This window comes from Ictidomys tridecemlineatus, chromosome 10 (assembly GCF_052094955.1).
Source record: "Ictidomys tridecemlineatus isolate mIctTri1 chromosome 10, mIctTri1.hap1, whole genome shotgun sequence".
In the NCBI taxonomy this organism is placed as follows: Eukaryota; Metazoa; Chordata; class Mammalia; order Rodentia; family Sciuridae; genus Ictidomys; species Ictidomys tridecemlineatus.
In genome coordinates this window covers 43,232,134-44,184,670 of record NC_135486.1, presented here as the reverse complement: position 1 = coordinate 44,184,670, position 952,537 = coordinate 43,232,134, and the positions used below count along the sequence as shown (strand labels likewise).

Here is a 952,537-nt window from a genome sequence, read left to right as displayed (position 1 = left end):
GAAAAAAAAGTTGGAGGGGAAAAAATTGTCTAAAATGCTATATTGATTCTAATCAAATGCCAATGTATACAGTGGAAAGTAAACACTGTTTATAGGCTGCCCTTTCTTGTCTGTGGCAGACAGTATCAATCAATAAAGGCACTCCATGATGAACCCAGCACAGGTTTCTTGGCAGCCTCTCCCAAAATTAACTCTTGAGATAAAATCATTTATAATCCCTTATAGACTCATTAGTGTTGCTGACAAAAGAGAAATAATATTTTTCTAATGACACTTTTTCACACTTTTCATGAATCTCTTTCTGTTTATTCCTTAACTAAATGACTTCTCTGTCTTTCAAATTTGTATGTGTTGGGTTTTCCCATTTCCTTGTGTTTGCCTGTGGTCTCCCTCTTGTCCAGCTATAAGGATTTCCCAATAATCTGTGTTTATTTGGAATTGGGTTAAATTGTACCTCTTTATACTAATCTTACTTACCTTTATGGTAACATTTTTTTATACCCCTTTTCCAATCATTGATTAACAGAGTGAAAATATTCTTTTACATCTTTTATTGGTGCATTACAGTTGTATATATATTGATGAGATTTGCTGTTAATATGGGATTTATTATAATATTGTAATATGAATTGCATATTCGTACATGCACAGAATATAACAATACACTTTGGCCAATATCGGTCCCCAGCATTTCCCCCTCCCTCCCTACCTTCCACCTCTATTCCCTTTCCTCTAATGATCTTCATTTGATTTGTAGGAAATCCATCCTCACCTTTGTCTTCCTTTTTCCCCTCTAGCTTTGGCATATGAGAGAAAACATAGGACCCTTGACCTTCTGAGTTTGACTTATTTTGCTTAACATGACGGTCTCTAGTTCTTTCCATTTTCCGGCAAATGCCATAATTTCATTTGTTTCTTTATGGCTGAATAAAACTCCATTGTGTATATATACTACATTTCCTTTATCCATTCATCCATTGATGGATATCTAGTCAGGTTTCATAGTTTGGTTACTGTGAATTGTCCTGTTATAAAAATGGGCATTATTTTCTTTGACAGGAGGAATCATTTTCTAATTTTCTCCTATAATTTGCATTGCATTTATCTTTTATATTTATACAATAAGCCCCAAAAGTATATACACTTTTAGTTACATGGTATACAATGATAATTTTCCCATAATTGATATTTGACTGAAAAAAGGAATAAATGAAGAAAAAATTCTATAGGTTCAAAGATTATAAAATGAGGGATGTTTAAAATTGCCTCCAATTTTTGACAATGCCAATGAAAACATTTATTTCACATCCAATATGAGAGGAGCTGTTCGCAACATTTTATTGGAAGGGAAATTTTTGTTTTCAAGCAAATGCAGTAGAAATGGGTGTAAATATTTCACATCAGCTGCCTCTGGCCCAATTTCTTAACTAGGAGGAAAGTTCACAAAAATCTGTAAATAAAACATCTGCGAGAGGTGACAAGAAAATGTAACTCACATACCTCGCCTTCTAGAGAGTAAATTTCTTAGGGAGCCAGATGGCATTTTACAAAAGTTTAGCTGGTGTCAAACCTGCTAGTGACTGTATTCTGATTTAGAAATAAAGAATTGACTCAGAGGTGTCTATAAAATCATTCTGCAGGATGATAAATCCCAACTTTAACACCAAAATTAAAAGGGAACCCATTAGCTCTGGCTGCTGTTTGGACCTCGTGCTTAACTCAATCTGCAGAGGTTGTCAGAGTGGCTGGGGGAGGGGGTCCCTGGGCAGGCTGGGGATGGGCTCTGCAGAGGCAGCCTGCCTCTGAGGCTCCTGGCTGCCTGTGGAGGGACTGAGGAGGATTTCCCCATCTTGGGCCCTGTGTGAACGAATGGTCCATAAGTACATAAAGTGGTATCTGAAATCTGAATAAGAGCTCAGCTATCATCTACAAAATTGTGGTTCATGGAGTAGAAATTATGAAGAGATTCTGTTTTTCACTTTGTTTTATTGGCAAGCATCCTTAGTGAGACTGACTCTTTCCATAATAAACTGTCATCGGATACAATTGTTTCAGAATATGGTCTCCGTGTTTGATTGCAGGGTCTGCAGGCTTCAGACAGTAGGAATGCAATGCTTAAGCTTCTTCACTTATTGCCTGCTGGTGTACAAATATAGGATTTGGCAATTTAGCCTAAAGCCTTTGTGTCTCCCGCTACATACACCCACTCTGGGAGGTACAGCGAATTCAACTTTCCACAGGCTCCAAGGCAAGAGGAGGCCCATAAAGCTGAAATCAGAGCCAAGGTGTGGGCCTGTCTCTTGCATAATCCACTAACAAAACACAGTCTGATGGACCCCTTGCTTGAGTTGAACTCTGGACTCCCCACCACTGAAATAAAAAATAAATAACTGCCAAATCCTCATAAATGCTGAAAAGAAGCAGCTGGTAGTCAAAAGACCACTTTAATAGTAGGAATAAAAAAATAAAACCAAATCCAGGTACAAAAAGGCTTATATCTATAAAAAGGGAATTAATGCAAAAAGGGGGTCAAAGCCACATCTGTACCATGTAACTCTGAAGCAGAGGAAGTCAGGGGAATAAAGAAATTTCAAAACCAGAAACCATTCAGATACCCTCCAGATAATAGCACACAGTGTGTTTTTAAATCCCTGTGTTAACATGCTCTTCTAGGGTAAGTATAACTACTTCAATTTCCTCCTAGTAGAAGAATCCCATGTAACAGAAATGCTGATGGCACCGTGTTCTTTGTGTGGGGGCACTCAGTCCTCACTGAACATTGTTGAATTGGCATACTTTGCCCATTTAACTACACCCCCAAGTCTAGACTCATTTAACAACCTGCCCATCGAAAGCTAGTCACTTTTATAGAATAATGATTAAACAAGACAATGTATGGATATACACATGCCATGTAAACAATGATTGATAAAATTGAGGGTTTAAAGCTGTGTGGGAAATGTTTGCGGTCCATACATCAGGGTCCAACCAGGATTTGGAGATTTTGAGAGAAATCAGTTAATTGTGTTTCTTTCTGCCCTCATGTGAAGTTCAACCCAATAAGGGAAAAGCAAGGTCAGGTTTCAAGGCATAGCATGTACACTAGAAAAAGCAGCCCAGCATGTTGGCACACACCTGAAATCCCAGCGGCTCAGGAGGCTGAGGTAGGGGGATCGAGAGTTCAAAGCCAGTCTCAGCAACAGCAAGGCACCAAGCAACTCAGTGAGACCCTGTTTCTAAATAAATTACAAAATAGGGCTGGGAGAGTGTCTCAGTGGTTGAGTGCCCCTGGTTTAAATCCCTGGCACCCCCCTACTCCCCCACAAAAAAATAAGAGCAGCAGATTCTCTCCTTCAGATTGACTTGGTGCTTTGGGTGAATGCCCCCTCCAGAACTCAAGTTGAAATTAAATTTCCAATGTAACTATATCAGGATGTGGTACATTTCAGAGGTGATTATGTCATGGGGAATCCACCTTCATGAATGGATTAGCATGTTATCATAGGAGTAGGTTAGTTATCATTGGGGTATGTTGTTATAAAAGTGAGTTTGGCCTCCTTGATGTTCTCTTGTTCCTCCCCTTCTCTCCTACCATGTGATGCCCTCTACCATGTTATGACACAGCAAGACCCTCACCAGATGTAGCTCTTTGATCAATATATATAATACACACACACACACACACATACACACACACTACCCAGACTGTGGGATTCTGTTACAACATCAGAAAATAAACCAAGAGGGCAACTGAACTTTTTGGAAGTTTCAGTTTCCTCATTTATCTGCTCCTGTTTTCCCAAAGCATTTTAATAAAAATCAAATAAACTGACATTATGTAAAATCACTTTGGAAAATGATTTGCTATTTAACTCAAGTGTTTACCCAAAATATTTATTTAAAGTTTTAGGGGTGGGGATGTAGCTTAGTGTGAGAGTATTTGCCTACTACATATGAAGGCTGGAGTTTGAACACCAGTCCCACAGGGGGAAAAAAAAATTCAAGTTAGAGCTTTAAATGTTCAAAAATTAAAGGTACCTACTTACACAGGTGACAAAATTAGGGGTTTTTCAGCTGAATCTTAAAGTTAAGCCTTCCATGTATGGATGTAGACATGAAAAATGAAAGAAACAGTATAAATAAAGATGGAAAATGTATATATAATGTATTCAAAATCTAAAAAGTAGTTTCATTCACTTATATTATGGGACATATATTACTTAAGAAACTTGTTGATTTTGATGTCTATGTTTTAAATCACAAAATTGCCCATCTTTTCATTTCAAGTGTTAGTTATAGCATTCCCAGCAATTTGTATGCCACATGGCACATCTAAATGGTAAATATTTATGGCTCAATCTGTATTTTAGCTTTTTCACACAATAGACTCTGCTATAGACTGTGTTAACATTAACAATAAAAAAAAATCAAAATAGTTTTCCAATTTCCTCTGCTGTCCTTTGCTATATGGCTGATTTTTTATGTTAATGTTTCTATTGTCTTAATATTCTTGCTTTTCTCATTTATATTCTAAGAGATTATTGTTAGTGCCAACACATTTGATTTATCATTTAGAGAAAGCACTTGCTCAAGAAGTCAGCACTGGATATTAAATGATGATTGCCTGCAATGAATTTCTTCTCAACATCTGCAAAGACAATTTTGCCTTTTCTTCTTCCACTTAACTCTGAATGAGAGATCTTAACTATACTTAAATAGGATTCATATTGGCTTACAAAATATCTCCTTAAAAGCTAGGATGTTAAAAACAGATTTCTAAGGCCTATTTTTCTAGGTGGAGATAAAATACACACATGTATATTAAGGTAACATTGAAGAATGATACATATTAACATTCCCAAAATTCTATATCATACTATATGGTTATAATATCTCTTTTTCCTTATATTTACAGAGCACTTTATAATTTATCCTGTGTTCTTAATTTCAGAGAATATTTATTTCTCTTGGTCTCTGAATCATGAAAATACAAACATTTTATTTTTAAAATAAAAATACTTTTTATTTTAAAAGTAATTCTTTTAAAATAAACTCCTCTAACTAAGAAATACTTTCATAAACACAAGGAAATAACCCCACCTGAATTTTTAGAGTGTATATTGCACGGTTAATTCTTCACAGTTGGCTGGGTGGGGCTTTATAACTTGAGGTTATAGCAAATAAGATAATCCTGAATTAAAATGACATAAAAAATGTGGTATAAACAAAGAATAACTATTTTATTTTGTCTTTAGAAGAGGCATTATTGTGGTCAACAAACAATTCAAAATGTCACATTCGTCAGATTTGATGATAGTATCTGTTATTTTATTTGAGGTTGATAAGACATTTATTCAACCCATTCAATATTTCTTCACCATACCATTTGCCAGCTGCAATCCTAGGAACTGAGTAGAAAAAGCAGAAATGTGAAAATAAACAAGTTCTATGCCTTCCTTTAAAGAATCTTGAATGAACACAATTACTTATTTACAAAATGTTGTATTAATGGGGCTGGGGATATAGCTCTGTTGGTAGAGTGCTTGCCTCATATGCACGAGGCCTTGGATTCAATCCCCAGCACCACAAAAAATAAATAAATTTTTTTTAAATGTTGTATTAATTTTTTTTTTTTACTATGAAACACCCGAGGCAGGCTAGCACACAGTTCTGGAGGTTAAAATCCAAGACCAGGTGGTCCCATTGGTTTGCCCTCTAGTGAGACCCTGCTGGCAGATGGTATCATATTTTGGTGGGTGTGGGTGCAGGAGGAAAAACCATACTGCCAATCAGGAAGCTGGAGAGGTTCACTGGAGCTAGATGAGGGCTTTTGTAATAGCCTTCTTGTGAGAACAAACTAAGATCTCATAAGAAATACCTTAATCTCTTCTTAGGCTGTACCCCAAATTGACATAAGGACCTCCCATTAGGCTCCACCTTTCAAAGGTTCAACACCACCTCCCAAGAGTACACCCTGGGGACCAAATTTCCAACATGTGAAACCTTGGGGGAACAAATCACATTCAAACTGCAGCATATGTAAAAAGCAGTTGTAATAAAATTTGAGCCAAACTATAAGACAGATCCATAGAAAGCATTACAGAAATAAATGGGAATAGGAATGTGGCAAATAGAGAAGAGCACAGAGCATTCAAAGAAAAAGTAGTCATTGAGAAAACAGCTCAGAGCTATTTTTAAGAAGGACGTTTAACAGAAATAATCCAATCAATAAACAGGCTAAGGAACCAAACAGACAGTTCACAGAAGAAGAAATATAATCAACAAACAAATACATGAAAAAATGTTCAATATATCTAGCAATTAGAGAAATTCAAATCAAAACTACACTGAGATTCCATCTCCAGTCAGAATGGCAATTATACATTTCAGGTGGGACTGCAAATTGGTATAACCACTGCGGAAAGCAGTATGGAGATTCCTCAGGAAACTGGGAATGGAATCACCATTTGACCCAGTTATCCCACTTCTCAGTCTGTACCCAAAGGACTTACAATCAGCATATTTCAGTGACGTAGCCACATCAATGTTCATAGCAGCTTGGTGCACAATATCTAAACTATGGAACTGACCTAGGTGCCCTTCAACAGATGGACAAAGAAAACATGGCATATATACACAGTAGAATTTTACTGAGCCTTAAAGAAAAATGGAATTATGGCATTTGCTGGTAAATGGATGGAGCTGGAGAATATCATGATAAGCAAAATAAGCCAGATGAGAATCCCAAAGAATCAAAGGCTGAATGTTCTCTCTGATATGTGGATGCTAACTCACAATAATGGGGTGGGGGTGCTAGAAAACATTAGAGGTATTTTGGATTAGATAGAGGGAAGTGAAGGGAGGGGAAGGTTATGGGGGTAGGAAGGATGGTAGAATACACCAGACATTATCACCTTATGTGCATGTATGATTACATGACCAGTGTAACTCTACGTCACGTACAACTAGAAGAATGAGAAGTTATACTCCATTTATGTATGATGCGTCAAAATGCATTTTACAGCCATGTATAACTAATTAGAACAAATGTGTGTGTGAGTATGTGTGTGTGTGTACACATTGTTTGGGAGGAGTGAAAAACAAGGTATTTGGGAGTAACAATTTGAGATAATGAAAGAGGTAAAGTGGGGTTAGACAGACAAGAGTCATGTGTTCCATCCTAAGAAGAATAGATTTCATATTCTAATCTAGAGAGAAGGCAGTGGGAGTCAATGAAGTTTTACCAGCAGAGAGAGATCGGGCTGCTCACAGGGTGATGCTTATGACCATTAGGATGATTGACACTCACAAAATACTGCATGTTCCATATGTCATAATGTGATTCACTCCCATGAAATCTCCCCATAACAATACTATGAGTTTAGTGCTATCCTTATTCCTATGTTGTAGACAAGAAAATTTAGGCAAAGAAAATTTAAAACTGCTCAAGATCACCTTAAATAGTAGATCTGTGATTCAAATCTATATGATCTAATTCCAGTAACACACTCCCAGCTACTAGACTATACTGTATCAGTATGTTTCTTTTAGAATACAAGGACATGGTCCACAGGATGGACTGAGTGAGAGAGAGGGTAAGTACATTTAGAAGCCCATTCATCCAATAAGTATCCAGAGTACTCATGGTCTATCAGTCTTTAATTTAGATGCTGGAGATAAGAGCAGTAGGTAAAACCATGTCCCTCCATTGTTACAAAATAGTCTAAAAATGGCAGGTGTCTGAACTAAGTTAGAGACTATGTTAGATCAAGCATAGGAAAACAAATCAAGAGGAATATAGGAGCATGAATGAACGGGACTTGGTGACATATGAAATGAAAATAAGGACAAGGTGGTGGAAAGCTAACAAGACAGAGTTTCCTGAACTGGGCAACTGGTTTCACAGTAATGCCAGTTAGGACAAGGTCAGTCTGAGAAGACAAATAATTTCAGACATGTTGAAATAAAGATGACTTTGGGACATCCATGTGAGAAGTTCAGAGAGTCTTTTGAAGTATTTTTGATTTAAGTATTTTTAAAAATTTCATGCCATTTTATGCCCCCCCCACCAACGTAAGAGATGTTATAATGTGCAAATCAACCCTCACGACATGTACTTAACACGTGATTATGAAGGTCAAGGACAGGGCCAGACTCTGGGGATCCAATGGGGAGCAAATCAGACATGCAAGATGGTAGACTAAACACACACATCTGCCACAGGGCCCATTAAAAGGGACCCAGAAAGGTATTTATGAAGAAATAACAAAAGTCATAAGAGTGCAAGAAGCCAGAAAGGAGACCCTTCTTGGATTAGAATTTTGAGGACCCTGCATAATGTTAAAGGTTACTGGGATCAAGTTAACTGAAGAATTATAGAAGAAACTGCAAACCAACCACCAGAGGAGAAAATGGTCTTCCCTGGGAATCACCATAGAACAACCGTGAAGAGCAGGAACAGGCTGTGGAGAAACACGCAGGCCAGTAAAACTGCACTCCAGATGGCCAGGTTAGTTGCTCCTCACCACCTGGACACTCACATAAAAAGAAAAGAATGTGACGAAGTTCCCCAGTGAAGACTCTTGTGGCTGAAGTAGAGCTAGGGGAACAAGGCCCATCAGCCGAAAGTGGACCCCCTTCACCTGGACAGTTCTTGCCTCCCTGCTCCCTCCTCCTCAGACTTGAGAAAGGATTTATCACAGCATCCTACTCACAGACAGAGAATGGTCAAGGGAAAACGATGTACTCAACTGTGAGTAGACCATTGCCAGCTACCTATATTAGCCGACAAAGTTCTTATAAACATAAGTAAACGACCAAGGATCACTAATAAGGGACAAGAAAACACTAGTATGAAAGAAAAGCTAAAACAGAATAAAGTGCATGTTCTAGAAACAGACCATCTGGATATAAGTCCCAGTTTAGTCACTCACTAGCTATGAGACCTGAGGTAAGTCACTTAACCTTTCTTTGTCTCAGTTTGCTCACATGTAAAAATGGCGACAATAATAACAAAGTTAATAATAATCATTAAAATGATGATGATGATCCTAATAATAATAATAATAGAGTCTACCGCAAAGCACTATTAGGAATAAATGAGTTGGTATTTATAATTGCTTGGCACATAGCAAGAACTATGTAAGTGTTAATTCAAATGGACGGTGCTGATGATCTCAACAAGCATAGGCATGATTCGGGAAACAGAAGAGAAAATTTAAAATTGTTTTAATTTTATATCTTCAGAAACATTTGAGAGGACGTTGCTACTAGAACACATATATGAACAACTTGCCATCAAAAAGGCCAATCAAAGGACAAAAAATATTCTTAGAAATTAAAAATAGAGCTGATAAAAGATTCTATAGTGGAAATGCACAATAAATTGATCAGGGCTGAAAGGAAAAAGGTAAAAATACACGAGAAAACTAAAGAATAATGGAGACTAGACTTATATTAATGTTAATTTACTCAGAGTTTTAGGTAGAGTCATTAGAAAGGAGAGGAAAATCCAAGAAGTAAGAAAGGAAAGTTTACGTGAGCTGAAAAAATAAATCAACAATATAAATCTTCATATAGAAATGAATTACTGAGTGTCAAGCAGGACAAATACAGAGAAAACTCTGATATCTTTTTGAAAGGGTGAGGCAAGTGGACATGTGGAACATATTATCTACAAAGGAACATAAATCAAACAGGCATCAGACTTTTCATAACAACTAATGGATGTTAGAAAACATTGGAGTCATGTTTTTAAAGTTATTAGAGAAAAAAAATTCGAATCTAGAATTCTTCTGGCCAGAATACGATCAGTGAAAAGTAAGAGCAAAATAAAGCCATTTTTATGTCTTCCAGATCTCAGAAAGCACACTACGTTTGAACCCAATAGGAATAAAACCCTTCAAGCACTATCAGACAGAAATTGCGTGCATAAGTTCTCCAGCAGAATGGAAAAGAATCGATGAAAGAAGACATCATGAGACACAAAGATGGAAAAGGGATGGAGTCAGAAAGATAAAAACAGAAACTGTACATTGAAAGATTTGCTTCAGCAAAGATTAAATGAGGTAGGATTGCATGAGTCCATCTCCTCTAAATGACTCCATTTATCCTACTTGGTTCTAAAATTTAAAAAAAAAACAACCATTTACATAACCATAGTATTTCCGATTCTGTTTTTGGTTTTCAATTTTTAATCTGTCAGCAGACAAAACTCGGGAGGTCTAGTAATAGTTAATGAAGAAAAATAAACATTGCAAATCTTGACAGTGAGCATAATAATATAAGAAACAAAATGGGGCATTAGAAAATGCTGATTTTCTTCCTGGTTCTTTATCGGGTACTATCTAAGTAGATAAATTTAAAAAAAAACAATAATTAATATCACTGGTAAAAATAACAACAACAAAAAAAACATGGGCCATGGAATTGAGTCAGGATTTCAGTTAGATTGGATTAATTACTGTGGATTACACAATGTAACTTTAGGATAATCAGTTCTTACCTTTCAGAGTGGGGAGGGGGCAGTTAAAGTAGCTAAAGATACTAATGTCAATAAAGGACAGTGGTATTTCCTGTCCTGTCACATGGCCGCCTGTCTTCACTCTTTAGATACCAGTTCAAAGGTCCTTCTTGGTTGCTATTTCCAGGCTGTACCTACTAAAGTGGCCTATTATTCCACCAATGCCTAATATTACATAAATGTTCCATGGCACCTCTTATATAAATCGGTATATAACCATATATAGCAATATGGTTACATAGGTCAAAATAGGTATTGCCTGGTTTGATAATTCTCCAGCAGCAGCAAGCAAAATGAAGCTAAATTATGGATCCACTGTATTCGAGTGTTGTCTGAGATCTGTGGTAAAAACAAAACAAGTCACACAAATCTGGAAACATCTTCTAGAGAGGTAAATCTCTTCTACACTCTTTATTGTCATTACTTAGGGACCACTGTATACCTATGATAGTTCAGGAATCACACATAGAAAGAGACATGTAAAATAATATTAATTCTTTGAAAAATTTACATGTTGGGAATTAATTTTATGAAGAGAGATCACCCATTCTAGAATATGAATACATTGAAGTACACAATCATATATTCGACTGTAAAGTTATAGAACTTGTTATCCTTGGGGAGTCATGTTGGAAAGAGGTATAAACAAATTTAAAAAGAATTTGAACACATTAGAAAACACAAATGCCTGAAACAATCACTAAAGAAAATCAGAATATGGGCTGGGGATGTGGCTCAAGCGGTAGCGTGCTCGCCTAGCATGCGTGCAGCCCGGGTTCGATCCTCAGCACCACATACCAACAAAGATGTTGTGTCCGCCGAGAACTAAAAAAAAATAAATATTAAAAAAATCTCTCTCTCTCTCTCTCTCTCTCCCTTTCTCTCTCTCTCCTCTCTCACTCTCTTTACAAAAAAAAAATCAGAATATAGTTTTGAGGATTCAACTGAGAATGGACATTAGTTGATATGTTTTGAAGAAAAAATATAGTTATGGTTAATGTAGAAGTTCAGTTAGAAGAGCTTTTAATATACATAATTATTATGTATTTTATTTTATTCTGTATATTAAATTGTGATGTATATTTTATTGCGTATATAAAATGTACAAATATGCTAGGATTATAAAGAGGACAAACTTGCTCAGTTCTTAGGAATCATTGCTGGCAAGCAGACAGCACCCTAGGTTGGTTCCATTTTGACCCAGTTTTAATACAGGTCCCTCTGTGCAGTCAGAGGCAAAGGAGAACAAAGGTCTTCTTCCAGAATCAGCTTCATTAATGGATTGTAGCTGATCAAACGTTCTTTCTCATTTAGGTTTAGGACTCAAGGAACTTACCCCATATCCCTGGGTCTCTCCAAACACTTTTTTTTTGAGTACCGGGGATTGATCCCAGGGGCACTTGACCACTGAGTCACATCTCATCTCCAGCCCTATTTTTATAGACAGGGCCTATAAATAAAGTTGAGTTGCTTAGTGATGAGTTGCTTAGTGCCTTGCTTTTGCTGAGGCTAGCTTTGAACTCACAATCCTCCTGCCTCAGCCTCCAGAGCTGCTGGATTATAGGCATGTGCAACTGCGCTTGGCTCTCCAAACACTTTTTTTAAAAAATATTCTTTTAGTTGACAACGGACCTTTATTTTATTTATTTATATGCAGTGCTGAAAAGCCAACTAGCACATGCTAGGCAAGTGCTCTACCACTGAGCCACCACCCAAGCTCCTCTCCAAACACTTTCAAAAACCAGTGAACCATCAGTTGCTCCTTCCTGGCCATCAGTGTCACGGAATGGAGTTGTTTGTCAGAAGGTCATAGAAGGGTAATTCTGCAGAATTAAAACAAAGACATATGAACACGGTGGAATAGAATAAGGGAAATGATGAACAAATTTAGAACACTATCCAAAAAACTAGAGGTATAGATGTTCCTGAAGGAAGGGGAATATTTTTTAAAGGAAAAATTTGAAAAAAAAAAAAAAGGAAATAAAAGAGAATGGAGAAAAATGTCCTTTAAAAAATTTTCTCCTGGTAGTCCTAACATGCAGTGAGCTAAGTGCATTATTTACAATCAGGTGACCTAGTTTTTTTTGTTGTTTTGTTTTGTGTGTGTGTGTGTGTGTGTGTGTGTGTGTGTGTGTGTGTGTTTTAAGCCCCAGTTCTGCCATTTTTCTCCCTTAAGGTCATTAGGGAAATCCATTACCTCTTTTAATCTGAGATAGACCTGCTCTGACATGAGGGTAAACTATATATAGAGTGTATTGATAAAGTAAATAAACAGATGTGTCATTTCTTAGAAGACAGAAGCTTCTTAAAATTAGTTCTAAGGCCAAGAGATAGCCTCACTGGTTTCTGTGGAAGTGCAGATCAAAACATTTATTTGTCCATTTGATTGATGGAAATGGAAAGAATGAATAATTTCCAGTGGTAAAAAGCATATAGGAAACAGTCTTTCAGGTGAATAGTTACACTATGGGAGACCATATGGCAATGTTTTTCAGGTTTTAAAATAGGTACATTTATTGATTCAACAAATTTAAAACCTGAGATATCAACATTATGATACATATTAAAATAAATATAAAGATGTATTGCCTCATTATAAAGCATAAACTGAGAGCATCTTTGGTGTCCATCTTTGAATAAACTATGACTCAGATATCCCATTTAATATTAAATATCCCTTAAGAGTAATAAGTAGATCTATATGCTTGAGTTTGGAAAGCTGCACATGATATGGTGAATAAATTAAGCAATTATGCAGAATAACATTCATATTCTAAACTCATTTTGGTCTAATGAAGAAAAACCTCATTCTGTGTATGTGTATGTATGTGTGTGTGTGTATGTATGTATATATATATATATATATATATATATATATATATATATATATATATATAAATGTGAAGGGAGGCTCCATTACCTCAGCAGGGTACAACCAGAGTGGGGCTGGGATACTATCATTTGTTTGTCTTTATTAAAAAAAAAAACTTAATTTTTGTGCATACTTATAAAATTATGATTAATCTTATGATCTAAAGAAAAATCTCAGAGGACTGACATGGAATTAAAAAATTGATTCTAATATAATTTACCATCATTTAACAAATGGATCTGGATTCCTTATGAACATATTTACATAATATACAACAAATAGCAAAAATAAAAGGCAATTTTAGCCTTTTAATTTGTGTTATTTTCTATTCCCTTATCTCATGAATTACTTTATATCTATCACAATTATGTAGCAGAAAACAAAAAATAGTAACAATTAACTAAGTGGGAAATTTCTATTATTTAAATGTGCATTTCTTCTGTTGATAGCATTCTATTTTAATGGCATATTTCCTCTAGTAAAAAAAAAAGGCACTATATTATCATGGAGAAAAATCTCAGAAATACTGAAAAGCACAAATAGCAAAAAACTTTCTTTTATCCTACTTTGCACATCATTTTTTTGGACTACTAATCTTTTTATATAATAAAAGTCTATTTTTCGTCCATATCTATCAATTCAATCTTGCTATCTATCTGTTATCAGGTGTCTAATTAATTATACATTTTTTTTTTACTAATCATCAAAAACTCACATATAATTTACTTAAGCTCCTTTTTCATTTAAGAGTTACAGGAATATTTTCTCACTTCTGCTGCAATATTATTTGTAGTGGCCCACAGAGCATTCCATTACATAAAAGTATAAAAACATGTTCAATTAACCATATACAAATAGATATTTGGACTGTTAAGTTTCAGCAGAAAAAAAAAATAGAGCGTTTATACCCAAATTTTAATGAATAATTTCTAACATAATTTTGTTATTGCTTTTAAAAGCTTTTAAAAGAAAACACACAAATAAAAATGTCTTAAGTCAATAAAGACTGGCTAGGGTACCAAAGATGCTTCTACCTCCTGAATCCCACAATGACAAAATGATTGTGGATAGAGTTGGTGTATGGAGCCTGGATCTCCAGGGATACTAGAGAACAAAGTCATTGGAACTTTACCAACACCTTCACACTGGAAAAGGATGCTAGACGACCCATAGCTAGTCCTTCATTTTGCAGTGGACTTGAATGAAATGATAATTATTGATCCAACAACCTGAAATGACTTCCCCAGAGTCCTTAGGGACAGTTGTACAAATGTGTACTTAGGGACTCTTAAATACTGCTTATTAGTGGTTTGACAGGCCATAACTGCTTTGAAGGAGCCATTAAACACCCTGATGTAAATCCTTTTGGGTTCTCTCTTCTTTTACCCCACCTGTTGGACACAGTCACACATGGGTACTGAATCAGGCTGCTTAAAGTAGAACGTGATGCTATAAAAATTCATCCACAATATTCACACAAATTGGGTTTTTGTTCCTAAAATTTATTGAGTTCTGCACTTTTCTCTCTTTAACATAATACAATTAACTCATTCTCTTAAACACTTTAGAATAGCATGTACAACTCCTTAGTTACTTCAATTTTCACTAATTTTGAAAACTCCATGTCTATAGATTTTAGAATTACTGTAAACTTTTTTTGATACTTAAGTTCCTGTAAAGATGAAACTAAAGCCGGGATAAATATATTTCTACCTCTTTTGAATTGCAAAATATTTTACTAGTGATTCTCAACAATGTCAACATGGCCCAACTAGTGAAAATGACAACTCTTAATCCTCATGAAGAACTTTGGAAGTTTTGTCAGATATATTTTCCCTGGCACATTTTTAACCATCCCCCACATAACTGTATTAACAAAAACACTGAGCAAACTTTCACTTAGCACACTCTGGGTGCCTGTGTCAAGCATGCTTTTTATTTCATAACCCAACTTCTGCTGAGGCTCCTAAGGGAGATAAATTTTGATGCTTTGCCAGCATAGATCTCATTTTGAGTTATCTTCTTTGTTTTGCAAACCTCATCTCGAGGACTGGACTTCTAATGCCTGTGATATGTTGCCAGAGGAGCATGCAAAGGTTTAAATTGCATCTTTTCAATGCGTTCTGGCACCGCAGCCTGAAGCCAATACTTGTGTTTTAACTGGCAACCTGCCTCCCACGAATGGAGGAAGCAGATTGCCTCTTTGCTGAATACTTAGACAAGGTACTGATATAACAACAGTGGACAAGCAGCTGGGAGCTGGGCTGTCAGCCTGTCACACACTGACAAATCTGTTGTTCATATTCAGGCAGGATATGCGTGTTCGCTCGCCATCAGTATCATCCATCTCACGCGGGAGGGGTGGGGGGATGTGAAGTAGCCTTGTCCCTGCTGCCTATGGACCAAACGCTGTTATTACATCTTTCTGAAGGATCTCAACTAAACAACTCATTTACTTTTTTATGATGGGGCCTGGCAAATGAGACAAGTAAGATAGCCTGCTCAATTTTTGTTTCTCTTTCTTCCTTCAATACACCAAGACAGCCTGTAATACCATTTCATGTCACATACATAAAATCATAACTCTAAATGCCTCCAAAACTGCTTTTCTTCTGGAAATCCACAAGGCAGAAGGAAGAGCAAATATAAGAAATATTAAATTAAAATGCTGTTGTTTGAGAGGGTAAAGAAAAAAACATTTGAACATAATTTGGGGTGGATTTTTGCCCCCCTCTTCTCTCTTTTATTTTCCGGGCAGTGCTGACTTTCAGAATGATCTCTAACAAATTTCCCCTAAAGCCACTGAATTTGTAACTCTCACTCTCTCTGCAGATTCATTTCAGGCTGAATGTGAAGCCCACCTGAGACTAAATTTACAATTCCCCAGCCAAAGCATATCTATATTTATATGGACCTTTTGTAAATCAATGAAATATATTTTCTTTTTAAAATGTAAGCATTTGGGAGGAATTTAAAGGTAATAGAGGCTACATCCCAGAGTTTTTGATATGTTGCCATTTACCATATCCTTACCTGGAATATTGAAACCCAGAAATTCTGCTATGGATTATTGATTTGCGTCTTCTGCTATGGATTATTGATTTGCATCAGGTATACTAATGTGCACATCTCTTTCCTTTGATAATCATATTCAAGTTATGCTCTGGAAAGAGACTAAACCCATCAGAATTAGGATTGCTGTGTAGAGAGTTTAATGGACTATTTTGTGGTTTTGATCCTCACTTATAGATTTTTTTTTCTATTCCCATGGTCAGTCTAAGAGCTCTTCTGAGGAAACATTTTGTGCAACATTTCAGGTAATCTGTTCTATAAAATTCACATGTACCAACTCAAAGAAGCAAAACCAACATTTTCAGCTAAAGGCACAAATGACCCTGAAAAATTATAACATTTTAGCATTTAAATTTTCTCATGTTACTATGAAAATTGTAATCAGAAATACATCATTATGGTTTATAATTTAATTTTCAAAATTATTTTATGTCAAAGATATCCTTTGCCACTAAAAATTAGTTAAAACAACATTAGTAATACTACTATTCCTCAGTGATATTTACTGAGCTCTTACTTTGTGTTAGACCTTTTTCTGAATTGACATTAGGAGAAAGAAATATATTAATCTTAGAGGTGGAAGGATAGGAGACAAAGGAAAACAATAATAAATTTAAACGCCTGAAAGAATAATTTTCATTTTTGGTTTACTATCTACAGGGCATATTACTCTTACATAAATATTCTTATATAAACACAGACATTAAAATAGTGATATTTACCATAGATTTTCCTAAAATTCTTTAAACAATGTGAACTTTCAAGGAATGGAAAAAAGTAATATTATTGTAAGAACACACACACATATATATGCATACACCTACATATACTCACATATTGAGAAAAAATATATATATACACACACAAATAATGGTCCATCACTTAGAAAATGCTTCTTTCAAGAGTGAATCTGTTCCTGAGTAACATAATGTAAATGTATTATTCTTACCTGGTGAAATATCTTTAATTCTTAGGAATATTGTTACACTCTTGATTTACCTTGATCTAAGGCATAACAGAGCTTTAAGCAAGTATTTTACTGTATGTTTTCCACATTTTTATGGGTTTGCATAAAAATAAAAGTGAAAAAAACACTGTATGTTTCAGTCAGTAGTGCAGAAAAAAAATATGAAGGGTTGATTCATATTTTGGACATGAATTGTCCTAATAAAAAATAAACCCATAAATATTCAAGAGGACCAAATAACTCATCAACTTTAATAATATCTGCAATAACTGCTCTCCATACTCTCAAATTTTAAGATTGGGCCTATTTTGAATACAATAATGACGTAAATTCCCACCCTTATAAAATTGCTGGGTGCCCTTTATTCTGCCCTGAAACCCTAGTGATTTTTGATTGACAGAAAGATTACCTAATAAACCTTCACTACAAACTAATTAATCACTTTGAATACAACACTAAATTGGCAGGCATAAAAAAGCAAATGAGATGGGTGTTGAAGCCCATTTTCAAATGACCTTAGTTAAAAGCCAAGTACAGACTTAATTCTTCTATACCAGTGCCATGGGAAACTGATTCAACAGCCCACTTATATCTCCACTCCATGCCTGCCTGCCACTCCCTAATAAGCATTTATTTTCTGTGAATGAAGTCATACAATGAGTCAAGGAGTAAGGTTATAACAATGTTGTCAATTACAACATTAAATGTAAAGTTTTTTGTGCTCATTCTAGATTTTACACCTATCTGGGTTTCTACAGCACTTTCAGTCCACAGTATAATAATACCTTTTTTGCACTGTAGTGTTATGATTTTTTAGATGTTGTAGGCTCCTTGAAGCAGAACCTCTTATTCTTTTCTATATCCTCCATGCCTGGCACAATATGTGGCACTAAGTACTTGGGTAATAAATGCCATGTCATGGAGAACGCAACAGAGTGGCCTTTGGTCATCTTTTGTACCTGATTACTTCTTTGTGTTTTCATGTTGACTTTTAAAAAGCTGAAGGGAGTTCTTCTTCTTTTCGACTAGAAAGACAATGTTCCTTAATAGCATCAAGATTTTTGCTTATTATTTAGAAAGAAAGAAAGAAAGAAAGAAAGAAAGAAAGAAAGAAAGAAAGAAAGAAAGAAAGAAAGAAAAGGAATAAATTTCTTTATCAGTCTTGACCATTACATCAACCTCACAGTGTACACAGGACTATGAGATGACAGAAGTTTGGGCACTTTATTACACATGGGTCTTGTCAATTTCATCTGTCCCTCCTGGTTTGGTGAAGTGGAATATACCTAGGCCTTTTTCCTGTGCTATCCATGCATTACCACTATCATATGGTATCACTCCAGTCCCTCAATCTCTGGGATTAACACTTCTGTTAAAGGGGCAAAGATTTTTCAGTAGAAAGTGTTTCTTAAATCCATTCAAGACACATAGTATTTCACCAGTTCCCTGGTCCACTTTCCTTTGCTGTTTATCTCAAAAGGAACACACACAGTCCTCTAAAATCAGACCTTCTTTGCCACCACCCCATTCCCACGCACTTGACACCCAAAGGATCCTTCTATCTGCTGTGCTCTGTGGGGTCATATAATCAAAGTTCTTTAGGGGGAGATAATAAGGCCCTGCAGGAACAGAAAACACATTTTAGAGATTCTCTCGGTTTCCACTTGCAACAAGTCGCCTCTCAAGGTTTACCTGATATTCATCTTCTAACCTCAGCCTTAAAAATAAATGAGGACAAAATATAAATAAATAAACCCGGGACAGTCTGAAGTCTAAAGCATCTGGGCACCAGTCATTTATTATTTTGGAAGGGCCCTTCCCACCCCCAGCTCTATCCTGAGTTGGCCCCTCTCTGCTTCCCAGTGTTGCCCCTGGTAGCTTTTGTCTGTTGCCCTCCTTCACGGCTGGCTGCCTGCGCTGGATGAGTGGGTAGGATACGTCTGGTCCCAGGATCTGTCTGTTGGACTCCAAACAGACATCCCTCCTACCCAGACAAGGGTGGCTTCCTGGGATATTAATGAGCCCTCAGCTATTTAGTGGATCTCCCTTTGCCCATCCCCCCTTCTCTGTCTAGTTGTTTCCCTTATTCCCCCACCCCCCACCCAGCCCAGTCTTGCTCCTCCAGCTCTCTCCCTCCTTGCTTTCTATCCAGGCTGCTCAGAGACAGAGAGGGAGAGAGGAATTATTTATTGTGCGTCTGTTTAAAATGAAAGGCTTTTACATTTTAATGAGCACTAAATAGGTGCGAGGAAATATTGTTCATTAGCTGTAATCTGTGGAATTGCTTGAGTGAACTTCCTTCGGAGGCTGCTTTAAACGGCTCACTCAAGTAAAGCAGTTTGTATGGTAATTAAGGGAGCATTTTTCTGTCAACATCTGTGCTGCTATTTATAACAGGGGAGGTAGCTTGCAGCTCCACTGTGGAGCTGGAAGGTGTAACCGCTGAGAGATGCAGGTGGGACGGGTGACTCCTTTGGCTGGCAATCTGTAGTGGTACACCATTTCTTCTTGGCACTCTTTCAACCATGACAGGCTCCTTTTTCTTGCTTTCCTTCGGTTCAGACTCTACCACTTAAAAAAAAAAAAAAAACCTCTTCCCCACTCTTCCTGGCTAGAATGATCTCTCTGACATCTCTTCATTAATCACAGTCTTCACTTGGCAGCCCAGGCAGGGAGATTCAAGCTGCTTTGGAGAAGCGAGTGGGCTTCCGCTTTCTCAAATGGTTTTATTCTATCTGTCACCCATTTCTCTCTTCCACACCTACACAGAGGTCTTTTACCAGGACGAGGACTGTGGAATTCTGGGAAGTCCGATTGTTGGGAAATAAAAAAAAACTAACTGGGGTACCTCAAGTTCTGCCAAGATGAAGGATGGATCATCTCTTTATAATGCATGATAGGCAGTCTCAGCAGTACTGTGACAAACCTGATTTCTTGTTCCCCTGGAGTGGCCTGTGGGAGTATCTGAGTTCTTTCCAACGATGGAAATGGCTCTGCATACCCTTCAACCAGAGAGGAAGAGTGCTGCTCTAGAAAGTTCCAGAGGACAGACAGAGCAAGGGAAGCTCATAGGAAGGTGGCCTGGCTATGCTGAAGCAAGGAGCAGAGGGAGGAGAGCAGGCAGGCAGCAGAGGCCCAATACCCAGAAGTACCACAGAGGAGCAAATCAGAGCCAGCTCCTCAGGTGCACTGGGAATTAGCAAACACAGGGGTTAGAGCAGGAATTTGTTTATAAAGAAGAGGAAAAGGACCCAGGTCCTAAAAGCAGTGAGGTATGAGGTCTGAGCAGAACCAGCGGTTGTCTCGACTGAATATGTTATTCTGCAAAAACTAGTGTGTCTTTTTAAATTTTCTCCAGCTGAAGACAGAATTAGTTGAGATTCTTGAGAACAGCAGTGATTTCCCCTAGCTGTGAAGGTTGTAGCCATAGGGGGCAAAGAGTCAGGCAGATCCTAACTCCTGAAGGAAGACTAAAGATCATTTACTGTGGGACTCTTCAATGCAAGGAAAATTTCTCTATCCCTTTTTCTGTGCTTCTCTTTTCTTTCTGCCTTTTTTTTTTTTAATACCTAGGCAGTATTTGGCACACAATAAAAGTACTTAAAATAAATGTCCTTTGGGTGGATAAATAAATTCTCAAGAATCTGTCAATGACGGCATAATAATAATGGAAGAGAAAGTGATAATGGCTAACTTTTGTTCTCCTGGGGACCTTTAAGTCAGTGAATTGGTAAAGAATCAATATCCTTAAAATTAAATATTGTTTATCCCATTCAAATTTTTTTTAAAAGTTCATTCTTTTAAGATACACATGACAGTAGAGTGTATTTTGACATATTATACATATATGGAGTATATCTTATTAGGATCTCATTCTTGTGGTTGTACATGATGTGGAATTTCACTGGTCGTATATTCATATATGAACATAGGAAAGTTATGTCAGATTCATTCTATGTCCTTCCTTCATTCCCCTTTGTCTAATCCAATGAACTTCTATTCTTCCCCCACCCCTTATTGTGTGTTAGCATCCACATATCACCATTCAAGATCTTAATTTGGAAAACTACACGGAGAAACTCAAATTGAGTGTGTCCTGAAAGGATTATATCTTACAGATTTTATTAAAACCCTTAATATCAGAAACTCTGTTTCCTTATTAAATATCATCTTCACTGACAAAATTTGTTATTAAATATAGGATTTCATCTCTATATTATTTTTGTCTTGATTCTACTTGTTTATTAATTCATGCTTTGAACTGTACTTGTCCCAAAGCAATTTCACTAAATGACTAATTTCGCAAAGTCAAATAAAGACATAAATATAGTAAACTTCAAATGACTAAAGATAATTTACACTTGGAGATAACATGAATGACTCAAATGTACAAGTGGCTCCCAAATTACTCTAAGTTTAAAATAGCTGCCATATTATATCCCATCAGTATGATTAGGCTGGAAAAAAAAATCTTTCATCTACTGAATGTTGTCCTTTTTTCTTTCCGTGTGTGTTAGTCAGCTTTCTGTTACTGTAACAAAGCATCTGAAATAATCATCTTTTTAAACATAAATCTTTATTTTGGGGATTCCAGTTCATGGTCACTTGGCTGTGTTACCTTTGGGCCTGTGGTTGGGCAGTACATCATGGTGAGATGGCTCACGTTAGAGGATGCTGCTTATCTCATGTTGGCTAGGAAGTGAGAGGGAGAGGAAGAGGCTAAGGTCTCAACATCCCTTAAAAGGGCATGTTTCCAATGGCCTAACTTCCTCATGCTGTGCCCCACCTTCTCAAGCAAGGTTCCCCCAACTCTCAATTGCACCACAGCCTGGGGACTACACCTTGAACACATGAACCTTAAGGGTAAAACATTTCTTCTCTGAGTGTAGGCATATGGTAAAATTCTGAAAAGAAAGCAACAGAAGAAAACAATTTTGAAGTGATTAACTTTGAAGCATTTTCCAAGAGTTTTTTTTCAAGTGTTATTTATAAACCAATAAATGTAATATAACCTTACAAGATACGATGCAAGAGTTAAACTGCTGAGCTAGACTCTAAGAGTCTTGACATTTAATTTTTCCATAGAATGCACTACCAGCCTGTATATATTATGATAAGCTCAATTCCAGCCATCTAAGAATTTTAAGTGTGGTCATGGAGATAGGTTGTGAAAAAAATAAGTGCAAGAGGTTCTTGTACATAACAAGTGTGCTTACAGGGCAGAGTGGAGCCTAAGAAAATAATTATTGCAGGGAGCAGTGCCGCACACCTGTAATCTCAGCAGCTCAAGAGGCTGAGACAGGAGGATCGAGAGTTCAAAGCCAGTCTCAGCAAAAACAAGGTGCGAAGCAATTCAGTGAGACCCTGTCTCTAAATAAAATACAAAATAGGGTTGGGGATGTGGCTCAGTGATTGAGTGCCTCTGAGTTCAATCTCCAATACCCCACCAAAAAGAAAATAATTATCTATACTATGTGGAAGAATGAGGTACAAGGAAAATATATAGGATGTAAAAATGGGTGGAGATGAAGTACAAGGAGCTGTCTGTGGTAAGGAACAAGGAGAGGCAGGAATCCTGGGGAATTTTAACTCTCACTCAACTTTGCTAACAATGGAGGATAACAGAAAGTTTAAAGAGACAAAAATGATCTAATTTGAACCTTAGACCACTTGAGCAGCAGTGGAGACAGGATTAGAGGAGTGGAAGGCTTGAAGTAAGGGAAACCAAATGGGAATTTACTTTTAATGAAATTGTGTTTAATTTTGTCATATTATGAACTTGGAGAAAAGTACATAAAGAAGACGAGGACAATTATCCAAAGAGCAAGAATAAAATTGAGAAGGAGGCAATAGCATTGATGATGGCTCTGGAGAAAAGTTGGATTTTCTACATATATGGTGCCTGCAGCACTAGGTAACTGGTTAGATGCAGAAAGTAAGGAGAGAAGAAAGTTTAAGATTAATTTTATCTATTCAAAGTAGAACTGATTGTCCATTATTATTATTTGTTCTGCATTACTACTGTATTGATTTTACCATTCACTAGGCACAGAACCAGGCCCTGGGAGTATAACAAAGCATCAGACTGAAACCTGCCCCTAGGTTCCTAGGTAGGTAGTTAATAGGTGGCACCTCCTCATAATAGGGAATATTTTACACAGGAGCAGTATGGGTAATAGTTTTTTTTTTTTAATTGAAATATATTTCACATTCCATGAAATCAACCATTCAAAAAGTTAATATTTCAGGGGCTTTTAATACATTCACAAAGTTTTGCAACCGTGAGCATAAATTCCAGAACAGTTTCATTCCCCAAAAAGAAACTCTGCAACCCTTAGAGGTCACTCCTCATTTCCCTCATCCAGGCAGGGAAAGATGTGGAGTAAACCCAGTATCTTAAGCTGAACTTGCTTCAGGAATATGGAACTAGAGATGTCTGTGGGTATCCAGGTGGCGCTATCTAGGAGACGTCTGGGTCTGGAACTCAGGGCAGAAAAAAATCTTGCTGGAAATGGAGATTTGGAATTGTCAATGAATGAAAGCCAGTAGAAACCATGGGGAAAACATTTCAGAGAAGAAGAAAGGAAAATCTCCAAGGATAAGTTGTGAAGAATGCTAACATTCAAGGTTTGTGATTTGTGTTGTCCTAAGTTTGTCTTTTCACAAGTACGAAATTTATTGGACTGTTGATGGGTGTGGAACTTTCTATAGAAAGCTAGATACCTGCAGTCATCATTCTCCCAGATTGATCAAAGCAAATGCATCCAGAGGGTTGTGATTATTTATGCTCTTTGTGTGTAATTTTCTACAAATTATCTGTTATACTCACATATAGAAATTCTAAAAATATCAAATCTTCCCATTTCTCATAGCAATGACAATCTACGTTCCCTAAAGACAGGGCCAGATCTCATATTTCTTTCTATTCTCAATTGCATATAGTACATGCATGCAAGAAAAGCAAAATAAGTGTCTGCTGACAAGGGAAAAATGTTCTATGGGTATGTATTCACTGATAAGACATGCAATCTCAGGTCAGGCCCAGCAACCTGCGGAGAGACAGAGCTGACACACGCGCCTGCAGGGAACGCGGTCCTGCGACCCACCAGCGGCCTTCTGTGGGGCAGGCCCGTCCCCTCCCCCAGTGCCTGCAAGGTAGGCGGGACTGTGACCACCAGCAGATCAGGCCCAGGGGCTTGTTGCGGGCCAGAGCCGGCCCCACCCCCAGTGCCTACAAGGTAGGCGTACCGGGGACCCATTGGGAGGTTAGGCCCAGCAACCTGCAGAGAGACAGAGGTGCCCCTCACGCCTGCTGGGTAGACGGACCTTCGACCGGCCAGCAGAGCAGACCTAGATCCCGCCAGCGTGGTAGACAGATCGCACCAATTGGTGGAGGATCACAGCCACCACCTGTCCTGCAAGGGAGACTTTTCAACTATAAAAGAGCAATATAAATAAATAGAGGGAAAATTTGAAAAACACAACAGTTTCACCAAGCAGAAAGAAACGCCAGCAGTATGAAAAGACAAGGAAAGAAAGGACCACAGGCAATGCAGGTCAACTCAACTCTAGAAGAGGTAATAGCTGCAACAGATGGAATGTCAGACAGAGGTCAGGATATACATGCTTCAGATGATCTGGAGTCTCAAGGAAGACATGAGACAGCAAAATCAGACAATGAAAGATCACATTGACAAGGAACTACATAAACAAATCCAGGAAGTAAAAGATCAATTTCACAGGGAGATAGAGGAAATAAAAAAAAAACAAATAGAAATCCTAGAAATGCAGGAAGCAATAAACCAACTTAAAAACTCAATTGAGAATACTACCAGCAGAGTGGATCACTTAGAAGATAGAACATCAGACAATGAAGACAGAGTATTTCAACTTGAAAAGAACATAGACAGCTCAGCAAGTCTGCTAAGAAACCATGAGCAGAACATCCAAGAAATATGGGATAATATCAAAAGACCAAACTTAAGAGTCATTGGGATACAGGAAGGCACAGAGCTACAAACCAAAGGAATAGACAATTTATTCAGTGAAATAATACGAGAAAACTTCCCAGACTTGAAGAATGAGACAGAACCCCAAATCCTAGAAGCCTATAGGACGCCGAATGTGCAAAATCATAAGAGATCCACACCTAGACACATTATAATGAAGATGTCCAACATACAGAATAAGGAGAGAATTTTAAAAGCTACAAGAGAAAGGAAGCAGATTACATTTAGGGGTAAACCAATCAGGATAACAGCTGATCTCTCAACACAGACTCTAAAAGCTAGAAGATCCTGGAATAACATATTACAAAAGCTAAAAGAAAATGGGTTCCAACCAAGAATCGTGTATCCGGCGAAATTAAGCTTCAGGATGGAAGATGAAATTAAAACATTCCATGATAAACAAAAGTTAAAAGAATTTGCAGCTAGAAAACCATCTCTTCAAAAAATCCTTGGCAAAACACTACAGGAAGAGGAAATGGAAAACAACAATGAAAACAAACAGTGGGAGGTAGGACAGTAAAGGGGGGGAAATAATCAAAGAGGAAAACAAATCAGGTTTACAGGTTTAGCAGCATTAATAAACAAATATGGCTGGAAGAACAAACCATATCTCAATAATAACCCTAAATGTTAATGGCTTAAACTCACCAATTAAGAGACACAGGCTAGTTGAATGGATCACAAAACAAGACCCAACAATATGCTGCCTACAGGAGACGCATTTGATAGGAAAGGATATACATACACTGAAGGTGAAAGGTTGGGAAAAATCATATCACTCATATGGACTGCGGAAGCAAGCAGGAGTGTCCATACTCATATCAAATAAAATAGATTTCAAACCAAAGTTAATCAAAAGGGATAAAGAAGGACACTACATACTGCTCAAGGGAACCATACACCAACAAGACATAACAATCATAAATATATATGCCCCAAACAACGGTGCTGCTGTGTTCATCAAGCAAACTCTTCTCAAGTTCAAGAGTCTAATAGACCACCATACAATAATCATGGGAGACTTCAACACACCTCTCTCACCACTGGACAGATCTTCCAAACAAAAGTTGAATAAGGAAACTATAGAACTCAATAATACAATTAACAACCTAGACTTAATTGGCATATATAGAATATACCACCCAACATCAAGCAGCTACACTTTTTTCTCAGCAGCACATGGATCCTTCTCAAAAATAGATCATATATTATGTCACAGGGCAACTCTTAGACAATATAAAGGAGCAGAGATAATACCATGCATCTTATCTGATCATAATGGAATGAAACTAAAAATCAACGATAAAAGAAGCAAGGAAAAATCATGCATCACTTGGAGAATGAACAATAGGTTACTGAATGATCAATGGGTTTTAGAAGACATAAAGGAGGAAATTAAAAAATTCTTAGAGTTTAATGAAAACACAGACACAACATATCGGAATCTATGGGACACATTGAAAGCAGTTCTAAGAGGAAAATTCATTGCTTGGAGTTCATTCCTTAAAAAAAGAAAAAACCAACAAATAAATGATCTCATACTTAATCTCAAAATCCTAGAAAAAGAAGAGCAAAACAACAGCAAAAGAAGTAGAAGGCAAGAAATAATTAAAATCAGAGCTGAAATTAATGAAATCGAAACAAAAGAAACAATTGAAAAAATTGACAAAACGAAAAGTTGGTTCTTTGAAAAGATAAATAAAATTGACAGACCCTTAGCCATGCTAGCGAAGAGAAGAAGAGAGAGAACTCAAATTACTAGCATAAGGGATGAAAAAGGCAAGATCACGACAGACACTTCAGAAATACAGAAGATAATCAGAAACTATTTTGAATCCTTATACTCCAATAAAATAGAAGATAGTGAAGGCATCGATAAATTTGTTAAGTCATATAATCTGCCCAGATTGAGTCAGGAGGATATAGACAACCTAAACAGACCAATATCAATTGAGGAAATAGAAGAAACCATCAAAAGATTACCATCTAAGAAAAGCCCAGGACCGGATGGGTATACAGCAGAGTTTTACAAAACCTTTAAAGAGGAACTAATACCAATACTTTTCAAGCTATTTCAGGAAATAGAAAAAGAGGGAGAACTTCCAAATTCATTCTACGAGGCCAACATCACCCTGATTCCGAAACCAGACAAAGACACTTCAAAGAAAGAAAACTACAGACCAATATCTCTAATGAACCTAGATGCAAAAATCCTCAATAAAATTCTGGCAAATCGGATACAAAAACATATCAAAAAAATTGTGCACCATGATCAAGTAGGATTCATCCCTGGTATGCAAGGCTGGTTCAATATACGGAAATCAATAAATGTTATTCACCACATCAATAGACTTAAAAATAAGAACCATATGATCATCTCGATAGATGCAGAAAAAGCATTCAACAAAGTACAGCATCCATTTATGTTCAAAACTCTCGAAAAACTAGGGATAACAGGAACATACCTCAACATTGTAAAAGCAATTTATGCTAAGCCTCAGGCTAGCATCATTCTGAATGGAGAAAAATTGAAGGCATTCCCTCTAAAATCTGGAACAAGACAGGGATGCCCTCTCTCACCACTTCTGTTCAACATAGTTCTCGAAACACTGGCCAGAGCAATTAGACAGACGAAAGAAATTAAAGGCATAAAAATAGGAAAAGAAGAACTTAAATTATCACTATTTGCAGATGACATGATTCTATACCTAGCAGACCCAATAAGGTCTACAAAGAAACTGTTAGAGCTAATAAATGAATTCAGCAAAGTGGCAGGTTATAAAATCAACACGCATAGATCAAAGGCATTCCTGTATATCAGCGACAAATCCTCTGAAATGGACACGAGGACAACCACTCCGTTCACAATATCCTCAAAAAGAATAAAATACTTGGGAATCAACCTAACAAAAGAGGTGAAAGACTTATACAATGAAAACTACAGAACCCTAAAGAGAGAAATTGCAGAAGACCTTAGAAGATGGAAAAATATACCCTGTTCATGGATAGGCAGAACTAACATCATCAAAATGGCGATATTACCAAAAGTTCTTTATAGGTTTAATGCAATGCCAATCAAAATCCCAACAGCATTTTTTGTAGAAATAGAGAAAGCAATCATGAAATTCATATGGAAGAATAAAAGACCCAGAATAGCAAAAACAATACTAAGCAGGAAGTGTGAATCAGGTGGTATAGCGATTCCAGATTTCAAACTGTACTACAGAGCAATAGTAACAAAAACAGCATGGTACTGGTACCAAAACAGGCGGGTGGACCAATGGTACAGAATAGAGGACACAGAAACCAACCCACAAAACTACAACTTTCTTACATTTGATAAAGGGGCTAAAAGCATGCAATGGAGGAAGGATAGCATCTTCAACAAATGGTGCTGGGAAAGCTGGAAATCCATATGCAACAAAATGAAACTGAATCCCTTTCTCTCGCCATGCACAAAAGTTAACTCAAAATGGATCAAGGAGCTTGATATCAAATCAGAGACACGGCATCTGATAGAAGAGAAAGTTGGCTACGACCTACATGCTGTGGGGTCGGGCTCCAAATTCCTCAATAGGACACCCATAGCACAAGAGTTAACATCTAGAATCAACAAATGGGACTTACTCAAACTAAAAAGTTTTTTCTCAGCAAAAGAAACAATAAGAGAGGTAAATAGGGAGCCTACATCATGGGAACAAATCTTTACTCCTCACACTTCAGATAGAGCCCTAATATCCAGAGTATATAAAGAACTCAGAAAATTAGACAATAAGATAACAAATAATCCCATCAACAAATGGGCCAAGGACTTGAACAGACACTTCTCAGAGGAGGACATACAATCAATCAACAAGTACATGAAAAAATGCTCACCATCTCTAGCAGTCAGAGAAATGCAAATCAAAACCACCCTAAGATACCATCTCACTCCAGTAAGATTGGCAGCCATTACGAAGTCAAACAACAATAAGTGCTGGCGAGGATGTGGGGAAAAGGGTACACTTGTACATTGTTGGTGGGACTGCAAATTGGTGCAGCCAATTTGGAAAGCAGTATGGAGATTTCTTGGAAAGCTGGGAATGGAACCATCATTTGACCCAGCTATCCCCCTTCTTGGTCTATTCCCTAAAGACCTAAAAAGAGCATGCTACAGGGACACTGCTACATCGATGTTCATAGCAGCACAATTCACAATAGCAAGACTGTGGAACCAACCTAGATGCCCTTCAATAGACGAATGGATAAAAAAAATGTGGCATTTATACACAATGGAGTATTACTCTGCATTAAGAAATGACAAAATTATAGAATTTGGAGGGAAATGGATGGCATTAGAGCAGATTATGCTAAGCGAAGCTAGCCAAGCCCTAAAAAACAAATGCCAAATGTCTTCTTTGATATAAGGAGAGTAATTAAGAACAGACTAGGGAAGAAGAGCACGAGAAGAAGACCATCATTAAACAGGGTTGAGAGGTGGGAGGGAAAGGGAGAGAGAAGGGAAATTGCATGGAAATGGAACGAGACCCTCAGGGTTATACAAAATTACATACAAGAGGAAGTGAGGGGAAAGGGAAAAATAATACAAGGGGGAGGAATGAATTACAGTAGGGGGGGTAGAGAGAGAAGAGGGGAGGGGAGGGGAGAGGAGGGGGGATAGTAGAGGATAGGAAAGGCAGCAGAATACAACAGACACTAGGATGGCAATATGTAAAGCAATGGAAGTGTAACTGATGTGATTCTGCAAGCTGTATAAGGGGTAAAATGGGAGTGCATAACCCACTTGAATCAAAATGTGAAATATGATATATCAAGAACTATGTAATGGAGGGGTAAGACAAGATAATACAAATGGAAGAAATGATTTACAGTAGAAGGGGTAGAGAGAGAAAAGGGGAGGGGAGAGGAGGGGAGGGGGGATAGTAGAGAATAGGACTGACAGCAGAATACATCAGACACTAGAAAGGCAATATGTCAATCAATGGAAGGGTAACTGATGTGACACAGCAATCTGTATACGGGGTAAAGTTGGGAGTTCATAACCCGCTTGAATCAAACTGTGAAATATGATGTATTAAGAACTGTGTAAGGTTTTGAACGACCAACAATAAAAAAATAAATAAATAAATAAATAAATAAAGACAAAAAAAAAAGACATGCAATCTCTGTATTCATTGATCTAATCATTTATTTGTTCAACAAACATTTACCTAGTACCTACTATCTTATAATTGCAGGCTAAAATGTAAAAAAAAAAAAAGGTATTTTCTTTATGTTGGTATTGTACACTCATATATTATTTTTATTAAAAATAAAGCAAAGTAACTGTTGGATTCGTTATAAAAACCAATTTTAAAATAGTTATGTAGATTTTTAAATCGTTCAATAATTATTTTTAATATTTTTCTCTTCATAGCTGTTTAATGAATTTTTTTAATCTTATACAGATTTAGCCCACTTAAGTAAGACAGAGTCAAACATTTTAAAATAATCTCTCTTCAAAATTGAGAAGAAGTTTGCTTCCCTGGTTTTGTGTTCCATTTTATCATTTAGCATTTATGTATAAGGCATTGCATGATGGGTGCTACAAGATTATTTTAAACTTGAGCTAACTTTTATTACTGCATGTGACAAAATAGGTTTTAACAACAGAATTTGACATATCTGATCAGCAAATTGCAATGTTTTGGAAACTTCAGTGAAAGTCACCTGACACCTTTAACATAATTTGGGTGTCATTGAAGGTAGCATCACACTAACATTTAGAATTAGGACCCAACAGGGCATATTTCGGTGCTCCATTAACATTTGCCTTGGAATTAAAGCTTGATGCATTCAACCACTTGCCACATTTATTAATTGGCTCCTAAAACATACCCCAGAGTGATTTTTTTTAACACATACACAGAATGGCTCTTTAACTTTCCCCTTGAATTTAATGCTTCTTCTCCAAATATTTTTTTAAAGTGCCTTTCTCAACCTAAAACACACTTTCTAAAATATTCACAACTGAAGCATAAAAGACAATTAGAACAAATTTATTAGACTGTTTTCCCTCTACTCTTTGCAAAACTTCCAAATGAATAGTAGCTGGAGAAACAGAAGCCACCCCTGAGTAGCAACTGAGGAGGAAACTTTGGCTTGGAGCTGAGTCAGAATAGATGACTTACAAATCCATCTTCAAAGCTTCAGCCAGTCCACTGCCTGCAATAATGCTGAGTTGAATTGGGAATAGGAGGAAAAAAAAAAGTCCAAATATTTTGCCTAAGAACTGGAAAATGTAGCTGTTAAAAAATAGAGGTAGGGTCTCAGAAGGAATGCAGAGAATGAGGAAATGTGAGCAAAGATCAAGTATTGTAAGCAATATGGTGAAGGGAATGTTCATAAGAGGGACTTATGATATCCTAGTTTGTTTTGTTGATTAGAATCTCTCTTATCTTCAGATGGCTATGAAGCCTGAACTGTACACAGATGTCTTATGTGGCTACTGTGTGAATTGATAATAACTTCCTTAATTGCTTAACTTCCCAAAGCAGTTGATGTGCTTTTGGAGAGGGGCAGCCCATGTGGGACAACTTCATACCCCAAAGCTGGTGCTGGGAGCCAATGGTGGTCAGCCTAGGAGAACTTCCTAGGACAGATCTTGAAACACAGCATGGCCCCTGGAGCCACCAAATGAGAAACCTCCTGGGGATTAATTACAGAATTTATTTATACACTGTCTCAATTTTAAGGGACTTTATCTCTGGTGAATTTCTTAATCTCTTGTAGCCTCAATTTCCTGACTGGTAAGACGGCAATAATAATGTACAGAACAAAGTATTGTTTGAGAAGTGATTTTCAAAATTCACTACATTTTTCATCTTGATCTTCCCAATAGAAAGCTGGACAGACGTTACTAGCTGAATCCATCAATCTTAGGTATATTATTCAGAAAAATTTTGATAATTTACTTGAGTTAAACTTGGGATTATCAGATTTATGGACCCTTGGATATTACTTTGTGGGTATGACTTGGTTGTCCCCAACATCACCATTGCTTGTGGTATGTTCTTACGCACTATTCACTGGAAGTGCTTTCTACTTCATAATCAGCATGATGTATCTGTTGGAATCCAGGTTCCATCATTTACAACCTATTATCTGTATGAGGTCATTCAACTACTCTGTGCTCTAATTTTCTCTTAAGTTTGATAAGAAGATTAAATAAATCACTCTATCTGGAAAGCACTTAATAGAATCTGTAAAACGTAAATGTGCTATTCATGTTAGCTTTTAAAAATTATCCTTTCTTTAAGGAAAAAAAAAAGACTTTATTTTTTAGAGCAAGATTTAAGTTCAGGGCAGGGTTCTCTACACCAGCTACAGGTTTCCATTAATATTCAGCATCTATGTGGTGTATTTGTTACAATCAATGAAGCAACACTGACACATCAAGATCAACCTAAGTCTATAGTTTACATTACAGCTCACTATTGGTGTTGTATGGTCTACATATCTTGATAAATATATGACAAGTTGTACACACTATTTTAAGTATCATATAGAACACTTTTTCTGCCCTAAAATTCCCCTTTGCTCCACCTGTTCATCCCTCTCCACCTTTGCTCCCTGGTGAACACTGTTTTACTATCTCCATACTTTTTCTAATACTTTAGCTGGTTATTATATAAATAAGGAGGAATGATTGTGTCTAGTTGGAAGGGGATATATTTTATAAATTGTTTCATTTCATTCTAATTACAGGTTTACAATGTAGGAATTATTTTATACATGACAAAGTAAGACCTGTAATTTAAATTCTCCCTATGCTTTTAATGTATTAAAATATTAATTAATTAAAATACCTTGGATTTTGAATTAGAAAATTCGGACATAGTGCATTGACCACACCAGATTATTTTGTACATTCTGTTTTCAATTGAAGAAACTTAAGTATCAATTAGTACTATATTGGTCATAGCATCCTTATAAACCAGTAACTATTATTAATAGAATACAAGTATTAGTTCAAAATTCTACTATATGTTTACCTATAATACCCAGGTTAAACTGTGAACTAAAATAATCCTGTGCAGACAATTTACCATGAAAATTCTTTGTTAAGTTAATGTATTGATAGAAATAATTGGAAAAAATATCTTCTGCTGTATTTCTAACTTAGTCTGAAATTTTCTGGTCACAAATTTTCCCGGTATATTCAGATAATAATGTGTGTCATCATAGCTCTATATCAAACTCCTAGATGAGTTCATTTTTCCTTTGTCATATAAATTGTTTTATCAGTATTAATTTTTGGTGTATTATCAAGATTGCATACTTGGTTTCACACTTTGGTCAATAATTCCATCATTGCTATCTCTTTGAAGCCATTGTACACAGTGAATAGATAAACCAAGTAGAAATACTTTGAGATAGTCACAATACAATTCAGTATTTGACTTCCAAACTGTACAATGTGTAAGTAGGCTGATTCTTAGGATCTGCTAACCATATATATGACTTCAAACTTGGCCCAAAATTATACCATACATCTACTTGTTGTCATTGCTACTATTATAAGAATCCAGAATGTGATTCATAAAGTTCTTCAATATTCAAATTTATGATTTTGTTCTGATAAGGTACCATAAATTGAGCATTCTTATGCCTTAAAATGGATGAATAAAGAAGACTCAGAAATGTAGAAATACACCCAGGGAGACAAATAATTAAGTGAATAGAATTGGGACCAGAAGCAAGACCTTGTGATCCTATTTCTTTGCTGATTCCATTTGTTACATATTTACATATTATGATATTCATGTTGCTACAATGCTTTATGTCCCTAAACAAATGCTTAATAGTGAAGCCAAGCCCTTTTACTGAAGCTATGGAACAGTGTCCCAGACAGGCAGGAGCATGGTTGGTGAATGTGGATGGTGATCATGACTGGCCAGGGTCATGCCAATGCAGGCCCAAGGTGTCCCAATTCAGGGTGGAGGCAGGATAGGGCACACGGACTTGTTGCACTCTGGTGGTCTGGCCTGGGCCCAATGGGGATACCCACTCCACATAGCACCTTGGCTGTAGCCTGACCCCTTGAACATCCACAATCAACCTCCAGCTTCCCAGTGAGGAACAGGAAAATGGAAGTGGGGCAGATTTGAATGGTATTGCACGGCTAACCAAGAGCATTAGTGCTTTTCCAAACCCTGATTAGCATAAGTTTGGACCAATAACATTGACCTAAGTGCTATATAAACTCCCAGACTAACGCACTCATGCAGCAACCCCCATTAGGGTCTCTTTTGCCCTGTAAGATTTCTATTTCTATTCTTCACATCTGAATAAATCCTACTCCTTTCACTCTTAGCTTTTCTTGTCCGTTAAATTTCATTCTTCAGATTTGTGAGATAAGAACCTGAAAAAAAGTTGGTAGAGCTGCTGGGGTCCATTGCAACACTGAGGGACTAGACCCAACTCAACAGCAGCAACACTGAGTGCTGCAACACACCACTCGGTGGTCATGGAGAAGAATCAGGCTTTTCTGGCTGTGACCCTTGGAGCTGAGCCTGGTGGGCAACCAAGGCTATAATTAGCTGCTAACACTCAAATGGACTTTGGGCTGCAGAGGTCTGCAGCTTGCACACACCCCACCCGCCAACAGGAGCGGAGAATTGAGTTTCATCTCAAATTCGGGTTTCAATAGTTTCCAAGTACGTGAATTAAAACTTTAATTACATGTCTCAGGGAATTAGCAAGGCACTTTTTTTTTCTTGAGTAAACTTGAGTGGAAAAGATAGAAAATGTGCATACAAATAATATTAAAATACACATTATCAGAAAACAATGGCCTCAAAAAAGAGCCAGGTCTTCTGTTTAAAGTCTAAATAAGTATAATAAAAACAGCAACACAAAAAAAAGTCTTAAAGACCATGTAAAATGAGATTTCAGGTTTCATTTTGTTGCTTGAGATGACTCATTTTTCTAAAAGCTACAATGTTTATCCTATGTTAATATTTGAGGGTTATTGATCTTTAACCAGATTTAGTATAGAAACATGAACATGACTGTATATGAAGGACAAAAATTCATTCTCCCTACCATTCTAATATAGGCAAGTGATATACTTTCCAAAACTTTTTTCTCTAACTCCAAGGAAATTACAATGAAGTTCAATACATAAAGAACGCAGGGTTAGGGATAACATGAAAAAAGTCTACCATTCACAGAATTGCTAGTCATTTATGTTCTTGTCTAGAGTGGAATACCTTTGATAAATCCTTTCAGCCATTGTGTCTATCTTGTATCATGTGCTTCTTGAAGGAAGGACATAATTCTATTGCCATCTTTTTTAGGGCTCATTGGTTGCAAGGAACCGAAATTCAGTTAAAGAAACTCACATTGGAAGGCAGAGGAGGATTTTATTTTAGGGATGAAGGATAACTCCATGAAAGCACATCTAACTGAGAGGGCATAGATAGATTTCATAGGACCAGAAAAGTGCCCCAACAGCTGCTCTAGCTATCTCTTTCTCTAGGGTTGCATTGCCTGATTTTTCTGCTCGATTTGCTGGCCATTATTTTCTCTGCTGATAATTTCTTCTGCAAGGCTTTTGGTTTCTGCTTGTTAAACTTCCCTGGTTTGCTATAGTTCTGATACCTCAACTCTAAAAGGCACTATAGGTCCTGTTTCTGTTTATCTTAATTAGAAAAAAGGAAAGAGAGGAGAGTAAGAAAACAAACAGAAAAACCTTATTTGCTCAATCCAAACTAGGTATCAGTACCCATGAGGGTTGGGTGGGAATGGGACCATGTATCTACTTCAGGTGCAATCAGTTGAAGCCCAGGGGAAGAATCCTATCATTGAGGCTATAGGTGGAAAGGAATTTCAAAGAAGGAAGTAGCAACTGAAAGCAATAAGCCATAATAATTGTTTTTACTGAGTCTTGTGTTTGAGCCCCTTCATGCACTATTAATGACAAGACTTGAGGAGATAGAGGAGAATGGAGGAATTCTCTTCCTTTTCCACCACTGTCTCTCTTTCTCTCCCCTCCTGTTTCTTCTCTTTCTTCCTCATACACATATACATAAATCTCAAAATAATAATTTTAAACAACCTTCTTGTCTCCTTTTTCTATTTTTCATAGATTACACTTAGCCATAGTAAGTGTAATTCCATATTCTAGTTTTTCAATAATAATGAGAAAAAGAAAGGAGAAAAAGGAGATATGAAGCTATATTATTATTACACTCAAATGCTGAAAATCCAGCTGGCAAGTTATAATTTACTTCTGTTCATTAATCAGATGCTGCTTAGATCTCAAATGTAAGATTTCCTATATGCATATTCTCGCACAAGGTTAGGAGATGAGCATAATAAAAGTAGATATTCAATGATAATGGAACATTTTGCATTGTCGGGTAATTAAATTACGTTGTGAATATGCTTTAAAACCTAAGAATTTTTTCTTCTTTCTCTAGAACTTGTATTATGAATTTTTGTGTATGCCATGGAAGACAATTGAATACCATAAAAAATAATATTTTGATCAAGTCAACGCTGGTGTGTCAGTACATGCCAAGAAGTTTGGATCCAGGAATAAGTTTGGATCAGGAAGCCAAGAGTAAGAAATAGAATAGTGGAATGAAAACCTGCATGGAAGCCCTATAGGATTGAGGAGGGAAGCCAATGATTGGAGCAGAACCAGAGATCTGAAAGAGGGACACAACACAGTTGAGCAAGTAGTCACACAGAGGGGCAGTACCTAGAAAGCGGGAGCTTGGCAGGCATTTGCTGCTTGAACGTGGGACACCTTCTCAGATCACACGCGAGCCATAGGTCTGAACTGCAGGCAGACATGCAGCCAGCTCAGAAATCTAGCCAGGAAAACAGAATAAAGAGGTATTACAGGACCCAGGCAAAAAGTCTGGCCAGCAAGTAGAGGGCACTAGTGCAAAGCGAAGAATTTCTGTTCAGAGGGTTTCTGAGTAGTGGATGTAACTTCTCTTGGTATGAAGAATGAGAAACCCAGGGAGGATGAAGGATCCATGGGGTGGGGTAGAGGATTAATACCACACCTTTTTATAAAGAAAGACTCAATCTTGCTTATATCCTCACATTTATCCTGTACAGATTGCTCAGAATATAATCTGCTTCCTGACCTCAACAGATTATTATACACAATATAGATACAGAAATATTCAGGAGGAAATATATATGTAGTTAAAGATAATAATTATAGAAAATGTTACGTTATAATATATAATTATGTATATAATGATCAGAAGATATAAATATATTAAATACATTATTATGCATATGTATTTTTATGTAATTGATAACTTTAACTATAGTATGCTTTGTGGCACTAACTTTGGCAAACATCTTATGCATTTGAAAACTGTTATATAAAAACCTGTTAAAGTTAACAGTATGAATGTCCTTGAATGATCTTCCTTCCACAAATCCAGATGTTTTACAACCTTGTTTTAAAACACTACTCTTCTACACCACTCTCTTGGCAAGATGTAATTCCTGCCCTCAACAAGGTTAGAAAATAATAAACCCATCTGATTTTGCTTAATATTAAATTACTATTACATATCTTTGCTTGATAATGAAATGAAATTAAAATTTAGAATTTTAATTTGGGGAGTAATATTCTCTGGGGAAGAGAAATCTTTAGGATTTACCAAGTAATTTACTTACTAAAATATTTACTAGATCAAATGAATATTCACATCTTAAAATAGTTGAACATCGTGTTCTATAATATAAAAGATAAATAACTATATTAATATAAAATACATCAATGATACATTATTTTAATGTACTGTCAATACAATATTTATATTATTTTGCTTTTGTAACAAAGGTAGTTTTTCAGGCCAAATCTCTTTTCTTAAAAAATATTAACTGCTTCATGATAATAGGAAGAATGCATCCTCATTAACAAAAGCCACCAGTAACCTGTTTTTTTTTTTCTAATGTGTAGGATCATTTGGACTTAAAACATTCCAAGCACTTTAATGAAGTGACAAGATATCTTCATTTTACAGAAACTTAATTAATTTCATACCTCAAGCTGCTAAACTTATAATCCTATCTTGCAATAGACTTTCACTTAATTTTTTAAAAGTTCTAGAAAACAAGATGTTGGACTATGGAATAAAAAAAAACCTGAATGTAATATGGTGTTTACTGGAATACACACACACAGACACATACACACACACACACACACACACACACACACACACATATATATATATATATATATATGCTATTTTAAAATGGCACACTACAAACCAATGAGATTGTGATATAAAACAGATATGAAAGAAATAAAACCTAAAGGAAGCACAATCATTGTGCCAGTTATAAAAGTCTTTTCAAACACGGTTGCGTCTAGAATTATACTGTTAGCATTAACTACTCTGCTAAATGTAATTTCAGAGCAGCTTGGCTATGCTGGGACCAATAATGTTTCAGCAGATGTTAACAGTGAGGGAATTTAAAGATTACAGAGTTTCATGGGTGTAGTAAAGCTGCAGTGGGAACAGAAATATTACCGTAGCTGTTATGTTCTGAGTGCATCACATTTACTGACAAGTAATACATGAGTGATAGTGAGGACCAAGGGAATGGAACTTTATACTTACTGGTCAGCAGCATATAAATTCCATAAATTAAACAAAGTTTTATGTATTCTTCATTTCTTTTCAGACTGATCTTCCTCAGAGGACCTTTGTTTCATGTTAATTCTATCATCAAAGCTTTGTTCAACCATACTGTTCTCTTTAAGAAATGTATATCCTCATTCAGGGTTTCCTTCCACACTTACATCCCCATTATTTTTTAATCTTAGAGTGATCTCCATGTGGAACTTTAGGGGAGCCTCACCATTTTTTTTATTATGAACTCCATCAGACTACCATTCCTTATATAAATCCTATCCTACTCAACTTATTTCTCTCCTTAATGATTCAAAAGGAACAATACTGTAGTCTCTGAAGATGTGAAAGGTAGAGAATTTGGTAAAGGACATTATCCTCCTTCTTTATGTATAATCTGTAGGGAAAGGTGGTGACAGAGAGAGAGAGAGAAGGTTCACTCTACCTGAGGGTAAGTGGAGATGGGCACAATGGTTCTTCTATAGTGTGAGGTTCAGCTTTTTTAATGGGACAGATAATGAGTTAAAAAATAAAAGTCTTTTATAACTGGAAAGCAAAAAAAAATATCTTGATGGACTGAACATTCTCTATATTAGTCATCCTACTGGATCTCAGAACAGAACCCCAAGTCAGATTGTAAGATTTCTCATTTAGGAGATTGTGAGAAGCAAGAGTAGAAATTTCACTTTTATGGTAAAACCAAGCCAGCAATACTTAAAATTTTTATATAATATTAACTTCTTATAGAAGTTATAAGAGTTAAAGTAATAGTGTTTGGTGACTTCCAGATGACCTAGAATTAGCCCTGTTTACATCTATTTTTTCCCTACATATGTAGATACAAAGAAACAACTTCATGTATTTTGAACTTCATCTCACCATACTGTAACATTGAGGAGCCTCTGGTGAAAAATTTTCAAGTGATGTGCAGCATATAGATAATTCCATTTGAAATCCTAAGGCTAGCCAAGGCAGGTTGAGTCCTCATCTGACACCTTAGCCCTCTTGCTTCTTGTTCCTTCATTTGATTTGTCTTTTATGTCTCTCTCTTGTTAGTAGTTAGTTCACCAGATTGAAAGTGTGGATTTCTCTTATATCTTGTAATTTCTTGCCCATTTTTATTTTTCCAGTGCTCTGAAATGGTAAATAAAGAAGTAGTAAAGAGAAAGAAAAAGGAAGAGAACATCATCAAAATTCCTAGCCTAGTAACCTGGATATTATGCAATTTTTAATTGGGTTTAAAAGTATTTTTAAATTATATGTTACTATGTAACAGCAGATTTTAAAACTTTCATGTAGTCTATTGGTGATTCCAATGACCATAAATATTATTTATTTGCATGTAAATATTTTATTTTTATATTTTTATTAGAATGTTATAGTTATATACAATAGTACAGTTCATTTTGACATATTCAAAAATGCATATAACACAATTTGCTCCATTTCAATCCCCAATACTGTCCCTTTCCTCCCTCCTTCATCCCCCTGATCCCCTTTCTCTATGATCTTTATTTTATTAATTTATTATTTCAATTGTTGCATTATAGTTACACCTAAGTAGAATTCATTGTGATATATTCATATGTCCACATAGCATAATTTGGTCAATTTTATTCCACAGTGCCTCCTCTTTCTCACCTCCCTCCCTGTCCCTCTATCCCCTTCATGTACCTCACTGACCTTCCTTCTATTTTCATGAGATCCTCCTTTTTATATTCCTTACATTTCTGTAGCCTCTGCATATGAGAAAAACAACATTCGACCTTGACTTTCTGAGACTGGATTATTTCACCTACCATGATGTTGTCCAGTTTCATCCATTTACCAGCAAATGACATAATTTCATTTTTCTTTATGGCTGAGTAGAACTCCATTGTGTATGTATACTACATTTTCTATATCCATTCATTTATCAACAGACAGCTCGCTTACTTCCATAACTTGGTGACTGTGAACTGTGCTGCTATAAACATTGGAGTGCAGGTGTCAATATAATATGTTGATTTCAACCTATTTGGATAGAGATCAAGGAGTGAAAGAACAGGGTTATATGGTGGTTCCATTCCCAATCTATTTGAGGAATCTCCATACTTTGCTATCCAAAGTGTTAAAGAATTTTTTTCAATAGTGTTAGGTTCAGACAAAGGTTCAAAGTTGAGAGTTCCCATATTTGCCCTGTTTTCGCACATACACAAGCTCTCACACTACTAGCATTCCCCATCATAATGATGCAATTGATTCAACTGATATAAATTCTCTGTGCTCTATGTACTCAACCTCCTTTCTCCCCACAACCTTTGGCAATCTCTGATACTTTTACTGTCTCCATAGTTTTGCCTTTTCCAGAATGTCATATAGTTGGAATCATACAGTGTGTAGCCTTTTCAGATTGGTATCTTTCATTCATTAGTATGCATTTAAGTTTCTTACACATCTTGGCATGGCTTGATCATTTAATTTTATCACTGAATGCCATTCCATTGTATGGATGAACCATGGTTTAGTTATCCATTCAACTACTGAAGGACATTTTTGTTTTTCAAGTTTTGGCAATTATGAATAAAGCTACTACAAATGTCCATGTTCAGGTTTCATGTCACCATCAGTTTTCAACTTCTCTGGGTACAATATATACCAATGAGCACTATTTCTGGATCACTTGGTGAGAGTATGTTTAGTTCTGTAAGAAACTATCAAATTTCCTTCCATAGTGGCTACACCAGTATGTGCTAGACCAGTAATGAATCAGAGCTCCTGTTGGCTCGTATTTGGTGTAGTCAGTGTTTATAGTTTGTTCATTATAATAGGTATATGGTAGTATCTCATCATCTTACTCTGCATTTCCATGGTGACATATGATATGAAATATTTTTATATGCTTATTTGCTATCTTTGCTGGGGCATATGTTAAGGTGTTGGTTCATTTTTAAATCAGGCTGCAGCCATGAGTATTTCTTAATTTGTCAGTAAACATGTGAATTGAAAAGCCAGAAGATACATTAATTTGTCACCTTGTCATTCAGGCTGAAGATTTCCGACCACAGCTCTCCCTCCTAGAGATTGAGGAAAAGGAGAGTTTCCTCAATAACTCTACCACCAATAATTATTATGTTAGATTCCTTCTGGTAAGAGCCAAAGAAAAACAGAACTTATTCATATGTGAAAATTTAGGGGAATAGAGATTTATTATGGCTTCAGCCAGATGCTGGTCTTCTTTTTATTTTAAACATTAAACAAATTATTTTTCTAAGTTCTCTTAGCTGGTAACTTTTATGAACCATTGAGGGTCTGATATTTTACCTATTTGTATGCTATGAAATTTGATTGCTCATGGGTCCTGGCAGAAGACAAGAGATACCAAGATCAGAGACAAAGAGCTCTATTACTTATGGTAAAAGAAGGAGTCAGTGAATTAGAATTTCTAATTTTCATAAGGCAACATGAGGTGGGAAGGGATCATCTGCACATAAAGAGGGTGATAATACAGGACTTTTGAGCTCCAAAAGCTACCCTTTGCTCTGAAGGAAGACTAAATCACTCTTTTCAAAGACTATTCACTGTACAAATATCATGAGAAGAGAAGATAGCATGCAGCAAGGTGGCAAGTGCTTATCTTCAATGATATGTAGGCATGAAACCAGCATGTGGGGAATTGTCTCCCAACAGTGATCATCCAGAAGTGTGAAATTATTAACCTTTTATCTAGAAAACAGTTTTATTAGAATGGTTTTCAGGCTCATATGGACAGGCCCGCCTGTAGTACTGTTAAGATGGTAGCAGAGTTCCCTGGTATTAAATCATTCTTGCGTGGACTCCAAGACAGATCTTCTTTCAAACAAATTCGTGTGCCATTGTAGGATGTATAAAGGGGAGAAGTTATGCACTATTGAAATATAAGTGGGGAAAGCAGTTTTAATTTTCTTGCTGGCGCTATTATCTTTTAAGTCCTAATAATCTCTCTCATGCTCAGGCCATGAGCCTATAAATCTGTACAAGTTCAATTAGCAATGCGGGAGAAGTTTCCCTCAACAGTGCAAGGCACTGATAAAAGCAAACAATACAATTCTAGCATGCTGCTTATTAAGAAGGGAGACACCCACACAGCCGACGACAGACTGAAAGCCTTTTTATTTTGATGGTACTATTTCACTGTCTATCATAAACTTAGCGAAGCAGGCTTTCTCTATTCTGCTTTCCTTTTATTGGATATAAATCACCTCTGACAGGAAGTTTTATGCCTAAATCCGTTTACTGTCCTTGTTGGTAGTCTTTAAATTAATATTTATAAGCCGAAAGAGGGCTAAAAGGATGCAGCAGTAAAATAGCTAAATGCTTCAGTTGGGCCTGAACTGATTTCTACCTCCTTGACCATTGACATTTTTTAATTACTCCTGACCCACACGTCCATTGTCAATGCCATCCCTGTGCCCACAAATCACTGGCTTCTGTGGAATTGTGGCGGACAAAATAGGAGTTCAGAGGGTTTAGCCTCTATACCACCTGTGATTTTTGAAAAGCTTTAGTAGGCAAGGATAGAGACAGGAGAAAAGAAAATGAAAATTACAAAGGCATGAAGCAGTGACTAGAAAACAATGGCTTAGGAATTGTTACAGTTGAAATCATAGAATGTTGGATCTTTTTAAATTTCATAAAAATGCACATTTCCTAAAACTATCGCCCAATCAAAAATTAAACCAGTTCATTACTGAATTTTAATGTACAGCATTAACCTCACACCATGGAGCAGACAATATTGGTTCTGTGATTACATTCTTTATTGTTGCCTTCTGTTAGCCATTCCTATTATTTGAGCCACTTGAAACCTTATAAGAAAGTCTCAAGTTTTTAATATAAGCTTTAGCACATATCTAAAACTTTTGTTAAAAACAAAGCATTACAGCAAGATAATCATCTATACATTTAAGTTCTCTATGATTACTTACTTTTCCTCCCAAAATAAATATACAGTGGTCCCTCCAAATCTGTGGGTTTTGTATTCATGGATCCAACCAACCACAGAACAAAAGTATTCAGAAAAAAATTGCATTCATATTAAACACGTAGTATTTCTTTTTCCTAATTCCTAAATAATAGAGTCTAGCACCCAGCATTTGCTTTATATTAGCTATAATAAATAATCTAGAGATGATTTGAAGTGTGCAGGAGGATGTGTATGTTATATGCTAACACTATACTATTTTATATAAGGGACCTGATTATCTGAGGATTTTAGTATCTAAGGGAGGTCCTAGAACCAATCTTCCATGTGTACCAAGGGATAAACATATGCTTTCTATGTGTTTGTTGAATCTCTTAGAATTCTACTTTTCCTCTTTCTCTATAATCACCTTCACAGGATTACATCTGAAAGCTGTTACATATGACTCGTGCTCCAAGTGTACCTCTCCAGAGTATTCAAGTCTACAATTTGTTTTTCTTCAGTCTTCTTCCTCTAGCTGCACTTAGGCCAGGAACATAACAAGTATGAAAAGTTGAACTCATTGTCTTTCTCTGAATAACTTCTACTTAATATGTTTTCCATCTCTGATAGTGGCAATAATATGCCATTTCCCACTTGCTCTATGAATTGTTCTTGCTGTCTTGCATCCAGTAAGTTACTTACCTACTAGTTCTTATATGGTGTCTCCCAATGTATCAGTCAGGGATTTGGACCATAAGTAAAAGAAAGGAAATCTAGCATTGTCTTAAGATGGGATTCCATTGAAAGTACGTAGGCAGTAGTGAGCTATACAAGAAGGATTATACAGTAAGCTATGAGAGGATATGGATTGTTCCTGTTGTAGACTAATCATACAGCAGGACTGTATGGTCAGATGACATCATAAGTGTTTCTTATTTCATTTCCCCTCCAGTACCTGCTTCTCTGAGGCAACCACTTTTAATTCTTATGGGTGTTTCTTATGTGTGCATGTGATGTGTATTTCAGTATATTTCTAAATAACCTGTTCTCTTGACTATCCTTTTTTTTCAGTTTTTTATTGGTTTAAAAAAATAAATGACAGAGGAATGCATTACAATTCTTATTACATATGTACAGCATACTTTTTCATATCTCTGGTTGTATATAAAGTATGTTGAAACCTATTAGTGTCTTCATAGATGTATTTTGGATAATGATGTCTATCACATTCTACCATTCTTGCTAATCTCCTGTCCCCTCCTTTTTTCTTCTACCCCTCTGCCCTATCTAGAATTCATCTATTCATCCCGTGCTCCCCCTCCCTACCCAACTATGAATCAGCCTCCTTATATCAGAGAAAACATTCAGCATTTGTTTTTTGGGGGGATTGGCTAACTTCATTTAGCATTATCTTCTCCAAATCCATCCATTTACCTGCAAATGCCATTGTTTTATTGCTGAGTAAAATTCCATTGTGTATGTGTGTGCATGTATGTGTGTGTGTGTGTGTGTGTATATATATATATATATATATATATATATATATATCACATTTTTTTTTATCCATTCATCCACTGAAGGGCATCTGATTTGGCTCCACAGTTTAGCTATTGTGAATTGTGCTGCTATAAACATTGATGTGGCTGTGTCCCTGTCGTATGCTGTTTTTAAGTCTTTTGGGTATAGCCCGAGGAGAGGGATAGCTGGGTCAAATGGTCGTTCCATTCCCACCTTTCCAAGGAATCTCCATACTGCTTTCCATATTGGCTTACCCCAATTTGCAGTCCCACCAGGAATGTATGAGTGTACCTTTTTCCCCACATCCTCACCAACACTTATTGTTCTTTGTCTTCATAATAGCTGCTATTCTGACTGGAATGAGATGAAATCTTAGAGAACTTTTGATTTGTATTTCTCTAATTGCTAGAGATGATGAGAATTTTTTCATATATTTGTTGATTGATTGTACATCATCTTCTGAGAAGTGTCAGTTCAGGTCCTTGGCCCATTTGTTGATTGGGTTATTTGTTTTTGAGTGCTTAGCTTTTTGAGTTCTTTATATACACTAGAGATTAGTGCTCTAGCTGATGTATGAGGGGTAACAATTTGCTCCCAGGGTGTGGGCTCTCTGTTCACCTCACAGATTGTTTCTTTTGCTGAGAAGAAACTTTTTAATTTGATTACATCCATTTATTGATTCTTGGTTTTAATTTTTATGCTATAGGAGTCTTATTAAGGAAGTTGGAGCCTAATCCCACATGATGATGGGCCTACTTTTTCTTCTATTTGATACAGAGTCTCAGGTTTAATTCCTAGGTCCTTGATCCACTTTGAGTTGAGTTTTGTGCATGGTGAGAGATAGAGATTTAATTCCATTTTGTTACATATGGATTTCCAGTTTTCCCTGCACCATTTGTTGAAGATGCTATCTTTTCTCCAGTGCATGTTTTTGGTACCTTTGTCTAATATAAGATAATTTTAATTTTGTGGGTTAGTCTTTGTGTTCTCTATTCTGTACCATTGTTCTGCCAGTCTGTTTTGGTGCCAATACCATGCTGTTTTTTTTTAATTATTATTATTGCTCTGTAGTTTAGTTTAAGATTGGGTATAGTTATGCCACCTGCCTCACTCTTCCTGCTAAGGATTGTTTTAGCTATTCTGGGTCTCTTATTTTACCAGGTGAATTTTATGATTGCTTTTTCTATTTCTATGAAGAATGCCATTGGGATTTTGATTGGAATTGCAGAATTTGGTAGTATGGTCATTTTGATAATATTAATTCTGCCTATTCAAGAGCAAGATAGATCTTTCCATTTTCTAAGGTCTTCTTTGAATTCTTTCTTTAAGGTTCTGTAGTTTTCATTGTATAGATCTTTTACCTCTTTTGTTGATTCCCAAGTATCTTTTTTTTTTTGAGGTTATTGTAAATGTGGTAGTTTTCCTCATTTTCTTCTCAGAGGACTTGTCATTGATATACAGAAATGCCTTTGATTTATGGGTGTTGATTTTTACATCGTGCTACTTTGCTGAATTCATTTACTAGTTCTAGAAGTTTTCTGGTGGAGCTTTTTGGGTCTTCTAGGAATCATATTGTCAGCAAATAGTGCTAATTTAAGTTTTTCTTTTTCTATACATATTCCTTTAATTTATTTTTTCTGTCTAATTGCTCTGGCCAATTAGTGTTTCAAGAACTATGTTGAATACTTATGGATTTCTATGGGAAGAGTAGATTTACCTCTATTATAAGGGATAAATCCCCTTAAAACCTTCCTTTTTACCCCATCTTTCCAAAATACTACTGATCAGTTATACTACTTATTTTGATTGAGGCATTACTATTGGAATAGTATGTATGGATGAGTCACAATGGAAAGGAGTTATATTTTCTTTTTTCCATCATCTTCTTTCCTGAATTTGACTACCTATTTGTTTGTTTGTTTTTAAGGAGCTTACACTTTTATGAACCAGATATCAATGAATCCCCAAATTCGCCAAAATATTTCTGTAAGTTCTTTCAATACTGTCAGCCATATAAGACAATCTGTGTTTCCCTCAGTCTTGTCCCTCCTGCAACACCCTGACTTCCTGCTCTACCTGTGTGGTTAGTTCCCTATGCCACTACCCAAATGGTACTTTGAACTGACTTTTACCATAATTCTATAAACTCTTCTCCTCTCTCATGAGTTGAATTGCTTGTCTTCTAGATCCTATGCCTTTCTCTTTCTTGGCTTAGTCTCTTTTTTTCAGAGAGCACATACTTTGTTTCCTGAGGGAACAGAACATGGAAGGTAAATCTTGTTTTCAAGCCCTGCATGTCTACAATATTTTTCTTTATTATCACACTTGATTAATAGTTTAGCTAGGAACACAATTAAAGGTTGGAAGGCATCATCTCTTAGAATTTTGAAGACATTTTTCCTTTGTTTTCTGGTTTCTAGTATAGATGTTGAAGAACTGTGACATCCTGACTCCCAATATTCTATATTTCACCTGTTTTAGCTTTTTATTTATATCTCTTGGAAAGTTTTAATATCTCTTTACCCCTGGAGTATTGAAATGTGTATATGACATGACATGGGATGGATCTTTCTTTATTCATTGTGCTATGTATGAGCAAGACAATCAGAGCTCATATTGTTAAATTAAACATTCAATTCCTAAGCTTCATATTACTTATTGGCTGCACCTGACAGTTGGTTATTAGCTTTTCTTCACTTTGCTTTTCCCCTCCTAACTCACTAGTCACTCCTTTGTAATCTCCTTTACTTGCTCTTCTATATTTTGCAAAACTGACAAATTTGATATATTCCAGAGTAGTCTTTAGACTTCTTTTATGTTTTCTTCCTCTACAGATGACCATCTCATATGCCACCTATAAACCCCACACCAAGATATTCAACAGCATCCTCAACATCTTCTCTTGGGTAGCTGATAGGCACCTTAAATATCAGATATGTTGCTGCCTTAGGGCCTTTGCTACCTAAAGATTTCCTTATCTTTATCTTGTGTTTGTTCTGTCCATTTTGTTTTGTTTGATTCTCTGATATTTATAGGAGATTTTTTTCCTTTCTTTTGAAAAAGCTCCCTGTTCTTTTTTGTGTTTTCAGTTACTCATCTTAGGCTGATAACAATAGCATGTTTTTGTTTTTAATATTTCAATCTGTTTATCAGTTCCTTGGCTTGGTTCTTTCTTTGTACTTTCCTTGCAATTTGTCCCTGCTTTTCCTGGTAGAAAATTTCCTCATGTGCCTGCTGATATTTATCTGTCTATTTATCATTCAGAGTGACCCATTGGAAATATTGTTGGGGGTCTTGTGTTTTAGTGGGGGGCTTGTTGACTGATGGGCCTTATAGTAGGGTGGACAGTGAGAACCAGGCCATTTCACAAAGGATCCTCAATAACAGACCCCAACTTTTTGTTTTTTCTTGTTGGATTTCTCATGGTCCTCAAATTTCCTATCTATTGGACAGAATTCAGCATTTTGATTTTCAAGAAAGAGGGAGTTGGAGCCTCAATATTCAGGAGATTTTCACTTAATGGTCCAATTTTAGTAAGAACACTCATCCTTGCCTTACAGACTAGTGTTTGAGAATAAGAAGTTCTCTGGGTGGGTTTGTCCAGAGAGCAGTATTCACCTTTTCTTCTCAGTTTGGAGAAAGGTTGCTTCCTGGTTGGGAGAAGAGTTTCTCCCAGCTTCTTAAGGAAAATTTCTATATTCCTATTTTATTCACTTCTGCCCACTTCTTTGAATTACTTGTTCCCTTTAATTCCTGAGGCAAGGTTCAAGGTAAAATCAATCTATCTCTTAGCTTTCCTCATGCAGGCTCAGGTTTCACCTTTTTTGGGTCTGCCAAGTCCATGGTCACTTCTCTATTCATTTTCTATTTCTTAAAATATTGATTACTGAATCCTCCCAAACCTCCTCTCTCACTTTCTTTGTTTTTGCAGATTTATGTCTTTCTTTCTTCATTGTCAATTTAGTATAGTTTCAGAAGGAGGCTGAAATAAACAGGTGTGTTTATATAATAGATCTTCTTTTATTACATTTTTTGACTTGGGAAACATAGGAACTAAATCTGCTAAGTAATATGCATCATCCTTCTGCGTAATGTTGTTTTTTGTCAAATGCAAACTGTGATGTGAAATAATGAGATTGGCTTTCTGATGTGCCTCATATCCACCTCGAAAGGCAATTTAAAAAAAAATCAGTGTCAAATGTTTTGAGCAATAGCTGCCTACTTAGGATAAGTATCTAACCTTTGAAGGAACTGTGTTGTAGGGGACAACACTCCTTAACATATTTTAATGCTGGTTTTGTATGAAAATCGAACTTTTACTATGTCAGATGATACTTTAAGACTACCCTCCAGCTGTTTTCCTGAGTGTGCTCTGTCAGTAAAATTATTAACTTGGCTGGGGAACTGTGATTCTCCCAGAGTTGGTCAATTGTCAGACCACCTTTTTCAAAACCACCAGGGAAATTAGTAAAAATGTACTTTCTTGAGTCTCAACCCAGGCCAACTGAATCTGAATATCTAGAAGGTTAGGTCTGGAATTAGATTTTACACAAGCATCCCAGGTGAGTTTTATGCATGGTGAAGTCTGACACCTACTGTTTTAATTTTCACAGGTGATTTGTTGTAGCCCACTCACATACGTGGGGTCCAGAACAAGGGAACAAATGGAAACTCACATGCCCTATGTCTAAATACTTGGAAGTTAAGAATCAACCTAAAAATATGAGGTTGTGGCTCAGTGGCAGAGCGCTTGCCTAGCATGTGTGTGGCACTGGGTTTGATTCTCAGCACCAGATATAAATAAATGAACAAAATAAAGGTCTATCAGCATCTTAAAAAATTTTTTTTAAAAAAGCAATCTGTTTCATTCTCCTACTTTCACAGATATCCTTTCATAACATCATGGAAGGACAATTTCAAATGCAGCATTTTTTAGACTCAGCTTTCTTGAATCTCCAACCACGATATGAAGAGCACTGACTGCTGCCCTGCCCCCAGCCTGTGGCCTGACTCTCTTCTCTTCCCATCACAACTCAGACTCACTGTGAGCAAGGGGTGCTTCAGCCCTTGTGTCCGCGCTCCATACATGGCAGCACAAACAGCACAGCACCTCTTGGACCCAAGGGTGTAAGATACCCTTGCTCTGAGAAGGAGGGATGGACAGGGCCTAAAAATAGACTCAATACGACTGTTCGGGCAGAGAATTCTGCCTTTGGTGCTTGGATCATGGTATAGAGGGAGAGCTTGGAACTCCAGGTGGCTCCACAATAGGGCAAATGGGGGTTCAGGCATTTTTGTATAGTCGGATAAAGGGGAGAGGAAGAGACTTTTGCCAAAATCTTGGATTGCCAACGCTCCTGCATGCCTGGAACAATATTTGATGGTACTCAATATCTAATTCAATATAATAAAATGAGGTACAATTTGATTTGTTTTATCCTGCTAAATGATTTTTAAAGCATTACAGTTTTTAAGCCTCAGTGAGGCCCACTCTTGTTTTAATCTCTACAGGGAAAGAAGCAGAGAAAAACAAACTCCCAGCCCCAACTTGCTCATGTGTGTCGCCAAGAATAGTCACTGGCTCTTTTGATCTTTATTTAGCCTACCAAGATAGATGGCTCAGGGTGTCCAGAAAAACCATCAAGACTCAGATGCCTAGGAAAGGCCCTGCATTCTTTTGAACCTGTGTGAACACCTTCCTGACAGTGAATCCACACATACTGATGAATGGGGATTGGTTTCAGAACACTCCACCTTTGTGAGAACCTGGATGATTTTTCAGATTTGATTCAGCTTATTTGCATTTCTGCAGCATATAAATTCTAGCCAGGGAAAGCATTAAGCAAGTCTTACTGCCTGAGCAGAGAGCAGATTTAGAAGAGTCATCCTCATCCAGGGATTCTAGCCCAACGATTGCTATACTGCTTTCAGAATGAGAACAGACACAATTTTTCCTGGTGGTGGCCTGGAGATGACCTGGATAACAGCCACAGGAATCTCCCTGGGATGCCTGGCTCCTCTAGATTCCCCTGGGTGATGGCATAGTGCAAGCTAAAAGAGAAGCCTTCGGTTATTTTCCACCTCTACCTATGATCAGGGTCCCTATCATCATTGTCAACTCATTTCAGGTTGCTGCAGTCTTTCCCCACACAGTTTTTCAAGCACTAGTTCAGCAAAGTGCCGGGGAGAAAAACAAGTAAATGAAACAAAACAAAAGCAAACAAAAATGATGCATAGCAACACAAGACAGGACAACAAAAACACAAACCATTACCCCAAGAATCTGTGCACTGCGTCCTAATGACTGAGCATTCACTCTGAGGCCAACCAATAAACATTAGGCTTTATGGTGGAAACAACAAGGCAGTATTACTCCTGGCTTTGAGTCTAAGGGATCAGGATTCAAATTCTAGTCTCCTCCTGACGAGTTGGATAACTTTGGGGAAAAAAAAATCTAAACACCCAAAGCTTCTACCTCCTCTTCTGTTAAATGCCAAATATATAACACTATGCAGAAGGGGTTGTTGAATACTAAACAAAGCAGAACAATAAATGAGCTCCCAAAGACCAGGGGATTTTTCCTGTTTGCCAGCTACTTATAATTCCACAACTTTGATGGGTACCTAGCAAGTGATTGATAAATATTTGTTCCATAAATGAGTATATAAAAGTAACTAGTAGTCATAATACTAGTCATAGCTAATAGCATAATCAATATTCAAAAAGTCATAACTAGTAGCATAATCAATATTCAAAAAGCTTTATAATGACAATATTATCTATTTTTTATAACCTTCATAGATCAGTACCTTGAATCTTTTAAGAGTTCAGTCATCCTTGTTGCTTGCAAATAATGACATCAAGATTCAATATAGGTGAAAGTGCAACTGAGTCATAACTTTACATAATTTTCATTTGAACTACAAATCTTGAGTCTGGCTCATATATAGATTTTGAGAAATAGTATCAGAAATTTTCTTTCTTTCTTTCTTTCTTTCTCTCAGTGTAAGTTTAGTAATTATATTTTATTATCATTTATATACTGTACATTTATCATTTATGTACTTGTACCTTACTTGCACATATACAGAGTGAAAGACTGTGAATCAGATTATAATTTGCTTCATGGTATGAGAGCAAGACCACAGGGTTTACTCTCTGGTGATTGAATCTCATAGGATGTATCCCTTGCTGTTCATGTGACGTTAGGAAGTCGCTTGAACTTTCTGTCTCGTTACTTTTCATGTGTAGATTGCAATAATAATAACTGTCTTGTATAAATCCCCAAATCACTAGGAAGAAAGGATGAAATATGTGAAATGTAAGTTAGCAGACTTATTGTTTGTTCTACTTCTGAGCAACTGGTACGGAGAAGGGATGAAGGTCATCATGCTCCGTGGTTGAGATATGCTGGGGGTTGAAGGAGACAACACAGAAGTCCCTTTTGACAATGAAGCTTGGTGACATTGAAAAGTGGCTTTGATGAACAGGCCATTTGGTCAGTTGTTTAAAAGGGAGACAATGTTTGAGGCCGTCCAGAGGCCAAAAAGTAAATTACCAATAATAAGCTTTGGAGATACCTAAGGGAACAGGGTCTTTTTTGTGTGGCTAACTGGGACTCCATGGTGCCTCAAACCCTACACCAGTGGCCTCACTTAATACCTTCTGCACATCTACCTGTCTTCCTATCCAGTCTAGCTCCCAGTGTTGTCACTAATAAAAGACTTAACATTTATTTAGGACCTGCCAGTGTTAGGTGCTGTATTAGATTGGTAGGACATCCACACAGTAGTAGGTACCACTGGATGAGTAGCTTAAACAATAGAAATCCATTTTGTTTCACAGAAGCCACAGATCTGATATGTAGGTGCCAGTGGGTGGGTGTCTTCTGAAATTTTTTGACTTGAAACTTCTATGCTCATTTTCTCCTCCCTCTGCTTCCCCTGTGCTATGTTTATATCCTTCTCTCACTATATAAGAAAACCAGTCACAGTGGCTTAGAGTCCATCTTAAGGACCTCTTTAAAAATATATATATATATGTATATATACACACACAATGGAACTTTATTTTATTTATTTATATACAGTGCTGAGAATCAAATCCAGTACCTCACACCACTGAGCCACAACCCCAGCCCCTCCTAAGAACCTCTTTTGCCTTAATCACCTCTTTAAAGACTCTGTCTTATTTAGAAACTAAGGCATGCAGAGAATGAATTAGTTGTCCACAGTCACACAAAGTTTCTGAATGCTGGATTCAGATCACTTGGACTCCACTGCTTTGTGCTAGTAATTGGCAAAGAAAGTCTCTACTATATTCAAGGCATTGGCTATACAGATTGAAGAGCATTCATATAAATAAAGATCCCTCGGATTTTCTATGAACGTTTTCAAGGAAATGCTCTGATTTCTGTCCCTGAGTTAAATAGGATTAGATTCTGTCACTGATTTGCTTTCTCTGAAAGTCTCCACCTGTGAATGTGATCACTCTGTCTTAACCTTTCTCTGCCACCCAGGTCCGAACCTAAATTTTCTGTTGTGTTAGCAAAAACAACTTGAAATTTCCCTCCCTCCCTCCCTCCCTCTCTTTCTCCCTTCCTTCTTCCCTTCCTTTCTTTTTTATTTCTTTTTTTCTACCAGGTACTGAACCCAGGGATGCTTAACCACTGAGCCACATCCCTAGCCCTCTTGATCTCTTATTTTGAGATAGGACCTTGCTAAGTTGCTTAGGGCCTTGTTAAGTTGCTGAGTCTGACTTTGATCCTCTTGCCTCAGCCTCCTGAATTGCTGGGATTACAGGCATATGCCGCTGCTCCTAGTTTCTGAAATTTCTTTATGGTAAGTGTTTTTGAGGAATTTATTCTATTTCTTCATTTTATGAACCTCTTTCTATTTATGTTCTTCATAGAACCTACATTACTATAAATTTTCCCTCTCTTGGTGTAAGTTTAGTAATTCTACTTTATTATCATTTATATACTGTACATAGCAGGATCGAAAATGCATAAAGACCAAGGCCAGACTTATAACACCCATTAGCATTAAAACTAACATTGGGCAAATAAGAAAGTCAGTCAATGAATGCCAGTAAGCTATAAAATACATGCTAGTGAAACAGTTCTCTCCATCACCTTTTATAGACAGAAGTTGGCCACTGGAAGATGTATAGGTCTAATAAATCAATGGGAAGGAATTCCAAAATGGATAAATCAATACTCCAGCAGTCAGAGAATCCTACAGGTATACGAAAATGACCCATTGAGGCCTTTAAACCTCAGCCAGCAGGCTTAGCCAAGATAGTCTTTAATGACAGATGAACTGAAATGATAAATACATCTGTGGAAGGAGTTTGTATTGTTTGCACTTTCTTCATCGCCCTTCTGATAGTGGGAGTATAAACAGGGTTCTTTAGAGAACAGTTCTGTGAGGGATTCCAGTTGTAAATCCATACACCTGGAAAAGATCTCCAAGGAAATAGGCCATTGGCATAAATAGTTTCAGGTGTGACCGTACTACATGATTGGAGTGATTACTGTTTGCATTTTGCAGATGTGCAATCATTCAGCGTTTGATGGAAGTGTATATTAATCCCTCCCTTCTGGAATATAATGTATTCACATATTTTAAAATACTAACAGCCTGTCACTGGCTATGATACTTTGGAGAAGCTCATCCAGGAAAGTAAAGTGATGTGGATAAAGATGTTCATTTCAGTGTTATTTATAATAAAAAGTAGAAAGAGCCACTAATATTTATTGCCTAGGAGTGTGCTTCAATTATATGTTCATAGAAATATTAATATGCATAAATAGATGTTGCCAAGTAAATTTAATTACATGAGAAAATGCTTAGAATCTAACAGAAGATTTTAAAATAGGCTACAAGACAATATTTATATTCATAATGTAATCATAATTATCTTTTAAAATGATGCAAATACAAAAGATGTACCAATTAAAGGATTATCCCTACACAATCTTCCTGCATATTTCCTCAGGTATTCAATAGATATCTGAACTAGTTTTAATTAGAAAGCCCCTGTTTTAGAAAGGTTCCTTTCCATTTGTATCAAATTCTGTTCAGAGACTCTATCTTAAAGAGATACTCCAAAACCTTTTTTTAAAAAGTCATTGGCAATAATTATCACATTATTTGATAGTATAAAAAATAGAAACTTCTATTTAATCTGAAATTAAATTGAACAAGACAGTTAGTTGATTAAAAGAATTATAATATAGCTATATGATAAAAATTAGGAAGTTGAGAAGAGAATGTAACTCAATGGTAGAGTACTTGCTGCATATGCACAAGCCTCTAGTTTTGATCCCTAGAATCCCTGCAAACCCTTAACCCATGCTCACATTTATTAGGAGAAAGCTATTAAAATTACAGTTTTGTGAACTTTAAACAATATAAAAATATGTATTACTGTTAAGAAAAATATTGTATGTTATTTTATATATGCTATAAATATTCATAAATGTAGTGACAAATGCTATGTGGCTCAGTTTTGGGGTAGAACTATTAATGTACATTTCTTCTTCTTCTTCTTCTTTTCTTTTTGCCCCCAGCACTGAAGATTGAACCCAGGGACTTGCACATGCTAGGTAAAGGTCTCTGCCACTGAGCTGCTTCCCAACCCTCATTTCTTCTTATTATTTTCTTTATTTCTAATTCTATTACAAGCTTTTATGTTTTTATTTCTTTATTTTATATTCTGCTTCAAACTTGTTTAACATTTGTGACTGGATGTTAATAAATGAACTGTATTGCATCATTTTAAAGCTATTCTTTGGGTCTTGGTCCACTACTAGGCCTTGCCTTTCTTGCATAAATCAGACTCATGATATACTTTGCAAAACTTGTGCTTCATTAACATGTTACAAAAACTTAAAGATGCTTCTAATGCAATCTAACGTAGAATACTTCTTGTCTTACAGACTTACCCAGTCCAGTCTGTTTATGTTGCCATTCCTCCTTTTTGTTGTATACTTTTAGAGATTTGTCTTTTTGGTTTTCTTGGAAATAACTTTTGTTTTTTTCTTACTGGCATTTAATCAGCCTTCACAATAATTAAGTTATAGTTACAATAGCAAGTACAACTTGCATAACAGAGATCTGGGAACAGACCCAACTGACTCTTTATAAGCATACAACTCAGATTAGGTGATCAGAAATGCTCATGCATATTAAAAAGTAGACAACTTATTTAGCATGATCATGCATACAGAGCAATAACATGGTTAAAAGCAACCAAGTACTAATTTGGCCTCTAAAGTAGTGAATTCATCGAATAGCCCTTGTGCTAGATGCTAGGGATATAAAGCTGGATATAAAGCTGGATAAAGCTTATGCACTATGCAGATAGCATGAACAGTGGACACCGTGGCCAGGCTGAAGTCCCCTATTTCACTCAGTCCTCTGTTGAGGTATAGATACTTTAGCATCCTCTGAGAATATTTTGAACCTAAGAATACAATTAGAAACACATGACCTTATTAGACATTAGGGAAAGCAAATTAAAACCCAGAGAGATACATGTACCTATTAAGAGAGCTACCATTTAGGAAAAAACTCTAACAGTTTATGAAGTGGTAAGGATGTGTGACTACTAGAATCATATATTGCTGGTAAAATGAAAAAATGGGATAGCTGCTTTGGAAAACTGGCCTTTTTTTATATCAAGTTAAACATATACTTACTATATGTATGACTCAGAAATTCCACTCATAGATATTTGATGGAGAGAAATAAGAATGTAACTCTATGTGGAAACATGTATCTGAATACTTGTAGTGACTTTATTTAAAGAAGCAAAAATCAACATAGTTGTTGATCAACTGGCTAGTGGGAAAACAAAATGTGGTATACCCATATGTAGAATTATACTCTGTTATCAAAAGGAAAGAACTACTAATACATGAATCTTAAATAAATTATACTAAATGAAAGAGGCTAGAGTCAAAGGTACATATAGTAAGAATTAATGTGTATGATAGTCTGGAAAAGGCAAAACAAATAGTAGAAATCAGATCAGTGGTTACCAGGCCTTTCAATAGGAGATGGGGGGAGGGAGCAAGTGGGGAGGGGAGAGAGAGAGAGAGAGAGAGAATATGAATCTGCTTCAGCTTCATCTATGAATAAAGTGTTATTTGAACAGATTCTATATTCCCTTTAAAGTTTTAAATGAACCTCAAAGCAGAAGGAGGGACACTAGTTTTAAATTAGAAGGCTGAGTTACTGTTAAGTCTAGAAACCTAACTTAGTATAATATACTTTTAGTCTCTTCCTTTAAGACGAAGTGTATAGGTCCAGATATTAGAGAATAAATAAGGAGGTTGTGAATTTCTGGGGTTCTTTGGAGAGCTGGGTCTGATAAGTTAAATGTTGACTAAACTAAGGCAAAAAGTTACAGAGTTACTACTAGACTAGTAGAAAATTTCATAATTACTCAAAAAATTTAATTTGCCAGGTAAATTTTAGACATACATTTCTTTATACTAGATAAATAATTAATTTTAACTTTCAAAGTTAAAAATATGATTATTAAAGTAATCCTTAACATATTTCATCATTAAAAATTCCAAAGTCATTAGAATTAGTTCTCTTAACTTCACTCCGTGAACTTAATCCTGTTTCACAGGACACTGCTATTAACTGGTTATTATGTAACATTATAGATTAGCCCTATACATTTGCAAACTCATGTTTGTATGCATGTATTATGTTATATATTACATATGTGCAACTTTTTGGGGGGATGGGGATATACTGGGGGATGAACTCAGGGGCACTCGACCACTTAGCGACATCCTCAGCCCTTTATTTAGAGACAATGAGTTACTTAGCGCCTTGCTTTTGCTGAGGCTGGCTTTGAACTCATGATCCTCCTGCCTCAGCCTCCTGAGCTACTGGAATTACAGGTATGCACCACGGCACCTGGCTAATGAGCACTTTTTATTTCATCTTACATAAAATATACTTATACAAATACACATGTAGGATTTTTTAAAAGTTTTTCAAACAGCAATAGTATTGAGCCAGATACATTGTTACCCCCACACTTAACTGTTAACAATGTATCAAGGATGCATTTCTCTTATTCTTCACAATTAGTTTTTTTTTTTAATATAAAGTGAATGATACTATACTTTTTGTGATTATTTTTATTTGAAAAACTCAGGAATATAAGCAAAATTCAAATAATATACTATATGATGGAAAGTACGACTTCTCATTCTGGACCCCTAAATGCCTTGCTCTCTTTCAGATCAATTCCTTGGGTAGAATTTTAAAGGCTCTCTATGATATATAATCACATACACGCACACATTTATTCATACTTATATACATGTACATGATAGGCTTTATATATAGTGGTATGCATGTACTGTGGTATACTTCCCTTTTGTAGGCTTATTGAAAAGATTATATACATACACACATATATACAATGCAATCTTTTTGATGATTGGAAGTATATGCTATATCCTTCTGAACTTTTCTTCTTTCAGTAAAAATGTACCATGTAACTTCCATATTAGTCAATTTAAATATGGAAATAATAAAATTTATCCTACAATCTCCCAATTAAAAAAACATTTATGATGGTCCATGTTTTTCTATAACAAGTAACATTATAATGAATTTTCTTGAAATTAAAATGCTGTATATGTTAGCAAAAATTTCTAAAGGAGCCATACTTTATGTGCCCATTTTATTTTTTACTGACATTCAGTTATTTCCAGTAATTTGTTATAAATAGTGCTAAAACAGACATCCTTGTGCATTGTTCTTGGTCATGTACAAGTATTGTTCTAGGGCAAATATCAAGAAATTGGAATTATTGAATATTTATTAAAATTTAATTTTAATGGATATGGTTAATTTGCCCTTCAAAAAAGCTCTTCTACTTCCATTAGCTGGAAATTAGTAAACTTTATCTATATACATGCTGTCATACAACTTTTTGACAATTTAATAAGTGGAAAAAATGATGTTTGGTGATTCTTTTAGTTTCCCTGACTGCTAATGAAGTTGGGCATATTTCTGTATGGACATGTTATTTGTAATTTACTTTCCTGTAGGTTGCTTGTTTTGTTTTTCCTTTGACTAAGTTTTAGTGAGCTTGTTTTTTTTATTTTTTCATAGAAGTTCTTTGCATATTTGGAATATTATTACTCTTTATTCCATTCCCATTGCAAATGTTCATCTTTGTGCTTTTGCTATAATTTGTTTTAACAGTTTAGAATGTTTGATTTAGTTAAATGCATCCAATTTTCCTTTACAGTTTTTATATGGCTGTGTATTATTTAGGAATGCCTTTCATAATCCCCCTTCTATATTAACTTCTAAAACTTTTGTTCATATTTTTAAGCTCTATAATTTATCCATAACTTATTTTTGTGAATCATGTGAAATAGTGACCCTTTTTATTTTTAAAATGGGTTGTTAATATCCCAACAATATTTGTTGCTATATTCTTTCTATATTGACTTAAAATTCTGTATTATCATATATAAGAAATTTCCATGCATACGTAATTTCTTTCTTTGGATATTCTCTACTCTTATTGATATAGCTTTTTCTGAAGCAATATCATGGTATTTTCATAACCAAGCTCTTTAAAAATACTCTGAAATTTGGTAGGTGATGCTATTGACCTTATTCTCAAAGTATTCTACTTTTAAAAAATAGTTTGGACTTTTTTTTTCCTTTCAGGTGAATTTTAGAGTTAAATTATCAGATATCATTTTACAAACCCTTTTGTTCTATTTATTGAGGTTGCTTTGAATGCCATTAGCATTGACACAGCAAGTTATTCCAGACAGTTATTATTTTTAAGAGTTCAGGTAAAGAATTTCCATTCTAGTTGAAGAATATACATATGATCAGATTTATTTGGATTCTTCCATTTTGCACTCCATTTTTCAATGAACTGCTCAACATGGTTCTAGATGCTTCTCACTTATAATATCCAATGAAGAGAAATCCATTAGTAATGGGCCTAGGAAAAGAGTCACTGTTTAACAAAGAGTGCCAAATCAGGTCCAAAACCAATCTACTTTTCCTTGTTACTCATCGAATAACACAATAGCTGTACTATCAGTTTGCAGAGAGCTAACTTAACTTTTAAAATATATTACCATCCTCATCCTGGAAAAGCATATTAATCTAGACTTGACTTATTTTAGGATTTTGTGATACTTCAACTTGAGTTGGACTGATGATTCACTTTTGTCCTACTTAAAAAGAAAGGTTTACTTAGCAAATTAATAGTACAAATAGGCAGTGAGCATGTTTAAACCACTTTGAACACTATTTTTAAAGGCTTTAGCAAATTAATTTTATGCAAATGGTATTGCTAATGCTAGTGTGGCTAATCTGTTCATTAAAGCCAGAGGGAGCAAACTTTATTTTGGCAATTAGTTGAAGTTACTATATGTATTAAAAAGCACTAAGCTGCATTTCTTCTAAAGTGTACTATAAATTTAGACTTTTCACTAATTCAGACTTTCCTCCATTACATAGCATGAAATTATGAGTTTAGATTTTTGCTTGGTGGATGTGAGGAGGTAATATTGATGGAAAATTTGCTATAATAAAGTTATCTCAGGTCCTTTGACTTCTGGGAAAACAAACTGGTCAGCTCACACCAGTAACAAAATATAAAAGCAACTTCCCCTGCCTGGGGAAGTTTGGCTGCCCCTCTGACCAACGGAAACAGGGAGACAGCCTGGTCCATCTTTCAAAAGCGGAGAATTGTCTTTACTTAATAGGACAATGATGTGCCCTGATCTATTATTAAATGTCAGACTACTGTTGCATTCAGATTCTTTCCCTGTTCCAGAAACGCCATGTTGTCTGATAGCGTTTGGAAGGAGAGACATAGCAGGTTGCAACTATCGATGTGACCTTTCAGGTTATCTACAGAACACTGAGTGCATTTAAAGGGATAAAGTTGACATTTGTGGTTATGATCATTCATATTCTCGTCATCTGTCCATTGATCTAAGACATTGGTCACATCAGTGTCTAGAAACCCAGTGACAAATGTGACATCTGACTGATAGGCAAAAGCTCAAGTGAATTTTGCCATTTATTATTATAATTATTGTTGAGTCAATTTTCCTTTCCCCAATTATGGGGCTATAGGGTAGTGAGCTGTCAAAAGGAAAGATACGGCTGCCTAACGTCACAGCAAGCTATAGGAAATATTCTGATCTCTACAGACAAAGGTGTCATTCAGTCTCCACCATTTCCTTCATAAAATAATTTTTAAAATAATAAAAATTGTCACATGATTGATGTGGGGTTGTCTACATTGTTCCAGATGTTTTGTGTACTACATTTCTTTTTTAGTCCAAGATATGTTTGTTATTACATAACTAACTACCACCAACTGTGACAGATGTAAACAACAAGTATTCCTTATTGACCAGTATCTACTGTTAGAAATCCTGGTAAAGCTCACTAGTGGATGTGGAGAGGTAGTATGGTTGGAAAATTACTACAATGAAGTGTGCTAAGTCCTTTGACTTCAGGCATAGGGTTTCTCAGAAGGTTGCAACCAAGATGTCAGCCCAAAGCTGCTCACAGGGGTGGACTTAAGGTAACAACAAGGCCTTCCGTCTTCTGAAGGCTCCACTGCAGTGGGATCTACTTCCAACCTCACTCCTGGATGTTGGCAGGCCTCAGATCCTTACTGAGTGCAGGCTAGAGACATCAGTTCCTTGCCACATGGGCTCCACAGGGTAGCTCACAAATGACAGTTGACTTCCATTAGAATAAGTGAACTAGCAAGAGAATGTCAGAGAACATCTGTGGTGGAAACCACAGCTTTTGTAACTTAATCTCAAATATGAAATCTCAGAACTTCTGTTAGAAGTGAGTCAACAGGTCCAGCTCACACTCAAGGGGAGAGAGTATCCAAATGTTGAATGAGGCAAGGGATCATTTGGGGCCATCTTAGGCTGCATGCTACACCAGGGCAAAGGGATAAGGCAGGTATCACATTCCTTAGGAGGTTTAGAGAAAAGGCAAGTAAGAGTTACAGAATCACTTGTGTGTGAACACAGTCAATATTCTAGAGCAGAGATTTGTTTCCTATCATACTATAGTTTCTTCAGATCTGGGCATATAACTGACCCCCAAGGCAGCCAGAATACAAGGCCTGTGGTCGCACCAAAGGTTAATGTAAGCACATGCCAACTGCTAAGCTTTACTCCCAGGACCAAAGTACTCAAGTTTTTAATTTTATGGTGCAGGGTCTGACATAGTTGGTGTTGTTCAGCTTTTGGCATTCCCTCACTAGCTCTGTGATTATGCTCATGTTTCTCAATGTCTCTTATCTTCATCCCTTCTTTTCAGACTGGAATAAAATTACCTACTAGACAGAACTTATTGAAGATCAAACTAGATAACTTGTGCAAAGATACCTAATACACATATAGTAATCCATAAATACAAATGTCAGTGCATCTATTATGGTGTGATTCATATGATATGATGTGACATATATATATGTCACATCATATCATATGAATATATATATATATATATATAGACACACACATTGATATAAACCTAATATATAGTTGGTGTTCAATTAGTGTTTGCTTTTTTCCCACCCAATTGTGGAAATTTGGCAGATAGAAAGGCATTTTCTCTAAGCAAAGAAGCTTTTTTTAAGTTAAAAAAAAATAAATTGGGTAGTTATCATCAACTATGCTTAAGTTCAAACCTTTAAAGTACTCCAATCTCATTGGTAAGAGTTTTTTTTTATTGATTGTTCAAAACATTACAGAGCTCATGATATATCATCTTTTATACATTTGACTCAATTGGGTTATGCACTCCCATTTTTACCCCAAATACAAATTGCAGAATCACATCTGTTACACATTCACATTTTTACGTAATGGCATATTAGTGACTGTTGTATTCTGCTACCATTCCTATCCCCTATTATCCCCCCTCCCCTCCCCTCCCCTCCCATCTTCCCTCTCTACCTCCTCTGCTGTTGTTCAATTCTCTCCCCACTTTTTTCCCCTCCCACTTGCCCCTCATGACCTCTTATAATTTTGTGTATCATTGAAGGTCTCCTACCATTTCCATATGCTTTCCTTTCTCTCTCCCTTTCTCTCCCCCCATTCGTCTTTGTTTACTGTTAGTCTTTTCCTCATGCTCTTCTTTCCTGTTCTGTTCTTAGTTGCTCTCTTTATATCAAAGAAGACATTTGGCATTTGTTTTTTAGGGCTTGGCTAGCTTCACTTAGCATAATCTGCTCTAATGCCATCCATTTCCCTGCAAATTCTATGATTTTTGTCATTTCTTAGTGCTGCATAATACTCCATTGTGTATAGATGCCACATTTTTTTATCCATTCATCTATTGAAGGGTGGTAAGAGTTTTAAATTTCTTTCTCTGAAAACTTCTTTCATAGTCAGACATGTACCATGGCACTAGGCAAGCACTTGTGGAAGACAATGCTCGGATTGGTGGGGTCATCTATAAGGGTGGTTGCCTATGGACAAGAAAGTGCTTTGGATGAGAAATTAATCATAGCTCTCGTTTTTGCATTCTTTTGTCTTCCTCCCCATGTATCTTTGTGAACTGAACAGCATGCATTGAGTACTACTGTAGTTGAAAGACAGGAACACAGTAGTTCTACCCCACCCTGTGCTCTTCCTCATGTCCAGGATTTGAAACTTTTCACCTTACTGAGATCATAAAATCCCTTTCTTCATGGAGCAGTCTTGCTAAAATCTCCAAGTGTCACAAAACCATTCCAAAGTTCAGACTCACAAAACACCGGAAGCTGAAGAAATAAATTTCTGTAGAGGATACCCCTGGACCTCCCCCATATACACCTTCCATAAGAAAGGCATTTCTTGAAGATGTTTTGATGCAGAAAAATCTCAATCAAACTTTTGATTTAAAAAAAAAAGGCTTCTGCAGCTCTAAAAATGAGAATGTTGTTGTTGGATGGTTTTGCACATTGAAGTGTTATGAGATTAGGCTGCAATGTATCCTTGGATAGCTTAGGATCATTGATTTTTTTTTTCTTAAGCTGATTTTTCAAGAAGACTGGTGGTTGACCTCATGGCCCATACAGATTATGGAAAAAAGACAACTTGTGTATTTTTAAATGGGAACATAAGTTCTAAACCATGTGTTCTTTCTTTAAACTGTCTTGGATGTGACATTAATGGATTAGATTAATTGATATTTATAAAGAAACTACTATGTGAAAACACTGGGCTAAATATTTTTATCTCTAGTATTTCATACTTATGTCAACCTTAGAAAATATTGTTGTTGCCATTTTTTTTTTAGATTCAGTGGATAAACTTAAGGAGATCAAATGATTTGCCCAAGGGTATATAGCTAATATTTCTCAGAACCAAGACTGGAACTTATTATTTTCACTCCAAGTAAAAAATCTTTTTCTATTGTATATCAAATACTGACTGGTATGTGTGACCATATTTTTAACAAGTTTGTCATTAATTATATTGAATAAATATATTTCTGGTGACATTGATTCTTCATTCATATTCTACGGAAGTATTTTTAAAGGTCTTAGTGGTTTTCAGAGGAGCAATAGGAACTTCTATTTTAAATTTCAAATACTCTGCCAATTTCCTTATCCAAATTGCCTGCCATTAGAATTACAAGATTAGCATCTAAGGATGAGGTGTTCTCTAGAATTGAAACTGGTCATGGCTGGAGAAAAGAAAACATAGTCAACTCTTCACTAACTAAGATAAACAGGGGATAGGAATTATGTGCATAACTCAGGTCCATAGTGAATCATAATTTTGTATTTTAGCTAGTCATTTCAAGTTTTTTTTTCCTCAAAACAATCTAATTGTTTCTGTTTCACTAAGAAACAAAATTAAACATTGCAGTGTTGGAATAAGTTCAGCTATGGTAAATGATATTCCCCAAATGGTGAGCTGAAGTTAATTTCTCTTTCATAAAAAGAAAGTTTGAAGATAATCAGCCCAGGAGTGTGGTGACATCTCCAACCCACTGGGACACAGCATTCCTTTATATGTGGCATTGCAGTGTCCCCAGGGTGTAGCCTTTGTGCTCCTGATCAAGATGGCTGTATGCAACAACAGGCACACACTCATTTCAAGCCACTGGGTGGAAGAAAAGTTGAATCTGACCTTATCCTCCCTTGAAAGAAGCTTCATGATGCTAGGAAAAGTAAGGTTTTTTTTTTGTTGTTGTTTTTTTTTACCAGGGGTTGAACCCACGGGTGCTTAACCACTAAGCCACATCCCCAGCCCTTTTCATTTTTTTTTTTTTATTTAGAGACAGGGACTGATTAAATTTCTTAAGGCCTTGTTGAGTTGCTGAGGCTGATCTTAAACTTGAGATCTTCCTGCTTCAGCTTCCTGAGCCACTGGAATTATAGGCGCCCAGTGGGAAATGTAGCATTAAGAGAAAATGCATATATATCTGATTGAAAACAACAAGTTTATTAATTTGAGAAAGAAGTTGCAAATTGAGAGTTGAGAAATAAGTTGGCAGTGAGGAATAGCTATCTCAGATATGTGCCACTTTTAATTTTTAGGGGTACAGAAAACAATATTGCCTGCTGTGGTTGATAAGTTGGCAATCAGAGTTTCAAAGTCAATCAATGTATGTATCCAGGAATACATAACTTTACACAGTTAATAACTGTCACTTTTGTCAAGCATGGCATTATATTTTTTTTTCAAAAAATAAAAACAGCAGTATATGGCTTGACCTATGACCCTGTATACTTAACTAAGACAATTACAGGATATTGTCTAATGAGATGGATAATTTCCATGACAAATACCTGAAAAGTCTAGTCTGGTTCCCCAGCCATTTTAGTTTGGGGTACTATACTACATGACCACACACATTCATTTATTGATGTTAGGTTTCAACTGTCAAAACACAAAATAGAGGTCGTAGGCCAAGCACAGTGGAACATGCCTATAATCAGCGTGGTAGGCTGAGGCAGAAGGATGGCAAGTCCAGGCCAGCCTGGGTAACTTCATGAAAACCTGTTTCAAAATAAGTAAGTTTTTAAAAAAGAACTGGGGGTTGGTTAAGAATCTTGAGTTAATCCCCAATACCCAGGGGGTGGAGGCCACAGTTTAGATGTAGTTCAGGGTCAATCACCTATAACCATGTAACCAAAACTCAAACCATCCTGGTTTCTCTGAAACACCATCTCTAATCTTAAACACAAATGGAGGCTTCATGTCCTTGTTAGTAAAATTTAGTGAAATGAAACCAAATTAGCTAGAGACAAATCAGTTTAACGGTTGTTTGTCTTGAAAAGAATGATCATGTATAGTAGTCAATCATGAAAATGTTTAAACTATTTTGTCCTTTACACTTTATAAATTATGTTGGAACTGCTTACAATAGTCAGTTTTCTGTTACTATAACAGACTATCTGAGATAATCAACTTAAAAAAAGGAAAGCTATTTTTTTTGGCTCACAATTTGGGTGGCTTCAGTCCATGGCTGGTGGTTCCATTTGCTTTCAGACTTGTAGTGAGGCTGTGCATCATGGTAGAAGCAAATGGTGGAGGAAACTGCTCACCTGATGGTGAAAGGGAAGCAAAGAGAAAGAAAGAAGAGGGTTTGGGGGTCCTGATAAATCCTTCAACTTCATGCCCCCAATGGCCTAACTTCCTCCCACTAGGCCTCACCTTCTAAAGGTTTTAGAACTTCCTAATAGCATCACAGGCTGGTGACCAAGCCTCTAACATATGACCTTTGCTGAGACGTTTAAGATCTAAACAAATCGCACTGCTGCCAGCAGAGCTTCTTCCCACTTCATTTGAGGTCTCCCAGATCACGATCTATATTTTCTCTTATTGTGTGACAATAAACTTTAAGACTTTTTTTTCTAACTTGGCCTGGCTTTATACTTTGACAGAACCTATCCATTCTTCAATTTATCTCTTGGTATAATGAAAAATGTATTACCCACTATATAAATTAGTACTTCATTTGTCCAAAATTTATCTCCATCAAACACCAAGGGCCTCTTCCTTGACTATCTAGAGTTCCAGGCTGTGATGAATAAGGCTTGACTCATTCTTTTTATTTTGTAAGGTAAAAGCATGTCAGACTCTACTCTGATATTCCATGTATTTCTCATTATTCATGGCGTTCACTTTGCAAAAGGAAAGGAGACCAGTCTCTATGATTTTTTTGAAATGCCCTCATACCACCCACTCTAATTCCTTTTGGTTTCTTCAGCAGTGTTTCTTTCCTGCCCCTGTCTACATTTTTTTCCCCACTGACTTTGCCTGACTACTATAGGAACTAGAGATAATGGCATAACCAGTTGAATAGTTGAATATAAACTTTTAAGATGTAACACTTACTTCATTTTTCTTTTCTTGATTTATCGATAACTATGTGACATCTCTGGGTTTCAATTAACTCAATTGTAAAATGTATGTGCTGGGGCTACACAGTTTCTAAGATCCCTTGCAGTCCAGTAAAGCCAATGATCAGTGTGACTCTATTGTTTGGTTCATCTAACAGGAGTGAATAGATATGCCTCTTCTTAAAAATGACACAAAGGCTCCACTAACTGCTAACTGCTGATGACAACCGAATACTCTACTACTGTGTGGCCTTAAAGATACTACATTCCTTATACTACTCAAGAGTGAAAACTACTTGATGATTGGACTTAGATATTCCCAATTAGTGAAACAAGGGAGGTATAATGGCATGGATAAAAAAAGATTACAATTAATGAAAAATCACTCATATTTGGTCTTAGCACTATTATACATTCTATGTAGCACTGTTTTCTGCATAATGATATATTCCTCTACCTAAAAAAATTGTGCTTCTATATTTTCTAATAATTCACATTGTATCCCATTGTTCCATAACTCAAGCTGGAGGAAACCAGCCACGGAATAGGTGGTGGATACTCCACAAGCAGATAACTGAAAGCATAATTTTATCACTGTCTTTTATCCAAAAGAATTTGTAGCAGTTTACAAAACTAGGTACAAACACCAATTATTTGAGAATTTATCATATTCTGTTAAATCAAAATATCATGCTGGGGAAATTTAAACATTCAATTAAATCCATTTGTCTTTGGGAAGTTTGCAACTCAATGAGATGGACTCTTGGAATGTGCAAAACTTTTACAAATAAGGATAATAATAGCTCCCCTGCTGTATCAATAAATCACCACCGTTCCTATGTGAGAGACTGACAGCAGCTGTCAGAACACAGTTTCTTTGGAATGCTTTATAAATACCATCTAAAGAGCCAGATTGTTCTTTAACAGCCTTGTTATCCTAATGAAATCACTCTGCTTCCTAATCTTTGCTCCAGACACCACCAAGGTTGGGCAAAGGAAGCCCCATCTCCCCAAATGACTCTAAACACCAAGTTTGGATGACAGATTAATGATTGGATCTGCCTCCCCATTAATTTATTTGCAGGAGACACCTGTGCCAATAACCTCGTTAGGGTTTGGAGCTTGTCCCTAGAAAGGCATGCCTTCCCTCTCACTGAATCCGCTCCCCATAATTCTTAATTACTTTCTATTGCCTGGTGGGGAAAAGGCACATGACATGGAAAATTTTATAGGATCTAATCATTAACCAACTCTGTTCTTGAGTGGAGTTAGAGTATCCGAGAAAAAATGGTCTGTCTCAATCCCCCTAACTACTTTCAAAATCATTGGCCAAAGGAATTTTCCACATGCATTTTCTGCTTGAGAGCCAGTCCCTCAAAGATAAGAGCGAACACTTTCTCGCGCAGCACTTGCTTTGCAGCAGGTACTGCTCGAAACCCTTTATACAGAATCATTTAATCTCCCTGCAGCCCCATGAGGGACATAATTGTTGTTATTCTCATTTTACAGATGACATTGAGGCACAGAGAAGAGTCACTTGCCCAGGCAGTAGAGCCAGGAATCAAAGCAGGTTTTCTGACTGCAGAGTTCTTGCTCTAACACCATGATTTTCCTCTGGAAAAGAGAATTTATGAAAGAGAAAAACTACTTTTGTAACCTAGCCTTCTTTGTTTTTGGTAATTTATCAAAACTACAGGTGGAAGTCGGAGGGTTCTGAGATATCCCTTCAGGATCACAAACCAAAATGTTCAGCAGTGGAATAAAAAGATTTTCAATTCCATTCTAGCAGGAGAAGTCTATTCATGTATTTAGCTCTTGTCCTCTAGTCTTGTGTTTCTCAACCTTGACTCGATGTTGGAATCACCAACATCTTTAATGAACCCTGATGCCCAGGAACTCACTTGTCTGCATCCAAGTTTTTCCTCTCTCTCTTCCACATACACATATTCTGACTCCTTTCTCACATCTCTCTCTCTCCCCCACTTTCTCTCATCTCTCTCTCTCTTCTATCTGTGCTTCTATCATAACATGATAACAGGAAATAATAATTCTATAAAGAAAACTAAAGACAGAAACACGAATGGGAGGGTTGGACTAAGGGTGTTAGTTTGAAGAGGATGTCACTTATGAGAAGGTGACATTCAAGCATAAACTTGATGGTGCTGGGCTGTATCTCAGTGATAGACACTTACCTGGGTTTAGGGAGTTCAACTTGCCAATCCCTGAAAGAGTGTTTCAGACATAAAGAACTACAAGTGCAAAGGTCCTGAGACGGGATCATACTTTCTTAGTTTAAAGAATCCAATGAGCTCAGGGAATCAGGAAAGCAATTAAGTGAGGTGGATTCTGGGAGGGGATGAGGTTGAAGAGCTGGCCCAGCACCAGATGGTGTGAGGCCTTGCAGATCCTGGTGAGAAGCCCAGCTTTTACTGTATGTATAGAGAAGCCGTCAGAGTTTATCAAGCGGGACAGTGGCATGATCTTGCATATATTTTAAAAGACTCACTGTGGCCTAGGGTAGAAAATGAAGGGACAAATATGCAATATGGGGAACTAGTTAGGAGGTGCATGTAATTTTCTATGAGAGCAGCTGCTGATGTGAGCTGTGGTGAGCAATGTGGGAAGGAGATGGGATATGAGACTTATGGGTAGACGGAACATGGGGAAGAGGGAAATTGGGGGATCCAAGATGACTCCTAGGTTTTATGTTTGCAAATCTGGCCAATGTTATTTGCAGGGGTTAAAAAAAAAAGAATGGTGAGTAGGAGGATAATGGAGTGGAAACAGGAATCAAGATTTTTGTGTTTGATTTGTCATTTAGACGTCCAAGTGGGACTATCAAGAGAGAGGTTTGATAATCAAGTCTAGAGCTCATGAAAGAAGTGAAGCATGGAGGTATAACTCAGAATTCCTAAGTGTACAAATAGGTGATTTCCAAATGCTTTCTAAGTTATAGTTTAAAAAAAAATTGCCAATTACCTATTTTGTAAGGTGCTTTAATAAAACTTGAAGTGTGACTTTAAAAAAAGTCTGAATCATTTTCAGGCACCTCAATCCTCCTTGTCCTATTCCTACTTTAAAGTAATATTTCTTTCCCATTCAACTTCCAACCCATTTTTTTCCATTTTGACTTCAAATTCTTTTTCTTATCTCCTCTTATCTTTACTAGACCATTCCTACTCCTTACAAGCCAAATAATTTTAGAAGGGGATTTTCTGTTACAAAGACTCGGAAATCCTTCAGTGGTGAGCTGAGCTATGAATGCCCAGGGATCAGGGTAGTGTATTGCACTAATAACTGCCTCTCACCTCTGGGATCCACGTTCCAAGATAGCATTTGATTAAAGTACCTCTAAATCAACCTGATTATCATTGCCCTTATTATAAAGTGTGTGCCACCGCAATTTGTGTCTAGATACTTTAAGAAGTTTTTTATCATTCATGTAACTGGCTGCCCATGAAACTCTCATTAGATTTGTTCTCTTACTTCTACTTTTGAGTGGATATGTGCAAATGGCCTAATGATAAATAGACTTGGAAATCATTTCTTTTATCATAAGATCTGCAGGTAGAACTTTATCTGTTGGCCTAAATGTTTTGAATCCATCTCTGCATCTCTGCATCACTACTCACCACTTCCTCCTCCTCCCTCTCCTTCTCTCTCTCTCTCTCTCTCTCTCTCTCTCTCTCTCTCTCTCTCTCTCTCTCTCTCTGCATTAGGTATATTGCTATTATATATGTTTTCACTGAAAAGGGAGCCAAAACCCAGAAACTGCTAGGAGTGGTGGCATACATACCTTTCATTCCAGTGACGCAGGAAGTGGAGGCAGGAATATTGCCCAATTTGAGACAAGTGTCAGCAACCCAGCCAGGCCCTAAGCAACCTAGCTAGATCCTGTCTCAATATTAAAAAACAAAAAGGGTCAGAGATGTAGCTCAGTGGCAAAGTGCCCCTGTTTTCAATCCTTAGTACAGTGGAAAAAAAAGAGAAAAGAAAAAGAGAGCAAAAACCAGAAACTGACAACTATCCACAATTCAAGTTCATTTCCAGATTACTAGTTTTCATATTGGACACAAATACTGATATAAAGCAAATTGTTATGGTTTAGATATTAGGTATCTCCCAAAAGCTCATGTATGAGAGAATGTAAGAAGGTTTCCAGGTGAAATGATTGGGTTATGAGTGCCTTAACCCATCAGTGAATTAATCCCCTGATAGAGATTAACTGAGTGGTGACTATAGGCAGGTAGGTATGGCAGAAGAGGAGGGTCATTGGGAGCATGCCTTTGGAGCATATATTTTGTGAGCTGAGATTAGTCTCTCTGCTTCTTGGTATATGAGCTGCTTTCCTCCACCATGATTTCTTTTTGTTTAGTTGTAGATGGACACAATACCTTTATTTAGGTATTTATTTAACTAATTTATTTTTACATGGTGGTGAGGACCAAGCCCAGTACCTCACATGTGCTAGGCAAGTATTCATTCGCTGAGCTCCAACCTCGGCCCCTTCCATTAGGATGTTTAGCTTCACCTTATGCCCTGGGGAATGGAGCTGGCCTTCTATGGACTCAGATCTCTGAAACTGTGAGTCACAAAATAAACTTCTCTTCCTCTAAAATTGTTTTTTTTTTTTTTTGAAAGAAAAAACCCTTTATTTCTAGAAAATAGAGTGTGTGTTTGTTGCTGTCATGTTACAATACAAAATCCTATGACTCAAAGATCTTATAGTGTTTGTGAACCATATGGGCATTGGAATGGGTAAGGATTTCATACAGCCGTTTTATACAAAACATGCCATAGCACATTTTGTTTTTTCCACAAAAAGAAGAGAATAAAAAGTCCATTCTCTTTAAACCTACTGCCTTTTTTTGATCCATGAGATTCCAATGTGCACATTTATATTGTGCTGATGTTCTTCTAGAAGTTAATGTTTCTCTTTCTCTTCTAATTACTGTTTTCACATAAAATTTGCTATTTATTTACTTATTTTTAATTGATTTTTAAAAATGACAGCAGAATGCATTGTTACAATTCTTATTACATGTATACAGCACAATTTTTCATATCTCTGGTTGTATAAGAAGTATGTTAACTCCAATTCATGTCTTCATATATGTACTTTGGATAATGATGCCTATCACATTCCACCATCCTTGCTAATCCCCTGCCCCCTCCTTTCTCTCCCACCCTTCTGCCCCTACCCCACTATGAATCAGCTGCCTTACATCAAAGAAAACATTTGGCATTTGTTTTGGGGGGATTGGCTAACTTTACTTAGCATTATCTTCTCCAACGCCATCCATTTACCTGCAAATGCCATGATTTTATTCTCTTTTATTGCTGAGTAAGATTCCATTGTGTATATATGCCACATTTTTTTTTATCCATTCATCCACTGAAGGGCATCTAGGTTGGCTTAGAGTTGTTTTTAAGGACAAATATATTGATGATAGTTGAAAATTCAAGATAATGCTAACAAATTAAATTTTAGATATAAAAATAAGATAAGATTGGCAAGTGGATGAATGCAGGAAATAGGTGGAGAAAGTTAATTGGTTCAAGCTCAAAATGAATTAATAGACTTATAAAACAGCTAACTAGCTCTAAGAAATAATCTTCATTAATGATATCACAGTGTATTGATCAAAGGAAGTTAGTGTCTGCATGGGCCAAACCACATCTAGATTTTCTGTGCATATTGGCACCACAGATTTGAGAAAATAGAAACCATATAACGAAACGTGATTATAGTAATGAAGAGCACAGAAAATCACATCACAGAAGGAACTGATGAACCAAGTGGAGATCTTCAACCCATGAAAGAGAGAACAATAGGAGGAGGACTATGTTACTCAGCTTTCCAATACTGTAACAAATACCTGAGATCATAAACTTATGAGAGAAAAGGTTTATTTTTTTGTTGTTGTTTACAGTTTTGGAGGTCACAGTCCACGATTGGTTGGTTTGTTGCTTTGGGCATATGTCTCACTTCGTGGCAGAGTGTGTGGTGGAGCATAGCTACTCACCTCATGGCTGAAAAGTAGGAGAAGAGGAGGAAGAAATTCAGGTTCCACAATTGCCTTCAAGGCCATGTCCCCTGTGACCTAAGAAACTGACTAGACTCTACCATTTAAAGGCTCCATCACCTCTCAAGAGCACCACCCTTGTGACTATGCTTTTAACACATGGGGCTTTGGGGAACAGTCCAGATCCAAATTATATCACCAGATCCAAACTGTAACAGGGAGATTGGAGAAGTTAAAACAGAAGAGTTGTCTTTAAATATTTACAAGAGGATTGAGTAAAAGAAGTAATCTCTATTTAATCTAATTGTAGAGGACAAAACTAGAAAGAATAACAAGATATCTAACACTAGTCCTTAATCCTAGCTGCCCCTCAGAATCATATATGAAAATTTTAAGATTAATATTCCTGAGCCTCATCCCTATTGACTCTGATTCAGAGGGTCTTAGGTGAAGCCTGGTCCTCTGTGGTTTTGAAATGGGTTTATGAAACATGGTGCAGAGTTTGATTTGAGAACACCTCTAAGGAATACCAATTTCACTTTAATATCAGAACTGAATTTTCTAGCAATTACAACTATTCCAAAACAGAAACTGAAATCAGTCTGCTCTGTGTGGGAAATAAAATTCCCTAATATTTGGAAACATCCAAGCAGTGGCTAAATACTGAAGGAGGATTGGTTCTTCATAACAATTGCATTTGGTGACTCTAGAGACTGTGGGACCTGGGATCTATACAGGGGTAGGAATGGTAACTGGTTGCATTTCTCCCCTGTGTCTGGGCTATTGCAGATACTCAAATATCTGCTAACTATTCAATTAATAAATGCACATACCCTTCAGCCTGCAGGTAACAGGGACACAGGGCATGGCATCTGATATCTAAGATTCATTTCTAACGCACGCTGTCTCCTGCTCAAGCTTCTCTCCCTCCACAGCATGTTTCTCCCCTTCCCCTCATATTGATGCAATGGAAAGTTTCAGTTTATAGACTCAATGTCACAGAATGTCCAAATCAGCTAAATCACAGTATGAATGGTGACCTATAACATAAAAGTAGCTCTTCAAGAGAGGAAATAAAACACAAAGAAGTACTCGGGCAATTGGTGAACTTTTGTAGCAATACCTATGACCAACACAACCAGGCCTCCCAACCATCCTCACCATCCACCTCCTAGTACTCTGTTTTAAGCCAATCCTAGCTTTCATTTGTCTTTTTGTCTGATTTGTGGTGTGTGTGTGTGTGTGTGTGTGTGTGTGTGTGTGAGAGAGAGAGAGAGAGAGAGAGAAAGTCATCAGATTCCCAGAATCTGTCCCCTTTAGAAAAATAGTTAACATGTAGGGATTTGAAATTTTTTAGCTTCAAGTTTCTTTAATTCTATCAGTAAGAATTTGGAAATCATAGTACTTAGTACACTTTTCTGCCTTGTCAGATTCAAAATACGTTCTCACTATCCATGACACCTTACCATTGTTATATTTCCACTTCTGTAATTTTATAAGTGATCTTTCTCTTCTCCGTAAACCCAAATGCCACCCATCTTTCAAGGATCCACTCTGGCTACACTTTCTTTAAGGAATCTACTAATCTCACCATCTTTGAACTAAATTTATATCTTTACCACACCATTTATGGCTTCACCAACTCCTCTCTTGAAACCTTATTTAACAGGGTAAGCCTTGGAGAACAGAGGATATATATACTTTATTGCTATTTTCCAGGTGTTTGACCTGGATCGCAAAATATCACATTTCCTCAGAGAATTTATGCCTGTTGATTTCATGTAAAATTAAGTACAACAATCTGGTCATGTTGAAAAAAGCATCTGACATGAATTTGTTTGATATATTAACATGAAGTTCCAAAAATCCAACTTTCTGAATTATACATAGCCTCAAAGAGCTATGTAGTCACATATGTGCATGCTTTTGGTTACGAGCAGATTCCCCTGCTTCCGGAAAGTTCCACTTCATTCTCACGGCAGGCCTCATGCTCACCCAAGGTTTCAGAGGATGAGGAAGCCCAACTTGTCAGAGTCGGTTACCTGTTAACAAAATATTCACACCTTTGACAGTGCTGTCAGATTTTTGTCCCCAGACCAAATGAACACACAAAGGGAATAACTAGAACTTTGCGGGGAGACAGATGGCAGTTTGGATGACTATGAAAAACAAAAACATAAAAAGATTCAATTATGGCATTGAAATGCTTCCTGGAAAAAGAACTTATCAAATTTAAACATCTGGTAGTTTCAGTAATCCTAATACACAAATCACAGGTGTTGCAGAAGGACAAATCAGGTATGGATGGAGGAAGCAGAAAAACTGAGTTCACAATGGAAGGACAGAAAGACTTCATCAGCCTATGGAAGTGTCTCAAAGGTCTAGGCTGATTTGATGAGTCAGCATAGGTTTAGCGTTTTGTAAAATTTCTGAACTCTAAAAAAAGAGAAATTTCTAAGTCTTTTAAACAGAATAAAACAAGTTATTATTATTTTTCAAAATGCAGTCAGGGATGGTGGTGACTGCCTCTAGTCCCAGGTACTCAGGAGGCTGAGGCAGGAGGATCAATTGAGCCCAAGAGTTCAAGGCCAGCCTGAGAGACTCTGTCTCAATAATAATAATAATTAGAATAATGAACAATATGAGTGTTCGATTTCTCGGCTATACCATTGAAAATTAGAAGATTTTGGAATAACAGCTAGAGATCAGTGCATATTAAAACTAAAAGTTGGTTCTTTGAAAAAATAAACAAGATAGACAAACCTTTAGCCATGCTAACGAAGAGAAGAAGAGAGAGAACTCAAATTACTAACATAAGGGATGAAAAAGGCAATATCACAACAGACGCCACAGAAATACAGAAGACAATTAGAAACTATTTTGAAAACCTATATTCCAATAAAATAGAAGATAGTGAAGACATCAATAAATTTCTTAAGACATATGATTTGCCCAGACTGAGTCAGGAGGACACACACGATTTGAACAGACCAATATCAATGGATGAAATTGAAGAAGTAATCAAAAGACTACCAACCAAGAAAAGCCCAGGACCGGATGGGTATACAGTGGAGTTTTACAAAACCTTTAAAGAAGAATTAATACCAATACTTTTCAAGTTATTCCAGGAAATAGAAAAAGAGGGAGTCCTTCCAAATTCATTCTATGAGGCCAACATCACATTGATTCCGAAACCAGACAAACACATCAAAGAAAGAAAACTACAGACCAATATCTCTGATGAACCTAGATGCAAAAATCCTCAATAAAATTCTGGCGAATCGGATACAAAGACACATCAAAAAAATTGTGCACCATGATCAAGTAGGATTCATCCCTGGGATGCAGGGATGGTTCAATATACGGAAATCAATAAATGTAATTCACCATATCAATAGACTTAAAGATAAGAACCATATGATCATCGCGATAGACGCAGAAAAAGCATTCGACAAAGTACAGCATCCCTTTATGTTCAAAACATTAGAAAAACTAGGGATAACAGGAACTTACCTTGATATTGTAAAAGCTATTTACACTAAGCCCCAGGCTAGCATCATTCTGAATGGAGAAAAATTGGGGCATTCCCCCTTAAAATCAGGAACAAGACAGGGATGCCCTCTATCACCACTTCTATTCAATATAGTTCTCGAAACACTGGCCAGAGCAATTAGACAAACGAAAGAAATTAAAGGCATAAAAATTGGAAAGGAAGAACTTAAATTATCACTATTTGCAGATGACATGATTCTATACCTAGAAGACCCAAAATGGTCTACAAAAAAACTACTAGAACTAATAAATGAATTCAGCAAAGTGGCAGGATATAAAATCAACACGCACAAATCAAAGGCATTTCTGTATATCAGCAACAAAACTTCTGAAAAGGAAATGAGGAAAACCACTCCATTCACAATATCCTCAAAGAAAATAAGATACTTGGGAATCAACCTAACAAAAGAGGTGAAAGATTTATACAATGAAAACTACAGAACCCTAAAGAGAGAGATAGAAGAAGATCTTAGAAGATGGAAAGATATACCCTGTTCATGGATAGGCAGAACTAACATCATCAAAATGGCGATATTACCAAAAGTCCTCTATAGGTTTAATGCAATGCCAATCAAAATTCCAATGGCATTGCTTGTAGAAATAGATAAAGCAATCATGAAATTCATATGGAAAAATAAAAGACCCAGAATAGCAAAAGCAATTCTAAGCAGGAAGTGTGAATCAGGTGGTATAGCAATACCAGATTTCAAACTATACTACAGAGCAATAGTAACAAAAACAGCATGGTACTGGTACCAAAACAGGCGGGTAGACCAATGGTACAGAATAGAGGATACAGAGACTAATCCACAAAGTTACAACTATCTTATATTCGATAAAGGGGCTAAAAGCATGCAATGGAGGAAGGATAGCATTTTCAACAAATGGTGTTGGGAAAACTGGAAATCCATATGCAACAAAATGAAACTGAATCCCCTTCTCTCACCATGCACAAAAATTAGCTCAAAATGGATCAAGGACCTTGATATCAAATCAGAGACTCTGCGTATGATAGAAGAAAAAGTTGGCTACGATCTACATATTGTGGGATCAGGCTCCAAATTCCTTAACAGGACACCCATAGCACAAGAGTTAATAGCAAGAATCAACAAATGGGACTTACTTAAACTAAAAAGTTTTTTCACAGCAAGAGAAACAATAAGAGAAGTAAATCGGGAGCCTACATCATGGGAACAAATTTTTACCCCCCACACTTCAGATAGAGCCTTAATATCCAGAGTTTACAAATAACTCAAAAAATTAGACAATAAGACAACAAATAACCCAATCAACAAATGGGCCAAGGACCTGAACAGACACTTCTCAGAGGAGGACATACAATCAATCAACAGATACATGAAAAAATGCTCACCATCTCTAGCAGTCAGAGAAATGCAAATCAAAACTACCCTAAGATACCATCTCACTCCAGTAAGATTGGCAGCCATTATGAAGTCAAATAATAACAAGTGCTGGCGAGGATGTGGGGAAAAGGGTACTCTTATACATTGCTGGTGGGACTGCAAATTGGTTCGGCCAATTTGGAAAGCAGTATGGAGATTCCTGGGAAAGCTAGGAATGGAACCACCATTTGACCCAGTTATTGCCCTTCTTGGTCTATTCCCTGAAGACCTTAAAAGAGCGTACTACAGGGATACTGCCACATCGATGTTCACAGCAGCACAATTCACAATAGCTAGACTGTGGAACCAACCCAGATGCCCTTCGATGGATGAATGGATTAAAAAATGTGGCATTTATACACTATGGAGTATTACGCAGCACTAAAAAATGACAAAATCATGGAATTTGCAGGGAAATGGATGGCATTAGAGCAGATTATGCTCAGTGAAGCTAGCCAATCCCTAAAAAACAAATACCAAATGTCTTCTTTGATATAATGAGAGCAACTAAGAATAGAGTAGGGAGGAAGAGCAGGAAGAAAAGATTGACATTAAACAGAGGCACGAGATGGGAGGGAAAGAGAGAGAAAAGTGGAACTGCATGGAAATGGAAAGAGACCCTCATTGTTATAAAAAACTACATAAAAGAGGTTGTGAGGGGAATTGGAAGAAAAATAAGGAGAGAAATGAATTACAGTAGATGGGATAGAAAGAGAAGATGGGGGGGAGGGGGATAGTAGAGGATAGGAAAGGTAGCAGAATACATCAGTCACTAGTATGGCATTATGTAAAAATGTGAATGTGTAACCTATGTGATTCTGCAATCTGTATTTGGAGTAAAAATGGGAGTTCATAACTCACTTGAAACTATTGTCGAAGTATGATATGTCAAGAGCTTTGTAATGTTGTGAACAACCAATAAAAAAAAAAAAAGGAAAAAAAAAAAACTGCGCCCATAGATTGGGTAGAGAGAGGTGATGGGAGGGGAGGGGAGGAGCGGGGGGGATAGGGAGGGCAGCAGAATACACAGACACTAGGATTGCTGTATGTATATACGTGGCTGTATAACCAATGTGATCCTGCAATCTGTACATGTGGAAAAATGAGAATTCATAGCCCATTTGAATCAAATGTATGATATGTCAAGATCATTGTATTGTCTCGAGAAACTGATAAAAAATAAAAATTAAAAAAAATAAAAATTTTTTAAAAAAGACTGTGACCAGTATTAGTCCAAAATCAGGTACTGTTTACTTAAAAGAATAAAAAGGGCTGGGATTGTGGCTTAGCAGCAGAGGGCTTGCCTAGCATGTGCGAGGCCCTGGGTTCGATCCTCAGCACCACATAGTAATAAATAAATAAAAATAAAGATATTAAAAAGAAAAAAGGTGCAGGGCTGGGGATGTAGCTCAGTTGTAATGTGACCCTGGGTTCAATCCTCAGTAACAACAACAAAAATCCATAAAAAAAAAAAAAGAAGAAAGAAAAGGAAGAGTAGATATGCAAGGGCACAGTGTATATTTTTTCTCCCGTGTACTCTAAAGGAAGCTCTCATGGGAAGGCTTTTGTCAAGTAGTAAATGAATCAATGAGATTTTTTAAGACAGAAGATGAAGAAAAGAGAAAACAATGGATGAACAAGAAAACTGCAGTCCGGACATGGAAATCTAGATAATAATGTGAACTCACAGCCACATGGGATATAAATGTTAAGATCGTCAAAATAGAAATGGTGTTTTATGAAGGAAACCTCAAGAATTTTATCAAAAATAAAATGAATCAGACTGGGCAAAACAGGAGCTGGTAAAGCAGGAGGACTGGGAAATAAAAACAAACCAAATATTGCATTGATAGGAGGTGGGGGGGGGGCGTGTAGGTTGGGTAAGCAAAAAATCTTTCTGAAATTCTCATTTTATTGGGTTATAGCAGTGGAAGAAAAAGTACAGGAAACAATAATAGGTATTTTATTTTCATAATAAAATATTAAAATATACGTTTAGTTATAACTCTTAGGAATAGAAGGGTAACCATTAGTGAAGTTATATAAAAAAAATAGAAATTCTCAACTAAAAGTGTTGGAAGGAGGAATGAGTAAGGCTTTCATCCAATTAAGGCAAAAAATTTTTAAAAAGTCACAGAGGGAAGCAAGAAAATGTAAAGTAAATAAATACCAAAGAGAAATATGATGGAATAAATCAGAGGCCTAAGTTGTTACACTAAAGATTAATGGACTGAATTCTTCAAATGAAAGTCAACTTCGTGTTTATTTTTAAAAGGAAAATTCACTTCTGCTATTTACAATAAACACATTTTCAGAAGGGGATTTTAAAAGTATTGAATGACAGGCTAGATAATGAAATATCTGGCTTGCGTTAGAAGAAGAGAAGGAGGAGGGAGACCGGAGAGAAGGGGAGAAATAGAAGAAGAAGGAAGGAAAGGAGGAGGAGAAGAAAACAGAAATGATGTAAAAATCCCTTCAGGCAACACAAGAGTCTGTGGAGTTCAACTCTGAGATTCCAGGGGATTAATATCATAGACAATGAATTGTCACACATGTCAGGTCCACAACAGTGATTCCCAATGAGCAGCATCAGGAAACTTTTCCTCTTACCATTTTTATTCTATTGTCTTCAACACAGGACTTCCAAGTCACTGCACTCATTTGCATTAGACCTAAAGGGAGAACTAGCAAGAAAATAAAACACTGAAAGGTTTCTAACTTTTGTTCTGCGTATATGTGCTAGTCTCTGGGAGCTAGGAGATACCTGCCACTTATTGAGTATTTACTGTATGTCAGATCTCTTTTGTACATATCTCCATATTCTTTTCAAATAATACTAAGAAATAAAAATCATTATCTCCACTTTTAATATGAAAAATTAACACAAAACTAAACGGTTAATTAGCAACATAGTATTCCAATCCGGGCTTGACTAATTTCAGAGTTAAGACCATTTACAAAACATTATGCTCTATCACTTAGTTTGCAAAAATAAATAGATCATATATCCTTGTCCTTACATGCCTCAAGTTTGTCTACTTATCTGCAGAGGAAATGCTTAAGTAGACATCAGCTCATTTAATCCTCACAGCATCCCCAGGAGGTAGAAAAGTCTATTTTTAGAGATGAGGCAATTCAAGCCCAGAGAGAAGTTAAGTTCTTCCCAATACTTCACAGGGTGTGGACCAGGGACAGGCAAAAGAAAGTGGTTCCTAAATTCAACTGCACATTTTATTTTGCCTGCAACTTCCAAAGTTTGGTTTTGATGGCACATTAATATTGTACATATTGGTGGAGTACAATATGATATTTCAGTATCTGTATACATTGTAAAATGATCAATTCGGGATGATCAATTGCCTAAAACTTCTGTGCTTCGAAGGTTCCGCATTGCTCTGTGCCTTGGGGAATCCTGTCTGGAATCCACACCTCCCAGAGAAGTCCTAGACTTCTTCCACACTAAAAATAAACAATTAAGCTGTAAGAAGTTATCGGTGCCACACTAGACTTAATGAACCATCTTTTCTTCAAGACTTAGAGGGGAGTTTTTCCTGTCATTAGATTCAATAGAAACATGATTTTTTTTTCCCTCTTGTACAGAAAGAAAGAGAGGTTTAAGAGCACTGAGTCACCAAGGAAGATAATGTCCTTTACTATTCAAGTGTAATTCAAATTTCTCTATCCAGCCTCAAGCATGTGCTCAAAGATAATTGACTCTACCGGAGACTTGCATGCTGCCAATTGACATACCTCAGGTCACAGACATCCTACGCATTTGGGTGGTGTGGCCTAGTTTTAGTTTTCTCCCAAGGAAAATAAATAGGCTGCAGACACAGAGAAAGGGAAATAAGGAATGGAAGCAACTTATATAACATTTCTTTTCTGAAGACTTCTGTCTCTTCCGTGCATTATTAGAGTACAGCTGCTTTGCATCCACAAGGGGTTTCTCCAGCCCACCGGACCCCATATCTGGTCCAGACACCCCTCCCAAGGTCCGAAGACCATGTTCATCACCTGGAGTGAAAGCTGACAGGAATGAGCAGAGGCAGGGAGCAGTGAGACACGCGAGCATTGTCATGCATGACTGGCCAGCAGCCATCAGCGGCAATTAAACACGGAGAGCTGGGGATCTTTTTGGACAGGTTCAAGTTCCCTGGCACTGCTGTGATTAGATGTTTTGCACTGTTTCCCTGTAGTCAGGATGTGACATATTCCCTTTCCCTTGCTCTTTTCTCATCTCCTTTGTGCTGTCCTGGCGCTGCCTGATCACCCAGCACAGACATTTAGATGACTTCATTTCAACAAGAGTTTAGCAGAAGCAGATGCAAGAGGAGCCAGAGCAGAAGTGATCCTGGAAATCCAGGGGACATTGTAAATTTATTTTTAAAAATGTTCCATTCTTTTTCAGATGCATGAATTTTAGCTTCGTTAGTATAACCTGCTGGGGGAGGATTCTGGGCTATTTCATTTTCTTCATCGTAATTTACCTTTCTGAGTTGGATTGCGTGATTTGTATTCTTTAGAAATCTGGTGTTTTCAAGAGAACAAGAGCTTTTGATATGTCATTGGACACTTAATTCACACAAAGTTTGAGCTAGTTCAGGTTGGTTTGATCCTTGATCCTTAAAGTTGCCGTTATGTAAATTGGCAGAATTAAATTTGTGACATTGGCCTTGTAGGGAAAAGAAACTAGCTCATTTCACCAGGTTTAGTTACTTTGGTTGAGGTCTGAGTGAAAAATGAATTGATGAAGCAAGGGAACTAGCTCTGTAAAGATGAATGAAAAAAGAGGGAAAATAGGATCATTGATCTTTTGCCTAAGATATGTCCACTATCAAGATTAATTCCCCTTAGTCTGGTCATTCCAATATTTCCTCCATTAATTATTAATGCACAAATATTTAAAGAATCCCTTCTATGAACAACATAGGGTTATGGGTATAATTCAATGTAACAAGTAGTTGTTAAGTCTCTGAATGTGTCAGGAGCTGTCCAAGACATTGGCACACTTATAAGGATTAAGGTCAGATGCCTGGTGACAAGGATAACATGTAAACATGTCTAAACATAAGTGCAAATGTAAGGATCCAACAGGTACATCCAGGAGGTGAGACTCTGAGGGCATCCGGATATGGAGCAGACAGAAGAAAAATACCTATTGAATGCACAAAGTGAGAGACCCTTATAAACCTGTAACTAGCAGGCCAGAGACAATCATTGAAATTAAATTAAAAGTACAGTACTCATTTTTAATACTTCCACAGGTACAAAACGTTATTAATGGAGATGGGTGTGTTGTGCATTGTTCTATTTTTAAGATGAGAAAAAATAGTTGTAAAAGTTGTTTATTGCTTCAGGACTACCCTCTGTCACGTTTTTTAAATATTGAAGTCTCCTTTATAGGGTTTTTAGACATTTAAATCAGAAATTGGGGAAGGTAGGTACTATTGTACTCTGGTTCTGAGTTAGGAAAGAAATGCATTGAGCTCATGACTTATGCCCATTTTCCTCCTCAAAACTTGGGGTGAAAAATCAATGTTGGGATTGGGAATGAGCCTGAATGATAGTGTTTCCCCAACATGTGTAGGGCTCTAGGTTTCATCCCTGGCACTGGGAAACAAAACAACACAAATAAACAACAACAACAGCAACAAAGGTCAAGGCTATGCATAAACTCAAGGTCTTTCTGAGGATATACCAAGAATACCAGACTCCAGCTATTTGAAAGCAAAATCTCTTACATGTTGATACATGAGTGATCCTGCTTTCTTGCTGAGGAGCAGTCCCTGCAGGTATACTTGAATGTGGGCTCATGACCTGCATCCTTAATATATGAAGGGAAGCAAGACTGTATTGCAGTCAATCCGAAGGAGACAGATGGTAGAGGAGAAAGTACCCAGCCTAGCCCTGTTTTGAATTTCAGCCCTCTGCATAACTGGCTGTGTGGCTTGGGGCTAGTCTTGCCACTTCTCTAGACCTTAGTTTCCTCTTCTATAAAGGGAGATTATGCCTATTAATGGGGTTATCATAATATTAAAGATAATGCATGTGAAAAGTACCTAGCCCTTTGAGATAATCAATGAATATTATAACATATTACTGCAATTATTATTGTATATGTTCTAATGACTGTGGTCGTGGGAAAGCTTAGGTATTTTATAAACAATTGGTAGCTTCTGGTTATAAAATAAGAGATAAATGAACATAATTGAATTCTGGCTTTATTAATTGCATAAACCCTACTTAAGCTCATGCTTATAGGTTGGGAATTCAGCTTCCAGGAACTGTCTGCATGTCCTTAACATCCTAATTCCTTTCTAAACATTTTTAGTAGCTACTCCCTCAAACAGTGTCTAAGGAGGATTTATCTCTAATGCATCAGATCAAAAGAATCAAATATGTCAGGGCATCAATACTAAAACAATCTCTTAACATTGATTTTTCCTCTCTGTGAAATGGGGATAAGTGGATCATCTGTTAAAGAAGGGTATCTGAGTAGCAGCAAACAAAGATGACTGGCAAGCAATGTAGGATCCATAGTGAGTGCATCAGTTAGCCTTTGCTGTGTAACAATCCATCCCAAAACTTAGTGGCTTAAAAAAAAAATCACCATTTGTTCACAGTTCCATGGGTTGGCAATTCAGGCTGGATTCATGAACACAATTATTTTAATGTTTTTGCTTGGGTTTACTCAGATATCTACAGTCAACTGGAAGATAGGTTGGGGGCCAGATGGTCTAGGATGGTCCTACTCACATATTTAGCAGTTGGGTGACAACCAGTCAAAACACCCCGGATTTCCTTTATGTAACCTCCTTAGAAGGCTAGATTTTGCTTTTTCCTTATGGTGGCCTCAAGATTCCAACTGCAGCAAAAATGACACAAGTCCTTTTTGAACCTGTTTTTGTCATGTTGGTTAATATTCCATTGATCAAAGCAAGTCACCTTGCTAAGACTGAATTCCAGAGGTGGAGAAATGGATGCCACCTCATTCTGTAAGAGACTGTGAAATATCGTATCCACTTTTTCTATCTACTACAGTGAAGAAATGTCAATAAAATGAGTCCCATATCTACTATCCGGTAAAAAAGATGGGGACAAAAAGAACTAAGCAACTTATAAAATACCTAACAAAGTTAGAGTTGATTGCGATTACTCAAGCAAAACTTCAAAAGGCAAGATCTTTTGAGCAGGACTTCTGTGATTAGGGGTTCACAGAGGGGCTTTGTTTAGTGCAGTGGTGATAGCCAGGATTTACTATTGCTCTTCTTAAGAAAACAAGCTATGTGTTGTTGATTTTGTTGGCTGGAGGGAAGAGCTTAAAGGGGGAAATGATGGGGAAGTTGGATAACTAAGGTGATTAGTAGCAGTGGGAAGAGGACCTTTAGTTAATACTTATTTATCTGGAGGTCAAAAGGAATGAATCCCACTCTAGACTTCATCACTCATTAAAGGAAAATAAAACAGAAATAAAAAGATAAAAGATCCATGAATAAATTATTTCAGTGGTAGAGTGCTTGCCTCATACATGCAAGATCCTGGGTTTGATCCTCAGCACCATTTAAAAATAAATAAGTGAAATAAAGGTATTGTGTCCAACTACAAGTAAAAAAATATTAAAAATGGAAATTCTTGGAGAAATACTCTCTTAATTCTATTCTTGCTTTAAAAATTATTCTTACTTTGGATGCATTTCACTCAATTAATGTATTTAGACCCTACCTGCTTAGAATTTGTATAATAATGCAAATACACCATTCATCCCTCCAACACATATTTATTGTGTGACAAATCCTATGTCATAACTGGGAAACTTCAGTGAACAGGATTGACAAAGTTCAGCTCATAGCTGAGGGTAATATTGAGGTGGGAAGAGAACACAGAGAAGCAAATCATTCAGCACAGTAGTTACCAATCATGCAAAATACCATGAAAGCAACAAATAGGCTGATGAGATAAAATGTGTGCATGTGTGTATGTGTGTGTCTGTGTTTGTATGTACATGGAGGACTATTGTAATACTTGAGGGTTCTCTGAAGAGAAGACATTTAAACTGAGACTTAAACTGAGAAGGAGACTGTCATGTAAAGGACAGAGAAGAATGTTCCAGGAAATAGGAATAAAAAAAAATTTTAAAGTAGTGAAAACAAGATATAATGGTAGTGAAAATATTGGAAACTACTATGTAATTTTTTAGTATCAAAGAAGAAAGTCTCAAACATACGCAAGGATTCTATAAGCCAAGTCCTTAAACACCAAATAATTCTGTGAATGAAGACTCAAAAAGATATCTTAAAAGAAAAAGGTAGTTGGAAGGCACTAAGAAAAAAATTATGACATAGCAATCAAAAACAGTAATAAGAAAAGCAAAGAAAATGTTGGGAGGCAAATCTATAGAGAACAACTTAACTAAATACAGAAAGAACTCCCTGATGAACTCAGATCTAAAACCACAAGTTCATAAAAATAGGCCTAGGGAGACCAGCAATGGGTAAAGCTCATGAAACTGGAAATAAAAGTAAAAGAAACATATAACTATATTTGGAGATAGGAGGACAAAGATGAAAAAGGTATGTACAAGTTTATGAGACTTTTTTTTTTTTTGGTAATATTTGCCACGTAAATTGCATGAAAGAAACCCAAGTTATTCAACTCCTGTTTCCCATTTCTCTTCTATTTCTTTCATCTAGTAGAATGATATAAAAAAAAATTCTACATGGAGAATAAGAAAGTTGAAAAAGACATTGAATTCCAAGATAGGTTACCATGTCATAGAACCTTGTGCAGATGAAGTGGGTCTAGAAAGTGCTGGAATCTGTGAAGGTCTGCCATTGCAGTGAATGACTATTTATTGGCAAAACATCTTTGTTTGTATATGAACTCATATTATTATGATTCTGGGATTTTTTTCCCTAGAAATCAGGGGCAAATCATATTGTGTTTACTGATACTTAATGGCACTGTTGAATTATTTCTAATATTGTACATGTTTACATTCCCATAGAACTTCTTTCTTAAAAAATAATCTTTTCTACCATTATTATCACAAAGCCTACTCATTTTTCTTTTAAGACAGACTAGGCAATTGCCTTGAGCTAATAACTCACCATTATCATCATTATCAGCTTTACTATCTTCACAGGTCAGACAGAGGAGTGGTATACCTTGTCTCATATGATCTTTAAATCTCATGAGGCAGGCAGCCGAACAAGTATAATTTTACCCACTTTTAGAGATGTGGCTAGAGGAAGCTCAGAAAGTGTGGATGATATCTCACAGCAGAGCTAGCCAGTTGCTGATATGTACTCAAAACCAGACCTTTGGATTCCATGTCTGGTCCTCTTTACCCTTAACCATCTAATGTTGAATAATTTAAATACATTTCCCTCGACCCTTCAAAAATGTGGAATAAATTGCAAGTTGCAACTTATAAAAATACAACTTATGTAGAGAAGGCTTGGCTAGGGAAGATTCAAATTCCACAGAAGCTAATGTCTCTGATTTTTTTTTTTTTTTTGCATTCCCTTGCTGTTCACATATGTACTGTTCCCCTGATGAAGATATTTCTCAGGTCTGGTTTTGCATCAGCGGTGAAAGGTTCAGTGGGGCTCAACACACTGAGTTATTAGGGTTCCATGACCAAGCACTCTGTGACATTGTATGTTGCAAAGAATTGCATGAGCTGGCCCCTGTGAGTACCTCCTCAGAAGGCTGGTGCCATCAGGTCCTTTTGAAGATCAATTAATAGAATAAATATATAAGATTTCCCATCTCCACTCCAGAGAAACAATTCCTAAGTAATCCTTACTATGTGGTTCATCTCACCAAATCCCTCTCTGAAACACAATATTGTTCTAATATCATGAGCTAATCCACAGGGAGGGAAACATACACTTTAAGAAGGGAAATAGAGGGAGAGACTGGCATTTCTTGTTAATTTGATAGTTATCTCTTAAACAAACAACTCACAGGCATTTGAAATGAGTTATTTATTTTTCTTCGGATGCCCCATCTCAGAACAAAAGCAAATGTACTATTAATTCTCATTTGCAACAGTAGTTTGATTTCGATTTCCATCTCAATTTACTTTTATGTTTTGTGGTGGTGTGGGTATGTGTTTGGGACTTACAGATGTTACAATAGACTGGATTGTAGTAAAACAAATGCTGGTAAGATTTTGTTTTGTTTTGTTTTAGATCTTACCTGTCTTTTGTTAAGTTTCTCCCCAATCTTTAATATCACTAATCTGATAATACCTATTCTTTTTAAAAGTGACCCCTCTTTTTTTTTTTTAAGGACCTCTGAGTATTCCATTAACTGCTAGATTGGTTCCACAATGTCTTTGTAATGGCTTTTTGCCTCCTGGGAGATTTCTCTCTATCTTATATCCTTAATTAATAAGTTCTTTACCAATTGCCACACAATAATAGAGTATTCTTTTGAGCTTAGCAAATGTGTTGGTGCTTGTTAACTCATTCTAGGTCTCTATGCTAGAATATCTGAGTTGGTGCCGCAGATGGAATTGTTTTGCACACATAATGGTGGGTGTTCTCATCCTAGGAGAAAAGGATAGCACACTTGATTCCCCAGCCCTCAAATGAGCTTAGGCAGGTAACCACTTGTGAGTGGGGAAGGCTGAGTGGCAAATAACAGCAATAGTGATGGGAGAACAAAGGTTAAGAAAATCATTTAGATTCTCAAGAGTTCTTGAAGGAAGATTAAAAAAAAAAAAAAAGACAAGGCTGTCAGTCTCCAGTCATAAGACATCTAACTATGATTTCCCAGTGGCCAGTAAGGTATAATCCAAGGGATGTCTCCTCATCACCACTACATTTACTTACTCATTCATTCATACATTATCTTTTTCAACAGTTATTATATACCTGTCTTGGATTAATAATGGGGAATAAGATACGATTTACCCAGAAGAAAACAGTCTATGTCAGCTTTCTCCCTAGAGGAATAAATGAATAAGAGAATATAGAGTGAGGAAATTCAGAAATTCCCAGTTCCCTCAGATGCTTTAGGGCAAGACTATTCTTTGCACCCCAAGGACTTATATGATGTACTCTCATGGAATGTCAATCTTTTCAAGGAACGGAGTCCCAAGTATAAAGTTGAGATGTCACCAGACACTAGAGGAAGAATGAGGATGAGACCTTGCTAATACATTAGGAGTTTGATAAGTTTTAGGGAATCCTAAAATATTCAAGATGAAGGAGATGGGAGGAATGATTCAGGTTTCTCATTCTGCAAGAGAGGACATAGACACAAAGAGTAAAATATGCTTTCTCAGATGAAATTGCCAATTAGTGATAATATAACTTTTGCCTTTTTTTATCCAACCCAGTAATGTCCCACAAAATGTATTTCTGAATGCATGTTAAATTCATCTCCTTTTTTTTCCCCTGAATTTCCTCTGCTCTACATTAGTGACTCATTGTCTGCCATCCAGGCTATTGAAATAGCTGTGTTCTTGACTTTCTTCTTGCAGTGTTTTTACACTCTATCACACAGCTCCCAAAATGATCTTCCTCATTATAAATGATACAAAATCTTTGCTGGATCCCATGACCTACTACATAAAGGCCAATTGGGTGCAGCACTCAAAAGCCTCTTAGATCTGACTCTAACCTGTCTTTTTAGACTCCTATATTTTCTTATGAATTTTGTACACTAGCTCCAACGTTGCCTTTTACAAAACAAATCCAAGCTTTTTACCAGGTTTTCCCCTTTGCTCTTGTGTGCATCAGATACTATACTACAGATAGGGAAAATAAAGTTGACCAAGATGTACAGTGTTCTTCCTTTCTTGGGGATTACATCCCATGGGAAGATGCAAGCAGATTATCTGCATACCCCAAATATTGGTTCTTTCAGCCTTCAAAATAGTCAAGTTTGCTCAGTAATGACTGGAACTACTACTGGTCAATTGCTTTTGGCCAGTGTCCTCTATAAATATTATTGTTTACTTTATTTACTCTGACCCAAAAAAGATTAGGAAGCACTGTTTCAGCAAGTTGCTTGAATATCTTTTAGTTTCTCTGCTTTCTAGCAAAATCACATCCATTTTTTCCAGTCCCAGACGAAATGTGGCTTCTCCCTGAAGTGGTCCTTAATACTCCTCGTTCATATTTTCCCTTTCATCTGTTCATGTTTATGTTCACATATTCATTTTGTCAATACATACTTATTGGCCACTCACTATAAGGGTGAAGCACAGATTTTAAGTGACAAGATTGCAGCAATAAAGAAGAATATATGTTTTTTTTTTATTAGACCCAAAGCATATTGAGGGCAGGTCCCAGTGTTCAGTCATCTTGGTATCTTCATTTTCTTTAACAGATTCTTTGGGTATTCTATCATGTTCCAGATTAATTCCACAAGGTTTGATTAATATAATATTTTGCACTATTAATAATAATGACTTTCCATGCACTCTCATTTAATCATCACAATAATCTTATAGTTGTTCTTTTCATCCTCAATTTACAGATGAGAAGACCAAAGCATAAAATGATTAGATAACTTCTCTGAGGTCATGCATGTGGAAGGTGACTTAGGTCCCCAATAAATGTCTCATGAGTTGAAGTGCTTCACATAACTGATCACCTCTTGCGGGGCAGTCTATATTTAAAATGTGATTACTGAGAAACTTCTGGCATATTTTAGTGATTTTGAATTCAAATAACCAAAAAAAAAATCCCTATAATTTCTTTACCTCAAAGTGAAATGTAAGGTTTAACACTGGGAAACTAAACAATATACCACTTGCCAACCAACACAAGAACGTGAGGTGGATGAGTGACACCCAAGCAGGAGGGCTTCCAGTGGAGGACAAGTTGAACACTGCTTGCCAGAAGAGTTATAAAACGGGTAACTCTAGAGGGCTATGGAAGTTTTATACCAAGAAGTGAATAAATAACATCAGTAGTTTAATTATGCACCCATCTGCGGGAGGGCACTGGATCAGGGGACCCTACAAGCTCTAATTCTCTAAGGGTCTGCTCTGGACAATGTTATTGCACCAGCTGTACCTTATCCTATAACTCTTGTGTGAATAATGCAATGACAGGGGACTCACCCATCTCTGCCCCCTTAAGGGAAGTCAAAAATCTTCTCAGGAAAATGCTGTGTCAAGAGTACAAGGCCACAAAACTAAAGACTGCAAGAAGACACACGAAAGAACTAAATCTGCCGGTGGGGGGATTTGGGTAAGGGAGACTGTAATTACCTGAGCTGGAACTTGGCCAGGAAACAAGGATTAATGCAGAAATAGGAAGGCTTCCATCCTGTGAGAAGTTCCAAGCAAGCCTTTGGGACCAGAGGTGGTCAGGGCCTGAGTTTTATGTTTCATTTGATTTCTGCCATCCCTGGGAACACAGTGGCCCCTTGCTGAAACATTAGTTCCAAACTGACTTGAAGAATGGCCTTGCTTACTAAAGCATCAGCATTATCAATTACTCTGGACAGACTAGGAAGCAAAAGGGATTTAAGTGTTGGCAGGATTATGAAATGCAATCTAGTGTGGGAGAGGGAGAGGGGAAGGGAGGAAGCGCTATTTCAGAGGCATGGACAGCTTGTCTGGAGTAACTCCCAGCGGCTCTCAGATTTGTCCCTCTTTTCCCTTTCCATCTCCACCGTACTTCAAGCTATTTGCTTGCTGATTTTGCCCAGATTGTTGTAATGGGAGAACTAAACTATGAGGGGAAGCTTGAGCCTCCCTGGTGTGTTCTATGCTCTCATTTGGGAGAAGAAGCTCTTGAAGCAGCTCTCATATGCACAATTTAAGGAGTAGTGGTGTGGCAGGAACCAAATGGCTAAAAGCTGTCCTTTTGTCAGAAGTGCCCCCTTTCGATTGCTCTACTCTCCTGGAGAGTTCCACATGTCTCGTACAGTAGCAAACCAGATTGGGGCTTCCTATGTAAAAGACAAAACAATTTAATGATTACAAACTAGAGGCAGGTTACAAGGGCCTGGAGTGATGGGGAGAGGAGAGTTATTGTTTGATGGGGTCCGTGTTTCAGTTTGGGATGCTGGAAAGTTCTAGAAATGGAGAGTGGTTGTGACTATCCTTAATGGCATTCAAGTGTACACTTGAAAGGGCAAATATGATAAATTTTAGGTCATGAATATGACCTAAATTTTAGGTTATGAAAAAGACTTTCACCGTGGGTTTGAGTAGATTCAAAGTTCTGAATTTGTTGTTATATTAACAAGCTGGAATCTTTAATTAATTTTTGATATCATGCTTAACCAGAAAACACATCAAACGAGTACCACTGGCAGCATATAGATCTGGTTGAACTTCCCTCGTCAATCACTCTGCAGATTCACCCCCTCCATGAGAAGTACTTGGAGAAAATAAAGACTGAGAGTCTATCTACCCCCTTATCTTGCAGAGGAAGAAACTAAGACCTACGAGGCAACCCACCTGAATTCCAGAGCACTCCTCTTAAGATCCTAAAATCTTCACCTGCTCCTTGTCAGGGGATGATTCTTTTCATGCCTTTGTTTTGGCCCTCATCTCTTGATGCTTCATGGGGCCAATTTAGCCTCTTCAGACTGGTGGCACCCTTTCCTGGTAAGATCAATCAGATGGATACCTCTTCTTGGTGCTTGCCTGGCTTGTTGTCTCTCTCATTATATTGGACATCCCAAAATGCCAGGATTGTCTTTAAATTCTCAACATACAAGGCAGTATCCAGTACAGAGCAGGTGCTCCATAAATATCTGTTGAAATTAATTGAACATACTGCAAATCCTTTAGCTATATCCCCTTCCCTGATCCCCACAAGTACACCAGAATAACTAAGCTTAAAACATGACCCACCCTATGCAAAGAGGAAGTTTTCCTATTTAAGGAAGTCCCTGGAGAAATTTATAGGTGAGAGAACAAGAGCCTTCGGCAGAGCCAGATACCCAAACCCTAAGTGTGACTGTAAACCAGAAGTACATTCCACAGAACAGTAATCCTCCTGCACTGCCCTGATTAACCCGGCTGTTTCATTCCCTCCTGCATCCACTTGATGTCACTCTCACTGCCCCATAGAACCCATGGTGTGTCAAAGGCCTTTGGTCACAGAGCTTTTATGTGAATAAGCTTTACAAAGGCATATCTTACCCAGCCTTGGGGGGTGTTGGAGTTCTTTGAAGATGGAGATCTCCTGAGCTGCATCCTCTTCCCTGGCTCCATCCTCCCTTACCCCAGAAGCAGGATGCACTTCCTGTTTCATTTCCAAGTTCTTTGTCCTGAAGACAATTCAAGATAGCTGGGACTTGTATGTGGGACTGCCTTGGCCTGCCTAGTGTGGGCTGGGAATTACAGTCAGGACCATTCCTTCCTATTTTCATCTGTAGGGACCTTTATTTTCCTGCTCTGAATTTTCCTGTTTATAAATTAACCAATTATATTTTTCCCCAAATAGGAACTTACTGTAGGATAATGGATAGTTCCTGACAATACAGAAATAAAATAAGAAAATTTCGCAGGTCTGTAAGAAAGGCTAAAAGAATTATAAAGTCTGAGATCTTTCCCTGATACTCACTTATTAGTCGACCTTGAATAGGTGATTTAAGCAGAGTGTCTTTTAAATGTGGCTTTTAAACTGGATAGCCTATGTGGATAATTTTTAGGGTCATGATGAGAAAAATCGTAGCAACCTTTCTATAGACCTTTTGAGGAAAATGCACAGTGTAAAGGCTGACTTGTGTTTATTCTCTGTTCTGAACCCCAAACTTGATCAATATCGACAGTTAGGGAATTATCAATCATATAAGTTTCGGGAGAGGCTGAGATCTCAAGTATACTTTCCCTCTCCCTCGCTCTCTGGGCAGTAGTCTCCTCAAAGTGCCATATGACTCGAGGATGAAGCACTTAGCTTCTTTAAGCCTGGATTTAAACAATTGCTCACAGTGCAATCTGGCTCTCCGCAGTGAGCTTTTCATTGCTGAAGCCCATTGGCCAGGATAAAATCTTTGGGGACAGCCGTCTGCTGCTCTGAGGAGCCTCAGTCCTCTCACTGCTGTCTGCTTGCTGCCTGAGTGGCAAACCGTTTCGGTCACTTCAGTTATCTCTTGGTGCCACAGCCCAGATAGATCTGAGGCTGCTGCATAATTGTGGCTCTTTTCCCTCCAGCTCTTTATTTCTCTTTGCACTTTCTTACTACTCAGTTGGTTGTCTTGAGCTTTCAGAAGGCCCTGAAGAGGGTCCACAGAGCAGTTTGACAGTATTCAGTGCCCTAGTGATGCCTCCCATTCTCTTGGGTGCCTGTGGCTGTGCATAACCCCCAGTGACACTCTGACAAATGTCATCCAGAATCTGTTCCATCAAAAAGACAACTGTTTTGTTAACCAAATGACTCTAAGATCAGCTCACATGCACAAAAGCCACAGACAAGTTCAAGCTACACAGGAAAATTAAATGATTTTTAGAAGTCTTTCATTCATGTCACCACTGGTAATATGTAGATATGTATTTTGTTGATATGAAATCATTTCCCCTACTGTTGGTGAATTCCACAAGAGCAAGGACCATGTATGTTTCATCCTCTGTGAGCCCCAGAGCTGAGGATGGTATACAGCTCATGGTTATACTCCATGATATTTTCTGAGAGAAACAAACTCTTCAGAAATCTTTATTTGATAGTCTTAAAGAATTAAAGCTGAGAAAGGAACTTCAGTGATCATCTTCGTCAACTTTCCTCTCTTACAGATCAAGAAATTGAGTCCAGAAGTTGTTATATGATCTATTAACAGTTCAGGAGTGTACTTCTTTAAGTTAATTCCCATCAATTCTGTTTTGTTCCCTTTTGATCCCCCCAAGCTCAGTTAGTTAGTTCCTGGTATGTGATAGGTGTCAAGATACAGCGCCAGGGACCACAGTTTGAGATCCACCAAACAACGGATACTTAGCCAAGACATTATATACTTAATCAAAACATTTGAGGCTTGCTTTGCCCAAATGTTTTGATTAAGTATATAATCACTATTTTAGTCAGCTTTTTTCTCTGCTGCAACCAAAAGTCTTGACAAGAACAATTTCAGAGGAATAAAAGTTTATTTGGGGCTTATGGTTTTAGAGGTCTCAGTCTACAGAAAACCAACTCCTTTGCTCTGGGCCCAAGATGAGGCAGATCATCATGGAGGAAGGGTGGTGGGGCAGGAAAGCAATTCAGGACATGACACCAGGAAGCAGAGAAAAACAACTCTGCTCAAGAAGGGCAAAAGATAAGCACTAAAGCCATGCCCCTAGGTACTCACCCCCTCCAGCAACACCTTACCTGCCTACTGTTACCACTCAGTTAATCTCTGTCATCAGATTAATGCACTGATTAAGTTAAGGCTTTCATATCCCATCATTTCACCTCTAAACTTTCTTGCATTGTCTCACACAAGAGCTTTTAGGGGACACCTCATATCTAAACCATAATACCTACCAATGCCTTTCACAAGTCTTTTCAATGTTAAAACTTAAAAACAGTATGTATGTATCTGCCATAGCATGTACCATATTGGAATGAAACCTATACTGAAAGTCTATCTCCCCACATGACTGCAAGTTCCTTGAGGGGAAGTATGAAATCCTCATAATAGCCCTCTCAGTCTAGCACAATACCTGGTACATAACTAGAGCTCCATAAATGCTTGGCACGGGGAACTAAGAGCAATCGTGAACATTTCCAGTATGAGGTCCTTCAAACCTGTGTGCGAAAGGTGTAGCTTTTTCATAGCCTGATCTTCCAAACTCAGCAGATACCAGAGAAGAGTAATTAAAATCATGCCAATGTTTGCAAAAGCACTTGTTCCATTATAGCCTAACCACATACATCATGTTGGTTCAATAAGGGAAGGAACAGTGCAAGAAAGTGCTGAAGGAACAAGGAGATGCATATACAGAAAAGTAGGAAAATTAAGATAAATGCGGCTATTTCTTGGCATGGAGAACCTACTCACTGAATGTTGTTTATTGTGGTTGTTGGATGCATGAGTTACATTATGAAACTTCCAAAATGAATAATTTACAGTGACGTTTCTGCATGGAATAAGTTGCATCAGTGCAATCCTGGGAAACAAGCTGAAGAACAGCATCCAGGCTGCTGAACCAGGCATGGTGAGTGCATCATCACTGTGAAATGTCTGAGTGAGTCACCTCCTACAAATATTCTGGCTGCAAATATTCTAGATGTCAGGAATCTCAGCAAGGGCATGAACTTTGAAGTTGGAGCCCGGTTAAGAAAATGTCTCTGCTACTTTCATAACCTATTAAAGCTTTATTTCCTTTGCAAAATACAACTAAAATTCCTGGCTAATCTGAGGATTATATAAAGTCATGGATATAAAGCACCCAGCACAGAGCAGAAGGCATAAAGTAGATGATCATTAAAGAGTGGCCATTATCATTCCACGCTAACTCTGTAACATTTCATATGACCACAGAGATTTTTAACATGTGTTAAGTGGATTATCTCAATACTTTTAATAAAAAGTTGGAAGTACCTTGATCAAAAGGTCAAAATACAGGACTGGGGATATAGTTCTGGGGTAGAGCATTTGCCTCACACCTGAGAACCTGGGTTCAATCCCTAGTACCTAGAAAGGAAAAATACAACTCTACCTTAACAAGGCAAGAACAATGAAATCAGTATTCAAAACAAGCCTGGAGCATTTATCTGGATTTTGTCAATATGGGAACAAAAATTGTAACTCAAAATAAATCAAAAGTTGAAGTGGTAACTGAAAATGATGTTGTTGATATTATTATTAATAGCTCCTCTTTAATGAGAGCCAATATAGCTAAGAGCTATATAACCATGATTCCCATTTAATCTTTCCAAGGATTCTGAGGAGTTTGCTCTAAGAAGAAGGGTCTTTGAGACAGACACTGTAGTTATTTTATAAGGTGAGTACTATGAAGATTCCTATTCTCAAGATGAGAAACCTAAGGTTTGGAGACAGGCAGCTTGGGATTAGCCTAAAAATTAGTTCACGTGGCAAAAACCAACTTGCCAAGGTCATGTGGCAAAGAGTAATTGGGCAGGGACCTCAATCCAGGTCAGCCTGACTCAGAAAGTTATACCCTTCTCCTAAAGCCTCAATGGCTTCCAAATACAAAGTACGGAATCATTTCATCCTACCTAATAAAATCGTGAGGCCTGGTTTTTCAAACTCTAAGTATTACTTATTTTACTGACCAATTTTGGAAACATTTAATGAGAATGGTATTACATGAAAAGCTCTCTACTACCTATGGTGAGGAATTTAACTGTGGGCAATTCCTGATTTTTGTCTTCAAAGCAATTTATGAATAATGAAAAGTATAAAAATGAAATCAAAACTGGTCCAAAGTTAGATGTGGGCAAGGGGCCGAAAGGCTGAGTAAGAATCCAGGCAACCTCCAGGTTCCAAATTGGAACTTTTGGCTCTAGCCTGGGCCTCTTTTAACTTCTGTCTGAGTGCACAGTTCAAGACAGACTTTTGCCAAAGTCTGGGGCAGACAGACTCTATGGGATGCTTCTAAATCCACAAACCCCCACGTCTGGCCCATCAGTTCAGGAGGTTTTTTTCTTCCCAAGATATCACAGACACAGCTATCTTGGCCAGTAAGGTGCATATCTAAGTTGGAATCGTAGACTCAGCTCCACTAATATCTTCCTGGTTGGCTGGCTTCTCACCTTTTCCCCTCTCTGTCTTTGAAAAATGTCAGCCTCTCATCTTTGCCGCTAACAGAGTATCTTAGGAAGTTCCCTTCTCCCACTTCTGCATACTTCCTCTGAGTTTTCGGATTTCAGTGCCTCCTGGGCTAAAGCTGACTGGTTAAAAGTGAGGATAGACTAGACTAATTTGCAAAGTTCAGCCAATTGGTGACTGCTGTTCCTCTCAGTGTATTTTGATCAAGCCTGCTGTATATGTACGGCAGTGACCTCACTGCTTTTATATTGTTCTCACTATTTTTTTTAAATAGTATATCATTGACTTTTGTGTTTGGCTTTGTTTTCATTCAGACACTGATTTCAGTGAAATGAATGAAGATTGCGTCTCCAAATGATATTGATAGAAATACTTAAAGAATGTAGTAGCTTGTCTGTTACCTGGTTGCAGTGGTCCATGAACATGGGAGAATATGAAATACAGGAAGCAGGTCTACAGGGATTAGAAATATGCAAGGGATGATTCAATGTTCTCGAGTGAAACAGGACAGTATCAAGAGGAGATGGCAGTAAATAGTTCTGGGACTACATGTAGATGCCTGTCAAAGAAAGATGGAACAGACAGGCCCATGTGGACATGAGGTGAAGTCAGCAATATAGGAGAAATAGAGAGAGCTGGAAACACAAATTCCTTTTTCACCATTTTGTTTTGCTTTAGAAATAGTAAAACCACCACCACCACCACCACCACCACACATAATTTCAATAATAAAGCCGCTGCTCTTTAGGGAATTTTTCCTGTACCAAGAATTACAGTAGATGATATCCAAGCACTTAATTAATTCCTCATAATAATGCTCCAACATAAGTATATGTAAGTATAAATTATATTCCCATGCAGAATCTGGGGCTCAGAGAGGTTATATAACTTACTCAAGATCAGACTAGTGTTGTATAATGTGCCCAAGATCAGAGACAAAATTCAAAGCCACATCTTTGTGACTTCAAAGAGCTCAAGAGTACATCTTCCCCAAACCTCATCCAACACCTTCACTGGTGATGAGACACCTTGGTTGAGGGAAGGACCCAACATCACCTACTGTGCATTGGTAGTGAGGACAGGGACCATGTCCATTCTAAACTGTGGTCATGACACATCACATAGAGCCTGAATGAGAGACTGCTGAGTTGGAAGGAGCTTTAAAAGTCTTCTATTCTTCTGATTTCCTTCTCAGAGAACCAGAAAGATGAAGAACTCAGTTTTCCACATAGTCAGTGCCAGGCTTGTTCCACTTCTCTGGAATTATCTTTATCAATAGCAACAGAGTAGTTCATTACTGTAGCTAGATGCTGTCCTCAGTAAATTAAATACTTTATTTCATTGAATAAATGGATATGCAATTTGATTTTTAGCCACATTTCTTAACCAGAAAACTTAGAAGAAACTTCCTCCTTGTTTGATGCTTAGAATAATGCAAACTGTAAGTCTCTGAAAAAATCTTTATAGATTCTTTTAGGCACTTCCTACCAAACTCAATTTTTATTGCTTATAATCCTCTTTAACTCTTAGGTCTCCGTTGTACTATGGCACTTGATTCCTGCTGTTCTTTGCAAATTTGATGCTTGTATTTAATCAAAACAAATATTAACCCTAATTTATTATCTAAGTGTATTCCTTTAATCAACCTTACAAAAGTCGTTGCATACAGAATGCATTCAGTAAGCATTTTAATTCATTTGTTATGAACCTACTATGTACGAGGCACAGAATTTTATATCTGTTTTTTCTCTTACTTCTCATGATAGTCATATGAGATAAGTAGTCTATGTTCCATTTTATAAATGAGGAAATAAAAGTTCAGATGGTTAGGTAGCTAGCCCAAGCTTATGTGATGACAATCAGACCTCAAAAAAAACAGAGGACTAGTAAATTAAATCCTTAATAAAACCACAAGCACCAAAAAAGAAATCTGACTCACTCAAGTTAGACAAGCACCCTCTGGCCTTCTGTCATTTTAGTGTTCATTGTTAAGTCAATCAGAAATTTTAATTAGCTAAGAAAATGTACATTCCTTTTTCAGTGAAAGACAGTGGGCAAAATATGATAAACCAGTGATCAAAAAGTCAGATCACATCTATCGAAGCGACTTCAATATGTGCTTAGATATATCTCAGGGCAAGTGGTTCTACACAAGCCTACTATTTAAGGGCATTAAGTTTTCATTTTTAATTTTTAGCTGTATGGCTACTGCTTCTTTTCTGAATTAATCAGTCAAAATGAAAGAAAACTTTTATTTATTATATCTAAATTGGGATCAATGGGTGTTCCACACATGTTTAGGGCAAGGGCTTAAGTAAGAGAATGTGGACTTGAAATCTTAGGGTATCAGAGAATCAAGGTTATAGGTCAATCCCCATATGGAGGACTAACTTTCCGAGAAAAGCTCTCGTTTGTGCTTCTACTGAGCAGATCCATCTTCAAGCAATTTTCTCACAAGTGAATGTCTTGGCCCCAGAAAGAGCTTGGGTGTCTAACTAGGGCAGCCTACCGCCATGACTAAGAAAAGACCTTGCCAATAATTCATTAGACAGCCTTGCTTTGTTCATGAAGGATAAAACATTTGCAAAGGATTTATACACAAGCAAGCCTCATTCATTTGGATTTCTTTTGAATATCAGACATTATTCAGAAATCACTATGTTCTGGACGATGGGCCTGCACTGAGCAGACAAAGACGAATAGGCAAGGTCATAGGCTCCAAGCAGTACATGGTCAGATTGGAGATGACTCTTCTGTGTTAGTGAAAACTATGAATTATAGATTAGTTTCTGAGTCATGATTTCCTTAAAATAAATAAATAATTTAAAAGGGGGCAACCAATTTGTATGGGTCCATTAGAAGTACATGTTCTTGGGTTCCTCTGGATCAGAAATTCCACACATGGGGCCCAGAAATCTGTTGTAACAAGCTCTCCAAGTGATTCTGTGGCAGCTAACATTTAAGAACCGTTGTACCAGAGCATGTGACACAGAAATTGCAGAAAATGAGCAAGTTTAGGCAGGTGGTATAGCCTGAAGACACTCGTGTAAAGAGATTTGACAAAGATGTGCCACTGAAAAGTCTTCACACAAGCGGGTAACATGGTCCTATTTGCATTTGGGAAAGAAAAAGAAGAAAAACTCACTGAAATGGTCCTATTCTGATAAGAAGCAGTCTTACAGATACTTCCTATATGACTGACCCTGCAGAAGCTCACTGGGAAGGAAACCAAAACTAAATGGCAAAATTTGGGACTTCTTTTAAGCTGCAGGATAATCCCACAAAGGTGATTTATTTGCAAGTTCAGCCTATTGTTATTTCACGAACACAAGAGGTTCCTTAGAGTAAGTTTTGATCACCTGGAAACCTACCTATTTCTAATTTGTCTGTAAGATAGACTACAAATGTTACCCCTGTAAGAATTTTATATAAAGTTACTCATTTGTTTCTCTTAATGACTTCCTAACCAGAGTGCTATCATATTGCCATTTAAATACTGAGAAACTAAGGAACAGGGAGGTTAACTAAACAGTTGAGAACCATATAGCTGATAAGTGGCAGAGACAGAATTAGAACCCGTACCCAGAGCCCACCTGTGTATCATTGCCACAACCATACTGCTTTTGTCACCACTGCTGTGGTTGTGAAAATCAGTATGCTATTTATGTTGGGGACTGGGGAATGGCAGGAGGCATGTAGGCATTTTTCACATGCTAAGTGTGATTCAGATTCATTATGGATTCCTGAGGATCTCTCAGGGAGCAGGCGAAGTCAAGGTATCTAAGAAACTTAGTTTCATGTCTCATCATTCCAGCTTGTCTACCTGCTTTGGAAGTTCCTACTACACTTGTGACAATGGAGATTGCCACAGGTTAAGTTTCCACAGGCTTTGAAGAGAGCTGTTGGCTCTCATCCTTCCCTCTTCCCAAACACATATGGAAACACACCTTCCATGATCTTTTACATGTTCCAGAGAGGAAATAGGCTTCTACGAGACTCCCGGATACTCCCAACTGTCTGCTGTCCACCCTACTTTGCCTTTCAACTAGGTTTGGCTGTTTTTCTTTCACACTTTTGTTTGCTTTTCTGCTCAGTGTCTCAAGAATACCCAGATTTAAAGGAAAAGAAAAAAAAAAAGCAACAACAACAACAAACCCTCCCCCAGCTCCCCCAGCAATCTAAGCTAGACCTAGGGCTGAACTCTCAGGAGAAGGTAAGCATAGCAATTTCTTGCCTTTTTCTGATATTATTTTACTGCTCCCCATCCCCTTTGTGTGTGTGTGTGTGTGTGAGAAAATGCATTTTCTCCTCAATCAGAGACCACCAGACTGGGTGCTCTCATCCATCAGGCTTGGTGGAGTCAGTGTGGAGAAGAGTCTAAAAGTAGGGCTCTTTTCAGAACTAAGTGCAAGGTGAGCCGGTGTTATGGACAGAGGCTCTCTCCCTCCTGATTGGTCGGCTGATACACTCAGAGACTTGGAAGGCCTCATGCTTTAAAAGGAGCCATATGAAGAAAAGTTGCATCGTGGCCTCACCAGCCGCTGCTCTCTGAGTGATGAGTTGACACTACCATCCTCGGTCAGCACTGTCGTTTCTGCCATTCCCCAGGGACCAAAGCAAGTGTGAAAGTGAAGAAAACCACGAATTCAGAAACAAATGGAGTCATTCTCAAGGTTCCTTAAGGGGACCGTTCCTCAAAATGTGGACTAATTTTCCTTTGCTTTCATGCTACAAGAATAATCCACTGCCTACCTTTCTCTGAAGAAGATTATTTAAGAATCTTAAACACCCCAAACCTGTCTTTTCTCTGTGGGTTTTATGATCACTTCTTTTTATTTACTTTCCCCCCAAAATATAAACTAAACACTGCACTAGAGTAAAGGCCACTACTAGATAGAACCTGTTTTTTATTTGCTCTGTCTCTTCCTCCTTTTCTGGAACTACTTTATGACACTATCCATGAGGATTTCCACAATCTTATTAATATTTAACATTTATTGTTAGTCTCTTGAGCCACCACAGGGACATATATTATCTCTTTGCAAGATTTAATGTCACCCTTAGTGATTCATATTCTCAATGGTATGCTTTCTACTTAGGAAAAAAAAAAAAGACCTTCTTCATCTCCAAATTAAAGCATTCTGTACCCAACTGGAATTCCAATGCTCAGGCAGGAGTGAATAGCAGACAATGAGGTTATTTATACTCTGTCGGTCTGAGATGGGAAGTTTTCCACAGAAACTTTTGGAGTTATTCTGTGCATATCCCATATTTATACTTCTATTAATCTTTCTTAAAAATGAAGATTTTGATTAAATTAAAAACTTAGAACAGACATTTAACTCTGTACAGCCTCATCAGCAAAGTTTGCTCAGCAAGCAAATACTATACGAAATGTTATGGGATTTACTCATCAATGGGAACAAATTATTTTTTAATATCTTAGCAGTGCCCATCCACATACAAGCAATTAATATGCTAATTTAAATGATTCTTATATATTAAAAAACACCATCTTCAGATCTTAGAAATACTTCATTGGCTTACTTTGTATAACATGAATCTCAAAGATAGATGCCTAACTTAAATATTCTCCAGTGCTGATTCTATAATATTTCAAGTTAGTCTTTTGCCTAACTAATGCTTTCTTCTCCAGTCCTATAATAAGAATTTGGATTTTTCTCTATAATACAGCCAGTTCAAAATGGCTATGTATGGATGGCAGACCACCTTATTTTAATACTGGTTTCTCACTTTCTTGCTGTATGAATAAGCATTAAAGTCTTTAAATGTATTAATTAGAATAACATCAGGAATAACAATTGTACTTATTCAGCTATAACTATTATTTTAGTAACTTTCAGCTTGGCAACTGTCAGTCATTTCTTATGGATGGATAACTCTGACCAAACACCTTACCTCTATACAGAATCAAATTATGTCACAGCGAAGTGTTGACAGCAATTTCTCCCACCAGAAGAGAAAGTTTGATGAACTTAATAAAATAACAGGGTGTCCCTGTGGTCCAAAATAAGTATACTGTTGCATTATAGAGGGAAGTCATGATTACTTCTTTTTAAGAAGCATCTTATCTTTCTGCAGATCATTCTGAATTAGAAGGTTATTTCACCTCCAATTATTCATTCTATGATTCAGAATTGTTAAGGTTTAGATATGGGGTGCCCCCCAAAAGCTCATGTATAAGACAATGCAAGAAAGGTTAGAGGTGAAATGATTGGCTCACAAAGCCTTAATGTAATCAGTGTATCAATCCACATTATGGATTAACTGGACAGTAACTGTAGGTAGGTAGGTGATGGCAGGAGTAGGTAAGTCACTGGAGGTGTGATTTTGGAGTTTATATTTTGTCCCTGGTGAGCAGAGTTCTCTCTCTGCCTCTTGGTGCCCATATTCTGAACTATTCTCTTCCTCCATACCCTTCTGCCTTGATGTTCTGCCTCACCTTGGATCCAGAGCAATGGAGTGGACCATGTATGGACTGAGATCTCTGAAACTGTGAGCACCAAATAAACTTTTCCTCCTTAAAATTGTTCTTATTAATAAATGGCATGGCATCAAATTAAAAAGCTTCCCAGCACAGGGAACAATCAAGAGTGTGAAGAGAGAGCCTATAGAATGGGAGAAAATCTTTGCCACTTGTTCCTCCGAGAGGGCATTAATATCCAGAATATACAAAAAGAGCTAAAAAAAATCTTTACATCAAAAAGAAAAAAAATCAATAAATAGATAAAGGAACTAAACAGACACTTCTAAAAAAAAAAAAAAGAAAGAAATACAGTGGAGTGGCACTATGCACACCTGTAATCCTAGCAACTTGGGAGGCTGATATAGGAGGATTATGAGTTCAAAGCCAACCTCAGCAACAGCGAGGTGCTAAGCAACTGAGTGAGATCCTATCTATAAATAAAATACAAAACATAGGGCTGGGGATGTGGTTCAGTGGTTGAGTGTCCCTGAGTTCAATACCTAGTACCACCTGCTCCAAAAAAAAAAAGAAAAGAAAAGAAAAAGAAATACAAATGGTCAACAAATATATGAAAAAAGGCTCAACATTTTTAGAAATTAGAGAAATGACAATTAAAGCTACACTGAGATTTCCTCTCACTCTAGTCAGAATGGCAATCATCAAGAATACAAGTAACAATAAATGTTGTCGAGGATGTGGGGAAAAGAGTACACTCATACATTATTGGTGGGACTGCAAATTGGTGCAACCATTCTAGAAAGCAATATGAAAATTCCTGAAAAAAATTAGAAGTAGTGCCACCATTTGACCCAGCTATCCCACTCCTTAGCATATATCCAATGGATTTAAAATTAACAAACTATAGTGATGCAGCCACATCAATTTTTATATCAGTACACAGCACAGAGTTAAGTTATGGAGGCAACATGGCTGCCCTTTAACAGATGAATGGACAAAGAAAATGTGGTATATATACCAATGGAGTATTACTCAGCCAAAAAGAAAAATGAGTCTATGACATTTGCCAGTAAATTAATGGAATTGGAGGCTATCGTGCTAAATAAAATGAGCCAGTCCCCCAAAAGTCAAAGGTCAAATGTTTTCTCTGATGTGCAGAAGCTAATCCAAAATAAAGTCGGGGGATTAAAAAAAAAAGAATAGAAGAAAGACCAGTGGAGTAAACAAAGGTAAATGAAGAGAAGGAAGGAGGGATGGGATAGGTTAAGACAGTGGAATAAATCTGACCTAACTTTCCTGTGTGCATATATGAATATACCACTGTAAATCTTATCAGCGTGCACATCCACAAGAAACTAATTTTTAAAAATGCAAGTAAATAGCAGAAAGATCAGCAGAGTACAGGGAAGTAAAGAGGGTGGAAAGAAGGGAAGGGAAGGAGAAGCACTAGGGATTGAATTATAGCAAATTATATTCCCTACTTCTATAATTATGTCAAAATAAATTCTCTTTTTTATATAACGAAAAAGAACTAATAAAAAAATTAAAAAGCAAAATTTTTCTTGTCAGGTTTTTTGGTTAGAGCAGTGATAAAGCTGACTAAAACAAAAAGTATCTCCCTGATGTTTTCCTTTTCATTTACTTAGTACTCTGCTTTAATCTGGTTGAATTGGTTGTGCATTTTTTAAGACTTTAAAGATAAATGGCCCTAACCTGCCAAATTAAGTAACGAATCAAGTGTAGAGTTTTAACATTAAGGTAGGAAGTGTAAGAGAATGGCCTACTTCCATATATACTCTCTTGTTTTAATAGCTAATGCTTATTATTTGCTTATTAATATCATTATTCCTGTTTTATAGAGAAAGAAACTTGAGGTCCCAGAGGCTGAATAACTTGGTCAAACTCTTAGAGTATACAAGGGATTAAGCCAAGATTCACATGAGACACACTGCCTCTTCAGCTAGGATTTCGTAAACAGTGTTCTGTCTTGTCCCCTTCTCTAATCAAACAACCTTTTCCAGCCCCCCTTTTAAAAGTCCTCACATGAGATTCTATCTCTACCCTTTCAATGTGCCCACAGCTACAAATCAGTATGTTCCTGCCAATCGGTCTCACTTCTCTCCAACAAGCATTTCAGGTTTGACCAATCATGAATTGCCTGAGAACTCTACCATATAGAGCTTCATAAAGCTATCAATTATACGCATATAGGAGACAGATATAGATGTTATTTTGATGATTTCATTATTGAGTGTTAAGTGTTCTGGTATGTTTTGCATAATAATGATTTATCAAATAGGTGCTTTGCAAATATCTTCTTTCTTTCAATCTTTTGTCTTATCATTTTCTTAACAGAAACTTTCATAGACCAGAAGGTTTAAATTGTAATGGAGAACAGTGTACCAACTTCTTTCTTTTGTGGATTGTGTTTTTGGTATGTTATATTTTAAAAGTCATTGTCATAACCAAGGTGACCTAGATTTCTCCCTATGTTATCTTTTCATTTTATATTTTTGTGGTTTATATTTAGGGCTATGATATACTTTTGAGTGAATTTTTATGTTTCCTTTTTTTGCATGCATATGTCCAGTTGTTCCAGTACCATTTGAAGAGACTCCTTTCTCCATAATATTTCCTTTTCTCTTAGGTCAAAGATGATTGTACTTGTATGACTATATGGGTGACTATATTTGTGTGAGTTTATTTCTGAGGTCTCTATTCAATTTAGTACATCTATTTGTCTGTTCTTAAGTTAATGCCACATTGTTTTGATGAGTATAACAAAATAGGCTTTGAAACCGGGTAGCATCAGGCTCTGATTTTTTTCTTCTCTTTCAATATTACATGGGCTGTTCTGAATCTTTTGCCTTTCCACGTAAACTTTGAAATCAATTTGTGAGTATCCACAAAATAATCTCCTTTGATTTTGATTGGGACTACTCTGACTATTTAGTTCAAATTGGGAAGAACTAACATCTTAACAATGTTGAGTCTTTCTATCCATGAATATGGAATATCTCTCATTATTTAGCTCTTGCTTTCATTTATCAAAGTTCTACACTTTTCCTCATGTAGGTCTAGTCTGTATTTTTAGACTTAGCCTTAAGCTTTATTTGAGTACTGATGTAAATGTTATTTTTTAAAAATTTTCGAATGTCTATTTTTCATTGGTGTCATATAAGAAAGCAATGACTTCTTTTTATCAGGTATAGTTTTTTAAAAATCAAGTTTATTATTGAGTAAAGCTGACTTTGATATGGATAAAATTGTGGCTCTCCAACTTCATATGGTGGGTTAGATTCATGCATCTCCCAGACTGATCACCACAGAAAGGAAAAGAGAATGTGTCCTTAGATGACACCTTAGCAAAAAAAAATAAATAAAAAAGGAGAAGCCCCAGAAGAGCAGAATGAGCATCACCACCAGATAACTTTCTCTCATGGCCGAGAGCTAGGCCAAGGACTGGGAAAGTCTAGGGACACTATTCCAGCAGGAGCTGTCCATCAGGGAAACTTAAGACCAAGAAATAGAAATCCCTTTCAACATTCCATACTAGTCACTCCAAAACAAATTATTTAAAAATCAAAACAGAGAGCATAGGTTAAGGGTAGTCTCAAAAAAAGTAATATGTTTTGTATTTATGTGTATATGTGTGTGTATGTGTGTATGCATTTATGTGTCCCTTATATCATGTATATCAAATCTCTGTAAAAGTCAGTCATATTTTAAATATTGTCTTCTAATGTCTGGATCTCTTATATGATGCACCACCAGAATTTCTCTTTTGTTTTTTAGGTAATTTATCATTTACAAACAAATTAGTAGCCAGGTACAGTGGTGCATACCTGTAATCCCAGTGGCTCAGGAGGCCAAGGCAGGAGGATCACCAGTTTAAAGCCAGCCTCAGCAATTTAGTGAGGCCTGAACAACTTAGTGGGACCCTGGCTCAAGATAAAAAATAAAATGGGCTGGGATATGGGTCAGTCGTTAAGTGCCACAGCAATCCCTGGTACCCCCCAAAAAGGAAAAGGAATTAGAAATCATAAAATGTGAAAATTTTAAAAAAACCCTCTACAATAAGTAATATTAAAACTACTTGTTACCACTCAGAATTTAACATTTTATTCTATGATACATGCATTTATGCATTTATAAAGAGGATTGTAATCTTCATATTTTCTGAAATGATTTTTAACCAACATAGCTTGAAACTTTTTTACATCATTCTACAAAATTACTTTTATATCTAGGTATCCATCATATGTAGATGTTAAGTACTATAATTTATTAAATCTTGCCAAACAGTTTGGTTGTTTATATGGTTTTTCTCTATCATAAACAAATCTGGTAATGAAACATATCTGTTCATAAATATTTGAACATTTATCTAATTTCCTAAAGTTATAATCCTAAAAATAAACTTCATTTTTTTCTTTTTTTGGGGGGGGGGGAGGGGACACTTTTTGAAGCATATCATCAAACTATGCTCTTACCTGCAACTTTTAGTGAATTCATTCTTCTAGTTTCTCAATCTGCCACCTCTGGAAATATAGCCACGTGGGTCATGTTTAGACCACGGCACAAGGATTTATTGATATCATCCAATCATCCTGGAAGAATAGTTGAATGAATGTAGTCCTAAAATTAGGAAGTAGCTGACATCAGAACTGACCTGCTTGAATATCATGGTGCACACACTGGTGTACTATTCTCCAACTTTCTAAAACTTCTCAGAGGAATCAAGACTGCTTCTTTGGGTAAAATGCTCATATGGAGAGAAACTCCTTAAGCTCTGAAATGCCTTTTTACTTAGATCCTGATAGACAGCAAAATCTGCAGTGTGACAAATGGCATCTGACATCTGGGAAGGAACATATCCTGAAAAATAAATCTATATCTCTCATCCATCTCTAATTTCAGGGAACAAACTCTTGTGCAAGATCCATATCTGCCTCTGCCTTCCACAAACATCAGCTGCGAGTTTTTTTGGCCCTATAATCAACTTGGCTGAAACACAGCTACCAGCCAATTTGAGTTTAACTTTGTTCCCATAAAGAACCCTGACATGCTGCTTGTCGAAAATTGATTTCTAAGGAGAAAACTATAGATATGTAAGTTATCACTCAAAAAATAAATCTTTTGCTGGTTTGAAAAATATGTTTAAAGAATCTATATTTTTGCATTTATATCTATTTATCAACATGTTTGGGCTACTGTGTACTTAGGAGCTTTTTATAGGGTTCAAACTATAGTAATGTTAAAAATTAAGTATATATTAATTCTTTTTGTAAATATCATTGAATCTCTACTATCTGAAAGTTTGCATTTGGTTCTTAAGTACATAAAATAATATATGAAACTTACTTTGAAAAACTACCAGTAGACATGAACAAATGCTTATCATTAATTATGTGGAGGAATTTTTCATTTGTCAGAGGACTCAAATCAAAATTACAATGAGACACCACTTTATTCTTACTAGAATGACTATAATTTTAAAAATGGGCAATGACAAATGCTACATGAAGAAATTAGAATCTTCATGCATTGTTGGTGGTATTATAAAATGGTATGGCCACTTAGGAAAACTATTTGGAGGTTAAAACATTAAACATCGAATTATGATAATGCCTAGCAATTCTACTCCTACGTGTGCACAAGAGAGAACTGAAAACATATGTCCACATGAAACTTGCATGTGAGTATAAAAAACACCCAGAAAATGGAAAAAAAACACAAGTGAGCATCAACTGGTGAATGAATGATATATCTATACAGTTAAATATTCTTTATCAATAAAAATAACTGGCATGCTACAGCATAAGTGACTCTTAAAAACATTATGCTAAGTGCAAGAAGTCAAATACAAAAGGCCACATACTACAATTCCATTATAGGAAATATTCAGAACAGGAAGATCAATAAGACAGAAAATAAATTAATGGTTGCCTGGATATGGAGGGAAGAAGAGTTGGGGAGTAAATAACACTGGTATGATTTTTCTATTTGGGGTCATAAAATAGTCTAGAAGAGTCGCAATCAACATACATAATATGGGGCTGAGGCTGTGGCTCAGAGGCAGAGCACTCACCTAGCACGTGCAAGGGCCTGGGTTCAATCCTCCGCACCACATAAAAATAAATAAAATAAAGATATTGTGTCTAGTTACAATTAAAAATAAATATAAAAAAATACATAATATATTGAAAACCCATTAAATTGTACTTTTTGAAAGAGAGAAATTTATAATACATGTATTATATCTCAATAAAGATGCTATAATGAAAAAGAAAAATTCCTGGGATAATGTGATTAATTACACCAGTGAGGTAAGTTTGGGAAAGGGTAGTAGAGATTTCAGGGAGACACTAACGTATGCCCTAAATATTTAAGAACAATAGGAGTGAAATTTATGAGAGGAACAGAAAAGGGCATTAGGTAAAGGGAATGACACAAGCACCTGGTAGATTTAAATACATATATTTTTTTGTCTCCTTTTTTTAAATTTTTTTTTCTCTGTTCTAATTAGTTATACATGACAGCAGAATGCATTTCACTTCATTGGACACAAATGCAGCACAACTTTTATTCATTTTCTGGATGTACATGATGTAGTGTCACATCATTTGTGCAAGCATACATGTACCTAGGGTAATGACCTCCTTTTCATTCCACCATTTTTCTACCCCCATGCTGCTCTCTCCCCTCCTTTTCCTTGCCCAATCCAAAGTTAATCTATTCACACACACAAACACACACACACACACACACACACACACACACACACACACACCATTATGGATTAGCATCTACTTATCAGAGAGAACATTTGGCCTTTAGGTTTTTGGGATTGGATTACCTTGTTTAGCATGATATTCTGCAATTTCATCCCTTTACCTGCAAATGCCATAACTTTAAATAAATATTTTTCAATGAATTAATGATTTTAAGAAATATTTTATTTAGTGATGTCTGGAGAGTTCCTTCTCCAAATGCCAAGAAAATTTAAGATATACCCAGTGATATAAGCACTGGTTTGGGGACCACTGTAAAATTGCACAATGACAGTTATGACCTAGTCTGATATAAAATATCTAGAAATTTCTTTCTCTAAATCTTACTGGACTGATCTCTCATGAACCCTTAAAAGGAAGTAATGTTGTTCTTTTTCTTCCAGAGACAAAGCCTGGTAAGATATTAAGCAAATGCTAATCATCTCACATCATATAAATAGTCAAGATTAAGTATTTTAAAATTTTTCATTCAACTTCCTTGGAATAAAGGACTTTAGGCTCATGTCTATAAATTCAATACATTTTCTAAATGATGATTAATGTTTTTAAAATCCACAATAGAATTGTTTTCTATCTCTAGATTCCAAGAACATTAAATGATCTGTATTGAAAATATATTAAAAATAAATTTCAAAAAAAAACATATTTGGGGGCTGGGACTACAGCTCAGTGGTAGAGCCTAGTTTGTGCCAACCCCTGGGCTCAATTTTTAAAAAGAAAAAGAAAAAAGAAACAGATTTTGAATCCCAGTTAGTTTTCAGCTAAAAATTTGGTTAAACCAGTAAGGGTAGGACATGGTAATTAATTGGAACTGACTGCTACAAAGTTTAACTTTAAGAAAAATTTAATAAACCTCCATAATTTTATATAATTTATTTATTTTTAATTAAGAAGATTTGAGAATGGGGTGATAACAAGAACCGTTCCGAGTAAAAGAAACATCTTGTCCGGGAGAATCTGTCAGTGGTTTGCAAACATGAAGAGAAGAGAATAGATGTCTGAGAGGTGGGTTAGAAGGTAATAGGATTTTTCCCCACTATGGAAACTTAAGCTACAGATTGGAAAGCTTTTATGTGATATCACCCTTTGAGTGACAACTGCCGATAGGAGTTGAACAGTGGCGAGGTCAGTATGGATTTTTTCCTAGGTCTCCCTGCTGCCATTGCCTGTCATGAAAGTTGTCATTTTCAAATTACATACATTCAGCTATTTAACTGCATAAGTCTGTTTCAAAAACATGGTAATAGTAATAATTATTTCTTTTAAATTTTCTTTATTTCCATATGTACCAGATTGGGAAATGCTCAAAACACCAGTTTAAAGCATTCTGCTTTAAAAATAGGTTAAAAAAACTGTTAGTAATGTTTTTCTAAAGACTTGGATAATTCAATCTCATGGTATATTTTATGTTTCCTTTAATGAACAGAAAATTACTTTTGTTTAAGAGACTTTCATTTACTCTATTGTACATTTTTCATCTAATGTAGAGAAAAATCAATTATTTTAAGAGTTAAGTTCTTTCTGTCAGTTCATTTAAGTAAATCCTACTAAGTTAAATGACCCTCAGTATCTTTTTCCTATTTATCAACTCTAAGGAAAGTATTATAATGTACAGGAGTGGAATATAATTTGCTGTTGAGGAAATAGCATTGATTTTCCTGTCTGTTAAAGACCACTAGTTGGAAAACAAGAATAATATGCTAACTTCTACTTGATGAAATTTACTTGGTAAGAATTATTCTAGAATCAGAAGAGTTGGTGGCTAGTTCCTATCCTAAATAAGGGCTTATGCCTAAAGTATTAAATGCTTAGGTGGGGCTAGAGAAAGTGTGTTCAATTTGTAATAATTATAAGCAAAATCATAGCTTAAAGCTTATGTGTGCAAAATGTTTTGCAATATATAAAATACTTTTAACACATAACATTTAATTACTAATATGGTCCAGTTCTTGGATGACTAAAAGGACTGCTTTCTTACTGTAAATTAAATTATCTACCACATCTTCAGTTTTGTCTATGTTTAAACAAAATGCTTAATGTATTATTTATAGCTGTTTCATTCAATGAAGTACAAATGTTTGATGAGGTGTTCGCAAAATTGTCATAACATATAAACTATTAAAATATTAAAATTAGCAAGATATATAAATTTCTCAAAAGTAAAAGCATATCTGGTTTTTGTTGATTTTTGTATAATGGTCAGTGTACTGTCAGTCAGTAACTATTTTGTATGCTATTTCCTCCCAAAAGCATTGAAGAGTAAAGATATATTTGTTGGAAATTTAGTGGTCTCCCAATGAGCTCTCCTAACTTCCAGCAGGATTCAGAACTAATTGAGAGACAAGAGTCAGAAGGAGCTCTGGGGTCCATTATACAGCAACAATAGGATTCCTAATTCTATCAACAGACCCCAAGGAACCCAGGACTGCAGGAAAGAGCCTGCTAAGGTAAAAACAATGGCAGGTAGCCGGGTGCAGTGGTGCAAGCCTGTAATCCCAGGAGGATCACAAGTTCAAATCCAGACTCAGCAAAAGTGATGCACTAAGCAACTCAGTGAGACCCTTTCTCTAAATAAAATACAAAATAGGGTTGGGGATTTAGGCCAGTGGCCAAGTGCCCTGAGTTCAATATCCAGTACCAAAAAAAAAAAAAAAATGGCAGTGGAGAGCAGAGATAAAAGGATGAAAGAATCAGGAATTTAGACTGTAGAATGTGGTTTCTCCTCCCAAATTTATTGATGTGATAATTTGGAGGTACGAGTAAAGTGACTGGGAGATGAGTGGGTACCCCTATGTACTGTTAATCAATAACAGAAAATATATAAATAAGTCTATTTCCTTAATACAATCCTGCCTCAATAGATGTATTGATTAGTTCCAAGTCACTGTCACATTCCAGGATCTACAGATGCTCAAGTCCCTTATATAAAATAGCATAGTATTTGTATGTAACTAATGTATACCTTTTATATGTTTTCACTTATCTCTAGATTACTTATAAGACTTAATACAATGTAAGTGCATTAAATAGTTGTTATACTGTATTGTTTAGGGAACAATGAAAATGAAAAAAGTCTACAAATGTTTAGTACAGAGGCAATTTTTTTTTAATAGTTGACATCCATGGCTGGTTGAATCCATGAATGTGGAACTCACATATTCAGATGCTATATTATACAACATATCTTCAAAACCAATTCTGTTGGAGTAGATTTGGTAAATAGTTGCAAATGATCAATTTACTCCTACCCATGAAAAAGAGATTTATTAAAAATTCATCGATTTAAATACCAAAATTATCTAATAGAAGTAGTGTGCCTATTATTTTTTTACACTGTAAATTACCTCATTTTAAGAGAGGTTTAGAATTGTTTGACATATTCAAATTTGAAATAGTTCAAATATTCATAGTAGAGCTAAAAATCTATAATATTGCCAACACACATATTTTTAAAAGTAGACCCTTTAAAATATATTACATATAGCAGATAAGAACCATAAGAGTCTAAAGAAATATGACCAATATTTATTTGGTATATATGGTATCCTAAGTCTTATATTAGGTATTGTATACTAATGATCTCTAAAACTCTGCAACTGAATCCTTGCGTGGTTAATACTATTTTTTTCATTTAATGAACGTAATATCTACTTGACTTTAAAATTCCATAGAGAAATACTGAAATTGGATTCTGTTCATGCTTTTTTGTTTCCTTGAATTAAAAAGAGAGACAAAAAATAAACCATGACCTCTATACTAGGGAATAAAACCAACATAAGTTTTCCACAGGTTGGCTCTTGTTTTAGTCCCAGATATGAAAGCTACCATGTGCCTATCGAGATGGTTGTTGGCTTCAGTTGTCATTGCCCCATCTTTGTAGTCACATCACGTCACTGAGGTTTCCGTCTGCCATTTCACTATAAAACCTTTGCTTTTTTGTTATAGCAAACATATACAAACAAAAAAGCCAGAAGACACTCAATTTGGGGAGATCAAATTTGAGAAGGACACTTTTTCTTGTAAAAGTCAAAAGCCTTGGGAAGGTCATGTATTGCCAAAATGAGATGAATTCCTTTAGAAATGCTTATTTTTAAACAAATATATACATATTTTTAGAAGGTCATGGCATTCAGATCGTTAATACAAGCCTTTGCATTTTGTCATTAAAATATCTTCCTAAGATGTACCTTTGAACAAGCTTTCTTAGATCTAGTTCCTATCCATTTAAGTAGTCAATGGATTTTGTTTAGAGATGAAATCAGAAACCCACACAGATAATTGGAGAGAACCATCTGAAGAGCAGACATGAACTGGAATTAGCTTCTACTAAGCCACCAAAGCAGATTTTGCCATTGTGTCTATCCTCTATTCTTGTTGCATTATAAAATGTTGGACTTGAAGGAACATTAAAACTTAGATAGCTCAAGAGATCCCTTTCCATTACTTGAATATCAGAACCTCTTGAGAAACTTACAAAAACATACATATACATAAATTTCTTGGATCTAACATAGCTAAATGGGTAGGAGAAACAGATACTGCTTTCTAGACCAAAAGATCTTGAAAAGGCTGGGGTACTGCTGTGGTGTGGATTTGGTTTGGGTGTCTTCCAAACGTCCATGTAATTGGAGGTTTGGTCTTCAGGGTGATGCTATTGGGAAGTGTTGAGACTTTTAAGACGTGGGGCCCAGTAGAGGTCCTTAGGTTACTGGGGCATGAGGTACTTCCCCTGCAACCCTTTGGAATTCTCACAAAAGGATTTTCATAAAAGGGAGCAAGCTTGCCCCGCATGCTTTCTTCCACTTCCTAGCTTGAGATGTGACCGCTAGCTCTGGCACATGCTGGTATCATTGCCATTTTCCATGATGAAATGCAGCTGAGAAGCCTGCACCAGAACGAAGCATAGGCAGGTTCCATGCCCTTAAACTTCCAAAATTATAAGCTAAATAAATCTTTTTCTTCATCAGTTAAGAAATGTGTGTCAGATATTTTTTTATAATAACAAAAAGTTGGCTAATACAGGTATAAAACACAGATATTTTATTACCAACCTCAGCTGGAGGAGGACTGAAAAATTTTATCACCTGGGTTATAGAATGATTCATCTCCTTCTCTACTACCACAATCTCCCCAAACTTGACTTCATCATAACAAGGTAAATCTCAGTGTCCAAATGCATATGAAGATAGGTGACTCTCTTTTCATACAATTGAACGCAATCTCTATTTAACCTTTCCATTCTGACAGAGCAAAGAAACCTCATGCCACACCACTCAGAAATATTTCAGAGGCATCTTGTAACCCCAAGACATCAGTGTAAAGATGAACATTAGATTCTGACTTTGCAGCCTCCCTACTTCCCTGAAATTCCTCTATGGTCTAAGGGCATTTCCTCCTCCACCTTTGCCCACCATAGTCCACAAAGGCACAAATGCTCTCCATATTGCTAAATACAAGATATTTTTGTTATAGTTTGGATCTAGAAGGTCTACTGAGAAGCTCATGTGTTAAACAGAAATGGAAAGATTGATGGATTCATAATTTGAATGGCAGGTGGGGCATGGCTGGAGCAAGAAGGACACTGGGGTGTGTGGCTTTGGACTGTATCTCTCCCTGGCTCCTTGTCCTCATGTTTTCTGTCTCCTAGCTCCAGGAGTCGAGAAGCTTCCCTCTACAACACCTTTCTGCCACAGTGTTCGGTTTCAGAGAAATGGTCTCAGTCAACTGTGGACTGAATCTCTTAAACCATGAGTCCGAAATAAACTTTACCCCTGCTAAGTTGTTATTGTCAAATATTTTGGTCACAGCAATGAGAAGTTAACACACATCTTTACACAGATGTCCCCAAAAGACTTCCAAGAATAAATCCAAAAGGAAATTCAATGTTACTGTCCCTATGGAACATGTTCCTCTTACTACTGTTTTTTTTTTTTTCACCCAGCACAAAATATATTCCTGGCATCTATTTTACTCCTTCCCTTATATATTGAGTCCAATAATGTCTTTACCAAATGTTTCTTAAGTTCACAACATTTCTCAATCTCTACTACTGTCCTGGGTCACTACACTGGCCTCCTATGTGGTGATCTGCACCCACTCTTGCATTCCTCCTATTCTTCCTCTATAGAGTAACCAGAGTGATCTCTTAATTATCCCACACCCTCCCCAAAACCATCCTATACTTTCCCCCATGAAATTCTTCATGAGACTTTTAACTACTCTTGAATAAAGTCTAATATTTCATATAACCTAAAAGGACTAATATGATGTCACGCTGATTACATGTCCTGAATTATGTCACTGATCTCCCCACTATTATGACCCAGACACCCTTTCTGAATTTTTCTCAGTAAGCTCCTCCATCTCCTGAGAGTTTCAGAACTCTCCTTATAGTTTTCATCTTTCCTGTCTTGTATTGGTCTGAATAATCTATAATCCTACTTACTCATCACCACACTCCTACCCATAGTTTGTTTATGGGGGGTAATATCTTCCCTAAATCCTTAAATTATATTCCCATTTTCACTCTCAGAGTAGTAAAGTAGTGGATGTAGTTAATGTCTATCTTATTCATTATTAGGCACCCAATACCTAGCAGAGAACCTGATATTCAGTAAATGTTAAAGAAACATTAGAGTCTGTATTAGCTTCATGTAGCTGCCATAACAAATTACAAAAAAAAATGGTGGCTTAAAACAATATAGGTTTACTCTTTCACATTTCTGGAGGGTAGAAATTGAATACTAATGTATCCACAGGCTCATGCTCCCTCTGAAGTCTTTAGGGAAGAATTTTCTTGGCTCTTCCAGCTTTTGGTGCTCCCATGAATTCCTTGACTTTTGACAGCATACCTCCGATCTCTGCCTCTTTTTTCACCTGACTGTCTTATGTCTGTCTGTGTTTTCTCTTCTTATAGGGCACTGGCCATTGGATTTATGACCATGCACTAAATCGAGGATGATTTCATTTAGGGATCCTTAATTAATTGTATTGTGCAAATGCCTGGTTTCTAAAGACCCAAGTTATATTCGGAGGTTCCAGCTGGACATGAATTTGGGGGTATACTAGCGCATCCTCCAGTAGCTCTTGCTGTTTCTTTCTTTCCTCCTGCCCCCTCATCAGCTGGAGTTCATTATAAAAGCTGGTTTCATCGTTAACATTTATAGCAGGATCTTTCTCAGCTGCTCAATTATAGCTTAATTCCCCAAATCAAAATAACACCTTAGGGGGGAGAAGTCCCCTGTGATTATTCTTATTGGTGAAACAGGGAATAGCTTTAGAAAGTAGTTATGCTTTGGAGAAGGGAGGGAATTATTTAGCTTCCCAAGAGACTGAGAAAAAAAATTTACTATATGACATCCCTATTTTATATGCCTTGCTTCCAAACAAAAATGAACTAAAATGTATTATCCACTTCAATTATATAGTAAAGGTGAAAAAAAGAGGAAGTATACAATTTTTGAAATCCATAATTATGTAATCAGGTGTGAGTAATGAAGGAAGCAAAACCCTCTTAATTGGCTCCAGCCAAACCTGAGCACGGTCAATTGTTCACTTTGCAGATTTGTATTGGGCAGAACACTATGAGTTGGGAGCAATGGTGCATGCCTATAATCCTGGCAACCAAGGAGAACAAGGGAGGAGGATCTTAAGTTGGGAGCTATCCTCAGCAATTTAGTGAGGCTCTAAGCAACTTAGCAAGATCCTATCTCAAAATAAAAAATTTAAAAGGGCTGGAAATGTAAAATGGTAAAGTGTCCCTAGGTTCAATCCCCGGTGTTCACCTGCCACTGCCAAGAAAAAGAACTTTCTATGAAAGAATTTTCTTATTCATAAAGAGATAAGAAACACTTAGGACATCAAACTGATTACCCAACCTGTTACTGAGAAATACAAGGTAATGATTTTCATGTTTCTAGTATATATTTTCCAGCACATTTCATGGCCCATGTGCCATATCTCCACCACGGTAGGTTGTGTAACCATGAGAAGAAGCTAATTGTCAAGGCAGATGAACAGAGGGTAAAACTCTCCATGTTTTATTCTGGTGTTGATATAAATGAATACAAATTGTTTACAAGCTGATTTCAGGATCTATTTTGAAAAGTATAAAATCAATTGTTCTTACTTTCCAAATTACCCCATTCGGTTTCAGGGTTTCAATTCTGTGAATATTTCAGTGAAATTTATACAGGTGCATTCAAATAGGTTGTAAATCAAAATGTAGAGCTTATATATATATATATATATATATTTATAGATATTCACAATGCTCTAACTATTCATTCATTACTTTTCTCAGAGAATAGACCTCTAAAAACATAATAATTATTTCAAAGTGACCATAAGTGGTATATTTGTTAAATTTAAGTTTTTATAGGTGTTCTACATCTGAGATGATGGGGCAAAATGGGAAAGATTTACATTTTTCTGAGCATGTGCCAGGCTTAGTCCAGGCAGAGGTTAGACAGAGGTTATTAAGGAGTAGATCCTGACATGAAGAAGCTCACGTTTCATAGGGGAGACAGACATGTAAATAAATAATTATGATACAGAGGGAAAGATTAAATAATAGAACTTTTCTCTTGGTTCAGAAATAGTACCTAAAAAGCCCCCAAAACAATAACAACAACAACAAAAAAGCATTTATTCAATCTATTTGTGTACCAAGCAGGTAAAGTTTCCCAGAATATCTGAACAGAGATTAAAATAATGAATGGGGTTTTTCCAGACACTCAGTCTTTATTGGGACATGGGGCATGGTGGAAGGAGACAATAAGCAGTAATGTGGACAGAAAGAATTGGACATCTAGGTGACAGGAATAGCAGGAATTGTCCTGGAAACGATGAAGTGTTTGATAATAAAGAGACATAAAGTCAGTTAAGTGGCCAGAGGATTGACTCTAGAGCTAGGTAAGGCCATGGAGGACTTCTGCAGCATGCTACGACCACATATTTAGACCAATACTGTGGTTTAGATAAGTATTCCCCCAAAGGTCTGTGTGTTAAAGACTTGACCCCCAGCCCATGACGCCATTGAAACAAAATAGACACTTTAGGAAGTGAGTCGGGGTAGGAGGTCTTTTGATTATGGAAGCATGCCCTCCAAGGTGATTGTGGGACCCTTGTCTCCTCCTCTTCATCTCTTGAACTTTCCAGCCACAGGTAAGCTGGTTTGTCTGCCATTTGCTGCCACCACAGGCCCAGAGCAAGAGAGCTAACCAACTATGAAAGACACCTCCAAAATTCTGAACCAAAATAACCTTTTTCTCTTTATAAGTTGATTATCCCCAGTATTTGTTATAGTAATGGAAAACTGACTAAAGCAACCAATAAAGATTGATTGAAAATTTTTATTTTGTCATAAGGGGTAGTGGTGGTTGACAGAAGAATATAATTCTATCTCCATATGTATTCATTAATCTCATTCCTGTCCCTTTAGCATAACCCTAAAAAAGGTAAATTCACATATAAATGGTAGTCCAATAGCACAAAAATAGTTTATTATATTCTTGCACTTGAAATTAAAGAAATATTATGTCTCATTTAAAGCAAAACCATATGGAAAATTTATAAATTATTTATTTATTCTAATTTGTTATATAGGGTAGCAGAATGCATTTTAATTCATAGTACATTTATAGAGCACAATTTTTCCTGTCTGGTTGTACAAAAAGTAGACTCACACCATTTGTGTCTTCATACATGTACTTAGGATAATGACATCCAAAAAATTTATACATTCTTAAGCATGACTTAATATGAATTAAAATGGGATGCAGTACTTGTGAACTGCGGAATTATCTTTTGCTCAATTCTTTGATTTTCTAATGGATTTCTGACAGTCTATAAATAAATATCATAATAAACATAAAATGCTTAGAAAAAGTTAAATACTATTTATGGATGACATTTGTTGCTACTATTATTTTTAAAAAGAAAACATAAAAATTTACCTTTTAAGAGAAAATTTTCGATTTTTGCCACATTGTCATGTAGCAAAATATTTCAAATATTGTCTCTTGTTGTTGGTGCCAAACAGTGATCATTGTCCTCTAAGTGATTGATTGAACATGCCAACCCAGGAAAAATAAGTGAATGTAGATCACGATGTTCAATTTGTTCATTTTTATACTGATTTGGAATTTGTGAAGGACTTTATTTAGCATGCAATATTAAAGCATGTGTCTGATGTGCATGTATTACTACATGAATAAACTGCTTATTTAACAAGCTTAGTTCTTGCCTCTTGCCTGGAACATTGAGAGCATTTCACTACTTAGTAGAGAATGGAATTTAGTTTGGGTGCCACCTTCAAACCAGTTGCTGGTGAGGCTGCTGGCTCTTCAACCTTCTTGGTATCTGAATTCTCCATGTAAGAATAACTACACATTCCACACTTATTTATGGCTTAGAGGAGATACTGATGCTCAAGACACCAGGTAAAATCTCATGTCAGAATGGATTTGGTTTTGGAATAATAGTTCAAGTGAATCAACTACAATAAGAAGTCTAAAGGCACTTAAATAGCTATAATTAATTTATTGTTCTTTCAATGAGGTTTTATTGGCTGCCTACTAAAGTCTGGCATTATGTTTAGAACCGGAGTGAGGAGGAGACCAAAAAAGATGTTAAGAAATTCTGTAAATTTACCAAAATTTTTTGAATGGACACTTACAGGGGGTAAATTTCATGGTATGTGAATTATACCTCAGTAAAGCCATTGAAAAAGGAGGAGGGGATAAGAGAAGGGGGAGGGAGAAATGTGAATGAAATTACCTAACTCTTGCAGTGGTAATTCCAAAAAGAGGGAGGCAGGATGAAACAGCCAATTCCCCCAAATTGTAATCATTCATTGCTAACTCTCTAATGTTTGTCTTATCATGAGAGTGTTTGTATTTAAAATTATTGAATCTTTCTCTATTTTTGTTTTTTTAATATAAAAGCATTATGTTAATAGCTCTCTTTAGACTGGTTCCTTTTTTTTGAACCTAAATAAATTAATTAAAACAGGAAAAAGAAAACAAGATGTCCTTGCCCTCCAGGAGTTGACAGTACAGTGAGGGGTGGTGAAATATGCAGATACTCCCCCAGGTAAAGCAGGTGTTGTAACTAATCAGATTCTGTAATTAAGTGCCATCGCTAATGAGCAGAAAACAAGTATAGAAATACAGAGAAAAGTGAGGTTAATGTGAGCTAACTTTGTAAAGAGAGTAAGTCATAGGGAATCTGGGAGTTGAGCTGGACATTGCAGAATGGGTAAGATTTAGAAAGCCAGAACAAACTAATTGTATCCAATACCTACTGTGATATCATGTCTTTCCACAGAAAGAAAGGGGATATCTACTATTAGGAAAGAAAGAAGTTGTTGATCCCAAGGTATCCATTGCCAATTCATTGGAGCATATAAGACTATATGGTTCTCTTTAGCAGCATTGTGTTCTTTAATACAATTGTATTTTTCTTTTGCTCTTCAATGGTACAATAAATATGCTAGTTATTTTATTATTTCATAAACTAATTGTGACTTGAGTGGATGTCACCAGAGAATGGGTGCAAAACTCCCAAGAGCTACACACAACACATACACACACACACACACACACACACACACACCACTATGTGTGCAGGTACATGCACACACAGGCACACATCCAATCCATTTGAGGACACATAAAATAGAATCAAAGCTTCCTCTTTGAATTGAAAATCTGCATATGGCATGGTGTGAGCAAATTTAATTCAATTCTGTTTTAAGGGTCAACACCAATATTGTTAGCCTAGTTCTTATTATTCAGTCTCAAAGGTAATATGTAGAAACGGAAATATATGGGCTTAAATTTTAAATTTTATGTAGGATTTTAAAATACCAACCTTTTGCATTTCGTTTTGAGTTTAAAATGATACATGTCTTACAAATTTGTAGAAAATGTTCCAAGTTTTTAAGAAGAAAATGATAATTATCCTAAATTCTATGCTCACAGATAACCACAGTTAATTCTTGGTTAATACATTCTTTATTGAAGATAACCACAGTCTGTGGACCAAGTCCTCAGTGGCCTGTTTTGCATAGGCCTACAGATAAGAATCTTTTTTACATCTCAAAAGAGTTATTAATAAACCAACAAAGGTGAATATGCGACAGAGACTTTTGCTGTCCTATAATGTCTAGGATATGTTATCTCCAGCCCTATGCAGAAAAAGTTTCCCAACCCCACATTTAAGTTGATGGTAGATAAAGTTTTTAGAGTAAAATTAGGACCATGATGCATATTCCATTTTTAATATACTCTTGAACTAAAAATATATAATTGCTTTTCCCTGTTTTCTAAAATCAATTTTTACTGGCCATATAGAGTTCCTTTGTAAGATTCACTGTTGTTTATTTAGTGAGTCCATAAAGATTTTTTTTCTACTTTTTTGCTGATCTAACTCTGAGCTATCTTTACACTAAAATAATTTTTATTTTCTCAAGACAGATTGTTAAATGTGTCATTACTAGGCAAAAGGGAATAAAATATTTTTAAAGGATCTTCATTCACATTTTAAAATTATATCCCATGGGCTGGGGATGTGGCTCAAGTGGTAACGTGCTCGCCTGGCACGCGCGGGGCGCTGGGTTCGATCCTCAGCACCACATAAAATAAAAATACAGATGTTGTGTCTGCCGAAAACTGAAAAATAAATATTTAAAAAAATAAATAAATAAAATAAAATTATATCTCATAAAGTTTTTATATGATTAAACTCCAATGTACAGTTTTCTGGAAGTGCAACTTCTCCATAGCAATTCCCAACCCTGATCCTCACATACTATTTTACTCCATTCATAGACACTTGTAAATTTCTTATGTAAAAATGACATTTCATTAATTTCATCATAATAAGATTGATGTTACATGTTTATCGGCCATTTATATTTATTCCTTTGTAAATTACTTTTCAAAATAATTCTTGAATATTTTCTACTAGGATATTTACTAATTTTCTCATTAATTTATGAATTTTATTTTTTGTGTTACTAATATAAATTATGTCATATGTGTTGCAATTTTCCTAATTTCCCTAGGTTCTTAAATATCATAGTTCAAGACGGGATATATCAGTCTGTGACCTCATGAATTCTTCCTTTATTTTAGAGATGGAAATGTCCTTCAAAGCAGATGGGCTTTTTCATTTTAAAAATTTCATTATTTAGTCTATTATTATTTTATTTTACTATATTCTGCAAGGAGAAGACACTTTTTAAATATTTTGTCCACAAAATTAACAACCATTTAAAGAATGATCAAGATATTTTCCCCATTGATTTGGAAGTTTCCAACACTTAAGTACGTTTCTTTCTCTTTTATGTCACTTCTGTTTATCTTTATGCCAGGTATAAATTTATGTTAATTAATTGGCACATCAATGAATTTTACTATCATTAAATTTTTTCCTATTATCATTTAGAAAAGCCATTCATCTAAATCAACTTTAAAAGCATTATAGAGGTTTCTTTTTTTCCCTTATTATGGAAGTAGCACAACTGCTATTTTTTATAATATTTAGTCTCCCAGGAATGTCTCTCCATAAAAATACTTTTTCATGTTCCTCAGTAAAATCTTGTATGTTATATGGACAGAACAAAGCATAAAGACTCTATATAGTTCTTATAGAATTATTCTTAGGTATGTATTTTTAATTAATACTTTGAATGGTAACCTTTTTAAAAAATTAAATATATATACTTATTTTGCTAACAGCCATTAATTAATTCATCAAGTCTTATTTCATTTTAATTATCTGTAGTTGTATTTTCTGAATGTTTTAGAAGATATCTGTATTACCTACAAATGAATTTTTTTCAATATTTTTGTGCCTTTTGTTCTTCATTTTTCTTATTTCTGTCTTTACCTTTATTGTCTTCAATGTCAAATAATCGTGATCATGGTTTATATTCTCACTATTGTTCTCTCATAAGAATAATTCAAGTAATAATTGCAGCTATACATCGAGTTCTTACATTTTGTCTGCTATAGATTGTTTAACATAACAATCAAAACAATTTTTGATGTAGATTCAGTTATTGTCCTCATTTTATAGGAGAGTAAATTGGCTTGATAAATTAATTTGCCTCAGATTAAGTAATATGACAAGAGTCGTGTTTAACGTGAAGCAGACTGACTATATAATAGAGTATGTTGTCTTATGCAGTTTAGTGCCCCCCCATCATGAAGTGTCATTTTGACTGATAGTTTGGAATAGATATTCCCATTTTAGGAAATATCATTTTTATTTTTTTCAAGGCTGAGGATTAAACCCAAGATCTAGTGCATGCTGAGTTACTTTTATGATCTTCTTTTGGGACTTTTTACTTGTATTTAGATTTATATTGTCCTCTATCACCCTTAGCTTCTGTTTTGTGTTTCATAGCTTCTTATTTTTCAGCCATATCTTTTGGGGAATTATCTATCTCTGTATTTACTCTGTCGTTTATTCCTTTCTTTAAGGGTTTTGTTCAGCAGTTACATTTTCACACCTGGAACTCTATTGTGCTATTTTTCAAATCTAAGTGGTCAGTCCTGTTGATAAACTTGTTTAATTTTTGTGATTGCATCTTTCAGTTCTTTACATATTTCATATATAACTATTCAGGATTCTGTTTATAACTCTTTGAATATATGAACTCCATAGGGGTCTAAATCCATTGTTTTTTTAAAAAAATTTTTCTTTTATTTCTTTTAACCCTACCTAATGGAGACTTGCTCACTTTGGAGCTTGATGATCTCTGTGAACTCCAAATTGCACAATCTTTATGTGTAAAGATTCTATAGGAATAAATTGAAGATGCTTTCCTCAAAACAATTGATATTTGCCTCCACTAGAAGCAGTTGAGGCTGTCAATCTCCAACTCTTTTAGTTCCTTTCCAAGGTTCTGTCTTAATGAGAAGGTGTCCAGTTCAGCTTCCACTCCTTAGCTTTGGCCCAAAGTGTTGCATTTATTTGCAGGCTGTATGACTGCCATTGGCATTGTTGTCATGATAGTGTGTGTCCTCTGGTCTCTTTGTGACTTACTGCCCCAACAATGAGTCTTCCTGGTTCATTATCATGAAGTATGTTTGAAAGGTTCCACAGATTATCTAGTATGCCAGACTTTTGAAAGCAGAGAATCCCTGTTTGATCTTTAGCAGTGAAATTATATGCATTGAATATAAAACATAAGAATAAAAATTCTAGTAGTTGTATGGGATGTAAATTAGATCCAATTCTGCATATATATATTGAAACATAGTAATACATAATTTAACTCTGCCTGAATTATAAAACTGATTTGATGTGATTAAAAAAAAAAAAGCACCTCTAATTAAAAATAGCTTGGATTTTGAAAAACTTTTCCTGATGCCATTTGTTAGCAAATCTCATGTGACATTATTTTATCTGTTTAGGACATAGCATCCTGATAAATTTGAGTTGTATATCTATTTCCATCATGATTGTTTCCAACTGTTTCAATATAATAACATATACACTGATGTTAAGAGCCACAGCCAAGTAATATGATGCATGGCATTTTTGGTTGAAAGGTGACACCAGCTAGTCATTTAGATGATATGATTATGTTAAGATTTGCATTCATATGGATATTGGACTCCTACTGTTCACCTTGGCCTGTTACGGGACTCCTGGAGAGTTCCCATTGGTTGGGGAAGTATAGTAGGAGGGAATTCTAGGGGAGGAACTTCCTCTGGGGTTCCGGGAGAACACCGCGTGGGTGGATCGGGATTCTTCCCGGGGGCGTACAGGGCATTGGCGGCAGTTTCAAAAAATAAAGTTTGTTCCTACTTGAGTGGCTCATGATTTTGTGCCTAGCCAGACTGCGGCACACTGATGCTAGGATGAAAAACCCCAGATAGGCAGCAGGTCTCCTACAGAGTAAAACTAAAATGACAGCCCATGTTTACCAACCTTGTACTGACATTAAGAGCGTTTTCTTGCTCTGGCACAGCTTTATTTAAGGTATGAACCTCTTGTCATAGCCTCAAAACGAGATTTTAAAATTTTAATGTACAGATATATCATAATTTAGACATTAGATGTCCCCCCAAAACTCATCTATGAGACATTGCAAGAAAGTTCAGAAGTGAAATGATTGGGTTATGAGAGTTTCAGTGTATTAATTTCCTGATAGGCATTAACTGGGTGGTGACTGTAGGCAGGTAGGGTATGGCTGAAGGAGGAGGGTCATTGGGGCTTGCCTTGGGGGTATATATTTTGTCTCTGAGGAGGGGAGTGTCTGACTGTCTGACTGCTCCCCAACCCCTAGATCATGGTATCATGTCCTGAGCCACTTTTCTCCACCACTTTCTTACTCCATGATATTCTCTGACACCTTGGACCAAGAGCAATGGAGCCCCCAAATAAACTTTTCCTCCTCTAAAATTATTCTTGTCATGTCTTTTGGTCACACCAGTGAAAAAGCTGAGTAAAACAAAATGGGTGGAGAAATTATAGCTATGGGGAAAGGAACGTGAGAGCAAAGTAGCTGAGTTTTAGTCAGAGCACATGTTCAGCATCCAATTGCATATGGTAGTATCTGGTACCATCCTGCCTAGTACACAGAGGTGCTCATTTCCTTTTGTTTTGTCATCCAAGTAAGTGGTTACCTTTAAATAAGTTTTATTTGTTTTGAAAATATTCTCACCTTGTTAGGGTTTTATTTTCTACTCCATGCAAACTACAACTAATTGTCATGCTCTTTGTCATTTATTAGAAGAATTTCTAATTTCTTCCCTGGTAGAGATCAGTTTGCAAGTCCACAATGGGGCTGATGACAAGGAACATCCATGTATGGGCAATTTGAAGATTAAAAGTTTAAATAAGTGACTCTTTTAAATTCACATTTTATTTCAAACAGAAATTATCCTGACAAGATATCGATTTTTCTGATTGTTTTATTTTCTACTGGGTTTGCAGTCTGTAAAGTTGAGCTACATGTAAGTATAGCAAGAATTGTGAATACACATTCAGATCAAAGTTAAAGACCTTATCTAATAAAGCTAGATAGTTGACCCTAAGAAACCAGGAAGGAGGCAAACGCAAGCCCTCCTGCTTTTATGTCACATATACTCATGAGTGCGTGGGTGCACACACACACACACTGTAGGATAATTACAAAAAAAGTGTGCTATAATAAAGATAAGATATAAAGAAATATTAGTATGAGGGGAAAAGTCCTTAAATATTGCTTTTATTAATTAATTAATTTACAGTAGAATACATTTTGACATACTGTACACAAATAGAACACAATTTCTCATTCCTCTGGCTGTACATGGTGCAGAGTCACTCCAGTTGTGTAATCACACATGTATGTAGGGTAATAATGTCTGTCTCATTCTACCATCCTTCCTATCCCCACAAACCCACCCCTCCCCTGACTCCCCTCTACACAAACCAAATTTCCTTCATTCTTCCCTACCCCCCCCCACTATGGATCATCATCTGCTTATCAGAGAAAACATAAGTATTGCTTTTAAAAAGACTTTTTAATGACTCTAAGTCCCACAAAAACTTCTCAAATGCCTGCGTTCAAACACAATGCAATTATCTGGTAAGAAACTCAAACCATATTATTCATCATCTAACAAGCAATGTTTTCCTCTTTTCTAAAAATAGAGGAAGTCATTTGTCTACACATTTATTTTTTCAACATTTATCTAATAGCTACTATGTGCAAAATTCCATGAAAAGCACTACAAATACATGGAACAAAGAAAAATCAAGTTTCTAGCCTTGGAAGAGCTACTGGATAAGAGTTACAGATAAATTCACAAAATAGTTTCATATAGTTTTTGCTAAAATATTATCACTAATGGCAAATTAAATTGCGTGTTTTGCTTTAAAAGCACCAAATCATCATCATCTCATCATCATCATCATCATCATCATCATCAAGCTGGGCTTGGTGGTACATATCTGCAATCCCAGCCAATCTCTTGGGGAACTGAGGCAGGAGGATAGGAAATTGGAGGCCAGCCTCAGCAATTTAGCAAGGCCAGCCTAAGCAATTTAGCGACGTCCTGTCTCAAAATACAAAGGGCTGGGCATGGGGCTCAGTGGTGAAAGTGCCTCAGGGTTCAATCCCTGGTACCCATCCCTCCCACAAAAATAACAATCAAGAGAAAATCATCATTAAGAACTTTCTTAATTTTAGTGTACCACAAAAATCTTCTCCTTTGGTGTCTCCCAAAGATTCCCCAAATAGATAAGCATTTGTACTCCCATATCTGTAATCTTTTGGAATTGTGAGTTTCTAGAAATGTTCCCATTTGCTATTATTTTTCTTAATAGAAACCACTTCCATCTATTGAGCAATTATTATTTTTTTTGTAGGTAAGGCTCTATGAAACACATTATCTTAGGTAAACCTCATAGATACATCCTACAAGGTAGGATTTTACAGATATGATGCCTCAGGCAAGAAGGGATTCATTTAGGGTAAAATGGTAAATTAGGGTAAAATGGTGGAGTAGTTGATTCAGTCTCAGCCTATGGACTAAAGACCCTGTTATTCACCACCGAGTGAGTTGCTTCTCATTTTGTGTGGAAACTTCCATTTGCTTTTCTATATTTCTCAGAAATGAAGACAAAAATTTAAATTAAAAAGAATGAGGTACAGGGGGTAGGGATTTAGTTACACTGGATGCTATTTAAATTGTAGGAATCTAAAAATATATAGAAGTAAAGGGACTCCATTGATATGCATCTTTGTGGTAACTGATTATTGTTTTATTGAAATACACATTAATATTCAGCCCAATAAATCAAGAGTTGGGTCAGTGGATCCTCTCTATTTTTTTTATATATCTTTTAATCCACAGATTGAGGGTGAGGATTTGTTTTTTTAAATGTTGAGGGCTGGGGATAAGCTCAATTGGCAGAGTGCTTGGCTAACATGCACAAGGCCCTGAGTTCAATTCCCAGCACCACAAATATTTTTTTTTTAATTTTTTATTTTTTTATTGGTTGTTCACAACATTACAAAGCTCTTGACATATCATATTTCATACATTAGATTGAAGTGGGTTATGAACTCCCAATTTTACCCCAAATGCAGATTGCAAAATCACATAGGTTACACATCCACAATTTCAAATATTTTTTTTTAATTTTAAAAATATATGTCGATTCAGAGAGAGAAATCCAATGGAAAACTTCAATTCTCTGAAACAGGTTGTTTCTTACAATGCCTAAGACAGGATACAGGATGCACTCAGTGTTCTGCTTTAAGGCCTGAAAGAGTCTGGCTGGTGGACTATTTATAAAGTAAAGCTCTTGATAAAAATGTATCTTGCAGCACATCTGGTCTGATTTAGCAAAGTCCACAGAAACCATGTATTTGCCTTAGAAGCTTCAATCTCTAGGGGTTCCAGCATACTGAATTATCCATGACTATTATCAAGACATGAATAATACAATGTTCTTGCCTCTATTAGCTACCTAAATCACTAGTCATGAGCATTTATTTCTGGTGTGTCATGTTATCTTTCTGATGAGTCATGCTACCTTAGTACTCTTTGGCAGGGAAGAGGCATGTCATTTGCTAAAATGAGTTACTGCCGGACATTGAAACACTCATAAAATGAAGTACCTACTTGGGCAAATCACCTGATCAATAGGCCTAAAATATCAAACGGCTACAACAGAAAGTACAGAATGTTCACACTGTAAGCCAGCAAACAACCTGCATCCAGAATACTTTTTACTCTGCAGTATTTCCAAGGGGCTGATAAGAAGAGCCAAGCCTTCAGTTCCCCACCCTCTCTTCCAACATATCACTCCATTTTGGAAAAAATAAATAAACAAATCATTTCCCTTTTCTCAAATGCTAAACAGAATATTATTATTCTGGAAAGAACTCAGCTTGGAGTCAAGAATTTACGTTCAAACTCCTGGCAGGACGTTCTCTAGTTCTGTGGCTTCAGCCAAGTTAGCTGAGGTCTCCCAGCTTGGTATCTCGTGGAGTTACTGTGGGTTTTGAAAGAGGACAGCTGTGAAATGCCTAGCACAAGGTCTGTAGAGTCAGTTAAAAAGTGGGGGCTACTTTTATATTGGTGTGCTGTTACCCTGCCACTTACAGATTTATAAGCCAGTTTCCATACATTGTATTTATTCAATTCAATCAACGTTTTATTTCTCTTTATAGAGTATCAATCATGAAATGGTGTGAAAGAGTGGCACAGGCTATGAAGTATGAGTCAGAACTACTAATCATGTACCTCCGTGAATGAGTCATCTGATCTCTCTGGAATTCCATTTTCTCTACAGTATGTGAGCACTGGAGATGATCTTTACAGTTCCTTCCAGCCCTGACTTGCTACAGCTATGATTTAAACTTTCAAGAGAGACAAAACCAAATCAAAGAAACTTTGGGTTTCTGATTACTCTTTTAAATATTAATATAAGCTAGTTAACATCTAGTTTGTAAAAGAAAGGTCCATTTGATGAAAGAGTTCTATAGTCAGAAGATTTATCAGATCACAAACACAATAAAGGTCTAAATGAGTAGCCAAGGAAAGAAAATGGTTCCAAATCTAAGATTTCTTATCAGTTCAGAAAATGTCATAGACATGTTAAAAACAAGCACTGTTGTTGACAAATTGAAGTTATCCATAATAATGGCTGATGGATATAAATATAACAAAAACTTGATATGAATGACACAAAATGCTTAAAATTAAGATTAACAATAGGATTCTGTGATTTTAGCATGATAGTAAGCAATAATCATAGACATTTGATACGCATCAACAGTAGGCAATATTGAGCATACTCTGTGGCTGGTATACACACAAACTTCCTGGTTTTATTGTTTAAGGTAATGTATTTTATGCAGAAAGTGAACACTGATTCCTACTAGATGAAGATCTTGTCTTCAAGAGAGATCACATTTCCTGAAGCATTAGATCTAAGCAGTATTAGGAACCATGAGGGAAAAGCTGCACTATTTAAAAGCTGTGTGGGTGGTGGAACTCAGCCACGTGTGAAACTCTGGAGGACCTATTTCAGTTTCAGCACTCTGGAGACACGATGACTTGCTAATGGGTACTTAGAGTCTTGGTACTGATGTGCTTAGCAGCACACTGGAAGCAGACTTTTATCTGTAAAATAAGAGATGGTAAGAGTATCTATTTTATACCATTGCTATAAGGATTAAATAAGATACAGTGCTGCACATAATAGATATCCCATAAGTGTAAGCTAGTATTAGTAGTAATGATAACATACTACCAAGGAGTACATAGAAACCTTCTAGAAATCAAAGTTGCCAAAAGATTTCACATCCAGGGATCTAAAAAGAATATTTGTAATAATCAACTATGTTAGAGTTTTCTAGTACTACTAAAGAAATAAAGCTATGAGAAAATTCTGTATGCACCCAAAAACTAAGAATAGTCCTTTTTTTTCTTTTTTTTTTTTAAATGAGTGCATCATAGTAATATGTAATAGTTGGGTTCATTTTGACAAAATCATACAGTCATGGAATTTGATGTACTCCATTTCAGCCCCAGAGTTCCCTACTTTCCTCTCCTCCTCCCAAAGAATTTTTTTAATGGAATATAAGTTCTGGCAATTGCTGTTCGAGAGCACATATATTGGGAAGGGGTGGAATGAGGGCTGATCTTGGTACTCGGAATGATAAGAGAAATGAATAAGATGCACAAATCTGGTGGGATCCAGTAAGTGAAATGTCACAAAGGAAAGAGCAATACTGGCTCCTGATCGGTCTGTTAGAGTCTAGAACTCAGAGCAGAGCCAGACCAGAATGAAGAAATTGTTTCAAGAAGGAAAAAGATTCTTTGCCTGTTCCTGTGAAGCAAGCAAGAAACCAACCTAATAAAAGGATATTTATCACTGATTATGGCAGAAACCTGGGTCATGGAAAAACATTTCTTTTTCTTACATAAGCTGTTGAGGCAGTTACTCCATCACTTAGGATTTGCTTCTGGAAACTCAGGTAATACTAACAATCTGTTAGAAAAATTTCCAGCTTTAGAATTAAAAAATGTGGTTTACATCTGTCTCAAGGTTGAAAAATTATGTTTGTAGGGTGTTTGCCTCTTAGAAAAACTACTTAAGAAGTTTCCTGTCTGTAGCAGAGCTAAAACTAGTATTCGTAATTCCAATCAGGGATCAAACAGCAGAAAAACATTTTTAAAATCTCAGTTGAACATAGTGTATGGTGATGGCTTTAGAAATAACTGAATTCAAATCAACTCAAAGTAAGTTTGAGGATAAGAACTGTTTCTTGAAATGACAATTAAAAAATAAATAAATTACATGTTTCCTTTATGGGCTAATTTAGTTACTCGTAAAATTCTTGTTTTCCGACTTTCCTTCAGTACAGAACTAACATCTACAAGAGACTGGCTTAAAGGCACCAACAAACACAAAGCCTGTCTTATTTGGCTTGGACTACTTCAAGGCAACATCTTGTTTCTCCCTTCTGGCTCTTCCAGGCATAATAAACCACCCCTGGAGCCACTAAGGCAAAGATATTGTCGCCACTGCTCTTGCAGACAAAAGAAAAACTCTCCTCTGTGCTTGGTAGGATTTCCCTCCGAAATCTCCCAAACCTCAGTCTCCACCAAGTGCCCTGTGAACAGATATATACTTTTAATGTTTTAAGTGTCAACAGACAGGTGGATGCATGGTACTAAATTCTATGTTGGACTGGGACATTATCTTTTATTAATTCTAAATAACATAAACATCATACCTTTATGGAGTACAACTTGGGGCCTCTTAGAAGAGTTTCTTCATAGTCACTAGATTTTTTAGGGATTATCTTTTATCATTTTGAAATGATTCAGTGATTTCCTAGGGTAAACCAGAGCCTGCTATTTTCCTGATAAGATCTTCTAGGAGGAGGAATATTTCTTAAAATGCTACCTGGTATCCTTTAAATTTTTCAGTAGCTCCTAGGGTTTCTGAGTTGGCTGTATGTATATAGCTTTCCACTCAAAGAATATTATTCATAGCCACAATCCATTCCTTTGTCTTCCTTCACCTGCTTTCCTCAATGCATCTACTGAATTGGGCTTCGACAGTGAGTACAGAGAAAACGTAAAAGGTGTAAACAATGACACCATTGAAATAACCTATCAATAATATTTGATATTTGTACATTGAAAGATGGGCCCTTTAAAATTTACGAAAGAAGCATTTTTTAAAAAAGTCTTTCTTTGCTATGGCATTACTCCATATGTGGTCTTGAGCATTGAAAGGGTCTGATGAGTGTTTTTGTATCTACAAGATGGTGTTGAAGTTGGGCCTAGATGATGTATGGTGGTACTGATATATTTTTTATGCTTCATGTACTAAATTTTTAAAAAGTTACACCTGCAGATTTTTATCTGTGTTCCATCAGCATAAACGCTCCAGGATCAGCACTTTTCAGTTCTCCCATGAAAAGTGATGAGGTCTTGCAAGGGCTGAGGTCATATGATCTGTCTCAGTGCTGTCTTAAACGGTTGCCAGAAGCTAGGGCATAAAGTGAGTGCTATTTTGGCCACACTTTATTGAATTCCCTCTCCAGATGCTCTACATATTTCACAGCAGAATTAGCAATAGCAATCATTGTGGAAGATCATAAATGTCCCAACTCCTCTCTCAATCCCCAAACCAGTTCACAGCTCCTTCTAGCTGAAGATGATGACAAACTTATTCCATCCACCTGACAGTGCAAAAAGTCCATGTGCTTGAGGGCTGTAGGGTTCCAAGGAGGAAAAGGAGGAAGGTTAAGGGAGAGCATCATGGGAATGCAGAAAGTTTGGCTTTGAAGGCTGAAACTTCTCCTTGCTCGACATTCTGTATATTTTATAGGGCCTAAGAGGGCAGCCAATAACCCTCAACCATGTTTCATACCCTGAGCCCCAAGCTGGACTTGTCATTTTCATTCCAAAATCACATAATCCTCCTGCAAGCCTTTGCATCCAAATCCATTTTAGCAGGTAATTTGCATAGCCAAACATTTCTCGAAAACTCTCTCCGGGGTGAGCTTACCTGGGAATCTCTATGGTGTCATCTGAAATAAAGTGACCAGGATTTTAGTTTTCATTTAAAATTGCAATCTAGCTCAGCAGTTCCGTCAAAGTGATGTTAATGCATAATAATATTCATAAGAGCCGATGCCTTGTGGGAAGGTATATTTAGAAGTTTTTCTTTCCGTGCAGCTATTTAAGGCGTGTGGATCAGTCTCCTTAGCCTGGCATCCCCTCAAATAAGGTAAATGACTGTCAGCAAATAAGTGTCAAAGTCAAACTGAATCTTAAGTTTTTATGCTACAAGAGGAGGAAAAAAGCACACACCTGAACTTCAGGACTCTGTAGTAACCTTCCTTATTGGTTATCTATGGGGCCAATCTAATCTGGTGATGATATTCAGGTGTATTTCTCAGATATTTATTTTCCTGACAAGCTCTAAGAAATTTGTGAGTGGAGTTCCTTTTCATCTCCAAGTCCATTGGTATTTTTATCTCCAATAACATGACTTGTCCTTCTAACATCTTCTCTTTAAAGAATTATAAATACTAAAAGATTCATTTATATAGGAATGATATATGAATTTTATAACCTACATTATTTCTTAATCCTGTGGCTCTTCACTTGAATGATGAGTTTCCTGGTGTTCAGACTTTTGAAATTAGACCATATTCTTAGGTTGCCAAATCAGATTATCTAATTATTATAAGGAGACTCCACCAATGCCCCTGTTTTTCAGGTGATTGACTATCATGACCAGCAGATCTCAGACTTTCTCCTTGATGAAAAATTGTCACTTGAGAGAATAGTTTTTGAGGAGTTTAAACAAGAAATTCAGCTCACTGCATGCTTGATCCAGTCGATTAAACTATTTAAGATGCTGATAGAAATGAATTGATGGAAAAGCAATCAATTCAGTGGCTTGGAGTTGATTTGTTGCATTGCTTTCCATCTTATTTTGGTTTATTTATTTGTTGACAAGTTTGACCTATAGGCTTTGTTTACTTTAGGGGGAAACACATTCTACCAACCCTTCAATCTCTTTTAGAAAAACAAGATCTTCAGCCTGGAAGTGATTTTTGAGAAACTGCCCAGTGGCTAAGGCCTGTCCACAACAATGTGTCTAGATCAGTCTACATGATTTTATATTAAGCCTCAAGAAGAATTTCCCAGCTGTAACAACTGATGTCCTTTCCATGTTCCCTTCATTACTTATAATTGTGCAGGCATTCACAAACACATACGCACACACATACCCCTAGGTGTGTAACCCATTTTCTACAGTTTTATCCTCTACAGAAACCTTTGCATACATCCCTAACTTGACAATGCTTGGAAACACATCCCAGGTTCCTTACCCAACTTTCTCCCTTAGCTGGGATTGTGAGGGTGTTCATGGTGAACGGTGGGGGTGGAGTGAGGCCTCTGTTATCATGCAAGCAATTGCTAACTGAGGACCTCTGACTTTGTAATTTGTTCTTTATGGACTCGCCTGCAGCCAATAAGCAAAATCAATAGTCTTGGCTGAAAAGTAAGCAAGTGCCAGTGTGTTATGTGACAGGTGAAGATACATGTGCTTACCAGGGGTCAGGGGCCACATCAAATTTCTCTCTGACTTCTTTTCAAAAAGCTCAATCCATTTAGGACGCATTCGTCATTGGAAAATGTTGCAGCGGGGAATAAGAAAGGCTGCTGCTCTTCTTTTCTCATTTAACGATGTTTGTTTTCAACAGCCTGTTCAATAATGTCACTGGGAAGAAATTATGTGAGAAGAATAAAGTGCTTAGAGTCTATTTATTTATTCATTCATTCATTTCTGTAGAATAACACTAGCTGTTGCTTTCTCATGTATATTAATACAGCTGTGGTCCTCCAAACATTTGTTCTATTCCTTTCCAAGAAATGGGCAAGTCTCTATCTATTGCAGTGGAATTGATTACCTGTAGTTTAAGGCAGAAGAAGGTTCTATGAGCTTTAAAGGGAGATATACATAACTTTAGACCAACATTACGATAGGATATAAATTCACTCAATAATTTGGCTTCTGATAAGATGCCAAGAACCTTTTCTAGTTTCTCTTCACAACCATCAGACATCAGGCAATTTTGGAGAAGGATATAAAATAAAAAGCTAATGAGCAAAAGTGGATTCAAAAGAACTAAAATAAAATGGGCTTTTAATCTTTGATATTTTATTGTTGCAATTTCTCCATTTGGCTTCTCACACTCTTAACTCGTTCAACTGAGAAAACAGGATTTGAGTCACAAGCAGGCTTTCTTAACTTGGTATAAAGTCCAAACAAGTAAGTGGACAGGGGATTTCAAAGCACCTGAAAAACATCATAAACAAACAAACAAAAAAAAAATTATGAACCCAGGCATCCAGCAGGCGTGTCAAATGAAGGTAAAATTAAACAGTCCCAGGTGGCTGCCAAGTGGCAGTGTCTGAGAACAAGCTTTTATGAGATATGGGATCCACTACTTTGACTCAGAAATTTTTCTAAAGGAAAAACTAAGTTTAGGACATGTTTATGTAGAATGTAACTGGACTTCAGTGGTCTCTCTACTTCCTAGTAGTAAATTTGATTTTGTTGTTGTTCAACAACCAGAACTAGTATGAATGTTTGTAATTCTGTCATCCCAGGGCAAATACATGTGCTTTGTTAAGAACCATTATAAAAACTACCATGATCCCAGCAAATGCTTGTTTTGGTAGTACCATGAGCTTCTTTAAATCCTTTGAGGATTCAAAATTCTGTAGCATCAGAGTTGGTGCTCAGTAAGATTATAGGCCATCTTAGTATATAAACTCATCACAATAAAAATTCCTGCCTGCCAAAAGAATATATAAAACCCTTCTAATATCCTCCTTATTTCATGTTATATTTAACGTTACAGAACTATAAGAAAGTGATTTGTGCAGTATTTTAGAATATGTTGGAGCTCAGACATTTCTCTAACAAGCGTGTAAATCTCTCAGGAATAGAGATCGTGTATTACATGACTCTGTATCCTGTATATTTTGGTTACCAATTCAGAGTTTTATATGAACAAAATCTAAATCTGAATTTAAGGCTGAAATATATACATGAATGTATCTACTATATCTATATGTAAACATGAATTTGGGATACATTAAACTATGCCTATAAAAGAAACATAATTTGTTTTATGTTTATCTTCAGGAAATGCTGGAATTTAAAAAATCCTGGCATACCATGAAAGTCAAGTGGTAAATTCTTTGAGAAAAAGACTATCAAATGTAAGATTCTATCAATTAGCCAGGCAAGGTGTTGCACACCTGTAATCCCTGTGGCTCAGGAGTCTGAGGCAGGAGGATTGAGAGTTCAAAGCCAGCCTCAGCAAAAGCAAGGCACTAAGCAACTTCATGAGACCCTGTCTCTAAATAAAATACAAAATTGGGCCAGGGATGTGGCTCAGTGGTTGAATGCCCCTGAGTTCAATCCCTGGTACCCAAAACAAAACAAAATAAAACAAAAAATTCTATCAATTATAGATTGAAGTGTTATTTACCTAAAAAAGAAAATAATACCATCAATTACACTGCTACATAATGCTCATGATGTCATTGATAGAGGTATATTATATATACAATCTTCATTTTCATTCACATATTATCATAGTTATTATTTATTTATGTTTTTAAGTAACTTTAATAATAAAAAACAGGATGGAAATATTTTCTCTAAGGGAGTTCAACACACATTCCTGTAAGTTCGTCTACTACATTGATACACGATTTCTTTTAAAGGGACAGCACTCTTCTAATTTATGGATAAATAAACTACTAGAAAGAATGTAAAGCTTCTCTCTTCAATATCCCATCCCATGTGACTATAGAACAATGGATATGTGGCTAGTCAAAATTGACAAGTAATAAAAGTATAAAATACATTCCAGAGTTTGAAGACTCAGTATAAAAAAAATATGGGAAACGATCTCATTCATCATGACTTTATTGATTAGGTAATGGAATGATAACATTTTGGATATGCTACATTAAGTAGAATAGATTATTAAAATTAATTTCATGTGTTTCTTTTAACTTTTTGAAATATAGCTACTAGAAAATTTAGTTTCCTTCCTGGCTCATGTTGTTTTTGGTTGGACAGGATTGATAAAAAGTGTCTTATCCAGGTTAACACAGGTCATCAAAACCAAATTGCTACATCAGGTTTACTTGATTGTGTCTATAAATATCATTTCCTGCTCTTTTTTGACTATAAGATCCTTATGTTTTTATGCAAAAAATATGTAACTACCTGTGGTTAAATGTTTCATTTTCTTTAGGCTTCTTACAAAAGTGAATTTATATACCAAACTGAAACACATTGTTTAACATGATGTTCAGAGTTTTGTTGGGGGGGGGGGGAGGAAACAGATCCACATCAGCAATTTGTAACCTTATTTATTGATACAAATCCTCTGCAGGTTTTTCTCAGATTGATAGTGTATTCCTTCCTCCTCCTCTTCCTCCTCCTCCTCCTCCTCCCCCTCTTCTGGCCTTCATGCTACTTCCTGGTCATCCCCAACATCCATATAGGCTCATGCTCACACGATCAGGGTTCTCACATTGTAACCCCTCAAAAATCTAGATGAAACTTACAATCAATGACATTATGAGCCTTATGTAGCAGTGTGATTGATGGCACTATTTTCTTTCTTAGAGATAGGTAAAATAATACTCCTACCTATAATTGATAGAATTTTACATTTGATGAAAGAGTCCTTTTCTCAAAGAGTTTACAACTTACCTTTCAAGGTATGTCAGGATTTTTTCAAATTTCAGCATTTCCTGAAGATCAACTATTGTATTCCTTCTGCCTATCTAGACAATCAGAAGGAAGCATCCTTCAGTGAGCTGACCACTACTGTGAAGAGACAGGATTGCATGGTGACCAGTCTGGAATAAAAGGTGCAGTGCCTTTCAGTTAGGAGCAGTGACGGCAGGCCTAGATCTGTGGCAGTGATACAATTTGAAAGCTAGATCACAACCTGCACAGGAGATAATGAGTTCCCATTTTTGACTTAACAAACACTTTAATGATTATAAGGTCCAAAGTTTGTCCTTAATTCCATACCAACTGAGAATAGCACTTTCAATCGCTTTTATAACTTTGACCCCAAGGTATACAAAGAGGGGAAAAAAAAAGAACAAATGAATCTGACATTACTAAGGTTCTTGCACTATCCAGGTCACTGGAAGCCGTAGGCCAAAAGAACATTACTATCCCATCGCTTAAGTTACCTCAGAGCTCTAACCCAGCAGCTTGATGTAGACCCATCAGCCTTCTGAGGCCCCTGAGGTGCCTTGGCAAGGAAGATGAGAGTTTGTGGTCTCAGAAGTGGAGCTGGGAGGTGAGGCACTCTGAGAATGCAGGCAACTCCCCTAGATGCCTTACCGAGGGAGGCCCCAGAAGTAGCATCCACTGCAGACTGATGGGAGGGGCACCACTCCCTTTCCAGGAGAGATTGTCTCCATCCTATTACAGATGGTGGGATATTTCCATTACAGATGGCTTTGGAGTTGAGCTGATTTTATCTCTAGCTTGAAAATGCACTTGGGAGAGAAGACATATTAAACTATCATTAGTTACCCATACCCCGAAAGTAAATACTCAATAATTAATTTATCAATTTTTTATTGAGTCACAAGATGGGTCAGCCACTGTGCTAGACCCCTGGGAATATAATGTGAAGCAAAAGCAAACAAAGGTCCAAATCTTATGGCATTTACAGTCTAGTTGAAGAAATAGACATGGACAGGGTAAAGTTACCTGACTGCGAACAGAGGTAAATTAAAGAATTTTGGTATACGTGTTAGTCACTAGTAACTTGTAAAAAAAAAAAAAAAAAAAAAGAAAAGAAAAAAAAGAAAAGAAAAGAAAGAATATGAGACTAAACTAAGATGCCAAAGGAAGGAAGGAAAACTTCTTTGAGGAAGTGATGCTTGAGCTATATCTGAAATAAGAATAAACATGAGCAGGCATTGACCAGATAAAGAAGGAAGGCAATGTTTAAGCCGAACTAGAAGAGATTTTGGCTCTCTTAAAGACAGATTGTGTCTGATAAATTTTGCTATTGACAAACTAAGGAGGATGTTAATCTGCTGAAACATGAAAAAATCTTTGATAGATTATTTCTGAAGTATTTGTGAAGTGAAAGTTTACATATTTATAAACTCATTTCATAAGATTTGTTTATTTGTTCTAATTTATTATACATGACAACAGAATGCATTTCAATTCATAGTACACATATCAAATATCCTATTCCTTCTGCCTATCTAGACAATCCTAAGGAAGCATCCTTCAGTGAGTTGACCACTACTGTGAAGAGACAGGATTCTATGGTGACCACTCTGGAATTAAAGAACAAAATTTTTCATGTCTGTACACAAAGTAGAATCCCAGCATTCATGTTTTTATACATCTACTTAGGGTGATTATGTCCATCTCATTCCACCATCTTTCCTACCTCCATGCCCCCTTTGCCCTATCCTCCATTCCTCCCATGCTCCCCCCACATCCCCATTATGGGTCAGCATACACATATCAGAGAAAACATTTGGCCTTTGGTTTGGGGGGATTGGCTTACTTCACTTAGCATGATATTCTCCAACTCCATCCATTTACCTGAAAATGGTGATTTTATTCCCTTTTAATGTTGAGTAATACTCCATTGTGTGTATATACCACGGTTTCTTTATTCATTCATCTGCTGAAGGGCATCTAGGTTGGTTCCACAATTTAGCTGTTGTGAATTGTGCTGCTATAAACATTGATGTGGCTGCATCACTGTAGTATGGTGTTTCTAAGTCCTTTGGGTATAAACCAAGAAGTGGGATAGCTGAGTCAAATGGTTGTTCCATTAAAAGTTCTCCAAGGAATTTCCATACTGCTTTCCAGATTGGTTACCCCACTTTGCAACCCCACCAGCAATGTATGAGTGTGCCTTTACGCCCACATCCTTGCCAACACTTATTGTTTGTCTTCATAATAGCTGCCATTCTGACTGGAGTGAGATGAAATCTTAGAGTAGTTTTGATTTGCATTTCTCTAATTTCTAGAGATGTTGAACATTTTTTCATATATTTGTTGATCAATTGTATATCATCTTCTGAGCAGTGTCTGTTCAGTTCCTTGGTCCATTTACTGATTGGGTTATTTAAGTGGAAAACATATATATATTTAAGGAAAAGAGAGAATAAATAAAGATCAGAGACTTTAGTCTATGGGTAATATATGTATTTATTTTGGAAAACAAATTTCTAGAGGACAAGATGGCGAAATAGAGAAAGGAATCATGGCCCGGCAGCACCAGACTTAAGACTGCTCCTCAGCTGGGTCTAGTAACAAAGGAACCTCACTGAAATGTAATACTGAAATGTAAGAAAACAAAATTTCATAGAGGTTCAGAAAGTTGGTACCTTGAGCACAAGAATAATTTAGAGACGTACCAGCTCCCATCACCAGCAGAATGGAGCAGGGAGTATAGACAAGAGAGATGCGTGGCTGGTAGATAAATAAATTAAAAAATAAGGAATCAATCAATCTAGAGAAGCCTACAGTTTACAGAGGTAGCTGATTTTAATGGACACAGAGTTGGTAGCGCAACCATCTCAGTGGAAAAAAAATTCAAACCCTTCATATTCCCCCCACCACCCCCTGAAGATGTCCAGTGGAAAGCCTTCTGGCTCAGGCACCAAATGTCAGTACACCAAATTTTATATACATATTTTAAAATACTCTATAACATTAAATCTCAGACCCCAACACAATAACACTGATGATTTCAACACACCTTTATACCCTTATCACCAATAGACAGGTCATCAAAACATAAAATCAATAAAGATTTTCAGCCTAGATAAAAATATATATTAAAGGGATCTAACAGACATCTACAGAATATTTCACCCCAAAACAACTGAATTTACCTTCTCAGCAGCTCATGGAACTTTTTCCAAAATAGACCATATTCAAGGTCACAAAGTACATTTTAACATTTTTGTAAATCAAATATATGTATATGCATCCTATCAGATCATAATGGAATGAAACTAGAATTCAACAGCAAGAGAAAAATAGAAACCACATAAACACACGGAGATTGAACAAAACTCTCTTAAATGAAGAAAGTATCAAAGAAGAAATGAGTAGAAATCAAGAAATTCTTAGAAGTGAATAAGAGAGAGAGATAACATATCAAAAACTCTGGGTTAGTGTGAAAACTGTTCTAAGGAAAATTTATAGCACTGAGTGTCTACATTTAAAAATAGAGATCCCAAATAAGTAAACTTATATGCTACCTCAAGGCCTTAGAAAAAGAAGAATAAACTCCAAAATAACTAGAAGACAGAAATAATAATTAATATCAGAGCCAAAATTAATGAAATTGAGAGAGGAAAAAATATACAGAATCAATTCAAGGAAGAGGTTGTTTTTTGAAAAAATAAATAAGATTGATAAACCCTTAACAAAATTAACCAAAAGAAAAAGAAGACCCAAACCAATAAAATTAGAGATGAAAAAGGAATTTTCATCACAGATACTTCTGAAATGCAGAGGATCATTAGAAAGTATTTTGAAAATTTATACTCCAAAAAATCTGATTATTAAATTCATTTGGAAGAATAAGAGACCCAGAGTAGCCAAAGCAATAGTGAACAAGAAAAGCAATGCATGAGGCATTCACAATCTGAAATTATACTACCAAGCTATAGTAACAAAAGTAGCAGGGTACCAGCATCAAAATAAACAGGCAGAACAACGGAGCAGAATAGAAGACACAGAGACAAATCCCATGTACCTACAGATGTCTGATTCTTGAAAAAAGTGACAAAAATATATTTTGAAGAAAAGACAGACTTTTTAACTAATGGTGCAGGGAAAACTGAGATATATAGAGAAAGGAAATACAGAAAGATGAAACTATATCTCCATTTCTCACCCTGCACAAAAGTCAAATTGAAATGGTTCAAAGACTTAGGAATTAGACCAGAAACCTTGCAACTTGTAGAAGAAACCATGGGTCAATGCTCCATGATGTTTGGTGCTGGCAGTAAACTTCCTTAACAAAACACCAAAGTGCAAGAAGTTAAAAAAACAAAACAAAACAAAAAAACCAAGAATCAATAAGTGGAATGCCACCAATAAGTAAGAGAAAAATTTTGTCAGCTACTTCTCCAGTAGGGGATTAATATCCAGAATGTGTAAAGGAAAAAAACTTTGTAAGAAAAAAACAAATAATACAATCAATAAATGAACATAAGAATTAAACAGAAACTTCTCAAAAAAAGAAACACAAACAGCCAACAAATATATAGAAAAAATGTTCCACATCTCTAGCAATCAGACAAATGCAAATCAAAAGTACTCAAAGATTTCATCTTACTCCTGTCAGAATGACAATAATCAAGAATACAAGCAATAATAAATTCTGTCAAGGATGTGGGGAAAAGGTACAATTGTTGGGAGGACTGCAAACTAGTACAACCACTCTGGAAAACTATATGGAGATTCCTCAGAAAACTAGGGATGGAACTGCCATATGACCCAGTTATCCCACTCCTTGGTATTTTCTCCAAAGATCTAAAATCAGCATTCTATAGCAATACAGTCACCTCAATGTTTCTAGCAGCACAATATACATAAATAAATATACCACAGGGAACTTCAGCTTTATGTATAAACAAAAAGAACCAATCAGATATAAATAAATAGACCAGTGAGAGGAAGTCTAACATAGTAGAGGAAGGAGATCCAGGAAGGGAAGGGGAGGACGGGAAGGGAAATGAGATTATGAACTGAAATCGAATTCCATGCATATATGATTATTATGTATAACTACAAAACTGCAATAATAAAAAGAGTAGAAAAGGAAACATCACTGCTTTCTTCTCTGAACTAGAATTCTTCTAGAGGGGGAGAATTGTGTGTGTGTTTGTGCATGTGCACATGCGCGCATGAGTGTGTGCTTGCACACATGTGTACGTTTTCCATTTTTAGGACAGAGCCATCAGGTAAGAGAACCATAGAAAGTACAAAAGGTCAGAAGTGAAAGGCTGTAAGGTTTAGATAATTCATTCTCCATGGGTGTAGAAAAAGAAATCAAGTTTCAGAGGAACAGGAAAAATATGAGATTCCAAGCTACTAATGCTTAGACAGATTGGTGCTTTCCAAAAGGTGGGAACTGAAAACACTCGGTCGTTGCTGCTGCAATACATCTTCTGAAAAGGGTAGCATGCAAAAACTTGTTTTTTCATGAATGAATTGAATTGATCTAAATTAGGCATCGCAAATGTGTTCCATCTTACAAGTACTGTTGATAGAAAGCACATACATACTTAAGAAAGTTGAGTTTAAGATACAGAAACCACCTCTGAACTTAGCAGAAAGAACCCTTAAATTATTAGCAAAGGCTATCCTAGACAAGGGAATAGATTGCCTATCACATTTTTGCCATCCTGCTCTAATTAGTCTCATTCATCTGCTATTTACATATTTTTCATATTTTCTTTGGCCATCTAGTGCTATTCCAAGAGATAAGAAGGAAGAAGCCACTTTTAAAAATATTTACTAATTATAATAATTATCATTGTTATAAAAGCAATATTAGCTAATCGGAATTTTTCTTTGCATAATTTTATCGAAGACGTAACATCAGCAAACAATGAAGGCCATTTTCTTAACACAAAATAGAAAATTCTAAAGAAATTTGCATTTCTGGTGCTGGGAAATGTCAGGTCTTTTTTGGTCTCAAATCCCCTTATCTCTCACCAGGGCAAGAAGGGTAATGTTTATAACATCTGAATCTCTGAGCCAGCGAATAAAAGATATCAGTGTTACTTAGCTGAGACAAGAATAAATATTCATAACAATGGCACATGAATAGCTAATTGAATGACTTTTGTTAATATTAAACTAGATATTCATGGACATGTGCCTTTTTCTATAATGAAAATACTGCCTTGGGCTAGTTTTGTTTTTCTTGTCTAGAACAATTTATGTGCTTTCACTGAAATGAATATAAACTCCTATCCTCATGACAAAAGAATTCACCATTAATTTGAGTAAAGAATTTCTTTATTCCCTTTGTGGTATGCTTTATTGAGAAAGCAAGCCCTAAATGTATCTTGAAATTTTTGTTCATACATAATATTTAATTTCAACAACACATTCAATGTCTAAAAATAGAGGTTTCTAGGATTATTAGGAGCAGACGTATCATTATCAAATCCATAAGAGATTTTCTTCCGATTAATTTAAAAAGTAATAAAAGCAAAGCAATGCGAAATAAAATTCCTGTGTGGCTGTTTGTATGAAGTTCAAACCTATTCTTTACCTTATTTCCTCCATCTTTTTTCTTCCTTCCTTTTCTTGTCCTCATCTATTTTCCACAAGTTCACTCTAATGCATATTTGTTTACAATTGGCTGCTTAGCAGTTCTCCTCCCACCACACATTAGTGTTTGTGTTTGTGTGTGTGTGTGTGTGTGTGTACATGTCCCAGGGATTGAACCCAGGAGTTCTTAAACACTGACCCACATCCCCAACCCCCCAGTCTTTTTTTTGGGGGGGTGATGTTATTTTGAGACAGTTCTTGTTAAGTTGCTGATGGCCTTGTTAAGTTGCTGAGGCTGGCTTTGAACTTGTGATCCTCCTGCCTCAGCCTCCTAAATTGCTGGGATTATAGGCATGGGCCACCACACCTGGCTCTCCTCTCCTCTTAATAGCACCTGATTTCATTTTGGAAAATGAACTCTTCCTTATTGTGACTAGCCCTTCTTCCCACTAAGAAGTCTGGTATGCTGTGTTCTCACCTTTCTGGTGCTGGTATAATCAAGGGAGCTAGCAGTGACCCAAACTTGATCAATTAGCTGTTTTCTCTAAGAACTTTGTATGATAAATAAGGTAGGCAAGACCAGAATGTATTCTTGGAATCTTCTATCTGGCAGTCATGGGGGTATCCCCACCAACCTGTCTGGCTAATAAGATGATTGTTCTGCTTCCTGCTCCCTAGACCTCCAAGCCTCATTGACTGGGTTTTTCTTCTACCTCCAGTTAACTTGGTGAACCCTCAATATCCTTTCATCAGATTCCCTCTGGCATCAAGTAAGCCAGAATCTAAGAAATGCTGGTTCTTTCTGTATTCTTCTCTCTGTCTCTTAAATATTAAGCATTCATAGTTCAATAAACAGGGTTTTACAATAGCCCCTGTTATCACTTGGTTTTCTCATACACTGATTCATCCCCTTAAGTTTGTCAGATATGGTCTGTTGGAAGACTTTTGGGACCAGACTAATACATCCGTTACAGGGATATGTGAAATTCACAGTATGACCAGAGTTTCTCCAGGTCATAATCACTCTGAAGTGATGGTAACTGAATCGAACTTGAAGTTGTTAAGTTACTGGACACCTCATGTCAGATCCTCGGTGTCTCTCATTTGCTGTTAATAAGGCTTAGAAAACAAAGAGATGGTCTACAAAGAGGTGAAAAAAATACACAGGGATTAGTTGCTATCTAACATTCTATTTGGGGCTAACTCACAGGACTTATGCTAGGGTGGTGATTTCCAAACTTGGCTAATAATAAAAATTACCTAGAATCTTCTACAAAAATTTATATTAAATTCATATTTATATTCTTGGTAACTAGATCTAGTGTAGGATCAAAATTAACTAGCATGTGCAATATAGAGATAGGAGGATGATAGACACTAGGGGACCCAAAATAATTTCAGTAACTCAGAGGAGATATTTTGAGTTCCAAATTAAGCAATAATAATGGAATATGAATGGGAAGGAATGAGTGTGAAATATATTTAGAAGACAAAATAAGCCACTGATGCTTATGATCAATTTAATGGGGGTGGAAATGAATAGGGTCAAGCATAAACCATGGGTTTTTGGCTTGAACAACCAAGCAAATAATGATTTTTTTTTTTTGGTAAGGCAGAAAATATTGTAGGAAAAGCAAATTTGAAAATAGGCACACTTGGACTTAATGCATTAAAAGGTTTATTGTGATATGCCCAGGAAAAATGGTCAGTAGGGAGGAATGACCTGAAGATCAGGTTAAAGACGCAATTTTGAGTGCCAACAGCATATAAGTGGTGGTTCTAATCATATGAAGGATCATATCAATCAAGGAAGGTACAAAAAAAAGTAAGTGTTAAGTCAAGATTGGAACTTCAGGATCACTAATATTTAAGGAGCATTAAGAAAAGGAAACTAGAATGAGGTCTGAGAGGAAATGGCCAGAAGAAGTGGGAGAAGAGATAGTTTTAGACAAAGGAGAAAAGATTACTGTACATAGGAAGCAGTCATCATTGTCAGCTACAGTAAAGGTAATGGGTATTAAACTGAAAACTGCTGGTTCAGTTTATAGAATAACTCAACACCTTTTTGACCAAGATGGTCAGATGAAATTTTGAGAACAGACTTTGAGTGGAAGTGAACTGAGGAATGAGTGAGTAGAATTCAACCCTAGGGCAATGTTGGGTTCACAAAGAGAAAGCAGCATTTTTTGCTGGTTTGACCAAAAGAGCTGGATACAACAATGTAGAGGAGGAAAAGTTTATTTGAGGTCTCAGTCCATAGACTCCACTGCTCTATGCCCAAGGTGAGGCAGGACACAATGGCAGAAATAAAATTTTAACTCCAAAGGTTGCCTTCAGTGACTCATCTCCTCCAGCCATACCTACCCACATACAGTTGCAATCCAGTTAATCCATTCAGAATGCACTGATTAGGTTGGGGATCTCATAATCCAATCGCCAAGCACCTGAATTTAGGGTATTATGCAGTCAGATACTACTGCGAGTTATCAACTTGATGGATGACATATAGAGCTATTCACCCCAAATTCATGCTCTTCTTTTTATGGTGTAGGATTGTTTCTTTTTGACAGCTGTGTGGTCACAGACATTTTCAGAAACTCATGTATCTTAGTGTGGGCATGTGAGTAAAGTTCTCACCAACAGAATGAGAGTGGAAGCAATACTTGGTCGGCTCTTCTAGTCTAAGGGTTTTAAGGTGCAAGACACTCCAATCTTTCTTTCCTTGTCTAATATATATATATATATATATATATATATATATATATATATAAATCCAAGGCCCAAGGTCATGGCAGACAGAGCACAATTTATACACTCAGATCATTCAAGAGGAAAACCATCAGCCAATCAGGAACATCTGCTTTGGGTTATACCATGTTATGTTACATTAAGTTATGTTTCATTGGGTAACATTATGTTATGTTATGGGAATGTCAGAGTTTGGTTGTTTTAAACATTAGAATGAACCATATCTGAACAAATTTTGGACCAAGACTGGGCTTACAGTTTTAGATAATTGAATTAAAATTTTATATAAAAATGTGTCAGCATCATAGCAATGTAGGTTATAACATTTACTTGATGCAAATTTGAAACAATGTGGCCCATCTCCCAATTTGTTGTTTACAAACTTTACTAATTTAAAGTTTAGTGATGCTATTCAAAAATAACAAGTGGTGTTAAGCACTAAATTAGCTAATCAATTAATTCAATTCAGAAAGCAAATTAAGATTGTCTGGCAAATAAAATACAACTCTTTCTACTGATGATTAAATCTTAATGATCTGCCAATTATTGTTTTCCTTGTGGGTTACATTAAGATATCTTCAATCCATTATTTCTGCTCAGAGATAGATAATTGCTTCATAGTATTCCTATGTGCCAAAAGAATAGATGTTTTTCTTTCTCAAATTCCATCTTAAAATGCAATGCAAGTATTGCCTCTGGATCCAAGATGGCCACATACAACTCTGCCCTCCATACAGGTGTGACACTGTACAAGTCCATTTGTAAATAATGGGCCCAGGAAAGGATTTGTCTAGTGGAAGAAGCAGGCAAATTCTTCTGATTTTTCCAAAAGTTCCATGTGGGTTAGCAATGGCCTACATAGTGACCCTTCCTCCGTTAATTTTGGAGTTCATTTTATACTAATACGTCAAGGGTTCCGTTTTGTCTTTAATAGTTTCCTACATTTGATTAATGAACATATTAATTTAATTTCAAATATTTGCTCTTATAGACAATACTGCACTGAATATCTTTGATTATGTATACCTTTTGTTCTAGGAATAAATTCCTCAAACTAGGTTGCTGTATCACCGAGCAAATGTAGTTGTAATTTTGATATGTATCACAAATTATACTTCATAAATGTTGGGTTAATATATCATCCTACCAGCAATGCACGAGGATGCCTGTTTGGTATCATCTCCAACAACCAATGTATCATCAGACTTTTTGATCTTTACTAATTTAATAGGTTAACAGCTCCTTCTAAAGTAGTTTTATTTTTAACCACTCTTATGAGGGAAGGCTCTTCTCCTATGTTTAAAAACTAAGTTATATTCTTGTCAGCAAACTATCTTTTATTTATATGGTAAATCTTTTTACATTATTTCATTTCAACATTTATTTGTCAATGTATTTTATGTGTATGTATGTATTATCTATATCATATGGCTGGATTTTAAATTTTGATAATATTCTTATGTGCCAAAAAATAAATATTTGTCCCTTTAAATGTCATCTTATAAGGCAATGCAGGTGGGTTTAGTGGTGCCATCTATAATCCCAGTGGTGGGAAGAATTCATCTTTTAATAGGAAAGTGAGTCACATTTATATTTGTTGATATGAAATATACCTTTCAGTTATAGTTATCTTTTTAGTTTATTCTTATTTTATGGGTTTTTTTAAATCTTTCACTCTATAATTCATATTTTCTTTATACTTTCAAAATACAAGTCTCTTTCTGTGTGTTTTTATGCTGCTTCTAATTTTCCAGTGCTTTGATTTTAGAAATTATAAATTTAGAATTAAATTTTATAAGATATAATAAACCCCGTGTTTCTAAAGGCAATTATTTATTATCTCCCTATTCAAGCAAAGCAGAATTACTATATTTGCATTTCTTCCCATCTCCCTTCCTCCCCAATTTGAGTTTAGCTAATCATATCATTATTATTATTCCCTTGGCTTAGCACTTCCTTGTGTTTCTTTAAATGTGTCTAAACATAAAGTACTTAATTTACCAGATTTCTGTTCTTTGACACTCAGCTTTACCTCTTTCCTACTATAAAGCACATGTGGAAACTTAGCTATATAAACTGCCTTCCCCCTTCTCACTTCTTTCCCCCCTCTACTGGTATTTGTGGTATTATATTGTTTCTATTGCTGTGACTTTATAGAGGAAAATAGAGAAAAAACACCTTCATTTGCTGTCTTATAATTGGAAATCTTAATTCATCTTCGCCTTTTCCATAGTGCCAGGTACATTATTCTGCATGTAATAGTTACTCAATATGTTGAAAAATACCATGACTGACTTTTCCATGGTTGAACTGGCCTGGAAGAGCACTTAATCCATTTGAGCATATCTACTGAGCTATAGGCAGCATTAGACAATTACAAGGATTCCTTTACAGAGGTACAATATTTTCACCTGAGCTTAACATGTGACCAAGAACAGATGAAAGCTTCTGCTTTTGCAAGCAGATAGATCTTAAATGTGACCCTCAACAAGGGTTTAGTCATGAAGTCCCAGTTTCTCCTCCCTAAGCCACATGATGGTGGGAAAGAGAGACAGAGTGGGCAAGAAAGGCCAGGAGGGCTTTAAACTAGAGAATCTTTCTCCATATAGAAGGAAATATCAGGAAAAGGAAGTGTGTGTCCCCAATTTTTGTCCCAGTATCTCACCCATTTCATATAGTTTGTATAACACTTCCTAGATAAACCAAGAAGTAGTTAATAATTAATCACAGATAATTTTAGAAGAAAGGTAATTACATGAGAATGCCCACCTTTTGGTGTTTGGGATTGTGGTAGGCCAAATAAAGGCCCCCCCAAAGATTTCTATTCCCAGAATCTGTGAATATGTCAGGCTGCACGGCAAAAGGGTCTTTGCAGATGTGATTAGGTTACAGAACTTTAAACAGGGAGATTATCCTGGATTATCTGGTGGGCCCAAACTAATCACTTGAGCTTTTAAGAGGAAAGCAGAGCAGTGAGCCTGAGATGCTGCCCAGGAGAGGAGGGAGATGAGGTTGCAGCAGCATCTGGGCACCATTGCTGCTTCTGGATGCAGATAACCACAGGTAAGGGCTGGAGGAAGTCTTTCAAGAAGGAAGGGTGGCCCCCAGCAAGGAAACAGGACCTCAGTCCTACAAACTGCTAGAACTGAATTCTGCCAACAACCAGGAGGAAACTGGATGTGATTTTTAGAGACTCTACAAATGAATGAAGCCCTGATGCTACCTTCATTTCCACTATGTGGTACTCTAAGCAGAATATTAGCCTACTGTTCCTGGAATTAGTAAACCTGAAGATAATATGTTTCATCCTATTTCAAGCTGCTTAGTTTGTGGTGATTTGTTATGGCAACAATAGAAAATGAACACAGGAATAGTTCAGGCGAAACAAAACTCGCTTTGGAATCTGGTGGTCTACACTAGCTGTCCTTGAGATCTGTGCATTCCTGCCTGTGATAAGCAGACAGCTGGCAGACAGGAAGCATCCTGTCAGTGTGAGTAGCCTTGAGATCCTGCACTCTAAGTTATCTTGCTGAGACTAAGAAAACAAATAAATAAAAGCAATTTATTTCCTCTATTCATTTGATAAATTTAAGCATTCAAATCAGTTGTTGGTTTGGTTTTCTTAGTTTGTGTGCAAAATTCAAATTTACAATGTAATTTTCAACATCCTATTCGTCTCTGATGATAAACATCAATTGGATCAAAAAAGAAGGAAAAAGTAGGAGCAGACTATATTTTTTGTCTTCACTTGATATCCTAGTTTTCCTCAACTGTACTATTAGCAGTGAAACTATGTTTTACCTACATTGTATACTGTGAAATTTCAAGACCAAGTGAACATAGTCTAAGACAATAAACTAAACCAGTAGATGCCTTGTTCAATCAGACATCTAAGCAACAGTGACAATGTAAAAATAAATAAAATGGGGAAAAAATCCTACCAGCCCTATCTCTTATGCTATTATTAATATTAACTATATTACTGTATATTGAATTATCTAGATGCTTTTCTTTGGGGATGCTGTTCTCATCTCATCCTCCTAATACTCCCTAGGAATAGATTACAGATGGCCAGAGAAGTTAAGAGAATAAGTTGACACAGCAAGTTCCTGGCAAAATTGGGGCTGGTACACAGGTTTTCTTTTATTTCTAGCCACTCTTCCCTTTGACACATTGAATTTTTTCCAAATAAGTAAAATCTTCATTTGTCCATTAAAAGTCTGATTAGGTGGTCAGACAGATTAGACACAGGCAGAATGAGCACTTTAGCCTCAAGTAACTGTGTTTGCATTTGCAAGAAATGGGAGCAAATCATAATTACAAGGATGATGAAATTGATTGGTTGTTGCCGAGTGTGCTGGGTGCATCAAGAAAGAAAGACACTGGTATAGGTCGTTCATTCACCCACATAAGGAACAGTATAAAAGACAGAGGACTTTTAAGAGTGTTTAAAGACTTATAGTCACACATTTCAGCCAAAGGACAGAACATGCTCAAGACACATTTGGCACATGACTCAGTCATTAAGAGAAACACAATTTCAGAGAAGTCTGAACAACCATGGTAAATGCCCTACCACCAAATCGTGTTCCTAGTAAGGAAGGAAGAGACTCTAAGAATCCACATAAAGTCATCTGTGTAGATGTGCTATCTAGCACATTGGATCATTGGATTGGATTCTATTGAATATTCTGAGTCTGCAAAATTTCCAAACTAAAAAAAAAAAAAAAAAATGGGGCTGGGGCTGTAGCTCAGTGGCAGAGCACTTGCCTAGTATTCATGAGGCACTGGGTTTGATCCTTGGCACCACATAAAAATAAACAAATAAAATAAAGGCATTCTGTCCATCTACAGCTACAAAAAAATTTAAAAATAATTTCCAGACTCTCCTTTTCTAGAGCACAGCATTCCCCTTCATGCTTAGAGACTATTCAGAAGCCTCCATTAAGGTAGATGCAATGAAAGTCGGTATTTTTGCCCTCCTCACGATCTTCCCCCACCTTTTGTCTTTAACACTAGACAGATATCTAGGCTCAGGCCTCATTGTGACTCAAATGGGAAAATTTAGCATTATTAAGGGAGGAAAAAAAATGATTTTCCAAAGAATCTTCAGGACTCTAGTAGTGCATACTTTGAGATACTGGGAGAGTGTCTGGAAGTCACTATTGCAGAATGCTGGGCTGAGATGGTAGATAAAGGAGAGTTTACTGATATAGGGGTACTTGTCTATAACTCAGTTTTTAACACTCACAAGACTGTCCTAACCTGGCACTGGCACAGCTCCTTGGTACTTAGAAAAAAATATGATCTGGCAGAGTTCTGAGACACAGGTCAAGGGATGTAGATCCTGCTACATGATTGTGTCCCTCATGAAAGCCTGGAGGAAAGTTTCTTCATGAGGCAATGAAGAACATACTGATGACAAGGCACAGCCCAATTGTTAAATTCTGAGAGGTATCTACAATGGTTAGAAGAGAAGATGATGAGATATCATCACTTCAGAATCAACTGCATCCGCACAGACTACAGAATATCTGATTAAATCTCTACTTCTCAAATATTCTCCTGAAATTTTGAGCAACCCCAAACTTAAAGTACTGGACTGTCAAAGAATTATTGAAGGAAAGGCACAGACTATAGCAGGAAATAGTTGTGTTTTGCACAGATCCTTTTAGATTTCCTATGTTTTCCATGCACAACCTCAAAGGGGCCCCTACCACTAATGTCTATGTATTCGTTAATGCCTAGAACTTGAAGCTTTTCTCAGGAGGGCTTCCATCAGGCCACCGGAGCTGCATTACTCCTATGTTGGAACATAGATGTTTGGACATACATGTTTAGGATTTGCTTCTCCCCCATAGTGGTCCTGATGAAAAGCCTGTTGGATACCAGAAGTGAAAGTCCCCTGGCCTGTAGGGAGCACTTTTTCTTGACAAAATACCTTTGCAGGACTTCCTTCCTTTCCCTGTCTTGTGTCCCTCACTTCCTTACTGGTGTCCCCAGGAAGCATTTCCTGAATAAATCACATGCATGAGAGTCCTTTATAGGGTTTGTTTCTAAAGAACCCAATCTGTACCCTCAAACTTTAGTTTTACATAGTTTTGTTTGTGGTATTGTTGTTTGTTTTCCTGGTGGTGGGGATTGAACCCAGGACCTTGTGTGTGCAAGGCAAACACCCTAATGACCAAGCTATAATATCCCTAGCCCTAGTCTTATATAGTTTTGATGGAAGTAAATGTTAGTGAATCATTTTGGACAGAATTTTGGCCATATTTCCAAAGACAATCAACAGACTTTAAAATGTGTGTCACTTTTGAATGATTCATAACTATACACCCCACATAAATACTTATGCACAATTAGGTTTAATGCAATATGGTATATACCAATAGTGAAATAAAATGAGAACAATCTAAATAAACAGTGATAACAGAGTTAGTAAGCCAGGAAACATTCACACCCTGGAATATTAGACAATAAGTGAAATTAAAAATCATTTAAGAAGTGGAAAAAAATCAAATGAAAAGTCTTAATCCCACTTTTTTCAGACTTATCTTCACTATCCAACTTGTCTCTCTACTGTCTTTATTATGAGAAATGAGGTTTGTTTTTGTTGTTGTTTTGGTAAAGCTTATAGTGATTTAGAGGGTAGTTTTAAGGCATCTGGTAGATAAATGGAAACAAAACTGCCCTTGGAATGCCAGAATTTCAGTTCTTCTATTTACTACCTTTGAAGGCTTAACCAAATCATATTGCTGCCCTGATGATAAGAAAAATGTGTTCCTTCCATTTTGAAAGCAAGAGACAACTAAGGTTAATCAACAAGAGGAGAAGCTGGCTTCATCACATTAGGTGAAATCAAAAAAACCAAATCCAAAATGAAAATATTAGCTCGGAGCAGGTGTGGTGGCTTACACTTGTAGTTTCTATGAAAGAACAAAGAACAAAAGAGTAGAGGGGAGTGAGACAGGGAGGAAGGGAGAAAAAATTAGCCCCAACAAAACAGTAACATTATCCAATGGTTTAAACAGAGGATCTAGGATAAAGCATAATAACAGGGATATACACATTCAATATTTGATTTAGGAATATCCACGTCAATTTGAAGGCATGGGTTTTGGAAAGATTGTTGTCCTCAATAGGCATTCATTCCTTTTTTGATGGTCATAGCACTTCTTTGGATATCAAAAATAAAAACTGTCTTTCTGTTCCCCTTGTAGTTAAGTTTAGCCATTGGATTGAGTTCTTCCCAATAGGATGTAAGGAAATACAATATATAACTTCTGGGTAACAACTTCCAGAGAAGAGATGTTCTCTCTTCTCATTTTCTTTGAGTTGGAAAGTGGATAGGATGGTAAGTCATCTTGGTCTGTGCAAAAAGATAACACTCTAGGGATATTTTCCTTTGTAAATAGTCAATGAATATGGACTCTTTGGGGATGTATAGATTCTGATTCTTAGCAGATAATAAACATTATTTTTCTATTATTTGGTTTAGACTACCATATAATAAAATACCACATATTAAGAAACTTGAACAACAGAAATTTGTTTTCTTAAAGTTCTGGAGACTAGAGTCTCAAGATCAAGGTACTGGCAAATTTATTTCTTGGGGAGTACTTTCTTCATAATTTTTAGGCAACCATCTTCTAATATCTGCTCACACAGGACTTTTATATTCATATGGAGAGGGGGTGGGGAGGGAAGGAGAGAGGGAGGGAGGGGGAGGGAGAGAAGGAAGATACACTGGCTTCTTCTTATTAAGACACAAATGCTATTGGATTAGAGCCTCACTCTTATGACCTCATTTAACTTTAATTAACGCCTAAAAGGCCCTATCTGAAAATACAGTTACACTGGGAATTAGAGTTTCAAGATAGGAAAGGAGTGCACAATATAATTTACAACAATCTTGTTAATTCATCTTTAATAAGATATTAATGTAGTCTGTAGTTATTGTAAAGAAGAGATATAAATAAGAAGATTCCTGTTGGTAGAACACCTTCATTTCCTTAACACTGGTAAGATGCATGTTGAGTGATTTGTGCTGGATATTCTGAAAGTCATATCCTGGTTGTAAAACTATCTAAATGGTTGGCATCCTGTGTTTGGAGGGATTCTATTATAAATGGATTAAATTGGTAAATTGCCTATGTAGTGTCAATGTCAGAATACTAGTATTTTGGTTCTGTGTTCATAAAGTGTTCTAGTTGACTGATGGTTATGGTTGATAATTTTTGTCTTTTTCTGAGTATATAGATTCTAATCTGCAAACACAGGGAGAGTATTTTTCTTGTTCATCAATAGGATACAATAGATGCTTAAAATAGTTATGAATAAATAAGCCGTTATTTTTCTTCTTTGCCTAGACTATAAGCCCTTACATAGAGCAGGTTCTGTCTTATGAATTTTTGATACTGATCTTTACCTCACTTAGTATCTAGCATGTTGGTACCCATTGAGAAAACTTTTTATAAGGCTCCATAGATGACAAAGTACCTAGCGGAAAATTTTTTTTAGAAGATCAATTGGTAAGACTCTCTCTTCAATTTAAGAAACATTTTTTAAAGTATGTATATTTTACAGAATTAAATTATATATTTTGGCCATCAGAGTATTGAGCAATGATCCTATCTGGACTGTTTCTCAAAAAAGAAATAAATACGTACATGCATACATATGGCGATGTCACCAACTAATTGATATTATTTGCAAGGAATATCTTTTCCAAGAGATCATTTACTTTTTTTTTTTCAGGAACAGGAATTGAACTCAGGGGCACCCTATCACTGAGCAACCTCCCGAGCTCTATTTTGTATTTTATTTAGAGACATGGTGTCACTGAGCTATTCAGTGCCTCGCTGTTGCTGAGGCTGGCTTTGAACTCTTGATCTTCCTGTCTCAGTCTCCCCAGCCGCTGGGATTATAGGCGTGTGCCACTGCACCTGGCAAGATCGTTTGTCTGGTAATGGAACATTTGTTCAATTATTTATTTATTTATGTATTCTAATTTTTTATACATGACAGCAGAATGCATTTCAATTCATAGTACACATACAGAACACAATTTTTTATGTTTCTGTATGTACACACAGTAGAGTCACACCACTGGTATCTTCATACATGTACTTAGGGTAATGATGTCCATCTCATTCCGCCATCTTTCCTACCACCATACATATCCCTCTCTTCCACTCCCTCCCCTTGGTTCTATCTAAAGTTCCTCCATTCTTCTCATGCTCCCTCCCATCCCATTATGGGTCAGCATCCACATATCAGAGAAAACATTAGTCCTTTGGTTTCTGGGGATTGGCCTACTTCAGTTAGCATGATATTCTCCAACTCCATCCATTTACCTGCAAATGCTATGATTCCATTCCCTTTTAATGCTGAGTAATACTCCATTATGTGTATATACCCCAGTTTCTTTATCCATTCATCTATTGAAGGGCATCTAGATTGATTTCCTAATTTAGCTACTGTAAATTGTGCTACTATAAATATTGATGTGGCTGCATCATTGTAGTATGCTGTTTTTAGTCCTTTGGGTATAAACTGAGGAGTAGGTCAAATTTTTGAAGGAATCTCCATACTGCTTTCCATATTGGCTGCACCAATTTGCAATCCCACCAGCCATGTGTGAGTGTGCCTTTCCCCCCACATCCTCACCAACACTTATTGTTGTTTGTATTCTTAATAGCTGCCATTCTGACTGGAGTGAGATGAAATCTTGGAGTAGTTTTGATTTGCATTTTTCTAATTGCTAGAGATATTGAACATTTTTCATATATTTGTTGATCTATTGTATATAAGAAGATGTTCTGAGAAGAGTCTGTTCAATTCCTTAGCCCATTGTTAATTAGGCTATTTGGTTTTTGATGTTAAGTTTTTAGAGCTCTTTATATATCCTAGAGATTAGTGCTCTATCTGATGTGCCTGTGGTAAAAATTTGCTCCCATTATTTAGTTTCTCTCTTCACCTCATTGGTTATTTCTTTTGCTGAGAAGAAACTTTTTAGTTTGATTCCATCCCATTTATTGATTTTTGGTTTTAATTCTTGTGCCATAGGAGTCTTATTAAGGAAGTTGGGGCCTGACCCACATGATGAAGATTAGGCCTACTTTTTCTTCTATTAGGCACAGAGTCTCTGGTTTAATTCCTAAGTCCTTGATCGATTTTGAGTTTTGTGCATGGTAAGAGATAGGGATTTAATATCATTTTGTTGCATATGGATTTCCAATTTTCCCAGCACCATTTGTTGAAGAGTCTATCTTTTCTCCAGAGCATGTTTTTGGCACATTTGTCTAATATAAGATAATTGTAACTTTGTGGGTTAGTCTCTGTGTCCTCTATTCTGTCCCATTGGTCTGCCAGTTTGTTTTGGTGCCAATACCATGCTGTTTTTGTTACTGTTGCTCTGTAGTATAGTTTAATGTCTGGTGTAGGAATGCCACCTGCTTCACTCTTCCTGCTAAGGATTGCTTTAGCTATTTTGGGTCTCGTATTTTTCCAGATGAATTTCATGATTGCTTTTTCTATTTCTATGAGGAATGCCATTATGATTTTAATCAAAATTGCATTAAATCTTTTGGTAGTATGGTTGTCATTAGGATTTTTATTGGAATTGCATTAAATCTGTATAGTGCTCTTGGTAGTATTGTCATTTTGACAATATTAATTCTTCCAACCCAAGAACAAAAGAAGATCTTTCCCTCTTTTGAGGTCTTCTTTAATTTCTTTCTTTAGCATTCTGTAGTTTTTGTTGTGTAGATCTTTCACTTTTTTTTTTTTTTTTTGCTAAGTTGATTCTCCAGTATTTTTTTATGCTATTGTAAATGGGGTAGTTTTCCTCATTTCCCTTTCAGAGGATTTGTCACTGATATACAGAAATGCCTTTGATTTATGGTGTTGATTTTATATCCTGCTACTTTGCTGAATTCATTTATTAGTTCTATAAGTTTCATATGACCATGTCAATAGATGCAGAAAAAAACATTAGACAAAATAAAAGCACCCCTTTGTGTTCAAAACACTAGAAAACTAGGGATAATAGGAACATATCTCAACAAGCCAACATCATTCTAAATGGAGAAAAATTGAAAGCATTCCCTCTGAAAACTAGAACAAGACAAGGATGCCCTCTTTCACCACTTCTATTTAACATAGTTCTTGAAACTCTAACCAGTGCAACTGGACAGATGCAATAAATTAAAGGATTGGGGATAGGGAAAGAAAACTCAAAATATCACTATTTGCCAATGACATGATTCTATACCTAAAGGATCCAAAAAATTCCTTCAATTTTTAATCATTTGTGAATATTATAGCCCATTTTAATAGGAAAAAAAAGAGCCCTGAACTATCTATAACTCAGGTGACAGGGACTCAAAAGTGAAGATGCTACCACAGAGAAATCATTTTTCAGAGGTAAGCCTGGGCCTGGGTGGACAGCATGTGAAGTCAGTGATAAGCCCAGTCTCACTAAAACAAAGAAAGAATATCTCTGTCATTTCCTCAACAACGAGAAAATAAATTTTTCAACTTAACATGTGAAGAATTACAAAGCCCATGAAGGTGATGCTTATAATGTGTCTAAGTAAACTTTCAACTCTATCATTGGGTTGGATTCAAGCTACTACCCTAAAATAGCAACACACTCTCACACACACACACACACACACACACACACACACACACACACACACACGCACGGACACACCAGGCTCCACAGGTTCCCCTGGCCACTCATCTATCTCTTCTTCCCTTGGCAGTCACTTGAACTCGGATACCACAAGTTGGCACCTACTTGTTTTTCAATTTTTCTCAGTTGTCACCTACTTACAGGACAATCTTTGTCTCCACAATTGTCAAATCCCCCATCACATGCTCTTGTTCTCTCATGTACCTCTTCTGCTTAATATTTAGCATAGTTATAATTTCATGTATTTGTATCAGACAATTCAATTAATATCTGTAATTTCACTAGACTGTAAACTTAACTATTGTCATTATTATTATTTCCCAGGTTCTTGCATTTCGGTGGAGAAAAAAAAAAATTGGCATTAGGAGTAAGAAATTATGAAAATTGAGAAGGACCCAGTCCTTGAACAACTCCCACATGTCACAGGAAAGCTATTATTCCAAATAATTAGGCTTTTCAGTGCGTTGACATCCTCTGGCACATCTTGAGGTTGGCACTCAGCACAACTGTGACTTTCTTTCCTCGTATCCCTACGGCTCTTTGATCTGTCTTGTGCCTGAGCTGCCATGGGCACTTCTTCCCATGTGGAGCTTGGCCTGGATAGCCTATTCCTCAGGATGACCAGATGCATTGTGGTCACCACAACTGGACTTGAGCCTCACTGGCTTTCCCCGATGCAAGCTGCTTCCAGTGTGACAATGTTTCTTCCATTTCTAGATGAGAAGTCACTATCAATCTACTTAAGATTAACCTGGACATTATTTCTACTGTGAATCCTTTTCCTGGGACTGACTTAGCTGAACTGATCATGTATTTCTAGGCCTCTTACAAGCAAGCTGCCAACAAGGCCAAACTGTCTTCTGGGGAATTTGAGAAAAATGTTAACTAGGGCTGAGTAGGAGCTTGCCAAATTCACAGCTCACCCTGACATTTAGTGGAGACATTCGATGTATTTAGCATAGTCTCCCAGTTTCCCCTCTTGCTTTACTTAATATGATGATTAATTCCTTCCTTGCAGGGTGGAGTTCACTGAACCAAAGTGCATGCTCCTGGCCTACATCTGGCCAGGGAACAGATTTCCCCAGGCAACATTTAGAGCACCTAAGCAGCTGGCCTCACGGGACCCAAGGCCTTCTTAAAGTTCAGACGCCTGAACTGACTATTTGCCACAACATCTTTGGCTGTTATCAACCCTCTCATCAGAAAAATGCAGGGGGACATTGGAGTTTGCCATTAGGTCGCATGCAGTTCTGGCCTCCACTGTGGCTCAATGCATATATAACCTCTGGTGAGAACAATTTAAATGCACCATTAATCCCTCGATGGTCACGAGTAGCCGTACCCTCTGGGGTTTCAGTGGCAGGTACACTAGCATCTATTTTGTCATGATTTAGCAATAAAGCCAACAATAATTGGCTATGCATCTTGGTCCTTTTCCAGATTTATTCCTGATTCAATCTGTTAACCTTTTTTTTTTTTTTACATGAGAACTTTCCTTTGCTTCCTGTATGTGAAAGCCAATGCTTAAATAGGGCCGTGTTTTTACTTCCTTTAGTTGGTGAGTGCAGAAATGAAAAAAGCTAGATCTTATCTATATTTCTAATACCTAATGCGGCACCCGGAAAATTGTGGGGATAAGCACAAAAATTGTGGGGATAAGCACATATAAATCAGACTCTTTGGAATCTTCTAAAATCAAAGCTGGGTATTTCCCTACTGTGTTTTTTTCCATTCTTTAGTGGGAAAGTAGACGCTAGTGGTGGCCATTGTCATGATCATTGTTTTGGATACTGTGCTCTTCACTATAGGAAGAAAAAATTATAAAGAGACTTTTGCTGATGGGTATAGTTTGTGTCTCTCAAAAACTCATGTTGAAGTTTAACCCCCAGTGTAGCAGTATTCGAAGGTGGGGACTGTGGGAAGTGATTGGGTCACTGGGATCACTGTCTTTGCTTGTTACATCCCTTCTGCCATGTGATGCCATCTTGGAAGCCGAGACCTGGCCCTCACAAGGCACCAAATCTGTCAGTGTCTGGATCTTGGACTTCCTACTCTCATGGACTGTGAGAAATAAATTTCTATTATTCTTTAATCACTCAATATGATGTATCCTGTGGTAGCAACACAGATAGTGTAAAATATTGCTACAGAAATGAATTTCAAAGGGCTGGGGCTGGGGCTCAGCAGTAGAGTGCTCGCCGAGCACGTGCGAGGCCCTGGGTTCAATCCTCAGCACCACATAAAAATAAATAAATAAAATAAAGGGATTGTGTCCAACTACAACTAAAAAAATAAATATTAAAAAAAGAAAAAATAAATTTCAAGAATGGAAACTCTGCTGTGGGTATATAGGTTGCCAGAAGCACAAAAGAATAAAAGAATTCAACCCCAAAATATGAATGGTCAGCTCATACCAGGATGGTGGTATGTGTTGGGGATGTTTGAAGAGGGGACTCAGATTTTACATATTAACCAGCTAGGATTCGGGCATAGCAGCAGCTATGGGAGTTTCTGGCCAATAGAGACATTGCACGTTCCAGGAGACACTGTTAATAAAGTAGATTACTGGATAGAGTCTCTCTCCATGCACTTCATGGAAAGATTCTGATCTCTCTCTAGAAGCACGAAATATAAGGTTTGCAGGAAACACTAGACATCATCTAATCTGATTCTTTGATTATGCAAGTGAGAAAAACTGTGATCCAAACAGGTAAAATGAATTTTCCAGTGTAATAAAACTTGCTGGTGGCAGAACTAAACCTAGAATGCAGATTTCTAAAATTCAAAGTTAAAACAATACATGTAAAATGCCTGGGAGTAGAACCTGATAAATAGGTTTAATAATGTTCCCCTCCACCAGAAAGATCCATCCTTATTTATATCCCTGGAACCTGCAAATGTTACCCTATTTGGAGAAAATATCTTTGCAGATATACTAAAGTGAAGGATCTTGATATGAAACAATCTCAGTCTACCTAGGTGGGTGCTAATTCCAATGACAACACCTTTAGGAAGACACTGAAGATGTGAACAGAAAAGTAGGAGGAAATAGGACCGCAGAGGCAGAAAATGGAGGGATACAACCACGAAGAATGTCCAAAATAGTAGAAACCAGAAGAGCCAAAGATAGGATTCTTCCCTAGAGCCTCCTTCAGATTCTGGACTCCAGAACCATGGGAGAGTAAATTTCTGTTGCTCTAAGCTGCCAAGTTTATGGTGATATGTTACAGCAACCCCAGGAAACTAATACAGTAGGTATTAAAGGAGCAAATCCTGTTCCTTAATTCTGCTTCTCACTGCTTGCCTCTTCTTGAATAAGAATGTTCACAGATCACTTGTTATTTTAAGTAAATGGCAGTTAGAGCTACCAGGACCCCTGCTCAGCACCACGGCCTCCCTGGGATCCAGGGTAATGTAGTGAAGAGAGAGACCAGTTTGGCTCATTGAATCTTAGGAAGTTTTATTGATCTCATGATGCCTACTGGCATCTTGGGAGCAGGCAATAAAATATCACAAGTCCAATTTCCCGGAAGAAATTTTCCTAACGATTTATATAGTTTCTATGTCTGTTCATGTTACATAATTTTTCCCAATACGTCGCAACTGCCAATTACCATAACCATCCACATTCCACAATATGCTACAGATGATTTATCAGGATATCTGGAAGAAATAAACCTTCAAGTATGAAGCTTCCAGTTGAGAGAAGATTATGATTTGAGGTCCTGTCCAGGAGCCTTAGTTGCTGTTTTGAGAATTTGGCAAAATATGAGAAACGTACCAGCTTACACACCCTGGGAGAAAAAAAAAGAAAAGGTAAATCTTAACATATTCTTGCATGTGTGTCTCCCCAGTAGCCAGTCCTATGAAACAATAAGAAAAATACAGATCTCACATAATGGGGGAAAGAAAGGTACTACTCTTATTATAAAAGTTTTAAGACAAAAGGGAGAGCTAGCAACAACTGGAAAGGGTGATAGAAAATGAGATGTCAAGTCTTAGAGAGCAATAAAACCCGTCCAGGGAGAGAAGGAGTGGAGAAGAGTCCAAGACAGCTGGCTGCAAAACTGTCTTCCTAACGTGAGTGGGTACAGCTTGACTCGGTTTTGAAAGAAGGAATTCCCTCCCTCACGGATACCAACAGCTGCTAGTGAAAGGACCTCAGAAGGAGAAAAGATGCTGCTGGTACCTAAGAGGTCCAGAGGGCTGTCTAAATAATGGCACGCAGCTTGACGCAGGCTCCTGACTAAGGTCTACTTGGTGAGTCCCACGGCTGCCATTACGATGAAAAACAAGATATTCCAGGGCATACTTGTTGTTTTAAATTTTCCTGATTTTTCCTGATGGAATGTAATTCTGTATAAAAGGGCCCTGTGAAGGGCCATCTGTCATACATTTCCAGTACCTCTGGTAGATTTAAGGGTTTTTCTTCTCTATTTCTATAGTCCTAGGTTCGTAGAATTAACATAGCCCTAGTCTCATGGTGAAATTGCATAAGCTTGTATCCCTGGAGCATCCAAATGACATGGTAGATGATAATGATGATGATGATGATGATATTAATAATAATAATAATAATAAATGAAGAAATGGCTGGAATGGATGAGTGGATAAATCTTGTTTCTTTTTGATTGTACATAGGAGTTTTTTTCTATGAACCAAGTAGATCATGAAGCAATCTTAAGTCACAAAGATACAAGAAACTTTTCTGAGAGCAGGGCAGGTGTCTTTAATATATAAATGACTGTTTTCTCTTCCCTCAACATCTAAGGGATAATCTTGGATAGTAGACTTAGTTTCGAGAGAACCCTTAAATCTTTTGGTCAAGTAGTCCTGGCAGTTCAATTTCACCCTAAATAAAAAGCTGCCTGGCAAATTGGTAGAGTTCATTTTCAGGCTTTCCCTAAAGACTCTTTCATTTCCTGATGGACTCAGCAAGCTAAAGATGTTCATTAAATTAAGATTACTATTTGGCTTTGACAGACAAATGTGTTTCCTGGAGCAATGTTGCTTGTACATTGAGAGTGTTGTATTGCTTTGTTTTAAAAGATATCAGACTGTTTCTTGGTATATTACCAAGAAAGCAACATCAATCCTTCTGGCCTCAAATAGGAACATTTTTTTTAGCAAATATAGCAGTGGAATTACATCACTCTGGAATATACAATGACAAATCATTCTGCTCTAAATCTAGGTATTTCACAAATGTTTGTACTTTAACCAATGAGTAGCAAAACTCTCTAAGATTTGCAGATCCATCCATTCATATCTTTTTTGTTGCACTCAACATTCAATGCATATCTATTCTTCTGTCTATTTTTCCGCCTGTAGTGCTAGGAAAAAGCTCCTTGAAGTCTTTTTTTTTTTTTTTAAAGAGAGAGTGAGAGAGAGAGAGAGAGAGAGAATTTTAATATTTATTTTTTTTTTAGTTATTGGCGGACACAACATCTTTGTTTGTATGTGGTGCTGAGGATCGAACCCCGGGCCGTACCGCATGCCAGGCGAGTACGCTACCGCTTGAGCCACATCTCCAGCCCCTCCTTGAAGTCTTTTGACAGTAATAACTTGATTAGCTTCTCTCCCATGAGTAAAGTTTACCATGACATGCGTGTTTGGCTTACTTGGCTCCTAATTTCTTTTGGAACTACTCTTCTTATCAAACTTTTGGAAACTGCTTATCAAATAACTTTAGAACACTTTCCTAAACTAAAAGAAGTAATTGGCCTTATCCACTGAACAATTTCCAGAGGGGCCGTAGTAACCATTAGTTAGAGCTAAATACATCTTCCTTTTCTGTCGAAAAAAAAAAAAAAACTAATGCAAAACTCCTGAGGTCTGAATCAGTGTTACCCTAGTGTCCAGGTTAGAGCTACCAGATATTTACGGCTTAGAAAAAGCAGCTTTAGAAATGAAGGTCCTTTCTATCCTCTTGGGTTCTAAGGTCACTAAGAACAACATTGCTCCTCCAGGAGCTTCTGGTAAAGACAGGATTCCACCACAGGCTCTGAAAGAAAATCTTCTGGCTTTAAACAAATCAATGACTCCTGCTGAAGCTCTCAGGAATTGGTAATCAAAGTTTTGGGGTGAAGATGTTGGATATTTTAAATGTAGTAGTTTTACAAGTCAAGAAACTATAATGAGTTATCATCTCTCTCCAGTAAGAATGGATGCGATCAAAATCACAGAAGACAATGAGAGCTGGTGAAGATGTAGAGAAAAGGGGACTCTTATCTGTTGTTGGTGGGAATTTAAGTTAGTACATCATTATGGAAAACCCTGTAGAGATTCCTCCAAAAGTAGAACTACCAAATGATCTGCCGATCCCACTACTGGGATCTCACTACTGGGATACATCTTAAGGAAATGTTTGTCACAGTACTGTGCATAATAGCCAAGATATGGGAATACATAAGATGTCCATTCAATATGAATGGATAAGAAAATATTTTTGTATGTATACAAGATGGAATATTATTCAGCCTTTAAAATGATGAAATCCTATCATTAGTGGCAACGTGGATGGAATTGGAAGACATTGTGTGAAGTGAAATAAGCCAGGCACAGAGAAACATATCTTATGTTTTCACTCATTTGTGGAAACTAAACAAACTGATCACATAGAAGTAGGGAGTAGAATTAAAATCACTAAAGGCCAGAAAGGGAAGGGGGAGGTTAAGGTGAGAGGATAAATAATGGATCCCAAAGCACAGTTAGAGGGGAAAGTAGCTTTAATTTTATTTAGAACAATAGGAAAAATATAGACTACAACAATTAATTATACACTTCAAAATAACTAGAGGAGAAGTCTGTGAAAGTTCTCAACACATAGAAATGATAGTACTTGAGAAAATAAAAATGCTACTTATCCCGATTTGATATTTAAACATTGTATGCATGTATTGAATTATAATACTGTACCCCATAAAAAATACAAATATTATGACAATTAAAAAAAGACAAATAGAAATAGTCTTTGAGTGCCTCCAATTCTGGATTCAAAAAATTGGAGCTAAAACATGGAAAATTTAAACCAGTGTTGAGAAGACAGCACAAATAAGAATTGAAAACAGGATAAAAGTGTACAATTGATGAGGGCAATTTAAATGGGCTTTTTGTCAAATAGCCAGAGTGAAAAAATACTCAAATAAATCAACTGGCCTCATTTTTATTGGAGGCTGACACCAAATGAGAACATTGAACTGGACATCGGTCAGTCCCTGACAAACAGAATCCATCTTCTTTTTCCCTTCCTAAAGGGTACACAGACCTCGTCCAGCACTGGAACTGTCTTCCTCATTTCACTTGAACCAATCAATATTTATTCATCTCTTTACAACAGAGCTCAAAATATTACACACAGCTGCTTAAACATTAACTTAAACTCATGCCTACATCTCCTACCTGAGGGGTGTGTGTGTGTGTGTGTGTTGTGTAGACAAAGAAATTGGACAAATGACTGTTTGGGAATTTTAAGATGTTTTTCTGTTTGGGTATCAACATATTCAGCACCAGTAATGTCATAGGAAAGATTCCAAAATAATAATCCTTTCTATCCCTTACTCCTTATATCCAAACAATCCTAGCAGTTCTGATTATTCCAAATTATCTGTTTGGCTGTTCTGATGCAGTGTTCTTCTCTCTTCTGAAATCTTAAGACGCTTGTCAAATGGAATGCTCATGATCCATTCAACATACATCACATATGAATGCAGCTGTTGATGCTCCATGTGTTCATGCAAACATTCACCTCAATGAAACAGTGAGCTCCTCAAAGGTTAGAATTAATGCTTAAACCTCATCATCTTCCGACAGACAGCTAGGCGCACACACAGGATCTTTGAGTAATTATTGTCAATTATTCAATATACTTATTTAATTATGAATAATTGAATGAATTAACGGTTAATAATGAATTGACTCTACAAATGTCAAAAAATGATCTACTTGCTATGTGCTCAATACTATTATAAGTGACAGGGATTCAGAACGGTTAGTGTCTTTGCCCTCATGAGGTGTGTATTCTACTCAGGAAGAAAAGTAACAAATAATAATGCCAGATTGTGATAAAGGCTATGAAGAAAAAAAATCTGGATGCAGAAACAGAAAAAAAAAATTGGACTATTGTATAGAGATAGATACAGGTGATACTTGAGTTGCAAACTGGTATAAGTGAGGGCAAAGGCCACGTGAATATCAACATTTAGGCATAGTCTTCCAAGCACTTGAACAGCAAGAACATTATAGTAGCTAGAGGAGAATAAGTATAAGAGGAAACCTTAGGCTAATATACATGAAATCAAATATTTGTTTTGATATCTCTTTGGGGAAAAAAACTCAGAAAACTTTGTTTAAAAAAAAACAACTCTGTTTCCAAGAAGTTTGTTGTTTCTCTTTTGTGTTTATTGTATGTGCCTTTTGTCCTCATCAATTCTCCTGGTGTGTTTCGGCTCTGATCTCTCTCAGTCCTTTGCCTTTTCCTATATTTACTTCTTATAGGTCCTTTAAATCCAGATGAACCATCTCAACTAAAGACAAGCCAGCCGTCTTCAGTTTTTTCATACTGAACCATTTCTCACTTATTTGAACCCAAAAACATCCCACCAAGCCTCTTCTTCATTTTTCCGACCAATGGGATCTGTGACTAGAAAAAGTTCCCACAGCATATTACATGGATTCCACAACATCCCAAATTTTCCAGTGTCAATGAAGATCCCAAGTCGTTTTACTCCTATAACCCCCTATCTGACTCCAGGTTTTCTGGCGAAGAGAGGCTGAAGCGGATATTGTCGATTCTTTATTTGGGAGGGGATACACAATGGGAGGGAGAGTGAAAAGGAAAAGGAGAATGAGGATGAGAAGGGTGGGTAGCCACAGAAGGATGGGTAGTGAGTTATAGCCGTTGCTTCCTGATGAGCCATGAATAGGCACAGCCAGTCACTCAGCAGGGGTGTCCTTTAAGTTCAGCGGTTTACAGAGTAAATATTTAAAACCAGCTCTCCAGAGGGTGCGGTGTTTGCCAGTCTCCATGGTGTAAATACATTTTCCATGGCTGATTTTAAGCTACCAAGGTGACATCACTAGATGCAGAGTCAGGAAGGAGTACATTCAATTGGCTCTTGAAAAACCTGTGAGAGTAAGCTCCATTATACCACTGACCAGGCTTCGTATGGTGTATTCCATTAAGTTATTGAAAAAGCATGCCTATAATAAATTCCCTCAAGAGAGAAGGAACCTATGGCCTTGAATCCTCCTCACTTCCTCCTCTCATTCATCATTTCATCTTATATGGAACTAGCTACCTCACACTTCTGGAGCATATCATTGGGCCCCTTTGATAGCTGCTGGGGAAGCTAGATTCTTTGCTATATGGGGTGGCGTTTCATCCCATCCATAAAGAAGAGAAATGGGAAATTCTGCCTCTTTAGTTGTTGGGGCTCAGGTTGCATAGCCAGAGATTAAGGTCAAAGTAAGAGCTCAGATAGAGCAAATAGCTGAGGTTCTAGAAGATAGTGAGCTTGAGAGAATCTGAGCAAATAATATATGCTTAAATAAAGTTATGCTTTGGTTGCTGGTGGGACTGCAAATTGGTGAAACCACTATGGAAAGGATTATGGAGATTCCTTAGAAAACTTGGAATGGAACCACTATTTGACCCAGTTGTCCCACTCAAAGGACTTAAAGTCAGCATACTATAGTGGCATGGCCACATCAACATTTACAGCAGCTCAATTCACAATAACTAAGCTACGAAACCAGCCTAGATGCCTTTTAACAGATGAATGGATAAAAAAATCTGATACATATACACAATGGAATATTACTCAGCCATAAAGAAAAATGAAATTATGTCGTTTGCCAGTAAAGGGATGGAACTGGAGACTATCATGTTATGTGATATAAGCCAATTTCCCCAAAACCAAAGGCAAACTGTTCTCTCAGAAATGCAGATGCTGACTCACAATGGCAGGGGGTGGGGGTGGGGTCACCAAATTAGGGCAAAGTGCTAGTAAGGGAGGGGGAGAATGGGAAAGACAGTAGAATGAATCGGACATAACTTTACTATATCCACACAAGAATCTCCCACCAGCATAACTCCACAAAAATGGGAAGTTATACTCCATGTACGTATGATATGTCAAAATGCATTCTACTGTCATATATAACTAAAAACAACAAATGAAAAGTTAAATGAAAATAAAGTTATACTTTGGGCCACTTGGACACATTTACACCTTTTCAGTCTGTGCACAGTCTTGGACTCTACCAGGCTGTAGGCCTGGTTGTCAGAAATGGAATACTGAGCTCAGAGGAAGCTCTCAGAATCACTCTGAAGTGGAAGCTTTGACTACACTTGGCCACTTTGGCCATCTCATACCAGCACACCAGCAGGAGTTGTTGAAATAATTGTAGCTGATTATCATGAAGAGTACTTGACCCTGATTACCATGAGAAGCTCTGTCTGCTACTCCACAATGCATTTAGACAGGGAGGAGCATGTCTAGATCCCAGGAGAATCATTTTTTAAAATTTCCAGGCCCAGGAACATTGTTAATGGACAATTACAGCAAGTGCAACACAATAAAGAAGGGCAACTAATGTTTCAAATTTCCTGTGGAGAAAGGTCCAGGTCACCCTATCAGGCCTTAGGTTTATCAGGAATTTGAGATGGGTTATTGTATTGATGGAGACTAATTAACTAACTGAGAGTATGACTCTCCTCTCAGGAAGAAATGAAGGACCTTATTTATGCACTTGTATGTGTGCCCGCGCACGTGCGCACACACACACACACACAATGGAGATCCAATTGTAGTATGGGAACTGTGCACAGATTGAAAGGGTGTGAATGTGTCCAAGTGGCCCAAAGCATTACTTTATTTTAATTTAACTTTTCATTTGTCTTTGGTTCAGTGCACACTGAGAGACAACACCCAACCCTTCAAGATGTCTCCCAACTGTATGCTTAGCCAAGCCTTCCGCAGCTGCCTTTGGATGATGAGATACATGGTAAAACCAGTGGATCTTATGATCGTGAGCACACTGTCACATGTTTGTTTCAAAAGCAGTCCTTTAATCTGAGACTATATATTATGTGTATGGTTTATCATATCAAAGGCTAAAGAATTCTGTAAGCCCTTAGACTGTTTCAGTGTCTGGATGGTAAAGGAGTAAGAGAAGGGAAGGGAAACACATAATTCCTTACAAATCAATTTGAGTCCTGATGAATTTTAGCCTTTCAAGATAGAAGAGCCTATTGGAATTGACCTATTACCAGGTGGCTGGTCAGTCAGTGGTACTGTATGAGGGGCTTAGCTCCACGGTATGCCCTTAGCACATGGGGAACTGAGCAGTGTCAGAAACACAGTGCATACTGCATTTTGTAGTTTGGATCTGGACTATTCCCCACAGGATCATGTGTTGAAGGCTTGGTCACAATGCAGCGATGTTCAGAGTGGGGCTTTGGGGGAATGACTGGCTCATAAGGGCTCTGACCATGGATGGGTTCATAACTGCAGGCATTTTTGGAAGGTGGTGGAAACTTCAGGAGGTAGGACCTAGTGGGAGGAAGTAGGTCCCTGGAGGTATGCCCTACAAGGGTTTTCTTGTCCATGACCTCTTCCTCTCTGCTTTCTTGCCATGAAGTGAGCAGTTCCGCCCTACCACACCCTCTCCACCATGATGATCTGCCTCATCACAGGTCAATAGCAATGGAGCCAGACTCAGACACGCACAGACTGAAACTTCTGAAGCTGTGAGCCAAAATAAATCTTTCCTCCCTTATGATCGTATTCTCAATTGTTTTGATCACAGTGACAAACCACATTGACACACTGAGCCCAGCATCGTCTCCATTTTTGCCACCATGACCACTCTGTTCATTGCTGCATGATCCTCAGGTGACCATGAAGAAAGGCTGCCTGACATCACTAGGGAGGATGACTCTGTTCATCTGGCAAGATATCGAGAATCTATTACGGTGAATGTTCTTTGGTGGAAATTAATTTCATGATAAGATTATGATTTGGGCCCACTCCTATATGTAAAATTACAGACCCCTTCTCTAGTCCCCTTGTCACTGACCTTTCAGTGTTATCTTCAGGATATGACTAGTTGGACCAAACATCTGTTCCTGCCTAGGAATGAGTGCATATCTGTATTTCAGACTTCAGACCATCTCCCTCCTTAACAACTAGATGGCAAGTGTACTTCTCAAAACTCTGCCTGCTGGGGGAATTTCCCTCTTCTGCTTCCCTCAGGACTCCCTTGGGGAGACTGGGAAACAGCAGCAGTTCATTTCTAGTGATGGCCAATGTTATACCAATCCATCTATAAACTAGGCTTATGTCTTTTTCCCCTTCTCTTGGATGATCAAAGGAAAGTCTCCACCCCCACCACCCATACACACACATCACCTCCAGGGAGGTTAGGGAAGTGCCATTGTAGAACAGCACAGGTAGGTAATGAGGGAAGCAGAGGCTGCCTGTCCACATGATTTTCTTTTGATTTCTGGATCTGCTTGAGCTTTGTCCTGAGTGTGTCACTTTTATCCTTTAATGAACAAATTCTCTTTTCTGCTCCACTTTATAATTAGGTGAATCCGGTCATACTCATTTTATGATGCATAGCTCCCGTTGAAGAGTTATTTGAGCTCCAAGGTAAGATGCTCAGTGTCTACTCTATGGGTAAGTAGTAAAAGAGGGGTACTTTTACAAATGTGAAATGGCACTCTGCCACACCCTGCAGATTCTGAGCTATGAATGTCCTCTGGGGCATGGCAGAAATGGCATATGGCAATCTTACCCATCATAGAAATTCTAGCAGCATGGTACTTGCTCATGTGCTCCAAGCATTAGATACTCTTGCTCAACCCACTGTAGAGTTCTCTCCTGCTCTGAGCTTCATTCGAAACTGAAATTTCTAGATTGTTTCATAAAGGGGTTTCCAAACATGGTATACTACTGCTTTTAGAATTTAAAGGAATCTAGCAGGTATTGAGCTGCTTTCTTAATGGTAGAAGGAATGAGGTACAACAATTCATTCTTTAATCCAGAGATAAAATCCCAGCATGTGCAACTCCACTAAACTCTCAAAATCTTCACCAGTGACGGTTCATGAGTGTGGTTGATTTTCACCCATCCTGTGCCATGCAGACTGTCGCATACTGCCCTCGTTCATTTTGTGTTGCTGGTATAAAATACTTCAGGATGAATATTTTATAAGGATAAAAGTCTTATTTTGGCTATGGTTTTGGAGACTCACAGGTTCAAGCTCAGGCAGCCACATCTGGAGAGGGCTCATGCTACTTCATAACATGGCAGAAGCAACGTGAGAATAATGAGTGGCACATGCCAAAGACATCAAACATGTGAGGTATCCTTGCTATATAAATCCCCCTCTCATGGTAACTACCCAGTCTTGCCAGGCCTAATCTACTCCTGTGAGATGAGCATTAATCCCTCTTAAAGGTAGTGCCTTCCCACGAGTCCCCTCCTCTTAAAAATGTTATCACTTCTCATACTGTTACATTGGGGACCAAGCTTCCAGCAACATAAACCTTTAAAGGACAAACCATAACACATGCTTATTAATTCTAGCTACTCAAACCCAGTTAGTGTGTTGTCATTAGAGTGGACCATTGTGATCTTTCATTCAATGTCAAGTTGATCAAATGAATGAAACCAAGTAAAAAAGCAAGGCAGTTATTGTATCTTAGGAGCAAGATAATAAAGGTACACTCCTGCCTTTTTCATGCAAAGGGAAACTGCTTTTGATCCTCCATATTATTTTAGAAAAAGGAATTTGTCAAAACAATATCTAAACACCAAGTGCAAGAGCTGCATTTGGCTTCTTAAGTGATAATCATATCTGGGCACAATTAATTGCAACCGAGTCTACCACCTAAGTTCACTATCATCTGTTAAGATCCATTAGGTGTGGCAGAGACAAAACAAGTGACTCAAATGGCTACAAGAGACCCCATGATGCCTGTATACTGTATTAATTATATTACTAATGTCCATCATTACTTCAGGAATGTGATTTTGATTCTGATTTACTATCTTAACTTGGGAATGGGCCCAGAGAGGGAAGTTTTAGGGATTTCTGCTTGGTCATTTTCCCATAATATTGACCTTCATTCCCATGTCAGGGAATGAATATGAGAATTCTAATAGTCATTATGTTTAATTGGCCCAGTTTACGTTTGGAAAGCACAAAATGGGAATGGGAAATTATTGGCACCCATGCAAAATGGACTTGACCATGTTTCTATTTATCATCTGGTTTCCCAAGTCCCTACTCTAACCAAAAAAACACAGTGGCACTGCAAATATGATGGGGTCAGGGACAGCTTAGTCTCCTCTTTAGAAAGTCCTTAAAATATCTGGACATTCCTCTTTGCTTAGACTTGTCTGTAAATGACTGCAGATCCCATTGAGAAAAAAATATTTATTTTTTTTAAATTTTTTTTTAAAGAGAGAGTGAGAGAGGAGAGAGAGAGAGAGAGAATTTTTAATATTTATTTTTTAGTTCTCGGTGGACACAACATCTTTGTTGGTATATGGTGCTGAGGATCGAACCCGGGCCGCATGCATACCAGGCGAGCGCACTACCACTTGAGCCACATCCCCAGCCCGAGAAAAAATATTTAAATATAATTATTGCGTATGCTTATGCTAGCATCTGAAAACTTCTTCTGGGGTGCCTGACCTTCTCTTCAATCAATAGGCTCCATCAGTAAACTGAGTTAATTTTGGAAACTGGATGAAATACCAAGATTTTTCTTTTAGTGACATTAGCCTTCTGCTTAGCTCTTGAATTTGTTGTTATGCAAACTGAGTAACACCTTGTAAGCTGTCTTTCTACTTTCCCCCTAAGATTACCATGGTCCCTGTATATCAGCACTCTGGCCTGGATACCGTTCTAGTAATCGCATGAAGTCTCTGAGGAATAACAGTGGTCAGTTGGCCTTTGCCATTCTACTATGTCATTTAATGTTACAGATATGAGGGGCTCAGTTTTATGGTAGTATTTCTTACTGGTGGACTTGGCCTACAGAGAATAATTACAAGTGAGCTTTTCAAAAACACTGGTACCCTAACCCTCCACATTCTTTCCTATCTCTCAGAGAATGTAGGTGGTGAACTCTCAGGTCGTACATACTTATCCAACATGCCCACTTACCCAATACTCCAGCCTTACTTCCATGTTAACAAAGGAGTTCTGGCATCTCCAGTCCACTGGATGAGACACCACAATTTTCCTTTGTGGTGATATTATCCTTCTGCTTAGCTCTGATATAGGCCATCTTCGAGGTAAGGCTTCAAGGAGCTATCTTGGTAAACCGTTAGGTCAAGTGCCAATGTCTTTTCAAGACACTGAACCCTGCAGCATAGTGGAATGCCCTCATGTCAATTAATTCTTTCCCACTTAACCTTATATTCTTCCTTCCCCTCTCTGATCTAACCCTCAAGATGCATGCCTCTATTTTTCACATGTGTTTCTTTGATTCCTTTAATTTCTTTGGCATGTAGACTGTTTCTTCCCCGAAAAGAGCCTGGACTTTCTACTTGGGGCTGCTGAGACATGACTGTTCATTAGCCTAGAGGAAATGACAAATACAGCAGGTGGGTCTGGAGGATCGTAACATCATATAACAAGGAAACTACTTCAAATGAGGCCATTGCATGGTCTCCAGGAAAAGGGAGGCTATTTTTTTTTTTCCCAACAAAAAGAAAGAGTCTGTTTCTGCTGGCAGGTGATGAAGGGGATCTTGGGACTCAATATTCTCAGGCTTGTCTAAATGTTTTCATAGGAGGTCTTAGGGTCTTACTTTTCCTCTAGAAGAGGCAAGGCTTTGTCATAGGAGACCTGCCAAGGCTGTTTACCTTTAGTCTTCTGTAATTCTGCTACTTTAGAACTCAAATCTGCCCCATCGCTGAATGAGACTCTGGTCTCTTTGAAGTTTTTCATAAAGACTTTGTGGCATGTCGCCTGTGCCTATGTAACAACTAACTACCTTGAACCTATTATTATTGTTGTTGTTGTTGTAAATGGACATGATACCTTTAATTTATTTATTTATTTTATGCGGTGCTGAGGCTCGAACCCAGTGCTCACATGTGCTAGGCAAGCACTCTTTCAGCTCTTCCACTGAACTACAACCCCAGCCCTATTTTTTTCTTTATTTTGCAAGTTTCCAACTCCATCAAAATGTTGCTCTCCCCGGTCTTTTTAATTGGAACATTAAGTTCCTGAGCTAATTGATTTCTCAGCACACTCCCTTCTATTTATACTGATCTCAGTTAGCCACAGGTGTGTCTACAGTGCTGCTGGTGCTTACCTGGGTTAATCCTACCTGCCACTCATACTGGACTCCCTATTGCTTTCAGACAAGTTGGAAATCTCGCTCTCAAATCCCATCCTCTAGGTGTGGTTTTTAAAATGTAGTAGCCATTATCTTTGACTTGGCCTCTTAGAAAGCAGAGATTGAGACATGTATCCGAGTGTAGTTGCTTTATGGTTTGAGATGAAATTCCAGGGCATTGGGGGAGGGAGCCGTGAGACAGGGAAATGAGGGAAGCCGGATGGAATGACAGGTTACTGTGCAGTCAGAACTTCTTGAAGAGCTGCAAAGAAACAACCAATCAAATGGAACCATAAAATATTCATACTCAATGGGATCAAGTCAGACATTAATAGCTTGAGGTCAAGTCTTGCCATCAAATGAGTTCAGTTTAGGTCAAGTTTTGCTCTCCAAGAAGTTATGAAAAAAATAAACTTCCAGTTTTAGACACAGACATTGTAGATAACGGGTAGTGGGCCTGCACTTCTCTAATAGCACTTACCTCATTTAGTATTTTAAATGAGTTATTTTGTACCTTATTTTCTAAAATGGTTTACCTGATCTCACCTACTGTAGTGAAGACACCGACATACCTCTGTATCCTCAGCATAGAACACAGCATAGAGACACAGCAGGCCCTCAGTAAATGCTTTTGCAAATTAATTGAAATTAATACTGATGAGATAATGATCATATAATAACTAAGACCACGTGTTGTGATTCTATTACATGCTCAGCACTATGTGTAATTCTATATTAGTTTTCTGATGATACCATAACAAAATACCATAGACTGGGTGATTTAAAGAACAAAAATTTATTTTGTCACAGCAAAGGCTAGAGTTCTCAGATCAGGTCGTCAGCAGTTTGGTTTCTTCTGACACCTCTTTCCTTGTCTTTCAGATAGCTAACTTCTTACACTTACTGTGTTCTAATGTTGTCTTTCCTCTGTGTTTGTGCATAACCATGTCCAAAAGCTTCTCTTCTGGTAAGGAAAAAAGTCATATTGAATTAGGGCCCTACCATAAAGACATCATTTAAAGACTTTGTATCCAAATACATTCTGAAGTACTGGGATCAGCACTTCAACATATGAATGGAGGGGAGGGGGGCGAGCAGCACAGTTCACTCCAGAAAAGGGTCTTAAGTTGTATTCTAAAATCCCATTACCATAAAATAATTTACTAGGAAACTCAAGAGAAAATTCCCATCCAGTTCATTTATTTTGGCTTCTCTTTTTATTCAAAATAAACTCATTCATAAATAGCCTAAATAGTTCTTAATTGGGCTTACAGTGTATATTTTTTAAAACACCAGATGGTGCATACTGCCTAGTTCTTGATTTTCCCCTGAATTCTCTGGGTGCAGACTTGTTAAAATGCAGCGAGCCTGGGTCAGTGTGTGCACATGGTTTTTCTAACATCTGGGTGTTATAAAATCGTTACTGAGGGATCCCACAGATGATAGTCCCAGGTGTTCCTGAAACATTTGTTCCCTGTGCAGTTGTCCCAGGATAGGCGAGTATTACTGCTGGTGTTCTCATATGTTAAGAGAAGAATCAAGTCAGTTACCTGAATAATTAGAGCGTGAATGAGCCCTTCTTTTGCTTATCTATTTCAGGAAGATATTTGAGGGCAGGATCTTTGTGTAGGATGACTGAAAAACTGTTCCTATCCTCCACTTTGCTTGGGGTACATACTTGCTTTCTATATCAGTGATTTTCAACCTGAGGCAATCTTGCACCCTGGCCTTGGCTCTGGCTCTGGCGCCAGCCCCACGTACATTTGATAGTGTCTAGAAACATTTTTGATTGACATAATTTGAGGGTGTGACTGGCCTCTAATAGATAGAGGCCAGGGATGCTGCTAAACATCCTATAATGCATAGGACAGCCTCAATTATAGCAAAGTATTTTTGCAGTTTAAACAGTCAGTATCATCAAAGTTAAGAAACTAAACCATGTTCTATCCATATCTGTATCTATGATGGTTCTCCCCAGCAATTTGTTGGGACAATTGTGGCTCATTGATAGGGTTAGTGTCCCTCTTCTGATCAGGGTTACTGAAGTTGTAAAACAAAATCAGTCCCTGCAAAAAAGAAAAGGAGAGGAAATCTAGTTAGAGTGATGTAAAGCTCACTAAATTGGACTAGATTGCAGGTAGGAAACCCAGGCAAAACTTGCCATTGTGATATTGTTTTTAATAACTTAATCACACATTTTTCTGTTCTCCATCTATTTCATGTTATGTATCTGAATTCTGTACCTTCAAAATCTTAATCTTGTGAAGAAACTACCTTTTCAAGAAAATTATACATCGTGCAGAACAGTAATTGAGATGACTGTATTTTTTAAGTTGAAGAGCCCAGTGGAAAGTCTAGAAGTTTTTCTTATGACATTAATTTTCCCTTAATGAAATAGGAAAGTATCATTTTGCTCATTGTCTCTCTTTCTACCATAAGAAACGGAGCTGAGTGGGGGGGGGGGGCGCGGAATGACAGTCCTTAGTGAAATCTGTGGCCTTGCATCTTCACAGAAATCAAAGTCATCAGAAATATGCTTTTGATGCCTGCCTCATATCTCTGTGAAAACAGCCCTTGGTACAGGGAAACAGTAAGTTTGATTCTTTTTTTTTTTTTTCCTTCAGGGTTTCCAAATTTGTTAGAAAATAAAGATTGCCAGCTGTGCTTTTTTTCAATACAAGTCAGGTAGGAATGCTCAAAACGAGCTTTCCAGTTGACCCTTTTAAAAATAAATTTTTTTTAGTTGTACATGGACACAATATCTTTATTTCATTTATTTATTTTTATGTGGATGCTGAGGAACGAACCCACTGCCTGACATATGCTAGGCAAGTGTTCTACCACTGAGCCACAACCCCAGCTCTCCAGTTGATTCTTTTGCTACTTTTAAGAGTGTTAGAAAATATCACCCTAGAGCATGAATCCACACACTATCACCCACGGGGGCCAAAACTGGCTTGCAACTTGCTTTTGTAAATACAGTTTTATTGGAACACAGCCATATCCATTATTTTACTTATTATCTGTCACAACCATCATGTTATAACAGCAAACTTGAGTACTTTCACATTGCCAGCAAAGCCAAAATGTTTATTCTCTGATCACTTATAGAAAAAGTTTGTTGTCCTCCTGCTTTGGGCAAGGGTAAAGTGGAAAGGCAGATATGAGCCAGACTGCTTCCTGGCTAGAACCACATTTTAGCACTTGCTCCAAATCAAACACAGCCACTGGACGTCAAGCACTTTTAAGGCATTCTTTACTGCTTCAATTAATCAAGCCTTATTAAGTTCAAAAATGCATTTAAAAATATTTTAACAGGTGAAGACCCAAGTTCTTTAGAAAAAATTGCCAAATATAACACATTAAGTCAATTAAAGCAAAATTCTGTGCTAAACTATATGTTACCAACTAGAAAACCAGAAATTTAAGGAAGAGAAGAGTTCAGATAGAATTAGTGTGGGCAACAGCAGGAGATAAGGGAGGTGCTGAGGTTAAGTGTGAGATTATGCTGGGCCTGGAAGAAGTAGTAAATGCATACTCAATTGGTTGACTGATTGATTAACTAATTTATTGGTTGATACATGTCAGGAGAGTTTGCATCTTGATGAGCAATGGGAAATAAGGTTGGATCCTGAATTCATTATCTACTGCTGCATAAAAAATTATGCCCCAAACTAATGCTTTAAACAACAAATATTTATTATCTCATGTTTTCTGAGGATCCTGAATGTTGAAACAGCTTCACTAGGTGGTTTCAGTTTAGGGTTTCACAGAGGGTGAATTTAAGAGATAGACTGAGATTGCAGTCAAACAAAGGATTAACTGGGGCTGGAGGGTCTGCCTCCAAATGGCTCAGTCACTGAGGCTGGAAGTCTCAGTCCCCAGATGGCTATAGTCAGAAGAGTTTTGTTCCTTAATGCAAAGACCTCTTCATAGGGTATTTGAGTGTCCTCACGACATGGGAAGTAGCAAAGTGTTCTGGTTTGGATCTTAAATGTCCCCTCAAAGACTCATGTATTGAAAACTTGGTCCCCAATGTAGCAGTGTTCAGAGGTAGGACATTTGAGAGGTGATTGGATCATGAGGGATCTGACCAAATGAATGAATTAATCCATTTAAGTATTTACAGCTTAATGGGCTTGCAGGGAGGGGCTTTGTTATAAAAGCAAGCTCTCCTCTCTGCTTTTAGGCTGCCATGAGGTGAGCAGCTTTGTTCTACCATGAGCTCCCTGCCATGATGTTCCGTGTCACCACAGACTGAGAACAACAGAGCCAAGTGACCACAGACTAATATTTCTAAAACTGAAATGAAATAAATCTTTCCTCCTTATAAGTTTCTTTTCTCAGGTATTTTGTCACAGGAATGGAAAGCTAATAGAGAATAAAAGGGGAGAGAAAGTAAAAAGGAAATTGCAATGCCTTTCCACGACCTAAGACAGACATCATTACGTCTTCCATACTCCATTTGTTAAAAGTGAATCATGAATCCAGTCAGCCTTAATTCATTCCAGGAGATGGGAATTAATTACCAATATTTTAGAGGGTTGGGGGTATTAAAGAATTTATGGGAATATTTCTAAACCACTATAAATACTAGTAGTAGATGGAAGTGACCAAGCAAGAATCTGAGCTGGAGATGTAGCTCGGTAGGTAGAGTGCTTACCTTATATGCACAAGGTCCTGGGTTCAATCCCCAGCACCAAAAAAAAAAAAAAAAAAAAAAAAAGTCTCAGACTACACTAAAATATTGGTGTTTTTCTCCAGATTCAGGACATGTGGTTTACTTCTACCTGTAAAACCCAAAAGCCATCATCAGGATCATTAATCACCTAAATTATCTCACTTGTGGTATTCTACAACTGGGCTTGTCAAAAACCAGCAGAAGAATGTTTTCTCTTGATTTACACAGGATAAAGAGGGAGTCCTACAGTCTCCTCTCTGGATATGTCTTTTCTTTTATCAGAGGAAAATCAAGACTGTGTGGGAGAAATTACAAAATATAATTTTTTCCCTTTCATTCTCCAAGGAGTATATTTCTAAACCATGCCAAAAAATCAGAATCTTAATTCTAAAATGCTGTCCTAAATAAATAAACAGATTAAAAACCTAAGGCTCTGAAGTCATTTCTAACAAAAAGTATGAATTCATTTTTATAGTTCTTTCATAATAAATTTTATTTGTAAGTAAAATTGTCAGTTTAATAAGTTTTTTTAACTTTAGCTTCATTTGTGGTATTGGCCTACTGTGTATAGGGTTGTACCTTTATTTTTATGTACAAAATTTGTAAAATGCTATTCATTCATGTGTGCTTAATATCATAAGCTTCTGGTGATAAAGCATGGATACAGGCCAGTTGATTACCACGTTTTACAGACAACTTTAAGTTTGTCTGTATCTAATTTAATCAACCATTCCTTAAATCTATTATACTTGCCTCCATCTCTGGTTTTGGTCATATAGTACCCCCCAACACAACTCTTGGTCAAATATTACCTCAACTTTGTTCTGAGAAACCACCCCTGGAAGATACTTCAAGACTTTCCTGGGATTGATGCCATTCTTGATGCCATAAAGAAATTTCTGTGGACCTGGACCAATAAGTACATCCTGTTCCTCTAGCACAATTAGGAATGACCGTCTGACCCTATTTAGGCCCCTGTTCAGGAGCTAGGACCTGGGCATTTTTTTCAGCTATTGATGGAATGAGCCTTCACTTCTTTCCTTGAAATTTTCTTGCTGTCGCATGGGAACACCTTGCTTCTACATAGAGAATAAGGATGAAGTTGATATTGGGGGAAGGACAGAAGGAACCAGAGCAGACAGAAACCTCACATAAGCCTCTACGTGAAGACTTACCTAAAGCCAGGGTTGCATATCTGTCACTTGAAATACAAAATATCCTAATTGGTAAAATATTTGTATGTTGGATTGAATTAACCTCTTCATTGTTGTTGTTTATATGTGTATCATCTTGTTTCAAAACTCTTCGTGTACAGACAGGACAAATTACACCACTGGGCACTCACTGGACTATTTCTCAGGACTGTAGTTCAAGTAAATATTATTTTAGTTGACTTTTCTCATTTTTATATGGGCCTGGGGTGGGAGAGGTTTTTTTTTTTTTAACACTAAGTCTCCCTGTGGGGCTTGTCATTTGAAGCTTCTGTTTTGTCATGCTTATGGTGCAAGGCAAAAACACTCACTAAATTCAATCTTTGAATTAAGCTGTAACCAAGCTTGTATATTCATTAGAGGAGAAAAATTCTCCTCGAAGAAGTTCAAATTGTTTATTGATTTTCATTTCTGTGTTCAAAGGAAGCCTGAGTAAGTCTGTCTCAGCACAATCCCCGTGGGCTAAACAGCCAACAAGTGCACCACATTTAAACCCACCTGAGCAGCTACGAACCACAATGGGAGGATTCTTCTAAGACTATATTAATAAATGGGGAGAGGATGAGATTTCCAGTTCAATAAAGCTGATTCTTAATGAGGAATAACAAATGTGCTACCCCTGGCAATAAGTGGCAGTTTGGTGAAAACTTGAGAAAAATAAAATAAAAATGAAGAGTAAGGAACGGAGAAAGTCCATTTAGATGGTCCCCACTGTCCTGTCTGGGGTAGGGAGAGCTCTTTTTAAAAAGCCATGTCTCCCTTAACTTTAATGATTTAATTATATTAGTGGCTACTCCATTCTAATCATGGGGAGAGTGAATCTAAGGGTTCATGAAGACACAATTATGGGTGTTCTGTTTGTTAACCATCACAGACATCTATATGAATATGAATCCCTTCTGAGGCATCTCTGAAAGATGGAGATACCTGTTTACAAAAATATGAATATTTTATGTGTCTTGAAGCAAAATCTAAAAATTAGCTTTTAAAAATGGATGGGATTTTATAGTTTTCTTTCTTTCTTTCTTTCTTTCTTTCTTTCTTTCTTTCTTTCTTTCTTTCTTTCTTTCTTTCTTTCTTTCTTTCTTTCTTTCAGTGATGCTAAACCACAAGCTGCTTCTCTAACCCTTGTTTATTTTTATTTTTTTACTTTGAGATGGGGTCTTGCTAAGTAACCCAGGCTGGCCTTGAATTTGTCATCCTTTTGCCTCAGCCTCCTGAGTAGCTAGGATTACAGGGGTGCACCACCACACCCAGCTTTTTAAAATTCTTTTAGATCTTTACCATCAAAAAACTCACCATACTCTGATACATAGGGGCTGTTTGAGCCTGTTCAGATTTTAAAGTACTCTGTTTTGCCTTCATTTTGTTAAATACCTTTCATTTAAAAAAATAATTTGAACATATTTTCTTCCTCTCAGTGCAAACAAACTTTTAAAGATTTGTCTTCTCTAGCTTTAACATTATGCCTAAAGATTTTTTTTCCAAAAATATTTTCACGGTTTAGTTGTTCTGTTCTCCTGGAAAGACTTGACAAGATAATGGAAGGGAATCAGTTTTAAAATGAACCCAAAATTTGAATTAGAATATTTTGTGAACTTAGTTTTTATCTTTTTTGCATGAAATAGAAGAGGAAGTTTCTTGCCTATAAACCTCTTGAAGACTCAATTTTTAGCCTCAGTCCTACCAATGCTATCTATACAACTGGGGAAATTTTCTTCATCTCTCTGTTTAACAGTTTCTTCATCTACAAATGGGATAAAAGTATTTGCTCTGCTTCTGAGAAAGAGGCAGGGGTGTTTTTGGAGATTGAACCCAGGAGCATTTAACCATTTTTAATTTTTATTTTGAGATATGTTTTCACTAAATTGCTGAAGCTGGCCTTGAACTTGTAATCCTCCTGCCTGAGCCTTCCAGGTTGCTGGGATTACAGGCATATGCCACCATACCAGGCTTTCTGAGAGATTTCTGAGGATGAAATAACATTGGCAACAATATTTTTGCTAAACTATAAGCACATAAATATATAAAGCTTAATACCAAGAATGATGTTCTATGGAGGTCAGATTACTAGAAGAGTAATTGTTCAGACTTAATGTAAGTATTATCTGAATTACAAATAGTATTTGCTATTCAAGACACTTAGATTCTTCCATAAAAACAATGGTATTCTAGGGAAACCATCAAGCAAATAAGTGAGTCTCTTCTAAACACACCAGTAAGCAGGAGTTCTTGGAAAGCTACCTGACAGGTCTAAATCATACAATCAGAGGATTTATCTACACAAAGATATACAATGTCTAGAAAATTGCCACATATTGGTTTCAATCTGGGTTTTCAGCACTGAAGAATTTGTTTTAGACCTGGGCTCATTTCTGACCAAAAATTTCCATGTCTGTTTACTAAACTTCAATAAACTTAAGGGTTTTTGTTGTTGTTGTTTTGCTTTTAGTAGTTGAGCAAAATACTTTTGTGTTATTTGTTTATTTTTATATGTGGTGCTGAGGATAGAACCCAGGGCCTCGCACATGCTAGGCGAGCGCTCTACTGCTGAGCCGCAACCCCAGCTCCAACAAAAGGTTTAAAAAAAAACACAGACTGCAACCAAAAAAGAAATTGAGAGGGAACTGGCTCCCAGGATTGGTAGCAATGTTCAGGCCTATGAATTATCTCAATGACATGACACTGGTGTGAGAAACCCTTAGACAATGCCCAGGCCAAAAGAGTTCTTTAATTTATCAGTGAGGCTCCATTAAGTTGAATAATTATAATTCTATCGAGATAATTTTCATCAGTAGTTTTGCATTAAAGAGAATAACTCATTAGCAAAAAATATCATCTGAATGAGAAATGTAACTGTTAGAAAATGCGGTGAAGTCTAGTATAACAAACTTCAAGCAAAATTTTTGCATGTTGGTTAGGTCAAGCTCTGGTTTCCTGGGCAAACTTGAGCCATCTGTTTCTCCTTCGGTGCAGGCACAACAAACATCCAGATCAGACTGAAGAATGAGGCCTTAATCCATGAGCCCCACATCTATGAGGACTTCAGGAGCATTCCTTGCTCTGGAGGCTAGGAGGCTCCCAAAGGAATCCCAAGGGACATGAGATGTTTTAGGGTCCTGTGCTCCGCACAGAAACTCTCACATCAAGTCCCTTGTTTTTAAAAGTCCATGGCATCTAAGCCAAGCTTTGTTGCTTCCTAGAACTATAGCTAAGTAATGTTTGGGTTATTACTTCTTATTCATTGACTGGTTTGTAATATAATTTTCTCCTTTTTTTTTTTTCTATCTCCTGTCATTCTTAGAAAGTACAATGTATCTGAGAACACACCAAAAAGTTCGTGAGTTCTTGGGCTTCCTGGGTGACTCTGATTATTACTTCCAGGCCCTTCAAGCCTCTTGTCCTCCTGGACATCTTGGACCTATTCCTCCCCTACAGCAACTTCACACGGGGCTTCTCAAACTCAGATGGCCCAGTCTCACACTCTCCTTGAGCTCTCTCACTGCTTCTTTTCTGCCTCAGAAGGAAAGATAGGTTCTTTGGGCCCAGAAATATTTTCCAGTCTGTCTGAACCCTCCTGGCTTCAGGCATTTTGCTGCTCAGCTTGGACCTCAAAATTGATCACCTCGTGTATTTTTTGGTCTGTGGCCTCACCAGGGCTTTCTAGCTTCTGATCACTCCTTCTCTGTTCTCAACACTAGGCCCTGCTTGCATCTCTTTGTAGAAAGGATATCAATTCTCTGCAAATATCACACAGTCCCTGGGAAGATTTGGCTCAGGCATCATTTTACCTAGGATTCATTCCTTGAAACTTTCTTCCAGGTCTCTGGCAAATTGAGCTAAGAGCCCCTGTCCCCACACACTCTGCTCTCATGACCATTATGACAGTGATCACATGCTAATGACAAAGATCTGCTAACATTCCTGTCTTTCCCAGTAAAATATAAGCTGGGTGGAAGAATTTATTTCTTCAATCCTTGACTCCTGCCAAAATAGCTGGAGTATTAAGATGCTCAATAAATATTTATTAAATGAAATACACTACACTTTTGGCCTTCTTCCATACTTGCTCCTCAGTTGTTCCAAGCTGAAGCAATTAAGTAACCAGTTTTCTTCATTCTCACACACAGGAAATCACATAACCAATATAACAACTATACATGACCTGGGCTGAACCCTCAGTGTCTAGACAATGAAGCACATATTAGATATTTAAATATTTTTGGAACTCCAGTATTCCATCTAAAAGTATATTTTTCTAATATTAGGTGGACTCAAAGCAAATTAATTTTTTTTCTCACACTTGGATAGATTTTTCTATTGTCTTCTATGGAGATTACTCCAAAACTCTCCAAGTCTCCTCAAGCTCTTAAAGACTTCTCCAGCTAATGACCTAGCTTCTGACTTCCTTGGACAAAATGGGACTACCAGTGTATGCCTTTTTAACACCTCTAACTGCAATGTGCTACTGGCTCTTTATGTACATTAGAAATGGTGAATTTTTTCCCAAGTATGCAAATATCAGCATTTTTATCAATTTCATCACTGACTAAGGCTAGGACTATAAATCTGTGCTTTCAAATAAGCATAAAATAAGTTTATCAAAAAAAAAAGTTCTTTTGAGTTTTTGCTAATAATTATTTGCTTTATTAAATCATCCTGTAATAATCAATGCTATATTTTATCATTTTATAAATAAATAATTCTTGTAGTCTGCACACATGGATGTCTGATCATGTGACTTACTGTAGAAAAAACTGTAGGAGAAAAAGCACAGATATTTTTAATCCTTCAACACTCTTCTCATTAAGCTGCAATTTCCATTGGAGTTAGCATCCTAGAAACATTGGGTGATAGTTGCAGAGGATTGTTAGTCTCACACAGAGTAACCTAGCTAAACATTCTGGCATGTCTGTTTACTCTGGAAACATTCAGGTAAAAATAAAGAGATTAAAAATTCATTGGATCTTTTATCTATATTTAATCTATGGAAATCACAATTCCAAGTGTTCTATGGTTCCCAGTGGACTTTAATTTACTCCTTCCCATACATGGACTGTGCTTTTAGCTCAACTATCATTCTTATCATAGCTTTCAGAAAAACTATAAATGCATTTTAACAAAACACTTAAGAGATCACCCAAAACTTTCCTTGTGTTAGGATTTCATTGCAACAAATAGTACTTGAAATGCAGAAAGTGAGAGTTCGAAACCCTTGCTCTAAAGAAGATTTCATTGCAATATGATTTGCTTCAATGTAATTTAACCTGTATGTAAACTATAATCAAAACAAATTAAAAGGTTCAACCTATCAAAATACAGAAGCTTTATTTATTGCTTAAATCACAGAAGATTTATTTATGACTTAAAAATTTTTAATTTAAGTATTGAGTTCAGAAATAATGGGTTTAGAACCAATTAAATTAATATTATTGATTTGAAACTAAATAAAAGCTTTTTTATTATCATTATTTTTGAACTATGTCAACTCAATACATGTTTGGTAATTAAGTTAATTGTCTGCACTGAAGAAGAATAGACTTTTACATTAATGTCATCATTTATTTCAAAACCTCAATCAGATTTTTTTCCCCATACTTGGAATGTATTCTATTGGTTTGCAAGTTATTGTTCTGATTTTTAAGCAAACTCTTTTTATCACAAGGATCATTATAATATGCTCGAGGTCTAGAAGACTCTCCAAATAAATGGAAAGATTGGAAAGATTAAATGTGATTTATACTGACCAATATGCTTTTCCTAGACTAAACTATTCTTGCCTCCAGAAATGAATATTGAGTTGACTGCTTAAGAGAAAGAAAATCAACTACCAATATTTTTATAGAAAAAGAAATAATGCACATAAAAGTGTATAAAGAAAGCAAGAAAGGGAAAAAGAATAGGAAACATGTTTGTTGGAAGGTAACAAACCTTACATATAAAATAGTTCATGAGAGAAAAGCAGATTTTTATTTATAAAAGTCTATTGTTAAAATTCATGTATTTTACATCATAATCCTTTCAGAAATATTTCCTATGAAACAAATTAGCTCAGAAAGCCTGGTGATTGAAAATCTGTATATCAACATTCATTCATGCATGCTGCTAGAAAAATATTCTTCTGAATATGTTCATAAAATGATTATGGCTGGCCTGGTTTTTAGAGTGACTCCTAATTGATGTGAGTCTTTAAGAATTTGCCAGGTTTTGTGATGTCATTTGTTTATAATGCAATGGAAGAGATTTGGTTTTTCTGCCTCTTGAGACCAGAGCACTAAGTTAAGTCGTATTTACTTACACATGACTGTATGCTACCAAATATTCACAGGTAATTGAGATCTAGCCATATGGTCAAAAGAAGGGGAAACATTTTGGAGAAGAATTATTTGGTTATTGGTCTATACCATACTGATTGCGTGTGAGCACCATGCATGATCTGAAAGTACAGACTGCAAGGAAATTGCATTCTACTAGGAAGACAGACATAGAAACAGATCACTACAAAACTATAAAAAGATGCAATAGGAGAGATATATTCTGATCACCATACAGATCTGGGCCTCCCATGGACGAGTGTCAGTGTAGAAAGCATTAATCTCTTTTCAAGTATAACTTTAAAAGCTAGTATGTAAAGCAAACAGTTTCAAGAGGTTTATGAACTTTGAATGATCTTGGTCAAGACTTTTATGGTAATGTCAGTGCATAGTTTTATATCTATGGAGCACGTTGAAAAATAGGCAACCCAAGATTTGATTGTTTAAAACTGGCTTGATTTTTAGATGGCTAAGAAAATGACTTCATTCCAATTCAATACCCCGTGCTGCTCAGAATCTGTCCCCAACCTTCCTTGGTATGCATACTGGTAACAGATCACTTGCTGCAAAGTAATTTGAACTTAAATTCCATTTGGGTGCAATCTTAGAGCTTATGAGAAAAGGGTTCTTGCCAGAGGCCCTATTATAATAGTTTTTACAAAATAGGCTCCTGTTGATCTTTTCATGGGAAACTTGCATTTGATTACTGCCTTTTGAATGGTGTCTGATGTGCCCAGGTAAGCCCTGGGTGTCCACATGCTAATAAAGCTTCAAGTTCTGCCCCTAAATCACACCTGTGGACTTAGGGCATTTAATAAACTTTCTATATCAGTTTTTTGACTTGTGTCCCAAGTTCTTAAGATTTCTTAAGTTTCTGCCCTGAATCTCAGTACATTTCTTCTGGAGAACTGGTCCCCTGCCCAGTTTCTGCTTCATTCTTCTCTCTCAGAAAATAGATCATACTAATTCCTCGAGGATCCATTCCAACCTAACAATACTTCCTAGAACAATGATTACAGAGCCATACTCTTTAGAGATTCTTTTTTTTTTTTACAATACATTTAACATTTTATTTTATTTTATTTTTAAAAATTTTTATTGTTGGTTATTCAAAACATTACATAGTTCTTGAGATATCATATTTCACACTTTGATTCAAGTGAGTTATGAACTCCCATTTTTACCCCGTATACAGATTGCAGAATCACATCGGTAACACATCCACTGATTTACATATTGCCATACTAGTGTCTGTTGTATTCTGCTGCCTTTCCTATCCTCTACTAACCCCCTCCCCTCCCCTCCCATCTTCTCTCTCTACCCCATCTACTGTAGTTCATTTCTCCCCCTTGTTTTTTTTTCCTTTCCCCTCACTTCCTCTTGTATGTAATTTTGTATAACCATGAGGGTCTCCTTCCATTTCCATGCAATTTCCCTTCTCTCTCCCTTTCCCTCCCATCTCTTGTTCCTGTTTAATGTTAGTCTTCTTCTCATGCTCTTTCTCCCTACTCTGTTCTTAGTTACTCTCCTTATATCAAAGGAGACATTTGGCATTTGTTTTTTAGGGATTGGCTAGCTTCACTTAGCATAATCTGCTCTAATGCCATCCATTTCCCTGCAAATGCCATGATTTTGTCATTTTTTAGTACAGAGTAATACTCCATTGTGTATAAATGCCACATTTTTTTATCCATTCATCTATTGAAGGGCATCTAGGTTGGTTCCACAGTCTTGTTATTGTGAATTGTGCTGCTATGAACATCGATGTAGCAGTGTCCCTGTAGTATGCTCTTTTTAGGTCTTTAGGGAATACACTGAGAAGGGGAATAGCTGGGTCAAATGGTGGTTTCATTCCCAGCTTTCCAAGAAATCTCCATACTGCTTTCCAAATTGGCCACACCAATTTGCAGTCCCACCAGCAATGTACAAGTGTACCCTTTTCCCCACATCCTCACCAGCACTTGTTGTTGTTTGACTTCATAATGGCTGCCAATCTTACTGGAGTGAGATGGTATCTTAGGGTGGTTTTGATTTGCATTTCTCTTTAGAGATTCTTAATACCAACCCTTCACCAGATTGGACTCTGGATAGCAATCCTCTGAACGACCTGTGTTTTCTATAATCTTTTGGAGCAGACAGCAGTAGTTCTAACAACCTCAAGTGAGACTCCCCAACCCAAGTCCAAGTCCACTGGGCCCACATATCATGAACTCTTTCTATTGACTTGCTTTAACTTTTTAGAAACTTTTGTAAAAATCCATGAAAGTTATACAAGCCTCTATGCTAAAATTTGAGCAAAATATTCTAAATACTTCTTTTTCGTTTCTAAGACTGACATAGAAAACAGCAGTAGGAAATAAAACTTGGTTATAGATGTCTAATATGGCAAACATGGTTCAAATATTTTTGATCCCCTACTACAGTGCCTGCGTGGTATTAGGCAGAGGGATTTTATGATAAACCAGATATAGAACCTATCCAAACACATACAAAAAAAAAGTTCATAATCTCATTGGAGAGTTGGGCAAGTAAAAAGGTGATAACATTTCCTATGCATGCTGCCTGCTGTAGAATATTATGGGGACCTATGAGGGATTCTTAATCCAGTCTTAGGAGGTGATGAAAAACTCTTAATTGGAAATGACAACCATAATTTGATATTAGTTATGAGGGTGATAAATGGGTGAGGTAGGAACAAGTGTAGAGAGATTTGTGGCAGGGAGCCACAGAGGACAATACATTAAAAAGAATAGAGATGGATGCTAATATGGTGCATCTGGAATAACAAATGATATTTTTTTTCTCATTGAATTACAATCGATAGAAATAAGCAGTTATGTTAGACCTAGAAGTAGGCTTTACAATTAATTTAAAATACCTACCATCACAATCTCACCTCTAATTTCTTCATATAGGACTGCTCCAAATATTTAAGTTGGACTTTCACTATGGTAATTTTTCTTGAGTTTTCCAGTATGCTGTCTCAGAATGCATTCCTCCTTTGTCTTCTTGCCTTCTAGGTCTTCGGGAAATATTGAGAAAGCAAAACTTGAAATTCAAAATGAAACTTGGAGGCATAGCTTGTCTTGCTGCAACACAACAGCAGCAAACAGTAGTCTTGATGGGTGTGTAATAAGTAAAAACGAGGGGCTGGGTTGTGGTTCAGTGGTAGAGCACTCACCTAGCATGGATGAGGCACTGGGTTCGGTCCTCAGCACCACATAAAGATAAATAAGTAAAGGTATTGTGTCCATCTACAACCAAAATATATTTTTAAAAATAAATAAATAAATAAAAACGAGCATGAGGTAAGGTGTGGTTGGTAGATAACAGTGAGAAATGGTGGACTGGGAAATGTCTTCAATAATAATTTCAAAACATCTGTTGACAGAGAATAAAGGATTTATTTTTTTTCATATAGAGCATTGTATGCATGTAGAATATAGGACTCAATTTATCCCCTAGTTGCTTGATTTTCTATTGTCAATTGCTACCGTCAAATTAACTAGAACATTCCAAGCCAGTCTTAGGCAAAATAGTAATATCACCATTTAGGATTTTTTTTTTTACTTCCCCCATAATATTCATATTAGGTAACCAGTATATATTTTTTTCTTTCCCCTTTTCCTCTATAATAGTTTCTCAGATCCTCCATTCCAATTGAACAACAAAAGCCTGATCATAATTAATGCCCCCATTGGGAATTTATATTTTGATGAATAAATGCCTGGCTTCTGAATTTCTGAGCATCAATGAGGTATGAAGGATTTCAGGGAGACACTGGACCTTCCTGCTACCCAGAATCCACATGGATAAAAAGCATCTACTCTCCTCTAACTCTGTGCCTCTGAGAAACTATCCAAAAGTGTCCTCTTCAGGCAGTAAGGCCATTACATCTGAGAAATGTGGATATGGATGAGAAGCTCTGATCTAGGAAGCTATGTACCTTAGGAAGACCAGATAGCTGAGAGCAAGAGTAGGACCAAGGAGGAAGGTAGAAAGGCAGATGGTGTCAGGGACATCTCTGGTAACAAGTTGTCAGAAACAAAAAATAAAACTAAGGGGTAGACTGAAGCCAGGAAGAAGGCAGATGCCCAGGAGATGACCACAAACCCAGTTTTGGCAAGAAGATTGGCAATGTGAGACAAACACTGTCCTTCTTGTCCTTTAAGCCAGCCAAACATATCCATCCACAAAATACTTATAAAGGGGATGAGGTAATAGTCAACGAGCTCCTCACCTCTTCTTGACATCCAAGGCTCCAGCCCTGGGACTCCCACATTGGTCTCCTTACTTCTTGATCACCTTGGGCGTTCCTGCCCTGGCCAGCCCCCTGTGAGCCAACCCTCAAGATGTGAAGCCCGATCTGACTTTTTTATTTTGAAAGAAAGAACACAGAGACATCAGGATTGTCCCAAGAGCCAGAGACAGGACTAAACTGACAAGTGAAGGAATCCAGCAGTCCACACTTTAGGAAAAGAATGTTGAGTAACCCGGGCTTTAATTCCTAGACACATTTCTAAATACAGCTTCACAGAAAATATTCAATGTCTCTAACATACCAGGATAACATTTATTTATTTAAAAATATATTTTTTAGTTGTCAATGGACCTTTTTTAAAAAAATTATTTAGATGAGGTGCTGAGAATCCAACCCAGTGCCTCACACGTGTGAGGCAAGAGCTCTACCACTGAACCACAACTCCAGCCATCAGCATGGATTCCTTCTGTTTTTATTACATCATAAAAAGTCATAACTTCTATATTAGCTTGGTAGTGTGATCCTTCTCTTTCCAGGCCTGTGTGGATATTTCCCTTTTGGTGCTACCATGGCTCTCAATTTTATAGTTTCTGATCTCTTAAATTACTAATGCTATATCTGCCCTGGATCGGTGAAATGACTATGTGTGAGTGTGTGTGTGTGTGTATGCATATATTCACACACATACATATCCTAGTATATATATTTAAAACCCAGTCTTTTTCAGAGCAAATTTAATATGATGAGCCATAGTGCAATCTACTACAGACAATAAAACAGTATTTTAAAAACCCTAGTTTTTGAACTATTATTTCTAACCATGTGCTAAGCACCTATTTGATGTTGATTTTCAGTTGCTCTTGCATAATATTCAGGAGCATACTCCATTCATTCTCCATGTCAATGATGAAAATCTTCACAAAAGAAACAATGGATCTAAGATCCATTCCTCAAGAAGCCCTCTCATCTCTCCTTGGTAAGTCAGCTCACATTTGTATATTTCCATTAGTGGGGAATATTTCCATTCCCATGAAGATTCTAATCTGAAAAGCTGCTTTTATAGTATGTCACTGGCAAGTGGACTTGCTGGAGAGCATTCTAATCAGTCAGGTTGAAAGCCTTCCATAAACGAGACGACTGTCACCAATGTTCCTTTTCTCCTGTCCCGGGGGCAATAAAAAAGAACAAATAAAAAGAGAAAACCATAATTGATCTGGTAATTGAGCCATGAAAATATACTATAAAGAATGGAAAGCTAAAAGGAAGCCACAGAAATGGTGGCATTCCAAATAATTCAACAAGCATCTGAAGAAGTCCTGGCTGGTCTATCTGAAAACAAGTGGTTTTGTTTTGATGGTGGATGTTGTTTTTTTGCCCACGTTTTAACATTAAAGGAATGTCAGCCACACTTGGGAGAGGAACAAGATTCACTTAGGGATTTTCTCTCTTCACTAGTGGAATGTGAAGACATTTCTGAAAAGACTGTCATTTTATTCAAAGCCTCATTAATCTGACCCTTCGTCCTCATATCAGGAGAATAAAGGAAAACTTTTTTTTTATTGTCGCTGGCTGAAAATATGATAATCTGACATTTTCATTGCCTCCCTTGCCCCCAAGTCTTTGGGATTTTTGTTATTGTTTTTGGTTTTTTTTACCTAATCCATTATTAATGGAAACTTATTAAAAATTTATATTATGATATCATTCCGCAATTATGACACATCCTCATATAAGGAGCATTTCTCTGCCACACACTGCAAGAGAAGAAATAAAAGAAAAGAAAACTCACCAAACTGGACAATAGATATCATCCCTGTTGAGGAAAAAAAAAATGTCTAGCCAAAGGAAAAATGAAATGCTTTAGTCCCAAGACCTAGTTCATTTTAAGGAAGGGCAATTTCTGATCCACTGTGTAGCTAGCTATAGCTAGTAAAATTTCTTGCTCCAACATCACTAACACTGTGATAATGCTTTTGAATTAAGAACTATGGGGATACAACAAGCAACTGTGGTATTGAGAATTGGGGGTATCCAGGTGGGCAGGAATAATTACAGCTGAAGATAACAGTCAAGTGTTATTTTGTCCCAAGCTCCACCCTCCCATAAACACAGATGTTGGCACTAGACAGCTAGAGAGTGTAAGCCAGTGGATGAGGAAGACATGCACAGTGTGAAACCACCTGTTTTCACAGTCAAAACTGATGTGGTGATTGCAGATTCTCCAGTTCTTTATTCCACTCTGTAGCAGCTGTTTGGAAGTCAGGATCGGCTCTGTAATAAGCCCAGTGGTGGTGATAATTATTCACAATATGAATAATTATCAGCCAGAGCATCTATTAAACACTACTAGTTTTCAAACACAAGTACCTAGAAAAATGGTATTGAACGAGAGAACCTCCACCCTCAAAAAGCTCAAGATAGCATTCTGATGGGGAGGGAACAAGGGAACACACTCCCCTCAATAAATATGTGTCAGTAGATATAAAAATAATTTGACATGTTCATATGTGTTATCAAGATGATAAATAGGATAATATAGAAAGAATGACATGGAACTGGAGGAGGTTGCTTTAGCTAGATTTCCAGTGGAGGCCTTGGAGCAAGTAAGAGTTGATATCTAAGTTGGGATTGATATTGCAAAGAAGGCAGATGTGATGGAATCTGGGGTGAAGTGTTCCAAGCAAAAGACAGAATGAATGTCATGTCCTTGAGATTGGAACAGAATTGAAATGTTCAAGGTGCATAAATGAGGGCCACGTGGTTGGAGCAGGCTGGGCAAGAGGGATGGCGGCAGACGTGTTAAGACAGTAAGTCAGAGAGGAAGGATAAGATCAGGTCTTATATGGTTTGATGTTATGATGGGGGCTGTCCTAGACATAATAGGAAATATTTTTAGGAGGTATTTTAGCAAAATAGTGTTGCCTAGTAAGTTTTTCTGTATTTCCCTTTTAAAGACAGTTTCTGGCATTACAACAATCTAACAATCCAGAGCAAAGCATCCAACTGTTGATGATGGTCATGGTTTTTCTCCATGTTCAGGGTGGATGTTGAATTCTGATATCAAAGGTGAGCTATTGGGACTGAATTGTGTGATATAACTTGGAGGGTGGGATTATTTTTTCCTGAGTGACTAAAGAGGAGTAGGACATTATTATGGTGGCAAGCATGTGGTTAAAATCACATCAATATTTGGATATTTTATTGGTATAACAAATAAAATGAACATCACTCTTAAGGGCATATAACCCAGCAAATTTTTACTTAAGTATACACTGTGTAATGAACTTTGAGATTGAGATAATAAAGCATATCCAGAATCCTAGAAGGTTAGCACATGCCCCTTCTCAGTCAATATCACCTTCTATTATAGCAGTCATTTAACTAATTTAATTATATTGAAAGAAATATGACCTAACTTGACCACATATTTGAGCCAAAAATACATAAAAGGTATTTTTTCTCATAAACTGATCTGTGTCTTTTTCATCTACCATTATCATGAATATTTGCAGTGTATACAGGCACATTTTACAGAATTAATTGCTATATAATATTTCAGTAGACATACCATATCTTATAATTAATTATCACTGGCTGTGATTATGATTATAATCCATTTAAGCTATCTCTAAACAAAAGAGTCACGAAAATCCTTATATTGATATTATAACCTCATATTTAAAACTCAGGATTCAGTCATTGATTTATGTTAATTAAACAAGTACTTTCTCTTTGTTTTTGATGGAGTCATAGAATCGAATACTGTACCCTTGGCAACTGTTCTCTAACACAGAGACTAAACTTTTTAGTCTGTAAAAGACTGGCTACTAGGAAAAAAAGTGTTTTACCCATGAAAATAGGTATACAGGTTACATAATACCCAGAAAAACAATTTAATTCATTTGATAATTAATTAATCCTTCAACTGGATTATCCACCTATTTGAAAAAAATAGAGTGGGCTTTTATGTTTCCAACAATGACATAGTAACTAATAGTGGACTAATTAGACTTGTAGAATTGTCCTCCTATTGAAAAACAATGACATATTTGGACAAAATGTGATAGAGAACTATTTTCAGGCATTAACAACAAGCAGAGTAGGACTTCTACCTTTGAAAAATCAACAGAAAACAAATCTCGTAATTTTGCTGTGGTTTTCTGCCTTCATCATTTTTCTGCTGTTGTAAGGAAAGTTCAATTACAAGTAGAACTAAGGTCCACCTGAGCTGAGGAGGCAAAGGTTTAAATTCCTGGCCTTTAATGAAGCTGGAATTTTCAGGACAGAGTACTTGAAGGAAGGGGATTACCCAGAAGTCTAGTCTGGATTCTCTTCAGGTCCTTGGCTGAATGCTAGGCTGCTGAGAGCCATAGCCAAGTAGGATTGATGCATGGCATTTTGGGTTGAAAGATGATGCCAGCTAGCCATTGAGATGATATGATTATGTTAAGATCTGAATTCAATTGGATATTAGACCCCTGCTGTCCGCCTCGGCCTGCTACTTTGGAGCTCTAGCGGGACTCCAGGAGAGTTCCCATTGGTTGGGGCAGTACGGTAGGAAGGATTTCCGGAGGAGGGATTGTCCTGTTGGGGTAGTGTGCCCTGGGAGAACGCCACGTGTGTGGTTCGGCATATTTCCCGGCATGCGTGGCATTGGTGGGAGTTTCAGAAATAAAGTTTGTTCCTGCTTGAGTGGCTCATGATTTTGTGTCCAGCCAGGCTGCGGCACTAGGGTACATATTTAGTAGACGAGACTTTGTAAGCCCTAATAGGTACTTATTCCTAAGGGTCTGAGAGTTGAAGGTAACATCAGACATCATGCTGCATGGCATTTCTATACTTTAACACCAAACTTAGAAAATGAAATTTTTAAAGTTTCCATTTACATGAGACTCAGAAAATATAAAGTGGAATAAAATTTTTCAAGATGTATAATAACTTTCAAGCCTGAGGAAAAAGAAATCTCACTGAGCACATGGGACATTCAGTTGAAACCCCCAAAGACCTTAATTTATAAGCAAGGATAGAGCCTGAGAATAAGAGCCTCATCATAGGGTTATGTTCAACACTGAACTAGATCTACCCTAACAAAAAAACAAAATAGCTGTAAAGGACCAAGAGGATTCTACAGAACAGTATATATTTGCTTAAAGAAAAGATGACTAATTCAAGCTTATGAATTTTATTCTTTACAATGTCTAGAACTCACTGAAAATTACTGCATATGTGAAGAAATAGGGAACTGCAACCCATATTTGAGAAGAAAAAAACAACCCCAATACTGAGGTGAGCCAGGTGTTACAATTAACAGACAAGACATATATATATATATATATATATATATATATATATATATATATATATATAATGTTATAAGTATGACCAATGACATAGAAGACAAGATGGCTACAATGAATAATGGATGCGGAATCTGGAAGAAATGAAAATTGTGAAAAAAGAACCAAATGGTAGGGAACTTAAAGGAACAATAATTTTTTTTTTAAAGAGAGAGAGAGAGAATTTTTTAATATTTATTTTCTAGTTTTCAGCGGACACAACATCTTTGTTTGTATGTGGTGCTGAGGATTGAACCTGGGTCGCACACATGCCAGGCGACCGTGTTACCGCTTGAGCCACATCACCAGCCCAAATTTTTTTAAAAAAATTACCATATGGACTAAAGAACAAATTAAAAAAAAACTATAAAATAAAGAAGTAATCATTTTAAGAGTAGAATAATTAAGATGATAAAATCTAAAATAAAATTGTAATTGACATTTCCTTAATGACCAATGGGATCCTATCAATCAGGCTAATTAATGTTCAGGTGGTTGGAATCCCAGGGAAGAGGGAAGAGAAAATAGTGTAGGCAAAAATAACTAAAGAAATGATAGCTGAAAATTTCCCAAGTTGGTGAAAATATCAATTACACACACAGGTTGCTTCTACCTTTTCCACATTGTGGAAAATGGTATGGTTATTCCTCAAAAAGTTAAAAGTATAATTACCATATGACCCAGCAATTCTACCTCTAAGAATACACAAAAGAATTGAAAGCGATTGAAAGAGATAATTGTACACCCATGTTCATATCAGTATTATTTGCAGTAACTAAAAGATGGAAGCAATCTGTGCCCATCAGCAGATGAACGGACAAATTGAATATTGTTCAATCTATAAAGAAATTCTAATTGGAGCTACAAAGGAACCATGAGGACATTATACTAAAGGAGATCGGCCTGACACTAGAAAGAGAAATAATGTATGATTCTACTTATATGAGGGAGAGTAGTTAAAAATCATAGACATGGAAAGTAGAATGGAAGTTGCCAAGGGCTGAGGGATGAAGTGAATGGGTAGTTGTTTAGCAAGTACAGAGTCTCAGGTCTGCAAGATGAGAAGAGTGCTAGAAATTGATCGCACCATAATGTGAATGTACTCAAAACTACTGAATTGTGCATTTAAATATGGGTAAGATGGTAAATTTAATGTTTTGTGTATTTTACCACAATTTTGTAATTAAAAAAATACAGGTGCAGTTAACAGATTATTAGAATAAAATGTATAGCTTTAAATCCTTCTATATAAAAAAATAAACCTACAATTAAGGAACTAAGCTTCCATACTATGAAGACAGATAAAGAAGAACAAATATAGTCAAAGAAGGAGAATGAAGTAAATAATAACAATAAGAGTAGAAAGAGATAAAATAATTTAAGAAGAAAATATATAGTTGGTTCATTAAAATAAATTCAATCAGTAAATAATATAATAACTAAATTGAAAACCCCCAGGAAGACTGGCAAAGAAAAAATAAACGAAAACAGAAATTCCAATATCAGACAAAAAGAAATGATATCAGTCCTACAGATATTAAAATAATATGGCAATATTATACATAATTTCACACCAATAAATTTTACAACTCAGGTGAAATGAGTAAATTCCCTGAAGAAAAAAAAAAGATGCAAAGTTTGAATAGACCAATATCCATCAAAGAAACTGAGTAAGAAATAAGAGTCCTTACACAAGACAGAATCAAGCCCTGATTACTTCACTTGTGAATCTCACCAAACATTTAAGAAAGAAATATCGCATGTTACATAGACATTTTTGAGAATTAGAAAAGGGAATACTTTCCAACACATTTTATTATGTCAACATAACTCTAACATCAAATTTGGCAAATATATTACAGGAAAAGAGAATTACAGGTGTACATCTATCATGAATATACACATTAAAAATCGTTCATGAATTCTTAGTAACTTGAATCCAAAGCTACATAAAAAGATTATACATCATAACCAACTAGAATTTATTCTAGTAATGCAAAGTTGGTTTAATATTTGAAATCAATCAGTGTAATTTAGCACATTGATATCAAAGGGGCTGATTTATGACCTATCTGATCATCTCAATAGTTGCAAAGAAAAGTATTTGGTAAGCTAAGCATTTGTTATGATTTTTTAAAAAGCTAAACCCTGAAGAATCTAAGTGTGGAAGTGAATTTTCTCAGTCTGATAAAAGGCTTCTATAAAAAACATTTGATCAGAAACATGTAATGGTGAACCACTAAACACCCTGTCTACAAAAACAGAAACAAGAAAAGAAAGTCACAACTACTTTTCACCATCATATTGCATTATATCACAATAATAGAATGCAAAAATATAAGGACACATATAGACTATAAAGGAAGAAGCAAGACAGTCTTTATTTGAAGAAAACATATTATCTATGTAGAAAGTCTTAATAATCTGCAATGAAAAATCCCATTTCAACAATCTAATAATGAATTTAGCAATGCTGCATTATACAGGGTTAATATATAAAAATCAATGGCATTTCTGTACTTTAACACCAAACTTAGAAAATGAAATTTTAGAAGTTTCCATTTACATTAGACTCAGAAAATATAAAGTGTTCAGAAATAAATTTTTCAAGATGTATAATAACTTTCTAGTTGAAGCTATAAACAATAACGGGAAAACTAAGGAAGGTCTTAATAAATGGGGAAATATGAAATGTTTATACATAGGAAAATTCAGTATTGTTATCATTTCCAAATTTATCTGTAGTTTCAGCACTATATCAATCAAAATCCTGAGAGGCATTTTGTGTGTGTGTGGGGGGGGGGGGGAATGGGCAAATTGATTCTAAAAGTTATGTGGAAATTGAAAGGGCTTAAAGTTCTCACCTTTCTGTTGCTAGCATAAAAATACAATTGATTTTTATGATCATCTTGTATTTCATAAACTTTTGAACTCTGGAAGACTTTGGTAGATTTCTCAGGATCTTCAACATAGACCATCATGTCATTGGCAAATAATTTTCATTTCTTCCTTTCTAAAAAACTGAAATACTTGAATATAAATCTAAGAAAATCTGCATAGGATTAGCATGCTGAAAATTAGAAAACATGAATGAAACAAAACAAAGATCTAAATAAACAGATCTACTGTGTTCACAGATCAGAAGACTCGATATAATGAAATGTCAATCCTCCCAACCTTTATATGGGTGTAACACAATTCCTGATAACATCTGCAAAGTTATTCTGGAAGTTTTATGGAAGGGAAAAGGTGTTAGAATTTCTAAACCAATTCTGAGAAAGAATAAAGTGAACGAACCACTCCACTTGATCCAAGAGTTTGTTAGGTAGCTGTAGTAATGTGCATTAATGTTGGTGGAGGGAGATACACAAAGATGAAGCAAAACAGAAAACCCAGAACCTGATACATATGGGGATAACCAGCTCATCCTTAAAAAAGATGCAGCAGTCATTCAATAGGAGAAAGGGCTACCTTAATAAATAGTCCTGGAGTATCTGTCTATCTATAGGGAAAAAAAGAACTTGACATAAACCTTATATCCTACACAAAAATTAACTTTAAAATAACATATATTTAAATGCAAAATATAAATCCATAAATCTTCAGAAGAATAGAGGACCAAATTTTTAGCTCCTCAAGTTTATAATGGTGAGACATGAACAAACATTTCTTCAAAGAAGGGCATATGACTGAAAAATAAAAATATGGCCAATGTCAGTAGTCATGAGGGAAATGCAAACTAAGAACATGATTGGATATCACCACACTAAACATGAGGAGATATCACTGGGCATGTAGCAGACTGGCTAACATAAATATAGTGACAATACCAAATGCTGGCAAAGACACAGAACTACCGGGTGTCCCATACAGTGCTGATGGGAATGCAACATGGTGTGATCACGCTGGAACAAAGTTTGGTAGGATTTTTTTAAAAATCTAAATATATTTACCATACAGCCTCGTCCTTGTACACCTAGGTAATTACATTTGTACAAAATCATGTCCACTTCAAAATGTATAAACAAATTTCAAAGCAGCTGCATTTGTAACATTCCCTCAATGGTAAACAACTAAAATGTTCTATAACATGTTATTGGTTAAAGTGTGGTGCATCTCTTTTGTGAAATGAGCACAACAAACTGTTGACCCATGCAAGATGGATCTCAATGGCATTAAATGGATTAATAAGAAAAAAAGAAAGAAAGAAAGAAAGGAAGGAAGGAAGGAAGGAAGGAAGGAAGGAAGGAAGGAAGGAAGGAAGGAAGGAAGGAAGGAAGAGAAGAAAGAAAGAAAGAAAGAAAGAAAGAAAGAAAGAAAGAAAGAAAGAAAGAAAGAAAGAAAGAAAGAAAGAAAGGACTTGAAGTAATCAAAATAATCTCAAAGAAGAACTTTGGAAATCTCATTCTACCTAAATTCAAAACTTACTGTAAAGCCACAGTAATCAAGATCATGTGGCACCAAAACAGGTAAAATAGATGATTGGAGCTCAATAGAGTTCAAAAATATACCCATGCACATTTTCAATTAATTTGCAACAAATGTGCTAAAGCTCTTCAAAGTGGAAAGGACAATTAATACGTGATGCTGAAACAATTGTAAAAAAGTGAGAAGATAAATGAACTCAACCTCTCCGTTATACTATACAGGGACACTAATGTAAGGTGAGTTGTTTACCTAAAACTAAAAGCTATAATTATGAAGCCTCCAGAGGAAAACAGAAAACAGTTGTTACCTTGGGATGGATGATGTTTCACAGTGAGAACACACAAAGTAAGAACCACACACACATGTGTGACAAAAGACCAACCTAGAAAATAAAAATTCTTCAAATCTATTACAAAATGACAATTACCCCCATAGAAATATATGCCAAAATCTTGAACACTTTATTTTTTTAAGTTTTATGAAGGGTCATTAAGTAAATGAAAAGTTGACCAACATTAAGCTATCAGGGAAATCCAAAATAAAAATTAATTTTCACAGGAATAGCCAAACTTAGAAAGATGGAAAACACTTGGCAAAGATGTAGAAAACCAGCACCAACAATAGAATAACTTCAGAAAAATCAATGGTTTCTCTAAGCTCAAGGTTTACCTACCTACCTACCAGAATCTCCACCTCCTGAATTAATACTAAAGATAGATGAAAAGATTTGTTCACTAAAAGGATTTTACAAGAATACACTTAGTGGCTTTCTTTATAATAGGCAAATGCTGTAAAGAAATCAAAGGTTCATCAACAGGAGAACAAATAAACAAGTTCTGTTATATTTACATAATGGAATACTACTTAGCTATAAGAAAGCATGAACTACTAAAATACTCAACACCATACATGGAGCTGTAAAACATTATGTTAAGTGAAAAATGTTAAGACTCGAGAGTCTATATTGTATTTCTCTGAAGTTCAAGAATTGATAAAAGTAACCTGTGTTGATAGAAATTAACATGGTTGTGTATGGTAAGCAAGGGATTGGGAGGGGCACAAAGGGACTTTCCAGGTTGATGGAAATAGTCTTTAGTCTTGATTAGGCTTTTGGCTATACAAGGGCATGTATTTGTTACAAGTCATTGAGTTGGACACGTAAGATCTACGCATCTCACATATAAAAATTTCATCTTAATTATAAAAAACTAGGTTTTAAGAGATAAATAAAATACATTTATAGATAAATCTTCCACCCAAATAACTTGTGTGGTAGTCCTAGAAAACAGAGAATACTCTAACATGTGTGCCCAGGTTCAAGATGTTTTAACATACAATAGAGGAACTCTTTATGCCTTAGAATCTGATCTCATGGCTTCAAATACAACAGTGTAATTATACACTAAAGGTGAGAGCATTAAAAATAGGTCCTTCTAAATTTCCCTAGAAATAGACCTGCCCTAAAGCAGCAGCAGCAATAACTGGAGCCAGGCCCGACCTCTGTTCCCGTCTTCCCTCAGCCTTGCTTTGGAGACTTAAGTGGGTCATTTGGTCTCTATGGTGTTCACAGAGGCTGCCAATAAGAGGGTTTGTCAGGTCATTGGCTTTCCAAGCCACATCTCCCAGAAAGCACACTCAGAGTATCTGTCCCCTAAACAAACCTAATAGAATGCAATCATAAACATGGGTATTGAGGGGAAGTGTGCCCCCAAATTCACCTAGTTAATCACCCTCATAATGACATATTTTCATTCTCTCATCCAGCTGCCCACCTCCTCTACAGAGTACTAGGAAATGTGTGAAGTTGTGATATGCAATTTGATACAGGGATGCCCATTTTCTGTCTCATTCCTTGGCTACTCCTGTCAATGAGTAAGTGTAGAAGAGGGAGCAGGGTTTGGCTAGAACAATTGTAACAACAGCTTTATCCATTTTCTAAAGGCACAGTAGAAAGCACATCCTTCTATATTGTCAGGTTGTCACCCTTGATCCCACAGAATCTTCAATGTTAGCTCTTGGCACAAACAGGATTCAAATGTACCCTGAATTTTATTTTAATTAAAAACTAAAAAGCTATCTGACCATCTAAGCTACATTATCCTGGGCCAAAAAGATGACTGTTCTCATTGGTTGTCAGAAATTTTTATTACTTTTCTATTGGGTACATCGACAGTTATAAAATTTTTGAAAAATTAACTAATATCTGAGCATTCATTTAGCTGAATTCTGTAATTTAAACTGTTCATAGGTAGCTATTGGCTAGAAGGTAATCTTAAAACATTAGATTGTAGGTACATTTTAGTGACGCCGATGGGGGTGGTAGAGAAATCACTTGCAAATACTGTTGCAGAAAAGACTCCATGCTTCATTTTCTTTGTAGATCCTCCTTATCATCCATTTTGTCACTTAGCCCATTGCTCTCTCCAAAGGAAACTGTCAAAAGCTAGTGTCAGGCTTTTTGAAGAAAACTGTGTGGCAAGGGTGCACTGAAAGACGATTTCTTGGAGGAGAAAAAAAGGCATGCACACTCACACAAACACATGCACAAATACACACACACACACACACACACACACACACACACACAACCACCCAACAAGACCTTCCATCATTTCTTCACGATCCAATAAAAGGGACAAAGGGGAAGACAAACATTTATGGAGAGGGAGATTTTTCTCATAATGGCCCCAATAAATATGTTTGTTGTAGAGAAATAAATGTGAAGGGAAGACATGCAAGCCTGATGTTGAAGAAAGGCTTGTTCATGCCTAATACATTGGAGAAATTTTCAAGAGCTGCTCATCCATGTTAAAAAATATTACCCCTGTTATGCTGCCAAGGACAGGGAGACCTATGGTGCCAGCTGAGTAAGTGCTGGTCGTTCATGTTAAAGTGCCCGGGGGCAGAAATAATTTACGTACCCAATTTTTTCAGCATGTCAACAACTGAAATTTCAAGGAGGAATACATGTATCATGGGCTACTTGTTTATATACACACAAATATGCATACATGTATGCACATACACCAGAGAGTCCCTAAAGATCTTTTTTTTTCTCATAAAGAAAAAAAATGGAGCAGAGAAAAATGTATTGTTGGGGGCTGGGGATGTGGCTCAAGCGGTAGCGCGCTCGCCTGGCATGCGTGCGGCCCGGGTTCGATCCTCAGTACCACATACCAACAAAGATGTTGTGTCCGCCGAAAACTAAAAAATAAATATTAAAATTCTCTCTCTCTGTCTCTCTCTCTCTGTCTCTCTCACTCTCTCTTTAAAAAAAAAAAATGTTAAAAAAAAAAAAAAAAAAAAAAAAATGTATTGTTTACTTCCTCTAATAAGAGCCCTACCACCTCTGCTATATCCCAGCATTATCTGTGGGCTATGAAAACTCTCTGAAAAAGAATCTAAAGATCCAGAATAATTCTAGAATATGAGATTGAAGAAAGTAGTATGCTTCAGTGGTAAATAATAAAGAAGAAAGGCTGCATATCTGTAAGCAACTTCAAGCCTTATCCTCTAAGGCAAATTACGGCAATTGTTAACACCAGAAAAATTGAATAAGCTTGATACCCTGCTTATGATTTCCACATCTACTTAATAATCTAGCCAAAAGATTGGGGAGACCATTGCTTTGGTCACTGTGTTTGATAATGGGGCCAATGCTTGAGAATCTCTCATTGTAAGCTCAAGTGCTAAAATTGTTTTTTAAGCACTTTCTAAATATATTATATTATTGGGTGAAAAATCTTCTTTTTCAAGGGCTTTTCTTCCCCCACCCAATAAAAACTCCAGTTACACATTCATCACTTGCTTTCTTTCTGCCAAATGAGACTGCTCACCAGGAATAAGACAGTTAAAATTTCAAATTCCTCAATGGAATTGGGGTGGTACAAAAATCCCTCTCTGCCTGTGGCAAAATTTATTGCAACTAGGAAAGCTCTCTGCCAATCACAATTATAATCACGAAACTGAACTAGTATTGCAGGTCATATAACCAAGTCTTCAAGGAGAGGATGACAAGATGGATAGGAATTTAATGGATTTATGGTATTAGACAATGAAGAAAAATACCTGTCTCCACTAATCATAAACTTTTCTTTAGCTGCAATTAACCTCATGTTGAAATCCTACGTGGAGGCTGTGTAACTGATAGCACTTAGGGAAGCAATGAATGTATAATTATCTGGAGCTTTGAAGGGGGGACTGTTGAAAATGGTCAGTTTTCACCAATTTTGCTTATATTTAAAATGTGCTTGGTGTACTATTTGAGAGCTTCAGCTTACAAGGAGAGATTCTCAAGCATGGGTCCCAGTACCAAGGACAGTGACCAAAACATCCATTTCCCCTCATTTTTTGCTAGATAATTAAGTGGATGTGTAAATCACAAGGAAGGTTTCAATCAAGCGTATTGAAGCATTATAGCCACATTTGAGATATGAATATAAGAGCAGAATGAAACATAAAGTTAAAGGACTCGTCTGTAAGCTCCTTTTGTTTTCTTTATTATAGGATTTTTTTTTCTCCCCACCTTATATCCAACCTGCAACACAAGGCCTAGAACATAACAGGTACTCAAACAATTTATTAAAGTATATTCAATAAGTAAAGTCATGCCAGACACTGTCTTTGATAAAAAAAAAAAAAAGTGACCCTACACTTAAACCATGTAATCTATATCCAGTTACTTTCCGTAGCCAGTATTTAATCTCTATAATAATTAGGAATTTTCTTCCATCAGGCTGGGAACAGAAAAACAATTAGTTAAATTTTGGAAGAAGCTATTCTAATTTACTTGAGTTCCATGGCATGTATAAATTCTCAGTCTTTGATTCTTTACCTGAATTTTCACTTAAACTGCCCGAGTGACATGCAGGCAGGTTTACAAGTGACATCTCTTACTCATCTGTGCATCAGCTTTGGACTCACAGTTCTCTGTGATGTAGAAATGCAGAGGTCCTCCACACAGATTTGTCTTTTTGGTGTTTCTCCCTCTCGGCCTTCTAGACCTCATTACAACCCTTAATTGACTTTAGGATCCCAGACCATGGTGCAGAATTTGGTCTTGAGTAACATAATAGAATTGGAGAGTAGAGTTCCGTTAAAATACATTATTCATCAGAGCCATATAATTTATTTATTCATTTGTAATGTGTGACTTTTATTTATTTTCCCCATATTTTTGTTGGTGCATGTTAGTTGTACACAATGGTGGGATTCATTGTTACATATTCATACATGAACACAATATAACAATAGAATTTGGTCAAAATCATTCCCCAGTACTTCCCTTTCCCCTCTCCACCTCCATTCTTTCCATTCCTTTCCTCTAATCAACTGATTTTTAGAATTAAAAAGCCTTTTGTTTTAACTACAGGAATACATCCAAAGACTGTAATGGAATGCACCATGCAAGGAGTGAATACAATATATTGATTCAATTAGAAAATTAAGCTCTAAAATTTTATATCACAAGTTTTTTTCAAAATCGATTGTTGAAGTGGGGTCTATGTTACTTGAGGGTGATTAAATTATTCACCATCTGTAATTTGCTAGTATTCACCAACCCCATCTGAAAGAATATTTCTGTCTTTGGTACAGCTAGTTTCTTATTCTGGTGGTATAAGGTACTGCAGCAGGCAGGATTCTGATATGGCCCAAAGATTCCTGTTTCCTGGACTACATGCCCTGTGCAATTCCCTTCATTTAAATGTGGTTAGGAAATGTGAGTGTGGTAGAATACTCAGTCCCTTGAGGAGTAGTCATTTTCATGATGGAATTTCTGGAAAAGCTGAGTTTTTTGATAAAGCATAGTGGAAGGATCAAATGGACTTGTTAGCATATTCTGAATTCAATGAAGTCTCCCAGTCATAGGCAGTGATTGGAAAACCAAAGCTACGACATTATTACAATGCAGAGGAGCAGAGAAGGCATTTCCTGCACAAGACAAATCCCAGAGAAGCAAGGGTTCAATTGAAAATGCTCACAGATTCTCTGAAACCCACCAATTAGGTAGCAATCAGACCCCACTCTCCTGGTGAGGGGCTGGAGTAAAAGGTAGAAGATAACTCTGGAGAGCTGTCCATATATAGGATAATGAAGGCAGAAGAAAACAAGTTTTTCCCTCCGTCAGAGAACTAGTGATACACAATCAGCTTTCCGTTTCTTTATCTTGGGTCTATCTACCTTAAAAATACCCTTCTCCCTGCCAGATGTGGTGGTGCATGCCTATAATCACAGAGATTTCGGAGGCTGTAGCAGGAGGATTGCAAGTTTGAGGCCAGCCTCAGCAACTTAGAGAGACTGTCTCAAAATAAAAAATAAAAAGGACTGGAGATGTTGCTCAGTGGTAAAGTAGCACTGGGTTCAATTCAACCGTGTGTGTGTGTGTGTGTGTGTGTGTGTGTGTGTGTGTGTGTGTATTACTAAAATACATTAATCATGAGCATTGATACCCTTAGGATTAACTAAGGAAATGAAAATTGAAAGCACAATGAAACACTGATACATACTCTACAATGGCTAAAATTAAATAGTCCCTTAAGTGTTGGCAAAGATGTGTAGCAAATAGAACTTTCATATGTTACAAGATGAATGTAAAATGGTACAGTTAAATTGGAGAAGAATTTGACAGTTTCTTGTGAAGAATGACTTCTCATAATTCAATAATTCCACTCCTTGATACTGATCCAAGAGAAATAAAAATGCTATTTCATGAACACACAAAATAATTGTACTTGAATATCCTTAGAACAGCTTTTTTTAAAAAAAATATTTTTTTTTGGTTGTTGATGGACCTTTATTTATTCACTTATTTATATGTGGTGCTGAGAATTGAACCCAGTGCCTCACACATAGGAGACAAGCGATCTACCACTAGCCACAACCCCAGCCCAGAACAGCTTTATTCATGATACCCAAAAGCTGAAAAGAATTGCTATGACTCCCAATCACTATGAATACACAAATAAATTGTGGTATATCCATACAATACAATACCAATCAGCAATAAAAAGATACAAACTATTAATCTCTAAGTCATGGTACCAAGTGGAAGAAACCTACTATAAAGCCTGTTCATGTTTTTTTTTTTTTCATATTTAAAATTCTCAAATAGGTAAAACCATAGTTACAGAAGCCATGTCGGGCAGGTGGAAACCAGAGATGACCAACAGGGTGCATGAGGAAAATTTTGGTGATAATGTAAATGTTTTATATTTTTTATTTTCATGGTTGTTAAATGATAAAACCCATGAAACTGACACATAAGTGAGTGGATTCTATTGTACATTAATGATACCTTCATGAGCTGTATTATTTTTAATGCTATAAAGATTACAATTTTGCTTTTGAAGTTATTTAACCCTTCAGGATACTGGAGAATGATAATCAGAGCTGTTGCATGTTATTCTATAAATCATGTGTTTTTATAATTTCCTAGATAAACACAGAGACCCACTAGGGGACCCCTGTAATACCTGCCATCCACTAGGACAGAGACCATTCAGAACCTGAATAGGCCATTAAATTGCCTTCTAAAGTTTTCATTAGGAAATCTTATTCCAAAAGATGGGGAATCTCAACAAAGGACCATGCTTTATCATGTTTATAGTTGGATACAGATTGTGTTAATACTAACACAATATTAACACTGGACACATCTTATTTGTCTGATGGTACTTTGAGGAGGTTTCTAAGATTTTGAGGATAAAAGTTCCCTCCTAACTTTTACAAGGCAATTTAATGACCAATTCACATTTTGGATGGTCTTTGCCCTTGTTTGGGTGAACCAAGGTCAGGAAAATGATCCGTGCTGGCAGGTAGCAAGTAGTAATGGGGCTCCTTAGTGGGTCTCTGCACTCTGTGGGGAGTTATGTAAACTCAGTATTCTTTTACTTGTGCATCTAGCCTCCCTTGTGCTATAACTCCAGTTGACTCAATTATAAACCATGTACGACTGATGTTATCCCCCATCCCCATCCCAGAGGTGGTCTTATAACCAGACCCAGCCAGATTGTTTCATCTCATTTGATTCATGGTACCCAAACAGGACCTCAGAAGACACATTCCTCAGAACTGTGAGGTAAAAAGACCACATAGGCAAGATGGGATTTTTGTACCCCTATAATCCCAGGGAGACTATGGGAGGCGGAAGCAGGAAAATTGCAAGTTCAAGGCCAGCCTGGACAACTTAACTAGACCTTGTTCTCAAAATAAAATTTATAAAAGAGGGCTGGAACACAGCTCGGAGGTAGCATTCTTGCCTAGCTTGTGCAAGGCCCTGGGTTCAATCCCCAATACTGCAAAAGTGAAAGGAAGAAAAGAGAAAGAGTCAGTATAAACCTAAAGCTTTGGGAAGCTTTCCTTTTGCATCGGAGAAAGAGCCTGCCTGGAATGCAGCCAAAAGTAAAAACTGAGAGATAAACAAAAATAGGGGTTCAGATAACACCGTTTGGGCACTTGGAATCTCATCGTGCATGGATTTTTTAGTTTCTAGAACCATAAGATTAAGCAAGTCTGAGTGGGGTTTCTGTCACATGCAACCAAAAGGGTGTCAACCAAACCAAAACAAAGAATATGAGAGACTTCGCATGACAGAACAAAAATGTTTGTTCTTGTAAAAAAAAGTTGATAAATTGAGCATCAAGTAGAAGTCACGAGCCTCACCCTAATTGTCACTGACTTATCTTGTAACAACAAATCAATATTTTTTACCTTTCAAGAAGCAGTTGTCTTAAATCTAAAATGAAGCATTGAGCTCATCCACTTTGAACTCTCTAAATGCCACAGGGACTGGCAGAGTTAGAGCCTGCTAACGGCCCTCCTCCCCGACTTTCCATTCTGTCTTATCAACTATCAATAAGCACAGCTGTTATTTTATAACTTGTAGAGGAGGTCCTGGATGTGATGAGAAAGGGTATGGCAGGGGTGATACTGAGACTTCCTCATGGGGTGTCACAGGCAGTGTGAGACAAAGGCATGAGAGGTCAGAGTAGCAGAGAGAAACCTGCTAGATGATACAGGGTACAGACACATAGGAGGCCACTCTCTTATGAGGACTCTAAGAAGTAACTGATGTGAACATCATGAGGAGTTAGGTGAAGAAACAGTTGTAGTAATCAGGCCAGCGGTGGTTCAAGTGGTTAATATATGCTCATTAAAAATAACACAAAACAGGGCTGGGTTCATGGCTTAGTGATAGAGCACTTGCCTGTCATGTGTGAGGCACTGGGTTTGACTCTCAGCACCACATATAAATAAATAAAATAAAGGTCCATCAACAACAACAACAAAATTTTTTAAAAACACCCAAAACAAAAATATGCTCAATTCCATTTATAATAAAAATTAGAAGTAAAACTATGCTGAGATAGTATTTTAACATATTTGTTCTTGCTTCTACTCTAAAATCTAGTGGTTTACAATAACAACAAAAGAAAAGTTGCTTATTTTCTCAAGACCCAGCCTTAGCAGTTCCATAGTGTCACTTTTACATTATTCTAATGGGCAAAGTAGGGTCAAACCAAATTCAAGGGCAGAGGGTATGAACTTTTTTTGGGGGGAGGGGAAAGTGCTGGGGATTGAACCCAGGGCCTTGAACATGTGAGACAAGCACTCTATCAACTGAGCTATATCCCCAGCTCCCAGACTCTAACTTTTTTTCAGTTTTTTTAATTTTAAATTTATTTATTTATTCTAATTTGTTATACATGACAGCAGAATGCATTCCAATTCATAGTACAAATGCAGAGCACAATTTTTCATGTATCTGGATGTACACACAGTAGAGTCACACCACTGGTGTCTTCATACATGTACTTAGGGTAATGGTGTCCATCTCATTCCGCCATCTTTTCTACCTCCATTCCTCATTCCTTCCCTTCCCTTCCCTTTGCCCTATCCGAAGTTCCTCTGTTCCTCCCATGCTCCCCCCACTTCCTCCATTATGGATCAGCAACCACATCATATCAGAGAAAACTTTTGGCCTTTGGTTTTTGGAGATTGGCTTACTTCACTTAGCATGATATTCTCCAACTCCATCCATTTACCTGCAAATGCCATAATTTTATTCTCTTTTAATGCTGAGTAATATTCCATTATGTATACATACCACAGTATCTTTATCCATTAATCTGTTGAAGGGCATCTAGGTTGGTTCCACAGTTTAGCTATTGTGAATTGTGCTGCTATACACATTGATGTGGCTGCATCACTGTAGTATGCTGATTTTAAGTCCTTTGGATATAAACCAAGGAGTACGATAGCTGGGTCAAATGGTGGTTCCATTCCAAGTTTCCCAAGTAATCTTCATACTGCTTTCCAAATTGGTTGCACCACTTTGCCATCCCACCAGCAATGTATGAATGTGCCTTTTCCCCCCACATCCTCGACAACACTTATTGTTGCTTGTATTCTTCTTTTTTTCCTCATACCTTTTGTTGTTGATGGATCTTTATTTTTTTTTTTATTTATATGTGGTGCTGTAAATTGGACGCAGTGCCTCACACGTACTAAGCCAGTACTCTAAGGCTGAGCTACAATTCCAGCCCCTGTTTTTATTCTTAATAGTTGCCATTCTGACTGGAGTGAGATGAAATCTTAAGAGTAGTTTTGATTTGCATTTCTCTAATTGCTAGAGATGTTGGACATTTTTTTTCATATATTTGTTGATTGATTGAATATCCTCTTCTGAGAAGGGTTTGTTCAGGACCTTGACCTATTTATTGATTGGGTTATTTGTTTTTTGGGTGCTTAGCTTTTTGAGTTCTTTATATGCCCTAGAGATTAGTGCTCTATCTGATGTGTGAGGGGTAAAGATTTGCTCCCAAGATGTAGGCTCCCTATTCACTTCACAGATTGTTTCTTTTAGTGAGAAGTAACTTTTTAGTTTGAGTCCATCCCATTTATTGATTCTTGATTTTAATTCTTGCATCACAGAAGTCTTATTAAGGAAGTTGGGGCCTCACCCCACATGATGGAGATTAGGGCCTACTTTTCTTCTATTAGACACAGAGTCTCTGGTTTTATTCCTAAGTCCTTAATCCATTTAGAATTGAGTTTTGTGCATGGTGAGAGATAGGGGCTTAATTTCATTTTGCTACATATGGATTTCCAGTTTTCCCAGCACCATTTGTTGAAGAGGCTATCTTTTTTCCAGTGCATGTTTTTGACTCCTTTGTCTAATATAAGATAAGAGGGATAGGAGGGAAAGAGAGGGGTCAAGGAATTAGTAAGGATGGTGGAATATGATGGACATCATTATACAAAGTACTTGTATGAAGACTTGAATCGAATGTCAACATACTTTATATACAAACAGAGTATAAAAAATTGTGGTATATATGTGTATTAAGAATTATAATGCAAAAAACAACAAAGTACATGTATAAAGGCATCAATTGGTGTGAATATCCTTTATATACAGAAATATGAAAAATTGTGCTTTGTATGTATAATAAGAATTGTAATGCATTCCACTGATGTCGTGTATTTTAAAAAAATAAAATCAATAAAAGATAAAAAAAAAATCAACACCCATAAATCAAAGGCATTTCTGTACACCAGTGACAAATCCTCTGAAAGAGAAACTAGGAAAACTACCCCATTTAAAATAGCCTCAAAAAGAAAAAAAAAAAAAAAACTTGGAATCAACTTAGTAAAAGACTTCTACAATAAAAACTACAGAACATTAAAGAAAGAAATTAAAGAAGACTTTAGAAGATGAAAAAAATCTCCCTTTTTCTTGGGTAGGCAGCATTAATATTGTCAAAATGACCATACTACCAAAAGCACTATACAGATTTAATGCAATTCCAATCAAAATCCCAATGACATTTCTCATAGAAATAGAAAAAACAATCATGAAATTCATCTGGAAAAATAAGAGACCCAGAAGAGCCAAAGCAATCCTTAGCAATCAGACTCTACCTTTTGAAGGTTGGAATGACAAAGAATTTGCAGCCATATTTTACCCAACACAATTTGTTTAGAAGAAACTTCACAATATCTAAAAGAGGGGCTGGGATGTGGCTCAAGCGGTAGCGCGCTCGCCTAGCATGCGTGCGGCCCGGGTTCGATCCTCAGCAGCACCACATACCAACAAAGATGTTGTGTCCGCCGAGAACTAAGAAAAAATAAATAAATGTTAAAATTCTCTCTCTCTCTCTCTCTCTCTCTCTCTGTCCCCCTCTCTCACTTTCTCTTAAAAAAAAAAGAAAAAAAGAAAAAAAAAAAAACAATATCTAAAAGAATATAAATGCATATGGACTTTGACCCTAAAATTTATTCACTGTGGCATTTTTTTATAAGAGCAAAATATATTTTATTTTAGGGAAAACTCAATAATATTAACAGAAGATGCATTAAACAAATCATGGTTCATCTGTACAATGAAGTAATTTTTAGCTATTAAAAACAATAAAAGCCGGGCCTGTGGTGTACACCTGTAATACCAGTGGCTGGGGGTTCTAGGCAGGAGGATCTCAAGTTCAAAGCCAGCCTCAGCAAAAGCAACATGCTAAGCAATTTAGTGAGACTCTAAATAAAATACAAAACAGGGCGAGGAATGTGGCTCAGTGGTCAAGTGCTCCTGAGTTCAATCCTGGTTATCCCCCCCAAAAAAACTTAAGAATACTATTTATAAAATTATATGAAGGTAGGTGTGGCTGGGGGAAGAAGTGTAAAACAATATATAGAACAATTGTGAAATATGAAAATATCCGCTAAACAAGTTATGTGATAACTGAAAGCATATTGTTAAATTTATAGTTTCTGGGATCAAAGTGTATAAAATAATGGACCATGTCATAATCCCTTATTTGTAAACACAAGGGTCAGATAACTTTATAATTAGAAATAATTTAGATTTTAGAAATGTATTATTTCTTGTGTGGCCTAAATAGCACTGCCTATCAAATATATTGATATTCTGATGTCAAAATATTTGAAAATTTGTATTAAGTAAGATCATTTAACACTATATGTAGATATTTTTTAGAAAGGCAGGTCAGGAATTGTAGGCTTGACTATTCACATGCATCTTTACATATACAATATACACATAATTTTAAATACATTTTATTTAATGTTTTGCTTAAATACAGAAAAAAAAATCTTTCCTCAGAGGCCAATCATACTCTATGGCTCCTGAAAAAAAGTTGGGATATGGAAGACTGACAGACATGGGCTAGAATCTATGCTCTACCACTGACTCTTTAGAACACTTAAATTATAACCATTAGAATTCTCACCCGGAAAATGGAATAACACCCAAAGATGACATTAGCTGTTTCTGTGAAGAGAACTACGAGTATTTTAGTCAGTTTGCATCAGTGTGACCAAAAGACCCGATAAGAACAATTTAGAGGAAAAGTGCATTTTGGCTTGTGGTTTGAGATTCCGGTCTCTGGTGACACACTCCATATCTCTGGGACCAGGCTGAGGCAAATCACCATGGTGGAAAGGCATGGCAGAGGAAAGAAACTCAGGATATGGCAACGAGGAAGCAGGGAAGCAGCTCTGCTCACCAGGGACAAAATATACCCCCAGTGACCTACTTCTCCCAGCCACACCTACCTGCCTAGAGTTACCACCTAATTAATCCATATCAGTGGATTGATCCACTCTTTAGGTTATAGCTCTCATAATCTAATCACTTCACCCCTGCACAATCTTGCATTTTCTCACTTATGAAGCTTTTAGGGGACACCTCATATTCAAACCGTAACAATGAGACCAGATAAGAAGCACTGGAGGTCGACTTCTTTTGTAACTTCCATGTTTTATATGATTATATTCTTATTCAAAAAAATAATTACATAAAATTGTATTTTTCTCAATCCAAACACTGTGGCATAGAAATTTCTCTTCTCAGCATCAGCTCCCAGAGCAATACAGAAAACCATGAATAAGGACGTTATTATTGTAGCCCTGTTTGCACCAGCATGAAAAAATGGAAAAAACAAATGTCTACTAAGATCAGAATGGTTAATAAATCACAATCTAACCATATTAGGAATGCTATACAAAAATTTAAAAATTAATACTTATGTATACTAACATGAAAAGTTCTTCCAGATATGTTGTTGAATGTGTAAAAACAACTCTCCCAAACAGGAGTATGGATTATTTTTATTAAAATACATAATCATATGCAGATATACATGTACAAAAAGGCCAGAAAAGGATTGGAGAGGACTAGGACACTTCAGTTCTCTATGCGGTTGCTTTTTTATAATGAAAAAAAACTTACAACGTATTCAGTTATATATTAATGAAACTAAATTTTAAATTTAAAATGTCAGGTTTTGTCTGAAGAATCAGGCATTCTCAAGTGGTGGCTGTTGTATTTCTCTATCTCCCAAGGTGCACTTCTACTTTTATTTTTTCTCACAAACCACACCCCACCTGACTGAAAGACACAGTGGAAAGCAACAAGAATAGCTAAAGCAAACAGTTGTGCTAGGCAAAATGTGGTAATAAGTAACAGGAAGGGAGGTTAGAAGAGAGGGGTAAATAAAAACAAAATAACATATAAATAACTCCTGCTACCAAGATAACAAGTAGCTTGCTAAAATATACTGTAAAAATAATTATTTTATAAGAAAGAAGTATATGCAATTTGAATCACTGAAATGTGGTCTCGTTAGCTAACTGTCCTTCACATATTCTGGGGAAAAAAAATTTAAGCCCATTTTCCAATAAAAGTAAGATTGATAATGAGCTATAAATTGTCATAAAGACTCCTTCCTGAGTTGAAATGGGCACGGGAAAAAAAGACGCTTTATTCTACATTTACAGGAGCCATAGAAAGTTTTCCATTTCCTCTTTAATTCAATCCAAAGATAGGTCCTGTACCTTCCATGTGAGATACAGATTCTTCAGATTCTGCTGGAATGTCTGTAATAGAGAGAGACATTCAAGCAATTACTGCAAGCAAATATAGGGCACTGTGTGTGATAGACTATAATAATCTGGACATGGAGGAACGTGGAAGAATGATTAAAAATAACTACTAATAATATTGCAACTAATACTTTGAGTCAGTCCTAACTCAATGTTGGCCACTGTACTATGGGTTTTCTATTCATTCTCTATTTTCTTCTATCATTCCTACAATGTAGTTACCATTGTTATTCCATTTTTCTGGTGAGAATACTGATGGTTATAGTCTAAGGACATACAGCCAGTCAGTGAAAGAGCACGGATTCAAACCCATGTCTCTCAATCCTCCATGTTCCAACATTTTTTCAGGAGCCACAGAGCATCCTTGGTCTCTAGGGTTGATTCTTCAGTTGATTCTTAAGAGATTGGTAGCCTGGCCCAATTCCAGTTGGGAGAGTCATAAGACAAGGTTGTATCTTTGAAGACCTACAGTTGGTTTAACTTGCCTTGAATTCAGGGATTGTGAGAGAAAGTAACAAGACATGGAGCTGGCCAAATAGGCATAAGCTGAACCGTAAATGGGTCATATACCAATAAAGGAATTTGGATTTTATCACTCAAAGTATAGGGAGATATTAAGGAGCAAAGAGAAGTCAAGGACATAATTCTGGCAGCACAGAGTGCAAGATGTTCACAGGTGTTCAGGAGCAAAGAGGAAAATGTTTAAAAAGTCTAATCAAGACATAAAAAGCAGTTAGAGGGGCTGGGGATATAGCTCACTTGGTAGAGTTCTTGCCTTGCATGTGCAAGGACCTAGGTTCAATCCCTACCACCACACACACACACACACACACACACACACACACACACACACACACAATAAAAAAAAGACTTAGAAGCAAGAGTGGAAAACAAGTCAATCTGAAAATTAATTTGCCATCTTTTTGAGAGTAATGTAATAAAATTGTGTTGAAGAAACTATGTTATTACCCTTCTCATTCCAACACAGGGCCATAGCCATATGTTGTGGTTTCCTACTTCATTTTAATTCTTAGGCTACTGACCTCAGCCCATGAGCAATTCCTATATTTACAATGAACTGAGAGAAAGTTGATTTGGGTTACTAGGATTTCATAGCTCAGAAGATTGACAGATACAGTGCAGAGTTGAATTATTTGTCAGAGACTTTCTAAATGCAGGGTATAGTCTTTACTAAGTACCACCTTGTTTGCTAATGTATTGATCAATCGTCTCCAGAGAAACAGAATAGATTGTGTGTGTGTGTGTGTGTGTGTGTGTGTGTGTGTGTGTGTGTGTGTATGACTAACATGAGGACATTGATTATAGGAATTGACTCATATGATTATTAAGGTCAAGAAATTCCACAGTCCAAAACCTGGAGGTCTGGGAAAGCCAGTGGATCCTGTCCAAGCCCTAAGACCTGAGTCCTTCTCTGAGGCCAATGGCTTGAAATCCAGGAGCACCAATAGCCAAAGAGACGAGAAAGTCAATATCTCAGCTCAAGCAAAGAGAAAATTCACCCTTTCTATCTGCTTTTTTGTTTTATTCTGTCTCTTCTTGAGTTGCCTGGTGACCACCCATATTTATTCTGTCTACCAATTCAAATGCTAATCTCTTCCAAAATCACCCTCACAGACTTACCCAGAAATAACAATTTACCAGCTATCTGGGCATCTCTTTGCTCAGTCAAGTTCATACATAAAACTAACTGATACAGTTACTATACAAAGTGTTTGTGTTTCCTATTAACCAGTGTCCCAGAGAAAAGTTCTTAATAGGCCTTGAAGGCAGAAAACAATAAAATTCAAGTAGGTCAATTTTGTTGCTTAAATTGCAGCTCTCACAAAAGGGTTGGTACATGAGGAGATTGAAAAGATTAGTTAAAGTGAGATTTGGGATTATTTGTTTTTTTCCAATTATCCACAATTACACTTTAGCCAATGACCAGGGAAAATCAAAAGTCAGTCATACTGTTAAAAATCCTCCTATGAATGGAGCACATCTCATGTAAATGAATGCTATAGTGAATTATTTTGCTTTGACTTTTCAAGTTGAAGGGTTTTGATATTTAAAATGTGTCAATTTTTCAGTAGTATTATTGCTATTATTTGTCACTCTTCAGGGAAATATTTGGGAACTTCAACAAATTTTAAATATAAAGGACAATTCTTTTCGCTAAGACAAATTTTAAATCATAAACTTTATTTTAGCAGAGAAAATCATTTGAATATTTTTAAGATTCTGAATGCTAATAACAATACTAGCTGAAAAAAATTGCTTTGATAATTGTCATTCTGACTGGCATGAGATGAAATCTTAGAGTAGTTTTGATTTGCATTTGTCTAATTATTAGAGATGTTGAACATCTTTTCATATATTTGTTGATCAAATGTATATGTTCTTCTGGAAGTGTCTGTTCAACTCCTTATCCCATTTATTGATTGGGTTGTTTGTTTGTTTGTTGGTTGGTGTTAAGTTTTTTTAATTCTTTATATATCCTGGAGATTAGTGTTCTATCTGACATGTGTGTGGCAAAAATTTGCTCCCAAAATGTAGGCGCTCTTTTCACCTCATTGATTCCTTTGCTGAGAAGAAGCTTTTCAGTTTGAGTCCATCCCTTTTATTAATTTGGTTTTATTTCTTGCACTTTAGAGTCTTGTTAAGGAAGTTGGGGCCTAATCCTAGGTGATGAAAATTTGGATCTCCTTTTTCCTCTGTTAGGTGCAGGGTCTTTGATCACAACAATAACTGTTGATGAGGATGTGAGGAAAAAGGCACACTTATACATTGCTGGTGGAACTGCAAATTGGTACAACCAATCTGGAAAAAGCAGTTTTGGAGAGTCCTTGGAAAATTTGGAATGAAACCACTTTTTGAGGAAGCTATCCCACTCCTCAGTCTATACCCAAAGGACTTAAAATTAGCATACTATAGTAATACAGCCACATCAATGTTTATAGTAGCTCAATTCACAACAGTTAAACTGTGGAACCAACCTACATGCCATTCAATAGATGAATGGATAAAGAAGCTGTGGTATACATACACAGTGAATATTATTCAGAATTAAAAGAGAACAAAATTATGGCATTTGCAGGTAAATGGACGAAGTTTGAGAATATCATGCTATGCAAAGTAAGCCAAATCTCAAAAAAACAAAAGCCAAATATTCTCTCTGATAAGTGGATGCTGATGGGGCGGGGGAGGGGGGCAGGAAAATGGAGGAACTTTGGGCAAAGGTGAGGGAAAAGTGGGGAAAGGGCATGGGGACAGGAAACATGGTGGAAAGAGATGGACATCATTATCCTAAGTACATGTATGACTGTATATATGGTACAATGCTACTTTGTGTACAACCAGAGAAATGAACAGTTGTGCTGCAGTTGTGTACAATTAACAAAATGTATTTGTAATGCCAGATTCATGGAACCCTAATAGACCTCCAGGAGCCAAATCCGATACAATCACACAATAGTCTTTATTGCAAGCTCGAGCCTGGACTCACAACTCTTTCTGATGCAGTGGTTCCAAGGAGTGAGTCCTGGTCCTTAGTTCAGTGAGGATTTATAGGTTTGTGGGGGGATATTCTATGTGTCACAACATCACACAGCAAATCATTTCATACAGCGGGAAAATCAAACAACAACTCTTAACATTGATTAGCACATTCACTGGCGGGAACAAGTTGGGTAAGGATGATTGGTTAATTCAAGTGGTAGATACATTTGAACTGATAGGTTTAGGCTGTGAGGGGTTGCAAGAGCGTATATGCTAAACTTTCAAGGTTGCCTAATCACCAAAACTACTAGGAGGGTCACTACTAGGAGGGTCACTACTAGGAGGGTCATCTGGCATTTCACATATTTTCCCTGTCTCATGCTGATTGGTGGTTGCAAGGGGGTTGCTATGGGTCCTTACCTAGGGTAACTGAGTCAGGGACATCTGGCACTGCAGATATCTCCAGTTAAAGAACTCAGCAGGGTGGCTATGTGCCTAGGAGTGCTCTGTGGGTTTTTCCAAGGACAAGGGTCATGCCCCCTCCCTCTGGACAGGCCTTGAGGTAGAAGCTGGTTTCTCAAAAATGGAGTCACATCAATTTATCACATTCTGCTGTCATAAGTACCCAATTAAAATTAATTAATTAATTAATTAATTAATTTAAAGAAGAGGCAGACTGTGCAAGGAGTGATCCTGTGGAACAGGGGCTGACAGAGCTGCCTTCCTCCTCCTCACCCATCATGCTGGAGGTGCGTCTGACGTATCTCAGGGCTTCCGATTCTCTAGCTACAAAGTGGAGGTTAAAATGGCTTCCACGTGGCTTCCGGGGGAGATAAGTGATAGTAAACCAATCTTTTGGATTTTTTTGATCACTGTAACAAAGAAAAGAATCTGTGTTTTTCTACTAGCTTAACTGACTCTGGAGTTGGCCAGGCACTTTGACCTAGACAGTCCCTCTTCCTAAGAATATCCAGGCCAAACCCAGCAGATTACATCTTCTAAACATCTCTCCAATTGCTGTTCCTCTCAACATCCACTCCATTTCTCTCACTCAGGGATCATCTTTCCACAAATGCTGCAGTAACTTTTTTCACTCATCTCTGTGCTGACATTTTTGTCCAAAATTTTCTCCTCTTATTAAAGGCTGGGTCATTTTTCTAAAACTCAGTCAGATCATCTGTGGCTTCCTATTTCCCACTGGATAAAAATTCATGTTCCTTTGCCTACTTTGCAAGAATTTTCAAGAACTTCCCCAGCAAAACCCACCAAGTACATCACACCCTAAAGATAGCAGACCATTTGCAATGGCTTGCTTAAGCCAGGCCATTTTATTCCTCTGTGATTTCTCTCTGCCTGGGGCATTAATCCTGCCTTTCTTCCCCACATCCAGGCTCAGCTAGTCATTCTTTTCACCTGAAGACTTTCCTAAACATTTAATTTTATTTGAGTCTTCACTACTGTTTTTATAACCCACCATGCTTGCTTTTTTTCCAGTACAATTATCTTTTATATTAACATGATATATTCCCACCAGGCTGCAAGTTCTTTAATGACAGAAAACATATCTTGATCATCTGGGTCTACAATAAAACAGAACAAGGGATGGTTTGTGGTACTTTCAATAAGATCCCTTTTTTCTGCTCCTCTTACTTTTCTATCTTTCTTGTATTGTTATAGAATTCTTAAATGAAATCAGAGACTGTTTACCGGTGACGAGTCCTTGCTTCCCCAATGCCAGAGAAGCACGCAGAGGCAAGTTTGGAGTGGAAAGTTGAAGCTTTATTAAAGGATAGCAGAAAAGACTTCTCCCCGGAGGAACAAGAGGACCCAAGAGGTGCAATCCATGGAAGGGCAAGATCTTCCCTCTAAGGTCTTCTTTCCGAATTCCTGTCGCATTCCTGTCCTCTGTCCTATTATCTTGCAGTGATGGAATGTAGGTGGGAAGGCCCAAAGGGTGGGAAACTGGTGGACCAAAGGAGTAATCTGGGCCAGAAGGGCTTTTGGATTAGCATCTCCTTGTTTGCTGGGCACTGCTTCATTAACATTTCCTTGGGATGAACTCCGAGCCTTGGGGACATTTTCAATTCCCCTTTTCCTGGACTCCATTCTTGATTTTACTCAATATTAGACTGGATTTACCTAACTACACTAACTACCTATCTGTAAATCTGGCTTCAAGACCACCAAGTCCAATTATATTCTCTCCCAACCCATTTATAGTAGAGAAAACTGAAGGGTGATGTAGCCAAGATCATACAATTATATAGGGGTAGAGCCATTTGTGCTCCAGAGAATGAAGTTTAAACTAAATAAAAATTCTGATGAAGGGAAATGCAAATCAAAACTATATTGAGATTCCATGTCACCCTAGTTAGAAGGACTATTATCAAGAAAACAAAAAAATAATAAAAACTGGTGAGGATGTAGAGAGAAAAGGAATGTTTATATATGGTTGATGAGAAAGTAAATTAGCACAGACACTACAGAAATAGCCTCAAAAAACTAAAAATAGAACTACCAGGACTAGATAAATACCCAAAGGAAATGAAGTCAGCATTCTAAAGAGATACCCACATTCCCAACTGTATCATGGCAATATTCCTATCAACCAAGTTATGAAATCAGATGCCCAACAATGGGTGAATGGGTAAAGAAAATGTCACACACACACACACACACACACACACACACACACACACACGGCATATATATATATATATAATATGGATTATTAGTCATAAAGAAGAATGATTGCTGGACCTGGAGATCATCATGTTATGTAAGAGAGGGCGATTGAAAGGGTGGACATGTTCAAGGTATAATATATATATATATATTATATACACATGTGAAATTAGAACAATGAAGCCCATTATTTTGTACAATTAATATATGCTAATGATTATAATAAAGAAAAGTTATAATGAAATTCTTTACAGAATGCCCTAGCACACAGTAGGAGCTTAGCAAATGATGGACTATTTTTCTTCTAACCCCAATTATCTATGATAGTTCACTATCACTTTGCAGTGGGAAATCTTCCATTGCTTTCTTTTGGCCCTTCAGTCTCTTGGGTAGATATAGCTACAGAGACTAGCTTTGGAACTGTTTTAGAACACTAAAAAATGTTGCTGCATGCTGAAGATACGCCATTAAAAATGTTAACTCACCAGGACCAGAAACACACCAATGAGGGCGCAGAGTTTTCCTGTTACATTTAATTAAAAGATCATTTTTATGACAACATCATATGAGGGGTGATAAAAGGATCATAAATTGCTTCATGAGGTCACCAAGAAAGTTCCAATGCCCCATTAGTTTTCATTGTCCAGTCCCCAGATATCGACACTCACTTTTATCACAAAGTACATAAAACATACTGACCTTTCTGGTTGCAGTACACAAATGTTCCCCAAAATCATATTGAGCTCGTTTCACATCTTAAACTTATTACTGCCAAGGGCAGATGTAAAATGTGACTAATATTTTATATGCTATAAAATGATGAAGTTCTGGAAAATTACAGATGTCAGTGCTTTGATCTCTAAAACTTAACATGTTGTTGGATAAATATCACAGCTTTAGCCTCCTATTTTCAATTACAGAATTGCAAACTACATCATATAGTGCAAAACCATATGTAAACAAGAATACTGCTAAGCAAGTATGATAACTGTTTAATTGAAACACGTGTGTTTGTTTTTTAGAATTCAAGAGAAGATTACTTTAATTTTGTTATATGCGAAAATTCAGATATTATTTTGCAAAGGTGCATATTACTAAGTTATTAAGAAATGGTTTTAGAGGTCCACCCAAACCAATCTGCATGCACCAGGCTCAAAATAGGCCTCGGTCCATCCTGGCAATGGCAGACACCCCTGGAAGCTCAGGCTCTGGCACAAGACTGCCTCTTCCAGCTAGCAGATCACCTCAGGAGCTCAGGCCCAGCCAGATTCTCCCAAATAGACCTGCTCTCGGACCCAGGCTCATAGTAGGCTCAGATCCTTCCGGCCACCAACAGACACCTGCTGGAGCTCAGGCCCAGCCCAGATCTGCCCACCCTGACATAGACCATGGGACCCAGGCCCAAGGTAGTTCTGAGTTTGCCACCCCCCCACCACCTGGGAGCCCAAGCCTAACCCACTTCCATCTTGAGATACTGCTGACATCGCCATAGCCTTTCCCACCCAGAAGCCCATACCTTTTGGCAACAGACAGGACCTAGAAGCAGCTGCATCTCAGAGCAGGCATTCCAAAGACAGTGTAAGGCCCACTCTTTCAGCCCCATCTCTGTAAGATGTTGCATCCATCTTGGGGCACCTCCACTAGTATCTTGAGTTACTTCGGCTATTGTCACCACCATTTTTAGATGCAGTAGCATACATTGAGGGACACCAGCAGGGTTTGGAAGCCCAACATCAAGGTGAGGTACAGACCGTCTGCATGGGGATTACAAGAATATAGGGAAGAAACTGTAATATCTCAGATCCATACAGCAAGAAATGAAGGCACATAGACAACATGAAAAAACAAAGGAGGAAAGTGCCCCAAACAAACCAGGACACTACAATAACAGAACCCATGGACAGTGAAGTTGATGAAATGTCAGAGAAGGAGTTCAGAGGGTTCATGATTAAAATGATCTGTGAATTAAAGAATGACCTAAATGAGCAACTACAGGCAAAAATTGATCACGGCAACAAAGAGATAAGAGAGCAAATACAACTAAAAGCCTGCACTACAGAACATCCTCAGCAAAATATTCCACAAAGAGGAAATAAAAAACAATGATGAAAATCAGCTGAGGGAGGTATTACACTAAAGGAAATACTAATCAAAGGAGAAACCAAGCAAAAGATTACTTCAAGAAAGAGATAGAGACTCTGAAAAAGAAAAGAAAATGAGTCAGAAATCCTTGAAATAAAGGAGGTATTACACTAAAGGAAAAAGTAATCAAAGGGGAAACCAAGTCAAGTTAAATTACAAAAATGGATGGGAATACAAATCATGTCTCAATAAGTTAAAAAAAAAAACTCTAGAAAGCATAACCAACAGACTAGATCACTTGGAAGAAAGCACGTCAGATAATGAAGACAAAGTAGACAATCTAGAAAATGAAGTTGACCACACAGAGTGAAGATAGTAAGAAACCATGAACAGAACATCCAAGAATTATGGAATAGCATCAAAAGACCAAGTCTAAGAGTTGTTGGGATAGAGGAAGGCACAGAGTTTCAAACCAAAGGAATGCACAATCTTTTCAATGAAATGATATCAGAAAATTTCCCAAACATGAAGAAGGAATTGAAAAACTAAATACAAGACGCTTACAGAACACCAAGTGTACAAAATTACAACAGATATACACCAAGGCACGTTGTAATAAAAATGCCTAGCATACAGAAGAAGGATAGAATCTTAAAAGCCATGAGAAAGGAATCAGATGACATATAGGGGGAGACCAGTTTGTATCTTAGCAGATTTTTCAACCCAGACCCTCAAAGCCAGGAGATCGTGGAACAACATATAACAAGCTCTGAAAGAAAATGGATGCCAATGAAGAATCTTATATCCAGAAAAATTAAGTTTTAGATTTAATGATAAAATAAAAGCCTTCTATGATAAACAAAAGTTAAAAGAATTTACAACTAAAAGCCTGCACTACAGAACATCCTCAGCAAAATATTCCACAAAGAGGAGATGAAAATCAGCATAGGGAGATATTACACTAAAGGAAAAACTAATCAAAGGAGAAACCAAGTCACGTTAAATTACAAAAATCGCTGGGAATACAAATCTCAATAATAACCCTGAATATTAATCGCCTAAACTCACCAATCAAAAGACACATACTAGCAGATTGGACTAAAAAAAAAAAAAAAAAGATTCAACAATATGCTGCCTCCAAGAGACTCATCTCATAGGAAAAGACATCCACAGACTGAATGTGAAGGTTTAGCAAAAAATCTACCACTCACATGGACTGTGGAAGCAAGCAGGGGTTTCCATCCTCATATCAAATAGACTTCAAGCTAAAGTTAATCAAAAGGGATAAAGAAGGGACACTAAATACTGCTCAAGGAAACCATACACCAACAAGACATAACAATTATAAATATATATGCCCCAAACAGTGGAGCATCTATGTTCATCAAACTTTTCTCAAGAGTCAAATAGACCACAACACAATATTTTTGGGTGACTTTAACACACCTCTTTCACTACTGGATAGATCTTCCAAACAAAAGTTGAACAAAGAAACTATAGAACTCAAAAATACAATCAATAACTTAGACTTAACTGACATACATAGAATATTTCATCCTTCAACGAGCAAATACACTTTCTTCTTTGCAGTACATGGATCCTTCTCTAAAATAGAGCATATATTTATGCCACAAAGCAACTCTTAGCAAGTATAAAAAAGTAGAGATACTACCCTGCATTCTATCAGATAATAATGAAATGAAATTAGAAATCAATGATAAAATAAGAAATAAAAGCTACTCCAACACCTGGAGACTAAATAATAAACTACTGAATGAACAATAGTTGCAGAAGATATCAAGGAAGAGATTAAAACATTTATAGAGGTGAATGAGAACACAGATACAGCATATTAAAATCTCTGGGAAACTCTGAAGGCAGTTCAAAGAGTTCATTGCATAAAATTCATTCCTTAAGAGAAGAAAATGTCAACATATAAATGACTTAATATTATATCACATCTTAAAGCCTTAGAAAAAGAAGACCAAATCTACACCAAAAGCAGTCATACCCCATTTGAATCAAATGTATGACATGTCAAGATCATTGAATTGTCACAAGCAACTAATAAAAAAAATTTAAAAAGAAGACAGGAAATAATTAAAATCAGAGCTGAAATCAATGAAATTGAAATAAAAGAAACAAGTGAAAAAAATTGACAAAGTTTGTTCTTTGAAAAAATAAACAAAATTGACAAACCCTTAGGCATGCTAACAAAGAGAAGGAGAGAGAAAACTCAAATTACTAATATACGTGATGGAAAAGGAAATATCACAACTAACACTACAGAAATATAGAAGTTAATTAGAAATTATTTTGAAAACTTGTAGTCCAATAAAATAGAAAATATCAAAGGCATTGACAAATTTATACAGTCATATGATTTGCCCAAATTGAATCAGGATGATATACACAATTTAAAAAGATCAATTTCAAGCAATGAAATCAGAAGCCTACCAACCAAGAATAGCCCAGGACCAGATGGATACACATTCAAGTTCTACAAGTCCTTTAAAGAAAAACTTTAATACCCATACTCTTCAATTTATTTCAGGAAACAGAAAAAGAGGGAGCACTTCCAAACTCATTCTATGAGGCCAATATCACCCTATTTCCAAAGATACATCAAAAAAAGAAAACTTCAGATCAATATCTGTAATGGACATTGAGGCAAAAATTCTCAATAAAATTCTGGCAATTCAAATACAAAAACATATCAAAAAGATAGTACACCATGATCGAGTGGGGTTTATTCCAGGGATGCAAGTTTGGTTCAACATACAGAAATCAATAACTATAATTCATCACATCAATAGACTTAAAGATAAGAACCATATGATCATCTCAATAGATGCAGAAAAAAGCATTTCACATAATACAGCACCAATTCATGTTCAAAACAGTAGAAAAACTAGGGATAACAGGAACATATCTCAATATCATAAAAGCTACCTATGCTAAGCCCCAGGCCAACATCATTCTAAATGGAGAAAAGATGAAAGCATTCCCTCTAAAAACTGGAACAGGGATGCCCTCTTTCACCACTTCTATTTAACATAGTTCTTAAAACACTGGCCAGAGCAATTAGACAAATGACAGACATTAAAGGGATACGGACAGGTAAAGAAGAACTCAAATTAGCACTATTTGCCGACAATATGATTCTATACCTAGAGGATTCCAAAAATTCCACCAGAAAACTTCTAGAACTAATAAATGAATTTAGCAAAGTAGCAGGATACAAAACCAACACTCATAAATCAAAGGCATTTCTGTATATCAGTGACAAATCCTCTGTAAGAGAATCTAGGAAAACTACCCCATTTAAAATAGCATCAAAAAAAAATGAAATACTTGGGATTGAACTTAATGAAACAGTTGAAAGACCTCTACAATGAAAACTACAAGATGCCAAAGAAAGAAATTAAAGAAGACCTTAGAAAATGGAAAGATCTACCTTGCTCTTGGATAGGCAGAATTAATATTGTCAAAATGACCATACTACCAAAAGCACTATACGGATTTACTGCAATTCAAATCAAAATTCCAATGACATTCCTCATAGAAACAGAAAAAGCAGTCATGAAATCCATTTAGAAAAATAAGAGACCCAGAATAGCCAAAACAATCCTTAGCAAAAAGATTGAAGCAAATGACATCACTATACCAGACCTTAAACTATACTACAGAGCAATAGTAACAAAATCAGCATGGTATTGGCACCAAAATAGACTTGTAGACCAATGGTACAGAATAGAGGATACAGAGATTATACCACATAATTACAGTTATCTTATATTGGACAAAGGTGCCAAAAATGTACATTGGAGAAAAGATAACCTCTTCATCAAATGATGCTGGAAAAAATTGGAAATCCATATGCAACAAAATAAAATTAAACTCCTATCTCTCACCATGCACAAAACTCAACTCAAAGTAGATCAAGGACCCAGGAATTAAACCAGAGACACTGCATCTATTAGAAGAAAAAGTAGGCCCAAATCTCCATCATGTTGGATTAGTCCAAAACTTCCTTAAAGACTCCTAAAGCACAAGAATTAAAATCAAGAATCAATAAATGGGATGGATTCAAACTAAAAAGCTTCTTCTCAGCAAAAGAAATAATCAATGAGGTGAAGAGAGAGCCTTCTAATTGGGAACAAATTCTTATCACACCCACATCAGATAGAACACTAATCTCTAGAATATATAAAGAACTCAAAAATCTTAACACCAAAAATACAAATAGCCCAATCAATAAGTGGGCTAAGGAATTGAGCATACACTTCTCAGAAGATGATATATAATAGATCAACAAATATATGAAAAAATGTTCAGCATCTCTAGCAATTAGAAAAATACAAATCAAAACTACTCTAAGATTTCAACTCACTCCAGTCAGAATGGCTGCTATTAAGAATACAAACATCAATAAGTGTTGTCAAGGATGTGGAAGAAAAGGCACAGTCATACATTGCTGATGGGACTGTAAATTGGTGCAGCCAATATGGAAAGCAGTATGGAAATTCCTTGGAAAACTTGGAATGGTACCACCATTTGAGCCAAGTCTTCCACTCCTTGGTTTATACCCAAAGGATTTAAAATCACCATACTACAGTGATGCAGCCACATCAGTGTTTATAGCAGCACAATTCACAATAGCTAAACTGTGGAATCAACCTAAATGCCCTTCAATAGCTGAATGGATGAAGAAAATGTGGTGTATATATACACCATGGAATATTATTCAGCATTAAAAGAGAATAAAATCATGGCATTTGCAGGTAAGTGGATGGAGCTGGAGAATATAATGCTAAGTGAAATTAGCAAACCCCAAAAAACCAAATGCCCTATGATTTCTCTGATTTAAGGATGCTGATTCATAATATGCTGCAGGGGAGGGGAGGATTAATGAACTCTAGATAGAGCAAAGGGGAAAAGGGGAGGGAGGGGGAAGGGAGGGGACATAGGAGTAGGAAGGGAAAGGTAAGATGGTGGAATGCGATGGTCATCATTACCTTATGTATGAAGACACAAAGGATGTGACTCTACTTGGTATACAACCAGAGATAAGAAGAATAGTGTTCTATATGTGTAATATGAATTGTAATGCATTCTTCTGTCAAAAACAAATTAAAATTAAAATACAATTTAAAAACGTATATGGGAAAAGATGAATATTCATAAGAACACACGAGTGAAAATATGTATAAACATACATATTTTGAAAAGGGAACAGGGAAGTTTGAGTCATGAGATTATATATTTTGTAAATATGGGGATGCATGAACATATCCTATAAATGATATATTGTAATAATGTATATGCAAATTCGACATAGATAATTGAAAATAGAAGCTAAAGTAAACTTTAAACTTTATATTGTTGTACATGGATTTAAGAGAAATTTGGTTTAGATATAAAGGTAAGCTAAGGGTTATTTTTATATTTTACTTAGGGGTCCGGTATGAGTTAAAGAATGAATATGTATATTGGGAAATGTAACTATTCAAAGAATTTAAGTGTGAAAATATGTATGAACACAAATATAAACATATGTGCTCTGACACAAGGGAGAATAATTTGTGAGTCAGGTGATTACATATTTTGTACATATGGGGATGAGAGGACAAATACTATAAATGATATAAAACATGTGTGCAATTTTAATTAATAATTGAAATAAAATTCAAAATACACTTTTTTAAAAAAGAAATGATTTTACATGGTGTTAAAACAGGCTATTAGCCATGATTTCATGAAGAAGCGACCATTTCCACCAAAAGTGACCAAATCTTCTGTTGTTCTTACTTTGGTTTGGACATGCATGCTTAATATTAAAAAAAAAAAAAAAATCACAGTGCAGAAGAATTTCCAGAAGTCAGGTTCTCTAAAGTGACTTTACAAAGCACTAATTTCTAAAACCGTTATAAAACAATTTTATTAAGACCTTCACTGAAAACCTTGATTCCTTTTTATCACCTGGTTTGCTCCTCTTTCCAAAGGAAGTGACCAGCCAAAACTGTCTGTATGCAACAAAAAGATAAAAATTTCAATTAGGCTCAGCGCTGTCATAAGCAGACCACATGAGAAAGCTTGAGATAACCCACATTACATATTGATGTCTATCAGCGCAGAGACCACAGCCGTGATTCATTCCAGACCCCTTTTGTAAGTTTGGCAGCCACTGCACCCAATAAAGGCCTAATCATATTAATTTATGCCCCTATCAATTATACATTCAGATTCCCCAGATAGCTTGTCAGTTTTTATTCACTATTTTCCAAAATATACGCCTATTACAGTTACTGTGCAAATAGTAGGACTGTCAGAAATGGAGATTTAAAGAATATTACTTAAAAGAGGTGGGCTTCCTTAATTTATAAATGTTGTATTATATGTCATACATGTGCTAGTTTTAAAATCAGGGGCATTGTGAAGATGGATGTCACATGAAGGACTTTCAAGATAGGGTGCCCGTCTTCTCAATCCTTTTGTTGTGCTTTAATAAGAGTGTTTGGTTTTTCTCTAAATCAAACAATCTTTAGTCTATTTGTAAAATATCTCAAATTTGTTAGGGGAAGCAATCACTTATTTTTGCCTCTCTCAAACAAGAAGCCTCTCCTACGGGGGACTTTTGAAGTACTATTTTCATGCTCTATTTTGCAATGTGGCCAAAGGTCTTTTGAAGGTGCTTCTTGGAGTGTCTGTGTACTATCTTTGGAGATGGTATCTGAAACCTGTCTCTAAGCAGGTATGGGGTGCTTCAGCATGGTGGGGAGTTCTTCTGCATAGGCAAAGAAGCACCAGGACCTCAGAATCCAGGAGCATTGTGGGCAATTCTGCCTTACAGGGTCATTCAACACAGAAGCTACTGGGAGTTTGGCAGTGAGGCTGAGCAGGGTGTAAAGCAAAGCAAATCTAGCACTGTGCCTTTCTGTTTTATTTTCTTCTGATTCCACTCCCCAAATCAGCTATCCACTCATGTCCATGCTTGCACGACTTTTCTGTCCTCCAGTTGACAATTAGCTCTAAATGTCATAATTCTGAATTGTCTCAAAGATGAATCTTTCCAAGAAGAGGTGCAGGAAACAGTCTGTATGTGGGTGACCTGAATGACCTTCTACACTTTAGTAGAAGGACAGAGAGATGGGATATGGTTAGACCACATTGGACAAAGAAAGTCCTTCATTCACTGAACAAAAACTATAGCTGTTTACAAAACAAAACAAAACAAAACAAAACATGCAGACCCTGACTCATAGAGTTGAGGTTCTAGAGGGGGAATAGAAAATCAATCAATAAAGACATAATCACAAATTGTGTTAAGTGTCATAAAGACTCATGTTGAATGTTATAAGAAAGAAAAAGAAGACTCATTTTGATGGGAAGATCCAGGAAGTTTTGACCAAGAAAACATCGTTGAGGTTCAGGGCTGAGTGGAGTCTAGGGAGGAAGAAGAGCAACTTGAAGACACTTGTGACCTCTACTCCCTCATTCCACACTCACAGAAATGACAACAGGAATTTAAAACTATAAACCCCAAGGACAAAAAGAATAAGAGAAGGAACTGCAGCAAACATATCAACAAGGCAATAGAATTTGGAAAGTGTAATTGGACCTTTGGTAGAAGAAGAGATAAAGACATACATGAGAAATGAACCAAGACAACAGATAAGAGAAGGTGGGGGTTATGATTTGAATGAGCATCCCCCAAAGGGCTGTGTATTAAGGTCCTGGGCCCTGGTGTGGTGCCATTGGAAAGTGAAAGAATGTTTAGGAAGTGGGCCTTGTGGGAGGTCCTTAAGTCACTGGAGGCATGCCTGGATCAGGATAGTGTGACCCTGGCTTCTCATTCTCTCCCTCTCTCCATTCCTTTTTCTTATTCTTCTTTTCAGCTTCCTGCATCATGATGTAAGCAGATTGTTCTATCACTTACTACCATTACCATCTGGTACCCTCATCAGAGGTCCAAAGCAATGGGGTCACTGGACTGGAATCTCCAGAGCCAAGAGCCAAAATAGACCTTTTCTCTTTATAAGTTAATCACCTCACGTATTTCATTATAGTAGTGGAAAGCTGACTAATTCAATGGGAAATGTGGGATTTTAAAAAAGGGAGTTCATGAGGTGGTCTCTGCAGTGCACAACTGGATCGCAGTTCTTTGGGGAGTTTTCTGAGGAGCCACAGAACCAGTTCAGAGCAGGTTAGAGTATTTATTCATGTCCCCCTCCCATAACCACAAAGGGCTGCCAGGAGTATTAAAACTTTTTTTTTTTTTTCTGGGTTGCTGCCAAGCAAGGACTTTAGACTAAGCCCCAGGGCAGCAAAGCAAAGAGAGGCTGAGGCAAATGTTTGAAGTAAGTTACAAACAACACACACGAGACTGTCTACCCTTGCAATGAAATCAGATGGACCAAGGGTTTGTGGCCCACAGTGGACCACAAGGGCTGCTACAAGAAGAAAACATTAGAAATAGAACTCTGACTGCAGGGGGGACACCAACAAGAACAAAGGAGGCTCCCATCACAAACCCCACTACCTGGGAAAGCAGGAACGTGAGGTGGACTTGCTAACAAGGGCTTTAAAGACTGTGCAAGGAACATTTACTAACCCGAGCACCCCTTCTCCAGCACAAACAACCAAGCAGTCCCTGCCACCCCCCAGCTCCTACCACAGAGGGGAGGCTCTCTTCTAGGGATCCCAGTGGGGACTGTTGCTGAAAAATAGCCATTCTTGATAAGCATTGTCCCTGCTCCCTGCATTTTTCCTCTTTTCTTTTGCAGGTAACTGAGTAGTTATATGAATAGCTATTGGCTTTTCTCTAGTTCTCTCATATCTTATTTGGTTCTGTTAGTCTTTCGTGAGGATCATCCTCTACTTCCTGTGAATCCTTAATGAACTTGTATGCAGATATCACCAGGAGCCACCAAGTCCCATTCTCTTCTCTAGATGGATAATCCTCAGACAATTTCACTCTTCAGTTGTCAAGTTGCTCCCCACCTTGCTGCCCCCACCTTAATGCCAGGTCTGAAGGTGGTGTGGATTATTCCCCCAGACATATCATTGGGTAGAAATCAACATATAACCCCACTTCAATGCGAAGGAGGCTGAAAAACTGAGGGCCTCTTATGCCTAGAAAGAAAACAGAATTCACAATTAAACACAGCATTGCCTCTACACAGTAAAATTTGGTTAAGGACCAAGTTCAGTCTCCTAGAATACTGAATAGAATACCAGGAATATTATTCTTCTGCCACCTTGCCCTGCCCCCATTCTCTTTGAACCCATCTATATTTGCACATTGACTTGAAGGAACCAGATTTAATGTAGCCAACATAGTGCCCAGGAAGGTCTCTGCCTATTGCCAAGAGAATGGAATTTCCCTGGGGTTTAAAACAGGAAGTTGATGAATGCAGGAATAGAATAGAGCAGACAAGCATGGTTTCATTTAAGAAAAGTGAATGGTGCTGGAGCAGACAAATGAATCCGATGCAAGGACTAATCAGAACATACAAATGAAACAAGTACAGATATTCCCTAGAAAGTTGAACCACTAAAACTGGGTGATCCAGAAAATGTGGACTCCATGAGAAAGAGAAAGAGACTAGGAAAAAAGGAGAGAAAGAGGACAAATTACCACAGAAGAGAGTGACTTAAACAAGAAATTTATTTCTCAGTTCTAGAAGTCCAAGATCAGGGTGCCATCTTGGTTGGGTTCTGGTGAGGGCACTCCTACTGGGTTGCAGAGTAAACTTCCTGCTGTCTTCACATAGAAAAGAAGGAAGTCTGGGATCTCTTCCTCTTCTGTTGAGCACACTAATCCCAACATGAGGGCTCCATCCCTCATTACCTTATCTAAACCTAATTACCTCCCAGAGGCCCCAACTCCTGGTACCATCATATTAGGATTAGGGCTTCAGTATAGGTGTTTTGAGGGCATTTGACAAACATTTAATCCATAACAGCTTGTCAGTCAAGAAATAAAATTTATTAATAAGTACACAACCATGTTAGAAAGGACAGGGAATAAACATTAAGGATGTTCCTATTTATTTGTAGAATATTTAGCTAATTATTATTATTTGCATGTATTGTTCTGGAAAGCAAACGAAGGGCCTCAACCATATAAGATAAATGCTGTACCACTGAACTACATCCCCAGACCTTGACTATTTATTCTTATCTAGAATAGAAAAGTTCAAGAGGAGCAACTGGTAGGATACTATTCAAGGATCTGGGCAACATTTGTTACATCTGAATTACATACCTAAGAAAGCAACATTTAAGAAGAAATTTGACATTGCAAATTCCTTAAAAAGACAGTTGATTTTAGCTGAGTGCCTAAAAGACCAATTTTTTCAATTAAAATTTTTTTTCTATTGTTTTATCAACTTTAGCTGTCCAGATTTAGTATCAACTCTGGCTGAACTAGGGTCATTCTATTGTAGTCAGCTCTCTCTCAGTTTCCAAATAGGAAAACACTTTTCACCTGGCATTGAAGAATCCTACTCATGTTTGGTTGTTATTTAAATATCTGCTCTCTTCAAGGTACTTTTCTTGGAGTGAATAAAAACTTTATTCTCATACAACTTGCATTCTTTTGAAGGGAGACCTGCACGTGAACAAGAAAACAAACTAGGAAACTCAGATAGTATGAAGTGATAGAAGGAGCGGTCTACCAGAGAATAAACTAGAGAGGAATCAGAAGGTCAAGGAAGAAAACACATAATCTAAGGCCTCAGTGAAGAAGAGGAGCCTGCCATGCCAAGATCAGGGAGGAGGAATAGTCCAGAATAAGTTCTGGGGAGTTAAGTTACAGCCTACTGACTATAGTTATTCATACTGTATTGTGTACTTGAAATTTGCTGAGAGAATAGACTTTAAGTGTTTTGTGTGTGCACACACAACTAGGTGGGTGGATGAATGGGTTAACTAACTTGGTTGTGATAATCATTCCATAGTATATTCATGTTATGGTTTGGATGTGAGGTATCCCCCAAAAGCTCACATGTGACACAATGCAAGAAGGTTGGGTTATGGTCTTAACCTTATCAGTGCATTGATTCATGATGGGATTAACTGGGTGGTAACTAGAGGCAGGTGGGATGTGGCTAGAGGAAGTGGTTCATTGGCTATGGAGTATACATTTTATATGTGAAGACTAGAGGCTCTCTCTCTGTTTCCTAATCACCATGTAAGCTGTTTCCCTCTGCCACACTCTTCTGCCAGGAGGTGCTGCCTCATTTGGAGCCCTGAGGAATGGAGCTTGCTGTCTATGGATTGAGACCTCTGAAACCATGAGCCCCTAAATAACCCTTTCCTTCCTCCTCTACAGTTGTTCTGTTCCAGTCTTTAAGTCACAGCAGCGAAAAAGCTGACTAAAACAGTAGGGAGGAGAATAAAAAAGGATGGTGAGAGTCCCCCAGGAGAGAAAGCTGCACATTCAGAGATCCAGAGGCTAAATCTGGCCTGGTGTGTTTGACGGAGCCCTGTGCTGCTCCTGGAGCCCAATGAGGGCCTGGGGACAAGTGATTGTACAACCTGAATATTAACGAACACCAGTAGTCCCCCTACTTCTCTTTGCGGGAGTGTGTCCCAAGACACTCAGTAGAGGCCTGAAACTGCCAATAGTACCAAACCCTATAAATTTTTCATATATATATAACACCTATGGTAAAGTTTAATTTATAAATTAGGTACAGTAAGGGACTAACTACAATAATAATAAAATAGAAAAATTATAACAGCATACTGTCATAAAGTTTTTCAAAACCTATGAATTTTTTTTGTTTCTGGAATTTTCCATTTAATATTTTTGAAATGTGGCTGATCATGGGTAACTAAAACCACACAATGCAAAACCATGCATAAAGGGAACTACTGTAGATCAAGAGCCTTTCAGCCAATGGAGACCCTGGGGGTTATAAAGGCTGAGGGGAGAGGGGAGGAGGAAAAGTTCCATGACATGTTTTAAATCAGAACTTTTGCTTTGGTATCAGGGACTGAACCCAGAGGTGCTTAACCATTGAACCAAATCTCTAGCCTTTTTTATTTTTTTATTTTGAGTCAGGGTCTCACTAAGTTGCTGAGGGCCTTACGAAGTTGTTGAGACTGGTTTTGAACTCGTAATCCTCCTGGCTTAGCCTCTTCAATCCACTGGGATTACAGGCATGCACCACTGCACCTGGTTTGAATTAAAATGTTAACAGAATCTGTGGGTTCTGATTTTACCAAATAAGTAATTTTGACAAACTAATGCCCAGTAATCACTTCACCAAGGAAGAGACTTTGTCCAGAGAAGTGATTCATTGGGGTCATGACTATGGGATATATATTTTGTATCTAGAGTATGGAGTCTCTCTCTCTCTCTCTCTCAGCTTCCCTCTGCCACACTCTTGCACCATGATGTTCTGCCTCACCTTGAGCCCTGAGGAATAGAGCCACCCTTCTATGGATTAAAATCTCTGAAACTGTGAGCCCTCAAATAAACTTCTCCTTCTCTACTGTTGTTCAGGTCAGGTCCTTCAGTCACAGCAGTGAAAAAGCTGACGAAAACAATATGTATGTCAGTCATCCCACTGCATGCTTAAATATGTATGATTTTATTTTTCAGTTTTAATTCCACAAAGTTGGAGAAAAAACATTTTGGATGAGGGAAGAGTCTCTGAACCAAGGACAAATCTATTAAATTTAAACTATAGAGGAAGAATGTCTTGACTCTAGAAGCAGGTTTTAAAAGCAGATGCTGGGGATGTGGACAACAGGGTTAGCTGTGCATGTATGGAGGTAGTGGGATATAAGAAAAATATCTACACATTTTACTCCATTTTTCTATGACCCTGACACTGCAGTTAAATATAAAATGTTTGTTTATTTAGAGAGAAACATGAGACAATGTTGAAATGGGTAGGGGTCAGATCATACAGAAATTTAAGAGCCTGAATACGGACTCAGAATCAGCTTCTAGAGTTATTATAATTCTTCCTATTCCCTTTGCATTGTGCCTTTGCAGTGACTGTCACCAAGAGGTGTGATTTATTTGTGTACCCATTTGAATCTGGGAAGTCCCTGTGACTTATTTTATCCAGTGAAACATTAGTGGATATGACATAAACAAAAGCTGAGAGTTCTTTTTTATCGGGGTTTGTTCTTTCTGGCTCTTCTTTGGAACCCTGAATTTACCATTGGCAGAATGCTGGGATGTCTTGCTCCAGGGTTAGAGAACACAGGAGGAAGAAAGGAAGCATCAAAGTCAAGCCCTCCACCCGTCGACCAAATGGCCAAACATGAGACATGTGAATAACAAGGTCCTGTCCCAGAGTATTCAGCCCCAGATGAGCACCAGAAACCAAAGTAAGTATTCAACACATGCACAGAATCAAGAATGGAAATAAACATGTATTTAAATTGCTAAATTTTGAGGTAGTTTGTAACAACAAAAAGCTAATTAAGCTGGGCACAGTGACGCATGCCTGTAATCCCAGTGCCTTGGGAGGCTAAGACAGGAGGATCTGGAGTTCGAAGCCAGCCTCAGCAACCGCGAGGCACTAAGCAATTCAGCAAGACCCTGTCTCTAAATAAAATACAACAAAAAGGGGACATGGCTCAGTGGTTGAGTGCCCCTGAGCTCAATCCCTGGTACCGAAAAAAAAAAAAAAAGTTAATTAAGTCAGTATGATTGGTTAGGTTATCTTTTGGAGGATAGTAAATGGAGAACTCACCTGATCTGATTTTCATGTGCATCTTTTAAAACCACTTCAGCAGCCGTGTGGATAGTGGATAGGGAAAGGACAATGGAAGCAGAGAGACCTTTGGAAAAGTTAATAAATTCCAGGTGGAAGATGAAGGGAGCTTGGTGAGTCTAGAAATATTAGCAATATTTGCAGTAATCTCATCTGGTTTCAAGTTTTTAAAAATCACACATTTGCTGGTGATCCCTCAATTTATATGTCCTGGATCTCATCCATGATTCCTGACTCATTCCTGACACCCAAATGTGCCTTCTGGGCATCTCTACTGTCATGTCTAATTGGTATTCCTAATTTAACAGAATTTATGATTCCTACCGATCCCACCAGCCAAAAAAATATCAAGCCTCCTCCTCCCATAGTCTTCCCATTCTCTATCATTGACCATTCCAAACTTTCAGTTGTTTAAGCCAAAAGTCATGAAGTCATTCTTGACAACTGTCACTCAACACTTCACATCCAAACCATCAGCAAATCCTGTGGCTATCACAATATATACCATTACCACCCTGATCCAAACCCATCTGGATTGTTGCAAAGCCTCCTAACATCTCTCTGCTTCCCTCCATCACTGCCTATGTTATTGGCTTTCTATGGCTGCCTAACAAATTGCTACAAACAATCTAATTATTTATTACATTTATTGGGTTATTATTTATTGTCAAAACAAGAAAGCTTTATTTCAGTTTCTGTGGGACGGGAATCTGGGTACAGGTTAACTGGGTCTTCTCAGGATTTCACCAGGCTGAAGTCTAGGTGTCTGCTAGGGCTGCCATGTCATCTGATGTTCGTAATCCTCTTTTTGAGCTCAGAAGGTATTCACAGAAATCTGTTCCTTATTGTTGTATGACTTCAGCCTTGATTTCTTGCTAGCTGTTGGTCAAGGACTACTCTTATCTCTTAAAGTCTTCCTGTAGCTCCTGACCACATGGTCCCCATAAGTATTTCACAATATGGCCCTTGGCTATCTTCCAGGCCAGCCAGAGTGTACCTGCTGCTGTTTTCCTTTTAAGGGACTCCCTGTTCAGGTCTGATCAGCTGGTTAGTAAGCTGACCATAAGAGTGATATCCCATTATATTCACAAATTCCACCCACATTCAAGGGAAGGAGTTAGGGGACACATTCACCAGGGGGCAGGACACTTGGAGACTATCTAGAAGCTTACCAACCACATAAACTTCAGCTGGATTCGCCAAAGAGCAGGGAATAATAATCCTGTTTGTTTGTTTTTTTAAAAAAGAGAGCATGTCAGTCCTCTCCTCAAAACACTATGACAGCTTCACATCTCAGTGATAGGGAAAAGTTCATTGTTTATCAGCAACTACAAAGCCCTAAATGATGTGGCTCTCCATTGATGATATGCCCTTGTCTCCTCCCATTTATCCCCTGGTTCCAGATATCTTGACTCCCTTGTGGTCCTCACATTCCCCAAGCATATTCCCATTCAGGGTCTCTGCATGTGCCTCTACCTAAGACACATGCTCTCCAGATACTGGCACATCTCGCTCATGAATAAATTCACAGATCCTGCTTATTTTGTGGGAGAGGCATTCAGGAGACACCCTATATATGTCTGAGTCACTTTCATCCCCCAATTCTGTTTTACTTTTCTTTTTAACATTGAGTCTGTTTGGGTCCTCCCAGAAGGAAATTCCAAGGTGGACTTAGATGTATAAGAAATCTACCAGGGGAAGTGTCTTAGAAGGATCACAGGGAGAGGGAGGAGGAGAGGTGAGCAGAGCCTTCAGATAGCAGAACAGGTCTGACATCTGTAAAAGGCAGGAGGATCAGGTAGAGCAGTGGGCAGAGAGGGCCTCAGATTATAGTTCAGCTCTGAAAAGGCCTCAGCCAGACTGATGGAGAGCCCTCATGCAAAGGAGAAATTTCATGATGAGCCAAAATGACATGGGCCTAACCCCTCTGCTCAGTCACTGACAAGAATCAGCCTATTGGAAGTGAGGCTTCAGTGTGAACACAGTAAAAGTCTAAAGAGTGACTACTGGATGTCATCAGTCAACTGTGCTCCTCAGCAATTTTGCTTAAAGAACTTCCATAGCAACCTAATGTCCAGAGTCCCAACCACAGCATTATCATCTGATTCATTTCTATCGCCACCTCCCCTTCCTCTGTTTATGGCTATGTCCCCAGTACTTCCAATAGTACTTTTCACATTTGAACTACTCCATAGCATTTGGGAACAAATGACTAAGAATAGCTAATGATGTTTTGAGTATGTAAGATGTACTAGGTACTGTTAAAAGTGTTTATATTTTAACTGAATTAATTCTCACAACCCCAGGAGGTAGATAGGTTTTTTGTTGTTGTTATTGTTTGCTTGTTTTTCTGGTACTGAGGCTGGAACCCAGAGCTTTAAGCATGCTAGGCAAGCACTCTCCCCACTGAACTGTATCCCCAGTCCAAAATAGGATCCCAATTTGAAAATGAGAGAAATGATATATAGAAAGTTTAAGCAACCAGACCAACGTTTTACACTGAGCAAGATGCAGAGGCATGGTTGAAACCCAGGCAGTGAGCTGAATGTCTGTAGTTGGAGTTATTTTGGAGGTTATAGTGGACAAACTGCTTTAACTCACAAGTTTGAGGCCAGCCTGAGTTACATAGGGAGACCTCGGCTCAGGCAAAACAACCCAGTTTCACTCTGGAGCCCAGGTTCTTAATCTTTGCTCTCTATTCTTCTGCAGAGACAATAAACACATTGAACTCAAGATGTGGTTTTAAGTGGAATCAACAGAATTACTAATAAATTAATTGCAAAAAATAAAATTAAACAATAAAAGAGTATTCCTCAATATTTGTCTTGAGCAATTTGGCAAATGGTAGGTATTAAATGATTAAAAACAACAACAACAATCAGAGTTCTCTCCCATCTTTTTCTGGCTTGGGGAAAAAATAGTTTTGGTGGTATTACTTTTAAGAAATGTGTTAAACATCCATAGAATTATAAGGCATCTGAATATGCAAGACTGGATTGATTTGGAAATCATAAAGTTGATATTTAAAACCATGAAACCAAAAGAGAGGCTATGAAGATAGCAAAGGAGTAGAGCCATTGTTGAAATTAGTATGGAGGTTGCTAAAGAAATTAAAATTACCATATGACCAGCAACCCCTCTTCTGGGTAGATAGCCCAAGGAAACATTGTGTTGTAAAGATATCTGTGTGCCCATGTTCCTTGCAGCATTATTTAAAATACCCCAAATATAGGAACAACCTAAATATCAACAGATGAATAAAAAATCTATCGGGCTGGAGTTGTGGCATAAGAGGTAGAGCATTTACCTGGCATGTGTGAGACCCTGGGTTTGATCCTCAGCACCACATTTAAATAAATAAAACGAAAGATCCATTGACAACTAAAAAAAAATATATTAAAAAAAAAAGAATCTGAGTTTGCAGGGGTGTGTGTGTGTGTGTGTGTGTGTGTGTGTGTGTGTGTGTGTGTGTTACTAAACCTAAAAACAGAAGGTGATCCTGTCCTTTGCAACAACATGGATGAATCTAAAGGACATTATACTAGCTGGGCACAGTGCCACACATCTATAATCCCAGTGACTGAGGCAGGCAAATTGCAAGTTTGAGGCCAACCTCAGTGACTTAGAGAGACCCTGTCTCCAAAAAAGGCTAAAAAGTGCTGGGGATGTTGCTCAGTTGTTAAGCTCAACTGGGTTCAATACCTGGTACCAAAATCTTTAAATAAGTAAATGACAGTATACTGAATGAAATAAGCCAGACAGAAAAAAATACTGCATGATTTCAATTATCAAATCTTAAAACAAAAACTAACCTGGAACACATAGAAACAGGGAATAAGATGGCATTATGGTGAGAGGGGAGTGGGAGGAAACAGAGTTCCAATGATGCAGGACAAGTGAATTCTAGAGACCTAAAGTACAGCCTAAGGACTACAGTTTATCGTACTGTATTGTACACTGGAAACTTGCTAAGGATGAGAATTTTGCCACCCACACAAGGAAAAGTAACTATGGGAGATAATGGGTGTTAATTTGCTGGACTAAATTTGCTGAATGTAGTAGTCATTTCACTATGTATATTTAAATCAAAGCATCATGTTGTACACCTTAATGCATAGGAAAAATAAAAGAAAAAGAAGTTTCTTAAAATATGAAGATGGAGAAGAGGAGGAGAAGAAAAGGAAGAAGTGCAGAAGGAAGATCAGGAGGAGGAGGCAGCAGTGGCTCAGGCAAAGCCCTGGCCGGATCTCAGGGATATTACACTGAGCAAACAAAGCCAATCTCAAAATGCAATGCAGGAGAATCCCTCTGCTGTAATATTTTGAAAGTGACAAAATTATAGACAATAGATTGAAGGGTTCCAGAAGTTAGACTTGGGGCATGTGGGTGAGGCAGGAGGAAATATGACTAAGTGATAACCAGAGTTTCTTTATGGTAATGGAAGAGTTCTGTATTCTGTTGTGGTAATAGTTACAAAACTATCTATGCAATAGAATCTCTTAGAAATAAAGCAAACAAACAAAAAAGAGTGCTTGTAAAATCTTATGAATCCCAAATAAATCAACTGCAGACTCCATCATTAGTGCTTATATTGTGACAAAGTCCATTTCTGGGTTTGGACAATATTATTCATAAGATGCTTTCAATGGGATAGCTGGGAGAGAGGTACAAGGGAAATCCTTGCACCATTTTGGCAACTTTTCATGAGTGTTAGGCTTTTTCAAAATAAAAGCTATTTAAAAATGTAAAGAGATTTTGTTCTTCAAAAGTGATAGCTCTGCATTTATTTAGACAAATGTCCTTTGATATTTTTCAATAATTTTATAATTTTCCACAGCCAAAAGAAAAGGAATACATCCTAGCTAATTCATTTTGTTCCTAGATTGAATTATTGTAATAAAAGAAATAGATCACAGGGGAGAATAATTTACCATATGGGAGGCCATTTAATTCATTTATTTACTCGAGTAAGTCTAAGCACCTATTATGTGCTGTGCAAGATGTTAGACACAGGGTGGTGCACAAGATAAGAGCACAAAGTCCTGCTCTCATGCAAATACCATTGGTGGGGCGGAGGACAGACCACAAGACTAATAGCCACATTGCAATATTGTACAAATGACTTAAAGCTCTCATTGTGATGATTTTATTATAGGAGCTATGGAAAGTAAAGCAAGTACTAGTTTAAAACCCTATAAATACTTTTTTTTTTTAAGGCAGAGACATTAACCTTGTATTAGTCTTCAAGGTCTGAGGACAAGATTATTTTGGTTTCAATTTTACCAGACTTCGGCTTCTAATACTATTAAATCGTTTCCTAAGCAAGAAAAATGACTTGGGTCAATAATAATTAGGCTATCCTTCTACCTCTTAGACCTAGAAGTAAATAACCCAGTAGAAAGCCTTCCTGTATGCATCGTGAAGTTGGAATAACAGGCAGGAAGGGATCCCCACTTCTGAAAATAGGAGAGGGCAGAATTATAAAAGGACTGAGTCTGATCCCAAGAAGTTGCTGTTGGGGTTGGTTGGTTCTTTTTCCTGATGCTGAAATCAACTCATTCAATTTTCTCCTATAAGAAACCCAGCAATGGGCTGGGGATGTGGCTCAGGTGGTAGCACACGCCTGGCATGCATGCGTGCGGCCCGTGTTGGATCCTCAGCATCACATACAAAGAGGCTGTATCTGCCTAAAACTAAAAAATAAATATTAAAATTCTCTCTCAGAAAAAAAAAAAAGAAAGAAAGAAACCCAGAAGAGACAAGTGATGATTCAAAAGGAAGAATCCCCCATGAGAGTGACTTACCTTTGCACCAGTTAGGTTAGAAATGACTGAAGGTTAGTGTCATTTTTCTTTATGCCTTTTTAAAAAATAAAATGTTTTCTTTCTGCCTTTCTTTTAAAAGGAAAAAAAAGACCACATTTTAATGAGTAGTAGTGTATTTACATAGTGTCAGAATATCTTTCACATAGTACTTACAAACTTAAAATAGAGAACCCCAGCAGACGTATCTTAACCAATGATCCACAGTTAAATCACCAATATCAGAAAGACATCACATGATCAGTGAAAAAAAAAAAAGCACCAAGAAGACTATGACGTCATTTCTGGTTTTCCTGCCAAAAAACGAAGCAGCAAAAACTAATCACATAAAAACACCAGGCAAAACCATATTGCAGGGCATTTTACAAAATCAGTCCTGTATGCTTCAAGGATGTCAAGGTCATGAGGCGAAAGGCAGAGGAAGTGCTCCATATTAAAGGACACTTTAATATGTTTCACAACTAATTTCAATGCAAGATCCAAATTGGAAGCTGGACTGAGGAAGGGGGGAGGGGACAGCTATTTAAAATATTATTGGCACAATCAACAAAATTTTAAAAAGGCTGTGGACTAGATAGTAATGTTGTAGTCCACAATTTATTTCATTTTTTGAGTTAGAGTCTTGTAATCTATTGTACTGAGTATTGAATTCTAAGTATAAGAATGTTCTTGCTCTCCAGAAATACGAACTGAAGTTTTTAGGGGGAAGCTGTTACAATGGTTCCAACTTTCAAATAATAAGGAGAAATAATAAGGATAAAAATATAAGTGTAAATATATGTGTATATGTACAGATATAGAAAGAATGATAATGCAAATAGAGCAAATTGGTGAAGCGGGGAAGAGAGAGCATCAAAGTTCCTTGTATGATTCTTGCAACTTTTCTTCCTAAGTTTTAAATTAAATCAACATTTAAAATTTAGAAAATATGAGCCTAGCAATGAGTGCTGAATTTGATTATTGCACTTGCGTGCATCAGGCTGAATTAGGTCTGTTCCAACAAAATGAGGAGGGTAATAATAAAGATTTGCCGAGAGAATCTGAAAACAAGAGGAGAGGCCCCTAACCAGGTTGTGGGGCATTCTCAAAGTGCCAGGAAAGATGAAGCGTTGCCCAGGCTGCAGAGGACCTTCTGATATTTGCAGAGGCAAGGAGAACTTGTATCTTGTTTTGCTCCCAAGATTACTTCTGAGAGTAATTCCTTCTCTGTGTCTATAGACTGCATCATTTGAACTCCCTTGCCCTTTGTCTTCCAAAAATCTGACCAAAGAAAATTCCAATAGGAGACCCAGGGGGAGGCCAGGGCCCAAGTAGGGTATCTAATCTCTTTGTGGTCCATAGTAAGTAAAGCTACTACTCCTGTTGCTCCTGCTCCTCCTCACACTTCAGCATTCTCTGGGCTTTGATGTCATTCTTTATTCCTCTTGCTTCTCCAGTCCTGGTGTAGCAATTCCCAGGTAGCTCACCATCCTTTGTTCCCCTAACTGTTCACTCTTCTGAAAATGATTTCTCATTGAATTATTTTTCAGTTAAACTCTTAAGTATGACATGTGTTTCCTGATAAAATTTTTCCTGAAAGACTAACTATGGCTACAACAGAGAGGGTATGGAGGGATGGTGGCAGATGAGGCTTAGATGGAGTGGGGACTGAACCAGAAGAGGACAATTTTGACTTGTGCCCTTTCTGTGACCATCACCTACTACATTACAGAAGAACAGCACTGGGTGGAGGAGAGAACTTTGTAGTGTACTAGGTCTCAATGCTTGAGACCTTGCTAAGGAACTCAATCTGCCTGAGCTGTTTCCTCATTTCTAGAAAGAGATTAGCCTCACAGGTTTAATGTGAAGAATAGATGGGAATATAGCAAATTCATCTCCTTTCATAACTATCACACAATATTTTAAAGCCCAATCCCAGCACTACATCTTTCAAAAGACTTCTCTGAGTATATCAATCCCTAGTGACACTTCCCTTTGAATGTCTGCTGAGCATACAGTCACAGCCCAGAACTTATTCTTCATCACATCTAATCATTTCACTTATGTACAAATTTGTTTTCTGTGACTCCCCAGCTAAATTTTAAACTATTTCAAATAAGGGGCAATGTCTTTTATGTCTTTGAATCTCCCCATGCTGAGCACAGTGGGCGTTTATTAGGACTTGTTTGATAAATGGAGAATGATTCTGAGTGTCTTAGCACTTAAGACTACATTCCTAATCCTCTTCTGACCTCTTTACCCCTACTATAATATTAATCTAAAACCAAAACAAGTGAAAATTCTTTCATTGCTTCTTTCTTTTATTCATTCATTTAAACATGTCTTTTAATACCTACTACATTTAAACATCCACAGATAATTGTTTATTTATTAACTGTAATTATTTAGGATACAGGAGTTTGAAATGAATATAAATTTCCAAAATTAAGCTACATTTAGGCTCCCCCCCAAAAAAAGGTCCAGGTGAAATGGTACATAGGATATGATTCTTTCAACATAGGTATGATACAGAGGATATGATACTTTCAACTGGGCGTAAGAGGGTCCCCTCTGTGATCACATAAATTTGTTATTTTCTTTGTTCAAGTTGCTTCTCCATAACTGTTTTGTTTCATTCTCCACCCTCCGTAATACTAGGTCTTTCCATTTGACGAATTTTTCCTTAATGAGAAATGAGAAGTTTATTTTAAAATAAGTAGAACTGTGACTAACATTAACATATCACTTGAAATTTTTCTCACATTGTCTCATTAATGCTCAGGGCACCCAGGAGGTCACTAAGTATGATGATTATCACTTTTGAACAAATTAAAATGCCAAGGAACAAAAGGTTCACCAACTTCCCCACTCCCTCCCTACACAATGAAGTTAGGGTTGAAGCTCATAAATGGAGCTCATTCTGATTTAGCCTGATTTTCATGGCTTCTTATGCCCTCTAAATGCTTTCTCTAGTAAAGGAAAAAAAAATAAGAAGAAATATCAAACAAAAGAGATCTAGAGTTGTTTTTTTATTTTTTTCAGTCTGGGGATGTCTACCTCTTCTTCATGCTCAGGCAACAAGCCAACACAGCTCTGGCCTGGGCTATGGTCAGATATGGAATTGGTCCATAGCATGGGCCTTGTGTTAGGATAACATAGATCCCACAGGCCTTTGCTTTTGTATCCTACTCCCGGAGAGCCTTCAGAAAATGGGTTTTCTTCTCCTCCCTTGGCTTGAATCCTGACTCCAAGGATGAGACCTTTTTAAAAAAACTTCTGTGCTGAGACTGGGACAGCTATCCATCATAACCAACAACAACAAGGAAGGAAGGAGTCTCAGTCTGTCTCTGTGCATTTATCCTCCATATTTGTCAGTAATAAAAATCTAACATCCATGACCAACCAATGCCCACAGGGATAGATGCTGTTCATAAGGAAGGGGAATAGGCTATCTACACATGCATTTATATTCTTAAAGTGAGGAGGTCAGGACTGGGCAAGCTGCAGAGTACAGGGCCAGTTTAAAGAGAGTTTTCATCTCTCAGCACCAATAGGTCACTGATGGGAGATGTGGTATGGTAGAAATACATAGGCCAACATTTGAAAAGAAGCAGAGAATCTAGATTTCTGTGGTAATACAGTTTATAAAATAACTTAAATTTTATTGAAAACATTGTGCAGGGGCTGGGATGTGGCTCAAGCGGTAGCGCGCTCGCCTAGCATGCGTGCGGCCCGGGTTCGATCCTCAGCAGCACCACATACCAACCAAGATGTTGTGTCCGCCGAGAACTAAGAAAAAATAAATAAATGTTAAAATTCTCTCTCTCTCTCTCTCTCTGTCCTCCTCTCTCACTTTCTAAAAAAAAAAAAAAAAAAAAAAAAAAAAAGAAAACATTGTGCAGAGCAAGCATCTGTGAGTAACCAGTTTATGGCCATTTTGCTATTTAGATTCCCAAATCGCATGGGATTTGGTGACAGGGTACATGATCCAAAGGAGAGAGAAAAATGGAAGCTCAGGATAACACAAAACTATTAAGACTGTTTCTTTTCTATGAGTGGCTCTATCTAGGAGATAGAGGCAGATGATGTGAATATTCTGGTATAGATTTCAACTTAAGGAGGCAGCAGAAGAAGGGGTAAGAAATCAGAATTTTTCCTTACACTTTTGAGACTAGCAGTTTCTACAGCAGTGAATGGAGTAAGCTTGTATAAGGCCCAGCATGTCACGAGCAGCTTAAAGTCATGCTCTGGTGCAGGAATCTTATTTTGCAGAGGGAAAAAAAGTTGGCTGACTTAACAAAAGTGATCAATTTCATAGGAAGACACGAAGGAACCCTAAGAAGTCATCAATTCAGTTCAATGAGGATTTATAAAACACCTACATTAACCATTCCACTCCTCTGCTCCCTGTTGTGGCAGGGGGTGTCTCTGTTCTCATTTCAAGAGGTGCTTTAGAGCTTCAGTGTGCACAATAATCAACTGGGAAACATGTTAAAGGGGGATTTGAGGAATTTGGAATCTGAGTTTTAGCAAGAAGTTCACAGGATCACAGTGTAAGTCGTTTAGATGACACTTTGAGAAACACACCACCTCATACCACCTCCTCCTGCCTCTGCCTCCAGTCCCAAGGGAAGGGATACACTTGGTAGCTTCAATCATCTTGTTGACACTGAAGCCTGAATTCCTCTTTAAAATTTCATATGAATGAGTATTGATTGCAGGCAGAAAAATCCACACATTTTTACTATACAGTTTTCAAAATAAGAACAGGTGTTTAAACATCCTGATCTTTCTAAGGCAGACCTATAGAAGAGGTGTGTGTGTGTGTGTGTGTGTGTGTGTGTGTGTGTGTGTATGTGTGTTTTCACATGCATTCATTCAGTGATGTTAAGGTAGGTGGGGAATCAGGGATAAAGGAAGCTATTTTCATAGGAAATCAGCATCAAATAAAACCAAGTGCTTAATATTTTTGTAAACAATAATATGCTGATGTGTGAATTTTGCTTTTGTGTTTGTTTTAAGAGGAAGGTTGCCATTAGTTTAAGGTCAAGTTCTGTTGGACTTTCCAAAGGAAAGTTAATTTTTCTTTGTCCAGTAACTCACACTCAAAGCTTACTCAATAGTTTCAGCTTTTAGTAGCTCATAGTGAATGATTTTTCTTCCCATGTTAATTTTATAAACTCGGTCCAATGAACACAGGGCTATTTCCCACTCAGCTTTGCGGAAATTTAAGTCCCTCTAATAAAGTGCTAGAGTTGATCTGTTCCTTGAACTTCCTTCAGGGCATGTCTATTGAGACTACTGAAGGCTGGGACAACAATGCTTAGTGCCAGGAAAGGGTAAATCATATTCAATAAGTCGGATTAGGTAGTTCAGTTCACGTGATGGGCACCTGGGTGATGGGTAGCTATCGCCTGCCCTGTCCTCAACAGCCAGACACGCCCCTGTCCATGGAGGGCAGGAACAGTTAATCATCAACTGGAAACAGCTAGTCAGGTTTTTCTTCCACCTTGCATTTCAGAAGCAAACATGTATTGAGGCTGTCTGCAGACTATCCCCAAATCTGTCATCCTTCCTACAATAAAACCTCACTTGAAGAATAGTGAGAGATAAAATATCGTTTATATATGTGCCTTACAAAAATTCTTATCTATCCTGTAGTGCTCTTGAGCTGGGTATTCACATTTAATAACTTTTTCTAGAAAAAGAACTGCTTCAAGTGCCCCTAAAGAGATTTTGTCCTTGGCCTCTTAAGATATTAAATGTTCTCATGGTTCAGATGGCTGCTTGACTTCTACAGTGGCACTTCTGAGGCTAAATATGTGGTCATCTGAGCAGGAAGAATGAATGCAACTCTCCTACCCCTGGTGAAGACTTCAGTGACTATCCTTCCTCTTCCTTTGTTAAAGATTTGAGTGAAAGGGATCAGGCAAAATGAGAAATCATATGGAAAGGGGGGAAGAGCATAGTATAACAATGGTTACTGTATTAGTCTTCCATAACAAAATACCACAGTCTGGTAGTTTAAAGAAGGAAAGTCTATTTTCTCACAGTTCTGGAGTTGGGAAGTCCAGAATCAAAGTACTCTCAGGGTTAGTATCTGATGAGACCTCTTCCTGGCTTATAGATGGCTGTCTTCTGGTTCCCTGTCCTCACATGGCCTCTTCTCTGTGTGTGCCTGGAAACAGAAAGAACTCTGATCTCTCTTCCCCTTCTTGTAAGGATTCCAGTTTTGTCAGATTAGGGCTCTTATGACCTCAATTAACCTTAAATTACCTCCCTAAATGTCCTACCTCCCAATGACAGTCATCTTGGGGGACAGCATTTCAACATATTTGTTTGGTGGGGACACATTTTATTATAATTTTAATTTTTAAATATTAATAAAATTAATTAATTTTAAATGTATAACTATGAATCAAAACAACTTTATATAATAGGAAAATAATTCTTCTAACAGGAACCATTTCCATAAATATAATTTGTCCTAATTTCTCTCTTATATTGTAATCTAGCTGATCCACTAATAATCTTCTGGTTTGTAAATTTACAGATATAGCATATTTATATAATATGTATACAATTTGTATATTTCTATTTATACTTATGTGTAACAAATCTACATATATAATATAGATACAAAGATATACACTTTGTATCTATATATCTATATTTGTATCTAATATGTATAACAGCTACATATTATATATGTATATAATAATATAATATATATTATATACATATGTATATATACTATATCTTCATATATCTATATACAATGCCTATATCTATAGATAAATGGATAGATATAGATTATTATGTAGTATGTACTTACATTGAAACTTTAAGTTACTTCTCCTGACCACCATCAAATGAAATATAAATGTGTCAATGTGTGCTTTAAGGCTTCCGTTCTCAAATGATCAAAGTATAGTCATTTTTCTGGGACTTACTCTTGACCCTAACCAAACTTGGCCGATTAAATGTGTCCCCCTTTAACTTGTCACTCAGCCTGTCTGCCGTTTTATTCTAAAATCTAATCAAAGGGAATTTGTGTAAAGGAAAGAATAAGGAGAGGAGGTAGGGAAGGAGGTTTTAGCCTCCCTGCTTTGCCTCCTTTCCCCAGAAACATCTCACCCCAATTCAGCATCGTGTCAGCATAACTAATTGGCATTTTTAAATTTTTTTCCTTTTTGTGTTCTTAAATATTTGTTGGAACTTCCTCAAAATACTGGTACCAAGAATGAAATTAGAAGATGACCAAAAAAATCATTCCCAAAAAATTAAGCAGGAAAAAAACTTAGTAAGAGAGGAGAATAGCACACATCTGAAATCCCAGCAACTTGGGAGGCTGGAGCAGGAGGATCACAAGTTTGAAGCCAGCCTCAGCAACTTAGTGGAAACCCATTTCAAAATGAAAACTAAAAGGACTGTGTATGAAGCTCAGTGGTGGAACATTTGCCTCGCGTGTACAAGGCCCCAGGTTCAATCACCAGCACCACAAATTAGTCAAACTCTTTACTTAACAGAATCAGCTATCTACATGACAGAATGAGTTTTACTTCAGCCACTTCATCTGGATTCTCCTACAACTGAGCACATCACTACAGTCTATATTCATTAGGTGCTCTCTGAGAATGCTGACACAGGCTATGTCTATGCCTCAGAAAACTAACTGGTTGAAAGTGAAATTTTAGGTCAATAAAATTATCTACAGAATGATCTGAGCTTGCAGGCTTTATTGAATTACTGCTGTGGAATAAGCATCTGATTTGGGGGATACAGAAAGAATAATTTTTATCGCAGAGTAGTTGCATTTTGTGTGTATATATATATATATATGCATGTGTTTTATGTGTGTGTGTATTTTCTAAGCCTATTGGAAGAAACATGAATATCCATATTCCTCTACACAAGATTTTAAAATTAATTAGTAGACTATGTGAGATTTTTTTCTGTATAGAGTATCTTCTATAATCAATTTATCTAAAATGATATTATTACCAAGGTTTAGTCATACAGATGTACACACAATAAAACCTCTTTTATTAACCACTGGTAATAAGCAAATTTAAAAAAAGAAGAAGGAGAGAGAGAATCCTAGTGGCTCAGGAGGCTGAGGCAGGAGGATTTTAAGTTTAAAGCCAGCCTTGGCAATTTAGCAACACCCTAAGCAATTTATGAAGACCCTATCTCAAAACAAAAAATAAAAAGGGCTGGAGATGTGGCTCAGTGGCTACGTGCCTTGGTTTCAATCCCTGGTACAAAACAAAACAAGCAAACAAACGAAAAAGACAAGGAAAAGTATAGTTCAAATTTTCAGGACTTTCCTACCCCCAAATTTTATACTAGGACTATACTAATTATCACTGCTATTTCTTTTTCATAATTCACCAAAGGGCAGGTTTCTTATTTTGAATCCCCAAAATTGTGCCTCACTAGTGGGTGTGTAGATATGTTAGTGTGATTTTTACCATCTCTTTTTTTTTTTTAAGAGAGAGAGAGAATTTTTTAATATTTATTTTTTTTTAGTTTTCTGCGGACACAACATCTTTGTTTGTTTGTGGTGCTGAGGATCGAACCCGGGCTGCACGCATGCCAGGCAAGCGCGCTACCGCTTAAGCCACATGCCCAGCCCTGATTTTTACCATCCTCTTTAAATTCTTACCAAACAGAGCAACTAGTCTACTATGTCCTTGCATTGTGTGTGTGTGTGTGTATGTGTGTGTGTGTGTGTGTGTGTGTGTGTGTTGGGGAGTGGGAAAAAAGTGGTGTTTAGAGCAGTCTTTGCCACCAATCACCTGGGGCCAGCTGCAAGAGGGAGGACAAGGTTTTAGTGACACTTTTGTTGAAACACGTTTGAAGCAGGATTTAATTCAAAACACCTTTCAAGTTGGGTGCTTTATAAGAAAAGGATTCTATAGTTAAGAAAGTTTGGAAACATTGACAACTATGTCTCCCTCCAGGAAATTCTTTTTTTTTTTTTTTTAAAGAGTGAGAGAGAGAGAGGGACAGAGAGAGAGAGAGAGAGAGAGAATTTTAACATTTATTTATTTTTTCTTAGTTCTCGGCGGACACAACATCTTTGTTGGTATGTGGTGCTGCTGAGGATCGAACCCGGGCCGTACGCATGCTAGGCGAGCACGCTACCGCTTGAGCCACATCCCCAGCCCCTCCAGGAAATTCTTAATGTCCCTTAGACTATAAAAGGTGCTGCAATGCCCCAGAGTTTTAACCAATATTCCTAAACACAGGTTGGTATTTAAAAAAAAAAAAAAATTTAAATAACATTTTCCTGGAAAATGGTGTCCAGAAATTTAGTTTCATCTTGAACCAAGAAAACTGATCAATGATAGGAAAATACCCAAGATACTTCCATTTTCATGGCTGGTTAATATAATATACCACAAGGTTCCTCAAAAAATTCCTAGGGAAATTAATTATGATCGAGAGCCTTATTATCCCTCCAAAGAAGAAAGGCAATAAGTTGAAAGATCCCAGACATCTAGTGGAGCCTTACCTTTCCCGGTTGCCATCAGGCTACCTGTCCTGTAGATCCAACCCACAAGCCCCACAGAATGACCCAGATTATTGCATATGAATTATTAGGGTAAAATTCTGGAGAGGTTCCACTCTGCACATTTACACATGCAGATTCTGCACTAAAGAAAGAAATATGCTTGCTAAGTAAGGGCCCTCTGGGAGCTCTTATTTTGTCTTTTGGGATTATACTTCCTTCCAATGGAGAGCAGGACTCTCTCTCTCTCTCTCTCTCTCTCTCTCTCTCTCTCTCTCTCTCTCTCTCTCTCTCTCTCTCTGTGTATAAATCTTTGATTTACCATCTAAAAAATATAAGAAAAGCTACTGCATTTAAGACCAGTGGTTTTTCCAATCCTATATTTTATCTATCCTTTGTTGTACCTAGAAAAGGGTGGGATGAGTAAATGTTTGACCTGTCCTTTGCTTTCTTCCAGGTAGTATGTTTTCTTGGCTTTACTGTCATCTTGAGCCTTGTTTTGGAGGGCAGAAGAATGCTTAGGTCATGTTTAGTTTTTATAGCCTCATTTAGTGGAAATGGATCCTTTGGGCCCAGTCTATGCCCATTGCCTAAATTTAAAGTTCTTTTTCTTGCAGGTGGCTTAATTTATATTTGTTGATGGCACAATGAATGCAAATAACCACACAGGTGACCTTTAGGAGGCTATAAGAACCAAGCCAGTTATGTGAGTGACTTGAATTCAGAAAGGGATTTTGATATATTTTTAGCATTTCTACAAATACCTTTTTCTTGAGGAAGGAGAATATTTAATCACCCAGTAGGTGTTTTGGAAGCATATAGGGAGCTAATCTGTGGTACATGATCAGGTATTTCAAGTATTGTAACTCTAGGGGAATAATATGGTAAAAGGAAACCTGAGCAGAATTATAGAATCGCTAGAGTGGATTGATCTTTGTGCGAATTATCTGTTCAGTTTGTTGTATCATACTCCTTTCTATCCTGGTAAGTCTGCACCTAAACCTCAAATGAGAGCATAATTGAGATTGAATCGTGACCTAATATGAAATGATATATGCCTGAAATAAATTGTTTGCTCATCTTAAAGCTTTCATCAGGGAGATTCTGCCTCCAAAATTGTCCAAAATGATGTTTTGGCTACAACTGATAATTAAATCAGGTAAATCAAATTCTTAATCATTTGCAACAGATAAGCTGTCTATATGTTTCTAATATAGCTACTAGGTAATTAACAGTATCTTTTATAGCTAGTAGGTAATTAACAGTATCTTCCGTCAAGAAAAACATATTTGTAGAAATGCTGATTATGAATGAGATCTCTTTCTTGTCAGAAAGCAAAGTTGGAAATTATTTAATCCTTAAAATTTTCCTCAATTTGATCAATTAGGCTAATTCCATAAATTCACATATTTTAAACTAATCAAATTTATTGCAAATATTAGCATCTCTAATTTAAAAATCAATTTGAGAAATAAAAAGATCTCTCTGTATTGTCAGGAGAAAATAAAACCAAGGGTGGGGGTATCTAACTGAGATCTTCTACTCATGGCCAGTACTGTTGAAACCTGTGTGGCTCACAGTATGATCATCTCCTGTCCCCACAATGGTGGCCTCTCCCTCTACCCACTGCTGGTCCTATTCACTGTTTGAAGGTGGGTCTTGACTTTAAGCAAGAGCTCCAACCCAGCATCTTAGAATCCAGGATTGCCACTGGGGGCATTATTGGCACCAAGCTTCAATTTATTTCACTGTACTTACCTGATCCTCTGTCTTAATATCCTATCCTTATTCTAGTCTTGATAACGGGGGGAAGGTTTTACTCTGCAGTGAAATTATCTGTGTCTCTTTAAAGTTTTGTAATTAAATCAAGTCAAAGCTTTTTTTAAATATATATTATCATCATTTATCAACACATTGTTAAATAAAGGAAAACAAAAGTAATGTTTCCATTTTATCAGTAATCTGTTAACCCAGAATTTTAGGCCCTAAAAATCAAATGCCACTGAGACTAAGAATTACTCCAGTAATTCAAGGAGATGAACTATTGCATAAATACAGAATGTTATGTCAGAGGACATTAGAAGCTAAAATCTGATCTCTGAAGCGTACCCTTGTTTTCTCACTCTTGAATTGACTTGAACTTTGTTTTTCCTGACATCTGCCAGTTTGGGGCTTTGATCATCTCCTGATTCTGGTTCCCCCATAAGTCTTCTTTACTTGCAAGATGATTTCAACTAATTTAACTATATCCAGCTGTATTCTGCAACATAGCAGGTGTCTCATCCATAAAGAAAAAAAAAAGGAACAAAAAAAATCCATGATACCTTAGTCTTCTTAGAAGATAAAGTAATCTCTTCATTAGAAAATTACCAAACTAATGGGAATTTTAGAATCTCTGTTGATTTATTAGGATCATTTTTATATATTAAAAGATTGCAAGCTAGGCATGGTGGCACATGCCTATAATCCCAGCTGCTGGGAGGCTGAGACAGGAGGATTATAAACTCAAATTTAGCCTGGGCAACTTAGACTTTATCTCAAAAATAAAAATAGAGTTAGGGTGTAGCTCAGTGGTACAGCACTTACATGTGTGAAGCCCTGGGTTTAATCCCCAGTACCACCAAGAAGAAAAAAAAAAAACATTTGAGATATGATTTAAACATTTTTTTTTTTTTTGGTCTTAAATCAGTATAAACTCAAGTTGCAAAACAGTGTACAAGTTCCTAGGTACCTGTCATTCAGGTTTCCTCAGGTAACATCTGGCATAACAATCATCGATTTTTAAAACCAGGAAATTGACATTGACACATTTACCCAGACCACAGAGGAAAAGCTAAAGACATGTATATAAGGAGCAGCAGGCAACAGTCACACAAGGAATTAGAGGAATTATTTAGAAAGTCAAAAGGAAACTTTGGTGTCCTATATCCTGACTTTATAAATGGTTACAAAAGCTTTCTTATGTATCAAAAGGGGCCATTTTATTCTATAATTAATCATTAAAAATTTTAAAAAGGCCACAATTCTGAAATTTCATGTTAAAAGAAACATGGGCATATTTAATATTTAATGTATTTTTTATAAGAGAAGAATATCTCTGATAGTAAAGAAAAAGACTTGTAACTCCTAATTAAAGTGTGATACTAGACAACTGGTTTATACTTATAAATTTAAGGTGATAGCTTACTACTCTATGAATTGTTTGGGGGAACATCTAAAAATTTGGGGGGGTTCATCATACATGTATACATATGCTTAATCTCTTAGATCATTCTGATAAAGTAAGCAAACTATTTAAAAATAAATCTAGAATAAATAAATTTATGAACCTGTTCAAATGCTTGAAGGAATTCAATTGGATCTGAAAAGTGGAATAAACATTTTTAAAAAGCTCCTTCTAAGTGACTGATCAAATCTGCCAATTTAAAAATAACATAGTACGAAGGTAAAGGGGAGAAGTCTCATGTATCAAAAGATGGAGAGCTGCAGAGACATGGAGTGAGGGACCCAGAGAATTTCACACACAGGAGGACTCAAGGCATACATGAAGGCAATGAAGATCATTAACAGTCACAGCTTTGTAACTGTTTTCAGGATACTGTTACTGTTAAAAGTAATTCTTTTTTTTTCCCCCAAGCAAAGACAAAGCAAAGTACGATGAAAATAAATTTTTGCTCTAGATAAACATAAATTCCAGACTTATTCTAATAATATGGTAAATTAGGAAGAACACCTGACAAGGAATTAGAAAATACCAGTTCAAGTCTTAACTTCTCCTGAGAAGGTACACTCATCTTGTCTGATCTACAGTTTTCTCAGATTTAAATGGGAATAATGATTGCTGCTTTGCCTGTGTCACAGAATTTTTATGAAGATCAAAGAGATAATAAATGTGAATTTTGAAAACTGTAATTCACTATATACATAAGGTGGATGCAAATCAAGGGCTCCTAAGAAGTATTAATTCTATTTGAATACATTTTATCTTTAGAAAGTCAAGACTGAATTTTATGTGAATATTAGAAATATTTGTACTTTCGATTACCTCCTTCCAGTCTAGCTGAAAAGCAATCCTTTTCTTATTTTTGTACTTAAATCTGTTTTTCTTCCTGTACCCTATCACCCTTCTACAAAAGTAGTCAAAACTCCCAAATCAAAGACAACTCCTGTAATAAAAATGATAATCTCTTCTCCCCAATATCTCTCCCCCAAAATAATTGTGAGTTACAAAATTTTACCCAAGAGCTCACAAACATTTGTATTAATAGGTAAATATGAACTGTGGGTGAGATTAGCTTTTATCATGTGTAGGTCTTATTTTTTAAATTTTTTTTATTTAAAAATAACTATATATGCAAAAGAAACTGCAAAACATAGCACAGAGGTCCCACGCACGTACCTATCACCTAGTTTCCCCTGGGTGGCATCTTATAAACCCATATTACATTATCAAGACCAAGAAGTTGCTAGGTGCGGTAGCACACACCTATTATTCCAGCTACTTGGGAGTCCGAGGCAGGAGGACCACTTGAGCCCAGGAGTTGAAGGCCAGTCTGAGACACATAACAGGACCCTATCTGAAAAATAAACAATAAGAAGTAGACAATGGTACACTTAACCAGGCTATAGAAGCCAAACAAGACATAGGTTTGACAGGGAATTAAAAGACACTTTTCAAAGAAAGATCTAAAAACCAAGGAATCTATTTTCAGGGTGCCCTGAGAAAGTAGAAGGAGCGAGGTTATGGTTATTGGGAGAAGTCAGAGTTCATAGGCCAAAGGAATGAAGAAGGAGGGCAAGGTGGGGGGTCTGGAGAAATGGGTTTCCTCCCATTTCTCAGTGATCAAAGATGACCTGAAAACTCTCTCGAGGTGACTACTGGAGGTTTTAATGAAGAACAAAGAAAGACTATTTTGAATGCATGCTCCATTGAGAGCTGCATTAAACTGAATGGTACTTGAAATTTTCTACCTAGAGCTTGTCTAGCATTCCCAGAGTTTGAATTGCCAGTGGAGTCTCATGGGCCAGTGGAAGTCTGGGAAAGCTGGGCAGTCTGCACCGGGAACAGATCTGATAGGGAGGGGTAGCTGCACCGCAGGAAGGTATAAGGGAAGGGAGATGGGGAAATGCTAATACCAAGAGCCCAGCCTTGTGAGGAGAAAATCCTAATCCTTTTGTGGCAGGTGGTGAAGTAAAATTCATTTTTCCAAACAGAACATTTTCTGTTTGCCAACCACCCAGGGGCCTTATTTCCTTATAACCTCAGCAAGGATTCTTAAAGCAGCCCAGACCCAATTCTCTTCAATGAATTAAGCACAACCAAGAGGTAACAAAAAGCAAAAAAACAAAAAAAACCAAAAAAAACATGTTCCATCTTCTGGTACAATAAAAATAATTTGAGTTTAATTCTTATTTGTCTTATTCTCTTTAGTCTGACGAAATCACTTATTCAACTGATAATTTCCAAATTCCTCTGCTTTTCTTCTAATCATTGTCCCCAGAGTTAGACAAAGAGCTGGAGAAAAGATTAATTTATGTCTTTGATGCACTTTGCATGATCTTTGCATTTTGACCTTGTTTATATTTTCAGAAGCCATGTGTGGAATTGTGGAGTGAGTCAATAATATAATCCAATCATCAATAAGATACAAACTTCTTGTTTATTAATACATGATTAAAAATGTATATGATAAAAAGATATCGACTGTACCAAGTGTATGGATGACAAGAACAATTATGGTGCAGACTCCTAATCACAATGTGAGCTGAGCACCCCAGTGAAAGTCAATAGTTGGTTTAAAAGTCACAACACATCCTTTGCTTTTTTATCGTCGTCTTTCTTCTTTTCAAGTCTAGCAATGAGACTTGATAGCTTTTATTTCATATTTTGGTTTTACTATTGCAGCTTTAACTCACAGAAGAAACTACCCAGCTGTGGTCCCTCAGGAGGCTCTGATAATTCAGAAAATAATCCTGCCTGCAAGGAACCATGCTGACTGGATGCTAAATCTTTACATTGCACCAAAGCACATTAGCACCTCCTTACCTAACTGGGTGGATGATGCATGCCTGTAATTCCAGTGATTGGGGAGGCTGAGGCAAGAGAACTGCAAATTGAAGGTCAGCCTTGACAAAATCCTGTTTTAACTAAAATAATAATAATAATATAATAATAATAATAATAAAATTAAGGGCTGATGATGTGGCTCAGTGGTAAAGTACCCTCAGGTTCAATACCCAGTACTAAATAAATAAACAAACAAATAAATAAATTAAAGAATCTCCTCATCTGAAGAGCAGTCCTGTGAGTTCTTATCGTTTCAGCAAGCATGGGCTAGCTTGTACTCTTCCCATAGGACGTGAAGAATGGGGGTTCAACTTGTAACCAAGGAGTTACATTCCAGTGAGTTGGAAATAGTTAAGCAGAGAGGCCTCATGTGGCTGCAACCCAAAAGGGTGGTTACGATTTATATCAGGTTTAAGGAGAAACTTTTTTTTTTTTTTTTTGCAAGATGGAAGGCAGGAAGGGAACATTATTCTTTGTTTATTTGTTCCATTCTGGAAACCATTCTTCTGGGCAAATTATACAATGTGCCTTCACACTGTCTTAACTTCAGTGCATGGGGCCCCAAAACAAAACAAAATAAAACAATAACAGAAAAGGTAGCATACAGGAGAGAGAGACAGCGATAGAATTGCAATGCCACACAAAGCAAAACTATTTCCCAGTAATAAACAGCTAGTGGCACTCACTGTACAGAGCCCACTAAAGAAAAGCAATCCTCTTAAATGCTGGCTTTGAGCAGATCTGGAAAGTAGCTATAGCTTAGCAATATGGTTGATAAAGATGGAATGTGAAGTGTGAACTTTGGAGAACTAATGCGCAGATTTGAGAGCCTGGGCATTCTTTGCAATTATTATTAAAAGCCCTTACACAAGGAAACTATTTCAATCCGTCCTGACATGACAATTGGGTGCACAGAGAAAAAGGATGAAAGAAGAATAGAAAGGCATTTCTCTAAAGCCAGCCATGGATAAGAGTTTCAAATTTGTGTAATAATTAGGAAAAGAATTGTGGAAGTTAATGTCCCCACTTTATGCCATTTGTAATTGCTTGTATTATCTTTTTGCTAATGCTAAATCATCCTCATCCATTCTCAAATAATCTTTTTGTAACTATTACGAAATGTCTGCTTCCGTTTGAATGAGAGCACAGAGAAGGATAGAGGCATCACTAGAAAAGGTCAGCCTGCCAAGAGACCTTCAAGGTGATATTTTATAGGCCTTAGAGAACTTACCAGGTCCAGAATATGGTGCTTCCCAAAGGCCTTGATTTTGACATTATGTCAAGACTGTATCCTCTTCTGAGGGTTAGACTCATGTTACTACCGCTCACGAAAGACTGATGCATAAAACTAGGATAGTGCTTAAGAGTTTGAACTTGGGTGGAAAAAACTAGTGTTTGAATCCTGGCTCTTCCATATGAAAGCAGACATATTTACTCTGCTTGAACTATACAAGCCCTTTTTCTTTCTGTCTGCAAAATGGGTATAATAACTTGCTTTAAAGAACTTTATTTTACACTTATTTGAAAAATTCAATAGAATGTTACATTTTACATAATATAATTTATTTCCTAGTTGTACAGTGCATTATGATTCCATTAGGAACAACACTAAAATCTTCCAAAATGTTTTCTGTTTTGGAAATATTTCTTAGAGTGATTTTCTTATACCAAGTCACACTATTCATGAGGCCATTTTAACACTATTGTACTCACTTTTCCTTATCTGTAATATATTGGAATAAAAATTTTGCTAAGCAACAAGATCAAAAGCCTACGAGCTAGAATATACTACTAATAACTTGCTAACATCATGGCAAACCATTAGCCTTTTAAAATTATTAGTCAATATATTTATTTTAAATAGCAGTTTTAGGTTCCCTCCTGTGTTTGACTCTTATGCATGGCTGGCTCTAGAGAAATGCCTTTATATTCTTCTTTCATCCTTTTTCTCTGTGCACTCAATTGTCATATCAGGATGGATTGAAATAGTTTCTTTTTATAAGGGCTTTTAATAATAAAATGAGCAGAAATTATACAGTTGCCTTATTTTTCCTGTTCTCATGCATCAATGAAATCCTCCAATATCATCATTCTCCACAGAGTGGTATCTTTGTTACAAGCACTGACCTTAAATTGATACATTATTGTCATTTGAGGCCCATAGTTTACATTAGGGTTCACTCTTGTGCTGTACATTATCTGTGTTTTGACAATTGCATAAATATATGTATCTCCCATTTTGCTCTTAACAGAGTAGTTTCACTTCCCTGAAAAGTCTCTGTGTTTTGACCATCTATCCCTCCTTATCCCCTAACTCCTGGGGACCAGTGATATTTTTTAGAGTTTTCATGGTTCCAGAATGTCATATACTTGAGATCACAGTGTGGAGCCTTTGAAGATCACCTTCCTTCACTTAGTAATATGCAGTTAAGTTTTCTCTCTCTTTTCATGGCTAGATGGGTCATATTTGTAGCTTTATAATAAGTCTTAAAATTGGGTAGTATCAGTCCTCTGACTTTGTTTTTTTTTTTTTTTTTCCTTCTCATTCAATACTGAGTTGCTTATTCTAGGTCTTTTGCCTCTTTGAAAACATTAGAATCAGTTCACCAAAGTCCACAAAATAAGTTGTGAAATTTTGATTATAAAATTAAAAACTTGCTGGGATTACATTGAATCTACAGATTAAGTTGGGAAGAGCTGATATCTTGAAAATATTGAGTCTTCCTATCCGTGAACACGGATGGTCTCTCCATTTACTTGGTTCCTTTTTTCTTCAAAGTTTTGTAGTTTCACGTATTTTGTTAGGGTTTACATGTGAATTATTTTAATTTTCCATGTGATTTAAATGAAATGTTTTTAATTTCAAATTTCATTCATTCATTGCCGGTAGACAGAAAACTGATGGACTTTTTACGTTGACCTCATATTCAATAACCTTTCTGTAATTGCTTGTTAGGTTCCTTGAGTATTTTTGTCTATTCTTTCAGATTTCTAACATAGTTGATCATGTCATCTAATAATAAAGACAGTTCATTTTCATTTCCAATCAATATCTCTTATTCCCCTTTCTTGTCTGATTCTATTATCCTGTTAATGATGGTGTTTCCTGGAGTTTTGGGTAGATATTCTTCATGAAGTTGAGGAAGTTCTCCCTCTATTCCTAGTTTCCCTGAAGGCTTTTTTTTTTTTTAAAGTCTTGAATGGATGGTCACCATTTTTTTTTTGTGTCTACTCATATGATCACGTTATTTTTCTTCTTTAGTCTATTGATGAAATGGGTTACAGTAATTGATTTTCAAATATTGAATTAGCCTTGCATACCTGGAAAAATCCCCGTTGGTTTTGGTATATGATTATCTTTAAACATTGTTGATTCTATTTGTTACTATTGTGTCATGGATTTTTGCATCCGTGTTCTTGAAAGTTATAGATCTGTATTTTTTTCTTTCTTCCTCTTTCTGTGTGTGTATGTGTATGTGTGTGTGTGTGTGTGTGTGTGTGTGTGTGTGTTTATGTTTATGTATGTATGTACTGTAGTACAGTACTACAAAGCCACACCTTAGCCCTTTATTTTTTATTTTGAGATAGGTACTAAGTTGCTGAGGCTGTCCTCAAATTTATCATCCTGCCTCAGCCTCTTGAGTAGCTGAGATTACAGGCCTGTGCCACCATGTGCAGCTTAGTTTTCTTATAACTTTTAAAAATATGATTTTGATATTAAAGTAATGCTGACTGAATAAAATGAGTTAGAAAGTATTCTCTCCGCTTCTGTCTTCTGAAAGGGATTTTAGAAAGTTGATCAAATTTCTTCCTTAAATGTTTGGTAGAATTCACCAGTGAAGTCATCTGGACCTGGTATTTTCTGTTTTAGAAGGTTATGAATTGTTGATCCTATTTCTTTAGTAAAGAGAGGCCAGTTCCAAATCATCTAATTTTTTTCTGTGTGTAAATTTCGGAAGATTGTGTATCTCAAGAAATTAGCCCATATTATCTAAGTTATCAAATTTGTGTCATAGGTCATATTATTTTTAATGTCCAAGGCATACATAGCAATTGTCTTTTTTCTTTACCAATATTATTTATTTGTACCTCTGTTTTTTTTCTTAGTCTGGCTAGGGGTTTTTCAGCTTTACAGAGCCAGGCATGATGGCATACACCTGTAAACCCAGTGACTGGGGAGGCTGAGGCTGGAGGATCGTAAGTTCAAGGCTAGCCTCAGTAACTTAGTGAGACCCTAAGAAACTTAGCAAGACCCTGTTTCAAAATAAAAGATAAAAGGTCTGTGGCTGTGGCTCAGTGGTTGAATGTCCCTGAGTTCAATCCCTAGTACCAAAAAAAAAAAAAAGAACTAGCTTTTTTTGATTTTGTTGATTTTATCTAAGAATTTCCTACTTTCAATTGTATTGATTTTTGCTATTAACCCTTTCCTTCTGATTATTTTTTGACTGAATTAGCTTTTCATATTCTAGTTTTCAGAGTTAGTAACTTAGATTAGTGACTTTAGATCTAGTCATTTCCCTAATATTTGCATTTGATGCTAGGCATTTTCCTCTCAGCACTGTTTTCACTGTATCTCACAAGGATTGATGCAGCCTATTTTCATTTTTAGTTAGTTGAAAATATTTTAAGTTCTCTTGAGCTTTCTCCTTTCACCCACTTTTAATTTAGAAGTGTGTAATTCAGTCTCAAAGTATTTTGAGTTTTCGAGCTGTCGTCGCTTTTGTAGTTTAAATCCATTGTGATTTGAAAGCAGACATTATGTGGATTTCTGTTTTAAATTTGGTAAGGTACATTTAACAGAACAGAATGTTTAGGTGCATGTTTCGTGTGAACTTGAGAAGAATGTGTAAGCTGTGTTCTATAGATATCAATTGGGTCCAGTTGATTGATTCTGCTACTGAGTTCAACTAAGTTCTTACTAATTTTCTGCCTGCTTAACCTGTCCACTTCTGCTATAGGAGTATTTCAGTCTCCAAATATAATAGCAGATTGTAATAGTGGATTGATCTATTTCTCCTGCAGTTCTATCAGTTTTTGCCTCACAAATATTGATGCTCTGTGATTAGGTGCATACACCTTAAGGATTGTTATGTCTTCTTGAAGTATTACCTCTTTATCATTGTGGAATGTTCCTCTTTATCTCTTACAACTTTCCTTGCTCTAAAATCAGCTCTGTCTGAAATTAATGTAACTATTCCCACTTTCTTTTGATTGGTGTTAGCAGAGTTCATCTTTCTCCATATGTTTCTTTTTTCTGCATGTTTCTTTTTAATATTTAATCTGAGTTTCATATAGAAAATATGCTCATTTTTCAGATTCGCTCTGATAATCTCTGTCTTTTAATTTGTGCATTTAGACCATCAACATTCCATGATTATTGACATACTTTGATAATGTCTAACATATTTATTACTGTTTTCTGTTTGTTAACATTATTCTGTTTCTGTGTTTTCTTCTCCTCTGTGTTGTCTTCTGTGTTTTAATTAAAAATTTTGCAAACATTATCTTCTTTCTTCTCTTACCATGTCTGTTATATTGCCTTTTTTAAAAAGACTATTTTAGTGGTTGCCCCAGAGTTGGCAATATACATTTACAACTAATCCAAGTTCACTTTTAGGTAAAATGATAGTACTTCACAGTTAATGTTAATACATTACAATGAAATATTCCTAATTCCTATCCCTAGATTCATTGCTGTCACTCATTTCCCACATGCATAAACATACATAACTGTGTGTGAACAACACATCATTGTTATTTTGAAAATATGTTCTGATTAGTTTGAAATAATAAAAATATATTTTAATTTATCTTTATTTATTGCTTCTCTAACACTTTTTTCTTTGTTTATGTATATACAAGTTTTTTACTGATATAATTTTCCTTCTTTGTGAAGAACTTGAAAAACTATTTCTTGTGAGACAGGTCTACTGACAACAAATTCACTCTCGTTTTATTCTGCTTTTTCACCACTGTGACCAAAAAAAAGATCTCACAAGAACAATTTTTAAGGAGGAAAAGTTCATTTGTTATTCACAGTTTCAAAGTTCTTCATCCTTGGATGGCCAACCACATTGCTCTGGGCCTGAGATGAGGCAGAAAATCCTGATGAAAAGGTGTAGTGAAGGAAAGGAGCTCAGGACGTGGCCCTCAAAAATCACACGGGGAGGGGGAGGAGGGGAGGAGGGGGGTGAAAGTGGGGGGAGGGGAAGAAGGGTGAGGAAGGGGAGGAGGGGGAGGAGAGTGGGAAGGGAGGAGAGTGGGAGGGGAAGGAAGGGGAGGGTAAGGGGGGAGGGGAAGTGATTGGTTGGGTGAGGAGGAGGGGAGGGAAGGGGGAGGGGAGGGAAGGGGGAGGGGGGGAGGGGAGAAGAGTTGGAGGGAGAGGGAGAGAAAGGAAGAGGGAAAGAGAGGGAGAGGGAGGGAAAGGGAGAGGGAGGGAGGAAGAGACAGAATTTCCACTCTCCAGGGACAAAATATTTTTCCAAAGGCAAGCCCACCATGACCCACCTCCTGCAGTCACACCCTACCTGCCTACAGTAACCACCCAGTTAATCAATTCAAATAGATTAATGCACTGATTAGGTTAAGACTTTCAAAACTGAGCAGTTTACCCCTGAAATTTCTTGCATTGTCTCACACATGAGCTTTCGGCGGATACCTAATATCTAAACTATGAGGTCTCTATTTTTATTTGTTGGAGAAAAAACTTGACAAGGTACAAAATTCTAGGTTGGTGAATTCTCTCTCTCTCTCTCTCTCTCTCTCTCTCTCTCTCAACCCTTGAAATTCATTCCATTCTTTTTTTTGAAAAGAGAATTTTTTGGGGTTTTCAAAAATTTGTTCTCTTTAGCTATACATGATAGTACAGCGTACTTTGACATATTATACATACATGGAGTATAACTTATTCTAATTAGGATTCCATTCTTGTGGTTGTACTCATTCCACCCTTTTCTTCCCAGCCTGGTTTTTAGGGAGAAAAAGGATGTAATTCTTACCTTTGGTCCTCTATAGGTAAGATTCCTGTCCCTGCCTTCTTTAAAGATTTTTTTAAATCTTTGATTCTATAAAGCTTGATTATGATATGCATAGACCTAATTGTTGAGGCTTTTACTATCCTCAAGCTTTCTTGCCTTAGTTATGTACAGTCTACTAATGTGCCCATCAAAGACAAATCTTTATTTCTATTGCAATGGTTTTATTCTTTAGCATTTCATTTTTTTTATTGTTTAACATTTTCTTTTCTTATATTCTCCATCTGTTCTTGCATGTTGTTTACTCTTTCCATTAAAGCATTTAGCATATTAATCTTATTATTATTTTTTTTTAGTCCTGGTCTGTTCCATCCAACAGTGCAATATCTGACTGTTTCTGATGTGAGCTCAGTCTCTTCATTATTTTTGCCTTTTAGTATGCTTGTAATCTTTTTAATTAAAAGGTAGACAGGATTTACTAGGTAAAAGGAAGCAAAGTAAATATGCCTTTAGTAACTAGCAGCGCTATGGTTGTGGTAAGCAATGTTCTGAAACCCTATGATTAAGTCTCCGTCCTTTGGAGAAGCTGTTCCCTTGTACTGGGAATTTCCTGTGTGCTTTTCAGGCCTCCTTTACCACCTTGGGTGAGACATAGGAAGTGGGAGTTAGGTATTTACCTTTCCCCCTGCTGAAGGCTGGAGGGATGAGGGTGGAGATGAAGCAAGGTTTGTTTCCCCCTCCCTTAGGTAAAATAGGATCTGGTAAAACCTCAATGAAACTTTGACAACATAGAGGGTAGCACTTGTTAAAAACACACCAAAACAAACAAAAACAAATGAATACGCTGGTACATTTTGAAATAGTTTATTTTCCCTTCCCCTTTACAGAAACACAAGGGAATAAGACTGCCAGAACCTAATAGGAATTGAATGAAACAAACATGTGGGTGTCCACCTGTGAATGAGTTCCCATGGAGTTTTTAACTTTCAGATTTGTCCACAATGAGCCTCCAGCAATTTCTCATTTACAGTTCAGATTGTCTTACCCTGGTACTTGATCCCACAGAAGTTTCTACTTTCTACTCATAGCTTCTTATTCTAGTAAATTGTGATTTCATTTTTTTTTTTTTTTTTTTTTGGCTCTACTCAGGATTGAACCCAGTGGCACTCTACTACTGAGCTACATCCCCCAGTGCTTTTTATTTTTTATTTCAAGACAGGGTATCACTAAGCTGCCTAGGCTGGCTTTGAACTTGTGATTCTCCTGCTTCAAACTTCTGACTTGCTGGAATTACCACTGTACACCATTGTACCCAATTCAGTAAGTTGTGATTCTCCTTAACTGCTTGTCTCTCTCATTTTGGCAGCAGTGATTTGTCCTGTGAACTCACTTCTCTATCAGGTCTAAGAAGAGTTACTGTTTTTTCAGTTGGATCAGTTTTTTACCTGTTGTTAGCATTGAGTGATGACTTCTAAGCTCCATACATACCAATTGCAGTCATTGGTTTTGGAATAGACTCTACTTAGCCCATATTTCTTTGAAATGAATATGAAAAATAAAATAAAGGATCATAGAATTATGTGCTAACTTAACAAAGCTTCTTTCTGCTTGTTGATTTGGATCTGCGGAATGAAGGGTGATTCACTATAACAGTTTATGTTTTATCTTTGTTAGCCATCATATTTCAAAGAGCTTTTGATATTGTGACCTATGCCAAAGTTTTTCAGAAAGAAATAGAATTACTTCATAAACATACTCAAGAGATGAGTGGGTAAGCCATTTCCTCAGATCCCCTATATCCTAAGGTGACTGATACCATTAATACTTCTAAAAATGTTTAATATCAAAATCCAATCTCAATGCAAGCAAAATTTTCTTTCCTAAAAATAAAGTGGACATACATTAAAGCAATACAATCTTATATACAGAAGTTTTGAGTGATACAGTAGTATTTATCATGCCTAAGCTCTCCTTGTAGGATCAAATGGTCATTCTTTGTTCTTGTCTGTGCTTCTTGATAAATCTTGCTAGAAATTTTTCATTTGGATTGTAGACATATACTCCTTCTCTTTTCTATTTAATGCTGCAAGTAATATATGCACTTAAGGGTTGTTTACATTCATTAGTATACTTGGTTGGCCTTCCTCTCACTTCTGGCAGACAATTGTCCAGGACTGGTTAGGGTTTGGGAATGTAATACATGACTATGGAGTATGGACACAATTTAGCACAAGATCAATTCTGTGGCATATTCTTATCTAAACAACTAAGCTTACTAGCCTAACAATAGAAACTTCTAATTATCAGTAAAATAACTATTTGGGTAAAATAATGAATCTGATAAAATTTTCCATTATAAAGTATTAAGCATCTATTTAACTTACATCTACATTATACTAACTTATTGTTTTAGAGTTAAAAACAAGCCAAATAACTTTTGGCTAGTGGAGAAAGTTCTTCCATGTAATATCTAAAACATCTTAGGATTCATTTGAATGGTAGAGATCTTAGTCCATTTTTTTTGTTAGGTCAAATCAATGCACTTGGTAGTGTTTGCAAACATCTGGAAACAAGACATAAAAATAGATTATCATTTAGACTCATACATATTTATGTGTCATTGTGCATAAACATTTGTACAATAGTGCATATTAGTTTTAAGTAGATAAAAAATAGATTGCAGTATTTTACTTATTATTGTAATTTAATTTTTTCTTCTAAATAACTTCTCTTGTAACTTAAAAACAACAAATGGGAGAAAAGTCATAATATCTCTAGTAGACATTTTCATTGGTCTCATAATTCCTGATAAGGATTATTATCTATTTGCTTGTGCTTGTGTGCATGTGTAAGATTTTCATTTCACTTTGTAATACACCCATACTTTGAAATTTGATTTGGTCAAAACCTTGAGAGTGATTCAAATTATTCTCAAATAATTAATTAAAACATTGGCATTGATCAGAAATGAGAGATAATTTTAAAAATTGTACTTATGTTCAGTTTCTTTTTCTTTTCTTTTCTTTTCTTTTTCTTTTTCTTTTTTTTTTTTTTTTTTTTTTTTTTTTTTTTTTTTTTGCAGGGCTGTGTGTGTGTCTATGTACTCTGACATTTTAAAGTACAGTTTTCATTTTTTAAAGAAAAATAGTCATATTGATTAAATGAAATCAGATAAAATAAGAACTCAGTTTCCTTCTGATTTCAGTAGGACATTCTGGGTTCTGCTGTTTACAGAGTACTAGAATTCAGGTGGAATCAGACACATGAAATATGGCTGAATTGGAGGCAATTACTATGAAATTATCCATTGGCCCTGTACACAGCCCATATAGTGAAGCAAACATCCTTCAGAACTGCTGTTTTGCTCTCTGGCATCATTATGTACTAGCAAGGTCTTAGTATCTTGATTCAAAAGCATTACCTCTATCAAGTATCAAGTGAAGACTGAAGACATCAAAAAGAACTTATCTAATGAAAAGTTTCCCTGGAAAGTTACTAAGCAAATCAGCAGAAGGACGCTAAAGATGATACCTATTTCTTGAATACAGAGTTGAACTCCAAGTCCTTTTTCTCTGGATAGTTATTTTAGCATATTTTATATATTGCTCATCAATTATTTTAATTTTAAAATGTAATCAGAGAGGTTTAGTACTTCATGTATTCCAAAAGCTTCCAAAGAAAAAGGTTGTTATTAAGGACACTTAGGTGCTGAGGGCCTGAAGGACATGGGACTATTTATGCATCTTTAAAATCTATATGGTTTTCCTACAAGCCACTTACTTACCTACTTTCTTTGAGAAAGACAGAAGGAGGAAGAAAAGATAAATGCTCACAGGAACTGATGATATAACACCGTGCAGCTGCTAATGCATATGGATGTGTCATGCAAATGTCCCCAGCAGAAACACATTCTTTAGTTTAAACCTGCAACCATATTCAGCAATAAAAGAGTTTCCAAATCAAACTGCTGACTCCTTTTTTTCCCCCCCTTATCAAAACATCCCAGCATACATCTTACCAGGCAGAGTAAATCAAAAGAAGAACCAGCTGGAGTTACCAACTCTTGTTTTCCCCTGGATATCAGGTGTGTGCTGCAATTTTGCAGATCAATTTGTGAGCTGAAATAAGAACTGTGGTCCACTGAAACTCAAAGCTGTTTGGGCAAAGCTTGTGCTAACTTTCCAAAGGCCTTATCTTTGCAAAGGGACATTGTAATTTACCAACTGATTGGTTTTTCCCTGTCCAAAGATGTGCTTTGATTATACCTTTATCTGAATATAAAAAGATCTGGAGGAAGTGAGAGGAATACTGAGTAATGGGACTTAATTCTCTTTATCTTTTCTATTCTTTTTGTCTCCATTTTTGCAGATTCTGTGATAGGTGGGTAGGAAGGAAGAGTAGATTCAAGGGAAGGACAAAAAAAAAGTGTAAGAATAAGTATTGAGGTGGAAGGAATTTGGAGATCAATCTTGTCTCAGTAAATTTTTCAGAGCATCCACACAGAGCATATTGCTGTGAATTTATTGTTATACATTATCCCTCATGCTGGTTCTGCGAATATATTGAAAAGTTCTGTATTGGGGAATGAAAAATGTCAAACAAGAAACTTCAGTTGTTACCTGGAGGGGACGTTAAACGGTAACTGGGGAGTGATTCACTCCAACTTCTTTATGGCTGGGAGAAGGAATACCTCTCTGACATTTTTTTTATAGGCTTGTACGCGGAAGTTAAGCACTTGGAGGAGCAAGGCAGTTGAGATTAGATGCGGAAAGAGAAAATGAGTACGTATCTGGGGATTAACCCGCATTTGTGCTCTACAGGGAAGCAGGCTAGGCACTCACTCTGAAGACATCACTCCAGTGAAACGCCATTCATTCTGAATGAAATTACCTGGGAGAGATTGCATATCTGCGGGTGGCATCGCCTTAGCTGCTTTCAGTTTCTTTCTCCCTCTAACAGGTGTTCTCCTGGCCTTAGCTAGAAAATGTGGGCTCCAACAGCCCACGTTTCTGGCAAAGGGCCTAGTGTCTTTAAAAACAGTCACCTATTTCCTTTGACCTAGCCTGGCAAAAGCGCGCTTCAAAACCTGGAAGGATACCCATTCCCCTTTCTTGGATCTGGGGTCCTGGAGTTTGTGGCTTGGTCTCTGAGAGTCTCAGGAAAAGGCCAGAACCTGGAAAGGCCCTTGCTCTCATTCCTAATGTCCATTAACAGAACTTGGTCCATCTAAAGAGCCTGGGCTCCAGACCTCGCTCAGCTCAGGCCAAGATCAGGATGGTGAGAAAAAATGGCTTTGGCGGGTCTTGCCTTCCAATCCCCCTAACTTCCCAACCTAGGGTCAAACCGCGCTAAAGAATGTAAGAAGCCTGCTCCAGGAGCCGGCCATTTAACTCTGTTTCTTTGTTGTTTTCCTAGAGGTGAGTCGAGAAAAGCGTTCGACAGAAAGAGAGCTAGCGGTTGCAATTTGCACCCCCTCCCGCCCCTCGACACAGGCAATTCCTTGCACGCATCTGGCGGCGCAGGCCAAGCGGCTTCCACGCGGCTAATATACATATTTCGAGGGGGAGGCTGGGCGGCTGCTTCTTCGCCAGGTCAATGTGTTAATTAAAAGTTGGTCGGAGTTGGTCAGCACGCAGTCCCAGATGTGCTTAACAGCATGCAATTAACACATAAGGCAAATCTTTTTGAAGATACCAGAATTGAAAACCTCCCCAAGAAACTCCACCCCACCCCCTCCCTTACGTGAAATAGCGATGGCAAATAAGGGGGAAAAGTCATTAAAAGACGTAATTAAATGTGGGCCATGGTTCTTGAAGGGGGTCGGGCTGGAAAAAAAAAGTCCTAAATCTATATATTTCAAAAATAAATAGCAAATTGATTTTTTTTTTTTTTCCTACAGAACTGGCAGGCACGGAGATCGGCTTCCCTTGGTTCCCACCCCATGTATATTAAACAGCGGGCGAGCGGCGGCCGCGCGGTGCGGTGACCTAGCGAGCGCCGGGAGTCCCCGGCCACAGGGAGGACCCGCGCGCCTCCGCCGCGGCCGCCGCCGGCGATTGCACAGGGGCCTCTCGCAGCCAGATTGGTTTCTGTATCCAGGGATAATTACTGCACGTTCACTTGCCTACCGTCCTTTACATTTTCAAAAAAGTGTAGGGAAAGTGGAGGGGCCGGGGGCGGGAGCGAGGTGATAGTCATTTTAGGTAAAATATATTTATAAGAAAAGTAGAAAGTATTCATGGACCTAATATCATCGGCACCATCGGTAGAGCCAGTCCAGCTTCCATGCGCCGGAGGCTGTATCTGCCAGCTGCTGCCTGCCCGCAGTTTTCTACCTTAGCCCCCTCCACTCGGTTCTCAGGCCTCGACAAGTCACTTTGCTTCTATTTGCTTTCATTCAAATTGACTAATTTAATTTTTTCCCCATAGCTCAGAATCAAACACAGACCCTGAGTAAGGACTGTGTGGGGTCCATTTCCTCTCTCTGAAATAATTTAGACCCCCATTCTCTTATCTATACACTTTCACCAGGCATGCGTGCCCACACTCATTACCCACCCCCCTCCCCCGCCCTGCTGCAACTTCCCCATCTTGCTGAAGTCTGGTCGGGACTTGATGCCCATTTGGGCGCCTGAAACGCCACGCCGAACTTCTTGGTTACTATCCTAGACTTATGTTTTACGATGGCTTGGTTTTCGTGGATGAAAAGTGATTTCATCACCAATACCACCCCAAACTGGGGCCGGGGATAGCAATTCTAACCAATTAATTATGTGTGTCGTATCTAAAGGGCGTGCCTTATTGATGACACCTAATGAAGCAAATAATGGATTTGCAGTATCTTGGCTATTCATCTGGTCTTCTAGTAACCTGGGTATTAGGGAGAAATGGATAGTGATGGATGGAGAGAGAGCCAGAAGGGGGTGGGGAGAAGAGAGAGAAGGGGTCGGCTACAGATCCTTGGAAACCGACCAGATTTGTTGAGTGTCAGCTTGAAGAAGGCAGTCTGAACCATGATTTAAACCCGGGCGGCATCATTGTTAACTAGTGTCCGACGACTGCCCCCCACCCTGCTCCCGCGCCCGTCTTTTCTCCCTTTTGTAGGATACAGAAGGTGAATAATGAAACCATTTTGCTAATAGTTTATGAGCCATGAGATTGGAAATGTATATGGATAGACCGAAGCACCAGACTAAAATCATTTGAAAGAAGCGTGAGGCTTGGCAGAGAAAGAAACCCACCGTGTCCTTTCTCCCCAGCCCAGAGCGGAAAGGGACGGATGCAGTGGCCTCGTACCTCCTCCTCTCCGCTTCATCCTAGGGCAGCGGCGTGGCCCGTCCCCTCACCAGCTCCTCACCCTCCTCATCTCCCCGAGGGGTTGGAGCGAGAGGGAGATGGATTGGGGTGATGGCAAGATAACTCGAGCAGGAGATAATCGTTATCACCAGGATTTTTCTTCCAGTGATGGGATCTAAAAAGATCTATCACGCTGGGCAGTCTTCCCCTAGGCATAAAACAATATAGACGTGAACTATGAGTTTAAGACAACCACTGGGGCTCTGCCTTTGAATCGTTTTTGTCCCATAGGGCCTATTCCCCTATGAACATCCAGAACCTGCCAGCACACCCACCCGACCTCCGCACATGGTCCGAAAGATCTTTCAACCCGCTTTTTTTTTTTTCAGAATTTCTACAGTTTTGAAGCGTGGGCTCCGTTGGCGGGATGCAGGAGGATTTGGGGGGACGGTGAAGGCTAGATTGCATGAAAGGAGAGGCGCTGGACTGGACCTACCAAAGGGCCGCACAGCCTGGGGGAATTCTAGAAGCCTTTCTAGAACTCTGGCCCAAGCCAACTGCTAGGGGAGAGACCGCCCGCAAAGGCGAGAGGGGGAGGGCGAGGGCGGGCTCCGCTGGAAGCGGCGGGCTCCAGGCCCGGCTACCCAACCCGGTACTCTTGGCGCTGGAAGGTCAGGACAGGTACGTGGGTAGCATTGGACGCGCAAGACATGCCGGATGCCCGGGGACCCCTAGGCTCTGTTCAACCCCTGTCTGGGAGAACCCTTAAGAGCACTCCTGGTGGGGGCCAAGGGGTCGCACTGCCTACTCCAGCCTTTGGGGAAAGTCGAGAAGTGCAGTCAGAAGCCAAAGCTCCCGGAGCACCGGGTTCCTGGGGCTGGACAAGAAGGCTCTTGCGCACCCGCCAGTGTGGAGTCAGGGGCTTCACGCCCCGCGCAGAGGGTTGCAGCCCTGACCTCCTTAGTTCCTCTGTCCTTTTCCCGCTCGTTCCATATTTGGCTGGGTTCTGGGGCAAACAAAATAACTTTTGCAATTTTGATAAGGTAACTGGAGGCAAGCGGTGTTGGAAAAGCGCGATTAAGGCAGCAACGCCCTCACAGTAACTTGAGTCGGAGATCTCTTTGGTCTCCTCTCTGGCGGGTGCAAGTCAGGTTAGGTATTTATTTGACCTTTTCCCGTGTGGGGCCAGCCGGTGGTGTTGGGCCGTGGTGGGCAATGGAAAGAACAATCACCACGGTTCTCATGCTCCCTTCTCTTTCCAGCTAGAGACATCTTTGGGAGGGCTTGCTCCCACCACACCTCCCCAGGCCTGGCGGAGAGAATCGAGTCTCTAGGGGAGCAACGCAAACTCCCTTCACCTGCAGCTCCTTCTCTCCCGCACCTGGCTTCAGCTGCGGAGTCCTAAATTTGTCCAATCCCCCAGCCACCTGTGTTGATTCTTCTATTGACCCTGTTTATTTTTTGCTAGCAACATGCAGGATAAATTTAGCCAAACAACCTCCTGAACTGTGTTGTTTGGAGTGGGGAGCGAGTATCTGTTGTCCTCGGGGATTTTATTTTGAGGACCTAGAATGAAAATGAAAAACTAACCTAATCACCACCCACAACTTGGCCTTGGCCAAAGGAAAGGGGGAGGGTGGACTGCGAGTTGCGCTCAGGACTCACAATCATTTAGACCATTCGCTTTCTTATGGGAGGCAGGTGTGAGGGGGCGCGAAGAAAAGTCATCCTGCTCCCGGGGACGGGGGAGGGCTAAGCGAGGCAGATCCTATGGCGCATCTCTCAGGGTGAGCTTCTCCCAGACCTTGCGGGCCCCACGCAACCAAAGACACAATTCCCATGTTTGCCTTGGCGCTTCGGGTCGGGACCGGGAGGAGGGTTCTAGCAAAGCAATTGAGAAAGGGGGTTGCTAGCACTGGAGGGCTGTTGTAGTACCTGTGGTCCAGGTACTCTTTTGCGCCAATTCGCAATTCCTTCCGAAATTCAGGAGATTACCCAAATTCCTGTCGTGGCATTTCAAGAAGACCCCAAACCCTGTCACTGTTTTTTCCCACCTCTCCCCACCCCTACCCCAGCTTCCATCACTCCGGTAGTCCTGGGGAAACCGGGCTCGGGATCCTCCTCTTCCTCCTCTCCTCGTCAACAGCCAACCCCTTAGGAACTCTGCTCTCCTGGGCCTTTGCCCTTCCTAGCTGGTTTGGAGCTGCGGGCTGGGGTTGGGGTTAAGAGGGAGTAGCTGCAAAGGTAGGTCGGTGGGAGGATCAGAAACGGTGTGGTCCCTCCCTTGCAAAAGTAACAAGAACTACTGTAAATTCTACTAAAATTAAATTCCATCCCCCTCTTCAAAACTGTCCCCTTTTCACTCCTGTAAAGAGAGTGAGGAGGGGAGTCGGGTTGTCCCCGAAAAGGGGGGATCCTGCGCAAATTTATGCCCGCTTCTCTCATTTGTTAGTTGATTCCGTCTAAAAGTTTGCTATTTATAGGCTACACGAGGCAGTCCGAATCCCCGCGCCCGCTTCCTTGTGCCAAATGAGAGCGGTCCCGGAGGCGCCGAGCGGCCCGTCCCAGTCGTGTCCCGTGATTTTTGTTTTGTTTCTGTCCTTTCGCAGCAGGCAACCAGGGAGAAGACCTCAGGGAGCCCCCGAAGTCACCCGCTGGCTGTAACTGAGAGGCGGTCTGCACTCCGACCATGTGAGTTTCCGACTGACCCCGCGGCGCGCGCGGGCGGGAGGGCGCTCAAAAGGCGCTGCGGCTGTGCAGCCTCTGCGTCCGTACCCCTGGCTCAGTTTTCCCTCTCCGCCTGTGCCCTGATCGACCTCCAGCTCCTCGCTCGCTCTCCTCCCTCTTTGATCTCTCCCTTCTCTGTTTCAGTGCATCTTGTACTCTCCCTTCACCTCTTTGGCTCTGCTCTCAACTTCAAGTTGAGTTTGCTTCTAGACACAAAAAGAGAGAAAACTGGCCTTTACGTGGGAGGCGGGGTGGGCGTGTGTGCTTCTTAAAGGAGAAAACTGCTGGGTGGGAGGAGGGAGGAGGGAGGGGAAGGCGCGTGCTGGAGCCGACCGGGAGCGCGGCCCCGCGCTCTGGGGGAGGGGATGAGGTGCGTCGGGACCGAGACCTTTCTCTGCAGAGGCTCTGACCATGGGATGAAAATGCAGTGCCCGCGTAGCCTGGCCATTTGGCGCCATCCCAGCGCGGCGCGAGAACAGATTTGTCTTAATCAAAATCTCCGGACCGCTCTGGATGAAAAGGAGAGAAAAGGGAGGAAGAACGTGGGCACGGGCTGGGGCTGGCCGGAAATAGAGTTAGGGTCAGGTCTCTACATTCCAGGGGCGCTGCGATCTCTTTTTTTCCCAGTGACTGCGGGCAAGGGACTTGCTTGAGATGAGCGCAAAGGTGCCAGTGGATCGGGTAGTAGGTCCATCCCTAGGCCTTGACCTTGCCCCCTTTTCTAAATGCCAGAGCCTCAGCCCTTGCGTCTACGTTTTAGAAATCAAATGTCAAGGGGGAGGGAAGCACGGCAAGCTGGTTCCTTGAGCCCGGGTGAGAGGAGCGTTAAAACACCGGGAACCAACAGCCGCACCGCCAGGAGCTTTCTTTTCTTGCAGGCGCACAGCGGCGGGCGCACAGCTGCGGGCTTGAGACTCCCTCAGGGTGGGTCAAAGTGCACTGTTCTATCACTGCCTAGGCCTGAGTGAGGTGGGGATGATTGTGATTGAAAATAATTCTGGGCTTGAATATTTTTGGCTGAAAATGAGATCGTAGTGCGGGGGAGTGAGGAGAGGTGAGGAGCTGTTAGGAACTAGAGAGGGAAGGAGTTGACTTTGCCTCTCTAGTGGCCCTGGTTCCTGGTCTCAAGTGCATTCATCTGGATTAGGTTCTTATGTGCCATCAGTTTTTCCCAACGTAGTGAATGTCACAGTTAGAATCCTCTTTTGGCTACATTCCCCCCAAATCCCAGGCTTACTTTGTGGATAGACTAGCGGAGAGAGTGAAGACTGAGCTCCAATATGTGATGTTGCTACATCCAGAGGACATACTTCCCAGGGTGTGTGACCAGAGTTGCCCTTCACAGTGCAAAATGGGGTGTAGTGTAGTGTGTACCCAGCCTGCATCCCGTCTCCCTCTGGAGTTAATACTGCAGGAACAGTCTGGTTCAGACTGGACCAGGGGCATTCACACCTGGCTCTGACCTATCTAGATTCTCATCCTGGCCTGCCCAATATACCTGGCAAATCTACCACCAAGCAAAAGGCAAAAGCAGTTTACTACAAGTTTTCCTGGGGTGCAATTGGGAAAATGGGTAGATGTGAATCTTTGAACAAATTCCTAGCTAGAAATTGATGGCATTGAAGCCAATTGTCAAAATTTGGGAGCTGGAGGTACTGTGTCTTGGAATCTCTCCCCAACCCTATTCCTGGACAGAAAATGTCATTACGCTTTCTGGGTTGCTGTTCCTTTTTGTAAACCTTCAGGAAGGAAGGAAGAAAAGAAGGTCCTCAAAATAAGATGGAATTAAACAGGAGAAGAGGGGGAATGGAATGATCAAAAGGAAGCTACAGTAAAAACAAGACCTGTTCTAGCTGCTTTTTGTCCTTGTCCCCTTCAAAAGGAACAGGATCTTTCCAGAGGGAAGGAATTAACCCAAGAATAGATACACTTCACCCCCAGGTTCCCTGGTGATAGCCAGCTAGTGGGCATGTGTCTATGTGTGCACTGATTTGTCCTCGGCCCTCCCAACTCCTAACTCTTGGACACACCTTGCTCAGGCACTGATCAAAGGGAAAGTCCAAAGTGCCCTTCTGGCAACCCCCTCAGGCTCTGTGTTGGCATAAAATCAGACCACTGAAGGTGGAAACAGTTGTGCCAGGCTTCTGGGCGTCCGTGGGAGAAGTCTTCTCTCTGAAATCATTTTGCTTTTAGGACTTTTTTTTAATCCTAAAATCATTTGCTTTTAGGACAAAAGGGCTTTCCCCAGCCTTTGACAGTCACAAAACTCTGAAGTTTCCTTTGCTCAGCGAAGTGAAATTAACTTGCTCTAGCAATGAGCTCTGGCTTGGCTTTCTATGTCACTGTCCCTCCAGAATCCTACTTCTCTCTCTGACAGCACAGATTCCTTTCTGTCCTTTCCTTGCTCACTCAGTCTCTGTTAGAATAGCTTCAACCCCTAGGACTTTATTCGTAGGTTGGGGCTGTGTATTAGAAGTTTTCCTTCTCAGTGTATATAAAGATGACATCTCCACCTTTAAGACAAACAACAAACTTTGTATGAAGGGAGTTGGTGGCAGAGAATATGGAGATCTCTTTGTTTCTCAATCAGTTAGCAAAAGAAAAAGAAAACTTGTTTTCTTTTCAAGGGACTCTGGAAAAATGGCAAAAAAAAAAAAAAAAAAAAAGAAAAAAAAAAGATCCTTTTCTGATTTCTTCAGGTCTGCCTCCTGAAACCCATAGAAGAGGAAATGAGGGGGGAAACACAAAGGCAGTTGAACTAAACCATCTGTGCCCAGCCATTGTTCCTCATATTATATGGCCTTAGATCATGGTTATAAACAGTGGTCACCATTTTACCAATCATAGCAGAATCACCCAACTGTTCATAAGTTGTGCTTCTTGTGACTAATGAATGTCCTGGGATGGGATGATTAACTTGAACTACCCCAGACCAAGGGATTTTTTTTTTTTTTTTTTTTTTTTATGAGAACTAAATTTCCTGTTGGAGCAAAATAGTCCTTCCCTTTCTCAGCCCCACCTCCAGGCCTTGAAACACTATCCTGGCCTCTTTCCCAGTGTGACTGGGTCATCCGGGAATGAAAAGGACCTTGGAGACCCCACTTGCCTCTGTCCCTTCCCCAAGCTAGACCTTTGACAGAATAAAGAATTTCTGTGCTGAGGATACGTGTTTGGATACAGACAATGGCCAAATGCTTTCCTCAAAGCGTAACAATTCCTTTGGCTTTCTCCTTCTTTCCTCTGACTCCCAACACCATCTTTCTTAGTCAGCAATCCCAGGGCTCCAGCAATGGGGTCTTCTTGATCTATGTATCCTCACTTCTAGGGACAGTTTTGTTATTTATTTATTTTTGCATAGAGGGACTGAATGCAGTCTTCTTCCAGGATTTCATTTTACCATTAAATGTACACATTTCTAGGCCTGAGGCCCAGATAGTTAAGATGGAGGGAGTCAGGGAAAACTCGGAGAAGACCTAAAGGACTCTGTTGGACAAGGAATTTCAGTTAACTTGATGTTTTCTTGTTATGTCACATGAGTTTTAATCTCATTTTTTTTCTCTTTGAAGTGAAGGAAATGGAATTATTAGATTATGTGACTGCTTTAGCCATACATATAGGTCTATATTCTGGCTGAATGTGTTTAGAATTTGACCATTAGATACATATGCAACCTGAAAAGTTTTCTGTGTCCTCTTCTATGTTACTTAATTTTGACATAAAGTAAAAGGGTTCATTTTCATCAAGTTCTTGTTCACCTTCAACAGGTTGGTTTCAGTTTCTGTATTTCTCAAATTTCTTTAAAATAATAGCACATGAGCCAAATATGTTTAGTTCTAAGGGACAGGATTACTTGCACCACAATTCTCTAGATAGTTCTGGCTAAAACCGCCTTTGCTCTCACCTGAATTAGACACATACTTAAGATGAAAGAGAGGGATTTTTTTTTTTAATTTGAATTATTCAATGCTCTTTTTTTTTTAAAAAAATTCTACCTGTTTGGAATAAATCTAGTTATATTAACATTTAAATAGACATGTCATAAAAGATAAGCATAATTTTTTATGTGGAGAATTTCTTTGAGGTATTTTAAAATCGTAGCTTAGGTGTTTAACTTCAGGATACTGTACCTTTGAAATTAATTGACAGTTGCATTTATTTTCAGAACCTTCTATCTTACTTTATCATACTTTTTACAATTTTATTCTCCCATCTAAGTGAATCTGCAATCAACAGCTTTAACAAGTATGTACCTTAAATGAGATTTTTTCCCCCAACTTTTTAATTTGTCCAACTTTTCCTCATGTCTAACTTTACAGTTGAGAAAAATTAAATCTAGAACATATAATTTATTTACTGGTCTGCTTATTTAAGCTGCATTTTATTACTAAATGTTTCTTTGTGGGAGAAATATATATAGCGTCTTTTTAAGGAACTCTTGCTAAATAGTTTGTCACTAGTGTTCTTTATTTTCTCTATCAGATATAGTGCTATTTCTGATTCATTTATGTCATATCAACTCAGAAAATATTCAAATTACTGATCCCGGAAAAATCATATCCCTCACCTTATCAGAGTAATTAATGTGTAATTATTTTGAATTATACATTGTATGTATTCTAGAAGACAAAAGGTTTTACACATATTCCTTAATTGTTGATGTTCAAATTGGCTAAACTATTGACAGGGAACATTTGGAAGTAGAGATGTAACATTAGAAAAGTTGAAATTTCTACTGGCAAATCAACAACCCAAAAATGCCCTTCAAGAGCAAAGGAATAATGACAGATGATACAATGAAATAGAAGACAACTTGTCAGTTACTGATCTTCAGGATACAGTATCGCACTCTTTAAAAGGTTTTGACTCTTTAAAAGATTTGTGACTACTGAATGGCCTGGGAGGGATGATTAACTTGCACTACCCCAGACCAGGGGATTTTTTTTTTTTAATATAAGAACTAAATTTCCTGTTGGAGCAAAATAGTCCTTCCCTTTCTCAGCCCCTACCTCTAGGCCTACCTCTAGGCTGGGGTTCTCCTCAGTGGTAGAGGGCTTCCCTAGTATGCATGATGCCTGTGATTGAACCCAGGCACCATGATAACTGTGTGTGTACACACACATACACATATTTTTTGGGTGATATACCATGTTAAATTATTTTGTATTGGAGGAAGAGACTTTTGGCATCTTTCAGTAGGGGTTCAAGTGAGTACTGCATTTTTAAAATGCAGTAAAATTGGCAGAACAAACTAGACGCAGTGGCACATGCCTATAATCTCAGCAACTCCAGAGGCTGAGGCAGGAGGATTCCAGATTCAAAGCCAGCCTCAGCAAAAGCCAGGTACTAAGCAACTCAGTAAGACCCTGTTTCTAAAAAAAAAAAAAAAATTACAAAATAGGCCTAGGGATGTGACTTAATGGTTGAGTGTCCCTTTTATTACATTTATAGTGATGTGCTACTACCACTGCTATTCAAATCCACAGTATTTATTAACCCCCCCCCCCAAAAAAAAAAAAAACCCATACTCATTTAACCAGTCACCCTCATTCCTCCCTCTCCTCAGTGTCTGGCAACAACTCTCCTTTCTGTCTCCATGGATTTGCCCATTCTAGATATTTCATATAAAAGGAATTACATAATATGTGACCTTTTTTGTCTGATTTCTTTCACTTGATAAAGTGTTGTCAAGGTTCATCCACGTTGTGACATGTATCAGTACTTTATTATGTCTGAATAATATTTAATTGTATGGATTTACATATTTTGTTTGCCCATTCGTCAGCTGATGGGGATTTGGGTTGTTTCTGGTTTTTGGCTATTATGAGTAATGAGTGCCACTGTGAATATGTGTGTGCAGACTTTTGTTTAAACTTAAGGTTTTAGTTATTGGGTATAACTTAGGAATCACCATACAGCTTTTATAACAGATGCTTAATTCTACATTCACACTGGAAACAGATGAGGATACAATTTTTCCACATTCCATTAACATTTATTTACTTTTTTAAAAGTGATAACCATAATAGGGGTGTAAATGGTATCACACTTTTATTTTAATTTATATTCCCCCTAATGACTGATAATGTTGAACATCTTTCATGTTCTTATTAGCCATTTGTACATCCTCTTTGGAGACATGTTTGTTCAGGACCTTTGTCCATTTAAAACAGTGTTTTGCCTTCTTATTGTTGAACTGTACAAATTGTTTATATATTCAAAATACTAGACATAGAGAATGTGCAAATATTTATACTTCTATTTTTGTGGGTAGATTTTTCATTTTCTTGATAGTATCCCATAATTCATAAGTTTTCATTTAAATAATTATAATTTGCCGTTTACTCATTGTTATTTCTAAAAATCAGTGCATTCTACATCCCCAAGAAGACTCAGATTAGATATAATACATAGACAGACAGACAGACAGACACACACACACACACACACACACACACACACACACACATACACATACATTAAAACTCTAAATCCTAAATAAAGAGAAGATTCTTTTCTACTGCTGAAATAACTTTATCAAATGCAGATCACCAGAGAGTACATGAAGTTACTGCTGTTACTCAAGAAAAGGAAACAGGACTACATTGACCTTTTATTCGAAGAAGTCCTGACTTATTCAGATAAGATGTCTACCCTTATGGTGAATGAGATCCTTTATCTCAAGAGGACAGTCATTGTTTTTTTAAAAAATTATCACTATCAAATTCATCTACCAAGAAATTTCAAATAGTCCTCTCTGTTTAAATAACATTAAGGATCTGCCTTAAACCAACAAGAACCAGGAAAATCAAAGTAAAGGTTGACAGGGTGTTCCCAACTTAGCAGTTTCTATCACACAGGCTTGGACAGTCAGGTGACCTGCTTTCAAAGTCCCTAGGAGAAAGGTCTTGGAGTCAGAGAGAAGAGAAAGTAAATTATTGCAAAACATTGTTAAATCAAAAGTTAATAAGAGGAAGGTTATAAATGGACATTATTGAATGTCAAGGATTATCTCAAATTGGTTACTTTTGAACAATTCATTTATTGATTAAAGTAACTCACAATGGTTTGAATCAGATCTTTATTTAGTTACTAAGAAGGTTTGTGGTGAATGCTGGTTTAGAGACCTCTGGTTTATCCATCTGACTTCTTGGCTCAGATTTATATATTTGTCATTTTGTGAAGTGTACTATTGGGCAAATCACTGGACATTTTGTAAGTGCCTGTGCCCATTACTCCCTCATGGCTAATGAGTACATGCAGCTGCCTCCCTAAAGAATTCCTGACAGGTCCCTAGGGAAACTCAGTTTCCTTATCAGTGGAGGAATATGGTCATCCCACAGTTAGAGTGGGGGATAAAATGGCATATATATGTGAAAATATTACCTGCACATGAGATATATTCATAAAGCACTTTGAGATTTTTGTGTATTTTGTTGTTTATGTGGCCCTTGCTACACATCAGTTACAATCCTAAAATTTAACAATAGTGGGGAAAAAACTTGGGATTGGTGCTATAGCTCAGTGATACAGCATTTACCTGACACCATTAGGACCTGGGTTTGTTCTCTAGCACCACAAAAGGAAAAAAAAAAAATTAAAAATGGAGTTCTCGAACAATCTTAGAAGGTAGGTACTATTATTTCTTCCTGTGTTACAGATGAGAAAACGAAGGTACAGAGGTTTTATGAAACTTGCCTAAGGTCCTATAGCTGATAAGTGGCAGAGCCAGGTATTGAATCTAGGAAATCTGGCTCTAGACTTAGTGTTGTTACTTATTACACTAAACTGCTTAAAATGAAAAATCTACAAACTTCAGATGAAAATGAAAATCTCTCTTAGTTGACTTAAAGATTTATCAAGTCCCATTAGGTACCAGCGTGCTCTTGAAACATTAGAAGATGTAACAAATCTGGGGCTGTTTTCCTGCATTCTCTCATGGTTGTAATTGGATGGAGCTGGCTGGAGCTGAATTATCACTGTTATCTTTTGACAGTTGTCCAAGTTGGTTTGATTATTCACTTGTTTGTTACTACTAACATATAGGCAAGGAAAATAGGTCATAACCAAAACCATGAGCAGAAAGGAAGTAATAATCAGGAAATGAACACTGTGGCATGAACTTAGATCTGCAAAGTTTTCTTGCTGCTAGCACCAAACACAGAGCAATGGGCCATCAAGTTTGTTGGGTACCGAGTCAATGCTTGAAAAGCTGCGATAATTTGCCTTCTAGGTAGAGGTCTTTTATTATAGAATTTGTTTTCTTGTTTTATGCGCAAGAGGTAAATACAAGAAATATCTATTCCAAAAGCAGTTTTCAGAATATCACCAAGTTGGGAAACAATCCATCTTTACTGATATCAAAATATTCATGCTCTGCAGTTGGACTGTGCTCCTCATAATTACCCTGAGTACTGCTCATTCTAGAAGGGTCTCCTGAATGGAAAGAAAATCAAGTATGCAGAGTATTTATCATTATATGTATTTCTTACATATAATTTTTGAACAATAGTTAATTATTATTAATGAGAAATACTTCATTAGCAAGAACCTTCCTTTTGTAAACATGTCAATGTCAACTGAAGAGTTTACTTTAGTTATTTGCCTACTTGAGATTGAAGAGTCTGTTTCTTTGAAAGTCTGATATTAAGCAGAAGACATATTTCAGTACTCTATGTGCTATGGCCAGTGCCATATAGTGTGGCCCTTATCATGATTTGGCCAATGTCAAATCCATAAGCATGAGCCTCTACAGTTTCCTGGGCTGATTGACGTGGATATGCACAGCAGATTGGTCCGTACCTATTTTATCTGTTTGAAATATCCAACATAAACCTGTGTGTGTGTGTGTGGGGGGGGGTGTACACGTGTGCGCGCTGTCATATTTCTTTTGCTGTGAAATAGTTTGTTGAATATTATATAATGTTAAAATAACTGCAGATTTATTGATTTTTATTGAACAACATATGTTGTTCAATAAAATTCTCAAAGCAGAATTTTATAAATGCTTTCTCCTAATGCAGTGTTATGAGATTGGTAGATTAAGAAATACCAGCCAGATAGGTCATGAATCCCACTGAGAGGAGAGTGAGACTTAGAGATTACTGTCCATGGCTACATGACTAGTGAGATTGCTGACCTGCAACTCAAACCCAGGCCTCTGATACCATGACTAGGGCTTTTCTCTCTCATGATCTCTCTTTATCAGCTTTTCTGAGAATGTGTTCTACCTGAATGCCTGTTTCAAAATGCCCTAGGTTATTTGTGTAAAGGGTAGATTCCTCGGTCCTTGCTGTAGAAATATTACATCCTCAGGACTCAGAATTTTTAGAATTCTGAATCTCTGAAAAGATTTTTATACACAACAGATAGAAAGCTTTGTTGGTCTATATACTTGAAACATTTGGTTAAATTAATTTGGCAACAAGAAAAGACAATTGGAGCAGAAAAGAGAAGTTTCTGATTACACGTGGTACATACCAGTGTATGCTTAGTACTTACTTTACATGTTAGAATTTATATTTCACAGGGCTAGGGATAGAACCTAGCATTTCGCCCATGCTAGGCAAGTGCTCTGGCACTGAGCTACACCCCCAGCCCCTTGGTGGGATTTAAGAGATTCACCGTGACTCTCCAGTTTGGGAAGGTTGTCCCTATTTGAAGTATTTCATAGAAGTGTGATATTTTTATTACATAAACTTTTACAAAGCTAGCTCTCTGGTCTTTCTGCTTTATTGACTCTGGGGTCCTTTACGGTATTGTTTCTCTGCCACCCCTTGATGTGTTTGGATTTGTGTAGTTAGAGCCAACCCAACTCCAGGTTATCTGAGAAAAAGTTAAGGACAAGCAAATTTTCTTGAAAGCAAGTGGCACAGAGGTGCATTCTTCTCTTGGATTGTCAGGAGCTCAGTTGTATGGCCACACCTAGCTGCAAGGGAGGCTGGGCAGTGAGGTCATTTGTAGGTGGTCATGATCTCGGCTAAATGAGCATTCAGTAAGAGAGAAGGGAAAAGGACATGGAGTCAGCCATCAATCTGGCACAAGACTTTGGCTTTTAAATGGCAGACCTCACTGGGTTTAGAACCATACTCGGCCATCTACCAAACTTGTTCTCGTCTTTTACCCTCTAACTTGGTTTGTGGCTACACTACCCTTCCAGGGAACAGGGAGATAGCCTTTGACTCTTCCCTTACTCTCATTTTCATCTCTTTTGAAACTGCCCATTCCACTTAATCCCCTCCTCCTGCCTTGGTTCATGCCTCATCATCTCTCATGTGGGTTTGTGGAATGGCCTCCTAACCGGTCCCCCTGTCCCTAATATCAGCCCATCAAGGACATCCTTCACACCACCAGGAGAGTGATTTCTCTAAAATGCAAATCTGATCATCATTTTACTCCCTTTTTACAACCCTTCAGTGATTTCCCATGGCAAACGTCCAAATTGCTTTGCAGAGCACAAAAGGCCCTCTGTAGTTTAGTCCCTGAATCTCTCCTGCCTCATTTCTGACACTTCACGATTTCCCTCCCCAAAATGGATCACACCCACAGCTTCAGTTACACGGAATGATGGCAAACTGTTTCTCTTCTCCCTGGCTCTTCTCATGTGTCTCTTCTGCTTGATAAATGATGATATCCTTCAAGACCCAACACAGCTGGCCCCTGTCCTGTAACATTATCCCAGCCTTCCCCAGGGAAATCTTCATCATTCTTTCTTTGTTATGTTTCATTTATTGCACAAACTTCATTGGATTGAATACCTATCTGTTAGGCACTGTGCTAAGCATTGGTCATGATGACAGAAGTAGATCTGATTCCTGCCCTTATGGAGCTTATAGTCTCCTGGCATAGTTGGATGTCGATCAGATTCCCAGAGTAAATGGGAAATTGCAACTGTGGTAAACACAATGAAGAAGAAAAAAAGGTCACAATAATTAGCTCAAGAGGAGAATTTGACATAGTAAAGAAGCACAGGAGGCTTTTAGAAACCCAGTTTAGATAGAGTTGGAATATGAGATAATGTGTTAGCTCTGTGTTACTGTGACAAAATACCTGAGATAATAAATTTACAAAGAGGACAAGTTTAGTTTGGCTCATAGTTTTGGAAGTTTTAGTCTATGGTTTGGCGTGTTGCCTCTGGGGCCATGGTGAAGTAGTGTGTTACACTGGGAGTGTTTGGCAGAGGGGAAATCACTCACTTTGTGGCAGTCAAGAAGCAAAGAGAAGAAGGTACTGTGATCTGAATATCCCCTTCAAGGACTTAGCCCCAATGATCTAACTTTCTCCCCCTAGGCCCTGCTCCTTAACAGAGCCTTGGAATGGCAACCAAGACTTCAATTCATGGGCCTTAGGAGCATGTTCAAGATCCAAACTATAAAAGGTATCTTGGACAAAGCCCCGAGCAGTCATTCATATTATATCATGCATATATCTATTACTTCATATTTACTGTATTGTGATTACCTCTGTGTGTGTGTGTGTGTGTGTGTGTGTGTATTTTGTTTGTTAGATTATGAGCTCCTTGAAGGACTGGAGCAATATTTACTACTACTACTACTACTACTACTATTATTATTATTATTATTATTGATCTCTTTTAATTTTTGTATCCCCAGTATACATATTCCTATTGCTGTACATAGTATTTGGCCAGTAAATGTTTGTGAATAAATGGTGTAACTGACACCAAGGCCCAAACAATTTCACCCACACCAGTAGTGGGAAGGAAAAAAAAAAAAAGAACTGGAAAGGCAAGTTGAAGCTCAGTTGTAGAGTGTTTTAAATCCCTGGCTAAGAAGTTATATTGTGACATAAAATGTAATTAAACCTCCAGTTTACATTTACTTTCCCATCCAACCTTTGTTTCAAATAATACTTCTGTTATTTTTAAAATCATATAATGTTTACTCAAGGGACATTCTCTCCTATGTAAATCAAAGCCAGCCAAGCTCTGAGAAAAATATAGAGATCGTGCTATAAAAACCAGCTATGCTTTTATGCTGCAGGACCAAATGAAATTAGAATAAATTCATAGGAAAAAGGTTCACAGATACAAAAGAAATGGAATTGGGACTGTTTATTTTTTAGCTTTCCCCCTTTTCATTTTGTATTGGAGGTTAGGACTGAGTCATTAGGGCAAATCTAGAGAGAGATTCAGACATTTACATGGTTCGTTGCTGGGTTATTTTCACAGCATGTATCTGAAGAGATTAATGTTGAAGGGCTACCACTGTTTCTTGGAGTCACAGTGATAGAACAATATTTTGAATGTGTAGAATTTAGTCATAACCACACAAACAGCCTCTGTCTGTGGTGAAACAAAGCTAAGTCTATAAATGCCCTGTGAAGTGGTTGGAATTAAAACTGACTTGTGCAGAACCTTGTTTGAACTGGGTTTGTTCACATTAATGAATGGGTCTGTTTTAGGTTTATTAATCCAGACTCGAATGAGAACTGCTTCTACCATAATCCTGAAATTGGATACATCATCCTTTATTGTTTTATTAGAAATTTTATTTTTAAGCCCCTATACTTATCCCCCACATAAAATATGCAAATATTAAGATCAAATAATGTGTTTTCCCCATTTTGTATGCATTTTTTTTCTTGCACATACAGCTCATTCTATTTCTTTGTAAGATTGTGTTTTCTTTATCTCATGTGAGCAGAGGGGACAGTGGTTGATTTGAATGAACCCTCAGATTTTTCTTGGTGATCTTAATGATGAGAATATGAACTGAGCATCATGCAACTGATAGCCCAATCATATTGATTTTAATGACTGACTGGACAATGACTAGATACAGCTACAGACTCTGTGGTTATGTCTACAAAATACTAAGTGTATATCTGATGGTTTTCTAGTAGCTTGAGTCCTCAAAGACAGCTGAGCTGAAGGTAGATCTTAGAAATGCTGATATTTGCATTAAGGAGTTAGCAGAGTGATTACAAGCCCAGGATCCAGAATCAGAATGCTTGGGTTAAATTTCTTCCTAGAGTCATTTATTAGAAGTATAACTTTGGGTTAATTATGTAACTTCTTGTTTCTCAGTTTCTCCAAATGGAATGAGATTATTAATATACTTATTGCATTGGGCTTTTGGGAAAATTGAAATTTTTCTCATTGATAAAATGCTTAGTACCTGGCACATAATAATCACCAAATAATTTCTAGCTACTATTATTAGATCAGGAAGATGCTTAGAGATGGGTTTTATAGAGACAAAGATAGATTGGTGAAGGCAAGGTCAGTGCTCCTTTTGGTAAAATGGAAAGAATTTTGAACTTTCTGGTGAAGCATTAAATACACATCATTTGATTGACCTTCTAAACTGAAATATTTTGGAGGTTTCTTTTTACAAATACTCACCAAAAGTATTGGGAGTATCAAAAACATACTCTTCCAGAGAAGCTGACAATATGTGTCATTTAATGACAGTTAAAGACCTCAAGATGATTTAGTTTGGTGACAAGAAAGTCAATAAAATAAGATAAAATAAAATCACTAGGTTGGACTTGTAAATGGATTTATTAACATATTTAATAATGTCAAGTACTTATTGAGTACTTATTACCTCACAAGAACTTTAAATTCATTTAATTATTTGATTTTATTTAATTCTTTAGTCATTTAATTTCATTTGCCCTTATGAAACTCTGAAGTATCTTTATCTCCATTTTACATCTAACTAAACTGAGACTTGGAATAATGATGTGGTTTTTCAAAGTTCCCAAAGTTGAGTACCAGGATCACTGTTTCAACCTGGTTGTGACAAACTTTAAAAGCCAGTTTTGTTTTTGTTTTCAGTGCTGTGGGTGGAATTGAGGGCCTCGCGCATGCTAGGCAAGTGCTCTACCACTGAGCTATACCCCTAGCCCTAAAGCCAGTATTTTAATATCTATATTTCCCTCATGTATAGTTACTTATCTTAAGAACTATCATCAATATGGTATTTTTTTGGTTTTACGAAGCACTTTAAAAGACTTAAAAGTTAAGCATTCTTTAAGTATCTATTCTGCAGGTAAGGACATTGAAGCTTAATGAAGTGGACTGATTTCCCCAGGATTATTCAGTAACTATGTGTTTTAGCCAGTTTTGTTTTTTTTCCTGCTGCTGTGACTAAAGGACCCCACCAGAACAACTGTAGAGGAGGAGGAAGAGTTTATTTGGGGGCACATGGTTTCAGAGGTCTTAGTTCATGGATAGCCAGCTCCATTCCTTGGGTCTTGAAATGAGGCTGAACATCATGGTAGATGAGTGTGGAGAGTGAAGCAGCTCACATGAGGATCAGAAAGCAGAGAGAGAGAGAGAGAGAGCTCTCCACTTGCGATACAAATATATACCCCAAAGCCACATCCCAATTGCCACCTCTTCCACCCACACCTTACTACTTCAGTTGCCACTCATTTAATCCCTATCAGGGGATTAATTCACTGATTGGGTTAAGACTCTTATAACCCAATTATTTCTCCTCTGAACCTTCTTGCATTGTCTCACATGTGAGCTTCTGGAGGACACCTCACATCCAAACCATAATACTATGTATCTTATTCTTAAGGCTCCAAATTTTCTATTGTAGATACAATCCTCTAATTGTAGAGATTCTTACTAATTCCTTATCTACCATCAACGCAGTTGGCTGATGCAGCAGAGGTGGGGGTAAGAGCCAGCAGAGGGGCCAATAGGGAAGGGATTCATGAGGTACATGCTGACTGTACTCACACTGTCTTCACAAGTACCCAGCATCTTAGTTGCCACATTCTTGGTAACCTGATGACTAACTTATTTTTTCCCCTTCATTGACAATGTCAAAATTATAGCTAAAAATATCTAAATTAGACTTAAATAAGACTATTTTGATAGTATGGATACTAAAATGCTAGGGGAGTTATGGGAGTTTGCCTTTCCCATAAGTTACTCGTTCTACCTACTATATATTATATATGTTATATTTCAAGTAGGCATCATTACAGTCAAAATATTTCAGCTTTTTGATGAAACACTGCTTATAAGTCCAATAGATGCTACAGGAGCTCACATCAGAAAAACTCATGGGCTTAAGTACATCAGGAAAATCAGGGATTATTAGTTTGGTTTGAATTACTAGCAAATCATTCTACCCTATCTGGGAATTTGCCAATGAGATGACAACCAGAGTTAGGACCTGCCGGCAATTGCTGTTATCCATGGTGATGGCTTTATACATTCCTCTCAAGATAATTAAGATATTTATATCCATAAAATGGAAAAGTGCCTATCTTAATCTATTTTATCTATAATGTCTACATAGAATCCAGACATTTTAACAGGCTGAATATGAGATCAGGATCTTTGTGGAAAAAAAAAACACATTAATAAATCTTTCACTTGGTCTTTTTTCCCCCTTCTGCATGTACTTATAATAAAAATTACCATTGAGAAATATCTGAAAAACTGCTAGTCAGTGGATTGGAAGTCAGCCTGCTATCAACTCATTCATTCATTTATTCATTCATCAAATTTATATTGAGAAGGCCTGGTTTAGGGTATTAGGTAGTGAATGGAAAAATGCAAAAATCCTGGGGCTCATGAAACTTATGTTTTGGGTGAGAAAGAGGGAACAGTATGAGTAGGTAAATGTGTAGAATATAAAATAATTATAAGTTTTGTGGAGAAAAGAAAAAGGAAGGGAAGGTGATATGAAATGATCAGGTGGACAGAAAAGGTATCTATGAGAAAGGGACTTTTGAATGCAGATGTGAATGCAGGAAATGAAGGAACCTCACAGGATCTGGGGTTAGAACATGCGTTTTAGTCAGATTTTTTTACTATTGTGACCAAAAAGACATGACAAGAACAGTTAGAGGAGGACGTTTGGTGCTCATGGTTTCAGAATTCTCAGTCCTTCGATAGCTGACTCCCTTCTGTGGGGCCTGAGATGAAGAAGCACGTCATGGTGGAAGTGTGTGGCAGAGGAAAGCAGCTGGGAACATGGCATCAGGAAGCAGAAAGAGACTGTCCTCACATGGACAAAATATGTACCCTAAAGGCATGCCCCCAGTGATCCCACCACACCCTACCTGCCTACTCTTACCATTCAGCTAATATCTATCAGGGAATTAATGTGCTGATTAGGTTAAGGTTCTCATAACTCCATCACTTCACCTCTAAGCTTTCTTGCATTGTCTCACATATGGTCTTTTGAGGGACACCTCATATCTAAACCATAACAGCATTTCAGGGAGGGGAACAGTAAGTACAAAGGGGTTCAGGGATGCTTAGGCAAGGACAGTGAATTTGGAACTCAGGCACAAGAGGGTGAGCACAGGAGATGGAATAGGGATTCTGGGGGAAGGAGGGTGGGAGAATGTTTACAGATCATGTAGAGTCTTACAGTTCAAAGTGTGCAGACTTTGACTTCCTGTCATTCCAAAACCAGAAGCATGGGGGTAGATAGGGAGGGGATGTTTTGGAACACATGAAGATGAGGCTCTTCTTCTGTCAACTGAAATTTATTGAGCATCAGCCACATGGCAGGTACTGTGTTATGCTCTGGAGATCCAAACAAGAAAAGATATTCTCCCCTAAGTTATTCAGTTTGGTAGAGGAGATAAACAGAGGATCTGGTAGAGAACACACAGTTAACTGTTAAGCCTTTTGGACATTCATGCACAAGTGACAGGTGTACCCCATACGGTGAAAAAAAAAGTTCTTGAAAATTTGTAAATAGATTGAAATTGTATCCACTGAACTATATTGAGAATGAACTCTGGGGTATTAATAATGCAGTAAATCTATGATTTATCATCTTGTGAAATGAAAAAGTACCTTCTATTAGTCAGTCTAAGTGTTCCTACTCTTGTTTTGGCTTAAAGTTTACATATAGCTGAAATTACACACCTTGATATGGAAGGACTAATATTTTTCAGACTTGCTCAAGTTACATGGCCCATGAATGTAAGCTGTTACTAACAGACTGGTGCTGCCTCTTTCACCCAGGTTGGTCATATGAAGGGCATGGCATAACTCAAAGTTCATAGGGCTTCATGACATTTCCCAGGCCCAATACAAAGTTTCTTCTTCTTCACTGGAATAGTTTTAGTCTTATTTTTTTTCTAACTAGTTGTGTTAACTTTTCATCCTTGTGACCAAAATACCTGACAAGAACAGCTTAGCGGAGGAAAAGTTAATTTTGACCTCATGTTTTTAGAGGTTAAGTCCATGGTCTGCTGTCTCCATTGCTCTAGGCCCAAGGTGAGGCAGAGCTTCATGGAGCAAGGACATGGTAGAGGGAAGCTGCTCAACTCGTGGCAGCCTAGAAGCAGAGAGAGAGAGAGAGAAACAAGGAACAAAATACAATTCCCTAAGGCATATCCCCAGGGACTTTCTTCCTCCAGTCATGCCCACCTGCTTACAGTTACCACCCAGTAATCCACTTAAATTATGAATCCATCAAGTGGACGAATCTACTGATTAAGTTACAGCCCTCATAATCTGGTCATTTCACTTTTGAACATTCCTACATTAACATGAGCTTTTGGGGGGACACCTCATGTCCAACCATAATACTACTCCGCATTAATAGTTTCATATATCAAACTAGCAGTAAACTTCAAATCTGAACATTTTTTACTTTTTCTTATACAAGGCTAGAAAATGCCCCAAATCTATGCAGTGAATCTAATTTATAAATGTATTAGAAGTGTTTTATGGTTTTAATATGATTTGAGTGTGTCCCCCAAGGGTTTGTGTGTTAAGAGCTTGTTACCCAGCGTGGCCCTATTGAGAGGTAGTAAGAACTTTACGAGGCAGTGCCCATTCCCCTCACTCTAGCTTCCAGTATTGCCATGTGATTTCTCCTGTTCATGCTCTTGCCTTCGTAATACCCTCTGCCATCAAGTCTCCATCGGAGCTGAGCTGATGCCAGTGAATGGTGAGTTAAATAAAACTATTTTTTTAATAAAGTTCCCCAATCTCAGGTATTTCATTATCGAAACAGAAAACTGACTAATACAGGGTCCTCCTCTCTCCAGTCATAATTCTTCAAGGAAAAAGTAATAAGGACTTGGTGAACACCTTGAATCAACCATAGTCGATTTGTGAGCCTACTGGTAATAACTACTAATTTTTTTCCAAAATGAAAACTATTCTTTCCCAAGACGCCCAGAGTTTCTTCTTATTGTAACATTGATTTTAAAGCTCAGGATTTTGTCATCTAAATCAGGTCCAGATATGGATTGGTCTTCCTGGGGGTAGTTCTTTGAAAATGGTTTCTCTTAATCTGAAGATAAGTTATCTGCCATCCCTCCTCACACACATATACTTCATAGATGATGGTGGTAGAGAGAGAACTGTGTAAACACTCGCAGTCAGAAAAGTGGGAGGTGGGATGGGAAGCTAAAGCAGTTACTGATCCACGGCAATTATGAAAATTGAGCTGGTCACATGTTGCCAGCACCTTGATTAGATTCCAGTCTTGCTTTCTTGGAATAATTCTCTGGAGCTCTTATGTCTGTTCTCATATATATTGGTTCCATCTTTGAATCAGCTTTCCTTAAATTAAAAAAAAAAAAAAAAGCATGTCTGTAAATAAGTAGCTTTTTCAGCCTCTGTCCTTCTGTCAGAAGATGGGGAGTCTCAAGGCTTCATCCTGTTCTGTCTGTCCTCTTTAGTCAAGACTGCTGACACTTCTTCCAACACAATACTCTTAAAAAAAAGTTTAATGGATTTCCCATGAGTTATTGGCCTCACCTTCATATCTCTTTACTACATCCTTCATTATCTTGAGCCCTATAATAGGCTACTTATAACACAATTTGGATACTTAGAAGTTCTCTTAATTCACAGTGTCAATGATGCTTGCCTGGAGAACCTTAGAAAGCCCTTTTGTTGTGGAAAGGGGCATCCTCTCAAATCTCTCTGATGTCCACCTTCCATCCATGTCCATCCATCTGTAGTGGGAATGAAACCTAGGGCCTTGTGCATGCTAGGCAAGCATTCTACCAGTGGACTATACTACTGGAACCCTTTCTGAGATCTTAACAAAGACTTGGGATTTGATCTATATTAACCATTTCTTATTTTGAGAATCCTTTTTGAGAAAGACTGGAGGTGAGAAACAGTTTATTTTGATATCCAGTAAATCCTGGATCCTTTGTAATTCACCTGAATTCTCAATTTTTTTGAATAGTCTTTTTAAAAAAATTCATCCTTCTCTTCCTGAATTTTATTAAAGGCAGCTACGAGAAACATTTTTCAACATTCTACCTAGAGATCTTCTTAGTCATCATCTCAAAATCATTAGATACTCAGTCTCTTCTATTTTCAGTATTACTCTAGGCAAGAATTTTGCCAACTGTTCTGCTGGTTTTTAATTCAGGTGACTTTTCCAAAGCCCCCCTCCCCCATATTTTTCTATCCTTCATATTCTCATTTCCATGAAGCTCTTCCAGCTGTCATTAAACACCCCCTCAAGGCCCTAAGAACTGGTGGTACTTCTTGGTCCCCAAATCACTGTCACCCATTTTAGATTTTCATGACAGAGTACCCTTCTGATAACAAATTCTGCTCTACTTATGTACAGCCATGTGAAAACCACATAAAAACTTGGTGGCTTAAAACAACCATTTTATTTTGCTCGTCGTTTTGTGGATCAAGAATTTGGGAAGAGTTTGCTGGACACTTCTTCCTTTGGGTCTCTTCTGTATTTGCAGGCAGATGTCGGCTAGATAGCACTGTGGTTAAGGGCTAGAAGCCAAATGGGTCACTCACATGGCTGGCAGTTGACGCTGGCCATTGTCTGGGAATTCAGGTGGGGATGTTGACCTCTGTCCATGTGGCATGGGCTTCTCACATCATGGTGACTGGATTCCAAGAGGGAATGTGTTGTGAGAGAATGTTTCAAAAGACCTGGATAAAAACTGCAAAGTTTCTTATGAATTCACCTTGAAAGTCCCAGAATGCCACTTGTACTGAATTCTAATAACTTATATACCATGGGCAGAGTTATTATTTTCTTAATGAGATGGGGAACAAATAATTTGTTGCTATCTTTAGTTTTCCACAGTGACTATCAAGAGTTCTCAAAAACTATCCCACTCTTGAGAAGATTCTGTTGACATAAGAGCCAGCTGTTAAAAAAAAAAAAATGGGAGATGATTAGGGGGACTCTCTGGATCTAGGAGAATGATTTAAAAAATTTTTTAATCCAGAGAACCCTTCTTGCAAAATGCTTTTGTTCTGAAAACTTCCTCAAGTTTTTGAAATCCTGCAAACTTTTTGAAGAGGACTTTCTTCTTTGGCTCATTCATATCATTCTTCCAGTTTTGAATGCCCTGGACTCATCTGCACATAAATTTTGAAATTGTGTGAATCCCTGTCAGAATGATCCATTTGTTCACTTCAGCTGAACAGTCCACCCTATTTTGCAGTCTGCAGCAGGATTCAGTGATGTTCAGCAGTGGTAAAGGCTGACCTTTGTTTTGGTGAGCTGAGTGCTGGAAACAGTGGGGTGGTGAAACCCTTGGTCACATCCTCTGTGTGAGGGGATGTTGGAGGCTCCAGAGCTTATGCCATCCATGTAGGTGTAACGATTCTCAAGGTGTCTGTGTTGAAGGGGTGAAAGAGAAGGACCAGGAAATTTCAGTGTGCCTCTCAAGCAGTCAGTCTCTTGGCATCTTGAGCTCCAGGTCCCCAGTGACTGACCTCTATTTTTAAATGGGGACCTGTTCTTAGGATACTTTTCGGTATGGTCCACACTTGGAGTAAACAATAAAAAATGACGACTTTAATTCTAGAATTACTGGATGTTTGCCTTCTAACTCAGAGTGGCATTCGTAAAAGGATGGGGGTGGAAGCAGGGCTAACCCTAACAGGAAACTAAAGCCAGGAATCACTTGGGTAAAATTCGAGATCATATGCATGCAATGGTTTGGAATGTAAGAAATCATAACTAATCAAAGTCAGTGATTCCTTGTCATCAATAAGATAGGTTTGGAGGATGAGACCAAGAAAGAGGAGAGCAGGATTTCCCTATCACAGGGCTGGTATCATGGTTTCAACTCACTGATAAACTGGGAGTGAGTTTTTAGCATGCTATGTTCAGAAAAATCCTGAGGCCATGTTTGGTATGGGTACAAAAGTGTACCATGATTGGTTAACGCTGTCTTCTAGGGATCCAAGGCTGGGTGGGGCTGGCAGCCTATGTGCCATGTGTATGTCTGTGGTCTGGCTGTTGAGGAGGTTCACACATGAACTTCAGGATATGATGAGCTTGGAAAACTTTCTAGCGAGCAATAAAGTAAGCTAGTGATGTGGCTTAGAATTAGAAACTCATTGAACAGGGATGATTTACCCCTTAAAAAGGTCAAGGCACACTTACCCCAACTAAAAGACCTTTAATGATATGCTGTATTCTGGAAGTCAGAAATTAAAACCACTCAGAATTCTCTAAACACTGGACCTTTTCATATACTGTAACCATTTTGCCACTAGCCTCTTTGACTTTTTTGGCCTCTTCTTTAAAAATTTTGCCTACTTTACTGTCTACAGTCCCCAGATTTTATCTGGAATATTGGACGACTTCAGATTTTCTTCCAGCTACAGTATTTGGCTCCATTGATCAAGACAGTCATTGGGGTAGGTGGAGGCAACCTCCCCCACTAGGGCAGGGGTGTGTTAAAAGGTAGAGGAGATGTGTGTTTTAAAATAGTACTTAAATTGATTGAAGTGAAAGATGGCACCTGGTGAGAAGTTCCCTCTCCAACTGTGAAAAATGGAGAATGTTTGCAATTTCCTCATCTCCTTGAATGGCATATCCAAAACTTGGGTGCTTCATCTAGTTCAGTCCAGAACATTAGCAGAGAAACACATCTAAATAATTTGATTATAAGGAAACAGAAAATGACCTCATACCTCTTACCTGAGATTAAGGTGGTCTCTGGATATATGTCTATGGGTAGCAAAAAATGTGTATGGAATAGAGCATAGAGTTTGTAGCCAACTTTCTTGGTTTTTCTCAGAGCCTATTTAAAGTGGCTTTGCATAACATCTAAATGCAATAAAACTTTTATCCCATTCCATGTCATGAAGTCCTCTTGTAATATTCTTTTCACTGGCTTATTCAAATACAAACCTGAGCACTGTGATAAGAAAATCAATTAATTCTCTGCTCTTCTGCATTTGATGTTGTCCCAAATCTATCATATAGGTAAAGCCCATCTATCATAAGTAAAGATAGTCTTTTAGTCTATCCCAGTTCATGTTTTTGTATCAGTTATCAGACATCACAATTTTAATAGGAACCTATACAGTTTGTTGTAAATCTATTATTGTAATGATTTTTTAAATAAAAGGTTCATTTGCTTTAATTCAACAGTTTTATTTTTAATTTTTTGTGGCACTGAGGATTGAACCCAGGAATACTTTACCACTGGTCCACATCCAAGCCCTTTTTATTTTTTTTATTTTGAGACAGGGACTCACTAAATCGCTTAGACTGGCTAGAACTGTCAATCCTGCTGCCTTAGCCTTCTGAGTCACTGGGATTACAGGTGTGCACCACTGCACCTGGTAGTTTTATTTATTTATTTTCCTCCCTAGAATAACTGTTTTGTGTGAGGTTAAGTTAGATGCTGCAGTCTGCAAAGACTTCAGACATACCTCTATCCTCAACCCTATCCTCAAGGATTATATGAATTTATGGGGGACAAGGGTAGAATACTTCCTCACCTCTTACTAAGGGACACCCATAAGTACAAAGTAGAATTATGGCAAATACCATGAGAAAACTGCAATAAACTTATGAAAGTCCAAGTGGTGGAGAAATTGTAAGCGAAGGTGGAGATTGACTATAGGGAGGCAGCATTTAGGAAGAGATTTGAAGGATGAGTAGGGTTTTGACATATGGAAATAGTGGATTTTTGAAAGAAAATCAGAGGTTGGGATAGTTGCAACTCTATCTAGGCTCCTTTTACAAGGTTAAGAAGTTATATGGTAAAGGATTAGAAGAAAAGGCAGAAAAAAGTAGGAAAAAAAAAAACAAAAAAAACTGCATAAATTTGAGTACCAGTTTAGGGTATTTGTTTATAATTTGGTAAGTTATGGAGAGAACTGATTTTTTTAAACATTAGCAGTAATATCATCAGAGTCAGTAATGGCATGCTTTAAATAGAGTTCATCTCAAATGGGCCACTCTGTTTATGAAAATTTTTATCTATATATGCACATAAATATGTACATATAAATTTTCACAGCCAAAGGAAAAGGTTGTATATTATGGCATAAAATTATATTTTTTTGGCTCTGACTCAGCAGTCATAAAATCTAAGTATTTCCAAGCATAAGAAAGATGGAAAACACTCTTTATAACATCTTAAATAATTGTATGGAGGCCAATCGTACAGCCCTTGTGCATAAGTAGCTCAGATTGAATTTTAGGAGAGTTTTTTGAACATTTCAGCATTAACTTTGGGCATAGAAACAGACCATATATCTAATGGCTAACTTCCTTGTGAACTTTTAGTCCCAACTACCTACAATGAAATGTTCATATATGCATTTAAATGCAACTATTAAGAAGAACTGGAACCTTTTCCTATGTTTGTTGCCTAATAAAACAAACTTTCCAAACTAACCCCGAGGGAGTAAAAGTGCAATATAAGTTTTCGATTCCAAGTAAAAGGACATAACTGGAAATCACACAAGACTCTGTCAGGGAAGCATTGACATTTGATTCATCCATGAATAAATTATGGTTGTAGTTTGAGTGCTGGGTAATGCCACTACCAATAAAAATTAATGTAAGCTAAACTGTTTACCCAGGACAGGAGAGTTGGAGTCATGCAGAATCTAGTGAACATTAGAAGGGAATATCTTATAAATGTTCTAAGAGAACAAATGAATACTATCATATTTATTTATTATCTTTAATTTTTCTAATGTAACATCACAGAATGGCAAAATTCACTGTTTCTTTTTCTTCTTTTTTTCTTCTAAGTTCTAAGACTAAGCCAGACTATTATCAGCCAGAAAATACTGAGAGAAGTCAAAGTTTGAGTTCTGCTGTAATATTTCTGCTTCCCTTGCAAAACAGATTAAAATATGGAAAATAATCAGTCTAATCAATATGTCTAGATCTATTAAAACTGCCTTCATCACTCCAGTTTAAATTTTTTAATTTTTCCAGATGGTAACAGAAGAGGAGAGATGGAGGGGCTGACTTTTAAATCATGATAGGCTTGTAGGTGGTGGTAAGAACATAGAATTAGGCAAAAATCTATTGTGTACCATAAAATTTTTATAGTGTTGGACACTTTAGAGTGATAGGAGGGAGTTTAGAACCACCGCAGCCAGGCAAAGGAAGTGGTCAAGGTTACAGGCAGTAGGGTTGGAGGTAGGGTTGGTCATGGGGATGGGGGCAAAATTCAAAGCCAAGTATCCCCTTGTCAGGAGAACTGCAGGTCTGCCAAACATCTAGTAACAAGAGAGGTGATGTTATCAAGAAGCCTGCTATGGGAATTTTGTTTACAAAATCCCCCTTGGTCAGTGAGATTCTTTATCCTGGGCAACTCAGAGGTTTTCCTCTTCCTTCATATTCAGTTCCTAAAGTAAAACTATCCATGTCTTTTACAACCCTATCTTCTTTTTTAATTATTTTTTTTATTATTTATATGTGATGGTAAATGCATTATAATTCTTATTACACATATAGAGCATATCATCTTGAGTAATTCACACAAAACACTTTCAGGAATTAGTCATATAAGCCCTTAAAAAAATACTGAGATCAGATAGAGGTTTTTTTTGTTTTGTTTTGTTTTGTGTGTGTATGTGTGTATGTCTGTCTGTCTGTTTTGGCAAGGAGCTATCTGACAGGTCTCCCTGACCAGATCGGGACCACTTAGAAGAGAGATGACCTTCATGCTGCCATTGAATTAGAGATTCTCCCCTTTGATCTCAGTTCTGTATGAGATTTTAAATACCATTCCTTTCAAAAACAATGGTGCCCTTGTTTGAAAATTGTTTGAAATCTATAGCTCAGAGACTATTGTATTTAAAGTTGTCCACTGTTCTCAGAAATTTACTATTTTTGTCTTTGGAAAAAACAGTTTTTTAAAATTCATGGCAAATTAAATCTATTATTTTGGTTACCAATTTGGGCATATTTCATTGACCTTCAACTTCCACACAGACAACTGAATTCACCAGTCTGATTCAGTCACTCTGGTTTGGCTCTTAACATGATAATTATACAGTGTAAAGGTTTATTTTGTTTCTCTAAAAAGTGACATAGGGTGCAAATGAGGATGTTTCTTGGTATCTATGTCATGACCTCTAGCATTGCCCCCTAGGAGACCTCAAGGTCACACAGTCAACAATTTCATGTGCTTGGAAATTACCAGCTGGCAAAAAACTAAAACTTGAGGCTAGAGGTGGCTTCTAGGATAGGGCAGGTGTGAGGCTGATTGTCCACATGTAGGTAGGAGGGGAAAAATCCTAAGCAGAAGAATAGTGTGCAAATCCGTTACCATGGAGACAGGCTGGGGTTCCTGCAGGAGTCAGCATCAGGAAGTCCAGCAAGTGGTAGGTGGTGCCTTCCCAGCTATCCAGGAAGTCCAGGTGAGACCAGTTGGCAGTGACCCAGAAAGATACAGACTGCAGGCTGCTGTAGAGAGGACCCACACACAGGGTCAGCATTCACGAGCCAGATTGGAGCCCTCAGAGCATTCTGACTAAGGCTGGGGAGATAAATAGCTCAATTTGAATGCTGGCCCCACCACTAACTAACCACTGGCTCTTGCCAAAATATTTAATCTCTCTCAACTTCAACTTCTACAAAGTCTATAAAATGAGATAAAGCTTACCTTGGAGGATTATTGTGATGTTAAAGTGCTCATCACATGACTGAACTACATTAAGAGTATAACATTTAATAAGTGATTTTTAAGAATTGGCTACTAGGGTTATTTTTAGAGCAAAGAATGTGATTATAGACAAGAGGAGTTTAGTTACTAGAGTTAGGATATCCTGTCAGAACAATATGAGAAGAAGGATAACCATGATTTAATATTCGCCTTCTTGGTCTGGAGGCATATTGGAATGGAACTGAATTTGCATGTGGGTCTCATGGGATCATCTTTGGGAATGAGTAGGTCACAGGGAATAGGAACTCAACAGAATGTTATACTTTAATTATCTAACTGTGTTCACATGAACATGCTTAAACCATGATCATCCAAAAGCTGTTTCCCCGAGAAGTTAACTCATCATGGAAGCCTTTCCCAAGGTTTGTTATCTACTGTGGAAGCTTCATCCATAGGAGGAGTTTTTATGAATCTGAAATCATACTGTTCATCACATTTTTATTATAAAATTAAAAATATTGGATAGGAAATGTATTATAACTGAGAAAACAGTGGCTTGTCTTCACAAGAGACTTGTCACTATTTTCTTCCAGCTTTCCTTAAGTTTTGAGTAATGGAGCCACACCCAGAAGCCAAGTTTTCTGAGTCTAGGCTCTAAGATTTTTTTCCCTCTTTCTCTATTTTGACTGCAAGTCCATGGTGTCTTTCTATTTACTCCTCTCCCATTTCATTTGTTTTAAACAATAGCCTGTTGGACTTTTCCCAAATGACTAAACACTTACTGGGTACCAGAACTCTATAGGATGCTCCCAGCCATGTGTGGTCTATCCCAGCACTGTTAAAAGGGGCTACAGGAGACACACAGCTTAGTTCCATCTTTGACCTTGGCCATATTTTATTTTGTTTGAGCCAAAATTAAGTCTATGAAAGAGCAAAGGTAAGAATTTTTGTGAGCTTCAGAAGGAATAGGTGCTGTGAAAAGAACAGCGCTCTAGGGGCTGGGCTCAGTGGTACAATGCTCGCCTAGCATGTGTGAGGCATTGGGTTCGAACCACAGCACCAAATAAATAAATAGATACAATACCTTTATTTTGTTTGTTTGTTTATCTACAATGAGAAAAAAAAAAAAAACCAAAAACCAAAACAACAAAAACGGGGCTCTAGAGGATAGTTTGAGTGTAGAGTCCTGTTCTGGAAACAGTTTTTCCAGAAAGTATTTGTGTTCCATAGCAGCCAGGATCAGAGCAAACAGTGGTTCTTGTCAAAATGGTATCAGATTTTCCCCCTGATCAGGACTCTCCATTGGCTTTGCTCTCTGCTTTCGTCCCCCAGTATTTCCAGCACCCCACCCTGTAACACTTCTGATTCTGCCTGGGAGAATCAGATTTCTATGCCAAGTCTGACCACAGAAGGAAGATGCGTGGAGACTGTTTGCTATTTCTTGAGCAGAGCAAACATGCCGGCTTCTCGGGGCCTTTGACATGGAATGGCTTGGAATATTTTTACATGGAGTTTCTTAAAGTCTCCTACTCACAACAGTCTCTGTGTTTGTTCATGTTTCCCCTCCAACTCCAATCAGTCTTTCTCTTTTTCCTTCTTCTTATCTCTCTATCCTCAGCTGCCTGGCTGACTCTCTAGGTCTCTGATCTTGTCCTCAGTGGTCTTTGACCTCCATCATCTTACCCCTTGATGCATTAGAAGCCCTTTCCTGGGTACCTCTACAGGACTCATATGACACTAGAATTATCTATTATTGTGCCTGTTTCCCCAAACAGTAAGGGCTTCTTATAGGCTGAGGCTATGTCAGATTTACCTTGAATGTGTGAGTGATGGATTAGCTGGTCTTCAGTACCTATTTGTTAAATAAGAAAAGACAAGGACTGAATTTTGGGAAGTTATTCTGAAATCTGAGGGTGAAGTAGGTGGGAAGATTTTAACTTGGAGGGTGTAGAGAAGACCTGGGAGAGAACTGGAGAAATGGTAGTTCATACACTGTGGGTGGAATTTTCTTGTCTGTAAAAGTTGGGTTTTTGTTTTGTTTTGTTTTTATACAAGGAATTGAACTCAGGAGAGCTTTACCACTGAGCTGCATCCTTAGCCCTTTTTATTGAAACAGGGTCTTGGTAAGTTGCTTGAGGCCTTGCCAAATTGCTGAGCCTGGACTCAAACTTGGAATCCTCCTGCCTCCGCCTCCCCAGTCACTGGGATTACAGGCATGCACCATAGCACCCAGCCAAAATGGGGTTTGAACAGCATTTATATGAGAGGATTTCTATGAGAATATGTCAGATTGAGAACTCAACACATTTTAATTATTATTTGAAAAATCTTAGCAGCAATGCTCTATAATAGTGAAGACCAATGCTCTGGGGCACGTTGAGGATTGACTTCCAGAGTGATTTGCTGAACTCCCACACATTTCTTAATCTCTTTTCACCTAAGTTTTTAAATCTTTATAATGGAAGTAACAAATAGCACCTCATAAGATTGTTGTAAGATTATATTAATGCATCTACTATGTTTTGACCTGGCATGTAGTAATGGTTTAATAAATGTTGGTTCAACATACACACACACATATATGAGTGGAAAGAAAAATTGTCAAAGTAGAATCAACATGACTTTATAATTAAATTAATGTGCACATGAGCATGTGGGTTTGAGGTAGAGTAAGATAGGAGAAGGAATCTGAGATAAATTTTGTTTCAGGACTGAATAATCCTACAGATGATACCTTGAACCACGATTGAGAGCTGAGAAGCTAAAAGAATTTGGGAAGTTGGGCCAATAATTAATTCAATTTTGTAACTGGTCAGTTTGAAATGCTAATAGTATAAACATTACTTTGGTCTCGTAAACCAAAAATGAAGTCTCAAAATTCTTGGAGTAATTTTGGGCATCTGTGTATTAATGTTAAGAAAGGAGGGTAATTTCAGATCTAGAATTTATGATTTAAGGATCATTAGCACATAAGTATAAAAAATGATAATAGCTAATATTTGTTGAAAACTTTGAATACTGTACTAAACATTGTATATACATTATCTCAATTTTCTCTGCATCCCTAGGAGGTAAATACTATTAGTAGATACATTTTACAGGTAGGAAAACAAAGACATAAAGCAGATGAGCAACTTTCCAAGGTCACCTGATTGAGTAATGAGTAAGGGTTTGACTTCAGACAGTTTTATTCTGGAACCTCCCCTTTCTATTCTGGGACTGTCTCCAAATGAAAGGTTCAAGATGTGATTGGTCAAGACAGCATGGCAAGAGAGGATGTTCCAATGGGGTATGATTTTGAACTTAACCATCCACAGTCATTCCCTTGATATTCTCAAGTGAAAGAAAAGGTTCCCCTTTATAAAACCAAAGGCAAGAGTTTCATAGGTGATGTGTGATGAATGCGTGGGTATTAGAATTTCAGACTTTGAGGTCTTTAACTATCCTAACTGGTTCAGGTTCAGGATAGTGTTGAGACACCAAACCCTGTCTTAATAGCCAGGCACTCTGTCCCATAGTTCACAACAAAAATTGCATGTATCAGGGATCATTCAAAACAGACTCCCACTTCCCAGCCCTGACTTTACTACAATGTGTATTCGGGTCAGCCTGGCATGCTGTGTTTCTAATATGTACCTGGGAGAATCTGCTGGGCAGCCTGTTTGAAACCTACAACACTGACCAACCCAGTTTGCTGGGAATTGAAATGTGGTATTTTTGTTATATAAAGTATAGCCATAAAGAAATGATATTGCTTTTCTGTATGAGTCCTAAACCAGCTATGAAGGTGATTTTAAAAGAGAAATTCCCTAAATGTTTAGAGCAATCACAGGATCACTGAGGTAATTACGTAGCCTCCCCAAGTGACTGTTTTGAAGGGAAATGCTAGTTTGGATGTGTAGTTTCTGGTGTATTTAATAAATACCACTTTCATTACTAAAAGAACTTCCTTCATAAATGTGATTTTTCTGGATAGAAAGGGAAATGTAGAGGAGTGGACCATTCATTCAGTGTTATTACTATGTATTCTCCATTTCATTGTTACTCTCTCTGTTTGGAGTGGAATCGATCAATTGGGTCATTTTCTGAGCTCGATGGACCATCATCATCCCTGTTTATATTTGAAATGTTCACAGCACTTTGGCCTTTATAGAAAAGAGCTCTGAACTGATGCAAAGACTTCCATTAGAATTCTATGGAACACCCTTCCATGATACGATTTGACCTAGGGAGATCTGAATCCACTCAATGATTAACATTTTTTTTTTTTTTTAATGTCAGGGATCTGCTAAATTTTTATATTTCAGTTGGTCTGGTTTTGGTGTATAAACAGTAGTCCCCTCAGCTGATCTAGTAGGTCTCTGTACGATTCATGACTTACCACATTTCTGTGAGGTTTCACATCTGCTGTTGGAAACAGCCATTCTATATGTTTTATCTCATAATAATTACACAGAAAATTAAAAGGATCAATTCTAATTTAACGATCTTTTTGCTTAACCAGTGTTTTGCTCTGCTTACAGATTGAATCACTTTCTCACTTGATTTTTCTCTAAGATAGGGATCCTCTCCACTTAATTAGATCATTATGAGGTATAACTAGAATTGGAAAACAAAGGTGCTTTTAAAGGGGATCTAACTATGGACATATTACCTTCATTTGAATTTCTCCCATGCTGCATTTCTCTTTGGCCAATCATTCATTTACCACACACTTACTGAACACCTACTCTGTGACAATGGCTCTTCTAGGTACAGGAGATAACACTGTGTGGAAAAAAAAAAGTCAGTGTTTTAGTCAGCATTTTCATCACTGTGAGCAAAAGACCTGACAAAAACAACATACAGAAAAAAGTTGTTTAGCTCATGGCTTCACAGGTTCAGATGATGGTTGGCCAACTCCCTAGCTCTGGAGCTAGGTGAGGCAGAACATCATGGTAGAAGGATGTGGCAAAAGAAAACTGCTCAGGACATGGCAATCAGGAAGCAGAGAGAACGCTCTGCTCACAAGGGACATAATATAAACCCCCAGAGGCACATCCCCTCCAATGACCCTCTTCCTGTAGCCATACCCTACCTGCCTATAGTTACCACCCAGTTAATCCACACAGGTGGATTAATCCACTGATTAGTCACAACTCTCATAATCTAATCATTTCACTCTGAACGTTTTTGTATAGTCTCACAAGCTTTTGGGGGACACTTCATGTATAAACCATAACAGCCAGAAAATGTTCTGCTCCCACGAAGCTTGTAGACATAAAGGGCGAGGCAGACTGTAAATGGAATGAATAAGTAAATATCAAGTGTATTTGAAGGTATTGAGGGAAATGAATGAAAAATAAAGTAGGGAAGTAGGAGGGGAACACTGGACTAGGGACAGATGATGTTTCAGTTTTAAATAGCGTATGGAGTGGGTGGGTCCTTCTAAAAGAGTGACACTGAACATGGTTTGGAAGGAACCGAGGAAAGCCATTGTAACAGTTATCCAGTGGTGTTCCTTAAGATGTTGGTCCTGAGAAATGTGAGCTAGAAAGGGGTTTCACCATTCAATCAGTTTGGAAATTTTAGGTTTTAGACATTTCCAGTGCTCCTTAGCATATGAAATGATTTGAAAAGGCCTGGTAAAATTAAACCTGTTTAATTCAGATACATTTAACCATATTTCCTTCCTTTTCTTTCCTCCCTTCCTTCCAGGTATGCTAGAGAAACTAGACCCTAGCTCCGAATCCACCCTCAGCTGTGGATGTGATGTTGCCGAGTGGTACTCAGTAGGGTTTTCCAGGCAGGGTGGTTCAGGTAAACAGCATGGATTCCAGAGTCCTGGGCCTCAGTGTAAAACCCTTGGATCTGCCACTTTGTCCCAGAGAAAGGTGAACCTCCCTTTTAGTTTTTGATTGTTTGATCTAAAAATAATAATAATTCCAACTATGCAATGTTATTGTGAAGATTAAATAACAATAGCACTTTATAAATGAAAAAGTACTACAGAGATGGGTGTTTCCTGTGCTTTTTTTCTTTTGCTGTTTCAGTACTTGGGATGAGTGGATCCACTGTTCTACCGTCTACGGTCCATTTACAAAGAGCTTTACCAGAGGATCATTGAAAAGGAGAAGGGCTTGAGTTATGGGTTTGTGCAAGGGCTAAGAACTGTGCTACTCTGGACTAGAGTCTAAACTTGGACCCTGTTAGCATCAGGCACCAGTTGCTAAATGAGCCACCCACAGGCCATTTTATCACATTGGCTCAAACTTTGCTGTACACTGGAATCAAGTGGGAATTTTTCAAAAGTACTATAGCTTGGTTCCTACCCTCAGGCATTTCTAAAATAATTGCTATGGGGTATGACTCAAGCATCAGAATTTTAAAATCATCCTAAGTGATTTTATATGTATCAGTAGTTTGGGAACTACTGATATAAGTTACTCCTTGTGTTCCTCTTTTTTAGAAGTCTGGCTATGTTAACTTTGTTACTGTAACAAAACACCTGGGATAATCAACTCAAAAAGAGGACAGCTTTATTTTGACTCACAGTTTGGGAGGTGTCAGTCCATGGTTGGTTGGCCTGTCATTTGGGGGCCCGTGGCAGGCAGCACACCATAGAGGGAGTGTGAGATGCACTAGACTGCTCACTTCATGGCAGCCAGTAAGCAAAAGAGAGAGAGCAAGGGAAGGGGACAGGGTTCTAATACCTTCTTCAATGGCATGTCCCCAGTGACCTAAGTTCCTTTCACTGGGCCTTATCTCTTAAAGGTTCTACCATTTTTCCAGCATAACAGACTAGGGACCAAGCCTTCAACATATGATCCTTTTGGGAATATTTTAAGGTCCAAACTGTAGCCAGGGACAAGAGAAAAGCTCACAAGTTTATTATGGTTACAAACTGATGAACTTGGGAGGAGAATTTTCTTTTTCTTTTTTAATCAGCTGTTTCCTTTGACAAAGCATGGTACTATCCTATGCATTTTCTCGTTTAAACTTCCCCCAAACCCTGATACTTAAAGATTACACATTTCATTTGGAAGGTAAAATACATAATCGTAGAAGGCTAAAGAAAATTCTTTAGGAATTTGAAAACAGGACATTCGGAGTGCCTTCTCTGTCTTTTCCACCAGATATTGACAGTCATTGAATCCTGCTATGGGCTTACGATATTTTTTCCCATTTTCTTTCCTCAGCTTTCTGGCAAAATCTGAAATGAAGCATGTTTATATCAGTGTTGAATAAAACCAGTGTAAACATTTTTTTGGAAGAAGTGATAATAGGATTTTCATTTCAAGCTTAAATCTGATAAAAGAAGGCCTTTATTCCCTTATAAGAAATTATAAGGGAACTTATAGGCCAATACATAGTAATGTAGAAATTTTATGAGCAAAGCACTGTGGTCTGTGGCCTATCAGTAAGGCTGGCCCAGCACTTCCCATTTTTCAGCTTACCTAAAGCATTTTCTCAAAATGGGAACATGTGCAGGCAAGTGTTCTCTGATAATTGTTTATTCATTTAGCACTTACAGTGCATCTACTGTGTGCTGGGCTCTATAAGTCAAAAGATAACTAAAACATCTGTTACAGTAAAGGCAGCCAAGACCTTTGAGCAGTGGACAGAGTAAGGAAAATTCAAGTGTGAGTAAAGCCTCGTTGGTCTCAGTGTACTATAGGAATGTTGACGGCAATGGAGACAAAGAGGGGTCCGCCACACGGGGCTTTCACTGGGGATGCAGCGAGGTGTCACTGTGGAGGAGTTCAGAGAAGAGGTGACTTTTGAAGCTGTGGTTATGCCCCCTTATGCCAGCCCTTTGGGAATTTCCAAACCAGTGCGGTAGGAATCATGACCCAGTGACGGTAGGGCAGGGACTAAAGAGGAAATCCAGATGTGGAGAAGTTGGGTGAATGGCCACCGCTGCAGTAGCAGCGAGAGGCAGGAATGAGACTCACCCTGGAGGGTTCTGACTCTAAGTTTAGTGTTCTTTCCATGACACTGAGTTTCCTCTGCTGCTTCAGCAACTGGCAGGTCCATGGAGATGAAAACATAGTCTGTAGCTTGTGGCATCAGGTGACATCTTGATTATTTTTTTCCAGTTGAACCTGGTTGCCAAGGAAAACTCTTTCTCCCTTCTGTACCCAGGCAGGGAAAGTGGTATCTCAAAAGGAAAATTGTGTCTTGAAAGAACTCCAGAAAACCTCATGGGGAAGTAGAATTCTGAGATGGATTGTTCTTTTCTGAAATTTATGCTACAGTACAGCTGTCTACCAATACTTAAAATCACTAATACTATTTTGCCTTGGTTGTTATATAATTTCACAATTTGCAAATTAGATCTCATTCAAATAACTGCAACTTTACTCCAGACTCTAAGTCCTTTATGTTCATATTTTTTTTTTTTTTTTGCCACATGTCTTACCAGCCTAACCCATCCCCAATTCACTGCTTGCTGATTCCCAAATAAATTTCTCCAGCCACAAATCTGTTCTTAATCTTTCCCAGGGCTGGTGGAATTGGGCTGTTCCAAAGAACTTTAAAGCCAACGTATCTCAGACCAAATTCATTATTTTCTTAATCTTCTTTTTTCTGTCTCTTTAATAACATTTAACTCAGTTGTCCAAACCAGACATGAAAGTCTGTGAATTCCAGTTCCCTGCCAAATATCCCTCCAGTTCTTCCTCCTCATTCTTTGCCACCTCGGCTGCAGTGGACTCCTAACTACTCCTTGAAACAATGATTATTTTCCTACATGAATCTACCTTGCTTAATACGCAGAGAATTGTCCAACCAGCTTGGACAAAAACAGAAACCTCATTTCAATTCAGTATTCAAGTATTTTGAATAGGCTGCTATATTTTCGTGTTGTCAGTTAAGTGAATTTCTTTGATTGAGGGTTTCATCGTGTCTCAAGGCCATCATTCTGAATACTGATAATTATCATATACTATCCATGTTGTAGCCAGTGTGACATTTGGCTTCAATGAATGTGTATCTTTTTTTTTTTTTAAGTTCATTTAAAATAACTTGTTTTTGTATCAGTTGTTTTTAACCTTTCTGGAGTCATAAGGAATGTGAAGAAAGTTGTGGATTTCTCTTGAGAACAATATACACATGCTCACTTGGCCTATAATTTCAAGATCTTTGTAACTCATCCATGGATATCTAGGTTTCAGCTATCATGAAACCTGGTTGAGGATCTCTGCCTGATATGAAATTATTTTCATATTTCCATATTATACATTCCTATTTTAAGTAAATGTTCTAATGAATTTGGTTTTTGCTGAGATGTGATTAGCTGTCTGTTTTCCCAGAGTCTGTACCACATCATCTAAAAATGTATTATGGATAGGGCAATGGATTCTTCCAAGCTCTAGGATTTTGTGAGGTTCTTTAACTAGTAAAGGGTGGTAGGAATCAACTTGGATTCTCAACCAGGGGACCTGAATTCTTGTCTCCACATGCTCTACTAACTTTGGGAAACTTTTGGAAACATTAATTCAGGTATACAACAAAGCACATCTGACATAATATTTTATTTGAATTAATAGCATCTTTTTCATTTCTACTATATTATTTTCCTCAACAAAAACCTGGATAGAAAGTGAATGATATCAAACTATTCAATACCTAAGAATAAATAAAGGAGGGGTGGGATAATCTAAGTGGTACAGCACTTGCCTGACATGTATGAGGCCCTGAATTCAATCCCCAGCACCACAAATAAAATTAAATAAAATGAGAAGAATAAATAAGGAAAGGAACACAAAGAGAAGCTTACTGAAATCACTTCCAATAAGGAAATATGCAAAAAGGCCCCTTCAGGTTCTAGCTCCTAAGTCTCTTCATTGATAGATCTCTGCTCTTCAACTAGTGTCAGGATTCAATTCAAACTACCTATGAATTGAAGACATCAGGCAACACAGACTGAATTCACCTATATCAAATTGAGTCCATACAATAATTTGGTCATGTAGGCAAGTATGAATGATGACTAACAACATTTTGGCAGAAATGATAGGCTATTGGTACACATGGTTATTAATAATTTTGTCTAACAGGGACACTTTGGGAAAATATAAATTTGATTATGCTTTTGCATATGAACTTAGTTTTTCAGAGCTACCCTTTAGTATACTATGGATTAGAATATGAACTTGGCTAATTTTACCTGAGTTCTCTACAATCTTTCTAGTATTCTCCAAAACAATAATCCCACGACGGACCAAATATTCTTGCTTGCTCTTTCTCTCTGTCATATTCTAATTGAGCCATTGCAAGGAACTTGGAGATCTGTTCCATCCTGTGTAGGCAGGAAACTGAGGCACAGCATGGTTAAATAATTTGCAGAGGTCACACACTGCTGACCAGTAGCTGATCTAAGGTGAGCTAGCTCACACATCTTTTGGCCACCAGTTCCCACTTGTTTTCTTATCTTTCAAATAAGAAAGCATTAGTTAACTCAGAAAATGAAAAAACTTACCAGACAAAGGCTCATATCGGCCAAAAACCCCATAATGATTAATTTTATGATAGTTTTCCCAACACTACAATTATATACTTGCTCACCCTCTTCACCCCCACATCAGGTTCTTCTTCACCATAATGTGCTTCTCCAGTTAAATAGTTTTGTCATCCATCTGACTTGATTGTTTTCTAGGGACATCTGAAATAGGCAGAAACAGGTTTATAATTTCTTCAGTTAAAAGGATAAAGCCTTTGTTACATTAGACTTTCAAATTTTATCCAATTGAAAAGTGGCATCCTAGCTCTACAAAGCACAGTTGTGTATCAATTAATGTATCAGAAGCTATTTAATGAGAGATAGTGTTGTACTTGGCACTCTGGTAGGCAGACAGGGAAAGACAGAGAGAGAGAGAGAGAGAGAGAGAGAGAGAGAGAGAGAGAGAGAGAAAGCATATTTCTGTCAGAAAGGAATTGAGAGGTGAAGAAGGGATTGAAAAAGAAACCTCAGAAACAATTAGAGACCCGTGATGTTCTACATAATAGTGAACATTGTGGAACAATGAGAGAGAAAGATCGATAAACCCAAGAATAATAAATAACAGCTTTGTGGGCAAAATAGGATTTGAACTTGGCCTTGACCAGTGGATAGAATTTGACTGGCAAATAGAATTTAAAGAGGCAGAAGGAGGGCATTGAATGATTGGGCAATGCCATTGGAGTAGGAGTTAACAGGGTATGTAAGATGAACAATGGGTGGCCAGGCTGACTGAACCAAGGGTCCACGATGCCAGTAGTTGGAAATAAGGTTGAATAGGAAGGTAGGCAGGTAAGCCGAAGACTGATTGAACTCAGAGCTCTTGAATTTGAATCCCATCTGTGCACCTTGGAGCATATAACTTCTCCATGCTTCAGTACCCTAGGTAACAGGAGATAATCACCGTCTTCCTGTTTTATTGTTAAGGATATTTAATTTGATTCACCAGTAAGGTTTACTACCTTGCCTCCCATGTGTTCTATATACCTTAGTAAGCATTTTCATGCCCTCTGGTTTGGTTGGGAAGTGAAACTGAACATGCTACAACAATATTAAATGATTATATTTTAGGTGAAGTCAGACCAAAAAAAGACTTGAAAGTAGTCTGAGAGTCTGAACTCTAATAAACAACACAGAGCTGTTCTTAAGCAGAGTTGAATTTAGGGAATCTCAGTTTAGAAAGTGTCTATTCAGACCTTTGGAGCACTTGAATACTGTGCTCTGCTCTCTTCTAGTTGCTCAGACATCTCACCCTGGGGAAGGAAACCACTTGGCTGCCTGCACTGGTATGTGGATTGGTGACAAACAGCAGGGACGGCATTTGGTCTGAAAAGAAAAAATGAAATTGGATTTCAGGGGATTAAAGTTAGTCACATTTTTGTGGTTCTTTTCCTTTGCAGTGGGTCTTTAAGGGTCCAGTTCTGAGGTTAATAAAAAAGCTGGAGAACAAGATTGAATATTAACGAGTACCTCTTGGATAGTTACTGGAAAGTTACTATAGATGGTCTCTGAATAGGCCTTTGCCCTCTTAGAAACACTGACTCTTGTAACCTCTAGGCATGGGCTTGACTGCACCAGTTCATCTTGTGGCATTCCAAGGAGACCGATTAGCAGAGGCAGAGGAGCCATGTCCAATTGTCAAGGGTGGAGAGGCACCGCTCAAGTCTTGGGATCTGGCCATTAGTCAATAGTCCTCTGACCCTCTTAGTCTACTTCAGCTAGGCTCTTCTCCAATTCTGATTGTCTGGCCTTTGCATAATTACAGTGTCTTCCCTGTGGGATTTGCTAGTGATTCTTGGACTGTGACGCTAAAGCAAAGAGGCCCAACAAGTTACTTGCTATTTTCATTAAACTTAGCCAGTTTCTCCAATAGTTTACCTATTTAAGGTTAACTATGTTTAAACACCCAGCAGTTGCAGATTATCTTGGATAGTTAAAAAGTTTTTCTTTCAAGCCATTCTGCTTTTCAGATTGAACATTCTCCTTGGCACTTTGTATTTTGCAACCTCGGCTTCTGCTGTCATCTTTTAGGAATTTGGAATCAGAATAGAACTGTGACTTTACCCATATGTGATGGTGATCAAGGTCAAGCAGGAGTTTGAGGGGGGAAGTCCTTAGCCCATTTTGCTACTCTAAAAGGGTAATTAGTGATAAAGAAGGGTAAAGTGTTGGCCAAACCCGGTGCTTGATATTTTTTTAATCAGGAACATACCCATGGTGAGTAAAATACACAATATTAATAAGAGAAGTTACAGAAGACATACCAGACAATGTACAAATAACATGAAGTAAACATACAAGAAGAAGTTATCTGTGCTTCACCTATCATGTGGTCACACCATCTAAAATACCTTATTTTTTGCAGAAATAAATATTAAGGAATGTTCTTGAGACCTTTCCTACTGATCTTGGAGAACAGTTATAAAAGTGAGAAATACAGTATATAGTCCACAGTAACATCTTTGTATTAAAAAAAAAAAAGTTTTCCTGCCACTGTACAAAAGTCAAAAGCTAGTTATCCTTTTTGCCCTTCCAAACTCCCCTGGTGAGTCTGATGCCAGGAGCCCCCCTTCCTAAATTTTATGGTGTGTCCACAGAGCCCCTCAAATGGAAGCTTGGACTTTACTCTGTTTCTTCTCCCCTCCCCTCCCCATTTTAAAAAGGCTTTAAAGAACATCTCTGGGAGACAAAAATAGCCCCAGTTGTGAGAGGCCTGCACACTGGGAATGCAACCGAGACATGCAAGTCAGCAAGTGCACGCCGCGAACATGAGTGTCTGGCCCTGGGTGGATGCTCCTCGCTATCTTGGTGCCGATTCTCTGCCTGGGCCCGGTGGGTAGAAGGGAGAAAGGTTTTACAGGGTGGGAGGTGGGTCGGGTTGGTTTGGGATCCGATCGCCTAAGAATGGAAACCCCAGCATTCTGGCTCAGGGGGCTCTTCCTTCCCTTCCCCCCACGTTTTTCAAATTTATTTTGCCCAGGCGAGGATTGGCGACGGTCAGAAGGGAGCAGTTGGTACTGAGTGTCACCCTGAAGGTAAAATGAAAGACAAAAGATGAACGCATGCTTGCTTTCCTTTTGCAGCGGCTGCGGCGGCGGCAGGAGCAGTAGGATTTAAAGGGGAAAAAAAAATCACACGCACATACACACATATATACACACCCAGAGGCGTCAATTATGCAAACGCAATAATGCGATCAAATCATGACTGTGCCGGGAATTTTTTTTTAAAAAAATATAGATATTTATTTTAAAAAAACAGAGAGAAACGCATGCAAACAGAAACGTGCACATACCACGTAACCACCCGAGGAGAACCTGGCAGCCTCTCTCTTCTTCTGCCAAGTTATCATTGAGAAAACAGACAGGCATCATGACGTCCTGGGTCACAGGGAGTGCGGACCGACGCTACCAAGAGAAAAGGGAGGCGCCTCAGCGCTCCGGCTAGCCGCGGGCGCCCCTCTGCCCCTCGCAGCCTGGCTCGGTGAGTGCACAGCCGCTCGGGACGCGGACCCCGGGTGCCAGGCCGGCCCCGTGCCCTCAGGGGCAGAGCGGGGGGCCGTGCCCTTGCCACCGGCGGGCCGGCCAGCACCCCCTCTCCTGCTGAGGTCGTGGGAGCCCAGTTAAAGGAGGCGTGTGTAAGATGTGCAATGTTCCTGCATGGGGGTTTTGTAGACTTTCATAGCCAAAGAAACCGGCTTCGGCTTCTTTAAAATCCCCGACGACTCACCTGATTAACCTGCTGCAGTTCTGACCCTGCCAAGGTAACTGCTCCAAATCCTTATCATCAACATCTGGAGACAGACATTTGCATCTGGGGCATTCTTTATTTGCAGTCCTGGTTGAAATCTGTATTGCTACCCCCTTCCCCCCTTCACTTGCTTAGAGTCTCTTGGAGGAAAAAAAAAAAAAAAAGAAAAGAAAAAGCAACCCCTCCCTCAATAACACAACCCTAAGTACTGCCCACCTCTTGTAGACTTGCCTGACCATGACTGCAAAACTGTCAGCGTGTGTGCTAGAGACACAGATAAATCCTAATTGCAATTAGATTTGTTCTTTCAACACCCCTCCCATCCCCCTTCCTGGATAGAGACTTAAGTGCTTGGTAAAGTGGCAAAGAGTGAGGGCAGAGTTCAGCACCGGCACTGGGAGGGGTTAGGGGCGAGGGGATGTGGGGCAGGGGTCTTGTGGGAGAGGGTGGTGCCAGGAGTTGAGGACTGCTGTCATGGGCTGGAAAATCCTTCTGGTGACTGCAGCTGCTGTAGGTGTCTTCCTCCTGTCCTCTACGCCTCTTTCCCTCCTGTCTCCCCAACCCTTTCACCTTCCCGAGGGAGTCGCTGAAGTTGCACAGAGGTCACCAGACCCTCATTTAAGTATTGCAAACCACCCACTCCCTTCTGCCCCTCAAGTGTGTGAGAGAGTCTTCAGGATAGAGTGCCCCCCCCACCCACCCCTGTTTGGTGATGGGAGATTCTCAGGGAGAGAAAGACACAGAGGGCAAAGCTCCACTCTGCCCCTCCTCCCCTCCTCTTCCGGCAACCTTTCCCTAGCTGCACCCCCCCTCGGTCTTTCAGTCTTTCAGAATTTTAATGAGCAATTCTGGAAGAGTCCGGAAAGGCCTGCAGACACCCCCCACCCCCTCCCCCTCAGTGTTGTGGAATGATTATGTATGTGTTTATTTATTGTGCTTGCTTGGGTTATGTTGTGAATTGCCACATGGATTTGCTTTTGCTAGGGAAGCACGTTTGCTATGTTGGTGTTGTAGAATCAGAACCAGTGGCCATGGGGGAAGAGGGACACACAGAGAAACCAAATGATTTGGTTAACATAAACCAGAGGGCAGTGTTGAAAAAGGCACCCTCTCATCCAGGCCCCTCAAAAATAAATAAATAAATAAATAAATAAATAAATAAATAAATAAATAAATAAATAAAAATAAAAATATGAAAAAGAACTAGAGAAAGAAAAAAAGAGGAAGAAAGTCTTTTAGCCAGCTTTCAGCCAGCTTATGGGTTCAGAGAAGCTCTTAGGTCCACACATGACCACCCACTACTTTCAGAACACTCCTGCTTAATACTTTAAGTCAAGATCTGGAGACCTGCGGATGTGGTGAAGTGTGTTTCAGAGCAGCTGAGTGACTTGGTCTAGTTTATAGAGAAACTTGTTTCTCACGCTGCCCAAAGACCAAATAGGGGAGTATGTTTGGAAAATGCTCAGATTCAAAAGCAGCAGGCAAGAGAAAAAGAAGCAGAAAAATGTCTTAGAAGGAGGCAGGGGATGGGACTTGGGAGTGGTTTCAGGATCTCCCCCCCCTCCCCCTCCTGTCCAGTAGATTTGATGTTATCAAAATGAGTTAACCAACCTGAGAAACAGTTCTGTCATTGTGAGAAAGAGAGGGAAATTTGAACAGTTCTCAAATCTGAGCTGAGGAGTGGCTGACAGAAGGTACACAGACATGCTGATGGAGATGAAGTGACACCCGATGGGGTTTCTTTTCCTTCATACTTGAAAAGCATCAGCTATGTAATGAAACAGGCCTAGCTAATCTTTGAAACAGCTATATCAGTTATGCATGGCTTTGTTATTTTTCTTAAAGCAATTCTCATAACTGTTTAAACTTGCATAGAATTAAATGTGTATATATTGGGAATGGTATCATATTGCACATCAGACTCTCCATTGACTGGGATGATAAATGTAGATAAAAGATGTTTTTTTTTTTTTCTTTAATAAATCAAAACAGCATTTAAGTCTTCGTGCATGATACATCCTAAAATGTGCTGGTCATCTTTAACAGGAATTGCCTGGGAGCTGAGGGAATTTGTGATGGGTGGTGTTTTAACAAAATAGAGCAGATCAATCGATGAGGTTTCCATGTGTGTGCGGCTCAATTTATTCTGTACAATTTTTTCCAGAAATTAAAAGGTTACCAAGAGAGTACCATGTTCCCATCTCCAACTGAGCACCGCTTATTACTGCAACAGTATTTCAATATTAAGTGATCTTCAAGATATTTCATCTTTCATTTGAGTTCTGAATTTGAATCAGCATGAGAAGGGCAGAGCAGCAGGATAAGGTATAACTCACCACACGGACCTCTGAGAGGCTCCGAGGAAAGTGTTGCTGAGAAAAATATCTAGGCCTGTTCTTGGTAACCTTGTTTACAGGGACATTTCAGTTGAAGCTAGAATTCTAGTGAGAGTCTTCCAGAGGTAATGGACTTATGTTTGGAATTGATCTTAAGTGTCTCTTTTTTTTTCCTCCTTAGCAGACATGCTATGCACCTTAGCAGAACACTCTAGGCAAAACTTTTCTGACTGCCCCAGGACATTTTCTAATGTAGAGAAATCCCTGGATTAGTGTGCCACAGGAAAGGGGGTTATTTATGAGGCTGTCCTTTTGTTTACAGATGTGTTAGTACCAGTATCTTTAGTCGTCTTATATTTTTTTATTTTTTCTTAATTTCTGATTGATTCTGTTCAATGCAAAGCAAATCATATTTGGGGAGGTTCAAGTATTCCTTTCAGATTGACCTATGAAATTGGTTTCAGCTTGACATTGAAGATATTATCACACCAGGGAAGGGTCTTTATGATATGATACAGAAATTTTGCATTTGTTTCAGAATTGTTGGAAAACTGTTGAAATAGAAATATTTTGAGGAAAATGCCAAAAGCCACATTAATGAAGAAAAACACTGCTGAGATACTTTTGAATAATAGATAGGATATGTAATGGTCAACCACAAGATAAAATTTTTACACAGTATTTTTATGGCTTCAAATTGGCTGCATTGTAAACTAAGCTTACTACTCTATTAAGTCATTATACTTTTCAATTATTTAACATTTCTGGCGGAGCTATCTTCTGTGGTCTTTTTCCGTACACATCAGAAATGATATGTACAGTAGTAATTGCTTGTTGTTAGTGTGAGGACTTTGCTATGGAGCAAGGTTTAATTTTAACTTCTAGGGACAAACATTATGAAGAATTCACAGAGAAAAATGAGTTTTATAGAAATAACTCTCACCCTATGAAATGGGGATAGCTATGGCATTGAAATTCACCTAATATAATCTGAGTTATGCTCACTAAGAAACCTTGACAGTATCTGCCTTCTAGGTACTGTGCATTTGGAAATAGTATATCTCCATTTAAATGCAGATCTTCAGTTTTCTCCAGGGAGCAGTTGGTGAATCTTTCAATTGAACTACTGGTATGAGAAAACCTACTGAAATTTCTCCATGAACAATAGAAACCGCCGTTTTGAAATAACGATTACCAAGTATCATAATATTGTGATTTTTAAATTCATTGAAAATCTCTTTATAAAGTCAAAATAATGTACTGGGGCCTCTGTGCAAACAAAGAAGTTTTCTCCTGTCATTTTGTTATCAGTTGGTTAAAGCTGTGAAATACAATGGCTCCGAAGTTCAGGGTTCGGGTTAGTATTGCCATCCCAGTAGAGTAAGTGACCTTCAGGTTCAGAGCAAGGAATGATGCGTAAGTTCAGCCAGCTCTCACCCTCTCATGCTGGCATGTGGGGCTGGGGGTAAGTGCTGTAGGAGAACTTAAGGATCTTTCTCTGAAGCAATCTTTTTTATGTTATTTTGGATCTAACTTATCATGGTACTTTGTACTGGAATGGGTGGTGGTGGTGGCTAAGCAGAACCAGAGCCTGAGTGGCCTTCTTTTAAGAAAGTCATAGCTTTTGAAATACGACACCTCCAGGGTTCTGGTCCCTTAGAATAAAGGGAATTGGACAAATCCTTGCAAATCGTTAAATAAAAATTCCTGACAATGTGGCTGTGATAAGATCCCTGTGATAATGCTACAAGTCTTTGTGTCTTTATCACATAGATAGGGAACTTTTCTTTTTCTGGGAGATTAGCTACCACTCATTTATTCAAACCTGATTATTTCCAATTGGACAAGGCCATCTCCTTCTTGCACAGTACTGGCATAGACCCCTTTTCTTATTTAGACATGCATATAGACATTTAATAGTGCATTTAGAACATTCTCAATAACACCAGTAGTTGTGGAGAAGTGTCTCTTATAGTTTTAAATCAGGCCTTTATTTATAGTTCTATAGTGGAGGATGTGTTGTTCATGGTTACCACCAAAGACGGTTGTTTTTGACAAAACTGTGATAAAATAATGGACACTGGCAATTCAAAGATATTTTATTTGCTTATGGATACTTATGGCTGGTTTAGATGTCAGGCTGCTACAATAAATATCCTTGGGATGTGGCTCAGGGGTATTTTGCTTGTCTAGTACATAATGAGGCTCTGGGTTTGATCCCCAATATGGGAACCTCCCCCTCTCCAAAGTCCCTCCAAACTCTGGATAGGACTCTAAAAAGGATACTAACACATTAATTTACTTTCCTTAAACAAATTATTTAACTTGGAAAATCTGCATATCTGACAACATTTTTTACTGTTTTAAAGATCGAAATGCAGACTGCCAACAGGATATGAAGCATAGCAAAACTTGTATTCCTGTTCTGAGAGACACTTACATGGTAAGATAAACAGTGTTTTCAGCTATCTATGTTACCAAAGTGGTTCATTTAAATTTGGTCTCGCTCTAAGATATATTAGATTAATAAGGCTGATTTTATGGCCAGTATAATTTATATTCACAAATACCTATTTTATTAGCACAATTATAGATTGTGAAGCACATTTTCATATATGTTAAATACCAGCAAGAATAACTAACATTTGTATAGTGAGTTACAGTTTATAACCATATATCATCCATAAGCTGGATTTATTATACTTTCTCAAGAAGGAAATGTAAGCATTATATGAAAATATATTTTTTTATTAGAGTTTCTTCCTTTTCTTCCACTTTTCCTTATTTTTTCTTCTTCTTGTCCTGTGTTGTTTTGTCCCTCCTCCTTTAAGGGGGAAAATAATCTAATGATATTTCTTTTGGTAGAGTATATATAATTGGTCATCACCTATTTCTATTGAAAAAGGAGATGTAACAAGCAAGCCCACATGATTTTAGGACTACATTTTCTGCTCACTAGTGTTCTTGAGGAAAATGTAAGGTTGCAGAAATCATTTCATGCCCTGTATGTTTTCAAACATAAATCAGGAAAATTGTTAGCGAGTTATAGCTCTTCTTAGAGACTGTAGCTATCATGCTATAGTAAACACAGGCTATATATTTTTCCAAGTTATTATGTGTGGAGAGAAATCCAAAGTTGGCTATTTAGATGAACACTTTAATTCAGTTATTACAAATTCATTTTCTATTTAGTATGAACATTTATTTTCTGAAGGTTGCAGAATTAGGGTGTAATACTCGATGATCCTTTGGATCAATCACCATCATAGTTAGAGATTTGTTCTTTATGGCTGATGTATATGCTAGTGAATGTTGGTCTTCAGCAGAAGGTCAGTCACAGTGATGGTAAGCAGAGTTAACCATATGACCAGATTGTCCACTTCCTCTGAGAACAATAGCAATCCTTGTTTTTTTCATTTCTGATATGAAAGGTTTTGACTAGTCGGTCTTCAACTCACTTTACCCCTGTGATCCTTAGTTATGTGATTGATTAATAATGGATCAACCAATTAATCATACTCCTACTTTTTTCTATTCTGTCAACTAATTATTACTTAAGTATGACCTTACGCCATGACTACAAATATTAGTGTATATAGCAGTACATGTGCTCAGGTTCAGTGGTTTGAAATGAAAACCTCATGAAATTTAGACAGTCAGGTTTACATTAAAATGTTTCCTTTCTAGATCAATTATCAGATATTCAAAGCACACACCCACCCCCAATAATCTTAAATGCTGATTACTTTCCTGTGTTGGAGTATAAAAGTGTATTGTTACTCATTGGAGTGAAATCTTGTATTATCAGTGATGAATAAAATGTAAAGAACAAGTTCTATTATGCTATAAGTGATAAACATAACATAAAGGCAGTAAAACTGAATGCTAGTTCATCATTTATCTAGACTCGGGAGGGTTGCTGTTAAAGAGAATGCATATAACTGGAAGTCGAAAAGATAGATGAGAAGTATTACAGAGTAGCCGAAAGGGAATTTTAGAAACTTTCAGGATTTTTAGTGACTGGTTGCAAAGTATATGACTTTTCTTTCCCTTGAAAGAGTGAAACATTAGCACTGCTGCTAAGTTTATCACCTGTGATAAGATTTGCTTTTTGACACCCAAACTCACTGAAAGGCAAGAGGAAGGATGTATGGAGACAGAGAAAATCATTCTCTGAAGCCATTGGCCAACATGTGAGAAAAGAAAAGGTGGAAGGTAGAAAGGTATGTGTATATGTGTGTGCTTGTGCGTGCATGTGTGTGCACGTGTACAAAATGGCCTGGTATGTATGTATTTAACTGAGCTGTGGCGTGTGAAGCCAAAGGTAAAAAGAGGGAAACCAATGTGTGGGGGTTCCCCATGAAGGGAGAGGACAGTGTGTCATGTGGAGAAGCTTTGGAATTAGGTTTTGAGCTCTTGTCTCAAGTTTACTGTATGGTTTCGAGAAATTATTTAATTCTCTGAATTGTCAAAATGTGAATGATCAAAACATCCATCTGCTTCTCATGATGATTTTGAGGTCAAGTGAGAATCTGTAAACTGTATTTAGTTTCAGGTGGTGAGGAAGAGTCCTTAGGTCAACCAGTTCTCTTTAAGTGCTCAGGTCTGACCAATTTCAAGGGTTGTTTAGTCCTGGAGTGGTATTTGGTTGGCACATTTCTTGCCCACCCAGGAACAACCTCTGAGGTAGGTTCTTTACATAGTATTCTATTTAGGGAGGAAGCAGGAAATAGTATGCAGCTGGGCAGTTGAATGTGGAAGATGTTCCCAAGCATGATAGTTCTAATGTATGCAATGCCAGTACTTGAGCATATTTACTTTCCTTTACAGATGGCCAAGCTTGTTTAAATAAACAAGTGAATGACTTTGGAAACAAAACAATGAATTTGGTAATTGTTTTCTTTGTCTTAAACATTGCCTATCATTTGCACTGTGGTCATGACATTGATAGTAATCTAAATTTCTAGCATTTTTGTGAAGGCTAAAGAAATCATTGTTTGGCAGTAAATACTTATAAATAATGATATAAATCACATTTAAAATAAGGTTTCCAAGGTGTAACATTAGCAATGAATGTAATACATCAGTTGAACTCCAAGTTTTAGGTACCGTACAGATTTTTCTAAGGGGTATTTTTATGTATGACTTGCTGATAACCGTCTTAACTAATTTTTCCATTAGAAATGGACTGTATGTCAAAACAAAGAATAAAGTAGTGGGTCAAAAGTCATTCAAGAAATTTGAGTTATCTGTACAGATAATATATCTTAAAATGCAGATTTTAAAAAAATCACCTTGAATTGTTTCTGAAATTGGTATGTGTTATGCTCTAATTCACAAGATAATGATCAACAGAACTCTCCACTTTGTGATCTGTAGAACTTAGAAACTGGGTGAACCTAGAAATCAAGAGATGTCATAGTATTAAGTTTGAATATAAAGATCAATATTTAATCACTCTTACCCTAAATCATTAGGTCCTGGTTACAAAATACATGCTAAACAAATGAAGAAAACAAAATTCCGGGAGTTTAATTATGAATCAGTGTTAAACACTTTGAGATGCATATGACTATTTGGAGGTCATTGAGAATATTGAATGAGAACTGGAAGGCCAAAAATTACCTCTAAACCATTGTATATTAAGGCTCTGGCTTCTTAAGAGATTGAGTATAGGTAGTAAAATTGACTCGGCCTGAGTTTCTTTTCAATGTAGCAAAATTTGTTAAACATTTAATATGTTCAATATCATCCTAGGTGCTAGTGAATTAAAAGTAATTTCAAGATGTAGTGTGTCTAAGAGACTCATTCTACCTTTAGGGAAGTACAATATGCCCATATAAAACTGTTAAGGGGATATAGCTTAGTGGTAAGTGTTTGCCTAGCAAGTGAAGGCTCTGGGTTCTGTCTTCAGCACTGGAACAACAAAGAAATGAAAACCAGTACTGTACAGAATTGTGCAAAATATGAATGCTACCATGACCAATTTGTATAGTTACTTTAGACAGTACTTGGAAGAGTCCAAGAGCTTGGATTGACATGCACGCTGTGATTTACTAGCTGGGTAACCTTTACTTCTTTAAGATGTGGTTTTCCTATTTTTAAGTTGGGCATAGCTTCATTTAACTCATAAAATTGTTGGCAGAATCAGATGAGACAGCATTTTGTTTTGTAGAGTTAGGGATTGAACCCAGGAACTTGCCTATAATAGCTAAATATTTTTACTAATGAGCTGTATCCCCTATCCCAAGATATTTGATTTTTTTTTTCTTTTGCATGTGAAGGAGACAACATAGATTATGGGAGGGCAGGAGGGAAGACCTAACACTTATGGACCTGTACTTGAAGCAGTGTACTGTTTCTCAATTGACTCTGTGCCCCCACTGTCTGGCACTGTGCCTGGTTCTGCCAGGAGACTCAGTAAATGTTGTTGAATGAATGCATGCCAGGTTCTGTCGCTCAACATGTGCATCCTTTAAGCCTTAACAGAAAAAGCTTATAGGGTAGATAACTTGTGTGTACCTCAAAGATGAGGAAATAGAAAGTTTGGAAATTTTAAGCCACTCCTGTCCTTGTGCAGGTAGAGTAGTAGAACGAGGAAAGGAAGTTAAATCTGGCACAGAACCCAGACTCTATTCATTACGTAGTATGGGTTCTTAAATGTAAGGAAACCATCATCGCTCCTCTATCAATGCAAAGTAAAGACCTCGGATGGTTCACCAGTTGCCCAGGCAGCTCCTGGACCCCTTTCATAGAAGGAGGAAAGCAGTGCTCTGAGCTGCCTGACACATTTCACTTGGCCTTTGTTAAACTGCCAGTTGTGCTTTTTGCCCTTTGAAGTAAAATGCACAATGGCGAGAAAATGCCAGGTTATGTACTGCAACCTGGACTTGTCCTCGGGGCAGGAGAGAGAGATGGGGAAGGGCAGAGGAGAACTGGAGGGTAACGAAGTGGTCAACCAATGACTTGAATACTTGGATTAAGTTTGTTCTGTGCCTTAGCTGACCCCATCTATCTCTATTTCTCTTTCTTTTATGCTCCTTTAACTTTCCCTTCTAGAGATGGTGAGGTGTTGAATTTTCCTTCCCTTCCACATGAAAGGTGATGATAAAGCTAATTCTATGGCTGATCAGCACACTCCATGTTTTCCACAACTTGGTCAGCTCTTGATAATCCTTAGTCTCATTAGAATAGTGAGTTTTAGTGGAGTAAAGTTTTGTAATCACCCTAATTTATACTGCAGTAACAAAATGGCCCCAATAACACAGCCTCTGATTTGGGAGATGTAGTGCAGAATTTGGTACCTATTACCCAATCCTACATTATTATTATTTTTTTCCTCTGGATTTATTTCTGAGGAACCCAGAGGAACCTTAAACACAAAGGTTTATATGAGAAGCAGAAGGACATACATTTTGAGCATTTGAATTTATTTTTAAAGTTCTGTTAAAATAATAGTGCATGGTAGGTCAGGGCAGCAGACAGAAAGTACATTTCAGACAAGTCCTGGGAATACCTTACTCCATTGTTCCCAGCCGGTAACTGTGTGGTTTCCCAGGTACCACGCTAACGTACCCAGGGTGAAAGCTGGCGGGGAGGCACCTTCCACTCTCCTCGCGACCTGTGGTAAGTCTGCTGGGTTGAATTGTGTGAAGTTGTCAAAGGTTGCTCTGCTCTCCAGCACTTGGCACAGGCTCCACTGAAATGTGATGCCATTGGTTTTCAGTAAAGGTTCCTTTCTGCAGGGCTGCAAACACAGATCAGCTGCTACTGTGTATACACAACCAGGGAGCAAATCAACCAGCACATCTAAAGCAGCCTTTTTAACCCTGAGACTTTCCAAGATCTCCTCTTCACGCAGGAAGTTTCCTTCTCTGTTGTCAGATTTAGCACTGTACTCCTGTCATCAGATCCGAGCTAGGCTCCCTGCTGCACAGTAGAGAGGCTTCCTTAAGACATTTGTCCTTGAAACTGCACCAAACTCTTGGAAGAACCCAGAACGTGTAAGTATGTATGATTTAGGCAGCACTAGTACAGGGCAAAGCTGCAGTCAACCATTATACCATATCCGATTAGCAGTGCAGAAGGGGTTTTTCCAACGTTCTGTTACATTCATTTTCAATTCGTTCTGAGGAAACAAATCAATTCTAGCTTCTGATACAGTGACTTTGCAGTAGATGGGGTTGTAATATGTTAGCTTTAACTATTTGCTGTTCTCATTTAGCATTTAGATGTGACTTGTGGGACAATTACTGTGGGCATTAAACTATAAAACTTCTAAATTTTTATTAGGAATTATAATTGTTGGTCATGTCCGTCTTGAGAAACAAGTTAGCTTTGGGGAATGTTTAAAGAATTAACTACATAAATTCATGCACAATAGAGTGAATTTGTACTGTTTCTTGCTCTCAATAAAACATATTAGTTTGCAGTTTTAATTTACTCATAAAGAGCATTCCACTGAGGTTTTGTCTTAATTGAATTCTACTCAATGCTGTCGGTTTGGTGTTTTACTGTCTTGTGTGTGTCTGTTTAAGTTACTTTGCTGGGATTGCAGTCTGGTTAAACCTGTGTTTAGGCACTATTTAGATTCTAAGAACATTCAGGTGAAATAAAGGCTCAAGGAATTTGGGGGAGGTGGTGGATTTGTTTTCGAGGGTGGTCGTATTACCCTGGAAAGCATTTTAGATGCACAACGTGAATAGCTGTCAGATGGAGACCACAGACCGAACACTCTGAGGCTCTAAGTCAAATCTCAGCTTGTCCACTTTTGTAACTCCAAACAATCAAAGTCCGTGGCCCCTTTCTATCAATTTTTAATATGCAACAATACTTAGGTTTATAAGATTAATTTCTCTCAGATTAGTCTGATTGATAGCTGGATTGTGGTTTCTTAAGAGCTCGCTCCTTGAAACCCACAGCAGAGCTGCATTCCATTTAACTAGTGAATGTAAAAACGGGTAACCATGGATTCAGCCTCCACTAACTGCCAGAGCAGTGACTTGTTGTAAACAATACAAATGAGCCAGGAGAGCAGAGGCAACCAGACATGAAATGATTTTAATAGAAATTACGGTAAAAGGTCATGTGATTTGGTATCCGCTTCTGTTCAGTTTTAAAGGGGAAGTCTTTCTTTTCTGCCCCCCTCCTTCCCTCCTACTTATTCCCAACCAACCCAAGTAGGTATCTCCTTAAACTTGGCAGGTCCCACTCTGTGCTTCCATGGAGAAGGGTGGCCCATGTAATTCTGGGCAAAACATGGTGACTTGTGGATTTTCACTGGTAAGTACCTTTATTTTGGACATAGAAAGGAAGTCTGTGTATTTCAGGGCTTCTTTTATGGAAGGTCATTGCTAATTACATCACAGAAGTTCTCAGGCCTAGGTGTAAGAAGGTCATAGGTCATTTTGTTCCTTCTCTTTTAAATGGTATGACTGTCTTTCTTTTCCCTTCCTGAGTCTTTGGATTAATTTGTAACCTTGGTCTTTCTGAAAACTGTTATTTGCTTTAGAAACAACTTCTGCAACATGGTAATAAGCACATGTAGATGCTATGAGAAGGGCAGTGCTTAATCTTAGGATTTTCACCCACCCAGACCATTTCTGAGTTCTACAAGGACCAGGACTTAAAATAATGTTTGCATTTCTCTGGTGGAGATAGTTCTATATATGAAAATGATTGTATTCATACATATGTCGTCAACCAAGAAAAATGAACAAACTGAATCTGTTAGAGGCCTCAAAACCTCATGGTTTGTTGTACTGTCATTAGCCATTTTTAATCAGAGGAAAGGCAAGAAGAAAGTCTAGTAGTCAAAGTTGGGGGGGGGCGCTGGGGAGAACTTAGAAGCATAGCTGTGTCTTTGTCTAGATTTTTTTTTTTGGGGGTGTACCTATTTGGCACACAGTGAGAAATGAGGATGCTTAGAGTCATGGCCTCACACAAACAGGCATTTTAAGCAAAGGACTCTGTCTAGACATATTGTGTTCTAAGGTAAAACAGACCTGAACTGGTGTTTTGGGTTATATTTCCTTTCACTTGCAGATAACATACGTAATTGGAACAAAACCCCAAAAGGATGTATTTATATTTTACCTGCCTTGATACATAGATTCTTCTGAATGAATACCTAATTGTACGCATACAGATTTCACAGTGAGTGATAGAATTTGGGGTGTGTATTTTCCTATTAATTTCTTCACTAGGATAGAATCAATGAACACATGAAAAAATCTAAGGGCTATAATTTAGCAACTCAATAATATGAGTATCAATCCCCTCCAAACATTCAAAATTTTGTCTAGCAAATTCTTTGTTAAGTGTCAAGTGTTAACAGTACTTATGTTTGTAAGTTTTTAAAAAAATCTTTCTGGGGTTGGTCATGTGGCTTAGTTGTATAGGTATAGTGCTTGCTTAGCATGTGTGAAGCCCTGGGTTTGATCCCTCATGCGCGCGTGCGCGCGCGCGCGCACACACACACACACACACACACACACACACACACACACATTTTTGAGATGCTGGAGAACTTTTATACATGCTTAGACTGAAACATTCTTCAGAGTGTCATGGTTGAGGGTGTAGTCTCACGTCTTGTTTGCTATTCTAATACCAACTATGCCTCTCAAAAAGAGATGAAACTTGTGTCATTAATGCTGGGAGGGGAAAAAAATTTCAAACAGATGTGGGAACACCAAGCCCAAGTAAGGTTCTGAGTAAATTATAGTAAAACTATAGTTCTTTTTTTTGTCTTCATTCTCCAAACATAAGAGCAGGACTGAAAGTATCAACTCCAGGGAGGTTAGAAGCACAATCTTTCGTGATTCTGACTTGCTCTGGAGTCTTTGCTCTTGACCTAACCTAGGTCATAGTAGGCATAGTAATGCCCCCTCTCTGACCTTGCACATCCTCATCTGTAGATTGAGAATAATTATGTGTGTCAGTGGGTAGTCGAAATGGTTACATGATGTACTATGTAGAAAGTATTTAGCACCATGTCTTGCATAGTAAGTACTCAGTTTCACCCCCTCCTTAGCCACCTTAAGTTTGGTCCTTTCCTAGTGACATTTGTACACTGCAGTAATGTGTCATTGCTTTGGAGATGATGATTCAGTTTAAAGCATATCATGGTGCCTTATATAACATTTTATTACAACTCAGAAGTTATATATATATGTGTGTGTGTGTGTGTGTGTATGTGTATATATATATATATATATATATATATTCATTTTCCTGTAAATTACTTCTGTAAACTAAGATTTTTAAAAAAATTTATGATTTTTTGATATTGTGACTATTGAGACAATGTGCATTTTTATGTTTGATCTTTATAGTTGTGGGCAGAAGGATACTTAAAGGTGTAAGATATTCAAATTACACCAATCCTAAAAGCTTAAGACTTAGTGGTCTCAAAGATGATCATATGTAATAAAGAGCTGTAATAACAGGTTAGTAAGCATGAGGCTATATGCTACCCAAAAGAATATCTCCTGGGAATATTGCATGTAAGTTCACTTTGTCTTTTGACCTTTGCCCTTGACCTAAGGTCAAAGGTCTCATTTTCTCAATCCTCCCTCCCTAGTCCATCCCTTCCATTTTGTCATCCCTTCCCTTCCTCCCTCTTCTTCTCTTTCTGCTCCATGTCTCTCAGCTGCATTGCATTTTCTTTTTCTCTGTGAATCAGAGGGCTCAGGGAAGGGAAAAGAGGGACAGGAGACCCACAGTCTTTTGATGCCAGCTCTGGTTTTATAAATGGAAACTTTAAGAGGAGTCAGAAAAATCCGTTTTTCTTTCTCCTGCTATTGAACTGAGAGCCACATCTGAAGTGACCTGCAGACCCCAGGGAAGCCTTGCTCAGTAACTATTTGTTGATTCATTGATTAAACGGCATGGAGAGAAGGGGCATCAAGCACGGAGATTCCCTTAGTAGTGAAGGCTTTGAAACCCCGAGCTGCAGTGTGCAGTAGGATGGCTTCTCTGTGACCTTCCAACAACTAATCTCCTTTAAGAACTGAATCAAAGCAGTTAAGGGATTTTTGTCAGATGGATTTTGTCTACAGTTGGGTTTTTGGCAGTTGCATGTAGAAGGCAATACATTCTTCACAAAGATATGCATTTCTTTTTTTTCTCTCTCTCTTTCTTTCTCTCTTATTTTTCCAGAAAGGAATGAGGACAAGGTGCCAACAGAGATCTCTAGAGAGGGACTCTTGTTTATCCATGGTTCTGTGCAGGCAGGGACAGCTGCAAGGTAGATGCCTTTCTCACACTTCCAGCCAACCCCCTCCTTAGCCACCCTTGTCCAATGGTCCTGCCAACAAGTGTAGCAGCCCAGTAGGTGTACTCTAGAAACTGCTGTTCCCAAGATGGAGAAAAAGTCTGTGATCAGAAGCAATATCACGAATGGAGATGGGTCTCCAGAATCTATATTTATGCAAATCATAGCATGTAGGTTAGAGTTGGAAACATTTCATTTTAATAGATAAGTTGTCCAAAGTCATACAACCTGTGACTTGTAAAGCTGAGGCTCCAATTTGGAACTTCTGATTTTTAAGCTGGCACTTTTTGGAAAGCTCCTGTGTTCTAGGGCAATAGACTATGAAAGAAAGAGCTTATATCATGGGGGTTTAGGACATGGTGAGACTATTCTAAAAGGATTGCTGGAAACACTTAGCTAAATCTGGTTCAAATCCTGAAGCTATAATTTAGAAATTCTGAAGTCCTTAGGAAAGATACTTAACCATTTTGGACTGTTTTTTTTTTTTTTTGAAAACAGAGATTAAAATTTCTAATATCTACATTTTAGGTTTGTTACATGGATTAAATAAAATTACACATATACAGTGCCTAGTCCAATGCTTGACCCAAGATAATAAATACTATTATCAATCCCTTTCCCTTCTTGGGACTAGTGGTGGAGTCATGTATGAAAGAATGACAAGATAAAGGTTTACGTATGCATCTGGAATGGTGTAGCTCAATGGTTTTCAATAGTTTCTTCTGGTTTAGCACATACAGAAGATGTTTATAGAGAATCATCCTACACATGGCACAGAATGAGTGGACACATAATAAAACCATCTTTGCCCCTTCTTCAGATATTAACACTGGAGATTTTTCAAAGCCCTGTTGTGCTTTTGCAACTATAGGCATAAGTTAATCTATATGCAGGAGACTAGATGTTTGATATCATTTAATCTTTTTACTTTAAAAACAGTTTTTACTTTCCTTATTTAATGAACTTTTTTTTTAAAGAAAGCAAATAGTAGGTAGGGGTTGTAGCTTAGTGAGACACTGGGTTTGATTCTCAGCACCACATGAAACTATAAATAAATAAACAAAAATATATTGTGTCCATCTATATTTAAAAAAAAACTTAAAAAAAGCATGTAGCTCACTAAGTTACATTTTCATCCCAGTTTTACAATTGAAGAAATGAGTTATGTAGTTTCCCTAAATTATTTCCCTGAGAAACATGGCGACATGTGGCAGATGAAAGTGGTTTTCTGGATTTTGACACCCCCAGAGATGGCTTCTTCTCTTTACTGTGGTGACCTTTTCTAATTAGTGTGATTGCCACCTAATCAACTGAGGGACAGAGATATGAATGAAAAAGAATGACACCTGTGTATGTAGTGAGGCCTGCTGGCCTATTGCCTTCAAGTCTATAGTGCCATCATTTGGTCTCCATGGATGATGTGAGGGCTATGGTTTGCACCATTTCTAATTTTCATAGAACGCAGGCTGGGCCAAGGAGAGAATATAGTACCTTCTTGTGCTTCACCCTCCTGGGGTCCACCAGACGCTATGGCTCCTTCCCCAGACAGTTGCCTGCTGTTCCCATGATGTGACCGACTGGCACTGGGTTGTGGAGCAGATGGAATTCCCTTCTAAGAGGTACTTCCTGCTCTGCTTGTTTTGAAGATGTGGGTTTGGTAAGTACAGGGGACCAGGGAAAGAGAGGAGATACTAAACCCTTGTATGAGAAATGAGATGCAATGCAAGGCAGAGGGGAAAGAGGTCTGGAAAGTTCTCATAATTTTCAAGGTTAATGTCAAGGTCAGACTGCCTTCGTAAGTCAGTTTAAACATTATACCTGAAATTAGACCAGTAGTCACTTTTTTCTTGGAGAAAGAACTGGAAAACTCCCAGTTACCATTTTTTTTTTTAAGGTTTATTATTGGAGGTGATGAGGAGGGATTATAAAAAGGAAAAAATCATGGATTTTCACCTTTTCCTTTGGAAGGTCATGGAATCATAATACCAGATTTGAGTAAAGCTGCCTGAGCATAACTGTATTTTGTTGCTGAAACAATTGTTTTCTTATTGCTTTCACTGAACTAACATGCAAAATGAACTCCCTTCTGTTTCTCTAAATGTGTGTCTTCTAATAACACATGATATTTGTGTTGTGAAAGTTTACGAAGACATAAATTATCATTTTTCTTTTACAGTTGAGTTAACTTAGCAAGATTAAGTGGCTTGTTCAGAGTGAGACAGCTTATTGGAAAAAAAAAGCAGAATACTAGATATTAGATCTTCTGTCATTTAGATCCATCTCTTAGAAATCCTAGTTTTGGAAAAAAGTTGATGCAGATAGGATTGAAGATTGAGTGTGAAGAAAGTTGGGAAGGTAGAAGATAGTCTCAGTATGTTAGAAGAAAGAACTGGTAAGGCCATTTTGTGTGTGTGTGTGTGTGTGTTGATATGGTATCCATGGCAACAAGATGACGCAAAAGTTCTGACTTCCTCCTTAATTGAAAAATGATGACCAAAGAGGCAGGGAATGGACTAGTGTCCCATGAAGGCTTACATAGGAGTCCATTCACCTCTCCCCACTTAGGTCTCAGGCTTCCCCTTCATTACAAGTTAGCACAATTGAGTGGAAGATGGAGTTGAGGGAGCTCGAAACAAAAGAGAAATGACCTTGTACTTGCAAGTCTGAGTCCTGTGTTTTTCTGTAGTCCCTCCCACTTTCCCATGTAATAGGAGAGTAATCCCTGTCAGTAACATCATCTTAGAAAGACGGGGACAACTTAATGAGATCCAGTGTGTATGTAGAAGGTGCAAGATTCTTTCATCAAAGCAACTAATACCCTTAAGGAAAAAATGCATTGGACTAATGCTTAGCTAAAATATGGATGCTTTTTTTTCCTTCCTTTGGAATAAAACCTTTTTAGTCATGTGGATGTCATAAGGTGAAATGAATGTGCATTCTCTTTGATACACTTTATTTTATTAATATCAGGTAAATAAGATCCTAATACAGTTCTGTGTATTAAGGTGAATTTCTTGATCTGGCTTAATTCTAAGACTATGATAAAGAAATTTCCTTTTTTGATAATGGCTCTGAAATCTTCAAGTTGATCTGGCATAGTCAGCATTTGACTATAGATTCCCGGTAGAAAGTCCATTCTAGCTATCGTTAATGCCTCAAAAGTACAGTATGTTACTGGCAGACAGAACCAACTGATGTCATAGAGATGTCAACTCTTTACCCTCAAACCATCATTAACCAGGAGGAGATGCCACCTAATATTTCAGTATTATTTTTAGAATGTCAAACAATTATCATGTATACAACAAATATATTCAGTGAAAGGATACATGCTTTAAGCAAAGTGTATCTTCCTTTGGTCTACTTCAATGTTGTTTGTACGCTAGAGGTTTGCTCTGTATTTCCCTCCGTTGGATTATTTAATAATCAATTTAATTTTAGTAAAGTTTCACTTTAATAGTCCTAGAAATTAGAAAGAAAATATTGCCTACATTCATTTGCTATGTTCCACAGACACAGTACACAGCAAAGGTAAAAGATAAAGGATCAATTCTTATGGATCTCATAGTTCCAAGCTTTTAAGGCTGTATTATAGAAACTTTGTAATTATTGTGGGTAATCTTGCAGAAAATTAAATGTTGAGTTTGCATATATGAAGAAGTTTGGACTGTTTTGCTCACCATAGCTTGTTAGTACTGAGCACCTCACTGTCCCTGTCAGACTTGGGGTTTCGCTTTACTGCTAGTAAAATGCTATTTGTAGCATAAATGAAATCCTCAGTGGGGGTGTATCATCTTATGCTTGAGATGTATTTTAGAGAACTTATATCTATAGTTTACTTGCTTGTTTCAAATTGATTCTAGACGAGTAGTTCTCAGCTAGGGGTAATTTTTGCCCTCTAAGGCACATTTGGCAATATCTTGACATATTTTGGATTATTATGCCTAGCAAGAGGGATTGTTGGCATGCAATGAGTGGGGCTCAGGGTTGTTGCTAAATCATACTGTTCACAGGGTGCACACCCCTCCACACATACAAGGAATTGTCTAGTCTGAAATATACAGTGTCAAAACTGAAAAGTCCCACTCTAGACACTTGCAAAATCTAAATGGTAAGAGATAAAATAGGTCATTGTTAGCTTCAGATTTTTAGAATGGATGGTTTTGTGGAAAGAATTTTCCTTGGGACAGAGAATAGAGGTGAAAAGTACATGTTACCTAGCCACATTCTCATTTAAAAAATTTTAAATTGTATTAGTGTATTGTGGCTAACTGGGTCTTGTAACAACTACCATCACTACTTTTATCAAAAGACATGACTTAGAGTTCACTAAATGTATCAGGCACCATTTAGTGTCTCTGTTCATTTATCAATTCAGTTAATCCTGAAAGCAACTTCACTTTGGAGGTACAATGACTATGTTCTTCAATCCTGGAGCCTGTAGGAATATAGCGATCTAGTAGGAAGTGTAAGGAATAGGGTAGTGAGAACAGAATACTTGGAAATAGGGGCCCATATTTTTCTAAGTGACCCTGGATGCTAAAGCTTTTATTCCATGGTGCTAGCACTAAAAAAGTGCTTCTCTGGTAAACTAGATCGCCCTCATAAAACAGGTTTATATTTGCTTCTAGAAAGAGAAAGAAAGGTTAAAAAAAAAAAGATGATGTGACTTTCTGCTTGCTAGTTCTGCACCTGGTCCTGTGCCTGTCTGTCTCTTCCTTTGCAGTGACCATTCTTGACTGAAGTGGCCTTTGGGTTGTGTATAAATGACAAAGTGCTCATTGCACCCCAGCCTAATCATAAAGTGGCTATTCCTATTTGTGGTTGTCACCTTCTAATCAACTGTCCTCTGAGTCTTACTCCAAGTTTGCAGAAGGGAGATGAGCATCTCCCTTTACTTACTTACTTAGTGGTGCTGGGAATTAAACTAGGCCTCCTGCAAGGCTGGCCAGCATTTACCACTGAGCTACATCCCTAGGGAGGGTCTTCCTTTAAAAATGTCATCATCAGGGTGGGTTCAACCCACCTAAATCTCATGTTTGAGAAAAAAAAATCTGTAAAATTTCTCTGAGCATGCTTCATGGGAGATTCTCTAAGAATGCATTTAACAATGGAATTTTCTCTGGAAATGCCACATCAGAAATCATATTCCCAGTGGGCATTTCTGTGGGAATTGGGAAGCTAGCTCTATTTGCTGCTTTCACACCTCCTGAGGGTTTTGGGTCTGGGAATTTGGTTTGTCATAGCTAGACATTTTACCTTTGCCCAACTGTTCTTTTATATTAAACCTAAGTTGCCATCAAAAACCGGAAAGGAAAACATCACAAATCACTAGAAATATATCAGCATTCTGAGCAGCAGAATTTATGGGGCACTAATGGATATCCTTGGCTATTTATCTTTCTGGTGGCTATTGAAACACCTCTGCCTTTTTCTTAATGTAAAAGGGCTTCCTGTCTGGGAGCTGTAGAGTCCCCATGCCCTGTGCTGCAGTGTGTGTGTGTGTGTGGGGGGGGGCATGGCATTCCAGTGCTTGTTTTCTTTGCTGGGATGGTGGGGGAGAGTTAATTTCTTGCTCTCTTCTTCTTCTTCTTCTTTTTTTGTTTCTTTTCCTTCTTCATTAAAAACCCAAAGTAAAAAGCAGATATATTCAGGTATGGGGTATCTAGACTGAGTCTGGCATGACTGGGATGGGGCAGAGAGTGGCTCAGTCCACATGTGTTCCATTTCATCTGATTAAAGAATAGTTATCATTTATTTATTCATAGCAGGCTTTTCTGTGTCTAATGGGTGATCTCTGTGTGCAATTTGTATAGTCAATTTTATTCATCAAGTTCAAATAAACTTTATAAGGAATACCCATGCTTTGGGGAGAACTTCTAATATTTTGTACATATTTGTTTGGCGCTTTCTCAATCTCCTGGCTTCGTTCACTCTTGTCTGCTGTGGAAGACCTGGAACACAGGAGAATTACACCTATCCAGGAGGGACGGCAGCTTCTCTGCAACTTCTCACCACGAAGATCTGAGGTTCCATTTGAGAGAGAGGGAGAGATCTGGGTTCTAGGCTACTTCTTTTTTATAATTTTTAAATACATTTATTTTATTTTTAGGTGGTGCTGAGGATTGAACACAGCACCTTGCTCGTGCTAGGCAAGTACTCCACCATTGAGCCACAACCCCAGCTATTTCCTAGCTTGTGACCTTGAATCAAATTATTTGACACTGCTCAGACTGGGTTTACACAGCTGTAAACTGCATCAAATTATCTACCTAGAATAAGGTATACTATTCTTGCTGGCGTCACCTTTCAACCAAAAATGTCATGCATCATTACTACTTGGCTATAGCTCTTAGCAAAGATTAAATGGTATAAAATATAAGAAGCACAGAGAGGATTTAGTGGTTGTTCTGGGGTCGTATGTACTTACTGCTAGAGTCCTGAGAAACCTGACTTCACCCTTTTCCCTTCTAAAGCAAGGGTTCTGGTAACAACAAATTTGCATTGCCTCTACCCTCCTTCAAGTACAGATTCCAGGCCTGCTCACCAATGCTTCGAATATGCCTCTGGAGGGTGGGATCTGCTCCCTTGTATTTTTAGAAATGCCTCCAGTAACTCGTATTGTTCAGCTGGTCATTGAGACCAACCAACAGTCTCCTTTCCCTATGATGTTCTTGATCTCCTGAGCTATAGACTGGAATCTAGAAAATTCTAGCTCCTCTACTTGAAGAATCTTCTTACCCTGGTGGAGTCGGTCTATGAGCCTGTTAACTCACTATCCCACTTTATAAGCATTGCTTTTTATGGTAGGCCCCATGTGGTTGTGTAACCTAAATGATGTGATAATGAGGAGGGACTAAAGGTCACAGGATTGTTAACATGTGTGAGGAGATTGTAGGCTTAGCCTATCAGGTGAGGGAGAGGTTAGTGCACCAACTGTATCCACACTTCAAAGTGTATCGCTGGTTTGCTGCGCTAACTTAATTATCTGTGCTATTGATATCTTTGAGGGACATATCTATACCCTGGATACAGTTACTTCACAGTAGGAGATAGCAGGAGGTGGCTTGTTCGCTTGCCAACTTCCTAAAATGCTTTTTAGAGTCAGCTGGGTTGCTTAGTCCTCTCTTGCTCTTGGATTAAATATAAAAATAACTATGTAAAGCATATCAACCCTCTTTTCCCTGTCTGCTGAAACTGCAATCTCCTATGCTTTTTCTAGAACCCATTAAAGAGGGAGGAGGAGAGGAGGGGGTAACAATATCCAAAAACCCCAAAGCTCCAGATCAGATATTCTCTCAGAACCAATCCTGCAGTTAGATCTCAACTGAGGTAGAAAATAGCTGGTCACACTGGTACCTACCAGAGTTCCTTTTTGATTATTGAAGGGTTGAGGAAGTAGCCTGAACCTTATCCTTATTCTCAGGGTTCTTCCTTCTCTCTGTAGCCATATTAGTTTTATTGACATCTCCTCCGGAAGCCTAGAAGGGAAAGAAATACAACCCAAACCAGGTGATGTTTTCATTTCTAAGCCATAAAAGTGTTTGATGTTAAGAAACATTTGAAACTATAGACTGAAGAGAGGTATTTGTCTCTACCCAGTTTTCACCGATCCTAACCAGCCTTGTTCCTGTTTCCACAAAAACAGTAACTCGGGCTGCAGAGTTACTGCATTCTCCATAGAGAAGGGCTCCCATCTCTGACGTTTTGTCTTTGAGTTTTAGCTCAGAACAGGTTTACTTTGCCAGGCATTTCTTCACCTCCTCACAGACAGTACTTTGTGTTTGTGTACCTGAGCAGTGGGCAGTATTTTGGAGCAATTGACTCTATGGACTTTTCTGTTAGTGGGATGATCTGGAATGCAAAGAGAAAGGGTTATCCAAACCTCTCACTGCACTGAAATTGAATACAGTGCCCTGTTCTTTGACACCCAAATGTGTGACCTGCTGTTGAAAAGCTACAATATTTAATAGAGACCAGGAGAGAAATTTCAGCTTTTCATCCTTCTCACTCTTATAAAGTCTCTCTCATAGTTTGCCATAGCTTTCCAAACATAGTCATTTTAATGATGAAAATGCTGTGGAAGAGAGTGCTGGGGCGTCACGCAAAACCAGCTTCGGCATCCTGCGTGACATTCCAAATATTAATACAAATAGAATTAATTCCCACGCCAGGGGTGTCTTGGGGAATCCATTTTAAGTTGGCACTTAACTTTGGTTCGAGATTTCCCCGTGACTGCCCATGTTGAAAAATGTTTGCTAAACAAGACAGTGCGGGGCCGCCCTCAATCTATAAATTCACTCCAACTAATTCGTTAACTAACACTTGATTTTAACTAGAAGCAAACTGAGTTACAGAGTAGGTGGCTGCTTCATGTCCTTGGTGAGCGGTGAGATTGCTACAGATGTTTTAGCTGCCTGTCATTCCTAATTTAACTCATTTGTTTTACTTGGGGGAAAAAACAAAGCTGATATACTTATCATTAGTGGATTGTTTAATTGCATAATTTCCTAGTTCATTTCTAAGTTCATTAAAAACTCTGTTTTGAATATATCTGGTTTGTAGACATAGTGTAGAGGTGTGGATTGCTTGTTATGTTGCATTAAATTCAGATTGTGGCAATGCATAGGCTTGACAAAAGTAAGACTTTTGGTGTCTAGTTCTCCCCTGGCCTTGTCTTTCTATTTCTTCACAGTGAATTTAATAAAGAAACTATCTTGGAGTAATAATTCCTACAAGCCCTGGACATTCCTTTGGGGGAAGAGGACTGACCTTTCCCTGTTTTTAATAAAACCTCTGTGAATTTGGGCTTGCCTCTTCTATGGTCCAGTGCAACTGTCTTTTTATTCCACATTTAAGGGTGAGGTGAGCCTTTCTTCCTCTGATTTGGAAGCTCAAAAGTGGTCCAGGGAGAGATGGCTCCTTTGAGGTTTGTATTATTCATGCTGCTCATTTAGTACTTATTTACATGCATTTAGCTATCTGGGTTTATATTATCTCCTTTTTGGGGTGGATGGTTAGATTTGGATATTTGTGATTCAGTACCTCACTTATTTCTAAAAACAAAAAAAAGTAATTGGGAAATAGTGCTTTTATAATATGGGGTTGAACTGTGGCTCTGGTGTTTGGCAGGCTTTTTTATCCTAACTGTGACACTAGCAATTTTAAAAGCTTCATTTTTTGTCTTTGTCTTGAACAAGGAACATTTTACACATTATTAAGTCTTGAAAATCCCACTGGATAGATAATTTGGAATGAAAGGACTTAAGACTTTTCGGGGGTAAAGAAGGAACAAATCCATAAGATCCCTCATGATTATTCTTTATGGTCACTAAAAATATTTAGCATACTAAATAAAAAGATAATCCATGAAAGTTGGATATATTTTGAAATAAAATAATGGATATAAAGTCATCTTTTCTAAGGGATGTCTTTTCTACAGTCACAAGAAGACTACTGTAAATTTGTTTAGATTGCTCAGACACCAGGCATACTCGGAAGCATTTATTCCCTGGTGTTTATCTGTCTCTGTATCTAGTGTTCAATGTCGTTTTGATTTTATAACTCAAAGTTCATTCTTTTCTCTTGGGTCCTAGCATATTCCCCGAGAAATGGAGTAATTCAGATGCTTGAAAAGACAAAAAAAAAAAAAAATCTCTGGATAAACTTAATCTAATGTATATAGCACAGAGAACAAGTTTCTATTAAGTCCTCATAAACAGCGTTAGGATAGCTTTAACCATGAACATGGTCCCAACCCATTGCTCTTCACCTACCTAATGCTATAGTTTCTGACCTGGGTTTATTCTGCATCATTTTTCTTTAGCTCTCTTCATTTAATATACAAATATGAGAATCAAGTAAATGATGGAAACATTAACAAGTTCAGAGGAAAGGGGGAATCACTGGACTCATAAAATCTTTAAGTGAATCTACATTATCTTCCAAATTAAATATAACTTTGCAAAGACATTTGCTGCCCTTCACAATATGACCTAATCATCATTTGCTAGCATTCTTTTCCACTTCAGGCGTGCATTTCACATTGCCTTCTCAGGGATTGGATGGCTGTCAGAAACACATAGTCTTTTTAAAAAAAGTATTCTTTACTATAAAAAACACAGAGAAAGCCACATGAGCCAAATGTATAACCTGACATTTTATATGTTCACTTATTATACTGTAAAAATATTGCATAATATATCCATATATATGTGTACTGTGTATACATTGTATACCAGCCAGAGTAAAAAATAGAATTTTGGCATGTCTGGATCTCGTCCGTGCCTTACCCAACTACAGATCTTTGTACCGCCTTATAAGTCACCATTAGTCTACTGTAGGAATCAATTCCTTACATTTTTACTTATTTATTTATTTTTCTGTGGTGCTGAGGATTGAACCTAGGGCCTTGTGCAAGCACTCTATCAACTGAACTATATTCCCAGCCCTCCTTACATTTTAAAAATACAGTTATCATCCACTGTGCAAACCCAAACACCAGAATCTAGTCTTGCCCACATAAGAAAGCTGAAATTTTTAAACTATCTTTAATCTGTAAATTCCTCCTTAATTTCGTGCATGTCCTTATAATTTATTTATTGAGGAAACAGGCCATTTCCTAGGTGGAGTTTCCTTGAGCCTGTGTTGTGTGGACGACCCACGGTGCAGTTCACGATGTTCCTCTGCCCCCTGCATTTCCTGAGAATTGGCAGCTGGATCACACTTGGACTTGTTTGATTCTTTTGGCAAAACTGTAGTTGGTAGTTGGCAAGGCTACAATCATTATTGAAGCTCAGATTGTCCCACTTTAGCCAGTGGGAACCTCTGCAAGTTGATTCTTGATTCCTTTTGTCATCACCTTAAAAGCCTTTGATAGCTTTCCTCCTACATGGTAATGTAAGACATTCATTCAGGTGCGTCTTGTATACCTCCTGTCATAGACCTAGAATTTGCTGTTTTTTTTTTTTTTTTTGACAAGTCCTGGCTGTTGTAGGTGAGAAATGTGGTGTAAAGGCCACAGTATGGGTGCTGGGGATGTTCATTGGTATGGGATTGGTCCTTATTTCTTACCTTTTTGAAAATGACAGGATTGGGAGGTTTTATATATAAAGATATGAATATGTATATGCATACATATAAGTACATTTATTTTATTACAAGTCTTATGAATTTTGAATTTGTATCAATACCCAAGTTCACATTTGTGATTGTGGTTTTATTTAACTTTTTCTCCTTTACATTTATGTATTCTTCTTTCCCCAAGCATCCTGACTCTCAAGAGCACAGGGATTAATAGAATTAGGATATCCCAAAATTACTCATTTGTTTTATCACATAGTTTACACACAATAGTCTCAGGAGAACTATACTCATGCTGGTAGTAATGTACTTATTGAAAACATTAAAGCTTTTTTTTTAAAAAAATATATGGTTTCTTCCCGCCCTCATTTTAATATAGTGCTATATCTATATGGCCATTAGATACTACTCTCTACCTCTTAGCCTCCTTTTAGTCTTACATCTACAGGTAGATATATAATTAATATTTACCACCCATTCTTATGGTGATAGTCTCTGTAATCATTTTTGATTGTCTAAAATATGGTCCTCAGAAAGGACTCTTAGGAACAATAGGAGATTTTGCCTATATCTATGCCATTTTTTTTTGAGCTCTTCCTACTTGCAAGTCAGTTTTGCTGGATATAAAATCACTCTCTCTCCTCCAGAAAGAGCAAGCTACTCCATTTTCTTCTAAAGCAAATGCTTTAGAAAATCTAATTTATATTTTCTTTATGCCATTAGCCATGTATTATTATTATTTCCTCTGTAAATTGAACCCAGGGGTGCTCTTCCACTAATCTACATCCTCAGCCATTTTAATTTTTTTTTTTTTTAAATTTTGAGATAGGGTCTTGCTAAATTGCCTAGACTGGCCTTGAACTGTCAATTCTCCTGCCTCAGCTTCCCGAGTAGCTGGGATTACAGATGTACACCCTGAACCTGGCAAGTCATGAATTCTTTTGGCTTAGGAAAAGAATTTTACTAGAATATGTTTTGCTATTGGTCTTTTTGGGTCAATATTCTCGGGTGCATGGTGTAATTTTTCAATGTGTCATTTCAATTTTTTTTGTATATCAGTGAATTTCCTTGAATTATAGTTATTAGTATTCGTTATGTTCCCTAGCTTGTGTTTCTTCTTTAAAAGCTCTTGTTATCCATGTGTTCATTTTTTTTAACCTGTCTTCATGATTTGTCTTTCTCTTAAATCTGCCTTCTTTCTTCATTTCTTTTTGATTATTGAGCTTTCTTCCTTTTTGCCTTTTTAATGTTTATGAAGAGAAAATCTGTTCTGCTTATGTGTTTCTAGGTTAGTTACCATTTCTGAAATTTTATTTTTTCTTTTATTTCTGATTCCTTTTTCAGTCCTGTCACTATATTTATGAGCTTTTCTGATGTGACGCTAGTGTGCTTTTATATTTTTTATCATTTCTTAATGTCTTAAAGCTTCTTTTGAAATGATAGTGTATAGTTTTGATCTGTTTTGTGGGAATGTCTTTCTGTTGTGTTTTTATTGTCTCTAGGGATGCTCTTCTGCTCCTTTTTCCAGTTTGTAATTGTAATAACTTTGTGGGACTTGACCTTGACCTTGATACTTTTCTGTTATTTTTATGTGAAATTAATTTTTCTGGCCTTTTGAAATGAGATATGGTTCAGGAAATCTTACTAACTTTACAGGCCTTCTGTGTGTGTGTTGTGTGTGTGTGTGTGTGTGTGTGTGTGTGTGTGTGTGTGTGTGTGTGTTGTGTTAAAAGATTTCGTAGATTGGCTTTCTGGAACCCCTGGGCATTTCCCCTTCCCCTATTTAATCAAGAGCTTCTCTTTGTTTCAACTTTCATATTCCAGGTGACTCAGGTTTGATGCCACTTTTGCAATTTTTTAGGGCTGGCTTACACTGTAGGGAGCCCTGGTGACTTGATAGTTCATGGGAGCTAACCTGCCCCATTTCTCTTAGACCCCTTACCAAGTACCCCCTGTACCAAGTACCCCCAAGTGTCTGTACTAAGGTGTTAAGAACCCCTCCTAATTAGAGCTATTGTTTCTCCTTGATCCAGGTCACTTGCCATTTGAATGCTGTTGGCTATTTTTAGGTTCTCTTATCCTCAGGTCCATAGATGCCATGCTGTTATTTTCTTCTTCCCATGCAGGATTTCTAGGTGTTGGTTATTTGTCCCATTAACTTGTATTTGGGGTTCAAGAATAAATTTAGTCTTCTAGTTTTCTTGTAAATGTTGTCCTTGGTTTTGGGGTTTTGTTATCTAGTTGCTTTATTTATACGGTAGCTGAAAGTCTGAAAAAGTATGCTTCCATTGCTACCAACATCTAACGAGAATTTTTTACCCCCAGAGTGTCTTAAGCAGTGTCCTTTATGGTGAATGGAACACATCAGAAAAATAGCAGCCCAGGTAAAGGGATGCACCCTGGTCCAGCAGAAGGCTTTTCTACTGGTCTTATGAACAGGATCTCAGTGGCACCCTGTTCTAGACAATTAGTCACTCCAGAAAATGAAAAGCCTTAAATGGGTTTGGTTTGTTTGGGTATAAATTCGATTTCTTTCCTTTAATAAACATGAATTTCTATTTATATCTAGTCTTCTGCTCAAAACAAATATGTTGGTGACCTATAAAAATAACCATAATAATAAAACATAAAATATAATTAATTATATCTGATCAAATGCATTAATCAAAGTGACTACTGCTGAAGCAAACACCCTAAAGGGAAGGGGAGAGAGAGAGAGAGAGAGCGAGCGAGCTTGAGATTGAGATTGATTGAGATTCATTCTCAAGGAAAGAATTTTAGTTTTGTCTTATACTGTCTTATACTGTTTCCACAAACATTCCAATAGCCAGTGTTAAGTCATGCAGACCTATTGGCTATTGGACAGCAAGGAATTTGGGAGGGTAGTGTGATGGTGTGCCCATAAAGGGGAAAAGGAGATAGGGTTTGGAAAGTTCATGATTTGCTATGGTGAGGAAATGGGACAAAAGAAGGATAAAGAATACTTTACTAGAGGAGAAAGAGATAGAAATGAATTGTGTGAAGACCAGGCATATGGGAAACCAAATGCTGGATTTGGAAAACTGAAAGAAATTTTGGTATGAACTCAGATGAGGTCTGAAAAGGAGGCAGAGGAGGTCTCAGAAAAAGGGCCTTGCATATTCATTAAGGATTCTAAGCCTTATTCTGCATTAAGCAAAGGGCATATTGGTGATTTATAGGAAAGGGACTGGCATAATCAGACTTGTGGCTTTGGAACAGAATTTTGGCCCCTAGCTATTATGGGCCATGTTTCTGAAACGGAAGAAAAATCCCATTCTAAAGTCTTTCTGACTACACACCTAGTCACCTGAACCCAGGAAGAACTGGGTTCACCTCTGGTGGTGCCCATCTCAGTCATACTTACATGGTAGATTTCCACTAATGTGCTACAATTGCAACCGGAGTCAGTAGTGACTTCTATAAATTCAGACTGGAAATGTAATTTCAGATCTCCCAGGCCCTGTGTTGTTTCAGTGATATTATAATCAATGATTGTAGGTCCCTTCGAAGCTCATAAAGTGACCTCTTTTGACATTGATTTCTCATCTATTTTTTCCCCTGACCTTTCTTCGCCTCCTATGTCTCTTTATTTGCTAAGGCATGATATTTTATTGCCATGCACTCTTATAATAACCACAGTAACCATACATTTACCTTTGTTCAGGTCATTACTACCTAAAAAGACACTGTTGTGGCAAGAACTAGTCCAAGGAGCTGGTATTGTAACCTTCTCCGGGAGAGACTGTTTGTTTTTTTCCATTAGAAGGTACTTGTGTGCTGTCAGGTATTTTCTTTTTTTTTTGCTTAGACTAGCATCTAAGAAGATTGTCACATATATTTTGTTCCTTATTTGGAGTAGATCCTCCTGAATGAGATAAGTTCTGAAAATGATAACAGATATTTTACCAGTCTTCCTATGAGTATTTCCAAGACATCTCTGCATCTTGGTAAAAGTCTGTGTGAGGTTAAATAGGAAGGTAAATGAAATGTGCATCTTCCTTAAAGAATGTGTGGTTTGTCTGGCCTTTATGCTCCTCCCAATATGACCTTTAGAAGAGAATATGATCAATAGTCTATTGGATGGTCTCTGGTCTAGCTGTCAGAGTCCAGAAGGAGGATGTTGAGAGATTTTGATGAAAAGGATCTGAAATGGCTAAGTGCAAACTTGGTAGGAAAATACTTACATTTTTCCAATAGTTTCTAGAAAGTTCTGAAGCACCTGATATATGATGGGCTTTTGCATTTTGGGCATCTGCTATCTTTGCCTAGCTCAACATTCCAGGGAGGGCTTTTCTTTTTTCTTTTTCCCAGAGCTCAAAACTGAACATGTCAGCAGTGAGCAGCCACCCAGCTTTGTAAAGAATGCCACGGCTGACAACTTCACAGCTGCTGAGGAACTGGATGAGCCTTTCTTATAAAACAGTACCATACACAAGAGCCATTGTGCCTTGGGACCCACCATGGAGTTTTCAAATGCCCTGATTCCTGGAAAAATGTGCCAACCCCTCCTTACCAGGTTGCCCAATGTCTGGTGATAACAACCATGACTAGAATCATCTCTTTGGTGGCTCTTGAAAGGACACAAAGGGTCTATTCTGTACTTTTTTTTTTTTTTTTTTAACACAGGCACACAGTCACCATATTTTGGGGATAAGATCAGTAATTTATTTGTCATACCACTCAAATTGTTTGGGGGAAAAAAGAACATTGGAAACACTTATAAAAATGTGAAATTAATATTTATTCTTGAATAATCTATAAGTGTCTCAAGACTAGAACAATCGTCATATAATTTTCTACAGAATTTTGAGTTTGTTTTTTGGAGACCACGTTAAGGTGTACAATTGTGATATGAAGAAGAAGGAATGAATGGAGGAAGATGAGAGAAAGGTACCTCTTGATCTCTGTGGGCATCTCATAGACAGAAGCTCTCTTAGTGATTAAGGGTCTTGTTGATGAACTCTGGCTAGAAGACACAAGATTCCTTAGCCAAATGCCCCAGATTACCTCTGAGAAACCACTTAAACAGTTCCTTTATTGTTAATTATCATCAAATGAAATTATAATCAGATGAAAATCCTCATTATCCTTCACCCTAGTAAGAGGGTAGAGAATGTACTCTTGGTAAGTCTAGAAATGTCACTCAAGACAAGAGGAGCTTATGGCTTGTTCAAAGGACTCTTGGTTATTTCATATAAAACACAATTAACCTACCTTGTTTTGAATACATATTTCTCTTTTTTATTATTTTGGAAAGAGAGGAAGCCAGATTGTGTAGCTTCCTAACATGAATATAATATGTGATTATATTCATGTTTGTTTGGAAGGATTTATAGATAGTCCTTTGACATTGATGCCTGCCGACCTCTGCGGATCTCCCCAGCATCTCTTGCAAGATGGCCTAGTGTATCTTTGGATATGTGGAGATCATTTTATGAACCAAACCTGGAAGCTGATCTACGTGGAATTATCTCTATTTGTTCTGTATCATTTCTTGCAAAGTTGCATAAATACTTCCTTCATAGTTCTAAAATTCAGTGTCAAAATCCAAGCTATGTATCCATTCTATACATTGAATTACTTCTGAGCAAATAATTTTTTTAAAGACTTTTCTTGGTCTTGCTGTTGTTATTTTGGTGCCTTTTTATAAGTGAGAAATAGGGCTCTTGATGGGTTAAGTTGTTTTTTGCATAAGGCCACTCAGTTGTGTAAAAGCCTGGTCAAGACATAAGCCAGGTAGTTTGTGTCTCAGGCCAACTCTTATTCCATATGGCTCATTTCTCTCTCACTACTTGGTACTGAATATAGTACAGTGATTGTTTCAGGAACATAAGTAAAGGATGGCCCGAGCCAGTGGGCATGCATTGACTCATGATCATTGCCCTTTTAGTTTGAGGCTCCAACAGATGGAAAATTATTTGGATGTTGCAGAAACAGCAAAAATAATGTTGGCGTCCGCTCAGCTTTTGCTTGGAGAAGCCCAAGAAGCTTGTTTCTTATAATTAGAAGGTGCGTGTGAATCAGAACAGTAGTACAGAGTCAGCCATGGTAAGCATTAACCGACTCACCTTTTAGATGTGACAAGTGAAGAAATCAGCCTAAGGTTGCCTGGAGCTTTCTTCAGGAAAATACCCGAAGGGAAACCCTTGAACATTCAAGCCAAGAATTATCAAATGACCCAGTCTTACTCCTTCTCCAGCCTACATTATCCACTCCTTTCTCTTGTCTCAGAACCACCTGAGGACATGGAACTGCTGACTTCAGCTTCCTGGCCACTGTCTTAAGTCTCAGATCCTGAAATAAGATAAAAAAAAAAAAAAAAAAAAACCTCTTTCATAAAACCTTTCTTCCATGATTTCATTTTTCCCTTGGTCAGCTCACATACACATACCTTAAAAAATTCTTCTTTCCACCTTGGATTCTGTCCTGTTTACTGACATTTTTCCCTCACATCTGGCTAACCTGAATGGCCAAAGTACTGTTCCTTGGTCAGGACAGTCACCTCAAAGGGCACAAGGACACAACTTTATTTTTTTTAAATCATTTTGAGCTCTCCAAAGGTCTTCTGATAGTGGCTGTAAATATTCAGAACCAAAGGACACGTGGAGTTAGGCCATGCCTGTCCTCAGACTTCCTGATTTTTAGTTTAGTGCTTTATTTTGGTGGAAGTCTATCGCTATGACCATTGATAAATAAAACCATCAAGTAAAAGGCAGGGGACTGATAGAACAAAGGGAGAGAGATAATGAAAACAGTCCATATCTCAGTTTGGATAGTGGATGGACCACTGCCTCCTCCCCTCCAGATCTTGTTCTTCCAACCATGGGGACAGTCTGAGAGTGTTGGTTATGGGAGGTTGGCATTTCCTAGATTGACATCCAGTTGTCTGTCCCTCTGTGGAGCTTCTTTTGAACAGGAGGAGATGCTTGGCATCCCTGCCAGCAGCCTCCAGGTAAGGGATCATTCAAATGCAGTCTGTCTGGCTCCTTGGCTGTTCAAACTTGAGTTGTCCCCAAATAACCCAAGATCTCAGATGATGAAGCTGCACAGGTTATGTGGTCTGTCCCATCTACTAGAAAATGATGTCGTTTTTTCCAGGGAAGGGCTATATTTTATCAAGATTTTTCTCATGTCTAACCTAATTTTTGTTGGACTGCATCTCGTTTTACTACTTCAGCAACTTCCCTGGGCCAAAGAATCTATTTATTAAGCTGTGTTGCCAGAAGTTCTTTTTCACCCCTCTGGCTCAGATATCTTGGCACATCACTGGGCGATCCTTGAGGTCCAGGTCAGAGGATCACATAGGTAAGATTGCCTTCTAATAAGGTTCTTTGACATCTCAGTTATTAAATTCCCTTGAATGAAGTTCCGACACATCAGACTTACAGTGATGTTTGCCCCATGTGGATAATACTGTTGGTCTTCTGTTATGAAGTGTTCTCATGTTTTGGCTCTTCTTTCTAGATTTACTTACTTATCCTGAAAGATGCCACTTCTATCCCAGAGCTACATCCTCTTCCATCCAGTCTTCCCAAATGGGAGCCGAGAAGACCAGCTTTCAATTCCATTTCTGCTCCATTCTGGCTCATCTGTTTTTCTTATAGAACCTTTCTTCTGGTTGCCAGGAAAGCTACTCTTGATTTCTCATGGGTGGCACTGGCTTGTCCTCCGGGACTGGAGCCAATTCTAGTGCAGTGCAGTCTGTAGAACAAGAAGAGGGTTCCTGGAGATTAGGCTGCAGCCATAGGCCTAGGACTTGGTTGGAGAATGCTTGCTGGTAAGGAGACCACAAGTACATAATGCAGGATGAGCTTCTTGCACCTCGGGACTTCTTGACTGAAGGACAGAAGAGTTATTCTTTGTTTTTCTCTCCTCTGCCTTATCACCTTCTCTAAAGCAATTCAGCAGTTTATGTTCACCATAGAAATGATATTTTTTTCCCTCTCTTCTCCAAGATGTTTTACTATGTATAGGTGGTTTTAGTTCTTCAAAGATACATGATTCTTGGTTCTGTGATTTTCATGTCAGGCTTGACCAAATGATTTCTTGAAGATTCTGATTCTCTAAAATGGAGAAAAGCTGTGCAGTACTTTGGATAACTGTTCCCTGAAGGGCTGTGTATTAAAAGATTGGCTGTCTGCCAGTGTCAATCTTGGGAGTTAGTGGAACCTTAGGAGGTGGGGCCTAGTGGAAGGAAGTTAGGTTGTTGGGGCTTGAATTTGAAGGGGATAGTGGGAATTCAGTTCTTCCCCTTCTCTCTTTTTGTTTCCTGGTTGTCATGAAGGGAACAGCTTCCTCTACTCTGTGCTACAGCCATAAAGTACTACCTTGATACAGGCCCCCCCCCCCCAAATGGAGCTGCCAGGTACAGTGATGTATGCCTGTAATCCCAGCTACTCAGGAGGCTGAGGCCGGAGGACTGAGTTTTAAGCCAGGATAAGCAACTATCTTAAAATAAACTTAAAAAATATGAGGACATAACGAAGTGGTAGATTGATTGCCTATTATGATCAAGGCTCTGGGTTCAGTCCCCACTATCACAAATAAAACAAGCAATGGGGCCAGTAAACCATGGACTGAAACCTTTGAAACTGTGAGCCAAAATACATATTTTCTTCTTATAAATTGATTGTCTCAGATATTTTGTTATAGTAACTGAAAACTGACACATCAGACAAATCAGCTTAGGAAACTGTGCCACTCTATTCGTATTGGAATTTCAAAGTTGTAGATCAGAGGCTCAGAATTCCTGCAATATGGAAATTAGTCTGTGTAACTTTAAAAATTTCCCAGGGATAAAAATCCTGGTCAGGTAAGGATTGCCTAAGGAAAAAATAGCTAAATTCTGACTTAAATAACGAATGGAATTTGAAGTGAGGGAGGAATTTTGGAGGTAACATTCTGGGCTGAGGGAAGGCAAGTTCTAGAACTGCAGAGGACAGAGTACTAAAAACTATGTGACAGAGGAGATAGATGAGTAGGAGGCCTGATTAGGAAGGGCTTATTGGCTACATTAAGGATTTTGGTCACTAGTCAATGACCAAAGGAAAACCTGGGAAATAGTTTGCATGATCTGCAAAATATAATTTCATGTGCATTGTTAACAAAAACATTCTAGCTCCAAATTGAGAGTCGATAAGGGGTGGTGAAGTTCAAGGTTTACTCACACCATATTCAGATGTGTAAAGAAAACGGAAGCTTCATTTTCTATGACTGCTTTGATTTTTCTCGTAAGTTCCTATTTCAGGGATAGATAGGAAATGCATTAATCCTAGACTCTTCCCGTTACACTCAGTAGACTTTCATGTAAAATGGCCTCTTTGGGGTAGCTTCTGTGGCCGAGTTACACATCCCATTACACACCCCATTGGCTGAGAGTACTTCTTGTGCCTGAGGTGTGGTGAAGGGACCTGGTGTGATAAGTGGGTGTTCTGGTGGCTCGCTAGGTCCTCACTACTGCCCTCTGCAGGAATGGTAGCCTCATCATCAGCTTGGACGCTACTGCCTGGTCTCCATTTACTATGAATTCGTGCCTGAGGAACCAAAGTCTATTCTAATGCAGCTTTGGTAGGCCCTGCTTCCTCATTTGCACCTGAACTCTTTGTGACTTTGAGCCATTATTGCAATGACTCTATTTCATCTGGAATATAATGATACTTTCCACCTTCTAGCTAAGCCCTTGGTAGGTTTCTCAACCAAGAACCATTAACTGCATGTGTCCGGCCACAGTGATCCTCTGGATCTTTCTGTACACTGAAGCTGAGGGAGTAACTGGGAAGCTAACCTTGGGTTTTCTCTCTGATTACTCATGTTTCCCCCAAGTTTACTCTGCTGGGCTTCACACTAGGAGTAGGCTACAAACTCCAAGATGTTTCTGAACAGAGAATAAAGAAAAACTCCTTATTAAGGCTACTTAACCCGGAGAAGTGAGTCCATATCTCATGGCCTGTAGCTGTTACCTCTCCCCATCTTCTTCCTCTGTCACCCTGGAAATGTAGGCTAGTTTTTTTTTTTTTCCCTCCCAGAATCAAACACTGTAATCTGACATAAAAACCAAAGAACTTAACTATGGGATGTAGAATTCCTTTTCTCTCTCTTTCTAAAGTCAGGGTTTTGAGACTTCCGTCCAGCTATATAGGTCAAGCAAATCAGTTTTGAGACTCAAAGCTGAACAGAGTTTTCCTTCTTCTTGGCCCTTTGTGTCTAATTCTTACACTGGGACAGTCAGCCTCATGGCTCAGCTCTACAAATGGATAGGTGCAAGGGAATATAATTTAATACATCTAGTTATTATTTCTAGAATATTCTATTAAAATTAGGAGCAGGGTTTGCTGAGAGAGATTTGTCACTTGGACTTGGGTAATGACAAGGGTAAAGAGAAACTAATAGGAACATATCTAGTTGGTAGGATTGATATTATTTGCTGCTTGATTATTTTGAGATGAAATGATCGAATGCGAGAGTCCTAGGTTTCTGGTTGATGTGGATGAATGGTGGTGCCATTTTCTGAGATGCAGAAGAACACTGGAAAAAGAATTGCTTGGGGACTAGTTCGTTTTGGGACATGCTGAATTTGAAATTCCTATAAGACAGCCAAGTGAAGATATCTAATAATCATAAGACATACAGGTTCATAGCTAAAAAAAAAATGGAGATTTCTGTAGTAAAACACATCATAACTATAAGGATGTTTGATGAGTGAACTGGAGAAGCAATACAGAAAGTCAAATATAAATAATTTAATGCAAGCATTTCACTGTTGGCACAGGCTTACCACGGAGTCCAGATTATTAAGTATATTGGCTAATATTCCTTCTGCTATGGTAAATATCATGGTGGACCACGTTGCCTTCTCTTTTCATGGACACATCCTTCTTTTACATATATTAATATGTTCAACTAGGTTCCAACAAGTTTTACCAATCACGGAATAACTTTGTCTCTTTCTGGGGTTGCATATCTCTATTCTTTTTTTTTTTTTTTAATTACAGCACAACTTTACATTTCTATGGTTGTACACAATGTAGCGTCACACCATATGTTCAGTCATACATGTACCTAGGGTACTGTCCATCTCATTCCACCATCTTTCCTGCCCCCTTGCACTTTCCCTCTCCTCCTTTCCCTTTGCCCAATCAAAGTTCCTCCATTTTCCCCATGCCTTCCCCCTACCTATTATGAATCATCATCCACTTATCAGAGAGAACATTTGGCCTTTGGTTTTTTGGAATTGGCTTACTTCCCTTAGCATGATATTCTCCAACTTCATCCATTTACCTGCAAAAGCCATAATTTTATTCTTTTAATGCTGAGTAATATTCCATTGTGTATATATACCACAGTTTCTTTACCCATTCATCTATTGAAAGGCATCTAGGTTGCTTCCACAGTTAAGTTATTGTGAATTGAGCTGCTGTGAACATTGAGCATATCTCTATTCTTATCCCATGATGCGTTACTCTTAAGATTTTACTCTAGGTCAACTTTATTTTTCTTTTATTACTATATTCTCAAAATATTTGCACAATGGTTGGTGAGAGGTAAAGCTAGAAAGTTAGGTAGCTGCTAAATTAACTCAGATATTTGGATTTTTCCCTAAGGTTAGTAATGAAAAGCCTTTGAAGGATTTAAGTCAGGGAAGTGAGTAACCTAATTTGGATGTGCTTGACTAACAATGGCTCTCCTGATCTCATGCCAGCAGGCTGATTCAACACCTGTTTATTGATCATCCCTTTTGTGTCAGATAAGATACTTGATGTTTCCAGGGATACAAAGTTAAAAATTTAAAAAATGTGTCTCCTGTTATGCTAGTATCCATTTGGGGTATAAATAGAAAAAGCACTAATTTTATTTTATTTTTATTTTATTATTTTTTTTTGCAAAGGAATGTACAGCATAGGGTCTCAGTGGTTCTGATGTAATTCCTTTTATGGGAGATAATGGCACTAAAAATGCCAACCTTCTTCTTCTTGCTGTTTGTTTTGTCATTTAGCAGAATTATTTGATTTTTCTTCCTGTGTCTATTGGAAAGGCATCTCAATATACACTATTTTAAAATTTTTACTATTAAACAGAAAGAAAAAACTAAACAAGAAAATAAGGTCAAAGACTTTAGTATGAAAATGACATATTTCTAAAGAAACACAACAGCATAGGGCAGTGTACCTCAGAGGGAAAGTGGCGAAGGGATTTATTAGGGTTGGACTTTAACATCTCTGACCAGTTGGGCAGAAATTGTTTTGAAGATGTATTACATTCCCTGATCAAATGGAAAAAATGACACCTGCCATGGTATCTAGGAGACACCCGGCTAACATGGCCAAGAGCCACACACTCTTCCCCACATGGCCTTGTTGTGAAAACCTTCCAATATCCCATCCTTGGCAACTGGGACAACCTTGTGCCTCTTCTCAGATCAGGGAAAGCTCTAGACTTGTTATTTAAACTTCATAAATTCCCAAATGGAGTTAATGAGTAATTTTTTTTTTCTTTCTAATGTCTAACCTAGCAGCCCCATCCTGTGCCCGCCCCCCCCCCCCCCTTTTTTGCCACTTTTAATACCACTCACTCAACTTTGTAGATACTTGCATGTTCAATATGACTCAGGATGTTTTGTGGAAACAGTGTTATATTAGAAATTCCTGCTGGACCCACTTCAGTGTTGTGACCATGGCTTCCTGGATTTTGAACTTCCTCTGACCTGGCTTATGTTTTTTTTTTCTTTTTCCCCCAATTCTGCAAGGGTTAATTTTCTTTGCAGCTTTTAGGGCTTGATGTGAATCCTCCTATATTAATGTGGTTTTTGAAATGAAAAATCTCTACATGCACAAAGAGTGCCTTGGATAGTTTTGCATTTGCAAATAAAGCCCTAACAAATGCTCATTTAAAAAAATATATTTCCCCAGCTGAGCACATTAAGGCTATATGCTGCATCTTTGTATTCACTTCAATAAACCAGGTGTGCTTCTGGAGATTAGCTATTTTTTATAAAGAATGATTTTGAAATAAATGACAATGGGCTCATTTCTCTTTATGCTGAGGATAACATTAAAGGAAAACTGCCGTGATTAGTTTTAATATCTCAGATAGCTTAATGAGTACTTACTAAAAATGTGTGTGTGTGTGTGTGTGTGTGTGTGTGTGTATGTGAGCGTACAAGCACAGAGGGTAGATATATGTGTACACATGTGCCTGAATAATTTTCTAACATCTTAAGTAATACCTGTCAGAGATTTTAATAACCCAGTGCCAGTGAATTATTCCAGTAGCTGTTTTTGCTGAGGCTTTCGGTATGAAGTCCATTTTCCTGTGGAGCATTTTCTCTTTTTTAAAAGTGCCAGTCAGAAAATATGAACATGGCCTGGGACTTTATGTGTCACTTATAGTCAATGATTGTGTGCCTCTCTATAAGTTATCTGCAGGATTTTTTTTTTTGGTGTGTTTTTTTTTGAACTTTATGTTTCATTTGAACAGGAATTGGAGGTCAGCATAAGGATTTGGGGTGTTTGGGTTAGGTTTAGACTACTTAGTATAGGTTCAGTAGGAACCAGTGAGAGATGAGTCACAAATTTCCAGGAAGGAGCCACATGAATTGCATTTCATACAGAATGACCTTGGGGTGGAATGGAATTGTGTCTTTCTGTGGATCTTTTGAGTACAGTCCTGTGGTGAATGGATAGAGCATATACAGATGGTAGGAGGGGCACTGTGATTGAGGGAGCAAGGTAGACAAGATTGCCAAGGTATTAGTGAGGCTCATGTTCAAGTGGGTTTTCAGAAAAGCCAATTGGGGCAGGATTTCCATGTAGGATGGTCAGTGACAGGATTTCCCAAGAGTGTGTTCCCACTCTGAAAAGGAGGGCCTTGGACTTCTGTGCTTCAGGGTCAGTTGTCTATTTGAGCAACCTTGAGAGGTGATTACTTCTTTATTAAATAATTGACAAAGTCTTGGGTTTTGGTTACTTAAAGACAGACTATCCTGGGAACAGGAGTCAAAGGATCCATATTTTTTTTTCTATTTTTCTTTTTCTTGCCATTGGCTCTTTTATTGCTCTTGGTATCTTTTCTAGAACTTGAGGTAACATGAAAATCTTGGCAGTTTTCCTTTTTTAAAAAATATTCTGAGCTCTAGATAGTGCTATAAATGAAGAGATGAGGTTGCTTCACCTATCTAAGCTGTTCCCTTCATGGGTGAACGTTCAGAAGAGACAGCATCTCTGTTTTCTGTAATCCCAGATAGTTGGCAGTTAGCTCTGTTTTTTGCGTTCTTGCTTTTTGTCTTGTTCCTGTTTGGGTATAATCCATATAAAGAGCATTAGCACTTTGCCTTTAGAAATATGACTTAAATTGTTGTCAATTTATCTTTTGAAAATCCAAGATTCAGGTACAAAAGCAAAAGCAAAAGAACACAACCCCAAAACATTATTCTTTTTGCCTCCTTCCCTGAAATGCTGGCTCAATACAAGAGTAATAAGGACAAAAACAGCCAGATTTAAAACTCTAGGTGAAGATAATGGTTCTTTAATAAAAGTACTCAGGAATGCTATTTCACAATATTCTTTTGGGGCTATTGTCAGCTTAAACAGCGTCAACAGTATTGTGTTTCATTTTAAGAAGCATGACTGAGAATTTTGGTTCATTACAGATAAGTTTGCAACGTTCATTTATTATTGATGGACTTTGAAAATGACACAAACTTTTCAGGTTGACTCTGGTGATTTTATATTGCTTGTGTAAATGGGAGAGAAAAGCTTCCTCTTTGTAACTGAACCCAGCTTCCTTCTTTCCATTTATGGAAAGAGCCTTTGAGCCCAATTTAGCTGCGATCGGTAAGGGCAGCTCACTTTGCCGGGTGTAGGATTGGAATGGGGTGTGATGGTGCTATAAATGTATAAAGTTTGTCTTCTTTGTTGAGTTTCCTGATGGATGTCAGGGCTTGGGCATCCTTATGTGGGTTAGTATGGAATCGTGTGTATGTGTGCGTGCAAAGGCGCGCCAAGACATGCTTAATATTTTCCATTAAGTTTGAGCTGGGAGTGAAGAGAGAAATAGCAACTTGTAAGAGTACATTTTAACATGTTTTTGAGACTAGATTGGGAGATACCAGGCCATGCAAGAATGGGGGCATCATCCTGTTCCAGGGAAGACAGGTACCAGATCATGACAATGAGCACAAATCATGGCTTTCTTCACCAGGAACTAGGAAGCATACCTCATGCGACAGTGGAGAAACTGACAAACAGCAATTTACCCCGCTCTGTCACCAGAGTTCATTGTTCCTTGCCAAATCCTGACTTCTTTCATTTAAATAAAGTCTTTTGGAGAGCTTTTTTTTTTTTTTTTTTTTTTTTTTAATCAACAGACCAGGAGTCTAATTTTAGCTCTGGCGCTTTATAATTAGAATAGAAGCATCTCCAAACTTACTTATTTACAAATACCTGCACCAATACAGTTTGCTGGTTTAGATTGGACTTGTGGGGCAAGGGAAAAGGAGGGAGCTCCGGGAGCAGGTATTGGAGTCTTCCTGTGTGTTCACTTCTGCCAGATGCTAGAGTACGGGTGGTGTGCTTCCATCTGTGCACACGTGCATGTGTGTCTGTGCATGAGTGTGTGTGTGTGTGTGTGTGTTTTTTCTGCCCTCCCAGATGAGAGTGCTTCAAGCTCATATAGCAAATGCTCTGTACCTGTGTCACCTGTGCAGAACTCTTCCTTCTTGGGCATCAAAACAATTGGTGGTCAGTTGTTATTTGGGACAAGGTTAGATTTTAAATGACACCCTGGAGGGAAATTTTAGCGACGCATTTTAGCAACTCGGGATCTGCATTGGATAAAATGCTTTCTCTATTTCCATAATTTCTATATTTATATGTCATTCAGCATACTGTATAGTTGAGTGGTTCAAGAAAAACAAATAGAGAGAGCTATCCATAATATAAATATTTCTACATTTTATCAAAGCAGAAATACAGATCTGTGGTTAGCGTGAGTCCACCTCGTGAAGTGATGGGTTCTTTCAATCTGAGATGGAATGCTGTCAGAGAGCAGGAAAAGATGACAACAGCACATTGGGATGACAGATCATAAAATGTCAGTTGAGAACCTACTGAGTGCATGGCTTTGAATATAAGCTCGGTGATTTCTGAGGATGAGCATGTTCCTCCCTTCAAAAAACATAAAAAGATATTGCATGCCAAAGCAAAATTTAAAATAAAAAGTAAAATTAGAACCCGTACAGACCAATAACTAATTCTAATTAGATTGAGGATTCTGTAGGAAACAGAGCAGGTGTGGGCTTTAGCTGTGACACTTGAAGCTGCCAGCTGGTAGGGTGACTGTCAGATGCCTGTTTACTCTCTTATATCCAAGACCACTTAATGTTCCAGGAAAGAAACAAAGTAGAAGCAATAAACAAATACTCTATATACAGGGCTTGTCTTGGAGACTGATTTTTTAAAATTTCTTCCTCCCAGAAAAGGCAAGGAGGGGACAATTACTTCTCAAATCTAATCTGGACATAGCTAGCTTCTTCAGTGTCACACATGGAATCAGATAGATTAAATGATTATTTAATAGTCTCTACTGAGCCTATTTCTTTTAAAACTGTGGGCTGTATTGTGTATGGATGGATGTGAACATATGTGAGTGTGTGTGTATACTGACATTCTTTCACCTCTTAAAATGCACTACCTTTATACCAACCTGCAATGAATGTTTAAAGGATTTAATGCATTTGCTGTCTTGTATCAGAAGAATGATGGGGGATTAGATGAGGAAAAAGGGCTTTTGGCACAGCTTGCAGGCTGTTATTTTCACCAACTGTGATGTCAGCTATGATCTTTTTACAGTGCTTCAGACTAGGGGGCCTCTTAGCTAGAGATCCCTGGGTCTCCGTGATTTCAAATTTTTTTTTTTTAAATAAAAAGGATGAGAATTTTTTTTTTCTTGCTTCCACTGAGCACCCTGTATACACTAAACTAAAATCTAAGGGGAGGGTGCAAGGCTAGAATGTAAACTACATGCAAGAGACTTTCTTAGCTGTTGAGATTGTCCAATGCAGAAGAGAATAGCTGAATATACTATAGTACAATCAGATATATTGCCAGAAACTGCAAATAAAATGAAAATGCTCTATGGTGAAGTAATTGATCTGGGATGTATTTCCCTTAAGCCCAGGACATCTCTGAGTTTGCCTTTGTTTGAACAGAATAGGGCCAACATCATTAATTGAATCCCACAATGTACCTAGCATACATGGAGGGAGAAGGGTTTGGAATCAAGTTGGGTTGTTTTGAATCTCAAGCCAAATCCTGCTGACATTGTGTGACCTTGGGCAGAATACCTCACCCACCTACTTCATAGTTTTCTCATAATCAAAACAAACCATCTCACAGTAGTTTTTTCAAAGGATAAATGTATACTTACCATTGTGATGATATTTCACAGAGAGAGAACAAATTGAATTGTTGTTAGAAAAATCCTGAAATAATTCTAAACTAAAACTCTCATCAGGAAAAAAAAAAGTTTATGACTGCTAAATCACTGCCAATAAAAGTTTAAGGCAACAGCTTTATTTATTATATCTCAGAATAATTTGAAAATAAATATAAAATGGCAGTCTGTGTTTGGCTCTAGCATCCCTTGTTTCCTTCCTTCATCCAGACTGTTGCCAGAGAGATAAGGTAGTGACTTCTGACTGTCTTAGCCATGGAAGATGAGACAGAACTTGAACTTGGAGCTGAGTAGCATTTTTTTTCTTCTATGACCAGTCCAAACATCTGTTTGTTAACCACTTATACAACCCATTTATAAAGAACTGTCCAGAGATGAAGACTACAGGTCAATAATGTATGCTACGGGAGGTATCATGACATAAAAATCAAGATTTTGTAGTTCTGGCCATCCCTCATCTTTCTCTCTCTCTCTCTTGTTCTCTCTCTGTTCTTGTGTGTGTGTGTGTATGTGTGTGCATGGGGGGGGTGGTGCTTATCTTTATTTCTTCATATTTCTATGGAGCCTCCCTACAAAGCTTAAATTAGAGTCGATGAGGTTATGTTGATCACCCTGTGACCATGTACAGAATACTACTGTTCACAGGTGGTGGATAGGATGTAGAAACAGACTGCCTTCAAATTATAGGTCTTTCCATTCAAGGTGGAGTAACAGGACACATCAAGATTCAAACACTTTGAGAACATGTCAGCAGTTTGTGAAAACGTATACACATTGATAGAGTGAAGCCTATGTACCTAAGTGCTTTAAAAGAGAACTTGCAATGGATTTACTTAAATCAGAAAAAAAAAATAATAAAAAAGGCCTCCTTTTAAAAAGGACATGTGAATAAATTATATTGCTCTATTGTGTGTGTATATGAATGTATAACAAGGAATCCTACTATGATGTATATTAATGTACCAATAGAAAAAAAAGAGTGTGTGTGTATGTGATAAATATCGACACCATCTGTGTCTTAGAGAGGAATCTTAGAAGACCAAGAGTCCCGAAAGGTAAAGTGAAGTGTTTATGTATGTGTGTGTGTATGTGTGAGAGAGAGGGTGGGAGGGGGGAAAGGAGGGAGGAAGGAAGAGGGAGATATTTTGGCTCCTGGAGACCTTTGTTAAAGCCTTACCAGTTTTTGCAGAACACATGTACTTAGCCTTGTGGTTCAGAGGCAAGCAACTTGCTGTGATTCTTTTAGCCGTAGAGGGGGCAATTCTCTGGTGATTTGAATTTTCAAGCTGGATTCAAAGAAATGGTGCTTCTCAACCCACAGCTCTGGCTTGACTGAGAAGAGAGTTCAGAAGGAATGAGGTAGATACCAACTTGGGAGAGGTGTCCTAAGGCTGACTGGAGGTCTCTTTTCCCCTGAGGGTGATATTCATTACTGGACACAATCTTTGGCCAGAGGCACAGATGTGACTCAGGCTAACGTGGGAATCCTTGATCTCTTTCAAACTCTGGACAAGTCATTTAGTGTGCTTTGAAATAGCCTCAGCTTCTCCTTCTGATTTTTATTTATTTATTTTTTTTTTTACAGAATCCTTAGAGTTTTTATTTCATTTAAGTTTTTGATTTTTGGATTAAATCTAAATATTCTGTTAAACACTGCAGGGCCTAGTGGTGTCTTTTTTTTATTTTTAAATTTATCTGTATTTATCTTCTTTAGCCAGAGATATTAGGAAGGGACTAGTCTTGTGGAGAAGACTAATTGGGGCAGGAAGGGGACTGTAAGTGAGGATACAGGGACACAGGCCTGCTTGGAGACCTTGGGCTCCTTTATCACCTTCAGACTTCTTAGTAACCCTAGGACTAGAGGTAACAATAGCCATTCTTGATTGATACTTTACATACTTGCTAAGCACTGCTTATGTATCCTCAGGTAACCCTCACAGTGATCCTAATGAGGCAGATGGTAGGAATCCCACTTTAACAATGAGCGAACTATGACAAGAAATATAAGGAAACCTGGTTGAGCTCATGACCTGCTTGCTTCTTGGTCTCCAACTGTCTTAGTCTCCATCAACAAAGGATTTGACACTTAAGTAGAAGAGCTTTTAAAGTGATTTGAATGTGTTAAAAATAAAATAATGTATGGATAAGTAGAAGGTGTTATTCTCTATATTTTCTACAGAAACAAGAAATTCTACTTCTTGATCCTTTAAGGTTCAGCATTCCATTGTGGATGGCTTATCCCTGATTCCCCCATTCTATTAAAAGTACCATTGGTGTTACATATGGGTGTAGTGAGGCTAGTTCCTACCTGTCCAAGAGCAGCAAAGTGGGGCTGAGGCAGATACAATCCAGTGGCTTCTGCTGGCTCTTATCTTTTTATCAGTATAAAAACATTTTGTGGGAGAACATTGGTTTTCATCTCAGGGGAAGCAGCACTTGTCCTGGTGATTCAGAGCCCTGTACCACAAAAACAAAAACAAACAAACAAACAAAAAAACCCTGTGTTCAATTCTTTAGTGCCAGAGTGAAGCTTCCTACAGAGTGTCAGGTCCTCCAGTAGTTCATGAGATTAAGCTGAATTGGGTAGAAAAGTCCCTCTTGGTGTATTTGAACTTGACTCAAAAATGGAAGGGTTTGTGACCAACCAAGGGAGACAAAGAATATTCAAAATATACTTGTGCCAAAAGATACATGATTATAAAACAAACAAACAAAAAAACCCCCAAAGCCCTCCCAGGTGTGATTTTGACAAAAGGAATTCAGAAGGTAAGAGAGAGAAGTTGAGGAAGGTGGGAGAAGGTGGAATATTTTCAGTATCCAGAGTCCATTTCAGCTGTAACCTGGCTCAGCTCACAGAGACGGAGAGTCCATGATGCTCAGTTCTTAATGTTAGAAATGGCCTCTGAGTCTCGGAGGTCTAGAATGGCTAATACATGGAGCGAGGAAGCTAGGGGACTGGTGCACAGCAAGAAAGGGGACAGGGGCTTCTGTGGAAAGAAGATACAGGACATAGTAGGATTATTATTATTATTTCTTCTGTTTACTGTTTTCCCTCTGTCCTGGGCATGGTCACTTCACCTCCTTTAACAGGCTTCACTCTGGGCAAAGCCCGGGCTGAAGATTTGACACAGTGCTCAGCCATTGTTGGTGAGACTTCAGGAGTGCTTTTCTAATATAAATGAAGGATTATAGGTGTACCCCTTTTAATCTCTCCTCCCTTGCATAAACCTTAGTCATGGGTTGCTGCAGGCATGTGGCCACAGGGGACAGTCTACGCCTGAGGCTATCAATGGAGATAGCTATTTAAGAGGTTTTACTTTTACATCTGAGCAGCCAAATTGTGCATATAACAATGGGGACCGATTATTGCACAATAGAGCATCCCCCATGAAACAGAAGAGAGTGTGTGTTTAATATGCAATGAATGATATACTCCTAAACAATGAGAACCTTTCAGTACCCTTGGGAAGAGGGGAATTCCATTCTTCAAGTTTCAATTGTTTGTGGAGGTGATATGTACTATCATGGCATCCAAGGTTTTCAAAACAACCCTTTCCCAGTTAATGAATGAATAATAAAACAGCATCTATGTAGGTTCATATGTGTGGGAAACATGACTTTTTCGAGTTTGCAGTTTCATTTATATACCCTATTCCTTGGAAGCCAGATCATACTGGGTTGTTTTTATCTCCAATTTAAGCAATTATAGTGTTATACAGTTTAAAACACTTTTGAATAATCCATCCTGGGGCTGGGGGTAGAGCACTTGCCCACCATGGCACAACGCTTGGGTTTCTGTCCCCAGCAGTGCCCATATGTGTGTGTACACACACACACACACACACACACACACACACACACACACACACACACACACACACATATGGGTCTGTTCTGTTGACAGCTGTTGTCCAATCATTTTGAATTGAACGTAATTCGTGAATTGTGAATCTTGATTGCCCTCAAAGTTCTTAAAATCTACTGTATTATTTTCCATCATCAGTGACTAGGGAAAATGCATCATTGGTTCAGTGTATTCTATTGAGGGAGTGGTGAGGCCCTAAAAGATTGAGGGATCTGATCCAAGGTCAGAACAGAATGGGCAGTGGAGGACTCACTGAAAATTTAATTTTCAGTAATTAAAAGGCAATGAAAGTAGAAACAGGCAAAAATGCAACATGTAGTTTTGTCAAGCAAGGTTTTTATATCTGAAAAATGTGACTAGCTTTGCATTCCTTAGATAATATAATAGCATATTTTTTTGTTGTTGGTCAGATTTAAAGTGAACAGCAGCTCATCCTGTTTTTGCCAGAAGCGTCCTGATTTTAGCTCTTTAGCAAGCAGAAAGTCCCACATTCCAGGAAACCCCTTGGTCTTAGAGAACTAGGACAGTTGGTCACAAAAATTTGGCCAAAAATTTATGCTACTGTATTAGGTTAAGGTTGTCATGTTTGCCCTCATAGGCTCCCTTTCTGTCTGTTACACTGTTTTCTTGTAAGAGGAAACCCAAAATCTGTGAGGTAGAGTATTTGTAAGCTTTGCTGCTACTGGGCTTAGGGAGAGGGAGTACAAGCATTGAGTCTGGACTTTCTTTCCCCTTCTGGATTCTCTTAGACTCTCCCACCAGACTTTAGGATTATGGAGGTTTGTGGGGAAATTCTCTCCCAGTATTTTCTCTGGAACTGTGTTGGGAAGACTTGGTATTACCAAAACCCTCAAAGGAGAAGAGTGAAGCGAGGTTGACACAATTTTTAGTAAAGAACAAGACAGTAAATATTTTAGCTTTTGCTGGCTGTGCATGGTTTATGTAATATTGTTTTAAAACATTTTGAGAATGTAAAGCTATTTTGGCTTTCAGGGTATATGAAAAGAGTTGTGGGCCACATTTGGCCTATAAGTCATTGTTTACCATACTCTCTCATGGAGAATCGCTACAGCAAAATATAAATTTTCTAGTAGCCACATTAAAAATTCTTTAAAAAGTACAAATAACTTTGTTTTAATAATTTATTTTATTTATCCTAAATATTACTGTTTTAACATGTAATGAATGTAAAAATAATTGATCTTTTACTTTCTTTTAGTATTATTATTATTATTTTGGGGGGGGTGGTGGTACCAGAGATTGAACTCAAGGGCACTTGGCCACTGAGCCACATCCCTAGTCCTATTTTTTATTTTATTTAGAGACATAGAGACAGGGTCTTACTAATTTGCTTTGTATCTCACTGTTGCTGGGGCTGTCTTTGAACTCATGATCCTCCTGTCTCAGCCTCCCAGCTACTGAGATTACAGGCATGTGCCACCGTGCCCGTCTCTTTTAGTATTATTTTTTGAAATTAAGACTAGCCATATTTAAAGAGCTCAGTAGCTGCATGATATTAGACAATAGAGCATCTTTAGAGGGTATAATTTGACAAATGCTCGGTCCCTCTTCTAATCCATTAACATATCGATGAGTGTGGAAAAAAATGACTATTTTAGAATTGAGGGCATTTAGAGGTCTACTAAACTATTTTGTAAATATTGGAAGCTGAGCATCAGAAAGGCTAAGCAGTTTGCTCAAGGTCACATAGCTAAATTAGCAGCAGACCTGATATTACGACACAGATCTCAACCTGCCAGTGACTTTCCCAGCATTAAGTCTCTTAATTTCATAAAGCTCAGCATGGGCTCCTACTTATGATGTGTAGCAGGTTTGTGAGAGCTCTGGTTGGGCAAAAGTCTGTTGTCTATGACTGGATGAGAGTGAAGGGCAAGGAAGGCCAGTGCTTTGGTTCCCTGGATTTTGGACAGGTTGATAACAGGTGGATAAAAGCATGTGTGCGTGCGCATGCATGCACTTGTGGGTCACAGCTTCTGCGCTACCTTACTTGGTCTGACCTTGGCTACAACCTTGATAGAGGTTGGCATTGGGGCTGGAGTCTGGTGTGCTGGTAAGGACACTGAGCTTCAGTTGTTCTCTTTTCTTGGCCTGGGAAACACCTGCCCCCGTGCTAAGGGGAGGACCAAGCTGAGTAAATATTAGTTGTGTAATTGGAAGTAAATGGAGTCAAGAGCCGTTTGGTTGCTTGATGAGTGGCTACTCCAACCTGGACCTTTCCTAGGCATTCCTTTCTTTTTTGGTCAGGGTGCATTTTTCTCTTTTGGACTTGACTCCTTTTCTCTCCACTTAAGGGAGTTGCAGACCAGCTCAAGAATTTTATGAATAAGAAAGCCATGTAGTGCATTTAGCTTGGGAAAATGTCCCCTAGAATAGATTGTGTCTGAGTCAAGTGTATAAATATTCTGGCTCAAGACTATACCCTTTTTTCTTAATGAATTGGTCTGGCAGTTGTTAAAGCCAAGTGTGGTCTAGCAGAGTGCTCCAGAGAGAAAATTGAATGGACACAAAACCCCAGCCATAGTTTTCCATTTTATGTAACGCGTTTCGCAACATATTAGAAAATTAACTTTATGACAACTGGCAGGACCTGTTGTGTCAGTCCTTCAGTTTGGAAGCAGTTTGGTGTCTTTTCTTTCTTCACCTGAGCCTCTTTACCTAGTGAATTTTGAAAAGACAAACAGCTGCTGTAGGACCCGCCTGGTTTCCTGGTGAGCCATTCAAGTTATCTTTCCTTATAGTCAGTTTCTGAGCTAGTGAGTATAAAAAAGGAATTTTTCATAGACTACTTTAAAAAAAAGTGCTGCTAATCAATTTTTCTTATTATTTTATGGCCTCTGCTTTTACACTACCCCCACCAGCTGGTTAATCATGCAAAAGCTGAACACTTCATTAGCCAGTACAAGTTCGCCCATGGGCATTTCTGTAGTAAATTAGTTCTTTCTATTTATACAGGTAAGTCATGGCCAAAAGTCTTATAAGGTGCCAAAGGTAAGGGTTAGAATTAATTTCTCCTCTTTCTCTCTCTTTCTTTTTTCTTCCAGTTTTTTAGAAAACTCGTTGTAAGCTTTGAGCTGTAGTGGCACATAACTACTTTTGAATTAAAGATGAAATGAAGGGAGAGGTTTATTTTGCAGGGTTCCGTGTTGTGGTGCAGGCATGGCTAATGCCATTTTTGGCATAAGTCTTGCTTTTCAGAAAGAAAGGACATAGACTGTAATATGTAGTATTTTTTTTTTTTTTTAAAGACAGGGCCTGGAAAACTTGTGAAGAGTATCATTCAGTGCAAGCACAAAACAGAGACAGGAATCACCAATATATTCTGTTCAAGGGTTGGAACTGTAAGTCCATGTAATTGGGTATGTGGCCCATGCACAAACCCATTAACTACATTTTTTTTTTTTTTGCCATTTATTTAGTGCAAATTTTCAGGAACAGGAAAAATATCCTTTGCCAAGTTGACTTTGTCAGTAAAACTTGTATATTCAGTGATGGTGGACTCCTGAAATTTGCTACTCCTAGTGACACAAAGTTGAACCCAGAAGTTTCTCTTACCTTCTTCCTGGGAGGATTTGCTTTCTCTAGGAGTTCTGGAATTTTGTAAACTCAGCTACCTATAAAACAAAACTCTTCCTTCTCTGAACTTGGCATCAAATCTCAGTAAGTCTGTCCTCCACCGGAGTTTTGGTCTTACATGTTGACAGCCCCAATTCTGGGCTGGTTTAAGTAAAGCTGTGGTCTCCAGTGTGGGTTCTCTCAGACTTTTCTATTTTCTACAGAGCCTTCCCAGAGGAAGAGTCTTATGTTAGTTGCTTCCTGCATGGATCTTTTAGTCCTTTCTGGTCTCTGAGTGGAGTGGTAATGGTGATAGAGGCTGAATTAATTCCTTCCGTAAAGCTAAAATAAGATGCTATTCTTTAAGGCCTCTATCCCTTAATAGATTATATTGAGAAGCTATATAAACCGACGGAGGTGATGGGGAAGGGGGTGCAAGGAAATCCAAGGAATGGGACCCAAGGGTAAATACAAGGTCAAATCTGCTCATCATTTAGGTTTTTGTGATTCTGGGTTCAGTTTGTAGAAAATGGAGGTAAATATCAGTTAATTGTTCTCTTTCTTAATTCCGAAAATAAGCCATTGGTTTAGAAGTCTTGATTGACTGAATTGGCACAATGATTATGCCCAAGTGACAACAGAGAAGACTTTTCATTCATTCGGTCATGAAAGGGTGAGTGCTCTCCTTTATTGGAGTTTGTCCACTTTGCTCTGTCATATTTTTATGCAGGGGTTGCCCAAGCCCCAGCCTGAGCTGGGAATCCGAGCTTTGTCTTCCATGATCCATCTCCCTTCTGCTTGGTGGGGGAGTTTCCTTTTACATCGTGGGCCGGTGATTGCTGGGAGTAAAACTTTTTTTTTTTTTTTTTTTTGCTTTTCACATATAGCTTTAATTCCCATTTAATGGTGTGGTTTGTGGCTCTCTGCTTGAAGTTTCGGTTCCTGTTTAAATACTAAAATCTATTGTTTGTCTCCATTTCTAGACAACATAATTGCGTTGCTAACTGGCAGGAGCAATTAAGTGTACAGCATTATGAAGAAATAAAGGTTCCCAGCCCTAAGATTTAACTCGATTTCTAATTACACCGAGTCCAGTCTGTGATGATGGTTTGTAAGGACTGAAGAACGCTTGTAACAAAGAAACTGGGTGTGAAAAGAGTAGGCGATCGTTCAGCGGGGTTTGCGTGAGCCTCTCTTCTCTAAAGAGCCCTTGTCATGGGCAGATTAGTGAGGATTTCTTCTACATATAATGTGTTCAAGCTATATTCACTCTCTTTTGGGTACTAAAAACTGTAACAAAATCACTGTGGTTTAACCAGTATTATTGTAGTAATTAGGAGGTTCTTGGGGACAGCCTGTTTGTGAATGAGGATGAACATGTGCCTTTGTGGTACGAAATTTAAAAAAATTATTTTTAGCATTGGGGTTCAAACCCAGGACGTTGGGCATACTAGGCAACCACTCTACCCCTTAACTATACCCCTAGCCTCTTTTAAATTTTATGTGAAGACGGGATCCTGCCCAGTTGCCCACGCTGGCTTCAAATTTGGAATCATTTTGCCTCAGCCTCCTTAGTGGCTGGGATTGTAGGTACATGTCACCAGGCTGGCCTAAGTATTTAAACTTATCTCAAATATTTAAAATTCTTACCTTTAGAGAAAACCCTTTTTTTTTTTTCCTCCAACTGTTCTTGGGGGACTTGGCCCACAATAAAATCTAGAAGAAAAAAGGATATTGCTTGGTCACAGAAAATCTGGCAGTTGAATAAGACCATTAACACCCGAAAGTGGGCTTGTTTTGGGTGGGAGGCTCTCTGTCACAATTGGCAGGGAGGGCATCCCTTTTGTGGGAACATTTTTTTTTTTTTTCCTAGCAGCAGGGCCCTGTGTGGGATATTTTTTGTTAAGTCATCCATAAGGCACCGTAGGCTGTGTGTGACAGTATGTTTCAGGCTGTGAAGTTAATGCAGTTAATATTCAACACAACTTTTGAGGAGTCACTAATCCCTTAGGCAACTTTGCCAGAAAAAGCTACACATTAATAGCGCTCCAAATTAGGCATCCCCCAAGTGGATAGCCAGCCACATATGTGACAAAATGTAAAACACCCCACCTTTCCGGGGGTGCTATTTAATAACCCAGAATCTGGAGCCCTGGCCTTTCTTGAACCCATACCTCTTTGAAAAGAAGTGAATTATCTCAAGTAAGTACACAGTTTACATACTCTTTAATTAACAATGAGTGGTGTCTTTAAAACTCTTTGCCATTTGCAGGTTCTTCCACTAACTGTGGCCGATTTCGTTCTGAATCTCTGTTGACTTTAATTGAAATGAAGCACTTCTTGGCACATCTTCCTTTGCCTTAAAGGGAAAGATGTTCCATCGCCCCATTTGGCTAACTGGCTGGATTAGGGAGGGAGTCTAGTCCCAGGTAGAGCAGCTGCTGTCACAGGCTACAGGTCAGTTTCTTTCCATGCCTCCAACTCAGATAGGAATTAAATCACGAGTTGCAGAAAGTTCTGTGGGGCTCAGCAGGCAAGATGAGAGGTCAGCAAACTAGAGGCGAGGTGTAAAATCACCATGCTCTACCGAACTTCATGGAGAATAGTAGGACAAAGGTTGTTCTCTGCTGGGGGTCATGAGCTTTACTTCTTATCGTTTTATAAGAATTTGCCTTTTTCAGCTATTTCCTCTCTCATTTCAAGCCATGTATTATTCTAGATAGAAATAATATATAAAAGACAGAACGGGGAAACACAATGAAAATGACCTTCTATGACTATGGAAATTAAATGGTGGTGAACTCTAATCACACATTAGATGTTTTCCAGGCCAGGGCTTTCCTAGGAGGTTGGAATCATTCTTTCCAGTGATTCCTTAGTATAATAAGTATTCATTCAGTATTTTTGGGGACCCTTTGGCTGTATTCTGATCCTGGGTTTTACTATACATGTGGTCTCACATTTAGACCCATCTACACAAGGAAATGACCAAGGATTAGAGGTCAGTCTTGGAGAGATTGTTGTTTTCCTGGTGAGCAGGCTTGGTAGGTGGTTATTAGGAAAGCATGAACATTTGAAACTGACTCAAACAGAGTTTTAACTTATCTGTGGACATTCTTGACTTCTCACTGTCCTTGACAAAAAGCAGTTAATTTAACTTTTTTTATTTTTTCCCCTCCAGTTAATGTTGGTTTACCCTGGAAGTTTGAACCAAAAGCTCTGGACTGGTTTTATTTAGTTTTTCTTTTTTCTTTCTTTCTTTTTCTTTTTTTTAAAAGGCTTTATTTTTGGCTGCAATGATTTGAAATAGACTCACCCTACTGAGCTTTTATTTTTAATGACTGAAAACTGGCAAAATCATTTTCTAAGAACATATGCTAAATAAGTCTTGCCTTGTTTTCACAAAACAAAACCACTGCGTAGATGCCACGTTTCCTAGATTTTTTTTAAAATATATATATTTTTTTACCCAATGATGCCACAGGCTCCAGGCCTGACCAGGCACTGCTGTTTGCTGTAAGCATGGCTCCTTCCTGGTCCGTCAAGCCTTTAGGTCTCAAGCAGGATAATGAAGGTGTGGCGTGCTTATGAACATGGGCTTTATGGTGAGGTGGACTGGCTCACATCTGGGTGCTGCTTCTTATAGGCCTGGGGCCTGTCACTAAAATGCTTTATGCCTCAGTTTTCTTAGATGCAAAGTGGGAAGGATGTTTTCAGTGATGTCTGTGTTGCTAATTGGCTGGGTAATTTGAAGCAAGTCACCTCATCTTCCTGTGCCTCTGTTTGCTCATTTGCAATAACACAGGGATAATTATAGTACCTACCTCACAGAGCTGTTGTGAAGATGAAGAGATGAATATCAAAGCACTCACAATAGTTCCTGGCATAATAAATGCTGTATAAATGTATGGCATTATTATTTCTACAGCTGCTAGGAAGGAAGCCCTAGGTAGAGTGAGAGAGAAGTAAAAGATGATGAAGATTGAAGCCGGTGAATAGAAAAAGAGAGGAAAAGAAAAAGGAAAGATAGGGCCAAGAGAAAAAGAATAAAATTTAAGATATTTTTAAAAATCATATTTGATGGTATGTGATTGATTAGCACTCACGACTCTAGGCCTCGATGTCTTAGTCTCTTTTACAAGGGTATTGGAGTAAATATGGGTATGTAGTGTGGGGTAGGTAAGTGGTATAGGTGATCTCCAAGGTCTCTCCTGACTTGAATCTCTGGTGATGTCATCGGAAGCAGCCAAGAGAAAAACCATACTCCTTTCCTAGCCTAAAATATGTACAGCTCCAAAATTTCTTTGAAAACCACAACATAGTTTACTGCACCATTGATTATGAAACAGTTTTGTTTCTAATTGCAACTTTCATGTTTATGATACTTTTGAATTTCTTACTGCACCATGACTGTATCTTATAGCTATCTATTGAGAAGTTGCCTCACTCATCCACTCACCCATGGTGCTGGGGATTGAACCCAGGGCCTTGTGCATGTGAGGCAAGCACTCTACCAACTGAGCTATATCCTCAGCCCAACATGGAGACTTTTGATAGACTAATCTCTAACTAGTCAGTCCTGATGGGTCGTCAGGGAGAGATGAGTTTTCATCACTGTTGGCAAAATGATGATTTTCACCAGATTTTAGATTGCTTGGAGGGCAAAATTTCCTTTTCCTGTCCCTAGTCTTTAACTTGGGACTGGAAGATAGGGAGGTAACTGTGCAGAGAGTAAATCCCCTCATTCTTGACAGAACAGTGGCACACCAAAGAAGTTTGCACCCTGTGTTTATTCCAGGAAAGCATTTGAAAGAAGGGGGTTTCCAGAGTCTCTGGGTATGGGTGGGAGCCGCCATTTAAGTTTGTAATTGACGTTTCATAAATGGAGTTCTTAAGTAGCTTACTTGGCCTTCCTTCCAAGTAGTTCCTGAATCAGTGAAAAATCCACCCACCCTCTGACTGGTGATTTCAGTGTCTCCAGGCTGTGTCTCTGCATTGAGAACCTGGCTTCAGGGCACATCAGTGTGCCTGCCACAAGTGGGAGTAATGAGGTTCCAGGAAACTCCCTCTGGATGCCACATGGGTTCAGGCAACAAGGATGCTTTCCTAGAGTTTCTCTGTGAACCTTCCTCAGCACCCTTTAGATCATCAGCCTTATGTGTCTATGTGGCATTGATGTAAAAGTGCAGCTGACCCCATTTCTTAATGAAGCAAATGATAGGACAGTCTTAGGGAATCTTTGTCAGGCACACTGAGTCTAATGCATGTTTTAATAGAACAATGCGCTAAATTAAAATATCGTGTTTATTCCTTTTCTCCATTGTGAGTGGATCTTGGCCAATGTGGGAAAAAAAGTAATGGTTTGATAAAAGATAACTGATTGGTGAATTTCTGTGCCTCCATAGTAGGTTTGCTTTTAGAACTGTGTATGTCCTAGCATTCTTTAGAAGACAGGACAGGCTTAACACCTAAGTCCCAATGGACTAGCAGCCTGCCCACCTTTTCTCCTTTCTTCCTTCCAACATTATTGGTTGAGCGCCTACAGCAGGCAGATATTGCTCTGGGTGCTAGAAATGCCACATTAAACAAACAGAGCTTACATTGCTTCCAGAAGCCCTGGAAGAGCCATTTTATTTGATCATGAACTCCTACAGTTACTCGACATACCTATCGAGGTGCCACACAAGCACAGGGTCTGTGGCCCCATTTAGCTGGCTGTTGCTGTCTCTTCCCAGCCATGAGGACCCTCGGGAAGAACTCATTTGCCATAAAGTACAATCAGTGTTAAAGGAAATGAGTGCCAGTAAATTTAGGAAGTCTTCGTTTTAATTTCCTCCCCTCACTGTGTGCATATGAGCAGCCTGCCATTTGCATATGGGAATCCTGTCATAACAGTTTCAGGAAGTGATTTGTTAATAATCAAGTTCTCTGAATGGCCCTAAATCGGTAATTGATGCGGGTCTGGATAAAGCAACCCTTCCACCCCCCTATTTTTGGGGACCATTTTTTTTTTTTTTGGCAGAATCTGAGCCAGAATGAAAACTGGCCATCAGAACAAAATTTAGGACAGCTGGGATGCTTTGCAGCAAAGACTTTTGGCTCCACAGTTCAAATAATCACAATAGCAGCTCAATTTAGCCTTTGGCTGAATGGCTTTGGCAGGGCACAATGAAAAATAATTATTTCATGGCCTGCTTATTTTTCCCCTAACCAATAAACTCTCAGACCTCTTCAGGCTTATGTAAATATTCTGCCGTGGATGAGGCTGAACACACCATAATATCCCAATTTAGGAAATGGTTGTATTTCACCCTGGTGGGGTACAAAGCAAAACTCAACAACTTTTTTTTGTGATCTCTGTTTAGAGTGGGGACAGGAAAAAAGATGGGAGGAAATTTAAGGGTTGGAAAGTGAGCTCATAGTCACAGCTGCAGAGATAAAGAGGTTGAGTCCCAGACCCTCACTTAGAAGGAGGGCATTGGGATGAGAATTTGGGTCTGATGCAAAGGGCATGATACTAAGGACTGTGCGGGGCATGCTATAGCTCTGAGATACAATAGTCTACTCCTTTGTAGATGCCTGGTTTTAGACTCTACGATGGGTCTGAAAACTTTCTGGGAAGTGCTTTCCTGATTTGTTCTCTTTACAGTCAGTGTGCTGTAATTCTCTATCCCTGTTTCCTAAGTCCTTGCTTTTGCCCTGGGTGATTCGAACGGAGTCAGGGAGAGGAGCATGGGATAAATTAAGCATGGCAACAAGCCTAACAGCCACCCTAGACCCAAAGCCCTTCAAGGTTTTTGCTCGAATCCCATCAATCTCCTGTATTTTATATGTGCCTTTTCAGGTCAGCTGCATCTTAGGGCATCGATGCCACGTGATGACCAATTCCTATTCAATGAGAGTCTGTGGCTTCGCAGCTCAGTTGGTCAAAGCAGAGTGGTAATGAGATCGGTCATGGGTTTGATTCCTGCAGGAGCCAGTTAACTCCATTCTGTCCCATTAACCCCTGCCAGCTGCCTCAGGTCATGGGTGGAATGGGGTGAGAGAGTGTGAATGGCTCACCACAAAGCATCCCCACTACTGGGCGAGGAGCTCATCTTGCCCATGGTGACTCTCGAGTGTTCTCCATGAATGTGAGGAACAGCAGATGGATCATTAGAAACAGAGAAACAGCTATGAGCTTAATGCTGCCTCCTCCCCCTTTGTGTGAGTGAGGGAGTGAGTATGCTCTGGGTGGGGGAGTTTGTATTTCTCCAGTTAGGAAAGGGTAGGGTTTTCTTCTTTTGCAAAGCCTGCACCAAATCAGACTCATACTATGATCCTCATGATCTGGGTTTAATGAGTGGCATTTCTTCTGAAAGTATCTTTAAAAAAATCGGTAGTCATGTCATGCATCAGGATGAATTTCTAAATGTAAATGAGATTCTCCCAGTAATTTATTTACATTTGTTTTCAGCACAACAAATGAGACATCACGTAGCTTCATAATTTTCCATGACCGAGTCACCAGCATGCAGTGTGTAATTTACCATGATTTAAGATGCTTATCTGTAGATTTTTCAACAGTACCTTATAAGGCTTAAACAAGAGAAAGAGATCCTCTGTCCCATTTCACTTCTTGCTTTCTGTCCTTGCCCATCCTCACCCCACCGCCCAATTGATCTGGGGCCCATTAAAATCTTTAGTCTTGCTTGCATCATTGAAAGGTCTTACGTGTTATGTGGAGGGTAGAAGATATCAGTCATTTTCCCATTTCAAATAGGGCTATTATCTCTGATAGGGCCCTGATAGAGTGGAGAGGAGGGAATGTTTCCCTTTGACTATTAGAATATGTGAATTTGCATGAGTTACTGTCCATGACTCAGTTTCCTCCTTGTACAATATTATAGTAGATAATCTCTATAGTTTACTATTCTTGGCCAAAGTTTTTTTTTATTTCAATATTTATTTTTTAGTTTTAGGTGGACACAATATCTTTATTTTGTTTTTATGTGGTTCTGGGAATCGAACCCAGTGCCTCACGCATGCTAGGCGAGCATGCTACCACTTGAGCCACATCCCCAGCCCCTTGGGCAAAGTTTGAATACCTCACACACATGTTTTGGTCCTGGCATGCTATTATATCAAGGTCAAGACTGTGTCTGGTGGATAAGTAAGTATAAACTCCACCCAGAATTTTTACAAATTTGTTATGTTTTTCATAATTTGTTATGTTTACTGTGATACCAGCTTTCCTTAATGGGTTAGCACTCTATTTTAAAGGAAAGAGGAGAAGATTCCTGAAAATACAGTGTAGGACATTTATGTGTCCTGTTTCCTAGGGATTTATTTATTGGGGATAAGGATGATATTGAGGATTGAACCCAGGAGTACTCTACCACTGAGCTATATCCCCAGCCATTTTTTTTATTTTTATTTTTTATTATTGGTTGTTCAAAACATTACATAGTTCTTGATATATCATATTTCACACTTTGATTCAAGTGGGTTATGAACTCCCATTTTTAACCCGTATACAGATTGCAGAATCACATCAGTTACACTTCCATTGATTTACATATTGCCATACTAGTGTCTGTTGTATTCTGCTGCCTTTCCTATCCTCTACTATCCCCCCTCCCCTCCCCTCCCCTCTTCTCTCTCTACCCCCTCTACTGTAATTCATTTCTCCCCCTTGTATTATTTTTTCCTTTCCCCTCACTTCCTCTTGTATGTAATTTTGTATACCCCTGAGGGTCTCCTTCCATTTCCATGCAATTTCCCTTCTCTCTCCCTTTCCCTCCCACCTCTCATCCCTGTTTAATGTTAGTCTTCTTCTCATGCTCTTCGTCCCTACTCTGTTCTTAGTTACTCTCCTTATATCAAAGAAGACATTTGGCATTTGTTTTTTAGGGATTGGCTAACTTCACTTAGCATAATCTGCTCTAATGCCATCCATTTCCCTCCAAATAAACCACCCAGCCATTTTAATTTTTTATTTCGAGATAGAGTCTCACTAAGTTGCCCAGGCTGGCCCCAAACTTGCCATTCTCCTGCCTTAGCCTCCTGACTAAAATAAAAAGATATTTTTTACTCCTCTTTATCGATTTGAGCAAGGTAATGTGAGACCATACCAGGACACTTGGGACTTAGGGGGAAGTAGGGAAAGGAGGTGCTACTTATTTGGTCACACAGAGTAAGCCTCTGCCTGAACATCTGTGGAGAATGGTATCAGGGACACTATAGAGTTCCGTTCACTTTATCTGGTCCTTGACCATGGATTATCACAGTAAAGAAAGTTTGACCTTGCCCTATTCTAGTCACCAAAATCAGTAATTTAGAAATACTTTCTAAGTAGAGCTAAGGTACAGAAAGAGATTTATTTTTAAAGTTTATTTTCTAAGCGATAATTTCTAGTTTTGTTTAATAAATGAATACTTGGAGTTTTCTGCAGGACAGCCACTGTACGGGGCACCTAGGATGAACAAGACCCCGGTATTCACTTCTGGAACTTGCTTTGCTCCTCTTAATAAAAAATAAAGCCTTGTTTCTAGTGGGGATAGGTGAGAGAAGGCTAAGAAAAAGAAGACCAATAGGCTCAAGGTTTCTTAATACATAATTTGTCTTCTTTAGTTGTTCCAGATTTACTTGGACTGTACTCATTAGTAGCTTCTATGAATAATATTTCACACACTTGTTTTGGTCCTGGCAGGCCATTCTATCAAGTTTCATTGTACACTCCAAGTATCACTCTGTTTGCAATTTTTTTTTACCTTATCATGCTTGTAAAAGGTGTTGGGGAACTCTAGTCATTGGCACAATGTGGTTAGTCAGCTTTCCATTACTGTAACAAAATACCTGAGTTAATGAATTTGAAAAGAGGAAAGTTTTGTCTTGGTTCACAATTTTAGAGGTTTCAGTCAACAGTTATCCTATTGCTTTTGGGTCTGTGGTCAAGCAGTTATCATGATGTATCATGATGGATACTATATGGTGGCTCATGTCATGCTGTCTGGGAAACAAAAGAGAGGAAGAGAAAGGGGCGGGAATACCCATATCTCCTTCAAGGGCATGTCCATAATGACCTAACTTCCCCTTATTAGGTCCTACCCCTTAAAGCTTCTACCACTTCCTAATAGCAACACAGTGGTAAACAAACCTTTAACACTTGGAACTTCGGGGGACATTTCAGGTCCAAACTATAGCAAGCACAAAGAGCAAATGTTATGCACAAGTAAAATCACTGCTTTGAAAATCATGCACTTGTGGAAAATGTTATGGACCTAAGTTCTCCCTCTGCATCTTTACTGACCTAAAAGCTTTCTAACTTGAAAGGAATAGCCCACTGGACAAATTCTATCTTTGTCTAAAACAGATGATACCCCTTTAAATGTGTTGTATTTCTAGTTTGTTTAATAGATTAAGGTAAAAAAAAGCAGAGAATTCTGTTCAATCTGAGCACCATTTAGAGTTATTCCACGAGAACCACCATTCCAGAACAAGTCTAATATTTATCTTAGAAATAAAAGACATCCGAATTTCCCCTTACATAGAAGTTAGTGGATAGTGACTTTCATATACCTTTAGCAATTATAAATGGTTAAGTAAAAAGTACATGAAGTTAAGAGAAAAGTCTAGGAAGCACTTTTCATTGTAAAGCTAAAGCTTCTAAGCATAGGTTTTTGTAAGGCTCTGCTGAAGATGCTTACTTGAAGATCAGGGCAGAGCAGTAGGCACAAAATAATGGCAAGTCACTGTGTGTTAATGTGGCCCCTGTGGAAATGCAATAAACACGTGACAGTAACAGGCTTAGGATGTGGGTCATCAGAGGAAACGTGAAGGGTTCTGGGTGGACTTCAGACATTAAATTTTGTTTAAGAGACTGTCCAAAGGCAGATCTAGTTGAGAAAGGACAGTCTAGCAAAAGGGGCAGTGTGAGCAAAGGTACCGGGGTAAGAAGTTGTATATTCAGAGACCCGCAAGTCATGTGGCTGGACTGGAATATGGGCTTTGTGGATCAGGAGGGCGTCTAGCAGGAAGATGAAGCTGGAAAGAGGATCAGGAACCAACTCACAAAAGGCTTTGTGCACGGTATTAAAAAGTTAGATCTTTGTTGAGTAGAATTATAAAAAGGACATTGAAAGGTTTTGGCTGATGGGTGACATGTGTAAATTTTCATTAAAAAAAAAAAAAAAAGGCACTCAGTACTGAGTAGAGGTTGGATTGGTTGGAGATGCGAAGACCAGGGTAGGAGGCTATCAGGATGTGCAGGGGTATTCTCTTCTATCTGGGAATGTTGGTCTTCCTATAACAGAGAGAGAGCCTGGCCTAACAATATGGAGACATTGGAGTGTTTTAAAAGCAGGGCAGTGAGGTGGTGAAAGAATTGGGATATCAGATTAAGAAGGAAAATGAAATGAGAATAATTTAGACAGGATGCAGAAAGGCTAGAGAGAAATTTAATAAAAATGATTTCCATGGCTTTTATGTTGGTTTATTAGTTCAAATGCAAAAGTCTATTTTCTACAATTCTGAAACCCAAACAAGTTGTTAGTGGTTTTTATTCTTTAATTTATTTTATGAATTTGGCCTTAAAACTTTTTTGGCCCCCAAATCTGACCTTAGCTGATGTTAGGCTATTTATATTCTTTTGTTGATCCTATTCAGTGTCAATATTTGTATCTTTGGCTGCGGAACTATTAGTGTGTTTGATGATGGCCCACTGAAGGGTTACGTCAGCAGTGGCGTGTGCCTTCTGGTACTGCTGATGGCCACTGCTGCCACTTTGAGCTATTAATGTTGACTAACATTTATATAGTATAATGCAGTTTTCAGGATATCTGAAATATTTTGATTTTAATTGATTTTAAACAATTCTTTTTGTTCAGAAACCCTCTGAAGGCAATACCATTTATTATCCCATTCTAAACCCATGAAAAAAAAATCAAGGTAGAAAAGTTAGATAACTTTGTCTAAAATAACATACTTAGAATGAAATCAATCTGGAAATTAAACCCTCATTTCTCTTCTTTCTATAACTTTAAAGAAAATAAGCAAAATATCCTGACAACAAACACTACAAACACTCCCCCCCATTTTTTTTTTCCTTGAGTTCTGTAGACTCTTTTCTCCAGGGATCTTGTAAATAAAAAATCAAGATAGATTCCATTGTGTCTGATGTGACTCAGATGTGATCCTGTCTGACAGCAGCATGAATAATAACACTTTCATTTATTCTCAGTGTGAATGAGGCCGAGAAGAGTTGTTTTTATTATATTAGCTGCTTCTGCATTTGTATGTTGGTAATTTCTTCTATAATGTATTGAATTTTGCCCCTCCCTGGGTAGAACCTGTAGTGAAGACTATATATTCCACTTCACGAGAGAGTGTACAACTGTAGAGCTAGTCATTGCATAAGATAACTGATGTCTACAGTTCTAAAATAAGAAGCTTTTTACTTGTGTATCATAGAAGAACATTTTGTCCTAACTTCTGATCTATAGCATGCTTATTGCTGAAGTCAACATCCTAATGTTACCAAAAAGTAAAACCCTACATCACTTATTGATTTGCACTCTGTTAAAGTGACAACAAGCTTTTTGGTTATGTCCCTCAGTAAAAGAGGTCACTTATTGGATTTTCAGTTTTTCTGTATTGTGTGAGGATAAACTATATGGACATAGACTTGTATACATAGGTATCAGGGGCGAAGTTGATGGCTACAGTTTGCGAATGAATTCTGTGAATATGGATAGCTTACCCAGATTATTAATTTAATGGCAGTGGCTGAACTGTATGCATTTATAGCAAAATTCAACAGAACCTTAGTTTTGGAGATTATTAGTAGAGTTGAAGAAAAAGGATATAAGGAAAATCTCTTGAGGGTTCTTTTCCTGAATGTGTAGATAAATCACTTATAAGTATGTGACTATAGGAAACAAAGCTAAAACTGGATTTCCACCCTAAATATTTCCCCAAGTAAGCAGATGATGACAATGAGGATGATTATGATTTGAGTAAAAGTTGGAAAATAAAGAAAAGATGGAGAGAAGGAGAAGGAAGAAAATAACCATGGGAGATTAGATTTGAAACTCAGTTTACTTGCCCAAGGTCACATACCTACCAAATGATATGAGAAGTCAAATTCCATCTCATCTGTCTCAAAGTTCAATACAGATTGTCCCTCAAACTAGGATGGTTTGACACAGAATGACTTTTCAACTTAACAGTGGTGAAGAAGAGTTCACTTCCAACTATTCTGTTGTTAGCTTTCCGAATGACATGAGGTATTCAACACTTGATTGTAAAATAGACTTTGTGTCCAACTATTAGATACATTTGTCCAACTGTAGATTTTTTAATGTGAAAGTTCTGAGCAAATTTAAAGTAAGGCTACTGTAAACCCTGATGTTTGGTAGGCTAGGTGTGTTAAATGCATTTTGACATATGATATTTTCAACTTACAATGGGTTTATCTGGATACCAGCCCACCATAAATTAAGGAGTATCATAATCATTCCACTATACTCTTTGTAACAACAAAAAGAAACCTATTTTTATAAAAATACATGATATTGTACTTGTGACCAGTAAGTTACTTAGCATCTTAGTCTTAAAGTTCTTATCTCTGCCCTGCTTAGCATTTTCTTGATTGAAGATGCTGAGATAGTAGTTCTTCAGTAGTATATCGTAGACTATCATTTGTTCCCTTTTCTAACCTTTTAAATTTTTCCACCATTTTTATCTAAGATTTGTACTAACTGAGATTATTTAGACTTTTCATAGTAAAGTCAGAGAAACAGATCTCTCCTCCAGTGTATTCCTCAAAGCAGCTGTTGCTGCCATGAGGAGAAGGTAAGACCTACTGAGTCTGCTCACTAGTATGATATTTTCAACTTACAATGGGTTTATCTGGATATCAGCCCACCATAAGTTAAGGAGCATCATAATTATTCCACTATACTGTTTGTGACTACAAATTCTCACTCTAAATCTAGCTGAAAAAAATTCAAGGTCCCTGAAATGTCAAACCATGCTTTGCCACACATAATTGACATCCTCTTTAATCTCTTGGATCTTATATAGGTATTTGCAGTTGTTGAGAAAAATGTGACAAACATTTTTAGTTGATTAAGTGAATTTTCTAACCTCAAGATGTTAACACTTAGAGCTTTTGTGCACTAGGAAAAATAAAATCCTTCTATAAACCCTCTCCAATGAAATGAAAGAAGAAATTGTATGCATTTGAGCTAGGATTCAATAAAATAGATGTGTATTTCTATAGATTATTCTTCCTCCAAACTATGAATTTAATTTTTATTTAGGTAGTGTAAATCTGAAGCATTACCAAGGGGGGAAGTTTGCTTTTCCAGCAGGGGTCTGCATGATGGCCCTTAACAAATGCAAAATTTGACATTCATATAAAAGAGAGCTAAACAAGAACAATAAAAAGATGGCAGAAATTGACTGCAGCCAGAAAAATACAAAGAAATGCAAACACTCAGCCCCTGAACTCTATTCAGAAATTGAGCTGCTGACCTATCTAGAGTCCTGTGCTGTGTTGGTGTGTGGGGAGGATAGAGAGGTACTTGTTTTTTAAAAAAAATAGATGATTGGATTCAGGTTCATAGGAAGCTGAGTGTAGAAGAGGGTCACTCTTCATTATTTGAAGAGCAGATGATTCCATGGGGTTTCTACATTTTATGTTGTGGTTTTATTTTTTGTTTTTTGTTTTTCTTTCTTTCTTTTTTTTTTTTTTAGTGATACTTGGAAAGTATTCAGAATTCAATTGCTTTTGGGGCTACAATGAATGTCTAGGGAATCATATTTCTGAGAACTAGGGGGTTTGGGTTTGATTAGGATTTTGTTTGGAAGGTTTGCCTCTTATTTATTCATATACCCTACTTTTCAAGACACTAGTAAAGATGGAGAACAAATATATGAATAGAAACAAGAATAATTGAACCCAACTTAAATCTTAGGTAACTCATCTTTCCCTCTTATAACATGCATGCATTTGCTCATCTCCTGAAGTTCTTCTTTAAAGCCCTAAAATGGCCAGGCATCGTACACATGCCTGTAATCCCAGTGGCTTGCAAGTTCAAAGCCAGCCTCAGCAATTTAGCAAGACCCTAAGCAACTTAGCAAGACCCTGTCTCAAAATTTTAAAAAAGGGCTGGGGATCTGGCCCAGTAGCTAAACACTTTTGAGTTCAATCCCTGGCACCAATAAATAAATAAATAAACAAATAAGTACATTCCCTAAAATGAAGAAGTCATCTAGTAGATATCACACCAAGTTAGAGCTGGCAGGGTTAGGCCCATGGCTCTATGAGTAGGGAATTTATTTAGAAGTACTTTTTCTTACTTTCCTTTCCTTACCTGTATGATTTCTGAGGGGACAAGTGTCATAGGGGGAAGTTAATGAACAAACAACCAGTGAACGAAAACAATGTTGGAAAATAGTAGTTTCAAAGCAAAAAGTTATGAATACATCTGCACAACAGAAGAGTACAGAATGAACCCAGTTGCAGGTTCTGATAGGTATGTTAGAAAAGAATCACGGAACAGTTTCCTATTAATTCTGGAGCACTTATACTATTTTTAAAATATCCCAGAAACCTTTGCCTGACAAAAGAAGCGTATGAAATAAAGCCTTAGTCTCTGCAGTGACAGCTATTTCCATAGCAACCTGCCTGTCAATCAACACCCACTTCATCGAGCTTCAGAAAACACCCCCAGAAATAAATGTCAAAAGTCTTATGTAGGTTCCAAATTTAAATCAAACTTTAGGATAAATTAAAATAAGAACCCAAACACCCACAGCAGTTACAAAAAGTAAATTTTATTTTTGATGGAGGGACATGGAGGTAAAAAAACAAAGGCCAAAAGAATTCTGCAAGCAGATGCAAGGAGGAAAAGAAGGGAGGGTAGTCACCCTTGACTCTCTCTGGCCATTACCTGATCAAGCATTATTCACCTGGAGGAGCACCCACTGTTTTCAGTGTGTACCTTTCTTCCTTGCTTTGATGGTTGGCTTTCATTTTCATGATCATCACATGATATTTACTCTCTGGTATGCAAATGGGTTTGGATCCTCATTTTGATAGTAGGAGATGAGACAAGATGCTAATTGCCATTCAGGTGGATCAACACGTTTGGTCACTCGAAGAGATGGCATTCAACTGATAGAGAAGGGCTCTTCTGGCCTTTAAAATGATCTCAAATGTCATGTTAAGTCCTTATGTTGCTGATGCATGCCCCATGAATTGAGCACTAAACAATTCTCACCTCTCTCACGGAGAGATAAAATACATCTAAAGCTTTATACTTCACTTCAGGGGTAAGTAATCTGATTTCCCTTCTCTCTTCTATGATCCTTAAATTACCTAGCAGAGGGACATTCTATAGCTTATCTCAGAAGTTATAGAATGCTTGTTCTCAAAAAAGTTAGCAACTTAGCAGGTCCTGAGTTAACTTATTAAAATGTCTATGGACGTGGAAGCAAAACAACAAGAATTACACAGTTTCACAGCATTCATTGCCAAATTTAGTATCATTGTCACTCAACATCATGTCAGTTCTTCACCCTCAATTTTTTGCTGTTAATGAAATGTATTCTTTAAACACTCCTTTGCCATCCTAAGGTTATATCAGGTAACTCGGTGAACTTATTGATGATCACCTCAACTGCATATATTTTTTTCTTGGTGTGTAATAAGGAAAACTGTTGATAATCTAGTTATAGATTGAGCTGTCTATCCTCCCCCCCCAAAAAAATATGTTGGAATCATAACCTGAGCCTCAGAATGTAACCTTATTTAGAGATAGTCTTTACAGTGATAACCAAGTTCAAATGAGGTCATTTGGGTAGATAGTAATCCCATAGAGCTAATGTCCTTATAAAAAGGAGAAATCTGGACACAGACAAACATGCACAGAGGGAAGACAATGTCAAGAGACTGGAAGAAGAGTCACTGCAAGTGACAAGGAAGGACTGGAACAGACCCTTTCATCAAACTTTGGAAGGAACCAGCCCTGTCAGCACTTAGATTTTGGACTTTAAGCACCAGAACTGAGATAATAAATCTCTGCTGTTTAAACCCTCTGGTTTGTTGGATAAGCCTTGGCAAGCTAATGCAAATCCTCAGAGTATAATGCAGTAGTGTTCAAAGAACTGAGGAAGGGGAGCCCTGGTCCTTGTCCATTGGTCAGTGTATGAAATTGGTTTGAGAACTCTCTGCTGAGTACAGCTACTGAGTGAGAATGTGGGGAGCAGGGGATGGAATTGGGGGAGGCACCTTGAGGATCCTGTGGGAGGAAGGAATGGGAGACGGTTCCCACACTCTCCCTTCTCTTTAGCCTAAACTTAGCCTTTGAGTCTGCCTTCTCTAAATGGCGAGTGTTGGTGTCAATTTCTTGCTATCAGTAACTCAAATGAGGGCTCTCTAATGCTATCAGGTTAGGAGCTGTTTCAAATGCCGTCAAGGTAGTTGTGTATCAGTAGGTGTTTTTAAGAGAATAATCAGGTTCATGAGCTTTTTTTTTTTCCCCCCCTCAAATTTTATGCATTGGAGGTTTGGGGCCCCTCTGATCCCAGCTCAGCCTCACTTGTGTTATTTACATCAGTGGATATCGATTACATGCCTCTTATGGGCAAAAACACATTCAAGTTTTATTAAATTCTCAGGAAAACAGAGTCTTAAGTAGTTTAGAAATAGAAGGCTTCTCAGAAGATTGGCCAAAACCTTTAATAGCAGTCTACTAGAATAATGGAGTTTCAATAAGAGGTATGTGTATTGAGGAACTGATAAAATTCAAGGGACGGATCACCTAATTTGCACTGGCCCCTGAAAAATTTTGCTCATGATTTTACATTCATATTTTTGTATTCTTTTTTTTTTTTTAAAAGCAAATCTTTCTCCAATTGCTTGAGTTTCCAATGCCCGAGAATTGGGATATATGTTCTGGTTTCAGTGATGCTGGGGCTTCTAAGAACAAGGAAATTCTGCATTGGAGGAAGGAAGACAAGTTAGAACAAGGTGGAAGAAGATGTCAGGGTGAAAGATACCAAGAGTTCAAATGTGCCAAGTACTCAGAAACTAGTGATCAAGGTGGAGCTGAGAGACAGTGGGGTGTGTGGGGACCAGGTTTGGGAAGAGGAGGAAGGCAAGGGCAGTCTAAAGTGGGTAGCCATGGATCTCAGAGGAATCGCTGAAGAATTTATAGGCAGAACTTGCTATAAGGTACCCACAGTGAGGGGTGAGTGGGTAGGAGGTGTTCATGCATGGTGATCTCTTGCATTCTTTCCCCAATGCAAAGAGAAGAGTCAGTAGTATTTTTGATCACTTTGGGAGAATGTGTAGCAAAGGTTTTGTATGTAGACACTTAATGAATTAGCTAATGTATAAGAAAAGCAGGATAGTAAGCAACAATTTGAGACCCCCCCTTTTTTTTTTCCTTTTCAGTTGGACCTTCCTTTTATATTCCCCAAATAACCTAAAATCAGGAGAAACAACTCTGGAAGCCTGATTTTATACATCCCTTTCACTTGGCTTCTTTCAGTGATAGGCAAGCAATGTGTCATTTTCTCTGTAGAGGATGTACGCAGCTGGGAAATGAGTTATTTATAATAAGACTTTGCACGTATGTAGAAATTTGCATAGTAAGCAGATCATATGGTACTGTGAGTTGACAGCGTCTGGTGGGTAACCTTGGAATTCTCAGAATATCTAATTATTTAGCGTGGCTTGTTGGAATTTTCAGGCCACTGCCCATGTAGATGTGAGCCCCTTGGTGTTGACATCTGTCCACCAAAGATCAAAGGCCTTTCAGATCTGGTCTGTCTGGGGTGGGTGAGGAGGCAAGGGGCTGATAGTTTAGAGAAGAGAATCGATTTCCCCATCTTCCTTCTTTCTACCTGGGTACCCTAGTCTCTGCACATCTATTCTAATCATTATTTCCCACAATTTTCCTTCAAGAGCATCATTTCCCTGCTCTTGGGACATTTTATTTAAAACCTCTTAGCCTCTTTCATTAGTCATTCTGTGACTTCTCTTTTTCACAGGGTAAAATTTGGTGTGAAGTTCCATCTCCACCTTTCATTTGGGACCTTTGAATGAAAAGATAACCTTCAACATGGCTCTGTTCTTTATGAAGCGCGCTATTAGCACGTTGCCTGGTGGGTGGCACATTTGTGGGAGAATGCATTTGAACAGATTTTCTATCAAAGGGTAAATACACCCCCAAATCACAATGGTAATCAGAGCCAGCCGCCTAGTTTCTGATGATTTTATACATCAGCTGGGCTTTAGAGATGCGTCAACATGATGCTGTCCCCACACTGAGTTGTTTTGGCTGCAGGGGAGGCTGATCTTCTCTTTACCTCTCTCTCCCTCTCCCCCCCCCCCCTCTCTCTCTCTCTCTCTCTCTCTCTCTCTCTCTCTCTCTCTCTCTCTCTCTCTCTCTCTCTCATTTCAGCTGCATTTGTGAGTGTTTCTCATCCTTTACTAAAATATGTTTTTCAAAAATGTGATTAACATTCATTTTCAGATACAGATACCGACTCTGCTTTGCCAAAGAGACACAGCATGCGAGAATAGGCAAACATCAAAATAATGCAAAATACTCATTGGAAACTGCGCTGATGACTACATCTGCCCTCTCATTTTGGACTGGCTGGGATTATCTCTGCTCTTCTGATTTGTTGATGTTTCCCCCTACAGTGCATTCTCTTTGGTTTTTACTTTTGTTTTTTAACCCCATAAATAAAAATGTTCCCATGGCTGGTCGGTTATTTATGCTTTGAGTGTAAGTTAGAGCAATTTAAAATTTGAAAACTATACTACATGGGACTTGCTCAGGGGATACATGGATAGAGTGGTCTGGCACTCTTGAGCATTCCTTAAGCAACTTTTTGGACCTATAATATTCTTGCCAACACCATTAGCAACAGACGATGACCTGATGGAGCAGAGCATCACAAAACACTAGGAAGTTTTATGATTATTTTATGGCCTGTCATTTTTAATGTTTATTTTTCACAACAGATAAAGTAGTGATCTTATTTGAATTCCCTGAGATACTGTGTCTCTGGATTTTTCAAATTTGAGTTGTAAGTCCCAAAGCTGATCACTTGATTCTCCAAAGAATTGCAGGTACCGTAAGCCCTTCTCAACAGATGTGTACATTATGTACCATCCTGTGGAATAAGTTTTGAAGAACAGTCTTTAAGATCATATTTTAAAGAAATAAACCAACCAATATATAATATCCAGCTGTGAGCCTTGTGTTGTCATAGGTACTCTGAGAGAGGAAAGTGGGGTACTCTTCAACATGTACAAAATGGTTCAGATTGGCTTGAACAGGAAGCATTTTAGTAACCAGGAAGCAAGAAAAAACAGAGAAAGAAGTGAATGTAACATGTTGAGACATTAAATATTTCTTTCCATGAAAGAGAGTGTTTTACTGGCTTCTAAATAAACAACTGGCTATATGTAAGAATAATTCTCCCAGATGAGTGTGCATCAGGTGATGGACCACTAAAGTCTCTGGTGAAGATCTAGAAAGTGGTTATGGAGACACTGGTCTATCTCAGTAGGAAAATTCTGCAGAAGGAAGTGGAATTTGTTTGAACTCAGCCTCAGTGCAGAACCTTGGAGGTGCAGACTTAATTGGTAAAGTGCCAGTGTCTCTGATTAATAAAGGAAAACTTTTAAGATTCCCGGTAGACTTTGGGATATTGTTCCATGTAGCAACTTGTCACAGGCATCTGTGATGCCTTTGGGGTTCGATCATTATCTGTACTTGTCTTTCCTACTCCCTACTCCAAATGTTCTCACAGTCACAGGCACCACCAGCCTCGAGGTGCAAACAATCTAAGTACGAACGATGTGTTTCCTATGCAGCTTCAAGAAATCTTCTTTCGCTGTTACTTGCCATCAGCCTCCCATCATGCAGATGTTTTGAGCAGTCATTGGAGGCAAGGGCTCAGATTCAGTTGCCAGACTGCACTTTCACCGAGCACATACTCTGACCGTGGAGAAACAATCATGTGGAGAAAGCTCAGCATTTGCAATCTGAAGTCGGTGTTCAAGACCTTAGCTGTGCTGTTCAACTCTGTAACCTTAAAAAAAAAAATCCCTTTGCTTACCTGAGATTCAAGTTATCCATCTATAAAATGGGGGGGGGAATGCTCCTACTCTTGCCCATATCAAAACAGTGGCTATGAGGCATATAGGAGTTAAAAGATTTGAGTAGTTAGGCTGGGGTTGTGGCTCAGTGGTAGAGTGCTTGCCTAGCATGCCTGAGGCACTGGGTTAGATCCTCAGCACCACATACAAATAAATAAAGATATTGTGTTCGCCTATAACTAAAAAATATAAACATTTTTTAAAAATAACAAAAAGCATGAGTGGCTTGCAGAGGTGAAGATTTTGGGTTGCTGATGCTGTAGCTATTTTAAGTGCCCAGTTCTACTTTAGGATATGTTTGGGTACAGTGGGCTAAGGTAAGACCATGTCATGGGACTATATCTCTGTGCAGAAGATCTGAGGTCTTTGATACCCTTGGAACCTCATTCCTATTTACATCAGATCTCTGCTCTTGGTCACAGCATGTGTCACTTAATATCCTTCTCTTCCCTTGCACCTCTCCTGCCCTAATTCATGGTTGGCCTGGACATTTTGTGTCTTATTTGCCCCTGACTCTGGTACCTGGAAGAATGTTTGGCATAGCGTTAAATGCTTAGTGATTATATATCACGGGAACACTAAAAGGAGGAAGAGAGGGAGAAAGGAAGAACGACTGAAAGTAAAGAAAGAAGTCAGTTCAAGTAAAAATTTCTTGACTAGGTTTAGAAAGCTTGGTTTACATTGAGGAAAGTAGCCTAAGCATAAAAGAAGGGGAAGAATTTCATGGAGAAGGCTCTGATAAAGATGTTTACAAGACTGAAGCTTTTCAACTCTCTCATCCTCCAAAAGGAAGTCATAAATGGTTTTTTTGACAATAATCCTTACAAGTATTTTCAGGCATTGAGCTGAAGATAAAAATGTTCTTGAATTATCCCACAGCAGCACACTGGCAGCATTCTAAAGTTTGTTATGGAAATGTCATTGGCTTAGCTTTTCTCTCCTTCCCTTTCTTCCCTCTTGAAAGGAGAAACTGATGTAGTTGAATTTGCCACTATATGGTCATATAGGAAAATACCTTAAAACTTTTGGACTAAAAATATACAGTGATGGGACTCTCACTCCCCCCCACCCCAGCACTCCCCTCATAATTTCCGGGAGGAACTGAGAAATATCTTCCAAATTTTAATGTTTGGGGGTGGTGGGACATTCTACTCCTTTAGAATACTGTGTATACATGTGTATGATGTGAGAGATACACCTTTTATTCTTCTTATAAGTATCCCATAAATTTAATCTCTATTATTCTTCAACTCATACAGTTATTTTAAAGATGTAAGGAGAAAAAAAACCCTGATCATTCATTCAAAGGATTAAATCACATAGAATTTAAATAGTTATTATAAGTCTTAAACTGGCAATAGGATTTTTCAAGTACGTGAGCCTTTATCACTGAAGACAACAAATCAATACTACTGCAGTTCAAAAAATTACTCTTCAACTGTTCAGTTTACTAATTAGTTGAAGTCAACCATTGTTACTAACCATTGTTAACAGTTCCAAAGTATCTAGAGTGCGGTATCATCTGCACAAAGTCTTTGAGGCTTTTTGAAATTATATGAATACTGTATTGTTGAGATGAATAAATTGAGTCAGGAGTGTAGTTTAAGTAGTAGAGTCTGTACTTAATTATGAGAGATCCCAGGCTCAGTCCACAGCACGAAAAAAAAAAAAAAAAAAACCCTCAGAACAACAAAATCATCAATGGTGTGGTTAATAGAATAAATTGTGTGTGTGTGTGTGTGTGTGTGTGTGTGTGTGTGTGTGTGTGTGTGTGAGAGAGAGAGAGAGAGAGAGATATCAGTCAATCACTTGGATGAACATATCACCAATAACTAAAGAATGGATTTTATTTACTAATTCATTGTTATATTAATGTGGTCATGTTTACTTTTTAACATTTTCAAACAATTCATAAATTTGTTTTTAGCATGATAAATTATGTTGAATATTAAGCATGGGTTTATTTTTCTAAACTTTATTTTAATGTATAAGAACAAGTCTGGTGTGCGAGGAATACTCAATTCTGTGGATTCAGAGCCATTTCATTTCAAACTGGACTTGGCCATGGAGTTAGAAAATAGTTTCTGGGTTTAGCACTGAATCAGTTCTGTCCCTAATTAGTGGTTATTTCTCTACTGAAAAAGAAGTTGTGACACAGTCAGGATAAAATATCCGTCAATAAAGACCACCATGAAAAGATGGTTGGTTCTGAATTTGATAAAGTTAGAAGTATGTAAAGGAGTAATATTCCTATGAAATTGTATAGTAAATTGTATTGACTTAGTTATGCATAGGAAAAAAGAAGACAGGATTTTGATACAGAAAGTTGTGGATTTAAATTTACTGTTTTTTTTTTTTTCCAGAAGAACTGTTTAAGAACCCACTCCAACATTACTGTAGAGGGTACATAGGGAGGATTGATGGTATTGCAAATGTCAGTTTTCTTTGGAGTTAAGTATGATAAACAACAGCACTTCCTCTTTGGTTGACACTAACATTTGCAGAAGGAAAACTTCATGGAACAAGTTCTTCTACAGGTTACCTTATCTATTTAGCATTATGTCCTGAGTTTCCTGTCCCTTGGAGGGCTTATCCTTGAATACCAGATGACAATGTGATTGTAATTTCTATGGATTTGCCTGACTGAGTTGGTTGTTGTCATGGAAACCCACCATCATTTTAGCATCATGGAGGGAGGGCATCAATCTAGGTAGGGTATAATATTAATTTCCCATCCTACTCATTTCATTCTTAAATTGTGTTCTTGAGCTAATCTCAGAAACTTTCTGATCTTGATTTGCTTTAAAAGGAGGTGATTGTATCTGAACAGTTCTCCATTTAGAGTTCTTGGAGGAAGTAATTTGACAATGACCCATTTTCAGGATTTAATGAAAATAATGTGTTAAATTATAATGCATACAAAGCTAAAAGAACATATCATTGGTTTAGCTTTTGTTTGGGATTATATAAACTCCTCTCCTTTTTTTCTGATAGCACTGAGTTATGATGTCTCTCTAATTCCCCTCTCCTCCTGTCCTTGCTCCAAGTCCCCTGGCCTCCTGGCTATTTCTTGAACTTACTAGACTTGTTTCTGTCTGAGGGTCTTTTCTCTAGCTGTTTCCTCTGCTTGAGATATTCTTTTACATATCCTTATGATTAAACTTCCTCTGTAATTCAAGTCTTTCCTCGAATGTTGCCTTTTCAAAGAAGTCTACACCCGCCACCCTATTTAAAACCTCTGCCTAGAACAGTGAGCCTGAGAAATGATAGGTGCTGAAAAAAAATTGTGCTATTGAATTGAAGGAATTATTAACAAAGGTGTAGGGAACTTCTCTTGCTGCTGTCTGCTGCCCAGCCTGGTTTGGAATCATCCACTGACTCCTTTGTAGACACTGGGGGTTTCAAAGGGCCTCTAAGGACCGCAATCAAGTGTGAATGTGTTTTATTTCTGTGAGAGATTTCCTGTCATTCAAAAGCTTGCACTCCTTCCATCCCTGTATCTTTAGTGTTCCAACATTACAAAAGGAATAGAAGAAAAGAAAAGCACTTCTACTAAGGTGTGTTATAGGGGACAGGTTGGTATCACTTAAAGGAGGAAATTAATTGAACCATTTCTGTACACATTAGGCAAATTGTCTCACTCAGAGTTAAAAAGCAGCTTGGGAGTATTAAAGTATAGGGTGCCTGCATGCACTTTATGATGGGCTTAGCTTATGACCTTATATTGCTTTTATTTCTCTATTAAATCAAGATAGATTTCATTGAGGCTGCCATCCCACATGACATTTGTTCATTTTGGTACATGTGACCAGAATGGTCCCTGATTGAATAGAAAAATGTTATCTGTCTTTACCATGTACACAGCTGGGTTTTTGACTGCTGTGGACCTCCATGCAATAGGAATAGATGCATAGCCCCTGTCTTGTGGGTCCTGTGCTTTGCTGAGTTCCTGTCCTCTCTAACCCTGATAGTGTGTCTGACCTTCTTTGTGGATTTCCCATGACAGTATCCCTACAGATCCCTTCACATGGAATGAATGAAACAGAAGAAAATAGAACCTTTAAAACTTATATAAAGCTTTCTTTAGGTGTTTCATAAGATAAATTATGGGTTGAATTGTGTTTCCCTAAGAGATTTCAAAGTCCTACCACCTAGTACCTCAGAATATGCCCTTAATTGGAAAGAGATTATTCAGAGATGATCAAGTTAAGATGAGGTCATTAGAATGGGCCCTAATCCAACATAAACGGTGTTCTTACAAAAGGGGGACATTTGGATGCAGAGACACAGGAAGAACGTCACATGAAGACGGGCGTTATGGTGCCATAAACCAATAAACTTCAAAGATTGTTGGCAAGCCATCAGAACCTAGGAGAGACGTATGGGACAGATTCCCCCTTGCAGCCTTAAAAAGGAACCATCCCTGGTGACATCTTCATTTTGGACGTCTCATAAGACACATTTCTATTGAAGCCACCCAGTGTATGACACTTTATTACAGTAACCCTAGCTAACTAATACAATAACTTTTCACTTATGTGTAACAAGGCCACCATTAAGCAGCAATCTACTTAGCACATTTTACATGGGGGAAAAAAAAGCTGGGTACAAGCAAAGATGTATAGATTGTGTGTATGTAATGAAGCAATTGTTTATTCACTTTTCCATGAAATGATGTCTGGTAATTACAATAGCTTGGTATTGATAAGCATACTATAACATCTCTGTAGATATTATTTGGGAAACAGCAGATGTATTGGTAAGTTTCTGTCTTTAGAAGTGAACCTAGAAATAATCTGTCTAATCTCTTCTCATTTCAGAAGAAGGAACTGGGGAACTTAGTCTGCCATAATAGGAACATGGAAACTGGGAAGGAAGCTTATCATGCTTAGAATCAATCCAAAATTCCCAACCATTTTTTTTTTCTTTTTAACCACGTGTCTTCTCACAAACTCTGAATCATCAGAATATTCCACCCATGTTTGCCAAATGAATGAGCAGATCTAGAGATTGTTTAAGCCAGAGTTTGGGTAAAATATCGAATCTTATTTCTCTAGTTTTTTTTTGTTTTTTTTTTTTTTAGAAAATATTACCTCTTGCATTAGGAAGAAAAATGAGGGCTTTGGAGTCAGATTGACTCAGCCTAGGCTTGAATCCCAGCAAACCCACACATCACTGTGTGAAATTGGACTAATCTTTTAGTCACACTATCTTATAAACTGAGGTAAGAATATTTTGTAAATTTATTGTTTAATGTGTATAAAGTGCCAAACACAGTTCTTAGCATGTGTGTGCTTGATACATAGGAGCTTGTTCTATTTAATTATCCTTAAAGGTATTATAAACAACAACCATATCTTTACATTCACCTAAACTCTGCTGCCAATATGGAAGATGCATTAGAGTTGGCTTCTCTTAATGGTGAGCTAAGAACCTGGTTCTTCCTCCAGTCCTCATTTTTATCCAAGGTCTGGCCATATTTATGCACGTAGTTGGGGGTGGGATTACTACTTTTTGTCCAGAAAGGAGAAAGCAAAAATATTTCACATAAGATTCTAATCCACAGCCTTCTCTAGTCTGGTTCACTGTACTCAACACAGGAGAATCTTTTTAAAATCACAAGTAATGGGCCTGTGCCATATTCTAATAGTATGCAAGAGAAGAATTGGCAGACTAGCTCCAGCTTTAGGTTATGAATTTCATAAACCATGCAAATGTGTCTGTGTTTGGTTACCTTTTATGAAATCTCCTTCAAAGGCTAGGTATCACCCAGGTTCATTTATGAGTTTTTTCATAATTTTTCAAAATGGCAAAAACTTATTGAAATGATTTAGAAATCAGTTTATATTTTTTGTACTTGTCTAATGCCTTGGGGTCTATGAGATATAGAAGTTTATTTCATGATATATGAAGGAGTACTTATAAATCTCTTTACAAATAGAATGATTAGGGTCAGGTGCAGTGATGCACACAGTAATCCTAGGGGCTCTGGAGGCTGAGACAGGAGGATGGGGAGATTCAAAGCCAGCCTCAACAAAGGTGAGGTGCTAAGCTCAGACCCTGTCTCTCAATAAAATTCAAAATAGGGCTAGGGATGTGGCTCAGTGGTGAGTGCCCCTGAATTTCATCCCTAGTACTGATCCCAAACCCCACAAATAACTAACTAAATAAATAAATAGAGTAATTAGGAGTATACTCAAATATGCACATTGCTGAAACTAAAATCACCCCCCAATTTTTTCTAATTATGATAATTGAAATACCAGAATATCAGAAAAATGCTAAATTATGTGGGGATAATGAAACAATAGATAATATTAGCTTTATATTTGCAGAAAAGTAATGTCTGGGTAAAATATTCCACTTTCAAAACCTATTTTTAGACTGGTAACACTCAATGAGGATGGTATGATAAAAATAATAAAAGTGTAGTTGTCCCGTGCTGGCAGGCAAACTGAACTGCAAAGGTATAAAGAAAACATGTTGTTAACATTTGAAAATTCATTTCCAGTTTTTTTTTTTTTTTTTTGGTCATTTTATTGTCCTAACTTTTTCCTGCAGCTTTAAGAAGTGGAGGATCATAGACAATGTTAGTGTCTATTCTTTAGATAAAACATCTATTTTACATTCTAGGTATTTAGTTTTTTTTTTTGCATTTTATTATCAGAAACAATTGCTTGAAAACAGTCTTTGTTTTATAAGAGGTGAGCTGCTTCCACTTGAAATCACAATCCTTTGTGATATTAAAATCAGCTCCTTTGCAGGGAGGTGATGTCACCAAGGTGGAGAAGCAGCAGCGGTAAAAAGAACTGTTTTCATGCAAATACCTTTAGTGACTTAATAAAAAGGGGGGAGGGCAGGCTGGGAGGAATCTGAGAAGGTAAAACAGCTATTAGTGCTACATTTTTAGAAAAAAAGTTATTTAGCCACACAAACTGATGACTTTTACAGTTCTCTCAAGGTTAACATGGTCCAGGGAAGTGAAATATGATAATTTGGGTTTCTTGGAAGTCCCACTAACATGTATGTCCGTTAAATTTGCTAACATTGTATGATGGAGTGGGATAATATTGATTGTAAAATGTACATAGACTCCCTCTGTCCTTATTCTAAGGTCCTTACCATGTGAAATCATCCAGAATACTTAGGAAAGATAACCTCAGGGGTAAATGGTGTAAATACTCCGTCTATTCAGATTAAATGGGAAGCTACCATTGGTAGCTCAAATATGAAATAGTACAGAGTGTTCATTATGGGAAACTTCTAATGTAACAAGTGAAAGTCTAAGTCATTTGTTACTAGGACACCTCAAAACATGGCAATTCAGTAGGACTGTGTTGCTGAACTACATACCCAAGAAGGTCACTTCTGATGGGCAGAAGGAAGCTGTTTAGTCCTCTCCTGACATCCAGGCAGGAAAAGCTGGACCTAGCTCTGCATGTATGCAGGGCTACCAAAGGAAGTGGCTGCTAGATCTGCACAAGAGCAGCCTTCTGGCTTATTCTCCCAAGACCTCCTTTAAGGGGCTCTTCAGAGGCCAAGTGTTTTGGTGTTATCTAGAGGGGCTCATTACACCAAGGGAATCAATTTAGAATGGCTTTAATGGGATTGGGAGTCAAACTGCAGTATAGTCCTATGACAAAGAGAATTTAAAGTACCCTGTATTTATTATGCCTTTCTCTCTTTAATTATGTCTGTCTTTAATATTCTACTGTTAGCTCCTTTAATGTTTTTCTTCTCCACATTTTTGGCATTTTTATGATTTGCAGTTTCATACTAAATGGGCACGTGTCGTAATGTCATCTAATTCTATTGAGGAAAAAAAGTCCCTGTTTCCTGTGGCTTTTGGCCAAGTCATACTATTATTACTTTTAATTCTGATATATTTTTTTTTCCACAGATGATATAGCCTGGACAATAGAAAGTAAAAGATTGTTTCCAATTTGAAAAAGAGATTTAGTACTTTCTTTTGCAATCTCCTTGGGGACATTACTGATGGGTCTTAACGTTGGATTGTTAACACCTAATATAGTGTCAGGCCCACTGAAGGTTCTTAGTAAATATTGGCTGAATGAATGAATGAATAATATTAACATTCAGATTTTTTGTAATATAATAGTTTTTTATTCTTCATTGACTGGGTTAAGAAATAGCTCGGCACTTTTGGGGTATGATGAATACATAGCATGATAGAATGAAATCAGTGTCTAAATATTTTCACTTTTGACTCTTCCTAGACGTTTTCCTAACTTTCATTCATTCACTTACCTATTTAACTATCAAATGCCTTTTCCCGACTCCCCTCCTTGCCTGTTTTTTTCTCTCTTCTTTCCCTCTGATTTTTCTATACTTCTACACATGTTCTTCTCATTGACCTTTCCTCTCTCATCTCCTCACTTTGTCCCTTCTACCCTTTATCATTCCTTGTTCTCCTTTAGTTCTTAGTGTCTCTACTTAACAATCTCTAGATGTGAATTTCATCTCTTTTTTAAAAAAAATTTATTCTACCCTCTCAGCATCTACCTCTCCCTTTCTTTTCCTTTCTTTCCCTTCTGCATAAATTCCAAAGTATCAGGGACAGAAACAGTCACGTAAGAAGTCATTCCAGGCTCTTTCCCCTCCTTTTAAAGCCATGTTCAGATTTGCTTATTACAACCACTGATCCTGTCTATTCCATTATTACTAGGATAAGATCATGCCTAAAACTCTTCAAGCAGGAAATCAACAATTCTTTTATTTATTAATTGTTATTATTTTTAAGAAAAGCCACACTGAAAAGGTCATGGTTTAGTTTTCTTTAGTAACCAGCTTTTGAATCCTGACTTTGAGTAGAGATTCCAGTCCCTTTTTCATTTCCTGCCTGAAGAAGATATTATTCCATCAGAGTGTGGTGAATGACATGACAGGGCTGTGAGAGTAACACCCAATCTAGAACTTGGAAGGATCCGATTCAGTCCCTGAAAGAGATGGCAGTTCCGCTGAGTCAAGAAGGATAATTTAATAGTAACTAGAGAACACAGTGGAAGGCAACACTCTATGCCTAGAAGCAGAAACATGTTCATTGCAGGAATGATGCAAAAGGAGGCTAGAAGGGTGAAATCATAAAAGTCTTATTGTCTGGGCTGAGAAGCATGGATGTCATCCACTGAGGAGCCACTGAAGGATTTTAAACATTTTGGGGAGATGCTTTAGTAGTAACCTGGAGAATAGATGGTGTAAAATCACAGAGAGGTAATGAGAAGGATGTTGCAGGAATCAAGGTGAGAGATTGTGATGCTAATAATGGAAATAAAATGAATTCAGGGTTTATTAAGAGGACAGATGGACAGGTCATGCTGATGAAGGAAGAGTCAGGATCAAGAATGGCATTGGGTCTCCTGGGTTCTAAGGAAAGGTACTATTTCTGAGGAGTCATCTGAGTTTTCCTTGATCTTTAAGTGCAGGGTAGTGCTCCTAAAAGCTTCCAGATTGACATCCCTGAGGACTAATGCCATCTTCTGTTTCATCACGTTGAACAGCAAGGCAGACTCATGAAGGTATGCTCATCTATTTGCAGAAATACTGCACAGCAAGAACAGGATCACAGTGGGTTGTAGGCAAATCTGTGGGTTGTGGAAGAGTTTGAGCTAAATTGAGTGTTGTCAAATAAAAGGTATAAATATATTTCCTGTATATCTTATGAATAAGTTCAGTTAGAACATGTGTGCCAGAACATGTGCATGTGTATTCATATGCATGAGCATTTGTGTGTATATGCATGCAGATAACATCTCTTCCAGGTTTCCCATCCTTGGTAGGGTCTCCTTTAATGTTTCTGATATGATGATGGCACTTGTGGAGACTGAGGAAGTAGAAACCTGAACTAGGAACCAGAGAAGTGCCACTAAGTCTTCTTCCACAAGAGTAAGCCAAATAGTTGCTGGGGTAGTGATTGTGTTGGGGTAGTCATTGTTTAAGGTCTGGACTAAATTTGAACTGGTGACTTCAAAATGAGTGACTCCATTGCCCATTACCAGTCCCTTGAGATATGTAATGTACTTTAAACATTCATTTAAAATAACCTACTATGGGAAATATAGTTAGCAAGCCCAGAGATATGCTTACATTTAAGAACTCTCAGAAATGCACTTATACATTAAAAAAAAAAAAACTGCAAGGAGTAAAATGCGAATGAAAGAGATGATTCATTTTATTAGAGCAATTAAAACATTGGCTCCTGTTTTCATCTATCACGCTCATGAAATAAAAATATATTGGAGAAAAAGTGATATTTACCTGGAGATAAAATTTAAAATATAAGGAAGATAAAAGTCCATTTTTCTAAAAGAAGTAATAGAAAATCTGCTGTAGGTTATAATTCAGGCAGAATCTCATCATTATGGACCAGGAGCTGGAGTGAGATCATTGTGGAACGGGAGCCAGGGCGAGCGCAATCTCTACCCAATATTTTTTGAGGCATGAATGTAGCCAGGAGTGAGTCATTCAACAGGGTACCTCAGAGGTGGAGGGTCTTGGATACAAATGGGCAAGACTGCGGTACAGGAAAACACCCGTCACCTTAACCTTGCATCTGCCCTCATCGTCTCCCGGTGAGTTCAAAGAAATCAACTTCTCTGATTGTGTTCTGTGCCTTAGGCCACTTTCATACTGCAGGGATGCTTCAGGTGACTCAGAAATGGCTCTTAAATCTGACTGTCTCTGCTTCCAAACTCCCACTGATATAATCTTTCCTTCTTGGGTTGCAAATAAGTTGTATAAAAGTAGCATGGGATGTGATTAATATGTGTGGACTTTTGCACACTGTGCTCCCCTGAGAATGAGCAAGTGAAGCAAGAACTGGAGACTTTGGTTCTACCAGATAGAAGTGGGAGAAGGTAAGGGGAGGGATAGCTTTCCCTCGTTTTTTGTTTATTCTATATGTGTGGGTCAGCACGGGGTACCAGGAAGAGCATAGGACTTAGAGACAGATGAGTCTAGTTCCTGGGGCTAAATGTACTGTTTTCAGAGTTGTTTTAAAGGATGGATAATTTCATTCATTAACTCATCCTTTCATCCATCAACTATGTGAGCTTTTAATCATTTTAATCCAAGAGTGAACAATGAAGATAAAGTTTCTACTTTCATGGAACTTACATTCTGGTTAGTAGAGCTGGACCAAGAAAACCAATTGAACAAATAAATATACAAAATATGGATGGTGATAAAGCAAGGGAAGATGTGGGATGAACCAACTGGAGGTGATATTTAGATATGGTGACTAAGGGAACCTCTTTGATGGAGGAGGTGACCTTGTGTGAATGAAAAGAGCATAAGGAAGCATCTAGCACAGTGCTAAGCACATGGTTAGCATTTAATCAGTGGTGATGATTATTATAATTACTGTCCTCATTATCCTTAGATATGAAGCCTGTATGCCTTCATAAATTTGGGGAGTCTATGAAGTATTATACGGAGTTTGATTCAGAGCACACTTACAATGGAATTCTGCATCTGTAGATGTAAAGAATTCTTGTTTTCATTTACAGTTTAATTTTGGAGATAGCTAATAATGTTAAAAGGAAAATCAACAAAAGCTGAGTGTTTAATGTAATTAAATATCTTGCAGATTTTTTTTTTTCCCCCATCAGTACAATTAAACATCTCTGGATCTCTTACTTGGGTCAGGCACTATGCTGGCCACTAGGGAACAAGAAGATAAAATAGAGTCTTTGCCCTCGGGGAGCTTATAATCTTAGTTTTCTCCTAATAATTCACTACTTCTCCACTATTGGTTTTAATAGACCTGCAAGAGGGATTTATATGCTGACAAGGCTCAGAGAGTTTAGAAAAAAAAAAAAACAAGTTGCACTTGAGTGTTAACTTTGATGTTTGTTTAGTTTTATAAAATATGTAAGAGGCTTTTCCATTAGTGAATAGGACTTTCAAAAAGCTTTCAGAATCTCATGTCACAAGTAGTTAAATATCGCTAAAGGGGAGTCACAAAGACTGACAGCATAGAATCTTAAGCACTGTATGTGGTTTAGGATGTGTGGCCAAAGTGAAGCCCCCATTCCCATCTGAGGTCATGCAGGTACATTGGCTCTGAAAAATCCAGACTATGTGGGACTCCAAAATCCACTTGGCAGCCCTCTATAATTCTTTGGCCTTTGTAAGCAGCATATCATACCCTGTCTGGGAAAGAAAGGTTAGGCACAAAAATCAATCCAGGCATATCCTCCTGTTGGGATGCAGTGGAACTGGGGGAAAAAGAAAATGATACTTGAGGAACAGGTATGGGTAAGTGGCACAAGCCAAACATATTCAGAAATTACTTTCTAGAGGCAATTCTTATACTTCGAAGAGTCTATAAGTGAGACCAGGTAAGACGCTTCCTCAGTGCCCTATCTTTTCGCTTACATTGCTATCATTTGTTACATTCTATCTTCCTTTTCTGGTTCTTCATCTTCAGAGGAAGATTCCCTTCCTTTCTGTGGTTTTCTGTTAGTCATGCACTCACTTATTCTTTACCTGTCTCCCCCATTAGATGGGTAAACCTTGTGAGGGCAGGACCTTTGTCATCTTCATCTTTGCCTGGTGCTTGACCCAGAGTAGGAACCCTATGAATATTTGCTGAATTATTGAGTTTTAGTAATGACAGATGATAGCAGTGGCAGCAACGTATCAGGGGATCTTAATTGTGGAATCAGAGCAAGACTTCTATGTTTGTTCAGATGGTCCAAGTGAAATGGTGATGCCTGAAATGAGCTACTTTTACTGAACTTTTTGATACAAAAGTGACACTATATAAAATACCTAAGGGTAGTAAAAGAACAATATGGATAGGGCTAACATGCTTTTGCATTGATTGTTTGGTGTATTCTTACCTTTATATTTTTGCAATTTGGGTAGAGGGTACTATTATTCAACTCTAATGATAGGATCCATTGGTCCAAATTATAAAAACATCCATGCTTCAGGGTTGACCCCCACTGGTCTAGAAAGATTATCTTTGTCATTCATGAAATACTTTTCTCAGAAAGTAAATTTTAGAAAACTGTTCAAACAACCAGCAATTAGTGTTACAGAAGGACTTCCCAACAAATACTTTCCACTGGAGAATGATTTGTACATCTATGGCTGGGACACAGGTGGTCTCCCACGGAAACCAAGTCACGTGACCTGGAAACAACCAGTTGTAGGAACACACTTTTTCTATGAATAAAAAGGGAAGTTTGAGCCATTACTGAGTAGTGGGCCATAGGTGTATAATGAATATTAAGTACATCAGAATAGAAAATTTTATGAAGGAAATTTGGAGCTATATTTTGATGCACACTTGTATATACATGCTATCAAATCTTTGGTTGGGTCTTTTGATTAATTGATATCCTAGAAAGCATATTTCCACTTACTGGTTGATAATTTTAACCAGCAAAAGAGTGATGCCTGAAGTAAATTTCTCTTTTTGAATGATAAGGGACTCATATCTGATGTTCAGTTTTGTCTTATCATTAATTAACCACTCACCAATTTTCAGACAAGTAAGGAAACGCAAACAATAGACACTTGCACTTATGTGAACAAGAAGGACTGTGTTCCTAGCATCTGCCTTTCATAACTTATTGTGGAACTCTGTTGCATTTCCAACCAAAGACCTGAAACTGTGGTTAACACTTAATCAACCACTCCAGTGGAATTGTAAACTTGAGGCACTCCATACATGTATATGAGGCTCTTTCTTTTTCTTTATGCACTTATTTTCTCATTGAGTTTTGTCTGGATAATTGTTCCTAACAGACGTTCTCCTTGAGGAGGTGGTAAAAGATTGGGGTTAAAGCAGAAGGCATCTCCAAAAGTGTCCAGGGCTGCTTTTGGAAATGCACAAATCATCTAGGAAGAGATTCCAAGTGGAAGTTGAAGGGACTAGAATTGAAGCCAGGGAAAGTTGCAGGTATGGGGTTGCCAAGCCCAAAGAGTTCACAGAAAGAGAAAGCAATGTGAATTGAATGGTCAAGTCACTATATCAAAACTCACTGGATCTGAGGGATAGGGTTCTCAAACAGGGGCAGAAACCTAGAGTGAGTCCACAGAACAGTGTTAACTGGAAGGACAGGGAAGCCGAGGAAGGAGCCCCATAAAACAGGCAGTAAATTTGCCACCATTTTCCCATGTCCAACAGCAATCATACCCTGAGTGTTGAGGGTTACAATAAGGAAAACTGACATGTAAAGAATTAAACCTGGGGGCTGGGGATGTGGCTCAAGTGGTAGCGCGCTCACCTGGCATGTGCATGGCACTGGGTTCGATCCTCAGCACCACAAATAAAGATGTTGTGTCCACCAAAAACTAAAAAATGAATATTAAAAAATTCTCTCTCTCTCTCTTAAAAAAAAAAGAATTAAATCTGATGATAAGAAAATCCCCACCCTTCAAGCCTCTTATTTAAGGTGATTGGAGGCAAGATTGTAATGGCTTCTAGACCTAATAAGCAGAGTAATAGTAGCTGTGCTACTCTGGGAAGACTTTACTTTCTCCTGGTTTTCTCTGATGAGGCTTAAATATTTCAGCCCTTGTTTCTGTTTCCCATAGAACCAGACCCCAAGACAAAGCATTAATGTCAAGTAGTCTTTTTGGGAGGTCAGATCAGTAGAAAAATAAAGACATCAGAGAAGGAAGGTAGCTAGTAAAATGTTCACTTATCAGCCAAGTTAGCATAGTGGATAGCTGGAGACAGGATTCTCTGAGGGCCTCAGAATGATCCCACCAAAGGATAAAGGAGGTGGAGCATTTGTAGGTAACTCTTCTGTCGCTCATTTGTTAGTACTTCAGTGGAGGTTGATACCTGGAGACTTTTCCACTTCTGCACAAGCAAGCAGGGAGACAAACCATGATAATGCACAGAGACTGCCTCTGACCAACAATTCCAGATGATGGCACCGGAGCCATCCTGAACTGAATTCATGAGGGAGAAGGGAAATGAGTGGGACACCAGCCACTGCTGCTGTACCTAGGGAGTGGCCTTGCCTACTCTACTGGACTTAAGTTTATAGGCCAGAAGAGGTAGACAGGAAACGATTACCCTTACCAAACCCTTGACCCAGACTCCTCTACAGGGTCTTGACGGGAAGCTAAGATGAAACCCTCAGCATCCCTTCACATACCTTCTCCCCCTGAAATTAGAATTCCCCTGGGAGTATTTAGTAGGATTACATTGGGATCACATCCCTTACTAAAGTGCATGTACTCAGATATCCCTAACCTGAGCACTGACAGGTATTTTCTAACAGGAAAGAGAAGCTGAACCAGGCAGTAACAATGATTATTTCCTCCTTGAAGAGTTATGGGCATAACCACTGCAGTCTGCTTTTCTGTGGGTTGATGGGTTTCTTTCTGTTTTAGTCAGCTATTTTGCTGCTTTGACTATAAAACCCAACTGGAACAACTGTAGAGGAGACGAGGTTTATTTAGGGACTCATGGTTTCAGAAATCTCAATCCATTAGACATCAGGCTCCATTCCTTGGGGCTAGAGGTGAGGCAGAACCTCGGGAGGAAAAATGTGGAAAGGGAACCAGCTAATGGGATGATCAGGAAGCAGAGAGAGAGAGAGTCCAGTCTCTAGATACAAAATATATACCCCATAGCCATACCCACAATGAACCACTTCTTCCAGCTATACCCTACCTGCTTCCAGCCACCACAGAGTTAATCCCATCAGGGATTATTAAATAGCTGATTAGGTTAAGTTATAAGCCGATCATTTCTCCTCTAAACCTTCTTGCATTGTCTCACATGAGCTTTTTCGGGACACTACATCTAAACCATAATTCTTTCTTTCTTTTTTCCCCCCTGCTTTTCAGTATTGGGAATTGAACCCAGAGCTCTGTGCATGCTAGACAAGTGCTCTACCTACATGCTGTCCTGAGGTTTCTTTTTGAACGATGCCACACACGAATGCCCGCCCACTCCTCTTTAGCTACCTTAGAGAAAGGATATAAAATTAAAACTGGAAAATCAGGTACAAAAGTGAATATACTTGTTCAGAATAAGAGAGGAAATCATAAAAGTGATTTTAAATTTAGGAAAGCTTGTAAATATCACAACACTTAAAAATTCAGAAAAAAATATAATTTTAGTTAGCTCCCTGATACTCCTCTGTAAAACATCCCTTTCTCCCTCTTTCTCTCTTCTGCCAAATGTTCATTGATTGCCTCTTCATATGACAACAAAGATTTTGTAATCTCATTTTCTGTAGAGAGAATAGAAAGATAATTCAGTCTTTCCTCTAGAATGTTGATTGAAATTTGTTTTTTGTTATTGATGGTTTTAAAAGGCTTCTTTTTCAGTTACACTACTCATTATTGGCAACGTGATATAAGTTTTTAGGATTGTTGTCAAATTTTGGGAAAACTTCTATCAAGCTGACATCCTATGTGAGCAGTAAGATTAGAAGAATTTTTCTGACTAGTATCCAACTTCATCCATTTCAAACCTTGCTATTCCATGATGAAATATGTTCAGCTCTTGGCCCCCAAAGGACTTGTTTGCATTTCTGCTTCATCTCTGGCCCTGCATTCTCTACTCTCATTAGAAAGTGAGGAGCATTCCTGCAAGTCATTCCTACATGGGGATGACTGACAATAATTTAATGATATGTGGATGTGATTATGAGCCACATAAATATAAGCCCAAATTAACCATATTGATAATTTTCCCTTAGCCAAATACTAAAAATGCCTGTGGCTTTTCCTGGGTCACCCAATGAAGGAGAGATGTGGAGGAAAAGCCAGAGATCAATTGTGATTAAAATATCTTGCTTTAGGAAATTTCACCAAAATACACAACCAGGTGTACACAGGTCCATGGGAAGGGCCTCCATAGTGAGGGAATCTGAAGTTCGGACTCTTTAGATTTAGGTCAGTCTACCTCTGTCTGCAGCTTGGTTTCTAGAAACCAGCATAGTCTTTACTTATTAAATATTCTACCTAGGAGATCTGTATTTTACTTTCCAGGAACTGTATACATTTATATGGACCATGCTTAGCTTAGCTTTCAGTTCCTTGTTTGTCCCTATGTGATAGATGGCTATCTACCCTGGCAGCCTCTCTGTAGCCAAGCTGATTTTTTCTGGATCAATTAGAAGGAAAACATTTGACTACTCTTAGCCTCTGAGAGCTTGAATATCAGTTATTCTTAGTCTCTCCATGAGCGATAAGATCATGGTAGTTTATGAATGACATCAGGCAAATGACTTTTAAGCAATAATTGACCACCATTGCCTTCCACAATATTGAAGAGGTAAATATTATCCCATTTAAACCTATGATAAAGCTATTTTTTAGCTGAAGATGAAAATAGCATAATTTATATGAAAAAATATAGAGGTGGAGAGAAGTAGCTATTGTAGATATTTATAAAGTCACTTATTGGAACCTGGTCATCAGAGGAATAGCTTTGCCTTGAAATGCTTGGAGAAAACTTTAGCCACCTCTTTCTTCTCCAGCCTGGTCTGAGGGTGACCTTTTTAGCATGTTTTTCTGAGTTTTGTTTGGCTCGGCATTTGGAGGTTCTTCCGGAAAGCACATCTGTTGGTTAAACATCTTTCTGCGGGGAATCCTTACAAATGGGGCTGGGAAAATTTGGAAGGTGGTTTATGAAACTGTTCAAAAGAACTTCCATAACTTCAAAAGATATTGATAAATATTGAAGACTGCCCTACCCTGCCAGCTTCAGATATTTATCCGTATCGTTTGAAGTTCAGAGTTACTACAGACTCTCTCCAGATGATTTTTTACGAAGTAGGTTTTGTAAAAGTTGCCTTGGGATTCAGACTTGCCATAAAGGGGTTCCACACCGGCAAACTCCACTGTGACTCTGAAACGGCAGGCCTGTGAGAAAGCCATGGTAATAATAAGGAATAATAGTTACATACACTGGTGATTTGTATGAAATTATTCTTGAGTTTATTGTTTAATAAAGAATATTCAGAAATGGGCAAGTAAAACATGTCATTGATGTCACAGATGAAAAAGCTACATATATGTATTAATGGGATTCATTCACTGGTTTATGGACCCCAACTTCTCCTGGGACTCTACAAATCCACATGCATATAGACCCCTCTCAATTTGACAGGAATGCAGATGAGTCACCAAATCTCTCGGAATAGACCAGGATTTTTGCAGAGAATCCTACAGTGGACTCGATATGGGGTTCTCTTCTGTAGCACATATCCTGGAAAAATTTTGAGTGGAGATAGCCCTGAGACTTTCAGCAATGTTGATTCGTTGTACTTTTTGCTGAGCAGACACCTGGGCCATCCTCCCTACACAAAGAATCTTTGTAAACATTTCCTTCAGTCAGCACTTTCCCATTATAGGAATGGCGAAAATTATCAGGTGTCATCCCCAAAACATATGTTTGTTTCTGCCAAAACATTGTAAAAAGCATCCATATTGGAGATGCTAGAGAAACACATACTTAACTGAAATAGGTACTCTCCCTGTTAAGACTGCCAAATAAAACTTTAATGTTTAGGGAGCTATTTGCATGAAGTTAGCCTCAGCTAGTGTGGGCAGGTCATTTCCTAAGTAGAGTGTGGTGCAGCTTGGGGATTAGGTCTTAAAGTGATCATAAGGATTTATTTTGAGCTCTCAGTTCTTCAAAAGAAAAAAAACAATATATAGAAGAGTGTATTTCTGCCAGGAGCTCTGAGAAACCTGGATGTAGCCCTTGTTTCTTTTGTTTCAGGAAACAAAGCATGAGATTTGCTTGAATCTTGCACATGGGAAGCTCTAAATGCAGTCATGTTCTTCAGTTATTTATAGCACATCAACCTCCACCTACCCTCCCTTCCTATTATCTCCCTGCCCCTCCCCCAGTACCATGACCCTATATTTAGATCTGAAATGTCATCTTCTGTGGCCACAGCAAGGTTGAGCCTGGGAGAAGGATTGCAGGATATGGGGTTATTTCACCAAATGGAAGAAATATCTGTTTGGGACATTTTTAACTTTTGGGAGAGAAGACTTAGCTCTATGTAAGAAACCCAATTAGCAGGCAAGGTCTTTTTTGATATAATTTTATGGAAGGTAGCATTTTTAGCATCGGGGGATGAAGCTTAGGGGCAGAGCACTTGCCTATCCCTAGTACTACCAAAAAAAAAAAAACAAAAAACCAGTAGCATTTTTATAATAACCTGATATACATTGCAAAAAATCTCTGCTGTCATTGCATATTACCCATTGTTTGGAGAAGATTCCTATTATTTTTAATGTATATATTTATATATCCACAGATGGGGATAACTGTGTTCATATTTTGGTAAGATAAGAACTTTTAGTCTATTAATAACAAGATAACTTTTAACTGAGGAAGAATTCTGAAAAAGGAAATAAGTGTTTGAAGTGGTCTCAGAAAATCATCAAAAAAGAAAAAAAAAGTCAATGCCACCACATTTGATACTCATTCTAATAATGGCTAAATTTGTACTAAACATATTTCATGAATTATTTTCTTTAATCACCATGTTATATTTCAGGTATATAGGAGCAGGACCATTTTACAGATAAGAAAGTGGAGGCTTAGAGGATTAAATAACCAATTCAGGTTTTAAGCTCAAATGGTCCAACTCCTGGCAGAGCTTTTAATCGTTATCCTAAAGGCTCATAGATGTAACTTTCTGATGCTTCATGTCTCATGTGTATGAAAATAAAATTATTGGTGATTGCAACCAAAGCGTCTTCAGGTGGCTGAAAGACCAGTGCGACCTTCTTTATTGGCAGAGTCCTCACTGCTGGTTAAGTCTAGATCTTGATTCAGATTCAGTCAAGAAAGCCTATCTATTGCTTATTGTAGACTCCTCCCTCCAGTTCTCTTGCTACTGGAAACCAAACAATCTCATGGCTGAAAGCACTGTTTGGAAGCCCAAGACTGGTTTTCAGTAAGGTGTTTGTTCTACTATCCACTATTCCAGGTCAATGGCACAATTTTCATCTGGTAGGGCCTCATGAGAGCACAGACTATGGAGAAATTGCCCTTGTCGCTCTGCAGTGCATCCCCGTGCATGAGTGCAGGGTCTGGCTGGGCAGATGTCCTCTGTGTGGGAGAAGGAGTGAGGGCTGCATTCTGGAAATGACAGTGCTTTACTTACAGGGAGGAAAAAAGCTGAGTGAGAGGTAAGCCCTGAGATCTGTCAGGTAGACCACTTATCATTGCCTATCCATAACAAATAAAACTGTTGGCTGTTTTTTTTTTTCTAGAAATATTAAAAAGATACTTTATTAGAAAATAGTCAACTTATATTTGTATGTTTCTATGCAGTGAAAGGCAATACTAGGGTATTTGGAAACACGATTGTATTTGGTGCATTCTTGGTTGACCTTAAAATAGTCTATTAAGTATGCCTAGCAGAATGTCATTCTTTCTGAATTATGTATTTAAATAAACTAGACTAACAACTTAAAAAAAAAAGATAGGGAAATGACCTAAGTGTGCATCAACAGATGATGGTTAAAAAAATTGTAGTTTAAATACACATAATGGAATAGTATCCAGCTTTAAAAAGGAAATACTGCCTTGTAAAAACATGAACAAATCTGGAGGATATTATGCTAAATAAAATAAACCAGAAACAGAAAAAAAGTACTGGTTGCCAGGGGCAGGTAGGGGAAATATATGAGGAGATAGGGGTCAAAGTTTGAAGATTTGCAGTAAGGTAGGATTAATAAACCTAGAAACCTAATGTATAGAATAATTATTGTGGTTAATAATATTGCATATGGAAAATTAGGTAAGAGATAAGCTTTTAGGTGCTCTTATATAATGAAACATGATAGATATGTAAAATTGACTGTATTAATTATTTCACCCTGCATATGTATATAATACAACATGGTATACACAAAATATGCAATAAAATATTTTTTCTCATTTTTTTTAACAAAAGAGAATTTACATTTCATTGTTCTCTTCCTTTTCTTAAAGAAGCATTGGGTAACAGCTAAGTTCTTAGAGATGTGATGTCAAGATTCTGCATTTTAAAATCCCATTTTTTAAAAGGGGGGGAAAATGTCCTGGCATTTGGGGGAAAGATTTTTCTCCGAAGGAGGGAGGAAAAAATATGGAGAATAATGAATTCATCAAGCTGAAAATGCACGAAGCAGCGAAGCGCTCAGGCTTCAATACATGGCAAATGGAAAGAGAGCTCCCATTACTGTCGAGATGCACAGACACAGCCCCGCTAATCGCTTGGTCATGCTTGGGAGACACTAAGTCATCTCAGGCCATGACATGGTGAGAACAGGGTGCCAGGGGTTTGTTGTAAGAAAAAATTGTTTATTTAACATCCATAACCAGCAGCACTCCCTTCTTCAACCCTCATCCTCAGAAGACAAGCCTTGGTTGGAAAAATGCTTGCGGGTGTGTGTGTGTGTGTGTGTGTGTGTGTGTGTGTGTGTGTGTGTGTGTGTGTATGTGCATGCATGCATGTGTGTTTAACTCTTTAATTTCATCACAATTGAAAATCAGTGGGGAAGTAAAGATTGTGGAGTAAGTGACTATTTGAACCAAGGTTTTAATTTTATTTATTGCTACAATTTCTTATCTCTTTTATGTGTACCTGTGCAATATTAAATATAAAATAATAAAAGGTAACATTGCAGAATTGCTTTATGCTAGGTGCTGTTTTGAGTTATTTGTGTGTGTTATCTTGCTGACTCCTCACATTTGCACCATGAAATAGAGTTCTAGTATTGTTCCTGTTTTGTACATTATCATCTGCATGCCCAAGGTCGCTGAATTCTGAATAGGGGAACTGAGGTTGGAACCAAGATTGTCTGATTCCAAAGCCTGTGTTGTTGATTACAAGGCCTTGCATTTGAATATGTTCATTGAGAAATCCAGCAAAACCAAAGGACAAATTAGGCAAAGTGATAATGAATAAAATTTCATTCTTTCAACATATATTTTATTGAGTATTATATGCTTTATCGAGTTGAATGGCAGGTGTAGACATGACTCCCACTTAATCTCATTTTTGCTATCATGGGAAGATGCATTGAGACCAAGGGTTTTGTGGAGAAAAGACACCCCTGTTTTTGAAGATGACTTTAATTTTCCTTGCTATGTCAACGGTGCTAGCATGGGACTTGCCTTAGTAGATACTCACTAATTAGCATGTTCAGAAAAGGACACAGATGGATAATACCTACCTGAGACTTTATGGACAAATAATAGTATCTTGGTGTATAAGGTAGGCAAAGGTATTCCTAGGTGAGAGAAGAGCAGGAGACCACATGGCGTGTTCTAGAAACTACTTTCTATGAACAATTGATTCTGTATTGCTGGAGCTTAAGATGGAAGGTGACTGAGTGGAAGAGAGGAAGCCATGATTATTCAGTCAATAGGCAGAGTGTGATGGCATTATAAGCCATGCCATGAGATATGTTTTGATCTAAAGGAGTGGGATATATGGTTCAAGGTAAGCACTGTGGAGGTGTAGTCCAGCTTGAGGTTAGAGAAATAGCACTATAGATGACAGAGTGAGGGGGGTAGGAATTAGTTGGGACTAAAGACTAGAGGTTCTGGATGAGATTGTGCATTGTGAACTGGCAGAGTACTCATGAAGTTGGAGAGGTCCAGTATCCAGAAGACACAAGAGGCAAAGCTGATCACTCATTATTAATGAGGAAAGAGAAGATGGGAGAAATTATGGATAGATTTATTATTTGAAAAAAATTAATAATAGCACCATTAGTTTAGATAGGGAATATAAAAAGCAGTCTTAGAGTTAAAAATTATTTATCAATTTTGTCAGTTTGAGGTTATATGGGACAATAGGTAGAGATGTCTAGAAAGCAGCTGGATACACATGGCTCAAACCTAGGCAATAAGGCTGCATTTGATGAAGTATCAACAGCAGATATGAGGTCATAGCTAGTAAATTTTACTAATCAGGATTGATATTCTATGCCTAGTGTAACACAGAGGCCACAATATAGGGCTTAGTAGTCATAGATAGGGTTATTAAATGAATTCATGAAAGAGGATATTTGGGACTAGAAAGTGATGATTTAAATTGAGAAGCAAGAAAAGAAAGGCAAGAAAGAACAATTTTGTATGGAAGAGTCTTTGGATTTTGCAAAATAATGTTTTCAAAACCTCCCTGAAGAGGTGTCCATTTCAAATATTGCATTGTTTGGTTCTGGAAGTTATAGCGCATTAGGAATTACTTTAAAAAAAAAAAGAGCTAGCAGCTCAGCGAAACACGTGCATTTTAAGTAAATCATTAGTGAGTTCCTTTTTTGAAGTTGGCCAGCTTGTGTAATGTGTTGATAGTTTTTCTTAAAAATCAAATTTTAATTTTCATCCCAATTTTTGAGCACCTATTATGGTCATTACCTATGGTACCAGTCATAGTTCTATGTACTGTACATCAATGAACTCATATAATTTTCAGAACATTCCTGTTGATTCAGGATTATTACTGTCTCCATTTTATAGTTGAGGAAATACAGGCATAGTGTTTGATTTACCAAGCAACTAGTAAATGGCCAATCCAGATATTCTTGCTCCACTGTGCTAAATTATTTTAGATATCATGGCCAGAAGACCCATGAATCTAAAAATCCTGGCCAGGACTAAGCTTTCCACTTCCTGGAAACCTCAAGGTATATTTATAAATGAGAGGGACTAAAAAAATGGTAGATCAGGTAGTGGAGGCAAAATTGTGGTTGATTGTTGCCAAATTCCAAACCAGAACTCTGGTAAGTCAAGTGAGAGTTAGACAGGTCTTTCCCTTAAGGATATTAACATATGATGCAGCCAATCCTGCATCATATGTTAATATCCTAAGGGAAAGATCTGTCCATCACGTTTGTCCCATGGTCTGAGGAGCTGGGCAGAAGGACAGATAACCAGCGAGAGAAAGTGATAGAGGGGTTCTCATTTTCTGAAATCAATCTAGTCTATGCTATATGTGTGAGTATTCCAGGCTAGTTTCCAGGAGAAAAAGGGAAGAGGGAGAGAGAGAGCATGGAGTGACCTTCTAACTAAGGCTGGCTGACTCTTTAGATGAGATGAGTAAATGAGGAGAGCTCTAGCCCTTGTCCATGTGTTCACTACGGCTTTCACCTCTTAAAGTATGTACCCTGATTAGCTTTAGGAATTTCAACTAAGAAAAGAGGGTGTAAAGAAGAGGACAAAGAAGGTCAAGGAAGACCTTGGCCTCTTGAAGAAATAAGTTGGCATGTCCCACCACACTTATTTTTTTAAGTAACTTTATTTCATTTATTTAGTTTTATGTGGTGCTGAGGATTGAACCCAGTGCCTCACAGTGCTAGGCAAGCACTCTACCACTGAGCCCCAGTCCCAGCCCCAACCCCAGCCCACATGTATCTTATTTTATCACCGATTATTTGGATACATGACAGGTACACTAAGTATGGGAACTCTAGTGGGACATGATTGGGTGCTTGTATAGAGATGGCTTTTTCTGCTCAGTTACTGAAGACACTAGCATTCAGAAGTACTGGCCACAAAATTGGGGTACTGAGATACAGGGTGGGCAATGGGACTAGCAAGATGGTTAGAAGTCGAAAGGTGGATAAATGGACGCTCCTTGTCAGAGTTGAGCCCACGTTGTCTAGGAGAGCCTTCTGGATTCTGGTAAGGTTAGGATTTGTATATTCAACCAGATTACATTTTATTTTCTGCTTTAAAGAGATTGTGTCAAACTTGGTATTAAGATGCAGACAATCTATTGACCTTAGGCTAGAACTGGCAAATTTGTTCTGTAGGGTCAGGTGATAAATATATTCTGCTTCACTAGTCTTGTGATCTGTGTGTCAGAACTACTCTGCTCTGCCATCACTGTGCAAAGGCAACCTTAAGCAATATGGAGATGAGTGGGTGGTTGCATTCTAATAAAACTTTATTTAAAAAAAATATGGAGGTAGCAGAGTGGGAGTTGGGAGCAATAGATTTGGTCCACCATCTTTGTTTATCAATCTTTGTTTTATGCAAATGACTTCTCTGTCTCAGTTTTCCTAGTCTTTCAGTTGGTAATTCCTCCTATTGCAGTCACTCAATAATAACTTATACATTAAAAAAAAAAAAAAAGAAAAGCTCTGGGAGAAGAGTCAGGACTTTTGAGTTCTTATAGGCCCAGGAACTTACCAGGTGTAGAATGTTCACCCTGAATTTATTTTCTGTGCTTCAGTTTCCTATTGGCAGGAAGGGGTCATCTTTAAGGTTCTTTCTAGCTCTCATATTCTATTCAGAAGGATTTGAGAAAGTGTTCTAAAAAGTAGAGGAAAATAAAGACCATAAGTGTAGCTGAAATAGATTTATAAAATTTAGCCCACCTCCTATCTGAAGTTAAAAAAAAATGTATGAGTCCTCACTGGAAAATGTGTGTAGGTGTGTTTTGTAAGACTTTTTCCTTCTCATATCATTAGATTGTATTAGAACCTGATTCCTAAGGGCCAGACATTTCTCAGTGCCCCTAGAGAAAATGTACCAGTCCAAAGTAAAGGAATTTCCACTAAAATATGTTTTAAGTCAATAATGTTGCAAGTATGTAATTTTTTGCCCTGTAAGATTCCCAGGATTTCTTTAAACAATGCAAGGGGGAGAGACAGAGAGAGAGAAAGAGAGAGAGAGATTGAGAGAGAGAGATAGAGAAAGGGTTGGGGGAGAGAAGAAGGATAGGCAGGGAGATTCCACTGATTTTTGTTCCTTTATAAATATAAATGGCACTGAGCCAGAGTATAAGAAAAAAAGTGACTCTCTCTCTGCTCTAGATCCTCTGTACTCTGGGATCCACCATAATGAAACTAACTGAAAGAGGAAGGAAGGTCTGGATTTACCAGTATCCTCCAGTGTGGTGAACATAAGCCATATATGTGCCTAAACTCACTCTCTTTCTCCTTCCTTCTGAAAGTCATAAGAATATTAAGGAAGAAAAACAGATAAATTGGAGTACAATCCATTGTTTAAGCTCAAAACAAAACACAAACCTCATTATTGAAGGGTAATAAAAATGTGTCTAACTAGATGTTAGGTTCTTACAAAATTAAAAAAAAAAGTCACTACTATAGCTTCCATGGCCTGTCTTTGTAAAAGAAATGAATGCCACCTTTGTTCAATGAGCCTGTAATGAAGTGGTGTTTAACATTGAAGGCTATTGCTTTAAAAAGATATTGTCAGGTAAATGTCAAACCTGTGGAGACACTGGGTTATGAAGGTTATATCTGCTAAAGGAAAACTTAATAAAACAGCCAATGGCACTGACATGGTTTGGAGACTCACCCAGAGAACTTAAATGTTGGCAACTGCTTGGAATAGCATCCAAGTTCAGTTCTCTCCTCTTTATTTTTTATTGATGTATTTTTATTATTGATAAGTATAATGTTATACTTACATAACTTGAAGTGAGTTATTAGAGTTATTAAGGTGATTTATATTTTTCAGATTTACACATCTTTAGCAAAAACAGTGTTTTCATACTTTTTGTACCGACAAAGCACTTTACTGGCAGTTTTGTTAGATATACCTTTCCAAAAAATTTGGAGTAGAAATTTGTATTAGGTGTTGGATCCATTGGGAAACCTGCTCCAAAGTAGACTTTGGTTCTGGAGGAACTGTGAAGCATATCAATGTCTAGAAGATGGTTGTCTCTGTCATAGAAAACAATCATAAAATATTTGTCATGGACTGATGTAATTTGATGCCCCAAGGTGATTTGTCCTAGGTATCTGATTCTTACAATGGTATATGTAAAGGATTCCACAAGGGGATAGGCATGTAATAAGTGCTCAACAAATGTGGTCCTTTCCCACTGGTCTAAGGGATGGCCTGGGTATTTAGTCAGTTGCTTGTTTCTTAACCTCCTTAATTATTCTGATTTTGAGTTTTTATTTTTTGGAATTGCAAAGAGAACATCCCAGAGCTGTTTTTCTTTTCTTTTTTTTTTTTTTCTAGCATCAGCTCTCATGGCTTAAAAGTTGAACAGCAAAGTAGATAGAAGTAGATATTTTCAGATTCTATGAGTTTTATTTTATTTATTTTTTTCTGGTATTGGGAATTGAACCCAGGGACACTTAACCACTGAGCTACATCCCCAGCCGTTTTTTATGTTTTGTTTTGAGACAGGGTCTCACTAAGTTGTTTAGGGCCTTTTTAAGTTGCTGAGGCTGGCTTTGAACTCACAATCCTCCTGCTTCAGCCTCCAGAGCCACTCCATAAGTGCTTTTTTTAATGAGCATGGTATATGTCTAAAAGGCCTGAGATTCATTTATCTCTGCCTTAATGGAGACCAGAGCCAGAATAAGGAAGGGTCCTTCAAGATCATCCATGGACTTGGCAAGGCAACTCTATCACCATAGAAGAATTTGTGGCTCCCATTGCCTTAGCTCAACCCTTGCACCAGGCTCCCTGGATTTTCTGGCTTTCCTTCTTAGGACACTCGCTTTACCAACAATTAAACAGAAGTTGCTTTTTTTTTTTGTCTTTCCCTTTCCATATTTGTCCTTGATCTGCCCAGCCTGATGTATTAAAAAGGCTGGTAAGTGGCAGGACATTGAAGGAAGAATGTGAAATAGAACAATGACTGTCCCTTGGTTGGTAAAAACAATCTGATCTCATTTCTGAGTTCCCAGTTGATGTTTGCTTTTATTAAAAATGTCTGTGAGGATAACTGTTCTGAGTACACTATCCAAGATAATAACATTAACTGGCTTTGCTGTGGAATCAATAGGAGTAACAAAAATATATGTCCGTTGATTAAGAATGACATAAAGCAAATTTGTGAACTAAAATACATAGCGTCAACAGTTTGAAGCAGACATCATCTGATGTTTAAATCTTACGCGCAGTTCTTTATTTTGGAAAGAAAATCATAAATTACTTTAAAAAATATGTTTGTAGCCTTCTGAAAAAAGATTCTAGGGAAGGGAAAAAGAAGGGTAACTCAGAAACCGCCCTCCCTATCCTCTGAGGGGAGAGAGAATGAGAGAAAGAGCAGGATGGGGGGATGGGAGGAAGGAGACCTGTATACTTCATCCAGGGAAAGTAATTGAAAATGCTAATTCTGTGCCCACAGAAGAAAACTTTGAAGGACAGGTCCTTGTCATTGGACTCCTCGAGAAACAGCAGAGCAGAAATAAAAATAGATCATTGACCAAAAATATCCCTTTCCAACTGAGAAGTTTTAAAGTGCTGCAGCCCATTTTTTTTTTCTGTTTAAAAAATTATAAACCAGCCTTTTTATTTTTTACCCTGAGAACTTTGGAGACTAATGTATATGCGGTTGAGGAATAAAAATATTGTAAATCTCAATTTAAGAAATGTTGAGGTCTTTCTATTGATATATTTCCCCCATCCTTTTGGAAAATGGATACTCACAAAAGTCAGGTCCGGATGATGGTGAGATTAGGAATTTCAAAAGTTCAAGTCGATTAGCAAGATTTTTGGAGAAACTGAACATAGGTGAAAGTTGCCAACTTTTGTTTTTCTAGTGCTGGTGACAATGGTTCTAGTTATGGTAATCATCTCTTTCTTCTTTAATTGAAAGCTCAAGAGTCATACCAGAGTTTGCAGCTGATTTGCAAGGTTGTAATTTGTGATTGTGAATGATTGATTATGGCAACACAGTTTTAGAGTAGGGATATAGTTTCTCGTTGATAAGAATCAAAAATAATGTTAGAGCTAGGCACGGTGGCGCACGCCTGTAATCCTAGAGGCTCGGGAGGCTGAGACAGGAGGATCAAGATTTCAAAGCAAGGCACCAAACAACTCAGTAAGCCCCTGCCTGTTTCTAAATAAAATACAAAATAGACCGAGGATGTGGCTCAGTAGTCGCTTGTTCCTGAGTTCAATCCTCAGTACCAAAAAAAGAAAAAAAAAAAAAAAAGAAGAATGTTAGAAAGCTGGCTATATTTGGAATTCATTCATTTATTCATCCTTTTCTTCTTTAACATACCTTTATTAATCCAGCACTGCTTTCGGCACTGGGATACAGCAGTGAAAGCCTCTGTCAGCATAGAGCTTATACTCTAGTAAGAAAATAAGCAATACTAAACAGCATGCCTGATGGTGCAAAAAGTAGAACAAAAGGAGAAAAGGAGGTGGTTAGGGCTGTAACTGTATATAGAGTGGGCAGGAGAGCTTCATTCATAAAATGATATTTGCAAAAAAAGACCTGAAGCAGTTGAGGGAGTGATTTTGCACGTGTTTGGAAAGTGCATATTTCAGATTATGGGAATGGCAGGTACGAATGTCCTGTGGAAGGGGCTTGTCTGGCGTGTTCAAGGACATTGAAGGCAGTAATGGGATGGAAGTGAGAAAGTGACATATAATGGAGGTAGAATAGTAAGAGGTGTTGTCAGGAGAAGAGGGCAGGGCAGGGTTGTGTAGGGTCATTAGGTCAGTGTCATGGCTATAGTTTTTACCCTGAATGAGATAAAACCATTATAAATTTTGAGGAGTGACAATATGTCACTCACATTTTTTTCTTTTTCTTTTTTTTTGGTGCTAGGAATGAAACTCAGGGCTTCTACATGCTAACCACGTGTTTTACCACTCAGCCACACTACCAGCCCTCGCTTAAATTTTTAAAGGATTATTCCAGCAATGTTGGAGACTAGAGAAGGCCTAAGGCAGAAGCAGGGGAAGCCCTGAGGCGGCTGATGCCATGACCCAGAGGAGAGGGGGCTTGGACTCTAGGGTAGGCATGGAGGTGGGGAAGGTGGTTAGAGTCTCTGGCTGCATTTTGAAGTCAGTGCCAACAGGATTTGGTGATGGTTTAATTGTGGAGGAAGAGAGAGAAAGTCTGGGACTCACACTCTACCACTTTAAGAACCTTAGACAATGTCTCACTTTAATATCAACCTAGAACAACACAAATATATAGATGCACCTGTACTGTATTCTAAAAATTAAAAAGCTTTTATTTGCATCATTCTACTTGAAATTTTACAGTAAATATTGACTCATCTCTCATACTAAATACAGAGGCTTGGTGACGTTCAATACTCTGATCACGCGGATGTCACCAGTTGGAGGTGGAGCAGAGAGGCTTGCATTCAGGCTTCCTGCAGAATTGGCATCACAAAGATAATCCTCCTTGCTGAGTGTTGGGGTCACAGTTTATGGGGTTCCAGCATCTCTGTACTCTGAGCAGCTGAGTTGATGCAAAACAACTCTGATGATATTACCGGGCAATCATACAAGAAGTGAATGTGGATTGTCTTCTGTGTATGAAGGTGGACATGCTGTCTCACATTGAAGTTGGCTTGGCTGTGCACTTGGCAATCTTTTATCCTAGTAACTAGTGATTAACTCACTGAGTTTTGGTGACTGCATACCCCTCCAGTGACTCTTGCATGGCTCATTGACAGTTGTTTGTAGTTTGGGGATGCCCCCTGAATTGCAGGAATAGAATTAGACCAATTAGCCTAACCCTGATTAGGTGGTTAGGTTGCTAACAATCTGACCAGGCCATTACATTGCCCTTTTTATGAATGTGGGTCACAAGTTGGCATTATTTTAGCCTCTCAAGTGCTTTGCCAGGGTGAGAAAAACTGGCTCATCTTTTGGTCTGATGGGTGGATTCAAGGCTGAGGAGCAAGTGGAACTATCTGTTAATGGAAAGCAATATAAATAGCAAAAAAACAAAATGAAACTCTACCAATTTAGTTCTTCAGACGTAATAATATCTAAACACTTTCACCTCAAAATCATTAGTCTTAAATATCTCAATCAATATGGATTCTCTCAGAAATCAATTTGCTGCTACAAATATGATTGTTTAATAATTCACAAGTTATGGGCCTTCAGGCTAGAAAAGATTAGTGTAGCAGAAGGAAAAGAGGTAATCTTCACTTCAGATAAGATTTCAATTAAAAGAACCGAATGTCTATGAGATAGAGTCCAACGTTATGCATGTCAGTCTTTTATGTGTGTGTTATTTTGAGCTGTATGTCCTACTGGGGAGACATCAGTTTATTTCAGTTTCATTGTTCGTTTTTAGATCAGAGTTATTTAGCTATTTTCCTGAGGTATCATAAATATTTCATTAGAATAAACCATTGCAAATTTTGATTTTACTTACTAGATTAAAAACAATAATTTTAAATAGCTAACGACTTGTGCCAAATCACATGAACAGCCTTTCCTGCAGTATTGAGGAGGAGGAAGAAGAGATGAATCTTATCAGGCATCCTGGTAACTGTTTCTTGACTTTTCTATTTTACATCAGTGAAAGTGAATGCTGTTTTGTAAATTTTGCCTTTGGAGTGGCCCTCATCCAATGTCATCAGTTTGGATGACATGAATTTTCAATACTGTTAATTCTTTCTAACATGTTACTTTCATGATATATGGTCCACTGTAAAGTTATCTTATTTTAAGCCTGCCTTCGCGAGTTCTCTCTCTCTAGCCTACAGTTATAGAATGTGCACATTCCAATTATGAATGATTTTTCTGGATTGCACTTTGACTCACTTCTTCACTATCTATTCTCCATCAAGAGTCTCTGTTCTAAGAATCTCTTTAAACCGTTATGAGAAGGGAACTTTTGTTTTTTTTTTTTTCTCTCAAGCAGCAGTTTTTGCAGCCACGGACTGAAATGTTCTTCTACATTATTTTATAATGGAATAGATAACTGTTGGAATGAGGGCTTCAAGGGTCACTGCTGTACACCCAGGAGAATGTCCTGTCACCTGAATGACTTGGTTCTGCCCCCACCCTGGGCCACACCCCCATGTAGGGCTGGGTGACCTTTCTGTCTATTTGCATAATCTTCCTTCCTTGGATTTATTCTCTGTGCCTGGGTCAAAAAATGGGGCTCATTAATAAACATTTATTGAGCACCAACAGGGTATTATGTTCCAGATATATTCCCCTCCCTGTAGGCCTGGAATCCACAATTTTGGCTCCCAGCAGTCACCTCTGCCCTGATTTTGAGAAGAGTAAGTTATCTAAGCAATTGAAAGGACATTCAAATATTTGTGTACTTCAAAGAGAGACAGTCCTTCATCTAAAATGTCCTTTTAGATGGTCAAAACTTTTAAATATTCTACTTGTCTCGGAAAGTGTAGCGCACTGTGAGTTTCTGAGATGCAGATCAGCCATGATAAGGTTAAAAATATTAACACTCTTAGATAATAATTAGGTTCTCAAGTTAAAAGCATCTGTGCAGTTAGGTGTGAGGACGGTAGAGAGAGAAAAAAAGAACCTCATAAAAATGGAAGAACGTTGTCAAGGTCGTTGGCATATAATTTTTAAAGTCATTTGGGCTAGGTAGCCATTGTGCTAAAAATTCGATCAGTAGGCAAAGTTGAAAGAGACACTGTTGTTAGGATGTGTGAAGCTTTTTACTGAAGCATGATGAATAATTGAAAATGCCTTTAGCAAATTCCTGCTTTAATGGGAAAATACTTTGTCATGCAGTTTTTCAATTAGTATTCACTAATTCAAATTGGTTTATCATTTAGCCAACTGCACATTAGATTTTTAGTGATGCATTTTCTCATCTTCATTTTTATTTGTGGATTTTCTAGTTGATAGTAAAACTTTGGTGGCTTGAATAATGTTTCTACTGGTGGTTTCTCAGCATTTTCCTGCCTGACAGAAATAAACAGACACTAAACAGTGGCTCAATTGAACCTGACTCAGGTGAAGGGTAGGGGTTTATAACTGCTTATATTACAATCTAGGATGAGGAGAGGGAGAACTTTTAATGTACAATAAAGGAGGAGGTGGTTCTTTTATGTTCCCTTGTTTCTTTCTCTCATATTCAAGACTATCTACACATGTGAGTTTTGAAAGGCATCTCTCATTTCAGATTTAACATTTTTGTTTGCAGATTTCCATAGAAGGATTTGTAGTCCAAAATGTGGCTTGTAAAACATCAGACAATCATTTAAGTATTTACTAAGTGCTGAAGGTGAACTCATCATTGAATTTGATAAGGAGTTGCAGTTGGTGGAAAATAGGAGATCTCCATCTACATTTTTTAAAAAATTTGGTGAAGGAGAGAGCTAACTGAAACTGAAGGTTTTGGACACTAGAAGAAACAGAGAAATTCAACATTTATTCGCTTACTCATTTAGTGCTTGATGAATATCTCTTCACATGGTTGACTGGTACAGAGAGTTTCTCATGTTTACTGGCTCCCCATCATTTCAATGTGAATTCTATGAAGGTAGAAAGTTTTATGAGGGGAAAAAAATCCCCTCATAGTTTAGGATAACAACTAGAATGTAGTGGACATGGAATAATTGCATGAGTGAGCGAGTCAAAGATTAAATATGTGCTTTAGAAAGATTTCCTGAACAAAATGACAGGAAATGGTTAGTTCAAGAAGAAGGGAAAATGGAAGGAGAAGGAAAAAATCCTTGGCAGAGAAAATATGGAGGATAGCCCCATTTATTTTAGCACCCAAGACAGTGAAATATTTAGGTATACATCTAACAAAAGATATGGGAATTCTATGTGAGCAAAACAATGAAACTCTGGTGAAAGAACAGAGAAGAACTAAATAAATGGAGAGCTTTTCTGTGGTCATCAATAGGAAAATTCAATATTGTCAAGATGTCAGTTCTTCCCAACATGATCCATAGATTCAATGCAGCCCCAATCAAAATCCCAGCAAGTTACTCTGTGTATATTGACAAACTAATTCTGAAGTTTATGTAGAGAGGCAAAAAAGACCTAGAATAGTCAACTGTATATTGAAAGAGAAGAACAAAGTTAGAGGGTTGACATTACCTGACATCAAGCCTTAATGAAAAAGTGGCAGTCGTCAAGACAATGTGTCATTGTTAGTGGCAAAAGAGTGGACTAGTAGATGAATGAGACAGAACAGGGAGCCCAGAAATAGACTTATGGAAATATAGTCAACTGATATCTGATAAACGTGCAAAGGTGACACAATAGAGTAAAGATAGTCTTCAAGCAGAGCAGGGCAACAGGACATTCACATGCCAACTGTAAATCTACACTCAGATCTCATATCCTTTACAAATGTTAACACAGAATGTATTATAGACCTAAACATAGAATGCAAAACTATAAAACTCCTAGAAGATAACAGGAGAAAGTATAAATGACCTCTGATATGGCAGGGACTTTTTGATAAAACATTGAAAGCATGATTCATTATGGAATTATTTAATTACTTTATAAAACTAAAAAGAAAAAGTTTTGTTTGCAAAAACACACTCTTATAAAAGAGTATGAGAACATGACCCATACATCGGGAGAAAAATAGTTGCAAGAGGCATATGTGATAAAGGATTATTATCCAGAATGTGCAAGGAAGTCTTAAAACTCAACAATAAGGACATGAATAAATATACTAAAAAATGCACAAAAGACCTGAACAGATACCTCACCATTGAAGCTATACAGATGGCAAATAAAAATATGCAAAGATAGTCAACATTATGTGTGATTAGAGAAGTCGAAATTAAAACAACAATGATTTAATTAAAGCACAATGTCTTGTTCAGGAAAATTCTAATAGTTCAATGAAATGGGAATGTATACAAGGCTGGAGGGCTGAGAGGTATGGCCTGGGACACACACAGGGCCAGCCAGGGAAAAGTCTGTGGGCCTCAAGGTTTAGGATTTCACCTTTTTCACTTTTAAGTGCACGAATTTTTGCTTTTTATAAATGCAGCTACCCTCTGTGGGGTGGATGGATCTTGACAGCTGCAATATGCAATTATTGTTTTATTGTTTTTAGAGACCAAGATTGAAACTGGGTCTGGTTTTGCTCAGAAATAGATTGATAAATAAGTCTCTGGGACCTCAGGAAGATGCTGGAATGAGAAAATGAGAATCAGAAGTTTGAAATCCCTGAGGAAGAAAGGGCATGTAAGGAGAATCTCCCAGAATGACTAGGGGCAAGGTTGCACCTGCTGAAGACACATACCTTTCCAGAAGGAGTGGCAAGGTTCTACTCTGATCTAGTTTCTTGGTTTCTATTTAGAAGGTGCCTCTAAGAATTAAAGGTGGAGCCTGAAAGCCTGGATTAGTGAAGACAGATAAGGCAGGGTTGCAGCAGGATTGTGCTTACACTAACAGAAATAACATCTCTGGCCAGGTGCAGGGCGCACACATGTATCATCCCAGTGACTTAGGAAGAGGTTGAGGCAGGAGGATTGTAAGTTCAAGACCAGCCTCAGAAACTTAGGGAAACTCTCTTACAATTAAAAAAAAAGGTGGGGGAGAAAAAGGACTGGGAGTATAGTTTAGTGGTAGAATACACGTAGGTTAAAAATAAAGAGAGAGAGAGAATTAACATCTGTAGGTAAACTGGGCAACTACCTGGGGCATTGTGTGGGCAAACTTAATGAATACAAATAATTCTTTTTCAAAACTTTGCACTCTGACCAAAAGTTGAGCTTTCTATAGAAAGGGACAGATCACTCTGAAGAAAGTAAAGCCTGCATGTATCTCTAGGATAAGAATACAAAAAGAGAACCACATACTGTAATTATTTAAAAGCTGCAAACCAAGCTAAAAAAATTGTTAAACAAAATGGGTATGTTCTCCTTCCTTCATGCTCCTTTTTACTCAATGTGTGGCCCACATGGGGCAGTGTCAGCATCATCTCGGAACTCACTGGCAGGATAGACATTTCAGTCACTATTGTAGACTTGTGGAGCCTGAATTTACATTTTAACAGGAGCCTACATACTTTTTAGCACATTAAACTTTGAGAGACACTGTTTTCAGAATGACCCCGAAAGCTAAGTTCTAATTTAGAATTCTTAGACTTCTTGGAGTACCATACCAGCTTATGCCAGCATACTGAAAACTCGTTCTCAGCCCCAGGCCGTAGCTTGACCCACTTTTCTTCCCATTCCCAGCACCTCTCAGCATCTTCCAGCATTCTGGGGTGCTTCATATCACCTGTATGGATTTCCTAGTCTACACATTCATATCCTTTTGAAATAGCTACTACCCATTGAGTTCCCCTCAGGCCTGGAGTGTACCTGACTAAACAATCGGCCACTAGAAAGATGAATTCGGGTCTGAAATAGGTTTAGCACAATTTGAGTAGGGAATTCTGGGGTTCCAGGTACTTCAAAGATCTAGAAGGGGACATTGACTCTAGGCACATATAGACTTCTTATGCCATGGAACACAGACATAGGTGTGTCTTCCGAAGTGTGAGACCTATGTAAGAATTCCTCTTGCCTTGATCTAAGGGTTGTGCTGGGCAAACAAATCTCTTTCTCTGGATATGAGATTATTATAATGATTACATTCACGCTAAGATGTCTACAACAAAATCAGTAACAAATAAATAGAAACTTCTATGAGAAACTTCATCTATGTATTGAAAAACATTGAGCTACTGAAAGACGTCCAGGATCCCAGAACACCTTAGGGATTGACAACTCAAATTGAGGTCCAGATTTCCTGCCATTCAGGAGTGTTTAGAGGAAAGATGCATAATGTTGAAGGGACTTAGGAAATTGACCCTCGACCGACCAAAGCTGAAGAGCAGAAGAAAGGCGCGTGTGGAACATTTAGGTAGCATTATACCTGTCTGTGATACACTTGACTTGTGTGTTCATGGTTAGGCAAAAAGTGCTCTCCAAAAGATATTTGTACCTTCTTTCAAAATCTGACTCTCCATCAAATGGAATTTCTTTGAAAACAAACTGTAATGAAATGTGATTAGTGCAAATGTCTGTGAAATTTATTGTACTATTAAAATCCTATTGGGCCTTTGTTTATGAAATGTATTTTTCTGTATTTGAGGTTTAGGAAGGCTTGATAATGAGGCTGTGAAGATTCATGGCCTCTTTTCTATGGCTTAATTTAGGCTCTATATCAAATATGTAAAATAACATTATATCTTCCCACCACCTCTGTGGATCATACATTTTGTTATTATTTCCCTGCCAGAGTTGGTTTTTTTTCATCTTCTCTTCTCCTGTTATAAATACAGAACTACTAATGGTAGGAGCATTTTTAATATAAAGAGCCATTATGTAAAACCAGAAAGAAGAGTAAGTTTGGATGATAATTTCTCTTCACAGGTCCACCTTTAGGGTTAGATAGACACATGACAGATTCACATTCACCACCCTCACCCGTCTGTACACTCAGTTCTTTTTTAGGAAGTGCATACTACCATCATGCACTGCCATTATCGAACTCGACAGCCCATCATCAGCCTCTGTGGGGGCAAACGGCTTGCTCAGCAGAATTGCCTATGGGGTATAAAAACAAACATGGCCAAGCTACACAGTACACTCTGATAGGGAGAGATAGGGGTGCTGCCAGCACACTTGTGACGTAAGGAAACTTCCAGAAAATTTTGGTCCATCTTCCTTTTCATGACAAAGTGGTTAACAGCTCTCCTTTATCCCCTCCACATGCAATTCTTAGATTTGTTCCATGATAAACTTTCCACCCCAGTAATTTCACATTACCATGAGGATAGAGACTGAAATCCGAAACTCCACTCAAAGTCCCTGTCTCATGGGTCGCCCCCCAACTCTCACACCTTATCTCTACCCCGTGAGGCTGCTCTGCTGCCTTCTGTTAGATGTGGGAATTCATCATGTTCCTTTTGGCCACAGGTCTCTTATGCTTGCTGTTCTCTCTGTTTAGAAATCTCCAAGTTCTCTCTCTGTCTAGTTGCACCTACTCTTCCTTCAGATATCTACCTTGTCTTCTCAGCTCAGATAATCCTTGTCTGACTTCTTTGGGTGCCTCAGGTTCCTTTACTATTTTCTTTCAGATCATTTATTTTCATAATATGGCTTAAAATAGTGCCCAACTCTCTCACCAGACTGAGACTCCTTGAGGTCCAGACTGCTTGTTACTCCATCTTCCCAGACTTACCATAGGACCCTGCACCAAGCTGGCCCTTCATGTTCCTTGTGGGAAGGATCAGAGGGCACCATGTGATTTTCCTTTCTCTGGATTTCTCCAAGGACAGCCCTGCATGGTTTAATATTTGGTAAAACACCATCATTTTTTTTAATGGGTCGGAGTTTTAAAAAAGTTTCCTTTGAGGATAATGGTAGGGGTTAGGCAGGTTTTCATTCAACTTTGACAAGAAGGAGCCAACAGATGCTTTGGAGTGACATAGTTGATGCCATTGGATTCCTCAGAGGCCCTAGAAACACGGGATAAGTCTGTCTTTAGAAGACTGAGCTGGCTAATGAATTTCATTAGCTTTGAGCCCAATTCTGGGCAGCAGAAGAAAGGGTCACATGCTCTATCCCTTGACTCCCAGGCAAGATTGTTTTAATTCTCTTAAGCAATAGTAGTTTATAACCTCAGAAAGCAACTCTGTCGCTTCCCTTATAATAAGTGTCACAGTCAGAACGCTTCTCCTGCTGCCTAATATAAATTCCTTTCACTATAATTTAATAAACCCATTTCCTTTTGTTCTTTCCTCAGGGAGAATCTGTTTTGATAATTATTCTTTAAATAGATGAATCACATTTATATAGTGCCTTACAGTTTACAAAGTGTTTTAAGTGCGTCAGCTCATTAAATTTTCGAACAACTCAGTGAGTTGAATATTATTTTCTCTCTCAAAACAGCCAAGAGAGATTATAGAATTTGTTCAGGGGACATGACTTATATGCGACACAGATGGGTCTCACACCCAGGTGTTTGGGTTTTGAAGCCCCAGGTTGTTTTCATAATATTGGGAGCCACCGTTCATATGCAGGAGAAGTGGTACCGTAGCCAGTTCTTGCCTGGGCTTATCACGATCTCATTATATTCATGTGTCTATTTTCTCAGTTACTGTTTTCCACACTTGTGTTCATATTCACAGTTCTTTTCAGAGGTCTGTGTCTCCTGTGTGTAACATTGGTTATGTAGCCCCAAAATGCAACGTCTTTTTAGAAAGCTTTGGAATGATTAGGTTTCAATGATCCCTTAAATAGTGCACTTCTGTTCATGATTCATTCTGGTGTTTTGCTGGCCTTGTGTTTTAGCAACAGGACTCGTTAACCTAATAGTGACTTTTGCAATTTAACATGCACAAAGTCTCTACTTGTGCAATCCCACTATCTAATGGTTGAGACAACAGATGTAGGACTTTACAAATGAAATTTTTAGCCTGAGGTGTTCCTTCACACCCCTCTCTCTGCCATGCTTTCAAGTGGGAACACGTTTTTAAACTTACACAGTTAAAAGAATTTTAGGCACAAAATACTTTTTTGGAATGAAGACAGAGAGGAAATAAGAAAAAATGTCGCCAGAGGTCTCCAATTGGGAGGAAAGGACATTTAAAGGTTCTCAGCTAATATCAGGACTCCTACTGAGGTCACCCACCTGCTACTACGTTGTCCACCTATGGAAAGGGAGCTGCTCAAAATCTCCCATACTGCTTCTCTCATCTTTTCCTTCCTCTGAGTTTATTCCATAATTAAGAACTACAACCAAACTTTAAAAAATCAGACTTTCTCTTTGGAATTGTAAAAATGAAGGAAAAGAAAGCATAGCAATGTTTCTTAACATGGCTTATATAAATGATGTCATGTTTGACGATTGCTTTAAAATCCTTAAGAAAAACTCTTAAGGAAAATAATTGCAGTAATGATCTTATAATAAGGACCATACCGGGCAATTCTTTCAAAATGAGTTATCCAAAGTAAAGATTAAGTCACCATTTATTTTGTGTGTGTATATATATGTGTGTGTTTTTCTCCTTTAGCCAAATGGTCTTCAATAGCAATTACCGAAGTGTCAATGACCTTCCCGTTCAATTGAATTAAAAAACTTAAATGAAGTTTTACTAGTATCAGTCTTTGCTGTCATACAGGTAATTGAGAACATGATATATGCTACAACAATGCCACCTATGGTTAGTAGCCTTTGTTTAAAGCAAGGTAAAATTTTAGATACGCTGAAACAGAAAACAGCCTAAAATAAAAGTCTATTAACAGTACATTAGGTTCCCACTGTTTCAAGCATGGGAAGAAATACACAGAGACAATAAAAATAAGGTATTCAGATGGTGACTATTTTAGCAAAGACAGGACTGTGCTTTAAAAGAAGTCCTTAATAAGAAATAGGTGATGTCTATGTGTTCTAAATATCTTTTAAGAGTTTGTGACTTCTGCCTTTATTTTCTTTATGGTATCCTTTGATGAAAAGACTTTCTTAATTAGAATTCATCCATCTTTTTCATCACAGTGGGCATTTTTTTGTGTGTGTTGTCAAAAATAGTTTTTCTTTGTGCTGAGTGGAAGTTCATAAAAATATTCATTGATATTATCTTAAAGTCTTGGAGGTTTGCTTTTCACAGTATTCAGTGCAGCTGGAATTTGTGGTCATGTGTAGTGCAAGATAGGTCCCTTTGAAAATGAACCAAGTATCTTAGAATCATTTACTGAAGAGTTCTTTCTTTCCCACAGATTACAGATTTGCTTTTGTTAGGTACCAAGTATACCATCTGGCATGGTCCTGTTGCTCAGCTCTCTATTTGGTTCTGTTGATCAATTTGTTTCTCCTTGTATAAATATCATATTGTCATACAGTAGCTTTATAAATACATCCTGATTTCTGATGGAACTAGTCAGCAGAAGGATAACAAATTTGGTATGTTTCTACAATGGAATACAGGATAACAGTGAAATCAATGATCCACAGCAATGGGCACTGACATGGATGAATCATAGAGGCATAATATTTAATGAGAAAACAAAAATAACCAGAGAAGACTATACATAGTATGATGCCAACTTTTTTGGGTTTTGGTACTGAGAATTGAACCCAGGGGTGCTCTACCACTGAACTATATTCCCAGCCCTTTTCATTTTGAGGCAGGGTCTCATTAAGTTGCTGAAGAGTTCTTCATTCTCCACAGATCTGTGATTTGCTTTTGTTAGATACCAAGTTACCATCTGGCATAGTCTTACGCTAAACTCTGTATTTGGCTGGCCTTGAACTTACCATCCTCTTGCCTTAGCCTCCTGAGTCACTGGGATCATAGATGTGTGCCCCCATGCTTGGCTGTTTGACACCATCTTGAAAAACATCACAAGGAAATAAACTATATATTATTTATAGGCACACTTATGTTGTTAAATTTCTAAAGAAAACCAAGAATAATACAAATGCAATTCAAGATGTGTTTAGTTGTGTTGAGAAGTGGGGTTGTATATGCTTGAGGATGGTCCATGGCAGCATGAGCAGTTTGGCTAGTGCTTCTAACTTAGACTGGACAGTAGGTTCATGAGAATTCATTTTATTATTTTCATAACTTACATTTGTGATGCATAGTTACTTTTTATTTTAACTATTACAGAAAGAAAATTTAAATACTGCAAATATGTGTACATTATAATTTTATAAAAGCATGACCAAAGAACTAGAATTGTTATGCTTACTTTTTTCTACATTACAGGCTTCATTTTTACATGAATGAGTGTTCTATTTCTAATTAAATTTGCATACACAAATTTACATACACACATGTATATATTTAATATTTAGGCAGACCCATGCAATACAACAAAGTTCAAATTCTGACTATGGAATTGACTAGGCGTATGAATTTAACAGGTTATTTAAATACTCTAAAACCTGGATTTCCTAATCTGTAACGTGACAGCACTCCTTCCTCAGATTCTTAAGAGGATAACCAGCACCTAGCACTTAGTAGTCAGTATATGTTTGTTTATTTATCTATGTTACTATTACTTAATAGAATCACTATAACATATATGATATGTACACATACATAGGCATATGTGTGTAATGATTTTTCACTTTGCTCTTGAAAGTCTGTTTGGTTCATATTAGGGACAAAATGAAATTGGAAAGGGGAATAGAGAATGCTGGCGATGTCATTTTCATTTTATGTAGAATATTCCAGAAGGCAGTAAAGGAAGTGAGAGAAGATGCAGATGAATCTTTGGTACCAGCAAATTCCTGCAGAGGTGCCCTGAGTGGTCCTTCAGGGACTGAAGGATGTTGAGATGTCTGAAGCCAGCTGATTCTTACTAGGAGATAAGATCACAAAGTTACCTGGCAGCAGATCACGTTATCCCTTTGTGAATGTTGTAAAAATTTTAGCTTTTACGAGGTGATCTGAATTCCAGTGGACATCTTTGAACAGAGGAGTGACAATATAACATATTTTAAAAATTCACTCTTTAAAAATGGACAAAAGACTTAAATAAACACCTTACAAAATAAAATATACAAGTGGTCAATAAGCACATGAAAACATGTCAAAATCATGAGTTATCAGGGAAAGGTAAAATAAAACCACAAGAAGATGTCATTTTATACCCCATGACCACAATTAAAAGAAACAACAACAAAAACCCTATTGACAGTAACTAAATGTATGTTAGAATGTAACGCAGTCTGAACTTTTTTCCCATCCCTGGTGCATGTGTGAAATAACATGAGACTTTGGAAAATAGGCAGTTTGTATGAAATTATTAATTTCTCCCCTATGAACCAGCAATCCCACACTCAGGTATTTACTAAAAACAACAAAGGCATATGTCCACAAAAAGTCTAGTATATGGTGTTCATGGAATTGTATTCATAAATATCTAAAAACTAGGAAACAATCCTAAATGTCCACTAATGAATAATGAGCAAATTATGGTATATTTGTGCAATGGAACACTACTGTTCAATAAACTATGAACTACAAACATCCTCAGCAACAATGATTAACCTCATAAATGTTAGGCTGTAGAAAAGAAAACTAGGCACACATATAACAAAGTACCACATATTCTCATTCATTTGGTATTTCTCAAACAGGTAAAAGTAAGAATTAATAATAGAAATCAGAACAAAATCAGAGTGTGATCTCCTGTGGCAAGTGATTGACTAGATAGGGTTGTAAGGGAAACTTCTGGGGTCATAAAAATATCCTGTAACAACTGGGATGGTTTTAAGGATGCATCCATTTGTAAAAATTCAACAGATTTTACTTTTTAAGTCAGTGCATTATATTGTAGGTAATGATTAATAATTAATAACAGAATATTTGCATTTTACAAAGAATATACTGTCACTCTGGATTCTCTATGGAGAACAGACTGAAGAGGGCAGAGATGGAAATCAGCTGTGATGCCACCATAGCTGTCCAGTGTAGAGATGATGGTGATGGGGACTGGGGTGGTAAAGAGGAAGAGAACTGTTGGGTCCTGTGTATATTTTGAAGGAAGAGCCAAATGGGTTTCCTGAAAGATGTTAAGGAAAGTCAAGGGTATGGTCTGAAGTTTTTGGTCTGCGCAACCAGAAGATGGAACAAACTGAAGAAAAGAATAGAGTTGGTTAAAGGGTAAGAGTAATCAGAAGTGGCTTTTGTAAGATGTTCATTTTGAGATGCAAATTAGACATTCAAATTAGTGTGCTGAGTAGGAAGATGGATAAATGAGACTGGAGCTCAGAGGGGTCATCTTGGTGAAAGTTCAACTTTTGGGGTGTGTGTATGTTACTCAGAACTATAGTACATAGCTGTAATCATCTGAGGAATGAGTACATAAAAATGAGACAAGGTATCTAAGGACTTAACTTCTTAAAGAAAATGGACGAAGCTACTGGTCAGGAAGAAGTTAATAGGAAAGTGGTATCCCCAGAGTTCAGCAAAGCATCATGAGACTCTGAGCATACCTTTTCCAAAGTTGAATCTTGGAATTGCTTTTATCCATTGACAGTACCACGCCCCCTCCCCCACTTTTTGTGGTATTATTGGGGAACAAACTCAGAGACACTATATCACTGAGCTAGATCTCCAGCCTTTTAATTTTATTACTATTTTAAACTTTTGCACAGGGTCTCCGTAATTTGGCTGGGCTTATGACCCTCCTGCCTTAGCCTCTCAGGTAGCTGAAATTATAGATGTACACCACCATTCCTGGCTTTTGACAAGGACTTTTGATTTCATGGTCATGTGGTGCGTTCCATAACCTATCTTTATGATCTTAACCTCTTCATCATCTTTAGGACAATTTCAAGACTATTGTAGAATACTAGGGTTTTATCTATTTTTTGTTTGTTTTATTTGGTTGCTTTTCCTACTTGGCTAAACTTTGGGTTTTGTTTATTCCTTAACTGAAAGCCTTCAACTGAAAAATGATTGGCACCTGAATGACACAGTAATTGTTCACACCAACCTCTGTTAGTTTTGAAAATTCTATAATTTCTTGTGAAAGGCTTGGCCATTTCTTTTGTCTGTAACTGCATTGCCAGGCATGTGACAGGTTAGTTCCTGTACACACAATGACTTTATTTCCAATGTAGCACCACAGGACAATCTTTTCTGAAGGCACTTTAAGAGATTCAAATTTCAGTTAAAACCAACTCTATGTGCTGTTGCCAATGCAAATAATATCAGTGAGGTGACAATCAGATGAACAGCTAAGTTCACACATGCTCAGGCAGGATCGCTACTGAGATGTCACAACTTACTCCTCTGCCTGTCAGTTGGCAAGTATCTTAATTGAGGAAATATAGCATATATGTTAACAGGAACCATATCCATTTATATGTGATAGCCTTGATATTCTGAGGCATACATTTTTTGTACATTTAGAACCAAAGTAGGATATCAGAATGCTGTGCAATTGATGGAATGATCAAACTATGACCTTGACTCCTTTAATATAAATTCCCTTATTTACACATGTTTAGATCACGTAATTATGAGCTCCTGAGGGCACTATATTGATGATTATATAATACAATCTGCTTCTGTTTCCTGAGAAGAGGCCAAGATTCATCATGTTAAATTAAGCCTCAAGAAGTGGGAATAAAGATGGTATTTCCAGGGTGTAGAATTAAGAAAACTGAACTTGATTTTGATGGTTCCAATGCAGGGGTAGAGTTCTTGTAGAGTATCTTTTCAGAATTTTCTGGAAAGTGGTTTCCAAAAATGTGTAAATCTTTCTTCAGAGGAGAGGGGCTGTATTGAGGTTTAATTTTTTTTTTATTATATAGCTATTACTTAAGGCATTTAACAAAAACTCCAAGTAATCATGCAACTAAAAAAATACAAATGGGACTTGTATTAATAAGTCTGTCATCTCTTAATTTTAAAACATATTCAGAGGTAAGATATTATGATACAACTTGACTTATAAGCCAAAGACCCAAGATGACAATTAGTTGATATTTAGGGATAATTTTTCTTCTCTTAAACAATTGAGGAATGAGTATGGAATTCATAGAAAGTCTAATAATAGTAAAATATAGTGTCTGGCTCATTTTTAAATTTTACATAGGCTATTTTGTGTGTTCCTTCTTAACATCCTTATGATTCTCCAAATCAACGAATTATTGATGATGAACTGCATTATTACATTTAGTATTTGCAATTATATCTGTTTAAAGGGGCATCAATTTATTTATTTATTTAGACTTCTTAAGGCTTGAGCTACATCATATATAATTTAAAAATAATTTTAGCAGCCTTCCCACTCTGCAAGAAGAGCTTTTACTGGTACAGTTCTGTGATTTATGATGACATCACGTCCTTTCAGAGACAACATTATTATGTCACTGAACCTGAAGTGGTGAGGTCAAAAGTACATGTGAAGTAATTATGGGCTTGGAGGACCATGCTTCAGTTCAAAGAAAAGCAGCAAGGGTGGAATCTGTGCAGAGGGGATAGAAAAGAAGAAGAGGAAAGCAAATCTCTGAAATATGGTCATTGGTACCAGCAGAAATTTTGCCCTCAGCATTTTTATACTATGCTTTGGGAAATGAAAAAAAATTAATGAAGGAGGGGGGAAGCCAGCAGGCCTTTAAAACTTTACTCTATTGCATTACTGAGAAAGGCTTTGGAAAACAGAGGGGTTACGTAAATGAGAGCAGGTGCGGTGGTGCAGAGGTAACTATTCAGCATATGTAAGTGCAGTTGGAAAATCATTGTCTTGCAGAGAATACTTGAAATTGGTCCCTAATGGCCTCGGTTTTTGTCATATGGTCTTGATTATAAGGCTGAAATTGCATTGCCATGCCTTTAGTGTGAACGAGATGGATGGATAATTATTACGTGCACTGAATACCTTTCTGCATGGAGGAACTAGGACATCCTCTGGTCACTGTAGCTACCATTTCCACTGGCTGTCAGAAAAGCTCTAAGCGGCCAATTCATCACCATATTTATGTGGGAGAGAAATGGAAATGTGCCTCTATGGTTGGGTGTACACACTCCCACACATATATACATATGCAGATTGTAGACAAGCCCAAGTGACCCAGCGCGAGTGACCATGAGGCAATGTTCAAAGAAGCAGTTGCATTAGTGGAAATGAGGGGTACAAAGAGGAAACAGTGAGCTCTCTAGAAAACTAATAGCTCCTGGTGCTGTCCACATGCTAGTAGCTGGCACTGTCAGGAAAGATTTGGGGACTCAGTTTGAAATATTGCAGGAAGATTAAAAATCTTGACAATAGGAGATAGCAAGTAAACAAGGAATGTTTTTGGAAGACCAACGATATTTGATGTACCGAGAAAGAAACAGATCTTCCCTTTGTAAATATTTTTTATTAATTATTTTATGTTACAATGCTGAGGACTGAATCTAAGGCCTCACACACAATAGGCAAGTACTTTACCACTGAGCTGCATGCCCAATCCTGAAAATATCTAATTTTTTAACATGTTCTGCTTGCATAGCTTTCAGGGTTTATTTAGAAGGTGGACTTAATGATAGCAACAAAAAAATTCAGTTGCAGGTGCTGTTGAGAATAAATTTCATGCCTGTTTGTAGTTGCTACCAGCATTCCTACTGGTGAGGACATGAGGGGAGGATGCCCTGAAGAATAAGAGCAAAGCCAGTGCTTTGTCATATCTGAGTGGGCAAGATTCAGGACTGCACTAAGAACCCCGACCATGACCACACAACTCATTCATCACAGAAACATTTATTGTGGATCTTGTCCTTGTGAGGCTGTGGTTTTGTCTTTCACTACAGCCCTTTGCAAAATATGGGCAATTAGTTTGGAGGGCCACTATCCCTTTCACACTGAACCTTGAACTTTGAGTCCAGCACTGAAGGGAGAAACAAATCACACTTTGCTGAAGAGCTCATAGAAAGTCTAATTTGAGAAGCAGACACGGATTTGAGAGAACAAGGTTCTTTTCCCAGAATTGGCATTTTAAAAAATTTTTGATTATGATTTATGTTGGGCCTAATGTTGGGCAGTTTTACAAGTTGATAGAGAAGATTTGGGCCATCACTCAGCTGTTCTGCAGATGTTGTTTTGATGCCGGATGTATATTTAAGAGAAGGAGTAGACAAAATATTAAGGAATTAAGGGTGGATGTTTCTTTGTAAATTAAAGAAGGGAATATAAAAGCACAGAGACTAGACATAGTCTGTATGTGTATTTATGTGTGTGTATCCATGTGCAAACATATTTAACAAAATCAGAAATCAGTAGCAATTATTTAGCATATTTAATATAAGCTTTTATTTTCTGGTACATATTGATGCAAATACGTACACAATTCTGTCATACTCAAAGCTATGCTACATGGTAGTTGAATCTGGGATTCTAGGGCAATAAAGCATGAGGATTACACTATTTTGGAGCTGTTTTTAGCTTTCATTTCTATTGAAAACTGCTAAATTAGTAGCATTTTATGATTCCCGATTTAGCTCTTTTAATAAGAAGCAGAAGCTAAAAACGGCCCAACCAAGCAGTTGAAGTCTTATCACAAGCCGGTAAGATCAATAAGCTAAAAAAAGTATGAAAAGTTTTTGAGTGACAGCTTAAAAATGGAAAATTTAAATATATATCGCTGCCTTCTGCTCCATTGTGTAAGGCATAAAGCCCATTTTGGCAGTATATTTTTAAGCAATCAAGAAAGTGATTTATTAGTATCCCTGGATTTGTGTTTATATTTTCATGCTGTAAACTATGCTTATAGCAATGTATCTGTATTAAGGCATTAATACCCGGAGTGGTTCCTGAGCTTAACACTACTATCATTGTCCAAAGTGCAGTTTATTGGGCTATGTATAGTAACATCAGTATTGACACTTGCTGCATCATCTAAGTCTCTGAATAATCTGTGTTTGATGCTAAATGCTGCCGCTAGCAGGATATAAGACATAAATAGTGTAGGATCCATGATATTCCATGGCCATTGCTGGTATCTCCACTCCCATTTGATCTGTAGCAGAGTACTCTATGTGCTGAGATCTGGATAGATTTTCACAGTATTCTTTGATATGATTAGACGAAATCACACCTTGGTTTTGTACATTCTCTTTTCATATTTTAAACTAAATTTCACGATCAACATCTTATAAAAGTTCTATCAGTGACCTTTCATTAGGTGGAGACTGTATATTAAAAAAATTAAAGTGATGTGTGCTTGTAGCATAAGACTAATAATATGAATTTCTGGAAGAGTTTCCTGCCTCCTGAAGTTATGAGCAAAAACTATATACCCTGGTTTTGTGCTGTTCTCATATATGAAACTGTAGTTCCCATCTACTCAACAGCATAAGCGTCTTTAGTAATTGTGCAAAATGGTCTGTGTTGCAAATAAGAACAATTACTCTTAGCATCAGTGGAAGAATAGTTTGCAAACCAGGAATTTGGTTTCTGTTTGACCTTCTACACTTACAACAGGTCTTTATCTTTACATGCATTTGGTTTTTATCTATGAGTTTTACTTGAGGATTGATTCCTATATGGTGGACACTGTTTCCATACCACATGTATATTTTCTAAGCTTTATTTCTTTTGTTGAAAATCAAGATAGTATTTCAATTCTGTTTGAATTACACCAGATACACTCTCCTTTATTAAAAGCTATAAACAATGAAAAAGCTCTTTCTTAAAGTTACTTTCAGAATAAGGGGCAAAACAGTCACATAAATCATGATTGTGCTAATTTATCTAGGTGTTCCTAACTTTACATTGCAAAGACTAATGGCATATATTAAATCAAGTTTTGAGGTCATTAGAATTGAAAGAGAATACCCATATCTACTAATTTATTCTTTCATTCATTAGGCATATATCCATGGAGTACAAGTTGTATGCCAGAAACTGTGTTGTTTCTGTGAAATTACAGTTTTCCTTTCATATACATAGATTTGTTCCAGGACTCTTAAAAAATACCAAAATCTACAAATGCCCAAGTCTGTTATTTAAAGTGGCATAATATTTTCATGTAAACTACACACATCCTCTTGTGTACTTTAAGTCATCTCTAGCTTGCTTAGAATACCTAATTAATGGACATCCCATGTAAATAGTTGTTATACTATGTAATTGAAGGAAGATGTCAAGAAAAGTGAACATGACCAGTAGAGATGCACTGTTTCTTCACATATTTTCTATTTGCAGGCAGTTTAATCTACAGATGTGGAACCTGGGGACACAAAAGGTTGATGGTAACAGTAATAGTCTAAAGTCACAAATGATATTACATCTTGAGAAGTGGACCCAAAAGAACTTATTAAAAATACAAAAGTCAATTTTCCCCCAAAGTAGCAAAGGAGAAAAATCATAATAGTGACCAAATGCATTTTTTATTAGTTTATTACTTCTTGCTCATTTGTTATAAAGAATTTGATAGAATTAAACTCACTAAAAAACTAAGAGACTTGCCTCTTTCACTGCAAATATCATTGTTTTTGGAACTGATTAGGCAGTGACAAGAAAGAGACCATTTTTGTTTCAACAAAAAGTTTAGGTGGCACAAAAGAATAGCATATGATTTAATACATAAATACTGGGTAGGCTAACTCTGCTGAACATTATTACTCATGTAAAAATATGGAAAGCAATATGTCGACTCCTCGGAAAACTTGGAATGGAACCACCCTTTGATCCAGCTCTCCCATTCCTTGGTTTGTACCCAAAGGACTTAAAATCAGCATAGTACAGTGAAGCAACTCATGATAGCTAAACTATGGAATCAACCTAGGTGTCCTTTGACAGATAAATAAAGAAAGAAAATGTGGTAGATATATACAATGGAATATTACTCAGCCTTAAAGAAGAATGAAATAAATGATGGCATTTGTCGGTAAATGGATGGAACTGGAGAATATTATGCTAAGTGAAATAAGCCAATCCCCCCAAACCAAAGACCGAGTTCACAATAGAGGATGTGTTGCTAGGGAAGAATAGAGGTACTTTGTATTAGGCAGAGGGGAGTGAAGGGAGGTGAGAGGTATAGGGATAGGAATAAGGTATAAGGTATAAGGTATAAGGTAGGTATAAGGATAGTAGACTGAATCTGACATTATTACACTATGTACATATATGACTATATGACCAGTGTGATTCTGCATCATGTAAAACCAGAAAAATGAGAAATTATACTCCATTTATGTGTCATGTGTCAAAATGCATTCTACTCTCATGTATAACTAATTAGAACAATTTCAAAACAAAGAAATAAAGGTAGCAAGTTTTGATTGTGTTTTATTTCGGCTGAATGGTTGGTTATAGTACCAGAGCAGACGGAGAGCTAGGAGAGACATAATGTTCTCATCAAGAAAATAAGAAATACATGCTGTTTATTTTCAAAGCCAGGAAAGTTTGTGCCTTTCATTCTTCTATGGGAAACCTTTATGATTCTTTTACTTATTTTGCAGTAAATAAACCTGTGGGCCTTTTCAGTTTGTAGGTAGTAAGTGTGGTTAATGCATCCACAACAAAGGATGGGGAAATCATGTGAATTTTCTTTCTTTCCTTTCATCTAATGCAGAAGGAGGAAGCTGGGAGTGAATGTGTCTGGTGCAAACAGCTTAGTGCAAGTGCCTCTAACAACAGGAAACACACTGAATTCTAGAGCTTCAGGATGGTGAAGGGGTTGGGAAGACAGAGTGCTTTGTGCTTTTCTAGCTGATCCACTGATAGCATCCAGAACAGTGCGTGGTCCATGGTGGGTGCCTCCTGCCTCCAGAGTGTGTCGATGCTCCACACAGAGGAGCACTCTGAGTGTATGTTCTTGTTTCTTTAGTCCTTGATGTATCCTTGGAAAAGTGCACAAGACAGAGGTGGAGTGAGAGGAAGAAGCCTAGGGACCTATGAAATCTAGTGTTTTTTTTTTTTTTTTTACCCATTTATTCTTTATTGTCTCTTTTCTAAGTTGAAATATTCAGCTTTGGCCTAAAAAGAAGCTAAAAAACCTTATGCAAAGAGCTTGTAAACAAACACCCACATGAACCATCTGGTTTGGTAGCACATACAAGTGATTAAGCTTCAGAGCTGTGATTGTTAAATTTTTAAAAACACAACAATCCAAAACACCCCCAAATAGATTCCTCATGCAAGTTTATAGGGGCAAAACATATGATGCTTTATATAGTAAATGATCTGGAAAGGTTAAAAGGATTTTTTTAAAAAATTTCCTTTCCTCCTTCCCTCCCTCCCTCCCTCCCTTGTTCCTTTCTTTTGGGTGTTATGGAAAATACATGTACCCAAAATGTGTTTATGTTTCCACTATCTTGAGTCTGCATTGTTAACAGCTTATCATATTCCTTATCTTTACCTTTATCATCATATTTGCCCTTGATAGAGGAACCTGCATGCTTGGATGTATGTGCATGTGCACACAAGAGGGTTTCTCAGTTCTTTTCAGAATATATTAAGCAATCTGGGCTATTTGCAAATAATGAATTCATACTTTTTGTCCATAATGACTGAAGAAAGTCAGGTCAGGGGGAAATTAAATATGTTAAGAGCTCTCATTTTAATTGTATAATATCGATACTGTCTTTATAGTTAATTTCCTTGACAAGTCGTAGGGCATATGGATTGGACTCTTCATATATTTCTAACGTGGAAATGATTCTAAATTGGAACATCTCATTTAGGTGATATCACTGAAAGGAGAAAGAGGAAGCTGCCCCCTGTATTGCAAGTTTATGGAAGGAGCTCAGCTTTACAGTTGATAAGTATTGGAATGAATTGCCCAGACACACAGAACCAAAGATTCTCAAGTGAAATAAAAACTGTGGGTGAGAAAGCAGTCTCATATGAGATTCCCCTATGTCTGACTTCCCCAGCTTGACCAGTCCTCATCCCTGGATGTATCCTATCCAAGAAAGGGAGGAAAGAAAAGAGTTTAAAAAAAGAGGAGAAAGAGTCTTGAGTGTACTCATGATGATTCAGATGTCAAATACCGCCTCCCCGAATATCTAATGGTTCAAACATAATAAAGATTATTTTTGTTTCATGACATAAAGTCCATAATGAGTATTCCTGATTGGGATGAATTTCTTTCACGTGGCAATGTGAAGACAGACCTCCTGTCTTGGTGGCTCTCTGACTTTGGTGTGAGGAAGGGTTTCATGTACCACCTATGGAGAGACTCCCATCAATCCTCTTTCTGCAGCAGGGAGGAAACTCAGTCCCATGACAACATAAGTTCAGAAGTGACCAGGGAAATCAGTCGAACTATGTGCAAAATAACAAGGAGTTTGGTGAACTGCTGGTTAGTCTTCAACATAAAGGAAAAAAAAAAAAAGATGGGGATTAATGTGGGACACTGTGTAGTGTTTTTTATTTGCCAGGAAGGATATGATGAAATCAAAGCCTTTTACAGTGATGTGATCGTAAACTGGCTGTTTCACTGGTGTGTGTGTGTGTGTATGTGTGTGTGTGTGTGTTGGTGTTGGGGATGGGGGGCAATCTCATCTGATTTCTGTTGTTTGCCAAGTTTCTTCATATAAATACTAGATAGTTTCAAGCTACAAATGAATTCACCGAGTGTGGAATTGGGCCTAACTGACCTCTGTAACCCTTCATGCTCCTGATGAATTCTGAGAAAACACATCTGAGGCAGCCCATTTGTGGGAAAGAAATGAGTGTGTATTTTCCCCTTGGTATTTGACCCAGGGGAAGGTTTGTTTCAAAGTGGATCTCTTTATCGCTGAAAATACATTGATATGATATACTCATATCAACAACAGACGGGGGCGATACACTTTTGAGTCAGAGAAAAATAAGACCAAGGGCACTCATGAGGTGTCAAGGCCACCATCTGTACGGAGCTGTGGGCCACTCTTGGGCTATATATAAAGTGCCTAGAACAACTTTCCAAGGAGTGTCCTGAGAAGTCAGATGCCACTTCTGGAATCTGTGTATATATTGCATTAATAATTTTCTTGGAATTTAATGTGATCATTCCCGTCATTGTTTTCCAAGAAGGGGGAAAGACTTGGAGATGGGATGGATAATGGTGATGAGAGAAAAGAGAGGCCAAGGATGTTCCTTTGTGTCTGCAAAGATATAACGTGAGCCAATCTGTGAGTTTTTTTTTTTCTTTTGAGGTGCTCTGGATTGAACCTGGGGTCCCAAGCATGCTAAGCACATGCTCTACCATGGAGCCACATCCCCAGCCCCTGATCTATATTTAAGACAATAACCCTGAAGCTCAAATAGATGTTCAGATCTCAGTTGGCTAATTAAGATGATGATTAATAGGCCAATGGCTGTAGGTGGATCCTTCTGAAATTTTCCACCATTGCTTCTCTATTTTTGCTATCCAAACCGTCAGGCCATGTTTTGACCAGCTTGATTGACTCTTAGCACTCTGTTTGATCTGTGTACATCTGTGGTGTTTCAGCATCCCTATACTGGTCCAGGTGGGTCAAGACTCCTGATGAACTAGGTTGGCATTAGCCCAGGGCTTTTGCTGTGAGTGGTCTTGTTTTCGGAGGTTCTAAAGACATGTCCTCTCTTGAACTGAGGCTGTTGTCTGAGTCTTCACTGTGAAGACCCAGGATTTTGTTTGAGGTGCTTATTGTTTTGTTTATATTAGGCAGTTGACGTCAGCATCACTAAGATTCTGGTCCATTACGTATTTTGGAATACCAGCGGAGGCAGATCCAAAGCTAAGGGTGAATCAAATCTGTGGTGTATTTGATTCCCTTCGGTTCCTGGTTTATGTTAAGCTAGTTGCTATTTTTAGAAAGTACTAAAACTGGTAATGACAGACTCAGGTATTGTGGTCTCTCCAAAAGTTAATTCGTTTACTTAGTAAATACTAATGAGCCATCCTGGGGAGCAGATCTCCTCCTGTATTTTCTAATCATGGTGAAAATTAAACATCTCTGAAACTAACTTCTCTCATGCCAACCCACTCCATTGAATTTTTCCTTAACTGAGCGCTGCCAAAATTCAGAACTAGGCCTTGGCACACCCGTTTTGATCAGACCAGCCATCAGAATCATAATGTCCTAAGTACAGAGCCCACTAATTGAATTTCATTCACTGGACTTGAAATATAGCAGCCAAAGGCAGAGAACACTGTCGGCTGTTTTTTTTTTATGAGGACCGGAGTCTAAAGTCATTTTTAAAATGTGAGTGATGCAATTTCTTGTATCTTTCATTTAAAATGCTACTTGGTAAACAGCGTTACAGATTAGTGTATTTGTAATTTAAATGAAGACAATACATCAAGCCCAATCTGAAAAGAAAGGAGAAGTTTAGGAAATGATTCATTCCTCCTTTTGTGTGAGGTCTACTGTAGAAAATGATAAATAAATAGGTGAGGAACAAGGGGGGGGGAAAGGTTTGTGGATTTTAGGAGACAAAATTGAACTATTTCTGAAACAAGAGTCAATCTCAAATAGCTAAATCTTTGTTTTCTTCAAGCACACTAATAAATTCTGCCTAATTCATTTTTTATTTTCTCTTGGGGTCTGCTTGCAGATTTGCCTCAACGAAGGAAGCATCATGTTACATCTTTTAAATAATTGATGGCTCTCAGTCCAAGCCAGCTTGAAGGAAATTCTGAAAATAGGTACTGATTGAGCAAATGCTTCCTTCCTCCCCGCATTCCCTCCTCAGCATTCTCTGCACTTATCTTCCTTTAATAAAGCTCGCTTTTTCCTTCCTCTTTTGTTTCTTGGCCTCCTTGATGGAGCGAGCGATGCTATCGTTTCGGTTTGGACTTTACCTGGTACTGAGTATTTCTCCTACCACTCTATTTTATTGAAGATGGAGGGAGCTGTTCTATTGTAAGCAGACGGATGTCATGAAAAGTTTTTAATGAATCAGTAGAAATGTCATAATTACCACCAGAGATGGTTTGTTGGGACAACTGAGCTCAGAACTTGCCCGGCTGAAGTTGCAGCGTGTTCTTTCCAAGGCTGAGGTGACCCTGAAAGCTGGGTTAGCTATGGCCTTGTCCAACTCCCAGCTGTTCCTGTAGGTTCTGAAGCAGTGAGCAGTTTTCCCCAAGAGAGAGAAGAGCATCTCCATCTTATCTCACTGTGGGTGTCATTAAGCATCATCTAAGACTTGGAAAAGCCATTACGGTTTTCAGGCAGCTGTGGTTGGTAGCGCATTGGAGTGTCCCACAGTGATGCTGGCTTCGAGTCACCACCTTTTGAATCCTGTTGTCTTCCAGGACCTCCTTCTCCTTGCTTGCAAAAATGAGGGCTCTAGGGAGAATCCTCTGTAAGGCCCTTATCAGCAATGGTCTTCTTCCATCCTCCATGGAATGGGATGATAAACCAAGGGGGGGAGGTTGCACTCCTTTTGATTTTGAGTATATGAATGGTGTTCCAAGTTTGAGTGAATGGAAGCTATGTGATCTCTCTGTGCTAACCTTCTTGTGTCTTTCCATCATTTTCTTCGTCTTTCTACATTCCCAGGGTTAAAGTGGAAGGAGAATATTTTGCAAAGTGCTAGACTCAAGAAACTTGGCTGACTGAATGAAGAAATCATTTATTTAAAAAAAAATACTCTGCCCTCACAGAAATGCTTTCCCTAAATTTCTCAAATTGCAACAGAAAGTAGACAGGAAGACATAACTGTGGGGTGGCAAATATTGGGAGAGCTAAATCTGTAATTTTGAGCTCAGTGTCACTGAGAGAAAGCCTTACATTGTGTCAATCACTGGAGGAGCTGTATCTGAATGGATGGGTTATTGTCTGCTTTTAAAACTATTACCATCTCTGACCCACTGTTCCTTTCAAGGGACATCACATAGATACTATCATTCTGTTTTCTCTCTTGTTAGAGCTAGCTTCCTGGGATCTGAACCCTTCTCTTCTCCATATCTTTCCAGCAATCAGTAGCTCACTTGTATATACTATACTTGCAATGGATAAAGTTTTCTAATTGCTGTTATTGAAATCCTAAAAAAAAAAAGTCTTCAAATAATCAAAGCTATTTATACTCACACAAAACCATATGGTAGGGAATCTAGAAGCAGAAGAATCTCTTCTTTGTCTTTTACTTGCTGACTATATACTAACATTAAAAGTTCAAAGGAACTGTTTGGTTTCTCTTTTTTCCTCTTTTTCATTTTTTTTTGTTTGTTCAAATTAGTTATACATGACAGTGGACTGCATTTTGACACATAATGCATGAATAGAGAATATCTTCTCATTGTTCTGGTTGTACATGATATAGAATTATACCAGTCATATAATCTTGTATGCACATAGGGCAATCATGTCCAGTTCATTCTATTAATTCTTTCTACCCACATGCCCACTTCCCCTTCCTGCACTCCCCTCTGGTTAATCCAAAGTACCTGTATTCTTCCCTAGCCACACCCCCATCATTGTGAATTGTCATCTTCATATCAGAGAAAACATTTGGCCTTTGGTTTTTTGGGATTGATTTATGTCACTTAGCATGATATTCTCCAGCTCCATCCATTTACTGGCAAATGCGATCGTTTCATTCTTTTTTAAGGCTGAGTAATATTCCATTGCGTATATATGCCACATTTTTTTTATCCATTCATCTGCTGAAGGGCACCTGGGTTGGTTCCATAGTTTGGCTGTTGTCAGTTGAGCTGCTATGAACATTGATGTGGCTGCTTCATTATAGTATGCTGATTTTAAGTCCTTTGGGTATAAATCGAGGAGTGGGATAGCTGGTTGGTTCCATTCCAAGTTTTCTAAGGAATCTCCATATTGGTATTTCCATAATGGTAACTGAACTTTTAAAGACAGTTTACAATAGTATTTTTTTCCCATTCTTCAGTAAATTATCCACAGTGTGGAAATCTTCCACCTGGGTTGATGGTCATAACTTAAAACAATTAATCTAGGGAAATGTATACTATATTTTATCCTCAGAGGCCATTTTAGCAGTAACAGGAACTAATTCCATGTGCTCTTCTGATATCTGCATCATTTTCCTCACCTGTAAACCCTGAATCTCCTGAGTTGAGTTCCTCTGCTCAAAGAGGTTGTATATGGATCCCCAAATCCATTATTACAATTCTAACACCATTTTGTATTTTTGTCAATTTCAGAGGTGAAATTTCACAAGCAGTATATTTTAAAAATTATCTAGAAATCTACAATCACATTGGTCATGACCATTGTCCATATTACAACAACAGCAACTCACCTGTTGGAACCAGCACCTGCAGAATTTTGCTGACTCATGTCCTCCTTTGGTCCCTCTCAAATCCTTAGCTTTCTTTAAAAAATAAATAACAACCTAAATTAGCTCCTGTCAGGCATCTATCCCAGTAGTGCCAATTGGGTGGGTTCTCTCCTATTTTTTTTTATACTTATAGAAATTATAGTTTTTTTTTAAAACAGAACTCCTTTGTTTACAATCCTGGAAAATAAATATATTTGGATCCTTTGAGTCTTCATATCTTTTTTCTCATTCATGACTATATCAAAACTATCCCCTACTTTTTTTTTTTTCTGCAAAGCGACTTCCTATCTTTATTCTAGACCCTGTCAAATTCTAATCTATACCAGGAGCTTCCTTGGTCTCTAGTCTTAGTTGGTCCTCAGCTCTGATTCTGTGCAAGAATTTATTTCAAAATCATCCCTTTGTTTTGTAGCACACAAATAGTTTCTCTTTGGTATTTTTGAAGCAAATGATCAAAGCATGATTCCAGTTGGTTTTTCCAGCATTGGGTTGTTGAGACAAAGTTGAGACTGAAAGGTTAATCTTGTTTGTCAAGGATTTGACTTTTTTTTTGTTCTTGAAAGAAAATGGGCAAGGTGTGGGTTTGGAGGGTGTCTTAGTGAACAGATTTAGAAGCCCCTCTGAGCGTCTGAGAGCCCATTTAATGGCAACACAACCTTCTCTAAAATGTTCCCCGGTGTCCAGATTTATCATATTCATGTCTCAAGAAGGATGATAGGAAATGGACCGGGGCCACTTGGATAATTAATTTCACCACCTCTTTTATGTAATAAATTGTACCAAAGTGTTCACTAAACCAATCGTTAGGGTATATCTGTCACTTCTGGGTCACAGCCTTCCTCCTTTCTGCCCTGAGCTGTAAGTTCAGCACAGAATCCCGCTGGATACCTAAAGGATCATTTTGTTGCTCTGAACAGTCCTTGTATTATGTGGGTGAAGATATGAGAACTAAGTTAAATCATATGGAGTTGCCATTGTTGTAGGTCAAATTTGGGAAAGTAGTGACAATGAGGTTCAACCCAGTAGCTTCCTTTGATAGACGCTCTTCCTAAAACAGCATTAATGCATGTTTGTTTAAAATCCACTGTGGAATTATTTGAAACAGAAGCTTTAAGTTTTTCCATGAGAAAACTTGTGCTTTTCTTCCTGTTGCCTTTTGTCTTTTCTGAGAATCAGAGCCATAGGAAGCAAAGCCCTTATATTTTGAGATGAATGTGAAATAAGTGAAAAATCCATTGGTCTTGGAAGAATTTATTTTTTTTTCTGAAAATTATAAATGTATTTAATGGAAAAATGCTTTGAAACCCTAACCAGAGCATTCACTATAAATAAGAGAGGAGTAGATGATTAATAAATCTAATAAAGCTAAGAAGGAAGAAAACTTAAAATAAAAATGAGGATTGTACCTTCGTGTGAGTGTTAATACAGCCCCGAGTATATATATAGGAAAATCAAAGACTTGCTAAAGGCAGAGCATACTAAGTCATATCTATTAATGTGTGCTTAACTCTATTGCCTGGGAGATTTTATTAAATGCAGCGGCCACGAAAATTGACCTCACTTTTTTTTTTTTTTCCTGTTTTGGGTTGGATCCTTGCTCACGTCACATAAATGAATAGAGCTGACAATCTACTGGTTCATCAATGAAACAATATTAAATTATGAAGATGTAAGGAAAAAATCCTACACTATCAGTGTTGCAGTTTGCAAGGTAAGCTGTCCCCTACAAGATAGGAGATATTAATGTTCTTTAAAAATCTTCACAATACCATGCCAGGTGATGTACACTAAAGGGTTAAGTGGCCTCCGTGTGTGTGTGTGTGTGTGTGTGTGTGTGTGTGTGTATTTCAGTGTTGTGCTGACAAGTGTTTTATAAGTAACAAAAATGAAGAGACTGTGATGTTTTCCTCATTATGTCTTTTAAAATGCAAAATCATTTTTAATGCTTTTAAAATGTTATCTATTATGAAACAGTTTGACAAATTGGACTTTACTGAGTGTATGTTGCCTGATCCCACAGTCGTTTTGCCTTTGTTTCTGGTGATTCACTGTGTTGACCAGTAAGCAGTGGCTAATTCTTGTCTTTCGGTTATGTGCAAGAAGTAAAATATTATTTTGATTTACATTTTCTCTTGTGCTTTAGATAGGAAGCCCTATCTTCTGATTCTAGCTTATGTGAACTTGCTGAAGGTTCTTTATGTCATTAGTTACCAATTGAGTACTTGTTTGTTTGTTTGTTTGTTTGCCCCCAAGAATATTCAAAGGCTGAGTTTATACTGCATCTTTGTTTTCTTTGTTTGGTTGTTTTTTTTTTTTTTTTGGTACTGGGGATTTAACCCAGAAGTGCTTAATCACTGAGCCATATCCCCATCCCCTTTTAATTTTTTACTTTGAGACAGGACCTCACTAAGTTGCTGAGGGCCTCACTAGGTTGCTCAGGCTGGCTTTGAACTTCTGATCCTTCTGCTTCAGCCTCCAGAGTTGTTGGGATGACTGGTGTGCTACACCACTCTCAGCTGCATTCCATTTTTGAGGGGAAAATCATGTTATGCCTATTTTCTGAAGTTCCCATCAACTATTCAATCCTATGAATTACCCATCTCCTTCACTTGGATCTAGGAACCCTGTGCTAACAACTGTCACAGGAGGATGACAGTGTGGAACAGTCTTTTGTTGGAGAGTTTCTCTGCTTTCTCTTTCTCTCCATGACACTCTCACATGGGTGTGTCTGTCAGCAAGGGTGAACAACCATTGCCTCCTCCAAGGCAGGATCAGTGATTCATTGGTTTCCCCGGTGCCTGTTGTGGTGTCCAGTGGAGCAGTGTACAGGGATCCGTGTGCACTTGCTCCCTGTGGCATTTCTCCATGGCATTTGCTACTGTACTCTCTGGAGTATCAGATTTCTGAACAGCATTCAGCAGACTCCTGCTTCCATGTTGAAAATAGTACGTTGGAAGTAGAATTACCTTTTTCATAGCACCCAAGTTGCTTAATTCATAAATTGAGAATAACTTAGGCAGTGGGAGAATATGTTTCCGTGTTTGCAGTGGATTGGAATGAATGTGGTATTCGTTCTGCTTCAGCTCAAACTCTCCTAAAATGGAGTTCTGGCCCCATATCATTCAGTTACACGATTCTGGGATATCATCTGTTGTTTTGTGTAGCATCAGTTTGGTTTTAAATATTGGTGGTACTTAAATCTACTTGTTAAAAACTACAGGTGTGCCCTGCTTTAAGGAAACTTGGATATGCTTCAGATTCCCACTTGCCGTGCCATGGCATGAAGGGGCAGTTATTTGCACACTAAAAATGTCTTGGCTTTATAAAATAATTTATCATCAGATTCCTTTAAATAACCAACTCTCTCAGAGCATTTAAAATATGATTTGATTTGAAAAAATCAATGGTTACTCCCTCCACTTTCCAAGAACACATCTACTCTAAAATGTGGGGCAGTCGAAGGGGGGAAATCAAGTAGCAAGGAATGAGGATCTTGAGTAAGCCGAACAGGAATTAATTTTTTAATTTAGAAAAACATTTACTTTTTCTAGAATTTTCAGGGGAAGTCACCTTCACCTTTTCTCACCTCCAGAGTACATAAAGAAAGGAAGAAGGGGGCAGGCCAGTTTGAGTTTGGAAAAGAAGAAATCTATTTCTCTGGTGGGTTCGCATTCTGCATTATGCATGTGCGTAAGAGTGAGGTTTGCTTTGATCCTGACTATTAAAAGTTTATTTTTAAACTCAGACTGGGCAGGAATCCAGCGATGCTCTTTCCCCTGCAACACATCCTGGGTTTCAGGTCCCCAGCCTGGCAGAATGCGACTAAGCAGCCGGAAGTAGTTGAAAAGTGTGGAGACTTGACGGGTGCTGAGGGTTTGTTCCTCCCTTCCTGCCCTCCATTTTTGAAATTCAAATTGAATGCAATTTTCAGCTCATTTGAGCCAGAATATACTGTTGCTGAGCTTCAGTGGCTCTTAAATTCAAACTCACAGGAGAAAACAGATATCATCTGTCACAGAGGGTGGGAGAAAGAAGACTCCCACATTTTATTCAGGGGAGGCAGAGCTCCAGTAACTAATTCAAAGCTTTCTGACTAATCGGTTAATCATTCACCAGCAAACTGATCAAGTAATCAATGAAACCTTTTAGACACCCATCCTATGAAATCTTGAGTAGTTTCCCCCTTGCTTAAAAAAAAAAATGTTCCAGTCTATTTTTATATTGTTGATATTTTCATACCTATTTTGCAAACTGAGATGGAATATCTAGGTGGTCTTTTCTTTCTGCACTTCCTGACTATTTTTTATTGTTTCTATCTTTACTGTCTCTGTCGATGCTATTTACTTATGATTGAGAATTAGCAGAAGGCTTAATGCTGGCTAAGTAGGGCCAAATTTTGCATTTTTTTTTTTATTAACAGACTCTCTGAAAATATGCTTCTTTCTCTAGGCAAATATAAGTACCAGTGAAAAAAAGAAAGACCCACTCATATGGTTCTGGACTTTGCAAGTGTGTCTAATCTGCAAGGTGGATATTTCAGAGGTCTTGAGAATGCCTCTTGATGAATTTCTGCCACTGGGTATGTGCCCAGGGAATGCAAATGAATTTGAACAATGATAGTCTAAAATTTCTCTTCTGATTTCAGAAAGAATGTGATGTGGCAATTTTGATCTTGAAATGTAGGTTATATGCTTATCCATGACTGTTTTAGTGTAAGTCAAGATTTCCATAGGAACAGGAAGGCTATTCACTTTCTCTTGCTATTTTACCTTTTACCCACTTTTTTCCTCAGGATCCATGAGACACAAGTAATTATGTTATTTCAAAGTAAGTGGGAGTAAAAATTTGTCAGTTCTAATGAAGTCAGTTTATAGTAATGCCACCTATGGTGGGTAAGTGTGTGGTTGACCCTATATATTTATGCACACACGCTTGTATGTGTGTTTACATGTCTCGGGGATCTCTAAGAATGTGACAGCAGGAACCTCCAAATGTTCGCTTTTACCTTAACAAAGTTATCAACCCCTTTATCCTCTTAATGGTAATGTGCTTATGTATTAGAATCCTGGTAGAAAACATTGACTTCATTTCCTTTAGAAGGAATGATACCCTGACATATTAACCTGTGTTTCTCTATTATGCCTTCATGAAGCCATTGACCTATGCTACAAGAAGTCAGAAACTACTGTGAAACTAAAGACTGTGAAATTGCGATTTATAGTAAGAAATGCATATTTGGTTTCTCTGCCCCCCAGTTCCTGACCCTCCCTTGGAACTCTTAATCCCTAGGGATTTCCTGTGCGACTGACAGGAGTGTCTTTTGTTCTAATGAGGCCACTCTTGTTGGGCTCCTGGATGGAAGTGGGTCACCAAGCCAAGATCAGAAGCTCTGAACTTTCAACCCCTACCTCCTATCCTCCAGGAGCAGAGAAGAGCTGGAGAGTGAGTTAGTAGCCTGTTGTGCCTACTTTGAAAAGCTTCCATGAAAATCCCTTCACTCCAGGGATGAGAGCTTCCAGGTTGCTGAATGGTAGAGGTCCTGGGAAGGTGGTTCACTACAGAGAGTGGGAAGCTCTGTGCCCCTTCCCACAAAGCTCTCCCTAGTTCCTCAACTGTGTATCTGTGCCCTTTATAGTTCCCTTTATTGACATAATAAACTGGTAAAAGTAAGTAATTCTCTGAGTTCTATGAGCTACTCTAACAGATTAATCAAATAAGGGTGTCATGGAAAAAAATCTCTCATTTGTAGCCAAGTCAGATGGCAATTGTGGGTAGCCAACAACTTTTGACTGGTATTTGAAGTGGAGGTCAATCTTTTGGGACTGAGCCCTTCATCTATAGCTCTTTCCAGGTAGATGGTGCCAGCCTCAAGTCAAACTATAGTTACTTGGTGATTGCTGAGGAATTGATATGTGTGTAATACCTAAGACATCTGAACACAGAAGTGTTTTGTGTTGGGTGAAAGAGTACGAACAACAGTTTGACTTTTACTATGTTACTGTATCTGCCATGACAAGGGATCTACCTTTTTAGCTAATTACTGAAGTAGTTAATGGAAATTTAATTTTCCTACTTAAATATCATCTGGCTTCTGGTTTCAAGTTGTTGTTGTTATTATTACCACTAGGGATTGAACCCAGGGATGCTTAACTTCTGAGCAACATCCCAGCCCTTTTTTGTATTTTCTTTAGAGACAAGGTCTTGCTGAGTTGCTTAAGGCCTCGCTAAGTTGCTGAGGCTGGCTTTAAACTTGCAATCCTCCTGCCTCAGCTTGCAGAGTTGCTGGGATTACAGGTGTGCCCACTGCGCCCGGCTCAAGTAATTATTGAGTGCTTACTATGTGGCAGACATTTACTGAACTAAGATTTTTTCAGTAGTGGTTCTCAACCTAAGTGAGATAGACATTGGAGATGAAATGTCAAATCCAACTAAAATATGCACTTTGTCCCTGCCCTTTTTCCACAGTTAATAATTAGTGGTATAAAATAGATATACTCTAATTTGGTATTGGGATAAAGGATAGTATGCAAAACAAGTTAGTGGCTAAGATAATAAAATGTGCACACTGAGATATTAAATGTATAATATTCTCCAAAAATGCTAACAAAATTGGGTAAAGGAAGGGCCAATGAGGTGCTGATATCCTGCAAGAAGGCACTGTGAGGTAAGCAAGCCAGGGATCAATGGAGGGAAGGAGAGAACAATCCAAGAGGTGGGCACAGTAGGACTCTAAGAAAAAGTTCTCCTGAGAAGCTTGAGTGAAGTTGGGGAGAGCTCACTAGTGCACGAGAGCCTGTTTCTACCAAGAAACGCAGTTATTTCATTTCTAGGAATTATGTGAGCCAGTGTTTATTTAATATTATTAAATATTAAATGATATGTTTACAAAAACAATTATGTTAAACTGAAAGTAATAAATACTCAACTTTTCTAATAACACTAACCTCATTTTGCTGTTACCTGTGCTCTGGAAGCCTGACTCTTGCATCTGGATGGGGAATGCAGTGTATCAAGGGGCATGCTATTGGGCATCTCTTTACCAATTCCAGGTACCATTGTTGGGTTGGGAGTGGAAATCAGCCATTAGGGGAATATTTAAACCATGGAAATCAGCAAGTGTCAAAAATTGGGACTTTATTCATTTGAGGGTCAATTGTTAAACAGACAAGCATGGGGTTGGGAGTGGAGGTAGAGCTGAAGGGAACTGGAAAATATAAATAGAAAAATATCAGAAGATAGCATTACCTTAAGGAAATGGTTCTATCTCAGTATAGACCAGAGGATTAAGTTATGCAAAGAGATTATAGTTGATTTAGAAATAATCAGGAACCTTGACTTTGTCTAAGTACTTTTATCATTATAATATATACCATCATTTGTTGCTTAATGGCAGGAATATATCCTGAAAAAAGCATCCTGCGGTGATCTCTTTATTGGGAGTATATCATAACACATACTTACATAAATTGGTATGCTATAGGTCAATCACTTGACATGGCCTATGGATGCATTTGAGAAACATGGTAAATATGAGATGAAGGAAGTGGGGAACATGTCATCCTGTTTTATAGTAAACGTTTTTTTAAAATGAGTACACTCCAAAATAACAATATATTATAGTCAATACTACAGTCCTAGATTATTATCAAGTATCATACTGTGCAAAATTGTACTGTTATACTTTTATACATCTGGCAGTGCGGTAGGTTTTTACAGAAATAACACCATAAACAAGTTAGCAAATTCACTAAGACTATGAGATGGCTGCATCACTAGAAATTTTTAGTACCCTTATAATCTTGTGGGAACTATTGTATATGCTAGCCTATTGTTCAATGAAATAGTGTTATATGATACATGATTATATGGTCATGATAGAAAATCTACAAAGTAGAATAATAGATAGCACTTCTATAATATTTTCCACGTGCCCCATATTTTTTAAGTATTCAAAAAATACTGGAAAATGACCTTTAAATTAGTTGCTGTTATCCCATGTCAAAGACAGTCAAATTGAGGTTCAAAGAAGTTCAGAGCTTTGGCTAAGTGAAAAGCGATGATCTGAATGAGGGAAGACCCACCTTGGAGTTCACTCTGTTACTCTACCATTCAATAAAGAAATTGACAATGAGCATTAATGTAACCCCCCCAGATATTCTATGAGAAACTGGACTAATAGTGGTGCCATCTGTGCTGGGATTGGTGGGGGCTCAGGTATAACAAGATTTGAGGTGATGGGAAATCAAAGTGGTGAAGCTCCTATGGCACTTTCATAGCCTTCTCTAGAGGTGCACTGGGCAGAGAAATAGTAGTCTTTGGGAGACAAGGCTAAATTTCTCAGGGATTATGCCTAGAGGAAGGGTCTGAAGGAACACTCACTTTAGGAAGAAACTGAAGGTAATGTGGTAAATGAAAGAAAGAACAAGTGGAAACGGAAGAGAAGAATTAAGAGAGGCATAAAGAACAATATCATGAAGATAAGGAAGGAGAGTTTGAGGAAGGGTTGCAGGTGAACAATGCTGAGGACTTCAGAGAGGTTTTATAAGGATGACAATATCATTGATTTTCCAAGGGAACTTTGTAGTGAAAGGGGGTGCTATTAATCATTAGGCCAGGACACAGACAACCCAGCTCAAACAAATCTGTGGTCATCCTCGGTTGTAAGGTGGATGAAAGATGCTGAGTTAATGGTGGTCTTCAAAGGACTTCTCTTTAACCAACATATCCTGAGCAGCTACTGTGAGTAAGGTTGAAAGTTCTGAGGATAAAAGTACATATGGCAAGATTAAAATAATAATAATAATAATAATAATAATAATAATAATAATAATAATAATAATAATAATAATAATAACTTGAGGGGGGAAAATACAGCAGAGGGAATTGGTACATGGAACATAATTATTCTTTGCCACCTTATCTACACCTGGAAAGAGTCACTGTTCACAATTTTTTGCTGTTTTATTAAAAAAATTAATTCCAGACTGTCTCTATATAACTAGTTTGTTTTGTTTTCAACTGAAAAAATGTAGCCGTACCACTTGTAGGTCTGCAGTGTATTTAGTTCAGATGAGGACCTATTTAATATCCCACTTAAATGAGTGTATAACATTTGACTATTCCTTTATTGATATATACACAGCCTCTTTATTTACTTAGTTTTTTCAGTTTCCAATAATGGTAGGTAAATATTTTTATTCTTGTGGCCTTGTTTCTGTAAGATAGATATCTAAAGTAGGATTCGCTGAGCTGAAGTGCTCGCATATCTTTTTTTAAAAAATATTTATTTTTTTTGGTGTAGATGGATACAACACAATGCCTTTATTTCACAATGCCTTTATTTTTATAAAATAAAGGCTGAGGATCGAACCCCGGGTCCTGCCCGTGCTAGGCGGGCGCTCTACCGCTAAGCCACAATCCCAGCCCCCTCGCACATTTTTTATAAGGAACTGTCAGTGGATCTAAATAAATTGTACAGATTTTTAATTCCACCACCAATTCCTCATTAGCCATGATTCCCTTAGACTTTGTTTTTGTCAACTATTGAGAAATAGTATTTTACAGCTATTTCAATTCACATTTTAAAATTATTAATGAAGCTGAGCATCTTTTTGAGAGTTTTTGAGCAAAATTGCACATTTATATTGTTTTGCCAAGTTTTTACTATTGAAATAGTTTTCATTTTTATTTTCCTTAGTTGTTGAAACTACTTTTTTTTTTTTTGTGGTACTGAGAACTGAACTTGGGGCACTTTACCAATGAACTGCATTCCCGGCCATTTTTATTTTTTATTCTGAGATAGGGTCTCACTAAGTTGCTGAGGGTCTCACTGAACTGCTGCAGCTGGCCTAGAACTTGTAAGCCTCCTGCTTCAGCCTCCTGAGTTGCAGGCAGTACAGGCATATGCCACTGGACCCAGCAAACACTTCTTACATATTTAGAATGTTAACCCTTTCTTAAAAATGTGTTACAGAAATGTCTCCTATTTAAATTTGGCCTTTTAATTTTGCTTCGTATTACTTTTGGTCATAGAGAAGTAGTCAAATGTGTTTATTTTTTTGGCATCTTGTTTTCCTGTGTTGATTAGATTGGCTTCTCCTGGAAAGAAAGAAAAAATAATATTTACTTTTCTAAATCTTTCATGTTTTCAATATGATCCTTGGTTCCAGTGCTCATAGACTGGTGGGGAAAATGGCTATGAAGTGTAGGAGTTTCTGCTTTGTAGGATCAGTGTCTGCCTGAGGGATTCACCCAGGAGAGGGTGCTGGGGCTAGCTGGGGTTGGGTGTCTGGAGATCGAGGGGGCAGCTAGGCCTTCTGGGGGATGACCTCTGAGCTGAACCTTTCAGGCTGAGGCCTCAGGGGAGGGAGGATTTCCATTTGCAGAAATGACAAGTCAAGGAGACTGAAAACCGGAGTCAATAATTTTTCCAGAGCAGGGAGGGAGAGGGTTCTCTAGATGGATAAAGGGTGAGTTTGGGGATGTGTCTCAGTGGTAGAGCTGCTTGCTCAGCAGGCTCAAGGCCCTGGGTTCAATCCCAAGCACCACCAGGAACTGAGGCGGGTCAAGAAGGGAAAAATAGTTTCTTGAATTATTTATTTCTAAGTTTTGCACAAGGAACGGGTATTACTTCTGTAGCCAAATGAAGGAATTTAAACTGAAGGAAAATGAAACTCTGAGATTGGGATGTACAAAGTTAAATAATAAGCCAACATGGATAAGAAACAAACTCCTTCTAAAATTATTAGGATGGAACAAAGGGAACAAGGATCCTTAGTTGAGGATTAGGAAGCATGTACACATTATCTTCAATATCCATATCCATATGTCCTAGAAGAAAGTGGCTCTGATAATTCAAACAAACATGAATGACAAATAGGGGCACAGGAATGCTAGTTATCCTGATTAGATTAACATACATGAATTGACATATCATGCTGTACCCATAAATATGTACAATTATTATATTCTAATAAAATTTTTTTTGAATAATGTATGAACAGAACAGAAATGCTAACTACCAGGATTTGATCATTATATCTTAGCTACATATATCAAATTATTATTTTGTCCCCCATAAATGGTAACATTAAAATTGTAATAATAATAATAATTCACATAACTTCCTCTAGTTGCTTTGGGACCAGAACGGACCTAGAAGATGTGTATGTAGAGGAGAGGAAAGGAAGCAGTGTCTGGAGACACGGCTATTAAGTAGAGATCTGGAACTTGAATTGGAGTTAGGCAAAAATCAAGTAGTTTGCAATGTACATTCCAGACAAAAAGAACAGTCCATATGAAAGATGTTTCAGGTACCTCCTCTCTGAGGTCTCAGGCTCTCGGCTTTCAAACCTCACTGTGGTCCCCACCAGAATAATGACCCTTAATATGTTAGCTTTCTCCAGAAAAATTATGGAGGTTCCCATTACCTATCCTGTTTGGTGTTTAAACTCTACACAGCATTGCCCAACCTAAAATTTCTTGTTTCTGCTCTTTGCTTCAAAAAACATTGTGAGAATGGGTGCATCCCAACTACTCTTTTTCCAGTTGCCAGTTCCTCTGTTTGGAACCTCTTCTGTGACTCTTTGTCTCACTTACTAGAACCCACAAGGCATGGCTCAAAAGTCTGCTTCTTTCCATAGCCTTTCCTGACCTTTTTAGCTAGAAGAAACTTGGATGTTGAAATGTATGTTGGTGCCATGTAAGATTCATCCCCAAACAACAAAATAATATAGTGATATAGCCTTATCTGTTTTTAATTAGTTTGAAATTTGTGGAAGCACAAGAATCATGTCTTACAATTCTTGAGAGTTCCCGTCTTTAACAAACTGTTGTTCCTAAAAAAAACTGGAAGATCAAACCCATCTCAAGAAGTAGACTCAGGGACAGAAAAAGGGAGGACAGAAAGGATGCTCATAGAATAAAGAGCCAGAATATAAAGTCATTCTCTGAATATCAGAGGTTGGAGCTTGTGGAGAGAGTAATTCTAAATAAACCTCTGAAGGAAGTAAGTCCAGGTGTGCTCAGGGGATAAATAAGTGGATTGCTGGGTATTCTTGTGGAGTGTGAAGTTGAAGTTAGAATGAGTTGGTAATGAGCTATATTTGCATCTTCCTTTGCAGTTGGGAACCCAAGAGGGATGTGAGTATAGAAGATACCTAAGAATAGGTGAAGTCGAGGGAAAGAGACTAGAAGACAGGTTAAAGATGCAGGAGAATGAGCGTAAAAAGGGAGAAATGAGTCAGAGCAAGGTTCTTGAGAGGGGATGTGAGTCAGAAAGGAACATTACATAATTAACTTGGCAGGATGTCTCTGATGTGGGAACAGAGGTGAGGGTTGTTGACCCTGGCCTCCGAGATGAAAATGTCCAGTGAAGCCATGTGTAACCTCATAATGTGGATGAGATAAGAGTGGATGGCATAGATGTTTTTTTTTTGTGGGAGTTGGGGGTGTTCTGGGAGAGTGGGAATGGGCTACAGTTTCTGTGAGGACACAGGGAAGATGATGGGCTTAGTCACAGGGCCGTTGTGCTTGGGAAGGCATGGCATAGCAGTGTCTTCTTTTTTAAAAAAAATTATTTAGAGAATACTTTATTAGTTTCTGTAATCTAACCCAAGTAGATTAAGACTTTACATATTTAATGGAGTGTGTTACCTCTGTACAAATGGAAAAAAAATAAGTTTAACATTTCTAGACCAATATGGCTGTTAGTTTCTGCACAATGCCAACATAGCACGGTAAACTGGGATACTTTTTTCCAAAGTTGACAGCACAGCTACAGTTTCCAAAAATAAAAATTACATATATATTTATGTGTGTCTGTATTTATATGAAAAGACCAATAACAGCAGTATGTTATGCATCAATAGCAGCAAAGGCCTTTTCAGGTTCTGCATCCATCTGACAAACTTATAGAGATATCCAGCACATTCCATTAAAAAAGGGGGAGGGGGAACTAAAATACAAAAACAAAACAAAACCTGAGAAAACAGCAAAGTTCTTTTACTGTTATAATACTTGAGATGATTTTTTTAATTAGCTTCTCAATCATCATCTGAACAAAAACCAAAAACAACATTCTAGTGTAACATCATTAAAAACAGCTCTGATAAAGCATGGTCACTACTGTGTAACATAAAGCAGGGCAGGCCAACGTCTTTATAACTGAATCACATGGTAGGGAGGAAGGGACCTGGGTGACCGAGTTTAGTATTCGCATTGGATTTTTAGGGAAAAAATGTAAAAGGCTTCCTGGCATCTCCTAGATCCCCATTGTCTACCTGTCTTTTGGGTTGACCACATGTCAAGCCAAACTACTACCCATGATACCCTAAGCCTTCCGTTATCTCTCTCTCTCTCTCCTTTTGGACACAATATATTCTATTTATTTATTTATTTATTCATTCATTCATTCATTCATTCATTCATTTTTATATGGTGCTAAGGATCGAGCCCAGGGCCTCACAGGTGCTAGGCAAGCGCTCTACTGCTGAGCCACAATCCCAGCTCTCCCACTTCTCTCTCTTTCTAATGTACTATTCTTTCTGTATGGAATGCACATATAAACTGTTTGGTCTTTGCCTATTCAAGTTCCAGATCTCAACTTAAAGCCTTCTTTCTAGGCCCTGCCTGCTCTACCCTTCTCCTGATACACAATCACTAGGTCAGGTCTTCTTTGCTCACTTCCAGTTAGCATTTCCTGCTTCTCACGGTTCTGCTTCTCAAGTTTCCCGAGCCACCTTGTTACTTCTCGACAGTCCCTTTTCTCTTGTGAATTCTGTTGCAACCTATCTTCTAGGACAGTGCCTGACACAGGGTAGTTGCCTAATAAATATATCTGGAAAGAAAGGAGGGAGGGAGGGAGAAGAGAGGAAGGGTAGAAACATGAATTTAAATGACAAACTTTCCCCCACCAATTATTGACAGAGCCTGACAGGTTTCCTCTGAAATAGCTAGGCTTGATCAACATGTGACTGGAACATTCACATGCAGATTTGGGACACAATTTTTTTCCCCTAGTATTTTTCTTTTTTGAGTGTGGTAAGAAACATCATCACTTGAATCATTTCTAAGTGTGCACTGCTCAGCAGCATTAAGCACATGCACATTGTTGTATAGACATCACCACTGTCCATCTGTAGACATTTTTATCATCTCAAACTGAAAATCTGCCTATTATATAGTAACTCCCATTTCCCCATTCTTTGCCTTTTCATTCCTGGCATCTTCCTTTCTACTTTCTGGCTCTATGAGTTTGAATACCTCATAAATGTGGAATCAGTATATTCCTTTTGTGTCTGGTTTATTTTCCTGATCATAATGTCCTTAAGATTTACCCGTTTGTAGCATGTATCAGAATCCACCTTTTAAAGGCAGAATAGTCCAGTAACTAACAAAATTTCTATCTACATTCATTTATGATTGAATTGGGGGTATTTCTGTAGGAGACCATTGTTTTAAATGCTAAAATATGAAATTCCTCATGTCACTGATAACTTGGGGCATGACCAGTAGCTAGTGGATTCCAGACCAAGAGGAAAGGGTACACTGAGAAATCATCTTTGTGCTTTGTAAAGTTGTCAGAAATGTCTAGGAACATGAAGACTTTGGAGGAGGAGGAGGAAATGCTCCATTCAGGCCACAGAAGGCTTGATATTGGTTTTTGCCTATTCAAGTTCCAGATCTTGAGCATAATGAAGACGGGTGCCATGCATTTCACATGGGAGTAACTATTGAAAATTGGGATTGAGAGACAATCCACTTTCTCACTTCCTTCCATGTTGAAACGGACAAGGGAGATGGATGAGAAGGGGCAGAAAAAAAATGAGACATCATACAAAAAAAAAAGACACTGGGGGAAAGAGATGAGAAGAAAATGAAGAAAGGGGAGTTTGATCCTAGTCTAATAGGTGTTACACAGTGCACAGGGAAAAGACACAATGGAAAGCCATTCCATCTCAATTCTCAGCCAGAATGCAGGCAGAAAGCAATCTCAGCACTATAAGACCTATGAAAATCCACCTATAGTTCATGACAGTGTAAAGAAAGACATTCCAGAGCCAACACTAGGGACCAGTTCCTTATATTCAAGACTCTCTTTTTTTCAACGGGACCAGTTTGGATCTTTTCTTCTCCTTGACTTTTCAGTAGCTAGAAAGAAATTATTGAACCTCACCCCATGAAAATCCCTCCTGTGCCTGAATTCTTTCTCAGTTAAAGGTTGGAACTGGATTAAACTCTTTTTTCCCTTAATGACTTCTAAGCTACAGTTTTCTAAGCCTTTAATGCCCTTTGAATTGTCGACTCTAAGTTCTCCTGGGTCAAAGCAGGTAGGAATAGTAAGACTTTACTGAATCCTGTTGGAAGCCAGTGTTCTCCTTAATGATCCTGTCACCCCATTGCATAGGGCTATATCAGTTGTGGCCCCAGCCTTACCTTGGAGTGAGAAGGTGCCATGTTCCTGAAAAAAAGCCGGCCGTACCCATTGAGCTCTACCTCTCAGCCTAGAGGCAGAACAGGTAACTTCCCAAGCTATTGATGGCCCTGAGATTGTGTTACCTTTTTGGAAATATTATTATTTTTTCCTTTCTACTTCTGACATGCAGCACGTTGGCCCATTTCAAGTTGCCTCTGATCTTTCACTGCTCCTCCTCAGCCCCTTGAATCCATCCTTGGGGAGCTTCTCACTGGTCACTTTGCAGAGCTCCCTCAGGCCAAGAAAGCCTCCCTCACTTTGTTTCTACTTAACCCTTGCCCTCTAGGGTGGTGAGAGGCCTTCTCTGGGCTGCCTCCCTTGTAGTCTGTTATTACTTGCAGGTGATTAGCAGGTGGCTTCTAAGCAGAAAGGAACATTGCCCCGGGCACTGCTCTCCCATAGGCTCTTGCCATTTTGCTACAAAAGAGAAAAATGGAGCCTTTGAAGAGTGTATATACACTATTCATGTACTTAGAAAGAGAGGAGTGTCTATAAAATTCCAGGAACAGTATTAGATTTTACTCAGTTATCAGAGAGTAAGAACTCTCGGGTTATGGCTTGGGATCCTTTCGGAATTAAAAAGAAAGAGTTGCCATTTCTAAGCATCCGGTCTTTTGGTAAAAGCTTATTTGAGAGTTTCTCTCTAGACACTAATCCCCCCAACAAGTTGTATTCCACTGAGACAGTGTCCATGAAATATAGTAATTGGGACTGCATTGAGCTGTTCTTCTTGCAGCGAGCTGGCTGTGTGACAGCATGCTGTGATCGGCATTGCACATTTCCGCCCTGCGCTCTGGCTGCTCATTTGACCAGATGAAAGCTCCCTTCTCTACCTCCAACCTCCAGGCCCTTTTGTCACCTACACCCCTACCTTCAGATCTCCCAGGGGAAATATGATATGCTTCTTTCAACATCTTGAGCCACTGTCCCTAGCATTAAATGAAACATAATTTTTTAAAAAAAAAATTTCTAAACTCATGTGAGCATAATATCCTCTCAGGAGAGAAAAAAAAAAAAAAGGAAACCAAGAAAGTAACTACATTATTTCTGATATTTAAATAGCTAATATTATTTCTTTAATTTTAGTTAAAAAGTAAAATTTAAGAAATAAGCCTATTCTCCTCCCCTTCCTCTGCCAAATAAACATTAGCGAAACATTTACTATTTGGTGTCAAGGTGTGTAAGAACTTCATGAATATACCGTGGGATATTGTTTTTTTTTTTTTTTTTCCATAGGTGTTGTCACCTTTTCTGGAAGGGAAGGTGATTGTATCACAGAGGCTGGGTGTGGCATAGAATAGGCCCAAGAACAGCCTCTCTGCCTCCTCGGGTTCCTTGGCTCTAGGATTTAACGTCTTAGTTAGGAACATGGGATGTGTCTCTCAGAGCACCTGGCCATGATCATCTGATCCAGCGTTTCCCAAATGCGTCCAGACCTGCAGAGCAGAGCCTCTGGGGAGGGACCTGGCACTCTGTATTCTTAACAAGTGTCAGAGGTGCCTCTTTGGGCCCAACAAATCTAGGAAACACTGATCCATTCATTCTGGCTTTTTGCCTGCAAAGCGGTAGCTGACTTGCAGGGTTGTCTGGGGCTGGGTGGGGCTTGTGTGTGGAATAGTGTCTGCGGCCTTCTTTTCTTGTTTGCCTTAGATTATTTTGTCCTGAGGGGGATCTTGAGTGTTGAATAGTAGGCCCACTTTGAATGAACCAAGAAAAGAGAGAACATGTTCACCCAAAAAAAAAAAAAAAAAATTGAATTGTTGGGGGGAGCACCAACCCCTACCCACAACAGTAAAACCCAGAATAACCTTAGAAGGTATAAAGTTGGACTATTCCTCAGGGTGACCGCCACTCTCTTGCTTGTCTCCACTTGTTTTATATGACAACAATCGCAAAGGCTGTTTAGCCATCCTGTTGAAGTCACAAAATCAAGTGGATTCTTTGTTTCCCTGCATGAGAACTGCGTGTGGTTCCTATTGCCTGATAAGGTGGCTCAGAAAAGTGACCCGTTTCAATGACCTGGAAATCTTTCCTGCATATAATCCTCTAGATAGTGGTAGATGATAGAGAAGGAACCCAGGGAGCTTTGGGGTTATGCTGGGGAGAGCCTCTGGCTGTAAATATACATAAGGAAGACAGGGCACTTTTATTATTTGTTGAAAAGGGCAGACTGGGCACTGAGGAACAATTGAAAACAGTATCTTGGGTATGTAATGGAGTTTTAGATTTTCTCACCTCACCCAGTGTGACTTCCCTGTTTGTCCAAGTCACATATCTGCCCTGTCACAAATAAAACCCAGGCTGGGGCTGCAGACTCTATCAACACTAACAAAAAGCCATGACATGAGCCTTTCCTGTATTTGCAACACTCTTTGGATTGCCATGGCAACAATAGTTTTAATTATAGAGAGCCAAAATGATAACTTGTATATCAGATGTGGCTCACTTTTCCCTGTGGACAAAACTCTGATTTGAGAGAAGCTTTGTATGTGGATTTCTCTTCCAGGCTAGATTTTATTATCTGCTTTCACAGACAGCTCTTTTGCTTATGGGATGAACCCGAAGAGGCTCAAGTACTGGCTGAAGGGTTGCTGGACAGAGGCCCTTGTGGCCACAAACTGGACCTTTTTCTCTTGGAGACAGACTGATGTGCTGGGCACTCCTGCATTTACAAAGCAAGCAAGCCGTTGCTCTGGAGGGCTGCTGTTTTTGGCTTCGCCTTTCCAACAGTAGAAATCTGCATGTTAGGATAGAGACTTGCATGAAGTATATCATCTGGTAATCATCCTTGACAAGGTTCAGGATTATGCTGGGAGGGGGGGGCAAACAAGTAATTCCATGACTGTGGCAGTCATGGAAATAACACGAATCACAGCAGCTTTCCAATCAGAGCTACGGAGGGGAAAGTGGGCCAGAAAGAACCCTTTCCTGTCCGATTCCCCTGCCCTTTCTTTCTGGTTTCTGCTTGCTCCTTTCTTTGACTTTCCCTTTAGGTTGGGGGAGGGACCACACCGTATCTGAATATTTCTGGGCTCTCTCATTTTGAAAGCTCTTGCAAAGCTAAATAATCATCCCCTTAGGTAAACATAAATCATTGTCTACCTTCTTTGCTCCTTGAGTAGACCTTTTGATACATTCATTAATTATGGCCACTGCCTGGTGGCACCGTGATGGCTGAGACACTGCTGTGAGCATCTTTCTTGGAACGCCCCGTTTCTGACACTGAGCCCTAAAAATCCAATTCAGTGTTAAAAGGCCCCTCTTCTTTGAGATGGACAGCCAGATGGTAGCAAGGAAAAAGAACTGTGCCCGAGATGGAGCAGCTTGGGTGCCAAAGGGAGTGTTGGAGAAAGAGGGGCAGCACAGGGAACACCGTTGTCCTTAAAACCTGGTGCAACTGCCTCTTATCTCCAGTGACCCCTGGAATAAGATCTTGATTCTCTGCTCAATAGGTTTGCTGTCTACACCAACAGTCCAGTTAATCAAAATCCCAGCTTTTGAAGGCCAGAATGCCCATGCAGAACTGTTCAGGAAAAGCACCGCGATTCTGATTTTTAATCCTTTTCCACATTATTAAAAAAAAAAAAAAAGAAAAACAACAACAACAAAAAAGTCCCAATTTTTGGTAAATCTTGCTTAACTAATGACATGTCTCTGTGTTTGTTTTCTTTCCACATTCAGGAAGCTTTGCGGCTATGATTTTGATTTTGGAGTTTAGGCATGTTAATTAAGCCTTTGTATGAAAGCAGAGGGGTTCTGTTTCTTGTTTGTTAGTTTAATAAGATTTTGTGTTAAGAATGGCACTGAGAATCTGTCAGAATTAGCTTGGCTGCATATGTGTAGCTCAGTGCTTTGAGACCCTTGAAATGTCTGTTTTTAGGACATCAGCAGGGGGCTAATGAAAAGGCTTTGTTGATTTTAACGAATTGCAAGCCACTGTAGCCAAAATAAATATAATCTGCTTTTTGGATTAGTTGTCACAGATGATTTTACCTACTAACAGTGATTAAAGAACCCGAATGGACCAGAAATATAGCTGCTCTCTGGTGACTCTTGCTAAAATAGCAATAAACAGAAGTAAATAAAGACTTAGGGCATTAGTTATCTTTAATAAACAGTGACACCAGATAGACAGTGAGCAGGCGGGAAGGGGTGGGGGTGAAGGCTTAGGGTAGATCAGGGTGTCAAATACCTGTATGGTGTGTACCAGTGTGGTGCTTATTGGCACAAAAAGCATGCAGTAGCTAAAAATATAGTAAAGTGCTCACTGGTCATGTTCGTGTGTTATACTCGTACCTCATTAGGAAGTGGTAAGAAACCCAGAGCCCTCTCCTCGCTTCCTGCTCCCTCTTCAAAGCCAATCAGATCAATTCATTGCTATTCCACTCTCATCTTCCCTTGGACTCTGGGACCAAAGTTGAAATCCTGCAACTATAGGATTAGAGTATGAAAATGAAGGAAGTGTTAATTACTTGTGTAATTATTAACCTTCTAGCTGCAGTAATTCTACCCAGTTAATGAATGGGAGACCAGCCCCGTATCCTTTCCTGTATATTTCTACTCTGGACGAAATGAATGGTTGCCTCAGACAACAAACCTGGTCCTCCTATTCCCCTGGAAGTTTCAATCTAGATTTTCCCTGTTACTGTTTAATTGCAACATGAAGAAAGAAAGGTTCTGGCTGAAACTCTTTTAGATAGGGCATGTAAGTGTAAGAATAAGCTAAGGGATGCCTTTAGTAGTCAGAAAATGATCAACTATGAGAAGCTATGGTTTCTCCTATTATTTTTAATTTTATTAAGTATATTAAATAATTACCGTGGATACTTTAATTGTTGATGGCAAAGCAAGTCAAAGAGCTTTCCATAGCTCCTGTCCCTCCTGCAAGCCGGTAATTTTCTATTTGCATATAGATGCAGAAACTGGGGTGCTCAAGGCCAAGGAGTAGGTCACAGAGACAACCAGAACCATGTGTGACCCAGTTGCCAGTTGTGCTGTGACTGGGCCAAAGCAGCAGTTCCAAAGATTATAACCTTACTGTGGTTGTACACCTTGAGAACTAATAGCTGTCATTTATTAAGTCCCCCCCTTCCGTGCCTTAGGCACTGTACTACGTGTTTATAGATAGCATGCCATTTGATACCTTACAACAAATCTCTTCATCCTGTAAATATTTATTAAGCCATCTCAAATACCAGGCTCTGCTTTAAAGATACAACAGGGAATAAAATCAATATAAATTCCTGTCCTCTTGAAGTTTCTATTCCATTGAAAGCAGCTAAGTCAATAAACACAATAAATTTTTTTAAAAAATGATCATTACATTCCAAGGTGTTTCGAGTTACGGAGAAAAAGTGGAGTAGAGGGGCTAGAATTCTAAGGGAGAGGAGTAGAAATATCCCAATGCACAGGTGGGAATGGAGACATGAAGGAAGTGAGTGAACAGCTACCTGGGCATCTTGGGAATAGTGCAAAGTAAAGGGGTGCCATAGTTCTCAGGCACACATGTTTGTTAGAAGAGCAGCCTGTAGCCCAGTAGGGAAGGAAAAACAGCAAGGTGAGAGATAAGCAGTCAGGTGTGTGAGTTTGTAGCCCATTGCCAGGACTTTACCCTTTACTTTTGAGAAGATAGAAAGCTCTTGGGGAGTTTTAGGCAGAGAAGTACATGATATTTGTCACATCCCAAATCCTAAGAGTCAGTATCATTAAACTCATCTCATGAATGTATCATGGAGGAACTTCAGAGTTCTGGTAAGTACTCACACACCCACACACTCCAAAAAATCACATGTGACCAGGAGGCAGACAGACCATCTAGCTCCTCAACATTCTGCCACTCTGTGCTCACTGAAGAAGGACATGTCTGGTATCTGTGTTGTCCTTATCAAATGGGAAAATTCTTAGCTACTTTTTATTGATAGCCTTTGAATGTGTGGATTTTAAGTCAGGTTGTAACTAGACCATTCAGGATACCATTGGCACCATTAAGTTCAGTTTCCAAATGAGACAGCAGAGCGCAGTGAAAATTGCGTAAAACTGCTGGAGATTATATTAAGTAGGCAGTGTGGAATTTTAATCTAGCTCTGCGGCCAGACTCTGATGTCTTAGAGCCATCATAGTGCCTCCAGAGCGTTGGTAAAGTTAGACACTAATATGTATTCAACAAATGCAGGGAGTGAGATGCCCATTCTAGTGACCTTTTCATGCAGCTTCTTTCTTTACCTCTTCCTCCACGATCCAGGACAGATCCATGGGCAGATAGCCAATTATCCTCTAGACAGTACTGAAATGCCGTAGCTAGGAAAGAAGGCAGTGTACCGATTTCACTGTACTCGGACATAGTTTTACATGGAAATACAGTCTTTGGGGAATAATTCTTAGATTTCATTTATATTTGGGAATTTATTTTCCAAATCCTATGAACTACCACCAGGTGCTTGGAGGTCTCATTTGTACATCAGTGATGGTCTCTTCTGTCTTGTTTCTTTTGTGGTGAGTTTGAAAGGTAAGATAAGCATCATTGAAAATTCTCAAATTATTACACTGAATGTGAAAGGCCACATCCAGGCAGGCAAAGTCAGGGACACAACTGTTCATGTGGACAAATGCACACACAACTGGAGTTCTGTTTCCTGGGTCTTTGTGATGTTATTTATCTTTACCAACTCTTTGAAAAAAAATCTAAATTATTATACTCTGATCTTTGAGGAGACCTGCCTTGCTTGCATCAATCTCAAGTTCCAGACGGGCCTTTAAAAGATGACTTTACACCTAAAATCTTTAGAATTTTAGTGAACAAAATGAATACCAGCTCTCTAGCATATGCACAGCATTGCTGTTTTCCTTCTCTAAATAACCTTGCATTTCAACCTTGTATTTTCCACTCAGGGAGCCCAGCTCCAGGAATGAATGATATACAGCTTCTGCTTGCTTCTGCAAAAGTTTCTTCTCACTGTATCTCTAAAGTTCTCATATCCTGCAGTCCTACCTTTTCATGAAGTTTATGCAGCATCTGCCACCATTTCCCCGAATAACGTAACAAGATGCCAGTGATACTCGGACTTATTAGAATAAAATTTAATACAGGTGCTCTGTTCATTTTCCATTGGAAGTCTTACTTGGGTGTCTGGCATTTTGAAATAAGAGGAAGTAATTATCTTGTTATACCACCGTACACTGACAGGTGGGACGGACCCGAGCAAAAGCTTGGTTCTGTTTAAAATTCAAATTAACACCCGGGTCAGCTCTGTGGTGGTAGAGAAACATGATATTCCTCCTCCATGCAAGACTAATGCGGGCGAGGAATGCGGGTTGCTCTTGTCTCATTTCTAGAAAAGGGGCCCAGCTAGGGTGATAGCTTCTTTGTTTTCTTTCCTTGCATTCTGTAAGAGAAGAATAAAAAGAATGCGTACTGTTTTAGTAAGTTATTAAAGAAGCAAACTGTTTACTAGAAAACATTGCTAACCTAGCAACGGATTTATACTGGTTGGTGTTCAAATTTCAGAGCTGCTTGCAGCCCAGTGTTATAACTGTGTGAGGAGTCTAACTCCTCACCAAAGCCTTTGAAATGAGATGTTTCTCAGCCTAGACCCCTAAAGTACTGTTCCCAGAATGATTAACATCTTAACAAATTGAATGTAAAGGTGTCAGTGCCTCAGGAATGGCATTTTCTCTACAAAGGGACAAACTAGTATCCTTTGCTTAGCAGGTGATTAGGAATTAGCTCTAGGAATTAGAAATCAGTTCTAGGAGGAAGAGCATGGGACTAGAATATGTGGGGCTCACCTTTGTGGGCCTCAAAGCCAGGGAATAGTGAAGCCCATAGTTTTGTTGGTGGCCACACATAAAATACTTTTACTCTGAAATGGGTAATGAAGCAAATTGACACCAATTTATATTTTAAACTGAGATTAAAATATATAACAGTTCATGCCACCTATTTAAGTATTACCACTAATGTTATTTGTAGTTCATAAAATGTTATGTTATTCATTTGATACTCTTAATAAATCTGTGATATGAGTACAGTAGGCATTATTATCCTCATTTTATTTATTAATAAAAATCCAGAGTTTAATTAATGTTTCTGGGGTCACAGATCTTAACTTTGATTTTCAGATTATCTCACTTCAAGTGCAGGGCTTTTAAAATTACAGAACATTGACTTTTATATATTATTTTTCTTTTTAGCCAACATGCTCTTTTCTTAAAATATTTATTTTAGTCCAAACTACCAGTTGGTCACAGAAATTTGAGTTATGGAAAAGTCCCATTTGATTGTTAATACAGTTATTTAAAAAAATAAAATCTCATAGTGGGAAAGTTAAATAATAACAGAGAGGCTGGGGTTGTTGTAGCTCTGTGGTAGAGCAGTTGCCTAGTATGTGTGAGGCACTGGGTTCGATTCTCAGCACCACATACAAATACATTAATAAAGTAAAAGTCCATCAACAATTTTAAAAATATATGAAAAATAATAATAATAGACAATAGGAAGATCCTTTGATGAAATTTGAATGTCAGGAGTAAATTGAGCATACAGTACGTTTATATAGAGAAGCATAGAGTTTCTAGAGAATAAAATTTGTACCTTTTTTCAAACCCTTATAGATAGATAACAGATAATAGGCTTATTCCCTCCCCACCCCCATCCTCATCCCCACCTGCCACCAATTTATCGAGCTGAAGCAGAATGAAATGATAGAGACAGCAGGTTGCATACTGTTTTTCCAAACCCTCTGTGGATTTTCATTAGTACATTTAAAATGAAGAATAAAGGAATTTGGGGTATTCAACATAACCTTAAAAGTCTGCCTCTGAAGAGAAGAATTCTCCCAGGAGTAAACAAAATTAACTATCCCAGAAGCTGATGTTTGGAACAGAATTACAAATGCCTTTAAATTTGGCAAAACGTGTTCAAGCATCATTTAAAAATAACAACTTTAAAGGGCTCATAAATAAAGACATAAAAGGCATTTGACATTTAATACAAAAAGAGTATTTTGATGAACTGGATAAAAATGAATCATAAACATATGGATTACATATTTCTTATAGTGTGCCTGAGTTTTTAAACCGAGGCAGGAGAAATCTGGCAAAATATTTTTGGGGAATTTGCTATATATACTCTATTTAAAAGAGGTGAAGATGAACTCCAGACTGCTATGATTGCTCATGACATTGAATTTGATAACTTTTAATTTGTGTATAAGATATTCTTTGGAAATAGCTCAATCTGTCTATGTGTTGTAGAAGTGATCAGTTGGAGACACTGCGTACCAGTTCATTTCATCACATAATCAACAAGCACTTGTTTCCGGTTGCCTGTTGAATGACAGGCTCTGAACTAGGCACAGAGACAGCTAAGACAGTTAACATGAATTGTTGACTCTGCGCTCACAGAAGGGGCATACAGTGGTAGAAGGGGCTCACAAATTTCTGGCTACTAGAAATTCCAAGTGCTTTGAGATACGTACAGGAAACTCCACAGTGTATTTACTTTGTGCCAGTCACTGTGCTAATCACTTTACATTTATTTTCAGGTGAATTGTTAGATCTCCATAAAATAGGAATTATTTTCCCCCTTTAATGGATGAGGAAACTGAGGTCACATCAAAGTATGTAGATTCAGTAACTGCGACTGGTTAAGTGGTGATGTAGTCAGCTGTGTTGGTGGCACTCAGTATAGTCACTCTAGTGTGTAGCTACTGCCCCTTAAGTTGAGCTTCTCCAAGATTCCCTGTAACCAACAGACTGTGGCAGAAATGAATTTGTTCTGTTTCCAGACCATAGTGATAAGCAAGCCTAGCAGTTTCAACGTTTGTAGTATTGAAAGCCACGGGTCAACTGTAAGGAAATCCAGTTACCTCGATGGAGAGACCATGTAGAAGGATTTAGGGAGGGGAGAGACCCTGAGGCTACAGTAAAGTGAGAAAGAAAGAAAGAGTAAGAAATCTAGACAGCACAGCATCCCAGGGGAGCCCAGACCCTGGCCAGTAAGTGAACTGAATGTAACCATAGGGAAACTGCATCAGTGAGATCTGCAAGAAGAAAGTCCAGCTGAGCCCAGCCCAAACTGTAGTGTTGTGAAAACAACACAATGGTAGGTTATAGCTAAGGGATTTGGAATGGTTAGTTACACAGCAAAAGACCAAGATAGTGAATTTGAACTCGGCTCACTCTGACTCTCATGTGAGTTATTTTCCTGTTTGCTCATGAGATGCGGGTGGAGAGGGGAGGCTACAATCCAGTGATATGTGAGCCCTTCTGCATCTGACATGAATAAATTGTGAAAAAGTTAGAGGGCACTTTTTTTTTTTTTTTTTGTACTTTAGAACAAGAGAGGAAAAACAGCAGTGGTGGAATCCTTCCCAGGACTTTCTTGCTGCTGCTAACTCATGTGTGTGTACCAGAAAGAACATGAGCCAGGTGTCCAGCAATTCTCATTCTGGATCCTCTTGCTGGACAAATTCCTTGGAAATACTTGTATTGACTATTTGGAATTACCGAACTTATAACTGATGATGATGAATTTCTGCCTTTCACCTTGGAGTTTTCAAACTCAACACCAGGAGGAGCTTTAAAAAGTACACAGGTACAACACACACACACACACACACACACACACACACACACACACGGGGAGGGGGTGTGATGAACAGTGACATGAGACAAACGGTGATCAAAAGGTATGAAGCAGGGACAGCGGGCAGCGGTCAGGGAGAGTTGAGGGTCCCTGGTTGATAACACAGGGGAGCACTTGAAAAGATCATTTTCTGGCAATTCCACGTTTGAAGTGATGTCATCTTTTTTATTCTCTCAACTCAATTGCTTCTCTGAAGCTCATTCTTTCCATCCTGATGAGGGGTGCGAATGTTACATCAAAGGTTAATACTTGAGTGGAGGCTGAAAGGGAGAGGAAGGTGGGTGGGCGCAGGCACGCGCACACATACACGCGCACACACATACACACACACACACACAGTGGTAGAGAAAGAACTGCAGATGACTAAAAGTTCTTAAAAATATGATATAAAAGCAAGTAGCTGTCTTCTTCCCCTGGCGATAGTTCACAGGATTGCCTAGGGTTTGGATGTGGATGGTCACACTGCATATCAATGAGGGGACTGTCACTGGCTGTTTCCTTTGGAAGCTGGCAATGGTCAAGTGTACGAAAAGAGGAAATGCATACCATCAGCGCTTCTGGTGTGAGCAGGAAGCTCCCGATTTGCCAACGTAGCCATCATTGGAAGTCTTTTCTCAGAATTATAAGGGTATGACTTGACAGTGTTCTCTTTCTAATTCCCTTTTGCAAACCATCTCCAGGCGGATCGCCCCTGGCACACTGTGTATGCAGTACCATAACAACAGTTAAGCTTTCTTTTTGTAATCAAGTGCACATTTCAATGGTTTTTGTTTGTTTTTCTTTTGGTACCAGAAATTTATCCCAGGGACATTTCACCCACCAAGTCACATCCCCAGCCTGTTTTATTTTAGTTATTTATTTTATTTTGAGACAGGGTCTCACTAAGTTGCTTAGGAGGGCCTCACTAAGTTGCTGAGGCTGGTCTTGAACTTGGATCCTCCTGCTTCAGCCTTTCAAGTTGCTGGGATTACAGCTGTGTGCCATTGAGCCCAGCCTTTTTTTTTTTTTTTAAAGTTTGATTGATCATTTGAGGTTGGATGGTAGATTGATTTACTTCCATGTGAATGCAATCTGCATGCTGAAAGAGGACATTTACAATATTTCTGTTCTCTCTCCTTGCTCTGTTCTCTATTGGAAGCCTCCTTAAGGGTTGTGGAATATGTGGTTGTTTCTCTTGATGGTGTCCTAAATAGTGGCATCTTTGAGACAACCAAGGGGTGCATCTTTGCAGAAGTGGAATGGACGTGACCTTGCTGCTTCATCTTCTCCCACCTGCCCAGCAATATGGTGTCCCAGAGCTTCCTGGGTAAATAGCACCCACAGATGAGCCCTGATGTGAAGAGATGTGTCTGTCACACCCAGAGAAACCAAGTCAATGGAGGAAATTCCATGTTTGCTGAGTGCTGGAGGGAGGAACTTGGAAATAGTGTACTTACATTTGCATACCCTGGTGACTGGTGCTTATTCTCCCTCTAGTTTCTCCAACTTACATTGGGAGTTTTGAATAAAGGACTGGGAAACAGTACTTTGAAAATAAATCCTTCCTGTCCCAGAGCCCAGGACTGTTGGATAGGGTAAGGAAGCCGGCAAAGGATATGCTGCCTGTCACCTGCCTATTGGATCTGGTGACATTGCCCTATGGGCTGTAGTAGAGCCTAAGAGGCTTGCATATGGCCACCAAGGCCATTCTGTTCCCTAGATTAGCAGAAACATCAGCACCAGGCACCCTCTTGGCTTGGCAGAGAAGAAATCAGGGATAATGTGCCCAAGAGCAAACTCTGCACTGCTGGGTAAGCGAGCCCTTTTGGAAAATGTTCTATTCTGTTCTTTAGTAATTTCAGCTGACAATTAGGTGCGTTTGTACATGGTCAGAGCCCTTTTTTCATACTAAAACATTTTACCTGAGTGCTCCTTCTGAGAAAAGCCGAAAGTTTTTGAAAATTGCGGGGCCACTAATGGTTTGAAAAATGACCTTTTAGCAATGTGTTTAAATTACAGGGGGGAATGAGTGAGCATTTTTATAAGAAACATTTTGTTTGTGTAATGAAGCTCATATAATAATCAATATTAAATATGCACTTCAATATGGGGGCCAAGTACACACATGGGCATGCTGCTAATACTAATAAAAAAAGCCAAAATTTTCCTCTTCAGAAAACATTACAAATATTTGTTTATTAATCCCCCATGTGAGAGCTGAGATTAGAACTCAAGCTTTAGCCTGCCAGCAAATTCTCTTTATCCTCTGATGGTAGCAGAGCTCATGGCACAGCAACACAGGAAGACCATACGATGTTAAAAAAAAAAAAAATGGGGGCATTGATAGGATCTTTAGGAACTTGAAATGGGTTTTTCTTGTCCACAGCCTATTGGAATAAACTTTTCTGTTACTTTCCACGTTATCTTTCTGTTTGTTGTTTGCTGTGATTAGTATAGAAATGGAATGCATTGATTCTTTATTTTTCTCCACTCTCTAATTCCTGAGGATACAAATGAAGATCTTTCAAAGTCATAGAAGTGTAAAAATGGTGCAACTCCTGCTTTAATTATAATGATAGTTAATTTCTTAGGCTTCCACGAGGCTTATAATTATCACTAATAACAATGACTTACAGCATATAGAGTTTTATACATTGTAAAGCATTTATCACATGCATTATATCATTTGATATTCATAACTGCCTTTCGAGGTAGACAAGGAAGATGTTTTTATTCTCAACTTAGAAATAAGAAACAGGCTCAGCATGCTAGAGGGATCATCAAGGGCCACAGAGCAAGAAAGCTTGGAACAAGGTCAGCATCAGGACATCAGTTCCACTGATAATGTGAAGCAGTACCGAAACATTTTAAAAATCCTAAATGTTAAATATAGTAATCTATATATTTTTTTCCTTTGATATCACTGGAAAGAGATAGATATGTATATGTAGTACCCAATGGGCACACATCATAATTTTTAAATAATTTCTATAGAATCGTTAGTAGTATAGACACTGAACATATATTGTAGGTGATTATTTAATAGGATGTAATTATATATCATTTACCAGCATGAATAAAATTACAAATGTGTTTTTGGAGAGATACAAGTAAAATGAAAACGTGTGTATCCTCTAATTATGAAAAAAAAAACTATAAGCAAGTTCAGGCAAAAGTAGACTTTGATATTGCAGAGTCTTAAAATTGAATCCTCCTTCTGCCCCATGTAAATGAGAGTACAAGTTTGAACAAATGCCAGTTCTTTTTGGGCTTCTCTTAATTTTTTGCTTTTATTTGTGTATTTATTTTTATTTTAGGCAGTGCTAGGGATCAAATTCAGAGCCTTGAATTTTCTGGACAAGAGCTCTTCTCTATTAGTGTTTGCTCCTATTTTTTAAAATATACTTTATTTCTTAGAGAGATTTTAGATTCCTCGCAAAAATTTGAATAGTGAGTGGAATGCCCAGAAAGTTCCCATGAGCACACTTCCCCCATACATGCAAGCCCCCCATGAGCATGATCTCCCTCCAGATGGGTACATTTGTTACAATTGATGATCCTACATTGTCATATCATTATCACCCAGATCCATAGTTTACAATAGGGTTCACTCTTAGTGTTGTATATTCTGTGGGTCTGGGAAAGTGTGTAATGATATTTGTCTCTCATTTTAATATTATACAGAATAATTTTATGTAAATGGTTTCACTACCCTAAAGTTTTTCTATTCTCCACCTATTCATCTTACCTCTTCCCCGTGGCAACCACTGATCTTTCTGGTGTCTCCATAGTATTACCTCCTCCAAAATGTCATATAGTTGGTATTAGACAGTGTGTGGCTATTTCAGATCGATTTCTTTCACTGAATCATGGGCATTTCAGGTTCCTCTATGTCTTTACGTGGCTTGATAGCTCATATCTTTTTAGCACTGAGTTATACAGTCTATCGTATGGATGTACCAAAGTTTATTTATCCATTCACCTCCTGAAGGACATCTTGATTGCTTCCAAATTTGAGAAATTCTGAATAAAGCTGCTAGAAACATCCACTTGCAGATTTTTGTGAGATTTTTATGTGGACCAAATTTTCAACTGCAGTTTACTTTTTTCAAACCTGTTTTGTGTTTTGCAACTATAAAATGACAATTAAAAGACCCATTAGATAATGTATGTATATTGATGAAATCAATGCCAAATACATGTGTGGAAAGTACCTTATATGTGAAAATCATTGAATAGATGGTTGCCACTAATAAAAGCAACAGATATTTAGAGCTACCATTTTTCTCAATGTGTATAGTTAGTATTTACCTGTAGTCCTCACCGTTTTCTTAGTAATGATCTTTGTTCTTCATTTTTTCAGGACTCAGTTCATATCAAAGTGTGTAGGTATGTTTTTAGTAAAGTAACGATCCATAATCCTGTTAAGGAGTTCTTCATCTCATGCATTTAGTGTGCTCCAGGCCAGTGGAGTCTCCATATATATAGTCAGTAATGTCTAATTGACCTCACTGCAACAAGGAAAGCATTGTCTGCCCCATTTCCTGACATCAAGAGTATAATAGTCTTCTGTCAAACATACTCAATAGTGTTCTAGTTATTAGAAACGCCAAATTTTTATCCTCTGTCCAGTGCTGTGACTTGTGCTGAATTGATGTGAATTGCTTTTGTAAGGTCAAAACCTTCGTGACAATATAGTGAAAGTTTCAAGGAAGGTAGTGATGACGGATTTTTCTTTAATTCATTGGAGTGCTTGTAATAAAACTAATGAATGGAAAGGACTGAACATTTTCAATTAGCCGCATATAGTAAAATCCTAAAAATAATTAGTGGCTGAGATGGTGTGCAGTTATTTTAAAATACTGTTTCTAGTTTGTGAGGATCTTGGTTTAGTTTGCTTTGGAATCAAGCCATGTGGGAAAGAGGGAAAAACCTACAATGTGTGTGTGTGTGTGTGTATGTGTGTGTGTGTGTGTGCGCGCGCGTGCATGGAGCTTTTGTATTTCCATGCAATAATATAGTAATAGTAGCTAATATTTGTTAGCATTTTGTAATTTAAACACTTAAATTTATTTTAACTTATTTCTCACAACAACACTTGAGGTTAGCATTATTCTATTTATTTCAATGAGGAAATATACTATGAGTGAGATTATACCTTTAAGTTTATATAGCTTAAAAAAAATCAGGGAGTTAAGCCAGGTCTTCTGACACTAATTCCATGTTTCCGATATTTTTTGGTTTTGTTCCTATGTTTGTCTTGTTGGTGTTGATGGTGGTAGTGTCTCTCTCTCTCTCTCTCTCTCTCTCTCTCTCTCTCTCTCTCTCTCTCTCTCTCTCTCTCTTTTGTCTTTTGTAGTGTTGTGAATTGAACCGAGGGTCTCACACATGCTAGGCAGGTGCTCTGCTACTGAGCTACATGTTTTGTTTTCTTTTGAGACAGGGTCTTACTACAGAGGTCAGGCTGGCCTCAAACTTGTGTTCCTACTGCCTCAGTTTTGATTATAGGCATGTACTATTGTATCTGGCATGATAGCTTTATTTTTTAAACGACCTGTAATACTTGAGTGATTTTAGGTTTAATCACATCTGTATCTAGCTCTGAGTTCAACTAACACTTGTTGTTCTTCTAATACCCTCTGAGTACCTAATACGTTGGGTATCTAATACTGTGTGTGGTTCTAGGAGGTAAACAACTTGACAAGGGCTTTTTTTTTTTTTTTTTTTAAATACCAGGCTTGAACTCAGGGGTGTTTAACCACTGAGTCACCTCCCCAGCCCTCTTTTTATTTGTTTGTTTAATTTTGAGAGAGGTTCTCCCTAAATTGCTTAGGGCCCTGCTAAATTGCTGAGGCTGGCTTTAAACGTGCAATCCTTCTGCCTTAGCCTCCTGAGCCACAGGGATTGCAGATTTGAGCCACTATGCCCTGCAATAAGGCCTTTTTGGTTCAAGGAGGAAAATGCAGATATTTCTAGTTTTGGGTTTTTTTCAGTCTAGTTTTGCCCAGTGGGAAATAAGTACTGTCCATGGTGTTTTGCTTATATAACTCATGCCACCCCAAGTCTTCTGTACATTTACTTTCTTATACAGAGGAGGACTGCACAGTTATTGGTGAAAACTCTGAATCTGGATCACATGTGTTCCTGATTGGGATTTTATAACTATCACTGCATTATATTGTATTACTATTCACTTGTACATTTATCTTACTGAATCTTCATGGTTGCTGATGAAATATTTTTTATTATCCTCATTTTATACATGAGGACCTAAGGCTCAACACCATTGGACCTCATTTTCCTTGGGTTCTAACTGAATATTTCTCAAAATTTCCACCCAAGTATTTCAAAAGCACCAGTCAAGAAACTCATATGTGTGGGCTGGGGCTGTAGCTCAGTGGTAGAGCACTTGCCCCGCACATGTGAGGCACTGGGTTCAATCCTGAGCACCACATGAAAATAAATTAAGATATTGTGTCCATCTACAACTAAAAAATATTTTAAAAAGAAAATCATATTGTGATTTGTGAGGCTATGGCCTCAAGTAACCAGTAGTAATCAAAACATTTGTTTTTTCTTTAACACTCTGCCTCCTCTTTAGTATGCATGTAAAATCTGCATTGTACTCCATGATGTATGTTTTAGTAAAAAAAAAAATAATAATTATTTCTCAAATCCAAATCAGGGTAAAACCTAAAACACTTCTAAACCACTGGAGAAGCCCCATTTTGCGGGGGATGGTGGTGGTGATTATTCCCAAAGCATATGGCTTTGCACCCAAGGGTGCAACCCAACATGATTCCAACATGATTAGGTAAATTCCAAATCATTCCAGCTTTAATGATTCAGCTATGTCGTCCTGTGTTTTGCCCAAGATTTTAGTTTGTATTTCTTGACTCCCTCTCTCTCCTTGCCTCTCTCTTTCCCTTTAATTCATTTCATCTTCCTTCATTTCAAGATGATCTGAGGGGACTCTCATAAAGACATGCAGTTCAATCCATATGCCTGTGAAAATCAGGGTGAAAAATCCCAAGGTGTCTGTCAATCAATATTAAGTTGGGGGTGTTTATGAGGGAAGGAAGAGATACCCACATTATGATTCCATAAATTTGCTAGAAACAGACATTCGATTTTGCTTTCAGTTTCCTGCCCTCTGCCCAGACACTCTCAGCCCTAGTTTTGCCTTGTGTATAATCTACGTTGAGGAGAAGCCAGGCTAGACTAGCCCTGAAGTCTGAGGGAAATGAGTGCTTGGGGCCCACGTAATGGTCACACTCTGTGATTTCCATCCGTCCTGATTAACACTCCCATGGCAAACCTCACAAGGAGTGTTGTTTGGCTGCCTATTACAGCATCCCTCAGGACAGCTGGAGGGTATAATACCAAAACCCAATGTGACTGCGGCAGGCCTCAACCCTGGTTTTCTGCCTGCAAGTCCGCTGTGATTTCTGACTAGGATGGATTACTCTTGTTTCTTTTCCATCCAAATAGCATTCTGGATAGAGTTGAGAGAAATGTATAATAATATGTTCAATGTAGTGTTTTTCTCATTAGGAGAGAACTTGAGGAAGTTGGAATTTTAATGGTGAACCTTTTTAATAGCATTTCTTATGATTTACTATTCTCCTTGGGATTTTATTCAGAGTCTTAAGATCTTAATAAAAATACATATTAAAAAAAAAAGAGGTTTGGGCTTTTCCCTGTGGAATAGGTTTCAACATGAGAAAAGAAGGATGAATTGGCACAGGAGACTCAGAAAGGGTGGATCTTCATTCTTTGTACCCCTTTTCCCTTTAGGTGGATGTGAATGAGACCCAGCAAGAACAAGAACGGTGCCAGTTGGTGTGGTTCTGATTAAATGCTTCTTTGTAACTTTAGATTTGAAGGCTTTCAGGTTATGCACAATTTAAAAAGATGCATTTCCAGAGTTTAGATTTGTCTGATGTGTCCTGTATTGTATGAACCACATGTGAGTCTTAGTTCTGCGAGATGTCCCAGTACAGAGGGGTCTTCTACTAGTGGCAGGTTCCAAGGGCTTGAAGGAAGGGGCTATTCCTTGGCCAACAGAAGTGGTAAAAAATTTAGACTGGATTGCTCACATCATCATACCTGTTCATTTTCAAACAGGCTCACAAATTGCTGCAAAGCCCTCTGTGTTCCTTTACAGTCCTTTTTCTGGTTCCAGACGTTTGATCACAAATGCAGCCTCTCCCTCCTAATGCTGTGCAGGTTGATAAAACAGTTGCCGAGCCGGAATCCCTAAAGAAATTATTAATTATCTGGTTAATGTGCATCAGGCTGTGGGAGTGTGAGATTAATCACCAGCAGTGGGATGAGTTGCTGAAGTGGATTTTGGTTTTTTGTCTCCTGTCACTTGGTAATGGCTTTTCCTTCCTTCACCATCAGGTGAACAGGTGCAGAGCTGCTGTGTTTTCATTTTCCCCGAGTCAGTAACAGCCGGTGGCCAGGCGATGCCTTTTCCTCCGTCCTGCTGCATGAGCACTTTACAACATGGAGTATTACCTACTCAGAACGTTCCAGCTCTTGGAGAGCCTCCCAACGAGACAGGGCCTGCCTCAACTTTTTCAATTTTCCAAACGAATGCACATGTCCACATACATCCCTCCACATCCCCCCCCACTCTCTCTCTCTCTCTCTCTCTCTCTCTCTCTCTCACACACACACACACACACACACAGTTATAAGTGTATACAAAAATCAGAGGTTATTTCTGGGTGCTATGAGTGAATCCATGCACAGGACTTTATCTCATTTCTTTCTTTAAAAACATGGTCCTTATCTTTAAATGTACAACAAAATGAAACTAAAAGGAGAAAGATGTTTTTAGCTCCTTCTTGAAGGGGTGGGGGAGTTCCAGACTTGTCATTTGGTAGTTGGTAACATAACACAGGCATTGCATGAATTCTCTGAATTCTTCCTTTGCTTTGTCTCTTTTGGATGCTGGGTCCCATTTCCAAGGAAGTTCTCTGGATTCAGGTTGATCACTCATGTGTGACATACTTTCATCATTATGGAGAGCATATTTTCAGAATGTCAGTCTTTTGTTTCCAGGATGTTAAGGTGCCTTGGAGCTTTTGGCATCATGGAGCAAGGTTGGCTAGCATGGAATGTGATAGAAGGCAGGGTGCATCCTCAGAGGGAGTTCCAGGAGAGCTCTGTTGTCAAGTGAAGGCTGAGATTTCCTAACCATCTGTGCAGTGAACAAAGGCTCAAATAGACCAGAGATGCTGGAGGATTCTGTAAGTGAATCCATGTTACCATTTAGCTTCTTTCTCCATCTTAGGCTGGAGACTGAGACTTTTCCAGAATATTCTCTGCTTCACAGTGATGCTAAGGATGTAAAATTATCAGCAGCACTATTGACTTTTTAAATTATATTTATCTAGGGTTTGAAAGTTTTTCATTTGGAATAAGTAAAATGGAATGGAAGGTAGCTAGGTTGAACTAGGAAAAAATGAAATATAAAGTTTAAGAAGTATAAAAAATATTTGTGGGGAATCTTCTAATTTCCAAGTTCTGTTCCTTACACTGGGGGCCACAGTGGTGATGGGACAGACAGGGTCAGTGCTCACAGACCTCGAAAGTCTTGTGGAGGCTTTCCATTGTTAAATATGTACACAAAGGCAGCTTTCTGGAATTCCATGGAGCATAAGGTGTTTGAAGGACAATCCAATGGGGACGTGGTTGAAAATGACTAGACAGTGGAGAAGGCTTGAACTTTAAGGGGTTAGCTTTGAGTGGAGACAGAGAACTAAATAATAAGGAGGAGATGACCCTGTGAATTTTTTTTTTTCTTGGTACCAGGGATTGAACCCAGGGGCACTTAACCACTGAGCCACATTTCCCAGCACTTTTTATTTTGTATTTTGAGACAGGGTCTCGCTAAGTTGCTTAGGGCCTGCTAAATTGCTGAGGCTGGCTTTGAACTTGCCATCCTTCTGCCTCAGCTTCCCAAGCCACTGGGATTATAGCATATGTCTCTGCACACCGTGAAGATTTGAGGATGGAATGTTCTAGGCATATTGAGGACCAGGTGCAAAGACCTTGAGATGGGAATGAGAGAGGCTAGTTCAGGGAACAGAAAAAGGAGCAGCATACAGGAGCCTAGTGACCTTGAATATTGGACTTGAGGGTGGCAAGTAAAATGTCCTGATCACGTTCAGCTTTGCAGCCCCTGCCCCCATGCGTGCGCAGTGTGTTCTGTGCACGATGTGTAGCCCTCAGCATCTGTTTGCAGCTGTGGAAACCTTGAAGTCCATTTGAGTATAGTCCCTATCATGTCCATTGCATATTTAATTTGCTTGGCTAATCTTTCTTTACATGGAGTATAAAGAAAAAAATTCAGCCTGTGTTGGATTTTCCTAAGCATTCTGTTGTGACTCCAGTTTGCGTGAAATAAAATGCCATGTTGCGTTGGATGGCATTGAAATGGATGTCACTGGCCCTTATCAGCACTGGGCCCTTAATCTCATTTGGGCTAAAGAATTTTCCTTGAGCAGTTCAGAAGGAGGTAGCTTTTTGTGGAGGATATTCTCTTTATATCTCTGCTCAGTGTTAGGATCTCAGAAACCTCTTAGAGCCCCAGCATGTCTGACTCGCCATCAAATTCCAGGCAATGGCTGGGGTTGGCAGCCATGCAGAATTCTGTCAACCCATTTATGTTCTAAAAGCTGAGCCTGCCTACTGATCCTGTGGCATCTGGGAATGGATGGCATTAGGCTGTCTCTGGGCTCCTCTGAACGTGGCATCTCTGGTGTTTGGGTCTTTCCTTCTCCTAGGGCTTCCTGAGCTGGCTCTGATAAGTAAAGTCAAGTTTACTTTGGTAAGCTCAGAAATTCCCAGCAGTAAAGAGATAAAGCGCAGGAAAAATAAGTATCTTTAGGAGAAAAGCAGCTGTTTCTGTGTACATAAGACACTAAGTGCACTTTTAAATGGCTTTAATTTTAGCGATCTCACAGTACATTTGTTAGAATACCTGGAATATCGTGTGAATTTTGAAGTTTAACAAAGGGATTGGTTAAACTGCTCATCTCTGGCAGGACTGTCTTGTCTGCAGGTAGAATCGTCTTGAGTTATTTTAGGAATGTCAGTTGCAGTGTGTCAGCAATAAGAGGGTCTGTTGTTGTTTATCCTTTTTTAGGATATTAAGAAGTTGAAGCAGGCAAATTTCAGTAAGGAAGTTGTGGTGATTGGCAGCTAGTCCTCTAACTTGAAGTCCTCTTTGAATTTTCAGAGGAGTTGCTACTGACTACTTTGTGTTGGGGGCTTTATCAAAGTCATCTTTGGTGCTCATTGCAATGCTGCCAGGCAGGTACAATTGCTATCCTTGCTTTGCAGATGAGATTCAGTAATGAGCCCTGAGCGGAGATTCAAACCCAGGCCCTTTGCATTGGGCCCAATACCTCCTTTCTTTGGGTCCAGGAAAGGAGGGTCTTTGTGCACCCTCCTTGAAACAAATGCTCAGGTGTCCAAGAAAGAACGTAAGTGTATCCCACGTGCAGTTACTTCTTGTCTTTTTAACACAATAATAACTCATACCTTGTAGCAAACTGGCAGAGTTATACAGGATAGTTGGTGTCCATATCATGCAAACAACATGTCCTTCAACCAGGACATCCACTGTCTTTATCCTCAGTTTCTCAAGGTACTTCTTACTCTTCTGGGTGGGTTTTTATGTTATATACTTCTGGATATTTCTCCAGTTGAAGCCCATCCCATCCCGTGAGTACATAAGCCAGCAGGGCCTAGTTGCACAGGGTTCACTGACTGTTCTTCCCTCTGTGAATCGTGTTCTCTGCATTCCTTACAGCTGGGCAATCAAAGCCTAAGAGTACTGCTTCAATCTATAATCTCATTCTTCCTATTCTTTCCTCTGGAGTCTCCCTGTGTATGTACACACACACACACACACACACACTTGTATACAGTCTTCAACATTACAAATACCCATCTCTTTGCAAAAATGCTTTTTAGCTTAAAGAGATTGACCTTCATGCTAGAAAAATCGTGATCATTCAAAAAAGCACCCCAGGAAGAATTACATGCTAGGTGATGTCCTCTATAGACATTTTCTGTGACAGAGATTTACCACCTGCAACATTATATAGCACTGGTAATATGTGCTGTATGACAAGGATCTTGGACACACATGATACTCAGATAAAGAATAAGAACCCACATGGTTCTGGGTATGTTTCACAAAATTGAGAGTAACTTGTACACACACACACACACACACACACACACACACATACACACACACACACACACACACACACAAACGAGCGGATGTTGCATACAATTATGTGCAGGTGGGCCCTTGAATTTGGACCATGAAAGCAACCCTAGCACTCTTTCTCAGGCAGAAATCATTAATAAATGCTCAGTGAAACAATGGCAGCTTTGTTTGATTTTTGACAAGTGGGAATACAAAAACAGAATGAAGATTAGTGACCACTGTGGACCACAAACCAAATGTGTACACAGTAAAGAACCATCCTCCAAAAGGCTGGTAGAGCCAATGCTATACCTGTAGTCAGGTAACATTAGCCTCTCCCTCAGATGGAACACCCTCTAGAGTAAATTTTGTTTCTGGCATTAGTATTGCTTTTTTAGTAGGTAGAGGTGTCAGAAGAGATGGGAATTGTTACCTGTTCACTACTGAGTTGTCGCAGGCGTTAGGAATGGTTTCAGTGTGGAGGGGAATTGACAGGTGCATTGGAAGATTGACAAAGCAGACTCCTCATGATTTCCCTTTATTTCATGGATGCAGAAATGGTCACCATTATTTTGCAGGTCAGAACCATCATGGATCATAATAAAGGACTTATATAGAGGGAAGTGGGGTGATTCAGAAATTAGAATTTGGGAAAATATAAGTTGGGAAATAACCCTGTGAGGGCATGCTGATGGATTTTAGGTGTGAAAAGAAGTATCGATAGGTATCTTGTCACTGATTATTTTTTGAGAAAGCAATTATACTGTTAAAGAGACTACGTTTAAATTTTAGAAGGAAAAGGGAGGACTTGGGGTCCTACACAGTAGCCTGCATGTCAGGGTGCTAAGAAGAGGAGGACTAATAATTCTGGGTAGGTGAATTAAATATGTCTTTTCTTGGAGGACTACATAAATGCCCAGTGACTTTTCTAGTTTTTGACTCTCTGACTCTGTTCCTACCCCTGCCACCCACACAAAACTAGGTTGGTGCATTTTTTGACCATCCTAGCCGACCTGCACATACTCTTTCATTTCCAATCATGTTTTCCTAACAGATACATAATCACAGGACCAAGAAGCAAACCCCAGCAGCAATGAATCTGGGATTGCTTCTCATTGTCTAGCCTTAGTTTCCTCTAGCATGACAGCTGGGAGCTAGCTAGTGAGAAATTGGGCTCCCTGCATGAATATTCCAGAAGCTTATTTCACTTGGCAATGTGACACTCTTAGTGCACTTCTAACTTCTGCTATTTCTCTTCACAGTCATTATCTGAGATTCACGAGAACTCGATACGGCTACATGTTCCCGAGTTCTCTCCAGTGTACACTTTGCAATTTAAAGATACAGATATAGTAAATGTATTATGATTACCTGTGAGCCCTTAGTGTAACTAAAGGGGATCAAGCTGCCGTGGTTTAAAATTTTATTGCATAATCTACCCTTGGTCCACTCCTTAAAGTGTCAAGGTCCTTATGATTTGGGACCATGAGATAAAATGTGAGGCTTACTTTCAGGATAAAGGTTTGAGATAATAGGGTGTACAGCTTACCGTAAAGTTACACACTAGGTCAAAATGCTTTTTCCCCAAAGCAGTGTGAACCACATATACACACACTCACACATCCACACCCCAGCTGTAATTTTGCTCAGTTCTCTAACTGCCTCTGAGAGTTCGTTCCCCTCACCACTTCTGAGAGGTTTCCACTGTCAGCAATTTGAACACCAACATGAGTGGCAAAATCGTTTCCTCACTTTTCTGGGGAAACATAAGCATGTTGTATTAAAACTTGTTTGTCTTTGGCAAAGCTTTAAGGTTCCACATTTGTGAGCTGTCAGCCACAAAGCGCTGCTGGCATGGTATTTGACGTAGCTTATCTTTGAGTTGCTTCTGTGGCTGCTGACCATTGAGGGCTCTGCAAATGGGGTACCCCAATAATCTGCTGCAAATGCGGATGCATGGGGTATCCTATGCCTTTTTATTTCAATCTGTTTTTAGTAAGATTACCAAATCTCTTGATTCTGAAGGATAAAAAAAAGCTAAGTTGAATTTCTTCAGCGACATTATGAAATCACATAGAGAGGACCAAAGTTTTAAATATACAAAAGCTAAGAGATGAAGGGAAACACCCTCTGGCTTACTGGAATAAGGGCTTTTAATGCTCCAGCCTGCGACGGGAGACATCACAGAGGGCCATGAGGCAGTGGGTTATAGCTCTATGTTCAGAGGCCTACCTTTTGGCTAGCTGTGGCTATGAGCACCGGTCAGGAACTCTTTGGGTTGGTCAATTGGTTTCTTCTTTTTTTGTCATCCACCTCTTGTTTGGGCTTTCTCCAAACTTTCCCTGTAAGATGATCGACATCAACATCCTTTGGTATTTCTGACAGCTTCTGTACCTGCTGTGTGGCATCCATACTGCACTGTCATGTGCAGTCGGGGAGTGAAACACACTGAAAGAGCTGATTCAGGGCCCCCACAGCTTTCGTCATGGCTGGCAACTATTCAATTCAGGTGTTTACACTACATTGACGTCAGAGATGTTCTGCTCCAGTGAAAATTATAAAATGAGCTCCCAGGTCTTCTAGAATTGCAAAATGTGAACTAAGCATCCTGTCCCCTCTTCTTCAATGACCCTCAGCATTTTCGAGCCTATCTTGAAGCCTTTGAATGAAATTAGTAACTGAAAGAGGAGAAATGACAGCACGAACTCATTCCTTTTAAATCATTTCTCAGTCATATTGGAGAATATTAGCATGCAGACATTGTCTATAAAATTTAAAACCAATAAGAACATTCAAAGAACAGATTCCAAATGTCCTAGCAAATACCATTCATGGTACGTATTCATGGTCAGGTATGCATATGGAAACAAAACCTAGGGCTGTAATTCACGTATCACTGTTACATAGCCCTTGAACTTTCTTTCCATTATCTATGAAGTTTCTTTTTTTGACCATTCATCACCTGAAAGAGTCCCCCAATTTTTTTTTAATAAAAAGGAAATTAATAATGTGTAGATGACTAACATCTTGTTCTTTCCTATTTACACTGGAAACCTTAAAAGCGCTCTCTCGCCCTACCTGTGACCCAGGAGCCTACAAGAGGACAGAACATGTTCCCCTCTCAAGAAACTTGAGTTAATGTGATGTATTGAGCTGGAGAGGCTAGGGCCAGTGTGGCCTTGTCCATTGACCTTCTAAGGAGTTTCCTTTCCATCTGACAGTACAGGAAGCTGAATCCCAGTATTCCATGCATGTTTCCCCACAAAAGCACAAGTTTTTTTTTTTTTTAACTTGTGTGTGTTAAATAGGGCACATAGCCTGAAAACCTAGGCTCCCTTTATGACTTAGTTTCTACAGAAAATGTCTTTTAATAATATTTTATTAGTTGTTGGTGGACCTTCATTTATTTTTTGTGGTGCTGAGAATCGAACCCAGGGCTTCACACATGCTTGGCAAGAGCTCTACCACTGAACCACAATCCTAGCCCTCTACAGAAACTTTCCAACTATTAAATACTCTAATAGTGCCTGGAGTTAATGAGTATCAAAGTTCTGAGTACTTCTCAGTCCACAGGATTAATACGAGATAGCATCTTTCTATGGCAGTCTTAAGGGTAAGAATAGGGCTCTTGGGGAGGATAGTCTGTGCTTAAGATGCGCGAGTCTTGGTTTCAATACCCACCAAGACACACCACATAAACACACAGTGTATGAAATGGGTCCCATTTTCTACTGGCAGATCTTAATGATTCCTTGAGGACTTAAAAATGAATAGTAACTCTTCTAAGTTGAATCTACAAATTAGTCCTGGAAAAGGATCATCCAGTTGCTTGGTTGGACTAATAGATCCCTCTGATTCTTTTCTCTCTGCATTTCATGAGTTTTAGAGTCTTTGCTAAGGTCCCAGCTTTCTTATCTCTTTTCACCTCCTAATTTGTGAAATGGTTGCTTGTGCTTATTGTATAGAAGTCTTCCCTTGTTTGGGATGCATATACATTGTGTTGATAAAGAATGTCCACCACATGCCAGGAAATAAGCTAGGTCCTTCCCAATGCCATGTTTCTGTGAGGCGACAAGCTGGGTCTCTACTTGGACCCAGCTGCCTCTCCTCATCAGCCACACTGTCCATGGGAGTACAGTGTCACTGAGCTAGTGGCTGCTCTGTCAGTAGAGGGGTGATGTCTCATTTTTAAAAATGACTTGGTTCTTTAGAAATTGTGCATCCCACAAAAGGAGATGATTACCAATTTTCCTAAAATTGAGCCAAGACAATTGAAGCCTAGGATGACGCTAGAATACCACCATCCTGTATTTTAGAAGAACAAAATTATGGCACACATGAAGGCATTGACCAAATCTTCTTCTGATCCCCTGTACCTCTCTGCTCCCTTGCTGATCATATTCCTGGAGTCTTGATTATAAGCAATAGTTGTGTCCCTTACAGGAAAAGCCTATGGGTTGAAACTCTTTTTTGAAAGGACATTTGTTATTTATTTATTTTTTTTAAATGTGTGCTCTTAATGTCTTAGAGCCATTTGCCCAAGATGTAGTCCACAGCCATACTGGCTGGCAGTGCTAGTTAAAACTGCAGATTCCTTGATCTATTTAATCCAACTCTCTGTGGGTGCCTTGGGACTCTGCATTTTAAACACTCCACAAGGCGACTGATCCCTAGGCACACTGATGTTTGAGAACTACTGACCCAGAAAAAGTCATCTAAGGCAAAAATGGTCAGAGGCATCTAAAGTGCCCCCAACCCCAAGAGTAATTCGGTAGTTGCTTTGTTAAGTACTGTGTTTGTATGAGAAATGCCGTGGTCTTCTCATTGGTACGCTCCCCGCTACCCCTGTTCATTTCTTCCCAGAGTTACTTTTTCAAACTTCCATGCTCTTCACAATGGCTGATCAATGAACTTAACATAAAAGACAAACTTAAACTCTTCTCATCTCTTTTCATCCCCTCCACGGCAAATGCCCTTTCATCTTCCTAGACATTCCAAAATGTGGCAAAAAAGATCGCTCTGCAACAGATGCAATTCTTTCTAGGTCTCTAGGTAACATTTTAACCTGTGTAATGTTCACTGCACAGCATCTTAAGTAATATTCCAGGAAATACACTGCTGCTTGTTAAAAAGGATGGGACCCCAGAGATGTCTTTAAATATGCCTGTAAAGTGAGAGGTGCCAAGAGAAAGATAATATGGCTGATTATAGTTATTTACCTTACATTTTCATTCGCTTTTAACTGGGTGTAATTTAGGGGCATGAAATCTCTTATTGGAAGTGTATTTGCATTAAACAGCTCTAAGCAACCATGAAAGTGCAGAAACTGAAAAATTGACAGACTGGGTTCCCAGAATCCCAAAGTAGTATTTTTGTAATAGGCATACAAACAAATCGAATAAACATGTTTTGCTTCAGCGATTTAAAGAATATGGTCTTTGGAGTAATTTGTCTTTTTTTAACTATCATTTCTAACCTTTTCATTGCCTATCTCTAGTTTGCAGCTCCCCCTAACAATCTGCGGCAATTTCCCAACCAGCTGTTGATGTTCTAGTGCTTGGTGCTTTGTTTCGATTTCCTTGAGCTATCAAATCAACCTATAAAGGGGATTACCTGAGTGTTGTTGTTTCCCAGGTTTGCATTTAGCAGTGCGTTTGTTTTTCTTGTGTGTTTTTTCTATTTTCGTTTTCTCAAGATGTGTCATTCTGGGGAAGTATGCTTGAAAAATTGCAATGGCCCTCAGTTGTGATGCTCAGGCCAAGTATCAGAAGATGCTTTTAATAACACAGACTACTTACTCTTCCTTCCCAATTAATAGCAACCCACCAAAGCTTTGATCTGTTGAAATTTTAGCTTGAGTTTTTAACAAGTATGAATAAAGGTTTGCACAGAGTCTCTTTGGAAGAGAATGCATGTATATTTCCTCGGTCTTGATGTGATGTGAAAAAGCATTCATTTGTATACATGTTCACCTTTGTAGACAATGAGGAATAAACAAAGACAGTATTTATCCTTGGACTTGGAAAATGAGTGAAAGCTTCATGTCTAGTTAAAGAGAAAGCAAGGAAGCTTATTAATAGTTGATGTTTATTTATTTTTTTTTAAAGAGAGAGTGAGAGAGGAGAGAGAGAGAGAGAGAGAGAGAATTTTTAATATTTATTTTTTAGTTCTCGGCGGACACAACATCTTTGTTGGTATGTGGTGCTGAGGATCGAACCCCGGCCGCACGCATGCCAGGCGAGCGCGCTACCGCTTGAGCCACATCCCCAGCCCCGATGTTTATTTTTTAAAATAAATATACATGTATATATATGTATTATATATATGTATATATATACACTAAATATATATTTAGTTGTAGTTGGATGCAATAACTTTATTTTATTTATTTTTTATTTATTTTTTTTTATTTTTTATATGCTGAGGATCGAACCCAGTGCCTTGCATGTGCTGCAGAGCTACAACCCCAGCCCCCAATAGTTGATGTTCTTTAGAGAAAAGTTCTGATGTCCATTAGATGCACTTTGAAAACTGATTCTTTGGTCTGGTGGTGTTGGTGAGGATACTGCTACTTGTTAAATTATTAAATTGAGGAAAAGAGGGAGAAAAAGAGGCATAAGAGAAGCGCTATCTTTGGTTTCCTTTTTCTTACCTGCCCTATCCCTGACATTTTAATTAGTCTGTCTGCTATCGTTGGTGAATACGCTTTCAGCAACATCTTCATCATTAGGAGGAAACGTTGACTCTAAGCTTGTTTCCCACATTGTGAATAAGATTTGTTCATCTGAGAAGTCCTTTTAAGTTTATTGGAACTTGCTAGGATAGAAGAACATTTGTATCTTTCACAGGAAAATTTTATCTTCCAATTAGAGCCCAAGAAGAAATTCTCAGTGGGAGACTTACTGTATTGAAGCTGACTTCCCTGTTCTGCCATGATTCTGATAAAATGACAAAAATGTCCCCCCTCCAATTGACCCTCTAGGTTTGGCTCCCTATAGATGTCATCATGTGCTTTCTATATAAAAACAAAAATGAAAACAAACAAAAACAGATCAGTAGGTCTTAATAGGCTTTATGTACTTGCTCTTAGATAGGTGACATATTTTTGAAAGTGAAAAAAAAAATATTTTTCCAAGTAATTTCTTTCACACTGGGAAGAAATTGAGAGAAGGGTCTTATTTTACGTTTTTAGGAAAAGTGATATTGTTTTATAAAGTAAAACTAGGAGAAACATCTATCTAAATATCATTTTTCAAAAGCAGATTTCTATCACGGTATGGTTATGCTTGCCTAAGTTTTATGATTCGTTCTATTAATTGAAAGAAACAAGTATAGAATTTTATCCTAGCAATACATAAAACAGAGCTGTACCAGGCTTTGAAAAAAAATACTTTTTTTTTTGCATTTTTAAAAAGTTAATAGGAATTTAGAGAGGGGAGTGGTCTGGATAAAATAGACTAAAAATAAACAGCTGTATACTACTTCATTAAGCTGCTGCTTGGAGTGATTTTCCCATTGATTAGTCTCAGGGCTAATGCTGGTTCATTCCTCATTTCATTGCTAATTAACATCCGCGCTGTTCCTGACCACTTGACCGTGTTCTGTGGTGAACATGTGCTGGTTTGGCAAATAATCACTCTTTTCTCCTTCCCTCCCCCCACAGTCTTCTCTCCCAGTCTCCAGCTTCTCCCTCTTCTTCCTAAAAATAAGGTTTTAAGTGAGGAGAGAAAGAATATTGTCTTTAAGTACAGCCTGCTACTTCCTCTATAAGGACAGCAAACTTAATAAAGAGATTAGAAGCAACCAGGAGAGATAAACCTAGCTATTCTACCCAAGCATTTGATTGAGGGGCTGTGTAAATATAGATGATTCACCCAGGCTACCATATGAATTGGCTGGCTCGGTTCATTTTGCATTTGTCTCATTGATTCAGGCTCTTTCAGAATATTTACAGGACAAATTACCTGGCTCAGGGAATTATGACCAAAGACCTTTAAAAGAGAAATTGGGCATTGGTTTTAAGGTATTTATTTTTGAACACTGTGTACCTTTTGTTTTCTGAGTCTGTTAAATAAAATTCACTGCCAGGTCATAGTTTCCCAAAATCTGACACATAGTTATAGCTTTTGCTAGGTGATCCACAGTCAAGCAGAACAGAGGTTATAATCACAGCAGAATACTCAATTTGGCAAACCAGGATTAGAGATGGGAGAAATCCTCAGTATAAACATGATGAAAATCGTTTGCTTCTGTTCCAGGTCAGAAGGTCAATATTTCCATAAACTCAAACCAACAAGCATTTTGGAAAAGCCTTTCCAGAATCATCGAATAATGTGTTGTTTTGACTCACTTCCAAATCATAGCATCTCTTTTAATTGAATCAAACATTACATTGCATTTAGAAAATAATTTCAAATTAGTTTTGATTCTTGCAATTTGGTGCATTATATTCCCTAAGTAATCATAAAGCGGATCTTCCTTCAACTCTACCTTTTAGTAGCAATCACTCCACAGACAACTTTTACATTTCTTCTGCTTTGAAGCATGGCTGTTTTCCTTACAATCATCATTCATCCAATAGAATGTATTTAAGAATGTGTTTAAACCTTATCCATTTTTGTAAGACTATAAGCCCCTCAAAGGGAATAACTATGTCCTGTTTGTTTACAGTTCAACCAATATGCTCATGTAGGTGACTTCTTGGCAAACACTGTTCAGGAGAAATGATACACACAACTGAGTGAAGGAGCTGAAGGTTTTAAACATAGCAATGCCATTTCTTCTTGGTTTGTCTTTAAAGTTCTTTGTATTCATATATTTGAAGTTCATATTTATCCTTGATTATCTGAAGGTGTCCTGGCACTATATTAGACATGCCGAAATTTTCATTTGAACTGATATAGAGTTGGGGTAATTGTTGCTGAGCAGCAAAAGATGGTTTTCATTTAGAAGAGACCACAAGCACCCCGAATTCAGGAATTGTGTTTACTTGTCCACCATCCTATGTCCCTTAACTATGATATTGCCTGGCAAATTCTTTGCTAACATAATGCTATTAAATGAAGGAAATGGACGAGGGAGCATTTTAGGCAGTGAGAAAGGTGTGAACAAAGGCTTGGAAGTTGGATGCATATTTTCAACAAAGAGTTTACTGAGTGTGATATATATATCTCTCTCTCAATCATATAACAAAGGAATATAGAAAAGGAGTTTAGAAGGGTTGCATAGGACCAGCTTGTGAGTTAGCTTTAACTGCATAGCTAAGGGAATTTGGACTTTATTCTTGTGGGCAGAGACTGAATATAGTTAACGACTGATCACGTAACCTTTATTTGAAGACAATCACCTTAGAAACAAGTAAAGTTGGTCGTCACAGATGAAGAACACAAATGGTGGGGGCGGGTGTTGGGCCTTTCCTCTGGTTCTAGCGGTACCAAACAGGGCGGGTGGTGGGGAGGACGATTAAATAATTCAGATGTGCTGGCTTTAATTGCTGTAATAGCCAAGCGCTGTGGAAGGATGAGAGGACGGTGCTGTGTTCCTTGCTATAGATCAGCTTGCCTCTGTTTCATCCTTTCCTGGGATTTAATTTCTTCTTATTTTCTTGGCCTTATATGCCAGTGGTTCAAGAAGAATCCTACAGATTCAGCTTGTATAACCCGAGGGCCCTAAACCCCCAACATCCACGTTACCTTCCATAAAGAGGACAGAAGGAGCCGGAATATTCCCTCAGAGCTTTAAACACCACAACTAACCTCCCCATAGTGTGATTTCTGTTAATAGGGGTGAGTTTCCTTTCCTCTAGTGGAGGTCATGTGTAAACCCCAAGGGGACCTTCAGGACAGAAGGCGATCCTCTTACTAGGAATCTAAGGTTTCAGGGGCTGAAAATCAGAGAGTGACACTTCCCCTTGGAAATATAAACAGATCTCTCATAAGGGGTCTCCTTTTTGGTGGGTGCCTCTGATATGATATTAGCCCCTGAAGTATCATTTTATAAGGACAGAGTTTTTTAATTATTGGAAAGCTGCAAGAGATATGCTAGACGTTTTCCATTAAACAATGTTGTCCTTTGTAAATTCTATGATAATTTCAGGTTGAAATACCTGCTCATACAGAACACACAGATTTAAAAGTGAGCACAGCACTGAGATGTGTTTATTTTCCTTGAAAATCTCTTGTTTTCTCTTGATGCTTGGATTTCCTCTGCCCCTGAAAGGAAAACAGTACATGTGAATAAATAGTACGAGACTAAATGGAAACTTTTTTGAGAATCCATCTTAATTGGTCCATGTTTTGCTGTCTCCATGGTGTTTGTCCTCTCTAGAATATAAACTGATGAGGACGAGCAAGTGGCTCTTGCCAAGCTTCAAGACAGAAGCAGGCTCATTATTCATGCTCATAAGTCAGCCACCTATTATATGGGTACTCTGTGTGTGTGTATGTGTGTGTGTGCACACGCACTTGGGCATGTGTGTGTGTACACACACTCCCCCATGCATGTGTGTGTGCATGGAAGAAAGGATTTTCTTATTGAGGTTCAGGAGAAAAATAAGTTTCATTAGTTGAGCATCAAGGGGAAATTCAGCCATAGGATTGATTGTAATAAGCCGCACCATTTTACTAAAAATCCATTTACTTGTTGAGCTATTAAGTGATGAAAAGGATTAAGAGAATAAAAAAAAGTCTAATAAAGATGATAACAGTGGAGCATTTTGCAAAATTTGCATGTGAATTTATAACATTATAATCTGTCGGCAGACAGCGTTGTTCAGCAGAAGGGAAAAACTGTACCATCCATATAGGCATAAAAAATGCAGCAGCAGAGTTTCCGGCCAGGAAACCTTTTTTTCTTTTCCATATGGGCATCCATATGTTTTAACTTGAAATCCATATTTTTGGCCTTGATACCCATATGCTAGCTTTTTGCCCAAATAAGATTGCGTAATCATTCTTTATTATTTCTTCTTTCCTAGAAGATATTACTCCAAGATTTGGGGGTGGACCAAGGTGGGAGGTAGGAGAGAAGTAAATGAACTCTTTTGCATATTAAGAATCTAGACATGTAAAGAAAACAGTGCTGTGGGAGAGACATATATAGAAATTTATGGTTTGTGTGTGTATGTATTGTGCATGTATTTGTTTTCAATACTAGGTTCATGTTTATTTGGTCAAGGCAAGACCCTCATGAGTTGAGTTTTCGTATCACGGGTCATCCGTCTCAGATTGATGTATCCACATGTCCAGCTAGGCGTTGAAGAACACTTTTATCATGGGAGGAGTGAGGGGACATATCTGAGTGTATACTTCCACACAATGTATTTGCTCAGTATATATTCACCAAACATCCAGATTTTGTTATTTCTAGCCCAATAGAAGCAGGGACAAGGTCACAAAATTCATTATGTCATAAAGTCAGTTATGTCTAAGACTTCTGCTCTAGACAGTGAACTCCCTATAGAATTGGGGTTGTATTTTATTTGCTTTTCCATCACTATCTCATAGCTTATGTTTGGGTTTCAACTAAAGAGACTTCAGGCCTATTATACAAAAGTTCATTCACAAAGAAAAGATGATATAGGCTTTATAAAACTGCTCAAATCAACAAGTCCTCAAAATAAGCCAACTCAGTTTATTGCAAGCTGAGATTTAATACAGAAGTAAAATTGACTTCTTATAGTATGTGTGTTGAGTAATCTCCATATAAGTTTCCAATATTTTCAACCCCTGCCTTAAGTAAACCAGAAGGGTCCTTTCTATCCGTTTGCTCCACTTTCCATGCACATTTAAATAATTATTAGATTTCAATATCCTCATGTAAATTGACATAGAATTCACTCTTGATTCATTAAAAATTGATTTATTACAAAAACAAAGCCATTGGATATATGGCATACCCTTCCCAATCAGAAATACTGTTGGAAAAAAAGAAACGAAAAGGTAACAAAATTATGAATATTTACTTTGTGGAACTTTCTAAAAGTAGAGCCATGAAGAGTGTCTTTTTCATTCCTGACAGGCCCCATTTGCCTTCTGGAGGTGAAAGCCTAAGATGATGTACCATGGATTTACAAAAGGAGGCCAAAGTGGAGAAATTCCTTTTAAAAATAATTTTTATTTCATTGAGGGGATTTCTGCTGTCAGCCACTTTTCTCCTTGCCTGATGGCAAGGTCAGAAGTGGGTATTCATGGTGTGTCAGCCTCAGGACCTTTGATTGACAGTCTGCTGAATTGCTCTCTGCAAAAAAAAAAAAAAAAAAAAAAGACTGCTGCTGTGTGCCTAGCATGTGCAAAAACCTTCTATGTTGACCATTTCCCAGGCATTTTTTGGCTTGAAATTGGTGCTTCAGCAACCTTCTTGGAAACATCCAGTCAAAGAAGCATGTGTCAGGGCCACCTCTGCTGGATATCTGTCAGTGTGGAGAGTCAGCATTTTGACCTCCCACCAAACTGGGAAGGTGTCAGCAATCTTTTGCTTATTACATTCCTAGGAAAACATGCTGAGATAACTCTGTAACTACTCAGGGCAAAACTTCAGTTGAGAGGAAGAGGAAGTAAAAATTTACACTTCTCAGCTGTAAGGGTTTTAAACTCTGAAATTCTGTCTTTTGCCTTTTCTCATTCTTCTGAGGATTAGGATGCAAATATGAGCTTATTTTAAGATTCCTCAGGGCACATTTCATTCCTTGACTCTTCTATTCTCTGCACATTACCTCACTGCATTAGTACTTGTATCTCCCTCTGATGGCATCTAGTTTCCTTTCCATTCACAGTGGCCGGGGATCATATCTCTGAAGCACAGTGAGCTCTGCTCCTAAGAATGCATGCTTTCTCACTCACATTAATTGATCTTCAGGGCTCTATTTCTGGATTTCCATTCATGCACTCATTTGGCAGTTGAGATATTGTTCCTTTGAGGGACAAGTGTTAAGTTGGGTGCTGGGAAGAAGATAACGAATATTTCTTTACTTCTGTTGAAGCATGTTTTTATATAGATATTGATGAGCGTCTGTGTGAATCCCATATTCCAGAAAGTAAAATACAGAAATGTAAAATATAATGACTTCATCTTGCTGGCCCTGTTGAAGGAAATGAACACTTAACAAAAAAAAGAAGAAAAAAGAAATTTTTAATACTATAGTCAATTCATTGAAGTCATTATAGTACCTAAATATGAAGTACATGAATAATTAAAATAAATGAGCATTTAGTCTCAGGAAAATAGTGGGTTACTCCTCAATTGTAAGTCTTTTTCCAAAGTTCCACAGAGCATTTCCTTCTAAGAGCCAGTGGTTGTTATAATTTGGAGATAACACGTTTTATGATGCTATAAGAAATAGGAAATAAGGGAAAGGAAGCCCAGAATTGGATTAAAAAAATCTGTAGCTGTAATAATGAATTGTTGCCATGAGAAAAACACCTAAATTAGAGAAGAGTGACTGTCTGTCTTAATAAAAGCGAGAGTAGAAAGCCCTTCTTGAAGTAGAAGTAAAATAAGGGAAAAATTGCATTGTTGCAGGGCTAATTTGATGAAAGAACCTCAGTAAATTGTGATTGCACAGTTAATAAACCCTAGAGCTTTTTTTGGAAGACAAAATTAGTTGTTTAGTGGTAAAAAAAAAAAATCAATTACACATTGTGTTGTCTTCTTTAACCAATCAGGCAGAGAAACCACCATAATAATGGATACTCAAAGTGAATAGAACCTCATTGCATCTAAAATTTAGCTTCTTATTTTCAACAGGAGACTGAAAAACTAACATTCCTAAATGTGGAAAATAGTTTCTTCTTATGACTCTAAAGGAATGTTTCTTATTCTTTTGATACAATAGGTTGATGGAGAGATACAGGCACATTTAGGTTTATCTTTTAATACAGTTCTATGAGGACGAGTTCTTTGTAGTTTGTCCAGAGAGGGAAAAACTAGTCACTCAAAGGAAGAAGGTAAATTTTTCTGTATGTGGCAGAAAATTATAAAGCACATATGAGTAGGTCAGTTCTATTAGTAGATAAAAACTTAGGGTTCCATAAACGGAGCCATAACATATATGTTCTTATAAATGGAAAATAATAACAAAGCAACTCAAAGTGCATGCCAACATGCAAATTATTTTGGTATAAAACTGACAGCCCATGTAGTGACTAAGAGTAAATCTTTCCATTTTCTTTACCTAAGTTTGACATGTATTAATATAAGAAGCCTCATAATTAAGGGTATTTTGATAGTTCAAGTTCCAATTAGTTCTTTTAGTTCAAGTTTAAATTAGTTCCTTGACAAAGGTATTTTTCTGCAGTAAGAATGTAACACATGGCAGTTGGACTCCTCTAGGAAAATCTACTTAAGTGACAGGTAGTTAAAATTCTTTGTATGTTCAACACTGTGTTAAAGAGGTCCAGGTGGCCCAGAGGGAGGATCTGGGCTGTGTAATTGGCCCAAATGAAGTGGGAATCTTTTCTTCATCAACCCAATGATGTGGACAAGTTACATTGCCACTTGGATTCTCAGTTTCTAATTGGAAAATGATACTTTCTTAAAGGGTTGTGGGTAACTTCCCTAAGAATGAAAATGGTAGTTACAATATTTGGAGATCCTGTCAATATGGCATTGTGAAAATAGAAAAACACTAAATTTCAAATCAAATAATGGTCCTTTGCTAGTAAATGAATTCTTGAGGAAATACAGGCTTTTAGGGGAATCAGAGAAGTTTTAAAACACCTGTTGGCAACACATTTGGGAACTATGATGTTGACCAATTCTTTATTACATGTTTTTCATAAATATGACTTCAATTTTCTCTCTTACTAAAGGGTATCTTCTGACATACATCTTCTACAACATTTGAGATATTTGATTGTAACTGTAGGTTTATATGAATATCTTCCCACCTTGACCAAAGCATGTTCTTAGGTTATCCAGTCAGACAGATTTGGAGATATGCAGTTGTCTTTGCGTGGGACAGTGGAGTTCAAGGTGGGACAATTCTGTCTTCTAGCTCCAGGTGAGCCTTTAGGCATGGGACTGTGTATCATCTCAAGGGAAATGTGAAATGGAGTGGATAAAGCTCAGGTTGGCTGAAGTGCATTAGGGAAAAGGACCCGAGTTGTGTTCAGCTGGTCGTTGAGGCTCAAGACATACTCAGAGGTCTTCCATACTAGGCTCTATTTGGCAATTCAGAAATAAAAATGAGATAGAAAATATGGAAAATATCTTCAGAAACTCTCCATGTTGACCTTAAAGTTCAAATAGAGGAAAGCGAATTAAGAAAAGGGATGATGGTTGTTGTAGTAGGTTATAGTTTCTAGGAAGGAATTTATGTAGGAATGGGGCATGATCTTATCCTTAAGGAATGAGTAGTGATTGAGCGGAAAGAAATAGCCTTGGGATTAAGCATAGCTCCTTGTACCAGAGAGGAAAGAGGAGGGCCTTGTGGGGACCAACTTAGATGAAGAAAAAGAAGCCTGAATCTTGGAGAAGCAGTGGAAAATGAGACTGAAAATGTAGTGAGGAAGAGGGACACTTTTCCTAAGCTTAACTTTACTTGGAAATTTGAAACCCTAATTTATAGATGGTGAAAATGGAGCCACTCAGGCTAATGGTTCCAAATACCCTGCCTGCCTCTCAGCACCTCTTACCATGTTTCCTCCTCAAACAATCAGAGAATCTGTCTCCTTGTTCTATACATGTGCATATTCATATACCTGTATAGTTAATATATTCTATATAGGTGTTATACTATGTGCCATATACTTCATATGTATATTTTACATTATTAAATGAATATATATTAGATGAATGCACAATGAGTTTCATGTTCATATTTATATTTTAGTGAATTAAACCTTTTTCTCTTTCTGTCATGTATACTGTTACCCTTTGGAAATATCTGCACCATAAGTCATATGGTCACTTTTATCCTCCCACTTAGAATAGTTATACTTCTGAATATAGTCATTGATTTTTTTTTTCCCTTTCTTTGAGGAATCCGGTAAGGGCTGAGAGGAGGGGATTAGCTGAGTGCAAAGTCATTCGATTTCCTCCTATTTTCTGTACTTCAAAAATAAGAACAACAGAATCCATGGAGTGTAGCCAGCCTCTTAATTTATTGCTGAACTGTATGGCCATCATTAAAATTAAATTTTGTTAATTTATTAGGAAATTATTTATAAACTAGAACAAAACAGGTATAAATCTCACTACAATAAGAGCAGAACCCAATATAGAAAGCAGCCTTCCCTTTGCTTAAATGAGTATTCCAAAAGCTGGAAGGTTCTGGCGGCCATTACACATAGGCCAAGATAAAGAAGTGGGGTTTTATTTTTTTTTCAATTGTTGGTTGTTCAAAACATTACATAGTTCTTGATATATCATATTTCACACTTTGATTCAAGTGGGTTATGAACTCCCATTTTTACCCCGTATATAGATTGCAGAATCACATCAGTTACACTTCCATTGATTTACATATTGCCATACTCGTGTCTGTTGTATTCTGCTAAGAAGTGGGGTTTTAAAGACGTAAGTTACCAATAGCTGGCACAGTGTCTTGAACATAGTAGGCCCTCAGTAAATGTTTTATGAATAAAACATTGTAAGGAATAATGTTGCATCAGTGTTTCTGTAACCTAGCATGCTGCATATTTACTATAAATTCAAGGAATAACAAATGTATTTCTCAGTCTAAAACCAAATCAACAAACCTAGTTTCCCTCAGCAGAGTGTTAGGTGACTTATTGATGTAATTCTGGAATATTTCTCTCACAAGCCAAAAGGGGAGCCAAAAAAAAAAAAAAGTAGAACTTTAGGATGGTATAGTCAACAAGGCAAGAAGTCTGATAATGCTGATTTATAAAGACACTGTAACTTTTAAGCATGTACTTTCAATCTGAAGGACTGCAGTGGGGATTTAAAATATGACTATTTAATTTTTTAAAATTACATAAATTAAGTGAACAGCCCATTAGCAGGACGCCATCAGGATCACATGGCCAATTCAGATCAAGTTATATTATCTTGCCTGCCAGATTTGAATAAGAATTAAGAAATTACTATTCCAAAGTGGTGTTGGACATTGATCCTCATTTGCAGTGATATTCTTCACGGTAACTACCTGGAACTGACTGCTCTTACAGTCATGCCCCGGAATGGGCCTGGTTCTACCATTAGGGGGTGTATTCCTTGGCAAGCAGCAGTGAACTCATTGTTCTACCTGTCTTTGATGAAGCCTTAACCTGCAGGGATCTCATGGTGGAGTGGGAAGCCATGCCGAATGGAAAAGAACTTCAGCCCAGCAGACTATAATTTTATGTTTTTGTCCGTGTGCTGCGCCACATCGAAGCAATAGTATTCCTCACTGTACTCACTATTGACACTTTTCTATACCCCATGTATTCAAACTCTATTTTAAGCAAGTACGTCACGGCAATCGAATTGAGCAGTGTATCTCAGGAATAAGCTGTACCGAAGATTTATCATGCCTCTGGACTTGAAATTGTCTTAACACGGTGTTGGTGCTCCCTGTACTTGAAATAAGGAGAGAGGTTGACTGCAGTTTGTAAAGGTTTATGCTGTTAGATAGCATTATTTTTATTCAGATAATGATTTCAAAATTGTGACTCCCCCAAAAAAAATTACTAAAAATTTTAATACAAATTTTGCCTCTTGGGCTTTTTGACAACTGGCACAATGTAAAAATGATTCGATTTATTAAACTCAGAAATAAAGCAAATGTGTTCTCACTTTTACTTATAGCATTTTAATACTGTTTAAAAAGCTATTATTTTGCATTTGCCTTATATTTGTATGTTTAAAGGCCATTTCTACCTCCATCCATTTGTCTATCATTAATAAGCTAATTGTTTTCAGAGGCTACTGAAATCCTGACTTCTTCATGAGACATCTTTGACTCTTCTTGTTATGCTTTGTATTAAAAAATTTGGTTTTTATAATAATGCATACTTTGCTCTTTCCATTTTGCTGGACTTATTAGGACAAAAAATCTACATTTTGTTATTTCCAGCATGGGTCATATTGCTAACTACATTCTAGGTACCAAGAAATGCATAGTGTTTCTTCCTTCATTAATTTATGCAACATGCCTTGGTTGTCCTACTGGGAAAGGTATTTTTGTTGGGCATTTGGAATTCTTAGTCCCTTTTTTTTTCCTTCAAGGACATTACAACCAGCTCAAGAACAGTCTGGTTAGCCAAGGAAGGGAATACTCTGATCTCCAGTAAGGCTTATCTTCTGATTCAAGGCCTACAGGTGCTTTAAGGAAGTGAAGAGCTCAAGAAATTCATAGGTCAAAGTCCTGACTATGTTGCCATCACCTAGGTAACCTTGGGAAAGTCACTGAAACCCTATTAGACTGAGTTACCTCCTCTGTGAAAGTGATTATAATTATAATGGCTCCTTACCCATAAGGTGGGGGCTGAATGAGGGTAGGGTACAGAGCATGCTTATGTTAACTCTTAGGATACCATGCAGAATTTTATTTAGAGGTCAAAGTCAAGCCTTTTCTTTAGGATTTTCTCTCTCTCTCTCTCTCTCTCTCTCTCTCTCTCTCTCTCTCTCTCTCTCTCTCTCTCTCTCTCTCTTTAAATCCAGCATAGCAAACTCATTACATCCAGAAGACTCATCAGCACAGTTTTGGAATTCTGTACTTTGAAAACATGACAACAGATGCTAATGTATGGGGCTATATAAGTCACTTACCAGATGGTTCACAACACATCTTTCCTATTAGATTTATGCAATAAATCTTCATTCCCCTTGAAACATTTGCCTGAGTGTGTCCATAACTTTTTAATCTCCTTTCATATGGTTGTGTGGTACACATCTGGCTTCTTTAACCTCATATTTTAGTGAGGATCAGGTATTCTCTTCCTTGACCTACACGGACAAAATTAATTCCTAATTTTGGTGATGGTAGGGTGCTAGGAGGTAGTAAAAGGTGTATAAGATGATTGTAATAAGACGTGTAGATATATAGGCAAATATTTTTCATGATTAATATTTTTAGTCCTCCTTTGGTACGGCAACCACCTCTCTCTCGCCTCATCAACCCCTACCTTTGCCTTCTGGCCTTTATCCCTAATTTCTGTGCAATATTAGAAGAGGACCAAAGGAAGTCCTGTCATAATTCATGAGCAGAGGAAATGTAATTTACATATGTTAACAGCTTTGAAAAAATGACTTTCCAGTGTTGGTGATACTTACTAACTATAGTTAATTTCTGCAGAAAAGAATGCTATATTTAATAAGTTACTAAACTTTGTGGTTGTTGTGAGCAAATCTGCATCCCTTTCTAGAGCCTTTATAGATCTGTAGACTATCATGCTGTAAAGAGGAAATTACGGAATGTGTTGAAACATTTGGGAATTTGTTTAGCGAGTGGTTCACTCCAAATAATTCTTACCAATATTTTTTTCATTGGTATCAAATTTGTTCATTTTTATTATAAAAGCTATTTAATATACAAAAAAGTAGAAGCGTTAGAATGCTGATAGTCAAATTTATGCATTGTTTTTCTTTTATGTTGCATTTCAGGGGTTTTCTCTGTGACTTACTGCAGAACAACTCTGCTTCAATTTATATATATGTAATCTGTAAGTTCAGTTGTTCTAGAATAGGAAGAAAGCATATTAAAAGGCAATAATTATCCTAGTTTAAGTTTAATAGTCATAGATCAGCAATGCTTTTCATCTTTGCAAAAGACTTTGTCTTTTACTTAAATCTTGTAGAACATATTTTGGAGAGAGTTCCAATTTTCTCTTGTTTGTGGATTCATACCTCATGATTTTTAATAATATAGTTCTCCACCATCTTGTTCTTTACTATCACATGATTATAAATCAGTAGTCAAATATATCCTAAATTAAATAAAAAGGAGGATAAATGATGTTGGTGTACAAATGTAATTACTGAAGTTAGGAGTATATATCTGAAGAAAATCAAGTAAAACTAATTTGTTGGAAAATTATGAATGTAGATTTGGAACTACATTTGGATGAAGCTAATAAAACTTGCTTAGTAGAATCTCTAGTTGGCTGCCTTAATGATTACATCAAGGCCCTTCTCTTTACTCAGATTTATGTTTCTCACCTATAAGATAAATGCTACATAAAGATATCTGTGGTAGCTGGGTGCAGTAGCCCGTGCCTTTAATCTCAGTAGTTCAGGAGGCTGAGGCAGTAGGATTGTGAGTTCAAAGCCAGCCTTAGCAACAGTGAGGTGCTAAGAAACTCAATGAGACCCTGTCTCTAAATAAAGTAAAAAATAAGGCTGGGGATGTTGCTCAGTGGTTGAGTGTCCCTGAGTTCAATCCTGGTATTCCCCCTCACCCCCCCAAAAAAAGTTACATGTGGATTCTTTTCACACTAAATTATCAATTTTCAAAATATTAGTAAGTGCTCCTAGAGTATTTAATTGTACGAAGTGGTTCATCCTTTTAAAACTATTTTTATTTTTAATAATTATAAATATAAGCATCATTGGTATAAGGGAATTTTACATAAATAAATGTATAGGCCATAATTTCAGAATTCAGAGAATTCTAATTAATGATTTTTTTTTATTCCCTTGGTGCCACCAAGACATTTTGCTACTTTAAATATAAGTAAAACTTATTTGAAAAGAGACACTGGGAGAAGGTACTGGATTCAGAGAGAAGAAGACTGCTGCTAAATCCTCCTTCTTTAGGAGGAAAACAGTATTGAGAATGAGGTAATTATGGAGAGGAATTGTTTGTTCAGAAAATTCCATGACAGTGCTTCCATTAATGCTCTAGTGATATTGTCACTAAAGGAATAGGGGAAACATAAGAAACACAGAACAGCAAAATAGACATCCTGTTTTCTCTCTGCTGTGTTTGCATTAATGCAGCCTCATAGCAGCTGGTAGCTCTCAAACAGCCTTTTTTAAAAATTTTTTTCCTAGTGGCCTTCCTCCCCCCACCCCCCGAAGAGTGAAGCAACCAGATTTTCACTTTATAAAAACTGGGACAGCCTAGCAGGGGATGAGAATTTCCATGAGCCATCTTCTGGGGATAATAATATCAGTAATCAGAGACTGTCATAGCAATTGCAGAACGAGATGAATTGCAGTGGACAGGAAGTCAAGAGTGTTTTGTTTGTTTGTTCTTTTATGAGTGAGTTCATTGCTCTATAACCATTTACCAAAAAGTTGAACTGGAGTGTAACCCCCTGTAAACTCTTGAACTCCAAGTTATTTAGAGGGAAAGACAGATGGCAAAGCAGATTTGCTGAAGAATTACATAAATGGACCAAATTCCAGTGGCTATCTGTTCACCTATTTGCCTTTGGAACTAAGCTATTTGTGCTAACGCCAAAATCATTGGTTAAAATCGAGTTTTTCTCATCTTTCATGTGGTTTGTGGGCTCTGTGTTCCACTAGCACATTTTCTGTATACCTACATAGTTATAATTTAATTATTTCTTATGCAAAAATTTTTTTTGTGGACTATTTTCCCCAAGGCACTGTGCTCTGTGATGGAAAATATAAGGATAAATAAGACGAGCAAATCTAAAATACATATGGAATAATAAAGATCTCCTAGCACATTATAATTTATACTTTTTATAAATTATTCTCATAATAAACCATTTAAATATTTTGAACATACAGGAGGACAACAATATAGAATAAAAGTCAAGAGAAACTTCGATTGTGAAAACTTAATGTGGTCATAGGCTGCATAATGACCTTTCAGTCAATGACAGATGGCACTTATGACATTGGTCTCATAAGATTATAATGGAGCTGAAAAACTCCTATCACCTAGTGACACTGTAACTGTCATAACATCATAGTACAGTGCATTACTCACATGCCTGTGGTGATGCTGATATAAACAAACCAACTGCACTGCCAGTCATGTAAAAATGAATAGCCCAAACAATTATGTGCAATATGTAGTACTCGATGGTGATAATAAAGATCTGGGTTACTGGTTTATGTCTTTACCATACCATAATTTTATCCTTATTTTAGAGTGTATTTCTTCTACTTAGAAAAAGAAAAGTTCACTGTATAACAGTGTACTATGTGACCCTAACAGCAACATCATGCATCTTATGTTTGCCATGTCTCTTGATAATATCAAGAGATCATACCCAATGATTGATGTATATCATCGAGGTGTGTGTTAGAACACTCTATGTTGTTCACACAATGGAAGAATTGACTAAGGATGCTTTTCTCAGATTATGTCCCTTTCATTAAGCAACTCATGACTGCATAATATCAAGGAAAAGAAACTTGAAATAAAACATATATTCTATGTGGTTCTATTCATATAAAGTTCAGAAACAGATGGAATAAACTCAAGATATTAGAAGTCAGTATAATTGACTATTTGTGGGGAAGAAGGCAGAGATGGTAATTTAGGGAGGTGTAAGGGGACTCTGAGGTGCTAGTAATGTTTTATATGTGGATTGAGTGGTAGATTAAAAATTATCTTTAGTGGAATGATTAGTTAAGGTGTATAGGTATGGTCTATGTCCTTTTTGTGTACTGTTAAAGTTTTAAAAGGTTTATTAAAATATAAGGCATAAAATCCAAATGGAATATTGTTCAGGGTTATATACTTGAGTGGCAAAACCATAAAGGGATGTGAGAAAATTATTGCCTTGAAGATCAAGTTCCTAATTATCTCCATGTCAGGAAGAGGAGACTAAGCCTGGAACTATGCACAGATGTTAGGTAGTCTACTCAAATTTTAATTTAGATGTGGGAACACTGATATTATTTTTATTCTTTAAAGTTTACACCAGGCATGGTTTATATTTTGTGTATGATACATTCATTTCACAGTTTACAAAAAATATTAACTTAAGTTTCAGTTCAGGATAAAATGGAATAAGCACAATCTACCTTGTGCTTTTCACTCCATTCAACTAGAAAACCTGAACAGCATTCATGGAGTCACCAAGTAAGGCTTCTAAAAGGGAAACAGGAGAAGATCAAAATTGGAAATACCCCTAAACTGGTGGTGAGTTTGCCAAGGAGCTGCCTCTGACAGCTCCTCTCCTGATCTCATTATATTCAAAACCCAGGAGTGGGTCTCCACATGGAGAGCTCCAAGGGAGTCCTCTGGTTGGGTTTGAGGAGTAGTAAAGGCAGAGAGAGGTCTCTCTTTCTGTCTCTGTACCTGCCACAGTTCTCCATTTCCTTTCATCTAACGAGTTCCATGAAAATGTCAACATGAATGGCAGGAGGTATCTGCAGGGGCCAAGTATCTGAGAGAGGGGAACCTTCTTTTCACATCCTTGAAGTTGTGATCCCAAGAGGGTTGAACACATCCATGTTGCTTCCCTACCTGTTGTTGCACTATGTGGCCACTACGTAGGCATACGTGATTGAACAAGATAGCTCAATCCCCAAAATTATGGGTGAAAAGCTACTAAGGGCAGCCCAAGGAAATAGAAAATGCCAGAGACGATACAGTGGATTAAAAAATTGGGAAGATGATCCCATAAAGATGTTTATGAAGTCCCAGGATTCCTTCTAGAGTAAGGATCTGATCCTAATTTAGCATATCAAAAATTCTGAGATTTAAACTAACAGGTACACTATTGCCTATATCCATCCTAACCAGTTGATAGTACACACACAGGAAAAATATGAATAGCACTGCAAGGTCTTTGGAAACATAACCTTCATAGGGCCAGCTGGAACTTGTAGGTTGAACCTCAGTATCTGGATTGCTTGCTACAACAAAAATATCACATACTCCATAGGAATTAATCAACATAGTCATGTAACACTTAAAATATCTAAACTTACTTAGCATAGGAAGAACCCAGAAAATCTCAACCTGCAGGGAAAATCAACCCAGAGTCACCAATGTTGATGAGATAAAAATGTTGAAATTAATGGACAAGGACTTTTATAAAAATTATTATAAAAAGTAACAACAAGTAATCATAAAAACTCTTGAAGCAAAGTTAAAATTAAAATTCTTAGCAAAGAATTAATAAATCCAAAGAAAACTCGAGTGAAAATTTTTGTTCTGAAGAACACAATAACCCATAGTAGAAATTTTACTAGATCAACAGTCTAGGTACAGGAGTTGCTTAATTTGGGGCCTGGATTTATAAATGAATTGTTTCACTATAAGGCTACTTAAAAGGAAGGTCTTTCAGAAGGGATGCACCCAATTTTCTACGTAACCAGCTAATATACCTCTGCTAAATGCATGATCATGTTGATTCGTTGGAGTTTATTGCACAGATTAATAAATCTTTGAAACTTAAAAAAATTACTGGATCAATTCAATAGTAGAATGGAAATGAAAGAGGATGGCATCAATAAACTTGAAAATACATCAGTAGAAATTATTCAACATAATAAGCAGAGAAAAATGATTATAGGAAAAGTAAATAAAGCCTGAAAAGTAAATAAAGGCTGGTGGAACAATGGAAAAAATCTGATATTTTTTTAATAGGCTTTCTAGAAAGAGAAGAGAAAGCATATGGTGCTGAATCATACTTGAATATATCATGGCCAAAAACTTTTCACACTGGGGGAAGGATAATAACCTTTAGATCTAAGAAGTTCAGTGAAAACCTAATAGTTTAAGCCCAAATAAATACATGTTCACACACATTATAATTGAAATTCTAGAAAAAAAAATGTAAAAAGTGTCCAGAGATAAATCATGCATTTCTTATAGAGGAACAACAGTTTAAGACTTTGGATTTCTCATCAGAAACCACAGAGGGCCGAGAGAAATGATACAACATTTTAAGGTACTAGAAAGAATTGCTGAGTTAGAGTTCTATATCCAGAAAAAAAAAATACGGCTTAGAAATGTAGGCAAACAAAAGGAGAACTAAGAGAATTTGTTGCCAACAAACCAGCTGGGGAAGAAAGTCTAAAGGTAGTTCTTCAAATCACAAGAAAGTAACAATAGGAGGAAACTTGGAATAAGAAAAGAGCAAGAAAAAAAAAGAATGAATATTTATACACATAGAATATTCTCTTGAGTTTTTTTCAGAATACGTTTGACAGTTGAAAGCATAAATTTTAACTGCGAGTGATGGGAGTTTTCAGTATACGTAGAGGTCATATATGAGGCAGCTACTACTCAAAAGGGAAAGGTCAAAGGGAACTACAGTTTCTTTAAGTTTCTATATTCTACTTCATTGGTAAAATTAATTTTAATTAGACAATGAAAGGTGAATTATATGCATTATTGTCCCGAGAACAATTATTTAAGAAATTATACAAGAGATAAAAGTATAACTGAAAACTTGAAATGGAGTCCTAAAAGTACTCAATAAACTATGAAGCAGACAGGAAAAGAAAACTGAAGATTAAATAACAAAGAGATTAGAAAACAAGTAATAAACTGGTATATATCAATCCAAATGCATCTACAAGTAGGTATCAATGGTATAAGTGCAATAATTAAAAATCGAGATTACCAGAAACAAGTAAAGGAAAACATGACCTACCTCTGTGTTGTTTATGAAAAACTTCTTTGTAATGTAATGACATGGGTAGACAAAAAGTAAAAAGTTGAAAAGGGGTGTTCTATGTATACACTAATCAAAAGCTGGAGCAGCTGCATCAGAGAGAAAGACTTCAGATAAAACAATACAAAAAGGAGTATTAATATAAGGAATACAGAGTTCATTAGCCTGGGATATAGCACAGTAGTAGAGTATTTGCCTTGCAAACTTGAGGCCCTGATTTGATTGCTAGCAATAACCACTTCCCCACCAAAAAGGGAAAATTTACATAATGATGAAGGGATCAGTTCACCAAGAAAATGTAGCAAGTCTAAATATATGTGCACTCAAACAACATGAAACAAAAACTAACAGGCCTAAAAGTAGAAATATATAAATTCACAGTTATTGGTGGGCACTATAACATTGCTCGCTCTATGGTAAATAAAATTAATAGGCAATCACAATTAGAGAAGAACTAAATATCATCATCATCCAATTGGTCTAGTTGGTGTTTTTACAATATTCTACCCAATAACAGCAGAATAGAAATGTTTTTCAAGGTAACATAGAGCATTCATCAAACTATGTCATATTCTGGGTCTTAAAAACCATTTTAAAAATGTAAAGAACTGAAATAACATGTGTTCTCAAATAATAAAAAGGTTGTTTTATTAAGTGATAGAATAATAATAGGAAAATATCCCAACTTGAACATCAGCCAGTGTATTTCTCAATAATCCATGGTCCCATAGCTTTCTTGAGGGAGAGTTGAAAATATGTTAAACTGAATGAAAATGAAAATATACTATCAAGATGAGTGTGATGCATCTGAAGTGGTGCTTACAGGAACTTTATTATATGTAGTTAATACTTATATTAGTACAGAGAGCAGATCTTCAATCAATACTCTACCTCTTAACCTTAACAAACAAGAAAAAAAAAACAAGTAAAATAAACCCATAGCAAGCAGAATGAAAGATATAATAATAAATGTATGTGCAGAAATTAATAAAATTAAAACTAGAAAGACAATAAAAGCAATAGAACCAAACCTCCTTCTTTAAAAAAAATCAATTTAATTAATAAACTTCTAGCACAACTGAGAAAATACACAGATTATCCATCTCAGAAATAAGGAGATACCACTATACATCTTCCAGCCACTGGAAGGCTAATAAGAGAATACTATGATAAATTTGATGCATAAGAGTTTGACAGATTAGATGGAATGGATACATTTCTTGAAAACCATGAACTACGCAAAGTCACTCAAGTAACATAGGTTACCTAACTTCCATTAAATAGATTGAATTCTCATTAAAATCCTGCAAAAGAAAGCTCTAGGTTTAGATACTTTCACTGGTGTGTTCTACCGAAAAATTAAAGAAGAAATCCTGGTAATTCTGCCACACCTTTTTCAGAAAATAGGTGGTGAAGATGGAACTTTCCAACTTACGAGGCCAGAAGACTAACTTTGGCCATCAGAGAGTAACACTGATAGCAAAATTGGGTAAAGATGAAAGGAAAAGGAGAGAAAAGGAAAATGTAAACTGTAAACATTCCTCAGAGGTGCCAAAATTCTCAATAAAATATTAGCAAATCAAAGACCTAAGGTATAAAAAAAGAATAATATTTACAAAGTGGGTTTGCAAAGCTGGGTCAGTGTTAGGAATTGATCAATGTAAACTGCCATATTAATAGTCAATCTGAAGAAAACATACATCGATGCAGAAAAAAAAATATCAAAGCTTAACATCTCACGATAAAAATCCCCTGCCAGGAAGGAATAGAAGGAAACTTCCTCAATTGATTAAGTCCATCTGTAAAGTACTTCTAGCTTATATAATTCATGATGAAAGACTAAATGCCTTTCTCCTAAACTCAAGAACAACGCAAGAATGTCTACTTAAAAGACTCTTGTTCAACATTGAAGTCCTAGTTGGTGAAGTATGTTAAGGAGCAAAATAGGCAGATAGATTGGAAATAAATACAGTTTTTTTAAAAAATATAGACTTCATGATTCCTTGTATAAAAAACAAAATCTCAAGAAAATCTCTAAAACACTCTTAGAGATACAAATGAATTTAGCAATCTTTCAGGATACAAGATCAACATATAAAAATCTTTGTATTTTTGTATAACTGCAATGTACAACTGGAAACTGAACTTCAAAAAATTTTAACCATTCAAAATAGCTATAAAAATGAAATAAACGAATAAAACAGAACAAAATATTTATAGGATCTGTATGCTAAAAATTACAAATACTGATGTAAGAAATCACAGAAGACTAAAATAAATGTAGAGATACACCATGCTCACGAATCAGAATGCTGAATAAAGTAAAAGTGTTCTCTCCAATTTGATCTAGATTTAATGAAATTTAAATAGAATTCTCAGAAAATTTGTTTATAGAAATACACAAGCCAATTCTGGAGTTTTTTTTGAAGATCAGAGGAACTGATACAACTAAAATGATTTTTGAAGAATAAACAGAGGAATCACACTTCCTTATTTTAAATTTTTACTATATAGTTAGAGTAATTAAGACAATATGGGGGGGCTGGGGATGTGGCTCAAGCGGTAGCGCGCTCGCCTAGCATGCGTGTGGCCCGGGTTCGATCCTCAGCAGCACCACATACCAACAAAGATGTTGTGTCCGCCAAGAACTAATAAAAAATAAATAAATGTTAAAATTCTCTCTCTCTCTCTCTGTCCCCCTCTCTCTCTCACTCTCTCTTTAAAAAAAAAAAAAAAAAAGACAATATGGTATTAGAAAATGAATAGACAATTATGAATGGATCACAACAGAGAGTTCAAAAATAAACTCACAAAATATGGACAATTGATTTTTGACACCAAAAAAAATTGTTGATGTAGTATAATTTATAAAATAAAAATTTTAATGTTTATACAAAAAAAGAAAACAATCCTGCTATAATCAATTTTAAAGTACAGAGGGGGAGAGCAGAGAGAAAGACACACAAAAGTAAGTTGCTCAAACAAACAGAAGCAGGACTGGATGTAAAGGCATTCAAATAGAGGTGCTTAGAGGACACCCCCCCCCCCCACACACATACATTTCTTAAAGAAACTTAAGAAATATTTACTTATCAATTTTTTATAGTGATATAGCTGCTTCTAAATTAGTAGGGTCCCATACAGCTATTTTATCTCAAGTAGTTAAACATCTCTAATACAAATTTGTTTTGCTATTCATTTACTTCAAGAAATCTTCATAGATATGTGAAGACAGATTTCTGACTTAGCCATAAAAATTATTATAAAATTAAAGCAATGATATTTGAATAGATGTTCATGGAAGATAATGTGTCTCTGTACAAAAATGAAAGGCTAGAAAAAATATTATTAAATCAAAAGGGGAGTTCTTTTGAAAATGATTTTAAATATTCTTTTTTCCTATCATTAGTTTTCTTGTGTACATATGTTCTTAAGAGATGGTGGACAATTGATTTTGTTCTGTACCTCAGTTTCCCCATATGTGCAATGTAAGAATATATTCTGACTGTGGATAGGCTTCCTGAGAGCAAATCCCATGACATCACAAATTTTCAAGGACTTTGAAGAAAAACACCAATACTGCAAATATTCATCATTTTACTTCTTAAGACAAAATGTATGTTTTACTCATTTGACTATTGAACATTGGTGAAGAAAATGAAAGACACTTGTAATTAGGGAAATTTTAAATATTTAAGGTTAAAAAAAATCTGTGGAGCAGAAGAAAGGAAGAGAGATTACTTTATGCATAGCCTCTTTTAAGTTTGAAAACCCACATCAAAGAATGAAAGGCAATTTAATCACAGATGCTGGAATTTGAAGGCTGTAAGAAAGCCATGTGGAAGAGGAAATACAAACTTACCTTACACCCCTTTGGAAGATAAAGATACTATGAAATATAAATCTTTATTACACTGGACAGCTGGCATTTATGATTTTAATGTGGTGGTTCTAGGAAAGCTTAAAATGGAACTTCTATAGAAACTAGTATGTATCCTTGTAACTTTTCCCTTCATAATTACATATTTCAATATTGGTAAGGACATGCATGTTTAAAGCACAATAAGAGCATTCTTTAAAACATTTACCATATTGTTATCACTGCATAATATACAGAATATGTGCATGCATATCTTCTTATAGATTAACAAATGAACAGCAGCTACTTATAAAAGCTACTGTCTGATAAAATGCATGTTTGTGTGTACATGGCTTATATGGGGGAACCATTCATTAAATATATTCTTGATGGCAGGTTTTATGGTATTATTTTTCATAAAATGGTAGGGATGATATTCAGTGCTGTTAAACAGCATGTTCACAATATTTGCATTTACTGAGCAAGAACTAATAGTCACAGAAATTTCTATGTCAACCCAAATATCGCTGCAGCTATTTCAAGGATAGTTTATAATTGTATATTCTAAAGATAAACTGAAGAGTCTGCAAAATGTCATGCCTTCTTTTGAAGACCTTTCCTTAGGCATTTTTTGTTGCCATTACTATGAAGTGTGAGACTCTGGAACATCTACGGTATGGGAAACAAGTATATTAGATCTGGATATAAAAGATGTTAATGTTACCTAATATAGGGACTCCGCATATAGGAAACACAAAGAAGATTTTTAGCTTTGATTTCTCAAAAGGAATGCCACTGGGCGGAACATTTCGGTGTCACCAGAAACCCAGTGCTTTTTCTTTCCTTTTTAGCATTATTAGACAAGTGGTAAGATTCAACATCTTGAAAAATTAAATATTACATGGGGTTCCATTTTTAATGTGCATTAAAATGTTGGGTTATAACAATTACTACAGCCATTGAATCATAGTTACTTTTTAAGCATAATCTGTTTTTTTTCCACTCTTCTTTTAATGGTAACATAAAGTTTTCAAAGACAAAAAAAAAAAAAAAATGAACAAAGGCCTGCCATTCAATTCAGTATGTGCAGTGTAGCCAGGCAGGAAGCTTAGCTACCTCCCACCACAGCATACTTTGTAAATGTGTTTCTGAAACCCTTAAGGTAAGATTTTAAAAAAAAAAAAATTGGACAATTGTCAAGGATGGTTGATTTTTAAGGCTTAACTACCTGAGCAATGTTCATTTAAAATAACATATGAGTCTCAATCAAAATGATCTAAGCTGAGCAAACGGCCGCTTTGTCCTTCCCTTTCAAGGAAGTTCTGAGGTGCTACAAAATCTGTGAGAGTGAAATTTCTATGGTTAGTGCTCTTTATTCTTTTGCGGGGAAAATTTTTTCCCTGCACTGCTTTAAAAATAGTTAAGCCCACTGGAAATCTTGGAAGAAACTTTTCTAGTTAGAGTCCAATTTTTTTTTTCTCCCCTTCATTCATAAAAACAAAGATCTATCCAGAAAAATTACAAGGTAAAAATATTTCAGAGGAGTGGAGAGCTTCTCAGGTCATCTCTTGTGGTACTGAAGGCTGGGGTTCATTATGCTCTTTGGGTGTGTTCTCTAACATGTGAAAGTGGGAGATTCTGGAAGTCAGGCACCCCTCTTTGGATCAGCTGCTTCTCTTGGCTTATGCAGTGCCATCCTGCATTCCAAACATGGTCCATCCTACCAGAGCATCCTGGGTGTTCTTCCAAGGTGTTGGGTCTTGGGCAGTGTCTTTCTAGGTGAACAGTGACTGATGTTGCCTACTTAAGTCTATCCTGTTTCTACGCCCCAACTACAACCCCCAACATGTGAGTAGATCACCATGGTATTCCTCAGAGAAATGTCTAGGTGGCCTTCACTCTGCTTGGCCTTCTTAGCATACTCTTGCTTCTGATCAAAGTGAAACATTTTAGGAAAGATTGTTTTTTTCTGTATCATTTTTTTGTCATTTCCTTAAATATGTGTTCTGGGCTATTATAGCAGCATTACCCCCAGAAGTCTCAAATCATGAGAAAGAAAAACCAGGGTCCTTATGTGTTATCTGAATCCATGAGCAGACATTTGAGAAAAGCTCTTGTAAATGTGTTAAAACAGCACTGACCTCCTCCTAGGTAATTCTGTTAAGGGTACTGGGCTCTGGTTGCTTTTACTGACTTGTTGATTTAGGGACCAGCTGCCTCCTAGGAAATTGTGATCAAATGCTATAAAAGCAGAACATAAATATGTCAAATGCATGAGTAGGAATTGGGAAACTTGATTTGTCCTGTGATCCAATCTGGATTCAAGATTGGTGCCACTTGAAATTACTATTCTTAGAGAACTTGTTAACCCCCACCCCAAATCGTTTGCTTGTTCATATGTGTGTAGTGTGTGAGTTGTACAAGTATAATTTCATCCCATGTCCTACCTCTCTGATTTTTGGGAACATGGGTTTTTGGATCCTGCCCTCCTTCTCTCTCCCATACACTCTGTAACTCAGAGAGGAACAGAGATGTTGGAATGTTCCAAAGGCTATTTCATTCTGTTAAGAAGATGCGAAATATTTGTTTGGGAAATAGAAATAAGAATGAACATGGAAGAATGATTTGGAAGAAAACACATGAGCAGAGTGTTGGGAGCACTGAGTAGAGACATATAGGGGAGGTGAGGAGAGCAGAAGAGAAGCTGAATCAACAAAAGACAAAGTCCTGCTACAAAGGGATGTCAAGGCTGGGACTTGGAGAAAAAATAAGAATGAGCTAGAGGAAAGTGAGCAGGTGAGGATAAAAGGTGTTGCACTCAAAGGGAGCAGCAAAGAACAAAGCCCACAATTGAGAAGGAGATATTAGATATTAAATATTAGATATTCTTATTTGTTTTTAACTCAAAACATAATATCTATTTCTCAAAAGGATATAGGAGAAAAACAGTTGAAGTATGGAAGAACGTGGGGATACAGGGTCTGAGTAGACAGAAGCAACTTTGCCTGATTTTTAATTTTACTCCCTGGTTTGATATTTAATTGCTCCCTGAGTGATGTGTTGCTAATTGTCTATAAGCCACTGAATTCTTTAATAAGTATGAAACCTATTGAAAGGTGTGGTATTTTCTGTAGGAAGATAGTAAAATTTTGAAGAGAGGAAATTCTTTGAATAAAATAAAACTGTATTCACCTGAAATTTGTTTTATTTCAGTGTGTTACAGAAAAAAAAAATAAGACGATGATCTTATCTTTTATTGATTTTATTTTTTTTTTAAATACACGACAGCGGAATGCATTACATTCTTATTACACATATAGAGTACTGATCCTATCTTTGTTTTTAAAAGTTCTAAAGATTGCCAGATGTTCAAAGCCAGTCTCAGCAAAGGCGAGGTGCTAAGGTACTCAGAAAGACCCTGTCTCTAAAAAAAACGGGGATTTGACTCAGTGGTTGAGTGCCTCTGAGTTCAAATCCTGGTACAAAAAAGAAAAAAAAAGATCTGTAACTGACATATATTAAACTGCACATTGGAAATGTACCACTTGATTAGTCTTTAGACCACACACACACACACACACACACACACACACACACACACACACCCTCATAAAACCAATACCATAAGCAAGACCAAGAACAGGTATCCCACCACAAAAGCTGTCATATGCCTCCTTAAAATCATTTCCTCTGACCCCCTCTTTGGGAAAACACTTACCTGCTTTCTGTATCTTTAGATAAATCAGCATTTTCTAGAATTTCCTATAAATGAGATTGTTCTGTGTACTCTTTTTGGATCTAATTTGTTTCAGTTGGCATAATTATTTTAAAATGTATCCATGTTATTGCATGTATCAATGGTTTATTCTATTCAATATTGAGTTGTGTTCCATTGTATGTATATACCATGATGTATTTATTCAGCAATCTTTCAGTGGACTTTTACGTTGTGTCTAGTTTAGGCTATTAAAAAATGAAGCTGCCATGAAGTTTTATGTCCAAGTCATTATAGGCCTACAGGCTTTCATTTCCCTTTGATAAAAACTAGGAGTGTAGATCATAGGTTAGGGGCCTGTTTAACTTTTCAAAAAACTGCCAAATTTTTTTCAAAGTAGTTGTACTGTTTTATGTTCTCTACAGAAGTGTATGAAAGTTCCATTTGCTTTAAATCCTTAGTATAAAAAAATCTTTAGTATATTCATCCTTTTTGATTCTATTCATTCTAATAGGTGTGTAGTAGAATCTCACCTTTGTTTTGTTTAACATTGTTGTGGCACTAGGGATTGAACCCAGGGCCTCTCACTGTTAGACAATTGCTCTACCTCTAAGCTATATCCACAGCCATTTTTATTTTGAAATAGGGTCTCCCTGAATTGCCCAGGCTGGTCTCCAACTTGGGATCCTCCTGCCTCAGCTTCCTGAGTAGCTGGGATTACAAGTGTGTGTCACTACTCCTAGGCTTGTTTTTTTGGGATTGGCTAACTTCACTTAGCATTATCTTCACTAACACCATCCATTTACCTGCAAAAGCCATGATTTTATTCTCTTTTAATGTTGAGTAAAGAGAAATGCAAATCAAAACTACACTAAGATATTATCTCTGTTACTTATTACTGGCTACATTTTAATGTTCTTATACAACTTCATTTATTTCAGACTTTCAATGGTATACATCCATGTTTTCTCCCTTGGTGTTTTTTTTTGTTTTTGTTTCTGTTTGTTTTGCTATGATTGTTACAATTTATGTTCATTACAAATCCCACACTAAATTGTGGGATTTGTAACTCATTTTGGTTTAAACAATAAATTATCTGTTTAAAAAATGTAAAAAACTGGGCTGGGATTGTGGCTCAATGGTAGAGCACTTGCCTAGCACAGGTGGGACCCGGGTTCGATTCTCAGCACCACATAAAAAAAAAAAAGGCATTGTGTTGTGTCCATCTACAAAAATGATTCATATTCTTTCTCTCTCTTTCTCTCTCTCTCAAAAAAAGCTGTAAAAAATTAAGAAAAAAATATATGTAGTAATGCATTTACTTACCATTATGGTGTTCTTTATTACTTTGTAGAAATGCAGATTTTCATCCATTATCATTTTCTTTCTGTTTCAAGGACTTCTTTAACATTTTTTTGTAGTAAAGATATGCTTGTGATGAATTATTTAAGCCTTTGTATATCTGTAAAAGTATGTTTTGTGGCCTCTTTTGCAAGGTATTTCAAATTCTCAATTGACAATTTTTTCTTTTATTACCTTCTTACTTGCACCTTTTTCAATGACAAACTGCTGTCATACTTAGGTTTGTGCCTCTACTTTTGTGTCTTTTGTCTCTGGCTGCTTTTAAGATTTTTCACTTTCTCAGAAATTTTGAACAACATGATTCTGTTGTGCCTTGGTGTCATTTTCTTTATGTTTCTTCTGTTGAAGTTTGTGGATATTCACTGATCTGTACGGTTATAAGTCTTTCTTGCTTCAGCTTTTGGAACATATAAAATATAGTTTTGTATTTGTTTGTTTTCCATTGCTATGATAGCTACCTGAGGTTCAGTAACTTAAATAGAAAAGAGGTTTATTTAGCTCATAATTTTGGAGGTTAAAAGTCCCAACAGCATGGTACCAGTTCTCTTAAGGGTCCCCCGACTTTATCACATATGGTGGATGGCATCACAGTGACAGCACATGTAAGAGAGGTAAGACCGACATCTCATATGGCAAGACAGGAAGTCAGAGCTCAGTAAGGAGCCAGGTTCACTCTCTCATAATCACACCTCTTGTGGAAACTAACTCAGGGTCCTAGGAGAACTACCTTCATCCTTCCAAGGGCAGCACTATCAACAACCTAACTGCCAACTGTAACACTTCTTCAAAGTTCCACCACCTTTCAACACTGCCACACAGGGGACCAAGGTCCTAACACATAAATCCTTTGGGTACGCACTCAAACTATATCTAAAGAATAGCAAATACAATAACTGTTTTAAAATTCTTTTCTGCTAATTCTAACATCTGGATCAATTGACTGATTTTTTTTTTCTCTTCATTTTGAGTTATATGTTCCTGCTTTTTATTTAATGATGGTTAACTTTTGCTTGGATTCCAGACATTAATAATTTTACCTTTTTATGTACTAGGTAGTCTGTCCCTGAGCTTTGTTCTGAGAGGCAGTTGAGTTACTTGGAAATAGTATGGAAAGCTCTTTTGGATTTTACTTTTAGGGTTTGTTAGGTATTCTACAGAAGGGCTAGAGCCTTATTATCCACTAAGGAGTCACCACCTTTCTGTGTACTGTACCCAATCCCCCATCAATCATGAGGCTTTTCTGTTCTGAGTGATGGGAGTGGCACTCTTTAGAGCCTTGTGGTACCTCCAGTCTTTTTTCGTTGGTCTTTGTACAGCCTTGGGTAATTTCCTGACATGCATGTGCTCATTAGTATTCAGCTGAGTACTTGAGGAGGACCATCTGCAAATCTCCAGAGTTCTCTGTGCGCTGTTTTTTTTCTAGTACTCTATCCTGATCTCCTGAGCCTCCCAGCTTTGTCCCCTGAACTGAAGGAGTTTGCTGGGCTCCACCTGACTTCACCTACTAGCATATGGCCTTCAGTTTCTCCCAAGGAAGTAAGCTGAGAAAATCAGGTTATACCTCATTTTTCGCTCAACTCTCAGTCATCACTGTCTCTCTTCACCTGACTCTAGTATCTTGTAAATCACTCTGAAATTTCTCTTGTGCTTTATTTAAGATGTAGGGTAAATCTGTAGGCAGAATGCCGAAGCAACTGATCCTATTTATTCTCATTCTATATGTTAGAGCATTTTACACAGTGCTGGAGGAGGAGGTTAATAACACATGTTCACATTTATTGAGGACTCACTTTTTAAAGGTATTTTTCTAAATATTATATATGAACTCGTTTGTTTGATCCTCACAACCACCCCAGGAGATGAGTGTTGTCTGTATTTTACAGATGCAAAAGTGAGGGATGAATGACCCAAATTCCAGTGCCAATAAGTGTCAGAGCCAATATATCAGGAAGGTGGCCTCAGCTCATCCCTTAACCTCGATTCACAGAACTGCTGTCTCATACAAGAGGCTCACCAGGGGAAGAGAATGGTCATGGCCTGGAACGTTTAATGAGGGTATTTTACGTGATCACTACAGTGATTTAAATCTCACCTCTGATACTTGGGAGATCACCGAATCTCCCTGAACCTCAGTTTTCTTGTTTGTATACAGGGGATTACCATCCCTACCCAAGAGAGTTCTTATGAAAAATGAAATAAAATACAGAGTGTAATGAACCTATAACAGTATGTGGTCTGTTTAATAAAACTTGCTGATCAAAGGTGAGATCTGGCCATGCCCAGTACTTGAGAGGCACTCACTACTCACCAGAAATGAAAACTTCTGATGCAACTCTGAGGGCAGTATTTGAATTACAGTGTACAGTGGTTTAGCCTTCCTACTCATCTTTGCATTTCTCCTTTACAGTCACAATTAAAGGAAGAGTTATCCTTGTCTTACAAATGGAGATAATGAAGCAAAGAGAGTTTAGAAGATTGGGGCAAGATCCTAAGATGAACAGGTGGCAGAGCCGCGCTTGCCACTCAGGCTTTCTGAGTTATTCAAGTTCTGATACTACGGATAGAATGTCAGTCAAAATCTGAAAAATTCTTTGAGAAACTCTGTGAACTTTTAAGCTGGTTTATTTATGTTGTAAATGTTGCTTTAAAAGCCCAAACGAGTAATATATTCCCAGTAAATGTATGTGCATTTTGGTGAATGAATCCTTATGTTGCTGAGAATGAAGAATGGGTTTTTTTTTGACTCAGGCTTTGGTGCAATATTAGCATCTGGACTAGACGTAGTGTTCTGAATGCCCTCTGACTCCACAGGATCCCCAGAGATGATGAGATACACCGAGTTGCAGAATTAGATTTTTCTTTCTTCTTCTAGACTTTTATATTGTGTGTGTGTTAAAGAACACTTTTAATGTTTATTTTTAAATGTGATACTATGTGGGTAATATTGGTGCATTTCTTTGGATGTGTCCAAAATTTAAACCTGCAGGCAATAGGAGTGTTGAAGCAAAATTGGCCCTAGACAGATAATAAATTCTAAGCGGGGATGCATAAATCAGCAAAGGGTATTTTTTTAAAGTCTCTCCCCCCCTCCCCAAATGGTAGTTAAGGGAGAACAGGAAAGAAATGTCTTTGGAGAATTGTTTTCTATCAGTTCAGAAAATAGAGGAAAGCATCCAGCGATGCCCAGTGCTGGTTAGCAGATTGTCATTTTTAGGTTTGATGTTCCAGGGTTTAATTGTCTTTCATGTGAACAATAGCAGACACTCTCTGGTGTGCTATGCTAGCATGATAAAAGGGGGTCGTTCTTGCATAGCAATGCCTTTTTTTATTATTAGCGTAAAAAATTAGCAAGCTGGAAGTCGTTAGAAGGAGTTCCACTGGCATTAATTGTAATGCAGCCTGAATTTGTTTGCAGACCAGTGCAGCAAGACAATAGCAGGGAGAAAAAAGAGCAATATTAATAGCCTTCTACTTATTGTATCATTTTAGTGGGCCTTAATAAGGTGTCTGCTGTCAACCGGAATTTATTAAAAAAAAAAAAAGACATAGTAATTGATGTATTGCAGTAAGTATGGATGAGGGCTCAACTTGATTAATGTATGAGTTGGCTTTTTAAGGCATTTTAAAAAGGCTTCTTAACTGGGTCTTAAGAGACTGGCACAAGCCCACTGTAAACTACCTCTTTGCCGTTGGAAAACAGCCTGACAGCTGCTGACGTCTCTTGTGGGTTTTTCTCTCTCTCTCTCTTTTTTTTCCCTCTTCCTGATCAGAGAAAACTGAAGTAATATACTCCTCGTCAATAATTGCAGTGCTTAAAAATCTTATAAAGGGATTTTGACTCTTCTCTCTAGAGGGAACTTTCCAAAGGTTAAATTAGTTTTACTTGTGTGTGCTTCAAATATCACCACTTTCAATAAGGAGTGGATTTGGTTTTTAAATAAGCTGCTATTTTGTGGGTTGCTGGAACCTTGACCCTTTTTGACATAAACTGTTTTGATGTTGGAAATGGACTACGTCCAAAAGCAACTTCAGGTCAAGATGAGTTTCTTCACTGTAGCATGGATTGTGTTCTTTCCAAGTGTGTGTGTGTGTGTGTGTGTGTGTGTGTGTGTGTGTGTGTGTGTGTGTAAGACAGAGAAGTAAATAGATATGAGAGACAGGCAGACTGATTAAGCAACTGGTAAAACCTATGTGGAAAGTCAGGAACATGTTTCCCAGGAAATTTTCCTTTACAAAGCTCTCCGATCCATTCATCCCATTCTCCCTTTGCTCTGCACACTGTGTATCAATTCTACTCTATTTTCCTGTCTTACAAAGTTGTTGTTGTTGTTGTTTTTAAATAAGAAATAAAGCACCTGACTTATAGCCCCAAGGGAGACTGTGGGGGAAAAAAGAAAAAAGGGAGAAAACCGAAATACTTTACCTCTTTGGTATCCATAGGTGTCAACACAATGCCCCAGGTAGTAGGGCACCTCTTTTGATAGTAAGAAAAAGAAGCCATTTGAAGAATCCCAAGCTGGTTGAAAGGATCAGGCTATCATGGTACGGGGTTGAAGGAAAGCACCTCATTACTATTCAGCACCACTCCTTGAGTTGAGATAAAGTCCATAAACATGAGTGAAAGGAACAAGCCTGGAAAGAAGGGAAGGAAAAGCACCCTTTCCACAGACCTCTGCTCACCTGGATTTTCCCGTCAGCGGCAACTGTCAGGAGGCATGTTCTGCACGTGCACTGGCAGCAGCATCTCTGCAGTCGGGCTTATCTGGTTGGTTCACAGGTGTATCACCTTGTTTCTGAGCTGGCGAGTGGGCGTGTAGGACAGTGGGCGCCGATGACTTGCAGAATGTGTCACAGAGAGGACTCTGCCTCCCATTGTGGTCCTGGTGGTGCCTTCTGGATATTGAGCTTACCGAGCATTTGGATTCCCACTGCAGCTGGCTACTGTTCCTAATTCACTTTTTTGAATTTGTACAGTTTTCTTAATCATTCAGAGCGATTTTTCTCATTTGTAAAACAGAGAAACAATGGTGGTTACAGAGATATTTCTAAGAATTAAATGAAATCATTCACAGAAAGCACTTATCCTGGTGGGGCTGGCACCAAATAAGCTATTCATGTCAACTATAATCACATCAGCAGCAACTTTCAACTCAGGGCAGGGCTCCTGTTTGTTGTGTCCCTAAGGTGCTGTTTCCAGGAACATGGCTTTGTCTCTAAGCTTTGCTATTGTTCAAGCCAACTTTAATGGGAGTGTTTTTTGTTTTGTTTTGTTTTTGTTCTTTGTCTCATAGTATTGAATTCAAATACATCAGTTACTCATAGGTCCTAAGTGATTTTGGAAAAAAAAAAAAGTGACTTTTTTTTCAGGATGAAATTATAAACATGACAAATTCTTTCAAAATGGCACCTCACATTGACCCATAGAGCTTAAAGCCTAACCTGATAGACTCTCCAGCCAGGTATGTCCTGTTGGCCCACAGGATATTTTCAGAGGATAGCACTTCTAGAGACTTGAGCCATGTGACTGGTTATTTCTGATATCCATCAGCTAAGACTGCCAAACGTTCACAAGTAACCACATTGGGCATCATAATGGCTACTGTTTCCCACCATGTGCACCCATTTCTTTTTTCCTGCCTTGAGAAATTAAAATAGAAAGGGTAAGTACTCTTAGACTGGGCAGTTAATTAAATTTCACTTCGGCAAAATTTATTTGATTCCCATTTGTGTTCATACTTGTGAACCTTTGGGTATCTACAGGTATCAAAGGCTCTGAGATGCACAGAGGTGGATAAAACAACCCTGGTATTTAAGAAGATCCCATATAATAACAAAGACACATGGGGAGACTTAGTGACTATCGAAGAAGCAGCCAGCTGAGCCTAACTCTCAGCTTCTGCACAAAGTAACTGAGGACATTATGGCTGAGCTTAGCCTATACATGAGCATTATCATAGCATTTCTGGTTAAGTAGAAGGCACACATATTCTAGAAGGGGTAGACAAATTTTTATTATTACAAATGGTAAAATATCTCTATTTCTCTACCCAATGAAGAAATAGATAAGCAGTTGTATCATTTCATCAAGAAATTCTCCTGAAGTGCTTAAAAAGTAGCAGATGAAAAAAAAAAGATGAAAGCTAGAGGTAATGCTCAAAGCAACTCACTGAGGAGTGTTCCATTGGTATTTTTTAAAGGGATGGCATCTTGGAGGGCCAGCTGGTTTATTGGTCTTCAGAAGACAGGTAGAACTTGGTGGGTGAATGTGTTGGGGGACAAGGAAAGACAAAGTGAATGTGTCCATGGAGGAGGAAGGTTTAGGATTCTGAGACTGCTTGAATACAGACAAGGAGGTGTGAGGGGAAAAAAAAATGGAAAAGCTAGAATGGATTTGTGAGTACAAACTGAATGTGATTACCAAATGGAACACTAAGTCAAGGGCAAAGTACGAAAGATCTCAACTCTTATGCAAAGGAGCCCGGGCTTGATTATTTATTATGTAGGAATGTGCACCACTGAACATTTTTGAAGTTCATGTGACATGACCTACACTGAATTCCTGGAAGCCAGTTGGCAGCATGTGAGGGGTGGGTTGATAAAGGCATGAAGCCTACTCTGAAAACTAATCCTCAATCTGGACAGCCATTTTTTCTACCAGTCAGCCAGTTGGCCTATACCACTGGTCCATAAAAAGAGGCTTAGATATTTTTCATATTTTAATTGATTAATTTCTCTGGCATAATCAGGGTACAAACATTTTAGATAATGTGTTTTTGTCTTAGACTAAGAATGCTACCAAGTTTCGTTGCAAAGGGGAGGATTCCCATAGGCTGAGGGTTTGTAGATTATGAGCACTTCTATAAAATCCTGTTGACAGAAAATGTGTAAAACAGTGAGCACCTCTTGCGTTCTCATAGGGCAGAGAGAGGGTGAGCCAGTTCTCTGGCCTCTTTTAAGGCCATTAATCACATCTATGAGGGCTCCACCCAGTGGCAGTTACCACCCAGCAGCCTGCTCACATCCTCACATTGAGGGTTAGGATTTCAACATATGTATTTGTGGGAGCATAAACACTTGGTTCATTATAAACCATTCTCTGGTAAATTACTATATTCCAAAACTGATTTTGATGCCCAATGGAAGAGAAAAAAAACAAATACACCTCAATGATTTCAGTCACTGATTCAGAGCAGGCAGCCTTTATTAACAGCAGATATTCTGAAAGTATCGTCATTTCTTCTTTACAAAAAAAAATTATCGTTCTAATTAGACATAGATCTTTAACCTCTCATGCTAGTCTAGTCTTGCCAGGAAATATACAAAGAATTCATAAAGATATTATATCACATATCTGACAATATATAAAAGATATTTTGTAAAGGAGAGTTTTACTTTTATTGCATTTAATAAACTGCTCATATAAACTAGCACATATAACCCAAACTTCTTTATAAACTAGCACATATAACCCAAACTTCTTTATATTAGTTACCAATTTCTTGAGGGCCATATCTTTAAGACAAGATGAAACACTCATCAGATTTTCATCTTGATAAAATACAGTGATAATGTTTCACTGGGATATTTATATAGATCTTTTGTTCCTTTCATTCTTGGTAAATGTTTCCTCAATAGATTCAAATGTTCAATATCATCAGTCTCTCTCATTTCCAGTTTGCAAAACAGCAAGGTATTTATTGCAGATTATATGAAGAATTTAACTCTCAAGGAATATGTATATAGTTTATATTAATCTCTGTTATTTTAATATTGCACACATTGAAATCCATCAAGAAATGCACTATTAAAATTAGATGAGGTTGTACCCTCCTGTAGTGCCAGCTACTCATGAGGCAGGAGAATCACATGAGCCTAGGAGTTTGAGGGCAGCCTGGGCAACATAGCAGCATAGCAAGACCCTGTTTGGGGGGAAAAAGTGAAATCCTAAAATAGCTAATGAACTAATGTTTTCTTCTGGTGACAAGGAAAGGTAACAGGAACCACTTATTATGCATTATATTCAGATCAAAAACAGGTAAAAAGTAAAAACCTAGATGTCATTTAACAAACATTTTCACAATTCATTTCATTTGTAGAGAAATAAAATATAAAAGAGGGGATTTAAAGAAAATATTTATTTGTAAGGTGCTGGTGGTTTTACCATCTTCAGTTTAAAATCGTGTATATATTTCTGTGTAAAGTTTCAGTAAAAATATTTAGCTTGTGATAAATATAATAAAATATGCTGTAAAACTAGTAGAAGAAGTTTTATCTTGAATAAGGATGCAAAATTAAGTACATTATACTTCTCAGAGAGTCCCCCTTTATCTAGAATGAAGCTTTGAAAATGTAATTAGAAATATTTGTAATAAATTATCCACCAAAGTAAGAAACTTCACAAAATTCTTGTTCCTGCAGAAAATACCTTCAAAGAAAAGTCATGTTCTCTTTTTAAACCAGGATATAATCTAGAAAAATGTTCTATAGACAGCGCAGTATTGCTGCTTGCTGCTTTGTACAAGACACCTCGAAGGAATCTAGACAAACTTCTAAGAGGAAGACACTGAAATTTCAACCAAAGCAGTTGACATTTCTCAATGTCTGAGGAACATGGTCTTTTCTATTTTCTTATTAATCTGTTTTCTAAATAATCAGTATCAAAGCAAGTGTTTAAGGCAGATTGTTCCTGATAGCCAGTGCTGAAATGAAGTGGGAAGAACCCTTTTGATCTCTTGAGAGTAAACTCCGTTTGCAGATAATACCTCACAAGAGCAGTTCTGTTCATTCACTCTCCAATTTAATAGGAACAAGTGGAATTTGAGTTCAGCAAAAGATAAATAAATAAATAAAAGTCTTATATAGGCTTTTGAATGCATACCTTTAAATATCAAAAGATAATGATTTGTATAGCATTGCTGTATAATGCATTTCTTGTCTTCTGTTGGGTTCATGTGACAAATTCCAGTTGATAAGCCTCAGACTCTGGAGTCAGTTGTCTGGCTAGTTATTAAGATTAAGATAAGTACTAAGAATGAAAGATATAGTGCATTGTACTACCTTTATGGGATTGGGTCACCCAGGATTCGAAGTGTAAACAATGAATTAGTTCACCCTGACTCTCTTTTAAACCTGAGGTGAACACTGTAAATACTGGTGAAGTATGATTAAAGATTGTTTCTAGTAGAAAATAATTTTATATTACAAAAAATTCTAAAATATGTATAAGTGTGGCTATAAGCTTATAGAAAAGAGATTCGCTGTCCAATTTTTCCTTTTTATATTGGTATTGAGAAATAATAAGATAATGGGTCATAGATAGTTCATATCAAAAAGACATTATATTCTCATAAAATATTCCAGGAGAAAAAAAAATATAAGATATTTAAGTGCAGTTAGGGGATTTTTAAGATGAAAGATATATTAGTAAAGAATATATATCTAATGCATATGCAAAGCTAATATTGCCTATTAAATGCTTGTCAGTAATTTTTCAACGAGTGAAAAAAAGTGCATGTACTGTTCCCAAGGCTGATGGAATGTTCCAGAGGCACACCAAACAGAGACAAATATTTTTTGAAGTTCAGTCAATGATTCACACTAAATATAGTAAATATGAGCTTTGCTGCAAATTGGTAGGCAACATTTCCAGCACTGCAAAGTTTAGCTGTCTCTGAGATTGCAGGAGGAGTGATAGAAAGGGGTAATTTAGCAAGCATACCATAGCAACATGCTGTGCAGTGTAGAGCACTGGGTAGCTATTAATTTTTGTTAATGAATTTAAAACTAGATGTATGGAAATGGTTATATGAAATGTATACACTGCTAAACAGTTAACTAGTCCTTTGGGCTTAAGTTTAATTATCTATGTGTAAATCATTTTGAGCAGGGCGACCTAATGAGTCAAAAAAAAAAAAAAAAGCCAAGAAACTCTTGTCTGGCTTTGGAATGACTGCTAAACACAAGGAGCAAGTAGGAGAAACCTGCAGGTAGAGGAAAAAGTTCACATGTTCTTGGAGGGCTCACTCCTCTTCGTAGCTGGTCAGGGTGGTGTCACTTGCTGTCATTTTAGTTAGAAGAGATGGTCAGTCACTTTGTATGCTTCTGGGTATTCTCCTGTCTTTGGGTTGCTCTCAACTGCTCACCCAGAGGGTATTTTATAATGTCTGGAGACAATTTTGTTTTATCACAATTGGGTGACTGCCACTGGCATCTCAGTGGTAGAAGCCAGGGAGACTGTTGTAAGCTGTCCCACGATGCACAGGACAGTCCCCAACAATAATGAATTAGCTGCCCCCAAATGTTGACAGAGCTGAGGTTGGGGAATGCTGTCCTATGCCACCACTTTTTGACAACTTATGTTTATGATATTAAAAAAAAAAAAGCTGTTACAAAGGAAAGCAAGAATGGGGTGTTCTGCTTCTGCCCCCTTGGTATGCTTTTGTTTTAGAGTTTTTGAGGTATAAGCACTATATCAGTATATTTTGTTTGTTGCTAGGGACTGAACCCAGAGTTTCCTGCATGCTGAGTACATGCTCCACCAATGAGCTATAACTCTGGTCCCCTAGCTACTGTGCTTCTTGCTACCCAGATGCCCAATATCTATATATGAGCATGGATTCTTCAGCTCAACAGTACTGATGCTTTGATAAGAGGCTATGAATGAAGAGCAAGTTCACCTAGGATTTAATATAACCTCCTAACACTAGAATCAGACACCTAGACATGCCCAATTTTGAGAGAGAGAGAAAGAAAGAGACAGCATGCTTAAGAATAATGAAAACAGCTCTGCTGACTCAAGAGCCTGGACTAAAATGACTCATGAGATTCATTACAGCCCCATCATCTCTGATTGGTTGTAGGAAAAGGGATGTATTTGTATAGTTAAAAGCAAAATATGACAGAATGCAAAAAAAAATTTTTAAAAATGCTCCTAGTCCCTGAAAGAAAGTCATTTTAGGAATTAAAATTTATCCCTTTCCTTTCTACTCTGGTTAAATCACAGTGCCTTTTGGACTCCCTTGAGAATGTGTTGAGATTCCTTTTCTGCTAAGAATAAAGATAAATAGCATATAGGCTCTCCCCCCACTGTACAGTTTATTAAGTAAAACTAAAATTGGAACATAATGCCATGTGAGAGCAGATTTATAGTGAAAATACTAAACATTACCTGAACACTTTAGATAGAAGTCGTTTATAGCCTCACACACTTTCAAACTTTAGTAATATAGAGCCCTAGTAGCAGGAATTGTGCACATCAGGCCTTGATGTACTGTAAGGGGTGTCGTCACTTCTCCTTTGTGGCCTGCACGGTCATCATGATATATGATTAACAACCTTCCTGTCTTACTCGTTTTGAAATAAAGCAGCAGCAATCACCCCGATGCTGACTACCTTTGAATTACTTACCTGGTGGGAATATGGAGTGATCAAAGCCAAAGCCCTGAGAATTCAAGAGACTGGGTTGGTTTTTTTTTTTTTTTTTTTTTTTTTGGTTTGGTGGCTGTACTGTTGCAATCAGTATCACTGGAAACTGTTTTCTGCATCTGAATCGAGTATCTTTGAGGAGAACTGCATAGATGAATGCTAAATGAAACTGAAGCTCAGGCTCAGCTTCATGGGTACTTCACTTTCCTCCTGTTTGGAGAAATGTTAATGGAATGAGGATGCCTCTAAGTCACTAAATTATTTTGTTATTGTAAAAACTCAAGCAAACAGCCATATTTGAAATCATTGATGGTTATAAAAAGATGCTTTGATAAAAATGTTCACATCCAGTCTGGGAATATGGCTCAGTGGTAGAGTGCTGACTAGGGTACCTGAGATCCTGGGTTCAATCACCAGTACTGCAAAAAAAAAAAAAAAAAAAAAAAATCACTTTTTTTTAAAACTCAGTCCACTTTTGAATACTCTGAAAAAAGTAATGAGACATCTAGATCAGTGGTCTGGATGGCAAACTACTGCCCTTGGACCAAATCCTGTCTGATACCCATAGTATGACTAAAATATTACTAATATGTAATTACAGATATTTATTTTATGTATTAACTATGACTGTGGCAAAATTGAGCTGTGAGACAGAGACCATATTGCTCATAAAGCCCAAAATATTGACTATGAAAAAAGTTTGCTGAATCTACTAGACAAAGACATATGTTGTTTCCTTGTTTATAAGTTAAAAATTGGAATGACCCAATAGTTTATTATAGAGAAGTGTTAACTATATGGCAGTAAGTCCCTGTCATAAAGTATTCTGTCCTTTCCAAATGTCCATCAGCTATGTTTTTCTTGGTGGTTCTGTGGATCCAACCCAGGTCCTCAATGCATACTAGGCAAATGGTATACCACTGAGCTATATCCCCAGTCCTTTCATCAAGAATTTCTAATGACTGGAAATATTTCCACAACATAGTAAGTGAGGAAGAAAAACAGTTTAAACACTAAATATAGTTGACAATATTAACTATGTAAAAATGCCCAAAGAGAAGAGACTAAAATGAAGTGAACTATAAATATTTAGGTACTTCGGAAGTATAAGTAATTTTATTTTAGTTTTTCTTTTTACGTGATCACAATTTTCTTTTGTGTTTTTAAAGAATTTCTTGTGCTATCAGGATCAAAAAAAAAAAGGTGAAACTATTATTGTTAACAACAACAAATAAAAGATGCACCTACTGGAACCTTCTGTAGATTGTACCCTTCTTGGTACAGAGGCAGGGCAGCTTCTCTCCTCTGCCCAGAGTGGGAGCAGAGCTAGCCTGGGTGGAGGGCAGGGCATACCACTTTTCCAGGAGAGTGGGGTCAAGTTCACAGCTTCTGCTTCTACAATATGGAGTTTTATCACATTAGAAAAGACCTGAGAGAATGCAATGCCTGAATTTGAATGTTTTGGCAGAAGGACAAGGATGAGTCAGAAAGTTCCAGAGTAGGAGTGCTTTTGGAGGAGGGAAAAACCAAGTCTGGTACAGCCTCAGAGGCCACTGGATGCTTCCAGGTAGAATCAGAACAATACAGCCCACCAGCAGCAAAAGGGCGCAGCATGTGAGAGGTGGGAAGCAGCTCCCCACCCCCTTTCCTAGCTCTGCCTAAGGCCACCTTCACTCTGAGTCAGCTTTTCCTTTTAGTTCTTTTGGGTCTCTCTACCAAAGTCAGTGATACCTGCAGTGATCAGCCTTATTTTCGACCGGAAATGTAATAAATTAAATGCTACAAACATTGATCTGTATATTCCTTAGATTCTTTATTGTACCACTGATAAAATTAGGTGAAGGAAATCTGTGTCATTTATAACACTGTTTTGATAAAGCATCCTGCGTGTTTGCCTCTGGTTGAACTAGGCCACCGAATATTTGTGGTTCCCCTTCTACAAGCCAAGTGATCTTCTTACCACTAAATACACCAAAGTGAGCAAGATAGAAAACTATTTTTATGAATAAATATTTTTATGAACTCATGAACCTTGAGGTGGGAAATAGACCATAAACATATATACACATCCATATATATGCATGTACATTCATGTACTATTTCAGACACTGATGAGTGAATGGAAGACAGTAAAGCAGGAAGCTAGTAACTTGGGAAGAAGGTAAGAAAGGTACTACTTTAGATAAGAATCATCTAGTGGGTCCTCTGTAAAGAAAGCATTCTACCTGAGACAGGAATCCTGAGGCAGAATCGGCCATGCAAAAATTCAGTTCAATTCAACTAAACAAATATTTGAATTGTGCCAGGTACTGTTATGTTCGATTGGATTATTTTAGTGAATGAAACAAAGTCCCTGCTTGTAAAGAAGCATCGTTTTTTTTTTTTTTTGGGTGTGTGTGGTACACGTATTACTAATTTGTGCACGTGTGTACACACACACCTGAGTAGAATAAGGTGCATGAGTGTTAGTTGGAGCAGAATGAGCAACTTCTCTGTGAGGTTGTATTCAAGTAGGAATCTGAAAGGAGATAGGGAAGTCCCGAGAGTCCAAAGCAGATGACCTCAGGGGAGGGGAGCTCTGTGTGTTGAGATGAGCCCAGGGTGCAGGTTACAGAGAAGAAGTCTAAGAACATCAGAGCTGAGGGGGCTGCAGCACGTAGAGCCTTTACAGTAAATAGTTTAGATTTTTATTCACTTTACAATAAGCCAGCTTTGGGGAGGTTTGGAGTTGAGGAGCGATGCCGCATGATTTCCCCTTAGCCTAGAGAATTAATGATAATAAAAGTGGGAAAGACAGTAAAAATGCTTAAACTGGCATTTAAAATATCCGGACAATGCCCATCTATTCAGTGCTCCCCTAATCAGAACTTTTACTTGAACTGACCTCGGAAAGAATGAAATTGGGGGAGGGTCTGGTTCTTAATTCCCAGCCCTATAATAAACTTCAAGTGCTATCCTCTGTGTTCTTTTGTAAAGAGGTTCCTGTGGCTAGAAGGAAGGGGAAGCAGAATTTTTCCTCTCCCTCTTCGCTCCCCTCATTCCCTTGGATTTATTAAGAAAAGGATTGTATTTTCATCTTCTGAGCACTGCATATTAAGATAACGAGCTCAAAGGAGAATGCACCCAAACAGTGCATAAGGTAAAATTAGGACAATACTTGGATTCCTGAGGACTGTAATTAAAGCTATCTGGATTAAAAAAGAGTTATTTCACTTCAGATTTATGTTCCAAGGAAACAAAAAAAAAAAAAAAGGAAGAAAGAATGGGAAAGTGAAATACAGCAAAAAGAACTCTTAATTCCAATGTATTCAACTCACCCATCAGAAGAAATGGCATTAATTCAGGTACCCAATTACAGTAATGTGGTTCAGAGCACCTCAATAGGTGTTTCAATCTCAAGCCAGGACTAACATTTGTAATCCTTTAAATGCACTTAAGAAATTGATGTTACAGCCCCACAATCTGTTAGCGGCCTTGCTTGCTGGATGATTGCAAAGTATCCCACCATTAATTGGATCATCAGAATGTGATCCGCGTCCTGGTCCCTGGATTATGGAAGACTGACTCTGCTCTGATGTGTTGAACCAGAAGCTCCTTTTGTGAGAGATTTTGACCCTTAATGTAGATAAGTGGTATTTTTCATCAATCTTAGCTTGCATTAAAAAAGGGGAAATGTCAATTCAATGTGGGGCATTTAACGTAATTCAACATCTTTTAATTTAATACCTTGGAAAAGTTAGTCTCTCCGACCTGCCTAACACTTCTGCTGATGGAATATTTTGTAAGGCCCTGTTGAAAAAAGATTGGCCTCCATTTGTTAATAAAAAAAAAATCACAATTTTGAAAGTCTGCATGCCATATATAGTTGTAAAATGGCAAAAAAAAAACCCTTTCAAAACTCATATAAAACACAAGGAAACAAAATTCAATTTCTTAATAGCTGTCTTGTTGGGAACTTGTTGAAAAGATGCATAGAAATTTTTAGAAAATCTTTCTAGTTGGTCTCCTGTTCACTAGTGTTTGGGCTATGGAGAGATAAAGTGTTTGGATTGCTGATTGTGAAATAGAAGGTAAAAGAGTCATTTTTTTTCTGTATCATGCAAAAAGAAAGAATTAATGCAATCCGGTGTTTGTTCGCAGTCACTAAGTTTTTTGATGGTATATATTTCACAGGTATGAGTCCACATTCCAATTTACTGGGGTTTTATGAAATTCTATCAGCTTGGAGGAGAATAATATCCTACCACTTGTGTATTTCAGAAAATATCTGGCATCTGAGGCAATGAAGTTGTCTTTAGTAAATCCATAGCACTTTTGCTTCTTGGATTAGTGTTGCTTCCCTGCCAAAAGGTAAATAATGATACGTAACTTTCTGTGAAAACCACTGGAGACTCTAACAAATGGCCAGGTCAGTCTCTGGCTGGGTTGCGTGTCACATCCTACCTAACTAAAGCCTGATGACAGTCTGGTTGCTGCTGCATCTCTAGGAAGAAAGTGTAACTGCCTTGCTTTTTGTAGAAATGTTACTTTTCTCTTTCTGTGGTGCTGGGATTGAACACAGACCCTGTTGCATTTGAGGCAGGTGCTTTACCATTGAGCTATACCCATAGTCCCATCTGCTTCTTGTTTTATGATCACTAAGGTAGAGTTTGTGATGGAGAACATGTACCAGTTCCTGATTCTCTGAAGACAAATGGATCTCAGCAATAGTGACTGCAGCCAGTATCCTAGTGTTACTAGTCTGACAGCTCTGGGTTCAGACTTCAGTATGCCCTTCTTTTCTAATGGGGTCCCTTGGTAGTGAGTGCCATGCAAGCACAGGATGAATGAAATACCCTACGGGACCTGGGTCGGATGTCCCTGTGAGCCACATCATCCTGAACTGTGAACCAGGGTTCTTTTAAGCTGCAGGAAGAGGATCTAAATAACCACTTTGAGACAAGATACGAAGTTAAGAATCTTATATAGTACTGGGCACAATGAATAGGTTTATAGTGTAGATTTCCTAATTAAGAGTATCTGGCATTAAAAATGATCTTTGATTGTTGGATATTTCATTTTAGTCTTCCTTGCCAGTATGAGTAGTGCAGAAAAAAAAAATCTTCTGGCCTTATTTTGTTCAATCTGGCAACAGACTTATAGGCAAATTAATTTTTTTTTATCTTTAATACCCCAAACTTATTTTTATACTGGGGGTTACTTTAGCTTTGAAAAGTGAAAACTGGACTTTATCGTGGAAAATAATTTTTTGGTGTGGTTGTAGATAGAAAGCATGGCTTTATTTTATTTGTTTATTTTTATGTGATGCTGAGGCTTAAAACTCAGTGCCTCACATGTGCGAGGCAAGCACTCTGCCACCGAGAGCTGCAGCCTCAGCCCGGAAAGTAATTTTTTTTTGTATAAATCATCTATGCCATCTCAAAGCTAGCTATTTTCTTCTTGTTTTTTTTTCTTTTTTTAAAATATAAAGATTAATAAAGACATGATGCTTGCTAGATTTGCTGAACCTGTATGAACTAACATTTACATTTCCCAGAGGTTTTTTGGTAGCACTAGTCACTTAGCTTTTTATCTTTTTTTCCAAACTGTGAGCTACATCTGGCCCCACAGGCTGCAGGGGAGGTTAAGAGGTGCTGGTGTGATAAAGTAAACTTGCCATAAGCTACCTGTCTTATTGTTTCAGAGTTTCACCTGGCTTGCCACTGTCCCTGGGCAGGCATTATTCTTAACCGCTCTCCAAAGTAGGTTGCAAAATGCTCCTAGACCTTGTTCTTTCATGTTACAGTTCCACCCTAAATGAAGTTGGCAGCTGTTTTTGCCTGGTGTTCATGTACCTCTGCAGTTTCCTTCCTGATTGAATTCCTGTAGAATCCCCCAGGACAAGGATGGTGTGCAAAACCAGTGCTGGCCAGACTGCTAGCCTCTGGTATTAGGAGTAAGATGTTTACCCTGAAAACAGGTCAGTTTCTATGCTGTAAGACTTCCTAAAAAAGAAAAAGTACTGTTGAGAGACCGGGACTTAGAATGTATCCTGAGTGTGCGCACTGGGGCACGCAATGGCACTCATGTGTGTGTTTTCTCTCTCTTTCTCTCTCTCTCTCTCTCTTTCTGCCTCCTCTTTTTCTCAAGAATTTAGAAGTTTCTCTGGAGATTAGAAATTCTATTTTAATTAAAAGATGCAGAGTACCTGTTAACAAAGAGGCTACCAATGCAATTTTGGGTTAGTTTGGGTAATAACTATTTAACAATTATTTCAACATAAACAAGTCTTGTTTAGGGTTGTTGGTTGGTTAAAATGTGGTGAACTGAGGATCCAAGTCATGGATACCTGTTGAGGCCAGCAGCTTCCATTCTTTGGGAGTGCCAGTGTTCCTCTAAAACTCATCACAGGTTTCAGCCACTGTGTTGTCAGAGGATTATGATGGTTTCAAGTTCATTATGAAAACTGAGGAGAAAATTACAAAATGCATGAGTGGGATGAACTTTGTGTATGAAGGCCAACACTTTCAGAGATTGGAAAACAAATTTAACAAATTTTTGTTACCGCACTTAACTTGTTTGATTGTTGCCAAAATAAGGACCAATTTTCACTCAGTGATATTGAGAAGTTACGACTTGGGTAACAGGAAATGGCCCATCTCGTTTGTCCCATTTAGATGCTCTGCCAGGAAGAGGTCACGGGAGGACCAAGGTGTTTCACCTTTGGGTACTGACCAAACACCAGGGCTAGGCTTGGCTGTAGCAGTGAGTTCATTCTGCATTTCACACCTTCTTCATTACAGCTGTAGAAGTGAAGAGAGATGGTGGGGGAAACAGGGAAAGAAAAGCTCATTTCCAAACCTGTTGTGATAGACTTTCAGCTGTACATGAGTTTAGGGTTCTTATTAGCATGCCACCCTAAATCTACTCTCCTTATTGGAGAAAAAGAACCCTACAGTGTGAAGCTTCTGAATGTTGGCTGACCTTGTGACCTACTTTGCAAGAAGCCTACACCCAGAACTGTTAGATTAAATTAATTTCAGCCCTTTTTCTCTATTAATCTCACTAAGGAACAATTCCCCAATTGATCCACAGGTCGTCGTTCTGCATACAGGAAGTGGTGGTCAAGGTTCATGGCCAGGACCCCATCAGTCTGCTTTTTAGCTCCCTATTTTCCCTTGGGATGAATTCATCATTGTCTCCAGCCTACTGCATCAAATACTCTTGATGACCCATGACAAGGAAATGTTTGGACCCTGGGCACAAACCCACTGGTCTGTCTTTAACCGGAGATTTGCAAGTACTAAACCAGTGACTTCCTGGCCCCATTTCTTCCCCGTAGTAAAGACTATTGGACATCTATATATTAATTTAAGCATGAAATGACAGTTTTAACATACTAAAAATGAGAAATTCCCATAGAAAGTATTTTTCTCTCTCTCTTTTTGGTACCAGTGATTGAACCCAGGATACCTAATCACTGTGCCACATCCCCAGCCCTTTTTATATTTTATTTAAGACAGGGTTTCACTAAGTTGCTTGGGGCCTTGCCAAGTTGCTCAGGCTGGCCTCAAACTTGTGATCCTCCTGCCTCAGTCTCCCTAGTCACTGGGATTACAGGCATGTGCCACCACACCCAAAAGAGTTACATTTTTTTAAAATATTAAATATGGATCTTTGTTAGTGACTGGCCTAATCCATTATCAGATGTCATTTTATATGGTATTTATTCTTTTTATAAGCTGGTTTCATGCTTGATGTGTACAGTTCTAGAGCTTGGAAGCATTTGGTTTTTCCCTTCCAATTTTGTGTGTGCATGTGTACATGTCTAGAGGAGAGCAGCCTGTTTTATCTGGGATTATCATTCTCAGTTATTTCTCCTCTTTTTCCCTTTTGTCTCTGCCACTCAAACCAATTTCAGCCATCTACCAGCTCTCATTTGGGATAATAGCCTCTCTTTTTGCCATCGTCTTGTCATGTTTGATTCGACCGCACGAGGATTTTAAATTAGCCAAAACGTTTGCATGCTGGGCTCACTCTGCTGCCCCAACGCATTGTGGACCACTACTCCACTTGATGCCGATATTGATGATTGCTCAGAAAAAAAAAAAAAAAAAGAAATGGCTGGTGGCTGTCATAAAATTCATTCGTGCCATGCCCCTTTTATACAACAGAGAGGGAAAAGGAGGGAGATCACCTGCTTTCCTGCTGCCTTGCTGGTCATCCCATTGTGCTGGTGCCTGGCTCCCACTGGGAGATTATAGTCTTGCTAGGCCTGTGATTGTAGAAATAAAAACAGTAAAAAAGTGATGTAAAATAATAAAAGAAGTGCAGTTAAATTCAATGACTTACTGCTGATGGGTGTTAACTCACTAGTGAGAGAACAACCTGATTTTCTTCCTTTTATTCTTCCTATCCTGAAGTTTGCTTATTATAGACTCAGTACTGATTCTTGCCAGACAGAATCACAGAAAGGAAACTAGAGGACCAGAAAGCTCTTTAGGTCATTGTTTCTAAAAATTTTGCTGTTAATATATCTGAGTTGTGTCTTTGAATTCTCTAAAATCTACTAGTTTTCTTCAGTATTTTTGTTAGGTTTATAGATCAGACTCATGGTTAACAATATATTTCTAATTTATTATCCATCATCATCTTTTTGTTAAAAATAGCAGGATGGGCTGCTTCCCTTGAATAAGCAGAACTTAGAGCCTCTAAAATATTTCACTTGTTTGAGAGGTAAATACATAATTAAGCATGTACTTATTTTTTTAACACACTGCTTTTTGAGGTAGTGTGATTCTCTTGAGCAAGGTTCCCATGATTCCAGAACAATGGGATTAAAGAGTAGAAGGAAGCTTCAATAAATCAATCAGTCTTGTTTGCAAGACATCATAAAATTCTTTTAGCTAAGTTTCCTCATTAGATGTTGTAATATAAATATTCCAGCCCTATATTTTGTGGAGGCTTGCTTTGCTCTTTCACATGACTCCTGTTCCTAGTCGCTTGAAATTCTTTTAAGAGGCTGGAAGTGGTCACATACTTCATCTTGCTACTCTTGTCTGTTGTCAAGTTCAACAGGCCTTTGGCATCTTCTCTCCCACCTCTGAAGTACACCTCCCTTCCGAAGCTGATCCCAATGCTTTGATGTTCTCTAAGAGTCGACTTTATCAGTTTGGACTGCCATTTATATACACCCTGAACTCCTCTAATTCCAAAAACAAAGTGAATAAATAAACAACAAAAAAAACTTTCCCATACTTGGATAATCACTCCGAGAGCTATCTTCCTTGCTTCTCTCATTATTTCACCATGGATTTTCTCATCAAAATGTTTCATGGATCTCATCTCCACCTATCCATCAGGACTACTCCTTACCCTCTCGCCATCTGTGCCTGCATTTTCCATTGCAGCCTCTGAGGTTACCCCTGACCTTGCCATCTCCAAATCCATTGATCTTCTCTCAGTCTCATGTTCTTAAAATTTCTGCTGTATTTAAAAACACTTTTTTTTAAAAAAAAGTCAATCATTTTATTAAAAATTTTAACTGATACATAAGAACATAAAAATTATACCTACTTATGGATACTGTATGATGTTTCTATACATATTTACATCTTATGATGTTCAAACTGGGTTCAGCATAACTATCTCATCAAACATTTATTGTTTCTTTTTTTAATATTTATTTTTTTTATTATAGGTGGACACATGTCTTTATTTTACTTTATGTGGTACAGAGTATTGAGCCCAGGGCCTCACACATGCTAAGTGAGCGCTCTACCTGTGAATCCCAGCCTCAGCCTTATTGTTTCTTTACAGTGCAAACATTCAAAATCCTTTTTGCTAGCTTTTTGAAATATACCATAGATCATCATGATCTGTAGTCACCCTAATGTGCGGTAGTGCTCCAGAACTTCTTATTGGGGGCTCTCACTTAGTACCCATTGATCAACCTCTCCCTCAGCTTCTGTGACTATTGGTGTTCATGCCTGAATTTCTCCCTTTTCTTATACAACATTTCTTTCCTAATTGCCAGGATCCCCTGTCCTCATTCTTCCATGAGTAGAGCTTCAGAGCTTGTGTCTCTGCATAAAGTATTTTATGGATTCTTGACCTCTCTTTCAATTTCCAACAAGCATTCAAAAGCTGATCAGAGCTACCTGGATATGTAGCCAGAAGCGAAACAAAAGTTTTTCATGCCTTCTTTTCTAAGTTAACATCTCCTGACTGTGATTTTGTTGATAGCCTACCCTTTCAAACATCCACATTAAAACAACCAACTTACTATTATTATTATTATTATTATTATTATTTGGTACAGAGGATAGAACTCAGGGAGTGCTTAACCACTGAGCCACATCCCCAGCCCTTTTTTATATTTTACTTAGAGACAGGGGCTCACTGAATTGCTAAGTGCCTCACTAAATTGCTGGGGCTGGCTTTGAACTCACAATCCTCCTGCCTCAGCCTCCTGAGCTGCTGGGATTACAGGCATGTTCCACAACGCAGGACTCCAAGTCCCCTTTGATGCTACCTATGTCTTATCAGGTTTGATAGATTACAAAATGCACGAACTGTTGTAATATTTTATTTCATCATCATTGCAGTACTGTTTTAGTTGGACAATGCTGCCTTCATGTTCATTGTACCAATGAGGAGCCAGAGACTCATGATGTCACTTCAACTTGAACATTCAATGCACCCTAACTCCCATTGTATAGGGCATAACTCCATGGTGTGACAGATAGGGCCTCCTCAGGCCAGCCAGCCTCAGCATGTGTGCTACCTATAGTATTTCATTACCACAGCTATGTCTTGGCAACCTAGTGCTAGCAAGTTTTTCCCAGCAAAGTCTCTGAAGAATACTTTTTAGATGAACAGTGATACACAGTAACCTAAGAGCAATTGTTCTGAGAGAAATCTGGTAATTGGATTAACCACCTTGATTTAGACAGATGATCTTTCTCTCTCCTAAATTTAGCTTTAAGCAGTGTTTGTTGGTTCCTCCTTTAAAAGAGGGGTTAAAAAAAAAGAACAATAAATGAGGGTCCTAATTAACTAATTTTGTGTCAAAATTTCATAGAAAAGATGAATCCAGATTGGGAAGACTGACCAAACCCCCTAGATATAGTGAAGCATCACTATACCATAAAGCCTACAGATCTGGGAAGAGATACCTCATAATTATTATCAGAACAGATCTAGCAAATTCTAGCCAGGACTCATAACGATATATACAATCTTAGAACTAACTACGGGAAAAGTCTGGATTTTAGAATTGAATTCTTATGATCAAGTAGATTACCTCACCTTCGGTTGTTTTAAAATTACACATTTTTACAATACTGCGTACTCAAACAACTTATAACACTTGAAATGTAACATGTAAGTGTTCTTTTGACAAAATTTGCAGTTTTTGCTGCCAGAGGTGAGTCCACAGGTAATTTTTTGCGTACTTACAATGTACAAGGCCTTGCATGAGATAGATAAGTGAAAAGTTTCATTTTGATCAATTCTGGGGCTTCCAGAGCCCAGTGGAGAAGAATCCTGAACTACTGACCCTGCTTGAATATTAAATATTAGCGCATTGGTGTCTCTCTGTTGTTTGGTGCTTCTGTTGTTCCCTGAAACCTTGGTGGATGTCCCACAGGAAAATAAAAGGAAATCCAAAGGTGGATGGCACTGAAGAAATTTTTAAATGAGGTACCTTTTTCTTTTCCCAGATTTTGGTAAGTGGGTGTATTCTCTCAGATGGGCCACTTTACTCTTGTTAGCAAAATTAATTTTACCAAATTAGTTTGCAGGCTTTCATTTCCAGAATTGTCAGATATAAGATGCTCTTCAGGCTATTACTGTTTATATAAAGAGTTATGTAACATGACCCTAAAGCAAGATGACATTTCAGTAGGTAACTTGTCTCTCTCTCTCCTGGATTAGGAGAATAATGTTAGTGTTCTCTACCTACAGGAGAACCCTGGCCAAAACCAATAATCAAAAGGAGCCTTCTGTTCATCTTAGGAATTTCAGTTAGTATTGAGTAAGGAATTCCCTGAAATCTATATTATAGTTTCCTTTTTGTCCATGTCTTTTACTTTTTGCTAAAATAGCTGCTTTTCCTGAGTAGAGATGACAGTGGTTTTAGAAATAAGGATGTGGGTGAGAAAAAAATCAACATAGCATTATATGCACAGTGGTATGAAATGAGCAATTGTGTAGCGTTTGTTTGTGGAATTGAAGGCCCCATCTTGCTTTGCCTTAGTATGTTGCCACTTACACAGCATAGAAGAGCCCAAAGGGAACTGTGGGCACACTGAAATCCACAGAGCCAAATAAAGCATAATCACTTGTATACACAAGCAGGTGAGGTGTAGAAGCAACTTGGGGAAACAGAACTATGGATAAAAATCTGCTGCTTAAAAATGTAGTGCTTGTGGATATAAGGAAATACATCTTGTGAACATCTTTCTCATCATGATGAAGCTTATTTCCACCCCATCTGACCAGACCTTTTATTTAAAGACCAAAGAAGTCCTTAGTAATAGTGAGTTCTGATTTTCCTCATTTCTTTTTTTTTTTTTCTTTTGGTACTCAGTATTATTTCTTTTTTTCTTTTTTTTTTTTATTGTTGGTCGTTCAAAACATTACACAGTTCTTAATACATCATCTTTCACAGTTTGATTCAAGTGGGTTATGAACTCCCAACTTTAGATTTTCCTCATTTCATTGCCTGGAAAATTATTTGTAGCTGATAAAGAATGGATTATATCCAAATGGATATCACATTGCAACGGGTAAGAATTATCTAAATTTGTTATCTAATAGTTGGTCTTAAATAATATAAAATTCATTTACTATTTCTATTAGTTTTTGGTAATAACACTTAAAAGTGCATACTCTCTCTGTTGAATGAAGGCAGAAAAAAACCCACGTTTTCCCCAGAGCTCTGTCTCCCCAGGCCTCATTTTGTAAAAGCAAGTTTAGATTAGATAATTTTAGTTCTTTGTGTGAAGCTATTTTTGAATGTAATTTTTGCTAATAATGCAATTAGTTGTGTTTTTTTGCATAATTTGCAATAAGGTGTTGAAGTTTAAGAAGCTTCATTTTATTTTAATTAACAACTGATCGGTAATAATAACCAAGCCACTGCTAACATCACCAGTTTTAACTCTTGAAAAAAATATGCATCAGACTCATAACTCCTCCTTTCCCTCCCCCGCTTTGAAATATTTAATAAGAATGCCATGTATAAAATTACCCTGCTGGAATAAGAGCTGCATGCCAATAAAGACCACAGTGGAAAAATCACTCAAAACTGCCTCATGTGTCTCCCAATCTCCCCCTCCCCTTTTTCTCTCCTCCCCTCACTCTTTTCCAACTGTCCCTCTCATAGATCAGTTGTAGGGAGCGGGAGCATGCACAGGGTTGGGGGGACTGTGACATTTCAGTTTACTGTTCCTAACAATCCCTTTGCACATTCCATTAGCACATTATTTATAGCTTCATAAAAGTGTCCCTTTTTTTTCTTCTTCTTCTAACAATATCCTTGTACCTCTGATGATAATGCTATCTGAGGACTGCATTGTTATTTTTAAAAGAATCTATTTCACAAGTGGCTTCCTCATTGGCCCACTCTCTTCAGCATCCCTCCTATCACACTTAAAAGTCTGCCCACAAATCCTCCCAAGAGACAAGGCTCAAATCTAGCAGTTGGAAACAAGTCCGAGAGAGGCTGGGGCCGAGATCCTGCATCTTTCAGCCTGCAGTTTCCGATGCTGCCCACAGCCCCACGCTCCAGATGTCTGTATAAACAAGACTTTCTAGAAGTCATTACCTCATAACTCCTCAGAAGCTTACCCCTGACAAGCCTCTCAAACCCGGAGGGCTATGTTTTCCCTAATAAATTCCGTTTTGAGCCCACTTGTTAGTCAAGCGTTGTGCACACTAACTACAGAAAGGACCCTGTGTCTTGGGCATAAATTACTCTTCTTTGCCACTGTCTCCAAGCACCCCCCAGTTATGGATTACTTCGTTCTCGACTTGACAGGAACATAATTAGAACTGTTGATGAAATCTACCAAATTGTTCCTCCGTGGCCTCAGTGGTCAGGAAATTTGGCTGAGTCGTATTTGTCACCGATGTGGAGGCTCTAAACACTTCATATTAACTACGTTATTAATGTGCCCTCTAATCTGCCCATGAATTGGTAGCACTTGAAGTGAGCCCGGTCCTAATGGCACCTTGCAATGAATACATTGTGGTGCTGCATTAAAAGTTTCAGCAGGAGATGTTAATAAAATTCGTGTGTGTGTGTGTGTGTGTGTGTGTGTGTGTGTGTGTGAGAGAGAGAGAGAGAGAGAGAGAGAGAGGGAGAGAGAGTGTGTGTGTTTGTGTGTGTTGTGTGTGATTGGCACATTGATGCCTTCTGAAACATGGCTTTCTTTACACCTTCACTGATGCCTCAGTTCATGCATGTTTGAGTTTGCTATTTTTGCCACTTCTTTCTCTCATAAATCCTCCTCTGAAGGTCAGAAGACAGTTTAGTAGAGTGGTTAGGAAGGTGTCTTTTGGAGTGAGGCAGATCTGGGTTAAAATTCTTGCATCTGTAATCAAAAGCTTCTTGAACATATTCCTTAACCTTGTTGTGCTTAATTTTTCCCATCAGTAAAATGAGCACGGTAGTGCGCACCTGTAATCCAAGTGGCTCAGGAGGTTGAGGCAGGAGGATCTTGAGTTCAAAGCCAGCCTCAGCAAAAGCGAGGTGCTAAGCAACTCATTGAGACTGTGTTGCTAAATAAAATACAAAATAGGGCTGGGAATGCGGCTCAGTGGTACCTAAAAAAAAAAAAAAAAAAAAAAGGGAATAAATGTATCCACCTTATAGGATGACTATATGGGATTACTTTGAACATATTTCTGAGTGAATTTAGCACAGTGACTGGTGAGTGAGCAGTGAGAGTCAGTGTGGATGACGGGGAGGATGATGAACACTGGCCTTAGACCTCTCATCTTCAGGGATTCCTCCTTGCATGTGGGTGTAGGTTTACAGACATGTTCCATGGCAGCAGGAGCTCAGGTGCTCTTTAAGTAATGGATGTAGTTTTGGAGAAAGAATGAACTTCACAGCTTAACAGCACAAAGGGGCTGTTGGTTACATACTGAATTCCACAGCTGTTCTATCAGTATGTCTTGTATTTACTGAGACAAATCACTATCTCTTAAAATTAAAGAGTAAAACAAATGCCATTTAAGATAGACACGCACACACACACATGCACACACCTATGTCCCATTGTTTTTCATTTCTCTAACATGACCTGTGCCCCTTGTTTGTGTGGGTATTCTATAGACTGATTATTTTTTTAATTATTTATTTTAAATAGGTATATATGACGTTAGAATACATTTTGATTCGTTGTATATAATTGCAGCACAACTTTTCAGCTGTACACAATGTAGCATCATCACACCATATGTGCAGTCATACATGTACCTAGGGTAATGATGTCCATCTCATTCTACCATCTTTCCTGCCCCCATGCATCCTCCCAACTCTCCCTCCCCTTTCCCCAATCACAGTTCCTCCATTTTTCCCATGCCTCCCCCCTCTCCATTATGGATCAGCATCCATTTATTCGATCTTTGGTTTTCTGGGATTGGCTTATTTTGCTTAGCATGATATTCTCCAACTCCATCCATTTACCTGCAAATGCCATGATTTTATTTTCTTTTAAACCTGATTAATATTCCATTGTGTGTGTATGTGTGTGTGTATACATACATACATACATACATACATACAGTTTCTTTGTCCATTCATCTATTGAGGGACATCTAGTTTGCTTCCACAGTTTAGCTATTGTGAATTGAGCTGCTAGGAACATTGATGTGACTATATTACTATAATATGCTGATTTTAAGTTTTTTTGGGTATAGATTGAGGCATACACTGATTCTTAATGCTGGATGTGCATCCTAACCATGGCATACTGGACCATAGGTTGACAAATGTTCACTGAGTTGTGTTTGACAGTCAACTATTATATATACAGTATAGATTAGCATTATGTGGTTATTAAAAGAGAAAGGGTAAAAGATGATCCACTGGTGAACAATATCACTTTTTAAAGAGAGATGCCAGTGTTCCTGAAAACACAGTAACAAAGTTACTGATTATTGAAATATAGCCTTTTGTTTCATCTGTTAGGCATGAAACTTTTAAAAACACTTTTTGTATTACCAGTTTTCTTTTTTGGTTCTGTGCACTGTGCCCCTGAGTTTTCTCCTTATACAAATTAGAAATGCTAACACATACAGACAACAAGTAATCTCTACAACATTAAGGAAAAGATCTTGGTGTGTATATGTGTGTATGTATATATTCTCGTAACATGGTTTTGATATTCCCTCTTTTAAACATTTATGAAGCTGTTATATCACTGTGCACTTTAAATAATAACACTCTATATAAGTACAATTGGCATCCCCACTTGGTAGACGTAGAAGCACAGGTAAGATAACATGGTGTCTCCCTCTGTCACTGCACACCTGCTTTCAACAAAGACAAGGCATGCTTTTCCAAACACTGAAACCACCAACCAATCAAATAAAAAGAGTACTTGCTTTTAGTTCTTTAATTTGCAGAATAGATATGGAAAAATTGGCTCTATGACAGAACTACTGTCAAGTGTCACAAGAGCCTGTTTCCTTCCTAGCTGAGAGGGCTACAAATGTCACATGCCCCCGGCCAGGGCTTCCCCCTCTGGGAAGTATCCTCACACAAGCTCGGGTTCTGTCTTGGTATGAGAGATTTTCAATCACTGCTGTGTAAGCAGAGACTAGTGAACAATGAAACAGTAGGAAATGATTTGTACAGGCTTAACAATAACAGATAGATGTGTAAAGAGAATTCAGAAGTTCCTAATTATTCTTGAATATGTATTCCCACTTTCCAGCTTATGAGATGCTGCTCATCTTTTAATGACCCAATTCAAATGCCATCTTATACAGGAAGCTTTCTTGGTTCTGATTCTATTTGGAATTGACCTCTCCTGCTTCCCTGATGTCCATTATCGTTTAGATTGTACTGTGTGGATGGATCTACTGGGTCCTGCCTCATCATGAATGAACAGGTGTTCTTTACTTTTTCTGTTTTCCACACATGCTCCTTGATCCTATGAAGAGCCTTTCATTCATTTTCTCATTTGATGTATTGGTGTAATAGAACCTATGCATAAAATGTTGATCCAAGAAGGTTAAATGTTATGGCATGTTTGATAAACCCTATATTTACCAAGAGGAAAACAAATTATGGAGGATGAGACAATTTAAGAAACCCACCTTATCACAAGGAGATGGGTATCATTCCTGTTTCTATAAATTTCTATCCATCGTAAAATATTTTAATTATACAGACAAATCTAAAGAAAATGAAAATCTCATTGTACATAGAAAGCCACTGTTAATATTAAGCATAAATAATTCTTCTAGGCTTTTATTTTTTAATGGCCATAATCTATAGAGCTGAGATTTTTTTTTTTCTTTTGTACTTTTGAAGCAACCAGTGCTTCAATGACAGTGTCGGTGATTGACAGCAGGGACCACTCCTCTCACCTCCTTCTGATATAGTTGAGAAAAAAGAGCTTAAAGTGTCCTCATGAAAATTCTGCCCTGATGATAGATATGGAAAGTCACTTCACTTGGTCAATTGATCACTGCATAGCTTTCCAAGCCCTTCTAGGTCCAAAGGATGGAAAAGTATGGAGGAGATATTTCCAATTCCTTTCTGAACCAAATCTCAGAAGCAAAAATAATTTCCTTCTATTAAATATTCTGGGGTGGAATCTGAAATTGGAATTTATGTACTATGACCTAAAATTAAGAGCAAGACCTCTGGACTCAGAAAGACTAAGTCCCTTATCCTTAGTTTTCTTGTCTGTAAAATAGGATCTACCTCAGACACTTATTAGTATCAGGATGGAATTAAATTATAAAATGTTTATAAAAGAATCTTACGTGAGATGTAATAATATTATGTTAATACAATAGAATTATTGTCACTAACCTCTGCTTATCACCTATATTGACTTCTAGCCAGGTTGTAAACTGTGGTGCATTTGATACAGCTGTCAAGGCCAGATCTCATGGCTAGTTCTTGAAACTCAAGGTTATTAGGTGTACCAGCTCCCATTATTACGCACTGTACATTTGATCCTGATACTATATTTCATTGTGCCATTTGTTTACATATCCAGATAAATATATTATATTAGATTGTACCTTTAGCCAGTATTCATTGACATACTGATTGCATACCGACTGTATGTGTCTATGGTGTGTGTATATTGTCCTTAAACAATTTGCTTGGATCATGATGACTTGGACACTTTATCACTAGAACGTAGTTTAAGCAATTTTCAAACATGTAAGCAATATTCAAAGTAAGTCTATTTGCCCTCCCTTTACAACTTGGCATATGAGCATTTTTTAAGTAAATCTTGCTGCTTCCATAGTTTTGTTAGCAAAGAAAAAACAAGCAACTTGAGTGGGAGCTTATACTCCCAGCTAGATACTACATAATCAGCACTGATTATTCTTTCAAGTCAGATTATGATTAGTTTCATTGGTTAAGAATTTTTTTTTTTTGCACAGAAAAGCTAATATATTTAATTTAAATTGGGGGAATCAATGAGTGACTGGAGGCCCATCTGCCTGTACTGACTCACCTTTTAGTGCCAGTGGTTTGAGGATTCTCTAGCATTATATTCTAGAAGGACCTTGTTTGGATGTTGATATTGAGGAGTTCTGTTATCTTACATCTGTCTTAGTCTACACAGCTTTAGAGAGTAAGCAGCAAAACTGATTGGCATCCCAAGGCTGCCCAGCTAACCACTATATATTCTTCCATTGTCAGTAAGAGTAAATAAATGAAGTAAAAAAAAAAAATAAGTAAAATAAATGAGACACATTTATTTGCCCCATGCACTTAACTGATTTCTTTCCAATTTAAGTTATATTAGTTAAATATAATTTAAAACCTACTGTCTGAGATCACCTGACTCTCCTTCTCTTAGCTTCTGAAATATTGCTAACAAACTTGAAGTCTGATATCCCTTATGATAATACTTCACAGTTACATAGTTCCTTATAGTTCATGTTTGTCAGTAGACCCTTATAACAATCCAATGTTGATATTGTTTTCCATCTTTTAGTGTTTTCTGATTAATAAAAAAAAGCTGATTGAATCTCACTTGAGTCAGAGTTTTAGGATGAGCACATGTAATAGGATTCAGATATATAACTAATAATTTGTGGAGCCCAGTCCCAAACCCTGTTCTTCAGAGGCTCAGGCCAATGATTCTTTCATTCAAATCTTGCCTTAAATGGCAGGAAGGATGTGCAAGAACTTGTCTCCAGGCCCAGAAGCTTTCAGAACTGACATGTAGACATTCCTGCATTTCCTGCATTCCTTGTCATGAACAGTGGGAGAGAGCCCATCTCTACAACCATGATTTTCATGGTGTGGAGCCAGAAACAGATGGCAAAGGAAGGCTGTAGTTAGAAGCAAGCAGATTGATCATGTTACCAATTACAGGCCTCTAAGCCACCGTGGCACATTCTGTAGACTACTGACCTCATCTACCACAGTGTCTGTCTTCAAGCAGGACCATATGCAGACAGACAGTGACTCTGTATTTTATAAACATTATTCTTCATTAGTAAGGTGGGCCAGGCAGACAGCAGACTCAATATGGTTCATGGCTTATGTTAGTTCCCATCTTCCTTTCTCCAATAAATATGTGCTCCAAGTCCACCATTGTAAGATGCTAGTTTGGTAAATTGGTGTGTGCCTTCAGCATTTCTTGTGTGGAGCATATGCTTGCATTTGAAAGGATGACTCACAGTTAATCATTATAAGAAATAGGCTTACCACTTCATAAACTCTAGAAAAGACTGTTTTCTTTTCTAAACATTTAAATTACTCAGCCATTTTATGTGTTAAAACGCAATTATAACTTAGAATGTCGGAGAATTTGAAAAGCTATTCCCTGCAGGATGTGTGCCTAAGACTACATTTTATCATTCAGTAGTTCCCGCTCTCTCTAGTATAGGTTTAAAAAAAATTATTTAAACCACAGTGAGACACTTGACAAGACATTGGGCATTGCTCCCTCGTACACCTTGGAGGAACATGGGAGAAAGTGTCATTTTTCAGCTTCTCTGGACTTTCCTCCATTGCCATTCATGGTTGTATAAGAAAAGGGATAAATATGGGGAACAACTTACAGTCAGAAAAGGATCCCCAAGTCCTGTAGTGTTCCGGGTGTATATGAACAGTGTAACAGGTATATATGACATAGCATCACTTTTATTGTAGTGAAGGGCCATCGATCAATTGCAAAAACTGGGAATGTTACTTGAATCCTTTCTGCATTGTAAGTTATAAAACCATAGGCCAGTAGTTAGTGGAAGTTTCAAGTTTCCTTGAGAAATCTCTTTCAGATTAATGCCTTGAATCCTGTAAAGAAAGCTTGCATTCCTACCTGAAACCAGGTGGCTGTACCCTTCTCAATGAGAAGATTAAACAGGAGGGTTGAATCAGAAAAACTAAAAGTTGGAAAGAGCTAGATTTCAACTTATTGGTCAACCTAGACTGGAAATAAGGTGAAGTGATTGGAATTTATTATAAAGATTGAGTTTTCTTTTTTGTTTATTTCCTGGCATGAAATCAAAGCCATATCCAAACAGTAAGGAAAATAAGATCGTGAAATTCCAAAGGAATAAGGAGTGTAATGTTGCAATACTAACATCTCCAAAAATCATCAGAGAAACATACACTTAGCTTCTAAAACAGCACAAATAATGCATTGCTTCCACTTGGGAATATTTTCTATAATCTTGTGTGCAGCAGTACCATGCTGCTCTGTCTCAAGCTACCAGTATGTCAATCAATTTTACCATTGTAATATATTAAATAGTAGAATAAATGGCTATTTGTACAGAAAAGGGTCTTTGCTTCCAGTCCTCCTCCTTGTTTCATAAATCAGAGACATGGAGCTCAGGGACAGTTTTTGAGTTAGACCCATAATTTCAGATGAAGGGAATGCTGGGCTGAAATCCAGGTCCTGAATGACAGTCTGATTCTTATCACAAGACTTTTCTGAAAGTTTTGTCATTTAGGGGCAGGAATGAAAAAGCTAGAAAGCTAAGGGACAAGTCAGATACTTTCTTTTTCTTCTCTAATTGAGAATCTCAACAACAAAAATTAAAGTAGCAATTAGGTGGCAGTATTATTTTTTTGTACCTTGTCTCCAGTCAAGACACTATCTTCTTTGTGGAGGCTAAACTAAGATAAATATCTGGGTTGTGTGGCTTCTTTGTAAATCTGGAAGATTGAATTCAGGTTCCAAATGATGCTGAGATTTGCTAAGTAAAGTCCTACTTGTCAATAGCTCCTCTTGTTGGATATTTAAAGTTCAAGAGCTTTGTTTGCTTTAGTTAAGTGCTCTGAAGTGTTTCAACAGCCATTGGCCCATTTCTATAAACAAATGAAGGAACACACTGATAATCCATGACACCCGGAAGCAGCCCCAGTCTAAGGAGAAGGAGAAATCCTTTATGGCTAAACGATAAGCCTTTCATACACCTGCCTAATTCACTTTGTTAAACAACAGGTGTGTGCCAATGGGTTTGACTACTTAAAGAGGAAAGGACATGGGGGTAGGGGGGAATTCCTACTCTGACCATGTTTTTGTCTTTTCATTGATTTGTGAGCATTTTGCTAAGAAGCCCAATGGTAACCTTGGCATACCATTATTGATTTTCAAAATAAACTTTGGTTGTTGGTCATCCCTTTTGTAAGTGGAGACAGTTTTAACTGGGTTTGTTAACTGATTTCTTCCAAGTGCTAGTTATTTTATATACTTTATCATCCAATCACACTTTTTACAGAGGGCTACTACTTATTTCTTAAGGAGACTCCCTGTTAGAACATTTCCTTTTTTAGGCACTTGGGTAAAGTTGCGTGTTTACACATAGGTCAGGCAAAGTATGTTTTCATGTGTTGGCTAAAATTCACTGTCAAATCATGTTCTCTTCAAAGAACAAAAACTACAATTCCATTTTTATAGAAAGAGTTGAATGGGGCCAGTCTAAGAACCTGGAGTTTATCATGCCTGAGTTTTCAAAAACTCTGATGGGTGTGTCTATAACAAAGTTTTAATTCCCATTCTGGCTGGCCAGGTGGTAGAGAGTTACTGAATGACATCAGAACATGCAGTTCAGCAGTCTGAGCTTTGAAGCCACATAGATTCAATTTTAAACCTCAGGTTTTGTGGGATTGTAAATGAGTAAAACCACTATGAAAATCAGAATCGAGGTCCCTCTGAATCACCATATGACTAAGCTGAACCACTGCTCCATATTTATTCAAAAGAGTGAAAGTCAGCATACTATAGTGATACCTGCATACCCATATTTATAGCTGAACAATTGCCAACAGCCAAATTATGAAAATAGCCTTAGTGTCTGAATAGATAAAGAAAATATGATCAATTTACACATGGAATTTTATTTTGCCATAAAAAATTGTGTCATTTGCAGGAAAATGGATGGAACTTGAGAGCATTGTGTTAAGTGAAATAAACTGGACCCCAAAAGGCAAGGGTCATATGTCTTCTCTCATGTATGGAGGATAGGGAAGAAAAAGGAGAAAAGGGAGGTGGGAAGAATCTCATGAAAATTGATGAGAGACAGTAGAATCCAGAAAGGGGCCAGGGGGAAGGAAAAGGGGAGAAAAGAAGAAGCAATGGGGTATGTATTGACCTGATTATATTGTGTTCATACACAAATATATAAGAATAAATCCCATTATTATGTACAATTAAAATACATTAATAAAATATAAAAAAATTAATAAAACTCAGCTTTTGCCTGTGGGTGGTATGATAATGCACTATTATCATAAGAAGGAGAAAATACCAATACTATTGTAAAATTCAAATGAGATTGTATTAGGTTAAATCATCAGGAATTTTCAATACTTGACTATTACTAATCCTGCAATAGAACCATGACAATTTCAAATGGTTCAGTTGAATGAGTAAAACATTTAGAATAGTTCTCAGCAAATAAGAAAAGTCCTATTATAATAGGAACTTTCACAACAGGGAAGGTAGAAAGAGGAAAATCTGAATTTATTGGGGAGGATAAAGCATCCATCTCCTAAGACAAAAGAATAGGCAAGATAAGAGGAAGGACAAGTGCCTATGTCTTCTCTTTTCAGTGCCTTTGGTGTTGGCCTCATCCTGGTTAATCCTTGTTAGTTTATAGAATTAACATACCTATAGCTGAATCTATAAGACCAAGTCAGGCTCTAAAAACTTCATAATGTAGTTTATGCTTTAGAAACATTTTCAAAAGCTCTTTAATCAAGTATCACAACCCACAAAGTCAGGGAAAGCCAAATTCATGAAACCATAAAGAGAGAACAGTTAGAGGAGGGAATGTTTTTTTTATGGGAAAGGTGTAAAGACAAACTTTCATGACTGGGCTTGGTCCTAGGTATAGAATTTAAAGGTTAGTAAACTTTTACCACTTTCTCTGTCCCTTCATAGCTGACACCTTTGACCTGTTGTCATCAATATCAGGTAATTTATTAACCCCCAACAAGTGTAGGTGGCTAATTTAAAGCAGTGTATTGTTTATAAGAGGCTGTAGCTAAATGCTGGATATACTCGGCAAAGAATGTCACACCAGCTGAACCACCTGCTCTGGGTTGACACATCTTGGTTCACACAAGAACTTGAGAACACTCCTGAATTCTTGAATGAGTGCCTAGAGTCAAAAAGGCTTACTAGCATGGGAATTTGAGCTGGGGGGAAAAAGATGACATCACGTTGTAGATAGGATCACTGTGTCAAAATCAGAATGGAAGGTGGTTTGCTCAGATACCAGGTGGAGGGGGTGTAAGAAGATATTAAGTTTAGTTTTTTCCTACAATTTATATCAGCTTCAGTAAGTTATTTTGTCCTTTTTTCCCCCACTCTTTACTCTTTGGTTTAAATACTTTCCCCCTCAAGTGTCTTTATAGGGAAATGAAGTAATAAGTTTAAAGCATTCAAGAAAGAATTGATTTTAATTGGATAGTTCTCTGCTTATCTTGACTATGGAAAGTATCTTGGGGGTTGGTAGGAATTGGTGACACATTACTGATATGCAAATGACAGAGAAGGGTTGGCAACAGATTTTAAGAACCGTTTTCTTTTTTTTTTTTTTTTTGGAATGCAAGAATTTCCTTAAAGCTTTGCTTCTCATTTAAAATCTCACCAGGCTCTTTTTATCCTTAACTGCATTGAGATGTAGGGGCATCTCTCCCCTTAAAGAAACTCTTAAGTTTGCCTAAGTGGAATGAGGATCTCTTCTCTCTTCTACATGTATGTACCTCTTTAATCTGTTATATGTCTTTCTCTTGTTTGGCAGTCATGGCGACTTTTCTTTCTAAAATTGTATTATTTGTGTCTGTTCTGTGCTCGGTCCATCTTTTCATGGTTCTGTGGAATTGCAGACTTTCTTTTCTGTTAGGCTTGGAGTTGGAGGTGGTAGAATGTGTTGGTTCTCTCCAATTTGTTTCTTGAGGCGGTGTTACATCCCTCTGCTTAGGTTTATTCATGGTTCATATTTCACACCTGGTAGAATTGGCTAATTGGAACAGTGAATTGGGAAAAAAAAAACAGTTGAGTATAACAGTCACAGAAGCACTTAATAAAACTAGTTTAAATCAATTCACTTACAATGACAACATTTTTACTTAACACTACAAGGCACAAAGACCTGTGATGAGTACTGCAAAAGGGACATGAGTATAAGGAAAAACACCATATAGAAGGCAGAGTATGATTTGGCCGTAGATTTCTCTTTTCTTGATTTTCCTCTTTGTTATGAGGCAGTAAGTGCTCATTAAATAAAATAATCAAAACACACAAACAACTGAAAGAAGATAGTGTCAAAGCATCACACCTGCAACTAGAATACATGATGCCATGCACCTCCATGACCTGAACACCTCATGTCCATCTTTCCCAGAGTTTTGAGTTCCTTCTGGGAAGTGCCCACAGCAACTCAGGTGGCATTGCCTTATTCCTTTGCAATTTTCTATTCCTCCTGGTAACATTCAATGATTCCCCATAGGCAATCTCATCTCTCTGCAAGAAAAGGTAAACAACGAAGCAGAGAAGAAATGCCAACCTTCAACTCTTTCTGGTATTTCCATGCAATATCATATTACAATATCAATCAATTAATTGTTAATTAAACAACAAAACATCACTTTATTTCTCTTATGAATGAGGACAACTTTCCTTCTCCCCAGAAGGCTATTTCAAGAGTTTTCGTGGGATGAATAAATGTATTTCTTTTAACACTTGTGTTGTTTAAAAATGCTATTGTTTCATTTGAGGTGTGAGGAAACGTGCTAACCTTGTCATCGTTGGTGCAGCAGTGCAGAAATGATAACTGTATATACATTTTTTAATAAAAATAGGGAGAAGCAGGAAGGAGAGAGACAACTTATTTAAATCCTGAATACAGTCAGACCTCATATGCATTGTTTAAAAAAAAAGCCCTAAAGAATTGCATATGGATTAGAGGGATGAATATTCTATTATTTCAGTCTGTTCTGCTGATCTTCTTATTGTGACTTTGTGCTTCAGAAATCTGCTAGGAATTTGGCTTTGCCGTAGTAGGCAGTAATTTTAAATGTGTATCAAGCACTTGATAGTGTATGATTTGCGTGCTGTTGCATTCCTATTCCCTAAATTTTCCACCAATTTATTACTTTTTTCATACTGTTTTAATATTTCAGGATGATGAATATATACAGCATCATTAAAGGTAAATAAAAAATGCATGAAATTAAAAAATGGAATATTAGATGTTTCTTTGCTATAATCCCTGGCCCAATAGGAATGAAATGTCTCTGTTCTGTCGAGTAATCCCTAAACATGATTAGGAACCTGGTAGTGTCCACACAGCCCACATAATATTTGTATCATCTAAGCCTATTTATGTAAGGTTTGAGTAAAAGTTGTTATTAGAAGACCTATAAACCCATTTTACAATTTCGAAAGATATGCTTGCCCCTTAATCTTTTCTACCTTTATTATTTCTCCTAGAGTTGATGACAATGTGTTCTTAATTCATTTTTCAGAATACTATTACTGTACGTCTTTTTCATACTTAGATGATACATGGGTGATTCTATTGAAATACGTTTTTAAGACCAAGAATTGAGTTCAGCAGTTCATTTGCATCTTGAAGCCGTTTTTCTTGAAGGAAGAAAAGTTCCTTTCCTAGGGCATTTCACAACTTCCAGGCATTATTTGATGTGTATCTAGAACCAGTTTTCCCCAAAGCATTTCCTTTTTAGGAAGTCATAAATTAAAACAATTTGCATTCTTTGATGGGTTGCTACAAAAATGTTTAATGATGGTTGTGAGTTTCAAACCCAAGAAGGCAGTGTATTGTAAGAATATCTAAATATAAAAAGACTAAGAAATATTTTCTCTAAACCTTAGGATTATGAACCCTTGGTAAGTACCCCACATTACTTGAATGAATTTTGGGGGAAAATATTTTTCTTAGCAAATCTTCAGTGTTTGTCCTCCTGAAAAGGCTTCTTTATAGGGAGAAGTTTTCAAAAGATTTAAAAGTCATATGGATAATATATATTTTTAAATCTTTCCTCCAATGAGATTTTAGCAGATACTAAAATTCTCTTAATCCAGTGTAGTTCTTTAAATTTTCAAATATTGATCTAGCAATTGCATATAAAAACTGTGGGATTTTAGAAAAGTTAGGGGTGTACCATTTGTAACCTTATTTCAAATATATTTAGAATAGTAGAACACTCCTGAAAGTGTGGTTCTTTTACTGTAGCATTCTTATTTATTGATAACTTATTTTTGGCCTAAAGCATATAAAAGCTATTATATTACTACACACTACTTAACCAAAGTCATGGAATGTGAAGATCAGTAGCTGCTTTTCTTCAGTTGACCATTATAAATTCTATATTTTCATCCCATGTGTAACATATTGTTTTGAAATATGCATGCATTGTGGAATGGATAAATTGAAATAATTAGCATGTGCATTCTCACATATACTTGCCATTTTTTCCATAGCTGAAGTTCACAGTTATGAGCTATGTCACTATTAAATGACCATAGTTTCTCATAAATACCACAAATGTGGTATAGTTTATTTTATTGTTTGGAGATGCTGGGGATTAAGCCCAGGGCCTTGTGAATGTAGTCAATTTTTAAACCATGTATATAGTGCTTCAAAGATGTGATGTGATGAGACCTTTTAAACCTTGGATTCCATTTTGGCCAATTAGTTCTGATGAGCTAAGAGGAATCTTAGTAGTGAAAGAGACATTCCTTTAGCATCTGTGTAAGTCAAGTTCAAATTTGCTTTTTCTGCAGATGCGAGGTTGGAGCAGAGTAATCGCCGCGTTGCTTCTTTATACTTTGCAAGTGTGCCATTTGGTCTACACGCTGTCAGCAATCATGAACATTTTCCTCTGGAAACTGGTTTCTGTGTGTGTGTTCCCCAAGATGCAAAAAAAAAAAAAAAAAAAAAAGTGACACCGAACAGCATATGGCCATTAGACCCCTAGATGAACTTTACCCCTAGGAAGGCATTTAAGAGCTGGGGATGAAAAAGTTTTAAATAGTCCACACCCTTATGCTACAAAAATGAGCCAGTGAGCCTGTGCTTTCGTAATGGTCCTGTGACACTGCTGCTTCATTGTGTTCAGTTCAGCGGAAATCTGAGCCTCCCTCCACCAGCTGCGCTGAACTGAACACAAATGTCTCGGGTTCACTTGGCAGATAAAGCATTGCTGTGTCACAAGTGCAGTATGTGAGGGCTACCAGGTGTGGCAGAGCCAGGCAGGCCTGAACTTGGGGTGGTCTTTTTCCCTAGGCAGGTGGCACAGAGCCGAAGAGGAGAGGGAAAATCTGGGCTACTCTTTTGGAAATTTTTGGGACTAGGTACGTAACAGATCCTATTCCCAAAGCCCTTGCACACGATGCTGAAGCCAACAATGGAGCGAGCAGTGTGGCCCATGGGTTAGAGCTCAACCTTTGCAGTTAGTTCCCAGCTGTGTGATCTTGGGCCTTTTATTTATATCTCTGGACTTCCCTTAGATCATTTGTAAAATTAGGATCATAATATTATCTACTCCAAAAGATTAAAGAAGATAATCCTTTTGAAGCTCCTAGCTCAGTGCCTGGCACATAGCATTTCACAATATTACCACTGTGAAGCTCCCCGTTGTGGTGTGTGCAATACTTTCCATTTTATAAATGGTGAAACTGAGGCTGTAAATCATGAGTTCACCTAAGACCACTTGGCCAAGAATAGAATTTGCGTTTCCTGGCTCTCATGCCATTAAGCTAACCACTAATCTGTGCTCTTCCCTGCCTTAGTCCTTAAGATTCCTATTCTTAATTAAAGTGAGAGGAGGACTTCAGAAAATAATGGTAAGAAATAGCCTCATAGAGATTAACTTAATCTGCTGCATCTCCTCCTTGTGGATGATCATATTCAAAATAAATAATGATCTGGTTCTAGTCAGTATCTTCCCACAGCTTAAATTAACTGACTTTTAAAATTGAAGATTTATGTTCTTGGTGAAATTGGCAAATTTTAAAATTATAATTATTTTTTAATGACTTTGGACTCTGTGTGTTTCTGAAACTATCTGTAGACATTTAAAGGGGCTCTGAGCCTTGGGCAGAATAAGGTAGAAAAATGTTTACAGTTCATAGTTGTGAAAGTACGCTGCAGTATTTTGCCTTAAGCAATACAGAAACTCCTGGGATAAGCAAAAAAGCACATTTTCAAAGTAAAAGACTGAAGAAAGTAGCAGGAATGTTACATGGTGGGGTTAAAAAACCATTGTAAGTCTGGATTAAAAAGCATAGACAATGTGGAGTCTTTATGCTTCTATTAATAACCAGTTGTGTCTACATTCAAAAAAATTAGCTTGCAGGTTAATATTTGGATTTGGCTAAACAACTGGTTATTAATTTTTTGAGAAAAAAAATAGTTGAATTTGCCAGTTATTTGAGTGATATGAACACACAATTCCCCAAAGAAGCAGACAAAACCGTTTGCAAATATAGGCATCATATAATTCAGCTCCCTGTAGGTTGAACTTCATTCTACAGATGGAATTCTCTTTCAACCCCAAAATAAATACTAAATAAGCACAGGTCTGCTGCTCCTGTCCACGGCTCAGTCAGGCTGTTAATTTGGTTTGATTACTAGATATGGCCCAGTGGTCCGGAGGTGTTGCTTCTTAGCAAATGACAACAGTATTGTCGTGGGTAGAGAAGGAGCTTTTTTTGGTTTGTTGTTTGTTTTCATCACTACAGAGCAAAGCCTTTTGGGCACATTAATGCTACTCTTAGCAGTAAGGCAAAATGGGAAATAATTGTGTTGAGGAGCTCTTGGGATGTTAGCGGTGCTGCGGGCAGGAAAGCAGGCATTGGAAAATAAATGACAAATTAGTATGCTTAATCTCTTTATTGTGAATCAGATGCCATGGCAGAGGTTCATAATACATTAATAAAAACCAGTTAATGCAACTGAGACGTGTTCCTCAAATTCACAGGATAGGTTAACAGTGCTTTCCCAAGAAGGGCAGCTGTTTACCAAGTGATTTTTTTCCTTTATCTAAGGAGGGCTTCATGGTATAAGGAAAAGAATAGATATCATGATGGATGTGAAGTATTTATGCTCTGATGACACTTGCATCCATGTCAACCTACCTGAGCATCTCTACTGTCTAGGATGTTCCTGGTGGAGCAGGTTTTTCTATTTCTCTCATTTTATAGACAAGCTCCCTAAGGCTAAGAGAAATTAAATGACTGACCAAATGTTGCTCTGCATGAGCCAACCAGGGTCTTTAATCTTCATTTTTTTCACTTTCAAATTTCTTTTCTTGCCACCCTATCACCCCACCTATGTAAAATCCAATTCTGTATTAATTGTAACTCTATGTAAATTTGATATCCTGAGTTGAGCTCTCTTCCCTGATCCATTATAACTAAGATCTGTAATATTACAATTACAACTAAATTCCAACATATTACTGTTACTGATGTTGCAGAGTCTTCCTCTAATGTCCTTTCTGAACTGTAGCCTTCATGACATGACCTTTTACATGCAGTGCTTTATGTCCTTTTTGACATGAACTTTAACCTATGGAAACTCCGAGATACCCAGAGGGTCACAGATGAGCCGCTTCTGTCCAAAAGTATCACTAACTAGGCTTGGCAAAGCCAAGTGCTCTGACTCTTGGCTGATCATATCATGTGTTTAGCAAGCAACAGTATCTGAGTCCTGGGTTTTCTGCTGCAGCATCTCCAGAACCTGAGTCAGTCATCTTTGCTCACGGGATCTCTTGTGACTGGGCACCTTTACAGCAATCCCTTCCAACCTAACTCTCTTTGCCATCTTCTGCTCAGAACAGTTCACTGTTTACCTGTGCACTGTACCTTTGTCTTCATGAACAGGATGTTTTTTAGTTATTCTAATACTTGTTATGAGGGTGATATTTTTATATAAGGTGCCCTTTCTAGCTTCATTTATGTCAGCCCTTTCTTCATTGCTATATTGCATGGAAAAAAGGAACTAAATGCATGCTAACTGGCCAGTTGATAGGAGTAGTTTTGACCAATCATGATTGTCATCCTGCTTATTTGTTCATGCCAGAGTATCTTTTTGATGACCACTTAGGATGTGATCACATTAGTAATGGGAGAGAGAAGCTGGTATGTGGCCAAGGTCGTGAAGAGGACATACAAGAGGATTGGGTCTGTAGTTTAGTAGTACAGTGCATTGCTTACCTTGTGTGAGGCCCTGAGTTCCTGGGTTTGATCACCAGGACCTGGGGAGAGGAGGGAATGTGTACAAGGGAAAGGAACTATAGGAAATGAGGTTTATATTTGAGTCAGAATTCTCAAAATTAATTTTTAAGGAAGAAGAACATTTGGCTAAAGACGACAGACAAAACATGCTACAAAGTGAAGAAAACCCAAAACAAGCATACCTCTCACCTTCTTGTAGCAAATATGAATGCCAAATCTTTGCAGTCAAATGGTTGCTTTCTTTTTTTGCCTTGTTCATTATCCAATCTATTTTATGAACAAATAGCCCTGCAGAAATAAGAGGCTAGTTATTTATTATATCTATCCATCTATTCATTTATTTACGGTGCTGGGAATTACACTCAGAGCCTCATGCAAATTAAGCATGTGCTCTGCCACTGAGCTATATGCCTAGCCCCTTCAACCTTATTTTTAAGTTTTGTTTACATAAGACATGAAATGTCCAATAAAAGCCCAAAATCTTCTTATTCTTTCTCACTTTAAAGAAATAGGTTAAAAATAGACAAGGTTGAAAAAAATCATGGATTTTGTTTCTTTATCTAATAATCCAAGCACATATTTGACATTGTAACTTGATTGTTCTTCTAGTATCTTCTCTTCAGAATTCGATGGGGAGGCTTCCAGGTAATTATGCCTCCTACCTTTCTAAGACAGTCTGTTACTGTTTTCTCTAAATAACCTGTGATCATGTAATGGATAAACAGTATTACCTCTGTTTTAATGACCCCCCTGATTTGACAGTGGCCGGCAGTGTGCCAGAGTCAGCTCCTTGGACACTGTTTTTGTTCTACATTCCTCAGTACTACGACAAAAACTATTTACGTTTTGCTTGAATAGCTTAAACACCATTTTAGAAGACTTTAGATTGCTTTTGAACATATTTGAATGCATCTTTAGCCATCACTGGGCTTAAAATGGAAACCCTTTTTTCAGCTTATCTGTATTAAACACCTGTAAAAATCAATGGTACTGTATTTTTTTTCTTATAATGCTCTGTTCCTTTAACTAATGCCAGAAATAATGCACAATTTATTCTAGCGTGTTCTTTTCCCTTTGCCTGATGTTCTCTGGTAGTAAGTGGCATAGTGTGTAAGAACTCACTTCTGCTGACTTAATAGTAAAACTGCCAGGTTGATGTTGAAATTCAACCAATTGGAGCCTAATCCTCCAGAAATTTGCTGTCTCTCCTACTGATTATCATCCGTCGTCTTTATAATGAATATGCAGAAAGTTTATTTTATTTTTTGCAGGATGCACATACTTATATGAATGACCAATGGAAGAGGTTAGAGTTAACTAGTGATTTTTTTGAGCATTGTTATTTTTCCCTAAAATCAGAAGTCATTACATTTATATTGAAAATATTGAGTGGTTTGTATGAGCTTTTTGCCAAACTAAGATTCGTGTGCTGTAGCCCATTACAAATGTGAAAGATTGACCATTTTTTATGAGTTCGAATAAAAAATATGATAATAATGTCTTCTCATAATCATAAAGGGATGATAACGACTAAATGAAATATTTATATTATCTCATTTTATTTGATAGGTTCCATCTTCTCCCATACCAAACACTTCGTCAAGATACCACAGCCTCCTATTTAAGAAAAGAGAAATCTTTGTAGAATTTGGGTGGTTCATATTTGTGCTAATAAATACAGTAATCCAATATTTTACTAATTTTTATTCTCTTAAATTTCTTCTGAAATTTGTTTGCACCTCTCAAAACAGAGCCCAGTGATCTGGTATGTTTTGATCAGGGCTGTGCAAAAAGATAGGTTACATTTTAGCTTCTTCATGAATTTCCTATTTGTCTTCTCCCAAGTACTGATTTTTGAAAAGTGGAGCTAATTTTTAAAACAAAAACAGATATATTTCTGTATGTGTAAACACATGTGTGTGTACTTATATGTGTACACACAGAGGTAACTCTTTATATCCATGGATTCTGCACCCATGCATATGCAGAATAATTGTATCTGTACTAAATGTGTATATTTTTCTTATTATTATTCCTTAAATAACACAGTCCAGTAACCATTTAAATATCATTTACATTGTATTAGGTCTGTAATAAAAAAGTCTAGGTTCTTTTAAGTGTATAGGAGAATGAATATAGGTTTATATAAAACCTATATTTTATATAAGGGACTTGAGCATCCTTGGATTTTGTTATCCAAAGGGGTCCTCAGAACTAGTCCCCAGAGGATTCCAAGGGACAACTATATACACACACACACACACACACACATACACACATACACACACATCACCATGATATAAATATCGATTTTTTAAAGAATTATGGTATGTAACTCAGTGAAAGAACATGTGCTTAGCCTATTTGAGGACTTGGGTTCAATCCCTAGAATAAAAATAAATAAGTAAACAAAAAAATTACTTTCCAAAATCTATATCATATATATCATGATATATATATATATGCGTGAGTTTGTATGTATACACACATTATATATATAATCTGTCCTCAGTCATTGTACAGCATATTCTGTGTAGCAAACCTTTTCACCAACAGCATTTTGAGGCTTCCCAGCCTATGACTGTGGGACTGTATGTCTTGTCCTCCTGTACTAGCTTTTCTTTCCCCCTGCAGGACTCTCTTAAGACTTTTACATTTTCCTTGAGACGTAACATAAAGGAACATTGACGTATGTGCCACTGTAAAGTCCTATAAAGACTCAGTTATGACCCTGCCTGCTCTAAGCATAGATATACAGGTTGTGACCAAGTGCATGAGGGACAGAAACAGCATGGAAGAAAGGGTCAGGGGCTTCTGCCATTTGCACAAAGACTTCAACGCATGCCTTGAAGTGTTCGGTGAAAGTGTAGGGAAGGAATTCGAGCCCTGGTGATCTGAATGCCAGAAAGTGGGTGACCTGGCCCTTTTTGCTGCCCTGTTTTCACTGTCACCAGGCATAAAAGATACCAAGGCTTCCCAGGAACACTTTGCAGGCATGTAGCTGTGTCACAGTGCTTTCATGTGAACTGCACTGTCTTTCTCTTTCCTCCCATCTCCAGCTCTCTCTTCCTCATTCCCCACGCTCATCTCATTGAAGTCAGAGAAAAGAAGAAAAGATTTGAGGCCTGCCCAATTTGTTCTGACATAAAGAGATGTTTAGCTCCCTGAAAGGTGGTGGAGGCAAGCCGAGTGCCTGACTGACATTTTAACAGTGTGTTTGCAGGGACTGCTTGTTCCATACTCCTCCACTGTGCCACCCCTGGCCCTTACAGAGATCTTGCTTCTGTAGCTGTGTGCAGGAGAGGTGACTGTCCCATGAGCTTTGGTGCAGGATGCCTAGTTAGATCCACTGGCCATGAATTTGCTTTCTTTGAGTTCTTGCTTTTTGCAAGGAGGTATTCAGGTTTGTTTAAAGCCTAAAGAGGGATATTTCTGAGGAATTTTAGCTTTTAAGGAAAACAAACTATCCTGTGTTCTGAACACTGGGCTTTGCTTTAAGATTCTGTTAAATTTCAAGAAAACATTCTGGGTTCAGCATAAAAATGTAGCCATCACCTGCATTCCTTTAATTCCTGTTATACAAGGCTTCAAACTACAGAATACAACTTGTTCTGTGATTTTATTGTATGGAGCTAGTTATTGCTCCCAATTTATTTTGCTCTGTTTCTAATGATGATGAATATGGGCCTTTTCAAGTGCTTTTCTTGTAGTATAACAATGCAGGCTGAAAAACCACAAAAGGAAAGACACCAATCAGCCCTGCATGGTTGAATGATAGAATTTTGGAGTCCAAGTTAGTTGTGGAGCTTTGACTTAATTAATTATCCCGTGTGAGTCTTATTGTGTTACTAACACTAGAAAAAAAGACATAGTTGGAAAATATTACCTGCCTTGCAGGGTAGTTATGTTAACTTAGGTAATATATAAATTTAGCCTAGTGCCTGGGGTGTAAGTATTATAGACATGTAAACCAGTACAGCTTCTGATTACTAAGGGTCACTTGACAGTCCTCTTGCCCTTCTTTCCTCCCTCCTTTCTAACTTCTTTCCTTCCCAGTTGAGAAGAAAAAAAAATAGAAAAAAAGGCTTTTTTTATAATATATTTTCATTTTTTTTAAGAGAGAGAGAGAGAGAGAGAGAGAGAGAGAGAGAGAGAAAATATCTTTTTTTTTTCTTTTTAAGATGGATACAACACAATGCCTTTATTTTTATGTGGTGCTGAGAATCAAACCCGGGTCCTGCCTATGCTAGATGAACACTCTACTGCTGAGCCAAAATCCCAGCCCAGAAAAAAATCTTTCTATAAAATGAAATGACATGAAACTTGATATTTTATGAACTGAGAAATGGTAGGTAAGGACCTATCTCTGAAAACTAAAATTACAAATTCAACTTGAACACTCAATTGCTATTAAACCTGATGTGATAGTCTCCAGTTTTTAAATTATAGATTCATTGATGATTTTTAATCACGGCTCATCCAAGTGTCTATAGTTCAGGCTAAGTAGTCATAGCTCAGAGATTGTGGTACTTTATGTTATCTCCCTTCCAAGTACTGACCAGGCCCTGCTTAGCTACCAAGATCAGATGAGATGGTAGTATCCAGGGTGGAATGGTCATACACACCTCACATAATCTATAAACCATGTTGTATCTTTAGATCAATAACAGCACCCGAACATCAAGAATTCTAAATTTCCTGATCGACATGGATCCAAAAACATTTTTGGACTTAATTAGATGTTTCTCTAATTCTACCAAAGGGTCTCTGTAGAAGGATTTTAATGTATCAGGGCTGTGCAAAGGAGTTCCATATTGGAAGGGAGCTTGGATCAGTACATTTTAAAGATTTCATTCACTTTTAGGGTCCTATGATCTTTTTATTCTATGATAAAAATGTACCAATATTTGGAGCCTTTGTGATTGACTATGAACTTAGTAAAATTTTTTGTTGCCTAGCTACCTCACACACTAAATCTGGGCTTTGAGATTTGTCTAAAATTTAGCAACTAATGCTGTACCTGGTACGTCAAAATTACTGACCAATGATTAGCTGTTATAACGACTTCGTGAGCCGGCGTACTTAGGTAGCCATCCTCATTTTGGTTCTCTTACCCATCTGCCTCCTTTGAAAACTCGAATCATGCCAGGCATGGTGGCACATGCCTGTAATCCCAGTGGCTCAGGAGGCTGAGGCAAGAGGATAGCCAGTTCAAAACCAGTCTCAGCAACTTACTGAGGCCCTCAGTAACTTTTGAGACCTTGTCTCAAAATAAAAAGTGTAAAGGGCTGGGATGTGACTCAGAGGTTAAGTGCCTCTGGAAGAAAGGGGAGATGCTGCATAGAAGGATGAAATGGACATTAGAAATTCATTGTCCTGATCCACCCAGCACAACTGAGAGCTACCTTCAGTTGAATGCCTGTGCCCCAACTTTCCTTACCCTTCATTGTCAAAATGAGAAATCCATGCTCTAAAAGACAAAGCATTGTATCCTATCCACTTAATATTTTTCTGTTACATTTTTAAGTAATTTACATTTAAGTAATTTTAGAGACTTCAGAAACAGGAAGAAAGAAAAAAAAACAAAACCTATGTTGAAAAATGGAAACAAAGTAGGACACAGAGTCCACTTTGTAAACTAAATTTGATACTTTTCTGATAGCAAGGTGTTTTTTCTGTCTCCAGAGGACTACTCTGACATAACTGTAAGACCTGAACCATATTCTGAGGAAAAAAAAAATGGAAGAAAAGAGTTTTTGAGTACTCACAAAATGGCAATATATTTCATGGAGAGTTGTGGCATGCCCCGGAGTCCTGCCCACCTGCTTCTACAAATGAAACAATGCTATCAGACAGTGGAACATTAATATTAGAATTTTGGAAACTTCTGGCTTGTTTTCCAAAGCAGCAGCTAGTTTACTAATACACACATGTTGAACTGTGGCTCAAGGCTACCGTGAACTTGATTGTTAATTTGTTGACTTCAGATTATAGTTGTCCCCAGAATGCATTAAAGCTCAACAATACAGAATTGGTCCCTTAATCAAGAGTGCAGAATTGCCTGGCTATCACATAGAAGAGGGAGTTGCACAGGAGCCCTGGCCTCACAGATAGGATTCCTTTATAAGCCCACAGGTGCCCATTATGCATTCCTTCTCCACCATAGATAGGTAAAGGCAATAACATCATTTGATGATGGGTTTATTCTCTCCAAATTTCAAGATTGAAATAGAAAAACAACACCTGAATGTAATTGCCAGGGTAGCTGAGTGCTGACCAGCCCTCCAGAGTTGCACAAAAGCAACGGAAGCTTGAAAGAAGAGCATTAGGGGATTTGTTTGTTGGAGCTCAGTATTTCTTACATTCCAGTTTTACTCTATACTTAATTTAACTCCTCGAGTAATGTAATACACTAGGGCAGAACGAGGAGGAGGTGAATGGTACTGCAGCCTGCACATTCTGCCTGACCTTGCAGCTGAGTATTAATTTGAAGTAGTGGAATTAAATTTTTCTATTCTTTTGCATTGTCATGCCTCACGTTGATAAGCACAAAGAAATGTAAATAAAAAAGACCTATTTCAAAACCTTCCATACAACCTTTTTGTTTTATGACAAAAGACAGTTAATTAACATACTAGCAGTAAGCAGCCTTCCCAAACTCATGCTAATTATGTATTCTGTTGACCGTGACTCTAGTCATACGGTAATTGGCTTGCAGCAACATGACATTTCAAATCATCTCTTGAAATTACATCAAAAAGCCAGCCTGTTTTGTTTTGATAGGGGAACAATCAATTTGATAAGTGGTAACACAGCTCATTGTTTCACATTAATTAGACTAATTGCTGCATGTTAGCCTCTGAAATAGACAGAACTTGGAGAAGACAAAGGCTGCGGCCTTTAGCATGCAGTGCGTGTGATGGTTCCACTTGCTTGCACATACGGTAGGCAGAAAACAGAGCTGTTAGGAGGCAGCCTTGCGGGAGGCTGGGTGTTAACAGTAGTTTGATGTGTTATGCTTAATACACTGGCTTTCAATTATAGCATCCAGGTTCCAAGTCCCACAGAGGAAAGAGAGGATGGCTTCGAAGAAGAGCTGTTTCCCAGCTAACCAGGTTTAGGTTCCGAGGGAGTTAGAGCAATCTTCCAGTCACCTGTCTCCTTCAAAAGTCATCCGTTCTTCTGTCCCTGCTGGAGAAGCCCTACTTCTGTCCTCTTTGCAGTATTCTGGGCATAAATGCCTTTAAAAAAAAAAAAAACTGAAACAAAACAAATAAGTCAAAGCAAAACCAAATACTTAAAGGAAAAAAATTCCTTTTTTTTTTCTCCCCAATTACAAAGCAGTGTTTTAACCCTCAGGGGTTCATCAAACTGACATTATGAAAACCTAACTTGAGCACTGCACAGGACTTTCACTTTGACAGACTGTACCCTGGCTTATTCTTGAGACCACCAATTTAGCCAATTGGACATCGTGATCTTTATGACAGCAGCACATGCCAATCTCAATTGGCAGTGGAGAGACTTTCGCTTGTGACCCGCCTGGATTTCTGATGCTCACACAGGTTGATGATATCGTGTTACTGGGCATCTGATGCAATGGAACAGAACTCCTATCCAAGCACGAGGCATCCAGCACTTTAAAAACCCAGATGCATTGCCCCTGTGACTCTGACATTGTCTAGTTATCTACATGCAGCTTGGGAATCTTTCTAGCTAACTGAACCACTGTGCTAACCGGGGGCCTGTTGTGTATACCGACTTATGTCTATACTGTTTTTACCTGTGATGTGGGAATTTAGTCTACATATTTGATTCTGCAGTTGCATATCACCAAATTCACTGAGTTTAGATGGTAAATCATCTTGATGGCTTTGGGCTGAATTTGATCTAGGAGACAAAGTGTCAAACAACAGACCTGCTAACTGCTTCTGCAGCTCCATTTCAAAGGATAGTGTCCACATGTTCGTGGTGTGGAAAGGACTCGGTTTCTCACTAGTTTCTTCAGCTATGCCAAGAGTGGTGTTGTCTTTGAACAGGAAGGACAGCAAAAATAAACATAACAGTTTTTTTGATAAGATACACAGCTGCATTACACATCCCAAAATTGTAAGTACGATGTTGATGTTTCTCCATTTGTAAATGCTTATGGGCTTTCATTGAAATTGCAGAGGGAAATTTGGACCTGGCTTGGAAAATGAATTAGAAACATTTAAAGGAGAATGATTTGCTTCTGTATATGAAGGCATCTCGGGTGGGGCAAGGGAGGTGTGCTGACATTTGTACCAAAGGAGAGCATTTCAATTCTTTTTATCACTCCCTCAAAGGAATGATCCTTTTGCAGGAACTTCAAAGCACAAATTTGTGCAGCAGGTTTAATTTGGTCATTTTAAAAAAAAATAGTGTGTGGTGTAGCAGAAGCAAGCAATTAAATGATTGCTTCTACAAGTTAATAAATCTTCAACAGCCTTTTTTAAATGGTACAAGGATTTGTGATGTAAGTGTGCTAATGTGCTGTTTTTCCTCTAAAATCCCAGGGTTTATTCAGAAGTTAAATGATTGGGAAACAAACAAAAAAAAAGTACCAAGATTGAAGCCCCTTAGCATTCAGTTTAAGTGCTGGTTCCACTTGCCTGAGCACAAGTTGGAAGTAGCTTTGTTAGGATTCTAGCCGGCATCTTCGCTGTCACTACTGGTTCTTGTACAGTCAAGCCCCACTCTGTGCAGAGCAAATCTTTGCTCAGTTAAGCGAGCGTCAGTCACTGGTAAGCTTGGCTGCTGGCCCAGGGTTGTTAGGCTTTTCCATGCTACACCTGAATGAGATATTGACGAGACATTGCTACCCACACAGAGTCGAGGAACTGGACAAATAAATAAATAAGTTAAATTGTCAAGGGGCTGACAGAATAATTTCGAAAATGCAACTTACACATCCAGTTCACAAGCTGCACCAGGAAGTAACTTATTGCTTGGCATGAGGTGGCATACCATTTGGTGGTCTGAATGCTTTCTTTCTTTCTGTCTTAAAATTGGGTTTGGATTAGGGGGAGGGTAAGTAGAGGGAAAGAGGTCCTGGCAGAATATTAACATGTGTAGAACCATTTGGACCAGTTACTTGTTTAATTCTAATAGGCTTTGCCCTATTGTATATTTAACAAAAGCTCTCCCAAAGCAAAACACTATGGAGTAAAGTTACTAGGATTTGGAGTGGGAAGAAAACTCTTTTGACAGTTGGTAATTTCTGTTGAGGGGAAAAATAAGGTTCAGAGAAGATCAGGGACAAGTAGAAAAAAAGACATAAAGTAGGAATAGTTTTTAAATAGGAATTGCTGGCAGGGCTATTAATCACACAGAGTGCTCGGAGCTACAGGGGTGTGTGAGTACAGCTCACACCAAAGGACAGCGGCTTGACAGGAGGCCCTGAATACACCACCGAGCGCCCCAACAAAGTGTCAGAGAGATAACCTGTTCCAAGAAGGCTGAAAGAAAAATCTAGAAAAATCCAGGGCATTTTTGTAAATATTTAGATTCTTTGGTTCATTCTGCTGAAGTGTGATTGTGGCAGTTCTTCTTCTTGTTCCTATGTAGAGAAAGTAAAGATTTCATTGATGGCTATAGACTGGCTATTTAGCAGGATTTGATGATGGTGGCACAGGGGTTATTATCAGGCACCCATGTTCCAGAACATTCATATGAGCTTTTATTTCAAGAAACTATTAAATTGAAAGTTGGCAAGGAGACATCAGAAATCACTGAGGGTGCTAAAGATTTAGTAGCTAACGTCTTTAAAAATAGATTTGTAGGGCCCGGGTTGTGGATCAGTGGTAGAGCACTTGCCAAGCATGCATGAGGCACTGGGTTAGATCTCTAGCACCACATGAAAAAATAAACAAATAAAATAAAGGTATTGTGTCCTTCTACAACTTAAAAAAAAATAAAAAAGATTTGTTATTTTCCTACAGTGTGTATGTGATATTTAATGCATAATTTGTCCTTATAACTATGTCTGTATTGAAATGGGATAGTTCTGAGGGGCCGGTCTTAGCTCCCTGCATACTAACCCCATATTGCTACCAGAGATCACTGTTCTGGGACTCAGTGGGGGCAGTGTAACTGGAATGGTGACCTGCGACCCTTACCACCCAAGTTTGTCACTCACTACTATAAGCACAAACCCTCTGGTTGACTTCACAGAATCTGGACTTTCATAGCTCAGGCAAAGACAAACCCAAAGAAATAAAAACATCCACTCATAAGTCCCTGTTGAGCTCACTATGACAGCATGGCATATGGCATTGAAGAATATCATTAAGATAGGATCACTTTTCCCTCTAGTATTGCTTTCTCCTCTCTTAATATGTGTTCCATAATCCATAAGTGGAATTAGTAGTGTCTACTGCATAGAGGTGCTGAGAAAGTTAAGTGAATGTAGAGCCCTCACCCTGGTGATTACCTCCTATTAAATGAGCACTATTTTTAAAATGTGGAATATCTATCCAGTAGCAAAGGATAGGCATAAACTGCTACATTGATATTTATTTGATTCCATCTAGGTATTCCTATTTCTTTTCCTACTAAGACTTTTGTTGGATATTTTAAGCTAGCTTGCAGAATTATGGGGCAAAGGATAAACTATTCAATTGATTCATCCTTTTTGAGTTTGTTGCTGCCTCTTTTCCTTCTAGTAATACACAGTCTGCTCCAATTATACTACAGTTGTCACTGTTCTTTTGATAGAGTGCCCTATTCCCTTGGGAAGATGGTCACTACTATTTCTTCCTGCCCTGAATAAGCCTCACTTGGCCTCCATAAAGGTCAATTTCTCCACTTCCCAAAGCAGAAAAGATGTCTTGGGGCTGTCTTCTTAGCACCCGCTACCCCACTACAGGCTTTCTGAAACATTTCCCCAGGCACTGCAATAGGTAGGACTCTTCTATGAGGAGAGGGACTGGTCTTTTTCAAACATGTTGCATCTCACCTCTCAGACTCACAGTCAAAACTGAGTTTGTTAACTGAGTAAATGAACACCCTGATTATCAGAATTGCCCAGAGCACAACTGATTTATTTTTGTCTTGTCTTTTTGTACAAATTCTCTCTGCTTTCCTTATGCAGAGTATTTTTGAGTGGCATGATGCCTCAAAATGTATGGGATTTAGACCAGATGGAGAAACAAAGAGACAGGAGTCTCTCCAAGATTGAAATGAGTTCCTATTTAGATATTTATTAAGAATTGGTAACATGGGCTAGGGATATAGTTTGGTGGTAGAATATGTGCTAGCATGTGTGAAGCCCTGGGTTCTAGCTCCAGCACTACAATACAAACAAAAACTAAACCAAACCAAAGAGAATTGGGAACTCATACAAAAGTAAAAATAAATAAATAAATAAATAACCCAATTTTTAAAAATTGGGCAAAGGATCTGAATAGACATTTTTTTTTCAAACAACACATAAAAATGACCAGTAAGGATATTAAAAGGTTCTCAACATCACTAGTCATAAGGAAAATGCAAATAAACACCATAGTGACATATCACCATGAACCTATTAGGTCAGCTGAAATCAAAAGATGAAATGGCAACAAAATCAAAGAAAGATGTTGATGAGGATATGGAGAAAAGCAAACCTTATACAGTATTGTTGGAAATATAAATTGGCCACAGTAAAAAGAATACAGAGGATCCTCAGAAAATTAAAAATAGAGTGATCGTGTGATCCATTAATCACACTTCTGGATATTTGTCCAAAACTATTGAAATCAGGCTCTCTGGCAGATACTAGCAGTGCCATGTACTTTGCAGCCTTATTTACAATGGCCAATATGGGACTCTCACCTAAATGTCCATTAATGAAAGAACAGATAAGAAAATGTGGCATATGTACATTGGAATATTATTCAGCTGGCAAAATAAATTCTGCAAAGTGCAGTCAGATGGATGAAAGAACTGAGAGAAGCCAGTCACAGAAGGACAAATGCTGATCATTCTACTTATGAAGTATCTAAAGTCATTCAACTCACAGAAGCAGAGGAGTAGAATATTTTCCAGGGTCTGGGAGAGGGAAAAATGGGAAGTTACTAATCAGTGGTATAAGTTTCAGGCAAAATGAAAACTGGATAAGTTCTAGGTATCTGTTGTATAACATTGTGCGTGTGGTTAACAATATTGTGTTGTCCACTTAAAAATCTGTTTAAAGGCCTAGGGCTGTGGTACAGTTTAGTGGAAGGGTGCTTGCCTATTATGCAGGAGGAATCTGGGCACTGGAAAAAAGTCTATTAAGATGTTATGTTTCATGAAGTGATCTTACTATAGTTAAAAAAAATGGAGAATTGATTTAAAAATTAAATTGTATATCACATCATCAGTGATATGAAACCTGATATGAAACTCATGATATATTAAGATTGTTATGCTCTTTCCCAAAGTCTTAAAGCTTTCTAAATGCAGTGTTTCATAAGCTATTAACACGAGTCCACAAGACAATAGAGATCTCATATAGAGATGGGCTTGATGGTGGGCAAAGACGTAAGTTAGTAAACTCTGAAATGGAATGCTAAATTTGTGAAAAGAATATTTTTGAGTGGCATGATGCCTCAAAATGTATGGGGTTTAGACCAGATGGAGAAACAAAGAGGCAGGATTCTCTCCAAGATAGAAATGAGTTTCTATTTAGATATTTATTAAGAATAGGTAACATAGTTATCGGTAGACAAAGTTCCCAGCTATCTGGAAGGAGTCTCTGTCCCAAAGGTAATTAAAGACCCCTGTTTAGGTATTTCAATTTGTAAAAAGGCTGTTTCTTTCTGATTAAAATAGAAGACTGTATATAATGACTCATCATTACTAAAGGGATGCTTTCATGGCTTATCTACACCCCTGTTTATCAACTGTATATTTGGAAAAGGTGTTTGTCAAGTGGTCTCAAGCACTGATCGAAGTATTGGCACTTTCTTTTCAAAGTTATCTATGTTTTTCTGCTTTTCCTCTCCAACCTGGAATTCCGCAGCTTTGCAAACTCTGGAGTGCAGGGGGTCCACCAGGAAAGGGCCCTGGGGAAGTTTGTGTACTGTTGGCTTCATGGGCTGTTCCTTCTGGTGTTCTAGTTTCTTTTTTAAATTCCTATCATTGACATGCTTAGAGCAGTGATGACAAGATGTTAATGGTTTCCAGACTGGGCAGACGGCTATGCTGTGAGGTGTTAAATTTTCAGCAAAATCATCTATTTTATTAGTTAAAATTTACCTTCAATGTTAGCTTATTTGCAGCTGATTTTTTGTTCTAAACCTTTAGCAGCTTCTCTTTTCTTTCTTTGTTTGAGTGTAATTTCTTTTGAAAGTACTGAGAGTCTCCTCTTCACCTCTGATAAGTTAGTATATTTTTTACTTATAAATGGGGGATATTTTGAAGGGAACTCCCCCTTCTCAAGAAAATTACAGTTAGCCCTATCTTTTGGTTTCAAGTTTTTGGATTCATCCAACTGTGGATTGAGATTCAAAAAATAAATGTGACTATACTAGACATGTACAGGACTTTTCTTATGTGTTTATTCACTAAACAACACAGGAAAACAATTATGTGCATGTTATTGGCCTTGTATTAAGTATTATAAGTAATCTAGAGATGATTTAAAGTATATCAGAGATTCTATGCAAATCCTATGCTATTTTACTTGAGACTTGGGCATCCACAGATTTTGGTATCCTTATGGGGAGCCGGTACCAATCCCCTGTGCATACCCAGGGGTGAATGGACATGGAATGGGCTATATAAATTAGTATCCCAAATTACTGGCAAATGAAACATTTTAGTTATCATTATAAATAAATTTGCTAAGCTTAGTGAAAATGTCTGGGATGATTCTGTTTTGCTTCTAGTTTGTGTTTGTGTTGAGGATGTATCCTGTGCCAGAGTTTGATAGAAGTGAAAATTTGTCCTCTTGGTTGAGAGTTTGAAAATGTTTTATTAATATAAAAGCCTCCTTGTGATACTGAATCTCAATGTTCTTGGCTTTATCACTACATAGTCCTCATTCCCTCTCCTATAGATTCTTTCTAGGCGACCTAGAGTCTAAATTGAGAAATCATGGATAACTTCTTATATTTCATATTTAGTTTCCTGAGCGTGAATTAGCCTCACCTCCCTAGGTAACTTGAAGACTCCTGGAGAGGCCATCTTCTTTGTGCCAGACACATTTTTATCATGTGAAACCTAATTGAGTCAATGGCTGTGATGGCCCCTCCTCTCCTGAGTAGTCCTGAGTAATCAGACCAATCATTTCAGCTATAGTTCTGCACAAGGTGGGTGACTTTGGATGTTTAAAGCTTGTTGAGGTAGATTCTTTCCTGAAATGCGTTTTAAGTTTTAAGCATGGTGGGAAGAGCAGGATAGGACCACTGGGTAATGGATAGAAATGGTAGGACAAATTCTATGGGTCCTGAATGTGAACTGTTTTAAGAATGAAAAAAAAAATCAGCTTCATTTTGATCAGAATTTCTTAGTTAGGAGAATACTTGTTTTCCTATTGTCAGGTGTGTGTGTGTGTGTGTGTGTGTGTGTGTGTGTGTGTGTGTGTGTGTGTTTGGCAGGGAGGATCTGATGAGAATAACAGTGGTGAAAGTTGTATGAGATAAAAGGTACCATTTGTGGAGTGAACCCTATGGAGATGACCATGTCCTTAGACAATGGCTGGGAAAAGTCAGCATTTAGAGTTGGAGAAGTCAGCATTTAGAGTTGGAGAAGTTGGAAATTATGTAGCCAAGCCTGCTTACATTGTGATCAGGGGATTGTTTCCCCAATGGATTTAGATAGACCCCTATTTCTCATGACTTAACTGGTATTATTAATAGATATTAAGGTAAGCCAGGCACTGGTTCAAACGCTTTGCAAATATTAACTAATTACTTTGTAGCAGCTCCATGAAGTAGGTATATTATTGTCCCCCCACACTCACACTTTACAGGTGAAAAAAACTGAGGTCAAGAGAAGTTAGTCCACTTACGGAAGATCATATATTTCTGTCTCCCTCTTGAAGCTGTCCATTTTTCTCCCCCTTCACTGTCCCTACCTTGGACCAAGCTACCATTATTTCCTCCCTGGACTTCTGCAAAGGCTTCCTCACTAGTTGTGCTGAATCCCTTCCTGCTTCCCTGACACAGTCCGCCTTGGTCTGGTTTCACAATCCTTTTAAAACCCCTCCCATTCATGGCAGTGCCTTGCTGTTGATGACCACACATGGCTTAGAGGATTTATGGGAGGTAGCCTGTCCTTTGTGAAGGCCTCTTTTATTCTCTGTGTTATTCAGCTTACCTTCATTGTGAAGAATCAACTGAGATAATCAACTTAAGAAAAGGAATGGTCTGTTTGGGCTCCTGGTTTCAGAAGTTTTGGTCCTGGCACGTTGGGTGTATGGTGAGACATAACATCATGACATGGAGCATGTGGTGGAGCAAAGGTGCTCACCTCATGGCATCAGGAGGTATAAGGAGAATAAGAGACCAGTGCCCCAATATCCCACTTATGGTCACCCCCACATCACCTTACTTCTATTCTCTAGCTCCACCTCTTAAAGACATCACCTCTCATTGTACCTGGTGACAGAACCATCAACATAGTCTTTGGGGGATACCAAAGATCCAAACCATCACGTCTTTTCTCTCTTGCTCATTGCAACACTTCTTCCCAATTTGCTCATATATCAGAGCCTTGGCACCTGCAGTCCCTCTATCTATCATCTCTTTTTTTTTCTGGTATTCTTCCTCAGAGATTCCACCCTCAGATCTCAACTCAAATTGACCTCTGGGCTAGGGTTATAACTCAGTAATAAAACACCTTCCCAGCATGCATGAGGCCTTGGGTTCAATCTTCAGTAGTAACACAAAGAAAGGAAAAAAACAAACTAGTTTATCTTATTAGGGAAGTCTTCTCTTTTGACTCCATAGATAAACAGGAGAGATGCCACTCTTACAAGCTTTTGAGTCCTCAGGGACTATGTCTGTTTGGCTTACCTTTGTGTTTCTAAAATTAATACAGTGCCTAGTACCCAGCAGACAATAAGTATTTGTGGAAAGAAGAAAAGAAAGAAGGAAGTCCTGAGGAACCAGAAATAATTAATTGCTCTCCTGGTTAGTCAAGGTTTCCAGTTACAGAATCTGATTTGAAGCACAAATGTACTGCTTATTTATGAAAAAACAATATGCAGGAATTGGGGACCAAGTGCAAAAGAGGGGTCAAATGCAATTCTAAGAATTCTGAATAATCTCAGTAGATACTCTGCTCTAAAGGAGGTGGAACATAACTCTTTACTGTCTCCGTGGGGGCTGAGAGTCAGGTCTTTCCCCAAAATTATAGTGTGGAGGAAGGATGGGAAAAAATGACTTCACAGTGGAGTTTGGCAAATCCCCATTCTCCTGGTTCGGGTGATCAAGATCAATATCAACAACAAGAAATCATGTTGGTAGAGGGTATGTTTTATAATGATAACATGAAAACAGTACCTTCCTTTGACCTTCCTTCTCCAAACCCACAACTCCAGTCTAGTCATCAGAAAAACATCTCCATTGAGGAATTCTACAAAGATATTTGACCAGTATTCCTGAATATTCCCAAGGTCATTAAAAACAAGTAAACTCTGAGTAAGCTTTATAGGTAAGAGGAATGTTAAAAGTCATGGTGGATACATGTAATGTGGTAACATGGATAAAACTTAGGACAAAAAAAAAAAGAGCAATAGAAAAAAAACTTTTAAGAATTTCAATGAGTCATTATATCACTATTGGTTCATCAGTTGTGACAAGTGTGTCATCCTGATTTGAACAGTAGGAGAAACTTAAATGCAGTAAATGGGAACTCTACTATCACATCAACTTTCTGTAAGTCTAAAATGATTCTGAAATTACAAGTTCATCTTTTTTAAAGATGTAGTGCTGAGGCTTTGCTCTCAGGTGACTAGGAAAAGAGTATCAAAACAGAAACCGAATCAATTGAGAAGTCACTGGCTTTGAGCATTGGGAAACACACAGGGAGGCTGATGGTAAGACCAGACCCCAGGATGCAGCAGTTGTCAGGAGACAAGGAAGAGGAGGTGCCAGAGGAAGCTGGGTAGGTAAATGGAGGAGAAAATTGGACAGAACCAGAAGACAGAGGAGAGAACAGTGAAAATTCTTTCCATGATTTGGAGAAATATGTAGAAGAGATTGCTCAAAGGCTCTTTCCATTCATATTGAGGAGTGCAACACTAAAATGGTAACAATGAGATGCATAAATAAAGACTGTGCATGGGTTGATTTTGTAAGAGGGCAGTTTTTGTTCTTGCTGCTGTTTAGGAAATCCCGCAGTATCATCATATCTCGTCCTTTTTCTGGAACTAACATTTCCCCAGACTAGGGTCCTCCAATGCTCTGCCTTGGGGATGTATAATGATCTGGGACCATTCTGGGAGCCCTTTTGGGCATAGAGTTGAGGATATCAGGCTTTTCCAGAAGGCCCTATGTCAGTAAGGTGTTCTCTGGCACCCTGTGGCTTTCCCCTTGCCCCTGCCACTCCTTCTTCTATTCCTGTCATCAGAGTTTCTCTACCTTAAATTTTCTAAAGGCAAAGTGGGTATGAAGAGTGGTTTCTGGGCTGGGGATATGGCTCAAGCGGTAGCACGCTCGCCTGGCATGCGTGCAGCCCAGGTTCGATCCTCAGCACCACATACAAAGATGTTGTGTCCGCAGAAAACTAAAAAAAAAATATTAAAATTCTCTCTCTCTCTCTCTCTCTCTCTCTCTCTCTCTCTCTCTCAAAAAAAAAAAACACCTCTTTTTTTTTAAAAAAAAAGAGTGGTTTCTATGCTTTTTAGGAGGTAGGTAGAGGATGTAGGGGCAGACTTTCAGCCAGCCCCACTTGGTTTGGGCCCATGCCTCACCCCTGCCTTATACCAATACCTGGTGCACATAGCCATTGATTCTTGAAATTTCTAGTTGGAGTCTGACCTTTGTTGATGCCCGGTCAATCTACTGTTCACTTCCTTTTGTTCAGTTACTACTGTACACTCTGCAACATTATGCTCCTATGGTTCTGAGTCCTGATGGTCTCTTGTTTTTTGTCAAAGATGCAAAATGTGCTTATGTTTCTTTTTCTTGCTGGTTTATGGAGAATTCTGAGATTAGGGGGACAGAAGAGTCTTTCCCTTCTTAAAGTCAATATGCTGTGATCTAACATTTAAATGTACCTATGTTTTCTTACTTATATATGTTCATATATTAAAAATGTTAAAATTTAAGATATATCTGAGTCCATTTGTTTTACTGAAAAAGCAGATTACATCAAGGAACAGAGCTATTTGTTTATTTTACTATTGAGTCTGCTTAGTTTAAGTAAGTTTAGTCTTTAGAGCATATTATTTTTATGCCTTTGGGACAGTACTCAAATTTTTGAGAGGTAAGCAGTCTTTGTCAAGTGATGCAAAAATTAAAGCTTATTTTCTTGAATGGAAATTAACTGAACCTGAGGCCCTTTCTTGTACTACCGCCATTTGGTTCTTTTCTCTTTTAATATTTTAGTGAATTTTTTAAATGACAAAAAAATGATTCTGACTCTTGGCTTCAGGAGCTGCATGCAGTTGTCAGCTGTTTGAGAGTGAAGGAAAAGAAGACAGCTTTTCCCGAGTCTTTTCTTTTCCTGAAAAGGGAGAAGCTTGGAGATTACCCAGGATCATGGTCTCTGAAGCTGTAACTCAGGCAATCCAGACAGGGAAATAATTTCTCAGGGAAAGGCTTTTCATTCATGCAACTTGAACTTTCCTTTGGTAAAACTTCAACTATGCTGAGTTAAACCTTTGCTTTCCTTCTTTCTACTCAGTGAACCCTTTTCCCTAATGGTCTGGAAAAGTAACTCTACTCTCTTTCCCAGAGGAGATCACTATCTAAGAAAGGAGCTTAGTCAGTGGGGGGCAGTGGGGGGGTAGGAAAGAAATGTTGCCCTGGTAGTAAATGTCAGCTCAGACAAGCACATCTCCTGAGAGGTTTCTTTATTACTTTACATGGTAATGGGATTATTTTACCCCTTTAGGTATCTATGCTTTCCAGTAGGAATGCATTAGCATATGGGGGTTGGTGGATTTGGAGGGGTAGATACACCCTGTGAAATATCTACCCAAACTAACCTCTTGTACTTCAGAATATAGTTCTCACCTACAGAAGATGAGAAGCTGTCCTCTGATTCTCTGGAGATCATTATGTTAACTGAAATACACCAAGCATCAAAAAGACAAGTACTGCATGATCTCACCCATGTGCAATATATAAAAGGTGATCTCATAGAAACTGAGAGTAGAATGGTGAATACCAGAGGCTGAGGAGTATAGAGGGAAGGGAGAACTGAGGAGAGGTTGATCAAGGGGAACAAAGTTAGAGAAATTCTCACGGCACTGTTGTACAGTATAGTGACCATAGATAGCAATTACGTGCTCTATTTCAAAAGGCTAGAAGAAAGGAGTTTGAATGCTTTTATCATAAAGAAATGAGAATATGGATATATTTACCCCAATGTAAGTACTGTATAATGTATACATTATATCAAAACTTCTCATTGTACCACATTAATGTGTATATTTTTAATGTTTGATGTGTCAGTTAAAAATAATAAAATAATCATGTTACCAACGGACACTTACCATTAAGAATGTTTTCTTTAAGTTATATTGAGTAGAAAATCCTACTGTCCCCTAAATCCAAGACCTACAGGAATTGATTTTTTTTTTATACTTACGTCAGCTCTTAGTCTTTCCCATCATGCTGTCATGTCTTAGTTGGTGAAGCCAAGTTTTAGTTTGTAATCATGAATGCTTAACAGGCAGGAGGCCAAGGCTTCCTAAATTGCTCACTGAGCCTCATTGTAAATTTATATTGAACTCTTAATGGTGGGAGCATTAAAAAAATTGGAGCTTCTGAAAGGTGATCTCATTTCAGTCTTTTTTTCTCTTCTATATTCTCTGAGTTAAACCACATTATTTAAAAAAAAAAATCCTTAGTTAAGCCAGAAGTCTGGAAGTGTAATTGTCATTGAATTTACTTTAATGATAAAAACAGGAAGGAGATGATCATTCATTCAGAAAATGGTTATTGAATCTGCTCTGTCCTTAGGCACCCTGCTAATCCTAAAGATGAATGAGATATGGCTCCTATCCTCAAGTCACTTAAAACATTGGAAGAATACAAAACAAAAGCAAAAACCTATACTGCCGTATAGTCTGTGTTAAGCTGCATACCAAATTACCTGGAAACTTAATAGCTTAAAACAATAAATATCTACAATCTCACAGTTTCTGAGAGTCAGATTCTGGCTCAGAGTCTCTCATTAGGTTGCTTTCAAGGTGTTGGCCTTGACTGCAGTTATCCAAAGCCTCCCCAGGATAAGAGGATCTGCTTCCAAGAACCTGCACATGGCTGTCAGTTGGATCTCAGTTCCCTACCACATGGAACTTCCACATAACTGCTCACAACATAGTTTCTGGCTTTGCCCAGAGAAAATGAGCTGAGGAAAAGAAAGAGAGGCCAAAGCAAGAGCTACAGTCTCTTTTATGACCCAATCTCAGAAGTGACATAGCAACACTTCTGCTGTATTCTATTGGTCATACAGACTATACTGGTACAATATTGGAGAGGCCTCTCCAAAGATCTGCACACCAGGAGGGGAATATCATTGGCAGAAATCTTGGAGACTTACTACCTCCAACTTCCATTCAAATACTGAACTGTTCAGTTTCTAAGATTACTGATGAAGAAACATGACCAGAAATATTTAGGTTTTAATCAAAGAAAAGAGCAGTAAAATTTAGAGGTGGAGTGGTGGACATAGAAAATAGGAATCAGCCAAAGGCGAAACCAGGCTCAGATATATGTCTAGGAAATTTGTTACATGGAAATTTGGAACTCTTTTTGACAGGATTCTGATTTTGCAGAGAAAAGGATTTAAGGTTTCTAATCACATTCCTATCAGAGGCAGTTAAGGAGCAAATCTTCACTAAGTGATTGTGGTGCCTTATGAAAATTGTAATAGCATGAAAGCCTGTTTGTGAATGAGATCCCTCTGTGGCTCCTATGGCTACTATGGTAAGGCATAAAAGTCAACTATAGCAAGCTGGACACTTCCTGGTTGATGATTAATATACAGGCAAGGTTAAGAACCACTGCACTAGCCAGGTGAAGTGGTACACAACTGTAGTCCCAGCTACTTGAGATGCTGAGGCTGGGAGATCATGAGATTGAAATGAGCCTGGATATCTTATCAAGATGATCTCAAAAATTGAAAGAGAGGATGAAGTTAAGAATGTAGCTCCGAGGTAGAGTTCTCTGAGTTCAATCCCCAGTACCACACACACACACACACACACACACACACACACACACACACATATACACACATTGTACTAACTGATTTTCTTATGGCTGGGAAAATAGTTTTTATTTACCTGTGGTATAAAATTGATAGTACCTATAAAATAAGTTCAGAGTGTTAGTAACAAAAAATTTCTTCCCTATAAAGTGAATTTCAATATTACTTTTATAAATATAGCTTTAGAGTGTGTTTGTGAGGGTAGGAAGATCTAAGTATTAATCATGAAGAGCATATGTCTGAGAAATTATGGTGATGGTCTTGCAGGTAATATTTTCTCCACAGTATAGTGTTAACTGTCTACACCACTTACTCTTTAAGTTAAGAGCACTTTTAGCTTCAAGTAACAGAAATGCCAATTGATGGTGGGTTAAAAGTGAGCATTTAATTATCCCTTATTGCCAGAAGCTTAGAGATGAGTACGTCTGGTTTCTGGTTTCGTTCAGCTGTTTCACAGAGTGGAGATACTATATTGACATCTCTCTGATTCTTGTGGCCCTTCCATTAAAACCACAAGGTGGCTGTGTCAGATCCAGTCAGCGCATGTCTTTTGACAGGGTCTCAAGCACATCTCTCCTCTTCCAAGTGCAGGCAAAGAGGATGAAGTTATAACTGAGTAAGATCAATCATAATTGATTATTCTAGTGTTTCAGTCTTTCTTACACTACAATCTGACCTTATTTTCCATCATCCTTTCCAGATTTCTTTACTATAGCCAAACTGTCTTCTTCTATTCTCTGAAAAAATGTATTATATATTTTTCCATTTTGCACTATGCTTGTTCTCCATACAAGTTGAAAATCTTATCAAGCATGCTAAGATTCATCTCAATTTCTCCTTAATCTTCCCTTTAATCTCCTTCTAGCTGGGGTCACCAGTTGGAAGCACTTGTTCTTTCCTCTGTCTTCCTTTATTCATTCATAATTTGTTATTGTATAAAAATATTTTATAGAATAATTTGTGTCCATATTCCATTAGGTCATAAAAGGCGAATATGTTCATGTCCATTTTACAGATGGGAAACAGGAAAATCAGGTAAAGTGGTCAGTGACTTTCTCAAGGCATCTTGCCACCCAATGCTGAGTTCAGGTCCCGAATGAATTGGGAGTAATAAGCTTCTGCAGCAAACATTCTTCGAATTGATATGAAATGAAGAATACAAATATTACTTTCTCTCTTATGTGTTAATCTGGAGTGAATGCTGTAGGTGGACAGGTAGCACTGCTCTTCACCGTTTCTTAGGAGACCCAGACAGACTGTTTTCACCATCTTCACCTGTGGCTTTCAAGGTTGCATTTTCCTTGGTTGGTCCAGCCAAGGCAATGAATAAAGAGAAAAATTCAGGTTGATATTTTCTCTTGAGGAATTGAAATTGAATGTTGCGATTTTGCTCATATTTTATTAGCAAGAGCTTAATCACATGGCTCTCGTAGCTGCACAAATGGGCAATGCAGTGTCGCCTGGGGTTATCAGAGTGGATATGATCAGATTTGACAGAAGAGTAGCAGTGGCTGTCATAGACCTGGAGTACAGATCTTATGCTTCCAAGTCTGGTGACCTTTCTCCTACGTGATACTTCAGGTTTTAAATTTCTATAGTAAAAACAACATGAGATTGTGAAGAATTCTGTGTCCAGTATTCTTTTGTTCAGCTTTGACAGAGATCCAGAAAAGACACTTCATTCCAAGACTCTGGTTCCCACCTTTATGAAGTGAAGATATTAAGATTCCAACAACTTAATCCAGTACTTAGGTTTTTCAATTTGCTGCTTGTGATAAGTTCACTCAACAGATAATTTTGAATGTCTAAAACAAAAAAAAAAAGTGTTTCAAAGTAGTGTATGAAACACTATATAAGTCAGCTTTCTATCACTGTCACAGAAATACCTGAAAGAAACTTAATAAAAGGAAGAAAGGTTTATTTTGGCTCATAGTTTTGGAGGGTTCAGTTCATGATTGGCTGACCACATTGCTGTGAGTCTGTGGTAGATCAGTACAACATGGTGGGAGCACTTGGCAGGAAGGGACTTTTTACCTCATACTGTTTGGGAAGCAAACAGAAAGGAAAGGAAGGTGTTGGGGTCCCAGTATCCCCCTCAAAGGCATACACCTCCAATGACTTAACCTTCTCCAACTAGGTGTAATTCTTTTTTTTTTTTAAGAGAGAGAGAGAGAAGAGAGAGAGAATTTTTTTTTAATATTTACTTTTCAGTTTCTGGTGGACATAACATCTTTATTTTATTTATGTGGTGCTGAGGATCGAACCCAGTGCCCCGAGCATGCCAGGTGAGCGCATTACTGCTTGAGCCACATCCCCAGCCCAGGTGTAACTCTTAAAGATTCCGATACCTCCCAATAGTTCCACAGGTTAATGACCAAGACTTGAACACATGGGTGGGGTGAAACACAAATGTGTTCTCTATTATGTAATTATTGCTCTACCCAATTTTGCAAACTATTAATATTATCTGGCTGACTCCAATGACTCTGTAAGAAACCAAGCTGGAATTTTATATTGGTGCACAAACATATGTACTGGCACTATGAAACCAACATTTTGTTATTTTCTTTTTGGGTTATTCAGAACTGCTTTTTACTATTAGCTAAAATTGTTTTTGAATTATATGTGGCTTTACTCATGAATATTGTTTGTGTATTTCTCTTACTTTTAGTTTCTCAATGTATTTGCTCACTCCATGAGAACAGAAAAGAAAATTTTTAAAGAGAGAGAGAGAGAGAGAGAGAGAGAGAGAGAATTTTTTTAATATTTATTTTTTAGTTATCGGCAGACACGACATCTTTATTTTGTATGTGGTGCTGAGGATCAAACCTGGGCTGCACGCATGCCAGGCGAGAGCGCTACCGCTTGAGCCACATCACCAGCCCCAGAACAGAAAATTTTTAAAAACTATTTCTTTGATGTTAACACCATATTTCCTGGTCCAGAGCTAAGCATGTAGCAGGGCACTCTATAACACATTTAATAAATTACTTGTCTTTATATGCATTCCTTTTTTTTTTCTGTGTGATTTCAACTTCTGAGGTCACATTCAATGACATTTAGTATGTTTCCAATTCATGTTATTTGTCATTGTGTCTTTGTTCCCTATGCAATATAGCCATAAAAGAATGTTGTGGAGGGTTTTATCCTTGAAGAGCATGAATCTCTAAGTGAATTGCAACAATTATACAATTTAGTGGAGGGAATTCCTTAGTGCTCCTGGGCCACTCAGTGCCTATTTTAAAAACTCCGAACAGCAGTTTTCCTTTACAGACATAAGAAATCACACACCAGACATTTTCCACTTCTCCCGTGGCTGACCTTTAGGGAGCAGCAGATCAAACGTGTTCTCCACCATCCCATTGATTGTACCATTCCTAAACTCCCACCACCAGATCTAGGCGAGCTCTGTGCTATTGTTGCTCCAAGCATGCAGCAAAACATGCAAAATGTTATGATTTGTTGCCATGCTGACAGTGTCAACTTAACTACAGCTGACAAACAGTTTTTAAATAGAACATGTCAGTTCATTATAGTATTTTCCATCTGTGTTTTTTTCTCTTTCCCATACTTAACACCAAACATTTGAAGAATGTTGCCGCAAAGGTTTAGTTAATACCTCCAGCCACTTATATTAAAGACTTGCTAACCATTGTATGTTAGAAATGAGCAAAACAATAAATAGGATGTTTTTTTTTTAAAGAGACACTTCTCTCACCTGAGAAGGCATTTTTAGTTGTTTAATTTTCATTGCATAGTAGTCTACTTTTTCTTCTTGCTTTCTTCAGTTACTGCCTCAACTAACTAGCTTTTACTCTTCCACTTTGAAAAAAAAATCTGTGAAGTTCAGAGGGCTGCATGAGATCCAGGCCAGTGCAAGTCATTCCCTGACCCTGTGATACCTGGAACATTGACCATCATCCCAGCTCACCTCCAGCACCTGACACTGCTGGAGGAACAAGCTGCCTTCCTGTTCCTGCACTGGCTCAAAGGCGATCCTTCCCTTCCTCTTGCCATTTGCTGAACAGAGGCTGACATTGCCCATTAGTAACTTTTAATGCCCAAACCGCATTAAGTGCCTTAATTGTGTTTTAAATGATGTCTTGTGTCTGTGTGCACTTATAATGAAAATATAGACTGACAATGTGTGTCTTAAAAGGCTGTTCTTGTGATGGTTCAATTTTGCTAGCTTTTGTGTCACTACAGATTTTTAAATTCTAAAGAAATTTGATTTTTTTTTTAAATGTCTTGTTAATACTCTACTTTTCATTCTGGGCACTGAGGGTATTCCTTGCTGTTTTCGTCCTTTCGGCTTTAGCTGCAAATGTTTGGACATCAGCTCAGAACATCGTCTCAGAGGGAACATTTTGCAAGTGTTATCTCCTTGTTCACAGGAATCCAAGGTGGACCTAGTGGAGAATTGTTTAGTGATAGAAACTGAAATAGCAATAAAAAGAGGGATGGCCAAATTATGTAAAATCAGAGTGCATGAATAATTCAGTGCTCGCTTGAGTGTGATTTTTATTTTTATTGTTAAATAATACTAGCATTTCCATGAACTAATAACACAGAGACTAACCAACTGGTAAGCTTTTTGCTGGGGGCTTGGGGTGATGGGAAAAAGGAAAGAAGAAAGGAAACTAGGGCCAAGTAATCATCTTTTTAAAATGGTATGTACTCAGTAAAACAATTACCTGTTTTATAATTCTCCAACTATTTGGAAGATACATAAATGAAGCAGCAAGAAATTTGTCTTTGTTTTTTGATTATCTGGAATAATCATGGTGTTTTATGACCTAACCTTCCCAAGTGAACCCCCAAATTTGAATCTAGTGCTTTTTTTGCATAAACTTTTTACAATACACTCTAGAATCAGTTTGTGTATTCCCGTGTTCATAGAAATAAAGTAAATAAAGGTTTCTTTTACTGTGATTCATGATATATAATTTAAATAATACAGTTACTCTGGAATAAAATGAAGGCCTCTGCAAAGGACTGCAGAAGTTATTCTTAGCTAAAGGAATAAGAATCTTGACTACAGTTAAATCTAACAACATGGATATTTTAAACTGGAGAGGAATGGAAAATAAGTGAAAGTTGAACTTAACTTACGGTGAGAAAACTAAATGCTGGAAAGAGAAAATAATAAAAAAAAATTATTATAGGGTAAAAGCTGTCAGAGGAATATTATGCAGTGATAGGACATTTTACTTTGTGTACAAATGGACACACACAGCTTTTATTTAGTTTATTCATTTATTGGTGCTGGGGATTGAATCCAGAGCCTTTCACATTCTAAGCCTGTGCTCTACCACTGAACTACACACCCAGACCCCAAAACAACTTTGAATGGTCTCATTTAAACAAACAAATTTGTGAATAACTCAGGAAACAATATTAACCAAGACATCAAGAAAAAAAAAAGAAAGAGGCCTGGTGTAAAACAAGTACCTAGTCCCCCAAATGATGACAGAATCATCTGAATTGCCCAAGTATGCAAGTTAGTGTGAGCTTTAGAACCCCAACTATGGTCTTTTTAAATTCTAATTTTGTGAGAGAGGGTACAAGAGATTGTATAAACCAATAATGGGCAACATTTAGAGCAGAATATAAACTAGGAAAAGTCAGGAGAATTAGGGAAAAGGAAGAGCCAGGAGTCCAATGGGAGAAAGCCTTGGGAGGTCCGTTGGAGTGCAGTTTGATCACCCTTGATATCACAGAGTATACTGTGGAGACCCGAGAAAGGAACATCTGGGGACCTGAATCCTTCAGGAATCTGTGACCAATTCAGCCAGACGTGGACTGAGATCAGGAAACTGAGTATATAAGCAGCTATTCATTTAGGATGGGAATACATATTTATAGATGCAAAACAGAAACTAAAGATGGGATCAGGAAATCTGTTTTCTTATAAGGTAAAAATAATCTAAGCTATTTTTTATTTTGATTAGAGATTAGTGATGAACAAATTGGGCCTTTTTGTTAAGAGACAATTTCTGAAGAAGCTGATGGTGCCAGTGTTTAGTAGGTTAATATAAGTAATTGTGCAGCTAACAAAGTAGCATTTTTTTTTTTTTTTACAAACATCTCATGTATGTGGTAGTTAGAATTACCACGTACCTCAGAGATAGTCACTCTGCAGACTTCTGGTGAATGTGTTGGGCCAGAGACTTGAGCTGTGCATAATGTAACTGAAACATATGATCAGGCAAATCCAGGAAGTCCATTCTAAATTCTCAGCCAGAAGATACATCTCAATCTCCTGAAGAGCAGTTTCAAACTCCAAGGCTCACTTCTTGCCCCCTCAAACCTCAGCACCCCAGGAGATTCTAATATGCTCAGTAACTATTCTGAGGGGAAATAGTAAGGCTAGAATTGTTTCGTTCCTTCTATAATCTCCCTGATAACCATACATGTGATTATTTATAATGATCAGAGGCCATTCAAGCAGTTTGTTCTTTTTTAAGGAAGAGAATATAGAAGGAGAAAATATTTCTCCAAATTTCTCTGTGACTCAAAAGATTGAATACCTGTTAAAGCTGACAAGGGATATTTTTTATTTTCAACCACACATTTCCTGTCAGCTTTTCTGGCATGCTTGTTTTATTTATTTGTAACATGGTAAATGATTACTATATGGCTGCTTTTGCTACGATTCCATAGTTTAATAAAAGGAATAAATTGGAGATTTCAAATTCACACATGGACTTTCTTTAATGATGATCATTAGCCCTGTTTGGAACTATTGACAAAATGTTATAGCATTCTTGAGATCACTCTTATATTCTTTTAAATAAAGAACTAGTTAATTAAAGTCTCTTTCTAATGAAAATGACCTAATTCTGCTGCTAAGTGCTAACTTTAAAAAAAAGAGAGAGAGAGAGAAAGCTAAAAGATAGTTTGCAAAAATGCATATTGATTGACATAAATCAATGTTAGAACATGATTGAGGCTTGAATTCCCCTGGAGTTCCCGAAATGCCCTCTATCTTCCCTGTGCAATAGCAGAAAATGTTTGCCTGCATTTTGATAACCAACATGGAAATTATATATTAATATATACAGGAAAAGACAGAGACAGAGAGAAAATACTTAACACCCAAGAAAGAAGAAATCGTGCCATTACTCACAAGTGGCAATGCCATGAGTGACTTACTCAGTCATCCTGTAACAAGTGCAGATCTGTCCCTGTGACCAAAAACAAGAGGATTTAAAGGGCAGATCAACCAGCCTTGTTATATTTAAGTGCTTTTGCCTTTTGCATGAAAACCAAGGCCTTTGTAATCAGTCTGTAACTCTGCTCACACAAGACTTGCAAATAACAGAAAAGAATGTGAAATCCTTTTAAAAAAAAAACTGAAAACACAAGGTGCATCATAATTTTTTGCTTCTGAAAATCCTATTAGGATTTTTATTTTTTAATTTGTTCTTTGTCAACTGAAGTGACAACAATGCCAGGTGACCCCAGGTGAGACTTATTGACCTTCAGACTATTCAATCTTGTCACCTTGAAATTGCTAGCATTTGCACACAGCATGTCTCTCTATACTCCTGTGCAAGACATAAATATGAATCTAGCCTGTCTGGTTTCTAGTTTGTATATCAGCAAGTCTTAGCAATTGTCTGGAAGTGAACTAGAGTTAGGCTTGCCACTCTGTGATTTCTGTCTTACCTGGTTACAGGTTACTGCTTGACTTTACCAGGTTGCCACACCAGGAGACAAAAGTGAAGAGGGACATATTTGCTAGTGTAAAGGTTGTCTGTTCTGCATTAGGGCCACAGAGGTGGTATGTGTATTGGTTGATTCCTTTTTGATTGCTTGAATTAGTCCACAAAGATATAAGTTCTTTTGAACTGTTACCATATTTTTGGTTTAGCAATTGGAATGTCTAAAACATTAAATAAATGTTGATGGACTTGTTGATGGATACTTACTGCATAGGGTCACGTGGTAAACTCCATTGTTGAACATTTTGAAATAAAAATTTGATGCCTCTCTTGAGGAGCTTACAAATAAAGATATTTATTTGCTGTTTTTACCCTCTGGTTTTAGAGGAGGGGGACTAAATTTACCTGGTTTCACTATGGTCTTACTCTCCAACAAAGAGCACAGCAAGAGTTTTTTTTTTAGTTATTCTTCCCTTTGCAAGTATGTGCTCAACAAATACTTATTGAATGAAAGAATGAAAATGTTATACAAATAATAATGAAGTTAAAATAGTTATATATTATCCTCATCTTTATGCTTATTGCTGAGCAAACAGGTATATTTCTTATTTGCTTTATGTAAAGACAGTGATATTGCTTATTACTTTTAATTTAGGTTTTAAAACATAAGGGCTTAGTTACCAGTGTTGGGCTATCTCACAAAATTTTTCATTTTAAAATACTACTACTCAGTTGAATTTTGTAGTGAAGTAGAAAAGTATGGGACTCATATATATTGTTGGAAAATGATTAATCTTAAGGAAAGTCATAATACACAGTTTTATATAACATACAAAGCTTTGTCTTGCAGAAAAAAATTCTAATCTCTTGTGCTGGGTCCACAATCCAGAAAACACATAAGGAACATAAGAAAGAACATGCATCTGGGAAACTTATTTATAGCCTTTACTTGGTCACTATTTACCCATCAGACCCCCCACACACACCAAAATCCTTTTCCTCCCTGGAGTCTATTTTCTCTTCTGCAGCAACCCACCCCTACCGTGTGGTGGTTATTTTTGGAGAGGATATAGATTAGAGGAGAATAATCTGGAGTCAAAGGCACACAGCCCCAGCTCTCCTTCCACTCCTCTTTTCTCCTTGGCAAAATGAGACTAATGATAATCATGGACGCACAGAATTTCTGTGACAATTAAAGAGATAATTTCTGCAGAGCACTTGACTTATTATTTCGCAAATTTCACCAATGACTAGCTCTTTTATATATATATCCAAATATTTATGATTCCACAAGAAATCATCTAAACCTATCAATAACTCAACTTAAAAAATGTCCAGGCATTTCTCAGGGTCCATCCTGATAACTTCTGTCAGGTAAAGAGAAGAATTGCTGGGTTTTCCATTTCAAATCTTATACATGGGGCATTTTCAATTTTGAAAATGTCAGTTCTTTGACAGTGCTCCTTTAAAAGCAGCTTTGTTGTTTTCAAATTACATTTGTTAAGCTTGGAATCCATAATGTGAATGATAGGCCCTAGTGGTATTTATATAAAAATTAAAACTGTCAAGTTGTATTAAGATTTAATCATTGGCTAGGGCACATGAGTCACAATTCTTTGCATGAACCCTCTTGATGCACTTTTTGTTTGTTTGTTTGTTTGGATTTTGCTGCTGTGGATCTGAGTCTCACAAGCATGACTTTTTTTTTTTTTTAACTTATGTTCTTAACAAATTCCTTAACTATGTGATGTCATGACAAGACATAGGAAACTAAAACCAGGATTGTTTTCATGCTAGGTGCATACAACAGGGTGGGTGCTATGACTTCACATGTGTACTTCATCTGTAGTATCAATCCAGTGGCACATTATTATGTTCTTTGTGTAGATGAAGAGTTTAAGGAAGATAAGTCAATTGTCCAATGTCAATCCCCAGCTACCAAATCCCAACCTTTTATTATGTCCTTCTAACATCTGCCTACATAAATCTTGCCTCCCCTTCTATGACCTCTAAGGTATTTTTAATTACATCAGTGTTTTGACTAAATTGGCAGGAAGATGTGTTAAAATAATTTAAAATCCATTATGGTTCAAAGAGTAAAACTGTCACCAGTACTACTTTTTCCAAAATACTGGAAGTTTTTTTTTTTTAAAGATGGATTGGATAAGCATACTGCCTAGCAGTTTATATGCATATAATTCAAACGTGTAATGCCTCCACATAATAACAGAGACATAAACAAAATTTGAGAATCCACTAATGAGATTTCTTCACAGTTCAGGTTTGGTTTTGGCATTGTTTTGCTGCTGTCATGCCAGAGTGGAGTGACTTTGAGTGGAAGACCTTGGATCTGCAGGTTAACATGGCTGCCACACTGTATCTGTGGTACCTGGCACCACAGATTGTTTTTTATTAAAAATATTCAGGTTCTCCCTCAACCCTAGGGTGTGTATGTTAGTAATGAACCTCAGCTCTTAGTATTTTCTTCTCTCTAGAGTGATGTTTGATAGTTCTTCCTTATAGGTTAAATCCTAACTAGATGTCCCTCAAAACAGGAAAATTTATTATTTTTATCTAAGAAGGAAAATTTCAAGACAGATGTTCTATTTCAGCCAGAAGTAAGGTCCCTCCCACATGTTTACAGTTTACTGGGGCCTGTTCTTTGCTCCATCACAAATTGCTTCAGTGTCACTGGGAGCCCAACCTCTGGACTCTGGGGTGGGCTAAGTCATTAGAAGCTGCTACTTTACTGCCAAGTGACCCAGGAATCTGAGAACCCTGACAGTCAGGGCTGTACACAGCACCTCTGGTGCACTACTCAGATGCCTTCTAGAACCAAGAAATTCACTCCCACAACTGCCCAGAGTGATGGCCCACAGTTGAGTCCCTCTCCAGGAATGAACTCTTTGCTCAAGGAAGATCCTTTCCCAAGGCACCAATGAGTGGTCTGCATAGAGTTACAAAGAACTAGCTCCTTTGCCTCTAATGGAGTCAACTGTGAAGGGTCATTTGAGCTTTGGAGCTCCTGGTCGGATCCACCACATTTCACTTCAATTCTTCTACCTGTCTCTCTCTCCTTTCCTTACTGCTCATTTCTTAGGAGCACTCTGTAATAGCCCCCTTCATACAAATCTCAATCTGTTTCCCAAGGAGCCAACCTCTGACACCTTCAACTAGTTATAAAATTTCTTTAAATCTGAGACTAGGTACCCAAATGGCTCCTTGATAGCTTATTAATTTTAGCATGTTTTTGTTCTGATAGTTTGCTGTGACAGGTACCGGGTAAGTGAGGGCAGCTATTGTTTGAATTTAAGGTAGCAGGCAATGCTAGGTTTGACTATTGCTAGCAGCCCTGGTTGTATTAGTAAATCAGAGTGGGAGGGATAATGAAATAGAGAAAACATGTGTCATTCCACAATAAGAGATTATAAATCGAACAGTGTATCACCCTTTCAGAGAAACATTCCTGCCAGGGTATTAACAATAGAAAATGTCAAATTGTATGTGTGTATGTGCTTATGTATGCTGGGGACAGGGTGAGAGAAGAATGCAAATTGTAATAGGACTATTGCATTATAATAGAAATCGGGGCTAGAGAGATGAATAAGATCCCCATTTTAAAGATTGGGAAACTGAGTCTACATAATTATTGAATTTGAATATAATTACCTAGTGATGGAGTCAGAACTGAGACTTAGATTTGACTCCAGTACTGTTGTTCTCTATCCAGCACCTTGCTGTTTCTTATCATTGTCTTCAGTGGTCTGTAACATATTACAAAGAGAAACCTACCGGACAAGAATGAGTGTGAATGAAATAAGTGGAATGAAAACTAAAATAACACTCTGGATGTTCCATTTAGGATCATAAATATTTGTGGAAACTCCTCATGAGCTCATTTTGAGACTGTCTTCACGTTGAGCAGGCTGAGAGCTAGACTGGTGGGACGCCATTGGGTGAGGAGATGAGCCGCGAGGCAGAATTTTTAGCTTCATCTCAGAATGCCATCACTCACAGACTTAAATCCTGGATCCTCACAGCTGGAGGAGACTATCTGTAGTGCTTTATATTCTATTACCCCATAATATACAATGCATTTTATTTATGTTAGTCATCTTTTATACAGAACTGTCACAAAATACGTCACTGCTGATTACAGCCTGTATAGGCAAGCCACACGGGTGAATTATGTCCCTGACCATAGATCATGCCAGTCATACCTGGCTGGGAAGAGAGGAGGATAAATTCAAAGCAATGATAGATATACTTCAAAAGGTTGAGAGATGACTGGGTGTGGAGGGAGGCCTACAATGCTTAGCAATGCCCTCTTTTATTTCTGACTTCTTAGACCACATTCATCTTCTTAGAACACACTGTTCCCCATGTTGTGGGCATTTCCAATTCCTCCTCCCATCTCAGCACACACCTAGTATTGCCTTCAATACTGTCCTTGAACACTGTCATGACCATCATCACTTACCCCCTACACACATAACTTCTAATATTTTTTGGAAGTCACGGAGTATTCCTTCACCTCCTGAATTCTACAGAATCCCTGACTTTGAAGGGGTTTCCATCAAATGTTGTCTGTGCCAACATAATAGATATGTGAATAGACCTCAGCTTTTAGAAATAGCCATTCAGCATTATTTCTATAACGAAGCATAGGAACCGTGCTGGGGTTATAAGACACAGCCCAACCGTCAAAGAGTTTTGAAGTCTTTGTAGGGAATTCAATCCAATGAATAGGCAGTTTTAACAGTGTGATAAATACTAGGATGAGGACAGAACCAGGATCCTCAGGGTCAAGGGAGCAGAACAATTGCCATCTTGTCCAAGGAACAGAGTATTATTGGAGGACTGCCCGCCACAGATGATGGTTGTTGTGGTTTGTTATTCGGTTGGGAGGGAAGGGAAGGTAACAGTAGACTTAGGGCAGGACAAAAAGGATCTTTAAAAACATGATAATCAGTTTCCCCTTAATCCTAGGAATAATAGGGAACTATTATAGAAATTTACATAGACGAGTAACAGGAAGAGTTGCCTGTTTTTAAAATGATCACTCTGGCTTTGTTGAACAGAAGAAAGGCAAGATTAGAAGCTGGGAATCATTCCTAAGGGTCTTTGCAGTAGTGTAGGTGAAGGGTTAGAACAACTTCAGTTAAAACAGCAGTAATGGGTAAAGACAAGAGTGATAGATCTGGGGTGCTATTACCAAGAAATACATATAATGATGTGCCATTCTATTTATTTAGGAAAGACTGCATGTGTCCAGGTGGGACAAATGGAAACAGAGTGGTGTGGTTCAACAGCATGAGAACATTTGAAGTCAAGGTGCTTGCTGGATAGGATGGTTCAGGTGTGTGTGCATTAGGCTGTGATCATAGGAGCTGGAGACAGGGACCATGAAGGAAACTAAAGATATGACGGCTGCATCCATACAGGGAGAGTCCCAAGGCTTAGAAGGAGACAATCTTAGAATCCAGGGGATGCCCTTGCTGCATAATCAATAGATGAACAACAGATTGCAGAGGCAAATGGGACATAGGACAATATTTTTACATTCATATTTTTACTTAAGTACAAGTAACATTTTCAACAACAATGAAAGAAGAAAAAAAGCCATTCACTTCCCAACACCTTAATTCATTGTCTCCACATTCTCTTTCAGATCCTGTTCTGATTCTGTCACAGTTTTCACACACTTTAATCAGAGTATGGATTTAGTGCTGCATTCGAGCCTGCTCATTAATATATTATAAGCATTTTTTTGGTGTTATTTCAGGGTCTTCCTTTATGAACAACGGCTTTGAAACATGACAGTGACTTGAGTGTGCCCCATTTGCAGGGGTGGGGGTAGATTTGGAGGGTCGAGGAACAAAGATTTTCATTCATAAAGTGGGTGTGTAATACGATGAGAGCGCAGCATGACCGATGTACAGCCGAGACTTACGTTTAGGATTTCATGTGGCTTTTGCAATTCATAACCTCCCACCACACTGTGTAATGGAACATCATGTGCTTCGACATCCGTGACAGGCGTAGCACTGGAGGGTGAGCAGCCCTGTGGCCCTTGCCGCAGACTTGTGACATGGGGTAAATCATCCTCTTAAAAGGAACCGAAACGTTTTCTCCTCTGTACCGGCAGTGACAATGCACAAAGGCACAAGAGGCAGAGGTGACAAAACACCACTTTCATTTCCTCGGAGAATATATTCTGACCAAGCTCTTTAATGCAGCACAGATGCAAAGAGCATGATCCTCATTTTCCAAGGTCTACATTTTGGTTCAGATCTTGGCTTTCCCACTCCTAAGCTGTATGATCTTTATGGTCAGGAATGCACTGGACTTTAAATTGTAGCTAGTGATTTCTTTTGTAAAATTGACAAAAAGCCTGAATGAATTAATATACAAACAAACCGAACTTTAAAATACTAGTTACTGTCTCATTATTTTTGTTATTATAATCATCTAGTACTTATGTATAAAATCCCTTTAGTACTTCAGCATGTTATGACTGGAATGTTATTTATGATGGAAAAACTATTTGTGCACCCCTGGATTTTTAAAGACCTTCTCATTTCCAAAAGTGCACAATCCTATTAATACCTACTACTCCCCACTATTCATCTTACATTTTTTAGCCTCAAAACAAGCTGATCTTCATCTGCTTTCTTTTAAAGATTCAAGTCTGACTCTTTTCCCTTATATAAAAGATAGCCCTGTTCTTTTTCTTCATGAAAGGACTTAATGGCTGCATGTGAGAGATTTGTGAATGTTTTCCTATCTTTTGGATATTTACTGAACCCCTGGCATCTTTTTTCTTTTCTTTTTTATTCCTTTTGATTGTGTCTGTCTCACATCATTTATACAAAAGTTTTCATAGTCAGCTACAATTAATAATATTGTCAAAAGTGGAGAGATCCCTAAAGTGCTCAGTAATCTTCAGTGGGATCAATGGAAGAGAAGCAAATTCCCTAAATAAGATCGCGTATCTACATCAAGGCAGTCCATAGAGTAAATAAAACTAGATGTTTCTTAGGTTGGATAATTGTATTTCTGGTGAAACTTTAAAACCCAAAACAAGTTGTATGTGTGTACAAGATGCAAGAATTCTATGATGACTCTTTTATCTGCTTGGAAAACCCATCCAGCATTCTAATCCCTCTCTCTTGAAACAAAAACTGTTTATACTATTTCTTTTTATTATGAACACTACAGAAGAGCATATGTATTTTTAAGTCTAAATTTTTCTTAATTCATTGAAGTTCTTTGGTTGAGATTTTTTTCATGCCCGGGCTTTCTTGTTTAACTTCTCTGTCTAAACAGTCAGATCAAAAGCAGGTTAAGACCTGCAGAAACCATGATAAGTATTAAAAGGGATGCCCACCTCCTATTTCCTACCTGGAAGTAATAGCAAATAAAAACTGTAGCAAAGCACAGTCAAGTTCTGATGTTTCCGCCAAAGTTTGCTTCATTATTTCTTTTTTGGAAACATCAAATATCAACTTCTTTCCAAAAAAAACATTTTTAAAAGGTGTGAGTGTTTTTGATGTGGGGCTGCCTAAGCACATTTCTTAACCTCTCTTTGGGTAATCTGACACTAGGTCAGATCACTAAGCTATTTGGGAATCTAGTTCCAAAGCCAGAAGATGTTGGTGAGTGAAAAATAACTCACTATGCTGGTCTATTTTATAAAACTAACTTTGCTGAGGTCACTGGCAAATAACATATTTGTTTCAAGCTGAAAAATGTCATTCTTCAATCTTGATAAATTACAAAGAATATTTTTGATAGTTTAAAATATTATGTTAGGGAGAGAAAGCTTAGGTCCTTCAGTATTCCTTTCCTAGTATTGTAGTTACTGATTCTCACATTTTGTTTAAGCTACTAGATGAATGTAGACATGTGTGAGTCTAGGAGTCTTTCAAAGGCTGTGGTATTGAAGAATCTTCTGGAACTAGTTATGTGTAGTTTCTGCAGGCATTTCTGAGTTCTTTCTGGGATTTTAGAGTAGGGGGATAGCGAAGAGCTCTTTGGGGAGCTCAACATCTTCGGCCACCATTTTAATAATAATTTCCAGCAGGAAATTACATGCAGTCAATGCAGATTTTGTTAACTGGCTGTGTGGGGACTGCAGATATGTTTGACTTGTGTCTTTGTTGTGGTGAACAGTGAGTGAGAGTGGTTTTATTAGAATTTGAATGTGTGTCCATAGTGGCTCCATTCTTTAGCTCAACATGGATTCCGCCACTCCATATTGCTTAAACCTGCCTGGTACTTGCCTGGCTTCTAATAGGCAACTGAGTTTATGGAACTGCCACTGCTATAGAACTGCCATCAGTTTATGCTGATGCCATCTCCTCTTTATAAAGAGATGGTCTTACAGGCTTGAGAGTGATGTGTTTACCTAGGGCCATAGGGAGATAGGACCAGAACTCTGGACCCTTAACAACTAGATAGATCTGTGTTATTTTCACCACAGGATTCAAGGTCTGAAATTTAACTTTTTACCTCATTAGCTATGTCTTTCAAAAAAAAAAAACCTAGTTTTAAAAATAAATACAATAAATTGATTTACTTCTTGCATATTTAATGATATTATGGGGGGGTAGGAGGGGGAAATACCACACTGCAGTAAATAAACCTACCAGGGCTTGCTGTCCCACTTTATTTCCTCAAGATATTTTCTAGTCATATCCAGGTCTATTAATTGTTTTTTCTTGCAGTACATAAGGAGATTTTTAAATATACTATATGAGCATCATGAAATAAAGACATATTTTTTTTCCTATGCCAGGAATATTTTAGATGCATACTTGGACATAGTTATCAGCATCTCCCAGTTACAAAATTTTGACAAATTCTGACTTTAGATGTATATTTCACACACCATTAGAATACATTAGAATATATTATAAATTCCCTTAGGGCAGGACTCTTCTTCCTTGTTCTACATATTTTACTTATTAGATAACTGTATGCACATGCTATGGCAAAGATAATAAGGCATTAAATTAGAAACGTGCCTAATCTTAATTTTCCAATTGAATTTCTTTACATACTGCTATAAGCATATGTTTATTTATGTTAAAGAATTATGGAGCATCTTTATTAGATGAGTAAAATTAATAGAGAAAGCAAGTATTATTTTCTTGTCTCATTTGGACTTTTAAAAATTCTATTCATTGAAGTATTGTATTTTGATTCACTTGACAAAAAAATATATCTAGGAAATTATTTTTAGCAATGGGAAGTTGATAAATCAAAGCTGATGCTTTATCTTACCCAGTACCCACATAGAGTAGATATACTTGGTGAATCAGGGAAGGAAAGGAAGGGGGAAAAAAAATGAGGGGCAGATGAGTCAGTGAGTGGATGGATGGATAGAAGGAAGGACAGATGGATGGATGGAAAGATGAAAGGTTATTTAGGAGGAATTACATAGTGAATCCATTATCAGCTTTTTTAAAAAATGAGCAGGGATTTTTAAAAGTAGTTAGATATAAAATAGATTCCAAAATAAAACAAGTATTTTTTCTTCATAATGTGGTTTTTAGACATTAGATAAATCATGTAGCATTGTGTACTTAATGCTTACCATTTCACCTACTATTTATGGTTATCCTAATTGTTATTAGCTCCTTTGTTCTGATAATTTTTTTCTAATGTTTTAAATGTTGGAGGAATGTATGTATTCAGAAGTATGGTCATTGAAAGAAAAATGTTGGTCTTCTGTGACTTAAGATTATGTGGGGAGCAAAAAGAAACAACTGACCCATCCCCTAGTACTAAAGGACCTTGGCACGAGTTCTGAGACATGTACTGGTAAAAACATGAAAGTGTTTGTAAAGTAAAATATAAATAAGTGCCAACTAATGCAGAAGAATCAAGGAAAATAGAACTAGTTCTCAGGGTACCTCACCTTCGAGTTTCCTACTACTTACAAAAATATTAGACCCCTCTACACCCACTGTGCTCTTGAGCCAGTTCTATTTTTCTTCCTTGGCCCCCTCTGCATTTCTTCATAGTGATTGGCACTACTCAGCTGCCAGCCCCACCCCCAATAGATAACCAGTGTTTTCTTTTTACCAAATCGGGTGGCCTTGCGTTTCTAAAGTCTTGTCGTTTGACCTCTCCAAGTCTGTAGTATTTTATATCATGAACTCTCTTTCATCCTCTTTCCCAGCTTCTCTTTGCTTCTTTTTTCCTTAATTCTCACTTTCTCTGCTTCCTAAAAGTAGGCTCACTTTGTTAATATGTCTCAACTCTCTTAATGCTATTATCTATCCACTATCCCTATGCAGGAGAAATCTAAAGTAATTTCTAACCAAACTCATACTTTTATTTAACTTCCCTAATTTTTAAGCCAGCTCATACTTCTATTTAATTTCCATGCTTTTAAATATCCACCAGAAACTTCCCTACAGATGTCCCTTCAACATTTCCAATTTGACATGTCTAAATCTATACCTCTGTTACCAATCACTTAAAAGTTCCTGACAAATTGTCCTTTGCTGTGCTTCCTGCCTGCCTATTTAGAACCCATGCCTATTCAAAGCAAAATTAGCATTATTAATTTCTCTACTGTGGTAGCTTCATAATGGACTAATATTGAAACATTCCATGTTGTTTCACATGTGGCTGCTTTAGGTACAGTCCAGATCATTTTTCTCACATGTTATGATATACTCCCTAGCTCAATAAGACCTACGTCTATGCCTATAGTTTTTAGCCTCTAAGTTGAGATCCTTGAGGTCTTAAGTGACCTTTCTCAATGTCTTCTTAAACTGTTTTCCTACAATACAACATATTGAAGCTAATTTGGTCCAGTCACTCTTTCCCATCTTTCCATAGTTTCTTATACTATTCCTCTACCTGGAGTGTCTTGTTCAAATCCAACATTCGGAAACTACATTTTATTGCCTCCATTTCTCAAAGCATCTACTTCATGTCAAGGATGTATACTAAATAATAAATTATTTCATGATATATATGTGATTTAAAATGAGTGGATTCTCTTTTAAGACTTAAAATGCAGTGATTCTATCATAAGGAGACATTTGGGGAGCTAAATCCTGGCTTCTATTCTCAGGAAACGGTGATCCCAGACAAGATACCAAGTTTTCTGAGATCGAGTTTCCTGTGTATTAAAAATATTTACATAGGGGCTGGGGTTGTGGCTCAGAGGTAGAGCACTCACCTAGCATGTGTGAGGCACAGGGTTTGATCCTCAACACCACATAAAAATAAAATAAAGATAGTGTGTCCACCTATAACTAAAAAGTAAATATTAAGAAAACCAAACAGAAAATATTTATGTGATACTTACTTGCAGGATAATTATAGGCAGCCAATAAATAAAAATGATTTCTCCTCTTTTAAAAAAATTTAAAGAATTGTTTGAAGATATTACAAACATTATTGGTATGTTATAGTACAGCTAGTTCACTTGAAATTTCAAGGCAGTCCTTTCTCAATGGTAGGTGAGTATTTCATAGGTCAAAAGAGGGTAGCATAGCTTCAGGATACAGCCTGGACTTTAAGTAAGACTTTCCTGAACTTGAGTGGGGATTCTGTACTTGTAAGCTATTTGACATAACTCTGAGCTTTACTTTTCTCAACTGAGAAGTGGGATTGTTATACTTTTCCTAGAGGATTTTTGTGAGAATTAGAGATGTTCTATGTTAAATGCCTGCCACAGAATTGGCCACCCTAAAAAAATAAAACATACCAACCATTTAGTTAGGTACAAAGACTTGGCTAACTTTTTACCTTAGCTTTCAAGTTGTTTTTGCCAATAATTTCAGGTGTAGCTTTGTATTGGTTTATTGTCCCATCATGGAAGAATTGTTATGTGAACAAAGTCAACTGACACTTTTCAATAACTTTTTTTTTTAATAGATCAAACGCTTCCTGCCTATCTGGTCATCAGATCTTTTCCCAGGATCAAAGTGCATACCTAAGTTTTGAATTCCATTTAAAAAAATTAAAAACCTGCCATATTGAGAAAATTCATCTGCAGTAGAAAACCATGTAAAGGGCTCCCCGGTGCCATTCACACCTTCACCTGGCCGCCGGCATGTGACCACTTCCCACCTAGGTTATCCGCTCTGCATTGCACAACTTAGGTATCTGCTTAAGTAAACTGTTCTAGTAGCAATCAAAGGCTTAACGATTGCTTATATTTTTCCACCATGAGATATATTGAAAATCACAGACATCATGGAGCTATAGCTGACAAAAAACCAATATCTTGTTATTCAAATAGCTTTAAACTCACTCTTACCATAACTCATGATAAACATTGCAGGTGATTAGATTATGGGTTACCTAACTGGGTGGCATTTTAAGAAGTAGGCTCAAAAACTTCTCCCTTCTGGAAAGGACACTTATGAAAATGTCAATAGCTGCTTGCTCTGAATGTTGAGATTAGGGGATATTTTAATTTCTTCTTTGCTTTTCTATGGTAAATATATATTATTTTTATAATTTTAAAAAACATCCCCCTTCCTTCCCTTTGCCCTTAGTTTTCAGAAACAATGTCTTTGAAATTTTGGCTGGTCCTGACTCCTTTGTGTGTGTTTTTCTTTTCTTTTTTTAGAAGCCAATGTGACTTATAAAATATAAGGAACAAGGAAAGAAGGGAAAATCTTGTTAACTTGGGGTAGCTTGCTGAGTCAGCATGCGAAGACTTAAACACAGCATCTCCAGTCGGGTTCACTGCTTTCTGTGACCTTGGATGAGTGCCTTTCCCTCTGTTGTAACCCGGTTGTCTTGTCTCTTAGAACAGGGAGTTGGATTCTATGGATATTTAAGATCCCTTCCCATTCTTAAGTTCAATGATTATAAGTGATCTGAGCTTCATCAAGTTTTATGCGTTTGGAAGAGGAAATGGTTGTAGATCAGAAAAGAGATTATGTAATAACCACAATCAAATATGTGACATCTATGCTAACCGGATGAGGGTAGAGAACACTGGATCTACAGCCAAAGGCATTCAGTCTGAGTCATGTCTGACCCCAGAGAGCAGAATCATTGAGATCAGTGATGGATAAAATAGAACCTTCTAAAGAGACGCCGACTCTCTTTTTATATAAATGCTGGCAATAGGTCAGTATCTGTGGTGTAACTTCTGATGGATGTTAAGGACTTCTTGGTATTTAATGAAGTACTCACGTCATGAAGGCATCACGTCAGATATCACGCCGGGTCCCCTACAAAGTCAGGTAAAGATTTTCAAAGTGACAAGATGTTTTACCACTGGAGCCCAGGAAGTGTGCTGCTATGTGGAGCTGGGAGAGTTCCACTAGGTGAAAGAACGGGTTTCCAAGTCTCTTTTTTTCTTTTACAGTCTTAATAATCTCCACATTTGGATGGGGACTGAGAAAATGACAGGTAGAGATGGGAGGCACAGGGGCATCAATAGGAATCAAGGAGCTGGAAAGAAGCAAGGTCGTTTTTCATCTCCTGACTCTGAACATTTTCCTTAATCCTCCTTCCTCTGCACATACATCTTTACATAATTGGACCTCCCAAGCGCCCCAACAGGAGCAAAGCTAAACTCTGGTATCTTGTGCAGGGAGTTTTTTTTATCTACTTCCTTGTGGAGGGCTAAGGATTGATTGAGCAAGAGCGAGACATAATACTAACCTGATCTTGGGGATTGGGTTTTTTTTTTTTTTTTTGGTCACCGCTTTACATGTGAGCGCACCTTAGCGAGGGCAAGTACACCGAATGAAGAGATCAAAACCCCGACAGGCTCATTTTACAAGATTTGTGACAAAGATTGCTCTGCTTTACTATTACATTTCTATTTTTACCTCCACTGCCCTGAGATATTTTGAGTTTGTGTTTCTATTGCCACCGATATAAAAAGTTATATCGGTGGCAAGAAATGAAAGGTGAAAAAAGAACCAGGGATCCGTACTGCTCCATTTGTGAGTAACAATAAAGCTGTCTTCAGGCTCAGCATGCCGAGTTCAGCTAAAGTCCCAGGGATTAGCTCAGCGCCCATGTTGTAGGAACAGCATGTCCAAAAGCTTTGCAAGGCTGGGGAGCGCCCCACCGCCGCTGGGAGAAAAAGCAACTCTAAAAGGTGGTGCTGAAAGGTTCCTCTCCACATCCTGTCCTCATACTGTCTGCCCTGTTTGCTGGGCACTGGTATGTCTTCTGTCCTTTTGCTCACATTCTTCTGGGTCCAGGATCCTCCTTTTTCTCACAGAGCATCTTTCAAAAGAGCAGGACAGAAAGCAGGGGACACTAGGTCTGTCCACACAGTCCCTAGGGCAGCTTGCTTGGATAAACTCAGTTTGCTGCTAACTGCCTATGAACTTAGGCAAGTAAGTTAACCTTCCCTGCCTCGTGTTCCTTGCTGGTAAGACTGGGTTGATAAGAGGACCTGTCTTATAAGGCTAAGTGCTAACTATTGTCTGTGTATAGTGAATACTTAAAACAACTTCATGCTGGAGGGGATTTTAGTTGGGAGGACTTCTGCAAATCGTAAGTTAACTTGGTAATATTGGAAGGACACAATTAATTTTAACTAGCTGAAAACGACAGGCCATCCATTCATTTTGTAACCAGTTTTCTCCTTGATGGCTTATTTTCAGGTTTCTCTGTCATTTTCCTAATTTCTTGTGTCTACCTTCCCTCTGTTCTGTTTTTCTCCACTATACATGGAATTTGTAAAAGAAAAAACATGAAACGAGAATAAGTACTATAATTGAAAGCAAAGAATACTTTTTTTTCCCCCAAAAAAATAGTAAAGATTTTGGTTTTCTTAGGAATTGATTTAAATTGTACTACTTCCTGAGAAGGGACCCCCACAACATGTTTTGGCCTGGAAATATTCACACGCCAGATTTTTTTTTAATTTTATTAAAAATTATGTGAAAGTTTCTTTAATACATTTAGGAAGAAAACCCAAATGAAGAATTGAGGAAAAGGAATTCACTAATTTTCTCACATAAACACCTTTTCCCCAGTAGAGTTGTGGCCCTTCTTGCTTCCACTAGCCCAAGTTTTAAATTGCTGTTTTAATCTATAAATAATAAGAACAGATCAGAGACAAAAATCCATAGAATTTTGTGCTCTTAGATAATGTGTGAGTTTACTCCAGAGAGCATTTATTAAATCCCTGCTGCCTATGCTGTCAAAAATGACAAGCTTGAGAATTTCACTCAAATAATAAACCAGTGATTGTTTAAGATATTTTTCTATACTTTATATTCTCATTTAATTTCTACTTATGGGAGAGCATCTGGGCTCCAGAATGACGTTTGTAGACCTTAGAGTTGTTGGAAAAATGCTCCCTGAGCTGATCCCTTACTGTAGGGTGTTAGCTCTTAGCTGTCTGGCCTTGGACAATTTGCACAGAATCCCCCTTTCTTCCATCTTCTCCTCCTTATCTAAAGGAAAAAGGGGTACTTAAGTAACATAACACCCATTCTAGAATGGTATGTGAAAATTAATAAAGCAATGGGTTTAAAGCACTTGGCAGAGTGCTAGTATTATTATTGTTATTGTTAATAGCCATTGCAAGGTACCTTTATTGCAGTACTTGACAGTCAGATAACTGGAGAACTACATATCCACCCTCAGGCTGTAGAGCATAAAACAGATTCCCCGAAAACTCAGTAATGCATTGAGGAGCTGAACAGTTTTAAATTGTATACCTTACATCTGGAAACAGATTGCATTCCAGTCAGAAAGGAAGAAAGGATTTGTAAATGAGCTTAATCACTTTTTCCTTTACTTGAGAAGTATTAAGGTATTTCAAAGTGCAGTCTCCTTTAAGCCTTCACAAAAAGGACAGCCTTGTAGGGCCTGATCACACAGGTAAAAGATTCATTTTATTTCTTTTCCAAGTATTTCATTATTGCTATTGTCATTTTTAGGTGTTGTTTTCTTAAAATAGTAGGTACTCTCAGAGACAAGGAGAATAACATGAAGTCAGGACAGCCCATTTGCTTACTTTTAGCCCTTGCCCTTTAAGATTTGCTGGGGTAGCTGGGTGCAGTGGTGCCCCTCTGTAATCCCAACTGCTTGGGAGGTTGAGGCTGGACCATTGCAAGTTCAAGTCCGGCCTAGGCAACTTGATGAGACCGGGTCTCAAAATAAAAATAGTAGAGCATTTTCCTGGCATGTGCAAGACCCTGAGTTCCATCCCCAGTACTGAAAAATGGAAAACATTTTTTAAATTTTATTTTGCTGGGATAGATACTTTTGCATAAATGAAACTGTAGGTCATTTATTCACTTAACACATTTACTCAGGGAATTGATTACTTGTAATATTTTCTTTTATTTTGTTTTCTGATTTCCATTACTAAAAGTTGCCAGTTCTAAAAGTTTGGATTGTGAAGACCCGTACACTCTTTGCATTAACTGTATAAATGAGGAGATAATCGTGTGACTCAGAGCTGACTTGGTAGACTTAGAGTTTATAAAAGGGAAATGGCAGCTGTTAGTAGAAAAGAAAGAATATATAAGGTGGCAGAAAACTTATTTTCTTGAACAAGAAAAAACTGTTAGATAATATAATAGGAATGTTAGGAAGTGACAGTAATTGTATAGAACTCTTCTAGATCTCATTTTCTTCTAGGCCTTACTGTCTCTTCCCTGCAGGTAACTGAAGTGGACTTTGGAACAGGAGATAGTAGGATGGAAGATTGAGCCTCTGATCAAGGGAGACTAACAGATTCTTGGAGCCTTCTGAGAGATTTCTTTGTGTCTTCGCTGTTTTGGCCTTGCTTGTTCTTCCTGTGCTCCTACAGTCATAGAAATGGAAGGTTTTAGTTATCTCTGACTACCCCATAATTCCTAGTAGAGTGCTTATCCTATCAACTTCAGCCAGTAACTATTTGTCAAATTGAATTGAATTTACATCTTAATAAAATATTGATTTCTCTGGTCAAAATTGCAAAACACCAAAAGTATACATATCCTCTGTCGACAGATCCTTCTGCTGAAGTCCGCCCTTAACCCTCTCTGGGAAGTTAACTCTCTCCAAAATGTCCTTTATTTCCTCGCAATTCTAAGAATAGAATAGCTAAGTCCTGGGCCATGGATATGAGTTAATTCCTATTCTTTAGGACGTGTGTGTGTGTGTGTGTGTGTGTGTGTGTGTGTGTGTGTGTATCTCCATTTTAAACAAATTTCAGATATTTTTAATTGGTTATGAGAATAAAGTAATTTACTGTTAAGTTAGATATCCTTCTATCTATTATCCAGGTAATATTCATTGGGTGCCACCTCTGTACTGAGCATGGTGTGTCATCCTTGGAGACCCAATAGTGAACAAAGTAGCCCAGTCCCCATCTGCCATGGTGCTCACAGATTTGAGGGAGACGGGTTCAGGCTATGAATGCCATGTTGTGGGAAACCCCTGGGTGCTATGGGATTCTCTCAGAAGGATGTGTTCCCCAATTATAGGTGAAGTGAGTGGGGATATAGCCCTGAAGAATGACATCTGATCTAAGATCTTAATGGTTGAGTAGAAATTAGTTAAGTGAGGAGAGGGATAATTATATACTGTAGATGTAAATGCTTGGAGGCATAAGTATTCATCTCCTCTGAAGAGCAAAAAATTATTCCAGAAGCCTAAAGTAAAGGGATATGAATGAGGTGTGATCTTCTGATTCTCTTTAACAAACTATTAGATTAAGAAGGAAGTATACTAGTTATATTAGGAAGCAAATATTAGCATATCTGGTATGCAGCCTAGTGCTTGGAACATAATAGCTACTCAATGCATGTTTTCTCCCCAGTGGGTTACATGACTATTCAGTACTGTGTAAATGCATACTTGGATTTCTACCTTCCAGTGTCTTTTGATTTTGTGGTGGGACTGATGGAAATTTTAAAATTACAAAAGGGTTTTCAAAATCAAACCAGAAGTCAGCTAAAGGGCATCTGAATCCCTCATGATCATGATGTGGGTCTGGGGAGGCCTATTGGCATAGAGTGTCATGGCTGGGACCACAAAATTTCCATGTATGGAGACCATGGGAGAACTTGGCCCCAGTCCCTTTCTATTAAGCTCTGGTAGTGAAGTGATTTGTTCTAACTGATGTGACTTCCACTCCTGGGCCTCACCAGGAATAGGTAACCTTCTGTGCCTTCCTGGGAACCCCAGCCTGGGACCATAACAGTAGTGTCTTCTGTAAATCGGGGACACATCATTTGGCAGAGGTAAAATATATATGTAACAATCATACATACTTATAAATATAAAATATATATATAATATATATAATATATATATTATATAAATATATATATATATATCCCAAGAAATGCAGAAAGTATGATTGTTACAGACATACATTTTTCAAATTGGTATATGATAACCAGTTTTTAACAGGGCCATATGGCTGGGAACATATGCTTTAAAGGCAGTGAGACCCTGTTTTAAATAATGCATCTGTCTGCAAGCAACAGCATGACCCCTGGTAAGTTTCTTCTCTTCCCTAAGCATTAGTTACTTTATCTGAAAATGAGAAGAATAATACCTTCTTAGGGATTATTTGGCTGATTCAGTGGGAAAAAATAATATACAGCGTGTGCTTAGGACCATATCTGTGACAAAATAAATACTAAATAATAATATTCCTGTTAAGATGATAATAATAATAATAATAAGAAGAAGAAGAAGAAGAAGAAGCTCAATATGTGAGGATAATTTGATTCTGCTGGGAGTTTACAACCTCTGATGTCTTTGACTTTCCAAACACTCATCATTCCCAAGTCTGTAAATGTGTTTTTGTTCTCAGTTTAGACTTTTATCAGGCAGGATTCCCAACTCACTGATTAAGCTAGCTTGTAGGCGCCAACCTGAAAAAGAATTCGACTTTGTCAGTATTGAGAAAATATTTGTAAAATAGTACAGTCAATAAATAAATATACTGCAGACTTCAAGTCGCTTTAAAAAAAATTGCCCAGGTTAAAAAAAAAAAGAAAGAAAGAAATTCTGGACGCACAATGTTAACTGGGTTTGGTTTAGTATTTGGACAAAGAAATCCCTGCTCTGAACTGAGCAGAGAGATAAGCGCCTTGACTTGCAATAGATTAAGAGACCTGCATTGGTGAGAACAAACCACGTCTGAGGCACTCCCTGAGTGCCGCCACATTTAGATTTAAGATTAACTGCAGCCGAATGGTGGAGCGGCTGTTTGTTTTATGAAACAATCGCTAATGACATTAAACAGACGGAGCCCCTTCCAACATGATTGTTCATTTGCGATAAACTGAGAGAAGCCCACAAGAGATTGAAAAAGAAAACTCATAAGTGCTTCATTTTGAGGCTCTTACAATATTCTATTGGAGGTGACAATTAATGGAAGTGAATGGGAATCTAATTCACAGCACATTATACCGAGGGAGGAGGTATGGCAGCAAAGAATCAATATGAATTTGCTTGCTTTTATATTTATATTAAGGAATTGAGTAATCATAATTTCATGACAAGTTTTCCAAGGAGGATTTTCTTCCTTTCTTTCTTTCTTCTTCATTTAAAAAAAAAAAATACTGTTCATTTCTTCATTATTCCTACCACTCTACACTCCTGGCTGCCTAAAGCCAGCACTAAGCATTAGCTATATTAAAGAGTACTATGTATTAGTGCAATTAGACATTAGACATTTACTTTTCAATGTATTTGAAGCCTGATTTGATTTGGGTCCAGTCATTTAAAATTAAGAGAGCAGAACGGTGTACAGAACTGTGTACAGATATCTGTAGCTCTGAAGTCTTAATTGCAAATTCAGATAAGGATTAGACAGGACTGTATCTCTCTAGACCAAAGGTATTTGCTAATACCTGGGATGGAAAGGTTGTGAGATTCTGTATTTACTAATTCATGCTTTTGCCTTTGCATTTTTATTGAACTTTAATATTTTGGTCAGAAACAACATGATTTGCACCAGTATTAAGGGTGTATGTGGGTAAAATTCCAAATAAGCCTTGCTCGAATTTTCAATATTGCAGTCTAGCTCAAAATTGAAATAGTGTTTATTTTTTTAAAAAATCGTCAAAGGCCATGTTGCAGCATTAAGCTTTTGTTTTATACACAAAGAAATATATTAATGAAAAGTGTTTTAAGTGCTTATTATAGAGATGGTTTGTTTTGAAACATGGGCTTTTTCACAGCAGTTTTACACTTCATTGTGTACCATGAAAGACATTCTAAGTAGAGGTTGTCAGTCTCCCATCAGAAGTAGAGTACTGCTGGGGAATGGAGCCATTTAGGATGTCACTCAACCAGGACTAATCTAGAGTAGATATCTTATAAATAACCAGTAACGAAAAAAACAAATCATTCCTCTCCCCACCAGAGCAGAGAGAATTACTGCTTAGGAAAAGGAAATCTTTATAATAAAGATTTACAGTTGGAATTAGTGAATTTATTTTGAGCAAAGCATGGCAAAAAAGTTGCAGTGACAACCTTTAGATGGGAGTTCAGGAAGCTGTGGATTTGCCTGTCTGAGGAGGGAGGGTGAGTTTAGGAAGTTTCTTGTATACTCCCTTTGGGGTATAAGGGAGGTGTGGGTGGATGCCCCAGAAATCTGAACAGTTGTAAGAAATGAGTTCATGATCATAATTTTCAATGTATACTCTAATACATGCACTTCCTGGTGGACCCTAAAGATATTTTCAAGATGAATGATGACCATTCTTAGCATGGAAAATTGTTGGGCACCATTTAAGTGACAGCAGATTGTAATGGAAGTATTAAGAGCCTTCTCGTTTAAGCTTTATGTTATTTCACTTGTCATTATTGTACTCTTTAATTTCTTGAGATAAATACTGGCTTTTTTAGATATGTGCAAGTTCATGATCTTTGGAAATCTTGCCCATACCTCCCCTCCCTTGCCTTTTCCTCTTCTTAAGGTGCCCAAGTGGGGAAAGAAGCTTTCTCAAGACCCATTCAAAGGGCTACATCTAAAAGACAGGGAAAACCTGATTTTCTTGATTTCTGATAGGTACAAATTCCTCTTTTTGATATTCCTGTTGTGTGTAGGTTGTGGTGATATGAGAGAATGACTAGGGATTCCTTACAAGTTAAAATTCCTCCACCCTCAAGTATTTTCTTTATGCCAGGACTTCTGAACCTGTCTACCTATTAGAATACACACACACACACACACACACACAAAAAAAAAAAAAGCTGAAAAAAAATCCCCAATATTTATATACTACTTTTTTTCCCCCTAATAGTTCCATTTTGATAGGGTTGGGGAAAAATGGATTTTATTGAATGTCTGAGCTTTCCATTTTATTGTATCTCTTTCCACACATGCCTGTAAGTAAATAGAGCAGATAGCATCTCCATTTTTCAGATGAGAAAATTAAAGTACACAGACTTCTTTTAGATCTGGCAACAGGAAGTTAGATTTATCTGGGGTACATCAGAGTATTTGGAATGTACATTACTTGGGGACCCAAACTGCTTTGGGTTTGTGGGGCAAGTTAGTCTTCTTAGATTGCCTGTAACCTGTAATGGGCTGGGGTTAGGTGGCTTCTCTGGATTATTCCTATTAGGGGTAGAGTGCTTCTTATTTAACGAGAATTCTTGATATGAGCAAACGCAAATAGTCCCTGGTATAGAAGAAGTTGAAAATAGTTTCAATATCTTATGTTGCAAAATAAATCCTGAGCATAAAACTGCATGCTATTCTTTATTGTCTCTGTTAATAACCATCTGTACTAAAGATCGATGTTTCAGTTCTATAAACATCTGAATATCTGCTCTGATCCAGCCACTGAAAATCTACAGAGTTTGGAGACTGGGGTTTAGGGGATTAAAAGCATGTGATGAGTCAAATGTCATTCTTTCCTAATATAGGGAGACCAAGTAAGGTAAATATAAGTAAAACAGGAATTTCATTTTCATCAACTATGTAGATACTATTCAGTATAATAAAACATATATGTATGCATGTAAATATATATATATTATGTATACAAACATATAATTATCCATACAGGATAAAAATTCTGCATAAAGGCTATAGGATGCCAGGCAGGCATGTTGAAATGTGCCTATAGTCCCTGCTGCTAGGGAGACTGAGACAGGAGGATCACTTGAGTTCAAGAGTTCAAATCCAGCCTGGGCAACTTATTGACATCCATCTCAATAAATAAATAAATAAATAAATAAATAAGTGATACAATTACTTTGATACTTCATTTAGTTATCTATTAAGTCAAATGTTCCTTTTTTCATAATATAACATGAAGTATCTGAGTTTTGGAGGCTCCACGATTTAAGTACTGGTCTGGGTGGAATGAAGTAAAACCATGACTTCAATTATAAAATTAATTTCTGCTTCAAAGGCAAGTCACTCAACTTGCTACTACTCTAAAGGAATGTGGTTTAATATAAAACTATAATTTGGGAAATTTTAAAACATCAAAAATTCATCCATTTGCAGATTTGAATAATATAAAGTCAAATTTCATTAAGAATATCTTATTGCAATCACAGAAAATAGAAGATAGGATAAAGATGTGAATTGTTCAGGACCCCATAATATATTCTTTATGCAGCCTCCTTCTCTTCATTGTTATTTGTAAATATGTTTATGGAATGCCTAAAATTTATAAACACACAGGCTCTTCTATCTTTCTTCCATATTGTCATAATCTACCTCTTTTAAGGAGGCCTGGTTACATGTTAGCAAATTCGATGTCCCTGTCATCATCTTGAAATATTTGTTGAATGAATGGATGGATGCATTCCCCATCTGTGTAGTCAGTTCTCAATTATCCATTATAATGGAGCTGAAATAGGAAAGGAACATTTGAGAGTGAAATCCACAAATCATTGAGAAAGTTCATGTGATCCATTACTTTCAAAGTTCCCCACCAAACCTTTTCACAACTTGATTAAAATGTGGCTAAAATGGCTACATGTGAGTTCTTTCTCTTTTGCCTGGCTCTACTGACTTAGCTGCTAAGGAATATAAAATTCTAAATTAGGAATTGAAATATATGGCTAGATACAAAAGGCTAAATAGTTTTCTCCAAATAATCACAACAATAGCTTAGGTCTAATTCATTGTCTCTATATGGAATTCAGAGGAGGATTTTTTAAAAAAACTGCTGGGAAATCTGAACTAAAGGAGCAAGAGGAAGATATCCCCTAAGGGATATTGTGCAATGAAAGCTGACTGTCGTCTTTGCAAGGGGATAAAGAATAAAAACACCATTTCAGTGATCTGGGTATCCTGAAAAGATACTAGACTCCAGAGTAAAAGTTTCAGGTATTTCTGTTCTTTGTAAAGGTGAACCCAAGGTAGGACTCTATGTGACATTCTGTGGGCATAGTGCTGGGGGGTGAGGTTCTCCCCAGGGCTAGGCAGCTTGGACAAATGCATAGGGTGGGTCAAGGTCATATTTATTCTTGGTTTGTATGTTTAAGTATATTTCAAAGGGAAGATTTTTTTTTTCCTTCTCTTTTAAAATGTCTAGCTGCTTCCCATTAAGTTACTTTTGAAAGCTCTTATGGGTTGGGAAGAAAAAAGTGGCAGTAAAATCAGCATGGCTTTTGACTAAAGGCCTTCAAGCAACAATGGTAGAATAACCAAATGCCAGGTGGAGTTGATAACACCAAGCAGAGTCACGGCTGAGCAGCACAAGCCCAGGACGCCCAGCTTTATGTTGCATGCGAGATCACTGGTGACTGATTTTATTCCTGATCTGCAAAATGTGTAGACAGTACATACACATCTAGTCTCCCTTACAATTCCCCACCCCCGATGTCCTGGGATATTTGCAATGGTGTTTCTCAGATTCTGATATTAAGTCCTAATGTGTGCTCTTTAATATCTTCAAATAGTCTTTTTTTTTTTAAATCTAGGAAATTATGTATGCTTCAAGTCTATTTGGAGTATACCTACATACACTATATTAAAAACAATACTATATGAACATATAAATACACAGTTTTGCACACCTATTATAAATGTGCAGAAAGCCCAAATGCACTCCTGACATTGTCTATAAACAAAACATAGCCCATAAATTTATACTATTATTATGTATCAAGAAAAGTAAAACTAAAAATACTTTTTAAAGCAAAACAAAGACTTGATAAAACCTATTAACAGTGGTAATATTACGTTGTTTAGCTTCTTTATTTTCTTGTGCCTTTTTCTCTTTTATGAAGGAGGGTGGCAAAAATAGTTGATGTGAATTTTTTTTTATTAGTTGTTCAAAACATTACAAAGCTCTTGACATATCATATTTCATACATTTGATTCAAGTGGATTATGAACTCCCATTTTTACCCTGTATACAGATTGCAGAATCACATCGGTTACACATCCACGTTTTTACATACTGCCAGACTAGTGTATGTTGTATTCTGCTGCCCTTCCTATCCTCTACTAAACCCCCCCACAGTTGATGTGAATTTTAAAATACACCTGGATGGCTTTCCTTTGCCATGTCTCATAAATACCAATCTTCTTTGATAATGAAAAGAGTCTGATATTACAGATCAGGCCAAGGTATCTGAGCATTATTTTAAAGCATCCTATTGAATTGTTGTATCTATGCATCTATGCAAAAAAAAATAAACATATCTATAAGACTACATGTACAGTTTTAATTTTTTTCCCCTTTGGTACTGAGAATTGAAGCCAGGGGCACTTTACCACCATCCCCAACCCTTTTTATTTTTTGGAGACAGAGGCTCAATAAGTTGCTGAGGGTCTCACTTAGTTACTGAGGCTGACCTCAAACTTTCAATCTTCCTGCCTTATTCTCTCAAGGTGCTGGAATTACAGGCTTATGGCACATGCCTGGCTAAATTCTTAATATAAGACTGCTAGGGACTAGTTTATGTATGAATAAGAACTTCTAATTAACGATAATATTCTGTGTGTGTATGTGTGTGTGTGTGTGTGTGTGTTCCTTTGCCTTTAGTTTATCATTTGGCCATGCTAATTGGTAATGTCTGAGGTTATAAAGACAGAAAGTCAAATCTATTATTTTGATTAATGAAAATGAGACACCATGACACCATCCTGGTTAAAACCCAAGACTTGCTTCCTAATATTGCCTTCCTTTTACTTTGATAAATTTGAAACTTGAGAGAAAAAAGAAACAATGAGAAGGCAGCAAAGGATTCTCACTGGAACAGTTCAGTTCTCTGCACTGTACCCATCTTATCTCTTTAATTTTCCCAACAATCCAGTGAAGCAGTGACTATTATAGACCCATTTCATAGGGAAAGAAATAGGCATTGAGTAACTGGCTCAAGGCTGGATACCTAGCAAGAGGCAAAGATGAGACCCAGACCCTGGTTCCAGAAGAAATGCTCTTTGATCATTGTTCTGAGGTTCTTCTAAAATATGATAATATGAACAACATATATAGGAAGAAAGGAATGTGAAAGGCTCAAGAAATTCCCATTATACTGAACCCATGCTGAGCTCAATCAGGATTTCAGTAGTTTTAGCTTGAATGCTTAGAAGTGCTTTGGGGAGGAAATGGTGGGTCTAGGGATGTAGACCATTCTACCAGGTAGAATATTTGTTTGGCATTTGGGGTACTAGCTTCCATTTCAAGCACTCTAGGGTGCAGGGAAGACCTAAAAAAAATAGAACCCCTGCAGTATATTGTAAACTGCTTTCTAGAGGTAAAGATGAGAGCATTTCTCCTTTTTTTAGCTTCAGGGAAAAAAAATATACATAAATGTAAAGAATTAGCTCTTATCTAGCATTGTGTCAACTTCACTAAAAACTTTATTTTTTTTTTCCCCTAGAGGCAGCTGGGATGAATTATAAAGCACCTACCTGTTCAATAAGAAATCCATTTTCTCCTGTCACCGCCCCTGTAACTTCCATTGATAGAAACTTTCAGAAAATGGAAATGAAATGTATGTGAAATTCCTTATAAAGAAAGAAAAGGGGAAAAGGAGGACTCTGCTCTCTTGCTATTGAAACAAAAGCAAATCCTGCTTTCTTGGTTCTTAAAAACCATTACAGATGAAGCAGTTAAGTCTTATTTCTCAGTTTGCCCATCTGTCAAATGGGAATCATATCCTTCCCAAGTACCCAGATGAGACTGTTCGAAAGGTTGAGAATGTAGCTCAGTTGGTAGGGCATATGCCTGAGGTCCTGAGGGCTGGGGGTTCAGTCTCCAGCTCAACAAAACAAAACAAAAACAAAAACAACAAAAAGAACATGGAATGAAAACCTATCTATTTTCTTTCAGCACTGTGGCCAAGGCCCCTTAAAGGAACCAAGCCGCAGAGCAAAGATGATGGCCTTTATCATGTTGAGAGTGGATGACCAGATGGCAGAGCCCATTCTACATAATGACTCTCACTCTGGTGGTTTGTAATTTATGAAGTAGCCTTCTAATCAGAGGCGCTGTTGGCTGCCAGAGAGCCCAGCCACAGCATGGAAACACCATCTTCCAAAAGGGAAAAAAAAAAAAAAAGAAATCCACTTAATTTTCTTCCCTTTACATGATAAACAGTGTACAACACAAGACAAATTAACAAGGACCATTGGGAATTTTCTTTTGTAAATCTTAAGAAAATATGGCACCGGCCATCTAAGGAGACCTTTTCCCTTGACTTTATACAGGAAGAAAGCCTCCCTTGTAACTTGAGTTTTTAGGATCTGCTGGTGACTCCCAGACCCTGATGCCCAGGCAGGGAGGAAAAAAGGGAAGAATCAGGAGAGCACAGGAGCAGACAGAGAAAGGGAGGATAAAAGTGTCAGAGCGAAGGATGAAAAGGGTTGGCACAGCTGGGTTGAGGCATCAGACTCCCATCAAACGTCAGTGGTTGCTTTTTCCCCCTCCAAATCACAAAGTCCTGGGAGAAGTTGCTTTTATTTCTGTAACTGGAGTTTTCTTTTAAATCAGAAGTATAATGATGATGATAAATTATTCTGCAGCGCCTTCTCACGATCCTTAAGATTTTGCCCCTTCCGCTCCTCTGCTGAAGCTAGAATTCCTATCATTTGTGATCCCAGGTCATCTTCTAATATGACAAAAATGGCCTGGCTAATCTAGCGATAGCTGAAGTCATAGCTTCCAAAGAACTTTGTTTGATTATAGAGATATACACTGCCCCATTTTTTTCTTAAGCATGGAAGGAGACTAAGAATAACCCATCCACTACTTGGTGTTGGGTACATTTTCAATCTGGCATGCCAAAATTCCCAACTCCAGGGTGAGAAATAAATCTGTTTCTTTGAATAGCAATGAGAAAGATGGGTAAGCATTTTAAAAGGGTAGATGATGAGAGTGGGTTAGAGTGCTAAATGGAATTTTATGTTCTTATGAACCATTCAGTGTAAAATGATAGAGTGTTTTCTGATTAGGTGATTTTAGCTTTTATGGTGAGAAAATGGTTAAACACAGAGCACTTTCCTAAGGTATTTCATGTGAATGCTTTTCTTCTTTACTGAAAGCACATCAGGGAAATGGATGATGCATCTCATTTGATTCAAGTGAAACAGTTTAAATTGTTATGGCTTTGAGTTTTTTTTTTTAAGCAAATAGCTCTCTTTAGTAAAGAACTGTATCACAGTATGTTCTTCTGCAGGTGGTAGGATGGTGCCTATCACCTTATTAATTTGTGACATTTGGTAAACTATGTCACTAGCTGTCTGGACATATAGTTTTAAAGGGCCTATGGAACTTTCATTTTTTTAAGCCAAGATACTAAGCAGTAGCATGATCCTGGAATAAGTTACATTTAAATGGGGGGAGGAAGAAGAAGAATAAGGTACAAGAAAATGCTTTGAGGACAGCTATTCATAATCCAAAAAGCCAAGAGATGTTATAAAAAGATCATGAGCTATTACTGAGCAACAGCTTTTTAAAGCAGTGCTTTGAAAACTGGGAGCAGAATACAGACTAATAGCGAATGAATAAAGGAAGCTTTCTTAGAAGAGAGGGGATGGCTATAGCAAATGGAAAGTGGTACGGAGGTAAACTAGCTGGGAGGCCAGCCACAAGCAGAAGAGTGCTTCTATTCTGTCTCAGGCGATGTCTGCCAGATTAGAAGCATCAGTGCCCTCTATTGTTCACAAGAGAACTGCAGAAGTGCCCAAGAACACAGGCCAGGCGTTTTGCCTTGTAAACAAGACTTCCTCTGCAAACTGTGATTGACAACAATCAATGAAGTTGGAAAGAAGGAAGGAAGAAAGGGAGAGAAGAAGGGAGGGAGGGAGGCAGATTGATTTGCCATTATTATATTATTTCTGCACTATTGTCCAAAAACTTAAAAAATGAAATGTATTAAATATGTTTTTTTTTACTTATGGCCTAGTTATTGAGTTTATTATTAACATAACAAGTATTCCTCAGAAGAAAGGTATAATTTGAATTTAGTAACGATGAAGGCAAGGCTAACCATGGAAAAGTTCTGCTAACTTTTCTGGCTTTGATCTTTGCTTTACTCAACCTTTTCCCACATCAGGTCTTAACTAACGTGGGTGAGGAAATGCTGATATTGATTTCTAGGTTTTTTTTCCTTTACCTGATTTATATTTCTCAGGAAGTTGTTGTTGTTGTCGTCGTCGTCAATGTAGCAAATACAGGGCTTGAAACTTTTTTTTTAAAAGCTAAAATAACATTTAAAATAACATTGCTCAGCTATGTGTTTTACTAAATTAAAGATTACTGCAAGAATGACAACTTCATTCAAGCGGATCATTTGGAATTACATTAGACAGCTGCTGTTAAACAGCTGACGACAAAGGAGACCATTTTGATCTCCGCAGCACAGGGAATCTAGCAGGGCGCTCCCTGCATGGGGTTATGAAGAACACATTGTGCTCCACAGACCCACACACAGCGCGCTCCCCATGGCGCTTGTTGCCAAACACTGGGCTTTCTAATCACTTTGTATTCAGTCAGAGATCCAGGAAGTCCAAATCCAGCCAGACAAATGCAGAACAGCTTAGCAGAAGCAGCTTTAACAGGTGCCATCGGTATGGTCTTAGGGAACCTGAGAGACAGGACAAACAATGGGGAACGGTGGTCATCTGTGTCTGTTTGCCCAGTGCACAGGATGGCACCCGTCCCTGAACAGCAGTTGGCCACAGAAGCCAGTTAATTGATCTTTAAGTGATGGCATAACAGTGCAAAAAGATATTTAGACACCTTTGCTCTGCATGTCCCCTGCAAACAGTTTGCTGCCAGAGTCTCTTGCCTGCCTTCCCGGCTCCTTAGAGTGCCAGAAACAGGTTGGACAGGAATAAAGAGCTTGGACCTGTTAAAAACTAAAAGGGATGGATGAGTGATTTGATTTAAGCAGGTGCTGCCTTCCTATGTCGAAAATAGTCAACTGAAGATTGCCACCACATAAGCATAAACATAACTGGATGGGTTGCTGTCCTGTTCTGCCCCCGTCTGAAAGGACAGGTGGTGCACCCAGCAGGCCATACTCATGGACCACGTCTCATGATTATTTCTAGTTTGCAGGGCCCACTTCACTCAGTTATGGATTTGCTCTCCTTGCCATATTTCGTATCACTCGCCAAAATTAGAGCTCTCGATTAAAGTGAGTTTGCACAAGTTGGCTGACCCTACAACATCCTTCTAAATCTACTCACTTTATAAGTACAGAGACAACTTATATTCCCCATAAGTAATAATAATTTTTGTCAATTGGCAAAAAAATTCATGAACTAACTCACATACTTTGAGCAAATGTAAAGAAAAACTTAGAGGATTCTGCATGTTTAGATAGAGCAAATTGCAGTATAAATTTGAAACATTTGCATTAAGGTAGAAACAGTCTGTATAAATAGTTCTATTAATATTCAGACTCTTGGTTTGGTACTGATAATAAAAAAAAAAAGTTTAGCAAGACCATGTTTTAAGTTCTTTGAAATTACTGGCAAAGCATTTGCTTGTGTGTTGGGGATAACATTTGACTCTCTTGTATGTTTTCCTTATTCTGTTAATACTGGTTAAAAAATGGGACCCCACTCAGATTAATTGGGTATTCTGGGGCCACAAACTAGCCATTTCTGTCCTTCCAGGTAATATAGATTAAAAAGTACATGTGAGCTGGGTGTGGTGGCACACATCTGTAATCCCAGCAACACAGAAACCTGAGACTGGAGAATCACAAGTTCAATGCCAGCCTCCGTGATTTAGTAAGGCCCTAAGAAGCTTTAGTGAGCTGGGCACGTGATTGCTCATGCTTATAATCCCAGTGCCATGGGAGGCTGAAGATGAAGGATTGTGAGTTCAAAGACAGCCTCAGTAACTTAGCAAGGCCTGAGCCCTATCTTTAAATAAAAAAAAATGTATAAAAAGGGTTGGGGATGTGACTCTCAGGTTAAGCGTCCCTGGGTTCAATCCTCAGTATGGAAAAAAAAAAAAAGAAGAAGAAGAAAAAGAAAAGCTCAGTGAGATCCTATCTCAAAACAAAAAGTAAAATGGACTAGGGAAGTGGTTCACTGGTTAAGTGCCCTTGAGTTCAATTCTCCATATCAAAAAAAAAAAAAAAGAGAGAATACAGGTATTGGTCAAGTGAAATGGGACTCTATCACTTATGATAAATTTCAGCTTTATTTTTTTTTTCTTTTCTCTTCTGGAGCTGAGGATTGAACCCAAAGCTTTATACATGCTAGACAAGTATTTTGCCACTAAACCATATCCTCAGCCAAAGTCTCTTCTTTTTCAAACCATATTTGTAAATCAGTAATTACACCACAATATACTCCTATCCAAACAGACACACTTAAGTTTTTTTTTAAGTATTAACTCTATTGCAGAGTTATTTATTATTCAGAGTACCTGTTAGCAACATCACAGAACTACTATTACTTTATTACCTTTTCCTTTCTAGTTGAGTTGCAAGAAACTGAGAACAGTGGGATTGATAAAATAAGTAACATTATATACAAAACAAGGGTGAATATTTTATTGGATTCTATTTGTTAATCATATTTTGGCCTCATGAGCACTCATATTCTTTGAATCGTTCCACTTTCATAGATATTTGGAGATTTGAATAGAGTCTGTATACATTTATCCATTTCCTTCCCTGGAGGACCAAGGCTTAAGAAGAGTGAATGATTTGCCCAAGGCCACACTATTTGTTAATAGTAGAACAATGTTACATAGAGAATATCCATAGATATTTTGGTAGTTTGGTAATTATAGATTATTTGACAAAATCACTATCTAGCTTGGAAGGAAGTGCAATGATTGCATTCCATATTTCCTGGTCTTTTACATTCCTTTATCAGGGGACATCTGGAGAAATTAGCAAAATGCTTTGTTGCTGAGGGTGGGGAAGGGAGGAGGATTTCAACACTTTCATTTTCACATTGACGTGATGATATAAAGGAGCTGGATGGAGGAACAGAGTAGATGACTATATGAGACCCCACCACCTGTGACAAAGTGATGTGTTTAACTCTGGCCTTCATCTTTTTATCTTTGTTGTGCTGGAGATTGAACCCAGGGCCTAGTGCATGCTAGGTAAATGCTCTACCACTGAGATACATCCCCAGCCCAACACTGGCATCCCTTTAATCACATGGCATTGCCACAGAGAAGAATGAAGGGGTAGTTAGGACACAGAGGAAGCTTGATGGGCAGTGGTAACAACTATAAAATTCGTCCCTGCCACTTATGGATACCTTCTCACACAATTTAAATAACCTCTCATAATTCTAGTTTCAGAATCTCTAACACTGGAAAACTAGCATTATTTTTATCTTGCAAATACGTAACAGGACTAAATGAGATCATGTGGTTTACAAGCATTTTGGAAGCTTTCAAGTGATATGTTTGTGCTGGAAACTAATATGATAAAACAATTTAGAATACAAATTCTATCAAATCGATTTAGTCTGTTTTATGAGATCTTCAATGGGATTTCCATTGCTAAGTCATACTGATAATTACTGGTAATATCCTAAGGTCTTTGGAACATGTTGAAGAAAACAATTAGTTAAACTAGTCTGTTTTAATGAAAATAGTCAAAATTTTATGCAAACAGATATAACATAGAACAAAGCAAAAGAGTGTGTGGAGTGGGGGAATGCATGCTATCATATGTACATGTTCTTTACTAATTTGATGAGTAGACAGTTTTTGGACTTAGGGGCCAGTTTCTGATTACTTAGATTTTGACAACTAACTAAGTTAGAGAATGAAGGACCAGTGGAAATTTTATTATTTTATCAGAAGTTTATAGATTATATCTATTTACACAATGATAAGCTATAGAAAAATTTTAAAAGTGATATAATGTTTCAAGTGATACCTTTGAAAATGAAGTTTGAGCACATGTTCAAGTCTGATACAACTTTTATTCTATCCTTAGGCAAGAAAAATTGCTATGAAAATTAAGAACTTTAAGTGATGAATTCTTTTATAATTTGGCTTTGATAACTTCTGCAATTTGCAGCTTCATGGATGCCATTCTGTTTGGGACTTAACACTCTGCAGAGGAAATTAACATTTTGCCAGTTAGGGTATTTTGCCTATAAATGTTCTATCAGTTTGGTATTGTTTTTCTTTTTATCAGTCTAGGTTAGGCTTGCTTTCCAGGAGAAGCATGTGGTATGGTAGAAAGAGCACAGCCTCCGGCCTGGGTCAAACAGATAGTCCTGGGTTAAACACCATGGTGTCACTTCCTGATTGGATAAGTCACTGTCTGAGCTTTATTTTTTTCTTTGCATTTCTTCATAAAATGGGAGTCATCTGCACCATAATACCTATTTTAAATATGTTATTAAGATAATTAGATAATTTCACCGGGCATGGTAGTATAGCCTCCCAGCTGCTTGGGAAGATGAGGCAGGAGGATCAGTAGTTCAAAGTCAGTCTCATCAACTTAGCAAGGCCCTAAGCAACTTAGCAAGACCCTGTTTCTAAATAAAATATACAAAGGGCTGGACATGTGGCTCAGTGGTAAAATCCGGGGCCTAGCATGTTATCTGGAATAGAGCATACAGGATATTTCTTAAGTAAGTGAAAGAAGGAAAAGCAAAACTAAAAAGAATATAGGAAAATCCAGGAAGTGTTGTATTTCCAATTCACAACCCATCATAAAAGGAGAATGGAGACCCTGGACTGATTTTCTGATGGCTCACCTAGCAGTTTCTGAGGAACTTTTGAGCCTGTTTTCTACCTTAGCAAAGCAGGCTGCAAGCTTTGGTAAATAGAGCGGAAACATAGACATTTTCTAATAGGGAACTGAAATTAAAACCTGCTTAGAGAACTACAGGGGATATATATATATATATATATATATATATATATATATATATATATATATATATGCCTGCTCTCACCTGGAGAGCAAAACAAATGGGTACCAGGGAAAATCTAGTCAAATGACATCATGAAGGCTGATGTAGCTACAGTGGCAGTAGGCCAGCAATCTTGCTAGAAGAACAGATGGAAGATGGGACACATTTGTAGCCAAAAAGAGACTGCTCATAGGTAACACAGCACGAATTGCCAGGAATGAAGATGGTAAGATATAGAAATAACCTCTATAAGTCCTATGTATGCACATTTCTTAAACTCAGTTTTTTTTTCCTTTATTGTGGTGTGCATTTTGAAAGTCTTTGCCTAAAGTCTGTACACTCTTGGCATTGTCGAACATTTGCTTTAAGGAGTGTGTACAGAGATGCATGTGTGCGCATGTGCATGTATGTACCCAAGGGTGCAGTACCAGACTCAGATGAGAGATGTGATTAAAACATCAAGTGAGTTTCCCTATGAAGGTTGTATAGGCAATGTTCGATGTTTACTTTCTAAGGAAAGGATATGCGTTTACACTTCCCTTTTATGTAAATATTTTGTTTAGCACCTACTGTGGTGCTAACAACAATGTGATAAATACTGGCCAAATATAGTATAGATAAATACATTGATTTGACACCCCGAAGTTGAGTACTCTTTATTTTATTGCCATTCGTTCAGTGCAAAATAGGAGAGACTTCTAGCAGGCAATGTACTTCTAACTCCCTCATGGTTCCTTACCCATCTGAGATTGATCTCTTTAGCTTTGTTCTCTTAAAGCACTTAACCCTTTCAAACTTTCCTATCAACACCTTTCTGTTCATCACTTAGATGAAAAAAGGGAAAAAAGCAGAACTACACTCTATGTGGTGCCATGTTCAAGGGAATCTCAAATCATGGAAGGTCTGGTTCCCAATGGCAGTAAATATGATGATTAAGAGCAAAAGCTAAGTGTCCCATGGACAGGGATAGAACTGTGTGAATTACCCACGGTGGAAGTTGTAGTAAGATATTAAGCCTTAGTTTCCTAATCAATAAGATTGTAATATCATTAAAATTATTATGAGGATCAGAGGAGTTAAATGATATAAAATAGCATATTGTAAACTCATATGATATTTATCAACATTGGTCATAATGATAACAGTGACAGTGATAATGAGGGAGGGATGATTGAGCACTAAGTGGCCAGCAGCTTGATAAACAAGCAAACCAACAGTGATAACAGCAAAACTCTTAAAAGGAACCACACCAGAATCTAGTTTCTAGTTTGTGTTTTGGGGTCTAATACTTCCTTAGAAATTGCTCTTCATTTTCGGAAAAGTTTTATTAATTCTGTAAATTACCCGGAAGACTAGCAAGTTGTTAGTTTTCATCTAAGGGAAATATTTTTACTACTATGCCATAGAAATATAGTTTTATTTCTAAGATGTGTATTCCAGGGTTCTCTCTGCTGTACCAACAGTCACTTTGAAGATGCCATATGCTTTTATTTCAGCTACATTGGCATACCATCCTACCTCTAATGGCAAATGAAGAGATTGCTCCTGTGTTGTTAACTTTTGTGCTTTACCTACTGAATGCCTTAGCTCAGGAAGTCTGGGAAAGGGATGTCTTTTCATGGTATGCTATTGTTGCAACATTGTGTCTTCCTGGGTTTAAAGCACACCTTTTATACACAAAGCCTGAAGCACAACTAGCAGCCTCATGCCATTGGTCTCTAATGGCTCTCATGGTGAGGCAGCGACTTCGACAGAAGGAAGAATTCGCTCCATTAAGCAAATGTATTGGAGGCTCCATACCTTCTTGGAGTTAAGAATTCAATTCTTAACAACTGAAGCAAATTTGAAAGACACTATGCTTCTCACCCAATGCTCATTTTGTATTTATCATGGAAAGCGGGATGCTCCGTTTTTAGAGGTAAAAATCCTCCTAAAACTTTTAAGCTTGAGGGTTTTTTTTAATTGTCTGGGAGAGTCCGACACCAGAGGGCGATGTGAATACAACATTTTCACTAGTTTCTATATACAGTTTATTTTTGATGTGTAAACAAAATAAACATATTTTGTATTAATTATTATTTCCTTCCTAAGAATTTGTTTTAGCAACTGAAATCTTACAGTGTTCTTCTCCCTGCTTTTGCACTTTAGCAAAGGATGGAAAATTTAAGAAGTGTTTTATTCCTTTGATTGACATTTATTGAGTACCTACTATATGCAAGGTATCATATTAACAGTTTGGAGGGGGGTAGAACATAGTGGATAAATCCTCATTAAACAAATATTTATTGGTCAACTATTGTACACAAGGCATCCTGAGAGGTGTTATGGGGATGACCAAGATAAACTAGCTGGTTGCTGTCTTCATGGAACATATATTGCACTGGGGAAATCTGATCCTATTCTTTTTTGTAATGAAAGGCTAGCTTACTTGCCATGTGAATGGTTCCTCCCCCAATTGCCTTTAGAGACTTAACTCAGAAAACTCATCTCTTCCTCCAGTGTCTCAAGCCTTCTAGAAGGCTCCCACCTGCTTTGTGAAAGACATATCACATCTATGAGGAGAATTAGGACTGAATGGATTTCACCTACAAGATGATGAGAATATCTGGATCAACAGTCCTGGAACTAGGAACATATTCAAACATGTTCAGATTAACTGGGGATTATTATACCAGGCTGTTTGAAGCAGAATTATGAAAAATAAACTAGGAAAGAGGCTTTGGGTCAGATGGTGAGCAGACTTGAATTTCTGGTTTCAAATATCTTGATTTTGTTCTATAGCAGTGGAAAAATACAGGAAAAGTCCTTGAGAAGATCAGATGGGATGAATTAGAAAAAAAATAGAAAGATGGAGGACAACTAAGGAAAACACTGGTTAGGAGATTCTGGCAGTTGGAACTTTTAAGAATATAAAGATGGGGGAAGAAAAGACTGTAGAGATGATTTATGGTCAGAAACAATAGGACTTAGAAAGCTGACAAACTTATACCAAGCACCCATGTTCAAAAGAGTGGTATTTTTTTGGTAACTGAAAGGGTTGCATAAATCTTTCTCATAATCAAAAGTTCAAAGCTCAGAAGGCAAGGGCCCTGAGTGCTTGCTTATATGCATTCACTTCTTCAATAAACAGCTACTGAGCATCTGTCTACTCTCTGTGGAACCCTTAGTTATGTTCCAAGCATTCAGGGATAAGACAGGTTCCTGCCTTCAAGTAGCTAGCTCACAATTTAATGAGAGAAATGAAATTGTTCACAGATGGACATAAGAATGCAAAATAATGTCAGGATAAGAGATGCCTCCGGAAAGGGAATGCTCTTTGGAGTTTCTATATGGAAAAAGAGTATGTAGGTAGGGATGGGAGTGGTGTAAGGGCATGGTGTTGGGAGGACCTATGTGGATTGGATTATAACCTGAGGGGGTGTGTGTGTATGGGTGTGTGTGTAATATAAACATGATGACATTGGGTTGTGAACAGGTATAAAGAAATAATTATAAATTATATTGATTCCCAAAGAGCTTTCAATTCTCTAATAATGATCCCTCTGTGTAGACACTATTCTGTTTTTATGTCCAATGCTTTTCCATTATGTTGGGTAGTCTCCCCATGTGGGAACTGGGGTGTGAAAGAATAAAGAGGACAACAGGATGGGAACTGTGATGACTCCAGTTATATTTAGGAGTCAATCTCTTATATCATTAAAGAAAAAAAAAACAAATTTGACAATCCAATGAAATAGTTAAATTCAGAAGGTGGGAAAGTCGAAGAATGTTAATATCTACAAACCCCCATTTTGATAAATATGATGTGGTAAATTTAAAGCCACTCAAATAAATATCAGGCTTGGGCTGGGGATATAGCTAAGTTGGTAGATTGTTTGCCTAACATGCATAAGGCCCTGGGTTCAAACCTCTGCAGCACCCCCCCCCCCAAAAAAAAAGTAAAATAAAAAATGAATATCAGGCCTTTTAATACAGGGGTATTATTTAGAAATAAGGGAAATACTATAAGTAAAAGTTATTAAGTTTTTAAGTTATTGATAATTTTTTAGTAAGTGTCGTTTATGTACAAAGCATTACTTCTCCATAATCATCTAAGACAGGGTTACTGTTTCTTTTTCTCCTCCTCCTCCTCCTCCTCCTCCTCCTTCTTTTTTTTTTTAATGTTAAACACTTCCCTTTGCAGGGCTTAGAAATCTCTCTAGTCCAAAATTGAACAGAAAAGGCCTCCCCTTGCGCTATTTTTTTTTTTTTTGGCCAGGCTGATGAAGCCTTATAGAAATGTAAATGTGATAGAAGGGGTGGTAGCTGGAAGCTGGTGTGGTGCTCTGAGCTCTCTATAAGAAAATTCCCTGATTTTGCTGTGTGAGTGCATCTTGTGTGTAAGGACATTTAATTAGCTACAAGTTACAACAAAGACTTTTGAAAGGAAAATATATCTATAGTGCAGATGCCTTTATTTTCAACTGGCGAACAGCAAGGTGTTTAACTCCCTTATCGAGAGCTGCATGAACTGCCCAGGCTAAATTGGGAACATCTCCACACTGTTTGACAAATAGATTTTTTGTAAACTGATTTAGCCTTTTCATTGTTTGCATTTCATTATATAGCAGACTTCATGTCACAAAATCGGTATTCATTCAAAATAGAAAATTTAGAGATAGGACGGTAGCCAGATAAAAAAATATTGCACAGGTCAGGGCTATTAAGCATAGAATAATAGCAAGTCAGTGATCCAAGGACTTGTTCTTCAGCAGCAAAGGTACTAACATAGCTGAGGTCAGGAGTCAGGCTCAGGACTGAAGATGTGTCTGTGGCTACATTTATAAGACGTCTGCAGGGAAGAGTCAAGAATGAAGAATTCCTATGTGTTGAGCTGTAGAAAAGAGACAGTTCTCTTCTTTGCATCTTAAATTCCATCCTTCTCAGGGGCCAGAGGTGAGAATTTTAATAGTTATTGAAACATTGTGTTCATTAGAGTTTGGTGTTCTATGACATCTATTGAAGAGGCATATTAGAAAAAGTGACTTTGGAAAGAGATTCAACAATGAGATTGCTTTTCATTTTTCTTCCAAATCTTTCAGTTTAAACCAGAGAGTCTTGAACTTGAGCATCTATCAGAATCTCCTAGGGAACTTGATAGAACAGATTGCTGGACCCCAGCTCCACAGTGTTTTCAGGTGGGACCTGAGAATTATTAACAATTCTCAGGTGATATTGATGATAGTGATGCTTCAATTTGAGGATCACTGGCATAAACTCTATATACCAATCACTAGAGGATCAAATTATTAGCATTTTCAGAGTACCTATCAGTTAAACCCACTGAGCAATGGCCCTAGGCAGCTTTTCAATGTCAGCCTCAAGTAGGAATTCTGAAAAATTTTAGAAAAGAGTTTATATATAAGAATTGGGTTTTGTTTTATTTTATTTAAAAAATAAATAAATAAATAAACAAGTGGAGCAATGATTGTATGACATCTTATCCTTGCCTTTTCAGGATTTCTTGCCTATTTTTCACAGCTACGCAGGTTTTTGGTTTAGTACAATAGATCATTGGAGGTCACCTTTTATGTACTTTTCCATCAGTGTTGGAATTTTTATAATGATGAACAGGATACAGTTTTACTTTTGGTAATCTTATAGTTGGGAAAGAATCACATTAATACAAGCAACAAATCAACAGCATTTGATTAATGGGAGGATTGGATGCTGAGGTCTCTGTCCTCTAGGAAGACTTCCCTGACCCCTGTAGGGCACACCAAGTAGTAGGCTTAAGTAGGACTTTGCTAAACAACAGGAAAACAGAAAAGCAGAGGGAAGGAGAATAGGGACTATTGGTATGTGATCAGGAATCTGCCAGCAGTGGGAGTTCTAGATATTTTTACTGGTAAATGAGCCATTTTTTTTTTTTTTACCCTCTCTTAGGTCTGGCACTTACCTTACTATATCTTTATTTAGTATTTTTGCCCCACTCAATCTACTATTTTCCCCACACTAATTTTTTTTTTCTGTTAGAAAAATATTCCACATTCATTATAAAATCATTCAAATGCAGCAGAAGAATATACAAAAATGAAAAGTCATACTGGGAACTTAGCTCAATGGTAGAGCACTTGTCAGGCATAAAGGAGATGGACAAGGCCCTGGGTTCAATCCCGGTACCACCATCAAAAAAAAAAAAAAAAAAAAAGAATAGAAAAGAAAAGTTACACAGCAATGTTATCTTATTTTTTTTTTAAATTTATATATAACAGTGGAATGTATTACAATTCTTATTACACATATAGAGCACAATTTTTCATATCTCTGGTTGTATACAAAGTATATTCACACCAATTCGTGTCTTCGTACCTTTACTTTGGATAATAATGATCATCACATTTCCACCATCATTAATTACCACATGCCCCCTTCCTTCCCCTTCAGCTCCTCTGCCCTATCTAGAGTTGTCTATTCCTCCCATGCTCCCTCTCCCTATCCCACTATATCCCACTATGAATCAGCCTCCTTATATCAAAGAAAACATTCAGCATTTGGTTTTCTGGGATTGGCTAACTTCACTTAGCATTATCGCCTCTAACTCCATTTATCTGCAAATGCCATGACTTTTAAAATTCTCTTTTATTGCTGAGTAATATTCCATTATGTATATATGCCACATTTTTTTTATCTGTTCATCTATTGAAAGGTATCTAGGTTGGTTCCACAGTTTAGCTATTATGAATGATACCATTTTTTTTTTAAACTACTTCATATGGGTTTTTACTCTGAAGCACAATGTTTAGTATACTGTTTAGCTGGGCCACAGTGGTACATTCCTACAATCCCAGCTACTCTGATAGTTCAGGCAAGAGGATGACAAGTTCAAAGCCAGCCTGTCCAGTTTAGTAAGACCTTATCTCAAACTATATTAAAAAAAAAAAAAAAAAGCTAGGGACATAGCCATGGTAGAGCACTTATGCACATGGCCCTGAATTTAATTCCTAGTACTGGTGGGAAATACACACACACACACACACACACACACACACACACACACACACATATTTCTATACATATACATAAACATACTATTATAACACTTCACTAATTAAAATGTTTATGGCTCACCTTGTTCTTCTAGATGCTTCTTCGGCTTATTGTGCTTATTTTAGTTAAATTTCATTAACTGATTATTCCAAGAAAATTTTGCTCCTTGAATGATGTCACTACAAAATCTGAGGCCCACAGATGGTTCTCACCTTCCCTTAAAGCACTTCCTTGATGGTTCACATCACTTTTTTCTTTCGTCTTTCAACATTGGCTGCAATTTAGAATTACCAGTGGCCCTCACCCCAAAACTACCACTGTAGGGAACCACCTCAGAGATTCTGACTTACTGAATTTGGAATCCATAGATTTAGAAAGTCTGGAGGCAGTTCCAATGTGGAGCTAGGTTACCTGATCTTGTGATTGCTGTTGGGCTTTGGGGCTTTCATATGGTCTCAACAACAACAACAACAAGTGGATGCATACTAGTCAAGGCCCAGGAGTCAGTTGTATTTAGTGACACCATCTACCACGGGCCACTGACATTTCTGTGGGCAGAAAATAATTTCTATGGGCTCTATGTGAAGAATAATTTTTCTTCACATGTTTCTACTTCATAGTAGGCTTGGATTAAAATTACAGATTGTATTTACAACAACTTTATGAAGTAAGCAATTTTTCTTTTGTCCCTTTTCTTTTGCTAATTGTCTTTCTTAACAAATGATAAAACCAAGACCTAGGAATTCAGGTACTTTCTCGAGATCACACAGCCAATACTCTGTAGAGCCAGAATTAATATGAGGCCATCTGATAGCCCAGTTTATACTTTAACCCCAAGTTTTCTTTATATGGTTCACTAATGATAAAATGATAATTACGGGCCCTGCACTCAGCCACTTTCCAGTGGTTCTCAGTTTCAACCTTAGCTGCATATTGAATTTATCTGGGGAACTTTAAAAACTCCTGATGCCAGAGATTATGAAATAATTGGCTAGGACTAGGCCTGGGGATTGGGATTTTTCAAAGTGGAAACCACTGATACATGGACCTTTTCATTTAATCTCCTTAGCAAGAGTATGAGGTTAGACTCATTGTTTTTTAAAAAAATTTAAAAAATGAGACTAGGAGAGTTTGATCTACTAGTCCAACCGCCCACCAGCTGGCAAATGGTAGACCCACACACAGCACAATAAACCACTCTTTCCAGCTCTTTGAGCCACTATATCTGTCCCTCACAATGTTAAGGCTTTTTACTTGGAAATTTTAAATAGTACAGTTGAGTGAATCAAATGTGCACACACTAAAAAAAGAACTGAGTATAGAATTTTCTAGAAGTTTAAAACCACATTGCTATTTATGAATTAACCGGGAGCTGTTTGGTTTGTTTTGATGTTTCTTGTATGATTTTATTCATAAGACTACATGTGTTGAAACATGAAGTTAAAAAAATATATGAGACAATAATAATACAGTGAATATCAAAGTGAATTCTGAGCTTTTGTGTTTAATACAGATTCTGTTCCTGATAATGAAACTGTAGAGTTTTAGAGCAAAAGAGCTCTATAGAGATGTTCTCCTCTAGCCAATGTTTCTTGCACTTCCATGTGCCTCAGAAGCTTCAGGAGAGGCCTGTTAAAACACAGTTGCTCGGCTCTATTCCTAAGAGTTTTTGATTTATTTGGTCTGGGGGAAAGACCTAGGATTTGCAATCTTTTAAATTTTATTTATTTATTTATTTATTTATTCATTCATTCCTTCATTTCATTCATTCGTTCTTTCATTCATTCATTTGTTTATTTGCTGTGCTAGGGACTAAACCCAGGAAGGACCTTGTGCTTGCTAGGCCACCACTACCACTGAGCCACATTCTCAGCCCAGCATTGGCATTTCTAAGTAGCTTCTAGTTCATTGCAGATTCTACAAGTCTGGTATCCACACTCTGAGAACCACTGAGTTCCATTTCCTGAAGCCCAGTGAGATGAGACGGCTGGCTCCAGGACACAGGTGATCCAGGAAAGCCATCACTTCTCATCTGTTCTTTCTGCTACTTCTCACTTCTCTTCAGTAAGACAGGGGAATTTCAGAGACTTTATTTTAGCCCTTAACCTTAAAACTCAGTTTGACTTGAACTTTTCAAAGTGAAAAGTACTCTTCACCTCCTTAGAAGCATCATATTTGGGATGAGTTATATGATCTAGAAAGGTTACTCATTAATAGAAACATTTGGGTTACCCGTGTTAGTCCTTCCTGTTCTTTTTATTCTCAGATGGAGTGGAGACCCAAGACCCAGGAATGTGAGTTTTCAAATACATCACTAAGTTAACTGAGATCTGTCAGGGCCACCTAAGCATATTGATTTACTTAGGAGTACGGTATTATGGACTGAGGACATTGAATAATTGTTCTAGAGGTTCACTCATGCATAGCAGAGATGGGGAATTGCAGGGTTCAGTCATCACTGTGCAATGCTATGTCAAGAAAAATGTAGGTATCATATTCTCCACAGGGAGGGGAAGATATTCAACCATAACAACACTCGTTTCTTTGTAAGTGGAACTAAGTTTTATTTAGCAAGTGGTGAATTATGGAAGAGCAAACATCAACCGCATTAAAATGTTGAGAGAATTTCTTCAGGGACACATTGAAGCTCATTTACAAAACAAACAAACAAACAACAATAAAACTCAAGCTGCATGAGTATAAATCATTTTTGCCCCAAATCAACAATTTATCGGGTAGGTTATAGTACTAAGCACAGCAAGAATGATTGAAGAGTCTCACAGGTTTACTAAATGAAAGAGGGGCCCAAGTTCAAGAACCTTGACATAAACCAGTTAGACCAGTGACTGCAAAGCTTTATGGGACACAGAGGAAGAAGCCATTGATTCTGTCTGGTGGCCCTTGAGGGAGACTTCACCCAGAGGGGATATTGATTGGATAGTGGTTTGAGGGAGGCATCACCCCAGGGGGCATTGGAGAGTGGCCTATCTATACTGTGGGCAGTGTTGCTGTATATTGGAGCTGACTAAATAAGAGCCAGAATCACAGGGACAGGAACACTTTCTTGGTAATACTACATGGTTTATTTATGAATATGTAACTTTGTCCCCCAGAAAGAGCACATGAATTAAGTCTGTTAAAAATAAACAAAATGTTTACATTTACTTTCTGTACATCTCAAAATATTGATTGGGATTGAATAATTGAATAGGTCTAACTTCTCAATCCATGGAAATGAGGCCAATGGTGGGACACAACTTGGACAGTACTGGAAAGCTCTGACCACAGAAGAAGCCCATTAAAACTAATATTGTCTCATTTAATCATTTTTGCTAATAGAGGAAACAAAATGTGGCTATGTTTCCTTCCAAGATCTTCTTAGCAACATAACCAGGCTCAAGAGCACCTGGCACTATGCTACAAAAATCTTCTTCTGCATTCTAGAAAGATTAGAGAGGTGATAGAGAATAATTCTGAAGCAAACACTTATGTTTATAAAGCTGTTGTATTAAATGAGTTGATCATAGATTTTTTTTTTAATTAAGGAGGAGATCCTGTAAAAATTCCAGGCATTGATGGTTGTTTTAAAATAATTTAAGTTGTCCTTGGATTGCTGTTGCTTCTATTTTATGGAGAATGTTTTTGCTTATTCTTAGACCTCTCTGTCCCTTGGCATAGATTTCTAGAATTATTCTCTGGTTGTGTGACTGTGAAACTTGGGGAAGAAAAAGGCAACAACAGAGAGCCTTAGGAAACTTTTCTGAGTGAAATCCATGATAGAGAAGGGAAATTGAGACCACGGGGCTTCCTTTCTGTGTCTCAAATCCTTGGTATTGCAAGTGTTGATACCAGAATACTGAGACAGGTCCTGGCATACTGTAGGCATTAAAAGGTGACTACTTCCCAAGTAATGAAAGTAGAGCAGGATAGGAAGTTGTTGGGAACTGCTTCATTACAATTTCCTAAAACAAAACTATTTGTTGATAGACAAACATGCATACTGGTGAATGCTTTTTCTGTACTACTTGTGTGTCCTCCTAAGAGGATGCATGATTTATAGGAAACAATTTGAGATTAGGAGTGCTAAAGATGTAGAATCAAAACAAAACAAAAAACTGGGCATAGTAAGAGGCTGAGGCAGGTGGAGCACAGGTTTGAAGTCAGCCTGGGTAATTTAGCAAGACCTCCCCACCCCCACCCCTAGCCCTCACCTAAAAAAAAAAAAAAGAAAGAAAAATCTAGAAAGGCTAGGAATGTTGCTCAGTGGCTGAGCATTTACCTAGGATGTGCAAGGCCCTGGGTTCAGTCTTCACTATTGCAGAAAATAATAAAAGCAGGTCTGGGCTTTGCAACATAAAAACTGAATAACTTCTTTGGACCTCAGTTTTGTGATCTAAAATTTGGGGATGATGATGATAATTATAATACATATCTTGTATGTGCTACACACGACTGTTGTAAGGAAAAAAAGAAGCAGGAGTGAAAAGTCTTTGTTAAGTGATAGCCCCCAGTGTAGATATATATTTGATATATAGATATATAGATATTATCCTTATTAATTTCAATTTTAAGATGTTCTAAACAGCTAAACTTTCCTCCCTGGCTATATTTAAAAACACAAAGTTTTAAAAATCTTCCTTTGTTAAGTTTCACTTTTTGTTTACAGTTCTAATTTATCCAAGGGTGAATTAAGTTTCTCTTCTCACTAATGAAAATTTCTTAGTTTTCTAATTCAAGTGGTAACTGGATTCGAGGGGGAAAGACAGGGTCTTTGATTATGTTCCTTGCTTTTCTTTTCTTCTTTTTTTTTTTTGGCAACACAGACTTTGCTTGAATAAACCTCGGTGACATAAACCTTCATAAACAAAAAGCTGTGCACTTAGCCTCAAACTACAGATAAGAGCCCCCAAGTTTCAGTGCTTTAATGACTGTCCTCATGCCTCCCCTCCCCCACCACCATTCCTGTTAACCAACCTGGGAAGTGGGAAGGGAAGTCTTTGTCTCCCTGTCTTTTTCATCCCAAGTGTGATTTTCTAGAAATAACATTTGGTCTCTCTCATGTGCTGTATTGTCTTGCTTTATTTGGAGTGAAACCCCCAAATAAAACATAGGACTTGGTTAAAGAATTATAGAGTGTAAAGAGAGGTAAGAGCAAGCGAAAAGGGGAGACCTTGGTCTTTTCTGCTGATTGATTAACTCCCTTCTTCCTCTCCTCATCAGAGGAAAACTCTACTTCCTTTCTGCAAGAATTCAGTGTTCTCGGCCATTCCAGCATAATTCCTCATAGAGAGAGGAGCTCTGTGGCCATCAAACCCTAAACCAAGAAAACCTTTATGAGATGAGAAGGATCCTTAATACAGACATTTTTCTATGGCATACAAAAGCCAACTTGAAGGCTTTGATAGGAAATTATTTGGTTTCAGGACATGTCTGAGATCTTGATTTTTAAAAAGCATTTGCTGTCCTGTTAAATGAGAAAATGTTTCCATGTTATCCTGCAAGGTCATGGTTCCAGGCACTGTTATAGCAGCTTTATTAATTTGTTTTTGTTTTAATAATATTTTTTCATTTTCCAATACTTAGTGTGAATATTTGGAAAACAGAAATAAAAAGAAGAGGAGGAAAGCAATCACTCCACATTGCTCTTTCAAGAATAAATGATGATAAAATGCTGAAGCACCTCACTATATATGTAGGCCTTGTGCTGACATCTGATCTTTTGTCTTTTTCTATCAACCTCATCCGACTCATTCATCTTTTCTTTTTAAAATCACCTTATCTTTTAAAATGTCTTTATATTAGTACTAAAAACTGGGCAGCCTCTCTTAAACTGGTTAATAATAAACTTAAGCAATAGAATTAGTCACTAGTTCATTCATTCATTCACTCATCCAGGACATGGTCTCTGTACTCCTAGCACATGACACAAATATTTAGCCAGTTCTATTACTGGCCCTGGGGACAGGATCAGACCCCACCCAGGTTATAGTTGGATAGGGATTGGAGTAGAGTATCCATTTAATAAAAACAGACTCTAGGGCTGAAGATATAGTTCAATGGTAGAGCCCTTGGCTAACATGCTGGAGGCCCTGGGTTTGAATCCCCAGAACTGAAAAACAACACCCCTCCCCCCCCAAAAAAAATTCTGAATTCCTAAAGGTGCACTTTTAAAAGGACAATTAATTAGCTGGAGAAGAGAGAGATGATTATCTCTGCTAATTCATCCCTACTTATTTTTAAATATGTGCCTCTTTTTAATTTTTTTTTTCTAAACTGTTGGAGAAAGTAGAAGCAGCCTAGTATACTCTTGATTATTTGTCTCAGGTTCAGATGTCTTGGCTCTTACTGGCACCTTTGTGCTCAGAGGGTTCAGATCTCAGTCAGAGTTCTGTGCTCAGATGTATTGTCAACAATCGTGAGATTAACATTAGTAGCTTGTTACTAACTAGGCACTGGAAAAGGGAGGGATTAATCTTTTCTAATATAAGCTTTCCTGCTACCTAGGTGTATAACCTGGGTTAAAGCTCTTAACCATGCTGAGCCTCATTTTCTCCACCTGCAAGGTAACCCACTTGGACTCATAATCCCTATGGTCTTTCCCTGCCTGTAATTCCCCATGGGCCAGACTTACTGTTCTGCCATAGATTAGTGGCCATTCAGTGTAACAAGAGCAAAACCTGTGAAGAAATTGAGTTCTTGGGATATCTGATCAAAAGAGCTCCTGGGTGAATGAGCTGGTGCTTGGGATAGTAATAAAATCAGCAGCATTATTGACTGAACTGCTAGGGTAGAAGAATGTGGAAGAAGTATCTTAATGGAAGAGAAAAGGAGTAGGAGCAATTTCTCTCTCCCCTTCTTTCTGGGAAACAATGTACAATTGAATTCTCCAGAGAGTCAGCCGACTTTAACTTTCTCAAGGCTGTTTTCCTCATTGAACATGATGATAGCTTTCAGGGGAACATCTTTCATTGTTTCCTATCGTTACATTGAGCCAATGTATACGTGGCATTATCTCGAGCATTTCATAACATTTTTTTTTCCAACTAATTAATTAATTAATTATATAGTGCAGAGGATTGAACCCAATGCCTCACACATGCTAGGCAAGTGCTCTACCACTGACCCACAACCCCAGCCCCTCCTAACATCTTATGGTAATTAACAGTTATCAATATTTTCATGGGGAAAAATGTATACCTAATTTTCTTCTTTGTCAGAGATGGAGTCCAACTGAAATACAATGCTATACTTTTTTTTTTTTTTATCTCTTCCTTCAGTTCATAAGATTTAAAAATAATGTGGCTAATATTTATGGAAAGCTCACTTTGTGGAACATGACAATAAAATTTATTACCCCAAATGGTGTACTTTTGAGAGTTTAAAGAAGGACTACCATAAATTATTAAGCTTATGACAACTGGCCCAAACCACAGTGATGACAGCCCAATGAGTCATATAGTCATATGTTATCCCCAACTAGGGCCAGGCACTGTGCTAAGTTAATTTAAGTTGTTTAATCACCATAGCAAGTGATTGTTCTCCTTATTCTTATTTCATATTTGAGGAAACTGAGAATTAGATGAGTGAAATGACTCTAGTCCAAAGTCTTTACCCCAGATCACTGGAATTGGAAACCAAGGCATGCCTCAGAACTGGTCTTGGCCCCTTCCTGTGTGTCCTTTTACAGTCTGCTGACTTCTGCCAGTTGTCACACACACACACACACACACACACACACACACACACACACACACACACCCCTAATTAATTAGCCTTGGTGGGGGAAGCAGATGTTTATCAAACACATTCATTTATAAAATGGAACCTTAGAAGTATGCCAGTTGTGATGTCTAAAACAAAACAAAACAAAAAGTGTAAGACTTCTTTACACTTGTTTATGTGGACACCATATGTGAATATCTTACCCGTCTCTTCTCTTTTTTTTTTTTTTTTTCAACTACTTCTTTGAAATCGTGGACAATGGGGTTAACGGAAGCAGTGGGAAAAGAGAGCTTTCAAATTATGTTGAACATCCATGCACATCATTAAAAAATACTCTGTGTTGGTGCCAGGGATGTAGCTCAGTGGTAGGGCACTTGCCTAGTATGGTTGAAGCCCTGGGTTCAATCCCCAGCACTGCAAAAAAAAAAAAAAAAAAAAAAAATAGAAAAGCAAACTGTGATTTTCTGATGTTTCTTGGAGGTGTGTATGTGTCTGTATCCTCAAATATATTTTATGTTTAATGGGGTGGTTAAGGTGGATAATTTGATCATTCTACTGGTATCATACCATGTATTGCTTATTCTGAACTCTATCATATTTGTACCACTTCCCCCTCCTCCTCTGTTCTCCACTTCTCCCGCCCCCCCCTCCTGCCTCTCAGAGGTAAGCTACCCTTTATTTTGGACAACACTATCACACACATGATTGAGTCAACAATTTATGGCTTTTAAAAATAGGGATTTTGTTCTCTCTTTGGTTTATTGTTTATCATAATCATCTTTCAAGTGAAAAGGCTAATTTACTCTTTCTATAGGAATATTTTAAGCTTGATTATCATAATATTACAGCTGCCTGAAAAGGTCTAAAATGGGACATTGACCTTGAATGTTTTCTGCATTTAGCTCCTGGTGCTTAACATTCAGGAAAGAATATAACTGCAACTCATTTATTAATATATAATCTCAACATGTTAACTATTGCTCTGTAAATACATGCCAGGTAGATTATAGAAAGCTTGCAAGAAACCATAAAATGCATTTGATATTTTACTAGGGTAAGTTTGTTGGAAATACAACATATCTAAAGTCACTTTTCCCATTGGAGCTTCTGTAGTTTATAATTTAATTTTTACTGACATTTCACCATGTATATTATTAGCTTGACAAAATGAAAGTGAAATAATCCTGAATTAATTAAACAGAAACTGAATTGCCTCTATTAGTTTCTCTGTCTCTGATTTTTATTTATTTATTTATTTTTTGTTTCAACTTCCATTTTCACAGAACACTAGGAAAAGAGTTTGGTGTATTATGGAGGTGACACAATTGCTCCCCAGAGAATGGGCATTTTTTTATATAGACTCCATAATTTGGGAATGGGATATATTTATAGAACAAGAAGTTTGTCAAAAGGAAAGGTTTTTATTAGGGCTTCTGTGGAACCAAGCACTTTCAGCAGAGATGATTGCTTTTTGCCAGTCGAGACAATAATTTAAATATCAAAGCTTGTGCCCTAGAAATGAAAGGCAACAGAAAATGAGATATGATGAATTGATAGAGGTTTGGTAGTAATATAAAGTAGTCATCCTGACTTAGAACTCTGCATGTTCTTGGTGGGAAAGGTGTGTTCTTAAGCAGGTATATAGCACAATAGAAATCATACCAGTATAGGACTGGGGATATGGCTTGGTGGTACAGTGCCTGTCTACTATACATGAGGCCCTCAGTTAAATTTCCTATACTGCTAAAGAAAAAAAAAAAGCAATTTGTAGATGAGGAGAAAAGGGACAGATAGGTGAGGGGACCTATCTAAAGCGACACAGCTTAAGAAGAGATAGAAGACAATATGATATCTAGGCCCCCTTGCTTATCATTTAAGATTCCCTTTCCAGGGATGTTCATTGTGGATTTGCTTTTGGAGTTAAAGATAGTGGTTTGTAAGAGTTTTGGTTTGCTTTTGTAGAATGATATATTACACCATACCTGATACATCAAAGACAGCAGGGAGAACGTTTCAAAGAGTTAAACAGCTTTTCGAAGGTTTAGGATCTTGAGGAAAAATCTGTAAAGGCAGATTACAAGGCAATTTGAAAAATCTAAACTTGTGATGCCTTGTTTAGGTTTTAATATTTAACACATAATTAATGTGCAATATAAAATGAAACTATTTCACAATAATAGTGATGGATTTGAAATATTTAAATATAGACTCATCCTATTAATTTTCAGAAAAAATGAGAGTGAAAAATAGTTATTAATACGTAATAATAGCAACACTGCTTTTCTCATCACCTTTACCAACATAAGAATTCACAGAATATTTTAAGCAATTATTCTGGCTAAAATGCAGTAACATTTCTGGTATACACGACTCAGAGGAATCTACCTTTTGTTTCCACTGGAGTTTTTGCTGGTTCTTTTCTAGTCTTTCAAATGGAAATGAAGTGTAATCTCTGCTTGATGCCTATGTGTTAGCTGGAGATGAAGTTGTTTGGCTATTTGTGACTGCTAAAGCTATGCTTAGACTCAGGGCCTGGTGCATCACAGACTGGTATTAACTAATTTATTTATACTCTTTGTGAAAGAGTCAGAAGAGGTCCTTTTGTCTGGCTCAATTTCTCCTGATTTGGGTAGACTCCTTGTGGTAAGATTGTGAAGTGTATAGACTGATTAACAATACATGTCTATTCCATGTTATTTATCTATTTTGCCCCCAAATTATTTATAACTGAGATTTTTTGAAGGCATAAGTTCATTATTGCCCATGGTGTTTTTATTTCTGTGATTATCCATTCCTTTCTCATTCAAAGTGAGAAAACTGACTAGGAAAGGCTCTGGAGATGACTTGAGCCGAGTGTTTATAAAATATTCTAAAGCTGTCTTGCAAGTTTAGAGCAATGGATATCATTTTAAATCTGAAGTTGGTTAAACTGGATTCAAGACAGTAAGTGGATCTTAGGTCCGTGACTTATGCATGCGGCCCTTAGCTCCTAAGGGGAACAGACTCATCCCTATACACCTAGTGCACCTCTGGTCATTCACAAAGCAGCCAGCTCATTGAACACTGTACCTTGCAAGGAAGAAATATGGTTAGTGAGAGATCAGGGGGATGACTCTGTGCATGTATGTCTGTGGACACAGAAAACAGACAGACATGTGAACATGAGTCTATATATTTTTTAATAATACACACAGATAAGTCAAATGGCTCTTAATCAGGGCAAATAAGTATCCTAAGGAAAATAAGAAAATTCTGGGAAATAAAAGATTACTCTTAGGCAATGTGGTGACTTAAGATGCATCGGTAAATAATTGCCTACAAATCTTGTCTTTAAAAAACCATTTCAAAGGACTAATAAACAGGTTGTGCTACAGCATGATAATGCAAAGAAACTAAATATAAAAATGCCACCCAAGTACAAAATCTTAGTGTTTATTGAGTACATTATATGTGTTGAGTACTTTAAATAATTTTTATTTTTTAAAGAAATATTCCCAGATAAAAATAATAATGAAACGTTTGGGGGTATATCTTTTAAAAATGTGTACAATTGGATCTTCTAATTACCTTGAGGATTTTAGTTTATTCAGAAATCAAGATAGTAATCATATGAACCAAAGATTTTTTTCTGTCCTTTTAATGCAGTATTAGCTTCTATATTTCTTTGATTGTATTTTGGGAAAAAAATCATGTTTCTTTTGCAAAATGCCTTTTTTATTTATTTTTTTAATTGTAAACTGATTACATGTCTCATTTTAGATTGAATAGACAAATCTTTTTTTTTTCCCTGGGTGTCTACAGAATGCTTGGATTTTCTTCTACATCTCAAAGCTCTTTTAATTCACTGCTCACAACCAAATTTACATCTTAATTGCAGAGTTCACATTTAACAATATAGACAGCATAATGCCACTGGTAATTAAGCTTTTACTACCTGCTTTTATACAGTATTCTCAGGCACAGTTGTTTTTTTTTTTGCTATGTGAGTTCTGATCTAGAAACTTGCCTGCATTTAGACCACAAAATAAAGGAATCAGGCCCATATCTTAGATATAGCTAAATACATGGCAGGGAAATTGCTTTTTTCTGCGGGGGGACCAAATCATGTCTGTCATTTTTATATTCTGAATTTTAATGTGGCTGTTCTATTTTAGTGTTTTGTTTTTTAAAGGCCTAGAAAATTTGAGAGGGTTGAGAGAGAGCTGAGTTCTGATTTAGTGAATTTAACACATGCGGAATATCTGAACTGATTTATTTTGATCTCAAAGATTATACTATTTCTATCATGTAAGACTTAAGATGCAAAAGGTTGGTAAGCAGGGGAGCTGAATTATATTAAAATTGTGGGTCTTCCACTCTCTATAAGGTAGCAGTTATCTCTTTGCCATAAATAGCTGGTATCTATTCCAATGTGCATTTGCTAGTATAAAAAATCCTGTAGTTTAAAATAGAACCTAAGCCTGCTCTCAGTTATATGGAAATTAAAAACACACTCTACACAATTTTAAGAGGAAAAACCCTGTTTCCCTCTTATATTCTCTTGGTGTTTCCCCCCCCCCCCAACACTTTTGACTGAGAATTCAGAGTTTGGTAAATTATTATCTGTTGGACACTTGTTCTTCTTATAGTGACTAGGTTGTGTGAAGTCTTATAAAATATGGGTTGATTTTTTTAAAAGCATGTAGTATACATTATGTATAAAAACAAATACGTAAATTGGTACATTGTGTTTTATTTGAAAGGTTGATGTTTTGGGTAAAATCCTATATAAGGATATACGTCTCCTTGTTAGGAAGCTGATATTGAAATAGTACACAATTAAGGGCACTTTTCATGCAGTGTACAGCAAAGCTTTTCCTTCAAAAACTGCAGTCTTTATTTTGTCAAAATACATTGGGATACATTTAGCACACTAAAAACCCTCCAGACCCCAGACTCCTGCTGGAAACTAAAGGGGCCAATTTGTCCCACAATTGTTTACCTTTGTTTTGAAAGACTGTGCATTGTATATCTATATACAGAGTACCCTGGAGCAGGTATAGAAATGTTAACATAATTTACATAGCATTCTCTTAAATGGTACTGTTACCAGCTATTTCCTATTCTATAGTTGGGTACAACTGCATTTCACCTTAGAGACGAGGATCCCAGTTCACAAGCTCCAATGATTTAGAAGAATGTCTTAAAAAAAAAAAAAAATAAATACCCATTATATACCAGGACAGCAGGAAAAGACACGATTAGGAAGAAACGAGAAAGTACAACACTAGAGAAGCCGCCGCCCCCGGTGGACTAATAACACAGACAAACCAAACCCCAGGACAAACTTAATTCTCTACCTTCCGCAGAATCCTTGCCCATATTAACTGAGAGAGTCTGCGTGAGTTCTTCTTTTCAAAGCGAAATAGATCTTAGATTAGAAAACCAAAGACAAATCCCTCCAGTGCTTAGAGAGTTAAGTTAGTTATGTTTCTTTTGTAGCTTCCCAGAAAAGGGGGGCGGGGGAATAAAAAGAGGGTTAAAAAAAAAAAAAAAGCTCAGGGTATCTACTGGGAGCGTCTCACTCGCTCCGGTCCTGGCTTGCTTTTCCTCTGCCCACTCTCAGTTCTCACCCCCTTCAGTTCCTTCTCTGCACCCAGCCTACCTGCCTGGCTCCGCTGGCTCGTGCAGCCTCCCGTCGCCTCCCTCCTGATTGGGCAGAGGCCCCCCAATCGGCTGCGCGCCTGGGCCGGTGGGACTGCATATGTAAAGCCCTACTTCATATTAATAAGCTCCAATCGGGGCTTTAAGTCCTTGATTAGGAGAGTGTGAGAGCTTTGGTCCCAACTGGCTGTGCCCATAGGCTTGTCACCAGGAGAACATTTGTGTTAATTGCACTGTGCTCTGTCAAGGAAACTTTGATTTATAGCTGGGGTGCACAAATAATGGTTGCCGGTCGCACATGGATTCGGTAGAACTTTGCCTTCCTGAATCTTTTTCCCTGCACTACGAAGAAGAGTAGGTACCTTTTTCTTTCCTTTTCGAACTCAAGCGTGGGGGTGAGTGCGTGTGGGGTGAACGGAATGTATCTTTGCACACTGATTCAGGTAATGCCCTGGGTATTTTGTGTGCACACGAGTGCTTGTTTGTGTCTGTCTTATGCCTTTTGTGTCGAGGGTGATCTCCTAATTCAGTAAGTCGAGAATTGTTCTCTGACTACAATGTTACCTTTGAGGCAAAGCTCAGTGACTGTCAGTAAAACAGCTGTGTGACAGTCACTTCTTATTCAGGTGCTAAGAATAGGCACTTGGCACAAATGCTTAGTGAACTGTTAAAATGCATCTTTTACTAGGACCCATTTTCCCAAGGAAAGATGTTTTAAAATACAATATTCAAAATGATTTATACTATTGAGTGCCTCTTATGTATTTGCAGTTTGACAGATATTTTCAGCTCCCTGTCATTTCTTACCGCGCAGAGTTAGAAGCAAAATTGCACATTTACTAATTCTCCTTCAGAGAACAATTTAAAAACTAGCCCTATGCAATTCAGAGCTAGAATAATGTTATTTGCATGGTTAGTGTTAAGTCAGCACTTAACTGACAAATCAGTCCATTAAGTAACATGAGATTTTCACACATTATAAATATTTAAGGGAAAAAAAAACTAAAGAAGAAACAGTGGTGACTTTTAAATTTTCCCCTTAAATAGACAATGCTCAAATTGTGGATATGTTTCATATATTGTGTCCAGAAAACAGAGAAAAGTACTTTCATTCTTATATGCAGTTAATTCGTATTTATGAATATCTTTATACACTAGAAATGTATATTTAGATTATTAAAGATGAGGGGGTGGAGTGAACAGGGGTAGGGGAAGTAAATTAGGCATTCTTGTGTAAATGAGTAGGTCATAAACTTAATTTCAACCCACTGTTAAGATAAAATATTAGTGTATCACGGGAGCTGTCACTGGTTTATCTCTCTTTCTGTTGAGTCAGTTATATTGCTTTGCTTTCACATTACAATAATACCAACTGTTATAATTCTGAAAAGAGTGCTCTTGGCAAACATTTCTCTCTATAGATTGTGAAGAAAATATAAAACTCTGGAAGATGAGGTAGTGCATTATAGGTAGATGTCCACTAGCTGTCCTTAGTGACTGCATATTGCATTGCTTTGTAATTAAGTAAGAGATGAAAAGTGACTGGCAGTGTCAGTGACTGCTCTTGGATGTTTGAGTGTAAGAGTGTGTGTGTGTGTGTGTGTGAGCGTGCACATATATATGCACCCACACACACACACACACTCTCACACATACCCACATGCACACTCACACAGGAGATATTAGTCCAGAGATGAATTTAGGAAGAACTGAAAGATTGTAAGCCTGCCTTGCATCCGTTTGAAAGCACTCAAGGGAAGAAGCAACCTTAAAATGCATGAAAATAAAAATAAAAGATAAACAAAGGTAGGACTGCCCACTCAACTGTAGCCTGAAGGTTAGTGCACCTGGGACTGTAGGATCCCAGAATTTGAAATGTCTTAATGTCAGAAGAATGCCTTACTAAAGCTCACCCAGGGTCTGAACTTTTTTTCCTAAATAAATAAACAAAATCAACTTTCAAAACCTCCCAGAGCCTTGTTTTAAGAGTAGTTTCCTTGACTTTAACTTCTTATAGCTAATTTGAATAATTAGTTTAGATAAGCCTCTTAAAGCAGATGCATTTAAATGAAATCAGGGCACATGTCCTTTTGGCTTTGGCGCAAGATTCAAACTAGCTTTCTTTTTGGTTCAATTAAAAGTCATCTTTTAAAAATACAGATTTATTGTCTGGATGCAGTTCTGATGGTTACGTGGTTCACTGGACAGACAGAAAGATCCAATGCTAAGCAACGCATCTGCCTCTCTGTCTCAATTAATAAACCACAAAATTTATACATGCTATTAATATTCATAGTAATTGTACTGGGTTAAACCCCATCACGTGTGTGTATACATAGAAATGAAACCAGAGTTATGCAGTTTGAGAGGAAAATATTGAATATTGGACAGTTTCTGGTTTGGAGGCTGTTAAAAAGATTCATACAATTTATTGACCACCATTTAAAGAGCTTAGAATGTTAGCCTCTAACTATTTTTTTTTTTTTTAAATTTTAGGACATGTGCCAGCACATTAAAGAACATAACATTTGAAAGCTTGTTTCACATTTAATAGCAGTAATAGCTGATAGCATAAATAGATGAAAATAATATATCTGCTCATTCTGACATATGTGTCAGTCTAATCATTCTAAATGAGTGTGCTCATCACATGAATCCCTTTCAACCTCTGATTAAAATGTAACATTGACTACAGGATTATAGAGCGGACTTAATTTTACTGACTGTTTTAACAGTTGTCACAGCTGTTGGAAGAAGGAAAGGCAATTGAAACCCTCCAAAACAGACAAGGCAAAGAGGGAGCAGTTTAGTAAATTTCAGCCTGATCATTGAAATCCAGACATTGAACATTTAACAGTTGCGTGTTTTAAGATTCCTGCTCGGGGCAATGCAAGTTTTATTTTATATGATTCACTCTTTCTGTTTCAGGGTTTTGATTTTTTCCCCCCTCTGCTCTAACTCTTGTTATTAAAAGCTAACTTAATTGAAATGCAACTATTCTAAAGTGATACTATAATGTCAAAATACACAGGATAAAAATAGACAGGAAGGAAAAAATCTATATAGTAACAACAACAAGAGAAAGCTTAAGTCAGATTGGACACTATCTTTGAACGAAAGATAGGAGTCTGCCCAAGTCACTTTAGATATGATATTATTTGAGAACTATGAACAGATACTTCAGGTTTATTTTTCTAAGAAAGAATACTTCAACTCCAGACTTGGAGTTCCTATTGCTTTTCTTCCTGTTTCCTCTCTATATTATCTGTTAAAAACACCTGCAGCCTTAAAAGGTAGGTGGTGTTTTCAGACAATTTCTCTGTAAATTACTAGAAGTGACAACCAGCAGCAATTAGGGGTGAGCATTCTGGAGCTGTAGAATCTTGAAATCTTTACATCAGTAAATTGAACAGAGCAATTCTATTTTTCTAAGAATTAAATATCCATAATACATGTCCCAAACTATATATAGTTGAAAGAACCAGACAATGTCTGTTATGTAACATACGATTTTTCTCCTTGAAGTAAGGGGGAAAAAAGTGTTCTTGAGTTAATGGAATAAATGTTACATGGGAGTGGTGAGTTAGTGATGGGCACCTATGTTTTACTATCCCTTTGTGTTAGGGTATTTGTGTATTACCTTATACACATTTGGTGGTGAGTTTAAAAACCCTCCTTTTACAGGGAGACAGCTTTCCATTTCCTGGGCAGAGGCAAGGGTGATGGTGTTGGCTGGTTCTTCTTATAGTGATGGTTTCTCATCTTAATGTGTTTATGGCACTGCTGCTTTATTTACTGAGCCTAGTGTGTTGCAGCGGTAATTAACCCATGTTATTAGCAAAGCCCTTGTGGATATCCATTAATTCTCTTGCATGGATGATCATTTTTCTAGTGTTTTTCCCCCAATAAGATATCATTGTTCTTTATATATATATATATATATTCTAAATTGACGGCCTTTGATATGTTTCTTTGGTTTAATCTGACTTGTGATATATATACTGATCACATCATGAAGAATGAAATTGTGTTTATTTCAGCTCTTAATAATGCTAATGGAGGAAAGATTTTTGTTGTTGTTGTTGTTCTTTTCAGAGTAAAAAAAGACAAGACTAGAAATTCAAGCTTAAAAAGGAAATAATGTAGGAAATCAGTTTTAACTCTACCCTTTCCAGATCTCAGAATTTATGACAATTTGTATCTTTGAGGTCTTTTAATCAGGCTTTTATTTAGTTAATAACACTTTAGGCATTTTTGTAAAATATTGAGCCAGCAGAAAAATACTTGTGCTTCCTGTGCTGAGAAAAGATAAGGACCATCTCATTAGCCGGGCCATACTTTTGCAATTAATTTTAGATACCTGGTGCTATTCATCAAAGAGGGCAGCTAACTTCTCTATGATTCTATTTAACAATACTTTCACAATACCTCACTCCTGCCAGAATTACAGACAAAGAAGGAGCCGGTTCTTTTGGAAGGTAGGCATAATGCCCAATCTCAAGTCTGTATCACTTGTGAAAAATTCCTCAACATTTGTTTTTGGCTAGTGACTAAACAAAATGTTTCTTTGTTTTACTTGTAAAGTAACGCTCAGCACTGAAGGTTTTTCTTTTTATTATTTTATACGAGATATTAAAATACATGCTTATGATTGATACTTTCATACAAGTGGCAATTAATAGCAATGATTTTTATGAAACCAATTAATATCACATAAACTTTAGAACCAGCTATCTGGCATTTAGAAAGAAGAGGAGAGCATTTAAGGTATCGTGATCGAACTTTAAAGTCAATGCAGCAGATAAGCCTTGCTCTGAATTTTGCTTCATCACAAATTCATGGGCAAGAGAAACAATGCAATGTTGATCTGTTATAAGTGCATATGAGCTCTGGCCCTTGGCAGCTCTCTGGAGAAAATCTTTGATTACATTGGTCCAGTTTGTTCAGTTTTTATCTCTTTTACATCCACTGGCATTGTATTAAATTGTCATTGTCCTAAAGCACATGAGATAGAAATGAATTGCAGTTCTCTACATTCTCTGACAGTGAAATATTTAGCCTCTCTTTCTCCAATCATACTTATGTGTGTATTTGATAGTGCAGGGATGACACCAAGCATCTCTGCGGCTTGACATTCTTATTGCATTTTGTATGTTTTGCCATTGATTATTATTTCCAGAGCCATGTAAATATGGATATAAATCATCTATACCATGATTATTAAAATAAATACACATATGGCACTTTAAAATCCAAAGCAGTACATAGGACACACACACGAATGTGTTCATGTGCATGTCTAACATGCGTGTGAAATATGCATATATATGGGGAAAGGGATGTTTGTAGCATATAGGTGTGCTGTTAAGATTGTCCATGTACATTTGTATAATAAAGTAGATCTCAAAATACTAATCAGTGGTCAGTTACATTTGTTAGGCATAATTGTAACCTGGAATTACTATTTCAGGTATTTACCAAGTCTAATTTAAAACTGAATTGATTTAACAACTGTATATTAGACAGGTAACTGGTAACCTAGTAAGTAAATTTGTTTCTGACTTAAAATAATTTTAATTATTTTCATTCATGTATTGAATATATAGTAACCATAAATAAACTGTAAAGTAGGAAATAAACTACTGATATTAAATGTATCATTTAATGGGTTGGGCTCATATCCAAGAAAAAAATTTGAACTAGCTTCTGGCTACATCTTTCCCTGTACAATTGAGCCTGACAAATATATCTTAATGCAAAGCATGGGAGTTTTCAAAAAAATGCAAAATGTGAATTTAATTTGCCTACACTAAATAAATATGTCATTTGCTTATTTTCTTTTGCTAAAAGCAAATATGTAAAATTAATAAGTATTACGTTTATATAAAATACATCATAGATTTTACAATGATTTAATTTGATTCTACGAGGTAAGTTTAGAGGTCTCTGATTTTACTTTGGTAAATCTGATTGTTGGGAAAAAAACACGTATAGAATTGCTCTATTTTTTTATTTTTGTCCCATTTTATATTTTTGTTTAAATTCCTAGATTCATTTCCTACCTTTGTTTGCATAACACTTTAGCAAATTTACTGCTATTGTGTTTTTAAAAAAGTGCTAACTGCTTCTTTGTACCACCCATCAGATCAAAGTTAGCTGCCCTATTATCTGAAGGTGATAAGAGACAGCCTTCTGTCTTTTGAAGGATTTACCTGGCCTTTTATTCTTGTTTCAAGTTCCTATTAGATTTATAATTTCTAAGGTCTAGGAAACCTCAGCTAATAAAAATAATTTCCATTCAGTTTTAGTAAACACATCTTTCCTCCTTGCTTTTTCTTTCCAAAAGTACAGATGTTTCTTTTTCTCAAATATGAACAATATTTCTAAGTATTTTTTTATAATGAAGTATCTAAAACCATTGAATTGAGAGGGTTTAGACCTTTAGATACATATATCCTGCCCATAATTTTTGAAAAATATTTTTAAATGTTTGGAGGAAACTTGCTTTTTATGTTTTGATTTCTTCAAATGAAATGCCATTTAAATTTATGGTGAGGCACATATATTTGGAAGGTAACCTACTAAAGCAAGTCAATAAAAAGAAAGGTACAGTTTTTAAAAATTTGGTTTATCACTGCTCAATTAAAGTTCATTAATTGTGCATATGTGCATCTGCCTGTAGATATGTAACACAACACTACCATTAGAAATACAACTTATGGTTATATGCAATTCTTTCACACAATATAGTAATTGAAAACACCAGCTTTTGGCATTCAGAATTTCATAACTACGTAGTATAGTGTTCAAACTCATGGGGCATCTACTTAAGTTTAGATTGCATTCTAAAAAAAAGGAAACTGAATTTCTGTTTTAATTATAAAAAGCTATTTTTGTAACATACAGTCCTGTGTGCCTTCTCATATTGCTTTGAGTGAAACAAAATTACATATATACCTTTCATCATTTTGATTAGAAGTACAGATTATGTGTAATATGCTTTGGCAGCACTTACCTAGCCAAAGAAAACAAATTAATATTGGGCATACTGAGGACTGTCAGACATATCACAGACATGTCAATTTAACTTTGCTTCATCATACACCTTCTCCGCAAACAGTTGGTAAAGATGGTACTAAGTAAAAGGCAAGCTACCAATAAATCCTCACATTATATCAGAGATTGATGGCTGGTAGAAGTGTAATGAAAACCAGCTTGCTTGCTTACTTGTCTTTAAAAACTAACTGTAGGAATACAGAGAGCATAGGGAATAATGAGTTTTGTATAACTGAAGCTCATTCAAATCTTTCTGCCACCCTGGAAGTAAAATAGGATGTTAAAACAAAGGCTCTGACTTGGTAAACCTCAGTTGCTCTTATTTGTGAAACAAATAAAAACTTAAAAGAAGTGGAGAATCTGGGAGGATGCGGATTCACTTTGAAAGGAAAGCTTACTTTGTGTTGCACTTTACACACATTTTCTGGGGAAGAAACAAAATCATTTTTTTTTTTTTGGTGTGGCTTATTTAATTGCCCCATCCCCAAGACAGAGATAAATTTAAAAAATCAAATCAAGAATAGAGCAAGAATTTATGCACAAAAAAATAGGCAGAAACACACTATTTTTTTCCCTTCCTGATCAGAATTATATCTTGGCAAAGGATAATTCCTTTTTAATCTACTCTGGAAAATTTTTACTTATTTCCAATGGCTTTTGAGAATTTAAACAAAGGGCTTGTTAAATATATTCTCTTTCCTTTTAATACTCACAATGAGTACTGAAGCATTCTAAAAGGTATACTTTTCCAGGCAGCTAATATGTGACAATATTTATAAGAATTTACTTTGCTTTGAAAAAAAATTATTAAAGCAGTCTACTCATATATGCCAAAATTTTGTCCAGAGTTAGCAAAACTAGCAGATCCTGTAGACAATTACAGAGGCTGGGGTACTTAAATTTTAAGAGAAAAAAAAATCAAATGTGAGGTTTTTCAGTCTATTGCCCCTTGCCCTCCATAATTCCACCTTATTGTAGTATTTTCACTTCTCCAAAAAAGTTAGATGATCATGTTAAATTGCATTCTTTTTCCACAAGTGAAAAAACGTTCTGATATTTTTTTTTACAGTCAGTAGTCTATTAAACAATATCCAGATCAGATATTTGGAGGACTATTGTAACTAACTGTTGATGATCAGAAAAAGAGAAAGGTGTACATGGTTGATGAGAACCACCACGTCTGTTTCCTGTGAGAAAGTGACTGTATACAGTTGGTGCTGGGTCCTGTGAAATGACAGAAGCATCCCTTTTATCCATAGACTTGAATGAGACCTGCCTCATCAGTCATGGCACCATAGTGTCACAGATGGGAAAGCAGCCGTCAGCTGAATTGTACTGAACTACACACTTGGCTAATTCATCTTATTGCTCTACACATCTAAAGGAAGGCTCACTCTGTTCTTGGAGTCTAGACAGCATCAGGAGTTGGGCTCAGGTGGGAGCATGTGGCCGCCTTTCTCTGTTCTCTCCTAGCTATTCAGCAGAGGGAGGTGAGGAACAAATGGACAATTTATGTGCACAAGCTCAAGCAGAGAATCCTTTCCTTAGGGTCAGGAATTTGTTGATACCCAGTTGTCCAAGTAAATTTCAGATGCCTCCCATGTTCTAGAAATGTCATTGTTGTTTTTCATGCTCCAAAGTACTACCCCTAGAAGAGGTTGTGTCTCCCCATTTCTAGGGACCACCAACTGGTTTGAGCATTTTTTAATAAGATAGAAATGGAGAACAGATATCTATGTTAATCTGGATGATGGTCTTTTTTTTATACTTTTATGTTAAACTATTCAGTTGGTTAAGTCTGAAGAATAAGAAAAATAATGAGGTTAAAAACTCAAATTGTATTTTTTTTATTTCTTTATTTCCTTATAGTGAACAAAACTTTAATGTCTAGAGCATTTATGAGGGTTTTAATGATTGGAAAATCTATCCTGAGAATGTGGTCACCATATGTGATAGCCTTGCTTTCTATCTTGTCTTCAGTTTATGGGGTAAGTTCGGTGATATTGTCTATTGTCTTACTTTGCTTGCATTGTAGAACCTCTGTGCGTTCACATTGAGATTATCCGAAATGTGGGGGAATTGCCTGCTCAGTTCTAAAACAGTTCCCTGTACACCTTCCCCTCCTCAATTCCACAATTTATTCTTTTTTAAAAAAATTTCTGTTTCTATTAATCTGTTGTGCTAAAGGATCATTTACTTGGGAAAAAGGTAAGTGCATGATATTCAGCCATATTTGCACACACAGTACATGTTATTTTCCCTGTGAATTCCAAAGAGATTGTTTTCAACTTTTAATATTTGTTTTTCTTTTGTTTCTGTTTGTTGTGCATTCTAGTTGAGTGCTTTTATAGTGTTTTCTTGATTGTTGTCAGTTTGGGATACTTGCAGCTGACATTTTTGTTAAGTTAATGTCACAGCAGAAAAACCTATGGCAAACTGGAACCTGGCAAGAGTGCATAGAAGATACAACTTATGTTTGATTGTGTGTAAATACAGTTAGTTAGTTGGGGGTTTATCAGATAGCTTGGCAGAAAGAGAGGAGCAGTACAAACTGTTTTCAGTAACAGTGCTGTTCATACACCTGATAAGATTGAGAGAGCTTTTCGAAATGCTGATAGGCCTTGAATAAGAAAAGAATAATCACTTCTACTGGCACCAGCTTATCAGGAATGAAGTAAAATGCCAACACTTTTACATTAGCAAAAGTAAATGTTTTAGACACTCTGGGCCTATTTTCATGCAAGTTAAATAGGAGGGGTGCTTTAAAATGTGCTGTAATGAATAGAAGGATTTTTTTTTTTTTTTTACCTTGACTAAATTACAGGTGAATGTGTTGATAAAGGAACTTTCAGCATCAACAGCAGCATCTTTGATAAGCAGGTACATCTATGCTGGACATTCTCTGGAGAAATTAAGCATTTGCTTTTCCACTGCAGTTCTATTAAACATCATTTCTGATGTTAGAAGATGCAGTTATGTCCTATGTCAGTCGAATCTCCTTGTTTTTCCAGCAGATGGGTGACAGGCATTTGAAACTTAGCTTATCAGACTTATAAAATGCTGGTGTGCTGTGGGAAGTTTGGGCATATCACTCAGTTTTGAACAGTTGTGCTGAACTGGCAAACTGTAAAAGAAATCTGTTTTTTTTTTTTTTTTCAGGAATGGAATGAGATTAATTATAAATTTAGAATGCCTTAACTAGAAGATAAATGTATTTTTCCAGTAGCAGTTCATTTTAAGATGTCTCCCCTTAAAGAGAGAGAAAGATTGGTTTTGCTTTTCAATATAAACCATTAACTTTCCCAGTTCTACCATTTTCTCTTCTTTGTAATTTGACGCCTACAAATAATTTGGCGTATTCAGATTTGATAAATGATAGTGCAAGAGCAGATTGATTGATTTTGGATTACTATTGATTACTCTCAATGAGATCACTGTGACACACTCGAATCAATAGTATTCGATTAAGGGAGGCACCATCGTTCTATACATTCAGGAGCAGTGGGGAATTCGGGAACAGAATGTTCACAAGCTGATAAATTGACAAAGCATTCAGCTTTAAATAGCCCTTTGTTCAGCACGAGTTCCTTAAAATATATTTCATTGGAAAGTTCGTTTTTGCAACTCGGGGCCTTCTGTGGAAAAAAAAAAAGGTCATCAGTTTAAGGTTTATTAAATTTTAACTAAAAACAACTGGGCTCCATTTAGGTGTAAAATAATTTAAGTACTTACTGCAGGCAACCTTCATGCTTTTGAGCTGTCGCTCAAAGGTTTCATTCTTTTATGAAGATGTCAATTGTAAACATAAAAATGCATCGCTGGAAATGGAATGGTTTAAGATTCAAACTGAAATAAAAATTCCTGCCTCAGGAAAGCACTATAATCAAAATAAGGTGGTCTTAACTTTTCCTCTGAAGTGGGCATGCTTAGGAGCAGCGCTGGGAGGCAGCAGCAGGTGGAGTAGCTTGATCAAGACTGCTCATTTTTTTTTTCTTTCTTATCTGAGGGTGTTCACCGTGTCACCAGTACTACATGGAAAATGCTAAATATCATTTGATCTGAAAGCATCTGATACATTGAAATCTTTCTGTCCTGAGCAAACTTACAAAGTCATTAGGGGAAAAAAAATCACCCATATTTCCATTCCAGCCAGGCCCTCAAAGAAAAGATTTTCTATTATATTCCATCCTTATGTGGTCTTGGCACTTGGAATGAAACCTTTGCTCTTATGTTATATGGTATTGCTGAGTTGCTTTCCCAAAAGGTGCACAGTATTTTAATTACTCCACGGACTATGTGAATGTTCTTACTTAAAAAAAAAAAAAATCTGGTTGCAATGAGATTTTGTCTAGTAAGGCCTGTGTGTTCAAGGCCTTAATAGGTTAAATTTGTCTTCTTTTTTTTTGGTGGGGGTGGGATTGGGAGGGTTGTGGCTCTAACCTATGGCCTCATCTGCTATGTGAATGCTCTATCACTGAACTGCACGCCCAGCTCAAGTTCAAGTCTTAAAATATATGTAGATAAGTTCTCTCATTTTGATACTAATTTTTAAAAGAGAATCCTCCCCCAAACTAGAGGTATTATTAATAGAAAAGTTAAATTTAGGATCATAAAATTAACTGTCAAAATATTGGGCTTTTTTTTTTTCCTCTTGGCATGGAAGGAAGGTAATGGCATTCTAATTATATGAGGTTGAATCAGATGAAGTTGCCATTTTTGTAGGTCAAAAAAAGCAGTCAAATATCAGCAATTTCATAGGATTTAACCCAATAATTGAATTTATTTCTGTACTCTTCGTATTTCATAATAAAGTGGGAAATAACTTGTTTTTATTTTATGATGGGTTATATCAGATTATGGGAGACACCTGAATTCTATCTATAATTATTGCAAATATATTGTAATATTTATTTCTAGCAACTGTGTCTTTTTGTTTAACACCAGTAGTTGCCAAGTAGAGTGTCTTGCACACACTGAAAACACTATACATTTATCTAGTATTCGTCCTCTGGTAACTAAACTGCTTCTGAGAATCTGTGTATGCTTTTTCATCTTCTGAAGAAGAGCTGGCCACAAACAAGACAGCTGCCTCATTGTGTCAGGAAATAGTACTGACCCCCCCACACCCCCACCCAAAGAGCACATTGCAGAGGGTAAAGTTTCAAAGGAAATTGGAGAGAGATGCCAACACCTCAAATATTTCATCTTCACATTCATTTGTTACGAGAACCTTAATATGCTAGTTAGCGCTTTTCATTGCTTCCCCCAGAGAAGTATTAAACCTGTACTCCTTGAAACGTGTGCACCACTGTGGAGTAGGCAGATGCAGAGCTCCCCGAGTTGGCAGTGGAGCTGTCCATGCTTTATTGACCATTGCAGTCAGGAAAGGGGCTTCAAGAGATGTAGTAAAATGATCCCAGAGCCACCATTTGACCCCCCCAGATGTGAAGCTCCTTAATAGGAGCTGCCTGTTTGGGCCAATAGGAGCTTTCTGTGCCCACCTGCAGGCAGAAGCTGGCTCCCAGTTAGGAAAGAAATTGGTTCTAAGTTGGAGGGAGGGGCTCTGGTGGCATTGCTGGAAATGTCAGCATGGAGTGCATCTTGACTTGGGGTCACGTCAGGACTGGGTAAGTTCTTGTCACTCTGGGTAAGCCCACGACAGCTTACATCTCGTTTTGGAGAGGAGGGTGGGCATCAGTTCCTAGAACTTGATTGAGCGGATGCCTCTGACTGGTCCCACTGTCAGACTTAGAGTTTTTCCTTAGTAGTGCTTCCCCCCACCCCTCGTCTATGGCACTGAATTTGATTTATCGCTGGTACTAAGATCAAAAAAGAAATCATTCCTTTTGATGTTTGCTATTAGGCACATGTGGTGCAGAGGGCGCGGGGGCACTGGGAGGAGAGCAATCTTAGCATACATGTCACTGTCCTGGCCACACTGTGGCCACTGATGGAAGACTATGTATATTCTCTGTTCCTTTTGATTATAAAAATCCATGAATAAAGAGGTTAGCCAATAGAGTATTTTAAATTAATTATGTTTAAATACAGATTCTTTTGGTAAGGACACAAAGCAGTAGCTCACATATTATACCTGATCAGAATGACATTTCTAAGCTGTATTTGCATCACTTTTACCAAAAGACATAAAAAGCTCAGGAATATTAATAGCCCAATGGGGTTTAGTCTTTCTGTCAAAAAACAGCAATTGGTTGAATTTTTTTTTTTTTTTTTTTTTTTTTTTTTTGGTGGGTGGCTAACTTGGGACATCAAAGCCTTATTTGTTAAAAGAGAGGTGAGATTTTGTGGGGTCTGCTTCTCCTGGATCCAGATCAGCCTTTGTTTCCAGCTCTGTACAGTAGCTTTTGTCCGGCTTCTCAGTTAGTGGGATTTCTCTGAGCAGCATGAGCCCCAACCCATCAGCAGGCTGCTAGTCAGCAGCAGGTGTGAACAACATAAAACAGGATTAACACTGAACCAAAGTGTGTACTAAAAACAGAACCCCTGCCTTGCTTTTAAAAGGACTGCAGGACTGGAAGATAGAAGCCACTTTGGACCTGTACACTGCTTGTTTACTAAACAGTGTTCAATGGGCTATGTAAATGGCTCTGTTTAGGAGTGGAGGAGGCAGGAGAGGGAACTTGTCCTCATTCTGGCTTTCTTTTTTTAAAACTATAATCTCAAAACTTATGGAGAAAATCCTTCTAGAACTTTCAGGGGAAAAAATATAAAGCAAAAATTACCTGGGTAAATCTTGAACTGCAATTATGGGTTAATAGTGCAAAGATATTGTCCTTGCTTACAAATTAAAAGTTGATAATCATTTAATATGCTTTATTTCTCCCATGTAAAAAAAAATATAGATTGGTTCATTATATTTTTATGTTTAATTACATGACATAATTTTTATTTTTACCTAAGTAGTAAACCAAAAATAAATAAGTAATTTCATTAGCGATGATATGTCGCCTCAACCCTCCATTTTTAAAGATATAATTACTACATACTTATGAATTAAAAAAGCTGGCAGAAAAATTCACAGTTAATATTGGGGTTTGCAGGAGTTTAGCAAATGGAACATTTTATAAAATTTATGGCATCTGAGTCACTTGATCAGTATTTTGTTTAGGAAAGATATAGGTGGTGTTTAACATGTTTCTCTTTTAAATTTATACTAAATCCAGTGTATGTTATATATTAGATTAAAATTTGAATGTCTGTTTTCTGTATTAGGTTTAGACTAATCTGTATTTTGAAACTTTGGGACTTGGTCACATCCAGTAAGAGATCAGAAATGAGGAAATAACAATTCAATCAGTTGGAGAAATTGTATTTTATATACACACAGACACACACCTGCACACACATTAACAAACTCTTTTTTCAACACGTGCAGAGTTTTTTGCCTGTGTATATAATGTCATTATACTGATTTTGATTACTCAAAAATATGTTCAAATATAAACAGTTATATAAGATGGATCTCTTCAATAATATCATGTACACTTATTAAAAATACTTCTGACATGTCAAAAATCAGAATTCTGATTATCATTTTCTTTTAGCAGCATCTTGATAATATACGTTGCCTTTATTACACTTTATACCCAAGGCTTAAGCTAAATTTAGTAATTACTAAATCCTTCACCTTTTGCTTATATTTACTGTTTGGTATTTTAAAATGGTTATTTTTTTTTAAAGATTTTGCTACTAATTTTATTTTAAAAATAACACTTCTTATAGATTAATTGTGGCAATTTTAATGCACATTGAATATCCCCAAGAATATCCAAATATTTATGAAATATATAAACTCTGAAACTTGTATTTTAATTTCACAGTTATTATCTTACAAAATTGATTTAATACCATTTGACTTCTAGTGTCTTTCTGCCTGAAAAATGCCCATTCCCTTCTGTTTAGTATTTTTAAGTACCTCTGTTATAAACATCAATTGTGTTGTGGGATCATAGCTTAATGATAGTTAATGAAATCAGGTTTAGAAGATATTAGTTTAAGATTGATTTTTGAAATATATTCCTTATATTGCCAGCTCTCTGGTGTCAAATTGATTGCTTATAGTAACTTTTCATGTTGCATCAAAGAAGGGTGCATGCATTCCTTTGCAATTTTTAAAATCATTAAAGTCATCAATTTAGTGCCTAAATGTGCATTTTCTTAATCACTCAAACATTTGAGTGCATGCAGGCACTGTCTTAGGCACCAGAATCCTGAAATGAACAATGAAAGTATAAAAAGATCATGAGTGCATGTAAAATATTTTAAAATGAGACCTTTTATATCTACGTCTCCAGTTTAAACAGGAGGCAGTCTTGAGAATATAAATTCAGGGATCTGGGTAGTGTTATTGTTTACATAACACTGTAACACTTAAGCAAATCGAAGTTTCCATACAAACCCTCTAGTTATGCCTTTGTAGAACTGAAGTGAAGTTAGCATTATGACCACATAAGGAAGTTTACATTTACATTGTATCTATAGGGATGTGATTGGGGTCTTGGAGCTTAAGTCCCATCTTCCCCACCCACCCTTTGGTGCTGTGGTTGAACCCAAGGCATGACCCTGCCAGCCAAGGGATCTACCAGGGCCTTACACCCAGCGCCTTGAAATCTGGCTTTGTGGGTGCTTTCCCAGCTAAAAAAGTGGGCTGGACTCTCCCTCTTAGAAAAGCCTTTGAAAACTTGATCATCAAAGTTATCATTAAATCTTAGAATGGTGGAAATTAATTGCATTTGATTTTTGTCTTTTAGAATGGTAATAGAAGTGGAAAAAAAATGTTTTCAAAGATCTTTTAAGAAAATGTATTTCCCAGGTTTAGAGAAAGCAAAGGGGATTTATTTGAACTCAAGAAAGTTAATGTTGTTTGACTTTGAGGGAAAGGTTTGAATTAGTAAACTCATTCTAATCAAAGTAAATGACTGTTGAAGGTAGTTTTTTTTTTTTTTTTTTTAAGGAAACCTTGCCCTTAATCTTGAGATAATCTCTCAGCTATTGTCTTTGTCCAGCATTCCTGCAAAGCTGCCAGGTAGAGTTCCCAAATGCCTGGGATTTCAATTTGCCTGAGGACTTGAAGATTGAATTCAAAGCAGTTCTCTCTCTTTGCAGCATCTCATAAGTGGATGCATTTTATTCAGGTGTTTTATGTATTTACTTTTTTTTTTTTTTGAAGATACAGATTGCTTTGCTTCAGGTCATTAAAATGACTGTCTTTCACATTTTTAGATGTTTACAATTAGACGATTAGAGAAGTTAGGCAATAAGATTTATATTGGCATCAGTTAAGTTTATAGAAGGATTAAAATCATAGTATCATGGTACCATTGCCAATCAGAATATGCCAGAAATATCTCAGGAGAGTTTTTGTCAAGTGTTTATGCTCAATTAAAATTTATACTACATGTTACTGAATGGCTGTCTCATGATAGCCTGACATCACGACATTGCAAGTTTCCAATCGCAACTGACATGTAATGCTATTGTGTGTGTGTGTGTGTTATGGTACTATAGGATTACAAATTTTGTTAGGGAAATGGCACACTTTTAGAAATGCCACTAGAAAAATAACACAAAGAATTATCTCCAGTTGGATATAGCTTATATATTTTTCAGCACCAAAAGATCATCAAAATATGTTTTTGTTTCATCCACTCCATATATGCAAAGGGCTGTTTCCCTTTGGGTTGGCTGGGCAGTCAGGAGCTGAGCCTTCTTACCTATATTTTTTTCATTTGTGCTTTTTTCCCCCCAAAATATTCGTGAAAGTACTTAGTTTCCCCCATAGTCTCTCTGACTCTACCTGTATCATTTCCCTTGAATTCTCTTCACTTTTTACAATTGAGGTAGAATGTTTAAAATAGATGCATCTGTATGCATAGTGCCTGAATATGTATTCTGAAACCTTCCCCCATAGTGTTCAAAAAGAAAAATCTACTAGCAAAGTAACAGCATAAAACATCGGGGGTTGTTGGGGGTGGGGGGTAGAGAGGGAGAGGGCAGCTGGTAATTTATGATTCTTCTAGTATTGCATGTAAAGGATTTGCCAGTGCCCCACTTCCACCCCACCCCCAAACTGCACACCGCTCAGTGTTAGGATGATGATAATGTACCTGGAAGGAAGAGGCAGTCCATGCCCAGGCAGCAGCCTCAGACGGGCGCCTTGCCATCTGCACCTCCTGCTGCATCCACCAGTCCATCTGGTGACTGCAATAGCTCATTGTAGGCCTCTTCTGAGGAACATTCGGGCTGAAAAGCAGGCAGTGTGAATTATTTAGGTAGCTAGTATAAATAAATAGAGGGAAAAGAGAAGAATAACAGAGGGAAGAACTAAAGGATCCTGGAACTCCTTCAGTCCTTGGTGCTTTGGAATCTTCTAGTGCACCAAAGCATCCTTTCGCATATAGATTTAGATGTATAGATCCCTGTGTAGATTGCAAACCAATGAGTTTTATCTAGATCGAGATAGCACTCACCCTGTTTTGCACTTAAAATATGGATGGCTTCAGGTAGGGAATCTCCAGAACTATCAACATAAGTGAAACTGATAAAATGTTATATGTATATTTTTTAGGCATTAATTTGGCAGAAGTGAAGTAACAGTGTGTCCCTTTTTGTGGGAACAGTTTGGCTTTTTAGTGAAAAAATAATTTATACAGATTTGTTTTTTTTTCCTATTAGACATAAAAAAATTTCTATGTTTGTTTTATTTGCATGTGTGGCTGACCAAAATATTTTTGTTAGCTACTGTATACAAAAAACATATATGTTACTGGTTCAGCATACATATCCGTATACATATGTATATACATTTATGTACATGTATACATATTAAATATTAAATGAAAGTCTTCAAACAGAAATGTGTGTATAACATTGTAGGATTTGTATCTATGTAAACCATATAGACAAGCATTATAACGTAGTAGGAATTACCTGACCAAAGCAAAAAAGAAATACTTGAAGAAATTGTAGACTAGAGTGGAATGAATCATTTATGCTAAAATAGACTCTTTATTGAAATAAGGAAAGTTAAAAAAAATGGTTTTTAAAGACTCACTGGCATTTTTGTATCTAACAAGATAGTTTTATGAGGCTATAATTGTCATGAAGTCTAGGAAGAGCTAGTTTGTATGAAAATGATTGTAAATTGTAAATGAAGGTTTGGAACTATAAATGGAATTGGCAGCACTCAGACTTTAAATAAACAATTCCGGTGTTCTTTCTTCCATCATTATAGGATAGTATCAGTTTCAGGTGATGGGGCTTCATAATTAAATTAATTTATAATTCTTTTTATCTACTCTCATTTTTACATTATGAATTAATACACATATACAAACCATGCTATTAGTTTAGGGTTTTTTTTTTTTTTTGTTTGTTTGTTTTTGTTTTGGTACTGGGGAGTGACTCCAGGGGTGCTTAACCACTGAGCCACATCCTCAGCCTATTTTGTATTTTATTTAGAGAGAGGACTTCACTAAGTTGCTGTGGCTGGCTTTGAACTCTCGATCCTCCAGCCTTAGCCTCCTGAGATGCTGTGATTACAGGCATGTGCCACCATGCCCGACTAAGCCTATTTAATTTTTAAACCTGACTTAAAACCATGAGAAAGAGAATGTGTTTATTGATATTTCCCCTAGTTCCACGTGTCAGAAAGGCACTTGATGTTTTACATTCTAGAATCAACTAGGTTCTTAGGGTTAGTTTTCTCTATCCATAAATTCAATTTAGTTGCAAAATAAACGTAATTCATCTTGTGGGGGCCACTGAAGCTCTAGGCATCATTTAAATAAGCAACATTCATATCTGGATCCAAATATGCATAGAAATGAATCGCATTGCTCATTCTAAAGGTAACTAGTAATGTCTTCATTTTTTTTCCAAAAACATACTATTTTTAAATTTTACAAAAATTTATTTGAAATCTCTTTCCAAAAACAATTTGATTCAGGGCTGGGGATGTGGCTCAAGCTGTAGCGTGCTTGCCTGGCATGCATGCGGCCTGGGTTCCATCCTCAGCACCACATACAAACAAAGATGTTGTGTCCGCTGAAAACTAAAAAATAAATATTAATTTAAAAAATTCTCTCTATATAAAAAAACAACAACAACAATTTCATTCAACTCCTGTTTATCTGCATTTGAAACTGTTGGCCAACATCAAGTAATATATTTGTCCCTAGTCAAGAAACTTTAAAATTCAAGGATATCAAATAAATTCAGATGACTTAGGCAACACTGCTGAGTTTCTCCTAATCCAGTCTTTCTTCCTAGTCCTACACTTTGTCCTGTGACCTTCTAGCTCTCTTTTCCTACCTTCACATTAAACAACAAAGGCCCCCATCCTCACACCCATTTTAAAAAATAAAAAGCCCCCAAATTTACATTTATACAGAATTAGAAATAGGGATGGATACTTATTCTTATATTATCTATTCCTGGAAATCAGTCTGTTCTTCATACAGTCAATGGGGGTAATTTTTCCCCCCTGTAGCACAGCAAAAGACAAAGGTGATGGGCATGGCCTCATTAAAAGTAACCTGTACTGGTCCAGAGACTTTAAGAGTAGAGGAAGGGAACCACGGGAAAGGAGGAGAGTAGAGAAAAGGGAGGTTCTGGGCACATGTGTGCCTTTAAGAATATGTGAAAGTGAATCCCACTGTTAGATATAATTATAATGCACCAATAAAAATACAAGTAACCTGTCCATGTTCTTGATAAAAGTTAACTACAATCACAGGAATTGCTTCATTGTTTAATTGGCAACTTCAGGGAGTAACTACAGGTATTTACAGGCTCCTTAGATGTACAAGGAAATTAAATTGTTTTTTTGTTTTGTTTTTCCTTTTATTGTTGCAGGGTGTGGGTACTGGGGATTGAACTCAAGGGCACTCAACCACTGAGCCACATCTTCAGTACTATTTGGTATTTTATTTAGAGACAGGGTCTTACTGAATTCCTTAGCACCTCACTTTTACTGAGGTTGGCTTTGAACTCTTGATCATCCTGCCTCAGCCTCCCCAGCCTCTGAGTTTATAGGTGTTTGCTGGGCTTAATTAAATGTTTAAACAACTAAAACCTTTATCAGAATACTTCTTACTTACTGTTTTGTATTTACCATGTCTTACTCTGCTAGTTTTTTTTTAATGTTTTTAGGTTGTAGATGGACACAGTACCTTTATTTTATTTATTTATATGTGGTGCTGAGGATCAAACCCAGTGACTCATACGTGCTGCACAAGCACTCTATCACTGATCTACAACCTCAGCCCAAGTTTTTAAAATTATGTTTTTGATTTACGATTTATAGGGAAGAAGCCTCCTGAGCATTGTCCTATCTCCTTTTCTGTTCTGCTGTTAGGACATTAGGAGTTCTCTGATCTAATGTGGATAGGACCAGAGTAGCGCACACATGCATGATTTCATCATATAATGTGCTTGTGGCAACCTTGCTTGGAATATGTAATTATTTACGTTATCATAAGATTGTGGTTTGTTTCAACGGGGGAGTTTAGTGTGTTTATTTCCATAAAAGGACAACAGAAGCCTAGCAAATGAACATGTATCAGCACATTATACTTATTGTGACCACCTCTTTTTAGCATTTATGGATTTCTTCCTTCTAGTGTCATAAGACTAGAGAATCCATAATCTGGCTATTAATTGTAGTTATATTTGCTCAGCATATGCCTTGAAGATGTTATTCAATGACACAAACATCATCTCTTAAAGGAACTTATGGGCCCAAATATTTATTAAGAATTTTTAAAAAGAAATTTTATCACCGGTCAAAGAGATACCCAGAAGGAAATTAATTAGTGTTACTGCTTGCTTTTAAAAGTGCTGACTTTATAATTATATAGCAAATCGGTGACTCTAATGATTTCATTAAAACTAAAAAATAAATAAAAAATGTTAATAAAAGCCTTTGTGTAATACATTATATGTTTCAAAAGTCAATCTCCTTTTAGTGGTTCTTATTGAAATTTGCCATTGACAGTTTAGTCAAATCAGCTATATTTATGGTAGGCTAGCTGCTTTAAATACTGCTCTCTAATAGCAGTTATGGTGTTATTAATTATATGGGATAAGTAGCAAAGAGTAGCATCCATGTTGCTTCTTAATAGCCTCCCATAAAGAACTTCATTACCCCATTCATAGGGAAGAAGAGGAATATAATAATAAATCACTAGTATTTTTATGGCTACGTAAGTGGGGAGGTAAGGTGACCATTTGGGGTTTCCCCAAAGCAAGGCTAATAAATAGAATGATATTTACTTAAGCACTGAAGACAGACAGTGTGGCCTGGTCATCATTCGTGTGGGGATGTCATGCCTGGACGTCTGGTCCAGGCATGATGCCAGATTCCTTTATCTTCTTAAGACATAGAGATAAAACCTGAGGTTGTATTTGGTGAGAGAGAGAGAATCCAAGGCAAGAGGGGAGACAGGTTTGCTTATGGGTGCAAACAGGAGGAGCAGCATCTATGCACATAGAGATGAGACAATTAAGAGAAATTGCCAGAGCCATTCTGCAACCATTTCCTACAAAAGATTTCATGGATTTTTGGACAGTTCATCTCAGGATCCTAGGCACTGAGTGTCATTTTGGGTGCAGATTTTGTTTTTAAAATAATGCACTTTATTTAGGGTAACAAGATAGTATGGTACAGTCTGTGGGTTTGAAAAGCCAGAGAAATTTATTCTGCTGCTTAAAGTATGTTGAGCAAAAGGTGCTTGGTGAGAGTGGGCTCTCAATAAATATTTCTCCCCCTCACTTTGCTCTTAATAATGGGGTTGTTAGTAGCACTAGAGGGAAAGTACAAAACTGAGATTTCACTTCTCAAAACCAAATTAGCTTCTTACCTCAACCGACAAATTCTGAAGTCGAAATGAGTCATAATAAGGATTAGTCAGGGAAGCTTGAATTGAACCTATTTCTCTTGCATGTGTGACTTCTTATCAGTCTCCTACTACTTATAATTGCTGGATTCACTTTCTGAAATTAGCAAAGGGGAAAGCAAAGTAAAGACAGAAACCCAGCCCCTTGCTAGATTCTTCCCTGCCTAGAATGTTAGCAAAAGAGTAGGGCTATACAAACGTAACAATTATTGTCATTAAAGGAAATGTAGAAATAAAAGTCAGAGTTGTCTACTAAGTACACAGAAGGAGAAATTCTAGATTCCAGCAGATAGCCTTGAAGTTAGAGATTTGAAAAGGTTCTCTTCTCTGTAGTTTCTCCATTCTTTTGAAAAGCACAGGAATTAGTCTTCTTTTATGCTAATCCCATAAACAATAGCAACTGGATTTGGTACTAGGAGTCCCTCACAAGCCACATTGCCAGCTCACATTTTCAAGAGTGTGGGCCAATGAGTGTGTGTGTGTGTGTGTGTGTGTGTGTGTGTGTGTGTGTGTGTGTGTCTGGGAGGTGATCCTCAATTTCAGATGAGTTTCCTGCAGGAAGGTTTACATCAACCATTTGGGCTGATTTTATTCTCCTATGGTGGTACTTTATGTATCATTTTAAACTGACAAAATGCTTGGAAAGTGATTAATTTGTCAGGGGAACATCTTGTTACTGTAAATTTGCTGAATCTGTAATAAAATTGCCATAACACAGATGGGAAAATGAAGATTTCAAAAAAAAGCTGAAGTAGCCAGAGTCTCCCTTTCAGTTTATTTTCACTCACTGTTCTCCCTTTAAAATAACAACATCACAAGATTCCCAGCATAGTAGTGAAGTCAGGCAGCTGAGCTAGTAAGGTGCGGGGTAGGGGTAGAAAGTCACATGAAAACCTGGAGGGAGCATAATAGGAGCAGCAGATGGGACAGGAGATGTTGCTGCCTTGTCCTGTACATCTGGACCAATGATGACTGATACATTCATTACTTTTCAGTCCAGGTTGATTGACTGAGTGGATTTATATAAATTAAAAAATACAGGTCATATACCTTTTCTGATAGACTGTAAATGAGAAGTAGGAATACCTTTAAATCTCAAAGGAGGAAATCCTGAGGCAGGGTTTCCTAGTCAATAAAGCAGTACAGTGTCCCTTTTTTTGGCCATATCTGTACAATAATTTTTAGTTATTAGAGACAGATATTATGCCAGTCTTTATTTCACTTTTTCAGCAAAAGGCAATTTGTAAATTAACGCATGAGGCATTGAAGATTTTCCAGCTTTGGTTGCAGTTTGAACTTGTGCTTTCTAGACAGGAAGGGCGGGGGGCGGTGGGTAGAAGTCATCCCCACCTCCATTTTTTTTTCCAGTGTAACAAGTGAAAATGGCATTAGTTAAGGAACAATGACTTTTATTCACACTCATTCTCTCAGCTCCATGTCCATTTGTCCATTGGAATGAGCCACTTATCATTCTTCCAGGTTTTTCCCCTATCAACATCAAGAGTTATGAAAGGAAAATTCCATTTTTCCCTGGCCCTCCATGACAGGCAGACTGAAGATTGTGGTCATTTGGATTAAAAACATATCCATCACCACCAGCCGGCAGGTTATTATGATGTCTCCTTTGAATATATGAATTTCATACACTGCATGTTGGAAGTCTAAGAATGCCAACTTTTTAGATAAATAATTATCCCATTGGTGATGTACAGCATACTGTTGCCATATTTTCTCACTTTTACAGCATTCTTGCCCTTATCACCCATAACATAAATCTTTTGCTTTCACATTTAATAAAACTACTAGGGTAACAACCCCCTGTACTCAGTACAGTCAGCCAATCACACACCATCATTTGACTATCATTATTTGTTTTCTTGCGACAGATATTTTAGTAGGTTGCCTGGTTTAAATTTGACAGCATATTTGATACAGCAATGCAGGTAAATAAGCAGGTGACCTTATTTATGTGCTGGCTATGACCTCAGCACACAGCCCTCATCTTTGTGAGGTTGCATGGATAGAAAGATGGATGAATGAATAAAGTTCCCAACATTGATCAGCATTATTATCTGAGCCTGCTAGTCTGTCAGCTGAATTTTGGAGAGTGGGGAGAAATAATATATACATGTGAGAGAAGGCTAGGGCAGGAGTGACCATTATCAAAGGTTTGATTTTTCCCTAAGCCTTAGTTCTCTAAGTCCCAGAACCTTTGATTCTCTAGGCATGGGAGAGCGGCATCTCATGGTGAGGCTTAAAAGTGATGAACTCCACTTTCCATTTCTTTCTCTGACCCCCCACCCCCACCCCAAGTTTGTTTCTCACTGTCACTCTGAGCTTTCTTATGTGTAAAGTTCACACCCATATGCTGACCATCACTTGCTATTTTTTTTCTTGTTTTCCCATTAACAGGCTCAGTTATTAGCATGGAGTCTGCATGGGGACCTGTGTGCTCCAGGAGGAGACTTGAAATCTGAGCTCTCTCACTGGTTAGGCTCTGTGTAACAGTGTCAGTGATTCATGAGATGGATGGTTCTAATCTCCCCTCAGTAACCCTTCCTTAGGTTTGGATAAGAGAATGAACTATCCCTGCCAAGTTTTCCTTCTGAAAAATGGACAGATCACTGTCATGGTAGAGCATCACTTTAGGGTCAAAGGGTCTTGAGCTTTGGAGGGTGTCCCCACAGCTGCTGAGGCTAAGAAATGTTCTTGTAAAGTGGGTTCAGAAAGAAGGTTCCTTTTGTTTTTGAGTAGTGGGGATTGAACTCAGGTACTCAACCACTGAGCTACATCCCCAGCCCTAGGGTCTCACTGAGTTGCTTAGCACCTCCCTTTTGCTGAGGATGACTTTGAATGCATGATCCTCCTGCCTTAGCCTCCAAAGCCACTAGGATTAAAGGTGTGGGCTACCGCACCTGGCCAGAGAGAAGGTTTTTATGGCTTTTGCATGAAGACTCTGCATACATTCACAGGAATCACTTTTTTTCCTGGAACTGGTGACACATGGTTTCATATACTGGTTGAATGTAGTAAGTGGTTTTCGAAGTTGGCTTGAACTACATTTTTAATTTTTTTTTTTTTTTTTTTACTGAGATCACAATTGTTACCCACATGGACTTTGATGGGGGGTTGCAACCTCATTAATTTCTTGCACATCTTCCATACACCCTTACTTCTTACAGTGGATCTTTTGACTGAAAATCACCACATTTCCCTTTGCACAAAGACCTCATTACTCTTCACAGCCAACACCAGGCAATGCACATAGAAGATGAAAGAGATGTGTAAATTGACCAACTTTTTTAGCTGTGCTTTAACAGTTGCCATCACATCTTAATCTCAGGTACTGGGAAGTTAAGGAGATCATCGTGTAGAATATTGTGGACTAATGTGAAAAGACAGTAAAGCTCAGACTCCAAAGTGTTTTAACAAACACAAATCACAACAAATCTCCAATGTTAAGTATCTTTTTTGCGAGTATCCTGGGTAAGTATGGATTTATATTTCAAAATTAGATGTAGATTTACATTAAGATTTGATTATCCCAAAGATTAAAAATAATGTTGTCCTCCATATTGAGAGTAATCATTCTGCTTTGCATAATGCTTTAAGCTTTTCAAAAAATTTTATATCTATTTTTTCTTTTGAGTCTAAAATTTCCTGTGCATTAGATAGGATAAGCATTAGTATTTACCAAATTTTATTTATCAAACACCTACAGCCCAGTAAGTTAATATGTATTAATTATATATATCAATACAGCTAATTAATGACAGTACCTAACTGGGTAGGAACTTCTGCCTAATATCTAGCTCCAGTTTTCTATGCTGTGAAATGTCTCTCCTTATTAGAAGACTCTAATCAAATAAATAATATTCATGCTTCTGCCTTCTCCTTTCCATTATATAAATAATCCCAGGCTGGGATTGTGGCTCAGTGGTAGAGCACTTGCTTGGATGTGTGAGGCACTGGGTTAAATTCTCAGCACCACATATAAATAATCCCAATATTTTTAAAGTTGCTCAATAATTTTAACTTTTTAACACTATTATTCTTCAGCATTTAGGAAACACTAAGTTTTGTTTTTGTTTTTGTATTATTTTGGTTGCATTTTGTTACCCTGGGTTTAAATAGTCATGACAAGAACATAATAATACTTAGTACATATACAGTTGTCTAAGAAAGCTAAACCATTGAAAAGTAAGATCTTTTGAAGATGAAAGTATTAGTGGTTGTACATATGACCGTAACTGACATATAATTAAATTTTATAAAACATTGTTGTTATGTTTTGTGGTGCAGCCTTTGATAGTTTAGAGGATTCAAACATAAAAAACCTCAGGTTCCAATTCTTTATCTACCATAGTTCTGCTTCCTCATCTGTCAAATGGAAATAAAAGTTAGCACACAGGGTTTGTCTTAAAAACCAGTGCAGGACTGTTATTTCTTTCCTCATCATACTGAGGAAAAACAACAACAAAATACTTTGCAGGTATCTTCTTGGGATATAAGAAATTATGTCAGTATTTTTTTGAGAACTTTGGCTCGACAGTTCACCATTCTCTCAGAAGTGGCAGAGGAGAGCTTTATCTGTCTCTCACTGCCAATATCTTCATTACCTTGGCTTTCTGGTATCCAGAATCAAATATTTAAAGTAATGTGTTATGTACCATCAGACACAGAATTGTACGTGATCAGTTTAGAACAACATTAGTGGAAAACAGTGATGTCGTCAGTTGATGTGCTACCTTGTCATTTATTCATTTATGTAACACACCTATTAAGTGACAAATTTATGAAGTAGTTAGCACAAGTTCAGCAGAGTACAAATTACTAGAAAACAAATCAAATATGATATAGCTTGTGCTTTCAAGGAAAATGCTACTTTTTAAAATAATTTTTATTTTGAGATAATTATACACTCACATGCATTTGCATGTATAGAGAAATCCTGTGTATACCCAGTCTCCTTCAATGGAAACACCTTTTATAATCATAATATCATATGACCACCAGGTAATTTCCATGGACACAATCCATAGACCTTTCATATCTCAACAGTTTTTACATACATCCATTTGGGGGCATATTTAGTTCTATACAATTTTATCAGATGTGAGATTCCTGTGATCATGAACAGAGTCAAGAAAAAGAATAGTTCTATTGCAAAGCCTTAATTTGTTTTAAATTTTATTCAAATATTATACTTTATCAAAGAAATTTTGGCTTAACTGATGATTATATATTACTTGTGGATCACTAGTGGTACCAAACCTCTTCTGATGATGCCTAAATATTTCTTTCTCTTTCTCTTTTCCCTCTTTATGACACTGGGAATGGAATGCAAGTCTTCATGCCTGCTAGGTAGCTGATTTACCATTGAGCTATACTCCATTCAGCCCCTGTCTTTTTTCTTTACACTTTCTTTGCCACCATCATAGTTCAGATTTTCTTCATGTTTTATCTGGATAGAATATCGTCATGGTTGGGCTTTAAACACTGTGAGTCTGAAAAACTGACCTATTTTGTTTATCAAATCATAGGCCTAATATATAATAGGAGTCTCTGAATGAACGCTGCTGGAGCCAGAATTGTGTTTAATGAAAACACGCATATGGTCATGTCTCTTTTCTCCTTAGTTACTTCAGTAGCTTCCCTTTGGTGCAATGTGATATCTAATCCATGTAGTACGGTACTTAGACATTCCACAGTCTGTTCCCAATTTATTTTCTGAAGCCTTTGCTGATTCCGAGTCCCCTCCAGTATTCTACGGCACCACCTCCTCGTTCATTCTCTCAGCTGGTCCTGCACTCTCCCAATTCTGGGAGCCTCCTCCCCTGAGACTGTCTTTTCTTTTTTTTTCTTTTCTTTTCTTTCTTCTTCTTGCTCACTGATGTCCTTCTAAAGTCCGTTCTCTGCCTGCAAATGACTCTTCTGTAATCCTCCCACAATTCACAATAAGATGTACTTTCCATTTAACAGATTAGGCTTGTAGATAACATATCGGAGATCACCTTAAATAAATGACAGTGTTGGTAAACTCAGAACTAGATCTTCTAATTCAAACATCTTAGATTTATTTTGCCACTTCACCTCACAGACCTGTGTTGTTTTGTTTCGAATCAAATCTCTTGCCAGGTTTATTATGACCTAAAAGATGTAAAAATAGCTTTTTCTATGCTTAATGTTTTATCTCAGAGATTCTTGAGATTCTTGTTTTATCTCATAGATTGTGTGAACAACCTTTGAGGATATGTGTCCTCCAACGTTTAGAGTCCACAGCTTTGTGTGTGTGAATCCATGGTTGGTTTACTTATTCAGCTACCCAGGCACTGGGGTAAATTTTAGGAATAGAAAGTGTCTAATGGATAGTCTTTCTCCTCCAGTGGAGAGATGGAAACATAATTGTATCTATTAAAAACCACATTTTAAAGTGTGAGTGTAGAAGTTGGTCCATAGTGCTGTGGGAACTTTAAGGAGTGTCAGGAATGGCTTGCTGGGCTTTTACTGATGAGTAGAAACTGGTTAGATGATAGGACCCAGGGCAAGGGGGATGTAGGATGCATTTCAGAGAGAAGGAAAAACAATTTGAAAAGCATTTTGGCATGGGGAATTATAAACCCCATATAATATATATATGTATATAGATATATGTGTGTGTGTGTCCATATATGTATACATAAGTGAATATCCATATACACACATATAAAATATATTTAAATACACATGAATTATATATAAATATATAATATATATTGCATATTTAATATAATTATAATGTATATAATTATATAGATAATATATAAAAATAATGTGTGTATGTATGTGTGTGTGTGTATATATATATATATATATAAAAGTCTGGCAGAAGTAAGATTTGGGTTTCAGAGACAGGCCAGATCTAGCTTCCTTGGTATAGTGGCTTAGTTGTCATCAAGAGAGTGTGTGGAACTATTTGAAGAGAGAGATGGCAAACTTGGCCAGATTTGTCTTTGGGAATAAACATAATTTTATTATTCTGTGAAAGCCTCTTTTCAGGAAAACAAGAATTATCTGTGTAATTATTTCTCCTTAGCTAGTACCTTCACTTGCTTGAAAGTTGAAGATGAGAGAGATGTACTCTGTGATTTAGTCCCTTACTTGCTAGATATTTCTACTTGAGAAGCATCTGGAAAATTGTTGGTGAAATCATTTTTAAATTTGTGTAAGTTCCCATGCAAATTCTCTCCAGGTAACAACTTAGAAATTATGCATTTTTTTCAGAGATATCATTTTACCTACTCAGGTTTTATGTATCGTCATTTTTCCTCTAACACTTTTTACTTTGTGAATCCATGCTTACAACTGAGCCATATTTTTGAAAACTCAAATGAGACTCTTATTTCCACTTCTAAATCTTAAACTTTTCTTTATTTTACCTCCTATAATATCTACTTATTTCAAAAACCAATCCAACCAACTTTTTAAAGGCCCCCCTGAGTAATTCATATTGACACATTAGGTCTACCTGTATGTTGCATATTTGCTAAAGCTATTTTATCATATTTTAGGGGGAAGAAATGAGAAATGAAGGCAGATAAGCTTCGTCTGTTTCCAAAATGTACACACAGATGTTTGGAATTATTTTGTGGATGGTCACAGTATTTTAAAAGTTTATTTAAAAAGATAGAAAAATATCTTTATCCTTTAAGTCAATATACTATTCTTCACTGTGAGTCCAAGTTAGAAAAAGATATGGTCTAAGAAAAATCTGGGCTGGATGTGGTGGCACATACCTGTAATCCCAGCGGCAAAGGAGACTGACGCAGGAGGATCACACATTCAGATCCAGGCTCAGCAACCTAGTGAGGCCCTAAGCAACTTAGTGAAACCCTGTCTCAAAATAAAAAATCAAAAAGCCTGGGGATGTGGCTCAGTTGTTAAGCACCCCTGGGTTCAATTTCTGGTACCAAAAAAAAAAAAAGAGAGAAATCTGGAATTTGGAGTAGATTCTGCCTCTATTTCTGGGAATCTTTGAATAAGTCAACTCAACCCCCCATGTTCTTGTATATGAATGAGAAGTAGAACCAGATGCTGATGAAGAAGACTCTAGATCTGGTTATTTAAGGTCTGGTAGAGCATATAGGAATTAATGGTAACTTCTAGTAATAAAAAGTCATTATGTTTAGCCTTTCTTCAAAATTTTGTTTAGATCAACTTTATGAAGATAAAATATACGTATCAAAACATTAAGATATTACATACAAAAATAATTAAGGTATTTTCACTGTACAATTAGATAAGAAGTGACAACTGTTGTAGATAAACACCATTTTCCTCATGTCCCTTTCTAGGCCATTCCCATTTTCTGCTCTAGGCAACCATTGGTGAGTTTGATCATGATAGATTATTTCTTCTCGTTCTAGAACAGACACAGGATGTTACAGTGTGCTCCTTTTTTGGTATCTAGTGTCTTTTGATTGACAGAGTGTCTTTAAGATCCAACCATGTTGTATTTATCACATTTCATTTCTTCTTTATTATTGACTAGTATCCTCTGTGTATTTATGTATGTGTGGGTATGTGTGTGTATATATATATATATATATATATATATATATATATATATATATATATATTTGTATGTATGTGAGTGTGTGTGCTGAGTGCACATGTATGTGTACGTACCTATCACAATTTATTTATCCTTTTGTCAGTGATGGATGTTTTGATTTGTTCTCAGCTCAGAACTGTTATGAATAAAGCTAAGGCACACATTTTTATACAGTTCTTTCTTTAAAGAATATGTTTTCACTTCCAGTGATGATCTAGAAGTGGGATTGTTGTAATTTGGTGTCTATTTCACTTCATAAGACACTTCCAAACTTTTTTTTCCAAAGAGGTACTGCTGGTTTATACTGTACCAGCAATATGTGTGAGTTCCAGCTATTCTGCATCCTCATCAGCACTTAGAGTTATCAGTTCTGAGAATTTTAGCCACTTTTATGTGTGTGAAGAAATTAAAACTCTTTTCTTTCATGTACCACTGTAATAGAAACTTTAAAAACTATGTAATATAGCTTAGAGATATGAGAATCAGCATATTCTTCAAGGAATACTCAAAATTTTAACAGTATTGTCATATTTATTTTATCACTTCTATAAACCTTATATTTGTTTATGATATGCATTGATATATTCATAGTGGTATACATGTAGTATGTATGTATTTTTGTGTGTAAACATTTTCTCTGGTCTCCAGTTTTTTGGTTTTAGCAATCTTATAACACAGATTATTGTCTTACATCTCTCTTGTATTTCTTAAAAATCAAGACATTATTGTTTCTAATAGTTGGCAGTATCCCTATAGCTAATCTATAGCTATAGAGACAATATCTCTATAACTTTCAGTAAAATGAAAAATTTTTTATTAAAAGTATACATCTTCATGTAACAGATTTGAAACTTAAAAAAGTATGTTAAGACATTTATCAGAATAATGATGGACTTTAAAGTCTTCTGTAATTAATATATTTATGGATAATAATCACATCCATGATAAATATAAATATTTTTATCATAGTCTTTCCAAGTATTTACTGAAACTAAGGGAATGACACCATGTAATCCTGCTAGTGTTCTGCAGAACAATGGATAATTCTTCTAATGTTCATAAAAGAATTAGGTAGTAAGCCAGTTGACTAAAAGTGTAATCAAAACTCACGCCAGTGTTCAAACCATACCTTTTTCTCATTTCGTAATATATGCCTGTAGATCTTTATGTACTATTGCCTTTAGAGATAACAAATTTTCACAGACTCAGAAAGCAATAAAATACATTTAACACTAAATCTTTACTGAGCATAGTTTAATCTTTCTCTGATGCAGAAAGCACTTTATAATTTTATAGCTCTGCAGACTCATTATTGTGAATGCCAGTTATTATATTGGCTAAGAGTGGATGCGATGGTGAATCAGAAGTATGTGCTAATAGAATCTTAGCTGGAGAGAGGTTAATGTGTATTTACCCATAGACATCTCTTTATTTTAAAATATGTTTGTTTTCTTTTTTCCCACTTTCATTTATCCTGACTTCCCCCTACCTTTCTCTCCTCTTTCTGAATATACACATCACCCTCTTGTATTTTCTTAACAAAAATATAATTTCAGGCTTTCTCTATGTGAAAACCATGACAAAGTGATTTTAGAGCCAGTTCTGAAAGTGACTAAACTTGACAACAATTGTATTTTATGACAACCTCTGCTTTCATGTCCCCGGCCTACTTTTATATCATCATTTTTTTTTAACCCCAAATATGAACAATTCCATATCTCTGCATTGGCTGAAAACAAATCCCTTTACCAGGGATACATTTTAATAGAAGGAAGCATGCTTCACGAAAGTCACCAAAGCCCTAACACCTTAACTCTGTAATATTCAATTTCTCACCTTTTTCTTTTCTTTTCTTTCTTTCTTTCTTTTTTTTTTTTTTGGTGGTTTGTGTTCATAAAGATTGGGGAAGAATTAGTATTATGGAACTAAACCAGATTAAGGGGGAATGTGAATTAGATTTGGTAACAGATGGTGCTGTGGAAATTAAAGGCTCTTTGCGAATGGCAGCGACAGCAGCTTGCCTCTGTTCTCTCTGTCTCTCCTGTTCCTGCACTTGATAGACGGGTATAAATCACAACAATCCTGTCTTGACAGCCAATTTCGAGAATTTGATCTGGTTAAAGACATGGCTTTCCTGCTTCACTCACCGAAACCTGCTTCTATTTTATTTTTACACAGCACCTTGTCATATTTAGAAAAACACACTCACCTGCCTCCCCGTAATGAAATTTTTCTTAATTACAGTTTTAGCTCTTTAGTGTTAATTACTTTTCCATTCAGCCTGAATTTTCGTGATATCGCTTAGGGATTTTTTTTTCCTCCCCATTCTTATTGCTCATGCATATGTTTTTATTTTTTCCCCAAATGCTGTTTGGGTTGCCAGAAGCTATTGTCAGAGGTCCTATTTGAGCTCACTGTTTGAATATCCTAATGACCAATATCATTATTTTAAGGAGGAAAAAAAAAATTTGGTGTAATAAAGTTACCAAATTAGAAAAAAAAATTTTTTTCAAGGTATCCAATACAATCACCAAAAATAGCAATTAATTTTAACAAAATGGAAAGGGTTACACGAATACCTACTCCATCAGCTAAAACAAACCCACCAAGTAAAAGTTGTGGCCACAGTGTGCCAGAGCCAGTTTGCTGCCCTGTTTGACCTTGTGATAATCTTGGACATTGGAATTAAAATGCCATCTTCAGTCTTAGGACCTCTCATAGAGAGGCTGGAAATATTGAAAAATTGTGCAGACCCCTTAGGTCCAGGTCCTGAGGTCTGACAAGCTCAGGAAACAAGCACTACAAACCCACGTGGCATTTGGGCTCCCAACGTGTCCAGGAAAAGGAAATAGAAAAGAGGGAAAAATCACTCCAAAAATGAAGAGAAGATTCTTTGAGCGAGCAACTAACAGTTGGTAGAAATGAAGCTTCCTACTGGCAGTCAAATCAAATGTAGTAACAACTCAACGGCTCCCTGCCGCTTGCTGACAGCATGGTGTCACACACTGGGACAAACATTCACTTAAACACTGATTGCAGGGAATTGCCCTTTCCGCCAGCACCTCCCACCAAAAACGTAATGAGCAAAAAGAGAACCATTTCTAGGAAAAAGCCAGGAGTCTTGCTCCCTAGCTCCCCAGAATGATGGCTGCTCTATTTGTCCTTTCACAGCCCACTGGGAATGATTCCTAAGTGTGGCGGCAGCAGTTTTACTGTGATGAGTTGTTTATTTCTTCTCCAGCAACAAACACACACACACACACACACACACACACACACACACACACACACACGCACACACACCCTTCCATAGCTCTTTACAAATTTGATTGCAATTTGTAAAGATCAGTGCGTGACTTTCTATGAATTGGTTGTGCCTTAGTATCATTGCTCCAAAGGTCCAAACTGAGCCATAGGCCAGTGTTTTGTTATTGTTTGTTTTTTTGAGATACCAGGGATTGAACCCAGGGATGCTTTACCATTGAGCTATATCCTCCAGACCTTCTTTCTTTCTTTCCCTTTTTTTTTTTTTTTTAATTTTGAAACAAGGTTTTTCTAAGTTTTTTGAGAAGTGCAGAAAAAAAAAAACTAAGATCAGGGCAGTGTGGTGACTTGTTACATAATGCCAGATCCAGAGACAAGGGCCCAGGTCTGTTCAGTGCTGTGAGAAGGCAGGTCTCCTGGAAATGGAGAAGACAGGTGCAAGGGAGAGAACTCTGTTGATGCCTTTAAAAAAATTATTGCATGTTATAATTGTAATAATGAGATTCGTTGTGACATATTTGTATATGTGCACAATAGAATATAGTTCCGTCACTTTTGCTCCCCAGTACCTCTCCTTTTCCTCCCCTTATCCCTCCCACTGGTCCCCTTCCTCTGCTTTACTTGTTTTTGTTTGTTTGATTGATTTTTTTAAAATCAGTGTTTTAGAATGGTAAATAAGATTTAGAAAATTTCCTCTGCATATTTATATTGGGAGCTTTCAAATGTAAAAAAAAAAAAAAAAAAACCAGCAAGCAAGTTCCTCTCATCTGAACTCCTGGCTCTTTGAAGGCTTCTCTTGGCTTCTCTGGATGCTGTCTCACTGCCCAATAATCCCTATTTACAAAGCCCTTCTTAGCACAGAACAGATCCTTAGTCATTTCCATGGCTTGAACTGAATATGTGGGTAGATATACATAACTTTTCCTTGCCTGCAAATAGTGGCTTGTGTGTTTTAGTTTCACCTTCTCTGCAAGCTGCTAGCTCACTGAAATGTTTAAAAAGAGAGGACAGGAGAAGGATTCTTAGAATTAATAATCAGCTGCTGCACCCTTCCCCCCCCCCCCATGCTCTCCTACTTCAGCTGGACAACACCTGATACCAACAGAATATAATCATAACCCCTGCTGTCATAGATCACCAAGACTAGCAGCATTTGCATCCAGATGTTAACTGTTGCAGACTAAGCTATTAAGTTAAAAGTATAAATATAGTCAAACTGCTGTTGGACAGATGTGGTTTGATATCTCCAGTTGTACTGCAAATCTCCCTCAAATATGGAAATTTTCATATGTGCTTAAAGCATCCCTTTTCTTTTTTCCCCTTCCCAACAATGATTCCTTCTTAACAGTTAGATTTTCTCACCACTGTAATTCACCCAATTTCAGAGGAGGTCTTAGCGTCCTACTCCAAGTGAACTGGCCTAGCTCAGCGGAGGCAGCTGGTTTATGGGTAACTGTAATTGCTTTTGCAAAACATTTTCTTAATGAGTAAAGGGTGACATCGATATGGTGATCTCAATATCCTTACATCAACTCCTGATAGCATTCTTATTTCCTGTTGCAGTGTAGCAAACAGAATAGGAAAGGGAAATTCAGGCAGCCAAGACTTTCATTGACCTGGATTTGATTTGTGAACTCCATCACTGGAGTATGTGTGTAAAGCATCTATATTCGATTGTAATTTGTAAAGATCAGTGCATAGACTTTCTATGAGTTGAATGTCTGTTTATTTCTTCTCCAGTGAGATGCCGTGAGAAGGTCTTCATTTAGCTGTCAGTCCCCTGTTGTGTTGACTTCCCTTCAGTATACCCCTTGACTGCTTGAAGCCGGAATTGTCTGAACACAAGCTCACTTTATTGATCCATATTTCTGTTTGAAAGACCAGAGATTTGTAGAAGTAGGAGACTATTTCTTTCCTCTGGAAAGCTTACTGCAGAGGAGGTCTGCTCATGGCATAGTAAATCTCTAAGACCGAATAAATGTTACATTCAGCATATATCGTAAGCTTCATTTCGATGATTTATCTTATGCAGTTTTTTACCCTCCAAGAACCTTTTTTTTTTTTTTAAGCAATGTCCCCACCCGCTGCCCAGCACTGTTTCAGTCCACCCTGGGGATGGTGACCCAGTCATCACTAGGACATTTACTACCCAAGTAAGTTGACTGTAGGGCACGCTATTCTGAAGCCCTTCTGGCTTCTGAGGCTTTTGGTTCCCAGGAGAGTAACTTGTGTAGAGTAAGAAATATAACTAGGGATCAGAGATAAAATGCTTTTTTTCCCATCTGTTGTGCATCTGAGCTTCAGACTCGGCATTTCTTGAGATTTTCTTTTAAGATCTGTAGGTGTTGTATAGTTGGGCAGTTGTGAGGACATAGTTAATTAAGCTGCATTAGGGCAAATGTACACACTTGTTAAACACTTAATTTGCCTCAATAGTATTGATTACATGGCAGAAGTTTGTTTAAACTAAATGGTATTTCCCCCCTACTGTTACGGCGCTTGAATGCAATCTGTATAATAGCTAATAGCCATCATCAGTTAAATATCATGTTAGTTATAAAGTAATGTCATAAGAATTGATTTGGACTTGGCAGTGGAGGAGAGCGCTCCCTTCAAAGCCGATGTCGATGATTAGCCAGAGTTTTAAGCAGAATCATGGTTCATATAAACTGTGTATGTTTTATAGACTTGCAGCTACTCTATATTACATGAGTGCCCATTATATTAAAGAAAAGCTCAGACAGTTAATTATGCAAAACATCATGTATGCAATTACCTAGCATTATTATGCATTTAACAATTTTATTGATTTGCCAGTAGCTCACTTACTGTATTTAGAGCTATAAACAAGAGATGCTCACCCCCAGATTGAAATAGGTCCAAGAAAACCAGCTAAGGATAAATTACACTGCTAAGCGCCTCTGCATCAGATCGAATCCTTAAATACAGAAACTGTCAACAATCATAATGTGCAACACATTGTGATATCACGGGACCATTTCTTTTCCCATTAATAAAGTTTATCAACCAGGAAGCATAAGAAATCACCTGGCCGTAGAAATTGAAGCAACCACAGTTTTCTACATCTAAAATAGTCTGGGTAACTTAACAAGGCAATCAGCAGTGGCTTCTGGCCCCTAAGGCTTAGAGAAAATGGATGTCAGTGTTTCTGTGGCACTTCTAGCATTGACTACGTCACAACACCTTGTTAGCTTTGTACTCTCATTAGTGCATTTCTCTTGACATCTCTCTGGGCCTTCATTTCTGAAAATATTCTCTAAACTTCCTTTGCTTTAGGTATAAGAGCAAAAATCACTACATAGGCGTCTCTGGTAATCTCTCCATGTCTGATTGGGAGGTCAGCCATCCTGGAAAACCTGGGACAAAGGGGCTTTCGGTGCTTAGACCAGGATACCTGATGAACCTTATGTCAGAACAAAATTGAGTAAGAAAAACGTTTGTTGAATTCCAGGACCCTAAAAGCAGATAAGGTTTCTGTTGGTCTTTTTAAATAAGTGTTTAGTCATTAGGTGTAAAGTTCTAATTCATGGACAGGTTCCTTTCCATGACTGCCCAGACGTGAATTTAATGTCCCTTCTTTGTCCTTGTTCCCTTTCCTGGTGTAGTAGACAGGCCTTCACAGAGTTGGGAGTGCTTTCAGCTTAGATAGGAGCTCCAATGCATTTTTCAGGGGCCGGCCCCTTGTCTTCACACTGTGTATCCACCTCTCTTGTTAGCTGCTAAGCACCAGCTTGGGAAGCAGCTGTTTTCTTTCTCCTGCTCTTGATGGAGTAAACTGGAAAGAGTCTTTTGGACTAAAATGCACAAGTTATTTGTTCAAAATACCAAGAAGCAGCATTTACTGCGTGGTCGTAGATCCTGATGCAGAAATCTGTTCTATTCGATGGGCCTCAGTGTTTGTTAAAGAAGACCTTCAAATTATACATAAGTATGTGTGTGCCCATGTGTTTTTATCTTCCTGAGCGCATGGGTCAGGATTAACAATTCTTCTTTTACAATTAATGATCTCCTTCCATTAGGTTAACCAGGCAGACCTTAAGATATTTCTTATTAAAAGAAAAAATCCTTTCTCTTCCTTCCCCAACTAAGCCAGTGTACCTTAATGCAATGATGATATGTTAGACCCAGCAGTTGTCAAAGCATCGTATTACTGTGATGCCATAATGACACCCTGTCTCTGTAAAGTAGTCATGTTTTCTCAAATCACACGTTGCACGGTTGATTTCTGACATGACACTTCATTCGGTTGCCTTCCCTTTCTTCAGCATCGCCATTCTCTGACAATAGCAGCTGGTGCCCATTTTGTTACTAAGTGATTCACATTTTGCCACTTTAGGAGAGTGCAATTAGTTGAAGCAGGGGGGTGGGGGGGAGCTCATTGTAAAGTAGCATGCTTGAAGTTGTAACTCAGGCTGCCATGGGAGCTGCTGGGGTCATAGGCTCTGAAGCCTGTACTTCAGAGAGCTGTGGTGTGTTCTGAAGGTTTTTTTTTCCTAAAAGCATTAAAAACAAAACAACAACAAAAACCCTCTAGGATACTCCCGATTTTATATATATATATATATTTCTTAAATAGATATATATATTTCTTAAACAAAAATATTTAAATATTACATTTGGTCATTTCAGGAGGTAGAAAACCAACCAATCCCCTTAGATTCAGGAACCCTTAGATTCATTCCTGTGTTGGAACAGGTAGTCATTAGGGGCCAGACTCAATAACCTTCCTTTCCAGCCCTAAAATTCTATGATTCAGTGAGAGATGCTGTATTTTGTAAATGGACAGCTTTGCTGGCTTCCGTGTCCATGTACAAATGTGTTGGAAAAACATTTTTAGAGAATTTGGAATTTGTAATAATGAGATCTTTTCAGGACCTCCAGGATGACAAAGAAGCCAAAACGGTGACTGTTTTGGTTGACACCTATTTAGCTATGAACGTGTCTGTCATTGGAATAGGTCTAATAAATATTACAGAAGATTTTGCCTTAGGATAATAATCAGGAAGGTCTAAGATGACCTGCCACAAGTGTCAGATGAGACTTCTAAAGAGAATTTCATGCACTGTTAGTGGGGAACTACAAGTTTTGTGTGAAATTCAGTGGATGAAATAGAGTTGTTTAAAAACATTTTGAAGAAAGTGTTAAAAATATGATGTTATGAAATGTTGTCATATTAGTATAAACAAATAAAAAGCTTAAGTCCTTTCATTGAAATATCAACCACCCTGGACATCTACACATGTGTATGAAAATTCAAATTCATAGTCATTCATTCAAGCTCATACATTTACCTGAATCTAGGAGGAATCACTGAAAACAATCTGATACTTATAAATTGAATATTAGCTTACAGATTTTATTTTTTTTGCAGCAACTTAAATTAATTCTTATTATTTTTCTCACTTTCTCCCTCTATGCACATGCATACACAGTTAATTAACACTCAAGAATTATATTTATAAATAGCCTGGCCACTGAGAATCTTGATTTGCCCTATCTGTTGTATCTAACATCAAAGATAAATTTTATCTTTGTTTACCCGTAAGCAAGGTAAGGAAATGGGTTCCTCTATGGGGTGGGGGGACATGATCAGAATTGTTTGAGACCCTGTCATTAACTGTATTGAAATGCTGTTTACAACACTGAAATTTCAGGAAACTTTTAAATTTAGTTTGTTACATAGAAACCAAATGTTAAGCTTGTTTCATTTTGTTCTTGTATTTGTTTTTGTTTTGTGGTCCTGGGGATCGAACCCAAGTCTTCTGCAAGCTAAGGTCAATGCTCTATCTCAGAGCTACATCCCCATTCCCCTAATGGTATTCTTGACATAGTAGCTTCCCTGTCCTGTTTATCTTGGGGTATTAATTCATAAGCTTTTGGAAAGCAGTTCATCTTACTACTTTGTCCTTTTCATCATTCCTCTTAAGATAATAAAATAAAATAACCTGTACCAAGGCTTTAAAATAAATATTTCCCACATATTTCAACACGTGTTATTTCTATTCATAATTCTTAACTAAATTTAGATTTTTATTAATCCAATGTGACCTAAAATTTCTGCATTAACAGCACAATGTGGAATTGGGCTTATTCTCTTTGGCTACAGATAAAGCCATCATCTTGAAAATGGCTCTTTCTGACAAAAAGGTGTTCTTTTGAAATAAAGTCTTATTCACTACATTCCTCTTAGAGTTAATGTGAATTTTAGTGCCTCTAATTTTAGATTGAAGTGAAGTCTAGAATAAAACCCACCAGCTGACAATTGAATTTATAGATAGTTGTGAATATTTCAGGCTTGAATAATAGAGCTGTAGAATTTCAGAGACAGAGAGCGAGAGAATTAAGACTCGCTGTGGTTTTAGGTTATAATGCAATGGTGTCTAGGAAGTGTTCAGTGTAATAAGCTAAGTAGTAATTAGGAGACAACTGTGTTCTTTCAGGGATTGTGTTGAGGTGTAACTCCAGGCCATGGGAGTGTGACTCAATAAGGCAGACCTGCAGCCCCTGTGGTCTCCCCTTGGGCCCCTCTCCACTCATGGGTGAGTGGTAGATGAAATTGCTGAGAAATAAAAGCAGTAGATTTCTGTGTGCACCACCTCTACCCTTGCCTGTACTGCTTTTTTTTTTTTTTTTTTTTAATGATACTTCTGTTAAAAACTTAGTTGACATTAAGGCATTTTGGCTCTGGATTTTGGAGTCAGACACATGTTCAAATCCTACCTCTACTACTTCCTAGCTGCATGACATTTAGGAAATTTCTGAACATCTGAGGCTCAATGCCTGGCATATAAAAAAGCATTCGAATAGTGTTAACCCTATTAGTATTTCCACTGGGCAAAGGTATTAATTAAGGAAGCAGTTCATGTTGGAAAAGAACCATGAACAATTTAGAGCACAAATCTAGTTTGTTCACATTCATTTATAGCCAAAGTGGCCAGACCTCATTTAGAAGATATTTCCAGGATTCCTAGGACTTCCCTGGCAGTGACTCCTCCCAAATTGCCTTGTGTGCATCCAGGATGTTGTAAAGTATGGACTGAGATTTGGGGATGAGACAGCTGGCTGGAGAAACCCCATTTTTCTGAGACATAAACAGCATGCATTTGACACATTCACTTTGGGTGACTTAGCAAATAACTCTTCCATAAACAAAGAGGTAATTTCTGACCTTGTTCCTTAAACTGAGAGTTCTGTAGATTTTAGAAGTCCATGAGAAAAAGCCCAAGGGGGGAAAACCTGCGATAAAAATGATCACAGAAGGGACTGTGGATGTGGCTCAAGCCGTAGCGCGCTCGCCTGGCATGTGTGCGGCCTGGGTTTGATCCTTAGCACCACATACAAAGAGTTGTGTCCGCCGAAAACTTAAAAAAAAAAAAAAAAAAAAATATATATATATATATATATATATATAAAAGAACAGAATAGAGTTAAAAAAAATGATCATAGAAGATGCAGAAAAAGGGAAAAAGAACAGGGGACAGGGGACCTCGGAGTGTGTTTTGTTCTCAAACAACTCAAAGCAACTCCTCTTTGGGGAGAAAAAAAAAATTTTTTTTTTTTTTTTCCAACAGTGCCTTTCAGGCAGATGGTGAAAGAGTTAATTGTCATAGCTGTGAGAAATTCAGTGCCAGAGAGAGGAAAGGGGAGCAACCATGGTTTAGTAGCCTAATAACTTCTAACTCTAGTCTAAGATCATAATGTATGTGCGCGCAGTCTGGTAATTATAAGGTAATAAGTGAAGTGGTGGTATAAGAGCTCTAAATTAAAAGGAATTCACAGGCCTGCTGCAAGTCAGTGCCGACCCGCTTTCTTTCAAACGTTGACTTGAGGAAAGTGCTCAGCCCAGAGTGCAAGCAGGGAGACAAGGAGAGCGATCTATTAATTACAACACTCATTAACAGTGACGGCTACAAGGCAGCAGATGCAGAAAGGAGAGGACTCTGTTGTTGGGGTTGGCGAGGGGGATATTTTTTTCTTCTGCTAGCTCTGGGGAGGGAAGGACAGCCCAAGTGGGTGGGTGAAAACACGGAGATATTTTGGTGGCTTGCTTCTTCCTGTTTGCATTCTGCACATCCCCATATTGCTTGACTTGAGGGAGCAGAGCACAGTTTCCCAACTAACATGAATTTGGGTGGAAGCAATCCTGTCCTTAATGCTTTGCTCTTGAGACTCCCTGCGTGGAACAGTTAGGTGAACATTCCTGATAGAGAATTCCATCTTTCCCTTCATTTGAAAGAAGCAGAACAATGGGAGAAGGGAGACCTGGCAGATAGCATGAAATTTGTACAAAGAAAAAATATCATTAGATTTATAGTGAAAGAGATAATTGCATCCCTTTGGTTATACTGTGACTACTCCCCCAAATTCTAGTGAATGACCATTACACAGTGGGAATCCCATAAATCAGCTTTACACAGGGAAGCAATTATCTAAGTCCTTTCTCAACTGTCACCTCTTCTTTCTATGGTGGTCTCTCAGAAGGTTCTCAGAGGGCCTTGCTAAAAGGGGTTTTACCCTATGGCTAAGCGGAAAGACAATAAGACCAACCATATCTTTGCATTTAATTACCTTTTCAGAAATCCAATCACTTATGGGTTCCACAGAAGAAGATGAGTGATATGTTTCTTCTAGATAAGAGAAGTAGTTTGTCAGATTAGATGCTTCATCTTATTTCTTTCAGAAGATATGATGTTATTGGGGAAAAATGTACAGGGCGGAGTGGAGGTACCATTTCAAATCTCATATTTTCAGGACAAAAATTGATACAGTTCTACCCTTCTGAATGTGACGTATTAGATTTGTTGGACTCACAGGTTTACTGAAGGTACAAATGACTTTTACTAATTCATCTGTTACAATAAGGGCAAACCACACACAAAAAGACACAAATACATGCTCATACTTATTAATCAGTGCTCCTAAGTTTTGTGCACTTTAGGAAATAACCCTTAAATATTGGATAGAATTTCGTGCTTGATATCTTTATATGTTGTGAAATGGCTAGGAGATAGAGCAATTTATATAAGGAAGCAAAGCAATTGAGGATATATTCCTTATGTGTTTTAGTCAGATCAATAAAAGACACAGTTATGCTTATGGAAGCGTGCTGACAAACAGTAATTACAGAGCTAAGGATCATCTGTTCAGTCTTGAAAGACAGAAGTTTGATTCTGCTCATAATAAAATGGATGCGGAATGTACCAGAAGGTGGAAGGAAAGACTGGGTGAGGATAAATACAGTTTTAGAAATGATTTAGACTTTGCAAATCCCTACCTCTTCTACTGATAAATTTAGGATCTCGAGAGCTGATTTATATATTGACAGTGGTTCTCCAAGAGAAAGGTAAAATAAAAGCAATTGGACCCTTTAGAGCCTTTGTTTATGGCCTGTCTGTGCTCTCTGATGTAGCCCTGTCAGGCCCTTACACTGATTACCTTCTTGTAGAACAAGAGATATTGACTAGAGAATGAATGATGTGCATCTCCCAGCCCTCAGGAAGCACTCTCAAAGAACAATGTCTTTAACATGCAAAATTCTTCCTGTGGGTTTTTTTTTAAATCCTCTCAACTTTCCCTTACCTTTTTACCACCTCCTTATTTGTAACCCAGTTGGCCTCCATGTCTGACTCTCTCTCTCTCTCCCTCTTTCTCTCTCCCTCCATCTCAGGCTTCTCTGCAGAATGTCAAACAAAGATCGACACATTGATTCCAGCTGTTCGTCCTTCATCAAGACGGAACCCTCCAGCCCAGCCTCCCTGACGGACAGCGTCAACCACCACAGTCCTGGTGGCTCTTCAGACGCCAGCGGGAGCTACAGTTCCACCATGAATGGCCATCAGAACGGACTGGACTCGCCACCTCTCTACCCTTCCGCTCCTATCCTGGGAGGTAGCGGGCCTGTCAGGAAACTGTATGATGACTGCTCCAGCACCATTGTTGAAGACCCCCAGACCAAGTGCGAATACATGCTCAACTCGATGCCCAAGAGACTGTGTTTAGTGTGTGGTGACATCGCTTCTGGGTACCACTACGGGGTAGCGTCCTGTGAAGCCTGCAAGGCATTCTTCAAGAGGACAATTCAAGGTTAGTATTGGAGCTGCTAATACTATGCCTCTTTCCAACTTTGTGTGATATTTTTTCTCCCCTTCTTCTTCTTCTTTTTTTTCTTTTTTCTTTTTTTTTTTTTTGTACTAGGACTTGAACCCAGGGACATTTTACCACTGAGCTAAATCTCTAGGAGTTTTAAAATTTTTCTTTGGAGACAGGGTCTTGCTAAATTGCTGAGGGCCTCACTGAGTTGCTGAGGCTGGCCTCAAACTTGTGACCCTCCTGCCTCAGTCTTCGGAATCACTGGGCATGCACCACCACACCTGGCCCTAGTTATTTTTGCAAGTCCACTTGCATGGCATTATTTCTATCTTGAATAGAAAACAGAAATAGATTAAAATTGATCGTAGGGGATTTATAGAATAAACTCTCCCCAGATATGCTCCCTGTCCGTTAATTCTGCTTTCACGATTATACTCACATGATGCAAAGATAATGAGAACTGGGTGGAGTTTAAAAGAATGTAGCTACGATTAGAGTAACATGGGTCTGTGTAACTACTGAGAAAAAGCACATTAGATTAATAAGGCTTTTTATCCCTTTGATTCTTACACGTACATTGAAGTAATGAATACTTTAGTGTTTCTCAAACTTTACACATCAAAATCACCTGGCAATCTGGTTAAAATGCAGATTACTGGTCCCTATCCCCAGAGATTCTTGATTCATTAGATCTGGGTTGGGGGGCCTCAGAATTTTTACATTTCCAATAAATTTCCAGATGATGCTGTTCCAGCCAGGGACCACACATTGAGAACCACTGTTTTAGACATATTTAATCACCTCCTCATCTTCTTCCTTTCCCTGTAGCTATATTTGCATAAGAGACTTCTAAATTAAACCAATGAAATTTCATTGAATTATAAAATATACCTCCAACACATACAAGTGATGCATATCCAAACCTTTATAAATCACCGGGTTTATAAATAATGTTATTTCTCACAGAAAATATGGAAAAATATAACTAGTTTATATGCACTCCTTTTAAACTGGTAATCCACAAATATAGAACTCAGCTTACTTTCAGATCTACAGATACATTCTGACACAAAATTAGATTTTACTTTTTCAATCTCTTGTGATTACTTTTGAAGAAAATGGGAAAAGGAAAATAAAATCTTTTATTGAGATCCACAGCACCCAGAGATTCTGCTCAGTGGTTTACAGAACACATCCCTTTAAAAAAAAATTGATGCTGGGATTTAAACCCACACTTTAACACTGAGCTACACCCTGGCCTCCAAAATATATCTTCTTAACAACCAGTTGTGTGTGTGGGGGGGTGTGCTGTGGTTGTAGCTCAATGGTAGAGCTCTGCCTAACATGTAGGGTACTGGGTTCGATCCTCAGCACCACACACACGCACACACAAAAAAATAAAGAAATATATAATACATAAATAAATAAAGGTTTTGTGTCCATCTACAACTAAATTTTTTTTTTTTAAATACAACCAGTTGTGGACATAAAGACAATCTTCACTGATATCAGTATTCTCAAGCTTGTCAGCCCATTACTTCAATTTTTTCTTTTAAATACTGATGCCATGGCTTGTGCTTCCAAATTCTGAATGAATTGATCTTAGATGTGGCCAAGAAAAAGGAGGGATTTTTGAAAGCTTCCTAGGTGATACATAATGTAAAGTCAAGGTTGGGCTGGGATATAGCTCAATGGTAGATCACTTGCGTAGCATGTGTGGGTTCCCATGTTCAGTCCCCTTAAACACACACACACCACACCAAATGATAACAATAATGTATAATAATGTAAAGCCAAAGAGCTATTAGACTAGTGGGCATAGTGGAGCATGCCTGTAATCTCAGCTACTGGGGAGACTGAGGCAGAATTCAAAGTTCGAGGTCATCCTGGCAAAATTGGAGAGACCATGTCTCAAAATAAAATAAAAAAGTGTTGAGTATATAGCTCAGTAGTAGAGTACTTGCCTTGAATGCCCTAGGCCTTGGATTCCATCCTCATTCCTTCATAACCCTGGACTTAACAAAAGAAAAGAAACACTGCACCAGTGTGTTCTGTATTCTGTACCAATGGCCCTTAGTGTGGTGGCTTGACCAGCAGTATCAGCTTGCATTTTTTTTTTTAAAGAGAGAGTGAGAGAGGAGAGAGAGAGAGAAAGAATTTTTTTTAAAAGAGAGAGTGAGAGAGGAGAGAGAAAGAGAGAGAGAGAGAGAGATAATTTTTTTTTTTATATTTATTTTTTAGTTCTCAGTGGACACAACATCTTTGTTGGTATGTGGTGCTGAGGATCGAACCCGGGCCGCACGCATGCCAGGCGAGCGGGCTACCGCTTGAGCCACATCCCCAGCCCCTCAGCTTGCATTTTATTAGAAATGCAGATTCTTTGGCTTCATCCTGGGTTAATCAAACCAGAATCTCTGGTAGTAAACTCAGTGATCTGTACTTCACCAATCATGCCAAGGGGTTCTGATGGTCACTCCAGTAGGTGATCCACTGCCCTCCACGTTGCTGCTGATTTACTAGTGACATCTGAGCACTGTCAACTTTTGGTGCCTTTCTGAATATAACTAAAATTAGTCTATTTGGAACCTAAATAACTGCACAGTGTCCTGATTTTTATGTTGCAAAAGAGGAACTGTTTGTTAAACTCTAATGCTTATAAATATTTTAACAAAAGGTGATACTGGAACCCTTCATGTGCACTTACAATACTCCCAACTCTTTCCTTTTAAGAATGTCTGGCAGTTCAACTCTTTTCAGTAAGTTCTACTGAAGATTTTGACCACTGTCAGTAGTAAATAGGTTGCACTGGCTCCCCCTTGCTTTTTGTTTTGAGTGCTGAGGATCAGACCCACAGAGCTACCACTGACCTCTGCCCCTACCTGTCCCTTGCTTTTGTGTTGTTTATTGGATAGCATGCATGATCTGTGGTCAAGAACACAGTTTACTTCAAAAGCAAAATTTTTTAAGTCATTATAACCCTATATAATAGAATGACTGTTTCAACCTAATCTCTCCATAGCCTTTCATAATTTCACTGAAGAACTCAAAGTCAAGTGAGTGTGCACTAAAATGTTCTCTAAATATTTTAGTAGCAGTATTTTAATTTTTCTGACTCATTATTATCATATTTCATTAATATTTTCCTAGAAATTCTCATCCACTGGATCTTTATCTCCTTCTATAAATTTAAAGCTTTAATATCTGAGAAAAATTCCTGACAGTTTTCTTTTTTTTAATAGGTAAAGATCTAATTTTTGTCTTCAGAAAAGTTATATATGTTCACTTAAAAAAGCAAGTTAAGGCATTTTGTAGAAATGCAGCATAAAATATACACAAGATTTCAGATTCTTTAATAATCTTATTACTTAGATATTAATAGCTATGCAATGGTTGTTTGCTGAGCAATAATTATAACAGAACCATTGGAGTTCTATGCATGATTATTCTTTGGGTAGCTGCAAAGCTACCAAAAGCTTAGCAGAACAAAGCACAGGGTGATTCTTGGCATTGATATATAGTGCTCACTTTCCCTCCATATTCGAGAGAGCAAGTTGCAAGGATTCTGAGTAGGAGACAGAGATGTCACTGTCCAGATTAGCACTCTGGACTTGCCCACCTGGCTGTGCTTGTAGCTGGCAGCTGGGCAGCACTCAGTAAAGCTACCCTGCGAGCTACATCATCAGGCATCACACTGTGGTGCTTACTTAGCCCCAAAAAGCCAGTGAGGCAAATAAAGGGATTAAATTGTGAAAGTATAATGTAATAATTAGGGCGGTAATTGTAAGGAGGATTGGAACGGCCCCTCCTTGTTGTGGCCAAATAGTGATAGCGACTGAACTCCAAAGACGTTGAAAGTAGCCTGAACATATTGTACCATCACAGACTCTTGTTCCTATGTGGAAGGGGCTATGAGTCGGCTCTCATGCCTCCAGGAAGCAGTGTAGCCAAATTATTCTTGACAGATAGCCTCTCCCTCCCTTTCCTTGAAGCTCTCCAGGGAAGGAGAGGAGATTACGTAACTCCCCTTGAGAACAAGTCCTTCTCGAGTAGGACTTAGCAGTAGAAACTGTCTCACAGCTCCAGTGGCCAGGACATTATATAAGCGTGACTTCTACCTCACCGGGGCCTGGTTCTGCTTTCCTGGACTTGACTAAGGGACATGTGTGGAGTGTGGCAATAATGCCTTTTGAGAATCTTTGTTTCTTACTATGACCATTTATTTTTAGGATTGGTTATTGAATGTATAATAAATATAAGTGTACAAAGTTGGGCAAGGGAACACTTATTTTACTGTATAAAGTATCATCCAATTCTCCAATTCTCGAATGTAAAATAAAGCCAATTCAGATCTTCAAACTTTAAAAAAAAAGCTTTTAATTTTAAAAAATGTAAAATGTGGAGCTAAAAGAACACATATCTAAAACATGTCTTGAGAAAAATAGTAACAATTTTTATTTTCAATTCTGAATGTGGCATTTTGTTTTGTGAAAGTCAGTGAATCATAGATTTTGGTAAAGTCAACTTCAAAGGCGTATTTTATTTATTTGACTATAGCTTCATTGACTCATTCCAAGTTATCATTGAGAAACAATTGAAAAGGGTTAGCAGTTAAGTAGAATTTAAGGCTTTAGATTTTAATTTTTTTTTTTCTGAACAAACTATTTTGTGTGTATGTGTGCTAGGGATTGAATGCAGGGCCTTGTACATGCTTGTTAGCATTTGCTTCACTATAGAACTTCATCAATGAGCCTCAAAATATTTTTAAGATACTTTTTAAGAGGATTTTGACAGTCCTGACTATCATTTGGTAGGATTAGAATGTCAGCAATGATTTCATTGTCATTTTGTATTCATGATAATTTGAGGGGTGTGATATAGTTCTTCTGATTATTTTTTCCAATTCCATTATTGGCCTCAGTTCATTGATGAATGGAGATTTGTTTGGGGCTTCTCTTTAACAGTTTCACTGAACTCTGGTTAATGAAGTAGGAAAAGGAAAACATCTTCATAACCTAAAGAAGTCAATATATATTTCATTATTTAATATACAAAACATGAGTCCCCTGAAATTTTTCTTTCTATGTAAGAATAAGGAAAATCACTTTTGTTTATTTTTAAAAATTTTGTGGATACTAATACCCAACTGCTCATTCTAGTTCTAAGGTGTTCCTCTTCCCCCACATTAAAGAAAAATACCTTTATTTTATTTGTTTTTATGTGTGCTGAGGATTGAACTCAGTGCCTCATATTTGGAAGGCAAACACTTCACCACTGAGCTATAACCCCCAGGCAATCCCTCCACATTTTAAAAAAAGGAAAGTATATATTTTAAAAATATGAGATTTTTAAAAAGATATTTGTTCTAGCCTGGGTTCGGTGTTCATGTGAAGTCAAGTCCAAGTCTTGGCCACTTATCAGTTGTGGGACCTTAACCTGGTGGCATCTTCCCAGGTGATAAGGTTTAAATGAGAAAATATATGTCAGAGTGCCTAGCCCATAGTAAGTGCTCAACTAATTATTAACCTTGGTTGATATTGAGAATATGTCTGGGATACTCATGTTCTGAATGGATCAAATATTCTAGCACAGAGAATGTCTGCTCATGGTGCTAAGCTGGAAGGGCATGAAACCAACCTCCCTAAGCTCATAGCATTTACTCTTCAATGATGACCATGAACCCTCTCTCTCTATGGCCATTTCTCTGTATGGTTACCCTTTCATAATGGGAAGGATTTAGGTAGACTGCCTGAAAATTTGTTTGATTTTACTTTGTCTTATGGTAATCAATTAACTTTCCCCCCTCTGAATATGAGTGAAAAACTGGGTAAATCTAAAAAGAAGCCTAAATCTTGGAGCTTGCATCAAACATCAAGTTGCCAGTGAAGCTTCCTATGTGGGATTTAGGAACTGAACAAATATCATGAGATATAGGTGTGAACATTGTGGGAACAGAATCTACTCTCAACACTGTGGGACCTAGAAAAGGAGGTGTGGATACCCACATGCCCATATATAGAAATATGTTAAATTTATATATCAAAATAGACTGCTAAGTAAAATAGGTTCTATTCTCTCACTTAACCAAATATGCCTTCCATAGCCTGGGTGGGGGGCACTTTGCATTTTTCAGTCATAGACTCCTAGGAATTTAGTATTAGAAAGAGACAATACAAGGACAATACTAGTCCTTAACCTGTGGCCTACCCCCTTTCTCTTCCTAACCCTCTTGTGTCCCATCTTGTTTTGTACATATGTGGAAATCCTTGCCATCATGTGTAAGTCCCAATGAGCCCTTGCAAACAGGTCCCATAATGTGTACACAGCAGTTCGGTTTAGTCCACTAAAAAGTCCAGTAGAGGCACCCAAGAGACAGGCCCTCTCAGACCCAGGAATAGGCTTGCGATGATCTAGCCTGGGAATTTGAAAGTCACAGGGACTTGAGATCATGGGGTAGACAGAAGACGACTCCAGCTCGTCTCCTTAGTGCCTTGAATGGGCTCCTTTTTATGTCACGACCTTCATGCAGGGCATTCTCTTGTCTGGAGGTAAAGGTGGCATTGGTAAGAGCTTCAGTCTCAGCCAGACACTGTGGTACGTGACTATAATCTCAGTGACTCCGGAGGTTGGGGCAGGAGAATTAGGAGTTTGATGCCTACCTTGGCTACTTAATGAGGTGAGGCCCCCTAAGCAATTTATGGAGACCCTATCTCAAAAAGGCTTGAGGGATAGGAAATGAAAGATGAGGCATCTTCCTGCCAAGCCACAGCCCTGGGTTCTGATGCTGCCAGCTGCCTTTTCCTTTATGAACTGTCTTGACTCTTTCCTGAAGCAGGTGGTGTAGACCTGGAGCATCTCCCCTGGCTGGAGCGTTTTCTTTGCCATCACATGCTGTTTCAGTCCTAGCATAGAATAGTTGCAGAAATGGAGAAAATAATCTACAAATGGAGTGTCTTTATAGCATATGCATCGTCTAAAGGAAAATAATAAAATAGTTTCTACTTGAAAAGAGTGTTTAGAGAAAATAATTATCCCAGCTTATAGTGAATGTCAGTTTTAAAACTCTAATATATTCTCAAGTTAAAATCCAAAATAATGGGGCTGGAGTTTTGGCTCAGTGGTAGAGTGGTTGCCTAGCGTGTATGAGGCACTGGGTTCGATTCTCAGCACCACATATAAATAAATGAATAAACTAAAGATCCATCAATGTCTAAAAAAATTTTTTTAAAATCCAAAATAATATGGAAATGTCTTGACTTGATGAATTGCAGTGATTATCAGTTAAAAGTAGCATTAACTTAGATATAGAAGTAATATTTTCTAAAGAAGTGTTATCTATATTATAATTCACTTGCTTTAGCACTGAGCTTACTTTTGTTATAAGTTTAATTGACTTTTTAAAAACTTTATTGCATTTGATGCTAATTTGGTCTTTTTTTTTAATTGCATTAATGTTGCCAAGTAAAAATGAGAAATATTCTACTTTTCCTGTATTATTTGTTAGATTCAGTGTTTATTTTAATAGTAAAGTTTAAGTGCCAGGCATAGAGCTTTCAGTGTTTATTTTAATAGTAAAGTTTAAGTGCCAGGCATAGTAGCACACACCTGTAAAGACAGCAACTCAGGAGGCTGAGGCAGGAGGATCACACGTTTGAGATAAGCTTGGACAACTTAGCAAGACTCTGTGTCAAAATAAAATTAAAAATAAAACAGCTCAAAGGTAGAGCACCCTGGGTTTAATCCCCAGTACTAAACCAAACAAACATACAAAGTAAAATACAGTATTTTAGACTTTCTGTATTAGACAACATATATATTGTGAATAGATGCTCTAAAAGAGCATAAGATACAATTTTATTTCTCTGGGTCTTGACTTATTAGAACAATTTCTTGGGACAAATAAGTAGTGATTCCTTTTCCATAGTTGTTCTGACTCTGATGAACTGGCCAAAACAATCACACTTCTTGGGTTATTTTTTTTCTTGTTTTCGTACTAGGGATTAAACCCAGGGTGCTCTACCACTAAGCTACACCCCAGTCCTTTTATCTATCTATCTATCTATCTACTTTGAGACAGGGTCTTGCTAAGTAAGAGGCCAAATTTGGTTGTAACTTGCCATCTTCCTGTCTCAGCCTCCAGTTTCTAGGATTTTTTTTTCCTTGAAAAGGACCAGATAGTGAACTAGAACCTTTATATATCTCAGGATATACAATATTTAAGATCTGTGGGCTTCATGCCTTTTTTGTTTCATATTATTTTTCTCATAGCTTTTTAAAAATGTGAAACTACTCTGAGCTTGGTACCTAAGAAAACAAGTCCAGGACTGGATTTGACCTGCTGGCCATAATTGGCTAATTTCTACACAGAAACACTCTCTTGTTATCTTCCATGTAGGCAACATTGATATATAAGATTTTTACATCAGAGTATTTCCTACACAGCTTTGCATACATATAATTTATGCTGAAATCAAGTTCATCATTATGAAATTTTTTACTCTTTTACCTCAGTTTTTAGAATAATATTTTTTTTTAGGGATCAGAATTTTCTGGTCTCTTTTCAATATTTACGGATTTTAAGGCTGTTTGAAGTACGCTTCTATGAGCACTATGATGTATCAGGTATGTGTATATGTATGTATGTGTGCATTGGCTAGCTAAGCATAAAACAGAGCCAGTGTAAATTAAGAGAAAATAGCAAGTGGCTGATTTAAAAAAATTGGATTTTTGCATTACGTAAAATGAGAGTGATACATTTTAGAGATTATCATGGTTGATATTTTATTTAGGAAAGGAAAAATAAAGAAGATTTTATGATACTATATTGTAGTCCTTCAGATGTTAGAAACTGAAATTTGCAGACACCAAAACCTCTGTGTCACTTGTGTGCTTATTAAACTCAGTATTTTTAGTATGTTATTTTATTTTTACAGTATTGGGGATTGAATCCAGGGCCTTGCCCATGCAAGATCAATACTCTACTTCTGATCTATATCCCCAGCCCTATATTACTGTATTTTAAAAGTCACTTACATTAGTATACCATTTTAATATTTAACTAATAAGGTCTATTTCCCAGTTTAATGCCACTGGATGAGAACTGTCCCATGTAAGGAGTTTATGGCAGTGGTATTCAGGAAGGAAATGAATTTGGAGTCAATATTTTGTTTTGTCTTTTGTACTGTGTATTAAATCCAGAGTCCCTTTACCACTGAGCTACATCCCTAGTCCCTTTTATTATATTAAATTTTAACACAGGTCTCACTAAGTTGCTGAGACTTTTGCTAAGTTTCTAAGAGCGGCCTTGAAATTGTGGTTCTCCTGCCTCAGCCTCCAGAGTAGCTGGGATTATAGGAATACACCACCACATTCAGCTATTTTAAATTAGTTTTTAAAGGCATCTTGGGACTGGGTGTGTATAGTTTATTGTTAGAGCACTTGCCTACCATGTACAAGGTCCTGGGTTCAATTTCCACCCCACATACACATCAGGGAGACAGCTAGAGAGGAAGAGAGAGAGAATATGAATTGCCTCTATTCTCTTTTTGCAAATGGAAATATTAAAGTATCTTTCTGATGGCATTCAGGAGGTAGAGTATGGTTGATAATTTGCCTGAAGACTTTGCCCTGAGGGCATGTGACCCATAATCAGTAATATCCCATGACAATTGTTTTGATGAAGGGACTGGAAACTACTTTTGATTACAAGTTAAACTCCAACAAAGCTATCAGTGCCTCTCTTTGATTTATTTGTGTGTTTTGCAGTGCTGGGAATGCAACCCAGGGTCTTGTGCTTTCTATGCAAATGTTCTACCCCCAGCAACATCATCTCCAACCTTCCAATACAACTCTTTTTTTGTGGGGGAGGGGGTGGCAGGGTGTGGCTAAATTGCCCAGACTAGCCTCACTTGTGCTCCTCCTGCCTCAGCCTCCAGAGTTGCTGGGATTTTAGGTGTGTACCAATCACCAACCTCCCATTGCCTCCTTAACACTGTAATTGCTCTCTCTCATTTCTTCTTGCTTTTCCTTATTTGAGAACCAAGTTTGAATAAACCCATTCCATTTCCACTTGGTTACAATAGCCCCAGAACAACACAATAAATGTGTGGGGACAAAATAGAGGAAATAATACCTTATACTTTATATTTTTTCAAAATGCATGCTTTTTTTTATAACTGCACATTAATTCTCTTCCTACATAATTAACTCAATATTCATTATGACTAAATCCAGTTACAATAGATGAGAATGTTCATTCTAAAGGTAGGACACAACAAAGATGAATCATCAGAGAGTTCTGATGTTTCTGTAGATGTAACTTTTTTCTTTGATAATTTGTAGAAATAAATGGCTTAATGTGATTTGCCAAGTCAAGAAGTTCTTGTTAAACAAGTCAAGGTGTAGGACTGGGGTGTAGCTCAGTAGTCGAGGGCTTGGCAAGTGTGCTTTAGGCCCTGGGCCCAATTCCTAGAGCCACTAAATAAATAATTAAAAATGAAAGTCCAGCTGCAGAAGCCGTGAGGCCAGTTTTGAGGAAGGATAGGGTGGGGTTCAGAGGCAAGGTTCAGAAACTTTTTTTCTTTACTTGTTAAATCCCAGGGCAATGATTAATTTTTTTCTGATTTATTGCTTGATAAACTTAGATAGTATCATAGGCTTATAAAGTACATTCACTCATTTAAGTTACAAACTGCATTAATTCACTTTCTTTTGAAGTTTCTGATAAAGGGATTTCAACAATATCAAGATGACATCATTAAAACTTGCTTTCAGAATTTTATTATTTTTTTATTTTCTTTTTGGGACCAGAAATTGAACCCATGGGCACTTAACCACTGACCCACATTCCCAACTCATTTTTTTACTTTTTATTTTAAGACAGGTTCTTGCTAACACTGCTCAGGGCCTCACTAGGTTGCTGACACTGACTTTGAACTTGCTATCTTCCTTTCTCAGCCTCTAGAATTGCTGGGATTATAGATAGGCATGAGCTACGGCACCTAGCTCCTTACAGAATTTTAAAAGTTTCACATAAATCAAAATGAGGTAGAAGATGCTGATTAAAGTATTACAGTGTTTATGGTGAAAATAAACATGTTTGTCTCTTTATTTATGCATGCTGAAGATTGAACTCAGGGTTTTGCACTTGCTAAGCATACTATTGAACTACATCCTCAGGTGCTAAATTTATCTTTAATAGAAATTATGGATGTTTTTATTTGTTAGGTTTTTGTTTTATTTTGTGGTGCTGGAGATTGAACCCAGGACCTCAAGTATGCTAAGCAACCAACCTGCCACTGAGCTGCATCCCCAAATCCAGAAATGATGTTTAAACTTAAAATTTTCTTTATTGTGATAAAAAACACATACCTTAAATTTTATCATTTTGACCTTTTTAAAGTATATATAGTTGAACAGGGCTAATATACCCCACCCCCACCTACTGTTATGATATAGATCTTCCAGACCTTTTTCATCTTGCAAAACAAACTTTATGTTTGTTAAACTGAAGCTTTCCTTCCCACCCCCATTCCTTGGAAATCACTATTCAAATATTTATTTCTATGAGTTTGACTACTCTATTCCTATAAATGGAATCACACAGAATTTGTCTTTTTCCTAACTGTCTTATTTCACTTAATCTTGTATCTACAAGGTTCATTCAGGTCTTTAGATGTCACAGAGTTTAATTTTCAAATTGAGTAATGTTCTCTTTCACGTGTTAACTACATTTTCTTTATCCATTCATCTGTTGACAAGCATTTAGATTGTTGACACTTTACCGTTATTGAAAATAATGCTGCAGTATACACGGGTATACAGATACCTAGAAATCCTAATTTTAATTCTTTTGAAAATATACCAGCAAGTGAGATTGCTTGGTCATACGATAGTTCAACTTAATCTGTTTTGGAGGAGCATCATTATTGTTTTCCATTGCAACTCCATCACTTTATAGTCCTACCAACCCAGCACTTCCAAGGTTTTCACATCCTTTCCAAGACTACTATTACTTTGTGATGCTTGGGATTGAACTCAGAGCCTTATGCATGCTAGGCAAATAGTCTACCACTGAGTTATAACTCCAGCCCTTATTATTATTATTTTTGATAGTGACTCTCCTAACGGGCGTGAGGTAATTTTTTTTCAAGGTTTCATATATGCCCCACGTGGAAGTTATAATCTTTTATTACCTTAGACTGATTCATATGTAATAACATGTGGGTAATGTCCATAGACATTTCCATTCTGAGTTCAGTACAATGCCTAAAACTAATACTAACAATAGATAAATATTCATTAATCTGCAATAGTAATAATGCAGATATTTGTTTTTACAATGTATCACATACTGTTCTAAATGCTTTATATTATCTATTTTGTTGTTCATCCCAATGAAATAGGTATCATCATTGTAATATTGTTTTTAAAATTTTTAAGTCTTTTTTGAGAGTTGGCCTGACTATGTTGCCCAGGCTGGTCTTGAACTTCTAGGCACCAGTGATCATCTCATTTCAGTCTCCCGAGTGATGGGACTACAGGTGTACACCTCTGTGTCTGACTCATTATATTATTCGTTTTACAGATGTGAAACTTGAGATACAGAGTAGTAATTGCCCTACCAGCAATTGGGTCCCAGAAAAACTGAACCCACAGCCTCCACTCTGACCCCTCTAATTATATTGCCTTCAATGTTTTAAAAGCTTTTAAAAGCATTAGATAATTTTTAGACTATTTTTCTTGAGAGATTTTAGTCCATGGTCAAAATTTTCCATTAAGTTGTTAAAATAAAAATGGGGAATTAAAAAAATAATGCGAAAGTGATGCTTAGATAATATTAAAAGTTTTTAGAAAGGAGATGGTCAGACCTAAGTCTTAAAAATACCCAATGTTTTCTAATTCATTTTCAGAAATCTTTACTTGTGAAGCTTAAGAATTCAACTCTTTTATATCACTATTTGGTTGTTTAATTAAATTAATTAATTTATTTTGCTCCTGTTCCCTGGGTTTTTATCTGCCACTTGTTTTTCTACTCAGTTTTTGATTTTAGTTCTTAGAAGTGTGTCTCCACACCCACTAATGGTCCTATTTAAAGACTCTTTAATTCTTGATTTGAGGAAGAGAAGGCTTAGTTCTTTACCTGATTTTTTTTTAAAATTAATCAATTTATTTTTTTATTATTTCTCACATACATCACAATAGAGGAGTGCATTGCATTCATATTTTTTTGCATTGCAATTCTTAATACACCTTTATACTACAATTTATCAAATCTCTGTTTGTATATAAGGTATGTTGACACCAAATTCACATGATTGTCTACTTGTATGACCTTCAGATCACAAAAGAGGACAGGTCAGAATTGATTCCTTTTCTTTTTTTTTCCCCCATAGGTTAAATATTAGTCAAAAGGAGGGGAAAGCATATTAATTCTTATTTTTTGAAGAAAAAGATCTATATATTTTGGAGTTAAATCTGGTTTTATCTTGATTTGTCTTGGCAGACTTAAGGAAGTAATCATATTTTGTATACTTGTTAAAGGGCATCTCTGAGTAATACCAGAATGAGAATAAAAGAATTTAATGAAAGCCACTCCTGATCAATTTAGAATTTAGAGCTTAAATTCTCAATGTACCTTAACAGTGACTCTGAAAACACATCCCAAATCTACATTCTGATAGCTGTTTTTGTGCATACTATTTACATAGTTTCCATTTGAGGGAGATCAGAGATAAGTACAAGAATCTTCAAAGGAATGAACAGCCCCACATCTTGTCCTTGAGCGCTCCTGCTTTTCTCTTTTGCCTGGGAAGCATCTTCCTCATTCCCAAGGTACTGTCTTGCTGCTGGAATTCCTCTGTCCCTGAGTCCTCAGAATGCTTATATAATTTCAAGTTTTTTTGGCAGCTACTTAGAGCAAAAGATCATCAATTCATTATCTCATTTCTTTCTTTTCTTTTTCTTTTGAGACTTGGTCTCGCTTTGTTGCTCAGGCTGCTCTTGACCTCCTGGGTTCAAGTGATCCTCTGCCTCAGTCTCCTTAGTAGCTGGGACTAAGGGCATGCACCACTATCCCCAGTTTATTCCATTTGTACTTTTCAAATATTGCCAATTTAGAAGGTTTTCTTCTTTAATTTGCTGTACCTAACTTGTGGGAAGCTACCTCACAAGTTGCAAGCAAGAATGGAAATCATGGAGAAGAGACTGTAAAGTATTTTTGGTTCTGCAGCCTTTTGTTTCCGCAGAGATGGCTGAACTAAGGCTCAGGGGCCATTAGAGTAAAATATTTCATGAGGAGGAGAAAGCATCTCCTTCCACCAACCCTGGACAATCCTAGAATAGGAAAATTTCCACCCCCTGCTAATTTTCTAATGTACTACACTTCCTTTTCTTACTCTTCCTCTCCATGCAAATTCCAGGAACTTTTCTGCAGTCCCTGTCGTAGCAGATATTTCAGATGGGCATATTTTATTCAGAGGGGAACAACTTCAGGCACAAACTCAACTTGAGGAACTTTCGTTGTTCTCTGGGCTTTCCCTGTCTTGCTCTAAATCCAGCCAGCAGCTCTGCCTGAGTTCCCTGACCCTTGGGATAATCACACTTTATTTCATGTTTCTCCCTTTATTATGAGGTCCACATGGTGCTTATTCAATTGCTTGTGTTTCTTCCCTAAGTTTCTTTTGATTTAGGCATCGAGTCCCTGCCTTTTGGACAACCAGCATAAAGTCAGATGAAATTTTCTTGCCAGTTTTTCTTTACTTCCATGCTGAGAACTACCCCCATCTTCCTGCCTTTTCCCACCAAGTCTTGATTCCACTTAGTTTTCTTGGGCATCTAGAAACTCTTTCCTAAATATAGTTCTAATATTGTAATTGTTGACTATTTGAATATTTTTTTTTTTGCAGTGTTGAAGATCAAACTCAGCTTCTCCTGCATGCGAGGCAAGGGCTCTTCCCCTGAACTACACCCCCAGCCTTAAATTATTGTTAATAATCAATGCTTTCTGCCAGGCAGTCTGTTACACACACACAGGATTTCACTTTATTTTAGCAGTCTGCCCTGTCATGTGGTTAATAATTATTACCCATCCTCATTTCATTCATGAAGAAGCTTCAAACTTGTGTCACACAGAAAATGGTAGGGCCAGGATTTGAGCCTGATTTGACTCTAGTATGTTTCCTTGGAATATGAATGTTATAGCACTTTCTACAATGTGCCTTCTGGTGAATGACTGTCACTTTTATCAAGCAGAAATTCACCAGATCAGTACAGGTTGAGTGCCCCTTATCCAAAATGCTTGGGACCAAAAGTATTTCAGATTTTTTTTTTGTATTTGGGAATATTTGCATATATATCATGAGATAACCCTGAATACAGGACCCAAGTCTAAAAGTGAAAGTTTTTATGTTTCACATGTACCTTATATACATAGTAATTTTATGCAATATTTGTAGTAAGCCTGTATTTTGACTTTGACCCATCACACAAAGTCAGTGTGGGGTTTTCTGTTTTTGCATCAAGTCAAAATGTTCTAATTTTGAAACTTTTGAACTTAAGATTTTCAGTTTTTGACTTGTATTAATTTTAAAGGATCCTGATATTTGTTGAACTTCTTTTTAAGGGACCTCTATGATACCAACGTTTTTGTTCTGACAAAGTTCTGGGGACATGGGCAACATTACAAACAGAGACATTTAGGGACGGTCTTAAGGAAAGTCTTTGCTTGCTTTCTCCTGTTAAAGGAACAAGAAGAATATTCAATAAGTCAAATTTTTATTTAGGAGTCAATTCCTTTATCACATAAGATATGATCCAGTACCACCAACTGTGTCATATGGCCTCAATATATCAGTCTGTAACTGTGAAATTTATGCATCAAAATGTTTTATTTGTTTATTCTTTAATTTATAGTACTAAGAATTGAGCCTAGGACCTGGAACATGCTAGGCAAGTGCTTTAACACTGAACTACATTCCTAACCCATTTTCATTTATTTTGAGAAGGTCTCACTAAGTTTAATTTCTAGGCTGTCCTTGAACTTGTGATACCCCTGCCTCAGTCTCTAAAGTAGCATGTGCACCTCCATCATGTCTGTCTATCTATTTAGCTATTTATCTACCTCTCTATATACATAATATATATGTACATAATATATGTGTATATATGTTTGTTTGGTAGTAGGAATTGAAGTAGGAGCATTTTACTACTGAAATACATTCCCTTTTTATTTCTTATTTTGGGATAGGGTCTCACTAAGTTGCTGAGGATCTCCCTAAATCTCTGAGGCTAGCTTCAAACTTATAATCCTCTTGCCTCTTTGCCTGTGGAGTTGCTGGGGTGATAGCCCTGTGCCACTGCATCTGGCTATTGTTCTGCATTTTTAAAGAGACAGGCTGACCTGTTTAAAAGAACATGTAAATTCCATACTGGATACTGAGTACAGCAAATTTGGAGGTTGTGATCAGCTCAGTTATGACACCTTCTCGTGGCAGTGGTCACCTTTGATCTCTTTTGAGGAGTTCTGTGACATCATCCTTTCATTATAAGAATATAAAAAGCAACCAAGCACAGTGGCGCATGCACCTGCAATCCCGGCAGCTAGTGAGGCTGAGGCGGGGAGATCACAAATTCAAAGCCAGTCTTAGCAATTTAGACAGACCCTAAGTTACTTCGAGAGACCCTGTCTCTAAATAAAATGCAATAAAAGACTAGGGATGTTGCTCAGTGTTAAGTGTCCCTGAGTTCAATCTCTTGTACCCTCCCCCTGTGAAAAAAGAACTTAAAAAATAGGTTGAAGGTTTTGGGTCTAGCTCTGTGGTAGAGTGCTTGCTTAGCATGAGCAAGACCTTCCGGAATCAATGTTCAATACTAGAAAAATGTTAATCACAACAAATTAAAACTAAGATGAAATGACTGTACACATTAGGTTGGGTATACATTCTCCACTGCAGGAGAGGAGTTGCCTTTCCAAAAAGTTATCATCCCATCGAAGCTCAAAGCAATGGCTTTCTGCATACCTTGGAGGAGAGACATTTTATACGTGCCATGATTTTCATTCATGTTTGTATTTCTATTATACACTTATTGTACTTTTTATATATATTTTGGAATACACACTTATGATTACAGATGACTTGTCCCCCTATCATGAATAAGAGCATTATTTTGGGATTGTTAAAAGGGATTGTGTACAACCCAACACCTGTTGCCTTGGTGACATGCTCTGTTTGGTTTCTGTGGATTTAAACAGGCCACAAACCATAGTGGTATGGAGACAAGTTGAGGGATTTCTTTTTGAGGTGTTGAGAGATTCCATTCTCTAAAAGCAACCCTATCCTATCGCACAGCTGCCTTGTACCATAAGCTGGACAACAGGGAAAGACAATGCCAAGATCCACCTCATCCTGGCACTCCCAGGCTGCTGAGCCAGGCACCAGGTTTCCTTTCCCATCAGCAACAGTAGCAACAACAATAGCTACACAAAGAGCTCTTTCAGAAGATAGGGTTTTCATATTATATTTCTATTCTTAACAACAGTCAGTAATTACTTTTAGAAGATTAGAGTTAGGCAGCCCTGAATCAGAGTTAAGAGCACAGGCTTTGGATACGTGATGACTAGGTTCATGTCCTGGCTCTGATTCTGGCTAGCCGTGGGAGATTCTTGGTGTGTTACCTGTTCTCTCTGCCTTAAAGCATCTCTCTGCCATATGAATGGGGTTCATATGTGTATAGGACAACAAAGAGTATCTGGCACTGTTAAGGTTTAACATTAGGTTCTTTGGCATTGATATATAAGATTTCAGGAGTCTATTTAGAAAGCATTGGACTGGAAGTCAGGATATCTTGTAAAGAAGGTTGAGCGATCTGTGGTTAAATCAGTATGTATTTACCCTCTGTGGCCTACAAAAATAAGAGGGCTGGAGCAACTGAAATATAGGAACTCATTGAAGTCTAATATACAACACATGCTATAAATTTTATTCATCTCACTGAGATAAATTTGTTTTATGTCAAATGTTATATTATTGGTGAATTGCCTAGAGATTGAACCTAGGACCTCAAGTTTGCTAAACCAGTACAACTCTTATTTATTTATTTGTTTGTTTATTAAAATTTTGATGCTAGGAATTGAACCCAGAGGTGCTTAACCAGTGAGCCACATCCCCAGACCTTCTGTTTTTTTTTTTTTTTTTTTTTTGAGACATGGTCTCACTGAGTTTCTTGGGCCATGGTAAATTGCTGAAGCTGGTTTTGAACTTGCAATTCCTCCTGCCTAAGCCTCCTGAGCTGCTGGGATTTTAGGTGTGTGCTGTTGTGCCTGGCTCTACTATATTTAGTAATTGAGGATTAAATACCAAAATGGGGGATTGAATTATAGAATCACTAAAATTCAAGTTGAAAAATAATTAATAATTTCAGGGGGTCATTATTTGACTACACACTTTGTTAGACACAGGAGATTCTGAAGGATGTAAGTAACTACCCTTTAGGAATATGTACCTGAAAGACTGCAGATGTAGCTCAGGGGAGAGTGCTTGCCTAGCATGCAAGAGGCCCTGGGTTTGATCCTGAGCACCCCCCAAAAATAAATAAAATAAAAATATAAGACCAGGATAGTAGGGGACCAGTTTAATATACATAAAGAATAATGCCTGTGCTCAGTACTAAGAGAAAGGCTCATCTGAAAGGTGAATGTGGGGAGAATGAGTGCCACCCGTAAGGACCTCTCCCAGGATCTTGTGAGCCGTGGAGAGTTTCCTTGAAGACATGACAGTGGAAGCCCATGCAGAAGACTAGAGGGAGGAGAGTTCTGCTTTCTAGGAACTTCTAGACTTTAGTGTTGGTGTCAGACAAGGTGGTGGCCTTGGGAAAGGGGTAGAAATTGACTTGGGAATGCGGTAAGAGATAAGGCTGGGGTAAGATTTTTAAAGAGCTTTGCAAATGCTTTGCTCTGTTATAATCAGATTGCACCTGGTGATAGGCAGTGTATTAGCTCCAGTGCAGTGACAGAAGCTCACGGGGAGATGTGGCTGATATGCTGGAAATGCACTTCTCAGGCAATTTGTTCCTTTAACAAACGACTAAGTCCCCAAATTATACTTCTTTGTTTTGCCAACATCTATAAAACATAGCTATATACTCTCTGGAGTTGTTGGCAAGACCAAAAACAACAAAAAAATTCTCTTTTAACTTCTCTGAGTGAGTGGCATGTTCATTTTTAGACCCATGAATAAATATGAGAAATATTTTTTTTTAAATGATATTCCCAAATATCAGATTTAGGGGGCTGGGGTTGTGACTCAGTTGTAGACCTCTTGCCTTGCACATGTGAAGCACTGGGTTCAATCCTCAGCACCACATAAAAAAATAAATAAACAAAATAAAGGTATTGTGTTCATCTATAACTAAAAAAAATTTTTTTAAATGTATTTAAAAAATATGAGATTTAGGTCCTAGAGTCAAGGTATATATTAACCAATAGAATTTTAAAATGTTTCCCTACTTTATTCTCATGTTTTTCTCCTTTGTTCTCATAAGAAGGACAGACTATGTGATTTTAATATCTTTAGGTCATATAAGTCTTACACAATTGTAAAATAGATTTGATTATTTCTCTTTTGTGCTTTACATTTTTCAGCACTAAAGAGTGAACGTAGAGGTACTTACCACCGAACTACATCCCCAAGGATGTACTTTTTTTGTTTTGAGACAGGATCTCACTAAGCTGCTGAGGCTGGCCTTGAATTTGTAATCCACTTGTCTTAGTTATTGGGATTACAGGTGTTCCCCCATGTACTCAGCTCCCAGTCCTTTTTAAATTTTTGGGACAGGGTCTGGGTGAGTTTCCTAGGTTGGCCTTGAATTTGGGATTCTCCAGCCTCAGCCTCTCAGTTGCTGGGGTTACAGGGATGCAGCCACCATCCCCAGCCTTCTCTTTTGTACTTTAGCAAACTGAGAGTACTAAGGCTAACTAATTCAAATTCACACAACTAAATAAAATGGGAGAACTGGAATCTGAACTGAGGTCTGCCATTTTCTCTTCCGCTTTTCTTTCTCCTCCTTTTCTCCTCTACTCCTTTCACTCACTCCTCCTCATAGATCTTCCTGAACCCTATGCAAGGTAAATTCTTAATGATGGCCAAGTAATGGGTATATAAGAATTTTTCACCACTTTTCCTTTAAGGTGAACATGTACCATGTCATAGTTTAGTTAATAACGATTGAATTAAAACATAAAGAAATAGCCATGTTTACAAATTCAGTGGAAACTGAGTCTAAAAATAATCTTATTTAAACTGGAAAAAAATAATGAAGGCTACATAATTTGTCCTCATTTACAGTATTTGTTTTCTTGCTGTTTCTCATCCAATATAATGGGGATGTGTCATCTTCTGGCTAGATATTTTATACATAGGGATGCTTTCAATGCTGGCCCATCTGTGAATGCACTCACCCTTCTAGACAGTTTGCTGTGGGAAGGAAGCATAGTGTGTGGTCTCCAGTCAAGGCACATTGCTCAGGGTTAAGGAGCCTACCTGCTTATAGATTTCACTCTGGTCCCGTTTCCTATAAGGTAGGGCACCATCCATTCCCACTTGGCAGTTAGGCCTGGGCTTACCATTTAAAGTGTAGTAGTGTGCTGCTATGCTCTTATGACTCTCAGAGGCTACGTTTTTCTACACCTTTAAAGTATAGAATGTTAGAAAATTCTTTCTTTATCTACCTGTCTCCCACCTCATTTTTAGGGGGTAGAAGATTGATTGGCACAGGGGCAAAGAGCAGGAGATTTCAGTATAACCCCAGGTATAAAATTGCTTTGATGAGAGCCTGGCAAAACCATTACCCTGATCTGGTTCCTCTCCTTCTGCCTCAGTGTGCCACAATCTGCACTCGGCAGGCTGTCCCTTTGGCCCCACACTGCCATTCCTTGGAGTACTTGGGGGGAATCATCATTTAGAGTCTGAGATAGATTCTTACAATAGTTCAGTAGTGTCAGATCTCTGACCTTTCAGGGTAGATTTGAAACTTAATAATGGGCAAAGATCTGCTGGCATCATGACATGTGATGAAGAGGACAGTCACAAGCTTTGGGTGAAAATGAGGTGTAACGTGACCCCATCCCTCCACTTTATAGTTTGTAAAGTGACTCCAATGACAGTTCTCAAGGAAGCTTCTGAAAGATGTTTAGTGTAACCCTTTGGGCACAGGTATCATGTCCATGTGTCACTTAATTTGAAGTCTAGCTTTGGGAATGTTCTTTGAAAAAAAACTAGCCCCCTTAATCTATATGTGCATGCATGTAATGACTACATTTTAAAAGTTACAGATGCATAATAAATTATTAGTTCATATTATGTAACCCTAGCTATAGATACTATAATTTTCTCTTTTATGTGGAATGAGAAAAAAAAAAACAAAGAGTTCTGGAGAAAAGAAAGAAAAGAAAGAGAAGTTTGTATCTCTTTAAAAATGGGAAGACCTTTAAGAATACAAAATAAAAGGTTTTCTCTCTTGCTTGCTTGCTTTTTGTTTCATTTCAGGGAATTTAAGACAAAAATGCTACAGATTATCGCCTGCACGTTTTCAGTGTTCCATAATTGTGTACCAAGGCAAATCCCATTATTTTTAAATCACTTAATGTTGAAAAACAATTGGATAAACCCCACTTGGAGTGCCCTGTGGGTCATCTCAAGCCATTTGGTTCTGTTAATAAAATTAAAACAATTGTGGGAAATATACAGATGCTTTCAAATTGGCTTTACAAAAGGAGGGCAACTCTGAGAAACCACATAAATCCAAATGCATCGTTACCGAGCAGGAATGATGTGAATCAGGAGTAAAGATCTGACATATATTTTTATTTTGAGATGCCACGCTAATTTACATCATTCAGCCCTTTCACTGCCAAACTGTAAAAGTCCATTAAGTGACTGAAAGGAATATACAAATTATCCACTGGCACTCCAGGCTGGAGTTTTACATACACCCTGTTATTCTATCCGCCAGCGAGCTGCAAGATTCTATTAAGCAGTAAGTGAGAAAATTATATTGCCTGCAAACTAATTGTACAAAAGACTCTGAAATAAGTAATCAGAGCCCGGGACTTTCTGAAAAGCCGCCAGGAGATATTATAAATTGCTCCATCATTCTTGTCAGCCTGGTTTAAAAACGGAGAGCTTCCATGTTGATTTGGTTTCTTCTGCAGCAGAGCGCACTACCCCAGTATTGTCAAAACTGGGAAAATTCCAGTTGTGACATCAGTAGCTGCCCAGTTCAGTCCCTGGTGCCATCTAACAAATATGTCCCAGAAAAATAGCAAGCTATAATCCAAGAAAATGCCATGTCTGAAATGAGAATCCTATACTGTGAACAATAACTCCTGCACCTTCCTGAATGACTGTCCAGTTACTGTTCACATTCCAAGTACCTGCAGTTGCTATTGGAAATATTTTTGTCTAATTTTCACTTTCAGTGACTCAAGGAAAACAAGTGCCCCATAGAGATGCTATGGTCTACTGGGAGTAATGTCTTTGAACCATTACCAAAATAGATGTAACATTGTTATCCAGGTGCTTGGAGCAGCACATTTTTAGGTTAAAATGCCTTTTTTTTATTGAATAGAAAAAAAAAAACAACAGGGAAGGTTTTTCAAGGGCAGCATCTCTGTAGACTCTAACATGGATCAAAGACTTTGTGGGGTTGATCATAGCCAGCGACAATGAACCAAGTTACTCAATGGGAGGGCTTGGAAATGAGAGAAGTTTTCCTCCAGCAAATAAGTTATTTAGAATAATGTTAATTTGTTTTTCAAGATATAAACTAGAATTACTTAGTGAAATCAAGGTTATCATCCCTATGTGTCAAGACAACTTTATTGAAACAGAATGTGAAGAATACCTAATCCATCGCAAACAATTTCTGAATACTTAAGTCGAAAATAGATTTTTTTTTGTGTGTGTGAAAACATAAAGGACCACTGTGTTTTCCATCCATTCACAGTGAACTTTTTAGAAAAATATCATTGTGTTTCTGGTAGCTTTGGGAAGATTCCTTTACTCAATGTAGTCATTTATTCATTTTTCACTCCATAGTTCAAGCCTTTTCCTCTGTGTGAAGAAGTTACTGACTTTCCTAAGCATATTCTGTGTGTTTGTGAGAATGCATGTGTACAGCCATACATTCCAGCCCTGCGTCCAAAACCATGTCCAAAACTACACACATTCGTTGCTATGTCTTATGTCATCTTTTGGACTATGCCAAGGGTACAGAATACCAGGCTTGTTGGTTAGCAATGAAGATTCAGCAAAGAATAAGGCAGAACTCCTTCATTAAGAATTTGTCTTAAGGCACTATTAAAAATTTCTCTGCCTTTGCATTTCTCTTTTTTATCACAGGATTATGGAATACAGTAGCCAGAAAGGAAATGAGAATACTTTTTTGTGTGTCATCTGAAACTCTTATGTGGCAATTTGACAATTTCCCTTCTGGTGTTTATTGTTTGTTTTTGTACTGGGGATTGAACCCAGGGGGGTTTTACTACTAAGCTTTATTGTCAGCCCTTTTTATTTTATTTTTTTTAATTTTGAGGCAGAGATTTACTAAATTGCTGAGGGTCTCACTAAGATACCGAGGCTGGCCTCAAACTTGAAATTCTCCTGTTTCAGCCTCCCAAATTACTGGGATTACAGGTATCTACCTGTTCCCTTCTGTTTCTTGAAGAAATTTAAAAATCTACACAATGATTCAAAGTTACTTTTAGATTTAGGTACTATCATGGAATCACTTCTACATATTTCTTCAGTGTGGCTCAATTTTTTTTTTAAACCAAGTGTTGAACCCAAGAATTTTTAACCACTGAGCTACATCCTCTAGCCCTTTTTTCTTTAATTTTGAAAAAGGGCTTCACCAAGTTGCTAAGGACCTTGCTAAGTTGCTAAGGCTGGCTTTGAACTTGCAATCCTCCTGCCTCAGCCTTTCAAGTTGCTGTGATTATAGGCAAGAGCCACTATACCCAGGAAATGTGGTTCCGATTCTGAAAGCACTTATTTTGTCAATGGTAACAAGTATTAGAAAACCATAAAAATTATATATCTCTTTTAATACATTCATCTATGTTTTCAAATCTCATTTCTGTTTTGTTCTTACCCTGTTCATATCAGGATGTATTTTTATTTCCCTTAAAATCTCTTACAATTTTTTTTTTTTTTTACTTTACTCTCTAGAGGGTTTGCATATTTTTGATAATCTCTCCCTCTTTTTCCACATTGTTTTTGTCTAAGCTACTTTCAGGATTTCCAGGAAATTGGATTTCCCTCTACCTTTTTTGATCATTTGTGCCATGGTTTTCTGAGCATTCTTAATATTGTTTTCTAAAGGGATTTCCAAAACTCTTGGTCCTGTGGCTCTTACTATATTACAGCACCATGATAAATGGTGATAATAATGACTTTGACATAACAAGAAAATACCAAGTTATTATAAGTATATGCTTCCACTTATATGTTACTTCTTGGTGGGAGATTTTAATATGGAATGAGAAATGGTCCTTGTTCTCCAGCATCTCTCCATCTAGTAGACAATGTGTGTGTGAAAAGGTCTAACAAAATATGGCCTATCTCTATGGGATGAGAGTACCTGAAAAGGTATGAGAACCAAGAAATCATTTTCTGCTAGGATGGTCTGAGAAGTTTTCATAAAAGATCTCACTGGAATTGGAGTTGAACATGGAGCCTTAGAAATAATTTTAAGAAGATAAAAGAGGCAGAGAGACATCATTCTCAGAGGGATGTCTGAAGGACACATAGCAAAAAAATAAAAAAAATAAAAAACGAATAAATCAAACTGGCTGCACCCGAAAGTTCATCTAAGGTAATAATTGTAATATTGCTATAAAAGTAGATGAGAGTTGGATTGGGAGAGAACTTTGTTTGATAGTCTAATATTTTATATTTAATTCAGTAGGGCATAGGAATCTATTGATCTTTCTTTTTCTACTTTTTTTTTTTTTTTGGTGTAGGGTCTTGCTGTATTGTCCAGATTGACCTTGAACTCACTATTCTTCTGCCTCAGTCTCCCAAGAAGTGATTTGAAATAATAATAATTATGATGATGATTATTATCATTACTATTATTATTATTGCAGTGGTAGAGAATGAGCCAAAGGCTTTGCACATGCTAGACAAGTGCTCCTCCACTGAGCTGTACCCGGAGTCCCATATTGATTTTTTTGTTAAATTGGGGCAGTGATATGATGGAAAAGTCATAGTGAGAGGAACTAGATAACAGTGTGCAGCATGGTCAGAGTGGGACAGAATGGAGGAGGTAGCTGTCCTGGTTCAGGGATGAGGTCACTCATGCTTGATTTATATTTCTGTCAGAAGCGCCTTGATGTGAAGCATGAAGATATAATTTGTAAGGAGGTAGAGGTACTAGTTTGGAAAGAAAGTTGATTGTGTTTATTTGTTGTAGAAGGTCATCTAGGAGAACTTTCCAGCTTGTGTAAGAACTTTCCAGTGCTCATGCCTCCAAATGGGAAAGTGGACAAAGTATTACTTTATACCACTGTTTTAGGCACAAAAGAAAAATAATTGCTGTTTAGCAAACAGGTTTTCTTCTTTCTGGTCCTTCTAAGCAGTCATTGTTCAGTCTTTCCTAAGACAGCAAAGGCCCAGTTTTCTTTTTAAATAAATATAGAGAATGTCATAAGGAATGAAAGGATCTGCTGGTGGTACACTAATTAACCCTTAGAAAGAGTCTTTTGATGCAAAATAAATTTTCAGGAATGGTTTAAGGATCTCTGCAGTGAAGAGTGGTTCATCTGATGTTCAGATTCAAAATCCTTTTATTTTCAGGCATGACCTAGCAAGCGTGGTTCCTTTGACTTATTCTTAGATTTCAGTGAGTGCAACATTATTAATATTTTGGAGAAAGGTGATAGTCAACGTTTCTGTCTATGGATTAACATCAGTTTTATTATTTAACCTCATGTTAAAAGCATTGTTTTTATTATGTGTTCTAAATTAGTATGCTAATTTAGTCAGTTTTGATAGGCTTATCTCCAGTTATAATGTACAGTCTTTTTTTTTTTAAAGTCATGCACACTTAACCAATTTTCACTAGTTATAAGTGGTTAGGTATTACTTCCTGTTGAATTAGCAGTTGCTGAGTAGTTGAGTCTGTACAATCCTGCAATCCACTAATGTGATATTTAATGAGGAGCCATCAGTCTGGAGAAAGGTAGTCAATATAAATCAGTGTTTACAAAGTGTGATTAACTCTGAAATATTTCATCAATGCTGTGGTCCCAGGCAGACTCTATGCTAATTACTAGAATCTGCGCATGTTTCAGGGGACTTGGAGGGACCCTGAGTATTGCAAACACGGAGCAGCAAAATTGCAATTATGCTCGGACCGTCTCTGATGACAATTTATGCATTTGGTGTGATGACCTCCCCCTTCCCAAGAGGGCAATAAACAGAATGCATTTTCATTAAGATACTAATGCACTTAATCACAAGGGGAAAGGGTTAGGAAGTAGCGAAAGACCTTCAAGCACTATGTGACAGACCTGATAGGGCAGAGAAGCTTTATTTTAAAGGCAGTTTCTTTACAAAGCTGTGGGCAGCCCAGAGCACCCCTCATATACTGGCATTGTCTCAGACTAGGAAATATTTGAAGTTTGGATCTTCTTCTGGTTGCATAGTTATCATTTGAAATGTGTAGGCACTGCTGCAAGTCATGTAAAGTCTAATATTAAGAATATAACTTCATAGTGGTTTATTCTTAATTATTACATTCTCAAGAAGCTTAAGCATTTGAAATTAATTAAGCAATTTATGTAACAAACCTGATGATGATGTTCAGTGATGATGACCACCATCATAATCATCACCATCATCATCATCATCATCATCATCATCATCATCACCACTAAACATTTACTGAGCAAAGAATTTATTTTATGGCTCTGGTAGCTGATAAGTCTTGCAGGTAGAACTATGTAATCCCTGTCCCTTGCCTGTAGGAGCTTGCCATATAGCTCTGCATTAACCTCCTGATCATTTTGCACTGGGAAGTTTATGTTGTTCAGTGTCAGGAAAACAATCGGTCTGATGCATCAAAGTGCTAGTCACCTTTGTATCCAAAGGTTCTAAATCAGTGTGCTTTGCTCAGGTGGGCTTTGCCTAGTGATCATTTCCTGAGTCCACCCATGCAAAGTAATAGTCTTCCAGAAAGTTAGGATCCAAAAGAAATTTCAAAGGAGAGAATTATCATAAAATACTGATTTTACACATAAGTTTTTGAAGAGCTTCATCTTATGCCCCCTAGTTGTGCAATGCATCCTCATTGGCAGTAGCACCGTATCCAGATTTCATAACATTTCTCATGTTCCCAACAAGATGAAACTCCTGTGACTTTGGTGGGGAGGAGGGAGCAGGAGTGACAGAGTTGACATTTTCTTGGGGATGCTAATATCTCCAGGGTCTTGCAAGTCTAACAGCTTCTTTTCTTCCAACTTTGTGCTTTAGGTAATATAGAATATAGCTGCCCTGCCACGAACGAATGTGAAATCACAAAGCGCAGACGTAAATCCTGCCAGGCTTGCCGCTTCATGAAGTGTCTAAAAGTGGGCATGCTGAAAGAAGGTAAGGCACTTGTCTAGTGTCCCTGTGCTTTAGGTTTGGGGGGATGGGATTTGAAGATACAGGGAATCCCACTAATTTTAGAAAAACAAGAAAAGATGGGGTAGCAGTACCCAATACGCCTTCTTGGCCCCTGAACTTTCTGATACGTCATTGCTAACCGCTTGACATTAACCAGAAAGACAAGGTAGGACACATCTGATTTGCAGTTGAACACACAAGGTATGTTTCACAGACCTGGTCTTGTCCGCTTTACAGTTTGCAGAAGGAAAGAGATGAAGACAAACAAGCGACTGATATCTTTTTGCTTTTTATGTCATCAACAGGTTCATAGATTTTGTAAGATTTGTTCTAATTAATTATACATGATAGTAGAAGGCATTTTGACACATCATGCATAAATGGAGTATAACTTTTCATTCTTCTGATTCTGCATGATGTAGAGTTACACTGGTCATGTAATCATATATTCACATAGGATAATAATGTCCAATTCTTTCTACTATCCTTTCTACCCTCATACTCTCCTCCTTTCAGTCCCCTTTGTCTGGTCCAAAGTACCTCTGTTCTCCCATACCCGACCCCTCTTTGTGAATTAGCATCCACATATCAGAGAAAACCTTCAGCCTTTGGTTCTTTTGATATTGGCTTATTTTGCTTAGCATAATGTTCTCTAATTTCATCCACTTACTGGCAAATACCATGATTTCATTCTTCTTTAAGGCTGAATAATATTGCATTGTGTATATTTAATACAATTTTTTTAATCCATTCATCTGTCAAGGGAACCTAGCTTGGTTCCATAGTTTAGCTATGGTTCACATATTTTCTAAAAAATTAATCTTGGGTTTAAAATACTCTTTCTTTTTTCCAACCCAGTTTTTACTAAAAAGGGTTTGTGATATGATATTAAAATGGCTTTCCATTTGTTTTCAGTCAGAGATAACAACAGACACAAAATATGAACAGTGAATATGTATTTCATATTAAACAATTTGCCTAAGCTTACCCAGTTACTAACAGGTGGTGCCAGGAACTGAACCAATGGATTGCTGGATGCCTCTCACCTATTCCACACGTCAAAGGACCTGAAATATTTGTATATTTCAGCATGTTTATCAAGACTGACATTTCGGCTTGGAGAGAGAGAAAAATTGTTTTTTTTCTTTAAAAGACCTACTTATTAGTCTTTTATTTTTTTTAATGTGTCTCTGTGTGCTTTGGAGATATGCATTTTACATATTGCATTTAGACCTTTCTGTTTCCTCCTCTTCAGAAGATTTACCAGAGTTTAAGATAAATATGATAATTTGTAACTAACAAAGAGAAAATGTGGTAACGTTTGGAAAAAATTAGGTTAATTAAATATTTAAAGTGTAGATACTATTACATCATAAAATATGCTTTGTTCCTGCAATTTACCTTATTAGTTTGTATATTTTGTTGTCACTGGATATCCTCATTTTTTTTAATACCTTTAAGTCCACATAGGCCCAAGTGTTAGTTGAACTAGAGCTTTGGGTGTGTTATTACTAGATATCATAATTTTATCCAGTTTCGTTCAGTTCCAATTCCTGTGTGCTATGACATACAAGGATTAGTGGATTAGATTATATTCCAGTACATGGAATTTATACCATATCTGTCTGCCTCTTATTTGTCTACTAGGAACAATGAAGACCCTCTTGAATTCTTCTTCTGTTTTGCTTACCTCTTGAAAAAAGAGCTATAAACAAACATATAACTTTATAATTAAAGCATCTTGAAAGGTGATCAACATCCATTATCAAGCAAAAGATAAAGTAAAATGCTAACTGTCTCACGGATGACTCAGTTTATATGTATGTCTATAGGGGTGGGGGAGAGGGACATGGAAAGCAGAAAGATTGGAGAAGGTACTACCCTGTGTTGGTATAGGCACAGAGATGTAAAAAGAGGGAAACATGAAGGCTGGTGTGAAGGTTACACTGGTGAATAAATATGAGGAGGGGATCCTTTGGCACTATTAGAATTTTTCACAGTTAACATGTTTTGCATTTATCTTCTGTTTGCTAAATATTATTAAGATCCTCCCATGTGCCAGAGGCTACTCTAGGTGCCAGTGATATAAAAATGAGGAGACTGACTCCGATACTCTCACTAGTGAGAATTTATATGAAAATAACCAAAGGACCATTATTGACAAAGGCACACACATACATAAAACTCAACAACAATCTAACCCATAAGACAAAAAAAGTTTCCTTTTAGTTACAATGATGGTAATTGCTTACTGTGGTTGAGGTAGAAAACTTAATTAGCTACTGCCTTAAACGGCATCTCAGAGTGACGAGCAAAGAGCAATTCAGAATGTAGAGTTGACCCCAGCCTCACACAAAACAAAATCTAATTCAGGATATAATAATAAGTGATAGGCATCTTGGGTCTTCATTATATTTATATCGCTACTTTGTTAGGCAGTAGAGAGATATTAGAGATTTAGGCTAGACTTATTCTTAAGAAATGTTTATTTAAGAGCCATTTCAAACTCTGGAAAGTTGAGGGATGATTTTTTTTTAAAAAGCAAATCAATTGTTTTAAATGTTATAAAAGAAATCTGTCAACATATATATATACTACATGAAGGTGTCCTAGATTTGGAATCCCCCCCCCAAAAAAAACCTAAAGTACATGGAAACTCCCCTTTATTTCTAGGAAGATAGTTTTTTTTGATTAATTTTATCTTACCACTGTAATTTACTCACCTGACTGTCCTTCTAAGTCTAAACAGAGGAATAAAAAATATTTTCCCTTAAACAATCTTTCCAGTTGTAGCTTTTAAGAGGAGCACTCCTGAAAGGTGGCAAGAGTGAATGGAGAGGTGTGAACTATGTTTAATTAAACATTGTTGGTGAAAGTAAACGGGGCTCTGCTTATCTATAATTCACACCTCTTCAGTTGCTGTTATCAAGCCTTTAGAGGATCTGTTTTCAAGGGAATTGCTGCTATTTCTGATATGCTCAAATAGTAATTCATTTTCCTTTACTTCTTTCTGCCCACTTAGTTAACAAAATCTCAGTTCTCTAAGCCTCACTTCCTCCTCCTCCAAACAGAAAGGTTGGGGGTAGTTATGAGTAAATATGGTATATTCTTTTCTCTTTTGTACTTAAAAAAATGCAGTGAAATATTGCTTTACACCCTGCATATAAATGCACAATTATGTTTGGCCATCTCCTTGGCCCAAGACTTTTTCTAAGCCTGGAGAGAATGATACCGTCTTAAACGTATCTTTATGGATGTAGAGGGATTTCAGTCCCACGCAGTATGTCAGAGATCATGATGTAGTAAATCTATTCAAATGTAAACCTGTTCAATTCAATTACCAGTCCATAATAAAATTTGCTGCTACAACCCCCGTGTTGACCACAGCAGTCCATACAGGCTGATGGCACAGCGGGTCTGGAAATTGACAGACAAAATCTATTTAAACAACAAAAAAAAAGCATTAGTTCTAGAATCTGAAATGAAATCAGATTTCAACAGCTTTGATGGGAACCTTCTTTCCTTTCACAGGTATTTTTATTCAACTCGCCAAATGCATCCTAGATAAAGGGCTGCTTGGGGGAAATGAAGTTTTCATTAAAAAGGTGGTTTATAGAAAGCTGAGACCTTTCCCATTTTACAAATAATAATTCTTAGTTATATTGAGTGGCATTTCTCCTAATTGAGGCATATCCTTTTGAGAAGCTGAGTGCAGTTTGGAGCGTGAAAGGGAAGTGATGACTTAGTGGGCAAATTCCAGTTGTATCTCCAAGTGCAGAATTAAATTCTTATTAGTAATGCCTTCTCATTTGCCAGCATCAGAATTAATATCTGAATGAATGAATGATATTTGATTTTAATGTTAGCATTTTTAACTTGTGCTTGTGTGTATGTGTGTGCATGTGTGTGTGCACGCGCGCATGCGCTACTGAGAATCAAACCAAGGGCCTCCCACATGGTAGGCAAGTGCTCAATCAAAAATTTATTACTTGTTAAAGCAAAATCAAAATAAACAAACTCCTCAGAAAACCAAAATAACCAAACAAAATCTCTCAGTTGTGTTGGAGAAAAAACATAATGCCACACCATCACAAAACTTTCAGAAGTGCTGTTAGCAAACAATAATTCATTCAAGTCCAAGTAGTGGGACCATTCAGCATCCTGAAACATGCCCTCATCTTTCTCCCTGGTCTATTTTGCTGGTAAACGTCACGAATGATGGGCCGGCATTATTTTTTCAGCATTATACCATACTGTATGTCAGAGAAAACCCATCTATTACTTGATATCTGGTCTCAACATTCCCTTTTCATTTTTTTCAGGTATTGCTTATTTGAAGGAAAAAACAAGAACTAATCAAGGTGTACCTATAAATCTGGTCAAGATTTATTTTTATTTTGATCTCTCTTCTTGGTTATTTAAAGGCTACTATAGGACATACTGGTTCAGTTTTCTCTTTGTCAGTAGCAAACAGGGACATTTTATGAAAGCAATAATTATTTTATGTAGGTATAGAATTCACTGATCAGAGAACTGAAGGACATTTTGATATTTATTGGCACAGCGGGTTTCACTTTGGAAACTCAAGTGTTTTTCTCCTAAACTATTGCAGGTGAGCAAAAGAGTTACATTTAAGCATAACATTGTCTGTTCCCTAGCCTGGTCAGCTTCCATGAAAAATGTAGATGAATCAGGCTATAGAAAGGACCAATTTAATTATTTTGTGCCAAAAAAGTGTGGCATTTACTTGCCTTTAATTTTTTTTTAAATGCAAAACCAGGGATTGAACCCAGGACCTTGCCAAAGGGAGGCAAGCACTGTATCCCTGAGCTATATCACCAGTCCTCTACTTGTCTTTAAGAAACTGCTACTTGACTTTTCTGATCTTCATTTTTCACCATCTATAATATGATGATATCAATAATAGTATTTACAAATGAAGTGTTGTGAATATTGGATAAAATATTGTGTGGGGCTGGACACATAGTTCAGTGGTAGAGCATTTGCAAAGCATGTGGAAGACCGTGGGTTCAGTCTCCAGTAAGATACACATAAATAAACACACAGGATATTACAGGTTAAGTTTTTACCATGCCATGTGACCTAGAGTGAGGACCAGTTCAAAACTAGCTACTATTGCCAGAGACAATAAGAGTCAGCTAATTTTGATCTGTGTGTCAGATGCAAACTCTGGACCAGAATCAAATTTGTAACTTCTCTAAGCTGAACTTGTTTAATGAAACCTATTGGGGTAAAAACAGAGTTCCAGCATGGACACTGAATCTGGAACATGGTGACCAGGAGATAGGATGAGTTAGAATCTGGGTTATCATAGATATCAGATCAACTTGGAACTACCCAAGGTCTTATAAAATTTATTATGCTTTGACAGCTCCAGTGACCTCCAACATTCTTTCCAAAGTTTTTTTTTTTTTTTTTGCTGAAGTACATCAATAAGTGAAAATTTGTTCAGAAATTTACTCTTCAATATGTGACCTTATGTCAAATGATGAAAAACAACAGCATAGAAAGAGAAAAAGGGACTTTAGCCCAAGCACAAGTTTTCACCAACAATGTTAGAGGTAAAGAATGCTTCAAGCTAGTGTTTTGGCTTCAGAAAGAATTTATTCCTTTATCTGAAAAGGAAAAGGAGGAGGAAGAAACAGCAGCAGCCCACTTGAGGGTGAAAAATCACAGGTGTAGAAATAAATTTAAGTAAATCTCAACAAATAGTAATTGAGCTTACCCACAGGTCTGGCAAAATATTATGCCTTAGCTTTTAATTCCAATTTTTCCACTATTTGGCACTGTGATTTTTAGCAGGCCCATTGGGCTCTGAGAGTCTCCATTTCCATATGTGCAGGGAAACGGACTATATTCTTTCTATATTGGAATCATGCCAGTTATATTTTAAAATGATAGAATGCCTACAGAAACACCATACTAATATATGACATGAAGGTACCATAGAGAAGATGATGATGATGATGATGATGATGGAGGAGGAACTGTAACATAAACTGTGGTTTGATAGATATGGATAGTGACTCTCACTATTTTGTAAATTTTGTCTTGACTGACAACTCCATAAACTTTTTACTTTTGTAGCTTAGCAGGAAATATTATATATATCAGAGTTAAGTGAGGGTTGAAGAAGCAGTAGAGCAATTAATTGGTATGTAAATACTTAGGAATTGAAGTATTGATTATATATTTTGCCTGTGTTTGAAAAACGTTCACTCTTTATTTCCTCACATTTTCTATCTACCATCTCTGTCAATGTATTGAAGTACAGTCAATATAGTTTTATTTCTGTGGGCATCTGAATTCTCATGGATTAGTCAAATTTTATTTGAAGTTCTGTTATTACATTTTTAAAATAAAAATCTTGACAATAGCAGGAGAGATGAGAAAGCCTATTTAATTTTAAATGCCTTATAAATATTTGCTATGGGGAAGAATAAGTTGTTAAATAACATAGTTATTATGTATTTATAGATATCCCTCCTTGATTTTGATATATGATTTGACATCTTCAAAGTGTTTCTATTACAGAAGTGAGCAATGCTATCTGTACTTATTTTCCCCCACCTTTTTTGTGGGGGGTACCAGGGATTGAACTGAGGGGCACTCAACCACTGAGCCATATCCCCAGGCCTATTTGGTATTTTATTTAGAGACAGGGTCTCACTGAGTTGCATAGCGCCTCTCTTTTGCTGAAGCTGGCTTTGAACTCATGATCCTCCTGCCTCAGCCTCCTGAGCTGCTGGGATTACAGGTGTGCACCAGCTACTTCCTCCACTTTTAAAAGTCTAAAAATATTAATTTCAGATTCCAGGTAGAAAATTGGAATAATATAGTAGAACTGTGATCCTTACCTTCAGGATATAGTAAAAACAGATTGGGAATCAGCATTTGCAGTAAGTCACTATTTAATGTGGAAAGGATACAGGGTATTCATGTTTAACAATCACATTCAGGGGGCTGGGGATGTGGCTTAAGCGGTAGCGCGCTCGCCTGGCATGTGTGCGACCCGGGTTCGATCCTCAGCACCACATACCAACAAAGATGTTGTGTCCACCGAGAACTAAAAAATAAATATTAAAAATTCTCTCTCTCTCTCTCCTCTCTCACTCTCTCTGAAAAAAAAAAAAACAAAAAAACAATCACATTTAGTACAGAAAAGTGGGACTCTGGGTGTTTGATTCTAAGCATATAAGGAATCCAAGGTTCAGAGAATTTAGTGACTTGTCCCAGGTCCCACTGTAGATAAAGAGGGGACAGAATTGAAAGTCAGGTGTGTTACATTCCTAGGTCCATCCTCTATCTTTATTTATCTTGATGTAGCCTCAGCAAAATAAGGAATTTTTTCTTCTCCATACTGGGATCACATGCATGCATCTCATTTAGTGACTGGAAATAGTTATTTGGGTTTGGAATTAGGAAAGGGTACTGGAGATTCCAGGAATCAGCCAAATTAATGGGTCTAAGCAGGGAGATTAAGCCTGAGGTATATATGCAAGTGGCAGACATTCAGAAGGGAATTGGTCTTAGCATTCCAGTCTGAGGAAACTGGCCCTGTACCTGGAGTTTAATGGAGCCTCTGAAGACATAGATAATGATGGAGATCAGTGCAGGAAAGGTCTTCACTGGATCAGTGAGCAGCCCAGAGTATTTTTCATAGATGGTGAGTTCAAGTCTGTATCAGGAGCTGGGAGGTCAGTGTGGCAAAGTTGAAGACACTGTCTGAAAAGGATCATGTCAACTATGTCTAGCTTAAATCCTTAGGCCTGATGTCTTAAATCCATCAAAATTGCCTGTCTCTGTGTAATAGAAGGTCCTTCACTTTTTCTCTGACTCATGGATTAATAGGACTGGCTTAAAACTTAGGAAATCTTTGAGTAGAAGAAATGGTAGGAAAATGGAGGGTTGGGCAACCTCTCTTCTTCCACAGTAGAGGATTATCTGTCTAGAGGTCCCGTTTATTCTGAGCTATCTCATTACAACCCATAGGATATATGTCCTATTTCTACCTTTTAGAGATGGCAGGTGTGTGTGTGTGTGTGTGTGTGTCTGTGTGTGTGTGTGTGTGTGTGTGTGTGTTCATATACATGAAAGAGAGCACAAATTATACATTTACTCATTTAGCTGCTATTCTCTCTCTAGCCAGTTGTCCTGAGCCCCCAGGATATAAAGAAAAACTATCTCAGAACTGTTTTGCTGCAACCACAGCTTGAGTCCTGATTTCTGTATGGCAGTGGGAACTCTGAGAGTCTTCTGGGTTTACCCTATCAGCAGGGGTAGCAAAGAGCAACTTACTTGTCTAATTACCCTTCTGTTTCATATTTCCCATTTTCATAAAATGGTCATTTAAAGGGTGTAGCGTTTTCCAGGTGGGCTCCCTTTAAAAAATATAAAGCGACTCAGTTCACTTAGGAACAAGTGAATTTGTTTTTGCCTAGTTAAAGAACCTGCTTCTTAATTTATTAGGAACAAAATCTCTTTTATAAAAAAATGTCTGAAGAAGACATTGCCAAGGTGATTTTTTTTTTCTTCTTCTCAGTATCATTATGCTGCCAAGTCAAAAACAGAAATTATGGGTAGCAAAATTTGGGTTCCTACTGCCTTCAAAAAGCAGAACAAAGAAAAGGAGAAAGCTTTAATGGTATTCAAGGAAAATATTTCTGTGTTAGATGACAGTTAATAGAACTGCGTTGACCTCACTGGTATTTCTTGCACTCTCTGTTGTAATATTATTCTAAGAAGTTCCCTCATTAATGCAGAGCATTAAACAAAATTCCCAAGTTATCACATAAGCAATAGCAAAGAGCAACTTCTTTGTGAGCTTTGTCTTGACATTAAGCCATTTGGGAATGTATTTAAGGTGCCACAAAAAGTTATTTCATGTACAGATACTGCATTAGTAGATGGTGACTTTTTCATGTTTTGTTGATATGAAACTTGAATAGTCTGTTTCAAAATGAATAGCTAAGATTCTGAAGGTAAGACTAATAACACATTCTTGGGAGTTTAATATGCATTAGGCTGTGTACTTTAGTTGGATTTTTATTTTTGTTAATCCTTACAATGACCCCCAACGAGTAGATAGTTCCCCACTTTACAGAGAAAATAAAGCTTAGAGAGATTATGTTTGTGTTCATTAACTTTTCACAACTGTGATAAAACACTTGAGAAAAATCACCTTACGGGAGAAATGATTTATTTTGGCTCCTGGTTTCAGAGGTTTCATTCTGTGGTTAACTGGTTCCATTGTTACTGGGCTGTAGTGAGGCAGAACATCAGGCAAAGGAGCATGGTAGAGCAAAGCCACTCACTACACAGCAGCCAAAATGCCAAGAAAGAGGCTAGGGGTAAGGAGTTGTCCTCAAGTATACACCACCCCTTTCAACTAGATCCCTCCTCCTCTGTTTCCACCCCTCCCCAGTATTCCATTCAGATGTGAATCTACCAGTGGGTGAATCCACTTATGAGGTCAGAGCCTTATGATCCATTCCCTTCCCCAAATATCCACCTCTGAATATTGCTACATGGGGGCCCAAACCTTCAACACAAGGTTATGGGGGCGCATACGGGATCTAAACCATGACAGTGATACTTGCTGAATTTCTCCCAGTACGTGAGGAAGTTTAGATTCTATAGCAGGTGCTTTCACTCTGCTGCCTATACTCTGTATTTGTGTAATACAGTTTCTCCGTGTGAACTATAGGTATATTCTAATACACATTTGGTTTGGAATTCTTCATAGGCTGTGGACATCCTGAGATGATGAGCTCTTGAAAGTTTAATTAGTACCTTCCAGATATTTTTCTTTGAACCAAGACTCTCTTCAGTGCTTCAAGTTCCTCACCTTGTTTCCAAAAATAGGTGAACTGTGTGGGAAGGCAGTAAGTAATGACCTGACACTGTGAGAGAGATTTTAGGGAACAAGTTCAAGTTTCATATCAGGACGAGACTAGATCTTTTATGTTGATTCCCACTCGGAGATTCTTGTTATCCCACAAAACTTTTGAAATAACTTTTTACCCTGGTTTCCTTTGTGGCACTGGGGATTTGAACCCAGAGCCTCATGCATATAAGCATTCTTACCACTAAGCTATACCCCCAGTCAACTTTGGAATAACTTAACAGTTACGAACAATGTGAATAAACATCAGCAACGCTCAAGGTGTTGAATTCCTACAAATTCTATTGAAGTGATCTATGTTTTTGTCAAACAGGTTAAGGCATTTTGATAAATACAAATAGGAACATGGAGGAAACTTTTGCCTTGTGACATAGTTTCATGCTGTGGCTCAGTTTTTAGGAAATGAACTTCAGAGCAACATTTTTTCCAAGTTGTGGCTCTGTAGGGAGGGATGAATTTGATTCACTGACTTGAGCATCATCTGCCCCAATGTTTTGAGGATGTGGCTGTAGCGTGACACTTGGATGGTGTTTTAGTCAGCTTTTCATCACAGTGGCCAAAATACCTGACAAGAACAATTCAGAGGAAGAAAAGTTGCTGTTGGCTCATGTTTTCAGAGGTTCAATTTGTGGTTGGCTGACTCCATAGTTTTGGGCCTGAGGTGATACAGAACCTCAGAGTGGAAAGGTGTGGCGGAGGAAAACTTGATCAGGATGTGGCAACCAGGGAGCAGAGAGAGCAAGCTCTACTCACCAGGGGCAAAATATAAACCCCAAAGCCATGGCCCGAGTGACATACTTCCTGCTACAACCTACCTATTTACAGTTACCACCCAGTTAATCCATCAGTGGATTAATCTACTGATTAGGTTGTAAGTCTTATGAGCTAATCACTTCACCTCCAAAAATTCTTCCACTGTCTCACACACAGCTTTTGGAGGGACACCTCATATAAAAACCATAACAGGTATTATAGCATTACCCATTTTATAAATGGTGATAATTAAAATACTTACATTTAAACATTTGTCCATGATTCTATTTATAATCCATGTGGGTTTATGGATCATATGTTCCCTGTGTCCTCCTGGATATCTGAAACAATTTTATATATATATATATATATATATATATATATATATATAATCACAATTGCATTAGAATGAGGTAGATAAACTCTTATATGAGCAAACCAAATATAACACAAAATTTATTTTTTTCAACTAAATAAATTTCTCTTCCCAACATGAGTGTTACAGAGGACAGAGACTGAAATTATAAGAAATGGGTATTTTAGCTCCCTTCCTCCTGATTTACTTGGAATACTAATAAAAGTTAATCATTTATTCGATTGTCCCCATTTGTCATTTCCATTTGCGAACTTCAAATAGGAAGCCAGCGTTTAGCTAATATGGTACAAACTTTTTTTTTTCCTTTTGAAGGGTACAAAAATCCCTATGGATTTAGCCCCAAGGGAGGGAAACCTGCTTCAACATTTGCTCAGGCATTCGAAGTCCAGTGACAGCACAGTAAGTGGCAAGGGATGAGGCGGAGAGGCCAGAGCATTTAGGGCTCCAATGTGGATTTTTTTTCCCCCCCACCTGTCTCCAAACAACAGAGTTTTGTTCTTTGTCACAAATAAATACATCAATGTATTGATATTGATGATGTCCTGCTTAAATTTAATGTCAAGGAATTCCGGTATGCTTTTGAACTGAGCCTTTTTTAATGAAGTGCTCATTGGGGCCCCCTTCCTAACTTTTTACCTTTTTGGTGAACACTGTGTGCAGTTTCAGCTCCTTCTGTGTTATGTATTAGACACGGTTCTGTTCATCCCTACGTCTCCTTCAACTGAAAGTGAGCACTGGTCCTTCCTTGAGATCTCATTCTACAGTATGCTCCTGTTTCTCTCTCTCTCCCGCTTAGTAGGTGGAGGAGCCACCAACCAGCTTCCCTAAGGCAAGCTGTCTGCAAAGGAACAAGCCAGCTGGCTTGGCCAAGGTTGATCAATGATGAGAGGCAGGCTGGGTTCCAGGTTCACAAAAGCCACTCAGTGGAGAGTAGGTCAGCGGCTTCCCCAAAGCCAATTAGCTGGCAGAAGTCTGAGGGGCCTGGTGCTAGCCAAATTCCCTGAGCCTGATGGCACTAGTGGGGAGTCCATCCTTGGGCTTCCTGGCAAACCAGACTTAAGTGAATGGCAGATTGTGCTTTTTGAGAGCCAGTGTGTCTTTGTGGCTACTAGAACGAATATCGGGGACCTGCCACTCCCACCGAGCATGACCCAAGTAGACTGTACTGCTCAGGCCTAATAATACCTGACCCTTAGGTGTGATGGGCTTCAGCAGATTCTCCACGTTGTGAAATTATTATTTTTTTTTACCTTACTTCAGCTGAAATGCTTTTTGATGTTGACACAAATATGAAATCGTACCATTAAAAGAAGTTAACATGGAAATGGTTTTAGGGACAGCAAGCATCCTAAAGAACTTTGACAGGAGCTGTAGGATTTCTACTCTTTTAAAAGGCTCCCTTGTAAGTTATTCTTCTTTTATGGATGACAGTCTAGGATGAAATGGGACCTATGGCCACACCCAAAGGCAGAGGTTGTTCGCAGTTGCCCTGGGATCAACCTATTTCTCCAGAGATTGTTTGTTTCTGGGTCACAGTCTCTATTCTGTTTTGCTCAGAGTCTTAAATTTTCATCTATGAAGTCTTTTCTACATAGGCTGCTTAATCATAATTTTAACATGCCTGGACTATTAAAGTCTCTAGGTATCTCGGGGATGTGGAGAATTTAAGGAGCACAATATGTCAAAATGTCATAATGTACACTACACAGCTTAACTCAGTATATGTTTCTAGTTAGATCTAGCTGCTGTTCTGACTTCAGTTTTGTGTCTCAGTTCAAGACACAACATTGCCCACTTAGGAAGTCAAGTCTATTTACTCGGCTCTCTCTCTCTCAGTTCTCAGCTATAATAAGTATTTTTCTTAAGGCCACCTGAGCCCTTGCTTAACAGCTTTTCTCTAGATTATCCGATTAATATTCAGGATCTAAGCTGCTCCCTCACGTATAAATTTTGGAACAGACATCACTTCTTCTTTCTCTGCTCAGCCCCCTCTTTTTTTCTTTAATTTTATTGTTCTAGTAGTTTCCTCCGAAAGCCAGATTTCTTCACAACTTGGTGATTCCCATGCTGCGATCTCTATAATTATTCTCTCTCTACCCCCACTTTCCATGGACACCTCTTTACTCGCTTAGACATTTAGTCTCTTAGACTCTAGGCCTATTAAGTCTCTTCAGCATCAACATTATCATAATCATTAGTATATTTGAAGCCAATTAAATGGCAATTACTCTGACCTCAGCCGGTCTTAGGCTATTATCAATTCGTGCATAATTTGGAAATATTTGGAAGAAAAATGGATTTTTGCCTCATGGTTTGACCTGTATAAATATTTTTATATGCTATCCCAAAAATATACCCTGTTCTTTATCTCATCTGGAATCAGAGGGAGCTGCTTTCATTTACCTGTTAATCCAAATAGTACCCATTTGTAAGTCTATCTCCTAACTTTTATTCACCCATTTTTTATTCACCCATCCCACAAGTATATTTTGAGACATAATCCTTTTTTTTCAAAGGTCTAGGAAGTAAAGGTGAACATGAGGCTAGGCAGAATGGTGCTTACCTTTAATCCCAGTGAAGGCTGAGACAAAAGGATCACAAGTTCAAAGCTAGCCTCAGCAACTTAGTGAGATGTTATCTCAAAATAAAACATAAAAAAGGACTTTGGATGTGGTTCAATGGTTAAGTGCCATGGGTTTAATCCCTAGAAAGAAACAAACAAGTAAACAAAAAATGAATATGATGAAGTTGAGGATGATGGTACATGCCTATTGTCTCAGTGCGTTGGAAGACTGAGGAAGGAGATCCCTGAACTTTTCAAACTCATGAGTTTGAAAGCAGATGTGCATCATGGACACCCCATCTGGAAAAAAAAAAAAAGAAAAGAAAGAAAAAGAAAAAGCAGATATGATGGATGAGTTTTTGCCCTCATACAATTTATGATCTGATCCTTCATAGTCCTGATGACTTAAAATTGTATAGCTCTTACCTCTTTCTGAATATCACCAGTATTTGTTTGCATTCTGTTTCATATAATTTAGCATTTTAACTTCATGTTTTGATTGGGATCAAATGGAGTCTGTTGATAGTGATTGAGCACTTGAAATATATCTAATGCAACTGAAGATTTCAACTTTTAATTTTATTTAATTTTAGTTAGATAAAATTAAATAGCCTCACATGACTGGTGGCTCCCATACTGGGCTTTGAAAGGAGGGAATCACAGTTCAATGACAGTTCAATCCAGACTTTATTACTTACCACCTGTGTCATCTCAAGCCAATTACTATAACTGTTGAAGCTAATATGTGATTACACATACAGCAGAGGATTTTTTTTGGCTTAATGAATGTGATATTATTGGTACAGCATTTATTGAACAATAGTACTCAGAAAACGTTAGGTGTTATTAATTTTTTGTATTCTCTTCTCAGTTTAATATAGTTCATTGAGCAAAGCATAAACAATTTGAGAACAGGGACCATATCTGTTTCTATTGTAGTCCTTCATGAACTTATACAGTATATACTTATATAGTGGTGATCACTGAATATAGATATTCAATAAAATATAACTGTCTCTTCTTTCTCTGGTCTACTTTGGTATACCTTTCTTTTGTATATGTGTGATTGAACCCAGGGTGTCATGCATGTTAGGCATATTCTCTACCATTGAGCTAAGTCCCTAGCCCCACTCCTCTTTTATTTTGATTTGTTTATTTGTTTAGTTGCTACCACACACAGCCAGAAGTTTCAGTTTTATAGCTTGGATGCAGGAATAATTTTTCATAAATAAAGCTTTTCAGAAAAAAATCATATGTAAATTATGGATACATTTTCCTTTATATGTGTGTGGCCATGACAGAATTGTTATTTTGGAAATCATGTTTTATTGAATTTATGTTGACCACTCTGACAATATAGCAATTGGTATCAAAAAAAAAAGAAGAAAAAAAAAAGGAAAAAGAAGAAACAATGAGAAATGACACTGTTTTTCATCTAACTTTCCCTTAGACATTTGGTAATTTAGTGAATATAAATGAGAACACTAAGACCTATTTTAAATCACTCATATAAATAACTTGCCCAAGATCAGATATCTAGTAAATGGTAAGACAGGGATTCAATCCGACATATGCAGCCCATATGCTGGAGTGATATTTATAATGAAGTCTTTTTGGTTTTCCTCTTAATTCATCTTCCCAGAGTGTCAAAAGGTGAAATATTGAAAATATAGAAGTTGCTGTTCTTTACTATCACTTTCTTTTGTGAGCAAGATCTTATTTCAGGGAATGTTTTTGGTGCCAGAGCTGTTACAAATTCCAGAATCATTGCTTATTATAGACAATCTAACACAAGAGGGCTAAACCATACAGGAACATTTTCTTTTTTTGCCAGGGTTAGGAAACAGGGGCAGTACCAGGGATTGAACTCAGGGGTACTCAACCACTGAGCCACATCCCTAACCCTATTCTGTATTTTATTTAGAGAGAGGGTCTCACTGAGTTGCTTAGCATCTCACCATTGCTGAGGCTTGCTTTGAAAACTCAATCCTCCTGTCTCAACCTCCTGAACTGCTCAGATTACAGGCTGCTGCACCCCATCAGAAACATTTTCTGATTTCTGCCAGAATTGCTCTCTGTAGAACCAGAATATTATTTATTGAATTTTCTAGGCAGAATATTTCTGCCATTTTAAAGATATGGTTTAAATAATGGGTGAGCTACTCAGATTTCTGAATAGTAATACTTCTATGTAGAAGAATCATAGTCTATTGCCTATGTGAGATGAGTACGTCGCCAGCCTTTTTTTTTTTTTTTTAGCAGAAGAGACTACCAGTGCTCAGCATCTGTCCCCAAGAGGCTGCCCAGGTCATTGTCTGATGATTTCATTTCTGTTTGTAGCATTGCTTTCATTCTTCACAGTCAACAGGTCCACATTTGTAGTGTGCGAACAGATGTATTTCTCAATGATGCTGTATATGTCTGTAGGTCTCCCCAGAAGTCATTCATTAGGAACTAAAGGAGATAGTGTAGTAAAAAAAAAAAATAAAGCTTCACTAATGGTGACAAAGTAAGAGGAACAGAAATTCAATTCAAACATTGTGTGCCTAAGAAATGTTAGAGAATCTCCTGGTTATCTCACAAATCTTTAACTATTTAATTATGGGCTCCAGTGGAGAGAAATCCATCAAAAGTTTTGTTAAGGTAGGAAAGAACAAAATCCCCTCAGCTTTTACAAGTAATTCTATTTCTATTTTAATGCCACCCGGGAACTGGCCTCTTTGAAAGTTCTCAAGCCTATAAAGCTAGGAGTTCTTCCCTTCCTCACCTTTCTGACTTGACTTGCAGTTACAGAATCTAACTAGCAGCCTCAGTTAATGCATTGATTTTAACTGGAAACCCAAAAGGAGACAGTGCTGTAGTCAGCTGAACTCTTAAACCAGTCCTGGGAGACCAGAGTCATTTGCACATTGGAAAACAGCTAATGGGCCAGGGAAGCAGAGGTTAGTTGCAGGACCTTTCCTTCTGTCTTCTTTCCATCACAGTGAGAGCTCACTGATAAAATGTCTTCTAGCAGGAAGTGCCAAGGCATCTATAGACTTTATTCTTTTTCTTTAGTTATCCTTTCATTTTTCCTCAGGGCTGGGTATTTCAATGAAACTCAAGGCTGAGGGAAATGGGGGAAAAAAATGATCACCATTAATTTCTTCTCACATTACAGACTTCTAGCATGTACTATGATATCTCACCAAGTTGTAGGTTTAATACATTTTGAAAACCAAAGAGAGTACCTTTGGACGTGTGTTATAAATGTGCCATTCTTTATAGCCTTTTATCAAAATCATGGCATTTGCTAATAACTCAGAGTTGTTACGTCACCTGTTACTAGTACGTTTCTTAATGTCTTTGCTAGCCTCAGTTTCTTCATCTGTAAAATGAATAATAATAACGTCTGTCCTAAAATTTGCTGTTAAGAGTAAATGAGACAATGTATTTTAAATTCTTTACAGAATGACTGACAAATTGAAATCCTCAGAAAATATTAGATATTATTATCATCACCACCTTTACATTGTTGCCCAACTGCTTAGCACCTAGTCTGGCTACACCAAAGACAAATCAGTTCTGCTTGGTCTCAAATGTCATCTTCCTGTCTTTATTCCTTTTTTTTTTTTCTCCCTCCAAAATGACCGAGTGCTGTGTTCACAGCAGGACTGGGTTGTCTTCACATAGCTTTCTCTCCTTGACTCACAGGGGTCAGAGGTCCCTGATAATGCTCTGTGTGACTCCGGCCCAAGACCCTTTCCTGTGCTCAGGAGACCTGAAGGTGACAGGTAGGGTCAGCAAAACCTGCCAGAATTCCAGAGACCCCTCCGTGAATTCTAGGGGACAGCAAGAAAGTCTGTCACAGACCAGAAGCAAATGACCTTGAGTCCAAAGGATCACTTTTCATCCAGACGGTGCTAACTTCTTCCAAGGTGTACTTTATGGCATCTACATTTATTTCGCACATGCTAATATGTTCATTCAGTTATAATAGGATAAAAAAATACAAGAATCATTGGTAAAGAAAGGGCTTTCATAGAACTCTATCTAAAATATTCCACAACTGTGTTGTCCCTAAAAATTATTTTGTTGTTATTTTTGAGTCTCTGGACAACCTAGGTTTAAAGTTTCAGATAGTTTGAAACCGGTGAGTTCTTTACTAGCCTTCTTAAGTTCTACCTTAAAGCCACTATTCCAGGCTGGGAAATAAAAAATAAGAATTATGCATGCATAGGAGTACTTCTTAGTACTTCCCTCCTTCGTTTTCCCTACCTCCACTCTACCCTAGGATTAACTCTAGAACATTAAGTAAATGTTATCATCTTAGAGTTCCGTGCAGCCCTGAGCACTTCAGTGCTGAGTTTGCGCCTGTACTATGGGTCTCATGGTACCTAAAGTATGAATGAAAGGTAGAAGGAAAGAAAGCAATGAGAAAGGGAGGGAGGAGAGAGAACAGAGGGGAAAACAAAAAAGGAAACACAGGCTTACATAGTGCAAATGACTTGGTTCTGTTTCCCTGATACCTTGCCATCTTTCACACATGTTCTGTATATACAGAAATGCTGATGAGGCCAGAATGATGCTTGATTCTTTCTATTGTGGCATTCCACATCCCCTCTTTTCCTTTGGGGAAGGAGGACATGTATCAGTGCCCCCGGTTTGTCCCTTTATGGGTTGGGTTGCGTGAATGAGTCGGAGACTGTTCCCCCCCCTGGGCAGTCTGCTTCCTAGGTGGAAGCTCACTGCCTGCTGAGCTATTCCTGCGCTGGCTCGTCTCTAATTAAAGTACTTGCTATGAACGATTTTTAAGTACTGGAGCTTAATGAAGTTAGAAAAAGGATTTGGATGCAGTTTGTGAAGACTTCAAATTGTTTGAGTTTTTTCTCTAGGGAGAACTGTAAAGTCTGGAGGCATTCTGAATGACTTACAATGTATTCCATTTTGTTCTTTTCAAAAATTCTCTTTTAGTGGTAGAAAACTGAAAGAAAAGCCCCACTGCCCACCTTTCTCCTGCAGAACACCGTAACTCTTGCTTTGCAAAGCGGCTTCTTGGGAATTTACTAGTCTTTGAATACCGTTACCTAATTAAAGGGATGCCTATGTCTTTAATTCTCATCGGCAGTTCTATCTTTGACCTTATAGGATCTAGGAGTTGAAAGTAAAGACGCATTCATGCAAGATAACTTGAAGCTTATGCATTTGGATGCTTATCCCTTCACTGATGCCTGAGCTGTATGCCTTTGAGATACCGGGCTAAGCAGGAAAAAGATGATCTATATAGTTCTATGTTGATCTATGGAGTGAATTTCTCTGTCCATTGGTGGCTTACTGCCGACCAGTAAAATGCTGGCTAATACCTTCTGTTAGAGATCGGAGTACCAGTAATTTGTCATCAATAGTTGTAATTAGGTTTATCTACCCTTTTAGCCAATACCATAATCTTTACCAGATTGTTATTGTTTGGGGCCAAGGAGCAGAATTCCAAAAACAACAACAACAACAAATAAAAACTATTTTTAAAGATTTATTTCAAGCAGTTCAACCCTTTGGGGATCATCTTATTATCCATCTCTCATTCATTTTCCTCTCAAATATTCAAATGCTTTCTCAGAACAAAATGTCATGAAAGCCTGTCATGTATCTGAAAAATAATTAATATAATTGACAGGAATGTCGGTTTTCTGCTGAGGTGTGTTTCTCCTAATCCCACTGTGCAATCTTTAATATTGATCCAATTGTTAGGAAGTGTTGTCACTCTCCACTCACCATACCTGGGCTAAATATTTTCAGGACCAAGGATCCTTAAGCCAAGAATATTTACATCTGTATTATAATAATCATTAAGCAAAAATAGGTTTTCCTTCACTTACAGACTAGGGCATTATGTACATAACGTCTATGTGTGTCAGAAGTGTCTGCAGGCTGGATATAGTGCTCACCCCGATTTGACAGTTTATTCATTGTGTACATTGCATATAATATTGCAAATGGCATATCCAAGTGTTGGAATCTAGGCAATAGGAGTTCAGCACTTAAAGTGTCCAGGTTGCACCTGAACTAGCTGGAGCCTGCCAGCCCCTGCAAGCCCACTGAGAGCATCTGTCTCGCCACCACCTTGCTCATGCTGTCTCCTCTGCAGGCCCTCCGATTCTTCTGACTATGAGCATAAATCATCCACCTGTCAGGAGCTCTTGCTGCCTGGATTATGCAATGTGCCTGCCTTCATTTGGAGGTGGTGTGAGCAGGAGATTGCTGCAAATGGTTTGCATTCATTTTAATGTCTTTCCAGCATTTCTTTAGCTTTAATGAGGGGATTAAGATGGTGACAATGACTTTCAGAGACAATGAAAGTCTTCAAGATTCTGGACTTTGCTTTGTATGTTGGGCAGAGCTCAGTTTGAGATCTCTCTCTCTTTTTTTAATCCCAAATAAACCAGTGGTTTAAACATTTAGGCAAAAGCGCAGGATAGTATACAAAGCCAGCTGTCGAAAGCTCTACTTATCAGCTTTATAATAGTTCCCCCCAAGCTGATGAACTTAAATCAGCCACATGTATTGTTGATCGTCAATTAGTTATTTTTACCTTTTCTCAGAAAGTGATTTTATACATATTGTGAAGCCTCTGTACCTTTTTTTTTTCTTCTTTGCTACCTTTCTTACTCTAGAATGAAACAAGAATACTGAAAACTCGTCAGTAATTTTAGATTCACAAATCATTGGCTAATAAAGGTAAATCATACATTTGAAAAATCTCTTTTGTGTTTTAAATTTTCATCTGCCCTGGTATATTTAGAGTAAGCTCTACCACAAAGACTGAGATTCCCTCCCCATAACCCACCATCAAAAGGTATTAATTTTCAGTGAAGAAAACTCTGCACCCACAATAGCTTTATATATGTATGTTATATTAAAAATATAAATTATTATTATTATTATTATTTTTAATTAACAGGACCCTTTGGCATCTTCAGGCCTCAACTCAAATGAGACAGAATTAAGGCTTTGTTTATCTGAAATTGGAAGGGTGAAGAGTCTGATGATCTCTCCACTTCTGAAAATTACAAGAATTTCACAAATGCTCTCAGTCACAAGTAGATGTATAAGGTGCATAGATTAGGTGACTGGAAGGAAAGGTTGCTTTAAAAATGGGACTTGTATCTGTGAGACACCAGCTAAAGTCAGGAGAGTGAAGCATGATGTTATGTGTTTTTTGTAACATCTTTTGGAAAATGTTTGGATACAGTGTATTATAGGAATGTGAATGAATGAAATCACCTGGTCATATGATTGACAGTCTGTGTGTTTTCTAAAATGTAAGGTTCACAGAACTTGAGGTAAAAGTAGGCATTAGATTTAAATTTCTTTTTTTTTTCCTCTGTAGAAGCCTCCAGGATCTTCTGCATGTGTTTATTTGCTTAAGGTGGTATATTCAGGGCACCTCAGGATGACAGTTCTCGGCTGACTTCCTGTCCCCCTGATTTCGTACTCCAACTCTTTCCACCTCTTCCACTGTCAACACCAGAGAGCTTCCCAGTTTTCCTTGGCTACATGTGGGTGAATTTTATTTTAATTTTATTAATTTTTATTAAAACATTCATGAATAAGGTTCATGTTCTTTGCATTTTAGGTGTACATATATGTTATATGTGCATATATAATATACGAACCTAGGCATATATGTGTAATTATTATGCATATATAATATACATTTGTGTATGTATATGTATTTCATATATATTTACATATACATATATATGCACACACATACACACACACACACACACACACCACACACATATATATCCCTTTTGAGAAAAATGTCTAAATTAGATTTTCTATTAATGCTGAACACACTGAGATTTGGTCTACTTTAGGAGGGGATAAACAAAGGAAGATAATTAAACAGTGCTCTAGAGAACTTGGATTCTTTACAACAAAATTCTTGATAACTCAAAATTATTTTCCTCTCAACAATATTTTCAAACATCTTAGTTACACAAAAAAATTCTTTGGGGACCTGAAATGTGATAAATATACACTTCCCTGGTATTCAAACCACAAACAGTTTAACCAAGGTAATGTGTAACCATCAGATCCGGAGAAGGGAGCTTTCTCTATGCAATTAATGTGGTGACAGATTTTTGTGTACACTGAGGAAGTGACTACATGGAAATGCAGTTTAAACACGTCAACTTCCTGTGGGCATTTTTGGAGATGAATTGGATTCAGTGAATGGTAGTGTACAGAATCTGAGTTCCACACTTGGAAGTTTATTGGACCACTAGTAACAAGTTAGCTCTCCTGGTTTTTGCCAGTTTTTTAGCAAGATAAGAAAATGCATAATGATTTCTTCTTTGAATCTTCCTCCACAGTTGTAACCTTACAGAATCAGCTTCTTAGAACAGAAAGTGTGTTTCATCATCATTTTTCCCCCCGTCACTGACAAATCAAAATTTATGTATATTTTAAAAAGAAAAGAAAACAGGAGCATTTGAAGAGATAAATGCAACACAACACTGACAAAATCTGATGAAAAATCTCCCTCTTTTATCTATGGAGAAATTAGGTTTATCATCAGGAAAGCATTCTCTTTTCATTTTCTGAAAGGTGCTTTTTGACAGACCCTTTGCAGTGGACGTCACACTCACAAAACATGCTGTCACGGGGCTATTTGAATATGGTGACAGGCTCATTATCATGTTGAAGACTCCTGACAACACTGCAGAGGGGAAATGGACAGGGCTGCCAATCAGCTGTTGAAAAGACTGTGGTTGAAATAGGGTTTTTTGTTCCAAGAACAGTAGTACAAATTGACTGCATTAATTCTTTTTATTATAGCCGTGAACACTGTAGTTAAGGGCTCCGGCGGGTTTCCATTATCAATCCCTGTTTTCAGCAGGTTTATTAGCTGGCCATAAAAATTTGTTCCCAGCTGAATTTTGGCAGAGGTCGAAGCCTTTTCCTACGACATTTAGTTGTGTGGTTTGTGTGTGTGTTTGCTTTACTAACAACAACAAAAAAAATTTGCCAAAATGAAGTTTGATGAGCATCTAGACAAGACTTCCAAAGTCTTACTGTATAATTCAGTCATCACTGTATGTTGGAAGGGAAAAATAACTGAGTCTGATCATCTATGATTGTGTTTTAGGGCGTCAAAGTCTCTCTACTTACAGAGAATGAACTAACCTGATGTGCTACAAGCCAAAATTCACAAAAGTGGTGGTTGTGAGGCAAACAGTTTCTCATGGCTCTCTTCACGGTTTGTCACCTAATTCTGGCTTCATGGTCAAAACAGCAAGAGGTGCTTAAAAGTCAAGTTATTTCTCCATTGTTTCTCAAGTTATTTCTCCACCAGTCATTTCATCAGGGATTTTGCTTACATTGATGGTGTCAGAGTTTTCATTTTTGTGCATATTTTTTGGGAAGCAGTTGGTCTCAAAAATGTGTTATATACATGTAGTCCTTTTTTTTTTATCTTTTTTTTTTTTTTTTTTTTTTTTTGGTACCAGGGATTGAACCCAGGGGTGCTTAACCACTGAACACCACTCCAGATTTTTTTTTTTATTTTTATTTTTTAAATTGCTTAGCACTTTGCTAAATCACTGAGGCTGGCTTTGAACTTGAAATTGTCTTGCCTCAGCCTCCTAAGCTGCTAGAATTACAGGTGTACACCACTACGCCCAGCATATGTAGTCTTTTAACAATTAATTTTATTTAAAAAAAATTTACAAGAGAATTCACACACTAGAATATCCAAGATGAAAATATTATTCAAGTCGTTTTTGAAGCCAACAATAGACAGGCACAGGAATTGTAAACTGTTATTGTTATTGAATTTAATTTTTTTTTTCTGTTAACTTGGAGCCCTGTGACTTTGGGTAAGCCTGGGTATTTTACCCAAGTCTCTACTCCAAGTGTACCTAAAAGGAGATAATCAAATTCTTTTTTTCCCCCTACATTGTTTTTCATTGGTGCATTATAGTTGTATATAAAGGAATTTGTTGTTACCTAAAATCCATACACATACACACTACAACAATGTGATTTGGCCAGTGTCACTCCCCAGTGCTACCCCACTTAAGATCATCAAATTCTAACCTGCAGGTAAAACAAGGGTATTTCTGTTCATAGGTTTTACGTAGCTGCTGCTAATGATCCCTGTTCTGTTCTCTGCCTAAGTTACTTCCTGGTGGTAAGGCATTTCAGGAACCCACAAGAGGAACATTAATTTTCCTCTGCCATTTGGTGTATTGCAGCATTTACACACTTGATTAGACTCTGTTCTGGTGAAAAAAAAAGTTAGCATTCCTAGAGAAAAGCCAAATTCTCCCCTGGGAGTGACTTAGATATTGGAACTAATAATTCCAGTAGGGAAATTCTACTTATCTTCCTGAGTGTAGTCCATTCTGATTTAACTTGCCTCTGTCTTAAATTTGCTTTCTCACAGTGGTTATCTTCTATCCACGTGCACCCATTGAGCGAAATTATGTGGCTTCTAAACATTGTGTTTAAGAAGAAAGAATCTTTAAAAAACAAAAACAAAAGCAAACAAACAAACAAACAAAAAAGCCCTATAAGGTCCACAGCCAGTTGGTTGGTTTTCTGCGGAGGCTCCCCTGGCATGCTATTTTCATGCCTTCTTCTGTTCATTGATTCATGCAGCAAAGGTGTGTAGACGACCTCCTTTGTTCCAAGCAGTATTCTAGGTGAGGGGGGATGAACAGTGAACAGGAGTCAAAGATGTCTATTGGTGGTCGGGGAAGGAGGGCAGCATCACTTGACCAGGTGGCAATGGAGCATGTAGGAGCGGTATCTGACCTAGTCTGTTGGTATGTAAAGTGGACCTCATGAATGAGCAGACTTAATTAGTGATGGTAGGGGGATGGGGAATAAAAGCAGGTGTTTCAGGTAGAGAGGTCAATGGATGCACAAGCTGAGAGGCCTACGGAAGTGGTTTGCTCCTCTGAGGAAATCAAAGTTGCTAAGAGTGGCTAAGGGGTTATGGGTGCCAAGAACATGCAGGTTACTAGGGATGAGTATGAAGTCAGCGCCTTGATAATGAAGGATCTTAAAATCCAGTTAAGGGTTTTGGACTTTACTTGGGGTTAATGAGGAGTTTTTAAGGTTTTGTTCTTTCTTGTTTTGGATCAGACTAGAATTTGTGTTTTGGGAAGAACACTGTGGATACAGCTTGGGAATGCATGAACTTATGAAGGTGAGGTCTTGAGGGTGGGGTATACACAGACCCATGATCATTTTCAGAATGAATTTTATTCCTTTTCTCCCTATTTTATTTCTGTGATTTTCCTATTGCCAATCAAGTTTAAGCATACAAATCTGTATTCACATTATGGTTAATGATCAGGCCCAGGTGCCTTCTTATACATCTCAACTCCACAGAAGACCATAGGGAGCCAACTCCAAAATGGCTTTTAGCTAGAGTCTTTGAGATATGATCTTGTCAGGTTCAACAGTTATTTGTATTCACAGAGTGTTAGCTATGAGCACAGAAAGGGCATGGATTAACATTTGTGGCCAGAGACTCTGAGAGCCTGTCCATCCCTAAAAATCCATTGTTCTAATCACAGGGATATGATACTCAGACTAATCAGAGTGTATCAGAGGACATTTCTCCATCAGGCTCCAGGTTCATGGTGAAGTCCACATTCTATGGACATTGTATAAATATATCCTTACAGAGGAACTTGTATTTTTCAGGGATCCAAACTCACATTTTTGTGATGAAATTAATTTTCACATAACTCACATTCTGTAAACATAAAAAAAATTGGATACTATTTTTCCTAATATTTCAAACTTTTATCATCTAATACTAAGGGGAAAAAAACTTCTAAATGATCCCTAGAGAATATTTTACAATTATCAAATAATTTTTATTAACAGGACTATGTTAATAAAGCTCCCATAATAGAGAAAATAACCATTTCCCTGTCTTTTATTTCTTGGCAGAATAGCCCTTACTGAGCTCATGCATTATTAGATGGAACACATTTCCACATTTCCTTTTCTAGTCAAATAGGCATCCTATCAGAACTCTAAGTTTCTGACCAGGTATTGGGAAATGGGACTATAGGACTCAGTTTATCTAAGCAAAGTAAAGATTTGCATACCTGTGTCTAGACTTTGTTTGTTTTCCATTTTTACTTCCTAACCCTGCACAGAAAAGTATCTTTTTTTTTTTTTTAAGCTGCTTCCACAGTGTAAAAATCAGAATTCCACTAGATGGAGCAGAGTGGAAGTAGAACTAAGCAGGAGTGAGATGTATTGAGGGAACTGAATTGGCATTTGAGAGAGTGACGACCAGGTACAATGTAACCCAGAAGAAAGGAGAGGAACTCAAGACTAGAGAGTGTGGGGAACTGGAGGTAGAGAGAAGTGGTTAGAAAGAAAGGACTACAAAAGAACAAAAACTTCTAAACTTTCAAAAAATGGCACCTAGGAATTCAGGGAGTCCCAAATTTTCCAGGTTTTAAAAATTCATAGCCAAAAGCTAGTTTTTAAAAATATGGGTTAGAACAGTTTTATTTATTATGGATATTCATAAGGAGCAAGATATTCCATAAGATATCATGCCCTCCTAACCATATAGAACATTTTTTTCAGTTGTGGAAACTGGTTCCTTGAGAATGGGTTAGGAATCTGCTCTTGGTGTTGCCCTTCAATGTTCAGTAGTGGCCACAAACCCTAGAACTGCTGCTTTTCTTATGCTTTGAGTCTTTGGGGTTCTGACAGAGCCACATGGCATATAGATATGAAAAAGGAAATCTTAGTCCCATGGAATAAATTTGCAGTATAGCGTTTCTACATTTCTTTCTTTCTTTTTGAGACAAGCTTTCACTAAGTTGCAGAGGCTGGCCTTAGACTTATGATCCTCCTGCCTCAGCCTGCTGAGTCATTGGGATTACAGATGTGTGCCACCACACCCTGCAGCTCTGCTATTTTTAATTGCAACCAGTTTTCTATCCTTGCCCTGACTGCCTCTATAAGAAATACCTTGATGCTTCCCTTAAGTATGAGCTGATCAACCTTACTTATACCTGTGGAGCCACACAGCCCTAAAGATCATAGCTGCTTTCCTCCCTTTTGTGTCTTTACATCTTAAATTGTCTCTGCCTTTAGTTCTCCCCTAAAACTACTTTCAGGCCTGTTACTCTGCTTGCTCTCCTTTCATTTTGTTTTAATTAATAAATGACCTTCATAAAAGTATAGTTCTCAGACCTATATAAAACAGTGCTATTTTAAGACGGAATGTTGCCTGCCCAGATCTGTGGGCTGATTTTAATATTACAATAGCTCTTCCCATACTGTTCAACTACTACCCTTCCATCAGCTCCAACCCATTGGTGATTTTTTCATGAATAATTAATAAATTATTAACTTTCTCTTTACTTACCTAATTGATTTCTCAGCCTAATTTTGAACTTTTCATTTAGCCTTATTGTACTTTAAAAAAAAAAAACTGTTTGAATTGGATCCTATAGAATCACTTTAGGATCCTCCGTAAGCTATACACTTGTTCTTTGAGTCACCTGTAAATATAATAAATTTGTGGTCTTCATCTTCAAATCATTGTAACTAATGTTGAGAAGGTCATACCATAAAAGTATCTAATCTACCTCTGGGGTTTTCCTTCCCTACAAATTGATATTAGTTTATTAATACACAGTATTTGAAAATGATAGTTATGTCCTGCTGTGAGTTTCTAGGTCTAGAGTCAGTCAGCTTCATATTCTTCTAAATTTTTTATCATGTACTCCAGGTGTTTTTATCTTGTTCACAGAATTTTGATGAGGATTGTGTTAAGTACTTTGACAAAAGTACTATCAACCTATCTGTGGTATTCCACTCATCTATTAGGAAAATAACTCTAACAACAACAAAAAAATGAGTGTAGGGTTTTGTATGCTGTGATATGATTTGAACTTTAAGTTTTTTGCTTCCATTTTCCAAGGATTAAGTATTCACTATAAGATATGAATGTGGAAAAATGCAGACTAGAAGAAGGAAGAAAATTCACCACCAGACTATACATACTGTTCGTATTGTGTGCTTGAGTGAGCACTTGCTCATGGGATGCTGAATTAATCATCCTAAAGTTTGGGAAGGGATACACATGAGGATCCCTACATTATAAAATCCTCTGTTTCCCCTTTTCTGGAGAATCCAGTCAAGATCTCATCTATATGTGATTCTTCTATTCCCATGGCTTCTTAAAAGAGTAAGGAAGAAAGTACTTCTTTAGTTTCTTGAGTGTGAATATGATTTCCCTGAGTTTAGAAATCTGATTTTGACTAAAGCATATAGATGCTCTCTTATTATTATTTTATTTTGTGGTTTATTCAGTTTCACACTGCTCTAGTTAGAAGATCATTCTCTTTGATGGAAGAAATAGGAAAAAAAATCAGGAGCAAAGTAGTTTACTATCACCTGCTGATATGTTCTGTTACACTATTTCACCAGCCAGAGACCTTGGCAATCAATAGAAATTGACTTTAGTTAACTTAAGCAGAAAAGCAATAGACATGGGCAGGGAGATTTGGGTTGCTCAACAGTCAATGGAAATACCAGAGAAACAAGTTCAGAGAATGGTCAAGGAGTTCGGGAAGCTGAGTAACTGAGCCATGGCTGCACTCATGCCCAAGAACTTGCCCATCAGGACACTGCTGTGACCACCACAGGATGGCTGCAATTGGCCCTGAAGGGAATTCTCAGCACTTTCTTCTTTCATTCCTATTCAGAGAAGGGGTTTTGATTGGACATGTCCCCATTTTCTCCTCTTGGAGTTCAGGTAAGACACATTGAGTCTTAGTAGTTTTGTGATGAGTCTCACCAATAGATACGTGAGCACATACTTAAAGTGATCATCTTGGCTAAGCAAATGAAAAGAAGACAGGTGAAAAAGATTTAAAAATGATTATTATTTTGACTTTTAAAAAAATAAACTATAGCTAATTTGGGATTATGAATCTCTTATTTACAATTTCTTTCCTTCCTTTGGAATTTGTTTTATTTTTCCCTCACTTACGTTTTATTTGTTTGTTTGTTAAAATCAAATTTGTGCAAGAATGGCTAGCAACAGGACCCAGTGTTAGAAAGGTTCTATGTCAGAACCAAGGCAGACTTGGGTTTGACTTTGTTCCATTTAGTAGCATTAAGCCTTGGATGAACCACTTAGCCTCTCTGAGCTACAAAATGCTCATCTCGCTAGACGTGGTGGTGCATGCCTATAATCCTAGTGACTCAGGCAGGCAGAGTTCAAAGCCAGCCTCAGCAAAAGCGAGGTACTAAGGAACCCAGTGAGACCCCATCTCTAAAATATAAAATAAGGTTGGGGATGTGGCCCAGTGGTGGAGTGCCCCTGAATTCAATCCCCAGTAATTCCTCTCCCCCCGCCCCCCAAAAAACCCTCATCTATAAAATGGAAATAATAAGGCGATCCTGCATACCTGTAATCCAAGAGACTCAAGAGGCTGAGGCAGGAAGGTTGCAAGTTGGAGGCCAGCCTGGGAAACTTAATGAGACCCTCTCTCAAAATAAAAAGTAAAAGGACTGGTGATGTAGTTCAGTGGTCAAGTGCCCTTGGATTCAATCCCCTGTACCAACAAGTAAATATATAAATAAGAAATAGCAACTGGTACTTTGTAAAGTAAATGTATGGATTGAAGATAAAATATTTTAAATACCTCATCTATAATAGATATTCAATAAATGATCACGGTTTGATACCCTTGGCTATTTTGGATTTTGAAGATAGTGTATTCTCTTCTTCCCTTTAAGATTGTTAGCAATTTAATGATTATATTTTTAAAATAGAATTCAATATATAAAACCTGATTTTTCTATTGATGCTGTGCTGTGTTTTTAATCTTCTATTTTTCTGTTTTGAAAGCAAATTTCCTGCAAAGCTATTTGTTTGCTTTTATTCTTTGTGGTCCTTTTATTTGTATGCACATCTAATATTTGTAATTATAGTAGTTGAATTTTATTTCATACATATAGTTTTTGTTTTCTAATGCCACGTCATTTAATAATTCTATAATTTGACTAATTGTTTGCTTCATGTGACCATGTGTTCTTTCTAGTTTTTGTTATTATGAAAGTGGTCTTAAATATCTTTGTAGCATTTTTCCTCCTTTGAATAATTTCTACAGGATAAATTCCTAAGGGAGGGAAAACTGGGTTAAGTTCTATGGATAGTTCTTGATATGATATATACATCACTCTGAATGTTTAAAGATCTACCTCTCTGTATTTGCACATATACATAGTGGAGGGCTCCCAGTATTTCCTTTTTGCATTGTTATAAACTAAAGATGAGGTTTCTTACATTTCTATGCTCACCAATATATTTACCAGCAGTTCTTCCTTACTGGAAAGAGTGGCACTATTAATTCTCCTGATAATATCTTTCTCCTGAGACATTGTATTATCACACAAGCTGGTCATGAATTTAAATATTTATTCTCTTAAAGCAAAAAATATTATGATGATTCCCCTTATGCATTGATATCTGCAATTAGACACATTCAATTGTTCATTTAAATACATTTATATTGAACAGCTAGTAGTCACTCTGCTGTGTGCTGGATATAATGATGAATTAGGCATGGTTCCTGTCCCTAACAGATTCAGGCTATGCAAAGGAGGCAAAGTAATTATAAAATAGAAAGAACTGAGATATTATGAGTGTGCAGAAGGTGCAAATGAAACATGAAGAAGGATTATCTGACTCAAAGTTGTGAGCAGTCAGCAAGGACTTACTGCAGAGATGATGTCCAAATCTAACCCTAAAGGACAAGTAGAAGTTGGGCAGGGAGGCACAGAAGGATGAAACAAGAGAATTCCAGATAGAGGAAGTTAAATCTACTGGGGAAAATGGCAACTTTAGGGAATTGTGAGTAGTTTATTATGGTTTCCATTTAAAGTCTGGGCGGGGTGGTGAATGATGAAATAGATTAGTCTGGCAAGGTAGGCAGGAGCCCAAAGAAGATCTTCCCTAGAGTTTGTTTTATTCAGATAGTAGTGGGAGACACAGGAAGGTTTTAACCTGGGGGCTGATATGATTAGAGTCTCATTTTTAGAAAGATGAATCAGATTGCACTGTGGCCAGGGGACAAAGCAGCTGGGAATGCCAATTGCAGAGCTATCAGTTAGGACTCTGCTCTAGACACCCAGGGTAGAAGCAATGACAGGCTGAAATAAAATATTAGCCCTTCACTGGAAGAAGTCAATAAAGTCAGGAGGTAGTAAGAGAGGAGAATGGGCAGGACACGGTTAAGTGGAAGGCAGGACAGGGACACAGGCATCTCTAATTTGAGCCACTTGCTGAATGAGTGGTGCTACATGTCACTGCCTTGAGGAACCCAATATAAAGAGCAGAACTTGGAAACAAAGAGAGAGAAAAGATGTACATAGTCTTGCCAAGCTGAGTTTGAGGTGGGATAGACCATCGGAAATATCCAGTAGGCAGAGTAGAGTTCTGGAAGAGATCTAGACCATAGAGGGTACAGAGCAGGAGCTGGGGGAAGCTGTCACCATGTGGATGATGAGGACACAAACCATGCTCAGAACTTAAGAGGAAAAGTGCATTCAAGACAGGATCTTGGTGTTGCTGACAGTAAGTCAAGGGTAGAGGAAGTGATTCTGAAAGAGATTCAGAAGATCAGAGATGTGGCCGAGAAAACCAAGAGAATGTGGTATAGCAGAAGACAAGGGAATGGAGATTTAAGGAGGAGGTGGTGAAGAAAAAATAAATAAAACGACATAGAATGGTCAATTAAAAAACTGGAAAATGTGGATATGGCTCAAGTGGTAGCGTGCTTGCCTAGAATGCATGAGGCACTGGGTTTGATTCTCAGCACCACATTAAAAAAAAAAAAAGATATTGTGTCCACCTAAAACTAAAAATAAATATTTAAAAAAAAACTGGAAAATGTGCTTGGTCACAAGAAAGCTAAAGCCGATTTTGGCAAGAATAATTTCATTGTAATGGTGTGGGCAGAAATTAGGCTGTGGTACTTTGAGAAGCGCATGGGATGTTAAGAAGGAGAAATAATGAGGGTGCAAAAATGATCCCCCAGTCTTGGCTCTGTGAGAGGGAGAGAGATATAGAAACAGGAAGAAGTATAGTGAGGGAGAGAAAGAGAGAGAGAGAGAGAGAGAGAGAGACAGAGAGAGAGAGACAGAGAGAGAGAAGCAGAGACAGAATGAAGATGATATTAGTAGCTATAATAAATAAAATAATACCTAAATGTAATTAAGTTATTAGCCATGCCATGTATGCTTCTAAGCACATGTATATATACATTTTCTTCTTATAACAACTGTATGAAATAAATATTTTTATCCTCATAGAAGTTAGATGTCTTGCCTAAGGTCACATAACTTTTAAGTGCTAGATCTAGAATTTGAATCTAAGCAGTCTCCTCTGGAATTTAGAACATAACCACTATAGTATATCGCCTCCAGTATTATCAACTCTAGTGGTCTGGAATTTTGCTTTGTGTAGGGAAGCAGGATATTCCCGATGAAAACAATTAAAAGCAAGATGATATTATAAGGATCAACCTCATGTGGAGAAAAGTATTAATATAGATATTTTTTTTCTTTCTTCACCAGACCATCAAGAAAGAGTTTGCACAAGTAAAAATTAGAACAAAATTGATAGAAGGGTGATATGAGGAAATTCACTCAGTGATAAGGAGTGATTGTTGGGCTGGGCCCAGTTTAGAGTAATGTTGAAAGATAGATGTGGTAATTTAGAGTTGGCGCAATAGTTTTGAGCTGGCCTGGATTTGTATGAAAGAAGCAAAGCTATTATTTTATGAATATTAATCCCATAGTCAGATTAGATGAAAGGGGAAAGAGATTGCTGGTAATTGTATGAAACCAGGAGACATATTCCATGGCCTATCAGTTCTGAAGGTTGTAGCATTCAAACAGATCATCTGGCAGTTTACAAAGAAAAGATTGAGATATTTGGGGAGTATTTGAATAGGGGCTGAGGGAATGAAACAACTAAACAACTTAGTAGAAATCAGTTATTTCAAAGAAGCATAGGAGGAGGGGGAAGTGATTTAAAAAAAACAGAACTGAGGAGTTGGAGATAGTGACTCTCAACATCGTGTACTTCCACGAGCCTGGGATCCTAATGATCCTAATTAGAATAAGATATATTATTTCATGTTTGTATAAATATATTCAAATAGATTCTCCTGTCATGTATAACTAAACAGAAAAAAAAATTTAAAAAAACAGGTGTGAAAATAAACAAAAAAATCCACTTAGTAAGTATGATGAGTGCTTTCTCTGTTCTGTGAGCCGAGCCCTCTAATAAGTGCGGAACATGGACTCCTCCTCGGTTCAGTTAAGGGGTGCGGGGTTTTAGGTAATTATAGGGGTATCCAAACCAAAATGACTTCCAGGCAATAATATGAAGCTGGAATGTGGATTCAAATTTCAGGGTTGGAGGTATGAATTGGAGAGCAGAAGCATACAGATGAGATAGTTGGGTCCTATATTCATGAAGAACCTAAACTAAAAAAGAATGTCATTTTTTTTTTCATGTATCTCTGTGTGAGTTTCCATGTGGTACAGAAGGCAGGTATGCTGAATATTCATTCCAAAGTATATTATCTGTTCCAGATAGGGCATAAAGATGATGTCTTGATCAGCTGTCATCAAATATCTCATGGCACTTTTTTAGAGTTAACACTTGAACCTCAGGGTCATGGCCACAGTCTACTGTAGGTCATTGTTTTTTTTTTTTTTTAACCCCTGGGAAATTTTGACAGGTTTCTTAGAGGTCTGGAATAATTTCTACTCTAAACTGTCTGCTATTATTAGACACTGTTAAGTATCTGAATGAGTTTTCATCATTGTCCTGATAAATGAACAAAGTAACAGAAACTCAGTGTATTGCTGCAAACAGGCAAAGACAAGTTTCTATTCGTGAATGTAGAAATGCATTCTTTAGGTTTTTAGTGCTTTGACACCCAGATGCCCAGGATTTGTAAGAGGAGACCAAGGCTAGCATTGGTGTTCACTCTTGGGGGTTTGTGCCTCCTTGGGCTTTTTACTAGGTCTTAAGTGGAAAAGACATTGACAGCACTTTTGGAGAAAAGGAGTATTTCAGATCTTTTCCATATATTATTGGTCTGAGAATATGAACTTGATTTGGAGAGTTTGAATCACAGTTAACGTTAACAGTTCCTGCTAGATTGGTATCTGGAGCTACACGAATGTATTTGAGCATGGTAAGTATGTCCTCTCTGTGTAGTCCTTCCTTGGTTTGACAGAACAGCAAGGGTAGGAAATATTTTACATTAGTTTGTTCTTGTCACACATGGGGGTGTATTGATTATAGGATGCAGGAAGTTAGCTAGGTAATAATGATATCCGGCTGATGCATATCTACATAATGCTCTAAGCAAGACCTTCCATAGTCCCTATACCATATTTGTTCTTGATAGTTAGAATTTAATGACATATTTTTTTCCTGTAGTGGGGTTTGAACCCAGGGCCTTATGCATGATTGGCAAGTGCTCAGCTGCTGGCCTACATCCCCTGATCTTTCATTTTTTTCAATTTTAATTTTTAAACAGTTTCACTAAGTTGCTGAGGCTGACCTCAACCTTCACTATCCTCTTGCCTCAGCTTCAGAGTAGTTGCAGTTACGGGTGAGGCCACTCCGCCTGGCTGATTTTAGTAATATTTTTAGCGGGGAGGTACCAGGGATTGAACTCCGGGCACTCAACCACTGAGTCACATCCCCAGCCTTATTTTGTATTTTATTTAGAGTCAGAGGTTCACTGAGTTGTTCAGCACCTCACTTTACTGAGGCTGGCTTTGAACTCACAACCCTCCTGCCTCAACCTCTCGAGCTGTTGGGATTACAGGTGTGCACCATCATGCCTGGCCTGAATTTAGTAATTTTGACTGATGCTAAGTGTAGTTATAATTCACATTCAACTCTTGACCATAGAAGTAAATATTTTGAGCTTCTAGAGAAAGAGGAAGAATACTTTTTAAATCATGATATTTTGGAATGGAAGTGTTTAGATTACTTCACATGACTATATCTCCCTTCTTCATTTGTTTCTGGGTCTTTAAAACAGACTTTTTAAAAATCTAAAAACAGGGAAATTCCTTTCAAAATATATAAGTACTTTATTTGAGACTTCGGAAGGCTCAAGTTAATGGTAGAGAATTTTGAAAAAGAAATTCAAAACCAGAGTGATTGATATATATTGAAATTTTCTTCTTCAGAAAGAGTCTGAGCTTATAAATTGAGTTTAAAACTGATAAAAGTCATGGCCTGCTAATGAAATAGTTATATGCACTATTTCATATGGGAAAAGTATCTGTGCAGGCATGTATATATATATATATATATATATATATATATATATATATACAGATATATATTATTTTAAATATAATTTTTGTTTTACATTAGAACTATTTAATAAAAAAGAAGAAACATTCTCTCTCTCTCTCTCTCTCTCTCTCTCTCTCTCTCTCTCTCTCTCTCTCTCTTTCTTTTGTGTGTGCTTTGGATAGAACCCAAGATCTTTCAAGCACACTACATAGTGGTTCTATCACTGAGCTTCATCCTGAGCCTCACATTTCTCTCAATATAACACATTTTCTGTTATATAATAGGCCAAATTAGTGTACAGAGGATTTCTGATGTAGAGTCTGTGACACTAATGGTCCAATGATCCAGTTGAGAAGTATTTTTAAGTGCCTAACAGAAAACAATTCAAGAATGCATAGATGAGTTTCCATATGGAAATGGCAAACACCAGCTGATTGCATTCTTGAACTGATTAAAGTTGACCAGCTTATTTTTAAGTCCTTTAGAAATAGCATCTTTGCTCTTTATGAGCATGCTAGTTCTTAGAACTTCAGAGGTCGAGGAAAGACTTGCTCCACAGAGGTCATTTGTCTTCAGCACAGTGTCCTAGCTATCACTGACTTGGTGTCATCACGACACAATAGTTGTCATATGTGCTAGAGCCAAGGTTTTGTAAAAGACAGAATATGTTGATAAGAATAGATAAGGCCCAGCTCATGAAGGATGATGCATAAATTCCAGGCCCAATATTTTTTTCTGTGTTCTGTAGACAGTTGTCATCCAGTTCAGGTCTTGGTGCAGGGAAACCATGGGTACGAAGTGTGTATGATGGCAGAAAGGAGAGAGGGACGGGCACTGGGTCACTGCAGTACATTGCTGTAGATACTTCAAGTGTCAAACAAGGAAGGCCCATGTGAGACTGGTAGCAATAGGATTCTTTAAAAAAAAAAAAAGTAGACTTGAGAAATATTCCCAAGGCTGAATTATCCTGACTGGATTTGGGAATATTGTTGGAAGGAGCAATAATCACTTCATCAGGAAAATCAGTGCCACCATCTGTTGCAATAGATTAATCCCCTTATGCCACCAGTCTGTGGTTCTGAGAAGCGAAGCCAAGAAGACTTTGGAGAGTGCAATTTTGTCTTCTGTGGTTGATAACCTGCCCCAAATGCCCTGATTAATTATGAGGCATTTTCTCAAGATGACAGTGTGGACATGGTATTTTTTGAGAATTTCAGATGCTGACTAGAGGTGAGAAATAGCTAAAGGAATTCCTTAAGAAGAGTAGCTCTATCATCATACACCATGAACATGTGGGTTAAGAGCTTTCTTCATCTTTTCCACAACCAATAGCCATCTTTTCATTAGATGTATGGAACTGATGAAAAGAATTACTAGGCATGGCCTTTGATATTGCACCTCTTTTTGGGAAGTCTTTAATCACATATTCTTTTAGTAGTGCCATGAGCTAGACAGCCATAATTTTCTAATAAAACATAAAGAAAAGAAAATTTTCTAAATTGGATAATAAATTTGATTTTTGCCCATTTGGATAGGGTAGGTCAAGGTTAGTACTTTCAGTGTTTTAGCGTCAAATAAATAAGTAGAATTTATACATAAATATCACTTATATGCCACTTACATAAGTTTAAGTTTCCACTGTGGATACATATCCAGTGCTCCTTCAAGGGTCTTATCCATATTCATTGGCTGATCAAAAAACAAAATGGGATGGGAAATCTTTATTGGAAAACACCATAGATCTTGATATCCAGTGTCCAAACATGATGCTAATGTTGATATTACCTCAAGGGATAGCAGGCTTCGGATTGATAAGCCAAACATATTTAAGGATGGATTCCCTTTTCTGTATCATTCAACATACTTCTCTGCCTTGAACTATTTTCTTAAAATGCAGAGTATTTAAATAAAAAAAGATGCTCCAATTGATAATAACAAGCACAAGTCAAAGAGAATGATAAGGAGAGATTACCTCCTTTCAGGAATGTACATCTTTCTTTTCCCCCAACATTTGGATGTGTATTTTGTACCCCTTGCATGTTAAATGTCCACTTCTATTGGCATAACATATAGGACAGTGTTATTTACCTAAAACTATTGAGAATATTTTAATATTAAATGTAAAGCAGAAATAATAACTTTTTAACCATACCTGAATGTTACATGCAATTCGAGTCAGTGATAAATATCCAGCCAGGCTATAAATATGATGTTTAAAATAAAGGATATCCTATTAAGTACCTGTAAACTTTTATATAGCTTTTCCTCCCAAATATAGTTTTTTTTTTTTTTTGGTCAGGAATGTACATTCTTGTAAATATATACATTTTTTCCCTTGTAAGTCAAATAAAATACATTTTAAATATTTTCACATATTAGTGATTAAACCCCTTATTCTTTGGTTCCTTTATTTTGTTTGGCAGTGCTAGGAATCAAACCCAAGGCTTCACACACCTTAGGCAAGCTCTCTACCACTGAGCCACATCCCCGTTCTTAAAAACCCTATTCGTTGTGTACACACATGCAATAGGAATGAATTAGAAGTAGGGAGGATTGGCATATAATATTCAAATAGTGACCTTCACTCCCCAATATTCCACTTAACTGCCAGGAATAGACCTTATTGGTTCCTTATATTCATTTATCATTCCTTCTCTTGTGTGTCCTTCTTTAAACTCCTTTTTTTATTTGAAGAAAATAAGTAATTGAATGAATGAGTGGGTGAAAAACTGAATAGATCAATAAGATTATTTGAGGCAGCAGAGCACTTAAACTAACAAATTGGTCCAGTGGGAAGAACTGATCTAAATTGTATTATAGAATAATGATGGTTTAAAATTAGAGCTTATCCTGAATTTTGAGTACTTTATGATAATTATTAAGTCATTTCATGCCCAAAACAACATTGAATTTCGTGCTATTTTGAACCCATTTTGTGGATGAAGAAATTGGAGAACTGAGTTATTAAATATCTTGTTCAGAAACATGCAACGGAAAAGTTATAAAGCTGGGATATAAACCTGAAACTGGCTTTTGAGCCAACATTTTACAAACTGAATGACACTATATTTGCTATTATAAAGTAGAGGTCTCGAAGTTATATGAAAAAATTCTTTTCTACATGTACTGAAATAGATGTTCAATATCAAAAGGGATTTTTATTTATTTTTTAATTGTTGGGAAGGACCATAGATAGAGAAATTGTGGGCTTTGGATCTTCTCAACTCGGTGTTACATACTTAGGACTTCCCTAATTCACATGAAGCATTTCAGTTTAGAAACATTTTAGATTTTTTGCTGACCAGGTATTTTTTGTTAAATTTGTTTCACTGGCCAGGTATATTGGGTCTCTACCCTGTGGATTATTCAATAATCAAATCTATTTCCCAAGTACCTAGTATCTCTTCAATTAAATAATTCATTCTATATTGTGAAAAGTGGAATTGGATTTTAATATTAACCTCAAAAAACATGAGTGGGAAAGTAAACATACTTCAGAGTAAGGGTCCAAAATACATTGGAAAACATTGTTTGTGGTCTTCTGTTTTCAGATGTCACTATTACATATATTTCATTATGCAGCAAAATTTGTAGCTTAGTATTAGTTATAGTTTTATAGTAATAAAAAGAGTCATTGTCCTAGTTGTAAAGCTCACATAGCAATCATATAAATTGTTGCCCTAGCCCTCTTATTTGAAAGCAGAAGAAGGTGTGAAGTCTTAATTCCCTTTTCTTTGATGAGGGGAAGAAGAAACAATGGACTTTTGATGAATTTGTTATCCACAGCAGAATGAAGGTGGCCTCAGATATTTCTGATGTTTTTTTAAATTTCCATATTTAGATAAACTTCTGAAACATGATTGGACATTTTGTTTTATAGTTCATATTTTTTATAAAATCTCAATGATATGAATCTCTATAACTTCTCCCTCCTATATACCAACATACATGTGCGCGCACACGCACACACACATATCCCAAGCATCAGGATTGTCCAGAATTAGGAAGTCTTACAATCCTTTGATTTTATGATATTAAATATTTTGCAAAGGTACTAAACAAAGAAAATAGACAAAGAATTATATTGGTATGACTTTTATTCCCCATGGGATTCTGCAGAGTCAAATGCCAAATTAATTTGCCACTCATGAGCCTCCAATTCTAGTGACTGTGTTTGTGAGTAAATCACACATCCTAAAGATACCAAAGTGACCCATGTCAGTGGCATGGCTGTCCTCAGAAAGTTTGGTTGTTGACCTTAGGCCACCCATCTTTCTTGAGTGCCTCCATATATCTCTTTCCAAGAATTTCTACTGACCTGCCATTCACTCAAGTTCATTGAATTTACAGCGTTCCATCCTAACCTTAAACATATAAAGCAAAGAAAACAAATCCAAGCAGTTTTTCCAGGTTTATGCTTATACCCTGGGTTTGTGCAAGTTTTAAGAATCACAATTTTGAAAATTACTTTAACATTCTGAAATTCTGTGAAAAATCAACTTAAGTATACTAAATACCAATATGCTGAAGGATTAGAACATGCATAGACGTTACAATTTTGAAATCAAAAGTGAACTACATATATGTAAGTGTGTGTGTGTGTGGGGGGGGGTTATCTATCTACATACATGTGAATCTTTCAATGCTTAGCACTTATTTATATATAACTTAGGTGGAATAAACATGTTAAGCTTTTAGCTGAACAAAATAGGACATGATACCAAACGAGACTAAGTTTATAGACTCAAATTCTTATAGATTGCTTAGTTCATTTTGTTCTTTCCATAGATTGAACTCCTGACACTTGGTCAGATCTTGTATAATATTGCAGCTCGTCCAGAAATGCAGAATGAATCCATCAGTGCAACTTACCCTCACTGCTGGGATAACAAGCAAACCTAACAGGGTAGATCCATAATGTAGCTGTTCTTTTAAGGGCACATTTAATTTTACTCTCAAATTCAATGTGATTTTGATATTACTGTGTAAGTCTTGTTAAAATATGTAAATAGGGCATTTGCTAAACTGTCTTTATTTAGTGTTCTTTTAAGTGATCATAAAAATTTAATGACTATTATTACTGATACTCTAATAAGTACTTCAATGAATTTTTTGATGGTTAAATATAATTTGTATGTGACTCTAGAATCTCAATATGGGGATTTTAATATTGAAGCATTACCGTAAAATATTCATGCCATCAGCCTTCCATATTGCTATTCCATAGAATAAATGCATGTTGATTTGAACTTAAATCTTTCTGACATTCAGTGGTTTGGTATCACAAAATCTTGTAAAGCATTAGCCATTCAGTTGAGGGAAAGTGACTTGCATTTTCAGAGTATTTTTTAATGGATATTAAAAACCTATTATTTGGTTTTTGTTTTGTGGAGCAGGCTCTTGCTTCACTGCCTAATTTTGGACCTATGCGGGGTTGGTTAAATAGAGAAATAACATTAATCTTTCAGGAGCAACAAGTTCTGGATGGAGTCAAGGTCAAGAGATTAGCATTCCAGTTATCAAAATGCTTTTGTTAGATTTAAGGATCATAGTACAGGATCATTGTAGATTGATCAAATAATTTGGATTCTTTGGAACTGTTTTGTGATATTATGTATCCTCACATTAGCAGGCTCCATTCCCCAACTTTTTGCTTGTTTATTTGTTTTAAGAGCAGACCAGTGGTCAGTAGGAAATATTTCATCTTCCATTCTGGTGACTATCAGGAAACCAACAAAGCAGCTCACGATATTCTGTTCATGCTGCTATTTATGTGGACATTAGTTAGGGGAGCAGGTTTTTAACAATATGAATGCCTAGGCCTTATGTTACACTTCATGACTCATTTTGTTTATGCTTTATAAATAGTGTCACCTATTTATAACCCAAGCCACTATTGTTTTAATGGCATTCTCAAGTGGCCTTTCAAGTGCTACCAGCCACTCATGCCCTTTTGTTCTGATGCTTAAGAAGTTAAATGAGAATAGTTGAGTTTTAGCTGGCCAGTCTAATGAAGCTTTTGGAAATTGTTAGGGTCAAGGAAGTTAAGATATAATTGACATCAATACAACAAACATTGAAAATGTAGAAAGGAAACAGATTGGCTGAGTTTTATATTATGAAAATGTCATCTGACAGATGCAATACAGCAGTTTCATTTGAAAAGATCTCTACCTCTGCTGAGAGTCTTATATTCCATTAAAAGAAGAAAAAGAAGGCAAAAACCTGAGGTGACAGGAGATTCCTATGGGGAAAGAGCTGTCTCTGCCTATCTCAGGGAATCTTTGGGGAACATTTATTCTCATCTTGGAGGAAGAGGAAAGATTTTAAAGTTAATAATATTTCTGCTTCCTTTCTCTTTCCTCCCCTTATGCTTACAGGCAAAGGTGAAAACCTGCCCTGTATCCCCTGTGTCTAATAGAGAATCTACATCAAAAGCAGGAAGTGCTTTTAGAGATAAGGGAATGAAGAGGGAGGAGAGGGAGGAGGCCAAATCAGCTCAGTGGTTTGTGGCAGCCTTAAAAATCAGACGGCCTTGGCAGAACCAGGAGCCAGGCAGAACTCAAAAAAAGTAGAAGGAATCTGTTAACAAATTCAGGCCAGTTAGCAAGCTTGAGCATCTAGTTTGTCATAGCAAGAGGTGCAAATCCTAACGCACTTGCATTTATAAACAATGTAGAGAAAAAGATGAAGGGGAAGGTATCCCTTTTTCTAAAATTCTTCATCTAATGCTTTTTGACTTGAGAAGGATTATTGTGAAGAGAACTAAACCAAACCTGTATTTTCTGTGTCCCTGAACCCATCCCCCATTGGTTCCCAGAAGAACATATACCTGTAATTTACTCTCAGTCTCCTGCTAGGCTGTCAGTAATAATAGAAGAAGCACCCCATTTTCATCCTGCAGGGTAGGGTGCTTAGTGGTCAGTACATTATAGGTCTCTGTGGGTACATGATAGTTGCAGCCAGGGTCCAGTGGCCCATTTTCTGTGATCAATCACTGCAGTACCCACCTTTGTATACTGCTGACAAAATAAAGCTACCGGCCTCAGGCCCTGGAGCCTTCTTATGGCCATGAAATACCTTTTTCTGGCTAGAGTATGCAAATGTATGGTTTTTATAATCAGAGTGGATGCAGAAACTCTACCTTTAATAGGCAAGGTCCATAGGTCATATGGACTCTATTCTCCCTTACCACATACGGGTAACAATGGGGTGTTGACAAGCAGTAAATCCCAGAGAGGATAGAAAGGTCCATCGTGATAAGGGTAGATTAGTGTCTATCACAGTGCCACGTGCCAAAAATGGAGTGACTTTTCCATCCAAACTGATTACTCTGAGGTGCTGTGTACTGAGGTCTGCTCTGTGGAGCTAGCTGGGTTTCTGAGGATCATATATAGAGCAGGATAGTTACTTTAAAATGTGTGTAAACATAACCCAAAGTGAAGGAAAGAAATCAGGATGCCCAGAAGCCCCTGAGCTTGCCCGTGTGCGTAGATCTCACAGTAAAGAATAGCTTCTGTCTGAGAATCTTAAATGTATAACTCTATTTTTTTTTTATAAAAGAAGTGCTCAAAGAATCTAGATATACTTTTATTCTTTGTAAACAAAGTTATTTCAGAGTGATTTTCCCCAAGGTTGACGTTAACCTGCCTGAAGGTTTGTGGTCAACAAAAGTCTTTGGGGAAAGATCTTTAGTCACTTTGAAGTAGAAAGTCAATGCTTGTTCTAAAATGTGATAGGCTCATCACCCCAGACAGGCCTGAATGGAGTGGAGACCTGAAAATCAACTCTTCCTGCTGTTAGAGTGATTAAAAATATTAGATACTCTCCTTTATTGGTCTGTTGGACTTTTTATTTTATTCTGAGTAAGTCACCTGTGATCATCCAGCAGATTATACAATTAAAACACATGAGGGTCCATTAGCATATCTGGGCTGTGGGTTCCATCTTGTATTCCTCAATTATTTCCCAGAGTCAGTATTTTTTTTTTAAAAACCTGGCAATGATGTCAACTTCAGTAAGTTAAGATGCTCTGCTCCCTAGGCTGTTTATGCTTCGGTGCCTTATTAAATGCACCAGCTAAACAGAAAATGCGGTATAAATATGTTTCATGAGTCATTTAAGGATTCAGCCAAGAGACATTACAATTCACTCTTGAGTCCATTTTTAGAACCAACTCTTTCAAGACTCTTCTCCACAGGAACACTTCCCCCTGCACTAGAACTGACAAGACTGTATGCATTACTTTATTTTGATACTGACATTTAAACAATAAAATAAAGCCATTTAAAACAAATAGTAGTGCTTTAAGTGTCTGGGCTGTCAAGATATCAAATTATATAACTTGGAAAAAATCAGAATTCATTGTTAATGGTATGCACTTAACACAAAGGGTCGCTGGAGTACTCAGCAGATATATATTCAGCTACCATGTTGGAGCTAACAGGCTGTATTCCTTTAGATAGAATTGACTATATTCACTTAAATGGACTTGACTCTAGTACAATCACTGTATTCAAATGTCAAGGAAAAAAAAAGGAAGGAGAGAGAGAAAGAGAAAGAGGATGTCACAGAGGGTCACAAATTATGTTGGATTTTGACAGATTGTAGCCTTGCTTTACAAGAGCAGTAACATCTCATTTGTCACCGTTTGATCTGTAAGTGCGGGAATGGGAGCGGAAGGCCCTCCATCTCCGCCACAATTTAATCGCTCTGAGGCCGACAGTGGTGGTGGGAGCCACCTGCCCATGCACCACACTGCTGATCTGTTTTAATTTAATCGTCCGTCAGCTGGATGAAAGCATAAATCGTCTCTCTTTGATCTGCAAATGGTGTGTTTTTGTAAAGCAGGGTGTGGAATTCAGGGAGAAGGGACCTACACTTTTAGTGCAGTCTGGACAATATGGCCCTATGAAGACACCCAAAGTTGCAAACAGACTGTCCTGAAACTTGTGACAAAGCAGGGGAAATAGCAGAAGGAACCCTTTTTGAGTTAAGTGGTTATTAGTAAAATAAAAGCTTTGGGCAATATAAGATACTGTTCTTAGAAAAATAAAACCAGTTCTCCCATTTATATCCACAAACTTTTGAATAAGTTTCCTTCTCATTAGCATGTGAACTTTGGCATCAGGGGAAGCAATGGAGAATGGTAAAGGAGTTTTTATATCAGCACGGGGAATGGTCAGCATTATATGCAACCTGAGGTCTTCTAAGAAGGATAGGAAAGTAAAATGTGACTTTGTTAAAATTGGTGTATGCAGCGAGACAGGCTTCTGAATTCAGTAAGTGATGTAAATCTTTAAACACAGAGTTACATCATGGTAATTATTATGAACCTTTACTTGGTCTCATAGAAAACATTTTAAGGTGGTTTCCACATCCTTTTGTAATCTATTTCCCAGAATCATAAATAATTTATTTTTTATAAATAAAAAGGAAAAATTTCATAGCACCTGTGCCAAAAATAAGCTAGATTATGAAGAATTGTCAAAAATACAACCCATGCCTTGTAGTTTCTTAAATAATGACTGCTTACTGAAGAGATGAAAGCACTAAGATGGGGGTTTATCCTAATTAGTAGAAGCACTTTCACCATTATGAGATGCTACCATTTCAGTAACATTTTTACAAATCCTATAAACAGAACATGGGGGACATGCTACAAATTTTTGTGTAAATTTTTTCCAATAGATCTTTCAAATTAATGACTGAAAGATTTCTGAAGAAGAATCCATTTCAGGAAAATCCCCAACAGTCAGTCACCCAGAAATTTCCAGAAGACTTTCCCCAGTCCACAGGGAATCCGTCTACAAACCAAAGAAAAATTTCCCCTGAAATTCCTTTTAGATACCATGGAAAGCAGAAACAATTTACACTTCAATTTGAAAAGCTAAAAATTTTTTTTTCACTGGTAATGATTCTAATAAAATTACCAGCAGAGGAGAAGGCCCCTGAAGACCAGTGGAGTCATCCTGTTTATTTGGGTCCATGTATTTGGTTGGCTTTCGCCTTCCATAATTCCCATTAATGGCTTTTCTAAGCAGTATTTGCATAGGAAACATAAAGGTGTCTCTGCCACTTCCATTTATTAAGTTGTTCCACTGTGCTGCCACAGGCTCAGAGGTAAACATCGCTGAGCTTTCAGGTTAAATAAGTCCCACAAAGCAGTTTGAGAAAAGCTTGAATTTTTATAATGGGATTTTGGAGGAGTGTAAGGTAAACTGTGGCTGTGACACCAGTGTGACTGTGAGTGAAATGGGAATGCAGATTATATGGATTCTCTCCCCATCCTGTGTGGCGAAGCTCTACTGATGTATTTGGGGCTCAGGCCACAGAGAAGGGGAAAGCAACCCAAAAAGGAGAGACAGAATATAGGAGAAAGAAGGAGGGAGAGGGGCTAGGGTTGTGGCTTACCAGCAGAACGCTCGCCTAGCACATGCAAGGCACTAGGTCCGATTCTCAGCACCATATTAAATCAATCAATCAATCAATCAATAAAAATAAAGGTATCATGCCCAACTGCAACTAACAATATATATACAAAAAAGGATTATTATATACATATATAACATGTCATCAGAGTCTATGTCTTCAGAGTCTTCTGTTCCCACTGATCTTTGCACTGTATAGGATCAAGTCCAGACTCCCTAGTGACATGAGGCAACCATTCACAATTAGACACTGGCTTTTGTCCTTAGCCTTCTCCAGGCACCATGTATTTTTGCCATCTTGTCTGCTTATAGCAGGTATTTGATGCCTGTATATTTCTGCTTATTCATTCTCTCAACCTAGAGTGTCCATCTCACTTCATCTTTGCTTGGTGAAGTTCAACATTCTTAGATGAAATGATTTGCATTTTGTGTCTTCCTGAGCTGAATTTGTTTTTTGCTCTGCATTCCTGTAGGATTGCTTATATACCTTGAACATAGCATAATTTATATTTGAGTGAATTCTTTAAAAGGTCCCCCAGTGGATCATTGGCCCATGAAGGAGGGTGATGCATTTTATTTTTGCCTGACCTCCTCCACTCCCTACCCTAATCCTAGCATGGTATTTGTGACCTAAGACCATGTTCCATCAACACTGATGATAAATTCATTGATATTGGGTATTCCATGGGACTTTCTTGGGAGGCTTTCTTGAATTTTTTGCATGTGTCTCTGTACATATGGGAGCACAGAAACACATGTGGGTGTTTATATGTGTGTGTCATATTTGCTAGTAGGCATTACATTTATGTACACTTTCATACAATTTTGTGCTTAGTGATTTGCTGCAGAGTTTGTTACATGAATTGCATTCATTCTTCAGGATACTGTAAGAAAATCTGATTATTGGTTTATTTGAAAAGGAAACACAAGGAGGACGCAGAGAATTAGAAGAACCTACCAGGTGTATTAAGATACTAATGTGTGCCAAAGTCTGTGTTAGATATTTTTTATCATCTTAGATATACCTCTCAAAGGCAGCACAAATGCCAAGATCTCAGTTCTACCATTTTGGGTTGAAACTTGGATAGTTACTTACATATTTTGTGTTTGTGTTTGCTTGGCTCTTTTCTTCATAGGGTTGTTGTAAGAAAGAACTTAATACACGTGAAAGGACTTAAGACTTTGCTTTACTCATGTTAGGTGCTCAATACTGTCAGCATGTATGTCTGTATGTCTATGTGTGTGTGTAATAGCCTTTACATATAGCACTTAATATTACTTTTACAAATGAGGAAGTTGAGACTCAGAGGGTACTTGTGTATTCTGCCCTAAGCCATATAGCTAGTGGATGGCAGGGCTTGGGACTGGACCAAACTCAATTTTAGGCCCTTGTTTCTGTCTAATCCAGGGCACCTCCCTATTAAGCACTCGCAATTAAGAGACTAGGTCAGTCTTATCATACTGGTGCCAAGTCAAATAGAAAAAAAATGTTCCTCTATTCTTTAAATGTCTCCAAGTCCTGTAATTTGCATCAACTTAACTTATTACAGAGATGGGGAAATTAGATCAGGAAAAAAGCTAGTTGCTGGGGGTATTATAAACCTCTATTTCTCTAAGCTCAATGTTAACCTGCCACCAGTAAGAATTCTGGTTTGGGAAATGGCAGCATCTTTAGGATCATTTTGGAACCTGAAATAAAAGAAAATATACACATTGAATTTTGTACAATTATCTAGGCTTCACTCTAAGGGCACTTTATGTTATTAAAGATTGCAAGTCGATTTTAATAACTTATATTTCTATTGCTAAATGTGTGACCTCTAAATTGAAGGTACACCTGCTATCATGCACTCCACTCTGCACCAAATACTGTATAGGGAAATAAATGAGGGCTAGGCCCTTCTGTGACAGTGAACTTCACGTTCATGGAGACTGATCGCTCTTGAAAGGTGATAAATGCCAGTGGAAAGGTACAGTAAGCCATCATATATTAAATATGGAAAAGTACTTTTAAATAATAGTGAAACAGGCAAAATATCAGGTGACAGCCATCACCAAATAGAATTGTAGGCCAAGATTTTGTTTGACAGAATTAGCTCCTAATATTTAAGAGTTTGACAGAAAATGCTAATATATAATGTATGTGTTAATTAATACTAACTAATTTGTCAACATAATTGTATTTTTATATTTAATAATTCTATCTTTATCCTGGCAAGGTGTTTGTGTGTGTGTGTGTGTGTGTGTGTGTGTGTGTGTGTGTGTGTGTGTGTGTGTTTGTGTGGTGCTGGGGACTGAACCCAGAGCCTCATATTGCCAGGAAAGCACTCTACCACTGATCCACATCCCTAGCCCATGGCAGATTATTTTAAGGAAAAAAAAAAAAAAAAAGACTGGTTGTTTCTAAAGTGGCTTTTGGTGATGATTTTTTTTTTTTTTTTAAGCAAATCACAGTGTTTCATTTGAATGTCGCTTAAATAGCTGGGGGTTCTACTTTTGCACTTTCTTATGAAACAGATATTGGCCCAAACAAGAAACTTCAGTTACTGTTTTATTGTTTCTGGAAAGAAGTCAGAAGGTAAGAGAACCAGCGGTCATGCTCATGTGGGCACCAGGGCCGTGTTGCGAATGGTGGAAGCTGTGACAACATGGAGGTGGGCTCTCCCAGGCAAATAAAAGCACGACCCAAAGGCTCTCGTGACAAGTAGGCAAATGATTTTGGCTTCTTGTGGAAAGTTCTGTTCTCATCAGTTAAATGTTTATGTGCAAGATACTGTACTAGGCTTTAAGTACATCATGGTAAACAAAAGCTGGAACTTATGTTCCAAAAAAGTTTAAATTCCAATGTGTATAGCCAAACAAATCAAGTTATCTCATGAGTGAAATGCAGTATGAATGTAATTATGAAAGTATCACAAAGTATGTATAATAGATTAACAAACACAGCTCTTATGAACATCCAGTATGTACACCTATTTTTGAGAGACTTGTTACAAAGGAGTAGCTTTCACTGGAGATTGTAGAACACAAATGAGAAGGTGAAAGAAAACTAAAAGCCAGTAACTAGGAAAGATGCTCATGTATCAGAGTTGCTGCTGAGAAATACAGAAGACACATGTCATTCATTTGTACATCTTTCACAAGAGAATTCTTTCTCTCTTTTTTTTTTCCCTCTAAATTATTCTGAATATACTAATTTTGGAGGTGTTTTGTGGACTTGAGGAAATTGGTAAAGATGTTTTTCTAACAAGATGCAATCTGATTGCTTCATTAGATTTTAATAATATGCTTGGTGATTTCTGCCTATTTTAAATGAGCAGTTTCCTGAGAACTGTCAGACTTGGGAACTGTATAACTGTGCCTCTGGTTGGGGAGCTGGGTTAAGCTAAAGGTGGCAGCTTATCAGTAGTAGAGCCAAAAATAGAACACCCGCTTCTGAGTTCAGTGTCCGGGCACTAGAATATCCCACACATTCCATGCACAAGGGCCCAGCCCTGTTGTCTACCCCCATCGTTTCTGTGACTTGGACACCCAGAGCTCCAGGGAGGATTAGGTTATGATTTGGAGAATCTTTGATTCCCTAAGATGGTCTTAGGATGTCTAAAAATATCTTCCTCTTCTCTCTCGACACCTAGAAGGAATCTGCTTTATGATCACCTCAGAATAAAAAAAAAAAGACTGAAATGAATTTATGATCTGAATGCCTATATTAAATATTTGCCCTAAAAGCAATGAGACCAGGGCCAGTATGCATACATAAAATACAGATTGTTTCAGGAGAACATTTTCAGAATCTGCAGTCATGACAAAAGCAATAAAGGAGAATAATATTTAAGTTGATAAAAGATGCAAACATGGCTTTATTTGGTTTCCAAATTCAAATTAAAAGAATAAATATTTCATCAGTGATACTAATTAAAGATTGGTCAAAGATTTGTCTGTGTCTCATATAGCAAATACCAATCAGAACTGATTAAGAGAAGTAACATTTATTGGACCGCTCAGTTGTAGAAAGAAATGATTACTGTGATGTCCATTTTACTGAGTAATGGTTATTTGATTATAACTTGACGTTCAGACGACATTAGTACTCCCTGATACCATGCCACCCTTTTCTTTTCACAGAGTAATGTTTTGATGGGGGTGTCAATAATGCTCTAGAATGTTTAATTTCGTGAACTGGTTTTTAGTGATTTTGTGTAGTTGCGTGTGCTTTCAGTGTTTTCATTTGATGCCATCTTTGCTTCTTGAAAAAGCCACTTAAAAATTGATTGCAGGAGCTATAATATTCAGGCTCTTATCATTGGATCATCGTTGTCACATATTTCTTTTTCATTTTAAATATTTATATCTCTCATTAGATGCAAAATTCTGATAAGACTTCATTTTTCTCAGTAAAAGCGGCAACTGAAAAAATAGAGGATATAGGAGAAGAAAATGAAATAATAAGGTCATCGTTACTGGCCTGAGTCCTCTAGTGCATTAGAGAGAGCCCTTCTATGCTATGGTCCAAGGTCTGGTATTTCAGAAGCAGGCATGCATATGTACACATGTGTTCTATGCTGTGACATCTGTTTATCCAGTTTTATTCTTTCACATTTCTGATGTCAATTGCATACAGTTCTCTACTGTGTCTACCTTTCCTGACCATTGAGCTTGCTCTGAACTTAACTTGCTTTTATTTTGTAAGTTAAGCTGATGTCAACGTGTTCCTGCTTGTCTACATAATCAATGTAAACAAGTGACACAGTGATCATCATGGTCAAGCCTGTACTGATGTCCCCCTTAGTGTCCAGCTTTTTTGATATCTAACTTCATCCACTTTTATCATGGGGGCGTGGGGGGGGTTGCAGTCAGCCTTCAGGGGAACCATCTTTAACTGTCAAGAGTCCACATGTGATTGGAATAGAAGCAAGTTCTTTATACTTTTTAGGTAACATGTTTTCATGAATGTGAAAATTCTTTGCAGTTTCTTAAGGATAACAAAACCATTATGGATTCATTTGCTATTATATTGCAATCACTAATAGGAGGATAGGTGTTCTCTGTGAACAGCCTCCTTCAGAGATTCCCTGGAAATCTACAGATCAATCTGTGGGTTTATCTAACAATAAATTACCTTTCTCTGTTAACCAGAGGAAAAGTCCTCAAGTACTGTGACATCTTCCCCCCACCCCTCAACAATTGTGCTGCACATCCAAACAGACACATGTCTACTGGAAGCTGTTTCTGCTAGCAAATATGAGAAACAATGAAGAGTTAAAATAATTCTCCACCTGACCTATGCATGCAGCTCCCACACCGTCTTTTTTTTGTATGTACGTGTTACATACCAGGTACATTAAAATTCACATTTAAATTTCAAATGAGTTAAATACACCATTGCTTTCAAATAAGTGACTGATTTTTGTTCCTCTCATGTTATATTAATATTAATATTATGGAATCTTCTGTACCCTTGCGTTCCTTGCTGACTATCTGATAATTGGGTTGGGGGAGAGTACTGAGGGTCATCTTGTTTAGCTTATCTCTGCAAGAGAAAGAGTGGCCAGTAATAAGGAAAAGCGGCAATAAAATGGTAACAAAAAATTGAAAAGAAGATTTAATCTCTGGCCAATTTGAAACATATCCCAGAGAATCCATAGAGAAAAAGATAAAGTGTGACTATGAGTAAGTTAACTAAACACATTACACTGTGTGCGAGCAAATGGAGTTAGCCCATTGTACATGTTTAATTTCCTATTAGTCTCTGGCGTTTACTACCACGTCTGAGTTGGGGCATCTGTAAATTCAGTTAAATACAGTGCATTGTCTAAACATATCACAGCTCCAATCAGTCACCCCAGCTGCTGATAAGAAGCCTCTTGTATTATTGAATCTACAATGGGGAGGCTCTGCAGGCACCAAGATAACAGCTAGGTATTTCACTTTTAAGTATGAGGGGGAAAAAAGGAAACCTAGCTGCGCCTCTGCTGTTACATCTCTGACATTTATTACCCGCTCTCTGATTTGCTTTATGCTAGTGATGTGATTTTGTTTTTTGACTCTATCCTGATTTTCTTTAGTTTTAACTTAGACTCTGCAAATCAAAGAGAAGGCAAGCAGAGTATTGCAAACAAACAAACAAAAACCATCTTTCCTATTAATACAAAGATAGCAACAACTTCTTTAGAAGATTCTTTTATTTTCTTTTTCGTTTAAGCTCTCTTTATTGATTTTGCTTTTCTTCTACTCTGGGCACATAAGGATGAAACTCAGTCTTTCTTTTATTTTTCTCTTTCATAGTTTCATTGAAATTTTTAAGAGTTCCTCTAATGATTGATCCTCAGAAAGAAAATCATGTTGCCTTTAATGAACCTGAGGGCAGGCCTATGCATACTACAACAAACATCTTTCCCAAGTTCTGCATACAATTTTTCTTTTCTATTGTGGATATTACTTTATCTAATCTTGCATAATGATCCTGTAACCAGTTATCCTCCTATTGGTGAAAGCATAAACAGGCACATCTTGATATTTTGAGATGCAATTGCTATTTTATATATATTTTTAAAAAATTTCTTCCTGCCAGGGAGATGTTAGCCATTCTCATTCCCATGAAATAATTGCATGTCATTTTCTAAAATTTCATTCAGATACTAATACGTTGTGTGAAGATCATAATGTTACCCACTTTACACTTTGTTTTTTAATAGAATGATTGATAATCTGCTGTGAATGGCTCCATATGTCTAGTAGCTGCATATTGGTGAAAGTACCGATCACATTGCCTTCATTTGATTTTATGAGTTTATATTTCCTCTTTCCAAAACAGATGTTTTACTGCAGCTGCTATTTGTTTAGTAAATTGATTCACACACCATAGTTCTGTTTTCATATAACACTGTGGATATGACCAACAACATTAGTGAAAAGAGAAGAAAATAGAAAACTTCAGATAACTCCTTTGTCAAATTCAACTGAAGCTCTGTTTCTTGCTTACTCTTATTTTGGTGTTGGGGATCGAACCCAGGCCCTCATTTATGCTGAGCAGGTATTCTGCCACTGAGGTACCCTCCCTGCTCTCTAGTTGACATTTTGAGGGGCCTAGTTTTGTGATCTGTTTCTCTTTATAATCACAGGCTTATTGTATACACATATAGTCATACCTCTCTCACACACAAGCATCTCCCCCTCCTTCCATCCACCTGTCCACCTGGCAATGAGCCAAAAAAGCCCTAGGGCCAGACGGGGGTAGGGGGAGGCTAGGGTTTCAATATATTCTAAAGGTGTTTGTCAACCCCCTCACCAAAATACCATTGTGTATTTGGCAACAAATTGTGATATAATTTGTTCTTTTAAAATTAAAAGGTCAAGAATTAAGTGCTTAGATCATGGAACAGCAGATAAGAAAAAGAATGTAGACATGGGGGTTAGGGGTTGAACAGTAGGGATTAACAAAAGATTATTGGGTCCTGACAGTGAACTAGTCGCTGTCTAATATCATACTATGCATTTTATAGACGGGTTGCTATTTTCTGGAGATGAGGTTGATGATCCAATAATAAAAGTGCTCTTAAGCCCACGTGATCTCTACAAAGGGACTGTTTCCCAGCTCTAAGTCTACTCCTCTTTGGAATATGGGGACTGGCCCTGGAAGGATGAGGAAGGAAAAAGGATTTTATCATGATGGTTTCTGTTGGCTTGTTCCTGAAAGTTCCCCAGCACTGGACCCTTTGCCCTAGCATTGACAGGTGCTTCCAGATTAAAACCCCCTTTCACACCTGGGGAAGCTTCAGTCCCAGCCACTACCGTCCACCCCTCAGTGGTCTGAGGCTTGAGCTTACCCTCCAGGGCCTCCTTGCTGAAGTTCAGATTCTTGTAGTGCTGCCTCTTCCTTTGATCTACATAATTTCTAGAGGCAGTGGTTGCTTCCTTCAGTTAAGATTCCTATTCTGCTTTTGCTCTTAAACTTTCCCAGCACCCTTTGGACCAATTTACAAATTCTCCCTGTTGAAATGCCTCCTGTGGCTTTTCTTTTACTCCCTAGACTCCCATAATGATGCAACAACAATTTCTTAATCTTTTAGCCATTATTTCTTTTTATGTCACATCTTCATTTCCTTGCTGGGTGCTAGATGTGTGAGTAGGATGTCATAGCATAAATTTAGCAGTTTTGATCTGTGTGTCCGTTTTCACTGGGAATCCCAAAGTTCTAGACAGTAGCTTGAAAATTACTGATGTCAAGGAACAAGTGCATTTTTGTTGTTGTTGTTTACACCTACATCTTGAACTGATTTGCAAAGAGTGAGCTTTTGTGCAATAATCTCAGCATTCTTAGCGTTCAAGAAAGTCTTTTTTTCTAGAAAAAATTGAATAGAAACTTGTCTTTCTACTTTTAAGTAAAACATAGATAGGTAAATTTAGAGCAAATATTTGTACATCAGTAAAAATTAGGGTCAATTCATAGAATGTATCAACCTTTTAGAGAATAGATGAGTGAAGATGAATTTTGAGAAGCTCTATATAGAACATGAACTTTGAGTTATATTTTAATGTTAGCAATGGAGTTTAATAATCAAAATGAATAAAAGTGAAATGATTTTGAAAATTAAATGATATTTTAAAAACTATATAGATCAATTTTCTTTAAAATATTATTTCAGCACACTTAGTAATTTAAATGATATTTTAAGTAATATCACATATAAAAATCAAGAAAATTGATGTGGATTTTCTAATCAATATAGATGGAAGTTGATTTTAGTAATCAAAGTAAAAATATAATACTTTGTGGTCTCTATTATCAGATATCATTATATATAGGAATCACATTAAATGGAGTAACAATTTCTACCTATTTTTTTGTGTGTTACTATATAGAATCAGTTTAAGAATAAGTTGTGTTGGCCCTCAAAAATTACTTTGTCTTAATATTCCTCATAATGACAATGAAAACAATGTCAAGTTATTGATAATTTCAGTGTTTTATTGTGAAGATGTTGCTGGGCTACATAATTCATTGAATTATGATTTTGAAAACTTAGTTTATATATACTGTGTGTCAGTTAAATTTTAGAATATTCCCTGTAGATTTTGTGTGTATCTCACTGAATCAATAACCTGCTTGGGAACATTTAACCTGGAGTGAATAATCCCAGGAAGCCAGGTGTTTAAATGTCCAAAGAGTTGGAACTCTTTGGATTATACAGACACAGCAGTTCATGGGAAAATTCTATTAGCACCTGTTATAGTTGGCCCTGGTTTTAATTTTCTCATCCCAATTTTATTGTGTGAAAAGTGTAATGAAACACGGTATAATAGGTATTGAGGCATATTTGCTTTCACAAGCAAAAAAAAAACAAAAACAAAAACAACTTTTTTAATGTAATGTTTCATACCCAAAACTTGTATGTAGTTGAGTAGATGCAAGTCTCTCTACTCAAAGCCTCCTCTGGAAAATGTAATAGAAGCAGAATCATATGTCCAGCATAGCCAGTTAATCCTTATTGTCCTCCCTAATCATTATAAGTAACTGCAGATGTTACTTATAATGTTACTTATAACGCAGCATTTAGGTAGCATTTTCTTTGCAAATGTGGGCAATAGCTTCGATGTATGTTAAACAGTGACTGTGTTTGAAAGCATGAGGAATGTGAACAGAAACTGTATTTTTAATGCATGCATATTTCCTAGTTGTGTGACCCAGGACAAGTCATTCAACCATTTTGAGCCTTTTTTGTTGTTGTTGTAATTGAAGACATTAATAATGCTCCCCAAAGCCCATTTCAGTTGTATCAACTTTGGATTTCAGTTTTTTCAAGATATGTTGGATTTCAGTTTTTTCAAGATATGCAGATTTCTAGGGAAAAAAATTTAGAATTTTATAAATCATGCTGTAGAAAGCCTGGCAGATAACTAATAATAGTTAAAGAGCCGTATAACATGATTTTTTATTTTTTATCTTGATGCAAGCCACTTCCTGTGTTTCTATTTCCCCTTGTAAATGGTAGGTAATAATATCTGCCTCCTGTTGTGGTTATTAATGAAATAATCTTCCAATCTGTAAGCAAGAGGAGAGTGGGCACAACAGCTATTACTGGGGACTTGGAAACAAGCCACTGAAGACACAGCAATGGAGAATTAGTTCTTTGCACTAAATGTAAAAATCTCCAGCCCACTACTTTTCAGCCTGGAATAAAGGCACATCCTTATTTATTTACTTTGAGATCACTCAATCAGAACCAAAATAACTCATGATAATTAATACTCCTCAGTAAGTGCTTTCTATTACGTACCCACGGGTATCTCCTTAACATTCAAGAAGTGTTCTGCAGAGTTTCGGTCTCCAGTTTTATGAGTGATCCCCTCCTTGACAGTTGTGGCAATGTGTTCCTGGTTTCTGTTAGGACTCTGATATTGACTCTTGATGCACACAGAACCCTCTCTGGTGGCCTGGAGGAAGTCTGTGGAAGTCTTAGGAGGGAGGCCCTGGGAAAAGTTGGGCAAGCTGGCTGCAGGCTAGGTATCCTTCATGGGGCATCCTTTCTACCCAGCTGCCCTGGTCTGGTGCCCCCGGCTCTAAGCCTCCTACAGGGGGCTGCAGGTAAAGTTAGCAGTGGGGGCCAACTTCTTCCCCACCCACATCTGCAGCACTGCAGTCTCCTACAGGTTTCCAGGCCTCTGCAAGGTCCTAACTACCTGCAGGAGCCAAATCCCTGTAGAGAACTGGGGAGGAACGCAATAGCAGTTTTCTCCCTCATAATTTGAGATATTATTTTATCTTTAACAATCTGCTGAGAAGGGAAAGATTGAGCTGAATATATGTCAACGAAACAAGATACAGCCTGTGCACAACCAGAGAGTCAAAGTTATGTTTTCTGTGACCTGCTTTAAGGCCAATCATTCTGCAAGGACTACTCTTTTTTTTTAATTTTATTTTTTTAATTCTCGGCAGACACAACATCTTTGTTTGTATGTGGTGCTAAGGATCGAACCTGGGCCGCACGCATGCCAGCGCTACTGCTTGAGCCATATCCCCAGCCCTTCTGCATGGACTATTCTTAACATACATACATTTTTAAAAATCGAATTAATTAAGGAAATGCAAGTAAAAAGTTATATGATCTATAATTCTAAAGTTCTTTCACAGAACTTAGAATAAATGCAGTAATCCTGTAAACTCACAATGGGCTTATTAAGTTTTAAAAATTCTGTTCTTTTACTTATTTTCAATACTGAGAGTTGAACCCAGGGCCTCATTTATGCTAGGCAAGCACTCTACCCCTGAGCCACATACCCAGCCCTTTTTAACTGTACTTTGAGCCAGGGTCTCACTTAGTTGCCTCGGCTGCCTCAGCCTCTTGAGTAGCTGGACTTATAAGCATTTACACATGGACTGATGAGTCTTTTGTTGTTGTTGTTGTTTCCAGGGATTGAACCCAGTATCACTCGGCCACTGAGCCATATCTCCAGCCATTTATTGTATTTTATGTAGATACAGTGTCTCACTGAATTGCTTAGGGCTTCACTAAGTAGCTGAGGCTGCATTTGAACTCGCAATCTTCCTGCCTCAGCCTCCTAAGCCACTAGGATTACAGGTGTGCACCACTGTACCCAGCTGAAGAGTCTATTTTTTAAACCAATTTGATGCTCACAGCAAAACTGATCATTCCCATATATCCTCTGCTCCCACATATATATATAACCTCTGCCATTATCAACATCCCCCCTAAGAGTAGCACATCGATTACAATCGATCAACCCACATTGATACAGGTTGACTACACAAAGTCTATAATTTCCATTGAGGCTCATTTTTGTCACGCATTCTGTGGGATTTGACAAATGCATAATGACATATATCCACTGTTGCATACAGAATGATTTCCTGGCCCTAAAATTCCTCCAAGTTCTGTGTATCCGTTTCTCCCTATCCCTCACTGCTGGACAAGAGCGGATGTTTAAAAATAATGTATCAGACCAGAAATTTCTTTCTAATTAGTTGCTTGTTTTTCTCATAGACTGCTTGCGGCTCATAGAGAAGACACCGTAGCATGAAGCATTCTTTCACGGTTTAGGCTTTGTTAACAGGGGCTATTAGTGTGTGTGACTCCCTAATCCCCCTTATGCTAAGGGGCATCTCCAGCCCAACCAGTTTTAATTAACAGGGAAATGCTCATATTATTTTGGTACGCTGATTACAGGCAAAGCTAAAGTGGAAGTCAGTTTGGGTCCCAAGGGATTTCTGTGTTAAAATGCATAGGGTACCTTTTTCTTTTCTTTCTTTTCTTTCTTTTCCCCCCACTAATTCTCCTCCTCCATGAACTCCAGATAAGCAGCAGGCCTGAAGGCCTGAGCCAGATTTCATTACTATCACGCACTCTTCATGGTCATCTTTTAATATTTGAAAGGATCATTTGTTAACTGGAAATGGTCAATTTTTTTTTCTTTGGCTTTTGAAATATAATTTTCAATTTTTAATTTGATTCATTTAGATGAAATCATTAATCAGGGTTGAAACTGAGTTAATTTTCTGGAAAATAAATGAGGTTGTTAGAGGGAACATTATTAAGTGGGCTCTTTGTAAGAAAGGGATAATAGCTGAAAATATGGAATACTTGGAGAACTGTAGCACTGGGGCAAAAATCGAAAGGTTTTTTTTTTTTTTTCTTTTTTCTTTTTTCTTCTTCCTTGTTAAGTGGAATAATTCATTTTAAAAATCAGTTAGATTGGAGGATTTTCAGCATTAAACATTATAAACACCCCATTAATTATAGCATATATTGTAAATAGCAAAGGTTCAATAAATTATAAGTAAAGCATACCAAGTGGATTTCTTTTTCTTTCTTTTTACATTTTTCCATGGTGCTGGGGATGGATCCCTGGGCATTATCCATGGCATTATTAGAAAAGTGTTCTACCACTAAGTCATACCCCAGCCCAGAGTTCTCATTTTTTAAAATGTTTTTGTTAGTGTATTATATCTACATAAAATAGCAAGGTTTATTTTGACATAATCATATGTGCATGGAATGTAATTCACTTCATTTCAGTCTCCAGGACCTTCCTTCCTCCCACCCCTTCCTGCCTCAACCCCTCCCCTCTGCTCTGTTCCACTAGCCTTTTTCTCCATATATTTATTGTTTTTATAAATGGCTACTTTATAGATATACATGAAAGTGGAATTCACTGTGCTGCATTCACATTTGCACACAGCCTAATATGGTCAACCAAATTAATTTGTGAGACATGAGGATATTTCATGTCTGATGAGTTTTCTTCTTTTAAAACAGTTCATGAACCCGTCCTAGTTTTAGTCTAATTTGTCTCATATCTCTTCTTAGATTTTCAAAATCTTTAGTTGTGGTTTTATTATAAAAGAAGAAGGAATTCTATAGATATCCAATGCTGCATGTTTAGTTCCCAATTCTTCCTTTACAACCCGATTTTCAAACAATCCGCTTCAGGTAATCCTTCTTTCTTAACCCTGTGTACTCTGCTCATCACTTTATTTCAATTTCCCCAGTCCCTCTAGCACTCACAGATTCAAATATTATTCTAAATATTGACTTTTTGTTAATTTTAATATGATGCCCTGTTTCTTCCTCTTTGGATGTTTTGTCTCTTTAATGAGAGTTAAAAATTTTCAGGATTTTGAGTTTCTTTATGTTCCATACCCTCTTTCTGCACACAGTAAGCATTCAGTTAATTCTTTTTGACTGACTGAGCTGGTGAATTATGAAAATGGGATAGAAGTTTTACAGTAGCTTATAATCAGTTCCAGGCCCTACTCTATATCAGACTTCTTTTTCATTTGAACCTGTATCAAATTTTAGCCATTGAAGAAGAAAGGAAATTTTACTAACTTGCAGTGAAGTACTACATGACTTAAAGTGATTAGGATGGTAAGGAAAATACCCTTCCCAAGAAAACAAAGAGTGCATATTTGGCCAGACATCCAGTCACCTCCATTGGCCATTCTGGTGAAAGGCAGGTCACTGGAGAATTCACTGCTCAGGATTGCTTCTAATCATTGCCTCCATTTCTTACAGTCTCACAAAAGTGTCTTTCCGCCTGAGCAATCTCATTCAGGGTTATGGCTTGAATGTTTTATGTAAAGGAGATCCTAGAAAGTCAACTGAAGAGATTTTTATTGGCATTTCCATGAATGCCATATTGAGTGTTTGCTGATGCAGATAGCAACCACAGTCAACTCAGCCCCCAAGTTCCAAGATAACCTGCTGAAGACTTAAGTTTGGTTGGCAGGTGCATTACACCATTAATGCAACCTCTGCGTGTGTTTTTCTGTAGCTTTTCAATTCACACTTCTTTATTTCTAGCCCTATAACATAAGGTAAATGAGATTAAATTGAAATCTTGGCCTTTAGAAGTTAACATGTTTCTCTAAGGCATCCTTTGTCTCCTTGATGTTCATGAGTTAATAATATGAAGTGTTTGGGGTAGTGCCTGAGTGAATATGAAGTATATGTGTAGGCCACCTTCCACAACGTAGTTTGAATGAAGCTCTTTGTAAAACACAGTTCTGATTGACTCATCTATTTTCTCTCTTTTGTACACACTACTTATTTTACCAGTTAAACGCATTGTTGTCTCTTCAAGTTTTATAAGCAAAGGCCTCTATTTCCATGACTTATTTCTCACAATTTAAAGGACTAGGTCCCTTCATACATTTTAAACTTTGTAGCTTGTCACTTCTCAGTAGTCTACATCCCTAGATCAGCACTGTGCAACAGACCTTTTTTACAGTGATAGTAATGTTCCCTAGCTGCGCCATTCAATATGGCAGCCGCCAGCCATAAAGGGATATGGGGCATTTGAGACCAGTGTCTCTGAGAAGCAACACCTTAAACTTTTATAAATTTAACTTATTACACATGTAGGACAGCATGGATTCAGGTCTTGTTTTGACTTGCTTCTCTGCCATAGCTATTCTTAGTGACTAAAATGCCTTTCCATCTTCCTCATGCATATATACCTTTACAGCCTAATATGGCAATGCCCAAGTACCTTCATTTCCCCTGGAAGAGTTAAATTTTCTTATGCTATTCTTCAGCCTGGCTTGTACTTTTTCTGAAAAGCAAACCTTTCAAAGCTGTTATAGTGTGTCTGGGTCCCTGCTTCCCTACTTGACTGTAAGGCCTGGAAGGAATAGTCAGGCTTTGTCCCATGCCTTCCACCATACAAAGCATATAATAAGCACTTCATACACATTTGCATAAATTGAATTGAATGCGTATAATAAGGCCAAAAGATAGAAGCAATTCCTTTTAGGTGTAATAGATAATTAAATGTGTGTTCCACTTATTACTACTACTATTATTATTATTATTAATCATCATCATCAGATGGAGAAAGTTTAAACATTTTAGAAATACAACAGAGAAAAATCCTTTATGTGGTCAATAGCTTTTAACATTATTACAAACATGATAGATATCCAAGTGTCCAAAGACCAATGTCTATCCTTAATTATGTAACCTGGCCCCCTCTGGTAATTGCAATAAACTTAACTCTAGGAATTGTATAGCCTTGGTACTCAGGATGTTGTGGCCAGATCAGATTTGGCCCAAGTCATATTGTAGACAGATGCAAACATATGCCACTGATTGCAAAAAAATTAAATTTAGTTACTGTTTGGACGAGGAAGCCTGAGCTGAGATTCACTTATTTCGGAATTGACTGCATTGGGATGGTTTGGCCATCTGTCCCACATGTGAAACGTTCAGCTCACTCACATATACTTGGAGCACTGATATTGGCTAGTGGTGTTGGCCAAAGCAAATGCAAATGTTTAATGTTCACAAACAGAAATTGGTTTAGAGATAGCTGATCTGTTCTCCTCCCACGGCTCCCTCCCTTCATTCCCAAGTCTTCAGGCATCGTGAAATAAAAGTGGGGCCAGTGGAGAATGGAAGGGCTCCATTTCAACTGTATTCCAAGGGAGGCTCCCAGGTCAGTTTCCATCCCTTTCAAACCTCCTCCTCTGACTTTGAAGACAGAGCACCCACCCCCTCCATTTCTGAAGCTGGGCAGTGGCCCTTTTTGTTTTCACAAACTGAAAGTAAAGTGTTCACGTGAGCTCATTTACAGAGAGTGGAGTTGGCAGTCTTATCAGGAGAAGGGAAAGGAGCACTGGAGATGAAAAGCTCTCGCAGTGACAGAGGTCTTTATTACTTTGGGCAGTAATGGAATGCAGTGTACACAGGGTAAAGTGACGGCTACCTACAGCATTTAGGGAGAACTAGAGCAGTAATCGTGTTTTATGTTGTTCCTCATCTGACTTTCTCGATGAGCCAGTTGACCCCAGGGATAGGGCTTGTACGAGTTGGAAGCAATGTACGCGTGTTCTTCTCCAGAGACAAAAGGGCTGTGGATAATCCCTGACTGCTCTTTGAATTGGCTTTAGGGCAGCCTGCATCAAAATCATGCATATGAAACATGACAGTAAACTCTTGTCTTTTCTCCAACACTACTGAAAACACTCAACTTGTTGCTGATTTTTATTGCTAAGCTCCTACCATTTTTCTACCAAAAGTATGCAGAGAAAAAAAATGCTATCGATGCTTTGTATAATTGTTTTCATCATCCAACATTGCTGCAAATGAAATTGGCACTTGGTCCCAAGGGCTTTGAGATAGTTTAAGCATAAATTCAGCATTCTAAGGGATCTGAAGTTGAGGGAAACAGTCAGGAAGGCCCTTAGCTTTTTCTCTGAGTTGTACTTGAAAAGACAGCTAATTAGGCACTCTCAAAATTTATTTGTCTCTAGAAATAGAGGAAAGGTGCTAAAAGCATAATAGAAATGAATTCTGTACTGTACCCTTTCTGGGAAATTGACATTTTATGCATTTGACATTTGATGCTAGCAGTTTATTTTTTAAATTATTTGAAATTTATTTACTTGAAATCATTTAAATGGGTTCTTATCGTACATGCTTCCCAATGAATTTGCACAAGATATGTTAAGTGGAAAAATAAATAAATCCAATATGATTGACTGTGTCAGCATATAGCAGTTTTGCCACATCAGAGCTTCCCATCTCTGGAGTATCATGGCTCTGTCATTTTTGAGCTCACTTAGTTCTTAAAGTGAGAAGTGCTGAGTGCCATGCAGACTAGGGAATTGGAAACATCAGTGAAGCCTTCCCAAGTAATAAGATGAACCTTGAAAACAGAAGCCATGTTTTCCATCATTAAGCATTCTTTTTAAATAAGCTATATAAAGCTTAGTTTTAATTATACTAGTATCCTTTTCAAGTATGTATTTCAAATGTTTGTCTAGAAAACAGTGTCCCTGTCCTATTTCTTAGTAGAAGGGGAAATGGACTGCCTACTCTTACACACGTGCTTACAGGGTTTTCCCTAGTGGAGTTCATGGTCACATCACCTCTAGCCATTATCTGCTCTCTGCAGGATGGATTCAGGGGTTATCTACTGTGATATGGGAAGTCCTGGAAAAGCATCATGCCTCACAGGACCTGCCCTACCAAGGTACTACTGACTCCTAAAGTTCCACCAACAAAGACAACTTTCTTTGCATTGCAACTTTTTCCTTCCTACATGCATCCTCTAAGGAATCAAATGAAGGCCATAGGGAGTTAATATTTACTATGTGCTTGCTCAGTGGCAGATAATGTGCCTTTTATAAATCTTTAGTCTAACTCTACAGAAGAGGAAGGAACTGATGCTTAATGGTGTTAAGAAACTGTGCAAAGTTCCCAAAGTGAGAAAATGGGAGAGCTGTGATTCAGACTCAAACCAGTTATTATTTCTGTTTCACCTGATTGTAAATTGAGTGATCAGATTTCATTAGCTGGTTTCAGGATGCTAAGCTTTCTGATCAGCAGTCAAGGTGAAGATGGAGGACTTCTTCAGAAAATTGGGGTGTTAAGACAGTTTGCTAAAGATCTCTCCAAGATAGAACTCTGATCACACAATAGGGCTGGTGGGAACATTGAGCAGATATTCCCGGGCATTTTGCTAGCCTCAAAATGTTCCAACTTGAATTAATATTAAAATAGGTACAAATAATATTATCTTTAAAATACATTCGTTTCTAGAAATGAGGGAATTTCAAAAAATTAAAACCAAGTGTAAATGATAGGAAAGTATATTTATAATGCCAATGTGAATTGCTAATAATAACTAACTTTTTGTTTGTTTGTTTTGGGTACAAAAGATACATATCCTTTAGTTATTGTGTGTCTCGGAGACACTGATTATTACAATCTTCATTTTACAAATGAGCAATATAAGTCTCAAAGAGATAAAAGACACATCTGGGAAGTGGGAGAGGGGGACTCTACTCCAGGCCTCAGGAATCTGAAGTCACAATGCCACCATTGTTTGTTTCTTTATACCAGTTAGAAGAAGTTTCCCTTGTGTTTCAGGATTCGTACTACTATTAAGGTTCAGTTTGTGCAAGTGGAATAAATCCTAGAATTATTCACTGGGAATGTATTCAAACTTATTTATAGTTCTTTTGGTTTCACGTCTGCCAACTCTATCAAATTACTTCAAGCTAGATAACTGTCCAAACTTTACAGAAGTGTGCAAAGTGGTAGACCTGTAATTAGTTGGATTTTAGAGAAATAATTAGAATGCAGATAGTTACATACAATTGGCCATTATCAGATTCCCATCTTCCAAACTGGTTAGCTGGTTGTCGGTAGATTTTCCACTTTAAAAAGATTGGGTAGTGTGTGTGGAGGGGGACAAAGTCAAGTTTGAATTGTCTTTTTAATGTCCTTGAAACAATGAGCCTATATTTCCATTTAATTAAAACAGTAAAGTTGTGCTTCAAATATATGGAATTCACCACCAATTGTAATTGATTTTGTTCATTTTCTTTTTTTGTTCCTTTCACTTCTTTTAAAAAAAATCACAATTAACAATAAAAGACTCTCCATTTTAGTTAAAAAGCCAAGCAGCAATGAAAAAGAAGATAGATTACTACAGTCTTGAATACGTTAATTGAGATGGCATGGTGACTGTTATTCATTTCACAATGAGCAACCTGAACAATACCAACGTATTTTAGGGGCAGTATTTTGTCTAATTGATTTCTTCTTTTTTATAATGCTGAAATGCAGACAGTTCCTGAATATCCACAAACCTTGAATCTGCCTCCATTTTCTCATTTGTAAAATGGGAGCCATAATAACCATTTTAGAGTGGATATTATGATCAGAAGAGGTTAGCCAGGTGAAATGCTTCTGAAACCAAAGAGGACTATACAATTATTGTTCAAATCATGACCTCTGACAGACTTTACTACCATTCAAAAATTATAGTAACTCCACTATCATTAACATCAATTGAAAATTGGAGGGTACAGAAGCGTTTTGGCAAATACTTCTTCCAGGTAACTAACTTTTGGAGTTCAGAGGAAAGGAGGGATATAGGAAAAGGAAGAAAGTGAAAACAAACACATTCAAAGGTAATACTGAAAAAATCTAAGTCCAGTGTTTTTCCATTGGCACAAATTATGAGTTTCCAATTGAATTGACATTCTTTCATTGACTTTCATGACTGGCAGTTTTGAAGATTACAAGCCAGTCACTTAGTAGAGTGTCCTTCAGTTCTGGCTATAATGATGTTTCTTCATGATTATATTCAGATTATGCATCTTAGGCAGAAATAGTACAGAAGTGATAACAGTGATCTCACTGCACTATAGCAGGTGGTGAGCTACTGCCATTTGTCCCCTGACTCAAGACAGATTATTGGTATCTACCAGGCTTTTCCACTATAAAATTGCTCTTTACCTCTCCGAGAGCAATAGAAAAATTGTGATGTATTAATATGACACCATATAATTATTCCATCCCGCCTCAGGTTATCAATTTATTTGTGGTGGTATGGGCTTCTGGGCTCCTATTTTATTCAGTTAGTTATAATCCATTACTACCATTATTAATTTTGATGCTCAGTGTGTTCTGGATTTATCTACTGAAACTCCTTCAAGCTGGCTTTTTATGCTATATTTACACCTCTGTCCTTCTTGGTTCACTTTCTTGCTTTTCTGGCCCAAAAAGATTATCCATGTTCATTTTGTATGTTTTATGCCTTAGCCTATTGCCAGCCATAAAACTCCAAGGAGTTTTGTTTCTCTGTGGTATAAAATGATATTGAGAAATAAAGATCTCGATACCATTGCTATTTCTCTTTGTCATCCTGGAGTGTTTTCCAAGACCAACAACCAATTGCTTGTCTGGGCACCAACTAGGTATTCAATAATTCTGTTCAATTCCAACACCGTCTCTCTGGAATTAGCCTCCAGTCCCACATGTTCAGGGATCAGTCCCACAAGACTGACTGGGAGGGGCACAGTCAGTGCCCCCTCTGGGTGTCCCACTCTCCTAGACTGGAAACTTTCTGAACCCCCAATGTTTAGGGGATGTTATGGAAGTTACATTATGGAGACACGATTGACTAGATCATTGGTCACCAGTGATGAATTAAGAATTCAGCTCCTTTCCCCTCCTTGAATGCTGGGAGGGGTAGAACTGAAAATCCTAAGCTTCTAATCAAGGCTTGGTGTTTCCGGCAACCAGCCTCATCCTTAGGCCATATTGGGGCCCACCAAGAGTCAGCTCATTAGAACAAGAGTGGTTCCTGTCATTCTCCTCATCAAGGATATTGTAAGGGCTCTAGGAGTGCTGAGCAAGGAACCAGGGACAAAACCCAAGCATCTTTCTATGACACCACATTTATTGTTTGTATAAATGGAGCATCACCTTATTACAGGGTAGTGCTTATATGTCAGGAAAAGTTAAACTTTAGAAATCAGGTGTCAATAGAGTGTAAACTTTAGTGGAAGGAACAAATGTTATCATGCTGTCCCTTATTTAGTGAATTGGGGTGTAATTGAACATTGTCTTGTGGCGTATACTGTATTGTATACAAAGAGGTGGAGGTTGTAGTTGTCATGATTCTTTTCCATACTGTCTAATGATATATACAGACAATACTGTATGTGTTTAAAGACTTGAAGTCACAGGATAATATTCAGTGCTATGTGTTTTTATCTTTAGAACCAATTCTATTGCCCTCAGCCTCCATTTATTTCAAAATCTATATCTTTAGCCCAAAATCTATATCTACTTTCTTTGATAATGCAATGCAGTTTTACAGGGTGTAGAAGAATGTAGTATGCCTATTCTCCGTACTCCTGACAGAAGGGGAAGATGCCAATTTGAACTCATTTTTATATGCACATCTGCATTCTCTTGTCCATCCTTAACATATGTAACATTCTTTTATAAATCGGCATTCATTCTAAAGTTCACAGCCATCAGAGAATTTTAAAGCACCCTACTAGAATAGTATCTCATATGATATTGGTTCTTTGCAGAATTTAACAACGACGACAACAAAAAAAATAACAGAAATAAACAAATTAATCCAGGCCCATATCGTGGGTTTTAAAATTGCTGGTAGCATAAAACTTTGTGGTTCTTCTAGAAGATATTAAAATTATCTATAGTTTAATTATGAACTGATGTAGACTCATTTGACTTTGAACTATTCTTTTTCCTCCAGTGTGTTAAAGAAAATACAAGATGTATTGCAACTTAAAACACTGAAGATTACCTTTAAAAATACACAAATAAAGCAGTAAGTTAGGATGTACTAGTTTCCCTGTTGAAATGATGTATTATTACATAGCTATGTAACAATCAAACTTTTAATACTCATTACAATTAAAAGAGTTTTTGGTTCATATAAGGATTGGATGACACTGAATATACTTTCATCAGGTTGGTTAAAATAATCTGGAAGAATGTGCATTTATACCATTTTTGAGATCCTTAGCTTTATCATCCCTTTCAGTAATATCATTATGTTTTCCTTACATTGTTACTGTTTATTTCCCCCAATTTTATTGTTTTAATTCTTTTAGCTGAATGTGCATGAATTTCCCTTCTTATGGTCACTACTTTTGGTTTCTTCTTAATGGTTTGCATGGCTCAATAGTCACAAATTTGTCCTCTCCTACATTTTTAATTTTTTTTTTTCTGCACAGGGGATTAAGCCCAGAGCTTCTTGCATGTGCTATATTACTGAATTACATCCCTGGACCATTTTATTTTATTTTATTTTATTTTATTTTGAGCCATGGTCTGACTCCATTGTGTAGACTGGCATTGAACTTGGGATCAGCCTCAGACTCCTTAGTAGCTGGGATTATAAGCATGCATCACCACACCCAGCTCCTCTCCTACTTTAGTTTCTTTCTCTGGTTTCACTTATTGCTTTCTCTATATATTTATAAGTAGTCCCCAAATTTGTCCTATTCTATTTTATGTCAAACAAATCTGTGCTTACGTTTTCAAATATCTGTGTTAGTGGCTTGAATTGACAGTGGTCACGTGTTCTTTGTGAGTTCTCTGTGATATATACCTTGGATCTCCCAAAGTCATCCCAAACTTTGGGATGGCACAAATCTACACTTTTCATGTTTCTTTGCAAGCTGATTTTTTTTTTTTTTTCTGGATGGGAATTTTGGTCAAGAGCACCATTTTTTCTTTCCTTTCGGATCTAAATTTTGGCATTTACTTGACTCTATCTTCTTTTCCCTCTCACATATTCAATTCACACTTAGTGTTTTACAAATTCCTGCCTTTCACTTTGTTGCTGTTGAATGCAAGATTTTACAGTACGAGTAGATTTACCAAAGTGAAGTTTGAGGGCTGCAGGGAGTAAATGAATTATCTGCTTTTCCTTCTTTTTTTTTATATTATTTGAAAATTTAAATTATAGCGTGTGTGTGTGTGTGTGTGTGTGTGTGTGTGTAGCCATGAAAACACCAAAATCATATGGAAAACATCTCTTTTACCAACACCCCCCATAGTAATTCTCTCCTTTGGAATATCTCTCACATACCCCTCCTTGCTCTTGCCACCCTCAAGCCATAATTGATCTGCTTTCCCCCACAATACATGATGCTGTAGAGCTTTATATAAATCATAATACTATTTTCTAACACTTTTTTACCATTTTATATTTCTATAAGGAACACATGAAAATTGAGATATCTATATGTTAATATAAGAAGAAATTGGAATTAGAAAAACAAGTATTGTGTGTTACTAATAAGTTGCTTAACTTTTCCAAAGTCATAGTCTAGAGATAGTCATCCTATAATAAGTGCACTGGGTAGTAAGAACTAAATGAGATACTCTAAGTGAAAGTCGCTGTAAACAATAACAAGTCACTTAGGTGTTATACTGATTGCATTCCTTGAGTAGTCTTTTCTTAAGACTTATTTTTTTAGTTTTAGGTGTACACAATATCTTTATTTTACATATATGTGGTTCTGAGGATCAAACCCAGTGTCTCATGCATGCTAGATGAGCATTCTACCACTGAGCCACAACCCCAGCCCCTCTAAGACTAGTCTTGAAATAATAATGATTAATATGTTTGAAGTACCTCAAACACAAAGGCATTAAAAATTTTGTTACTTATTTCTATTTTTTATTTGGTAATGCCTGAGTTAATTCATAATAAAAAATTTACTAATAAATAGTTCAATATTGCCTTCCCATTTTTGTAGTTTGTTTAATGTACCATTTCTACATTCTCTGGTCTTTGTATATACAAAGTGTATAGAAGAAACTGTAGCCCAAGTGGAAAAGAGAGATAACAGCAACATAATTGCAAGTTTGCTAAATTCAGTACCAATTTCTTTTGCTAAAAATCTGTACTGATCAATGGATATCAATGAAATTACACCATTAGATTGAAAATACAGATGAAACCTCAGGTATAATTTACTTATTTATTGATATTGGCTCACATAATTGATGACTGAGCATTAGTCAGGGGAAACACAGGTTAATGTCCTATGTCCATAAAAACAGAGGGGCATCACATATCTATGATATGTTTCATACTGGTACTGAAGCTGCTAAAATAGGATCTTACTCAGTGAAGAGCTTATGCAGTTTCAGAAGATATTTAAGGTAAAATTAGGATTAATGGCTCAATGTAACCTTTCTAGATGGAGAATGATGCTTAGGAAATAGACACACCTCAGCAGTATTGTACTGCGTACACCAACACTAATTTTCATGTATCATGTTCATATCTGGCAAGCACTGTACTTGGCCTGCAGGCTATCCCTGCTTTAAAAAGGTTTATTACCAAGGTGGTGGTGGGGGAGAACTACATGTTTTTTGTTCCTTAATGGTTTCCTTGCAGATTCTTTCCCTTTTTTTTCCCCAATAGTTTTATTTTAAAATGTAGATTTTTTGTTTTTTTGTGAAACTACAAAACATAAATGTTTTTGAAAGGGGGAAGGGAGGCAAGCCTTCTTTTGTGACAACAATTATTGTCCTTACTTTTTTATTTATTCATTTTTGGGTTAATTTAGTCTGGCTAAAATTACATACATATTCATGTTTCTTAATAAGAACAAAGCTTTACTCTTGGTTATTTTCCATAAATTTGTCCTCATAAGCAATTTGATAGACATCTCCTTTAACTATTAGAATCAAAGTTCACAGTGAATCCATGAAACCTAGTTTCAGATCTATAATTCATTAACTCTTTCCCTAAAGGTCCAAATGCTTCTTTATCAGATTACAGTAAAATTGCTACTGCTTTCTTTTTAAAGTTCTGAGTGGGCATGTATTGTAATTAAGGTATAAATTGTCTATTGTTAAATGCATTCGAGTTTTTTAAAACTGTAATTCCATTTGGATCTAAAGCATTAATTTCAAACAACATTATGGATTGTTAAATAAGTAAGTGACCTTACTCAGAGGACTATGGAATGTATATTCAAACTTTAGACATTAAGTATACAGTTACTTTACTTCCATTGTCAGGTTATCATAGATAAATGTGAGCTTTAAATACTTATTTTACATTAAGGTATCATTAAAATTATTATTTATTAAACTGCCACACTTTGTATGGGTTGGATGTTTGACATGGAAGGTGAGAACAAGATAAAATGTCATTTTAAATATTATCATGATTCTAATAAAAGAAGGTTTTGAAAGCCCAAAAGTTGCTTGGGCTGTCAACTTCTTTGTACAAGCAGAAGTTGACATAGAGTTCTCTATGATTTCACTTTCTGGTTGTATAATCATTACATATTTTATTTCTGAAATAATTAGCACAACCATCAATTAGCCAAAGTTAATATGATTTTAAACTTTAGCATTAATTTGCTTTAAGCTTAATCTAAAAGAAAACATTAGCTATTGCTTTTAGAAATGTATTTGTTGGGACCTGGGTTGTGGCTCAGTGGTAGAGCACATGCCTGGCATGCGTGAGGCACTGGGTTAGAACCCTGGCACCACATTTAAAAAAATAAATAAATAAACATTAGGTAAAAAGAAGTGATGTGGGGAGGCAAGGGGATGTGGGGGATAGGAAAGATAGTAGAAAAAACAGACATTATTACTATATGTATATATGTGACTAAATGACCAATATGATTCTGCAACATGTGCACTCAGAAAAATGAGAAATTTTATCCCATCTATGTATTATATATCAAAGTGCATAAATGCATTCTACTGTCCTGTATAACTAATTAAAACAAATTTAAAAATTAAAAAAAAAACAAATAAAATTAAGGTACTGTGTCCATGTGTCCATCTACAACTAAAACAATATTTTTTTAAAAAGAAATGTATTTGTTTATGGCAAAGATACCATTTGACATTTTTATTTTCAAATATTTTAAAATTAATTTTATTCTCAAATCTTAAAAAGATTAACCAAAGTTTTTTTGTTAAGAAAGCTGAAACTGTCTTCCTCTAGGAAAACAACAACAACAAAAAAAAAAACAAAACAAAACAAACAAACAAAAAACGTAGAAACCCCTGGATCTACAGAAATTAGGCTTATGCCATACAGAAAAGTAGAAAAGTTGTCCAGACCAGGGTTTTAATTAGAGGAATTATTGTTCTGCTTGTAGGTCATTTGCACATATTTCCATTTCATTGTATGAGAAGTAGAAAATTGTTACTTGCTGGTATTTCTTTAAAAACAACTTCTTAGATATGAAAGTTAGCTTTGTTTGCTTGTACTTTATTGGACTTATTTCTTAAGATTGTTGAAATTTAGAAAATTGGTTCTAAATTTCTACGTATGTCATGGTGATTATTTTTTAACTTATGCTCAACTGTTCACAAACATCTATTTTGACATTTCTTTAAAGAAAAGATTCTGCTTTTGAACTCTTTTTCTTCAATGATTTTTAGGTCAGTTTTCTCCCTCATTTTATTTATATGTTCAGTTAATATTTTAGGATTTATTTACACCTTTTTACTTTACTTGATTCCTTGGTTTTTAGGAAAATTTTTCAATTATGTTATTCTATATTCAGTTATCTCCACCTTGTTAACAACTCTGTTAAATAGGCAAAATATGATTCGGCTTTAGTTGCTATAATTCAAATTTAGAGCAGACTCTACATTGTTTAGTGCAATTCCATGTTTAAAAACTTCTATTTGAAAATTTAGAATATTTTGGTAGTTTCCTAAATGTCACAATTTTAATATTATGCTATATTCTTTATTTTTAATTTTTTAACATACTTTTAGTTGTAGATAAACACAATACCTTTATTCTACTTATTTATTTATTTGTTTGTTTGTTTATTTGTTTATTTATTTTATGCGGTGCTGAGGATTGAACCCAGTGCCTCACACATACTAGGCAAGCACTCTACCACTGAGCTACAAACTCAGACCCTGCTATATAATTTTTGGCATCATGTTTCTTTAACTATACCTCATCACTGAAAAACAAAATCTATAATGTTCACTAGGGAAATGTTAAAAATCCCAAGTATGTTTTCTGTAGATGATTTTTTTTTACTTCCCTATCTGGCCTCCATAGTATCTTATTTAAGATTTAAACTTGTCTCAGTTTTGGACTAAATACATGTTCATAGATGAATGAAGTCTCACTTTAGTAGAATGAATGATTAAAATAATTTCAGTTATTTTTATTTACATTGTTAATAACAATAAATTATTGGTACCAGGGGGTCTGGAACATTTCAACACCAGTATTTAGCATACACATGGTGTTAACACAGCTCTATCACATGCTGGTATTCTTCAGTCATCCTCTCAGCAATAAAAAAGTAAATCATATTATGGAGAGATGTACAAGGACTTACAGAGCTAAGCTCTGTTTTCCCATCTGTAATAACTTTTAACACTGGGTTCCTAAGGATATTTTGTATTTTCCTTGATTTTCTAATCAAGCCATAAAATACATAAAAAAGTGATATGAACACTTTTTAAGAATACACAAGGATTTTGTTTATTATTGCTGGGAAATTATTTGAATTCTGAAATAATTGGAATAATTTGAAGTTTTTTAAAAATAAAATACAGTATATAAGTTGATAAGAACTTTTAGAAAACCTGATCCACTCATGACATTATAACTATATATACATATGTGTGTGTGTGTGTGTGTGTGTGTGTGTGTGTGTATGTATGTGTGTGTAATGAAATTGGTTGGACAGATAAGGGAAGGAAGGGAGAATAAGAAAAAAAAATTAGCTTTTTTAAAATCCTTCTTCCCAAAAGACACAAACTCTTGGCTATTCCAGTTCTTTCCTTCAGGACATGGTTAAATGTATGAGTAAACAAAGGCACGACTATCTAAAACTATTTTTTTGAAATCCAAGTACTGTACTTTTTTCAGTTTCAACTTTGTGATAGAAATGTTATTATGACATTAAAGTATGTTCCTGGGCTTCTTTGGTGGCCCAGTTGTTGCGCTTTTTGACCTGCCATGTGGTTCCTTGGGTTCAATTTCACGGTCTTTCATTTCCACGGCCAGCAGGGATTCTGAGTGTTGAGAGGCCAGCCATGAAGCCCCTCTAGATACGGGGGATGCCTCCTGCTGCCCGACACAGCCTCCTTGACTGATTAGGGCCCTTCAATGGCAGCTTCCAAGGGGCTTCTGATCTGATTCTCCTGATGGTAGCAGAGACAGAGACTGTGAAGACTGAGTTTGTGACATGCATACATTGGAAGAAGCCTCTAGGTCTGTCAGAGAGCCCATGTTATTGGAATGATTAATGTTAACAGGAATTATGAAATAACCATCTATTTCTGCAGATGTACACACTTGCCTTTCATCTGTTGCTAACAAATTCATTTTATTTTATTTTTTTACCTCATCCTGGCTCTACTGGTACTGATCCTATGTGTCATAGTGCCTACTCTTGGCTGTTTTGTATGTGTCATGGCCTCTATAGGCTCACTTCTCCAATGTTTATAATATGCATACTGTGCTTGTATATCCTTGAAAAGTTAATGGAAACATTTTTACATCTTCTTTCAAACTTGTCTGTGTTTGTGTGTGTGTGTGTGTGTTTTAACATTCAGGAATCTTTTCTAATTAAATTTTCTCCTCTTTCCCTTCTTTCATAATATCGTTGATAGACACATCTCTTGATCACATGCCTATTCCCTTTAGTTTTCTAATCTAGCAGCATCTTCGGTTTCTTTCTATCCTGTGGCCCACTAACCCAAAGGAAGCACTGTTAACTCCCAGTTTCTCCTAGGACTATTCCCAAAAGTGTTCTCTCAGCATCTGCTTCCTCTTTTGTCACTTTATTTATTTATGTTATATATATATATATATATATATGTATTTGCCACTTTATATATAAATATATATATACACACACACACACACACATATGAACAAAACATATATATATATACATATATATATATATGGTTATACATGAACACTATATCTTTATTGTGTTCATAATATTATATATATATATATATATAACATAATATATATATATATATCCCCATGCCCCCTCCCTTCCATCCCACCCCTCTGCCCTATCTGGAGTTCATCTATTCCTCCCATGCTCCTCCTCCCTACCCTACTATGAAACAGCTTGATGCCGGTTGTTTTAATGAATCATAATAATAGCCATTGTTTATCAGGTGGTTAGTGTGTGCCCACGTCATGAACTAGAATTTTTTTTAAAAGTCATGTTCGTTGAGATATAATTTTTATATAATATGCCCTATTTATAGTTACATGAATTTTGATAACATAAATATAAAATATGACAACATATAAATATGGTTATATAGTGCTACTGTGAAGATACAGAATATGTTACTTTGTTCTCCTTTACTTCTTTTTTTAAACAAATAGAGAAATTAATTTGAATATATTTTCATTGAACTCAATGGATTACCAACATAATTTGCAAAGAAAATAATTATTAGTAAGATATTTCATTTTCATTTTTTTGTCCTAGTAATTCTATGGAATCTAATGTCTGTTTAATACATAGAACACCTCAATTCAGACTAGACACATTTCAAATACTCGGCAGCCTCATGTAACCAATGGCTGCTGTATTGGCTCCTTTCTCCATCTTTCACCTTTGGGTGAGACATATGCTGTCGGCTGCATGATAAGCCCCCTTGTTATGTGGTTTCTTGTTGAGTTCCATCAGAAAGGGACACCAAAGAGATGAACTTAGAATATATCAGAGTAGAGCAAGGTGTTTTATTCATCCCTATAAGATTCCATTAGACTGTGAGTTGGTTTCGACATGCTTCTGGTAGGAATAACTTCAGTTAGGTCACCTTCTCCTACAAGTTTTTTCATCATGGCTCTCTCTTTTTTCAAATTCTACAAGTTTACAGAAGGAAAGGTGCTTCACAAAATTTGTTAGTTTCCCTCAACCTTGCCCTTATGTTTGTAAATACCAGGCCCTATTTCTGGAGCAGAAGAAAAAAATTTATCAGCTATTTCCCAGTAATGATTAATGTGGTGTCATCTTAGTGACAATGGAGACATACAGATTGAACATCAATAACTGACTTGCAGGTTCCAACCCATGTCGGTGAACCAGAACATTCTTTCCAAAGATAAACATACTATACAGACACAATGGATAATTTTAAAGAAAGCCTTTGGTGTTATTCATGATAAATACCAGGGGGGAACCAGGCTTAGCAAGAGATTCTTTAAAAGAGGACTTGTCTGGACCAAATATGTCAACATTCTTAAGAGACAGGTGCTTTTTCTACATGCTTTTGGTAAGAATAACTTCAGTTAGGTCACCTTCTCCTACAAGTTTTTTCATAATGGCTCATCCTGGGTGTGGATGATTGAACTTACATTCTAGCTTGTAATTATATCTAATGAAAATCCTGATATTTTGTATATTATTCTTTTACCTGAAACCCTAATAAATAGCATTTTTGAAATTCAAATTTCAAGATGTAGTCTATAGAACAATACAAGCACTTAGTTCATTTAATTTAGGCATCTGTAATGAAGGTGTAATACAACTAAAAGATAATTTCTAAATAGCTGCCAACCTAGCATATGATCATTTAAACTAACCAGTTGTCTAACTTGGCTTCCATTCCGGATTTTCTTACAACTGGCCCCTTCTAACAGTATACCAAAAGTTATAAACTGCCCATCTGAGGACCACATAATTAACTTTAAAATTTTATACAAATAATAAAACATCGATTATTTCATATAAAGACCCAGATTGCTGACTTCTTTTTGGAAATAGACACTCAGCTAACACTGAGCTCATATTCAAGCTTGCATAGTCCACTCCCATGAGGAAATACCTGATTGATGCTAAGGATAGGCTATGAATTTTTGTTGGACAAAGGGTCTCTGTTCATTGCAGTTTATACCTCTTATTTTTTTCTTATCATAATCCATTTCTTAACACATACTCCATTTCACATGAAGTTCATGTTGTCATCCTATAGTTGTTTAAATTTGCAACTCATGATGTAAATATTAATGTAAACTCAGATAATGTGGGTTTTCTTTATATTTTATTTATTTGTTCTAACTTGTTATACATGACAGTAGAATGCACTATGATACATCATACATAAATGGAGCATAATTCTCATTCTTCTGGAATTGTCCAAGTATAAGAACCCATGGTCTTTCTTGTTCAATATTCAATATCTAAATATATTCTCATCTGTCAGAATCACACTGGAGGTATAGGCATATATATACATAGGATAATAATGATAACAGGGTTTTCCTTGGAAGAAAAGATTTTGCAAATAAATAGTTCTCACAGAATCATTTGGTCAGGTCAAATATTAGAAAAATAAACTGAATAATGTAGTACTGGTTTAGCATTGTTTGTATGTATATCTACATCTGTGAATGTATGTGTAATGAGTAGTCCCCCTTATCTGCAGATTCACTATCTGCAGTTTCAGTTTCCCATAGTCAACTGGAGTTTGAAAATATTAAATGAAAAATAACACAAATAATCAATTCTTAAGTCTTAAATTGAGTTCCATTCTGAGTAATAAGATGAAATCTTGGGCTGTCTTGCTCCTTTGCCCAAGATGTAAATTATCCCTGTTTCCAGTGTATCCATGCTGTATATGTTACCTGCCTGTTAGTCACTTAGTAGCCATCTGTTCTCAAGTTAGTGGTCACAGTATCACAATGCTTGTTTCTGAGAACCTTGTTTTCTTAATAATGGCCCCAAAGCAAGAATAGCAATGTTGGCAATTTGGATATCCAAGAGAGAACCTGTAGGGTGTTTCCTTTAAGCAAAAATTCTCAAATTTTTAAGGAAAGAAAAATGCTGAGGCTGCCAAGATCTACGGTAAGAATGAATCTATCTTTGAAATTGTAAAAACAGAAAAGGAAATTCATGCTGGTTTTGCTGTAATATCTCAAACTGTAAATTATAGCCACAGAACATGATTAGCGATCATTAAGATGGAGAAAGTCTTAAATTTGTGCATGTAGGCATAAGTCAAGCATAGTACTATTGTTTCAAGAGTTATTGAGGATCTTGGAATGTATACTCTATGGCTAAGGGCAGGGCTGATGCTACTGTTTGTCTACATACACATGTAAATATACTAAAAAAAAGGTGAGTACAGGTATTGAGATGGAGCATATTACCAGTGTGGTATACTTAATTAAATATGGTCATATTTAGCCAAATACTTTTTTTTTTAAATCCAAGATAAAATTTAGTTAAAAAACAGAACAGCTCACTGCTCACTGGTTATTTTTTTTAAATATCTATCATTCAGCCACATTGTCCTCAGCGTAATCTGGTCTACATGTGGTCAAATGTCTGCAGATCAGAAGCTATTTATGATTTCCCATTCTTCAGTCTCGGCAGCAATGTGCAACAGACATTGATCTTTTCCTAATGCAATAATAAGCGAGAAGCATTTTTCAAACATGGGCATTTTATTTGCTTTATTATTATCAAGAACAAAAGGAAATGCATTTGGCCAAGGTCAGGGTGAGGGGATCATGAAGTCCTGTGCCAGTAAGCCTTCTGCTCCCTGGTTCATTAGTGCTATCCATTTGGCTCTGGTCTTCCCTGATTTAAGATATGAAGTATGTGGATGCTTCCAACTGCCAAGGCAGTTAGTTGTAGGACTCTGAATCTGTGGGTCAGTTCCATCTTTTTAAGTACATCATTTCATTCATAGAATCTTACAACTGGAAGAGAGCTTAACATGTGATCAAACTCATTCATCTGCTTCCAGGCAGAAGAGCAATAAAAATGTCTCAGGAAGAGAACGGTTTTCTTCATTTGTCAAATTGCCCAAGTATAAGAACCTATGGTCTTTCTTGTTCAATATTCAATATCTAAATATATTCTCATCTGTCAGTTCTTTTTAACATCTGAGATTTTTCTCAGCAAATCCAATGCTTAGGTTGTCTGGGATGAATATTGAAAAATTAAATTCTGAGGTTCTACTTTCCAGCCAACTCCTATTTTATTCCAGTGCTTTATCTTGTTTTGTTACCTTTAAATTTTCTATACTTTTCTAAGTTATAATATACTAGCAGAATAAGAAAAAAACATACCAATTGGACAAAGTGGTGCACACCTGTAATCCCACCTTCTTGGGAGGCTGGAGCAGGAAGATGGCAAGTTCAAGCCAGCCTGAACAATTTAGACCCTCTCAAAATAGCTCAATGGAAGAATGCTTGTCTTGAATCCTTGAGGACCTGGGTTCAATCCCAAGTACTGCAAAACAAACAAAAAAGAAAAACATGTCAAACAAGAATTAGGGAGAAGCCAGTTGCAATAATGTACACTTTAATCCCAGCAACTCAGGAGGCTGAGGCAAGAGACTCATGAGTTCAAAGACAGCCTCAGCATCTAAGCGAGGCCCTAAGCAACTTAGTGAGACCTTGTCTCTATTTTTTTTTTAAATATTTATTTTTTTCAGTTGTAGTTGGACACAATACCTCCATTCCATCCATTTTTATGTGGTGCTGAGGATTGAACCCAGGGCCCTGCACATGCAAGGTGAGCGCTCCACTACTGAGCCACAATCCCAGCCCCGAGACCCTGTCTCTAAATAAAAAATAAGAAGGGCTGGGGATGTGGCTCAGTGGTTAAGTGCTCCTGGGTTCCAACACTATCCCCCCTCAAAAAAAAAAAAAAAACTATGCAGAGAATTGACAAGAGATGTGTATTCTTTTTGTGTGTTTTTTTTAGTACCAAAAGAAAAACAAACAAACCTAATTAGTACATGACTATAAAACATGTTGTAAATTTATTTGTTCACTTCCTCAATATTTATAATTCCTCCTGTATGGCAGGACTGTGGTATATACCACATACATCATGATGATAAATATGCAATTAAAACAGACATTAAAGTCATTTGGCTTTATTTTGATCCTTTGCAGCTGTTTCAATTAGTATGTCATTTCTCATGATGCCTTCAACTCCCACCTTTTTATGGAATTAGGCTGAATATGTGCAAAAAAGTGAAATATCTTGACATTTGAGTTTAGGCCAGGCTGTGTCTCAAATACATATGGAGACACCATTGACAGGAAGACTACTAAAATTTGGTATGGAAAACTGCAAGGAGATTCGTGAGAAATTCTGCCTTCTTCCACATGAGATACTGATGGAGTTTTTCCTCCCAACATGTAACCTTGAGCTGCCAGTGACTATAAAAGCGTTTGTTTTTTCTTCACACACTTTGTGATTTAAAGATTTATCTCATCATTTTGGACCATTTTGAGTAGCCCAGCCATTACTTTCTAACAAACCTCTCATGTAGCAACCATACACAGCAGCAAAGTCTGTCAGGACAGTCTTTTTTTTTAATATTTATTTTTTAGTTGTAGTTGGTCACAATAACTTTATTTCATTTATTTTTATGGTGGTGCTGAGGATCAAACCCAGTGCCTCACGCATGCTAGGTGAGCGCTCTATCTCTTGAGCCACAACCCCAGTCCTGTCAGGACATTCTTGACAAAAACAGGCTTCCCTCAGCAGAGACCCAGTATGTTTGGCATCTAGAAATATCATTGTTGTTCATGCATACTGATTTAAGAATTAAAATATTGGATTTGGGGTTTGGGGTATGGCTCAGTGGTAGAACCTTTGTCAGCATATACAAAGGCCCTGAGTTTGATCCCCAGTACCCCTCCTACCACCTCTCACAAAAAGTTTTACAAGCTATGGATTATAATACCAGAGAATTTTTAAAAAGTTTACTTACTAGCCTACAGAGTATGTACTTTCCCAATTAATGCTTTCCTGACAGAACAGTTGAGGTTTAGATTTACTTACCTATAACTTTGCCCCAATTCTTTGACATTTTATATCAATTAAACCCGATTCCTAAGTCATTCCTTATTAAGACCTAACTACTCAGAGTAGTAAAGGAAAAATATTGAGTATTTGGCTTGAAAACCAGATGTAACCAATAATGCCTTTTCAAAAACCTGTATATAGTCTAAATCAAATCAAAACTGAATTTAGTGTCCCCTTGTTAAAACCAAACAAATCAGAGGTTCTGAAAATATTCAAGAGATCAAAAGATGGTAAATTGAAACTAAGCACCTAGGAAACATTACTTATTTAGTGTTTGTCATTGATGGTGGTTTTATATGTGTCTTAATTTAATTTTAGTGGATATGTCACTTATGTAAATGTGATTTCTATTATCACTGCCATTCATGATTCTCCTACCCTGTTTTTTTCTCATGAGATCTTAGATTCCTCAGAGGACTAATTATTGACTTCAGGGGCAGGAAAACCATATGTTAATTTGCTTGAAAATGTGCCCTCAGAGGGAATTCACTATTTGGAATATCTCAGACTCCAGGCAACTGGGAATGCCCTCGGATTCCTATGTGTTCTCCTCAACTTCTGAGTTTCTACAAATCTTACAGATTTCATAATATCACCTGTTTTCCTTTTATTTTCTTCACTAACTTTCTTACAAATATTTCATGGCATGATTTCTAGATGAATGGAGGGTAGGTAATGTTCTGTGAATAAAGAGTTGGTTGAGAGGGAATGGAAAACACTTTATTTTCTTTATTTTATATCAGACCCTTAATCAACCCATTTTAGAGTTATCTCTCTCTAACTCCTTTTGAATGTTCTCTCATGATTTCCTGTTTATTCTACTAAAGACTTATATTGGAGTCATTAGACTAAGTGACTTTCTGTTGACTAAAACAAAATGGGATCACAACACAGCCACTTGAAAGTTGGCTTAGTTAATTTCATATTTAGTTCATGTTTATAGGCTGTTGATCTCTGAATAAATTATTTTCTTGCTTCTGTTTGCACAGAGCATCCCCATGGAGTACTGTGTTGTTATTACTATTATTATTGTGTTAAACTTATTGTTGCCTTTGTCACAAGAAATAAGAAATATGTCACTGTGTTACAGGAAATCTTTCACTTGCATGAAATTTGGGCATGTAAATGTTAATATTTACACTTAATTTCTAAATTGATTTTTCCTATGCATTTTATGTGTCGGGTATAATTCTCTTTACATATTATCTAGAATTTTTTAATACTAGATTTGCATTATTTTGAATCTCAACTTTTCCAAATTATAATGATCACCAGAGAAATAGTATTTATTTTTCTTTGGTATCTTATAATTCATTCTCAGAATTTGTGCTTGAGCCTGGTAATGCATTTTTATTGTCTTTGACAAATTACTAACACATTATCTAGGCCTTAATAGTTTTCCCTTCCTAGAATTTTCATAGACTTCTCTTTGAGCTTTGTAAGCCCTTTGGGATGTGCATGTGATACTGATTCACACATTCAGAAACCAAATGACCTCTAGACTCATGCCAACTTTCTCTGCCACCCATTTCCTTTTTAAAAAAAATCTATAATTTCCTTGAAATCCATGCCTGCTTTTTCTTTTCTTTTTGAAATTAGATTCTACTATATTCCTCTCAAATAAAACAAAGTGACTCTGACTCTCAACTCAGCAACTTGTAAACCAGCTTGGTTGATTTCATGTTTAATTCATTTTTATAGAGCATTGAATTTTGCATAAATAATATTTGTGCTTTTGTTGATCCAGAACATCCCCACGGGAGTACCAAGCACTGCTATTACTATTATTATTTTGTTTAAACTTATTGCTGCCATTGTCACATGTAATTGTGAATTAGAAGAATCACTTTTGTTGATGTTGATGTATAGCCATATTTCATGCCTTTACCCACTAATTCATAACTTTATTGACATGAGGCAGCAATTTCAAAAGGGAATAAAGGAAATAGTCACTGGTATTTGAATAGTAACAGACAAAATGCAGTTTAGATGGTCATAAACCACAGTAATATCTTTTTCAATAGTTTATGAAATTTTTAACAGAGGAAAAGAAAAAAGAAAGATTTTCTTTCTTATTTTTTTCTTTAAAGACAGCCCGTATGTGTAGCAAATGCAGGCCAAGCATGCGTGAGCATGTTTTTTCTCTCTGTGTTTCTGACATCAAGCAAAGTAAGAAATAGAGCTTTTTGAACAGGAGATTTCCTTTAATTACACTGGGGAAGTGATAATGGTAGGTATTGCATGTTTAATGCAATGTTCTGGATGCCCCTTTTCCTTTTTTTCTTTTTTCCCTCCCTTCACTGCAACCTCATCTTGAGCAGAAATAAAAGGTTCAAGGCTTGTCAGCCTCAGTTTATAGATAGCTGTTTAAAAATAATGAGATATTGGGTATTGTAAGGCTCAGGGCTGTCTTGCCGGACTCATTTATTTCCATTCACCTTTTGTCAGAATTGCAGACAGAAGACATTCAATTAAAACTTGTCACCTGTTGCAGATGACCTAATTTGTACTTGTATGTGTCATAGATTAGGGCTCCATGCTTCAGATGAAGCAACTTTACCTCTGCTGGAAAAACATTTCCTCTGCTAAATATTTTGTTTATGGTTCTTTCAAATTTCTGTCATTTCTGTTTTGGCTCCAAACCAGATTATAAATTTAGTGCATGAGCTTTAGAATCAGCCAAGAGCAGCTGATCATACCTGGGGTGGGGTGCAACGAAGGAACTTCTCTGGGGTTGCATCCTCCTTACAGAAATGCCCGCATATATTTTGGAATGCAACTTGAATCTGAAATGGAGGGAAGCCTTTGTAATTTTCTATGCAATCCTTACACGTTTAATAGTCCAGATAGCTATCAGGAGACCAAAACGAAAGACTTCCCCTTGCTAATTGTTAATTCATCTGTAGAGCAAGGAAGCTTTAATGTGAGTCATGGCTTTTATCTCTTTTAGTGACTGAGAACTTGGTTTAAAAAAAAAAAAAGACAACCTAATGGATATGCATTTCCCTGTGTAATTGTTCTCTTTCATATTGGTGGACAGTGTAGTATTTCCACATGCAGCCAAGTAATTTCCAAAGTTCCTGAATTGTAGTTGTGATAGTCCAACATGAATAAAGGTAATCCTGGGCAGGAAAGTCTAGTGAAATTCATCTGCCTGGGGCTCCCTTCTGAACTGCAGAATTCAATTGGGATGTTCTTTGTCTCCTTGGCTCTAGCAAAATACGCCTTTTCTAATTTGTAGTGTTATTTATTTATTTATTTATTTTTGGTACTGAGGATTGAACTCAGGGGCACTACTGCACTGCTGAGACACATCTCCAGTTACCCCTCCCCCCACCCAACCCCCCTTTTTTTGTAATTTTGTGACAGGGTCTTGCTAAGTTTCTTAGGGCCTCACTAAAATTGCCAAAGCTGGCTTTGAACTTGTGATTCTCCTGCCTCAGCCTCTGGAGCAGCTGGCATACCCGTTTCGCAGTGATATTTTAAAGAGGAACCACAAGTAAGGACATGTGTATCTCTGGGTCCTTGCCTCAATGGAAGGGCAGAGAATCCAATTTTTTTTTTTTTTTGCTTCATTTTTTTTTTTTTTTTACCACTCTGAGTTTTTTCACAGTCTCATAGATGTAAACTTTTTTAGACAAAATCACCTGAATAATAGATGCAAAATCAGTAGCACTGCAGTTGAGTAAGAGTAGATTTTTTGCTTCTTCTTATCATTTCATCATTCTGCCTTCCTCTTGTAGGTTATAAATACTAAATAAACAGTTATAGTTAAGTCAGTGTTATCACATGTGGATTACAATTGAGTGTGGGGAGTATCCTGGAAAAGCAACACTTCTGAAGCAATAAGATGAAGATTAGGGCCTGTCTTCCGCACCAAGTGGCTCCCTGATACTATAGTTCCCATGGCTGCCTAAGAACACTGCCCTGCTTTGCTGCACTTGTTCGTCACCGCCCCCACCCCCCTTATTTTGCTGCAGCCGGACTGTGGCACTGCTTCCCTTTGGAAGAAAAGTATCTAAGAGGATACTGGTTACAAGTATCTTGCAAGTATTGTTTGCTTCAGTAATGGTTTCTATCTCCCTAATCCTCTGCTTTGGGGATATATACCTAATACTCTTTTCCAAAAATAAACTTTGATGGCAGAGCAGCAATCTAAACATAAAGCTTAAGAATGCGAGTTCTAAGACCATTATCTCCAAGATCCAATCTTATGAATTCCAGTTTTCCCTTCTGTCAAATGGGTTAATAACAGCAACTGCCACTTTGGGGATTGCTGTAAGGATTAATTGTGTTAATACATGTAAAGCCATTACCCAATGCTTAGCACATGACAAGCTTTCAATAACCAATTTTTTTTGTTTGTTTTAGTAACTGCCTTGGGTTTTTTTTTTTCAAGACACTTTATGCACAGACTGATTCTTTCACTCAACAACGAAGACATATTACTCAGTAGGGGGAGGTAGGCATGAGGAGGCAAAGACTGTTGAAACAGAAAGAAAGGAACTAAATCATGAAGCCATATTTAACAATATCACTGTCTATTTTGAGAAAGGGCAATAAGTAGTTAGAGAAAATATCTAGGGGTTAGTTTGTTTCATTGTCTTATATGATCCTCAAGAATTTAATGTGGTTAGATTCTCCCTGGAGCATACATGTGAATATACAAATAATTTCCACTCATCCCCTTACTGAGAAGCCTATAAATATGCACATCTACTCTGGATATGATCCCAAAGGAGAACCCCATCAGAGGCTGCCACTAAAATTCCCGCTGCTGTGTTTGATACTGCTAATCTGCCTGTGCCTCTTTTCCTGCAGCTCCTCAAAGGGCTTTTCTCTGTCCTCTTATTAATGATGGTTCCTTAGCAGTAATCTCTGGCGAATTCAAGGGCGTTGTTCCATACGTCTCTTCCTAAAGGGAAGCAGGGCAGTATTTCTTAGGCAGCCAGGGGGACCACAGCATCAGGGAGACACACACACACACACAGTATCAGAGAGGCCCCCATTCTCCATCTCATTGTTTCAGAAATCTTCCTTTTTAGGATGCACCCTGTATTCAATAATAATCCATGTGTGATACATGCACTTAACACAACTGTTTAATTAATATTTGTAAATATCTTTTCAAAATTATTATTATTTCACTGTGACCATTTTTTGCACCTTAAATATTCCAGGGGAGTATATAATTAATGTTTCTTTCTTTCTTTTTTTCTTTTTTAGCAAACTTTTGTTTAAGAACAACATGATCAATGTGTCATCTTTCAGTTAGGAAAGTAGGTGAAGGTTTCCTTGTGTAATTCTCTGAAGGGGAGATTTTTTATTATTATTATTATCCTATGAAATACCTCTAACTTTGTGCTATTAAAAATGTGAAAAATACTTTTGACTTTGTACTATATGATATTATAAAATTTTGCATTTGAGCATAAAAGGTGGACTTTAAATTAGCTGACCTAAGGAGACCTTGAGCTGAGCTATTTTACTTTTGTTAGTGTTTATATGCCTCACAGCAATTTTTTTCCTCCTTGCCCTACTCCTGCTTTCTCAATTTTGTAAATTCTGACAATGTACAAGATTTGTAATCCCCTTGTGGCAATGTAGGCACATGCAGTATTTGAAGAAGCAGCAATGTGAAACCTTCTATTAGGTAGGTAATGCCAACTATTAAAATCTTTTATTCTTTTAAAAAAGAAAATGTCAGTCTCCACGTGAGTAGAAGATCCAATTGCCTAATTAACTTCAAATCCTGTCACATATTGCATTTTGTGGGTATCTTATTTTCTGGGGAAACTCTCATTTCTAAACTTTTTCAAAAGAAGTGTATAAGTGAAGTCCAAGCAGAAATTGTTTGTGTTTAAGATTGCGTAAGTGTAAAGAAACTTTGTCTGGAAGTCTGAATGGGTTTTGATGAAAATATTGAAGTTAGATTAATGCTCATTTATGACCAATCTGGATTTCCCAGATCCTGATCATAAATACTATTGTTGCATGCTTCCACTAAATGATTAGTTGGAGCTTTTTAAATGTATTAAGTTAGTTGGATAATTGTAAGTTCTGTACTTAGGTTTGTACTCTATACTTATAGTTAAATTCTGGGAAAGCATGTTTCATTTAAAAGTTTTTTTTTTAATTCGTTCCTGTCTGTCTTCTAAAATACTCATATCTAAAGATATTATTAGTGACAGGAATGAGCAATAAATAAAATGGAATACCAGATATTTCTATAAATCATTCAGACATCATATGGTATCATTTTTTGGCTTGTGTCCTTTGAATTATCATATCATTCCATCATATCTCAAATCTGTCTATCTACAGAATTGATATAGAATAGGTTGTCAAACTCCATGGGAACAGATAATCAATAAATGATCATGATACAAAATATATCTCAGTAATGTAGCGTCAATATTTCAACAAAATAATAACAGAATGACATTATTTATAGCTTTATTTTTACCTTGAATTTTAAGCTTAAGAATCATTTAAGTATACATTTGCATAATACCCATGATATAATTTTACTGGATTACTACGACAAAACATCAGGGAAGATATTCTTTTTGCATCCATCTTATATTTGGAAAAGCAAATAGGTTAAGGGAATAAACAAAGTTTATAGAGCTAGTTATTGAATAGTCGGAAAAAGAACTGGACCATTATAATGTGCTAACTATACTTTATTCTCTTTGGCATATTCTTCATGTAATCATTAAGAATATACTATTACGTAATTACAGTTGGAAACATTACAAAGGGAAACAACTTTCACAAAATCACTATTGTAGATAATGGACCAAGCTCAGAGGAATTTAACTTTCAGAGCTATGTCACTTGTGTATGGCTATGGGTAAATGAAAGAAAGATTAATAGGGGGATGAGAGCAAGGGGTAGCGGGAGGGAAGGGGAAGGAGAGGTACTGGGGTCTGAATTAGAAAAAGATGTATTCCATGTTTATATAATTATGTCAAAATAAATTATACTGTTATGTATACCTCAAAACAACCAATAAACAGTAGTAAGAAATATTTTGTATTTGTTTAGAAGTATTTGAAATTGTTGATATTTCCCTGATTTTGACAGGGGATAAATTTTTTGCATGTAAAAGTTACTACAATTTTTTAAAATATATTGACTTTACAAACTTTTGCCATTAATTGTTATCTAAACTTGGTGGGAACACTTCTGCATATTGAGTCTCTGTCAACTTTTACTATGAAATGATGAATCTGGTTTTTAATGAGTATCGATAACTAATCTTTTTTATACTGAATGTCATATAAATAAAATTATAAATCACAAAATAATGCTTTAGCTAATTGATTTTTATCTTAGCAAATTGAAAAATCATGGTGTACATAAGAAGTTCTTCACTATTTAGAAACTGGATATCTGTATGTGTGGAATGAATGTAGAGATGGATGGGAAGTATGAGATGGATATAAAGATGGATGGAGAGAGAGTTATTGAACAAGCCACACAGGAAGGGATGAACATGGGGGGGGTCGTAAGAAAGTACCCCTTTAGATTTATATGAAGCATGGAAAAAATAATATGAATATTTTTATAAAATCAGTTTTCCAAGTTAAAAGGAAAGTGCATAGTAAAGACTTTTATTTGACAATCCTTAAAACATGTGTCTCTATAAATATAAAAATCAACTCATAATACACAATAAAAGTTCTGTCAATCAATAATATGTGTATATGTGAGTGTGTGTGTGTGTGTGTGTATTTTTTTTACATATATTTTCTTATGTGTAACAACGAGTTTTCAGTATTGCACTTTCTCCACTGACTTGACCAGGTTGGCTAAGCTGATTAGTGGCTTTAAAGTGCTGTGACTGTGTCTAATTTTTCTCCAGCCAGGATCTAGAGTCAAGTCCTTTAGCCAAGTCCTTTTTCCTAGACTTTCCTGATGGACAGACATCATTGTCAGGAATTCAGCAGCTGTGACTTCATAGAATGTTGTTTGATATGTGAGAATATATTGCTTAGGGTGAACACATTCTCTGACAAGTATCCAAAGCAAATCTAGGTGTCCATAAACCCACTAAAGGTGTTTTTCTGTAAGTTTTCTTTGTTGTAACAATTTTAGAGATATCCAAAAATGTTCCTTCCCTCTTTGGCTATAATTATTTCCCTATCTGTCCTCCTTCCTCTTATGCCTTTACTTACCCACTCTAATAATACCATATTAAATGTTTTCATTCGGTTAGAATTGGGCATAACTAATTGTTATATGCTTTTTATGGTCTAATGTGATTTTGAATTTTTAAAATTCTCAAAATGAAACAAGTTTGAACATATCTTAGATAATGAAAGAAAATGTAATCATCTTATATAAAAAAATCTTTGAGAAAGGTTAGAATAGGAAGAGATGAAAACAGTTAAATGGGGGGGAAGTGGAAGGTATTAAGCTTTAGTAACTACAGATGCAATAAAATAGAAATTTAGAAATTTGAATAAAGGAATGAAATTGCATTGTGGACATGAAGGGTGTTAAAAGTAACAATAAGGAAATACAGTTTCTTTGTGACTCACATGTGACATTATTTCAGTGAATACTTAAAAGCTGTACCTGACTTCTTTGATTTTTTTAAACTATTCCTTTATATAACCTATTTATTTACTCTTGAAGTTGTCACTGATTTTGTTCATAGTCTGATGTGTCAATAAGACAGTACAGGCTTTTTCTAGACCCAAATTTTTGTGTGGTCCACTAAAAGATAATCAACTCTTGAAGTAGGATCTAAATAATATGAAAAATTGTTGTTTCCTTTATATTGTGTATTCCTGATAATCTTTAATGTTTGAATAATATATTCATCTTACAGATTTCCATAGAAATACATTGGCCTTTACCACACTATTTCATATAACTTAGATAACCCACAATTTCACTTGTTCCACATGATATTAATAAATATTCCAAAAAGCAGCATTCCTTGGTTTGCAGAGCATTGCAGGTGCTATATATTTTCCTTGTAGAGTTTTATAGACTTCATTTGCATATGAGTGGCTCTGAGAGACCTTACAGTAAAATAATAATACCGACGATGCTGTTAAACCAAATCTATTTTTTAAACAGTTTGAGAAATGCCAAAATATGTATAATGCATTATGTGGTTGAATGTATTAATGGATAATGTTATACAGTTACATCAACCAGATACCACAAGCAGAGTGTCTTTTTGCTTCTACTGTTTATATGACAAAGAATTATATGGTCTTGTCCTAAATTTGACAACTACACACTGGAAACTAGATTATTATCAAACTCTTTTCCACCACTTCTCCTACATAAATGAAACTTTTCTGTTTTATTGTTGTTGTTGTTTTGTTTTGTTTTGTTTTTGGTTGGTTACCAGGGATTGAACTCAGGGGCACTCAGCCACTGATCCATATCCCCAGCCCTGTTTTGTATTTTATTTAGAGACAGGGTCTCACTGAGTTGCTTAGTGTCTCACTTTTGCTGAGGCTGGCTTTGAACTCATGATCCTCCTGCCTAAGGCTCCCGAGCTGCTGGGATTACAAGCATGAGTCACCACACCCAGTTTTTTCTATATTTTTAATCCCTTTGTTTCCCTTTTGTTTTCCCCTCTTAAGCTTTTTAATCCATGACAGTAAGACCTCTCTGATGTTGGATCTATCCCATCATTATTTAGGAAAAAGTTTTACTAGTGCCTGCTTTCCTGCCTCACCCTCCAGCTCTGCCCTATTCACAGGAACTTTGTTTGATATGACAAGGTAGCCCATATCATTTTTTCTTCAAGAAGCCCATCTGTCTATCTTGTTTTCAATCCAATCTACTCCTAGATTACCCACGTATGACAGGAAATACTAATGTGTGTCATATTGTCAAATGACATTCCTCTCATGAGACACAGGGATATTTTAATATAGAATAATACTTGCATTGCAAAAGACTAGGTCTCGTATAGTATAATTCTAATCCCCAGATGTAGGCTCTTTGATTGAGTTCCACAAGTTCATATTGAATGCTCTGGTAGACCCTAGGATTTGATACCTTTTGGTCTCCTGGTCTTCTGGGTTCTATACATTGAGTTTTTAGGAGCGACTAATGACAAGGAAAAAAGAAGTACAAATATCTTTAATTTAAGACCCTGTACTAGCAGGAAGAAAGTAATTTCTTTGCATTAATTCACATGGAATTAATCTGTTTTGTTTTGTTTTGGGTATATAAGTGGTGACTTTGGTGGCTGTGCATACAATGTCTTTCAGGTCTGTTATCTGGCAGTACACATGGTTTCCAACTACTGGTAATTTTGATTTATCCACCACTTTTTTACATTCCACCTGTACTCCTGGATCATTCTACCTTCTGTCTCCAGAGCAATCCTAAGGGGATATTGTCAATACATTTGGTTGGTTTCAAAGATTGTTACCTAAACAGTAAGCCAGTGCCTATCTTTGCTCACAGGGGTGCGTCTTGACAGAGTACGTGGAGGTCGGCAGAAGTACAAGCGCAGAATAGATGCAGAAAACAGCCCATACCTGAACCCTCAGCTGGTTCAGCCAGCCAAAAAGCCATGTAAGTACCACAGATGTGTCTGGCTTCCCAGAGCACGAAATCCTCCCAGTTGGCTCTATGTATATCCATGTTGGCATGCCCAGCTCTACTGACTCCAAGGAGATTTCTCTTTGTTGGAGAACAGTGGTTCTCTTCCCATGAACTGTCTGTGAGGAGCAATAGCGACTCAACTAATTATCTTTTATTTTTTTCTTTTAAAGATGTCTTTAGGGTTTTTTTTCCCTTACCTTGTACCTAGTCATTTGTGGAAGCATAAGCATATTAATGCAGAGCTTATATAGTATGAATTTTACGTTTACTGGTTATCTTTATTTGCGGAGCTACATAAAATGGATCATACTGTGATCATTAGTTCATTGGAGCTGTTAGTTTCGGATTTCACAAGAAAGTGATTTTTGTAGTTTTCACTAACTAAATGAGTTTGGCTGCTCAACCTCCCAATGAAAATACATTAGGGGCCTCATTAATTTGGAGCTATAAGAAGGTTAACACTCTAGATAGCAATGGATTAAAACAAGAATGAACCCTACTAATAACAAGCATAGGTTGGTGGTTCCATCTCAAATGCCCTTATGGGCATTATGAATTGTTTTTCAAGAGCTCATGGTTTTATGATGCCAGGTTGCAATTTGATAGGATGACGGGTACATTGCTAAAATGCAAACCCCATTCTCCTTGTCATTAACTAAAAAGAGTTGGAATATAGATTGAAGCAATAACTGCATCCCATTTTCTGAAAAATCAGTTAATAGCTGTAGTGCAACAGAGCTAGCAATTTAGGGTGTTTATGCATAGAGTTCATACTAGATACTGGGAAGTGCTTTAAAAGAAAGAATTCTCACAGTTAGCCCTCTTTGTCACAGAAGACACAACACACTCTCATCAGAGGAAGTTGCCTCTGCAGCATTCTAGAAAAGGAGTGGGGAATTTTTGATCTGCTTTCAAGGGAGGAGAAAGTATCCACTTCTAATTCAGATTCTCCAGGAGGGGTCACTGCTGTGCATCATCCATGCGAGCATATGGGAATCTGTTAAATAAATAAAGCAGACCCTGAACTGTAAATGAAAGGACATTTTAGCTATGTCAAAGGAAAAACAACCAGTTTTACATAAAATTAAAGCTTAAGTGAACATATGGCATAGTTTCCTTTTGCCTTTCCAAAAAACATTATGTTGATTATACCTTCAATTGTCCAATCTGGCATCCTCTCCTCAGCCTGCATAAGCTGTTTGGCATTCTGCAAATACAATCTAGGACTGCATTAAGCAGATTTTGCACATTATAATAAAAAACTTTCTGATAATACAATAAAATGCAATAAACACTAATGCTTAATTTCATTAGAGGTTTAGGTTTAGTTTTCCTTGATTCAATAATACACAGATTGCCCATTTCTCATTTATTTTATGCTCACATTGACTGAAGCCATTGATAATTTCCTTTATGGAAAGAAAAATGAGCACCAGCCCATTTATAAGTCAACACGATAGAGGAATATCTATCGTTTTTTATGTAAACCTGAGAAATTGGGAAGTGGCTTGTCAAGTACCTTTAAGAAGATTACGGCAATTTCAGTGAGCTCCATTTGTCTGAGATAAAGAGGACTCCTAATAAATCATTACTCATTATCTAAGGGCCTCTGTGTTAATTTTCCTCAGTCCATCCAATTAGTGTGTTTTTGTAACAAACATTTATAAAACTTAATTTTCAGATCCTGTCAGATAAGTGTCAAGAGACTGTGCATGGGCTCTGCAGAGAATGTGGTTGGGGAGATTTCCGCACCCTGACTGATGTTTGTCTACTACAAAGGCCCAAGATTGAAAATTGGGTTCTATTGATTCTAATTAGGGAAACATTAAATAAGATTTACCTAGAAACAGTGCTGCCGGCTATTCCATTTTCTGAACGCTGGGAATTTCTGAGCTTTAACGAAATATCTCTGATCCCCTGAGTCAAATATCCATTGACTCCGGTAAAACAGGTTGCATTTTACTTGTGTTTTTTAAAAAAAAAAAATCTAGAATGGTGATTTCCTTCAGTTACATGTTTGTGCCCTTTACTATTGCATTTTCTTCTAATCCTGAGAATCTAGTGGTTGCTGACAGGTTTTGCTGCTTTGTCAGAGCAATGAAAGTTGAAACTTTTCCAAGTGAAACTAAAAATACAGGGTGTTATTTCTGTAGCATATATGAGAAACAAATGTCACTCTTTGTAGATCCTACAAATTCAAAAGAATGCATTTCATTTTTAATTTTTCTAGAATGTATGGTATTTGGGAATATTTCCTCCCAAATCCACATATACAGTTTAATGATTATTGACTATTATTGCCAACAATGACTGATTATCTGGTGACTATTTGAAAGACATATGATTCATAGCCATATTAGTAAATTTTAAAAAACATCATGCTAGGAAAAGCCTCAATTGTAGCTTGGATAAACCTTGTTATTTCATGAAAGAAAACTAAAAGGGATGCTGTATTTAATTCTACATTTTGTGCAGTGTTGTCCTTTTAGGTTAAAAAAGTTAAAAACTCAGTGAAAGGCAAATGGTCTCATAGATACAGTGGAAACTTTGACTTTGTTCACAAAGAGCCTATTTAATATCCTGGTTTTCTAGAATAATAATACATAGAATATTTAAATATGTAGGTTTATTCTCACCCATTCATATCTGCACACAGAGAAGAAAGTATAAAATCTAAAGTAACATAGAGAAATTGAAAATGGGTCCAACAAGAAAAATTGTTCTGTTAGCCGGGATTTCCAACCCCTTCCATAAACTCTCACATGCCCCTGAGGAATAAAACACATTTGATGTGAGGCTTTCCATTTGTCTCTAGTGTTTATTTTATGAAGGATTCTTAAAACATATATCACAAATTTCAGACAGATAAATCTGAACCAGAGAATGAACTAAGGACAAGAGATGAAAATGGAGGATTAAAGAATTAGGCACTCAGAGGAGAAAATACTGCAACATTTAAGTAGGAGTATTTTTATGGAAAAAAAAATTAAGTTATATTTGGAAGGTTGGCTGGGTGTCTGGGGAGGGGGAGAAAGGAAAGACTTTCTATTGAATGCATCCCACAGAGATAGAGTTATATAGTCAGTAATTCACCCAGGCAGAAGGGCTCCGACCTTTGCTCCGCTTTAAAGGAATTAAGACAATTAATGACTTTCATGCCCATTATGACTATGGGCATTAGTAGTTCTCTGCCTTCTGCATTACAGTCTATATTTCAATGGTTCACTGTGGTTTTTTGACTTTACAGCTATTGCATACTATTTAATCTGATTTCCCAAATCCCACTTAAGAATCCAATAGCAAACCCAGAAAGCCTCTAACTTCTTTTATCTGTTTGTTATAAAAAAAAAAAATTCACTACAGGACAGATGCTTCATTCCCGCAAAAACAGGTAAAGCAAAGAAGAAGAAAATATGTTCCATTGTGTCTGCAGTGGTGCCTTCCTTGCTATGAATTTTCCTGAACACTGTTTAATACATATATATGTATTAAACCACAAATGTAATATTTTGAGCTTATTGTAGGCTATTTGAATGATTTTTTTTTTAAGACAAAGAATACTTTAGGGTTTGTAAAAGAAGGATGATACTGCTAGTGATGCTGTAGTGCTCTGGTCTGATCCTGCAGATAACAAGATTGTCTCACATCTGTTGGTGGCTGAACCGGAGAAGATCTATGCCATGCCTGACCCTACTGTCCCCGACAGTGACATCAAAGCCCTCACTACACTGTGTGACTTAGCCGACCGAGAGTTGGTGGTTATCATTGGATGGGCGAAACATATTCCAGGTACATTTTCTGAAAATAAAAGAAAAAGAGAAAAGAAAAAGGTTGACATTAATTCCCTGGGTTTTATATATGTATATAGATTTGGGCAAATTAATCATTTTCTCATAAGATTTTTTTTTTACTTCTCATTTGTTTTTTATCACACTTAATTTAGAGCTTTGCCAATTTGATGAATAGAATCATAAGCCTTTATATATGTGTACCACCTTAAGCTCTCACTTATTTTTCATATATGAAGGTACTATTGGGAGTATAAGATAAAGAGAATTTAAGTCTTAAAAACGTAGTTTTATTGTTTTCAATTCTGAGCCTTTTCCTAAGGTAATGATTCTACTTTTTCTCTTCACTTTAAAAAATGTTATTGTCAGCATTAGTCTAATTAACATTTTTTTCCTTTTAGGAATTACTTATTTTGTTTCTCATGGTGGCTATTTGCAATGAATTGCCCTTTCTGTTCATAAACTTGGGTTTACAATTAAACACTTACCAAGCATTTATATAGAAATTCTTAAAATAAATATTGAAGTGACATGGGAAATTTTTTCATGTGGCAATTTAAAGTTAGTATTTTAAAATATTCTCTTATTTTCATTTCTTGTCTTATCCAATAATGTCAGTAAACATGTACATGATCACAAGTTTTGAGAATTTCAGTATCCTACTTGAATTATTTTTTATTTGTTTGGACTTTGATCTTCAAATAGTTTATAAACAAGTTTTTGATGATGAACAATGTTTTTCTGGTACAGTTAACTTATTTCTGTCTCCTTAAACTAGTTTGTCTTTATGCTTTGAATGCTACAGTAATTTCTTTAATCAAATTGATGGAAGTCCCTTTCCCAGCCCACACTGAAACCAATTTATTGGTCATGATACGCCAGCTATGTTGCTAACAGTCGTAACGAACTGTCAGGCGATATCGCAGTGAAGCTAATTTGAAGTCATTAGGTGTGCAGCGTTCAGGCGACAATTTGTTACAGTGGTTAGGAACACAGCTGACATTTCTGAATGGCTTTGTTCAGTGTAGTTCTAGATGAGGCCAAGCAAATTGTAAACTAATTTAAACATCACTCTGTATTATACCAGCTACTTTGTCTTACACTGTTTGCTAATAAAGCACCCCAAATTAAGTCAAAACTAGTTAAATAGGTGAGCTGGAGTGTATTCTTTAGAAAAATGCCCATGCAGGCATTAGTATATCTATAAGAAAGATAAGAATTTGATAATGTGGATAAGTGATAGTGCATTTGGATTGTAACTATGTCAATCATACAAAAATTTAAAAAAGAAGAAATTTACTAAAAGATATTAAAATATTTGGTTACTGTGATAATGGGAATATCCAGAATTTGTAAAACAGGACATGAAAACTTGTTTGGAAGGCAATTGTTATTGAAGGGTTTTATAGTAGAAGCAAAACTAACATCTGTTGCAGCATCCTTAGACATTTCACATAATCACATAATCAATATGATTTATATTAATATATAGCGTATCACTATTACATACATGTACCCATGCATATACACACTTACAAATATATGTGTTTATAATAAAATTATTCTACTTCAGGGTTTTTCAGCCTTGGTACTATTCATATTTGGGACTAGATAATTCTTTTGTAGGCAGTTGTCCTGTTCATTATAAGATGTTTAGTGGCATCCTTGGCCTCCACCCACTAGATGCCAGTGGCACTCCTAATAAAAATGTCCTCAGACATTGCCACATGTCTTCACAGGGATAAAACTACACCAGCCTATCCCTCCTTCCCACAAATGAACCATTGTTCTAACCCAGGAATCATGCATGATTATCATCATTTCAAAGACAGATTTGAGGCAGAAAAGTAAAAAAAAAAAAACACTTGCACAAGTTCATCAACATATCCAGTGCCTTCAAAACATATATTCAGCATTGCTTCCTGGGATAGAATTAGGATATTTTAGCCTCCAAGTTGATTGCATCTGAAAAAACTATTTCAAAATATTTAGGATGATAGTATTATTGTTGTTAGTGTCAGGAACATGAAGGGGTATGTCACTATGAGTCCAGACCACATATTACTTTTGCAAACTTTGCTCAAGTCTCCCTGAAACAAGGGATTGTTCAAGCCAGTATTTTGATTTCATCCAGACATGTTATAGTAAAGACTACTAAAAGTTAACAACTTCTTCCAAACCTTCTGGAAAGGAAAAGTCAGTGATAAACTTTCAGGTCTGGTTGTGCATCTAAGTAGAAACGTCAGCTTATAAAGGAACTTATTAAAGTAATGGGGCTCTAGTGACTTTTGAAAAGAGGGTAACTTTAAATAACTATGAGTAACACTATTTTCAGTGGTGGAAACAATTACTATACGATTATGTGCTCAGTCATAAGCTGAGGCTTAGAGTTGGTGGGGACTGACGTTATTCTCTCTCCATGGCAAATGCCAGAGGAGGTCACTGTGGAGTGATGATTCACAGCTCTGATTTTCGTAATACCCTGAGGGTATTTTAAATGATTGCAAGGAATATCTTGCTTTTCAGAAGGGGATTAGCAAAACAGGAGTTAAACAAAATTCTTTTTAATTTTTTTAATGCATGTACCATCCAGTGTTTTGAGGTAGTAGAGAGGGTGCTCAGCCCTCAAAATATGCTGGTTTACCCTGGCTTCATGACAACAGAAAACGACACAGAGGTATGTAGAGCACTGGACAGGGAGGTAAAAGCAAAGAGAACATAAAGAATGAAGTCACATTTCTGCCTTGATACAAGTAAAATCATGTTCTTGATACATCAATCAGTCTTGATAAGTTAGGTAAGAGTCAGAATTAAAGACTAGTCAGAACTGAAATTTCCCATCTTAGTTTTAACTCCACAACTCATTGTTTTTATAAAGCTTACATTAAAAGGAAAGCAAACTTTCTTTTAAAAATAAACTAAAATTTGAGTCTTTGTTTTCTTTCAGCTGCTCTCAGCTTGTGTATGCACACACATACTCTCTTTAAAGTTTAGCATCTCAGATCAGATCAGTAGCCCTTCTGAACTGCTAAGAATGAGCTTTTGTACACTTGCTTTTGCTACAGAAAAAGTGAAGAATTCAACAAAAGAAAACATTGAAGAAAAATACATATGGAGTGGGGTTTTTTATCAGTAAATAGAATTAGTTGACTTACATTAATAAATCACATAAATGGGAAAGTGTGTTGTTATGAAACATGACCGTACTTTATCTATAGAAGAAAAAAGATCACAAGGGCTTTAGAAAATGCTTGACTTTAGCTGGAGGAGCATAAGGGCACAAGAACAGATGATGGTGCCCTAATAGCCCTTTTTAAGAATGACAGGGCCCCGCCATTAGCATCCTTTTATATCCTTGGAAATTGCTCATGCCTCGCTTTTCTGGTTCCTATCTGCCTGACTCTTTTTTATTTCTCTTTCAATTTCGTCCGCGCTCGGATAAGCGCATGCTAACACAATATGATTGAGCTGTAAAATGGAACGCTGTCGCCTCTAATCTCTTTTATGTAGATACGGAGGTACTGCACACTCGACTTCATTCTCTCCCCATTGTTGGCCTTTTTTAGAATGGGTTGCCAAGTAATGGAGGCTCTGTCAAATATTAGAGCTAGGTTTCACAGGATGTGATAAGACGATTATCAGCCCAACAGTCAGATCTATTATTGTTCTTGGTGGTTGATTAAAATATTATTATGTGCTGGAACTTTGTTAACAAAATGCAGAAATGTGCTTAGTCAGATGGTGTTTTATTAAAAAAAAAAAAGCGTAACCCATATTAGCTGACCTATATAAGTGGCTTAAGTGTATTTACAGATCTTGTCAGCTTACTTTAAAAGAACAGAAAGGTATTTGAACAGTTAAATAAATGGATGTGTTTTAGACTTTTTTTTCCTTTTTCAATGTAGTAAATGTTCAGACTGACTTATTTATTTTTAACGTGACAAATTCAACAGTGACCTAGTCATGAAAAAGGACTTAGCTCAAATTTGGGGACCTCTTATTCACATTATTAAAAGAATGCCTATTATGATGCATTAAACAGGAAAAGAAAAACCTATAATTTTCTTCATATCAAGTGGAGGCAGGAGATATTAAGCTCTAAAAGAAAACCACACTATTAAGATGATGTTATAAAATAGTCTTTAAGTATATTTCTTCATGTAAGAAACAGAAAGCTAAACTATAGGAACCAATATTTTCCATTTACCCTGAAACACTTTTTTGTAAAAACATGCAGTTATAAGAATGTATCAAAAATGACTCATTGGCTTGTCTTTTTTATAATTTTCTCAGAAAAAGAATTTAGACTTGCCTACAATGATGGAAATCTGTAAAGAGTATTAATTAAACTCTCTGTTAGGGCATAAGTTTTTCAAAAGAATAACTAAGAATATTTGGACAATTATTGCTAATGGTACTGTTTGGAGTTATACTTATTGTTCAAACAAGTTTTATGTACAGGCCAAATTTTAACACCACATTCTTTCCCAAGTTAAGTAATAAAAATTTCACTTTAGTAATACATATTGCTAGATATTAGTGTATAAAATGCCCATCTTAAGCTACTAGTAGCATCATTAAGTGGTTAGGATGTACAAAAACACATGAAATAGGGCAGAAATAATTACCATAAGATTATATTCCCATTTGTAATTGAAAATATATTTCCATGTGTTTCACAAGGGATTATCGTTTGATGGATAAGAAGCAGGGCTTGGTTGACTAACGATGAATCACACACCATAAGCAAGTAGCATGTAGGACTGGGGTTGTGGCTCAGTGGTAGAGCACTTGCCTAGCACGCATGAGGCACTGGGTTCAATCCTCAGCACCACATAAAAATAAATAGAATAAAGTCATTGTGTCCATCTACACCTAAAGAAAAAAAATATTTTTTAAAAAGTAGCATCTGATAGTTTATTTTGAATTTATATGATTGGAACTTGTTAAATGTGTATTAATTAATTGATTTAAAAATTTTGTTGAACTAAACTTTAATTGCTCCCTAAATTTATTTGTAGTTGTAATTTCTACCTTGCTATGAATGAATTAAAGCAATTGAAGACTTTTTTCTCAGAATTACTTTTTCTTTTGTTTATGTGAACTCAGTGATTTCAGAGCTGTGAAGTAGTTGAGTGTTCTAGTTAAATGGAGAAAAGTTAAAAGTGAGACCCAAAGCCATGACAACTAAGAGGACTATTTCAACCACTATTTCAATTATAAGAATATGCAATTATTAAATAAATGAAAGTTATGGTTAATATATTTAGTTGTATACCTGTGAGTCTAAAGGGTAGAATGATTCTGAAAGTAAAATCAGAAAACCTGAGCTGTAGATGAGAAATATTTATGTTACCTACTGTTCTAACCATTAATTATATTATGAAAATCAAATGAGGAAAAAAATGCACATGCAAATTATATTCCTATGTATAATTAATTTGCAAATTATAAACCATGATCTAACTATAAAGCATTCAGTGTTCATTTTTGTTTCCAAGGTACTGCACAGATTGTCAGTTTATTTCGATGAAAACCAAGTGACCCAGGAAGTTAGTATTCATAAAAGTTAATCTAAAATATATTCAGAGAAAAGACAAATTTTCACTGAGAAGTGTGAAAAACTTATTTATCTAGGAGAATCATTTTATGGGTATTGTCATTCTGTTCTAGGTGAAGAGGAAGGGATCATTTTAGCCTAAGTAATGTAGTCCATTGTGCATGACCAAACCCAAAATAACTGAATGTTTTATTATTTTCTAAAGTCAAAACTGTGAAATATAAATAAGAACCAATAAGTCAAAAAACATGTTGTGAAAAAATATATAATTAGAATGGTCAAATAAGCACCCCTTCATATCAATAGGTACCCTTGCTAGGAAACCATCAGTGTTTTACTTCTGCTAGTTACTAGGTATCCAAAAATATATTTGCTATCCATACATATCCATGCCATTGTACCTGAAGTATTTGAGTGTCTGTAATATACGTTACACTTAGTACCATAGGAAATTTTCAAAATGTGCATGACATGGTACCTACTCTGAATCTTTTATCTGCATAGGTATATACAAATATGTGTGTGCGTGTATTTATAATAATCTTCATGATTTACAACTTCATTAGTTTCAGACCTAAATTATTCATCTTTATTCTTTTCCATGGAGTTAAATTTTAAATATAAAAACAATTAACGTCTATATAGCTCTTGATCATTTACAAAACATATTCATAACCTTTTATGTGATGTGCACAACAACTCCGGAGGCAAGTTTCTTCTGATTAGCCATACTTCATAGATGAGCAATTTGGAGAGTCAGAGCTTTAACTCACACTGTTGGTACTGTTACTTAAATGATACTTTTAATGGAACTTACATGACATTTTTACCAGTATCTTCTTTGTGTCTTTCTCCCCACTCCTCATCTACTTCCACTGTGTTCTTTTTCATTTATTCCAGGTTACCTACTTGGACTTCCTAATAAGTGTAGGCTCATGTAAAACATCTAGCCTATCTCTTTAATTTTGTGTATTTGCAAAATGAAAAGTTAAAGGGGAGTGAATAGAAAGGGAATGTATGACACATCTTTAAATCAATAAAAATCAAGATATTTATTGATGGTCTACCCTAGACATTCCTGATCACAAATTTTAATGAAAAGAGTCAATCATTGTTCAACTACTCATGTGAATAGCTATAAAAGGTCCTTCAACGATTGATTGTGAAGATCAGGTGCTCACTGTTTCTGACTTTGGTCAGATTCACTGGGTGTTGTTTTTGATGGAAACGTATAGGTAAACTGGAGTAGAAGTGAATAGTTGTGAATGACTTTGAACCATATTGAAAATGTTAGCTATATCTCTTAGCATTGAATCAATGTCTGCCTCCCTTCTTCTTTCCTTGATTTCCTTCCCTCCTTGCATAAGCATGTAGTGAGCTATGTGTTAGGCACTGTACGCAAAGGATACACACAAGAATACAGCACACGTTCTGCTTCAAAGACTCTCAGGGTGCCCTCGGTGATATAGAACTATAACCAAATAATGACAGCCATGTGGAAACATGGAAGGAAGACATGACTGGAGCTAGAGACGTAGGCAAGGACCCTATCATAGAGAAACTTGAATTTCATACTGAGGAAAACCAATGTCCTAACAATGGTACGGAACCCCCACTGAAATTTTTAATTGACAGTGACCTGATTATAACTTCATTTTGAAAAGGTTAAAATCAGGGCTGGGGATGTGGCTCAAGGGTAGCTCGCCTGGCATGCGTGCGGCCCGGGTTCGATCCTCAGCACCACATACAAACAAAGATGTTGTGTCTGCTGAAAACTAAAAAATAAATATTAAAAAAACTCTCTCTCTCTCTCTCTCAAAAAATTATTTAAAAAAATTAGAAAAGGTTAAAATCAGAACTTTTGAGTCAAGTTACACAGAGAAAGCTTTCTCAATACTTTTGAAAATAACAATGTTACCTTTCTAAAATGTTGAAGATTTCTGTATGTATTATATATTAAAATATGCTATCATCTTCAGGCAAGTTCATGGTCATTGCTAACCTCTTTTTTTTTTTTTTGAATGATAAAGTGACATGATGAGTCCAGTCATTCAGTTCATCATGTAGCACAATCTTTCAGAAGCCTGAAATACTCTGAAATCTACTGCTTTAGGATTACCAAACATTGGAATCCTACAGACCTGGCACAGGTCTCCTCTTTCTTTTATGATATTCTCCTTTTATTAACGGATCTGTTGCCTCTAACTTTGGGGTCATTCTTAACTTGGCGAGTTAAACAGAGAAAACTGTTTGGGTCTTATGGGAAATTGTTATATAAACGTTGGTATAATTAGTATAATCCACAAATGCTTAAGTGTGTGATTAAAGCAGTTCTTTCACCTCTAAAAGAAGAATTCAGTAGCAGCACAGAACATGACACATGGCGTGTTTTGTTTTTCCCTTTGCTCCTTTTTGACCCTCTTTCCAACTCTAGTCCCACTGCCCTCAGTGGCTGGTTGCACTTTTTCCCCTGCGTCCCCCTTTATCTGCCTCAGCCAATCTCCAAATGAATGCATGTCTATCCTAGCCTTGGCTTTGACACTCTGGATATATTGATTAATAGTTGCCCTAAGCTCCTTTTAGCAAATCAAATTTTCACTTTTAGCAAGGATTTCGCCTCTGATTTATTCAGCAAAGTGAAATGCACTAAATTGACTTTGACATTCAGGGAAAATGGCTGAAAAACAAAGAGCAGAGGAAAAAGATATAAATTGTATGGCAGCTGGAGTTTTCAAGCATCAGAGAAACAGTTTTCTATGAAATACAGAGTAATTCAAAAGCACTTTTTAAACACATGCAAGTGATTTCTTTAACAAAAAGATTTTTAACTGCTGGGTTTCCTTTTGGAAAAAGGTTCAGTTCAGAATTTCTGGTATAATATTTTGTATTTTGTAGATGACAATAACTTTGTAATCCTGGTTTGTACCTATCAAAATGAGTTTATGGAAGGTAGGAAATATCGTAATTGCTTTGGAAGAAAAATATTGCAGTCATCTTATACAAACTTGAATGATTAACCTGAAAGTGTTGGTGTCCTCTAGCAGTGGCAGCAACAGGAATTTGTGTGTGTGTGTGTGTGTGTGTGTGTGTTCTAAATAGTGGAGTTTTCTTATTGCCATCAGGACAATTAGAAATAATTTCGAAACTCAAACCTCAGTATAGAAAATTCAGGTAACTGTGCTCTTTTGTATCATCCTCAGCTGTGTTTTTTTATGTAATTGAATCAGCCTGTTTCCTTGTTAGACCAAGGTTCAGTGGATAAGTAACCACCAGGTTCAAGATACAAAGCGTGGTTTTGATGTGTCAAAAGAAATGGTGCTGGTGTGGATGGAGAAATGTGGAAAGGCGGTTGAACTCATGATAAGCCCCTGAAAGATATTAAAGGTGTGAGAAATATAGGAATTTTTTAAAATATTGAGATCTCATAGACTGTTGCATTGCCCCGACAAGGCATTAGTTTGAATTGACTGTTCATTTACCTCTTTCTTGTGCAACATTCTCTACTCTCTAACTGTATATTTTAATAACTTCATCTCTTTTTTAAAAATATTTTTATTAGTTATTGATATCTTATTTATATTTTATTGTATTTATATTTTATGTGGTGCTGAGAATCGAACCCAGTGCCTCACCCATGCTAGGCAAGCACTCTACCACTGAGCCACAACCCCAGCCCATAGCTTCATCTCTTTTAAGTTTCAACAAATCTATCAGGAAAGCTATACTGATATCAAAAGTGACTCATTCTGTCTATATGAGTGGCATTTTACAACTCAGATAATACCTGTGTCAGACACATCTACAGTACTATGCCCTCATAGGCATATTATTTTACTAATGTAATGCTGCTTCAGCCCCAATTCAGACCAATTTTCAACCTTCAAAAATGACCTCCACTAGCTAGAAGAATTCAATAGAAGAACCCCCTGACTTGTCAAAACCACTTTAATTGACAAGACTTTCTAAGCAGTTTATGTTGCATGGTAAATTGACATAATAGCACTATTTGTTTATTATAAATATCTTGATATTTCTTTTTAGAAGAAATTTTCTGTCCCCCCACCAAAAAAAAAAAAAAAACTATGATTTTGTTTTTCTGAAGTAGGAGCCTACTTTTATTTTTTATTTACTTTGGCCTGATTAAAGAATAATGTACATAGTATAAAAACACTTAGAATTTTGTTTCATCTTTTCTTGTGCCCTTGGATTTCTTAGGGTGCAGTTCAGATTATTTTTACATGAATGAAAAAGTACTGGTGCATGCAGTTTAGTTAAAGAGAAAATTATAATGGATAAATTCCACCCCTTGCTAATTCTGAGCACTGTTATCAGTTCAATTTAGTTAATCCCAAAATTTAACCAGTCTCCATTAGCCACATAACTTTGCTCCTAATCAGAGAATTATATTTCCCATTGACAGAATGGGCATGAAGTCCTAACCACAAGTTTATAATATTATAAAATCAAGAAGGGGAAAAAGACCAGTTTCTTCTACTGGATTTAGATTAAGCAAGTTGATAACTGAATGTGCAGGTCAGCAGCAGAGCCTGTCCAGTCTCAGGGAATCATCTGAGCCCAATTAAGTACCATCACTCTAGAGGTGTCTCCAAAGAGCAGGGAGCTCCTCTCCGTGTGAGGGAGGCTTCACACCTGCTTAACCTACATTAGGAAAGGATTAATTACCTGAAGCGCCAGTCCCTCCGCCAGTCAGCACGTTTGTGGCAGGGCACATGGTGGCCTGGGCTGCAGAGGGAAGAAGGGGGGTGGAGCAGCTGGGGGTTCAGAGAAAGACCAGCTCCTCCCAAGGTGGTCAGCACTTTCCAAAGGAAGAAAAATATTAAAAAACAAAGCTGCTCTTATATTGTGATTTGTTTATGTCATAACAGCACCCAGTGGCAGGGTATGTTCCCATAGATTTATACACCTGAAGGAGAAATGTGCTCCAAAAGGCTGTTTCCACTGGAAAGTTTCTCATGTTAATTTTTTTATCTGTTTCCACTGTAAAGTTTCTCATGTTAACTTTTGTATAGAAAAATATGGAATAATTATTGTGGATTTACTTCTAAGAATTGATGTTATTTTGAAGTAAAAGGGTCTTGTTTGTTAGGGAGCATACCCAGAGGAAACTTTTTGACACTCTTTTTAAATATATGGAATAATAACAAAGCAAGATCCCTTCCCCCCCCCCCAAAAAAAAAGATCAATTCGGAGATGATAAAGTGGTAGTGGACCTTAGAGATCATGTACTAGAGCTTTGCTTTTTAATAAGAGACACTATACTGTAGTGGGCAGAGGAGTTAGAGATCCTGGTTCAAATTCTCAGTTTCCATGGAAGATAGTGCCTTTTTTCTCTGAGCTGATATAGGCAATCTTGGTGTGTGATTTTTAAATGTTCAAACAAATGTTAAATGCCTTTACTTGTACATTTTTAGATAAAGACTAAAACAGGTATTTAACTCACAGTTCAGCACTATAAGTTTTTATCATTTTCACTAACAGTATATACCTTTATGCATAGTATTAGTAGCAAGCTATATGTTAACTTTACTCTCTATTATTCCACATATATATCATATATTACATATATATTATATATACATATGTATATATTAAGTGAATGTAATATTTCTTGGTAGAATAATAGTAAAAGTATTATATAAAAATTATTTTGATATATTTAAAAAATTATTATGTCTCAAATTCTAAGCAATAAACCTATGTAATTCTTTGATCTAGCCTGAATATTACATCTGAATATTTCAAATCACATCCTTTTCTGAATGATTATTAGTCTATTTTTATGGATCAGAATTCTTCTCTACCAAGCAGGAGAATATAATAGAGACAAACCCCTGACTAAGGTTTGAGATTGGGAAACATGGCCAACAACCCAAAGAGTTTGGTGGATAGAAGATTGGCCAAAGATTTTGATACAGAGCTAGATAAGATCTTTTAAAAAGAAATGTTTCTGGTACTATCCTGAAATTTCAACATTTGGCTAAAATTAACTTGTGAATAATCTTTGGGTTTTAATTTACCAGATCAGTTATCTGACCCCAAATACATGTCTGTATTTGCCATGCAGCTTTACCCCAAACTACCAAGGTAATTTTATATACTTGGATTAGAATTATTATTTAATTTGAGTCTGACCATGGTACATTAATATGCTTGAGTGATAGGGTAGGGGGTGCTGAGAATTGAGCCCAGGGCCTTACGCCTGCTAAAGACATACTCTTCTACTTATCTTACGATACAAGGTCTGCTCCTAGCCCTTAAATAAATTTTATATGGGCTGAAAACAGGTAGTATCATTATTGTCACAACGTCAGTAGGATACTATTTGAGATACCTGAATATGGTAATAAGCTTTATAAATGCAGGTTGACATTTTCCTAAATCTGCGACATTCAGTCCTCCAACAAAAGTACCATATGGGATATATTTTTTGAGGCAAGCTAATGCCTATGCATTCATGCTCTGAACAGAAGTGTATGTTGAGAGCCGTCTATGCGATGGGCCTTATATTAAACTTGCTCTACTTGGGAGACTGTCTCTGTCATTATGATTTTGATGTACAGTTTATTATCAAAATACTTTTGAATTTTTCTTTCAGCAACATCATTTTGCAGCTCATTCAGGATGCTGTGTCACTCAAGAGTCTTAAAGAGATGTTTTATTTTCATGTTTAATTGTATGGGGTCTTTTTGTTTTTTATTGGTTCTTTTTAGTTATACATAATATCAGGATTAATTTTGACATAATTATAAGAGCATGGAATATAATTTACTCTAATTCAGTCCCTAGTATTTCTCCTTTCTCTCCCTCCTCCACTGCCTGTTTTCTTCCCTCTACTCTACCGATCTCTCAATTATTTACTCTTAGTTTGTTTTGTTTATTTAGTTAGTGTCTTGTGAACATACACAATGGTGAGATTCACTGTGGTGTATTCACATATGTACATAAGAAATTTGGGTCAGATTCATTCCACCATTCATTTTCAGAGTGATCCAAGTCAAATGTGAGCCATGACCCTTGACCTGCTATTTCAATATTTTTCTCTCTACAACTCTCCATTCTATGTTCTGAATATCAGTGAGGTTTTTTGGACTAAATTGAGGGCTAACATCTGCTGAAATGGGTTTTTTAAATGTTATTTTAAAATTATACATATATGTGTGGTGATTCTAAAACCATTTGAATTCTAAGTGGTTAAGCATCCTCAGAAACAGAGTCCCTTTATGAACAGAGACTTCATTCCTACATTAGGGAAGGTAGCGGTATTTTTACTTTAAGAAAAGGTTCTTCATTTGCCATGACTTAAATATGGGCATATGGAGCTGATGGCAGCTGTAGTTTTTCTTGAGATTGTTGAAGTCCTCCTACTTCTGTCATTAACTTTTGTACTGCAAATGCAGTTCAGAGGCACAGGCTCCATGTTGCATCCATACTTGGCTTGTTATCCTCTTATCAAGCTCTTAGCATCCCTTTGTTTATTTGAGGCGACAGGAAGACTGTGTAAAGGCTGCTTAGTCAGGGATATCAGCCTTGTTGGCAGGGGAGTGATTGCCAGTTGAAAAACAAGGCATTATTGCTCATTTTTTCCCTCTTATTAGTTTGATTACATTTGCAAATCAAATCAATCCATCAGACATGATCAGGCCTCGTCCGCATTTTAAGGAATAGTAATCTCCGTCTAATAAGATGCAAATGTGTCACATCGGTAAGTAACCAATAAATCATCGTCTTGTCTTTGGCAATCATTAAATATCAGAACCAACAGTCAATTTTTAGTATTTTCAATTTGCGATATGCCGCTGGAATATAAAGATAGATGGACGTAATTACACAAACCAAACACTATTTCAGTTCATTCCAGACAGCAAATTTAGTGGAAGGTATAACTGGCTTGTCATCACACTACATTATTCCTAGCGGTTCATGCAAAGTTCACAGACAAGCTTCAAATGGACATTGCTTTTTTTCAACTTCTAACAACGTCCCCACAATGGCAAGCAAACTTTGATGTAAGGACTTGAACTGACTTCCGCACGGCTGTTGAAGTCAGATGCCAGTATGACAGAAAACATATGTTCTCTCCCATCAGAAACTGCTGGCAGTGCCAGCTCCAATCTTCTATATTTTCTGTTTTAAAAAAATGAACTCACAAATGTAAAAATAAAGAAAAAAAACAATCAAGAACCCTTCAGATGATTTATACCATCCTCATCTATTTTGATGGAATAATTTCCTACAAAGGGAAAAGTCAATAAAAACTTTATTTTTCTAAGTTTCACATTTTAGAGTTCCTCAGTTTGGGCAATGTATTCTTTTGCTCTCAACCATGCACTGTGAAGATTTGCATGTCTGCAGAGCCCTAATAAAGCTAGGGAAGAAAGTGTGTTGATTTTTGGCACGTAGTGAAATCTTGATACATGTAAGATGTTATAATTCAAAAGACAAGAAATGTAATTGTTTGGATGGAATATCTGAGCGGAGTGTCTTTTCCCTAATTATGCTTGCTTGGCAACTCAATATCTGCTGATTAACTGTGACACTTGCCCTTTTATTTATTTATTTATTTGCAAAAATTGTCCTGTCACAAATGGAGGAGCCTTCCTCAATTTATTTTTGGCTCTTTTTGATTATCTCAGTGTAATCAATATTTGTACTTTTCCCTCCATTTCTAACATCTTCCTCTTGGGTATTTATCTTACAAAAAGCTTTGAAATAAAAAGGGTTTGTTTAAATTTTTTAGTTTTTGAGATGAGATCCTCCTGCCCCAGCCTCCCAAATAGCTGAAATTATAGGTGTATGCCACCATGCTTGACTTTTGAAAGCTTTTAAAAATCATTGATCTGATATTTAAAACTTGCAGCATCTCTCTCTTTGACTTTACTTTTCATCTTAGCATGGCCTACTTAATGATATTACTCTTATTTTTTTTACTGTTCTTCCTTTCTTATGTTATTAGATGCTAAATAGGATGTGATACACACACACACACACACACACACACACACACACACAGGACATGACCTTGGTGCACCTGCTACTTATTTTGGTGGTTCTTCAAATAGTCCATGATTGATTCCCTCATGGCTTGACAGATTTGTCATATTCTATATAGTTAAAATTAGAGCTTAGCAGTTGGCAAAGCCAATCCTTTGTCCTCCCAGGCCCCCATTTGCAAAGCAACCTCATTAGAAAATGACTTAATAAAATCTCTCATATAAAATTGACAAAATTAAACTTTTACTGCATTAGTTACTTATTTAAGTCTATTGAGTTCCTTCTTGCTACTCACTCTGCAAGGAGGTGAAATAAAAAATTGAACAGGGTATATGTGGGCTGGGCATTGTAAAACATACAGTCTGTAGAGGTTATAGACAAGCCAAAAGGTGATTTGACACAGGATTCTAAGTGCACAGATGGGGCAGCACAGCATAGTATGGGTGCACTCTAAAGGAAACTCTCATTTTTGAATTCAGGGTAGTCTTCTTGAAGAAAGTGACTTCTCATCTGAATTTGCAGGATGTATAGTAATCTAGTGCAGATTCATTGACAAGAAGGCATCAAGTTGAAGGTTTCATTAAGTATTTGTTTCCTTTTTGAAAACAAGACCTATAGTATAGATTCAACAGGTTCATTTTCAGTACCTCTCTTTCTTTGTTAACAGAACTGAAGGGCATCATTTATTGAAGAACAAAGACCTTTGCTTCAAGTTTTAAGATGTTGGGCTGCGGATGTGGCTCAAGCAGTAGCGTGCTCGCCTGGCATGCGTGGGGCACTGGGTTCGATCCTCAGCACCACATAAAAATTAAAAAATAAAGATGTTGTGTCCACCGAAAACTAAAAAATATTAAAAATTCTCTCTCTCTCTCTCTCTCTCTCTCTCTCTCTCTCTCTCTCTCTCTCTCTCTCTCTCAAAAAAAAAAATTAAGATGTTATAAAAGTTGGATTAGATTCTGGGTTATAGTTGTCTTGGAGATTATGCCAGGAGTTTACAAGTTTAGCAAAGGAAATATGCACTCTTTTGAGGTGAGGGTCTAATCAACTTCTCAAATGTCGTCTGGGTATGCCCATTGGCTATACTGTACATATCATTCATTTGGGCAAGCACAATGTGACATCATTTTATGAAAACAATTTTATACTGTATCTTTACCTTTTCATTTCTCCAAATCCAGAATTAGTAAATATCCAGCATTCTTTTCCTTTCTGCAGAACTGTTGTGAATTTTAAAAATACAGCCCTGGTCTTTCCAGGTGATTGTTTTGCCAGCCAGCCCACGTCTCTCAAGGAATCCCATTTATAGCAGCAATTGCCAGGAACCCCTATGAGTTACAGCTGATGAAAGCCATATAGCTCATGCCTTTGAAGCTTTGCACCAGAACCTTATGCTCTCTCTAACCGATTTACATACCACCATGGTATGTTTAATTTGCTTTTTCATCAAATCAATAATGGGTCTAATTGAAAAAATTGGCAGTGCTACGTGCAACCTAACTACCGATCTCAATGTTTGCCGGCTAAAGGGAATGTTGCATAGCTGTGTGTCAGACACCTGTGTTATTGGTGTACTCCTGCTACTAATGCATACAAAAACAAACATTAATACAGGTGGAGCATCTGCACCAATTGATCACTATGCTATGAGAATTAATCACCTGGCTTTCAGCTTGAAGAATAAAATTTACATCTTTAATGTATGAAATGTATTAACACACACGCTTTCACCATTGACTTGGGGTGATGTCAGCAGACATGCATGTGTAGCTCCATTCAAATGTGTTCCTCTGCACATTTGGACTTGGTTGTGTAAATCTAAGGTCAGGTTTTCATTAAAGACTTGATAGCGTTTTGAGAATTTAGATGTAAGCCTTTTTGGTTAAGAGTGATTAGGAAAAAATTGGGCAATAATTCAACCTGAAGTAGTAGTCCCCTGGAAATATGCCTTCAAAAACTATGTGATAAAGCTTTTGAGATTGAGTTTTGTTTTCTCATCTCAAAGCAGAGTGGATTTTGACGGCCATCAAACAATGACAAAATAGATTCACTGAACTCTTATTAGGTGCCCGGCTTGGGACTGTTTTATGTGTATTATCTCAATTAATCTTCAAAACAAGTCTCTAATTAAGAATTGCCTCTGATACCATTTTTTATAGTTGAGACAATTCGATCTTAGAGGAGGTGAAAAAACTTGCCTAAGATTCCAAAGCCAGTAAGACAGTGGAGGTGAGATTTAAATTTAAATCTATTGGATTCAAAACCTTGATATTTATCCACTCAGTTCTCCCAAATTACTTGTATAAATTAGTCTTTTTTAAAAAAAGTTCCAACTATTTTTTTTTTTCACAAAACATCTCAGAAGTTCTGCAGGCAAAACATAGATTTCATTGATCCATCCAATATTGTTTATGCAATAGTCATTACAGGACTGGGTACATGATTAGTGAGGCCCAGTACAAAACCAGAATGAAGATCCTCTTGTTAAAAAACTGTTAAGGATTTTAAGACAGTAACAGCAAAGTGTTAAAACAAGGATATGCACAGTTTGCATATCCTTGAAGCTAGGCTGGTATTGCTGTGAGAAATGAATATTTTGCTTGTGGACAAGTTTAGCATATAAAAGAAGCCCTCTTGTTTATGTTTGTGGATGGTTGGGTCTGAGAAAATGCTAACCTAGACCAAGACAAGCTACTTTTGATACCATCTTTCTCTGAAACTTATAATTCATCTAGGAAAGAAAGATGTTTTACATCATTCTTAACCAGTAGTTCCTATCTGGGGGCAATTTTGCCTCACAGGGAACATTTGGCCGTATACAGTCATTTTACTCATTATAGCTAAGGGGATCATCTCATGGGCAGAGACCAGAGATGCTCTAAATAGTGTACAGTGCACAAGACAGCATCCAAACTCCTGCTCCCAAAGAATTGCATCAGTAGTGCTGAAGTTGAGAGTCCTGTTTTAAATCCTCATACTTGTGAGGTTTTGAGTTCATTACTCAATTTCACAAACTTTATAAATTAATACATAAATAGATATGGTAATTACCATCTCTATGACTTCTTTTGTTAAGAAGCCCCCAACCCACTTCATCAACAAGATCAATAAATATTTATTGGGCAGCCAGGGTGCATTTATACCCACCCTTTTCGGCCAAGCAAGAAGTTTTATTTTTGATATTTAAAAATAAAATGGAACAAATAGTGAACTCCAAAAAGTAACCATTGCACATTTGAAATAAGTTTTCCTGGAAATTTCATAAGGGGCATTTATTATGGAGCTAGATAGATATTTACATAGAATTATGGCAAAGAAGCCACAGCAGCACATTAAGGGAGCAATATGCATTTTAACAAATATGCAAGTATTTATTTACTCATCAAACAGATATTGTCTAATTATTTAAATATAAATAATGTTTATAAAAATCTATAAACAAATAATAAATGTTCTGTATCCCCAAATAAATGCTGTGTACATTTTAAAATGCTGAATTTTTGATAGAAATATTTTTCATGAACTTATGAAAATATCATCAGATGAACTCTAAATGTTAGTATTAATATGGAGATATATGTGTGTGTATAATTTTGAAAAAAAAATTTTTTTAACTAGGGATTGAACCTAGGGGCACTTAACCACTTAGCCACATCCCCAGCCTTTTTTTATATTTTATTTATAGACAGAGTCTCACTGAGTTGCTTAGCCTTGCTAAATTTCTGAGGCTGGCTTGAACTTGGAATCTTCCTCCCTCAGCCTTCCAAGCCACTGGGATTACAAGCATGTGCTATTGTTCTGGATATTAATCTGAATATTCTGAATATAATTAATCTGAATATAATCTGAATATTCTTAGAATTCATGAATGGGGGTGGATATATCACAAGCTTAACAATGAATTATATAAAGTTCCTACAAACTCTTTCTTTATAATATATTGTTACATTGCATAAACATTTTGTCGATTTACTTCATAAACATCTAGGTGGCTATGTAATTCATCTCTTACTGGCAATTTCTAATTCTTAAGAGTTTTTCTAATCATCTAAAAAGAAAAATAGCACACCACAATAACCATATTTTTACACTGAAATTTCCTTTTTAAGTCAGTTTTATGTTACTGCCTTTCAACTTAGTTTTTCTCCATTTTTGAATAATATCACATAAAAAATTTGAACAATTCCAGCTCCTTAGAGCATTGTTACAAAGAACAGAAATATTTTTTCCCTAAGTAATCTGAAAAGATATTATATTTGTTATAGTTTGGATGTTGAAAGTGCCCTAATAATCTATGTAGCTTGTTCTCCAGGTTAGTGTTATTGGCAGATGATAGAACCTTTGAGTGGTGGGGTCTATGGGAGGTATACATACCATTGGGGGTATGCCCTCAAAAAAAAATCATGGGACCTGACCCCTCCTCACTTACTTGGTTCTTGAGGTCAGTGGTTTTGCTCCTCCATGAGATCCTGACATGATATGCTGCTTCACCACAATTCCAAAGCAAGGGAGCCAGTAAATCATGGCCTGAAAGCTCCAAAACTGTGAGCCAAAATTAACTTTTTCTCTTTGTAAGTTAATTATCTCAGGTGTTTCCTTGTAGTGATGGAAAGCTGACAAATATTATTTTTAGGAGCCCATTAACTCTTCACTCATAAGCTATTTGAATAGTTTTTAAGTACCATTTTTACTAGCTTACCTCTTCTTCCAATATACAGCAAAGTTAAGGGGGGGATTGATGCTAAATGGAATCTCATGGAGAACAATGGAAAGTAAGGGAATGTTCATAAAAATTATAACAATGAAGATCCAGCACTAAAAACTCTCTACTAGCGATTATGTCGTGTACTTTAGGCACTGCCACAGTCCCCAGTAACCTCTGAGGGCATCTCCGCACAGCCCAGCGTCTCTGGAATGCTTCCAATATTGTGCTGTTCCTGACTCATTAGAAAAATGATGTATATATTTAATAAGTTTAGTTTAGGAAGAGTAAGAAATGTGTGTTTTTAAGGAATCTAATCAAGATCACTGAAATCTTAAAAAAATATTTTGGAGGCTTTATAATGAAATTCGCCCTTCTGGTCTGCATCCATTGTTCATATTTTCCTTTAGTTCTGAATTATCATTTCTATTAATGAAAGAATGATAATGATATCTGTGCAATGATGTTCAGATTATAAAATCGTTTCAGATAGAATTTATGCTCCCCTGCATTTATAATATTCTTGTGGAGTCATTATATCTATGATCCTATTTTGTTCAGATGAGGAAACTGAGACTCAAAGATTAAATAGTTTTCTCCAAATGCACACAATGGACTCCGCACGTATGCTTGTCTCCTCATTAATGTCACTGCAGTGATTGCTCTTCACATTTTACAAAAATGTGGATGAATTCTATTATTTTGCTATTGGCAACAATTCTCCAAGGTGTATTTTTTTTTAAATTTTTAACATGTATTGAACATATTAAAAAAGATTTTTATAATCTCTTTTTCATGTTTTTTAACTGCTCTACTTAAAAAGATATTTAAGTTACTTTACTTGTAACTGTGATATGATATACAGATAGAATCTTGCCCAGTTTGGAATGGTGTTAACAGAATTCATCTTCAGATGGTGGGCATTATTTTCCTGTTCATAGACAGAGCCTTCACTGCAAAGGTAATCATAGTTTTGAGACTGAATGGAAATGCATGAATCAATGAAAATACTATTAATAGTAATAATACAGATCAAATGCCTTATATTTCTTAATCCATATTTTAGTGGTAATCATTCAAGGGGCATAAATAAATAAATAAATAAATAAATAAATAAATAAATAAAAATGCTCACTGGGATCCTAATGTGATATAAGCCCATGTGGCCATTATCATCCTAACCTTGAGATTCAAGGCAGTTAATTCTTTTCTCTTCTTCAATGGTCAAGAATTAGAAGAGGCATAGAATAAGTTTCTTGTTTATTGAATGCAAAAGAAAAGATATATATATCTTCTGACCCCCCCAAAAAAAATAACAACAGAGAATTTTTTAAAATTTCAGATAAAAACCACATAATGATATTCTTGAACATCAGATATGGAAACAATGTTACCACCTGAAAAATAGTGTAGTTCTACAAACTTGGTGGATTGACATCATATGCCATGATAAATTTCAGAATACTCAATTTCCTGGTCAGTGATTGGAAGATGGACTTGTGTCCATTATTGCAAATATACTCAGTTTCCAGTTTTATTTCTCCAGTGCACTTAACTCAGTCTTTTTCAATGGGGTGCTATTGCCATTTTCAGAAAGAAAATACTTGTTTGCAGGATATTTACCATTCTTTCGTTCTTCCACTGAAAATTCCAGTTCAAAAACTCTGCATTACATTTCTAAATGCCATCTACTGTGAGGAAAAGGAGATAGCTAGGGATACCCTTACTTGAGAACTATTTAAATGCAAACAAACACTGAATTAAAACCAGTGCAAATCAAAATGAGCTTTCATGTGTAGCACATGCAGGACTAAATTTTCCCTACAAAATGTAAACCTGTGGTTATGTTAGTAAAGGAATGAAGAGGTAGATAGAAGAAAAATTCAATCTCACAACACTTTTAAACTTTTTTGTATGGACGGCCCTATTTTAAAACAGTAGTCCTGTTATTAGAGTTTAAATCTACTTGGTAAAAGAGTATATGGATTTGAAAGTTTGACAAAACAAAAATCTAAAGGACAATTTGAAATATGTGTAGTAAATACTATGAATTATCCTAACCCACAGTGGGCAAACAGTGGCTTTGTGAATATCATTAAAGTGTACATTTCTGTACAACTCTCCAAAATTCCTCATTTTCCCATTTCATTGAAAACTGATGGAAAACTCCAGGGTTATGTGTGATACATCAACGAGCCTGGGTATGACTGTCCATTGCAGAACTGCATGTTGATATCTTGTGTCTATGTATATTTTAGAGTTATAGAAACCTTTAAAAGGTACTTTATAAGAAACTCAAAAGCAGTGTTTATCCTTTTATTCCTCTAAGAAAGAAATAAAAAAACTTGAATTCTAATGAAGTCATTACACAAGAAGTCCCATATCTGGAAGGGATGTAGAAAATGCTTCAAGAGCCAGGTGCCAGTGACCTGGCCTATAATCCCAACAAGCTCTGAAGGTTGAGGCAGGAGAATCTCAGGTTCAAAGTCAGCCTCAGCAACTTAGTGAGACCCTGTCTCTAAATAAAAAAATATAAAAAGGGCTAGAGTTGTGGGTCAGTGTTGAGCGCCCATAGGTTCAAGGCCTGGTAGCCAAAAAAAAAAAAAAAAAAAAAATCATCAAGAAAAATGGGGGGTTCAGGGCTGGGATAGAGTTCAACAGTATATGAGTATTAGAAAGGATGTCCTTTGTCAGTCACATAGGAAGGAGAATAATTGATCAATCAGGACTAGTAGTAGAATCAGAAACCATTCTCCTCTCTCTCTCTCTCTCACACACACGCACACACACACTCTCTCTCTCTCTCACACACACACACACAAGTATGTAATATACATAGTTCATGAAAACTCACAAAAGAACACATGTTAGATCAGTTCATTGCCAGGGAATTTTCCTGGGTGAGGCTCCCAAAGTGTGGTCAAGATGAGAATCTCAAACCCTTAGTAGTCAAAACTCCCGGGAACTTGCTGTGTGATCACCATCAGGGATGTACAAGAAAGTTCAGTGTAAGGTATTTGAGGATAATGGTCAATGAACTATTAAAAAAAAAAAAATCTAAAGGTTTGATTGACAGGCTTTAGTCTAAAAATGATTATAGACATAGAACAAAGGAAAAGTTAAACATGTTTGTAATCCCCATTCTGGCTTTGTTTAAGGGGCAGAGAGGCTTAGAAACATTCATTATAATTTCTCTTTGTAACTCATTATAAACTTCCTCTTATGCTCATAGAATAGCCGATCATGAAAATAACCAACAGATCCAATATCTCAACAAGCTTTCTTAAAATAACATCACTTTCCAAACTTATTATTAAACTGAGGTTCACACTCTATAATGTGTAACAACACACAGGAGATGATAATGCCATTGGCTAAGAGATAACATTGAGCTCTCAATCCTTCTTTGATCCTATTGAATTTGCCTGTTAAATTCTTGGTGTAATTAAAGCAGATAGAAGCATTCATACATTTTGTTGCAAATTGATATGATCTCTTTGTCTGTGATCTAAGTGAGATTGCCCTGTAGTTTTTAATTTAGCAGGTTAAGAAGCACAATTAAAATATCATGAAAAAGATCATAATCAGAAACTGTCTTTTGGGTTGTCCCTGCCAAGTAGATAAAGGGATCGGTGTATTTAATAATTACCTTCTTTGCTGTACATTTGTTCTATTTGTGGGCTGAAGTGTTAATAAATACCTTGCAACATTCCAGAGGGAAAGGCTTTCCACCTAATTAATAAAACTTGTAAGAATACCTATCTATAATACTGAACCATATCTTTCTTATTAGTGGTGCCTGCCTCAAAAGAGGATCCCTGTCTCTTTATTACATTAGTAAATGCCATCTTCCTTGGTTATAAAGAAGCATCTTAAGAAACTGCTGGTTTTCAATAGGAGTAAAAGAGAAAATTCTTTGATTTTTTTTAAAAAATAATTTGGTTGAATTTTAAGTAATGAAAAATTCTAATCATGCTTAACAGGAATTATTCTTTCTATAAAATATACCTTAGTTTAAGCACCACAAGAAAGAAAGGCTCATTTGGAATAGAATTGGCTTTGAATTAGTCTCTATTTCTAGCTATTGTTTCCTGTAGATTTCAATTACTCAGGTGCTTTCTAGGTCTTGATCCTAGAGAAACTGAAACAGAGATTTGTAGGTACTCTCTGCATCTTTACTGTTAATTTTTAAATGCCCAGTTACTTGCAAATATTTTTATTTACATTAAAATAAAATTTAGCAATGAAAAATTTGAAAATGCCATTATTTCAAACATAACATTGGCTTATATAGACAAGTTGCTCTGGTGAGTTTATATATTTTGTGAATATTTCAACATCTACTTTGTGGTATAAAACAGAGCAATCAACAAGTTAAATAAGGTCCACTGTCTATGGCCACATCTGGACTTGAGTTAGGGGTTTAAATTATGAGTCAGGTGGTATACTTTTTTGTTCTAATTAACAATGTGTAATAAATGAGAAGATATGTGTAACAACCTACTAAATCTTTCTCTGCATAGAATACGGAAGTTTCCACCCATTTTACTATATGCGAATTGCTGAGTCAATTGGCTTTGCTGAGATTCTTTAGAATATAAAAATAGCAATATCTTAATTCTATGGGAAATATTAATAAGGCAGAAGTTTCACCAGGTTACTTCTATCTTAGGTTTGTGATGAGATAGAAATATTAAAGCACACAAATTCTATATGCAGTATGCCTAGGCAAAATGATTAGGATAGGGGAATAGCATATATTTAAAATTTCTTTGTTAAATTGTGGTAATTTTTTTCCCTATTTCTAACTAACTTCACTTTGAGTATTCTTGTAATGAAATCGGATCTTAAAGTGACCTTTTGGACTGATCTTTAAAGATGAATCATTAAATATTTTGGAAGTAAAAAATTTTGGTATGTATTTCTTTTATATCAAATTAAGGTAATCGATCTTTCTTTGTATCAATGGTGGGATAAGAAATTATTATATTTTGAATATGTCCCATTAGAAACCTACTAAATTTGACAATATGATTCTGCATTCACCTTTTAATTTATTTTCTCTTTAAGTATTTTAGTGCATTTAACTTTATATGAGATTCTGCTGAACTGTAGTAATATAGTAGCAAACCAAAGTAAAAAAAATCCCTCCCCCTGTGAAATTTAAATTCTGTGAGGGAGTGGTGCAAAATGAGCAAAGGTCCTCAAGCCAGGAATGTGCTAGGATCTTCCAGGAATACTGAAGAGATCCAGGTGGTTGGAGTAGAATGAGCCAGGGTGTGGGGAAGGGTGGAAAATTAGGTGAGGAGAAGAACTATTATGTTGCTTTCAAGTGTATCATCTCATTTAATAACCTGTGTGTCAATGTCTTTAATAACCAACCTGATTAAAGTTTTATACTTATGCTGGGCATGGTGGCTCATATCTGTAATCCCAGTGGCGGCTTGTGAGGCTGAGGCAGGAAATCGTGAGTTCAAAGCCAGCCTCAGTAACTTAGTGAGGCCCAAAGCAACTTAGTGAGACCCTGACTCTAAATAAAAGTACAAAATCCACTGGGGATGTGGCTTAGTGGTTGAACATCCCTCCGTTCAATCCCTGGTACCAAAAAAGAAAAAAAAAAAAAAAGCCTTATACTTTTAAGTGATGTTTGGGGCATGTCATCCTTGTTAAAGGCATTCTTCAAATTCATCAAAAAATTGTCAGCCCCTACATTTTAACCACTAATATGTGGCTTGACAAAAGAAATGTGTGTGTGTGTGTGTGTGTGTGTGTGTGTGTGTATGCATGCTTATTGACTATCCTTCCTTGTGATCCAGAAGATCCCTTCAGAGTCTTGAATGTAGACATTATTTTTGTAACACAATGGTTATCCTCATTTCTTAGACTGTATTTGGAAAAGTAGGCTTGAGTTTTGAGACATAAACACACATGTTAAAATTTGTTTTAAATTTGCATTATGACAATCAGTGTTTAAGGCCTAGGATTGTTAGAGTAATTGTGAACTGACATGACATGCTTCATGCCATGGTATTTGAGTTCCTAAGTGTTGTTTGATTTCTTAGCCATTCAATGAACATCTTGAAAAAGATAATTTCTAAAATCATTAACAGACACCTTGGTAACATCATTGTACCGAGGCATTGAGCTTTTCAGAGGTACCTTGAAACAATAGCTATGAATCAGATGTCAGGCTTGTTGGAGGGTTAAACCTAAGCAGGTAGAACTGTAACTCAGTGATAAGCCAGGAAATATGATCATGGCTAGGGTCCATTGAAGAGGTTCAAGCTGGTTCTTTGGTGGCTAAATGATGCATCTACTGTTTTCTCTCTTTCAGACTCCCAAGGGTCTCATACTTAAGAGTAGCACAACTCAGGGGCCTGAGTCCCCTCTAGTTGTGTAAGGAGTAAGGAGAACTCTTTACCCTTTCTGATTTCCGGTTCCAGTTCCAGTTAGAGCACAAAGGTAGATAATAGTGGTTAGGGAGGAAAGTCCTAGGAAGCTTTGTATTTCATCACTCTTAAGCTAGGTGTAACCAAGTTATGAGTACTCTCCCTTCCCATGAGCCTTTTATTATTATTAGTCTCCAAACATGGATTAAGACCATTTTATACCCCTGCCTCATAAAAATCACTTTTAAAAAACTGCTATTTGCCCAGGATGAGGGGTCAAAGATAAATAAATGATTTAATACCATGTGAGAGATACCAACTTCATAGACTCAACACGATATGGCAGCAGGTATAGGGCCAAGTAATAGAGAAGAAAGCAGGAGAGAAATTATCACTCTACTTGGGTTCATTATGGAAATGCTAAAAGAAAAAATATTTCAGATACATATGGGTGGTTTAATAGTCATTTGCCTTGCAGAGAGGAAGGGGAAAAGCATTTCACAGAAATGTAAAGCACAGAGGTACAAACCAGCATGGCTTGTTTTGGGGAAAGATAAATGATGATTGGAACATAGGAAGATCAATAGCACCACATGGTGGTTGAATTCCAGGTCCTGTTCTGTAGGGGTCTGGGTTGAAGATCATGCCTCAAATACCCTGAGTGAGTTTATATCTTACTTTGCTCATGTACAAAATGGGAAAGAAAACAGTATATATATTATATATTATCAAATTATATATATGATATATATATATATATATATATATATATATATTACTAATTTGCTAAGGGCCTCACTAAGTATAAATTATATACTTAGTAATATATATATTATATATACACACACTCCTTAAGGTTTCAGTGAGAATGAAATGGTTGTAACTGCTTTACTCTTCTATACCCAGTTTTTCAAATGCAAGGCAGATCCATTTCCTCTTAATTCAAAGACCCCAGTGTCTTCCCATCTCACCCAGAAAGAAAAGTGGAAAAATTCACAAAATGTTGCAAAGCCTTTGTCACCTGCCTTCCTCATCATCCAATCAACACCATGTCCTAGTGTTCCTCTCCAGAGGCAAAGCCCGTGTGTGTGCCTGTGTGTGTGAGTGTGCGTGTGTGTGTGTGTGTGTTGTACTGGAGATTGAACTTGGAGGTGGCTTTACCACTGAGTTACATTCCCAAACCTTTTATTATTTATTTTGAAACAGAGTCTCACTGAGTCTCTGAGGCTGGGCTTGAACTTGTGATCCTCCTGTCTCAACCTCCCAAGTCATTGGGATTGCAGATGTGTGCCACCATGCCAGGATACACTTCAGCTGCAAGAAGACTACTTCTTTCACATGTGTGCCTTTAACCTTTCCTGTGCCTGAAATGCTCTTCCCTTGTGTCTTAGTGCATTCAGGCTGCTGTAACAAAAGTAACAAAGATAACAAAAGTTTATTTCTTATGATTCTAGAAAGTGGAAAATTCAAGATCAAAGTGTGCTGACACATTTGTGGTCTGGTGTGGGCTAACTTCCTGGTTCATAGTAAGACACTTATCAGTTTGTCTTCATGTGGAGGAAACAGGTAGGCAGCTCTCAGAAGTAGTGTTTAGAAAGGCACTAATCTGATTCATGAGGGCCCCACCTGTCTCACTCTCAGATCACCTCCCAGAGGCCTGCCTCACCTCTTTGTACCATTACAACGAGGGGGGGGGATTTCAGCATCGTCTCTACCACCCAGATAGATGTAAGCTGGCTTACTCATCTCCTTCAGGTAGCTGATGAAAGGCTGGATGTCTGTAAGGCTTTCCTTGACCCCCTGCTTCCAAGTAATTTTGTTGACATGTTGTTCTGTCTCACAGTCTGTTATATTTTTATTTACTCCCATGCTCCCATTATTGACCCCTCCCCGCCAAAGGACTCACACTTTGTCTTTTGTTGTATTTCTAATGCTTAGTTTATAATAGGCACTTGATAAATGGAAGTGCTCAGTATGGTGCTTGGCACATAGGAAACCCTTAGTGAAATTGGTAAATTTTTATCATCATCATCATCATCATCATCATCATTGTTCTTAACAAGAAATGAAGAGAGACAAGTAAATTGGGCTCTTACTGTGAAGGAGTCTGTGGAATTTACAGAGAGAAATCATCTCAGCTGGGAAAAGAAGATCCTTGCTTGTTATAGTTTTACAGGAAGAGAGACATGAATCAGGGAAATTATGATTTAGGAGGCCGAGTTCAAGTAAAAGATAAAGAGGGATTTAATTAAGCAGTGCAACTAGAAATAAGAGAAATCTCATAGAGAGAAATGGGCATAGGAATAATCAAAGGTAACTACATATTTAAATTTTTTCTTATTCAGTGTTATTCATTTGTAATGACATTTGTTCAGTCATTGATGTTTAATATTGGATGATGCTTTTAGGGAATGTATTTGGGATAATTGGTGTTATGGGAGGAGTTGAATTTTAGACATTTTGAGATGCCTGTAGGACATTTTGATGGGAATGGTTTGAAGAGAGTTGGGAATATAGAAGTCCAGCTATTTTTAGGAGAAGTGTGTGCTGATAATACAGTTTGTTTTGCATCTACAGAAATGAGGAGAAGTTAAGGGAAAAAGAGAAGAAGCCAAGCAAAAATTATTGAAAGTACCACATTGGAAGAACTGGCAAGAGAAAAGGAAGAAAGAACAGGAGAAAGATGTGTTACAAGTGTCAGAGGAGGAAAGTATTTGGAGAAGGAAAGTGAGAGTCCACACCAGACTAGATAAACAGCTGAAAGAGGTCAAAAAGGACCTAAAGGAGACCTGGCTGTGGGAATTGTCAATTAGGTAATCATTCGTGACCACCATGTGCAAATGTGAGAGAAGACCCAGGTTTTTCGTAGATGAAGGGTAAATATAATGGAGAAACTCCCATATACCATATTTTGTCAGTAATGTTGTTGGTGGCCATGCACGGAGCAAAGAGGGAGACAGAGGGGACAGAGGGCTAACTACTGAAGAGGAGCAAGTGGAGAGGGAAGATTTTATCAAAATAGAGGGGCGAAGGAAGGGAACAAAAGGAGGAGAGATTCATACCAAAAAAGAAGCAGGGAGGAGAAAAAAAAAATGGATAAAGCAAAACCTACAATGTGTCCAGAGCAGATGGGAGTGCAAACATAGCCATGACCTTTCTTAGGAACAAAGAGCAACTTCTCTCCTTAGACACAAATGGGAAGGCAGTCAAGTTGGTCCTGGTACTGTTGTAAAGGGGAAGCAGGTCAAGGACATGTATAGCCAATGTCTTTCATTTATCTAAAATATAGGCAGTCAAATCACATTGGTGAAATGCAGTGCAATCAGCCTAGAAAGGGATTCAGGTGGAGAGATGGTCCATTCAGGTAGGCTGGTGTGTTTTAGGGCTACATTTCCCCCTGCCCATATCAAAGAACGTGAAAGAAATAATGGAAGTTTCATCTGGAATATACCATAGACCACATCATCTAGTCTAGGAACCTTGCTTGATAAGTGAGGAAATTGAGCATTTTAGTGACTAGCTCAAGGTTAGACAGCTAGTTAGTAGCCAAAATTGCACTAACACCAGTTTTTCTCACTCTTAACCCATACACTTGGTGAAGTGTCTCAAGCTGTGCTTTCCAGAGTCTTAATGCCACTTGAACCAATATTGCTTCCTTCTTTATGTGCACTTCCCTCCCCTTGCACACACATCCACCCTACCCCCTGCCAGTCAGCAACCTCAAACTCGGCCTCATGCATCCTGCTACTTGCCTTGCCTCCCCTGCATGGTCCATTATTTGAGCTGGCAGGCTGAATCAGATTGACCCTCAGATGGGTTTTTTCTCCGGGATAAGCCATGTTGCAGACTGCCTGTCTGGTTATATTCATGAACCAAACCAGCGTGAGGCTGATGCCATCGTAAGGACCGAGGGCATTAGCTCTGTGAAGTTGCTGCCATATCCCAAAGGCAGAGTTGAACTAGATACTCCCTGGAGTGTAGCACTTATGGTTGTCAAATGAACCTCCTAGATGGCCCTTTTGCATTTAACTCGATATTTAAAAGGACTTAACGGAAATGCTTAATTCAGCGAAAGGGATGTTATGTTGGAAATGTATTTAAGCAAAACCTAGTTGTATCAGTTCGTAGGCTGCATAAGTTCTTACATTCCAGAATCAGTCAATAATTATTAGCTATAAGCATTTTAGTTATACATGAATAGGGTTTGTATTTTCCCTATCTACATTTCTGCATGGGTTTTGTTGTTCTTGAATTACTGTTTTAAAAATGTTACTTCCTAGGAAAGACAACTCGGGAGCTATCATCTAATTTTCTACAGAGTACTTAATTTGGATAGCTGTATTAGTGCTCTTATAAGGGATCAAATCCTATATATTTAGCCTCTTTTTTTTTTCCTCTTCACTGAAATAGATGTTAGGATAACTGAGTAGTTTCTGTCCTTTAAATAATGCACTAAATACAATGCTCATGGACACCCCTTTCTCCTCTCATTTGATTTTGAGATACGGAGAATAAATGAGAGGCTCACTTGGGTTTTGCTGTCTTTTATGAAATCCAAGCCACTCTGGAGCTAACGAGCAAGATGCGCAGGAGGCCACCTTCGTGGGAGCAGCTCCCTTTCCCAAGCATCTCATCCTCTCTCCTCTGTCATCCCCAGGCGATGTGCCTGCATTTGTGTGTGTAGATTTATAGTTTATCTTTATCTATGGCTTCATCTGTAGGTAGCTATTATAGCTGCCTCGCCTGGATATTGTTTGGGCCTGATAGATCTGTCTGTAGTTCATCAAAGGGGAGCCGAGTGCCTAAAAGCCATCGGGTCCAGCTGAGGATGAAATACGAGCCATCAGCCTTGGTAATGGCTGTAAAATTTCATAATTACACGGCCTTTATTACATTGCATAATGATCCTGAAGCAGTATGGAACAATTAATTAAGATTTTCAACCGTGGCTCTTTCAGAAATTAAAAGGTGCTAGTAGCTGAGAAATGGGGATCTGTCTTGTCCTAAAAGCATTAGGGATGCTTAAGAAATACTTTCCCACACACTTTCATTTTTTTTTTTTTTTTTTGTTAAGAGGAACCTTTCCTAGTTAAGGGAACACACATTAGTGTACCGTGCCTATTAACAACTTTTCATTTCAACTTCACAACTGATGTTTTAAAAGGAACAGGGAGTAAAGGAGAGTGCCGGGGATCTATATAACTCTCCAACTTCCTTTTTCTCTTCTTTGAAAAATTCTATTCAGCGTCCTGCTCTAGCCATTTATCACATTTATGGTTGTTCATCTCTACACATTAAATAAATGCAGGCTCTGAGATAGGGGGTCAGTTAACTGCCTACAATAGTCTACTGACCAAGGAGTTTTTCTTATACACTCTCTCATATCTTGAGGCATTAAAATTCTTTCAAGATCTCTACAGTTGTGACAGTCATCCCCAAAGGAAGACTTTACTGTTTCCATTTATTTTCCTGTGAATATAGCATGTCACATCTAATATATGCCTTTTATTTATTTATATTTTTTTAACATCTCATCTTCACACCCCATAAAGAGTAATTAAATTTGGTGCTGGTCTGTAAGAGCCACTAGGAAGTTGCTATATTTAAAACAAGTGAAAGGGGGGAAAAATACATACATGCACATGGATGTACCTGCACACATATAAAGTGTGAACCATTCTTGACTTTATTGTTTATGTCAAGAAAATTAGGAGGAAGATGATTGGGTCCAATCAAAACATTAATGGAAAGATAGTAAAATCAAGCCCGATATTTTTTCTGATGATGATTCTGAGCTGTTATCCCAAATTCATCCACGTACTTCACAAGAAACAGACACGCTTCAAGGAAGCATTATCAATGGTGTTGTCAATTTAAATGAGAGAGTATAAAAAAAGAAACCTCCCAAACTCATTGTGATCACACAGAACTCCTGGATATTTGTTCACGTCAAGTATTATTGTTTTTAAATTGACAATCATCATATAACATTTTACGGATCTAAATATTTCATGGGAGACTAAAACTTCCCTTGGGCCTCCCCAATAATAAACTTTCAACAGAAAATTTGGAAAGGATTATGTGCTTCAAGGAGGAGCTGCTACTCAGAGTCAATTCTCTTGTTGAGGCATTTAGTCCCTTAATAGGAATTTTCTGATCTGCTGTCATTCTTGTTCACACACCGAGTGTCACTGCCTCTAAAACACTTGTCATTCTTTAATGGAAACAAAATAGTCATTGCAGCCAGAGCCGCAATGTCATTCCGCTACCCCTTGCTGTGTCGGCAATAGTGAAAATGACAGAGCGGCTCTCAGTAGGGGTAATTAAAATGTAAATATTGATATTTTATTATTTGAAATTACTTTCCAGTGCGGCATTTAATATCTCTCCATCTGTGCGGCTCTGTTTAGCGGTCACTTTAGTGCAGCTCTGGGATACCAAGCAGCGGCTTGATCCCCGTTATGTCAAAATGCTTGTTGCTGCTTAATTTTGATATCTAATTAAGTGGAAAAGTACAGTCCACACTGTAATCCATGGCATCTTAACCAGCTGCTTGGGTATATTTAGAATTAATCTCCACTATGGAATCATCCTAATGTATGCAATTAAGAGTCTGCCGATGGCTAATTAGGTGTATTAGAATCAGTCGGCTTTTTATGCCCCCCCCCTTTCATTTTGGACTGTTGCAGACGTAAGAGTCTCTGCCTCCAGAGGTATTCTTAATGCTACTCAAATCGAGTTAGGAAACAGTGCAACTTCTGAATAGAATCATCCATGGACAGTAACCTTCCTATTTTCCTTTGCTTATTTCCTTGACTCCACCTCATACTGGAATATCTGGGATTTTTTGCTTTTATTTGTAGGGTCTCAGAGCCCCAAGAAGGACTGGTCGTAGCAGAGGAGTAAGGTGGGATACAGAGATAAATACACTTTCCAACAGCTCAGAGCAGGATGCTGTGAGGCAGAGCTGGGGTGCTCTTGTTCTTTCAGGGGGAGAGGCATTATAGCATAAGAGCTTTTTCTTGCAGCTACGTCTGCCTCTTCCATTCCACTTTGGAATGGAAGAGCTTCTCAGAGAATGACTGTAAGAGGCACAGGTTTGGTTTGTATATCATATATCCCTGGTCAATGTGACAGGCAGGCTCTTTCTAGTGATAATGATTCTGTATTTGTGTGACTGAGGAATTTTGAGAGCTGTGTTGTCTTCTGCTTTTGTTTTTGTTTTAACTTGGCCAGTTATCCAAATTGGGGACAGCATTATAGAAAGGAAGAAGGCAGGGCCACGAGGAATGGAAGGGGTTGCCTCTGTTGTCAATGAGAAGATAACTGGTAGCCTCCCAGTGGAACCGATGCCAAGCCGTAATGACTTAGCTCCTCTTGAGCCAGCAAACCCCAGCCGTGAACTTGGGAGTAAATATTCGTAAACAGATCTTCATTAGCCACAGAGAAAAATAGTGTGAGAGCCTGACTTTAAAGTGAACTCTGGGAGGTAGAAATTCAGAGAAGCTGTTTTTCCATTGCTGTCCAGAGTACAAATTATGTCCAAGTCTTTAAGCATAGATAGTGAGGATTTCTAATATTATGTGAATGTGAAGTTTCAGGGTCAGCTTGTTATAATTTCTTATCTGTGACATGGATCTCATGGATAACATATTTCTTGTACATACTTTCATGAATACATATGACACTTTGTTTTTAATGGCCCGTGCTGTAAATCCTTTCACTTACATTTATGCAGACCTTCTGATTTTTTTTTCCCCTGCCTTTCCTCCTTTTAGGGCATATATTAGACACTGAGTTATAGTGTCTTTCTGTATTAAGAAAATCAAGAGCAGCACACCTGAAGGATTTTCTTTGCTTTTTTTTGCTTTGCTTGTAACTAGTAAAAGTGAGAAAAGGCAAGATACCAATGTTAACTCCCTAAGCACTAAGCCTCTAATAATTAGTGCTCTTGTTGGAATTTATGTTTTATATCAAGGGGCCAATTAGCTAAATTTGAAAAGATTTGAAGATAAGTTATTTAAAATCGGTAAAGATTTAAAATGATCCAGTAAAGTCATAAGTGATTTTTCTCTTTTAGCTCCCAGATAGAATCAGTTCTTGGTCACTTCTGTGAACGTACACAAGATAATCACAACTCTTTATTTTTTTGTGACTGGCAGCTAAATTCCTTTTTTGTTTTTAAATTTTAGGTGAACTCACATGAAATTACCCATGTTCTTCTAGTGTCTCTGTCTTTCTGTTTGTTAATGTGTGTCAGTGTGGACTTCAAAAATGGGGACATTATAGCAAGACTTCTGTTACACAAGACCCCCTGAGCCTCATAGATAGTAGGTCTGCATTCATTAATCCCAACTATGACCTTTTGTAGCTAGGTAAATCAGATTGGGGGGCATCGAGCACTTCTCTTTCCCAGTTAATTTTCTCTCTTTTTTAAATACTTCAGTAAATTAATAGATAGGCCTACCTATTTGATCCACTGTCACTGATTCTTCATTATCCAATGTGGATAGACTCTTATAATATCATAATATTACACTGAGTTATATGTAAGAAAGATGAAGTATCCCTGGCTAAATTACTATTCATGATTATCTTTACTTGTTGAATATTACCAAGAGAAGCAGTATGAAGGTTTATGTGTAGGAAAATAAAACTCATAAAATTTTAAATTTTAAGTATATTCAGGTTAGAAACAATGAAAAATCAAATGTAAGAAACTATAAAGTAAAAAAAAATACAAGTGCCAATAATTTGTTGTGGTTTTAGAAAATTTAATCAAAAAATTATAGTAAGGGCTATATTTTCAACTATTCTGATGAGTTTTAGGGCACATGTAATTCTTGCTGAAGTTTGGCATCCTTTAATAATAGTTGATTGGTTTGGTTATTGAATTATTTTTAAAAACAAATTTTTGAGTCTAAAATTTACTTTAGCAAAATTCATCTTCTTATGTTTCTCCCTACATCTCTATTTTAAGTGGAAAATTATGGTCTCTCATGAACATAATTTGTTTGCTCATAAATATATAGTTTCTGTTGAGTATGTACAAGAAACAGAAAATCAAAGCTTATACCAGATTCATGTGAAATTGCTCCTAATTTATTTAAAAAATATTTTTGGCTCTTTATTGATTTCCTTAAGGTATTACCTGGTTTCTTTTAGTCATTAAGAGACTCTGCTTTACTTGTCCAGAAGGGTTGCACAGGGCTTTATCTGTAATTGTGCTGATGCCTACATCAGGTGGAAACAATTCTTCCTCAAAATTATTTTGTAAGAATGGACATACAAACTAGTTTGACAAACCTGAAACATGTCTAAATGGTATTTAAATTACATTAGGTATTCAGACACTATGAAAAGTCATAACCCAAAAATACCTTCTTCACTGTTAGTAAATATCCAATTCGCTGATTTAAAATGGGAAGGCCTCTCATTCACTAAGTTCTGTTCAAAGGCTGTACTGTTGCAAATACTTCTGACAAGTGAGTATTTACTTAGTGAAGATCTATTGCTCTAAAATGAACTGAGAGGGCAATGCTTAATGAATGCATTTTTATTGCTGCCGTCTCTGCTGAAAGCCTTCAGGAAGAGGAAACTGATAATGATTTTTTTTTTAAAAAACAGCATTTCTCAATATACTATTTTTTTCAAACTGTGGAAAATGTTCTTATGAGTAGTTTTTACTTGGGCTTTACAAAAATCAGATTTGGAATTCCCTAGAAATTTATGCAAAAAAAATAGGCATATAATATTTTATTCCTGTTCCTGGAAAGAAGCATTGAGCATTTGTTTTCATCTCTGTCATGATTAGGTTCAGATTTCAGAGGTTTAACATCTTAGTTATAGAAAATAAATGTATACATTGTCCAAATAATTATACAACTGGGATAAAGTAGATAAATTAATTACAGATACTCGTAAATAAATTTAAAAAGTCATTGGGACATTATCATTAAGTCTGTTGTGAATGCTTGTTTATAAATATAAGTAGTTAGTCAACAGAATTAAAATGTCAACTTTAATTTACAATTAAAGAGGGACTAGCTAAGGTTAAGAAATATAGGCAGGACTTTATTAAGGTTAAAAGGCTCCAAATAAAATTCTATATGCTCTATAGGCAATTTTAAACATCACATATTCTCAGTGCCTTAATAAACATTCATGATTAATGAAAAAGCACTAGACATTTTTTTTTGTTATACATTCTTATCTATTTTGTATGAATGGGACTGATTTCCAGAAAGGGCTCTTTGTTCCTAATCACCTGTTTTTTTTTGAAAATTATTCAGTAAAGTTTAAAGGACTTACCCATTTGTTCATTTAGTATATATTTACTGAGCACCTACTAAGTCCCAGGCCCAGTTGCAGGTGCTAGAGCCACAATATCGAAGAGGTGTACCCTCTAAAAAACTCATAAGACATGGTAAGAAGGATATGGATACATCCATTGCATTCACTCCCTGACCTCACCTGTCACCTATGCTCAGATCTATGTGGTTTTTCGTGTCACTTTTCTATTTTACAACTGATCCTACATGCTACAGAATAGCAATAATGATGAGTGTAAAAATGGAAACCAGTGTGTACATTTGTGAATGATTTCAGACATAAAAGAGAAGACTTGGTGGTAGGTCAATGAAGAGCTGAGAGTGAGGTGGTGGTACTGTTAATTGGGTACAGACATAGTGGAGCTGTGGGTCTTGGCATTGGGATTAGGAAAATGAGCTCAGTGTTCAACATGTTAGGCCCTCCACAGAGGAAATATTAGAGGAGGATTTTTTTTTTCAGGAAAGGAAGAAAAGGGACAAATAGTGAAAGAAATTTTGTATTGTGCCAGAGGGTTTAAGTTTTGTCCTGTAAGATATATGGAAGCTAAGAAAGCATTTTGGTCAGTGGATGGCACTTAGATTTTATATTTTTAAAATGGCTTGAATAGCCATGGGTAGGATACAAGAAAGAAAGAGCAGATATAAGGATATTTGATTAAAAAGGATATTAAAATTAACTTCAAAGTGATGATGTTTACAACCAAGTTCCAATCCTTTCTCCTCCACGTACACACAGATACATACACAAACACATGTGTACTTGGATCTGTCCTTATGTGGTAGCACCTATTTTCTTTTCTTCATTATAGGCTAATCTACTTTGACTTAATTGTAAAATATCAGAAGGCAAGGATTATATTGTACTCATTTTGTATATCCTAATTGCACACCAGTTATAATAGATGTCCTCAGGTCAGTTGATTTGAATTTCATTACAGTAGAAACACTAGAAATCTAGTAATTTGGGGCTGGAACACACCTTCAGGAACATCTTTTCCATCTTTTACATTTACAGGTGATAAAGCAGGAACCGGAGAAGTTGAGTCATGCCTCCAAGTCTCACAGTTCCTTGGTAGCAGACATGGAGCCAGTTCTAGGTCCATTCTACCCCCAGTTTAGTGACCTCTATTGGGGGGGGGGCTCACCATAACCCAGACAACTTTGGGATTTGGAGAGTCATTCTCAGATTGTTACTATGAATCTGAAACTGTTGGAACTGGAAGATTCTTCAGAGAGTCTCGTTCATTTTTCATATTTGACCAATGAGGAGGTCAAGTGGGGTCTGCCTTAGCTTTCTAGGGCTGGTATAACAAAGTACCACACAAACTGGGTGGATTAAGCAGCAAAGATGTATTTTCTCACACTTTTGGAGGTTGGAAAGCCAAGATCAGAGTATCATTGGGCTTGGTTCTTGGGAGGGCCATGAGGGAGCACTTGTTCTAGACCTCTTTTCTACCTTCTGGTATCTTCAAGCATCCCCTGGCTTTTATATGTTATTCTCCCTTAAGGTTTTAAATCATCTTCCTTCTGTACATAACCATTTCTGTGTCCAAACTTACCCCTTTTTACAATGATACAGTCTGATTAGGGCACACTTAATGGCCTTATCGTAACTCAAAAGACTATTTTCAAAGGTCATTGGATGTACTTGAATTCGAATTTCCACTATTTTAATTTTTTTTTGAGTGGGGGTAGAATTCATAAGATGGCCTAGTTAATACTATTGGTTATAGCCACTTGGGGACTTCTTGGGCATTTCCTGGAGATAGTAGTATCTACATGTCAGATATTCTTGGTTTTCAGTGGCTAGTGGTTAATGCTCTGTAATAGCCTCTGATACTTCTTGACCTGATCCTACTAGTCATGGGCTAGATCAAGTCCAATTCAAGCACAGATTCTTTTTCTTTAAATGTGAAATGAGATTTCAAAATGGTGCTCTTCCCTACTCAACATCCATCAAATCCCAAAGAGACACCAACAATGCCATTTTATAAGAAAAAAATGTTAAGAGTCCTATATTATATCAGACTACTTTCTTTTTCCTTGATAGAAAAAAAACAAATTTTGGACACATGAAAAGAGAGAGCTTTCCAGGCAGAACTTTCTTGTTTTCAAATAGTCAAAAGCAAAGATCATAGGAAAAGAAAGCTACTGATTTCTCACTTTTAAAGCAGCTTAGCCAATACTTTTCCAGGACCCTCAACAATTTTTCTTTCTCCTTGATTAGAAGAGGACACAGGAAGTTAAGTTGAGGCCAGGTAAGAAGAAGTTTGGGAAAAGATAAGGGAATTATTTCAGTTCCTCTGTAGCCATTCAGAAGTGATTAAGGGTAACAAAAGGAAAGTAAGGGTAAGAAAAGACTTCCTTCCGGAAAGTACCTGCACACTCTTCCTGGCCATCTTTTACGTTCTTGTTCATCTGCCCCAACAGTCCTTTCTTCAAGGCAGTCAGGCAGTTGTTAAAAAGTTACCAACTGGTAGGGAAAACAAACAAAAACAACTCTTGTCATCAGGTTGAGGGATTCCTGTTTTGCTCTATGGGCTATTTCTCTTTAGTTACTGGTATGATTTTAATTTTTATAGTAAGCTGGACTGGAAAACAAGGAAAAATTTCAGAAGAAAATCCACTGTGTCAGGAGGACATGTTTTCCATTTCTGTGCCACAAGTTAGCTCATAGTTAACTCATTAGGCTGTCATATAGTCACTATGAGTAGTGAGTGGTCAACTTCACCTGCATCCACAATTAATAGTGGTAGTTCTGTCTCGTGCTGACAGACATCACCTTTGAAATTCCAGTCTCTTCTCCTTCTTTAGTTGATCACAACTACCCAGATCGTTTGCTCTCTGTTATTAAGGTAGTCAGTTCTGCCTCACATAAGTGTGTGAGTGTATATGTGTGTGTGTGTGTGAATACAGTAATATTTTAATGTAAATCAACTACCCAGATGGTTTGCTCTCTTTATTAAGGTAGTCAGTTCTGCCTCACATAAAGGTGTGTGTGTATATGTGTGTGTGTGTGTGTGTACAGTAATATTTTAAATTTTAAATTCTACCTTTCAGAAACCACAAATGAAAAGTGGGTTCATTTGTCCCATGGAACCACTTTTTTAACATAGTGGTTTCATAAAGTCTCTGTGAAACCTACTTGATAGTATAAAAACAAACCCACAAAAACATACTTCTTACAATGTCCAAATGATCAGATTAGACAGAAAGGGAGGTCTTCCCATTTTTGTCAGTTATGTTCACACATTATCCATGCCAGTTGTGATTGAATTTAAATTATTGAAATGTAGATTATGATCAGAGCAAAAGAATAAAAATTCAGGAGTGGTATTATAGCCATTGTTATCTAATGCCCCCAAAATCTAATATAGAGCTAATCATTACCATCCCTTTTAAAGAAAAAAAAATTTAATAAAATGCCTCTGATAGCACCCCATAGATGTTCCAGCTTTCACTTGGGCAGTTAACCATCTGTAGTTGCTTCTTGCAACCTTGTGGTCAATTCCAGTTTGTGAAATACACAAACATGCATGCGTGCCCACACGTATACATATAAAATCTCTAGGATCCAGGGCTGTGTGTTTTCTGAATCATATGTGAAAAGAGCAACTGGCTTAAAAATAGAGTAAGTTTATATCTAATAAGGGTTGCACATCTGGGTTTTTATAGGTAGCTAAGATTAAACCATAGTGCCAGCGTTATCCTTTTCATCCCTAGTTCTTGGAAACATTAGGTTTATTGTATGAAAGAGAGAGAATCTCGCCAATGCCACATTGCGCAGTCATCTCTAAATAAACTTTGTTTGCAATCTCAGTGAGTCACTGCGGCACAATTACAATTCTAGCACGCAATGTTATTTGTTGAGAAGCGTCAATTTTTTTGTGTGGAACAGTTCAAAAACTGTGAGCAGGCAAATCGATGCCATGATTAACTGATATTAACAGACACTCTGAAGATTTAAAATGCTTGCTCTGTGTTTCAAGAAAGCAGCTGAGAAAAAAATGCCTAGCAGGGGTTAAACCCAAATGCCTGCACTGCAGCCTATTTCTGTCAACACTCCGTTCAGGAAATAAACATTTATGCTTTCTGAAATGAAAGTGTATTTTTGAAGACTAGCCGTCAGATATTTTTTGCCCTTCACACTTTCAGATGCTTAGCCTTTTTTGTAAGTTGACTGCAAAGTGCATCAGTTTGCCAGTCTGAAAAAAAAAATGTGCTTGATGAGTGCCCATGGCACCACTGTCAACCTCCGAAGTTTCTAGCAGAAGAAGGCAAGAGAGTTGGCACAAAGCATGCTTTCTTCAAGCCTGTTACCTCAGGGGTACCTGCCTCTTGAGAAGCTTTTCAATCCTTCCAAATGATGTTATTCCCAACTGTCATCTGGTTTATTTGGAGCGCACTGTGTTGCAGATAAACATGCTATTTAACTGTGGGTCAAGGTAGCGAGTCTTTCTGCTAAGCAAAATGCCCGGGATACATTAAATGGCACTGATTCCCGGACAGAAATGAAGAGAGATCAGAGTTGTCAGCGATATACAAGGAATGGGCTATAGCCAGTGAAGAAAAACAAAATGTGCCAGGGTATCAGTGTATTTTAAAAAGCTGTAATACGGCTGAACATTTAAAACTATAACCTGTCACACACCAAGGATTAAGATCTCCGGGTGCACAAAACATGAAGTTCAAATGACACAACTGCAAAACATATTTTATTTCACTTGGGAAAGAGGTTTCTCTCCAAAGATAACTAAATGTAATAGATGATGAGGACCTCTCACTTGTAGCCCGATATCTATAAAACACCATTAAACACCTGGTAAAAGCACAAACAGGTAATGATCATTAGGATACAAGTGCACAAGGCAACAGAGCCATCAGGTATTAGAAGATTCCTTAGACTCACTTTATTAAAACATTCATTCTCATTTAGGTCTTGGTTATTTAGGTTTTGAGACTTTGCTCAGATCTGTAAAAAGATATTATTTCATCCATATGGACTCACGGATGAGAAGTGTAGCTAGCAATTCTCAAGTCAGGTAAAAGAATTTTATGGAATTAAAATAAAATCTCTGTTAGGTATTTGCCCTCTTTACTGACCATAGGAATGTGACTGTCTCATAATGAGGCGGTGTAACTGCTACTCAGGCATTTGGGCAGGAAAGCTCTTTGTGCCACCTTTGCCTTTCAGCTTGCAGAGTTGTTATATAAAGGGTTAAAAATTTGAGACAGCTATTTAGATAGACCATGAAGAAGTAGAAAAGTCCAGAGTTTTATTTTATTTTGCAAAGCATATAGTTCCTCTTTTTCCTGAGCTTTTGCCAAAATTACACTTCCTTGAATCCACTCAGAGAGGAGGATATTGAGCAAGTAAACTTGTCATCTCTCTTATGCTATAACCATCTCCCCATGCTTCCCAACCAATTTTTTTTTTAAAAAAGTACCTTTTCATTATCTTTTTTCCTTCTCTTTATTTCATAGAGAAGTGAAATGAAAAGTTAGGTTTGCAAGAGGTATGAAACACACACGCACATGTACAAACACACAAGTCATCAGCATCGAAAAAGTAAATTTCAGGATCAACCTAAAAAAAATGAAATTTTATTGCTTTTTACTTAATTAAACCCCAAAGAAATGTGTGAAACATTGTTGCGGCTGAAAAATTGTTAATTTGTAAATCACAGGGACAAAGGGGCCCCAGTGCAACTTTAAAGTTTCCGTGCACGTAAATGTCGATAGCGTGCCTTCTCCATCATCAGCACTAAATTCACATTGATGCCTCTTTTCTTCTCTGTATTGATCCTTCCATGAGAACGTAGATTTGTATCTGTTAATTAATGCGTCCTGAAACAGCGTTTGTATTAATCAGGCAGATAAGAAAAATTGGATGCCTGCACCCCCCTGACAACCGTAAAAGTGCTGGCCCTGATAAAATCGTGGATGGACCTCAATAAAAAAGTTCCTCCTTCCACTCAATAAACTAATCATCCTGCTTTTAATTATTCGGCAGAAAGATGTGTGGAGATTGGAGAATGTGTAAATCTATTTACTAACAGCAGTGTCTGGGAGGGAGAATTGGGCTGTCACAGGAAGGTGCTGCGGGCTACGCTCTCTGTCCATCTGCTGCTGCAGAAAACTGCTGCTTAGGAGCATGAAAGACGGGAGAAAACCAAGACAAATTGAAAAACCCTTTCCTTTTTTGCTCTTAGCTTCCCACACGATAATTTGTTTTAGTTGTTGATTTAATTTACCAAAATATCCCTACTTAGTATCTTTTCCAGAGTTAGATATCGTTATCTGCACTGCAATTTATTTATTTTTCTTCTTGATTAGAGGAGATAGAAAGAAAAAGAAAAAAGAAATAGTGCATTTTTGTTGTTGTTGTTTGTTAGTTTTGTGAGTATAACATTCCCCAGATTGTAAGCACCTGGAGGTGCTATTTATGAGGTTATATCATTGTTTTTTCTCTTTTGAATTTTCTTTTTTAAAATGTTATCAATTATATGTCCAGTTCTAAGAGGATATTTATTAATTTAACCCTAAATTGCAATGATAGGAAAAAAAGAGATCTGGAAAAAGAAAACTTGCAAAGCCAGACAAAAATGAGCTCTGTCCTACAACATGTAAGCTCCTTGTCAGTGAAAACAATGATTTTCACACTTACATAAAGACTCCCTTAAGAAAAGTGGACTAACCCCTTTCCATGATTTTATGAAGCACTTATAGTTAGTGTTTTCACCAATAGGTCAGGAAATCATTCCCTGTTCTTTATTGTGCTGTAGCTTTTGGCATCATATGGAATAGGAACAATCTGATATGAATAAAAATGACAGCAACAATGACCCGAAGCAGGAGCCTAAAAAAGCTTGGGTGTAAGTGGATGTTTATAATTTCTGTAATATTTGAATAATAACATCTGGAAAAGGAGTAAAATTAGATTTCTTAGTTTGCATTATTAAAAATACCCACTCCACCTTAGTGGAATTACTAATGGCAGGACCATGTATTATGGTGCTGTTGTTCTCAAAAAACATATGGGGGTAGCTGGTCATTCTTGGAGTTCCTAGAGATACCCTTGCAATGAAACTTTGCATTTTAAAGACTCTAGAAAAAGCATCTAATGGTTCAGATATCATTAAGACTTCATTTTAGAATATAGACCTAGATCTTGTGAGATATGACTATACATATATGTTCTCCAGAGTATGCTTAATTGTACTACTTAATCTTTTATTATTGATCAACATTTTTTTATTTAAAATTTTTACATTTGTTTTTTTCAAGATTAGAAGAGACTTTGTGCTTGTGTGAATGAAGCCCAGATTTCTAGTGAAGAACTGAAGCAGTCAACCATATATTTCAGATAAAAATAATATATACTATTGCAAAAGTTATCAAATACATGGTATAAATGATTATCTGGAAGGATATTGTATTTCCCACATGTAAAAATTAAAGTACAAGCTAATTGACCTGCTCAAGGTGAAACAGTTATTACCAAAGTGGAGCCAATATTTCCATTCCGGATCTTTCTTTCATTTCTTTTCTACCAAACCCTAATATGTTTATATTTAACTTTTAAAATAACTGAACTTGAGTAAAAATTGTGACTTTTTTACTTGGTGAAGAAGCCAAGCTGCTATGTATTCTTTATTTTATACCACTAGTTGCCATTTTAAAAATAAATTTATATTAAATATCATTGGGGACAAATTATTCAATTGAGAAGGCTAGTCTAGTTGTAACTCCTCATTCACTATCATTACTGAGAAATATTTTCAAGTTGTAGTCTACTGTGTGGCCCACCCTGTTTTCCTTTTTGTTGTTGTTTGTGGGGTTTTTTATTATTATTTTGACTTTTATATTGTTTATCAATATTAGTTTTTAAAAAGTATGTAGCTAAAAATCTGACTTCCCATAATACATTCCTAAAACCTTCACCAGTAATAAGCAATAAGGATTACATGGTATTTTCTTTATAAATAAAATTTTAAAATGTAGACCTTTATTTCATTTCCCTCAGCTGAGTCTATAAAACCTATAAAAACACCAACCAATCGAAGCTGGTTTGTAACTTTTACTTTGCTGTTCACAGAGTGATCAGGGGAAAATTTTAAGAGCTTCTAATCAAGGCTCAGCATCATTGTGAGCTCCAGTGCAGAAGCTGACTACCATATGAAACTAATGTTGCATTATGAAATTATGGCTTTAAAGTAACTTGATCTGCTCATCTTTTCATGCAGGCTTCTCCACGCTGTCCCTGGCGGACCAGATGAGCCTTCTGCAGAGTGCTTGGATGGAAATTTTGATCCTTGGTGTCGTATACCGATCTCTTTCATTTGAGGACGAACTTGTCTATGCAGACGATTATATAATGGACGAAGACCAGTCCAAATTAGCAGGCCTTCTTGACCTAAATAATGCTATCCTGCAGCTGGTAAAGAAATACAAGAGCATGAAGCTGGAGAAAGAAGAATTCGTCACCCTCAAAGCTATAGCTCTTGCTAATTCAGGTTGGCATATTGACATGGTCATTGCTTCATTTTTTAATATGTCATTTTTACCCCCTTCCCTTAACTTCATCAGGGATTTGTTAGACCTAGTTTGTAAATTCTGTATGAGTCAGCAAAATTATAATCAGTGTAGCTTCCAAGAATAGTTAGAAATGAGAAAGATACACTTAAAAGGAATTATTTTTATTTTCCTTGCTTATCGAAAGCTGTGAAACTTTAACCACCTAATATACTTACTGATTTAGATCATAGCAGAGCGAAAGCTCTGGTATGAGCAACATAAGTAGATGCCCTGGGGACAAAATTAGCTCTGCTGTTGTTCATAGACTAGTCCATGTAAACGAATTGTGGAGCCAAACAAACCACTTTCTCTCAAAAATACACATTTTTACAATAGGGGTAATGCTTTTATTGTTGCTTCTAATTTTAGTTATCAAACAAAACTCCATTTCTTACATTCTGAAATCCTCTAAAAGTCAAATTCTGCTAAAGAAGTATGTCCCTCAAAGGTCCCACCTGGGCAGCAAGGGTTAAGAATTATAGGGATAAATGTTCCTTCCATTTGAACTGAAACGTGCTAAAATAGGGAGCAACTCTGATAAGTAAAAATCGTTGGTGCTTTGTTGTTTTTTCCTTTGTGCCTCTTCTAATGCTTTATTGTGGTCTTAAGTCTCTTTTAGCATTTGCATAAAGTTCAGGATAGATCCCCCCTTAATGACGTGCCGATCATTAGATACCTGTGTGTCAATAACATGCTCTGATGCTATGTACCATTGACAGTCACACCGTGCCCCTCCATCTGCTTTTGTTTTGACCCTATCTTTGAACTTTATCTTGGTTGCCGGCCAGTAGTTTTCCCTTTAATTACAAGAAGGAAACTGTCAATAAAATCTGTTAAATGGGATGCAATGAGTGGCTTGAATGGGCGGATGGCTATTTGTTCAAATTCTGCAGCATTCAAGGTATTGACAGTTTGTTTTCTGGGGCCATATGTGACGATCAATCTCAGGCTGGGCTCAGCCGCGCTGAAAAATGAAAAACCAGATTGCTTTTGCTTACTTGTGGATGACGACTTTGTGATTTGGCACGGTCCTAGTGAGATGAGACCTTCTGCCCAAATTGCCCCCATGAGAGCTAGGGACGCGTGACTGTTTTTAGAAATAATTTTTAATTGATTTTGTAATTAACAGTTCATCTACAATATTGATGCATAAATCCTTGGACTGATAGGAGGGAAATTGTTTTCAACAATGAAGTTGTACTTTCCTATTTGTCTTCATAATGGAGTTTAGCATCTCATAGTTTTAATTGGGAATATAACCCCCTTCCTTACCACACTGTTCACCCTTCTTCTCCCACTCCTCTGTGAAACTATAAAATATGATTCTTTATGACAAATGGTTTATTGTCATGAACCCTCAGGAACCCTTTGCCTTGCTTGTGAGAAGGTAAAAGTGGGAGATGGGATAGAAGTTTTCTGGAAATTTATTAGTTTGTACAAACTTTACAGATGGATCTCTCATATTTAGGTGAAAGATTTTATAGCATTGCTTGGGGAGGCATTTTTATTTGGTAATAATGAAACAGTTCTCATTTGAAACAATTAATTGGTCAATTGTTTTTAAAATAGAGTAAGTATGTTTTACATGTTTTATATTTCAAATTGCTTTTTAAAATTATTAGCTAATTGTGAATGCTGAGCAATGCTAAAGCTTTATCATAAAATTGCTAAAAGTTTATAATTTTAGATGTTAGATGTATGCTTTATGGCTAAGTATTATAATTTAGAGTACCTTAATTAGTAGCAGCATTTCTGTCTCTGTTGCTTAGAAATATAGTCATTAATATTGTTGATATATAAATGTTCTAATCCCACATACTCTGCTGTTGGGGGAAGAAGTGACCTACTTTACAACAGTGACTGGTGATTAGACTTTATTTAAAGAACTAGTTAGTTTATTTTTCTGTTTAAAGACAGAAATATTTATTTACCAAGTTTTTCTGTTTCTCCTATTATCATATTTGCTTTGCAGGAAATTTCTGCATGGCACAAATTTTTTCTGCAAGTGATTCTAACCCTTTTTTATTTTTAGCCTCTTAATACCAAGAAAATTAATTGAACCAAACTCCATACTAAAGAAGACGTGATTAAGGACTATAAAAACTATTTTAACCTCTACATTGTCCCACCTTTTCTGTGCTGTAAACTTTTGCTCACCATCTAACACACAAGCAACCACATTTTTAGTTTGGGGAAAACAACTCAAAAATCCTTTTTTCTTTTTCTTTTTACATTGCTGTCAATGTAAATCTATTTTATTTCAGTTTTTTAGTCATAAAATTATAGGTTCGTCTAGATTAGAACCAGTGTAAGTTTCTTTAACTGCTCATGAACACATCAGTATGAAAATATTTTAATACTTTTCATAAATACCCTAAAAACCTCCTAGATTTGCTTTTAGTATTTAGGAATTTCAAATGAATATAAATGACGTTTTATGCAAAAAATCCCTAATGTGATTTATGTAAGTATTTTAACTTTCCCTGTATAGCTATGTGTTAATAACCAATGTCCAATTTATCTAGATTTCATGTTATTTTAAACATGTGTCTTTATTAAAAATTATAAATATTATGCTTGGGAAATAAGGCACTTGACCTCCTATAATGACTGTCATATTTTTTGTGGTGGTGTTTCTGTTGTATGTGAATTCAGGAAAACATGACACCAGAACATCATTGGTAGTATATTGCCTATCTTCAAGTACATGTCTCAGAATAGCACCATGATGAACTAATACTGCAATTCTTACATACATGTATTTGAAAACCCTAAATAATTATTTCAATTACTTTGAACATAACAAATTTACAGACTCATATAAGCTGTGTTTTCTCTTATTTTTGAGTATTAACATTGAGCAATTAATTATTGCACCCATGATGCAGCTCTGTGGGATCAAATTTAAAAAGAAAAATCTAGGTCACAATTTTAACATGGTAATTTGTAGATTCCAGTCTTCTCATGCGTGCACCAAGAGGTTAGACTGATCTCTCGAATTGTTTCCATTTGGGGGAATTCTATGATTTTATGATGAATTTTATCTTTGCATTGGAGAATATTGTGAAATATTGTTATAAGCATTTGGGGTAAGGTTATGCCACAGGATTCTATTCTCTTGATTGATTCTATTGATTCATATACCTATGAATTTGTTTGAAAGTGCTATCACTGGTCCCAATGTAATATACTCATTTTCACATAGTGGAAGATGAAAGGAGTCTAAAAATTATGAATCACCTTGGGTCTGATTATTCTCTTTTGTTCAAGTCACAAGACCTTTATGCTTCATAGTTGCCACTCACATTTTAACTTTTGTCACCCTTGTCCTGTCCCCAGTCTGAAAACAGGTGAGTTCATTCTTTTCAAAAATAAGTATTTTTAAAGTTAGGGATTTTTTTTTTAAATTTCTACATGGTATTTCTGGAAGGATAGCACCTAATGATACACAGCTACAATTAATACTTTGGTCATCAACTTCAAATCCTACATAATTATAACAACCTCATAATGGCAATATGGGAATAATGGCAAGAAAAAAATGTACATATTCTTAGCTGATTTTACTATAAGTTGAAATAATTTTTTCTTTTATATTCTGGAGATGATTTTTATCTAATGTCCAAGATATTATTTTTTTATAGAATCTTTCTGTAGCCATTTCTTTCTTTAATTCTCTTTTGGTTAATCTCATTTGATTCCTACAACATACCCATGCTGTAGACATGTCTAAATCATTTTACAGATATCTGAAGTGAGCTGATAAAGAAGTATGGTCTCTGTGAAGCAGAGAGTTGGATCTTCTGTCCCTTGCTATCAGTGAGCTATTTGTATTTCATAAATAATTATGTATTATATCTTTAAAAGGCTCAGTGTAGAATACTAGAGCCATTGTAATTTCATATTCAAGAACCTAAATTAACATTTTTATATTTAGTTAAGAATTGTGTGCCTTCTTCTTTTATTTTGCTGTCTTTTTGAATTTAAGTTACAATTGTTCTTCAGTATCTGGAGAAATTGGTTCCAGGACCTCTCTGCCCACCCATGGACTCCAAAATACACAGTTTCAAGCCCCTTATACAAGATGGCAGCACTTGCATATAACCTATGTACACCTCCTGTATACTTTAAATCATCTCTAGATTACTTATAATACCTAAATACAATGCAAATGCTAAATAAATAATTATTATATTGTGTAGGGAATAATGGCAAGAAAAAATCGGTACATGTTCAGAACAAACACAGTTTATCTTTTTGGATATTTTCTATCCATGGTTGGTTGAATCTATGGATCTATATTCCTCAGATAGGGAGAGCTGACACCTATAAAACCACCCAGGAAAATGACAAACTGAATTTAAGAGGAAATGCTTACCATGTGATTTTTAGTGTCTTGTGGTAAATGAGCATGGTAGGTAGATCTTTTACCCAGACTAAAAAGTAGTTCATGCTAAATAAGAGATAAGAAATCAAAATTATAATTTTCCACCTTCTAGTCTACATTTTTAAACAGAAATCTAACATTGCTTCTCAGGTTAATTATATTTCAGATGATATATTTGAAAAGTATTTTTAATGCAACCTTTAATTTTCATATATATTATGACATTGCAAAATTTTAAGCAAAACAAAAAAAATAGTTCTTAAATATACTTTTTTAATGCTTTGTGATTACTGTGCCTTGGCACAGTATAAGACATATTTGCTGCAAAAATATCTGTATTTTCAACCTGAGTAGTAGCAAACAAAATACTCTGAAGTTGTTTTACTTTGAGGTTTTCAGTGCCTATAACGTCAGTTTCATTTATGGGTCTAAGACAAAGAGCAATCTATTACAAAACTTAATTAGCACGATGCAGATCATGTTTGATGCTATGGAAGGTTGAAATATCCATCAACCAAGCTGACATCAACATTCACTTATCCACTAAAATTATCTTTAACACTTCTACTAAATGGAGTTAGAAAACTCCTGGAAAAGTTTTAAGAGATGGGGGCTGGGAGATAGGTGGGAAGGCCTTAAGCAATTGTAGGGAAATAGAGAAAACCTAGCAGAGAAATCCCATTATACAAGGTAAAGGTAACAATGATAACGGTAATCTGGGATTTGTGAGGGGAAGCCTGGAGGAAAGAAACTATAACCATGGAGTTTTTCTGTGGTTCAGCGATTCCTATAAATACAGTAAGAGTAATTTGAGGGTTTGCGTACATGTAGCAGAAGCTGACTTTTTAACCAGAGCACGGAATGAGGAGAACAGTCCTTTTGAAAAAAATAAATGGGCCTTAATGGAAAATTGTGTAATTGAAAGCTCTAATCTTCTTATCATAGTTGAGGATAAAATCAGAATTATTGTTATTATTTCCAATATTAGCATCATAAATTCTCTGGTTTGTAAAAGACCTAAAATATTTCTTTTTATCCAACTTTCTTCTTGGTATATAAACAGCTTCTTTGGTATGTTTGTACATGTTTCTACAGTCTATGGATTTCCTATAAAGAAATTGCTTTCTAGAAGAGACCACCCCATCAGAAGTTTCTCATTCCCTCTCCTATCTCTCTCACCATTTTAATGCAAAAGAAGACACACAAATGCATGATTCAATATGTATTTTTGCTTCTTATGCTAATAATAAATCACTACAACTTGAGGGTTTTAAACAATATACATTTATTCTCTTACAGTTCTGAAGGTTAGATGTCTAAAATCAGCTTCACTAGGTCTCCGACAGGTATAGAAGGGCTACCTTCCCTGGGGAGGCTCCAGGGTTTAGGCTGTTCCCTTGCCTTCTCCAGCTTATACAGCCACATCCCTTGAGTTTCTGGGCTCCTGGCAGCTTCCTCTGTCTTTGAAGAAGTTGCTGTAGCATTTCAACTCAGTTGTGAGTAACACTGCCTTCTTCTTCCCTCCTTTGCTTTCATTGAGGGGCCTAGGATTATCTCCTGTATCAATACACAATAGGCCCTCAATCACATGTGTAAAGTTCCTTTTGCCTTGAATGCTAAAATCCACAGGTTCCACAGAGAGTAGGACCTGGTTATCTTTGGAGCCATTTTTCAGTCTATTACAATGAATACAGGGTTCAAGAAGTAAAGCTTTGTAACGTATCCCTCCTGTCCCAATCCCAGCCTCCTTCCTTCCATGACTCAACCTCCTTTCTTCCACGAAAGTAACTTTTCCACTTTTTACAAAACAAAAAAGTACCAAATATAACATATGGATTAAAAATAGGGAGAATGGATTCTAGGAAAATGGCAGTGGTGGCAGCAAAAAATTCTCCCTCTCTCTCTCTCTCTCTCTCATAAAAAATAAACACTTTTGTGGAAAGTCCTATCCTGACTTTCATAGTTACCACTTCCTTGTGTTTCATCACCTTATTATTAAATGTGAACATATCCTTAGGTATATAGTTTAGTCTTGTCCATTAAAACTCTTATGTGTACACAAACACATTTTATTTTCTTATGCAATACTAAGTACTAAACCCAGGGATACCCTACCACTAAGCTACATCTCCATTTTTTATTTTTTATTTTTAGACAGAGTCTCCCTAAATGAGCTTGTCTAGTTCGGAGCTTGCAATCCTCCTGCCTCAGCCTCTAGAGTAGTTGGGATTACAGACATGGGCCACTATATCTGGCTTTAAAAAATAAATATGGATGGATTTTCAGGTTTCTAAATCTACAAGTTTCTCCTTCATTTTTGTTTTATCTACTAAACAAGCCATAGCATTTGACAGTCTAGATTTTGAAGATTTCAGTTCATTGTGTTTTTCTGCTTTTTGCATTTTGTACAAATTGGTAACTGGATCCAGAGACTAACTCAGACCCAGATTCTATCCCGATATCACCTGAAGCTGGTGTGTTGTTCATTGGGAAGTACATACTGTCTGGGATGTTAGCAGCTGTGGATGTTCATTACCTGAATTCATTGGGGATTGTACAATGGTGATTTGTAATTTTGTAACCGGTTTTCATTCAGTTACTGGTGAAATAGTTTAGGAAGAGTAGTACAAATGTTTGATTCTTTTTCCTTCTTTACCAGTTTTTCAGAATTTAAAAAAAATTGCTTTCTTTTTAATATAATGATAAATACATATCCAATATATTTAATGGACTTCAATAAATTATAATTATAACCCTTTTTGAAATTCAGGTTGTTCCATTTTTGTTCAGTGGAAACCTTTTCAGGTTGGCTTCTGAAATCTTTTTTGGATTGATCTTGTAGTTATAAATAGTATTCATGCCATTTGGTATGACAAGATGTTTCATATTCATTTTAAAGTTTTCCTGAACACAGCCTAGAATCAGATTCTAGGTGTACCCCTGGGTGCTAGGGGTACATTCTGGGTGGACTGTCCTTACTAGGTCCTTTCCATGAACAAAGTAGGAATACAGATCCACTAAGCGTGTGTGTATGTGCGTGTGTATGTGCACATGTGCACATCTTAGGGATACTTCATCACCTATTTCTGCTGTAAACATCATAAATTTCTAGATTTGCCATATAGTTGCTCTGTTTTATTGTCATTTTATATGCACATTTGGAGAGATTAAAAAAAATTGCTGCTCCTATCACCAGTTTACTAGAATCCCATCTACCTATTTTTCACCAAAATTTTATGACAAATATCTTTTTTCTCTAAATTTTGGGGCAACTCTGTATGTTAATCAAGAGCCCATTTGCCATGTAGTCAGTCAATGTTCTTCAGGACCTTAGTTGATCATGACCCTTAGGTTCACTCTGTTGGGACTCTTCATGAATTAGTGTTGAAATTTTGATACATTAATTCTCTATTAGAAAATGGACCTTTGTTCACATCTTCATCCTTTCCAGCCAATTCTGTTTCATTCCTTTAATGATTGGACAGAGTCACAATGACCTGCCCTTGCCACTCTTCATATAGGCAGTACAACAAACACCAAAGATAGTCAACAGCTGTGCTCCACTGAAAAGGTTATCCTGCTGGTTTAGATCATGTACTAGACTTGACTCTAAATGCACTTGATGCATTTCTAGCATTCGGACCCATCCTCAATATGAGACTTGGCAACTTTTTAGAAAATATTGTCAAGGATGAGCTATAGTTGCTGAAGACAATACCCAAACAGGACATGGGCATTTTGGAGTCCCTACAACCATGCCCACAAAAATAAATATTTTAACATAGAAAAGGGAAGTGTTTTACTCCAGGTAAGACATAAAAAGAAAATTTCTTTCATAATGTCTCTAAGTCTCATTGAATTTTGCAACTGCAGATATAAAGCTGTTTAGCTATGTTCCCAGAGTAAATGATCTGAACTAGGCACATTCCTTTAGGATCCCATTCACAGAATAAAATATTGAACGTTATTAAAGAATTCTATTTTATTGTTTGGTATTGAAACTATTTGGTTGACAACGCATGGACACTTGCACTCTGGTTATTTTTGAAATCTTGTTTCTTTTTAAAAGCATTTGTTTGTTTTATTGTTCAGTTTATTAGTTCTCAGTACTGGTTTGGCAGAATTGCCTAGATCTTTTTAAAAATACCGATGTCCTGGATTCAATCCCAGTATTTTGATTGAATAGGTCTGGGCCTAGATATCCAAGTTCGTTAACAACTTACCGATGTTTTGAATGTGCAGTTTCACTTTGTCAGGTTGAGTTCATAAACCAGTGATCCTCATTATTAAGTTTAGCTGGTTTGCATTAGCACACATACTGGTACTATTTCCTTTGAAGCATAGTTAGAAAAGAACCAGCACTAACAACCAAAGCTAAATAATTATACAAATTAATGCCAGTTCTGTTAAGCCTGGCATCTACATGTAAATTTAGCCCAAAGAACAAAACAGATTAAAGCCACAGAGCCAGAACTTGAACTAGGATCTCTAATGGAGATTAATATTTTCTTCAGCAGTCTGCCAGCTGAATCATGGTCTAATTAAATAGTTCAGATTTAGTGAGTTTGCATTTAAAGTATTAGCAGATCCGAGAATGGGTAAAGCTAAAATGAGTTAGAATCTTTTCTGTAAATGGGAAGTTAAATTATCATAGTAATTTGATTAAATCATTTTTAAATCTCTCAAGCTAAATCACAGCCTTTAAAGAATAGTTTGAAGTCTTAATTGCTGTTTGTGAGCATATCTCTCTGCTATTTGTTCTCGCCTCATTTCCTGTGACATCCTCTAATATATCTCCTGCTGAGCAGAGTAGTGGGAAAGGCAAGGCTTAGGGTGTGGGCTGAGGTGACTGTTGCTGACTTTAAGCATGTTAAGGTTCTCTCGTATAGAAAAGGGGAGTCTCTCCTGGATGGTTCCAGTACTTAGAACCAGGACTTGAGGAAGGAATTTGGAAAGATTTGGGAATAGACATATGAGGAAGAGGTTTCTAATAATTAGTTTTTTTCTCTTGTCAAGTAGAATATTCTACATATACCTGGGAATGTTCTTGCTATGAGTGTTGTAGAGAACATTGCTGCTGATGATGGAAGTTTCAATAAAATGAGCTCAAAGGTCAATTGCATCTCACTTTTTTTACAAAAGGAAATGGTAACGTGTTATATATTTAGCAACATAATTTTTATTCAAAGAAAAACAAGTTTAAGGTGAACTCCGACTCAGTATCAGAGATACGGAACTGGTTGGGCCATTAGGAGCTGAAATGGGGTAATGTTCAACTCCAAAGGGATGTTAAATCTATGGCTTTTATTCTTTCTTTGATTCTAGTTGGAAAATATTTATTTCATTTTACTTTTGTTTTGTCTCTAATGAATGTAATTCTCATCTTCCCCTTCCATCTGTCATCCTGTTTTTCCATATAAATGGCTAACTTGAAGTCCCAGAACAGGTTAGATAATTCATTTAATCTCCATTCCCTTACATACAAGGTGTTTACTGCCTTTTATATACCTAGAGATTCACCAGTAGAGTATGTCTGTGCCCTTTATCCCGATTTTTCTGTCTGGCGGCATTTAAGTGCAAAAATAGAAAAAAAAAGAAAAATATATGAGAGTACATGACTTCACACCTCCATGACTGTGCTTTCATTGCTAACTTTACCAACACTTAGGGACTTCAGAACCCATCCATGCTGGCTTCTCAAAGAGGACACTAAGGGAAGTGGATGAGCTTGCCATGTGGATAGGAGCCAGACTGGAGAAAAGTCTAGGTGTACCGTTGGTGAGGTCCCCAGACTTGGTTCAACGCTCTTCCACACTTTGAAGGATTCCAATTTTTTTATCTGTCTGTTTACTTTACTCTACCAAGCAGAAATTATATTTTGAGCAGTAACTAGTGAAAACAACTATATTCCAGATTATTAAAATTCTTTTAAAAAATATGTCATTAATTGTTGTTATATGAACAGGGGCCAATCCACCAATGATGTGGTGAAATGATTCAAAATGACAGCACTGACGAAAAACAACGAACAAAATGCACAGAAGTTGAAAAAAAACACGTGTTGCCTCTTATAGCCATCTATCTTTTAATGACTTTGCCTATTTCTTTTTTATTATATGTTTAGCCACTTGATTTTAAATTATGTTTCCACTTTTTTCGTTCACTTTTTGCCTATATTTGAATTGTATGAAAGATTGGGCTAACTACATATATCTTAGAGCTCAGCGTTCTCAGAGAACTAGAATTATTAAACATGAAGAATCCCCCAAAGACTCCATTATGTGTAATTAACAGATAAACTGTCATCAGAATCAATAAAACGTGCTAAATGATTCAAACTTGTATATAATTAAGTGTCTGTTTTAGCGCTTGAGCTGTAACTTTTATTTTTCCCCCCACATCTCACATTTCTCCCAAGAAGAATTGTGACAACCTTGTTAACCCTTTCTTTGCCTGATTGAATTAGATTTTCAAATTAGTCAGCTCAGGGGCAAAGTTCACCTTCACAAATGTGAAAAAAAATATTTCACAACTCAGTAACCTAAAGACACCATTTGTTTTTCAGCAGAAAGATGAGGAGTATGTAAGGATGCTTTTAATGAACTGTTACTAGTACATTAGAAATCCTGAAAGGAAAAAGAATTTATTGTGAATACGATATAGTGCTAGATTCAATGTATTCACATGGAGTTGTTAATTAAGATCTTAGTCATCAACTTTTTCCCCTCTGGGAAATATGAGCTTTTTACAGACAAGATCGAGATTTTAAACAACTTTATCTCAGATGGCACTTAGAATAACACTTTGAATAGATGACCTCCCATCATTTTTTGTTGAATGAATGAATAGCTGAATAAGACAATGAATAAAAGAGCTGAGATTGTAATCTGTTAATAGGAAATTTTGTCTTATTCAGTCTTAAGAGGTTAAAAAAATAAAAACAAAAACACAGACAAGATTAACTAATAATCTTTTAGAATCATCCCGATGATATTCCATTCTAGTATAGAAAATTACTGTAGTAAAATTTAGGAAAAGAAAACATATTTTTAGATAGGTGAGACTCTGAACAAATCACAGCTTTGACTTTAGAGAAGTATAAGAGTACAATTTGTTAGTATTTTGTTGAGAGTTTTTGTATTGATGCTCACCAGGGATATTGGTATATAGTTTTCCTTGTGTCCTTGTTTGTTTCTAGTGTCTATTTTAAACTTTTTATAACTTTAAGCTGCAAAGGCTTATTATTCACATGTTTTCTTTCCATGCACAGACTCCATGCACATAGAAGATGTGGAAGCCGTTCAGAAGCTCCAGGATGTCTTACACGAGGCCCTGCAGGATTATGAGGCTGGCCAGCACATGGAAGACCCTCGCCGAGCTGGCAAGATGCTAATGACGCTCCCGCTCCTGAGGCAGACGTCCACCAAGGCTGTGCAGCATTTCTACAACATCAAACTGGAAGGCAAAGTCCCCATGCACAAACTTTTTTTGGAAATGCTGGAGGCCAAGGTCTGACTAAAAGCTTCCTGGGCCTTCCCATCCTGCACGTTGAAAAAGGGAAAATCAACCCGAGAGTGATGTCGAAGAAACTTAGAATTTAGTTATCAACATCAGAAACCAACACAGACTGCACTGATATTTTAGCAGCAAGACTTTGAAGCAGCTTTCAGATTCCTCCATATCTTCCGGATGCATTTTTCTTTCTACTTTTATCTCTCATCCCTTCGCTCTCTTTTCTTTCTTTCTTTCTTTTTCATATCTCTTCCTCTTTATGTTTTTCTCCCTCCCTTCTTCCCCCTCTCTCTCATTTCTTGACTTCCTTCATTACTGATTCTTTCTCTCCCTCATTTCCTTCCTTCCTTATCATTTCTTCTCCTGCTTCCTCTCTTTTCTCATCCTCTTGTTTTATTCTACAATTTAAATAGCTCTAATCATAAGGAAAATTTCCTGCCTTCCTCCTCCCCTATCACCTCCTCTCCTCTTCCTCTCCTTCTTTCTTTTCTCATTTCCTCTCCTCTCCTCTCCTTTCCTTCCTTCTGCTGCTAAACTTTTAAAAAGAGGTCTCTAACTGAAGAGAGATGGAAGCCAGCCCTGCCAAAGGATGGGGATCCATAATATGGATACCAGTGAACTTATTGTGAACCATAATGTCCCCAATGACTAAGGAATCAAAGCGAGAGAACCAACATACCTAAAAGTACAGTGCAACAGAAGCGAATTGACTGAGTGCAGTATTAGATTTCATGGGAGCAGCCTCTAATTAGACAACGGAAGCAACATGGCATCGGCTGCTTCTTATCATTGCTTTTCCATCTAGATCAGTTACAGCCATTTGATTCCTTAATTGTTTTTTCAAGTCTTCCAGGTATTTGTTAGTTTAGCTACTATGTAACTTTTTCAGGGAATAGTTTAAGCTTTATTCATTCATGCAATACTAAAGAGGAATAAGAATACTGCAATTTTGTGCTGGCTTTGAACAATTATGAACAATAATGAAGGACAAATGAATCCTGAAGGAAGATTTTTAAAAAAATGTTTTGTTTCTTCTTACAAATGGAGATTTTTTTGTACCAGCTTTACCACTTTTCAGCCATTTATTAATATGGGAATTTAACTTACTCAAGCAATAGTTGAAGGGAAGGTGCATATTATCACGGATGCAATTTATGTTGTGTGCCAGTCTGGTCCCAAACATCAATTTCTTAACATGAGCTCCAGTTTACCTAAATGTTCACTGACACCAAGGATTAGATTACACCTACCGTGACTCTGAGCAGTCACATATATAAGCATTGCACATGGAATACAGATCTGTAGAATTGTCACGATCACACCTCTCTGCCTGGGAGGTAAAGTTGCCATAGGATTTCTAGCTGCCCTGGTGGTTAGGAATGAGATACTGCCTGTTTGCAAAGTTACAGACCTTGTCTTAGAAGGAGCTGTGAGCCAGTATTCATTTAAGTGGCAATAAGGCAAATGTCAGAATTTAAAAAATATATATATCTCAATCACAAAAAAATCATCAAAGACAGCAGACACCTGACCAAATTCTAAAACCCAATCCATACGAGTTTATTCATTTAGGAATGTTCATTTGTATTAATCTGCAGTTTTTACCAAGAGCTAAGCCAATATATGTGCTTTTCAACCAGTATTGTCACAGCATGAAAGTCAGTCAGGTTCCAGACTGTTAAGAGGTGTAATCTAATGAAGAAATCAATTAGATGCCCCCGAAATCCACAGTCGCCGAATAACCAATAAACAGTAACCTCCATCAAATGCTATACCAATGGACCAGTGTTAGTAGCTGCTCCCTGTACTATGTGAACAGTCTTATTCTATGTACACAGATGTAATTAAAATTGTAATCCTAACAAACAAAAGAAATGTAGTTCAGCTTTTCAATGTTTCATGTTTGCTGTGCTTTTCTGAATTTTATGTTGCATTCAAAGACTGTCGTCTTGTTCTTGTGGTGTTAGGATTCTTGTGGTGTGTGCTTTTAGACACAGGGTAGAATTAGAGACAATATTGGATGTACAATTCCTCAGGAGACTACAGTAGTATATTCTATTCCTTACCAGTAATAAGGTTCTTCCTAATAATAACTAAGAGATTGAAACTCCAAACAAGTATTCATTATGAACAGATACACATCAAAATCATAATAATATTTTCAAAACAAGGAATAATTTCTCTAATGGTTTATTATAGAATACCAATGTATAGCTTAGAAATAAAACTTTGAATATTTCAAGAATATAGATAAGTCTAATTTTTAAATGCTGTATATATGGCTTTCACTCAATCATCTCTCAGATGTTGTTATTAACTCGCTCTGTGTTGTTGCGAAACTTTTTGGTGCGGACTTGTTTCCAAAACTATTGCTACTTTGTGTGCTTTAAACAAAATACCTTGGGTTGATATTTCATCAACCCAGTGCTAGGAATACTGTGTATCTATCATTAGCTATATGGGACTATATTGTAGATTGTGGTTTCTCAGTAGAGAAGTGACTGTAGTGTGATTCTAGATAAATCATCATTAGCAATTCATTCAGATGGTCAATAACTTGAAATTTATAGCTGTGATAGGAGTTCAGAAATTGGCACATCCCTTTAAAAATGAATAACAACAGAAAATACAACTCCTGGGAAAAAAGGTGCTGATTCTATAAGATTATTTATATATGTAAGTGTTTAAAAAGATTATTTTCCAGAAAGTTTGTGCAGGGTTTAAGTTGCTACTATTCAACTACACAATATATAAATATAATATATACAATATATACATCGTTTTCACTGTATCACATTAAAGTACTTGGGCTTCAGAAGTAAGAGCCAACCAACTGAAAACATGAGATGGAGATACACTAAAGGAATGAGATACAATTTTTAGTTTTCAGTTTGTCTCTCAGCATCACAAAAGAACAAGTATTTCACAAATAGGAAAAAAATTTTGAAAAATTAAAATGTAGATCTAAAAGAACTGCACGGGCTTTAGGGTAAATACTCATCTTAAAATCTTGCTTGAGGAAGGTTTTTCAAGTTTCAAGCAAGACCATTTACTTAATGTGAAGTTTTGGAAAGTTTTAAAGGTGTATGTTTTAGCCATATGATTTCAATTTTTATTTTGCTTCTTTTAGGTTTGTTCTTATTTAAAGCAATATGATTGTGTGACTCCTTGTAGTTACACTCGTGTTTCAATCAGATCAGATTGTTGTATTTATTCCACTATTTTGCATTTAAATGATAACATAAAAGATATAAAAAATTTAAAACTGCTATTTTTCTTATAGAAGAGAAAATGGGTGTTGGTGATTGTATTTTAATTATTTAAGCGTCTCTGTTTACCTGCCTAGGAAAACATTTTATGGCAGTCTTATGTGCAAAGATCGTAAAAGGACAAAAAAATTTAAACTGCTTATAATAATCCAGGAGTTGCATTATAGCCAGTAGTAAAAATAATAATAATGATAATAATAATAATAATAATAATAAAACCATGTCTATAGCTGTAGATGGGCTTCACATCTGTAAAGCAATCAATTGTATATTTTTGTGATGTGTACCATACTCTGTGCTCCAGCAAATGTCCATTTGTGTAAATGTATTTATTTTATATTGTATATATTGTTAAATGCAAAAAGGAGATATGATTCTGTAACTCCAATCAGTTCAGATGTGTAACTCAAATTATTATGCCTTTCAGGATGATGGTAGAGCAATATTAAACAAGCTTCCACTTTTGACTGCTCTTTTGTATTTTGTTTCTTTTTTCCCCTCACTACAGAACAAAATCAATAAACACTGCCCTTTGTTGCTTCCATTCAAAGAGTTTCTCTGAGTACCTGCTCCCGAAAAATAAAGTAGGAGTTTAAATAAGAGCTATATAAAGGCTTGTCAGAATGAATTCTAGGGTGCCAAGAGACATTTTGCATATTTAAGAGTATGCAAAGTGTCTCATGGCACATTAGAATTCATTCTGACAAGCCTTTATATAGCTCTTATTTAATCTTAAAGCATCTCCACATCATCCTGCATTACTCGAAATCATTGCCTCTATGTCAATGTCATAACAGAAAACTTTCCCCCTATTTTAAGATCATATTAAAACCTGCTAGAGATACCTATTATTTCCCTCTATCAACAATTAAATCAGGTGCTTGCATTTTCACGGAGCTCCTCAGCCAGCTGCAGGCTTTGTGGAGCAATGCTGGAGTTACTGACCAGCTTTCCTGAATGGGAAGCCCGCAGCGGAGCTTATACATGTTGGTGCGAATTGAGGAAGGGGGGAAGCTGTCTTCAGATTTAAGAGGGGTAAACAGCCCTGCTGACAGCAAATGGCTTCCCCTTGCCTTTTACACTCAGAGAGGTTACAGACCTGGCTGCTCAGGGTCAAGTTGCAGCTTCCACTGGAGCCTCCTGGAGCCATCACCGAAGTGCTAATATGTGCTTGCTTGGCTTCTCTGCAATCTTGAGAGCGTTTTGTCATTGTGTTTGCCCACTGTATTTCTCACCTTTCAGAGGTGGCTGGTTCTCTAGAGGGACAGCTGATGACACAAAGGCCACTCTGCTGCCACGGTTATAGGAGCATGAGATTACCTAAATCACTGGATGGGCTCACTAGCCAGATAGCTCAGTTCTGTCTTTTCCTGTTTTAATGTTCTTTGGGTGGTCACCGCTCAACCTCGAATCTGATGTGTTTTACTTTTGGAATTTTCAGAGTATTTGGGTGGAAGTGAAACAGTGTGAGATACGAACCTAACAAGAAAACTTGCATCTGCAATCTAATGAGATCCTCATTTAAAAATAACACACACACACACACACACACACTTTTAAGGAGTCAGATATCATAATTCTCTTGCTTTTTTATGATTTGGAATTATTATAAGAACTTTTTTGGTACTGACATTTATCATGAATGCCTCCAGTGTAATAGAAAATAAAAGGAAGACTGTGACATTTTTGCGCCTTTTTTTTTTGCATATAAACAAGTAGCGCTGACAAATGGATTACTTTTTGAGAAATCACTTTTATTTTCACCAGTTGTTTATATGTTATTTTTTAAAATCAGTGGTTCCCAAGGTAGTCTAGATAATGAAATAACCTAGGGACTCTTAAAAATTCTTGATCCTCAATATCTTACCCACAAGGATGGTGGTTTCATTGGTCTGAGATGTGGGCTTTGGAATGTTTGGAAAATTTCTTTAAGTAATTCTAATGTGAAAGACAAAATGAGAAATGATTGCTTTACTTTTTTCTTTGTGCATGTGTGGTGGTGGGGGGGATACCCTGGGATTGAACTCGGGGACACTCGACCACTGAATCACATCCCCAGCTCTATTTTGTATTTTATTTAGTGACAAGGTCTCACTGAGTTGCTTAGAACATGGCTTTTTCCTGGGACCGGCTTTGAACTTGCAGTCCTCCTACTTCAGCCTTCTGAGCCACTGGGATTACAGGAGTGCACCATCATGCCCAGACTACAATTTCTTTTAAATCAAGACAAAAAGATAATTTTAAAAAAATAATTCAGAAAGCCAATAAAACCTATTTCCAATAGAAAGCTTCCCTTTCTCCACTGCTACTTCTGCCCTTCCCATGGCCATTCTTCCCCCAAACACACAGAGAACACATTTTATTTGATGACTCTTAAGCCACATCTCCTGATGATAAAAATGTATAAAAATGGAGATAGCTGCTCAAAAGTTTGTATGCAGAATATCTCACATTTTTTTTTAATTTTAAAAACCTGCTCATTTTGGATTTTAATACACTTTAAATTTAGTTTGAATGTGGTTCAAAATACCTATTTTTTTCCCCTACTGAAAAACAAAGAACAGTAAATTTAGAAATTTTGATTTCTTGGAGTAACTTCTCTTAGCTATATTTTCTAAGTTATTGACTTTTTTCGGACTGCAAAAACTTTAGGTACCCTTTGGTTATTTAAAAATTCAATCTATGATTAACCTATGAAAGAAAAAAAAAGATACACTTAGAGTTTTTGTTTCATTCACAATGGTTTACAAATCGAATGGCTATGTCCATAGTCCCATAGGTAGGGAGTGTTTATGTTGATATGCCTGGCCTCCTCCAATCTCTTAAGTCTAGTTTCCATGCCCCTTGGTAGTGTGGAGAAAACAAAACGAAACAAGTAGTGGTAGATTGATTGTGTAGTGCATCTTATTATAAAACAAAATAGAAAAGAAAGGAATTTCAAAATATAATCCTCCTTTCCCAGGAGTATTTATCTTGTTCTCCATGAAGTTAAAGGTCTGAAATAATGTGCCCATCAGGGGCTCAATGTTGCATGTCCATGCCAGTTGGTCCAAGGGCTTGTTATGATGGTAATGACCTCCTGAAACGTGAGCTTGGATTGCAACAATACAATTGCTACCAGCTCACCCGCTGGGAGAAATATTTTATTATTGTCAAATATCCTCCATAGAGATTTGTTTTGCCTGTTCCTGTTTAAATTAAATTCAAAGCAGAACTGCATTACTATTTCTCTGGAGTATATTTCAGATAAACAACTAGTCTCAAAATTTAGGATTCCTGACTAGTTCAAATTTGTTTATTACCAGAAAAATTACAATAGGTGACACCATAGCTGCAGGAATATTAAGATTGCAGCCACACGAGGGATTTACATACTGAGTCCATGGCCTAAAAGCAAGTACTCTCTTTTTCATTACAGATGCCAGCCAGATTAATTAACTGTTTCATCAGTTGTGCAAACTTAACAAAAAGGTGTGTGTAAGTGGGGGAGTCAATAAACTAATGAATTGCCATAACTGTTAACAGAATTTGGGACGTGGAAAAAAACTTTGTACCAAGTCAGAAATGTTTTTATCTCTAAAAATCATAAACCAAATGTGCATGTTAAAAAAATTCTTTTAACAGCAGCAGAGTAGATAGTAAAAAAAGTCCATAGCATGAATGAAAATAGTATTTGAGCATAATTTTGAAATACAGTTTTAAAGAATAATTGAAAAAATGTGTTGGATTCTTTGGAATTATTTGAATAATTTTTCCAGAGGCTCTATATTGCACCTTTGACAAAGAAATCTGGAATAGTGAAACTTTAGTCAATACAAATTTTGTTGCAAGCAATCAAATTAGAACTGAAACTTATTCTATCAAAAAGGAAAAAAAGAAGAGGGTTAAAAAAAAAAAAAAAACCTCTTACCTTTAATAAAAAATTCTGGTGGCTGTGTGTCTCCTAAAGGGCCAAACTTTGTGAAACTGTTTTAGGAAATGCAAGCAAATTTAGGTGAAATGGTACAAGAGCCTAACAAGAAAACAAACATTTCAGTTTGGCAGAAACATTAAACCACATTATTCACAGTCCAATCTGCCATACTTAGTGGAATTTCACAGTTTTGGGGAACTGCTTGTTAAAACAAAACAAAAACACTGAAGTCAAAAGAGCAATTTCCAAAATGAGGTCTGTGGCACATAAAAGTTGGCTTTTTCCATTAAAATATGTGATTTCATATCACAAATGGAAAACACTAATGGTTAATGTGAAAAAGTTATTGTGCAAATGCTTTTAAAATAATCTGAGTTCTTTATCTCTGCAACAGTTATATCTTGTCTCATTTTTCCTTTTGTGAACAAAATGAATGGAAGAGTCCTAATCTATCAACTTTATTCATGTTTATAAATCACAAGAAGATAGCCTGTAAATTTTTCAGTGTACATGTAGGAAAATAAACTCTTTCTCCACAGAAACAGGTAGGTAATTGACAGTGATTTCTGGGATGGATAATGAGTAAATAGATGTTTAGGTATGAGGATATTTTTACACATAGAAAATTCTGTGGTACATGACTTGATTTGATTTAGTAAGATTTGGTGGTGCTCCAACACATGGAGGCAAGTGATACAGAGAAACCGTGTACCACATTGGTTACACATGAGAATGTATAAAAAGAATGAAGAATGTGACTCTTCACTATGGGTTCAAATCCCAGCTCAGCCACTAGGCAGTTGTGTGACATTATTACTAAATAAGTTTATCCTGCTTAGATAAATGGTAGCAAATATACTATCAAAGAATTGCTATTAAGACAAAATTAAATGACTAGAGAAATAGCTTCTGCCTAGTAAAAATGTTAAATAGGTTGAAAAATTTTTTAAAAAATTTCCAACATAAGCTAATTAAGATAATCAAATTGAATTTAGGATAAAAATCTGTTTGAAAATTGAGAAATATAGATATTTGTGGTCTACATGTGTGATGGAGTACTTTGAGGAGGTTTCTTTGCACAGCACTGAAGTACTGCAGAGTTGGGGTTGCCTGAACTGTGCGAAGTGCGGGCTTGGCCAGAACCAGACATGTTCTAACTGCATGCTGGGTATTATGCTAACTTCTTTGAATGCTTTATAAAATTTAATATTCCTGGTAGCTCTGTGAGGCAGTAGTATTAATATTTTCATTTTACAGATTAAGAAAAAGATTCTCAGAGATGTAAATTTGCTAAAGGAGCATGAAGTTAAGATATGACTCATCTGAATTTGAATTCAGTTTGTCTAAATCCTGAGCCTAATATCTTGGACCACGAACTCTGAAGTAAGCAGTTTCTTGAAACTGAATGATAGATTGTAAGTATTTCTATTATTTGTTGAGAATCGAGTTGATTCTCTGGATGAGAAAGAGATCTTGGGTCATCCCCCTTTTCACCTTTATTTCCTCTCTAACCATGTCTCCTTGAGAATCTTTGAAATTTATACAACATTGGATTGTGTGTGCATGACTTTTAATACACAGCAGTAGTGCTATGTGGACTATCTTATTTTGTTTCTTATTTTTTACCATACTTTAAACTTTTATGACCTAACCCATTTTTAGGAGGAACTTTCCCATGTAGTAAGCCATTGAAAGCATATATCACATGTACCAGGTTTCCTTATAACAAACATTAAAGTTGCTTTCAATTTCTTACTACAATAAACAATGCTACAATGAACATCTTTGGATATTTTAATTATGCACAAATGTAATTATTTCCTGGAATATATATTCAGAAGTGTGGTTTCTTGGTCATTGGCCATTGATATGTTTATTTTCTCTGCAGAAATTAATAGTATTTGATTAGTTTGAACTCCTTTGAGGAGTATGTTTTTGTTTAGGTTTTATTTATTCCTCAGTAGCATATAAATGTATCTTGCTTTTAAATTTTTCCTAATTTGACTATTTTTAAAATGGTGTATCATTGCTTTGCTTTATTCTTGTCTGAGCGTCTTTTCTAGTTTTTGTACTTCCTCAGGCTCTCCTTCCTGTGAATTGTCTATTCATAACCTTTGCTCTTTTTTTTCTATTGGATTTCGTATTATTTTCTTATTCATTTGCAAGTATTCTTTGTATATTCCAGTTATTGATCCTTGTCAGTTTCAGTTTTTGCAAATGTCTTCTCCTTGTCTGTCATGCACCTGGTAATTTTGACCTTTGTTGACTAGAAATTATTAACTTTGATAAAATCAAATTCATCAGTTTTATTCTTATGGCTTTAGTGTTTAAGATGTTTTCTTTCAAAAAAAATTTTTCCATTAGTTTCAAAATTTGAATTTCACATTTAGGTTTCTTTAATCCAGTTGGAATATTTTTAGCATGCATAAAATTCAACTTTATTTCCCAATCTCTTTATTCCTTGCCAATTTATGATATTACATCTGTATCATACCAGACTACCACTTATAAAGAAGTCTATTTTAGCTGGGTGCAATGGTGCATGCTTGTAATCCCAGCTATTTAGGAGGATGAGGCAAGTTGGAGGCCAACCTGGGCAACTGAAGGAAACTGTATGTCAAAATAATAATAATAATAAAAAGGCTAGGATGTTTCTCATTGGTAAAGTGCTCCTGAGTTCAATCCCCAATACAGAAGGAGAAAGTCTATTTCTTGACTCTTCAGTTTTGTGGACAATTTGTGTTACTGCCATAATGCCTTATTTTATTATCATAGTTTTGTAGTTTGTCTTTCTATCTGATTGTGTCTTCTCCTGGTGCCCAAAGACTTTGTCTTATGTTTCAAAATTTTAGTTACTTTGGAAATTTTATTCTTGATCATAAATTTCAAAGACTTTGTTTCAAGTTCTCAAAATGATCCTTCTATAAATTTTATTGAAATTTTAATGTACAAATCAATGTGGAGTAAATTAACACACTTATAAATCAAATTCAATGAGTGTATTCTCCCTCTCCATGTCTTCTTGTACTTCTTTAATAGAGAAAGTTTAAAATTATCTCCTTAGTCTTGTGCTTTACTTGACTCACTCCTTAATTGACAGCTATGACAGTTGCAACTTATTTTTTTGTTTTATTTTGTTTTTAAGCAGAGTAATGTTGTTTCATTTTGTATATTGGTCTTGCGTTTAGGGTCCTGAATTTTCCATGTAAATGATCTATATTTATATTCCATCTAAATTCAGATTGAAAACTGACCAGTTCATTTTTTAGTCCATCCCTTCTTGTTGTCAGAAATCTCTTATTTTATTATAGGTAGTTAAGAGCAATTGAGTCTTTCTTTTCGTGTTTGGATGATAAACCATCGTTCCTGAGTTCATTCATGCATTTGTGAAATTTCTTTATTTTTCTTCCAAATCATTAAAAGTAAAGATTTTACAAGTAGCTTGCCAGTATACAATATGAATTGCCATTTTTCTAGTCTTTGAGAACTTTTTTTCAGCTTTCTGTAAAGTTTCCCCAACACCTTTGTTCCAAATCCATTTCCAAATATTTTAGATTTTTGTTATGCCAGCAACTCCACTTTCAGGTGCTGATTTTTTTTTTTCTGAAAAATTTGTTTTTGCTGCATAGCAACCATAACACAGATTTCTTGGAGTTGAAGTAGCTGGATAGAGCTTGACTGAATGACTCTGCTTCCACATGTGGATCTGACTGGCTCAGGTCTGCTCACATAACTCACTTTGAGTTCTAGTCTGAAGGGACAGAACTACTCAGAAGACACTATTATCCTGATGATTGCAGAGGTGCAAGAAAGCAAGTCACCAGTTACAGATTTGAAGCCTCTACATGTCTCATGCTTTTCACTTCCCATTGCCCACATAAGTCATATAGTGAGGTCCAAAGTCAAAGAAAAGGGCAATTTACTATGCAGTTCTCTAAGATAAATTGCACATTTATATGATGGCATGTAGAAAGAAGAAAAAATTAGGAGATGGAGACATTGATTCAATATACCACAAATGTTTTGGTAATTTCTGTTAGATTTTTGATTTTTTAATAAATGCATTCAAAAAAAATCACAAATGTTCCTCTAGCGTTTTAGCAATATTTAACAAAACATCCAGTGCTCTTAATAGCATTGGTTCTAAATATTCCACAATTTTGCTTAGAGTGTTCTCCTTCATCAAATTTTGTTTAGTAGCAAGATATGTGTATATATGTTTACAGATGTATATTTTTAAATGTTTGCTTTTATTGATTTCTAATTTCATTTTTGTTATAGGCAGATAACATAGTCTGCATGTTTTAATAAAATCTAATAGAATTTTTTGGGGGGCTAAGATAATACACATTTTTGAGAATACTCAGATGGGTGAGTAAAATACCTACTTTTACTATATTACTAAATTTATTGAAATATTTTGTAGCTGCTTGTTTTATTCTGCTTGATATGTTTCTCAGAGAAATGTGTTAGAATTTCCAATTATAATTATTGATTTATTTCTATTTTTGTCAGTTGGTGTTTTATGTATTTGGAGCCTATGTTATCAATTAGGTTTATGCTCATTATTATCCTGACAGTTTAGTTGGACATTTTCTTTAACAATAAAAAAGACACCACCTTTAAAACATTTTAAGCATAGAAAAGTATATACAACACAGATATCCCTTAATGAATTCTCGTCAAGTGAAGACCCATGAACCTTGTCAAGAATCTGAACATTGTTAGCTTCACAAACATCATGCCTATGCCCTTACCCCAAAACAAAGGTAACCATGACCCACTTTTCTTCCTAAGCATATAAGCCTAAATTACATAGTAGATGACTATCTGCTTTTCTTAAACTTATATAAATCAAAATATACAGTGTATAATATTTTTTGACCATTCTTTTTTGATAAACATCACTTTTGAGAAATATATCCCTATTGTGATTAACAGCAGTTTGCTAATCTTTGTGTGGCCACTTAGGCTGTACAGAGTATTTACTAGGACAAATAATGTTTCTATGGACCTGTTTCATATATCATCTGGCCTAAATGTATGCATATTTATTAGCAGGTTCTTAGGGACAATATTATCATATCATGGATTTTGCACAGATTCAATTTCAATAGATAATCCTAGAACTATTTTCCAAAGTGGTTGGACTAATATACTTTTCCACTCCCACTGTAAGAGAGTTTCTAGAAGTCTTAACATTATTATTGCATGTTTAAAATTTTAATCATTCTAGTGACCATGTAATGATAATTAATAATCTTCTATTTTCATTTCCCTAATGGCTAATGATATTGGAGACATTTTTTATATTTTTATTAGCATTTGGATATATTCTCTATGAAGTTTTTGTTCAAGTTAATTGTCCTTTCAAATTTCTGACAATTTAAATTTATTGATTCGTAAACATTTTAATATAATCTGGGCATAATCCATTTATAAACAAATAACATCTCTAATTCTACAGTTTGAATTTCCACTTTTAATTGTATCTTTGATGGAGAAGTTTGTAACTTCAGTATGATTCAATTTACCATTCCTTTTCTTTATAGTTAGTACTTTTAATTGCCTGTTATAAAAAATTCTTTCCCTTCTTTGAGGTTGTGAAAATTCTTTCAAATATTATTTTCTAAAAGATTTTTTTTTCTATCTTTCTCTTCTAGATTATCAAATGACCTGTAATTTATTTTTGTACATCATAAAGTGGAGGTTAAGTTTTCTATCTTTTTGTTTTCTTTATGGACATCCAATTGTCGGCACACTCTTTATTGAATAGACTGACCTATCTTTACAGCTTTACGGCATCATCTTTTCTACACATAGGTTTTTTCCTTTGGCTCCCCTCTTCTGTTCTATTGATCCATTTGTCAATCTTTGTGTCTATCCTACACATTCTTATTTCCAAAAATACTTACAATAAAGCTAGTACCTGACAGAGCAATACCTTCAGTGTCTTTTAAAATACCTTGGCTTTAGCATTTCTGTATAAAACATTGAAACATCTTGTCTGTTTATACACATTCACACACATACCTGTTAACATTTTAATTGGGATGGCAATGATTCTATCTATAGATCAGTTTGTAGAAAATTACATCTTTGTTAGATTGAGACTTCCTGTTCACAAGAATATTACATTTATCAGTTTTATTTAGGTCTTCTTGAAATTTTTAATACTATTATAAAATAGAATCTCAAAAATAATAAGTTCATATAACTTAAATATTTAAAATATTGTAACATATAATTATAAACAGCACATTTATACTATTTATAAATAGCATTTTTAATTTTTTAAAAATATTATGTTCTGTCTTTTGCTTATATAGAAAATTAAAATTGATTTTGTATATTGATTTTGCATCCAGCAACCTTGATAAACTCACCTCTAACTTTAATAACTTTGTCTGTGGGCTCTTTTGAATTTCTTTTACATATGCACATATGTTATTTATGCAAAATTATTGCTTGTCTTCCCTCGTTCTTTCATCTTTTTGCATTAACCGAGATTTCCCATTCATGTTGAATGAAAGTGATGAGGATAGACAGCTTTGTCTTATTCTCCACCTCAAAGGGAAACCCATCAACCAGTCTAAATAAATGGGACCATTTAGTCAAGTGTGAAAGTTTCCTTCTTTTCCACTGATTGCTAATTATTTTTATGATGTGTGGACTTTGAATTTTATGAAATATTGTTCCTTGTATCTATCGAGATATGCTATGATTTTCCCCCTTCATTTTGGGAATGTGGTAACTTCCTTGGGTTGCTATTTTAATGTAAAATTAATTTTAAATTTCTGAAATCCATCTAACTTGATCATGGTATATTAATCTATATTGCTTGATTTTGTTTGCTTATATTTTGTTCAAAAATTGTCTTATCTCTGCTTACAAATAAGAAAATCCTATAATTTACCTTTTATAATATAATTTACCTTTTATAATTTAATATATAATTTAACTTTTATAATCAAGATTTTGATATAAAAGTCTTCGTAAAACAAGTTGGGAGAATGTCAAAATTAGCTTTGTTTCTCTGGAGCAATTGTGTGAAATTGGTTCTGTTTGCCTAGGGAATGGTATGGTCCAGACATTTTCTCTAGGTAAAATCATTTACTTAAGGTTATATTTTTGTAACAATTGCACCATTCAAAGTTTTTCTCCCTTTTTTATCAAGTTAACAACATACACTTTTTATATTTTTGTGACAAGAATACTTAAAATATACTTATGAGTTTTCAAGAATACAATACATTAGTATGTTGCACAGTAACTTATTCCTCCCATTCAACTGAAATTTTGTATCTTTGACCAACAGTCCCCTTGCCTTCTACCCCCAGGCTCTGGTAACTACACTCTTTTCTCTATTTCTGAATTCAACACATAAGATTCCACACATAAGTTAGATTGTGTGGTATTTGTTTTTCTGTGCCTGGTTTATTTCACTAAAAATACCTTCCAGGTTCATTCTTTCTTTTTTTTTTTTTTCCAAATGACAGGATTTGTTCCTTTTTAAAGGATAAATAGTATTCCAGTGTATACAGGTGACACTGTATTTATGTGTTCATCCATTGAAGGACATTTAGATTGATTCTGTCTTGGATATTTTGCAAAATACTTCAGTGAACACTGGAGTAAAGATGTCTCTCCAACATGCTGATATAATTTGCTTTGTATATATACCCAGTGGTAGAATTGCTGGATCATATGGTAATTCTATTTTTTAATTTTTTGAGGAAGCTTCGTGCTCTTTTGCATAATAGCTGCACTAATTTATATTACCATCAATAGTTTGTAATAATTCCCTTTTCTTCACATCCTTGCCAATACTTGTTATGTTTCATCTTTTTCATGTCAGTCATTCTGACAGGTGTGAGCTGATACCTCCTTATGATTTTAACTTGCATTCCATTAAAGATTAGTGATCTGGAGCATTTTTTATAGCTACTAAGACATTTTTCCCCTGAGTTTTCTTCTAATATTCTTGTAGTTTCTGGCCTTACAATTGAGTATTTATTTGAGTTCATTTTTCTACATTGCATAAGGTAATGATCTAATATCATTTTTCTGTATGTTGATATCCAGTTATCCCTACATTATTTAATAAAGAGACTCTCCTTTCCCCATTATGTTTTCTTGGTAGCTTTGTTAAAAAATCAATCAAATAAGAATACATGGATTATTTCTGTTTCTCCTATTTGGTTCCACTGGTCTTTGTGTCTGTTTTTAATGCGAGGTATTACGCTGTTTTTATATAGCTTTGTTGTACACTTTGAAGTCAAGTAGTTTGATGCCTCCAGATTTGTTCTTTTGATTCAAGATTACTTTGGTTATCCAGAATCTTTTGTGTTTCTGTATGAATGTCTTTTTTTTGTTGTTGTTGTTTGTTTTTGTTTTTTCCATTTCTGTGAAAAAGGCCACTGGAACTATGATGGAGTTTGCATTGAACTTGTAGATTGTTTTAAGTAGGATGCACATTTTAACAACATGAATTCTTTCAATCCCTGAACATGGGATATCTTTTACTTTTATTTTCTTCAATTCCTTCCATCAATGTTTTATAATTTTCAGAGTTTACGTCTTTCGTCTTGGGTTAAACATATACTTCAGTTTACTTATTTGATTTTTCGTTTATGATAAATGAAATTATTTTCTTTTTCTTAGATATGAGCTTTACTTAGTGCCCAGAAATACTCTAGAATATTGTATGGTGATTTTATATCCTATGACTTTATTAATTCATTTATTAGTTTTAATAGTTTTCTGGAGGACTCAAGAACATTTCTACATCTAAGATCATGTCATTTGCAAGCAGGAACAATTTATCTTTTTCCTTTTCAATTTTGATTTATTTTATTCCTTTTTCTTCCCTAATTTCTCTGGCTAGCACCACCAATGTTATGTTGAACAGAAGCATCAAGAGTGGGTATACTTTTTTTTTTTTTTCCTGAGCTCAGAGGAAATTTCAACTTTTCACCATCAAGTATGATGTTTGCTGCAGATTTGCCATTTATGGTCTTTAATATATCGAGGTACATTCCTTTCGTATTCAATGGTTTGAAGTTTTAATTTTGAAAGGATAATCTTTATTAAATGTTTTAAATGCATCTATTAAGATGATCATAGACTTTTGTCCATTCTGCTAAATATGTCATATTTATACATATGTGTACGTTGAACCATCTTGCATCCTTAAGATAAGCCCCACATGATAATGAGGAACAATCCTTTTAATGCATTGTTGAATTCTTCAATATTTCGTCAAGGATTTTTACATGTGTATCCACTATAGATATTAGCCTGTAATTTTCTTTTCTCATTGTGTTATTATCTGCTTTGGTGTCAGAATATTTTATCTCTTGTATCATATTTTTGTTGGAATTTTTCCATTTCACCTATATTTGTAAACCTCATTATTATACTGCTCACAGTTTTATAAATATTTCAGTGCCTCTAGAATCTATAGAACAATGGTTAAATTAGTTTCTCATGGCTGCTATAATAAACTGACACCAACTTCATGGCTTAAAACAAAAGAAACTTATTCTCTTTCATGCTGAATGCCAGAAATCTGACATAAGTTTTGTGAGTTTAAGATCAAAGTGTTGGCAATTCTGTGTCCCCTCTGGAAGCTATACAGGATTGGCCATTCCTTGCATTTACCAGCTTCTGGTAACTGATAGTACTCCTTGTCCTGTGGCCATATTAGTCCAATATTCAAGACTAGTATCTTCAACTCTTCCTATCAACTTTTCTCTGTGATTTCTACCTGTGTATTTTTCCTACAAAATAACTTGTGCTGACATTTAGGCAACAACATAATCTAATATAACCTCTTCACTTCAAGATGCTTAGCTTAATCACATCTGTAAAGACCTTGTTTGCAAATAAGATCAAATTTATGGGACCTGTTATCTTTGGGGACTATTATTCTGCTTTCTACTACTACAGACAACTACTACTCTGGGTTAGTTAGGTTTTGTATCTGTAACTAAAAGACCAGACCAGAACAACTAAGAGGAGGAAATGTTTATTTTGAGGTCACATTTTCAAATGTTTACTCCTTGGTCGGCCTGCTTTATCACTCTGGGACTGAGGTGAGGCAGAGCATCGTGGAAGAAGGGCATAGCAGAGAAAAACTGCTTGCCTCATCGTAGCCAGAAAGCAGGAAGAGAGAAGCAGCAGCCATGAGAACAATATGTAATCCTCAATGGCATGACCCTAGCCCCAGTAACCCACCTCCTCTAGCCATACCCTACCCTACTACAATTACCATATAGTAGTCATTTGAAATTATTACTTCATCAAACAGATTAATCCATTGATTATAGTTCACATAATGTAATCATTTTATCTCTCGTATTAACATGGGAGTTTTGGGGCACCTCCAATCTCCTATTATGACATTTGTTATTTGTATACCTTCCTTTTATTCTTAATCAGTTTCTCAAAGAATTTTGAATTTAAAAAAAACATAAAAAATGAACAAATTTGGATTTTTGGCTTGTTTCTTCTCTGTGATGTGATTGCTGAAATGCTGATTTCTCTTTCTACTCTAACCTTTGTTATTCACTTCTTAGCTTCAATTTCCTTTACCTTCTCAAGTTAGATGCTTACTCATTAGCTTTTATTTTTCCTTGTCTAGTAAATGCTACGAATGCTCCTCCGTGTCAGCTTTGGCTCTAGTCTCACCAGGCCCCTTTCCTGCTTTAACTTTTCTCCACAGCAATCATCACCATCAACATTTCTATATATTATGCCTCACTTACTTATGTTGTTTATTGTCTGTCTCCCTTTACAGAACTTAAGCTCCCTGAAGCAGGATTTTGCCAGTTTTTTCCTTCCTGTCCATGACATGTGTGCAGGATGTTGCCTTTTATTACAGATTGCAAAATTGAGAGTTCATCATGTGCTTTGCACTGTGGGACCTGGGAAGGATATGAAAAAAATAGGTATGTTTCCTTATTCTGGGTTACAGGAAGGACAGGCATTGAGTGAAAGATTAAGATTATATTGAGTCTTTGCAAAAGGGAAATATGGTGATGAGGAGTGTGAAATGCAAGCCCTAACTCCACTTCTATAGGCTGAGAAAAGCATTTCTGAGTACAAAAAGTAGTCAACTAACTAACTGTTAGTTAGTTAACAGTGAGATTAACTAACTTTTAGCTTCCCTGAAGAAAGGTCGGGAGAGGGAATAAATTGGTCCAGGAGATCTTAGACAAAGCTATCCACCAAATACATGCTGAATGATAACAATTAGAGGTCAATTGTTGCTCTCCCCATTGTACCATGTTTGATAGCAAGTGAGCCACTTGGGTGCCATGGGCATTTGCCTTTCTGATTGGCTCTTTCAACTCTCAATAGCATTAGCACACTCCTAGTGTAATTGCCTTGACTTAAACTGCCACATATCATATAATATGTTTTAATAGAAATCATAGACATGGAACAATAAAGGTAAAACCTTATAAAACAGTGTTCATTCTTAGAGTATTTATTAAATTCTAGTTCTCAACTTTTACCTAGTTGCAAAATTCCCCTATTTAAAAATTTTTAAGACCATATTTTGTGCTTCCTCACGCAAAATTTATATGGCATTTCTGTCCATCGAGCATTCCCTGGCCTGTGTCAGAGCTGGTACCATCTGGACTTGCGACTGTTTTCTTTACACCAGATGCTTTTTATGGATGGGGAATTTGTTCTCATCCTTTTTGCCTACACCCCTCCCTTCAGTGTAAGCACCATATTAACTTAGTTCAGGTTTAAGAATAGAGTTATTTTACTTGAAAGAAATTCTTCCAGTATCTATTTATCTATCTCTCTATCTATCTATGCCATGCAACTTCCCCAGTGGGATGGGAGAGAGGTTAAATTACTTATTCCAGACTAGCTTTAAAAAAGTTGTATAGGATATTCAAAGTGACATAACCCATAAATACAATTTTTTTCACATGAAGTTCACATTTCTTTGACCAAAGTAAATGGGAGAGACTAGACTTACATCTTCATCTGGCTGACTTGTAAGTTTGTGTTTTATCCATCATCCCAAGTTGCTTCTTAGGATGAATGAGTGAATAAAGCAAGACAAAAAGAAGAAAAAACTAGAAAAACAAAGAGGCAATAAGTTTATTTCTTTCATGTTAAACTTTAATTCAACAAATGCAGTAATTAAGTTACTTTTGGGATATAATATTAATCTTTCCTAGCTTGGTTTTGAAACTAGTAGTTCATTTCTAAGTATAGCATTGCTAGAATTTAGAAGTTCTTTGTATTTACTTTTTAAATATTTAATTGGAATGTCATTATATTTTCTTTAAACCAAATCATATACTCATTTATCTGTGTCCATGAGATATGAAAACACTTCAAGACGACAGTGAAAAGAAACTATCAAACCAGAGTGCTATGTCAAATTACAACCAGTTAGGGATTGAATAGGAAGAAGAGCCAAAACTCAATTTATCCTTCCTTCCCCCTTACTTCCTGGAAATAAGAGTCATCTCCCAGTGTGACCTTGATCTAACTCTTATTTTTTTTTACAGACAATAAAATAAGATAAATAAAAGGAGACTGGTGATTTTCATGGAGATCTATCGGCTGATGAGTAAGGACACATCTCTGTACACTGGCCCTGTGAAGCCTGGGAGTCTAGGAAGGGGATCCTATACACATTTATTTGGAGTACAAAAATCTTTACCTGTGATGCTCAGGAAAGGTCTAGTAGATACTTCAAGTTGACACCATGGTACAAAAAATCATGGATCTGGAAACAATCCTTTAGTAACCCTTGTCTGTAGTGAGGCACCAGATGAGAAAATACATATAATTCTGGGCCTTCAAATAGTAAAATGAACCAGAGAACCTGGATGGTACTAAAGAAGTATCATAAAAAGGAATGAATGACAATTAAGAAATCGTTGAAGAACTCAGACCCAACAACAGTGGTTGGAGAGGATGAGAATTATCTTCAAAGAATTTTATCTGGGAGTATTGAACAGGGGCCTAGAATATCAGGAACTTTACTGATGATTCTACCTGTGACTTTGCACAAGTCATGACTGCTTTTCAACACTTAGTTCTATCATGTATCCAATGAAGAACTTGCATTAAATTATGTATAAGATCTCTCCAGGTGCAAAATTATGGAATTAAGGATATGTGAAGAATGTGTACAGATAAGCAAGGTGATAAGAATCCATTCACAGTAGTCAAAGGTCAAAGGAGGTGATTAGAAAAAGCAATGGGTTTAAATTAAGGGAAAAGAAAGTATACAGTTAAACATATTTCTCTCCTCAGAGTTTTGTTAGGTCTCCTTAGAGATCATCAAATTATAACTAACAATCATTCACTAGGGATGTTTTCAGTATAATAGTTTTTTAAATTATTATTATTTGGAGCTTCTGATGGGTCAAGTACTATATTTATCCCTACACATCATGTTTCATATAATAATCAAGACCTATGAGAGAGGTGCTATGATCGTCCCCACTTTCATAAGGAGGAAACTAAAGGTTGCAGAGATGCAATGATTTCCATCCAATCAAATATGAACTAAGAGGCCGAGTAGGGATTGGACCTGTCCACCTGTCAAGCCCTTGTTCTCATTCTTGACAACCTCCTCCTGTCTTAGGCCAATAATGGGCCAGTTCCATTTGTGAGATCCCTACTTTGATTTTGCGATCATGCGGTGGCTGATAAAACTTTGAGTACAACTTTTTTTTTTTTCAGATGTTACTGACCAAGGAACAAATATCTAGTGTTTACAGAAATAAAAGTTCTATTACATTTCCTCATGTCAGAGAATACAGAGGGTTTATGTGCTTCTCTGGGAAGAAAAGGAAATACAGCTGTTTTGCAGGTAATAACAGTTTATTTTATGTCCTATTTTCTTTAACAGTGATTGCTCTTACTTGGAAACTCTCCTGGCATTTTGTAGGCAATAAAAAACGTAAAAAGAATGCTCTTTGCAGAGAATTTCACAAGCCTGGCCCCCAGTTTGTAATCTATGGCAGAAGGCATCTGTAACTTGACTTCAAAGTGCTTTATCAATACATGCAACAAAAACATAGGATCCAGGGCCACTCTCCTGCCATGGACTTTGGTCAACTCTCTTAAAACATTAGCTTCCAACCCCACTGTGAATATAAAGAACTATGTCCATTTGAGAAAATGCTGAAAAAAATATTTTGTAATTAAATGTTAATATTTTTTAATTGTTTTCCAATTAAATATCCTTGTCCAGGCTCAGGGCTTTTCTGGAGCAGTTCACAAAGTCCACGTAAGGAATCCTCCTGGCTTGCCCTCCATTGCTTGCCCCTGCTCCCTTAATGTCTATAAGGCCCTATTCTGAGTGGTCCCCTCGGGACAAGGTTTTGTTTTCTGGACCTTCTTTGTTATCCTTTGGGTCTCATTAGGTATTATTTGCTATTTATGAATGAATCAGACTTTTTAGGCAGAGACATCACTAAATTATTTGCCTTTTTAATTTTGGAAAAATAAAGTACCTATTTTAAAATCACTGTTCGGTACTTAGGCATCATGACAAGTGCTTTATTTAGAAGAACTCTGAGTCTTCCAACAGCCTTTTAAGGTGGATATTCAGGAAGGGAAATGGGGGCTTAAAGAGGCAAAGGGGTTTTGTCCAAGGTCCTACAGATTAAATAGGAGATTATGGAAGTAAAACCTGAGCTGTCCCTGATGTTCCACTTTTTGGCCATTGGGGATTTTACTAATATTGTAGGCTCCCCAGGAGTTAGGCACATCCATTCTTAAGAGTGAGGAAGGAGGAGAACTGCCTAGCAGGTGTGTCTCCTGTCAATGGAATTAACTCAAAAATCTCTATCCATTTGTTCATTCTCTACAAGTATCAAACAACATACAAATCATAACCTATCAAACTGGTTCATAATTTTATAACATAGTACTTCATGATATTGTTTCAGTTATATCAACAATGAGGACTTAGTCCCAGTAGTATTTGTTTCTCTTAGTTGCTGTTGAAATTCAGGAAAAGTATTAATACTACCTCTGGGACAGAGAAGCGTAGTGGGAATTAAGGTAATTTTATCTCATTACTATGGACTTTGGAAAAAAACTTTATGAATGTGAATGGTTGATTTTTTTCTTTCTACTCTCTCTCTCTCTCTCTCTCTATATATATATATATATATATATATATATATATACTGGGGATCAAACACTGGGCCTTGTGCATGCTAAGCCCAATGTTTGTTTGTTCCCTTTTAATGGCAATGGCTATTTAGGAAGAAGTAGTTTAAGAAAATCTACGACAATGTATTTTTTTTTTTTTTTTGCTATTGAGGTCAGGATGTTTACAGAGCAATAGATGAACAGAGAACGATGCAATTTGTACCGCCTCTTTTGAATAAATTTGTGACTTAAAGTCTAGTGGTGGTTCATGATTCTGAGAACAGGATCTCCTGAGTGAAGAGGATACTATGCAAGTGTACTTCAGCATTTGAAAGCTCAGTCAGAGGATCAGATTGCCAAGCACAACACCCTGGAACACTATTGGTCCTTGAACATCAGCAATGGACATAAATTGTAGTATCTGTTCACTGATCAGAACAATTTTCACATAAAATGCCCCCAGGACAAGCACCAGGAGTATCAAGCCACTCCCAAATGGTTAGCTGGAATTAGGTACCTGAGTACCTAATTCTGAAGCCCAGGACGGGCTTCAGAATCATTTCCTAGACACAAGCTATTGGGAGAGAAATACAATAGGATTTAAGCATTTGCAGCCTTTGACAGACAGCTGGAGGTAAACTGATTTTTTATCTGCTTTGCACAAATGGAATGAAGAATGGGACTGCACTATGCTTTAAAAATATGGGCAGTGATGTTGAGTGGCAAGCTAGATATTTAGGATTTCATGTAAGGATTTCAGAAAGGGATAGATTTCTTACTTTTAGAATATGAGGAATGTTAATATTGTTGACAAGCATTCTTTACTTGCTCAGTTATTTTATGCTAAAGAACTTTTTGCATTTTTCCACCTAGAAGGGTCATTTGTATGATTAAGAACTGATCTTGAAAAATTAAATAGCCAATCCTCATACAGGATCTTGGAAACATCAGCAATGAGATTAGAGGTTCAATGTCTTCTTTGTTTCTGTTTTCCCCCACTTTGGGGTTGGTGGTTTTTGGGATTACCCCCCCAAATATAGCTCTTATTATATCATCTTAACATTTTAACAAATAGGTGATTATCTCCTGCAGACCAGATGGTTTGAATACTTTCACCCTCTAAATTACTGAGTTTTACCAGTATATTCTTAAGTAATAGTTAATGTTAATAGTTAATACTAGGTAAGTTAAATGTGACTACAAAAAGACTTTAAGAAAAGCAAACCTTGTGAATGCTAGATACATCTCATATAGCTTATACAGTACTTATCCACTTATTCTGTGGATCACTTACAAACATCAGAGAGTCGGATGGGAAAAGATAACTGCCTTCTGCTAACTACATTTGCTATGAGGAGTACTGTGATAGAGATGTGGGATGTTTACTCACCATGATTAAGATGACTGACAATAATCTCATTCTGCAAGGATGCTAAAAGGGAAAAGGGAAGAACAGCTTGCCTAATGTCATGCAGTTTGTAAGTAGAATAATCAAGTACTGAACAAAATATTTGCAACTCCAAATGCTACCTTTTCCTCTCTCCTCCTATCCCACTGCACCAGAATGCATCAAATACTGCACCTACTTTATTTATCCTATTTGGTCTTGATAATGTACTTCAAATATTCCTTCTTGGCCCACAATGCTTCCTTTTACTGAATGTTTAGGGCAAGTGAAGATGAGTGATAGCCCAGAAGTTTAGTGTCTGACTATTTAAATCTGACCTGCTACTAAAAGATGGCTAGTTTACAGAATAAATCTATAATTATTATCTATTTAAAATATTAAATGTGGAAACTGAAAAGGACCTTAGTTGCCTCTTCTTTCCTTTCACATATCAAGCAACTGATTCTCACAGTGACACAGCTAGTTATAATGCACTAACCCATCACTTATCCAATGAAGTGGCAAATTTTTATTTTAGCTTTATTCAAGAAGTGATTTACAGAAAAGATGTTGTCATTTGGATTTTTGGTACTATTTTAGAAAATATGTTTGCTAACATAAATATGTATCTTCAGAACAAATGAATTACTGGTATATTCTTGTCTGAGATTATGAGTTTCCTTAATATTGGATGGAATCAAACTATAGGAAAAATAAAACTAGGGGGAACTAATCTTTGGAGATTAATTTGGTTCTTTCACCCCAGTTTATGAGGCAGCAATCTTGCCATGCTTATTGATTATCAGACAAGACTACTAATCCCCTTAAGGTCATTAAGTGTACTTAATTAAAGAGCAGTTAGCAAGCTTCTCTTTACTAAAGTAATGTGGCTGTTAAAAGTGATTTGTATTTTACCAATACAGTAGCTATTAATCTGAAGGTCAATTTGTCATTTATATTTTCCCAAACAAATGTATTTGGTAGGTCAAGTGAGTGCTGATATTTGTCATTCACCTTCTTGTTACACAGTATCTGTAACTGTCAATTAAAAAAGAAAATGTCCAACTGTCCTATCTGTGTAATAGCATAGTCATTTCTCTTTTGGGGCATCATACCCAATTATTGTTTGCTTAACAATATGATGCTTTTACTGCATTTGCCAGTGGTATTATAGAGAATAGTGTTGATTTGAGAAATGAAACATTTCTTTGTAACTTGCTGTGTTCCACAAAGAATTTGAACAAAAATGACAGAAAAAGATGAATTCACGTTGTGGAGTAGTTTCTGAAACTGATTTAAAAATAAAAAGTGAGTTACACAATTCATAGTTGAAAATCATAGGTTGCTGCATTTATTATATGTAATTTCAGGGTTTAGGAATATGCAGATGATTGCATTTGTTGACTAGCCTCCATACCATTCTTCATTTGGTACTATTCCTCTTCAATATCTTCACACATGTTTATCTCAAGGCTGTACCTGTGGTATGGTAAATGTTCAGTGACACAGTATTGAATATTCAGGTAGATGGTCAGATATTAAGTAGTTCCTAAGGAAAAGGAAGAATAATCACATAAAAAATTGCTGGCTTTCATAGAGGTCATAGTTTGCTCTTGTTGGGCAGGATTGACATATTACTGGAATCTTATAAAAAGGTCAGAGATGTTTCCAGCACCCAGAGAAGGGATGGAAAACAGGGGTGTAAAAACTGGGTTGCCTTTTAGACCAGTTCCCTTCTCTCTTGTTTTTGGGCTTCATTTTTATTTCTCAATTGGAAAATGGATTCATAAAGGCATATCTCATTTGAGGACATATAAGAAAACATGCAGCTCCCTGGAGAAAAGCAAACAGCAAAAACAACTGAATTTTTATCAACAGAAGTTATTTTCAGTCTGTTTCTCCAAATTACAGTTCAAAAGTTTAGACCATGATAATTGGAGAGAGAAGCGACTTTGTGATTTTGCAAGGTGAGCAGCAGGGGAAAATAAAAATAAGCATCATGGCTTTGAATGACAGGTAGGGAGATTCTTGACCCTTCCTGATTCCAGATCCCTTCACAACCACAACATACATTTCATAGCAGAATCCACTTCTAGAGCTGAACCAAATGTGCAAAACCTATTTGTCTGGGGAATTTGGCATAGACTCCAACCAATTAAAGGTACTCTGATCTTCCCTTTGTCTCTAGATAATCATTGTTACAGCTGAAATTATTTAGTGATTCCAGTTTTGGAAGTGGGATAGAGACAAATGTCTTATTTTAGGCTGATTACGTGTTTCCCAACTGTAATTAATCTAGCATGCATTTATAAGATCAGTATTATGGTACCAAGATAACAATTTGATGAACAATGGCCCAGATCTGTAAATTCCCAAAAGGCTCAGTAGGAGGTTGAAACTTAGGATTGATCAGATTTGTAAGGCCTAGGAACTGGAAGTGTGGTGTCAGGCGGGAAGATAACAACAAGTAACATTCATTGAACTTCTTGGGTCCTATTGGGTTCATGATTAACTCTTTTATCCTGCAGCCACCTGTGAGATGGAGTCCAGTTTCCAAGTTAGGAGATTGAAGATTATACCCTATACATTGATTTGAGGATGAAGTGCTTCTCTACTATATGACTACTGTAAGAAGAGAGAACAGATAAATGAGCATTTATAAGGGGCAGAAAAATCATCCCCTAAGCACCCGTTGCCTTCAATACTCAAAACATTAAGGGATGAAAGAAGACCATTTATTTATTAATTTTTATTTATACATGACAGTAGAATGTATTTTGACATATTATACATATATGGGATACAACTTCCCATTCTTTTGGTTTTACATGATGTGGAAATACATCAGTTGTGTATTCATATATTACCATAGGAAAATACTGTCCAGTTCATTCTACTAACCCTCCTACTTTCATTCTCCCTCCCTTCCCTTCATTCCCTTTTGTCTAATCCAAAATAGTTCTATTCTTCCCTAACCCACCCCCATCAATTGTGAGTTGGCATGTACATATCAGAGAGAACATTTGGCCTTTGGTTTTATGGGATTGGCTTATTTCATTTAGAATGATAGTTTTCAGTTCCATCCATATACCAGCAAATACCATAATTTCATTTCTCTTTGCAGCTCAGTAACATTCCATTTTATATATATCACATTTTCTTTGTCCATCCATCTGTTGACAGCTGGGTCCATAGTTTAGCTACTGTGAGTTGACCATATAAACATTGATGTGGCTGCACCACTATAATATGCTGATTTTAAGTCCTTTGGGTGGGTATAAAACGAGTAGTGGGGTAACTGGATAAAATGGTGGTTCAATTCCAAGTTTTCTAAGGAAATGCCATACTGCTTTCTACAGTGGTTAAATCAATTTGCAGTCCCACCAGCAATGTAATACTGTACCTTTTCCCCGACATCTTCGCCAACATTTATTAGTATTTCTATTGTTGATGTAGACCAATAGTACAGAATAGAAGGCACAGAGACAAACACACATAAATACAGATATGCCATACTAGACAAAGGTGCCAAAACCATACACTGGAGAAAAGATAGCCTTTTCAACAAACTGTGCCAGGAATACTGGAAATGCATATGTAGCAAAATGAAATTAAACCCATATTAAACCCATCCTGCACAAAATTCAACTCAAAAGTGCATCAAGATCCTAGGCATTAGACTAGAGACCCTGAACCTGCTAGAAGCAAAAAAAGAGCCCAACTCTCCACCATGTTAGCTTAGGAACTGACTTCCTTAACAAGATTCCTAAAATGCAAGAAGTAAAATCAAGAATCAATAAATGGGATGGAATCAAGCTAAAATGCTTCTCAATCAAGAATGTGAAGAGAGAGCCTATAGAATGGGAGAAAACCTTGCCACCGGCATGTTAGATAGAGCATGAATCTCCAGGCTATATAAAGAACTCAAAAAACTTAATAAATAAATAAATAACCCAATCCATAAGTGGGCAAAGGGACTAAACAGACACTTCACCAAATAAGAAATACCATCTGTCAACAAATATATGAAAAAATGTTCAATATCTCTAATGGTTAGAGAAATGCAAATTACAACTACACTAAGAAGACCATTTATTAGTGATCATGATTCTCCTGTTAAGGTGAGTGGTGGGAAAGAGGAATGGTAGTGGTATAGCTTTCTTAAGCTTTCTCTAATCCAATGGAAGGATTGATTCCTGCAGTAAAGTTAACCAAATTCCAGAGAAAAGCATCTGATCAGGCTTATGGTATTAGGACAGTGTGGTTGTGCATTAAAAGCTTACTGTATTATTCAACATTTTTATTGGACTGAGGATTGATGCATTTGGAGTTGCAAAATCCACAACTTAAACAAGCTAACCAAGTTCCCAACTTTCACTCTGATTTCTTTTCCTAGTTGTTTTTCTGTGTGTTTCTTTAACTTCCTTATGCATGTTCGTGTTTGCCAATGTCATAGCCATATCCAGGACATCTCTTTAATATTCCTTCAGTGACTATTACATTTGATTTAAAAATACATTAATTTAGATATTTTCAAGCTGCTTACCAGTTAGCAGTATTTTTAATGTCCTATTTATCTAATACAGTTGCTTGTGCTGTTTTTATAATCAGATAAGGGTCATTAAACCATTTTTGAGATTAAATAGCACAAAACCATTTTTTTCTGTTTATGTGCCCCATTAATATTGGAGCTTATGCTTACTATGGCTTAATGTTTCCATTTTAAAATATCATTTATGTTAATATGGGAAGGCTCTATTATCTAATTGTGAGGATTATTTTCATTACCTTCCAGCATAATCTCTGCAAATATTGGCCTCCATATTTCTTTGAACTAACAGATTTTTAACCTTGGGCATTTCTTAGGACATTGTTTAAAATGTTCTTATTTACTTTTACTTATTCAATTTTTTTATATTTAGTGCTTTATTTTTCCAAATGTAACAGCTACACACTAATTACAAGCAATTACAAGCGCTTAGCTTCTTGTTTGGGGAGATCTATTATCTAGAATATTTATAACTTAGAAAACTCAGTTAACCTTCTTCCTGAAACAAAACAGAGACAGCTAGATGGACAGAGATTGAGAAAGAAAGAAAGAACAAGTAAATAATAAAGGGAATTGAGATTTACTCCTCTTAAATAGTCCTTCTTTTGATTTGCAATCACTTAGATTCCACTGCTCCAAAATAGGAAAACAAGTCAACTGACACAGTGCTCTGTATTATGCATGTTACAGGGACCCAAGTCCCTTCCATTATTGTTCGCCCTAAAATATCTGGAAAGCTACTATTTCAAATATTTTCTTCTATTATTGGTAGAAAAACACGATGTGTCCCATAAGTTGCTGTTAGTAGCTGGAACACAATTATTTTAAATTTCATACAACATTACTTTCAATGATGGAAGAGAAAATCTTTCCATGCCAAGACTTACAAAGTATGTCTTTGATCAACCTGTCAATCCGCAGAAGAGGGGTTGTTTGTGCACAGTGCACCACCCTTCAGATGTGGACTCCTTAGATGGCTCTGCTGGGTTGGATGGGTCAGTGACCATCACTTCTTCCAGTGCACCCTGCCCCAGTCCACTTTGGACCCCAGCATCATCAGTGACTCAGACCTCTTTCCTATCACGACAGAACCGTGTCAAATATATTTGAGAATGCAAACTTTGTGACAAGATGTTATATGTGAATGTAAGCATCTTACTAGCATCTACTATGTGATGTTATTATGTTATATCTCATTTAATTGTCCTAATTTCTGAGTAGTGGATACTGTGAATATTCCTATTTTACAGATGGGTAAACTCAGAGATTAAATAATTTGCTGTATAACCACATTGCTAGCAAATGAATGAACTGGAATTTGACTCCTGATGCCATGTTCATGACCACTATACTATGCTGCCTGGTGAATAACAAAATAATGATAAAGCTGATAATGATCATTATATCCAAAACATGTATTATATCCATACCTTCTTTATGGATCAGGAAGTTTGACTTTTATCTGATTATCCTCTCTCCTTAATAATTAACCCAGCTCTTGAATAAATATTTTTTGGTAAAGTAAGGAATGGGTTCAGTATGCAGAAATTTGAAATACATGTCACAGTACAGTAGGTCAACAATCTCATTTTCTTTCCTAGTGAAAGTGTTGTTAACAACAGCTAAATTTAAATGGTAATATAATATTTTCACTTGGTATGAAATATTAATGATGATTTTTAAAGTCTATTTTCAAGGAAATTATTGGTCACATCTGTGTCTACAATATATTCGGCTACTTCCTTTATTTTAGCTGTCTTCAATTTGGATAAAATGCATTAAGCTTGTATTCGTTTCTCCTCAGGTATTCATGACACTTGAAAGATTGTTTGGTCACACTTGTGCTTATTGTCCCCAGCATATAGTTTACCAAATAGAGTCATAATACATGCTTAAAGATGTGAATCCTTTCTAGTCATACTATTAAACTAATGTCACAAATCTCCTTATTGAATCACTGTTCCTCTTGATGGTTGAATGGACTTTAGTCAGCTCTGGATCTTCTCTACCATTTTATATTTTAATTGAATTTAAAATTCCTCTTCTTTATTCAATCCCCAGGAGTAGCATTTCATTTCTGGGTCTCCCAAAGCATCATGGCATTATGGAAAAGCCTGCTCATGATGCCACCTGCTGAAGGGAGTGCAGTTCTGTATGGCCTCTGGTCTTAAATCATAGTCTCAATAGCATCCTTGTTCCGAATCCAATGTCCTCATTTATTTTACATTGACTAAGTCTCAGTACTTACATAATTCTTTGGGGGACATGAGAAATATGGAGAAAGTGTCTTGTGATACTTCTGAATCTTTGTCGCAGTGAAGGTGAAAGAGTTAAGTGGAAGACTTTACCTCCTGTCTCCTCTGCCTGCTCCTGCCCCTTTCTATTCTCTTAATTTCCAGTGCTCCTGTTGCATTCCAGCAGAGAATCTCATTTACTAAACTTAGCTCCACCTAAGTGATCTCAAGGCCTTTCTACTCTTAGGTCATCAGACTTCTCTGGGGATTCTTTTGTTCCCTTTAATTCTTTTTTTTTTTTCCTGACTTGGCATCTGGAGATGGGAGAAGTACAGTATAAATTGGTTCTGTATGATTACATATTCTTAGAACTCTTCCCTTGTAGGAAAGGTATTTTCACCTGGACTAAGCCTTGTGATGTGAAAGTCAAGACGATGATGGTTTGGTCCAATGAGCCCAGTAAGTGAGAGGGTCCAGGTAGACAGAGAGTATGAAGCTGGGGAGAGGATCCTGTTGGCATCATCTCTCCATATCTGTTTAAATGCACTTCTTTCTTTCTTTTCCTTTTAGAGAGGAATGTTAGAGATGTGTGGTACATTTTGTGTTCCTGAAGAGGACACGGTTGCAGTTAGAATTCTCTGAGCAATGCTTTAGCTGTATCATCTGACCATGTGTTTCAGAGTACTTGATTGTCCCCCTATCCCAGACCACTGTTTCTCTCTCTTTCAGCTCTGGACTGTACTTTTCCCTTCCAATTAAGTTTTTACTAAGTTATTTGTATTTTGGGGGGGAGGGGGTGGTGTATTTTATTTAGAGACAGTGTCTCACTGAGTAGCTTAGTGCCTTGCTTTTGCTTAGGGTTGGCTTTGATTCTCCTGCCTCAGCCTCCCAAGCCACTGGGATTATAGGCATGTGGTACCTATCGTGCCTGGCTTGCATTTATTTTTGTTAGCTACTTAATGTTTAATTACAAAATTCACTGAATTAATAGCATTTTAATCAATAAATATATAAAATAGAGCTCAAATAGCAAACAATGTACTCATTTGTTTCTTTTCATCTTATTTATTTTCCAAATACTTACTAATGTGTGCATATGATTCTTTATGCTATCATTGTTCTGGGCAATAGAGAAATAGCAGTGAGCAAAGCAAATAACAATCTTCAGTTTATTATAGACTTTGTAGCCTATCTAAGAAGATGATTATTAGGTATTAACAATAAAAGATGGTGAGTTCTATGAAGGTAGAATAAAAGAGATTGCCCATATTATGGCCATAATTTTCCAAATTTGCTATGTGGTGTAAAAATAGAAGAGGAAAGACTAATCTCATATACCTGGGATCAAACTAAATTTGCATCATTCCATCACCAGTTGTGTATGTGTGTGTGTGTGTGTGTGTGTGTGTGTGTGTGTGTGTGTGTGTGACTCAGAAGTAGAACAGGTCGTGAGAATGTTAAGGCAGAGTCAACATTACTTACAAAGTATCACAATTGACTAAGTATAAATTGGATACTTCCCAAGGCATTAAAGAAATAATCACTGACTAAAGAGAGACATATGAAGAAAGTACAGCTTCTTTTATTATATTAGATGATATAGAGTATATATGAATACATACATTTTATCATTTTATTTCAACATTAAGCACTATATTATATAGTCTTCTATTGATGAGTTTGACAAAAATATTCCAGAATGACATTCAATGAATTCATTTACAAAATAGTCCTGACTTTACTAGCATTTGATATTTAAATAGAAAGCCAACAGGTAAATATAAGTTACTCATACTCAACTAAAGATTTTGTTAGAAAAACTGTAGCCATGTAGCAACAGAAACATTTAGGGAACAGATAGTTTTATGAAATTTTATGGTGGCATTTGTACTGATGTTTTCAAAGCAATCACCAGAAATTTGGTTGGCTTTCTACCAGGCAGCCAGCAATAAGACACATTCCTCAGGAGTCCTGGTCCCCAGTTGTATTTGTTTTTTATAACACTTGTTTCTTTTTGCCTCCAGGACTTTAAAAAAAAACACACACACACAAACAAACTAACAAAGATTTTCTTTCACCAGAATTGGGCCTATAATGTGAAGCCCTATCTCTATGAACAATGCCTGCCCTACGGCTAGCCAGATGAATAGGCAATTTGCAGGTTGCTGATTAAAATGAAAGTCTGCATGTGTATATGAATGTCTGGTCACATTTTAAAAGGGAATCTCAAATGCTGACACAATGTCTTCCCCCTTTCTATACAACCCAACAGCTTGAGTTCTTGTATATCCACTAAGCCTCATGCCATATCTTTTAAACAAAGAATGAACCTGCATATGAAAAGAAGCCAGGAAGACTTTGGCTTCATGGTGCTGCATGAAACAAGTGCCCCCGTGAGAGCCTCTTTCTGCTCCACTCCTCTGCTTCAGAACACGTGGCCCTTGGTATTTGAGTGATGTAGCAGTAGATGCTCCTGGGATTTCCACTGGCACTGAGGAAAAGCCCAGTTTTAGATCATAATAGACCAGCTACTGGTGAAGAACACAGAATGTTATCAGGAGGCTTTTACACTGGCACCTTGGAAAGGGATGCAGAGGACAGGGAGCAAAGAAGACAGTGAGTAGAAGATGCTGTACCCTGTGGGTTTCCTAAGTTAAGCTGGGAGACTGTGGAAACACTTATGCTAAACTATAGGAATGGCAGCCATTGGTAGGAACTAATGTTCTTCCAGGAAGTGGCAGGTTGAGAATGAGATACACACTGCTATGTCAAAAGAGGTCATTTTGTTTACTTACATCTTAAATGTAATCAGAAAGGCTATTGCAAAAACCTTAACTGCTTGGGGTAAATTACGAGAAAGCTCACTATTTTCCTAGAATATATTGAAGCTTCATATATGATAAAAACACCCTGTCCTCTAGTTCTGAAGCCAACCTATACCAAGTGTTCCAGTTAGGTCATTAATTCACCTTCTCACAGAGTCCTAACAATAATAACAATTGTTGAAATGATCCAAAGGCAAAGTTTCTTCTTCTCTCATCCAGAAGAGACAGGAGGTGGGGCTGATTTATTTGTCTTATCTTGGCTGTCCGAATCAGACTATTCATTTGACCAAACTATTTTTTTTTATGTTTATGAAGTGGAATGTGTATTTAGTGTTTTATGGCCCCTCAGTGAGGTGCAGGACATTAAAAAAAAGAATAAATACATAGAAAACTATGATTTATCTTCTAGTACTTAGCTGTTGGTCATATTGTGGGCGCTGCATAAAGTTTATTAATTGAAGAATGTCTACCAGAGGAATAAAAACCTATTGGTAAGTCGAAAGAGTGAGTGTTTCCCTTTGGGAAAGCCCAGGAATTCTGCTGAGAGGAGATAACATCTTCCTTTGCTCCCTAAATCTGATCAGGAATTTATAATTCAGAGAAAAAAGGGAGAAGTCTTCTTAAACTAGCCCAAGAATTATAAAAGACATGAAGTACAAAACCCAGGGCATATCTAAGAAACTCTGAGAAGTGTGGTATGAATGAAATGTGTACATTAACTAGGTGGAGGAAACGGAGAAAGGGCTAGACAGAGAGAGAAGGAAACTACCAAATAACACCGAGGAAGAAAGGACCAGAAAGAAGTGAGACTGGCTATTTTTGTACATGGAAACCCTTTGAGAAATGTCCTATATTGGAGTTATTGAAGTAGATTCTTTCCCTGTCACTTTTGAATTTGTCACTTACCATAATGCTTGAACATTCACCACAGGTTGCTGATTTAAGGTGACTGTGCCATTTAACTTGGCTTAAGAAATACCTAAGACACAATGGTGCTTTGTGATAGTTTTCAAAAAGATGTTTCATTATTCTTTTAAGCCAAGATTATATTTATCTGCATTTACTAGTGCCAGGTGAAAACTTTGCCCCATACCCTAACTTTTCAAAGTAATAGTATTGACAACGGGTATTCTGCGAAAACCAGGAACAAACTTGGAAGAACAGTGAATGCATTTGGGTGACAACCTAAGCATATTTTCCAAAAGGAAGATGAAGAAGGGAGAGAGATGTGGGGGTGGTAGGAACCCCCCAAATCCTGAGAGATTAGGACATTTCCTATTTCCCTTCTTTTTTGAAAACCATTTCTCTATGGGAGTTCATTGGCTACAAGGGAAAGCAGGTGAGTCAAACTTGGTCCCAACTGGGCATTTGTGTAGCTCTCCCTGATTGGTACAACTTAGCAGAAGTAGTTGTCTGTGGTAGAGTAGCAAGGGATGCATTTCCAAGGCATAGAGTAGCAAGGGATGCATTTCCTGTTTAGCTGATGGAGCTCTGCAGAGAAATCACTGCACTTCCGGGCACTGAACATTGGTCAGCCTCTCAGTCAACCCAGGCCCACTGTTGTCTTTCTGGACCCAGATAGCCACTGCTGCCCATTCTAGAAAATCAGAAGAATGTGGCACAAAGGAGCAACTAATTAATTTTACAAATAATAACAAATACTAACAAGGCAAATGAGATCATGGGAACAAATTAAGAAATGCATTGCACATTTTCCCCTTACCACACAAATTGGTTTTTATAAATTAGGACATTAATGTATATATAAATCCAGTTGCTGCTTACATCTATTAATTTATTATCCCTTCCTGAGACAAATGATAGCTATTTAGATTCTATTAAAAGGATTAGTTGAATTTTGAGCTTGTTAAATGTCCAGGTTCCATCATTGAAAAGATGATTTTACTTCTGTTTTTAAAAATAGGGTATCCATAAATTTAGAGTTAATATAGTAAAATACTTGCAGAAAGGTTGTTGTCTGGTCAGGGTATGGAATTCAGGCTTTGTTACCATGGGACCCTGAAAAAGTGTATTTATTCTACCATGAATTAGTCTTAATGCAAGGACTACAAGATTTCATCATTTTTAGATAAAACTTGCCAGTTTTTATTCTCCTTTTCCAGAAATCAAGCAGGTTTCCTGACAAGTCAAGACAAAAGAACAAGTATCCAGTGAGAAATATGTTCTTCCGCTAAATAGTCATTGAAGATCTTCCAAGTTCTAGCAACTGTGAGAGGAATTAAAAATACATTAATGAATATGACAGGTCTCTTGAGGAGTTTTGGAGTACCTAGCTGACAGCCCACCATGGAGCAAAACAAAATAGCTACGATATGTGTAAGTAAATTATTTATTTATATTGATCGAATTTTAAAAAATTAATTCATAATTTACTTATGCTCAGTTTTTTAACAGAAAATTGAAGTAACACACACACACACACACCATTACAATAGTAAAAGTAAGACAATTGAAAAGAAAGAGAAATATGTGCAGAAACGTATTAACAAGCAACACCAGGAATAAAATCGTACCCAGACATGTGTATTATTTGCAACTGAAATTACTAGAGATGGTCAAATTCATCTGTAAGCTTCCTGGAGGCCATGGTAAAGAGGAAAATAGAATCATTTACAAGATTCAAGGTAAAAAGGAATACAGGGTCATTTACAAGATTAAATGTCCTGATGATAAAAACACTATTTCAAAGATGCTACCTTTTGTCACCATTTAGGAGCTTTAGAAATCACCATTCAGTGATTTCTCTTGATAACTGAAGAAATTAGAAGGACACAGAACTAACTTGTTCAAGGACCCACATCTAGTAAATGGCAGAACTAAGATAAGAACTCTGGGTTTTTGGACTTCAAAACCTGAGCCCAAACTAACCTGCTCTTTTGGGCTCTTAAGTTTGCTGTCTCACAAAACCCATGGAGGAAATTGGACCAAGGAGTCATGGTAAAGTGACATCGTAGAGGCATTTCTGAGTGCCATGGAAACACAGAGGAGCAAGTAATGCTACTTATGTATGTGAGAGGAGGCAGTGGGTTTATAGAAACCTTGGCATATATGCATTTATAAACTAAATAATTTATGTTTTTCGAAAGCAGATTTAATATTCCCTTGGATTCCTTTCTGGTTGTTTTCTTTTAGACAAGAAGCCACACCATCATTCATATCCTCCTTGTTTTCCTCCCTAAATCTTTTAATGATTCTAGAAGATATGATGTTAATTATTGAGATTGGCTCACAAATCTCATGTTAAAAATAGTTTATAATGCTCAGAAAATATTTACACATATGCCAAATTTTGGTTGCAACTTGTTATATTTCTTTAATCAACAGGACAAGAATAAATGTGTTATTTCAGAGCTGTGTTTGAAGGTTGGTAATCAGTAAAATGGTATTTTTTATGAGTTGCATAAATGCTTTGTGGTGTTACTGAAATATCTTAATTGCTTTTATGAATGCGTTTAATGAGTTCCATTTAAAATGTGATGTTATTTACCTTATGGGACTAAATGACTCACTCCATCCAGACACTGTGCAAACCCAAGGGAACACTGCTTTTTGCCTGCGGTGCAGGGTGAACCAGAAAGCTCTGAATCCAACTGTTAGTCGCTCTGCTCTGCCGGTGTGAGCTATGTGCTGTGCCCACAGGAGATCTGGGCTGGGGACTCTCTGTCCAGGAGCCTCTGGTCTGGTATCCAGGCTTAATTGAATAACAGCAGGGGCTTCAGCTGGAAGAGATGAGCTGGCCAGTCAAGATGGCTACAAGGTCAAGAAACAGCCTCAGAGGAAGCAGCCTCAGTTGAAGTCACAGAGCCAGTGGAAGATCAGTGTTGGAAGTTAGCAAGTTACTGAGAAGAGATTTGCTTTACGGTGGAATGAGAGGGAAGGCAAGGGAGGCATCCTCTATGCTAGAATCCTGATAACCAGTGTAGCTCAGAGCCAAAGCTCTTATTATTTTTTATCATTATTTCCAACTTTTTCCTCCATAATTTTATAGTTCTTTTACTTGTGTCTAAGCCACAATGATAGCTAATTCTAATAGGACCTACTGTATAATAGACAATGTACTTACTAAACATACTACATGCATTGTCTCATAGAGTCTTCCCAGCACTCCATGAGATATATATTGGTATTATTATTTTTCCAGTTTTACACACAAAGAAACAAGCATTTGGTGACCCAGCTCAAGGTTATGCAGCTATTGACTGCAAGACATAGGCTTTGAATCCAGCACCTAGCCACTAGTCATCTTGTCAATGATGTACTTATTTATATATTTTTGGGTCATATTCACTGAGTTATAAATTAGATAGAGTTAAACTTCCTCTGTTTAAATGTATAGTTCAGTAAGTTTGGACAAAGATACATATAATCATGTAACCATCATATTCTTCACGATATAGATAAGAATATTTCTAATATTCTCTAAAAGTTCCCTCATGTTCCTTTACAATTAATTCCATTCTCTCACACACATCCCCTAATAATTAATTGATTTTCTTTATATAGTTTTGCATTTTTCATATTATCATAATAATGAAATAATACAGTTTTAATCTTTTGTGTTTGTATTCTTTCACGTAGCATATGTTTTTTGGATTCATCACAGTGTATGTTTTAACTGTTGATGCCTTTTGTGTGCTGAGTAGTATCTCATTTTGGAAAGTTACTACAATTTATTTATCTATTCATCATTTGATAGATATTTGGGTTGTTTTCCATTCTGGGTTAGTATGAATCAAGCAGCTGTTAACATTTGCTTGTATGTCTTTGTGTGACATATGTTTTCATGTTTTGAATAAACACCTAAGGTTGGGACTGCTAAATTTTATGATGTGTGCTTAACTTTATTGGAAACTGTCAAACTGGTTTTTAGAAATGATTGTTACATTTGTCTGAGTTTCAGCTGCTCTGCTTCATCACCAGCAGTACACACTGTCTTAATTTTAGCCATTCTTATATGTGTATAGTGGTATCTCTTTGTGGTTTTGTTTTATAGTTTTCTAGTGGAAAAGGTCGTAACATCTTTTCATGTTTTTATTTTCCAAAAGTAGGGTTCTTTTTGAAATATTTGAGTTCTTTTGTCAACCTAAAAAATGGATTATTGGTCTTATTATTGAGTGAAACAGTTCCTTATATATTCTGAATATAAACCCTTTCAAACATCCTATTATTCATTTATTCCACCTTCCAAATAGTCAATATGCATTTATGGAGTACTCTTTATTAGACACGTTAGTGGACTGAATAGTGTTTCCTCAAACTTATGTCCTCTTGGAACCTCAAAATGTGAACTTATTTTGGAATAAGTTTTTTTTTTTTCAGAAGTAATTCATTTGGGATCTGGAAAGGACATCATCCTGGATTTAGGGTAGTCCCTAAACCCAATAACTTGTATCCTTTAAGAAAAGGACAGGACGTAGAATCCATGTGAAGACAGGCAGAGATTGGAATTTTTCTGCCAAAAGCTGAGGACACCAGGAGTCACCAGAAACAGGAAAAGGCAAAGAAAGATTTTCCCCCAGAATCCTTGGAGGGAGTGTGGCCCTGCTGACACCTTAACTTCAGTCTTTCTGCTTTCAGGACTGTGAAAATGAATCCTGTTATCCCGAGCCACTAAGTTCGTGGTAATTTGTTGCAGCCACCCTAGAAAATGAACACAGATACTATTCTAGGAAACTGAAGCTACTAAAATGAGTAATAGTACTCATTTTGAGAATTTAATACTCATTTATGATGTTTAAAGAGTAATAATACAAAATAAACTGGTATTTGGTAGCTATTTTTTTTAAAATTGGCATTTTTTTGCAGAATAAGCAATATTTGAACTTATTTCTACTTTTTTTTTTTTTTTTTTTTTTTGAGACAAGTCTCACTAGTCATGCAGGTTAATCTTGAACTCTTGGTCTCAAATGATCCTCCTGTATCAGCCTCCTGAGCAGCTGGGACTTTAGGTATGTGCTACCTTACCTTTAAAAGAATGATGAGGACTTGCTTCGTCAGACATAGGATAGAAGGAAGGGGCAGAGAGATGAAGTTGGCAGAGAAGAGATAGCAAACAGTGGAGCCAGGAGAGCCCTTGTGGGAAGGGGGATTTTGTGTTTTATGCAGAATATAGAAGCGACCGGGGCAGGTTATAAGGTGGGAAAGGTTGGGAGGTGAAGGTGATCTGTACAGCCTTGTATTCCATGCTAAAGAGTCTTTGCTTTATTGTGTATACAATGTAGAAGAAGCCAAGATCTCAAAGCTGGAAAACAGAGCCATTGGACCTCAGCAGGGCAGTGATTAAGAACACATGTGCTGTAGTTCAATTCCAGTTCTGCTTCATAAGTATGAAATCTTGAGCACCTTTCCTATTGTCAATCTTTCATCTGTCATCTGGAGGTAATAATAGTAACTATGCAAAGAACTGATGTGAAGAACAATTAAGGTAAGCAGGTATGATTCTTAGGGACTAAAAAATAATAGACACTGATCTGAATGTTAGTTGTTATTGTCAGGAGTGCATTTTATTAACAGAAAGTGCATTCTGGCAAGAGTATGGAAATACTTAAGGCAGAGAAAACTCTTATAAGGTAGTAATTAATTGTTTCAGCAAAAGTCTGAACAATGTATGGAGGAAGAGAGGTTTTGGGACTGTTTTATATAGAATCAAAGGGTTGATATGATGTGAAGAATCAAGAAAGGAGGAAAGATGTTGGTTCCAAAAGTCCTGCTTTGAAACACAGAATATGTTGATAGCATTAACATACAGTAGGAATATAGAAACCCAGTAGGATTTGGGGGAGGTACAGCAGGAACTGGAGAATACATTTTATTTAGACATAAGTTTAAGGTGACCATGACATCCAGGTTAAGAGCCTTGCAAGGCAGCTTAGAAGGCATTCTGAAAGAAAGGGAAGGGATATAAATCTGTTTCTTAACTGTGGACTGGAACAACACTTTATGTGAATCATCTGGGGCTCTTATTACAAATGCAAATTCTCCCCGACACGGCCCCCCCGACACTTCAAAATCTATTGAATCAAAATACCTGAAAGTCAGGCCTGAGGATTGCATGCTAAGTGTTTTTCACAGGTGATGCTGGCACTTGCAAGAATCATTGGCTTCTGGAAAACCTGTTCTTGGTTTTTCATTTCATCTTGGAAACTTTTAAAGTGGGTTCTATGTCCAAGAGATTCCAATTCAGTTGGTCTGGGATGAGGGTCACAGTCAGCCTGCTCAAAAATTACTCCAGGTGATTCTAATTTGCAGCCACGAACTAGAAAAAGAAAAGGAGCAAGGTCAGAGAATCTGGGAGTCAAGGGAGAAAAATATTTTTTTAAAAGGAGGAATGGGTAACATCACTAAATGCGACAGGTGTTTATAGTTGCAAGAGAACTAGAACTGAAAAAAGACACGTGGATTTGACCAATAGGAGACCAGGGATGGTTTTAACGGCAGGTATCTTCCATGGAGTGGAATAGGCACAGAAATAAAAGGAAGTAAGCAGCGGGTGTGGGGCAGCCACCAATACAGACTATACTTTGGCAGAGTGTGATGAGAAATGGAATGGAGCTTACAGCAAAGGCAATATCCTCAGTGCACCTACAAGTATTTTTTTTTAGTAAGTTCTAGAAAAGAAGGTGATGAAGATGTAATTTTTTTTTTAAAAAAAGATTCTTTTTTTCTAGACTTTTCTCTTTAAAATAAATTCATAATTTTAGACTTGAAGAAGAAATTCTCTCCCTACAGGTCAGAGGTAAGGATTAAAGAAAGCAGAAGTCTGTGGTGATGGGAGGGAATGTGCCATTTTCTTGTTCCTTTCCCCAGTGCTGAAAAAGGTTTAGACCTTTACTGTGAGAGAAGGAATTGGGGGTCACTGGAGAACTTGAAGGGGCCAGGCCTTATTTGGTTTGGTCATGATGCTGAGCGGCTCTGTGAGCCCTGGCAGACCTTGAACTGGCTTGGTTTCTGGGATCATCAGGATCTGTGGCCTCAGGGGCTGAAGCCAAGGTGAAGCTCTGCCTTCATCTCTCTCCATGGGACCTTCAAGGTACCCTTTCAGAGATGCCTGGCTCCTCCCCACATCTGTCCTCAGCTGGTGGCCACAGGATGATAGTGGTACCTGCAGTCAGAGTGTTAATGCCGGGGTACCTGCTGAGTACAGTAGTTCACTTCAGCCCTACAGTCCTTGTTCTTTCTTAACTGGGGAGAAAATGGAAGCACGGGGAGGTGAGTAACCCGAGGGTCGTAGAGCATGTCAGCCACAGAGCAGGAAGTGAACTGTACTGCAGGTGCTTGTGGGGGCCGTAAGAGAACTGGATAATTGTTTGCAGGGGGGAATGGGAGAGGAAACTGAGTAATGACCAACAGACACTGCTGGACAGTGGTCAAGAGTCCCGTAAGGAGGAGGAGTTGTAGATTCAAAGTGGGAGCAGTACATCCAGCCAGGTGATTTTTCTCTAATGACATAGCAGTACATACAGAGGACATGGAAAGTTGCATCTGGTGTGGGCCTGGCACGAGAAGATGGAAAAATGAGGGAGAACTTACATGTTCCAACATTGTTAAAGTGATGGGTGTAATGAGTTTGCAGTGTGGGGAGGAGGGGTCTGCCTGCGATAGTGAAGGATGAGGTAAGAATTATGGTCTGCCTAGCTCCTGATGTAGGTAAAACAAATGCCGAATGTTTTCTCTGATATAAGGAGGTTCACTCCTAGTAGGGTAGGGAGGGAGAGCATGGGAGAAATAGATGAATTCCAGATAAGGAAGAGGGGTGGGAGGATCAGGGAGGGCGCAGGGGTTTAGCAAGGATGGTGGAATGTGATGGACATCATTACTCCCTGCTTCCTCTATTTCACAACTTCCCTTCCAAGGTAGCATGGGTTGGGAGACTTGGGAAGGAACTGACAGGGAGCCCTATACTCTGCAGTTCTCAGTGACCCTGCCCACATGTACATTATGACCACCTAGGGATCTCTTTATTTTCTGAAAGACTTTAGGCTTTTTAAGCTGAAATCATAAAGAGAGCTCTTCTCCCCATGATCTCTTTTCTATCCTGTCATATCTCTTCCCTGAAACAGCAAGGAGAGGAGCTACCTGCAATCGGAGGGATGTGAAGGCAAATAAATTTTGTGGGAAAATAATTGAGAAGGGTCACCCCTCCCTATAAATTTTGCTTCTGGAGTTAATGCACTCTCAATTTTTATTTAAACCGCAGTAGAAAAAGATTAGGGATGAAAAGTCTAAACAAAGTGCATAGGCCATTTGGTAGGTCTGTAGTATTGAGGGGCTAGCAAGGATTCCAGAGAGGGAAGGTAAGACTCCTGGAATTAGCCTGGTTAAAGTAGCAGCCCATTTTGCTTAGTTTCCACAAAGAAAGCAGGACTTCTGCATCTTGCCAAATGGTGAATACACTTTTATAAGTTGTAGATTCTTTTCTCATTAGGATGCTCATTACCTACTTTAGAAATTCTTCATCATTATTTACCTTGGAGTACCTGAATTTTTATCTGTAGAAAGCCCAACAGAATATAGTAGACACTTTCAAAATCAAACCTCAACTAGTAAGGACAAATGTTAATGTGTTTTTAAACATCAAAAGCATTTTGTTAGCTTAATTAAAGACATGGAATATAACTGAATTGAATATCTGACTATAGACTTCTGAGATTTACTAAGGGAGAAAATAGCACCCCTTTGTCCTGCTTGAAAAATTTGCAAAGTACACCTGCCTGGTGCATTGTATTGTATGAAGGCATGGAACACTGTTCACTTTTTGTTTTTTTATGAAATATGCTCTCAAGGGACAATTCTACATACCTGTTATGTGAGAGAAGCAGCAATATCAAAATATTGGGAGTCGGAAACTTGTGATATAAAAGTTCACAGTAAGAGAATGGAAAGCTACTAAACTAGGGATTTAAGTCAAATTTTTCTAAATTTGTATATAAAACAGTCAATTATCCTGAAAGAGGATTTGTACTGAAAGCAGCAGAAACAATAATTCTCAACACTGTGCAAAGTAAGGCATTAAGCCAAGGAAAACATTAAAGAAGAGAGAAGGATGTAACTCTTCATTCACCTTCTCTTAAAGGTGGAGCTCAAAGATTTTGTTTTATTACTAACTTTGACAATAGAAAAATTATGTAAGAAAATGTTTTGAGACATATGATTCAAAATGAAAGACTGAGCTCATGCTATAGTCCCGCCTATGCCACCTCTAAATAATGTTAGTAAACAGATCAAAAATAAACTCCATAGCCACACTGAAAGAAAAAGGAGAAACTTGAGTGCCAATGCTATCTATGAGAGAGAATTAAAGATGGTAAGCAGATGGTTCCAGACTGATGAAGTAAATCATAATTGAAAGCTAGATGGGTCCTTAATGCCAACAAAGGCAGAAGTAGCACCTGGGAGCAGGCTGGGGCAGACAGGCAACCCATGGGCTGATGGCTTCCAGCAGCACCTTGCGGTGGAAGAGCAGCTTCCTTTCCCTTGGACTGGAAAGGAGCAATGAAGGCAGGGGTCAGGGAGCTTGAGTAGAACCAACCAGAAGGCAGCGTACTCAGGCTCTTAGATCTGGGGAAGACCCGGAACAACAGTACCCAACTAAGACATCTTTGTTTTTCACTCTAAATATGCAAAAATACAAATTGTAGTTTTAAGTTTCCCATTAAGTCTTTTCAAGCCAGTTGCCCAAGCAGGAACTGGGGACTGTCTAGTGATTGACACCTTCTCTATGTAACTGTACATTCAGGATACATCAAACATTTGAGGAAAACTCATATGAAGAGAGACAAATGTGAAAAACAAAAGTCCTAACAGCTTCCATTATTAATAATATGACCCTAGAATGTAAATAGAATTAATATTCACAGGGCAAAAATGAAGGCATCAATGGACCGTGGAAATTGGTTAATGCCAGAAATTAAATTGTATTATTGAAGAAAAACAAAAAGAAAAATATAACTAGATTAGCATAATGGATAGAGCCCCAAAGACCATAAACTGAAAGATAAAAAATTATCCTAGATGTCGCACAATCTCAAGTATGAAATATGTAGTATAAATACATTTTAATAATTTGTCTAATAATAAAATTCCAGAGGGAAAATATACAGAGCATAGAAAAGAAAAACTATCTAAAATATAAATAGAATATAATTTCTTAGGACTCTATTAAAATAAGGGTTTTGAAAAAGTAAAGGATCAATTATGCCTAGCAGCAAAGATTCTAAATGTGACCTCACACCTAGACTCAACATGGGGAGATTTTAGAAAAAGAAAATTGTATAATACCAAACATGTTTATACCAATTAGCTGCAAAGGAATAATAATCAGATTTGTATCAGGATTCCTGCCAGGAAGACTAATATAAATAGAAAAACAAGTTTTAAGATCTTGGGACAAATAACTTTAAATTAGAATCTATACTAAATCAAAGTATTTTAGTATGAGAATGAGGTAAAAGCATTTTTAACTATTCAAGAACTCAAATCTGGACATTCACAGAAGGTCTTTGAAAAAAATATTTTTTTCAGAAGGAGAAAAATTGATGTAGGAGATAGAAATGGAATGCCATGGAGTGCCATTACTCTGAAATGCAATAATTTCATACATGAAGGTTGGATGTCTAAATATTTCTGGACACTGTTTCCCATGGTGCTTGTTCTTTCACCATCATGATGCTGTCTTATGCTAGCTTTATTATATCTTTGTGTCCAGTATTAATCTTGACTCTTTGCTTTTTCCAACTTCATTTTTATCTGCTTTGTTTCTCTTCGTTATGTGACTCTTTTTATGTTTCTTCATTGTGTGACTCTTTTTCTTTCACTTTTATATAAATGTTATAATTGACTTGTCTGAACTGCTTAGCCACCAAAACCTGCTTGGATTTTCATTGGGATTACATTAAATTTCTTGTTTGATTTGGAGACAGTTGACATCTTTATAATATTGAATTTTCCAAGTCATGAACATCAACTAGCTCTCCATTTGTAAGTTGACTCTTCAGAATAAAATTTCGAGGTTTTCTATGTCATACATTAAAGTTATTTCTTTGATTTGCCTAAGCTACCCTTATATTCAACTATATAATTTAACTTTTAATTGTATGCTGGTAGATAAAAATGTAATTGATTTTTTCTGCTTTGATCTTATATTCAGCCACTTTTTGAAAAGTTATTTGTTTAAAAAGCTTATAAAGTCTTTTGAATTTTGCACATACTCATTAATGTTGTCTGAGAGTATTGGCAGGTACATTTTTCCTTTCTCTGTTTATACCGTTTCTTTGATGCATCAATCCAGATTTTTAATTTTATGATGAATTCAAACAATAACATATCTGTACAATTACCTCACTGTGTCATCAGATTCTTTCATGGGTTCAATAAACTGTGGATCAAGCATTTAAAAATTATATCTGTGCTAAAAATGTACAGGTTTTTTTGGTCATTATTCTTTGAATAATACATATAACCACTATTGACATAGAATTGACATTGTATTAGGTGTTAATAAGAAATCTAGCGCTGTTCCTAAATATTGGTAAATTTTGCTTACCTCATTTTTTTTCTTGATCTTGGTTATTAACTTTATTAGTCTTTTCAGAGAAAAAATAATTTTATGTGCTTTTGTTTTACAATTTTATTTACATTTATTTGTGCTCATTGGATTATTTCCTTTTCCTTGTTTTTTTTTTTAATTTTATTTTATGCTTGAGATTTCCTCCCTGAATCATTGATTTTAGTTTTTAATCATATATACATTTAGGTTAATTACTTTATTTATTTTAGGAATGATTTGATATTTTTATTATAAGTAAACTCAAAGTATTTTGGTGTGTTCTTCCTTGATTCATAAATTATCTAGAAGTATATTGCTCATTTCTACATTCTCGAGATTTTCTGAATGTTTTCATGATTGATTTCTAGCTTAATTTTCCTATAGTTGAAAAGTATTCTCTGATTCGAATCTTTCAAAATTTTGTGGAAATTATCTCATGGACAAGCATATGAAAATTTTGGTAAAAAAAATTAATGTGCACTTAAAATAATGTCAATTATATCATGGTTGGACACAGTGTGTTCCATATGTTGATTAGATCAAGTCTGCTAATTTTTCCCCTGATTCATCTTAGTCATTATTTTAAAAATATTTTTTAGTTATACATGGACACAGTATCTTTAATTAATTTATTTATTTTTATGTGGTGCTGAGGCTCAAACCCAGTGCCTCACACTTGCAAGGCAAGCACTGTACCACTGAGCCACACCCTCGCCCCTCATGTTAGTCATTATTCATATAAGATAGGTAAAATCCTTTGCATTGATTTTAGGCCTAGCTATTTCTCCTTGTCTCTAAATTTTTGCTGGATGTATTTGGAAGTTGTGGCTACAAACATATCTTTATAATTTTGTATGTTGTTCTTGCAAATAGGCCCTTTTAGCACTACACAGTGTACCTCTTTCTCTAATAATGCTTCTTAAAGTATGTTTTTCCTGAATATTTTATTGAAACTATCACAAATTCTTTTTTGGTTAATATTGGCTGGGTATATTTCCCCATCCCTTCACTTTCAATCTTTTTAAGGTATTTGTTGTATAAGTAGAACATAATCTCATAACCGATGTTTCAAAAATTTAGATACTATTTTTCAATCCTTTTCATTAATTTTTTAATTAACATGTATTAACTGCACATGTTAAAGGGTCTCAATGTGATACTTCCATACATGTGTTCAATGTGCGCTGATGGAATCCAGTCACCCTTTCTCTACTCTCCTCCCACCATTTCCCACTGTCTCTACTAATCACTATTCTACATTAATACCAGTTTTTTTTTTTTTAGCTTTCACATATAAGAGAATATTCAGTACTTGCCTTTCTGTCTCTAGCTTATTTCACTTAAGATAATGACTTTCAGTTTCACTGAAAAATGTCAGGATTTCATTTTTGTTATGGCTGAATAATATTCCATTATATATCCACTCCATACTTTCATTATCCATTCATCTGTGGACCAGCTTGTAGGCTAATTCCCTATCTCAGCTGATGTGAATAGTGATGCAGTAAAATATGGCCATGTGGTATCTCTTTGATATGCTGATTTAATTTTCTTTGGAATATACATCAAGAAATGGGATGAGTTAGTCATATAGTAGATCTCTTTAAATTTTGGAGGAACCTCCACATACTGTTCTTCAAGTGGCTGTACTAACTTTCATTCCCATCATCAGTATAGAAAGTTTCATTTTTCTCCACATTTTCACCAATATTTGTTATGTTTGTGTATTTGGTAATAGCCATTCTTACTGGAGTGAGATAGTACCTCATTGTTGTTCCCATTTGCATTTCCCTGATGGTGAATGATAACAAGCACCTTTATATAAATCTGATGGCCATTTATTTTCACAAATGTCTATTTAGATAATTTGTTTATTTTTAACATAAATTACTTATTTTGTTGTTGAGTCTTTTGAGTTGCTTAAGTATTTGGATGTTAATCTTCAGATGAATAGTTGGCAAATATTTTTTCCCATTCTATAGGTTTTCTCTTCACTCTGTTGATTGTTTCCTTTTCCGAGAGAAAGTTTTTTTAAGTTGATGTAATTCTGTCAAGTGTCGATTTTTTTTTTCCTCTTATACTTTTGGGGTCCTACCCAGAATATCCTTGCTTGTACCAATGTCTTTTTCACCTACATTTTCTTCTAGAAATTACACAGTGTAAGATCTTACATTTAGGGCTTTGAATCAATTTGAGTTGATTTTTGTATAGAAAGAGAGATAAGTATCAAGTTTTAATCTTTTACATGTGGGTATATAGTTTTCCCAGCACTATTTCCTGAACAAATTGTCCTTTCACCAATGCATTTTTGGTGACTGTGTTGAGTAAGTTTGCTGTGGGTACAGAGGTTTCATTATGGGATCTTTGTTCTATTGGTCTGTGTCTCTGTTTTATGCTGATACCATCCTGTTTTTGTTCCTATGGCTCTGTAGTGTGTCTTGAGATCAGATGTTGTGATGCTTCCATCTTTGTTATTTTTGCTTAGAATTGATTTGGTTATTCAAGATTTTCTGCACTTCCCTATCTAGTTATGTGCAGAAAATCATTGGTATTGTAGTATAGATTGCACTGACTCTGTAGATTCCTTTGGGCACTATGGACAATTTAACAATACTAATTTTCTAATCTATGAGCATAGACGATGTTTTCATTTGTGTGTGTACACATGTGTGTGTGTGTATACAATTTCTTTCATCAGTGTTTTGTGATTTTTGTGATAGAGGCCTTTAAATTTCTTAAATTTATTCCTGGGTAATTTTTCTTTTTTGGTTTTTGTAGTTACCATGAGTGGGATTGCTTTCATGATTACTTTCATATCAAATTCATATTGGTGTGTAGAAACACTACTAATTTTGTACATTTTTTTTAACTTTCCTGAATTTACTCATCAGTTCTGATAGTCTTTTGGTGGAGTCTTTTGTTTTTCTATGCACAGAATCATATTTTCTGCAAATAGGGATAATTTGACTTCTTATTTTTATGCCTTTCATTTCTTTTTTTTATGTAATTGCTCTAAGACTTCTAGTACTGGATTGAATAAGAGTGGTGAGAGTAGACAACCCTTTCTTGTTTCTGATCTTAGAGAAAATGCTTTCTCCTTTTCTCTGTTCCATATGATTTGACTATGCATTTGCCATATATAGCCTTTATTATGTTGAGGTACCGTCCTTCTATACCTAATTTGTTCAGGGTTTTAATCATGAAGGGATTTTAAATTTTGTCAAATGCTTTTCTGCATCTATTTAATGATTGTATGTTTGTCTTTCATTCTATTGATGTTATATTGTGTTTGTTGATTGGTCTATGTTTTACCGTCCCTACATCTCTGGGATAAAACCAGTTTGATTATGATCAGTGATCTTTCTAATGTGTTGTTGCATTTTGTGGAGAATTTTTGCATCTATGTGCATTAGGAATAACTAATCTATAGGTTTCTTTTTTGTTGAATCCTTGCCTAGCTTTGGTAACAGGTTAATGCTGACATCATAGAATGAATTTGGAAGGAATTCTATAAAATAGCTTGAGAAAAATTAATATTAGGTTTCCATTATAAGGTTAATAAAATTCAGAAATGAAGCTACTAGTCCTAGGCTTTTCTTTGTTGGGAGACCATTGTGTGTGTGTGTGTGGAGGGGGGATGGGTATTATAGGGAATTGAACTCAGGGGTACTCTACCATGGAACCACATCCCCAGCCTTATTTTGTATTTTATTTAGAGACAGGGGCTTGCTGAGTTGCTTAGTGCCTCACTTTTACTGAGGCTTGTTTTGAACTTGTGGTCCTCCTGCTTTAGTCTCCCAAGCCGCTGGGATCACAGGTATGCACCACCCCTCCCAGCTGGGAGATGTTTACTGATTTGATCTCACTACTTGTTACTGATCTATTTAAGTTTTTTATGTACTCTTGGCAGGCCATATGTCCATAAATTTTTCCTCTTCTTCTAAAGCTTCCAATTTGTTACTATATAGTTTTCTATAATAATCCTTAATGGTTTTTTATAGTTCTGTGATGAATTGACTATAATGTCTCTGTTTTCATCTGTCTATTTATTTGGGCCATCTGTATTTTTTTATTTCTTGGTTAGTATAACTACAGGATTTTGTTGTTGATGTTTATCTTTTCAAATAACCACCTATTTGTCTCATTGACCTTTTTGTAGTTTTAATTTTTTAGTCTCTTTAATTTATCTCTTCTAATTTGGAGCTTGGTTTGTTCTTTTGTAAGTTTTGAGATGTATTGTTACACTTTCTATTTTTTTTTGTAGACACTTATTGCTATGGCATTCCCTCTTAGTACCTATAGCCTTTCCTGTATCCCACAAGTTCTGATATGTTATTTTACCATTTTACATTACTTTCAGAGAGTTTAATTTCCCTTTACAACTTCCTCAGCGACCACTGTTTAAAAGTGCGTTATTCAATCTTCAAGAATTTGTACAATTTAAAAAAGAAACAAACTGTTTACTTTTACTTTTATTCCACCATGAACACAACAGACACAGGATATAACTTATATTTGTTTTGCACTTTTTTCAATAATATTTTGTGGCCTGATATATGGTCTGTTCCGTAGAAAACATCCATATGTTGATTAATTGTGTATTCTAGAGCTGTTGAATGAAATGTTCTATAAATGTGGAGCTCATTTAATCAATGGTATAGTTTATCTTTATTGACTTTTAAAAAAATATAAATAAAAATACAAAATAGGGCTGGGGATGTGGCTCAGTAATTGAGTACTCCTGAGTTCAATTCCCAATCCCCCCCCAAAAAAATTAAAAATAGAACTTTCATATGATCTAGCTATCTCACTCCATACATTCATTGGAAATGAAGTGAGCATATAAAAGAGGTAACTGCATGTCCATGTTTATTGAGGTACTATTCACAATGGCTAAGATATGGAATCAAGCTAGGCACCTGTTAATAGATGAATGGATAAAGAAAATATGGTATGTCCATATAATGGAGTATTATTCAGTCATGAGGAAGAATGAAATCCTGTAATTTGCATCCAAAAATGAAAGAACTAGAGGGCATTATGCTAAGTGAAATAAGCCAGACACAGGTGTCAAATATTCTGTCTCATATGTGGAAACTGTGTTTGTATCTATTTATCTATCTTTAGCTATTACCATAGCTAAAAATATCTATCTATCTATCTATCTATCAGTATAGGTATAGATAGATAGATATAGATAAAGATATATAGATATAGATAGATCTAGAAGTAGACTAATAATTACTAGGGACTGAGCAAGGTTCAGGAGTGAGGGATGGAGGGAAGGTGGATGGATATGATAGATGCATGATGTATGGAAATACCACTGTGAACCTGTTATTATGTACAATTAATATGTTTTAATACAAAAGAAATTAAAAGACATATGCAGAATAAAAAAAAATTTGTTCTGGATGATCTGTATATTGATGAAAGTTGGTGTTATTATATTGGAGCCTATTTTCTATATTTCATCCAGTCTCTGTGTCTTTAATTGTGAAGTGAGTTGCTTGTGGTCAGCAAGTTGTTGAGTCTTGTTTTTTATTCATTCAGCTGGTGCCTATTATTTCACCGAAGAATTAAATATATTTACATTCAAGATTGCTATTGATAGGTAAGGACTTGTTTTTATCATTTTGTTGATTTTCTTCTAGTTGTTTAACATTTTTTGTTGTTGTTGTTCTTCATCCCTCTTGTTTTTCTTTGTGGCTTTATGGTTCATTGTGTTGATGCTTATTCTTTTCTGTTTCTCTTTTGTATCTTCTAGTGGAATATATACTTTTTCGTGTTTCATGATGGTAGTTCTCTTTCTTTCACTTCAAAATGAATTAAGCATTTTCTTAATTGTTATATCATAGAGCTCATCTGGTGGTCATGAATTTCCATTTTTTTTTCTCAATTTGGAACGTGTTTTACTCATTTCTAAAGGATAGTCTTTACTGGGTATAGTAATCTTGTTTAGCAGGGTTTCTCCCACCCCCAATGTTTGGGATACATCATTCCATGCCCTCATGGCCCATCAGCTTTCTCTAAGAAATCTGTTATTCAAATAGGGATACCCTTAAATGTGACTTGGTACTTTTCTCTTGCAGATTTTAAAATTCTCTGTCTTGTATTTTTGACGGTTTTGCTACAACATGGCATGGTGAAGATCATTAATGGTCAAGCCTATTTGGGGTTCTATAAGCATTTTGTATATGGATATCCATATCATTCCCCAGAGTAGGGAATTTTCCCATTGTTATTCTATTGAATGAGATTTTCTGTGCCCTTAAACTCTATTTCCTTACCTTGAGGTATACCAAAGATGTGGACTTTTTGTTCATTCTATTTCATCACAAGAATCTCAAATGTTTCTCTTTACTTTCTTTTTTTCCCTTTTTAATGCTTTAATATAACATTTCAAAAAACCTGTCTTCAAGTTCTAATATTCTTTATTATATACATTTATACCAATATTCATTGATGCCTTCAAGTGTAATTTTTATTTGGCTTTCAAGCTTTTACTTTCCAAAATTTCTTTTTATTTCTTTTTTTTGAGCATAGATTTATCTTTGATTTCCAATATTTCTATTTGATTCTATTTAATAAATATTGGTTCTTTTTAATAATCTCTTTACTGTGCTCTTGACTGAATTTCTCATTCATACTTCAGTATTGTGACTTCATATAAATGTTTGTATTCTCTTGTATCTTGCTGAGTTTTTTTATTAGTTTTTATTTGTTTTAATTAGTTATACATGACAGTAGGATGCATTTATGCACTTTGATATATCATACATAGATGGGATATAATTTCTCATTTTTCTGAGTATACATGTTGTAGAATCATATTGGTCATGCAGTCACATATATACATAAAGTCATTATGTCTGTTTAATTCTATTATCTTTATCTTTTCTATCCCCACATCCCCTCCCCACTCTTTAATTCCCTATATATAACCTAAGGTAAGGCCATTCTTCTCTAGTGTACCCTGTCTTATTGTGAATCAGCATTTGCGTATTGGAAAAAACATTCGGCCTTTGTTTTTTGGGGATTGGTTTATTTTGCCTAGCATGATATTCTCCAACTTCATTCATTTACTGGAAAATGCCATAATTTCTCTCTCCTTTAAAGCTGAGTAATATTCCATTGAGTATATATACCATATTTTCTTTATCCATTCATCTACTGAAGGACACCTAGAGTTGGTCCCATAGTTTAGCTATTGTGAATTGAGCCGTTATAAACATTGATTTGGCTGCATTACTGTAGTATGCTGATTTTAACTCCTTTGGGTATAAACTGAGGAGTGGGATAGCTGAGTCAAATGGTGTTTCCAATCCAAGTTTTTCAAGGAATCTCCATACTGCTTTTCATAGTCCCACCATTGTGTTTTAAAATTATCATTCTTTAAAGTTCTTATTAGGCATTTTATTCTAAAATCTATTGTTGTAGATGTATGTTCTTTTGGAGGCATCATATTGCCACCACCTCCCCATATTTCTTGTGTTCCCATTTTAAGATTTTCACATCTGGTGGATCAGACGTCTCTACTACTATTATGGGGCGACCTTCTTATAAGCAGTTTACTTCTGAAGATATTTCTTGGGGTGTCTGTTATAAAATGTTGATTTGTTTCTATCTGTGTACCAGATTATAGTCTCTCTGTAGTTTCTTTGATTTTGAATACAGTTTGAGCACAATGCATATTGTATCAGAGACAGACCCATTATCTCTGCAGGCCTGTAGGACTGGAGTATTCTAACAGTGTAGGAAGGGGTAGGGTACTTACCTTGTGGCTACTCATACAATTGGAGTAGTTGAGTATATTAGTTGAGGGTATTTTGCTCAGCACTTTTGAATGAAGCTCTGTAACTGGTAAGGGCCTCTTATCTCATATCAAAATATTTAGTAAGAATTATAAAGAAATCATAATACCCTAGGAAAAAAATTGCTGATGTTTTAACTAATTTAAACAATTACTTACACTAATTTCATTTAAAAAAATTACTCATTAAAATGTGTGTCTCAGTCTTACAGATTGCCAACAGTGTGAGAAGCACTTAGATTAAGGAATAAGATAACAATGCTAGTTGTCCCCAATGATTACATTTTGTTTTGGATATTTTAGTACAGGTAATACTGTATAAAATAAAAAGAAATACCTATTAGAAAATACTTACATTCTTCTCAATATTGCATTTCATATTCTACAATTAAGAACAAAGTTAATCAACTAAGTTAATATAACTAAGTCACAAGGTGATATATTGATCAATCAGGTGACCAATTTGGTACAGAAATATACCAAAAAACAGTAGTTTTTTAATATATGGGAATTATTATTTAAATAATATTGTGAAATAAATATGTCTTCAGGTGGAGTTTCTTTGGGTCTTCTAGATTAGATCATAACATTGGCAAATAGTTTGACTTCTATTTGTATATCTTTGATTTCCTTTTCTTGCCTAATTGCTCTGGCTAGTGTTTCAAGGACTGTATTGAATAGGATTGATTACAGTGGACAGTCTTGTCTTGTTCCTTATTTTAGAGGAAATACTTTTAGTTTTTATCCATATAGTATGATGTTGATTTTGGGTTTGTCATAAATGGCCTTTACAATGTTGATTTAAGTTCCTTCAATCTCTGGATTCTTCAGTGTTTTGTAACATGAATGCATATTGAATTTTATCAATGACCTTTTCCGCATTTATTGAGTTTATTGTGTTATTTTTGTCTTTAATTCTGTTTTAGTGGTGAATTACATTTATTGATTTGCATATGTTGAACCAACCTTGCATCCCTGGAATGAAACCCACTTGATCATGTTGTATTATCTTTTAGATTTGTCATTGAATGTGGTTTGCTAATACTGAGGATTTTTGTGTACATGTTCATCAGGAATATTGTTCTGTGTGTTTTTTTTTCTTGATGTGTCTTTGTGTTGTTTTGATATCAGGATTATACTGGCTTAATAGAATGCATTTGGAAATGTTTCCTCTTTCAAGTTCATGAAATAATTTGATAAAATCCTGGTGTTAATTCTTCTGTAAAGGGCTGGTAGAACTCAGCTGAGAATCCATGTGGTCCTGGGCTTTTCTTTTTTGGAAGGCATTGAATTCCTATTTCGATCATTATTCAATATTCATCTGTTTAGGATTTCTATATCTATCTTACTCAGTTTGGGTAGGTCATATGTGTCTAGAAATTAGTCAGTGTTTTCTAGATTTTTCCAGTTTGTGGGAGTATCAATTTTCAAAATAGGTTCTGATAATTCTCTGAATTTCAGAAGGGTCTGTGATGATATCTCCTTTTTCTCTCTGATGTTGATTTGCATCTTCTCATTCTTTCTTTTGGTTAGTTTGGCTAAGGATTTGTCCATCTTATTTGATTTTTGAAGAACCAACTGTTGCATTGATCCTATATATTTTTTATTAATTTTATTAATTTTGGCTGTAATCTTAATTATTATCTGTCTTCTACTGACTTAGGGGGTTAAGTTGTTCTTTTTCTAAGGCCTTGAGGTGGAGCTTATTAGGATCTCTGTAATTTTTTAACATAGCCATTCAGTGCTATAAGTTTTCCTTTGAAGTGATTTCATACTGTCCCAGAGATTTTGATATGGTATATGTCTCTTCTTATTAATTTCTAAGGATTTGATATCTATTCTTGTTTCTTCTTTGATCCATTCTTCATTTAAAAGAGTATTATTGTCATGAGCAATTAATAAAAAAAATAAAAGAGTGTTAAACTCCATGTGTGCATGTAGTTTCTATTATTTTCTTGCTGTTGATTTCTAGTTTCATTTCATTACGATCTTATAGGAAATATGGTTTTTATATCATTTTTAAAACTTTTTGTTTTTGTATTTGCTGAGATTTATGTTGTGGCACAGAGAGCTCTTGTAACAAAACAGCATGGTGTTGGCATTAAAATAGAGATAAAGAACATGAAACAGAATAGAAGACAGAGAAATCTATTGCTTATCACTATCTGATAGTTGACATAAGTGTCAAAAATGTATTTTAGAGAAAAGACAACCTTTTTAACAAGTGGTGCTGTGAAAACTGCATAGCCATATGTAGAAAAGTGAAACTAAACTACTACCTTGTGCCCTGCACAAAGCTCAAATCAAAATGGATCAAAGATTTAGGAATTAGAGCACATTATAACTGCTAGAAGAAAATATAGGGTCAACACTCCACCACATAGGAGCACCAACTTCCTTAACAAGATACCAAGAGTGCAAGAAAGAAAACCAAGAATCAACAAGTGGCATGCCATCAAACTAAAAAACTTCTGCACAACAAAGAATATGATAAGGTGAAAAGAGCTTACAGAACTGGAGAAAATATTAGCCAGCAGCTCCTCCTATAGGGGATTAGTAGCCAGAATATACAGAGAACTCAAGAAAACTTAATACATGAAACAAATAATCTAATCAGTAAATGGAAAAAAGACCTAAACAAACTTTTCAAACAAAAAAAAATAAATGGCCAAAAGTATGAAAAAATGTTCAACGTCTCTAGCAATCAGGGAAGTGCAAATCCAAATTATACTATGATTTCATCTTACTTCAGTCTGAATAGCAGTGATGAATAATACAACAATAAATGATGGTGAGGTTGTGGGGAAAAGTTACACTTGTGTATTGTTGGTGGAACTGCAGACTAGTACATTATCACTCTGAAAAGCAATGTGGAGATTCCTCATAAAACTAGGGATGGAACTATCATGACCTAGCTCTCCCACCCACTCCTTGGTATTTCCCAAAAGATCTAAAGTAGGCATTCTATGGTGACAGTCATCTCATTGATTATAGCTGCTCAATTCACAATAGCTAAATTATGGAATCAACCCAGATTGCTATCATTAGATGAATGGATGAAGAAATTATGATATATACACACACACACACACACAGTGGAGTTTTACTCAGCCATAAAATACGAATGAAATCATTGCCAGTAAATGGATGGAAATGGAGAATATTCATACTAAGTGTAATAAGCCAAACTCAGAAACTCAAATGTTGAATCTTTCTTTTATATGTGGAAACTAAAGTAAAGGAAAGAGGGAGGAAAGGATAGTATAACATAAAAATCCAATAACATATAAATTAATAGATGAGTAAAAGAAGGTCTAGTAGAGTAAAGGATGATGAAGGGGAGAAGGGAGGAAAAATAGGGAAGGATCATGAACTGAATTTGATTTCCATGCAGGTATGAGTTTGGACAAACTGAACTACTATGTACAACTATAAAGCTCTAATAAAAAGAAATGAAGTAATCCTTCAGTGACATTCTGAAAAGTGTCAATTTCATGATAAGAAATATGTGGGGCATTTATGAATAATTATAACAAAGTAACTTCTCAGGGAATTTGTAGAAGTCTTGAATAAACTCAAAGATGTACCATCTTCCTGGAGAACAAAAAAGGATAAAATTGTAAACTGTCATTTATTTTCAGATTAACCTGCTTGCTTAATATCATCTCAAATTTGCCTCATAAGATCTCTTCATTCAGTTTTGAATACAGAAATGCTAATGATTTTTAAAAGAATGCATAAGAAGATTAATACCATTTTCAACAAATAGGTAAATAAATGGGTTACTTAGATCTCTTGTTATTAAAATATAGCTTTTGAATATTTAGTAGTCAGTGTAAGACTAAATAAAAATTAAGTGACAAGAGGGCTCAGAAACATTGTTTATTTTATATATAAGAATTTTTTAAATATAAGTATGCAAATGATGCTCTTAATTGACTAACTTTAAAAATAATACTTGAGTTAAAATGATGCTATAAATATAATTGGAATATATAAATTTCTTGCTAGTTTACATTGCTTAAATCATGAAGTAATAAAGTAATTACTAAAATAAAATAAAAATTTGGATAAATCCACATTTAAAGATATAAAAATTATGTTAAAATGCATAGACAATATTTATGCACATCAAACATGTTGAACATCTCTAATCTTTAGAGAAATGGAAATCAAAGTCATAGTGTGATAGCACTTCACACACATTCAGATGACCATTGTAAAATAATAGTAATGAGTATTAGCAAGAATGTGGTGAATTTGAACCCTTTTGATTTGCTTGCAGAAATATAAAATGATACTGCTTGTATGTAAAACAGTATGGTGGTTACTAAAAAATATACAGAACTATTATGTGATGCTAAAATTTGATTTTGAGATATAAAACTCCCAACATTTGAAAGCACATACTTGGATGAACATCTTGTACAGCCATGATTATGGCAGCATTATACACAATAGACAAATAGTGGAAGCAACCTAAAGTCCATCAATGGATGGATGGATATACAAAGGGTGTTATGTGTAAGTGTAATGGATATTTAGCCTTAAAAGTTCTGACATATGTACTACCACATGAATGAACCTGGATACATACTTCACTCAACTGTGCCAAGTGAAACAAACCAGTGACAAAGACAAATATTGTGTAATTCTACTTACATGATAATGTCACATGGTAGTCAAATTCAAAGACACGTAAAGTAGAATGGTGATTGACAGGAATTGGAGCAAGGAGTAATTATGTATTGTTTGATGGGCAGAGTTTCGATCTGGCAAGACCAATAAATTCTGGAGAGGGTTGGCAGTAATGGTTACATGACTAAGTGAATATACTTAAAACCACTAATCTCTGCACTAAACAATGGCTAAAATAGTAAATTTTATGTATATTTTACCACAATAAGCAAAACCAAGCACACATACTTCCCTTGAAAAAACTAAAATGCACACAACTTGGAAGATATTTTCTGCAGGAATGCCAAATTGACATTCTTAATACATAATGTCTAATAAACATTTTATAATTTTAACCTTCAACTAAAAACACAAGGAAAGAATGTGAATTAATGAAAGAGATGCCAAAGAATTATAAAATAGACAACTTCATTAGCAATAAATAATAGTTTTAAAACAGGAATAAAATTTTATTCACCCTTTCAAATTAGTGAAAATTAAAAATTTGCAATTTTGAGGTAAACTTTGATACAGTGACCAGAACACTGTCATATACTGTGTAAGAATGTTATGATTTTTCTGTAATTACAAGATAATTCACCACAAAAATGTCTACAGTCTTTGATTAAATCTTGTAACTTTTATGGATTTAATTTAGAACAATTGCAGAGATGAAGGAAAAAGTCTATTTCATTATAATTCTCTAAAAATAATGTTAAATAAAAAATACAAAATTGTTACCAGAATTTTGTTAATAGAGGAAAAAGACTGGAGAAAAATGTAGCAATATGTTGTGGCAATCTTTATTTTGGACTTTGGATGATTTTTTTTTGGTAAGTTTTCTGTTAAAAAAAAGCAACTTAGTTAAAATTAAAAGTGTTATTATGTTGATCATCTATTCAGTTCATAATTTATTTTTCATAAGTATTCTTACATAAAAGTATATTCTTCCTTTATCTTATTTCACCTCTCCTCCAGGCTTGTTAAGTCACGTTGGGTAACTCCTGTGTTTGTAATCAAAGTGTGAAGATAGGAGAATGAAGGGATAGAAGTTTAGAACGAGATTATCACAAGCTCATTGAAGTGACAAAGGACAGAGTATGAGCAGGACCTGCTTATGTAGCTTCTCTTAACTCTGAGGCAAAATCTGTAGACTTTATTTTTCCAGATTTTGTCCTGGGATGAAGAAGTTGAACGTGCATGTTAATAATGATACAATTTGAATAACAATATACTTTTAAACATCAGGATTTTGTTGCACCATAGATTTGTGTCATTCGTACATTCACTCATTAACTTAACCCATGCTTATGAATTACTAGCTATGTCTTGATGTTTGGGAACTATAACAATGTATACGGTGGCCCTCTTTGACCACATTGCTGAGGATATAGTGAGTCCTTCAGTTCTTCTCTAGGTGATAATGATAGTCCATTCCTACATTATTCAGTGACTATTTGGCCTTTGCTTATACTATTTGCTTCTTTCACACTGTACCCTGATTTAGACAGGCCATCTGCAATCTCTCTCCTAGTTCCGTTTCGATTCTGGGGGCCATTCCTGCAACTGCCTAGAAAGAGTTCCTAGTTCATGGTCTCAGTGTTGAGTTGGGCTATTCTCTATTACATTTTCATCACAAGCTCCAATTCACATAGTATTTATCCAAGTAGAAATGATTTTACAACCCCTATAGTGGCACTTTATGTTAAAATTGCAGTCAATTCATTTGCCCCTACATAAAGTGATTCCCTTGATACCAATAACTTCAATCTTATCAAATATTCATTCAAAGCTCTGCTTTACTCCTCATTTTTTCCATCCTCGTGACTTTTTCTCAGTTGATCTTCTTGAATGTGATGTTAGTGTTATTGTAGAACAATATAATTGGAGACATGTGGGGACACTGTAGTCCAAAAAGCTGCTTCTCAAACTCAGACTTTCTAGGTCCTCATGAAATATGTGTGTGTGTATGTATATACTCATATATGTATATATGTGCATGTGTGTGTATGTGTATGTATAAAATATAATTTTAAAGCAAAAAACCAGTCCTTAATTTCAAGAGTTTTCTTAGGATTAGCATCCATTAATTACCCTGTACATTATACCAGGCACTATGCTACACTATCACCCAAATAATTTTTAAGGACTACACTTAGAATATAATAAAATGCCTAACACTAGAATATTCTCTAAGCTTGCTCTTACAAAAGATATTTTATTTTGTGAAAATGTGGATGAAACTTGATATGAATCTTGTTTTCCTAAATAATAACAGTTGAACTTTAATAAATTATTTTACTGTCCAGGTCACAGCATTCCCTACATATAAAATAACAATAGTATAAATTATTGATTCAGATTTTTTAGATTAGATGAGACAGAATTTCATACCTGGTGCTTGACATGTACTATGCACTCAGTAAACATTATTAACATTATTAGCCTTGCTCAAGTTCAAAGGGATTGCTTATGTAATCATGTTCCTTATTTCTTTTTTCATAAACATTTTGATACATGGTAATTAAATATATTCATGGCTGTGGAATGAGGTAGAAATCATGCTGGTCATGATGGGGTGTGTATTTTGGTTTAAACACTAACAATAATTAGCCCCATCAGAGTAGAGTATCATATTATGTCTATCTTAAATAATTTCCTTTTCAATAAAGTATCTTATAATCTCAAATGATCTATTAGTTTTATTGATAAGTGTTTACAGTATACTTTCTAAAACATCTGCAAATGTGCTAATTATGTAATAATCAACTTTTACTATCATTTTCCTTATTCTTAATGTTCTCCTCTTTGAAATTTTTGTCTTCTGAACCTTAAAATTATATTACAGATCAAATATTATCTGGAGTGCTTGGGACCAGAAATGTTTTGGATTTTTTTTTCTGATTTTGGAATATTTGCATATACATAAAGAGGCATGTTGGGGATGGAACCAAGTCTAAACACAAAACTTACGTTTCATGTACACCTCATGTACACAGTTTGAGTGTCGTTTCATATAGCATTTTGTGTTCCTGTGTTTTGGCTTTGATCTACCATGTGAGGTCAGATGGGGAATTGTCACTTTTGGAGGAACGTGTTAGTGCTCAGAAAGTTTCTGATTTAGAGCATTCTGATTTCTTAGATTAGGGATGCTTAATCCATAAAAAAAAGCAGATAACTCTTCTACCATGTAATTGACTTAACAGAGACCTTTCAAAAGATTCTATTGATATAGCATATGCCATATGATTTCCCCTGAAATAAAAGAGAAACTTCTCACTTGCTGTTTGCCTTTTCTCCAAAGCAAAACTACTTTTGTTCCCATCACCATGACTTTGTGCCCTTCATTTCACTCTAGATGTTAACACCTGTAATGTTTTTTCACTCTATTGGACTGTTATTGAACTGGATTGAGTTTCAAAGACTACACATACCACCTTAGCTCCCTGTTTCCTGAACCTGATATTTTGCCATGTTTCCTCCCCTCGATATAATGACACTTTCTGAACACATCCCCACCCTCCCTCTGCCCTGGGTTTCAGGCAGGCCAGTACATTCTCATTTTTTAAGAGAGGGACCATGTCATTCTCAGGAGCACAGCTCTTTGCAGAAACTTGACCCTTAATTATTACTGATCGCCTGTTTGTCTGGAGCTGGTCTGGGCTCTTGCTCGCCTGCTGTCCTTCTCCACATTGTGTCCTTTTCATTTGCAGACCCACACCCACCTATTTGTCCTGCTTGCCAGCCATTAACTAGCCTGCCGTTACCTGTCCTGCACTACTCCGCAGCTGTTATTTCACTGCCAGTCTCAGACCCAGAGAGCCACTCTTGAATTCATCTGCCAGCCTCAGTCTGGGCCCTGGCCCAGGATGAGGAGAAAGAGCAGACAGGAATTAGATGGCCTGCCACATGCTATCAAAGGTATCACGTTCTCCCCAGGTCCCAGGCTAACCTGAAATACCAGTGTGAAGCTTTTCTGTCTCTTAACAAATACGATCTTGGGTCATCTGAGAGTTTGCATAATTTAGAAAGTATAAGAACATATGTTCCAAAAATTTGAACAGGGTAATAGAATAAAAAAACTGCTAGAACCTAGATATTAAATCAAAACGAAAACTCCCCAGAATTACTTACAGGACGCTTGTTAAATTTTGGGAGAATTTCAGAAAACTCTGGAAATCTGATAAACTTTACAGAGCAGAATCCTATTTCTGTGCATATTTCTATAAGTTATATGTGTCTTCTAAGTGTAGGACAGGCTTACTCCAAACTTGCTGTGTTCACTCAGGTTGAAATGCTCATGGTTCTTTATCTATAAAACCCCTCACCTTTCAAGTATGATACTTTATTTACCACTTTCATGGAACCTCTGGTTAGTTCAGCCTCATGTAGTTAATTGAGGCCAAGACTAAACAGACAGTGGACTTCGTGTAGAGAATATGGAATTTAATTTAGGCTTGTCACTTATCAAAGGATTCGGAGTAAGTCACTTATTTCCTGATGCTCCTTTTCTTCACATGCATGTCAGGAGTGATATTGAAGTGTTGTTTCTATAAAGATCCAATCAGTCAATCTCTAATGATGTTCAGTAAACTACAATGATAGGGGCATGTATGGTAATATTTCCTCCACATGTGCTCCTTCTATTATTCTTGCATGTAGAATTACAGAAAAAATTGGTAATTACACATTGGGAAAAGGTACAATGACGGCTAACAGTGGAAAGCAGTCACGGATGTAGATTTTCTATGAGTAATCCTTCACCAACCTTAGGAAGTGTTATTGCTCCCTTTTCTACAGATAAGGAAACTGGGGCAAAAAGAAGGTTCAATGACCTAGCCAAGAACATACAGCTAAAAGCTGGTGGAACCAAGACAATGCAGGCTGTCTCTAGAGAGCTTACATTTTTAACCAGTAATTATTCTTACCTTTCACGATGCTCTGGGTGGTGAGGAATTTGGTCCGCTCCTTTAATTTCTTTCATGTGGAAAAAAAATTCTCCTGAAACACACTAGGTCATCATAGCTTCTCTGGATCTCGTGGGAGCTGGCACTGAGCAGAACCAGCAAGACAGGATGTTTTGCTAGTCTTTCCAGCCACTGTGCCCTCAGATTATGAATCAGTTCTTCCCTGTGTCCTGTGGGGCCTTTCAGGGCCACTCTTATGAGGACAGGTATCTAGCCACCCCATCAGTCAATGCTGTCATGCATTTTATCTCTGTTTTATTTCATCTTGAATGAAAGAGTGTCTGAAGTTTTACAGAATTTTCCAGCAAGGAAACTCTCCATTATCAGGGCTCTAAACATGGCTGTTCTAACAGGTCAATTTACATCAGTGCGTATCTATGACCTACTCCCCAGAAGTCAGGCTTCCCAGGGATGGCATATGTGGAATTTCTGCCCATGACTAACATGAGCTAATGTACTTGGTATATAGGGTAATTCCCTAGATGACACCTGGCTAGCATGTTTGGCAGTAAGATGATTTCACAAATAGCACCACTGCCAAAATTTCTGGCTGTTTTCTCTGACTCGATAGCCACTTTATACCCTTTCTGATTATTTTGTTCCAGCTGTACCTATGCCTGTAGTTGTCTTGCTACAGGCCCTTGTTTGAAAGATTCCTCTCTCTCTCTCTCTTTTTCTTTCTTTCTCTCTCAGTTTTCCTGGTTAGAATAAATAATCTCTATATCCAAGAGTATAGAAAATATTATGGGTAGTTTTTTTTTTATTACCTTCTTTTTGGTAATGGGGATTGAATACAGGGGCACTTAACTACTGAAACACATCCCCAGCTTTGATTTTCTTTTTTCTTTTTTTTTTTTGTACTTATTTAGAGGTGGGGTCTCACTGAGTTGCTTACAGCCTCACTAAACTGCTGAGGCTGGCTTTGATTTTGTGATCCTCCTGTCTCAGCTTCCCAAGCTACCAGGATTATAGGTGTGCACCATCACACCCGGCTGGCTGCACGTTTAAAAAAAAAAAAATTGCCAGTTGACTGGGTCTAACACCACGGAAGAGATTCTAGCTTTTCCTGGTTTAAATATCAATGGCTTCCTCAGATAAAACTGAAAAAGATACAGTAGCTCTCTGTTGGGCCCTGCAATAGACCCTTTAAATCTGCAAGATCATCCTTGCCAGTACACCAAAGGAAAGATGTTTTATGGATACAGATTAGGTGATTAGTGTCCATTGGGTGCATCAAACCTTGTTCCCAAGTACATTTGACAGGATTATCTTTGATTTTCCTTATATGGGTTTAGTGGGTGTAGCTATCTAAGGAAATGTAGCAGGTCCTGTCTGTCACATAGAATAGCGTACATTGTCAAAACAAATGATCTTAAAATTTCAGTGACTGAGAACCATACGGGTTGATGGTTACACATGCTACAACTCCTTCATGTTATGGGTGAGGGACATACAGGTCTTCTGGATGTTCTCAATATTGTCATGCAAAGACCTGGATGATAGATCGTCCTTCTCAATGTGATCCACACACCAAGGAGAAGGGCCACTCCTACACTGGCTCTTTAAATTTGCACCTGTAAGCTGCACATCCCTTTTACTCACATACCATTTCTTAGATATAGTCTTCTGTACCTTTTTATATAAGCAACCCTAGTCAATAAGAATTAAGAAACAATTATGTATGAATTAATGCCACTCAAGGAAAAAAAGGGATTTCATTTGGCAACGCTTAAATTTCAAATTTAAGCATTGCCAACAAAAAAAGTATTGGTTGGGAAAATTGCCAAAGAAAATGGGTAAAATGTTTGAAAATTGGGAGCATTTTGCAAATTTTTTTTCAGAACATTGAATCTGTTTTATGTAGCATTTACACAAATTTCATGTTTATAGAAAAAAGGTCAAGATTCTAATAGAGGCATAAGGGGTGCACAAAGCCTTCCATTTTAACTCAGTTTTTACAGTGTTCAATATTATGTGTATAATTTTAACAGAGAAAGAAAATGTGTGAGTGGCAAAGAGAAGAAACTCTGTATTTTCTCACCTATTAAATATGTCTTGATATACATCCAAAGCACATCAGTCTCAATGTGTGACCCTTAGCCTCTCCCTCTTTGATTCTAGGATGTGGCTCACCTTGCTCCTCTGTTTAAAAGCAATCTGTTAAGGCTGGCAGCCCTATTCCTTTCTGTCTTTTTCAGTAGCAGCTCAGAAATTTGCCACTCTCTTCTGTGTGTCTCCCTCTATCTTCCTTACTGGTTAGTCATTTTCTGAAATTTGAACTTGCCAATCATGTCTTAACTTTTCCCTCTACCCTTACTTTATTTAGTGAAAGAGAAAGTATAGTAAATTGTATGCTGCTACCTGTAACTTTACTCTGATAGTGGCATATGTCACTTCACATATTTCATTAGCTAAAGCAAGTCATATAGTCACCCATAATGTGAAAATGCTCAAGTAGGATGTGCCAGGGGATAAAAAAGCTAATAAACAACATGAATCTCATGTGCATCATCCTAGACACCTAGGTCAACTATTTCTTTAGATGGTGTTATTCAGAGAGACATGCGGTATTTGAATAATCTTATCCCATACTTATCTTTTAGTATTTTCCTTATTTTAATTCACTGGCTTCCAAAATGTTAAATAAAACCAGTGAGAGTGGGGGATCTTGTGTTCTATTCTTGATTTTAACAAAAATCATTGGATGAATATTATTTTGGGATGTTAATTTTTTTAAATAAATGATGTCAACATACCAAAGTTTCTTTCTTTTTTTAGTTTAGTATTTTGGTCCTCAATAAATAATTTCTTTATTCAGGATTTTGATACTAAGTAAATTATGTGAATATTTTTTTGTGGGGAATTACATGAATATATTTTCTAATATAAACCCACGTTGTAAATCTGAAGAAAATCCAATCTGATCAGGAGACTTATTCATTTTATATATTCCTGGATTCAGTTTGCTTATGATGATTCATTGAGAATTTTTTTTTTCTTTTTTGCCACTTATGTACATGAGCTTGGTGGGTCCACAATTTTCTTCTTTGCATTCTCCTATCTTTTAAAAACATATATCAAGATTATAATAGCGCCACTTATGTACATGAGCTTGGTGGGTCCACAATTTTCTTCTTTGCATTCTCCTATCTTTTAAAAACATATATCAAGATTATAATAGCCTCATAAAATAAGTTAGAAAATAGTCTCTTATTTGACTCACAGAATATTTTTTAAAAATTAGAATTGTGTTTCCCCAGAATGTATGTATAACTGATTTACAACACTCTGAACTCCTTGGTTTTTTTTTGTTTGTTTTTTGTTTTTGCAGGGATAAATTTAACTGTAGACTATTTATGTAATAAATAAAACAATTCATGTTTAATATTTCCTCTTTTTATTAATTTTTTCTGTTTTATTGAGGTATAATTTGCATAAAGTGCACAAATCTCCAGGTTATAGACAGGTGTTTTCCTATGTGTCCCCAGGTGTCACTGCTACCCATCTCAGGATGTGGAGTGTTCTCAGCACTCTTGCACACTCCCTTAAACCCATTCTCATTTGCTCCTCTTAAAGAGATAGCTCAATATCACCTCTGGAACCAAAGTTTCACTTTGCCTGTAACTGAACTTCCTATAAATGGAATTGTGGAGCATGTGCTTGGCACATCTGACTTCTTTTACTCACTGCCAAATCTGTGCAACTTACTAGTGTTGCTGATTATAGCATTTGTTCATTTCTTTTCATTAAGTTTTATCATTGTATGGATATACCATAATTTATTGATGTATTCCATAGTTGTCAGACATTGTATGGAAATAGTATAATTTTTTTGATGTATTCTGTAGTTGGAAGACATTTGGATTGTTTTCAGTTTCTTCAATCAGCTTTGATAATGTTTTCAGGAACTTATCCAATTTGTTGAATTCAAGTTAATTGTCATAAAATTGTCTACAATGTTGTCTCATATTTGTAATCATACTGCATGTGTAGGTTCTGCCCCTATTTTATAACTAATATTACTTATTATACATCCATTGGTATTTTTTTCTTACTTAATTATGGCAGAAACTAGTCAGTTTTAATAGTAAATCTGTGACTCCCAAAAGCCCAAGAATTAGGGTTATTCCTTTATTTTGGCTGAAAACAGGAGTTAGATCTCAAATACTTGAAGAACTGAGATTCTTATAGTCTTGTTACAAGACTTATTAAAGGTTTATATGTAACCTTTTCTAGAGTAATGAGGGGGAAATTGCTTATTGTTGTTTAAGTTAAACATGATTTTCTTGACTTTTCACAATGAGGATGTTCTGATTGTGATATCATACCTCTACAAGTATAAAAATAAATTGTGAGCAACTCAAAGAAAAGGTCACAAATTCCATTCCTGTTGTGTGTGTCCCTTTGCAATGTGACTGCCACTCCCTCTTTGAGAAGGGGAATCAATTTCACAATCCTTGAATCTGTGCTGGGTCTTTCAAGTTTCGGTGGTCAATAGAACATTAGCAGACATGCACATGGAGGCTTGGAAAATACTTGCATGTAAGGGCTTTCATTTTCTGTTCCTTCAAATATTTCTGCTACTATCAGAATGAACCTAGAGTAGATTCCCATAGCTATCAATCCAGTTGACATCAGACCATCTGCTAGATGGCAAGGCTAAATCAGACCATACAGCTCCACCCAAGCTGGTCCAAACTAGAAGAACTACCCAGTGAATCCATGGAAATATAAGTAAAAGATGGCACATGGCTTCATATGCTTAACTAATTTTTTAATATGTACTTTTGCACATTTTTTTCCTCTTTCTAATTTCTCAGGCATTTACAGGGTAGGCATTTACTCTTGGTACATAATTCACATATCAGATGTTCTCAGGATTGATAGTACTGAGTTTTAAAATTTGAGATATATGACCATCCATTGTCTTCTCTTGCAAATGACAGCCACAGTCTCTTAATATGGAGCAGAGGTGTTCATCTTAGATTGTCCATTTGGGGTTATGACTTATACTACAAAGTAAATAGGAGTTGTTCTATGATGAAAAAATTATCCTGGACTAATGGCCAAAATGATATGCTACAGCATAATAATTAAAAACTAAAATCAGTCCTTATAAGAATGAAGTCAGTCACTGAATAACTTTTTTTGAAAACAGGTGATTGCATGTCTTAATAGTATATCTGAATAGTCTAATTCACTATATTACATCTATTTAAAAATATTTTTTTCCAAATTCTTAGAAGTCCTTGCTTATTAGCTTGTTTCATAATAAAATTTGCTTTTAATTTAAAATGTCCCTTTAAGAATATAATAATCAAGAATAAACTAGTGTATTTTGACAAAAGATACAAAGTCTAATGCTAGAATGTGCTCATGGGTGAGAAATTAGAAGAAACTGAGGAGAAGATGATTTGGTTTGTTTCTGAAGGCCTAACAAGAAACACCATAGGAACATTTCTTATTTCTAATATTGTGGCTTTGTTCTCTATAAGTTATTATATTTAATAATATGTTTAGCTGTAAATATAGTAATTCACAGAGAACAAGTTCTCTGAACAATTGGCTAGTTGTTTCCTTAGCATGTTTTCAATTTTAAAGATCCAAATAGAAGGGTAGAAATATTTGTTGAATTAGAACATTTCTCATCTAAAATGAGATACCCTAGGGGGCAGAACTGACCACAACCATGAGTGGATAAATACATACATATTCCAATGCAATTAGGCAGCTAAATTCAGCAATCTCATTGCTTCTGCAGTTAATGAAAATCCCTGTTTTCCAAACTCAACAGTTAGAGATAATATCAGATGTTCCTCATAATCTCAAGAAGTTTGTGTATTCAGAAGAGGGTATCCTGGGGTAAAAGATATAATAACAACAGTGACAGAGTTGTCAGGAAAAACTTTCTTCAATGGACTAAACTTTTAGAGCATTAATATAGAGTTTAGGATCTCATTTGATTTGTATCCCCTAAAAGAAAGAGCATGGGAAATTGATGTTTCTGATGGGATACATCATTTTGATTAAAGAATTAAATGGATGAGGTGTATGAAAACAGAAGAGAGAAGGAGCCATAGGGGGATTATAGGATAAGGTGTGCTGCTACTTTAAAATTATGCATGCACGATACCATCCTGGTCCCTCCCCCTGCTTGAAGTTACCAGTTGAAAGCCTGGGGGAGCTCAGTTCCTGACAGGCCACCAAAGAGACGACTTTCAGGTAACCAAGTGTTTGCTGTGCAGAATACTTTACCTGGGCACCCAAGTCTTCCTTCCAGCATTCCTGCTGCTGTGGCCTATTTCCTAAGAGCAACCTGGTTTACGGTGGTGTTGCCAGGCAACGAGGGACCGTGGTCTTGTTGAAGAGCCATTTGTCACATTCAGTGGACTGGTTGAAATGCAATAAAGAAATGGTAACTCAGCTTATTTATCAATACAATTACTTACACAGTATTAGGAATCCATATTTAACCTACAAATATGTAGTCATATGAGGGAACACTAACACAAATGTTTGCTAAATATTAAGGCATAGGACAGACAGATGGTGTTAGATTTCTAATCAGCTTTACTGTAAGCTTAAAGTTGCTGCACATGCTGGGATAAGGGGAAAGGCCCAAACTGCTTTGCTAGCTTTATTTTGGGCATCTGCAAGTTAGCTCTGGATTACAACATACGGTGCATGTGTAAAGAAAATCTATACAATTCTTTACCTCGTTAAATACAGTAGACAGTGCTAATGCCCCGGGGTGGAGTAACAACCTAAAGTTGCAATATGTTCAAATATATTATTAATGATTGCATAGAAATAAACAAACTGGTTGTCCTGTGGACTTTTGAAGTCCCTGATTTATTCAATAAAATCTAGATATTTATCAAAGGAATAACTATTTTATTCTGTGCAAAGTGATTCAAAAATATTTTTGAAGAAGTTCAGAGTTTCCCACCAGGGATTCAAAATCGTTATGCTTAGGATGACATAAAAGTTTTAAAGACTCAGCAGATTACACTTGACATGCTCTGTTTTTGATTCCTAGACACCAGCTCCTCTTCATGTCTTGGCCACCACTAAGAACATCTTTAGTTTTATCTAACGTGCCTGCCATTTGCCCAAGATGGAGGAGTATCTCAACATTACTTAAAGGAACCTGCTTCAAAGTGTCGCTGGCAAGCGGAGCGGGCCTGATTATTTATTTAGGAATGCCTTCTCAAGAGAAGAATGCTTTTTTGTAAACATGAATTGCCTGGCTCTTTCATTAGGCTTTGGTATCTTGTTTCAGGTTATTGAAACATTGATCTTTACCTATTTTGCTTCAGTATCGTTGGCTGACTCCCGGGGTCTTTTCCCAAGGCTGGAGAATGTAGGAGCTTTCAAGAAGGTTTCACTTCTGCCAACCCAAGCAGAGTGTGGACTCCCACACCGAAGCACTTTCTGTCACAGCTCTGTGGATGTTGAGAGTATTCAGTCCTGCACCCAGCGGTTTTGCACACAGGGTTGCCCCTACCGATCTTCCTCCCCTACGTATACTGCCCTGTTCTCAGCAGGCCTCAGGAGCTGTCTCATCCCAGACAAGAATGATCTGCATCCTCACTCCCAGAGCAACTCTACAAGTTTTATTTTTGGAAATCACAAGAATTGCTCTTCTTTTCCTCCTTCTCCGAGGCTGGTGGAAGCATTTACCTTCACTGTGTGGCTGAAACCTGAGCGGGAAGGTGTAATGTAAGTAGTAGTGTGTTTTCCATTTCCTAGGACCCTGCAAAATCAGTAGTAGTGGAAATGATTGCAACCTACAGTCCAGACTAGAAATGAAGACTAACACCATGGGATTCACATGACTGAAGGAAAACTACTATATTAATCTCTATTCCTAGTTTAAAGTCCAGATATTTTTTTTGTTTCTAAATTATGTTCTCTATTCTGTGGATGAAGTGGACTATGAAAAAAAATGTGTTAAAATAGTTTCAAGGTAGGCAGGTAGGCATTTTTATACTTGAATCACTTATTTCTGGGCAGGTTAGCTATACCTTTGGTCTTAGCCTTTGGAGGCTTTGTGAGGCTCAGCATGAGTTTTAAGGCATGGCCACTACAAATAATTGATATATTTTTAAGTCCTGGTCTAATTTATATAAATGAAGTGTGCCTAGTAGGCTATGAAATTTTTATCAGGCAGATAGCAGCATTCTGAGGGCTTAGGATTATTTTATTCATTCTTATTTTCCTAAGAAGGGTGTTTGACTCAAGGATGTTCAGTAATATGAGTTGAAGATAGGAATAATGCTTCATCTCTGAACAGATATAGCTTTTGGCCTTTGACTTCATGCTGTTTTCATTTTCCAATTAGTTAAAAAAAATTTCTAGGTAAGTGTGAGAGATTGTAAAAGCTATTCATTGCAGCAGCAATGCTTTCAAAAGAAGTTTCAGACAGACTTCTTTACTACTATCTTTTGTAAGTTTATTTAATCACCTGTTTTTCATTCTATAGTCTTTTCTCAATTGATAAGTGATGTTTATCTTAAATAGAACCAAGGTACTTTTAATAAGTGGGATAGTTCTAAGACTTTTTTTACCCTTACTTTGTGTGAAAGTATTGGCTGAATCTAAAAACTTGGGAAAGAAACCAGGAAAGTCTTATAGTTTCATAAGCAAATATAACTTAATGTCTTGAGTGTTTAGTTTTAATTTGTCAAATGAAAGTTTGCAGTTTTCATTTTGTTTTAAATTTGCAGAGGAAACAATCACAAATCATTATCCTTATTTCTATAGCTCCCCTAGAAGAAAATCTTGCTTTCGTATTATTGGAAATTGCAGTAAATCCGAGATACTCTATTTATGTAACTAGCATCCACAGTCTTAAAATGTGCTCCCTTGAATAAATAGGGCTAGGATAAAATAATTTTTCTAAGCTTAAATGGACATATCTTTACCAGATCTATCTTCTATTGGCATTGTTTAATATAAATGAGACGTGTATTTGTAGAGGTGGTAGCATGGTTTATGGTTTTGAGAGTTTCTTGCTTTTATCAAGGTCGTTTTCATTCTCAAAACTAAAATACCAGTGGGAATTGGGGGAATTTCGGGGTGTTTGCACTAGATAAGTAAAACAAACAAAACATGGATTATCCAATTATTGTTTATCCAGGAGCAGAATAAATCCAGTTCCTAAATATTTTGCTACCTGCCTTCCTCTCACATTTATTATCTACCAAAGCTAGTATGTTTACAAGCAAACAAAATAGCAAGGAAGATAATCAATAACATATTAAGAAATGCATTTTCAGTAAGCTTGGGGAAATAAGTCTGCATTTGGCAAATACATTCTTGAGTAATGATCAAATTCTCACTTGTAGATTTAAACTCAAGAAAAATGAACAGAGGCAAATTCTTCTTAGATTGTTTAAGACCTGGAGGCAAGGGATACAGAGACACTCTTGCATTCCAGAGAATTAGAAGTATCCAGCTATCAAAGAGTTGAAAAAAATGTGCAGGATTTATGTAAAACCTTTATGTCCACTAAAATTATTTGCCCAAACTAAAAATGTACTTGCTCTCATATATTTATTACCAAAGCTGAATTATTAGTGTCAGTAAAAGTGACTATTAGTCTTCTCCAATCTTGTTATCTCCCAACTTTCCAAAAAAAATAGATGCAGATGAGAAGATATGATTTGTAAAAGATGAACCCTTTAAGGAAAGTTTTAAAACATCCTTAAAAGTAATTCTTGGTTGGTCCAATATCACCTTGCCTCTTGGATGCCTATAGAATTGATCACTTTTTGAGGTATACCAAGTATACCAGGCATGCTTCTACCCCTAGGATACTAGTGATCTAATGGAGAACGTAAATGGGTTCTTGCCTTTACTTAGCACAGCGAGTTAAATGAACACAAAGAGAGAACCCTTATATGACCTTGAACAGAGGAAGAGGGTTCCAGGATGAGGCATAATTGTAAAGATGCTGAGGCTGAGTAGGCAATAGTCAGATGAAGAAAGAGACTCAGAATTTCAGAGCCGTGTCACTGCATATGAGTATAGAAGTGACTTTTATAAATAATTTGGTAATTAGTGTAACGCAATAGCTAGACATTTTCCAAAACTTCTTCTATTAAAAAATTTTACTGTAGTCTTATAATATTGGCCATTCACCCAAAAACATTAATATTCTCTGAATGCCTCAGTTGGGCTGTATGTCATGGAGAGGTAGTCAGACATGTTACAGGAACTGGCTTTGGCTTCTGGCCAGTTGATGATGGGGTAAGTAGAGACTATAGCTGTCCATTTTCCATTTCATCATGGGAATTAAATAGAGCGATTCTGACTTCAGGGCTAACAATTTCAAGCTTTTCTTGGACACTGAATTCTCTTTACATTTAAAAAAAAGAAAAAAAAAGATTTGCACTGGTGACTCAATACCCAAGTGGGATGTAGTATGTTGTACCACTTCCTATAAAAGAAATAGCAGAGGAACTAATGAGCCAATAGGCTAAATGTTAGTTTTGCAGAATGATTCAACCACTTTAGTTTCCATCATGAATCTCTAATGAAGGGTGTTGAGGCTCTGGGGAATATATTGTAAATAAGAATAGTATTTTTTTCTTGAAATAAAATGGCTTCTTCATTGGAATAAAACTTGCTTTGAATATAATGCCATACAGGCACTCATTCATAGTGTACCATTTTGAATGGAATTTGGGGTCACATTAATATCACCCTAACTGCACAATGCCTGTCTTTTTGGTTAGAGGCTGACCTTTTCTCTCTTTTCTGGTTGCTTCCTAAGGTGCGTTATAGAAAAGACGGGGGATGGGCAGATTGTGTTCAAACTTACAATATCCAGGAAAGAGACCATGTTTTATTATCGCACAGTAAGTGGTTTGCAGCCTCCAATAAAAGTAATGACACTGGGGAGAATTCTTTTGAAGCAATGGATTCATCTTAGTGTGCAGGTGAGTTAAATAAAAAACATTTAACATTTGGTTAAACACAAGGATCTCTCTTTTCTTTTTCACTCACAGAATCAAGAGCAATCATCTTTTAGATTTCAGGTATGTGTAAATGACAACCAAAGGAAAAAAAATATTTCAATGACCTAATGATATCCTCTTGATAAACTAGCAGACCTCACTGCCCCTGAAAACAAAACAAAACAAAACCCTGCTATCAAATCTTCCCCAGAAGCTTAAGGACAATCTTCTTTATGGTAATAATATATTCAGTAAATTTTGCTTGGTTTGGTTAGTATATTTTATTTTGCTGAAAAACATGTAAGAACTCTTGGCATCCTGTATTAATTTTATTAGTCATGTCAGTGTTCAAGCCTTTGCCTGATTCTTGCAGCTGTCTTTCTCAGATAGCATCTGATGATGTGAATAAAATTTGGCTGCTACATTAAAATGGTGACCTTAGAACAAATGAACTTTACACTTGAGGCACTCAGAAGGTGTTATATTATTATTTTAGTTGTCAACCACAGTTTGTATGAGCCTTAAAAACTGTTAAAGGCTGAGAGAGCTGTGAGGTGTCTGGTATTTACAGTCTCTGGAATAGAGGCACCATATTTCTATTTGTTTCTTCAGGGTACTCGAGTGGCTTAATATTGCCAAAGCCCCTTTGCCTTTTAAACTAGAGATTTTTGTATACCAGTTCGTAGTACATTATTCTGCTGGCACCCACCCACTGGTCCATGAGCACCCCACTTACATTAGAGGACTTTTGCAACCTACTTAATTTTATGAAATTTATTTCTGAATTTTTTTATATGGATGTTTGCCTTGAATCAGAGAGTGAGAAGACTTCCCCAGAAGGTTGTGGGCATTATTATTTGACTTTTAAGTATTAGTTCAACATAGATATCATTCTTTACTGTTTAAATACACTTTGCACACATCTTTGTTTTGCCTGATTATATTGAAAATCTTCTATGTATCCGCATAACAGTACATTAAAATATTTAGGAAGAACATGTAAAATAAATGCAGAAAGGTAACTATAATTGAGTTTAAGAAGCCTTAGGCAAAGTATTATTCAGTCAGCATGGTCCTTAGAGAATTTAGTGAGGATATGAGTTGAGTATACACAGTTGGCAGGAAGCAGCATTTATATGCCAACAGGATGGAAAAGACACACAAAGGGTAGATCATGTCTGACATTAGTCCTGCCTATAGCACGTGAGTTTTAGGTCCACCTCCCAGTTGTTCAAGGGTTAACAAACAGAGCACCCATTGTATATTTTGCTTATCTATATCCTGAAGTTGTCCATTCATTGAATTGACATGCAATGACAACATTGACAACAGAATCATGATTTAATGTTAAAAATATGGAAATAAAAAACTGCAAAAGAGAGGAATTATGCAAAGATGCCCAAAAGATCAGAGCTCAATGGCACATGCCTGTTATCCCAGTGGCTCAGGAGGCTGAGGCAGGAGGATTGCAAGTTCAAAGCCAGCCTAAGCAAAAGTGAGGCCCTAAGCAACTCAATGAGACCTTGAGGGGTGGTTGAGTGCCCTGAATTCAATCCCCAGCACCCCCTTGCCCCCAAAGATGCCAAAAAGATGTTTGTTGCATAGATTTGTATCAACAATGATTAAAAAACTCCTTTTTAATTGTCTCTGTTTGCTTTATGTATGAAACTGTGTCTGATTTTGGCAGGCAGTATTACATTAAAAGCCTTGCAAAGAAAGTTTAAAATCTAAATGCAAAGAGGTACCCATGGCTGAATTCCTCTCCTGAGAGTAAAATGCTCTTAGAATGCCTATTGAAATCTGCATTATCATTTCAATACAAGTCAAATATGACTCATTCCCCAGTTTAGGCAAAAAATTTCTTTATAAATTTAAAATCTTCCCCTTCTTTGAAGAAAAGGTTAAAGTACTTATGATTTAATGAGCCTACATTATTTCATAACAGTTTGAGAAAACATCCTTTCCAATTTGTACTTATTTTTGCATAGTTTTTAAACCATTCTATATTGTGTATTAAAATTTCAGAACTAATCAATTGTAAAACTTTAGAAAGGACATTCAGATCCATCATTTATTCATCTGATACTTTATTGAATATTTTAGGGGTACCCAACATCAAGACTCTGGGTTAGTTCATATGAAAACTAAGGAATAATTATTTAAACTGGAAATTGGCATAGGGTTCCTTTACATTGGCACCACTCTGAGTGCATCTGAGATATTATGAAAATTATAAGAATCCATATTACATATTATTCCTTATTATTTAATAAGGAATGTTCTTGAAAGTAGATGTAAGAAGTAGTAAGAGGAATAGAGATTAGTAATTGGGAAAAAATTCAAGTAATACTACTCTGTAGTTTCAAGAAATTCACTTGACTCAATTTGCCATTTTTGTAATGAGATGATTTTATTAGGTGAACAAAATGAGGGCCCACATGAAAAAGAGAAGTGTTCCATGATGCACAAGTAATTGGAATGTGGAAAGTTGCTGAGATAGTGAATGACAGAGCCAGCTGCCGTAATTAATGATCAGGTTCCTGCTTTTCTCTGCTTTCCCATGCCACCTAGTATTTCTATAAAAACAATCTGGGATTGGTTTTTATGGGCAGGATAGAGACAAATGCAACTTGTTATTCTTTTATTACATAGTTGAAAGATCATTTTCAGAAAAAAGTTTTAAAATAAAATGTAACTACGGTTGCATTATGATATAATGTCTCCAAACTGTTTAATATGGGGATTACGGACTTCTGTCACGTGAGGTGTAGGATAGAACCTGTAAATTATGACCTGATTTTGTCAAGTGTCCAGTTGCAATTCCATATTTAACATGTGTATATGTTTCCCCACCCCCTACCACCGTTGTTGATGAATTTATATAGTGTGCTTTCATGTGTGTTTAGAAACAAACAAAAATACAACAAACCAATGAGAAACTACATCTCTTCTCATGGAATGGTCCAGAAATCAGAATTAAATTTATGAACACCTGGTTACATAAGATTATTAAATGAGTCTACTCTTATCCTATACCTTAGGTAGTTCACTTAGTATCAGCTTCCCAGCAATAAAAATGAAATTCTAATTCCCCCCAAATCATAAAAAAATGGTTTTAAATAAATATCTGGGCTGAAAAAATGTCAGGAAGAGCCAGACATACTGAACATCAGAGATCTAATTTCCTAAACAAACAAAAAATATTCAATATTTTTATAGTGATGGATCTAGCAGCACTTTTTTTTCAAAACTAGAATTTTGAAGTGGAAACCTGTTGGAAAATGATTAGTTTTAAAATTAATATTCATTCAGGGACTTGAATCTGACATGATTGCCTATTAAAATTTCACTTTGGAGTTTAATATATTGGCTATTTCAAATTATATCAAGCTTAAATTTCTTATGTTATATTTTTATACTAAAACTGGAAAAATCAATTCAGACTTTTTATTATCAGGTGGGGAATATTGATAATATTAGCAGTCTTTTTTAATCTTTAGTTTTTATATTGGATCAGCACCTATTGTAGTTATTGAGAGACCTTTCTTTTTTAAAAAGTTTTATACTATGTAAAATAATTTTATTTCAGCATTTTGTTATGGATTAGTAGGGGAAAAAAATCTTTGGGTGTATATGTATTTTGTTGCCAATCTTCTAAAAGTAAAACCTGAATCTCTTTGTGCAGCTGCTAACACGCAATGAGGGAGGGAAGAATAAAAGTTCATTGGATTAGACAAAGAGGAATGAAGGGAAGGGAGAAGAAATGGGAATAGGACAGTAGAATGAATAGGACATAACTTTTCTAAGTTCACATATGAATACACCACAGTGGAACTCCACATCATGTATCATGTACAGGATGGGGAGTTATACTCAAGTATGTATAATATGTCAAAATACACTCTGCTGACATGAATATCTAAAAAAGAACAACAACAACAAAAAAAGTAAAGTAAAACGTCAGAGTTTTTACATAGTTTTACACATTATATAGGACATATAGCATCAAAAAATCATCAGTATAGTCATTTCTAGAAATTATGCTGAATTGCAGTAAATCAACTACTATAATTTTTGAAGCTGATGAAATATTTCAACAATGGAACCATAGGAAATAATTTAGCAATGGGTTTGTTCACATTTTCTATGCTACTTGGAAGGCTTCCTTTGAAGCATTGACAGTAAAAGAGCTGCAGAAGATTCTAGCTAAAACAGTGTGAAAAAAAAAGAGCAGTTCTCATGCAATTCAGTGAAGGAAAAAAGTATGTGTAAATAAAGTCAAGAATCAATAGATGAAGGATAAGAGTTTCATAATCATAGTTTGTTTATGAAGTATGTTCTTTTGATTTATGTATTCAATCTGTGGAAGGAAAACTACTGAGAGTTCTGGAGAAAAAGAAAATGCAATTTAACCAACATTTGTTAGATAAACTAAGTCTCTCAATGAATCTCTAGTATGTACCCATGAGCACATTTAGTAGAAGATTACTTCTTTTTTGCATGTGACTTTAAATTGCAATATTTAATCAGGGGGTGTTTCCATGTTCCTATTCATAGAAGGAGCATAAAACATACATAATACAGAACTTTGTCAGCTCAGAAAGCTCAGTGTTTGAGGATTTTCATAGGAACACTGCCTCAGCCATTTCTCCACTCCAAGAGAATCTCAACCATATTATTCCCTTAATGATCATCATTGCTTTTAATGATTAACTCTATATGTGTGTATATATGTAAGTATGCATGCAAGTATATATTGAACATTGTTTGTGCAAAGGCTTCTCTATCTAGCCATCTATTACCCAGGTTATTTGGATTGTTTTGGGTTATTTGGAACTAATATCTGATCGATAGAATTAAGTTTTTCATGATGATCATTTAAAAATAATAATAGCTTCCATTATTGATCACTGATTTATGTGACTTATAAGAAACCTTTTACATATTTACTTTACAAGTGCTAATTATGATTTTTTGGCATTGTCTTATATTATCCCTATTCTAGAGAAGAGAAAATTGAGTTTGAGGGGAATTAAATTACCTGCCTAAATTTGCACTATTAAAATTCTCTGACCTAAAATTAAAAATAATAAATTGCAATGAATGTAGGTCACTGGGAAGATAGAATCATTAGTTTCCAAAAATTCTCTGAACAAAAACAAAAATATCCAGAAAACATCACAAGAACTAAAGATAGATTTCTAATATTTATAATATAAATCTAATTTTTATGCATGTACATATTTTGTACATATTTATAATATAAATATTTAATACTTCACCTATTTACACAGTGTATGCAAATAGTTAAATTTAATACATTTTGCAACTATATTCTTCATTGCTACAAGTGGTTTAAATGTATAACAGGATGTAATATTACATGAAGTTCTGCTCAATATTTCTGATTCATATAACCCATTTGACTATAGTAGCTTAAAGAAAGAATATCCCTTTAAGTCCCTTGCCCACCTGGCCCATGTCATATAGAACCAACCCTGATACCTTCAAAAGGAAAACACGTTTTTTCCTATTTGTTTATGGAAAGAGGTGTTCTGCATGCATTTTTTTGCATGTGACTTTAAAATGCAATATTTAATCAGAAAGCAAGGTTTTAATTCTTGATATTTTAGTTAAAAACTGCAATTCAGAAAAATTATGTAGCTCAAAATGTTAGTATACCCATTACAAAATGGAAACATAAATTTGACTGATTGAGCTTACACCATAAATTTGAACAAGTCAAGAAAATGTAGATAAAGCATTTCATGACCTATAACTCCTGCAGTGAGAGAAGACTATTACTTATGTGCACGGAAAATTGTGAAAATTCTACTTTGTAAGTGGAAACGTGTTGTATGTGAGACACTAAAAAGCTAATGTGTGTCAAATGCACCAGGCAAAGTGGTTTCTGATATGAAATGAGAACCATTGTTAGTAGAGGCTGGGTTGGGACTCTATTGAAATATATTTTGTATGAGACAGAAGATTAGAGATGAAGAGAAGTAAGGATAATAAATGACACAAGCAGTTTAAATTTTACTGAAGACCACTTCTTTGGCTTCAGTGAGGGACAAGTTATTTGAAGTTATCTCATGAGGCAAGTGAGAATTAAATATATCATGGGTTACAAAGGCAATAATACATATGCAAATTAGTCAGCTTTGTAAGGAGTTTAGGAATTAAAGGTTTTTTTGACAGAAGAAATGCGGGATTTGAGGACAAGAGTGTTGTTGATGAATCCCAGCTTCCTGGCTTGCATAACTTCATGGATAGTGTTTCATTTGCCCAAATGGAAATGTTAGGAGAGAATCATATTTTTGATATCTTATATGTATGAGCTAGACCTCAGGTCATGTCCACAATTCTTCACTGTAGAAAAAGCATTATTGAGAAGCTTTAGAAACAATCTGATGCCCACACACTATTATGTCATTACTGGGCTGAAGTTGGCACCAAGAATTATTTCTTCCCAACTTCCTGTTTTCATGGACTACGAGGTATCTAGTAAAATAACCCAAATTCAAGGCAGGAAGTTATCAACTCCAATTAGGACATGTTAGGAAAGATGCGTAAAGAAGTTTTAATATTACTGAATTCTGGAGGTTAAATAGAATTTTGGTTGGAAGAAGATGAAGGATAGAAACCTCTAGAAGAGGAACAGAAGAACATATGGACATGAAAATAGTAAAAAGTGAGAAGTCCGAGTTACTGAGAAATAACTATATTGTGTGCTAGAAAAAACTGAAACAAAAGTGAAATCTTGAGAAAACTAGCTTAGAAGTTTACCTAGATGCTATGAAGTGTTTTGCTTTTCTCCCAAAAGATAACTCAAGTTTTTGTTTTTCCTGCTTCTAATCTCACCTTTTTATTGCTATTAAACTGTATAGCCATTAGTGTCATTAGTTATATACACAATATATCCTACCTATACACAAAAAGAATTTTGTTGAGCTAATATGTATAAAAAGAGCATCACATGTCACACTATGATGTTTACCTTTTACAAGTTTGAATGTTATTGGTCTAATATTTCGCAGCATAAACTTATGTCTGGTAAGACCTTTGTTATGGGAATACTTCCAATCAAGACATACAGGAAACCATGAATAAATGAACATTTGAATTTAGAAACTGTTATTTAAACATGAATTCATCAGTTATTTATTTCTGCTAGAAAATGATCCTCAGCCAGTAGCTATAAAATGTACACTATATGGAAGGAAAATGTGTACAAATAAAGTCTGTGTTTATTACATACATGACTAAAATTGAAAATTGCTATAAAAATAAGAGTATTTTCACATTTCCAGTTAGTTTTTCAACAATCTCTTGTCCTGAAAATGCCACTATGGTAATACTGTTAAATTTGTAATGGTTAAAATTTGATGGTAGTGCTTTTAATACCTGTTATCTAATGGAATTGTCATTTATATTATGTCATTTTCACCTAAAAGCCAAGTGTAATAAGACTTAGATTATTTTTGCGTTTTTTTGTGGGTAGTCATTTTTGTGCCCAAAGGGCTAACTGATGCCTTCAGTTATACATGAACGATTCCCACTAAAGTAAGAAAGAACAGTGCGCATATAACCTAGGGCAGGGTTTGGCCTATGGTATGTATCACTTGGTAATGGAATGGAGAATATGACTTTATTTAAACATGAACTTGAATAGTTTTATTTTCCCGTAGTGTTTCCCTTTGGTATTTCTCTCTCTGAAATGAAACATTCAAAAGTATTCCACGTGACTATATTGTCCTGGATGCATTGAAGGGATATATCCCAGACACCAGTGCAGATGTCTATATAAGGCAAAGAAAGAACAGTTAAAAATAAAAAAAAGAAAAAGGAAATAATATCCAAGAATCAAAGCTTTAATAGATTAACTATTTTTTTCTAATAATCTAATGAGAGCAGTGGAAAAAATGATATTTATAAATAATATATAAGCTCATATTAGATACAGAATTTCCTTCTTTGTTCTAAAGATCTGAGGATGAAATAATCCTAAGAAATGATTTAGAAGCAGAAAAAAGTAATTAGATTTTTTTTTTTATGTTTAGTGCTCAAATTATTTTTAGCCTAGGAAGTGAAATAAGAAAAAAGGGCTGTATGGGTGGAAGGCATGTGACTTGGGTAGGATTTTGTGGATGAACCCCAGGATCATGGTGAGACGTCCAGGAACTTGAGGACCAGGGTCAGTCCATGACAATTTCACTGTGGTAGAAGTTTTCAAAAAGTTCAGATTATATTATAGTGCATAATTAATATATTAACATAAAAGTATAATATTATGTGGTATATCTTTTTTTTTCTAGAGAAAGAACTCCTTATGTTATCATAGTTATTTGGCAAAAATGTTACATGTAACCATTTCTGGGTATTGTCACTTTGGGGAATTTCAGGGGTTAGGTTCAATGTTGAAAATGACGTAGAGAGAAAAGGAAGAAATATACTACAGATGGGACAAATTCTGTGGGAGTGCACAGGAAGTCGAATGGTAACGATTATAACTAAATTTCTTAAAATGCTTGCCACAATCTCAGAGAATTGCAAAATACGTGGGGAGAGGTTTTTTATAAATATTAAAGAGGGACAAGACACCAGAAAATTTGGAAAACTAGAGAGCACTGAGCCTGTAAAGGCCTTGCATAGATAGTTGTTCTTTGTATTTATTATTATCATTTCAATTACATATATTTATGGAGGATAATGTGATAATTTCATACATGTATACAGTATGTGATGATCAAATTAGAGTTTCCATCTCCTTAAACATTTGGAAATTTTTTGATTAACACATAACTCTTTGAGTGTAGTATGATGTTTCAATACATTTCAATATGTACTGATTAAATCGGTGCCATTGACATTTCCATCTCATTACTATGTGTCTGCAGTCATCAGGCTCCTTTCTTCTAGTTCTTCCTGAGATATGAAATAGAGCATTATGAACTATAGTTGCTCCACTGTGCTGTGGAACACTATTTCACTTTATTTCAATACCTGTTATTCTCCAGCTTCTCCATATTCCCCTGACCCGCCCTTTTAAGCCTCTAGTAATCATTGTAGTACATTCAAATTGACTTCAGTATATGCATGTTAGAGGGGACATGTAGTATTTGCCTTTTGGTGCCTGATTTATTTAATTTATCAT

General features: G+C 37.1%; 2 protein-coding genes and 2 long non-coding RNA genes across 37 annotated transcripts in view; 2 read left to right on the top strand and 2 right to left on the bottom strand.

Annotated features, from left to right (window-relative positions):
• Nucleotides 1-277,401: 277,401 nt before the first annotated feature.
• Esrrg (estrogen related receptor gamma) lies at nucleotides 277,402-872,803 on the top strand. 15 transcript variants are annotated; one of them, XM_078022830.1, is made up of 10 exons: nucleotides 278,956-279,093; nucleotides 279,459-279,540; nucleotides 324,348-324,421; nucleotides 450,375-450,466; nucleotides 690,074-690,489; nucleotides 718,023-718,139; nucleotides 808,672-808,782; nucleotides 812,440-812,601; nucleotides 856,838-857,107; nucleotides 868,826-872,803. In XM_078022830.1, exons 5-10 carry the CDS (start codon nucleotides 690,087-690,089, stop codon nucleotides 869,068-869,070), a joined length of 1,308 nt encoding a protein of 435 aa, XP_077878956.1. In that variant the 5' UTR covers nucleotides 278,956-279,093; nucleotides 279,459-279,540; nucleotides 324,348-324,421; nucleotides 450,375-450,466; nucleotides 690,074-690,086; the 3' UTR covers nucleotides 869,071-872,803. The 15 variants fall into 15 exon arrangements, with proteins under 15 accessions (XP_077878955.1, XP_077878954.1, XP_077878956.1 ...); XM_040276850.2 differs by lacking the exon at nucleotides 324,348-324,421; XM_005334962.5 differs by lacking the exons at nucleotides 278,956-279,093; nucleotides 279,459-279,540; nucleotides 324,348-324,421; nucleotides 450,375-450,466 and adding exons at nucleotides 646,731-646,908; nucleotides 654,870-655,045; nucleotides 655,480-655,598.
• Nucleotides 299,160-319,327, bottom strand: LOC106145176 (uncharacterized). Of its 6 annotated transcripts, XR_002485006.3 has the most exons (6): nucleotides 319,188-319,327; nucleotides 317,089-317,218; nucleotides 315,961-316,057; nucleotides 310,067-310,179; nucleotides 305,077-305,213; nucleotides 299,160-299,469 (listed from the first exon to the last, which is right to left on the bottom strand). It is a non-coding gene; the product is annotated as an uncharacterized LOC106145176 (long non-coding RNA). The 6 variants fall into 6 exon arrangements; XR_005730357.2 differs by lacking the exon at nucleotides 299,160-299,469 and having other exon boundaries at nucleotides 302,158-305,213; XR_002485009.3 differs by lacking the exons at nucleotides 299,160-299,469; nucleotides 305,077-305,213; nucleotides 310,067-310,179 and adding exons at nucleotides 312,260-312,604; nucleotides 313,347-313,496.
• On the bottom strand, nucleotides 642,130-646,750 carry LOC144367225 (uncharacterized). 3 transcript variants are annotated; one of them, XR_013426555.1, is made up of 3 exons: nucleotides 646,556-646,750; nucleotides 642,894-642,972; nucleotides 642,130-642,423 (listed from the first exon to the last, which is right to left on the bottom strand). It is a non-coding gene; the product is annotated as an uncharacterized LOC144367225 (long non-coding RNA). The 3 variants fall into 3 exon arrangements; XR_013426556.1 differs by lacking the exon at nucleotides 646,556-646,750 and adding an exon at nucleotides 646,251-646,554; XR_013426557.1 differs by lacking the exon at nucleotides 646,556-646,750 and adding an exon at nucleotides 646,043-646,237.
• A 65,780-nt stretch (nucleotides 872,804-938,583) lies between the features above and the next one.
• Ush2a (usherin) overlaps nucleotides 938,584-952,537 on the top strand; it is a 738,328-nt gene continuing 724,374 nt past the window's right edge. For 9 of the 13 annotated variants that reach the window (XM_078022812.1, XM_078022814.1, XM_078022813.1 and 6 more), the window contains exons 1-3: nucleotides 938,586-938,831; nucleotides 939,456-940,138; nucleotides 943,197-943,362. In XM_078022812.1, coding sequence (XP_077878938.1) covers nucleotides 939,654-940,138; nucleotides 943,197-943,362 — 651 coding nt within the window. In that variant the 5' untranslated portion in view covers nucleotides 938,586-938,831; nucleotides 939,456-939,653. Of the gene's footprint in view, nucleotides 938,832-939,455; nucleotides 940,139-943,196; nucleotides 943,363-952,537 lie in introns of all 13 variants that reach the window. The other 4 variants (XM_078022820.1, XM_078022821.1, XM_078022822.1 and 1 more) reach the window with 2 other exon arrangements.

What these genes read in the sequence shown, in the direction of transcription:
- Esrrg (XM_021732987.3), top strand. Translation starts at nt 646,853, where the DNA reads ATGGATTCGGTAGAACTTTGCCTTCCTGAATCTTTTTCCCTGCACTAC. An exon ending in AGTGGGCATGCTGAAAGAAG is followed by an intron (nt 718,140 to 808,671) that starts GTAAGGCACTTG and finishes CTTTGCTCACAG; the next exon opens with GGGTGCGTCTTGACAGAGTA. An exon ending in TATAGCTCTTGCTAATTCAG is followed by an intron (nt 857,108 to 868,825) that starts GTTGGCATATTG and finishes TTCCATGCACAG; the next exon opens with ACTCCATGCACATAGAAGAT.